We start from the raw sequence: 988,080 nt of genomic DNA on the forward strand, positions 1-988,080 counted from the left end.
TAATGCAGCACTGCACTGCGACCTTTTCCTTCGACGCGATGCGTTACAAAACAATTTTGTAGGCGTTTTACTGTTTTTCATGCTGTTTACTGTTAGAATCGGGATTTAGCGTCGCTTTACTCCCCGCATTAGGACAATTCAGTAATAGCTTGTTAGGGCAATAAAGGAAAAAAGAAGAGGGTAGTGTGGATCGATATTGTTAATTTTGTAAAGCAACAGGAGAAAGTCACTGTTTACAATGCAAGTCTGCATGCCAGTGTATTAATGCAGCACTGCACTGCGACCTTTTCCTTCGACGCGATGCGTTACAAAACAATTTTGTAGGCGTTTTACTGTTTTTCATGCTGTTTACTGTTAGAATCGGGATTTAGCGTCGCTTTACTCCCCGCATTAGGACAATTCAGTAATAGCTTGTTAGGGCAATAAAGGAAAAAAGAAGAGGGTAGTGTGGATCGATATTGTTAATTTTGTAAAGCAACAGGAGAAAGTCACTGTTTACAATGCAAGTCTGCATGCCAGTGTATTAATGCAGCACTGCACTGCGACCTTTTCCTTCGACGCGATGCGTTACAAAACAATTTTGTAGGCGTTTTACTGTTTTTCATGCTGTTTACTGTTAGAATCGGGATTTAGCGTCGCTTTACTCCCCGCATTAGGACAATTCAGTAATAGCTTGTTAGGGCAATAAAGGAAAAAAGAAGAGGGTAGTGTGGATCGATATTGTTAATTTTGTAAAGCAGCAGGAGAAAGTCACTGTTTACAATGCAAGTCTGCATGCCAGTGTATTAATGCAGCACTGCACTGCGACACTTTTCCTTCGACGCGATGCGTTACAAAACAATTTTGTAGGCGTTTTACTGTTTTTCATGCTGTTTACTGTTAGAATCGGGATTTAGCGTCGCTTTACTCCCCGCATTAGGACAATTCAGTAATAGCTTGTTAGGGCAATAAAGGAAAAAAGAAGAGGGTAGTGTGGATCGATATTGTTAATTTTGTAAAGCAACAGGAGAAAGTCACTGTTTACAATGCAAGTCTGCATGCCAGTGTATTAATGCAGCACTGCACTGCGACCTTTTCCTTCGACGCGATGCGTTACAAAACAATTTTGTAGGCGTTTTACTGTTTTTCATGCTGTTTACTGTTAGAATCGGGATTTAGCGTCGCTTTACTTCCCGCATCAAGCCAATTCAGTAATAGCTTGTTAGGACAATAAAGGAAAAAAGAAGAGGGTAGTGTGGATCGATATTGTTAATTTTGTAAAGCAACAGGAGAAAGTCACTGTTTACAATGCAAGTCTGCATGCCAGTGTATTAATGCAGCACTGCACTGCGACCTTTTCCTTCGAGGCGATGCGTTACAAAACAATTTTGTAGGCGTTTTACTGTTTTTCATGCTGTTTACTGTTAGAATCGGGATTTAGCGTCGCTTTACTCCCCGAATAGGGCAATTCAGTAATAGCTTGTTAGGGCAATAAAGTAAAAAAGAAGAGGGTAGTGTGGATCCATATTGTTAATTTTGTAAAGCACCAGGAGAAAGTCACTGTTTACAATGCAAGTCTGCATGCCAGTGTATTAATGCAGCACTGCACTGCGACCTTTTCCTTCGACGCGATGCGTTACAAAACAATTTTGTAGGCGTTTTACTGTTTTTCATGCTGTTTACTGTTAGAATCGGGATTTAGCGTCGCTTTACTCCCCGCATTAGGACAATTCAGTAATAGCTTGTTAGGGCAATAAAGGAAAAAAGAAGAGGGTAGTGTGGATCGATATTGTTAATTTTGTAAAGCAACAGGAGAAAGTCACTGTTTACAATGCAAGTCTGCATGCCAGTGTATTAATGCAGCACTCCACTGCGACCTTTTCCTTCGACGCGATGCGTTACAAAACAATTTTGTAGGCGTTTTACTGCTTTTCATGCTGTTTACTGTTAGAATCGGGATTTAGCGTCGCTTTACTCCCCGCATTAGGACAATTCAGTAATAGCTTGTTAGGGCAATAAAGGAAAAAAGAAGAGGGTAGTGTGGATCGATATTGTTAATTTTGTAAAGCAACAGGAGAAAGTCACTGTTTACAATGCAAGTCTGCATGCCAGTGTATTAATGCAGCACTGCACTGCGACCTTTTCCTTCGACGCGATGCGTTACAAAACAATTTTGTAGGCGTTTTACTGTTTTTCGTGCTGTTTACTGTTAGAATCGGGATTTAGCGTCGCTCTACTTCCCGCATCAAGCCAATTCAGTAATAGCTTGTTAGGACAATAAAGGAAAAAAGAAGAGGGTAGTGTGGATCGATATTGTTAATTTTGTAAAGCAACAGGAGAAAGTCACTGTTTACAATGCAAGTCTGCATGCCAGTGTGTTAATGCAGCACTGCACTGCGACCTTTTCCTTCGACGCGATGCGTTACAAAACAATTTTGTAGGCGTTTTACTGTTTTTCGTGCTGTTTACTGTTAGAATCGGGATTTAGTGTCGCTTTACTTCCCGCATCAAGCCAATTCAGTAATAGCTTGTTAGGACAATAAAGGAAAAAAGAAGAGGGTAGTGTGGATCGATATTGTTAATTTTGTAAAGCAACAGGAGAAAGTCACTGTTTACAATGCAAGTCTGCATGCCAGTGTATTAATGCAGCACTGCACTGCGACCTTTTCCTTCGACGCGATGCGTTACAAAACAATTTTGTAGGCGTTTTACTGTTTTTCATGCTGTTTACTGTTAGAATCGGGATTTAGCGTCGCTTTACTCCCCGCATTAGGACAATTCAGTAATAGCTTGTTAGGGCAATAAAGGAAAAAAGAAGAGGGTAGTGTGGATCGATATTGTTAATTTTGTAAAGCAACAATAGAAAGTCACTGTTTACAATGCAAGTCTGCATGCCAGTGTATTAATGCAGCACTGCACTGCGACCTTTTCCTTCGACGCGATGCGTTACAAAACAATTTTGTAGGCGTTTTACTGTTTTTCATGCTGTTTACTGTTAGAATCGGGATTTAGCGTCGCTTTACTCCCCGCATTAGGACAATTCAGTAATAGCTTGTTAGGGCAATAAAGGAAAAAAGAAGAGTGTAGTGTGGATCGATATTGTTAATTTTGTAAAGCAACAGGAGAAAGTCACTGTTTACAATGCAAGTCTGCATGCCAGTGTATTAATGCAGCACTGCACTGCGACCTTTTCCTTCGACGCGATGCGTTACAAAACAATTTTGTAGGCGTTTTACTGTTTTTCATGCTGTTTACTGTTAGAATCGGGATTTAGCGTCGCTTTACTCCCAGCATTAGGACAATTCAGTAATAGCTTGTTAGGGCAATAAAGGAAAAAAGAAGAGGGTAGTGTGGATCGATATTGTTAATTTTGTAAAGCAACAATAGAAAGTCACTGTTTACAATGCAAGTCTGCATGCCAGTGTATTAATGCAGCACTGCACTGCGACCTTTTCCTTCGACGCGATGCGTTACAAAACAATTTTGTAGGCGTTTTACTGTTTTTCATGCTGTTTACTGTTAGAATCGGGATTTAGCGTCGCTTTACTCCCCGCATTAGGACAATTCAGTAATAGCTTGTTAGGGCAATAAAGGAAAAAAGAAGAGTGTAGTGTGGATCGATATTGTTAATTTTATAAAGCAACAGGAGAAAGTCACTGTTTACAATGCAAGTCTGCATGCCAGTGTATTAATGCAGCACTGCACTGCGACCTTTTCCTTCGACGCGATGCGTTACAAAACAATTTTGTAGGCGTTTTACTGTGTTTCATGCTGTTTACTGTTAGAATCTGGATTTAGCGTCGCTTTACTCCTCGCATTAGGACAATTCAGTAATAGCTTGTTAGGGCAATAAAGGAAAAAAGACGAGGGTAGTGTGGATCGATATTGTTAATTTTGTAAAGCAACAGGAGAAAGTCACTGTTTACAATGCAAGTCTGCATGCCAGTGTATTAATGCAGCACTGCACTGCGACCTTTTCCTTCGACGCGATGCGTTACAAAACAATTTTGTAGGCGTTTTACTGTTTTTCATGCTCTTTACTGTTACAATCGGGATTTAGCGTCGCTTTACTCCCCGCATTAGGACAATTCAGTTATAGCTTGTTAGGGCAATAAAGGAAAAAAAGAAGAGGGTAGTGTGGATCGATATTGTTAATTTTTTAAAGCAACAGGAGAAAGTCACTGTTTACAATGCAAGTCTGCATGCCAGTGTATTAATGCAGCACTGCACTGCGACCTTTTCCTTCGACGCGATGCGTTACAAAACAATTTTGTAGGCGTTTTACTGTTTTTCATGCTTTTTACTGTTAGAATCGGGATTTAGCGTCGCTTTACTCCCCGCATTAGGACAATTCAGTAATAGCTTGTTAAGGCAATAAAGGAAAAAAGAAGAGGGTAGTGTGGATCGATATTGTTAATTTTGTAAAGCAACAGGAGAAAGTCACTGTTTACAATGCAAGTCTGCATGCCAGTGTATTAATGCAGCACTGCACTGCGACCTTTTCCTTCGACGCGATGCGTTACAAAACAATTTTGTAGGCGTTTTACTGTTTTTCATGCTGTTTACTGTTAGAATCGGGATTTAGCGTCGCTTTACTCCCCGCATTAGGACAATTCAGTAATAGCTTGTTAGGGCAATAAAGGAAAAAAGAAGAGGGTAGTGTGGATCGATATTGTTAATTTTGTAAAGCAACAATAGAAAGTCACTGTTTACAATGCAAGTCTGCATGCCAGTGTATTAATGCAGCACTGCACTGCGACCTTTTCCTTCGACGCGATGCGTTACAAAACAATTTTGTAGGCGTTTTACTGTTTTTCATGCTGTTTACTGTTAGAATCGGGATTTAGCGTCGCTTTACTCCCCGCATTAGGACAATTCAGTAATAGCTTGTTAGGGCAATAAAGGAAAAAAGAAGAGGGTAGTGTGGATCGATATTGTTAATTTTGTAAAGCAACAGGAGAAAGTCACTGTTTACAATGCAAGTCTGCATGCCAGTGTATTAATGCAGCACTGCACTGCGACCTTTTCCTTCGACGCGATGCGTTACAAAAAATTTTGTAGGCGTTTTACTGTTTTTCATGCTGTTTACTGTTAGAATCGGGATTTAGCGTAGCTTTACTCCCCGCATTAGGACAATTCAGTAATAGCTTGTTAGGGCAATAAAGGAAAAACGAAGAGGGTAGTGTGGATCGATATTGTTAATTTTGTAAAGCAACAGGAGAAAGTCACTGTTTACAATGCAAGTCTGCATGCCAGTGTATTAATGCAGCACTGCACTGCGACCTTTTCCTTCGACGCGATGCGTTACAAAACAATTTTGTAGGCGTTTTACTGTTTTTCATGCTGTTTACTGTTAGAATCGGGATTTAGCGTCGCTTTACTCCCCGCATTAGGACAATTCAGTAATAGCTTGTTAGGGCAATAAAGGAAAAAAGAAGAGGGTAGTGTGGATCGATATTGTTAATTTTGTAAAGCAACAATAGAAAGTCACTGTTTACAATGCAAGTCTGCATGCCAGTGTATTAATGCAGCACTGCACTGCGACCTTTTCCTTCGACGCGATGCGTTACAAAACAATTTTGTAGGCGTTTTACTGTTTTTCATGCTGTTTACTGTTAGAATCGGGATTTAGCGTCGCTTTACTCCCCGCATTAGGACAATTCAGTAATAGCTTGTTAGGGCAATAAAGGAAAAAAGAAGAGGGTAGTGTGGATCGATATTGTTAATTTTGTAAAGCAACAGGAGAAAGTCACTGTTTACAATGCAAGTCTGCATGCCAGTGTATTAATGCAGCACTGCACTGCGACCTTTTCCTTCGACGCGATGCGTTACAAAACAATTTTGTAGGCGTTTTACTGTTTTTCATGCTGTTTACTGTTAGAATCGGGATTTAGCGTCGCTTTACTCCCCGCATTAGGACAATTCAGTAATAGCTTGTTAGGGCAATAAAGGAAAAAAGAAGAGGGTAGTGTGGATCGATATTGTTAATTTTGTAAAGCAACAGGAGAAAGTCACTGTTTACAATGCAAGTCTGCATGCCAGTGTATTAATGCAGCACTGCACTGCGACCTTTTCCTTCGACGCGATGCGTTACAAAACAATTTTGTAGGCGTTTTACTGTTTTTCATGCTGTTTACTGTTAGAATCGGGATTTAGCGTCGCTTTACTCCCCGCATTAGGACAATTCAGTAATAGCTTGTTAGGGCAATAAAGGAAAAAAGAAGAGGGTAGTGTGGATCGATATTGTTAATTTTGTAAAGCAGCAGGAGAAAGTCACTGTTTACAATGCAAGTCTGCATGCCAGTGTATTAATGCAGCACTGCACTGCGACACTTTTCCTTCGACGCGATGCGTTACAAAACAATTTTGTAGGCGTTTTACTGTTTTTCATGCTGTTTACTGTTAGAATCGGGATTTAGCGTCGCTTTACTCCCCGCATTAGGACAATTCAGTAATAGCTTGTTAGGGCAATAAAGGAAAAAAGAAGAGGGTAGTGTGGATCGATATTGTTAATTTTGTAAAGCAACAGGAGAAAGTCACTGTTTACAATGCAAGTCTGCATGCCAGTGTATTAATGCAGCACTGCACTGCGACCTTTTCCTTCGACGCGATGCGTTACAAAACAATTTTGTAGGCGTTTTACTGTTTTTCATGCTGTTTACTGTTAGAATCGGGATTTAGCGTCGCTTTACTTCCCGCATCAAGCCAATTCAGTAATAGCTTGTTAGGACAATAAAGGAAAAAAGAAGAGGGTAGTGTGGATCGATATTGTTAATTTTGTAAAGCAACAGGAGAAAGTCACTGTTTACAATGCAAGTCTGCATGCCAGTGTATTAATGCAGCACTGCACTGCGACCTTTTCCTTCGAGGCGATGCGTTACAAAACAATTTTGTAGGCGTTTTACTGTTTTTCATGCTGTTTACTGTTAGAATCGGGATTTAGCGTCGCTTTACTCCCCGAATAGGGCAATTCAGTAATAGCTTGTTAGGGCAATAAAGTAAAAAAGAAGAGGGTAGTGTGGATCCATATTGTTAATTTTGTAAAGCACCAGGAGAAAGTCACTGTTTACAATGCAAGTCTGCATGCCAGTGTATTAATGCAGCACTGCACTGCGACCTTTTCCTTCGACGCGATGCGTTACAAAACAATTTTGTAGGCGTTTTACTGTTTTTCATGCTGTTTACTGTTAGAATCGGGATTTAGCGTCGCTTTACTCCCCGCATTAGGACAATTCAGTAATAGCTTGTTAGGGCAATAAAGGAAAAAAGAAGAGGGTAGTGTGGATCGATATTGTTAATTTTGTTAAGCAACAGGAGAAAGTCACTGTTTACAATGCAAGTCTGCATGCCAGTGTATTAATGCAGCACTCCACTGCGACCTTTTCCTTCGACGCGATGCGTTACAAAACAATTTTGTAGGCGTTTTACTGCTTTTCATGCTGTTTACTGTTAGAATCGGGATTTAGCGTCGCTTTACTCCCCGCATTAGGACAATTCAGTAATAGCTTGTTAGGGCAATAAAGGAAAAAAGAAGAGGGTAGTGTGGATCGATATTGTTAATTTTGTAAAGCAACAGGAGAAAGTCACTGTTTACAATGCAAGTCTGCATGCCAGTGTATTAATGCAGCACTGCACTGCGACCTTTTCCTTCGACGCGATGCGTTACAAAACAATTTTGTAGGCGTTTTACTGTTTTTCGTGCTGTTTACTGTTAGAATCGGGATTTAGCGTCGCTCTACTTCCCGCATCAAGCCAATTCAGTAATAGCTTGTTAGGACAATAATGGAAAAAAGAAGAGGGTAGTGTGGATCGATATTGTTAATTTTGTAAAGCAACAGGAGAAAGTCACTGTTTACAATGCAAGTCTGCATGCCAGTGTGTTAATGCAGCACTGCACTGCGACCTTTTCCTTCGACGCGATGCGTTACAAAACAATTTTGTAGGCGTTTTACTGTTTTTCGTGCTGTTTACTGTTAGAATCGGGATTTAGTGTCGCTTTACTTCCCGCATCAAGCCAATTCAGTAATAGCTTGTTAGGACAATAAAGGAAAAAAGAAGAGGGTAGTGTGGATCGATATTGTTAATTTTGTAAAGCAACAGGAGAAATTCACTGTTTACAATGCAAGTCTGCATGCCAGTGTATTAATGCAGCACTGCACTGCGACCTTTTCCTTCGACGCGATGCGTTACAAAACAATTTTGTAGGCGTTTTACTCTTTTTCATGCTGTTTACTGTTAGAATCGGGATTTAGCGTCGCTTTACTTCCCGCATCAAGCCAATTCAGTAATAGCTTGTTAGGACAATAAAGGAAAAAAGAAGAGGGTAGTGTGGATCGATATTGTTAATTTTGTAAAGCAACAGGAGAAAGTCACTGTTTACAATGCAAGTCTGCATGCCAGTGTATTAATGCAGCACTGCACTGCGACCTTTTCCTTCGACGCGATGCGTTACAAAACAATTTTGTAGGCGTTTTACTGTTTTTCATGCTGTTTACTGTTAGAATCGGGATTTAGCGTCGCTTTACTCCCCGCATTAGGACAATTCAGTAATAGCTTGTTAGGGCAATAAAGGAAAAAAGAAGAGGGTAGTGTGGATCGATATTGTTAATTTTGTAAAGCAACAGGAGAAAGTCACTGTTTACAATGCAAGTCTGCATGCCAGTGTATTAATGCAGCACTGCACTGCGACCTTTTCCTTCGACGCGATGCGTTACAAAACAATTTTGTAGGCGTTTTACTGTTTTTCATGCTGTTTACTGTTAGAATCGGGATTTAGCGTCGCTTTACTCCCCGCATTAGGACAATTCAGTAATAGCTTGTTAGGGCAATAAAGGAAAAAAGAAGAGGGTAGTGTGGATCGATATTGTTAATTTTGTAAAGCAACAGGAGAAAGTCACTGTTTACAATGCAAGTCTGCATGCCAGTGTATTAATGCAGCACTGCACTGCGACCTTTTCCTTCGACGCGATGCGTTACAAAACAATTTTGTAGGCGTTTTACTGTTTTTCATGCTGTTTACTGTTAGAATCGGGATTTAGCGTCGCTTTACTCCCCGAATACGGCAATTCAGTAATAGCTTGTTAGGGCAATAAAGGAAACTATTATGCAACGCCAAACAGTCCGGCCGAGTAGCGAGTGCAAAGTTACGGGGCACTGAAATCGAATCCTTTGTTCCTGTGCATAGCGGCGCGTTACAGAAGATTCTCCCAGGTGCAAAATCACCTAGCTGTGGTCTTCTTAACATTCAGAGACAGTGACAAGTTCGCGTGTTCAAGCAGCTTGGGGACACTATTGTGCAACGCCAAACAGTCCGGCCGAGTAGCGAGTGCAAAGCTACGGGGCACTGAAATCGAATCCTTTGTTCCTGTGCAAAGCGGCGCGTTACAGAAGATTCTCCCAGGTGCAAAATCACCTAGCTGTGGTCTTCTTAACATTCAGAGACAGTGACAAGTTCGCGCGTTCAAGCAGCTTGGGGAAACTATTATGCAACGCCAAACAGTCCGGCCGAGTAGCGAGTGCAAAGTTACGGGGCACTGAAATCGAATCCTTTGTTCCTGTGCAAAGCGGCGCGTTACAGAAGATTCTCCCAGGTGCAAAATCACCTAGCTGTGGTCTTCTTAACATTCAGAGACAGTGACAAGTTCGCGCGTTCAAGCAGCTTGGGGAAACTATTATGCAACGCCAAATAGTCCGGCCGAGTAGCGAGTGCAAAGTTACGGGGCACTGAAATCGAATCCTTTGTTCCTGTGCAAAGCAGCGCGTTGCAGAAGATTCTCCCAGGTGCAAAATCACCTAGCTGTGGTCTTCTTAACGTTCAGAGACAGTGACAAGTTCGCGCGTTCGCGCAGCTTGGGGAAACTATTATGACACGCCAAACAGTCCGGCCGAGTAGCGAGTGCAAAGTTACGGGGCACTGAAATCGAATCCTTTGTTCCTGTGCGCGTTACAGAAGATTCTCCCAGGTGCAAAATCACCTAGCTGTGGTCTTCTTAACATTCAGAGACAGTGACAAGTTCGCGCGTTCAAGCAGCTTGGGGAAACTATTATTCAACGCCAAACAGTCCGGCCGAGTAGCGAGTGCAAAGTTACGGGGCACTGAAATCGAATCCTTTGTTCCTGTGCAAAGCGGCGCGTTACAGAAGATTCTCCCGGGTGCAAAATCACCTAGCTGTGGTCTTCTTAACATTCAGAGACAGTGACAAGTTCGCGCGTTCAAGCAGCTTGGGGAAACTATTATGCAACGCCAACAGTCCTGCCGAGCAGCGAGTGCAAAGTTACGGGGCACTGAACTCGAATCTTTCGTTCCTGTGCAAAGCGACGCGTTATAGAAGATTCTCCAAGGTGCAAAATCACCTAGCTGTGGTGTTCTTAACATTCAGAGACAGTGACAAGTTCGCGCGTTTGCGCAGCTTGGGGAAACTATTATGCAACGCCAAACAGTCCGGCCGAGTAGCGAGTGCAAAGTTACGGGGCACTGAACTCGAATCCTTCGTTCCTGTGCAAACAGACGCGTTATAGAAGACTCTCCCAGGTGCAAAATCACCTAGCTGTGGTCTTCTTAACATTCAGAGACAGTGACAAGTTCGCGCGTTCAAACAGCTTGGGGAAACTATTATGCAACGCCAAACAGTCCGGACGAGTAGCGAGTGCAATGTTTCGGGGCACTGAAATCGAATCCTTTGTTCTTGTGCAAAGCGGCGCGTTGCAGAAGATTCTCCCAGGTGCAAAATCACCTAGCTGTGGTCTTCTTAACATTCAGAGACAGTGACAAGTTCGCGCGTTCAAGCAGCTTGGGGAAACTATTGTGCAACGCCAAACAGTCCGGACGAATAGCGAGTGCAAAGTTACGGGGCACTGAAATCGAATCCTTTGTTCCTGTGCAAAGCGGCGCGTTACAGAAGATTCTCCCAGGTGCAAAATCACCTAGCTGTGGTCTTCTTAACATTCAGAGACAGTGACAAGTTCGCGCGTTCAAGCAGCTTGGGGAAACTATTGTGCAACGCCAAACAGTCCGGCCGAATAGCGAGTGCAAAGTTACGGGGCACTGAAATCGAATCCTTTGTTCCTGTGCAAAGCGGCGCGTTACAGAAGATTCTCCCAGGTGCAAAATCACCTAGCTGTGGTTTTCTTAACACTCAAAGACAGTGACAAGTTCGCGCGTTCAAGCAGCTTGGGGAAACTATTATGTAACGCCAAACAGTCCGGCCGAGTAGCGAGTGCAAAGTTACGGGGCACTGAAATCGAATCCTTTGTTCCTGTGCATAGCGGCGCGTTACAGAAGATTCTCCCAGGTGCAAAATCACCTAGCTGTGGTCTTCTTAACATTCAGAGACAGTTACAAGTTAGCGTGTTCAAGCAGCTTGGGGACACTATTGTGCAACGCCAAACAGTCCGGCCGAGTAGCGAGTGCAAAGCTACGGGGCACTGAAATCGAATCCTTTGTTCCTGTGCAAAGCGGCGCGTTACAGAAGATTCTCCCAGGTGCAAAATCACCTAGCTGTGGTCTTCTTAACATTCAGAGACAGTGACAAGTTCGCGCGTTCAAGCAGCTTGGGGAAACTATTATGCAATGCCAAACAGTCCGGCCGAGTAGCGAGTGCAAAGTTACGGGGCACTGAAATCGAATCCTTTGTTCCTGTGCAAAGCGGCGCGTTACAGAAGATTCTCCCAGGTGCAAAATCACCTAGCTGTGGTCTTCTTAACATTCAGAGACAGTGACAAGTTCGCGCGTTCAAGCAGCTTGGGGAAACTATTGTGCAACGCCAAACAGTCCGGCCGAGTAGCGAGTGCAAAGTTTCGGGGCACTGAAATCGAATCCTTTGTTCCTGTGCAAAGCGGCGCGTTACAGAAGATTCTCCCAGGTGCAAAATCACCTAGCTGTGGTCTTCTTAACATTCAGAGACAGTGACAAGTTCGCGCGTTCAAGCAGCTTGGGGAAACTATTATGCAACGCCAAACTGTCCGGCCGAGTAGCGAGTGCAAAGTTACGGGGCACTGAAATCGAATCCATTGTTCCTGTGCAAAGCGGCGCGTTACAGAAGATTCTCCCAGGTGCAAAATCACCTAGCTGTGGTCTTCTTAACATTCAGAGACAGTGACAAGTTCGCGCGTTCAAACAGCTTGGGGAAACTATTGTGCAACGCCAAACAGTCCGGCCGAATAGCGAGTGCAAAGTTACGGGGCACTGAAATCGAATCCTTTGTTCCTGTGCAAAGCGGCGCATTACAGAAGATTCTCCCAGGTGCAAAATCACCTAGCTGTGGTCTTCTTAACATTCAGAGACAGTGACAAGTTCGCGCGTTCAAGCAGCTTGGGGAAACTATTATGCAACGCCAAACATTCCGGCCGAGTAGCGAGTGCAAAGTTACAGGGCACTGAACTCGAATCCTTTGTTCCTGTGCAAAGCGGCGCGTTACAGAAGATTCTCCCAGGTGCAAAATCACCTAGCTGTGGTCTTCTTAACATTCAGAGACAGTGACAAGTTCGCGCGTTCAAGCAGCTTGGGGAAACTATTGTGCAACGCCAAATAGTCCGGCCGAGTAGCGAGTGCAAAGTTACGGGGCACTGAAATCGAATGCTTTGTTCCTGTGCAAATCGGCGCGTTACAGAAGATTCTCCCAGGTGCAAAATCCCCTAGCTGTGGTCTTCTTAACATTCAGAGAGAGTGACAAGTTCGCCCGTTCAAGCAGCTTGGGGAAACTATTATGCAACGCCAAATAGTCCGGCCGAGTAGCGAGTGCAAAGTTACGGGGCACTGAAATCGAATCCTTTGTTCCTGTGCAAAGCGGCGCGTTACAGAAGATTCTCCCAGGTGCAAAATCACCTAGCTGTGGTTTTCTTAACACTCAGAGACAGTGACAAGTTCGCGCGTTCAAGCAGCTTGGGGAAACTATTGTGCAACGCCAAACAGTCCGGACGAATAGCGAGTGCAAAGTTACGGGGCACTGAAATCGAATCCTTTGTTCCTGTGCAAAGCGGCGCGTTACAGAAGATTCTCCCAGGTGCAAAATCACCTAGCTGTGGTCTTCTTAACATTCAGAGACAGTGACAAGTTCGCGCGTTCAAGCAGCTTGGGGAAACTATTGTGCAACGCCAAACAGTCCGGCCGAATAGCGAGTGCAAAGTTACGGGGCACTGAAATCGAATCCTTTGTTCCTGTGCAAAGCGGCGCGTTACAGAAGATTCTCCCAGGTGCAAAATCACCTAGCTGTGGTTTTCTTAACACTCAAAGACAGTGACAAGTTCGCGCGTTCAAGCAGCTTGGGGAAACTATTATGTAACGCCAAACAGTCCGGCCGAGTAGCGAGTGCAAAGTTACGGGGCACTGAAATCGAATCCTTTGTTCCTGTGCATAGCGGCGCGTTACAGAAGATTCTCCCAGGTGCAAAATCACCTAGCTGTGGTCTTCTTAACATTCAGAGACAGTTACAAGTTAGCGTGTTCAAGCAGCTTGGGGACACTATTGTGCAACGCCAAACAGTCCGGCCGAGTAGCGAGTGCAAAGCTACGGGGCACTGAAATCGAATCCTTTGTTCCTGTGCAAAGCGGCGCGTTACAGAAGATTCTCCCAGGTGCAAAATCACCTAGCTGTGGTCTTCTTAACATTCAGAGACAGTGACAAGTTCGCGCGTTCAAGCAGCTTGGGGAAACTATTATGCAATGCCAAACAGTCCGGCCGAGTAGCGAGTGCAAAGTTACGGGGCACTGAAATCGAATCCTTTGTTCCTGTGCAAAGCGGCGCGTTACAGAAGATTCTCCCAGGTGCAAAATCACCTAGCTGTGGTCTTCTTAACATTCAGAGACAGTGACAAGTTCGCGCGTTCAAGCAGCTTGGGGAAACTATTGTGCAACGCCAAACAGTCCGGCCGAGTAGCGAGTGCAAAGTTTCGGGGCACTGAAATCGAATCCTTTGTTCCTGTGCAAAGCGGCGCGTTACAGAAGATTCTCCCAGGTGCAAAATCACCTAGCTGTGGTCTTCTTAACATTCAGAGACAGTGACAAGTTCGCGCGTTCAAGCAGCTTGGGGAAACTATTATGCAACGCCAAACTGTCCGGCCGAGTAGCGAGTGCAAAGTTACGGGGCACTGAAATCGAATCCATTGTTCCTGTGCAAAGCGGCGCGTTACAGAAGATTCTCCCAGGTGCAAAATCACCTAGCTGTGGTCTTCTTAACATTCAGAGACAGTGACAAGTTCGCGCGTTCAAACAGCTTGGGGAAACTATTGTGCAACGCCAAACAGTCCGGCCGAATAGCGAGTGCAAAGTTACGGGGCACTGAAATCGAATCCTTTGTTCCTGTGCAAAGCGGCGCGTTACAGAAGATTCTCCCAGGTGCAAAATCACCTAGCTGTGGTCTTCTTAACATTCAGAGACAGTGACAAGTTCGCGCGTTCAAGCAGCTTGGGGAAACTATTATGCAACGCCAAACATTCCGGCCGAGTAGCGAGTGCAAAGTTACAGGGCACTGAACTCGAATCCTTTGTTCCTGTGCAAAGCGGCGCGTTACAGAAGATTCTCCCAGGTGCAAAATCACCTAGCTGTGGTCTTCTTAACATTCAGAGACAGTGACAAGTTCGCGCGTTCAAGCAGCTTGGGGAAACTATTGTGCAACGCCAAATAGTCCGGCCGAGTAGCGAGTGCAAAGTTACGGGGCACTGAAATCGAATGCTTTGTTCCTGTGCAAATCGGCGCGTTACAGAAGATTCTCCCAGGTGCAAAATCCCCTAGCTGTGGTCTTCTTAACATTCAGAGAGAGTGACAAGTTCGCCCGTTCAAGCAGCTTGGGGAAACTATTATGCAACGCCAAATAGTCCGGCCGAGTAGCGAGTGCAAAGTTACGGGGCACTGAAATCGAATCCTTTGTTCCTGTGCAAAGCGGCGCGTTACAGAAGATTCTCCCAGGTGCAAAATCACCTAGCTGTGGTTTTCTTAACACTCAGAGACAGTGACAAGTTCGCGCGTTCAAGCAGCTTGGGGAAACTATTATGTAACGCCAAACAGTCCGGCCGAGTAGCGAGTGCAAAGTTACGGGGCACTGAAATTGAATCCTTTGTTCCTGTGCACAGCGGCGCGTTACAGAAGATTCTCCCAGGTGCAAAATCACCTAGCTGTGGTCTTCTTAACATTCAGAGACAGTGACAAGTTCGCGTGTTCAAGCAGCTTGGGGACACTATTGTGTAACGCCAAACAGTCCGGCCGAGTAGCGAGTGCAAAACTACGAGGCACTGAAATCGAATCCTTTGTTCCTGTGCAAAGCGGCGCGTTACAGAAGATTCTCCCAGGTGCAAAATCACCTAGCTGTGGTCTTCTTAACATTCAGAGACAGTGACAAGTTCGCGCGTTCAAGCAGCTTGGGGAAACTATTATGCAACGCCAAACATTCCGGCCGAGTAGCGAGTGCAAAGTTACGGGGCACTGAAATCGAATCCTTTGTTCCTGTGCAAAGCGGCGCGTTACAGAAGATTCTCCCAGGTGCAAAATCACCTAGCTGTGGTCTACTTAACATTCAGAGACAGTGACAAGTTCGCGCGTTCGAGCAGCTTGGGGAAACTATTGTGCAACGCCAAATAGTCCGGCCGAGCAGCGAGTGCAAAGTTACGGGGTACTGAAATCGAATGCTTTGTTCCTGTGCAAATCGGCGCGTTACAGAAGATTCTCCCAGGTGCAAAATCCCCTAGCTGTGGTCTTCTTAACATTCAGAGAGAGTGACAAGTTCGCGCGTTCAAGCAGCTTGGGGAAACTATTATGCAACGCCAAATAGTCCGGCCGAGTAGCGAGTGCTAAGTTACGGGGCACTGAAATCGAATCCTTTGTTCCTGTGCAAAGCGGCGCATTACAGAAGATTCTCCCAGGTGCAAAATCACCTAGCTGTGGTCTTCTTAACATTCAGAGACAGTGACAAGTTCGCGCGTTCAAGCAGCTTGGGGAAACTATTGTGCAACGCCAAACAGTCCGGCCGAATAGCGAGTGCAAAGTTACGGGGCACTGAAATCGAATCCTTTGTTCCTGTGCAAAGCGGCGCGTTACAGAAGATTCTCCCAGGTGCAAAATCACCTAGCTGTGGTCTTCTTAACATTGAGAGACAGTGACAAGTTCGCGTGTTCAAGCAGCTTGGGGAAACTATTATGTAACGCCAAACAGTCTGGCCGAGTAGCGAGTGCAAAGTTACGGGGCACTGAAATCGAATCCTTTGTTCCTGTGCATAGCGGCGCGTTACAGAAGATTCTCCCAGGTGCAAAATCACCTAGCTGTGGTCTTCTTAACATTCAGAGACAGTGACAAGTTCGCGTGTTCAAGCAGCTTGGGGACACTATTGTGCAACGCCAAACAGTCCGGCCGAGTAGCGAGTGCAAAGCTACGGGGCACTGAAATCGAATCCTTTGTTCCTGTGCAAAGCGGCGCGTTACAGAAGATTCTCCCAGGTGCAAAATCACCTAGCTGTGGTCTTCTTAACATTCAGAGACAGTGACAAGTTCGCGCGTTCAAGCAGCTTGGGGAAACTATTATGCAACGCCAAACAGTCCGGCCGAGTAGCGAGTGCAAAGTTACGTGGCACTGAAATCGAATCCTTTGTTCCTGTGCATAGCGGCGCGTTACAGAAGATTCTCCCAGGTGCAAAATCACCTAGCTGTGGTCTTCTTAACATTCAGAGACAGTGACAAGTTCGCGTGTTCAAGCAGCTTGGGGACACTATTGTGCAACGCCAAACAGTCCGGCCGAGTAGCGAGTGCAAAGCTACGGGGCACTGAAATCGAATCCTTTGTTCCTGTGCAAAGCGGCGCGTTACAGAAGATTCTCCCAGGTGCAAAATCACCTAGCTGTGGTCTTCTTAACATTCAGAGACAGTGACAAGTTCGCGCGTTCAAGCAGCTTGGGGAAACTATTATGCAACGCCAAACAGTCCGGCCGAGTAGCGAGTGCAAAGTTACGGGGCACTGAAATCGAATCCTTTGTTCCTGTGCAAAGCGGCGCGTTACAGAAGATTCTCCCAGGTGCAAAATCACCTAGCTGTGGTCTTCTTGACATTCAGAGACAGTGACAAGTTCGCGCGTTCAAGCAGCTTGGGGAAACTATTGTGCAACGCCAAATAGTCCGGCCGAGTAGCGAGTGCAAAGTTACGGGGCACTGAAATCGAATCCTTTGTTCCTGTGCAAAGCAGCGCGTTGCAGAAGATTCTCCCAGGTGCAAAATCACCTAGCTGTGGTCTTCTTAACGTTCAGAGACAGTGACAAGTTCGCGCGTTCGCGCAGCTTGGGGAAACTATTATGCAACGCCAAACAGTCCGGCCGAGTAGCGAGTGCAAAGTTACGGGGCACTGAAATCGAATCCTTTGTTCCTGTGCGCGTTACAGAAGATTCTCCCAGGTGCAAAATCACCTAGCTGTGGTCTTCTTAACATTCAGAGACAGTGACAAGTTCGTGCGTTCAAGCAGCTTGGGGAAACTAGTGTGCAACGCCAAACAGACCGCCCGAGTACAGAGTGCAAAGTTACGGGGTACTGAAATCGAATCCTTTGTTCCTGTGCAAAGCGGCGCGTTACAGAAGATTCTCCCAGGTGCAAAATCACCTAGCTGTGGTCTTCTTAACATTCAGAGACAGTGACAAGTTCGCGCGTTCAAGCAGCTTGGGGAAACTATTATTCAACGCCAAACAGTCCGGCCGAGTAGCGAGTGCAAAGTTACGGGGCACTGAAATCGAATCCTTTGTTCCTGTGCAAAGCGGCGCGTTACAGAAGATTCTCCCGGGTGCAAAATCACCTAGCTGTGGTCTTCTTAACATTCAGAGACAGTGACAAGTTCGCGCGTTCAAGCAGCTTGGGGAAACTATTATGCAACGCCAACAGTCCTGCCGAGCAGCGAGTGCAAAGTTACGGGGCACTGAACTCGAATCTTTCGTTCCTGTGCAAAGCGACGCGTTATAGAAGATTCTCCAAGGTGCAAAATCACCTAGCTGTGGTGTTCTTAACATTCAGAGACAGTGACAAGTTCGCGCGTTTGCGCAGCTTGGGGAAACTATTATGCAACGCCAAACAGTCCGGCCGAGTAGCGAGTGCAAAGTTACGGGGCACTGAACTCGAATCCTTCGTTCCTGTGCAAACAGACGCGTTATAGAAGACTCTCCCAGGTGCAAAATCACCTAGCTGTGGTCTTCTTAACATTCAGAGACAGTGACAAGTTCGCGCGTTCAAACAGCTTGGGGAAACTATTATGCAACGCCAAACAGTCCGGACGAGTAGCGAGTGCAATGTTTCGGGGCACTGAAATCGAATCCTTTGTTCCTGTGCAAAGCGGCGCGTTGCAGAAGATTCTCCCAGGTGCAAAATCACCTAGCTGTGGTCTTCTTAACATTCAGAGACAGTGACAAGTTCGCGCGTTCAAGCAGCTTGGGGAAACTATTGTGCAACGCCAAACAGTCCGGACGAATAGCGAGTGCAAAGTTACGGGGCACTGAAATCGAATCCTTTGTTCCTGTGCAAAGCGGCGCGTTACAGAAGATTCTCCCAGGTGCAAAATCACCTAGCTGTGGTCTTCTTAACATTCAGAGACAGTGACAAGTTCGCGCGTTCAAGCAGCTTGGGGAAACTATTGTGCAACGCCAAACAGTCCGGCCGAATAGCGAGTGCAAAGTTACGGGGCACTGAAATCGAATCCTTTGTTCCTGTGCAAAGCGGCGCGTTACAGAAGATTCTCCCAGGTGCAAAATCACCTAGCTGTGGTTTTCTTAACACTCAAAGACAGTGACAAGTTCGCGCGTTCAAGCAGCTTGGGGAAACTATTATGTAACGCCAAACAGTCCGGCCGAGTAGCGAGTGCAAAGTTACGGGGCACTGAAATCGAATCCTTTGTTCCTGTGCATAGCGGCGCGTTACAGAAGATTCTCCCAGGTGCAAAATCACCTAGCTGTGGTCTTCTTAACATTCAGAGACAGTTACAAGTTAGCGTGTTCAAGCAGCTTGGGGACACTATTGTGCAACGCCAAACAGTCCGGCCGAGTAGCGAGTGCAAAGCTACGGGGCACTGAAATCGAATCCTTTGTTCCTGTGCAAAGCGGCGCGTTACAGAAGATTCTCCCAGGTGCAAAATCACCTAGCTGTGGTCTTCTTAACATTCAGAGACAGTGACAAGTTCGCGCGTTCAAGCAGCTTGGGGAAACTATTATGCAATGCCAAACAGTCCGGCCGAGTAGCGAGTGCAAAGTTACGGGGCACTGAAATCGAATCCTTTGTTCCTGTGCAAAGCGGCGCGTTACAGAAGATTCTCCCAGGTGCAAAATCACCTAGCTGTGGTCTTCTTAACATTCAGAGACAGTGACAAGTTCGCGCGTTCAAGCAGCTTGGGGAAACTATTGTGCAACGCCAAACAGTCCCGCCGAGTAGCGAGTGCAAAGTTACGGGGCACTGAAATCGAATCCTTTGTTCCTGTGCAAAGCAGCGCGTTACAGAACATTCTCCCAGGTGCAAAATCACCTAGCTGTGGTCTTCTTAACATTCAGAGACAGTGACAAGTTCGCGCGTTCGCGCAGCTTGGGGAAACTATTATGCAACGCCAAACAGTCCGGCCGAGTAGCGAGTGCAAAGTTACGGGGCACTGAAATCGAATCCTTTGTTCCTGTGCAAAGCGACGCGTTATAGAAGATTCTCCAAGGTGCAAAATCACCTAGCTGTGGTGTTCTTAACATTCAGAGACAGTGACAAGTTCGCGCGTTCGCGCAGCTTGGGGAAACTATTATGCAACGCCAAACAGTCCGGCCGAGTAGCGAGTGCAAAGTTACGGGGCACTGAAATCGAATCCTTTGTTCCTGTGCGGGTTACAGAAGATTCTCCCAGGTGCAAAATCACCTAGCTGTGGTCTTCTTAACATTCAGAGACAGTGACAAGTTCGTGCGTTCAAGCAGCTTGGGGAAACTAGTGTGCAACGCCAAACAGACCGCCCGAGTACAGAGTGCAAAGTTACGGGGTACTGAAATCGAATCCTTTGTTCCTGTGCAAAGCGGCGCGTTACAGAAGATTCTCCCAGGTGCAAAATCACCTAGCTGTGGTCTTCTTAACATTCAGAGACAGTGACAAGTTCGCGCGTTCAAGCAGCTTGGGGAAACTATTATTCAACGCCAAACAGTCCGGCCGAGTAGCGAGTGCAAAGTTACGGGGCACTGAAATCGAATCCTTTGTTCCTGTGCAAAGCGGCGCGTTACAGAAGATTCTCCCGGGTGCAAAATCACCTAGCTGTGGTCTTCTTAACATTCAGAGACAGTGACAAGTTCGCGCGTTCAAGCAGCTTGGGGAAACTATTATGCAACGCCAACAGTCCTGCCGAGCAGCGAGTGCAAAGTTACGGGGCACGGAACTCGAATCTTTCGTTCCTGTGCAAAGCGACGCGTTATAGAAGATTCTCCAAGGTGCAAAATCACCTAGCTGTGGTGTTCTTAACATTCAGAGACAGTGACAAGTTCGCGCGTTTGCGCAGCTTGGGGAAACTATTATGCAACGCCAAACAGTCCGGCCGAGTAGCGAGTGCAAAGTTACGGGGCACTGAACTCGAATCCTTCGTTCCTGTGCAAACAGACGCGTTATAGAAGACTCTCCCAGGTGCAAAATCACCTAGCTGTGGTCTTCTTAACATTCAGAGACAGTGACAAGTTCGCGCGTTCAAACAGCTTGGGGAAACTATTATGCAACGCCAAACAGTCCGGACGAGTAGCGAGTGCAATGTTTCGGGGCACTGAAATCGAATCCTTTGTTCCTGTGCAAAGCGGCGCGTTGCAGAAGATTCTCCCAGGTGCAAAATCACCTAGCTGTGGTCTTCTTAACATTCAGAGACAGTGACAAGTTCGCGCGTTCAAGCAGCTTGGGGAAACTATTGTGCAACGCCAAACAGTCCGGACGAATAGCGAGTGCAAAGTTACGGGGCACTGAAATCGAATCCTTTGTTCCTGTGCAAAGCGGCGCGTTACAGAAGATTCTCCCAGGTGCAAAATCACCTAGCTGTGGTCTTCTTAACATTCAGAGACAGTGACAAGTTCGCGCGTTCAAGCAGCTTGGGGAAACTATTGTGCAACGCCAAACAGTCCGGCCGAATAGCGAGTGCAAAGTTACGGGGCACTGAAATCGAATCCTTTGTTCCTGTGCAAAGCGGCGCGTTACAGAAGATTCTCCCAGGTGCAAAATCACCTAGCTGTGGTTTTCTTAACACTCAAAGACAGTGACAAGTTCGCGCGTTCAAGCAGCTTGGGGAAACTATTATGTAACGCCAAACAGTCCGGCCGAGTAGCGAGTGCAAAGTTACGGGGCACTGAAATCGAATCCTTTGTTCCTGTGCATAGCGGCGCGTTACAGAAGATTCTCCCAGGTGCAAAATCACCTAGCTGTGGTCTTCTTAACATTCAGAGACAGTTACAAGTTAGCGTGTTCAAGCAGCTTGGGGACACTATTGTGCAACGCCAAACAGTCCGGCCGAGTAGCGAGTGCAAAGCTACGGGGCACTGAAATCGAATCCTTTGTTCCTGTGCAAAGCGGCGCGTTACAGAAGATTCTCCCAGGTGCAAAATCACCTAGCTGTGGTCTTCTTAACATTCAGAGACAGTGACAAGTTCGCGCGTTCAAGCAGCTTGGGGAAACTATTATGCAATGCCAAACAGTCCGGCCGAGTAGCGAGTGCAAAGTTACGGGGCACTGAAATCGAATCCTTTGTTCCTGTGCAAAGCGGCGCGTTACAGAAGATTCTCCCAGGTGCAAAATCACCTAGCTGTGGTCTTCTTAACATTCAGAGAAAGTGACAAGTTCGCGCGTTCAAGCAGCTTGGGGAAACTATTGTGCAACGCCAAACAGTCCGGCCGAGTAGCGAGTGCAAAGTTACGGGGCACTGAAATCGAATCCTTTGTTCCTGTGCAAAGCAGCGCGTTACAGAACATTCTCCCAGGTGCAAAATCACCTAGCTGTGGTCTTCTTAACATTCAGAGACAGTGACAAGTTCGCGCGTTCGCGCAGCTTGGGGAAACTATTATGCAACGCCAAACAGTCCGGGCGAGTAGCGAGTGCAAAGTTACGGGGCACTGAAATCGAATCCTTTGTTCCTGTGCAAAGTGGCGCGTTACAGAAGATTCTCCCAGGTGCAAAATCACCTAGCTGTGGTCTTCTTAACATTCAGAGACAGTGACAAGTTCGTGCGTTCAAGCAGCTTGGGGAAACTAGTGTGCAACGCCAAACAGACCGCCCGAGTACAGAGTGCAAAGTTACGGGGTACTGAAATCGAATCCTTTGTTCCTGTGCAAAGCGGCGCGTTACAGAAGATTCTCCCAGGTGCAAAATCACCTAGCTGTGGTCTTCCTAACATTCAGAGACAGTGACAAGTTCGCGCGTTCAAACAGCTTGGGGAAACTATTATGCAACGCCAAACAGTCCGGACGAGTAGCGAGTGCAATGGTTCGGGGCACTGAAATCGAATACTTTGTTCCTGTGCAAAGCGGCGCGTTACAGAAGATTCTCCCAGGTGCAAAATCACCTAGCTGTGGTCTTCTTAACATTCAGAGACAGTGACAAGTTCGCGCGTTCAAGCAGCTTGGGGAAACTATTATTCAACGCCAAACAGTCCGGCCGAGTAGCGAGTGCAAAGTTACGGGGCACTGAAATCGAATATTTTGTTCCTGTGCAAAGCGGCGCGTTACAGAAGATTCTCCCAGGTGCAAAATCACCTAGCTGTGGTCTTCTTAACATTCAGAGACAGTGACAAGTTCGCGCGTTCAAGCAGCTTGGGGAAACTATTATTCAATGCCAAACAGTCCGGCCGAGTAGCGAGTGCAAAGTTACGGGGCACTGAAATCGAATCCTTTGTTCCTGTGCAAAGCGGCACGTTACAGAAGATTCTCCCAGGTGCAAAATCACCTAGCTGTGGTCTTCTAAACATTCAGAGACAGTGACAAGTTCGCGCGTTCAAGCAGCTTGGGGAAACTATTATGAAACGCCAAACAGTCCGGCCGAGTAGCGAGTGCAAAGTTACGGGGCACTGAAATCGAATCCTTTGTTCCTGTGCAAAGCGGCGCGTTACAGAAGATTCTCCCAGGTGCAAAATCACCTAGCTGTGGTCTTCTTAACATTCAGAGACAGTGACAAGTTCGCGCGTTCAAGCAGCTTGGGGAAACTATTATGCAACGCCAACAGTCCTGCCGAGCAGCGAGTGCAAAGTTACGGGGCACTGAACTCGAATCCTTCGTTCCTGTGCAAAGCGACGCGTTATAGAAGATTCTCCAAGGTTCAAAATCACATCACTGTGGTCTTCCTAGCATTCAGCGACAGTGACAAGTTCGCGCGTTCAAGCAGCTTGGGGAAACTATTATGCAACGCCAACAGTCCTGCCGAGCAGCGAGTGCAAATTTACGGTGCACTGAACTCGAATCCTTCGTTCCTGTGCAAAGCGACGCGTTATAGAAGATTCTCCCAGGTGCAAAATCACCTAGCTGTGGTGTTCTTAACATTCAGAGACAGTGACAAGTTCGCGCGTTTGCGCAGCTTGGGGAAACTATTATGCAACGCCAAACAGTCCGGCCGAGTAGCGAGTGCAAAGTTACGGGGCACTGAACTCGAATCCTTCGTTCCTGTGCAAAGCGACGCGTTATAGAAGATTCTCCCAGGTGCAAAATCACCTAGCTGTGGTCTTCTTAACATTCAGAGACAGTGACAAGTTCGAGCGTTTGCGCAGCTTGGGGAAACTATTATGCAACGCCAACAGTCCTGCCCAGTAGCGAGTGCAAAGTTACGGGTCACTGAAATCAAATCCTTCGTTCCTGTGCAAAGCGACGCGTTATAGAAGATTATCCCAGGTGCAAAATCACGTAGCTGTGGTCTTCTTAACATTCAGCGACAGTGACAAGTTCGCGCGTTCAAGCAGCTTGGGGAAACTATTATGCAACGCCAACAGTCCTGCCGAGCAGCGAGTGCAAAGTTACGGTGCACTGAACTCGAATCCTTCGTTCCTGTGCAAAGCGACACGCTATAGAAGATTCTCCCATGTGCAAAATCACCTAGCTGTGGTCTTAACATTCAGAAACAGTGACAAGTTCGCGCGTTCGCGCAGCTTGGGGAAACTATTATGTAACGCCATCCAGTCCGGTCGAGCAGCGAGTGCAATGTTACGGGGCACTGAACTCGAACCCTTCGTTCCTGTGCAAAGCGACGCGTTATAGAAGATTCTCCCAGGTGCAAAATCACGTAGCTGTGGTCTTCTAAACATTCCGCGACAGTGACAAGTTCGCGCGTTCAAACAGTTGGGGAAACTATTATATGCAACGCCAAACAGTCCGGCTGAGCAGCGAGTGCAAAGTTACGGTGCACTGAACTCGAATCCTTCGTTCCTGTGCAAAGCGACGCTTTATAGAAGATTCTCCCAGGTGCAAAATCACCTAGCTGTGGTCTTCTTAACATTCAGAGACAGTGATAAGTTCGCGTGTTTGGGCAGCTTGGGGAAACTATTATGCAACGCCAAACAGTCCGGCCGAGTAGCGAGTGCAAAGTTACGGGGCACTGAACTCGAATCCTTCGTTCCTGTGCAAAGCGACGCGTTATAGAAGATTCTCCCAGGTGCAAAATCACCTAGCTGTGGTCTTAACATTCAGAGACAGTGACAAGTTCGCGCGTTCAAGCAGCTTGGGGAAACTATTATGCAACGCCAAACAGTCCGGCCGAGCAGCGAGTGCAAAGTTACGGGGCACTGAACTCGAATCCTTCGTTCCTGGGCAAAGCGACGAGTTATAGAAGATTCTCCTAGGTGCAAAATCACCTAGCTGTGGTCTTCTTAACATTCAGAGACAGTGATAAGTTCGCGCGTTTGGGCAGCTTGGGGAAACTATTATGCAACGCCAACCAGTCCGGCCGAGTAGCGAGTGCAAAGTTACGGGGCACTGAAATCGAATCCTTTGTTCCTGTCCAAAGTGGCGCGTTACAGAAGATTCTCCCAGGTGCAAAATCACCTAGCTGTGGTCTTCTTAACATTCAGAGACAGTGACAAGTTCGTGCGTTCAAGCAGCTTGGGGAAACTAGTGTGCGACGCCAAACAGACCGCCCGAGTACAGAGTGCAAAGTTACGGGGTACTGAAATCGAATCCTTTGTTCCTGTGCAAAGCGGCGCGTTACAGAAGATTCTCCCAGGTGCAAAATCACCTAGCTGTGGTCTTCTTAACATTCAGAGACAGTGACAAGTTCGCGCGTTCAAACAGCTTGGGGAAACTATTATGCAACGCCAAACAGTCCGGACGAGTAGCGAGTGCAATGTTTCGGGGCACTGAAATCGAATACTTTGTTCCTGTGCAAAGCGGCGCGTTACAGAAGATTCTCCCAGGTGCAAAATCACCTAGCTGTGATCTTCTTAACATTCAGAGACAGTGACAAGTTCGCGCGTTCAAGCAGCTTGGGGAAACTATTATTCAACGCCAAACAGTCCGGCCGAGTAGCGAGTGCAAAGTTACGGGGCACTGAAATCGAATCTTTTGTTCCTGTGCAAAGCGGCGCGTTACAGAAGATTCTCCCAGGTGCAAAATCACCTAGCTGTGGTCTTCTTAACATTCAGAGACAGTGACAAGTTCGCGCGTTCAAACAGCTTGGGGAAACTATTATTCAATGCCAAACAGTCCGGCCGAGTAGCGAGTGCAAAGTTACGGGGCACTGAAATCGAATCCTTTGTTCCTGTGCAAAGCGGCACGTTACAGAAGATATTTCCAGGTGCAAAATCACCTAGCTGTGGTCTTCTTAACATTCAGAGACAGTGACAAGTTCGTGCGTTCAAGCAGCTTGAGGAAACTAGTGTGCAACGCCAAACAGACCGCCCGAGTACAGAGTGCAAAGTTACGGGGTACTGAAATCGAATCCTTTGTTCCTGTGCAAAGCGGCGCGTTACAGAAGATTCTCCCAGGTGCAAAATCACCTAGCTGTGGTCTTCTTAACATTCAGAGACAGTGACAAGTTCGCGCGTTCAAGCAGCTTGGGGAAACTATTATTCAACGCCAAACAGTCCGGCCGAGTAGCGAGTGCAAAGTTACGGGGCACTGAAATCGAATCCTTTGTTCCTGTGCAAAGCGGCGCGTTACAGAAGATTCTCCCAGGTGCAAAATCACCTAGCTGTGGTCTTCTTAACATTCAGAGACAGTGACAAGTTCGCGCGTTCAAGCAGCTTGGGGAAACTATTATGCAACGCCAACAGTCCTGCCGAGCAGCGAGTGCAAAGTTACGGGGCACTGAACTCGAATCTTTCGTTCCTGTGCAAAGCGACGCGTTATAGAAGATTCTCCAAGGTGCAAAATCACCTAGCTGTGGTGTTCTTAACATTCAGAGACAGTGACAAGTTCGCGCGTTTGCGCAGCTTGGGGAAACTATTATGCAACGCCAAACAGTCCGGCCGAGTAGCGAGTGCAAAGTTACGGGGCACTGAACTCGAATCCTTCGTTCCTGTGCAAACAGACGCGTTATAGAAGATTCTCCCAGGTGCAAAATCACCTAGCTGTGGTCTTCTTAACATTCAGAGACAGTGACAAGTTCGCGCGTTCAAACAGCTTGGGGAAACTATTATGCAACGCCAAACAGTCCGGACGAGTAGCGAGTGCAATGTTACGGGGCACTGAAATCGAATCCTTTGTTCCTGTGCAAAGCGGCGCGTTACAGAAGATTCTCCCAGGTGCAAAATCACCTAGCTGTGGTCTTCTTAACATTCAGAGACAGTGACAAGTTCGCGCGTTCAAGCAGCTTGGGGAAACTATTGTGCAACGCCAAACAGTCCGGCCGAATAGCGAGTGCAAAGTTACGGGGCACTGAAATCGAATCCTTTGTTCCTGTGCAAAGCGGCGCGTTACAGAAGATTCTCCCAGGTGCAAAATCACCTAGCTGTGGTCTTCTTAACATTCAGAGACAGTGACAAGTTCGCGCGTTCAAGCAGCTTGGGGAAACTATTGTGCAACGCCAAACAGTCCGGCCGAGTAGCGAGTGCAAAGTTACGGGGCACTGAAATCGAATCCTTTGTTCCTGTGCAAAGCGGCGCGTTACAGAAGATTCTCCCAGGTGCAAAATCACCTAGCTGTGGTCTTCTTAACATTCAGAGACAGTGACAAGTTCGCGCGTTCAAGCAGCTTGGGGAAACTATTATGCAATGCCAAACAGTCCGGCCGAGTAGCGAGTGCAAAGTTACGGGGCACTGAAATCGAATCCTTTGTTCCTGTGCAAAGCGGCGCGTTACAGAAGATTCTCCCAGGTGCAAAATCACCTAGCTGTGGTCTTCTTAACATTCAGAGACAGTGACAAGTTCGCGCGTTCAAGCAGCTTGGGGAAACTATTGTGCAACGCCAAACAGTCCGGCCGAGTAGCGAGTGCAAAGTTACGGGGCACTGAAATCGAATCCTTTGTTCCTGTGCAAAGCGGCGCGTTACAGAAGATTCTCCCAGGTGCAAAATCACCTAGCTGTGGTCTTCTTAACATTCAGAGACAGTGACAAGTTCGCGCGTTCAAGCAGCTTGGGGAAACTATTGTGCAACGCCAAACAGTCCGGCCGAATAGCGAGTGCAAAGTTACGGGGCACTGAAATCGAATCCTTTGTTCCTGTGCAAAGCGGCGCGTTACAGAAGATTCTCCCAGGTGCAAAATCACCTAGCTGTGGTCTTCTTAACATTCAGAGACAGTGACAAGTTCGCGCGTTCAAGCAGCTTGGGGAAACTATTGTGCAACGCCAAACAGTCCGGACGAGTAGCGAGTGCAATGTTACGGGGCACTGAAATCGAATCCTTTGTTCCTGTGCAAAGCGGCGCGTTACAGAAGATTCTCCCAGGTGCAAAATCACCTAGCTGTGGTCTTCTTAACATTCAGAGACAGTGACAAGTTCGCGCGTTCAAGCAGCTTGGGGAAACTATTATGCAATGCCAAACAGTCCGGCCGAGTAGCGAGTGCAAAGTTACGGGGCACTGAAATCGAATCCTTTGTTCCTGTGCAAAGCGGCGCGTTACAGAAGATTCTCCCAGGTGCAAAATCACCTAGCTGTGGTCTTCTTAACATTCAGAGACAGTGACAAGTTCGCGCGTTCAAGCAGCTTGGGGAAACTATTGTGCAACGCCAAACAGTCCGGCCGAGTAGCGAGTGCAAAGTTACGGGGCACTGAAATCGAATCCTTTGTTCCTGTGCAAAGCAGCGCGTTACAGAACATTCTCCCAGGTGCAAAATCACCTAGCTGTGGTCTTCTTAACATTCAGAGACAGTGACAAGTTCGCGCGTTCGCGCAGCTTGGGGAAACTATTATGCAACGCCAAACAGTCCGGCCGAGTAGCGAGTGCAAAGTTACGGGGCACTGAAATCGAATCCTTTGTTCCTGTGCAAAGCGACGCGTTATAGAAGATTCTCCAAGGTGCAAAATCACCTAGCTGTGGTGTTCTTAACATTCAGAGACAGTGACAAGTTCGCGCGTTCGCGCAGCTTGGGGAAACTATTATGCAACGCCAAACAGTCCGGCCGAGTAGCGAGTGCAAAGTTACGGGGCACTGAAATCGTATCCTTTGTTCCTGTGCGCGTTACAGAAGATTCTCCAAGGTGCAAAATCACCTAGCTGTGGTCTTCTTAACATTCAGAGACAGTGACAAGTTCGTGCGTTCAAGCAGCTTGGGGAAACTAGTGTGCAACGCCAAACAGACCGCCCGAGTACAGAGTGCAAAGTTACGGGGTACTGAAATCGAATCCTTTGTTCCTGTGCAAAGCGGCGCGTTACAGAAGATTCTCCCAGGTGCAAAATCATCTAGCTGTGGTCTTCTTAACATTCAGAGACAGTGACAAGTTCGCGCGTTCAAGCAGCTTGGGGAAACTATTATTCAACGCCAAACAGTCCGGCCGAGTAGCGAGTGCAAAGTTACGGGGCACTGAAATCGAATCCTTTGTTCCTGTGCAAAGCGGCGCGTTACAGAAGATTCTCCCGGGTGCAAAATCACCTAGCTGTGGTCTTCTTAACATTCAGAGACAGTGACAAGTTCGCGCGTTCAAGCAGCTTGGGGAAACTATTATGCAACGCCAACAGTCCTGCCGAGCAGCGAGTGCAAAGTTACGGGGCACTGAACTCGAATCTTTCGTTCCTGTGCAAAGCGACGCGTTATAGAAGATTCTCCAAGGTGCAAAATCACCTAGCTGTGGTGTTCTTAACATTCAGAGACAGTGACAAGTTCGCGCGTTTGCGCAGCTTGGGGAAACTATTATGCAACGCCAAACAGTCCGGCCGAGTAGCGAGTGCAAAGTTACGGGGCACTGAACTCGAATCCTTCGTTCCTGTGCAAACAGACGCGTTATAGAAGACTCTCCCAGGTGCAAAATCACCTAGCTGTGGTCTTCTTAACATTCAGAGACAGTGACAAGTTCGCGCGTTCAAACAGCTTGGGGAAACTATTATGCAACGCCAAACAGTCCGGACGAGTAGCGAGTGCAATGTTTCGGGGCACTGAAATCGAATCCTTTGTTCCTGTGCAAAGCGGCGCGTTGCAGAAGATTCTCCCAGGTGCAAAATCACCTAGCTGTGGTCTTCTTAACATTCAGAGACAGTGACAAGTTCGCGCGTTCAAGCAGCTTGGGGAAACTATTGTGCAACGCCAAACAGTCCGGACGAATAGCGAGTGCAAAGTTACGGGGCACTGAAATCGAATCCTTTGTTCCTGTGCAAAGCGGCGCGTTACAGAAGATTCTCCCAGGTGCAAAATCACCTAGCTGTGGTCTTCTTAACATTCAGAGACAGTGACAAGTTCGCGCGTTCAAGCAGCTTGGGGAAACTATTGTGCAACGCCAAACAGTCCGGCCGAATAGCGAGTGCAAAGTTACGGGGCACTGAAATCGAATCCTTTGTTCCTGTGCAAAGCGGCGCGTTACAGAAGATTCTCCCAGGTGCAAAATCACCTAGCTGTGGTTTTCTTAACACTCAAAGACAGTGACAAGTTCGCGCGTTCAAGCAGCTTGGGGAAACTATTATGTAACGCCAAACAGTCCGGCCGAGTAGCGAGTGCAAAGTTACGGGGCACTGAAATCGAATCCTTTGTTCCTGTGCATAGCGGCGCGTTACAGAAGATTCTCCCAGGTGCAAAATCACCTAGCTGTGGTCTTCTTAACATTCAGAGACAGTTACAAGTTAGCGTGTTCAAGCAGCTTGGGGACACTATTGTGCAACGCCAAACAGTCCGGCCGAGTAGCGAGTGCAAAGCTACGGGGCACTGAAATCGAATCCTTTGTTCCTGTGCAAAGCGGCGCGTTACAGAAGATTCTCCCAGGTGCAAAATCACCTAGCTGTGGTCTTCTTAACATTCAGAGACAGTGACAAGTTCGCGCGTTCAAGCAGCTTGGGGAAACTATTATGCAATGCCAAACAGTCCGGCCGAGTAGCGAGTGCAAAGTTACGGGGCACTGAAATCGAATCCTTTGTTCCTGTGCAAAGCGGCGCGTTACAGAAGATTCTCCCAGGTGCAAAATCACCTAGCTGTGGTCTTCTTAACATTCAGAGAAAGTGACAAGTTCGCTCGTTCAAGCAGCTTGGGGAAACTATTGTGCAACGCCAAACAGTCCGGCCGAGTAGCGAGTGCAAAGTTACGGGGCACTGAAATCGAATCCTTTGTTCCTGTGCAAAGCAGCGCGTTACAGAACATTCTCCCAGGTGCAAAATCACCTAGCTGTGGTCTTCTTAACATTCAGAGACAGTGACAAGTTCGCGCGTTCGCGCAGCTTGGGGAAACTATTATGCAACGCCAAACAGTCCGGCCGAGTAGCGAGTGCAAAGTTACGGGGCACTGAAATCGAATCCTTTGTTCCTGTGCAAAGTGGCGCGTTACAGAAGATTCTCCCAGGTGCAAAATCACCTAGCTGTGGTCTTCTTAACATTCAGAGACAGTGACAAGTTCGTGCGTTCAAGCAGCTTGGGGAAACTAGTGTGCAACGCCAAACAGACCGCCCGAGTACAGAGTGCAAAGTTACGGGGTACTGAAATCGAATCCTTTGTTCCTGTGCAAAGCGGCGCGTTACAGAAGATTCTCCCAGGTGCAAAATCACCTAGCTGTGGTCTTCCTAACATTCAGAGACAGTGACAAGTTCGCGCGTTCAAACAGCTTGGGGAAACTATTATGCAACGCCAAACAGTCCGGACGAGTAGCGAGTGCAATGGTTCGGGGCACTGAAATCGAATACTTTGTTCCTGTGCAAAGCGGCGCGTTACAGAAGATTCTCCCAGGTGCAAAATCACCTAGCTGTGGTCTTCTTAACATTCAGAGACAGTGACAAGTTCGCGCGTTCAAGCAGCTTGGGGAAACTATTATTCAACGCCAAACAGTCCGGCCGAGTAGCGAGTGCAAAGTTACGGGGCACTGAAATCGAATATTTTGTTCCTGTGCAAAGCGGCGCGTTACAGAAGATTCTCCCAGGTGCAAAATCACCTAGCTGTGGTCTTCTTAACATTCAGAGACAGTGACAAGTTCGCGCGTTCAAGCAGCTTGGGGAAACTATTATTCAATGCCAAACAGTCCGGCCGAGTAGCGAGTGCAAAGTTACGGGGCACTGAAATCGAATCCTTTGTTCCTGTGCAAAGCGGCACGTTACAGAAGATTCTCCCAGGTGCAAAATCACCTAGCTGTGGTCTTCTAAACATTCAGAGACAGTGACAAGTTCGCGCGTTCAAGCAGCTTGGGGAAACTATTATGAAACGCCAAACAGTCCGGCCGAGTAGCGAGTGCAAAGTTACGGGGCACTGAAATCGAATCCTTTGTTCCTGTGCAAAGCGGCGCGTTACAGAAGATTCTCCCAGGTGCAAAATCACCTAGCTGTGGTCTTCTTAACATTCAGAGACAGTGACAAGTTCGCGCGTTCAAGCAGCTTGGGGAAACTATTATGCAACGCCAACAGTCCTGCCGAGCAGCGAGTGCAAAGTTACGGGGCACTGAACTCGAATCCTTCGTTCCTGTGCAAAGCGACGCGTTATAGAAGATTCTCCAAGGTTCAAAATCACATCACTGTGGTCTTCCTAGCATTCAGCGACAGTGACAAGTTCGCGCGTTCAAGCAGCTTGGGGAAACTATTATGCAACGCCAACAGTCCTGCCGAGCAGCGAGTGCAAATTTACGGTGCACTGAACTCGAATCCTTCGTTCCTGTGCAAAGCGACGCGTTATAGAAGATTCTCCCAGGTGCAAAATCACCTAGCTGTGGTGTTCTTAACATTCAGAGACAGTGACAAGTTCGCGCGTTTGCGCAGCTTGGGGAAACTATTATGCAACGCCAAACAGTCCGGCCGAGTAGCGAGTGCAAAGTTACGGGGCACTGAACTCGAATCCTTCGTTCCTGTGCAAAGCGACGCGTTATAGAAGATTCTCCCAGGTGCAAAATCACCTAGCTGTGGTCTTCTTAACATTCAGAGACAGTGACAAGTTCGAGCGTTTGCGCAGCTTGGGGAAACTATTATGCAACGCCAACAGTCCTGCCCAGTAGCGAGTGCAAAGTTACGGGTCACTGAAATCAAATCCTTCGTTCCTGTGCAAAGCGACGCGTTATAGAAGATTATCCCAGGTGCAAAATCACGTAGCTGTGGTCTTCTTAACATTCAGCGACAGTGACAAGTTCGCGCGTTCAAGCAGCTTGGGGAAACTATTATGCAACGCCAACAGTCCTGCCGAGCAGCGAGTGCAAAGTTACGGTGCACTGAACTCGAATCCTTCGTTCCTGTGCAAAGCGACACGCTATAGAAGATTCTCCCATGTGCAAAATCACCTAGCTGTGGTCTTAACATTCAGAAACAGTGACAAGTTCGCGCGTTCGCGCAGCTTGGGGAAACTATTATGTAACGCCATCCAGTCCGGTCGAGCAGCGAGTGCAATGTTACGGGGCACTGAACTCGAACCCTTCGTTCCTGTGCAAAGCGACGCGTTATAGAAGATTCTCCCAGGTGCAAAATCACGTAGCTGTGGTCTTCTAAACATTCCGCGACAGTGACAAGTTCGCGCGTTCAAACAGTTGGGGAAACTATTATATGCAACGCCAAACAGTCCGGCTGAGCAGCGAGTGCAAAGTTACGGTGCACTGAACTCGAATCCTTCGTTCCTGTGCAAAGCGACGCGTTATAGAAGATTCTCCCAGGTGCAAAATCACCTAGCTGTGGTCTTCTTAACATTCAGAGACAGTGATAAGTTCGCGTGTTTGGGCAGCTTGGGGAAACTATTATGCAACGCCAAACAGTCCGGCCGAGTAGCGAGTGCAAAGTTACGGGGCACTGAACTCGAATCCTTCGTTCCTGTGCAAAGCGACGCGTTATAGAAGATTCTCCCAGGTGCAAAATCACCTAGCTGTGGTCTTAACATTCAGAGACAGTGACAAGTTCGCGCGTTCAAGCAGCTTGGGGAAACTATTATGCAACGCCAAACAGTCCGGCCGAGCAGCGAGTGCAAAGTTACGGGGCACTGAACTCGAATCCTTCGTTCCTGGGCAAAGCGACGCGTTATAGAAGATTCTCCTAGGTGCAAAATCACCTAGCTGTGGTCTTCTTAACATTCAGAGACAGTGATAAGTTCGCGCGTTTGGGCAGCTTGGGGAAACTATTATGCAACGCCAACCAGTCCGGCCGAGTAGCGAGTGCAAAGTTACGGGGCACTGAAATCGAATCCTTTGTTCCTGTGCAAAGTGGCGCGTTACAGAAGATTCTCCCAGGTGCAAAATCACCTAGCTGTGGTCTTCTTAACATTCAGAGACAGTGACAAGTTCGTGCGTTCAAGCAGCTTGGGGAAACTAGTGTGCAACGCCAAACAGACCGCCCGAGTACAGAGTGCAAAGTTACGGGGTACTGAAATCGAATCCTTTGTTCCTGTGCAAAGCGGCGCGTTACAGAAGATTCTCCCAGGTGCAAAATCACCTAGCTGTGGTCTTCTTAACATTCAGAGACAGTGACAAGTTCGCGCGTTCAAACAGCTTGGGGAAACTATTATGCAACGCCAAACAGTCCGGACGAGTAGCGAGTGCAATGTTTCGGGGCACTGAAATCGAATACTTTGTTCCTGTGCAAAGCGGCGCGTTACAGAAGATTCTCCCAGGTGCAAAATCACCTAGCTGTGATCTTCTTAACATTCAGAGACAGTGACAAGTTCGCGCGTTCAAGCAGCTTGGGAAAACTATTATTCAACGCCAAACAGTCCGGCCGAGTAGCGAGTGCAAAGTTACAGGGCACTGAAATCGAATCTTTTGTTCCTGTGCAAAGCGGCGCGTTACAGAAGATTCTCCCAGGTGCAAAATCACCTAGCTGTGGTCTTCTTAACATTCAGAGACAGTGACAAGTTCGCGCGTTCAAACAGCTTGGGGAAACTATTATTCAATGCCAAACAGTCCGGCCGAGTAGCGAGTGCAAAGTTACGGGGCACTGAAATCGAATCCTTTGTTCCTGTGCAAAGCGGCACGTTACAGAAGATATTTCCAGGTGCAAAATCACCTAGCTGTGGTCTTCTTAACATTCAGAGACAGTGACAAGTTCGTGCGTTCAAGCAGCTTGAGGAAACTAGTGTGCAACGCCAAACAGACCGCCCGAGTACAGAGTGCAAAGTTACGGGGTACTGAAATCGAATCCTTTGTTCCTGTGCAAAGCGGCGCGTTACAGAAGATTCTCCCAGGTGCAAAATCACCTAGCTGTGGTCTTCTTAACATTCAGAGACAGTGACAAGTTCGCGCGTTCAAGCAGCTTGGGGAAACTATTATTCAACGCCAAACAGTCCGGCCGAGTAGCGAGTGCAAAGTTACGGGGCACTGAAATCGAATCCTTTGTTCCTGTGCAAAGCGGCGCGTTACAGAAGATTCTCCCAGGTGCAAAATCACCTAGCTGTGGTCTTAACATTCAGAGACAGTGACAAGTTCGCGCGTTCAAGCAGCTTGGGGAAACTATTATGCAACGCCAACAGTCCTGCCGAGCAGCGAGTGCAAAGTTACGGGGCACTGAACTCGAATCTTTCGTTCCTGTGCAAAGCGACGCGTTATAGAAGATTCTCCAAGGTGCAAAATCACCTAGCTGTGGTGTTCTTAACATTCAGAGACAGTGACAAGTTCGCGCGTTTGCGCAGCTTGGGGAAACTATTATGCAACGCCAAACAGTCCGGCCGAGTAGCGAGTGCAAAGTTACAGGGCACTGAACTCGAATCCTTCGTTCCTGTGCAAACAGACGCGTTATAGAAGATTCTCCCAGGTGCAAAATCACCTAGCTGTGGTCTTCTTAACATTCAGAGACAGTGACAAGTTCGCGCGTTCAAACAGCTTGGGGAAACTATTATGCAACGCCAAACAGTCCGGACGAGTAGCGAGTGCAATGTTACGGGGCACTGAAATCGAATCCTTTGTTCCTGTGCAAAGCGGCGCGTTACAGAAGACTCTCCCAGGTGCAAAATCACCTAGCTGTGGTCTTCTTAACATTCAGAGACAGTGACAAGTTCGCGCGTTCAAGCAGCTTGGGGAAACTATTGTGCAACGCCAAACAGTCCGGCCGAATAGCGAGTGCAAAGTTACGGGGCACTGAAATCGAATCCTTTGTTCCTGTGCAAAGCGGCGCGTTACAGAAGATTCTCCCAGGTGCAAAATCACCTAGCTGTGGTTTTCTTAACACTCAGAGACAGTGACAAGTTCGCGCGTTCAAGCAGCTTGGGGAAACTATTATGTAACGCCAAACAGTCCGGCCGAGTAGCGAGTGCAAAGTTACGGGGCACTGAAATCGAATCCTTTGTTCCTGTGCAAAGCGGCACGTTACAGAAGATATTTCCAGGTGCAAAATCACCTAGCTGTGGTCTTCTTAACATTCAGAGACAGTGACAAGTTCGTGCGTTCAAGCTACTTGAGGAAACTAGTGTGCAACGCCAAACAGACCGCCCGAGTACAGAGTGCAAAGTTACGGGGTACTGAAATCGAATCCTTTGTTCCTGTGCAAAGCGGCGCGTTACAGAAGATTCTCCCAGGTGCAAAATCACCTAGCTGTGGTCTTCTTAACATTCAGAGACAGTGACAAGTTCGCGCGTTCAAGCAGCTTGGGGAAACTATTATTCAACGCCAAACAGTCCGGCCGAGTAGCGAGTGCAAAGTTACGGGGCACTGAAATCGAATCCTTTGTTCCTGTGCAAAGCGGCGCGTTACAGAAGATTCTCCCAGGTGCAAAATCACCTAGCTGTGGTCTTCTTAACATTCAGAGACAGTGACAAGTTCGCGCGTTCAAGCAGCTTGGGGAAACTATTATGCGACGCCAACAGTCCTGCCGAGCAGCGAGTGCAAAGTTACGGGGCACTGAACTCGAATCTTTCGTTCCTGTGCAAAGCGACGCGTTATAGAAGATTCTCCAAGGTGCAAAATCACCTAGCTGTGGTGTTCTTAACATTCAGAGACAGTGACAAGTTCGCGCGTTTGCGCAGCTTGGGGAAACTATTATGCAACGCCAAACAGTCCGGCCGAGTAGCGAGTGCAAAGTTACGGGGCACTGAACTCGAATCCTTCGTTCCTGTGCAAACAGACGCGTTATAGAAGATTCTCCCAGGTGCAAAATCACCTAGCTGTGGTCTTCTTAACATTCAGAGACAGTGACAAGTTCGCGCGTTCAAACAGCTTGGGGAAACTATTATGCAACGCCAAACAGTCCGGACGAGTAGCGAGTGCAGTGTTACGGGGCACTGAAATCGAATCCTTTGTTCCTGTGCAAAGCGGCGCGTTACAGAAGATTCTCCCAGGTGCAAAATCACCTAGCTGTGGTCTTCTTAACATTCAGAGACAGTGACAAGTTCGCGCGTTCAAGCAGCTTGGGGAAACTATTGTGCAACGCCAAACAGTCCGGCCGAATAGCGAGTGCAAAGTTAAGGGGCACTGAAATCGAATCCTTTGTTCCTGTGCAAAGCGGCGCGTTACAGAAGATTCTCCCAGGTGCAAAATCACCTAGCTGTGGTTTTCTTAACACTCAGAGACAGTGACAAGTTCGCGCGTTCAAGCAGCTTGGGGAAACTATTATGTAACGCCAAACAGTCCGGCCGAGTAGCGAGTGCAAAGTTACGGGGCACTGAAATCGAATCCTTTGTTCCTGTGCATAGCGGCGCGTTACAGAAGATTCTCCCAGGTGCAAAATCACCTAGCTGTGGTCTTAACATTCAGAGACAGTTACAAGTTAGCGTGTTCAAGCAGCTTGGGGACACTATTGTGCAACGCCAAACAGTCCGGCCGAGTAGCGAGTGCAAAGCTACGGGGCACTGAAATCGAATCCTTTGTTCCTGTGCAAAGCGGCGCGTTACAGAAGATTCTCCCAGGTGCAAAATCACCTAGCTGTGGTCTTCTTAACATTCAGAGACAGTGACAAGTTCGCGCGTTCAAGCAGCTTGGGGAAACTATTGTGCAACGCCAAACAGTCCGGCCGAGTAGCGAGTGCAAAGTTACGGGGCACTGAAATCGAATCCTTTGTTCCTGTGCAAAGCAGCGCGTTACAGAACATTCTCCCAGGTGCAAAATCACCTAGCTGTGGTCTTCTTAACATTCAGAGACAGTGACAAGTTCGCGCGTTCGCGCAGCTTGGGGAAACTATTATGCAACGCCAAACAGTCCGGCCGAGTAGCGAGTGCAAAGTTACGGGGCACTGAAATCGAATCCTTTGTTCCTGTGCAAAGTGGCGCGTTACAGAAGATTCTCCCAGGTGCAAAATCACCTAGCTGTGGTCTTCTTAACATTCAGAGACAGTGACAAGTTCGTGCGTTCAAGCAGCTTGGGGAAACTAGTGTGCAACGCCAAACAGACCGCCCGAGTACAGAGTGCAAAGTTACGGGGTACTGAAATCGAATCCTTTGTTCCTGTGCAAAGCGGCGCGTTACAGAAGATTCTCCCAGGTGCAAAATCACCTAGCTGTGGTCTTCTTAACATTCAGAGACAGTGACAAGTTCGCGCGTTCAAACAGCTTGGGGAAACTATTATGCAACGCCAAACAGTCCGGACGAGTAGCGAGTGCAATGTTTCGGGGCACTGAAATCGAATACTTTGTTCCTGTGCAAAGCGGCGCGTTACAGAAGATTCTCCCAGGTGCAAAATCACCTAGCTGTGGTCTTCTTAACATTCAGAGACAGTGACAAGTTCGCGCGTTCAAGCAGCTTGGGGAAACTATTATTCAACGCCAAACAGTCCGGCCGAGTAGCGAGTGCAAAGTTACGGGGCACTGAAATCGAATCTTTTGTTCCTGTGCAAAGCGGCGCGTTACAGAAGATTCTCCCAGGTGCAAAATCACCTAGCTGTGGTCTTCTTAACATTCAGAGACAGTGACAAGTTCGCGCGTTCAAGCAGCTTGGGGAAACTATTATTCAATGCCAAACAGTCCGGCCGAGTAGCGAGTGCAAAGTTACGGGGCACTGAAATCGAATCCTTTGTTCCTGTGCAAAGCGGCACGTTACAGAAGATTCTCCCAGGTGCAAAATCACCTAGCTGTGGTCTTCTAAACATTCAGAGACAGTGACAAGTTCGCGCGTTCAAGCAGCTTGGGGAAACTATTATGAAACGCCAAACAGTCCGGCCGAGTAGCGAGTGCAAAGTTACGGGGCACTGAAATCGAATCCTTTGTTCCTGTGCAAAGCGGCGCGTTACAGAAGATTCTCCCAGGTGCAAAATCACCTAGCTGTGGTCTTCTTAACATTCAGAGACAGTGACAAGTTCGCGCGTTCAAGCAGCTTGGGGAAACTATTATGCAACGCCAACAGTCCTGCCGAGCAGCGAGTGCAAAGTTACGGGGCACTGAACTCGAATCCTTCGTTCCTGTGCAAAGCGACGCGTTATAGAAGATTCTCCAAGGTGCAAAATCACGTAGCTGTGGTCTTCTTAACATTCAGCGACAGTGACAAGTTCGCGCGTTCAAGCAGCTTGGGGAAACTATTATGCAACGCCAACAGTCCTGCCGAGCAGCGAGTGCAAAGTTACGGGGCACTGAAATCGAATCCTTTGTTCCTGTGCATAGCGGCGCGTTACAGAAGATTCTCCCAGGTGCAAAATCACCTAGCTGTGGTCTTAACATTCAGAGACAGTTACAAGTTAGCGTGTTCAAGCAGCTTGGGGACACTATTGTGCAACGCCAAACAGTCCGGCCGAGTAGCGAGTGCAAAGCTACGGGGCACTGAAATCGAATCCTTTGTTCCTGTGCAAAGCGGCGCGTTACAGAAGATTCTCCCAGGTGCAAAATCACCTAGCTGTGGTCTTCTTAACATTCAGAGACAGTGACAAGTTCGCGCGTTCAAACAGCTTGGGGAAACTATTATGCAACGCCAAACAGTCCGGACGAGTAGCGAGTGCAATGTTTCGGGGCACTGAAATCGAATACTTTGTTCCTGTGCAAAGCGGCGCGTTACAGAAGATTCTCCCAGGTGCAAAATCACCTAGCTGTGATCTTCTTAACATTCAGAGACAGTGACAAGTTCGCGCGTTCAAGCAGCTTGGGGAAACTATTATTCAACGCCAAACAGTCCGGCCGAGTAGCGAGTGCAAAGTTACGGGGCACTGAAATCGAATCTTTTGTTCCTGTGCAAAGCGGCGCGTTACAGAAGATTCTCCCAGGTGCAAAATCACCTAGCTGTGGTCTTCTTAACATTCAGAGACAGTGACAAGTTCGTGCGTTCAAGCAGCTTGAGGAAACTAGTGTGCAACGCCAAACAGACCGCCCGAGTACAGAGTGCAAAGTTACGGGGTACTGAAATCGAATCCTTTGTTCCTGTGCAAAGCGGCGCGTTACAGAAGATTCTCCCAGGTGCAAAATCACCTAGCTGTGGTCTTCTTAACATTCAGAGACAGTGACAAGTTCGCGCGTTCAAGCAGCTTGGGGAAACTATTATTCAACGCCAAACAGTCCGGCCGAGTAGCGAGTGCAAAGTTACGGGGCACTGAAATCGAATCCTTTGTTCCTGTGCAAAGCGGCGCGTTACAGAAGATTCTCCCAGGTGCAAAATCACCTAGCTGTGGTCTTCTTAACATTCAGAGACAGTGACAAGTTCGCGCGTTCAAGCAGCTTGGGGAAACTATTATGCAACGCCAACAGTCCTGCCGAGCAGCGACTGCAAAGTTACGGGGCACTGAACTCGAATCTTTCGTTCCTGTGCAAAGCGACGCGTTATAGAAGATTCTCCAAGGTGCAAAATCACCTAGCTGTGGTGTTCTTAACATTCAGAGACAGTGACAAGTTCGCGCGTTTGCGCAGCTTGGGGAAACTATTATGCAACGCCAAACAGTCCGGCCGAGTAGCGAGTGCAAAGTTACGGGGCACTGAACTCGAATCCTTCGTTCCTGTGCAAACAGACGCGTTATAGAAGATTCTCCCAGGTGCAAAATCACCTAGCTGTGGTCTTCTTAACATTCAGAGACAGTGACAAGTTCGCGCGTTCAAACAGCTTGGGGAAACTATTATGCAACGCCAAACAGTCCGGACGAGTAGCGAGTGCAATGTTACGGGGCACTGAAATCGAATCCTTTGTTCCTGTGCAAAGCGGCGCGTTACAGAAGATTCTCCCAGGTGCAAAATCACCTAGCTGTGGTCTTCTTAACATTCAGAGACAGTGACAAGTTCGCGCGTTCAAGCAGCTTGGGGAAACTATTGTGCAACGCCAAACAGTCCGGCCGAATAGCGAGTGCAAAGTTACGGGGCACTGAAATCGAATCCTTTGTTCCTGTGCAAAGCGGCGCGTTACAGAAGATTCTCCCAGGTGCAAAATCACCTAGCTGTGGTTTTCTTAACACTCAGAGACAGTGACAAGTTCGCGCGTTCAAGCAGCTTGGGGAAACTATTATGTAACGCCAAACAGTCCGGCCGAGTAGCGAGTGCAAAGTTACGGGGCACTGAAATCGAATCCTTTGTTCCTGTGCATAGCGGCGCGTTACAGAAGATTCTCCCAGGTGCAAAATCACCTAGCTGTGGTCTTAACATTCAGAGACAGTTACAAGTTAGCGTGTTCAAGCAGCTTGGGGACACTATTGTGCAACGCCAAACAGTCCGGCCGAGTAGCGAGTGCAAAGCTACGGGGCACTGAAATCGAATCCTTTGTTCCTGTGCAAAGCGGCGCGTTACAGAAGATTCTCCCAGGTGCAAAATCACCTAGCTGTGGTCTTCTTAACATTCAGAGACAGTGACAAGTTCGCGCGTTCAAGCAGCTTGGGGAAACTATTATGAAATGCCAAACAGTCCAGCCGAGTAGCGAGTGCAAAGTTACGGGGCACTGAAATCGAATCCTTTGTTCCTGTGCAAAGCGGCGCGTTACAGAAGATTCTCCCAGGTGCAAAATCACCTAGCTGTGGTCTTCTTAACATTCAGAGACAGTGACAAGTTCGCGCGTTCAAGCAGCTTGGGGAAACTATTGTGCAACGCCAAACAGTCCGGCCGAGTAGCGAGTGCAAAGTTACATAGCACTGAAATCGAATCCTTTGTTCCTGTGCAAAGCAGCGCGTTACAGAACATTCTCCCAGGTGCAAAATCACCTAGCTGTGGTCTTCTTAACATTCAGAGACAGTGACAAGTTCGCGCGTTCGCGCAGCTTGGGGAAACTATTATGCAACGCCAAACAGTCCGGCCGAGTAGCGAGTGCAAAGTTACGGGGCACTGAAATCGAATCCTTTGTTCCTGTGCAAAGTGGCGCGTTACAGAAGATTCTCCCAGGTGCAAAATCACCTAGCTGTGGTCTTCTTAACATTCAGAGACAGTGACAAGTTCGTGCGTTCAAGCAGCTTGGGGAAACTAGTGTGCAACGCCAAACAGACCGCCCGAGTACAGAGTGCAAAGTTACGGGGTACTGAAATCGAATCCTTTGTTCCTGTGCAAAGCGGCGCGTTACAGAAGATTCTCCCAGGTGCAAAATCACCTAGCTGTGGTCTTCTTAACATTCAGAGACAGTGACAAGTTCGCGCGTTCAAACAGCTTGGGGAAACTATTATGCAACGCCAAACAGTCCGGACGATTAGCGAGTGCAATGTTTCGGGGCACTGAAATCGAATACTTTGTTCCTGTGCAAAGCGTCGCGTTACAGAAGATTCTCCCAGGTGCAAAATCACCTAGCTGTGGTCTTCTTAACATTCAGAGACAGTGACAAGTTCGCGCGTTCAAGCAGCTTGGGGAAACTATTATTCAACGCCAAACAGTCCGGCCGAGTAGCGAGTGCAAAGTTACGGGGCACTGAAATCGAATCTTTTGTTCCTGTGCAAAGCGGCGCGTTACAGAAGATTCTCCCAGGTGCAAAATCACCTAGCTGTGGTCTTCTTAACATTCAGAGACAGTGACAAGTTCGCGCGTTCAAGCAGCTTGGGGAAACTATTATTCAATGCCAAACAGTCCGGCCGAGTAGCGAGTGCAAAGTTACGGGGCACTGAAATCGAATCCTTTGTTCCTGTGCAAAGCGGCACGTTACAGAAGATTCTCCCAGGTGCAAAATCACCTAGCTGTGGTCTTCTAAACATTCAGAGACAGTGACAAGTTCGCGCGTTCAAGCAGCTTGGGGAAACTATTATGAAACGCCAAACAGTCCGGCCGAGTAGCGAGTGCAAAGTTACGGGGCACTGAAATCGAATCCTTTGTTCCTGTGCAAAGCGGCGCGTTACAGAAGATTCTCCCAGGTGCAAAATCACCTAGCTGTGGTCTTCTTAACATTCAGAGACAGTAACAAGTTCGCGCGTTCAAGCAGCTTGGGGAAACTATTATGCAACGCCAACAGTCCTGCCGAGCAGCGAGTGCAAAGTTACGGGGCACTGAACTCGAATCCTTCGTTCCTGTGCAAAGCGACGCGTTATAGAAGATTCTCCAAGGTGCAAAATCACGTAGCTGTGGTCTTCTTAACATTCAGCGACAGTGACAAGTTCGCGCGTTCAAGCAGCTTGGGGAAACTATTATGCAACGCCAACAGTCCTGCCGAGCAGCGAGTGCAAAGTTACGGGGCACTGAAATCGAATCCTTTGTTCCTGTGCATAGCGGCGCGTTACACAAGATTCTCCCAGGTGCAAAATCACCTAGCTGTGGTCCTAACATTCAGAGACAGTTACAAGTTAGCGTGTTCAAGCAGCTTGGGGACACTATTGTGCAACGCCAAACAGTCCGGCCGAGTAGCGAGTGCAAAGCTACGGGGCACTGAAATCGAATCCTTTGTTCCTGTGCAAAGCGGCGCGTTACAGAAGATTCTCCCAGGTGCAAAATCACCTAGCTGTGGTCTTCTTAACATTCAGAGACAGTGACAAGTTCGCGCGTTCAAGCAGCTTGGGGAAACTATTATGCAATGCCAAACAGTCCGGCCGAGTAGCGAGTGCAAAGTTACGGGGCACTGAAATCGAGTCCTTTGTTCCTGTGCAAAGCGGCGCGTTACAGACGATTCTCCCAGGTGCAAAATCACCTAGCTGTGGTCTTCTTAACATTCAGAGACAGTGACAAGTTCGCGCGTTCAAGCAGCTTGGGGAAACTATTGTGCAACGCCAAACAGTCCGGCCGAGTAGCGAGTGCAAAGTTACGGGGCACTGAAATCGAATCCTTTGTTCCTGTGCAAAGCAGCGCGTTACAGAACATTCTCCCAGGTGCAAAATCACCTAGCTGTGGTCTTCTTAACATTCAGAGACAGTGACAAGTTCGCGCGTTCGCGCAGCTTGGGGAAACTATTATGCAACGCCAAACAGTCCGGCCGAGTAGCGAGTGCAAAGTTACGGGGCACTGAAATCGAATCCTTTGTTCCTGTGCAAAGTGGCGCGTTACAGAAGATTCTCCCAGGTGCAAAATCACCTAGCTGTGGTCTTCTTAACATTCAGAGACAGTGACAAGTTCGTGCGTTCAAGCAGCTTGGGGAAACTAGTGTGCAACGCCAAACAGACCGCCCGAGTACAGAGTGCAAAGTTACGGGGTACTGAAATCGAATCCTTTGTTCCTGTGCAAAGCGGCGCGTTACAGAAGATTCTCCCAGGTGCAAAATCACCTAGCTGTGGTCTTCTTAACATTCAGAGACAGTGACAAGTTCGCGCGTTCAAACAGCTTGGGGAAACTATTATGCAACGCCAAACAGTCCGGTCGAGTAGCGAGTGCAATGTTTCGGGGCACTGAAATCGAATACTTTGTTCCTGTGCAAAGCGGCGCGTTACAGAAGATTCTCCCAGGTGCAAAATCACCTAGCTGTGGTCTTCTTAACATTCAGAGACAGTGACAAGTTCGCGCGTTCAAGCAGCTTGGGGAAACTATTATTCAACGCCAAACAGTCCGGCCGAGTAGCGAGTGCAAAGTTACGGGGCACTGAAATCGAATCTTTTGTTCCTGTGCAAAGCGGCGCGTTACAGAAGATTCTCCCAGGTGCAAAATCACCTAGCTGTGGTCTTCTTAACATTCAGAGACAGTGACAAGTTCGCGCGTTCAAGCAGCTTGGGGAAACTATTATTCAATGCCAAACAGTCCGGCCGAGTAGCGAGTGCAAAGTTACGGGGCACTGAAATCGAATCCTTTGTTCCTGTGCAAAGCGGCACGTTACAGAAGATTCTCCCAGGTGCAAAATCACCTAGCTGTGGTCTTCTAAACATTCAGAGACAGTGACAAGTTCGCGCGTTCAAGCAGCTTGGGGAAACTATTATGAAACGCCAAACAGTCCGGCCGAGTAGCGAGTGCAAAGTTACGGGGCACTGAAATCGAATCCTTTGTTCCTGTGCAAAGCGGCGCGTTACAGAAGATTCTCCCAGGTGCAAAATCACCTAGCTGTGGTCTTCTTAACATTCAGAGACAGTGACAAGTTCGCGCGTTCAAGCAGCTTGGGGAAACTATTATGCAACGCCAACAGTCCTGCCGAGCAGCGAGTGCAAAGTTACGGGGCACTGAACTCGAATCCTTCGTTCCTGTGCAAAGCGACGCGTTATAGAAGATTCTCCAAGGTGCAAAATCACGTAGCTGTGGTCTTCTTAACATTCAGCGACAGTGACAAGTTCGCGCGTTCAAGCAGCTTGGGGAAACTATTATGCAACGCCAACAGTCCTGCCGAGCAGCGAGTGCAAAGTTACGGGGCACTGAACTCGAATCCTTCGTTCCTGTGCAAAGCGACGCGTTATAGAAGATTCTCCCAGGTGCAAAATCACGTAGCTGTGGTCTTCTTAACATTCAGAGACAGTGACAAGTTCGCGCGTTTGCGCAGCTCGGGGAAACTATTATGCAACGCCAAACAGTCCGGCCGAGTAGCGAGTGCAAAGTTACGGGGCGCTGAACTCTAATCCTTCGTTCCTGTGTAAAGCGACGAGCTAGAGAAATTTCTCCGAGGTTCAAAATCACATCACTGTGGTCTTCCTAGCATTCAGCGACAGTGACAAGTTCGCGCGTTCAAGCAGCTTGGGGAAACTATTATGCAACGCCAACAGTCCTGCCGAGCAGCGAGTGCAAATTTACGGTGCACTGAACTCGAATCCTTCGTTCCTGTGCAAAGCGACGCGTTATAGAAGATTCTCCCAGGTGCAAAATCACCTAGCTGTGGTGTTCTTAACATTCAGAGACAGTGACAAGTTCGCGCGTTTGCGCAGCTTGGGGAAACTATTATGCAACGCCAAACAGTCCGGACGAGTAGCGAGTGCAAAGTTACGGGGCACTGAACTCGAATCCTTCGTTCCTGTGCAAAGCGACGCGTTATAGAAGATTCTCCCAGGTGCAAAATCACCTAGCTGTGGTCTTCTTAACATTCAGAGACAGTGACAAGTTCGAGCGTTTGCGCAGCTTGGGGAAACTATTATGCAACGCCAACAGTCCTGCCCAGTAGCGAGTGCAACGTTACGGGTCACTGAAATCAAATCCTTCGTTCCTGTGCATAGCGACGCGTTATAGAAGATTCTCCCAGGTGCAAAATCACGTAGCTGTGGTCTTCTTAACATTCAGCGACAGTGACAAGTTCGCGCGTTCAAGCAGCTTGGGGAAACTATTATGCAACGCCAACAGTCCTGCCGAGCAGCGAGTGCAAAGTTACGGTGCACTGAACTCGAATCCTTCGTTCCTGTGCAAAGCGACACGCTATAGAAGATTCTCCCACGTGCAAAATCACCTAGCTGTGGTCTTAACATTCAGAAACAGTGACAAGTTCGCGCGTTCGCGCAGCTTGGGGAAACTATTATGTAACGCCATCCAGTCCGGTCGAGCAGCGAGTGCAAAGTTACGGGGCACTGAACTCGAACCCTTCGTTCCTGTGCAAAGCGACGCGTTATAGAAGATTCTCCCAGGTGCAAAATCACGTAGCTGTGGTCTTCTAAACATTCCGCGACAGTGACAAGTTCGCGCGTTCAAACAGTTGGGGAAACTATTATATGCAACGCCAAACAGTCCGGCCGAGCAGCGAGTGCAAAGTTACGGTGCACTGAACTCGAATCCTTCGTTCCTGTGCAAAGCGACGCGTTATAGAAGATTCTCCCAGGTGCAAAATCACCTAGCTGTGGTCTTCTTAACATTCAGAGACAGTGATAAGTTCGCGTGTTTGGGCAGCTTGGGGAAACTATTATGCAACGCCAAACAGTCCGGCCGAGTAGCGAGTGCAAAGTTACGGGGCACTGAACTCGAATCCTTCGTTCCTGTGCAAAGCGACGCGTTATAGAAGATTCTCCCAGGTGCAAAATCACCTAGCTGTGGTCTTAACATTCAGAGACAGTGACAAGTTCGCGCGTTCAAGCAGCTTGGGGAAACTATTATGCAACGCCAAACAGTCCGGCCGAGCAGCGAGTGCAAAGTTACGGGGCACTGAACTCGAATCCTTCGTTCCTGGGCAAAGCGACGCGTTATAGAAGATTCTCCTAGGTGCAAAATCACCTAGCTGTGGTCTTCTTAACATTCAGAGACAGTGATAAGTTCGCGCGTTTGGGCAGCTTGGGGAAACTATTATGCAACGCCAAACAGTCCGGCCGAGTAGCGAGTGCAAAGTTACGGGGCACTGAAATCGAATCCTTTGTTCCTGTGCAAAGCAGCGCGTTACAGAACATTCTCCCAGGTGCAAAATCACCTAGCTGTGGTCTTCTTAACATTCAGAGACAGTGACAAGTTCGCGCGTTCGCGCAGCTTGGGGAAACTATTATGCGACGCCAAACAGTCCGGCCGAGTAGCGAGTGCAAAGTTACGGGGCACTGAGATCGAATCCTTTGTTCCTGTGCAAAGTGGCGCGTTACAGAAGATTCTCCCAGGTGCAAAATCACCTAGCTGTGGTCTTCTTAACATTCAGAGACAGTGACAAGTTCGTGCGTTCAAGCAGCTTGGGGAAACTAGTGTGCAACGCCAAACAGACCGCCCAAGTACAGAGTGCAAAGTTACGGGGTACTGAAATCGAATCCTTTGTTCCTGTGCAAAGCGGCGCGTTACAGAAGATTCTCCCAGGTGCAAAATCACCTAGCTGTGGTCTTCTTAACATTCAGAGACAGTGACAAGTTCGCGCGTTCAAACAGCTTGGGGAAACTATTATGCAACGCCAAACAGTCCGGACGAGTAGCGAGTGCAATGTTTCGGGGCACTGAAATCGAATACTTTGTTCCTGTGCAAAGCGGCGCGTTACAGAAGATTCTCCCAGGTGCAAAATCACCTAGCTGTGATCTTCTTAACATTCAGAGACAGTGACAAGTTCGCGCGTTCAAGCAGCTTGGGGAAACTATTATTCAATGCCAAACAGTCCGGCCGAGTAGCGAGTGCAAAGTTACGGGGCACTGAAATCGAATCCTTTGTTCCTGTGCAAAGCGGCACGTTACAGAAGATTCTCCCAGGTGCAAAATCACCTAGCTGTGGTCTTCTAAACATTCAGAGACAGTGACAAGTTCGCGCGTTCAAGCAGCTTGGGGAAACTATTATGAAACGCCAAACAGTCCGGCCGAGTAGCGAGTGCAAAGTTACGGGGCACTGAAATCGAATCCTTTGTTCCTGTGCAAAGCGGCGCGTTACAGAAGATTCTCCCAGGTGCAAAATCACCTAGCTGTGGAATTCTTAACATTCAGAGACAGTGACAAGTTCGCGCATTCAAGCAGCTTGGGGAAACTATTATTCAATGCCAAACAGTCCGGCCGAGTAGCGAGTGCAAAGTTACGGGGCACTGAAATCGAATCCTTTGTTCCTGTGCAAAGCGGCACGTTACAGAAGATTCTCCCAGGTGCAAAATCGCCTAGCTGTGGTCTTCTAAACATTCAGAGACAGTGACAAGTTCGCGCGTTCAAGCAGCTTGGGGAAACTATTATGAAACGCCAAACAGTCCGGCCGAGTAGCGAGTGCAAAGTTACGGGGCACTGAACTCGAATCCTTCGTTCCTGTGCAAAGCGACGCGTTATAGAAGATTCTCCCAGGTGCAAAATCACCTAGCTGTCGTCTTCTTAACATTCAGAGACAGTGACAAGTTCGCGCGTTCGCGCAGCTTGGGGAAACTATTATGCGACGCCAAACAGTCCGGCCGAGTAGCGAGTGCAAAGTTACGGGGCACTGAAATCGAATCCTTTGTTCCTGTGCAAAGTGGCGCGTTACAGAAGATTCTCCCAGGTGCAAAATCACCTAGCTGTGGTCTTCTTAACATTCAGAGACAGTGACAAGTTCGTGCGTTCAAGCAGCTTGGGGAAACTAGTGTGCAACGCCAAACAGACCGCCCAAGTACAGAGTGCAAAGTTACGGGGTACTGAAATCGAATCCTTTGTTCCTGTGCAAAGCGGCGCGTTACAGAAGATTCTCCCAGGTGCAAAATCACCTAGCTGTGGTCTTCTTAACATTCAGAGACAGTGACAAGTTCGCGCGTTCAAACAGCTTGGGGAAACTATTATGCAACGCCAAACAGTCCGGACGAGTAGCGAGTGCAATGTTTCGGGGCACTGAAATCGAATACTTTGTTCCTGTGCAAAGCGGCGCGTTACAGAAGATTCTCCCAGGTGCAAAATCACCTAGCTGTGATCTTCTTAACATTCAGAGACAGTGACAAGTTCGCGCGTTCAAGCAGCTTGGGGAAACTATTATTCAATGCCAAACAGTCCGGCCGAGTAGCGAGTGCAAAGTTACGGGGCACTGAAATCGAATCCTTTGTTCCTGTGCAAAGCGGCACGTTACAGAAGATTCTCCCAGGTGCAAAATCACCTAGCTGTGGTCTTCTAAACATTCAGAGACAGTGACAAGTTCGCGCGTTCAAGCAGCTTGGGGAAACTATTATGAAACGCCAAACAGTCCGGCCGAGTAGCGAGTGCAAAGTTACGGGGCACTGAAATCGAATCCTTTGTTCCTGTGCAAAGCGGCGCGTTACAGAAGATTCTCCCAGGTGCAAAATCACCTAGCTGTGGAATTCTTAACATTCAGAGACAGTGACAAGTTCGCGCATTCAAGCAGCTTGGGGAAACTATTATTCAATGCCAAACAGTCCGGCCGAGTAGCGAGTGCAAAGTTACGGGGCACTGAAATCGAATCCTTTGTTCCTGTGCAAAGCGGCACGTTACAGAAGATTCTCCCAGGTGCAAAATCACCTAGCTGTGGTCTTCTAAACATTCAGAGACAGTGACAAGTTCGCGCGTTCAAGCAGCTTGGGGAAACTATTATGAAACGCCAAACAGTCCGGCCGAGTAGCGAGTGCAAAGTTACGGGGCACTGAACTCGAATCCTTCGTTCCTGTGCAAAGCGACGCGTTATAGAAGATTCTCCCAGGTGCAAAATCACCTAGCTGTGGTCTTCTTAACATTCAGAGACAGTGACAAGTTCGAGCATTTGCGCAGCTTGGGGAAACTATTATGCAACGCCAGCAGTCCTGCCCAGTAGCGAGTGCAAAGTTACGGGGCACTGAAATCAAATCCTTCGTTCCTGTGCAATGCGACGCGCTATAGAAGATTCTCCCATGTGCAAAATCACCTAGCTGTGGTCTTAACATTCAGAGACAGTGACAAGTTCGCGCGTTTGCGCAGCTTGGGGAAGCTATTATGCAACGCCAAACAGTTCGGCCGAGTAGCGAGTGCAAAGTTACGGGGCACTGAACTCTAATCCTTCGTTCCTGTGTAAAGCGACGAGCTAGAGAAAATTCTCCGAGGTTCAAAATCACATCACTGTGGTCTTTCTAGCATTCAGAGGCAGTGACAAGTTCGCGCGTTCGCGCAGCTTGGGGAAACTATTATGTAACGCCATCCAGTCCGGTCGAGCAGCGAGTGCAAAGTTACGGGGCACTGAACTCGAATCCTTCGTTCCTGTGCAAAGCGACGCGTTATAGAAGATTCTCCCAGGTGCAAAATCACGTAGCTGTGGACTTGTAAACATTCAGCGACAGTGACAAGTTCGCGCGATCGCGCAGCTTGGGGAAACTATTTTGCAACGCCAAACAGTCCGGCCGAGCAGCGAGTGCAAAGTTACGGGGCACTGAACTCTAATCCTTCGTTCCTGTGTAAAGCGACGCGCTAGAGAAAATTCTCAGAGGTTCAAAATCACATCACTGTGGTCTTCCTAGCATTCAGAGGCAGTGACAAGTTCGCGCGTTCGCGCAGCTTGGGGAAGCTATTATGTAACGCCATCCAGTCCGGTCGAGCAGCGAGTGCAAAGTTACGGGGCACTGAACTCGAATCCTTCGTTCCTGTGCAAAGCGACGCGTTATAGAAGATTCTCCCAGGTGCAAAATCACCTAGCTATGGTCTTCTCAACATTCAGAGACAGTGACAAGTTCGCGCGTTCAAGCAGCTTGGGGAAACTATTATGCAACGCCAAACAGTCCGGCCGAGCAGCGAGTGCAAAGTTACGGGGCACTGAACTCGAATCCTTCGTTCCTGGGCAAAGCGACGCGTTATAGAAGATTCTCCTAGGTGCAAAATCACCTAGCTGTGGTCTTCTTAACATTCAGAGACAGTGATAAGTTCGCGCGTTTGGGCAGCTTGGGGAAACTATTATGCAACGCCAAACAGTCCGGCCGAGTAGCCAGTGCAAGGTTACGGGGCACTGAAATCGAATCATTCGTTCCTGTGCAAAGCGACGCGTTATAGAAGATTCTCCGAGGTTCAAAATCACCTCGCAAATGTTTTTACCTTAAGGAGCAGGATCACGTTCAAGCACCCGAGCAGTCTTGCGGAAACTATATTATGCAACGCCTACAGAGGCCGGCTGAGGACCGGCTACAATGTTATGGGGCGCTAAACTCTAATTCTTTGTTCCTGTGTAAAGCGACATATTAAAGAAGACTCTCCGGGGTGAAAAGATGTCTTTACCTTAAGGAGCAGCATCACGTTCGAGCACCCGCGCACTTTGGCGGAAACTATTATGCAACGCCTCCCAGGCCGGCCGACCATCGAGTGCAATTTTACGGGGCACAGAACTTGAATCCGTTCCTGTGTAAAGCGATAAGTTTTAGATTCTCCGAGGTGCATAATCACCTAGCTGTGGTCTTCTTAACATTTAGAAGCAGTGACAATTTCGCGCGTTCGCGCAGCTGGGGGAAACTATTATTCAACGCCAACCAGTTCGGCCGAGCAGCGAGTGCAAAGTTACGGAGCTCTGAACTCAAATCCTTCGTTCCTGTGTAAAGCGACGCGTTATAGAAGACTCTCCGAGGTGCAAAATCACCTCGCAGCTAGATGTCTTTGCCTTATGGAGCAGCATCACGTTCGAGCACCCGCTCAGTTTGGAGGAACTTATGCAACGCCTACCAGGCCACCGGCCAACTAGCGAGTGCAATGTTGCGGGCAATGAACTCGTATCCTTCGTTCCTGTGTAAAGCGACGCGTTATAGAAGATTCTCCGAGGTGCAAAATCGCCTCGCTGTGGTCTTCTTAACATTCAGAGGCAGTGACGCAAGTTAGCGCCGCTTGGGGAAACTATGCAATGCCAACCAGTCCGGCCGAGCAGCGAGTGCAATCTTACAGGGCACTGAACTCGAATCGTTCGTTCATGTGTAAAGCGACGCGTTATAGAACTCTCCGAGGTGCAAAATCACCTCGCAGATGACTTTACCTTAAGCAGTAGCATCACGTTCGAGCACCCGCACAGTTTGGAGGAACTTATAATGCAAGGCCTACCAGGCCACCGGCCAACTAGCGAGTGCAATGTTGCGGGCACTGAACTCGCGTATCCTTCGTTCCTGTGTAAAGCAACGCGTTATAGCAGACTCTCCGAGGTACAAAACCGCCTCTCAATTGTCTTTGCCTTAAGGAGCAGGATCACATTCGATCACCCGCGCAGTTTGGCGGAAATTATTATGCAATGCCTACCAGGCCGCGGCCGACCTGCGAGTGCAATGTTATGGGGCACTGAACTCAAATCCGTTCTTGTGTAAAGCAATGCGTTATAGAAGACTCTCCGAGGTGCAAAATCACCTCTTAGATGTCTTTGCCTTAAGGAGCAGCATCATGTTCGAGCACCAGAGCAGTTTGGCGGAAACTATTATGCAAAGCCTACTAGACATGGCCGACCAGCAAGTGAAATGCCAGTCTTATACGAGGTATTCACTGAGGTCGTACTACCAGATGGCGCGAGCATCGTCCCGCCTCTGCCGCCATGTCGGAGGTCGCGGCGCGCGTCGGCTCGCGCAGTTTCAGGTTCGCTGTCAGGTGACCGCCGTATATTGGAAGGGATCCGTAAAGTTTTATCAAGCTGGTATATACGCCCACATCCACTTTTCTTTGTTGAACCCTTTATGCGCATGGAGTCTGCAGCGATATTTTGATGCTCCGGGACATAACACTACCTGTTCAGTGTTGCAACTAGGCATCGCCCGTGCAACAGCTCGACAGCAGAAGTGGCTGGTTACCCATTTCGCGAAAAACGACTTGCAGCTCTTTAAAACCGTTGTTAGCTGCCACTGAGGCAGAAGGTTTCTTTAAAAGACAGTGAGCGCATTAAATTCCCAAATTCCAAAGTTCGCATGGCCGCGAAACGTACACTTCTATTAGTGGTACGTAGTCGGCAAACTGCCGAAGCTTCCACAGGCGCTGTTACAGCAGTAAAGCGAATCAATGCAGTTGCTTAATTTGGGTGACAGAAAGTCGAGAAGAAGAGTACTGTCACGCACTCGCAGGATAAACGGCACACCCAGAGAGCATGTTTTACAAATTTAGTATCGGCAACGTAGCCCTGCTTGAAGTGCACATAACCCATGGAACCTAGGTTCGCAATAACGCGATGTGCAGCGATAACGCTTGATACAGTTGTAACATGTCACTTGCAAGTCTGAGGAGGTGACAGCGTTAGCTAAGCGAACAGACACGACGCAATGTGCTCGCCGCTAAAACGGCACGCCGGTCATCGACACCCTCACGCACGTGTGGCTCTTGGCCTTGCTTTCTTGCCAAAAATTAAAACACATTCATGGCTTAGTACGTTTTAATTTCTTCCCTTGTCGCAAAACTTAAGACCGCACTTCACATGGCAGGCACCGATGTCGGGGAATTCAACGCGAAGCAGTGGTCTTGTAGTACACGACACACCTCGACGAAGTTACTGCCGTCGTACGAGCCGGTGTTTTCACAAAGTCAAACATTTTGTCGAGACAGTCGTTTTTCTTGTTCCACGAAGTCCACGGGTGTATCCACTCGCTCGCATGGTTTTTGGCTGGCGCACGCAGAAATTCTGTAAAGACGCGAAAAGCGTACCCCACAGATCACAACGAGTTGAATACTGCGGCTGGGTGCGGTGCCCACACACACGACCACGCGTATGGCGAATTCTGCGCTGGCCGCTAGCGCCCCTAGCGGATGACGTCACGTGCATACCTCCTATAGATACTACTCCGGCATGAAAAATCACCTTGTAGAGGTCTTTCCACTCAGAAGCACTGCCAAGTTCGAGCATGCGCGCAGTTTGGCGGAGTCTATTATGCAATGCCTACCAAGCCTACCAACGAGCGAGCGGAACGTGGCGGCATGCTGAACACTAATACTTACAGAACTCTCCCAGATGCAAAATCAACTCATAGATGTCTTTACCTTCAGAAGCAGTATCAAGTTTGTACACCCACGCAGTTTAGCAGAAACTATTGTGCAGCACATACCAGGCCGGCCACCCAATAGGTGAAATGCCGTGGCGGGCTGAACACGAAGTCTTATAGAAAGCTCTCCGAGGTGCAAAATCCCCTCGCAGAGGTCTTTTTTTCATTCAGCAGTACTATCAAGTTTGTGCGTGCACACAGTGGCAGAAACTATTATGCAACACCAGGCCGGCCGACCAGCGAGTGCAATGTGGTAGTGCACTGAAATCGAAGAGTTAAACTCTCAAAGATGCTAAATCCGTTCGCAGAGGTCCTCTTTACATTCAAAAGCACTATCAAGTTCGTGTGTGCACTGAGTGGCACAAACCTATGCAACACTAACCAGGCCGGCCAACCAGCAAGGGGATAGTCACGGCGCACTGTACACAAAGCCTTCGTTCCTGAGTAAGCGACATGCTATAGAAGACTGCGACTATCCTAATATTTGCCATCAGATGTTCACTGGCTTAAATATTCTCATGCCCCCTAATTCATTGGTACCACAATATTTTTAAGCCAGGCCAACCTCAGTTCAGTTCAGTCGTTCAGTCGCGTCCGACTTTTCGTAACCCTATGGACCATGTCACGCCACGCTTTTCAGTTTTTCGCTATCTTCCTAACATCACATAACTTCATCTGCAGCACCTCGAGGATGCCATCTAACCATCGCGTTCGCTGCCTACCCCTTCTCCGGCGAACCTCAACCTTTCTCAACATCAAATCTTTCTCCAGCGACTCCTCTCTTCTCATCAGATGACCAAAGTAGCTGAGCTTTAGCTTTAGAATTTCACCCTCCAATTAGCAGTCAGGGTTTATGGTCAACAATATCGACTGATTTGATCTTCTGGCAGTCCAAGGAACTCTCAAGAGTCTCCGCCAGCACCACAATTCAAAACGCGTCAATTCTTCGGCGGTCAGCCTTCTTCACAGTCCAACTCTCGCATCCATACAGCACAACTGGAAAGACCATAGCACGACTTATACGGACATTGGTTGGCAGACTAATGTCTCTGCTCTTTACTAGGCGGTCAAGGCTAACCATGGCTCTCTTTCCCAGAAGCAGGCGTATTCTAATTTCATGGCTGCAGTCTCCTTCCGGAGTAATCTTGGAGCCCAAGAAGAGAAAATCTGTCACAGCTTCCACTTCTTGTCCCTTGATGCTCCAGGACTTGATAGGGCAAGACGCCATGATCTTTGTTTTTTTAATGTTCAGTTTAAGCCCAAACTTCTCACTCTCTTTTTATACGCGCATCGGAAGTCTCTTGAGTTCCACTTCACTTTCTGCCATTAAAGTGGTATCATCCGCATATCTAAGGTTGTTGATACATTTTCCAGCAATCTTCACTCCAGCTGAAGACTCGTCCAGACCAGCCTTCCCCATGATGCACTATGCATATAGGTTAAATAGGCAGGGCGACAGTATGCAGCCTTGTCTCACTCCTTTCTCAATCGGAAACCAATCAGTAAGACCATGCCCAGTTCTGACTGTGGCCTCTTGCCCTTCATACAGGTTCCTGAGGAGAATGATGAGGTGAATTGGAACTCCCATCTCTTGGAGAGCTTGCCACAATCTGCTGTGATCTACGCAGTCAAATGCTTTTGCATAATCAATAAAGCAGAAGTAGATGGGTTTCTGGAACTCTTGCTTTTTCCATGATCCAGCGGAGGTTGGCAATCTGGTCTCTAGTTCCTCTGACCTTGCGAAACCCAGCTTGCACGTCCGGAAGCTCTCGATCCACATACTGCTGCAGCCTACCTTGGAGGATTTTCAACATCACCTTGCTAGCATGCGAAATAAGCACGATCGTGCGGTAGTTGGAACAATCTTTGGCACTGCCTTTTTTTAGAATGGGGATGTAAACTGACCTCCTCCAATCCTGTGGCCACTGCAGGGTTGTCCAGATCTTCTGACATAATGTATGCAGAATGTTAACAGTGTCATGGTTGAGGTTTTGAAGCAACTCAGCTGGAATGTCATCAATTCCACTAGCTTTGTTCTTAGCAAGGCTGGCTAAGGCCCATTCAACTTCACTCTTCAGGATGCCCGGCTCGAGATCAGTAATCACAACCGTCTTATGTGGGGTTTGCACATCCGGGTCCTTTTTGTACAGTTCTGTGTATTCCTGCCACCTCTTCTTTATCTCTGAGGCTTCAGTGAGGTCCTTGCCTTGTTTGTCCTTTATCACACCCAGCTTAGCACAGAAGCTTCCTTTGATATCTTTGCCTTATACAGAGCTCTTGTGTTGCTTAATTGGCTCAACTGCTTGGCACTGTATGTTCAGGAAGCCATTCTTATCTCCTTGCTATTTTCTGAAAATCTGCATTGAGAACCTTGTATCTTTCTCTTTCCCCCAACTTTTGCCATCCTCCTTTCCTCAGCTATTTGCAAAGCCTTTTCAGATAACCAGTTTGCTTTCTTGCATTTCTTTTGCTTTGGAACTACCTCAGTAGCAACTTCTTGTATTATATCACGAACATCAGTCCATATCTCTTCAGGCTCTGTCTTCTAGATCTAATTCTTGAAAGCAATTCCTCACTTCCACAGCATATTCTGATGGAATTTGATCCAGATCATACCTGAAAGGCCTTCTAGTTTTCTGAGTTTTCCTCAATCGAAGCTTAAATTTGGCAACAAGAAGCTGATGATCGGTGCCACAATCGGCCCCAGGCCTTGTTCATACTGCTTGTATAGCGCTTCTCCATCTCTGCCGGCAAAGAATATAATCGATCTGATTATACCAGACCATCCGGTGAAGTCCACGTATACAGGCGTCTCTTGTGCTGTTGAAAACGAGTATTCGCTATGGTCAGGTTGTTTTCTTGACAAAACTCTACTAGCCTCTGCCCAGCTTCATTTAGCTCACCAAGACTGAACTTGCCTGTAATTCCGGATATTTCTTCACTCCCCACCTTAGCATTCCAGTCTCCTATGAGAAAAAGGACGTCTGACAATGGAGTGCGGTCTAAAAGGCATTGCAGGTCCGCATAGATCTCTCAACGTCAGCTTCTTCAGCAGTAGGGGTTGGTGCATAGACTTGGATAACTGTTATGTTGAAAGGGTAACCTTGGATCCAAATTGAAATCATTCGGTCATTTTTGGGGTTGTACCCTAGCACTGCTTTGCCCATTCTTCTGTTTACTATGAGAGCGACCCCATTCCTTCTCTTGGATTCGTGCAAACAATAAAAGACATAATGGTCGCCGGAGTTAAATTCTCCCATTCCGGTCCACTTGAGCTCACTGATACCCAAGATATCAATGCTCAATCTGTCAATTTATCGCTTGACGACATCCAGTTTACCTTGCGTCACAGATCTTACATTCGATGTTGCTATGTGATATATCTCCTTGCAACATTGGATTTATGGGTCGCTTCCCGACACATCCACAACTGAGCGTCCTTTTGGCTTTAGCCCAGCCGCTTTATTCGTCCTGGAGCTACTAGGAATCGCCCTTTTTTCATCCCCAGTAACACATGGGACGCCTTCCAACCTGGGGGGCTCATCTTCCGGCGCCATACCATTAATGCTATTGTGACTGGTTTTCTTGGCAGGAAATACTGGAGTGGGTTGCCATTACCTTCTCCAGTGAATCACATGTTGTCAGAACTCTCTGCCGTGACCTGTCTATCTTGGGTGGCCCTACACAGCAGAGCTCACGACTTCATAGAGTTTCGCAAGCCCCTCCGCCACGACAAGGCAGTGATCCATGAAAGCCAACCTACTGGCATGCATATTGTTAGAATCAAGGTTTATATATTGGTTCCATGTTTCCTAGTCAATTCATTGCTTGGAGACATTTTCATGCAGAGCTGTTTGTGCAATTCATTGCAGAAACACACTGAAAAAAAGCAAACAAGATTGTAAACAAGATTTTTTTTATTCAGTAACATCAGGTGCAGAAGTTGTGACCGGATGCCAGACTCACTAGACGACCTGGTGGCGATGTAGGGGAAGCAGCATTTCTATTTTGGTCGCTGAAGACTGTGGGGTTTCCGAAAGACAGCGCTGGTATTGTTGCAAATCAGGGCAAGGTGCTAAACATTAGACAGGTGCAGATGCCGCCCAAGAAAGCAACAGAGCCTGATGTCTCAGCCTTTCCTGCAGTCATCACTCATGGCCGCCATCTCATGATGAACCCCTGTATTTCAGCTATGTCAATATCGTCCTTGTAATAGATATGGCATCTACGAAAACAGAAAATCAAAACAAGTATACTTTTTGTGGGGCTCCCCACACAGTTATTGTGTGTCAGAGCTCCGTAAGAGAGATCTCAACCGCAGTCTAGCTGTCACATCCTTGCAGGATGGGCAATATATGCTGATTAATTTAATTTCACATTGAGCTTTCGAAATTTATAGTAATACTAACAGGATTTTTGAATTTTGGCATAAGCCAGCACTGCATGGAAGTAACAATGATCTAGCTATAGGAAGCTCGTAGGTGGGTAATAATCAGGGAAAGTCCTCTTTAGCTCTTTAGCAAAAAAAATCGCCTCTTGTGCTGCATAAAAGTCATGCGCACACAACTTTAGTAAACACATCGCAGGTTACATTCCTGCTCTACTTCTGCTAATGCAACAAACTGAGCTTTTTCCAGCTCCAGATCGAGCCATATCGAATCTTGAGCAATTCCAGGCAATTAGTGGGAGCAAAAACAAGACACGTTGAGGTAACTTGTTTTCAGGCGCATGGCAAAGTTGGTGTACAACGACAGACTTTCTCTTAAAAGCAGCGCATAACCTTTAGATGCATGTTATTGTTTAAGAAAAGGAACTCACTTATGCTGCAGCCACCGGCTACACAGCAGCTTCCCCTAGCTGGTCGAAAAGGAAACACTGTGATTTATGGTCATAACAGACGTAAACAGGTCTTAGGAGGAATAACTGCGTCACAGTTTCATGAAAAAGAGGTACACTGAGACAGCTTGACTGCTAAAAGGCACTGTACAAATGTTATGCCTTAAAGAAAAGAAGAAGCTATAAAGAAAGGTACTAAAGGCTAGCTAATAAAACAAGCAGCACTGAAGCAAACTCAAGTACCACTAGCAGTACACAGGTACACAACATAGTAACATATATAAAGCATCACCTGTTGCTGCCCCGCATAGCTTCCAAGTGGCTAAAGGCTCCTTTTCTTTCTTTCCATGCTTCACGATAGCAATGCTGATGATACTCAAGATATTGCACTTCATTCGCAGGTGTGCTGGACGGTTTATAGCAAATGGTACTGGCTCTGAAAGCAAAATTTAAGATAAGTGTTGAATGGCCCCCATTGCAAGCAAAATTAAATGAAACTTTCGTGCAGAAACGTGTCAGTCTAAATAAAATTTCTGTTCTCAAAAAAATTAAGTTAGAGCTACACTATTCAATACAGATATCAAATAGTGATTGATCAAGAGTGCGAAGCAGTAACACATCCCTGCATATGTGTACGCTCAGAGTCTGATTGGAATAATAAGAGAAATTTTCTTTTGCAAACTAGACCTCAAAGGAAAGGTTGCATAGAACAGCTTTGAGGCTGCGAAATTCTCACCACACTTAGCGTGTCATTCCTGAAAATGATCATATTCACTTTTTAAGATCTGTGCATTCTCGGAGCTAACTAAATATAACAAGAACACAAATCTTTCCAACAAACAATACTTCCTGAGCAGAAAATGGAACACTCATTTTGGCATCACAAGTCAAACACTCAAAAATGGCAGCTGAGGTTAAGCAAAAATAAACATGCCACCCACCATTATGGTAAGGAAGAAAAAAAAAAGCACATACTACATGCAGCAGTTGCAGCGGTGGCGTAGCGGTAGAACATCCGCCTCGCATGCAAGAGGAGCGGGGGTTCAAATTCCGGTGCCGCGCAATTCTCCACCGGATTTAAAAAAAAATCCGCATGTCGATGGAATTGCATAAACAGGTTTGGGGTGCGACCTGATGCCGGTGACACCTCCGGCAACGCACTCCCTCACCAGAACAGGAGTTGGCCACCCTGGTGCAGTAGTTGGCCGCAACCTCTCATGATAAGCTCCATGAAACCCCAACCCCTAGTCACCAGCGGCTGCGGAACAACTGATCACGGCGGCGGTCAGACCTGTAACGCAGCGGGGGGTGCTAAGAATTTCTGGCTCCGCTGGACAGGCCGCCATTGGAAACTGACCCTGGCAATGTTTAACGTTAGAACCCTAGCTAGTGAAGCTAGTTTAGCAGTGCTGTTAGAGGAACTAGAGGGTATGAAATGGGATGTCATAGGGCTTAGTGAGGTTAGGAGGCCGAATGAGGCATATACTGTACTGAAGGATGGGAATGTACTGTGTTATCGAGGCTTACCAGAGAGGAAACAACTAGGAGTAGGTTTCCTTGTCAATAAGTATATAGCGGGTAATATAGATGAATTCTATAGTATTAATGAGAGGGTGGCAGTCGTCGTAATTAGGCTTAATAAGCGGTATAAACTGAAGGTTGTACAGGCCTATGCACCCACATATAGTTATGATGACCAGGCAATTGAAAGCTTCTACGAAGATGTAGAATCGGCAATGTGAAAAGTAAAGACGCAGTATACTGTACTAATGGGTGACTTCAATGCCAAGGTAGGGAAAAAGCAGGCAGGAGACCAGGCGGTAGGTGACTATGGCATTGGTTCTAGGAATAGCAGGGGGGGGTTACTAGTTGAGTTTGCAGAGCGCAATAACTTAAGAATCATGCATACCTTCTTCAGCAAACGGAAGAACCGGAAATGGACATGGAAAAGCCCTAACAGGGAGACTAAAAATGAAATTGACTTCATAATGCGTTCAACCCCCGCCATTGTGCAAGAAGTAGAGGTAATCGAGAAAGTGCGATGCAGTGACCACAGGATGGTGAGGTCCCGAATTAGCCTAAATCTGAAGAAGGAACGCAACAGATTAGTAAGAAAGAAACCCATCAACGAATTAGCCATGAGGGGGAGGGCAGAAGAATTCGGGATCTTGCTACAGAATAGATATTCAGCTCTAACCGAGGATGGCGACATTACCCTAGAAGCAATGAACAATAATTTCAGAGATATCATTACTCGGTGTGCGGTAGAAGTAGGCGGTAGGATAGTTAAAGAGGACACCGGTAAGCTGTCTAAGGAGACGAAAGATTTGATTAAGAAACACCAGAGTATGAAAGCTTCCAATCCAACAGACCAGATTGAATTGGCCGAGATATCAAAGCTAATCAATAAGCGCACGGTGGTCGATATAGGAAAGTATAACATGGAGAAAATTGAGCATGCTGTAAAGAACGGGGGAAGCCTTAAAGCAGTAAAGAAGAAATTGGGCATAGGCAAAAACCAGATGTATGCGATAAGGGACAAGGCGGGCAACGTCATCATGAATATGGACAAAATAGTCAAAGTAGCCGACGAGTTCTATACAGATCTCTACAGTAGCCAAAGTAGTCAGGACCGTAACGAGATTAGCAGCAGGGAAAAACAGTCAAGACGTTCCACCAGTGATGAAGGACGAGGTCAAGAAAGCATTACAAAACTATGAAAAGGGGGAAATCGGCTTGAGAGGATCAGATAACTACAGATTTGCTAAAGGACGGGGGGGATATCGTGCTAGAAAAACTGGCTACAATGTATACACAGTGCCTGGTGTCATCAACAGTACCGGAACCATGGAAGAATGCAAACATTATCCTCATTCATAAGAAAGGGGACTCTAAAGACCTTAAAAGTTACAGACCAATCAGCCTACTGTCTGTTACATATAAGGTATTTACTAAGGTAATCACTAATAGAATCAGGACAACCTTAGACTGCAATCAAGCAAAGGATCAAGCAGGTTTTCGGAAACGGTACTCGACTATCGATCATATCCATACCATCAATCAGGTGATAGAAAAATGCTTGGAATATAACCAGCCCTTATACATAGCATGCATTGATTACGAAAAAACATTTGACTCAGTTGAAACATCGGCGGTAATGCAGGCATTGCGTAATCAGGGGGTAGAAGAGCCGTACGTGAAAGTGCTGGAAGATATATATAGTGGCTGCACAGCAACAATAGTTCTTCATAAAGAAAGTAACAAAATTCCCATAAAGAAAGGTGTCAGGTAAGGAGATGCAATCTCCCCAGGACTATTCACAGCTTGCTTAGAGGAAGTATTCAGAGACTCGGAATGGGAGCAGTTAGGGATAAGGGTAGATGGAGAATACCGCAGTAATCTGCGATTTGCTGATGACATTGCCTTGCTTAGCAACTCGGGGGATGAACTGCAAATAATGAATGATGACCTAGACAGGAAAAGTAGAAAGGTAGGCTTGAAAATCAACATCCACAAGACTAAGATAATGTTCAACAGCCTCGGGAAGGAACAGCAGTTTACATTAGGAAGCGAAGTACTGGAAGTAGTAGGCGAATATGTCTACTTAGGACAGGTAGTAACCGCAGATCCGGACCATGAAAAGGAAATAACAAGAAGAATAAGATTTGGATGGAGCGCATTTGGCAAGCACTCGCAGATTATGACTAGCAGCTTACCGGTATCGCTCAAGAGGAATGTATACAACAGTTGCATCTTACCGGTACTCACCAATGGGGCTGAAACGTGGAGGCTAACCAAGAGAGTTCCACTTAAGTTGAGGACAACCCAGAGGGCTATGGAACGAAAAATGGTAGGGGTAACATTAAGAGATAGGAAGCGTGAAGAGTGGGTCAGAAAAATAACTCAAGTTACCGACATTCTAGCAGAAATATTGAAGAAGAAATGGGCATGGGCAGGACATGTAGGGCGAAGAGAGGATAACCGATGGTCACTTAGGGTAACAAACTGGATTCCAAGAGAAGGACAGCGTAGCAGGGGGCAGCAGGAAGTTAGGTGGGTGGATGAGGTTAAGAAGTTCGCAGGGGTCAAGTGGATGCAGCTAGCACAGAACCGGGTAAAGTGGAGAAATATGGGAGAGGCCTTCGCCCTGCAGTGGGTATAGTATGGCTGATGATAATGACCTGCAGCATGTCGACTTAAGATTGCTTGCTTTTGTATCCTCTAAGCCATGGTGTACTAGAGTTTCGAACAAGAAAATTTAGAAGCAAATATATATAAGTGGTCTTCCCGGGAAAGATTTCGGCGAGGTCAGCTTAAGACCATATCTATGCATATACGCAAAATATTTGGTATATGCTTAGAATCTACTCATTCTTACAGTTACAGGAAATGCAAAACTAATAAGAAAAGAGTTTCATCTGAGTGTATAGCAGTGGTGCACAATCGGAAAGCAAGCCGCTTATCCTTTCTGCTATTTGCAGTGTCAAACACCTATACTTCGCTAAGTGCTGGAGTTGCCTTGGACTGCGACACCTAACCCTTTCTGCCCGGCTACAGCAGACTACTGCAGTTCCGGTGCATGATCTGCGTCTGATCGCCATGTGACAACTGTCATCTGCTTCATTATTAATATAAACAACGCGAACACGAAGACAAAGGACAAGAAAAACACAGTACAAGCGCTGTTATATAATAATGAATCAGTACCAACTCGCCCAACAAAGTATCTTGGTATGTCATCTGCTGCCTTAAAAACAGACAGCATTCCTGTGTCTGCAGTAGTATGGTAGCAGTGCATAATCTGAAAGCAAGTCGCTTATCCCTTCTGCTTTTTGCAGTTTCAAACACCTATACTTTGCAAAGTCTGAAGTTGCCTTGGACTGCGACACCTAACCCTTTCTGCCCGGCTACAGCAGACTACTGCAGTTCCAGTGCATGATCTGTGTCTGATCACCATGTGACAACTGTCATCTGCTGCCTTAAATACAGACAGCATTCCTGTGTCTGCAGTAGTATGGTAGCAGTGCATAATCTGAAAACAAGTCACTTATCCCTTCTGCTTTTTGCAGTGTCAAACACCTATACTTTGCAAAGTCTGGAGTTGCCTTGGACTGCGACACCTAACCCTTTCTGCCCGGCTACAGCAGACTTCTGCGGTTCAGGTGCATGATCTGCGTCTGATCGCCATGTGACAACTGTCATCTGCTGCCTTAAAAACAGACAGCATTCCTGTGTCTGCAGTAGTATGGTAGCAGTGCATAATCTGAAAGCAAGTCGCTTATCCCTTCTGCTTTTTGCAGTGTCAAACACCTATACTTTGCAAAGTCTGGAGTTGCCTTGCACTGCGACACCTACCCCTTTCTGCCCAGCTACAGCAAATTTCTGCGGTTCCGGTGCATGATCTGCGTCTGATCGCCATGTGACAACTGTCATCTGCTGCCTTAAATACAGACAGCATTCCTGTGTCTGCAGTAGTATGGTAGCAGTGCATAATCTGAAAGCAAGTCGCTTATCCCTTCTGCTTTTTGCAGTGTCAAACACCTATACTTTGCAAAGTCTGGAGTTGCCTTGCACTGCGACACCTACCCCTTTCTGCCCGGCTACAGCAAATTTCTGCGGTTCCGGTGCATGATCTGCGTCTGATCGCCATGTGACAACTGTCATCTGCTGCCTTAAATAGAGACAGCATTCCTGTGTCTGCAGTAGTACGGTAGCAGTGCATAATCGGAAAGCAAGTCTCTTATCCCTTCTGCTTTTTAACACCTATACTTTGCAACATGTACTGGAGTTGCCTTGGACTGCGACACCTAACCCTTTCTGCCCCGCTACAGCAGACTTCTGCGGTTCCGGTGCATGATCTGCATCTGATCGCCATGTGACAACTGTCATCTGCTGCCTTAACCCATTCGCATCAAATGACGGCGATTCGCCGTCCGGTGGTGAAAGGGCCGAAGTGGCAAAAGACGGCGAATCGCTGTTTGACGGAAAACCGCTAGTTATCGCGATAAATAAGAGATGGCGCCTCAGGAAAGTTTTCCTGGTTTTTGCTTACTAGTTTTTACACCAGATGGAGATAGTTGTCTGCAAGATTCTCAAATATTTACAAGGAGAAAAGTGTTTTTCAAGCCCGCGCTTTTTAGTCGATCATGGCGACGCGACGAGGCAAGCCTCTCACGGAGGCAGAGATTGAATCGCTTCTATTTGCGAGTGATGATGACGACAGTGACAACACTGTAGTTAGAGATGACCTGCAAAGTAGTGATTGCGAAAGTGACTCGTCCGAAGAGGATTTAGGCTCTGACGCCGAGTCAAACTCGTCAGATGTCGACTGCGCGCCGCCTGCAAAAGCATCGAAGTTAGAAGACTGGAAGTGGAATCCGAATGACAGCGACGAAAAAGTGGAAAAACGTTTGTTCAGTGGGAATCCAGGAATGAAAAGAACTCTTCATTTAGCCCTCTCTGCGAACCCGACAGCTTTGACGTCGTTCAACGGCTTGATCGGCGAAGACTTCTGGCAGATGATCGCCGATGAAACGAAAGCATTTGCTGTTCTGAAACAGGCTTCAGCTCCTGATCCTTCTTGGTTTCCCACAGCACCAGGTGAGATGAAGGTTTTCTTCGCAGTCTGTGTACTTATGAGCCAAGTCAGAAAAAACACAATTCAGTCATATTGGGCACACAGATCAGTAATTAGCATACCGTTTTTCCCATCACTGATGCCAAGGCAGCGTTATCAAGCCCTTTGTAAATACCTGCATTTCTCAGACATTAGTGGCCAAGCCAACGGGGATAAGCTGTGGAAGCTCCACTCAGTGTCAGTGTTTCTCCAGTTCCTATTATCCAGAAGAGCAGTTGGCAGTGGATGAGAGTCTCATGAAGTTTCGAGGCCGACTCTCCTTTGTGCAGTTCAACCCGTCGAAGAGAGCTCGCTTTGGCATAAAATTTTACAAGATCTGCGAATCGACCAGTGGATACTGCCTAAAATTTGCGATATATACTGGAAAAAGTGACAAGTCGCCTGCGACAGCTGGGATGCTGTGCAGCGAGGCCGTTGTTATTGACCTTGCGAGTGAGTACCTACCAAATGGACATACCATTTTTGTGGACAATTGGTATAGTTCTCCAACCCTGTTTCTACGTTTAAAAGATTCAGGATCCAATGCTGTTGGTACAGTGAGATTGCACCGCAAACAAATGCCGAAAGATTTCAAGAAATTGAACTTGCAGCGGGGCGAGTGCTCCACTGTTTTTTCCCATGGCATTATGGCTACAAAATGGCAGGACAGGAAACCAGTGACAATGCTTTCCACTGTCCACGCTGCTGCAGACTTCAGTGACTTGGGGAAAAAAACAAAAGATGGTCAACCGATCCGAAAACCTCGTGTCGTGCTTGACTATAATAAAGGCATGGGAGGCGTTGACCGCCATGACCAACAGCTGGCTTCCTTCCCCATAATGCGCCGATATGCCAAAGGATACAGGAACATTTTTTTTTAGGTTATGGATTTAGCTGTTTATAACAGCTATATCTTGTTTCAAAAAGCGACTGGAAAAAGAATGTGCTACGCAGATTGGAAGGTGGACCTCGTCGAACAGATCGTCGAAGAAACTGTTTTGCCAGGATATCAGCGCAGAGGAAAACCAGCTGTTGCTCCATCACCGTTGCGGCTAGAAGCTTCTGAGTGGGCGCATTTTCCTCGCCAGATACTTCCCAATGCTGTGAAAGAAAATCCATCTCGAAGATGTGTGGTCTGCAAAGCACAAGGGAAGAGAAGTGAAAGCCGTTAGGAATGTGAAAAATGCAACGTCGCACTTCACATGCCAGAGTGTTTTAAGATTTACCATACTCGAAAGAATTTCTGATTCCAAACATACGTGCGTGTCTTGAGAGCAAAATAAAACAATTTTTTTTTATGCTGTCACTTTTCTAGCGCAAGTTATTGCGATTTTTTTGCAGCGACCTCGGTCGCGCCGCACGCCCCAAAACATGTCGCGGATGGCAGCGCGCGGAACGTGGATGAAGCAGCGGAAGCGAATGGGTTAGAAACAGACAGCATTCCTGTGTCTGCAGTAGTATGGTAGCAGTGCATAATCGGAAAGCAAGTCGCTTATCCCTTCTGCTTTTTGCAGTGTCAAACACCTATACTTTGCAACATGTGCTGGAGTTGCCTTGGACTGTGACGCCTAACCCTTTCTGCCCGGGACTTCTGCGATTCCGGTGCATGATCTGCGTCTGATCGCCATTTGACAACTGTCTTCTGCTGCCTTAAAAACAGGCAGCATTCCTGTGTCTGCAGCAGTATGGTAACGGTGCACAATCAGAAAGAAAGTCGCTTATCCCTTCTGCTTTTTGCAGTGTCAAACACCTATACTTTGCAAAGTGCTGGAGTTACCTCGAACTGCGACACCTAACCCTTTCTGCCCGGCTACAGCAGACTTCTGCGGTTCCGGTACATGATCTGCATCTGATCGCCATGTGATGGCGACAACTGTCTTCTGCTGCCTTAAAAACAGACAGCATTCCTGTGTCTGCAGTAGTATGATAGCGGTGCACAATCGGAAAGCAAGCCGCTTATCCCTTCTGCTTTTTGCAGTGTCAAACACCTATACTTTGCAAAGCGCTGGAGTTGCCTCGGACTGCGACACCTAACCCTTTGTGCCCGGCTACAGCAGACTTCTGCGATTCCGGTGCATGATCTGCGTCTGATCGCCATTTGACAACTGTCTTCTGCTGCCTTAAAAACAGACAGCATTCCTGTGTCTGCAGCAGTATGGTAACGGTGCACAATCAGAAAGAAAGTCGCTTATCCCTTCTGCTTTTTGCAGTGTCAAACACCTATACTTTGCAAAGTGCTGGAGTTACCTCGAACTGCGACACCTAACCCTTTCTGCCCGGCTACAGCAGACTTCTGCGGTTCCGGTACATGATCTGCATCTGATCGCCATGTGATGGCGACAACTGTCTTCTGCTGCCTTAAAAACAGACAGCATTCCTGTGTCTGCAGTAGTATGATAGCGGTGCACAATCGGAAAGCAAGCCGCTTATCCCTTCTGCTTTTTGCAGTGTCAAACACCTATACTTTGCAAAGCGCTGGAGTTGCCTCGGACTGCGACACCTAACCCTTTGTGCCCGGCTACAGCAGACTTCTGCGATTCCGGTGCATGATCTGCGTCTGATCGCCATTTGACAACTGTCTTCTGCTGCCTTAAAAACAGACAGCATTCCTGTGTCTGCAGCAGTATGGTAACGGTGCACAATCAGAAAGAAAGTCGCTTATCCCTTCTGCTTTTTGCAGTGTCAAACACCTATACTTTGCAAAGTGCTGGAGTTACCTCGAACTGCGACACCTAACCCTTTCTGCCCGGCTACAGCAGACTTCTGCGGTTCCGGTACATGATCTGCATCTGATCGCCATGTGATGGCGACAACTGTCTTCTGCTGCCTTAAAAACAGACAGCATTCCTGTGTCTGCAGTAGTATGATAGCGGTGCACAATCGGAAAGCAAGCCGCTTATCCCTTCTGCTTTTTGCAGTGTCAAACACCTATACTTTGCAAAGCGCTGGAGTTGCCTCGGACTGCGACACCTAACCCTTTGTGCCCGGCTACAGCAGACTTCTGCGATTCCGGTGCATGATCTGCGTCTGATCGCCATTTGACAACTGTCTTCTGCTGCCTTAAAAACAGACAGCATTCCTGTGTCTGCAGCAGTATGGTAACGGTGCACAATCAGAAAGAAAGTCGCTTATCCCTTCTGCTTTTTGCAGTGTCAAACACCTATACTTTGCAAAGTGCTGGAGTTACCTCGAACTGCGACACCTAACCCTTTCTGCCCGGCTACAGCAGACTTCTGCGGTTCCGGTACATGATCTGCATCTGATCGCCATGTGATGGCGACAACTGTCTTCTGCTGCCTTAAAAACAGACAGCATTCCTGTGTCTGCAGTAGTATGATAGCGGTGCACAATCGGAAAGCAAGCCGCTTATCCCTTCTGCTTTTTGCAGTGTCAAACACCTATACTTTGCAAAGCGCTGGAGTTGCCTCGGACTGCGACACCTAACCCTTTCTGCCCGGCTACAGCAGACTTCTGCGATTCCGGTGCATGATCTGCGTCTGATCGCCATTTGACAACTGTCTTCTGCTGCCTTAAAAACAGGCAGCATTCCTGTGTCTGCAGCAGTAGGGTAGCGGTGCACAATCAGAAAGAAAGTCGCTTATCCCTTCTGCTTTTTGCAGTGTCAAACACCTATACTTTGCAACATGTGCTGGAGTTGCCTTGGACTGTGACGCCTAACCCTTTCTGCCCGGCTACAGCAGACTTCGCGGTTCCGGTGCATGATCTGTGTCTGATCGCCATGTGACAACTGTCTTCTGCTGCCTTAAAAACAGACAGCATTCCTGTGTCTGCAGCAGTATGGTAGCAGTGCATAATCGGAAAGCAAGTCGCTTATCCCTTCTGCTTTTTGCAGTGTCAAACACCTATACTTTGCAAAGCGCTGGAGTTGCCTCGGACTGCGACACCTAACCCTTTCTGCCCGGCTACAGCAGACTTCTGCGATTCCGGTGCATGATCTGCGTCTGATCGCCATTTGACAACTGTCTTCTGCTGCCTTAAAAACAGACAGCATTCCTGTGTCTGCAGCAGTATGGTAGCGGTGCACAATCAGAAAGCAAGTCACTTATCCCTTGTGCTTTTTGCAGGTGAGCGATAGAACCTTTTGTTGCTTAGCCCATAATTCGTTGCGCACTGCTACTAAACTCGATTCTTTGTGTAGCGGCTTTTCTGTCATTTTGTGCCATGTTGAAAGATAAAGAAATCGAAAAGGCATTGGCGATTTCAAATGTGAGATGACAACTGAACTGCATTCTATCAAAGATAGCGTAAAGTTTTGCAGCAACACTTGTGACAATATGGAAGTCATTACCACTGAAATAAAGGAGCTAAGGTTTGGTTTGGTTTGGTTTGAGGGGTTTAACGTCCCAAAGCAACTAAGGCTATGAGAGACGCCGTAGTGGAGGACTCCGGAAATTTCGACCACCTGGGGTTCTTTAACGTGCACTGACATCGCACAGCACACGGGCGCCTTGCTTTTCACCTCCATTGAAAAGTTGCCGCCGAGGCCGGGATTCGATCCCGCAACCTTGGGAACAGTAGTCGAGCGCCGTAACCACTGTGCCACCCCGGCGGGGTTAAAGGAGCTAAGGATAGAGCTTAGTGACCTGGTAAGCCGCAATGAAAATCCGAGAGTTAAAACAAACGCTTGGCTCAAAAGATTAAAGAACTTGAGCAATATGGCCGCTTAAACTACCAGAACTTAAGGGTGTAATGTCAGATGTTGAAATCAGCGAAGTGGTCGAGAAAATCGGCGAGGTCATCAATGAACAAGTTTCTGTCACTAACATTGACGCGTGTCACAGAATATATAGCCAGAAGAATTAAACCAACATCGTCTGCTTTGTGCGCTGAGATAAGCGCCATGCATTTCTTTCTAAGGCGAGAAAGCAGCAGCTATCTAATAAGGAACGTGGTTTCACAGACACAGACAGCGGGCGTATCTATGTCAATGAACACTTGATCTATGCTAACAAACAACTGCTGGGAGCGACTATTTCTTGTAAAAATTTTTATGGACGAATGGGTGCAAAATTTTCACACAAAGGGATGAATCATCTGACACAATCAAATCTTTGCATGATCTGATCTGGGTAAAATGACTGAATGAATGGTGACGTTTTGACAGCTCGTTTGACACGGACTGCCCACTCCACTGCATTCACTGTGATACACTATGCTTTAACAAGTTTGTCACTTCCATAGAAAGATTCCCTGGAATACATATTAACGCCCGTACTAGTATGAAGAACAAGCGTGACTCTTGAGTTTCTTGTGTCATTAAAACCTGCAGTTTTATGTGTTTTTTTTTACTGAAACCTGGTCAAAATCTCAAGATGATCGTTTGCAGTTCAAGAATTCAGGCATCATGGGCTCATTCGCCCGATCGAGAGAGATTGCGGTACTATATACCTTTCAGTGACAGATCAATTTAGAGCATTTAGCCGTATCATTGTCCAACGTCATTTTGGTTGTGATATACCGACCTCCTGCAGAAAAAAAATGCATTTTTTAAGTTTCTTGAAAGTTTATCTTGAATCTTGCCAATTTTCGGTTACTTTTTATAATAATGGGCAATGTTAACATTAACCTAATGCATGATGATTGCAGCACACGTGAATTCAATAATATTATCGCGACCTATGGTTGCACAAATGCTATATCTCTACCAACTAGAGTTACAGCTTCTCTTTTGGATGGTTGTGTCACATGTCTCCTCAAGCAAAGGTTGGCCTGTTATCTTCTGTGACCACATCCCGATTTTTGTTTTCTTCGTGTGAACCGCATTAAGTCAGTATCCAAAAGCACTGCGAAAGTAAATAGGGCTACTTGCAAAACAAATCTTGTCAGATCTTCAATTCTTATTGAAAACACCAGCTGGAAGAATGTATATGACATATCTGATGTCAACTTGGCACATACATTTCTTGCAAAGTTTACAGAATGTTTATAGCACTGAATTTCTTGTAATTGAAGTCAAACAGTACTTCCGGGTCAAAAACCTGTTGTATAAACGAATGCAGATTAAATATAAGATGCCGTATGCCCTCGTGATGCAATCCTTTTTACTGAGTTGAAGAAATTCAGAAATAAATTGAAGACCTCAAAGCAGCAAAAACAGCTTACTATACAGAACGCTTCAACAGGGTATATAATGATCGCAAGGAAGTTTGGTATGAGCTAAACAAATTATTAAGCAAACACAAGTGCAAAGATAATGCAGAAATTCCTATATCTCATTCCCAGACCAGTGGAACTGATTTAATAAACACTATAAACCACTTTTTCATTGAAGTTGGTAAACCCAGTTTGGAACAATCTATATAAAATCCCTCCGTACATAACATCATTAAACTTTTACCTAATTCTATTGCATTGCTGCCTGTGGTTCCTAAAGAAGCAGCTCTTTATATTGGTATTATATAAAAATGTTTCTGGCGCTTATGACGGTATTAAAGCTATACAGTTGAAGTGCATCCATTTGCGACATTCTAGCTTATACAGTAAAACTTCGTTACAGGAGACACTCAAGGGACCCGAAAAAGTTCTCTTGTAACCAAAAATTCTAAAAACACTGTGTTAATCAGTTTACTGCATATGAACATATAAATGTATTCACACACATTAACAGGGAATTGTTCAGGAAAGCTTAAAGAAGTTATTCATACTAGTATGTATTTTTGTGAGTGCAGAGCATATTCCTTCTCAAATTCTGGAGGTAAAGCACTTCACTTTGCAAGCCTTCCTGTTGCTCAAATACCTTTTAAGCACTCTTACATGCTCATCACCCTCAGATGCTGACACTTTTCCTCTGAAATGTCCTCGTTGTCATCCTCTGTGGCACATGTGTCATTTACTTGCGCGAGAATTGCAGTCTGTAAGCTCTTTGGGAGCACACAAGATCCACATCTGCAGATATGAATTCCTCAAAAGATTCTGGTACCTCAACAGTCTCTTGGATGCTCGCCCAAGCTTCATTTTCAAGGAAGCTTTCTACAGTATCCGTATATGAACCCTCTTACACCATGTCACCACATTTAAAGCCTGCTTGTCTGAAACAGTTTTTCGCTGCTTGACTTCTCGGGCCATTCCAGACACCTGAAATCACCTGAAAAGCAAACTTTGCATCAATTACTATTGTACGGTCTTGCTACCTGTCAAGAAACAGGCATTCTACCAACCTTGTTTTGTACCGCAAATCGACAGAGTGCATAATGGCTTTGTATATTAGTTGAAGGTAGCATGTGGAGTTTGGAGGGAAAAAATAACTGGTTGCTTTGAGCACGAGAACTTTGGTGCTGCTACAAGCATTGTCTGCAAAGAGAAAGACATCAGGATTCTGAGCTTTCATCCTGTGATCAAATTTTAACAAATAGGAGTTAAAAATGCTGGATGTCATTCATGCATTTTGATTTGCTGTGTAGGTGACGGCAATGTGATGCCAGTGGTTGAAACAAACAGGGTCGTTTTGACTTTCCAATCAATGGGAAGCACTCCTTCTTAGTTCCTGACATATTGTAACAAAAAGGATGCTGATATGAAACAGAATTTAGCTAAAGGAATCTGAAGTGCATCATGTACGAGTTGGTACGTTCCAGATGCATTGCATGAGCACACCTGGGTTGTGTCTCTTCTAAATAGTGAAGAATTTACTCTAGGGAGCTGAAAAAGTTGTCCTTAGTAACCGAGTGTCTCTTGTAACCATGTCTCTTGGTTGGTTTGTGGGTTTAACATCCCAAAGCAACTCAGGCTATGAGAGACGCCGTAGTGGAGGACTCCGGAAATTTCGACCACCGGGGGTTCTTTAACGTGCACTGACATCGCACAGCCCACGGGCGCCTTGCTTTTCGCCTCCATCGAAAAGCGGCCGCCGAGGCCGGGATTCGATCCCGCGTCCTTGGGAACAGTAGTCGAGCGCCGTAACCACTGCGCCACCCCGGCGGGGTGTAACCATGTCTCTTGTATGCAATGTTGTTAACATGGCAGACATAGGAAAACCAACCAAAACCATTTTCAGATGTCTCTTATAACCGAGTGTCTCTTGTAACAGTGTCTCTTGTAATGAGATTTAACTGTATTATAATCTGCCTCTCACTAGCAGTGTGCTTCCGGATGAACTGAAAATAGCTCGAGTATGCCCGGCATATAAAAAAAAAAATAGAAATGAAGCTACGAATTATCGACCTATCTCCGTATTATCTGTGTTCTCTAATGTATTCGAAAGAGTCATTAACCCTTTCTTGCCGAGTGTTGCCCACAGGCAACACACCAGAAAATATTTTTTTTCTGGAGCAGTTTCGGTTTCGGACGCCTTTTCTTACCTCCAAGCTCCGCCCATATTACTACTACATGGACATGTTGCGCCATCTGGTGAGTAATAACGAAATTGATGAAGAGAAAAAAGAAGTTTGGCGCGCATATCTCTGCCGAGCAGTCGACTACGCGGCTTCAACCTCTGTGCACCGGTTTCCTGGTAAGCGGTCATATTTCCTCTGTGTCTTTCCTCAGTTGCTTAGAAGAAGGCCTTGGTTTGCTCCTTGTCGAATTACCGTAACTGGCACTGCTAATTTGTGCTCGTAGGGGCGCGTCTAGTGTTTGTTGCCTACAGGCAACACCCGGCACTGTGCAGTATTTTTCATTCCGCTGAGTTTTCGGTGCGCTGCCTTTCTTCAATAGTGTGATACGCTGCCCACACCGCTAACATATCTTCTGCACGGCATCATGCAGGACGCACGGACCTGTCTACAGGTACAAAGAATGGATCCTAACATATTTTATGGAAAAATAGCCGCAAAGGCGCCGCCTGAATACAGCGATGACTCGGACCTCGACTCGTCAAGCGACGAAGAACCAGAGAATGGTACTTCGGCCCGGGCATGTAAGGATTCCTTTTGTTCCACCACTTCTAATAACATAAACATTCGAGCCACAAACGAAGTAGCATTTGTTGCAGAGTGAAGAGGTTCGATCATCTTGAGCACATTTGGCTCTGCACTTTCGCGTGTAGCCACTGACGCCAGCAATGAGAGACATTATCGTGTCTACGCGTTTTCCTCAGCTATATATATATATATATATATATTGAATGCCTGGTAAGCTGCGCTGTAGGGGTTGCTTTGTGCGCTTCAAACACCATCTCTTTTTAGCCAATATAGCAAAGCAATAATTCTTCGCTTGTGTAATTAGGACTGCACTGTTCACTTGGTAGATCATATAGTAATTTGTAAATTCACTTGCCCTTCCTTTTCTCCATGTTTTGTTGCGCCTGCTTTCTGCTCCATATTTACAGATTCATCAGCTGACTGTAAAGATGGAGACATCTCCAGAACTCCAAGCACAGAAAATATTGAGAGTACATTGGAAGAAATTGCCAGGCCTTCGAAGATTGGTCCCGCATGGAGTGTTGTCCAAGACTCCTCTGGTAATACCATGCCAAAGTGGAAGGAAGTACCACCCCCCCCGGCGGAGTCTCCCATCAGTTATTTCAGAAAATTTTTTGACGTGGACTTCCTGTCTCTAATCTGTGAGCAGTCTTCCCTGTATAGCGCTCAGAGGAACCCAAACAAAGTTACTTCAATCACAGTCAATGATTTGGAGCAGTTTATCAGTACGGTGCTCAGTATGTCAATTATCAAGCTCCCACAAACACGCATGTACTGGTCGGAGAGGTTCCGCATCAGTCAGGTTGCCAACATCATGACAAGAGATAGATGGGAAAAAATCAAACAGTCACTGCATTTTAGTGACAACCAGGAGGCACCAGACCCGAATGACCCTGAACGTGACAGGTTGTACAAAGTTTGGCCCCTATTGGACCATGTGGTTTCTAAATGCCGGGAGATACCAAAATCTCAAAAGCTATGCGTTGATGAGCAGCTAGTGCCATTCAAAGGCCGCAGCTCATTGAAACAATACTTGCCAAACAAGCCCAAAAAATGGGGTTATAAACTATTCCTTCTCTGCGACGAGTGCGGCATAATGTACAACTTTGAAGTCTATACAGGCAAAATTTTTCCGCAGCCAGGTTTTCCAGATATCGGCGCCAGCGGCAACATAGTGCTGAGAATGGCGAGTGTCGTGCCTCGCGCTTTGGAATACATCCTGTATTTTGACAACTGGTTTTGCAGTGTGGACTTGCAGGTAGTCCTGAAGAAAGCTGGGATCAGTTCTGTAGGCACCGTACGTGAAGCTCGCCTGAAAGGGTGCAAACTTCCATCCGACAAAGAGCTAAAAAATAAAGGGCGCGGCTCCTACGTCGAGATGGAGACAACATTTGAAGGGGTCAGTTTGAGGGCTGTGAAGTGGTTTGACAACCGTCCTGTGACGCTGCTGTCCACATTTGCATCGGCATCACCGGACACTCCTGTCAAGCGCTTTGACAAGAAAACCCGAACGACGGTGAGCATACCTCGTCCTTCTATTGTAGGTGTCTACAATGAATCTATGGGTGGTGTGGATCTAATGGACATGCTTGTGGCGCTGTACCGTATCCATTTGAGATCCAAAAAGTGGTACAGGCGGCTCTTCTTCCATTTATCGGATGTAGTAATCGTCAACTGCTGGCTCCTCTACCGCCGAGATGCCAGCGCGGCTATTGTGCCACGCAACCAGCAATTGACCCTACTGTCTTTCAAAGAAGAGATAGCGTCCGTCTTGAAACAGCAAGGAAAGGTTGCAACACCTTCTAGAAGGCGACCATTGGGCCCCTCAAGAATTGAAAATGAACTACAAGCGAAGAAGCGGCGTGGGCCAGCAGCTCTTGTACCCTGCAAGGAGGTCAGGCTGGACACTATTGACCACCTCCCAATGTTCTCAGCAAAAAAAGGCCGATGCAAATACCCCAACTGCACAGGCATCACACGTGTAATGTGCAGAAAGTGCAAAGTGCATCTTTGCTTCACGCCAGGAAAAGAGTGTATGTACAAATTCCACACTATGCCATAAGACCCATGCAGTGAAGCCTTCTCAAGGACTCATGCCTACTGTTGCCCACAGGCAACAAAGCTATAATTCAGCTGATATATGTACCAATTTTTTGTGTTTGTAAAGTATGCTTTGTCATGATGTAATAAGTGCAGACATATAAAAAATAAATGATTTTTTGAGTTATTTTATAGCCTCGTCAATAAAGGGTTAATAATAGACTGGAAAAGTTTTTCAGCGTCCATAATGCTATTAACCCATCCCATTATGGCTTTTAAAAAAGCTTTACTCGCTGTCCAAGAAATGTTATTGATAATACTGAGTCCCGAGCATACATACTTGTTCCGTTATCAAACCACCGAAAAGCTTTTGATTTCGTGCAGCACGAAATTCTCTTGAGCAAACTTGAGCAAATAAAATACCTGCCATTCGCCTGCTGAGAAGTTACCTGAGCAACAGATCTCAATATATAAAACGCAGTAAATTTGTTTCCAATAAGGTGTGTGGCAGGGATCTATTTTAGGCTCACTTTTGTTTTTAGTGTACATAAATGATATTGGTAACATACCGGATTCACCTGATTTGGTCATGTATGCTGACGATACAAATATTTTTTTCACACCCCAAACTCTGCCAGATTTAGAAACTACTGTAAATGATTATCTGGTAAAACTGGATGTTTGGATGTAGGTGAATAAATTTAGCTTAACCTTGTCCAAAACCAGTTATATCAAATCTATTGCACATAAGATATAAGGTATGCTAATAAACAAATACAGCAGGTAACCACACATGTTTCTTGGTGTCTGGTTCAATGAATACTTATCCTGGAAGTTCTAAACTTGCCACAAATCTTAGCAGAACTGTTGGCTGTCTCTACAGAATCAGCGATCTTTTACTGGTTTCGCCAAAAATATTGTTACAGACGAAGGAGGAAGAAGAGAACAGCCTGCCCGCGCGCTAGGCCCGCACACAAATTCATTAAACGTCATCTCACGACCATCGAGCATCTTCTCTCTGTCCTCTGTTCTCCTGTTTTCATCGGCTTGCCGCTTCGTAACAGTATCTATGTATTATACTCCATTTTTTCTAAGTTGTCTCATTGTGCACTGGTGTGGGGCGCCACAACATCTAGTAATCATCAGAAGTTATTGATTCTACAAAAAAGGCACTGCAAACTATTGAGGGTTATCACGGCAGACCGGAAAGCTTATCAACCTCATCTCTATGCCGAAAGCATAATCTAGTCAAAGCTAACCAGTCTACATATACCGCTTCTTACAGCATATTCATAGCAATAGACTGTTCTCTATCTCTCCTAACCACCTTCCTAGTAAATACCCTCTCAGGCAACACGGAAACTTGGTCCCTAAAATGAAGACCAATTACAGAAAACAAAAGCTTAATCACTTGATTCCAGCTGTTCTCAATAACCCATCCTGAAGTTCCATGTTTCATTTATCTAAAAGCAAATTTAAAAGTGACATGAAAAGCAATTTATACTAGCTGTCCTAAAATAATTCTTTTTTTTTTTTTTTGTCTTTAGCAAATGCAAATTTTTACCATGTCATGTCAATTGTACAATTTTTTTCAGTTTTGTCGTTTCTTTTTGAGTGTATAGTGTATGTAATGTTCTGCGTGTAATTTCTCTGTATGTTGTAATTATGACATTTGCTGTTCTGCTCTATTAGCATTTGCTTTCTGCATTGCACACTGTCTAGGGTATTGTGACCTCGTCAGGCCTAACCGCCTTTTGTCACAGTTCCTTCTTATATTCTTGAAAGGGAAATAAAAGAAGAATAAAAAGTGAACTCTTGTGTGGCATTGGAGACTAACCAGGGATAAGTTTATTTTCTGCACTCCGCAGCCCACTTCTGGCCATGAATGTGCATGTAACAATTAAAATATAACCAAGAAATATACACTCATTTGGCAGCTAGTGCTGATAAGCTTATTGACGAATTGCTGAAATTTGGTTGGAATCAAAAGGGCACATCCCTGTTCCCCTATTCATTTGTTCAGTCGGCCGCGGTGTATACTAGACCTAGATTGCTTTGCATTGAAGCCACAGTGGACAGCCCTTTGTAATTGATCAGCGACCCATTCTAGTAAATGGGCTACTTGATCATAAAACTTCCTTGCTCTCAATTCCACTGTTTCTTAAACAAATATATAACAGCGCAAAGAGACAAGGACGGCGCTGTTATATATTTGTACCAACACGCCCAATTTAACACTGTTTCATAGTAGAAGAAAGATGACTGCTTTCGGCAACACTTCAACAGTGTACAGCAACTGCTATGCGGCTGTGAGCAGAAACTCCCACCGTATCGATCAGCATTCATTTTTAAAATTCCCAGGGAGAAAAACAAATTTTATCATGCTTTTCTGACACTGGCACAAGGGGGATCCGCTCTATCGTTGACACGGCGGTGGGAGCAGTGCTGCCATCAGGCAGTCACGCCTAAGGTGTATATGGCCGCATGGAAGAAGGAATGAGCAAACTAGATCGCGCTTCATTACAGTCTGTTGTATTAAAAAATATTCTGAGTACCGTAATTAGAAGTCATGTTGGTCTATAAGAAAATGCAAACGCAGTACAGTCTATCGGCAGCTTATCTGAGCCAGCACAGCAGCAGACGCAGCGGCATGCGGTGTCAGTTTTGCGACGTCACCAAGCATTTCAACATGGTGATTGCTGTCAGTGAGAGGAGCTTCACAGTCTCAACTTGAGTCACTTATTTTGAATCTAGAGAGCTCAAACTCCAGAAATAATATAATGAGGTTCAGTCATCATCATCATCGTCAGCTGGATTATACCCACTGCAGGGCGATGGCCTCTCCCATATTCCTCCAATTAACCCGGTCCTGTGCTAGCTGCATCTACTTGGCCCCTGCGAACTTCTTAAGGAGACTGTGTAGGCCCTATTCCTCACATGCATATTATGTTTGTGACCCTTTTTCTCACAATCTGCTGAGGTTAGAGCGTTCATCTTGGTATCGTTTTATTCAGCAATCTGAGGTAGTGATACCAAACCAGGATTATTATTTTATGAATGTTGGATTTTTCGTTTGCTTTTTTTTTTTTACTAGGACTAACAAATTTTAAAGCCAAAATCTGTAGTAAATTACTTTTAAATCGAAACTCTCTCCATCAATGTTGATAATTCGGGTTCAGATGACTCTCTGTAGTGCTTAATTAACAGCTCTAAATTATCTCCCTAGCTCCAGCAGGTTATAAGAAAAAGGGTCAAATGCCGCAAAATTACACGTTTTCAGATAATTACCTTCGAAGTTGATGAAAAAGCTTTATTACAATATAGAACTCTCGAAATGCATGCTGATACTTTTTTTCAATAGTGACTATACTGTTAGTCCCCTCCACTATCGATGCATCTTTTCTGTGCTAGCTGCTTTGCTCTTCGGATCCCCTTAGTGACCTGTCGTGTACCCTTCTGCATGAAATATAGCCGCCGTCAGTCAGCTTCACATAACCAGTCGACTGTAATCGCCCTGCAGAAATTCCGAATGACCTCAAATGTCAGCTCGATATTTTCCATTTGGATGTCTCGAACCGGTGCGCTGAGAGCCACTTTACACATTGTTGGGAGAACTTGCAAGCAACTCCTTGTAGTGCAGCACCAAGCAATGCGCCAAGCGACCTCAGATGTAACGAACACGTAGGATACGTTGGAAAAAAGGCAATGAAAGGGCTCGGTTATTTGAGAACACTGACAAAATCAACACACGACATAAAACTCTTGGCTTACAAAACGTACATCAGACCAATATACTGGAATAGGCTGCCGCTATTTGGGACCCCTACACACAAACTAACATCATTAAACTGGAAAAAGTACAACATAAATCAGTAAGATTCATTTACAACGCATATAACTGGCGCACCATCTCCAACCGAACTCTTACTAGATTCCAACTTAGAAAGCCTGGCCTTAAGACGCTACAGGGAAAGAATGAAGCTTTTTTGCTCGCTTTATAATGACCAAATGGAAATTGATAGAACGCTTTACACTGAAACTGCTAACCCACGCACAACACGTTCCTATCACGCTAAAAAGGTTAAAGAATACTCCTGTAGTACCAACATTTTTAAAGAATCATTCTCGCCAGTGGACCTGCTGATGTTGTCCAACGCACAAGTGTATCTTCATTCTGCTGCATTGTACTGAAACCGTGGCGTCGGGTTGGATAGCATTTGAGCTTTTTTGTTTTGCTTTACATTCTTTTTTCTATTTTTCAATTTGCCTAAAGCCTGACACTCAGGCTGGCAGTATGTTTCTAAATAAATAAATAAAAAAATGGAAATCCTCATTGCATGCTGCACACAAACAGCTTTTGGCGACAACACACCAGATGAGGTTAATGCCAATCAGGCCATAGCTGCGGTCACAAACATTTCCCATCCTGGTCTTCCTGTGTCCCACCAAGCATGAAAGCTTCTATGCAAACGCGCGCAGTGACCATGGCGTTCGCCGCTGGATTGTAGTGCAGAAATTTGGTGTCATTGCTGATCCATTTATGGCAGTTCCATTGGAAGCTTTGTTTTCTAAACCACTTTCTTGTCTTCGTCATTGGATCAGCGTTAAATATCCAACTTCAAAATAAAGAAATGTCGGTTGCCCGCGAAAACACGCTGAAGCACGAGCAAAATATTGTGAGTCATGAGTAATCTGGCTGCGTCTCAATATTTATTTGGTAAACAGACTACTAGCTAGCTTTTCACTGTTGTCGGATGAGTGACAACTATCCCGCTAAATATGAACAAAATAGGCGGTGAAAAAAAATTTTTTAGATGAGGAGAGGCACAGATCTCAAGCAGGTGTCAAAGGGGGACGTGGCTGGTTCCCACCTAGGCTTGAAAAAATGTTGATTGTGGAGTAAATATTAAGCGTGCGCATAAATCAAAGATTGGATTATGTAAAGGATAGAATAAGAGTTTTGAATTACAGAAAAATAAAAATTACATTTTTTCTGAAATTTTTGCCGACCCAGTTTCCTTAAAGGGCCACTGTCCTGGGAAGGACCTTTTAAGCGAAGGAGCCCAGTGTTTCGATCAGGTACCGGAGATAGTCTGTGCAAAATGCTACAGTGACACGCACGTCACAAAGCAACGAAAATACAAATCAAAGCTATCTCATGCTCTCCTTAAGGAAGCCAGCTTTCCCGTTCCCTGCGCTGGCCCGTCGAGCCACAGCTACGACGTATTTGTGGAGAAAGACGTCCATTGGTCCGTCTTGCTGTCCGAGAGTGAAGGATGGGTGTCTACCGCTCGCTGTGTGCTTTTCCCTCACCATGGCCAGACTGAATCCAGCGACACGCGCTCCCTCGTCCGTTTTTTTTTTTTTCGCGCACACGGAGTGCCACGCCCCCCCTCCCGCCAAACGCGGAGGAGGAAGGGGAATTTGTCTTGCGGAGGCTAGACAACCGGGCAGGAGAGTGGAAAAACCTTTGCGAGGGAACGGAAGGAGAGAAGCACAACAGAATTGGGTGATTGCGGAGATTGCGATGGCTGTAACTACGTTATTAGTTACTCTTCTCAAAATTATTTTGCGGCCTTGCCTTCTGGGGGCGAAGTCTCACAGTCATCGGGGAAGAAAATATTTTCGACCGGAGGGTGGACAGTGGGCCTTTAACCTCATCCGCCCAACTAACTTTCTGCCGCCCCTGCTGTGCTTTCCTTCCCTCAGAATCCAATTTCTTACCCTAAGCGACCATCTGTTATCCTCTCTTCGCACTACATGTCCTGCCCATGTCCATTTCTTCTTCTTAATTTCCACTAGACTGTCGGTAACTTGAGTTATTTCTCTGACCCACTCTGCACGCTTTCTATCTCTTAATGTTACCCCTACCATTTTCCGTTCCATAGCCCTCTGCATTGTCCTCAACTTAAGTAGAACTCTCTTGGTTAGCCTCCACGTTTCAGCCCCATAGGTGAGTACAGGTAAGATGCAACTGTTGTATACTTTCCTCTTGAGCGATACCGGTAAGCAGCTAGTCATAATCTGCGAGTGCTTGTCAAATGCAGCCCATCCTAATCTTATTCTCCTAGTTATTCCCCTTTCATAGTCTGGATCTGCGGTTAGTACCTGTCCTAAATAGACACATTCGTCTACCACTTCGAGTGCTTCGCTACCTATTGTGAACTGCTGTTCCTTCCCAAAGCTGTTCAACCTTACCTTAGTCTTCTGCATATTGATTTTCAAGCCTACCTTTACACTTTTCCTGTCTAGGTCATCAATCATTCTTTCCAGTTCATCCCCTGAGTTACTTAGCAAGGCAATGTCATAAGCAAATAGCAGATTACTGAGGTATTCTCCATCTACCCTTATCCCTAACTGCTCCCATTCCAAGTCTCTGAATACTTCCTCTAAGCAAGCTGTGAATAGTACTGGAGAGATTGTGTCTCTTTGCCTAACACCTTTCCTTATGGGAATTTTGTTACTTTCTTTATGCAGAACTATGGTTGCTGTGCAGCCATTATACAGTAAAACCTCGTTAAAACATACCCGCTTAAACAGTAGTGTCGTTTTAAAAGTAGTCAAGTCAAGTCCCCGACTCGGTGCCAATTCAACATAATGCATTTCGCATCTGCAAAAACCATACCAGCTTATCGCTGACGTATCGGTTAGCACGTACCATTTTCACGTTTCGTCGTATAATTCACGGCGGTAGTACCGCCTCACAGAAGACTGACCAGCGCTGTGACAAACCTCCGTAAATGCGACCGGTGCGATAGCAAGCTACATAGCCAATGACAAATCGGAGCCAAGTTTACCAAATGCAGCTGTGATGATGATGATAATACAACTAGCGCCATCTTCGGGGTTTTCTCAGCAGCAATATCTACCCTCAGCTATGGTGGCTAGCTACCATACCTGACACCACGGCCGCCTGGATCGGCACGTGCGGCGGGAGTGCCCCAATCCAAGCCGTAACTAACTGTGGCCTCTGAGCGCCGTGCTGCCGGAGCCAATCACGGAGTCATCCACATACTCCCTCCTCCCCCTAGCGGGCCCTATTTTGGATCAGTCCAAGCGACCACTCCTTGCCCACCTAGGCCCCTAGACCTTGGTTCACTTTCTTTCGCATGTGTGACGAGGCGACTTTGAGCGGTGTGCGTCGCGAGTTCTCTCCATCCATCTGCATCATGCTGAAGAAACACCGGGTGCTTAGTATAAATGACAAGGTGGAGACTGTCCGTGCCATCAAGAGAGGAGCAAAGAAATCTGTGCTGGCACGTGAGAGAAACTTGCCGCTAAGTACTGTGTCTGGAAAAGCTACTCGGCAGTGCTGCTGCGATTGCGAAGAGATGTCAAGTATGAGGTTCAACATTTCCGGATGTGGAGGAGGCACTGGTGCGATGGCAGAAAACAGCTCGGTCGAAAAACCTACCAGTTAGCAGACCTCTCTTCTTTGATAAAGTCCTGGTTTTTGTCTCGCAGCTCAACTTCGTGTGCAGCAATGGCTAGCTAGCCAGATTCAAAGCAAGGCAGGAAAAAGCCCGAAGACCGCAGCTGGAGAAGGTGCCGCGGCTGACACTGAAGGCGCAAAAGATTGAAGGAATGGCCAACTTGGACAAATTTTGGAAGACTATGTGCCTGATGACATATTTAACCTTGATGAGTCTGCGCTTTTCTTCAAGCTGCTGCCGAACAGAACGTTTGCATTCAAGGGAGAACCGTGCACCGGTGGCAAGCATGCCAAGGACCGCATTTCAGTTGCATTCGCATGCAATATGTCTGGAAGCGAAAAATTGCCACTTCTCGTCATTGGCAAGTCAGCCAAGCCAACGTGCTTTAAAGGTGCCCCACTGCCATCCGGAGTTCTTTATAGGAATAACACCAAGGCATGGATGACTAGGAAGCTATTTTAAGAGTATGTGCGCCTCACTGACCGTCGTTTTGAGGCGAAAGGAAGAAATGCTGTAGTTACCCTTGACAACGCATCAGCACACATTGCAGTGTATGGTCTCAAGGTGCTGAAGCTGGTGTTTTTGCCATCAGACACCCCAGCGATTGCCCAGCCCTTGGACCAGAGCATCATTAGAGCTGTCAAGCAGCTCTACAGAAAGAACCTACTGTGCAGGATGCTGCTTGCACTGGAATGCAGCAAGGTGTACGCCATTGACTAGCTGGGTGCAATTCACCTACTGGAAAACTCATGGCGGCAGGTCAAGTCTGCTACCGTGAAGAACTGTTTCAAGCACGCAGGTTTCCGCGAAGTGTGCACGGGTGACGCAGATGACGCAAGCAATATCACCGGCGTCCTGGACCAAACTTGTGAGAGCCTGCTAACCGAAGTCCTTGAGAGGGAAGATTCTTCAGAAGGCATTACCTTCTCTGAATTCAGGGACGTCGACAATGAAGTGGAAACTTCGCCAGACAAGTCGGATGAAGCCATCGTTGCCTCAGTGGTGGCCGAAGTGTGTCCAACTGACAGTGATGACGACGACACAGAAAGTGTGGAAGACCTGGGCCCAACAGTGGCAGAAGCTGTGCGCGCTGTGAGCGTCATGCGGCTGTTCGCCGAAAAAAGGGGACTGGCCGAGAAGCTGGCTTGCGGCCTGAATGAGTTTGAGGCCGCTGTTGTCGCTGCTAGAACATCGCGGCGTCAGACTAAGATTACCGACTTTTGCAGTGCAAAATAAAGGCTACATCGTTTTTTTTTTTTTTTTTTCAACCTACTGCCCATTTCCGCTTGGTTTTTAGCAGGTAAGTGGGTAAGGAGTTACTAGGCATTTATATTGAATGAGTTTTTTTTATTTGGTTTAAAAGACCGGGAATTCCGTGGTTTTTGTTTGAAAACCACTGACGTGCCACATCACTGCTCACTGTTGGGGAATCTTCAATGTGGCAGATGCTGCCCTTTTCAGAAATTCCTTTGAGTACTGCCGAGAGTAACAGTGTTCGCCCCTGTGACATTTAGCCAAAAGAATGTGACTGAGGGTTGTGTCGGACATGGATGATCTGAACTGGGTGAGATTTTTTTTTACAATACTGAACTGCCTCTCACATTCAGCATTGCTGTGTGGTATACAGAGGATTCCAAGCATTACTGCTGAGATACGCCTAAATTTATTTTGCCCATCTGCGCCTTTCAGCTGGGAGATGGCGCTCCACTGCCTGTCAGCACATTCCTCTTGCAGCCCATCTTGGGGAATGTCAAACGTCTGAAGTTTGACAAATTCCATTTCCAGAGAATTCAAAGCTTGGTCTTTCGACTCTTGCTGCTTTAGTGGCAGTAAGACTGGAAACCGCTCCATAAAGAAACGCACATTCTGAAAGGACATAGTGTCGATGAATTTCAGATCTGCGACTCTAGAATTAATTACTGCATTGTCAGCCAAAGGGAATTTGAGGCGAATATAATCGCAGGCAGCGATCATGTACTTCCGAACAGCTTCATAAAATTGTTCTTGCTCACTTGGCTTGAGTTTCTGAACAATGCGTTTGGCTTCCAATCCCACCACAATGTCTTCATCATCCTTCTGTCCATCTTTGTCATGGAAATCAACTGTAAGTAGGTCCTTGTGTTCCTTTAGAAGGTGTGGCTGCACAAACCTTGAAAGGAGGTCTTCAAGAAGCCCAAAAAGTAAAGATTGCAATGCGTGTATTTGAGGAGCTTGAGACTGCAGCCCACAGTTCAATGCCTCAAAGACAGGAATGGTGTTATTAAAAAAAAAAAGACAGCACGCTTTGTTGAGGTACGAGCTCAAAAACTGAAACAGCCTCTCTTCAAGTGTTATGCATGGTGGCCTACTCTGGTCCACCATATCAGTGGCCTTAGCCTTTTTCACTGCCACTGGTGCAGCACCTGCTGCCTTCTTTCTCTTCAATTTGCACGGCATGTGTTCCAGTTCTGTACTTTGCGCCGACACCACTAGAGCCTTTGGAATTTGGCAGTATAACAGAAATTGTGCACTTGCGGCTTCTTTTTTCACCTCATGAAGGAAAAAACTCAACAGAGGTCCCCATTGATTCATTAACCTTTCCAGGCATTTCCAAAGTGACAGCCATCGGGTTGGAGCGTGCTTCAGAATTTTTCGGTACTCAACGTTATGCATTTCTTGGAAATGCTTAAGGGCAGCTTTTCTTTTCGCACTTTTTTTTTTCAAATAAAAAAAAATATATCTATGAGGACTTTGTCCACCTTCGCTGGGAGACAACACGCCGCTTTTTCTGCTGCAATGTTGATTAAATGGCACGGACAGCGAATTATATTAACGTTTTCATGGGCTTCAGTCAGCGCTGCCGCTACGCCATTTTTCTTTCCCAGCATGACGTTGGCGTTGTCAGAGCCAAAAGCTATGCAGTGTGCAACAAAGTCCAGGGGAAAAGTCTCCTGACCGGTAACTGCTGAGAAGTCTTCCCTCCTTGCAGGAGAACCATAAAAAAGCGCGCTCAGACTGGAGAGCAGACAGTCAACTCCCCACGTACTTGCTGTAACAGCTGCCCTGTAGGCATTGTGCATGGTGTGGAGGCCACAGGTCCCAATGTCCAGACATTGAACATGGTACGCTTGATGCAGGTGCTCTTGGGAAATTCTTGAGTAACTTAAGGTTAACATTGGGACCACCCATTGATATCTCAACAATTTTCTCAAGAGGGAAAAGCTCGAGCGCACTCAGCAGCTTTCCTTGGACGTCCTCGGATGTCGAGTGCCCCATAAACACCGAGGTATAGTACCTCGTTGCCACCTTGTGAGACGAATTCCAAAACCGGATGTGAACATCCATTTGTTTCCGCTGGATATAGTCGTTCGTGGACTCGCCGAAGATTACCACGTAGTAATCACAATCTTTTATCTCCCGCTGCAAAGCAGATAAAAAGAAGGGCCTCAGACCATGGCATGTCACGTTGGCACATTTTTTCTGTCCGCAAGAAAACGCTTTGGCCACTTCACTGTCCGGGAACATACGCTGGAATAGCTGGCCTGCTTCCGATGATGACCGATAGGAGAAATGCGATGTGACAACCTTCAAAGTGCACAGAATCTCTGCGTTCGTCACCAGCTCTTGCTGCAAGGCTTGCATCTTGCGCGGTGCTCACTCGTCGTATCTGGTGCAATCCAGTCTTTGTAAGCGTCGTTGTGAAGCCACGCACCTTGAAATTTGCATTTCCCGGGCATTTGCTTTGCAGTCGGATGCTTCAGCCGCATCGTCGGGTGCCGAACCGAAGTAAAAAGAAATTTGCCGTCAACAACCATAATAAAGCGCCAAAATCAGATTGATTTGAATCAGCTCAAGTTGGCTTCAGAGAGAGTGGCTCCAATGTCGCTAACCATTGTGCAACATTGGCTATATTAGCAAACTGATTTTTTACGCCTGAAATGCAGACACTGAAACACGACATTGAAAATACAAATATATTAACCGCATTTTGGTTTCTGATTAATAGCTATTTGCATGCAGTACGCTAGGAATTCAAGGATTTTCAAGGAGCAGCAAAACGTCCAGGATTTTCAAGGGCCTTGAAAACGAAATTTTCAAATTCAAGGGTTTTCAAGGTTTTCAAGGACCTGTGCACACCCTGTGACATTAGCTGCTAATGTCATTCAATTCAAATAACATTAAACTTTGCACAGTAGAACCTCGGTGATACGAATTTCACGGGGTCGTGAAAAAGTTGGTATCATCCGAAAATTCGTATCACAAAAACGAACGAAATTAAGTATGCAGAAGCATAGGAAAGGCAGTCGCGCAGATCTGCTTACGTCCGAGGAGGTTTATTACGGTCCCGCGATCATAGCTCGCCACTCATGTCGCACAAAGCGCGACAGGCAATTGAGACGTCGGCGACGCGCAGGGCGCGTGCCTCCGCGACCTTCCCGTGGCGCATACAGCACGACAAGAGATGGCGACGTGCTAGCCGCGCGGCACCACAGACTGCTCGCGATGCATATAGCGCGACTAGCGGTCGCGAAGTCTACGATGTGCGGCCCGTGCGTGCCCGCAGCCGCGTGTGCCGCCAACTACTACTCACGGCCGCGCGCCGCTGCAAACTTTTTGCGGCGTGGAAAACGATCGCGATGCCGGCGATGTGCAATCTGCCTGGAATGCACACAATGCACTCCGGCTGGGGAATTTCGCGAATTCGTATCAACCGGATTCGTATCACCGAAATTTTGCTGTAGTATGACGGGGGTATAAGATCGTATGAATGATATTTCGCTATACACTGATCCCCCATGATATCCACTTAAGACTAAATAATTTATACTTTAATTTTTCTTTATGCTGTTTGAGTTTCGGTTTTATTAACCAAACAATGGCTGTCATGACAAATTTGGGATTAGGTCATGTGAGATATGAGAAAAATAGCAATATAACCTCTGATATAGTACTTGTCCTTCCAACTCTTGAAGCAGCCTGCGTTACATTTTGCAGTGAATTAACATCACAGATCACCGATTACATTGAGTTTTTGTGTGCCTCATGTGAAATAAACATCTACTATATGTCACAGTCATCGTTAGATGATGTAACCAAAAAAGCGTCAAGGAAGCTATTCAATACAACCATGAATTAGGCAAATACCATGTGGTGATCCTTGACACATCAGATGAATACAAAATGTTAACTAATTTAGTGTCTCTAGTTCCTTAAAGGAAAGTAAACAACGCATCAGCACTGCGTTAAGTGCTTCTGCATGGACTAGAGAAAGCATGCAGTTAAACCTTGACATAATTTAGTTTTTTAACTTTGGCCCCACTGAACACCATTTATTTTTAGCTTCAAAATCATGGTTTCAAACAAATAAAATTAGCCACCGTTCCTAGATATAGAGTGCGCAGGTGACGAACTTCACTTTATTACCTTAAAGACCCCACATTGGGGGTATTACATAAGGTGTGGGAGTACAAAAGATTGAATATGATTGCCTACATGATATTTATGAAGTGCATATTTAAACTGTTTACAAAACTTGATGGGCAGGTGATGGCATCAACATCGTGGGGAAGGCCATTCCAGTCTTTTGCAGTGCGAAGAAAGAATGATGAAGAAAAAGTTACGGTGCGGGCGCACTGGCATGAAACTACTACCGTATTTACTCACATAATGATCGCACTCGCGTAATGATCGCACCCCTGAATTTTGAGGTCAAAATTCCATTTTTTAAATTCCCCGCGTAATGATCGCACCCCGAACATGGAGCCGCCTGGTGGTTGATCTGCAGTCATCCCGCAGCGAATGCATTCCGACGAGTTCCCAACCTAGTCTAGTAACGTTGGAGTTCCCATGATTCCATGCTTTGCGGCGTTCGCCATTTTGCAATTCGGCAGCGTCGTAGCGTGCTTTGTGTTTTTGTGCGAGTTTACGCCATTTCACCATGGGGCGGTATGCCAGTTACACCGCCGCATTCAAGCTCAAGGCTGTCGACTATGCACTGGAGCATGGCAACCGCGCTGCTGGTAGGCATTTCGGCGTGGACGAAATGAGGATACGCTATTGGAAGAAGCAGCGCGAGAAGCTGATGGCTACGAACAAGACACGGCGGGCTTTCCGTGGACCCAAAACGGGCAAGTTCCCTCGTGTTGAGGAGGCGGTCCTAGAATATGTGAGGGACCTGCGCAAGGATGGTTGTGCAGTGTCATTAGAAATGATACAGACGCAGGCGCGCACAACTGCCAGGAAGCTGGGAATCGCTGCAAAGGATTTCCGCGCTAGCTCCGGTTGGACGACTCGCTTTATGCGACGGAATGGACTTTCCCTGAGGCGGCGGACGTCGTTGTGCCAGCGGCTCCCAGCCGCGTATGAAAGCAAAGTGATAGACTTCCATCACTTCGTCACTAGGCTTCGCGAAAAATGTGGTTACCTCATGTCGCAAATTGGAAACGCCGATCAAACTCCACTGATGTTCGGCATGCCCCGGAATACAACTGTGAACGAGAAGGGTGCTCGGAGCGTCCTCGTGAAGACGTCTGGCGCTAAGAGTGGCTAAGAGTTTTAAGAAGACAGGCATATCTAACGCTTTGGATGGAACGGAAGATGACTTCCTGTGGGATTGTGAAGATGCTCCCAGCGACGACACTGCCGTTTCCGATGAGTCGTGCAGCAGTGAAAGCGAGGATGGCGAGGATTCAGACTTTGATTAGAGTACTGACGAAAAAAAATGTTCTAAGACGTCTGACCTGCAACTTGTTTGCGTTTTCGGTGCTCAAAAATTTTTGTAGAAAATTTACCCCGCGTAATGATCGCACCTCGAAATTTGCGTCAGTATTTAAAAAAAAAAAAGTGCGATCATTATGCAAGTAAATACGGTAGTGGATGGCCGGTGCGATGTGATATGCGAGCTGGCGGTGTGATGTAGGGTGGTTGGCCGAGGGAGCTGTAAAAAAACTCATGGAACAGATTAAGAGAAGCAATGCGACGACGATGGGCAAGAGTTGATAAACCTGATTGCCGTTTAAGTGACGATACACTGATGTCATACGAATAGGAAGAATGAATGAACCTCGTGGCGCGATTTTGGGCAGATTCTAGTGAACTGATGAGATATGCTTGTTGCGGGCTCCAGATAGCAGACGCGTATTCTAGTTTGGGTCGGATGAGCGATTGGTAGGCGAGAAGTTTAATACTTTGAGGGGCGTGCCGTAAATGGCGTTTCAAAAAACCCAATGATCGGTTAGTTGATGCGACGATGTTCGTTACATGTGAGCGCCAGGAGAGATCCTAGCACAAGGTGACGCCTAAGTACTTGTATGAGCATACAGATTCTAGTGGAGTGTTAGCAACCGAATAAGTGAAAATGTGGGGGTTACGCCGGCGGTGAAAAGATACGAGTTTACATTTATTAGGATTAAGCGACATTAGCCAGTCATCGCACCAGGCATGTATTGCGTTAATGTCGTTTTGGAGCTGTGATTGGTCAGAGGTGTTGGAAATTGTGCGGTAAATAACGCAGTCATCTGCAAACAGACGAACATTGCAAACCAGGTTTGAGGGCAAGTCGTTTATATAGATTAAGAATAGGAGGGGAGCTAATACAGAACCTTGGGGTACGCCTGATGTTACTGGAAGAGGGTTGGAACTGGAAGAGGGTTAGAACATGCCACCCCTCGTGCTATCTAGGTAAGTACAGGAGCGGTCGGCAAGAGTATCAATGAATCACACCACCCACATAATGCTTCACAAAAACATGAGATAAAATATCATACGCACGATGCATCATATGACAAAGAGCAATCAATTCCTACTCAACGCTACGAAGTAAACTCTATATAAACAACTAGCAGTAGTGCCATCAGGCAGCTTAAACAGGCCTCCCCAGCCATGCTCTGTAGTACAGTCGACGACTGATTTTTCGGACTCTCAATGGACCGCGAAAATGTCCAAAAATTCAGGCAGCCCGAAAAAACAAATGTGCACCAAAAAAGCTCAATTTATTGCCTATTACTGACTTTGAGGACGGAAAAAGTCATGAATGCTTGTCTGCGTGGTGCGTGCTAACAGGTCCGCCTGAATTTCGGTGAGAGTTGTGGTGTCGCCGTAAGCCGACGAAAAGGTTGCGGTCGCTTGCATCAGCTCAGCTTGCGTCAGCTGCGCTGCTACAGGTGAGTCATCGTCGTCATCGCTCTGAGACTCCGCAAGCACTTGGTGAATAATTTCAGCATCTGTGAGGACGGTGCACAGTTCCAACTCGTGGTCCACATCCGTGAACTCTGAAAACGAGACGGTTGATGGAATTTCAACACCTGTAGTGCAAAGGTCATCAATGAGCTGCTCACTGGCTGACAGCTGCTCGACGACGCTCTTCTCGTCCAAGGCAGCCGACTCGTCATTCAGCACAAATCCCGCGTGGCGGAAGCAATTGCGCAACGTTGTGGGTGCCACCAACTTCCACGCATCGGCGAGTATACTAAGTGCTCCAAGCAAATCGAAGGTTTTCCCACTGTCGCGGCACACCACGACCATCAACCACTGGATCACAACACCGACTCTGTTGAGTGCCTTCTCGCTGCCGCATTGCACGGAAAAAAAAAAAGCTCCTCATAAAATCCGGAAACAGCTTCTTGAAGAACTGAAGCAGATTCAATTAAATGCGAGTCACAGTAGTGACAGAACGTAGTCCTCGTATCAGCACGACCACGGCTAGGCCTACTCGCTATGCTCGGCAACGCAAGTGAAACGTACGGCAAACACACAGAGGAACAGGCAGTTGGAGCGATCAAGCTAAAAGAATAAGAAAAAAGCACTCCGGCAGCGAGCAGCAACGTTGTTGTGGAAGCGGAAGCCGCTAGGCAAATAATATAGCCTCGATCCAGCGTCAGTTTAGCTGAAGAGCGGCAAGCAAGGCCGGCCCCGGTTTCGAGGTTATCGAAGGAAAAAGTAAACAAACAAGATGGCGGCGACATCGCTCAAAATGTGTGGCAGTTGGCCCGGCTGACGCTTGGAATGTCCGAAAAATCGAATAGCCCTCCCTAGAGTGTCCGAAATTTTGCGCCACGTAATACGTTGACTTTATAAGGTATGTCCTGGGGCCGGGAAAAAGTCCAAATAACCAAGCATGTCCGAAAAATTGGGTGTCCGAAAAATCAGTCGTCGACTGTATATATGGGCCAAGAAGATTCCATACAAAAATATATCTGACAAAGTTACCAAGTAACAAAGACCATTAAAGCTCTATAAATGCTTTAAGCGAGCCACGTTTCTGTTTTACAATCCCCAAATTTCTCTCTGTGGGTTTTTACTTTGGCTGCTTTCCATTACGAATCTTCCACACCCATTCTATGATCAAGCGCAATGCAAACATGCGGTTGGTTTGCAGATGGCCACCTCTTTTCAAATGGCAAAATACAATGCCCAGGATATGCACTGCTGTGACTGTATACAGAGCAACCACAGAAAGAGAGAGAACATCACTGTTACACCCCTTTTCACTGCTCAAAAATTTGATCAGGAAGTACAGGTGAGAGAGCACGTAGCAGGACACCACATAGATGCTGCTATCTACTCCTACTGCAATACTACTATTTTAAGTTTTATATAATAATAATACTTGGAAAACTTTAGCACAAGAATATCAAAAAATAATTTTTTAAGTCACTTTCCACACTTTTTGCAGTTCTGAGTTTTCCTAGAATAATGCCTTACCCCTAAAAGATAGGTCTGTGAATTTCTATCACTTATTAGATGAGTGTAGCAAAAAGTCTAATGGTTACAGGTGATTTCATTACCTCCAAAATTATCACAAGTCTAATCGTATGCCAAACCAAATATAAAATATAGGGATTTCAAAAACCAAAAACAATAACTGGGCCTGCCTCTCGACATGCGCAGGGGTGGAAGCAGGCTCGAGTATTTTCAAGCAGGAGTAGTAATGAAGCCATTTTAGAGCAGCATTTTGGAGCATTTTATTTATGTTTTGAAGCATGTTTCTAATGCATTCAATAATTTCAATTCTCTATTCCTGACATACAAAAAGCATCACTTAATTCCTTTCTATTCAACAATCAATGCTTTGCTGGACATCTCTCACAAGACAAACAGCCAAAACATACCATCATCATCATCAGCCAGACTATACCCCCACTGCAGGGTGAAGGCCTCTTCCATATTATTCCAATTAACCCAGTCCTGTGCTTGCTGTAACCACTTGACCCCTGTGAACTGAACCTCATCCGCCCATCTAACTTTCTGCTGCCCCTGCTACGCTTTCCTTCCCTTAGAATCCAGTTTGTTACCCTAAGCGACCATCGGTTATCCTCTCTTCGCACTACATGTCCTGCCCATGCCCATTTCTTCATGATGTGGACTAAAATGTCAACTCAAGTTACTGTTCTGACCCACTCTGCACTCTTCCTATCTCTTAATGTTGCCCCTACCATTTTTCGTTCCATAGCCCTCTGAGTTGTCCTCAACTTAAGTAGAACCCTCTTGGTTAGCCTCCACGTTTCAGCCCCATAGGTGAGTACAGGTAAGATGCAACTGTTGTATACTTTCCTCTTGAGCAATACCGGTAAGCTGCTAGTCATAATCTGCGAGTGCTTGCCAAATGCACTCCATCCCAATTATTCTCCTAGTTAAGCTTATTAGTTAATCTTATTCTCAAAACATGTGCATATGTTTAAAGAAGCACAGGTACCTCGAGCAACAATTTGGAACAGAATAGCACCAAACAAAACACTTGATTCTACAATTGATAACTTGAAGCCTGACTTAAAAGCCTTTGCCTATTTTGACTTGATAGATTAAAATATGGAGACTACCATTTCGATGGTCCCAAGAGCTTGGAGAGCACACTTTCGTTCTTGTTATATCGTTTTTGATCATAGGGCACTGAAGGCTTCTTTGCTTCACTCCCTTCCACCTCCTGATGTTTGTGCCTGAGCAATGCTGGAGCTCCCTCAATTTCAATATGCTGGCGATAGGCCCTGTACCCAGCACCCTTGAGAAGGTTTCTAGTGATCGGCACCTTCAGCACATCAATGCTTGAGGTATGCTTTTCACTGACGTAGGTTTGACACGCCTGTTATTGACAGAAATTCCTTACGGTGAAAAACCAGCCTGTTTTCATAGCAGAAGCAATAGAACAACTCATGCAGTTCTTTGTAGCCGGACAAGTTTCCTAACCTTCCCTGCTCTCACTTTCTCTCTCCACCAGTGATTTAAAAGACTAGCATGCACACAGAACATTTCTGCACAATTCCCTCCAATCCCTTGTGGCTTGGTTTAAGTTCGCTTGCAAGCATTTATTATGGCTACACTTCTCTAGTTTCTGAAAATTTTTTATGTATTAAGCTAAGTGCAAGTTGCTTTATAACTCTGCCACCTGTGTGCTGCCATCATTTCGACTGCAGCGGCCCAGTCGATTTTAGTTTTGATGCCTGGGCGCAGCCATCTTAGTTTGATGGTGGCGCACCCGTATGAGTCAAACTGGGAAAGTCCGCTCCTGCTCCTTTTGACGCCATCTTGGGCTGCGCTGTGTGTGTTGATGCTGCGATGCGGCAGTATAAAAGTGCTTTTTCGAAGTGCTTGTGAAAGCTATCAGACACCATGGTGCTATTTTGTTTCAGCGCACCAACAAACCGTATACCATCCGCTTGCCATGGCGGCAGCTGTTGGAAACAGCAGTAGGCCGAGCTCGTCAGCGTTAACTGTGAGGATGTATCTGTTGTATTTTTCACAATACATGTATTTTCAATTATATTTTATACCCCCTCCCCCAATGGTAACTGTACACGCAAAAAAACAGCTATCGAGCGCGGCAGCTACCGAGCACGGAATACAGATACTACAAAAAATGCTTTCCAAACATCGCCACATTGATTTAACGTGAAGTGTGACCGATTTCATGTCATGTATTTCCTCTCGACAGTGCATATTTTTATTCGATGTTGCGCTGCTTTCATTTCGCATTAAAGGCATCCCTGCCATCGCGTACCGAGCTTGGTGAATGCGTGCGTGTCTGTGGTGCGCCGGTGACCGAGTGCGAAAAGCTACGATCAAGCGGTCCTGCTTCAACAATGTATACTTCAAGTTAAACCACGGTTCAAGAACAGCACATAAAAAAAGTAGTGTCTAAAGTACCATCCGTCGACATTTTTATGCAGCCGTGGTGTACAACCGGCGGCGCAGCAGCATCATATCCCCGTCCCATCGTAGCAGCATCTTTTACACGATGTTGACCAAAACGTCAACAAACGTGCACTCTCAGCTGCACCATGAGCGAAGACGACAAATTCGCAGCAAATACCACAGCGCTTATGAAAGCGACGCCAAAATGCTGATGCGGCAGACGACGGCACTCATGCCAAGTGCTACTCGTGGCTAGGCCTAAATTGTTTCGCATTGAAAACATATCCGACGGCGCTTTGTAATTGCTCAGCGCTAGAGTAAATGGTCTCTCGTGGAACTGGCTTACTGCCGATCCCATGTATCAGTAAAAGAAAGATGTAAATTTTGGTGATGCCTTAGCAGCGGAGCCAGCGTGCAAACGATGAGCCGCGCGCCGCACCAGCGGCAGCTGGCTGTGTTAAGAAACTTGTTTGTATTGCAATTAGTCGAACCCGGTTATATCGAACCCAGATATATCGAATTTTGGTTATATCGAACTCATGAAATATCCCCTTGAAAATCCCATTCAAAAGTATAGGAAAGCCGCGTCATATATCGAACTTAATTTCACCGGTCGTTCGATATATCGAACTCCGCACCACGCACTGGAAAGCGTGCCTTCCCCAAAGACGATCGCATCACCCTTGGCAGTTTGCCGCGTACCGTTTTCAAGCCACGTGCGGAAGGAATGAGAGGGGACAATTCGGCGACGGCTGGTCTCGGCAGCGCTGCGCCCATTCCCCAAAGGCGCGCGCATCTGCAGTTATCGTTTTCCGCACGCCAACACATGACGTTTGCAAGCCATGTGCGTGGGTGTGCCCATTCTTTTGCCGAGCTATCTCTCTCCTTCAGCACGCGCTACGCATGCGCCAAGCCAGCTCAGCCCGTTTTCAGACAGACGTCGGACGCTTTCTCCAGCGTGTTGCGAACCCTCTGCACGCGGCGGCTGACGTAGCTATGGCCTGCGGAAGCAGCGGCAGCTTTTTTCTTTTTTTTTTTTGTGAGTCATCCTTTCTTATCGTTGTGCTGTTCGGACGTTAAAGGGGTCATGCAATGCCTAAAACGGGGCAAAGCAAATCGGTCGAGAGATAGGTACTCCCTCACAGGTCAATTCACCGCAAGAATTTTTTAGCTAGCTTCATTAACACCAGAGATATCGGCAATTAAAAATGGCGCTCCTCCTCGCTCCCCTCAACTCAACACTCCGAGACACCAGAAAAAAAACGAAGAAAACAGCTCGGGAACTCCGCCCCGCTAGCCCCGCCCACGAAGCGTCATCGGGTGACGCTCGGTTCTCAGACTTCCGGTCGTCGCGCCTGTTTTCCCAAGAGCGTCGCCCATGCATTCACGGTCTCTGCCTTTCCCGTCCTGTCTGCGTTTGCATAGTTTTCAACCTTGTCTGCTGTCTTCCTCGGCCGCCGGTGTCTTCAGTTTCTTGACCTCTCGGAATTGTGTGCGACAGCAGCCCGAACGACTCGGGTCGTTCGCGAGCGCATACCTGCAGGTGGGAGTCCACACATACCGGTGGCCGCCGCGGAGGGAGCACTTTCCTTCATATCCCTGTCCCATTCAGCGCAAATTAGCGTGCACTCCTGCCGAGCACGGCTTTCTACAAGACCGCTTTCTTCTCTCGCGCTGATGGGTCACTCTCTTTGGTACCGTCTTCTGCGGTTTGACCAACGGCGGCCGGTGACCCCTCGCGGAGTTGACGCGATAGCATCGACTCTGCATGGATGCTGGCAGACGATCGAGCGTGCGAGTTGCCCGCGTACAAACATATGTCGTCGTCAATTTTAGTCCGGAGCTGCTTTCATTATGGTCGGCGAGAGGCATCTCTTGTGCATAACGAATGGAATGTATACGCGTACGTATCACCGACGAGAGCACGGACTGATGATCGCTACAGAGTTTGGATATCGGATGACAGGTGAGTACGAATTATTCGTCCGCGAATCTTAATATTGAGATTAACAAAAAGGATAGTGTAGTGTTTTTTTTTGTTTTTTTTTTTTTGACGTCCTTTCGCACATCGTTTAGGAAGTGCCAATGCGCAACGTGCACGCGTGTTTATCGTCCGAGCCAGAATCGACGGCGCAAAACATCAGCAAAGCAGCTCGGCACATTCAGTTCGGCAGCGCAGGTTGTCACTGATTTTCGCACCGACACGCAAGAATCGCGCACATGAGCATGCAAACGGCTACGCTAGAGACGCAGCGAAGCGGGTGATTCCAAAACGCCGTCCGCCGTGGCTTCGACGCAAATAAGGCCTAGCGACGACCAGGGAGCAGCGCACGATCGGAGTGCCGTCGGTCGCAGCGCCCGCGGACGGCATCTCTGCGGTAACCTGGCGACATCCGGTGCTGCACATAAGCGGTGCGAATGTGTGTACTTTCGCGATGAAGCTGAGGACAGACCTTTTTTGACGCACGTTTCATTTACACGAAGGTTGATGCTGCCTTTTTAATCAGTACGGTGTTGAATCGGACCTGCGTGCTCTTTTCGCACTGCTGCACCGACGCGCACTTTCAGTCGGACGCACATAGTTTAGGAAGTGCCAGTGCGTAACGTGCACGCGTGTTTTATCTCATGTGTACGCATCGACCGATCCAGAAACAACAGTGCAAAACATGAGCAAAGCAGCTCGCCACATGCAGTTCGGCAGCGCAGGTTGTCACTGTTCTCCGAAGCTACACGGAGGAATCGTGCACAGGAGCACGCGAGCGACTACACTAGAGACGCAGCGAAGCGGACGATTCTAAAATGCCGTCCGCCGTGGCTGCGATGCAAAAGAAACAAGGCCTATCGACGAGCAGGGAGCAGCGCACGACCGGAGTGCCGTCGGCTGCAGCACCCGCGCCTGGCGGCATCGGGTGCTGCACTTAAGCGGTGCGAATTTGTGTATTTTAGCGATGAAGCTGAGGGTACACTTTTTTTTGACGCACGTTCCATTTAATTATTAACACGCCGCACAAATGGTCGATGCGGCAAAGACGAGACGGGACTACAGTACGTTGCTGCGCCGTCGGTCGGTACATAAAGGTTGATGCTGCCTATTTAATCGGTACGGTGTTAAATCGGAAAGTGCACCGACGCGCACTTTCAGTCGGATGCCACCACCTTTTCGGTTAACATCGCGAACTGAAGCGCCAAGCTCGGGTTCACGCATGCATTGCAGCACTCGAGCAGACGACTTTCGCAGCTACCGGAAGTGTGTCAGTGACGTAGAGGGCGTCGCGGCTGCAGCCAATGGCAGCCTGTCGTGGCCTGTCACTCTGGGACTAGTGACGTAGGAAATCACGGCAGAATAGTCCCAAATTTCGCCGCCACGCAAAAATGGCGCAGCCCGCGAATTTCAAAAAACGCTGTTTTTTAAAATTAATAACAAATCGCTGGATTTTTTCCAATGAGTTTTACTTTGAACGAATGCTCGGAAGCATTTGTTCTGCGCATTGAAAACGTTTGTCAGTGACCTTTCTAGCCGTTTCATGCCCCCTTCAAGAAACGGCAGGTTCTCTTTTTTTTTTTTTGCCGGGAGTCGTTTATCCTTGCATGTATGAATCAACGAAAGCACGCGGTCAGCTGCTGCGATCATGACGCCCGCCCCAAGTGTGGCGTGATAAATCGAACCAGGCTTGTACGTGCAATCAAGCCATCATGGGCACTCTGCCAAGTTCGCTCCCCGCCACCGCAGGAGCTATCAAAAGATAAACGCGCCCCGACGTTATCGCTGCGCAGCATCTTGGCACGCTGCCAAGAAATGAGCTGTGGATGAGACGACCGAAACGGAGTGAAGCGCCCCATCGACATGCAAGCGAAAACGCTCACGATTTCTGACGCGGCAACACAGAAACCTTGTTTAGAGCTGCCATTCCAACAAGTTTGAAATTTTTCGCTCTGTCGCTGCCGCTCGTCGCTGAGATATCTCAATCGCTTGCACGTGAGCAAGCTGGCCTTACCGCTTTTTTTCTTTTTCAAATTCTCCGTGCAAAAGTGTAGGGTGGGTTCATTATGCGAGTGGGTTGGTTACGCGACAAATACGGTATCGTTTTATGGCATCGTAAATCCAGTCACAAGCCAATTTTTGTATATCGAATTATCGATATATTGAACTATTTCGCGATCCCCTTCAAGTTCGATATATCTGGGTTCGACTGTATCAACAACACGGTATGAATCAGAGATTCGCAAGAAAGATTTTTTTTTCTGTCAGCTGGATGGACTGGAAGGATGGACTGGAAGGCGGTGAAGCAGAAACATATCACAGCCGCACTCGGACTGTCGTTGCATGCTTCCCGCATATGTTCTCGGCCACCATCTTGCAATTTCTTTCATTGTTTGTGCAGTCAACGAAAACATTGCTTTCCCGATGACATTACCACTAAAAGGGACGCTAATAAAGGTTATTAAGGCTCTCAAACGACAATATACCGATGTGCAAGGCCGCTCTGCTATGCATGAAGCGTGAGAATGCACAGCCCACTCGGTACTGACAACAATGGGCCGGCGCAATGAATCTGGTTAGAGAGTATTTTCCTCCTTTCCTGCATATTTTTTGTAGGCGATGTCATTACCTGCCACTGTGCTGCAAATCAAAGCAGCTGGTTTGGAGCAGTTTTGGAGCAGGGAAAACACATTGGAGAAAATGTAGCAGCAATTTCACCCTTGCATTCATATCATGGAAGTAATGTAAAATTTGAGCACAGTTGTTGGTAGAGATGGGTAACTCAGGAGCGAGCCGGATCTTTTGAGCGGCTCTTTCAAAAGAGCGGGTGAGCCGCGGCTCACAAAACATGAGCAGCAGTTCTTTTGGTGAGCCGGCTCTCTCGTTTAGTGATCCAATTTGTGCTGAACGGTTCCTTGGGAGCCGAATCTTCTCCTCGGTAAAGCTTCGACGCCATCCATTAGCAATGCGAGAAAGCAACTGCCCTCCCGCATGGCCTCCGAAATCACCCTCTCGCCCGCGTGAGAGAAAAGCGAGGGCGGGTGATCTCGCAGGCCACGCCTCCTGCCCTTCCTCACAAGAGTCGCAAACATCCCCTCGCAGCCCCTTGCCTTCGGCTGTCTTTTGAACCGCTCTTTCAAAAGAGCGAGAATGAGTGGCAGCTCTTTTGGAGAGTCGTCATTCAGTGAGCAGTCAGGAAGCGTGAGCGGCAGTTCTTTTGGAGAGCCGCCCGTTCCCTGAGTCGTCAGGAACCGTGAGCGGCAGTTCTTTTGGAGAGCCGCCCATTCACCGAGTCGCCAGGAACCGTGAGCGGCGAATCTTTTGGAGAGCCGCCCGTTTATTCAGTAGTCAGGAACCGTGAGCGCCAGTTCTTTTGGAAAGCCACTTGTTCAGAGAGCCTTTAGGAACCGTTCCACCAGAGTCAGGTCTCCTGCTTGGTGCGACTTCAATGCCATCTACTAGCAGAGCGAGCAAGCAACTCCAGTGGACAGATAGGGGTGGATCGAGCCAGCATACAAAGAAAAGAAAAAAAGTCTGCCATCTGGTGATCCTCCGCACACCGTCGCCTGCCGTCTGTTGGAGCGCGGTCGGCTGCTTCGCCAACATGTCGAGGCTCCACGCCAGCGACCTCGCAGCTGCAATGCTGCGTGTATGCATCGGGTGGTAGCCACCGGTTTTATGAGTCTTTTGTTTTGCTTTCATTGCTTGCTATGCGTAGTTTTCTCAAGCTGCATTACAACAAGGCGAATGTCGAATGCATAGCCCCTTCCGCAGCCAGCCCAGCAGAAAAAAAATCCAGTTCAGTCACGTACAAACAGCACCGATTGCAGCGCGTCATGTGCTCTAAACAAGAAACAGAAGCCTTGAAAAATTAAAACCACACCTCACAGCATGAATGGCGGCTTAAAGTAGACACAGGAATGAATGAATGAATGAATGAATGAATGAATGAATGAATGAATGAATGAATGAATGAAATGCGGTCGGCGTGTGTGTGTGGCGGCAAAAACAGGAAAGTTGAAGACGTCTGAGTTAAGGAACCGGGGAAGAAACCTGTTGCCAGGTAGGAAGGAAATAAAGGAATAAATTGGGGGGCTGAGAGCCATGGGCCTTGAGAAAAACTGCTGCAAAGTCGAGCAAAGTGTTAAAGAATACAGTCGTGCCTCGTTAATATGGACACTTTGGTTTCCGACCAAAACTGTCCATAAAGCGAGTCATCCATAATAACGAGTCATGAATAAAAACGAAAAAGATTTTATTGAGAAAAAACAATTGTAATTAATGGCTGCTTTTGTAGATAACGGTGTGCACTGGACTAAAATTTGACAGAACACCGGCAATTTTGAATGCATTACCCTTATCATTGTTGTCTTCGAAAAATTGTAGTGCAGTCTGAAGCGACTCGCGTACCATGACACGCGTGATGATGGCCTTTGTGTTGGTGGAACTTTCGAGCACGAACTCCTCACTGGCCGATGAATCAGCGTCCGATTCTCTACTCACCGCCACTTCCAAAATAGCGTCGTCACTGAGCAAATTAGCCGCTAAGTAGCTGCTTGAGATTCTTCTGAGGCGAGGAAACAGCCGAGCTGTCGATAGTAGTCCCTCACTGCTTGGATTGACTGAGACGGTTTTTGCCGCTTGTATTCGCATATTGCTTGCTTCACGCCTACGTTCAGCTCTGTTCTTTTGCGTTTAACTCCCGCCGTGCCAAAAGCCAGATTCAAGTTGAGGGTTACAGGCTCCTGAAGCTGTGCACTTTTTTTTGCCTAGTTAACCTTTCTGCCTTTTCGTTCTTCTGATTATTACTTTTTTTGCCTTGTACTGTTTCTGTAAGGAAGCAATGGAGTCAAGTTGGCAAGCTGCTATGCAGAGGGCCATCGAACATCCCATCTTCTTGGCGCCGTTTCTATGTTCCTATAAAACACTGCAAGCTGAAGTACAGTTTAGAACGACGGCTAGCCGACAACGAAGAGCACAGATCTTGTCAAGGCTGCATCGTTGACTCAAAGCAAAGCCGACATGGGGGCCTGAGGTGTAAAATGTGGCAGTTCGGCAGCGCAACAGGGACGAAAACCAGGAGCATGAGAGGGAAGCGCGTCCAGGACGGGACGCCCGGTCTCGGTTGCGTGCTCGTACATCGCCTTTCTTTTGTCACCCTACTTTGTGAGTGTGTCTTGACTCTCACTGAAAAGCGTTAACGGCTTCATGGAACACATACTGCGCTTTGGGAAAGAAAGCGTCAGTTCCCGCCGCCACTGTAGCCGTTTGTCTTTCTTCCTGTCATTTCTTTCCTACGCTTTTACCGGCCTCTCTGTTCACGTTCAGCAGAATTTATTGCAACCACATGTGGCTGTTTTCCCGACTGCGGCGGCACTGCCGCTGCACCCAGAAATCTCCTGGTTCCCCCCTTTCGGGGTCTTTCTTACGCCGACCCTCGGTTTGCTGTGTACGTTCCTCTTCGCTCTTGCGCTCCCCCCCTCTAAAATGGCGACACGCCAGCTTTGGTTCTTTCCAACCCCGCAGGACTCGTTCAGGCATCCGGCCGTATCGGCTGTCGCGTAGGTTCACGGGCGGCGTGCCCTTCTTTAACTTGCGTTCGGACTCCTCTTCTTTTTTTTCAAGCACTGTCCATATTACCGAGACAAAAATACATGGGCCCAAGTGGGCCGTGTGCATTCTTCCCCTGTCCATTGTCCAGACAGCGAGTTTCTATATTAATGAGGCATAAACGCAATGAAAAAGTTTCGTCCCCAGAAAAACTGTCCATAGTTCGGGTTGTCCATATTAACGGGGGTCATATTAACGAGGCACGACCGTATACGAAAAACGAATCAAAGAAAGCGAAAAAGGAAGGGGGGGAACAGGGCCAAAAAGCGCAATTTAGAAAAGAGAAAATGGACAAACACGGACTCGAGCTACAATGCGCACAGTGCATTAAAAAAATTATGCATTTACATTATAATTCAGGCTCCTCCTGAATTCACTGTCACCGAGAATATAGGAGGGAGCTCAAATCACTTATTCTTTCTCTATATTGATAATTCACTATACATATCTGTGTATATCATCACTATCTATTCTGTCCGCGTATCCGTATTTCTTAGGGATAATTCTGCATGATGGTCAATGTTATTCGGATAATTTTGAAACGACAGGGTAAGAAATGAACGCAATCCTTTCTTGGGGAATGCGTGCACCTCCAATAAATGTAGTACAATTAAAGAGAAAGAATTTCATCTAAATAACGGATATTGCTGTTTACTAGTATTTCATAGTCACCATGAAGGAAGATAGAATGGAGACAATTATTTCCACATTTTAAACATGATTCGGGTGGTCGACCGAGTGCAGATCAGTGAAAGAGAGAGACACAGCCGGCTTACTTTCTCTCCAATAGCACCACTGCTCTCTCCTGAGCGACCCAGATTTATATGAGCCGTTCAAATGAGCCGGCTCACTTCAGTGAGTTCAGCCGTTCTGAGCCGCTCACTAATGTGAGCCACTTTGCCCATCTCTAGTTGTTGGGGTATTTGAACATGGCCTTCACATCAGAGGACGCAACACCACTGAGCAAACAAGGACAGCAAAATCGCTTAAGCACAATCAAGCCTATGACTGTAGGGAAGTAGCAGAATCACACCACTCACATGGAATGCAAAGGACAAAATGAGTGCAGCTATGGTAGCATGTCAAGATATAGTTGGTAAATGGATGATTAGAGCAATCGTCTCCCCTGGAGCAACCAACGATGCAACGTGCTAACGAAACAAGTCTGAACAAGCGTGATCAGCAAATGGAGGAGGCCAGCAACAAAGCAGAAGAAAGAGATCCCACCTGATGGACACGATGCTGTATCTCAGCTGATGGAAGAGCAAACTTTCCCAAGGTGTCACATAACCTGTTCTGTCCACCAAGCTTCATTGGAATTGAACAACAGCAGAAAAAGGTATCCATCATTCTTAGCACCTCCCACATGTCCCTGGAAGAAGAGCCATAAAATCCATCCATATTTAAATAGGCTTTTTTTACAGCCACCCAACACAAAAGTTAAACTGGATGACAATAGCTTTTCAGCTGCTCATAATCACACAACAAGCTACAGATACCTTTAAAATTGGCCATTTAGTTTGGACAGCAATGTAAACCCTCACATGCTGCTGTGCAGCATCAACAGCGCGGCTGCCGCAACTCAGTGCTTTCAACTGTGTCTGTGGCCACTAAATCGCCTTCTAAAGTGCCTTTGTACCACACGACAGTGAAATATAGGATGCTACAGCCCCTATCTGTTGTTATGTGCGACACGTTGTCCAACTCAGCTCCAACCACACCATGAAAGTTGATGATAGGTTCATAATGCTTACAGCACCGGATGCCATGAGCTTATTGCAACAGTGCAAGCATGACGGAGATGGCGTTCTGGCCGTGTGCTACTTTGATATTGATAAATAGTCTACTCATGAAACTGTCAAGCTATCAGTGGGAGCAGCTTCAACTTCCAATAACTTATTTCGAACAAAGGAAGTGTCTGACCAAAGCTGACTTTGGAAACAAAAAAATAAGGTCAGGTATTAAAGCATCGCCATAATACAAAGCTGCAACAAATTGGACGACCACATTACAACCTATTTAAGACACATCTACAAGGTCTCACTGAATTATAACTACCATATACTGTTATTCCGTTGACCATATTCATCATCTCTTTAGAAAAAGCAGTTATAATACAAGCTTTTATGTGCAATACTCAGAAGTGTTTGTGTTTCAACTAGGTGTGTGCAAATATTCGAAATTTCAAATATGTTTGTTTATTATTCAAAAGATTTAAAGTTACCGAATACAATGAAAATTTTTGTATTCACCACAGTTTCACAGTGTTTCGCCACAATGCCTGCTGCATTATCTGTGCAGGAAGCATCCTCGAAACGCAATGGGACAGTTTTGTGAAGAAGGACACTGCACAAAATGAAGCACCTGACGAAACAGGGGTAAAAGAAAACAACGTTCTCATTTCGGCTTCAATTTAAAAGCAGACAACCACAGTGTTCATCAGATAAAATTACTCTGATTATTCAGGACCCCTTGAAGACCAACAGTTTACTGCATTCAGCAGGGATACAACAGCTCCACCCAGTTTCATGCTAGTCATTCATGTAAAAAATCTGGCAAATAGAATCCTGTATCAAAATTTATACTGAATTTTTCTTTAGAGTATAAAATTCTGTGCAGTTCTAGGTAATTTTATTAGCTAACACCATGCAAATTCTGATATAAACAAGACAATCATTGTTTGCTATTTTTTAATTTTTCTTTCCTTTTTTTTTTACTGATCTGATATTTGAAGGCATTTTTTCCCCATATTCGTATTTGATGATTTCATTATTTGCACACTCCTAGCTTCAAGTGAATTACTTCTGGGCCTACTCAACTATATTTACGATTTCCTTTGTATGCCCACTTGGGCAATTTGTACACAGTGAAATAAAAGAAATTGAAGCCCAAATAGCATGCATTACAGCTGCTCCCAAAAAGAGCCAAGCAACTCCACAGAATCCAAAAGGCAAGCTAGGACACAATGGCACTAAACACTCACGCCTTACTTTGCAACAACAGCAGACAATTGTTTTGCACATTTTGGCTCCTCTTGCGGCATGCCTACATGGGCCAGTCGTCTTGAGCGTCTGTCTGAGCTTCTCTGTCCACACACACTGTCCTCCGCAGACCGCCAGAATCGACCCTGAATCGGCAAGTGCTGCGAACACTGTCCCGGGAGCAAGGCTCATCTCTAAAAGTGAACTGCACATTCTTATCTGCCAATGAAATCAGCACGTCCACAACAGGAACCGCACTGCTTGTGCTTGGGACATCTTGAAGCCAGTCGATTATCACCTGTGCTGAATCTTCCTCTGGGTTCCAGGACACACTGGTGCGATGGCTTGCCTGCCCTTTGACACCTGCAGCAAGTGGAAAAAGCAGAGCCTTGTTTGTTTGTTTGTTATTTATACGGGGTTTTCTGGGCGCATAAGCAACTAAGGCTATGATGTGCCAAACACAAGGTTAGATGATTTGTTATACCAAGCACCTAGAGTTACAATACCCATATTGATTTAAAACATTGGCTTTTTTAAGACACGTAAAAGCAAGAAAAAAACTGACGAGTGCTTGTTCACCTAAAAGCAATGCTGGATGAAATGGAATGTGTTCCTTGTAAAATACAGTAAAATACTTTTTCCTGAGCCCTTCAAAATATGAACATGAGATTAAAATGTGATCAACTGTGAGCTGATCACCACACAATTCACACACAGGTGCGTCTTTCTTTGTTAGCAGGAAATTATAGGTGATGTATGTATGTCCCATTTGTAGACGACATAATGGAGAATGGAATGTCTCCTGAAAATGGTTTTACAGAATCAAGTTTATTGTTTGCTTCTTTTTTCCAAGCTGTCTGCCATTTGCTTATCAGTTTCGAGTGCTGTGTGGCATGTAAACGTGCTTTATTTCCATACTTCTGGATCGTGCAGCATCTGCCCTCTGATTACCGTTGATGCCAATGTGACTGGGGAACCAGCACAATTTTATGCAACGTCGTTGTGTAGTCACCTTTTCTATATTGTGCATGATGCTTTCCAATAAGGGGTTGGTAACATTTCTAGAATTTAACGCAGAGAGTACACTCAAGGAGTCTGTGTAAATGATGCTGTCTCTGATATTCTCATTTGCTATTTTTTTGACAGCGGATAGATGGCATAACACTCAGTGGTGAAAGCTGTTGCATGCTGAAGAAGACATATTGCCTTTTCAGTTTTGTCTTCTATTACTGCGCATTCGACATGGTCTTCAGTTTTTGACCCATCAGTATAAAGTGTCATGTAATGAGAGATATTCTTGTAGTATATGCTCATGTGGTCCACAGGTTTTCCTAAATTGTGTGAGGTCACAGACTGTGGGGAAAGCGTACCACGGTGGTAGAGGTTCATGGCTTGAGGCTATAGGCAACCTGCAATGGAGTTTGCTGAGACATGTGGCGCCACCTGGCGGCCGACGGGAGCTAATACTGAGGCGGCGCAGAAGCTGACGGCGTATATGTTGCGGCCGCTGTGTTCCTTCTGCGTTCGCGTTTTGTTATCCCAGTGAGTGTGATTTACTCATTTGGTGACTTCAGTGGTCTCGTGCGACGCTTCGACTACTATGGATGTGAACAAGAATAAAAATAAGAGCAAGGGCGGCGAGAAAGACCGCCACAATCACGAAGGAAACCTAAGCATACCGCTTGCTGGGAGAACCTGGGGAGAATGATGAGAGAAGGAGATATTGGTTGCGAGAGAGTAATGTAACTGAAATTCGTTTTGTTATGGGACCATTGGCGTACAGATGCCAAGAAGCTAAAATAAGACGATTGCCCGTGAGCGGAGGAAACGGTATAAACTTCTGACTCGGGGAGTCGCACGCTGGTGGGGGCACACTACTCAGTACGCGCTGTAAAATTTGGCGTGTACTGGTATATGCTGTGCAAGATTGAGTGGCATACGTCCAGAAAAGCAACAAAGCCGCGCAGCCGCAGCATCGGAATCCAGCCGCATTTCAACGGAGGCGAAATTAAAAAAAAATGCTCGTGGATCTGTGAACCGGATTTCTAATGCGGTGTCTATTCGGAATCACAAAGCCAAAATATCTTCAAAACTTCCAATTACAGATTTCAATAAGCACATTTATCTGTAAATTAGTTTGCTGAAAAAGTCGAAGTGGCGGAGTGTAGAGGCCCGTGATACTGTGTACGCTAAGAATGAAACTTTGTTCTATCGTTCCGCGCCAAATATTTCTTTCACCGACTGCTCAAGCTACTCAAGAGTCTCTTGTCCCAGACGATAGACTATTTCATCATTAGTAGCAACAGAAAAAATTCTAACTCTTAACGACTTCCTTTACGAAAGCTTTGCCGTTGAGTGCCAGCATTACCCGCCCGCTTTCCCCAAGATTGAGGTACGGAGGTACAAAATGCCTGCCAGTTGTTGTTGTTAAGAGCTTTATTTTTCCAACGGTGTAGGAGGCCCCCTACTCCCCGCCCCCGGCACGCACAGTTTTCGTTGATGACGCACGCTACAACCGCACAGTGCTTGCAATCGCCACGACATCCGTAGCGGGTACCGCGCCATGCCTCCTGTAACCTCCGCGGCACTGTCGAAAGGTGCACCACGAACAAAAGTGTTCGTCACGGTATTAAACTGTCAAGCAAAACCGCGAGGAAATTATTATGCTGCTGTAATCAAACAAATAGAACAAAAAAAAAAAAAGAAGAAACGGCGATCAATCTCTTCTCAGGTTCTCTCTGCACTTTCAATGTTTGGGTATGAGGTGTGAACGCAATAGGTAAATGAAAAGCTACGTTTACAACATTTTCCATTCATTTAATTATTTCTTAATTCATCATCACATATCCGACTATTGCCATGAGAGAATAAATTTCGTTAAAAAAATTTCGTCTACTCACGCGAAATTCAAAGCTGTGCGCGCGGGTGTTCCGTCATCCGTCGCGAGCGGCGCGCACTTCGCGGTGACGTCGACACCGTTCACGTTTTAAACATGAGCATTCTCGAACAGGCGGTGTCCTTCCGTCAGTATTGGTTTTTGGAAGTAGCTCTGAAGACATTCGATTGCCTTAAAACCGCAGAAAATGAGAGCCGAGATGCTTCCAGCCGTACAACGCGAACGCAACCCGACCGCGCCGGCCTACTCAGATTACTCGGCGCCGCCGTTGGCGGCGCTGAACGTTGCGCTCCACTAGAGCCGCCTGGCCACTGCAGGTTGCCTATACTTTTAACTTCATTCATTATACCTAAATCTTGGAATTTTTCTTCAAACCGTATGAGCAGTGGTGGGGCCTGCTGTTGAAGAGTACTCGTGATGGACACTTCGTGAATATAGAATAACAGTGATGTTCAGGCTGCGAATGGAACAAGTTAGAGCAGTTCTTCGATCTTCTAAGGCAGGTTCATTAGTTTCCACACAAAGGCTGGCTATTGGAGATGTTCTATAGACTCCGGATGATAACCATTAACCAAAATTATGGACTGGATCTAATCGCTTTAGGTAGGATGGTTTTGATGATCAGTATACTATGCAAACATAGTCTAACTTAGAGCATACCAGAGAACAATAGATATGCAACACGCATGCCTTGTCAGACCTCCAGCATTTTCTTGAGAGTAGCTTCAGTACATTGAGAGCTTCGGATGCTTTCTTCTTTAAGTTGTTTAGGTGTGGGAGAAAAGTCTGTTTTTTATCAAAAGCGACACCTAAAAATTTATGTTTTTGTTTAACAGGTAACGGAGTCTGGTTGAGGTGATGTGTAGGATCATTTTGCAAGCCTTGTCTGTGCGAGAACAAAACAGCTACTGTTTTTTGTGGAGAGAACGTAAACCCGTTTTTATCTGCCCAAGCGGGCATTTTGTTTATAGTCATCTGTCCCAGTGGGCTTGGCAGCACTTCAGCTATGGCATATCTTCACTGCGGCCCCGTCTTTTTCGTGCAGATCCTGCTACTGGCCCCTGTACTGCCTCCATGCGCTGCCAGCAAATTGAATGCCGTGGAAGCCAGCTTGCCACCCCAGAGTGACAGTTTCCCGGACAAGTTCTGCCAGGTGGCTAGCGGATCAAGCTTCGTCAAGGAACAGCACATGCTGCAACATCAGTGCCCCGTGCCCTCAGAGCTCTCGCTGCCCCCCAGTGTGCACATGTCCCCAGAACGGCTTCTCGTCATTTCGTCACCAATGACGCTCCATGCGCCGCATAAAAACTGCTCTCCGCCGGTCATCCCTTATAGTGGGCTTGGCAGCACTTCAGCTATGGCATGTCTTCACTGGGACCCGTCTTTTTCGTGCAGATCCTGCTTCAGGCCCCTGTACTGCCTTCATGCGCTGCCAGCGAACTGAATGCCGTGGAAGCCAGCTTGCCACCCCAGAGTGACAGTTTCCCGGACAAGTTCTGCCAGGTGGCTAGCGGATCAAGCTTCATCAAGGAACAGCACATGCTGCAACATCAGTGCCCCGTGCCCTCAGAGCTCTCGCTGCCCCCCAGTGTGCGCATGTCCCCAGAACGGCTTTTCGTCATCTTGTCACCAATGACGCTCCATGCGCCGCATAAAAACTGCTCTCCGCCGGTCATCCCTTATAGTGGGCTTGGCAGCACTTCAGCTATGGCATGTCTTCACTGGGACCCCGTCTTTTTCGTGCAGGTAAAAAAACACTGTACCCTATTTGCGCGGCCGACCAGCCACCATGCCTTGCTAGTGCTGCCGAGCCCACATTGTTGTTTTGCGATTGCTTTGGACTGCGGTCGCATTCTTTTTAATGTACTATTGCAATCTGGTTATTGAAGAAAACCCCGGTCCCAATACCCGCTCTAGTGCTACTAGCGAGGCATCTCCTACACAATCATCTGTTTCTGGAGGTTGCCGCGAACTAATTGTAGCCCTCGATGAGATAAAATCTGGTCAGTCAACTTTGTTAAATGAAATAAGATCCATAAAAGTACAACTTGCAGAGAACGATAAAAAGTTCACAGATATACAAGAAAGGTTAACAAAAATTGAAAAGGAATGTAAAGCATTCCATCAAATCAAAGAAAGTGTCAACGTTGTCCAACAGCTCTCTGCGAGCAACTCAGAGCAGATTGCCGCTTTGACAAGCCGCCTTGACGACGCCGAGGATAGGGCGCGCCGACAAAATCTGGTGTTTTTCGGGCTGACGGACACCGTAGGCGAAACATGGGCGCAGTCCGAGAAAAAGGTCACCGAATTTTGCTCCATGCAGTTGAAAATCACTATCCAGCCACGCGATATCGAACGTGCGCACAGGCTGGGTCAGTATCAAGACGGCAGCAAAAGACCTGTAATCGTCAGGTTTTCCCACTTCAAAGATAAGGAGTCAGTTCTTGGGGTTGCCAAAAACTGCAAGGGATCTGGCGTTAGCATCTCCGAAGATTTCTGCCCTCGAACTCGCTCCGCCCAAAACGCCTTCTACAATTTGCAAAATCCCAAAATGCTACCTACAAACTCCGGCACGATGTCCTAAAAATTAGAGACAAAGCTTATAAGTTTGATTATAAAAGCCAGAAAGTATTAGAACGTTTACCATAGCAAACCGCATTAGCTCAACCTCAGAACTGTGGCCACATCTCTTTTCTTTTTACTAACGTCCGAAGCCTCCTGCCGAAGAGTGATGCATTAAACAGCCTTATCAGCACATCCTACACAAACTTAATAGTACTAACAGAAACCTGGTTGAACTCATCTAATAACGACTCCGAAGTTGAATCCTGCTTTCCAGATTTCGACATATTTAGATGCGACCGCTTCGACCGGAGAGGCGGCGGTGTCCTTATAGGTGCTCATCCCACACTGCTGTGCACTCGTGTCCGAATAAATTCTCCGCTGGAAATTCTTTTCATTAAATGCAATGCCGCGCATCCACATTTAATCATCGGTGTTTGCTACCGCCCCCCAGACACAACTAATACTTTTGTTTCCGAGTTTCACGACGCCCTGCATGCTGTAACATCCCAATTTCCAAACGCGCCCATCCTCATGTTTGGCGACTTCAATTTTCCGACAATTATCTGGTCCGATCTCGCAGCTACAACCTCGAAGCAAACCATTGAAAGTCATTTCGTTCACACGTGTTTAACATTTGGATTATCACAAATGGTCAATTCACCAACTAGAAGCACCGCGCGCGTTTCTAACATACTTGATCTCATATTAACATCGCATCCCGATAATCTCTCTTCCCTCAGTTATCTTGACGCCGTTAGCGACCACATACAGGGTTCGTACAGGTGGCAAAGAAAAAAATTCAAGGATATTCAAGGAATTTCTAGCCCCCATAGGAGGATTTTCAAGGCCCCCTTCGAGGGCTTAATTTTTTTTTCCATGTCAAAGATCTTCAAACAGTGCTCTCAAAACGTCTGAAATATGTATTCCACAAAGAAAAAAAACATCACTACGCAGATTTGCTTCTATTGCACAGAAAAAAATTAAATATAGCTTCATAAAATATCACAGTGAAAGTTTGGTCATATCCCGCAGAAAAGTAAAAAATTAGTTTTATAAAATTGTTGGTTATTTCCTATACCCTCACAAAATATTGTCCACTGCTTCAACTGCACAAAACAAAAAAATCCTTAGGAAGCAGCTCCTCAGGGCTTGCAGCTTTTCATGTGACTTTTTAAAGCGGATTCACCCATGGCAGTCACATCCACAGTTTTACCGCAAAGCTTGCACTTAGCCCGATGCGGACTCGTTGTATCAGGCGCAATCCACTGCTTGTATTCGTCATGGTGGAGCCACGTATCCTGAAACTTGCTCTTTCCGGGCATTGTGTCACATATGAAAATATCACGTGCGCTGACAGGCAGAAGCCCCGCTCATTCCAAAAATGCAAGCACTAGGGCAACGCCAGCGTAGACACGGCTCGGTAAACCTATCTAAAAACGTTGTGAGTGATGGCGATGCGATAGCGATGGGACGACGCAGCCGCGCGCCCACTGCAGTGTTGCCAGCCGCCTAACGAGAATGCGCTAAATAGGCTAAAAATTGATATGTTTCCTACCCCGCAGTTCATTCAGAACTCAGTCAAGAATAAAAGTTTAGTAACAAAAATGTTTTCATGACGAAAAACACCAGTTTAAATTTAGTATTTAAGGAATTCAAGAATCTTCAAGGACCAGTCATAAATTCAAGGTTTTTAAGGGCCTTGCACAGACTTCCGTAATTCAATGGTATTCAAGGTTTTCAAGCACCTGTGCGCACCCTGACATAGTAATCCATGGAACATTTAACTGCATGTGCAAACGTCCGAACGCTAAAACTAAAAATATATCATTATACGACAAAGGTGATTACATATCTATCGACACTGAGCTCGAAGAATTCTGCGAAATATTCCTTTCTGAGTTTAAAGAACGTTCAGTTCATGTAAACTGGTCAATGTTTAAAACTAAAATGCAGTACCTAATCAAAAAGTACATACCTGTGAAGATTATTCACGACCGTCCTTTATCACCATGGTTTACATCATCTCTTAAACGATTAAAAAACAAAACAAAACGACACTTCAGAGCGGCAAAATCTACTAACACCCCACGTGCATGGCAGAAGTATCATTCTACATTAAAACTTTTTCGCTCGCTCCTAGTAAAGTCAAAACGATTATTCTTTTCATCGACACTACCTTTATTAATCCGCAACAACCCTAAACAGCTCTGGAGGATTATTAACCAAAAATGTTCAAATACACGCGTCTTCTTAACCAACGAGTCAGGCATTCCTTTATCTGATGGCGACATTGCTGAGGCCCTCAATCGTACATTCAGTGCGGTTTTCACTCGAGAGACTAACGCAAACCTCCCTCCCTTTCCCATTTTAACTCATCCGAACATGACGGACATCACATTTACACCTCATGGCATAGCAAAAATTATCGACTCTTTGAAGCTCACATCATCGGCAGGAGTTGACGGCATCAACACAAAGGTTTTGAAGAACACCAAGCATATAACTAGCATAATCCTAACACACATTTGTCAGCAGTCTTTATCATCTGGCACAGTCCCTCAAGACTGGAAAGCGGGCAAGATCGTTCCAGTTCCTAAGAAGGGCTCAGGTAACACTTTTCGCCCCATTTCTCTCTCAAGCGTATGTTCTAAAATCATGGAACACGTTATTTACTCACATGTCATCAACTTCCTAACATCCATCAAATTTTTCCATCCCAATCAGCACGGTTTTCAGAAAGGCCTTTCTTGTGACACGCAACTTGCATTGTTTTTAAACGACATTAGTTCCAACTTAGACCTTAATATTCCTACTGATGCACTCTTCTTAGATTTCGAAAAGGCATTTGATAAGGTTCCCCACAAGCGACTATTACTAAAACTATCAAGAATTAACTTAAATGCATCTGTATTTAATTGGATCGAAGATTTCCTTACTAACCGCTCCCAGTTTGTTCTCGCTAACGATTACGCTTCCAGCCTCACCCCTGTTCTCTCCGGTGTACCCCAAGGTACCGTACTTGGTCCTCTTCTTTTCCTTATTTATATTAATGACCTACCCAACTCCATCTCTTCTAATATCCGCCTTTTTGCCGATGACTGTGTCATTTACCGTCCCATACATAACCCTACTGATAATTAGGCTCTTCAAGCCGATCTGGCAAAAGTCGAGGAATGGTGTCGAAATTGGTTAATGACCCTAAATGTTAACAAAACAAATGTTAACAAAATTACCTTCCACAGACGCCAACACTATTCTTCGTACAACTACTTACTAAACGGAACTACTATCTCCTCGGTATCTTTTTTGAAATATTTAGGTGTCACAATTTCCAGTGACCTTACATGGCATTCTCACGTTACATCCGTTACTAACGATGCTAACCGCACACTTGGCTTTCTTCGGCGTAACCTAGCTCAGGCATCTTCTTCTGTTAAAATCTAGCTTATGTAACCCTTGTAAGGCCCAAATTGGAGTATGCATGCGCATTGTGGGACCCGCATCTTCAAAGCTTGATATCTACCATTGAATTAACACAAAACCGTGCAGCTAGATTTATCTTCTCTGACTATTCTCGTAATACTAGCGCCACGAATCTAAAGGCTAATGCCGGTCTCCCAAGCTTGCAAGCATGCTGTAAAATATCTAGACTCTGTTTATTTCATAAATTTTATCATGCCTTATCATCTAGCACAGCAGTCATCATGCCGATTCATCGAACATCCAGTCGCATCAGCCACACCTTGGCTGTTTATCCGACACATGCCCGAACGACAACGCACCTCAACTCATTTTTTGTAAGGACAGCCATCGACTGGAACGATCTTCCCGCTGACATCGTCGCTCACTCTAACCCAAGCCATTTCAGAACCTCCATTGAAAACTTTTTTGTTAATCTCTACAATACTGTCAAGCCTACCCCTCATGTAAAACCCCGTACTCCTGGGGTCTTTGAGGTATTGGAAATAAATAAATAAATAAATTTGTCGTTCACAGGTTGCCAAGTTGGAAGAAGTGTATGCTATTTGGACATCATCTACATAAAGTGAATACATTATGGATCTTGGGATCACTTTTGCTACGGAATTTATCTTAACTATGAAGAGTGTGGTGCATAAGACATAGCCCTGGGGAGCGCCATTGTCCTGCACGAAGTTCATTGAAAAAGTTCAGCCTAAGCGGACTTTGAATGTACGGTCGGTTAAGAAGTCACTCAAGCCGCTCAACATCCTGCCGTGGATACCTAGATAGGCTAGGTCACGCAGGATGCCGACCTCCATGTTGTATCGCAGGCCTTCTCCAGGTCGAAGAAGACCCTGATACAATGTTTCTTGTGCATGAATGCTTCCTGGACAGTGTTTTCAAGGCAGATGAGATGGTCGGTGGTTGAACATGCTTTTTTAAATCCGCATTGATCCAAGTCTAAAAGTTGTGATTCTAGTAAAAAGGTCAGTCCGATATTTAAAATGCTTTGAAATGACTTAGCCAGCTCGCAAGTGCTACAGGTCGAACTGGCAAGACTTGTTGGTGACTTGCAGAGTTTAAGGAGGGGTATTATAAATGCCTGTTTCCACACTTTATGCGACCTTAAATTTATCCGTACCTTATGAAAAAATTTCAGCATTGCCTCAACGGCCGCTCCAGAGAGGTGCGCTAGCATACAGTAATAAATGTTGTCTGGACCTGGTGCTGTCTTTATTCCTAATGATAATTCTCTATTTTAGTTTGCATAGTGTAATAACTTGATTATAGTCCTCCTTCATGCCTGTTCTAAGGGGAAGCTTTTGTTTTTCACCTGATGCTTTATATTTCTGGAATGTTTGTGAGTAATTAGATGAGCTAGATACCTTGGCAAAGTGCTCGCCTAGTATGTTAGCCTGTTCTTCAAGTGTTGTTTGTGTACCAGGTGGTGTCAACATTGGAAGAGCAAAAGTGGCATTATCTTTAGTGAATTTATGGACCTCTTCCCACATCTTCTTCAATGTCAATGAATTATTTATGGATGAAACATAATTTTGCCATGATGTTTTTTCGGCACTTCTTTGAACGTACTGTGCCCTAGCCCTAACCTTTTTAAAGGCGAGCAAACTCTCTGCAGTGGGGTATCTACGAAGGGTACTCCGTGTTTTATTTTGCAGTTGCATTTTTTTTGCTAATCTCATTCGTTTGTCCACCATACTTTTCCTTTGTGCTAGTCCTAATGATTGCGGAATTGATAGTGCAACTGCTAATGGAATGCATTGAGTAAATTTGATTTATTTCATCTACGTCAAGTTCTTTGCATTCCTTTTCTAATGTGGCATTTATTTTAAAAGTAACCACTCAGTGATGTGTAGTTTCCATTGCTGTGGTCTTGTCGGCATGATTGGCGTAGAGGATAAGAGCTTTAAAACGGTGGGAAAATGATCACTTCCTCGAGGGGTCATCTGAGACCTTCAATTAAAATCGTTAAAAAGTGAGGGCGATGTAAAAGCTAAATCTATGCAGCTCATTTTTCATGTGCTAGGGCAACAGTATGTGGGCTTTCCAGTATTCATGAGGCCTATATGATTGGACAGTATAAAATTTTCTATAATTTGCCCTCTGGCATCTGTGCGTTCACTCCCCCAAAAGAAGAAATGAGCATTAAAATCCCCAACTATCACATATGGCTCTTCTAACTGTTGTGTAAGATCTTCAAATCGTTGATGGTAACTGCGAGGTGTGGAGGTACGTATACAGAGCAAACTGTTATTGTTTTGTGGCTTACCATGTTTATGCTACAGCTTCAAAGTTTGTTTTTAACTGTAGCTCTGTGGCAGGGACATCACTGCGTATTATTATTGCGACACCTCCTGACAGTCTGCTAGCTTGGACCCTATCTTTTCAAAAAGTGTTGTATTTTTTAACCCCTTTGCTGTCGGGCGTTGCTGGCCGTGACGCACCCCCAGTGTCAGCTTGGTTTCAGGGAACGAGTGTATCAGGGAACGAGCATAGTGATTTACTTTTTTTATTATGATTGCTATACAAATAGCATAGTCATCGGAATATGTGCATTTCAGTGTTCTGCAGGTGTTGTTAATTACCATTATCATCAGCCTGATTAAAAATTATATAAATCAGGATAACATACGAAAAAACTTCCCGATACTTCTTGAGAGTCAAATTCCGAACTCAGCTCGTATTTATAATGAAAACAGCCATCGCTCCAGTCCGCAGTCGAAGGTCTAGTGCGGACAGCCATCCAAAAGTAACCGCGCGCACGAAGGGCGCACATCCGGTGGCCCGCACAATGGAGAGACATAGCACGTTGTGAAATCAAGATGACAGAGGGAGGTGGAAAGAGGCTAAAACTTCCTCCTTTACTGCTGCTAGCAGCAAGCAAGGGCACGGCTAGAGAGAGCGAAAGCAGAGATCGAGTCATGTGTCGACCTATTGGAGAGGCAACGGCGCGAGCCCCTGAGCGTGATGCGTCGTAGCAGACACATCAACAGAATAAAAATAAAAACCTGCAAACCTGCGGCAGATGGCAGAACAACCCTTGAACCCGTAACTGCACACACGCACCGCAAAAGGCGCGCGCTGCAAGATCGCTTAGCACGATAGAGTAGCGCATGCGGAGCGACGGCGCCCCCCAGCAAAGATGGCAGGGGTGCGCGTGGTCGCTCCATACTCTTTAGTATATATGCACAATGCACTAACGCAGGCTATGGAACGAAAAATGGTAGGGGTAACATTAAGAGATAGGAAGCGTGCAGAGTGGGTTAGAGAAATAACTCAAGTTACTGATATTCTAGTGGAAATTAAGAAGAAGAAATGGGCATGGGAAGGACATATATATATATATATATATAAATTATTTATTTCAAAAAATTACATACAAATACGAGCCTGCCCAAGCCAACAATGGGCTTGTGGGGCAGCGCTCGGCATGTAGTGCGAAGAGAGGATAACCGATGGTAGCTTATGGTAACAAACTGGATTAAGTAAGGAGAAAGTAAGGTGGGCGGATGAGGTTAAGAGGTTTGCAGAGGTCAAGTGGATGCAGCTAGCACAGAACCGGGTTAATTGGAGAAATGTGGGAGAGGCCTTAGCCCTGCAGTGAGTATAGTCAGGCTGGTGATGATGATGAACTGCGTGGGGCGAAAATACGAACTTGTAGAAAGATATTACAAATGGCGCAGCCTGACCAAGTGTGCCAGCTTCGCGCTCAGGCGCGAAGTTTTGAACGCATGATAGAGAACGTACCGGTACATCGGTGACACTGTGGAGGGAAAGCGCGAAAACTTATCTGTATGTTTGTAACAGCGAAAGGGTTAAAGATGTATGCGTGTTGTGACCCAAGGTTCGTTTCTTGAAGGCACAGAGCACTGGGTGCCATTGTTTTTAGTAGATCTGTAATGTCATTGTAAACCTCTGCAGTTCCATTGTATTAGATAAGCCACTGTGATTAGCTAGGGAATGAGAGAAGCTATCTATTCTCGGGTGGAGTTATTCGTGGCTTTACTATCTTTTCGAGGGAGTTTCGCCGCCGCTGTGGGAGTGGTGAACTAGGAGATGAGTCCATTGCAACTCTGGTGACGCTGGACTTTTGTGGAGATTCTGTGGAGATTTCGCAGGTGTGCGAGTTTTGGATGGAATCTCGCTGATATCCATTTCCTCCACGGTAGCCGCGAAGGATGTTTCTCGATTGCGATGACCGGAGGCCTTCGCGTGCCTTTTTTGATGGCAAAGGTGTACCAGGCTCCAGCGGAACAGCCTCTTTGGACAGGAGTTGCTTTCTTAGGAGGTTGGGGATACAGGTCCAGTTCAGCAGTGCTGTTCTGGAGAGGCTACCACCGAAGGCAGCGACTGAGAGCCACCAGCCCAGATCGCGTGAGCTTCTCACGATTATTTTAGACCTGCAGTCTATGCCTGTGGCTTATGTGAAGGGGGTGGGGACCTGGATATCGACAACAGTCCATTGGATCGACCTGAAACTGAAGGCAGTCCCCTCATCACCACATAGGGTATGTGCCCTATTGTTTTACGGAGACATGTTTTTCTTGCCTCAGTGTATGAAAAGTTCCCTGTGATTTTCAGGCTGATCATTTCTTTCTCCGTTTTCCACACTGGGCATGACCTGGAATATGCGCTACTGCAGTTCACACATTTCGGTGTGCGTTCACATTTGTCTTCGGCGAGTGTGCTTTCTCCGCACGTAGCACAAGTGGGTTTGCCTCGGCAAACCAAGGAGCTGTGTCCAAAGCGCTGGCACTTAAAACATCGCCTGGGGTTCGGATGTATGGGAGGACTTAGAGTTTAGATAGGCTGCATGGATCGATTCTGGCAGAGTTGTAGTACTGAATGTCAGGACAATGTGTTTTGTTTTTATCTTCATGTTGTTTCTTCGGATGGTAATTCGGCGGGAAGCAATTATTCTTTGGTCAGCAAGTTCCTCTTTTGGTTCTCCATCAGAGCTTCTTAGCAACTCTTTTGCTCAGAAATAAGGCCCTTTGCGCTATTGAGGGTGCAGTGTGGAGTCACCTGCATAGTCAAGTCACTCAGATTTTTCAAGGCCAGCAATTCGTCCCTTTGGTAATTTTGTGAAAACTTCAACTACGAGATCTCCTGCTCTCTCTTTTTTAGCTTTACAGTTCTGCCCAAAGCAGTTTTGGATGGTTTTGGCAATTGCGAAAGCTGACACGTTGGCTACTGGTTCATCAGTCATGGAGGTCATAATGAAGAACTTGGGAAATGCTTCGGTTTTCTGTGGCAACAGCTGTTTCACATCAGTGCAACCCCTTTTTAGGGGCTGATCATGTGTTTTAGATTTTTTCCCTATGGCATGTATTGTCTAAGGGTTCCTAAATTATGTCGCCTCTGTTTTCACCCTTATATGCAGGGGAAGGTCCCGGACCATCTTTACCTATCCTCCACGGTACGGATAACAGCTTCAGTGTGGGGGCTCAAGGTTCTGTGGTGGCGCCCAGCATCAACACCTCGTTACACAAGGTGCCCCTGCAGGGCAGTCTTGTTCGTTAAAAGCGGAGTCAACTGTACATCGCATAATAAGGACAAGTCAAGCAATGTGTTGGAGCTACTATAGTTGGGTGCAACTTGAAAATGCATCCCACACAAAGTGGCCTGCCAACCCCATCACTACAAATTGATGTTCCAAAATGGCCATTAATGCCCCCCTAGTGCGCCCTGACAGTCAGCGTTGCCAATCGGCTACGCTCGTTTGTGTCCCACACAGTATGCTGCCTTCTGGAACCATAAAAAAAAGGCAGCAAGCATCACGTTGTGTCAGCCGAGTTCGGCAACATGACGGCTAAGCTATTGTTATGAAAGCTTGTGTGTCATAAAAAACAAAAGGCATGGGCCTTGCCTGTTTGGCTTGGTCTATACGCCCTGAGCATCGTCGGCGCCATAAAATGCAGACGCGCTATCCAGGAGCTTGCTTTACTGCGCACTTGAACGTTGTGGCATATAAAAATTGCAATCATTCAGACATTTTGCGTCCCGAAAGAGCTGGGTCGCGTCAAAATATAACGGTGTAGTGAGGTCTTCGACCAGGTCTAAAAGCTGCACCAGAACACATTTCTACAAGTTTCTTGGGGCCCTTACGAAGGGGAATGAAACCAACTCTTGTTTTATTGTGCTGTTTTGTGGAATATTATTAGCCACATGATGTGTGGCCAGTTTAACATCATCGGTGCATTTTGAATGCTGTTTTCATCATCATCAGCCTGACTATACCTACTGCAGGGAGCAGGCCTCTCCCATATTCCTCCAATTAGCCCGGTCCTGTGCTAGCTGCATCCACTTGACCCCTGGGAACTTCTTAACCTCATCTGCCCACCTAACTTTCTGCTGCCCCCTACTATGCTTTCCTTCCCTTGATATCCAGTTTGTTACCTTAAGCGAACATGGGTTATCCTTTCTTCAAGCTACATGTACTGCACATGCCCATTTCTTCATCTTGATTTCCACTAGAATGTCAGTAACTTGAGTAATTTCTCTGATGAACTCGGCATGTTTCCTATCTATTAATGTTATTCCTACCATTTTTCTTTCCATAGCCCTCAGCGTTGTCCTCAACTGAAGTAGAACATAATTTCTTAGCCTCCACGTTTCAGCCCCATAGGTGAGTACAGGCAAGATGCAACAGTTGTATACTTTCCTCTTGAGCGATACCAGTAAGCTACTAGTAATAATCTGGGAGTGCTTGCCAAATGCGCTCCGTCCCAATCTTATTCTCCTTGTTATTTCCCTTTCATGATCTGGATCTGCGGTTACCACCTGTCCCAAGTAGACATATTCACCTACTACTTCCAGTGCTTCGATACCTAATGTAAACTGCTGTTCCTTCCCTAGGCTGTTGAACATTACCTTAGTCTTCTGCAAATTGATTTTCAAGCCTACCTTTCTACTTTTCCTGTCTAGGTCATCAATCATTCTTTGCAGTTCATCCTCTGAGTTACTTAGCAAGGCAATGTCATCAGCAAATCGCAGATTACTGAGGTATTCTCCATCTACCCTTATCTCTAACTGCTCCCATTCCAAGTCTCTGAATACTTCCTCTAAGCAAGCTGTGAATAGTACTGGAGAGATTGTGTCTCCTTCCTAACACCTTTCTTTATGGGAATTTTGTTACTTTCTTTATGCAGAACTATGGTTGCTGTGCAGCCACTATATATATCTTCCAGCACTTTTCGTACGGCTCGTCTACATCGATTTTGCAATGCCTGCATGACCACCAAGGTTTCAACTGAGTCAAATGCTTTTTCGTAATCAATGAATGCTATGTATAAGGGCTGGTTATATTCCGAGCATTTTTCTATCACCTGGTTGAAGGTATGGATATGATCGATAGTAGAGTACCGTTTCCGAAACCCTGCTTGATCCTTTGCTTGATTGCAGTCTAAGGTTGTCCTGATTCTATTAGCGATTACCTTAGTAAATACCTTATACGTAACAGACAGTGAGCTGATTGGTCTGTAATTTTTCAAGTCCTTAGCGTCCCCTTTCTTATGAACTAAGATAATGTTTGCATTCTTCCATAGTTCCGGTATCGTCGATGACACCAGGCACTGCGTATACAGGGTGGCCAGTTCTTCTAGCACGATATCCCCACCATCCTTCAACAAATCTATAGTTATCTGATCCTCTCCAGCTGCTTTCCCCTTTTTCATAGTTTCTATCGCTTTCTTAACCTGGTCCTTCGTCACTGGTGGAACGTCTGACTGTTTTTTCCTACCGCCAATCTCAATACGGTCCTGACTACTTTGGCTAATATATGGATCAATATAGAACTCCTCGGCTACTTTGACTATCTTGTCCATATTCGTGATGACGTTGCCCTCCTTGTCCCTTATCGCATACATCTGGTTTTTGCCTATGCCCAATTTCTTCTTCATCGCTTTAAGGCTTCCCCCGTTCTTTACAGCATACTTAATTTTCTCCATGTTATACTTCTTTATATCGGCTACTTTGCACTTATTGATTAGCTTTGCTATCTTTGCCAATTCTATCTGCTCTGCTCGATTGGAAGCTTTCACATTCAGGCGTTTCTTAATCAAATCTTTTGTCTTCTTAGACAGCTTACCGGTATCCTCTCTAGCTATCCTACCGCCTACTTCTACAGCGCACTCAGTAATGATATCTCTGAAATTATTGTTCATTGCTCCTAGGCTAATGTTGTCATCCTCGGTTAGAGCTAAATATCTATTCTGTAGCGAGATCCTGAACTCTTCTGCCCTCCCCTTCACCGCTAATTCGTTGATGAACTTTTCTTACTAATCTGTTTCGTTCCCTTTTCAGATTTAGACTAATTCGGGACCTTACCATCCTGTGGTCACTGCATCGCACCTTTCCGATTACATCTACAGCCTGCACAATGCCAGGGTTCGAACACATTATGAAGTCAATTTCATTTTTAGTCCCCCCGTTAGGGCTTTTCCATGTCCACTTCCGGTTCTTCCGTTTGCTGAAGAAGGTGTTTATGATACTTATGGTATTTCACTCTGCAAACTCAACTAGTAACTCCCCCCTGCTATTCCTAGAACCAATGCCATAGTCACCTACTGCCTGGTCTCCTGCCTGCTTTTTCCTACCTTGGCATTGAAGTCGCCCATTAGTAAAGTATACTGTCTTTCCTTTCTGCATGGCCAATTCTACATCACCGTGCAGTACGGGATGCCTGAAAGCTTGAACAAATCTCTCAGTCAATCGAGGAGCACGGTTGGCAAGATGCAATCATTAAAAAATGTGCTCTGCGGTCTCTCGCACTCCATAGAATGGGCAGGTGTCGATTTGGCCCGATAGTCTTGACAGGAATGCTCGTCGGTGGATTGGAGGTATGCCTCTCGCGAATCGCCACATGAACATAGAAGTTTTCAACTGCCTGATCATCATGACTACATGTAGGTGCATAGGCCTGTACAACTTTCAGTTTATACCGCTTATTAGGCTTAATTACGAGGCCTGCCACCCTTTCATTAATGGTATAGAATTCGTCTATCATCATCATCAGCCTGACTATACCCACTGCAGGGCGAAGGCCTCTCCCATATTTCTCCACTTAACCTGGTTTTGTGCTAGCTGCATCCACTTGACCCCGCGAATTTCTTAACCTCATCCGCCCACCTAACTTTCTGCCGCCCCCTGCCGCCCGTCTATACTACCAGCTATATACTTATTGACAAGGAAACCTACCCCTAGTTCTCGCTTCTCCGGTAAACCTCGATAGCACGGTACATGTCCGTTCTTCAGTACAGTATATGCCTCATTCGGCCTCCTAACCTCACCAAGCCCTATGACATCCCATTTCAAACAACCTAGTTCCTCTAACAGCACTGCTAAACCAGCTTCACTAGCTAGAGTTCTAGTGTTAAACTTTGCCAGAGTAAGTTTCCAATGGCGGCCTGTCCAGCGGAACCAGTGATTCTTAGCATCCCCCGCTGCGTCACAGGTCTGACTGCCGCTGTGGTCAGCTGCTCCGCAGCCGCTGGTGACAGAGGACCGGGGTTTTGTAGGACTAATCATGGGAGGTTGTGGCGAATTACTGCACCAGGATGGCCAATTCCTGTTCTGGTGAGGGAGTGCGTTGTTGGAGGTGCTCACCGGCATCAGGTCGCACCCTAAACCTGTTCATGCAATTCCATCAACATGCGGATTTTTTTTTTATTGCAAAAGCAATACTAATTTAGGTTTCGAGCCTTCAGCGTGGCGCGGCTGCACCCAAGTGATGCTGTGACGTCACACTGCACGTGACACTAGGGTGAGAGCTGGGCTACCAACTCATGCGGTCAGCGTAACGCGGCCGCACCCACGTGACGCTGTGATGTCACACCTCACGTGACAATAGACTGAGAGCTGGGCTACCAAATCAAGAGGTCGGCGCATGAGCACGCATGCAGGTGGCCGGTTGGCACAGCCGCTTGCGCTCCACATTCGGTTCAGCAGCATTGAACCCCTCTAATAAAGGTCGCTGTCTTCAGTTTCCCCTGAGGTGGGCAAGGGACCTTCCTCACATGCTGCCATCATTGCTGTGGCCTGGCAACTCAAAGCGGACGGTGTTCGGAGATGGGAACCTGAACCGACGGCTTGACGGCATACACTCTGCGCTACGCGATAGCTGTTGATTTCTTGTGGTCGTTCAGTGGGGCGGGGTCATGTTGCGTCGACTGCAAAACCATGGAGGCTGATTCGTCTGTATGGGAAGTGACGAAGGATATGGCTGGCCTGCTAGAAGTCCTCCAAGCATTGCATTTCCTGGGGCTTTGCTTGCATTTCCTGGGGCTAACTGAAGAGGACGATCATAGTGGCACATCCAGGTGTCCGTCGTATTCTTAATGATGGGTGCTTCACTATCAAATTTGACAGAGGTTCTTGGCGGGTTTCTCACGAGGCCAGTAAAAAGAGGCACTTTCATGCCTCGCATCAAGAAATTTGCTTCCTTATCTCCTGTAATGTAGGGGTCAGCGCATTCCTTATACTTGGGATGTGAAGGTTCGTACTTCGTGATGGTCTCCGAAGTTTCTAGGTTCACTAACGAAGTGTGGAATAAGAAGCAGCTCGTTCACCGAAGTCAGAAGAGAAAGACAATTTATTTACATGAAGTCAGAATCAAGATTGAGGATCAAGATGATCCTAGAATTCCATGAGGTGGCGTTTTGAAGCCTTCCGAATTCCGAGGGGAAACTTAGCTGTTTTTCTAATTGACCAATTACATTTGTTGATGAAACCCGCTCATAATAAGGCGGCGTCTTCACACTCTCGCCGGTCCTCCCACCATGGAACTGGTGGATTGATGTATCATCACTCCTTGGAATGGGAATTCTTCGGAGCCGATGAAGGTGATCTATGCTCTTCCGCTGTCAGCCTTGCGTGAATTTGAGCGTCCAAACAGTCGCGTCACCGACCTCTGCCTCCCCGGTTCTGTCACCCCACTTGTTTTGACGCAGCCGCCGTTTTCCAAGGCAGAGGTCCACGAGCAGTGTTTCCTAACCAACAGGCGGTTGCGCGGCCACAAACTGGCGCAAGCCGCTTCTCGACCGCAAGGGAGTGCGCAGTGTCTGGACCGCAAAGGAAGGCGCAACGAGCCAGAACACATATGCGCGAGCAAGCAGGCAACTAAACACTGGCACCAACACGCACATCTTACTCAGTCCGGCAGCAACCAGCCGCTATTCCCATAATTCCGTCGGTATGGCACCAACTGTCCAAGTTTCAGACAACTCAAGCCCAACACTTATCTTCTGTCATCTTGGGGTCAGCTTGGCGAAAGAAGCACTAATTTCTTTGACACAATTGAGAAATTTTGGATCTTGGACTGGAGGAGCAATTTCACTTTCTTTTCGGATGACACTTGTGAAGGCCGTCAGGAGCTCCACTTTGAACGGGGCCCAATCTTTCAGAAAAGTCTCATGATTTTCCAACCACACTCGGGCGGATCCGTGCAGTGCAAAATAGACTTACCTCCACTTTGTAGCGTCGCTCTATGCGTTTAAGCTTGCCTCACGGTCGAAGAGGTCAAGCTATTCTTCCGCATCTTCATCTGGCCAGCTGTGGAAGGTGGGGGGCACAAGAGGCTGCACAAAGACGAGCGGCTATGCCTCTTCGGCTGGCCGGATCTTCAGGGTCATGGTCATCTTGATTGGGTTCAGTACCTCCACCAGATGTCACAAAAGTAGTGATAAGGCCATAGACACAATTGAAGAGACTTAATTTGACTGGAATAATCATTTTATTGGCCTGACTTGAGCCCGCTAAAAAATTACGCAATTCGGCGGCGCTCAATTTAAAAAGACAAACAATCGTCTAAATAACCAGCCAGATATCGCGTCCGGAAGCGATATTCGGAGGTCATGGGTTCGATTCCCACCAACAGCGTGCTGTTTTTCCTTCTGCTTTGTGTTTATTTATCTTTCCCCTAAACACATTACATTACTAATTCATGTGATTAGCAAGTAAAAATTAAAAAAAAAAGCCAAAGTACAACCCCAATGCTTTCCTTGGCCTCGCCGACTGTTGGCTTCTTTCCTTCATGTATTATAACGAGCACCCTCATTTCCCCTTCATTTATCTGCTTGTAGCTTAAGGGGGTCTCGGTTCTGGCAGTCTTGAAGCCATAGGTAGCGTAAAAGGGTTCTAGCACAGCTTTCGCCCTCGCTGTTGATCACGTTCTACGTTACGCTGGCGGTAACACAGGACGTTCCACGTCCATCGCTATAGTTGAGGGTGGCGCTGGTGAACACTCTCAAGGTTCGTATACAGACAACATTAATACCCAAGAAAGTAGCAGGGGGGACAGCGGCCGATGTAGCTCAGTTGGAAGAGCACCGGACGCAATATTCGGAGGTCGTGGGTTCGGTTCCCACCATCGGCACAATGTTTTTCCTTCTACTTTGTGTTTATTTATCTTTCCCCTAAACACATTACATTACTAATTTATGTGATTGTCAAGTAAAAATTTTTAAAAAAAGACGAAGTACAACCCCAATGCTTTCCTTGGCCTCGCCGACTGTTGGCTTCTTTCCTTCATATATATATATCTTCCAGCACTTTCACGTACGGCTCGTCTACACAGACTTCGGAATGCCTGCATGACCGCCGAGGTTTCTACTGAATCAATTGCTTTTCCGTAATCAATGAATGCTATGTACAAAGGCCGAAAGAGCACTGAACAAGGGGGGAAGCCTCAATTCGCAGGTCGAGCCAACATTTTGAAAAGAGGACTTTCTCTTCGTCCATTTGTCGAAAGGTTGGCTCGACCTGCGAACTGAGACTTCACCCCTCCACTCTTGTTCAGTGCTCTTTCATACCGTGCAGCCGCCTTCATCCTCTCAGTAGAGTACCCTTTCCGAAAACCTGCTTGATCTTTTGGTTGATTGCAGTCTAAGAGGTTATCCTAATTCTATTAGCGATTACCTTAGTAAATACTTTATACGTAACAGATAGTAAGCTGATTGGTCCAATTTTTCAAGTCCTTGGCGTCTCCTTTCTAATGAATTAAGATAATATTTGTGTACTTCCATGGTTCCGGTACCATCGATGACACCACCCGGCATTGCGTATACATGGTGGCCAGTTTTTCTAGCCCATATCCCCCCGTCCTTCAACAAATCTGTATTTACCTGATTCTCCCCAGCTGCTTTCCCCCTTTTCATAGTTTCTAAGGCCTTTTTCACATCGTCCTTCGTCACCTATTTTAGGTGACCAAAATAGGTGCAGCACCTATTTTCAAAAAAAAAATCAAACTTTTGGACCCTCAAAAGTCCGACATTTTGATCGTGAATATGTACACACTCCTGTTGGGTTGATGATTCCTGAACAAAGTCTGAAATATCAGACAAGTCCATAATACTGGATTTGGAAAAATCAGTCAGCTATTTAATATGAGGTCTTCAGATTTGAGCATATCAGATTTCCGCCTAGTATTATATGTAGATTCACAATTTTCAGCCTAAATTCACAGTTATTATTCAGTGCTATTTGCCAGAGAGGAGTGGTGTCAGCTGACTGGACATCATTTCACCATGCTGACCTCACACAAGTAGGATGAGCGCATCACGCACTATGCCGGAACTGCGACAGGGTTCGTACAGATTCAAAACGGGCAAATTCAAGAATATTCAAGGAATTTCAAGGCCCAGTTGGAGTATTTTCAAAGACAACACAATGCTACATACAGCAGTTATCAATATCAGGTACGAATTTTACTGAACAAAATCGAAAAAGATACATTCCAAGGAACACCTTGTATTGCACTAAGACAACATAATTAAGCCAAGCAGTATTGCACTAAGCCAATATATAATTAAAAAATGTTCCGTCTTGAGAAACACCCTGCAATTCATTGCACCAGTGTCGAAGAGCAATCCATTCTGCAAAACTGCTAATGGCAACTTCAGGGGAGCTCCTGTCGCTTTTCCTGAATCTTCTCGTTAAGGCTACACAGTTCCTCTGTCTTGCTTCGTGCAGCCTTCCTCAGACTATTGGATCTGACTATGTACTTCAGATCATTAGCTGCCTCTGCCTTTTCAGCATACGTATCTGCTGAAGTCTGGAAGTCAGCTATTGTTGCCTCAAGTTTCTTTCTTTTTTTTTCATTGCGTCGATCTCTTCGTCGATGCAGCGCCTCTTTGATTCCCTGACACCATCACATTGCTTCTTTTTTACTGCCTCCAGGTGTGCAGCATACTGCTGCCGGGCAGCTGATACAGCAGTTTTTAGGTCTTTCGTAATAGGGACGTAAAGAACACCCCCTGCCTTGTCCACAGCGTTGCGAAATATATGAGAGGTCCTTCAAGTTTTCTACGGCAACCTGGTGGTTAACACTAAAACCTCGCTCCACAGTGGCCTGCCCGTGGCTGAGCACAAGCAAAAGTTTGACAACTTTCCGGAGTTCCCCATATGATGAATTAAACTTCATCAGCTCAGACAAGAACTCGTCCAACCTGTTCACATTCTTCTGAAATATTCGCAGGTTATGCATCTCTTCCTGCAGGAACTCAGTGTACTCCCCCAGTATGGTTTCTTTGGTGCTCAGACATTCTGCCTACTGTAATGAGGGCATCCAACACTCTTCTGAAGCTGGCCAGGCACTCATCTGGTTTAGTACACATTTGTCGTGGGTTCAGAGAGGACAAACTCCTAACGATTGAGAATATCAGTGGGCTTCTCTCAAGCAGCTTCTTTGTCACACTGATCAAGAAGTGTTTGCATTCCAGTCAGTCCAGCGGCATAGCCTACATCCACCTTTTCAAGCGAAGTGTGGTTCTCGGTGCTTTCAATGTCCACCGTCAGGAGACCAGTGACGCTTTTTGCTGAAGACAAGACCGAGCACTTCAGAAACTTCGTCAGTAGCTTCCTGACTACTGTTTCCAAGTACCTTGCAAGAAAGTACACCATGGGCTGATTCGTTTGGTACTCAGTGAGGAATGGCTTGAGGGTCATGGCCACACCTAGTGCAAATTGAAGCTTTGCTAGCAGCAATACATCACTGGCAAACTCACACAAGTTGTGAAATGATCCACATTTAGGGGGGCTTATTTCATTCTGCTTTGCAGTTGCGATAAACTTCTTAATATCACACCACAATAGCAAGGCTCTATCACAGGGACATTCTACAACCACCGGTGTGCAATGAAGTCCAGGGGAAAAGTCTCCTGACCGGTAACTGCTGAGAAGTCATCCCTCCTTGCAGGAGAACCATGAAAAAGCGCGCTCAGACTGGAGAGCAGACAGTCAACTCCCCACGTACTTGCTGTAACAGCTGCCCTGTAGGCATTGTGCATGGTGTGGAGGCCACAGGTCCCAATGTCCAAACATTGAACTTGGTATGCTTGATGCAGGTGCTCTTGGAAATTCTTGAGTAACTGAAGGTTAACAATGGGACCACCCATTGAAATCTGAAGAATTTTCTCAAGAGGGAAAGGCTCGAGCGCGCTCAGCAGCTCGGATGTCGAGTGCCCCATAAACACCGAGGTATAGTACCTTGTTGCTACCTTGCGAGACGAATTTCAAAACCGGATGGGAACATCTATTTTTTTCCATTGGACATAATCGTTTGTGGACTTGTCGAAGAGTACCACGTAGTAATCGCAATCTTTTATCTCCCACTGCAAAGCAGATAAAAAGAAGGGCCTCAGACCATGGCATGTCACGTAGGCACATTTTTTCTGTCCACAACAAAACGCTTTGGCCACGTCACTGTCCGGGAACATACACTGGAATAGCTGGCCTGCTTCCGATGATGACCGATAGGAGAAATGCGATGTGACAACCTTCAAAGTCCCCAGAATCTCTGCGTTCATCACCAGCTCATGTGCCTTGCAAGGTGGTGGTGGTGAAAACGTTTAATAAAATATAGAGTTACGTGAAGGTTGCTCTGGGGTCAGGCTTAGTGCCCTTCCCCTCACAAACACTAGGTGGAGTCCCTAGTATGGGACCCCAGTGGCTTCCTCTGCCGCCATTGCTCTTTTGACCATGGCCTTTTGGGCTTTCAGGTCGGAGCAGGTGAGTAGGGTCGCCTCCCAGTCCTCCCGGCTGGTGTTTTGATTAGGTGCAAAGGCAGGGTTGGAGGGGCACGCCCACACCATGTGGAAAAGGTCCGAGGACATTTCCCCGCAGTGCGGGCACTCCCCGGAGAAGGCACTGTCAAAGTGTTTAAGTGACGCCGGGCACATCATGGTATTCGTAAGGAGGCGAAGAAACACGCGTTCCTCCGCTCTTGTTAACCCTTTACACGGGTGGGGGTAAATATTGTGTCTGTTTTGGTACAGCTGAGTAATTTCTCTGAAAGTGTAGGCTGGTGTGAATTCTTCTGAGGAGGAAGGAGACGAGGTTGCCCGGTTAGAAAGCGCACGGGCGGCGGCACCTGCTACCTCGTTTCCTCCTAGCCCAGACTATGAAGCGGCGGGATGGACTTTCCACGTACGAGCTGTTTTGCAGTAGTCGGTATGCCAGGTCCGAGCTGTTTTTTAGTAGCCGGTAGGCCAGGTACGAGACCCAGCCCTGTTGAAAGTTCCTACACGCCCCTCGCGAGTCCGTTATGATTGTTTTAGAATCAGAGTGTGTTGCTGCTAACACGATGGCGACCTCCTCTGCCTGTGTTACACTTCGGGCTTTAAATGTGAGCCCGTTTACCGTTTTGGGCTCGTAGATCACTGCCGACGTGTACCACCCACCTTGGTGCGGGCCGGAAGCGTCCACATAGTACACTCCGGGTTTTCCTTCGTAGTGATGAGCTAAGGCCTCTGCCCTGGCCATGCGCCTACCCTCGTGGTCGTCCTTGGACATATTAGTGGGGAGTGGTTTTACGTGCAGGGCGTATCGCCACTCCTGGGGAAGCCTTACTATCTCCTCGGTTACAGTCGTGTGTTGTATGTGTAGACGGGTTAACAGGCGACGCCCCGACGGTGTTTGTGATAGTCGCGTGTATTGACTCGTGAGGTGGGCTTCTCTCAGCTCCTCGAACGAGTTCGTCATACCCAGACCTTGGAGTCTCAGGTTCGACGTGGTTATAGGGAGGTCAAGGGCCTTCTTCGCTATTTTGCGCATGATCACCTCGAGGATGTTCTCGTCGTGTTTCTTGAGGTGGAGATAGGGGGTCGAGTACAGGATTCTGCTTGTTACAAAGGCATTGGCCAGCCGTAGAGCATCTTTTCTTCTAAGTCCCCCTTTCTTGTTTGAGACTCTGCGGACCATTCGGCCCACCTGGTCTCCCACCTTTTTTAGCTTGTCGAGCATGGTCGTCGCTAGCTTACGCTGGTGAATGAAAAGGCCCAGTACTCTAATTTCCTCTCTCTCGGGTATTGGTTCTGATCCAAGTCGCAATTCTATCTTGTCTGTGCATTTTTTGGAGGGACGAATGTGGACGAATTCGGATTTTTTTGGTGAGCACTGAAGGCCGCATTTTTTTGCGTACTCATTTACAGCGGTGGCTGCCTCCTGCAAGCTGGCCTCCATTTCTCCGAGAGAGCCCCGCGTGGCCCATATGGAGATGTCGTCCGCGTACAGCGCGTACTGCACACGCGAGACTTTCTCCAGGTGGACCAGGAGATTTTTCATTGCCATGTTGAAAAGAAGTGGGGATAGCACCGCTCCCTGTGGTGTACCTCTCGTGCCTAATAAAAAGGGACCGTGGTCTGCGTTCTGGATCCTCACGTAGGCCTGTCTGTCTGAGAGGAAGCGTTTTATATACTCGAACGCATTCTTTCCACACCCCGTCTCCGAAAGGTGTGTCAGGATGGCCTCGTGCGTCACATTATCGAAGGCTCCCTTCAGATCTAGGGCCAGCACTATCTTATCCCCGTTCGCATGTTCTATTGGATTTAATATTTCTCTGCTAAGCTGTAGCAGGACGTCCAGAGCCGATTTATTTGGCCTGAAGCCATACATCGAGTCGGCGAAGACTCGCTTATTTTCAAGATACTCTGAAAGTCTGTCTCTGAACATTGTTTCCATCAATTTGCCTACGCACGACGTGAGAGAAATGGGCCTGAGGTTGTCCGTATCTATGGCTTTGCCTGCCTTTGGGATGAAAGTTATGAGTGCCGTCTTCCGTTCGGTGGGAAGAGGAACTTCGCCCGTCCAGATCGAATTGAAGTGTTCTAGCAGGGATTGGTACGCGTGCTCTGGTAGGTTTGCTTGTCTTACCGTGATCCCATCCTTTCCTGGTGCGGTCCCGCATTTCATTCTCGCTAGGGCTGCCTTGAGCTCGTACAGTTTGAAAAGTTCATCTAGCTCAACATTTTCGTCTCCACTGTACCTGTAAGCTTCTCCCCTTGGGTCTTGGGTCGTGCTCAAGTACTGGTCTCGAAGCCTCAGCACTAACTGGGCCGTATTTCCTTGAAACACGTGTATTGCTCTCTGCAGGTGTTTCTGCGACTCGGTGCGCGTCTGGTTTGGATCTATGAGAGCTCGGAAGAAACGCCATGTGTTTTTTGCCAGACATCTGCCTAGCTGCCGCGTTGCGCCTCTCTACCCAGTTAGCGTCCGCGAGTTGTGCCGCGTATTCTGCCGCCTCTTTTGTTATCGCCGCGATCCGGGTTTTTAGCTTGCGGTTATGTTTCTGCCTTGCAAGCATTGTCTAGCTTTGCCGACTGCGAAGGAGGCGGGACGGCTGACTGTTGGGTCATACTTGGAACTAAATAATTTCGCACCGAGCTGTTGGCTGATATCTTCATGACATCAGCATGTTTGGCACTCTTCATATGACTCTTTAACGCCGACTCTCCCATGGTGGTGATATCGAAGGTCTTGCTGCAAGGCTTGCATCATGCACGGTGCTCACTCGTCGTATCTGGTGCAATGCAGTCTTTGGAAGAGTCGTTGTGAAGCCACGCGCCTTGAAATTTGCATTTCCCAGGCATTTTCTTTGCTGTCGAATGCTTCAGCCGCAACATCGGGTGCAGAACCGATGTAAAAATGCAATGCCGTCAATCACTATAACAAAGCGCCAAAATCGGATTGGATTGCATCGGCTCAAGTTGGCATCAGAGAGAGTGGCTCCAATGTGGCTAACCGTTGCACAGCGTTGGCAATAGGGCCATATTTTTAACCTACACCACCTACACTAGTGTAGCAAAAAGCCATTGGAAGTATAGGAGATTTTCTACACTAGTGTAGCTGGTGTAAGTTAAAAAAATGGCCCTATTATTAGCACAAACTGATTTTTTACACCTGAGACGCAGATACTGAAACACGGTAATGAAAATAGAAATATTTTAACCGCGTTTTTTTTCCCATTAATAGCCATTTGCATGCAGTACGCTAGGAATTCAAGGATTTTCAAGGAGCAGCAAAAATTCCAGGATTTTCAAGGGAATTGAAAACGAAATTTTCAAACTCAAGGGTTTTCAAGGTTTTCAAGGACCTGTCCGCACCCTGTACGAAAGCAGCACTCGGCATTTTTAAAAGGAATGCAAACATGGCTGCTGAAAGTGCTTGCATGAGGCAGCATAAGCCAACAACCCTTATAATGATCAAATTCTTGGGATTTATCAGTTTTCCCATTGCCGCTATGTAAAAATAAACCATATATAATGACCGATTATCACCAGCATATCGGATACACCAATATTTGCTGCCCGATATTTCTGACCTCTCTGAGGATGTTTACCACAAAAATTTGTCTGAATCAGGGTGTCTAGCAAACCATTATTTTCAAAATACCTGACTTTTCCAGGTTTTCCCTGATTATTTCAGGTCGAATTTCCTGATGAGTGAAGAGGTTCAAAAATTTAGCTGCTCATAATAATGACCATACACGAATAGTTCACAACAAAAAGCTATTTATTAATCATATTCTGCAATTTCCAATAGTGAAAAGGCTGTCATTAGTGTTAATGGCTGTTAAGAACTGAGCAAATACAATACAATAAGGCTACGCACGCACGCGTTTGGCAGCACAGTTTGCTGACGCACCGGCGATGCCCAGTGCAGTGCGTGTACTGGTGGCACATGCTGCGCCGCATGTCCGAAAATAGTTCTCCGCGCGCAACATCAGTAAAGGCTTTCTTCGATTTCCGCTACGAACGAGATGCCGTTCACCACGCTAAGCCTCCCAGCTGTGAACGAGCTGCTCGAACGTGAGCTACAGATGCTGGAAACTTTGAGCGCGGGAAAAGAAAATAAGAGAAAGAGATTGATTGTGATTATGTGGCTGGAGGCTTCTAGTATAAGATCCATTGAAATTGAAGCTTCAATTTAGAATAAACTCTGAGCTTGTTTTGAAATTTATTTCCTTGTTTTCTCAAAACAGGATTTTTAACTACTGTATGCACTGTTGCGCATTATATCTCCAGATGTAGCACTCATATATGAACAGTTATGGTTACATTTTAAAGCTGACGAATTTGACCATAAACTGATTATTGCATTTCACTGCACACATGTTAAATTATAATTCCAGAAAATTTGAGCTCATTCGGTGCAGTAGACATTTTTAAAATGAATTGTTTTTATTAATTCGAAAGCAGCTTCCTGGTCTGGCAACCATTGGCCGCTGACGTCACAACAGCATATCATTGATACCATACCCATGTCGTCTGTTAATCACAGTGTCAGCTGCACTCTTAAATGCACACCGTGGATGGTGGTCACTGAGAGCACTGCAAGTTTTCTTTTTTTCAGCAAGAAAATTTTATTTGCATATTCTCTTTTTTTTTTTTTTTTTTGAGAAATCAATGGGCTCATGCTGTATTATTTAAGCATACAATCAGAAGCATATTGTATGTTAGGAGAGTTCCCTTGTTTTAGCAACAAGCGCTCCCTCACATAAAAAGCTACATGTCCAACGTTTCCTTCCACCGTGTACGCGGCTATTAGCCTTGTGTTGCTAATTGCTCTTTCGGTCCGAAAAATGAGAGGAAAACCCAAACAAGAGCACACCTTGCCACATCAAAGGAGCAGACAAGGCAGTACTTATTCGTCAAATTAATTCAGCCATTTTTGCAAAACTAGTCACCGCAAAACTCAACGCGATTTGAATAAGAGCCACTTACGGACATCCTTGCATGGAGCGATGCAGCCTTCGTTCATGTGCAACCCCATCTACTTCAGCGTTAAATTTGCCAATCCTGTCTTTCAAGATGGTCGGCAATGCCACGCTGTTTGCAGAGGTTGATTCGCTTTTTTTCCCTTTCTTCTAATATGTTCACTTTATCTTGCAGTGAAAACTGCTTTCTTCATGGAGCTGCATTTATCATTGGATCTTCACAGTCACCCACAAGACCTGACCACATAAGCAAATGGCACAGAGCGCTGAGACAATAGACCTGCTAGTTTACTGCATATTAAACCACAGCACTAGGAGTTAGCACTACATATGGCAATGATGACAGCTAATGCCCCCGGAGCCTACGCACAGGAACGGTAGTCTCTGTTTCATGCGAAAGTTGCGGCACTGTTAATTTTAGCTCAATTCATAATACTCCGTGATTATAGGCAAAAATAATGTATATTACTCTGAAATATGCGGTACACTAAAATTTGTGGTTCTGAAATAATTTTACATTGTAAATACAGGAAATTGGTAGGGACTTGTAAAATATTGGTAATTTTGAAAAACTGGTTAATATAGTGTTCGTAGCAACAATATCAGGCTGTACAGCCAGGGAATGAATAAAACGGGCCTCTCCGGCCATGCTGGCAGACCCTACAGTCAAACTGTGGGTACTTGGGAGCTTCTGCCTTGAAGAAACTCGTCTCCTTTCCCCCTGGTCTGTGTGGAGAAACTTCATTAGACATTTTGCAGCCTCAAATGCAAAGATTGCCTTCATCACTCTCCAACAGCAAGCAGCGAGTCCTCAATGATCAGGTTTTATGACTTTTTATCATGCTTTCTACGCAAACGAGAATGCAACTGCTCAAACCTACCAGGTGCCGACATCTCAGGTGGGGTGGCCTGCAGCTCCCATGATTTCTGTGCCCATTCGTCAGGTGGTGGAGGAGATGGAATTGGCGAAAGCATATTAGGCAACTTCATTTTGGCAATCATTGTCTGCAGCTCTTTCCAGGTTACATTGTCTTCATCTGCAAAAAATCAAAGCAGTCAAATGGCTTCTGTAAAACTAACCAAAGCAAAAAAAAACAAGTTAGCACACTATCAGGGGTGCAACAGCTGAAATAGGTTTTGTAGCAATTTTTGGAGCAGCAAAATCCGTATTTGGAGTAGCTCGCAGGAAAAAAAGAACAGCACAGTACAAATTCAAATTTTGGAGCCAGGAAAGAAACCTTACTTCTGGCACAAAACAAATGAAGAGATGTAAATACCAGACCATATGAATGTGATCCAAAGGAAATCTAGCAAGGGCTACCTATCACCGGCAGTAGGCGTGTACCTACTTTTGTAAATAAGCACTTTGTACTGCAAGGCCATGCTACCACACTAAAATGAAACAAGAGTGTGAGCCATAAAACTAAGGAGCTTAATTTTTCAAAGAGAAATGGAAAAAGCTAAAGAATATGCATTTTTATTTTTTTTTTTCCTTCTAGCACGGTTTGGCAAATCTTAATCACGGGATCTTATCTTGCTCACAAGACTCATAAAACAATGTTTTACTGCCTGCAAAATCCGCAGCTTGTCCTGCGAGGGTAGCTCCAGAAGAGCCACCAGACACTAACATTACTAGATTACATGGTCAATTTGCAAACTCCACTGGGCTTCCCCGGTGAAAAGCAGCCCCTTTCCAGTCCTGCTCGCGAGGTGGCGCTTCCTCAACTGTTAGCCTGGTCGCATGATTGTTGCAAAGCCTGCGCTCCATGTTTAACGGCAATTTACGCAGATAATTGCACTTCAGGGGAATATTTCCTAGAGTCTGCTGAAGCACTGAAGCAATTTAGCAGTAGTAGTAAGACACATTATTGCAAAAAGAGCAGAATTAGAGTGCGAACAAGGTGGCACTGAAGCTGTGGAACAATCACATGAGCTGGAGATGTTAAGATAATTGGTACACGGAAGTCTTACATTCGCAGCTTTAAAATGAATCGAGTCCATGTTCTTTGGTAGGGCATCGGGCATTGTTTTTAATTCAGTTTTGCCCATAATTACTATCAGCGGCGAGCCACATAACACGAGTAATCGAATGTCACGAAAAACATTCCCCAAAACCTAAAGCCGAGAACCACTGGCTAGGATAACTGTTTGGTTTTTTAAAGAAAGATGCAGGTTTACTTTTGTGAAAGCTTGCCGTCTATGATGGAGAACTCAAGAAATGGCGGGAATAGGAAACGTATGTCATACTGAATCCATGGGAAAACATCATTATATTGGCAGTTGACATTTTCAAGAGCTAGAATCACAAGAGGGACGTTTTTTGTTCATTACAGCCACCTTTTATTTGCTCCTTAGCATCTGTGAGTGGCGACATATTCTCAGTACAGCCAAATGAAATCATTCTGGCATCCTTCTTTGTTCTATCCCATATAAAGGATTCTAGCTCATGTAAGCAGAATCATCAGATTCTTCTGTCGCTCTATATAGGACAATTCTAGGCACTGTTTTAATAAGCGTGCTCTGGAACAGAAGCCATCTATGAGCAGTCTCATGCTGCATTGCAAGAGAGGCGAGAGAAAAAGCTGTTTACCGGTCCGAAAAAAAAAAAATGTCCTATCGAAAACAAAAGCAAAAACTCAAGTCATTAAGGCAACCTATATATCGCCGAAGCGGTGACAACTGCGTTAGCTCTCCATCTTTATCATTATCAAGAAAAGTGATTGAATTCTTAAGGACACACCAGAACCCTTGAACAGTCGTAATATACATGCATCCTGTTGCCTTGCGCACAACTCCCTTCGTGCTTCTTCCTAATTTTATTATATTCAGATGATCTTTATAAGTCCCTGCCTTCCCGAAACAAATTCAGTTTGCAGTTTTGAATTTTATGCAACCAATTAGCCTAATTTCATGCGTGCATTGTAGAAAACAATCATTACACTGTAGCATAGGTGATTTATGCAAATATATTGCATCAGAGCCTCTGAAGTGCCATTGACATTGCATAATCGCTAGGCCTTGAATTTCGGGTGGATAACTCACGTGGGCAGTGCCTCACGAAGACGCACAGGTTGGGTGCGCAGACGCCGCTGCATAGTGTTGCAGCGGAAGCATACACCGCATGATCATCAACACGAGCTGTGTCACGTTTAGATAAATCTTGCGAGAACTCGCAGGGTCAGTGATCAACATGCAACACAGCAAAGAAATCTCTGGCACATACGTTGGCTGTCAGGCACCAGTCAAACATCGACAAGAGCACTCCCGCTCGGTGGGACAAGGAAGGATGACACCCGTGGCAAATTGAAAGAGTAATCTAGTAGCATTGACCGGACACTGCATGGGTGTCCACCTGAGCATGGCCACCAATTCATTGCCATTGATCAATTTGAAGCCGTGACTGTGCCTAAAAGCGAACGCAGTACAGAAACAAACTAATTGTTGATTCAAAAGCAAACACACAACAAAAAAAAAGACAAAAAGAAAAACAGCGACCAAAAGACAAAAGGAAACCAGATAAGAAAGCTAATTTATGCAGAGGCTTGCGATGACTCGGTGGTTATGACTTGATTAAGGGGGACTCTGGATATTCTGTGCACAGAGCAGACTTTGCATCCATAAAGTCTTGGGCCAATTCAAAAGGCTGCTACGCATTTTCTGACCAGCTGACTCCCAAAATAAATTCTCAAGTTAAATTAGCACAAACACAAAAGCCATAACTGACGAAAGTGAATCTATCGACGAGACAACAAAATGATGAATGGCCTAACAAAATACCAAAAAATTCCAAGAGACACATCCATTAAAAGCATGCAGCGCTTAAAACCCACTATTGCTCTAAAATCATTCATTTATTTATTTCATTCATTTTTCATTGTTTCATCTTTTCTTATGTATGCATGTACATAAAATGCATGTTTTTGCCCATTTGCTAGGCTCTTGGCAGTATTGTTAAATAATAAATAAATCACATGTACCACCACGCCCCTTTTCGCAGTGCGAAGCAGTGGTGCCTCGTCACAAGCGGCCCGTTATGGGGATGCTTCACCCGTGCGGTGAAGCATCCTCAACTGTACTATTCCAAGAGTGAAGGAAGCAGGTGGATGGAAGAGAGAAAAATATGAGTAGGTGTTAGATGACATCTCAAAATAAAACTAAAAGGCCAGTGAACTGGCCATATCACAGCAGCAGAAAGTTGTCCCCGAGTATGGAAAACGTTTGCAGCTAGTTGGGGCATTCTGGCGCAGCGTGGCACGAATTTATCGAATTTCACGCTTATGATGCAACTTGGCGCAGAAATATGCAGCTGTATCAAAATGGCACATTTGGTGCAGCTTTTACACCTCTGACAAGTTTGAGAATTATGCGTATATATTTTGAAGTAATGGTTACACTTCACAATGCATCAAAAAGGAAAAGTGTGCAGTGCAGCAATGAATTCCTTGTATAGTCAATTACGATGCTACAGTAAAGCGCTGTTCACATGCAAGTGATTGAGCGAACTGAGCGAACAGCGGCGCGGCGCTGCGAAGCTTTTCGTGAGGCTTCGTTTCACACGCGTCGCATCAGCGCGATTTTCGTCGCTGCGAAAACCAACGTTGCTAGTAAACAATGCACGCTCGCAGTCGGTTTCGATGGCTTGCAAGAACGAACAAGCTCAGTTTTCAATATGATTTCGTCACTTCTTCTAAACATTTGTATAAATAAATGCAAATCTTGCGTTTTAAGAATTAAATCATGACTACTTTTTATTGTTTATATACATTTTTTCCAGCAGGAAATAAACCAAGTTTCGCACTGGTCACGTGGCAACGCTCATTGGTTGACAAGCGGTGCTGCCGCTCGTTCGCGGCGATGGGATTCCAACTTTCCCGAACCTCGCCGCTCGCGCCGCAGAAGCTGCCCCCACCGCTTCAAGCAGGTTTTTGCGCCGCCGCGGCAGAAATCGCTAGCGTTTTCGCTTGCATGTGAAACAGGCTTAAGGGTGGCTTTCATGCCTTTGTATCCATGAGGAGATCTGCATTAAGGCCAACTTTCAAACAGCCAGCTCGAAAATTCACAGCAAGAAGATTGTATGTGTTCGCGCTGAGACACAGAAAACAAAAACACAGCCTACCACCTGTCAATAATTGCAAATTTCACAGAAGGCTATCCAACAGCGTATAAACACCAATAACTGTTGGCAAAGTTTAAAAATGGGCTTTCCAATGTAGACAAGTGCTACAAGTCTTAGGCAATGTGTGCATCAGTACAAAGCCAAAATGTAATAACTAGGAGGCTGTTTTCCAAGCACCGAAAAACTTGTAGACTATTACTGTTACTATGCTCAATTATTAAAAGGATTATACCCACAATGTAATATCTGTATGGGTTTTCATTAACCCATTTGGGCGTCGTTCGTGTCCATGTCTAGGGACGCAAGCTTTGTCCACCATGCTGTGCAAAAAGGCAATAAAACACATCGTTCTAAATGCTTTAAAACCCCTGAGCCCCTTTATTGATCAAGTGGTGCCATCTCCCACAAAGTGAACTTATATCCTACCTGAAAAGTGACAAGTGATTGTTGTTTTTTGTCATTTTTCACTGTTAAGAAGACCAAAAAATTAGCATTTATTTATTGGAACAAGGGCCCATTACTGTGAAATAATGGATATCCTCCTTGTTACGACCGTCCTTGCATGCACTTCCGAATGTTAGCGCCTCAAACCCGCCTCTGCCTTTTGTGAGCTTGTGGAGTCTCAGTTCGAGCAGCCTATTGTGCAAAAAGGCAATAAAAAAAGCCATTTTGAATGTTTCAAAAGACACCAAACTTAACAAGTCGACAAACCCGTCATCCTTATGACCCTGTATCCTCATAGGGCAAGAACCAGAAAGTGGCCGCTGAGGGTAATTTCTCACTTTCTATCTTTTCCACTGTGCAACACCTGGATAGAACACCTGCGAGACACGAGTGCTGAGAAGCTTGCACAGAAAAGTATTTTGAACATAATGGCCTCGCAAAATGACATTGCAAAATGCTTAATCGAATAGCACGGTCGGCCAAGCAGCGAGTACCCAGAGCCTGTTGCGAAGAAGGCTTTGCTACCAACAGCCACCGTTAGGTGGCTACAGACACTGGCTGGAGCATGCGTTTATCTTTTGATAGCTCCTGCAGTGGCGGGGAGCGAACTTGGCAGAGTGCCCGTGATGGCTTGATTGCACAAGCCTGGTTCGATTTATCACGCTGCACTTGGGGCGGGCGTCATGATCGCAGCAGCTGACAGCGTGCTTTCGTTGATTCATGCATGCAAGGATAAACGACTCCCACCAAAAAAAAAAAAAAGAGAACCTGCCGCTTCTTAACGTCCGAACAGCACAACGATAAGGAAGGATGACTCCCAAAAAAAAAGAAAAAGAGCTGCCGCTTCTTCCGCAGGCGCTATAGCCACGTCAACCGCCGCGCGCAGAGGGTTCGCAACACACGCTGGAGAAAGCGTCAGACGTCTGTCTGAAAACGGGCTGAGCTGGCCTGGCGCATGCGTAGCACGTGCTGAAGGAGAGAGATAGCTCGGCAAAAGAATGGGCACACCCACGCACATGGCTTGCAAACGTCATGTGTTGGCGCGCAAGAAACGATAACTGCAGATGTGCGCGCCTTTGGGGAATGGGCGCGGCGCTGTCCAGACCAGCCGTCCCCGAACTGTCCCCTCATTCCTTCCGCGCGTGGCTTGAAAACGTCACGCGGCAAACGGCCAAGGGTGATGCGATATCATCTTTGAGGAAGGCACAATTTCCAGTGCGTGGTGCGGAGTTCGATATATCGAATGACCGGTGAAATTAAGTTCGATGACGCGGCTTTCCTATACTTTTACATGGGATTTTCAAGGGGATATTCCGCGAGTTCGATATGACCAAAATTCAATATATCCGGGTTCAATATAACCGGGTTCGACTGTATTTGTACCTTTCATATTGCAGTCCCTCAATTAGTTTCACCTAGCTCTACACATTTGCAAAGGCCCAATGAGGAGTTGGCATTCATTGCTTAAGCGAAGATGTAATTAAAAAAACAATATATGCAATTAAAAAACTTTCTTAATAACGACCACTTAACAACCACGCATAATGTCTGTATTTTTCAACATACCATAAGCAAACATCAATAGCAGCATCACAAGAAAATATTTCGTTAAAGTAAGGAATCACTTTTAAGAATGACTGTGGAAGAAAAGGATATGCTCCATGAATAAGCCACTAACAATGCTATGTGAACATGTCAAAGTACAAAACCAGCCTGGATGGAAAAAAGTGCAAATGAGTGACAACATAATGCAGCTTTTCCAAGTGGCTTGATGGGATTCAGACTTGGTAACATATTTTCTCGCAGCTATGTACTAAGTGGGCATCACTTGGCACAAAGGAGACACTGCAGTACCCTAGTGAGATTGCATCTAGCATGTTGTGCCCAAAAGTGACACTTAAATATAATCTGGAAATGTAAAAAATGATTCAAAAATGAGGCCTTCGGAAGAATGTTATGTAAAAATAAGGAATTAATAGAAGAATACGCAATCTTGTTAGTAAACCAATAACTGAACCTATTTGACACAGGGAACCTTTAGGTATACTAGGCTATACAAAAAACAATGCCCCTGCAACTGATAATATAAAGTTCCCTGCTTGACACGAGTTTTTTGCAGCAGGTATTTGGTAAGATATTGCCGAGGCACGAAGGGGGGCTTCTTCCGCTTCAAGCACAGTTTTTACAGCTCCTTCATGAAGGAGATATTTTGCCTTTCACTCAGGCTGAAAAGGACCTTTCTGTCCGAGCACACTGTTCCAGTGCATGCCTCAAGGTGTGTCATTGCATATCCTTCAAAATGTTAAAAACGGTGTAACAACCGGAGTCCTAAGGTGATTCTCCTCATCAATGTTTTGTGAGCTGCAACCATTGCCTTCCAGCTCATCTTGTAAACCTGTTGCTGAACATGGGCTCTCTTCCCTCTTCGTCCTGCAGCAGACGCTTCCAGTTTGCAAGTCTTGCTGAGGTACTTCGGGGGATTTGGCAGTATCACAGGCACTGCATCATTCGCGAGCACTTACCGCACACAACGTGCACATACTCGCAGAGAACATTCTCAAAATTAGTTCACACGTAGCACATTTTCTGCCGTCGAACAGCTTGCCGGCGCGATGCCCGCTCTTTTCAAACAGCTTCCTACGGGCTTAGTTAGTTTCTCAGTGCCTTCCACACCAGCATAACGACAGCCAAGCGCATCTCGGCTGATGCTTCCCAATCCACCTCATCTACTTTCTGCGCACCGAGAGCATGGGCATCAACTTTTTTTACTACATTCTAGTAGCATTTACTGTGTAGTAAAGAGGGCCTTCATCTCAAATGCAGATGCCATCATGCATCAGATAAAATTGCTGTGATGCAAATGCCATTTGGCAGTTTTTCTGGTTCATTCGATAATTCAAGCTTTCAATTAATTTGGACACTTTTTCAACTCTTTTAAGGCCGAATTAATGATAGCTTGCAGTATGACAGCTCCACTCAGTTTCATGCAGGTCCTTCCTGTACAGAAAATGGGTATACAGAACCCTGTATCCTGGATTTTTCAGTAGGGTATACACTTCAGAACAATTCTAGATTAATTTTATTCGCAAATACCATGTGAATTCTGAAATAAAGAAGAGGAACAATGTTTGCTGTATCTTAATTTTCAATTTTTTTTCATTCAAGGCATTTTTTTGCCATAACCGTATTCAAAAATCAATGCAATAAAAGCTTGTTAATTCAAACTTCACAGGACCGGGAAACAATTTTGAATTACCTGATGTTCGAATTATCGAATGGCCTAAAAAAACTGACAAGAAACATTTGGATTATGGTAAATTTAACATATTGCCGCAATGTTACCGTACTGGCGCCGCCATGTGGCGAGCTCAGGAGACTGGCACGCGCTCGTCTTCTTCGCTCTCGGTGCTCGCCCGCCAGTCGGTTCCGTGCCTGATCTTGCCGGTGCTTTTACTTAGTCCTAAGTAAACCTGCTGAACCTTCACTGGCTTCTGTGACATTTTTGGTGGAGGTGCGGGGTAGATCCCATGTATGAAGAGCCTCTGGCTGCCCCCTACGCCCTACACACCGTGGACACGACACCTGTGCACAAGGCGAGCCGTCGCTTGAGAGGCTTAGCACCCGAGTGTGGTCCTCGTTTCCCCACCACGAACCACGATGACTACAGCGGCAATTCAGACCACCACTCAGCTTCCCGTGAGTGCCCAGCAGCTGATCTGCCATACTCCACGTATGCCCACACCGTTTCATGGCGACAAGTTCGAAGACGTTGAGGACTGGCTGACCAGCTACGATCGGGTCGCTGTGTTTAATGCGTGGGACGAGGAGCGAAAATTGCAGAATGTTTATTTCGCACTAGAAGACGCCGCCAAGATGTGGTTCGAAAACCATGAGGCTACCATTTCCACCTGGCAGGATTTCCGGCGGCAGCTGCTCGCAACATTCGGCAACGATACAAGAAAAGAGATGGCCGAACTCGCTCTACAGTCCCGAGCACAGCGGCCTAATGAGAGTCGCCATGTTTGTGGAAGAAATGACTCGCCTTTTCAACCGGGCGGATCCGTCCATGTCGGGACGATGCCTTTCCCACCGGGAGGGGCAATGCCGCAATGTTACCGTACTGGCGCCGCCATGTGGCGAGCTCGGGAGACTGGCACGCGCTCGTCTTCTTCGCTCTCGGTGCTCGCCCGCCAGTCGGTTCCATGCCTGATCTTGCCGGTGCTTTTACTTAGTCCTAAGTAAACCTGCTGAACCAGTTTCACTGGCTTCTGTGACAATATTTACTCACGTAACGACTCCCTCGTATAACGAACCCACTCCCCACTTTTGTCACTGAGCATTTGAAAACAAAAAGCTTTAGAGAAAGCTTCCCTCCGTTGCTCGCTCTCGCATTCCAAGATGCTGTGTAGGGATAACATTACAGTGTGTTTGCCAGTTAGTGGGAAGGGAGAGTGGGAGGTGGGTGGCAACTTGCCAGAGTACCAGCACTTCTCGGGTTGTGCAAGCCTCAGTACGTCCGCTTTGTCATGCTGCGTTTGAGGTGGCTGCCATCCACTAAAGCACAATCAGTGCAGCGTGTGATAGTGCAAATACCTTTTGAAGCAAACGATGCTGAAATGCTAAATGCCCACGTCATGATTGCGGCTGACCAAGTGCTTTGATGGGTGAAAGAATGGACTATCGCAAAAAAAAAAAAATGTTTTCCCCGCGTAACAATTTGATTTCTTATAGGGGAGACAACCTTGGCCCAGGGGACACCACACCGCTCTGTGCGCCAGCGGCCTCTGTGGGGACTCCAGCAAAACCTCCACACTGCATTTGAGCGCGCGTTTACGTGCACACGGGCGGTTGTTGCTCTCTTCTTTTTGCAGAGTTCTGGCCGCCGTCACATTGCAAGGAAAAAGAAACTCCAATGATTCAATAATGGCACACTTTTTTTGTATAACTTGCGTGGTAAATGGTAGACTTTGATGGGCAGTTATGGCCCTTTTTGTTAGTGGTTTATGACCACTCTCGCCACCACAATAAAGACTTAGTTTAGTGCTACCGCTCACTGCTACTTTCTGCCGCTACCGCAAGCCATCAGCCACATACACCATGATTGACCCCTGCGTTGACAGGAACATGGCGCCATCTATTGTCATTAGGGTGATAAGCACAGTAGGTAGACAGTGCCGGTCAGCGGTAGAACTAAACTAAACATCTCTATTACCTCATACCGCTGTTTGTCCCTGACGGCGCCGCAGCTGTCATCGTGGAACAGTGTCAGCCTCTAAAAAAATATGTGTCAATTGCATTCTCATATCTGATCCTGCTTCCAGAGCTCAAACACTGCACACTTGCTCGAGCAAATAACTCAACTAGGGATTGCGGACAGAAGCTGTAGATCAAAGGCAAAGGTTTCTGTGGAGAACTGTGCCTGCCTACATCGAAAGTCATCAGGCATTCCCTCGCTGTTCCGTTTCATGGCGAGAAAACTGCTGCAAGAATGGCATGCCTCGGCTTTTGGTCAATGACCCAGGTCGTTAGAAACAGCTAAAGGTAGATAGGTCACTGATTTCAGACAGCAGTGCCGCAGCAGCAAACTAACTTCCCCTGGCCGCTGTCGGCATGGACCAAAAGAATAAGGCAGCATATTTTGTGCCATTGTAGGGAGCACGCCCAAACGTGCCGAAGACAGGCACTGTGGCGCCAGTAGCATCCTGTGTAGTCGTCACCCTGCTGAAGCCGCTGGTTCATTGTGTGGGTGGCAACGCTTAATTTCGTTTGGGCCCCTTTCAAGTGAGCCATCAAAAAGAGAAGGGAAGCTCCCCAACCGGTGCCCGGAGCACTCATCATTGTGTGCACACGTATCATTGATTCTTCACGAGAAGACTGGACCCTTCCTGTCTCTGAACAGCAGGGAAAGAAACACTGGGGCTCCCACGTTATTCTTTATTCTCCGGTGCATTAACAACACAAGAAGGTGTCGCATCAGGTCCCTCAAACTATCTGTCACTTACCTCTCGCCTTCAAGTAGCAATTCCGCATTCTTTTTTTCTTTGTCTCAAAGCCTGTCACAACAAGCGCCCTTTGAAAACAATGTCAGCGGCTCATTTTTCAAGCCCTGAAGCAGTGACAGCCTATCAGTTAATCGTAATTTTTCGCTTTCGAAAGCACCGGTTTTGAAAGAGGCTCTCTGACAGCCGAGGAACCGAAAAATGCAAAAATGGGCAAGTCCCACTGGTGAAAAGCACGGGTAACTTTTTCTCCTCCTTCTCCTGCTCAGTGCCTAGAAGGGGCGGTGTGAAGACCGCGCTGCCTGCAGAGACGAGTGGCCCCCTCCGTGTGACTAGGGGAAAATAGAGTACTGCAGTCAGCGTTTCATGGGAGAGAGCGGTGAAAAGCCAGTCAGCGCGTGGTTTGTTACCGTGTGCTTTATGTAGTTTGCTGCTTGTTTACACTGCAAAGATACCATCAACGTGAAAGGAAAAAAATGTGAAAGATGGTACTTCGTTCCTGGGTCGCACTCTGGATATAAGTCGTGTTTGGATAATGTGTCCCTTTTCCATGTGCGGACTTGCCGAGACCACTTTGACGGAAGGCAGACAACGCGTCTTTTTGCTTTTAAAATAACTAGTGTAACAACACATTAAGGTGTAACGCATATATTGGTGGCTGCGCATCTGTCACCTTTGCATTTGCATTTTGATGGTAGCAAACTAGTGCAGTTCAAATTATTCGAGTTATCGAGCTTTCACTGTACTTGCACACCCCTAGTTATATTTTCAAAATAGTAATTATGGTCAGATGCAGAGCCACTGGATACATTCACAAATTCAGCCTTCAACAGCGCTGCACTGTTTGGCATGTTGAGCCCACTTGATACGAGATGAGGCGCAGATGTGCAAAAAGGCGCAGGCTGCAACAGGAAGAGAGACATGGATGGCCTGAGTGGCAACGACGAAAAAAAGAGACAAGAAGAACATTCTTAAGACAAGTGACCCGTCAGTATCAACTTTCACATAGCTGCGATGTCGCAGGAAAAAAAATTTCGAAGAAGCCTTACTGTTCACACCCTTCGAAATTAAAGGAGCAGTGAAACGCCAATATTATAATCGCAACAGTAAAGTGTTTCATGGCAGTTTGCTACATCAGGACGTTTCCTTTTCCTATGTTTAGATGATCAAAAGAGCTGCAACTCGGTGCACACCTGACAGTGCAAGAGTGACTCACTCCTCACATTGAGGCCTGTGTTCACAGCAGTGCCACATGCAATGTTGAAAGGACCCAGAAATCCTATAGGTGTGCCAGTTCCAGCATTTGACTTTCGTGTCACAGAACAATGCGCAGTGCAGTCACATGACTATGACCGGAAATTTCAGCCTCGGTTACATGTCTCTGGGATGTGAGAATCGTGCCTGAAATTTCTGTGTCTGAAAAATTTATCAGCAACTTTTACATTTAAAATAAGCAGCACATGAAGAACCCCATGGTAAGGCTTGAGACTATGATGCTTCATGTACCGTGGCTTTCTCCTGATGGAACATTGCCACAGGCAAACTTGAAAGCATTAGTTTATTTTTTCAGCTGCCTTGGTGAATTCCAGGAACTGGGTCTTGAGGTGTACACTACTTTTTTCTACTACATTTTGAGTGCTAACTACAGAAGAACCTCACTGTTGCGTTCCAGGGTGCTGTGTTTGCCTGGCTGCTACATTCTTGTGGTAGAGTCGCGGCACGACTCCCATAGAGCTCCATGCATTAACGCTGTTATATTGTGGGCGCATGATATATAGTCTCCGCAAGCGGGCCTAGGTGACAAGTGGCCATGTTTGCCTTAATTGGGCACATCTAGCAGCCCGTGCGTCAGACAGAAGGTGTTCGGGCAGGCTGCACCATCTTTTTTTTTTGTGTCTTTATCCTTCCTTGTGAGACAAAGCGCAGCTGTCGTCATCAGTGAACATGTCAAGTATTGTCGCTTTTCCTGCTTTGCCACACAATACGCAAGGATTCGTCATGTGCCATGGTCGCGTTCACACGCATTCAGCCCGCTCAATCTCCCACCTGGCGCCAACCATTCCATCCATAACGTGAATTGCTGTGGGTTGGCGGCTGCCTCGTACCACCAGCTGCCTTCTCCAGCGTACGCGGTGCACATGCACGAGAACTTGTTTATTGTAGCGTCGTGTTGTGGTGTAATGGCATCAAGAAAGCGCAAAGCACTTTCGTTGGAGAAGAAGGTGAACATTCTCCGTACTGTAGATGCAAACCTGACGTGTAAGAGGGTGTGCATCGCAAAAGAACTGGGACTCACACCATCCACCCTGAACTCCACTGTTTCGAAAAGAAGCGACATCGAAGCAAACGCCCGATCCTTGGACATGAAAAGCAAGCGGGACACGTGCAGCTTGACAGGCTGTTTAAAAATGATTTAAACAAGCCAGAGCTGCAGGTGTGAGCTTTGACGGCACCATTTTGCGCGAAAAAGCTTGGAATACAAACTTGAGATTCACGATTTCACTGTGTCCAACGGATGGTCCAAGAGAAGAAACGGGGAGGCCGCAAGCGTGGCTACCGGTGGCGGCCACTATCAACAGCTATGAGACATTTTCAGTGCTCTTTTTTCAGCCATCGAAGCCTTCAAGGTGGCGGGAAATGCTGCCTGCTGTGCTACAACTCGAGACGATGATTAGTGAGTAATTTCGCTGTTGCCTGTAAAATATCTGGTAACTGCCCTGCCCCTAAAAAAAGGCGTGGATGACGTGCACAGTTTTTGAACAATTTCTGTTGTAGATAGACTCAAAATCTGCTGTCGTTGCTGCAGAACGTCGAGTTGGAGTACCTTTCAGGCAACACGACAAGTCATCTTTTAACCCTTAGATGCTGCCATCATCAAAAACGTCAAGCCCTTTTAGGGAAAGTACATCGCGGTCTCTGGCCTGTGTGGACCATGCACTATTTGGCCATGACATGTCACCAGATGGTCCATATCTACAGCGCAAACAACAGGACAGAGATGGAGGGACACCACACAGCGCTGTGTGGTGTCCCTCCTTCATCTCTGTCCTGTCATTTGCGCTGTAGTTATGGATCATCAAAAACACCAACTCGCCCAACAAATGCTTTTGTCACCAGAAAGTGCAGTTTTTAGTCGTTATGCCTCTGCTATTTGCTCATGGTTCTGCAATAATGGTAAGCTTTTCATTGCCACTCAGGTGGCCTACACAGAACAGGCTAAAACCGAACAGGTGCCACCCATTGAACAAGCGTGGGTTCTACCTCTAGGCACCATTTTGCTTTGCACAGCGACATAGCATGACAGAAGCCAAGAATTACAGTGTAGCACAATCTAGCTCTAATGACATCCCTAACTAAGCACGCAAGTGCAGAATATATTTCAAACATATCAGAATAAATTTTAACTAATTACTGGTATTTATCAAAGAAATGACTTCCTCAGCATGGGCAGTGAACTTTTTGGAATGTGAGCATGTTGCTTTTCTTTAACGAGAAATTACCATATTGGCTCGTAAGTTAAATATATTTAAAATCAGCATTCTATTCTGCACTTGCATGCTGTTCTCAAGACCCCGTCCCACCTTATGTTGATGGGTTTTTGGACTGTTGAATTATTTTATTCATTGTCCTGCCAAGTCCATAAAAACAATTGGCAACTGTACTCCATCATGCATCAAACTTAGCCAAAGGGCTGTTAGAACTTGCGACCCCAAGCGCATACATGAAAAGAGCAGCCGTTGTTCTTTACCCTTTCCGGCTTCCCGAGATCATCTTCTGTAGTGCTTCCCAAAGCGCGCACGTCAATTTCCCTCTAAGTACCTTCACCTAATGAGGCCCAGTTATGTACCTGAACTGGATACTACAGGGAGGAAACAAGTGGCGTGCTCTTGATGGTGCTGCTCATCACTCTCACTTAGGCAGGCTGCAAAACAATCAGGGTGCCGAAGAGGACGTTTCCAAGGAGCCCCTTTCCGTGAAAGCTTTTTAGCAGTCTTGAGCCAAACCTGCAAAAACACAACAGCCATTTCAACTCTTGTGCCGCCTGTTTAACCAACAGGGCTGCTCTCTGTGGATACACAATATATAAAATATAGCCATCAGAACAAACAATGCTTTACATCAAAGCACAGTGGCCCATCAAAAAAGCAGACCTGCCAATCCCACAGGGCTCAATCTACTATAGAGGGTGCCAAAAAATACTAAGATTCGGTGAAAAATAGTAAAATGCTTCTATTACTCAAAATCTCTTTTGAATGATGGAAACAGAGCAGTCAAAACTAGAGTTTTGAAAAGTCGCGCAAACAAAACTTCAGAAAGACGTATTTGAAGTGAAAGGTTGGGACAGTACTGAGGAGGTTCCTTCCACAGAAGTCCTTGTCGAACACCTGATTGTGACAAACTCCAGACTCCTTGCATTTGACAATTAACAGTTGTTCTAGGCCTTTTTTTGACATGGAGGAGCAAAACCTGGTGCACGTCTTCTTGACTTTGCTAAACACTCTTTCAACCTCTGTGTTACTGCATGGGAGAGTCAGAATGCCTAATATAATTTTTGAGGGCTTATCATACTTGAAAGTATGATCAATGTCCTGAAGACTGGCAACAGAGTGCCCTGCTCGTCTATGCACTCCTGAATGGTTACTTCTACTCAATCAGAGAAGCCGTCAAGAGACACTCGGCATGAATAGTGGCTTGGTCCCCTTCACAATTAAAATACCCACTAATATTCTTGTTGGTGTCAACGATGCTCGCTGAATCCTTATTCTTCTTTGTACCGAGATGGAGCAGAATTTCCCGATGACTGGCATGCGCAATATTCACATCAAGCGGCAGTAGGTGCAGAAAGCGTACCTTTCGCCTTTGCTATGGTATTTTTGTATGCACAAAAAATCCGTTGAATATTTGGCCTGAACACTTGAAAGTACTTCATGTAGACATCTCACAATCGCACCTGCAGCCAATACGCTGCCAACAAAGTAAGCCTAACTAACAGCCTCGGCTAGTCCAAAAGTCAACGATTGCGATGACAATGTAGTCGCACTTTATTGAACGGGCAAGATGTGCTGCGGAGTACATAGCCCGCCATGAGACGGCGCACGCGGCACAAAACCAGCTGGGTTCGAGTTTTTGCACGTCTATTGGGTCTAACCCTGCTACCTTTTTTTTAGCCAACCCAAAATGAGAGTGGGCACTACGATACTCATAAGAAAGCACTGAAAATCAGGAACCTTACAAAAACTTGGCAGGTATGCAAAAGGTCCTATAAACAGAAGTTAGGCCGCTGGACTGAACTGAATCTTGGCCTGAGCTGCTTTGGGAATTCAGCTGCCGGCCATCCCAACAATTTGCATCACAATTTCCACAAAGGGAGAGCGCTTCACCGCATGGCAAGCACCCACAGCAGCGCAGCCGGCCGGACAAAATATGACTGTGTCCCCAACAACTTTTTCATGAGATTTTCATCCTTCCATAAAAACAGTACAAGAGAGCATGGACACAACACTTCGCTGCACAGGTAACGAGTGCAATTAGTCATAGCCTCCTTTATACTCTGTGCCTGTCAACACGCCGCGCGAACAATACAGCGGCGCCGTCAAGTAAAGTTGCGCGCTACTGACATAGGGGCCGAGGCGCACTGGTGGCACTGGTACGAACGTCGGTGCGAGGGCGGGAGCGCTGTTATTCGCTCGTGGGATAACTGTCCCTAAGCATGAATCGTGCATATTCAGCATATTTACTAGTAAGGCTGACATCCTTTAAGCATAACAAGTGACCATGATACTTGTTAGGCAATGACACCAACGCTATGACATTTTATGTGAGGCAGTTTCAAGAAATTGCGCATGGTTCGAAAAACTGCATGAGTGCTCCGCTATCGCCAATGGTAATAGAAAAATTAAAATGTTCTACGCTGCGGTAAAACAAAATTTAAGAAGGAAGGCATCAGCATTTATTTACACATTTCACAACAGCAGTTGTGCTACAAGAGTGCCAGAAGTGGTGTGATGAATAGTTGCCACAAGTAGGAAAAAATGTTCACGGTGACTGCTGTCACAGATAGGGCACTTCAGAAACCAGCTTCATTTACAGATGATTGGAACAACTGCATCGCAGTATGCCATTGAGATCTGTAAGGAGGACAATTTCGGTATCAGTTGCTACTTTAAATAATTCAGCGCGTCATACAAACGTTTTTTTAACTTGGAAAACAAGAAAGACAAATATACGCGTTGCATTTTTCTGTTTCGCTCACTCCAAAGTAATCGTCACAATAGGCAAAGCTTGTGTTTTTATTTCATCACAGAATTGCGCAGTTAGCGAAACAAAAAATACTGCGCTGGAGCACTGGTAACATAACACACAGACGAGCTAACCAGGGAGGAAGTTAGCACCGCAGTCTAGAAAATACATGTGCACATTTAATACTATTATTATATTACTGATGCGCAATAAACACATTTTTTTCACGGGCCTCAATTCGGTTGAGTACGAGTTTTGCTGTTTCCGGTCCTAGAGAGGGACACAGTGATTTAGTTGACAAGGAAAACTAATGCAGGCTTTGCACGATTCGGTTTACCGTAAAAACCCGCGTATAATACGAACCCGAATATAATACGAGGTGAAATTCTGGAGACGCGAAATGGAAAAAAAAAGTTTTTACCGCATATAATACGAGAGAGAAAAAACAAGACATTTATTGAAATCGGACCTCACACTTCAATCACTTTCATCTTCAGCAGCGCTTTCCTCGGAAATTTCTTTGTCGGACAAATCATCCCACAGGTACTCATCTTCTGTGCCATCGAGGGCGTTTGAGATGCCGCACTTCTTAAACGAACGGCGCACAAGCTCCTCTGGGATGCTTGCCCACGCGTCCACAATCCATTTGCACAGCGTGGCTGGCGATGCTCGCTTCAGCCGCCCGGCCGGCGTCACTGCAGGCTCACCTGACCGCATCCATTCCGCGTAGCATCGCTTGACTGCGTCCTTGAAGGGTTTGTTGACACAAACGTCGAGAGGCTGAAGTTGTGAGGTCATCCCACCCGGAATCACAACAAGTTCTGTGCGGCAGTCGCTTAGCAGCCTTTTCACCGAGTCGGCCAAATGGCAACGAAACGCGTCCAGCACGAGGATGGATGGAAAGGACAACAGTGCACCGGGCCGTTTGCACCACACTGACTTCACCCAGTCGAGGACAAGATCCTCGTTCATCCAACCTTTTTCGTGGCATCTCACGATGACATTCTTCGGCAGCTCCTCACCTTTCGGCATTGTCTTGCGCTTGAAGATGACATAGGGCGGGAGCTTGCGGCCGTCTGCCGTGCACGATAGCATGACTGTAACCCGCGTCTTCTCGTTTCCAGTAGACCGGATACAAACTTGTTTAGAGCCTTTCTCATGGACGGTGAGGGGCGATGGCATGTCCAGGTAAACCGGCGTCTGGTCAGCATTGCCTATTTGCCCCAGCTGAAAGTTTTTGGTCTTTCGCAAACAAATCACGTGGCGCTGAAAAGCCACCAGCAGCTCTTCGAAGGATTCGGGCAGCTTTTGTGAAATCGAGGTTCGCCGGCGTAGCGAGAATCCAGCACGGCACATATAGCGATGTATCCAGTGCTTGCTTGCTTTGAAGGCGGAGCTCGGAATTCCCTTTTCCCTTGCAAGCTCCCTAGCTTTTGCTTGCATAAGCTCTACGCTCACAGCTAGATGCGATGCTCGCTGTTCTCGTACGAACTCCGTCAGAGCGAGTTCAATTTCCGGGAATGCGCCATTCTTTGGCCCGCGAAAGCTTCTTCGCATTCCCTTGCACGCGAAAAGGGCTTCTTTCTGTCGTCGCCATCCGCGAATGCTTCCCTCGGTGACGCCAAACTGCCTCCCGGCCGCACTGTTGCCGATGTTTTCAGCAACTAAAATCACCTTTCTCTTAAAAGCAGCCGAGTACTGTTTCCGAGACCCTGGCATCCTGCTCGTTCACTTAAAGAAAACAGCGTGCACTTTTTCGCGAACCGTGGTTTGCACGAGAGCACATGCGCTTATGCTGTGCGCACTCGACGACTCAACAACAAAGAGACGACACCTCGACGTCGTGGCCACTGCGGGGTGCGGCCACGTTAGGGCAACGAAGCCAAGCCGTAGCCGCACATCGATAACAAAGCCAAGCCGTAGCCACGCGGCAACAACGAAACCAAAACTTCTCGCAAAACTTTGACATTTTGGTTGGGATCCGCAAATAATACGAGGCGGAAATTTGGAACGCTGAAAGTTGGAAAAAAAACTCGTATTATACGCGGGTTTTTACGGTAACTCACTTTAAAGTAGTCATCTTCACAATAAGTAAAGCTTGTGTTTATATTTTATCACAAAATTTCGTAATTAACGTATACTGCAAAAAAAAAAAAAAAAAAACTGCGCAGGAGCACATCCGACACACTAGGCAGACGAGCTAAGCAGGGAAGCAATTAGCATTTCAGTCCCGAAAGCACACGTGCATAGCTAACATTACTATTGCAGTATTGACGCTTAATAAACAAAGTTTCTTGTGCAGTCACTATTTTTCACAAGCCCCAAAGCAGCTGAACACTACGCAGCGATCGACGGAAGGAAAAAGCAAAGCTGGCACTTATCATTGGTGCAGTGCTGTATTCCTGCAGCACCTGAAAGCAGCGAAAAGTAGTAGCATGACCTTGCACACTGCAAGACTGTCCACGAAACAGCGAGAGAGCGACAGGGCGACAGCGCGTGGCTATTCAGACCGCTTTGCAACACGGCGCACCAGGCACTCGCCTGGCGAGGGTGACCCTACATCGCTGTCGCCATTTCTCGGCAGCCAGCGGCGTAACTTCTCAACGGAGGAGGAGCCAGGCACAGAGAGTATAAAGGAGGCTATGAATTAGTACACTCCACAGCATACTTACTATACTGCAGCAGTTCTACTTTGACAAGAGTGGATACGTCGCAAAAAATCACCACTGCCACGCCACTCAAAAGCGCAAGGCCTATTTTTGCTTTAAACTTTATTTTGTACCCATTTGATCAGTCGACCTTTGAATTTGAGCATCTTCTCTAGTCCCTGATTAATGTGACTTGACTCTTTTGAAAACCAATACATTACTGATAACATTTTTTCACCCACACAACCAGTTGGACACTGCTAGCTGAATATGAATATCAGTACCCTTCACCTATGTTTTATCTCATACTAATACTTTTCGCTAAGTTAGCAAGAGAAATAGTTGCAAAATACTATTCATATGTACTGATATCTATGAAGAAAATTACATTTAGCACTGCATCATATTAAGGTGTACTTGTAATTGCAACTTTAGATACTTGAAACAAAAATCTCAGGCCCCTTAAAGGGACACTGTGACGTTCGTCAGGCCGCTAATTCCAGGCAACTTCTAGGTTCTTTGCACCGTGTCGATGTCAGTTCAAAAAGAATTACAAAAATCAGCGCTCGGAAACAAGAATTATTCGGTTTATAAAATTCTAAATACAAGAAAAAAAAGAACAACGAGTCTGAGCCGCTGTGAGAGGGAGCCCCTCTCCCATTTCGCTCGCCCAGCGCCCGACTTGGGCGGAACCTATGAGGAACGCAGGTTTCGGAAGCTGTCCACCATGGTTGCCTGTCCAACGCAACCTGTAGCCGCACTTTTTGGCAGCGTCGTTACCATGGTAACAGTAACAACATGTGTTGCATGACTGCTGAGGTGTCGGGTTTTTCATTCCAGCCCTTGTTTATGCTGACGATTTCACCACTATGGCGGAACTTGCCGAAACGCTGTTTTGGCGTTCCGCTGACGTTTATCGCTGGTGCTGCTGTGCATCACTCGAGCGCTATGCTTGTGCGAAAGTTCGAAAACCCGTGCGAAGAAGGAGATGGAGATGGAGGAGTGGCGTACAGAAGCTAAGACGAAGCCTACCATGTACACGTACAGAGCCAGCAAGGAGGTCATCTTCTGGGGATGACTATATGACAACTGCCAGGGCAGTGGGCTGCTGGCGAAAGCCCGCTGTGGAGTGCTGTGGACTCGGCTGTGGCGAGCGCGCTTCACGAGCGATCTCGACACAACTTGGGCCCTCTGTGGAGTGTCGGCAGAAACAATCAGCCACGTGATTTTGGGCTGTCCAGCCATTTTGCCAACCTCCGAGATCTGAACGTTGTCAGCTGCCTTGGGATTTAGAACACACGCGGAACTAAAACACCCTTTATTTGTTTTCTGCACAGTAACTTGAAGAACACTTGATTGTAAAATCTAATGTGCCTGCTCAACCAATCAGCGAAGCAGCGCCCAAGCGAAAAGGGGACGTCATATCCGTTAACAAACTTTGCCGTCGTGTGTCGCTCACATCAGTGCCAAAACACTGATTATTGAAACGGATTAAAATATTAGGCGCTACGTTTTCACCATTATGATTGGGCTTTGGGGCATCGGGAAGGTGTAAGGAACCTAGAGGCCGGATGAAATTAGTGGTTTGGCGAACGTCACGGCACCCCTTTAAAGCTTAAATTATGTGAGCCTACTGATGGAGCAAGACCTCTTAGTGTACATACGATTCTCCTTTTACATGTGTCCCCAAGAGAGGAAAGGCATGTGGGCTACCAAAGACACAACTAAACTTTGGGTTCTTGACTGAACACACAAGCTATTTTCCACCAAAGCCAGGGTTGGCCCCATGGTGGCTGCCCACATAAAATAATACTAAAAGCAAAGAAAGATAATGGCAACCAAACATTGATACTAGACGGGTGTGGAGGCCCATCTGTTTCACCTCGCCAGGTAGTGCGCGTCGTGACCAAACGCTCCGTGCGTGCTATCGCGGACGATAACGGCCGGACACCCAACTCCGGCCGTCAATTGCAATGCACCATGCGCGTGTGTTTCACCTCTTCTTAGTGACAGAGACACAGCACGCATGCGGCTGGCGTGTTTATTTTTACTTATTTACGTAATGCACACTGTGGAGGCTCGCCAGCAGTGCCGAGTGTTCCAACGTGCTAAGTCAATCGTGGGCGGGCCTCAACAATCTCATACTGTGTGGAATGTACAATGTACAATATTGTATTATGCTCATTGTACAATATTGTATTATACTCATTTACCTCTTAACCTAAACTGTCCTTTCTCCCTGTCGCTCACCTCTTTGATTTCTCCTACCTGTCTCCTTACTATCCCTTTATTTCCGCCGCCCCAGTTCAGGCGCTTCAGCTTATTTCGATAGCAGAAACCGGGGCAGCAAAAATCTTTTCCTTCCTTTATTATTTTTAATTTATTCTATTATAATAAAGAACCACTTACTACTACTTGATGCTCCTCAATATTGTTTGAAACTATGCTATGCAGCATCATCAACGCACTCTTGACAGTGCTACACAGGTGATTCACCTGAAATTCTGAAAACTCCATAATGCACTTTGAGATGAATTGATTCTCACATTCCTTTTGTTTAACCCTTTAACCACCGATTTAACTCCAGAAAAACGTACCAAAATCGCCAATTTTTTTTAGCATTCATAATTTTTTCTATGCAATTCTGATTCTGAAAATACACAACATCACTGTTTTCTGGTTAGAGCTTGCGCAAAAATTTAAAAAGCAAAAAGCTGCATGGAGGGCGGCTTTCCCTCAATGCATGGCGTGGCAATGGGTCACAACATAGTGAAATTCAAAGTATTTTTCCAATGTAATATACGGTAACGCATTGGAAAATGCAGGGACATTGGTCCGTCCAAAAAGGAACAAGATTTCAGGATTTTCACAGTTAAGCTGCGTGTGGTAGATCTCAAAGCATGGTGTTACGCAAAGCCCAACATGGCAATCCTCGCACCATTTTCGCATTCCCTTGCGTGTCTTCTTTGCCGCGTCCTTGGAATGGGCAAGTGTGCATGCAGCATACCTCTGTATTGGCTCCTGCTTTTTTGGTGTTGGCGGAACTTTTCTCGGAAAGTGTCGGCCTTGGAGCAGTGTCAGAGAGCGGTCCGATCTGCGACCGGCTCCCGCTCTGGCCGGAGTGTGGAGGCACTTGTCAAGTACTAACTCCACGAGTCGCAGAAATCCAAATGGCTCAGTCTTCCGCCTGACTTCTTATATACAAGCAAAAAGCATTGAAGATAGCCATATCAAGAAAATGACAAAACAGTTTCTTGTAGTAAACCTTCTGCCCTTTGCGCAGCGATGAATAGTATGACAGATTTTGGTCTGGTCCACGCCACCCATTGTGTTGTTGTAGTCGAGAGCAATGGTGGGCTTTTTCATTCCTGCAGTTTACAACATCTTGCATTGTTGGTGATTGAATCGTGCTTAGGAGTGTTACATTTCCTTCGTTGAAAGGCAGCAATCCCGCCTCTTTTCAAATTGACCTTTCTGAATGGAGGCATATCCTGTCTTCCGGGACGAGCTATTCCGTAGACATTGGTTTTCTGCTTGAGAAGAATATCAAAACGCTCCGTCAGGTCCATCACCACCTTGGTACCCATCGCTTCCTTGCCGGCCGTGTCTACTGCCCCCTTTCCAGTGTAGACTATGAAATTGCAGATGTAACCGCTTCAAGATTCACACAATAGAAAGAACTTCAGGCTGAATCTCGCACGTTTTAGCAGGAGATATTGCTTCCATGCCAATCTTCCCTTGATAAACGGAAAAAATAGATTGTTTCGTAGATATTGTCAGTTTCCCGACGTAAAGTTGCGCTCACAAATGAAAGAGCTGAGCAGGGTCATTGCAAAAGAGATGCGCAGAGCACATATTACGTACCATTCCAGTCTAGGCGATAAACTTAAATCCAACCCAAAGGAATTGTGGAAATACGTCAAAAACAATAAAAATACCAGGCAGGCTATTCCAGACGTTATTGATGGTACAAACTACAGTGCCGATAAAAAAGCAAAGGCTGAAAGTTTTAATTCATTTTTTTTTTTATCTGCTTTCACACAACCTGCAACCACAGTCATCGTTTCGCAAAGCGTTTCCAGCCTAACAAAAATGAATGAGGTATCATTTTCCGAATGTGGCATCATGTCTTTACTGCCGAAGATTAATATACATTCTGCCTCTGGTCCAGATGGCATATCAAATTTTGTCCTAAAGAACTGCGCGTTAGCTATTGCTCCGTTTTTACTTGAGCAAGAAGTTTTACCCCCCGACTGGAAAAATGCAAACATAATTCCGATTCATAAGAGCGGTGGCAAGAACGTAACATGCAACTACAGACCTATTTCATTAACAAGCGTAGTATGTAAAACACTACAACATGTAATTTACACTAGCCTAGCATAATTCATCTGCACAGTAATAACTTCTCTTCAGCAATGCCGCATGGTTTTAGGGCTTGGTTTTCTTGTGATACGCAATTAATTGAATTTACTCACGATATTGCAGCCTCAATTAACTTAGGTAAGCGGGTAGACTGTATATTTTTAGATTTTCGAAAGGCATTTGATTCTGTTTGTCATGCACTTCTGTTACACAAAATATCCCTTCTTAATATACCGGCCACTCTCTTAGCATGGATTCAAGCATACCTCTCTGAGAGAAAACAATGCGTGGTTCTGAACTGTGAGTGCTCATCCAGTGTGTCTGTGTTGTCTGGTGTCCCACAGAGGTCAGTTTTGGGCCCTCTACTTTTCTTGATTTATATCAACGACCTTACTGACCGTACCAACAGCAGTGTTCAATTGTACGCGGATTATTGCTGTATCTATCGCGAAGTCACTAGTGCGGCGGACTGTCAACATTTACAGAACGACATGGACCCTATTTTATTGTGGTGCCAATCCTGGATGATGTCTCTTAATTTATCCAAATGCAAAGTCGCTAGGTTTACAACTAAACAACAGCCAATGCTTACCAGTTATGTCATGCATGGAACCTGCCTGTCGGTCGCAAGAGAATACAAATATTTGGGGGTTGTGTTCTCAGCCAATTTATCATGGAATGCTCATATACATAACATAACTCTCAAGGCTAGTCAAATGTTAAATTTCCTTAGACAAAACTTTAATCAGGCACCATCTAAGCTAAAAGAAACATTATTTCTGTCAAATGTACGTCCCATTCTTGAGTACGCTTGCAGTACTTGGGATCCGTCCACCCAGTGCAACATTGCAAAACTTGAACACGTACAGGCACGTGCTGCTCGCTTTGTGTCAGGTAATTATGACTTTTCGAAAAGATCTCGCGATATTTCCAAAAACCTGGGGTGGCCGCTGCTTGAAACGAGAAGAAAATACCTGCGCTTGTCGCTTTTTTATAATATCATTTACTCTAGAACAGGCATCGATAAAGATATGTATCTAAAGGAACCAACACATGTATCTGCACGAACGAAACATTCCCGAAAAGTGCGTGAATATGCTTGCCGGATAAGCTTATTTAAGAACAGCTTCTTCCCTAAGACAGTACATGAGTGGAATGGTTTACCTGAAGAAATTGTTTACGGGACCCCTTCCTCTTTTATCCAGGACCTGAAGAATATTCTTTTTTAATTGGTTTTAGCACTGCTTTCAACTTTACATGTCTGTATTTCCGGTGTCCTCTAGTGTGATAAAGTGATGCAAATATCCAGACAACTGCTTGTATACGTACCATTTTATTTTTCACTGCTCGTTTCATGCCTTTCAATTTACAGCTGAATTTGTATTATGTCATTTGTGCACTCATATTGGCTTTTTTTCTTTCCCCCCTACACTAATGCCTGCAAGGGCGCTGTAGGTATGTAAATAAATAAATAAAAAGGCTTTCATCAACGGAGACATCCTGTTCTGGAACATAGGCAGCAAGGAAAGCCTCATTTAGCCTTGTGATAATGAGCCACAGCTTCCATAGCCTGGGATGCGGATGGGTAGCTTCATCCGCGGTGTTCAAGTTGGTGAAATGAAGCCAGCGCATCAACGTGCTGAAGCGGTTCCTGCTTCCTGAACACTGGTGTCTCCAAAACTTCCTTTGTTGACCAGTACATCGCAACTTGAGGCTTGCCAATAACATCCTGCAGTATTATTAATGCAAGGAAGACCATCATCTCATCTCGGTCTACCGGTTTCCATGTAGAACCCCGAGCAGCAGAGTACCCTACCGCATAATGGTTCGTCTCTGTAACCAGCCCAGAATGTCATTCTCGTCAGAAGGTTGCCGCAAGATTCCGGGCAGTGAAGAAAAGGGAAACCGAGGAGGTGCAGGTGGCGAGTTCTGGAGGTTCAGACGATGCCAAACACTTGCACTACTCAACGTGCCATTGCCACTGTCGTTGTCGTCACTCTCGTCATCTGAAGCAATGTCCATCTCGAAAACAAAGTGACAGTCACTTTCCGACCCCAATTCTCTATCATCAGCAACGCTGCTGCTGTCAATGCTCCAAGAAGTATCTCTTTTTCTCGAAACATCGCCGCCACCGGCCTGCCATTTTGAAATTACAGTTGCCAGGCTTCAAACACGGGCGAAAGGTACGATATGAAATTTTTCATAGACAACTACTGCCCTCTAGGTTTGAAAATTGCAACCAATGCGATTGGACGACTTGACTTTAGCTCGTTGTTGGCGATACTGGGGGCTCGTCGTTGGCAATATTGGTACAACCTCCCATGGCGAGTACAGCTCGGGGTTGGTGGTTAAAGGGTTAATTACGCAACAAACATGGAGTGTAATGCACAGAACTTGAAAGCTTCAAACACTCGTAACAAAGCAGGAACTAAGTCTGGATCAAAAGTAAGGTAATGCGAAGCAAGCCACGAATGTGCCGCTTTTTTTTTTAGAGCAAAATGTTAATGGAACCCCATACAAGGAAAGTTAATACATCGGAAAGTATGCCGTATTTTGCCCAAGCGCGCCAAAAGCGTTACATCAACGAACAATGTCGCATATATAACACAAACTTTACAGCTGTGCTCGTCGCTATTAGCACAAAATGTAAAAGTCCACAGCCAATGGCAATTTTAGGCCCGATCTCAAGGCCTGCTAAATTACCACTCTTCTTAGCCTGGCCCACAAAGCTACAAGTGAATCCCAGGACTGCTCACTGAGAGCAATGCACAAATTAAAAACTACTGGCCGACAAACTCAAGGAAGTGACCTTGTAGATTTGCACAGGCAATAAAAGTTCCAAGAGTGAAATCTTTCCTATGATCGATGCCACTACACCGCAACTCACTTGCTGCACCAGTTTCTGCTTCTCATTTGTTGTTCTTCCTGGAGCTCGTTCACACGACGCAAATATGTCATGACTGATATTTTTCTCCTCCATAGTGCTTCAACAAAATATGGGGTCCTTCTGCCCTAGACTGAAGCTCCCTAGCAGCCCGAATGGCTGCTATGAAACGTCAGTCGCTGACATAGTTGACACTCTTCCTTAGCTTTAGAAAATTTGCATTCAACCTAGTGCAAGATGCATTATACCTCTGTCACCGGTGCGCTGTCATCGATTCCGCTAAATTTGATATTAAGACACCACGGCAGTTCATTTGGAGCAGTTCTGGAGCAGGGAAAACAGAATGGAGCAATTGGAGCAGCACTTCCCTTCCCCCCCCCCCTCCACCCCGAGGGTTGTATAGATGCGTAATAAAGAATTTTGTGTTATTCCTCAAGATTTGTTATCAGTCATACTTCACGGCCCCCAATATCTAAATATTAAAGAGACACTAAAGACACCTGAAGATGCTATGAAAATCTAATAAACTACATTTGGTGACACTGTGGTCGCATATCCAGCAGCAAAAAATCGAATTGCTGAGATATTGCGATAAGAAGTTGAGGTTTTTGCTTGCTCCCGCCGGTCGAATTCAAACTGTTTCCTCCGACTACGTAGTCGGGTAGAGTGACGCACACTATGACGTAAGTGGAGACTCCATGATTGCTAGCGAGCGGGCGCGGCCCACGACATTGAGCATCTCTCAGGGGCCAACATGGCAACAGCGTACTCGCAATCGACCATCGGCTCACAATAAGTGACGGCCACAGCCGAAATGAATAAAATGATGAAGAGAGTAATTTACCGAGCAATGGGCCCATAAAGGAATAAAAAAAGCATAGAGCACTTGTAATGCATAATACTTTACGTGTTTCTCAAGCTTTAGCGCTCCTTCTTGCACTGCGTATAAACAAACCGAGCCCTCGGTCATCGCAACGCTTCCCGAAACGTTTACATACAAATAAGATTTAGTTGCCAGCAAAATAGTGTCCTCACTGCTGCGCTTGCCAGTTTTGAAGCTTCAGCGCACTTTTTTCCTTCAAGGTTTGTACTACAGCTCCGTGTTTAGCGAAAATTACATCCACAGTAGCAGAGCATGACTGAAGAGCCGGCGCCCCTAAATTTGCCAGCGCTGTGAAATTCCACATGTTAAAATGGTTCCAGTGCACAATATAGTGCGCATAGACTTCCAGGACATTACTTGCAAGTCGTGAGAGCAGGCAGCATGCTCCGATGGTCAAGTAGTTGTAATTTTTAGACCGGCAGCAATGGCCTGTACACCTCGAAACACGTTCTATTATAAATGTGGCCGTGACATAATATGCAGAAATATTTCCCGGCTTCCTATGACTCGGTGTAGCCGAGTGGTTAGCGCTGAACATTGCAGAGCAAGCAGTGGTGAGTCCGAATCCAGCTGGTGGTGGCGCTTTTTTTTTTTTACAAATTGTTCTTTTTTTTTTGCCTCTTTTAGTGTATTTGTGGTGCTTCGTTATTTTTAGTTTTTACTTTTTATCCGAGGCCCTTTCGACCAGCGCAATAGGGAAGGATGCAATAGGGGAATAATGACATTTGGAATAAGATCACCGCTCTCCTTGGTATGTGCGGCAAGTATGCCTCTTTTCTTTACGATGCCTGCAAATAGCACGTTGAAGCTCTTGTTGCCACAGTATGTGGGTCAGATGTGCCATGATTTAGTGAACAATTGAATGATAATGCGTTTTTCCTTCGGCACTTAGCATATGTATGCTTTTCGTGGCATTCGTAGCTAGTCGAGCGGTCAGGTCAGGGTTAACGGGAGCAAGTGTGAATGAAGAAGGTGTCGGCGGCAGCAGATTTCGCTCGTTTGCGCCTCCGAATGCTCAAATGTGAACGAGCCAGGCGCATCTGCTGCTCCAAGCTCGTAATTCAGGCGCTGCAGGTCCAAACTTGAAACTATCCGAGCACGCACGAAGTGCCTGAGCCGGAACATAACCGAAACTGAAGTGGACGCCTGTGGCGCCTCCAAGTATATTTTTGTACTTGCCTTGCAACGTTTACGTTGTCATTTCACTGTCGCTTACGTATGACAAAAGCGTGTTATCATATTCGAGATAAAACCTACGACCACATTCAAACGGGCAACGTAATTCGCATTTGTCAGCCTTCGAGATCCCTAGCGCGTCACGTGATTTGTAGTTGCGAGCTTCCGCTGTGGCGGCGATACCTGTATTTCTGTTCTTCCTCTTTACTACCTCATAACAGCTCTGTTTTCAGTAAGAAAGAATTTTTTGTAATCAGGAATTGGTATTCTATCAATGCAAGCCCACTTCAGTTTTCTCTTTAGTGTGCCTTTAAAGTGTGCTTTCAGCAAGTGGAAATACATGTTTTTTGATGAACACGCTTTTACAGGATGAATTTGTGGACAAACTAGTCATCTTTCAGTAGAGACAGAAAGGGCCAAGGTAGTGGAAGGCTCATTTTGACCACCACATGCACTGACACTAGAGTCAAAGCTCGTCAAACTGAATCTCAAATAATCCAAACGGTCTAGAGCTAGATTCACAGCTTGACAACAGGCAGCAATGAACCAGCATTAGTGCAGGTGCCAAGCGCAGCTATGTGCAAAAAGTGATCGTCAGAGAGCTATTAGCAACATATAAAATTTCCACTAAATGTCAGTTGGATAAAAGAAAATGCTAAACATTTACACAGGATTTTCAAGGGGATATTCTGAGTAGGAGATAAGCAATGATTTGCTATATCTGGGACTGACTGTATTTGTCTGCACCAGTTAGTGCGTGGCTGTACTGAATGTTGATGTTTTTCCTGAACAATACTACTTTGTTGAGGCTCTGGACTCGAGCATTGCCTTGATGAATCCAAGCACCTTTCTCAGCAGAGGTTTTCTGCTTCTTTTAGCACCTCTTCAATCTCTCATTTTCCTCCCTGCTGTTGACTATCGAGATAAGCTGTGGGAGTTCTTCACTGCCTAGAGCAAATCTATTAGTACTTGGCATGAATTGCTGTTGAAACGCCTCCCTGATGTAAACAATGTGATACCAATTATATGCCTTGTGTTTCAGAACCCCCCGGTAGGGAGCCCATCTTACCCATTCCAAGAGTTGTATGACTGTCCACAATGCATTACTGAAGCCATTTCTGACACTGCTTTTCACATGGAGCACCTTTCAATGAGAAAAGCTACCTCATCATTGGTGATACAGCCACATGCTTCACTGAGCAAATCACCTCAGTGAGAGCACAGACAGCAATTTATCAAACACAAGTTGCATCAGAAAGAGCTTTGCAATAGCAGGATAGAACACCTGCACACCAACCTAGAATGCATTTTTTTTTTCTTTACCACTCAAACTCTGCATGGCAAAATGCATCCAGTGAAATTCGTGGAGAGGAAAGCTGTCCCTCCTTGAAGCCAAAAGGCTACCTGCGCAGGCAGCAGCCCTCCTTTTAAAAGACTAACTTTGAAGGTCATGGAGGATGCCGTTCGAGCTCTAAACCAGAGTGGCCTGACATCATATCGCATGACTCGCCACAGCCACAGTCACGTCGCTGATCCATCACAAACAACGTGACGCACCGCCACAAGTGCGGCAGTCTTCATGCTGTACAGCTTTGGAGGTAGGGCCTCAATGCGCAACAGCATTAAACCAATTTTAGTAGTGAAATGACACAACTTTCATGAATTGCTCTGTAGGCCCCACATTCATTTTGAAGCAGTTTACCTGCCCTTCAAAAGCGCCAATATGATAGAGGACAATTTTATGCAAGGATAGCAAAAGAAGGAGACAAGGTTAGAAATCGGCAACCAATATAGAAGGGTCAACATACCGATGTTCTGTTTCGAGTCCTGTGTTGATCCTCCAGTTGTCGCAAGCCAAACTTGAGGTACTCCTCCAACTGAGGCACTATGGTGAAAACATTGTTTTATGAGCATGGAAAAATGCCAATAATGAAACAGATTAAACCCGCTGTAAACCACTCACAATGCAGTATAAAACCTAGTCAAGGTTAGGATGACCCTTTTATCATTGATCTCATTTAGTCAACTCACTATAACAAACGGATATTATGAATTACTGGCTATATTGAATACATGCAATGTACACAAGTGACTGGTGCACTTATGTCAAATCTTTGCCATATAGCATGGTGGCATAGATGATTGTTAGCCTTCTGAACCCGTCTACAGCACAATGGAAGCATAGAGTTTTGTAGCAATTATGCATTAATGTCACCGGTCATAGTGAAAAAGCTTTTGCTCCAACACAGTTTTCCACAGGGCTGTGATACAGAAAAGCCATCATTGTGAACTAGGAGTATTGTGCAGAGAAGCCAACTTCTTATTGTGACCTCCGGATTTCAAAATGACTTCCCTGCCGCTTTTGCGAGCGTCTGAATTATTTTCTTACTTGTTCACTATAATCAGGTTTGACAGTAAAAGCAAGCTGCATAGATGGCCAATGGTGTGTTTCCGGAGTCAACGCAAAGAAAGCTGTATATTATACCACTTATTTGGGTCTGACTGTTGTGCATTCTTGCACAAAATGCAAGCTGCTTTCTATGAGCACACTATGTAATGTACGTTTCACCACAGTGCAACGCACAAACTTGACAAATACCCTTGCCATAACACCTCCTTTAAAAACAGTTTACCCCACATGCCAGCTTAGAAGAAAAACTGTTTAGTAGCACAACTGCAGAACACAAAAACTGTTCAAAAAGAAAGCCCACCATGGCCAAGTAAAAAAGCCCTAAACTGAAATGGGAAACGCATAAAAATCATACAGTTGATCAAGAAATATTTCTATATATATTGTGAGCATGCGTCTGGCAAGTAACATGGCACCAATTGGCTTGTGGGACATTACAAGGACACATGGCATAACCGAGATAGCACGAGCTACTGTGCGGTGAGAAGGAAACCCATTTGGACCTTTGATTACGATTTAAACATCCATAGGCCATGCCGGCATGTTCATATCACTTGGTTTAAGTGGGACTTGTTGTCTGGTGGTTTTTAACATAACGTGGCAGCTTACAACTTGCTAAGTCGCAAAACTAAGCCGGGGTGGCAAGGGCTGGCGATAACAATGCCGATATAAATTGCGGAAGCTCGCAGCAGAAAGAAAGTATGATAATAATGGCCCGCAACTTCGGGTGCCATCCATGGACAGCATCGCGAGGCTTCTGTGCACTACATTTTGAAGGCTAGTCCCGCGTGCGTCATGGAGTTTGGGTGCGGCCCTTAAACGGATTTTATTTTTTTAATGTTTGCTTCGGGAAATAGGGGGTGTGGCCCATACATGGGTGCAGCCCTTACACGCGTTTATATATGGTATGTACTTCCAAAGCATATATACCAAAATTGCGCAAGAACACGAAGGATCCACAAGCGAAGCTGCAGACAAGAAGTACTTACAGAGATCCTCGCATGCTATTTGCCTACCACCGTTAGATAATAGTAAGGTTGAAAGTTGGGCGAGTTGAATCTGGTTCATTTTGAAGGTAGCGCGAAAAAACGAGGAACAAGAGTAGAAGAGTAGAGTGTCCTTCTACTCTTGGTCCTCGTTTTTTCGTGCTACCTTCAAAATGAACCTTTAGATAACTTCAACTCAAATTTCTTTTGTTGCCTATTTTAATTTCAACAACCGCGCTGTGGCTATGAAAAGGGGGAAGTCGGCCTCTAGGGTGGAGAAATTCACAAAAAAAAAAACAACTAATTTTTCAGGTATAGGATTTTTGCAACCCAGACTTTTCAAAGACCACTACAAATCAGTGAATTTTCTAAACCCAGAAGATGAAATTTTCACTGTAATACACGTAGAAAACGCAGATCAGTGCTTTATCTGGACCAGTTTTGAAGAAAAAAAAAACTGTCCCATTGCCATTACGCACAGCTGTGATTCTCTGGAAGAGATGACACGAAAGAGCAACTTTTAATTTTCAATTTCACACCGGCGCCTCGTGTTTACGCCTACTCGTTGCGAAACAATAACTGGCATAAAGAAGTCACGTGTGCTGCTATTAGCTAGTTGGCACAAGTTACACATGCAGGAGCCATCTGGGTGTTGCGCCTCGCAATGATGTCGGCATTGAAGTTCCGCATCGCACAGAGATTTGAAAAGAAGAGTTCCTCATTGCCAACATGAAGTGTGCCGCAAATGTACCGCCACCTGCATTGCATTGGGAAGTTCTGACCGGGCTAGGCATGACGACATCGGTCACACAAACTTCCTACAAGGGTCACATTCTTCACGACACCTCAAGATGGATGCAATGTGGAGGAAGACAAACTCCAACTGGGGCCGAATTACGCTCCAATCACATCACAAAAACTGTGACAAACCTGTCGATTAGCGCTGACCCTCAGTAGACAGGTCCACTAGTAAAAATCAGTGTCGAACTGGAACGAACGGAAAACCGGAACTGAACCAGAGTTTTCGCCCGGAACCGAACGCTAACTTTTTCCGCCATCTTGAAACTGAACCCAAACTGGAACTAATCAGAGGAACCATTTTTAACCGGTTCGCAAAACAGTTCTGACCCACTTTTGCTGGCAACTTCATTATGTTTTCTCGCTGTTCTCGCTTGGTTCCAAGAAAATCAAAATTATACTGAAAAATCGTGCGAAAAGATGACAAGAACTAAGGAAAATATATTGCTACATGCATAGCACCAATCTCTGATGTCGGGCTATCGTTTCATCCTGAACACGTGTGGCCATTGCACTATGCAACGGCGCTGCTCATGCAGAGAAACAATAGCATATAATTCGTAGGTTGAGTTATATATTTACATACATAAATATATAACCAAGTACAATAAAAAACAAAATGTAGAAATCTGTCAAAAAATGTCAGCAATCATTTTATTTTCCTATTGTTCTATGACATCGCAATGAGTCACATGGCACGTGCATAGCAGCCGTGTGCGATGCGATGCCAGCAGATGCAATTTGGTTGACCAAGACTTCAGAATGACAAACTGACGCAGATGGCGGGAAGGCCGCCTTGGGCAGCAATTTGCCGGTCTGTTCATGAGTTGTACCTGAACTTCGCACAAAAATTATTCCACAAGTCAATTTCCCCTTTTATCTTCTCTTCTTTTTGTCTCTAGCGATGTCTGCTTGTTTTATTTTACTTGGCAAGTTGAACCATGCCAGGAGTGAAGCTCCAATGTTCAAATGTGGTGAGGACCAGAGTGGAATTACTGGTAAGAGTATTAATTCACAAACTTTATTTGGTGTGCTATCGTTTTGGCCCGTAAAACTACGGTTCCAAAAAAGGATGCATTTCATTGCTTTAGCCACCATCACCGATGTGAAAACGGTAGAATTTCGATGACACAAATTGCATGGAAGCCCTGAAAATATTCGTATCATCCTGATTTGATATGATCCGATACAAAGTTTTACATGAAAATGAAACACAAAGTTTACTTGGCTTAATTATGTTCGGCTGAAAAAGTCAGTAATGCTGGCTTGCACTTTCCTGGGTTCGATGTCAACGATCAGCCCAGCCTGAAAAGAATAAAAACGTGCCGCAGTTTCATCACTCACACTGCCGGCACTGACGGTATGGCGCAGAATGTCAAGGGCATTGACAGGGTGTCTAGCAAATTACTATTTTCAAAATCCCTGACTTTTCCAGGCTTTCCCCGATTATTTCAGTTCAAATTCCCTGACGAGTGAAGGGCTCAAAAATGTAGTTGCTGATGATAATGAGCATAGACAAATTATTCTCAACAAAAAGCTATTTATTATTCATATTCTGTAATTTACAACAGCAAAAAGGCTGTCTTTAGTGTTAATGGCAATTAAGAAAGTCAGAAGTTTATTGAAAAATGACAACCGCACGATGCACAATTCTTTTTTCCGGAGGGTCACTGACTAATTCGCGTTTTCCCGGACATCTTCTAGCATTATTTTTCTAGGCAGTGCGAATAAGCATTAGAATAGAGTATAACTGCAGTCAAATGTCAAGGTACTTGTGACCAATATAGCACGGATCCCAGCCTAAGAGCACACGAGCCGCCCAGCCTGCAAAAAGCTGAGCCAATCCAATCCAATATGGCTGTGCGCGCTTCACAGCATAATTTGCTGATCGCTTTCGCGCTAGCCGCTGCCGGCGCAGTTATTCCTGCATTTTCTTGCGTACTACTCTCCCGCAGTGCTTCCGCATATTTTATTGAATATCCACCTCACGTGCGTATTGGTTCCTGTATTGTGGCAGCTCAGCCATGTGTTGGTGTCGAAGTAATTATTGCACCTTGCCTTACGGCGGCCGCGCGCTGGCGAAACAGCACAAAAAAAAAATTATCTCCATGAATAACATACTTGCTGTGTGCCAGCTTAAAGTGAAAATGCACTACAGAATATACCGTGCCGTTTTCCCTGACTTGGCAAAAGTTTTGATGGTTTCCCTGACATTTCACTGATATTTCCCAGTGCATCCTTCTTCGCTGTCTGATGACGACCGTTCATTCTTTTTATTGACTAAGTCTTCAATGGTTCGTAACCCGCAAGTTGCAACGTTGTCATGTTTCCCAACCTTTAATAGCCAAAACGTCGGACTCTTCGGCAATCTGCAGTGCTATCATGAACCCACATTTGCGAAAGCAGTTTGCGATCGTATGCGGAGTCATCTTGCCCCAGGAAATGGCCAGAAAATTAATTGCGTCCAGACGACTAATCCGCAAACTGTCATCTTTACGATCAATCTTTGAGAGTAACCGCCTCACTAAAAGGACCTTGAAATTATGTTTTACAATCCGGATTATTCCAGTCCAGCGTCTAACGGCTGCAGGTGGCTCGCCACGTTCGCAGGAAAGAACATGACATTGTTTAATGTCAGTTGCCTGGTGTGGGTGGCGCACTGGTCGACAAAGAGCAAGATTTTTCTATTCGTCGATGCTATTTTCTGATCTAAGCCGATCAGGAACTCTCGAAAAAAATCTGCAGTCATCCAGGCTTTCTTATTAGCTTTGTACACACAAGGCAAGTGTCCAGCCATTCAAAACCATCTCGGTTGCTTTGCCTTGCAGATAACAGTGAGCATGGTGTTGTAACAGAAAAGTACTGACACTATTTCTTTGCTCTTCTAGCCGCCGAGACAGGCTTGGCCCTTTACACACAAGCTCTTGCCCGGTTGCAGGTTGAAGAACACGCCTGCCTCATTGGCACTGAAAATGTCAAGCAGCGCGTACCCAAGGTCAGCGCCGGCAGCGAGTCAGTCCAATCGCCAACAGCTTTCTCATCCACTTTTTTGCGTTCTCCACAAACAGTTTTGTAAATAAGCCCATGCCTTTCTTTAAAGCGATGCAGTCACCCTCCGGACACTTGAAAATTTTCGACGGCAAAAGAAACAGCAATGTCTTTCTCTCATAGCACTTTGCCGTCCACGTTGATGCCAGCTGCAGTCACCTTGCGAAACCACGTTAGCAGAACTTCCAGCTTCACATGTGGCACTCTCTGCTTGACTTTAAACTGCTGAGCATTCTTCAAAATGACGCCCCGCTGCCCAACAATAGTGCAGAGCGTCGATGGGGCTAGTTCGCGAGTCGAGACGTTTTTTTCTTCAGGTCTTCATCAACTGCCTTCAAAATTGCGAGCTTCTCTAAGAGAAAGCACTTTCCGCTTCCAAGACATGTTGAATTTGAACGATCCGAATCTTGGCGCGCACTTCGCTAGAGTCCTTGTCCGCTCATGTTTAGACTTGAAGTTAAGGCACCTCTTTGTGCAGAAGCGATCACATTGATGATGATGCAGCTATCTGGGAGAAATCAATGCGTACACGTGTCAGGTGCCTCCAGCTGCAATGTTCAGCTCCGCTTTCTTGTGGGTATGCTGCAACAGCTGATCAATTAATTCCACAATTACTTGGGGGCACGGCACTGTTCGCTGCACAATGTTTACGATTACCCTCATGTTTCAGATGCTGTCGTGCTGGCTACCGCCCAGTGCGTACCCTTTCTCGGACTGCCAACCAACTGCCACATTCATCCTGCCTACAGCTAAACTCTGGAATCTGCTGTGGCTGAAAACTCCTTCAGTTGCCACAAATCCAAATCTGAAGCAATTGCAGCTGCCGATCTGGCAACATACAGCGTCACCGACATCACCAATCCCAAAACCAGAGCACATACTACTTCCAAGCGGTGCAACGCTGCAGCATAGAGGTAGAACATCCGTCTCGCATGCAAGAGGATCGTGGTTCGAATCCCGGTGCCGCGCAATTCTCCACCGGATCAACAAAAAGGAAGTCTGCCTGTCGATGGGATCGCATAAACAGGTTAGGGGTGCGACCTGATGCCGGTGAACACCTCCGGTAATGCACTCCCTCACCATAACAGGAGTTGGCAGCAACCTCCCATAATTAGTCCTACAGAACCCCGGCCCTCAGTCACCAGCAACTGTGAAATAACTGCCCACTGCGGCGGTCAGACCTGTGACACAGCGGGGGGGTGCTAACAATTTCTGGCTCCGCTGGACAGGCCGCCATTGGAAACTGACCCTGGCAACATTTAATGCTAGAACCCTAGCTAGTGAAGCTAGTTCAGCAGAGCTGTTAGAAGAACTAGAGGGTATGAAATCTGATGTCATATGGCTTAATGAAGTGAGAAGGCCGAATGAGGCATATAATGCACTGAAGGACAAGCACGTACTGTGTTACCGAGGTTTACCGAAGAAGCGAGAACTAAGAGTAGGTTTCCTTGTCAATGAGTTTATAGCGGGTAATATAGACGAATTCTATAGTATTAATGAGAGGGTGGCAAACATCGTAAGTAATCTTAATAAGCGGTATAAACTGAAGGTTGTACAAGCATACGCACCTACATGTAGTCATGATGGCCCGGCAGTTGAAAGCTTCTACGAAGATGTAGAATCGGCAATGCGAAAAGTAAAGACGCAGTATACTGTACTAATGGGTGACTTCAACGCCAAGGTAGGGAAAAAACAGGCATGAGACCAGGCAGTAGGTGACTATGGCATTGATTCTAGGAATAGCAAGGGGGAGTTACTAGTTGAGTTTGCTGAGCGCAGTAACTTCAGAATCATGAATACCTTCTTCAGCAAACGGAAGAACCGGAAGTGGACATGGAAAAGTCCCAACGGGGAGACTAAAAATTAAATTTACTTCATACTGTGCTCTAACCCCGCAATTATGCAGGATGTAGAGGTAATCGGGGAAAATGCGATGCAGTGACCACAGGATGGTAAGGTCTAATATTTGTCTAAATCTGAAGAGGGAACGAAACAGAATATAGTCAGATACAGGTTAAGAAAAAAGCGGCATCCAACTATCAAAGGACCCCCCAACCAATAGCTGCAGAGCTATAGCATAAGGTCACGGCTGACCGCCTTGCACCTACGAGTAGCGCTTGAAATGTGTTTTTTTCAAGTGAGTCCGTGCTGGCAAATAGTTCCTAAATGCTTCGTGAATTCCAGCAAAAATGCATGCATTTACTCCATTCGATCAACAGTCGTTTGCTCATCAGAGTACAACAGGTAAGACGCCGAATTCTGAAGGTGAATTTCAGCACAGTCGAGTTTTCACGAAACCGCTTTGTTGTTCTGCGCTTCCCTGCATGTCTTTTCCACCATGGAGCCCTACGGGGTGACATCGGAATGCATTTCATCCTTCTCGAGTGAGGATTGTGGAGAGTTAAAGTCCACACCTCGCATGTGGTACGAGAAGAATAAGAGCGGCCATATCATCTGCAGTTGCGGACAAGAGATGATCCGAAATGCATATGTTCGCTTGAGGTATCAGCACCCTGAACGTAGCGTGGAAAAAATGTGCGCGGCAGTGAGTGACCTTCTTGGAGTCAGCGTAGCGTTGGTGATGGATATCAAAAAGGAGGTGAAGGAAACTGATGAAAAAGTTGCAACGCCCTACCAGGAAAGAGACGACGCACGGAGGTGTATAACGACTTCACGAAGTGCGATCTTGTGTACATAGCTTTTTTTCGCCATAATGAGATCCCAAATGTGAAGAAGATTGCCGCCAATTTCAATTCTAGCGGCGACGTTACTCCCCTAAAGCCATGGACTGTGCGCCAACTGCTCCGTAATATAGGATTCAGAAGTGAGAAGAGAGGCCGGTACTCGCGGCTGATTGAGCGGGATGACATCGTTGATTGGCAGCAAAGATACCTACATGACATCGTGATGTACAGGAAGGAAAGCCGGAAAATATTTCTTCTGGACGAAACGTGAGTGAATGCAGGACACACTCTCTCGACTGTGTGGATAGATATGACTGTTGCTTCCCACCGCGACGCATTCGTGCGCGGTCTGACGACGGGTCTGAAGCAGTCGTCAGCAAAGGAGCAGCACCTGATTGTGGGGCATATTGGCAACGAGGACGGCTTCGACGGTTGCTTGGATGTCTTTCGCGGTAAAAAGACCGGCGACTATCACGAGGAAATGAATGGCACACACTTCAAGAGGTGGTTTCATGCTGTTTTGGAGAAATTGCCACAAGGTAGTGTTATTTTAAGGGACAATGCTTCGTATCACTCACAGTTGGAAGTACCAGCGCCTATGACTGCTTCTCGCAAGGAAATAGTGCAGGATTGGCTGACATCGAAAGGGATTACTTGGCAACAGAAAATGCTGATAAAGGAGCTCCTGAACCTTGTGGCCTCTGTAAAGCACCAATACATGAAATATCGTGTTGACAGCGCAGCCGAAAGGGTAGGGTGCGTTGTGCTGGGGCTTCCACTCTACCACTGAGAGTTCAACCCAATCGAGCTCATATGGGCTCAGATGAAGTGCAGTGTCTCAGCCAGGAATGCCACATATTTAGGATGGCAGATGTAGAGGTTCTCCTCAGAAAAGAAGACTCCAAGGTGACAGCAGAACGCTGGGCAAATGCTGTCGAGCATGTCATCGATATTCTAAAAAAGTTTACGGAAGACACAAGTGGCAGTGCACATGTCCAGCAGATCATCATCCATCTCGATGAAGATGACATGGATTCTGAAAGTTATGTGTCTGGAGTAAAGCCCCTTGAAGACTTGTAGAACTAGCACCTATTCACCAGTGTCCTTCCTACAAGTATTGGAACTCCATCGTCCCACTGCTGACTTTGCTACTGTTGAAAAAACAATGACCATGGCAAAAGCTGGTTCAGTAATGCAAGAGCGCAACAAAAACATGACAAAGAGGAGAAGTGGACAACGACGGCGCAGTGTTCAGTGTTTTTTTTTATCTGCTGTGATCAAACAAGTGGTGTGTGTGTCGTATGCCTGGCTTAGTGTTGCCATTCAGGTATAGCAGTGGGTATGAGGAAACCGGTTTGAGTGTTTCATTCCTGATCTTATTTGCTGTGATTAATTCAACAGTGCATACCATGTAGCTCACTCAGCCAAGATCGCCTTCTGATGTAGCAGTGACCACGGGAAAAGCTGCTTCAGTGTTTCATTCACGATCTCATTTGCTGTGATCATTATGGGGTTAAGTGGGCAAACATAATGTCATTTCCAGTGGGTTTAGTTTTCTTCAAGAAGTGCCATATTGAATGTATGGTGCTATATAGGGAAGAAGAGTGTCATTTGAGTCATTTTCTGGAAATACACAGTACATGAAAGCACGAACTGATGGGCGAGTTGGTTTTACAATGTGGTCATGAAACAGTGTAAAGGCTGCTACACCCGTCCATCTATGACACATTTCTGTTGGCAATGTGTCTCTCGGCCAACATATGTAAAAGTCATCTGAACCCGCAAGATGCACACATAGTCCCTGTGTTCTTCACATTAACAGTATGTTGGTGAATACTGGCGCCACAAATGAAAACTGCATGTAGTGCAACGTGCAAACCATCAGCATGTCCACTACTGGCATGTACCGATGCTATGCTGTGCCCGAAAATGAAGTAGCCCCCTCTCTTAGCAGCGCTGATTACACCTGATTGGTTGCCACAAGGGCCGTCATAGCGACTGAGTCTCTTTGAGCCCCCTGAATAAACGCATACCTACAGTAGCACAAATTGTGATTAATCATTGTTCACCATGGTCTATGACATACACAGATGCTGCCTGCATCATCATCAGCCCTGTATCACACCAAAAAAACTAGCTTTTGGTCTAATATCCCTACAGTACTGCTAGAACTTATCATCATCAGCCTGACTACACCAATTGCACGGCAAAGGCCTCTTCCATTTTCCTTCAATTGCCCTGGTTCTGTGCTAGCTGCATCCACTTGACCCCTTTTAACCTCATTTTTTAACCTCATCCGCCCACCTAACTTACTGCCACCTTCTGCTAAGCTTTCCTTTCGATGGAATCCAGTTTGTTACCCTAAGCGACCATCAGTTATCCTTTCTTCACGCTACATGTCCTGCCCATGCCCATTTCTTCTTGATTTCCACTAGAATGTCAGTAACTTGAGTTATTTCTCTGGCCCACACTCTGCACGTTTCCTATCTCTTAATGTTACCCCTACCACTTTTGTTTCCATAGCCCTCTGCGTTGTCTTCATCTTAAGTAGAACCCTCTTTGTTAGCCTCCACGTTTCAGCCCCATAGGTGAGTACAGGTAAGATGCAACTGTTGTATACTTTCCTCTTGAGTGATACCGGTAAGCTGCTAGTCATAACCTGCGAGTGCTTGCCAAATAGCGCTCCATCCCAATCTTATTCTTCTTGTGATTTCCTTTTCATGGTCCGGATCTGCGGCTACTTCCTGTCCTAAGTAGACATATTCGCTTACTACTTCCAGTGCTTCGCTACCTAACGTAAACTGCTGTTCCTTCCCTAGGCTATTGAACATTACCTTCAGTTCAATTCAGTCGGTCAGTCGTGTCCGACTCTTCGTGACCCTATGGACCATATCACACCACGCTTTCCGGTTTCTCACTATCTTCCTAACATCACATAACTTCATCTGCAGCGCCTCAAGGATGCCATCTAACCATCGCGTTCGCTGCCTACCCCTTCTCCGGTGACCCTGAACCTTTCCCAAAATCAAATCTTTCTCCAGCGACTCCTCTCTTCTCATCAGATCGCCAAAGTAGCTGAGCTTTAACTTTAGAATTTCACCCTCCAATGAGCAGTCAGGGTTTATGGTCAACAATATCGACTGATTTGATCTTCTGGCAGTCCAAGGAACTCTCAAGAGTCTCCGCCAGCACCACAATTCAAACGCATCAATTCTTCGGCGGTCAGCCTTCTTCACAGTCCAACTCTCGCATCCATACAGCACAACTGGAAAGACCATAGCACACGTTATACAGACCTTGGTTGGAAGACTAATGTCTCTCTTTCCCAGAAGCAGGCGTCTCCTAATTTCATGGCTGCAGTCTGCTTCCAGGGTAATCTTGGAGCCCAAGAAGAGAAAATCTGTCACAGCTTTCACTTCTTGTCCCTTGATGCTCCAGGACTTGATAGGGCAAGACGCCATGATCTTTGTCTTTTTAATGTTCAGTTTAAGCCCAAAATTCTCTCTCTCTTTTTGTACGCGCATCAGAAGTCTCTTGAGTTCCACTTCACTTTCTGCCATTAAAGTGGTATCATCCGCATATCTAAGGTAGTTGATACGTTTTCCAGCAATCTTCACTCCAGCTGAAGCTGAAGACTCGTCCAGACCGGCCTTCCTCATGATGCACTCTGCATATAAGTTAAATAGGCAGGGCGACAGTATGCAGCCTTGCCTCACTCCTTTCTCAATCGGAAACCAATCAGTAAGACCATGCCCAGTTCTGACTGTGGCCTCTTGCCCTTCATACAGGTTCCTGAGGAGACAGATGAGGTGAATTAGAACTCCCATCTCTTGGAGAGCTTGCCACAATCTACTGTGATCTACGCAGTCAAATGCTTTCGCATAATCAATAAAGCAGAAGTAGATGGGTTTCTGGAACTCTCTTGCCTTTTCCATGATCCAGCGAAGGTTGGCAATCTGGACTCTAGTTCCTCTGCCCTTGCAAAACCCAGCTTGCACGTCCGGAAGCTCCCGATCCCCATACTGCTGCAGCCTACCTAGGATGATTTTCAACATCACCTTACTAGCATGCGAATTACCTTAGTCTTCTGCATATTGATTTTCAAGCCTCCCTTTCTACTTTTCCTGTCTAGGTCATCAATTATTCTTTGCAAGTCATCCCCCGACTTACTTAGCCAGGCAACGTCATCAGCAAATCGCAGATTACCGAGATATTCTCTATCTACCCTTATCCCTGACTGCTCCCATTCCAAGTGTCTGAATATTTCTAAGCAAGCTGTGATTAGTACTGGGGAGATTGAGTATCGGCAGCCTCTAATACCAGGTTTCAGCAACACGTGCAAATTAGCTTGACAGAAGAGAAAACTGACAAAGGACCGTATTCTTAATACAGCACTGAAAATTAGAGAAATGCTAAAGGGTGCACTTCCTTATCTAGAATGCTCTAATTAGTTTCATAGCTTGTGTTCATGCAGGCGGCCATGCCAGGAAAGCTTATTTAAAATTCCGAGAGCTACTCAGATGACAGAAACACAGGGCAAGTAGCGCCTCTAAAATCACTGCTAAAGAAAATTTTCTAGGCACTGCTAGAAAAATTAGTGTGGTGCTTAATGTGCATGATCATGTGCAGTAGACTTTCAGTGCTGAATTTTATTGCTTGACATGCATTTTGGCAGCTGTCTGTACCAATGAAATGAAAAATTAGTGAAATGATAACGCATAGTGCCACTGAAGCACACTTGTGATTCACAACTGAAATGATGGAAGTGAATTTATAGCATTTAAAGATCATATGAAAATCTTTTATCTGAAGACAACTATACACTGTGTAGTGTCACACCAACGCTCGGTGACTGTCGACGGTGACAAAGATGACAAGCGTATGTCGAAAAGGCGCGTGCTACGAAGAGGACGGCTGACGAAGAAGACGCAAGAGACTGACGCGCTAGTTACACGTTCGACCAGAACACCGACCTCAGACTGAACATACTCTTACATTTGGTGGAGACTGCTCTTCGTTCCCTCCTCTCACGCTGGAGCTTAGCAGTCGCACACTCGCTCCGCCATTCGCTATGACTGAGGCAGCAAGCCAGACCGCTACACCATGCTTGACTGCTCCCACCGCTCCACCTACCATCCTGTGCTCTGGTGGGCTTTGCCAACGGGATCCCAGCTTTTTCAGTGGCGCAGATGACTAGGATGTGGATGACTGGCTATCCTCATATGAACGCGTAAGCGCATACAAGTGGGACGATACCACAATGTTAGCTAACGTCCTCTTCTACCTGACAGATGTGGCCAATTTATGGTTTCGCAACCACGAACCAGACCTGCCCACCTGGTCGGCCTCTAAAACGAGCTTTTCCGAGGTGTTCGGGCACCCCGCCGTGAGCAAACTCCGCGCCGAACAACGCCTCGAAGCCCGCGCTCAGCTTGATGACGAAATATTCACCAGCTACATAGAGGACGTTGTGGATCTTAGTAAACGTGTTAATCCATCTATGTCCGAAGCTGACAAAATCACCAAAATCCTGAAGGGAATCTCCGACGATGCGTTTCATATGTTGACGGCCAGAAACCCGCAAACAGTCGTTGAAGTGGTTCAGCTTTGTCAAAGTTACGACGTCCTCAGGAGGCAACGGGCTTCTACTCGACGTTCTGTCATGAACGATCGCTTATCCTCGCCTCCGACAGCATGCGGCCTCGCATCTGAACCACCTTCCCGAGATCAAGGCTTTTATACGGGAGGAAGTGGCTCGCCAACTGCCGCTCCTCCCTGTTTCTGCTGCAACCACCCCATCGCTAGATCCTGCACTTCGACGCACCATCCAGGAGCAAGTTGCAGAAGTTTTACCGCCAAGCTCTCAACTTACGCCTGTGACAGCCCCGCTAGTGTACGCCGCTGTCACCGCCAGACCACCACCGTGCCCTGTCGCGTATGCTGCGCGACACCTTGAGTGACATGCTGGCCATGTATATCGCGTCCGACCACTCAAACTGGGACCGGATTCTCCCTTTCGTCACGTACGCTTATAATACTGCCATACAAAGCACGACCGGCTTCTCCCCCTTTTTCCTTCTATACGGCCGTGAACCCACCTCAACTATGGACACGGTACTCCCTTATTACCCTGACACCTCCAAATCAACCACCGTCTCTCAAGCGGCAGCATATGCAGAAGAATGTCGCCAGTTGGCCCGATCATTTACAACCCAGAACCAAGGTCACCAGCAGTTCCTTCGCGCACCATCTTATCCAGCTCCTTCATACACCACAGACTCCCTCGAGTGGCTTTGGGTTCCTGCCCACCCTCCGGCCTCTCTACCAAACTTGCTTCCAAATATCACGGCCCATATCGGGTTATTTGCCAGACCTCTCCGGTGAACTACGTTATAGAACCACTTGCACCCACACTGGATATGCGTCGCCGCGGGCGTGAAACAGTGCACGTTGACTGCCTCAAACCCTGTTACGATCCGCCTGTTGTGTCGATGTCATGAGTCGGCAGGATGCCTCCTTTTTCTCCCAGGGATAACTGTAGTGTCACACCAACGCTCGGTGACTGTCGACGGTGACAAAGACGACAAGTATATGTCGAAAAGGCGCGTGCTACGAAGAAGACGGCTGACAAAGAAGAAGATGCAAGAGACTGACGCGCTAGTTAAACGTTCGACCAGAACACCGACCTCAGACTGACGTACTCTTACAACTGAAACAAATCCAAAGTCTATTTCATTCATAAAGTACTCCTTTTCAGAAGTAACAAATCAGCAGTTGCCTATAACAAAGTAAACAGAAGTGAGGAAAGAAGCCTACCAATTAAGTTGACACATTATATATATAACAGTGTTATCTTAGCCCATAACAGAGTCGCACAACAGAAAAAAAATGTCTCAAAACTAACTAGGCAGCATGTATGCATTCACGATCAATAAGTGCAAAGGTTTTGTTTCGTATTATTGGCGCTTTATGATTACGTACAGATTTAAGAAACAAAGCAAATAAAAATTAGCAAAACTGAATCACAATGCACCTGGCACAGCTTTCAGATAAACAAGTCGGTATATGCTCCAAACGGGAATGTAGTGCTTGACGCTTCATTTACATTTCTCTGCGTTCATCTCATAACTCTTTCTGGCTTTACCATCGTGCACTACTCACCTATCGAATATCAAACACTTACGGGCGCATTCACCGATAAAGAAAAACCAGCAGTTGCCATCACTTGTCAAGCTCGCTGGTACGATAAGAACATGGGCAGCAACGTATTTTCACTGATATCGAAGGGATGAAATGGTGAGCCTGATCGACATGCACGCTCACACTTAGAAGTTCACGCACAACAAAGCACATCCTCGGAGGGTGATTACAACCGCTGTATGGCACACGATGAGCAACGTAAATGTCACAGTAAACAGCGGCAGTCTTCTGGTGGCTATGAACTGCTACAGCCATCGTTGTCACCCCGCATATAAATACCTCCTACACAACCCACAAATAACGCTTTTCGCCGAATCCCACCTTGGGATATCAGTACACAGCACTAACCTTGGACTACGTGGCACATCTATCTGGCGACACCGGCAGACAGACGCGACAACCGAGCTCCGTGCACAACCGATCGGCTCCGCTGCTCGCCTGTTCTCCCCTGCTCGTGCCTCGCGCTCCTCGAGCCAACCTTCACGTTTTTCTCTTCTTCTTTCTCCAAACGTGGTTTTCCTTCGTCTTTTATCAAATTCTCCCCACTCACACACATGTTCTTCACACTGATGTAACGCCGGGAGTCCCTCAAAGTGCCCGCCTATCTCCATTACTTTTCTTGTGTTATTTATACTCCAATCCAGCCGATGACCTTGCCTTGCAATAGGACATGGTGAAAAATGGCAAATGCCATTAAACCTAGCTAAGTGTCAATCATGTCAACCTAACATAGTGTCAATTGTAAGCGCACCTTGGCTCATTATACTTTTAGCATTTCGTCCATTCCTATCAATGTAACACTGTTGTACAAATACTACCACTTTCGTGGGTCACCCACATTCAAACTCTTTGCTCCGACACTTCACGCTCACTTTGTTATCTATGTCGAAATCTTAAAATATTCATCTCCTGACACTAAACAGCTAGCCTATACAACATTTGTCCAAAATTAGAATACGCGACCTCCATCTGGCACCCATGGCAATCATACATATCCTTAGAATTGGAATCACTCCAAAATCGCCAGATTTATCACCTACTCTAGAGACACCAGTGTCGTCACCCTAAAACAGTCCTTCTATCTACCAACTCTTGAATCACGGCCTTTGCCTATTTCATACGTTTTACCTCAATACCAAATCCCTTTTTTGCTAACCGCCGCGCAAAGATTGTCCTCCTGCCTCAGCCATGACAATTCCCGCATAAGCGGCCACACATCCACTTGCAATAGAACACTGGAATTCTTTGCCTAATGACATCGCTTCATGCATTGATCGTACAGCATTCCATGAGAAAAAAACCCATCGTTTGTAGCATTCACCCCTTCCGTGTGTACCTATAGCCAAGTTTCCTTCTATTAATATTGAGTCACCCTGAGTGGAACACTGATATTTTACTTGTTGTGGCATGTATATTGTTTGCAGTAGTTGTTTTTTAATATTTTTTGCTTGGTGCTGAGCTTTGTTTTCAACAAAGCTTGCTGCATAGAGACCAATACACCCCCTCCTTATGTAATTTGGGCCCATAAGGAAACAATAGGTGAAAAAATGAAAAGAAGAATAATCACTGCTTTCATTTATCCCACTTTTGTTTTGCAAATTCATTTCATATATGCTCATAGTGACGCGCCTCAAGATATCAGACATTCTGCGCCACCAGCCGCTACATCGTGCCAGCACCGCTCTTTATAGGTATATCATCAGCCGAATTCACAAGACCTTTAACACGATGTCCAGCGCCCCGATAGAGCATTAAAATTCAGATTGAAATATTCACAGTGATGTTAAACTCCTCAATCAATTAAAGGGAAGTAATTAAACAGAAATAAAAACTGAGTCAACTTTGAGTGGGGCTGAAAGTCAAACCCAGTCACGAACACTTCTTGGTTCAAGATGAATAAAGGTAAACCTACTGATTGTGCGATGCTAATGGGGCCCGACACCTCCCCCGCTCCTTATGTTTAAAACATTCCCCACGGGATTAGCCGTGACGATGGACTGGATTGTGTACAGTCATAGAGTCATAGCATGTACCGTCTGTTGCAGAAGTTTGCAGCCCAACGCGCCGGGCGGAGGAGCAGTATCGCTCCCGAGAGGCGGCGCTGCGCCCGCCGGCGCTGCCTGGTGACGCAGCTATAAAGAGTGAGGAGGCTTGTTCTCTTTCCCTCATCCCGCGGTTGATATCGCACATATTTGCTCTAAACATTAGAAAGCATCACGGATTACTTAATACGTAATACGGCTTAAGACGTACAACACATACAATTTCTTTAAGCGTGCGTCGCCGTTTGGATGCTGTCGCACCGTCTGAATGACTTCAGAGTCCAGTTGTCTGACGCGGCGAAGGCTTTTGTATGGCCCAAAGTGTCAACGCAAGTACTTTTCACTATGTCCACGACGGCGAATCGGCGTCTAAACCCAGACTTGGTCTCCGGGCTTGTACTATATACGCAAGTTTTAGCATTGGATGTTGATGTGTTGCTGGTATTTAATGCCCACCCTCGAGTAAACTCTTTCAACAAGTAAGGATGGACCACCTTGGCCCTTTCCCAACTTCATCAACAGCCAACGATCATCGTGGCCACTAATTACATGACTTGCTACGCCGAAGCAAAAGCCCTGTCTAATGGTTCTGCAGCAGAAATCGGCAAATTCTTCTGTGACATGGTGCCCCTGAAGTGCTCAACGCGGACAAGGGAACAGCATCCTACAGGCATACAACAGCCTACCATCCGCAGAGCCATCACAGACATGATTGCCATGTAAGTCAATGGTGCCCTACATCCAGGAGACTACCAGGTAGATATGGTAGGCAGACCGCGAGCAATGCGATGTGACAACCTTCAAAGTCCACAGAACCTCTGCGTTCGTCACAAGCTCATGTGCCTTGCAAGCATCCTCTAGCTTTCCCGATTGCGAAGGAGGCGGCTGACTGTTGGCTCGTACTTGGAACTAAATACTTTCGCACCGAGCTGTTGGCTGCAATCTTCATGACGCCAGCATGCTTAGCACTCTTCATATGGCTCTTTAACGCCGACTCGCCCATGGTGGTTATATCGAAGGTCTTGCTGCAGGCCTGCATATTGCGCGGTGCTCACTCGTCGTATCTGGTGCACTCCAGTCTTTGTAAGCGTCACTGTGAAGCCACATGCCTTGAAATTTGCATTTCCCAGGCATTAGCTTTGCAGTCGGTTACTTCAGCTGCAACAAGTCGGGTGCAGAACTGACGTAAAAATACAATGCCATCAACCACCATAACAAAGCGCCAAAATTAGATTGGATTGAATCGGCTCAAGTTGGCTTCAGAGCGAGTGGCTCCAATGTGGCTAACCGTCGCGCAACGTTGGCTATATTAGCACAAACTGATTTTTTATACTGAAATGCAGATACTGAAACACATAATTGAAAATACAAATATTTTAAGTATTTTTCTCTGATTAATAACCATTTGCATGCAGTACGCTGGAGTTCAAGGATTTTCAAGAAGCAGAAAAAATTCCAGGATTTTCAAGGATTTTGAAAATGAAATTTTCAAATTCAAGGGTTTTCAAGGTTTTCAAGGACCTGTGCGCACCCTGCAATTCTTTCTCCTCCTTTCTTTTAATAAATCAGGTGCAAGTTCAGTGTTGTCCCTTCTCTTTGTCCTGTTGTGTTACGCTCTTATATTACTGTTCGTCATGGTTCACCAACTCATCCAATGAGCCGTACTTGCCTGTGTGAACTTTGGTCAGGTGGTTGTCTCTGATCAGATGTCTTTCACCCAATCAGCCGTACTTGCCAGTATGAACTTTGGTCAGGTGATTGTCTCTGGTCAGACGTCTTCATGTGGAGTGGCAGTCAGGGTGTCTACCAAACTGATGTTTCTAAATTCCCTGAGTTTTCCAGGTTTTCCCCGAGTGCACTTGTAAAATTCCTTGAGTGACACTTTACTTTGTTTTATGCTAAAACAGGCAGGCACAATGCTACCTGATGCTATCCCTTTCCAGTAAGCTTGTTAAAAGGGGACTGGCTCTTAAAGCTATTTTTCTTAAATTTTCATCAAACTTGAAGAAACTTGGTATCCTGATTCAGTTTCTTGCACTGATTTCAAATATGTCACCAAAGTGGCCAATTAATTCAAAAGATAAATGAAATTATTTGTTCATAATTTGCAAAAACAATGAAAAAATAACCACACTACAAAAAATTCACATGAACACTTAGAAAGCATAAGGAATATAGTGTTAGGAGCACTTTTTTTTATATAACGAATATTAGCGATTTTATAGCAGTTCAAAGTCCACTGTTCCAAATGTGGCTGCCCTACTACCTGATCTAGAGCAAAACTGAAAAACTTTTGAAATGTAAATTGCAAAATCTGTTCCTAACATTGTGTGCATTGCACTTTTAACTACATGCAACAACAAAAATTATGGTTCTACCTCCATTAAAGGCAAAGATATTGTTTCTGCAAATGAGCATGAAGTCAAGAATGTGTGTTTTGAGAAAACGAGATTACTCTCTTTTAGAACTATTTTTTAAATTTATGGTTTTATTTTATGATCTTGAATCACAAATGACTGCAATAAAGCATAAATGTACCTTCTAGACGACTTGGAAGAAAGTTATGGCTTGTCAAACGTGGCAAAAAAAAAGCTCATTTTGGCGACTGGGACAAAATATGTTTTGATAATTTTGGAAAAAAAGCAGTGTTGCTGCAGAACTTATATGAGTATCTTTCTGGCAAAAAAAAATTATAGTAATAGATGCTATAGAAGCCGAAATATCGCTCCTCCAAAATGGTGACTGTGTCGAAAATTTGAGAAATTTTGAGAAATCGGCGAAAAATGTTGTGCATATTTTTTAGTTACCAAGGCTAACAGCAAGTCGATAAAATGAATTATGACTGGTTTTTGCTGTGATGCACCGTTTCCCGCTCCTGCAACTCGGAAAGAAATTTATTTCGGAAAGGTTTGCGATTCCGCATGCCCTGCGTGACGCAGTTTTGCGACCGCCGCTGTCGCCGCTATTCTGAGCGTTCGACCTATCGCGTCCACGAAACCTGCTTAGGTATCACTTTTTCTTCTGCATCGTCATGATTACGATGCTCGTACGCAAAAGCAATCGCCTCGAGGAAATCGTTCACTCTCCTGTCTGTCGTGCCAAGCACCACCGGCAACGGCCCATCGCGGAGCGTCGGCGCTTCATCACTGATTGCGCGTTGTTGCGTTGTCGCGTCTCTGTCACGCCTATCTTCTTCACCTTTCTTCGCCTTTTAGACCAGTGTAAAGCTCGAAACTAAATTTTCCGCGTTCTACGCCGTCACGAAGTCACAGTTCGGCCAAAGTCCGCCTCTGCTCTCACACTGACAAGGAGAAACAAACGAAGAAAGCCTCGGCGGCTGCCGGAGCACGAAGCTGCGCCGCTTGAATCGCTGCAACACGGGTGCTATTGGTGCTACCGGAGCGTGCACCCCCTGGAGTAAAGGAGGAGGAGGAGGAAACAACTTTATTTAACGCATTACATTAAGCGTTAAGAATGTCCTGGGCCAGGGTCACCAAGGCCAACTGATCTTGCAGCTGGTCAGAGGCTAACCAAGCCCGCCACGTTGGGGGAGGAGGGTGTGGCAAGTGAGGAGATTGGAGGGCGACAGGGCATGAAAAGATGCAATGCTCCAAGTTTGCATAGTGTTCTGGGCAATTTGGGTATGCAGGGGAATGTATGACTCTGTATAGAAAAGATCGGGCAGGAGTAAGCAGTGTATTTAGTTGTATGCGTCTAAGAATGCGGATTTGCGTGGTAGTGAGAGATTTATCAGGAAGAGGAAGTGTACGGAGAGTTTCTCTAATGTTGTCGTAGTGAACGTTGATTTCTTTTTTGTAGTGAAGAGTAGTGTCCCACGTTGGTGGATAAGGCCAGGGAATCCCAGGCGCCCGGTGTTGAAGTTCGCGGGCGAGGCGATGCACTACCTCATTGCCTGGGATTCCAGCGTGACCAGGAATCCACCTCAGTGTTACAGTGTGGGGACGTAGTTTGGTAAGAGCTCTGTGTAGATCATCGTGTAGTCCTTCAGGAATGCGACCCGTGTGAATGGCGCGTATAGCTTGTATTGAATCAGTGTATATGGTATATCCTGAAGGGTTAGGGGGTGCTTGTGCGAGGTCTTGAATACTGGTAACTATTGGTAGGGTCTCGAGAGTCGCTGTAGGAGGAGGATCTATGTAAGGACCGAGGGTATGCGTCACTACATCGCTACAGCTCTGAATTGAGTAAGCAGCCGCTCCGACGTTAGTTCGTGATGCATCTGTGTAGATGATCGTGGAATCTGTTGGGTGAACATGGTTGGAAAAGCGAGCGGAACGTCTGCCTGTGTTAGTGTCGGGTGCAACGTTTTTTGGAATGGGGATTATTCTGAGGTTATCCGGGAGCGAAGAAGGGTAATTATAGGAAGGTCTATAGGTTTGAGTGCAACTTGCTGTAGTATCCAATGTCCTTGTTTGGTGCTAGAAAGACGTGCCATTTGCCGGTCGCGATGTTGTATGAGGTCTCCCAGGGGAAGAACAGCCCCGTAGAGTATAGGCGCTCCGTGGACGTATGTACAGGGACGTTAAGGGCGGCCTTGTACAATATGTGAAGCGCAACCTCAATCTGATGTCTTTGGCGACAAGTTAGTGTAAGGTAAGGAATCGTATATAAAATTTTGCTAAGTGCTGATGCGTGGACAAGCTGCCTGACTTGACCCTCGCGTAGCCCGGCGTGCTTATACTATGCGGCGAACTAGATGCGTAAGCTGATTGCAAACTTTAACGGTTGACTCATGGATATGAAGTCCGAGGATCCGGCAGGATGATACACGAGGGATGGGGTGACCTGCCATTGTGAGATTGATCAGCTGGTTATGTTAGCGTTGATAGCAAGTTTTTGCAATCAGCAGCAATTCGGATTTTTCAGGTGCGGGAGATAGCCCTATTTTATCAAGGTAACTAACGACTGCATCGATACCTTGCTGTAGGGTCTCCTCTACTGCTCCAGGAGACCCAGAAGTGCACCAAAGAGTAAGGTCGTCTGCATAGAATGTGTGTTTTAGGTTTGGGATAGACGCTAAAGTACGAGATAGGGGAGCCATTGCAAGGTTAAAAAGGGTGGGTGACAGAATAGCGCCCTGAGGAGTACCACGTGTGAGGGGGAAAGGATCAGATATCGAATCGGGGAGACGGAACTTGGCCGTACGGTCGCGGAGAAATGCTGTGAGGTAGCCTAAACATCTTTGGACCACAGCCAGTAGAGGCAAGGATGTTTAATAGAGGATCGCGGGCAAGGTTATCAAAAGCTTTTCGCACATCAAGGGCCACTATGGCTTGGATCTGGGAAGTGGGCGGAGGGTCAAATTCGTGCATGAGGAGAAAAAATAGGTCCTGAGTAGACACACCTTTTCGGAAGCCAATTTGTTGAGGGGGAAAGAAATCTATGAATTCAAGATGTCTCGAACCGATTGAGCACCATCCGCTCTATGGTTTTTCCCAGGCATGATGTTAAAGAAACTGGGCGGAGGTTTTGAAGCGCAGGTTTTTTGCCTGGCTTTGGAAGTAGGGTTATAAGTGATTGTTTCCAAGATGCTGGGAGTGTGCTTTCTTCCCAATGTAAGTTTATAATGCTCAGAAAATGTTCTTTGTCCTTGTCAGAGAGATTTCGAATGAGTGAACATGTAATCTGGTCTTCACCTGGGACTGACTTCCGCTTTAGCTGTTCTAGCGCCCAGTCGAGATCCCAGAGGGTAAACGGCTGATCGAGTTCTACATTCTACATTGGAAGCACCAGTGTACGGAGTATAAAGGCTGGGTAGGGGAGGAGGAATGTAGAGATCGCGGAGTTGGGCTGTTAAGGCATCCGCGCCTAGTTGAGAATAGTGCTTCTCGAGAGTGGGAACAGGTGCCGGTTGAGGCCCGAGTAGTTCTCTGAGTAAATGCTAGGTTCTTTTTTGATTTAGTGTGCCGTTAATGGTGTTACAAATTTTGTTCCATTGATTGGTGTCAAGTGTAACGCAGTGTTCTTTAACCTGTCGCGTCAATTCGGTGACTAGGTCGGAGAGGCGAGCATTATTGGGCTGAGTGCGAAGAGTGCGCAAGAGTCGTTTCCGCCTCTTCCAGATGCGTACAAGGTAAGGGTCCGGATTATCTGACGGGGCTGAAGTGGAACTCTCCTGCATAGCTTGTTTCTGAGCATGTTTGAGCGCTTTTGTCCAGCTCTGAAGACTGCCAGTAGTATGAGAGGTGTCACGTATAGTGCGAAAGGTATTCCAGTTTGTGTGGGAAATTTTACGTTTACGCGGACGGGTACGGCTAGGGACAGTGATGTTAATAATGTAATGGTCGCTGAGCAATTTTTCATCTGTAACTTGCCAGGTGACCTCTCGCAGTCCGCGGCCCACTGTGAGGTCTGGCATGGTGGATTGTTGGTTCCTGTAACCTTCCCGGGTAATGGAGTTTGGGGTGTTATAAACAGTTAATTGAGCTCCGTTTAATGCGTCGTTGAGTATACGGCCAGGTCGGAAGGTGTGTGGGTAACCCCAGATAACGTGCGGGGCATTAAAATCCCCACCTATCAAGAAGTCGGAGTCTCGAAACAATCTTGAAGTAAAGTGCATTAGTGGTTTGAAAAGCGTGTACTCTGTAGGAGGGTTATAAAAATTTAGAATGGATAAAGGGTGAGATAAGTGATCAGAATACAGTGTAAATGCAATAAGGTGACGTTCAAGACGACTGGGGACTTCAATGGCCTCAAATCGGATGTCCCGACGAATATAAGTGCTCACTAATGGGGCACAGTCGCTGTCATGCACTGCATGCAGGGCACGGTAGCCCGGAATATATTTAAGAGCACGCGATTCTTGAATGAGAATGACGTGGGGCTGCGAGGGTAAAGTCAAGAGCCATTGGATAAAGAGTGTTCGATTTGTACGCAGATTTCTGCTATTCCACTGTACAATGTGTATGTGATCGTTCCCTGCCATTCTTAAGCTATGTTAGCGCGCTTCTCGGGAGGGACAGAAGAGGATGCAGCAGTTGCTTCAGGGGATGTAGATGGACGGGGCTGTTTAAGAGAATGATTTAGGAAATCCATGCGTTCGTCATCCTGCAGGAGATTGCTAAAGAGGGTATGCATGAGTTCGAATGCTTGGCGAATTGCGAATTGCGGAAATTTCTTCTGCAAGGTACCAGATAATAGGGTCATTTCGATCTTTTATGTGGCGCATATAATCCTCAGATGTGATAACTGGTGTGGAATCGGAAGATGTATAAGAGAAAGTTTTGGGAGGGGAAATGGGAAGTGGCGGGCTCGGCTTACCCGGTGGTGGGAGCGTAGCTGGCTTGAGAAGCGGACGTGGGTCAGCTGGCAGTTCTTGAACTTCTTGATGCCAGACATTGGTCCGAGGGGGGTGGTGCCGTCTCTTGATTTGCATGTGACAGAGGGGGGAAGTCCTCGCGAGTCGGAGGATGATGGGGTGGCGTATTCTTCTTGCCAGGGTGACCAGACATTTTTGTCGCGTAGTCAATAGTCGCTTTGTAGTGGGACGCTGGAAATTAGATGGCTTTTTCTGTTCTTGGACAGAAGGTTCCAGCTGTTCCCTGAGACTCTTCCTTCGGTCATATGCAGCCTTGTGGCTCTTTTGGTCTTGTTTCTGTACAGGGCAGGTGAGGTCAAAAGTTGGGTGGGTTCCACCACAGTGGAAGCAATAGGCGGAGCAACGATGTGGTTCATCTTGTTGGCTGAGCTGGGCTGAGCAGGTGGGGCAGCGTTGATATGTCGGAGGGTGAGGGCAGTTCAGCAGCCGGTGGCCATATTCACGGCACCTGCAGCACTTCAAAGCATTTGGTCTTTCAGGCTTGCATCTGTACAAGACGCGGCGGAACAGAATTTGTCGAGGTACATGGGTGCCTTCAAAAGTTATTAATACAGACTCGGTCTGTCCCATCATACGAGCGGACAGGATCGTCGCGTGCCACGATTCAAGGCTTTCTAAAAGTTCGGCTTCTGAAAGACCTTTCTCGATTCCATGAATTACGCCCCGGCACGATGCCACCGGGGCCGTTATGTAAGATTGGATGTTATGAGTTTTGGCTCGGATGGATAACGAGGAAAGTGCTGCTACCTTTCGGGCGGTCAATTCGTTGGTGGTCTTCAGAAGGATGACATTCTGGTGTGGTATTTGATTTGTAGAGTCAGAGCCTGTCGCTCATGTGGCGCCAAGTCTGCTGCTGAGGAAATTTCTTGAATTTCGTAGGGTTTAACCTGGGAGATATTGAGCGTACTTGGTACCCTGATTACGACAGTTTTCAGCGTTGAGAAATGTGTCGCGGGAATCTTTTGTTTGCCTTTCCTCTTTGGGGTAATCCAGTCAGACGCATCGAAATCTTCAGAGGTATGAGCGCGTTCTTCTCTGGCGTCTGAGGTATTGGCTGGAGTAAAAATGGACGCTTCCTTCAAGGCGGTGAGAAGGGAGAAAGGAGCTGTCTATCGAAAAACACAACAAAACAGGGGGGGTAGGTGGCCCGTTGAACAGCGCACGTGCGAAACGTAGGAAGTGTTGCTCTGCCGTCGGCCAGAACGCCGGAGTCCGCTTTCGGCGCACTTCGAAACTCGAAACGCCGCAACGCTTTATCGTAGTGTACAATCTTGCAACACCAGCTCGCTTTGTTTACACGAGCCAGCATTATCCCGACTTCAGTACCCTTTAGGTAGAACTGCCGCTAATTTTCGGCACGAATTCCCTGAGTTTTTCCACATTATACTGAGAATTCCCGGTTAGTAGAAACCCTGGGCAGTGTAGTGGCTGCCGCGTTGTCACTCGTCGTTGGCAGCGGAGGATCTTCTTTTCACCGTTGAGGAACCTCACTTCCAAAGGTTGCTGTCTTCAGTTTCCCCTGAGGAATCTTCCTCGCACACTGCCATTGTAGCTCCAGCCCGGCAACGCAAAGTGGGTATTGCATGGCGATGGAGACCTGGACTGACAGTTTGATGGTACACACTCCATTACAAAAGGTCTCTTCGATTTGCCTGCACCAACTGCACTAGTCCAAGTAGTGCAGCACCGCCGTCCTCGTTTTGCCAGTGCAGCGCGCGCCGTCTGCACTTCTCTCCTCGTTTTGTCAAGGTGCAGGGCTAGTTCTGCACGAGTTCTCGCTCACTCTGCACTCGCTCCAGAAGAGGACCGGAAAAAGTGCAGCATGACGTACGCTCCGCTTGGCCAAGAGCAGACAACGCTGAGCATCGTTCTGCATAGCTTTTGTAAAGTCCGTCTCCTTCAGATCCCGGACGGTTCCCTGCTAACGGATCCGCAAATGGTTGCGTATACAAGGTAGCTGGGCTGCATGCTGGTGATTGGCATTTTGTTGATGGAGGAGCGGTATTATATGTAGTTGTGGCCACATATGTAGTGGTACGTGGCCGCGATACGGCACCTTCGCGCGTACTGTCCTATGTAGTATTTTTTTTTTTTATCGCGTTGTGACCTCGGAAGACGGGTGGATGCGAACAGAAATCAGTTGCGATCGATCGAGTTTCTGTCGTGCCAAATGTGTGTGCCACAAGACAGCTTGCGCAGCGACTATGCGACATCAAACTTGTCACCCACGGAGCACATAGAATGTCTGAGAGCGCAATGAGGTAGGTACAAACATACGTGCGTCAGCTAGTGCTTTTGGACAGAAGTTCGTGGAAACCAATCAAGCGTCTTGTTAGGCAGTCTTAATTATTTAAACTAGTACTCGTGGAAAGTGCTTACAACGTTAATCCTCTCGTACCCAGGCGCATGAATGGCACCTTCGCAGACCATCCGATATAACGATCGTGCACAGTCGCACGTATTTGGTCAATTGGTGCCAGTTAGTCCGATCGAGCGCTGTAGGCCTACGGCAGCTGGCTTCGAAACTGGACGTGATCATGTTACAGCACGCGATGCATGATGCGCGCACGCATCTGCTAGGTTGCAGAGTCCTACACTTGCGTACTCGTTTTGGCAGCTGCCACCGCACGCCAGTGTCGGAACTGGCACTGCACGCTCACGTGACCACCTGGCACCGCTGCAGCACTTTCAGAACTAGTGCAGCCAGTGCAAGCCAAATCGAAGAGACCTAAAGATAGCTGTCGATTTCATGCAGCCGCTCACCTGAGCAGAGTCGTGGAACATCCATTGCAAAACTGCGGAGGCCAATTCGTCCGTATAGGCAGTGACAAAGTATATGGCTGGCCTCAACGCAGTGAAAGCATAGTCGGGCGAATGTTGGTTTCGGGCATCACATTTCCTGGGACTTTGGCATTGCTTATTGCTTGGCGGGCATGGGCCAAGGGGCGGTGTTCGGGAACAGGATGGAAGGGGGCTTGGCATCACACGTTGTGGAGGCAAGCTACGTAGCGCACCAGCGTAGCTCACGGACGGTAGTTGTTGGGGTGCGACCATTAGTGTCAGAGTTGCACTAAGAGCCTGCTGAACTTTTACCAGGTGACATCAGTGAGCATCGCTACTTGAGCCTGTTGTGACAATGGTAGCGCACAGTGCAGTTCTTCTCGGACTTGGCATATGAGGTCTCGAAGGCTGTCTCCTCTCTCAAATGCGTTGCTGTAGTGGCTTGCGCAGGCCAGTTGGAGTGGTCGATCCTAGTGCTGCATCCAGGTGTCCATCATATCGATGGTGGACGCTTTCGAATTCGGCCATAGGTTTTTTTTATTCTTTATTCAATGATTACCCCGCTTAGCCCGAGGGCGCTACAGCAGGGGGGTTACAGAGTGGAAAAAAACACATCTTCATTTATGGAGCACACTTGATGACTTGAAAGTCTATTCCATTCACTGATGGATCGAACAAAAAAGGAACTGGCATACATGTTAGTTCTGGCACTGTATTCCAAAATTTTAAAACAATGATCTGTGCGAGCAGAAACAATGTGGCCTATGTAAGTATATTTCCTTTCGAATACCTGTTTTGTTGTGGTAAATTTGGTACAACAGTTTAAGCCGTAATTTCCTTCTTCGACAGGAGAGGGTTTCCCATCCTAATTCATTTTTCATGACGGTGCAGCTATCAGTTCTCGAGTACCAACACAAGACAACTGCGAATTTGCGAATTTGACAACTCTGGCAAAAAAACGACTCAAAACGCATCAAAAATTTCACTTTCTCCCCTTTGACCATGTTAAGGGGTGACGTGGGTCTTAGAAACCGAAAAATTGCCAAAGAACTGATTTTTCGAAAACATTATTTTCGAAGTCTGCAGCCCATTCTGCACCTGTCTGCAAAACCTCACAGTATTTCACCCGAAAGAACAATTTATATAGTCACTTTTAACTGAATTTCAACCGAAATCGATGCTGGCAACTTTCAAGCGGCGCGCAGCTCCGGCACGCTATTGAGGCCATCTTCAAATTCCCACCATCGTCATTCTCGCCAGTATATTGGCCAGAGAAAAAAGCGCGTCAAAAAAACATCTCAATGCACAATCCTATTCGTTACTCGGGGCACGTCACGTGAGGCGCTGCCCGATTGGCTGATTAGGCCTGCATCGTCTGCATGACGCGCTCAGTCGCAGCCCAGCGCAAGAGGCATCTTGTGTTGTGATCGAAGCAGTACGAGATGCATCGACCAGCAGTGAAATTTCCCCCAAGAAACAAGTTTGGTAAGAAAGCGAACTGTTCGCGGATCGGAAAACTTGACGACGAAGACATCACGGGACGCACAAGATGACCAACTTGCGTACGGTGACTGTGACGTCGAACCCACCGCGCTAGGCCTAACGTTCCCGGCGACCGAAAGTATCTCCGGGGACAGCTGTGCACGCCACGACACGGCATTTCTGCAGCCCGGAGAAACTAAAGAGCGGCAAAATACAGCGGCGGGCAAGTTATAACAGCAGCTTCAAATGCGGCAACGGACAGGAAGAATGAATTTCCTGCCGACAGTGCCGGCGTCGCGACCCGACCACCCAGAGGAACTTCCATTCTCTGTTGTGAATTCCAATTTTGTCAACTATTTACTTGCGTTACTCGTGGGCTGCAAACTGTGCTGTGGTGCTCTGAAATTTACCCTTTGAGAGTTTTAGCTATACATGTACGGCGACGATTTTCCGTCCCACAAGGTTTTTGCCGTACCGGTAGTTTCAATCTGCAGTTTGAAATTTCGCGCCCTAATGACGATTTGTGGATGGATATGGATGGATGGATGGATGGATGGAATATAGGAGCGTCCCCTTTGAAACGGGATGGTAGCAGTAGCTATCATGCTTATTTTTCTCCCTATATCTTAATTATTGATTTAGAACGGTTAACTATACCATCATTCTATTTATTGAATTTTTGTTTCTATATTAATAACATTATGTCACTTCTCTCCTTTTAAGCCACCAATCTTCCAGTCATTTTTTGCTAGCTTCCACCGCCGGTTTATTCACCCGGCCACTGGTATCTCTAAACCCCAGAGCTTCAGGAAGAGTGACTGCGCCTGCATCGACTTCCGGATGAATACCATTACATTCAAGTATAATATTGTCAATTGTTTCACTTGAGTTACCACATACAGCACATGCATCATCTTCCCTGTTAAATTTCTTTTTGCAGCTGCGTGTTCTAAGGCACCCTGATCTAGCTTCAAAAAGTAGGGCACTGCCTCTTGAGTTATCAAAGAAAGCTTCCTTCCTGATCTGCCTTTTCCACTTTTGGTATAGTTCCACAGTTTCTTTTCCGTCGAATTTATCCAATTTTTACCTTCTGTGTTTTTCACCTGTTGCTTAACGCTCTTTATTTCTTCGCCCTTGTGACCAGCATACTTACTGGTTATAGTTTCCTAGTCATTTTCCTCCATTTTGAGTCAACTGGCAGGTGCTGCCACCTCCTGGAACTTACAAAAAGGGTTGCGCTGGCTGAAGAAAAACAGAACTTATTCCCAGCTGTGTCGCGGCAATGCCCTTTCTTCCGTGGTTTCTGTTTGGCCACGGAGGCGTGAAACTTGATTTCTATCTGGGGGAAAACAGAACTGATTCCTAGCTGCAGCTGTCTGCGGCAAAGGCCCTGTGTGGATAAAAATGTAAACTTCGCGAACGGGACAATAGAGGAAGGAACACAAACACGACAACACGGGCGCAGACTTCCAACTGTTTATTGGTGAACGAAAGCACGCTTGCCCGCAAAAATATTCTACTGCCTTGTGTGGCTACCCCCCCCTGATCGCCACGGAGGCGCCCCAAACTTGATTTTTATCTTTATGGCCTGGAAGCTGATTTCCATCTCTATTGGGGCTTGCATATCAGGAAGTATTCCCATTCTCCTTGTTTACTGCGTCTCCTGAGGTTGACTCCAAAATACGGTTCCTAATATTTGTTTACAACTTTACCCATTTTGTACTTTCAAAATCCGCAATGAAGTAATTTGACCACCTGGGTTCGACCCTCAAAGGGAGATAAGCGGGAATACCGGTGCGTCGAGGGCACTCATGAACAACCCTTTCGCGATGCAGGCTACTGCCAATCGTCCAACGGCTTTGAATGATATGTATTTTCCGAAGTTAATGTTAGCCACCGCGAACGTCTGCTGCCAGTTGCGCAACCGAAAAACACAAGTGCGCACACGTTGACAAGCCGTAGTACGCCGAACTGAATGAGCAATCTTGCCTAAGGCTTATTAGGCTTTTGCAATGTAACTGTGCAAATATTTCTCGCTTGCAATCATTAAAATTACTTTGGTGCGTTTTTGGCCTTTTCTCGAAACTGTGTTTTGAAACTACAATTTTGCCCAAAGGATATCTCAGCAACTAGAGTAGCTGGAGCTATAATTCTTTTTGTATTGTGAAGGTGAAAGTACAATGCATGCAATGTTGGAAGCACATTTTTATTTTCATTTTAAAATATTTTTATTTTATCTTTAAATTCTTATGCAGTAGCCATGGCTGTGGGTGCAAAGTTCAACGAGCTGCTAAATCTCTAATATTAGCTCAATTTGAAAACTGCTTACAAAATTGCATTCCTTACACTTTGTAGTATCCATCAGTATATTATAAATTAATTTCTGATGAGCATTTTTTCCCCTATAGTCTGGGCAGACAACATTAGTTTTCAAATACATTTCTAATAGCTCCCAAGCTAATTGTCCGAGAAAGAAAATGTTTGCATAATTGAAATGAGCAAAAAAAAACTGAGCATTTCTGTGAAGTTTCATCAAATTTGGTTGGTAAATAACAAAATTAAGTTTAAGACCCATGTCCCCTCTTAAGGTCAGCGCGGAGAGAGGCACTTCATTTCCTCAACATTGGGAAGTTGAATCCTTCCATAGAGGAGAGACTGCACCTTTTTGTTCCTGAAGGCACTGGTATGGTACGATGCCCACTAGAGTTTAAGTGATGTCAAAAAACGATCTCCACAGTGTTGCTCACGCCAAATTTGGTAAAAAAAAAAAAAAAAATCGAACTTTTGGACACCATAGGGTCAAAAATATTGATCGTGAAAATATACATGTTCCTATAGGCTGTGTGACGGTTCCTGAATAAAGTCCGAAGCATTGGAATCTCAAATACAATCTCCACTGCATCTTTTGTAGGTTTTGAACATTTACCCTAGGAAAAACTATTTCTGAAGGTGCCCCGCAGTTTGCGTCACAGTGCATTGGCAGCAGATACTGTTTATGCAACGATGCAACGCTGTGTGAAAACGAATTACGACGCAACGACTGCATAGCAACGCATGGCTAGCAGACGACGCGGCCGACTCCATTCCCGTCTGTACTTATGACTCCACCACCAGCGGCGTGGCTGTCGTTTTGTGCGCTGCGGATAGACCAGTGTTTCTCAAATGGGAGCCCACGAAGCAATTTTCGGGGTCCATGATACCCACACGCAAGAAAAAAGAATAATGAAATGCTGCGCAATAGCTCTGGCCTGGATACAGTTTTGCAGGGTTAAAAGGCTGAGGTTCAAAGCCAACTTTAGTTTCTCAAAGCGAAAGAAACATGAGAGGAGTGCAGAACAGGGAGAACGTCTACTATGTTTGCTGCTGCCAGCATCGGTGAAACTTGACCTCTGGCTGCCCTGCTGGACAGGACTGCAATGCTGCCTCAGGTGTCCAAAGAATAAGCAAGACGGTGGGAGAAGCCTAATCTTTTCTAGCAGCATGCACAGACGCCTCTTCCCCATGGCCTTCGCAGGCGTTCGCTAATCAATTGAGGCCAGTTTAGCCTCGACTCAATCCTAATTCCGCGACCCAGCAGGTCCGTGCCCCCTTCACCCCACTCCCACTGGTCCATGGCTGAGAACCACTCCCAATAGGCAACTGCACAAAGCATCCACTTACCTTCCAAGTCTTTGCACCTGAAATACAGAAACAACATCAAAATAAGAACTCTCAGAATAACAGTCGATGTTAGGAAGACTACGCTTAAATTAGCCATTAAGTACAATTAAACCTGAATATTAAAAAGCATATCATGCTTAACCCCTCAGCAATATGCATATTCGTATTTTTTCATGTAATGAAAGTGTTTGAGCAGTTGACCTTGATCAATGAGCTTCATATACTGATGCCAGATACACCGACTATCTATTTGCTAATGCCAAGTCCCCTGAAATATGGCTGATTATACGTTTAAAAGCTTCATGACAATAAAACAAAATGCCATCATAAGGAGAATGTTGATGACCACAATAAGTAAATGCAGCTGACACAATGCAGGGTGAAACATAGTAGTCGCTGCACCTTCCATTGTAGCCACAAAGAATGCACAAGCAATACACACGCTGCTGCTCTTGCGTGTGCCAAAAGTGAGAACAGGGGTGGGGACTTTGGAGAGAAGGCACCTCGGACTAAGCAATGAATGGCGATGGTTGTATCTGCTGCAATCGTATTATCAACACGATCACAAGATGTTTCCTCACATTTAAGACTTGAAAAAAGGAGGCAATTTCAGGCAGTGTCCAGTGAGTCTTAATCTAAATATCCTAAACACACCCGCAAGCAGCAACAGCAAGAATGAAATGCGACTATAAGTGTGTGCTCAGTGAACGCTCAGTGAGCCGCCACTGAGCGTTCTTGCTACGCAGTCAGAACAAACTGGTCGGCACTGTTACCAGCATGCTGTTTTAACTTTTTCACGCATTACTAGCCTCTTTAACCCAATTCCGTTTTGATTGTGGACCACCTGGGACAGAAAGCCTCCATTTTATGCACCACGTCGTCTCCTACGAGACCACCTGGTCTTTGCCTTTGGCCAATCTGATGGATCGCGCCAGTAACAGAGGATTTTTCTGCAGAATGGCAGCGGGCAGCATTGTTGCGACGCTCCTGGACCAAGTCGTCCATCCTGGCCCTGTCGCGGAGGTGCACCGATGGAGCCTGTTGCGGTACTGGCGTGAGTACCCCGCAGCCCGTCTTTGTCCGCTCTTTGCTTCTTTTCTCAGCAATTGGATACACTGAGGGCTACAATACCTGTGGTGTAGCACCTCCTAGTGGTTTTTGTTGTGTGTTCTATCCTCAATGCTCGTGATGTTTTACTTGTCGGGCGAGACCATGGCTCACGAACCCAATTCAAGAAAGTGTTGCTCAAGTTTTGTTCCAATCTCATCCGTTACCTTGGCTTAGCAAACCGTATTTAGTAATAAACAGGAAATAATTCAGCAAAGCTCATAACATAAATGCATCATTAACTGGATGCATTATGATGATTGCATTATATTCTAGCGCAACCCAGAACATCCGACCCCATTCATGCGACAGCCCATATTTTGCGACAAAATAGAAAGGGTCTGGCAAATGTGTCAGAGGGATAATGTCTCAATTATACAACGTGCCTCACTTCACATGACAACCAGCAAGATTCTACCAGAATGATGCAAACATCACGTCACTTAAAGGAAACTGTCTCCTTTTTTTAATATTGAGGTTAGGTGAATTCTTTTTAGACTTGATAGCTCTAAGTGAGTGCTAAACATAATAGAGCAGTCATGCCATTCTCCTGGCATGCAACATTGCGAGACATATCAGATGCTTTGTTGTTGTTGTTGTGTTGGGTTTTTTGGCGCATAAGCAACTAAGGCTATCTGCGCCACGAGCAAGGTGAAAATTTCGTTTTGCGAAAAATGGGAAAATGAGTATGTTAAAAACTAATTTGTTTAAAAAGTCTCCTTTTAAAAACTTGGTTGTGTTAGATTCAATGGCGCTTAAGCTGCCAACACCATGATGTGCCAAGCACAAGGTTTCAGTTTCTCTTAGTGAAGCATGTTTCATTTTTTTCTACAGTTTGTGTAAAACATTTGCTTCCCTTATGAAACTGAAAACACAATATAAATCAACAAGTCCATCATCTAAAATCAGTTTAGGGTGAAAAGGAATGTATTATTTGTAAAATTTGGCAAAACAGTTTTCCTTATCCTTTCAAGACCTATGCATGTGAATAAAATGTGGTTAATAATTAGTTCCTCTCCGCATTTTTCACATCGTGGTTTCTCTTCTTTTTTCAACAAAACATTGTGTGTCAGGTGCATGTGTCCAATGCAGAGACGACGTAAGATTACTTCTATAAAACGCTCCTGATGCCGGCACGACATCCATTCTCCCAAAATGGGCTTTACTAAGTGTAGTTTATTTCCCACTTCACTGTCCCAGGCAGACTGCCATTTTTCTTTTAATTTGCGATATACAAGTTTCGTACAGTCTTTGTAAAGTATTGCTTATACTCTTTATTTGCTTGTTGCGGGCTTTAGCAGCACATGTGTCTGCTCTCTCATTGCCTTTAATGCCCACGTGACTCGGGACCCAGCAGAATTTTATGTTGTATCCTCGAGCTATGGCTGTTGCTATATTGTGTATTATGTTGCCGAGTAAAGGAGCGGCTGCATTTCTGGAATTTAGAGCTGTGAGAACACTTAAGGAGTCTGTAAATATAATGCTGTTTATGACATTCGCGCGAGCAATGCGCGAAAATCTTCTGTTTTGCAGCGTCCATAACTTCGAAACTAGTTGCCGGATCACGGCCATCTTGGGCTCATTCGAAAGAGGCTCCTTTTGACTTGCTTTGCCGCCAAGTCAAGCCAGTCCAAGCCGCCCAGCAAGCAAAATACAAGTCAAAAGCTGAACGGAGTATAGGGCTATGTTATTGGTTCTCACGCATCACGTGATAAATTCTCTGCATGTGATTCGAGCGCAGCCACCAAGACGGCGCCATCTTGTCAAAACCAAGACCGACTGAAATACAGACCTGCACAGATAGCACTGCTCCAGCGCGCACCTTCTAGTTCATAGCCTTCGCCGCTAGGGAACGAACACTACGGGTAACCTGGCGCTACTGTAAACCTGTTAATAAGAAGGGTCTATTAGTTATGTCATTTTTCTTCGTCGTTATAGTTTAATTATCTGTCCACGCTGTAATGCACAAGCACCTGTTCTGCGCATGTGCAGCGAGTAACTGCAGTGCCGTCGCACAAAGCGGAATCGCGGTATGTCTTCTGGCGAGAGAAAAACTTTTTAAAATAAACACTCTCCGCTAAAATACAAAAAGGCAAAATTTTCAAAGTATAACTCGGGCAAAGATCTATTTTTTTTTTAATTTGGGTACAGTTTGTTTATATTAATTTGTGATTTGATGATGATGAAAATGACAGACGAACAGGTCAACCGAGCGCCCTCAACGACGAGAAAGGTAACGAAAGTTGGCGCACGAGGTCCCATAAGACCCTGTTTTTTGTGCAGGTCTGTATTTCAGTCGGTCTTGGTCAAAACATCGATCACTGCTATGCCTCGCAAATTTCATACTGTGCACAAGTTTGGCAAAAAGCGAAAGAAATGCGCCCAAAAGCGTCGCAAACTGCCGGTGTCATCAGTGGTAACCTCTGCGGACCCGCCTGGAACGCCGGAGTGCTCGACGTCAGCCGAACGCGACACGGTAGGCGAGACTGCCGCTGTCATGACAGTTGCCGATCCGCCGGTTTCCGTAGGTGAAAACTTTCAATCAGAGCGCAACAAATGTGCCGAAAACTGGCGCAAACTGCCGCCGTCACCTGCGGTAATCACTGTGGACACGCCTGGAACGGCGGAATGCTCGACGCCAGCCGAACGCGACTCTGGAAGTGAGACGGCCGCTGCCGTGAGAGTTGCCGATGCGACGGTTTCTGTCAGTGAAAATCTTCAACCGGAGCGCAGTAAAGGGTGTTGCACAATTAGACGCGCGCTGTAGAATGCTTCTCCCAGCTAAACCGCGGAATCCTTGCAGTTCAGATTTCGCACAGAAGTCACATTTTGTCGCTAGTATTTTTTAATACTAAATTTGTTTGGGGTACTTGCCTGATTCGATCAGAAGAAGTAAAATATTCCCATCGCCTGCGGCGGTGGCGACGCCAGACAAACCGCTGCCCCAGAGATGGGACTGGTGGCGCCACCTCATGCTGCTTACAACAACTTTGTAGCAGGAAAAGAGGGGCAAACGTTTCTGGCAGAAGGTTTGAGTTGTTGTAAGCAGCATGAGGTGGCGCCACCAGTCCCATCGCTGGGGCAGCGGTTTGTCTGGCGTCGCCGCCGCCGCAGGCGATGGGAATATTTTACTTCTTCTGATTGAATCAGGCAAGTACCCCAAACAAATTTAGTATTAAAAAATACTAGCGACAAAATGTGATTTCTGTGCGAAATCTGAACTGCAAGGATTCCGCGGTTTAGCTGGGAGAAGCATTCTACAGCGCGCGTCTAATTGTGCAACACCTTGACACGCACTTTTTAACAAGTGAAGAATGTGACATTTTGATGACGCGAGCCGCGGAAGCAACTACAGAGCTGGCATCTGTTTCGGCGACGCAATGAGGCATTGCATTGCAAAACTGCAATGAGGCATTGCACCCTCATCTGGAGCCTTGCACCAAAAGAGAAGAACTTGTCTCTGTTTGCGGTTGAAAATGCAGTTGTAGAAGCTATCATGCGGTTCAACCTTGGCACGCAGCATGCCAGCTCTAGCATACTTAGGGAGCTGCAGTTAGAGCAAAGCAGCAAGGGCAGTTATAGAGCAGCTGAGAAGGATCACAACCGTGCCGTGAAGTCTGAGAAGAAACGTGCCGCCTCGGCAGCTTTCCAGACGTCCGTGAAAAAGAGGCAACGAGGAAAACCTCATGAAGACTATTCTCCAGGGGCCTTCTAAACTTTCACTTGAAGTGATTGAGCTGCTTTTTTTATGAATAAATTGATTCATGTCATCAAACTTCATTTTTCCCATTTTTCTCAAAAACAAATTTTTTTTTTTTATTCTCAGGTTTTATGAGGGGCGCAGCTTCACTTCTGCTGAATGAATATTCACCATTCTTGTTTTATCTGATTTCTGCATGTGTAAAGTTTACAATAAGACCATAATGCAATGCATATCTGGTTCAGAACATTTTAAAAATTTGCAAAAATTAAGAGAGGGCAACTTGAATTATCAACTTGAAATTTTGAACTTTCATAACTTTTCACAGAATGGGCACAGAATGATGAAACAAATGTTGTTGCAAACCTTTGGTATCTAGGAATATGTATATATGTATGATAACTGCTTATGGCATTTAGTTTTTTTTCTAGCCTTGTCATAGGTTTCACACATAAAAGTTTGGCTAAAATGTAAGCTACATAATATAGAGAAAATCTGAGTGCATATTTGAAATCAGCATGCAAAATTACACTAAACTGGAAAGTTTCATATTGATAGCCCTAATAGTAAAAAATTTTTTCTCAAACCCAACTCCCCCCTTAACCCGGTTCTGTGCTAGCTGCATCCACTTGACCCCTGCGAACTTCTTAACCTCATCCGCCCACCTAACTTTCTGCCGTCCCCTGCTACACTTTCCTTCCCTTGCAATCCAGTTTGTTACCCTAAGCGACCATCGGTTATCCTCTCTTCGCTTGAAAGGCACTATAAACTGCCTCATATGCCGCTATTCATTGCCAACAAGAAGTTATAAACTAATATAATTCAAAAGAAACGGAGCATGCCAGGGACTGGAAAAAAATGCAAACAACTGCAGGATGTTGATACGACTGTCGCTATTCGTTCGTGAGCAGGCAGGCCATATGCTGCCAGACTGTGCCTCACATTCTGCTAAAAACTGCAGATGAGGGACGACTTTAGCTTGCTATATTAAAAAAAAAAAAAAAAACTACCTCAACCTATATACAGGTTTATACCATAGTTTCAGTACCACATGTCATAAATTCACACCAGCTGCCATTGAGTGCACAGTCCCATCATTTCAGACGCAGCAGCACGCGTCACTGGCCTTTTAGTTTTGTCACCCTAAGGTCGCGTTACGTGTAATTCTGCCTCCACAACGGTAGGGTCCCACAACTTCTTTCTACTTACTGGTTGCCTGTCAGAGGGTTAAACGGCGATTGTTACCGAGAGGCTTCTCTGAACGGGATTCAAGTATGTTTTATTCGCTCAGTGGTGAGTACAGCAGGCTTTAAATGCGCTCTTATATTTCCGCTATCTGTCGCTGCTCAAAGGACCCTACCGTTTAGAGAATCACGCGCCCATAACCTTCTACCGTTTCGGTTTGAGCTTCACTGCACACGTCCGTGCAACGAGGCACTACTGGGAAGAGGGCCACAACAAGCGCAAAACAAAGCATTGTTTAACTTGCACCTCAACCAGGTGTTCATTAAATAGAACCACTGTTTTCAGCAGGTTTCAAGGAGATTCAATATTTCCAACTATGTATATTTCTAACATTTTGCTTGGTCCCTTATAGGCTGAATTAACGACATTCACAATGTAACCACTGCTTTCTTCTTGAAGAGAAAGATTCACTATGCTAGGTAGAGCCGGTCTTCGCACAGGCCTCAATATTACCTTAATTTGACCTTCAAGAAGCAGTCTTCTTCCACTTTGCATGTGTGGTGTCCTGAGTCGGCGGCCCTCGCTTTTTTTTTGTACTGGGTATACTACGGCAAAAAAAAATTAAAACTTGACCTTGACTTGATTAAGTGTAGGTGTACATGATTCTATGGTCAGGAGTGGAAGCAGGCTCAAGCATTTTGGACCACCTCAGGGAGCAGCAATAAAGCCAATTCAGAGCAACTTTGGAGCAATGAAACAAGAGATTGGAGCATCCGAATTATGTTTTGGAGCATGTTTCTAGGGTCAAATGTTTTTAATAATTGCTAGTTTTTGTTTCCGACATACAAAAATTCCCAATTTAATTCCTTTCTATTCAACGTTTAATGCTTTGCCGACTACACCTGCATCTCTGACAAGACAAACAGCCAAGACATGTACAAATATTTAAAATAACACAACTGACCCGGGGAACATTTTGGAAAAGACTAGTAGCAAACTAAAGGCTTGCTTCTACACATCATAACTGAACTAAGTCTTACTATTTTGATGTGATAAAATTGAAATGTAGAGTCTACCACTTTGATGTTCTCAAGCACCACCACTAGTTTGAAGTTAACATCGATGATCCTATGCCTATGCTGAAAAATTCCAAGGTACTGGTCAGTAGTACCTTCAGGAAAAATTTACTGCACTCAAGGGTAGACTTTTCCTCCTCCAGATTCTTTTGCCTTCTGTGAATGGCTCCAGATGTTTTCACCTTAGCGACACTGGCACTTCCTTAATTTAAACACGCTGGCAATAGGCCCTGTACGGCTTTCCAAAACTCTTGAGAATATGTCTAGTGAATGGTTCCATTGTGGTGTCACCCCCTATGCTATTGTCTGACTCAGGCTTGACAAAGAGGCGTGATGGTGAAGTACCTGCTTGGTGAAGCTGAACCCTTAGAACCACTAAAGTTGTTCTGTGCTGCCGGACAACTTTCCTAACGGCTCGAGGTACTCGCCGTGACTGCTTCGCTCATAACTGCCACCGCTGTGCCCCTGGGCTAGTACATGAAGCTCACACCATGCCACTGCCCCGGTATGCTTCTCACTCTCAATCAAATTGCATCAAATCACATTTTTGAAGGATATATCATTAATAGCCCCCTGTGCAGCAAAAATCCGTGTTCTGCTTGGAGCAGGAAAGACCATATGGAGCAGAATGGAGCAAATGGAGCAGCGTTTCCACCCAGAAGTATGCTATGCCTTCCTTTCCCCAAAGCCTACCTTAAAAGGAGAGACAGACATGTGAATCTTCGCCATCAGAGCACGACTGCAGGGCTTCAAGCACGAGGCCACTGTCTGGCAATGTTAAGCTCATACACCGATCGCAATTTGCAAACAAAATTATTCACAGATCAGGGAACCTCAAACAACACCAATCGCAACCAATCACACTCTACTATGGCCACAGAAGACAAAAATTATTAAAAGCCTTGAAGCCATCAGCTGTTCCTACACCAGCATGCTGGTTTTGCCTACCGAGAAACCGGACTGGATCCGAAATCCGCTATTGTCAGCTGCAATGAGGCTACGACCGTTTAAAAACAATTTTTTCCGCATATTGTGAGTTCTTTATATTTTTCTACATAAGTCAACATCTATTACAGTTAAACCACAATATAATGAAGTCGGTAAAATCTGCTGTTTACTTCATTAAACTGAAATTTCGCAACATTGAAGTTTGTCACCTTGCATGCAGAGAATCCTCCAGAACATTTCACAGACATTTCAGGGAGAAAGCGTTGCATTATAGTGGAATTGGGTGCTATTATTATTATTATTATTATTATTATTATTATTATTATTATTATTATTTGCATGATGGGAACGAAGCAGACATATTTTTGGTTTCCCCCTCATCGCCGCCCAGCTGAACTTCAAGTTCCCGACCACGTCGCCAAGTGGATTCCGCGTTCGGACGCCGCCGCTAGGGAAACGAAGGCCAGCAGCTGTAGTGGCTTTTTCACCTCACTTTCTCCACGTCAGTGACAGTGAAAACGGTGCCCAGTGCTTAAAGTCTGGCTGCATAGGTCTCTACTAATACAAGCACAGATGGAAAGAGAAATAAAGAGGGATAGAGAGAAATTGGCTGGTAGCCTGGTTCGCGCATCATTTTGTACAACAGGGAGAAATTATTTTTCTCCATCTTGGGTTTTAGAAAGTATGTCAATTCTTATTAAAACTCACTGCAAAATAGCGGAAGCAATAGAGAAGATACGTTCTCAAAACAACTGACAAAAATAAAAAATGGCAGCCTGCTTGCTACTCATGCAGCCCTTATACATTTAAGTGCGGGGGGTCTCAGACCCCTGGTGGTAAATACTGGTGGGAGGTCTCAACCCATCCCCTTGAGACCCCACTGACTTCAAGCTCTGCCTCCATCACACCTGATGAACTGAAACTCATTTGAGGATGACAGTCGCTTTGCACCGCAAGCATGAGAGTCTTTGTTCCAGTACGCACACAGCGTTAAAAGTGAGGTTGTCAGGTATGTCAACCCTTTCTTTCACCAAGCTTTATGAGCAAAAGCGATAATCGCAGCGCAGTCCCTTTGAGTAGAGGCGCCCAATTCAGGCAGGATTACGATCAATTGCAACATTCTGCCAGAGCTGCGTCCAATCTGGCTGGCTGTGCGTCGTGTAAAACCCCTCAAGCGCTGCGCAGATGCTGGTGCTGCCTAGTGGTTTCGCCCAATATTATGTTCGCTAACCACACCTGTACTGCCCCAGATGGTGCAGCAGGCGGCGTACCTTCACACATGCACTCCGTTTCAATACGCATTCAACTTTCGTGCTCACGGAACAATTTTTCCACTGGTTCGCTGCAAAACAGCGACGAAATTTCACTACACTGAAAGTGAAACAACATTAACTTCATTAACCTCTTCTGAAGTGGTGTGGTACACATCAACGTTGGCGCCATTCCACGCACCCACCCTCATTTCAAATGGGCTGAAAAGCAATGTGAGCACTCAGAAATGCCTTCTTAACAGATAACTAACGCCATCTATTCAATGTGCCACTAAGAAGCGCAAATCAATAGTCAAGATGGATGTCTCGACCTGCTACAAACTTGGACGCGAGTGTATTGTCGTGATCATCATCATCAGCCTGACTGTACTCACTGCAGGGCGAAGGACTCTCCCATATTCCTCTAATTCACCCGGTCCTGTGCTAGCTGCACCCACTTGACATGTCGTGATAGAAAACGCTAAAGGTTAAGGCTTTTCACAAGTGAGGAGGTCTTTGTTAAATATGGCTCTCTGTCCTGCAGTGAACAAATTGTACACATGGCACCTCAAGGATGCTTTCTCACATAGTGTTTCATTTATTGCATTTCGAAATGACAACGCACAACTTTACATGTATTTTATGCCTTATAGGCGTTATAGAGCACTCAGTAAGCCAACAGAATGCGTCAACTACATCGGCTCAAGCTCTTTTGGCCAGAATAGCAATGGGAACATCTCAGATGGGGATTTCTCAAGCAATGAATTTGAATAATCTGTCAAATTTGTGGTCAGTAAGGCTATCACAAAAAGAAAATTTAATTTTTTCCTGTTATTTACCTATTTAATACTTAATTGCGTTCTAGGCCACTTCAGCAGCAGTGAAGAAAATGTGCAGCAGCCGCCAACCAAAGGAAACACGGCCCAGGTGAAGTGGGTTAGAAAGAAAGTCTTGCAGGCTGAACTCTGCGTGCACCCTCAACCGACGATCATGATTACTTTATAAAGTAGCCCTCAGAGAAGACTTTTTATAACCTAGCACATTGGAAAGAGATGGAATCGAGCTGAATGCCACACTGAAAGAAATCAAAGTTTTCAATGGCATTATAATATCGAGGATTGTATTGACAAGACCCAAGAATATTGTGTATTGCAGATACAATGACGATTTTTTGAGCATCGAGCAGCCCTACATGCACCTGCGTCGATGCAGGATTAACTCAACAAGTTTTTAAAAGTGGCCTCTGACGGTGTCAGATGATGTCTCAAAATTGAACCCACTATTGATGAATGGCCCTTTGCAGGAAGGCTCCCCGCTAAGCAATTTATAAAAAGAAGCAAAAGCCCAGAAGCAAGTAAATATTGCCGTCTGCAGTAGGTTCGATGGCAAATAACCATTGTCCCACTTAAAAGCCCATAAAGGTGCAATGGTTGTGTTTCCAAGTCTTCAGTTTGCTGTCGCAAATGCGTAGTTTTCCTAGGTGCAGCAAAGGTCTGCTACCAACGTGAGCAGCCATCAAGGTGACTAGCAATGAAATGCATGACTAATGTTTCTGTAAGTTCAGACCAAGTGAAACTAGTTGTTCCTTATGTAGGTGATCAGCAATAATCTTTGTAGCATTGAGACGCCACATGTACAAATGTACAATACCGCACGCTCTTTTCTACAACGCCAAACTGTCGCGAGTGAGCAGCCATGTTGTCGTTCGCTTCGGCGAACATCAACTTTTTTTGTGTGAAAAGCTGCTGTAAGCTGCCCTCAAATGCTGCTATTCATTGTTAAAAAGAAATATTTATACAGTCGAACCTGGATATATTGAACTCGAAGAGGATCGCGAAATAGTTCAATATATTGTTACATATATGCCCTACGTCGCTGGACATTGAAGAAGACGACGATCAACAGTAGTGACACGGAAGGAAGACGAAGCTGTAGCAATGGTAGCTGGTGCTACGAGAAGGTTGGCGCCTACCCGAACATTCACTCAAGTCATCAGCCGTTACGTTCTCAAACTAACCTTCTTGCCACGTATCAATATCGATAATTCGATATACAGAAATCTGCTCGAGACGCCACATACAATCGTGAAAAATGATACCGCATTTGTTGCGTAATCAACCCACTCGCATAATGAACCCACCCTCCACTTTTGCTACCAAGAATATTTAGAAAAAACAAAAAACGCGTCAATCGATGGCGCGTCCCTCCGTTTCGGCTGTCGCATCCACAGCTCATTTATTGGCAGTGCGCCAAGATGTTCCTCAGCGATAATGTCACAGCATGTTTATTCTTTGACTATAATTATACTTTTTATGCTAGCTCCTGCAGTGGTGGGGAGCCAACTTGGCAGAGTGCCCGTGATGGCTTTATTGCACAAGCCTGGTTCGATTTATCATGCCGCACTTGGGGCAGGCGGAGTCCACAGCCATAGACTCATTGGAGAGAGCGATAGCTGCAAATGCCATTTGAAGCGAACAATGCTAAAAGCCGGTCATGATCGCAGCTGACCGCATGCTTTCGTTGATTCATAGATGCAAGGATAGATAACTCTTGCAAAAAAGAAAAATCTGCCATTCTTAACGTTCGTAGCTGCCATAGCTTACGCAATGCCACATGTTCAGCACGACGACAACGATGGCTGACTCCCGTAAAAAAAAAATTATCTGCCGCTTCTTAACGTCCGCAGCCGCCATAGCTTACGCTACGCCACACATTTAGCACAACGACACAAGATGCGCATTGCACGTCACCCATCGCGCACAGAGGGTTCACAACACACACTGGAGAAGGCGTCTGACATTCCGTCTGCCACGGACTGAGTTGGACTGAGCTGGCTTATCAGGGCATGCGTAGTGCACGCTGCTGTGAACGAAAACCGGGCAAGAGAGAGGAAGGGGAGAGAGAAAGCTTGACAGAAGAATGGGCACACCCTTGCGCTTCACTGTATCATGTTTTCCCTCTCCTGAACACAACTTTGTATTGGCCGTTGCCAAACCGGTTCCCTCTCGTTCCTTCACGCCCATGGCTTGCAAACATCATGTGCTGGCGCACGACAAACGATCACCGCAGATGCGCGCCCCTTTGGGGAAAAGGCGCGGCGCTGCTCTAGACCAACAGTCACCGAACTGTTCTCTCTCGTTCCTTCCGCACATGGCTTGAAAACGTCACATGGCAAACGGCTGAGGATGATGCTATCGTCTTGGGAAGACGCTCCTTCTAGTTCGTGGTGCAGAGTTCAATATATCAAACGACCGGTGAAATCGGAGTTCGAAATACGACGCAGCTTTCCTATACTTTTACATGGGATTTTCAAAGGGATATTCCGTGAGTTCGATATAACCAAAATTCAAATTATCTGGGTTCGATATATCCGGGTTCGACTGTATAATATAGGTCGAACTAAAGAGCGCATGTGAAGACCAATACGCCAGGGCATGGTGGTTACCACAGCCGGGGACTGGTAAAAAAAAAAATGCAACTGCAGGATGGCAATATGGCTTCGGCCGTCGGTACATGAGTAGGCACGCCACATGTTGCCAAACTGTGCCTCAAAATGAGATCGGCAGCATACCAGCTATAGCATGTCTTTACTGGGACCCCGTCTTTTTCACGCAGATCCTATTTCTGGCCCCCGTACTGCTTATGAACATCCGGACATCCTGCACCGCCAGCAAAATGAGTGCCGTGGAAGCCAGCTTGCCATGGCAGAGTGAAAGTTCCCAAACAAGTTCTGCCAGGTGACCAGCGGATCAATCTTCATCAAGAAATCGCACATGCTGCAACCTCAGTGCCCTGTGCCTTCGGAGCATCCGCTGCCCTACAATGTGCGCATGTCTTCAGAACGGCTTTTTGTCGTCACCAATGGCGCTCGCTGCATGAAAACTGCTCTCCATTGGCCATCCCTTCCAGTGGGCTCGACAGCGCACCAGCTATGCCATGTCTTCACTGGGACCCAGTCTTTTTCGTGCAGGTAAAAAACATTGCACCCTATTTGCACAGCCGACCAGCCACTGTGCCTTGCTAGTGCTGCCGAGCCCACTGGCCGCAATATTTTTGCGAGACTGCTTTGGACTGCAGTCGCATTCAATTTACTCATGCTATCTGGCAATACTGAAGAAAACCAGATCTAATGCTGCTAAACGAGGCAACTCCTGCACAATCACCTGCTTCTGAAGGGTGCCACGAACTAATTATAGCCCGTGATGAGCTAAAGTAGAGTCAGTCGACTTTGTTCAATGAAACAACATCCATAAAAGTAGAACTTACCAATAACGATAAAAAGTTTACAGGTATACAAGAAGGTTAACAAAAATTTAAAAAAAATGTAATGCATTCAATCAAATCAAGAAACAACGCTGTCCAGCAGCTGTCTACGAGCGACTCGGAACAGATTGCCACTGTGACAAGCCGCCTTGACGACACCCAAGATAGGGCGGGCGCGGCAACAAAATCTGGCGTTTTTTTGGGCTGACCGACGCCAAACACGAGACATGGGGGCAGTCCGAAAAAATCTCATTGAGTTTTGCTCCACGCAGCTGAAAATCGCCATCCAGCCCAGCGATATCAAACGTGCACACAGGCTAGGACAGTATCAAGACAATTGCAAAAGGCCTGTAATCAGACTTTAATGATAAAGAGTCAGTTATTCGGGTTGCCAAAAACTGCAAGGGATCTGGCTTCACCATATCTGAAGGTTTCTACCCTCGAACTCGCTCCACCCGAAAACACTCTCTAGAATTTGCAGTCAGAAAAATGCTACCTACAAACTTCAGCATGACGCCCTAAAAATTGGGGAAAAAGCCTATAAGTTTGATCACAAAAGCCAGGAAGTGTTACAACATAAGCCATAGCAACCCACATCTCAACCCTTTTTATTAACATTAGAAGCCTCGTGCCGAAGAGCGAGGCACTAAACAGCCTTATCAGCACATCCGACGCAAAGTTAGCTGTACTAACAGAAACCTGGTTGAAGGCATCTATTAACGGCTCCGAAGTTGAATCCTGCTTTTCTGATTGACATTTTCTGACGAACCGCTTTGACCGGAGAGGTGGTGGAGTCCTCACAGGGCCTCATCCCACTCTGCTGTGCAGGGTGCCGAACTGGACTGTTTTCGGGTTCGGTTCTAGGTTCACGCCTTTCGTGTTCGGTTTCGGCTCGGGACACACATTCGTCCCGGTCTGAAATGGTTCGACCCTGCCTGAACTGGTTCAAATGAGTTCAGAAAAAAAAACTTCGGGTGCGTTTTTTGCACCACTTTTTTAATACCAAGTTTTCTTTTCTGTTCCAGTGTATAATAAAAGCTTAAAATTCATATAGTAGTCTGTCTATTGTTTTGTCGTCTGATATGAAGGGTACACTGGTTGTGTAAACCTCGGCAATATGTCTATAATGAGTTACAGACGATTATAGCAGGACAGGAAAAAATAATGAATATTTTAATTGGCACATAACCAACTAGAGCTGAAGCAATATGCCAAAAGAAAGTTAAAAGAAAACGTTTCCTGCTCTGCTTTTCAGTGCACAAAATTTCACATGAATTTTATTTTAGAGTGAAACCTCCACTACTGCATGTACAACAATCTTGTGCGCGATGGCGCCCGATGCGGACGCATGTGCGCGCTGCTCCCAGCCCATTCGTGGTAGGCAGCAATTTTTGCCGTGCGCGTCTTGCAAGCAGCGTTTTCACTGCAAATGCATCAACATACAGGCCGAGGAATACAACATCCTAATGGAATCCGGGGCCAGCAAGTACAAATGTGTTCATTGCGTGAAGCGGCGTGATCCTTCGGCAGAGGAGCTTATCTGCGGAACTAGCAACACGGAAACGCCCCCCGAAGCGCAACGCTCTTCCCTGGATTTTGAAGATTAAGATTCCGTCAGTGCTTCCTCGAGTGTTATTTTAATGCTACGGGAAATGGCTAGTCGAATGGATGCGTTGACGGATGAGGTGCGACGGCTTCGTGCTGAAAATGCGCTCCTGCGTGAATCTTTGAGTGGCCTGAGTGCATCTGTTCGTACCGCCAGCCAGTGTGAGTGTTCGAATTCTGACTGCTCGGAATCTCGCAACTACGCTTCAGCTGTGGCGGTAAATCTTCCCGCTGGAATGTCGGCCCCTCCTGCGAAGCCTCCTGCTCAGGACCGGAGTACTCATCTGCCACGCCCGTTGAAAGCGGTGAGCCAACCCTCTCGGCCTCGAGCAACATTTGGCACATCTAAGCAATCCATGCTTAAAGTAGCGCCCAAACTACCGGCGTAGAAAAGCTTATTTGGTTCTCGCCTGGACCCGACAACAACGGCGTCGGACATACAGGAACTTTTGGCCAGTACAATAGGTGACAAAGTTGTTACTTGCACGAAACTCAAAGCGAAGTACGATACATATTGCTCATTTCACGTTTCTCTGGATGAGAATTTATTTGAGCTTGTGAACAATCCGGAAGTGTGGCCTGATGGTTGTGTATTTCGCCCTTTCTATGGAAAGCTGTGGTTCTCACGGCGCTTCGATGACCCTAACGGTGCTCTAACTACATCCGAAAATGGCACAGGAAATTAAGCTGTATTACCAAAACACGAGAGGGCTGCGAACTAAAACGGAAGCTCTCTTCGCGAATGCATACGAATGTGAGTATGACATTATATGCCTGACAGAAACGTGGCTAAACTCATCATGTTCAAGTGCGTCTTATTTCACAGATGAGTATGCTGTCTTCAGGGCCGACAGGGTCTATTCTGACAAGATTAAATACGGGGGTGGAGTTCTGATAGCCTGCCGTTCTTTGCTAAATGCATTTAGGAGACCAGACCTGGAGACATACGAAGAATGTGTGTGGTTGGAAATTCCAACGTGTGACAAATCGCACTATCTAGTTGGCTGTTACTACTTTCCACCAAATTCTGTTCCTAACGTTTTTACCGATCATTTCTTAGATATTGGGGAAAAAATCGATTTTTCAAAATACAAGGTTCACATTTATGGAGACTTTAATCTTCCTAAGGTCGATTGGTCCACTGGTTTGGTCACTAGTGACTGCACAGCAACTCGAGAAAAGGCCGAATGTTTAATTGATTTTAGTAATTTCCATGGTTTACATCAATGCAATGCAATGAAGAACTGTGCTGGAAACATTTTAGACCTAATTCTATCTAATGTGCCTCTTTTCGGCATGCAAGCGGTGCGCGATCCTCTTGTTCTGATAGACAAATATCATTGCCCGTTTACCTTGTCGTTCTTTTTGTATTTTCGTCCAGTGCGTGAGATGGTGCCAGAAAAATTTAGATACGCGTATGGCAATTACCTGAAGCTGTACAATGATCTTCAGGCCTACGACTGGTCTGAATTGCTTGAGATTGATGATGTGAACACAGGCGTCGAGCTACTTACATCAGTTGTACAGGGTATAATGAAAACATGTATACCACGCCGTAAATCGAAGAAGTGTAGATTTCCTTGCTGGTTCTCGCGCGATTTGAGACATTACTTGAAGAAAAAACAGAAGTATCATAAACTCTACGTGAAATCAGAAAGTGAGTATTGGTACCAAAGATATTCATTGTGCAGAAAAATTGTGAAAAAACTGATTGCACGTGATGAAGCCGAGTACCACAAACTTCTTGAACAGAACTTCAAAAAGGAACCAAACAGTTTTTGGGATTTTGTGCGCAAGCAACGAAATGATAAGGTTAGTGCTGCTGTGATAAAGACGCACGATGGTATCTGTTTTAAACCTCAAGATGTGTGCCAAGCTTTTGCTGATCACTTCAGTTCTTGTTTTGTGCGCCATGATAACGCACCAGCTCTTATCACTTCTGAAGACAGCGCTGACTGTTTGGCTTATGATAATGTTACCGAACATGAGGTTCTTTTGGCGATTCAGAAACTTAAGCCAAAACTTTCAACAGGAGTTGATGAAATTCCCAGCTTCGTAATCAAAGGATGCGCTGACATTTTTGGCCCTGTTTTAGCTCATTTGTTCAACTTATCATTGCGAACTGGTGTTTTTTCGTGTCATTGGAAATTGTCAGTAGTTGTTCCTGTATTCAAGTCTGGCGATGCTTGTGATGTGAACAACTTTTGGCCTGTGTCACTGATTTGTTCTTTTGCGAAAGTTTTCGAAATGGTTATGTACGAACGCATGGGCTCATACTTCAAGCAGAAGATCTCAATTCTGCAGCACGGGTTTTTAAAAGGTCGATCTGTGGAAACGAATTTATGCAGCTTTCTTGATTATACTGGCCCACATGTATTTAATCACGGTCAGGTAGACGCAGTCTACTTTGACATGACTAAAGCTTTCGATACGGTTTCCCATGAGGTACTTCTGATGAAGATGGAAAGATACGGACTTTGCCCCATGTACTGTAGGTGGCTCAAAAGCTACCTTGGCAGCCGCCGTAACATGGTCCGATTTTCCGGCTGCGTGTCCAACGAATTTCTATCATCTTCGGGAGTGCCTCAAGGCTCCAACTTAGGACCTTTGTTGTTTTTAGTGTTTGTTAATGATTTGCCGTTACATGTCAAGGACTCGAGAATTTTGCTCTTCGCAGATGATTTCAAATTATTCCGTAATATTGAAGATATTGAGGACTGCCGCCAATTGCAAGCTGACATTAACAACGTCGAGAAATGGTGTTTGTTGAATCGCTTAAAGTTGAATATTAAGAAGACTTCCGTCTTGTCTCTAACTAGGAAACGCGACGCAGTTGTGTTTGATTATACACTTTTGGCGGATCATATTTCTCGTGTGGCCCATGTACGAGACCTTGGTGTTGTTGTTGATTCAAGGCTTGATTTTAGATTGCATGTAAATTCAATTGTGTTACGTGCATTGCGACATATCGGTCTTATCTCTAGACTAACAAAAAAATTTCAACGGCACGAATGTCTACGCACTCTATACTGTGCCCTTGTGAGACCGCATCTTGAGTTCGCGTCAGAGGCCTGGAATAACTTATCTGCCACCTATTGCGCAAAAATTGAAAATGTCCAGCGTAAGTTCATACGCATCTTTTATGACAGATATATTGGACGCCGCCGTTTCTACGACTACGATTCTCTCTTGGCAGACCTCAAAATGTGTACTCTTGGCGACAGGCGACTCATACGTGACATGCAGTTTTTGCAAAAAATTGTGCGTGGTTTCATTAACTGTGAGACCTTACTGATGTCACTGAATTTTCGTGTGCCGCATGCAAAGGCTGCAAAATGTTCTGACACATTTTATCCAGATTTGCACGCCAACTGTCCAATGACTCGTATACAAAGCCTGTATAACAAAACGTTTATTGACACGGACATATTTGCCGAATTGTTGTTTTCATGCCTGGTTTTAAATGTTATTAAGTGTTCTGATGTGTCTGACCTAGTGTGCACTCCTTTAGGCCACTTGGCTGTTGAGGCACACTCAAATAAACATTATCTATCTATCTATCTATCTATAATATTTCATCCGGCTCCCACTAGATGACTTTGAAATCAGATCAGTCAGCGCTTCGTTGCGGTATGAACTGTAGGTTATTATACGTATGGCCTGATTTTGAAGATGTTGCAGTTGATATAAATGTGATGGGTAAGTGTTTCCCCATGAAGTGATGCAATAATTAAAATGACTATGAATGAATGCGTAGTAGAGAGCTATTAAAGTGTCACGATTGAAAAAGGGACGCGCTTTTAGTAGTGCTCTGATGCCAAAACCACATTTTTGTTTCAGGTTAGAAATGTGCTTATTGTATTTAAGGTTAGCATCCAGAGTAACGCCAAGAAATGTGCAATGTTCTGAAAGTTCACTGCAATGGGAATTAAAAGTAAGTGGTGGGATGTGTACAGGAGCCTTGCGATTGGAGCTGAATACCATGAATGTTGTCTTAGAAGGGTTGATCTGCAAGCAGTTACGATGACACCAGTTTAAAATATTATTGCAGAAGAAATTATATAGCGCGCCTATGAAGGCAACTATAGCGTGAAACAAGACGGTGGTCGTATTAATCCGGTTCTTTGACAAATATGATAACTCCAACCCCAATACGTGTCCAAGGAGACTTTTGTCAGCACCTTTCGGGCCACAACGCACTGGTGCCTTTGCGTTTCACCTCCATAGAAGCGCGAAATGGAAAGGTGTCCGCGTGTTGTGCGATATAAATATAGTCACACATATGCCATATTCTTCACTAGTCGTGGGGGTGTGTACTTCGTTCGCCCTGGATCTGATTCCACAGTTGTTATGTGGGAGCCGGACAAAATATTGTTGTACATGTACTAGACAAGGTTTTTCTTGAAACTAAAAATCATATGAAAGTTTTGCACCTGAAAAGCGCAGCAGGAAGCATTTTTTTTTTTTTAACTTCAGGCGCACAATAGCTTTAGTTGGTTATGAGCCAATGAAAATAATTATTTCCCCCAATCCTACTCTAATCGTCGGTCACTCTTTATAAACAGTTTGCTGAGGTCTGTACAGCCAACTGTAGCCAATCACATCTTACGAGAAAGACAATATAAGGACTACTCCTTGAATATTCTTGCTTTAATTATATAATAGAACCGGAAAGAAAATTCAGTATTAAAAATGTGGATTGAAAGAACAAAAAACACTTCAAGTTTTTCTTATTTCTGAACCCGTTCGAACCCTTTTGAACCGGTTCGACTCTGCCCGAACCAGAATGGAACGGGTCTCCGGAGCCGAAAGCGAACCCGTACCCGAACTGCACCCGAAAAAATTCCGGTTCGACACCCTGCTTTTCGCGCAATGAGGTGCGCAAAATATGCGGTTAAAAGTTCTTTTTTTATAATCAGGGTAATAAGTTACGGGTACGCAAATTACACGAGGGCACAAATTATGCGAGTAAATACGGTAACTCTTGTAAGGCCCAAATTGGAGTACGCCTGCGCTTTGAAAAGACCCGCATCTTCAAAAATCTAATATCTACCATTGAATCAATCCAAAACCGTGCAGCTAGATTTACCTTCTCTGACCACTCTCGAGATACTAACATCACTAATCTAAAGGCTAAGGCCGGTCTCCCAAGCTTATAAAATATTTACTCTTTTTATTTCATAAATTTTAGCATGCCTTATTACCTAGCACTGCAGTCATCACGTTGATTCACTGGACACCCAGTCGCATCAGCCACACCTTGGCCATTTATCCGCCACATGCCCCGCACCTCAATTCATTCTTTGTAAAGACAGCCATCTTCCCGCTGACGTTGTTTATTAGAGCCACTTCAAAACCGCCGGTGAACATTTTTTTCTGTTAATCACGACAAAGCCTACCCCTCATGTAAAACCCAGCACTCCTGGGGTCTTTGAGGTATTGGAAATAAATATTCTGCTAAAAACCGCTATATAAGACGAGGGACGACTTCAACTTGTATTTTTGAAAAAAAAACCTCTTGCCTTATATTCCGGTTTATACGGTAGAATCTCTCGATAAAAGCACGAGAAGGAATAATGATAGACCGAAGACCTAACGAAAATGATGCGGTGCATGAAGGTAAAACATTTCTTACCAAGAAAAATCCCTCTGACAGTGCATAGAGCTCCTGATGTACACATGATCGACTAATATGTTTTAGTTTGGTTTGGTGGGTGTGAGATGCTGCAGTGGAGGGCTTGCTTTTACAGAAAACTGGTGGATTCTTTTACGCACATATTTCAGCTCCTAGTAAGTAAAGGTCTTGCTTACATATGTGATATTAGCAGATAAAGCACTAACACTACACTAAGCCAATGGTGTAGATGTTTGATTTCTGTTTTATAGAAAATCAGTGGGTATGCATCATATAGATTCAATCTCTAAACAAGGAGATTACGTGCACAGTGTTAAAGCAAGCCGTTTATTTTGTCAATTACATCTTTTACATGCTGGAAGTTAAACAGTGATATTATCCCATTTACCTCAACCCCAAAAGATGCATGCCATCATATGTGCAGCATGTGAAACAGCGTTTATAATATGCACACTTCACTGCTTTCAAAACACTCGATCGTTAGCCAAAGGCTTCTATAGGCACTCTGTAACTCACAAGATAGGTTGCCTCCGGATGTAACAGAAGTGTTTTCATTTTTATTAAGGTTCCTCTGACTGGCAAAGGAACTATAATTATAATCTGACTGGCGAACACATGACTAGAGAACAGAGTGCCGAAAGGCAATGCTGGCCGTTGCCGCTACCGCCTGGCATTACGGCAATGAGACCCCGTTCACAGCGTGCGTCAGTCTATGAAACTGGCGAATAGCCATGTTGCAAGCTTTTAAGCAATTCCTCAATCAGTTCCAGCTTTATACTTATATGTGACAGAGCAAAGGTAAATGTTGCTCAAATAACCAAAACATAAAACTGCTGCTTTTCGAGATGCTTCTCCAGAGACTGTTTGCTATAATGGCCTTGCACTGGCCCAAGACTCCATGTGAGCGGTCCATTGGTGGAAGGAATCTCTCGCTTCACAGCAGACAAGGCACATTAAAAGTACCGACTCCACTGGTGCTGGTAGAGAACACATTGCGTTGTCCAAAGCAACAATGCTGAAACAAATCCTGGCATGGCATTATCAGCACTAATTCTTGCAGAATAAAGTGCAGGTGTGGTGAAAAGCAGCATTCACTATTCAAATATCCATTGTTTCACACTATACGATGCCTAGTCCTGCATAATCAAGATTCTACTGATGTATAAAAGGTAGGAAAAAAAACCTCCTCACCTGCTCCTATGCCGGCCCATTGCCCTGCATGCCTTCCCTTCCAGAGAGTCCTCATGTTGTTTCAAGGTTGCCTGCATGCATGCAGCAAGTAGTTTCAACAGTGTGAATCTACTATAATAGTAAATCAAGATCCATCCACAGAAAAGAATGCTGCATTAGATTAGTTCAATGTACCACAACTACTCGAACAATGAGCTCGCTTTTTTAAAAAAAAATTCACATCAGTTTGGGCAGAGGATTCATTGTGCAAAAAAAAAAAAAAGTTTCAGCCCGCCTCAACTACTTCCAGTAATCAACAAAACATGCAGTCAGAAGACATTGCACAGTGAGTTTTTCATATTGTTCACTTCAAAAGGAGTTATCACGGTGTGATCTGATTTTGTCATAGCGGAAGCAGCGGCCAATCGCAGTGAGATAAAGTGCTAAGCACAGGCCCCGAAACTAAGCTTGCTTTCTACGTGAGGTTAAGAAAAGGGCCATGAGTGTATATGCAGCTTGTGAACGTTTGCTTGGGGGTCTGGAGGCTCTACTTTCTCAGCAACATTCCAGTTTAAAGGACGTTTTATATCATTTAAGCTACGCTCATCTCTAACGGCCAACTTTCTAAGCGTACACTGGTGAAGCAGGAAGCGAAACTGCATGCCAAGCAAGTCACTACCACCATCATTCTTACCAATGAAGCACAGCATCTTGACAATCTGCAAAGATTGCCAAGCATGCCACTACCGCAGGCACTCTCATCAAAAGATAAACACGCTGTAATTAGCACGCAGCACCTTGGCACATTGCAAACAGCAACGATAGCGTGTAATTGAGGAATGCGCTAAAAAAAACGAGCACTTAAAAAAAAAAAACGAAGTAAATCCTCAATGATAAAAGTGGATTCATTAACCAAGTGACTCCCAAGAAGGAATACATTCACTCAAGGCCACCATACATCAGAATCTTAACACAGGAAGAGTTGTGATGGAAGATGGACCCAGTATATCTATGCTCGGAGGCAAAAGAATCAAGTGCTGTTGCTGTGGGCGCAAGAAAAAGGGTCGATGTCTGCAGATATAATGATCAAGACTGTGTGGGGACCACAAGCACTTCTTTTTCCATCACTCCTTGTTGTGAACAGCTTTCATGCTCACCTCCAGGGGCCAAGCTGAAAGAACTCGCATGGACCTTGCTGTTATTCCAGGTAGCCTCACGTCAATGCTACAGCCTCCTGACGTATATTTAAACAAACAGATCAAAGATAATGTTTGGAGGCTGTACACAGAATGAATGGCCGAAGGCAAACATGCCACTACACCAGGTGGAAAAATCAGAAGGCCGTCTGTGGAGCTGCTGTGCAGTTGGATATCGAAGGCACGGGGCATGATTGCCGCAGTCGTGGTCATTAGAAGCTAGAAAAAAAAACAGGAATTTCCAACACCCTGGATGCGACTGAAAACCACCTGGTGTGGGACGACGGTGAGGCATCAGAAGCTAAAACAGAATGTGGAGCAGAGACCAGCGATTGCAGTGTCGACATTGATTCAGATAAAGACTCTGATCATGAATGAAACTGTAGAGTCTGATGTGAACGCTATATCAATAAACGCGGGAAGTGATGATGAGGCTGCGTGCGGCAAATAAAGTGCTGCTTTTGGCGACCCTTTACTTTTATAACAAAGGTAGGATTGCTTGAAAGTAATTTTTTGGTTATACTTGCAATAGCTGGCCTAAGAATCCCAATTCACACCAATTTAAATTTGCTTAGTACTGCAAAACATTTGCTCGAAAATTTTCCCCGCGCAATTATCGCAACCCCTAACTTCGCATCAATTTCTCGCAAAAAAAGTGTGAGTATTACGAAAGTAAATAAGGTGCTTGACAATGACACAATATTCTTGCAGCAGGAGGCTCCACCGTAAAACTCACATGTCAAGCCAATTGCATGTACTGAAGTGGTTGATGGTCACATTGAATTACAAATAGTTTTCCGTAGAGGTAGATGTAAATGGTAGAATAATGTGCCTCTCGCGGTAGCAAGTTGCGGCTCGAGTACACAATGAGCTGCTTTGAGTCGAGGTTTTTGGCGCTATCATGCGCCACGAACAGGGTGGTTTGCTTTTACTTTCTGGAAAGGAGTAATCTATTTTTGAAGTTTTTATAGCTTGTTGAGGAGCATTACTTCTTTTAAGAATTCAAAAATGTGAGAAATTTCAATGAGCGCATCTTCTCCTAAAAGCAGGTTAGGATGGCACCTGCTGATGATAAAATGTTGCAAAATACTTATTTATTTCTCTAGTTTAGTGCATGAGAGTAAAATGTGATTTATTGTTCACCTCCACACCTTTCACAGAGAAGTTTATTTTCTTTCTTTAGAACGAAGCCATGTGTTAGGAGCGTCCGATGGCTACACGATGTCCATTCCTCGATGACTTTATTGTTTGTTTCATGGTTCCATGAAGCCTGCCATTTTCCTCTCTGTTTTTCCTTGCTGAGTTTCATAACATCTCTATGTGGGTATGTTAACGAGTTTTATTTCAGCGTTACGGGATGCTGCAGCACATGTGTCAGCTCTCTCGATGCCGCGGATTCCAACATGGCTCACCACCCAGCAAAACTTTGTTGACTGCCCCTTTGTTTCTGCACCTATTACATAGTGTATTATGTCTCCAATTAAAGGTTCCGTAGCATTTCTGTGATGCAGTGCTATGATTACGCTCAGAGAATCTGTATAAATTATGTTTTTTCCAATAATTTTCTCTAATGTTTCTTATACACCCACAGAAATGGCATGACAATGAAAACCGATGAACAGTTCGGCAACCGTACTATTTTCTCCCATCTCTCTTGTATTACAGCACATCCAGAGTAATGTGCTGTCTTCTGTATAATCTCTGTATTTTTCAATCAGTGCCAACAACTCTTGTACAGTTGAATCCTGGTACAAAGACCGCCGCTTCAACGAAATTTTTGCCACAACGAAGTATTTTGCATTAGCCGTGAAACCCCCATAGGACTTAATGCATTAAAATTTCCTGAAAAACGAAGTACTTTGGGAGCACACGTTCGCTTCTACGAATTTTTTTTGCGAATTTTCGCTTGTAAGTGGCCCCTCCGTCTTGTCTTTCTTCAGAAGATGGGTACTGGAGACAGACTTTCTCGTTCCCACCATTTATGTTTTTTTTGCCTCACAGACCGCTGGGGGAGGGGGGCCGCACCCATACCGCACATCCTCCTTGCGTGCACTGCTCGTTTGATTTTTTTTTTTTTTTCTTTAGATGCCCACGTGATTTCTGAAGTGACGTCACACCTCGCTCATTGGCTAACTCCGTTCTCCGTGTAAAAAAATGAGTCCGCCCTCACCTATGCTGAGCTCCTTCGATTGATGCAGCTCACGGTCATGGTACTCGCGGTTTCCTGCCAAGCAGGAAAGCACGCCATGATCACGTGCAAAATTGTTGGCTGGCAAGCGTTCGCGGCCTCCAATCGAAGAGGGGCTGCTCGAAAGCACGTGTAATATGTGCCAGCATGTAAATATGACGTCATCTGCTAGGAGCCGAGCGCGTTTCAGGCAGGCCGAGGACTGATGAGCAGAGCTTTGTGCCCTATTGGAGAAAATAAAGAAAAACGCGGGCTGAAGAGTGCTGCAGGAAGAAGCACACTCCATGTCACCATTTTTCTTCTTTGAGTGCATCGTTCAGCGTGGTCTCGTCTCACCTCTGCTGGTTGCTGCTAACTTCCTAGGATGTCACCGCCAGCGAAGAAGCGGAAGTTTCTTTCGCTAGAAGAAAAAGCGCATAAAGGCTGCCTACGCCTGGTTCATCGAAACGCAAGCCAAGAACATCCCACTTAGCGGAAGCATTATTCAGCAGAAGGCCCTCAATTATGCCTGTTCGCTAGGCCTAGATGACTTAGGCACGCACAGGTTGGCTCAATCCTTGCAAAGAGAGGCACAACACGTGGGAAAAGTTTTGTGTGGTGAAGGAAGTTCCGCGGACACTGGCGGCGTATCGGAATGAGTGGCTGATATTATAAGTGGCTACGTGCCGTCCGATATTTACAACGTGGACGAGACAGGCCTCTTTCATGAGATGCTGCCAGCGAGGACGCTACATTTTAAAGGGCAGCGTTGCCAGGGTGGCAAGCACAGCAAGAAAAGGGTGACTGTGCTGCTGTGCACAAACATGGATGGATCGGACAAGCGTCCCCGTTAGTTATTGGCAAAAGTGCCAAACCGCGCTGCTTCAAGGGAAACAGAAGCCTTCCTGTCGAGTATGTCGCTAACGGGCGGTTGTAGATGACCCATGCCATATTTGCGGACTGGCTTACGGCATTTGAATGCGACATGAGCAGGCAGAACCGAAAAGTTTATTTGTTCTTGGACGATTGTTCTGCCCACCGCATTGACTACGTCAAACTGTCAAGCGTCAAAGTGCAATTTTTTCCACCGAACTGCATTTCGATCATTCAGCCGCTGGATCAAGGCATCATCCGAAGCGTCAAGTGTGCTTATCGGGAGAGGCTGATTCAGCGGATTCTCTTGAACCTCGAAACTGGCAGGGAAACAAACGTGGACCTATTCGTGGCTCTTCAGATGATGGCTGCTGCGTGGAATGTGACCCGGTCCACCTTGCTCTACAACTGCTTCCAGCACACCCAGGTTTGTTCACCAGGAGGCAACCAGCACAGCTAGAGCCGCGGAAGATGACGCTCCATCATCGTCAACTCCGGGGATCAGTACAGCCTGGAAATCCCTTCAGGATGCAGGAAACGTCCCTGGCGATATCGAGCTGGACGATTTCCTCAACGCTGATGCGGATGTGCTCATCTACAAAGAGCTAAGTGATGAGGACATCATTAAAAATGTTGGCGAGCCAGAAGAGCCACCGTCCAATGCTGAAGACGACTCGGCCCAGGATTTACCCGCCTTGGCAACCTCGTCGCAGGTGATGGATGCCTTCGATGCTATTAGGAAGTTCCTGGGCTCTCACGATGAGGACGTTGCGATGGCTCTCTTAACAGAGTGTGAGAGTCACGTGACGCCATTGCTGGCAGTGAAACACAAGCAGACAAAGCTTACGGACTTCTGGAAATAAATTTTTTCTTTTTGCTCAAGTCTGTAAATTGTCGACAACAAAATTTTCCGTATGCCCCGCTGATTTCGTTGTAGCGGGATTCAAGTGTACTATCAGTCCACATGCAGTGTTCTTTACAAAAGTGGGTTAATGTCAAGTCACACACACAGGGGAATTCGTACCAGGGTGGCTCGGTCTCCGGGCAATATTTGAAGGCGGATCAGGTATGTTTAATTGTTGGCATGCCTGTTCAAAACAAAGGATTAGTGGCTTGATTGCTTGGGGTTTGTCATTAAAGAGTGTTCTAGATGGGCAGCCTGTGGCTATTAACATAAATGTTTCGGTAGGGACCTTATTTTCAGTACATATGCGCATTGTTGTTCTCCTGTTGTTCTCCTCAGCGTTGTTCTCCTGTCTGCGAGAGGTGGCTCATTTGTTTCAATATAGAGGCTATTTATTGGAGATGTTCTATAGGCGCCAATAGAGAAGCACAATCCCATGTTGTGTACTGGATCTAAACGCTTCAGATATGAGAGTCTCGCTAACCGTAGGCTATGCTTCCGTAATCTAAGGTAGAGTGTATTACGGATCGATAGATATGTAAAAGGCATGCCCTGTCGGATTCCCCGTGTTTCCTTGATAGTACTTTCAGTATGTTTGAAGACTGAGATGCTTTCTTTTTGAGGGTGTTTATGTGGAGTAAAAATGCCAACTTTTTATCAAAGATAATGACCAGAAATTTATGTTCATTTTTTACAGGAAGTACACTTTTTCTTAAGTGTAGGTTGGGGGCGGTACACAAGCCTCGTTTGAGCGAGAACAGAACAGGCACAGATTTTTGTGGAGAGAACTGGAAACCATTTTTATCTGCCCATGTAGCTAGTCTACTTATGGTTAACTGTATTTGCCGCTCACATGTTAGTGGACGTGCATACAATCTGGAGATCATCACAACATAGAGTGAGTACCTTATGGATTCGGGGATTTCTCTGGCTATTGAATTAATTTTCACAAAGAACAGAGTAGTACTTACAATACACCTTTGGGGAACTCCGTTCTCTTCAATAAAGCTCCTGGACAGGGCTGAGCCCAAGCGTACCCTAAATGAGCAGTTTGATAGGAAGTCTTTCAGGCAGTTTAACATCCTGCCACGGATACCTATTTCTACTAGGTTACGCAGAATGCCGAACCTTCAGGCCGTGTCATAGGCTTTCTCCATGTTGAAGAAGATGGCAAGACAACGTTGCTTATGGATCAATGCCTCTCGGACAACATTTTCAAGTCTAAGAAGATGGTCTGCCGTTGAGCATGCTTTCTGAAAACCGCACAATGAATGTCTACAAGTTTGCGTGATTCTAAGATAAAGGCTTAAAACGCTTTAAAAAGATTTAGCAAGGCAACCCTTAAGGGCTATGGGCTACTAGGGGAACTTGGGTTTAAGAAATGGAAATATAAAAGCTGTTTTCCCAACCTTCCGGTACCTTTCCTGACATGAATACTTTGTTAAAAAAATTCAAAAGTGCATGTACAGCAGAATCAGAAAGATGGGAGAGCATTTCATAATGTATTCTGTCAGGCCCTGGGGCAGTTTCGGGTATACAGTAATCAATTGATTTCATGGACAGTAATTTGGCTATTATAAGGTTCGTTTGTGCAATCAGTTGTTGGAAGTCTGTGTTTTAGAAATGACTGTGTGTAGTGGGAAGAACTTGAAACTGCTGCAAAAGGTTCGTCTAATATCGTCACGTGGTGCTGACCAGGGTCGATGACACAAATGAAGACACGGGCTTGATGGTACGGAAATTAACTCTTTATTGGGCTGACTGGCGCCCGCAAAAGAACTAAGCAACTCAGCGGCGGCGATAGCAGCAAACGTGTTGGTCGATCGTCGAACAAAGAATGCCCGTCACACTCGTCAACGCTCAATTTAAAGGCTGCACAGAACAATCTAGATAACGTCGCAAACATCTACCAGCACGGGCTGGAACATTGTGGAAAGACACATCCGAGGAGGCTGCGCGCATGCGCAGTAGCGCTACTTACAAAAGATCCATTGCCAGTGTACACTTGCTTGCTTTGTGATGTATTTATCCATTCAGTGTGTAATACTGTTTGTGTGCCGAGTCCGTCTTAGAACGGCGGCTACAGCGAACACTGTACCCCGGCAAACGAAACATGCTCCCGGTACAGTACAAGTAGTGGCTTTCATTACTCGTTTTTAGTTTTTATAGTAGCACACAGGATGTATGCTTGTGTTTGGCGAAAGTAGGCATTTCGCTGCTCATGGGGCCGCCTAGCACGAGAAGCGAATAACCGCTAGCACACTCAACACGGGGAAACAGATGAACAGAAAGGCCCCTTTCCTTACACAGAAACCACTAAGCGGAATCAGCCATTCAAAGAACAGCGCTGTCATAATTTCAACCTACCAGCTAGAGATGCATCCAGACAATGCGAAATCTCTCTGCATTCTTATTATCGAGTCAGCCTTACACTGAAGGTGAGGCGTTGAATTCCTGCGCGTTAGAGGGATGGTATCATGCAATCTCTCGAAGGAAAAATAAAACTTGATGCTATGGAAATTATCGAATGAGGAGAAAAGGTTGTTACATGCCGCATAAATTTGTTGCATAATATGAAGATTTTACGAGTTCACAGCAAAAATAAAAGTGGTAAAAGAAATACTAAAATTCTGCTTAGCTCTGCAAACTCATTAGAAAATGCATCGGATGCTAAACTGTGGTTTATTTACTGGTATCAGCCCAAGTACATTGCTGTTTGTTTATTTTCCACATCTAAGGCAGGACAGAAAAAAAATGTTACAAAAATGTGAATAAATTTGACTTTGCCGCCGTAGTTCCGTTCAGTCATCGTCAACTATTCGTGCTTTTAGTCCAGCCGAGGGAGGAACAAAAAAAAATGGTTGGCAGAGTCGTAGCAGCTAAATGGCCCGACCTCGGTCTTCTGTGCTCCCCTTTCTTTTGGAAGGATTTGTTTATTTTATTTGCGCGATTTTTTCGCTAAACTTGCTCTTTCCATTGTTTCCCTGAGTGACAAAGAGACGTTAGCGGTCGGAAACAGAGGCCCTGTGTATATCACTGTGCCCGTGAGGCTGGAAACAGCGACATCGGTCTCGGTGACTCTTTGCAGTTACCTGTTGGGTCTGCAATCATCAAAAGGGTCGTTTTTAGGCTTTTCATCTTCACGAGCGCAGAGATGATTTCGTAGCTTCCGTTACTGCTACTTTGTCGTTTCTACAGTTTTTTTATTATTTTTCCTTCGAAGCCTAGCTGTAGAGCTTGTGCCCTGTTCCACTGCTTCTGTTTTCTCTACAACAGTACCAGTGGAGGAGGGAATGTGCTGGCTACTCGTGTCTCATGTTCGCCGGCTACATTTTGTTACTACAGAAACTATGCATCTATCTCATGGAGCATTTGTCCTTGCCCTCAAACTCTATCTTTCCCAGCCTCCCTCTCACCTCACCGCCTCTGCCTTTCTTCATCCTCGCCCTCACTAATTTTTCAGCGCTGATTCTCCCTCACCTCACCAAGTCAAATCCTCATAAGGTGAAGGTGCGAACCCCCTCATGAGGATGCCCATGTATGTTACAGTCAAGCGAATGTGATTTGATTTTGAACCTCTAAACGATCGTGACTAAGGGGCGCCGCAGTCCAAGGTTCGTGACTGAGCTAGGAGCGCTCGAAATTCACATTTGACCTCTTTGACAGCGTTGTGGAAAACTCTCGTGGAGAAGGCATGACTATTATGATCAGGGTGGATGTTCGGGCGAGTTGGTTCATCGTCAAATAAATACAGCGCTTTTGAGACAAGGAAAAAAAAAAGAGAGGGGCAGCACGTGCGCTAACTTTCAACTCAATTTTATTCAATGCATTATAGGATTTTATACACTGTAGGAGCGTAGACAAAACATGATACCAGCCTGTTATCGCGACGTACGTTACCACATATTCGCACAAATTATTTTCCCAAGTACTCCACCCCCTCGCCGAGAGTGATATCAAAGGATCGCCTAACACATTCTTCTTTCAGCTCTTATTTTTCTGGCTTCTACAATCTCGAGTATCAGTTTCTCTTTATTTCTGCTTATTAGTAGCTTGCAGTCTGAAGATGGGATGGTATCCAGATTGTGATCGGCAATATTCCCTCTCTCGTTCTCAACGTTTTTGTTGTGTTCACAAAATCTCATTTAGGCACCTCCCGATCTGCCCTATACGTACACCTTACCACAAGACAACGATAAGGAATACACAACGCCCTCCGCACACTGAATAGGTTTTTTTATTAGGCTTTTTTGTGCATCCTTGTTTCTTGAGAGCCAACGGATCGGTCATCTCACATAGTTTCGCTAGTTTATCAGGTGCTGAAAACATAACGTGTACATCTGCTCGCTGACCGATTTTTTTTTTTCACATTGCGTGATATCCTGGGAAGATAGGGTAGTACGGCTACTTTTTTCGTGCTTTTCTGCTTGGCTTTGAACTGGCAACTGTTTTGTAAGGAGTAGTGTTTCTGCCGCTTCAGACTGCAAACTCATAAGCAGAAATAAAGAACAACTGACACGCGAGATTGTAGAAGACAAAAAAATAAGAGAACTCAAAGAAGAATGCGTAAGCGATCCTTCGATATCACTCTCGACAAAGGAGATGGAGTTCTTGGGAAAATAGAAACATGTTAATTTGTGCTACGAACTAAAAATAAGCAAGGACGACTGTTGACTGAAGTTCAGGTAATTATAGCTATAATATCATATTTTTAATACCGTTTGATAAAGGAAATTCCTGTTGTTTGCAAGAGCTGGCAGTTTACACTCCAGTCAAGGAGTGTTCTGGTCCCTACTATATCTATGGCATCAACAATAGGGAGCTTTAGAATATGGGGACCTTACCGCTCAAGGGCATAGGGTGCTGTGATGAACAACAAAGCGCAACAAAGGGGGCTGTGTGCTGTGATGAACAGGCGAGGGGTGCGGTAATTACACTGGGCCTCCACTATTACTCTATCCCCCTTACAGATAGGGTCCCCATATTCTAAAGCCCCCTAATGATCACTTGATTGCACAGCGCTAAAGAGGAGTATCAAAAGAACACAAGACAGGTGGTGCGGACTTCAACTAAGGTTCATTGAGGAAGCCTGCAGAAATATATGCCATTCACTTTTCCTTTTCACTGGTACTAAAACTGCACTGTGCAATCATGCTGACACCCTGTTTTATTTTTATTTGGTCAATTGTGCTCCTAAGTGCCTCTCACCCCTATAGAATCACTATAGAAGCACTACAATAGAGAATTGTGCTCCTACCGTCCCCCTGCTAATTTGGGGGCAGAAGGAGCAGGAGAACAATTGCCTATTGTAGAGCAGGTGATCCTGATTGTACTGGGGTGCCTCTGCCTTTTGCAGTGCTGCAAACATCTTGTGAGAAGTATAGGCAGTAGAGGGAAGGCTCTTGTCCTGTTGTTGGGGCAAGTATTGTTCGAAGTAGTTTTGTCCCCCCTTTTCTGCCTGGGGAGCCACAAAAATCTTTGAAAGCCTGGGCATCAACAAAAGAAAAGCCTTCAGGCAGTGCAGGCAAGGTCAAGAGGGCTGGGTACTCAATTCCTTAGTCATGGATTAGCGGTGTAGCCTGGTGGCAGAATCTGAACTACTCTCAAAATGGCGACCGTGGAACCGCCACCTTAAGAGACCCGTCATCTAGCGCCATTATCGCATTCCCCCAAAAAGTGTGCTGGAGAACTTCGTAAGCAGCTTGATAGAAACATGTCCACATGCAATTCTTCAAAGCTATAAAACCCACTTTTGTTGAAATATTTGGTCCATTTACTATCAACTTCGGATATAACATACCTGCCAACCTGAAGATTTCAAAATTCGTAAAACCTCCACGACCGGGGATCTTTAGCGACACCCTTGCTCACTCACCCACAAGCGAAATCCGTGTCCCGTAGAGTAATGAGCGAAAACTCCATTGTGTCACGATTTATTTTTGCAACGCTTTTGCAGTTGCCAACTTCGCCTGCTTCAAAAACTTCTCTGTGTAGGCTTGCTCAAAGCAGGTGCCACTCTGGTGTCCTTTCATCATCAGCAGACTTTCTAGAGTTTTCTCGGAAACAGATGAGCGAAACTCTGAGTTTTGTTGACAGAGCTGAATATTCTCTCACATTCAGCGTTACTGTGGGGGATGGAGAGTATGCCCAGCATAACCATTGAGATTCTGCGGAATCTGGGCGATCCACTGCATGTCGCACCTTGGCTCATTCAGTATGTCTGCTGGAATCTGGTAAGCTTGTATGTTGGCAAACTCCACTTCGAGTGCATCAATTGTTTCTTCTCTTGTTTCACGAACAATTGCCGTCGTCTTAGTCCGTCCACAGGCGTAGCGTTTGGCTTCCTCGCACTTGGGGAACATTTTCCCGGAAAAGTGGTCCAGCGTGATCACTGACACTGAGCGGTATGTTGTGTTCAACTAATAACGCCCGTGAAATGGCATTCTGCACGAATCACACCGAGGTCACTGTCACTGTGAACAAAACTTGTCAGGCTCGGCTGGCTGTCCGCGGCTCGCACGTATCCTTGGTGCTTTTTCGAAGCGATCTGGAACTTTATGTCGGACTTGCCACCATGTGAAATGTTAACATCACAGGCACACGTGGTGCAAAATCCGAACTTCTCTCCTTTCTTAGACGGCACGAAGCACGGAAATTCTGCCGCGTACGACTTCAAAAATACTTGGAAGTACTGTCACGGCTTTGAGTCCGCCATTGCACTGCGAAGCCGCTACTACTAAAACTTCAGAGTCACACTGAGTCGGACGCAGCCGCAGATCACGCAAAAACAGAGGCCAACACCAAAGTTGTCCAAACACGTGAACAAAGGAACAGCCACTAGCCTGGCGGAGGCGGTATCGAGTTTTGGATATGGATTCGTGTTCCCCCGAGTAGACGATAGAAGTCACTACAACGTTTGCAGCTGCTGATGATATCACAAATATGTGTTGCCCTCTCGTGGCCGCCAAAAAGTACCATAATAGTGTTAACATGGCCTCCGAGATTACCCTTCCGCGCGTGTGGTGTTATCTCGGAGGCCATGATGTTAATAGATGTTCGCACTTTTTTTTTTTTTTTTCGAAAATAAAGCATTTCATTTTCCGTAAAATTTCCCGCAAGATTCATAAAATCATAAGACTGGTCAAAATTCGTACATTTTAGGGAAATTCGGAAGAGTTGGCAGGTATGGATATAACCAAGCAGGCTCGACTGTACAAGCAGTCTTATCATTTTTAGGCTGACAGCAATACAGCTGCAGTGCTCTCTGCACACAATATATACGCTTAAACTTCAGAATTATCAGCTACACCTATATATGGTCTAAAGTGGAAGATTGTGGCATAATCTGGGACTGCGCGATGGATCCGCCTCTGGCAGATCTAGTACCATCTCTCTCGCTGGAACACTGGGAAGCTGTTCTCGGGACCCAGACGGCGGGCCTCGGCAAGAGCGCAAGAGGTCGCTGACAGACTTAAACTGCCAGCCACCTGAAGGAGCTGAATGCAACCCAAGGCAAAAACAAATCGCTGACAAATAAAGGTTTTCTCTCTCTCTACCACTTATATGATGTATCTAAATAATGATAATGTTGGCTCACCTGCAAGCTGCACAGTGCTGTCTCTGTCTTCTTCCTCTCTTTTTGACATTGGTCCCATTCCACACGCAAATCTTCCAACTCCTGTAAAAAAGAAAAAAGCACAATCCACATCAGCTACCACTAAAGAGAAAGTGAAAACATCCGTTTGTGTGCACTCTGGCACAAATTAATCATCAAATACACTGACAAACAAAAATATAAATGAGTGTTTTCCCAATGAAAACACCAATGGTTCATTTTTCACAAGCACGAACCGTGGACTAGTTGAAAACTCTGATACTAACCCATCAGGTTCTGTCAAATAAGCATTACAGGTTTTGTGTAATCATTTTGTGTTCTGAAAATGCACATGATGCAAGCAAGCCAGAAATGTGAGGTACAGGTGCAAAATTCAGTCCACAACAAAATGGCAGTGCTACCTATTTTGCAAAATATCTTTTGCTGAATGCTGAATGTGCTAGTAGGTATAAAAAAAAATGTGTTAATAACAACATAAAGAAAGCTAAGTTTGCCTATAAAGGATAAAAGAGTTCTAAATTTTTTTTAAATTCCCAACAGATGTTTTCAATGTAAAAATATTTCAAAATAACGTACATATTTAATTTTTTCCAGTATAATCTAGGAACATCAGTATTACGATTTGGGCTAAAATAAAGAGCACCGCAGCTCCCAACTCTCGTGTGAGAACCCACAGTTTCTGTGTGTATGGTCGATGTGCTGCAGCTATCATCATCAGCACATCTAGCACCACCACAAAGCTTTGGTTTAATATGCAGTAGCCAGCAGGCCTAGTCGCCTGGCTTTTATCCATGGAAAGCTGCCCGTTGAGACAATGCATTCGAGCAGTGACCACGTGATTGCCGCCATCATCAGATGGTTGCCAGGTGATTTGCAGCTGCTAAATCTGGCAACGTATATCGTGAGATGACAGTCAACTGACGGCTGCTGTTGTGATGGTATGTTGTGTCGCTGTAACCCCTTACAGGTGTCAAGCTTCTTCTGTGCTGTTATCTTAGGGCCAGCTGTGCATTTCGTTCGTTGCCTTTGCCTGGCTGCCCCGTGTTCTTTCATAAATGATGGTTGAGAATGCAGAGCAGCCTAACTGAACAAGGCATGTCTCAGGGATGTTTCTTTTTAAAGCTTTTGCCTTGTGCATGAGGAACAAGCAGCTCTTTGGTACTTTGATCTTACAACAACTGCAAAATGAAGCAACACTGGAATTTTTTGAAACTCAATTAGCGTCTGCTCACGAACATGGTTCACAATCGTCCTACATCAACTCCTGATGCCCCAAACAGTGTCTGAAAAGTGTTTGAAACTTGAAAAAAAAAAAATAAAGAAGGCATAAAATTTTGTAAAGCACATTATTGACCACACTTTTTAAAACTCCAGTCCAAACCCTACTCATTTCTGGCTTAGCGAGAAAAAAATATGCGGGCCACAGTGATGAGCTTGACGATGGCGGCAAACTTCTTTTTGCTCCCTGCTTTTTTCTTTCTGTGTCGTTCGTGCCATTTGTACGTGCAGAAAGATTGTTTTTTTGGTGCGGATTATCATATTGCAAAGTTTGTGTGAGATATGACAATAACTGCAGCCTGCAAAGGTGCCAAGGTAATAGGAAAGCAGCTTTCGCTGCAAAGGGAAAAAGCAAGTCAGCCTCTGCAGACAGCTACCTTTGCCCCATAAACCGCCGCAATCATTTTGAAAGACCGAGACCAGATTTTCAAACTTCAGGAAACACTAAAGATGAGGTCATATCGAACTCTGGCAAGTTTTTGTTTTTTGGGCACGAACAAAGTCTGTACTTTCATCGCTTGGTGCAATCACATACCCGATGAGGTGTTGCGCAAAGTGGAAGGTGTACGTGCTATAGTGATATAACTTAGTGTGTGGTCATGTGTGCTGCACACGGCAGAAGAAAACAACAGATTTCTTCAAATAAACCAGCTTTGAATTTAGTGCAACATTTTCATTTGATATTTTGCTTGTCTACACACATGCCTACTGCCAAGGTACGTCATTTTCATACCTAGGTTTGACCACAGGCTTATAACCGCAAATTTTTTATTACGTCTCAAAATAAATGATTCATTATATCAAGATTTGACCTCCAGTGGTTTATCAAGGACGGGAGAGAGACCAGCACATTACAGCGACAGGGCAGCACCTATTGCGGAGGCCCGCCCGATCTGCTGAGTGTTCAGTGACCTCGGGATTCAAACAACCTACTGTATCTCAAAAAAGCACAGTGCGCAAACCAGACAACACGGAGGGAAGAAAGATGAACACATGCCCAACTTGCAACCGTTTATTCACTTACGGTCGAGTGAATATATGGACCAAAAAGGGCAAGGGCAAAGAGAAAGATCCCACATGCGCATGATCGAAAAATTATAAAACAAAAAGGAGAAAGTGGCATCATAAAGTCGTGTCTAGAAAAATATAAAAACAGAACATAGCTCAGAACTTGTCCATAAAAACACTTTCATTTTTGTATATCACAACTGAGGGAGTATTTTTACAATCATTTCCAGATCTTTTTATGTGATAAGCCTCGACAAGTTAACGGCCTGTGGTGTCTTTGCCCCTGCTCAGGATTTTTGTTTCCCCCAGCTTCGCTTCACGTTTTCTTTTCTTTTCTTTTTCCCCGCATGCTATACAATGATGTGGTATGAGAGTACCCGGGTCAACGCGATTATGGTCTGCAAATGAGTGAATAAACAGTTGCAAGTTGCGCATGTGTTTGTCTTTCTACCCTCCATGTCGTCTGGTTTCCACACTGTGTTTTTTTAAATCATGCACCAACTAGCCCCCCCCCCCCAGAGCGTATTATTATACCTGCTGTATATTGTGCCATAGTGTATATATTTCTTTTTATTTTTACCTGCCCTGTCCATTCTCCCTGTCGCTCACCTCTTTGATTTCCTCTACTGCTCCATCACTATCCCTTTATTTACGCCCCCCCCCCCCCCCCCCCCCAGTTCAGGTGCTTCAGATAGCAGATACCGGGGCTGGCAAACATCTTTTCCTTCCTTTTTGAATATTCTGATAATGAATCGCCACGTACTACTACAGTGAAATTTCGGTGATACGAATCTGGTTGATACGAATTCTGGGATGATAAATTTCGCGAAATTCCCCAGCAAAGAGTGCATTGTGTATAAAATTTCGTATGGTCCATGTGCAAAATTTCATATGGTCCGAACACTCTCCCGTGCCACTATGGATAACACGAATGTGTGAACTGCGACCACAACCTTGAGCACTACACAGTGCCCGCACATCGTTGACTCCGCGATCACCAGCCACGCTGTATGTACGCATCACGAGCAGTTTGCGGTGACACGTGGTCCGCACCTCGCCGATGTTGTGATTTTCTGTCAGGCTCATGCCGCGATACGCTTTCAGAGGCGCGTGGCCAACAAACCGCAGATGTCGCAACCGCCGTGGCTGGCGGTAGCTGCGACGCAGCAGGTGCACACAAATCGGACATCGCTGGCTCTGTAATCGCAATCCGCGAGCAGTTTGTGGCGCCGCGCGGCCCGCATATCGCCATCTCCAGTCATGCTGTAAGCGCCACGAAAAGTATGCGGAGGCGGGCAGACCGCACATTGCCGGCACCGCGATCATTTTCCATGCCGCGAATGATTTGCAGCAGCGCGCGGCCACGAGTAGCAGTTGGCGGCGGGCACGCACGGGCCGCACATCGTAGACTTCGCGACCACTATACTCCGTTCCATACATCAAGTGCAACACTACCAACTACAGCTCTTGTTTGCGCTCTCCGCATCCGCGATAAAAAATAATGCCTGCTCTTGACGAGAAAAAATAATAGTTGCTTTGTCTGCAAACTTAATACATTTTACATTTGCCATCAACTTCATAAAAAGCACCTTTTTTAGGGAGAAAAGGTCGGCTTTGGCTAATTTGTATGTTTTTTTATGTCATTTTTGTTTGTGCCGCGTCTTGCTGCCCCGCAACCTTGCCAGCTGTGCCACCAGATGGCGCTGGCTGTGCCCTCCGCGCTGCGCATCTCTTTTTGAGAAAATGGTTCTTTGGTGCGCATTTTTTCTATAAGATCCGCTCTGTGAAGATGTCTAAGCATGCAAATCATGTTATTGCAAACGTGTATGCTCGGAATAGAGCCCGTTTCGGCAGGAACCACTCGCCTACAGAACGAGCGCGTAGTGATACGCCTCCTGTTTTTTTTCTTGCGGACTACTTGCGTAGCTTTCGCTGCGTTGCACCTGATGTATGAAACGGAGTATAGTCACGCTGTACGCATCGCGAGCAGTCTGTGGCGCCACGTGGCTGGCACATCACCATCTCTCGTGCTGTACGCACCGCAAGAAGCCTGCGGAGGCACGCAGCCCACGCGTCGCCGATGTCACGATCGCCTGTCGAGCTGTGTGCACTGCGAGTAGAGAGCTGTGACCACACAACCGTAATAAATCTTCTCGGACGTAAGTATGCTTCTGCATACTTAATAAATACATAAATACTTAATAAATACTTAATAAATAAAGTAAGTATGCTTCTGCATACTTATTTTCTTTTGTTTTGATGATACTGTAACGAGTAGAAGGCAGCAAACGCTGAACGGATCAGTTCCATGCACTACCCTCAGCTGCGTCCTCTTTTTCCTCGGTTCAGAGAGGCATGCGGCATTACCCCCTCCCCCCCCCCCCCCCCCCCCCCCCTCTACGAAAGCGGCGACTCGACGCTGGGAGTGTCCCCAAACTAGATGCACACAAAGCTCCACATGCCTGAAAGATCACTGCTTCTCATAATACGGTTTCATCCGCACTGCGTGAGCAGTTTCAGCACTTGAGCGCCGCCATGTTGAAGGCCGTTGACCCCGAGGAACAACTTCGTAGGTTACGTTACTAAGACGCCGAAGGACCTCGTATGGGCCAAAGTAACGGCGAAATAGCTTCTGTGAGTCCTCGACGGCGCACTGGTGTCCAGACCCATACAAGATCGCCAAGCTTATAGTGAACGTCTCGGTGTCAGAGGTTGTACCGACAGGCATCGCGGTGTTGTTGAGGTTGAATACGGCACCGTGAGAGCTAGCGCACTTCTTCGCCCCCTGCAGAAATATGTCGACGTCCACATAGGCGTTGGTGACATAGTCGCTGTGACCTATGGGTAGCATAGCGTCCAACTGTGTGGTGACGAAACAACCATAGACTAGCTGGAAAGGCGCAAAACGCGTTGTCTCCTGTTCAGCAGTACTGTATGCAAAAGTGCATACGGAAGAACTTCATCCCACGTCGACATACATGGAAACGTCGACATACATGGAAATCAAGTCTGCAAGTGTTCTATTGAGGCGTTGAGTCAGTCTGTTCGTTTGAGGATGGTAAGCAGTAGTCATACGATGACTAGTGCGGGTAAGACTGAAGAGAGCCTGCATTAGTTCGGCCATAAAGGCTGTACCACGGTCAGTAATAATAACCAATCTGGCACCGTGGCGCAGTATGATGGTCTTGAGAAAAAACTGGGCTACTTTAGCAGCAGTTTCACGGGAAAGTGGCCGTGTCTCGGCATATCACGTGGGGGGACACAGCTCTTTGCGGCCGAAAATCGGTCTAAAAATCAATTCTTTTATTTGTTCATTTTCTCAGTGCCGAGACATTTCCACAACTATCTGCAAATTTAGGCTAAAAATACCGCCTATTTCGCACGTTACAGCGTTCCAAAGTTGCGAATCTGAACGTCTGCCCCTTTAAATTGAGGTAAAATCGCGCTGAGTTTTGATCGGCCACAGATTGAGAAATATGTGCTCCAACGGTATCATTTTGGTCTCGTTCGAAAGATCGCGATTCAGGCTGTTCCCATGCCACGATCAGCATCCATGAGCGAACACCCGAAGCGGAAAACAAAGGGACAAATTTGCACGAAACACGTGCTACTATTGGGCTCCGAAAGCATGTGACCCAAACGACCACTTTTGGTTGGCTGCCGGCGTCGACTGCTTGCAGCTTGGCACCATTTTGAAAAGGTCGCGTAGTTAGGCCTAGCTGGTTTAGCAACGTTCCGTCGTCACGATCGCGGCGTAAAATGGAGAAAATTTAGGTTCGAGCGTCATACTAGCCTAAAAACCGAAGAAAGGCAGAAAAAAGAGGTGTGTCGGTGACGCGGCAACTCTGAATCCTGTTATCAGCAATCAGCGACGAAGCACTCACGCTCCAGGATGGGCCGATAAGGGCATAGCCGATGGTGCTCCGCACGACAGACAGGAGAGCGAACGATTTCCTCGAGGCGATTCCTGCCGCATGCGAACATCGTAATCATGACGATGCAGATTAAAAAGTGATACCTAAGCAGCTTTCATGAGCGTGAAAGATTGAACACTCAGAAAAGTTAGTGGCGCAGCAGCAGCGGCAATCGCGAAACGGCGTCACGCGAGCCATGCGGAATGGCAAACTGTCAAAATAAATTTGCTTCAGAGTTGCAAGGGCAATATCTAGATGGAAAACTGTGCATTCATACCAAAAACCAGTCATAACTCATTTTCTCGAGTAGCTGTTAGCCTTGGTAATTCAAAACTATGCCCAAAACATTTTTCACCAATTTCTCAATTGAATTTTGGATACAGTCACCAGATCAACATTTCTGGTCCTGCTCTTACTAGAGATTTGTTTTGCTAGAAAGCTAACCTTGTGTATAAACTTTTGACACCAAAGTAAATGTAATAACCATACGGGAAAATTTACTGAAAAGATTGTCTTTGCATCAAAATGGACCTTTACTTTGAGTTTTTATTTTATAGTGTAACTTTGGCTAAAATTGATATAGAACCTTAATTTTTGCTTTAATTTACTTTTCAACCATTCCTGATCATACTGATATTTCAGACCTTGCCATAATTTGAACCTACATGTTCTGAAATGTTTTCCCTTGTTTTCTCAAAACAGCATTTTTCAGGGTGCTGCAATTTTGAAGGAGACCATCATCTATGATCCTGTTCTTGCTATTGCTATAATTTTTTTTTTTTTTTAGAAAGGGAATCCTGCCAGCCTCATGAAACCAAGGTAAATGCAGTGACCACAAAGGAAAATTCACTGAGAAGGGTATCTTGTAAAATGGACCTTTCCTTTCAAATGTTTCCTATTGCATAACTTTGGCTCAAACTGGCATAGGCCATTAATTTTTGCTTTAGATCACTTTGCACCTGTTTCTGATCTTGTTGACATATCCATCATTGACATAATTGACACCTGCATACTGTGACTGTAAAAACTGGCCACCCTGTATACGCAGTGCCTGGTGTCATCGACGGTACCGGAACCACGGAAGAATGCAAACATTATCCTCATTTATAAGAAAAGAAAGGGGACTCTAAGGACCTTAAAATTTACAGACCAATCAGCTTACTGTCTGTTACGTATAAGGTATTTACTAAGGTAATCACTAATAGAATCAGGACAACCTTAGACTGCAATCAAGCAAAGGATCAAGCAGGTTTTCGGAAACGGTACTCTACTATCGATCATATCCATACCATCAATCAGGTGATCGAAAAATGCTCGGAATATAACCAGCCCTTATACATAGCATTCATTGATTACGAAAAAGCATTAGACTCAGTTGAAAGCTCGGCGGTGATGCAGGCATTGCGAAATCAGGGGGTAGACGAGCCGTACATGACTTGGAAGATATAAATAGCGGCTGCACAACAATTATAGTTCTGCATAAATAAAGTAACAAAATTCCCATAAGGAAAGGTTTTAAGCAAGAAGACACAATCTCCCCAGTGCTATTCACAGCTTGCTTAGAGGAAGTATTCAGAGACTTGGAATGGGAGAAGTTAGGGATAAGGGTAGATGGCGAATACCTCAGCAATCTGCGATTTGCTGATGACATTGCTTTGCTAAGCAACTCGGGGGATGAACTGCAAATAATGATTGATGACCTAGACAGGAAAAGTAGAAAGGTAGGCTTGAAAATCAATATGCCGAAGACTAAGGTAATGCTCAACAGCCTCGGGAAGGAACAGCAGTTTACATTAGGTAGCGAAATACTGGAAGTAGTAGGCGAATATGTCTACTTAGGACAGGTAGTAACCGCAGATCCGGACCATGAAAAGGAAATAGCAAGAATAAGTTTGGGATGGAGCGCATTTGGCAAGCACTCGCAGATTATGACTAGCAGCTTAGCGGTATCGCTCAAGAGGAAAGTATACAACAGTTGCATCTTACCTGTACTCACCTATGGGGCTGAAACGTGGAGGCTAACCAAGAGGGTTCTACTTAAGTTGAGGACAACCCAGAGGGCTATGGAACGAAAAATGGTAGGGGTAACATTAAGAGATAGAAAGCGTGCAGAGTGAGTCAGAGAAATAACTCAAGTTACCAACATTCTAGTGGAAATTAAGAAGAAATGGGCATGGGCAGGACTGTAGTGTGAAGAGAGGATAACCGATGGTTGCTTAGGGTAACAAACTGGATTCCAAGGGAAGGAAAGCGTAGCAGGTGGCGGCAGAAAGTTAGGTGGGCGGATGAGGTTAAGAAGTTCGCAGGGGTCAAGTGGATGCAGCTAGCACAGAACCGGGTTAATTGAAGAAATATGGGAGAGGGCTTCGCCCTGCAGTGGGTATAGTCAGGCTGATGATGATGATGGTGATGACTGTGAAATGATTTTCCTCGTTTTTTTCAAAACTGAAATTTTGAGGGTGCTGCAATTTTGGAGGAGAGATCTCTCTTAAACTATTAGTGCTACAGCTATCATTCTTATCTTGTTAGAAAGGAAAACTCTTGGACAGTGCAATATGACTAAAATATGTACAGTTATTGTGGGGCAACATTTACAGAATTAATTATCAATTATAGGTGCCAACTTGGACTTTTAGTCATAAAAGTTCGACTTAGTGCAACTTTGGTTCAAATTCTTCTAGCACATTAATTCATGGCCAGCGGCACTCTATGGTCCTTCTAGATCACTCTGACAGGTCTATTTTCGTCATGCTATAAAGTGTTTAGTGATTACCTCACCTCCAAATGAAGAACATGGATTAGGTAATATTTTGAAAACTATTTCATCTACGAGACAACTAATCAGATATTTAAAATCAACATGCAAAAATATATTATTGGTGCAAGTTTCAATCAGAGCCATCTATAAATAAGGAAAAAAGTTTTAAGAGGGGTGTCCGCCCTTAAGTAGTCTGTCGCCACTACTATCTATCTGTTCCCTGATGCGGATGTGGGGAAAGGGCCCAGAAGATTCATGCCCACTTGCTGGAAAGGGGCTGTCGGCGGAGGTATCGGTTGAAGAAGCCTTGCAGGTTTCAAAGGAGGTGTCTTTCGCCGCTGGCAATCTTAGCAGGTTCTCACGTAGTGCTGGACTGAAGGCAGGAACTTAGGCCAATAAAACTTTTGTCGAATGCGTGCTAATGTTCACGTGACTCCTAAATGACCAGTCGAAGGCTCATCGTGGCATGCATGCAAGATTTCTTGCCAGAGGTCGGACGGCACAACAAGAAGAAATGTTTCCTTGTTGTGCTGGAAGTTTCTCTTGTATAGGACCCGATTGCTGTAGGAGGATAAACCCCATGCGAAAGCACGTGGAACAGCTACATCAAGGCCTTCAAGATGCTCAATAAGCGCACGTAAACCGGGATCAGCCCGTTGGCGATGAACCATGTCAGTGGTCGTGACTACAGCAAGAAACGGAAAGTCTTCATCTTCGGAGTCGGGAGGGGCAGCAACAACTGGTGCACGCAACAAGCAATCGGCGTTGTTGTGCTTACGGCCGCACTTATATACAACCGTTACGTTGCATTCTTGGAGACGGAGGCTCCACCTTGAAAGACGTCTAGAGGGGTCTTTGAGGTTGGCTAGCCAGCATAACAAATGGTGGTCACTCACAGCTCTGAAAGGGCGACCGTAAAGATAGAGTCGGAACTTTGTTATCGCCCAAACTACCGCGAGACATTCCTTTTCCGTGGTTGAGTAGTTTCCCTCTGGTTTTGAAAGAGAGTGACTCGTGTAAGCGATAACTTTCTCAGTGCCATCTTGCCACTGAATCAGAATAGCAATGAGTCCAAAATTACTGGCACCGGTATGAGTATCCGTAGCAGCGTTTTCATCAAAATGGGCAAGTATCGAGGTGGCCTGCAGTCGCCGGCGTAGCTCGTTGAATGCATCCTCTTGATCATCTTGTTACGCAAAAGGAACATTGTCTCTAGTAAGAAGCGTAAGAGGCTCAGAAATCGCTGAAAAATTCGACAAAATGCCTGTAATAGGCACGAAGCCCCAACATCCTTCTAACGGACTTTTTGTTGGTTGAGCGCGGGAAGTTTTCCACAGCAGCAGTTTTGTCAGGATCTGGTTTCGCGCCCTAAGCACTAATAACATGGCCAAGAAAGTGGAGCTTCTGGAATCTAAAATGGCATTTGTGTGGTTTTATCGTCAGTTGGGCTGAACGCAGCGCCTGTAGTACCTTTCACGGCCGGTCGAGGTGCTCCTCAAAACTAGCTGCAAAAATGACGACATTGTCGAGATACACTAATTATGCACGCAAGCCACTTCAGTGCAGAGAGAACGGTGTCCATCATTCGTTAGAAGGTTGCAGGCGCAGAACAGAGACCGAAGGTAAGCACTTTAAATTAATAAAGGCCGTCAGGAGTGACAAACGCTGTTTTCTCTCTGTCCCTTTCGTCCACTTCTATCTGCCGTAGCCATTATTGAGGTCAAGCAACGAGAAATATTTGGCACTGCTTAACCGATCCAATGCGCCATCGATACACGGTAGCGGGTATAAGTCCCATTTCGTTACCTGATTTAACTTACGATAATCGACGCAGAAACACAAGGTATTGTCTTTTTTCACCAACACTACAGGCGAAGCCCAGGGGCTGGTAGACGGCTGCACCACATCGACAGTAAGCATTTCTTGCACTTGGCTTCGAATAGCCTCTCGTTCCGTTGACGACACGCGGTATGGGTGTTGGGAAATCGGCCAGGTCTCCGCGTCAACCATAATGCGGTGTTTGGCTACTAGGGTGCGCCCAATTTTCGAAGACGTTGCAAAGCATGCAGCAAAATCCTGAAGGAGCTCTAGGAGTCTGCGCCGCTCAACCACCGACAAATAGGGATTAATGTCTACAGTTGACAGAATGTCGGGTACGTTGCATACGGCTGGCGACGAAAGAGGTCCCACGATGGTAGCATCGTTTCATGGTTCACGAACCATGTCCGCGCCGAATCTTCGAGAGCAAAGTACACATAAAGTGCTCATCCCAGCCGTTGTAGTTGCCAACCCGTTCGAATTAGTCCAGCCAGTTCTCAATGTCCTAATAAAGCTCGCCATGGAAGGACGGTGGCGTTCGAGACTGGAGGACGACGAAATGGGGTGAACTCTCTGCGTTAGCCACAATGTTCGTGTTCGCTCTATGCATGGTGGTCACAGGCGTTCAGGACAAAGGCCCGAACTCTGGCGACTGACCTTGGAGGCAGCGGCTGGAACCAGTGTCAAATCCGTGGTGACTCTCGGCTGCCTTTGAGGGGTGGAACTCAGCAAAAGGGGAATCGTACCCGGCTGCTCCACCAGAAAATGTAACGAGTAGAAGGCAGTAAACACTGAATGGATCAGTTCCACACACTACACTCAGCTTCGTCCTCTTTTTCCTCGGTTCAGAGGCGCACGCGGCAATACGAATGTTCGGATGATACAAATTTTTCCGCGATCCTGTGAGATTCGTATCACCAAGGTTCTACTGTACTACTACTCCAGTGGTTACCTTGCATTTCAATAGACCCACCTTGCGATGAGCCTCCAGCCGTTCAAAAGCAGCACATCGGTCCTGCTGAAGCTTCATGCTTGCTGCTTGCAAGTCTTTAAAAGTCTGCTCCAATTCAAGCACTTCCTTCTCAAGTTGTTCATTTTCTGCAGGAAAAACAAGCTCAAAAGTGATTCACACTTGTGTATGATCACGGTCAACAGCAGCTAGAGAACTGCAACAACTCCCACAACTGTATAAGGAAATTTTTTTCATTTCCAGTTATCATCAACCAATCACTAATAGATGCAGGGTTCATAGCAGTACTGAAGAAAGAAGTTCGATGGAGCCCTTTAAGAGTAATTTCAAGAACTTCAAATGAGGCTGCATTTATACACTTCTCCGGTAAATAATGCCTTCAACAACAAGATCACTCATTTTTACTGTAAAAGAAAAAGGAAGACAAGCCTTGCCCTGAAAAAACACTTCTAGTTCATACGTTGACTACTTAAGTTTCCTTGCATTTTTTGCAGCTATTCAGTATCACAGTGTGTGACTATGCTTGTCAATGAAAGCCCAAGCCCCGCAAGCCCGCCTTGCGGGGTGGCAAGCCGATGATGAAAGGAGACAGAACATGACTAATGGCGATGGTAGATGACGTTTAAATAATGATGGCGGACCTAGCACGAGCGCGCCTACCCACGCCATTGTCCGCTTCTTCTTCTTCGCCCGTAACAATATAAAAGCGCTCACTGTACGAGAAATAGAGTTTAAAAGAACTTGTCATCGAGCTAGTTAGTTACTATGCATTAATAATATTTAAACACAGGTCAAACACTGTTAAGACAAAGGGACCATCAGGGGTGCTCCACCCTGACTGTGCTTGTTCCTAGCACTAAACTACAGACTCAACTTCATGCTGCTAAAAAGCTTTTCATATTTTTCTGCTATTGCAGGGTCAACAGCTTTAAGCTCACGCAATCTTTTTTGCAGTCTTCCTAAAACTGTTTGATTTTATAATATATGTAATATCAATTCCAGCCTTTTCCCGCATAGTTGTCAGCAGATGCTATCAAGTAAGCAACCATTCTTTGAAGTACGCTCGGCTTCTTTTGTGTTGAAGTCAATTTCAGTTCCTCTAACTCTCATAATGTCATCCGGTATACTTACTAATCGTGTCATGCAGTTCCAACTGATGTCCACACCCCAATTTTTTTGTGACATAGGGGAAATTGGTTTGCCTTCAATTAACAGTTGGCAAGAGCCTGAGAAGTAATCCTCAGAGGTTTGAACATGAAATTGCCATTATTATGACTAAGGAAAGAAAATAAGAGTAACCACGTCACCTGCTCATGACTACTATCAAAGAACATGCCAGCTACGCCCCCAACACGTAACAGGCACTGGCCCGCAGAATAAGAAACGTAGGGCAGGGCATACAGCTCAGACAATATGGCCAAATATTCAGCCGAATCTGCTAAGCCTAGCTGAACATTCAAGGACCTTCCAGTACTTCCATAATATGGCATTTAGAAATGTAGGACTTCCCTGCTAAAGATGCATGATCAAACAAATCCTACCTTACAAACATCTCTCAGTGTCAAGGTGGCAATGCAACAGAGGTATCAGTGATAACTAGATTGGTTTTCATCTGAGGTACATACCTGATGGGACAAGTAAAAGCATCACAGTGATTTCTAGTGATTTCCGATTCAATTAGCATGAAGGATTCCCTGGAACCTTATCACCTAGACTATCATTGTCTCACTTTTACAAGCCTCCTGTATTAATACATGCAAAGAAACACTTACCTCTTTGCAAGGCCTCCACGCTTTTGATTAGATTACTGCGAAAAAGGTGCAAATTGTCAGAAATTTGTCTCGTTCAAATTTCCCATTCAGATTTACTTACTGTCTTTTGATAACACTTTTCTTGAAGGCGATGTATTGCTGTTGAAAAAAAAAAAAAGTACAACCATGTGAGTGCCCTTTTTTGTAACAATATGGCCAGTCATCTAATTTTAACCCATTGCCTGAATCAAAGCGGCTGCAGTCATTTAAACCTACACAGTAGTTTACCTACCAATTGGGAGACTATATTCACACATGCACAAAGCTGATTTCTGCTGTTCTTCCAAGGCCTGTGCTAGCTTGCAAGAATTTATTTGAACGACTATTGCGCAGCAATACTCATCCTATGATTGTAACAGACTGTCGCCCAACTGACTTTGCCAAGGAGGTCCTTTTATTCTTCAAAAGAAACAGCAGGGAGCTTCACCAACAATGGTGTAATATCAGCGCAGGGTCAAAACATGACAGCTAAACCTCCATGTAAAGCTTCTACTGAATGTCACTGGTACTGCACCCCATAAAACATTCTGCGGCACTGATAGTTACAATTGCCGTCTACTGGAAATACTCTATTGTGCCGCCACTTATACTCCTCCCGATAACTACAAGTCTTTAGTCACGACTGTCATTTCTTTCCAAGAGCCACTTACATTGCTATCTATCAGCATGTCTTCCAAATAGCTTGTGCATTCAGCAGGTTGATTGTTATGTTTGCAGCAAGGGCTTTGACCACTGCACCCTTCTTGAAAAACTGACAAGTACGGTCTTTGTACGCAGCTGGTTTGGCCTACATGTTAGACAAGGTCCCGTCATCAATGACTTTTACAATGCCCCATAATCCATTCCTTTCATGACAGCAGCTTAATCCAACTCTTTTCAGAAAGACTGTCGTTCATGCACAAAACCCATCCCACCTCAACAATTGAGTCATACTGGAGCTGGTCATTTTTGCTCTGATCTGGTTGGTGCTGACATCCGGCTGGTACCAATCAGAGCTCGGAATACTCGTGTATACCATGTTGCACTGTACTGGAGCAATACGAAAATGTACAGCCACACATTATTGCACAGGGAACATTGCAAATGACAGGGAACATCTCGGAAAACTGGAGACGCTTCAAGCAGAAGTTTGACTTCTTCCTGTAGGCAACCACGACCAAGGAACAACCACGCAGTGAAGCTGCAAATGCTGAGCTCCTGCTGAGCATAGCCAGTGATGAAGCGCTGGACGTGTTCAACACTTTCAAGTTCAAGGCTACAGAATGCAAGGACCACGAAACGCTGGTTGGGAGTTTGAGTCCTACTGCACCGAGGTGAGCAATGAAGTTCACAACACTACGCGTTTCGAATGCAAAAGCAGGCAGAGGGAGAGCCGTTCAAAAAGTTAGTTCGGGACTTAAAGAAACAGGCCGCACAGTGCAATTTCGGAGACCAGCGTGATTCTTTGATCAGAGATCAGATCGTGTTTGACACAAATAACTCAAACCTGCGCGAGAAAATCCTACAAGAAAATCTTTAATGCTGCCAAAGCTGAAGAGCTCAGCAAGGTCGCAGAATCTTTAGCACAGCGCAAGGTCGTCTCAAGCGCGGATCACGGATGCGGAACACGGATGCGTCGATGCTGTTTCAAGGCACGGGCCTCAAGGAAGAAGCAAAAGTGGCAAAGAGGGCAGGAAGCAGCACCGTTGCAAGAAGTGCAATCGATGGCATATTTCTAGGCAGTGTCCAGCCTACGGAAAAAACTTGCTGGAAAAAATATTTTCTTCAATGTAGACACCAGGTCTCAGGCCAGCCTACTTCCATTCTCGGTTTACCGCAAGATGCTGCAGGCACACGAGTTGACACCTACTTGTGAGGTACTCCGAACATACAACAGAGGTGTCAAAGCTCATTTCGGAACGGCGACACAGGAGGTAAATGCTGATAACGCTTCCACTACCATCACGTTTTTTTGTTGTGAAAAATGGCCGCCAAGCCATACTAGGACTGGATGCAAGCAAGCCCTGGGACTTCTCCAGCGAACTGTGGCCAGTGTAAACTCATCGCAGTATGAGGCAATTAAGAATTTCAGGAATGTCTTCCAGGGATTAGGCTGCCTGAGGCAACCCTACAGCATGGTCATGCAACCAGATGCGAGGCCCGTCGTCCAACCAGCACGATGGGTCCCCCTGCGAGAGCCTCTGCGGGAGGAGATGTGAAGAATGGAGCATGCGGGCATCATCGTAGAGGAGGACGGTCCCACAGAATGGGTAAGCCAAGCCCCTTGGTTTTGGTTAAGAAGAAAAATGGCAAACTTGGGGTTTTGCATGGATCCAAGGAAGATAAACGAGCACATAAAAAGAGAGCTTCCAAAGTGCAAGGACATGGAAGGTGAACTGGCTGCCTACGTCAGCTGTTTAGATGCTAATTCGGATTTTCACCAGATACCCCTAGACGGGAAGACATCCAAAATTTGTGCCTTTGCTACTCTGTTCAGAAGGTACCGCTATCTCCGCATGCCATTCAGCATCTAATCAGCGCCCCAAGTTTTTTAGAAACAAATGAGTGAAGCCTTAGAGGGCCTACCCGGTATACATTGATGATATTTTTGGTGTGGGGAGCAAGCAGAAAAGAACATGATGAAAGACTAGTGGCAGTGATGAAAACGGCTGGGAAAGCAGGTATAACATTCAACGCAGAAAAGTGCAAGTTTAGTGTTGTGCAGTTCCTAGGTGACATCATTACAAGCAAAGGCGTTTCACCTACCCCAAAGCACGTCAAAAGTTTGCTTGAAATGCCTGTGCAGAACACCAAACATGGAGTCCAGCGCATGCTCAGTGTGCTGAACTATTTTGGAAAATATGTGCCGCGTCTGTCTGAAAGAATGGCATCACTGAGAGTGCTTATCAAATCTCGCTCAGAATTCGAATGGACTGAAAACCACATGCGAGAGTAGAAAAGTGTATCACAGATTCTAAACACGACACCAGTTCTAGCAATTTTTGATCTCCAGAAGCAATTTAAGATAACCTGCGATTCATCAAAAAACTGCGTGGGTGCAGCACTTTTGCAGTGCCACAACGGCCTGTGGTGACCGGTGGCATATGCATCTCATGTGCTGACTCAAGCTGAACAACGGTAGGCGCTGAATGCGCAGATTGAAAAGGAGGCACTCAGCACTGTGATAAATTTCAGCAGTTCGTTTATGGATCGAGACGGACCATAAACCTCTGCTGTCTATAGCTACAAAAGGAACATGACGCCTCGACTCAAGTACTAAACTGCTCAAGTACGACTTCACATTGCAGAACGTTCCCGGCAAGCATCTCATCTTGGCAGACATGCTATCACGATCATCACCACGTCGTCAAGGTGACAGTTTTGGTGCCCCGGATGACGTGGAGGTACACGCAGTAGCGGTCTTGGGTTACATGGTCATGGATGCAACACTCAAAATGCTGACAGATGAAACTGCACATGACAATACCTCCAGGAAGTCATCAACAGGTTATCAACCGGTGAAAGGCTGCAGGGGGAACTAAAGCCATTTTCATCTGAGCACGGAAAGCTTTCCGTGGTGAATTGTGTACTGCTAAAAGGTACAGAAGTGGTCATACCAAAAAGCATGCACCGTGAAGTTCTAGCAAGAATTCATGTGGGGCATCTGGGGCTGCGGAAATGCAAAGACACGCCACATAGTTTTTTGGCCTGGTCTGAGCAGTGACATCCCTGTACTGATCTAAAATTGCCCCATCTGTAGAACATTTTTTTACAAGCGCCCTGTCCCTGAGTGTGCATGGTATCGAGTTGGTGTGGATATTTTTATTGCGAAAGCAACATTACACTAGGTTTCACCTCGTCGAATAGCCGGTGGGCACGAATGGCCTTGAAAAGCCGTTGCCTAGCTACCGTTTCAGCCGAGCTCCGCCAGATGGCACCGCAGTCGGCACCACACCACTGCCACTCGCTCCCGCTAGATATTTTGCCTTGTTTGGTTGCGAAAGCAACACTCCGACAGCCAAAGCGAAGCCTCGGGTGGCCGCAGCTAAGCCGTGCACGTGAAGAGGCTTAGCTACGGTCTCCTCATAAAAAATTTAGCTGGGGTATAGCTTTAGTTAAACCTGGTAGGTTGCGTAAGCAAAGCCAATGTAGCTGCTCTTTCTGTTCTTTCTTCTGCGGCACGGCGTGGCTACCAACCGGGTTTACCCGACGGCTTGAAGAGGAACCCCATCTGTGGTCGCTCTAAAGGTTAAACGTGGCTACCGGCCGGGTTTACGCGACGGGCTGAAACCTGACATAGTATTGCTTATGCAATAAAAAACATTTGTCTCCACCGGAAATCGAACCTCCATCCCTTGGATCCTCGGATCCCCAGCCAAGCGGTTTAAACAACTGAGCCACGCCTGCGACTGTGAATAACGCATCTTAATTCTCCTTCTCTAGCCTGAGGATGATAGTACTGATGACGATAGGCTAGTCAGCGGCGCATTTCGGCCGAGCGTGTACTCAGCAAGAGCGCTCACTCATGCCTCTCCTTTCATGTCAGAGGGTAACATTAGAATCAGCCTGCCATGACATTTGAATTCACGTTACCCCTATGCCACGTAATCAACCTGCCAGAACCGTTTGTATTCTCGTTACTCCTACGACACCCAGGCACGTCCATACAGCTTGGTTGAAGCATGACTTTATATGTGGGGAGGTAGCTTACGCTCTCGCGTCATACCTTTAAAGAATGAGCTTAAGTGTCCCCAATAATGTAGCACCTTACACCGATAGGGCGTCAAAAGAAGCTTCCGCCGTTGCTTTTGCAATTCACCTAGGGTTAACCAGAGCTAAACCAAAGGCAACTTTTTATTTTGGTGAAACTTAATACATTGTGGCACATGATGCACTTTCAGACTTCCCAGAAGTAGAAAAACTTTGGGTCACCACAGCAAGAAGTGCAATTGAGACACTCAAGCACAATGTTCGCATGGTACAGCGTACCGCTTGAGGTGTGCACACACAACGGGCCACAGTTTGCAAGCCACGAGTCCACTGTATTTGTCAGAAAATATGACCATGTGACATCAAGTCCCAAATCCAACGGATTGGCAGAGGAGGCATACAGTTTGTGAAGCGAATCATGAGAAAAAGTGAATACGCAGAGGATGACTTCTGGCTAGGGCTCTTGGCCTACCGCTGTACACCCTTGGGCGGATGGCCGATCGCCAGAAGAACTTCTTCCGGGCTCAAAGCTAACCTTCCAGATTTTAGTATGGCATCGAAAACCCAAGTAAGAAACACCATAAGTAAAGTGGCGGTAAGGCCCTGCCTTCTTTGAAAAAAGTATCAATTGCGAGCTTAAAAAGGGGAATTGCGCTAAAAAAGACACGGATGAGAAGAGGACATGGACGGGCGCAAACTCGCGATTGATTTTATTCAGAAAGAACACAAATATATATACCTTGAAGCTTATCCAATCAATGCCTAAGCGCACATGTCAGGAAAGTTTTCTCTTTCTTATACAACTTGATACTAGAATCGCTTACGCATTCATCACCTGACTTATCAATGAAAAAAGCCTCTGCGAGTTCACATGCTACCTGGTTACGACTGCGCCTTAAGATTTTGGTTCTAGCCAGCAAAGGCTGACATGCTTTATCAGGCGTAGCCAAAGGGCATGCGCCGCAATGTAAGGGCAAATTTGACCCTTTTCCGTTATTCATAGAGAGCTGATGTTCCCTTAGTCGTTCATTTATACAACGGCCCGTCTGGCCGATGTAAACTTTTCCGCAAGTCAGGGGGATCTCATATACAGCCCCAACAGAACACCTGACAAACTGGGTGGCGTGACGCTTCGTGCAGTCTCGCATGCATTCCTCACCGGAGACAATCCGGGGGCACAAAGAGGCTTACTTGCGCGGGGCAGAAAATACCACCGGCACACCGTAGCGATTGGCTACATTCTTCAGGTTGTGGGACACCCTATGGATATAGGGGACAACCGCCGGTCTGGTCTTTGGTTGACCGCCACCTTCTTGAGGTGTTTTAGCATTAAAACTTTGCAGAAGCTTCTCTGCCACAGCAGCCATGACTGAAACAGGGAAACCAGCTTTCTGTAACCTGCCAACCTGATTGGTGAGGCTGTCGATTACCAGGTGAACACATGATTTCTGCAAGGCTTCTTTCAGGCACAGCATAACAATGGCGCGTTTTACCGTCTTAGAATGAGCAGATTCAAACGGCAACAGGTCTTTCCGGGCTCGTGGTGAATACATCTAACACGTGTGATCTGGTGTTAAAGTGATGTTAATATCTAAAAACTGTAATCTATCTTCTTCAGGTAATTCGTAGGTGAAGGTTAGACCCCTCCCGTGTCGTTTAAAGACAGATAACGTCTCTTGCACGGTGAACGTGTGTGTCAAACCGGGTTGCTTTTTAAGAATCACCAAATAATCGTCCATGTATCTAAAAACTTTAAGAACTATCTTGTCGTCCAAATAGCACACCAGATCACGATCAATGCTGGCCAAGAAAATGTTAGCCAATACAGGTGCCACACAAGACCCTATGCAAATGCCCCGACGTTGAACATGAAAATGATTGTCAAAAGTTACAAAAGTGGACTCAAGATAAAACTCTAGTAGCTTCATGAAATTGTCCAGGGTTAGGCCGCTGGTATTCTGAAAATCTATGACACCATTATCGTCGTTGTAAGACCTAACTGCACAAAATAGGGCATCATGCAGTATAGCAAAGAACAGGTTTTCTATGTCAAAAGAGACAGCGTAACCTAAAGATGAGGAACCCTGTAGGAAAGAGACCACATCACCTGAATTCTTTACAACAAAAGGGTCTTGTATAACTAAATTCTTTAAACACTTCTGGAGGAAAGAGCTAATCTCCCGTTGCCACGTATCCCTTTCACTCACAATGCACCGGAACGGCTTGTCATATTTGTGCGTCTTCACGGTAAAAATCAGTTCTAGGCTATTGCGCTTACAGCTGTTAACGGCTCTTGACAGTCTATCTAAAGCCAAGTCCTTGCATAGTTCTATGGCTAGAGCCTTTACCTTGGCTGTCTTCACGTTTTTGGTAATAAAGTTCCTTCTGACGGCGTCAATGGCCTTGTCGTGAAACACCCCCGCTGGTAGCACGGCAAATCCTCCCTCCTTGTCTGCCTGCAGAAGCATCAGCTGATGATCCCTGAAGAAGGATACGACTTGTTCGGCGTCCTTTTCCACAGTTGACTGTCTTAAGGCGCAGTCGTAACCAGGTAGCACGTGAACTCGCAGAGGCTTTTTTCATTGATAAGTCAGGTAATGAATGCGTAAGCGATTCTAGTATCAAGTTGTATAAGAAAGAGAAAACATTCCTGGCATGTGCGCTTAGGCATTGATTGGATAAGCTTCAAGGTATATATATTTGTGTTCTTTCTGAATAAAATCAGTCGCGAGTTTGCGCCCGTCCATGTCCTCTTCTCGTCCGTGTCTTTTTTAGCGCAATTCCCTTTTTTAGGTATGTATGACCGACTAGCCCAACAACGTGCTCTCTTAAATCAATTGCGAGACTCGGGGACAAGACATGATCAAACAAATCAACTGTCATCGCCACTGCGGCTCCTAGGTCCTACGTGGTACAAATGGAAGATCATCGGGTGTTTAGATGCAACAGAAGGCATCTTCTTCAAACTCGCGAGGAATATGCACCAGACACCAGGGACGAAGACTGTGCTTCGCTCGATCGCGAGCTAGTGGACCCCAGTGTGTTTGCTTCAAACAGCTCTGCTGCTCAATCAGAGCTACGATCTACTTGCTCATCTAGTGTGTCTAGCAAACCACTATTTTCAAAATCCCCGACTTTTTCAGGTTTTCCCTGGTTAATTCAGGTCAAATTCCCTGACTAGTGAAGAGGCTAAAAAATGTAGCTGATGATAATAAGCACAGACAAATAATTCCCAACAAAAAGATATTTATAATCATATTCTGCAGTTTACCATAGTGAAAGGCTGTTATTATAGTATTAATGGCAGGTAAAAACATCGCAAGTTTAGTGAAAATTAAAAGCGCACTGATGCCAGCCTCAGCAAAGCTCATTGATACTACCAGTTGCAAAATTTCCTATAGGTCCCATGTATCAAAAAACGGCAGTTTTGATTGGTCAAAATTCGGGTGTATATAGGGTGCCTTGATGCGAGGCACCCTAGGTCACGGCCTGTCTCGAGGAAGAGCGCGCTTCTCTTAGCGCGCTTTTAGCGAAAATTCTTAAGGATAACAGCCATAGAGTTAATTAAGGAGAGACGCGAGTCTTAAAACGGCCAAAAATGGTCAAAAAATCGATTTTGAGAAAAACTCACTTTCGGAACGTTTATCCTTTCGAGCACCTGCACTGAAAATTACTAATGCTGAAGTCAGTCAGGAAATTCGATAAAATCGGCTTTCAAAACGTCACGGCAGCCACGAAAGGCCCCCAAAAAGAGGAATTGTGCTGAAAATTCCCGCGCGCACCGTGGGCGTTGCAGCCCGCCGATTGCCACCATCTTGGCTTGGTTTAAAACTGCTTTCTTTGTGTGAAATTTGCGCTCTCTCAAAATGGCTTCGCTCAAGCGAACTGGCTGCACGCGCCGGTTTTCCGAAAGCTGTTTACGGTCTCTGATTAGCTCTCATGTGTTCCGCGTCTGCCATTCGCTGGCGTGATAGGCGCGTCATTTTTTTTCTTGCTATTTTGCGTTCGCTGCCGTGGCCGCCGCTTCATGCACGTCTCCATTTGCGCTTGTGCACCGCTTTGTGCAGTTTTTCCTGGCGGTCGAGATGGCAACCAGAAAGCAGTAGACTGTAACCGTGCACACAACGAGCGTTTGGAAGCCGTATAAAACAAGCTTTGTTTTACCTGTTTAACAGAGGAACAAAAACCAGAAGATGTCAGCCACAATGTGCTGTCTGGACAGTTGAGTTACAGCCCGTGCCAGACTTGTTAGATGTGCAGGGAACATCAACCACGCTGCCAGATGACGACACCGCGGGTTCAAATTACAGCGCGAATTGCAGCCCGGATCACGGTAAACGGCGCCACCACGTACTACGACAGAGCCGGCGCACTGAGTGGTCAAAGCAAAGTACGTTCTGTCAGGAAAGTCCATGGCCCAACACGAGTTTCACCTCGGCGTTAGCGCGGAATGCAATGCCGGTATAGAGTTCGTGATTGTAGGCATGAAAGTGTTAAGCAATTTTATCGCGCAGACGAAGCGCGGAACCTGCGGCGAGATCGCGAAGATGTGAGCGGTCAACCGCTGGAGTGTGACGATGGACCTCAGCTGTAACTCAGCTCGCTGATAGCTTTCCTGCTTTTTGATTATTCCTGCTTTTTGTTGCGTACTACTCCCACGCAGCGCTTCCACCAACGTTTTTAGATCCCTTTCAGTTTGAAAGCTACGGCGCGGGGAGTGTCGCCTTTCCGTTTCCTGCCGCGCGGTGGCGCTCGCCTCGCTGTTTGCCCCAAAACGTTGGTTTGCCCGACTGGCGCGGCCCTTTATACCTGCGCTCGAGTGGTTTTGCACGTGTGCGTGTTTGTGGTGTGTGGTGCCGTGATTATTGCCGCTTGCTTATGTCTACGAAGTGAGTAGCGAACATGCCACGTTGCTTCGTGCCCGGCTGCAAAAGCGGTTATGACTCCCAGACACCTGCTACCGGGAAAAGATTTTTTTTCGGCCGCCCAGTGACCCTGTACGTCTCCTAGAATGGCAGCACAGACAGCTTTCGAGCTCTTGCGTTGTATGTGATGTACACTTCCACGACGAGGATGTACTAAAACATTTTGTGCACCAGATTAATGGTGACACTGTCGTCATTCCGCGCGACAAGTGGGCATTAAAAGCCCGTTTTATATTTTTCAGCGCCACTTTGGACTTGTACGCTCATTTGGAGGAGATGAGTCTCATCCTTCAGTTGTCAACTTTACCCAAATATTTCGACTGCTTAGTCTGTACACTCCTATAAAGACAGGTCTGCGTAGAAGTGTGGAGGGTGCACCGAGTGCTGTGCTTGTGGGTGTTCAAGACACACTGAAGAAATGCAGAGAAGCACACCGATGCAAGCAAGCTCACCTGCGTGAACTGATTGAATCGAGGATACTCGACCTAACTTCTGAAGTTGACACGCCCGATCACAGTGACAGTGACCACATTTACTCGAAAGCAGAAATCGATGAAAGCATACTGTACTATTTTTCACGCTATGTGGTCCACAAATTCTCCAAAACCTCAACTTGCACTTCCTGCATGGAAGATATCAGCTCTCATGTGCCAGTTGTTGGCAAAGACGCATGCCTTACAGTGTATAAAAGCTTCAAGCAAGGATGCCTAAAGCATCCCACACAAAAAAGATGCTAGAGTTTACTAATATTATGAAGAAAGCAGTTTCGATTTCCTTGAAAGGAGGTCCAGTTTTTGGGGACATTTTTTGGGATGAGCTGGAATTCCAAAACCTTGCCCGGCTTGGTTGTGCAGAACATAAAGCCACTTTTACATGCCAGGTTCTGCATTTCGTCATAGTTACACGCATGCACTTCTATGCGAGAGACCTGGAAAACAGAGAAAAGGTTGCCATTGCAAATAAAAAAGCTCGCCTTCTGTAGCCATTCTCTCTGTGCTTCCAACTCAGTGTGCCTGCATTTAATGCTTGCCTATGCTCACTGAAATTAACATTCTAAAAATTAAAGTGCAAAACGTTGCTCCCGGCTGTGCGATCATTGCAAATAAAAAGCTCGTCTTCTGCAGCTGTTCCCTCCGTGCATCCGGCTAAGTGTGTCTGCGTTTAATACTTGTGTCCAGTGAAATTGGCATTGTAAAAAACGTGAAAAACGCTGCTCGTATGTGCGGTGGTAACAGCGCGGAATTTCGTGAATGCGATCTAGAAACGGAACATCGTTGGTCCTCATTCCTTAATGTGTCGTGCATTCTCCCAAATAGCTATTGATAGCTTTACTCCAACAAATACTAAAATGTCCCGGATAAACGTCGCAAATGCGATGCGATAAAGCGCGAGGCAAATAAACGATCTTTTTTTTTTTTTTCGAACAGGCATCAGCCTGCTCTTTACCTCACCCAGCCTCAGGCGAAACAGTTTTTTTAACCATGAGACTGAAGTTTTAACGTGACAGCTCCAAAAGCCCAGCAAATTTGAGCTCTACGTGTCCGTTCCCAGTTTTATCGCGGATGAGAACCGGCGAAGGCTGCCACCCCACCAACAGCTGAGTGCGAGCGGTTTCGGGCCGACAGCGACAGCAGCGCCGCGTGACAAGTGGAAACGGACGGGAACCGCTTTCTCGGGAGTGACTCGGGGGAGCTTGCAAACTGAAAGGAATCTAAAAACGTTGGCTTCCACATACTTTGTTGAGTACCCAACTCAGGTGCTTATTGGTTCTATTATGGCAGCTCAGCCATGCGCTGCCACAATGTAATATTTTGAAAGGGCACTCAAGGCATCTTAGATTTCAACGTTTTGTGTCAAAGGAGGTTTCACTCCAGGTGTGTAAATCCCCCTGTGAGCCTTAGTTGTTCCTTGTGAGCAAAGCAAGATGGTTGGAGACAACCCAAGACAAAGACTGTTGCAAGAGACTTTCTGGACCAATTTTAAACAATGCAACAATAAACCAGTGTTTTTCAAATGGGGGTCCATGAAACCCACACAAGAAACAAAAAAAATGTTGCACGACAGCACTGGCCTGGCTAGACACAGTTTTGCAGGGAGTTTTAAAGCCAGCTTTAGTTTCTCAAAGCGAAAGGAATGCAAGAGGAGTGCACACGCGAGAAAGATGGTGGCATTTGTTTCATCAATGAAACCAGACATATTTATGGCTGAAAAGCATTGCGCTACACAATCAAATCTCTATCATATAGCGCAAATGAGGTAAAAAGATGGTGTTTTTCAAAAAATGATGTTCTTTTCTTAACCTATCAAGTGCGGTTCTCGGGGACCTAAAAAAAGGAAAAAAAAAAAAAGTCAGGAAGCTTTGCTTTCCAGCTCATGAATATTATTGACATTACAAAGCTTTACTCAAGTGACCTTTCATGAAAACAAGTAAAACAATTGCAGCCGATTGAACTCAATCAGCCAGACGCGAAAATGCATGTTAGCGTGTAGAGTTTTGCATCGTTTATGAGGCTCGGGTTTCAACGTCAGGCAAAGATTACCCAAATCGGTGAATAGGAACTTTAGCAACTATACAATTTGGGACCACTTAACGGAGTACAGACACCACTGTGTATTGTCTATAGAATGATGCGGACTGTGCAAAAAAGCAGTTTTAAATAGCTTACAAAAATTCCCAAGCTGTTTTGGTTTTAGTTGCAATCAATCGAAACTGCTATCGAAAGTGCTAAGTGAATTGTGGGTGATTTCTACTCCCCTGAGAGGGCCATAAAACATGTTTGGATGCACGACACTACATAGTGGCAAGGACTCTCGTGGTCAGTGAAATGAATCCCCTGCAGGATCTAAGACGTTCTAGAGACATTCTGCTGGCATAGAACTGACTCTGAAGCCACCAACAACAGCGCATCTTTGTCACTTGGAAAGCAACAACACCCTGGCAAGGAACCTGCTGAAGGATGATAGCTCACAGGCACCCATTCAGATAACAGCAAAAAGGAATGGAACAATGCTGAAAACACTGAAATAAATGCAAGTAGACAACTTCACATCAACATACATCAAATTAGGATTAAAAGGCAAGAGATATCCTTACAATGCATACAGGCTGTGAACACAATTTAACCATTGCATACATATCAAACCAAGACAAAAAGAGAGGTATCTTTTGGAAATGCTTACCATGAATACTGGCTTTGAACACACCACATAAGTGCTTTGAATAAAAAATTAAGAATGCGTAGAAACGTGCCTGCTGAAGGCTCTGCAGGTGAATTCCTGAACGCACGTCTTTGGCGTCTTCATTTTTGCAAACATTTCAGTTCAAAAGCGGTGATTTTTGTCCACCACTAGAAAGACCTCTCCCGTGAAAGTGAAAACTTGCGCATTTTTTATTTCTTTTTACACCCCACTTGTGTATTTTTTTCACTTGAAGCTGTCCTCTCCAAACTACACAGTATGTGTAAAACACAACTATCAAAACTGGACAGTAAGTGCACACAATGTCACAAATGGCTTTCTGCATAGACGGTAAATAAGGGTCCCACACCTGCGTCGATTAGCCTAAGATGCCACTTGGAACACACTTGGTGACGAAAGGAATAACAGTGATACACAAAGAGAGGCCATTTAGATAGATGACCCTGCATGCACAAACACCGCCAAACAAGAGGTTGGTGGTGGAGTGAAGCAGTATCGAAATCAATGGCTCCAGTTGTAGCCCCGTCGCGTGTCAAATTTTAAATGCAGCCTGTTCAATGTTAACCACCAGATTGATGAAAATTGTGCCTAAGAATAAGGGAGGAAATGTAAGCAAAATTTTGATAGCTTATTTTTTCAGAAGACATCAAGGAAGAGCGGCATGTTTAAAGGTATGATTTTCCACTATATTTTGCTTTAAAAAAAATTAATGCTTTAATTAAAAATCTCGCACAATTTCCTCCCTTCACTGAAAATCTGGGCACACTAGAGCTTCGTGTATTCTCTATGGAGGCTCAAACTGGTAATCAGGACTCCTACTAATATCAACTTCCACAGGCACAGACATCATGCCAGCTGGGAAAAAGAAAAACTTCTCTTCTACTTTTGATGCAACTGAGGCTTGGTTCAAGACCTGACTAGGCTTGTCAAAACAAACAACCTCGTGAATGTGCTTTCTGACCGGTTTGAGCCCCAATGGCCTTAGGGCAGCCCAGTCAGAATTAGACATCAAACACGGGGCAGCCTGAAGCAGTTTAGTTTTAGTCATGCAGACATGAAATGTCAACAATCGCGTGATGCTTTGACACTAAACAATTATAAAGATATGAAATTACATGCAAGCAAAAAGCAATTTTTCCCTGCATTTTTTACCCAAGTCAATCTTTAAATTACCACCCTCTCCAAGCCAAAGCAAACCAATTAATTGCTGACATGCCTATGGCAGCACGGAATTACTTTTGAACATACTGCCCAAGTGCATGATAAATATGCATCAACGTATCAAATCTTCATGTACCTGATGAGAAGGCTCTCTACTTAGAGATTTTGGCAGATTCCATGCCTGTTGATACGGGCAATCTACTCCCATCAACGTTTCGAAAAACTACTTTGTCTTCTAGCACTCGTGTGCACATAATTTGGAGATTCTGAAGAAGCCGCAGTCTTGTGTTTTTTAACCTCCGCTGCCTTCGTCTGGCTCAGGTCATTACAATGCCAATGCAGCATACTATGTTGCCTATGCACAGCAAACTATGCGACATACATCGCCTACCTGCCGGGAGCCAGGCAGGACACCATTATGGCATGGCAACAACAAAGTAAAGCCCTGCCTATGCTTATGAATGCTATAAACCAACACTGATCTGTGACATAAGCAAAAAGCTAGGCTGGGCTGACTGGGGGTGAGAAGAAGGCTTAAAGGGGCCCTGCAACATAATTTGAGCGCAGTGCTTTGATTATTTGTTGCAAGTGTTGAGTTATGGCATTGGCATTATCACCGCATATTTCAATATTTAATATTTTCATTTGCTTGAGAACCAAAATCATGGTACTGATAGTGTCAGCAAAAAAGTGGTGGTTCTTTGCAGTGGATATGACGACAACTGGCGAGCATTCGCCGACTGAATATAAGTAGCAAATGCACTGCAAATTGTGTCAATTATAAAAAAATATATTACATCGCATTGTATTTTATATTAAGTCAATGAATCAAACATGTCTGCTTTACACAAAGACACTGCAAAGCGACACAAAAAGCACCAAAGAGACGCTGGTACTACTTGCATCTACGACTTTCACAACCTACGCACGTGGAACTGTGGCTTTGCGGCTATGTAGCCAAAGTTAGGCAGGGAAGAATCGTCAGTAGCCTGGGGATACAGAGAAAGGGGCGGTCAAGAAGCAAGCTCACGAGAAAGGCACAACAGTTGCGGTTGCATGGTGACAAAGGAATGCCTGCTCTCTTTGCTCCTCATTCTACTCCTGCGCCACGGAAGAGAGCTCGTCAAATTTATCAAAAACGTGTTACAGCGACCGGGAAACCATCAGGAGCCATTGTAGTGATGTGCTCATGTAGGGTACCGCACAAATCGAAGTGGAATAAGAAAGCGAAAGACCAGGAAAATTGAGGGCAATATTTGGTTTGCTTGTATTTTAACATTCATTCCTTAATCATGAACGTTCTACTGCACAAATTTCTGTAATTCTTTTTGATTCGGCGTAACATAAAGAATTCATCGAAAGTGTAGAGACAACCATCGCAAGGCCCCTTTAAAGCCCACAGGAATGCATGGAACTAAAAATTTTCGAAGCAGTTTTTTTATTTCACAATGCAACTATGACGTCATCACTTGGCGCAGAGTAACCATGACCATCATAGAACAGATTGCAAAAATTTTGTTACAGACACAGAATATCTTTAAAACACCGGAGAACATATGGGGGTATCAGTCGGCAGCACAACCCATGAAAACATATGTTATGAAAACTTACCAAAATAATTTTCTGGCTTCGGAGAGCAACCGCCCAGGCCAAGCCACTTCCCAAGAGCTAAGTCCCATAAATGACGGACACCCAAATAAACCCAATAAAAATGACATATGCTTAAAAATTAACGGATGTTTTGAAGAAAAAGTGTGACAAAGTATACCACGTCATTCTGAAAACCATCAACCATTTGAAGTGCCTCTATAAATGTGCATTGTAGAGACCAACATACCCCTGAAAAAGTAGCTATACACTGGGATCATGACAGCTTATAGTGTTGTCTGACATGTGCAAGCTACATTGCTCATTAAATGCTGCCGCTAAAGTGATACAAACCTTTAAGCAGAAGGCAGTCCTCACACAGCCCGATAAACGAACTGCGGCTGACGACTAAAATTCCCTATCTGCTCACACTTGAATAGCGCATCGTCTGTCTTCTTTCATTCCCTTGTCATGACGTTTGAGAAGTGCTTTTTGAATGTAGTTTTCCCTAGGGTGCAGACCGTTATTAGTAAGCAAATTCAGTGCATATGGCCGCATATGCTACAAGAGATTCGAAGAAACACCCAGCGAATAACGAGCCTGTCGACGGTATGTACGGCTTCAAAACACATATTTTTAGCAGCATTTTAAAAACAGATTGCCTCCTGAATGACGTAGCACTTTATTACGCATTCCATTAAAACTCTCGCCAATGTTTAATGACCAGCAGCCTCATCTGGTGCTCTGCAAAACTAGAAATATGCTGCGGTAAGCTGTGCTTAGATGTTTTTCTATGGGTCGCCCTCCAAACTCGCGCCCCCATGGATTTCGCGGTGTTTTAAAGATACCCCGGCTCTGAAATTACATTAAATGACGTTTTATGCTTTCACAACCTCTTCTAAGATGTTCGTGGTTGCCCTGTACCAAACCAAAACGACACATAGGTGTCCAGTGAAATTTGAAAACTATTTTGACAGCTTTCACTTCCATGTATTCCTATTTGCCTACTTTTCACCTCAGTCTGCTGTGGCGTCGCGAGCGCCCCCTTGTTTGTAAACACGGTGTTGGTCCATATCTTCTAGCCAGCATACGGCTAGGCAGTGAACCTTTTTTAGGAGTTGGAACAGGCAATGTACAATACATTACGTACAAAGCAAACCTCAGAATGCTACCCCTGTTTGTGATAATGACGATAAATATTTAATGCAGTAAAGTGAGGTTCAAACTTAGGCTACCACAAAACCCTACACGCGTGATTTTTTTTATCTGCGAAATAACCCACCAGGGCACCGATTACATTCAGCCCATCTAAGGGGCTTTGCATATTTGGGGGCCATATTTTTAAAAATTCCTATGCGAAATCTACTGCCTTATTCGAGCTGGAATAATGTTCAGTTCAGTTCAGTCGTTCAGTCGTGTCCGACTCTTCGTGACCCTATGGACCATGTCACGCCACGCTTCACAGTCTCTCACTATCTTCCTAACATCACATAACTTCATCTGTAGCACCTCGAGGATGCCATCTAACCATCGCGTTCGCTGCCTACCCCTTCTCCGGCGCCCTCAACCTTTCCCAACATCAAATCTTTCTCCAGCGACTCCTCTCTTCTCATCAGATGACCAAAGTAGCTGAGCTTTAACTTTAGAATTTGACCCTCCAATGAGCAGTCAGGGTTTATGGTCGACAATATTGACTGATTTGATCTTCTGGCAGTCCAAGGAACTCTCAAGAGTCTCCGCCAGCACCACAATTCAAACACGTCAATTCTTCAGCGTGAGCCTTCTTCACAGTCCAACTCTCACATCCATACATCACAACTGGAAAGACCATAGCACGAGTTATACGGATCTTGGTTGGCAGACTAATGTCTCTGCTCTTTACTAGGCGGTCAAGGCTAACGATGGCTCTCTTTCCCAGAAGCAGGCATCTCCTAATTTCATGACTGCAGTCTCCTTCCGGGGTAATCTTGGAGCCCAAGAACAGAAAATCTGTCACAGCTTCCACTTCTTGTCCCTTGATGCTCCAGGACTTGATAGGGCAAGACGCCATGATCTTTGTCTTTTTAATGTTCAGTTTAAGCCCAAAATTAACACTCTCTTCTCGTACGCGCATCAGAAGTCTCTTGAGTTCCACTTCACTTTCTGCCATTAAAGTGGTATCATCCGCATATCTAAGGTTGTTGATATGTTTCCCAGCAATCTTCACTTCAGCTGAAGGCTCGTCCAGACCGACCTTCCTCATGATGCACTCAGGATATAGGTTAAATAGGCAGGGCGACAGTATGCAGCCTTGTCTCCTTTCTCAATCGGAAACCAATCAGTAAGACCATGCCCAGTTCTGACTATGGCCTCTTGCCCTTCATACAGGTTCCTGAGGAGACAGATGAGGTGAATTGGAACTCCCATCTCTTGGAGAGCTTGCCACAATCTTCTGTGATCTACGCAGTCAAACGCTTTCGCATAATCAATAAAGCAGAAGTAGATGGGTTTCTGGAACTCTCTTGCTTTTTCCATGATCCAGCGAAGGTTGGCAATTTGGTCTCCTCTGCCCTTGCGAAACCCAGCTTGCATGTCCGGAAGCTCCCGATCCACATACTGCTGCAGCCTACCTTGAAGGATTTTCAACATCACCTTGCTAGCATGCGAAATAAGCGCGATCGTGCGGTAGTTGGAACAATCTTTGGCACTGCCTTTCTTTGGAATGGGGATGTAAACTGACATCCTCCAATCCTCTGGCCACTGCAGGGTTGTCCAAATCTTCTGACATAATGTATGCAAAATGTTAACAGCGTCATGGTTGAGGTTTTGAAGAAACTCAGCTGGAATGCCATCAATTCCGCTAGCTTTGTTCTTAGCAAGGCTGGCTAAGGCCCATTCAACTTCAATCTTCAGGATGCCCAGCTCGAGATCAGTAATCACAACCGTCTTATGTTGGGTTTGCACATCCGGGTCGTTCTTGTACAGTTCTTCTGTGTATTCCTGCCACCTCTTCCTTATCTCTGAGGCTTCAGTGAGGTCCTTGCCTCGTTTGTCCTTTATCACGCCCAGCTTAGCACAGATGATTCCTTTGATATCTTTGATTGTCTTATACAGAGCTCTTGTGTTGCTTAATTGGCTGTTGTCCTCAACTGCTTGGCACTGTATGTTGAGGAAGGCATTCTTATCTCTCCTTGCTATTTTCTGAAAATCCGCATTGAGACCCTTGTATCTTTCTCTTTCCCCATAACTTTTGCCATCCTCCTTTCCTCAGCTATTTGCAAAGCCTCTTCAGATAACCAGTTTGCTTTCTTGCATTTCTTTTGCTTTGAAACTACTTTAGTAGCAACTTCTTGTATTATATCACGAACATCAGTCCACATCTCTTCAGGCTCTCTGTCTTCTAGATCTAATTCTTGAAATCGATTCCTCACTTCCACAGCATTTTCTGATGCAATTTGATCCAGATCATACCTGAAAGGCCTTCTAGTTGATTGGTGCCACAATCGGCCCCAGGCCTTCTTTTTACTGCTTGTATAGCGCTTCTCCATCTCTGCCGGCAAAGAATATAATTGATCTGATTCCTGTACAGACCGTCCGGTGAAGTCCATGTGTACAGGCACCTCTTGTGCTGTTGAAAATGAGTATTCGCTATGGTCAGGTTGTTTTCTTGACAAAACTCTACTAGCCTCTGCCCAGCTTCATTTGGCTCACCAAGACCGAACTTGCCTGTAATTCCGAATACTTCTTCACTCCCGACCTTAGCATTCCAGTCTCCTATGAGAAAAACGACGTCTGATGATCGAGTACAGTCTAAAAGGCATTGCAGGTCCGCATAAAATCTCTCAACATCAGCTTCTTCAGCAGTAGTGGTTGGTGCATAGACTTGGATAACTGTTATGTTGAAAGGGTGACCTTGGATCCGAAGTGAAATCATTCGGTCGTTTTTGGGGTTGTACCCTAACTTTGCCCATTTTACTGTTTACTATGAGAGCGACACCATTCCTTCTCTTGGATTCGTGCCCACAATAAAAGACATAATGGTCGCCGGAGTTAAATTCTCCCATTCCGGTCCACTTGAGCTCGCTGATACCCAAAATATCAATGTTCAATCTGTCCATTTCTCGCTTGACGACATCCAGTTTACCTTGCGTCATAGATCTTACATTCCATGTTGCTATGTGATATATCTCCTTGCAACATCGGACTTTCCGGTCGCTTCCCGACACATCCACAACTGAGCGTCCTTTCGGCTTTAGCCCAGCCGCTTCATTCGTCCTGGAGCTACTAGGAATCGCCCTTTGTTCATCCCCAGTAACATGTGGGACGCCTTCCAACCTGGGGGGCTCATCTTCCGGCGCCATATCATTAATGGTATTGTGACTGGCCATAGGGTTTTCTTGGCAGGAAATACTGGAGTGGGTTGCCATTACCTTCTCCAGTGAATCACATTTTGACAGAACTCTCTGCCGTGACCTGTCTATCTTGGGTGGCCCTACACAGCAGAGCTCACGACTTCATCGAGTTTCGCAAGCCCCTCCGCCACGACAAGGCAGTGATCCATGAAGGGGGGAATAATGTTCACAAAGTAGCAAAATATGGTCTACGTTATTTGATAAGTGATTTAACATTGGTGCTTGCATAGATTTTCAGAAAAACGAAAAACTGCTCTCGGTGGCATGCACAATTTTCACAGAAGCGAGTCGAGAAGCTGCTTTGACATGTTGCGCCATCTTTCGAGCGGCGAGGCAACCGCCATCCCAGCAAGGCCGTTGGCACGCTTGCTTCGAAGGTGCACATCATCTGCTTGTTGAAAATAATGCCACAAGGAAGAGTCACCGCTTCTCTTACTAAAAACCACAGTGGAAATGCTACATCAGCAGCATTAGAAACAATAATGCAAACGCGCCAACGGCCTTGCCGGGACGGTGGTTACCTTGCCGCTCAACAGATGGTGCAACATGTCAAAGCAGCGAAGAAACACGAGAGTGTCTAACAGATATATATATATTGGAATTATAGATGGGGACCCCATCCCGGACGAGTGGCTGTGTGGGCGTGTGACCCTCATTCCCAAGCGAGGAGGCTACTCGGGACTCCTGAGAGACTATCGACCACTCACAGTTATGGGCGTGCTCTACAGATTGTTTGCACAGGTTGTGAAAGAGCGGCTATGCGCCTGGGCAGAGTCACTTGGAGCTCTAACAGAACTACAGAATGAATTCCGCCGCAACCGCCGGCTCGAGGACAACTTATTCACCCTCAGCCAGACAATAGAGGTGCATGCTTTTTGGACGTGGCCAAAGCATACGATAGCGTACCGCATGCCAGGATGATACATCGCATGATGGAACTAAACATGCCCACAGTCTGGATATCCGTCCTTTGCAGACTATACGCCAATAGCTCAGTGCTTACCTGCTTTAGCGGAGCACGAACTGAGCCCATGAGGATGCAAAGGGGTCTTAAAAAAGGATACCCACTATCCCCATTACTGCACATGATGTACGTCTCAGGCGTGGAATGCGCGCTTCTTGACCGTGGTGTCGGTTTCCGCTTCACGTATGGAATGGACGGCATACCGAACACATGGCTGCTGCCAGGCCTCCAGTTCGCCGATGACCTGGTGTTACTCGCTGAGAATGTGGACAACCTTCAGCAACTACCGACGGTGGCTGCTAACAACCTATCACAACTCTGCCTCGACTTCAACGCCAAGAAATCAGCGATACAGCGTTTCGCAGGGGTGCACGAGACCACAACAATAACGCTTCCCAATGGAGAAGCGATACTGTGGGCCAGTGAATATAGGTATTTGGGAGTACGCTTCAGTACGTCCGACGACATCATGGCCCCTCATCAAGACCATGTTCGCCAGGCCTCACGAAGAGCCAGCAGTCTGCTTCGACGGTGCAGCATATGGGGCTGTAACCGTCAGATGATGGTACGCGAGATGTGGAAGGCAGTACACGTTCCAGGCCTCACTTTCGCCAATGCCGTCATCTGCCTGTCCACAAAGACACGAGGATGGCTGGAGCGTGGGCAGCACGAAGTCGGTCGAGTTGCCCTGGGATGTCGTGGACACCTGGCTATAGAAACCATCCAAGCAGACATAGGATGGTCTTTCTTTGAGGCAAGAGAAGCCAGCAGCAAGCTGGCGTTCGAAGGGCGCTTGCGCATGACGGACGACACAAGGTGGGCTCGCCAGGTGTTTCGTTACATCCATCTCGCAAATATCAGGACACGATAGTGCTCACGCATTCAAACTCTTCGACACAAATTTGGCTTTTTCGACCACACAATCCAAGAGGACAGTGAGCTCAAGTGGGCCAAGGCAGTGAGGTCACGGGTCAAGAACGAGTAAACTGCCCAGTGGCAGAAGGCTATGCAGGGCAAGTCCACATTGCAGCTGTATCGGTCACATAAGACATCCATCATGGTGATCAGGCTGTACAACCGCGGCGGCAATGGGCTCCTCTTCGAGGTGCGCGCGGGTGCACTACGCACCCTAGTGCACTGACAATGCTTCGACACAAGCCCGGAGGTGCAAGCTGGCCTTTGCCGGGCATGCGGGGTGAAAGAAGAGGTCACTGAGCACCTGATTTTGCACTGCGCGTGGCTCCAACCAATCCATCCAGAGGGCACCACTCTCACGGATGCACTTAATCTTGACTGCGACAGAGGTCAGGACAATACCCTCGCAAGGGTGCGGACAACCAAAGACAGGCTGCTCCAGTGGTGGCCAGTGACAAAACGTCGACTGTGATTGGTGTAGTGATCAGCACCGATGGGCTGATGCGAATGTCGCGGACAATACCCTCGCAAAGTTGCGGACAACCAAAGGCAGGCGGCTTCAGTGGTGGCGACTAACAAAGCGCTGAGGGTGATGGTGTCAGCAGTGATGGGCAGATAATATTGTCGCGTAACTCCGGACAGTGCCTATTTTATATTTTCTTTTCTTTGAGACTGTCCTTTTTCTTTTCCTTTGTTGTCATGTTTTTTTTTTCTTTTTTTTTTTTAATCTAACCAGCTAGGATATGTATGCTGTATCTACCTGTTACAAAGGGAATAGCCTCAACTCATCATCATCAGCAGCAGCTTCTCGACTCGCTTTTGCGAAAATTGTGCACACCGCTGAAAGCAGTTTTTCGTCGATTTCGGAAAATCTAGGCAAGTACCGATGCTGAATCACTTATCAAATAACGTAGACCATATTTTGCTACTTTGTGAACGTTGGCTGGTCAGAAATATACAAAGAATGAGGTTATCTGGTACCATAAGAAAGCCGTGGATATCGTGTGAATTGTACTCGCGTATGAAAGAAAAGCACAAATTATATCTGCTATTTATTGACACCAAAGATGTTCTTGTTTTTCAACGCTTTAAGAAGTGTAGAAATAAACTGAATCCGACATATGACAGGCGAAGGACAGATATTATAAAACTTACTTTCAAACTGGATCGAATCACCCTGAGAAACTCTGGCACAAGCTTCGGTTACTCAACTCTGGCGTCTCGCAGGTTAAAAGCCCAAGTAAGATTACTAACAATGGCATAGAATATTCAGGTAATCGTCTCGCAGAAGAATTTAACAAGTTTTTTACACACTCATTGAATTCCTTAACCCATTCACCTAACCTATCCATAGACAGATTCTCTTCATCTTTATTTTTAGAACCCGTCTCTATGCATTAAATTTTATCAATGGTTAGAGACCTGAAGAACAGTACCTTGAGTGATGTGGATAATATCCGAATACGTCCAGTTAAGCACGTCATCAACATTATTGCTGTCGCATTACAGCACATATATAACTTAAAGGCCCACTGTCCACCCTCCGGTCGAAAATATTTTCTTCCCAGGTGACTGTGAGACTTCGCCCCTGGAACGCAAGGCCGCAAAATGTTTTTGAAAAGAGTAACTAATAACGCAGTTACAGCCACCGCAATCACCCGATTCTATCCTGCCTCTCTCCTTCCGTTCCCTCGCAAAGGTTTTTCACCCTCCTGCCCGAGGTCGTCTAGCCTCCGCAATACAAATTCCCCTTCCTCCTCCGCGTTTGGCGGGAGGTGGGGCGTGGCTCTCCGCGAGCGCGAAAAAAAAAAAAACGGTCGAGGGAGCGCGCGCCGCTGGATTCAGTCTGGCCGTGGCGAGGGAAAAGCGCGCTGCGAGCGGTAGACACCCATCCTTCTCCCGTCAGTCAGCGAGACGGACCAATGGACGTCGTTCCCGGTACGTACGTCATTATCGGGGCCCGTCGGGCCAGCGCAGGAAGCGGTGAAGCTGGCTCCTCAAAGGAGAGCATGAGAGAGCTTTGAATTGTATTTTCGATGCTTTGCGGCGCGCGTGTCGCTGTAGAATTTTGCACAGACTATCTCCGGTACCTGATCGAAACACTGGGCTCCTTTTCTTAAAAGGGCCTTCCCTGGACAGTGGTCCTTTAAGTATCGAAACTGCCACTTTCCCCTCGAGAATGCAGGTTGCTAGAGTGACAGTCATATACAAAAAAGGAGATAAAAATAACTTTAGGAACTATCGACCAATTAGTAGTTTGCCAGTCTTCTCAAAAGTGTTGGAGAAACTGATCCTTAAACGAGAAGAAAGCTTTTTAAATAAACACAGTGTAATCACCGACTGCCAATATGGCTTCAGGTAAAACCGTTCCAACAGAACTAGCCCTTCCGCACCAGAAGGAATATATATTAAAAACTTTGAAAATAGGAAACTTGTCTTGGGAATATTTTTAGATTATAGCAAAGCATTTGACTGCATAAATCACAGCATCCTGTTTCAAAAGCTTGAATGTTACGGAATAAGAGCAAAAGCATTACTTTTATTAAATCTTATTTAGAATTCAGAAAACAGTATGTCCAAATAAATGAATATAAGTCAACTCCAACAGTGTCCTGCGGGGTACCCCAAGGGAGTATCCTGGGACCATTGGTATTTAACCTATACATTAATGATATAATAAGTGCGGATACCAGTGCTCGGTTCATAATTTACGCTGATGACACCAGTTCGTTTTTATCTGGCGATACTAGTAACAGTTTAATAAGCAATGCGAACATAGTCTTTTAAAGAATACAAATATGGTCCAGTAAAATTCTCAGTAAATACTGTAAAATCTAAGGCAATACTTTTCCACCCAAAAAACAAAAATTGCGGCGAGCTCGAGCCACTATTCTATAACAATGAACAGATCGAAACAGTAAGGTCATTTAGGTCGCTTGGTGTAATATTCACTCAAAATATGTTGTGGGACGACCACATAATCCATGTAGCCTTAAAAGCATCTAGAATCATAGGATTTATGTCGAGTTTCAGAAGTTGTCTTCCACAAAAGGTAAAACTGTTGCTTTTCTATGCATTGTTTTGCTCACGTTTAAACTACTGCCCATTAGTGTGGGGCACCGCTACACATACTAGCTCTTCTTGAAAAGCGGGCCCTCAGAATTGTTTACAACCTGCCAAATAGATACTCCACTAAAGAATTATTTTCCAGGAATACGTTTATTGAAGTCTTCAATATTCATCCTTACAGACTCCTGCGAACATACCTATATGATAGGTTTGGTTTGGTTTGTGGGGTTTAACATCCCAAAGAGACTCAGGCTATGAGAGACGCCGTAGTGGAGGACTCCGGAATTTCGACTACCTGGGGTTCTTTAACATGCGCTGACATTGCACAGCACACACGCGCCTTGCTTTTCGCCTCCATCCAAAAGCGGCCGCCAAGGCTGGGATTCGATCCCGCATCCTTCGGAACAGTAGTAGAGCGCCATAACCACTGCGCCACCCCGGCGGGGGCATATATGATAGAAAAGCGAAAATACATAACCAACATACCAGACATAGCCAACATTAAGTTATTTCAAAGTACTTATCCATGCCGCTACAGTCCACATTGGGTATTGCCGCTCACGAGAACAAACTATGGACGCCAAATGATTACATTCCAACTCCCATTACTTCTTAATAAGCTAATTGATGCGAATATAGAAATAGAATGCATTAACTGCATACGCTGACCTTCTCGACGTCTTTCACTGCGAAACTTTCCTTTCTTTCCTTTCTTAGTGTCCATTCATTATGCATGCGTAAACGTTCATTTGTATAATTAGTGTTTTACAAACGTGGTTTTAGTTACAATAATTGCTGTTGTTTTGATGTATTTTCTATCTTTAAGCAAACTGCTTTTTCATGCCTAAATTGGACTGAACTTTGTCAGTTTTTATTTTGCACTCACTCTGCTATTGTTCCATAAGTGCCATCGCATGCTGCTGCTCACTTGCTGTAAGGGGGGTGGGAACTTAGTCAAGCATTAATCGCTTTTATTCCCACCTCCTCCATCAACTTAGTGATGAAAATAAACATTATTATTATTATTATTGTTATTATTATTATTATTATTATTATTATTATTATTATTATTATTATTATTATTATTATTATTATTATTATTATTATTATTATTATTTCAGCTCAAATAGGGCGGCAGATTTCGCATAGGAATTTTTTAAAACCCGGCCCCCAAATATGCAATACCCGCTGTCACAGGAACGTAATGCCAGAGCGAAGCACGATTGCTTGAAATAGTCTATGCGGTTGCGAAATAACCCGTCAGAGCACCGATTATGTTAAGCCCAACATTACTAGAACATCAACAAGAGTTGTTGTCGGGCCATTTGGCTTGAATCATGTAATGCCATTAAGGCTATGCGCAAAAAAGACAACACAAAAAACATAGGCAACGACAGGATTGCGCTCGTCCTGTCGTTGCCTCTGTTTTTTGTGTTGTCTTTTTTGCGCATAGCCTTAATGGCATTACATGATTACTAGAACAAACTCAGCTTCACACCTCCCCATACCGATGGATGGATAAATGGAATATAGGAGCGTCCCCTTTGAAACGTAGTGGTAGCAGTTGCTACCATGCTCATTTTTCCCCTTATATCTTAATTATTGTTTGACTGGTTATCTATGCCATTATTCTATTTACTGAATTTGTTTCTACATTACTAACATTATGTAACTTTTCTGCTTTTAAGCCACTAATCTTCCAATAGTTTTTTGCTAGCTTCCACCGCCGGTTCATTCAGCCGCCCACTGGTATCTCTAAACCCCAGAGCTTCAGGAAGAGTGACTGCGCCTGCATCGACTTCCGGATTGGTGCCATTACATTCAAGTATAATATGGTAAATTGTTTCTGTGGATTTACCACCTACTGCACATGCGTCATCTTCATTGTTAAATTTCTTTTTGTAGCTGCGTGTTCTAAAACGCCCTGATCTAGCTTCAAACTGCCTCTTGAGTTATCAAAGAAAGCTTCCTTCCTGATCTGCCTTTTACACTTTCAGTATAGTTCCCCACTCTGTTTCTTTTCCACCGAATATCCAATTTTTACCTTCTGTGTTTTTCACCTGTTGCGTAACGCTCTTTATTTCTTCGTCCTTGTGACCAGCATACTTACTGGTTAATTTCCTAGTTCTTTTCCTCCATTGTGAGTCAACGCTTTTTAGGTATAGGTATTTAAATACTTTAGCTGCCCATCTGTTAGTGTCCAATTTCCTCAGGCGTTCCTCATATAATATTTTACTCTGAGCTTCCCGTACTTCGAAAGATGCCCAGCCCATATCTCCCTGTACCGCCTAATTTGTGGTTTTGCCGTGGGCACCCAGTGCTAATCGTTCGACTGCTCTCTGATTTATTTCTAATGTCGACTGTACCTCTGATTTTAGGCACAAAACCGCATTTCCAAAAGTAAGCCCAGGCACCATAATTCCTTTCCAAATACCCCTCAAAACCTCATACCTGTTGTATCCCCACAATGCCCTATGCTTCATTATCCCGGCATTTCTTCGCCCTTTTGCCTTAAGTGATTGCTCATGCTTTTCAATGTATGCCAATCCTTTGTTTACCCATAGCCCGAGATATATATATTCTGCTACTCTGGGTATTTCATGGCCTTGTATTTTAAGACCCTGATCAGCTGAGCCGTTGAAAATCATCAGACCCGACTTAACTGTGCTAAAACTGAAGCCTAGAGCGTCCCCTTCGTCTCCGCAATACTTAACTAGAGTTTGCAATTCTTCCAGACTCTCAGCTAGCAGCACAATATCGTCTGCATACATCAAACCGGGGAGGCGCTGCTCTACCGCCTTTCCACCTAATCTGTATGACAGGTTAAAACCTAGGTTACTGTCTTGTATCCTCCGTTCCAGGTTTATCATATAAAGCATGAACAGCACCGGTGATAGAGGACAGCCTTGTCTTAATCCTTTGCATACTTTGACATCCTCCGTACTTCTTATCCCTTCCCACGTAATTTCTACTTTGTTATCCCGGTATATTTCCTGTAGGAACTCTATTATCTCATAACCGATACCTTCTCCTTTTAATATGTTCCACAGGAGTTCCCTGCTTACGTTGTCGTACGCCCCGTTTATGTCCAGGAAGGCCAAATACAAAGGTCTATTTTCCACTCTAGATATTTCGATGCATTGGGTAAGCACGAACAGGCAATCATCTAAGCGCCTACCATTTCTAAAGCCGTTCTGAAGTTCTCCGAGTATCTTGTTACTTTCTACCCATGCTTGCACCTTTAATTTCACCGCCTGCATGGCTAACCTGTACATAACAGATGTTATGGTAATGGCCTGTACGATTTTATGTGCATCCTTTCTCCTTTCCCTTTATAAATCAAATTCATTTTACTCTGCTGCCAGCTCTCTGGAATTCACTTCTTCGTTATGACTGTTTCCAAAGCTTTTAACAATGTTTCCTTACTTCTTGGACCAAGTTCATTAATCAACTTGATCGGAATTCCATCTATTCCTGTAGATGTGTTTCTAGGAATATTTCTTTCTGCCTTTTTCCAGTTTAGACTGGTCAGTTCTAAGCTGCTTTGTATTCTGCTATCTTGTGTTGTTTTCTGATTTGCAGAGATTACCCTATCGTCGCTCTTAAATGACTCTGCTATAACTGATGTAATGTAGTTTACTGCGTTGTCTCCCTTTAAACAATTTCCCTCGTTATAGTGAATCCAGTCCTGCTTTCTTTGATTCTTTTTACCTAGCCAGCTTATATGGTTCCAGAATTTTTTTGACCCGCCTCTAGAGGCATCGTGTATGGCAGCCGTCTAGCGATCGGTGGACTGCTTTATTTTACTTTAGACGAGGGCCTGTACATCGTTTCTTTTGTCGATATGATTCCAATTTTTGGTCTTTTTCCTCCTGAGATACCTGTGCTTTCTTTGCCTCTCAGTGTTCCCCTGAAGCTGCCCATCATTGTTCAATGGCTTCCCTGATTTCCTTATTCCACCAGCTCAGTGGCTTCCTCTTTCCATTCCAGCGGTTTGCTACTTTAACCTCCTGAATTTTCCTCCTTATGAGTAGTTCTACCTGTTCATAATCCCAGTCTTCCATGGGGCTTTTCTCTATTGCTTCCTCTATGTCTGCTGCTATCTGCGCTATTTGATCGTCGTTTAATTTTGCGTTTACCTTTTGTCTACGTTCCATTTCTCTTTTCATCAAGGGCCCCATCTGCAGACTAATACATTTATGATCCCTTCCCAGACTACACTCCCCTTCTTCGTCCATTTGCATATTTGTGACCTGGCTATAAATTCCCTGCAACATTAGACAGTAGTCAATGGTCGTCTGCCTGTTGCGGAATTCCCACTGATTTGTCCCTCGCATTTTGTTTCTCTATTTACAATAACTAGGTTGTGTCGCTCACAGGAATCTAGCATTAGCTTCCCGTTACAATCCGTGTATCCACCTAGATCGTCGATGTGGCCTTTCATGTCCCCCAGTAGAATAATATCGGCCCCGTCTCCAAACTGGCTTATATCGTCACTGAGACATTCTACGAGATCCTTGTTTTAAACTACACCAACCATGTCCTTATGGAGGAGTGTGTCTCAAATGGCCATCGCAAGAACTAGCGGCACTGTAGTCAGCTCTTGCTCTTTGCCCGGCGCTTCGTCTGCTACACGCGGCGAGAAAGCATGGAGCGGCCAGCACACACGCAGCTTTTGCGTGCTGCCGTTGTACTGTATGTGGCTGCAGTATAACTATAACTACATTACGACAGCTTTGGCTTCGATGCAATGCATTCTTGGAGAATGCGTTTGTATTATGCGAAATTCCCTTCTTAATGCTGTGAAACAAGTGTGACAGCACCGTCGACTTGCTCACAAGCACTGTTTCTTGCTTTGCTCCCTGGCCTGTGTTTTGTAGTATGTTCTTTCAGGGCATAGATCCTGTCATGCAAACAAATTAGTCTAATTTTCAGTGCATAGAAGCACTCTAACCTTAGAAAGTAACGCAGTGGGTGTCACGTTTACTACTGCGCTGTGCAGATTGCCTCCATTACACGCAGAAATCTGCTAGCTTGGGCAGCCTGTTCATGTAGTGCATGAAGTCTGGCTACTCGCGTCAAACGATAGAGTGAACACAGATTACGTACAAGCGGCCTCCGTCGTTGCCTAATCAAAAGCGCTTTTCTTAATGCCTCACATTCGAGGTATGGCGTGGAGCTTAGCTCTGGATCGGCACTCTCGCACTGCCGTATTTAGCAATGTAAAACAAAATTATTCTTTATTCTTTTGTCGTCTAAAACACCATCAGTGTGAAGAGTTATTTAATGAGTTTCCTAAAAGAGGAATCAGCGAGAATGGGCGTGAAGGAATTATTCTGTGGCGAGGAATGCTTGAAAACACCACATGCCTTAGTTTATGCTAGAGACTCCATGCCATTTTAACGTTGGACCGGGCCTGTGCACGCGCGTGTACCATGCTATAAGCACCAGCCTTAGCTCAATACCCATCGTGGGAGCGTGTTAGCCGACCCCCGTCGGCGGCCGCGCAGCTGGATCGTCTTTTTTGTGTATGTGCAGTTCACTCTCCTTTCTCAAGCGAGGACCACCGGCAGATCTCTCCAGCAGTCTTTTGCCTTTTGTCTTGTTCATTTATCTCATATGTCTTTCTCGCTCCTCGGCCCAGTAACACATCCACCCCAAAACGCCGAAAGGCACGGAATGCCTGCTGCTCACTACGTGCTGACTATAAAAAAAAATGAGGAGGGCACCTTTAGCAAGGCCAGGTGCTTTAGAAGGGGAATTAAAATTTTGCTCAGTAGTGCATTATGCGATTCTTTCCTTTTTCTTCCTCTGAAAATGGTACAGTCATGATTAAAATGAGAAACACAACTGAAAGCATTAAAAAAAAATGAGCCTTGAGACGCCCACCTTCTGCCAGCTACAAAAAGTAGCTTCGCGCTTATTTTATTTAATCATACTGCAGGCCAATATGTTGGCCCAAGCAGGAGGGGCAATACAACAAAAATATTGGAATATAAAGCAATACAGAGCAAAAAGGACAAAAAACTGAGGACAAAAGTTCAACTCTAGTCATTGTAATGAAATGGGCAAAATACAAGAACACAGTTCAACTCAAGGAGCCTTTGTTCCGAAAAGACATTCCAGTTCTTTTGGGAAGTTGTTTGATGCATAAACATTTGGTGGCAGTCCATTCCAATCGTTCACAGTTTTAGGGAAAAAACTGTTCTTATAAGAGTTTGTTTTAGCAAAAATTGGAGCTAGCTTGTGCAGTGTAGTATGTCTTGTTCTTCTAGTAGTAGCTTTCTGAGCACATTTCGGAAGGTTTATGAGAATTTTTTCTGACAGACATTTATGAAGAAATAGAAGTCGAGTTATTTTCCTGCGTATGTCTAACCTGGGAATCTGATGCTCTTGCATAAGGAAAGATGGAGAATCTAGTCTTTAGTATTTGCAATAAATAAATCTTACGGCCTTTCTCTGTATACGTTCCAGTTTATCTATGTCTTTTTTGGTGTAGGGATTCCATAGTACTGACGCATATTCCAATTTAGACCTTATACATGCATTATAAGCTAAAAGCTTTGTACTCGCAGGAGCATTTTTTAGCTTCCTTTTCAGAAAGCATAACTTTTGAAAAGCAGAAGCACAACTGAAATTTTTTCTGTTGGTATGGCATCAATGTGCATTGGTAACTTTGCAGTCTGGATGCGGAAGTCAACTTGCGCCTTTTGGAGGAGAGGAGAAAAGTTAAATGCAAAGAATGCAAAGTAAAAGGCTTTCACCTATGCATGTGAAAGGCTCTGCTTGGGACCTAACTACAATGCGTGCTTTCATACTGGGCAATCACCAGTCTTAAGCTGCTTGCTCAGTGAATTTCCTCGCAACTAGTGTTTCTGCCTTTTTCGGAAATATGTGCTTTTGATACGTGATGTTTTCAGAACTATCAGTCGCAGGGCACAATCGCTGCATCTAAGTATTAAAATGAAAAAAAAAACAAAGCCGCTACACTCTCATTGCGTGGTTGGGTGCAGAGTGAAATTCAAAGCAAACTATGAGGACAGGGGAGGTAGAAAGGAAGCTGCGATCCGGTGCTTAAAATGCAGGAATGATAGGGCGGGGGGGCAGTGTCACGTCGAGCCTCTGCACCGGGTGCGGGTGATCCTAGCGATAAAACTGTTAGCGCAACAAGAAAAAATGAGCTAAAATGCAATATTGTCAACAACACTACAATGTCGAATGCTAATGAAATGCAGCAAACAACCAGAACTTGACTTCATCAACATAGACAAACATTGCAAACAAGCAATTAAGAGAACATCATACTTTTTTTAGAAAATATTTGAGTGGGCACCATAATCCTTTTTTTGTGTCTAGTGGGAAATGAGCGTCAGCGTTCCTAACTTCCCTTGACCACATTGGTTTTTTTTGCATGTGATTTTGTATTTCTTCAACAGCAAAAACCATATTTGCAGCGAATTCACTTAAATGCATGCATTAAGGAGCTCATATGCTTGGCTGGTAGCATATCCTGAGCTCATTCAGGAGCTCTCCGGGGGCGGTATTACAGAGGGTGCGTTCCAATACCCCCTAGTAGACCTCTACTTAGACGGCTACGCGGGGAGCCGCCATCTTGGGATGCGTTCCAATTCTCACGAAGACTGCTTCGCCGAAGTCAACATCGATGCAGACTACTTTGCTGTCTAAACATGGCGGACAGTGCGCGGTTCGCGCTGAGCGAGTCATGCGTGCGGTGTTTGCAGTAGTTGTACGGTGGTCGTGCTCTTTGCGAACGCCGGAGTATGCATATGAACGATCTTTCAAACGTGAGTTGTTACGTCAATATGTGCGCTAGCTAAAGGCTAATTTAGCTGTCTTTATGGTCTTGAGATTCATAGCACTGCAGATTCTTGAATCGCTCTCTAAGAAGAAAGCGTGCGCTAGATGCTGTTGGTCTTCTTTTTTAACTTGACGACAAGTTTCTGCAGTCTTGATGTTATCGAGGAACTCGTCGTTTTCTGGGCACCTCTCCGGGAGTCAGGACGGCTGCTGTACGGCGCGCGTATGTGTTTCTATCTTATTGTAGTAGCCAGGGCAAACTCTTCCGCGGATTTTCAGTTAATCTCGGAAGAACGCATTTGCCTGACGATGGCGGCTTGTTGCATTGATTTTTTTTGTGCCTGTATATTATTAAAACGAGTTGCTGTCTTTTGGTTTCCTCGTCTAGTGACTACAGACGACAGGTGTAACGGCACGAAGGTTTTCGTTTGCTGTAGCCGGTTATCATCTTTCGTCCGTAATCCTATCAAGTTTACAGTATTTTGCATGTTTTCATTCTTACAGCTGTGTGAATGAGACATCTGAGAAGCTAGTACACTTCAGCGTCAGTAATAAAAAAGTAAAAATGGACTAACATTTTCTTCAGTCAATTCGTGAGCAGTCGGTCTGCTACAAGTTAACCGATTAATAGTCTATCTGTGTTGTGGCGATTACACATGCAATATTGTTGCTGCAAAAAATCAGCGATCCGTTAAAAACGTGATTTTCACCTGTTTTGTCGTAAAGCTTTAAAGAAAACAGCGTTATAATAGTTATTCAAACGTTTTAGTTCAACCTTTATGTCGCGAGGTGACGCCAGGCGTAGACAGGTAGACGCGTTCCAATACACGAACCTGTAGACGTCTACGAAGCAGTCTTGCTAGACGTCTAAGAATTGGAGCGCACCCAGAACTGCGTTCAGTTCGCGTTCAGTTCGGAACGCTCTGTGATTGGTTGGAAGCACTTCTGCTCAAAGCCTCTCAGAAAGTGCCGTGACATAAAAGCGTTCAGTTCAGCGGAAGTGCTTCCAACCAATCCCAAAGCGTTCCGAAACTGAACGCCAACTGAACGCAGTTCTGCATACCATCCCGGGCAGAGCTGTGAAACCGAGTTTGTTTTAGTAACGTTGCTTAAGTCTGTATACACAAAGCATACTTCAAAACGCTGCTCTCAGTGAACAGAAGCCAAGTGCCAGAAATGTAAATCGGTGAAGGGTGACACAGAGAAATGGAACAAAACGAAGCCAAAGTGAATGCGATTTCTTGAAATTTTCATGCCTAGCTTTCCGTGGGCGAAATAACCCATCAGGGAAAGAGACTGTCACGCCCATCTAGCACACAAGAACGCAGCACCGTAGTCGGCGAAATCAGTGAACAGAAGCCAAGTGCCAGAAATGTAAATCGGTGAAGGGTGACTCAGAGAAATGGAACAAAACGAAGCCAAAGTGAATGCAATTTCTTGAAATTTTCATGCCTAGCTTTCCGTGGGCGAAATAACCCATCAGGGAAAGAGACTGTCACGCCCATCTAGCACACAAGAACGCAGCACCGTAGTCGGCGAAATCAGTGAACAGAAGCCAAGTGCCAGAAATGTAAATCGGTGAAGGGTGACTCAGAGAAATGGAACAAAACGAAGCCAAAGGGAATGCGATTTCTTGAAATTTTCATGCCTAGCTTTCCGTGGGCGAAATAACCCATCAGGGAAAGAGACTGTCACGCCCATCTAGCACACAAGAACGCAGCACCGTAGTCGGCGAAATCAGTGAACAGAAGCCAAGTGCCAGAAATGTAAATCGGTGAAGGGTGACTCAGAGAAATGGAACAAAACGAAGCCAAAGTGAATGCGATTTCTTGAAATTTTCATGCCTAGCTTTCCGTGGGCGAAATAACCCATCAGGGAAAGAGACTGTCACGCCCATCTAGCACACAAGAACGCAGCACCGTAGTCGGCGAAATCAGTGAACAGAAGCCAAGTGCCAGAAATGTAAATCGGTGAAGGGTGACTCAGAGAAATGGAACAAAACGAAGCCAAAGTGAATGCAATTTCTTGAAATTTTCATGCCTAGCTTTCCGTGGGCGAAATAACCCATCAGGGAAAGAGACTGTCACGCCCATCTAGCACACAAGAACGCAGCACCGTAGTCGGCGAAATCAGTGAACAGAAGCCAAGTGCCAGAAATGTAAATCGGTGAAGGGTGACTCAGAGAAATGGAACAAAACGAAGCCAGAGTGAATGCAATTTCTTGAAATTTTCATGCCTAGCTTTCCGTGGGCGAAATAACCCATCAGGGAAAGAGACTGTCACGCCCATCTAGCACACAAGAACGCAGCACCGTAGTCGGCGAAATCAGTGAACAGAAGCCAAGTGCCAGAAATGTAAATTGGTGAAGGGTGACTCAGAGAAATGGAATAAAACGAAGCCAGAGTGAATGCAATTTCTTGAAATTTTCATGCCTAGCTTTCCGTGGGCGAAATAACCCATCAGGGAAAGAGACTGTCACGCCCATCTAGCACACAAGAACGCAGCACCGTAGTCGGCGAAATCAGTGAACAGAAGCCAAGTGCCAGAAATGTAAATCGGTGAAGGGTGACTCAGAGAAATGGAACAAAACGAAGCCAAAGTGAATGCAATTCCTTGAAATTTTCATGCCTAGCTTTCCGTGGGCGAAATAACCCATCAGGGAAAGAGACTGTCACGCCCATCTAGCACACAAGAACGCAGCACCGTAGTCGGCGAAATCAGTGAACAGAAGCCAAGTGCCAGAAATGTAAATCGGTGAAGGGTGACTCAGAGAAATGGAACAAAACGAAGCCAAAGTGAATGCAATTTCTTGAAATTTTCATGCCTAGCTTTCCGTGGGCGAAATAACTCATCAGGGAAAGAGACTGTCACGCCCATCTAGCACACAAGAACGCAGCACCGTAGTCGGCGAAATCAGTGAACAGAAGCCAAGTGCCAGAAATGTAAATCGGTGAAGGGTGACTCAGAGAAATGGAACAAAACGAAGCCAAAGTGAATGCAATTCCTTGAAATTTTCATGCCTAGCTTTCCGTGGGCGAAATAACCCATCAGGGAAAGAGACTGTCACGCCCATCTAGCACACAAGAACGCAGCACCGTAGTCGGCGAAATCAGTGAACAGAAGCCAAGTGCCAGAAATGTAAATCGGTGAAGGGTGACTCAGAGAAATGGAACAAAACGAAGCCAAAGTGAATGCAATTTCTTGAAATTTTCATGCCTAGCTTTCCGTGGGCGAAATAACCCATCAGGGAAAGAGACTGTCACGCCCATCTAGCACACAAGAACGCAGCACCGTAGTCGGCGAAATCAGTGAACAGAAGCCAAGTGCCAGAAATGTAAATCGGTGAAGGGTGACTCAGAGAAATGGAACAAAACGAAGCCAAAGTGAATGCAATTTCTTGAAATTTTCATGCCTAGCTTTCCGTGGGCGAAATAACTCATCAGGGAAAGAGACTGTCACGCCCATCTAGCACACAAGAACGCAGCACCGTAGTCGGCGAAATCAGTGAACAGAAGCCAAGTGCCAGAAATGTAAATCGGTGAAGGGTGACTCAGAGAAATGGAACAAAACGAAGCCAAAGTGAATGCAATTTCTTGAAATTTTCATGCCTAGCTTTCCGTGGGCGAAATAACTCATCAGGGAAAGAGACTGTCACGCCCATCTAGCACACAAGAACGCAGCACCGTAGTCGGCGAAATCAGTGAACAGAAGCCAAGTGCCAGAAATGTAAATCGGTGAAGGGTGACTCAGAGAAATGGAACAAAACGAAGCCAAAGTGAATGCAATTTCTTGAAATTTTCATGCCTAGCTTTCCGTGGGCGAAATAACTCATCAGGGAAAGAGACTGTCACGCCCATCTAGCACACAAGAACGCAGCACCGTAGTCGGCGAAATCAGTGAACAGAAGCCAAGTGCCAGAAATGTAAATCGGTGAAGGGTGACTCAGAGAAATGGAACAAAACGAAGCCAAAGTGAATGCAATTTCTTGAAATTTTCATGCCTAGCTTTCCGTGGGCGAAATAACTCATCAGGGAAAGAGACTGTCACGCCCATCTAGCACACAAGAACGCAGCACCGTAGTCGGCGAAATCAGTGAACAGAAGCCAAGTGCCAGAAATGTAAATCGGTGAAGGGTGACTCAGAGAAATGGAACAAAACGAAGCCAAAGTGAATGCAATTCCTTGAAATTTTCATGCCTAGCTTTCCGTGGGCGAAATAACCCATCAGGGAAAGAGACTGTCACGCCCATCTAGCACACAAGAACGCAGCACCGTAGTCGGCGAAATCAGTGAACAGAAGCCAAGTGCCAGAAATGTAAATCGGTGAAGGGTGACTCAGAGAAATGGAACAAAACGAAGCCAAAGTGAATGCAATTTCTTGAAATTTTCATGCCTAGCTTTCCGTGGGCGAAATAACCCATCAGGGAAAGAGACTGTCACGCCCATCTAGCACACAAGAACGCAGCACCGTAGTCGGCGAAATCAGTGAACAGAAGCCAACTGCCAGAAATGTAAATCGGTGAAGGGTGACTCAGAGAAATGGAACAAAACGAAGCCAAAGTGAATGCAATTTCTTGAAATTTTCATGCCTAGCTTTCCGTGGGCGAAATAACCCATCAGGGAAAGAGACTGTCACGCCCGTCTAGCACACAAGAACGCAGCACCGTAGTCGGCGAAATCAGTGAACAGAAGCCAAGTGCCAGAAATGTAACAAAACAAAGCCACCAGAGTGGAGCACTGTCATCCTGCTACAAATTATGAAAGGCATGTGGTAGTGCTGACCACATCAGTTACAACAACGATTGAGCTTACATGCGATTCTTTGTCATGCATCGCAGAGCAACGCGACGCCGGTCGTAAACTTAGTGCCTTAACTCAAATAGTCGTGCAGTATGGTAAAGAATTTCAAGCTACAAACGGCGTTCAATTCAATAAAAGCGCGCACATTCCAAGCACGTGGCACAATACTGCAAATACGGATTTCATAGTCAGCTCCACGGATTACTCACCGCCATAAAAATAGCGCATTTGCCGTCGCCTTTAGGTCCCTCGCTGCGATTACAGTCTTCACGATCTTGATTCTCCATCGTACAAGAGCTCCACAAGTAAAAACTAATCAGCGGGACACAATGAAAACCACGGTGACCGACCGACCGCAACAGCAGCAGCCTGTACCAAGACCGACTGAAATACAGACCTGCACAGATAGCACTGCTCCAGCACGCACCTTCTAGTTCATAGCCTTTGCCGCTAGGGAACGAACGCTACGGGTAACCTGGCGCTCCTGTAAACCTGTTAATAAGAAGGGTCTATTAGTTCTGTCATTTTTCTTCGTCGTTATACTTTATTTATCTGTCCACGCTGTAATGCACAAGCACCTGTTCTGCGCATGTGCAGCGAGTAACTGCAGTGCCGCCGCACAAAGCGGAATCGCGGTATGTCTTCTAGCGAGAGAAAAACAATATAAAGAGAAACACTCTCCACTAAAATACAAAAAGGCAAAATTTTAGAAGTATAACTTGGGCAAAGATCTTTTTTTTTTTTAATTTGGGTACAGTTTGTTTATATTCAATTGTGATTTGATGATGATGAAAATGATAGACGAACAGGTCAACCGAGCGCCCTCAACGACGAGAAAGGTAACGAAAGTTGGCGCACGAGGTCCCATAGGACCCTGTTTTTTGTGCAGGTCTGTATTTCAGTCGGTCTTGGCCTGTACACATGCCACATGCTTCTGCGCATGCGCCAGCAACAGGGAGAAAAAACTCGCCGGACGAGTGAAAAAAGACAGTGGCAACCACGGTTACAGTGTCCTAGAAGGCGTTGTAGTGGCAAAAGCGGCGCACTCCGGCTGAGGCTTTTTAGGTGGTTGCCGCGACGTGGCGCTAGCGTCGATTCCTGGATCAGATGCCGGCCCGCCGCCGGTGCGCGCGGCGCTCGGCTACTAGGGCCGATCAGATAATCGCGGCATTCGTTGTGGCGTTGTCTCATAAACATCCACCTTTTTACGCAATAAAGTAAAGGGCCCCGTAACACAGAAAATCCGGCGTCAGCGTTGCCGTGGTTTTCACGCGGAAATCGACGGGAAGCGAAGAATAAAAGCAAAATAGCCTTGCAGACCCATGTAATCGAACTCGCGGTTACATAGATGTGGTAGTTTAACGTATAAGAACTTTGCCGAATTCTTTCTTTTTTTTTTTTTTTGCACAGTATTCAGGGTGGTGTCAATGTCATTTTGCTTCCAACTTAGTATCCATTTGCTAGACAAGTTGAAGGCTAGTTTGCGATATGGATAATAATTCAATAAGTACTTTCTTCTGGGCGAGTTGGTTCATATTAGCAAAAGGTAAAAGACTTGCGCAAAAAGTAGATGAAGAAAGAGACGTGACAACAAGACAGAGCGCTCTGTCTTGTTGTCACGTCTAAATTTCTTCATCTACTTTTTGCGCAAGTCTTTTACCTTTTGCGGATAATAATTATGACGACGTACCTCCGACTGCATGCTGGTAAATTTAAGTGTAGGTGTCCACCGAGAACTGAGACAGATACTGCATCTTCCTTTCCCCAAAACCAAACATTCGCAAAAAAAAAAAAAAAAAAATTTGCGGATTGAAGGCGGTGTTAAAGGCACTACCATGCGAAAAAAAAAAAAAAAACACGCTTCAGCACGCGTCTTCTAAGCTTTCTTTCTTGCTTTTTTCCCGCCTGGTTGGCAATGGAGATGCATAAAACCGAATGGGTCCTTGCAATTTCTACTCTTTTTAGGTAAATCAGTTGGCTGCAGTAGGTATTATAGTTTAATTTTATTTAATTTCTTTCAAGATTGGTGGTATACGTACAATATATACGACTTCAGGGACACTCGTTAAAATAAACAATACAGTACGTCACAATTATTACTGCCTGTAATTAATTGGTATAATTTTGTTGCGTGCAACAAGCGTACCGAAACTCTGACTGTGGCGTAATATAAGCGGAACAATAGGAATATATAATATATGGTATACATATGGCACAACTACACAAACAATTATCGCTGCTTGGAGACACGACAATGAAGTACGTAAAACTGCAGAAGTTCGAGAAAAAGAAATAAACTTCGTTTCTTCAAACAGAAAGACCAGTTTTGTCCAGATCGAAGCTCTGGGCGTGTTTGGCCAGCTTAGGTGCAATCCTCAAACACGTTCTGTGTCACGATCGACGATGTTTCTGATCTATTCAGTGGTTGAAGGGCTGATTTCCGTGCAATAGAAAGAAGTGTAAACGCACAGCTACGAGTCACTTCTGACGTAATATGGCACTTTGCTCCATTTTCTGAGCATACACGGGAAATATGAAAACAAAAACCTGTTGAAAATATATTTTCGCGGACATTTACTGCAGCAATAATGAGTTATATATAATCAAAATCTTGTTCCTTATACGCCATAAAAATACACACATGTAAAATAGAATGCCACATGTAAATTATATGTTTATCTTGACAGCGCGAGAGGGAGGCGCGATCCGCGATGAAATTTCCCGGCGCCGCAAGGGGCGCTGCAGCGCTCTGGTGTGCATGGGGAACCAGCCGCTGCCGCGCGATTGAGCGCAGCAGCGCGGGTGCGGCCGAGGTCTGGGACGCGTGGAGTGCGCTTTTTTTGCGCGTGGACCGCGAACGATTCGAAGCTGGTAGTCGCACATGCACCACAGTGATCCTTTTGAGATGCGAAGTGGGTGATTTTGTGCTGATCCTGTGTTATGCAGTAGATAACGCTGTGCGCACTCGTGGCGCAAAAGCGCGAACATGTTTTGTACCTGGGCGCAGAAGCGGGTACAAAGCGCGCAAAGCCGAAACCCCCTTTTCAGACCACCTAAATATGTAGCTTAACGCGAACTGGGATTGCGGAATATCAAACGTGCTGACAAGGAGCTGACGACTAATTGTGTCTCGTTTGCGAACGCATGGCATACAGGACAACTTTTTCGGTGTAGAATACCCGAGACAAATCTTCACCAAGGACCTGCGAAGTTGCTCGTAACTATCATCTGCCCCAGTTTCTATAACCTTGCCCGTCTACAGAAACAGAAGAATATTCAAGCCAAATTTAATTGTTACGATGCCTTGCTGATCAACAGCTGAAAATATTTTAATACGCTGAACATGTTTATATTTCAGGACATATGCTGGGAGCATTAATGTGATATGCTGGCTCTCTTATTCAGCTGTGCCTCAGTTCAGGCCACAATAATGTGGGTGAAACAAGGGATAGCCAGCTTATCTTTTACATGGCAGGATATGTGTGACACAGAAGTTTAGCAGCACAATTTCTTGCCATAATTGTGATTCTGGCCTCAAAGTCACCCGAGCAGCAGCTGAATGCAATTAGGATCGCTGTGCACGCAACAATTTGGTAGGTGAGGCTTATTTTACAGCCATGGGGAACAAAAGTTTGAGGGATGCTGGCTCGTGGAATTCTTTGTGTGTGTGTGCGTGTGTGTGTGTGGTCGGGCAATTATAAAGAAATAAATTTGTGGAGTCACGAGGGGACATGCACACTCCATTCAGAGAAAAAAAAATATCAGAATACAAACTTGCGAGGCAACGAAAAAATTAATTTTTCCCACAAATCCGGCCGCCCCCAAACGTTTGTTCCTGGCTGTAGCATATAGAACTATGCTGGCCGGCGTTAGTAGGGGACGCATTCACATTTTTTGTTCAAAAAAAAAAGAAAACAATTTATGCTTTCAGTGTGCATAATTTCGCGCAGTTTCTCAACAGTCTAACAAACTCCACCAAGTGGGATGCGCGATGTTCATCATAAAGAGGTTACTGCAAAATGTTTCCAGTTTGTGGTGCTAACTATGGATTCATTTTTTTTTTACTCGTTGAATAAAGGACGGCTCTTCAAAATGACCGCCAGAAACATTCGATTGTTATAAACAAAGTGAATTCAAAGCAGAGCCATTCGTTGTTCGGTCGCTCTGACGTCTGCATTTGTATATTGTATTAATAAAATAAACGTCATTTATGCTCTTAATTGTGGACATTTTGTGCAAATGATTTCTTTACCTTAATTGTAATGAAGTGTTTCCTTTGGTCTTGTGGATTTGTCCAGCAAAAGCAGTGATGGAAAATATTTAGTGCATGATATGAGATGCGCCAGATCACAAGTGCACCTATTATTTATGAGCTACAACTTCCAAGTAACGTGATTCCATAAACGGCATGTTGCTGGCGCATGCAGCCCGACGAACAGACAGCGCTCTGTTCGTCTTCCTGTCTGTTTTACGTTTGTCTACTTCTTAGCGTGTCGTAGCGCGCTGAGAACTGATTTGCTAGTACGTCCCCCTTTTTTTTTGTGTGGCCACTCATTATATTTGCCGCGGCTGCATCCGAACTCCAAAGCTCCCAGTCAGAGTTCCGAATTGTCCGTGTTCGTTGTCCATGTTCACTTGTGCTATCAAGCTTTTAGTGAAAACTAAAAGCGTACAGAGTTAATATTCTGATATGCGTTCTATTAAAGCTTGCTTTTCCTAAATTACGTCGCTAAACTCCATTTGCGCGCACTGATGGAGAAAACAATGCATCTTTTCATCTCCGATCTGCAAACATTTCGTCATGTTGGCATCGCACCAAAATAAAAATTCAAACGCGACGCAAAATTCACGCGACACGCCTGCCTGGTGCCCTGTGCCGCCCCCTCCAACCGCCACGACGGCTGCACACCTGCTGCAAGTAGCGCCATCTATAGCTTTCATCGCTCCGCTGTGCGCTTCGCCGGCTCCCGCCCGTCACACTGCCCCCTTCTAGACACCATACCATTACTAGAATCCCTAGAAGTATTTACTATAGTGCCGTCTTCGGCGCGCGGCAATGGGAGCGACGTGGTCGCCGGAGCGATGAAAAGCGTAGGTGGCGCTGTCAGCCGTAGGAGCGCATCACAAGCGCGCGCGCCGCAGAGGAAACGCTTGGGGCGTCTGCTTCTGCGGCTCGTTTCCTGCGTGAATTTTGTTGCATCGCGTTGCTTCTCTGGCTGTTGTACTATGGAGCGTTGTTGAGCGAAGAGCGATGATTGGTCAAGCAGGAAAATACACGTTTGCAGAGAGCACAGTTCCGTCCGTCTCGTAAAACTTTCGCCCCCCCCCCCCCCTCTTTTACTGAATGCTATTTTCCTTCCTTTCGTTCTTTCTTCTTGCTCATTGCGCGCTCTTTCTGCTGCTTTCCCTATTCGAACCCTTCCCTTCTCGAAACCCAGACGGCCACTGACGTCCGACGGACAACCGAACTCGGCCGCAACTCGGCGGCCGATTTCGGACGTCCGCCGGAATTCCGGCGTACGTACGAAAGCGGATGGTCGAATCCGTTCGCCCAGCGGACAGCCGCCGTACGTCCGCCACTGGATTCGCTTTTACACAGCTATGATATAGTTTGTAGTCGTCGTGCTCGTCTGAACTGCGTATAAATCAGTAATGCCGTCAAGTCTGCATTATATGATGCCAGAGCGAATCGATGCGATACAAAGCGTTTCCATTAAACAGTTTTTTTTATTTTCCGCATGTTTCATCGTTGAATTCTTCCATCCAAAATTTTTGATTAAAAGTTAAATGACCATTAAACATGTTTCTATCATGATGCTTCGGTGAAATTTTAATCAGTGGCTGAATAGACGCAGCAAGCAGCAAGCTCAAAAAGAACGAAACCGAACCTATCCTCAAAAAAATCTGAAATGAGCCAATCCAATCCACCTAACAAGTTGAAGTGCCTAGAATAGTTACAGTATATTCCATGTATATTCTACGCACTATACTTTACCCCTTACAATGGATGAGGCGGAGGCAGGTGGCGTCAACGTTATGGACGGTTTTGACGCTGTCACAGCTGGCAGAACTCGTACTGCATCTAATGCTGTTGAAAACGCTGCCCTTGCCTTTAATATAGAAGAAGTAAGGCTATCATTTGTCTGCAGATTAGTGCGCGTCTTGCCCAGGCTTTTGGTCACAAGCGCGAAAAGCGGAGCTTCTTAATTCTGCCTGTGCCCTCGTAGTGCAGCGAATTCTTCGAAATATGCATTACCGATTTTACCGAACTGAGTCAAGTTGAAAGGCTGTCGGGAGAAGCCCGACATCGTTTCGGGCGGGTGATTTCTTGTTTCCAGTAGGTGTGAATACGTCTATTGAAACAGGAAAAGTAAACTGCGCACCGATTAGTGGAAGTGGTCTGTCATCAGCTGACGTTCGTTTCTTCTTTGTGCAGTTGGACGACAAAGAATTTCAGCTTCCCCCTGTCGAAACCCCACCAACGCTGGAGAGCATCTTGAATGAAGTAAGTGCGTCTAATAAAAGCACAAGCAGAAAGTACGAACTCGCTGGCTGTTTTGCTGCCAGAGGCGAAAAATATTTAGCCGTGTGTCGCACACAAAGCATATCTTAGTGCACTATAGCCGCACAATATGCTAGCAGTTATATGCGCCATTCAGTCTGGTGACTCTATGGCTGGGCATGGACGTTTCATGTTGCTCTAATATGAGATGATCATGTTAGGTTCGTGCAGTGTGGTAAAGGTTATGTTGTCTGGATAGGACAAGCAGTGCTGTGTGTGATGCGGCGCAATGTTCTATACATTCAAATGCTTTTGCACTGATTACCAGCTAATCCTCGAATAACAAAGTTTGAGCTTAGTTATCCGCTGTAATCGCTTAACTTGCATTGTGTGGATTTGTGTAGGAGAACTGTTATAAACGGTAAAGGTCCTTTGGAGCCCTTTGCACTTCATTGCATTTAAACATTTACTGTCGTCTGGCACCGAGCACAAGTTGGTATGGTGATGGGCTGAGGCACTATTTTTGTTTTTGTTTTGAAGGTCACACTATGCTGATTGTTGTTATGTATAGGGGTTATTTATTGCTGTGATTGCACATGTTTGAAAAGGCACTGGTGTGGCTGCTGATGACGTCAGGTGTCAGTGAGTGGCCAAATTCTTTACTTATGAGAGAAATGTCGCTTTGAGGCACACAAGAATCTGCCATAAGTTTGAAAAGGCCGAAATGTGACCCCAGTGTATATGCATAGGCAGCAATATTGCTGTTGTAGCACCAGCTGAAGTTGCATTGTTTGATTTTATCTTTTGCAAATGCAATTTACTGCTGATGTATCTGTACTTTTCAGCATACAGTGTTAATTTATGTATTAGCTGCATGGTTGCTCATGGACTTGTCACATTAGTTCTTTATGAACATTGTAAACTTGCTGTTTTAGGACAGTTTGTATCACAGTATGCCCTCTTAGCATTGCCAGACTATTTCTTACTAACCAGCCAGTCTTTCACGTTCACCAGCTAACCCCGCCGTGGTGTTTACGTGGTTAGTGCGCTGTGCCTAAAGGATTGAATCCCGGCCGTGGCGGCCACCTCCCGTTCAGAGGAAAGCCCAGCTTTGTAGTAGTAGTCAGTGATCGAGGCTCTAGCAGGTGGTAATTGGCAGGTGATGCATATGGGTTGTGTGATGTCACTAGACTACATGACATTGGCAAGAGATAAGAATCGAACTTTGGCGCTACCCCTAGGCCACGCGGGACTTTTTATTTTTGTCTTTCACATGATGTGCTAGCTTAATGGGTATGTGTGCGATCATAATGCACAAATTAAAAGGTTAGGGATTAAGCGAGTAGCAGAGTGCATGTATGTGAATGAGGATCTGCAACAGGAGCTGTTAATGCTGTTACTTCCACCCCTAAACACGGAGTTGAAAATTAGACCAGCTGATCTTGGCAGACCATCTGTGAATGCAGTTTGTTTGCTGTATTTGCCTTATCGCACCTTATTATATAAACATCTACAACTCGTCTCAAGTTTGCCACCCCCCCAGGGGGCATCTGTTAAAGCAGATGTTTGTGTGTACTGTGCGACACCACGGACCCTGAGCACCCACTCTTAGCCATGTCTGGGAAAAAGGGGTCATGATGGTGGATCTGGTGCTGAGTGTTTGTACCTTTAATGCTCCTCAGCAAAGGCAACACATTACTCTGGCCAACGCTTCGCATAGACGGCACCTTCAGCCTGACCCGACCGAGGGAAAAACCGGCAGTTGCTTTTTCCTATCCTCTCTTATGTCTTTCACTTTCCTTTCTTCTATCTTACAAGTGTCTTTTCTCCTCCTTTTCTGCTTTTTCCATTTTTTCCTGACTGCTAGGGTTAACCTTGTGTGGCTAACCACCCTGCATTACGCCATATTTGGTTATAGTGAGAGTATACATCTGGTGTGAGCAGGACTGCCTTGCAAGTTCCTCTCCTGTCCCCTCATTAGGCTCCGTGGTGGGTGGCCGCCACCCTGCCCGAACAACTTACCCTTATGACTTCTCCTGAACAACATGATTGCCAAGGAATAAAAAAGGGGGACTAAAGGAACAGCAGGATGTTTGCACAAAGCAAAGAAAATCTTTGCAAGGTATCATCTTATACATTCTAATGTTGACCATTTATATGGGGGAGGAAAGAGAGCTTTCTGTCAAAAGTTAAACCGAGGAATTTGTGTTCGTGTTTTACTGGTAGTGCAATTCAATTAAGGCAGATGGTGGGGTCAGTGTGCAGTCTTTCTCTCTTAGACGAGGGCTGCACACTGACCCCACCATCTGCCTTAATGATTACACTACCAGTAAAACATGAACATAAATTCCTCAGTTTAATTTTTGGCAGAAAGCTCTCCTTCTTCCCGCATATATGTGCCCTAAAAAAGAAAGCATCTAAAGCTCTCAATATATTAAAGGTCCTCTCACGTAAACATTGGGGGTCTGACCAGATGTGCCTCTTGCATATCTACCGCTCTGTAGTGCGCTCTTGCCTCGATTATGGTAGCATAGTGTATGGCTCAGCAAGACCCTCATATCTGAAACGATTGGACCCTGTACATAATTCAGGTTTGCGTCTCTCAACCAGAGCCTACAGGGCATCACCTATAAACAGTCTTTATGTGGAAACCAATGAGCCATCTCTTGAGGACAGAAGAACCATGGGGGGTGGTAGTTCCTGGCCCTACGGGGCTGGGACATTAGGTCAACGCCGCTTGCGGCGGGGGCTAGCCAGCAACCGAATTTTTAACTGTTGTAGGCCGTCATTGCACCCGCCACCGCTTCGGTGGTGGTGGACGACAACTGTTGTTGCGGTGCACGTCTTTCTCTCCCTCTTCTTTTTCTTTCCTCTCTATTTTTTCTTCTGTCCGCACGAGGCAGCGGAGGTGGCTCAGCTACAGAGCCAGTAGCAGGCCCGTGTATTTTCTTTTCCTTCTTCCTACAGCCACAACAACAACAAGAATCATGCTAACATGTTCATATGTTCTTAAGATCCGTTCGCTACCAAAACATCTTTGGTACCCCATAGTTACAAAGTGGTCATCCAGAACCCTGTTTAACAACAGACCTCAAGCAATCGGACCATTAATTCATTTTGAACAGATATGCCAAGAATTAGACATACTTGATTCTCATCCAAATATTGCCCGAAAACCCAGTTCACTGCCCCCCTGGTACCATTTCCCCGCTGTACATGACTTTACATTGACACATTTCCATAAGAAACGAACACCACATGAACACATAGTACAAGAGTTCTTGGCACTAAATAACAAATACAGAGATTACACAGCGTTCTATACAGATGGGTCTAAAACAGCATCTAAGGTTGGAAGTGCTGTGGTACAAGAAAAATGGGAAAAAATGGTACTATTATCGGAGTTTTCATCAATTTTCACATCTGAATGTCATGCTATTTCTTTGGCAGCAGAAAAAATATTAAAGACAGGTTTTGAAAATAGCATCAATTATATCGATTCTCTCAGCGTTATCAATCACAGCATTAAACCGTAGAAATGCTACAGAACCAATAATCGGAGACATCATAATATAATAGCCGCAGAAACACAGGGGCATACAATTAAATTCTGTTGGGTGCCAAGCTACGTTGGAATCGGCGGCAATGATAGAGCTGATGCATGTGCTGCAGGAGCCCGTCATATTAGAATACAGCCAGTTAACATACCACATAAAGATGTTATAAGACTTGTAAAAAGAAAACAGAGTGAAATGGCAGACCTCATGAGGTTTCGACCTCATGAGGTCGACCTCAACCTCACGGAGTGAGATGAGGTTGAGGTGAGGTCGGCGACAGCTCGAAATTTTTTGAGTGAGGTCACGAAATTGGACCTCAACCTCACGCGTGAGTTTGAGGTTGAGTGAGGTCGTCATTGTGTGAGGTCGAAATTGTGAGGTTCAGGCTTTTTGCTGTTGCCGCGGCTTACTTCGAAGAGCGCCCCTTTTGACGCGGAGTTCGAGCGTACTGCCGCGGTGTGCCCGCCGACTCATGGTGTTCGGTTACCCCCCGTTTGGACGACAGGATGCCGCAGCCCCTTCCCAGCTTTCGGTATTCCACTGTAATGTCCGCAGCCCGAGGACGCTTCCCTCTGGTCTTCTTGGAAGGAGATATTTTATTTTTTTTTACTTCACGAACTCCTAGTGCCCCCCGCCCGCCACCCCCGTTTCTTCTGACTTGTTTGTGCCGATGCCTGCCGCCGGCTCATACACCCAGGAGCGCGCAAAGCACATAACTCACGGTGACCCGTGGTGCTTTTGTCGGATGCCGCAAACAAACAAGCAAATTGTCTTTGCGCAGGCAGTGCAGAGCAGAACTGTTTGTCGTGTGCATGCCCCTTTCCAGTAGCTGTCACGGCTCGTGCCTTACATTCGATAAAGGACCCCGTTGTACATCACACGGAAACTTAACAGAAAATGGTGCAGCGAAATTGTTAGAGAACGTGATACTGACAGATAAAAAAAAAAAAAGGAAAACATGAACAAGCCAGGAAAACCGGCACAATACCGTCTGAGCATTTTATCCAGGTCCTCCCTTTTGAATTGTACGCCATCATTCTATATTCTGGTCCTGTAAATTTATATTCTTATATTCTCCAGAATGACCTCTCTTTGGCCTTGTGCTGCTTGTTCCTTCTAACAGATTCACAGGTGGCCCCGAACAACTGCAATGGGATGAAGGTGCTCGCGTTCCTTATATAACCAATATAGCAGTAAAACATGCAAGAGGACGAAACGGACGGCACAGCTTATAAGACGCAGCTGGTATACAGGAAACAAGCCTGCGCATGTTAACCATTTGCCTAGCTAGAAGAGACAAAAAAAATTATGTGGGGCTTGTATACAGTAAAGCCCATTAAAAAAATTTTTGCACCGCTAAGGCCCTTTGCTTCTCTCTCAAATTCTAGTGAAATTAAGCAATACAGAAGGAAGGAGGAGAGTAAGGGATTCTCAACTTCATAATATCATGTCTCTCTTGAAATCTCTTATTTAGGTACAGAAAAAAAAAAAAAGTGAAAGGCGTTCTCCTAGATGTTTTTATGAGCTAGAAAGTATTGAGATGGTTTCCGGCTCAACATTTTGGTGTCTAGACGGACGAATTTGTGTGGCGAACTGAGCGTGTCTCTTTTGTGCTGCTGTCTGCTCGAGACGGACAAATCAATCAGGTGAAAATTTTTGTGGTCAGATGTCGGAATAATATTTTCAGACATACGTTTTTTCTTAAAAGTCAATTTAGATATATGTGAATGAAGCCAATTACATGCTAGCACTGAGAAATGCAGTACTAAGTCCATGTCTCAAACCTTCTATACGCTCTGGGAAGCGCGGTTCTCTTCTGTTTTTAGTGTGCGACATTTGTTATTGCTTTTGTCAACATGGTATGTTTTTATATATATTTTCTTGTAGTATGTCATTTAAGTTCGTACACTGCTGAACAGAGAACAGGCTTCTCCCCCACATTTGGCTCTCTCTTTGGCATCTTTTCAGAGGCCCATAGCACAAGCCTCCTTTCCACTTAGCGGCGCAGTAATTTAGTTTTTTTTTTTGCAAGTATTGGAAAGCGCGATGTAGTCTCTGAAAGCGGAGCTGACACACATACGCCACTGCCTTTGGTGTGTGTTGGTGACAGTTCGGCATTCCCCGCATGAGCAAAACTAGATGCCTGGAGACGGACAGCGAAGGGAAGAGCGCGTGCACAGGAGCCAGCGCGGTCCTTCCGGGCTGCTTGCTCGCCTTCTTTCTATTATTCTTGTCTTTATTTTACGTTTATGTGCTGTAAGTATGTGACACTAACGGGGAAATGGTTTCTCTGGATGCACGTACGGTGCATGTGGCGAAGCAGCTTCGGAGACAACACCATGCAATTTATTAGTTCAGTCTTTAAAGGAAAACAAGTGAATACCACAAAGAAGCTCGTCTCAGACTTGTCGGCGAAATGGTAACTAGTATTCTGTTCGGACGTACAAGTATTTATAATGTTTTTTTGAGGCGGCTGGGAGTCGGACATTTTGTTCCGGCGAAATTTGACGGGCGAGCCGATGTTCGTGACAGCAAAGTGGTTCACGTTTAACCCTCTTTCCTAGTTGTTCCGACCCCTGTAATCTTTTAATGTAAGCGTAATGTTCGAAGAAGCAATTTCGTAAATTCTTGCAATACGCCACGGGATCACAGAATTGTAGACTGAACACCTAGGAGGGGCCGTTTGGGACCTCATAACATAAACAGCATTCCTCTTCGAAATTTTTTGAAGGTACATTTGTTTACTCGGCGTTGGCCGAGTTTTATGATTATTTGTTGTGTTGCTGTCTTTTCCTCTTTTGTTTGTTTTGTTGGGGATTTAGTCTTTAGGACAAGTCGTTTTATGAGTGGCTGTTATGGAAAATTCGTGCCCCGTTAATTTGACATCCGTTAATATGGACGACCAGAATTATGGACATCTTTTCTGGGGACGAAACTTTTTCAATGTATTTATGCCTCGTCTCGCTGTCTGAACAATGAACAGGAGAAGAATGCACACAGCCCACTCGGTCCATTTATTTTTGTCTCGTTAATATGGACATCGTTTGAAAAAAGCATGGGAGTCCGAACGCAAGTTAAAGAAGGGTGCGCAGGCCGGGAACCTATGTGACAGCCGATACGGCCGGATGCCTGAACGAGTCCTGTGGAGTTGGAAAGAACCAAAGCGGGCGTGTCGTCGTTTTAGGAGGGGAAGGGGGGGGGGGGGGGGGAGGGGGTGCAAGAGCGGAAAAGAAGGGAGGAGGAGGAGAAAAGGAGGGTGGAAGGCAGGGATCGTACGCAGCAAACCGGTCAGCTAACTAAGAAAGACCCCGAAAGAAGGGAACCGGGAGATTTCTGGGTGCAGCGGGAGGCCGCAGTCGGGTATACAGCAACATGTGGATGCAATAAATTATGCTGAACGTGAACAGAGAAGCCGGTAAAAACGTAAGAAAGAAATAGTAGGAAGAAAGACAAGCGCTAAAAGTGGGGGTGGGAACTGAAGTTTTTCTATCCCAGAACACAGTGTGTTCCATGAAGCCGTTAACGCTTTTCGGTCAGGGTTAAGACACACTCACGAAGTAGAGAGAATAGAAAGGCGGCGAGCACGCAACCAGGACCGGGCGTCACGTCCTGAACGCCCTTCCTTCTCATGCTCCTAGTTTTCGTCACTGTTGCGCTACCGAACTGTCACATCTTGAACCCCAGGTGGTCCGTCCGCATGTCGGCTTCGCCTTGAGTCAACGATGCGGCCTTGAGAAGGTCTGAGCTCTTCGTAGTCGGCTAGCCGTCGTTCTAAACTGTACTTCAGCTTGCAGTGTTTGTTTTATAGAAACACATACAAACGGCACAGGAAAGCCTGTTCGATAGCCCTCTGTATACAGTCGAACCCGGTTATATCGAACCCGGATATATCGAATTTTGGTTATATCGAACTCACGGAATATCCCCTTGAAAATCCCATGTAAAAGTATAGGAAAGCGGCGTCATATATCGATCTCAATTTCACCTGTCACTCCGCACCACGCACTGGAAAGTGTGCCTTCCCCAAAGACGATCGCATCACCCTTGGCCGTTTGCCGCGTGACGTTTTCAAGCCACGCACGGAAGGAATGAGGGGACAGTTCGGCGACAGCTGGTCTGGGCAGCGCTAGCGCCGCGCCTATTCCCCGAAGGCGTGCGCGCATCTGCAGTTATCTTCTCCCGCGCGTCAGTACATGACGTTTGCAAGATATGTGCGTGGGTGTGCCCCCCATTCTTTTGCCGAGCTATCTCTTTCCTTCAGCACGCGCTTACGCATGCGTCAAGCCAGCTCAGCCCGTTTTCAGACAGACATCGAACACTTTCTCTAGCATGTGTTGCGAACACTGCGCGCAGCGGCTGACGTGGCTATGGCGCCTGTGGACGTTAAGAAGCGGCAGATCTCTCCCTCTCTCTTTGCGTATTTTTTTTTTTGCGAGAGTCATTTATTCTTATATCGCTGTGCTGTATGCGGGGCGTAGCGTAAGATATGGCCGGGTGCGGACGTTAAAAGGGGGGGGGGGGGAGTCGTTTGTTCTTGCACGTATGAATCAACGAAAGCGCGCAGCCAGCTGCGATCATGATGCCCGCCCCAAGCGTGGCGTGATAAATGGAACCAGGCTTGTGCCATCACGGGCACTCTGCCAAGTTCGCTCCTCGCCACCGCAGGAGCTATCAAAAGATAAACGCGCCGTCCGCGTCGTGACGTTATCTCTGCGCAGCATCTTGACATGCTGCCAAGAAATGAGCTGTGGATGAGACGACCGAAACGGAGTGGTGCGCGCCATCGACATGCAGCGAAAACGCTCGCGATTTCTGCCGTGGCGACACAGAAACCTTGTTCAGAGCTGCCGCGGTGGCTCGAGCGAGAGGGACTTCCAACAAGTTGGAAATTTTTCTCTCTGTCGCTGCCGCTCGTGGCTGAGATCGCTCAATCGCTTGCATGTGAGCCAGCTGGCCTTAACACTTTTTTTTTTTTCTTTTTCCAAATTCTCTGGTGCAAAAGTGAAGGGTGGGTTCATTATGCGAGTGGGTTGATTACGTGACAAATACGGTATCGTTTTTTCGCATCGTAAGTGCCGTCACAAGCCGATTTCTGTATATCGAATTATCGATATATCAAACTATTTTGCGATCCCCTTCGAGTTCGATATATCCGGGTTCGACTGTAGTAGCCTGCCAACTTGACTCCCTCGCTTCCTTACAGAAACAGTACAAGGCAAAAAAGAGAGAATCAGAAGAACGGAAAGTCGGGGAGGTTAACTAGGCAAAAGGGTGCAAAGAATCAGGAGCCTGTAACCCTCATCTTTAGTCTGACTTTTGGCTTGGCGGGAGTTAACACAAAAGAACGGAGCTGAACTTAGGCGCGAAGCAGGAAATTTGTGAATACCAGCGGCAAAATCCATCTCAGTCAATCCAAGCCGTGAGTGACTGGACCCAAGTTCAACTGTAGGCCTCAGCCTCGCCAGGTCGATGGTAGCATCGATACTACAGAACTCTGATAAATGGCTCAACGTTGGCATCACAGCGTAAGCCACAGTCCGACAGCGCCTAGCACAGACCGAAGAAATGGAGTCAGCCTTGCTAATGTGATTCGGGAATGCGCGCGAATGGTGCTGTCGTAAGCGATGAAATGCTTCAAGAGAAGGCTCGCTGCCTCAGCAACATTATGGGTGCGTACCATTCTTTTCCTCCGTCTTGATACGTTTTACCTGTGATGACTTACGGAATTTTTTATTCAGTAAAACAAGGTGATGTTTACTGAGAAATATTATTCTATGCTTCCGTCTAGGCATTACTAGCTTCAGCTACTCGAGAGGATGGCTGACAAGGTTTAAGAACAGACAGGACGTTTTGGGTCGACAGATTCATGGAGAAGGGGGTAGCATCAACAGTTTGGCTGTTTTTAATTACAAATTAAATTAATACAGCAGCTATTAAATATATGTTTTCTCAATTATATACTTTTCGTTTTTATTCATGACTCGTTATTATGGATGACTCGCTTTATGGACAGTATTGGTCGGAAACCAAAGCGTCCATACTAACGAGGCACGACTGTATTCCTATTTTTTTACTTATTTAATGCATTCGGTCACAAGACAATGTATAGTGTATTAAAAAAAAAGGCTTGGCAATCATCAAATTTTTTTTTTCGAATTAAGAAAAAGAGCATATTGTCATTGTTGTCATTGTCACTAGAGTCAACAGCATTTATCTTTTCAGTATATAGCAAGAACTGGCTTGTTTTATTTCTAATACTAATCTTATTCACGTGGGTCAGATGGGATAAACTATTTGTATCACATTATGGGCCTATGCGTAGTAACGTGGTACCCATGTAGGCTTTAGAATGAAACCGACTACAAAAGGGTAGGCGAGGAGGGCGAGAGGATTGTCACTTTACTGCAGAGTTGGACATGTAGTCCCCGGAGATTTTCTGCTTTTATAAGGGATATAATTGTTGTATAAAATTAAGAGTAAAATACAGCCTTCATATGACAAAATTCTGGCTTGCCTATATATCTCAGGATTACCAAGGAATGTATATTTGCTTTAAGTTACGATTTCATTTAATGATTCTTTTTTTTTTTTGAGGTCAAGCGCCCGACCTCAACCCATTTTGAGTGTGAGGTGAGGTTGAGTGAGGTCGCCAATGGTCACCTGAAAAGTGAGGTGAGGTTGCCGGAGGGACCTCAACCTCAATTTATGAGGTGAGGTTGAGTGAGGTCGCCAAATATTTTGAGTTTGAGGCGAGGTCGAGGTTTTTGAAGTCAAATGCCCACCTCTGATCATGGTACACCCTCCCCGAATGGAATAAAGTTTCAGAAAATGCACACACCACATGAGCTCATATTACAGGAACATTTCATTCTAAAGGAAAAATATGAAAATTGTACCAAATTTTATACAGATGGCTCATAAACTATGTCAGAAGTGCAATAGTACAGGACAAATTGGAGAAATCAGTATGACTGCATCAGCTTTTACTGCACAATGATGAAAACATCAAAACTGGCATTAATTACACAGAACATGGCAATGACACAAAAAGTTCTACAAAATTGGTCCCCAGTCGCACTGGAATTGGGGAGAGAGTAGACGCATGTGCTGCACATGCCAGAACCGTGGAAATAAAACAGGGATGGCATTAAATTAGTGTGTAGCCAAAAGGGTTCGGGATCTTGCAAGCCGAAACCTGTTTTTGTCAAGAATTAGCTGCTGATGATTTTCAAATCACGCATTATTTAGAGAATTCCCTTTTTTCGTTTCATGATGATGACATTGAAGCATTATGGACTAAGTTTAAATCCTGTTGTATCTATTGTATCGACAAATTTGTTCCTGAGAGATTGAAAAAGGTTAGTCGAAGGAGCCCTTGGGTAACCAGAGAGCTGCTCTAGATAAAACGCAGGCTAAAACGGCGTAGAAAATTGAAGCGAATTAATGACGATGTAGTTTCAGAGCTAAAAAAAGCCCTAGAATATAAATTGCGAGAATCTCGAGAACGCTATTTCACTGAAACTCTTGGCAGGTTCTCTTCAGAAAGCCCCCGAAAATTCTGGCAGTTCCTTGGCAACAAGGCTCAATCAGCGGATTGAGCATGTAGCAGTAGGTGGTAATATGGTTACAGACAGCAGGCAGATAGCACAAATATTCAACTATCATTTTCAAAATGTATTTTCAAAGTCAGGCAAGTGTTGCGAAGGTGTTCCCGCACCTAGGGAATCACGCACTTTGTTCATGTCCTTAGAGGGTGTAATTGAACTGCTACTAAGACTAGACGCGAAAAAATCAACAGGTCCGGACAAAATTCCCGCCACATTTCTTAAAAGATACGCGGAGCTTATGGGCAGATTTCTCGTCATAACTTTCAATAAATCCTTAGAATCTGGTAAAGTATCGACCGATTGGCTTCCAGTTTTTAAGAAAGGTAGCCTTCTAGAAATCAGTAATTATCGACCTATTTCACTTACGTGTATTTCTTGCAAGGTGCTAGAGCATATTCTGGTGAAACATCTAAATATTTCTTGGATAAGCACAGTATCATAAATAAAGCACAACACGGCTTCCGGAGGGGCTTCTCTACTAATACGCAGTTAATTGTAACCATTAATGAATTTGCTAATGTTAGATAAAAACGGTCAGGTAGATATAATATTTCTGGACTTTTCAAAGGCTTTTGACAGGGTGTCACAATAAATTAATCATAAAGATGAAAGCATTGTGCATACCTCCTGAAATAATCAACTGGGTAATATCTTACTTGACCAACCGAAAGCAGTATGTAGAGGTAGACTGAGCGTGCTCTGAACATTTAGACGTTTACTCGGGTGTGCCACAGGGATCTGTACTAGGACTGGTCTTATTTAATATTTACATAAATGACCTCGTTGATTCACTGAATCCAACGGTATCAATTAAGCTGTTCGCTGATGACTGTGTCATTTTTAAAACCATAAATTCTCTTTCTGATCACCTTGAGCTAAACGATAATCTAAAATTGCTAGCAGAATGGTGTGACAAATGGGACATGATAATTAATTTTGACGAAACTGTTCACATGTGCCTTACCAATAAAAGAAACAGGCTGGAATTTCTTTACAGCATGGATGGCAAGATAATTAAACAAGTTGAGGAATATAAGTATTTAGCGGTTACAATTACATCCAGGCTTAAATGGACAGCGCACATTGATAATGTGTGCTCTTCAGCTCGTAAAAAACTAGGTTTATTAAAACATAAATTAGGCAGATCAACAGCTGCACTGAGAAACAAGGTGTACAAAGCCATGGTGAGACCCTCTTAGGAGTACGCGAGCATTGTGTAGGACCCTCACACAATGGTAGAAATAGAAAAACTAGAAAAACTTCAAAGGTTGGCCGTTCGTTTTATTTATAACCGCTATGTTAAATGACGCAAACCTGGAGTACTTGAATGAACGCAGAAAAAATTTGCGAATTAAACTTCTTAATCGCTTATATTTTTCGAAACTAGGTATTGATCCACAAGAATAATTAACTAAACACTCCTCAAGGAAGTCTCGTCATAAGCAGAAGCACTACATAGAAACTATTTTTGCTCGCACAGATGTCTATAAATTCTCCTTTTTTCCTCACACGATCTCCGATTGGAATGCACTGTCACATGGTTCCCCACTGCTTGTTTCCGACGAGTGACTGCATCATGATTTGACACTGTCTGTAATGTGGTGTATTGTTGACTTTGTGCAGTGTTTCTTTCAGTTAGAGTAGTCTTTTGATGCGTGATTTCACCCCATTTAGTTTTGTATTAGTATTCATTGTTCGTTTTTTTTTTTTTTTTTTTTGTGCGTGTTCTGACAGTACCAATGCTGACCAGGGTCAGTTTTTTGTACTTTGTTTTGTGCCGTGCCTCTCCTGCTTGGACCATGTTTGGTCTGCAGTATGTGATAAATAAAAAATAAAATAAAAACCAAGTGTCAGGCTGCTTGGGAAAATGAGACAAGCTGCATTCGATAAAGCCCATATTAGGAGAATGGAAATCTTATTGGTACCAGGAATGCTTCATCGAAGTAGTCATATCTATGTATAGGAGACACACAATTCCTTACTAACAAAGAAAGACAAACCTGTATGTAAATTGTGTGGTGATCAGCTCACAGTAAATCTCATCTTTATCACATGTACAAATCTCTAAGACCTGAGGAAAAAATACTTTATTTTACAGTGAGCACATCTCAGTTTCATGCAGCACTGCTTTCACGTGCTGGATTTTTCACGTTTTTATGTTTCTTAAGAAACCAAATTTTTTAATGGCACCTATAGATACCTAGACATCTAGCCTTGTGTTTGGCGCATGATAGCCATAGTTGCTTATGTGCCATATAACTATCAAGTTTGCCACCTACCATTGTGGCTTGACTGTGAACAATTGTAAATATGGGCCCAATGAATCCACATTTTCTAGCCACTGGGTTGTGGTGTACAATGTGGACACTCGCGAAACATCAAGGAGGTCGGATCAATAGGGTGCACTTTCATCTCACTGCTTTAAATCCCTGGTCGGAAGTGATAGAAAATTGCACAATATCAGACCAGGAAGTTGTATTGGCTGTTCATGCAGCCGGTGTTGGGACAAACCTTCTAAAAGAGCAAAGCATTGTGTGTCATGCAGGGCGCCCAATAGATACCAACCTAAGCATTATTAAACACGTTTGGGGCCGTATCAAAGCCATCCTTTCCAAACGCTCCTAGGACTTCGCGACAACAGTGCAACTTTGGGAAGCAACACAGGCATTTTCGATTTCAGAGAGAGACTGCTTTCATTGAGACTATTAAAGATTCCCTGTCTTCAAGGATGGAGTAACTTAGGCCGCCGTTGGTAGGACACACTATTAGGACATCCAGTAAGAAAGTGCTAGCGAACACTGACAAGTCAGTGCTTTTTTTATACTGCTTTAGTATAATTTTTTATCATTAGTGGACATGAACAAAAAAAATTGCTGTGGCTCAACTCAGCTGAAACAGGTTATACGGAGCAAAAGCTTGTTTAAAAATGCTACACACAGTTAGGCGTGTGTTCATCTCTGTTTTTGCGGTCTAGCAAACGTGGCTTTGTGCCGCTCCCTGTCATAGGGATCGCCAGAAGCAGCCTCCAATGCTGTGTTCATCTTGGCGGCTGGTTCTGGCTTCATATCTCTTGTTGCACGGGCCCTCTAACTGGCTTTATTTTGACCCACCTCTGTTTGTGGATAGAGGAGTTAGGGGAACGAGGAGAAAGAGGAGATGTGCCTCGCAACAGCTATCATCTAGCTGGTGAAGTGGCAAGGGTGTTGACAACATGCACAGCAGATACACCCGGACACAGTATGACCCACAAGTGACATGAGCCCTGTAGGGCCAGGACTCCACTGTCGGTCTTGTGTTATCTAGGTGGCCAGCACTGCCCTTTTATCTAGCGAGTCACTGGGTGAGCCGCGAGACACAACTGTTTAGAGCGAGTGGTTCGAGCAGTTGCGGGTGCAACTGCGCAGCGAGAGGCAGCGGGCGAGGCGATGGTCAAACAGCGACAGACGTGACTGTGGCAGCAGCGCCTCCCGTTAGAGGTCATTGCCAAGCGTCATTTGACCTTCAGCTCGCCATGCGAGAAGCCGAGCTTTCCAAAATTGTTTGCAGCTCACTGTTTCATGAAGCCCCTTTTCGTTTCAAAAGTGGACTAAGAGAAATTTCCTTCCAAGCGCAGCCAGTATAGAGTGATTCTTAGACGCGAAAATGCTTCACATGTGAAGCACACGCGGAACTTGCACAGTGATGAGCATTTATAGTGTCCGCTTCTTGCACTTCTGATGGGGCAACTTTCGCGGCACATCCACGTGCATGCGTTTCCTTCTTCACTGCCTTCAGGGGTTTACCAGCAGCAGACACGGGAAAAAGTGGGGTTTGAGGCTCCCGTGTTCCTGCTCACATTGATTGTGTAATAAGAATTGTGCCTTCCCTTAGAAACAATTTCTTTATGCAGGCTGACGGAGGCTCGTTGAGTGACGAAGAAGTGCCCAACCAGGCTGGTGCATTCTTCCATGAAGCCTGTGATTCAGTATCTGTCAGTAGTGCCGACTTGAGGAATGTGGCAGCAGAGAAGATGTGAGTCCTGCATAGTGTGTGGCCAGTAGCCATGCCAAGTGTAAGGTTGGCTTGTCCATGTTATTGCTCAGCCCTTACTGCATGCCCGATTTGTGCAGAAATTTTGATTACTGAATGAGTAATGTTGGCAAAAAAATTTGTGGCTTTGTAGCTATGTTATGTATATTAGCCAGGAATTGGAGGATTTACCTCTTGCAGATTTAAGTGCAAGGATTGCTTTCTAAGGTGTCTTTAAGGCGGGGTTACCATGGCGGCCATCTTAAAAGTAGATTAAATTCTGCCATCAGGCTACACCAACAAAGAAATTGCCTGCTGGTCTTGCCCCCCCCCCCCCCCCCCCCCTCTTCCCTCAAGTGATCCAACCTTGGCTTTGTTTCTTTTGTTACTGTGTGGGCTTTCAAAAAGGATGCCCTTACGCATTGATATACAAATTCTCCTCTTTTCCTTGCACGAGGGGAAGCATTCCTATGGCTTGGTGGTTCTCTGTCTGCCCCTTGCTTGTTCTCCAAAACTAAGTGCTAGCTTGCCTAGCCATGGCCAGGTCATGGGTAGCACTCTTTTTGATAGAGTGGAATCCTGGGCGAGTTGGTGATACATCGTCTACATACGGTGAAAATTTGGTATAGGGACCGGGTGCCCGTTGTATGGCACCACCGTCGCCTCGGCGAAACAGCGCCGCCCGTGGCGGAGTGCCGAAGCAGCGGAGTGCCGAGGCAGCTGAGTGGCGCAGTCGTTTCCGTTCTGCGAGGCGTTTTTGAGCATGTCCTTACCCATCGTTTTGCGGTGTGGCTTTGAGCTGCCTTGAGTAATCGCAAGGAGTATTTTTCGGCCGGGAAATCTTGAAAAAGAAAAATGCCGTCCTCGACAGGGCGTGCGTGTTTCTTTTTTGTTTTTTTTGAAACCGCCCGGTGCATGGTATTCTGTTATATACTCGAAAATGCCGCTCGCGTGATTTCACCATGCGCTAGGAACACCTTCGTTAGGCGCTTGTAAAGACTACTTCGAAGACTGGAAGTACGCCTGCACTGCGCGTTCATCTTATATTAGGTCTAGTCGAAACCCGCCTGATGATCAAATACCGCCGAGCCGTGTAGGCGTGGCGCCGTAGTAGTGGTAGTTGTAATGGTCAGCGTTCATGTAAAATGAAAAAGATGCTGCATCGGTCTTTTTTGGTAATAGCCAGGCTTAAACGATTCAGAGTAGAATAATAGCAAATGACATTCCAGTTTCAACCTTGCAACGAGAGCTGTAAAAGGAGAAAAATAGGGAAGCAAGGCAAAAGTAGGATCCTATTTATGGTTGGAAAAGCAAATACACATATACTTCCAGGACTTACTGTACAATTAGGCTACAATAGCTCACTGAACCCAGCCTCGAGACTATCAAACTTAATCATACAGTCGAACCTCGTTATAACGAACACGGATACAGCGAATTATCGGATATAACGAAGTAAAAGCAAAGTTTGGTTGGCTGTGCTTTATTTCTATGGGAGTTCTATCAGTATAACGAAATGAAAAACTGAAAATTTGACACTAAATCTGTTATAACGAAGCATATTTTGTATTCACACGACTCAAAATCCGCAAAGAAGCAAAAAAAAAAAAATTTTTCAAAACGCTAAATTTCGGTTTTATCAATCGCCTCCACCTAAAATGTGTTTGAATCACCCGCGCTTTCGCACGCCACGCCATCTAGGGACCGCGAATGAATCTAGCATCAACGGCTGCTTGGCATGTGACCTGCACGTGATCGAACCACCGCCCGCGTGCCCCTGCCCCTACTTTTTGCCGACCCGCGCGCGTGCTCACTTTCCTCGAGGTCGTGCCGTCGTCTTGAAGCATGACGGCGCCGAAACGCAAAGCAGTTTCTCTTGAAACAAAGATAAAAATATTCAGGGCGGTCGACAGCGGGTGCAAGAAGAGATTGTCGCAGACTTCGGCGTTGCGCCTAGCACTCTGTCAACCATACTGAGCGCAAGGCAGAAGATAGAAAACGTGCACTCTGCAGGCGCCGTGAAGAACGACAGGAAGCGCGTCAGGTATTGTCACCACCAGGATGTTGAAGATGCCTTGTTTGCGTGGTTCAAGGACGTTAGAGCGCGCAACCTGCCTGTGTCTGGTGCCGTGCTTCAAATGAAGGCAAGAAGTCTCGCTTGCGTCTTAGGCCACGATGACTTCTATGCAAGCAGTGGCTGGCTGCAGCGATTTAAAGACCGCCACCAGATTGTTTGCCATACCTTGTCGGGCGAAGAAGCAGCCGTCGATGTAGAGAACTGCGAGAAGTGGGCAGAAAGCTTCCGCATGCAACTGGATGGCTACGAGATGTGCGATGTCTACAACGTGGACGAGACTGCGCTTTTTTTTAAGCTGCTCCCGGAAAGGTCACTCGTTGCGAAGAACGAACTGTGCCGAGGAGGCAAGAAAAGCAAAGACCGCATCACCGTTGTTGTTTGTGTCAACATGGATTGGTCAGATAAAAGGCGGCTAACTGTTATTGGGAAATCTGCTCGCCCCAGGTGCCTGCGCAACACCCGGAATGTCCAAGCGGACTATCGCTCGAACAAAAAGGTGTGGATGACGTCGTCACTCTTTGAAGCATGGCTGAAGGCCTTCGACAAAGACATGGCAGAGCAGCGCAGGAAAGTGCTCCTTATATTGGACAACTGCTCTGCCCATAAGGTGTCTGTACCACTTGAAGCGGTCCGCCTAGTTTTTTTTGCCGCCAAACTCGACCTCAGTGCTGCAGCCATTAGACAGGGGCATCATTCGCTCACTAAAATGCTGCTACCGAAAGCGATTGGTTACGCAGCTCGTATTTGACATAGACAGGGGCATATCAAGGGCCATAAACCTCAAAACTACGCTGGACATGCTGTACGGTGCATGGAACGAAGTGGCACAGTCGACAATAAGAAATTGCTTTGTTGATGCTGGCCTAGCCCCATCCACCAGCGAGATTGAGCCCAACGACGCCCACGATTCTGAAGGTGAAGCGGACAATTTCGACGAGACGACATGGCGTCAACTGGCGGTTCCGAATGTTTCGTTCAAGGACTTTATTGCTGCCGATGACAACTTGGCTGTGGTGCCCGAATTGACCGACCAAGAAATTGTCGATCAGCTGCTTCCTACAGATGATGCTACGAGTAGCGATGAGAGCGAAGAAGGCGAAGAGCGAGCTCTCAGAAGCACCGAGGCCGCCGATATGGCGAGGAAATTGAGAAAGTACCTTGAGAACCTACCTGTGGCCAAATCAGCTGACATTGGGAAAGCGCTGCACAGTGTCGATTTCGTTGAGAAATTTATTCTATCGAATAGTGTGAAGTGCCGCCAAATGAAGATTACGTCGTTTTTTAAATAAATCAGTTCTGCGGGGCCTAAATCCCGATTTGTGTGCTCATTTTTGCTTGGCAGTGCAAAATGAAAGGTAAGGTTTCGCGTGCTTATACCACGCTTTAAAGAAAAAAAAATGCTTTTTTTTCAGCTTTGTGCTTTCCATTTTAGGGTAGCCTTTACTTGGGTTTATGAACAGAATTTTTTTTTGTAGGAATTTGTGTGTACTTTTACAACGAATATCGGATATAACGAACGAATTTCCGCGCAAAATGAGACTTCGTTATAACGAGGTTTGACTGTAATATAAGCCAAATGAGTAATACCCCCTCAGCATCGTTTTTACGTATACGACAATGCTCTTGTTGAACACGTCGGAGCTGCTATATATAGTTCGACTTAGAAAATATTGTACTATACATACCTTTCTCTCGACATGCTGCGGAGGTTGTGAAAAGAAAAAAATTTAATTTTCTGCTATCAGCGGCCCTATATTTTCGGACGCCTGCTATGATAGAGAGATCTTGGTAGTATTTGGCTCTTGCTTATTTAGGCGTTCTCTCAGCGCAGGAAGTTCAATGCGATTGACCGCAGCTGCCTTGAACATTTGAAGGCAATTGTCCAATACTGTCAAACTGTTAAATACAATCGAAAAAAAAACACACACACAGTGTGATGTGTTGTAAGATAAGCCACCGACAACTAAGCGTTCTATTGTTAAATGGATCCCTCTGATGGCTCGTTCGCTAAGTTGTTCTAATTTCTCAGCGTACCATGAACTTGCGGGGCCGATACCTGACCCGCTCGATACCTGATGAGTGCGAGGGGACACGACCATGTAGGTAGTTTTCTAGTTGCACATAAAGGAATCCGGATAACTGAAAGGCATTCCTTTTACAACTTTGTCACTGCAGCTTACCGGAATGCCGCTAAATCTGTTTACATTGGCCATAGAAGCAATTTCTGAGAGGTAAAATGGTCTTGTCTTACTGCGCCGCAATCAGGAAATCTCACGTTCACTAAAACGCCAATGAGAAACATGTATTTAGGCGGGCCAATGGGCGCTGCGGAGAAAATACGTAAACCCGTGTCAGGTGCAACGTGAATGTGAAAAAAGAATTGCTACACGGCCTTTGAAATTAAAAAAAAATGCTACGGTTATGCTCGTTTCCACAGATTAAATTGTATTTCTTTCTTGTTCGACTTTTATATGAAGCCGATAGCAGATTTTGTGACCATGCGGTATTGATTGAGCTGTGAAATGAGTGATTTTATTAGGCGAAATGGACATGCCACAAACAAATAATAAAAAATTTTAAGAGTATCAACGCAGAGCTCTCAGCACATTTTCATTGGTTGACTAACGAAGAGAGGAAAAAGGACAAGATCATAGTAATAGGAATTGTTCATGTCTCCTATCTGCTCTTTCTGTTAAGAGAAAAAAGTAAATTGCCTATGACTATGTCAGCGAAAGTAGCTGCACAAATATTGTCTCTGCCCATCACTGAAGATTGTAACGCAGCCCAAACGACGATGGTGGAGCTGCCTTTTATTTTTCCGTGCTGGGGTTTTCTTGTACACAGGCGGGGAAATGCTAGTGTTATAACTTATGCTGTTGGGTTCCTTCGATTTCCAATTCTCAATAAAGTGACTACAGATGAAGGAGTGCGGCTTCGACTCCGAGACTCTCATACCGTCACTCCTGGGGAACAGAAGGGCACAAAGCATCCGGTAGCAACCGGAATTTTAAACATTGGGCATTTTCCATTACCACACAGTAGCCAAATACGTAGATTCGTGCCTCTGCCTTTCAAAGAACCATGCTTAGGTCACCCGCCACTCATGCTGGTGTGAAAACCCGTAGAAATGAATAGGCTTGAAAGCGTCCGACGAGTTTGCGTAGCTGCCAGTGCAGCCAACAACGCACCACGTTTCGCCAGCCTTGTTTGGCCAGACTTCGTTTCAATGGACATATTCACACAACTAGTCCAACTTTCAGCTCTCTTGAGGATATATTCACGCACAACATCATCTAAATCTTAGGATTTCCAATTTCCACATAAACCAACAACAAACAGCACGCTCCAAGGTTCTGGCGATGCGCCGGCTGGGCCGGCGCATGCCACCGATTGAGCGATGCGCCGAGAGGCGCCGCCACCCGTTCAGTTGTCCGGTTCCTATAAAGCTAAAGCAGGTGCCAAGAATGGAAAGGTGCAATATCAAGCAAAATATTTTTGTGCCCCATGTATACTATAGTAAAAAGTCGTTAATCCGATCTTCACGGGACCGGGGAAAAAGTTCAAATTATCGAATGGCCTCGAAAAAAACTGACAAGAACTATTTGCATTACGGTAATTTACCGTATTTACTCGCATAACGAACCTACTGGCACAATAAACACTCCCACGCCCCGATTTTTGCCTCAGATTTAAAAAAACGAGGCGTTGGCCGTTAGCGCATCCCTCCGTTTCATGCCGTGCAAAACGTATTTCTTGGCAGTGCGCCAAGATTCTGCGCAGCGATAACATTACGGTGTGTTTACCTTATGATGTTAGCTCTAGCAAGGGGGGGGGGAAGCAAACTTGGCTGAGTGCCAGTGCTTGTCCAGTTGTGCAAGCCTTGTTTTCAGTATGCTCGCTTTATCATGTCATGGGCGATTGGGGCAGGCCCCATCTACTGCCACTCAATGATTATAACGCGCGATAGCAGCAAATGCCTTTTGAAGCAAACGGTGCTAAAAGCTGGCGTCATGATCTCAGCACTTTCGTTGACGACTGATGGGTGGAAAGATGGACGACTCTCGCGAAAAAATACTTTCTCGCGTAGCCCACCCCCTCGAAGCCCAGAGTCGTAGCCTGTCAAGGACGTTGGCTGGGGCCATGCTGACAGTCATCATCATATCATCATCATCAGCCTGACTATACCCACTGCAGGGCGAAGGCCTCTCCCATATTTCTCCACTTGACCCGGTTCTGTGCTAGCTGCATCCACTTGACCCCTGCGAACTTCTTAACCTCATCTGCCCACCTAACTTTCTGCCGCCCCCTGCTACGCTTTCCTTCCCTTGGAATCCAGTTTGTTACCCTACGCGACCATTGGTTATCCTCTCTTCGCACTAAATGTCTAGCCCATGCCCATTTCTTCTTAATTTCCACTAGAATGTCGGTAACTTGAGTTATTTCTCTCACCCACTCTGCACGCTTCCTATCTCTTAATGTTACCCCTACCATTTTTCGTTCCATAGCCCTCTGGGTTGTCCTCAACTTAAGTAGAACTCTCTTGGTTAGCCTCCACGTTTCAGCGCCATAGGTGAGTACAGGTAAGATGCAACTGTTATATACTTTCCTCTTTAGCGATACCGGTAAGCTGCTAGTCATAATCTGTGAGTGCTTTCCAAATGCGCTCCATCCCAATCTTATTCTTCTTGTGATTTCCTTTTCATGGTCCGGATCTGCGGTTACTACCTGTCCTAAGTAGACATATTCGCCTACTACTTCCAGTACTTCGCTACCCAATGTAAACTGCTGTTCCTTTCCGAGGCTGTTGAACATTACCTTAGTCTTCTGCATATTGATTTTCAAGCCTACATTTCTACTTTTCCTGTCTAGGTCACCAATCATTATTTGCAGTTCATCCGCCTAGTTGCTTAGCAAGGCAATGTCATCAGCAAATCGCAGATTACTGAGGTATTCTCCATCTACCCTTATCCCTAACTGCTCCCATTCCAAGTCTCTGAATACTTCTTCTAAGCAAGCTGTGAATAGTACTGGGGAGATTGTGTCTCCATGCCTAACACCTTTCTTTATGGGAATTTTGTTACTTTCTTTATGCAGAACTATGGTTGCTGTGCAGCCACTATATATATCTTCCAGCACTTTCACGTACGGCTCGTCTACCCCCTGATTTCGCAATGCCTGCATCACCGCTGAGGTTTATACTGAGTTAAATGCTTTTTCGTAATCAATGAATGCTATGTATAAGGGCTGGTTATATTCCGAGCATTTTTCTATCATCTGATTGATGGTATGGATATGATCGATAGTAGAGTACCGTTTCCGAAAACCTGCTTGATCCTTTGCTTGATTGAAGTCTAAGGTTGTCCTGATTCTATTAGCGATTACCTTAGTAAATACCTTATACGTAACAGACAGTAAGCTGATTGGTCTGTAATTTTTAAGGTCCTTAGAGTCCCCTTTCTGATGAATGAGGATTATGTTTGCATTCTTCCATGGTTCCGGTACCGTCGATGACATCAGGCACTGCGTATACAGGGTGGCTAGCTTTTCTAACACGATATCCCCCCCGTCCTTCAGCAAATCTGTAGTTATCTGATCCTCTCCAGCTGATTTCCCCCTTTTCATAGTTTCTAATGCTTTCTTGACCTTGTCCTTCGTAACTGGTGGAACGTCTGACTGTTTTTCCCTACCGCCAATCTCATTACGGTCCTGACTACTTTGGCTACTGTAGAGATCTGTATAGAACTCCTCGGCTACTTTGACTATATCTTGTCCATATTCGTGATGACATTGCCCTCCTTGTCCTTTATTGCATACATCTGGTTTTTCCCTATGCCCAATTTCTTCTTTACCGCTTTAAGGCTTCCCCCGTTCTTTACAGCATGCTCAATTTTCTCCATGTTATACTTCCTTATATTGGCCACCTTGCGCTTATTGATTAGCTTTGATATCTCGGCCAATTCGATCTGGTCTGTTGGATTGGAAGCTTTCATACTCTGGTGTTTCTTAATCAAATCTTTCGTCTCCTTAGACAGCTTACCGGTGTCCTCTTTAACTATCCTACCGCCTACTTCTACCGCACACCGAGTAATGATATCTCTGAAATTATTGTTCATTGCTTCTAGGGTAATGTCGCCATCCTCGGTTAGAGCTGAATATCTATTCTGTAGCAAGATCCCGAATTCTTCTGCCCTCCCCCTCATGGCTAATTCGTTGATGGGTTTCTTTCTTACTAATTTGCTGCGTTCCTTCTTCAGATTTAGGCTAATTCGGGACCTCGCCATCCTGTGGTCACTGCATCGCACTTTCCCGATTACCTCTACATCTTGCATAATGGTGGGGGTTGAACACATTATGAAGTGAATTTCATTTTTAGTCTCCCCGTTAGGACTTTTCCATGTCCATTTTCGGTTCTTCCGTTTGCTGAAGAAGGTATTCATGATTCTTAAGTTATTGTGCTCTGCAAACTCAACTAGTAACTCCCCCCTGCTATTTCTAGAACCAATGCCATAGTCGCCTACTGCCTGGTCTCCTGCCTTGTCTCCTGCCTGCATGCTGACAGTACTTATCCGTATTTTGGAATTAACAGGGTTCAAATTAACGAGTATTTAGTTGCGAGTTTTGGAGGTTGCGCAGAAGAAAGAGCAGGCGGCCGCCACTGCGGCCGCCAACCCCTACTCTCTGGCGCCGCTGGCCGCCGAGGCGGTCATGGTGCCATTGAGGCTTTACTCACTCTTCCATGGTTTTACCTAAAGCTTTGCCTGGTTTTATCTTCTGTCCCGGTTTTGGGCTTGCAACCTCTAACTATGCCATTCTTTTGCGTTTTTTTTTTGTCCACATGTGTGCACCAAGCCGCCCAGACGCGGCGGCGCATAGTTCGAATTATCCGTAGCGGAACCGACTTACGTTCGAATTGGGTTTTTGTACACAGATCTCTGTGGAGCTTGGCCGGACCATGTAGTGTAGTTCAAATTATCTGAAAATTTGAATTATGGAGGTTCGAATTAACGAGCTTTCACTGTATATCTCTCGGTTTCATCATGAACCTTGGCTGAAATTGACATCTACATTGTGTCTTTTCTTTCATACTCTTTTGGGCTGTGCAACCAGGTCATCACTGTCGATGTCATAGCAGTTCCAGTAAGAGTCCAAACACTCTTACACTCTAGTGTAAGCTGCCAGCTCTCTGGCGCTCGACAAAAATTACTTGTATCAAATGTTATTACATATTGCTGCGAAACGTTCAAAACTGTATTTGTTGTTTTTTAACAGCCGACGTACGGCCCTATCACTCTGATTCTGGATCGCGTATCAGTTCTGTATTCTTTGTTTGTTAATGCTCGATGTCGCGAGTCGCACCTTTATCAGTTTCGTTATAGCGTAAGATGCACCGAGATCTGTCTCGAAGATTCCGGCCTTTCGTGTGTCTTTCTACAATGTTCCAGCTTGCGCTGGTCGCTGTTTACGACGTTATCTAGATTGTTCTGAGCAGCCTTTAAATTGAGCGTTGACGAGTGTGACGGGCATTCTTTGTTCGACGATCGACGAGGACGTTTGTTGCTATCGCTGCCGCCGAGTTGCTTAGTTCTTTTGCGGGCGCAAGTCAGCCCAAGAAAGAGTTTCTTCAGTGTAATCATTGACTCTTCATTTGTGTTATCGACCTTGTCAGCACCATGTGACAATATACAATACAATTGTAACAGCGCACCGACAGCCGACGATACAACTTACGCCGACGCCACGCAGAATACAATCCAGGAGACCAAGTGTGGGTTTGGACACCAATTCGCCGTCGCGGACTAAGTGAAAAGTTATTGCGTCGATACTTTGGACCGTGCAGAATCATTCGCCGCGTCGGACCACTGGACTATGAAGTCATCCCCCACAGGACGTCAGCATCACAACGGCGACGCGCACGCCCAGAATTTGTACATGTTGTACGACTGAAGCCATATTACATGCGTTAAAGAAGCTGTGGTGTTTAAACTTTTTAGTGTTTATATTTAAATTGCTTTGTTTTGGAACATCGAGGCGATGTTTTTTTAAGGGGGAGTAATGCCGTGAAACATTCAAAACTGTATTTGTTGTTTTTTAACAGCCGCCGGCGTATGGCCTTATCACTGTGATTCTGGATTGCGTATCAGTTCTGTATTCTTTGTTTGTTAATGCTCAATTTCGTGAGTCGCACCTTTATAAATTTCGTTGTAGCATAAGATGCACCGAGATCTGTCTCGAAGATTCCGGCCACTCGTGTGTCTTTCTACAATGTTCCAGCTTGCTCTGGTAGCTGTTTACGATATTATCTAGATTGTTCTGAGCAGCCTTTAGATTGAGCGTCGACGAGTGTGACGCGCATTCTTTGTTCGACGATCGACGAGCACGTTTGTTGCTATCGCCGTCGCCGAGTTGCTTAGTTCTTTTGCGGGCGCAAGTCAGCCCAATAAGGAGTTTCTTCAGTGCAATCATCGACTCTTCATTTGTGTCATTGACCTTGTCAGCACCATGTGACAATATGCAATACAATTGTAAAAATGCAGTTTCAATCACCAATGATCCTTATCTTTTTTAGTTGGTGCTTTTCCAACCATATAAAACTGGAGTTACAAAGCAGACAAGTGGGTGATTGTGAACTTCATTTTACCTTTGAGAAGAGTCGACATTGTGAAAGAGACATCAAATCCCTACCAAGAGGGTAAGGGAGGAATCACCCCATCTAAAGCACTTCAACCTGTACTGTGTTGAATATTCCGGGTGCCGCCTCCGCTACATGGCACGACATCTGGGCCATCCCGCTGACTCCAGGGGAGGGACTATACGGACTGGAATCGCCCATTCTTCCCTGGGGGGTACGGCAGTGTGTGCGTGTTGTGTGTTGTGGTCGGCGGGTGGCGCGCGGAAGGAGCGCTCCCTTCAAGGAGAAGACAGACACTCAGCATTTCCGGAGCAGTGCGGTTGTTCATTGAGACGCTCTCCGACCAGTGTCACAGTGAGTGTAGTTTGCACTATTAAAAGTTATGTTGTTGTTGTTCTAAAGTTCTCCCTAACGCCACTGAATAACGAACATATATTTTTTGGTGCCGAAACCCGGGAGTAAGCGAAGAACAACGGCAACTTGAAACCAGCTTTCCAACTGCAACAGACAACAGCGATCGAGTGTCTCCAAACAAAGAGAGAAGTTACGCGCGATGAACTGAACCGACTCAACGAGGAGATTGAGCGACTAATTACGGCGGATGACTTCGGCCCCAAGCAATGAGACCTCCTCGCGGAAATATCAGATGAGTTGGACATTGTTTCGAGAGATTTGAAACAGATGCCTTAATTGAGCCGCATGTGCGTGACGAAGGCCTCGCGGAAGAATAAAAAGGTTTTCGTCAGTGCCAAGCTCTCATGACACGAATGCGGACAAAGCTTCAGCGTTTCAGTGAAGTAAATTTTAACTTTATCTCTTGCTGGGCTAGTTGGTCTGACATTGTGTTTAACCAAAGGAAAAACCAAAGCGGCGGCCTTGTGGTAGAGCATCCGCCTTGCATTCGGGAGGTACGGGGTTCGATCCCCAGTGCCGCCGGGTACCCACCGGTTTCCAATGGGTACAAGATTTCCCCCGGCCTGGTGCTTGGCTCTTCTGGGGTGAAATGCTTGGGAAAAGGGGCCATGAACCAAAATGTTGGTTCAAGAAAAAAAAAAGGGCCACATAATGGGCTTCTGCCGCCAGAGGCAGACTTATTGTTGTCCGATGGCGGAACGAATCACTGCCACATCGGAGCAACTATTCGGGACCTATGACCCCTTTCCCAAACATTTCACCCCAAAGAGCCGAGCACCAGGCCGGGGGAAAGCTTGTACCCATTGAAAAATCGGTGGGTACCTGGCGGCACCAGGGATCGAACCTGTTACCTCCCGAACACGAGGTGGATGCTCTACCACAATGCCACGCTTCGGTGCATCTGTGTGTTCTGTGTAATATTTAGCGCTGTTTTTTCCTTTGGTTAAATTCTAACTCTGTAACAAGCACATTGAATGCAGAAGAAACCGCGTCCGGATCATCTGCTGCCCGTTCGGGACAACTGAGATTGCCTAAGCTGGAGCTTCAGAAATTCAGCGGCAAAAAGCTCGACTGGCAACCGTTCTGGCAACAATTCCGGCAAGCAGTCCACGAGAATAGCTGCTTGACCAGCATAGAAAAGTTCTTGTACCTGCGGACCGCGTTGACAGGAAAAGTGGTGGCAGCTTTGACCGGCATCCAAGCGACGGAGAAGAATTACGACTACGCTGTAAAGACATTCCAAGAGTGTTTCGGGCGTCAGGACGTGCTCGTGCAAGAACACCTTACGCAGCTGTTAAACCTTCCCCAGGTTAGAGCTCTCAGTGACGTGAACGCGCTGCGACGCCTCCACGATTATGTTCAGCGAAACATCGCAGGACTTGAAACTTTAGGTGTCAAATAGGACAGCTGTGGTGCGATGCTGTGCGTGGCTTTGCTTTGGGTATTGCCGGCCGAATGGGCTGTTGAGTACCATAAGGCCCACAGTGCAGACAAGGAGGTGCTCGACAGCTCGAGTCTCGATGCCATTCTGCAATCAGTTTGCCTGGAAGTAGAGAGCAGGGAAAAGGTATACGGAGGAAGCACAAAAGCTCCTCAGTAAACGCGACCTGACCGCGCCAGTGAACGGCATCCCAGCAGCGTCTACGGCAAGGGCTCAGCTGCCAGCCTCCAGGTGGGTGTCAAATTGAGCAAGGAAAGATGCCCTTTCTGCGCTTCAGAGAGGCATGAGGTGGCAGATTGCAATGCTCCGATATCAGTTGATGAGAAGAAAAGAAAACTGCGAAAGGAAGGGAGGTGCTACCGATGCGCGAAGAAGGGGCACATGACGAAAGGGTGTAAGAATTGGACACTACGTTGCGCGAAGTGTGGCCGACGACACATCACCTCGCTTTGTGATCCACTGGCACCGAACGCCGAGGGCGAGACAGCTACTGGGTTGCACTCAACAGCGTCTCTTAGCAACAGCAATAAAAACGCCGTGCTGCTGCAGACGGCGCAGGTGTGGGTCGACGGACCGAAAAGAAAACGCCTCGCTCGCTGCCTGTTTGACGGAGGCAGTCAACGATCGTTTATAACAGAGAAGCTCTGGCGAATACTGGATCTTGAGAGGTGACCGGTGAAGAGGAAGTGGCCATTTGCCCTTTCGGCGGCTCGACCAACATTATGAAGAAAAATGACGCCGAGTGAAGCTCCGGCTACGAAGCCAGTAAGACCGCAAGGAGCACAGCATCGAAGCCCTCGAAATTGAAGAATTCTGCTCTGACCAACTGCTGCTTCCAAAAAACGCCGTTGAGATTAGTCAGGTGACTGATTTGAAATTAGCGGATGTCACCAGCTCACCAACTCGCCTATTCACACAAGGCATCGAAATTCTAATAGGCTCCGATTATTATTGGACTGTTGTGCACGCAAAAGTAAAGAAATTGCAAGGGGCCTCGGTTGCGCTCAAGACTGACTTCGGTTGGACCTTGCAAGGGCCGATACCACTGTCTGCTTCAGGTGTGCCGTGTTCCACCATTGCCGTTCTGCGCACCAGCGTCTGACATGGACGCCAACCTGTCAGACGAACTTCGAGCATTCTGGGTGCTGGAGAGCCTCGGTATCTCCTCAAGTAGCTGCCAACTTGGAAGCGAGGAGCAGCAGGTGAGAGAAGACTTCACTCGTTCTCTGACTTTGACCGATGGGCGATACGAGGCGAGCCTCCCGTGGAAGGCACTTGACCAAGGGCAGCCAGCAACAAAGTTGTAGCAAGAGAACGCCTGGCCAGGTTGATGCGGCATCTGAGACCCAACAAGAACAGGCTAATGGTCTATGATGCAGCCATCCGTGACTACCTAGATAAAGGTTTTGCTGAAAGGGTTCCAGCCGACGAAATTGAGAGCACTTCGTCTAAAGTGTATTATATGCCTCATCGTGCTGTTTTTTGTTCAGAGAGCTCTACCACCAAAGTTCGCATAGTGTTCGATGCATCTTCGAAAGCACAAGGCTGCTTGTCACTTAACGATGCTCTCAGCACCGGCCCGAACCTAAACACCGACCTGCTGCGGCTTATTCTGAATTTTTGATGCCACAAAATTGCCTTGACCGCCGACATCGAGAAGGCCTTTCTTCAGATTGGCATCAAAAGTGAGGACCGCGACGCATTGCGATTCCTGTGGTATTCATCTGCGTCATGTGAGGGCTCATCAGAGGGTGATATAGAGGTCTGGCGCATGACAAGAGTGCCTTTTAGTGCCAGAAGTAGTCCTTTCATGTTGGCTACCACAATACAACATCTGGCTAATGTCTCTGAGGACCTCTCTCACTCCGCACAAATCTAAGGCAGCTGCCTGTACGTTGATGATTTGATAACCGGAGTCAGCTACACGGAAGAGGCGACAAAATTTAATGAGGAGGCACAGCAAATAATGAACTCAGCAGGGATGAAACTACGAAAATGGAGTTCCAACAACGAACTCCTACAACAACGGTTCGATGCTGACGGCGTTGGAAATGCCTGCTCTGACACTGCGACAATGACTTCAGCCATGGCAAAAGTGTTGGGGCTTGAGTGGGACAGAGGAAACGACGAGCTGAAGTATTCCCTGAAAACAGCGCTGGAGCTTCTTACTGTCAACAGGAACACTAAACGCTTTGTGCTCCAGGCCTCAGCGAGAATCTTCGATCCCCTCGGTCCGCTGAGCCCAGTAACAATCACAGCACAAGCACCTCTTCTGGTGATAGAAATTAAGTGCTTCAGCAAACTGAATCGCCTACAGCGAGTCACAGCCTGGATGCGACGCTTTGTTCGCAACTGTGATCGAAAAAAGGATCGACTTGAGAGCCTGCTCTGCGCATTCGAAATCCAACAGGCGCATAAATGGTCGCATCGCGGAGGAGTTTCCTGGGCGAGATGGAACAACGCGATCCTGCATGATCTGTTTACCAGGTGGCACTTTCTGTACCCGTTGGAAGCCAGAAATTAATGAGCTAGCACTCATTCGGTGGGGAGGATGTTGAATATTCTGGGGGCCGCCTCCGCTACTGCGGTCTTGACGGCACGACATCTGGGCCATCCCACTGACTCCGGGGGAGGGACTATACGGACTGGAATCGCCCATTCTTCCCCGGGGGGTACGGCAGTGTGCGCGTGTGTTGTGTTTTGTGGTCGGCGGGTGGTGCGCGGGAGGAGCGCTCCTTTCAAGGAGAAGACAGACTCGGCGTTTCCGGAGCAGTGCGATTGTTCATTGAGACCCTCTCTGACCAGGGTCATAGTGAGTGTAGTTTGGACTATTAAAAGCTATGTTGTTGTTCTAAAGTTCTCCCTAACGTCATTGAATAACGAACATATTGTCAAGCCTATAGTACTTGCAAACACTGCCCCCACTCATTTGTGGGGGCGGGCTATGTTGTTCATACTTTACGAACAAAACGGCGTGAAGAAACTAGGCATTACTGTCAAATTCCGAGCAAGCGCGTCCACCCGTGCAAGTGCCCCCTCTAATTTCACTTTTCCACACCGTCCTGAGAAAGCCCCCCCCCCCCCCCCCCTTCCCCCCACCCCGCCCTCCTAACGCGCGGCACTTCCCCGCGCTCTAACCTTAGCACACACCTTACTCAGGCAACACTGACAACCCTCCAATCCAATATGAGCTCTCAAAACATCATGTCACCAAACAAAAATGTCACCATCACGCGCTGACTCTCCCAGATTTGCACATGCCCAAAGGTTGACGGCTGGCGTCGGAAGGTGACCGTGAGAGAGATATCAGATTTGAACGATCAAAGGAGCTGTTACCGAAAGAAATATACAACCAGGAACATATTTAAATAGCGCGCCGAGTTCGCACTGGCTATAGTGCCTAGAATACATCGGCGGTGACGTAGCGGGAAGACTCAGCGGCAGCACACCGATCTCCCGGTGCATACTCGTAAGCCCGTTCGGCCCGATTAGAGAAAAATAAGCTTGAAATTGATATGCACTGTGCTCAATTTTTTTTTTTTCTGGCGGGAAAAAAATTGTCACCATTTTTGAATTTCGTTGCCGTTCCCCCTCCACTTTTCCTGTAATTTAGGCTCTAGAGAGGGGGGGCGCTTGCTCGGAATTTTACGGTGTCGAAATACAGCCGCCAATCCTGACACTCCCTCTGTAACTAAGGCCTTGTAGCTGCCATAAATAAGTAGTTTCCCCGAACATGACGTAATTCTGGATGTGGCACTGTCTTGATTAAGATAGCGACATGCCAAGGTTTGTACTTCCTTCAGTTGCGACATTGAGAAAGCAATAAGGATAAGCATTAGAGGAATGGGTTCCTTTTCAGGTTAGACAAAATATTTCAGTTTTGGTCAATCTAGTCAGAAATTGATAGCTTTTGTAGGCTTACAAAAAGTGGTTGTGAACTTTGACTTTTCCTTGCTCTCTCTCTCTGGCGTAAATCTGCTGTCTTCCTTGCGCCCCTGTTTTGTTGTTGTGCTATGCTATGCAGGGTTTCAGCAGGATTAGAGTTCAACAGCTGGTTTACTGCCGTTTACTTAACCTGACCATCACCCTCCTGCTTTTCTACCAACACGAGACTTCCTTGGAATGAGTTTCCAGTCAGTTGTTTCAAGCATGCTCGTGAATGTTCAAGGTGCAGTTTAGTAGACTCTCGAATAACTATCAGAACCAAGAAAGCGGCAGACGCTGCGAATATTTATGCAATTTCTCTTGTGGCAATGCTGTTTGAGATCACATTTTTTCCTTGAAGTTTTGTTTCGTCCCATTTATTTCCGATTTTGTCATTGTAAAGGGATGGAAATTTTTTATTCTGTTGCTAAAAAAAAACAAAAGTGCTAAATGATAAGTCTGTAGGTATAAGAGCTTGAAAAGTGGATGACAGATCTATGAAAGCAGTCGTATTTATGGCTTGCTAGGCGTGGTCACCTTGTCTGGTATCTGTGCAAAGCAAAAATGGGTGCGCCCCGCCGGGTTGGTGCAGTGGTAGGGCGCTCGACTACTGTGCCCAAGGATGCGGAATCGAATGTCAGTGCACGTTCCCCAGGTGGCCGAAATTTCCAGTGACCACTAGACCACTACGGCGTCTCTCATAGCCTTAGTCGCTTTGGGACGTTAAACCCCACAAACCAAACCAAATCCAACCAAAAATGGGTTCTGTTCTCTGCACGTGGGAATGAAGATTTCGCGATAATCCGACGCGGTCAGCGGTGGGTTGCTGTGCGAGTTCTCGGCGTGCACCAGTATATAGCGAGTTGATGTGATATTGTTCTCGAGAGTCCTTTTGACACTGATTGAACAGATCCAGCCCAGTGCCGGAATGTGTGTTCTTGGAAGACTGACGCGCCTATCTCCTATGACCTGAGGGCAGCAACAACTGTTGCCTTGCTGGAGCTTGCAGTGTGTCTTCCACATATTTGCCTTGAATTACTCTCTCACTGTTAGCGAAACTGCTTCACATATATTTCTAAATCTTATTGAAAAGGAAGCTAAGTTGTAAGGATTATCCCTGGCGTTAGCCTGTTTCTCTTTTTACTGCGTTTCTAGGACATTCGTAGAAAGAAAAGTGCCACAGGTGAGCCTACCAAAACCCCAGTCACGCCGCTGTGCATCAGCACTAATCGACCTATGAAATTAAATTTTGTGACAAATATTGTATTTATGTGATTGAGCTATCAATATATACGGGGCATTTTGGTAAAATCCTGCGATTTAATTAGTGCCTTTAAGTGGTTAGTCACAGTGGGGATTTTGTAGCCATGAACAAGACAGTGCCATATCACTTTTTGAAAATTCATTGCGAGGAAATCTGACGCTTTTTTCGGTCTTGAAATAATGTGGCTTTTCTGCCATTGTGCTCCTCAGTCGGTTCTTCTTGGTGTTTGTTACAGGCCCCCGCACAACAACCCGAACTTCTCTGAGAAGCTTAATAACTTGCTGTGTGAACTCACTGCTAAATATAGAAAGTCACATATACTTCTCTTTGGCGATTTTAATTTTCCGGACATTGACTGGACTACTAACACTGTTACAGCATCAGGCGCATTGGAAGCAAAGAGTTTCATAGAAGTCTGTCTGAACTTTGGCCTTACACAAGTTGTTTCGACCCCAACCAGAATAACACAAACGAGCGCAAACATCTTAGACCTGTTACTTGTCAGCCACCCCGAAAGTGTTGAATCAGTTGCGATCCTTCCCGGAATAAGTGATCACGAAGTACTTCATGCCGATATAGCCCTAACTTCGCTTCAAACCCAAAGCTTAAAAAAAAAATCCATCCGTTTGTACGACAAGGGCAACTATACAGAGATTAATCGTGAAATGGACGCTTTCTTTCCACCTTTCCAAACTAATTTTCATAGGTGGTCTATTGAAGAAAATTGGACAATGTTTAAGAATAAAATTACTGAACTAACTAATCAGTTTATTCCTAAGTTCACCTTTCGAGAGAATTCGCAGAAACCATGGTTCACTAAAACACTAAAACGTTTGGAAAATCGAAAGAAACGTCTTTTTCGCGCCGCCAAAGCACAAACTAACCAGAAAGCCTGGGATAAATACTACGCTGCCGAAAAGGCATATAAGTCAACCGCTCGGAAGGCTAAACATTCTTTTTTTAACAAGGACTTGCCCAAAATACTTAATACCAATCCTCGAAAATTCTGGAAAATCAACCCTAAACACAAAAACGATGTCACTATCACAAATGAAGCGGGATAAGTGCTCAGTCATGCAGATTGTGCTCACATGTTTAATCTTGCATTTCAATCAGTGTTCACTAACGAATCTGATGTGCCATTTCCCGTGCTAGACAACATTTTTGATAATATTATGTCACCTGTTGAATTTAACACCTCTGGGATTCTATCGCTGATTGATAAAATGAAACTTTCATCCTCAGCCGGCTTTGATAATATCAACGCTAAATTCCTTAAGAGTACTAAACCCATCAGTGCCACATATTTATGCTTGCTATTCCAGCAATCACTTACTGCAGGCCAACTTCCACTTGACTGGAAAGTTGGGAAGGTCATTCCAGTCTTCAAATCCGGTAACACCAATTCTCCATTAAATTATCGGCCCATTTCTTTAACAAGTGTGCCTTGTAAGATCATGGAACACGTCATATTCTCACATATTATTGCCTTCCTGGATTCAAACAATTTTTTTCATTCTGCGCAGCACGGGTTCCGGAAAGGCTTTTCTTGTGACACTCAACTAGCACTTTTTATACATGACCTGCATGCCAACCTAGATCTTGGCCTACAAACTGACGCTATCTTTCTTGATTTTAAAAAAGCTTTCGATAAAGTTCCTCACAAAAGCCTGTTACACAAGTTATCTCACATTAACCTCAATCCAAATGTGGTTATATGGATTACCGAATTTCTAACTAACCGCACTCAATCCGTCTTCGTAAATGAATATAATTCCAGCTCCCTTCCTGTAACATCTGGCGTCCCTCAAGGTTCCGTACTAGGTCCCCTTCTGTTTTTAATATACATAAATGATTTACCCTTTCAAGTGTCCTGTAAAATCCGCATGTTTGCTGATGATTGTGTTCTTTATCAAACAGTTAATAACACCTCTGATCAATTATACCTCCAAAACGACCTTAACAAGATTCAGGAGTGGTGTGAAATTTGGCGAATGGAACTAAACCCTCACAAATGCAGTGTACTGTCTTTTCATCGCCGCCGCAACCCACTCATATCCCTTTATCAAATTGCCTCCGTTCCCGTGCTACCAGTGCTATCATACAAATATTTAGGCGTAACTCTATGCGCTGATTTGTCCTGGAAAACTCATATAACTAACATCATTTCTTCAGCTAACAAATCCCTTGGTTTTCTAAGACGTCATCTTCGCGATGCTCCCGTGAACGTCAAGTTACTAGCTTACGAATCACTTGTGAAATCAAAACTAGAATATGTATCACCCATTTGGCACCCACATCAAGCTTACCTCACCAATGCACTAGAACTTTTGCAGAACCGCGCTGCCAGATTTATTCATTCGTCATACCATTACAGCACCAGTGTATCATATCTGAAATCCCTTTCAGGTTTACAGCCACTCGAGATACGCCGCCGCATAGCCAGTCTTTCACTGTTTCACAAGTTTATTTACAGCCATCTACAAACTGCACCCTATATGGTCCCACCGGCACGCATATCTCACCGCACTCTCCACCATCTCCAGATCAGCCCTCCACGTGCACGAACCGTCACCTTCGCAAACTCATTTTTTTCACGCGCCGCTGCGGACTGGAATGGCCTTCCCGAAGAGATTGCAACAACAACCTGTCCAATAATCTTCGCACAAAAAGCCTACAACTATTTATCATCATAGCACATGACTTTGTACCATCTCATCCAAAATTTGTATCCACCCCTTATGTAATGCCCCTCAAAAGGGGTCTTTAAGGAAATAAAAATGAAATGAAAAATGAAAACCGTAATGGAACGCAACAGAAAGCTTGGAATTTTGCTGTAATGATGCACAGCTGCATGAACGCTTGAGGCACAGTAAAAAACAATGCAGCAGTAAAGTCTTATAGGCTCTCGTAAAGGGAGGCTGCTATTGTGCCACTAAGAGGGATTTTTTTATTGCAGCAGTCTAAGATGGATATCCATATCGCATGTAATAAAAGCCTGCAATAGCGTAGCATAAAAATAATAAGATCCCGGTTTTTAAACATTAACGTAAGGATAGGACTATTTTGAGCAAAGCGGAAAGCAGCGAGTGGACGGGAAAACTGTGTCATCTAGTGACAGGGACATTGAAGTGGGGTCTCTATCCTGGATGACGTTGCAGTGCAGTTTTCTTTAGCTCCGCCATCAGCTAAGGGTTATATACCACTTTTTCTCACGACTGTACGTAGGAGTAGCGAGGGACACACGTGCAGTAGCCCTACCTAGCCTCATCACTACCACTGCGTGTGCACCGATAGAATCCAGTAATTCTGTTTACATCTAGGTAAGCACTTCTCTGCTGCTTTAAATCTTTCTTTTGTTGTACTGAAATGCAAAGCGTTGCTTTGCTCATGTTATGCTGTCTACATTTGAAATTTATTTCTTTCGGCGTATGGTCAATGGTCCCACTTCTGCAAAGTTGACCATGCAAGCTCAGTGTCCGAGAAAAACATATTATGGTAGTTCTGATTATCTGTTCAGGACAGACTTTATAACGTTTATAAGCATGCAACAGCGTTGCACTAACAAAAAAGTGATTGACCAAGTGATGTTACACTGTACCGTAGCTCCTGCAGTTGATCTGTATCTCGAATTATGCAGGTAGTTAAAAAAAATGAGAGGGTCTCAAGATGTCCCTAAACAGGAGAGCGGCGAAAGCCTACTCTTCCTTTCCTATCATTTACCTCTCATTGTTTGCTCCTTTCTAGCCAGTTGCGGTCATTGACATATTGGTCGTTTCGTAGTCATGATGAGTCATGCCTATACTCCGCGTCAACTTTTCTTGGCACCGCTGGGAAGGCTACGGGGCCGCATTATCTCCCTGCGCAGATGAATATAGTCCGTAGGTTAAAATTAATGTTTAGCCTTGAAGAAAATGGAAATCATAAAGCTTGTGATTTTGAGCACATTTTTAACATAACTACGATTCGTTAGCGTTGGAAAGTAACTGCGAAGCATTTTTTTTTTTTTTTCTTTTCCGGATTTTTTGGGTTTGCTTGAGTTCCGTCGCAGGTTTTCAAAACACCCAGCGCGCTGAAAGAGGATGGCGTCTGCTCTTTGCACCGCGTCTGGTTCTTCCGAAACTGTTCGCCAAAGATGCAAGTGAGACTGAATAACCGATGGTTGTCCAAGGAGGCAAAAGAGATGGTGTGCAACGTATACGCTGGCGTAAGGAGCAGTCAGCCTCAGCTTTCTATATCATCCGTGCACTGCAAAGTCAGCGAGCTCACTAGTGTGAGTGAGCGTGCCATCTCCTGTATTAAAGCAGAGGCCCTCTCTGGCGCTCTTAAATCTCCAAAGCGAAGAAGGCTGAAGTCGTCACCTGGGCTTGTTTAAAAAATAAAAAAACCAGGAAGACTCGTCTTGAAAGGTACTACACCTTCACTTTCGCTGCTTTGAGGCGCAAAGTGCATCAGTATTACATGCACAACGAAGTGCCGACTGCTGCAAAGCTATGGTAGAACGTAGGAAATGCTCCCGGTATGAATATGCCGAATATAAGTGTTCGTACGTTGTAGAGGATACTAAACTATATCGGGTTTGCGTTCCGGAAGCAAGTGGAACTCTTCCCTTCTGGAAAGAGGCGACATCGTCGTGTGGCGACGAAAGTACCTCCGGACGATCCGGGAAATGAGAAAAAAGCAGAGGCAGGTACGCTTTTTGTTAAGATATTTTTGTGGGCATGTAACTGCATGCATTATGTGAGAAGGCAAGGATGAAACATGCATTGTTGTGTCATTGCAGAGCTGTAAGACAGTTACAATGGAAAAGCGTAGTGCAGTGTCGGAAGCGGTTCGGATGAACCTGGAGAGGCAGGCGTGTAATAGACGAAGTGATGCGGTCATACGTAAGTTGAGTGTGTTGCGCTGCCGGCTTCGTCGTGTCATGGGATCGCGATGAAAACCAAACCGTCCAGGTACATCGTCTCATGTACCCTGCGATCACTTATAGCGACGGGGCCGCTTCGGGGCTGCATGTCTGAGTCTATATGCTTTTTTTTTTTTAACCTCTGTCCGTCCTAAATCGAAGATCTATTATTATTATTATTATTATTATTATTATTATTATTATTATTATTATTATTTAGCCCCCGCAGTGGGCATCTGTTAAAGAAGATACTGTGCGACACCACGGACCCCGAGCACCCACGCTTAGCCGTGCGTGGCATCACCGTGTCTGGGGAAAAGGGGATCCTGGTGGTTGAGCCGATGCCGGGTGTTTGGACCTTTAAGGCCTCTCGGCGGAGGCAACACACCACTTTGGACCACGCTTCCCACAGACGGCACTTCCGGGCTGACCCACCCGGGGGAAATCGGCAGTCGCCTTTTCCTGTCCTCCCCTCCATCTTTAACCTTCCTATCCCCTTTCTTACAACTGTCCTGTCTTTTCTTACCTTCTTCGTTTCTTCCTACTTCCAGGCGGCGATGGTTAACCTTGTGTGGCTAACCACTCTGAGTTACGCCATATTGGGTTATAGTTACGGTGTACAGCTGGCGTGGGCAGGACTTGATTGCCAATTCCTGTCCCGTCCCCTCGTTGGGCTCCATGGTGGGTGGCTAGCACCGCAGCCGAACAATATACATTTTTTATGGCTTCCTCTTCTTCTTCAGCTGACCGCCCTCCTTCGAAACGAGGGCGCACCGACCAAACTGCCCAGTTCTTTTTGAAAACAAAGAGCACCTTCCCACACTTTCATGTAGTTCATAGTGAGCACTCAGAAAAGACAGCAAGACAAGTCTCACCATTCATTGTTACAAAGACACTGACTGAAGCTATAGGCAAGGGTTACAAGATCAAGAAGCTTGCAAATGGAGACCTGCTTTTGGAACTTTTATATCATCATCAGTATGAGAAACTCTGAGTGCTTTTGGTGACATTCCTGTTGTGATTAGCCCACATCGTTCTTTGAGTACTGTTTGCGGTGTTATTTCTGACCATGACTTAAAGTACATGACAGAGGAGGAACTGCTGGAAAGGCTGAAAGAGCAACACATGACAAATGTATATCGATTAAAAATAAGACGCGACAACAAAGAAATCGAGACTAAACACTTTGTCCTTACCTTTGCACTGAGCGTACTCAACCTGGGACCCTACATTCCGAACCCACGACGTTGCTTTAACTGCCAGAAGTACGGTCACGGTGCACAGAGCTGCCGAGGCCGACTCACTTGTGCAACGTGTGCTGCACATGAGCACCAAACCGATGACTGCCAAACTCAACCCCATCTCTGTGCAAACTGTCAGGGCAACCATCCTGCTTATTCGCGTAGCTGTCCGGTGTGGAAGACCGAAAAGGACATAATCACTCTAAAGGTAAAAGAAAACATCACGTTCACCGAAGCACGCAAACGATTTTCAATCCAACACCCTTCCTATTCCTCTGTGGCGCAGCAGGGCGCGGCACCACAGGAGTCTTCAGCACCTACCCAGGCCACAAAAAATGAGTCTGGGGTGGTGCCATCCGCGCCCCTGGTGGAAGTAGCTGGTGCTGCTCCACTACCCCCAAAACAGGCTGGTCAGCGGGCCCGAAGGCCTTGTCCCAAGGGGCAAGGTCTAAAACAAGTGCACTCGTGCCTTCTGCACAAACGTCCAACACATCTGAGGATGTGATGGACACATCTCCCTCCTCACTGCTGCAGCGAAAAAGAAGGGACAAAGTCCCAATAACGACAGTTCCAAAGGACCCAACTATCTAGGTTTTTAAACTATCCTCAACTAATATTTTACCATGGCATTTTTAGTTCACTGGAACTGTCGTGGACTTTTAAACAATTACACTGACATAACAGATATATTAGGTTTTTTTTCCCCAGTCGCATTGTGTCTCCAGGAGACAAACCTTGGACCGAAGAATAAAAACATCCTTAAAAAGCATCAAGTATTTCGTTGTGATCGACAGAACCCAAGCAGACTCTCTGGTGGCACTGCTATTGTGGTCCAAGGTGGTATTCCAACCCAAAAAATCGACCTGAAAACCACATACGAAGCAGTTGCAGTCAGTGCTCCATTTTAAAACCATAACAATATGTTCCATATACATTGAACCTCATCTAACTGTCATGACTTAGAAACTCTTTTAATACAACTACCAGTGCCATATCTTTTAGTTGGGGATTTTAATGCTCACCCCTCTTTTTGGGGAAGCAGACAAACTGACGCCAGAGGTCAGGTTTTAGAAGATTTTATTCTGTGCAACAATGTCTGTTTGTTAAATACGGGGAAACACACGTACTGCTCTCCAAGCAGTGGCAAATTAGCTGCCTAGATTTGTCTTTTAGTGCCTAGCACTACTAGCCGCAATCACTGATTTCGCCGGGGTCTATCCGAAGCCGCTCACTCTCTCTCCGTGAACTTGAAGCGGAGAAAGAGAAGGTGGCTATGCGCGCTCTCAGCATTGAGGAGGTGGAGCAGCCGAGGAGCTGTAGTAGAAGCTTCTCTCTTTCTCTGTCCATCCATCTCTCCGTGAACTTGAGAGGAGGAAGGAAAAGTGGCGACGCCTACATCCCGCGATCTAACACTGAGGGGGCGGAGCGACAGCATGATGCACTAGTTAGAGAGTAAGACAGTGAGAGAGGGGCGTGTCAGTTGCAGACGTGGCGCGTCCCAGGGCAGCGTTGCACAAGCGTGTGTGCGTTTGCTTCGCGTCGCAATGGACGAAGCCGGTCCATCTGGCATTGCGGCGCAGGTTTTGCCGGGCTCTACGTGCTGAAGCACAACGATTACAAAGGCAGCGGGAATGTGAGTCTACTGAATTTGGTGTTGCAGCTAAACAGTGCAAGAATTTAGAAGCACAAAGAACGAAGAAACGTGCCGAGCGTGCTCACGAAATGGGTCAAGACACTGAGCGTTCGCGGTAGAAACTCCAGGGCAACGGGATGCTCGACTGCAAGCGAAGGCTGCTGCCAGAAAGGTACCCGCTGCTGAGAGGCTCGCGAAAAATCAAGCTGCGACAAGGATATTTGAACGCGATTTTCTTGGCAACCGCGCAACCGCCGGCGCTGTTTGTCTTTGTGACTGCTGGCCACCTCTTGCGTGGGCTGAGGGAAGATTTTAGAAAGAGTGTAAATCGCTGAAGTGTATGCATGAAAGGTATAGCGGGGATAAGCGGTGCTACGCACCTACTTCGTATTTGATTAACTATTCAAATCGGCCATATTTTTTTTGTTCACCAAGTGTTTTTACCAATTTTAAATGGGACGTTCTTGGCAACCCCTATGGGAGCAATCATCTTCCAGTCATTATCATCACCATCAATCACTCTACAAAACCACGGCGCTGGAAGCTAAATTTGGCCGACTAGGCGCTCTTTCGTGAAGAAGCTGCCCTAGAAGAAATCTATTCGGACAGTTCTGACGTGGAAAAATTAAATGAAACTTTCACAGCATGTATTATTGCCGCCGCTCACCTAGCCATTCCACGGACTTCCGGTGTGGTGAGACAAAATCGTAAAGCATGGTATACGCAAAAATGTAGAAAGGCAAAAAAGGAACAAAACAAAGCATGGGGAATTTTATGCCGCTACCCAACACATGAAAACCTGATAAATTTCAAGAAGGCAAAATCTAAAGCTCGGTATATCCGCCGCACAGCTGAAAAGCAATCATGGCAGAGGTATGTATCTTCTATCACCAGCTCAATTACATTCAAAGACATGTGGGAAAAAGCTCATAAACTGGATGGAAAATACTCCCCCTTCATAGTTTCATTTTTCACAACCTCTTGCACACAAACCAGTATAAGGGAACAAGCAGACATATTGGGAGAATATTTTGCTGCAGTTTCAAGTTCTACACACTATACACAATCTTTTTTAAAGTACAGATTAACAGCTGAAAAACAAAAAGTCCCAATGACTGGTAGCGTAAATGAACCTTTTAATGCTTTAATTACACTAGAAGAAATACATAGAGTACTGTCAGCTGGCAAACACACTGCACCAGGACCCGATGTTCACTACGAAATGTTAGCCCATTTATCAGAAACCTCTGTAGAAGCATTGTTAAAACTGTTTAACAAAATCTGGATATCCGGGAAAATTCCTGAGTCCTGGAAGAAGGCCATTATAGCGCCACTTTTGAAGGGTGGAAAGTCGCCTAATTCTCCAGGTAGTTATGGGCCATTTGCCCTGACGAGCTGTCTTGCGAAGTGCTTTGAAAGTATTCTAAATATAAAGTTGATGTCTGTTCTCGAATCCCAAACACTGCTTGACATTCACCAGTGCGGCTTCAGGAAAACATGTTCCACTAGTGACCACCTTGTCCGCCTCGAAAATACAGTTCGAGAAGCGTTTCTACATAAGCAACACTGCCTTGCCGTCTTTTTTAACCTTGAAAAAGCCTACGACACCGCATGGAGGTTTGGGATCCTGCGGGATTTGGGAGAGCTTGGAATTCACGGCAGGATGCTAAAATGTCTAGCTGATTTTCTACATAATCGATCCTTTCAAGTACGTCTCGGTTCCATACTTTATAAAAACTTCACGCAAGAAACTGGTGTGCCCCAAGGGTGCATTTTAAGTACCACGCTTTTCATAGTAAAAATGAACTCTATAGCTAAAATAATACCGAAGTCCATTATGTACTCAGTTTACGTAGACGACTTGCAAATTGCGTGCACATCATCAAACGTAGCAACATGTGAGAGGCAGATTCAGCTAACTGTAAATAAGCTGGCATCATGGGCAGATAAAAATGGTTTCAAGTTTTCCACGCAAAAGTCTGTGGCTGTTCTCTTTTCTCTTAGACGAGGACTGCACACTGACCCCACCATCTACCTAAATGAAATCACACTACCAGTAAAACACGAACACAAATTTCTAGGTTTAACTTTTGATAGGAAGCTCTTTCCTTCCTCACATAAACGTCCTGAAAAAGAAAGCTTCCAAATCTCTGAATATACTCAAAGTCCTCCCACGCAAACACTGGGAGTCTGACCGGACGTGCCTTTTGCACACCTACCGCTCAGTCATTCGCTCTTGCCTAGGCTATGGCTGCATTGTATACGAGTCAGCAAGACCTTCATATTTGAAGCGCTTGGACCCTGTACATAATTCAGGTTTGCGTCTTTCTACTGGCGCTTATAGGACATCACCTATCGGAAGTCTTTATGTAGACACAAACGAACCATCCCTAGAACTTGGGACTATGCTCACATTTTCATATATCCTGAAAATACGCTCCCTACCAAAACATATATGCTACCTCATTGTCACTAAATGTGCCTCCAGATATTGTCCAAAAATAGGTCTCAGTCAATCAAACCCGTGTTACTTCGATTTGAGGATAAATGCAAAGAATTAGGAATACTAAACGCCCTCCCCAATATTGCATCAAGACAAAATTCACTGCCACCATGGTACAGCCTTCCTGTTGTGTGCGATTTCACACTAACTCAGTTTTCTAAACCTAAAACACCACCTGAACACATCCTGCAAGAATTTCTAGCTCTTAAAGAAAAGTATGACAATTGCACACAATTTCACACAGATGGATCCAAGACAACAAAACACGTTGGAAGTGCAATAGTGCATGGAAAATGGGAAGAAACTGAGATTACCTCAGTGTGCAAGTATTTTTACAGCTGAATGTTATGCTCTGGCAGTGGCTGTAAGCAAAATAGTCAATGAGAACATTACAAACAGTATTATATACACAGACTCCTTAACTCTTTCGGGACCGCCCGAAAAGAAGGCAATTGTGATACAACTTGGAAAATATTTTTTTATTCAATGACATTTTCTGCTAGCTTGTTGTAACATATATTGTTATGCAGCTAAATGAACGCACTTTCACGAGAAAAAAATTGAGATACCTTAAAAATATACGTGATATCACAAAAAAATCTCAAAATATAACTTTTCTTCTTAAAACATAAAAAAGAAGGAAATTCTTGAATACGGAAATAAAAAAGAGTAATAAAAATATTTCAGAATATACAAAATGTGATACAATGCCTCTTTTCTAACTTCAAGACAAAAAAAAGTGGGAGGCTTATGTACAACATTTTTTTTGTGTGTGCTTTCTTGCGGCCTGACGCGAGGTTGACGCCATGGTTCTCAATCTGCGCCGCCGCCGCGCCAAAGATTAAAATCTCTCCCGCGTCGCCGCCTGCCGTGAAAAAGGCAAACTACACCAAAACCGAAAGTTTAGATACTAGACTACTCACTAGATGGCGACACGTGTTCCAATGAGCGGATATTTGAGCTTGAGAGCGCGCGCGATTTGATCGTGCATTTTTACACGATGGCCTATGGCGCGGTCCCGAAAGAGTTAAGTGTTCTCACAGCCCTTCACCACAAAAATGCAGTTGCATCACTACTCGGGGAAATCATACACAACATATCAACAGTCTCTGCTCGAGGACATAAAATAATGTTTTGTTAGGTCCCGAGTCATGTCGGCATTGGAGGCAATGAGAGAGCAGACTTTTGCGCTGCCCAGGCCCATGGAAAACGAATAAAGAACATAGATATGCCATACAGAGACTGCATGATGCTGGTGCACAACAAACTAAAGGACGAATGGCAGTCATCATGGAGTAGGGAGGTAAATAATAAACTGCAGTTGGTGAAGCCCACTTTAGGGGAATGGAAATCATGTCGCCATCAAGAACGTTTTATAGAAGTGGTTTTATGCCGTCTCCGCATTGGTCACACACACGACACACAATTTTTTGTTGAGAAAAGAAAACAAACCTCTGTGTGAAGAATGCGGACAGGAACTCGCCATAAACCACATTTTACTTTCATGTACAAGATTTGAGATACTAAGGAAAAAGTATTTTACTCGATTTTACGACGAACACATTTCTTTCCATCCAGCTTTGATTTTAGGTGAAAGCGGACTTGTCGATCTATCATGTGTTTTTAGCTTTTTAAAGGAAGCAAATGTTTTACGGAAACTGTAAAATAAATAGTGTACGCCACTTACAACCTTGTGCTTGGCGCACGATAGCCTGAGCTGCTAATGCGCCATTAAACCCAACACAACAACAACAACAACAACAATATTATTATTTAGCTTTCAACTAGCAATAGGAGCAGAAAATCGCGTGCCACGTAAATTCACTTGCTTTTGCAGGACCATTTACTACCTTGATGAGACCTGGGTTAACGCAGGCCACGTTAAAGAGGAAGTTTGGACAGACACCACAGTGATGTCAAGGGAAGATGCTTTTTGCTAAGGCCTAACCACTGGACTTCGTGAACCAAGCGGCAAAGGCGGCAGATTGATCGTGGTACACGGCAGCAGTGAAAATGGATTCGTCGAAAACGCGTGCCTGATCTTTCGCGCTACAAAAGGAACTGCCGAAACCACACCGAAATGGACGGTGCTCGATTTGAAAAGTGGTTTATGGAATAATTAGTGCCGAACATTGATCAAAACAGTGTAATAGTGATGGATAACGCTCCTTACCATAGTGCGCAACTGGAAAAAGTGATATTGAATCTTGGTTGACAGAAAAAAAACATTCCGTTTTCGGGAGACCAGCTGAAGGCGGAACTGCTGCAGGTTGTAAACCAACGCAAACAATGTTCTGGGTACCGCATTGATGCTCTGGCAAAGAGTGCTGGCCACGACGTAGTCCGGCTGCCTGCTTATCATTGTGAATTTAACCCGATTGAGCTGGTGTGGAATCGAGTGAAAGGCAACGTCGCTGCCAACAACACTACGTTCACTCTGTTTGCAGTAGAAAAACTCATAAACGAAGGGGTCTCCCACGTTAAAAGAGAGAATTGGTCGCGGGACTGTGCCCATGTTGTACGCCTTGAAGAAGAAGCATGGGAACGTGTTGGAGTAATCGACACGCAACTGGATGCCATTATAATTTCTCTGGACATCTCGCTCATCCAGCGAAAGCAGCGACGTGGAAGAATTGGAAGGGGGACAGCAAGATTGCTGTTTAAGGTGAATTTCTTATTATTTCCACTGGTAACTATTGTCACATTGTGTGGTGACAGTGTTGTGGAGCATCCATATATTTTTGTGAATTTATTCGACTACAGTGCTGTGTTTACGTAGAAGAACTACCTGCTGTAGCTTTCTGTGCTATATAAAAATATGTGGTGTGATCTACTGGTGCAAGCATTTATTGAATGCTTACTTGGACACACATACAACAGATATATAGTTTCTACGAGCATTAGCAAAGATAATTTCAGGCGCTATCTCTTCTTCGCAATTTACTTTTTATTTTTCACGGAAACCTAACAGTATATCGCGCATTACCGCACGTTAGTGATGGCTTCTAGTGCTAAAAAATAGGTAAGCTACCTACAAAGTCGGCACTTTGTTGGTGAAAAATGTGCGAGCCAAGAGCTATAATGCCTTACTGAAAGTTGCTACGCACGGTTGATTGCACATATAAAAGAAAACAGCAATGTCTGTAAGTTCTCGTCTGGCTCCTCGTCATTAATGATGGCTACAAAGCCCGCGTGAACCTATTAAAAAAAAAGATATCTGACTCCGACAATTTAGCTGCGGAAAGCAATTCTCTCTGGCCGCGGAAACAAAACTGAAACTGCAGTGAAAGACTTTGTGGAGGCTGACCCTCCGAACTACATGGCGGAGGGACACATTTACAGATGCTCCTCTCCCGTAGCTTCACTAGCGGTGCCAAGAAATGTCGCGGAGTATAGTCATCGTCATTACCACTCATCACTAAGCATTTTTACTGATTTCTAATCACTTGTGGTCATTACAATTCGTAGTTTGGCATATTGGTCATTACAAGTCATTTTTAGTCATTATTAATAATCATTAGTCATTAATTCTGTGGATGTCTAACTTTTATTCATTACTTGTCACCATCAGTCTCCTTCCTCACACGTCTGCCATTTGCGAGTAATACATCAGGGCACAGATTTCGCTCCATGAGCTTAGAAATGGTAGAAATTTCACCATGATGATGCATAGCTGCAAGAGGCACTTTACACTTTTCTGTTGCGGCAGTCTAACAACAGTGTGTGTGCCATGATGGATATCCTGCACGACTGCCTGATACAGAGATGCACTTCAATAATCTTGTTGAACTAGCTCCTATTGTCACCCATGCTACCCATGTCAGTCGTGAAGAGGAAGAACAAGATTATGCGGTGTGCATGTGGTTTTTGGGCCGCTGCTGCTTTGCTTGGTCGAGCTCCTGTTCTTGGGCCCCTGCGCCTCAACGCCCCAACCCGTTCTTTGACAGTGTCCTTCAAACTTGTCAGCTGCTCGCTTTCCGGTCTATTCCCTCGACACTGCGAACCTGCGTGAGATCATCCGCGAAGTTGTCGGAGATGAGATGGGGCAGCTGCTTCCGCCTGCTGATGGTACGGCATCCTGTGCCCTCATGGAGGCTATCCGCGAAGAAGTACAACAATGCCCTTTACCCACAGTGCTCCGCTGGTTCTTACCTACTCAGCTCGTCGAGACATACGCGTCCGTTGCTCATCGCTTGCCGCCGCAGCAGCCACCACCGCCGCCTGTTCGCCGTCAATATCTGCCTGCAAACCCCCTTACCCCTGCGTATGATCTTTATCCGCAGCAGCACTGGATGAGCAAGGCCGGCGTGTGGAGGACAACCGACTAACGGCCGCTATTCTTCCCCTGCGGAGAAGCAGGCCACATCTTCCGTCGCCGCCCTTACCGGGAGCTTGGTCCAGTGGAATGCTCCCCGCCCGGAGTTCGGCGAGCAGCCCCGTGACATCGCGGAATATCTGCGCCGTTCACCACCACCTGACCGGCCTTCCCGTCTTGACCTTCGCTCGCCACCGCCTCGTGGGTAGGATTCTCCCTTTCACAGCAGTCGGTGGGAAAGCCTTTCCCCTCGTAGGAAAAGCTAAGCCCGGCGAAGTCTGAAGGTGGTATTGCCGAACCCGTTCCTGTTAAAGAACCTCCACATGCATCACCCAGCTCCCTCATGCGAACCGACGACCTTCCCGACAATCTTTCCGAAGAACTTCGCGCCGAACTTCCTGGCCAACTTACCGATGAGCTTCTGACGACCCTCCCGGCACGGTGTACAATAATCTTGATGTTGTAATTGACGGTTACAACACGACGGCAATCGTTGACACCGGTGCAGATTATTTTGTTATGAGTGGAGAGCTGTGCCGCCGACTTCGCAAGGTGATGTAGTGGGATGGCCTCGATATCAGAACTGCTGGAGGCCACCTCGTAAAACCAATCGGCAGATGCACTGCTCGTATTGCGATTAACGGCTTTACATGCCCGGTCACCTTTGTTGTATTACCGAATTGTTCCAGACATTATTCTCGGCATGGAATTTTTGAGCGATCGTAGCGCTGTAATCGACTTTGCCGACCGCCGCCTCACTCTTCATCGACCTCAATATACCTCGGCGCAAACAAAGCCCAAAGTTCGCACGGCACGCTTCTTGGCAGAGCACATGACTTTACCGCCTCAGCCTAGCTTGTTTCTTCCTGTCACGTCCGACCAGGCTGTTTCTGGAGAAGTTCTACTGGAAGCAAGTGCTCACCTGCTTTTTGCTCAGCTGGTCATAAGCAAAAAAGTGCCGATCGCTTGTGACGAGCTGAGCTCGTCATAAGCCCTTAAAGGTCCACAGAAATGGGTCACCAAGAAGGGTAAACAACGCCATTACACTGATAGATATACGCGATGCGCAAAACGCCGACAACGCCGCCTGTCGCCAAATCCGCAAAGCGTAGGCGGGCTCGGTCGGGCGCTGTTCATGTGAGCGTGTATGCGCGCGCGTCGTGTTTTCGTCTGTGGTCGCGGTTTAACGGATATAACGCCGCTGTCAACATTTTGTAATGTCCGGGAAGAATTGCTGCGCAGTTGGGTTTTCGAACTCACATGAAACCTTGCCAGGAACACGTTTGTATCAGTTTCCAGTTATGCTTCACGAGAACGACCGCGGCCGTGAATCGCGGCTGTTCGACGCAGAAAGCAAGCAATCCCACTTAATGATATTTGTTCAGATTAATGTCGTTTTTTCGACGCGCTGCTACACGACCAAAGCTAATGCCATTTCCAAATTATGGTAACTGCTATTGATATGCAAATGTTGGTACGCCTATATATGTTGCTAAGATGACTGCGCTGTAAATGAAAACCCCTTTCAATTGACATATCGATCATGTCGTGCTTCCCTTGTAAACAACCTGTTGATTAGGACTACCAATTACGAAGTTAGCGGCAGTGTCTGCGGCGTTTGTTTACAAAAGGGCACGGAAGGTGCGCACGTCTGCGCTTGACTGCGAAACGTGCGCGAGTTTCAACAACCTACACTTTGAGCACTGAAGCAAGTGTCACAAGCAATACGTAAAATAGGCAGTATCTAGAGTACTGTCCGATGGCGCTTCTATAGAACCTTCGACTATCGCCCTACGCCGAGGCATACTACAGCCCCGTTGACTCCCATACGTCTTCGCCTGATCGTTCGCTCGGCGTATTAAAGCCCGTCGAAAAATGCCCGAGCTTGGCCTCATCAAGAAAGCATACGGCAAATTCGTAACGCTTGCCACATCAGATATCGCGAGCTTACCGCAACGACGCGGCCCGCGAAAGCGGCCGACAACGGTGCTCTGGCCGTGTGCTGGGTCCTAGTCGTCGCCAGGCCTAAACGCCTAAACGGTTTCATATCAATGCCGTAGCTGGAAGTGCTTTGGAAATAGTAAATTTCATATTCATAAAACTGCCTTAGTATCAACTCAATTGTCTTATAATAAACGGAAGGTGTAACTTCGGCGACGTCTTAGCAACGGAGCTAGAGAACGAAATCGGATGAGCTGCATCACACCTGCGGCAGCTGCTAATGTGAGCAGAAATTTGCTTTCCAAAATCTCGTTACATAACAGCGACTCTCAGTAAAGATAATTTTTTTAGATTCCTTCATCAAATTAAGTGCGTATTATTAAAGATCAACAGAGCGTGCTTTTCTGAAGGTGGCGAAAGAAATGCGCCGTGTCGGCGACTCGGCGCCGACGGACCGCGGCAGCAGGAGCGAACTGGCAGCTATGGGTGCCAGTTCTTTTTTACGATGCTATGTGGCATATTTCACATAGATGACTAGCTGCAAAATTTTGGGAGCACATTAGTATTTAATGCAGGTGGCACTTTTGTAATTTATTTTGGGTGTATCTTCTCACCGAGTCTCGTTTGTAGAGATAACATATTTCAAGAAGGACTTTTTGTTGGGCTAGCTGGTGCAGCATTTCTTTTTTTTTTATGACACGGAGACACGGAGACAGAAAGAAGACACGGAGCGCTTGTCCGTGTCTTCTTTCTTGTGAATGTGTCGTTAGCGCTCTGTCCTTTTGTTAAAAAATAACATATTTCCTCGTTGATCGCATTCGGATGAGCAAACTCATTCGGTACCTAATGTCATTTTTATCAGATGTCATTATATTTTCTCGTGTAGCAGAAAACAAATATCATTTTGAACGAATTTCATTCGATGGAAATGGCGTTAAATTTTCCGTGTGGCAAGGCTGAGTGATAACTATGTTTTCAGTGTTTTCTGCTTGTCATTGCACCTTTCGTGTGTTGTCTGGCAAGATTACGAAAACATAACATGTCGCTGAACTTGCTATCCAGACTAAGGGCTCTAGAACTGGTTATAAAGCGCACTGTAATTCTGCAGTTTGGCGCTAGGGTAATGTGAATGAAATGAAGATGATACTAGAATAATAAATAGGATATAAAATTTAACTCTATACTCGGAGACACTTTTTCTTGGCAATGGAGCCAAAGCTACAGAGCCAAAACGCACCATCTTCCTACGTAGCTGAATATAGTCCCTAGTTACATGAGTAGTTTCTGCAAAAACAAATTGAAATCATAACGCTAGTTATTTACGGTATATTTTTTATAACAGAACTGATTTTCCGAAATGAAGCTGTCATGCCTGAAACATTTGTCTTGGTTCCACCAAGTTTTCTTCTGTGATGTCTGTCGCGGGTTTTAGACGCCCGGACTTTGCAGACAAGATGGCGACTGCCGCCTGTTCGGGTCGTTCCGTTTATGGTTCGTTCCGTTTATGGTTCGTTCACTCCGCAACGACTTGAAGCAATTTCACCAGACAAGATTCGAGTCAAGTTCAAGAGATGCTGGCTGTCGAAGCAAACGAAAAAAATGATATGCAACGTCTATCCAGTCCAAAAGTCGCGCGGTCGGACTACATGGCGGAGCGGCACGTTTAAAGGCCCCGCCTCCCTACCTTTGCGCCCATTGCCAAGAAAAAGTGTCTCCGAGTATAATATGCCCTTGACTAACCTGTGATGCAGCTTTTCAGATAATTCCTCTGCTGATATCTCAATCCCCCTTGAAAGTATCTACCCGCTCTGCCATTTTGACGACGGACGGGAAATCCATGCTGTACAGGCCATGATAGAGCACAAGCATGAAAAATCTGAACTCTTGGTACAGGAGCCCAAAATGCGCTATTTTTCTGATGCTCAAAATGCTGGTTTGCAGGCTCGCTGGCTTTTTCTGCGGTCGCACAGGTACGAAACCGCTCGCAGTTTCGACGATGCTGCCTAGTTTTCTGTAGCGATATATTGCATGTAAATGAAGAAAACGTGTATCATTAAACAAAGAAAGAACATTGTTTTATAGGTCAAGAAATGAACGAATTGGCGTGGCGATGTAATGAAAGCGGGGAACTCAAAATGAGCTCACTTCGTACGCAACCTTGCTGACGCTCGTCTTCAGCAGACACTTGATGCATATGGAGGCGATGTAGTCCCAGACGGCCGTGATATCGAACACATGTCCACTATTATACAGTGCGATCCCCTTGCGCACGCTGTCACTGCAGAAGAGCCCACGAGACGCGCACAAACGGCTGATCGCACGCGCGCACCACGGCCACGCTTGCCGCATGGGGCCCGCCTCGGGTTCCGACGGCCGCCGCTACGCGGCTTTCAGTGGCGCCCCTATAGGCGCTGCGCATGGCGTATTGAACCACCCATCATTCTCCTGCAAAAATTTTCGATCTAGCTTCTGCAACACCAGAGATATCGGCGATTAACAATGACCCAAGTTTTCCTCTCAACTCGTACGCCGAAGGGAGTCATGAAAAAATAAAGAATACAAGCAAGTTCAAAGCTCCGCCCAGAAATACGTCACTTCGACGAACTTCCGGTTGCCGCGCTCTCGCTCGCTGGCGTACTCGGGTCAACCCGTCCTTGCTCGCACACTGAGGAGTTTGCCAGTTCGCGCAGCGTAACCGCGGTTACGCGAAACCGTGGTTATCGCAAAACGAGCTTGGCGATCTCGGTTTGCGTCGTTAGCCGAGGTTATGGCGGCGCCTGTTGACGGAGGCTACTCGTCGGCACCCGAATGTGCGAAACGTACGAGCGGGTCTGCTTCACAAAGTTATTCATTTGCCCACTGTATCACGTTCAAAGGTCAATGTATAGAATATGCGGTGTCTACTGTGTCGCCCGACGTCTGCGATTACGGCCGACAGCGCAGCGACTGCGTACTAAAGCCTTGTCCTGCCTGTATCGTTTGAACGGCTTGTTGTTGAGCAGAATTTCAACAAATGCGCGGCCTTAGCTGTAATAAAAGTACACGAGTTTACAACGCTTGCAGCACGGGATGCCGTGAGCAGGCTGAGGTATGTTACACTTTACCGCGGGGGTGGGGCGCTCGAGCGCGGAGAACGACGGTGCCGTGCGTGACCGTCCCTAGTCGTCGCTAGGCCTAAATTGTTTCGCTTCAAAGTCGCAGCGGTTGGCGCTTTGGAACTGATCAATGCTGTCGTAAATCGTCTACTTATGAAACTGCCTTATTGTGAATCCTATCCTGCCATAGTAAAATAATCATACAATGAACTCTGACGACGCATTGATCACAGAGCTAATACGAGCAGATCGGATGAGCCGAAATGTACCAGCGGCAGCTGGTTTGAGCAAAAACTTGCTTGTATCACGGCTATCACTCTTACCAGCAATTTGGTGCTGGTCAGCAATCCTTACGAGGGCTTCATACTTGATATTCGGCTCAGTATTCCAGACGCCAACAAATTTTAGCACGCTTTATTTCGGACATCGGCGCTAACGATCCGCCGTGTCGTTAGCGTACGGTATGCGGGAGGAGGGGCCACAGCGGTGGTGTTTACGGCGGTCGAGGAGGTGCTGCCATCGTGCGGTGCTTGACCGCCTGAGGAGGCGCCTGACGAGCTCGCGCAGCACACGAGCAGACGACTTTCGCAGCTACCGGAAGTGTGTCCGTGACGTCATGGCTGCAGTGGCCGCAGCGAATGGCAGCTTCTAGCAAGCCTTGCCAGTCAACTCACCCGTGACATCACAGTTTAAGAAAATAGTTCCATGCGACACCGCCAAGCGACATTCTCTCTGCCCGCGAATTTCGAAAAACGCTGTTTTTAAAAATTAACAATAAATCGCTGGCTTTGTTCCAAGGCCTTATAATTTGTGTTAATGCTCAAAAGGATTTGTTCTACACACTGAACACGTTTATCAGTGGCTTCTTGGTGACCGTTTCTGTGGACCTTTAAGGGGTTAACATATGAAGAGAACAAAATAGGGCTTAGGACAGAACCTTGGGGAATGCCTGTTTCAACTGGTTGAAGGGGGGAGGAAAAACCTTCAAGATAAACGTATTGTTTCCTGTTTGAAAGATAACTAGCAAAAATGTCAAGTGTAGACCTGAGGAAGCTTTAGTGTTCAAGGTTTTTCAACAGAATAGAGAGAATCGAGAAACAATACTATTTGAATTTCATTATTGTGTAGAGATGTATATATAGACTGCTGTGGATGTAGATCTGTTAGATCGGAAGCCATGCTGACATTGAGAAACAATATTATTTTTTAAATAATGCCGTACTTCTAACGCTATAGCTTTTTCAAAAATAGTATTTATTACACTAAGCACCGATATCTGGCGATAGTTGCCTGGATCATTGTTATTGTTTTATATTGACTTTTGCTATTTTCAGTATGTCAGGGTAAATACTTTTTTCTATTGCGTGATTAAATATATGGAGCACAATGGGTGCAATAATCTCAACATATTCTTTCACTACTTTCACAGGTATCCCAATTATATCAGTAATTGTATCAAGTGTAAGTGCGGTTAGTGTAAAGCTACTATTGCCATGTACTGAATGCATCCTCCATGGAGTAAGTGGTATATGTTGTGCCAGCTGCGGGCCTATGCTGGTAAAATAGGTATTAAATCTCGATACGGTGTTTATTCACAACATTGGGATAGACATGCTTTGTAGGAGGCTTGCTGATTACATCATTTAGCACATTCCATATTCGTTTCTTGCTCCTCTTAGCTTGTTTGAGCGCACTAGCAAACCGCATACCATCCGCTTGGCATGGCGGCAGCTGTTAGAAACAGTAGTGGCAGCTGGGGCGACTGCAAAGGACTGCGCTTCCGCAGGCCCAGCTCGTCAGAGTTAACTGTGAGGATGTATCTGTTGTGTCTTTCATGATACATGTATCTTCAATTGTTTTATAATCGCAATGGTAACTGTGCACACAAACACACAGCGAATGACAGCTACCGAACGCGGAATATTGATACTATGAAAGATGGATTTACGGTGAAGTGCGATCTATTTCATGTCGTATTTTCTCTCGACAGTGCATATTTATATTCGATATTGTGTTACGCTGCTTTCATTTCACATTAAAGGCATGGTCAGCGTTCACCGCGGTTACACCGCTAACCGTTGGCGAATGCATGCTTGTCTGCTTGGCGTGGAGCTTGGCGAATGCATGCGTGTCTGTGGTGTGCCTGCGGCCGAGTGCGAAAAGCATACAATTGAGCTGCCCTGCTTCAGAAATGTACTTTCAAATTGAACCACGGTTCAAAAACAACACATAAAAGAAGCAGTTTCTAAAGTACCATCTGGCGACGTTTTTATGCAGCCTTGGTGTACGTCTGACGGTGCAACAACAGCGTATCCCCGTCCTGTTGTAGCAGCATCATTTGTATGGCGTGTTGTTTAGCAAAACGTCGAAAAACGTGCACCCTCAGCTGCACGATAAACGTAACGACAAATTCGCAGCACTTACAGCAGTGCTTACGAAAGCGACGCCGCCCGCTGCCACGATGGATGACGGCACTCTCTGAGCGCTACTCCCTAGTCGTCGCTAGGCCTAAATTGTTTCGCACCGAAGGCACATCTGACGGTGCTTTATAATTGCTCATTGCTAGAGCAAATGGTCTCTCATGGAACTGCCTTATTGCCAATCCCAATCTATGTATAAGAGAAAGATGTAAATTTCGGTGACTCCTTGGCAGCGGAGCCAGCGTGCAGACGAGCTGCGCGCCGCACCAGTGGCAGCTGGCTGTGTTGAGAAACTTATTTGTATTGCAATTATCAACAGCACGGTATGGGTTAACGATCCGCAAGAAAGTTTTTTGCACGGTACGGGTTAGCGATCCGCAAGAAAGGTTTTTTTCATTTTGCTGTCGGCTTATTGTTTAAGTAAAGAACAAATTTTAGGACGCTCTTCTGGCACTGGCGGAAGAGACTCACCATATCGTTGGCGCGGAGGGCTTGCGGGAGACATGGCCGGCACGGTGTGCGTGTTTACTACGGCGGAGAAAGTATAATGGGCATCATATTCGTGAGTCCATCATTGGTACTAAGACTCTCTGGCTTACACAAAACTTTCATAGGCGAATTAAATCGGGATGGACTGGAAAGCTGTGAAGCAGAAACATATCACAGCCGCACTCGGACTTTCGTTCCTGACACGCTTTCGGCAATCATCTTGCGATTTCTTTTATTGTTTGTGCATACTATGATCACGCATTGCTGTCCCGATGACATTGCTACTAATAGGGGCGGTATTAAAGGTGTTTAAGACTCCCAAACGACAATATATCGAGGTGCAAGACCGCTCTGCTATGCCTTAAGCGTGCGAATGCACAGCCCACTCGGTACTGTCAACAATGGGCTGGCGCAATGAATCTGGTTAGAGAGTATTTTTCTCCTCTCCTGCTTGCTTTCGGTAAAACGGTCTATAAGAAGCGCAGGCTTCACCCTGAAACCAACAAAGTGTCAGTTTGGTTACGATGAACTAAACTTTCTTGGCCACGTCAGTAGCGCAGGTGTTCCCGATAAAACAGAGATCCCGATAAAACAGCCACTGTCGGTTCGTTCCCCTCATCATCGGACAAGAACGCCGTGCGGAGTTTTCTGGGTCTTTGCGCTTACTATAGGCGCTTTGTTTCTAATTTTTCTCAAATGACTGCGACATTGCAACTGGCGTGGAAAAAGACAAGGGACAGCAACAATAAGGTACCGACGGGACCTGATTGTTGCGGTCCCTTGTCTTTTTCCACGCTAGTTGCAATGCCGCAGTCATTTACAAAAATGCACCAACTATTCTAACTGTCTTCCTTAATTTTTCTCATGTCGCTGCACCACTTACTCATCTCGCAAAGGGGGATGTCGCCTTCCAGTGGTCGGATGAACAGCAGCGTGCATTCGACCGCCTCAAACAGAGCTTACAGGCCTCCCCTGTACTCGGGCACTTTGACCAAAACGCCGGACTGAAGTTCATACACACGCTAGCAACAGGGGCCTTGGAGCCGTGCTCATTCAGAAACTGAACGGCACTGAGCATGTAATTGCTTATGCAAGTCGGACATTATCGAAGGCAGAGGCTAACTACTCGACCACTGAAGAAGAATGCCTCGCGGTAGTTTGGGCTATTACTAAATTCTGACCTGACTTGTACGAACGCCCATTTCAGGTGGTTACTGATCATCACTCTCTGTGTTGGCTCAGCACTCTGAGAGACCCTTCAGGGCTACTTGCACGGTAGGCCCTTCGATTGCAGCGATTTGATGCTACAATAGTCCGGTTCCAGTTACACAGATGCTGACTGCCTGTCCAGAGCCCCGATGGAATCAGTGGTCAAGACGCCTTTTTAGGAGTGACACGATACTGAACTCTGTGAAGTAATCGCCCATCTGGAAGGTTAGGAAGGCACCATTCCACGCATTTTCTTGTGCTTTACGCCTTCGCAACAATGTGTTAACTTTGCAGCGAGTGCGAGGTCTTAGCTACTGGCTGACCTAGGTAATGAAATTATGGAGGCTTGTCGCGATGACCCAACATCCGGACATTTAGGATACAGCCAAACACTCGCACGAATTCGTTCTAAGTACTACTGGCGTCAACTCACTAAGACTGTTCGTCACTATACCAGGACCTGCTGCGAATGTCCAAGACGTAAGACTCCGCCCCATCCCGCTGCCTATGACTCTGTTCCAGCAGGTAGGCATGGACCTGCTTGGACCTTTTCCTGCGTCCAACTCGGGACACCGCTGGATTGCTGTTGCCACGGATTACTTCACATGATATGCCGAATGGAGAGCTTTTCCTTCTGCAACAGCGGCTGACGTCTAGTCCATCATCCTCTGTGACAGTGCTCCTGAGGTCTTGATCACTGATCGCGGCTTCCATGTCCCAGCTAATGGTAGAGATTTTGCGTTTAAGCAACACATATCACCGCAGAACTACTGAGCGCCTTAATAAGACTATGACTGACATGATCTCTATGTATCTGGGCATCGAGCACCGTACATGGGACAACATTCTTCCCTATGTAACTTTCGCTTATAACACCGCAACTCAGGAGAACAAGATTGTGCAGAGTGCGTGTGGTTTTTGGGCTGCCGCTGCTTTGCCTGGTCGAGCTCCTGTTCTCTGGCTCCTGCGCCTAAACGCCCTGACCCCATTCTTTGACAGTGTCCTTCTGGACTGCCGTCCGGGTAGATGAAAGAACCTGGGACACTATCATGTATAATAGAAGCTTGTCAAGGCATTTATGATGTAATGCAAGTCATGAAAAAGATACTTGGCCTTGCAACATCAATCCGCGACGTAAGAATGGAAGCACTTACTATTTTGAGCTCAGTATGTTGGCATGAACATAGGCCTACCTTGCCCCCTCCTGCCACTGCATGTGTCATTGGGTTTACATCTGGGCAAGAGCTTACAGTCAATCTTAGCAGTGAAATGCTCCCAGCTGTCTCTCAGCGTCGCTATGCTCATCGTGTGTTTTGCATTTGAAACTCTTGTTTCCGTGTTTTGCTGATAAAAAATAGTAGCAGGTTGGTAGAAATCCCCTACTTTGTTCTCAAAATATGTGTTTCTGATGCTAACATCCAAGTTTCACCAAATGAGGATCAGATGGAGACATAATCTAGAATGAGCACTTGGCACAGCGAATGCATTTACGCAGGTCCACAGCTGGACGATGCAAAAGTTTTTTAATTACTCCCAGCAGACGGGTCACTGGAGCATTGGCACCATGTGTGGTGGCTGGGCAACTATGCACTCCATTTGAGCGCTGCCTGCTGTAATACATGTAAGGTGATTGAACAAAACATAACAGCGCAAGTCGATTACTCTGCAGAGCGAGAACCTCTTTCATGGCCTATTTTATTGGGGCGCAGAGCGTTTGAGGGTTAACCAATAAGCACAATATCAGGCGCATATTTTTTGTTCACATTTGCGTGATGTGTTGCAGTCCCAGTAGAAGGACTTCTGCCTGCTGAATGGGGTGATTAGTCACAGACCCATCTTCCCAACAATGCTGACTTCAGTGCAGCTGGGTTTGGGGGAGGTCTAGAGCGACGAGCTGCCTCCTCACTGGGCTGCTGAAAAACTGGTTCAGCTGATGCTTCCATGGCACTAGGGCCAAGTGCACAAAGCAGTCCCGGAAACAGTAAGGCGATGGACACATTTTGGAAATGTGTAAATTGAGGGAGTATAGTCGCTCGCATGTCGGTTGGCAGGTGGCACTAGGAGTAAAAACGCCTAAAGAGTGATTGCATGTGACAATACTAATCATCACCATGGTTTGTGTGTATTGTTTCACCTTAAAAGCTTACCATGTTACAATATTAAAAGGAAGTACACTTAAACAAGGCTCCCGTTCAGTACGGCAGGCGTCTCGAATGAATATTGTGTGGAAAAATAGAATAAAATTGAAGCCTCAGTATAATAGTGCTAATTGCATAAAGCAGAATTTAACACTTGTCACAAGAAATACTATTCTACTTTTGCCTTGTATAATTCCTAGGCTGTACAACGAGCAGTTTTTGCAGGGAAGTGTGTGACCATAACACAGTATTACGAACATCTTCAAATTAGAAAGGCAGTTAAAAAACTAGTGGTTATATTTAGATGAAACTTCGTACACTGCATTAGTATAATGTACGCGCAAAGTGGGAAAAATATTGTTGCTGTGCGCCATCATGCAGAGCAGATATTTTTGCTAAAGTAGCCAAATTTTACTCTTTTAAAAGGCCGCTAATCAAATACAGATTAAAGAAAGACTATTATGTAGCAACAGGCAAAAGGTAAACACCCATTCTATATGTAGGCCAAACGAAGGTATTCTATGTGCAGTAGTTCTTTCAGAAAAGTTAACCAAAATAGGCAATAAAGCGTGAACGCAGCTTAAAATGTGCACTGCTGGAGGGGGATCCTCATCTTAAGCGGTATACAAAGGAGTGCTGGAATCCTCCTCTCTAAGTGCGACTGTGCTGACGTCATGCCTGTGAGAGGCAGTTTTTGGATTTTCGCCGCCGTCTCTGGGCAGTAGGGACATCAACGCTCCCCAAGAGGGGGGAAAAATGCGCGGGGGGGGGGGGGGGGGTTCGAGCTGATAAGATCTACTCCCCCCCCCCCCCTCCCCCCACCTTTTGCATTTGACCCTTCTTCTGTCTTAATTTGTACGCTTTTTTTTGGCAAAGAAAACGTGGCTCAGAAATGGCGTCTTGTGTACTTCTGTGTTCCTGTCCTGCTGCATGCAGCTTGAAACAGTCAACGTCGCTCTTGGCGACCATCCATCACCCGTGTGAATGTGTGAGTTCGAAAGCAGGGGCGAGTGCCTCCTTTGTTGTGCGCCTCCTTTCCACATCCATCCTCTCTGGGATCCCCCGTGTGAATACATCTTTTCTACATATGAATGCTATGATTTAAACAGGTATGTACAGTAGTGAATTGAGTATGCGCGACAGTTGGAGCAGCTTTCATGTTTTCAAGGTGCTAATGATGCATTCATATGCAACTGTGTCCACGACCTTGAGCAGCCACTCTAGACATTGCAGTGCATATTGTGGTTTTAAAGAAGCTGATAATGACTCTGCCAACACCAGGATTTCAGTTTCAATGTTCGTGTGTGGATTGGCTTGTCTTGATATAGCCTATTGTGTTCTTTCGTCTGTGTGTCATGTCTTCACTAACAAAAAGGCTTTATTCTTTGTTCCATGTCACGCATAATGGTGAATGAATTCTGTTGGTAATTATGTGGGGCTTTGTATGCAAAGGGATCTCGGTGTACGTGGAGTAGGCAGCTTGACATGATGCACTAAGCCAGGGGTTCTCAAACTGGGTTCTGCGAACTGCTTCCCTCCCACTGGACTCCCTCTATATTACCCAGGCCCTACTTTTTGGTTCGTTTAAACCCATTTTAGGGCATTAGACTCTCGCCAGCACAGACTCTGGCATCGCGCTAAGCTGCTGCACTTGCTTAGTTGCGTGCCAAGTTCCTCCGTCGTGATGCGTATATCTATAATAAAGGGGGCACGGCTCATGTGGTGGCTGAAGGACCTCGTAACCAAGTTAGCCAAGACATTGGCCGTTTTACTGGCTCTTGGGATGGCATCGGCACAACAGGCCCATGTTTTGCTCTCAGTGAGCCTATTTGCACCAAAAATCAGCCTAGATCGAAAAAAATGCCTACGCCATGCTGCCACCAAATCAGAAGCAGAGAAAGCTGTCGCATGATTACGTGCTCAGCCTAGCCAATCGAATCTTGGCTGAGCGTCTGAATTGGTCTTGTAAATGAAGTTTTCTGCATTCTTGATTTAGAGGCCTGCACATGATTGTGAAGTGGGCATTTAACAGAAAAAAACTGATTTCCAAACTTATGAAAACAAAACAACTAAAAGAGAAAAATCCAGGGCGGGGGGTCCATGAACAAGCAACGTCGCCTGATTGCGATGGTGGAGATTGCCACATGCTGATGGCTGTCAGGGTTCCTGGTAGAAAAGAGTTGAGAACCCCTGCACTAAGCAATGTTGTTTCACTTAATATGCAAATAAGCCAATACACAGCACATTGAAATTAGGTGATGTATGAAATGGCATTGCAGTATTGGCTTAATCATGTGAAAGGTGCTTTACACATCAACTCTTTCACCAGTGATCGCCGCGGCAGTGCTCGGGGACATGCAGATGGTATTCTGCGGCATGTTATCCTGCGGGGTGTGTCATCCCAGCTGTGGTCAGCTGCTGAGCGTGTGGACTCCGGAAAGCCCACCGCCATGGTGAGTCACATGTGGGCACCAACTGTACTTCTGTGCAGCGGTTCTGTGCATGCCATCATTTGGGGGAGTGTGACCAGAGAATAAAAGGGACACCAAGAAACCACATTTGGATAAAAAGTACTGTGATGATAGACATCCACTTTGACAATGACTTTTTTTAGGTAGCATCTTTCTGTTGATCGGCTAGGCTGGTCTTTTTAGAGCACAGCTCTTTGGAGCCCATTCCTGCATTTCGCATCGGCGTCGCCATTGTCTCTCATAACCAGCTCCGCAGCCGGGGCAGCGCGTGCTCCTGCCGCCATCGTTCGCCGCTGCGTGTACCATCCCCCCCCCCTCTCTTCCTCCGTGGCGGCGACCGCGCATGTTCTCCGATTGTTGCCGCGCTCCTGCCGCCACTGTTTGACGTTGCCTCCTCCCTCTTCCTCCCTCTTCCTCCGTTGGAGTGACCGTGCGCGTTCTCTGATAGCTGCGCGCGCGCACTCTTGCCGCCACTGTTCGCCGCTGCGTGTACCCCCCCTCCTCTTCCGCGGCGATTGCGCGTGTTCGCAGATTGCTGCGTGCGCTCCTGCCGCCACCGTTCGCCGCTGCGTGTACCCTCCCCCCTCCCTCTTCCTTCTTGGCGGCGACCGTGCGTGTTCTCCGATTGCTGCGCGCCCTTGCCGCCCCCGTTCGCCGCTGCGTTTACCCCCCCCCCCCCCCCTTTTTTCTGCGTGGCGGCGACGGTGTTCTCCAGTTGCCGAAGCGCTGGCTCAGCATCAGCGGATCACGGTGCGTGCATCCCAAGTCGAAACGTAGCGCCCCCACGTTGACCTGACTCGCTAGCGGCGTCAGCGGCATCAGTCAGTTGCTGCTATCTCTTCGCCACGCAACGTTCCTATGGGCCCACATGCTGCCTCCCGCAACCTCCCGATAACTTAATTGCTCTCTTCGCTCCTCCTCCAATGCCAACCCTGTGCGGCGGCAATCAGAGCGCCGTATCAGTGGTGGCGGACCTCGATATGTGCACCACCTGAGCCGAAATGCATACCTCAATCTATCGAAAAGCTGAAGCAGCTGATGAGCTGCGCTCAAATTTCGCATTAGGAAGTAACGTAATCGTCAGAAATTTTTTTCCCAGTCTTTAATCTTGCCTCGTATTTCGTCTCTTCTTGAGCCTTATATCAAGTATTGATCTTGGTTACCCAAACACAGCAGCTGGTTAAGCTATGACATGGGTGCTTGGCAAAGCATAGTTCTACTGTCAAACCTCAATACAGAGCCAACACGGATGTTAGGAATTATTGTCTGTATCGAATTGTACCTAAGTATTTTTCAGTACCCAAGTATTTTATATAATAAATGCTGTTGGTGATAAAACATGTGCCGAATCCTTCATTGCTAAGCGGTGCTTTTTCAGTGCAGTTGGCAGGCTTTATCACATTGCAAAAGTTACTGCTGGTGGTACATCAAGGTTCTCCTTTTTATTTAGCATGCGATAACAGTGCAAAGAAGCTACAATAGTGGGAATGGTTGGATAGGCTGACAGTCAGCATGCATTTGTGCCTCTCGCACCTGTAAACAGCACCCTGGTTAGCTATAGCCTTCTCTCCGATGTAACATTTTTCACATGATGCAGCTGTAACCCTGAGGAGCAAACCTAAATGGTGCTCATTTTAGTGGCCTTTAGAATTTCCACAAGTACTTTCATATTACACCAAAAGCTTAAAAGAGAAACTTTGGAAGTTAAGGGACAAAATTGAGGAGCGAAGCTGTGCTTCCAGTTTACTAAAGCTGTGTGCTTAGCAAGAGTGGCATATTTGTTATCTCTGCGTACAAATCTATCAAGCAAACTTGACCAAGGGTTTGCCATGAGTGTGTCTTTAGCTTAGCTGTAAGCAAGCAATGTATGCAGAGATGGAACAAACTATGTATTACTGTAACTTTCCATTTTGTTGCAGGCTGTGTCTTCGGTGATAGCTGTGGGCACCTTTCATGGTCTGGTGCTGGTATTTGGTGAGTTTAAAGATTGAACTTTTGATTCATGCACTTGTGCTTCTTGCTGTATTGCCATTACTGCAGACTCCCTATTAGATGAAATTAACGAAATGAGGAAAACTTGATCTACTGCAAAGCACCTCCAAAAAAAGATGAGTGTGCATGTTGTATGTATAGATTCTTTACAGCAAAACAGTGAGTGAAGAGATAATTGCAAGTGCATGGAGTGAGCTGAAGAGTAAAGGCATGGAAGAGCTTGAAGGTGGCATTGGTCTAGCTTCTCACCAACTTTTTTTCTCTTGCTTTTCTGCTGCGACCAGAATTTGTTGTTTCCCTATGGCAGCACTGCTGAGGTAATTGGCTAAGTAGCTGTGCATATTGCTTATCTCATTCCATAGCGTGGCTGTTAGCAACTGCAGTCTGCATGCGGTATCTGCCCATCTCTGCATTGTGATAACATGTTGTGATTCCATGTATTTGAACAAACTTCTGCACTTTTGCCTGTGCAAGCTTACCGGAGGCAGTGAGCTTCAGGAGACACTTCTGAAGTGCCGTTCCCATACTGTGCACAGGTAGAAGGTGCCTTACTGCAAAACCCCTCAAGAAAGCCCTGTGCAGTGCCATACTTGCAGTCATTGCAAAAGCTGGTCTTAGCTGAAGGGTGCACAAAACAGTTTGTCTTAAGCAGGTGTTTTTATACTTTAGCCATAGTTTATACTATCAAAGAATTTCTAAGAATGGGAGTTTATTGCAGTCGAGCATACTTATAACGACCCCACTTAAGACGAACGCTCGCTTATAATGAACAAGTCCGGTGCGACCTTCAAAATATACATTAGGGCTATTTCGCTCTGTCTCGGCTACAACGAACATCTGTGTGACTAGCCGATCGGCTACAGTGAACGCCTTGGTGCTGCGGACCACTTTCCACATGCTGAGATCCGTCGATCCTGTGCTCTGTCATAGCCTCCTTTATACTCTGTGCCTGTCAACGCACCGCGCGAACAATACAGCGGCGCCGTCGGGTAAAGTTGTGTGGCGCTGCCGCTCCCGTCGCTGAGGGCGCCGTTGACGTAGGTGTCGAGGCGTACGGGTATGATCGTCGGCGCGAGGGCAGGAGCGCTGTTATTCGCTCGCGGGATAACTGTCCCTAAGCATGAGCCGTGCATATTCAGCATATTTACTTGTAAGGCCGACATTCTCTAAGCATAACAAGTGATCATGATACTTGTTAGGCAATGACACCAACACTATGTCATTTTATGTGAGGCAGTTTCAAGAAATTGCGCATAGCTCGAAAAACTGCATGACTGCTCCGCTAGCGCCAATGGTAATAGAAAAATTACAATGCTAGTCTACGCTGCGCTAAAACAAAACTTCGGAAGAAAGGCACCAGCATTTATTTACACATTTCACAACAGCAGTTGTGCTACAAGAGTACCTGAAGTGGTGTGGTGAATAGTGTCCATAAGGAGGGAAAAATGTTGACGGTGACTGCTGTCACTGATAGGGCACTTCAGAAGCCAGCTTGATTTACAGATAATTGGGACAACTGCATCGCAGTATGCCATTGAGATCTCTAAGGAGAACAATTTTGGTCACTTGTTGCTTGAGTTTGTACTCCGACTTTTTTTTTTGCATGTAAATTGTGGTTCACTGTGCGGTTATTATCCTGTGACTTTGTACTTCTCCTCCCCTTCCCCCCCACCTTTGCTGAATCCCCCTTAGTATATTCCTTATCAGGGCCCTTTGCAAAGCCTGTTTCTTTGTAGGGTGTATCTGCACTAAACTCTTAAGTGGTGACTAATCATCTACCCAATATTGTAGTTTTTCCTGGTACTGCCGCTTTTACTTCTTTTGCAGGCCACAGGATTTCTGGTTCCAGGGGGATAAATTCATACTAAAGAAACTTTTTTTTTCGCTTCATGGGACCTACTTTCTTCTCACCCATGCTCTTCTCCACACTCCTTCACCTACTTTCTTCTTACCCACTTTCCCCTTCCCAGCTTTTCTTCTTTGGAAGCAAAAGCGTATTTAAAAAGCGTATTTCAGTGCTCCTTCATACCGTGTAAACCATCTTCCCCTCGTTCTACGTGCACATCTAACATTAATTTTGCAGTATTGATGCCTAATAAACACAGTTTTTGATGCTGTTACTATTTTTCACAAGCCTCAAAGCAGCTGAGCACTATGCAGCGATCGACGGAAGGATAAAGCAAAGCTGGCACTTACCAGTTGGGGCAATGCTGTATTATTGCAGCACCCGAAGGCAGAGGAAGTTAGTAGCATGACCTTGCACACTGCAAAACTGTCCACGAAACTGCGAGAGAGCCACTGGGCGACAACGCCTGTCTATCCGGACCGCTTTGCAACACGGCGCACCCGGCACATACCCGGCACTCACCTGGCGAGGGTGACCCTACGTCGCTGTCGCCATCTCTCGGCAGCCAGCGGCGTAACTTCTCAACGGAGGAGGAGCGGGGACGACGGCCGTGGAGCGCGGAGTTGCCAGGCACAGAGAGTATAAAAGAGACTATGGCTCTGCAAGCCACGACAATCTGCATTCCCGATTCCCCCGCGGCATCTCGCCGGAGGAACGAGGAGCGGTCCAAACGCGGCAAGCGACTTCCCAGATTACACGGCAAATAAAGCGCCGAAACGGGCCGAAACGAAAAAAAAAAAACCTAGCTAAGCCTGCACTGAATGCGTGGTCGCTCTCGATGCCTCGAGATGCGACATGCGTTCAGTGCAGGCTTGGCAAGGTTCTTTTTTTTGTTTTGTTTTCGTTTCGGCGCTTTATTTGCCGTGTAACCCGGGAAGTCGCTTGCCGCATTTGGGCCGCTCCTCGTTCCTCCGGCGAGGTGCCGCGAGAGATAAACCGGGAAGCAGCTTGCTGCGTGTGCTCCACCCCTCATGCCTCGGGCGAAATGCCACGGGGGAATCGGGAATGCCGATTGTCGCGGTTTACAGAGCACAGGATCAACGGATTTCAGCATGTGGAAAGTGGTCCGTGGCACCAAGGCGTTCACTGTAGCTGATCGGCTACAGCGTTCTGTTCCTCTGAACGGTTTTGAGCAACGTGTTAAACGTTGCTCGAAACCGTTCAGAGGAACAGAACGCACGATTCACGAAGTACAAAGACAGCCAACAGTGACAGCAAAGAGCCGGAGCAGACGATGCGGGGAGGTAGCCGGCAGAGACCGACGCGTCAGCGGGTGCAGCAGCCAATAGCAGTCGCTCGATCCCCCGCGTTCTCGCGGAGTGCGCGCTTTGCCCAATCGCAGCCTTGAATTCGAGCGCGGGAAACTCGAAAGTCGCCGCGAGGCTTCCTCGATCGCGCTGCCGAGGGTGGCAGAAGAAAGCGCAGGAATTCACAAATAAAACAAAACCAAGATGGCAGTGCTCAGTTTGGCGGGAGAAGAATGGCGCGTGCGCTAAGTTAGGGAATTTTCGGCGCCTGCTTGCTGCTCTGCGGCTGCCGCCGCGTGTTATATAATTAATTTTGAGTATTTCTACGGCGAGTTGGACATTGATAATTACAGAAAGGGTAGTTTATAGACCATTTTACAACCCTTGGAGAAACTAGTTTGACTGGGCTGTTAAGGGGGGAGGTCATCAAAACTTTCCTGTGCTACGATAGCAGCCCAGCTCCCCAATATGGCAGCACCCTTCACCCCTTTGTAAACTGTGTATAAGACATACTACCGGAATATATAATCTTCCAAAAATCGACTGTTTCGTGGTTTTTCAGTTTTCAAAGGTCGCATCCCCCCTTAAAAGGCAAGGACCACAGACATTTTTTCTTAATAAATTTTTTTTTCATTCATGTTGAGTTTTTTGGTGACTGGCCCACATATCGCGAACTTCTGGATACAACGAACGAATTCCGCATGACGCTCAGGTTCGTTATAAGCGGGCTCGACTGTATTTTTATTTCAGACATAGACTGCTTGTAGAACTCTTGAGTTCAGAGTGACCTACTGAGTCTCTTCAGGCCTTGCCACTCTTTGCTGAGGCAAATCTGCATACGTGCCGACCCTTCATACTTTTGACCGAACGATCATTGTGCTTAATCTTCCGATAAGTGGCCTCTACCCGAGTAAGAATTCTGTGCCGGGGTTCGACCAGTGGCTGTCGTTTCTTAACTGTAGGCAGCGGCTGGCGGCAGTGCAGTGGCGTTATATGTAGAAGCTTCAATCTCGACTAAGGTCGGCCTTTCAGCAGTCTTGACGTTGAAGGGTTGTTGCTGCGGCCCAAACGTCACGCCAGCTGACCCAACCGTACATCACACACGGCCGCCTCATGTTACCCAGCTGTGCTAGGGGCAACGACAGCGGGATAGGTAATCTTTCAGGACCATCGCAGCCAACAACGGTGATTGCTGATTGTGCTGATGAACAGACTTTTTTCAGTTGGGAATGGCAGTGGACTAGTTTGTACTGTCGCCTCTCCCATAGCAGCAGCATCTCGCAACCTCATGCATGTCTGCAGCGTATGCGGAAGCCATCGATTTCTTCAGTGCAGAAACACCTTGCAGCTGTGTCTTATATTTTCATATTCACTAACTGTGGATATTGCATGAAAAGCTTTGCGCTTTCAGTAGTTGTGCATACTTCCAGCAGTCTGTATTGTACTTGTTTTTCTCTAGACCCAGAACAAGCCTTGAAGTGGTGTCTGGGGAGCACGCAACTTGGCGAGCAGTATGGATCTGTGTCTGCTCTTGGCTTCAACAATGACTGCAGTAGGCTGCTCTGTGGATACGCTAAGGGCCAGGTCTGTGACTGAGCCTGGCTTCAAAATACTATCTGCCGAAAATATTGTTAAAAGCCTTGCATTGTGGTTGTGTGCAGCTGACAATGTGGGACTTGACCAATGGGAGACTGCTGCGCACCATCACGGACATCCATCCCCCACAGATGGCCATTCTTCATGCCAAGGTTTTAATAAACATTTTTCCACATAAATATTCAAAGTATAATTGATTGTTGTTTTGCATTCAAGTTAACATGTCCGCAATGTAGGAGGTATATCTGAAGAGGGAAAAAAATCTATGCTCACGAGAAGGGGTGGATCTGATTGCAGGATGTGGTTGTATATTGCCCTAGTTTGACTAATTGCTTCTATCCTTTGACAGTTCACGGATGACCCGACGCTTGCCATTTGCAGCGACAGTGGTGGCTCTGTCTATGAACTCAATTTCAGGCAAGTGTGCTGCCATCCTCTCTCTGCCCTTGCTACTCTGTCTTCACTTTTCAGGAAGGTTCTCAACACTCGTACATGCGAGTCAGTCTGCATATTTTCTGGAAGGTATGTGCTGGCCAATTTCTATAGTGCAGAAAAGAACAAGCCATGTATTGTGCTGCAGCCGTGGTGAGGTGTGCACTTTGGAGCCACTACGAGTGAGCCCCGAGGTGGCGCGCCATCCGTCCCAGGAAGTGTCCCTCCTGGCTCTGGCCACGGTTACCAAGGTGTGGCCCACTTCATTATTGCTTTGTATTCCTTTCTTTGCCTGGCAGTGGTTGCAGTGTTTACAGCAGCCATCATTAAGACCCATTATGTGGGAAAAAAAATAATGCTTGCATTAAGGGGGGATGTGGGTCTTGAAATAATTTTCTTTATTATTTGTCCAATCTGAATGAACCTTTCCAGTCTTGATCAGTTTTTCATGCTGATTTCAAATCTGTACTTGGATATTTGATAGCTACATTGGTTCAAGGACGGAAGTAGATTTAAAAAATAATCAAAGAGTACTTCTTACGGGGCATTTTGGCAATTTTGCCTTGCCAAACACAAAAAATAGTTGCATAGACTCAATGCCAAAGACATGCTCTAGGGGGTGATGCTATTTTTATTACTTTGAAAGCAACTTATAGGCAAGGAAATGGACCAACTTCTACTACATACACTTTTCTCTAATTAGCTCTCATTACCATGCTAATCTGCAATTAGCACAATTGCATCAGTGCAATATGAATAGCATCACCCCCTAGATCTTTTTATTATGATTACAATGATACCTAATTTGTCAGTGTCACTTAAAACCAACCTAGAAAAAAGCCCCGTAAGGCTGATTGCAGTGGCCAAAAACACCGAAATAAGAAAAACGCATTTGAAGTTTCAGACAACTGTTAGTTTTTTTAGAATACAGCTACAGCAATGCTACAGCAACAGCTACAGCAACAGCAATAAAGAAAGTAACAAAATTTCCATAAGGAAAGGTGTTAGGCAAGGAGACACAATCTCCCCAGTGCTATTCACAGCTTGCTTAGAGGAAGTATTCAGAGACTTGGAATGGGAGCAGTTACGGATAAGGGTAGATGGAGAATACCTCAGTAATCTGCGATTTGCTGATGACATTGCCTTGCTAAGCAACTCGGGGGATGAACTGCAAATAATGATTGATGACCTAGACAGGAAAAGTAGAAAGGTAGGCTTGAAAATCAATATGCAGAAGACTAAGGTAATGTTCAACAGCCTCGGGAAGCAACAGCAGCTTACATTAGGTAGCGAAGTACTGGAAGTAGTAGGCGAATATGTCTACTTAGGACAGGTAGTAACCGCAGATCCGGACCATGAAAAGGAAATAACAAGGAGAATAAGATTGGGATGGAGCGCATTTGGCAAGCACTCGCAGATTATGACTAGCAGCTTACCGGTATCGCTAAAGAGGAAAGTATATAACAGTTGCATCTTACCTGTACTCACCTATGGCTCTGAAACGTGGAGGCTAACCAAGAGAGTTCTACTTAAGTTGAGGACAACCCAGAGGGCTATGGAACGAAAAATGGTTGGGGTAACATTAAGAGATAGAAAGCGTGCAGAGTGGGTCAGAGAAACAACTCCAGTTACAGACATTCTAGTGGAAATTAAGAAGAAGAAATGGACATGGGCAGGACATGTAGTGTGAAGAGAGGATAACCGATGGTCGCTGAGGGTAACAAACTGGATTCCAAGGGAAGGAAAGCGTAGCAGGGGGTGGCAGAAAGTTAGGTGGGCGGATGAGATTAAGAAGTACGCAGGGGTCAAGTGGATGCAGCTAGCACAGAACCGGGTTAAGTGGAGAAATGTGGGAGAGGCTTTCGCCCTGCAGTGGGTATAGTCAGGCTGATGATGATGATGACAGCAATGTGAATGCCATCAGTGTGTAGCTCTGCTCTTCAAGAAAAAGTCTATACTAAATGTGTGATAGTACCATACCCTCAAAATTGCAAAAGCTTGTCATAAAGCTCTGTACTACCCCTAGAATCAGTATGAGAAACTACATTTATCCTTTCACATGCCTGTTCCAGTGCCCTACAAGGTAAACAAATACTTAAATTTATGCAATAACATGGTATCACCACATTAATAACCTTCACAGGGTTTAAGGCCAAAACACAGTGGCATATATTTCTCAAATTGAGCTAATAAATTGGTCACTGTTCCATAATGAAACTTCGTTGTATAGCAAACGCAGAGTCGCACGCATAGTCCTTTGCTGGAGCAATAACTTCTATTCGCACTCCATTACATACTGCTGCGCGAAATTTCTTGTTCACCGCACTTATCACGCACCCTGCGAAAAAAAAGAAAAGATTGTCCACGGAAGTCGCGGCTGAAGAACGCGGACAACGGCGCGCTGTCAGGATCGCTTGTCAGAAGTGATGCTATGAAAAAGCTGCAAACGGCGGCGTCGATGAAGTCGATCAGTATCAACTGAACAGTTCAGTACATCATATTCATGCGGTCTTGAAGGTGTCTGGAAGCGCTCGGTGACGATTCTATGCCGCCGTACAAGCCGAATTCGGATGCAACATGCGACCCTGCCAGCGCGCTGTCGTCATTCTTTAGCGGTACGTTCCCCGAATGCTCTCGTTTTTTTTTTTTTTTTTTTTTTTTATACCCTCTGACTCGGGTAAGTCTGAAAAATCAGTGCCGACTCTGAGAGGGATTGAAACGATCGCAAGAGCACGAAAGGAACATGCTCAGCGGCCGCCGCGGTGGCGAACTAAACAAAAAAATGAAAATGGCACCAGTCATGGTGACCACTGGGAAGCGCGAGACGCGGGGCTCGCCTCGATCAATCAGCGGCTAAGAACGCCTTTGGTGACCCCATTTTGGTGATGCAAAATGCGCTCAAAGAAACAAGCTTCAAAACAAGCCCAAGATGGCGGGGATCGGCTGGCTGCTTCGCCCGCGGGGGAATTTTGAACGAATTTTGCTCCTTCTGAGCCATTTTGCTGCTCCCGTAGCGCTTTAAAAGTCAGTTTTATTGTATTTCTTGATCGAATTCAGCGTTGGTATTTTTAGGACAGGTGCTTGAAGGTACAAACATTACGAAAATGCATTTTTCTCAATCGATTTTTTGACCATTATTTACTATTCTAAGACCCGCGTCCCCCCTTAAGGTATAAATATTGTAAAGTAACGTGAAGGTTGGGCTTGGCGGATCAGGTTTTATTGGGATACCTGAAGCCCTGGTCGCACACTGTAGCGAACCACACTCTGCGATGACGATGGGTATCTACAAGAGAGAGCAGGATGAAGATGAAAAAGCACGTTCACCCGTGTGAAAGATGACACACAGTGCTCACACTATTTCGCCCACGCAGTTAAAGCGGCCAGCAGCCTGGCCACAATTAGTCTGCAGCATTGCACCGAATAAAAGGCTTCATGCATGAAATGTGGACAACTTCTGTGCCACGGTAACGATGTCCTGTCTGGAGGAGGGTAAACAGGGGAGACACGATAGTTGACCGGGAAGGTTTTTCAAGGACTGAGTAAGGACCAATGTAACGACACCGGAACTTGTCAGAAAGGCCAGGAGTGCGTAATGGTGTCCAAAGTAACACCTCATCGCCGGGACGGAACGAAACTTGGCGGTGGGTTGCATCATAGCAGCACTTGGGGTCTTCCTGGCTAGCTTCATTGTTGATGCGAGCAAGCCGGCGAGATCTGGCCACTCGGTAAATGAACTGGTCAGGAAGAGAGGATGAGGAACTGGCTTGTGTAGAAAGGAGGGAGGCATTCAGAAGGGTAGTGGGAGAGCGGCCGTAAACGAAGAAAAACGGGGTGTAACCTGTGGTCCGCTGTACAGCCGTATTGTAGGCAAACGTAACAAAAGGAAGTATTACGTCCCAGTTTCGGTGGTTCTGGTCGACGTACATAGACAGCATGTCAGAAAGTGTGCGGTGGAACTGCTCAGTCAACCCATTGGTCTGCGGGTGATAGCTGGAGGTCGATTTGTGATGTGTGGTTGAGGCCTCAAGAACTTCGGCTGCAATCGTCGACAGAAATGTCAGACCACGGTCACTGAGAAGCACTTGAGGGGCCCTATGGCGCAGTATGAGGGATTCCAAAAACAAGGTCGCGACCTCAGGTGCTGAGCCATTAGGTAGGGCAGCGGTCTCAGCATAGCGTGTTAGGTGGTCGACGGCAGTGACGATCCAGCGATTACCTCGTGCGGACAATGGAAGTGGCCCATATAAGTCTATGCCAACAATGGCGAAAGGAGTAGCAGGGCATGGTAGCGGCTGTAGTAGGCCAGCAGGAGAGAAATCGGCCGTTTGCGGCGCTGGCATGGCAGATAAGAGGCGACGTATTTTGCCACGCTTGAGGCGAGGCCTGGCCAGAAGAAACGGGTTTTCACGTGGTGGTAAGTTTTGTGAAAGCCTAAGTGACCGGCTGTAGCATCATCGTGGAGAGCCACCAGGATATGGGTACGAAGCGCTCTCGGGATAACGGGAACCCAACGGGTGCCTTCAGAGCAATAAATATAACGGGAGAGCACGCTGTTGTCAAGTTTAAACTTTTGGAGCTGCCTGCGCATCGGGTGAGAAGCGCACCGGTAAGAAGGTCGATTAGGGAATGGCAGTAGGAATCTGCTCGCTGGTGTGAAATAATGGCGTAGCGATCTGGAGCAGCGGCAGGAGGAGCACTGGTGATGTTTGGAGCTCTGGACGACATTGGGACGTCGAGGTTGCACGCAGGAAGGCGTGAATCACTAGGAGTGATTCTGGAAGCGGGCAACAGGAAAGAGCATCAGCATCTCGATGTTTGCGACCCGATTTGTATGTGACATTGAAGGTGTATTTCTGCAAACGCAGAATCCAACGGCTCAGGTGTCCAGTTGAGGGTTGATAACCAATACAGAGTGTGGTGATCGGCAACGATCGTGAAATGGCGGCCGTAGAGGTAGGGGCGGAATTTCTGAACTGCCCAAACGACGACGAGGCACTCTTGCTCAGTGATGGTGTAGTTGCGTTCTGCTGGTGTCGACTGGCAAACTCAGTTACCTTTTCCCTAAAAACTGTATCACGTTGCAGAAGTATGGCCCCGATACTGAGGCTGCTGGCATCGGTGTGGAGAATGGAGGCAGCAGTGTCATCGAAGTGAGCGAGAACAGGGTCCGAAGTGAGGGCAGTCTTTAGGGTTTGAAAAGTTTTTTCGCATTCTTCGGACCAATTGAAAGTAGTACGGTCAGTAAGAAGGTGGTGTAGTGGTGCAGCAATGGTAGCGAAATATCGAATGAAACGGCGAAAGTTTGAAGATAGGCCAAGGAAACTGCGTAGACCCTTATTCCGCTGAGGGCGTGCAAAGTTCAAAACTGCAGCAAGCTTGTCAGGGTCATTGCGGCTAACGAGGTGGCCCAGGATCTTGATTTTTCTTGGCGAAATTACACTTTTTTGTGTTCAGCTGGAGACCGGCGGATTCCAGGCACGTTAATACTTGATCAAGGCGGCATAAATGATCAGAAACAGTCGCAGAGAAGATAACTATGTCGTCCAGGTAGCACAAGCATGTTTTCCACTTAAGTAGTCTAAGAACAGTGTCAATCATGCGCTCAAACGTAGCGAGGGCATTACAAAGTCCAAAAGGCATGACATTGAATTCGTAAAGTCCATCGGGAGTACTGAATGCGTTTTTTTTTTGTCGGCTTCATGCATCGGAATCTGCCAGTAACCGGAACGCAAATCCAAAATGGAGAAATATTCGGCGCCCTGAAGACAGTTGAGGGAGCCGTCAATTCGTGGCATAGGGTAAACATATTTTCGAGTGACTTTGTTAAGTGCGCGGTAATCAACGCAAAAACGCACGGACCCATCCTTTTTTTTTTGATCAAGACGACCGGAGATGACCAGAGGCTAGCTGAGGGCTGAAAATGTCTCGTCGGAGCATATCATTCACATTATCTTCTATGATTTTACGTTCTGATAAGGAAACACGGTAAGGGCGGCGGCTAACAATAGAAGTACCTTCTGTAATGATGCGGTGCTGTGCAGCAGAAGTTTGGCCCAAGGTCGGAGAAGCGACGTCGAAGGAGGCTTGGTGTTTTCGAAGTAATTCCTGCAATGCTTGGCGGTGAGCTGCAGGAAGGTCAGGATTGATGGTGCCAAAGAGAACACAGAGAGAGGCATCGGAAGAAGCTGCTGGTGAGGAAGAGGGGGCGGTAAGGGCGGTGAGGGACACCGGGTGAATGTCCAGGGCACAAGGAAAACATGTCCCTTTAGTCAGCACAATGGGCTCTGGGGAAGTGTTCAAAGCAGCGACAAGCGCTGTGCTGTGCTCAAACCGAACAAGACTTGGTGCTAACGCGATTCCACGGGTTAGATGGCGATCAGAAGGCACGAGGCACGATTAGCACATCCCCATTATCAATGTCAGTAGAAGTAAGCGCGACAAACTGTTTGCATCCAGGGGGCAACACTTAGTCAGTAGCGGCAAGCAGGCGATGATGGGGCTCGGGAGGTTCAGAAGACTGATCGCTCTCGTTCATGTAAATGACTCTGTCACGACACGAAATGCTGGCTGATGCAGCAAACAAAAAATCCCAGCCTAAAATAATTGGGTGAGCGCACGGTGACATCACGGCAAATTGTACATGATGGCGGACACCGTCAACAAAAACTTGCACAGTACACGTAGCAGAAGGCCGAATGATTGCACCATTAGCACCACGGAGTTCAGCTCCATCATGAGGCGTTTTCACATTTCGCAAGTGGGAGCACAAATCGGTGTGTATTACAGAAACAGTGGCGCCTGTGTCAACCAAAGCCTCAACAGGCAAACCTTCAACCCAAACCAAAAACTAAAATCATATTGGAGGGACATTCCGGAGGATTTTTGGGATGGCCGAAGAGTGCAGTTTTTCCTCCTAAAACTGTAGTGGTCAGTTTTCCGATAGGAGGGGAGTCGCAGAGAAGCTTGGCATAGTGGCGAGGTTGAATGGCGAAAAGGCGAAGGAGAACGGCGTCTTGAAGGCCTGTAACCACCAGGCGGAGCAGAATTTTCTGGCGGGGGTGAGGAACGTCGGGGATAATCAGGGAATGAACGGTGGTTAGGGCCAGAGAAGCGAGGAGGGTAGTTTGCTTGAAATGAGTCGTAGCCGCGGCGTTCATTTTGGAGCCTGCGACGACAGAAACGGGAAATATGGCCTCGGGACCCGCAGTAATAACAAACAGGGCGGGCTGGGCGCCTGGTTGGGTAGTATGTCGGCGCCGCGGCAGGTGGTGCCAATGCGGCAACATGAGCAGTGATAGGCGTCGGTGGTGTAGGCGCTCCAACTGCAGGCGGCAAGGACGTGACCTGGGCGTATGTTGGCACATGACAGGTGGTAGGAGCGACTGGTGTTGGGGGGGAAGATGTCATTGAGGCCAGCTCTTCTTTGACAATGCTACGTAGGCTGGCACTTGAAGGATGTGGCTCAGATTCAGGGCGGCACAAATTACCTTGAGCCGAGAGCTCTTCACGAATTAATCCGCGAATAAGCGCACGGAGGTCAGAGTCGGCAGCGGAACCAAAGGAAGTGGGATCAGGCTGCAGGCGTACTGACTGTAGTTTGTCAAGGCGTTGACTAGTCGATATGATGGCGTCGATGGTGGTAGGGTTCTGCACGGCCAGGGCATTAAAAGAGTGTGGCCGTGCCGTGCTCAGCCTCTGGCATGGTGTCATTTATGCGCCGGCAAAGTGCAAGAACGTCTTCTATATAAGAAGTATAGGTCTTATTAGACTGCTGAAGTCGGGCTTCTAGCTTTTTGGCGGATTCCGTGCGAACAGTAGGAGTGCAGAAAATCTGGCCTAACTTTTGTTTAAAGGTAGCCAAGTCCGGAATCGTCGATTTATGGTTTAGGAACCACGTTTTAACCACATCCGTCAAATAAAAGAATGCATTAATTAGTTTAAGAGAATTGTCCCGTCGGTTGAAAGCACCGACCCGGTCGTAGCTGTCGAGCCAGTCATCAGCGTCGTCGCCGCGGAGACCGGCGAACATCTGCGGGTCGCACTGACGGCTGCTCGCAGTCCAAGTGGCAAGGGGAGCTTGGGTAGAGTTGGAAGAACCCAGAACAGCAGAGTGGTCCTCTTGGGTCATTATGATGGTGGTTGGGGTCAAGCGGCGGCCAGAACGGAGCTCCAGGTAGATGCAGGTGACGAAACAGCGGGGAAATGAAGGCGCACCTCCTCCACATGTAAGGTAATGCGAAGGTCGGGCTTGGCAGATCAGGTTTTATTGGAGACCTGTAGCCCTGGTCGCACACTGCAGCGAAACACACTCCGCGATGACGATGGGTATCTACAAGAGAGAGCAGGATGAAGATGAAGCATGTGAAAGATGAAGCACCACGTGAAAGATGAAGCACCACGTGAAAGATGAAGCGCCACGCAGTGCTCACAATATAGAGTTTTTTCTCAAGCTTTTTCATGTAGCAAATGTGACTTCTGCCAGGATGCCAGCTTGATTTATATTTTTGCTGAATCGTGCACTGTACTTTCTACATCATTAAGTAACTTGAATGCAAGCAATTCTGCAGGTGCTTCCATGGACTGAGCCAACGGTCTGAAATGACTGCTTCTGCAAACATTTCCTATGCTTTTCCACTTGCAGCCTTGATAAACTTGTTCAATACAAGTTTAAAAGCATTTAACTGCACCTGTTCACATCAAGACTAGACATAAGTATGAAAAAATGCTGTAAACAAACAGCAGCAGTAACAGTGCTATCAACAGGCATGCTGTCGCTACCTCCGAATGTGTTGCCTTAGGTTTCTTGTGGTTCGTATGGACTCTAGGAAGTATGCGAACATGTTTGGTGATATTCTTTTAATGTTTACTGATATTTATTTTATAGACTGCAAGAGGTACATACTTCAGTGTAGTTTGTGCCGGTGAATTGTACAGCAAGGTGGAAATTATTTACATGATAGAGCTCAATAATTAGATTCGTTTCCAGTTTATTTCGAAAATACACAAATTACTATAGATACATTTGATGTTACAGAAAGAGGTCCCATAGTATGGATACTAAAGGGGACCTTTAAGACAAAAAAAAAAAATTTGTTAGCAACAACAGTAACAAGCTAGGCAGCACCTAGGCTAAAGGAAGATACAATTTGGCCAAAATCGCAACATAATAAGAATATTAAAGACAGTGAAAGAAAATTTCACACTAGGGTCAGATAATACAAACAGTCAAGAATATGTTTGCTTTTAAAAGACGACAAAGTGATGCGCGTTCATATATTGTTCGGTAAAGATGAAAGAAATGTGACTGTTTACTTGCCGTATTTAGTATGAACCATTAAAAGGTTTACATGAAGTGAGAAGCGGGTAACATTAGGGTTAATAATTTTGTTTGTGTGAATGAATTGCAAGAGGATGTGGTAGCCAAATACGCCATTGTTGAAAGTTACTGGGTCATGTACACAAAATATTTTGAGGTCATAGTATTGTGCAGATGTGGGATGGTACCGGTTTTTGCACATCATTCTTATGGCTTGATTCTGAACATGTTCAAGACATGAGGACTATACGTCAAGCCCATGATGTTAGTTTAAATGACTGTGAATAAATGCCTAACAGAGTGAAATTAATGTGCGCATGGTAATAAAATGGTGAGCCTTAATAATACCATATGATATTTTCCTTCGTTAAATAGCTAGATTACTACTTAACTAAAGTAGCTAACTTACTCCTTATCTTAGGTGCAAGATTATGTTGTGAAATTGAGGGTCGACAACATAGAAGGGGATCCAAGCTTATAAGTTTTCTTAACCAGCAATGTGGTTCGAACTATAGAACAGCAAAAATACACATCTGAAAGCTCATTTAATTGGCTTTCTTGCACTGCATATTTATAAAATGTTAAGTGAGCTTATTTTACATCATCAAATATACACCTCTATTTGATGCATAAGAAATGTGACACCATTTTATAAGTTTGCTATGCGGGTAAGCAATATTTTGAACCACATTAAGAAACTTTCATAACTGGCTCACCTTCAGTGTTGATGGCATTCAGTTTTACCTTGACCTTTAAAGGGGTAGGGACACCAAAGTTTTGTGCTGTACTTTTGCGTTTTAAATAGATTCTGTAAGCATGAAGGCCAAAATTGCATTAAATAAACCATATTATCATAATGTTCGTAGTTGCCAGATTTTTACTTGACGTCAAGGAGCAGGTGCGTCGTCTGCTCTGTTTGCAGCACGGTGGGACTCATGGCGCATTCACATTGCGGACAACTGTATCTACTTCACTTGCATCCGTGTCGTCCTGTCACGAAACATGCCGCTCTCTTATCGGCCGCTCGTTTCGCTACAGTATTGCCCAAATTCCTATACTGTGCGAGCGGCTGGGAAAAATTAAAAAGCGGGGGAGGCTTTGGCTATGAAGCAGCGTGCGTAAATGCTCGCGAGTATTTGAATCGCACTGATTGAGGCACTCCTTACATGCGTCGTTTTGAGCGCCGCTTCATGTGTGCGAATCTGCTGATCGGTTAGAGAAAATACACAAATTTTAGCGAATGAAAACAGTCATCAAGTATAGTTTTGGCAACATTGAACTGAAATTGACAATTGCTTACATCGCAAGACGCTCATACAATCACCACAAAGCGCCGGTGTGACCCGGTGCACTGAGCAGTGCTGCAAGTGGCCCGGAACAGTCGTCGCCACTACTTGTGAAGAGAAAATTAGGCCGATTGAGGATAGTTGCCATACACACGTTTTATTTAGCTTATTTTATTATGAGATAGGCTTCCTATAATAAAGCAGTGACAGAAGACTAACTTTTATTACAGCATTGAGTCGCTGACCCGTTCCGAGTGCCGTCCAGCGATACCGACTTGGCCTAGCGACGAGTAGGGCAGGCAGAGAGCAGCACAGTTCGTCACCTGGCATGCCCGCGGGAGGCGCCGTTGCCGAAGGCTCCGCACTTGTGCAGGCATGCTACTGTTGCACGAGTATAGCAGGCAGTCTTGATAACATTTGTCTTTTCTGGTACAAAGCCAAGGAGTGCTACACTGCCTCACTGCTGCATCGCCGGCCACTCCAGTCTCGGCTACGGCGACGACCAACAACAAAACCGTCTGCCGACCATTGCCGCACCGTCGGCTGCAGTCTTCGAAAATTTTAGTGAATGAATATTGCCATTAGGCATAATTTTGGCTACAGTGAGCTGTCATGCTATCCGTGTGTTAGAACTGTTAGAACGGTACGGGTGCAAACGAACAGCCGAAACGAGCCGATTAGCAGCATCGTCTCTTACGTCAGAAAACTGTGCAATGACATCACAAATACTTGATTATGGTTTTTTCAGTGAACCTACGTCACAGTCAATGCGCTAGTGATAGGTCCGGAATGAAAGAGCGAGCATTTCCACAAACATTGAAAAGGAATTAAAATATTTTCTACACTTCCCTTGAGTCTAACACTGACTGTTATGGTCTTCCAATGCAAAGGAAGTGCGTGATAAGCTTTGCTCAACATTGTAATATGGTGTCTCTACCCCTTTAAAATCAATACATAGGAAAGCTGATTAATTCTAGCTTATTACTCGCCTAAATCTGCCTTGCTGTGCATCCCACCTGCACAATCTGTAAATGTTGAGAAAAAAATCAATGGGGTTTCCATGAACGTATTTGTAATAAGGAAATATTTTCAGAAATCCTATGCAGCGGCTGTAATGAACATTTTTTAGGCTGCAACAACTACTCCTTTGTCACATGGGAGTATATTTGCTTAATGTTTACTCTTTCTGCTCTAAGAGAACTACTATTACAAGGCTACCTTCAATTTGCCATTGTGTCTGAAATAACATCTCAGTCAGTAAAGTCTTTCATTGTGTTTTTGAAGCAAGGACTGCAATATTTCATAGAAACTGTTGCATGCAGGTGATAGTTGTGACTGTGCGTCCGGTCCTCCGTGTCCGTTTCACCCACTCTCTCAAGGTATGTGCTTTACCGTATTTATGTGTTAAGAGGAACAAATATGGTCGTCTCTCTGTCTGAAGCTGACTTTGCAAACTAGTTCTCATGAGAAAGAGCATTGCAGAATAGTATTGTTCTGGAGAAGAAGTCCTTTGATGCTGCTGTTCTCAGAGGGAGGTGTTAACTGATTTAAGGTTGGAACATCATTTTACTGCATCGCTATATTAGGTGCAATTGCTTAGCAGGTAGTATTGCATTTTCTGGCGTATAAATCATGTTTTTTTTTTTTCTGAAAATTTTGTCAGTGCGTCTTGTCCACTGGTGCGAAATCCGGGTTTCGGCGGCCATGCACGAAAAGGTGTCTGTGCGTTGCACTATGTCAGCGCATGCTACGAGACTCTGGTCATGTAAATTAATCCGGAGCCAATAACTACCAAGTCGCTCATAGCCCATATGTTACTTTGGGACGTTAAATCCAACAATTTACAATTTTTACATATCAAAATACTGTGTGGGTGACACAGGCGTGTGCCCGAGCTTGAAAATTGTGTTCCACAACTGCACGCCATCTTCTGCCACACACACTAAAACTGCATTTTGAAAGAACTCGAAAGTTATATCAAACTGTCTTGCAAAAACGAAATGCAGGTCATGTGTTCTTATACAGTCGAACCCGGATATATCGAACTTGAAGGGGATTGCGAAATAGTTCGATATACAGAAATCGACTTGCGACGCCACTTGCGATTGTGAAAATGATACTGCATCTGTCTCGTAGTCAACCCTCTCGCATAATGAACCCACTCCCCACTTTTGCCCCCGAGAATTTGAAAAAAAAAAAAAAAGAAGAAAGAAATAAAGAAAAAGGTTTGGTGGCGCATCTCTCTGTTTCGATCGTCGTATCCACAGCTCATTTATTGGCAGTGCGCCAAGATGCAGCGCAGAGATAACGACAGGGCGTGCTTATCTTTTGACTATACTTTTCATAGATACTGGCAGAGTGCCCGCGTGATGGCTTGATTGCAAAGCCTGATTCGATTTATCGCGCCACGCTTGGGGCGGGCGTAGTCCACTGCTACAAAATCATTGGGAAGCGTGATAGCTGCAAATGCCGTTTGAAGAGAACAATGCTAAAAGCCGGTGTCATGATCACAGCTTACCGTGTGCTTTCGGTGATTCATAGTTACAAGCATCAGCAACTCGGAAAAAAAAAAAAAAAATTGCCGCTTCTTAATGTCCGCAGCTTCCATAGGTTATGCTGTGCCGCACGTTCCGCATGACAAGTAATAGCTCACAAGTAAGGACAACTCTCGCAACAAGAAAAAAAAATTGCTGCTTCTAAACGTTCGCAGCCGCCACAGCATATGCTACGTTGCACGCTCAGCACGGACAGCAAAGATGAACGACTCTTGCAAAAACAAAAATGAAAAAAACTGCCGCTTCTTAGCGTCTGCAGCCGCTGTAGCTTACGCGCGTTCAAAAGCACGACAACATGAGCTGCGCAGAGCGTTCACAACACACGCTGAAGAAGCGTCTGCCACGGTTTGAGCTGGCTTGTCCACGCATGCGTAGTGCGTGCTGTTGTGAACGAAGACCGGGAAAGAGAGAGGAAGGAAAGAGAAAAAGCTCAGCAGGAGAGTGGGCGCACCTTTGCGCTTCGCTCTATCGCGTTTTGCCCCTCTCCCGAACACCACGGCTGCATTGGTTCCCTCTCGTTCCTTCAAGCACATGGCTTGCAAACGTCACGTGCTGGCGCGCCGCAAAAATGGCGGTAAACGATCACCGCAGACACCGCAGATGCGCACGCCTTTAGGGAAAGGGCACGGCACTGCCCTAGACCAGCCGTCGCCGAACTGTACCCCCACATTCCTTCCGCGCGTGGCTTGAAAACGTCAAGCAGCAAGCGGCCGAGGGTGATGCGATCGTCTTTGGAGAAGGCACACGTCCAATGTGTGATACGGAGTTCGATATATCGAAATACCAGTGAAATTGAATTCGATATACGATGCAGCTTTCCTATGGGATTTTCAAGGGGATATTCTGTGATTTCGATATAACCAAAATTTGAATCTTCCGGGTTAGATATATCCAAGTTCGACTGTATGACAGTTTAATTCTGAGGGAGGAAAATGTGTTGTTCATTTAAAAATGGTAGCTGGCCAGTAACAAGTCTTAAGCCGCTCCTGTTATTGTCATTTCCCTCTGATACGCCAGCTTCATTGCATTGATTGCACGCCACAATCGGCAGGCTTTTGCAATGCTGCTGTGAAAATTCAAAATTTTCACCGCTACCACCACGCTTGCTTCACATCTGTTGCGTCTTATTTCTTGCTTACCATGGCGTCGCTCATGAGGTGAAAAAGTTAGTGAAAAAAATTATCCGGCAGTGTGTTCCGGGTAATGAAGTCTGCCTTGAAGGCCAGGCAATTGCCTACTTGGCACATTTCTCCTCGCTGCTCCTTTCCTTCTCTTTTTCTCTAATAGTTTTGCATAAATGCCATGTGTATATACCATCTGTATGTATCGAAAGAAAACATTTACGAGAAGTTCTGTTCAGACTTTGGAATGCAGCTGTGTCAGCACTTCGTATCAGAGGGGCATACCTGGCAGCCGCCACAAGCATGTATTTTCGTCACACTTTCTCACAACGTGATCCTCAACGAGTTTTCTACCAAGTGAACAGGCGCGACTTCTGTGTTATTCCGCTACGGGACTACTTGCCGCCGGCAGCGCAGAGTCCTGTTTTCTCCTACGAGACAGCCAGGGGTCGACTTCGGCAATGCGCACCGCAGCAACGCACGGCGCTACTCCAAAGCCATCGATTTCTTTCTGCTATTCTTCACCACGGAGATCATCTAGGAGATATGCGTGGGTGCATATTTTGGAAAATTCTTCCTACGGTAAAAAAGACTGATCTTCGCAACATGTCACTCCAGAAGAGATGAAAAAAAAAAAAATTGGCTGAGCAACTGCTTGGATTTGGTGAGCCACAACCTCGAGACCCCGATGTTCACCCTCTGTTTCCGCCTCATTATCAACCTCAGGGGCTGCAGCACAAGCCCTCCAGAAATGGAGATTTACAAGAACTGCAAATTGTGCTATGAAGAAAGAAAGGTGGAACAAAAAACAAATGTTTTCTGTGAGACCTGTGAGACGGCAACAAGGAACTGTTTCGCGCTGTGGCACGATAGTCATATGGTCTAATGTTTTCTTTCCTAAGTTGTGTAATACTGTACTTAGAAAGCTAGAATTTGCAGCATTGTTACCTCGGTCCCTGTTCTAAAAATCTTATACCGCAAAATTTTTTGTTTTATTTGTGCGAAGAAATTTTGCAGTTTTTATGAATTTTTTAAAATTTTAACTGCAATATTTTTGCGATTTTTTTTTCATCACCTATGCAATAAAGATGTTATTTGTGACTAATACCATTGTGAAGAGAATTTTCTCCTCTACACTTTGCCAAGCAAGTTGTTGTATAAAAGAAAAAAAAAATTTTTGACACTACTGAAAAACTTGTACTTTCCCCACGGACAGGAAAGTGTTAGTCTTCTACTTGTAGTTAAATTTGCAGAATAGTGTTGGGACTGAAAACTTGGCAGATGTGCAAAACTGCAAAAAGGCGAGAGGTGATGGGCATTGCTGTGTTTAGTTCTTTCGCTGTAGTGTGTATGTGTGGAGGGAACAATTGTGCATGCTTATGCAATTTTTTGAGGATGCCAAGTTGCTGTCATTATGAATTTATGGCTAGTGGGAAACGCATGGCTCACATTGTCAAAGCAGTAAAGGGGGATACATATACATAAGCAGTGTATGCTAGGCTCGAACATTAAAGGTCCACAGAAATGGGTCACCAAGTAGGGTAAACAACTCCATAACAATGATAGATATTGAACCACTCATCATTTTCCTGCAAAAATTTTCGATCTAGCTTCTGCAACACCATGAAAAATGACCCTTCCAATTTTCCCTCTCAACTCGTACGCCGAAGGGAGACATAAAAAAATAAAGAATACAAGCAAGTTCAAAGCTCCGCCCAGAAATACGTCACTTCGACGAACTTCCGGTTGCCGCGCGCTCGCTCTCTGGCGTACTCGGGTCAACCCGTCCTCGCTTGCACACGCCTGAGCAGTTTGCCAGTTCGCGCAGTGTAACCGCGGTTACGCGAAAACGTAGTTAGCCTATGTTACACGGCGGACCAAACCATGGTTACACCACTAACCGCGGTTATCGCAAACCGAGCTTGGCGACCTCGGTTTGCATCGTTAGCCGAGGTTATGGAGGTGTCTGTTGACGGAGGCTACTCGTCGGCGCCCGAGTGCGCAAAACATACGAGCAGGTCTGCTTCACAAAGTTATACATTTGCCCACTGTATCACATTTAAAGACCGATGTATAGAATATGCAGTGTCTACTGTGCCGCCCAACATCTTCGATTACGGCCGACAGCGCAGCGACTGCGTACTGAAGCCTTGTCCTGCCTGCAGTATCGTTTGAACGGCTTGTTGCTGAGCAGAACGTCAAAAAATATGTGACCTAAATTGTAATGAAAGTACATGAGTTTGCAACGCTTGCATCACAAGATGCCGCGAGCAGGCTGAGGTACGTTACACTTTACCGCGGGGGTGGGGCGCGCGATCGCGGCGAACGACGATGCCGTGCGTGACCGTCCCTAGTCGTCACTAGGCCTAAATTGTTTCGCTTCGAAGCTGCGGCGGTCGGCGCTTTGGAACTGATCTGCGCTGTCGTAAATCGCCTACTTATGAAACTGCTTTATTGTGAATCCTATTCTGCCATAGTAAAAGAATCATAGGATTAACTCTGGCGACGCATTAATCGCAGAGCTAGTACGAGCAGATCGGATGAGCCGAAATGCACCAGCGGCAGCTGGTTTGAGCAGAAACTTGCTTGTATCACGGCTATCACTCTTACCAGCAATTTGGTGCTGGTCAGCAGTCCTTACGAGGGCTTCATACTTGATATTTGGCTCAGCATTCCAGATGCCAACAAATTTTTAGCACGCTTTATTTTGGACATTGGCGCTAACGATCCGCCGTGTCGTTCGCGTACGGTATGCGGGAGGAGGGGCCACAGCGGCGGTAGCGGCAGTGTTTACGGCGGTCGAGGAGGTGCTGCCATCTTGCGGTGCTTGACCGCCTGAGGAGCTTGCGCAGCGCACGAGTAGACAACTTTCGCAGCTACCAGAAGTGCGTGTGTGACGTCATGGCTGCAGTGGCAGTAGCGAATGGCAGCTTCTAGCAAGCCTTGCCAGTCAACTCACCCGTGTCATCATGGTTTAAGAAAATAGTTCCATGCGACACCGCTTGGCGGTGTCGCATGGTTCCCCTCTCTGCCCTCGAATTTCAAAAAATGCTGTTATTAAAAATTAATAATAAATCGCTGGCTTTGTTCCAAGGCATTATACTTTGGGTTAATGCACAAAAGGATTCGTTCTACACACTGAACACGTTTATCATTGGCTTCTTGGTGACCGTTTCAGTGGACCTTTAAGGCTTGTTTTCTCAAATGTTTATTTTGAGTGTGTCACCTTGCTTGTGGAAAGCGTCACACTGCAATGGATGCATCGAATTGAATGCCGTTTGTTTTGTTGTAATTGCTGACATATGCTTTGCATCTAGACAGCCTCATATTTATTGTCTATGCTCACTTTTTTTTTATTGATTTGTACATAATTAGGCCGTAATGCATTCTAAACATTAGCAGAAGGTGCATATTGCATCCTTTAAAATATAGTAGTGAAATTTAGAAAGAAATTAAGAATGTCTGAATATAGACTGCACTTGATATAAAATAGGTATTAAAACGACTTACAGGAACATGTGAACTATGATATAACGAAGATATTTGACTGTTTGATGCCATTTCAAGTCAGTGTACTCCCCTCTTCCCCCCTTACAAGGGTAGGGAAATGAACTTGTGGTAGTTGTGAAGAATGCAGTATGGCATTTCACGTTTACCGTTATGTTTGGGAATGGCACTGGTGAACCCACTCAAGGTTAGACAACTGTAGTCCTATGAAGGATTCAGATCCCATGATAAGTTGTTTCATTTTAGCATAATGATTGTGCTGCTATAAGAGGGAAGCATTTCTTTATGCTTTCCTTAGTATGGTCCACTCTGATCCATTGTTAGCATTTTTTTCATAGCATTTCTGTGAGGGAAGGATGATCAGCACAAGGTGCATGATATGCATAGCTCTTTGCCTGGTGCCTGCGTAAACAGATCCGTCCATTTCTTGTACTTCCACAGCTGAATGATATGATACATGCTGCAGGCAGATCCAGACACACTGCCTCTGCTTAGCTGGCAGTTTGTGGTCATCCAGGTTTCAGCCTCGGCCCGCATCATTGACCCTGTCCTGGCTTTTGGCCGCCAGAACACCGTCTTCTTTTTCCAAGTGAGCATTATTTATTTCTTAGTACATAACAACAGGAAGGAATAACAGGAACATGATGCAATAGTCAAATAACCTCAGTTCCACATTTCTATTGGAGTATTTAAATGTGTCATGTAATTCTCCTTTCCTGACGTGAGTGCATGGAATATGTGAATCGGGTATGCTTGATGTGGGTGCCAGATTATGTTAAAGGATAGGTCTCACTGATGATTTGTAGGCAGTTAATTTGTTGATGGGGTAGCAAATGTTTTTGGTATATTTTGTACAAGGTGCTGGGCTGAGAACTTTTTACCTACTTTACAGGTCAACATTTCCAGCTTGGACAAGATCCTTTTTGTGCCACTACAGAAGGTTCAAGTGCAGTATACAGTTCAGAATTTCACGGTGAGTTGCATTAGTAGAGGGCAAGGCTAATTTTTAAAGGGTGTGCAGATGTTTGAGATCTTCCAGTATCGAATGTTCTTGTATCAATTTGGGATATGAGTAAAAAAGTGCGCATTCAAAAATGTTTGAAACGAATAAGATCTCAAGTGTTGAAATATTTTCGAATCACAAACATGAAATTCGATTTGGGCATGCCATAGTTTTTTTCGGTGGCCTGGTGTGGCTCGCCATTGACGATGTATTTGGGTTGAAGAAGGCCCTGCAAGTACGTGGTGTTGGAGGCCATGACTTCTTGTCCATCTGACCAGCTGGTATGTGGCACTTGTTTGCTTGCAGTCATCGTCAATAGCAAAGGTTAATTTTGCGAGGCACATGAAATGATTTGTTCTGGGCGCCTCATAGTGCCGATCAGTGTTGTGCATTTTAGCTCCACGATTTACAGTCCTTCGCTGCTTTGTATACTGTGGGATTCTCTACGGGGCTGCGGCTCCGCTTCAGAGCAATCAATGCTCCGCTAGCTCGGACCACAGTGGTGGCCCCAAGAACAACACGAATACCGAGGACCAAAAGGTAAACCGGTTTAATGGTTTTTCTCAGCCGCGCATGCACGATCAACCAATTCTATTCACCTGATGAAAGTCCCTTTTTTCTGGACGCGTCCGCTCAACTGGCCCGTCCGGTCCGCTCTGTCGAGCACTGTCGAGCTCGTGGCACACCACCACACACGCACTCACTCTCCCCGAAACCACACCCAGCCAACACAGTGCGCGCTTCCCTTGCCACAGCAGTCGAGGAAGAGAGGGGGAAGGAGGCTGCCACGTGATGTAGAGAGGAGAGGCCACAGCTCACCCTCGCCGCCGCGTCGTAGCCAGGAAGGGAAGGAGCGGTGATATGTGCCTTCCCACAATACAAATAATAATCATACCAATATTCTATGTGCACTATGAGCTCTCGATAATTTGCCTTGCAAAGGAGAAAGTTAAACGGTAAAATAAAACCCTGCTTGGATATAGTAAAGTGAAACTGCAGTTTCATTTTCTTCCGTAGATGACTGTATATTTGTTTTTTGTTTAAATAAGACAATAAAAACCGGTTATAGTAAAGTGTGTCTTGCTGCAGCAACATGCTTCACATGACATGATATCGTGGCACGTGTGAAACTTGGCATCATGAGGCAAATTTTAATTTTTTTCGGAGAAGAACAAAGACAAGATGGCGCTTTTTGAGATGGCTTAACTACTAGGCTCAGAAGGTATAAGAAAAAGCCATCTTTGCCCATGAGGCAAAGCATGTGGCGTGCAGGGTAAGGCTGTCGACGAATGTGCTGAGTAAATGGGAGAAAAGGCGGACGGTTCGCAGAACAGGGCTGCACGGCAACGGCTCGTCACTGTTGCTGTGCACTTTTGTCGCGCTTGACTGTGTCGTGCGCCCCACTGTTGCGATGCCATGTTTATGCAAAGCTTTGGCTTTCACATGAAATCAAACTCGTTGTATTTGTAGCCATGTTGTACTCATACTGAAGCACTACTTCCACAAGGTGTAAACAAAATCGAAAACGTGAGAACAAAATATAGTTGCAAAAAAAAAAAGCGTAAAGAGACGATAAGAGAAGAATTGAATGTGTTTTTGAGTGTTTCTTTTATAAACCAGCAAAATATGCTTAGTCAGTGGCCTATGAATTACGAAACATCGTCTTCAGGGCCATGTCATTCACCAACAACTAATATAGGAGGACCCTGATACAGTAAAATTTCAATGATATGAATCCTGTTGATACGAATTTTGGGATGATACGAATTCGGCAAATTCCCCAGCCAGATTGGATTCTGCACATTGTGTAAAATTTCGGACGTTCCGAACACTCTTCTGCGCCACTACAGGGGATACGAACGCGCAAACTGCTACCGCAAGGTTGAGCACTACGCACTGCCCACACATCTGCGATCTCTAGCCGCACTGTACATACGCATCACGGGCAGTTTTCGGGGACCCGTGGTCCACACCTCACCGCCATTGCGATTGCCTGTTGCGACTCACACCGTGAAAAGCTTTCAGCGGTGCGTGGCCCACAAACTGCGGACATTGCAACCGCAACAGTTCGCGGCAGCGTACGCGGCGGGCACACACGGACTGCACATTGCTGGCTCCGCGATCTGCAAGCTGTTTGCGGCTCTGCACGGCCCTCATGTTGCCTTCTCCTTTCGTACTGTATGGGCTGCGAGAATTATGCGGAGGTGGGCGGACCGCACATCACTGGCGTCTCGATTATTTTCCGCGCCACGAAAAGTTTGCAGCGGCATGCGGCCGCGAGGCGAGTATTAGTTGGCGGCAGGTGCCAACACATCGTAGACTTTGCAACTGCTAGTCATGCTGTACGCATCACGAGCAGTCTGTGGCGCCACACGGCTGGCACGTCGCCATTTCTTGCGCTATACTTGCCACGAGAAGTCCGCGGAGGCATACGGCCTGCACGGTGCCAATGTCGCGATCGCCTGTTGCACTGTGTGCTGCAAGTGGCGAGCTGTGTTGCGCGACCGTAATAAACCTTCTTGGACGTAAACAGATCTGTATGACTCCCTTTCCCATGCTTCTGCATACATATTTTCTTTCGTTTCAATGATACGAGTGTTCTGATGATACGAATTTTTTTGTGACCCTGTGAGATTCGTATCACCGAGGTTCTACTGTACAGTAAAACATTTTGCCAGTCGGAGTCACTTTATCACAGAGGAGTTTACCTGAGGATGATTGTCTGCAATTTAGACTTTTTCCTCAAGGAATGTGAAGGGCTCCACAAAGACCTTTGTTACTGTCTTCGCAGCCTCTTTACTGCACAGTAAACTCAGCGTTTCAATGTACCGGAAGCAGCACGGGAGGAGGGGCTGTAGAACAGTGTGACCCCATTCTAAAATACTGTGGGACAGCACTTGCACAAAACGTCTGTTCTATTCCAGAACCAGCTGGCACACAGCGCGCGACGCTCCGAGCAGCAGTCAGCGATGATGATAATGATGATGGATCTATACAGATGAAAGAGGTGAAAGTTCACGCGTTGCGCTCACACAAATCCCCCCGACAAAAGAGCGGCCACCCTGGTCGCTGATTACAGGGATGAGGGACAACGGGCATAGGGCTTCATGCGCGAGACGTGGACGATCTCTTCGGAGCGACGACGTCGATCTGTGACGGTGTGCGAGGGAATAACGCGATAGTTCACCGGAGACGTTTGTTGGAGTACTGTATAAGGTCCAATGTAACGATGGAGAAACTTCTCACATAGGCCAGGTATGCGGATTGGTGTCCACAGGAGAACTTCATCACCGGGGTAAAAGGAGGGAGTTCGATGGCATTGATCATACAGGGCTTTGCGTTCTTGTTGAGCATCTTCAGTGTTCAAAAGGGCAAGTTGGCGACACCGGGCCATACGAGTGGCAAACTCTTCGCCCAGAGATTCTGACGTAGAGGGAGCAGAGAAGAAAGTAGTGTCCAGTACTGTCGATGGTTGACGGCCATAAACTAAAAAGAAAGGGCTATAACCAGTAGTGTGCTGAACAGCGGAATTGTAGGCGTAGGTGACGAAAGGTAAAACGTTGTCCCAGTTCCGGTGATCAGGAGCGATATACATGGATATCATGTCGGACAAAGTGCGATGAAACCGCTCGGTGAGTCCGTTGGTCTGAGGGTGGTAGCTAGAAGAAGTCTTATGAACGGTGTTGGCTGCGCACAGTACTTCCTCAAGGACTTGAGAAAGAAATGTCTTTCCACGGTCGCTAATGAGAATACGAGGAGCACCATGACTCAAAACTATCGCACGCAGGAAAAAATCGGCGACTTCAGAGGCGGCACCGGAGCGAAGAGGTGCGGTCTCAGCGTACCGCGTTAGATGGTCGATGGCAGTGACAACAAAACGGTTGCCGTCTGACGTCAAAGGGAGAGGACCAAACAAGTCAATGGTGACCGTGTCAAAAGGCACAGATGGGCAAGGTAGAGGTTGCAGTAGGCCAGCAGGAGGGGATGTTGAACGCTTGCGATGCTGGCAAGACGGACATGATGAAATGTATTTGGCGACGCTGGCAGAAAGCCCAGGCCAGAAGTACCGGCTCTTGATATGGTCGTAAGTTTTAAAGTGGCCTAAATGTCCAGCAGTGGGGTCGTCGTTGTAAGCCTCATAATTTTAAAACGAAGGGAGCGAGGGGCAACGGGTATCCAGTGTTGACCCGTAGGGTGATAAACGTCGCGGTAAAGTGTTCCATGGTGAAATCGGAACCGACGAAGCTGACGGCGCAAGCGACTGTTTGGGACAACTGATTCTCCACAGAGGCGAGCGATGACTGTGCGGCAGTAAGGGTCAGTCAGCTGCAGGGACGAGAAATCAGCATTGTTCTCGAGTGGAGCTATAGCGATGGGTGCAACATTCAGGTGGCCAGCAGAAGGCTGACTCGGATGGCAGCAGGGAGAGGAGACCGTATGTGGGGCCGCGTCAGTAGGTAGCAATGGGCAGCGGGAGAGGGCGTCAGCGTCGAGGTGTTTTCGCCCAGATTTATAAGTGATGGTGAAGGTGTATTCTTGAAGACGTAGTACCCAGCGACCCAGTCGACCCGATAAGTTCTTCAGCGATGACAGCCAACAGAGTGCGTGACGGTCTGTGTCAATGGTGAAGTGGCGGCCATACAAATAAGGTCGAAATTTTTGAACCGACCAAACAACGGCGAGGCACTCTTGCTCGGTAATAGTATAGTTACGCTCAGCTGCAGTAAGCGTACGACTGGCGTATGCGACGACTTGCTCTTCAGACACTGCGTTGCGTTGCAAGAGAACCGCGCCAATACCGTGGCCACTGGCGTCTGTGTGAAGTATGGTGGGCGCGTCAGCGTCAAAATGGCGAAGCACAGGAGTAGAAGTGAGTGCCTGCTTGAGAGCTTTGAAGGTGTCTTCACATTCAGTGGACCAGGTGTAAAACACTTGGGAAGACACGAGCTTGTGTAACGGGGCAGCAATTGTTGCAAAGTTCCGAATAAAACGGCGGAAGTGGGAGGCTAAGCCAAGGAAGCTGCGAAGCTCTTTCTGACGTTGGGGTCGAGGAAAATTAACGACAGCCGTAATTTTTTCGGGATCAGGCTGGATTCCTGCCTTACTGACGACATGGCCGAGTACTTTGATGGTCTTACTGGCAAAGTGGCACTTCTTGGTATTCAGCTGAAGCCCCGCCTGGGCAAGGGACGTGAGGACATCAGTGAGACGCTGTAAGTGCTGAGCGAAGTTTGACGAGAAGACAATGATGTCGTCGAGATAACAGAGGCATGTTTTACATTTCATGCCGTGAAGCACGGTATCAATCATGCGCTCAAAGGTGGCCGGCGCATTGCAGAGTCCGAAAGGCATCACGTTAAATTCGTAGAGACCGTCGGGGGTTGAAAAGGCAGTCTTGTCCTTGTCTGCATCGTGCATAGGAATTTGCCAGTATCCCGAACGGAGGTCGAGACTGGAGAAATACTCAGCGCCTTGGAGACAGTCTAATGCGTCATCAATACGAGGCAAAGGGTAAACATCCTTGCGCGTGATCTTGTTAAGTGCCCGGTAATCCACGCAGAAGCGGACTGAACCATCGTTTTTGCGAACGAGGACCACAGGTGAGGACCAAGAGCTCGTGGATGGTCGGATGACATTTCGAGCAAGCATGTCAGCAACTTGCTCCTCAATGACTTTGCGTTCTGCTGCTGAAACGCGATACGGCCTTCGTCGAACAATAGCAGAGCCGTCCGTCTCTATGCGATGAGAGGTGACGGAGGTCTTCCTCAACGCTGAGGCGCACACATCAAAAGACTCTCGGTGCCGCAGGAGGACGTCTAGCAGAGCTGTGGACTGCTCGGATGTAAGGTCAGGGCTGATGGCAGCTGCGAGCGCAGAGGATGTCGGAAATGGAGGCTTGGCAGGAGGCGGTGGTGCGCTGGAAAGTGTGTTGAGGGGAACGGGATCGCAGTCAAAAATAAACCCAACTGTGGCTCCTCTGGGCAGTAAGAACGGCTGGAGAGTTGTATTAAGGGCCGCAACGACCGCGCAACCGCGGGTGAAGGAGGTGAGGCACGAGGCAAGAGCTAGGCCGTCGGAGGTCCACCGAGGAGCGGGCATAACGAAGGCTTCGCCATCGAGAGGGTAGTCCAATGCCACGATGATCAGCTGCTCGCGTCCTGGGGGCAAAACGAAATCAACTGCTGCAAACACGTGTGGTGGTGAACAATCAGAAGTCGGTAATATATCGGGGTCCGCAAGATGAATAAGGCGCTCACGGCAAGAGATGAGGGCGGACGCCGACGATAAGAAATCCCACCCCAAGATCATGAGATGAACGCACATGGGGAGCACAATAAATTCGATATGATGCCGCTGGTTATCGATGAGGACACGTGCTGTGCATTGGCCGGTGGGTTTCATAAGAGTTCCATTAGCTCCACGAAGTGGCGGACCGATGTATGGCGTTATAATTTTGCGTAGATGAGAACACAGAGAGAAATGCATGACGGAATAAGCGGCGCCGGTGTCGATGAGGGCCTGAACGTACAATCCTTCAACAATCACTACTAACATATTCGACGGTCGACCAGGAGGAATTGTAAATTTCGAACTCGAAGCAGCTTTCCCTCCAAAAAATGCTTCGGTTAGTTTTCCGTTATAGGTTGGAAGGGTTGCGAGGCAGGACGAAGCAGTGACGTGCGGCGAAAAGGCGAAGGGGATCAGCGTCGGGAAGGACGCGAGGGCCGTGAAACATTGGTGGAATTCGGAGGAGAGGAAGAACGCCGGTAAAAGTCTGAGTAGGGCAGTGCAGAATCATCAGGCTGGCGCACGCGGGCACGTTCAAAGGGAGCATAACCCCGTTGCTCGTCTTGTTGGCGGCGGCGACAGACACGGGCAATGTGGCCACGTATCCCACAATAGTAGCACACAGGGCGGGAGGGGCGCCAGGCTGTAACAGGACGGTGCACTGTAGGATATGGTGCCATGGCAGCGACGTGACCGCACACGGGTGCCGAACAAGTCGGGGAAAACGGAGTGGGTTGACGTGAAGTAATCTCGGCATAGGTTGGCAAGGAATGTTGGGAGGCGTTGGGAGGTGGGGCAGGTGCCACAGTGCAGTTGAAATTCGTCAGTTCATCTTTGATGATGCTGCGCAAATTCACCGTTGCTGGCAGAAGAGTTGGAGATACTGCGGAGGGGTTGGTGAGGCCGTAGAGCTCCTCTCGGATCATGGTGCGGATTAGGGACCGCAAATTTTCATCTATGAGGGAGCCACCATCACTGGGGTCTTGCACGAGGCGGCAGGACTGTAGCTGGTCCAGACGTTGACATGTGGATGTGATGTCAGATACGGACGACGGGTTTTTAAACACGAAGGCATTGATAGCAGCAGTGTTGATGCCCTTAATTAAGTGGCGAACACGCTCAGATTCAGGCATAGCAGCGTCGACACGGCGACAAAGGGCCAGAACGTCCTCGATATACGACGTATAGGACTCGCCGGGCTGCTGGAGACGAGCTTCAAGTTTTTTCTTTGCCTGCTCTGAGTGACCAGCCGGAGTGCCGAAAATTTTCTTTAGCTGGTCCGTGAATGTAGGCCAGTCAGCAATGTCATCCTCGTGATTGAGGAACCAAGTTTTGGCGACGTCAGCCAAGTAGAAGACGACGTTGAGCAGTTTATGAGCGTCGTCCCAGCGGTTAAATGCACTGACCCTGTTGTAGTTGTCGAGCCAGTCGTCGACATCTTCACCGCGAAGGCCAGCAAAGATTTGTGGATCGCGCTGGCGGCTGGTGACAGTCCAGGCAGGGGCAGCCGCAGTAGGAGGAGGAGACGCCGGGAGTGAGCGAGCACCGTTGCCCTCATCCATAGCACAGGGCCGTTGACGCAAGCGAAGGCCTGAACGGAGCTCCAGGGAGAACGGTAGGTAGGTCTAAAGCGAGAGGTGGGGAATACGAATCGCACCGCCACCACTTGTGGGACAGCACTTGCACAAAACGTCTGTTCTATTCCAGAACCAGCTGGCACACAGCGCGCGACGCTCCGAGCAGCAGTCAGCCATGATGATGATAATGATGATGGATCTATACAGATGAAAGAGGTGAAAGTTCACGCGTTGCGCTCACAATACAAATTAAAGATCACTGCCGATGCTAACTGCAGCCGCAGGATGGTGTGAAGGTAAAACCGAAACTTTGCAGCTGAGCCTTATTCGATCATTGTCATGTCTGCCCATAAAGTGCATGGGCAATTCAGGTTTATGAGGAGGTTTGTTGTGGTGATCGCTGTCTGCATGCATTGTACCTAAATGCGACCACCCACCTGAATTAACCAGAGCAAGGCCGTATTAGAATTAACGAGCGTCCGATGCGATAGAGCTACAGGGGTGTCAGCGGGGCCTTGCTTCTAGTTTGAGTTATCCAATTTATTAAATAATGGGGATCAAATAAGATATTATTGTATTTGATTTGCTATAATAGCTAAAATATTCCTATTTAATTTGGTACCAAAGCAAGGCTGTTTGTATTCAGTTTGGTTTTAAAGAATTGCTGTTCACATACTGCTACTAATTTCACACTCTAGCATAAACTTGACAGGCATGTTACTTCAATCTTTTTACTAAGTACAGTGGACATCCAGTAAACAAAACACTGTTCATGGGATATGGTAGGGTAAATAGGTCATCCTCGTTTCTGGTTTATATCTCAGAGTGCAGCATACTTTAATGTGAAATTTTGTATGTTTGCTATGTTTGTCTTTGGTCTTAATTAGCTTGTAATGTTTGCACTGCAGCCTGTCTTACCTTCTGAGTGGTAAGGAAAAAAATTCGGTGTGCCTTTTCTAAGAAACAAAAAGCAATACAGTCGAACCTCAATATAATGAAGTCCTACGTGCAGCCGAAAGTTTCGTTAAATCGCGAATTTTGTTACTTCGAGGTTGCTATGTTTTAGCTGCCCAAATGAAGTAACAGGTTCATGGAACACTGCTGGGAACATGTGAATTACGAATTCAGGAAATAAGCAAAAAATTCTAACAAGAATAGCGTGAACAAGGGTACCAGAAATTATTTTGTATATCAGGAGCACATAATGAGTGATAACAAATGGACGCAAGCGCGTAATTATTCTCCGTGTGCGAAAAAACGAGCGTAGTGCCTAGTACTCAAAGTCGCCACCAGATGTCGCCATTGGTATCATCACTATCCAACGTTTGCAAACAGAGACAAGAGGGACAAGAGAGAGTTAATACGAGTCTCTAGATCATCTGATTTAGGGAATTTAAAGGGGGTGCTGTCGTATTATAGTGAACTAGATTTTGTCGTATATGTGCATCGCCCACACAGGCTCTGCTACCTTGGGTGCGGCAATCTTTGTTCAGGCTTCACGTGCGCGTATCATATTAGCTTGCATAAGAGTCCACTTCCCACTTTTGCCACCGAAACCTAGAAAAAAAAAAGCAAAAAAAAAAACAACAAAAAAAAAAAACAAACACACATTGGCGTGTCCCTCCGTAATCGTGCTGCCGCTGTCCAGTATTTCTTGGCAGTGCGCCAAGGTGCTGTGCAGTGAAAACAGCGCACCGTGTGTCTCTTGTCGTTACCTTTAGTGGGGGGGTAAATTGGGGGTGGGGGAGCTAATCTGGCACTGGCAGAATGCCAGAGACCTTGAGAGGAGTGCCTGCAGTTGCACATCTGTTTTATCTGCTTTATCATGCAGTGAGCGATGGGGTGGTGCCACAAAATTATTGGAATGTGTGATAGCAGCAAGCACCTTTTGACTGAGACGATGCAAAGAGCCAGCGTCATGATTGCAGCTGACCCCATGCTTTCTTTGATGTTGATGGCTGGGATGGAGTACTCGTAAAAAAAAAAAGAATCTCAGCTTTTCCCGCCTATTGAGCCCACTCTTTAAATTTGCAAAAAAAGAAAAAAAATTTGCTTCATCACGCGAGTAAATATGATATTTCTGCTTACCGGGTTTTCGTTCTGACCGGTCAGTTACGCCATGGCATGAAGCGTCCTAAAACTTTGGCATCGCGAGTTTTGTATGCACACGACAGATTTTGTATCGCTCTCAAATTCCAGACTTGTGGCAAAATTTGCGCGTAAAAGGGCAGATGTAAAATGGGCTGAAGTTTTAGTTCTCATCCATCGTGAAGGTACATGCATGCTATGTGCGAGGACTTCGTTAAATCGAGAGTGCAGTATAAAATTGCTTCGTTTAATCACATTGTTTTCAATGGGGCAGAGATCTAGAAATAAGAAAAATTCGTTACATCGCGAATTTCGTCGCATTGAGGTTCGTTGCATCAAGGTTGGACTGAATCACATTTAAAATTTACGCAATAATTCTGCATGTTTTTAGCTTCAACCTGACCCTAAAAACATGTTTTTTATTAATCTTAGAAAAAGAAATTGCCATTCGTTGTCGTTCACCTGAGAGACGTCACATTTCTGTTTTCAGACATATAATTCTTAAAATTATCAAATATTCTGGGTTCAGACTGTTTGCAAAAAATGGAATCATAGTCTGAGAATATTTCAGTGTAATCAGTCTGACAGTTATTGAGAAAAGGTACATCAAAGTTTAAAAATTTTCAAAAAGTGGTTTTTGAGAAAAATGCAACTTTATGTTCGCGCTTATACTACAGTAGTTCAGAAACCATTAGCAGGAGGCATGGACTTGTGGTCTTTCTTGGATTCGTGAAAATTTATTTTCTTTCTTCTGTGTTCCTTGCTTTCTGAGGAGCATTGGAACTGAACCCTTTCAACACAGTCCTTGTCAAGCCGGTTAAGACTAACCTCACAGAATACAACTGGCTAGATTCCAAGTTTCTTTAAAATAGCAGTTTGTGCTTTATTGCCGTTAGTATATTAATCTCTGGTGATATGAATAATTTCGGGATGATACAAATTTGTAGTATTCCAAAACTTGGAGATAGGCTAGATGGTGCATTGCAACTTGACTAAAGATAAAGTGCACAGGAAGACACACTCAAGAGAGGAAGACACAGGACACGCGCTCTCATCTGATTTATTTGCAGCAATAGCAGCAAATATGTGCTGAAAAGAAATCAGTTTTCTTGATCGTGTTTTGTAATATTCCTTGTTTTGTCTTTATGTTGATATGTATTGCGCACGTCTCCTTTTCAGCATATATTTGCTGCTATTGCTACAAATAAATCAGATGAGAGCGCGTGTCCTGTGTCTTTTTCTCTTGAGTGTGTCTTTCTGTGCGCTTTATCTTTAGATTCCCCCGCCTTTGTGTACAATGTGCAGAATTTTAGCTGTTTCGAACAAGCGCTACAGATGAATGCGTGAATGCGCAAAACATGACCGCTGCCTTGCGCACTATGCACTGCACCACAAGCACTTTGCACGCTGTGTAAAGTTAGGCATGGCCAGCAAATCGACATGATCACCAGTTGCGCTATGCATCGCATGCGCTGTCTGGTTGTATGTGCCATGCGGCTGTAAATACGTTTCCTGGAATGAACCCACTGGCGTAATGTACCCACTGCCCAGTTTGCCTTTGTCAGATGGGAAGGTGAGACACCCGAAAGTGCCATGCCCTGGAGTCGCATGTAACTCATCATCTAGTGCATCTTTCTGTTTTGTGTCATCGTTATGGCAGCCCATAGCACATTTCTTGATAACGAGCCAAAAGGCTGTATCTTTTGACGTTAGCTCCCGAGAGGGGTGAGCAAGATGGTGGTTTGACTCGTCCAGTTGAGCAAGCCTGGTATCCAGTGCTTTATCACACTGAGACTGTACTGGGCACCCTCCACTGTCACAAAATCATAGGAAAGCGTGATAGCAGCAAACACTTAACTATCCTAAAAGCAGGCATCATGGTCTGCATGGCTGATGATTGATAGGTAGAAGAATGAACGAAGGATGAAGCCTCCCTGCAAATTGACGTCAATTCTTCTTGAAAAAAAGTGGGCTCATTACGCAAGTAAATACTGTAAATATCTTGGGCCATAAACAGCTCTGCATGAATGCCTTTGTCACGCTTCTGCATAGTGATTTTTGTTGATTTTCATGATAGGAATTTTTTAACGATCCCGTGAGATTCATACCACTGAGACATTACTGTACTGTGAAATGTCTTGTGCCATCATCATGGTGGCTCAGTGGTTAAGTGCTTGACAGGGACATGGGATAAAAGCTTGACTGCGGCAGCCGCTTTTTGATGCTATGCGATGTCATTTAAAAAACCCCAGATGGTCGAAATTTCTCTCCACTACGGCATCGCTCATAGCTTAAGTCACTTTTGGATGTTACAAACCAAACCACTTTTCAATGTGTTAGTTCCAACATATACTTTAGGAGATTAGATATTCAATTATACAGCCATGGAAGCTTGGAAGGGGACCTTGGGTACTTTTGACATGTTGCATGGGTGGGTGCACCCATTTGGCTTGGAGGGTGCTTTTTTGCCACTGCTAATGCAGTAAGAAGTATATGTGTATGAATGCTAGCTTTACAGGCATATTTAGTGTTGCCAGCTTGTGAACAGCATTGCTAAGAGGGAAGGGCAAAATTTACGTTTGCCGATGTTGGGAATCTGCGAGGCGTTGAACCAAGTTGACAAATTATACTGTTTGAGGCACACCATCTGATAGATTCAGCTGATACTTTAAACATGCTTATTCACTGAGGTTTTCAAGTTATTTAGGTTACTGTCGTTCTACTGTGTCAATACAGAGGAGTGTTTTGCACATTGTAAAGGAGGATACTTGCTGGAATACCTGCCAGCACTCTTTGTTTGTCATAAGAGGGTGCACTTTTTTTCCTTGTTGCTAGTTTTTAGAGCATAACAGTGGTGCTTGTTAGGTGTGCTATCAGTGTTGCAAAATCTCAGTAGCTTACTGCAGCTCAGTATATGCGCCTCACCACAGTAGTGCAGTGGTTAGGGCGCTCGACTTCTGTGCCCAAGGATGCGGGATCGAATCCCGGCCGCACTGGTCGCTTCTTGATGGAGGCGGAAAGGAAGGCTGTCATTTAAAAAACCCCAGGTGGGCAGAGCCCTCCACTATGGCGTCTTTCACAGCCTGGGACGTTAAGCCCCATAAATCAAACAAAATCAGTTCGATACGTCCTGAGAAAAGCTTTTGCCCTTCAAGAAATAAATGTCCTTGCACCAATGGTGTTGACCAGTTATGATCCCTTGTGGCTGGCTAGCGGGACAACGCTGGGTAAGGCAGATGACAACTGCAGCATCATGAAAATCGTTTAATTGCTAGCCTTCTTTTGCAGTGGCTGAACTCACGGACGTTGGCCACATTGGACACATCAGAGAACTTGCACATCCTTGATGTAAGGTCACAGGAAGAACTTGAGGTAGGTTGTGTAGCAGCTTCATTTTTAACATTCAATAAAGAGTTTTGTGTGTTTAGAAACATCAGGCCCAAAAGGAGTGTGGTTACACTAGTGAAAAAATACGAAGCTAATCTACATTTTAAAGTTCAATAAAGGACAGCTTATGAGGGGATGTAGCAGATAAAAATATATTTATATGTGAAAATAGCCAAATTTGTCACAGTCGGGTAACCTTTTTAGCTGATTTTAGGACATTTTGTTTAATGCTAGCTGTTTCACTTATTGAGTATTTAAAGTTAATAATGGGGGGGACACAGGTCTTAGAAACTGAAAAATGGATTTTTTGAAAAGATTATTTTCGAAGTCTGCAGCCAATCGTGCAATCGAAAAATACAAGTTCGCGTAGTCGGTTCACAAGCTGTACGCCGAACTGAATGAGCAATTCGGGAAATATTGCAGTTTACTATGAGAGAGAGACCTTGCCTTATTATTAGGCTTTTGCAATGTAACTGTGCAAATATTTCTCGCTTTCAATCATTATGATTACATTGGTGCGTTTTTTGGCTTTTTCTCGAAACTGTGTTTTGAGTTGAACTACAAGTTAGCCGAAAAAATATCTCAGCAACTAGAGAAGCTGGAGCTATAATTATTTTTGTATTGTGAAGGTGAAAGTATGATGCATGCAATGTTGGAAGCACATTTTTTATTTTCACTTCAAAATGTTTTTATTTTCTCTTGAAATTCTTATGTAGTAGCCATGGCTGGGAATGCAGAGTTCAGTGAGCTGCTAAATCTCTAATATTAGCTCAATTTGAAAACTGCTTCCAACATTGCATTCCTTCCACTTTGTAGTATCCACCTGTGTATTATGAATTAATTTCTGATGAGCATTTTTTCCCCTATAGTTCTAGCAAACAACAGTAGTTTTCTAATACATTTCTAATAGCTCTCGAACTAATTGTCCCAGAAGGAAAATGTTTGCATATTTGAAATCGGCAGAAAAAAACTAAGCATTTCTGTGAGGTTTCATCAAATTTGGTTGGCAAAATTAATTTTAAAACCCATGTCCCCCTTAACTTCTTCGTAAAGTCATTTGTGAGGAATTAAGAAAATGCATGTTCTGGATGTCAACATGTTTATGAAGGTCTGTTTTGTGCAGTAAAGCAAGTAGTAATCCTAAAAAGTAAGAGTTTAAAATTATTACGCATATTTACATGACAAATGTGTTTAAAGTCAATTTCAAAAATTATGTAGCGGCATATGTAGAGAAATTGGGAACTTTATTACGTTCCTCAATGTCCTTAGAGGTTAAATGCAACAAAAAGAACCATTCGACTATCATTGGCTGCAAAATACTGCAGGGGTGTGTAACAGCAACCATACAGAAAGTGAGAAAATAAACCTTAAAATTTATATGTGTGGTTAACTGTTTATTGCTTCATAATTTTACGGACGAGGAAGAAGTGGGCAGTGGCGCAGGCAGGAGCGCTCGTGCGAGGCGATTCCTTATATCACCTCACAGTCATTTGCCATCTTCTCTCTGGTCTCCTGTATTCATCAGTTTGCCGCCCCATAACAATATGTTTAGCTTTCGGAGAGAGTACAATTCCCTCAGACTTAGAATTTTCAGTGACTGTAGGTAAAAATCTTCATATTTAAAGTTGTACAGTATACAGTTGAATCTCACTGCAACAAAATCGACGGTGTGCAAGAAAAATTTGTTGAAGCGCAATTTTGTCAAGGTAAAATAAGCCTCAAAACATTGTCAAGTTGTAATAAATATCAAGAAGTCGGTTAGCGGATGTCTCCGAAGAAAGGGCATTGGATCTCAGGATCATGAGCCTGTGCAACATCTCCTTTTGTCCTGCCTTGCTGATTACTTGTAGAAATTCTTTGATGCAGTTGCCATGGTAGCATCGAATACTGTGTAAAAAAAAAGACTACGGGCTTTTGACGCTATCACATGTTCTGAAGAAAATGAATGAACACCAAGTAATGTGGAGCATATATTGATTCCATTGAAAACAAAGCAGCGTGGACCTACAGAAGTGCACCGATGAGTTGCGATATGCCTATTTTAGTGTCACATTTTTAAACCAAGCTGCACTTAGCAACCATTTTATTCAAGTGGAAGCACAGTCCAAAAATGGTTCGTTATGGTGAGAAATTTATTCCTTTACTTTCTATGGAGAATAGACGGGAAATTGGAAATATTTCGTTGAAGGGAATAAAGTGGCATTTTTTGTAGTAGGGTTCGGCTATACTTCAAGCGAAAGAATAGTTTTAATACAGATGAAGGCTTGACGAATGAAAGCTGGTCGTAAGCGCCTCAGAGCCCTGATCCGTCTGCGCGCATCCTCAGAAAGACTCCACATGGTGTAGCAATTTTCCCGGATGCAGATGATTCTCGTCCTTGAGAAAATTAGGCAGATCGACGACGGCAGCGTTTCAGGCAAGCCACATGAACGACGTGTCTTGCGGGAACGCCGATTATTCACCGTTACTTTGGCAGTGACATAATTCACGTCATTCAGTCGGTCGACGAAGGGGCCATCGTACTTGTACAGAAACTCCTCATATAATTCTCGCTTGCGGGTAGGTATCCAAAGTCAGACGAAGTCACTGCATGATGACGCAGGTCGTAGTATTCTTTCGCACGGCTTTGAGAGGCCAGTGTGCATAAGTGGACTGTATGACGGGCTTCGGCACGGCATAGTATCTGGGCAATGGACGCGTTGTTGTTTGGGGAAAACAGAAAGATGGTATCGAGAAAAACGCGGGGAGTTCTGGCATATAGCAAATAGAAGGGGAAATACCTCGTAACATTATGCTTCTCAAAGTTATTCATTTGCCCACTGTATCACGTTTAAAGATCGATGTATAGAATATGGTGCCGCCCGACGTCTTCGATTACGGTCAACAGCGCAGCGACTGCGTACTGAAGCCTTGTCTTGCCTGCAGTATCGTTTGAACGGCTTGTTGCTGAGCAGAATGTCACAAAATGCGTGGCCTTAGCTATGAAAGTACACGAGTTTGCAACGCTTGCAGCACGGGATGCCGCGAGCAGGCTGAGGTACGTCACACAATTACCGCGGGGGTGGGGCGCGCGAGCGCGATGAACGACGGTGCCGTGCGTGACCGTCCCTAGTCGTCGCTAGGCCTAAATTGTTTCGCTTCGAAGCCGCGGCGGTCGACGCTTTGGAACATGATCAACGCTGTCGTAAATCGTCTACTTATGAAACTGCCTTATAGTGAATCATTTCCTGCCATAGTAAAATAATTATAGGATTAACTCTGCCGACGCATTAATCGCAGAGCTATATAGTACGATCAGATCGGATCAGCCGAAATGCACCAGCAGCAGCTGGCTTGAGCAGAAACTAGCTTGTATCATGGCTATCGCTCTTACCAGCAATTTGCTGCTGGTCAGCGATCCTCACGAGGGCTTCATACTTGATATTCGGCTCAGTATTCCATACGCCAACAAATTTTAGCACGCTTTATTTCGGACATCGGTGCTAACGATCTGCTGGTCGTTCGCGAACGGTATGCGGGAGGAGGGGCCACAGCGGCGGTGTTTACGGCGGTCGAGGAGGTGCTGCCATCGTGCAGTGCTTGACCGTGCTGTTGACGCCTCGTCGGACGACACTCCGGTACTCCTGAAACTACGTTATATAAATAAGATATTTGTAAATGCAGCTTCATTCTGCCGATCCCTGCGTCGCATGGGTGGTTGTATTTAATGGGCAATGGCCACCTAACCGATAAGGGCGGCGAGCTGTGTAACAGCCCGCACAGAGTTCGAGCAGCGCACGAGCAGACGACTTTCGCAGCTACCGGAAGTGTGTCCGTGACGTCATGGTTGCAGTGGCCGCAGCGAATGGCAGCTTCTAGCAAGCCTTGCCAGTCAACTTACCCGTGACGTCACGGGTCAAGGAAATAGTTCCATGCGACACCACCAAGCAACATTCTCTCTGCCCACGAATTTCAAAAAAACGCTGTTTTTAAAAATTAATAATAAATTGCTGGCTTTGTTCCAAGGAGTTATACTTTGCGTTAATGCTCAAAAGGATGTATTCTACACACTCAACACGTTTGTCAGTGCCTTCTTGGGGGCCGTTTCCGTGGACCTTTAATGTTTTGAAGAACCTGGATTTTCCTTTTTGATTGGCTTAAAGGTGCAACCTGACCACCTCAGCTGCCTGCCAACTTGACTACGAGCTGTGCCGCGGCTGCATTCTGGAAACAATAACGTCGCTACGCGTAGGTTTTGAGTGGTTGTGGCAGGAGATGTGTCCTCTGCACCCACAGCCATAATGTATCGGTGGCTGGTGGCTCTGGTAGCTGACCGTAGGATCCCTTGGAGGTCGAGACGAGGCGATGGACGCGCGACGAGGCGCACCATGAGGCATTTCATCCAGATGGGATGGAAGCTGCTGGAAATAAGGTTGCGACGTCAATTGCTGGGCCCGCTTAATACCATAGTTGTAAAACAGTTGGTCGTTATTTTGTGCAGTTCATGGCGTACGCTGCTCGCATGGTGGCATGAACTTTGCTGTCTAGTGGTAAGGTAAATCATAATTTGTACGTTGCTACTGAGTATCCAACTCGCATACAATCCTCCTGACCATAGGAGCAATGTCTTCAGCCTCCAGGATGTCGATGCTGGCAACGGCTGTCACATTGGAAAGGCAGCCGAATTTGGGCGCTATCCGGCGTGCTTTGAGCGCCTCAAATGAAGGGCAGTGTTTGGTGACATCTGCAACCGTTGCAAGGGTGTCTCGCAAAATAGGGAAGTTGTACACGTCCTCAGCAATATCCTTGAGAAGGTGTCCTACCTTGTGTTCTAACATCTGCTGCTTGACAATGCAACAAAGTTTCAATATTTCCTCGATGTATCGTGTGCATGTCTCACCAGGCAGAGGGGTTCTCTGGAAAAGCTGATGCTCTGCACGTTCCTTCTTCGCATGAGTATCTCCGAAGGACTTAGTGATCTTTTCAACAAACTGGTTCCAGGTCGTGAGGATTTCCTCGTGGTTGTCAAACCAAGTTAAAGCCGTGCCAGCAAGGAGGCGGGCAGTAGAGTTGTACTTGCTGTGCCTTTCGTAATGTCTGAGCCATTCTTCAGCGTCGATTTTGGGCTCTCACTGAAGGAGGAAGGTTGTATCTTCTCCAGCTCGCTATTCCTGTGTCTGCATCGCTTGGGTGGCAGCCATTGGAAGGAACTCTTGAGGCGATAATGGGGTACTGGCAAATCCAGGACGTTTTTACCCACACCTCTACCAAATGTAGCGGATGAAATTGTTTTAATATGGGTGAGGGTTTGACGAATGAAAGCTGGTTGCAAGTGCCTCAGAGCCCAGATCCGTCTGCATGCGTCTCTTCTTTCAACTCCAACCCCTCATGTGGACATACATTATCATCACTATACAGTTGGAGGACCCAAGGGTTACGAAAAATAGATTTTGGCCAAAGTGGCCATTTTATCAAATCGAATCAAATTTATTCCACAAACAAAAGTTCACAATGAGGGCAGGAAAAAAAGCTGTCAAAACAGCTTAAGGAGCCCCGACTCCCTACCACACAGGCCAGCAGAGGAGCGTGCGGCTAAGAGAAAACAGTACAGTAGGACGAGAACATACATGATTCATGGAACATCGTTTGAAAAAGTAACATTATACACTCTAACCCGGATATATCAAACCCGGATAATTTGAATTTTGGTTATATTGAACTCGCGGAATATCCCCTTGAAAATTTCATGTAAGGGTATAGAAAAGCTGCGTCGTATATCGAACTCCAATTTCACCGGTCGTTCGATATATCGAACTCCGCACCACGCACTGGAAGGTGTGCCTTCGCCAAAGACTATCGCATTACTCTCGGCCTTTTACCGTGTCACGTTTTCAAACCACGCGCGGAATGAGAGAGAACCGTTTGGTGACGGCTGGCCTAGAGCAGCGCCGCATCCTTTGCCCAAAGGCACGCGCATCTGCGGTGATCATTTGCCACCCGCCAGCACGTGACGTTTGCAAGCCATGTGCTTGAAGGAACGAGAGGGCTTCGTGCTGGCAACATACCTTTGTACCGGCAACGTCAGACGCAGCCAATGCAGCCGTGGTGTTCGGGAGAGAGGCAACAACGCTATGTAGCGAAGCGCAAGGTTGTGCCTCTGCCCTTCCTCTTTTTCCCGGTCTTCGTTCGCAGCAGCACACACGACGCATGTGTCGACCAGCCAGCTCAGCACGCTTTCTCCAGGGTGTGTTGTGAAGCCTCTTGTGTCATCATGCTGAATGTGCGGCATAGCCTAAGCTATGGCGGCTACGGACGTCAGATTTGGTTTTCTTTTTTTTTAGTCCATCCTTGTCATCATGATGAACACGCAGCATAGCGTAAGCTATGGCAGCTGCGGACATTTAGAAGTGACAATTTTTTTTGTGTGGGGCGTTCATTCTTGCATCTATGAATCAGCGAAAGCATGCGATCAGCTGTGATCATGACACCGGCTTTTAGTATTGTTTGCTTCAAACGGCATTTGCAGCTATCATGCTTTCCAATGATTTTGTGGCAGTGGACTCCATCCGCCCCCAGCGCGGCGTGATAAATCGAACTAGGCTTGTGCAATCAAGCCATCACGGGCACTCTGCCAAGTTCGCTTCATGCGACCGCAGGAGCTAACATCAAAAGTATATTCAAAAGATAAACACGCCGTGGTGTTATCGCTGCGCAACATCTTGGCGCGCTGCCAATAAATGAGCTGTGGATGCGGCGGCCGAAACGGAGGGGTGCGGCACCGAGTAACGCTTTTTTTTTTTTTTTTTTTTCAAATTCTCGGTGGCAAAAGTGGAGGGTGGGTTCATTATGTGAGTGGGTTGATTACGCGACAAATATGGTATCATTTTTCACGATCGCAAGCGCTGTCTCGAGCTGTTTTCTGGATATCGAATTATCGATATATCAAACTATTTTGTGATCCCCTTCGAGTTCGATATATCCGGGTTTGACTGTATGACAAGGAAGGAAGGGCATTATAAGGAAGGAAGCCTTCATTTTATTATTGTTTAATCTTGGGCAGTTCCTTTGAGCCCATGCATTAATTTTGGACAGCACGCTATTCACTTGACTACCCAAATCTGCACATGATCTACCTGAAGAAAAAAAAAACTCGTGTCATCAGCATAAATTTTATAATGTGTGGTTTCATCAATGCAGACTATCTCATTGATGTAGGGGATGAATAGAAATGGTCCCAAAGGACCCGCTGTGGTGGAGCAGTGGTTCGGGCACTAGACTTTTTTGCCCAAGGACGCGGGATCGAATCCCGGCCGCTTTTCAAGGGAGGTGAAAAGCAAGGTGCCCGTGTGCTCTGCGATTTCAGTGTACGTTAAAGAACCCCAGGTGGTCGAAATTTCCGGAGCCCTCCATTACGACGTCTCTCATAGCCTGAGTTACTTTGGGACGTTAAACCCCACAAACCAAACAAGACCAAGGAATGGTCCCAAAATGCTTTCCTGAGGGACACCTGTTTTAATGTGTTTTATCAAAGAATCTTCTCCTCCAATGGTGATAAATTGAGAACAATCGTCAAAGAACGATGATTCAATTAGGGCTTAATTAGTTTATGTGCAATACTTCTTACGCCATAGTGATCAAGTTTTTCAAGCAAAATTTTGTGATTAATTAAGTTAAAGGCTTCTGAAAAATCAAGAAAAAGCCCAAGTACCATATTTTTGTGTTAAAAATTTTACTAAGTGGTTTCTTTTTGGACAAGTAATGCGAGTCTGTAGGTTTGTTTTCTCATAACCATACTGTGAAGAATTTATCAGATTGAAGCGGTCAATGAAAGAAGTCGGGCGCTTCAAAATTATTTTCTCCAAATCTTTGGAAAACACAGGTAAGATCAATATGGGACGGTTGTTGGACATGTCATTTTTATAGAAATTACCCTTTTTTCATTACGCTGTTTGCACATTTGTTACATTTTTGTTGTATTTTTTATTTAATTTCTATTACCCTTTTTGCATTACCCTATTTGCATACTTCAGGGAAAAAGTCCTATCGACAAACAAATATTGAAAATATGGGTAAAACAAGGTGCTAGTAGATCAATTACAGTCAAACCCAACTTATAACAATATTGAAGTGCCATGGAAATGCATCTTTATAACTGATGATTGTTATAACCGCGTTAGGCCGAAAACACAAAGGAAACATTATCAACTACACATTTAATAAGGATGAGGTAGCTTATACTTTTTACTTCGTAGTGGGAAGAAACCCATAAGCATTATCTGTTTCACGGCAATCTGGCCGACATCTTTCTGCAGGGCATCCAACTGCTGAAAATCGGGCAATGGTAGTCTCTTAGCAAAAACAAAGTCCCGCAGGAAATCGGTCATTGCCAAAGCCTTCTGGTGAGGTGCAACCTGCACAGGTTCCGGCTCATCATTGTCGTTGCTACTGTCGCCGTCCTCCGCTCCAGTGACTGCTGCGACGATAGCCTCATCTGTCAGCTCTTCATCTGTCACCACTGTATTGTTGGCATGTAAAAATTCCTCAAGTCCTGACGCGTCACTACTGCTCACTGTGGACCAAAGTTCGGTCATCGCTGTGTCAGCAGGAGCTTTGAGACCTTCTGCGCTGCTGGCATCCCCAGCGAAGCCCGCCTTCCTGAAGCAGTTCATAATGGGGCAAGAGTTGCCCATGCTCCAAAAATGAACTGCACTGCCATCATTCTCGGACAGAAATGTCGAGGTTCAGCATGAGCCTGCTCAAAACACGTCGACGATACAGTGCCTTCAAGCAAGCAATCACGTCTGCATCCATAGGCTGCAAGCCTGCAGTGTTGTTAGCGGGGCACTAGTTTGCACGCCATAAATGCTTTCCCGTTATGACGGTAGCGAACTGGGATCCTCGCGGCACCACGAAAAAAGGCGGGATTCTTGGATTTCTCTATGTTGAAGGCGGGGCACTTGTCGCTGCTGTCCATGTTGGCACACAAAATGTCATGCTCAATTTGCTTTGCTTGCCGCCTTTACTTGGATCGCCTTTGACAGTATTCGATGGTAGCATGTGGAAAAACAGCCCAGTTTCATCCTCATTGTTCAAGTCCCGGTGCGCTTATGCTTCTCGGATGCAGGCCAGTGTTTCCTTAAGCCACTTCTGCCTATTGTCGACATCGAGCGATCCTGCCTCGCCCACAACTGCCTTGTAGATGATTCCATGTCTCTCCTTGAATTGTGAATCCAACCACGACCAGGCTGCGAATCAGTCTTATGCAGAAGGTATTCCAAGTGCTTCGCCTTCTCCGCTAAAATCTTGCCACTAATCGGCAGGTATGCCTCATGGGCATTCAAGAGCGCCATTTTCTACATATTGTAGGCCCCTTGTCAAACCCTTCTCCGGCCATCGTCCATTGCACCGCTTTCATTTTCAATCTTGAGCGTGTTGCAGACGATTGTCAATACTGTCGGTTGCATCAGGCGCACCAAGTTGCACACCTTTACACCGTCGTTGTGCTCACGCACAATGTTCTGCTTAACTTGTAGTGGTATTGCCGCTTCCTCTTCTGCACCGGTTGTGTTGCGCTTCCTGAATGAGGATCCTCCATTGCTGTTCATGGAAAATCCAGGGCCAGCAAGATCGTGGCACCGATGATGGCACACTAGGAGAACTACGGTAGATAGACACGTGCACGTACGGTGCTGTACGCCCATCACAAAACGTGCAACCCTGGACAAATAAGGGAGGATAGTGCAGCACACTCTCAGAATGGACTGCTTCACCGTGCAGACAGGACGCGAGTTCCCTAGGCCACAGGCGGTCTCGAAGGAGAGCGCTGAAGCTCTCCCTCAGAATGGCCGTTCCTAGCAGCACCTTACACCTTCCCTCCTTTCCTGCGTCTCCGCAGCATGCAAGCTTCCCCGGCGCACCCGACCAACGCATTGGCTCGACGCGCTCTGTCCTGATTTTTTTCAATTGTTGCTGCATTGGCATTGCCACCATCTCCGCTTAAGCGCACACTATTGTGATCGCCGCCGCGTTTTTGTTGACTTTCAGTGACCATATTTGATTGTTATAACCGATAATATAATATGACACCATTGTATTAAGCGATTTATTTTGCCATAGAACACATGGCAAACCTGACGGGGAAGCAGTGGCCTATTGTTATATTCGATATATTGTTAAAACCGGTATTGTTATTTGTGGGCTTTACTGTCCGCACTTTACAGGCTTCATTTGAATATTGTCCACATCTGCGGCTTTACTATTGCTCAGGGCTAAAAATGCCGCCACATCCTCACTATTTGAGACTGGTTCTAAAAATATGGTATAGTTACTTTTATATATTTTAGGCCAGGACTGTAAGCGGTATCGTTATTCGATGCGTTTGCTAACACAGCGCCTTGAATTTATACACCATCTTTATTTATCGATTCTGATGCACTATTAAATATATTAAGTTCCTACCAAACATTGTCTGTGTGTCTCTGTGTAGAGTTAAAGAATAATATTGCTTTTTTGTATCACGAAGGTGCTATTTATCGCATTCTCCTTTAACATTGCATTCTCCTTAAACAAGCGCAGTCTGCCAGGCTTAGAATCTATAGGGGAGAAAACCTGGGCCAGGGGGCGCCGCACCTCTCTGTGCGCCAGCGCCGTCCATGGAGACCCCGTCAAAACCTCCACGCAGCGCGCCCGCGTCGTCTGCTTCCCGCCGCATCGAAAAGCATGCTGTCGTCTGCTCCGCGCTGCTTTCCTGCACGTGTTTGTGCGCGCGCGCGCTCTGTTGTTTCTCTCCTCCTCCGGCCGCGTTCTGGCCGCCGTCGCGCTCCAACAAAGCGGGCAAAAAACAAAACAAAAAAATCTGGAATGAAAAAGTGACGGCGCGCTTTTTTGCAAAACTCGTGTTGAAACGATGGTTGTCTGCTTTTTTTTTTTTTTTTTTTTTTTTAGGTATCTCGTACCGCTCTTATCTCACACCTCTGTTTGTAACTGGTGCTGCCGCAGCAGCCATCACGGAACCAACTTGGTCTCAAGAAACAGATATTCGGCATTAATGCCATCACTTGGCGCTTATAAAGGAAAAACACATAGGTCAATCGTTCTATCCTCATACGCGGTCCTGCTTCGGGAGCTCAAAACTGCGTATTCGCTAGAGGAGATAACTGAACTAAGAATTGCACAGCGTAGCTGTGGAATTAAGAAGGCAAAGGTTTCCGTGGAGAGATGTCCCCGCCTGCATGAAAAGTCGTCAGGCTTTTCCTCGCGCTTCGTTTCTTGGAGAGAGGAAACTGCCGAATAAATGGTATGCCTCGGCTTCTCGTCAGTGACCCAGGTCGTTATAGGTAGATAGGTCATTGATGGAATGGAATGGGAGCAGTTAGGGACAAGGGTAGATGGAGAATACCTCAGTAATCTGCGATTTGCTGATGACATTGCCTTGCTAAGCAACTCGGGGGATGAACTGCAAATAATGATTGATGACCGAGACAGGAAAAGTAGAAAGGTAGGCTTGAAAATCAATATGCAGAAGACTAAGGTAATGTTCAACAGCCTCGGGAAGGAACAGCAGTTCACGTTAAGTAGCGAAATATTGGAAGTAGTAGGCGATTATGTCTACTTAGGACAGGTAGTAACCGCAGATCCGGACCATGAAAGGGAAATAACAAGGAGAATAAGATTGGGATGGAGCGCATTTGGCAAGTACTCGCAGATTATGACTGGGAGCTTACCGGTATCGCTCAAGAGGAAAGTATACAATAGTTGCATCTTACCTGTATTCACCTATGGGGCTGAAACGTGGGGGCTAACCAAGAGGGTTCTACTTAAGTTGAGGACAACTCGGAGGGCTATGGAACGAAAAATGGTAGGGGTAACATTAAGAGATAGGAAGCGTGCAGAGTGGATCAGAGAAATAACTCAAGCTACCGACATTCTAGTGGAAATTAAGAATAAATGGGCATGGGTAGGACATGTGGAGCGAAAAGAGAGGATAACCGATGGTCACTTAGGGTAACAAACTGGATTCCAAGGGAAGGAAAATGTAGCAGGGGGCGGCAGAAAGTTGGATGGGCAGATGAGGTTAAGAAGTTTGCAGGGGTCATGTGGATGCAGCTAGCACAGAAAAGAGTTAATTGAAGAAATATGGGAGAGGCCTTCGCCCTGCAGTGGGTATAGTCAGGCTGATGATAATGATGAGGTCATTGATTTCGGATGGCAGTGCCACAATAGCGAACTCCTCCTGACCGCTGTCAGCAGGAACCAAAGGGTAAGGCGGCATGCTTTGTGCCTTTGTAGGGAACACGTCCTAAACGCGCCGAAAATAGGCTCCCCGGTGCCGGCAGCATCACCTAAAACGTGTCTCCAAAGAGCTGAATAGGCCCCTTCCAAGTGAGCAGTCACAAATGGGAAGGAAGCTCCCTAACCAGTGCTGGAGCACACGTCGCTGTGTACACTCAATTCTTAACGAGAAGGCTGGACCCTTCATTCTCTGAACAATATGGACAGAGTCATCAAGAGGTGCCGCCTCAAGTCCTTCAAAATACCTGTCGCTTGCCTCTGCCTTCGAGTAGCGAATTTGTGTTCATGTTTTTTTTAAATGTCTGAGCCTGCCAACAAGCGCTCTTTGAAAATAGTGTCCGCGGCAATCAATTAGTCACAAATTCTCACTTTCGAAAGCACCGATAAAAAACGTGCCTCTAGCTGTCAGCCGGGGCACAGAAAAAAGCAAAATAAGAAACTCCACTGGCAAAGAGCGTTGGCTTTGCGCGTGCAGAGGCACGACCATCCCCCCTCGCGTGCATGCGCGGCTGCCTGTGGCACGCGCTCCCGAGCGAGCGGGCTGCGCAAACTCCGCTGACAGCCGTGCGCAGCGCGGGCGCGGATGCGCGTAGGTTTTGTGTTCCTCTCCGCTCCGCTAAAAACCGAGCGCTGGCGTCGCGGAGCAACCTCCAGCTTTGGTTCCCTATCGATAGAGAAAGCTGTTATTGCCGTGTCAGGTTTCAGTCAGAATTTTAGCCCCGCCGGGGTGGTGCAGTGGTAAGACACCCGACTACTGTCCGGAATACCCGGGTTCAAACCCGACCTCGGCGGCTGCGTTTCGATGGAGGCGAAACGAAGAGGCGTCCGTGTGCTGTGCGATGTCAACGCACGTTAAAGATCCCCAGGTGGTCGAAATTTCCGGAGTCCTCCACTACGGCGTCTCTCATAGCCTCAGTCGCTTTGGGACGTTAAACCCCACAAACCAAACCAATAAAATTTTTAATGTACACTTGTGATCTCATTGCTTTTCCTGCCAGTAGTGCCTAATGGTGCAGCACTTGATTGGTATTGATATGAATAGTTAGGCTTGTTTTACGTTGTAGTTGTAGGGTGATATGTGCATTGCCACCTAGACATACTCTGCATGATGGTTTTGTTGCTTGTTCTTAAGGAGGAGCTAGTTTATTTCACAATTGTAGAAGTGTGTTGTGACATGTAGACTGTTCATTTTTGCGAGCATGAAAAGACGCTGTAAGCGTTAGTTGTTGCCTGTAGTTGAGGATGAGATATGGTCATCAATAGAGCTCAGAAAACTGCTTTGTATTGTGGCTAAATCTGCAGGTCATATTAATCCTGTTCCAGTATTACAGACTGTTTGCATAACTGGGACATAGCTGCGGTTTGGGCATATGTTACTGCAACAAAATTTCCACCACATAGTCCAGTTCCTGTCTGTAACTGGTTCTTGTAGGGAATGAGGACACAGCATTGTGACATCTCTTTTTTCCCCATTTAAAGAATACAAGTTCTGCAAAGACCTAATTTCCTTCAAGGCGAAAGCCTTTCTAAGCTCATTGAACTAAATCCCATACATGAGAGTTGTTCACAGGATCTGGTGCGATGTCACTTGCTAATAACGGATGTTTGAGGAAAGAAATTAGCTGTCAATCATCCTGATGACTTCATCAGAAAAATAAATCTGCTGTCTCCACCAAGAATCGAACCTCCATTCCTTGGATCCCCAGTTGAGCGCTTAGTCAACTGCGCCACTCCTGGGATCACGAAACGCACATCATACCGTAAAAACCCGCATATAATACGAGGCTTTTTTCCCCGATTTTATCATGTCAGATTTCTGCCTCATATTATATGCGGATCCGGCCTCCTTGTTAATCAGCATCAGTCTTCCAGCGAGTGGAGGCGCTATCTAGCGATGGCGTCAGCCGGTTGTTTCGATGGTTTCGTTTTCACCATGCTGACGCCGCGATTATCGCGACCATGGTGCCTGCAACGCGCACACGGCCGGAAGCAGGCCGAGCACACCTCGCATTATCTCTCACACTTCGCACGGGTGTCTCACGGGCCTCTCCAGCCATGCTGCCGGTGCCTTATAGCCAAATCGCAGACGCTTGACCAGAACTCCCAAGGAGCGCGTCTGTCCCGCTTTTGGGAATTGTGGGATATTGTGAAAAGGATTTTATACAGAAAGCTGTCTCTAGCAAGGGACTCTCGGCAGACGATACGCGTACCGGATGACTGATCGCAAAAACTCCGAATCTGAAAACACTTCCGGGGCACACATGCCGCGCGCCTGGGCGTGGTGCTAGACGCGACAGGCTCGAGCGCGGCGGCTCATGCGCTGCCATCCCGCGTCCGAGCTGGAAGCGACCTACTTGTTTTAGAACTGCTGGATGACCGATTAGTGGGGCGAATGTGAGGTGCTCTTCTCAGCACGGTGCGTGAAATTTTCCTATTACGGCGCAAGAAGGGAAGTGATACAGCAGCGTCACATGAAGGTCCCTTTGTGGTACTGTTGTCACCTGGTGCGGGATAGCGTTGGATGCGAAGGTGCGGAAGCGCGTACAATTCGTGTGACAACCGTGAAATGTAGCGCAAATAAATACCATATTTACTCGCGTAATGAGCCCACTCTCATAACGAACCCACCTCCCACTTTTGCCGTTGAGAACTTGAAACAAACAAAAAAAGAACACCTGTTAGTGCGTCTTTCCTTGTCGCGCCGTCCAATGTATTTCTTGGCAGCGTGCCAGACCTCCTGCAGCGACATCACGATATGTCTCTTAGCGTTAGCTCTAGTGATGAGGGAGGAGCTTGGCAGAGTGCCAACGGGTATTATGCGCGGATGCAAACTTTTTTTTCCGTATTTGCTATTCCGAAATTACACCTCGCATTATATGTGGGTCCATATTATATGCAGGTTTTTACGGTAATTTTTCTTGTCTTCCATGAGGGTGATAGTAGTGATGACAGCGATGCTGCAATTATACTCCGTTTGATACATCAAGTGCAACACTGCCAAAGCTACAGCTCTTGTTTGCGCTCTCCGAATCCGCGGTGCAAAATAGTGCCTGCTCTTGATGAGAGGAAATAATAGCTATTTTGTCTGCAAGCTTAATACATCTTACATTTGCCATCATGTTCATAAAGAGCACCGTTTTTTGCGGAGAAAGGATCGGATTCGGTGAATTTGTAAGTTTATTATGTCGTTTTCGTTCGTGTCGCGTTTTCGCTCCCCGCAACGTTGTCAACTGTGCCACTAGATGGCGCTGGCTGTACCCTTTGCGCTGCGCATCTCTTTTTGAAAAAATGGTTCTTCGGTGCGAATTTTTTTTTATAAGATCCGCACTGTGAAGATGTCTAGACATGCGAAGCAAGTTATTGCAAACGTGTATGCTCGGAATAAAGCCCGTTTTCGCAGGAACCACTCGGCCACAAAACGAGTGCGTAGTGATACGCCTCCTCTTCTTACTACTTGTGTAGCTTTCGCTGCATTGCACCTGATGTATGAAACGGAGTGTAGTGATAATGACAGTGATGGCATTAGCAATGATAATGACGGTGCACCATATGCAGCAGCAACGCTCAGGCTTCCGCATTTCTGTAGTGTATATTGCACAGTGCGCTCGGAATTTTTGTTTTTTTTTAATTGCGTAGACCTTGCCTAAGGTTGGTCCCATTATCAATTTGGACAGGAGAAGCGCTTAGGTCCCAATGAAATTTAATGCTAGCAAAATATCTTGATATCGCAGCTTTACGCTAAGTCGGAATTTACAGAAAACTAGTGTGTATGCATTAGGTTCTGGCTTCGTCTCCTGTACTCAGCTTCAGCTGCTAGCCAACCCATTTTTGAATTTGCTTTCGGAAAGCACCTTGAGCTAACTTGGTGGATTCTTGATGAGCATCGTAGTGTAGGGGCTCTTTGCATCATCTTAAGTTTTCTATATTCCAGGTGCTTGATGTGTCAGACGTTCAGATGGTCTACGGCACCAGCCACTTCAAGGGTCATGCTACTGGTGGCAACGTGAGCAAAGCAATGGTACGTCCTGCCTAGCCTTCCTGGTTGATACCGTATAAACTTGTGTAAGGGCCGCAATCGTGTATGGGCCGCAGCCCCTATTTCTTGAAGCAAATATTAAAAAAAAAAATCCGTGTAAGGGCTGCACCCAAACTTCCCACGACCCACACGGGGATTGCCTTCAAAATGCACGCGCACGGGGGCTTCCAGATGCCACCCACGGGTGGCGCTAGGAAGTCACAGGTCATCACTATTATCATATTTTCCTTCTGCCGCGAGCTCTCTTGAGGGTGTGACAATCTGTTGAAGTAAACAATATTTACCTGATGAATGTTGTTTGTTCAAATTTTCGTTAGACGAACATTTACTGATACTTCCGTGGTCTCATCCAGGTCATCATCAGAAAAGTTGCCATCAGCAATTTTTAGCAAAAACTACTCCGCTGATCAAGTGCTGGCCTTTACTCTTGACTGTGCATGATTTTGTAGACCTATAACGTGAAAAACGCCCACATAAAAGCGCTACAATAGACATAAGCCGCGTATGCGACCTGTGCGTGTTTATCGAGATTGTGGGAATTCAGGCACGCTGTGCACATTTGTATGCGCATATCTTGTCTCGTCGTTACACCTGTCTCGCGACACCAGCACAGAAATAAGTGTCATCATCGAAAACCATGCACGTAAATTAACAACAGAACACAAACTTGATCAAGAATGACTGCAAAATGAATAAATATTTCGAAGGTACTCACGTGCTGACCCGCAGAGCACGGAGACGTCCATCTTGACCGATTGTGGTAGAGCTTCGCAGTATTAAAACGAGATGGCGGTAGTAGCCCACTTGCGATGAGTCTACAAATGAGCACACAGGGCCTGAATGCCCGAAACGTCATTTTTCTCGCGGCTACGGCTGATACAAGTTTTCATGTACAAACGTGGACACCGCCGCTGAAAAGGATATCGGTAGTTACACGGCAGCAGAAAATGTGGTGTGCATGAGAAGTGCTTTCACAGAAGGATGCACTGAAGAACGCCAAGCCGCGTAAGTATCCCGAGCTAAAAGGAGAACTTGTTCTGCTATACACCAGAGCACAGAGTCGGAAGACTCCGCGAGTGTCTATTGAATGGTTAAAAAAGCACTACACATTCACTGATTGGTCTGTTTTTGCTTGTTCTCGTATGTTGCATGTATGGGCCGCTCCCCGAAAATTGGCACTTGAATCTGGAAAAAAAAGTACGGCCCTTACACGCGTTTATACGGTACTCTTCTTGTGCACTGATTTTTTTTTTGCAGAGAAGTATAGATTGTGCCCTTTTCTTGTCACGCACTTCTGATGTCATACTATCCGTTTTGTGGGCGGTGGTGTAACAAGCATGCATTACATCACAGTGCTGAAAGCAGGTTAATAACTATTCATGGCCATCTTGTGTACTTCTAAGGACCAGTATGGATACAGTGAAATCTCGTTACTACGAACACCACATTAACGAATTTTTGAAATTAATGAGTTCTTTAATAATCCCCGGCAGATTTGCTATGTTTTCAATGTAAAAATATTTCAGAATTACGAGTTTCAAAATAGCGTATATTTCAGAATAACGAACATAATATATTTCTTCTTCTATAATTTTGGAACATCAGTATTTCAAATTTAGCTAAAATTAACAGCGCCGCAGCTTGCAACTCTCGCGTGAAACAGAAACCGCCGTTTCTGTGTGTATGATCCGTGGGCTGTAGCTATCATCATCAGCACATCTAGTACCAGCTCCTAGCGCCACCACGAAGCTATGGTTTATTACACAGTAGCCAGCAGGCTTAGCCGCCTGCGTTTTTTTCTTGTGTGTCGTACGCGGTTCGGTAGTTTGTACGTTCGAGCGGGCTGGAAGATTTTTTTTTTATGCCGCGGATTAACTTATTGCGATGTTTGTGCGAGAGTGATGATATTAGCCAGCGAAGTGCCAAGAAGATATGAGCGCAGCCGCTTTCACTGCAAGAAATCGACGCAGGGAAAAAGCGATTCCGCCTCTACAGACAGGTAGCATTGCCCCATCGCCTGCTGCAATCATTTTGAAAGACCGAGACAAGATTTTCAAACTTCAGGGAGCATTGAAGATGAGGTCATATCGAACTCTTGTTTTTATTGCTTATTTTTTGCACATGGACAAAGTCCGTACTTTTATCGCTCGGTGCAATTACGCATGCGACGAGGTGTTCTGCAAAGTGGAAGGTGTATGTGCTGTAGTGGTGTAATGTAGTGCACGGTCTGTTTGCTGCATGCGGCAGAAGAAAATAATTTATTTCTTCAAATAAATCCGCTTTGGAGTTAGTGCAACATTTTCATTTGAGGTTTTGCTTGTCTACACACGTGCCCACTGCCAAGGTATGTCATTTGCATACGTAGGTTTGAACACTGGCTTATAATCGCAGATTTTTCATTACAACGATATTTCAAAATAATTAATGATTTTTTGCGGTCCTACGGGATTCGTTATATCGAGATTTGACTGTAGTGATTGCTGGATATTTCAGTGTCATTTATGGGGTGTTTTCCTTTGGCATGGGGTAATAGGCATATTTTTCTTTCAGGACATTCCCTTTTTCTTGTGGATGTCCTATAAAATCTCAAGATAAGGAATCACGCTGGCAGACCAGTGTTATTTTGAAATATCCTTGTAATGCATAACTTGCAATTAGGAGCCAGTGGTCAAATCTAGGTATGAAAATGACATGCCTTGGCAGTAGTTGCGTGTGTAGACAAGCAAAATATCACAAAATTAAAATGTTGGACTCGAAGAAATTAGTTTTCTTCTGGCATGTGCAGCACACAGGCCTGATTAAAAATACCCATATGCCTTCCAGTTTGCATAGCACCTCATCAGGTATGTCCTTGCAATGAGCAGTAAAAGTGCGAACTTTTTTCACGAACGTTGAAACATCAAAGTTCGATATGACCTTCAGAGTTCAGTCAAGTTTGCCTTTCAAATAGCTATGCCAAGCTGTTTACTTTTTTCCTGTGTCGGTTTCTTGCAATGTGTCCACTTCTTCCTGCAGCATACTTCCTGGCACCATTGCTGGCTGCTTTCATACCTGCCCACACACGTGAATGGCATGAATGACACACAACAAAAAGAGGCAGGTCGATAGGCCTCTAGGCCTGCTGCTGGCTACTGCATGCTAAACCACGGCTTTGTGGTGGTGCTAGGAGTTAGCACCAGGTATGGTGATGATGATAGCTGGTTCCCATGGGTGATACAGACAAGAGTGGTTTATGTTTGACACAAGAGTTGCAGCGCTGTTAATGTTAGCCGAATTTGTAATACTGATGTTCCTTGATTATTGAAGACAAAATAAATTGTGTACACAATTCTGAAACATGCGCTATATTACAATTCATAGTTGTGAACTATTTTTACGTTGAAAATGTTTGTCATTTGTTGAAGCTATTTAAAATATTTGTAAATTTGAGAAAGTCGTTAATGTGGTGTTTGTATTGATAGTTTCATGTGTTGTTTTCATTGCCTCAATAAGTAGACATTCAAGAGCTGACGCCATTGGAAAGGAGACCTCTCCCAGCTTCTTACGAGAATATCCTCTTCTTGTGCATGCTTGTGGTGGCGCCACTTGTTCTGGTGCAGTGGCACCTCCATACCAGCGCACAATGCCCATAGTCCATCGCTACTTTCAGGATCAAGGCAGCTTTAACTGTTCTTGTTTCATGCATTCTTTCATGGTATAACCTGTGGTTGTGTTGCATTGTCTGGTATCATGGATGCAGACAAGCATGAATGTGGTTTGTATTGTCACTTGCAAATACAGTTACACCTCTATAAAGCAAAATTCATAATCACTTCCCAATGCTGCCCCTATTGAATGCATCTATTTGAAGGCTCTTAGTAAGGTTGCGGTGGCTGACCTTGATGTAACGAACTCGCAATGCCTGACCAGCTCTAAGCTAACTAGTGCTGAATTACTGAAAAATTTACGGAACCTCACTGTGCCATGCTTCAACGCCGACGGCGTATCTACATGCCAAACGCAGCAGTCCCCGCTGCTTTTGCTTATGGAACGGGACCCCCAATTTCATTCTCAAAAGCAGCAAAAAACGACAGGACAAAAAAAAGTACACAGGGCGAGCGGTGTGTGCCAATCACGGCAGTGTGATTTGCTCGGTGCCAATAGCTATTGTGCATTGGCACAGCGGAGAGTGCTGGCAGCACAAGGTTTCCTGAGGGCGGAAAGTGTATGCAGGCACCCCTTGCTCATTGCACTCTCTCCTAGCCTGGCCTCTGCCACCTCTCTCGTAAACACGTAGAGAAGTTGCGGCCATATTAAGGAAAAGCACCTGGTGCAGGTGGCAGCTGCCGAGCGAGCCTGCTACCACTCGGTGGCAGGATTTGGGCCCCAGGTGCTGCTGCTGGGCCTGGCTTCAGTACACGTGCTGAGCCTGCGCACGTGGACAGAGCGGCTACAACGGCTGTGGCAGCGGCAGCTCTATGCCGAAGCTCTAGCACTGGCACGCAGCTTCTACCGAGATGAAGCCAAGGCTGTGTGCGGCCTAGTGGGCAGGAAGGCACGCCGCCAAGAGCAGGTGGCCGCCCACACCCGTCAGCTGCTCGAGGGTGGATTGGCCCCCGAGCGAGTGCCTGTGCCCATGTGTGCCAGCATCGCCCTTGAGCTCAGGTTTGGACCTTTTATGTATTACATTACTGTAATAGCGGCACCAGTGGCGAAAAAATGCTAGCATTGTCGAGGCCTTCTTCATTCTTTATAAGTGCCACCCATCACTCACCCAACTTATAAAAATACCGCCAACTCCCACAAGGTCTCCACCAACCAGAAATGTAACAGAAAAGTCAAATTTAAGACTTGGAGAAAGCCATTTGTCTTCTGGAACCAGGGACCACCTCCTTGCCCCACCACCCTAGCTATGGGGTCCACCATTATCCTCTGGGAAAGCCAACTGCACGTGTGAAGCCTAGTGTAAGCTTAGGTTAAATGCGGTCATTAGAGCATAAGAATAGGAGTAATCATTCAGGGTGAATCTACTCGCTCCCATCTTGCCCCATGGCTCTGCACACACGTCATACCCCCGCGCTATCTTGTTCTCCTCTCGGCAACTGCAGCCAGCTGCCCACCCAGCCTCCGAGATCCGCTCACCTTTACAAGCAAACGCACTTCGTCCCCCTCTGTCCCATCATCGTTCACTTACGCCGGCATTCTTCCCTCACTATCTTTTTTGCTATATACTGTAAAACCTTGTTTATACTTTTTTTTTAAATGCCGGGAAAAGACGTATGGTTCGAACTATCTAATATTAACAAATTTAAGTGCTGAATGAGGTACAAAGGCATTTAGAATTGAGACTTTCACTGCATAGAAGTGTTGATTAGCATTTATAGACATGAAGTATGCACAGCTTCTTTTTTTAGCTTTCACAGAATTCAGTTTGTATTTGCGTTGTCCTAAGCACGGAAGAGATTTAGCTATAGAGATTGCTTCCCTCAGGCCTGGCCCGCTCGAATGTAAGTGAATACAGTAAAAGCTTGTTTCGAACTTCACAGGACTGAGGAAAAGTTCGAAATATTGAATGGTCTGAAAAAGCTGACAAGAACCATTTGCATTACGGTAAAATATTTACTCACGTAACGACCTCCACATAATGAACCCACCCCCCACTTTTGCCACTGAGAATTTGAAAACAGAAAAAGCGTTCATTAGTGTGTCTCTTCGTTTCGCGCCTTCACCTTTCTTGGCAGTGCGCCAAGATGTGGTGCAGCGATAATGTTACGGTGTGTTTACCTTTCACGTTAGCTCTAGCGGGAAACAGGGAGGGCAACTTGGCAGGGTGCCAGCGCTCGTCCGGTTGTGCAGGCCTTGTTTTCACTTCGTGTCGCATTTGGGGCGGGTGTCGTCCACTGCCACACATTATCATTTAAACGCGTGATAGTGCAAATGTCTTTTGAAGTGAATGGTGCTAAAAGTCAGCATCATGGTCGCAATTGACCGCAGGCTTTCGTTGATGACCGATGGGTGGAAGGATGGACGACTGTCTCCCCTCCTCCCCCCCCCCCAAAAAAAAAGAATTTGCCCATGTAAACGATTTGATTTTTATTTGGAAGCCTGTAGCGCCCATCTGACGACATAGCCTTTCATGGGTGTTGGCTAGGACCGTGCTGACAGAAATATTTATCCGTATTTCCAAATTAACGGGAGTCGAATTAATGGGTATTTAGTTGCAAGCGAGGTTACGCAGAAGAGAAGAGCAGGCAGCCGCTGCCGCCAACCCATATGCACCGGCACCGCCGACCGCCGCGCTAGTCATGGCATCATTTAGGCTTTATCTACTCTTCTATTGTCTTACCTGGTTTCATCTTCTGTCTCCATTTTGGGCATGCGCAGCCTCTTAACTATGCCTTTCCATCCTGGAGGCGTTTCTTTGGCCATGTGCTGGACGCCAGGCCGCATATTGCCAAACCATATCCCGTAGGTGCACTGGAGCAGACGACACTCTCAACGAGTTAAACGGTGATTGTTGCTGAAAGGTCTCTCTAAACGCAACCTAAAGGTAACATACACTCACTGTAAATGGTGAATGTGGCTAAATGATGTCAGTGCACGCAACCTAAAGGTAACATACACTCACTGAACTGAAGGCAGGAAATGATTACTGTAAAGTAATTGCTTAGTGTAACCGTTGTCATACCGACTGTTACTGAAAGGTGTCTGTGAACGCTACCTGAAGGTAACATACACTCACTGAAGGCAGGAAATAATTAATGTGAAGGAAATTGGAAAAAAAATATTCAGAAAAAAGCTTACAACACAGGAGTTAAACAGATGTTTCAGTGTAATTAGTGCAGAGATGAATGGTGTTAATCCATTGCGCCACAAAAACGATGGGAACAGTGGCTTTTAAATGCGTTATTATTCGTTTAGACAATATATTCACTATTTGTCGCCAGATGACGCTGCTCAGAGGAATCGCGTCGTCTGCTCGAGTGCTGTTACGGGATATGGTTTGGCAATATGCCGCCAGGCCACCCAGACGTGGCGGCGCATAGTTCAAATCATCTGTAGTGGAACTGACTCGCGTTCGAATAAAGGTCTTTTTTATACACAGGCCTCTATGGAGGCTTGCCGGATAAAGTAGTGTAGTTCTAATTACCTGAAAATTTGAATTATCAAGCTTTTACTGAAGCTGTAGTCTGTAAATGGTTCGTCCCTATACCCCTAAGGCACCTCAAAAGAAGCCATCATGTTTCTTTTCGTGAAACCATGTTTCCGATCTATGTTGGCTCGTTGGTTTTTTTTGATGCTTCGCCCCGTTGCACGTATGTACTGCAGGAAAGCAACTGTGGCGGATGATCGCCGCTGATCAGATTTTCACGCGAGTGCTCATTTGCATATATCTGGTTGATCGCAAAACGTATTATATGACCACAGCCTGTTAAAATTTTGGAACGTAGCAACCAGGAAGTCGTGTTATCCAGGAACATATTAACCGAGAGAAAAGACTAGCTCTATGGGAGATGTTTCATTGCCCTCGATTTAGAACGTATGAAATGAGAAATAGTATCAATATGAGATATGGCGATATGAGATATGGTTTGACGAGGTCCTGGCCCAGTGGGGCCAGGACCTCGTCAGGAGACTAATTACCTCCTTTTGTCCTGCCCCACGGGCAGTACCATGTATTGCCCACACAATCACTGAATAAATAAATAAATAAACTGGGAACATACCAACGAGGTTCTATTGTAACACTTGATGGTCTTGTTTTATTAATGTAGCTTGGAGATTGCAATGCAAACTCCTGGTTTGTATGGTTTGTAGCTCCAGTTTTCATATTTAATTAGCTAGATCAAAAGCCCCAAACTGGTACAGTCTTTTTATTTTGTGGCAAAAACCTTGGTACTGTGGGGCACCATTGTGCATGCGCCTTGAGCGAGTTGCACACCTGCCGTATCAGCACCAGTGAACGTCCACTGGCAGCCGCTATGTGCACGGGCGTGGAAGCAGATTACAGTTGCAGTGTGCTATAGCTGGCTTTATCATCATTTGAATGGGGTTCCGTTTGTGTAAATTTAGCAACCACAGGCTGCAGTTCAGTGCTCTAGGCTAATTTTATATCTTCATTTTCTCACACATTGCTGAGTGAATTGGTGAGAAAGTTGGGTGTTCTGCCTCTCAAAATTTGCTAGATCTGGGTACAAAGGTTAATGGTGAGAAGTGAGTTTGCGAGGAATGCTTAAAAAAAACCTACTAAAAATTTGTGACGCTATCAGTCTTGTTTTGTGTCAGATTTTACAGCAGCCATACCAAACGAAATGAGTGATGTTACTAAGCTTACTTTGAGTCATTTGGCAATCCACATTCACTTTGAATGTATTCAAGTATCAGAGAAGTGTAAAAGAAAATTTTGGAGATAGGTTTTGACTTTGCTCTCACAGAAAGAACTGCACTTTGTAGGCAGTGCTCTTTGTGGTGATACAGTCGTGCAACCTAGGGTATGAACGATGACCAGTCGCTCTTTGACTTTTTTTGTTAATTTTGCTGTTATTATGGTTGTTCACAGTATGCGCGAAATAATGCATAGTTGTTAGTGGTGCTGTCTGATATGCTGCTGATGTCATTTGCAGAGAGCACTGCCCAGACCTGTTGGACAACGTCTACGGACTGCTCTCATCAGACTCTGGGCTGAAGGCATTGTTCTTGGAAAGCCTCCCTGTGCATGTGCTTGACAGGGAGCTGAACAGCCTGAGTCCCGCCCTAGCCAAGGACCTCGTCGAGCACCTGGCCAGCACTGGCCAGATGGAGCTGCTGGAACGCTGCCTTGTTCACCTGGATGTCACCTGCCTTGACCTGCATCAGGTTAGTCATCATGCGCCTGGCCTTCACTTGTTGATGTCACTTTGTAACAAGTGTGATGTGACGGGCTAGTTCGTATTGCATATCAGTATCAGGGCAGCACAGTTTTACGAGACACACATGTCTCCTTTCTCATGTGTCTCATAAAACTGTGCTGCCCTTATACTGAGTCACTTTGTAAATAGAATCCACACAAACTGCAGCCATTGTGAGTCATTACAGTCAAACCTCGATATAACGAACACGCATATAACGAATTATTGAATATATCGAACTCTTCCGAAATATTTTTGCAAACACATGTATTTTTAACTTCCCATAGCGAACGCGGTTCGGCATAAAACTGATATTACGAACTTCACGACGCAGGAGGCAGGCTTCGTTGCACTACATGTGTGTTGTGCGGCGCAGCAACGTTCAGGACTACCTCGCAGGCGCTGACAGCGCCACAGATGCCACGGCGGCATTGAGAGTTGACAGCCAAAGAAATCTATGGCCTCCGAGATCACCTCCGCGCACCTGTTCGTGCGTGCGGAGGTGACCTCGGAGGCCACGAGAAATCGTTCGCATCTCACAATTGCTGACAGCGCCGCTTCAGCAGCGGCGCTATTGAATGTTGCTTTTGTCTTTTTGGCTCTTGCGTCTTTCGCATTTTTTGGTTTTAGTGTTAGCAGTGGGGTCGTGGCGTGGCCGTCGTAGCATTCGGCGGAGGCTGCGTCGGTCGTCGTGTTGAGTGTGGTGCGCGGGTGTACGTAGTGCTGTGATGGCAGGGAACGTGAAAAAAAGAGCAGCACTGACGTTAAAGACCAAGCTCAAGATAAAATCGGGGCTTTCAAGGCAGTTTACGAGAGGAGACTGATTGACACTCTTCTCGTGAAGCAGGACTTGAAGATAGACTTGCTGGGAGCATTAAAGCGGCATGGGACAGCATGAAAGGCAAAACGATTGCCAACTGCTTTCGGCACGCAGGTTTTGTTCCAGCAGAGGCCCGTGCATCAAATGACGACGGGGACGATCCCGACGAAGCAGAAGCAGAGCTCCGCGAGCTCGATGAGCCTGGAACGATTTTTCGCGTTCTGTTGGTGACATGCCCGCAACAATGACTGTAGAGGACTTTGTAGGTGGCGACGACATCGCGGCGACCACGGCTGTACTGACAGACGCCGAAATCGCTGTGGAAGTTTCTGAACATCCCGCAGACGAAGCTCAGGCTGACCCTGCAGACGATGAGAACATGCAGACTTCACAAGAAGCGCTTGCTGCATTGGATTTACTGCGCTGCCACTGCAGTGCTATTGAGAGCAATGGGTTTGCCCTTGTTGAGTGTTTGCAAACTGTGGAACAGGGCGTGATACGGAACGCGATAAACAGAAAAAAACAGGCTGCGTTAACGCAGTTCTTTGCGCATAAATAAATGGACGTGACCCAAGTAGGCACCCTCCGAGTTGCTGTGCCTTGTCTGATTGAATTTTGGTGCTCTTGCATGTATTTTGTATGAAATTTTATATTACGAATTATGGATAGAGCGAACTACAGTAAAACCTCGTTAATCCGGATCGCAAGGGACCGGCAAAAATGTTAGAGTTAACCGAATTCCGGATTATCGAATTTACCATGAAAACAACAGAAAAATGCACTGGGCATACACATACCTCTATTTCACATGAAAAACTGCGTTTTTTTGGTTTGCTTCGTCACCGAAATCTGTACTAAAACTATTTTCTTTAACCCCATCAGGTGATGGAGCGCACGCTCACTGTCACGAGCTGTGACACAGAATTCCTCGAGTACAGCGAGGGCATCAGCGGCCTCCTGCTGTACGACACCGCGACGGCTGGTCGTGACAGTCATCACCAGAACAGTCATTTTCATCGCCGTCAAGCACTTCGGATATGATATCATCGTCAGTTAGCATGCCAGAAACAGCAACGTAGTCAGCAAGCTGGACATCGGGAGGAAGGAGAAACTCCAACCAGCTCTCATCCGTCGTCCATTCTTTCAGTGCCTTCTGGAGTGGCCTTGGGAAGTAAATCGTCAAGGTGGACGAACCCACTGTGTCGGAAGGAGTTCACTATTACCTCCGCCGACATGCTGCTCCATACATGCACTAAAATATGGATCGTGCTGAGGAGGTTTAAGTCGTATTCTCGACCTGCCTCTTTGCAGAGCAGCAGCTGTTCCATGACATGTCGTCGGTACTTAGTTTTGACATGCTGAATGATGCCCTGATCCAGTGGCTGCAGAGCAGCCGTCGTATTTGGAGGCAGAAATACGAGTTCGATGCACTGCAGCCCAGTCACACTAGTGTGTGCGCTGCAGTTATCCACCACGAACAAAACCTTGCGGTTTTTGGCAGAGAAGCGCCGGTCGAGCTGCCGCATCTAAGCTTGAAAAATATCAGAGTTCATCCAGGCCTTTCTGTTAGATTTATAGTCCACAGGCAGACGGCGAATGTTTTTGAAGCACCTCGGTTGCTTTGCCTTCCCAATTACTAGAAGTGGTAGGCGCTCTGTGCCCAACATGTTTGTGGCTAGAAGCACAGTGACCCTTTCTTTGCTTCTCTTACCTCCAATGCATGGGTCACCCTTGAATGTGATTGTCTTTTCCGGCAAGGCCTTGAAGAAAAGGGCTGTCTCGTCGGCATTGAAGATATCTGCTGGTTCGTTGCGAGCCAAGTATTGAGGAAGCTCGGTCGTCTTCCAATCGATGATGCAACGCTCATCCACCGCTGCCTTCTCTCCTCACACGTTTCGAAAGGTCAACCCATGCCTTTCTTTAAAACGCGCGAACCACCCTTCAGACGCACTGAAAGAGTCGATGTTCATTTTGAATGCATATCTTTCAGCCTGCTGACAGATCAGCAGTCCGCTCAATGGAAGCTGTCCATTACGCATATCTGCGATTCATCGCAGCAGAGCTGTCTCCAGTTCCGGGTGTGCTGCTGTCCTCAGCCTTTTTCTTGCTCCAGTGAATTTGCCACTGTCAAATGCATTCCAAAATTTTTGCTTTGTTTTTTATGTAGTCACTTAACGTGCTCCTTTTCACTCCATACTTTTTCATTATCTCTTGCCGAGAAACACCTTCGTCGATCTCCTTCAGTATCTTCACCTTCGTTTCCAAATCATTCGCCGGCTGCTGCTGTCTCTTCGCTGAGGTGGTGGCTGCCATAACCGCGGAGCGTGACTGCAGTGATAATGCACCAGCACAGATGACAAACGCAACAGGCACTTGTTCACACGCAATGTGGGCTGACACTGGCTGACACAAAACAAAGAAAGCAGAAAAGAAAATCCGTCCCGTTGTCCTTCGTAGTGTTCAGTGGATTACTGAATGCTTCCCAGTGTGACGATGATGATGATAGTGTTTACTTTTTGTCAGCAAGTGGTGACTAGTGCCACCTATCCACCAATCGTTTATTCATTATCATCATCACATTTTCCGCGCCGTTGCTCGCCTTGTTCCTGTTTGTCGGACTCGCCGCAGCTTCTCCGTCGCTCGCCAAAGGGTTGTCGAACCTTCGGGTCGCCGAGCTCTTTCGGGGTTGTCCGAGTTAACCAGATTGCAACGAAATGCTTCCGAGTTAGCAAGCTTTTAACACCATAGAACTACACACATTTTTGACGGGACCGCGCAGCAAGTCCGAGTTAACCGAATTTCCGAGTTATCGAGATTCGGATAAACGAGGTTTTACTGTATTTTCCGATTTTTTAACTGTTCGTTATAAAGAGGTTCCACTGTATTTCTGGTTTCAAGGGGAGGGTATTTTCTTAATTTGATTTCAGTTATCCTTATTCTTCTCACCGTTAATCACCTCCTCTCCTGAATATCTGTGATGTGTTGCCCTTTTATCTGCAATTCAGAATCGTGACCCTTTGTGTCATGTGCCATGTTTTGGGCCCGATGGTTGAAAAGGCACGTAGGCATGGGATGTGTTTTGAAAAAAACTTCCCCAGATGGTCAAATTACTTTATTGCGGGTTTTGAAAGTTCAATATGAGGAAAGTCAAGAAAAAGTTGTAGAAAAATATTAGGAACTGTATTTTGGAGTCAACGTTGCTCCAGAGTGCTCAGGAATCTCGGGAAACCACAAGGAGAGCAGGAATAAGCTTCGATGATAAACAAGCTAACAGCAGCCCCAATAAAGATGGAAATCGGTTTCTGTGGCCCCTGCACCGGGAGTGGCCTTAAAGATGCATATCAAGCTTTGCGTGCCTCCATTGCGATCACAGTGGGGGGTAACCGAAACCATGCAAGGGCCTTGCCGCAGACCGCGTCACAAGCTGCAGCTAGGAATCAGTTCCGTTTATCCTTTGCACGGAAGCGCCCATAAAGATAGAAATCAAGTTTCGCGCCTCCATTGCGATCACGTCGCGTCGCGAAACTGAAACCGCGATAGGGCGGCGGCGGTGCCGCAGACCAGGCTGCAGCTAGGAATCACTTCTGTTTATCTTTACAAGAAGGTAGCGCCATAAATTTCAAGCGCTTCTTGTAAGCCCTAGGAGGTGGTAGCACCTCTCAGTGCGCACGCATCGTCATTAGAGCGCGAAATTTCAAACGGAGGATTCAAACTGTACCGGTACGGCAAAAACCTTGCAGGACTGAAAACTGCCGCGGTACATTTACGGCAAAAACCCTCAAAGGGTTAAAGGGGCCATGACAGCTAACAACTGAGCGTAAACTGATTATTGTGTTTCACTCCTCACACATTAAATTATAAATCCTTGAAATTTGAGCTCATTCCGTGTAGTAGATAGTTTTAAAATTAATTTTTATTAATAATATCGGATTCAGCTTTCTGGTCTGGCAACCATTGACCGCTGAGGTTACGAGATATTATCCCCATGTCTTCTGCTATTCGCGGTGTTGGCTACACTCTTGCATGCAGGTCGTGGATGGTGGTCACTTAGTTTGTTTTTTTTCTTCAGCAAAAATATTTTCTTCACATAGTCTTTTCTTTGAGAAGCCTTCACTATAATATGTGACCTTAGTGAACCTCGGACTTGTTTTGGGCTTCGTCTGGAAATTGCAGAGGATTCTGAAATCAATGGGTTCATGCTGTATAATTTAGGCATACAATCAGAAGCATATTATTCTTACGTTATGACAGTTAGCTTGTTTTAGCAACAAGCACTCTCGCATATAAAAAGGCACTTGTCCAACATTTCCTTCGGTCGTGTATATGCGCTGTGAAAGTAGGGAGGGGTTAGCTTTGTATATTCCTGATTGTTGAGCTATTACCGTCGCTCTTTCAGTACTAAGAGTAAATCTCAAAAGAGCATACGTTGTGACATTAGAGGAGCAGACAAAACTTTTGAACGAAGCGGTACCTCTTGACTTGCTGTTATGCGTGTGTTAGTCAGGCTTAATTATTTTTGGCTTGTAAAGCATTTTTGCAAAACTATGTTTGGTCTGGCCACGGCCAGTGCACAAAAGCATGTGCTGCCGCCGCTTTAGTCTCGTCACTGCATGCACGCACTGAACAAGAGCCTCCCATCCGTCGCCGTCTCCGTAATCGTCGAAACTCTAGACCCGAAACCCGCGTACTCGCGCTAGGCCTACTTGTCGCTGAACGAGCCGGCAGTTCGGCTCAGACTAACATTTTTGGCCAAGGTCATTGCTGATGGCAAGGGGGGATATGTAAAGTGTAGCTTCTTGTTTTCCTTTTTCTAACACGGTTCAGCTACTGACAAGTGCAGCTGTTCAGACTGTTCACTCATCGAGTGTCAAGTTCTCGCTTGGCCTCCGATCCGACCAAAACAGATGACCATCCGCTGATCAGTTCCGTCGGCATCGCGGGGCCGAAAACCTCACACTGCGGTGATAGGTGACCATTGGCCATGCTGGCGTCGTCGCCGGTGTAATGCGAAAGGTCAGTGTGGCGATAAGCTAAGGAACCTATAACCGGGCCTTATGCTGAAGAAAACGTGCATTACTCTATATTGTTTTAACATCTTCATCAAGCGCTGCGTCAATCATCCAAAAAAAAAAGACGTGTCCTTTGTTATTGCAGCCTGCATTGCAGACGATGCTCCGCCGCGTATCCTCTGTGATTTCACACGAGCATTTCAAAATAGCGATTGCTCTCGGTGGGAGGAGGTTCCCGACTCCGATTTCTATTGCGTTTTTTTGTAATATGCACCATGCGCTAGGCACTAAAACTTTGTGAGTAGAATCGCATACCTATAAATTATTCATAGAAGTATAAAACGGCAATACATCAAACGACTCTGTCATCGCCCCTTTAAAGCGGTATTCACACTGGGGATATCAGGATGGATGTGGGAAGGAGGTGCATGTCACAGGCTGGGCAAACTCGCCCCCACTCCCGAACTTGAACATTCACACGAATGAAGAGTCGCCGAAGAGAGACGTCGACTGTTTCAAGCCGCACGCAGCAGGACAGGAACGGAGAAGTACATAAGACAGCTGTTTCTGACCTACTAACGTTTCTTTGCCAGTCAAAGAAACAAGTTCACTGAAAAAAAGCATGAAAAAGAAAATAAACAAACTCGTCCCCCACCGAAGAAGGGTCGAATACAGAAGGGACGCGCTTCTTTTTCCTTCTTGGGAGTCTCTCGGGGAGCGGCTGGCTGAGATGTCCCCCAGCCCGGAGACTGGTGCCGGCGGCGAAAAACCGGAAGCTGCGACGGCCAGCAGCCCCTCGAAGGCGTGACGTCAGCACTGTCGCCCTCGTTCAGAGAGGGATTCCAGCGCTCGTATGAATGCCGGGGTTGGCACATAAGAATAAAATTGCCAATTTGGTCAAAACTTTCGATTGCCGAGTTCATTTTTTTGTAGCCTTTATCAGTATTGTGACAAAACATTGCGACGATTACTCTGTACAAGTTTAAAAACAATGTTTTCTATCTGTGGATTAGATTATGCTTCTTCTGTAAGTCCTAGGAAGTAGCAGCACTTCCCAGTGAGAGTGTATCATCAGTGTGACGCAAAATTTTAAACGCATAGTCTGCACCATTCTTGTACAACAAAAATTCTGTGGAACAAATTTGTTGCAGTACCCCACAACAAAAATTGTATTTCCCGACAAAACAGACTCTGCGCCAACCACTCAACACAATGCGTCGGCTCCGCCGTAGAGTAGTACGCAGCGGCGGCATCAGTATATCGTGATCCAGGATGCAGTTCGCACTGTAATTTGGACCCGCGTCTACTGGCTTTTGTTCCACGCCTGTTACTTACGGCTTCCAAAGGCTCATGCACGGTTACAATCTATCATTTTCCGGCATCTCGATCGCAAGGGGAAAAAAGGAAAAACGATGCGTCGAGAAACGCGAGTGCAAACGCAGACGCACGCGAAGAGGCAGCCACGGCGGCGAATGCAAAACAAAGAAAAAAAAAAAATGACGTGCTGGTCACGCCAGCCAATAGGAGACGCGGAATGGCGCGCCATGACAGCCAATCAGAGACCATAGACGGCCTTCAGAAAACCGACACTCGCAGCCATACCGCTTGAGCGATGCCATTTTGAGAGCGCAAATTGTGCACAAAGAAAACAGCTTCAAACCAAGCCCAAGATGGCGGCGATCAGCCGGCTGGAACGCCCGCAGCGCACGCGGGAGTTTGAACAAAGTTTCTCTTCTCGGGGGGGCATTTCGCGGCTGCCATGATGTTTTGAAAACCGATTTTATCTCGTTTCCTGACCGACTTCAGTGGTAATAATTTGAGTGCTGGTGCTCGAATGGTTAAACCTTCAAAAAATGGGTGTTTCTCAAAATCGATTTTTTGACCGTTTTCGACCGTTCGAAGACCCGTGTCTCCCCTTAAGAGAGACACAACCCAGGTGTGCTCATGCAATGCAGCTGAAGCGTACCAACTCATACATGATGCACTTCAGATTGCTTTAGCTAAATTCTGTTCCATATCAGCATCCTTTGTGTTGCAATATCTCAGGAACTGAGAAAGAGCACTTCACCATGATCGGAAAGTCAAAACGACCCCGTTGTTTCATGCATCACTGGCATCACATTACTGTCACCTACGAAGCAAATCAAAATGCATGAATGACATCCAGCATTTTTGACTCCTTGCTGTTAAAATTTGATCACAAGATGAAAGCTCAGAATTATGATGTCTTTCTCTTTGTGGACAATGCTTCTTGCAGCACCAAAGTTCTCATGCTAAACGCCACCACAGTTATTTTTTCCCTCCAAACTCCACACCCTACATAACCTTAAACCAATAGACAAAGTCATTATGCACTCTGTCAAGTTGCTGTACAAAACAAGGTTGGTAGAATGCCTGTTGCTCGACAGGCAACAAGGCTGTACAATAGTAATTGATGCGACGTTTGCTGTTCAGGTGATTTCAGGTGTCTGGAATGGCCCGAGAAGTGAAGCTGTGAAAAACTGCTTCAGACAAGCAGGCTTTAAATGTAGTGACATGATGTAAGAGTTCCCATATACGGATACTGTGGAAAGCTTCCTTGAAGATAAAGCTTGGGTGAGCATCTAAGAGACTGCTGAGGTACCAGAATCTTTTGAGGAGCTCGTATCTGCAGATGTGGATCTTGTGTGCTCCCGAAGAGCTTACAGAGTGTGTAATTCTCGCGCAAGTAAATGGCACATGTGCCATAGAGGAAGACTGCGAGGACATTTCAGAGGAAAAGGGTTAGCATCTGAGGGTGACGGGCATGTAAGAGTGCTTCAAAGGTATTTGAGCAACAGGAAGGCTTGCAAAGGGAAGTGCTTTACCTTGAGATTTTGAGAAGGAATATACTCTGCACTCACAAAAATACATACAGTAGAATCTCGGTGATACGAAATTCAAAGGGAGACGAAAATTTTTGTATCACCTGAAATTTCGTATCACCAAAAAACGAGCAAAATCCGTTTTCAAGCCTTCCAACAGGTACGAAATATTTATTTTCGTTGAAAGAAATCACGTATATACTTCTGCACCTTTTTTTCCGCGAGATCTGATAACAGAGTTTTGAAAACTGAAAAATTGGGCCGCTGTCTTCTCCCGCACAGACTCGGAGGTCACGGCGCGCCGCAGAACATCGATGGCGTGCATCGTTTCTGCTGCCGTCGGCGGTGGGTCATCAACGCTTTGGTCGTCGTCATCTTCGTCACTGCATAAAATGCCAGGCTGTGATGACGCTTCCTCCGCAATATCTTCAACCGTGCGGAGACCACAGGTGGCGAGGTCGTCGTCCGCGGTGACGAAATCGTCGACGCAACAGTCGACGTCAAGTTGAGTCCAGACATCGATGGGAATCGGGTCTGGCACTTGCGAGGCAGTAGCCACAGCGGATTTGAAAACCCCACACTTCGCGAAACAATTGGCGATGGTCGTAGGAACGACGCGATCCCAGGCAATTGCAAGAAAATGCACAGCGTCCAGAAGAGTGATCTGGAGATTCGCGTCCTTCCTTTCAATCTTCGCGAGGAGGCGGCGCACCAACAAAGCTTTAAAATGGTGCTTAACATTCCTTATAATCCCAGCATCCAGTGGTTGCAAATGACTTGTTGCGTTCGGGGGCAGGAACACCACCTTAACACTCTGTAGTGTCATTTGTTTTGGATGGGCGGTGCACTGGTCCAGCAGCAAAACAATTTTTCTGTTGTGGCAAGACATCTTGCGGTCGAGGTACGTGACGAATTCCATAAACAAAGAAGACATCATCCATGCCTTTTTTGTTCGCCTTGTAGACGCAAGGCAATCGACTGGCTGCCTTAAAGCATCGGGGCTTTTGATATTTGCCAATGACTGTCAGTGGCATCTTTTCCGATCCATCGGCGTTGCAACAAAACAAAACTGTAATGCGCTGTTTGCTCTTTTGTCCGCCCCGGCAGGCATCGCCTTTAAAGCACAAACTTTTTTCGGGCTGGAGATTGTAAAACAGCCCTGCTTCATCTACATTAAAAACATCACGTGCCTCATATCCCTCTATGTAAGACGGCAGTGTGGTTGTCATCCAGTCTTCCACGGCGGAGGCGTCGACCTTTTTTTCTTCGTCACAAACGGTCTTGTATGAAAGATTATGATGCACCTTGAACCGGTGAATCCATCCACCGGAGGACTGAAGGTCACCAATTCCAAGTGTGAGTGCGATGTCCGCTGCCTTCTCACGAAGCACTTTTCCGTCGATGTTGACGCAGGCCGCCGTGACCTCTCTGAACCACGTTAGAAGAACCTCTTCCAACTTCACATGGTGGGCAGTTTTGGCTTCTTTAGAATTCATCGCGAAGTGCTGCACATTCTGCATAATTTGGTCGCGCTGACCAACGATTGTTGACAACGTTGACAGCGGCAGGCCTAGCTCCTTGGCCATGTCAGTGCGCGTTTTCTTGGGCTCTTTGTCCACCTTATTTAAAATTTCCAATTTGTCTTTAAAGGTCAGCGCCTTTCTCTTCCGTGACATTGCAGTATGATGTACCTTTTCGCGTTGTCGAGATGATCACAAAACGACGCGCTATCAACGCGGTGTCAGCCTCAACAAACGAGAAAACGAAGCAACGTGTTGCAGCTGCAGCAGAGACTCCGGAAAGCGGAAGAGCGTGGCCTGCGGGGCGGCGGAGAAATGTGGAGAGGGCCGCAAGGCCGTGCGCACAACTAAAAAAAAAAAACAAAATGCAGGGGAGGGGAGAGAAAGAGAGAGAGCGGGAGGGGAGGGCAAGATATCGCCGCCTTCCTTTGCCAACTTCGCTGCTGCCGCGGGTTGCCAAGCCGGTTTTTTCCCGCTGTAATTTTTTTTTTCTTCTTTCGCGCGCGTGTGCATGATCCGTGCTATCAGTGCTGCGCCGCTGCGCACGCTTTTCTCGCTGTGCGTGTGTGCGTGGGCCTCGACCGGTCGTGATACCGAAGTTCGTATCACCCGTAGCGAAAAGAAAAAGTGTTCGGAACATCCGATTTTTTGCCCACTGAAGCAATGCAATTCGGCCGGGGAATTTTATGAATTCGTATCACACCGAATTTCGTATCAGCCGAGTTCGTATCACCGAGATTCTACTGTACTAGTATGAATAACTTCTTTAAGCTTTCCTGAATTATTCCCTGTTAATGTGTGTGAATACATTTATATGTTCATATGCAGTAAACTGATCAACACAGTGTTTTTAGAATTTTTGGTTACAAGAGACAACTTTTTCGGGTCCCTTGAGTGTCTCCTGTAACGAGGTTTTACTGTATTTACAAACGAAATTGAACTAGAATTGCACAGAAGCGTATTGAGAAATCCAGTATATATATTATTAAGGATTATCCATAGGATGCTTTTGCTGCTAAAAACAGTAAACTGTCATTAATATGGCCTTCAAGGGACCAGAAAAAATGTCCAAATTAACTGAAAGCTCGAATGGGCCTGAAGAAATTGTTGAAAACAGTTTACATCAGAGTAATTTTATCTTATGAACACTTGCATGATGGGCATTTGACATGAAACCGCTTGCGCGCACTGTCGGGAAGGCCTTCTTCACAAAACTGCATCGCATTTTGCGGATGCTTCACTGCACATGGTAAAGCATTGTGGAGAAGCATGCAGTGCGGTGAACTCGAAAATTTTGATTATCAGTCTTTCGTGATATCAGTAATATATTTCATAGGACTAATGAGGACATGGTTGCAAAATGTTGAGTTTCCAAATTAACCAAATGTCCATATAATTTCTTTCATTAGCAGAGTCAAGAAAAAGATGGACACCTAGTGATACATGTGTGGCGCAATAAATTGTTCAGCTAAGTATAGCCTTTTTCATGTTTTTTTTGTGTGTGTGGAAAGTGGAAGTTCTGCTACAGCCTAAACCTTCTAATGTGTTTTATTCTTCTATCCTGTTTGTATGGATTATTTTCAGTGTATTTATACAGTAGAACCTCAGTGATACAAATCTTATGGAGTCATGGAAAAATGCGCGTCATCCGAAATTAATATCATCAAAACAAATTAAAATCGGTATACAGAAACATGGGAAAGGCGATGCAAATCTTTTTACGGTTGTGGAGAGTTGATTACGGCCACATGGCCACAGCTCGGCACTCGCGGTGGCGCATATAGCGCAAGAGACGGTGTTGGCAAACTTTTCACAATGCAGGGGATATCCGCACACTGCCGCAAATGAGCCCTGTGCACAGCACGACTAGCGATCGTGGAGTCAATGGTGTACGGACCGTGCCTGCCTTCCGCACAAATGCTGATTGGGACGTGCGGCGCCACAGACATTGTAAACCACGACAGGCGATTGCGACGGTGACAACATGCAGGCCATGCGCGGCCTGCAGTGGCGATTGCAGGGTTAACTATGTGTGGGCAGTTCATGGCATTTTGCACATTCTTATCATCTGTAGTGGTTCAGGACAGTGTTCGGAACATGGAAGTATGCAATGCACTCCAGGCAGGGAAATTTTACAAATTCTTATCACCGAGATTCTACTGGGCTGTGAAACGAACAGTGCTGACTTTAACCAGGCTTGGTGGGTGCTGTTGCTGATGTTGCTGCATTGCAGGTGATGACGCTATGCTGGAAACACTTCCTGTATGATGGCATCATCTATGTTCACAACAGGGCAATGGAGGATTACATAACGCCCATTCAGGTCAGTTTGTGTCCTCTTTCATGAGGATTATTTGTAGTAGCTTAGTGCTGATGAAAAAACAATAAATCTAGCATTTTAATCATATCATGCATCAACAATCATTTCAAGTTTTGAAGTGTTTTGGAGATTAGGGAAAATATGGTTCTTTCAAGAAGTGAAATCTTAGTTACAGGCAGAAAAAAAAAAACAAAAAAAAAAACAGGAGAAACTATAATATATGCTCCTAAACATTTCTGTGATAAATTGCATATTTACTCAAAAATTTATGGAATATTGGGGCTGTGTTGATTACTCAGGATAAATTATTGGGCAGAACTTTAAAGCACTAAAAATGGTACAAAAAGCATGCTATTGTAATAAATACTTCACCCAGTACAACCTACTTTCTGAATAAAAACTACACTTTTTAGTACGTTTTCTGTGTGAAGAGTATACCGTATATACTTGTGTAAGGGCCGTGCCCCTAACTTCGGGGGCCGAAATTTAAAAAAAAAAAATAAAGACAAAAATTTCCGCGCCCAGATGCGGAAGTTCATGCACTAGCACAGGTTAGCCTTCATGTGTTCTCATTAGATGGTGCTAACTGCTTTTTAGCCCCTATCATCATCAGTACTGTGAGATCATGTGGCGATGCGGTCTTTGCCGCACACCGCATTTTGGCATCTGTTTTTGCTCCAGCATCATTTCTTCTTTGTGCGGGGCTGTGGTGGTAGTGTGGTTTTTGCGTGCAGCGCTATTCAGTGGATTGTGGCCTGTATTCACTGCTCAGTGACTATGGGCAAGGATTTGCCTTCAAGCTGAAAGTCGTAGCTTACGTCGAAGAATACGGCAAGCGGGCGGCTGGTAGCAAGTTCGAAGTCGACGAGAAATGTGTGCGTCGGTGGTGCGAGCAAAAAAGAACAACTCCCTGGTACAAACCGCAACCGCAAAGCATTCCGCGGGAAGCAGTGCAAGCTTCCTGAACTTGAAAAGGAACTCGTTGAGTACATCACGACGACGAGAAAGATTGGCTATACAGTATCAACGGAGATGGTCACAGCCATTGCCATCGCTTGCCAAATGGACATTCCGCTTGCAAGATTTAAAGCAAGTAGGGGATGGCTTCAGTGGTTCATGAACCGGAATGCTCTCTCCATTTGATGCAGAACAACTGTGCCAAAAGCTACCCAATGAATATGAGAACGAACTGGAGGGAGCACGACTATGACCAGACGGCTGTCTTTTTTGATAGGCCAGATAATAGTACGGTTGACTTTAAAGGTGTGAAAAGTATCGCTGTGCGCACAACTGGTGCCGAACGTCAAAGGTGCACGGTGATGAAGCTGCCAGCATACGTGGTCTTTAAAAGAAACACGCTGCCCAAAGAGAAGGTTAAATGTTTTGGACTCCTCTGGGAAGGTGCCGATGATGCAGGCTTGCCAAAGCAACGAGGAAGTTCCTTGAATAAAGTGTGGTCACTCAGCAGTGCTTACATTATTATTTAGGACAGCAACGGTAAGACTTTCATGCAGATAGGCCTCGTATAAGAGCCGCACCCCGTCATAATCGCGGCCCTTACACAAGTATATACGATAGTTTTAACATATTCTCCTAGGAGCTGATAATTCAAGTGCAGGTTTTTCATTCATTTTCAGATGTGGATTATTTAGCACTTTCTGGCAATAGAATAGCTGCGTTATTACTGTGTTTACATTAAACCAGTGGGGATATTAAATCTGGATAAAACTTCAAACCGCTTCCTGAAAAGATACGGTCTTTGACAAACTGGAAGGATAATGTTTGGCTGCTCTGTTGATCTTGTTTCGGTTAATTTCTTTTCTTTTTAATATCGCATTCACTTTGGTCCTAATTATTTAGTTTCTGTTCGCTGCACCAGTTACACACATGCGGAACGAGAAAGGTGCCATTCTTTCCATTTTTTTTTTTTTTCTGCTCCCGAGCATAATCGACCCTGCGAATCAGGGTATAAGGGGAGCAACTTTTGATTACTGTTTATATTTGATAATTTTTTGTCTGAATTTCACTGGATTGGTACCTGTATAGGTGGTTCCAGCATTTATGAGGAATTAAGCCAGAAATGGATGTTTAAATTGGTTTTAATTTATTTGAAGGCCTTAAGCCAATTACGAAATTTTGTCGGTTCATATTATTTTGGTCCCTGCTGGTGTGCAAGGGAAGGTTTTTGGCATGTAAGCTGCAGAAAAAGAAAAAACTGCTCGTGCATGTCTGATCGTAGGAGCTGATGACAATCCTGCGGCAAGCCCTGGAGTCTGGCAGGCAGCTCAGCGACAGCAATGTGTTGCTGGGCAACAAGCTGCTGGTCTACATCAGGTACATCCAGAGTCTTTCTTGGGGGCAGGAATTAAATATACGTGCTAACTACAAACTTGAAAGGATTCAAAGAACAGGAAACCAGTATAGAACTGGGCTAGTGGATCTGGTGAGGAAATTCATGGGTAGCCGCAGCCTACACTGGACAGTGACAATCGGAAAGCCCTGAATTTTGTGCATTTCTTTTCTCGAACATCCACAAATTACCATTAAAAAAATGTGTGCCATTTGTTAGCCCATATGACCATGGAGGTTATTCAAGAATACAGATTCTGGCACGTAATAAGGACTCATGTGATCCAGTTGTACATGTAACCCACTTATAACGATACCATATATAACAATATATCGCTTATAACAGTTAAATTTGGGGGATTTGTCAATTGCCCCTATACAGTAGCTTTCTAGCCACCCAGAATATATTTATCACAATAATTTGAATTTTTTATAAAATGTTAATAGCATGACAGAAAATGGCATAGGTATCCCAAAAGGACCGGCATGGCTAAATGCGCAAGGGGGCATTGCGTGCAGTTTGGAAATTTGGGGGGATCAGGGGGGGGCATTGCGTGAGTTGACAGCCGTCATGGAGCGCTCTTCGGATTGCACGTGGCGACTGGAAACGGACGGACAGATTACTTCGGGAGCTACATGAATGCATGAAATAGATTAGTTCTTGAAAGGGACACTAAAGAGAAAAATGAAGTGGGTTTGCATCGATAGAATGCCAGTTCCTGGTTACAAAAAAGCCGCTCTTACTGAAAACAGAGCTGTTATAAGATAGTAAAGAGGAAGAAGAGGAATACAGGTATCGCCGCCACAGCCGAAACGGCCAAGGCTTGCAGCTACAAATCACGAGACGCGCAAGGGATCCCGGAGGCTGACAAATGCGAATTACGTTGACCGTTTGAATGCGGCAGTTGGTTTTGTCTCGAATATGATAACATGCTTTTATCGCACGTAAACGACAGTGAAAAGACGAAAAGACAGCGTAAATGTTGTGAGACAAATATAAAAATATACTCATTTCGTCCACTTGTCGGTAGATGCCACTAGTCTCTCAGCTAACACTACAGGCGTCCACTTCAGTTTCTGGTATTTTCCGGCTCAGGCACTTCGTGCATGCTCGGATAGTTTGGTTTGGGCCTGCGGCACCTGAAATATGAGCTCGGAGCAGCAGATGGGCCTACCCTAAGTGCGTATCGAATGAAGATTATGACTCTGCACGCACCTGAGAAGTATTCTCCGCTCCCTGCGCGCCAGCAATCAAGGAGTCACCTCTTGCGTGCATCATCCTATACCCTACGATGTAATAAAACAGTTTGAATTCGACTGGCGGGAACAAAACAATCTCAACTTATCACAATATCTGCTGAGAATTTTGTGGCAGATATATTCGAATGAAAACGGGCCTAAGATGTGCAACCCAAAGAAAGTAAAGTGTAAGGAGTGTGAAGGGATGGTTAATATGGAAAGAAATGTGGTTTTAAAGAGTAGAGGAGGCAGAAGGCGCAGGCTTATTATGCCGGTGTTGTGTATTTAGTGCGCTCCTTGACAGATTTGAGCAAGGAAACGCTGGCCTAGTGCTGTGTTTAGCAGGTTTGGAGAATGAGCTCGGGGTAGTAAAAGCAGGGAACTGCAAGGACACTTTCCGGAAATCGAAGGAAAAACAGCTCATACTGTCATTGGAAGCAACAATTGCGGACTTTCCAGTGCAGGCCACGTGGCTAGGGCAAGCACTCTAAAGGGCACTGAAGACAAAGTAGGTCAATTAAAAAAAGAGTTTCTTAAAGAAGAGGGGGCACCACTTGGAAGTAAGCTAGAGTTACATAAACAAGCAAGGGGGTAGAAAGGAAGTGAAATTATCGTGCTTAGAATATACTGGCTAGTGTGTCGAGGACGCGTGGTTGCGACGGTGATGCCTTCCCGCTCCCACCGCGTGGCGGTGCTGCCAATAGCTAATGTACCATTGCTCCGCGTTCGTGGTCTTGGCAGCATAGGCGGCATAGGTCTGGGTAGTCGGGCACTGCACTGCGAAACCTGTCTTGACACTTTCAGCGCACTTTTTGTCTAAAAACGCTCTTGGTGGAAGGCGGTCGTAGCATCCCAGTTGTGTGAGGAGAAAATCCTACACTGAAATAGTACTCGAGGAAGTGTTTAACGCCCATATTCACACATGCCTTGACTCAATGCTCCACTGCCACTCTGTGGAGTAGAGAACACAGCCACTCCTCCTCTCCAGGGCCAATTCGGATTTATGAACGCCCCTCGGCGTTTCCTCCGACAAGGTTTCCTCGAGAATACCTCCTTCACTCGAAGCAGCACAAATGGTTTTTGGGGACGAGATTAGGGCGAACTTCTGGGCTAAAAACTGCATGCTGAAGTGTGTAACATGCTCATTTTTTCATGTCAAGTCTTCTAAACAACCTTTGCAAGCATCATCGACGTTAATAGCGTAGTGGAACTTGTTTTGTGGGCTGGATCAAAAAGGCGGCTGTGAAAAATGGCCGGAAATGCTTTTACATCTGGCAACAGTCGCTGCTGATGATGTAGAGGTCAACATTATTAGAACAAACTAAATTTCACAGCTCCCCATACCGCCGTGTGGAGGAGTGTATCCCAGGTGGCCGTCGCGAGAACTAGCGGCGCTGCAGTCAACTCTTGCTCCTTGCCGGGCGCGTCGTCTGCTACACGCGGCGCGGAAGCATGGAGCGGCCAGTGAACACGTAGCTTTTGCGTGCTGCCGTTGCACTGTACGTGGCTGCAGTATAACTATAACTACATTACGACAGATTTGGCTTCGAAGCGACGCATTACCTTGGAGAATGCGATGTGATGTGATGGGTTTAATGGCGCATAAGTAACTAAGGCTATCATGCACCAAACACAAGATGTATTATGTTTATGTTAGGAATATGAACTACAGATATCAAGGACATTACAACTTGTTGAGGAGCATTGCCTCTTCTAAGAATTTAAAAACACAATGTTTCGACAATTGCATCCTCTCCGAGGAGCAAGGCATTGTAGAATGCGTTTGTGTTATGCGAAATTCACGTGTTAATGTTGGGAAACAAGTGTGACAGCGCCGCCGACTTGCTCACAAGCACTGTTTCTTGCTTTACTCCCTGGCTTGTGTTTTGTAGTGGGTCACGCAGTGGGCATCACGTTTACTACTGCGCTGCGCAGATTGCCTCTATTACACGTAGAAACCAGCTAGCCTGGGCAGTCTTTTCATGCAGTGCATGAAGTCTGGCTACTCGCGATATAGTGAACATAGATTACGAATAAGCGGCCTCCGTCGTCGCCTAATCAAAAGCGTTTTTTTTAATGCCGCACTTTCGAGGTATGGTGTGGAGCATAGCTCTGGATTGGCACTCTCGCACTCCCGTATTTAGCAATGTAAAAGGAAAATTATTCTTTTGTCGTCTAAAACACCATCAGTTTGAAGAGTTATTTAATGAGTTTACTAAAAGAGGAATCAGAATGGGCGTGTGCACTGCAAAAAGAAATGACTGAACAAGTGCATGAGTCTATTCGAAAAACTTATATTGCGAGTAATGAGAGATTCCCCTCCCGCTTTACATACACACAGAAAAGAAAAACGACATAATTTTACTGCTTGTAAAGGGAAGTTCATGTAATTTCAAACTAGCACTGGAGTGCATTTTTAAAACACGATATTCAAGGTATACAGTGCTGGAAAGGGTGTTAGAATTGCTTGCATGATCGTATGGTATTTACTCTAGGTAGAAAAAAAAAGCAAAAATGCAATACAGTCGAACCTGGATATATTGAACCCGGATAATTCAAATTTTGGTTATATCAAACTCATGTGGCGGTGTCTGCTAGGAACTGAGCGCATTTCAGGCAGGCTGAGGACTGGTGGGCGGAGCTTCGTGTCCTGTTGGAGAAAAAGAAAAACGTGAGGCAGGCTGAAAAGCGCTGCAGGAAGAAGCCCACTCCGCATCACCATTTTTCTTCTTTGTGTGTACTTGACGTTCGTGAGTGCATCGTTCAGCGTGGTCTCGTCTTGTCTCTGCTAGTCGCTGCTAACTTCTAAGATGTCACCGCCAGCGCAGAAACGGAAGTTTCTTTTGCTAGAAGAAAATGCGCATATTATCACCAAAGGGGAAGGGGAAGGGGAATATTGCCTCAGATTTTGGCATCGCGCAGAGTTCGTTGTCAAGGATACTGAAGAGTAAAGAAAGCATCGGCAAGGCACTTGCGTCGGGCACTTCAGCTCAACACAAGAAGGTGACGCAGCCAGCATACGAGGAGCTTGATAGGCTGTCTACGCCTGGTTCGTTGAAACGTGAGCCAAGAACATTCCGCTTAGCGGAAGCATTGTTCAGCAGAAGGCCCTCAATTATGCCTGTTTGCTAGGCCTGGATGACTTTAAGGACAGTACAGGCTTGCTCTATCGTTTCAAAGTGAGGCACAACATCGTGGGAAATGTTTTCTGCAGCGAAGCAAGTTCCGCGTACACTGGCAGCACATCGGAATGGCTGGTAGACAACATGGCTGATATTATGAGCAGCTACGGGCTGTCCGATATTTACAATGTGGACGAGACGGGCCTCTTTCATGAGATGCTGCCAGCGAGGACGCTAGATTTTAAAGGGCAGCATTGCCAGGGGGCAGGCACAGCAAGAAAAGGGTGACTGTGCTGCTCATGGATGGATCGGACAAGTGTCCCCCGTTAGTTATTGGCAAAAGTGCCAAACTGCGCTGCTTCAAGGGAAACAGAAGCCTTTCCGTGAACGACGTCGCTTACAGGCGTCATGGACAGAGGGGGGCAAATGCTCTCATTCTGGCCTTTCCTTTCTCGCCCTCACTTTCCAATCAGCCGTCCTTCCTCACCCTTACTTTAAAAAATTTCCTGGCCCTCTTTCGCCCTCACCCTCATTTTGTCTGCCCTCCCTCACCCTCATGTTCAGCAGTTTTAATATGCTAGTTATTTTTCATTATTTTCTATCTATGGCAACGTTATACTGAGTCGAAGTAGGCGCGAACTATTCTTCGCTGCGTCTGCTTTCGGCGATGTCAAGCCGCGTTGATCATTTACAATCCGAATTTCGTGAAGCTAACAGTGGACTTAAATAATTGATGGGGCTGCGTTCATGCTGTAGCGAATCACTGGCAAGATCCATCTGGTACTTGTTTTGACAGCTGCTGAGAATGAGAAATGCACTGCACGGGGAAACCAGGGACTGCAAAAAGTGCAAAGAACAATTCTGACTGTGCATGACGGTCAAAGGCAAAACTTCGAGGAAGAAGGAAAATAACCAACGCCTTAGTTTACTGGGCAAACCTGCCCACCGGTTCACACTCCATATGTTTCAAGGAGATAGAGTAAGAAATACTCTAAAACGCATTAGGAAGGACTAGATCCGAACTTTTGTCCAGTCGCAGACGGAAAACATGAGGCGTATACAGCATATTGGCAACAGAACAATGTAATTCAAGTAGCAGCTAAATGCTATCACACAGAAGCATAAATTTCGAGGGGGGGGTCTTGACCTGCGTTCGCTCCGCCGAGGGATGTGGGATGGGGGGACATAGCATGCAAGCCTGGGGCCGTGCGCGACAGTTTCAGACACGTATGTGTAGTATCATTTGGAGATGCCGCGTAAAAATGCTGTTGTTTGGACACGGCCACCGCAGGTATCACCGATGATGTGCCCCGATTGCATTCCGACTTTCTCCAGGAACAAACAGAAAAAGCAAAGTGAAATACGTAACTTTGTTACGCTTCTGATTTTCGCGAATGCTGCTTCAGTAGTGCCTAAAATCTTTTTTTTTTTTTTTTTAATTTTTATTAGTTATACGAGAACAGAACGAGACAGCACTTAACTAGAGCAGTATGGCGTGCAAATTGAACAGGCCAGCATTTCGTGCATAAGGTTTGAATATGCTTCCTGGATAGTGTGCTTAAATCTAGGTTCGCTTATGAAAAAAAAAAGCAGCACATAGAACAGGGACAGAAAAGCAACACATATGCGCCAACTTGCCGGAATCTGCACTCTGCATCAGTTCGCTTAAGTCCACATCTCCTAGCTGATCTTAATTTCGGACAATACGTACCTGCCTATGCAAAAGCCGAAAACTGGATTGCCTGCACCGAGAAGGCAAGAGCTGCAAAAGAATGAAACTCACCTCGAACCTGTATGAACACACCTTTCACTTTGACCGGGCATTTGCCAAAAATATCCGAGGGCACTGTCGCAATGGAAGCTTATTCGCGCACATTGTACACAGACATCGTTGAGCATATGTAAATTGTGTTGTTTTCAATAGAAGCATCAATAACTTGAGTTGTCTGATCGAAAGCACACAGCAACACAAACTAAAGGGCTTCCCCAGCCATCCCTGCCATTCACTGTTTTTTTTTTTTGAGACTTGACTGAAGGAAGACTGTTTAGACAGAGAGAGCGGGAAAGGAACAAACGGTCGTGGACGCGTTTGTACCCTTTTGAGGGCGCTGCTGCCACATGCACCCATGTCTCCACCCGGCGCCTCAGGCATGAGGATCAGATTAAGATCTTGCAAATCATTGGCATATAGGGAGAACAACAGTGGTTCCAAGACACTTTCCTGTGGTACACCTCTTTTAATGCATTTCAGTTCCGAGGAATGCTCACCCAGTGATACATACTGCTTGCGATTGCTTAAATATGATGTGAAGAGGTTATACGTAACACCATGCACGCCGTAAGAGAAGAGTTTATGCAATAACTTTTTGTGGCAGAGGATGTCAAATGCTTTCAACAGATCTATGTAAACCCCTAATGTTAGGAGATTATTCGAAACATTGTACAAAATTATTTCTTTTTGTTTTAATAACGCTGTTTCAGTTGAACAATTTCTTTGGAATCCATGTTGAAAGCTATTTAACAATGCATATTTAGACAGAAGGTTTGTCAGTCTACTGTGTATAAGTTTTTCAAACGGCTTAGAGGAAACTGGTAGGATTGAAATGGGTCTGTAGTTTTTATTGGAACCTTTATATATTAAAATCACTTTAGCAACTTTCATTCTTTCAGGAAATATTCCTGTTGATAAAACCAAGTTAAATATATATGTGAAAGGTAATGCTATAAGGTCGGCTACAAACTTTACTGGTTTTACTTGTAGGTCTTCCGCGTCACAAGCACCACTGTTGTTCAAATTCAGAACAGTAGACTCAACTTCGCGTTCGTCAGCCGAGGATAAAAATAAATAGCTTGCTGTCGTCTGTGCACACGAATTGCTCAAATTATCTCTTTCCGGTGAGTTTGAGAATTGATTTATATAAAAGTCATTGAAAAGGTTTCACCAGCGTAAAAAGCTGACTGGACATCGCTTTTTTCCTGGCCGTGGCAGAGCACAGAGTTCAGGTTTTTCCATAGCAAATGTGATCTCTTTGCATTTCGTGAAAATAAGGCTCTTACCTTTCTCAGTACAGTAGTAAGTTTATTCCTTAGGCACTTGAATTCTGTGAAAACGTATTCGTCCTTAGTTTCAATGAATTTGAATATAGGCGATGTTTTAGGGTAATCTTTTGTAATATTTCCGTGCTTACCCACGGCTTACGACTCCTTCGTGCCTTTTTCGTAGCTTTTACAGGAAAAGATGAGTTATATTTGGGCAAAATTACACTTACGAACTCTTCATATGCCTCATCGGGGCTATTTGCATTATACACTCAATCCCACGAAACGTATTTAATAATTTATCTAAATCGAGATAAATTGCTCTGCGATATATCTCTAAAATCAAGTAGTTTTTCCTTTTTACTTTTATTCATTCCGCTTACAAACATATAGACCGGCAAGTGGTCTCTGATATCAGTGGCTATGGCGCCTGTCCTAACAAGTGTTATATAGAAGTCTAGTTGTGTAGCAGTTGTTTCAGTCACTCTTGTTGCGCTAGTAGATATATGAAACCCATTTACGGTAACAACTGAAGATAGGTGAGCTTCTTTAGCATCGCGTCCGAGCAAATTGACATTGAAGTCACCTCCTATAACAAGTTTTACATCGTTTTCAGTCGCAAAAATAAATGTATGTTCAAGGAATGTACAGATGCATTCAAACAACCGCTGGGTGGCCTATACAACTCCACAAACAACTGCATAACATAACGGATCGCTAGTGCTTCATAATCATCTGTAACAGCAGTAAATGTATTTTCAACATAACACTCGTAAGTCCGACGCACAAGAACGGACACGCCACCGCCGCGCTTGTTTTCTCGTGTAACAAAAAAATGAAAGTTTTTGTTAGTATAATGACAGAAAAATCATAGTTTAAAGAATGTAAGAACAGATCCAACTCATCTACTTTTGACCTGGCAGACCGGTAGTTTAAATTTAAAAAGGAGAAACATGCTTTTTGCGCTTCACAAATCTTTGTGAAATCTTCGGGTATCACAAGCATTTTGCATTCCTACAGTTTTTTCTTTTTTTTTGCACAGCATCCGCTTATCGTTCAAGATCGACTAGCTGTCGATATGATTTTACGACGATAGCAGTGTCTCCAGCCACATGTCCCTATCTGCCTGGCGGTGATAGCGAACAATTATTCCCGGTATCTTATCTAATTTGGCTGGAAGACGGTGTATAGCAGACATCTGAGTCAGAACCGGTACATATTCTAAGACTGGGGCAAGTTCGTTGACTTTTTGCAGAAGGTCTTCATTAGGCGTCACAGGTATGCCGTGAAATTCTAGATTGAGGCGTCTGCTGCGCCATTCAAGATCATTTACAGCTTCCTGTAACTCCTGCTGCGCTTCAATAACCGGCTCTGTCATATTTATCGAGATGCTTTTTGAGTGATCTTATGTCCTTTTCTTGTTCGTCCAGTCGCTTCATGACATCGTCGAACTTTTCGGACGTGTGTTTCACTGCCTGTTCCATGTCATCCACTTTATGTTTTAGCGGCAAGAGTTGATCTAGCTTTTCGTTTAGCATAGCAAGGCTTACAGCTATCGTGGCCGCATCTATGCCCTGATTGCCGCTTTCATCTTTTGCGCTGTCTTCACGGCAGTTGATGCATTTTCATGTTTTTAGAGTGCTGTCTTTTTTAGATGTCAGTGCTCTTTCGTTAGCATCGCAACAGGTCCCTGCGTGAAAATTCTTTGTGCATGAGCTGCAACTAATGTCTCGTTCATCGCAGGGTTTCTTGCACTCAGAACAAACACGAGGCATCACTGGTCATAGATGACAAGTGCTGGGCAGCAGTGGCAGTGAGGGGAAAGTATTAGGAAACAATATGAACCAAGCAGCAAAAAGTAGTTCACAGTGAGTCCTCGATGCTCTGCCAGTGGCCGAGTAGATGGCTGGTTCGGCTTAAATAGGAGGCGATGGATCCAGGTGTCGTTCTGTGGTGTTACGTCTCGGTTATTGCTGCTTCCCAAGTTCGTAGCTCTGAGCGGGAATCGGCGGTGCTGTTGAGGTAGATCCGGTCTTGGTTATCTGCGAAAAGTAGTTCAGTACTGAACTGAACTGTCACAGTGATTCCTCGATGTTCTGCACGCTGCCAAAGGATCAAGCAGGTTTTCGGAAACGGTACACTACTATTGATCATATCCATACCATCAACCAGGTGATTGAAAAATGCTCGGAATATAACCAGCCCTTATACATAGCATCCATTGATTACGAAAATGCATTTGACTCAGTTGAAACCTCGGCGGTGATGCAGGCATTGCGAAGTCAGGGGGTAGACGAGCCATACGTGAAAGTGCTGGAAGATATATATAGTGGCGGCACAGCAACCATAGTTCTGCATAAAGTAACAAAATTCCCATCAAGAAAGGTGTTAGGCAAGGAGACACGATCTCCGCTGTACTATTCACAGCTTGCTTAGAGGAAGTATTCAGAGACTTGGAATGGGAGCAGTTAAGGATAAGGGTAGATGGAGAATACCTCAGTAATCTGCAATTTGCTCATGACATTGCCTTGCTAAGTAACTCGGCGCATGAACTGCAAATAATGATTGATGGCCTAGACAGGAAAAGTAGAAAGGTCGGCTTAAAAATCAATATGCAGAAGACAGGTAATGTTCAACGGCCTTGGGAAGGAACAGCAGTTTACAGTAGGTAGCGTAGCACTGGAAGTAATAGGCGAATATGTCTACTTAGGACAGGTAGTAACCGCACATCCGGACCATGAAAGGGAAATAACAAGGCGAATAAGATTGGGATGGAGCGCATTTGGCAAATACTCGCAGATTATGGCTAGCAGCTTATCAATATCACTCAAGAGGAAAGCATACAACAGTTGCATCTTACCTGTACTTACCTATGGGACTGAAACGTGGAAGCTAACAAAGAGGGTTCTACTAAAGTTGAGGACAACGCAAAGGGCTATGGAAAGAAAAATGGTAGGGATAACGTTAAGAGATAGGAAGCGTGCAGAGTGGGTCAGAGAAATAACTCAGGTTACCGACATTCTAGTAGAAATCAAGAAGAAGAAATGGGCATGGGCAAGACATGTAGTGCGAAAAGAGGATAACCGATGGTCGCTGAGGGTAACAAACTGGATTCCAAGGGAAGGAAAGCGTAGCAGGGGGCGGCAGAAAGTTAGGCAGGCGGATGAGGTTTAGAAGTTTGCAGGGGTCAAGTGGATGCAGCTAGTAGAAAACCGGGTTAATTGGAGAAATATGGGAGAGGCCTTCGCTCTGCTGTGGGTATAGCCAGGCTGATGATGATGATGAGTGCAGGCAAGCAGTGACGAATAAAGCAGTACAACAAGCCGCTCTAGTCATGTCATTTGCATGTTCTTCGTGCCCATTCTTTTCATGATGTCTATACCCGACTGCCAACACGAATATTTGCAGCTCCACTAAGTCTTGAACATACAATATTGAGAAAAATTATGTATGCAGGTTCATGTAGTCTTTGGCCGCACAGTTTGAGGAAAGACAGAAAACTTAAACTTAATTTTCTGTTTTACCTCTTGCAAAGCGGAGGCTAACCGTGTGTTTATATGCCGCGTCATGAATTCGTTTTTTTGCACAGCTTGCATTGTTCGCTGTCAATGCACTGTGACAAAAACTGCGGGGATTTTCGGCAATAGTTTGTATTTACTCGTCCCAGACCTAGAGCGTACTGTGCAAGTTCACTTCGCGCTAGCAAATCGCTTGTCATTCCTGCTTCGTATTTCGATATAAAAACATTTCAAATTATATCGGCGTATCATAGTGAATTTTCTGAAGATGGCTCGTATTCGCATTCAGGTGCAGTAAAAATAATAAATGTTGGGTACTGAGCAAACCTTTAATAGTTCATTTACTTTGTGCAGTGCTGCGTATTTTATGGCATTTAATTTTTGAAGCCATTATTAGGTCCTGAGTGCAAAAACAGATATGATGAACACTGTGTATGAAATTTAATCGATTAAAGACTGTGATCCAAGTGCATGGTACATGCATTTAATGGCCTATATGCGGTGCTTGTTAAGAGCAGCATCTCTAAACAGTTCGTCCTTTTACCTAAGCATATAAGCTTTACGAAGCAAAGATCGTAAGCGTGTTTCACCCATTTACGTCTGTATACGCTATAAAACGAGTCCTATCAAATGTTACATCTAAGCCCCTTTTACTCATTTCGAGCAACTAAAAAAATAAAAAAGGAGGGGGAGCAGCAAAAGCTTTACTAGGCTTGAAGCCAATTAAAAATAATTAAAAATGAATAAAAGGAAGTAAAAGCTCACATTTAAAAAAACTTTTTCAAACAGTGAAATAAAAATAACAATAAAAAAGAAAACGAGGCGAGAGTCGCAAGGTGGTTTACGCTGGCTTAAAGAAGAAAGAAAAAAAAAAAAGAAAAAGCCTCCAGAAGGTAGCATGCAGACCTGAAAACAAGACCGGAAAGGCAAAGAACAGCAGCAAAACAATGGATATACAAATTGCTGGCAGAACCCGCAAGGCTAATCCCACCTGTAGTCAGCAATATACAAAAATTGACAAAAAGCGGTGAGAGACGTACAGACCACAAAAACAAAGGAAAAAGAAAGACTGGAGTAAATAGTAAGCAGGATAGTCCACAAGAAATATAAATGAAATAAAATGAGGTGGAAAATATAGCTTGGATTGTAACAGTAGGTTCATAAAAATCCACAAAGAGAAAAAATACTATAATAAGAAGCAGAAGAATGAAACAGAAGAAAAATAAAGAAAGTGCTGGTAAACTAAGCATAAGGAAGAGAGGAACAGAAAGAAAGGTACAGCCTATACAAAACAAAAGAAAAATGATAGAGAACCTAGACTGATGCAAAGATGTCTGTCACTAGACCAGGTTATATTAATCCAGACAAGACTCTGTAAGAGAAATGCTGGAAGAAGATGCCTAAAACAAAACTACCACACCACTATACCGGCCCGACAACAGCAACATAAGACGCAAAAAGTACCACATCACAGAGGAGTAAAAAAAACCTCTATTCCTGGCTCCAGTGAGAAATGCTTTAAGCATCACCTATTAGTATCAGAACGTGATTGGACCCCAATTACATCGCGAATTCAGTAAATCTACCTTTATTCAGCTTGAACCAGCGAGCCTTCGCTATCTAAGAACGTGTGTCTGTCTCGCAACACGAAAGTCCCCCCCACTCAAAGCCGACTAAGTTTCCGCTCAATTACCTTCCTTTAGTCACAGAACTTCCCTGAGAAATGCAGTGTTAATCTGATTATTTCAAACTGTTCCTGAATTTTACATCAAAGATTTTCTATTCACGGTGAACGCCAACGAGGCCGAATTTTCTGTGATACGGGGCGACATTGCATTAAAGTCTTGTGTGATGATGCGATAACGGTGTATCGAATGTCTCACATATTAGATCGAGGCGTATCACCATGGGCACATATTAACAGGGTGAATGAAAAACAGCTAATTTATCATTCGATGCAACATACCCACAGAAATGCAGGGCTCTAAAATACACATTTAGCGCTTGTTTGTAGGAGGCACATTAGTTTCTCCCAGATGGCTGTAGCATCATCAATGTTTTTGCCTCTACACAAAGGCCAACATTAACTTTATGCCTGAGGTAACCACAGAAAAAATCTGCAGGAGCTGGAAAAAATAAAGTTGCTCCCGCGAACGACTAACATTACTAGATTATTTTCTCAGTTTGCAAACTCCGGCGCCGCAGGTGTCACCCTTCCTTGTCCCGGCGAACAGGGGTGCGCTTGTCGCTGTTTGACTGGTCTGGCAGGCGGCCTCTGGCCTCTGTATCAATGCTGCCCACGCCGCTGTCAACGTATGCCCGGTCTTGTGTCCAACATTTCTTTGTTGCTTTCAGCTGTGTTGCATGTTGATCGCTGCCAGTCATGACAGTTCTAGGAAAACACTCTGCTTATGTCGTCGGTGGAGGCGCGGAAGTTGGAATTATTAAATGGCCCTAAAAACTTCCCAAAATATCAGAGTAATTTTATACAGCTAACCCGTTGAGTAGGGTTATTAAAATGAGAACTAAGCGACAGGTTTTGTTTTTTTCTATGCGCACACTGTTGAAGGATTGCTCCAAAATCGCAATGGGCCTTTTTCGCAGTAGAAGTAGCGGAGGCAGCACCTGGATACAAATATGCGTAGGCCAACTGCTGACGCAAAGTCTACTGCAGTGTCTCAAACGGAGTACTTGACACCTGAGATGCACAGTGGTTAGGCCGCTCAACTACTCTGCCCTAGGATGCGGGATCAAATCCCAGCAGCTTTTTGATGGGGGCTGAAATTTCCGGAGCCCTCCTCTACAGCACTTTGGGACATTAAACCCCACAAACCAAACCTGTCCCACATGCAGTTTGCTGGCGTCGAGGGTCGTATCTCGATGTGACTTTCATTGGAATTAACCAGTGTGAGCCTGCCCAATTCGGAATTAATGAGCGTTCGATGCTTTAGACTTGCGTGGCTGTCGGCTGAAACCGTGCTCCTAGTTCAAATTATCTTAATTTTGTTAATGGAGGTCAAATTAATGAAGTTTTATCGTGTCTGACAGTTTGTTTTTTCACTTGAGGTTTTTTTGTTTTATGCTCAACACTGAACAAATATCCAAGAATATTGGCCGAAATCAAGCAGAGTCTCCACCTAGTGGCATGGTGGCGAAACCTACCCAGTGTGGGTGCATGTTCGCATCGCGTGCCAGCCTGCAGTGATTTACGTGCGCGCGTGTGGTGTGTAAAGAGTGCTTTTTGTTTGTTTTGCGGTTCCTGTGCACTTTTGCTTACCTATCTGCCTCTTGCAAAAGAAATATGAACAGGCTAATACCCCACACTCCATTAAAAAATATATATTGTTACGTAGAAGATCTACAGTCCGAAAGCTGTCCGCACAGCTAACGTTGATGAGGGCACTGATTTCACAACACTCAGCGTCGCCGTCTTTCGGAGTCTGTTGCACTTCTTCATCCTCATCACGAACAGCGAATACAGCTAAGTAACACTACCACCCCACTGGAAAAGCACAGTCCCGGTGTAGTCTATGTTAGCGAAATAGAACGTTGATAATAGGGCTTTAGACGGGACACATGCACTATTTCGGAGGTTGGAGCTGTGGACGGGGACTTCGGAACCACAGATTCAATTTCGTAGGTGACGTCGGTCATGGGGCGCAAACACGGTAAGGGCCAGTGTAACGGGGCAAAAGTTTTTCACACAAGCCCATTTGATGGCACGGGAGCCACAGCAAAACGAGAGATCCAGGAGTGTAGTGGACATCACGGTGGCGGCTGTCGTACCGGATCTTTTGGGAGTCTTGGGATGCAGAGAGCCTGGCATGAGCTATCCGGCGGGCATCATGAGCGCGGGTGACGGCATCACTGGTATAAGTACTGGTGGCGTCTGCCGCGGGTAGGGAGGTGTCGAAGGGTAGTAACGGGTGTCGGCCAAATAATAAATAAAATGGGGAGTATCCAGTGGTAGAATGGACAGATGAATTGTAGGCGAATGTGACAAAGGGGAGATGAACGTCCCAATCTCTATGGTCATCAGACACATACATGGCCAGCATGTCTGTGAGGGTACAGTTTAGACGTTCCGTGAGGCCGTTGGTCTGGGGGTTATATGCGGTGGTGAATTTGTGGCGGACGGAGCACGAACGGAGAATTTCGTCAACCACTCGCGACAGGAAACAGAGGCCACGGTCAGTTAGTAGTTCACGAGGAGCACCATGATGAAGAATTATGTTTTTTAGAAGGAAGTCAGCGACGTCTGTGGCGCAGCTGGTCGGGTTGGCTCGGGTAATAGCGTACCGAGTAGCGTAATCGGTGGCGACGGCAATCCATTTGTTCCCCGAGGTGGAAACTGGAAAGGGGCCAAGGAGGTCAACGCCTATACGGGAAAACGGGTCAGTTGGTATGGGTATCGGCTGCATATGACCTGAAGGCAAAATTGTGGGCTTCTTCCGACGCTGACACAGTTCACATGCGGCAATGTACTGCTGGACAGAGTGGTATAGCCCCGGCCAGTAGAAACGTCGGCGCAGGCTGTCGTATGTGCGAGAGACACCCAAGTGGCCAGCCGTGGGAGCATCATGGAACTGTTCAAGAATGGTGGAATGCAGGTGTTGGGGAACGACGAGCAAAAGGTCTGTGCCATCTGGTCGCATATTACGTCAGTATAGGGTGTTCTCGTGGAGCACAAATAAGGCAAGAGATGGGTCAGGGCAGTCGGAGGTAAGACGGAGGATAATGGAATGCAGAGAAGGGTCTAAGTGCTGTTCTTTGGCAATGTTAGCAAAGGCGGAGACAGACAAGACACATGCATCATCGTCAGTCTGTAGGACTAGGGGAGTCGAAGGGATGATGTGACAAACAGTCTGCATCTTGGTGAAGCCGGCCGGACGTGTAGACGACGGAAAAGGTGTATTCTTGTAATCGTAGCGCCTAGCGCCCCAAATGGCCAGTAGGATCTTTGAGAGAGGAAAGCCAGCACAAGGCATGATGGTCTGTTATCACAGTAAAATGGCGGCCAAACAAATAAGGGCGGAATTTCGTAATAGCCCAGACAAGCGCCAGGCACTCTCGCTCTGTAATAGAATAATTTTGTTCGGGTGTTGAGAGGAGGCGGCTGGCATACGCAATCACCCTTGTACGGCGTGTTGTCTCTGAGCGAGTATAGCTCCTATTCCATGGCCACTTGCGTCGGTACGGAGTTCAGTATTGGCGGAAGGGTTGAAGTGGGCCAAGACTGGTGGAGTAGTTAGAGCAGCAATAAGCTCTGAGAGAGCTGCAACTTGTTCAGGCCCCCAATAGAATGAAACGTCTTTCTTGAGGAGTTGGGTGAGCGGACGAGCAAGAACTGCGAAGTTCGGGACGAATCGTCGGAAATAGGAACATAGGCCAATAAAGCTTCGGACATCGCTCGATGAACGCGGAGTGGGAAAATCTCTGACGGCACGTATCTTGTCAGGGTCAGGCTGAACACCGGAAGCATTAACCAAGTGACCAAGCACTTTGATTTCCCAATGGCCAAAACTGCATTTCTTTTGAGTTGAGTTGAAGGCCGGCGCGGCGGAATAGCTCGAGAGTGGTAGAAAGGTGAGAGAGGTGGCTGTCAAAAGTGGACGAGAAAACAATGACGTCGTCTAAGTAACAATATATACTTGTCCATATCGAGTATGCTGCGCTGGAAAGGACATCATTAGTCGTAGTCTTCGGCGCTTGAAATTCTTTGACAAGCGGTGTCTCAAACGAAACGCTGCTGTCGTTAGGCGCCGTGTCAGAGCAAAACAGGTTGCTGCCATCAATACAACTTAATGCAAACGCTCAAGAATAGTATATTCTCGTTTCTGTTTGGAATTCCGCAACTACTTAATTCGACTGCAGACTGCTGCATAGCAAAATCCAGTCTGAACAAGCCACTCTGTGCCTTTTGTATCCACGATAGGGTTATCTGAGTACTTTTTTTGCTGTTAAACCTTTGTCATTGTGTCTCAGTGGTAGGGCGCTCGACTGCTGACTTCAAGAACTGGGGGTTCGATCCCGGCCGTTTCGAAAGGTGCTCCTCGGCTGTGGGATTTTCATTGCATGTTAAACCATTCCACGTGGTCAACGACACCAAGGCCCGCCCCTACATCATCCGTCATATAGCCGATGTCGCGTGGTGCGTTAAACCCATTGCATTTCATTTCTTCGTTGTTGTTTTTTTTGGTTGAAGGATTCTGTGCATCCGCAACAGTGGTAATGAGCACATTTCACTTTAGAGAAATGCTCGAACGTTTGAGAAACAAATCTTTGCAGTACCTGTTACACTAAATATTACATAATACACATAGATCAATGTACACTGGCAGGTCATTAGAATCATTAAAACCCCTTTTGTCTGCGCTGTCTTTCAAGCAAACTGGTTGTTTCTGACAAGGGGAGTAAAATAGCTTCATACGGGCTTAACCATCTGTGTTTAGTTCGGGAATAATTACATATTTATAGTCACATGATACGATGAACTCCATTTCTTTCAGGATAGTTTTATATCCGGCACCTGTTTTGGAAGCAAATGACAGAATTGCCCCAAGTCACAGCTCAAGAATAATTACAATGATAATTAAATCTTCAGCCTTCAAAATTCCTTGTCAGAAAATGACAGCGACCAAGCACAGTTTTTACGATGTCTTCGTAGCTTGCACTTTAACATTACTGAAAATTAATTGCTGATCTCCGTGGGCTTGACACTAAATTTGCCTGTCTCACTCGAATAAGACATGCACATGCTGTTCAAAAGGCGATAAGATGTGTCATTTTCAGGCCCCAGTATCAGGCCTGTGAGCACCGTACAACGCAAAAAGCGTGCGAAGCATTGCCAGTAATTCTAAAATCCGCGCCTTTTTTTTTTTCTTTCTTTTTTTTTTTTTTTTTTTTTTGCTGCGTTGGCGAAATCCACGGATTTTTTTCTGCAATATTGGAACAATCTAAACAGTAAATCACTAATGCATTGCATAGGGTACGTTTTCATCGCCAAAAAGCCTGCCGTAAACTCGGAAGCAGGCATAAGCCGCGTGCATTTCTCTGAGCGCCGCCGGCTGCCGACCCCCTATCGAAGCGACGGTGGCGCCACCTCTAGGTCGATCTTGCAGCGAATCGAGAAAACACCACAATTGCATTCTTAAGACATGGTCACTCTAGTACAGACACCTAATTCAGGTTAGTTTTGAATGGATGGCTTTATTTTTTACATTTACTGAGCTGCCGCTGGGCCTCTGGCAGCTCGTTCCCGACTGATGTGACGTCACATTTACCCTCAGCAACGTCGTGGCCCCGCCGCCCCCGCACCTGAGAGAGGGTCTGCGCACGAGATGCAGGAAGCTGGGGAGAGGGGGGCATGATGCTCGCTGGGTGAGGGAGCGGGTTCTTTGCACGCGGGTGAGAGGGCCTGCGCGGGAGATGCACGAGGCTTTCTGTGAGCTTTGCGTGCGCGGAGTGTGGAATGCTGCTGACGAGAGAGGTCGCGCGCCGGGAGGGGAGGATGAGCTGTGTGCAGCGTTGTTTAGAACTGCGTGCGGGAGATGCACGAGGCTTTCCTAGTCTGCAAGCTTTGCGCGCGCGAAGCGTGTAATGCTGCAGACAAGGGGGCCGAGGGGGACACGTACGAAGGGCGCATATTGCAGGCAATTGTTTACGCGCTGAAAAGGAAGGATGAGTAGTGTGCAGCGTGGTTGGAAGCTGAGCGCTGAGTCATCTGTCCCGTAGGAACACGAGCAGGAGTTTCAACTTTACTTTAAAAAGAAAACAAAAAACGCCCATCCGTGCTCCTTGAGTTCCACAGAGGAAGGGGAAAATGAGCGGGTGCCTTTGGCGTATCGCTCGTAAAAGTGACGTGATATCCGGTTTTGTCATAACTTTCACAGGAGACCGCTAGATGCGGCGATTTGAGAAATATTCATTAAAATACTTTCCGCTCATTTCTGTACATAAAGTGTGTTGTTTTGGTCACCCTCAATGCGATAGCTACCATGTGCGCTAGAAATCTCGGTGGCAATTTTTTTATTCAGTATACCTTTAAGCTACCGAAGCAGTAATTATGAATATTAACGCAAATGAAAAAACCACTTAATTAGCCTCAACCATTTTGCAGTGGCTGTGAGAATTAGTGAAGTTACATTATATTGACTTATAGTATTTATTTAATCTTACAATTTACTCGTGCCAGCTTTGGCCCAAACAGGAGTGTTCTTTGGGCATCGAAAATACAGTGTACCATAAATTGAGCAAAACAGTCGTTTGAAAAGCTACACCTAACCAAGGAAATGTTCCTCTAATACCTTGCTGAAGCTAGAAGCTTTGAAAAGCAAGTTAGGAAGCGTATTCAGATTGAGGGAAAAAACTGTACTTGAATGAGTTTGTTTGCTCAAAAATTGGCTGCAGCTTATGTTGTAGTATTGGAGAATGAAATTAGATTTCAGGATACTCACTTCTTACATAACTTGATGGAACAGACTGCAATTTATTTTATGGTGTATTGAAAGAAGCAGAATCATATTAATCTATTAATAAGTTCTGTGTTACAGCCTTGCGGTAAAACATTGGTTCCTCCAATGAGTGCAAGCTTACTGGTATGAAAGTTTTCGCATCAGACTATGAGGCATTAATTCTGACCACCTCACCCCACCTAAAAGTATATACAACAAAAAATGCCACCTCTGCGAAATTTGAGCCCAAACATTTAGGGAAAGGTAATTTTTGTCCTCAAGCTGCAAAAGAAACAAAAATAGCGGTGTGTATTGATTGCAGCTGCTGCCTGGCGGGCCGAGGCTACCCGCATGGGGAACTCAGCGCAGAATTGGCACCAGTGGTCAAGAAGGACGTGTTTCAGTGCATCACATCCCTTCGGGGTGCAAACGGTAAGACATTGCAGGGAGGCTGCTGCCAATTTCATGCTGCTCTTGTTTCCTGCAGATGATGCCACATTCCCTTATTTGAGAGCGTTGCTTCACTTCAGCACCCGGGAATTCCTCAACGTGCTGGCCTTGGTACGTAAACAGTTGAAAAGTAAAAACACAACAGCAAGAGGCCAGTGCTAATGGCTTTTCTGGTGTGTGCAGGCCTTTGAGGAGCCCGAGTTTGCTACAGAAGCAGGGTAAGAAGGCTGCTTTGCTTTACTGCTCTACATGCAACTCCCTCATGCAGGCTGGCACAGAAACAACGACTGGTGGACATCCTACTCCAGATTATGGTTCAGAGTGAGGGATTCTCGGTGAGCTAGAAAGGTTGTTTGTGTTTACATCTAAAAATGGCCTAGCATATATTGCAATTTGAGTGACCTGCCACATTGGCAAAAAAAAGACAATTGGTTTGTGGGGTTTAACGTCCCATAGTGGAGGCCTCCGGAGTAATTTCGACCACCTGTGAAATGTGCACTGACAGTCCATTTAAATGCAACTGGCGGCGGTCGGGGTCCAACTCTGGCACAGAAGACTTAACTGGACTATAGTAGCATGGCTGGTGTCGTCTATTGATGAATGCTTTGTTTCAGTTGGGCATAAAGACTTGAGATTTATTTAACTCCAATTTACTCCCACCCCACGGACGAGCATTAGCTATATTTTGTTCGGCTTTTGAGTTGTTTAGCCTTTGATTTTGGATCCTATTCGTCGAGGTCGTTTCAGTGATACATTGTAGAATAATGCTGAATTTTAATCCTCATTACTAATCATCGGAATTAGGACCTTAGTGTAGTGCAATGGCATTAGTTTATTACAACCATACTCGATATAAGCTACGCTACGATGTATGACTTGAAAGTATAGCATACATTTTGGTTTTTAATCCCAGTTAACTAATTAGTGGTAAATAATTATGATGTGCAGTTAGTTCAGTGCAATTATACTCTGAATAAAATATCCAACGATATACGACTTGTAGCTATAGTGTGAATTTGATTTTTATTCACAATTAGGTAATTAGCAGTAATTAATTAGGGCCTAGAAATAATGCAGTACAATTATACTCGACATCAGCTATCTAACGATATGACTCGATGATGTTGCATAATGTCCAGAGTTTAATAGCAGTTAATTGACTATATCTAATTAAGACACAAATTATTCAGCACTGTTATACTTGACATAAGCTACGCAACTATGTAATACTTGTGTTGCTATGGCTTGACTCAAAGGTTTGACATTGAGGTAGAGCTGTGACTTTTGCCTGAGTAGAGCTAAAAACGCGCAGTACTCGGATATCATCGAGATCTTTAAAAATCCAGGTGGTTCAAATCGATCAGGAGATGTCCAGTATGGTTCATCTGATAGCCCACAGCATTGCATCAAAACTTCATCATATCATCATCAGCCTGACTATACCCACTGCAGGGCAAAGGCCTCTCCCACATTTCTCCACTTAACCCGGTTCTGTGCTAGCTGCATCCACTTGACCCCTGCGAACTTCTTAATCTCATCCGCCCACCTAACTTTCTGCCGCCCCCTACTACGCTTTCCTTCCCTTGGAATCCAGTTTGTTACCCTAAGCGACCATCGGTTATCCTCTCTTCGCACTACATGTCCTGCCCATGCCCATTTCTTCTTCTTTATTTTTACTAGAATGTCAGTAACTTGAATTATTTCTCTGACCCACTCTGCACGCTTCCTATCTCTTAATGTTACCCCTACCATTTTTCGTTCCATAGCCCTCTGAGTTGTCCTCAACTTAAGTAGAACCCTCTTGGTTAGCCTCCACATTTCAGCCCCATAGGTGAGTACAGATAAGATGCAACTGTTGTATACTTTCCTCTTGAGCGATACCGGTAAGCTGCTAGGCATAATCTGTGAGTGCTTGCCAAATGCGCTCCATCCCAATCTTATTCTTCTTATTTCCTTTTCATGGTCCGGATCTGCGGTTAGTACCTATCCTAAGTAGACATATTTGCCTACTACTTCCAGTGCTTCGCTACCTAACATAAACTGCTGTTCCTTCCCGAGGCTGTTGAACATTACCTTAGTCTTCTGCATATTGATTTTCAAGCCTACCTTTCTACTTTTCCTGTCTAGGTCATCAATCATTCTTTGCAATTCATCCCCTGAGTTACTTAGCAAGGCAATGTCATCAGCGAATCGTAGATTACTGAGGTATGCTCCATCTACCCTTAGCCCTAACTGCTCCCATTCCAAGTCTGAATACTTCCTCTAAGCAAGCTGTGAATATTACTGGGGAGATCGTGTCTCCTTTCCTATCACATTTCTTCATGGGAATTTTGTTTCTTTATGCAGAACTATGGTTGTTGTGCAGCCACTATATGTATCTTCCAGCACTTTCACGTACGGCTCGTCTACCCCCTCAAAACTTAGTCCTTTAAACACTTGTAACGCACTTGCAACGCTGGTGAACAGCGCTCCCCAGCGTTTAGCAGGCCGCTTCTTGCCCCCCTCAAGATGGCCGCTGCAGGCTTCACTCCAGCCCATTGGCTAGCATAGGGGCCTTCCACTTCAGCAGTTTTTTATAACCTCCTTGGTATAGCTTGAGGACTGAAATAAATCTAGAGCCAGTTAACTTTGTCTCAAAATTTTGGACCTTTTAAAACAAAACAGCCAGTATATGCTTTTTCCTAGGGTTGTCCGAATATCCGAAATTTTGTCTTGAAGCAATAGTAGGCTAAGAGAAACACGCATAACTGGATACCATTTTCGGAAGTGAGAGTGCTTGCCCAGCTTACTAGAATTCAGCAGCTGAGAGGCGTACCGGTTTGTCTCCACAACAGTAACTTCAAGGAGCTCATCATCGAAGTATGCTTCAAAGAGCTCCAGTGGTTGGGGAGGAGAACCTACTGTGAGCTTTAGTTTTGAAGAACTTTTGCAGGCAAATCGCGGAGGTCGAGCTGGGATATTGTCCCGGTCTATCCGGCACCATTCACGGCAGCTCGCCATCGTGTTATCGCTGCTGTGTTCCGCTTGAGACTCGCTGTCGGTAAAAACGTCATCACTGTCTTCTCCATTTGAGGAATAAAAAACGGCATCAGTCCCACTTGCACTAACATCCGATGCAGAATGATCTCCCGCACCAGATCCATGCAAGGATGATGCCATGTTTGTTAGAAAACGCGGGAAACAGGATGCATGCATTCCGCCATCTAGTGTTCAAAATCGCATTCAAAGAAAACGCAAATGATGGGACCCATGCTGCCATCTGTTTTATGCAGTAAAGTACCATTTGACGAGCTGGGCTCGCCAAAAGCCCCTTGAAACATTGCGGAAAAGCCATGACGATCTCTGCTCGTCATGAGCCCTCGGGTTAATAACAGCAGTGGTATTAGGACCTTTTACCATACCCATGTTATGTGACCCCATTTTTTACATTCTGCAGTTGTACTGTAGTTGTCTGCCAGCTAGCAAAACTTGTTGTAATGTTTGTACATGTCATTAGAGCTCATTCGGGACACGCTTTTATATTCACATGTTCACTTTAAACTATGGTGGGTGAAGCCTACGCAGGTGGGCGCTCTCTTCACCTTCCTGGCAAGACAGTTGGCACGACCGGATAACAGGCTGGTTGTGAACCGGCTTCTCTTCCAACAGGTGGGTCGGAGACAAACACCATCTTCGCATTCTCTGTTGTTCTATGCTGCAGAATGCAAGTACTAGCAGAAATCAATGCAGTAAAGTGCAGTAAGCTCTCATTAATTTGGCCTCCAAGGGAAGTTAGTGCTGTCTTCAGATGCTTGCACATATTACATGAGCATTGTGAATGGACGGACTACACTTTTCGCACTCTTTGAATGCTACATCATCTGCAGAAGACATTTGCTTCATGGGGTCCTTGAATATAAAGTTATTTGAAGTGTAGTTTAAAACGCAATTTATGAGTGGACATTTTTTTTTTTATTGTGTAGCTTCGTAACCTTTTAGTACTTGTTTGATCTTTCTTCTGCCTCTGCCTGAATATAGCTGAAGATACTGGGGCAACTTGTGTAGGCTTGTGATCATAGCTCTTCTGTTATGTCATTACCTTGTGAAAAGTGATCATCTATTAATTTTTCAACCTAGAGAGGGTGCCTAAGTAATCCAGTATGGCGGCTTTATAAAGGACTCCTCTTGTACGCAGCCTTGGCAGAATTGCACTCTAAATTTAACTTTATTGTGTTCATGGCAGCAACTTCAGGAGAGCCAGGCTTTTGTTTTTCGAGGGTGTAAAGTAGTAAAATCACTGTGTCATGTTTGAAAACGGTTAGCGGGAAAGGTAATTGAGAATCATTGACATCAACAATGACAACCTTTGCAAAACAAATATATGAATAAGAAAACTTGGAAGTACAATTTCTCATGTTTAGCACTACAGCAAGCCGTTAATTTGTCATACTGTATAAGTTTACAAGGAAAGGAGGATGGCAAAAGTTATGGGGGAAAGAGAAAGATACAAGGTTTTCAATGCGGATTTTCAGAAAATAGCAAGAAGAGATAAGAATGCCTTCCTGAACATACAGTGCCAAACAGTTGAGGACAACAGCCAATTGAGGAACACAGGAGCTCTGTATAAGACAATCAAAGATATCAAAGGAAGCTTCTGTGCTAAGCTGGGCGTGATAAAGGACAAACGAGGCAAGGACCTCACTGAAGCCTCAGAGATAAAGAAGAGGTGGCAGGAATACACAGAATTATACAAGAAGGACCCGGATGTGCAAACCCAACATAAGACGGTTGTGATTACTGATCTCGAGCCGGGCATTCTGAAGAGTGAAGTTGAATGGGCCTTAGCCAGCCTTGCTAAGAACAAAGCTAGCAGAATTGATGGCATTCCAGCTGAGTTGCTTCAAAACCTCAACCATTACGCTGTTAACGTTCTGTATATATTATGTCCGTAAATTTGGACAACCCTGCAGTGGCCACAGGATTGGAGGAGGTCAGTTTACATCCCCATTCCAAAGAAAGGCAGTGCCAAAGATTGTTCCAACTACCGCACGATCGCGCTTATTTCGCACGCTAGCAAGGTGATGTTGAAAATCCTCCAAGGTAGGCTGCAGCAGTATGTGGATCGGGAGCTTCCGGACGTGCAAGCTGGGTATCGCAAGGGCAGAGGAACTAGAGACCAGATTGTCAACCTTCGCTAGATCATGGAAAAAGTAAGAGAGTTCCAGAAACCCATCTACTTCTGCTTTATTGATTATGCGAAAGCGCTTGACTGCGTAGATCACAGCAGATTATGGCAAGCTCTCCAAGAGATGGGAGTTCCAATTCACCTCATCTGTCTCCTCAGGAACCTGTATGAAGGACAAGAGGCCACAGTCAGAACTGGGCAAGGTCTTACTGATTGGTTTTCGATTGAGAAAGGAGTGAGACAAGGCTGCATACTGTTGCCCTGCCTATTTAACCTATATGCAGAGTGCATCATGAGGAAGGCCGGTCTGGACGAGTCTTCAGCTGGAGGGAAGATTGCTGGAAAGCGTATCAACAACCTTAGATATGCGGATGATACCACTTTAATGGCAGAAAGTGAAGTGGAACTCAAGAGACTTCTGATGCGCATACGAGAAGAGAGTGAGAAGTTTGGGCTTAAACTGAACATTAAAGAGACAAAGATCATGGCGTCTTGCCCTATCAAGTCCTGGAGCATCAAGGGACAAGAAGTGGAAGCTGTGACAGATTTTCTCTTCTTGGGCTCCAAGATTACCCCGGAAGGAGACTGCAGCCATGAAATTAGGAGACGCCTGCTTCTGGGTAAGAGAGCCATGGTTAGCCTTGACCGCCTAGTAAAGAGCAGAGACATTAGTCTGCCAACCAAGATCCATATAACTCGTGCTATGGCCTTTCCAGTTGTGATGTATGGATACGGGAGTTGGACTGTGAAGAAGGCTGACAGCCAAAGAATTGACGAGTTTGAATTGTGGTGCTGGTAGAGACTCTTGAGAGTTCCTTGGACTGCCAGAAGATCAATCAGTCGATATTGTCGACCATAAACCCTGACTGCTCATTGGAGGGTCAAATTCTAAAGTTAAAGCTCAGCTACTTTGGTCATCTGATGAGAAGAGAGGAGTCGCTGGAGAAAGATTTGATGTTGGGAAAGGTTGAGGGTCACTGGAGAAGGGGTAGGCAGCGAACGCGATGGTTAGATGTCATCCTCGAGGCGCTGCAGATGAAGTTATGTGACGCTAGGAAGATAGTGAGAGACCGGAAAGCGTGGCGTGACATGGTTCATAGGGTCACGAAGAGTCGGACACGACTGAACTGACAGAGCTGATAAGTTTACAACTAGCTAGCTTCAGCTATAACTAGAGTTGACAAAATTTCGGTTATAATAATGTTTGTTTTTCTAATTCGAAAAGATGATATTTTTTTTCGCAGGCTACTGAATATAATTGTACTGCTCAGGCTTTAGAAAAGCACTGGCAATTTCGTGTGTGTGTTATCGTGATAGTCGTGGACTTGAAAAAATTGCAATGTAGTCGGAAGTGACTTGCGCCTGTAGGCTATGCATTGGTTGAACCCGTGATGATGAGCTGTTCGCTAGTTCGTAATCTCTCTGTACATGGCATCCTAAATAGCCTTGTTGTGTGGGGCTTCTTTGTTCAGCGGCCTTTCCGAATCAGCAGCCTCGCTAGGAGAAAGTCATCTTTTAAACAACTATCTTTGTCCGAGTACAGGAGTTTGCGATGGTTACCACATACCAAGCTCAAGGTCCCTCAATTACTATGGAGGGCAACTAGTTGCATATCAAGGCAGCTTGGTGGTGTGCTTCTGCGGCTCTGGTTATGAGAGCACTACTCTTTCAGCAAGAGGAGGTATGGGTTCCAATGAACGCATCGAGGGCATTGGGTGCAAAATGTGGCGAAAAGCAGACCCTCAGAGATGGAAGAGGGAAGCACATCCAGACTTGTAATGGCTTCACAGAATGCACATGATATCGATGAAAAACAACTGCCATTGAATTCAGTAGAATTGATTGCTCTTAGTGGCACGGAGTCTTCAGGGTGTTTCACTTATCCCACCGTCAGCTGTGGTGTGGTGAAGACGAGGCTTTTTTTTTTGTTCAGCTTTCCAGCTGTGGCGCACAATGTTCACTATGTGCTGTTCGGCATGCTCTGCCTTTTAACAGAGTATACTGAGGGGCCAGTTGGTCAGACATAGTTCAGCAAAAAAGGTAGCGTTAAGACAGGACTAGAGAGAAGAGGACAGGACAGAGCTACAACTTACAACTGAATGGAATTGTACGATGAAAAAACGTCCCATCAGTAAGCAACAATACGCCTGCGCATACCTAGAAAAATTGATGTCTTCATTGGTAATCTAAAACACGAAATAAAGACGAAAAAACCAACAGTTATCGCTCATGATATGAGGTGCAACCTCAAGTATGTATTAAAAACTTTTTTCTTTTTCCAGAAGATAAACAGGTGTACTAATGCACGTGTCACTACTGCATTTCGCAATCTCATGCGCTTCGAAGATTTCCCTCGCCAATTTACCTGTACCGCTTGCAATGATCTTGGTATGGTTCAGGAGGGGAAAGCAGTTTTTGCAGCTCTTGCAGTGCTTAGGCAAATGCTCATCAGTTGACAAAGTGAAGAAGCATGTTCACTCAGTTTCACATTTAGGCATCTGCCCAATGTACACACTCCCACAGCGGAAAGGGATCCGATAAACAACCCCAGTGGCGCATCAGACGTGCGGATTCTTGTGATTAACGCTACATACTGATTTTTTATCCCTTTCATGGTCTACTAAAGCACATAGCCTTGCAAGCTTGAGTGGAGCTGAGAAGACGCTATCCACTCCAAATTTTTTTGTCGTACGATTCTATTCAGTTGTAAGTTGTAGCTCTGTCTAGAGATGGGCAAGACTGCTCACTTTAGTGAGCGGATCGGAGCGGCCCCCGCTCATTAAAGTGAGCCGGCTTACTTGAACGGCTCACTGGCTCACTTACATCTGTAGAGGTGAGTGGGTCGCTCAGGAGGGGCCGGATCTTATATATATATACATTAATAGTAATAAAAACTAAAATCAATTTTTGCCCTCACGTGATACAGCAAGCAGAAGGAGAAGAAGGTTCAGATAGGCCAATGCTCATCAACACAACACTTCGTCTTCTTCCCACGACACGATGACCGATGATGATTACGCTCAGACGAAGATGAAGTTCACTCACAGTGCTTACAACATTCCCCCTCCCGAATGAAAGCGACCATCTTAGTTGCAAATTAAATCTCAAGGTCGGCGATTAAAGTGTTTCAAACACGACACGTGCACAATCTCGGTGCCGCGACACCGACGATCGCAAACAGGCGATGCAGGTGTGAAGTTTGTTCTTGAACCGTGTACAGTCCAATAAAATGGCTCAGAAACTTTTCACACAGGCCGGGGATGCGAGTAGGTTTCCAGAGTAGCACTTCGTCTTCAGGGCAGTAAGACACTGAGCGATGGGTCGTATCATACGTGCTTTTCCTGGAAGTTTGAAGGCGGGCACGATCACGGCAGTGGGTGATACGAGACATGAACTGTTCGTGGGAAGGCGCGGCAGAAGATTGGAAGCTGAGAAGAAAGATGCTCCGAGGGATAAGGTAGGATGGCAGCCATAAAAAGAAAAAAAACGGAGAGTAGGTGGTGGTTCGTTGAACAGCAATGTTGTAGGCGAAGGTTACAAAGGTGATGACATTGCCTTGCTAAGTAACTTGGGGGATGAACTGCAAATAATGATTGATGACCTAGACAGGAAAAGTAGAAAGGTCGGCTTAAAAATCAATATGCAGAAGACTAAGGTAATGTTCAACGGCCTCGGGAAGGAACAGCAGTTTACGGTAGGTAGCGTAGCACTGGAAGTAATAGGCGAATATGTCTACTTAGGACAGGTAGTAACCGCACATCCGGACCATGAAAGGGAAATAAGAAGAATAAGATTGGGATGGAGCGCATTTGGCAAATACTCGCAGATTATGACTAGCAGCTTATCGGTATCGCTCAAGAGGAAAGCATACAACAGTTGCATCTTACCTGTACTTACCTATGGGACTGAAACGTGGAAGCTAACAAAGAGGGTTCTACTAAAGTTGAGGACAACGCAAAGGGCTATGGAAAGAAAAGTGGTAGAGACAACGTTAAGAGATAGGAAGCGTGCAGAGTGGGTGAGAGAAATAACTCAAGTCACTGACATTCTAATGGAAATCAAGAAGAAGAAATGGGCATGGGCAAGACATGTAGTGCGAAAAGAGGATAACCGATGGTCGCTTAGGGTAACAAAACTGGATTCCAAGGGAAGGAAAGCGTAGCAGGGGGCGGCAGAAAGTTAGGCAGGCGGATGAGGTTTAGAAGTTTGCAGGAGTCAAGTGGATGCAGCTAGTAGAGAACCGGGTTAATTGGAGAAATATGGTAGAGGCCTTAGCCTTGCAGTGGGTATAGCCAGGCTGATGATGATGATTATGACAAAGGTGAGTAAAGAGTCCCAGTTGTGCTGAGGGTGAATGTAGGTGGATAGTATATCAGAAAGGGTACGATGAAAGCGTTCTGTGAGGCCATTGGTCTGAGGGTGGTAAGGAGGTGTAGTTTTGTGCACCGTGCCTGAAGCATGAAGCACTGCGGCGAGGACGGTGGAGAGGAACGACTTGCCACAATCGCTAAGGAGGAGGCGAGGGGCACCGTGGCGACGAAGTATGGTGTGGAGGAAGAAGTTGGCGATTTCGGAAGCGGAGCCGGAAGGAAGTGCTGCGGTTTCAGCGTATCGGGTGAGGTGGTCAATGGCAGTAACGACCCAGCGGTTGCCAGCTGGGGTCAAGGGCAGGAGTCCATACAAGTCGATTCCGACGACTTCGAAAGGCGTGAAAGGAGAAGTTAGAGGTTGCAAGAGACCGGCAGAAGGGGACGTAGGACGTGGGAAGAAGAGTGTTGTGTTGATGAGCAGCAGCTAACGACTAGCTGATGCTCATCAACACAACACTTCGTCTTCTTCCCACGACACGATGACCGATGATGGTTACGCTCAGATGAAGATGTAGTTCACTCACAGTGCTTACAATATATATATATCTATATATATAAACACCGCGTACCAAGCACGCTTGGAGTACGACAACATTGGACTCGATCCCCTGACGCCCGGCCTTTCCCTGCAGCTAACCATGGGTTCATACATATTCATATATATTTCTAACTGCGTCCGTGCTTGGGCAGGAAAAGAAAATGCAGACATAGCCAGCTTACTGATAACTACAACAAGCAGTGGAAAACAGTTGTTATTCAGTACATACTGACGTCACATAACCTAAAAAAGATAGCACAACGTTTTGAGATGCGAGTATCCTTCTTCGCTTTTTGCTCGCTGTCAATATTTAGCCCCGTCAGTAACCCCGTGACGGAGCCAACTCATGGATGCAACACGCTGCATAAAAACCGATTTGTTGAATGCACTAAGGGACTAGTAAATGATATTCTTTTTTTGTCAAGAAAAGTGTAAATGGGATAAACAGGACGGTGCCTGAATGATAAAGAGGCCATAGCAACGATCTAGCTGTACCTTACGCCTTTAATGCCGTGATGGACACGTGGGCCCCATTTTTTTTTTATGCGTTCTTTTAGTATTAATATTTCTCCAGAATTAATGAATAACAGTCTGTTACATTCGTCCCGACAAAAATCCCTAGAGGACAAACGCTGGCTCGCATTTTCTCTCTCTCTCTATTTTTTTTTTTTTTCACTGTGCTTCGGCACGCTGGCTTCTCGGCGCCTCGCCTTGTTCGCGCATCGTCAGTAAGGAGGCATTGGATGGCAGAACGGAAACTGTCTTGTTTCTGCCGGTGCGATGCTGCTTTGTGTTTGGCGCAAACGGCAGTTGTGCGACGAGCGCGACGGGCATATGGTTATTATTTCCGTCTTCTTACCTCCCACTGACTTTTTTCACTTCTCTTCCGATCAGATGTATAATAGTTGTAGTCAGTGCTCTCTGTGTCCCCTTCTATCTTCTTCCTCGTCCTACGCGCTATTTCATCAAAAGAGTAAACTGCACATTCGAATGTCTTTTGAAACACGAAGGACTTCGTCTTCAAATGGTGGTGTTGCACCAGCAAACAATGCACGACCGATGAGTGTCGTGAGACATCGTTCGAACAGCAGCATGGCAATGAACGGCTCCATTCTTTGCCAATTAAGGCTTCTTTACTCCCCCCTTCAATGGCATCGGGTGTCACATTATATTACGCATATAGAGCTAAAGGGATTGCTGCGGACCGCTTTACACAGCAGACGAGTACGAGTACCGGTTCCCACTCGTCGGCATGGAACGAAACCACAATGCTGCAAAAAAAAAAAAAAAAAAAAAAAAAAAAAAAAAAAGGTGCGGGCATTAGCAGCAGTGCGCCTGTGGTACCTGTGGGAAGATCCGAAGGCAGTGGGTTGGTTGTGACACTAACAAGGCTTTTTTGCTTTGCATTTTGAAAAATCTCACCCGGCTCCGACAGACAAGGCTCACTGAACGAGAGAGAACCGGCTTTTAAAAGAACCACCGTTCAGCCATCTAGTAGATCTCCATCCATAGACAAAAGCAAAAGAAGCACTTCACTCGCTCTCCAAAAGAACGGCGCACTCCGCTAAAAAGACAGCTGAGGGGCGAGGATTGTGAATCTTGCGAAAAAGGGAGTCGCACCCGCCTGTGACGGAAAGGTTCACTGAACGAGAGAACCAGCAACCAGCTCTCCGAAAGATCTGATGGCTCCGGCGGATCTGGCTCCGACTTTGTGGAGCAAATGGCTCACCCGCTCTTTGAAAGGAGTGGCTCCGAAGATCCGGCTTGCTCCGGAGCGACCCATCCCTAGCTCTGTCCTGTCCTCGTCTCTCTAGTCCTGTCATAACGCTACATTGCAGTGTGATCTTTCCACAACCCGCTGTACATATAAACGTGATACAAATACACCATACCATACACCATACACAATACCATCCTCAGACTAACGGTCTGACTGAACGATTTCATCACACTTTATCGGATATGATCTCCATGTACATCACACCGGATCATTGAAATATGAATACTGTTTTACCATTCGTCACATTCGCCTATAATACAGCAGTACTGTGGACTACCGGTTACTCTCCATTTTTCCTCGTTTATGGCCGCCCTCCCACCACTTTTCTCGACAGTTCATTCTTCTCTACGTCCGACTGTTCCTTCACTTCAGTACCTGCCCAGTTTGTATCCCTTGTGTCCAGATGCCGTCACCTTGCTCGCCTCAACACAGAAGCCTGCCAAGAAGATCGCAAGAGTCGCTATGATTCTACTCATCGTGCGGTGTCTTACCATCCTGGTGACGAAGTACTACTTTACGCACCTCTCCGCACCCCTGGCCTTAGTGATAAATTTCACCACCGCTACCTTGGTCCATGCACGGTCATCGCCCAACTTCTCCAGTGAACTTCAAAGTGACACCTATTTATCCCCCAGCCGATCGACGTTACCGTGGCACTGAGATAGTTCATGTGTCTCGTTTGAAACCATTTGTGCGCCGCGATGCAGCAGTTCCTTAGGAGCGGCCAGGCTGGCCGCTTCCGACCTCTTGGGAAAATTGTGTGAGCTTTCCAAGGATCTTCTTTCACGTGTACATACTATCGTCATCATCCGCAGCGCCACCAGTGGCTTGCGCCTTGGTTGTCCATCAGAATAAACGCCAGACGCTGCATCCCTTGCCTTGCCGTCTCGACCTGGCCTTCTTCCACAATATCTATAGTGGCTGCACAGCAACCTTATTTCTCTATGAAGAAAGTAATTAAATTCTCGTACACGATATCTCCAGTACTATTCACTGCTTCTTAGAGGAAGTATTCAGAGGCTTAGAGCAGTTGGGGATAAGGGATGATCTGCAATTCGCTGATGACATTGCCTTGCTAAGTACTCGGGGCACAAATTGCAAAGAATGATTAATGTCGCAGACAGGAAAAGCAGAAAGGCAATATAAAGGCAGTTGAAATCAAGAAGAAATGGACATAGGCAGGACATGTAGTTTGGAGAGAGGATAACCAATGTTCGTTAAGGGTAACCAATTGTATTTCAAGAGAAGGAAAGCGTAGCAGGGGGTGGCAGAAAGTTAACTGGGTGGATGAGGTTAAGAAGTTTGTAGAGATCAAGCGGATGCAGCTAGCATAGGACCGGATTAATTTTATGGAGTAATAGGGGAGAAGCCTTCGCCCTGCAATGGATGGAGTCTGGGCAATGATGATGATGAATATATACAGTTAAACCTCTATGTAACGAACCTCCATGTAGTGAATTCCTCGATATTACGAAGTTTTTCAATTCCCCAACACTGCCTCCATTGGAGTGCATGTATTTGAAAACTCCATGTAACGAACATGTCGCGGCGGTCGACCTTGATGTAACGAATTCGCAGCGCCGACCGTCTCTTCGCTACTGCCGAGTGACTGGAAATTTAGCACAACCCTGCAAGCTTCAGGACGATAAAACACGAACTGAAGTGAAAGGAACACCTACTATATAGCAACGAGTGACCACAGTTGATGCAGCGTGTCGCGTTTCAGCGCCGACGCCGCATCTCCGCAGCTTTTGCTGTCAGATCATGGCACTACAATAGTTCATGCTTAAAAGCGGCAAAAAATAACAAAAAAGACGCAGGACGAGCAACGCGTGTCCATCGCTGCCGCGTGGGCTCCCGCGCATCGGCAGCAGCCGGAAACAGCGGAGCGCGCTGACGATGCGCAAAGACAGCTTCCTTAGGCAACGGTGGTGGGCGAGCTTGCGCGCGGCGGCAGTGGCGGCGCCAATGCGCGCGCTCTCCCTCAGACTGATTCCTTCTCCACCTCCTTTCTTCGCTCCATCGTAGACGCGCGAATCGCAGAGGAGGTGAAGGCTGCCGCTGCAGTCGCGCCGCGCTATCATCGCGAAACATTTCACCGCTTCCATGACTCGAATAATTTCGATTTAACTTTCAAGATGGTGTCCCTTACATCAATTCTTAATCTGGTTTTCGTTCTACATCACCCTTTTGGGTCTTCACGCGAAAAATACATGTAACAAAAACCTGGATGTAACAAAAAACCATGGACATTTTACAATTTCGTTATAACCATGACGGTAGCTGAGCACCACGTGTCATTTATTCTAACCAAGACTAAATATGATTCATAACTGATAGCATTTGATAGCTATTTGTTTTGCAGCATGATATGCGGAGTAGTGGATCAATTGCTTGGAATGGCATCATTTTGTTCTTTTGGTCTGTAGGTGTTGGAGCACCTGACACAGCCCGGAGATGACTCTCGGCATGAGGAACGCCAGCAGGCCCTGCTTGACTTGCTGCAGGCAGGTGGTTTGGCATCCATCAACCAGGCACACCTCCTCAGTCTTGCTGAGCAAGCCCACTTGTGAGCATTGTTGTCTTAGAAAACTCTGGGTGCTCGACCCAACATCAAATGTTCGCTGAGGCACAATCTGTGTACTTCCAGAGCATCCCTTAACGCAAAACAAACCACTTAACCCTTTTGCTGTTGGATGTTTCTCACCATAATGCAACTCCAGCATTGGCTTCAAGAATATCGGGGAACGAACATGGTGATTTATTTTTATTTTTAAGGTGATACAAAAAACATATTTAACAGAAAATGCACACTAGTGTCTTTATAATCAATATTTGACAAGGGCGTAGCCATAGCCATGGGAGGGGTATCTCAGTGTCTGAACACCCTCCCTCACAGTTTTCAGCCATTCTTTCAGCCATTTTTTTTTTTCGACCAGCGGCGAGCAAATATTTGTAACTGTGCCGCTGGAATCCGAGCTTGGCACATATTCGTAATTGAAAGCGCCAGTGCTACAGAAGGTCCTGCGCAGTCAGCCATGCGAATGCACAGAGATAGCAATGCATACAAGTTGTGAAAAGATGACAGAGATGGGAATGCCTCATGTGCTGCTCATAGCGAGTCATGTTTCAAGAGGCACGCGCCCCTGAGCTTGATGCGACATAGCAGACAAGGCAACAGAATTTAAAAAAAAAAACTGCAAGAGAGTAGCACACGCCTCCCTGAAAACAATTGTGGGCACTGTTCACCATGTATTCAAAATAGCGTTAAAATACAAGCTTCTAAAATGAATTGACAGATGGCAGCTCCAAACATGCTAGCTTTGCGCTCTGGCATGAGTAGAGAATGTACGGGTTACGGAACACGAAAATGTACCGGTACATCACTGACAGAAACTCGCATAGAGAGGCATACATACAGAGATGTTTAATAAAACTTGCCATGCTATGTGCACCAACTTAGTGGGATATTTGTCTTTAGTAAAGACACCTCTCAATGGATTCAAAGTGGGCGTCGTCAAATTGAAACTTGTGGTGCCGCTTGGTCCTGGTAGACTGCCGACTAGTCAAGGTGAAAACAATTACCTTGGTGCAGTATCCCACATTCCCCAAGCGCTGACCTAAATCCCAGCTGACCTAAATAACCTAGAACCCTTGTTGTTGTCATAATATGAAGGTGTCGGCATTGTGAGCAATCACGGGCATGGCTCACCTTAAGGCCATTCTCATCACAGCTTTAGAGGAACATTTTATTACCTGTTCCAAAAATGTCTGATCCCAAAGGCTATAAGGGGGGCTTTTATGCTTTGGTGTTTCTTAATCGAATCTTTAGTCTGCTTAGATAACTTACCGGTATCCTGTCTATCCTACTGCCTATTTCTACCACGCAGGGGAAAGGATGGAAATAACTTCTTGCAGGGCTTAATTTGCTATTGCTTACACTATTGCTTTTTGCAGCTACCGTGTGTGTGAGCACTTGTATGGGAAGCAGCGACTGTACAGCAAGGTTTTTCTGTGCTACCTGGAGGACCCCACACGCAAGGTAGGCATAGCAGACTGGTTGCATACATGGTTTGCATCAAGAAAATTTCTTCTTTCTTCAAGATATTTCCTTAACACATATTCATCCACTGGGATTATTTTTCCAAAACTTTTGAGGATGAATCTACGACAGCTTTTGGCATCTTTCCCTTTTGGCACTAAATGACCTGCGTGAAGATAAAACATTGCTTGTCTTTTCAAGATGGGCATGGTACAAATCAGTATGTGAGACATTTAGATGTGGCACTACAATCAAGCCCACATATATTGAATTTGGATATTTCGAATTATTGGTTGTACTGAACATACATATCATCCTCTTGAAAATTCCTGATATACCCAACTCGAATTTCGCCAGTCAACTGATATATCAAAATGACCCTGAAAGCAGCACTTCTCCTAACCCTTTGAGTGTTAAACATTCATTTTGAAAAAAAAGTTACCCCCAGTGTTTTAAACAAACAAAATTGTTAAAGTTCGGACAAATAGGCAAAAAATATACAGGGAGAGTATTACAGCCATAGCATTAATGAAACTAACTAAACGGAAGAGCAGTGACACCCAGTGAGTGTCGAAAGCTGAGAGAACGAAGATAAAAACCGGCCTTCTAGCATCTTAACAAAGTAGAGATCAACTGCCATGTTTCCGTTGCAATCGGGCAGAGAAAAATTTTTTTTGTTAATCTCGACAATACTGTCAAGCCTACCCTCATGTAAAACCCTGTACTCCTGTAGTCTTTGAGGTATTGGAAATAAATAAATAAATAAAAAATGAAACTACGCATAGGATCACAATCAGTTTGTCTCTCTGCAAGATGGTAGTGTTTTAAGTCCTAGGTCTTCACTGGCCTCTGCTTGCGCCACCGCAAACAGCAAGATGGTAGGATAGACAATTTTTATCTAGAAGAATGGTTTGCTCAGGGCAGCCAATGAAGTGAACTCTCACCTCACACAGTGCAGAGGTAGGCTAAATTTGTAATTATTATAACGTATTTGCTCACATAATGGACCCACTTGCATATGACACCGAGCGTTTTCCGTCTCCTTGGTAGTTGAGCACCGTTATCACGAGAAGACCCATCCTGGAGGAAGCTCCTACATTATATAACCTGGTACAGTGCCAGACGAAGTTGCCACTCTAGTACCAGCCACAGGATCCACCACACATGTTCAAACTGACATTATTTGTTTGCACCACGCTGGTTTCATTCCTTAATCACCAACACTACATGCATCATATACTGCACAAGGACTGACTTTGGACTCATCCTGGATGCCCACTAGGGTGCCATCTGTATCAGTTCCTCCTTCAAACCCCAATGAACGCATAAAAAGACCCATTATAGCAGATAGGGTGGAATGTGGCTCACTTTATCATGGCATCCACTGCCTTTTCAAGCAAACTATGCCTGCCATGACGATTGATAGATGTCCCCCTTTTGTGTAATGATGTCAATTTTTCTTGAAGAAAGTGGGTGTTATATATTGCCTTTTCCGGAATTTGTTTTGGGTGCGACTCAGATGTCATTTACAGGTATTCATTTCTCACGCAGCGTTCACGGTGCCGCTGCGAAGGACACTACGCTCGTTTTCCCTCCTCGTTTGTCTTGGAATGCAGAGGAGGCGCAGGCGAGCGAGAAGGCGTAGTCACATGAAACTAGAGAAGAATGGAAAGTGCGCAGCCGCTGCCAGGGAGTCATTGAACTTGAATTGACGTCACGGTCTGCGGTCGGTGCCGATTGGCTACTCGGTTCTGCGGGACGGGAAAAATAGCTCCTAACTCTATCGCTCCGCGAAATGTCAAACAAGTCAGCCTGCACGAAAAAAGAAAAAAACAGTTTATTGGGGAAGCGGCGCGCAGAAAACGTCCAGCGTAGTGCGTTTTCCCGCTAGTGTGAGCATGCCTTAAGGCAGTTACTTTCTGACCTCAGATAAGGTGGCATCTGCATTACATCAGATTGTCTTCGACACTGACCTATCCACAGGCAAAGCTCGATGTTGTCAGTTTTTTTCACCCTAATTGGATAAAATGGTAGGTGATAAAAAGAGGCAGTACTAAATTCCACCTTGCAAGCAGCTGAGTATACTTTTTTAGCTTCTTGCTACTGGTACATATGTTCATAGGCCCAGCACTTCTCTCATCCATTTCTCACATTAGCTGGAGACGCAGGATAAGCTTGTGCACATTACATTGCAATTAATTGATTAATTGCAATAAATAGCATTTTCTTTAAAATTTCGTGACAATTTCATCACTCTGATTACATTTCAGAGCTGCAATGTCCATGTAATCACTCTCAATTACTTAATTCTGAAAACAAGCTGTTTTTTGTAACTCTGAGCACTTTAAGGTTCTGGCATACAGTTCATGCTGCTTTTTTGGAATACTTTGAAAGATTTAGGGACTAGGAAGTTTTGCACCAATGATTTTTAATGAGATCTGATTAGGGTTCCTGTCAGACCAAAAACCCTACCACCATCACAGACTTCCCTGATCATAGATGTCATATGACATGAAGGATCAATCGCAGAGCACCGACCACAGGAGTCGGATTCAGAGGTCTGGCCTACCCAAATAATTGCTGGCGAATGCAGCAACGAACTGCTACTGAATGCTCGCTCTGCCTAAAACTAATTGTAACAGAATGTCTTTTTCTGTAATCATTTAAGATATGATCTAGGGACTGTCCTCAATGGGTAAATGTCTGCCGCATGCATTTGTGGTGCATGTTGGCTTCTGCTGTAAATTCATGTCGTCGGCCACAAGTACCCGAGGTCCAAATGCATATTTTGTGTTCAGTTACTTTGTTATGGATGTGGCTTGCCCAGGATGCTTCGTTGAGGGACTGCTCTTTCCACATCAAAAACAATGCATGAAAAATATATACAGTAAAAGCTCGTTAATTCGAACTTCACGGGACCGGGAAAAAAGTTTGAATTATCCGATGTTCGAATTATCGAATGGCCTCGAAAAACTAACCAAAACCATTTCTATTACGGTAAATCTACAGTATTTAGTCGCGAAACGAACTCGCTCGCATAATGAACCCACCCAGCCCCGATTTGTGGCTACGAATCTGAAAAAAAAAATAAAAAAATAAAAAAATAAAGGTGTCAGTGGTTAGCGTGTTCCTCCGTTTCGCGTCAGGGTCCACAACACATTTCTTGGCGGTGCGCCAAGATGCTTGGCAGCGATAACGGGGTGTTTATCTTTTGACTTTAGCTCCCGCAGGGGGGAGGAAAGCGAACTTGGCAAAGTGCCAGCGTTTGTCTGGTTGTGTAAGCCTCCTTTTCAGTATGTTCGTTTTATCATGCTATGAGCGACTAGGGCGGAAGGAATGGTGCTAAAAGCCTGCGTCATGATCGCGGCTGACTCGCGTGCTGACTCGCGGATGGATGGCTATCGCAAAAAAAAGAAAAAAGTTTAACCCATAGTGCCCATGCGAGATCATAACCTTTTATGGGCGTTGGCTGGGACCGCGCCGACAGTACTTATCCCTATTTCCAAATTAACACGGTTGGAATTAACAAGTATTTAGTTGCGAACTACGGAGGTTGCACATAAGAGAGAGCAGGCAGCCGCCGCCGGCCGCCACGTCGGTCATGGCGCCATTTAAGTTTTACCCACTCTTCCATGGTTTTACCTGCTTCCATCTTCTATCCCCGTTTTGGACGTGCGCAGCCTCTAATTATGCCTACCGATCGCGGAGGTGTTTCTTATTTTTTTTTTTTGCCGCGTGATGTGCGCCAAGCCGCCCAGACGCGGCGGCACGTAGTTCGAATTATCCATAGCGGAACCTACTTGCGTTCGAAATAACGGGCTTTTTTATACAGATCTCTATGGAGCTTGGCCGGACCAAGTAGTGTAGTTCGAATTATCGAGGTTCGAATTAACGAGCTTTCACTGTAGTGCCCCACTCATGCGTGCATACTGTGCTCACTTGCATAACCAACTTAATTTTTCAGAAAAAAATACAATAACGTTTTACTCGTGAGAGGCATTTATTTATTACATGGGCAAATGTATGTGTGTGAAATGTTAATAAATCTTGCCAGGAAAATGTCATTAAATACCGTCATTCAGCTTCTTGTAACTGTCTAATTGTTTTCTGCAACGTGCAGAATCCGAATATTGACAGTGGTGACTAGGCTTTCAGTTGAGCAAAAAATATGCAAGGTGTGTTTCATTGATGCAGCTGCAGAGCTTCCAGTATGCCACATCCATCTTTGTCAGCCCTGATGTGGACAGGCAGGAAAAGGCAGCACTTGAGGACCAACTGCTGGACAGCCTTGGGGTGAGATGTTATCAAAGTTTATCCAGAAACGCCAAAGCGACTCGGGCTATGAGGGACGCCGTAGTGGAGGGCTCTGCTTCCATCATAGCCCGAGTCGCTTTGGGACCCCGACAAACCAAAGCAAACCAGACCAGCTATCACTTGCAGCCGCTGTGATGCTCTATTTGCAATTTTTTAAGGCGTGTATACAGTCAAACCCGAATATAATCAACTAAGAGCAATATAGCAAACGCTCTTCTGTCATTACATGTAAAATGTATTTTTTATAACAAACTAAACATTGGGTATATCAAACTCTGAGCGCGTGCGATTGGTCAACAAATACCTGTCAATGCCTTCTGCCAACCTCACTCTGCTCATTAAAGGAGTCCTGTGTCTGCTTTCTTTTTTTTTATGCCACCGAATCAAAATATGTTCTACAATGGGAATTATTAAGGAATGAATTGGTCTTCCGCTTACTACTTCACAGCCTACATGGCTTCTCATGGTTTCCTGGTCGCTGTAACACATTCGCTAAAGTTGACAACCTCTTTTTCGTGACCACGTGGGTGCCTCGCAGAAATATAATGAACAAAGAGACCGGCAGGGGAAGGAGACGTTTTTTTGTCTCCATGCATCCCAAATTATTATATTTTTCCATAGCCTCCTTTATACTTTCTATGCCTGGCAACTCCGCGCTCCGCGGCCGTCGTTGCCTCTCCTCCTCCGTTGGGAAGTTACGCCGCTGGCTGCCAAGAGATGGCGACAGTGACGTAGGGTCACCCTCGCCAGGCGAGTGCCGGGTGCGCCGTGTCGCAAAGCAGTCCGGGCAGCCACGTGCTGTCGATCTCTCGTTGTTCCGTGGGCTATTTCGCATTGTGCAAGGTCTTGCTTTTTTCTCTGTCTTCGGATGCTACAGGAATGCAGCATTGTACCAACTGGTAAGTGCCAGCTTTGTTTTATCCTTCCAGCGATCGCTGCTTAGTATTCAGCTGCATTGAGGCTTGTGAAAAATAGTGACAGCACAAAGAACTGTGTTTATTACGCGTCAGTACTGCAGTAGCAATATTATATGTGCACGTGTGTTTTGTGGACTGCAATGCTAATTGCTTCCCTGCCTAGCTCGTCTAGTATGTTGGGCGTGCTCCTGCGCAGTTTTTTTTTTGCAGTATACGTAATTGTGATACTTGGTGACAAAAATTGAAACTCAAGTTTTACATGCTTTACCCATTGTGACGATGGCTACTTTAACTTGAGTTAAACCGAATGTTGCAAAGTCTATATTAGTCTCCCTTGTCAACTCGATCACTGTGTCCCTCTCTAGCATTGGAAACCGCAAAAATCATATTCAACCACATTGAGGCCTGTGAAAAATAATGACAGCACCAGAAACTGTGATTATCACGCGTCAGTAAAGCAATGATAATATTAAATGTGCACGTGTATTTTCTGGACTGCGATGCTAATTTCCTTCCTTGTCAGCTCGTCTGTGTGGTATGTTACATATGCTTCAGTGCAGTACTTTTTTTTGCAGTGTATAGGCTAATTGCATAATTCTGTGATAAAATAAAAAGCTTTACCTCTTGTGACGATTACTTTGGAGTGAGCGAGACAGTGTTCTCCTTGTTCATTAAGTTAGAAAAAAGATCGTTTTGCGCGACGTGCTGAATCATTGAAAGTAACAGCTGATACCAAAGTTATTCTCCTTGCAGATCCCAATGACATACTGCTGTGTGCCACTGTGCCAGTCGGACAGTAAAAAGAAGGAGCCTGGTGTTCCTTTTCATGAGATCCCCGTCGAAGCTGTGCTGCGTGAGCAATGGCTGACAGCAACACGAAGAGACGATTGGGTACCGAATTGCACTTCCAACAATTCAAGGGTATGCAGAAAACATTTCAAAAACTCTGACTTCGCAGAAGAAAAAAGGCGCCGTCTGAAAAAGGGAGTTGTACCATCAGTGTTCACTGACTGCCCGTCATACTTGCAACTTTGAATATTGAAGGAGAGGAACAGTGCAAGCGTAAAAAAAAGAGCAGCTTTTGAGACCCACCATAGCCAAGATGAGCCAGCGAAAAAACTCATGAAGCATGACGAAAGCACGAACGTTGTAACGCCAACTTTTGATACTGACAATGAGGTCTCTGAAGCCTCTCCAACTACAAGTGTCAACTATATTGAAGTGCAACAACATTAACCGAGAGCTATTTGTAGAAACAAAGAAAAAGAACTCGTCCGCGCCGACAAAACAACGCAAGCTGACATCAGATCTTCCAACCTGCTGGCAGTGGAAAGAATTAAGTGGAAGAGGAAGGAGAGAGACCTAAAAAAGCAAATAGACTTCGCACCACAGTAGATAAATATAAAATGGAGCTGAAAAGGCTTAAAGAAGACAGTAATTTTGAAAATATGGCATATATCCGGAGACAAGCGGAAGAAAAAAACATTGCTGCCGTTTTCCTGCTGAATCAAGTTGTCAATTTCAAGTGAAAAATGCCAATATGGTCGGAAGATGTAGTGCGACACTGCATTTTACTTAGACTTCTTTCTACAAAAGCCTATGAGTATGCCCGAAAGGAAAGATTGTTGAAGCTTCCGAGCAGAAACACGCTGTAAAACTTCATTGGAAGTACTTCTGGAGAAACAGGCTTCAGTGGCTTGGTACAAGCTCGGCTGAAATCAGAGCTTGACAAGCTGGAATCGCCATATTCCAGAGTATGTTCTCTCATCGTTGATGAGATGCGAATCAAGCCAAAGCTACAGTATAACAAGCAGCAAGATAGTTTCGTGAGTCATGTGAACATGGGTGTGGCCACCGATCTTGAGAGTATGCCGGTACTGGCAAATTCCTTGCTTTGTTTTGTAATTAACGGTCTGTCTACTTCATACAGAATACCAGCATCATACTTTTTCACTAAAGGACTGACTGGCGCACAGCTGTCCAAATTGATGCGATATGTCCAAGGTCGAAGAGGCTGGCTTCAAGGTGGTGCGCCTTGTAAGTGACAACCATAAAGTAAACGTGAGTGCCATGAAGGACCTCTGCGGCAGATGCCTCACGTACAGGATACCGCATCCGTGTAATCATGATCGGCTGCTGTCCTTAAGCTTCGATTATTGCCACGTTTTGAAAAACATCCGCTCTCAGTTCCTTGCACGCGACCTTGGAAAGAAAGAAGTTACATCATCTCACTTGAAGAAACTCTACAAGATGCAGAAAGATTGGATTGTAAAACCTGTGAGGAGTCTAACCAGAAAATATGTTTTTCCGAACAATATTGAAAAAATGAATGTCAAAAGAGCTGTCGAAGTTTTTTTTTCAGATGTTACATCTGCTCTGGAGTTTTTGAAAGAGCATGCAGGACAAAGCTGCCATATGTCATTTGCCTATGCGGGACCAACAATACTGTTTATGAAGAACATTCATCGGTGGTTCCTACTGCACGACATCAGCAACAAACAACAAAATATTGAGAAAAGGTTCCCTTACGTCAGGCACTTTGACGACAAAAATGATTCTAGGCTGGAATGACTAGAAGTTACCTTTCCGCTATATATCGACCAACTAAAGAAAGATGCAGCTTATCCTCGTGGCTTTTTCACAGCCGAAACATACGAGGCCCTTCTACTCACAACTTACTGAACTGCTTGCTGCATCCGCTATCTGCTAGCTGAGGAGAAGTTCTGTTTTGTACTAACGCTCAAATTCAGCAGTGACCCAATTGAAGCTCTGTTTGGAACCCTGAGGCGGTCACTGGGATGCAACGACCAGCTTGACGAGTGGTCAGTACTCTCAGGACTAGAAAGGGTCTTGAAGACAGGAATTGCCACAACATCTGAACACAGCAACGTGCTCTGTCATGAGAGTCACCACAGCACTGGACTTAGGACTGCAGGGCTGTGTGCACTTGGGAGCAGCGATGAGCAACTTTGGTCCACAGTGAGCAGTAGTGACGCGTCAGGACTTGAGGAATTTTTACATGCCAACAATACAGTGGTGACAGATGAAGAGCTGACAGATGAGGCTATCGTCGCAGCAGTCACTGGAGCGGAGGACGGCGACAGTAGCAACGACAATGATGAACCGGAACCTGTGCAGGTTGCACCTCACCAGAAGGCTTTGGCAATGACCGATTTCCTGCGGGACTTTGTTTTTGCTAAGAGACTACCATTGCCCGATTTTCAGCAGTTGGATGCCCTGCAGAAAGATGTCGGCCAGACTGCCGGGAAACAGACAACGCTTATGGATTACGGGTTTCTTCTTGCTACAAAATAAAAAGTGTAAGCTACCTTGTCTTCATTAAATGTGTAATTTATAAGTTTTTTTGTTTTTTCAGCCTATTGTGGGTATAACAATTATCGATGATAACAATGATATTCCCATGGTACTTGAATATTGTGGGTTTGACTGTATATATGAGTGAGATGGAAAAAAGCCTTGAGCAGAGTAAGGTAGGAGTTGACTTGGACTATTCGCCGCGAGATCGACCTAGAGGTGGCACCACCGTCGCTCCGGTAGTGTGGATCGGTAGCCAGCGGCGCTCGCAGAAATGCACGCGGCATAGGCCTGCTTCTGAGTTTATGGCGGGTTTGTTGGCAATGAAAACGTGACTTCTGCAGTATTTCTGCAATATTGCAGAAAAAAAATCCAAGGATTTCGCCAATGTAGCAGAAGAAACACGGATTTTAGGAAAACAAGGCACGCAACCACCACTCTTCTAGATTTACTTTGCACGTTTCTTACGCTGTACCACGCTCACGAGCCTAATACTTGGACCTGCCTAATGACAGCTTTTGTTTTCCTTATCGAATTTTAAACAGTGTGCGCGTGTCTCATGCGAGTGAGACAGGCGAATTTAGTGTCAAGCCCACGGAGATACAAGGTTCATGCTCTGACCTGCAGTACTTTAGAATGAATCGAGAAAGCCTGGTTCATTATATCGCGCTTGAGTCGAGGATTAAGCAGGTTAAGTGTAGCACAGAGAGTGTATTGCATGGCGAGTTGCTTTAGACTCAGTGCACATCAACTCTGGCTAGACAAGCACGCACAAGTATTCCCCAAAAATGAGAGCTCACAAAGATGTGGATGCTTTTTGCGGCCACTGTCATAGAATGTGATAGTGTATTACTGCATGCGCCACTAACTGTAAATGATTTCCTGAAACTGAGGAAAATATAAGGGATTTGTGATGTGCGTGATATATAAAGGTAAATTAGTAGTAGTGTAATTATTTTGTTTTGCAATGCCAATAAATTTTACCGTGTGAGAGAACTTTTACTCACTTTACAAGATTTGCGATAATCAGCGATTAATTTTCAGAAACGTTAAAGTGCAAGCTACGAATCACTCGCTGCGAAGACATCGTCATAAACTGCGCATGGTCACTTTTAAAGGTTGAAGATTTCTTTATCACTAATTATTGAGCAATGACTAAATCTTATGCGAAGTAAAATATTAGGCTTAATTCCAAAACAGGTGCCGAATATAAAACTATTCCGAAAGAAATGGAGGTCATCTTATCATGCGACTATAAAGATGTATTTATTCCCGAACTAAATACTGATATTTAAGCCCGAATGAAGCTGTTTTACTTCCCTTGTCAGAAACGATGACTTTGCTCGGAAGACAGCACTTAGACGAAAAGGGATTATATTGATTATAATAGGCTACCAGTAAATGACATTGATCTAGGTGTATTATCTAATATCTAGTGTAACAATTAGGTGCAGGGAAGATGTTTCCTAAAGGATTTCCCTAAAGCAAAATGTGCTCACTACCACTGTTACGGATGCGCAGAAGCCTTCAACAGCAAAAAAAGAAAAGAAAAAAAAAAGCACATTGGCACGGGGTTTAACGCAAATCGACATCGGCTATGACAGATGATTGCAGAGGCTGGTTTCGGTGTTGTTCTTTTTTTCTTTTCATTATTAACACCACTTCGACCACATGGGGTTGTTTAATGCGCAGTCAAATCCCATAGCAGAGGAGCGCTCTTCAAAACGGTCGTGATTGAATCCTCCGTTCTCGAAATCAGCCGTAGAGCGCCCTTACCACTGAAATGCCGCGACAGAGGTTTAAAGGCAAAAAAAAAAAAAAAAGTACTCACACAACTTTATCATGCATACAGAAGGCATAGCAGGCATAGAGTGGCCTGTTCAAACTGCATTCTGCTGTATGAAGCAGTCTGCAGTGGCATATGTTTTACTATCTGAGGTATTCCAAACAGAAAGGGGAATATGCGATTTCTGAGCGCTTGCATTAACTTTTATTGACAGCAGCGACCTATTTTGCTTTGACACAGCGCTAACGACAGTACCACTTTGTTTGAGACACTGCGTGTCAAAGGATCTCAAGCACCGAAGACCACGACGGATGATGTCCTTATCCAGCATGACTTACTCGATACCGACAAGTATTTTTTTTTTTAATGGAGCGTGGGGTAATAGCCTGTTGATATTTCTTTTTGAAGAAGCATATAAGATATAAGTAAGCAAAAGCGCACAGGGAACGCGAAACAAACAAAAACGCTCCTGTACACGCCGCATGCGCGCGCGTAAATCACTGCGGGCTGGCACGCGACGCGAAAACGCATCCACTTTGAGTAAGTTTCACCGCTGAGCCGCAAGTTGGCGATTCTGCTCGGTCTTGAGGCCAATACTGAGAAAGGACAGAACGTAAGCCTGATGTATGCAGATGACATTGTCCTGCTGCAAGACAAACCGGATGGGTTGTAGGAGTTAATAGGGAACGGAGGGTGGGAAGTAGAGAAGAATCGGGGATAATGGTATATAATGATGAGAGGGGCGACCCAATAAAGGTTTAAAAAACTAAGATTGACCATAAGGAGAAAAATAAATATCTGGGTGCATGGCTAAATGAAGGTAAATACTGTCTGGAAGAGCATGAAATACAGAAGATATAGGAATTGAGATATTATGAAACACAGGGCACCGTAATAGGTATCAAATAGTCAGAGGTGTATGACTGTGCGACCAATCAAGCCTGGAAGGGCAGGTCAGATCTGTGGGCCTAATAAGGGCTTCGGACATGGAGAAGCAAACTGAAATGCCATCAGAGACTGTCCGGTGAAATAAGATGGGGGAGAAAAGTACAGCGTAAATACAAAGTGCAGGAACCCGAAAGCTAAGGTTTAAATACATGCACTTCTGCAAAATACTTGCATGGAAAGGGAGGTAAAAGAGACAAAGAAAAGAAAATAAGCGCTGGGTAAATTATCAGCCACTAAGCGCTGTTCACTAATGCAGATGTTTTCGTCTATTCTAATTTCCTTGAAAAGAGTTTTTAGAGCAGTAGCATGACACTCTTAATTAATGGTAATTGTTTCTGTGTCAACACGCTTCCTTGGATTTCATGGATACGAATATCAAATAAGATGGTACGCTTTCCTTCCCTTGGAATCCAGTTTGTTACCCTAAACGACCATCGGTTATTCTCTCTTCGCACTACATGTCCTGCCCATGCCCATTTCTTCTTCTTAATTTCCACTAGAATGTCGGTAACTTAAGTTATTTCTCTGACCCACTCTGCACGCTTCCTATCTCTTAATGTTACCCCTACCATTTTCCGTTCCATAGCCCTCTGGGTTGTCCTCAACTTAAGTAGAACTCTCTTGGTTAGCCTCCACGTTTCAGCCCCATAGGTGAGTACAGGTAAGATGCAACTGTTGTATACTTTCCTCTTGAGCAATACCGGTAAGCTGCTAGTCATAATCTGCGAGTGCTTGCCAAATGCGCTTCATTCCAATCTTATTCTTCTTGTTATTTCCTTTTCACGGTCCGGATCTGCGGTTACTACCTGTCCTAAGTAGACATATTCGCCTACTACTTCCAGTACTTTGCTACCTAATGTAAACTGCTGTTCCTTCCCGAGGCTGTTGAACATTACCTTAGTTGTCTTCAGTCCTGTCTAAAATTTTTGAAATCCCGGTCACCTTGAAACTACGAGATACAATGTCCGGCAGACAAGGAGTTCCACGCGGAGAACATCCAGCCCAGCACAGTCGCGAGCGGTGCCCTCTTGAGACGCCGGTTGACGTCTGGTCATGATTGCCGTTTGCCATCCATTCTGAGTACTGCCTTCGGAATTCAGCCTTAAAACGGCCTATTGATGCTGACATCCAGGGATTGCAGCATGCCGGTGAGGTCAAACGGAAAACGTCCATGTCAGTGCGGATTCTATGCAGGTGTTCTTTAACGCTATCCGTCAGGTGACTGTGGAAGGGGGTGCGGCCCATACACGGTGGGGCACTTACACGCGTTTGTACGGTACTCACACTGTGAAGAAATGAGCTGCAAAAGAATGAAACTCACCTCCGACCTAGCGTACACAACACTTTTAACTTGGACTGCGAATTTCCCAAAGATATCCGAGGGAGTTGCTGCACTGAACTTATTCGCACCCACTGCACACGGTCTTGGCGTACAATTTGAGACCGCGCAACAAACTTGTCATTTTCAAAATAAAATCGAACCCGGATATATTGAACTTGAAGGGGATCGCGAAATAGTTCGATATATCGATAATTCGATATACAGAAATCGACTTGTGACGGCACTTACGATGGAAAAAAACGATACTGCATTTGTCGCGTAATCAACCCACTCGCATAATGAACCCACCCTCCACTTTTGCACCCGAGAATTTGGAAAAGAAAAAAAAGTGTTAAGGCCAGCTTGCTCACATGGAACGAGCGGCAGCGACAGAGCGAAAAATTTCAAACTTGTTGGAACTGCGTCCCTCTCGCCGCTAGAGCCACCCCGGCAGCTCAAAAAAGGTTTCTGTGTCGCCGCGGTAGAAATTGCGAGCGTTTTCGCTTGCATGTCGATGGCGCGCATCACTCTGTTTCTATGGTCTCATCCACAGCTCATTTCTTGGCAGCGTGCCAAGATGCTGCGCAGCGTTACAGCGTTAACGTCGGGGCGCGTTTATCTTTTGATAGCTCCTGCGATGGCGGGGAGCAAACTTTGCAGAGTGCCCGTGATGGCTTTATTGCACAAGCCTGGTTCGATTTATCACGCCGCGCTTGGGGCAGGCGTCATGATCGCAGCAGCTGACCGCGGGCTTTCGTTGATTCATACATGCAAGAATTAACGGCTCTCGCAAAAACAAAAAAAAAAAAAAACCTGCCACTTCCTAACGTCCGCAGCCGCCATATCTTACACTACGCCGCGCGTACAGCACAACAATAAGAATGGGTGACTCTTGCAAAAAAAAAAAAAAAATACAAAGAGAGAGAGATAGAGATCTGCCGCTTCTTAACGTCCGCAGAAGCCATAGCCACGTCAGCCGCCGCGCGCAGAGGGTTCGCAACACACGCTGGAGAAAGCGTCCGACGTCTGTCTGAAAACGGGCTGAGCTGGCTTGGCGCATGCGTAGCGCGTGCTGAAGGAGAGAGATAGCTCGGCAAAAGAATGGGCATACCCACGCACATGGCTTGCAAACGTAATGTGCTGGCACGCGGGAAACGATAACTGCAGATGCGCGCGCCTGTGAGGATTGGGCGCGGCGCTGCCCGGACCAGCCGTCGCCAAACTGTTCCCTCTCATTCCTTCCGCGTGTGGCTTGAAAACGTCACGAGGCAAACGGCCAAGGGTGATGAGAGCGTTTTTGGGGATGGCACACTTTCCAGTGCGTGTTGCGGAGTTCGATATATCGAACGACCAATGAAATTGAGTTCGATATATGACGCGGCTTTCCTATACTTTTACTTGGGATTTTCAAGGGGATATTCCGTGAGTTCAATATAACCAAAATTCGATATATCCGGGTTCGATATAACCGGGTTCGACTGTACGTGTCAACATTTCTAATGGTCGCAAAGCCACCTTACATCACGCACTGAAGAGTTCATCCAGCCATATCTGGCAACCCCTCAGTCGGACTGAGGGAGCAGAAAAGAAAGACGGGGGTGACAGACCCTTCTGCTAAATTCTGACGGAACTCTTAGGGCAATGCTATAGCAGTGCTGCCACTTGCACCCGTATATCTGGTGCTCAACGCCCCAGGGCAGATCTCTTGATATGAGCAGTATTACTAGGAGTGTGTGGCTTTCTTCAAAATGGATGGCGAACGCATGTGCTTTCGAACAATGCAGCTACTGCAGAGAGTGCACGCAGAAGGTATCATGGCAGAAAGGGGAAAGGGAAGAATGCGAAAACAGGACATAAAGAGGGAAAATTGATTTTATAAGTCACAGAGCAGCTCTCTGCTATTTGAATCTAGGCCAGAGGTTCTACGGACGAAAACATGCAGGGCAAAATTTACGAAGTAGATATATTATGCACGGCCTGTAGAGTTGAAATAGAGACCACAGAACATATTGCCATTAAACTTTATTTGTTGTTTTCAAGAGCTGCCAGCATGCGGCCTTATCGCTGTGATTGTAACGCATGGAACGACCTTGTTAATGCTCATCACAAGGCGTGGCTTTATCACTTTCCTTGTAGCGCCAGATGCGCCAATTTTTTTTCTCAAGTGATCGCAGTGATGTACAACCGTTTTTGTGTTGTTTGAGACATTTTCAGGTTCCTTTGGCCAGTTATCTAGATTGTTCTTCGCTCACTTTAAAATGAGCGCTGACGAATATAACGGGCATTCTCAGTTCGACAACCAGCGAGTACGTTTGCTGCTATCGCCGCCGCCGAGTTGCTTAGTTTTTTGCAGGTGCAAGTTAGCTCAATAAAGAGTGATTTCAGTGCTACTGTCGAACCCGGATATATCGCACTCGAAGGGGATCGCAAAGTAGTTCGATATATTGATAATTCCATATACAGAAATCGACTTGAGACTCCGCTTGCAATCGCGAAAAATGATACCGTATTTGTCACATAATGAACCCACCCTCCACTTTTGCCCCCGAAAATTAAAAAAAAAGAGTTAAAGCCGGTTCACATGCAAGTGATTGAGCGAACTCAGCGACGAGTGACAGCGACTGAGTGAGAAACTACGTCGCTCTTGCCACATTGACAGCTGAAAACCAGTTTTTGCGGTTGGGGCAGAAATCGCGAGCGTTTTCGCTTGCATGTCGGTAGCGCATCCCTCCATTGCATCCACAGCTCATTTATTGGCAGCACGCCAAGATGCTGTGCAGCGATATCGACCCCACGTGTTTATCTTTTGGTAGCTCCTGCAGTGAAGGGGAATGAACTTGGCAGAGTGCCCATGATGGCTTGATTGCACAAGCTTGGTTCAATTTATCACGCCGCGCTTGGGGCGGGCGGAGTCCACTGCCACAAAATCATTGGAAAGTGACGTGATAGCTATAAATGCCGTTTAAAGTGAGCAGATCTAAAAGCCGGTGTCATTTTCGCAGCAGACCGCGTGCTTTCGTTGATTCATGGATGCAAGGATGGACGACTCTTGCAAATAAAAAAAGTGTTCCACTTCTTAACGTCCGCAGCCACCATAGCTTACGCACGTCAGCCGCCGTGCGCAAAGGGTTCACAACATACGCTGGAGAATGCGTCCGACGTCCTGTCTGCCACAGGCTGAGCTGGCTTGGTGCATGCGTAGCGCGTGCTGCAGCGAACGAATACCGGGAAAGAGAGAGGAAGGAGAGAGATAGCTCAGCAGAAGAATGGGCACACTCTAGCGCTTTGCTCTATCGTGTTTTTCCCCTCTCCCGAACACCATCGCAGATGCGCGCGCCTTTGGGGAAAGGGTGCGGTGCTGCCTTAGACCAGCTGTCGCCAAGCTGTTCACTCTCATTCCTTCGACGTGTGGCTTCAAAACATCACGCTGCAAACGGCCGAGGGTGGTGCGATTGTCTTTGAGGAAGGCGCACCTTCCAGTGTGTAGTGCGAAGTTTAATATATCGAACGACCGGTGAAATTTAGTTCGATATACGACGCAGCTTTCCTATACTTATACATGGAATTTTAAAGGGGATATTCCGCGTGTTCGATAACCAAAATTCGAATTATCCGGGTTCAGCTGTATTATGCATCTTCTCTTTTGTGCCTACGGCCTTGTCACTGCCATGTGACACTATAGTGTTTAGGGTTCCGAACCTCTCCAGCCAGCCATCCCAGACGGAAAACAAAAGATCTAGAGGAGCGCTGGGATTTGCCAGGGAACATGGACGAATAGATGAGAAACAAGTTATCACAAAAAGGGACAGCTGGTAGATTGGTGAAGTAAGGCAAGGAAAAGGAAATTATGATACGGCTACTGGTTAGACTTGCTCAAGGGAAGGGAGAAAGGGGTTCATAGCTAGGTGGCGCAAGCTGCCGCCCAAATCAAAGGGTAAAGCCAGTGGAATCCATCCAGTAGGTGTGAGCAAGCAACTCTGGACCAATCACGCCTCAGGTTACGGCAGCCTGCAAAATTCGTCTGCGTCCCTGTGTTTTGTTTTTTTCTTTGCATTTGCATGCTGTGCGGCTTTCACGACTCCGGTTATAGCTATGTTGCCGACGTTTCTGTGCTCTTACATTGCCGCACATCCTGCAAGGTGACGAATCAGTGGCAAGCTCTGCCGCATTTCGACAAGCTTGAGGTAATTCGCTGCGTCGAGCGTTGGAAAAAAACTTGACGTTGCAGCTAATTTCAGAATTCTGAAGAGCACCCTGAGCACCATCTTGAAAAACAAGTCTGCCATCGGAGACGGCACACAGGACCGCCCGAAGCCTGTGGCCCCATGCAAAATATTTCGCCTGCATCCTGACGTCTAGGGGATTTCGCTGCTCTTTTTGCTACCGATGTGCTGCGGTGATACTGCACTGAAATACAGGGAAGGGGGTGGAGTTTGTTGACATGATGGCGCGTTTTGGGAATCCGATTCTCTTTGATGGTGCCAAATCCAGTGTTGAGGTGAAAACTACTGCCTACTGCAAATAGGTGTACATTTCTCTGCAGTAAATTTCTTTTGGGTAGGTTATTCATAGTGAGTGCCGTGATTTTTCATTTCATGATGCAGTTTTGCGCAACCGTTGACATCTTTTATGAGTTCAATGTTCAAGTTGATTATAAACGGGTTCGGTTAGAACAAACTGCTTTGTATATCAAGCAAATGTTAAATCATGCTGTTGATTATAATCTGGTTTGACTGTATTTGCGCACATCTTGCTTGCCCTCATGTCCATTTAGGGCATTTCTGTTAAGACCATCAAATTTTCTAATCCCGTCAAGTTTGTCTTAAAATTAGTCTATTGTATTTTCTGATCATTTCAGATACGGATGTAGGTTCTGTACATTAAAAAAAATTTTTTCACAAGCCATACTTCTATGGAAAGGAATATTGTGCACACATTTTATTTTACTCATTGCCAGCATAACCTGTTTTACTGATAATGCTTATGATTGCATTAAATAAGGTTTTTGTAGCTGCATTAGGCTATGGTGGAAGTACTTGAAGGACTCTGAATTCAAGTGTTGTTTCCCGTGAAGCGAATCAGCAATCAGTAGCATCAGCACCAGCAAGTGCCCATGTCAGCTGTTGCTTAATGTGTGGTACACGCAACATAAAAGTGATAACCAACTGTTGAGATGCTTCTGGCAATTAACCTAAAGAAAAGCTCAATACATTTTGTCATTCGAACCATGAATCTTTGCCTTGTGTGAATGATGTTGCTTTTTGTCCAGGCTCTTGTGGAAGTGGACAACAAGGCTGCATCACAGCTGATGTTGCAGCACCTTGCTCACCGTGTGGATGACATCATGCATCACTTGGAGGCAGGTTGTTCAGGATGGGAAACTTGGGCCAGTAGTTTAGCTTGGGCCATGCAGGTCGGTGTTGATTGGCTCAAAATATGCAGCTTTGGTCAAACGTGTAGGCAGTGGCACCACTATGACAAATGGCACTCAGTGCGGTTGCCCCTTCCCCAAATTAATTTCACCTGAAGGTCTATTTACAAAAGCGGAAATAGATAAGTTTGAAGACCAAGTCTGGTGCGTGCACATAAAATTGGCAGTACGTTCAGCTTCTTACGCAGTTCATGCTTTTACTCATAGTGGGTGCCTGTACATAATGATTTGGTGGAGGGTCATATTAAATATTACATCTGCTGTAATTTTTTGTGCCACAGACATCCTCTCCTAACCCACCTAGCATCTTCTGCCTCTTTCAGGAAGTGTGTGTCAGCCCTTGTTCTGTTCTGGCATATACATAACTCCTTCACAACATTCTAACTCTGGACCAGTGAAAGCAGTTTCTATGAGGCATGTATGGGTTGGGGCAGAGATGTCACAGCCAGACTTGAGATCCCGGGTTTTTCATGAGTCTGGGCTATGTTGGAAGAGTGACTTGATCCTGTGTCTTGTAGAAAAGGCCTACTCTCGAAATTTATGTACACACACACTATTGCACACCACCTGTAACCTTTTCTCAACTATCCACACTGTTCAACTCTCCCCGTTTATTATCTCTCCATTTAATTTACATCATCTTATATGTCATTTGGCATATTGTATGAAATTGTAGCACCCCTCGCTCCACTTTCTGGTTGCAAACTACTATAGCATGACGTCAGTCAAAGAAGAAGTTAGTTCCTTAACTCCGACAGATTTGGCAACCTGGCATCGAACATGCAACCCCACCCTACTACATGGATTGCACTGGCTCCTCTGCTCCTCCTACGCTCAGCCTAGAGGCGTTTCGTTGACTACGTTCCAACCAGCCAACCTGATGCCATTTTGGCCCAATAACCATTGTGCCTGGCTCCTCCAGGTTGAGGTGCATTTCCGGCTGCACTGTATCATCAGCCAGGAGACCAAGTTCCTCCATCTCATGTCCTCCCTGCCTTTCTACGTCGCCGAGCAACTAGCTGACATCACCACCTCGCTGGACATGACATGACCTTTGGACACATTAAGGCGACTCTCGTCGAATACAAGTCACCCTCCGAGCACAGCAGACTTTAGGAGGTCCTCACTGCTACAGAGCTTGGTGATAGTCGTTCTTCTCTGCTCCTCCATCTCATGCACCAGCTGCTTGGAGATTCTGGCATCCAGCAGGACACACTACTACGCGAGTTGTTTCTACAGCGCTTTTCCTAGAACATTATCTTTGTGGCTGTGGGTGATGTCCCACTAGACAAGCTCACTTCTCACGGCACCCCAGTATCAGCTCCGTGACCACACCTCCAGCTACTACCACAGCCTTCAAGCTTGTGAGCATAGAAGTTCGGATACTCTTGCCAGGTGGCTCGATGTCCACGCACCCTTGCCACGCCTTTCTCTGAGGTTATAGTCAGGCTGCCACTCTCTGGCACCTTCGTGCTCTCCGCAGCTTCAGCCACGGCAAAACTCCTTGGCTGCTACCACTGTATTTTCGGCAGCGCATGCACACACCCCTGCTCCTGGTCGGAAAATGCTGCGACCGACCACTGACGGCGCCACTGATGGTTGCAAGGCGGATGGATATGCCACCTTTTTTTATTTTTCCGACAAGATAATTGGCGCTCGTTTGCATGTTGACAGAGGAACACAGGTCAGCGTCATACAAGCTTCTTGGTTAGATCGCAACGAAACGACCTCCCTGCTTCAAGCGGTAAACAACTCCCCCATCCGCACATTCGGTTTAACGTTCTCTTACGCTTAACCTAGGATTTCGCCGTACATTTCACTGGATTTTCATCATTGTCTCAAAGCTGTTCTTGGTGCTGATTTTCTCAATTTCTTCAACCTCGCAGTCGACATGCATGCCCATCACCTCCGTCAATGGCATACTCTCCACTGCTGCGGCAATGGGTCTGAGCTCTCTTCATCGCTTCGCTGTATGGGAAACTTCTCGCCGATTTTCCCAACATTACAAAGCCGCACACCAGAGAGTCACTGATAACACACTCAATTACCCACCAGGTCTCGACATCAGCACTCCCAGTGTTTGCTTGCCCTCATTGCCTGCCTGTGGAATGCATTGTTATCACTTACTGCGAGTTTCAACACATGCTTGAACTTGGCATCATGCGTTCTTCCTCCAGCAAGTGGGCATCTGCCACTCCGCATGTTGCCAAAGAAAGATCTTGGGTAACTGGAGACCATGTGGAGATTACCACTCCCTCAACGCTCACGTGAACCTCGGCAGACCACTATTCACTTCCTTACATACAGGACTTCACATCAAATCTGGCTGCATGTATTGTCTTCTCTAAGATTGATGTTGTGAAGGCTCACCATCTAAGTTCCCATAGAGCCCGCTGATATTCCAAAGACTGCCCTGCCATTGCCACACCACTCGGCCTCCATGAGTATTTGAGGATGCCTGTTTAGTTTCAAAATGTTACACAGACTTTTCAGCAAGCAAACTATCAATGAGGTTATGCGAGGCCTCACTTCATATTTGTCTACATCGATACTCTCAACGCAAGCTGCTCCGAGTTTCGGCATGCAGCTCACCTGCACGCTCTTTTCCACTGCCTTGATGAATATGACCTTGTTATCAACCCGAACAAATGCATCTCTGGCGTCACTACAATGTTCCTAAGCCATCTTGTCATTCCACAGGTATCCGGCCTCCTGTCAGCAAAGTCATGGCAATTCAAGATTTTCCACCCCGCACGTCACTTAAGAAGCTTGGGCCTTCTAAACTTTCCATTTTCTCCCTAAGTGTGCCAATTTGCTGAAACCTCTGACTGACCTTTGGCTACTAAAAAAGATTTGGCTGAGCCACTTGAGTGGACCGACGATTCTGTAGCTGCATTCGCTACTGCCATGAAGGTACTCGCAGACGCCACCCTACTCGTACATCCCGTTCCTGATGCTCCGCTGTGTCTTGTCACCAATGCATTCAGTATTGCAGTTGGCGCAGTTCTCGAGCAGCACGTCTCTAGGTGACTGCCTCACGGTTTTTTCTCACAAATGCTGGAGCTACCTGAGGTGTAAATACAGCACCTTCAGCTGGAAACTCCTTGGTGGTGGTGTATTTTGCCATCAAGCATTTTTGCAACTTCCTGAAGGGGCAGGACTTCCGTGTCATCACAGACCACAAGCCCTTGACCAAGTATGTCTTCAAACAAGATCACAGCACCAACACTAACACAATATTCGGCAACTGTGCTTTATCTCCATCACATCCATGGGGCAGAAAATGCTGCAGCTGATGCACTTTCTTGCGTCGGTGCCATGGCGTTAGCAACCGCACAGCGCAACGGCCCAGAGCTGCATCGCCTTTGCTCGTCGACCATGCCCCTGCCCTTTTCTGAATATCTGCTGCTGTTTTCCTCCACGTTGATTACATGTGAGACATCATCTGGTGTTTCACTCTCCTAGATGCCTTTGGCTTTCCGTCGTGCCATTTTTCACAAGCTGCACAACAATAAGTAACCCTGGCATTCATGCGACGCATAATCTTATCACATCTGGCTTCCTTTGGCTAAGAATCAATGCCGATTTTCGCCGCTAGGCACAAACGTGCCTTCACTGTCGGCATGTCAAAGTTCACTGGCATACTGTCACGCCTGCATGTCCTTTTCAGTCTCCCAACGCAAGGTTTTTCCACGTTCACATAGACATTGTTGGGCCCCTGTCGTCATCCCGTGGGGCCTCTTACCTGCTCTCATGTGTGGATCGTTTTATCTGTTAGCCTGAGACGTTACCCATTGCTGACTGCATGGCAGAGGCTGTTGCTGTGGCTGGGCGTCTTGTTTTGGCTGCCCGTCTGTCATCACCACCAACTGTGACTGCCAGTTTCATACCCCTGTTACACGGGCGTTTTCAACGGCAGTTCAGTTGAACGCTGTAACGGCCGTGGGAACGGAACGGTGGTGTCTACACTCGCACGGCACCTTCCATGTTCGGTCAGTTCACTTCTGTTTTGACGATTTATCACGTGGCTGGGAACTTTTTACCTCGCAGACTCGAAATAAATTTTGTTTCTCTAATTATTTTCTGCGCTACATGCTGCACAGTGTGTTTTTTTAACTGTTCGAAAGAGTTGCTTGCTATTTCACGACGAAACGGACGGAAACGGCAGCGGAACGGAGACCGGCAAGCTCCGTTGGTGTCAGTCGCCGTTGGATTTCCAATGGCGCTCGTGCTGTTGTGCCTAACGGCTGTTAAAGTGCCTACATACTGGGCGTCTGCCACATCTATATGACTGCCTACCACTTCCGGCAAATGGCATGGCGGAACGTCTGCATCGCCAACTGAAGGCTGCTCATACTAATCAGCCAAGGGAATGCTGGCTGGACCACCATCTTCTCGTCCTTCTGCCCATCCTCGGTCAGCCTGAAAAGGCTGCTCTTCTGCTGAGTTCGTCTATGGCGTTCCCCTGTGCCTGCCTGGGGAATTCTCTCCTTCGTCCCCTCCATTTACCATAGATGTTTCCCCCTACCTCCACGACCTGCGCAACACATTTCGAAATGTTACTATAGCTGCTGACCGTCACCCTTAGCTAGCATTTTGTCAGCCAGAATCTGGATTCCTGCAGCCATGTCTTTGTACGTCGTGACCACGTTCGTCCTCTAACACTGGCCTACGATGGACCGTTCCGCATCCTTCATAGTGCGACGAAGACCTTTACGTTAGACATCTACGGTCCTGAATATGATGTGTCTGCTAACAGACTAAAACCCGCCTATATTGCAGTCCTCCACCCATGGCCCCTTTGGTCACTCTCGCTTCGGCTCTAACACCTTTGTGCAGTGGTTAGGGCGCTCGACTGCTGCGCCCGAGGATGCGGGATAGAACCCCGTCCGCAGCCATCTTTCGATGGATACGAAAAGCAAGGAACCTGTGGGTTATCTGATGACAATGCATGTTGAAGAACCCCAAGTGGTTGAAATTTCCGTAGCCCTCCACTACGGTGTTCGTCATAGCCTGAGTCGCTTTGGGATGTTGAACCCCGTAAACCAAACCAACCATCTACCACCTTCGTGCGGTCTCATCTAAATGTATGCGCTGGAAAGATTGTGTGGCTTCCGCTTTATGAGTTGGGGAGCCTTGTAACGCCCCTCGCGCCGCTGTCCGATTGCAAACCACAACACGGCGCCGGCCAAAGAAAAAGTTAGCACTATGGGCTGCAGCGCGAAGAGCACAATAAAAACAGGTTAGTTCGAACATCAGCACTGTCGGAGCTTGTTCTTCCTCGGCTTAGCTCCAACAGAATAAAAAGGAGTAGAAAGCACACACACAGCCGCAGTTCAAAAAACAAACGCACCAGGCTAGAGAATTGAAATTTTTTGCTGCACATACAGTCACACCCGGATTAATGAACCCGGATATTTTGAATTTAGGTTAGATAGAACACGCAAATTATCCCCTTGAAAATCGCTTGTAAAAGTATAGGAAAGTTGCGTTGTATATCGAACTTCAATTTTATCGTTAGTTCGATATATCAAACTCCGCTCCCTAAGACAATTGCATCACCCTTGGTCGTTTGCCGCGTGATGGTCGCAAGCCACGTACGGAAGGAACGAGAGAGAACTGGTTCAACAATGGCCAGTCTAGAGCAGCACCGCCCCTGGAAAGTGAGTTTTTCCCAGAGATGCGTGCATATGCCATAGTCTTTTGGAGTGCGGCACCACATGACGTTTGCATGCCACGTGTATGAAGGAACTTAGCAGGGGTGGGTTTGACAACGGCTGGTACGGAGTAGACACAGCCATTACAGCTATGGTGTTAGGGAGCAACATGCAGCAGCAAAGTGCAAAGGCATTTGCATTCTTTTCTTCCTCCATTGGGGAACGAAAAATTGTGCCAAGCTTTCTCTCTCCCTGTCCTCCCTTTTTTTCCTGTCTTTGTTTGCAGCAGCACGCACTGCGCATGTGCTGATAAAGCCAGCTCAGCATGTGGCAGGCAGAAGTTTGTGTTCTTCAGTGTGTGTTCTGAACACTCTGTGCCTGGTGGGTAACGTCGTAAGAGCCAGGTCAGCACATGGCAGACAAAACCTCATGCGCTTTCACGACGTGATAAAGCGAATGTACTGAAAACCAGGCGACTGGAGAAGCTGAGTAAGCCACCACACGCACTCAGCGCAATGATGTTACAGCATCTTGGTGCACTGCGAGGATGACGACATGAAACATGCAATAATGACTTTTTTAAATTCTCAGTGGCGAAAAAGGAGCATGGGTTCATTACCGCTAGAGATGTCGATTTTTGTATATCCAACTATTTTGTGGTCCCCTTTGAGTTCAATGTATCCGGGTTCGACTGTATTGCATAGACAAAAATCGTGCCGACGAAATTATTTAAACAAAGTGACTGAAGCAAGGCTGACAGTTGCTTATATCCTAATTTGACTGGGGAATATGGAAGTCTGAGATGCATTCATACCCCAAAGTCTTCAACCAGATGTGCTGATTGTACCTCAAGGGATATTTCCCAAAATTGCGCTGAAGCCCTTTGTGGTCTGCACTAAGATTAGGGGAAAAGACTACAGCCTTGCCGTAATCTGACGGAAAAGCAGCTGACTTGGGGCCCGAAAAAGGAAGTGCAGTGCCAGCTCGAAAATTCCTGAATCATGAACTATGTTGAGTGACATCACTTTGAATGGCTAAACCATAAGGTGTGACGAATGCGGCCTTTTCACGATCGATGTCATCCACAGAGGTGTACTAAAAAGCGAGGCACCGATCAATAGATGAAATCGGACTTGCCATGTTTGTTCCTGGAGGGAAAAAGGCAGAAAAGCAGTAATCCCCAGACTTGCATTTCAAAAAGGGCGTTAGTGAAGAAATAGACAATACATGTGTGTCTGAGTTGAGAGTGTGGAAAAAGATCAGGGATGGAAGTGCTGTTTTATTTGCTCCATTCTACTCCTAACTTCTTTCCCTGCTCCTTCCTGCTTCAAAATGATATATTACTCCAAAACTGCTCCAAACCAGCTGCTTTGATGTTCTGCCATCAAATTTAGCAGAGCACTGGTATTTGCCACATAGTAGCCGTTAATGGCATCGCCCACAAAAAAAAAATGTGATCCAATGCAGTTTGATGCAGGGCAGTAGCATGCTATGAGACTTGCTATAGGCTGCTGCAGTCGAAACAGTGGCAGCACACAGGTGGCAGAATTATAATGCAACTTGCGCTGAGCTTAATACATAACAAATTTTCAGAAACTAGAGAATCATAGCCATAATAAATGTTTGCAAGCAAATTTAAACCAAGCCACAAGTGATTGGAGGGAATTGTGCAAAATGTTCTGGGCGCATGCCAGCCTTTTAAATCAAGTGAGAGCAGGGAAGGTTAAGAAACTTGTTCGGCTACAAAGAACTACATGAGTTGTTCAATTGCTTGTGCTATGAAAACAGGCTGGTTCTTCACCGTCAAGAATCTCTGTCAATAACAAGCGTGTCAAACCTGCATCAGGGAAAAGCATACCTTAAGCATGGATACGCTGAAAGTGCTGCTCGCTAGAAACTTTCTCAAGGGTGCTGGAAAGTCGTACAGGGCCTATCACCAGCATATTGAAATTGAGGGAGCCCCAGCATTGCTCAAGTGCAAACATGAGGAGGCAGAAGGGAGCTTCATGAAGGTCTGATCAAAAACGATATGAAGGGGGTGCTTGCATTCAGGTATGGAAGAGTGGGTAAAGATTAAATGGCACACAGGACAGAGGATAAGACCAAGTAAAACCATGGAAAAGTGGGTAAAGTTTAAATGACACTATCACCGGCACAGGACAGAGGATAAGACCAAGTAAAACCATGGAAGAGTGGGTAAAGTTTAAATGGCACTATGACCGGCACAGGACAGAGGATAAGACCAAGTAAAACCATGGAAGAGTGGGTAAAGTTTAAATGGCACTATGACCGGCACAGGACAGAGGATAAGACCAAGTAAAACCATGGAAGAGTGGGTAAAGTTTAAATGGCACTATGACCGGCACAGGACAGAGGATAAGACCAAGTAAAACCATGGAAGAGTGGGTAAAGTTTAAATGGCACTATGACCGGCACAGGACAGAGGATAAGACCAAGTAAAACCATGGAAGAGTGGGTAAAGTTTAAATGGCACTATGACCGGCACAGGACAGAGGATAAGACCAAGTAAAACCATGGAAGAGTGGGTAAAGTTTAAATGGCACTATGACCGGCACAGGACAGAGGATAAGACCAAGTAAAACCATGGAAGAGTGGGTAAAGTTTAAATGGCACTATGACCGGCACAGGACAGAGGATAAGACCAAGTAAAACCATGGAAGAGTGGGTAAAGTTTAAATGGCACTATGACCGGCACAGGACAGAGGATAAGACCAAGTAAAACCATGGAAGAGTGGGTAAAGTTTAAATGGCACTATGACCGGCACAGGACAGAGGATAAGACCAAGTAAAACCATGGAAGAGTGGGTAAAGTTTAAATGGCACTATGACCGGCACAGGACAGAGGATAAGACCAAGTAAAACCATGGAAGAGTGGGTAAAGTTTAAATGGCACTATGACCGGCACAGGACAGAGGATAAGACCAAGTAAAACCATGGAAGAGTGGGTAAAGTTTAAATGGCACTATGACCGGCACAGGACAGAGGATAAGACCAAGTAAAACCATGGAAGAGTGGGTAAAGTTTAAATGGCACTATGACCGGCACAGGACAGAGGATAAGACCAAGTAAAACCATGGAAGAGTGGGTAAAGTTTAAATGGCACTATGACCGGCACAGGACAGAGGATAAGACCAAGTAAAACCATGGAAGAGTGGGTAAAGTTTAAATGGCACTATGACTGGCACAGGACAGAGGATAAGACCAAGTAAAACCATGGAAGAGTGGGTAAAGTTTAAATGGCACTATGACCGGCACAGGACAGAGGATAAGACCAAGTAAAACCATGGAAGAGTGGGTAAAGTTTAAATGGCACTATGACCGGCACAGGACAGAGGATAAGACCAAGTAAAACCATGGAAGAGTGGGTAAAGTTTAAATGGCACTATGACCGGCACAGGACAGAGGATAAGACCAAGTAAAACCATGGAAGAGTGGGTAAAGTTTAAATGGCACTATGACCGGCACAGGACAGAGGATAAGACCAAGTAAAACCATGGAAGAGTGGGTAAAGTTTAAATGGCACTATGACCGGCACAGGACAGAGGATAAGACCAAGTAAAACCATGGAAGAGTGGGTAAAGTTTAAATGGCACTATGACCGGCACAGGACAGAGGATAAGACCAAGTAAAACCATGGAAGAGTGGGTAAAGTTTAAATGGCACTATGACCGGCACAGGACAGAGGATAAGACCAAGTAAAACCATGGAAGAGTGGGTAAAGTTTAAATGGCACTATGACCGGCACAGGACAGAGGATAAGACCAAGTAAAACCATGGAAGAGTGGGTAAAGTTTAAATGGCACTATGACCGGCACAGGACAGAGGATAAGACCAAGTAAAACCATGGAAGAGTGGGTAAAGTTTAAATGGCACTATGACCGGCACAGGACAGAGGATAAGACCAAGTAAAACCATGGAAGAGTGGGTGAAGTTTAAATGACACCATGACCGGCACGGGACAGAGGATAAGACCTAGTAAAACCATGGAAGAGTGAGTAAAGCTTGAATAGCAGGCGCCATGACCAGCACGGCAGCCGCGGGCTGCCGTGCTGTCTGTTCCGCGTGACCTCCGAGACTTACAACTAAATTCTCTTTAATTTGACCCCCGTTGATTTGGAAATACAGGTAAGTGTTTCTGGCGGCGCATTCTCAGCTGACATCCATGTAAGGCTGTATAACATCTGACGGGTGCTATTTGTCTCACACCAATTAGACCGCGTCCGGGTAAGATTGCATGACACTATAAGCGATTTGCTCGCGTAGTGAACCCATGTCTTTTTTTTTTTTTTTCTTTTCCCCTAAGAAAAATTGAAGTGGGTTTGAGGGCAAGGTTCATTACATGGGATTTTTTTTTTTTGCAATATCTTTGCATCCTTCCATGCATTCATTCATCAACGAAAGGAAAACGCTGTCAGCCGCGATCATGGTGCATGCTTTTAACATTGTTTGCTTGAAAAGGCATTTGCTTGCTGCTATCACACGTTCGATGATTTTGGGGCAGCAGATTGCGTCCGCCCCTATCGCGGCGTGATAGCGAACACGCTGGGTACATTCGATTTTCCAGTCCCGGACTACTTGCTGACAGGTCTCAACTTCTGCTCTGACAGGAAGCATCATGAGGGTCACATGACCTTGCAAGCCCCCTCCATCGTTTGCTCTTAGCCACTCATTAGCAGTCGATGCCAACCATCAATCACCATGACTCGGTTCTTTTGCAGTGACGCTGCACGCACGTTTATCTTTTGGTGTACGTGTAATACTTAAAGATGAATAACAGAGACACGAATCAGTTGGTGGTTCTCGCGAGCGGAGGATGGCATGCCTGAATGTGAAGCGTTTTACAGACCGCAGTTCGGCAAGTTTTTCTTGCCATTGCTGCTCACAAAGCAGACGAAAGTGTTTCAAAAGCATTTGCAACAAGCGTTATCTGCTCCAGCACCAAGAGGTTCGCTTTCAGACCTGCGCGCTGAAAATATAGCGAGACAGGTGAACTTCTGGCCAGCACGAACAAACTATCCGTGCTCGGGGCTCTGGACGCTTCCATGTGTAGCGAAATTCAAGACAAGAAAGCCAAGACACAAAATTCAAATGTCTTACAGCTGCTTAGAGAGATTGGGTCATTGTTTAGCGTACAATATTGTCTATAGAAGCCAAGGAGGTTATATAGAACTTCTGGAGTGGAGGTTGTGCGTTAAAAGTGAAGCTGGCATCCGCCATCTTGTAATGGGCAAGAAAGACATATCTCTGACGGGTTCTTCCTTATATAACGTCCCTTTTCTGGCTCTACGTTACTTTTTACTTGTCTGGATATCTTCACGCTCTTATATCGCACGGGATCAAATTTCAATGAAAAAGTTCTGAAAAAAAAAAGGTAATATGCAGCATTATTTACTCATGCCGTGGCATCTACAGAATGTATATAAATGTGCTGTGTAGATTATGTCGAGTATAATTGCACTAGACTTATTGTGTGTCTCTGTAATAAATTCAACTTTATGCTATAATGTAGTCATATATTGTTGAGTAGTTTATATTTAGTACGATATATTGCACTATAATATTTGCAGGTAATAGTTGATGAGTGTTAATTGGGTAATTTCATAACAATCGAACTTTAGGCTACAGCATCAAATCATATATCACTTAAAAGGTCTCTAGAGCAGAATTTAAAATCAAATGCTAAACTACGTAAAACAATGTAAAACTGAGCTAATGCTGGTTAAAATAAACGCTCCACAGAAGAAAACTGTAGCACTCAATGTTTACACATTCACAGCACGTAAAGAGTGTTAAGTGCTCCTGGTATTTTTTTGGACTGCTTGAAAGAAACCAACATCAGGCGCTTGGTGTGTCTCCTCGGCTAGCTATTGGCAAGTATAACGTAAAGAAGATACAAAGCGATCATTCATTTTTTTTTCCTGCACTTCTGTAGCACCATCAAATTTTTGCAGCTTCAAACATTTTTAATTAAAAGGCTGTCATTTTTTCTCACTCACTGTGCTACCCATAAGAGTTCAAAAGATGTTGTACGAGTTCTAGAAGTCGCAGTGCTAATATCCCCTTCAGGCGCCAATTAAATTTTCTGAAAGGAAACACTTTTTTTTTTGCACCATGCATGATCATTAGGCCAAGCGAAATTTAAGTATAAAAGATTATGCAAAAATATTTATTTGCTTCCACATATCCACGTGGACATGGCGCCTCACATGAGTGAAAACATTGCAACATTTTCTGCATTTTCTAACTAATTATTAAGCATGAATAAATGTTTTCAACTGAGAATAGCTTGACGCCTTCAATATTAGGACACCTTCACGCAATCAGCGGATTACATACTGCTCTTGCACGAAATAACGAAGCGCCGCGGACACTTTAACAATTTCGGCATTAAGACGCCGTGTCCGCTTTTGTGGACGCGAAACTCTGAAAGTCTGGTGAAGCACTTTTTCTATGTCTAAGATAATGAAATCTCGCATGCAACATCTACATTCTCTTATTGACACATTCATTACAATAAATAGTATTATTAGGTATCGGTTTAGAAAGAGGCATGCAAAAATAAGAGCTACTGATTCCTCCCGCCGTAGAACGCTGTGACATCCATCTTTTACAAGCGCATTTTTCTGTAGCAACAAGAGATGGCGCCACATACTCGACAGAGCGGGTCCAAATGTTACGGGTGGCAAATTCAAAGGCGGAAATTTGCACTCCGTGCAAAAATATAATGAAATATGGCAGTGCCTGAAGGGGATATATTATTGAAATGCTATTAATGCCATTAATGTAACAGACTTATGTCGCAGCAGCATTGATAATGCAGGCAATGAACATCGCTCATTTGGAGAAAAAATTTTCCTGCTCTTAGCGAAGCATATGTATCGCAGTGCATATCTAAGTGCATATTCTCATCCCGAAATAGTGTTCATCAAAATGCGTGCACTAATTTTGAAACATCGTTTATGGATGTTTTCTGTGTACTGCACGGCTCTGTTTGATAGTGCAGGAAGTTGTTTTCTGGTCCAATAAGTAGTGATAAAACCTGAGAACACTATAGCTCGCCGCCGGTTGCATCCACCCTTATCACAATGTAATGAGCATGAAACATGAAATCGGCAGTCTAAATAAAAAATTTTAATGACAAGATGACTTCATTAAGGTTTTCTTGGATGTGCACCCGTGTAAGTGCTGGCTCGATGCACTTGTGCCAGCTGGCGCTGTGTGCTTTTTGCTACTTGCAACATGGCCGCCGCTGAGTAAGCCTGTTTCACCCGCCTGCATTGGCGTCCATTGGGGACTGCTACTCCAAAAGTTCTATATATAACTTCTTTGGTAGGAACACAAAAAGTACTCGGAATGTGCTTGGAGTTTAACTCAAAATGGCCGGCGGCCCGGGGGCTTTACTGGTGGGGCTTCTGGGCTGCCCGAAGAAAATCGCCGGACAACTGTCAGCAAGTAGTCCCGGGCACTCTGGGACTGATAATGTAATGTGCCCTTTGAAAAACAGGCTTGCGGCGGGGTTAGCCGAGCAAGTTACCGCTGGCACTCCTGTTAAGGTGCCAAGTTTACCTCCCCTTCCCACTGTGCCAAAACGTCGATAGGTAAACCTTATTGCTGTGCAGCATCTTGGTGTGTTGCCAAGAAATGTGCGTCGACTGCGACGGCATGAGAGAGAGGGATGCACTAGCGACTAACATTTTTCCTTTCTGATTCTCTACAGCAAAAGTGGAGATGGGTTCATTACGTGAGTAAATTCGGTAAATTTGCCATAATGCAAATAGTTCTTGTCAGTTCTTTCAAGGCCTTTCGATAATTTGAGATACAGGACTGTGCAGTGCAAAGTAACGAGGCCAGGAGTAGTGGCTATGCAAAGGGTTTCCCGTGGAACGTAATATTTTACACTGTAGAAAATTAAGGGGCTTATTTTCGGTACCGTCATGTAGTTATCATGAGTGGTATGGTCACAATACATGAAAGATTTTAAGAGCAGCTAGCAACATTATAATGATTATTTGGTAGTTATGAGGGAAGTTCCTTTTGTCCGTTGGGAACACAATAGGCTTCAGGTAACAGTGAAATGGGTCATATTGATAGCAAATTTTGTTAATGGTCTTTGGAGGGTGAGAAACATGAATCGCACCACGAGCATTATTTCACTTATCCCTGATGTACCTTGCTGATATATGTACCATATTTTTTGGTTTATAAGACACAGTTTTCTTTTACAAAAAATTTCCTAGTGCGTCTTATATGCTTTTGTTTTTTTACCTTCGTGCAACGTTCCTAGGTGAACATGATTGCAAAACAGCAGTCGCAGTAACTATGAAACCTATGGGCATCTCACAGCTGTGCCTTAAGCATTAGTAAATGAAAAGCCAAGAGGTAGTTTCCAGTTGCAACATTGTTTGGTGGCAGCGTTTTCCACTGATTGCGTATACTGTATTGCATGTGCCCGATGCCTGAGTACAGCGATACGAGTACGAAGAGGGCGTCTCAGCAGCGCAAAAACTGGCAAACTTTTTTACTGTGCGTCTGTGGATGAAGCCTTTGCTAGCTTTGAGTGAAGAAAAAGTGTTGCTGGTCCGCCTGTGCAGTACTGTTTTTAGACCCGAGTGTTGACTCTTCTTTTTTTTTATCATTTCATGCAATGAGTGTTCTCAGGGCATGGAGCGTTTCGCAATGGTCTCGCAAGCATGTAGAATCTACTCCCATTGCCGTAGCTGGGAAAATTCAGGTGCCTTTTATATACCAACTTTTTCATTGAAAGCCTCTAAATATAAGGGCTGCGTCTTGTACACTGCAGTACAGGGAGTCTGGCAGGAGTGAGAGGCAGGTGGGTAGACGATATTTGTTTAGCCCTCACGAGTAGAGTAGGTGAGGAGAAAGCAAGTTTTTTCACTTTGTAAATATCTTTGGGAAACAGTGGGAAAGTCATTCCCTACATAGCACACTTCCTATTTAATATGCCCTTGTTTCTTTTGTTTAGTTCCCACATAATATTCATCTGAATATCATACTCTGTCTTCCAGCCAGTGAAGTGATAACTATTTTTGTTGAGTAAAATTTAGCTCACTGGGAAAGTTTCCATTGTGCCATGCTTATACTGTTAGCAGCACAAAACAGTGCTGCTCACCAGGGTGGGAAGGAGGTGTTAGACTACATTCTTATAGGGAATTTTTGTCTCTAGGGGCAGCCAAAGGTGCTTTACCACTTCTTGCAAGGTGTCTGGAACAACAGGTGAGACTGATCTGTTTGCATGTCTTATTTGCTCCTTTCTCATTGCATACTGCTCCATTGTTTCAGGGGAGCCTTTAACCTAAAAGAAGTTCACCCAAAGAGTAGTTGCATGTTGGTGGCAAAATTTAACAAGTGCTTAAAAGTAAGGGTTAGAACAATGATCCATCAAGTGCTTCTGGACAATACTGACAAATGGTTGCTAATTTATCTTCTCATAGGCAGTAATCTAAAGGAACAAATGCTTCACTCTTTTCATTATTGAGCAGCTAAAATATGGTCATAAAGGCTTGTTGCAACTGATCAGCCTCATTGATAATTGGAGGTTTTTATAAGGAGCATACCAGGATTGCACAGAAGAAATTTGTCTTCTCCAGTATAAACCATATTTGCTTGATTCCAACGAGCTCTGGTTGTAATGCACATGAGTATAAAAACAAGTGCAATTGCTTCAGTTGTGATGCTTCGGTAAATAAATTGATCTCGCAGAGAAGCAAACCATGCAACTGCCTCAGTCGCCTTTCACTAAGTTCATAATCAAGCTCTGTCCAGCTGCGAGTTGTGCACATGTATGCCAAACTAGGGTCTTTCACTGAGTGCTGCCAACATCAACAGCTGCATAGCTCATTGCACAGCAAGGAGGACCACTTTTTAGCCATAGCTCTCGGTGAATAAGATTATGCATTGGAAGATGCAACAAGACTAGATGAAATGTGGCAAGCAGCTGAAAAAGCTTTGGTTTTGCAATCCTGCCACTTCTTTATTAAGCACTGCCATTACCATATTTTCATGATTCTAAACTTCAGAAAAAGAATTTCAGGAAAAAGTTTGCATTCGAATTAAGGAGACAAGGAGGACTCTCTGTTGTAGAGCAGGAGATGGTGTGGGGGGGGCACAATCTCCAGCTTCTTCTGTTGCTGTACAACACCTGGCGGCAATCAACGCCAAAAGCCTGCCGAAAACAACAGCGATAAAATATAAGCATGTTTTCATGTGGACCTGGAATGGGCAGTCATTGAGCAGAGCTTAGCAGGCATCAGCGAGTCCGCGTTGCTCTTTTTGGTGTGAGCTGATTGACAGCCGTAACGAAAGTCAAAATGAGTTTTAACAGAGCTGCCACAGCTTCAAGCGGGATCACATTTGTCCAAGATTTTTGCCAAGTTTTTTTGCCAAATAAAATGTTATTTCTTGCGCCCGTCTCGTCAAGATATCAACAGCGAAAATGGGAAAGGAGTATTTTAGATTTATTGAATCTAATAACCCTTCCAGTTTTCGTCATCACGTTCAGAAAAAAACTGGGGTGCTTAGAATCGAGTAAATACAATATTTTGACCTCGGCGTTATTTTAACAGGCACTGATGGTAACGACGCATAAGGTCAGAGGCATCATGAAAGAGGATTGCTGAGCTATGGCATCAAACGTTATTTGCAAAAGCAGTCGCAGGTTTCTGAAACAATTATGTTAAGGTGGCATGCTGAATGAACTATACACACTATATTCAAGACAAACCACGACGCGAAGGTTATACAAGACAGCGAATTTCCAACTATGCTTGGCCGATTCGGCCATGACTTTGGATGCATGTGATGCCGATACTTTTGGCATGAGAATGCTTTGTTGCACTGAAGAACCTCGGACTTCCTTGCACAAAATTACATCACTCCTGGAACACTTTTTGTAGATTTTGTTTATGGGGTTTAAGCAGCTCGAACTATGAGAGACTTCAATGCTTTTTCTAATGCTGCTCGGAGAACTTTTCTACCTCCATGAATGCATGTGAGATACCATACCGTCATTTAATTTTGTGACACTGATGACTATAGGGTATCGCTGCCGTAGTTTCATTTTCATAGGCAATTCTGGCACGCATATTGTCTTTAGGAAATTTTTCTGGAGAAAAAGGTTATGCGTTATAATTCAAGTAAATATGGTAATTATACTAATTTCAAGGTATCAGTACTTTTGACTCAGTTGAGAAAAGGAGCGGGGCTTTGCAATGTTTATGAGTGTATCTCATGGAAGCGGGACCTTCAGCGAGCAGCATACTAAAGCCAGCCGAAGGCATCAGCAGCAGATTGTGCTTTGGAGGGGAAAACAAGTGCTATAAAAGTGGATGTAAAATGTGTTGTGCCACGCAAAGAGGAATGAAGATCTAATGTTGGACGTCTCCGTAACATTTTATATCAATACTTCTGATTTAAAGCATCAGTCGTCGTGAGATGCAACCTTCGTCCTCGTACACATTTTTTTTTGCGATAAGTGAGGTAGATGCTATCCAGCTGATGCCTCACACATTTGACTGACTGGTTAGAAAAGCCACTGCATCGTCCATAGTTTGCGGTGTATATGTTTGTTCCTCTGGTAGTATGCCTGATATTCTTGAGCAATGGTCTGTGTGTGCTGCAGGGAAGCCTCTAGCCTGGCTCAGGGTGCCGCTGACTGCTTGGCTGCTGCAGTGCAAGAACGCTACATTGAGCTCATGTGCCAGTTTGAGCCAAGTGCTGTGTGCGCCTTTCTCAAAACATCTGAGGGCTATCGCATTGAGGAGACCTTGGCGGTAAGACGTGCAAGACCTTTCAAACACTGTTTGGACCTTTAAGGCCCCTTAGTGGAGGCAGCACACCATTTTGGCCCCAGCTTCCTGTAGAAATGGCACCTTTGAGCTGACCCATAGGTGCCAGTGGCATTTTGCTATCCTCCCCTCCATCTTTCATTTTTCTGTCTTCTATCTTGAAACTGTCCCGTCTCCTCTTTTTATGGATTTTTCCTTCTTTCAGGTGGTGAGGGTTAACCTTGTGCGGCTGATCACCCTGAGTTAAGCCATATTAGGTGGTTAAGGTGTACAGCTGGCGCTGGCAGGGTGCTCTTTTAAGCCCCTGTCCCATCCCCTTGTTGGACTCCATGGAGGGTGGTTGTTACCATACCCAAGCAATATGTCAAATTCATGGCCTCTTCCTTTTCTGCAACCGATCGCCCGCCTGCCAAGAAAGGTCGCACCGATGTGACAAACAAGTTTTTCACCAACAATTTCAACAGCTTTCCATGCTTTAGTGTTATCCAGTCCGAACACCCAGAAAAAACTGCCTGACAAGTCTTGCCGTTCTTGGTGATGACTCACAGACGCCATAGATCAGGGTTACAAAATCAAAATGCTACCAAATGGTGACCTCCTCTAACCACCAATGCGAAAAGCTAGCAGGGATTACATCATTTGGAGACGCCCCTATCACAGTCAGTCCACAGTGGTCATTGAATACAGTTTGTGGGGTCATTTCAGAGAGTGACCTAAATTATCTGATTGAGGAGGAATTGCTTGAAGGATGCATGGATCAAAATGTTATTAAAGTTTATCAAATCAAAATCAAGAGAGACTACAAAGAGATTCAAACTGAACACATTGCCTTGACGTGTGCATTGATGTAGGGTGCACAAAACTCCAACAAACTGTTCAGTAAAAGCTCAATATTGCAAAACTATATGTTCAGTCTGGCCACGGCCAGCGCACGAAAGCCTGAGCCACCGCTGCATCAGTCCCGTCATTGCAAAACCCAACGCGGTAGAATGCAATGGTGACGTCGCAAAATGAGGGACGAGCTAACAACTAACGCTTTTTTTTTTTTTTTTAATTCTGTGCCAAAAGTGGGGGTGGGTCGGTTCATTATGTAAGTGGCCTCATTACGTGAGTAAATGGTCATTACGCGTAATGCAAATGGTTCTTGTCAGTTTTTTCGATGCCATTCGAAAATTCCAACTTCGGATAATTCAAACTTTTTCCTCGGTCTGCGGTAACATCACAGTGTGTTTATTGTTTGATGCTATCTCTAAAGGTTGGGAGGAAGAAGGAATTCGCAAAGTGTCAGTGGCCTTGACAGGAGTGCTGGCGGTGGCTAGCTCGGCTCACCTGGTTGCGCCTGGATTTCAGTATGTTCGCTTTTTCATTCCTCGATTGGGATGGGCACTGCAACAAAATCATTAGAATGATGCTAAAAGCCGGTGTCATGATCGTGGCTGACCGCGGACTTTCGTTGATGATTAATGGGTAGAATGATAAGATGGCCGTCACAAAAGAAATTTCAGGTTTTTCTTGCATAATGGCCCCCCAAACTGACGTCAATTTTTCTTGAAAACAGTGGGTTCTTTACTCAAGTAAATACACTATTTGGTGGAAATGGATGCCTGCTTTTTAGACGAGCCAATCACATTGCAATCAAGCAGAAGTACCAGAATCTTTCATGGTGTCCCTTAACAAGCAGCCTGCATCAGGTCCTCACTGAATGCTATTTGGCGCACATTTTGGAGGACACTGCACAACTGCGATCGGCACCTTCCAGTCGCCGCCGTCTCTGTCCCGCCTCCCCCGAGTCGGGACCGACTTCCAAACCGCGCCTTCCGTTTTTTTAGTGCTTCTCCAGCAAATGACTCGTGAGTGCTTCTACGTAAGCATACACTATTTAATATTTAGTGAACAATATAAACTCCCACATGAATGCATCTATTCACGGATTACGACTGTTTGTTTACATAGCTTTTGTAACGACTGGATGTATGCTGCTTGTTCGCACGGCATAAAATGCAAGCTGAGCTAGCAATACCAAAACCATCCATTTCTTATCGCATCAGTTGCACATTTATTTGTTTACAAACTACAACTGCGCTGCAAGAACTGTCGTGGATGCTACATCCCCTGCCTGCGCCGGGTATACACACAAGTGGCGCCAACATCTGCCTACTGCGCTCGCTAGACAGGGTCACATATCGACGCTTCATGCTCAATGTGCACTCACTTTGTGATGTAAGCAGTCGTCAATTTGGGCTCGCTACTGCCAGCTGTTCAGGCCATTCATTCATCGAAGTCCTCGCTCGGCCTCCAATCCGACCAAAACAGATCGTACGACTGTCCGCTGATTAGTTCCGTCGGTGTCGCGGGGCTGAAAAACTCGCACTACGGTGATAGGCGACCGCTGGTTGTGCTGGCGTCGTCACTGGTGTAATGCGAAAGATCAGTGCTTCGAAAAGCTAAAGGAAATTATAACCTGACCGTGCCTTATGCTGAAGACAACATTCCTTACTCTATATCGCTTTAACATCTTCATCAAGCACTTCTGCATGAGGGTCGACTACTGTGTCAATCGTCGTCGTCGTCGTCCCCCCCCCCTTCCCCTGCAGAAAAGAGAGACATGTCCTTTGATATTACAGCCTGCATTGCAGACGACGCTCCGCCGCATATCCTCTTTCACACAAGCATTTCAAAATGGTGTGGGAGGAGTTCCCCGATTTCAATTGCGTTTTTTTGTAATATGCGCTGCTAGGCACTAAAACTTTGCGAGTAGGATCATAGAACTGTATATTATTCAAAGAAGTATAAAATGGCGATACATCGAATGACCCTGTCATGCCCCTTTAAAAAAGCCGACAATTGATCATTTCGTACGCCTGGAAAATACGGTTCGAGAAACATTTATACATAATCAACACTGCCTTGCTGTCTTTTTTGACCTCAGAAAAGCCTATGACACCACATGGAGGTTTGGGATCTTGCGCGACTTGGGATTCGTGGCTGTTGGCTTTTTATCTAACCGGTCATTTCAAGTACGGTTCCACATTGTTTAAGAACTCAAGAAAATGGTGCGCCTCAGGGGTGCATCTTAAGTACTACTCTTTTCCTAGTAAAATTTAATCGCAGCATCCATCATGTGTTCTGACTACGTCGATGACCTGCAAATAGCATGTATGTCGTCTAGTGTATCAACATGCGGGAGGCAAATCCAGTTAATAGTAAATCAACATGGGCTGATAGAAATGGTTTCAGATTCTCCACACAGAAGTCAGTAGCTGTTTTGTTCTCACTCAGAAGAGGTTTGCATACGGATCCCACAGTTTATCTCAATGACGTTGCTCTGCCAATAAAACACAGATTTCTAGGCATTACATTCAACAGAAAGCTCCGCCCACACGTAAACGCACCCAAAAAGAAAGCATCCCGATCTTTGAACCTACTTGAAGTGCTGTCACATAAACGCTGGGGATCAGACAGGACGTGCCTTTTACAGATTTATTCGTATGCTCATGCTTCTGCTTCATCGGTCTGGAAGACCCTCATACCTGAAATGGCCCAGTCCATAACTTTGGTTTTCATCTGTCAATTGGTGCCTACAGGACTTCACCCGTAAAAAGCCTTTAGGCGGAAACAAACGAGTCGCTTTCAGACAGAAGAACCATGCTCACACTTTCTTACATACTGCAAATTCGTTCACTATCCAAACACCTTTGCTACGCAATATAGTTACAAAATGCCGATCCAGGACACTGTTCAATAACAAGCCCCGAGCAGTCAGGCTGCTCCTGCTTCGTTTTAAAGAAAAGAGCCAAGAATGACTCGATACGCTACCCAATGTTCCGCGTTGTGCATACCCACTGCCGCCTTGGTACAGTTTCCCCAACGTGTGCAACTTGACACTTAAAAATTCCACAAAAACTGGGCACCACATGAACACTTATTACAGGAAATTTGACCCTCAATGGAAAGTACAGAAATTATAGAACATTTTATACTGATGGATGAGCATTTTATGTAGGCAGTGCCATAGTAGACTACAAACGAGAAAAAACAGTAAAGATGCCTTAGTGTGCTTCCAGTGTTGTGCAGTCTCCATGGCAGTCGAAACTGCAATAAGTAAGGATTCAAAGAACAATATCATTTACCTAAGCGTAGTCGAACCTCGCTGTAATAAAAGTGACGGGATGCGCGATAAATGTCATTAAAGCTGAAGTTTCATTATGGGCCCAAGAACTCTTTGGGATTTGACTGCATGTCATAATTCAGCTTTATTTGCCTTTGTCCTGTGGACATCAGCTGCATCAGTCGATGTCACATCCAGTGCAGTACCAGTGCGTCTTTATGGCGACAGTGTGAGATACCAAATTCCGCTGCAGTCTCCTTTTTTTGAGCCATTGTCGCCTTGAACTCCAAAGAAAGGAACGGCTGTTGACTGCACAAATGAAGGTGAATTGCACCTGTGCATCATCACCACCCAACAATAGCGTCCCTCTATGAGTTTGTTTAGGGGTACTGCAGTGGGCACATTATTCATAATCGTAAAATAAATTTCCAAGCGTAGCTCACTCAGGTAAAATTTCATTAAAGCAGAGCAAGCCCAAAAAATGGATCGTTGTGGCGAGAACTTAGTTGCATTGGCCTCTATGGCTAGCTGACGGGGAATTAAAAATATTTTGTTGAAGCAGGATTCAACTGTACTCACAGCCGTTTGCCCGGCATGTTAGAATTAATTTAAATGAGACACTAGATGTGTGCGTTGTACAAGCACAACGCAAAGAAATTAAAAAATATGCATTCTCTATAAGCACAGCTTCATCAAGAACGCTTCATTGAAGTAATTTTATGTCGCCTGCGCATTGGACACACACCTTACACACAGCTTTACTCTTTGTAAACTGGCATGTGGGCTGTGTGGAGAAGAGGTGACAATAATCCATATTATACGGCAAAAAAATTGACGAATTGAGAAAAAAATTAGGGGTGTGTGAATACTCAAATACGAATTTAATAGGAAATTTTCCAATTTTTCAATTCTCGAATCGAATACCTAGTATTCGCAGGACCGGATATTCGGTATTCGGTTGAACGCGTCGATGCGAGATCTGCTATTCTTCCGTCTTCTTCCGATTTTTCAAGGCAGTCGCTGATCTTTTTATCGTGCGGCACACATTTTTAATATACAGCCACCAGGCAGCAGGCAGAAATAAATATACAATAAATAAATAAATATTTAATATACAGCACAGCAGGCAGAAATAAATTCTGAATAGTACAAACATGATGGCACTTGAACTAATCTGACTGCTTGGTCCTTTAAATTGAGGTTGTGGAGATGTCTACAAATATATTTGACAGGACCCGCCGGGCGGGAACGGGACAGCGAACCGCCGGCATTCAGTCCTGCTGCCACGAAGAACAAACTGCGCATGCTTGGCAGGTGTGCTGAGACTGTCATCCCCCCCCCCTACAGATGAAGCCATGAGTGAAGGGGAATGGCAAAAAGCGGACGCTGTGGGTGCGAATCGTACGTGGCAAGAACTGGCACGATCGAGAGGGGTTGCAGTGGCACAGTTGCCGATGATGTCTGATTCAAGGTGGGCAGGTTTGAGACGATCAACGGATATCGTGTCCTCTCGGCCGTTGATGCACAGTATAAAGTGCTTAGGAGCACGCTGGAGCACTTGGAACGGACCATCATATGGTGGCCGTAAGGGTGGACATACGGCATTGTAGCACACAAACACGTGAGTGCACCGCTGAAGGTCAAGGGGGACGTGGATGCGACGAGAATACTGGCACTGGCGTGATGGCACGATAATGCTCATAGCACTACGTAGATGGCAGGTGTAATCTGTGGCATCAGCAGGCATGGGTGGCGAAGGCTCTAAGAACTCGCCAGGAACACGACGAGTAATGCCAAACGTCAGCTCTGCTGCACAGGTAGAACAGTCGCTGCGAAGTGTGGTGTGGAGACCAAGCAGGATGAAGGGTAGGCACTCAGTTCATGATGCAGGGAAAGCGGACACCATAATTGAAGCTTAAACCTGGTTCACATGCAAGCGAAAAAACCTGTTCTGAGCTGTCGCGGCAGCTCGAACGGCGAGAGCAACGTAGTTTCAACTCGTTGGAAAGTTTTCGCTCTTGTATCAGCCACTCGCTGCTCAGTTCGCTCAATCGCTTGAAAACGTTCAATGACACCATTGGAAATTGGGTGGTTAGAGGTCGTCTTAATGTGGTTGATGCCGAGGAGCCGAGATAGGTTGGAAAATAATGTTGAGTCAAGTTGATGACCACGATCAGTCATAATGGTGGAAGGGACACCGTAGCGGCTTATCCAGAGTGTGATGAGTGCTCTTGCGATCGACTCTGCTGCTGTTAAGGTTAACAGATAGTGCTGGTTCCCGCAGGGAAGAAGGGGACCGACAATATCAACGTGCAGGTGGCTGAAGCAGTCGTCTGGAGACAGGAAGGATCCAAGAGGAGTCACAGTGTGTTGGTGCACTTTACTTTGCTGACAGCTGAAGCACATGCGCGACCAGCGGTGAACGTCGACGTTGATGCGAGGTCAGACAACGAGCCGTGACGAGGTGCTGAGTTTGCGCGGATGCCAGGATGAGCCAAAGAATGGAGGGCATCAAAGACTGTTTAGCGGCATGATGAAGGCACGTAGGGGCGAGGGCGGCCAGTCAATGTATCACCAACGAGAGGAACGGCGCAGTCAGGGAGCAAGACGTCCTTCAACACCAGAGGGGTGTCGCGCGTGCGAAGCCATTGCAGCTCAGCATTGGCTCGTTGAGCAGCAGCCATAGTCATGAAGTCGATGATTGGCCGTCCATTGCCGTCGCATTGACTTCAGCGCGAGAAAGAGCTTCTGCAACTATGTTCGACTCACTGCTGACGTGACGAATCTCGCATATAAACTCGTAAATGTAGGTGTCGCTGCCTGATTTCGTGAGAAGCATAGGAGGAACTGCTGGATGCCAGTGCAGACGTCAGAGGTTTGTGGTCAGTTGGGATATAAAAAGTGCCTCCTTTGAGAAAATGGCGGAAGTGCTTCACGGCTGCATATATTGATTACAAAAACTGTTAGTGGTGTTTGAATACCAAATAGTAAGTCGTAAGTAAAGTATCAAATCAAATATTAAACTTTGTTCAGCAGAGTTTTTTATTTTTTTTTAAATGTGCAGCTCTTTCACGGGACCCTTATTCAGCCTTCAAGGGACTAGGAAAAATGTTCAAATTATCGAATGTCCCTAAAAAGCTGGAGCCATTTGCTTTGCAGTAATTTTTGAACGCTTGGAATGTAGATGTGTATACATTTGAGATGCAAGCTAAGAGAGGATATTTTGTGGTTTCGTTACTGCCTCCGCAGCCCCTTTCGCAGTAGCACCAGGGTGTATAGGGACCGGGCGCCTGTTGTATGGCGCCACCGTCGCCTCGGCGGAACAGCGCCGCCCGCGGCGGAGTGCCGAAACAGCGGAGTGCCGAGGCAGCTGAGCGGCGCAGTCATTTCCGTTCTACGAGGCGTTTTTGAGCATGTTCCTACCCGTCGTTTTGCGGTGTGGCTTTGAGAGCTTTGAGCTGCTTTGAGTAATCGCAAGGAGTATTTTTTGACCGGGAAATCTTGAAAAAGAAAAGGGCCGTCCTCGGCAGGGCATGCGTTTTTTTAAACCGCCCGGCGCATGGTATTTCTGTTATATACTCGAAAATGCCGCGCGCGTGATTTCACCATGCGCTAGGAACACCTTCGTTAAGCACTTGTTAAGACGACTTCGAAGACTGGAATTGCGCCTGCACTGCGCGTCCATCTTATATTAGGTCTAGTCGAAACCTGCCTGAAGATCAAATACCGCCGAGCCGTGTAGCCGTGTAGTAGTGGTAGTTGTAATGGTCAGCGTTCATGTAAAATGAAAAAGATGCTGCACCTGTCTTTTTTGGTAATCATCATCATCATCAGCCTGATTATACCCACTGCAGGGCGAAGGCCTCTCCCATATTTCTCCACTTAACCCGGTTCTGTGCAAGCTGCATCCACATGACCCCTGCGAACTTCTTAATCTCATCCGCCCACCTAACTTTCTGCCGCCCCCTGCTACGCTTTCCTTCCCTTGGAATCCAGTTTGTTACCCTCAGCGACCATCGGTTATCCTCTCTTCGCACTACATGTCCTGCCCATGTCCATTTCTTCTTCTTAATTTCTACTAGAATGTCGGTAACTTGAGTTATTTCTCTGACCCACTCTGCACGCTTTCTATCTCTTAATGTTACCCCTACCATTTTTCGTTCCATAGCCCTCTGGGTTGTTCTCAACTTAAGTAGAACTCTCTTGGTTAGCCTCCACGTTTCAGCCCCATAGGTGAGTACAGGCAAGATGCAACTGTTGTATACTTTCCTCTTGAGCAATACCGGTAAGCTGCTAGTCATAATCTGCGAGTGCTTGCCAAATGCGCTCCATCCCAATCTTATTCTTCTTGTTATTTCCTTTTCATGGTCCGGATCTGCGGTTACTACCTGTCCTAAGTAGACATATTCGTCCACTACTTCCAGTATTTCGCTACCTAATGCAAACTGCTGTTCCTTCCCGAGGCTGTTAAACATTACCTTAGTCTTCTGCATATTGATTTTCAAGCCTACCTTTCTACTTTTCCTGTCTAGGTCATCAATCATTATTTGCAGTTCATCCCCCGAGTTGCTTAGCAAGGCAATGTCATCAGCAAATCGCAGATTACTGAGGTATTCTCCATCTACCCTTATCCCTAACTGCTCCCATTCCAAGTCTCTGAATACTTCCTCTAAACAAGCCGTGAATAGTACTGGAGAGATTGTGTCTCCTTGCCTAACACCTTTCTTTATAGGAATTTTGTTACTTTCTTTATGCAGAACTATGGTTGCTGTGCAGCCACTATATATATCTTCCAGCACTTTCACGTACGGCTCGTCTACCCCCTGATTTCGCAATGCCTGCATCACCGCCGAGGTTTCAACTGAGTCAAATGCTTTTTCGTAATCAATGAATGCTATGTATAAGGGCTGGTTATATTCCGAGCATTTTTCTATCACCTGATTGATGGTATGGATATGATCGATACTAGAGTACCGTTTCCGAAACCCTGCTTGATCCTTTGCTTGATTGCAGTCTAAGGTTGTCCTGATTCTATTAGCGATTACATTAGTAAATACCTTATACGTAACAGACAGTAGGCTGATTGGTCTGTAATTTTTAAGGTCCTTAGAGTCCCCTTTCTTGTGAATGAGGATAATGTTTGCATTCTTCCATGGTTCCGGTACCGTCGATGACACCAGGCACTGTGTATACAGGGTGGCCAGTTTTTCTAGCACGATATCCCCCCCGTCCCTCAGCAAATCTGTAGTTATCTGATCCTCTCCAGCTGATTTCCCCCTTTTCATAGTTTCTAGTGCTTTCTTGACCTCGTCCTTCGTCACTGGTGGAACGTCTGACTGTTTTTCCCTACCGCCAATCTCACTACGGTCCTGACTACTTTGGCTACTGTAGAGATCTGTATAGAACTCGACTGGTAGCGGAGTTGCACGGAGAATGGGCAAGTCGGTTGGTTTGCATGTAGCTGCGAGCGAGAGCCAGTGGCACACAGCGCTGCGGCAACTGTGAACGGAGTCGTGCTGACATGAGCCCACTAGCGAACTGACAACAGATGCTGGTTTTACTTCATTTTGTGGTACACTGGGTGTCCCAATTAAATACGACCACCAAGAGAGCTTTGCGTTCCAACTCTCATTCCAACTGCAACTCCAGACAGTTGATTGAGCTTGCAAGACAGCATCACTTTTTGTTTTTTGAAACCATCAGACACAGCAGACGACTTTGACCGTTCCCGTGGAGACAGCCATTATGGGAAAGAAAAAGTGGTGATGTAGAGTCGCGTGGTAATAGTGGGGCTCTGCCCGAACTTGTGTGCCGGTGTCCAGCACCTCATTATTTGAATTTCTCACCGCTCTGACCGTTGCGCAGTTTTCGCGCAGAAACAGATTGGCCAGTTCTTCAAGCCTGAATCCCTCTGAATCCCTCTGAATGAATCCCTCTGATGGCTCGTTCGCTGAGGTGTTCTACTTTCTCAGCGTACCACGAACTTGCGGGGCCGATACCCAGCTGAACTCGATACCTGATGAGTGTGAGGGGACACGACCATGTAGGTAGTTTTCTATTTGCACGTAAAGGAATCCGGATAACTGAAAGCCATTCCTTTTACAACTTTGTCACAGCAGCTTGCCGGACTGCTGCTAAATCTGTTTACAATTGCCATAGAAGCAATTTCTGAGAGAGGTAAAACGGTCTTATCTTACTACACCACAATCAGGAAATCTCACGTTCACTAAAACGCCGATGAGAAGCATATGTATTTAGGCTTGCCAGGAAATGGGCGCTGCTTAGAAAATACGTAAAGCCGTGTCGGGTGCAATGTGAATGCGAAAAAAAAAATTTCCTACACGGTCTTCGAAATTAAAAAAAAAAAATGCTACGTTTATGCTAGTTTCCACAAATTAAATTTTATTTTTTTTTCTTGTTCGACTTTTATATGAAGCCGATAGCAGATTTTGTGACCATGCAGTATTGATTGAGCTGTGAAGTGAGTGATTTTATTAGGCAAAATGGACATGTCACAAACAAATGTTAACGAATTCTAAGAGTATCAACGCAGAGCTCTCAGCGAATTTTCATTGGTTGGCAAACGAAAAGAGGAAAAATGACAAGATCATGGTAATAGGAATTGTTCATGTCTCCTATCTGCTCTTTCTGTTAATAGAAAAAAGGAAATTATCTTTGACTATGTCAGCGAAAGTAGCTGCATAAATATTGTCTCTGCCCATCACTGAAGATCGTAATGCAGCATGAACAACGATGGTGGAGCTGCCTTTTCTTTTTCCATGCTGCGGTTTTCTTGTACACAGGCGGGGAAATGCTAGCGTTGTAACTTACGCTGTTGGATTGCTTCGATTTCCAATTGTCAATAAAGTGACTACAGATGAAGGAGTGCGACTTCGACTCCGAGACTCTCGTGCCGTCACTCCTGGGGAACAGAAGGCACAGAGCATCCGGTAGCAAGCGGAATTTTAAAAATTCGGCACTTTCCATTACCACACAGTAACCAAATACGTAGATTCGTGCCTTTATCTTTCAAAGAACCATGCTTGGGTCACCTGCCACTCGTGCTTCTGTGGAAACCCGTAGAAATGAATCGACTTAAAAGCGTCCGACAAGTTTGTGTAGCTGCCAGTGGAGCCAACAACGCACCACATTTCGCCAGCCTTGTTTGGCCAGACTTCATTTCACTGGACATATTCACACAACTAGGCCAACTTTCTGTTCTCTTGAGGATATATTCACACACAACGTCATCTAAACCTTAGGATTTCCCATTTCCACACAACCAACGACAAACAGAACGTTCCAATGCGCCGAGAGGCAGCTCCACCTATTCAGCTGTCCGGTCCCTATAGCAACCAGGAATTGTCAGGGAAACTTTATGCACTGGGAAAAATCAGGGAAATGTAAGGGAAACCAACAAAAATTCTGCCGTCAGGGAAAATGGCACGGTATATTCTACAGTGCATTTTTCATTTTAAGGTGGCGCACAGCAAGTATGGTATTGATGCAGATTTCTTTTTTTTTTTTCTGAGCGCGCGGCCGGGCCGAAAGGCGAGATATATTACTTTGACGGCGAGGTGAAACTCGCTTTGCGCCATGACTTCCCTGACAGAATGGATTTTGCGCTGACCACTCAACACAGTACGCCGGCTGTGCCGTAGACTAGCATTCGGCGGTGGAGTCAACTTGAAGTGTACCGTGATCCTGGATGCAATTCGCGCTGTATTTTGAACTCGTGGTGTCGTCATTGGGTAGCGTGATTGAGTTCCCTGCACATCTAACAAGTCTGGCATCAGCTGTAGCGCAGGTCCCGACGGCGCGCTTGTCGCCGGCATCATCTGGTTTTTGTTTCATGCCCGTTTCTTACGGCTTCCAAAAGGCTCATTGCGTGCACGGTTACAATCTGCTGTTTTCCGTCATCTCTGTCGCAAGGGAAAACTCTCCACAAAGTGATGCATTGAAACACGAGCGCAAACGCAGTCATGCACGAAGCAGCAATGACAGCGGCGAACGCAAAAAGAAGAAAAAGAAAGAAATGACGCTTCGGTCATGCCAGCCAATGGGAGACATGGAACGGCGCCGCCGTGTGAGAGTTAGGCCCATATTCCGAGTTTGCATCGTTGGGGCCATTGTTTCACCTACACCAGCTACACCAGTGCAGCAAAAATTTATTGTAGGTATAGGAGGTGTAGCTGGTGTAGGTTAAACAAGTGCCCCTGTTATCGAAGTGTCGCTATTTCACGTGACCTCGAGTCATCTGATTGGTGCAAATGCCAGAATCGGGTGCTGCCACTAGGGAACCATAAAAGGAGGCAACCTCATGTCCCGCCGTTTCCACCAATCAGATGACTCGAGGTCACATGAGATAGTGGCACTTCGATAACGCCACAAACTCTGAATACAGGCCCTAACCAGAGACCATAAACGGCCTTTGGAAAAACGGCACGTGCAGCCAGTCCGCTTGAGCAAAGCCATTTTGAGATAGCACAAATTCCGATCAAAGAAAACATGGTGGCGATCAGCCGGCTGCAACGCTCGCGGCGCGCGTGGGAATTTCGAACAAATTTCCTCTTTTCGGGTGGCATTTCGTGGCTGCCATGACATTTTGAAAGCCGATTTTGTCGCATTTCGTGACCGAATTCAGCGTTAATAATTTGAGTGCAGATGCTCGAAAGGATAAACATTCCGAAAATGAGTTTTTCTCAATCGATTTTTAACCATTTTCGACTGTTTTAAGACTCGCGTCCCGGTGAAAAAAACTTACTTCCTGCTGGATTATGGAACCATGTACCCAAATTATCCAGCTGGAAAGCTGTGCTTTCCAGCTGGGAAAAAGCAGTTCCAGCTGCAATGACATCTATTTCCAGCTGAAAAACTTACGCCTCCAGTCAAGCTCCAGCTGGAAAATTTCGACCTGGAATAACTCCAGCTAGAAAATCCTTTCTTTCCAGCTGGAAAATGGCAATCCAGCTAGAAATTCAGCTGGAAATGTGCTGTTCCAGCTGAAATAGGTACCAGGCGTCTATTTCCATGGGGGTACGTACCTCTAGGGCTGTTATTTTAAGAATTTTCGCAACTGCAAGCCTTGAACTAGTTTTATTTTCCAGGTTATTGTGCATTTATCAAGAATCTGAAAGTTTGCAACTTTCACGCAGTTTCCTTTGATGGCCGCGGGTGCCGCCATTATTATGCACCTAGGGTGCCTCGCATCGAGGCGCCATATATACATCCAAATTTTGACCAATCAAAATTGCCGTTTTTTGATATGTGGGGCCTATATGAAGTTTTGCAACTCGTAGTATCAGAGAGCTCTGCTGAGGCTGGCATCAGTGCGTGTTTAATTTTCATTAAACTTTTGACGTTCTTACCGACCATTAACACTAATAAAATAACAGCCTTTCATTATTGTAAATTGCAGAATATGATTAATAAATAGTTTTTTGTAGGAATTATTCGTCAGTGTTAATTCTTATTAGCAGCTACATTTTTCAGCCTCGTCAGGGAATTTTACCTGAAAGTCGGGGAAAATAGTGGTTTGCTAGACTCCCTGAGCATCCTTGAAACGTGGCAGGTTGAATTGTGCCGAGCAGCAAACAAATTTAGGGAAGCACGTGCGACACCATCCCAAAATAGAACCAGTGAGGAGCATTTGAAATGGCAGGATAGTGTGAATTTAAGAGAACTACGCTGCTGGGCTATATTTCGGCAATGGGGGATTTTCAATCATCTTTGAACCTGCTACAGCGCACGCCTGTGGTGCCACCACTGTTCCAGGTAATTCATGTTCAGGGAGGTTTTCCAGGTGTCATCTTGGTATGACCCCTCGTCAGAGTATGATGCCACAGATTTACATGGATGATGGCCGGGACTGCGCTGCTTGTTTTAATCATCTGAATTAAAGGAGTCAAACGAATGAGATTTTACTGTATTTCATCTTCCCTGCACTGGGACTGAGCCTGTTGCATAATATATTAAATATTTCGAGATCCAAATACTAGGTATTCAGTTGAAACTTGTTATTCAATTTGTATTCTGGTGTATGAGTATTCACTCACCGCTAGAAACTGTGGATTGCCAAATCAGTCACAATGTTGGTGGTCGTGTGTTTTCTCAATTTTCAGGGAAATGACTTCATTCTTCCAGGTAAAGATTCAGTGCCATGATAGGTTTGTTTTCTTTCAACTCTTAGTTGCCTCAATGCACCTATAGTGCTCGCAAAATTGTTCTGGGCACTTTTATCCCTACTGGTACACTCAACACCTCCTTTTTTAAACTCTGCATGTGGGTCTTGCCCCATAAGGCTTTTCTTGAGCTTTGTTACCATGCTGTGCCTAAGAAGTGATGTTAACAGATCTGTCGCAGGCACACTGTGCTGGATGCCACGGCTTACCTTCTCGAGAAGGCTGGCGATGTGCAGGGTGCACTGGCAATATTGCTTGAGGTAAGCTGCATCCTCTTTGTGGAACATTCCTGTAGTAATAGCAGCAAGTGTCCACAGTGCCTGAGCCAGCAACTGCAGCAGCAGCCAGCAGCAGCTGAGAGCCTAGCAGCACAGCGTGAGCAGCAGCTGCAGGCTGTGGTGCAGCTGTGCCAGCGCAGCAGCGGTCCACACCTCAGTGCAGCTGAGCGTGAGGCCCTCTGGTTTCCCGTGCTGGAAGTAGTGATGGCGCCCCAGCGTCTTCCACGCTCGACAACAGGTGCTGACAGAGGTATACAGCCAGTTACATTGTAAAACCACTTCTAGTGAGCAATTTCATTAATACTAGCTGTCGTCAGGCACTTACTGTGCTTTAGAAGCTACTCAACATTATATGTAAGAAAGCAAGTATAAAACTAAACAAGATTGTCATTTCCCTCTAGCAAGCTAAAAGTGTTGCACACTGCTCTGCAGACTTCCTCTCCCTGACCCACCATCTTCTGGGAAGCATGATGGGCTTTGTAGCCCTGCCACAAATCCTACACAAGCTCATGCAGGTGAGTCTGAAGTGAGGGTATTCCTCCAGAGTATTCATGGCTCTTTGACAGGACCCAGGTTACAGCTCGGGGAAGTTTGGCGAGGTGCGGCATTTCGTCATGAAAATGCTGGATACCCACAACTATGAAAAGGTGAGCTGCTTGCATGCTCACTGGCCATTTTGAAGGTTAATTTTGATCTGCACAGCCTGAATGCCAGTCAAAAAATAAACTGAGCATTTTATTTAGGAGCTGCTGTAGTTTGCAACTCAAAGTGCAGCTGCAGCAATATGGTCATATTGTGCACGAAAGCAAGTGATATTTTGTGTGGGGTTTTTCCTAACAACAGGGAGAAATAATGCTAACACAGTTGTTTTGATTTGGCCCGGGATGATATATGTCATGGCATAGGAAACAGTTGCTTGTCTGAGTGAACTGTGAGATTTGAGCTGCATTATGCCAAACCTGTTTTCCCAGTCCTGAACCAGAAAATAGTCATAACGTTCATTTTTAAATATTCAAGGGTGATGGACAAAAGGAGAATGGAATGAGGCGCCACTTCCAACTAGTTTATTGAAACGTACAAAATATAGCTTTTATCATAACATGTGCAAGTCATTTAGATCAACATAAGCATAACACGTTCCACGAATTCCTTTTCTGCCATATATAGTGAAGTTGAGGTGTCACTTATGCACAAGGTTGCTTTCTTTATTATTTCTTCAGCTCCCTGGCTTTGGTGTCTTTGCTTGTTGGCGCTTCATCCTTGTGTTTTTTGTGCCTAAAAATGCACCGGAACCAACAACCCAACAGCAAGGAATATTATGTCAAAAGCACCCACCATAGAAAGCGTAAGTAGCTGACAGTTTGCAGAAAATAATTGAAATGACCTCCCGAACGTCGTGGCCACAAAAGAAAAAGGAAGGGGAGACAAAGATGCTTTTGTTCACGCATCGAATTTTCGTGACCAGAAAGTCTTAAAGACGGTCGTGCAGGAAAAAAAGAAACGATCGAAATAATGAGGGTAAGCATTCCTGTTCTCACAAGTGCAAGGAAGTCTGCTCCTGATATAGAACGAGTTTCAGATGGCAGGAAGATGGGCGATAACTCAGAATGTTATGGTATATGACATTCATTAGCTAAGGTTAAGGGGGGGGTACTATGCTAGTAGCAGTCAGCGACAGTTTTTCAGTATGTTTGTGTAATTGCTATGGCTCTTCTGCTTGAGCTAGAAAAATGACATTTAGTTCATTGTAAAGACAATTTATCTTCTTTACGGGAATGGGCATTGGTGAAAAGTGTTCACGCTTTTATGAGAGCAGTGAGCAAAAGAACGAAGGGCATAAAACTATTTTTTTGTTCGACTTGCTTGCTTTCAACAAGTTTTCTTATGAAAACTACTGCTTTAAAAAAGAAAATCACTTCTGCAGCTTTTAGCTGAAGTATCAGTCTAGGTACTCATTGTGGAGTTTTTTAGCTGTAATGAGTAGATAATTAGAACTGGTACCCTGAAGAAGTGGGAAAATGGCCCATTAATAACTGCTAGCCAAACTCAAACAAATTTAGCTAGATTGTGCATAGTTGGTAAATCATATTCTTTTATATTTCACTGCTCAAAGTTGGTCGTAACCTATAGGAACAATGTTTTCTTTGTGTGTGTGTGTGTGTGTGTGTGTGTGTGTGTGTGTGTGTGTGTGTGTGTGTGTGTGTGTGTGTGTGTGTGTGTGTGTGTGTGTGTGTGTGTGTGTGTGTGTGTGTGTGTGTGTGTGTGTGTGTGTGTGTGTGTGTGTGTGTGTGTGTGTGTGTGTGAAGCAGGTAAACGCGATATAGACAACAAATTCTGCACATGAACTGTGTAGAAAATGTTCTAGATTCTCATCATGCAGAATTTTGCTGTGATAAACAGAACAGTAATATGGTGCAATCCAGATGCGCCGTTTATTGTGTACCCCAATCTCTGCAAAATACACCCAGCATGAAAAACCACTGTTATACACTAGAACCCGGATATATCGAACTCGAAGGGGATCGCGAAATAGTTCGATATATCGATAATTCGATATACAGAAATCGGCTTGGGACGGCACTTACGATGCGAAAAAACGATACCGTATTTGTCCCGTAATCAACTCACTCGCATAATGAACCTACCCTTCACTTTTGCACTCAAGAATTCGGGGGAAAAAAAAAGCGTTAAGGCCAGCTCGCTCACATGCGATTAAGCGATCTCATCGACGAGCGGCAGCGTAAAAATTTCCAACTTGTTCGAACTGCGTCCCTCTGCCGTACGAGTCATTGTGGCAGCTCAAAACAAATTTCTGTGTCGCCGCGGCAGAAATCGCCAGCGTTATCGCTTGCATGTCGCACTCCGTTTCGGTCGTCTCATCTACAGCTCATTTCTTGGCAGCGTGCCAAGATGCTGCGCAGCGATAACGTCGGGGCGTGTTTATCTTTTGATAGCTCCTGCGGCGGCAGGGAGCGAACTTGGCAGAGTGCCCGTGATGGCTTGATTGCACAAGCCTGGTTGTTCGATTTATCACGCCGCACTTGGGGCGGGCGTAGTCCACTGCCACAAAATCATTGTAAAGCGTGATACAGTAGCTGCAAATGCTGTTTGAAGCGTAAAATTCTAAAAGCCGGTGTCATGATCGCAGCTGACCGCGTGCTTTCATTGATTCATACATGCAAGGATAAACGTCTCCCTAAAAAAAAAAATGCCGCATCGTAACGGTACAGCAGAACGATAAAAATAGACGACTCGCAAAAAAAAAAAAAATAGATCTGCCGCTTGACTTCCGCAGGCGCTATAGCCACGTCAGCCGCCGCGCAGAGGGTTCGCAACACGTGCTGGAGAAAGCGCCCGACGTTCTGTCCGAAAAAGGGCTGAGCTGGCTTGGCGCATGCGTAGCACGTGCTACTGCGATCGAAGGCCGGGAAAGAGGAAGGAGAGAGGTCTATAGCCCGGCAAAAGAATGAGCACACTCTTACGCTTCGCTCTGTCGCGTTTTTTCCCTCTCGTTCCCACCGGTTCTCTCTGGTTCATTCACGCACATGGCTTGCAAACGTCACGTGCTGGAAACGATAACCGCAAATGCGCGCGCCTTTAGGGAATGGGCGCGGCGCTGCCCTAGTCGAACTGTCCCCTCTCATTACTTACGCACGTGGCTTGAAAACATCACGCGGCAAACGGCCGAGGGTGATGCGATCGTCTTTGGGGAAGGCACACTTTCCAGCGCGTGGTGCGGAGTTCGATATATCGAACGACCGGTGAAATTGAGTTCGATATATGACGCGGCTTTCCTATACTTTTACATGGGATTTTCAAGGGGATATTCCGTGAGTTCGATATAACCAAAATTCGATATATCCGGGTTCGACTGTATATTATTTTGTAATCCTTGGTTCAAGTTAGCTGGGACACCCGGTATATCATCATCATCATCATCAGCCTGACTGTACCCACTGCAGGGCGAAGGCCTCTCCCATATTTCTCCAATTAACTCGGTTCTGTGCTAGCTTCATCCACTTGACCCCTGCGAACTTCTTTACCTCATCTGCCCACCTAACTTTCTGCCGCCCCCTGCTACGCTTTCCTTCCCTTGGAATCCAGTTTGTTACCCTAAGCGACCATCGGTTATCCTCTCTTCGCACTACATGTCCTGCCCATGCCCATTTCTTCTTGATTTCCACTAGAATGTCAGTAACTTGAGTTATTTTTCTGACCCATTCTGCACGCTTCCTATCTTTGAAGCCTGGAAAGCCTCCTCTCGTACTTACCTCATACCGGCCAGTTGCCCTAGCAAGCTGTGTTGGAAAAGTTATGGAGCGCATGGTGCTGGCAAGACTTGAGTGGTATCTAGAGAGTAATGATCTTTATCCGAATATGATGACTGGATTTCGCCGCGGACGCTTTTCCATTGACAGCGTCATCGACCTTGTGGCGACAGTAGAACAAGAAAAGCGTCACCGTCGACTAGTAGCTGCTGCATTTTTAGATATAAAGGGAGCTTACGACAACGTCCTCCATGAAGCTATTCTTGATGAACTTGACGACGTGGGAGTTGGTGGCCGGCTGTACTTGTGGATTGTAAGCTATCTCAGCGGCCGCTCTGTTTACATGACTACGCCTGAAGGAGATACTACCCACTTTCAGGTTGGTCGTGGAGTTCCACAGGGAGGAGTCCTCAGCCCAACTTTATTTAACGTTGGGCTAATTGGCCTGGTGAGTGAACTGCCAACTAACATCCACATAAGTGCATATGCTGACGACATCTGCATCTGGGCCTCTGGTTCGACGCGCCCACAACTACGTGCGAGACTGCAACAAGCTGTGTCATCAACATCGACGTACTTACGGCGTCAAGGTTTATTTTTAGCGGCAGAAAAGTGTGCAGTGATCGCGTTTACGGGGAAATGTGTCAGCCGCTACCCGATTACCCTTCATGGAGTCGTAATACCATACGTCTCCAGGCGCAGATTCTTGGGAGTAATTATTGACCATCGACTATCTTGGTCGAAACATATTGCTATGGTGAAGAAGAGGCTAATTAATTTTTGCCATGTACTCCGTTACATAGCTGGCATCAAATGGGGTCCAACTGAGCGCTCCTTAATACGGCTTTACGAGGCTCTGTTTGTTGGCTACATCCGGTACAGTCTCCCAGTACTCTCTAGTATGAGCATTTCCTGCTTGCGGACTTTAGAGAGCGTGCAAGCGCAGGCACTGAAAATATGCCTTGGACTGCCCAGATGCACCTCTAACAAAGGCACAATTGAAGAGGCACACGCTCGCCCAATGTCCATATACTTGTCACACGAACCACTTCGTGTATATTTACGAGCACTTTCAAGACACCGTTTTCACCCACTCAGCAAGATTCTGGATGAGAGGCCGGACTGCAGTTTTACAAGTGCACTCCGCTGCCATCAGTCGCAAGTACCGACAGGATATGCCCTCCCATATCGTCCCACCCAACCACCATGGACGATGGGTAAACCTTTGGTGCACCTTCGTGTTCCCGGAATACTAAAGAAATCAATGGTACCAATTAGTGGACTCAAACAACTTACTCTGGCACACATCTGGTCAGAATATCCCAATTATATTCACGTATACACCGATGGATCTGTGTCAGCACAGGCATCCGCTGCAGCTGTGGTCATACCAGCTCAGAAAACGACTCTGCATTTCCTTTTGGGACATACCTCTACATCAACCGCTGCCGAACTTGTAGCCATTCGGGAATCTATTCGCTATATATGTGGGGAACCACCTCAAAAATGGTGTATATTCACGGACTCGAAGACTGCATTACAAATTTTGGAAAACTTCTTACGCCACACTGCCTATCAGTCCCTGGCACTAAACATTATGGAGCTCATCACATCTGCCCAGCTGCAAGGCCACATGATAATGTTTCAATGGATCCCTGCCCACTGCGGCCTCCATGGGAATGAGCAGGCCGATGTTGAAGTGAAAAGCGCACTCATCAATGGCTTCCAAACAGCTGTGCCTTTTTCAAGAGCGGATACGACGTGTCTTCTAAAGAGTTATATGAATATTGCTACAGCAGCTTACTGGGCTCAACCAGATGCCCGACACATCCGTCTAAGAAGGCTCGATCAAACATTTAAATTTAATGTTCCGCGTGATATTCCGCGTCATCAGACATGCTTGATACATAGACTTCGTTTAAACGTGGCTTTCACGCGCAAGTACTTACATTTAATTGGACAGATGGACTCACCGGAATGTTCAACTTGTGGCATCCCAGAGACTGTGGACCATGTATTATTGGTGTGCCCAGAGTATGCGAACGAAAGAAATGTGCTAGCTGCTTCCTTGAAGCGTTTAGACAAGAGGCCTCTGTCGGAGGAACTGCTGCTGGGCGCTTGGCAGGACAAGGGGAAGGGCGTCCAGGCAGTGCGCGCTCTTTGCCGTTATTTGAGCGCCAGCGGACTTGATTCACGCTTGTAAAGCAAGCTGCTGTGTCTATATATATATTTCATATGCCTTCTCCCACATCGTCACCCATCATGACCTTCTTTCTTCTCTCCTTCCCCTTCCCCAGTGCAGAGTAGCAGGCCAGATTTGAATTATTCGGGCCAACCTCTCTGCCTTTTCCTTTCAATAAATCCATCTATCTATCAACTTAAGTAGAACTCTCTTGGTTAGCCTCCACGTTTCAGCCCCATAGGTGAGTACAGGTAAGATGCAACTGTTGTATACTTTCCTCTTGAGCAATACCGGTAAGCTGCTAGTCATAATCTGCGAGTGCTTGCCAAATGCGCTTCATTCCAATCTTATTCTTCTTGTTATTTCCTTTTCACGGTCCGGATCTGCGGTTACTACCTGTCCTAAGTACCGTCTGTTGCAGAAGTTTGCAGCCAAACGCGCCGGACGGAGGAGCAGTATCGCTCCCGAGAGGCGGCGCTGCACCCGCCCACGCTGCCTGGTGACGCAGCTATAAAGAGTGAGGAGGCTTGTTCTCTTCCCCTCCCGCGGCTGAGAGCACAGATGTGCGATATCAACCGCGGGATGAGGGAAGAGAACAAGCCTCCTCACTCTTCATAGCTGCGTCACCAGGCAGCGCGGGCGGGTGCAGCGCCGCCTCTCGGGAGCGATACTGCTCCTCCGCCCGGCGCGTTGGGCTGCAAACTTCTGCAACAGACGGTACATATATTTGCCTACTACTTCCAGTCCTTCGCTATCTAACGTAAACTGCTGTTCCTTCCCGAGGCTGTTGAACATTACCTTAGTTTTCTGTATATTGATTTTCAAGCCTACCTTTCTACTTTTCTTGTCTAGGTCATCAATCATTATTTGCAGTTCATCCCCAGAGTTACTTAGCAAGGCAATGTCATCAGCAAATCGCAGATTACATAGGTATTCTCCATCTACCCTTACCAGGTATATATATATATATATGTGTATATATACATTGGTGTGTTCGGATAATGATAATCGAGGTCCCATGACCATTTTTTGTTTTCAATGAAATTTTTTTATGTGCTGGCGAAATCTCAATATAAAGGAATAAACCTTAATTCTGCAAGATATACACTAGTTTTCTCTGAAAAATGTATATCACCAGAGATGGAAAACGCTGCTTTTGGCATTTGAAAAAGTTGCAAGTTTGGAAACATGGTGCTTGCTCATTAAAATTTTGGAAAGTATTACTTTTAAACAAAAATATACATCATCTTCGATATTTATTAAAATCTCTATGAAGAACCCTCAGTACATCAGAATTATTAGGGACTAAAAAGGTGTTGTGAATAAGTTCTTTTCTTATTTTTTCAGAGCGAATAAGTTTATGCAACTTTTACTAATAAAAACACTAAAAAGAGAGCGTTTTGATGCAATATGTGTTTTATTAAAAATCTTGAACTTTGATTCAGGAGCAGCGCACTGCATAAAAGTCAATTTTCAGCCCTTTATTCTGGCTTGATGCTCCTAAAATTTCCGCTGAAACTTTTTGCCTGCAATATGGAGGTTATATTCTCTATTTCAAACAAAAAGTGCAGTTGTAAAATTTTTTTCCATGGCGCTTCAAAATTTGCTGGGGTTCAAAAACGTCAAAAAACGAGCAAATTTAATTGGAATTAAAAAAAAAAACATCATCATTGACTTTTTTTTTTTTAATTTGCTAAGAAAATAATTCAGAGAAATGTTTAATGTGTATGCATCCGGGCTCCAAACATGCAACTTTTGAAATGACAAAAAATTTCCGGAGTCCTTCACTACGGCGTCTCTCATAGCCTAAGTTGCTTTGGGACGGTAAACCCCACAAACCAACCACAAACCAACCAAAAACTGCGTTTTCCACCTCTAGTGATATACGATTTCTTTCCGAGAAATTAACTGCATATCTTGCAAAACTAAGGTTCATTCCTTTGTGTCGAGACATTTGCCCACCACATATAAAAATTTCATTGAAAACAAAAAATGGTCATGGGACCTCAATTTTCGTTCTTTTCGTTCTGATGCCATTAGTACAGCTAACGTGCCGCAGTAGCTGTCGAGGATGTTTTCTATGAACAGGCAAGTGGGAAGCAGCAGTATGAAAAGCTCCCCCACAGCATGGTGAGGATGAATCGGCTTTTGCAGCCACCCCAGTATCCAGGTTTTTTTTTTTTTTTTTTTTTTCATGATACACTAATTGGCAAAATGTTTGGCCATCACCTGCTTTAATGTGAACCAGTTGTAGGTTGCATCTAAAAAAATGTTATTATGTTGTGGGAACGATACCCTAGGCCACAACTGAAGAGACCGGTAGGTGTAGTGCTGGAATGAGCTCTTTATTTGTCTGATGCGCCCTGAAAAGAACTGAGCAACTCGGCGGTGGCAATAGCAATAAATGTGTTCGCTCATTGTCGAACAGGGGGTGTTTCCTTCACAATAATTCGATTTTTGCAACCGCTTAGTACATCAGTATGGTATATGGGGGGGGGGGGGGGGGGGTCAGTACCTTTTTTTTTTTTAATTATACGCTAATTTGGCAAACACGATTACAGTTCGCTTGAAATTCAAACTGTGGCAGCCCTTATGGCTGCCCAGCAGCTGGCACCAAACAAAAATCAACCCTGATATGTCTGCAAAACCTGTAGGCCTCCACCGAATATATTGTTACGACGGGGGTGTGACTTCGGAACGCTGCACAGGTCGAGGAGGCAGAGAATTCAGCTGGTCAATGGCTACGAGTCCGACACGGACACGAGAGTCTCCTCGTCTTTCTCAACGTCCTTTTGCCTGTCTTCTTCTATGTGTTTCCTCTTCAGGATTGCTACATTTCCCCCTGGGACAGCCAAAGCCCCCCTGGGCGAGGGAGTTAGTCGTTCCCACGGGATTGGCACGGCTTCATCCGGGCGACATGAGCAAGTTCCGTCGTAGCTGAGTGACGACCAGTTGCGGTCATGCGTGCGATTTTGTAATTCAGGTCACTGACACGGTCGAGGACAACGTAAGGGCCAGCGTAATGCGGCAACATTTTCTGGGCTAAACCACATTTCCGGAGAGGTCGCCAAAAGCCACACGAAGTCTCCAGGTGCATAAGACACATGGCGATGCTATCTGTCGTACCGAGCTTTGGAACGCTTTTGCGAAACCAGAATCCACAAACGGGCAAGACGGCGAGCTTCTTCGGCCCGACAAAGAGTTTCGGCGGTGGAAGGTTCATCATGGCGGAATAGGGAAGAATGGTGTCGAGGGAATACAGAGGACCACGGGCAGAGAGGAGGAAAAATGGGCTGTAGCCGGTCGTCTCATGTATTGCAGTGCTGAAGGCAAACGTTATAAATGGCAGTATTGTATGGTAAAAGAAAAGAGAAAGAAAAAGAGACCAACACCTGGATGTTGCGTGCCACAGTACAGCGGTCACTCTAAGCAGGTTGTTCTCTGCTAGCCTGAATCAAAAAGAGACTTTTGTGAGCTTCTCATGTTGCTCTTTAAGTACCACATATTGCCACAGTCACCGACCAATTTTGTGGACCTGCCCGATTATTTTGACTCTGCCGTGGTACTGTCACGCACTCCATACAGTCTAGGCAGAGCAGCGCAAGCTATACAAGGACGACAAAGGAAAGATGAGACACGTATAGCGCTGACTTACAACTCAAGGTTTATTTTTCAGACAATTCAGTAAATATACCGCAATATCAATAACAGAGAGCCCGATAACCAATCAAAAATCATCAGCACCAAAAAGGATAAGCAAGTTCTTCCCGCTCTTGATAAGAACTGCAATTCTTTTTCTATAAGGGCTATGGAAGGGGTGCTGACACAACGCTCTTCAAGATCTGCAATGTTTACGGCTTCATGGTTTCTCGTGTGGTTTTATCATTGCACCTATGCAGCACGCTTATGTTGCTTAACTGCATTTACAATCATGGCAGTGAATGCCAAATGACCTGAGATTCGCTGCATTACATTGTACAGTGCAATCCACTTATAACGATATTGAGAAAACGGGAAAATCCGATCGTTATAACCGATTATCGTTATATCTGGACCGGCAAAAAAAAAGTAAAGAAAAAAAAAAGCGAGAGAGCGCACATACATTTGCCCGTGCATGCAGACTTACCTACTTGCCAGCGACGATTCAATCGGATAAAACAAAGCTAGTCACTAAAGAACACTCAACACTTTATTGCTGTACTATATATAAAGGGAATAAATAACTTAATCTCGCTTAAAGAAGTCGGAAATCCGCGCTTGCTTGAGTGGCAGCTGACGCTTGATAATTTCAGTCTGCATAGTCTCCAGTTGTTGCGCGTACATGTGCGGCAGTCCTGTAGCATGGATGAAGCCTATCAGCGACTGGATGGACTGTACGGCACTTCGTGACGACAATGGAGCTGGCGTGGTGGTGTCACTGCCATCGTTGTCCATGGTGCCGTCATCGTCGTCACTATTTTCACCATCGCTCGATGCCGCTTTTTGTCGCTGCTCCTCGGCAATGGCCTCATCGGTAAATTCCTCACACGAAGCAGCAGTGCTGTCAGCGTTTAAAAAGTCGTCCAAGAGCGCTCCGCCGGCATTGTCGGAAGATGCAACATGATCCCATAGTGCACACACATCGGCAGTTTCGGGGAGCAAGTCATCTGTATCTGTCCCTTCTGAGACCGCACAGTCGTGGCGCACGAAGCCTGCTTTTCTAAAGCAGTTCTGGATTGTGGACTGCTTCACTTCGTACCACGCACCATACACAAACCGCACCGCTTCGATCAAGCTCACCTTCAGGTGAGCAGGCCCGGAAGCATCCTCTGGCGATCCCAAACGGTCTATTTTTAAGATCAGCCATTCGAGCATACGACGTCTATAGAGGGCCTTGAAATTGGCAATTACGCCTGCGTCCATGGGCTGCAGACCTGCCGTGGTGTTCGGGGGCAGGAAGAGCAACTCGACAGACGTCAGCTTCACGCTGACGCTGTGTGCTGTGCAATTGTCGAGGACTAGAACCACTTTCCTCTTCTTTTGCTCCATTAGGCCGTCAAATTCAAGCAGCCATTCCTGAAACAGGTCGCGAGTCATCCACGCTTTCTTGTTATTCCGATAGCGGACCGGAATGTGTTGGTTCCTGAAGCAGTGGGGCCTCTTCGATTTCCCAATCACAAAAGGCTTCAGACGCTCGCTACCGTCCATGCTGGCGCACAAAAACACAGTCACTCGGACCTTGCTGTGCTTCCCACCGCTGCACGGATCTCCTTTGAGAGCGTGCGTCCTTGAAGGCAGCATTTCGTAGAAAAGCGCTGTCTCGTCCCCATTGAAAATGTCCTTCTGTTCATAGCGCTCCAACAGCTCGGGCAGTTTCGTCGCCAGCCACTCGTCTTTCGCCGACACGTCCAGCGAGGCAGCCTCCCCGACCACGTTTCTATAAACAATGCCGTGGCGATCTTTGAATCTTTGGATCCATCCTCCGCCGGGCTCGAAGTTTTCTCGTCCCAGAAGAAAAGCGAATTTCTTCGCCTTTGCACAAAGAATCGGTCCTGTGATGGGAACATTCTGGTTGCGAGCGTTCAGAAACCACTGGTAGAGACTCTCTTCCACATTACTGTACAAAGGGTCTCTAACCCTCTTTCGCTGGTCGTCGTGGCCGCTGGAGCCGGCTTTCTCGAGGACATCTGCAGCCTTGATTATGGTTGAAACCGTCGACTGCGAAAGCCCATACTTTTTAGTGAGGCTTCCCACCTTGAAGCCCTGCCGAAAATCCTGGTGAATTTGGTGCTTCACCTCGAGAGAGATCGCCTTCCGCTTAGTCGGCGCCATCTTCCACGTACAACGGCCAAGGACGCGCTCCCCTTCTCCCCCACCTTCTCTCTTCAGCGATTGCGATGATGATGGCGCTCGCTTCCAAAGGCCGTACGCATCGCCTCCTTGCGGATTTCTCCACAACGGTCTATTTGCGGCACTTTTCGCGTCATTCTAATCAAATAACTTTATTTTTCGCAAATATTTATACGAAATTTGCTAGTAAATATTTTCCAGGCGGTCAAAATTCTATCGTTGTATCCGATATATCGCCGATAATCGCATCGTTCATCATCATCATCATCAGCCTGATTATACCCACTGCAGGGCGAAGGCCTCTCCCATATTTCTCCACTTAACCCGGTTCTGTGCAAGCTGCATCCACTTGACCCCTGCGAACTTCTTAATCTCATCCGCCCACCTAACTTTCTGCCGCCCTCTGCTACGCTTTCCTTCCCTTGGAATCCAGTCTGTTACCCTCAGCGACCATCGGTTATCCTCTCTTCGCACTACATGTCCTGCCCATGTCCATTTCTTCTTCTTAATTTCTACTAGAATGTCGGTAACTTGAGTTATTTCTCTGACCCACTCTGCACGCTTTCTATCTCTTAATGTTACCCCTACCATTTTTCGTTCCATAGCCCTCTGGGTTGTTCTCAACTTAAGTAGAAGTCTCTTGGTTAGCCTCCACGTTTCAGCCCCATAGGTGAGTACAGGCAAGATGCAACTGTTGTATACTTTTCTCTTGAGCGATACCGGTAAGCTGCTAGTCATAATCTGCGAGTGCTTGCCAAATGCGCTCCATCCCAATCTTATTCTTCTTGTTATTTCCTTTTCATGGTCCGGATCTGCGGTTACTACCTGTCCTAAGTAGACATATTCGTCCACTACTTCCAGTATTTCGCTACCTAATGCAAACTGCTGTTCCTTCCCGAGGCTGTTGAACATTACCTTAGTCTTCTGCATATTGATTTTCAAGCCTACCTTTCTACTTTTCCTGTCTAGGTCATCAATCATTATTTGCAGTTCATCCCCCGAGTTGCTTAGCAAGGCAATGTCATCAGCAAATCGCAGATTACTGAGGTATTCTCCATCTACCCTTATCCCTAACTGCTCCCATTCCAAGTCTCTGAATACTTCCTCTAAACAAGCCGTGAATAGTACTGGAGAGATTCTGTCTCCTTGCCTAACACCTTTCTTTATAGGAATTTTGTTACTTTCTTTATGCAGAACTATGGTTGCTGTGCAGCCACTATATATATCTTCCAGCACTTTCACGTACGGCTCGTCTACCCCCTGATTTCGCAATGCCTGCATCACCGCCGAGGTTTCAACTGAGTCAAATGCTTTTTCGTAGTCAATGAATGCTATGTATAAGGGCTGGTTATATTCCGAGCATTTTTCTATCACCTGATTGATGGTATGGATATGATCGATAGTAGAGTACCGTTTCCGAAACCCTGCTTGATCCTTTGCTTGATTGCAGTCTAAGGTTGTCCTGATTCTATTAGCGATTACCTTAGTAAATACCTTATACGTAACAGACAGTAGGCTGATTGTTCTGTAATTTTTAAGGTCCTTAGAGTCCCCTTTCTTGTGAATGAGGATAATGTTTGCATTCTTCCATGGTTCCGGTACCGTCGATGACACCAGGCACTGTGTATACAGGGTGGCCAGTTTTTCTAGCACGATATCCCCCCCGTCCTTCAGCAAATCTGTAGTTATCTGATCCTCTCCAGCTGATTTCCCCCTTTTCATAGTTTCTAGTGCTTTCTTGACCTCGTCCTTCGTCACTGGTGGAACGTCTGACTGTTTTTCCCTACCGCCAATCTCACTACGGTCCTGACTACTTTGGCTACTGTAGAGATCTGTATAGAACTCGACTGGTAGCGGAGTTGCACGGAGAATGGGCAAGTCGGTTGGTTTGCATGTAGCTGCGAGCGAGAGCCAGTGGCACACAGCGCTGCGGCAACTGTGAACGGAGTCGTGCTGACATGAGCCCACTAGCGAACTGACAACAGATGCTGGTTTTACTTCATTTTGTGGTACACTGGGTGTCCCAATTAAATACGACCGCCAAGAGAGCTTTGCGTTCCAACTCTCATTCCAACTGCAACTCCAGACAGTTGATTGAGCTTGCAAGACAGCATCACTTTTTGTTTTTTGAAACCATCAGACACAGCAGACGACTTTGACCGTTCCCGTGGAGACAGCCATTATGGGAAAGAAAAAGTGGTGATGTAGAGTCGCGTGGTAATAGTGGGGCTCTGCCCGAACTTGTGTGCCGGTGTCCAGCACCTCATTATTTGAATTTCTCACCGCTCTGACCGTTGCGCAGTTTTCGCGCAGAAACAGATTGGCCAGTTCTTCAAGCCTCTTAGTAACTAAAGTTATGTTTTTAGTTTAAATTTGTTTTTCAGACTGCGTGGTTTTAAATGTAATTGGTTGACAGGAAAGGAAAGGTGCAGTGTCTGTCACACTTGTTCTGTGGACACCTGAACTGCACCGTAAAGGAAAGGAGGAAGGTAGGAGTGAAAGCGGGAAGAGAGAAAGGGGTGCCAGTAGTGGAGGGTTCTGGAGTAATTTTGACCACCTGGGGACCTTTAACGTGCACTGGCATCGCACAGCACATGGAAGCCACTTCGTTATGCTTCCATCGAAACACCGCTGGCGGCGGTCAGGATCGAACCTGGGTACTCTGGCACAGTAGTTGGGCATCTTAACCACTACACCACCGCTCCAGGGTGGCTGAGTGGTTTTCTTTACACTTTTTCAGCCCCTTGAGGATTCAAAAAATTGGTCGATGACTATACTCTATTTTGACATGTGATACTGATCGTGAGTCTACCACAAATAGCACTGAAACACTGCAACAGTGTTACTTGTTTCTTTCGATTCTAATCATTTTCGATCCTTTCTGAAATACTTGAAGTAAATATTGAATAACCTTTGTTCTCACTGCGATTACTCATTGGAAATGCAGCTTTCAGTAAAGTAGTAAAATAAGCCTGGAAGACCTTCAAGCAACGCCACTAGAAGCGGATCAGCGATACGCAATGGATGAGCAATGAACAATTCTCATTTGGGGCTATGATTGCACTCTGTGACAGGCATTTTGAGACATTTAACTACTAAGGTTAGGTATTTGGGAAACATAATTATTCTACAAACTGTGGAAAGACGTGGGACAGAGTGCTGGATATATATCTTTTTTTTTTTTTCTTTTTACTGTCATTATTTGATCAGCAGCATTTCTAACTTATAATATTATTTCTAGTTACAATTTGAGCATCGTAATAATGTCTACCAATAGCCTTAACAAAATGTTTAGTGTGAACTTTGAATTAATGTATATGATAGTATCACATGCTTTTTTTTTTTTTTTTCAAGTTTTAACATCATAGCATTAAAGGCCCCATTCACCGAAAATCTAGCATCTGTGTTGGCATTATGAGCTAAAAATCACAAGCATGATGGTGGCAGGCATTAATAGGGTTGCCTGATAAGTTTGGCAGTCCTCTCCTTTCGTATGGGTGGGTGAGCCTGCCAGGACATTCATTTTGACCCTGTGCCACAAAGGCACATTGATACGGGTTGGTCAGAGCAGGTAGCCTACGCTTCATACCCTTAAAGGCAGAACTCAAGTGTCCCCCATAATTTTAACATAGGATAATGTTTCGGTGTTACTTTGCTGCAACTTGTTAACAATTCTGTAACATTCAATTGTTTGGTGCTGCCTGTGGATAGCAACATAGGTTTATTTTTTTCTTTCAGCTCGTAGTAGATAACTGTTACTAATGACGCATAGTGTTTGCACGCTTTTGGGTTTAATGTACTCACAAGATCTACACCTTACGATGGCACAATGTGGTATTTAATGTTACAGAGCAGGTTAATTGAAGGATGAGCTTTTCACTCTGAGGCACGATTGGTTATTACAAAAACGAATTGCACTGTGCAGATTGGTGCACTGTAAGCATGCATCATTTCCACCATGTTTATAAAAGGCGCATATTGCTTCGGATGCGACTCAACGAGGCGCTTCAGCCAATGGCACCGACTATGGTCATGACGTCATGGATTCACCTGCCATTCAGCTGTGATTTCACGCTATACACCCCACCTCTAGGGGCACTATTGAAAGCCACCTACCGGTGGTGGCACGGAGCACGGGCGGGGCACATTCTCCAGCTGCTCAATACTGCAGCAAGCATGACAGAAGCTTGCGCATGTGATTTGCCCTTAGTGTGGATGCATGCCGATTATTCCTGTGGTAACAGCAGCTGCGTGGGACTGCCCAATCTGCATTCGTGCGAAAGGCAGACAAGTGTCACCAGGCCTGGATGTGCCATGGAACTTATCATGAGTGCATTTCCTATTCTTGTGCTTTGAAGGCAGTTCCTACGCAATGTGTTTGGGGAAAAACCTGACCAGTTTGTTTTCCGAGAGTGCAGCTGGTGCCTATTTTGTGCACCTGGTCAAGCGGCTATCAAGAGAGCCGTGCGTAATGGGCGCTTTGTTGGCACAAACAGACGAACGTGCTGTACTCGGCAATAATTTGCAGACTTTAATTGAATTGGACAAGGTCGGAAAGCATCGTTGAAGTAACGAGAGACCACCATTCACAGCTGAAAGCAAGGCCGTTTGAAGTATTAGTATGAGGGACGCTGTAGTGGACAGCCCGCATATTGCATCTGTCGTGTAGTGGTATGGTATGATACCACCTTGGTTACGTGGTACGTTGTTGCTATGCGATGGCCACGCTTTGCCATTTTGAAACTGGCTCACATGGCCTTTTACAAGACACTTGGCTTAGTTTATAACTCTGCCTTGAGGGTTATAACTGGACTAGCTGTACACTGTATGTGATAAAGGACAAGGCGGGCAACATTATCACTAATATGGAAAAGATAGTCAAAGTAGCCGAGGAGTTCTATACAGATCTCTACAGTACCCAAAGTAGTCAGGACCGTAGTGAGATTGGCGGTAGGGAAAAACAGTCAGACGTTCCACCAGTGACGAAGGACGAGGTCAAGAAAGCACTAGAAACTATGAAAAGGGGGAAATCAGCTGGAGAGGATCAGATAACCACAGATTTGCTGAAGGACGGGGGGGATATCGTGCTAGAAAAACTGGCCACCCTGTATACACAGTGCCTGGTGTCATCGACGGTACCGGAACCATGGAAGAATGCAAACATTATCCTCATTCACAAGAAAGGGGACTCTAAGGACCTTAAAAATTACAGACCAATCAGCTTACTGTCTGTTACGTATAAGGTATATACTAAGGTAATCGCTAATAGAATCAGGACAACCTTAGACTGCAATCAAGCAAAGGATCAAGCAGGGTTTCGGAAACGGTACTCTACTATCGATCATATCCATACCATCAATCAGGTGATAGAAAAATGCTCGGAATATAACCAGCCCTTATACATAGCATTCATTGATTACGAAAAGGCATTTGACTCAGTTGAAACCTCGGCGGTGATGCAGGCATTGCGAAATCAGGGGGTAGACGAGCCGTACGTGAAAGTGCTGGAAGATATATATAGTGGCTGCACAGCAACCATAGTTCTGCATAAAGAAAGTAACAAAATTCCTATAAAGAAAGGTGTTAGGCAAGGAGACACAATCTCTCCAGTACTATTCACGGCTTGTTTAGAGGAAGTATTCAGAGACTTGGAATGGGAGCAGTTAGGGATAAGGGTAGATGGAGAATACCTCAGTAATCTGCGATTTGCTGATGACATTGCCTTGCTAAGCAACTCGGGGGATGAACTGCAAATAATGATTGATGACTTAGACAGGAAAAGTAGAAAGGTAGGCTTGAAAATCAATATGCAGAAGACTAAGGTAATGTTCAACAGCCTCGGGAAGGAACAGAAGTTTGCATTAGGTAGCGAAATACTGGAAGTAGTGGACGAATATGTCTACTTAGGACAGGTAGTAACCGCAGATCCGGACCATGAAAAGGAAATAACAAGAAGAATAAGATTGGGATGGAGCGCATTTGGCAAGCACTCGCAGATAATGACTAGCAGCTTACCAGTATCGCTCAAGAGGAAAGTATACAACAGTTGCATCTTGCCTGTACTCACCTATGGGGCTGAAACGTGGAGGCTAACCAAGAGAGTTCTACTTAAGTTGAGAACAACCCAGAGGGCTATGGAACGAAAAATGGTAGGGGTAACATTAAGAGATAGAAAGCGTGCAGAGTGGGTCAGAGAAATAACTCAAGTTACCGACATTCTAGTAGAAATTAATAAGAAGAAATGGACATGGGCAGGACATGTAGTGCGAAGAGAGGATAACCGATGGTCGCTGAGGGTAACAAACTGGATTCCAAGGGAAGGAAAGCGTAGCAGGGGGCGGCAGAAAGTTAGGTGGGCGGATGAGATTAAGAAGTTCGCAGGGGTCAAGTGGATGCAGCTTGCACAGAACCGGGTTAAGTGGAGAAATATGGGAGAGGCCTTCGCCCTGCAGTGGGTATAATCAGGCTGATGATGATGATGATGACCTGTACACACGCGCATCACGGAGCTTCACAGATTTGCTCAACTCCCACCAGTGGATGCACTTATTGTTATGCATCGAGCCAACCATGAAACTCGCCTGCGACACACATTCAACGGGCATCGCCTCCTCACTCGAATCTGATGAAGCAAACCTTCACTCGCCCATATTGGACCACCTTACAGCACCATGGACAGAAACATCACACGTAACAGGTAACGGATGACTCAAATAGTGCTCGCGGCACAATATGCTGTAAGAAGTTTTCTTGAGCAGCATGGGGAAAAGGGCGATTACTAGTCATGCTGAGAGTAAGAAACATCAAGCTGCTATGAAATCTCAGCAAAGCGCTTCCCAGACCTGGGTCGTCTCATTTTTTGAGACTGCAACAAATAGCGGCTCTCCTTCCTTCCGCAGCGGCAATGAGTGCTTCATTCATCGGAAATATCGGTCTGGAGATGTGTCCAGCCATCACTACGGAAGCACTTGGCCCCTATGTGAATACATCAGTGAATAGCTTTCTATTGAAGAATGAAGTTACGAAGGCCGAAATTATGTGGTGCTTGAACACTGTAATGACCCATGGATCTTTTCGATCAGCGGCGGCCTCTTCCTCGCTGTTTTCATTGATGTTCCCTACATGTGAGGTCTCCGCCAAAATGCAGCTTGGAAAGGAGGATACACAATTTGTCATGGTATTGGACCATACTTTCAAGACAAGTTGGTGAAAAACCTTTCTAGCATTCCTTATTTGGTGGTTGCATTTGATGAGTCGCTCAACAGAGTAACTCAGAAAGAACAGATGGATGTACTGATCAGGTAATGGGACCAAACTGATGCCACTGTGAAAATGCACTACCTAACTTGGTGTTTCTTGGGGCACATCAGCGCAGAAGATTTGGTTGTTGATTTTAGGAAAGTAAACAAAGATACTACAAGTGTCAATGGATGGGCCAAATATCAGCTTGAAGTTTCTGAGGATCAGTAACTTAGAGAAACCGACACCCACCAAATTCTTGACATTGGAAGCTGTGGATTCCATGTTGCAAATGGCGCATTCAAAACGGAACACTCTACAACGCATTGAGATCTGGTAGTGTTTCTTTGTGGGAGCTATAATCTGTTCAAGTATGTGCCAGCACGTTGTGGTGACCACATCCATTTCACAAAAAGTGCTCTGTTTCCATTGAAGTTCTGCCCAGTAAGGTGGCTTGAGAATAGCAAAGTGATTTCAAGAGCGGTTGTTATTATTCCAAACTTGGTGAAGTTTGCGGAAAGCTGTTAAAGCAAGCGAAAAAGGTGCCAGCATGTGCTAGCTACAGCATTGTTGAAAATTCAGTAGGGGACAAAATGCTGCCTGTTAAATAAGCTTTTATACTATCAATTGCTGAAGACCTGGAACCATTTTTGGCCGAATTTCAGACAAACAAGGGTGCCCTTTCTAGCCCCTGCATTGAATAATCTATTGGCCAAAGTTGAGGTTACAAACACAGTGATGCAAATGGTCCGCAGTGCCAATGCCCAATGGAAGGAAGACCTGCAAAGAAACAAGCAAGAGAGATTGGATGCAAGAGTAGCTGCTTTTAGTGGCAGGCAGCTTGTCTTGAGGAGAAATTAATTCTCTGAAACAAGGTCCCTAAAACAGCTGACCAATGTTTTTTTTTCTCTCAGACAGCAGACTAATTGTCTTGTACACCTGAATAAAATATTTTTCATTGTGCATAATGTCTATCTTGCAATATATTGCATTTTGATGTCTGGACTTCGGTCAGGGAATTTAATTGAAATAGTCAGGGAAAACCTGGAAAAGTCAGGGAATTAAAAAAAAAACACTTTGGTAGGCACCATGTATAAAAAGGTATTACTCTTATAAAAGAAGGCTTGCTGCTGTTATTGATGACTCTTTTAAGTCCTGGTAGGTACCTCACACCACCGTTGCCTTGCTGTTAGCACCACTGTTCACTGCGTCATGATAGCTTGAGCTGGAAGACATCTGATGTGCCTCATAGCTGTGGGATATTAGCTCATAAATGACATCTAAGGTTTCAACATTTTGTAATCATGCAATTGGAGTTATGTCGCGCAAATTTATGTTGATGTCCCGTCAAAAGTATGAAGTTTTCGCTCTTTCTACTTCGTTAGCCCAGCTATCCCTTTACAGGCACTGTAATTTGAGCAGCAGCAGTAATCACGATGGCACATATTTTTGCTTTTGCCATCTTGAGTGCTTGCTTTCACAGATCAGATTGCCTGGTAAGTACCACAAGTTATTGGTTTACAGTGGGAGTTTACAGTGGATTTACAGTTTACAGTTTACAGTCCGAATTTGCCCAAAATTGGTGTCTAACCTTATTTGAGTATGTCTACCTCAATGGTGACTTCCAAATTTCGATAGGCTAGCTCTAAAATTTAACATTGTCCCAATTTCACCAATAAAAGCGGCAACTAAACGATGGTATTGAGCAATGAAACGCAAAACTCTAAATGCTTTCACACTTAAGCAGACTTAACTGCCCTTTTCATGCTTGCAATTTACTTGCCACAACATTGTGGGTGGTTCATTCTTTATATTGCTTCATCAACTGCAGCTCTACCTAAGGTGCCCTTGTACTGTGGCAAATGGATGAAACACAGTCAAGCTAAGAAATGAATGACATGTACATAGCATAGCATAATGGAGTATATCCTGCACTATGAATGGGGATAAAAAATAAACACGCGAGGCGGCACTTAGGATAAAAAACAACTCTAATTTAACAATGAAGAAAAAAAAACATACAAGCAAGAAAAGGCAAAGAAACGCGCAATAGTTTGCACAAGAAAAGCAAAGGTGCACTCTTGTCCGAAGTAGTGGTGCGTCTGACGAAGTGATGCGGCTGGGCATCGGTGGAGGCGATGGCTCTGGGTGCGTCCCAGATCGACAAGTCTGGTCCACGGCCGCTCTACAGCAGGCCTCTGCGCTGTAGCCTGGATCCAACTGTTACGCATCACATACGCATACTTCATATGGCCGGTGCAGCATCTGGTGGATACGCGTTTGGCCACCTGGCTGGTGGCCACGTCACCACAGCTGCTGGGAAGGTCCAAGTCCAGCTGTGCCCGAGTCCTGTAGCTCAGGCTGATGCTTCTGGAGTCAGGATCGGGTCTATCCGAGCCTGCAACCCCGAACGTCTGTGGCCGAAGCCCAAGCTTGGTCTCTCAGGTCGCCAGCAGAATCTTCAAGTGTTGAGGGCAATATCCGGGTCTGCAATCCCGAGACCTCTGTCCTCCGTGTCCTCATCCCAAATCCCTGCTCCACCTGCCGCTTGCTCCACGTGGCACTTGCACAATGCGCCAAGCATCTGTTGCCTTTTCACCACGTGGCACTTTCTCAATTCACCACGTGTTTCTTGCTTTCTCCTCTTCGTCGTCCTGTGACGCTTGCTCCTCACACCATCTGCCCCATCTTTACTTTGCACCTCTGAAAATAATTTTCAAAATTAAGAAACTATGCAGCACTGTGCTACAAAAGTTGACCATGAACCATGATTGAAATACTTTTGCTTAAAAATATAAGATACGAATAAGAGGTCCTAAATATTGCTGGAACTATGAGACATGGCCATCCCCACAGGCCTTGCTGCATACCACCAGCCGGCTTCTAAGCAGCGATGTGCACCTGCACCTGTGCCAGCTGAAGGCAGTTGCCAACCGGGCATACGTGTCGCACACAGCTACCTGTGCAGCCTGCAACAAGGGATTCTCTGGTGATGTCGTCATGTTTCGGTGAGTATTTTAATTACGCTAATTGGTATACGTTGAATTAAATGTTTTTGACCTCTGAAAGGCATGCAAAGGGAGTTGTTTCACATTTGGGCCTCTCCTCCTCTGAGCAGCATCACAGCTGAGCTATGAACTCAGCATTGCTGTGTGTTTTCCACAAGTAATTCTCCGTTTGGATTTGATTATTTTGTGTATTCATGCGTGGGTCCCAGCCATGGGGGAAAAAAATCTCAGGGGTGTGTCTGGCAATAATCTTGAAGCCTAGTAAAAAAAAAAGTCCGTCCTCCACGTGATCAAAACGCATGACATCTGTCATCACTGTGCAAGCACAGACTGGCAAAACGATAAGAAAAACTGCCCACTGCAGGCTGGTGTGGGCCGCACAGATGCACCCACTAACACATACCAAAATATTACACATCCCGAGTTTTTTTCTCGCAGCTAGGGTCCAGATGTTATTTTTAAGCATGAAATGTTCCATATAGGGCGATCTTGAAGGAACATAGAAATAAAACTGAGCACCCGGGTACGAGATTTTTCAGGACAAGTTTGCTTTCCCCAAGGATGGTGCCCCTGTCTATGTGTTCATGGTCTCTTTAGCGCATGAATTCGCTGCTTCTCCAGTGTCTCTTCCCCTGACGAAGGGAGAGGTAGGAAGCGTCTTGCAGAAAGTGACCCTGCTGACACCACCATGATTATGCAGGTCGTAACTGCCTACTGCAGAATTTCAGGCGATCACTTGGACGCGACGAGAAAAACCTACAACTGAGCACGTTGTGCACAAAAAAAAGCTTGTGGTGTTGTCCATTTCCAGATTGTGTCATCTGCAAGCAATATGCTATGTCCGTATCATTACATCTACTCTCGATTATGGGAGAAGCAGTAATTTTTTATAAACAGTATTGCCCATGTGTTGAAAATAAATTGGGCTTTCTTTCTGCAGTGACCTAATGAAGTAGGTTTGTTCACTCACCAATGCAGTTGTTCCACATCAAACCTGTACAACTTGAATGAGAAGGATAAATTGAACAAGTGGGGCGTCAACTCTTTGTTTTCTTCTTAACCTTGATGCCTGAATTTCACTGAGCCTGATCATTTGCTTCTAGCATCCACAGGTCTGTTCCCTAAACCTATTGCTTTGCTGGAACTGCAGCTAATTTCACTGGTGGAACGTTCTGCACTGGTAGCATTGTGTCTGAAAGTATCACAGCTGAGCTCCTTTGCACAGTCATAATTTATTTCAAGAAAACGCTCTTGCTACTTGGCCCAACCTTGCATTGTTAGCTGAAGAGATTGCATAATAGCTCTACATCTGTGTTTTCATTGTGTTCAGTTGCAGACACTGCTATCATGGAGCTTGCCTGGAGGGTCCTGGTGAGCAGGCTTGCTGCCAGCTCTGCAGCACATCAAGGCCACCAGCCTGTGGCGCACAGGTGCTTCACTCATGGCATGCTCCTAGATGAATTTTTTTTTTTCTTTCTTTGTTGAAAAGCGCCACTGCTGTGGAGCTGAGAAACATGGCAGAACTATTTAAAAAGTAATTTTTTCCATATGGTAGTCTCATTTTCTCACTGACGTCGTGGCAACTGCCACGTCACTCAAGTCGCTTGCAAAATTTGTCATTAACTGAATTGCACAGATTTTGTTACAACTATAATTGGCTACAAAGCTAGCTTGAAATAGGTACCATTTTTGCCTATAGCAGCTGATGGCAGCACTGTTAAAAGCATGGCAGCATCTTTGATTGTGCAGTTTTCGGTTTTGAGTGCGTTTTAAAAGTGAATCAAGCAAGATTAAGTAAAAGTAGCTGTAATTTATTGAGTTGATATGAGCACAAATACCTGTTCGTATGACATTGTGGCATAGTCACAAAATTTAGTATATTCACTTAAGACACTCCAAGCTGGTATCAGTTATTAGCAACGAAAGCACGCAGTATGGCACCACCATCCGCTAAAACCTGACTTTCTTGATCAATTTAAAATATAAATCTCTTTAAACCATGAGTTCTTCCCTTGATACTGCCACTAAGTGGTAAGATCTACTAGAATATGCCAATATTTTTATACTCGTCTTCGGCAGTAGACTGTCCCTTTAAGTTATCTGTTTTAGCACGATTGCGCTAAAGGCCCCGTCCGGCGGTAGCGTCATTAAAGGTCCACGGAAACGGCCCCCAAGAAGACACTGATAAACGCGTTCAATGTGTAGAACGAATTCTTTTGAGCATTAAACCAAAGTATAACTCCTTAGAACAAAGCCAGTGATTTATTATTAATTTTTAAAAACAGCGTTTTTTGAAATTCGCGGGCACAGAGGATGTCGTTTGGCGGTGTCGCATGGAACTATTTCCCAGGACCGTGACGTCACGGGCATGTTGACTGGCAAGCAAGCCAGAAGCTGCCATTCGCTGCGGCCACTGCAGCCATGACGTCACGGACACACTTCCGGTAGCTGCGAAAGTCGTCTGCTCGTGCGCTGCTCGAACTCTGTGCGGGCTGTTACAGCTCGCTGCCCTTATCGGTTAGGTGGCCATTGCCCATTAAGTGCAACCGAAGCGACGCAGGGATCGGCAGAACGAAGCTTCATTTACAAATATCTTATTTATATAACGTGGTTTCAGGAGTATCGGAGTGTCGTCCGACGAGGCGTCAACAGCACGGTCAAGCACCGCACGATGGCAGCACCTCCTTGACAGCCGTAAACGTCCCCGCTGTGGCCCCTCCTCCCGCATACCGTTCGCGACCGACACGGCGGATCGTTAGCACCGATGTCCGAAATAAAGCGTGCTAAAATTTGTTGGCGTCTGGAATATTGAGCCGAATATCAAGTATGAAGCCCTCGTGAGGATCGCTGACCAGCAGCAAATAGACCTCTCCCTCGAGTAAACAACGTGACGTCACGGAACGCACGTGCGGCGACTGCAGCGCTCTTCGATGCAGCGGCGATGGGCAAAATCCGTCGTTTTTCTCGGCCACGGCCGTACTGAATGCAGCGGCGCGCGCTTGTGTCTCGATTATTTCTTACGCCGTGGTCTCGACCAAGGCCCATTCCTTGTCTCGACTAGCCTCCAATGCGTTCCTGTGTATTCCAAACCGATGGAGCTGTCCGAGTACGCGATGTTATTGCCTGAAATCGCTCGCCAGCGGTATATATTGAAAAGTTAGTAGTTGACGGGGACCAATATTGAAGGACTGGAAAAATGACCCCAAATTGTGGCCGAATGTTCGTTTTGGTGACATATGCGTATATCTTGTTCAGACGCCCGGCCCTAGCTACGCCACGGATAGCTTGAAGTCCTATCGCTCGTTGAAGGCTTACGTTCTTGCAGCGGAAGGGCATGTGCGCCAAGTTTTCATTGCCGACGGTGGCTTAAAGTGCCGCTTTTTAAAAGCTAAAGTGGCGGCGTCGCAGAGGACCACTGGCAAGCTATATGAAGCCTGGACGCTTTTGCACAAGGACGGAATCGTACAGGCAGCTTACTGCACATGCATGGCCGGGTAAGCTGTGTTCGGTGTGACGTCGAGCAATAGCGTTTTAACAGGTTACTTTGATATGAATGCATGCGGCAGATTGGAAGTGCAGTACACGCAAATCGTCCCGCCAGAATACATCCTTCACGCGTGAAATCAGCCTGAGATACGCAGAGCATAGGATCTCGTATTTTTTGATCGTGTTATAAGGTTTTCGACGTCGCTGGTTCGATCCCGGCCGCGGTTGCAGCGGCGGCAACTTATCGATGGGGCCAAAGTTGAAAGCGTGCTCTTGTGTCGTGCAGTGTCAGGTCTTAGGTGGCCAAAATGCTCCGGATCCGTGTTATGCAACGTGCCTCACAACCCATGTGCCGCCTGAGCACTTCAGACCCTGCCTATTTAGCCTTTACGCTTGCAAGTCTAGCCTTTACACTTGTAAGTCGTACTATGCTACTAGTTTGCTACAATTAAAATTTTATTACCTTCTACCATCCCTGTGCACGCTGAACTTTTTCTAGAGGTTCTGGCACTTTAGTTGCTGTAATAGCTCGAATGGTAATCTACAAGTTTCAAAGTGTGCGCGCTCTAGTAATGCTTGACATTTAACAGTAATCAACATTTATCTTTTAGTTTAGCCACGCATGTAGCTTATTTACTCTTCAAAGTGGAAATGCTCGTTTCATCTGGACTCATTCGGTCCACTAGTTCACAGCTTTGTGAGTGGAACAACAAGTTCCGTGAAAGTGTACGTAACAGTTTTTTTATTCCCTCTAACTACTTGATCTTTATTACCTTAGTTTTAGCTTAAACGCTCTGACAACATACCTTACTAGTTGCTACTTACCATTGAGATGAGCTGCATATATATGAGCCCAACAGAGGTTGAGTTGAGCACCCTTTTTGAGGAAACATGAAAAAATGTTAACGAAGAAGATAAATAATGAGGTACGACTTGCCTTCTCAAAGCCCCTACTTCTATGGGTACAAAACAACCTGCAGTCAAACAGTTTTATGTAAATCACCAGATAGTGTAATAAGTCCAGTGAATGATAAACTAGCTGAACTCTAGAACAAATCAGAATGGACAAGTTCCGCAGATCCGGTCAGTGGGCTTCCATTTATCTCGGCGCAGTGCGTGCACACACAATTTCAGATTTTCGTCCCATGGAAAACGAAAAAAGCGTATACCAGAGCCTTTCTTGGCGCGGTTGGTGCATTCCACTGCACAGCAGCTCGTAGGCATTGCGATTCAGGGTCGAGGCAAAGGTCCTAATGCCCGCAATGAAGATTATTGTTGCTCGCGCAGCGAACCTCTATGCGAGCGCATGCATTCAGGCGACTGTTTTGCCCATCGGCGTCTGCGGCACAAACCGGAAACGTCACCACCGTGACGTCACTTGCATCGCGTGACGTACCCGAGGAGAGGTCTATTGCTGGTAAGAACGATAGCCGTGATAGTTTCTGCTCAAGCCAGCTGCCGCTGGTGCATTTCGGCTGATCCGATCTGCTCGTACTAGCTCTGCAATTAATGCGTCGGCAGAGTTAATCCTATAATTATTTTACTATGGCAGGATAGGAATCACTATAAGGCAGTTTCATAAGTAGACGATTTACGACAGCGTTGATCATGTTCCAAAGCGTCGACCGCCGCGGCTTCGAAGTGAAACAATAGGCCTAGCGACGACTAGGGACGGTCACGCACGGCGCCGGCGTTCGCCGCGCTCGCACGTTCCACCCCCGCGGTAATTGTGTAACGTACCTCAGCCTGCTCGTGGCATCCCGTGCTGCAAGCGTTGCAAACTCGTGTACTTTCATAGCTAAGGCCGCGTATTTTTTGGCGTTCTGCTCAGCAACAAGCCGTTCAAACGATACTGTAGGCACGACAAGGCTTCAGTACGCAGTCGCTGCGCTGTCGGCCGTAATCGAAGACGTCGGGCGGCACCATATTCTATACATCGATCTTTAAACATGATACAGTGGGCAAATGAATAACTTTGTGAAGCAGACCCGCTCGTACATTTCGGGCGCCGACGAGTAGCTTCCGTCAACAGACGCCGTCATAACCTCGGTTAACGACGCAAACCGAGGTCGTCAAGCTCGGTTTGCGGTAACCGCGGTTAGTGGTGCAACCATGGTTTGGTCCGCCATGTAACATAGGATAACCACGGGTTCGCGGTTACACTAACCGTCGCTGCGCGAACTGGCGAACTCCTCAGGCGTGTGCAAGCGAGGACGGGTTGGCGCGAGTACGCCACCAGCGAGCGAGCGCGCGGCAACCGGAAGTTCGTCGTAGTGACGTATGTCTGGGCGGAGCTTTGAACTTGCTTGTATTCTTTGTTTTTTTATGGCTCCCTTCGGCGTACGAGTTGAGAGGGAAAATTGGAAGGGTCATTTTTAATCGCCGATATCTCTGGTGTTGCAGAAGCTAGATCGAAAATTTTTGCGGGAGAATGATGGGTGGTTCAATAACTATCAGTGTTATGGCGTTGTTTACCCTTCTTTGTGACCCCTTTCAGTGGACCTTTAATGTCGTTGAGCATGGCGCTGGCAGCTCACATGGCCGCGCACCGGCTGCACGTAGGCCTCTCCATTCACCTGGGAGGGTGATATCAAATGTTAATTTTATTTACACCCAGGTTATGTCCACTAGAGTGCCACGAAACCTGCCAGCTGCATCGCACAAGCCACAAGCAGTGCAGCTCAAGGACAACCTCCAGCTGCGCTTGGCACCAGCACGCCTTCTAGACATCACTATAGATGCCTGAGGGGAAACCCTGGTCACCTGTACAGAGAAATTATAAAATATTACATTTAGTGCTGTTGTTTTCATCACCTAACAGTGAACTGTGTATCGCTGTTAAAGCAGATGTTTGCGTGCACTGTGCGACACCACGGACCCCGAGCACTGACGCTTAGCCGTTCGCGTGGCATGTCTGGGGAAAAGGGGATCCTGGTGGCTGAGCTGATGCCGAGTGTTTGGACCTTTAAGGCCCCTCGACGACACACCACTTTGGCTCACACTCCCCATAGACGGCACCCCCGGGCTGACCCACCCGGGGGAAATCGGCAGTCGCCTTTTCCTGTCCTCCCCTTCATCTTTCCTATCTCTTTTCTCGGCACTGTCCTGTCTCCGCCTCTTTTCTTGGTTTTCATTTTTTCCAGGCAGCAAGGCTTAACCCTTGTGTGGAGTAGCTACCCTGAGTTGCCCATATTCGATTATATAGTAGAGGTGTACAGCTGGCGTGGGCAGGACTTCTTGCAAGTTGCTGTCTCGTCTTCTTGTTGGGCTCCATGTTGGGTGACTGGCACAACTACCGAAAAAAAAAAAAAAAAAAAACCTTCATGGCTTCTCAGTCTTCAAGTGATTGCCCTCCCAGCAAAAGAGAGCAGACTGATGTAACAGGCCAATTTTTTCAGAAACCAAAAGAAATCTTTCCGAAATACCACAATGTTCATAGTGAGCAACCAGAAAAACTGGCTAGAAAAATCTCGTCATTCACAGTATCAATGCGTCTCACAGGAAACCTAGGCCCAGGATACAAGTCAACCAAACTAGCAAACTGTGACCTCTTGCTTGAAGTTCAAAAAAAGCAGCAGTTCCTCAACCTGAAAAACATTCTCTCGGGGATGTCCCCATTTCCATCACTCCCCACCGGTCTCTGAACACCGTAAAAGGTGTAATATCGGAAATTGACTTCATAGCCCTTAACCTAAGAAGGAATGGCAGAAAGTCTCGTGGACCAAAATGTCATAGGTGTCTACAGGAACAAAATCCAAAAGGATGACAAAGAGATCCCAACCAAACGTAGTTTTAACCTTCAACACCAGCACACTCCTGGAATCAATCGAAGTGGGATATGTTAACATAAATGTCCGACCATACATCCCAAATCCGAGAAGATGTTTTAAGTGCCAGAGATATGGTCACGAATAAAAAAGAGCTGCCGCAGCCGCATAACCTGTGCCAAATATACACCAAATGAACATCAGTCTGACAACTGCACCGCAACGCCACACTGCGCCAACTGTGAAGGTGCTCACCCCACGCATACTCTAGATCCTATCAAGTATGAAAAGACGAGAAAGAAATCATTTCGCTGAAAACAAAAGATAACATACAAAGCGTAGACCAGATACAATCAGAAAAAGAGCGCATTCCAGTTCACAGCTAAACCAAATCTCGACGATGTGGTGAAGGGCGGGGCACCACACCAGCCTTCGGTACCTGCCCAGGACACAGAAAGTGAGCCTGAGCTGTTACCATACCTATCCTCGGTGGAAGTGGCCCACTATCCCACCACTCCCAAAACAGGCTAAGCGTCCCTTAGGGTCGGCAAGCCTCAAGGCCTCTGCCCACGAGGCGAGGTCTAAGAAACTGAACACGTGCCTCCAGCACGCTTGTCCAGCACCTCCGAAGAGGGGATGTACACAAGCTGAGGCAGCTGTCTGCCGTCATCGTCTCAGAGATGGCGGAGCTCCTTGGACTGGGCCAGAAAAGACAAGGCCCAAGTCACACCACCTGAAAAATCCAGTTTCTTCTTTCAAACATAAAATAAGATTGCCTTCATAATTCATTGGAACTGCAGGGGACTTTTAAACAACTTAGGCGACATGAAAGACATCTTGACGCATTCCTTCCCTGTAGCTTTCTGCTTACAGGAAACGAATTTAGGCGCTAGACATACAAATGTTTAAAGAAGTATAACGACTTCTGCTGCGACCGAGAGCAAGCAAATAGGCTCTCAGGAGGAGTAGCAGTCGTAGTAAAAAGTGGTATAGCAGCACGCGAGCTAAAATTTAAAAATTTGAAGCCGTAGCTATCACACTTCTAACATGCAAAACTATGTGCTCGGTATACCTGCAACTACATCTAAAGCTAACCTTGCATGAGTTGGAAGACTTTTTAAATCAATTGCCAGAACCGTACCTAATAGTGGGAGATTTTAATAATAATAATAATTGGTTCACAGGAAAGGAAAGACGCAGTATCTGTCACAATTGTTCTGTGGACACCTGAACTGCACTGTAAGGGAAGGGAGGAAAGTGGAGTGAAAGTGGAAAGAGAAAAAGGGGTGCCGTAGTGAAGGGCTCCAGAATAATTTTGACCACCTGGGAAACTTTAACATGCACTGGCTTAAGATGTGCAACCAAAAGAAGGTAAAGTGTACTCAGTGTGAAGCGCAGGTTAATCTCAAGGAAACGTGTTTCGACTCTGTAGAGGAAGCGGAAGGCAGTGACTTTTATGTGTCAGTGTTGCATACTGAGTGCGTGCCTAGACAGGTTTGAACTAGAAAAGGTCAGTCTAGTGTCGCATGTGGAATACTTAGAAAGTGAATTAGGTTTTTTAAGGGAAGAAAATCAAACTGCTGGGACAGCTTTCTCAAATGAAAAAAAAAAAAAAAAAAAAAAATTGCCGACATTGTCCTTGGAAGCAACGAGGACGGACACTCCAGTGTGGGCCACGTGGCTGGGGCCAGCACTGGCATGAACGGCAAAGTAGGTCAGGCGGTGCCGAACCGACGGAGTTATTTAGAAGTAGCTAATAAAAGTAAGGAAGGATTAAAATCCAATTGAGAGGACACAGATAACCCAAAGAAGGAGCCAACAGTTTGGAGGGAGAGAGAATGCCCAGGTGCTTATCGCCGGGGATATTCCATCATGAGCAGGTGCAGTCGAGATATCATGGAACGTGTAGAGGGTGATAAACGAGTATTAGTTGGAACCTTCCCAGGGATGACAATGAGCGCAGTGCTGAAAGAAACAAAAAATAGGCTGTCAAAAAATTCTGCAGAATGCGATTATGGTGATAGTACCGCGGGGCTGAACGATGTCCTAAATGGTGCCTCTACAGGAGTGGTGGAAAGTTTAGCTCAGGGAGTTGACGATATCAGGGCAATAGTAGGGTCCCTAGAAATATTGCTAGTCTGTCGTCCGCCGGCCGCGGCGGGGGCTGCCGCTGAATGATCGCCGTGGTGGCGCTGCGCCACTGCTGACGGAGCAGACGACGCGCGCGCCCGTGCGCTTCGAAATGCATTCGCTGCATGCTCATTGTCAGGTGCCTTGTACATGCGATGCCGCTCTTTAGTCTTTGATTTCAGTTTAGTCGTAATATTAAATTCGCAGCCGAGTTGTTGGCATAACCACGGATGCGACTTTTTTTTTTTTTCGTGAGCGAAGTTTTGCGCGCATGCCCCTGAGCCAATGTAGAAACGAAGCTGCTTTTTATACCCTATTATCCTGCTGAAGCTACCGCCGTGCCTGTATTGTAATGAAGACTTCTGAGGATTTTACAATTGCGCTTGCATGGAGATCTATACTAGACGCACATTCTAGGCTCCAAGGACCATGTGTGCGAGCAAAGCGCTGTCGCCGGCGTTTTCATTCACGCTATAGTTTCATCTTAACTTCTTCGGACGTTTAGCTAAGTTATAACACGTATGTAGAACTAGAAACTTTCGGATGCATGCACAATTAAAGCACGCAAGATGGGAACCCGAGCCCTTCAAATCGCACCGCGCTTCAGGCAAACTGCTGATAGGCATATACTTGGGAAGCCTAGTAGCCACTCATCAGAATATGCCATCACTTTTGTTGACTTCCGTTTTGCAACCTCTAAAACATATTTTAACAGCCAGCAGTTAGTTGAGAGGAAGGGCACTAACACTTCTTTCAAACTCTGTCCTTGAAGGTGTTCATTTTCATTTTTCATTTCACCGAGAGCTTTTACCAGCTTTGCCACCTTGTCCTTCGTACGACAAACTGCTCGAGACATAGAAGTCTGTTTCTTAATTTTTTCTTCTTCTTGACAGGGTGTTCTGAGTTAACTTTCGCAAGTATTTGCAGGATATGCATGTTGCATCAGAAATAATGGTACAGTTCGTTGCAAATTATAAGCAACGCCCATTAGGTGGGAAAGGTCTTGGTAATAGGCTTCAATCCACTGCCAGGACATAAGCTGAGTTTCGCAATGTCCTGAATAAGATTAATTACCTCTTCTGTCGACTTCTATCTCCTTGACTTTGTTTCCTCGAATGCACACAGCAGCATTCATGGCAGCTTCACCTGTATCACTGCGATGGAACAGAACTCGCCGATTTGCGTAGATTGCCTCCGGAGATTCGTCCTCGCTTGAGTGGCACTATGCGAATGTTCATTGTTCAACATCAGAAAGATCGACATTTGTCCCCAGTGGCGGTGGCATGCAGCTTTCTGCATTCCTGGAGCAGGCTCACGTCACACGATCCACCACCGCTGTATTCTTCAACTGGCTCCACTGATGCTTCAGGATCAGTGCACTTTTTTTCTTTCTCTGCAGGTCTCCCTGCTGACTGTTTTTGCTCGTACAAGTTGCGCTCCTTTCTCTTGAGAGGCAGGGGTTTCAACCATAGAGTTCCTTACACTAAAGAGTAAGAGTAATAGTAAGAAACTCTATGGTTTCAACAAGTATTTTGGAGTGTCAGGAAACAGCGTTGAGATGGCATCCTTCGTGAGTTGCGTAACATCCCGTGGAATATCTCAATTACCTTTACCTGTCTTTAAAACTTCGCTCAATAAAGCAGGGTTTGAAGTGTCGCTCACAAACGTCGACAGTAGCTTATTCGTGTTACAGTAATGTGAGGGCAACCCCGATCCGGATCATCCGATATTTATATATACCGATATTTATATCAACGTCCAGGATTTCCTGTCTGCAACTCACAAAATAATGAGGAAGATATTCACCACTTGTGGGTTTGCCCGCCACTGAAGCCGACAATATCGGCACATGACGGCAGTGGGCCTTTCGCCGAGCAACCGCGGCCATCTTCGTACCAACGCTAATAGATCAGTTGCCAAACTCTCCGGGTTCTCCATGCTGCTGAAGCGGCGCGTCAATTTTAACGCGAGGTGGCGCTGCCGTCGAAACAGGCTCTATCTAGCCGCTGCTTGGCCGCTGTCGAAGCACAATCAAACGCTGCGGGCCCGGCCGTTCGGCTATAGTTCGGCGTAGCATGTAGCATTCGGGAATGTTAAATTACTTGGTGTCCTAAATGCCGTACTTATCGTTAATTACTCAAAGTCACCAATCAAGTCTGAACCGTGTGGGGCGAGCATGCTGCAAAACTTTACTGCAGCAATTCGAGCGATACAGGTGAGCGCTGCTCAGGCAACGCTACCGTTGTTTTGTTTTTTTTTTAGGAAAGTTGTTTTGCTAGTTTCTTCCCCGGAGTGGCATATGAGAAACGTGCAATAATGTTAGAGATATGATCATTGCAAGGTTCATCGTCAGTTCGAAGTATGTTTCTGCAGTTTCTGCTCAACCGCATGCATGTGCATGTTTAACAAAAAAAATTACCAGCGCTTTTTCAGCAAAGAGCCGCATTGTCTGTGGTGCAGTTTAACGGAATAAGCGAATTTTGCGCATTGCATTCATTTCGTCAATAAGCATGCATGTGACTTTTAGCTGAGCGCCGCGCGCAATCTGTGCCGCGAAAAGAGCGAACTTCTGCTTCTTGAGTTGTCGGTTTCTTTCTTCCAGCAAGAGAAGAGAGCTTACAGAGGAAATTAGACGCCAACAACTCGAGACAATAAAATTTAGTCTTTTTGGGATTCCCAACTGTGGGTTTATCGTTACTGGCCTGCGCCCGCGTCGCAAGTACTTTTTTTTGCGACGTTTCACGCAGTGGGCTACAGATAGACACACAAGTAAATGTAATTTTACATTTTATTCACAGCACGTTTTCACATTTTACTGAATGCACAAATTACCGCAGGCGAGACTTCTTCCTTTCATTTTTAACCTGACTACTCACATTGCTCTTCTCGGATAGGAATCGTGTGTAAAAATGCATATGTAAAAAATAAAACTTCACCACTTGCACAGTGAACTGTGCAGGCTACAACCTATTCGGGGTAGCTTCCTGCTCAAAAGCAGGTCAACAATCAACCAGAACAGATTTCCAAAAACTTTTTCTGTCTTTGTCGCTGGACCACTGACTTGATGCCAGTCACCAGTTCAGTCAGGGAGCTTGAAGGGTGCTTGAGCACTCCAGGGACAAATGAGCGCTTTTCAGTTAGGAAAAACCTTCGGTACACATCCTTCAGCGAGGTTCCCTATCGATTTTTACTTCCTTGCCATTAATGATATGACTGTACGTCTTCAGTATGTCTTCATCGTATAAATGAAGATCGCACACACGAGATTTGTCAGAAAGTTTCCTGTCAACACGCGGAATCGCGCGGTCCCATGCCGCACGGAGATCCGCGTCACGCGGAGCCGAGAAAAAACACCTCGCTGTGTTGTCAGTGTTGTCGCTCTTGTAACCACTCGCACAGCCCGGCACGCAGCACGTCGGCATGGTTACTTTAGCCCCTTCAACTTTGCATGCTAGCACAGGTAGCACAAAAAACGATCACTGCAGCAGCCGAGTCGGGAACGCACAGCACTCATGCTGCCCGCACTGCACGTGTTCAACCCACGTTCGGGCCGACGAGAGCCTGGTAGAACTGCAGCGCCACTCATAGCAGCCAGCGGTGGCGGCGCCGCGAAACAGCTCTCAGTTTGGCAACTGATCTTAGTTCTATTAACGTTGCTTCGTACATTGCTTGCACGCAAAGGCCTTATCATCGTTCTCTCTTGAATTTTATTAGAACACAGCCAGTCTATTTTCTTTCATTTATTACGCCTTTTAATTTTCCTTTTGCATATTCCTTTATGCCCTAGCTGAGACAATTAATAAACAATGTTATTGCCTTTGCCGCCGCGCTTGATGTTGCGCTCCCACTCTTGCCTCTTCCCTGCGTCTTTCGGTGTCCTGAAGAGAGAGCATTTCACCTTGCACGAGCGCTACCCGGTCTTGCACCCGGGCAAGAAACACGTGCTATCACGCTTACCCCGTTTTCTGGACATGACGCGATCACATATCCATAAAAAAGGCACACTTGCACACATGCTAGCTAATTTGCGCGCATTCCGGCTCGCGAGCGAAAAAAAGTGCACGTGGTGCACGAGCCTTAATTGTCACGGCACCAACGGATCAGCGCGGCGCAGATTCGCAGTACGGCACAACCGCCACAGCACCACGTACACAACGCGACCACGCTCCGAATGCATACAGCGCCCCCTGCGCTTTCATCCGGGAAGCGGCCAACCGGTTCCATAGGGAACCCCGCTCGGACGGCAGACTAGCAAATACTGCTAGGGACTCTAGCAATAGCACAGCAAGCAATATACCTTGGCAAGCATGCAGCAAGCACAGATCGTTGTGTGCACAGTACCGGAGACGCTAGAAGTGAACGGAAAGCTCGAAAAGGACGTGCGTGACAGTTAATCATGACGAGAAAATTAAGCCATGGAGAAGCGTTTCGAAGTGGTTGAGGTAAATAGGGAGGTGCATAGAGCAGATTTTGGCAGTGCTTTTCAGCGAGATGGCAACCATTTTAACAGAAGGGTGGGAGCAGAGATCGGCTGGCGCCTGGCAGACAGGGCTGTAGCTTTTTTGGAGGGTCCGCGAGGGCTTCGGGTATAGATACTTCGGGTGCAGGAGTAGTTGGAAGTGAAGCAGAAGAAAGCGTAATAATGGCGGGTGAGCCCAACAAAATGGCAAGGAGGAGGTCGAGAAAGAAAAGTACAAAAAAGAGATTTAACAAAGATCAGCTACATAAACATGCAAGGAGGTAAAAGAGAGCGAAATGGTTAGATATATAACAGCAGCTTAAAGATGACGAAATAGGTGTGCACACAATATGCGAGACTCATCACAGAGATCTAGAAGATCCGCCGTTTATAGAAGGCTATGTCTGGGAAAGGTGCAACAGAACGAGAGCGGAGAAAAAGGGGGTAGGGCTAGATTTTGATACACCAAAGAACAAATTGGCAGAGAATAAAATCATCTTGAAAAGAACATCTGGGTATCAGGAACAATTGCCGGCATAAGGACATGGCTAGGGATTTAGGAACAGCTATAGGACACCAGTGCAGGCAGGAAAACAAGGATCTCATTGAATGTCTCAGTGACGATATAAGCCAGTTTGGAGACTGGGCCGATATTATTCTACTGGGGGACATGAACGGCCGGATTGTAACGGGAAGCTAATGCTAGATTTCTGTGAGCGACACAACCTAGTTATTGTAAACGAAGTGTCTAAAGGTACGTCCGACGTATCCATTCGAATCTCGTGAGGATACGGCGGACGTCGATATACATGGCTCATGGCTATATGCACGTCGAACGCCACATTCCGCTTGCTACGCGTGAATGAATCTTATCATTTCAGCTAGCCGCGCGACTCTCCATGAGGTGCTACAAAGAGTTCATCCGTTCTAACATAGATCACGGTCTTCACTCAGTTGTGTACGGCAAGCATCGCTTTCACGCACATAGCTGCAGGCAATGCGACGTACTCCGCTCACAAGTTTGTGAGCGTGACGTCAAAATTACGGAGCTGTGACGCAGCCTTGAGACGTCAACCTTGACGATTATGCGAAATCGTCTAATCACCAGTGACTTTTAGCGTGGCTGCAGTGCTCTAGAATATTGGGCAGTGTCTCGTGCGAGGGCGGAGCATGGGCTCTTTTTGCGATGACTGCTGCGCCGTCGGCCAGGGGGCGCTTCGTGTAACAGGTGTGCGCAGCGAGCCGTCCGCTGGCTGCGCTGCCGTGAGCGTCGGCTCATCGTATCTGCGCTGCGTGGTGCGCTTAATCGCCTATTCGCTTAAGAATTTTAACATTTCAACCATAATGCATTGTTCCAAGGTCTGCGCGGCTATATGGCGCTGTAATGCCAGCGACGATATTGGTACAGTGAACTAGAATATTTCACTGTAATATTGGTGCGGTGCGCGCTATTTGCCACGAGCTAAATACAGCTTAGGTTGCACTTCGCGTGTGTTATGAGTGCATCTCGTGTTTCCGAACCTATGTGAGTCTATTGCACACACTTGGATAAATATGTGGCACAGAAAGAAATTCATTCGAAGCCTGCGGTGTTTCGAAACTCGCGAATCTTAGAATCCTGTCTGAATAGCAAAGTGTTTTAGAGAGCTCTTGCGTTGTGAAAAAAAAAAAAAAAAAAAGAACGTCATTCTGCAGACAGTCATTTCTTCAGGTTCCAAACATGGCACAACATGCAAATCAGAGCCTTGGTAGGCCGTACCGTCCTTGACCACAAGCGCGTACACTTCTGAGAAAAGAAATTTCCGCTGAACGACGAGCCCTCACCAGCAACTGGTTGTATGCCTGCACCAGCTAGGGCACTACTGTAGCCCACTAACATGTTCAATTACAGTGCCTCCGCCTCTACTGGATTTGAAATGTCTTGCGAAAAACTTTTCTCTTATAGAAATTTCCGCCACATGAGCTTCCTCACCCGATTTTGTAGCCGACATATCAATTTCGACAGCTTTTTCAGGGCCAATTTGCTACTGTCTCCGGCAGCATCCAACTCACATGCACCGTAGTGGAAAGCTTTTTCTCAGCGTGGCAAGGCGATCCTTGACTACATTTCGGGTGTTTTATTAACCAGGCTGCAGGATCTGCTTTTCAGCCATGGAGTAGTTGATTCATACTAAACTTCTGAAGCTCTAAATCTCAAATGTAAAGGCGAGCACCTGTCCTCACTTCTTAACTAGTTGTGATAAAGTGGAAATCCTCATTGGCTTTTAATACAAGTGAGAAGCAAAAAATGCAGCCTGGTTACTTTTGGCAAAGACGGCACATTCGTTTTTCTTGGCAAAATCCCCCATGTTGGGCTCCTCGGGACTGTCGCCGTCAGATGTCGGCTGCTCTTCGTGAGCTAGCTTTTAAACACCGTCTCCGCTTCGCTGCATGAATTGTCTGTTCACAGATGTTCCCGATTTTCATTTTCTTTGGCAGCGACTTTGAAACATATTTTGGTGCGTCCAGAAAGATGATCGGAACGGCGTCATCAGTAAGTATGTGACCGGCTTCTACTCTAGTTCACCGTTGATTGTTTTATACGTGCGCCGAATGAAAACTTGTTCAAAATAGCGCTCGCACACAACGCTGGCTTTGTTCAGCACTCTGTCTGCTTTTTTGATGTTCTGTGACCAAATCTCACAGCGATCGGCGTCGATGGATACACAGAAGAGAGAGGAACTCCCTTGCACAAGCTGTAACCGCTGTTGCAGCCTGGCACTGTCCCTTGTGTCGCGTCGTCTTTCCGTCGTCGTGCACGCATTGCTTAGATGTTCCGTGGAGAGCACAGATGAGGTTTCAACAGCACACCAAGAAAGTGCAACAAACGGCGAAGAACATGCAGAATAACGAAACACGAATTCCTCAAATCAACGCGCGAAGACGGTCTGCGCTCGTCTTCGCATGCAAGCGAATGGAGCTCGGCTCGGCGCACCGCACCCCTTGGCACACCTGTTACTGGCAGCGCCCCCTGGGTGTCACGCGCGCTTTCATCGCGGCGGCGACCTCGCGCCTCTATTGTTCCCCGGCGCGGACGACGTGTGACGACCGGCGCCGGAGAGCGGGCCGCTTTTGCGATGACAAGAACCGACTCCCGCGAGAGGGCGCGACGTTCAACAGGGGTGCCAAGTTCGCCGCTCAGCGCGTAACGGCCGTGGGATAGCGGGGGTACAGAGGAGGGGTGCGGTTCTCTTTGAAGCGATTTTCAGACGCTACGCAATTAGTGTGATAATTAATAAAGAGGCGACTTATTCCAGGGGCTTAAACTGATCCCTGCTGTTTTTTCTGGAGACATTGGGCACGCTTGGATAGTCCTTCGGAGCAGCGCGCTATGTTTGAATCGCCATCTGAAACTCTCAATATTTCTTCCTGCGGACACTTACAAATCGTCCAGATGAGCAATTTGTACTTAATGTTTGCAACGAAGCGTGGTGTTTTGCATTCGTGTTTCCCGTAAGGGAATAAAGGCTACTGCCCAGGAGCGCTATTAACACGCGGAGAAAAACAGTGTACATGCGAATCGGGGCTTCGTAATGCCTCCTTAGGAACACTTATTTTTTACAAACCTTATTTACGAACACCTGCTTACATTTTGCAGCTTGCGCTTATTAATACATAACAACGTTTATCTTAAATCGTCACTAATCTGTGATATATCTCTTTAATCGGTGTTCTTTATGTGCCCTAATCACCGCTTATATAAATTACAAATACAGTGTGCGAGCAAAACACATTTATTCACTACCGTACTAATTTAAAGCACTGTGGTATTTACCGGCAAAAAAAAAAAAATAAACAAGGTATACGTGACTCAAGGATTTATTCTATGTTCGTTAACATATACGTATATCACGAATATTTGTTTGCGTGCCACTAACCAAAGGGTGAACCAGCCGTTTAGATGAAAAAAAAACAAACAAAAAGTCAAGTACAGCTACGGCATTACTTCAAATAAAATGTCAAAAATTAAACCTGTCACATACGTAATACGTTCATAGTGGGCACTTGAGTGCGGACGCTTTACTGGCATCAAATGGTACAGAGCAAACAAACAAAAATAAAAGCACTGATAATTACGCGTCGAATTGGCAGGTATGATGCAGTTCTTGGCGCGCACCGAGAGAAAGCGGAAAAATGAGAAAAAGATGACGAACACCTAATGCGCAAGCAATTAAAATAATGCCGAAATCAAATGCGGACATAATACGTGTTTATTCTTTGAGTGAGTGGTATGAAATATGAGTAATCGACTGGATATACTTGCAACTACTGCTTACCGGACTATATATAATCGGGCTACTTGCCGCGGGTGCTCTTTGCAGTACTAACCAGACTATAATTGTTAACAAGGTTGATATTACACGTGAAATACTTCCAAGGGAATTTAATTATTTTCCTTTTGGGAACTCTTGTCGTGATTCGCTTACTTCGCAAAGAGCGAAGCCGCAAAAACACATCAAATTTCATTGCTTCAAGTGGGAGCTTTTCTGGTGCTCCAAGTAGGTAAACTTTTTGAACCTTCACATTTTACAGGAAGTTTTCAAAATCTGAAGTGCAAAGCAGCCGAAAGTAAATTGCGACCTAGCTTCGAACCTATGGCGCTATTTTTGTTCGTGGTGAGAAACCGTGCCGGCCTCACAACCTCTCTTTCGCAGAAGGATGATCTAGCGGAAGCGAATAAGCGTATACCCTATAGTCTCTGCGTCCTCTATTTTCCGTCGTTATTTCTTTTTCAAAGCTATTCATTTTTTTTTATATTTTGTATGTACATAAAACAGGACTAGAGCGATTTTCTGGAGGCAATGACTTGCATATTACCGGTGGCTTGCGTACCTTAGAATGGAAACATTTTCTTGAACAATTAGGTCATCTCTACCTCCATGCCACATTTATTTCATTCCAACTGAATGCCGACTTCTCTTGTGGCTTCAGTGACGTACTGTAGTCGGCATAGTTGGCGTGGGAAACAACGGAATATACCATTTTGGACTGTTTTGAAAATGGGGTTACTGTGACCATGTTTTAGTCAGCGCTCGAACGCACATGTTGTATGTTTCACTTCTTCATACATCCTGCCTCCAAACTGCCCTCTTTTCAAAACGGCTACATTTCTGGACGTGAATTAGGTGCTTCAGGAATGCTAAAGCAAGCTGTACGGCGAGTGAAGCGTGCTGTACCGAGTCGTACGCCGGCCCTCTCCAAGCTGTTTTCTTCGGAGCCAACTTCAGTCATGTTATTTCCCCGAGGTGTTGCCGACGGCCAAAAGGGAAAATAAATTAGGTGATTGCTAACAGTACTGAGCACCGTTAACCGGCATATTTGTAAAATCTTGTCGCGAACAGCTCGAGACGACGTACAAGCAAACAAGAACGTACAGTCCGCGCGGTATCCGCCCCGCCGCACAGCGCGCATACGCGGGCGCTCGGACGGTTGACACACCAGTTGCTGGTGGCGCCCTCTGCGCTGCGGCGCCTCCGTCATCGCAAAAGCGGCCCCTCGCTCCCATGCATTTCGCGGCGCGGTCGACACACTGCCCAATCTTCTAGAGCACTATAGCGTGGCTCCGCCCCGGTAGGTCTGGATGGGTGGATGGATGATGGATGATAGTGGCTCTGCCCTTTGAATCGGGCGGCAGCTTGCGCCGCCTAGCCAAAAAATTAAAAGAAATCCTCGGCAAACGCTGTTGCCACCAAAGAGTAAGCATAGAGTAAGAAACTCTATGGTTGCCACAGTGTGGCACAAAACTGAGCAGGGACCGTCTCCTAACTTTTTGTAACACGACGCAATTAATACGCAATAAATAAAACAGACAAAGGTTTATTTTGGCAAGGTACTATTGTTAATATTGAATAACGATAAGCTGAAGTAGAAGCGTTCTTAGTTTTGTAATTATACTTGCTATTAGGTAACTTTCGTTGCCGCGAGGGTGCGCCGGCGGCGTCATGGCGTGCACATGGCGGCCTGCAAGCAAACAGCTGATTGCCCGAGAAGGTGCTGCTTTTTTAAGTGGCGTCTGAAATCGAAGTACCGCACGCGGGTGCCGTGAGCATGCTGAAAATCTAATAGAATGCAGTCGAAGTTCAGAGCCTGCAGCGATAATTTTCATAGAGCGTTTGACACAGAAATGGACAAAGAAAACTTGCGGAAGTGTTTTCGGTCGGCGCCTACTAGTATCGATGAGAAAAGTGCTGAAAGTTTAACGTGCAAGCTGTGTGGTTCTATTTGTTTCTCTTTAGGAAATGCAAGACGACTGTGAAGCATGTAGTGTAGGCCAAAATGAAGCTCCGTGGTTGCATGATCATCTGTTTGTATGTAGCTGGATAGTTTAGAAAAGAACATGATCATGGGAATGCTCCCACACCTGCCGGGACTGAACCTGACGCCTTCATTCACTGCAGTGCCATCGTGACAGGGCTTTCGATGTAGTGTTCATTGTAGTGTGCTCTGTATTTTTTTTTTCTTTGTTCTCCATTACTGGGTTGCTTTGCTTTTGAGCGATACCGTCTGCACACACCATTTGCTTTGTTTGTATACCTATGGGATTTTCTACTTATGAGCACTAAAACTCGCAATATTATCCATTCAATTTGTCAGATTTACACTGTTTATCATTAAGCAAATGCATTCTATGCATCCTAACAGTATATGCAGGCCTGTAGTCCTGAAAGGCTCACTAATAGAGACTGCCCTATGCAAACAGTGTACATAGCACTACTTGTGTCATGTTTCTGCACTGCTAAGTGCCATACTTTGCTTCCTGCTTCTGAAATGTGCCAAACCTATGACAACTACTATGCAAGCCTGTAATCATTAAGCAACTAATCTTTTGTGTTTTGCCTCTGTGTCGCAGTTTTATGCACAATACTTTCATTTCTTGCTTCTGAAGTATATCAGACCTGCGACGAGTACTGTGCCAGCTTACAGGCTCTAAAAATTATTCTTGTGTGTCCTCTCTGTGTAGCACAATTGTGCAGCACGTCAAATAACTGCCGATGCTATTGCAGGAAGTTGGTTTCGCTGCTGCATATTCAAGCGTGTGAAATGCTGCAGGAAAATAAAGGTGCACAGTGGATACACGTGCTACTAAAAAAACTTCTGTGAGGCCTTCCCATTCCGATAGGCATCACAATTGCTGCCTCGTTGTGAAACAATTTAATTATGTACTCAAAGACATGCACACACACACAAACGCCAACATACACGGTTGTAAGCAACAGTGAAGGGGGGTGTACGAAGACAAATTTGACTTGACAGATGAGGTGTTTTAACGCATGGTTCAAGAAGATGCATCTTTATCACAACAGGTTTCTGGCACAGACATGAAACGAGAAGACGCTGCACTTGGCTGCCTGTGATGAGTTGGTCAGCTACCAGTGGTATATCACGGCAGATTGCTGTGCTGTGATTGACGCCAAAGCAGTTGCCGCATCATGGGCAGCTGTGCCAGCCTCTGGTGGTAGGTTCTGTGGAACAGGCTCACAACATGATTCTGTATGGCTTTTCACTAGAGGTATGCATGGCAATAGTGATCCCACTTCCAAGTAGCCAGTGCACAGATGTGGCCCTTTCTTGTCCAAGCCAGCAGCACCCTCCTCGTCTGCAGGCAGGCAGGAAGACATCCAACGAAGTTATGCAACAAGGCACATGCTACACGCTCTGGCTGGTAGAGGAACGTCTAGTATTTTTGCAAGCACTGGAAGCGGGTCTTCAGCACGTCGATGCAGTTATCCACCATTAACCTTGTGGAGGTGTATGCCTTGTTCTATAACCGCTATGGAGAGTCCGGACCGGGATTCCATGGCACTGGCAGCCATGTCTCCAACAGGTGCCCCTTTCACCAGCATAACCGAAAATGGCACGCTGTTAAGCACATTCTTCGTCACGTCGTTGTCGACCTCAACAGCCTCATAAACGAACAGCCTTACTGACACAATGGAAGAGTCGCATCAAGTAGCTCATTGCCAGGTTTTGCTGACGATGACACTCATGGGCGTGCAGACAATGAATGATTGAACGTTTCAGCAACACTGCTGTAAGAACAGCCTTGCACTTCATATCGGTATAAATGATGCCCCATTCCTACTCAATACAGGCATCAAACACACACATCCCCATCTTCGTTTCTTATGTAGGCATTTCAGCAATGTACTAGTGTCTTATGTTCCAGCTTTTATAAAAGCCCAATAACGGTAATACATGTGAGGCATGTGGAGCCTACCGTTAACTTATCTTGCAAACAGCAGCGCGGCTCAGTGTCGTGAATTCGACGACTCGCAGCAGGCCGGCCTCGACCTGTGTCATGCCTGTGTGCAGCCGAGAGTGTCGCCAGAAGAAAGCATCATGCCAAGATCCCACGTAGGGAGGTTCATGGCCAAAATCATGTTGGCATCTCATATCTGAAACAGGGACATCACAAGGCTACTCGTAGACGACCGATGTGCCGTCGACAAACCCGACGAGGCCGGGTATGCTGCCGTGACGAAGGAAGCCTTTCTTCTCCGCCGCCCTAGCTGCACGCCGCCGCAAACGCTTTCGAACTGTCGGCTGCGCGAAGCCGATGTTTGCCTCGTTGCCAGTAGCGGCTTGGCAGCCACTAGCAGTTCGGAAAAAGCGCAGTGCACACATTATCTGCCGCCGCACACACAGCGTACTCGGCCGCACACACCTATCTCAGCTCATCGCGTCGCACAGTCACTGTACTATATCCTTCTCGAGTAGCAACAAGCGTCGGAACATTTCACCGAGCACGTCAAACAGTCTTCGTACACCGTCCTTCGCCGATGATCGCGTCGGGGCGCCGCCGCTACCGCCTCACGAGAACGCCGGCTCCCGCATAGATCGCCGCCATTTTCCCTTTGTGAGCGCTCACAAACAAGTTGTGAGCGGCTCGCGTCGCTCACAACCCCCGCTCACAATTGGCCCGTAGTCAACGTCATCACTTCAAGTGTGTTCATGACGTAAACAGCAGACGTCGATGATGTAAAGGACGGCCACTCCCGCCGTGTTGCCGCTGGCCAATAGGAAGATTGTGAGTGTGAGTGTGATTGTGAGTGTGAGCCGTCTGTAATACGGATCGAGATATGCACATTCACGAGCAGCTTTCGCTTCGCACTAAACTATCACCTCGATCTTCCCGTAATGCAAGCGAGCTATTCCTATCATTTACGCTGTCTTGGGTCCTGCATCGACCTCCGAAGATCTGGCGCCGGCACAACTCACACACCATCGCTGTGCAGAACATTCGGCAGTCCAAAGTATGTATGTGAAATGGCATTATGCTCGTTCCTCGCATGCAGACAGAGGAAACAGGATGTTTCTAGTTAAATTCTTCGTTTAAATTCTACCCCAGAGCCGTGGCAGAAGACATGCCGAATCTACTAGAGGCCTAGCTGCGCTGCTACTGCGGCGAGCTGCACATCGACTGGTCGAGGTGAAGACCTACTGCACCGCAATACATGAGTGCACAACCAAAAAGCCGGAAGCGCGCACGATCCGAATTCCCTACGAACAGCAATGTTCTTTGGTATTTAGGGGAAGACTAGACTAAAATGCTCAGCCTGCATCTTTTTATCGTCGTTGAATTTTGCGTACATGTAGTTTAAACCCCCGCATGCTCGAGGTTAGCGTGACCCGACTGAACGGCCGCAGCTTTGAAACGAGCGGGAGATTGCATTCGTCGCCGGACTTAGGTACGCGGTAGAAAATGTGCGCTGCACATTTAGTTGCAGAAGCTGACTCTTGGAATTTTGCAGAGTGTGCCATGCAAGTGATCGGCTACAACCACGCATCCATGTGCCCACGACTGGCCTACCCCGAGGCGCATAAATGATCAACCATGGACGTATCAATGATCGAAGAGAGAACGGATTTTCATAATATTGGGCGCGAAATTGATAGCTGCCAGTGCTTGGTGTTAGATAAATTCTGCCTTGATCATGCGCAATTCAGTGTTTCAGGTGTGGTCAGTAGCTATAGGTTTGAACAGTTCGCCTTTCAAGTCAACTACGCCAGCGATGGACCGGCGGAGCAATTTTCCACGCTACACCGCTGTCTTGCTAGAAAGCCTACCTAGGCGGCGTTTGATATTCAGCTGCTTTTTGTGGGCCCCGTAATTGAATGCAACGCCTTCAGAAACGCGTTAAATGTTCAAAAATGTGTTTTCTTCAACAGTTTCACTCCAGGCTGTCAAAGCAGGCGGACGTTGATAAAGCAGTTAAGCATTCCAGTCGAAACCAAACATCCGCACGTCTTTAGAGATCTGTAAAATCGCCTTCAGTTTTTAAAACGAAGTGTCTAAAGGTACGTCCGACGTATCCATTCGATTCTCGTAAAGATACGGCGGACGTCGATATACAGGCTCATGGCTATATGCACGTCGAACACGGCCACATTCCGCTTGCTACGCGTGAATGAATCTTATCCTCTATGATATATAAGCTAGCCGCAACTCTCGATGAGGTGCTACGAAGAGTGCATCCGCGTTCTAACATAGATCACGGTCTTCACGTAGAGTTGTATACGGCAAGCATCGCTGTCACGCACATAGCTGCAGGCGATGCTACGTACTGCACCAGCTCCACCAGCTGGCATCGAGATGCGCACATTCACGAGCAGCTCGCACTAAACTGTCACCTCGATCTGCCCGTGATGCGATCGAGCTATTCCTAGCATTTACGCTGTCTTAGGTCCTGCATCGACCTCCGAAGATCTAGCGCCGGCACAACACACAAACACCTCGCCGTGCAGAACATTCGGCAGTCCGAAGTATGTATGTGAAATGGCATTATGCTCGTTCCTCACATGCAGACCGAGGAAACAGGATGTTTCTAGCTAAATTCTTCGTTTAAATTCTAAATCAGAGCCATGGCACAAGACATGTCGAATCTACTAGAGGCCTGCGCTGCTACTGCGGCGAGCTGCACATCGACTCGTCGAGGCGAAGACCTACTGCACCACACCGCAAGAGTGCACAACCGGAAAGCCGGAAGCGCGAATGATCCGAATTCTCTGTGAACAGCAATGTTATTTGGTATTTAGGGGAAGACTAGACTAAAGTGCTTAGGCTGCATCTTTTTCTTGTCGTTGAAGTTTGCGTGCATGTAGTTTAAACCCCCGCATGCTCGAGGTTAGCGTGACCCGACTGAACGGCCGCAGCTTTGAAACGAGCGGGAGATTGCATGCGTCGCCGGACTTAGGTACGCGGTAGAAAATGTGCGCTGCACATTTAGTTGCAGAAGCTGACTCTTGGAATTTTGCAGAGTGTGCCATGCAAGTGATCGTTGCTACAACCACGCATCCATGTGCCCACGACTGGCCTACCCCGAGGCGCATAAATGATCAACCATGGACGTATCAATGATCGAAGAGAGGACGGATTTTCATAATATTGGGCGCGAAATTGATAGCTGCCAGTGCTTGGTGTTAGATAAATTCTGCCTTGATCATGCGCAATTCAGTGTTTCAGGTGTGGTCAGTAGCTATAAGTTTGAACAGTTCGCCTTTCAAGTCAACGACGCCAGCGATGGACCGGCGGAGCAATTTTCCACGCTACACCGCTGTCTTGCTAGAAAGCCTACCTAGGCGGCGATTGATATTCAGCTGCTTTTTGTGGGCCCCGTAATTGAATGCAACGCCTTCAGAAACGCGTTAAATGTTCAAAAATGTGTTCTCTTCAACAGTTTCACTCCAGGCTGTCAAAGCAGGCGGACGTTGATAAAGCAGTTGAGCATTCCAGTCGAAACCAAACATCCGCACGTCTTTAGAGATCTGTAAAATCGCCTTCAGTTTTTAAAACGAAGTGTCTAAAGGTACGTCCGACGTATCCATTCGATTCTCGTAAAGATACGGCGGACGTCGATATACAGGCTCATGGCTATATGCACGTCGAACACGGCCACATTCCGCTTGCTACGCGTGAATGAATCTTATCCTCTATGATATATCAGCTAGCCGCAACTCTCGATGAGGTGCTACGAAGAGTGCATCCGCGTTCTAACATAGATCACGGTCTTCACGTAGGGTTGTGTACGGCAAGCATCGCTGTCACGCACATAGCTGCAGGCGATGCTACGTACTGCACCAGCTCCACCAGCTGGCATCGAGATACGCACATTCACGAGCAGCTCGCACTAAACTGTCACCTCGATCTGCCCGTGATGCGATCGAGCTATTCCTAGCATTTACGCTGTCTTAGGTCCTGCATCGACCTCCGAAGATCTAGCGCCGGCACAACACACACACACCTCGCCGTGCAGAACATTCGGCAGTTAAGTATGTATGTGAAATGGCATTATGCTCGTTCCTCACATGCAGACCGAGGAAACAGGATGTTTCTAGCTGAATTCTTCGTTTAAATTCTACCTGAGAGCCGTGGCAGAAGACATGCCGAATCTACTAGAGGCCTGCGCTGCTACTGCGGCGAGCTGCACATCGACTCGCTGAGGGGAAAACCTACTGCACCGCACCGCAAGAGTGCACAACCGGAAAGCCGGAAGCGCGAATGATTCGAATTCCCTGTGAGCAGCAATGTTCTTTGGTATTTAGGGGAAGACTAGACTAAAGTGCTTAGCCTGCATCTTTTTCTTGTCGTTGAATTTTGCGTACATGTAGTTTAAACCCCCGCATGCTCGAGGTTAGCGTGACCCGACTGAACGGCCGCGCAGCTTTGAAATGATCGGGATCGATATGCATGCATCGCCGGACTTAGGTACGCGGTAGAAAATGTGCGCTGCACATTTCGTTGCAGAAGCTGACTCTTGGAATTTTTCAGAGTGTGCCATGCAAGTGATCGTTGCTACAACCACGCATCCATGTTCCAACGGCTGGCCTACCCCGAGGCACATAAATGTTCAACCGTGGACGTATCAATCATCGAAGAGAGGACAGATTTTCACAATATTGGGCGCGAAATCGATAGCTACCAGTGCTCAGTGTTAGAGAAATTCTGCCTTGATCATGCGCAATTTAGTGTTTCAGGTGTGGTCAGTTTGAACAGTTCGCCTGTCAAGTTAGCGGCGTCAGCGATGGACCGGCGGAGCGATTTTCCACGCTACACCGCTGTCCTGCTAGAAAGCCTACCTAGGCGGCGTTTGACATTCAGCTGCTTTTTGTGGGCCCCGTAATTGAAAGCATCGCCTTCAGAAACACGTTAAATGTACAAAAATGTATTCTCTTCAACAGTTTCACTCCAGGCTGTCAAAGCAGGCGGACGTTGATAAAACATTTGAGCACTCCAGTCTTTAGAAATCTGTAGAATCGCTTTCAGTTTGTAAAATTATTGGAATAGGTCACTTTCTGATCGCTGGGACATAGACCCTCATGACAGCGCTGTCACGTGAATAAGGACCACACCAGACCGAAAGCTTGTCTCATATAACATAGCTAACCTTACAGCATTGTGTTGATTTTTATGGTGCATAAGTGACTAATGCTGCCATGCACCAAGAACAAGGTTTAATGTATTTATTTTGTATGTAATGACTAAAATTTTCTTTAGAATGTAGCTTGTTTAGGAACATTTTAGGAAACCAAAAATGCAGGAAATTTGCACGTCTCTCCTAGAATCATGCTGGGATGGAAAGGGATCTGTTGCAAAATTGTACAAAATGTTTCCTCTTTTCTCGACTCTGGCGCACGTGTAAGATATGGTTTATTGTTAGTTCATCCCCACACTCCTTGCATATTGGTTTGTCCTCTTTCATAAGTATGAAGCTGTGTGTGAGGTGTGGGTATGTGTTTTGTGAAGATGACCTAAAATGGCCTCCACGTTGTGTTTTTGATTACTGCATGATTTCCATTCCTTAATGACAGGTTTGACAAGTATAGTTTGTAGTTTATTTCAATGTTTCAAAAATCCTGCCATTTCACTCTCACTTTTCTTTGTACAAGCTTCTTGTTATCTACATGCAGCATATTCACCCTCTGTAATTTAGCATTGCGTCAAGGTAACCTGGTTATTTCTTTCGAAGTGTCTAAAGGTACGTCCGACGTATCCATTCGATTCTCGTAAAGATACGGCGGACGTCGATATACAGGCTCATGGCTATATGCACGTCGAACACGGCCACATTCCGCTTGCTACGCGTGAATGAATCTTATCCTCTATGATATATAAGCTAGCCGCAACTCTCGATGAGGTGCTACGAAGAGTGCATCCGCGTTCTAACATAGATCACGGTCTTCACGTAGGGTTGTGTACGGCAAGCATCGCTGTCACGCACATAGCTGCAGGCGATGCTACGTACTGCACCAGCTCCACCAGCTGGCATCGAGATGCGCACATTCACGAGCAGCTCGCACTAAACTGTCACCTCGATCTGCCCGTGATGCGATCGAGCTATTCCTAGCATTTACGCTGTCTTAGGTCCTGCATCGACCTCCGAAGATCTAGCGCCGGCACAACACACAAACACCTCGCCGTGCAGAACATTCGGCAGTCCGAAGTATGTATGTGAAATGGCATTATATGCTCGTTCCTCACATGCAGACCGAGGAAACAGGATGTTTCTAGCTAAATTCTTCGTTTAAATTCTACATCAGAGCCATGGCACAAGACATGTCGAATCTACTAGAGGCCTGCGCTGCTACTGCGGCGAGCTGCACATCGACTCGTCGAGGCGAAGACCTACTGCACCGCACCGCAAGAGTGCACAACCGGAAAGCCGGAAGCGCGAATGATCCGAATTCTCTGTGAACAGCAATGTTATTTGGTATTTAGGGGAAGACTAGACTAAAGTGCTTAGGCTGCATCTTTTTCTTGTCGTTGAAGTTTGCGTGCATGTAGTTTAAACCCCCGCATGCTCGAGGTTAGCGTGACCCGACTGAACGGCCGCGCAGCTTTGAAACGATCGGGATCGATATGCATGCATCGCCGGACTTAGGTACGCGGTAGAAAATGTGCGCTGCACATTTCGTTGAAGAAGCTGACTCTTGGAATTTTGCAGAGTGTGCCATGCAAGTGATTGTTGCTACAACCACGCGTCCATGTTCCCACGGCTGGCCTACCCCGAGGCGCATAAATGTTCAACCGTGGACGTATCAATGATCGAAGAGAGGACAGATTTTCACAATATTGGGCGCGAAATCGATAGCTACCAGTGCTCAGTGTTAGAGAAATTCTGCCTTGATCATGCGCAATTCAGTGCTTCAGGTGTGGTCAGTAGCTATATAAGTTTGAACAGTTCGCCTTTCAAGTCAGCGGCGCCAGCGATGGATCGGCGGAGTGATTTTCCACGCTACACCGCTGTCTTGCTAGAAAGCCTACCTAGGCGGCGTTTGACATTCACCTGCTTTTTGTTGGCCCCGTAATTGAAAGCAACGCCTTTAGAAACGCGTTAAATGTTCAAAAATGTATTCTCTTCAACAGTTTCACTCTAGGCTGTCAAAGCAGGCGGACGTTGATAAAACAGTTGAGCACTCCAGTCTTTAGAAATCTGTACAATCACCTTCAGTTTGTAAAATTATTGGAATAGGTCACTTTCCGATCGCTGGGACATAGACCCTCATGACAGCGCTGTCACGTGAATAAGGACCACACAAGGTCGAAAGCTTGTCTCATATTGTAGCATGCGTTGACGGAAAAGAAGCGCAGAAGTGTGAGAGGAAGAAGAAGTGTGCTAACCTCGAGCCTGAACTCTGACGCTGTTCGTAGAACCTTTGCCACGCCTTGGGCCTGGGACGCAACTGTAAGGGTCGCTGTTTACGCGACATCTGGTGGAGCTGCCGGGTACGATTTTCATGAGCCGGACGCCCCCTACAAGCCCAGGACGCACCCCTAAGGTGGAGACCCCAGTACACCAGAGCAGCCGCCGACTGCAAGGTCTGCCTCCCGAGTGTGGTCCTCTCCCTGACCACAGACCAACAAGGAGCGTTTCTGTCAGCGCGATGAATCCCCCGGTATCGACAGCTCCTGTCCTGCTCAACCACCAGCGGGATCCACCACATTTCCACGGACTGCCCCATGAGGACGCTGAAGACTGGCTGGAGCAGTTCGACCGGGTGGCTGCCTTCAACGCCTGGAACGCTGACTCGAAGCTTCGCCATGTCTACTTCGCACTGGAGGATTCTGCGAGGACATGGTTCGAAAATCAAGAAGCCGGACTCCGAACGTGGGACACATTCAAAGCAGAATTCTTGCGTATGTTTACCAACACGCTTCGCAAGGAAAAAGCGCAACTGCTTTTAAATAGCCGTATACAACATCCGAATGAAACTGTTACGGCCTACGCCGAAGAGATGAAGCGACTCTTTCGACGCGCGGACCCAACCATGTCGGAAGAGAAAAAAGTGCGCTTTTTGATGCAAGGTGTTAAAGAACAGCTATTTGCAGGCCTGGTGCGAAGTCCACCAACAACTGTCGCCGAATTCATAAGTGAGGCGTCTACCATCGAGAAGGCACTTGACATGCGCGCCCGGCAATACCAGCGCACTACAGTGTCTATGAACGCCGCGAGTGCAGGTGACGCCATACAGATTTCGTCGGAATCGTTGCGGGATATGATCCGGGCGATAGTCCGGGAAGAGGTGGCCAAATACCTGCGGATTCCTCCACAGCCACAGGTTGCCACAGTTTCCGATATCATCCGTGAGGAAGTACAACAGGCGCTGGGTGTTCCCGCACCGGTCACCGTGCCCGCACCCGTCATCGGGCCCGCACCCGTCGCCGCGCCTGAACCCGTCGTAGCTACACCGCTGCCCCGGACCCTGAGCTACGCCGCGGTCACCAGCCGCTACCTGCCGCCTTCGACAGCATCCTACGAGCCTCGCGCACCGGTCGCCCATGTGTCTTCACGGCCGAGCGTACGCCGCCGAAGGACCGATATCTGGCGAACGCCCGATCACCAACCGTTGTGCTACCATTGCGGCGAAGCTGGACACCTGTGTCGCCGCTGCCCCTACAGGGAACTCGGCCTCCGTGGGTTTTCTTTTGATGCCCGTCGTCCGTTGCCTGGTCAGCAGCCACGCGAAATCGCAGAATACATTTCGCGTTCCAACACAGGCCCAAGCCGCCTCCGATCACCGTCGCCTCGCCGTTACAGCTCTCCTGGACGCCAGGAGCAACTCCAAAGTCCCCATAGGGGAAACTAGATGCAGCAGCCTCTGGAGGTGCGGCTGCTACAGTGCGAAAATTTCAAGATCCTCCACAGACCCACAACAGTTCTTCACTGCAAACTACAGTTCGTTACTCACGGCCACCAGCAGAATCGACGCCGCTACGAAATTCCGCTGATCCTCAACGTAACCACGACGCCGACATTCGCCCCACCACTCCTTCAGAGCATCGAAGTCGAGACCGAACCCCACGAAGCTGTCGCCGCCCGACACAACAAACTGCCGACCTGCAGATCTCCGTTGATGGCGTAGACGTCACTGCTCTAGTCGACACTGGCGCTGATTATTCAATTCTAAGTGCACACTTCGCCAAAGCTCTCAGAAAGGTCACAACATCATGGGGTGGCCCGCAAATACGCACAGCTGGCGGACATTTAATTATGCCCACGGGAGTGGGCACGTCGAGGATCACTGTACAAGGGCAAACTTTTCTGGCGACGTTCATCGTATTGGCTCAGTGTTCCCGTGACGTCATCCTCGGTATGGACTTTTTAACCGAAAATGGCGCCATTATCGATCTGCAGAATAAGTCAGTAAGATTTTCAGTTGAGAATGCTATCGAATCCAACAGCATGCTCCCCGCTGCACTCCACATTATTGACGACCATGTTAGTGTGCCCCCACGTTCAAGCATCATGGTCTCCGTGGGTTCCCTCCCAATGCAAGATACAGAAGGTGTCGTCGAGACAAAACAGAAACTGCTTATTGAAAGAGGCATCGCCGTTGCCAGGGCAGTTGTTTTTGTTGAAAATGGCAAAGTTGATGTTCTTCTCACGAACTTCAGCAATGAACATCAACATCTGAACAGAGGGACAACTGTCGCATATCTCGACGCCATAACTGACACTAGTTATGAATGCAATTTCACCAGCGCTTCAGCAGCAGAACCCTCCGACAACACTGAGCCTCTGTACGATATAAACCCGGCCTTACCTCGAACGTATCAAGAGAAACTACGGCACCTGCTCCGTCGCTACTCGAATGCATTTGCCAGATCATCACGCGTCGGTCGAACCCACCTTGCAAAGCACCGCGTCATTACAGACGAAGCTGTTCGACCACTCCGCCAGTCGCCTTATCGAGTTTCCCCTAAAGAACGTACTGCCATCCGAGACCAAGTGAAGGAAATGCTCGATAACGATGTCATTCGCCCTTCCCGCAGCCCCTGGGCTGCACCTGTGGTACTTGTGAAGAAAAAAGATGGCACACTTCGTTTCTGCGTAGACTATCGCCGACTGAACAACGTTACGAAAAAAGATGTTTACCCTTTGCCCAGAATAGATGACGCCTTAGATCGTCTGTGCAACACAAGATACTTCTCCTCCATGGATCTCAAGTCTGGATACTGGCAGATAGAGGTCGATGAGAGGGACCGCGAAAAGACTGCTTTCATTACACCTGACGGGCTATACGAATTCCAGGTAATGCCCTTCGGCCTTTGCTCCGCGCCCGCAACCTTTCAGAGACTCATGGACAGCGTTCTTGGAGATCTGAAGTGGACGACATGTCTTGTATACTTGGACGACGTAATTGTATTTGCCCCGAATTTCGAGGAGCACCTCCGTCGCCTAGACGCAGCCCCGAATTTCGAGGAGCACCTCCGTCGCCTAGACGCAGTACTAGACGCCATCCAAACGTCGGGCCTCACTCTGAAAGCCGAAAAATGCCATTTTGCTTATGAAGAGCTGAAGTTTTTGGGCCATGTCGTGAATCAAGCGGGAGTTCTGCCGGATCCTGAAAAAACAGTTGCCATCGCCAATTTTCCGACGCCGCGGGACCAGAAAGAGGTGCGACGCTTTCTTGGGCTATGTGCATATTATCGACGTTTCGTGAAAAACTTTTCTAAAATAGCCGCCCCCCTTACACTTCTTACTAAGGCTGATATGCCGTTCACATGGGGCGACCAGCAAATGGACGCATTTCAGGAGCTTCAACGTCGCCTGCAGTCACCTCCAGTTCTAGCACATTTCGATGAAACCGCAGACACCGAACTCCACACGGATGCAAGCAATGTCGGTTTGGGCGCTGTCCTAGTACAGATACGGAACAGTGAACAACGTGTGATCGCCTACGCTAGTCGGGCTTTGTCTAGGGCTGAGACAAACTACTCTGCCACTGAAAAGGAATGCCTGGCCATCGTGTGGTCTATTTCGAAGTTTCGACCATACCTGTACGGCAGACCCTTCAAAGTGGTGACCGACCATCACGCGCTTTGTTGGCTGACAAGCCTTAAAGACCCTTCTGCGCGTCTCGCCAGGTGGAGCCTACGGCTTCAAGAATACGACATCACTGTAACCTACAAGTCAGGTCGTAAGCATTTAGACGCTGACTGCTTGTCTCGTGCTCCTGTACAACCAGCTTCGGACGTCTCAGGTGACGACGACGCATTTCTGAGTGCAATTAGTTCAGACAATTTTGCCGATGACCAACGGAATGATCCCGAACTTCGCCAGGTAATCGACTTTCTTCAAGGTGCCGGCAGCATGGTCCCTAGCCCTTTCCGTCGTACTTTGTCTTCTCTGTGTCTCCGTGATGGCGTTCTCGTCAAGAAGAATTTTACAGCCAACAGTCGCCAATACCTCCTCGTTGTACCAGCAAGCCTAAGGGATGAGATTTTTCAAGCCTGCCACGACGAACCCACATCGGCCACCTGGGAGTCAATCGGACGATATCCAGAATTAAAGAACGGTATTACTGGCCTCGTTTGTCAAGCGATGTAACGCATTATGTTCGAACTTGCCGTGACTGCCAACGTCGAAAGGTTCCGCCTCTGAGGCCAGCCGGTCTTTTAAAGCCCATTACGCCACCGTCCAGACCATTCCAGCTAATAGGGATGGACTTGCTCGGACCGTTCCCTACTTCCACCTGTGGGAACAGGTGTATTATAGTAGCTACTGACTACCTGACCCGCTACGCAGAAACCGCTGCTCTTCCTTGTGCTACCGCTTTTGAAGTTGCGAAATTTTTCGTTCTTCAAATTGTCCTCAGACATGGCGCACCAGAAGTACTCATTACTGACAGAGGAGCTGCATTTTCTGCAGAGCTCATCCAGCATATCCTTGTTCTTAGTCGCACCAATCATCGTCGCACGACTGCATACCACCCGCAAACAAACGGCCTCACAGAACGTTTGAACAAGACCATTGCCGATATGTTGTCAATGTATGTGGACGTCCATCACAAGACATGGGACGAAGTATTGCCGTATATAACATTTGCATACAATACCGCCGTTCAGGAAACTACCAACATGACTCCATTCAGCCTAGTTTACGGCCGACAAGTGACGACCACGCTCGACGCCATGCTGCCCCACATAGACGAAAGTCCAAATGATGATGTCGCCTCTTTTCTACAGCGTGCCGAAGAGGCCCGTCAACTTGCACGGGTGCGAATACAGCAGCAGCAAGGCCGAGATGCACAACGCTACAACCTGCGGCGGCGGACTGCAGACTATCTGCCAGGTGACCTTGTCTGGGTTTGGTACCCCGTTCGACGACGCGGACTCAGCGAAAAACTCTTGCGCCGTTATTTCGGCCCCTACCGCGTTCTTCGACGCGTTAGTGAACTGGATTATGAAGTCGTTCCGCACGAGGAACCAGAGCCCCGGCGTCCCAAGCGTTCTGAAGTGGTCCACGTGGTCCGCTTGAAGCCTTTTCATGCCAGATAGCAGCCCCTTTTACTCTGTCCCTCTTTCAATCTAGCATCGGGACGATGCTTTTCGCACGGGGGGGGCTAATGTAGCATGCGTTGACGGAAAAGAAGCGCAGAAGTGTGAGAGGAAGAAGAAGTGTGCTAACCTCGAGCCTGAACTCTGACGCTGTTCGTAGAACCTTTGCCACGCCTTGGGCCTGGGACGCAACTGTAAGGGTCGCTGTTTACGCGACAATATAACATAGCTAACCAAGGTATACCTTACAGCATTGTGTTGATTTTTATGGTGCATAAGCGACTAATGCTGCCATGCACCAAGAACAAGGTTTAATGTATTTATTTTGTGTGTAATGACTAAAATGTTCTTTAGGATGTAGCTTGTTTAGGAACATTTTAGAAAACCAAAAATGCAGGAAATTTGCACGTCTCTCCTAGGATAATGCTGGGATGGAAAGGGATCTGTTGCAAATTGTACAAAATGTTTCCTCTTACTTTCTCGACTCTGGCGCACGTGTAAGATATGGTTTATTGTTAGTTCATCTCCACACTCCTTGCATATTGGTTTGTCCTCTTTCATAAGTATGAAGCTGTGTGTGAGGTTTGGGTATGTGTTTTGTGAGGATGACCTAAAATGTCCTCCATTTTGTGTTTTTGATTACTGCATGATTTCCATTCCTTAATGACAGGTTTGACAAGTATAGTTTGTAGTTTATTTCAATGTTTCAAAAATCCTGCCATTTCACTCTCACTTTTCTTTGTACAAGCTTCTTGGTATCTTCATGCAGCATATTCACCCTCTGTAATTTAGCATTGCGTCAAGGTAACCTGGTTATTTCTTTTCATCACCTTTCAAGACTACTGTCCCGATTTCATAAAGTTTCTGACGACAGGAACTCCTTGGAAGTCATAGAAATAAATGAGATCCACAATCATGAGCTATCTAGGGTATGCATATACATGTCCATCGCTCAGTGGAATGGCGTCAGTACGCTGTTAGAACAGGTCTTGTGGTAACAACAACCATTGTCTGATGTGGTCCTTTAATGGGCATTGAAATGCTATGTAACTACAGGTACTGATAGAACTCTTGATCATGTTATGTGATGATGCGATCCTTGCATGAATATAGGTATACATTTCAGAATCTGCTGTGCACCACTTGACCATTTGCCACCATTTCGTGTGAAAATGTATTTTTCATGCATGTTAACCAGTATTTAACAGATGACCCCTGTGCACAAGCCAAAAGTGCCACGAGCCAAATGTCACGAGGCCACACGACATGGCAGGAGCTGTTAAGTCAAGCTTACAAAGTTATATTTGAAATATGTTCTGGGACGTTTCAGCTCCAATTAAGAAAGGTTGAGGCTTACAGAGGTCTATGCCAGGTTGTCTATCACCTAACAGGGCAGCCTACGACCGTATGCTAATGAGTATATCTGAGATAACTGAGACATGAATTAAGGAATTAGTAATTATGTTTATAGCAAAGGGCACGTAAATTAACGGGAATCCACAGTGGGATCTGCAGACAAGAACCATTAACGCTGGCACACCATACCCTTACAGGTGGAGATTAGGAGTCTCCCTAATTTTTTTTTCTGCTCAAAGCTTGTTATTTCCTTTGTTCTTCCAGATGAGGAAGATGTGAAAATGATAGCATCGAAAATTCCCGAGACCATCGTTAACAAGGATGCTGATCCCAACAGCGTAAAAAGGAACTTCAGAAAAGATGGGCGACTAGTAATGCTGGCAACAGTTGAAGCTAAGTGGAAAGGCATGAAATTGAAATGCAACATATGCAGAGATATGTTGCGAGACGACCAGTCTGTGGTGTGCGACATCTGGCACCGTTAGTTTCATCAAGTGATTGGCCAAAGCAGATGGGGTTTGTGGTTTTGTGATAAGTGCAGTGTAGCAGCATAGATGCAACCTTGCCCATTAATAATTGGAGTGGAGTAAGTGCATTGTTTTGTTTTTGTAAGATGTTCATGGTTTCCATGCAAACATTATGAGAAATTTTTTCCTAGAGAATGTTTGCTGAAATGTGAATATAATGAGCAATAAAACTAGTGTTTTCTTGCTATTTACTTTTCCTTGTATACATTAGTTCTGTGAAGAAAACCACCGGCTAGAAGGAAATGTAATGGCATGCATTTTGATACTTCGCCGCGTAGTGCTGGCTCAGTAGTTAGAGTGCTTGGCTGCTGAACCGAAAGATGCAGATTTGGTTCCAGCCACAGCAGGGGCATTTCAATAGAGGCGAAACAATAGGCCGTCATGCACCGTGCGGTGTCAGTGCATGTAAAAGAACCCCAGGTGGTCGAAATTATACCGGCGCCCTCAACTATTGTGTTCCTCATAGCCATAGTTATTTTGGGATGCTAAACCAGATATATATCACATCATACTCTGAGTAAGATGCTATTCATGGTCAGTTAATCATACACTAAATGATCAATTTTTTTCTGCATGGTACAGCAGCTGTTGTACAATTTTACTTTAGTCTTCATGAAGAATATCACACTGACCCCACATGACCTTCTGTTGACCCTTGATATGCGTCACAATCACACACCCGAGTATGTATTTGTCTAAGGGCACCTATGCATGCAAGGAGGGGAGTGTTACTTTCCATTTGTCAGAACTGAAATGCACGATCCACATCATTTCTGTAATTTAACTGCCTGCTATTTGAACTGTCCAGCATTGATGCAAGTTTCAAAGAACTGCAATTAGCAGATTAATTCAAGCAGGAAACCATGCCAAGAACTGCTTCGGTTTCATCCTTAACAACTGTTTGAGAACTAAAATTAGCCAAATGTTGCAAAACATAGATGAGAGGTTACAAAATCTAAAAAACAATGCAGCCTACCTGTGGCATGTAGGGTTTCACATCCTAAAGTGACATATGTAGCTATGAAAAATACTGTAGTGGAGAGCTCCAGACTAATTTGACTGCCCGGGCTTTGTACTTTGCGTTGACATCTTGCAGGAAACAGAAGCATTTGCATTTCACCTGCACCAAAGTGCGACTGCCATCACTGGCATTAAACATCACCACCTTGGGGCAAGTAGCCAAACGTGCCACTAAGATATAGTGCCTAGAATATATTCTAGGCACTATAACTAAGATGTCGCAGCGTCTATACGTACATGCTATACACATCAACCTTTCTAGCATTAAAGCTGTCACATGCATGGCAGATATTCATGTTCAGCTTTGGACTGACAAGTTTAAAAGTGTACTATTTGTGTTTGTCTAGCATGAAACACAAAGGAAACGAAAGAAATACGAAAAAAAAGAACATATGTTGAAAAAGCACTAGTCATTAACACATAAAGCATATTCGTTCCTTTATTAATGATAAAGTGGCCTTCAACAATAGTACAAAGCCTGAACATTTAGGAAGGTGCTGTGCCAGGCAGCTATTTTACAGACACCTGAACCATTTCACCTGTAGTAATGCGCATCCCGGCGGTGTGGGCTGGGCACTTATTTTTCGGTCCACTCCAACATGCGAAAACTGCATCATGTGCATTCCCATCTTCCGAGTTTTGAGCTCTGCAGTGCAGGCTAACAAATTGTCGATGACTTATTTTCGTCTGATTGTTGCACAGCGCGTGTAAATAAATTACCACTGCACCTAATAAACACTGACATGCACGTTCAACATCGCCGATCATAAACGGACACACTGATGTCCGTCCGGACATCGGCGCACTTATCACAGCACTCTTCGTAGTCTCACACAGCACTCTAGTAGGACGTAATCCGTACATCACAGCATCTCACGATAAGCACAAACCACACCTCCAACAAACACGAATGACGCGATGCTTGGGCTAGAGACACGCCGGCGGCACCCAGCTTTTTCAGCGCCGCTTGTATATGTACTACGTAGAACTTGCAGCACCAAACCTCAATGCGAGCAGTAAGCGATGCGTTACGTGACGCATCTCATCACAGATGGAAGTGACGAAACTTTGAAGAATCAAAACTACATAACTACATAACGACCGTCGTAGACCACATGATAACGAGGACCAGATGAGCGGGCGTGCGGGCCGCGGGCTGGCCGTCAACACCGCGATTGCATGCGCTTGCGCTCTGGTCGTGCTTGCAACCCTGCCGCGGTCCAACTCACGTAAACCGCGGTCCAACTCACGTAAACCTATCATCATGCCATCACGTAGTATATCACCCATTCTAGGCACCATTCTTGCCACTGCACTATTCTTTGTAATTTCACATTTGACGCATGCAGTATGTAGTACATACTTCTTGCACCTCGCACGTACACCTCATACCAACTTCGATTTGGCTACATATGGCTACCATGTTGTTGCTACCAACGTTACTGGTTGCTACAACCACATCTGGGGATCTCGGATCCGTCCGGCTTTCCCGACGGATCCCAAGGCCCATATCGGAGAAAAATGCGCTGGGTCCGTCGGAAGAACCCTACCGATCGGGTCCGTCCGCCGTACCTCTGAAAAATATTTCCCGGATCCGTCCGTCGTATCCCGAAGAAAAACGCACCGAGTCCGTCGGACGTACCTTTAATACCATCGATCGGGTCCGTCCGACGTACCTTTAGCCACAGCCTTTTTAAAATTATTAGAATAGGTCTCTTTCCGATTGCTGGGACATAGACCCTCATGATAACGCTGTCACGTGAATAAGGACCACATCAGACCGAAAGCTTGTATCATATAACATAGCTAACCAAGGTATACCTTACAGCGTTATTACAAGCGGCGCTGAAAAAGCTGGGTACCGCCGGCGTGTCTCTCCCAAGCATCGCGTCATTCGTGTTTGTTGTACAACTGGAGGTGTGGTTTGTGCTTACCGTGAGATGCTGTGATGTACGGATTACGTCCTACGAGAGTGCTGTGTGAGATTACGAAGAGTGCTGTGATGAAGAGTGCTGTGACAGACATCAGTGTGTCTGTTTATGATCGGCGATGTTGCACGTGCATGTCAGTGTTTATTAGGTGCAGTGGTAATTTATTTACACGCGCTGTGCAACAATCAGACGAAAATAAGTCATCAACAATTTGTTAGACTGCACTACAGAGCTCAAAACTCGGAAAATGGGAATGGACATGTTTTCGCATATGTTGGAGTGGACCGAAAAATAAGTGCCCAGCCCACACCGCCGAGATGCGCATTACTACAGGTGAAATGGTTCAGGTTTCTGTAAAATAGCTACCTGGCACAGCACCTTCCTAAATGTTTAGGCTTTGTACTATTATTGAAGGCCACTTTATCATTAATAAAGGAACGAATATGCTTTATGTGTTAATGACTAGTGCTTTTTCAACATATTATGTTCATTTTTTCTTTTCGTTTTTCATTAGTTTCCTATGTTTTTCATGCTAGACAAACACAAATGGTACAATTTTAAACTTGTCAGTCCAAAGCTGAACATGAATATCTGCCATGCATGTGACAGCTTTAATGCTAGAAAGGTTGACGTGTATAGCATGTATGTACACGCTGCGACATCTTAACGGCACGTTCGGCTACTTGCCCCAAGGTCATGATGTTTAATGCCAGTGATGGCAGTCACACTTTGGTGCAGGTGAAATGCAAATGCTTCTGTTTCCTGTAAGATGTCAACGCAAAGTACAAAGCCCGGGCAGTCAAATTAGTCTGGAGCTCTCCACTACAGTATTCTTCATAGCTACATATGTCACTTTAGGATGTGAAACCCTACATGCCACAGGTAGGATGCGTTGTTTTTTTAGATTTTGTAACCTCTCATCTATGCTTTGCAACATTTGGCTAATTTAAGTTCTCAAACAGTTGTTAAAGATGAAACCGAAGCAGTTCTTGGCAAGGTTTCCTGCTTGGATTAATTTGCTAATTGCAGTTCTTTGAAATTTGCATCAATGCTAGACAGTTCAAATAGCAGGCAGTTGAATTACAGAAATGATGTGGATCATGATTTCAGTTCTGACAAATGGAAAGTAACAGTCCCCTCCTTGCATGCATAGGTGCTCTTAGACAAATACATACTCGGGTGTGTGATTGTGACGCATATCAAGGGTCAGCAGAAGGCCATGTGGAGCCAGTGTGATATTCATTATGAAGGCTAAAGTAAAATTGTACAACAGCTGCTGTACCATGCAGAAAAAAATTGGTCATTTAGTGTATGATTAACTGACCATGAATAGCATCTTACTCAGAGTATGATGTGATATATAATATCTGGTTTAGCATCCCAAAGTAACTACGGCTATGAGGAACATTATAGCTGAGGGCTCCGGTATAATTTCGACCACCTGGGGTTCTTTTACATGCACTGACATTGCACGGTGCATGACAGCCTATTGTTTCGTCTCTATTGAAATGCCCCTGCTGTGACTGAAACCAAATCTGCATCTATGGGTTCAGCAGCCAAGCACAACTACTGAGCCAGCACAATGGGGCCAAGTATCAAAATGCATGCCATTACATTTCCTTCTAGCCTGTGGTTTCCTTCACAGAACTAATGTATACAATGAAAAGTAAATAGCAAGAAAACACTAGTTTTATTGCACATTATATTCACATTTCAGCAAACATTCTCTAGGAAGAAATTTCTCATAATGTTTGCATGGAAACCATGAACATCTTACAAAAACAAAATGATGCACTTACTCCACTCCAATTTTTAATGGGCAAGGTTACATCTATGCTACTACACTGCACTTATCACAAAGCCACAAGCCCCCATCTGCTTTGGCCAATCACTTGATGAAACTAACGGAGACAGATGTCGCACACCACAGACTGGTCGTCTCGCAACATATCTCTGCATATGTTGCATTTCAATTTTATGCCTTTCCACTAAGCTTCAACTGTTGCCAGCATTACTAGTCACCCATCTTTTCTGAAATTCCATTTTACGCTGTTGGGATCAGCATCCTTGTTAACAATGGTCTCTGGCATTTTCGATGCTATCATTTTCACATCTTCCTCATCTGGAAGAACGAAGGAAATGACAAGCCTGTAATCTCCACCTGTAAGGGTAGGGTGCTCCAGCGTTAATGGTTCTTGTCTGCAGATCCCACTGTGGATTCCTGTTTATTTACATGCCCTTTGCTACAAACTTAATTACTAATTCCTTAATTCATATCTCTGTTATCTCAGATATACTCATTAGCATACGGTCGTTGGCTGCCCTGTTATGTGATAGACAACCTGGCATAGACCTCTGTAAGCCTCACGTTAACCAAACTGTACGATCATGCCTCCATGGCCTAGGAGTAACCTTTCTTAATCGGAGGTGAAACGTCCCAGAACATATTTCAAATATAACTTTGTAAGCTTAACTTAACAGCTCCTGCCATGTCCTATGGCCTCGTGACATTTGGCTCGTGGCACTTTTGGCATGTGCACAGGGGTCATCTGTTAAATACTGGTTAACATGCATGAAAAATACATTTTCACACAAACTGGTGGCAAATGGACAAGTGGTGCACTGCAGATTCTGAAATGTATACCTATATGCATGGAAGGATCGCATCATCACATAACATGATCAATAGTTCTGTCAGTACCTGTAGTTACATAGCGTTTCAATGCCCAATAAAGGACCACCTCAGACAATGGTTGTTGTCACCACAAGACCTGTTCTAACAGCGTACTGACACCATTCCACTGCGCGATGGACATGTATATGCATACCCTAGATAGCTCATGATTGTGGATCTCATTTATTTCTATGATTTCCAAGGAGTTCCTGTCGTCAGAAACCCTACACTTTATGAAATCGGGACAGCTGTCTTGAAAGGTGATGAAAAGAAATTAACCAGGTTACCTTGACGCAATGCTAAATTACAGAGGGTGAATATGCTGCATGAAGATACCAAGAAGCTTGTACAAAGAAAAGTGAGAGTGTAATGGCAGGATTTTCGAAACATAATAAACTACAAACTATACTTGTCAAACCTGTCATTGACGAATGGAAATCATGCAGTAATCAAAAACACAACATGGAGGACATTTTAGGTCATCTTCACAAAACACATACCCACACCTCACACACAGCTTCATACTTATGAAAGAGGACAAACCAATATGCAAGGAGTGTGGAGATGAACTAACAATAAACCATATCTTACTTACACATACGCCAGAGTCGAGAAAATAAGAGGAAACATTTTGTACAATTTTGCAACAGATCCCTTTCCATCCCAGCATGATCCTAGGAGAGACGTGCAAATTTCCTGCATTTTTGGTTTCCTAAAATGTTCCTAAACAAGCTACATCCTAACGAACATTTTAGTCATTACACACCAAATAAATACATTATACCTTGTTCTTGGTGCTTGGCAGCATTAGTCGCTTATGCACCATAAAAATCAACACAATGCTGTAAGGTATACCTTGGTTAGCTATGTTATATGAGACAAGCTTTCGGTCTGGTGTGGTCCTTATTAACGTGGCAGCGCTGTCATGAGGGTCTATGTCCCAGCGATCGGAAAGTGACCTATTTCAATATTTTTAAAAACTAAAGGCGATTCTACAGATCTCTAAAGACTCGAGTGCTCAACTGTTTTATCAACGTCCGCCTGCTTTGACAGCCTGGAATGAGACTGTTGAAGAGAATACATTTTTGAACATTTAACGCGTTTCTGAAGGCGTTGTTTTCAATTACGGGGCCCACAAAAAACAACTGAATGTCAAACGCCGCCTAGGTAGGCTTTCTAGCAAGACAGCGGTGTAGCGTGGAAAATCGCTCCGCCGGTCCATCGCTGGCGCCGCTGACTTGATAGGCGAACTGTTCGAACTTATAGCTACTGACCACACCTGAAACACTGAATTGTACGTGGTCAAGGCAGAATTTCTCTAACACTGAGCACTGGTAGCTATCGAGTTCGTGCCCAATATTGTGAAAATCCGTCCTCTCTTCGATCATTGATACGTCCACGGTTGAACATTTATGCGCCTCGGGGTAAGCCAGCCATGGGCACATGGATGCGTGGTTGTAGCAACGATCACTTGCATGGCACACTCTGCAAAATTCCAAAAGTCAGCTTCTGCAACGAAATGTGCAGCGCACATTTTCTACCGCGTACCTAAGTCCGGCGACGCATGCATATTGATCCCGCTCGTTTCAATGCTGCGCGGCCGTTAACGCTAACCTCGAGCATGCGGGGGTTTAAACTACATGTACGCAAAATTCAACGATGAGAAAAAGATGCAGGCTGAGCACTTTAGTCTAGTCTTCCACTAAATACCAAAGAACATTGCTGTTCATAGGGAATTCGGATCATTCGCGCTTCCGGCTTTCCGGTTGTGCACTCTTGCGGTGCGGTGCAGTAGGTCTTCGCCTCGACGAGTCGATACGCAGCTCGCCGCATTAGCAGCGCAGGCCTCTAGTAGATTCGGCATGTCTTCTGCCACGGCTCTGAGGTAGAATTTAAACGAAGAATTCAGCTAGAAACATCCTGTTTCCTCTGTCTGCATGTGAGGAACGAGCGTAACGCCATTTCACATACATACTTTGGACTGCCGAATGTTCTGCACGGCGAGGTGTTTGTGTGTTGTGCCGGCGCTAGATCTTCGGAGGTCGATGCTGGACCTAAGACAGCGTAAATGCTAGGAATAGCTCGCTCGCATTACGGGCAGATCGAGGTGAAAGTTTAGTGCGAAGCGAAAGCTGCTCGATCGTGAATGTGCGTATCTCGATGCCAGCTGGTAGAGCTGGTGCAGTACGTAGCATCGCCTGCAGCTATGTGCGTGACAGCGATGCTTGCCGTACACAATCCTGAGTGAAGACCGTGATCTATGTTAGAACGGATGCACTCTTCGTAGCACCTCATCGAGAGTCGCGGCTAGCTGATATCGTAGAGGATAAGATTCATTCACGCGTAGCAAGCGGAATGGGGCGAGACTATAGTGAACTATAGGCGAGACTAAAACCCGCCATGAATAGGGTTTTTTCGGCAAAAATATTGTCCCTAGATTTCCCCAAACGCATTGAACGCCATGTTTTTACAAAGTACCTAAATGCTGACTATTATGTGCCTAGTTGAGTCTGAATTTGTCCCCAGATTCGTGGCGGACTGGCGGGCTTTCCGGCTCTTTCCTCGTTGTCGCCGACGGCGTCCAGAGCTTTTGGATTGACGAGCTCTGGACGACGCCGTCGTCGGCGCATTCGGGCAGTGTTTGTAAAGTCTCTCAGTTTATTGGCGTGGTTTTGCTGCAGCGGAGGTAGTGCAACGCACCCTTAACATTAAACCATTCAACTGCAAAAGTCGGACGTTCGATTCATGGGTACCGAGCAAATTTGCGATGTCTGCGTCAACGATCCGACATCGGCCGTCACTTCTCACGTAAGCCATTGTCATTGCTGTTGTTTTTTGACATAGTGCGCTGAGTGCAGCGGTAGGTGGGTGTCGTGTCCATTTTTGTCCGCGAAATCAATGCGAGAGGTGTCATTCGCAGTGAATTAAGCTAAACAGCAACCTGGTACTTAATTGTTTTTGAGCTTGCAGATATGACAGATCGAAATTAGTGTGCAATTTGTTCATTACTTGACACCTTGACACCGCTTGACACCTTGTTTTGTTGGGGCACGATGTCGCATTGTGCCATCTTTTCTTTCCTCGGCTTAAAGCCAACTACACAGAAATAGTGGTACATTCCGAACCAGAAACAAAACAGCACCAGTTGCTGTCCCGAGATTTCAAAACGGACAACCGGACAACACGTGCTTCTGCGAGCAGACGGATCTCCCTCGTCCGGAAGTGTTCTGTTTCCATCCAGATGCGCGCAGAATTATTACCTTTTTTATTATACAATATAACCAACAAATATAATATTACTCCCAGAAACAATAGTGCTCATTTTAAGATCTATAATTACAAAAAAAATGCACGTGACGTCATACGGCCATGGCCAATGATAACGCTTGCCCCAATGACGTCGCATAGGCTGGGCGGCTGAAAACGCACGGTGGTGAGTCGGCTGCGAGCGGCAATTTTCAAAAAGTATTTGTAAATATAGCTAACACGCAGAGCTTTCCGAATATCATCTCAATGCTCACTATGACCACCTCTAAACACTTGTAGCATCAAAATACGACCGTAAATGCCGGGGCCCTTAAATGAAGCCATGAAACAAAAGCATCCCAATGCCGGGGAAGCTAGCTCTGACTTTTACTGTCATATCAGTTTTGAGGGTGGTTCGATCGGCCGAAAAACTTTCCAGAAGCTGGCTAGAATGGCCCTTTTATGAACATGCGCCGTAGAGGATAGACGGGATTCACATCTAGGGCACTACTACGGCCGCCTTATTAAACGCTCATTAGAGTGCCTGTCGGGCACAAAGTAGGTCACGCTGCTCTTCCGACGCTGTCGGTGGGGATATATGAGCTTGGCTGGTCATTCCCTCAGGTCTCCTTGCCTTTGTCGTGCCGTTTTGTTCCTTAATGCGCAAATGAAAGTTACCTTCAGTTTTCATGCCCATTGAGCTTTCAAAAGATTTTTTTTCTTTTTAGGGCGAAGGTCTAAAGTCTTGAGCGCTATGGCCCCATTACGCGATAAAACTACCATCTGTGCGGGAACTCAAACACATAGTGAGAGCACTACAACAGTATGGTGTAGCAATAGACGTCATTCCTGCCTCACGTCAATGTAGAGTCAGTTTTGAGAGTTTTCGTAACATAGTTGTTCCGGAACCACTATTTGTGCAGCATTCCGGGTGGCCCCATGAAATGTCTCGTTAAATGTAGCATACAACGGTTACTCACGTTAGATGGTAGTTCCCGATAGAGCTGACGAGATGAGTACAGCTTTTAAATATAGGTACTTCTAGTGCACTTGACGCAAATTAATCTGATATTTATATAAAGAAATTTTTAATACACTTGCAACGTGTTAAAAATGCATATATTTCTCGGAATTATGTTCAAAGAATACTTTTAGGTCAAGCATTTTCGATGAATTTGAAAAATATTTAAAGTATCGACCAAGAGTTGAAATGCAAAGATAGATTTTAATTTTAAAGGCAAGCAGAAATGAAATGAACGGCACACAAGCAAGAAAGAGAAGTTTATTTGATCATGCTCGCCCCTCAGGCTGTTTTTTACCTAGCATTTTTGATAAATAAAAAAATATTTCGAATATCGAGCAAGACTTGAAAATTTAGAAAAGCACCTTTTTAATTCATTGCCAAAATGTTAAAAACGCATTTCTTGACGTATTCGAAATATTGTTACATGGTGGTGACAATGCCGTTAACGACAGTTATATTTACTGGAATGAAGGACTAAACAATCGGCGGAGGCGACAGCGTGCTGGTGGGCGGTCGTCGATCTACAAATGCCCGTCAACGCCAAATTTACAGGCGGCGAAGAAAAAGCAGAAAACGGTAACTAGCACAACCTGGAACATACGTGAGTGGCCGGAATCTTCGAGACCCATCTAGGTGCATCTTGGTGACAAAGAAAGTGATAAAGCTCCCGGAAGGAGCATGAAAAAGAATACAGAATTGATCCGCGTCCCAGAATCAGAGTAATAAGGCGCATGCCCGCGGCTGTAGAAAAAAGAAGAAAGTTTTGAATGGTTTGCGGCATTACTCCCCCCTTAAAAAGGCATTGACCCAATTCTTACAAAATAACACAGAACGGTAAACAAAATACTAAATATTAAAATAACTAGCACAACATGAACGACTTCTGGGCGGAGTCCCTCGTAGTCATTCGAAGCACTCTGTATGGAGTACCACCAATGTCTCCCGGCTTGTGTCGCGTCGCCTCAATTGGTATACGCAGCCATCGGACTTTCTGTGTACGCTCCAGGTAGGAAGCTTGAATGTGGTCGCTCTGGTTGCATTCCAGACGCTTTGTTATACGCGAAGATCACTTGAGGCAAGATGGCGTCCTAGATCTTGTGTTCCGCGTCGACGTACATGGCGATCATCCAATGGTCTTGTGATGGTACGCTGTTGAACGTCGGTGGCTTGTGTGACTGTAGGTCAAGATGGCTTGCATCAGCTCTGCCGTAAATGCCCCTGTCCGTGATGAGCACTCCTGTGGCGCCGTGTCGCAAGAGAATGTGTTCAACAAAAATCTTGGCGACTTTTGCCGCGGGGTCATTAGGCAGGGCTTTCGCTTCGGTGTAGCGGGCAAGGTAGTGGCCACGATGATCCACTTGTTGCCCATAGATCAAGTCGGAAATGGGCAGAACAGATACATCCGAAATTGTTTAAAGTGTTTGGTCGAGGGCGGTATGGGGTTCAGTTGGTTCAGTAGCCCAGCTAGTCTGATCGGGGGCGTCCTGCGTCGCTGGCACTCACGGCACGTATTTACGTAATGGGCAACGTCGGCCGGTAAACAGGGCTGGAATATATCCCTTGGATCCGACGCAACGTGCGCGCCTTTCTGAGGTGCCCTGTTGTTGGCTCAGCGTTGAAAGCCTGCAAAATTTCCGAGTTCCTTAAGTACGACAAGGAGCCCTGTTCTTCACGAGGACGCAGCGCGAAGGACGACAACTGAACACAGCAGGACGGGATGCCATCTTTCCTTCTAGTAGTGGTTTTTCAACTGAGGGTCCGAGCGCTGCTGTTGAGCGAAACGCGTTTACCAGCCCCAAGAAGGCGTCGTCTTTTGGGGCGCGTCCACAGGGGACAAGCGGCGTCGGAATGCTTGCGACCGGACTTGTAGGCCACTGTGATGTCAAATTCTTGGGAGCGTAAGCTCCATCGAACAAGGCGGTTGGAGGGGTCTTTAAAATTGGTGAGCCAGTAGAGCGCATGATGATCGCTTACTGCTTTGGACATTTATAAGTACGGATGGGACTTTGACGTAGCCCAGATGATCGTGGGGCATTTCTTCTCTGACATCGAGTAATTGGTTTTGGCTTTTGAGAGGGACCTGCTAGCGTAAGCGATAACTTTGTCTACTCCGGCATTCCTCTGAACGAAGACGGCTCCTAGACTCACGCTACTTGCATCGGTATGAATTTCAGTGTCAGCGTTTTCATTAAAATGCCCAGAAACAGGGGCCGAGCTCTCCTTGATGTTTGACTGCTGTGATTGATATCCTTGATTTTGATGAAAAAAGAACTTCCTCGAAGGCTTCTGGTTGCGGTGCTTCCCACTCAAATTCCACGTCTGCTTTTGTAAACAGCGTTAAAGGTTCGGCGAGGCGCGTTCCTCGCGAATCGTCGGTAATACGCGGATATCGGCGAACACCCCCGCCGGGGTGGCGCAGTTGTTATGGCGCTCCACTACTGTTCCCAAGGATCGAATCCCGGCCTCGGCGGCAGCTTTTCGATGGAGGCGAAAAGCAAGGCGCCCGAGTGCTGTGCGATGTCAGTGCACATTAAAGAACCCCAGGTGGTCGAAATTTCCGGAGTCCTCCAGTATGGCGTCTCATAGCCTGAGTTACTTTGGGACGTTAAACCCCACAAAACCAAAACCAAATCGGCGAACAGCTTTCTTATCCCCTGGCTGGGGAAACTGCGCTATCTGAGCTGTTTTGTTTGGGTCTAAACGAATTGCTCGTCTTTCAGGGGATTGACTGTGTCTCGTAAAACGACTGATCGAATTTATGGCCTGACTTGCGGGAGGCATAACTCGCGAATGGTCGTTATAGCCTCAAAGACATTAATGAAACGTTACAACTGAGCACGAACGAGCTTTGAACAAGCCATGAAAGCAACATATATGCTTAGTGACATACACGCCTTCTTCCCCAGAGCTCTACCCAAAGCATAACATTGCAGGGGCATTTTCTAGCCCAGTTCTGCTGCAATGTCGCTCAGTGGTCTTTCATGTTAATGTTTGGTCTTTCCGGCTCTGAGTTTAGGTGCTGAGGCATACCTGAGCACTTTTCGTTTTCTCGGGACACTCGTATGAAGAATTGCGTTCTCAGAGCAGTTCACCCTCTATTTAGACGACCTACCAATAATGATATGCTTCAAAGTTATTCGAACATAACAGTCAAGTTCCGTTGGTGGTTCTTTTTACCTTGTGCACCAGGGGTGCGCCGTCAGAGACGGTATATACGAGTTGCAGTGGAAGTTCCTTGCGCCAGAGACGCCCCGTCGGAGACGGCATGAGCGAAGACTTGAGGGCAGGAGTTCACGAGAAGAAAACTCAATTTTATACACGCAGCAAATATTTACAATATTTACAGCAGAGATACAGGTTGGAACCGGCTAAAAGGGAAATATTCCCACCTCCGCATAGCCGACGATGCCGAGCATCAAAACCTAGTCCGGAACGCCGGACCGTGCCCTCGGGCTTGGTTTTAAACCCCTTAGGTCTAGCCCTAAATTCCGTCACAACCAATCACCACAAAACATCGACCGTATTGGTTGGTTCTCATGTCCAGCGCCCCCTTTAAGATGACTAAACCCTCTCTCTCATAAACAAAAAAGGAAAAACTCCTCGGGTCGCGTCCTTCCATTGGGCGCTTCATGAATGAGCGTCTCACCTGCCCCCGCGGGGTCGAGACGGCGCGTTCAACCCGGTGTATTAAAAAAAAAAGGAAAGAAAAGAACAGAGCGTTCTTGTCACGACTCGCCTGTCATCACGAGTGCGTTCGCCACAGCGTTCCATCGGGGCCCGCGCTAATCTGGTGCCCGTCGGTCCCTTACAATAACGATCATCAAAATGAAACACACTTGTCTTATCCAGCACAAATTTGTCTTCTAGTTTTATGATCCCTGCCCATTGCTCTCGACAATGAGCGTCTGCGGGAACAGCGAAACCTTTTCAGCACATGACTTTGCACATGGGCGCAATACCTTTTTTTCCTTTCTTTGTAGGCATGTTATAACTGACGTACGATTCACATTCATGGCACTATTCAATCGCTGTGCACAAACATGACAGGCTAACAGGATTGAAGTGAGCGAAGCGGAGCCCCACGAGAAATGCACAGTTTCACTCGACGACTTATGGCGCATTCGGTTGGGGAGACGAGAGCAGAGGCGTCGAATAGTACAGAGCAGTACAGGAGCACGCCGAGCGAGGGTGTAACTGTCCACGGCCGCTCAATGGAGTGCGCCTCCATTGAGCGGCCGTGAACTGTCCTCCCACGGGAACGCTCTCTGCGTGTCGAGAGCAGCGCGCCACGACTATGTACTTCCCTCCCCAGCATTCTCCGCCTGCCCGCAGTAGCGGCAGTTGCAACACGAGGAGAGGCCAACGCTCCGTGTAGGGCCGCTTGTTTTGTGTGCCTTTGTTCTCACAGCGCGGCGATCTGACTACTTTGGCCCTTTCGACGCCAGCAGCGACTTACAGCACCTGAGCAATGCTTTCCGCTCGCCGAGCGCCGGCGCTTTGCAACTGCCATTTTGAGCGTCGCCGACTCAAGAGACCAAAAAAAAAAAGTGGCGCGAATATGACGCTTTATGCCATGCGACTTCCTCTACACTCGCATTAGACAAGGGAGCAGCCGAGTGTGCACGCGGGTGCTTTCAACGGAGGAAAAGCCCTCCTCCTCTACCATTCTGCTCTCCCACTGGAGGGCGCCCGCTTGTATGAGAGCACTTTCGAAGTGCTCTCGAGTGCACCTGCTCTCCCACAACAGTCTAGCAAGAGAAGCGGCGGCATCGGTCGTCTGTTACTCCCCGTTCACCTGCTGGGAACAGCGCCATGGGCAGGCACCCACACTGTCATCGAAAGATGCGGCTGCTGGCAAGGGCTCACGGCAATAGTCAAATTCCGAACCTCTATACCTCAACAAACGGGGAGTGAAAATTAAGCTTAGCTCTCATAGGAACATAAGAAAGAGAACATTTTGAAAGCAGTTTTCTGATTTCACAGAGCTCCTATGAGATCATCCTTTGGCGCAGAGCAACTATTGCATCATAGAACAGATTAAGAAAGTATGAGAGTCATTTTAAAGGCACAGTTTTTTAAAAACACCCTGGAACGAATTAGGGTACGAGTCGAAACCGCTATTTACAGAATTATATATTTAAGCAAAGCTTATCGAACTATTTCACTCGTATCATTGGAGGGTTTTAAAAGTGGGTGAGTGTTTCGAGGAAATATGTGACAAACTATGCTACGTCATTCAATCGCTGACAGGCTCGAACTGCCGCGAAGGCTCCTCGTGCAGTGATATGCTGCCCCATGCGCTTACCAATGCCGGCCGTTCAAAGTATGCAGCAACTGCATTCAAATAGCACTTCTCAAGCTTCATGACAAACGAACGAAAGAACGTAGCAGACGGTGGCACAGGCGCCGCTCTATTCAACACCATGACTGCAGACGAGGGATTTTGGTCGTCTGCTGCGGCTCGTTTATCGGGCTGAGTGAGGACTGCTTTAAGCTGGACAGGTGGCATCAATTCAGCGGCAGAATTTAAGAGGAAATATAGTCGCGCAGCAGCTTGTCCGACATCATGAGAACCTGTCCAGATTGCGAGAAGCACCCAGCTGATAACAAGCTTTTCAAGGGTATCTCGATTTTCACAATACGCAAACAGGGTGTTCTGTATCGATATGCCTGAATTATAAAAATGTCTCTTCCGCAAATTACTGGATTTAAACACCGACCACAATGTATCTTATGATGGTCTACGTTTTTCGATAACGCAATTTAACGCCTGAACCCGCCTGCAATTTCCAGCTTTGGCGAAAAACTGCAGTCGTCTGCAGCGAAACTTTTTCGTCGGGGCGAGCAGATCAGCCGATTCGATAGGCTGTGCCATCTGGCGATGACCTACGCACCCTGTGCAAGATATTGGTTACCTTGCAGTTTACCAGATGGCTCAACCTGTCGAATTGACTGATCTGCTCGCCATGACGAAAACGTTCCGCCGGAGGCGACTGAAACTTTTCGTCGATTCCGGAAAATTCCGGCAACTTCGGACGTTAAATAATTATCGAAAAACGTAGGGAATCGCAAGCTACCTTGCGGTCGGCGTTAGAGGCCGAAGAGTCCAGTAATTTGCGCAAGAAAATGTTTTACAACATGGAGAGCTAAATACGGAACGCCCTGTATATTGGAGCACTTCTTAAAATAGATTGTCTAAAAAATGACCTAGCATGCATTGTCACACGTTTTCCTCAAAACACGCGCCAATTGTTAACCACCGGCTGCATATATTTGAGCTCTCTGAAAACGGAAAATATTTTTGGTAAGTTCTCCGTGTGTTTTTAAGGGTCGTGCTCCCGGCTTGCCCCCAACTATACGTTTCGATGTGTTTTAAAACTACTCTTTTCAGTAATAATACATCATACTTTCACAATCTGTTCTGCAATGTTCAAGGTTACTGTTCAACGAATGACGACATGACTGGCGCGCTGTGAAATCAGAAAACTGTTTCGAAACTTTTTTGTTCCATCTATTCCTATGACCACTAAGCCTTCTTTTCACCACAGTCGATCCAGCCCAGAGCTCTTCAATATTATTTGTTGCGAAACTTCCCCTAGGGCCCACGTATCAAGAAAAGGGATTTTGATTGGTCACTGTTAGGAGGTTTATTTACAGTACCGTCGAAAGCGGTCATTAAAGAAAACTTTCAAGGTTTCAGATTGTTGATAAATGCACTAGCACCTGGCAAATAAAATAAGAGAGGCAGTAGCAAAAATTATTTGAACGAAGCAGCCGGAGAGATGATTAAGAGTGCTTTTTGGGACTTTGTAAGAAGAGAGTAATTGCTCATGCACAGCCACACAAGCGCAAACTGCTACAAAGGAAAATGCTTTCTGAGAAACTTCGTAGTTAAAGAAAGATTCGTCCTCATTCGGGGATTGAACCCAGGACCACCACCTTTCCGGGGAAGTCGCTCTACCAAGTGAGCTAACCAGAACAGTCAGCAGAGCAGATGGTAGGGCGAGAGCGAATCTCCGGATCAGGACGAAATTTTCAAGTTTCTGAGAAAGCTGTATAGCTTTCCTTTGTAGCTGTTTGATTGCGCTTGGGTGGATGTCAATGAGTAATTACTCCCTTATTACAAATCTACTCCGCCTTGGGGGTTTCCCCTAAATATTCGATCAATTTTCGTGACTTTGTTATCGCTTGTCCGGCAGAAAAATCCGCATCCAGACTTGAGATATATAGATTGGAAGTTGGCAGGACTTTTTGTTTAGTCTCTATGATTCTGCTTTCCCTATCTACGTAAATGGGTAAAATGATGAAAAAACATTATGTAAATGTGAAGTCAGTGATTGGAGGCGCACGAGCGGTGTGCTGTAGCAGTAGTCAAGGGTACCACTCGTCGGAGCCGCAGCATCGTTCGCGCCAGGCATACATTCCTTTTCCAAGCACGACAAGAAAGAGCTCCCGGAGAACGCCGCACTTCAGCGGCCGCGCCCCCACAGTGCCTGCGATGCTTTTTAAAGCTGGGGCGGATCGATTAGCAGGATATGAAGGATTTCGGATCGTCGTTAAGGAGAGAGTGTCTACAGCAAGTTGTGGACATCACCGAACCCTTTCACAACCGACGAATGAAGAATACTACATGCGAGTGGTTTCGATTAGTAGTAAGGGGAGGATCATGTGCTCTGGCAGAAAATAACAAAGGAGAATTCAATGCCAGTTTTGCAAAGTTTCTTCCGTTTTCTTCATTGTATTTCTTCACGTCACTTAACTGCTCTTCGTTGAACGCTTCTTTGGGAGGTTACGCCGTAAGTGGCGCGCTTCATAAGCGGCGACTGGAGCGAAAAGTTTCGGTGCAGTCGGTGACGCCGCACTGCGATTTTCTCACTGTTCTTTCATACGCAGCGAACCCGCGTACGAATGCGGCGAGATATACCCTCGGGGTCGTTTGGTGTGTTGTAGAAAACCTGTGTACAGAGCGTGTTTGATATATATATATATATATATATATATATATATATATATATATATATATATATATATATATATATATATATATATATATATATATATATATATATATATATATATATATTGTCGCGTAAACAGCGACCTTTACAGTTGCGTCCGAGGTCCAAGGCGTGGCAAAGGTTCTACGAAAAGCATCAGACTTCAGGCTCGAGGTTAGCACACTTCTTCCTCTCCCACTTCTGCGCTTCTTTGTCGTCAACGCATGCTACATTAGCCCCCCCGTGCGAAAAGCATCGTCCCGATGCTATATTGAAAGAGGGACAGAGTAAAAGGGGCCGCTATCTGGCATGAAAAGGCTTCAAGCGGACCACGTGGACCACTTCAGAACGCTTGGGACGCCGGGGCTCTGGTTTCTCGTGCGGAACGACTTCATAGTCCAGTTCACTGACGCGTCGAAGAACGCGGTAGGGGCCGAAATAACGGCGCAAGAGTTTTTCGCTGAGTCCGCGTCGTCGAATGGGATACCAAACCCAGACAAGGTCACCTGGCAGATAGTCTGCAGTCCGCCGCCGCAGGTTGTAGCGTTGTGCATCTCGGCCTTGCTGCTGCTGTATTCGCACCCGTGCAAGTTGACGGGCCTCTTCGGCACGCTGTAGAAAAGAGGCGACATCATCATTTGGACTTTCGTCTATGTGGGGCAGCATGGCGTCGAGCGTGGTCGTCACTTGTCGGCCGTAAACTAGGCTGAATGGAGTCATGTTGGTAGTTTCCTGAACGGCGGTATTGTATGCAAATGTTATATACGGCAATACTTCGTCCCATGTCTTGTGATGGACGTCCACATACATTGACAACATATCGGCAATGGTCTTGTTCAAACGTTCTGTGAGGCCGTTTGTTTGCGGGTGGTATGCAGTCGTGCGACGATGATTGGTGCGACTAAGAACAAGGATATGCTGGATGAGCTCTGCAGAAAATGCAGCTCCTCTGTCAGTAATGAGTACTTCTGGTGCGCCATGTCTGAGGACAATTTGAAGAACGAAAAATTTCGCAACTTCAAAAGCGGTAGCACAAGGAAGAGCAGCGGTTTCTGCGTAGCGGGTCAGGTAGTCAGTAGCTACTATAATACACCTGTTCCCACAGGTGGAAGTAGGGAACGGTCCGAGCAAGTCCATCCCTATTAGCTGGAATGGTCTGGACGGTGGCGTAATGGGCTTTAAAAGACCGGCTGGCCTCAGAGGCGGAACCTTTCGACGTTGGCAGTCACGGCAAGTTCGAACATAATGCGTTACATCGCTTGACAAACGAGGCCAGTAATACCGTTCTTTAATTCTGGATATCGTCCGATTGACTCCCAGGTGGCCGATGTGGGTTCGTCGTGGCAGGCTTGAAAAATCTCATCCCTTAGGCTTGCTGGTACAACGAGGAGGTATTGGCGACTGTTGGCTGTAAAATTCTTCTTGACGAGAACGCCATCACGGAGACACAGAGAAGACAAAGTACGACGGAAAGGGCTAGGGACCATGCTGCCGGCACCTTGAAGAAAGTCGATTACCTGGCGAAGTTCGGGATCATTCCGTTGGTCATCGGCAAAATTGTCTGAACTAATTGCACTCAGAAATGCGTCGTCGTCACCTGAGACGTCCGAAGCTGGTTGTACAGGAGCACGAGACAAGCAGTCAGCGTCTAAATGCTTACGACCTGACTTGTAGGTTACAGTGATGTCGTATTCTTGAAGCCGTAGGCTCCACCTGGCGAGACGCGCAGAAGGGTCTTTAAGGCTTGTCAGCCAACAAAGCGCGTGATGGTCGGTCACCACTTTGAAGGGTCTGCCGTACAGGTATGGTCGAAACTTCGAAATAGACCACACGATGGCCAGGCATTCCTTTTCAGTGGCAGAGTAGTTTGCCTCAGCCCTAGACAAAGCCCGACTAGCGTAGGCGATCACACGTTGTCCACTGTTCCGTATCTGTACTAGGACAGCGCCCAAACCGACATTGCTTGCATCCGTGTGGAGTTCGGTGTCTGCGGTTTCATCGAAATGTGCTAGAACTGGAGGTGACTGCAGGCGACGTTGAAGCTCCTGAAATGCGTCCATTTGCTGGTCGCCCCATGTGAACGGCATATCAGCCTTAGTAAGAAGTGTAAGGGGGGCGGCTATTTTAGAAAAGTTTTTCACGAAACGTCGATAATATGCACATAGCCCAAGAAAGCGTCGCACCTCTTTCTGGTCCCGCGGCGTCGGAAAATTGGCGATGGCAACTGTTTTTTCAGGATCCGGCAGAACTCCCGCTTGGTTCATGACATGGCCCAAAAACTTCAGCTCTTCATAAGCAAAATGGCATTTTTCGGCTTTCAGAGTGAGGCCCGACGTTTGGATGGCGTCTAGTACTGCGTCTAGGCGACGGAGGTGCTCCTCGAAATTCGGGGCAAACACAATTACGTCGTCCAAGTATACAAGACATGTCGTCCACTTCAGATCTCAAAGAACGCTGTCCATGAGTCTCTGAAAGGTTGCGGGCGCGGAGCAAAGGCCGAAGGGCATGACTTGGAATTCGTATAGCCCGTCAGGTGTAATGAAAACAGTCTTTTCGCGGTCCCTTTCATCGACCTCTATCTGCCAGCATCCAGACTTGAGATCCATGGAGGAGAAGTATCTTGTGTTGCACAGACGATCTAAGGCGTCATCTATTCTGGGCAAAGGGTAAACATCTTTTTTCGTAACGTTGTTCAGTCGGCGATAGTCTACGCAGAAACGAAGTGTGCCATCTTTTTTCTTCACAAGTACCACAGGTGCAGCCCAGGGGCTGCGGGAAGGGCGAATGACATCGTTATCGAGCATTTCCTTCACTTGGTCTCGGATGGCAGTACGTTCTTTAGGGGAAACTCGATAAGGCGACTGGCGGAGTGGTCGAACAGTTTCGTCTGTAATGACGCGGTGCTTTGCAAGGTGGGTTCGACCGACGCGTGATGATCTGGCGAATGCATTAGAGTAGCGACGGAGGAGGTGCCGTAGTTTCTCTCGATACTTTCGAGGTAAGGCCGGGTTTATATCGTACAGAGGTTCAGTGTTGTCGGAGGGTTCTGTTGCTGAAGCGCTGGTGAAATTGCATTCATAACTAGTGTCAGTTATGGCGTCGAGATATGCGACAGTTGTCCCTCTGTTCAGATGTTGATGTTCATTGCTGAAGTTCGTGAGAAGAACATCAACTTTGCCATTTTCAACAAAAACAACTGCCCTGGCAACGGCGATGCCTCTTTCAATAAGCAGTTTCTGTTTTGTCTCGACGACACCTTCTGTATCTTGGATTGGGAGGGAACCCACGGAGACCATAATGCTTGAACGTGGGGGCACACTAACATGGTCATCAATAATGTGGAGTGCAGCGGGGAGCAGGCTGTTGGATTCGATAGCATTCTCAACTGAAAATCTCACGGACTTATTCTGCAGATCGATAATGGCGCCATTTTCGGTTAAAAAGTCCATACCGAGGATGACGTCACGGGAACACTGAGCCAATACGATGAACGTCGCCAGAAAAGTTTGCCCTTGTACAGTGATCCTCGACGTGCCCACTCCCGTGGGCATAATTAAATGTCCGCCAGCTGTGCGTATTTGCGGGCCACCCCATGATGTTGTGACCTTTCTGAGAGCTTTGGCGAAGTGTGCACTTAGAATTGAATAATCAGCGCCAGTGTCGACTAGAGCAGTGACGTCTACGCCATCAACGGAGATCTGCAGGTCGGCAGTTTGTTGTGTCGGGCGGCGACAGCTTCGTGGGGTTCGGTCTCGACTTCGATGCTCTGAAGGAGTGGTGGGGCGAATGTCGGCGTCGTGGTTACGTTGAGGATCAGCGGAATTTCGTAGCGGCGTCGATTCTGCTGGTGGCCGTATGTAACGAACTGTAGTTTGCAGTGAAGAACTGTCGTGGGTCTGTGGAGGATCTTGAAATTTTCGCACTGTAGCAGCCGCACCTCCAGAGGCTGCTGCATCTAGTTTCCCCTATGGGGACTTTGGAGTTGCTCCTGGCGTCCAGGAGAGCTGTAACGGCGAGGCGACGGCGATCGGAGGTGGCTTGGGCCTGCGTTGGAACGCGAAATGTATTCTGCGATTTCGCGTGGCTGCTGACCAGGCAACGGACGACGGGCATCAAAAGAAAACCCACGGAGGCCGAGTTCCCTGTAGGGGCAGCGGCGACACAGGTGTCCAGCTTCGCCGCAATGGTAGCACAACGGTTGGTGATGGGGCGTTCACCAGATATCGGTCCTTCGGCGGCGTACGCTCGGCCGTGAAGACACATGGGCGACCGGTGCGCGAGGCTCGTAGGATGCTGTCGAAGGCGGCAGGTAGCGGCTGGTGACCGCGGCGTAGCTCAGGGTCTGGGGCAGCGGTGTAGCTACGACGGGTTCAGGCGCGGCGACGGGTGCGGGCCCGGTGACGGGTGCGTGCACGGTGACGGGTGCGGGAACACCCAGCGCCTGTTGTACTTCCTCACGGATGATATCGGAAACTGTGGCAACCTGGGGCTGTGGAGGAATCCGCAGGTATTTGGCCACCTCTTCCCGGACTATCGCCCGGATCGTATCACGCAGCGATTCTGATGAAAACTGTACGGCTTCACCTGCACTCGCGGCGTTCATAGACACTGTAGTGCGCTGGTATTGCCGGGCGCGCATGTCAAGTGCCTTCTCGATGGTAGACGCCTCACTTATGAATTCGGCGACAGTTGTTGGTGGACTTCGCACCAGGCCTGCAAATAACTGCTCTTTAACACCTTGCATCAAAAAGCGCACTTTTTTCTCTTCCGACATGGTTGGGTCCGCGCGTCGAAAGAGTCGCTTCATCTCTTCGGCGTAGGCCGTAACAGTTTCATTCGGATGCTGTATACGGCTATTTAAAAGCAATTGCGCTTTTTCCTTGCGAAGCGTGTTGGTAAACATACGCAAGAATTCTGCTTTGAATGTGTCCCACGTTCGGAGTCCGGCTTCTTGATTTTCGAACCATGTCCTCGCAGAATCCTCCAGTGCGAAGTAGACATGGCGAAGCTTCGAGTCAGCGTTCCAGGCGTTGAAGGCAGCCACCCGGTCGAACTGCTCCAGCCAGTCTTCAGCATCCTCATGTGGCAGGCCGTGGAAATGTGGTGGATCCCGCTGGTGGTTGAGCAGGACAGGAGTTGTCGATACCGGGGTATTCATCGCGCTGAGAGAAACGATCCTTGTTGGTCTGTGGTCAGGGAGAGGACCACACTCGGGAGGCAGACCTTGCAGTCGGCGGCTGCTCTGGTGTACTGGGGTCTCCACCTTAGGGGTGCGTCCTGGGCTTGTAGGGGGCGTCCGGCTCATGAAAATCGTACCCCGCACCTCCACCAGATGTCGCGTAAACAGCGACCTTTACAGTTGCGTCCGAGGTCCAAGGCGTGGCAAAGGTTCTACGAAAAGCATCAGAGTTCAGGCTCGAGGTTAGCACACTTCTTCCTCTCCCACTTCTGCGCTTCTTTGTCGTCAACGCATGCTACAATATATATATATATATATATATATATATATATATATATATATATATATTTAGGGCGCCAAAAAAGTTTATAAGCCTCTGTAACGCAGTAAATGAGCATGACAAGCGTGGCAAGAGGAAGGAATGTGAAATTGCACATCAGAAAAGGTTCATACCTTGTCAGGATGAAATCAGTTACCAATCCCGATTTCGTGCGGAAAACAATACATCGGACAAACGGGAAGATGTGTTAATAAGAGGCTCCTGGAACAACATATTGACTGTGGGAAAATCAGCCACCCTGGAAATTTGCGCAACATTGCTTGCGATGCGAAACTGGCTGAAAACCATTATTCCACAGGACTGAAATTGTAGGCAAACAAAAGGAAAGAATTGAAAGAGAAATCGTAGAAGCCTTCTTAATTAAGTCAGCAGAAAAAGATACGTGTGTTAGTACATCATTTGTGGCTCTCACAAAAGAGGAGCTAGATATGATAGCTGTGCAGATGCGGAGTTGTGGTCTAAGTGATAACGTGCGTGATCACACGCATGAATGATGTGTTTGTGATTTGACGAGAATGCTATATGTATATATGTACGTGTTTTGTCGATAAAAATAAACAGTTGTAAGTTTGCGCTTCATTCGTGTGTCGTCTTTCACTTGTCTCTGTCTATCAAGTAGCGCAGTTCTCCCCAGTATGATCAACCAACTGGCCCCCGTGTTTGCATTGTTGACCCTCGGGGGTAGGGCCGCCGTCTATGAACACTACGACCAACATTCTCCGCTCACCGATTCAATCACACAGACCGACCTCCGACGCTTCGCTCCGAACAACAGTCCGACCACTTTTCGACGATCGCCGAAGTTTTCCTCCGACGCCCCCAATCGACGCATCGAACGACCAACGATTCCGACGACCTCCCGACGATCACAGAAGCTTACCTTCGACGCCGCAATTCGGCGTAACGAACGACCCTTCAGCCCGACGATCCCTGACACGCCGTATTTGCTGACGGTGAGCTACCTTCCGTCGAGATACCGATCGTCGTTGATAACCACCACACGACTGCCCTTGCAGATACTAGCGCTGATTTTTGCGTTATGAGTCATGGCCTTGCTACCATCCTGCTAAAAGTCCTGACACCTTGGCATGGAGCCCCGATAAGGACAGCAGGAGGGCATGTGGTAACGCCGCTCGGAGTGTGCGCCGCTCGCGTTGAGATTCGCCACGTAACTTTCTCGGGTTGCTTTGTTGTGCTTGCAGAGTGCTCCAAGGACCTGATTCTCGGCCTTGGTTTTCTTTGAGAAAACGACGCAATCATGGTGACTTTTCATGGTGACTTTTTCCACTCACCGCGCAATTTCCGAAGACTACACACAGCACAGCGACGACTACACAGGCAGGCCAGTTTTCCGAGTCTGCGACGACCATGTCACTCTACCTCCACGCACCAGCTTGTTTGTTACAATGCAGAGCGGCAATCCTCCCGCCCTTCAAGGCCTCGCGGAAACCAACGTGAATTTATTGTTGAGCCTACAAGTCTGCGTCACTCGGGGGGGTCTTTGCCTTGAGTAATAAACGAAGTGAACTGATTTTAACGAACTTTAGTGCCAAATACCGCTATTTACCGCAAGGTACAGCCATCGCTTATTTTGACGAAGTCAGTGCGCCCTCTGCCCACAGCGCCCTTTAGCTGGCCAACGAGAACCCTCCCGAGAGCACTGGACATACTGTTCAAACTGATGTGAATCCTGCTTTGTCTCTTACCCAGAAACGCTGCCTTTCCTGGACACTTACCGTGACTGCTTTGCCGCCACTTCCAAAGTAAAACAAACGTCAGTAGCCAAACATCGAATTACAGTTAATCCCACCGAGCGCCCCATCCGCCAACACCCCTACCGAGTATCGGCGAAAGAACGAGAGGCTATTCGGACGCAGGTTGATGAAATGCTCCGCGATGATGTGATCCAGCCGTCCACAAGCCCATGGGCCTCATCAGTTTTGCTAGTCGCTGCGTCGACTACAGAAGGCTCAACAAAATTACGATAAAGGACGTCTACCCATTGCCTCGAATCGACGACTCGTTCGACCGACTCCGCCACGCCCGATACTTTTCATCGCTCGATCTACGCAGTGGGTACTGGCAGATTGAAGTCGATGAACGTGATTGAGAAAAGACCGCGTTCATTACTCCTGACGGACGAATTTAAGGTGCTTCCCTTCGGTTTGTGTTCCGCTCCAGACCTTTCAAAGAATGATGGACACTGTCCTAGCCGGCCTGAAATGGCAGACGTGCCTCGTCTACCTTGACGACGTTGTCATCTTCTCTGCGACCTACGAGGGGCACCTCAAACGATTGACGGCCGTGCTGAATGCCATCCGCGTGGCCGGGCTCTCGTTAAAACCAGAAAAATGCCACTTTGCATTCCAACAGCTTAAGTTTCTGGGTCACGTACTGAGCGCTGAGGGAATTATCCCTGATCCAGAGAAGATGGCTGCCGTAGCTGCTTTTCCGATCCCCACTGATAAAGATCCGTGCGTCGGTTGTTGGGCCTCTTTGCATAATACAGAAGATTTGTGCACTTCTCTTGGATAGCGGAACCATTGACTCGTCTAACAAAGGACGACCAGTCTTTAAAATGGGCCGACGAGCAGCAAGGGCCTTCAAGGAGCGTCGCAAGCGCCTCCAAACAACGCCCGTACTTGGCCACTTTGAAGGCCGACACAGAATTGCATACCGACGCCAGTAACGTTGGCCTCGGTGCAGTTCTCGTTCCGTGGCAAGATGGCGTTGAGCGGGTGATTGCTTACGCCAGCCGCACCCTGTCTCGTTCCGAAGCGAATTATTCTACTAGCGAAAAGGAGTGCCTTGCAGTTGTGTGGGCGGTAACAAAATTTCGGCCGTATTTGTATGGTCGGCCGTTTAGAGTGGTCAGCGACCACCACTCACTCTGTTGGTTAGCGAACCTTAAAGATCCTTCAGGCAGGTTAGCCCGCTCTAGTCTCCGCTTACAGGAGTTCGACGTCACTATTGTGTACAAGTCCGGAAAGAAACACACTGAGGCTGACTGTCTACGAGACCCTATCCGTGTTCTTCAAATGAAAAAGATGACTCCGTTTTTCTCGGCGCTCTCACGACGCCAGATCTCGCTCAACAGAAGCGAGACGATACCGAACTGCGGCCCCTCATCGATTACCTCGAGGGAACCGCCTCATCGCCTCATCGCCGCCTCGCCTTTTTACGCGTGACCTGTCGTCGTTCTGCTTGCGTGGCGGCGTCCTCTGCAAGAAAAACTACGCTTCCACAGACATTCAGTAACTTCCGGTGGTCCCAACGCCGCTCCGTACCGACATTTTGCAGGCATGCCACGACGAGCTTTCTGCCGGACATCTCAGGTTTTCTAACACCTTGGCACGAGTACGACAAAGGTACTGCTGGCCCAAGCTTGCCGCTATTGTTCAGCGCTATGTTAGGACGTACCGTGATTTCTAACGTCGGAAGATACCACCTCTCAAGCCGGCCCGCCTGCTGCAGCCTATTATTCCTCCGCCAGCACCTTTTCACCAAGTCGGTATGGACTTTCTCGGGCCATTTCCTACGTCATCATTGGGCAACCGTTACGTTATAGTCGCCATTGATTATCTTACCCGCTATTGTGAGACGAAAGCTCTTTCCAGCGGCACGTCTACTGATATTGCGAACTTTTTCCTCTTTAATTTAGTCCTTCGTCACGCTGCTCCTGCGATAGTTTTAACTGACAGAGGCACGGCATTTCATCGTCATCATCAGCCTGACTATACCCACTGCAGGGCGAAGGCCTCTCCCAAATTTCTCCACTTAACCCGGTTCTGTGCTAGCTGCATCCTCTTGACCCCTGCGAACTTCTTAACCTCATCTCCCACCTAACTTTATGCCGCTCCCTGCTACGCTTTCCTTTCCTTGGAATCCAGTTTGTTACCCTAAGCGACCATCGGTTATCCTCTCTTCGCACTGCATGTCCTGTCCATGCCCATGTCTTCTTAATTTCCACTAGAATGTCGGTAACTTGAGCTATTTTTCTGACCCACTCTGCACGCTTCCTATCTCTTAATGTTACCCCTACCATTTTTCGTTCCATAGCCCTCTGGGTTGTCCTCAACTTAAGTAGAAGTCTCTTGGTTAGCCTCCACGTTTCAGCCCCATAGGTGAGTACAGGCAAGATGCAACTGTTGTATACTTTTCTCTTGAGCGATACCGGTAAGCTGCTAGTCATAATCTGCGAGTGCTTGCCAAATGCGCTCCATCCCAATCTTATTCTTCTTGTTATTTCCTTTTCATGGTCCGGATCTGCGGTTACTACCTGTCCTAAGTAGACATATTCGTCCACTACTTCCAGTATTTCGCTACCTAATGTAAACTGCTGTTCCTTCCCGAGGCTGTTGAAAATTACCTTAGTCTTCTGCATATTGATTTTCAAGCCTACATTTTTCTTTTCCTGTCTAGGTCATCAATCATTATTTGCACTTCGTTCCCCGAGTTGCTTAGTAAGGCAATGTCATCAGAAAATTGCAGATTACTGAGGTATTCTCCATGTACCCTTATCCCTAAGTGCTCCCATTCCAAGTCTCTGAATACTTCCTCTAAGCAAGCTGTGAATAGTACTGGGGAGATTGTGTCTCCTTGCCTAGCACCTTTCTTTATGGCAATTTTGCTACTTTCTTTATGCAGAACTATAATTGATGTGCAGCCACTATATATATCTTCCAGCATTTTCACGTACGGCTCGTCTACCCCCTGATTTCGCAATGCCTGCACCACCGCCGAGGTTTAAACTGAGTCAAATGCTTTTTCGTAATCAATGAATGCTATGTATAAGGGCTGGTTATATTCCGAGCATTTTTCTATCACCTGATTTATGGTATGGATATGATTGATAGTAGAGTACCGTTTCCGAAAACCTGCTTGATCCTTTGCTTGATTGCAGTCTAAGGTTGTCCTGATTCTATTAGTGATTACCTTAGTAAATACCTTATACGTAACAGACAGTAAGCTGATTGGTCTGTAATTTCTATGGCCCTTAGAGTCCCCTTTCTTATGAATGAGGATAATGTTTGCATTCTTCCATGGTTGCGGTACCGTCGATGACACCAGGCACTGCGTATACAGGGTGGCCAGTTTTTCTAGCACGATATCCCCTTCGTCCTTCAGCAAATCTGTAGTTATCTGATTCTCTCCAGCCGATTTCCCCCTAGTTTCTAATGCTTTCTTGACCTCGTCCTTCGTCACTGGTGGAACGTCTGACTGTTCTTCCCTACCGCCAATCTGATTACGGTCCCGACTACTTTGGCTGCTGTAGAGATCTGTATAGAACTCATCGACTACTTTGACTATCTTGTCCATATTCGTGTTGACGTTGCTCGCCTTGTCCCTTATCGCATACATCTGGTTTTTGCCTATGCCCAATTTCTTCTTTACCGCTTTAAGGCTTCCCTCGTTGTTTACAGCATGCTCAATGTTCTCCATGTTATAGTTCCTTACTGGAAATGGAAGAACCGGAAGTGGACACAGAAAAGTCCTAACGGGGAGACTAAAAATGAAATTGACTTCATAATGTGTTCAACCCCCGCCATTATGCAAGATGTAGAGGTAATCGGGAAAGTTATTAGCCTAAATCTGAAGAAGGAACGCAACAGATTAGTAAGAAAGAAACCCAACAACGAATTAGCGGTGTGGAGGGGGGGGGTGGGGCAGAAGAGTTCGGGATCTCGCTACCGAATAGATATTCAGCTCTAACCGAGGATGGCGACATTACCCTAGAAGCAATGAACAATAATTCCAGAGATATTATTACTGAGTGCGCGGTAGAAGTAGGCGGTAGGATAGTTAGAGAGGATATTGGTAAGGTGTCTATGGAGACGAAATCTTTGATTAAGAAACGCCAGAGTATGAAAGCTTCCAATCCAACAGACCAGATAATCATCATCATCATCATCATCCTGACTATACCCACTGCAGGGCGAAGGCCTCTCCCATATTTCTCCACTTAACCCGGTTCTGTGCTAGCCGCATCTACTTGACCCATGCGAACTTCTTAACCTCATCCGCCCACCTAACTTTCTGCCACCCCCTGCTACGCTTTCCTTCTCTTGGAATCCAGTTTGTTACCCTAAGCGACCATCGGTTATCATCTCTTCGCACTACATGACCTGCCCATGCCCATTTCTTCTTCTTAATGTCCACTAGACCAGACAGAATTGGCAGAAATATCAAAGGTAATCAATAAGCGCAAGGTGGCCGATATAAGGAAGTATAACATGGAGAAAATTGAGCACGGCATTTACTTCAGCTCTAACCCAGGAAGTGCTGCGGCTCAGTGGCACATGTGATCACAGAACAACAGCTTACCATCCTCAGACAAATGGCCTTACTGAGCGACTCAATAAAACCATCTCCGATATGCTTTATATGTACGTCGACGAAGACCATAAGAACTGGGACCAGATATTACCGTATGCAACATTTGCGTATAACACCACAGTCCAGGAAACGACCCGCTTCACACCGTGTCGTTTGGTGTACGGTCGCGAAGCTGTCACCATGCTGGACGCAGTGCTACTGCCAGATGTTGCCCACCCATCGATTGCCCGTACTGACTAATTCGTGCAGCATGCCGAGGCCGTTCGCCAGCTGGCTAGACTGTGATTCCGGACACAGCAAGCTAAAGATGCTCGACGTTAAAACCTTCGTCACAGGGTAATTTACAACCCTGGCGATCAGGTTTGGGTGTGGACACCTGTTCGCCAGTGGGGTCGTTCCGAGAAGCTTCTGCACCGCTACTTCGGCCCGTACGAAGTACAAAGCAAACTCAGCGACGTCACCTACGAAGTGATCCGCAAGAAACTGTTCGCTAATACCGACGGCAAGCACAATTAGAAGTTGTACATGTCGCCAGGATGAAGCCCTGCCACTCCCGCTTGGTCAAGCTACATGTGTCTTTGTTTTTTGCTTCCTTTAACTTCTTTATGTGAACTCGGCATCCTCGCCGACTACGGTTATCCGACACTCGGCACTGGGACGATACCGTTTCCTCCGGGAGGGGCAATGCCGCAATGTTATCTTACTGGCGCCGCTATGTGGCGAGCTCGGGAGACTGGCACGCGCTCGTCTTCTTCGCTCTCGGTGCTCGCCCGCCAGTCGGTTCCGTGCCTTCTTTTGCCGGTTTCTTTGCGTAGGTAAAAGTAAACCAGCCTACCCAGGTTTACTGGCTTCTGTGACAATATGAGCAAAGCTTTGGCACTGGTAAGGGCATTGACAAAGAGTTTTTGTCTATTGTCTTTCAGACATACAAGCCTGGTATGAATCTTGTTCCTTATAGCTTAGTCATTTACATGTACAGAGGTGTCTATCTAAAACTTCTCTTTACTTCCCTTAATCTTCACATTTTGTACGTGCAGCTGTGCTAGTGGCTTTACCTTGTGTGGGAAACTATGAACAGCAGGCCATTTATTATATTTCATAGAGGCAGTGCATAAGCTGTTTTAACACAACAACATTAAGGGTCCTATTCTACAGCAAACATTTCTAGCATTGCTTTTGCCAGTATTCTGAGCTGAAAAATCATGGGCATGACTATGCGAGTTGACAGGTGAATCTGTGGGGCACTGATTGGGTTATGTGACATCACAAGACCACATGTTGGAAGGAGATGGGAATCTAGCCCACCGCCCTTGGATTCCCAGTCAGACGTGCTTTTGAATTAGTGCTTTATATTTTTGTCCCTTGGTCACCCGTACAGTATGGTAACTTACAACTATATGCTAATGAGTGTATGTGATATTATAGAGGCATACATTACAGAAATAGTGATTGAGAGAGTAACAAAATCTGTGCATCCGCAAGAGGAGCTGCAGACAAGAGTCATTAATGCTGTCGCATCATACTCTTACAGAAGTAGCCTAAGTGCCCTTCAAATGTTTCTTTTTGTTGACAGCTGAGTACACATATCAGTTTTCTCATTGCTAAAATATAGTATTGCTTACCCCATAGAAGCTGCTGACTAGAACGCCTTTGTCGCCAAGGAGATTCCTGAGAAGCTTTATGCCATGGCAGGCATCAAATAGCATGAAGATTTTTTGATGCTGATTTTCTGGGTGGGGAAAGAAAGCCTTCAGGTCTTTGTATGAGTGCTCGTGAACCTGGCATCCAAGCAGCTTTGCCATCGACACACTCGCGCTGAGACAGTCACATACGACAGCCACTACTGTCAGTCCACACTCTGTGATGCAGTGGATGGCATCAAGGAGCAAGTTCCTGAGCACTTCTCCGGAGAGGCCAGCACTGAGGAAATAACCAAAAGACATCTTACGGTGCTGCTATGCCAACCACCATGAACACTAGCGCCTCTGTTGCTAGTGGTGCTTCATTGACATTTTCATTTTCTGGTGAGCGCTCCAGGTCCACATAACCGAGGATGCGGCCACTGGAAGCATCAAGCTTACATGCCTTTCTTTCGCTCATCCCATGAAGTAGTATGAAACACAGGCGCTCCCGTGGTGAATCTTGCCCATGTATGACCTTTAGATCATTGAGTACTTCACCAGTTAAGCCTGGCCAGCCACGTACAACTTGTAGCCATTTCCTGATAGCCTGTGTACTAGGCATAGGAAATAGCCTGCCTAAGTATTCTTAAGCCCGTGGCGAATAGTCGTAAAGTGTGGAAGAAAATGTTTTCTTCTCGTCACTATTCCTCCTGCGACAGGAATGCTCTGAAGCTGCGTTTTCTCCCCACTGTTTTAAATCTCTTAGTGCAGGTTCTGAACGTTTACAAGCTTTTTTTTTCAGTTTCTTGGGAAATCAAAGTTTTCACCTTCATCTCTTCAATGACATTCTGAAATATTGCACTTTTTTCTAGTATGTTTTGTTTTTTTCGTGCAGCACTTTCAAATTCTGTCGGGCAGACGTAAGACTCTTCCAGCAGCTTCACCCTGTCCTCGGTCATTTCGTGGCTGCACGTGTGGTCATGTTTTACTGCCAATTTTTGGCGACTGGTTGGTGGTGGCTGTTCAACTACTGGCGGGGAGATTGCAGCACATGGTATGTCTCCTGAGCCCCGTGATGGTGTTGATTGTCGCTGTGAGGCTGTGATAGCACATCCACTGGGCTGCGGTACTTCCTGGGAGTGAAACACATCCATGTTACACTTTCTTGTGTGCCATTGCCATACATCTTTAAAATCTGTGGTGTAAGATGATTGCCACTTGTAATACATCAAGCCTAGAGGTGGTCTCAAGTTGCAGTGTCGCGTTACAACTCTATACATCTGTAGGGTACTTGCTGAATGTGCTCGATGTTTTTTTACATATTAATGGTAATATTTTTTGTACCCTCCTCCATAGCAAATACAGTAAGTTACATCTCACTTCCTGATTAGTGCTTTGGCAGAAACGATAAATTTAATTTTTTCTGTTCAGAGCCAAGAAACTGTGTACCTGGGCCTCTGCTAGCTATTCGTTATGGTGTGGCTTGTTAATTGATGAAACCCCCAGAAATACATGCGTATGTGCATACCTATCTGTGTGCCTCCGGTGTTGTGTTGAAACTGCGTTGACGCCCTGCTCTAAAATCGCTTGCCAGGAAATGACCCGAGCAAAGATTTTGGAATCTGTTGCGATCTGGTTGCCCCATCGCTTGCAGCCATTTAGAAAGTAAGTTGAAGTTGTCCAGTGGGAACCTGTGCATTGAACACATTTTCTACAGGTCAGAAATTGAAAAAGAAAATATTTTTGTGTATTTAAAAGTTAACCTGCTAGCTGCAGTGAACAGGTGAGAAAATGAAAGAACACTTTTTTGATGTGAATTTTAAAGTTCGAAACCTGCTACTGTCAAAATTGTGCACATTTCTCGTACCAACACTTGCCTTTTAGAAGCGCCAATTACATCGACAAGCTGCAGTTATTTTACCCGCAGTTGAAATTTTACCTCGCCATTTCGAAGCTGGGCATTGTAGATGCAACTTCATGAATTTACGGAGGTACCAACGTGATGAGCAGTTGTAAACATATACGCCAGGAATTTACTTGGGATAGCACAGGATTCCGCTTCGTACTTTATAGTTCTCTTAGAAGAGTCCGTACGCACAGCGCCAAGACATGGTGAGAGCCGTCAAATAGAGCGCGCCGCGCGCTCATAGGTAGCGAGCAGACGACAAACGTAGTGTGCAAAAGCCACAGTAGCGCCAATGCAACAGAAGACTGCGCCAATAAACAGTTTAGGTTTTCTAAAATGCCATCAAAAACATCTTGAAGTAATTAAGCAACCATATATATTTTCGAAACATTTTTTCTTTTTATGGTATGCTCAATAGGTGCGAAACGTTGGTTTCCGCGCTGCTTAATACTTAACCAAAAGGAGAAAGAGCGAATGCTTATTTTGGGCACATTTTACACTGACGCGCTGTTTCGCTCTCTTCTTTTTTGCAATTTATAGTCACAATATTGAATGTTAGGACATTTGCTGTTGAAGAACAACGTTTATCTTTGCATTATTTTTGGCGAAAAGTTATAGTTCTGCACTCAGTAGTTTTCCGGCCCATGATGCTTTGACTGCCCATGGTGGCTGAACTGGTCGTCATGAAACTTCATATAAACTCCCATATATGGCGGCACAACGTTCCCTCTAGGTAAGAGTAAGAAACTCAATGACTTTGCCTCGAGGAGTGTCTGCACACCATAGTAAAGAGGCCGACGACATGAAGAAGCAGTTCATGGTACTTTTACACATGAACCATTGTGCTGCGATGTGCAGATGCGCACCATAGCAAATATACCGACCACGTCACACAGCAGCTCCTGGTCCCTCTACGCATAAGCCACTTTGCCTCGCTACACACCTGCGTACCGAAGCGAAGAGGTAGACATTAAGCTGCAGCGCCTGGGCCCTCCATTCACAAGCCACTTAGCCTCAATGCACGGATGTGCTCCGTAGTAAAGAGGCAAAATACGTTATAAGCAGCAGCTCCTCGTCCCTCTACGCATAAGCCATCTGCACACTGTAATAAACAGCCAGATGCGACAGAGAAGCTCCTGGTTTCTCTATACATAAACCACTTTGCCGCGATGCGCGTCTGCACACCAGAGTAAAGAGGCAGATGGTGTGAAGCTGCAGTTGCTGGTCCGTCTACGCGAAAGCCCCTTAGCCTTGATGCACAGATGTGACGGCTACAGTGGCATTTCGTGAAGTGCATGACACACTTTGAGCGGACGACCATGTAAACCTAAAATTTACTTCAAGGGACAATGCCAAAGTAACATGGTGGACAATGTGAAAAGAATTTGCTGTATAAGAATTGTATAAGCCAGTGCTACATCCTACATGTGAACAAGCTGAAAATATTCCTATCCAAGGAAAGTCTTGTGTGTTTAAAATCTTATGGTGCTCAAACAACTTCGACACTGACAATCATGATTCAATAATAATAATATTGATAGTGATGCAATACTTACTTTTAGGCATGACAAAAAGAAAAAGAGAATGCAAAGGGATGTTGCTGAATTTTTCCCATGTACAAATGCAGAGTCTGCCGAACGGAGACGGCCGGCTTCGCACACATGCTGTGGAATTGTACCAAGTACCAGGAAGAAGCTAAGTCTGGGAGGATCTCGCCGCGACTGGAAGCAGCCGCAGGGAGCGACAATCAAGAGGAGCAACTCTGGGCCGTCCAGCAGGTCATCAAGGCGCTGGCCCGGCAGGGAACCAGCGAGCCGGCCACGGCAAGCGGGGACCCAGGCCGCGCGGCCGGTGCCCAGAGGACGACGTAGGCCCCGTCCGGAGCGCGCGCGCGCGAGCGCGCGTTCTACTGCAGGCCCCGAATAAACGTTTTACCAATCCAATCTAATCCCATGTATGACAGTTTAGCTAAAGGAACTTTTGCCCACATGCTCAAAGTTGCGCTTCATGTTGGCCTACGAAATCGGCTACAGCAAATGGCATCTGAAACAATTTAATGAAGCCACATGTCATTTATTGAACTGTTTTTGAAAGATATGTCTGATGTAGTCCTTTTTACGCGTTAAAAAGAAGAACTTGCTCAATAAGAATTAAAAACACGTCATGCGACTCTTTTCTGCTGCTGTAAATCATGCGACAGACGAGCAAGATAAGCTGCAATGCGATATGGCCGTGGGAAAGCGGCAGAGGGTCTGGGCCTCCTGGCGGTTGTGTCTCATGACGCACGAAGAATCATGGAGAAAAATACCACGTGAGACATGTGTAGGAAAAAACTAGTTTTCAGAAGGGTGACAAATCGTCTGTGGCCGTTTTTTGTGACGTAGTCAGAAGGAAAGTAGCGAATATATTAACAAACAAAGCGACATGTGAAATAACGCGTATGCAGATGGAAGGACGCAAACTGGGGCTACCTTCAAGGAATGTAATTTACTTGAGCACAACTATGGAAGCATAGAATTGTTTTCTTTAGGAGGTCAAGCTTTCTGTGAGTCATAACCTTTGTGACTGAGCCAGGTGTCCGCACTTTATGCAAGTGTTGCCCGATAGAAAAGAATTACTGAGAACACGGGACAATACCTACCCCAATTTCTACAGCCCTCCGCGTTCATGCTTTGTTTTGATGCCCTTTTAGAACAGAATGATTTGCCGGCGAATTACAGCCTGTCGAACACTACAGCCGTAATGCATAAAAACGGAATGCGATGCATAAACTAAACCACAACAGGCGCCTTGCGTTTTTTGTCCTGCTCTTGTTTGCATAGTGTGTTCTGGTGCACGCTTTCCCCGGATCACATCACCCCAGCTAGCAAGCAAATAAAGTAATTCAGCCCCCTTTCGCTCCTGGTGGTTGCTATGCATTATGGAGCTGTGACATCATATCCGCCGACAGTCGCCCGTGGGACGCCCCCTTTATGATCGGGGTGTAATGGAGGTTGCCCTGTAGCGCTCCGTATTGATCGCGATCGCGCATAGGCGCAGTTCATTGCGTTCAATAAACAGCAGTGCACTCCGGGATACCGAAACTAATCTGGGCGCTTCATTTGGTGCGTACGCATATTATGGGTTGCATATAAGAACGACGGATCGCGCAGCCGAATTCAATAAGGCCTCTTCTCCCGGCTAGGCAAGGCAGCAAATTACGAAATACCGTTCATAACACTGGTGCACTGCAACATTGATCCGGCTGGTTTACAAAATGACGGCTATTCCTGGAGGAACTTTAGTTGTGCTACAATGGCGCTATAACACGACGTTTTACATCCTGCTTCTATTTTGGCTTTTTGTTTAAATATGGGGTTAAAACGCAGCTGCAAAGGATCGTCGGACATACCGGCCCAGTCACAACTTGTGCGTGCGTCTATGCCTGGTGCCGCTGCATTGCAGTAGAAAGTGAAGGAGCGGTTAGTACGACGGTTTGTGAACGAAACACACGCACATCTAAATACATGCACTATATATATATATATATATATATATATATATATATATATATATATATATATATATATATATATATATATATATATATATATATATATATATATATATATATATATATATATATATATATATATATGTATGTATGTATGTATATTGCATGTATGTATGTATATATATGTATGTATGTATGTATATTGTATGTATATATATATATATATATATATATATATATATATATATATATATATATATATATATATATACCCCGCCGGGGTGGCGCAGTGGCTACGGCGCTTGACTACTGTTCCCAAGGACGCGGGATCGAATCCCGGCCTCGGCGGCCACTTTTCGATGGAGGCGAAAAGCAAAGTGCCCGTGTGCTGTGCGATGTCAGTGCACGTTAAAGAACCCCAGGTGGTCGAAATTTCCGGAGTCTTCCACTACGGCGTCTCTCATAGCCTGAGTCGCTTTGGGACGTTAAACCCCACAAACCAAACCAACCATATATATATATATATATATATATATATATATATATATATATATATATATATATATATTATATATATATTATATATATATATACCGGGTGTCCCAGCTAACTTGAACCAAGGGTTACAAAATTATATATTTTAGGTAGGTTAGTGAAACTAGTTGCATACAATTGCCAGCCTCCTTCCGCACTACAGGCAATTTTTTGTTTTGCAATTACTTAATAAGCTAATTATGGTATTTATCTAATTTATTAAATATTCATCTTAGACCAAAAATGTGAATTGGAAAGTTGTAGAGCACTTTCAGAAACCCCCATTTCATTATTTGCGATAAAGAAAGTCTCCCGTGTATCATTTTTTCCAGGCTTAAAACAAAGCCTGCGAAATACAAATAATACCACGTGACTAGCGCATTTGAGCGCCACGATTGTGGTTCTCTCAGTCGTGGTTTGAGCGAACGAAATCAGCTGCGGCCGTGACCCGATGGTCCCGTCGCAGCGGCAGGCTGAAATGTTGGCTATGGTTGAAACGAGCTCGAGTTCACCCATCGCCACCGCGATCTTGGCAAGGCCTGCGCACCCCAGCAGCCTACGTCACAAGAGGCGGAGGACGATATAGTACCGGCAAATGAAGGTGCGAGCGCGAATTTGAGTCGAGTTACATAATCTTATCTCGCCTCTTTACCCAAGCTTGTACGCGAAGATTCAGTGGCTGATACCTTATCGCTCGTCCGATTGTCGTGACTTTCACTGATTGGAGAGAAGGTGATGCAAAGGCCTTGTTAGAATCTCGGTGGTGTCGGCTCACCGCGCTCGCTGCTACTTGCACCGTCACGTGGGCCGGCTGTCTGACGCGGGCGAAGAAGCCATCGCAGGCATATCGGCCTGCCGCTTTAAGGGACCGAGGAAACACGGCCGCAGCTAATTTCGTTCGCTCAAACCGAGACAGAGCACCACAATCGCGGCGCACAAATGCGCTAGTCACGTGGTATTATTTGTATTCCGCGGGCTTTTTTTTTGAGCCCAGAAAAAAAGATACACGTGAGACTTTCTTTATTGCAATTAATGGAATGGGGGTTTTGAATGTGCTCTACAACTTTCCAGTTCACATTTTTAGTCTAAGATGAATATTTACAAATTAGAAAAAAATAACATAACTAGCTAATTAAGTAATTGCAAAACAAAACATTGCCTGTAGTGCGCAAGGAGGCTGGCCGTTGTATGCAACTGGTTTCACTGGCCAACCTCAAAAATATTATTTTGTAATCCTTGGTTCAAGTTAGCTGGAACACCCGATATATATATATATATATATATATATATATATATATATATATATATATATATATTGAAAGGGGGTGTTTACTGTCCTTTAACAGGGATAATAGCCCTCTCCAAGTTGCACAAAGAACCACACAAGAGCACAGCCAGCCTAGGCCTTCCACACGCGAGCTCGAGCAGCACAGCGGCACTTTGTCGTCCTTATCCTCGTCTTCGTGGTATTCTCGCCTACTTCATCCTTGTCTTCGTATATCCTCGTGTAGTTCACTACAATTTCCCCCGGGGCGAGGTGGAGCCATCCTGGCGACCTATGGTGAGGGCAAGAGGAGCGGATCGTAGTACGTTTTGAGGCGGCTCACGTGCACAGTTTCGCGGCCGCGATGACGCATGTCCGAAGAGGTAGTGAGTGGCTCCACGATATAATTCACATGGGAGGTTTGACGGATAATGCGGTAGGGGCCGTGATACTCGGTTCGAAATTTTGATGACAATCCCGGTGGGGTGCCGGGAACCCAAAGCCAAACAAGGGATCCTGCAGGAAAAACGTGTGGCATCTCATCTTTGTCGTGGTGATGCTTTTGGCGGCCTTGAGATTCCGATGTAAAACACCGGGCCAACTGGCGACATTCCTCCGCATGTTTGGCAACGTCTGAAAGGAGAGTCCACTCGGAGGAGTCAGGGCGATATGGTAAAATAGTGTCCATCGTGGACGACGCCTCACGCCCATAAAGGAGGAAAACCCCGCACCTCCACCAAGTGAAAGGGGTTGTTTACTGTCCTTTAACAGGGATAATAGCCCTCTCCAAGTTGCACAAAGAACCACACAAGAGCACAGCCAGCCTAGGCCTTCCACACGCGAGCTCGAGCAGCACAGCGGCACTTTGTCGTCCTTATCCTCGTCTTCGTGGTATTCTCGCCTACTTCATCCTTGTCTTCGTATATCCTCGTGTAGTTCACTACAATATATATATATATATATATATATATATATATATATATATATATATATATATATATATATATATATATATATATATATATATATATATATATATAGGGGGAAATTAGGGTGCTCGGTATAATACATGAAGGAAAGAAGCCAACAGTCGGCGAGGCCAAGGAAAGCGTTGGGGATGGTACTTTATAAAGTACGATCCCCAACGCTTTCCTTGACCTCGGCGACTGTGGGCTTCTTTCCTTCCTATATATATATATATAGTTTCGCTGCGAGCCTTCGTGGAAAATGGCGCGTCGGGAACGCAGTGTCAATAGTCAGTCGTCTCCACCTCAGCGCGCTACTTCCTCCTCTTTCTTCCTTAGCGCATCTTTATCTTCTTTGCAGCCGGTTACATTTCCCCCTGCGCAGCCGAAGCCCGCCGGGTCAGTTACGAGGTCTCACGAGTGCGCCAGGGCTTCAAGCGCGCAACGTGTGATAGTTCAGTCTTTTTCGAACGACTGCCTGTTGCAGTGAAGCGTGCAAGCTCGTAGGTCACATTAACTCACACAGCAACTGTTCACAGTAACTGGCCACAGTAACTGTTCCTGACGCTCTGGGGTTTAGAGATACCAGTGGCCGGGTGAATAAACCGGCGGTGGAAACTAGCAAAAAACGACTGGATGATTGGTGGCTTAAAAGCAGAGAAGTGACATAATGTTAGTGTAGGTGCAAAATTTAATAAATAGAATGATGGTTTAGTTAACCATTCCAAATCAATAATTAAGATATAGGGAGAAAAATGAGCATGATAGCTACTGCTACCACCCCGTTTCAAAGGGGACGCTCCTATATTCCATCCATTCCATCCATCCATCGGCGCTCGGTGCGAGATGGTCGCGTGTGACGACAGCTTTCTCCCTCCCTCTCGCGCTGTCAAATAACACGCCTTCTGAACTTATGTGCGCATTCATCCGTTTCGCCGCTGCCGGTCGCTACGAAAGAGGGCGTCTGGACTCTGGATGTTCGCCTCGCCGGTCTTGGCGCGCGCCGTGTGGGCGCTTGGCGGGCGTTTGAAAATATTTGCGCCCTGCTACCTTCCTCCAACAAACGTTCATCGCCGTGCGTGCATCGAGATGCGAAAAACGAGTGTCATGGCTCTTTCGCCGCGCTGTTATGTGGACCTATGTTGACGGAGCGTTGAGATGCCGCGCTCAGCATGAATGGACTTTGCTTCTCAGTCCGCTTCTCTTGCGGAGTTGTGGCGAAACTCAATATGACTTTTATATTCTCCTCAATGCAAAACCTCCCAAGAAATACCAAGTATAATGGGAACAAATGTTCTACCATTCGCCATTTTGTCTAGTATACTTGCATTGGACAAATCGGAGATCTTAAACATCTGTGAGTTATCACAGTGTGAATAAATTTCAACATTACGCTACATTTATGGTATATGACTGGATAGCTTATGTGAAGTACAATTACACTGTACTAATTGTGGGTATTAATGAGTTGTCACTCATTTGTAGATTGCAATTAAATATTTCGCTGCACCTTCAAGTCATAAATTGTTGGGTAGCTAGGCGGAGTATAATTCGCTGGACTAGCTAATTGTAGTTTTCAAATAATTATCGCGCTGTTGTTAATTGTAACTAAATATGAAATATCATGCTACACCTTGAAGTTATGCATGGTTGGAAAACTTATATCATGCATTATAGCAGATAAATAATGGTAGGCGTTAATAAATGATCGCTAATTTGTTAATTGCGATTAAATATATATGTTACACTACAACCTTAATTGACGTATTTTGGGTAGCCTATGCCGAGTATTATTGCACAGAGTTAATTATTGTCATTAATTAATTAGTGTTAATTTGAAATTGCGATTTAATATATATGTTAGACTACACCCTAAGTGCCATATTTTTGGGTAGCCTATGCTGAGTATTATTGCACAGAACTAATAGTAGGTGTTAATTATGTATCGCTAATTTGTTAATTGCGGTTAAACTACGCTACATGTTCGTCATATATCAATGAATAGCTTGTGTCATGTGTAATTGTACCACACTAATACTGGGTGTGAGTTATTTCTAGCTAATTTGTTAATTGTGAATGAATAATAAATATGGCAGGCAGGCAGGCAGGCAGATAGATAGATAGATAGATAGATAGATAGATAGATAGATAGATAGATAGATAGATAGATAGATAGATAGATAGATAGATAGATAGATAGATAGATAGATAGATGGATAGATAGATAGATAGATAGATAGATAGATAGATAGATAGATAGATAGATAGATAGATAGATAGATAGATAGATAGATAGATAGATAGATAGATAGATAGATAGATAGATAGATAGATAGATAGATAGATAGATAGATAGATAGATAGATAGATAGATAGATAGATAGATAGATAGATAGATAGATAGATAGATAGATAGATAGATAGATAGATAGATAGATAGATAGATAGATAGATAGATAGATAGATAGATAGATAGATAGATAGATAGATAGATAGATAGATAGATAGATAGATAGATAGATAGATAGATAGATAGATAGATAGATAGATAGATAGATAGATAGATAGATAGATAGATAGATAGATAGATAGATAGATAGATAGATAGATAGATAGATAGATAGATAGATAGATAGATAGATAGATAGATAGATAGATAGATAGATAGATAGATGTGTTCATTTAATTCAAAGGCAACCAGGTTGGCCGGAAAGTTGATCATCTGGCCGGGTTCTCTGGAAACGAAGTATCAATTATGTGTCGTCTTGTAAGCGTGCATATAACTAAAGAACTAAAACTAAAGAAACTAAAGAACGTCCGCGGTAGTGGATTAACGCATCAGGGCTTGTTTATGGATCAAATCCCAAGTTAATGAACTTTTTGAGTAAGTGAACCATTGACTGCATTTTCCTTGCACTCATCGTGGCGTTCTACAGCGCACGACAAGATGAAAACTAAAACTAGTGAGATCGAAAGTAGTATTTGATTGACATTCTCAGCTCGATAAACATTCCATCTGCCTTCGTCGAACAGCGAAGCATCGAAAAGTGGTGAAGGCGCGCTCCACAGTGCGATTAGAGGGACATTCTAAAAAGCTACTGATTCGCTACTGACTTTGTTCGGTCGAAAAAAGACCTCTTATTGTTGATTCCACATGAAAACCAAACATTCAGCCTGCGCGATCATTGGCGATGAGCGAGTGACGTATCTACAGCAACACACTGCGGTCGAAACCCGCACGAAGCAGCGTCACGGTCCCCTCGTCCTTCAGCATCCGTCGCCAGGTTCACATAGCAGCGTGTGCGTGCGAACCCTTTCTCTCCGACGTGCGCGCGCAGCATGCCACGCCTCCTCGAGGCTCGCCCGGGACTCGGCGGGGGTTCAAATCGTATGGGAAGCTCCGTCGTTGGGCCAGTGTCCAGTGGCGCCGTCAGCGCACGCAGACGTCGTCTCCCGCTCGAGCAGCACTCCACGGTGAGCACGCACCTTGTCAGGAAACTCCAGGCGCTGCTCCTGTGCGCGCTAGCTGGCTGCAAGAATACTTGGAGCGCCAAATTAAGTCGACTGTTCGAAATTGTGTGATCCCAGCGCTTGTTGTTTCAAGGTGCAGCCAGCAGTGCGCATCCCCTTCTCATCAGCAGTGGCGCCTGTGCAGCGCAGTGTTCATTTTGTGTCCACTTCTCTTTTGAGCCACCAAGTGGGGTGATCTCTTTCTGCGGAATGGATGCCTTAGACAATGCAGCTTTAAATGTCTAGCGTACGCGTTGCATGTACTTATGCGATCTTTTCGCGGTGGGCATGAAATCTCGTCATATAATTGGGTTTTTGTTGAGTGCTCTTTGTTCGTATAGAGAATGTCGCTTCTACTACATAACCTGTCGGAACATTAAAGCAGCCACTGTTCTATATGCACGCCTGCAGTCTTTAGTTGGCATGTGTGTGCGATTTCTGAAAGGTGCAATCGAAATTACGTTTGCTGAAATGGCGCATTCAGTGGTATTTCAAAGTTGGTCTTCGTTTGCACAGACGGCAGTAGAAAGCAGCAGAACAACTAGAAGAAAATTATGTCTACAGTGTTGTAAATTTTTATGCCTGCGTGGGTCTTGAGCTGCCTTACTCACAACCAAGTGCGGACAAGAAACGGAGGGTAATGCTTTCTTTGATTAGCTTATATTTTACTGCCTTTATTCGCTTCTGCCGAGGAAAATACAGGGCAACTTTTTGCTAACAACTAAGGTGCCCTTATTTCCGTCACAAGGCGAGAGTGAATATTGGCACGCACCGTGGGCCGACTGGAGCCACAGTATACCTTGACAGGGTTTACAGTATACGCATTCATTTCCCGGCAATCCTCCGCTGGAAGTGACAACGAAGCATGCCTGTGGCCAATAAGAAATACGCACATTATAAAACTACACTGACAGAAGATGCGTTGTTCGGAAGTACACGAATCATGGCATCGCATTATTGTTGGTTAACAGCGCATTTGGGAATTTGCGGAACCCTTTACACACAGCGCAAGGGAAGCAAATGCTGCCGGGATGAACCCCCTTGCACTAGAGAGGCTAAAGCTGCCGATATTTGCCCCAGACGACGGCAGCGGTGGCGTAGCGGTAGAACATCCGCCTCGCATGCAAGAGGACCGGGGTTCAAATCCCGGTGCCGCGCAATTCTCCACCGGATGAAAAAAAAAAAAAAAAATCCGCGTGTCGATGGAATTGCATATACAGGTTTGGGGTGCGACCTGATGCCGGTGAACACCTCCGGCAACGCACTCCCTCACCAGAACAGGAGTTGGCCACCCTGGTGCAGTAATTGGCCACAACCTCCTATGACTTGGAATGGGAGCAGTTAGGGATAAGGCTAGATGGAGAATACCTCAGTAATCTGCGATTTGCTGATGACATTGCCTTGCTAAGCAACTCAGGAGATGAACTGCAAATAATGATTGATGACCTAGACAGGAAAAGTAGAAAGGTAGGCTTGAAAATCAATATGCAGAAGACTAAGGTAATGTTCAACAGCCTCGGGAAGGAACAGGAGTTTACAATAGGTAGCGAAATACTGGAAGTAGTAGGCGAATATATCTACTTAGGACAGGTAGTAACCGCAGATCCGGACCATGAAAAGGAAATAACAAGAAGAATAAGATTGGGATGGAGCGCATTTGGCAAGCACTCGCAGATTATGACTAGCAGCTTACCGGTATCGCTCAAGAGGAAAGTATACAACAGTTGCATCTTGCCTGTACTCACCTATGGGGCTGAAACGTGGAGGCTAACCAAGAGAGTTCTACTTAAGTTGAGGACAACCCAGAGGGCTATGGAACGAAAAATGGTAGGGGTAACATTAAGAGATAGAAAGCGTGCAGAGTGGGTCAGAGAAATAACTCAAGTTAACGACATTCTAGTGGAAATTAAGAAGAAGAAATGGACATGGGCAGGACATGTAGTGCGAAGAGAGGATAACCGATGGTCGCTGAGGGTAACAAACTGGATTCCAAGGGAAGGAAAGCGTAGCAGGGGGCGGCAGAAAGTTAGGTGGGCAGATGAGATTAAGAAGTTCGCAGGGGTCAAGTGGATGCAGCTAGCACAGAACCGGGTTAAGTGGAGAGATATGGGAGAGGCCTTCGCCCTGCAGTGGGTATAATCAGGCTGATGATGATGATGATGATGACTGCAGAGAACTGTGCCATGGATGAAGATGCATTTTGAAAGCAGGAACACATTTAATGGCTCCAGCACCTTCTCTCCGTGCACACAATTGAGGAATCAAAAATATTCCCATGAACGTCAGATTATCATGAAGGTTTCTGTAACCGATCAAGAATACCTCATCTTAAAAGTGGGTTAATTTGGGTGCTGTAGGAATTGAACCGTATTGATAGAGTGTCTCGCTACTCATGAGTAGTTTTATATTGCAAGGCCACTGGACCTCACTTTACATACCTGTATACATACGCATGCTTTATTTTTCCACAATGGGGTGAAAGGGAGGAGAAGCCGTGTGCCCGTGACAGCCCTCGCCCCCCTTGGGCAGAGCAGCAGATTAGGGCATTTAAAAAAACGTTTTACAATGTGCAAACCTTATATTGTGGGCATCAGGCGATACAAACAGGATAAATAAACTTGTATAAAACGAATCCGTGAGCCATGGTCTCGCCCGACGAGTAGGAAATCCAGTCTCTCTTAAGAACACCGGTTTATTCCGTATAAACGGAAAAGATTTAAAAGACAGAAACAACATTGGGCGTCACAGTGCTGCAAACATGGGGTCGAGACAATGGACGAATAAAGGAAAACGAGGGGCGAGCGATGGTACAAGAAACATTGTTCCTCGCGTAGCAGCTACTCACGCAAATACGCCTAAGCCATTCCTGCAGACACTGCGTCCTTCTTCGTCCGTGCATATGCGAGCTGCCGGATGAGCGAGCTGCCATGCACGATTGGCGCACTCGCGGTGCCCGGGCAAACACCCAAAACAAATAGGAAAAAGCGCGTGCGGTTTGAAACACTAAATGAGGCCCCACAACTGAAAAAAAAAAAAAAAAGAAAGTCTCTAGAACACAATGCATTCATACATCGCGATGCTATTACTATTCAACTAGAAACTAAAGTGTGCGGCATTTTGCAACTTTCCACTGGTCCGCAATTCGGGTGCTGTAGATTGGATTATTGATTGTCATTTCCTATGATATAAAGACGGACATAAGTATACCGATACGAACGGGAAGGGCGTGCCAGTTTAATCGCGTCTCGGCGATCAGAAGACACTATACGAGTCGTCAATTTTTTTTCTTTCTCGAATGCACTATATCCCGCGAGATCACCAAAGTGAAACTTGTATTTTATGTAGAACGCGCAGAGTATAATTGATGCGTTGTGTGGAGCATTCGCAGTTCTCGACCACACATGCTTTCCGCGTTTTCTTGGTGTGTGGTTACGTGCCTGGCTGGCTGGTCACGTGCATCGACCATATCCGGAAGAAGGATGTTTGCTTGCAAGTACATGTCCCGAATAGCAAATTTCAACAACACGCAAATGCACTCCTGCAATGGGTTAATCGCGGTGCACCGCGGAGTAGACCTTCCATCTAAAGTGGCGCAATTACCGGCACTTAGCAACAACTTGAACTTGATAACGACAACCTAACCCACACCTCGTATTTTAAGACGAGAATGCCAACTCCTCTATGTATTAACCGCTTGCCTGAAAAAGTATGTTCGAAGCAAAAATGAAGCAAGTATATTCGTTGAGATTCAACAGCGCGGGAGAGGCATTAGGATAAATAAATCAAGTTCCAAATTTTTTTCGCAAAGTTTCGGAGACAATGAAAGCACTTGTTCGAGACATTTCGGTGCACTGAACCCGATTGCTGGGCAACCAAATGAGTGATCGAAATTACATTTAGACTGCATATGATTGATAGTTCACCGCTTTTAAGTATTTCAGCGTTAAAATGTGAGACTTGGTAGTGTCCGATTATTTGGAGTTTTCAAGAAGGACTTTTTGTTGGGCTAGTTGGTGCAGCATTTTTTTACAAAAGGACAAAGCGCTAACGACACATTCACAAGAAAGAAGACACGGAAAAGCGCTCACTGACAACTAATCTTTTATTGAAGGGAAACACACAATATATAGGCACACCATGGCGGCCCTAATCAGAGGCAGCAAACGTAAAAAGGTGAAAGGACCATAAAAGCGATAAAAGACAACAGGCATAAAAGTGATAAAAAACAGTTATGATGGATGGTTCGGAAACAACAAACTGATCTATGACACGTGGTGTATAGGGCCCGATGTAACATGAAGACATTTATAAAAATTGATCAAAAAACTGACAATCACAATTTTTTTTTTCAGACATACGACTAAAAGGAAAATACTTCAAGCGCTCTAGCATAATAAAGATGTTAGTTTATTCAAGTCATCAGGCATGCGCATCCGTGTCTGCTTTCTTGTGAATGTGTCGTTAGCGCTTTGTCCTTTTGTTAAAAAATTTGGAGTTTTGTTAAAGAAAAATGTAGCAAAACCCTTGTGTCAGTTTTGCAAAACGTTTGCGTTTTGCCATTCCCTATTACAATCTGAAGTGAAATGCAAACACCGAAGGAGAGTTTTTCGGGCTCCTTCTCGGCTCAAGCAAAGTTGATATTTCGACTGCATACTAGACTTTCAGTGCTGTGGACTTGTTTCGCCAGCGCTTGGAAGCTATGCTGACTGTCCCATAATAATTAGATTCTATTTTGGAACAATCGTATGCCATGACTGCGCGTCATGCACTGTAACTACTGAACACATTACAGTAGTTAAGACCAGTGCTCATGTGCTACTCGAAGCACATAATACATATGCTTGAGCCTGTCTTTAATCAACCGAAAGAATATTGAATTGTAGGGCCAACATCACGAGCGCTACAATAGTAAGCAGTGGGAGCATGCTCATGTCATCCCGACTAGTTGCTCGTTCAAGCAGACAGCTTTTGAAATACCGGCCTGTCGTAACCCGAGTCACTTTTATTATTCCGTGGGGCCTCCGGATTGCCGGCTGCACTTCGTTCTCTTTGTGAAGCGGTCGTGACGCCAGACTTGCGAGGTTATGGGTCCAGTGAACGGCCTTGGTAGTGCTACAAGTTCGGCAGCACGGATGATTTAGTTACATACGCAGAGCGAACAAGGTTGATCAGATGAACGGAATATTATGACTGTGTTTGGCTTTCGTGCGCATACTCACGGATGTAACACACAGTTCAGTGCAGTCGTTCAGTCGTGTTCGACTCTTCGTGAACCTATGGACCATATCACGCCATGCTTTCCGGTCTCTCACTATCTTCCTAACATCACATAACTTCATATAAAGCGCCTCGAGGATGCCATCTAACCATTGCGTTCGCTGCCTACCCCTTCTCCAGTGACCCTCAACCTTTCCCAACATCAAATCTTTCTCCAGCGACTCCTCTCTTCTCATCAGAGCTTTAACTTTAGAATTTGACCCTCCAATGAGAAGTCGGGGTTTATGGTCGACAATATCGACTGATTTGATCTTCTGGCAGTCCAAGGAACTCTCAACAGTCTCCGCCAGCACCACAATTCAAATGCGTCAATTCTTCGGCGGTCAGCCTTCTTCACAGTGCAACTCTCGCATCCATACATCACAACTGGAAAGACCATAGCACGAGTTATACGGATCTTGGTTGGCAGACTAATGTCTCTGCTCTTTATTTGGCGGTCAAGGCAAGTCATGGCTCTCTTTCCCAGAAGTAGGCGTCTCCTAATTTCATGGCTGCAGTCTCTTTCCGGGTAATCTTGGAGCTCAAGAAGAGAAAATCTGTCACAGCTTCCACTTCTTGACCATTGATGCTCCAGGACTTGAAAGGGAAGACGCCATGATCTTTGTCTTTTTAATATTCAGTTTAAGCCTTCTTGTACGCGCATCACAAGTCTCTTGAGTTCCGTTTCACTTTCTGCCATTAAAGTGGTATCATCCGCATATCTAAGATTGTTGATACGTTTTCCAGCAATCTTCACTCCAGCTGAAGACTCATCCAGGCCGGCCTTCCTCATTATGCACTCAGCATATAGGTTAAATAGGCAGGGCGACAGTATGTAGCCTTGTCTCACTCCTTTCTCAATCGTACACCAATCAGTAAGACAATGCCCCGTTATGACTGTGGCCTATTGCCCTTCATACAGGTTCCTGAGGAGACAGATGAGGTGAATTGGAACTCCCATTTCTTGGAGAGCTTGCCACAATCTACTGCGATCTACGCAGTCAAACGCTTTCGCATAATCAATAAAGCAGAAGTAGATTGGTCTGTGGAACTCTCTTGCCTTTTCCATGATTCAGCGACGGTTGGCAATCTGGTCTCTAGTTCCTCTGCCTTTGCGAGACCCAGCTTGCACGTCCGGAAGCTTCCGATCTACATACTCCGCAGCCTACTTAGGAAGATTTTTAACATCACCTTGCTAGCATGCGAAATACCGCGATCGTGCGGTAGTTGGAACAATCTTTGGCACTGCCTTTCTTTGGAATGGGGATGTAAACTGACCTCCTCCAATCCTGTGGCCACTACAGGGTTGTCCAAATTTGCTGACCTAATGCATACAGAACGTTAACAGCGTCATGGCTGAGGTTTTGAAGCAACTCAGCTGGAATGCCATCAATTCCGCTAGCTTTGTTCTTAGCAAGGCTGGATAAGGCCCATTCAACTTCACTCTTCAGGATGCCCGGCTCGAGATCAGTAATCATTACCGTCTTATGTTGGGTTTGCACATCTGGGTCCTTCTTGTACAGTTCTGTGTATTCATGCCACCTCTTCTTTATCTCTGAGGCTTCAGTGAGGTCCCTGCCTCGTTTGTCCTTTATCACGCCCAGCTTAGCACAGAAATCTTTGTCTTATACAGAGCTCTTGTGTTCCCTAATTGGCTGTTGTCCTCAACTGCTTGGCACTGTATGTTCAGGAAGGCATTATTATCTCTCCTCGCTATTTTCTGAAAATCCGCATTGAGAACCTTGTATCTTTCTCTTTCCCCCATAACGTTTTCCATCCTCCTTTCCTCAGCTATTTGCAAAGCCTCTTCAGGTAACCAATTTGCTTTCTTGCATTTCTTTTGCTTTGGAACTACCTTAGTAGCAACTTCTTGTATTATATCACGAACATCAGTCCACATCTCTTCAGGCTCTCTGTCTTCTAGATATAATTCTTGAAATCGATTCCTCACTTCCACAGCATATTCTTATGGAATTTGATCCAGATCATACCTGAATAGCCATCTAGTTCTCTGCGTTTTCCTCAATAGAAGCTTAAATTTTGCAACAAGAAGTTGATTATCGGTGCCACAATCGGCCCCAGGCCTTGTTTTTACTGCTTGTATAGCGCTTCTCCATCTCTGCCGGCAAAGAATGTAATCAATCTGATTCCTGTACAGACCGTCCGGTGAAGTCCATGTGTACAGGCGCCTCTTGTGCTGTTGAAAAAGGGTATTCGCTATGGGCAGGTTGTTTTCTTGACAAAGCTCTACTAGCCTCTGCCCAGCTTCATTTGACTAACCAAGACCGAACTTGCCTGTAATTCCGCATATTTCTTCACTCCCCACCTTAGCATTCCAGTCTTCTATTAGAAAAAGGACGTCTGATGATGGAGTGTGGTCTAAAAGGCATTGCAGGTCAGCATAATTTATCTCAACATCAGCTTCTTCTGCAGTAGTGGTTGGTGCATGGGCTTGGATAACTGTTATGTTGAAAGGGTGACTTTGGATCCGAAGTGAAATCATTCGGTCGTTTTTAGGGTTGTACCCTAGCACTGCTTTGCCCATTCTTCTGTTTACTATGAGAGCGACCCCATTCCTTCTCCTGGATTCGTGCCCCCACTAAAAGACACTGGTCGCCAGAATTAAATTCTCCCATTCCGGTCCACTTGAGCTCTCTGATACCTAAGATATCAATGTTTAATCTGTCCATTTCTCGCTTGACGACATCCAGTTTACCTTGCGTCATAGATCTTACATTCCATGTTGCTATGTGATATATTTCCTTGCAACATCGAACTTTCCGGTCGCTTCCCGACACATTCACAACTGAGCGTCCTTTTGGCTTTAGCCCAGCCGCTTCATTCGTCCTGGAGTTACTAGGAATCGCCCTTTGTTCATCCTCAGTAACATGTGGGACGCCTTCCAACCTGAGGGGCTCATCTTCCGGCGCCATATCATTAATGCTATTGTGACTGGCCATAGGGTTTTCTTGGCAGGAAATACTGGAGTGGGTTGCAATTACCTTCTCCAGTGAATCACATTTTGTCAGAACTCTCTGCCGTGACTTGTCTATCTTGGGTGGCCCTACACAGCAGAGCTCACGACTTCGTCGAGTTTCGCAAGGCCCTCCGCCACGACAAGGCAGTGATCTATGAAGGGGATGTAACATACATGAAGCCCCAAATTGAAGGGAAGAAAAAACGTTGTACGTAATTTTGGCCAGATATATAACGGGAATTTGTTTTTTAATGTTCTAGACATCATCATCATCATCAGCCTGATTATACCCACTGCAGGGCGAAGGCCTCTCCCATATTTCTCCACTTAACCCGGTTCTGTGCTAGCTGCATCCACTTGGCCCCTGCGAACTTCTTAATCTCATCCGCCCACCTAACTTTCTGCCGCCCCCTGCTACGCTTTCCTTCCCTTGGAATCCAGTTTGTTACCCTCAGCGACCATCGGTTATCCTCTCTTCGCACTACATGTCCTGCCCATGTTCATTTCTTCTTCTTAATTTCCACTAGAATGTCGGTACCTCGAGTTATTTCTCTGACCCACTCTGCACGCTTTCTATCTCTTAATGTTACCCCTACCATTTTTCGTTCCATAGCCCTCTGGGTTGTCCTCAACTTAAGTAGAACTCTCTTGGTTAGCCTTCACGTTTCAGCCCCATAGGTGAGTACAGGCAAGATGCAACTGTTGTATACTTTCCTCTTGAGCGATACCGGTAAGCTGCTAGTCATAATCTTGGAGTGCTTGCCAAATGCGCTCCATCCCAATCTTATTCTTCTTGTTATTTCCTTTTCATGGTCCGGATCTGCGGTTACTACCTGTCCTAAGTAGACATATTCGCCTACTACTTCCAGTATTTCCCTACCTAATGTAAACTGCTGTTCCTTCCCGAGGCTGTTGAACATTACCTTAGTCTTCTGCATATTGATTTTCAAGCCTACCTTTCTACTTTTTCTGTCTAGGTCATCAATCATTATTTGCAGTTCATCCCCCGAGTTGCTTAGCAAGGCACTGTCATCAGCAAATCGCAGATTACTGAGGTATTCTCCATCTATCCTTATCCGTAACTGCTCCCATTCCAAGTCTCCGAATACTTCCTCTAAACAAGCTGTGAATAGTACTGGGGAGATTGTGTCTCCTTGCCTAACACCTTTCTTTAAACAGAACTATGGTTGCTGTGCAGCCACTATATATATCTTCCAGCACTTTCACGTACGGCTCGTCTAGCCCCTGATTTCGCAATGCCTGCATCACCGCCGAGGTTTCAACTGAGTCAAATGCTTTTTCGTAGTCAATGAATGCTATGTATATGGGCTGGTTATATTCAGAGCATTTTTCTATCACCTGATTGATGGTATGGATATGATCGATAGTAGAGTACCGTTTCCGAAACCCTGCTTGATCCTTTGCTTGATTGCAGTCTAAGGTTGTCCTGATTCTATTAGCGATTACCTTAGTAAATACCTTATACGTAACAGACAGTAAGCTGATTGGTCTGTAATTTTTAAGGTCCTTAGGGTCCCCTTTCTTATGAATGAGGATAATGTTTGCATTCTTCCATGGTTCCGGTACCGTCGATGACACCATGCACTGCGTATACAGGGTGGCCAGTCTTTCTAGCACGATATCCCCCCCCCCCCCTCCGTCCTATAGCAAATCTGTAGTTATCTGATCCTCTCCAGCTGATTTTCCCCTTTTCATAGTTTCTAATGCTTTCTTGACCTCGTCCTTCGTAACTGGTGGAACGTCTGACTGTTTTTCCCTACCGCTAATCTCATTACGGTCCTGACCACTTTGGCTAATGTAGAGATCTGTATAGAACTCCTCAGCTACTTTGACTATCTTATCAATATTCGTGATGACGTTGCCCGCCTTGTCCCATAGCGCATACATCTGATTTTTGCCTATGCCCAATTTTTTCTTTACCGCTTTAAGGCTTCCCCCGTTCTTTACAGCATGCTCAATTTTCTCCATGTTATACTTCCTTATATCGGCCACCTTGCGCTTATTGATTAGCTTTGATATCTCGGCCAATTCGATTTGGTCTGTTGGATTGGAAGCTTTCATACTCTGGCGTTTCTTAATCAAATCTTTCGTCTCCTTAGACAGCTTACCGGTATCCTAAGTATCCTACCGCCTACTTCTACCGCGCACTCAGTAATGATATCTCTTAAATTATTGTTCCTTGCCTCTAGGGTAATGTCGCCATCCTCAATTAGAGCTGAATACCTATTCTGTAGCGAGATCCTGAACTCTTCTGCCCTCCCCCTCACCGCTAATTCGTTGATGGGTTTCTTTCTTACTAATCTGTTGCCTTCTTTCTTCAGATCTAGGCTAATTCGGGACCTCACCATCCTGTGGTCACTGCATTGCACTTTCCCGATTACCTCTACATCCTGCACAATGGCGGGGGTTGAACACATTATGAAGTCGATTTCATTTTTAGTCTCTCCGTTAGGACTTTTCCATGTCCATTTCCGGTTCTTCCGTTTGCTGAAGAAGGTATTCATAATTCGTAAGTTATTGCGCTCTGCAAACTCAACTAGTAACTCCCCCCTGCTATTCCTAGAACCAATGCCATAGTCACCTACTGCCTTGTCTCCTGCCTGTTTTTTCCCTACCTTGGCAATGAAGTCGCCCATTAGTACAGTATACTGCGTCTTTACTTTTCGCATTGCCGATTCTAAATCTTCATAGAAGCTTTCAACTGCCTGGTCGTCATAACTACATGTAGGTGCATAGGCCTGTACAACCTTCAGTTTATACCGCTTATTAAGCCTAATTACGATGCCAGCAACCCTCTCATTAATACTATAGAATTCATCTATATTACCCGCTATATACTTATTGACAAGGAAACCTACTCCTAGTTGTCGTCTCTCTGGTAAACCTCGATAACACAGTACATGCCCATCCTTCAGTACAGTATATGCCTCATTCGGCCTCCTAACCTCACTAAGCCCTATGACATCCCATTTCATGCCCTCTAGTTCCTCTAACAGCACTGCTAAGCTAGCTTCACTAGCTAGGGTTCTAGCATTAAACGTTGCCAGGGTCAGTTTCCAATGGCGGCCTGTCCAGCGGAGCGAGGCTTTCTTAGCACCCCCTGCTGCGTCACAGGTCTGACTGCCGCCGTGGTCAGTTGTTCCGCAGCCGCTGGTGACTAGACAAATACCCGGCAACGACGAGAAAGGCACAACGGCTCTCGCGCAACTCATCATATTGTTACGTGGTGGCATGACAAGCGATGGAACACGGCGACGCAACAGAAACAGAACGCCGTGATGACATGATGATGAAATATGCTTTAATGGCCAGCGGGCCTGACGCGAGCGCTCCGCCCCGCGCCACTGCCCGCTTCGTCATCTTCGTAGCAATATAATCGCACCGTAACTTATCAGTCGATATAACTTGGCAAGAGTTCTTACCTTCTAGTTAGATAAGCCTAAATGTGGCGGAATTGGATTGTGTTATAATTCTAAGCCGACTTGCCCAAGCATCACCGCACGTCGGCCATGGTTGGTATTGGCTTTCACCGTGCGTCGTGTGGTTTATTTATGCGTCTGTAAATAAATAGGCTCATAAGGTGAATGCTATGAACGTTATTCAGATGGCTTCAGTGATAGCACAGAAAACACAAATGATTTATAGTAATTAATCATCGTAGATGGGTGAGGTCATTAAAAGTCTTCAACGCCAGGAAGATCACTATTTCTATGCGATCCTGGGTGTACTGAAATGACGCCTGCAAAAGAGATGCGGTCAGATTATGAAAGCATCGTGACATTCGCGAAACATGAGCGTGAGAAGAAACGCGATAGCGAAGACGCAGAAATAAGCTCCTGAATATGAATTTCAAAAAGGGGCTTGTTATTACTTTGAAATCGATGTTAATATGCCTGCTAAGTGAAAACCATTTTCGTTATATTTGAGTTTTCAACTCATGAAGCAATCCGCCGCTGTTCACCTGAAGGCGACAGAAGGGAATCTGAACGAAGAATTACGACGTCCAAAAGTCGAAAACCTAAATGGTGCAATTTATATATAGTGTAGGATGGGGGTTTATTAGAGGTACTAGGAAAGCGCGTCGGCGTCTTGATGCTTGCGGTCAGAGCGGTAGACTATGTTTACATCAAATTCCTGTAGACGAAGAGCCCACCTAGCAAGACGGCCGGATGGGTCTTTCAAGGAGGAAAGCCAGCACAGCGCATGGTGGTCGGTCACAACTTCAGAGGGGCGGCCATAAAGGTAAGGGCGGAATTTGTCAGAGCCCAAACTATTGCCAAACACTTTTTTTACAGTGACCGAGTAATTTCGTGTCCGTTCGACTTGCATAAGCGACGACGTATTCAGAAATCCGGATTTCCGCTGAGCGAGTACAGCGCCGAGACCGACACCACTGGCGTCGGTGTGTACCTCAGTAGGGGCCGTCGGGTCGAAGTGACGCTGGACGGGTGGTGTCATCAGGATGCAGCGCAACCTATTGAAACCATCATCGGATGACGGTGACCAGAGCGAAAAGTTGGAACTGCCCGACAGAAGCTGCGTCAAAGGAGCAGCAATAGAGGCGAAGTTTCGAATGAACCGACGAAAGTAGGAGCACAAGCCTAGGAAGCTGCGAAGGACATTGATGGATCTCGGCTTGGGAAAGGCAGCGAAAACACGAAGTTTGGCCTGGTCTGGGGAAACCTTTTCCTTGGAGGCAACGTGCCCTAAAATGGTCAGTTTGTGGGCGCAAAACGACACTTGCACTGCAATCCGGCATCAGAAAGGCAGGTCAAAACGTGCTTCAGGTGGTAGAGATGAATGTTTAAGTCAGAAGAAAAGACGACGATGTCGTCGAGATAGCAGAGGCAGGTCTTCCATTTCAATCCACGCAAAACAGTCTCCATCATTTTCTCAAATGCCACAGGAGCATTGCAAAACCGAAAGGCATAACAGTAAATTCGTACAGGCTGTTTGGAGTAATGAAAGCGGTTTTAAAGCGGTTGGCCGCTTCCATCGAGACCTGCCAGTATCTGGAACGTAAATCTAGGCAGGAAAAAAATTCAGCCCTTTGCAAGCAGTCCAGTGCGTCGTCTATGCACGAAAGAGGATAGACATCTGCAATCTTATCAAGTCGGTGGTAAGGGGTAGGCAGCGAACACGATGGTTAGATGGCATCCTCGAGGCGCTGCAGATGAAGTTATGTGATGTTAGGAAGATAGTGAGAGACCGGAAAGCGTGGCGTGACATGGTCCATAGGGTCACGAAGAGTCGGACACGACTGAACTGAACTGAATTACACAGAAGCGGATGGAACTATCGTTCTTTTTAACGAGCACAACAGGCGAGGCCGAAGGGCTGTTTGAGAGCTGAATGACGACGTTCTGGAGCATCTGGTCTACTTGTTCTTTAATAACCTGGCGATCTGTTGCAGAGACACGGTAGGGCCGCTGTCGCAGTGGTGCGTGGTCTCCAGTGTCGATTCGATGAGTAACAGTTGAACTTTGGCCCAGGGAATTTCGATGGGAGTCGAAGGAGGAGCTGAACTGTTGAAGGAGGGCAAGAAGTTGCGCTCACTGAAGCTCAGGAAGACTGACGTCGATAGAGTGGCGGAACAGGTCTGTGGAAAAGGGAGGTGATACAGAAAGTCGAGGGCTGAGTGCAGCCATGACGAGGCGCGGCGCGTCGTCAGTCTTTTCATGGAGAATAGATGCGATGAGTTGTAGGCTCCCGAGACATTCACCGTAGTGCAAAGCACTGGGGTAGTTAAACGGGTTAAAGAGCCAGAGCGCAGAGGAGCCCGAGGAAATAGTGAGCAAAGCATAAGACAACGGAAGGCAATTTCGGCGCAGAAATGTATGTGCTGGCGTGAAGAGGACAGTTTCATCGCACACAGAGTGACAAGTGTTATTTACAAGCAGGGACGAAGAAGGAGGAATGCTGATGTTTTCGGCGACGAGGGCTTTAGCGAATAGACAAGAAGCGTTGTCTGACACGGGCTCGGGCAGCGCAGAAACTCCGACTTAGCGCAAGCACAATCGATTATAGCGGCATGACGGGACAGGAAATCTCAGGCTAAAATTACAGCGTGTGAGCAACTTGGCAGGACGACGAACTCAATATAAAGGCGATTCTCGATCACTACTCGGTGCGCGCTGCTAAAGGCTTGATTTGCTGAGCGCTGGCCATTCGCAACGAAAGTCCTGAAATTGGCGTCTTCACTTTCTTTAAAGAGCTACGTAGTTTTGCGTCCATTACCGAAACCGCAGCACTTGTGTAAATTAGGGCCATGAGTGAAACACCTCCGACGAAAACTTAAGTGAGATTGGCTGGCGATAGATGAGGACTTAGAAAGTTCGACGAGATCACAGTTCTCGCCTCAGGAACTGCGGCCTGTAGTTTTCCTCACGTGAAGCATTCGGTCGACGTCGCATCGGAGAGATAGAGTGGCGTCGCGGTGACGGTGAACGACGGTCGGAGTTGGCTGAGCGATCTGGTGAGAAATGACGGCTTGCTGGAGGCTCAGCAGGCGAGGAATACTGAGGCGTCGAAGATCAGTACCCAGAACCTTGGACAGGTGGTGGTGATACCGGGAGACGGGTTCGGCAATAGCGGGAAATATGCCGAGCCAGCCCGCAAATGGCATAAGTCAGAGGAGCAGCAGCGACAACTGTTGGCGGATGTACAGGTGGAAGCGCCTTAGCAACCTGCTCCTGGATAGCCTGCTGTGACGCCGGGGCCAAATGGTGGGGATGCTCTTGAGGGCTAGGAAGCAGGGAAAGTTGACGCGCCACCTCTTCACGAATAAATGCTTTAATTTGCTGCAGCAACGATGGGTTGTCGGCTGCAGGCGTCAGTCCTGCAAGCGATTCAACCTGTGAGTGGGGCTGACGAGTCAACACCCTCTGCTTGCGCAGCTGCTCGAAGCTCTGGCAGAGCGTGAAGACTTTATTGACGGTACGTAAGTCGCACGCTGATAACATCTGGAATTTGTCATCGTCAATACCCTTCGTCAATACTGGATTCCAAGGGAGGGAAAGCGTAGCAGGGGGCGGCAGAAAGTTAGGTGGGCGGATGAGATTAAGAAGTTCGCAGGGGTCAAGTGGATGCAGCTAGCACAGAACCGGGTTAAGTGGAGAAATATGGGAGAGGCCTTCGCCCTGCAGTGGGTATAATCAGGCTGATGATGATGATGAATACCCTTCGTGTTTGATTTTCCCAGCCTGTGACATAATTTGCTCAGGTTGACGATTTCTTCGATGTAGCTTTCGCTGACCTGCTGCTTCCCCTAACTTAAGCGCTCCTCGGCGCGCAATTTCCTGACAGCCAACAACTTCGGCGAGCGTTGTTTTAAATGAAGCCCACGTACGGATGTCGCTTTCATGGTTACAGTACCGCAAGTTTGCCACGCCGGTGAGATAAAATATGACTTTTGTTCAAATCAGTTGCGTTGTCCCATTCATTGTAGAGGCTTCGACATCATACTCATCGGTCCCGCTGAATATAGCCGGGTGGGCGAAGGGAGGCGGCGCCGATGACAGTTGGACCCGCCTGCAAGCATTGATGTTGGATGTCGTCTGGCATGGCAGGTGCAGGAACAGTGCGGCTACGGAGCTCTAGGACCCAAGTTTTCACCCGGCACCTCCACCAAATATAGAATAAGGGTTTATTAGAGGTACTGGGCGATCTAGAAGCCCGTCAGGAACAGTACGAGTAGGTCCAGAGCACACACCAATAGTCATGTTACTGGCGAAAGCGCACAGAAGGTTCTTCATCTTCGAATTTACATCTTCCTCTTTACAATAGATCGATTCGAAACTGAGCTCGCCGTCGATGACCACAATTGTATGACAGGCCGACCGCTAAATATAATTCTATCTGTGTTGTGTCAATAGGGCCTTTAAAAGTCTATTAAATACTACACATTTTTGAGCGTTTGATATATCTACAAGTGCAGTAATAACTGAACCGAAAGGTACAACAAAAGGAGCCTTCGTATTGAGAGCAGTAACCTTCAGAATTAAGTGCAACGCATCCACAAAATGCGTCACTAGAGCATTCTCGGACCGTCCATCATCATGCTTTACCAACAATGCGGAGACCTAGAGGACCAGACGAAACGGACCAACAGCCACCAAGATTTTTCTTTGTGTGTCAATAAATGTAGCTGGAAGTCCTTATGCATTATCAGATGATCTAGCGAACACAGTTCCGCTTCAACCAATTAGGCAAATCTGAGTTGGCAGAGCAACCCTTGGCTGTGCCGCTAGGACCAACGGTCTTTTGCGTCCTGTGCGCTATGGTGATTTGTCGGTATACATATCGTGCGTGCAACCAATCCTCAGCATTATTGCATTCAAATTTAAAACCCGGATATTATATAGAACATCTCCGTTTGACAAGAGTTCTAAGCAGTGTTTTAGGGCGTGTGCAAAGCGTCCGCCAAATTGGCCGTTGCTTCAACGAACATTTGAACATTTAGGCGTCGAAATGTGATTCAAAGAAAAGCGGGCTGCGTTGGGAGATATTCTCGCTAAGGGTCTGCATGGTTGTCGACAGAATCGAGAGCTCAAAACATATGTTGTCTCCAGCGGGAATCGAACCTCCGTCCCCGGATTATGAAATACTCTTCATAATTCCCCTTGTCTACCGTGAGAATGGTATTCCACGAATGACTGATACTGCGCCTTAATTTCCTGTAAACGAATTATAGAACGCCAGTGAACTTTGATGCTTTCAATGAAATGCTGGTTGGGTGCACGATGTCACGACAGGTCGGGACGTCACCAGGCGATTCATGCCTATGCGAAGCTGACCCCACCGGGCGTCCGATCCAGTCGTTCGTGCGGCGCCTTTCACTTGCAGCTTCCTTACAGAAGCAGACCCAGATGTCTACGAGGCGTTAGTGCAGCAAGCATCAGCGGCGGTTGAAATTAATTTACGTGATAGAGATCACAGTATCACACCGTAAAGGAAGGGATGAGGGTTAGATAGAGGTGCCATAATGGAGCGCTACGATGCACCACGCTCTAATGGCTTTCGCCTCATCGCACTTTAGTGGTCTAAACTGCCCTCTACAATTTTTTTATAAGCGGTGAGTTTCTTGAGTTTTTATAGATACGTTTCCATTTTCTCCCGGTTTCTTTCACGTGCCTTCTTCGAGACTACGTAGATGTGTATCGTCGCCGATTTTATCGCTCCCATTGTTCTTACCTCAATTCATCGCCTCATATAAGTTGTGTGTCTTCAACCAATAAACATCCTTTGAAAGTCAGCTCTTGTATCTCGTCGTAAACCTTGTCTCGTTCTTTGGCTGCGTCTGTTGTCGCTGTTAAATTTCATAGACTCTGTATCATTGAGGGTGTTCGCATCCCTCCCTTGCGGAGGACGTGGAATGCCTGTCCATATCACGGTGATCTGACAAGGAGGATGGGAGGACCCCAGTGTCTTGATGTCAAGGCTGCCAGATTCAAGGCATAATAGGGATTCGTTATTAGACACACGACTGGCGTCGATCAGTGTGAAATAGTAATGTAATCATCCAGGTGTTTGGTAGAGAAAAAAAGAACATAGCCGGTCGAATCCGAACTACATCCCGCCAACAGCATGTGGTTGTGTTTACGTCTACTCTCTACTCAGTTACATATATGACTACATTATTATTTCTCGTTCATCGACGCACAGAAAATCCCTATGCATTCCTTAGTGTCAGTAGCGGTTACCTCCATTCATGTCTGTACAGGCAGGCTTGTTTCATCTATGCTAAGAAAGTTGCAATTGATAAAGAAAAGCCATTCAAGTCAACTTGAAATATTTTTGCCACAAGCATGTGGGACGCATAAATGTTTATGCAAAATTAACTGAATTGTATTACTTTATGCGTGTCATGCTAATAATGTAAAACTCTTATATATAAAGTATTTTCTTCTCTAAGTAGTTCGCGGAGCAGAATTCAATCACCTGAACAAAATTGGCGCCGCTGGTATTGCCGTCTTGCGTGATCTTAGGGCGAGTTTGGTGGCAGCAGTACTCTCAATTTAGGCAGTCCCCAATGCTGGTACTAAGCCTGACCCGCATGGACCACATTTTTGCACGCGAGAACAGGGTGCCGCGTGTGTAATGCACATGGCTGCCGCACTATCCTATCGTCTATGATAGTGCAAGTTCGGCGATGCAGCACATGGCTTCAGAGGTAGGCCAAGTGCTTAAACGAGCCTTCGTCCAGGCTCTCCAGCCATGCAGCTAACAGGAGTGCGTTATCAGTAAGCCATCTGAAAGGTGTAAAACTCACCGCGTTTTCTTTGGCCGTTCGGCTGTTGCTGATATCAAGGCCAAGCGTCCGTATTTTGTAGGAAGCGAAAGGGAGGTGCCTCCGTGTACTGTGCGACGTTAGGCAACTTTAAAGATCTCCAGGTGGTCGAAATTGATCTGGAGTCACGCACTATGGCATCCGCATAGCCTCTTCAGGGCGATAAAACTCAATAATTCTACAACGCAATTAAAAAAGCTAGACATTAGGGCTTATGTCGCATCAGTGTGCAAAACAAATCAGCCGCATAACAACATCTCGTAGCGATGTTCACTTCGCATAAAAAATTATTATTAAATTTTTTTCTTGGGTGAGGGGGAAGAATGACCTCACAACCGAGGCCAGGCTGACGCACCCTGCTCGCTATTTTACGTAACGCAGTGCAGAATCTATCCAACGTCCAAAGACTTACATTGCTGTGACCTAACACGAGTTCCTTGTTATAAAACGGGTCGCTGGTGACGTGTTAAACAAAGTGGATTGCCGTTTGCTTGTTTTGCTTTTCTTTTCTCGTTCTGTGTGTGCGTGAGAGCGTGCATGCTCGTATGTGTGTGTGTGCTTGTACGTGTGTGTGCGTCTGTGTACGTGTGCGTGCTTGAATGAATGAATGAACGAATCCTGAGTAGAACAAGGGAAAGAAGATGGCTACACAGTATGAAGGAGCCACTCAGCAAGGGTAGAGGGGAGCCTCAGTTCGCAAACCGAGCCAACGCTTTGACAAGGGCACTTGTCTTCGTCTGGTCAGTGTGATCATCACTGGCGGCGGTTTAAATACTCTTTTGCTTGAGAAGAAAAACCAGGGGGGGGGGGGGGGGGGGGGGGGTTAGAGAAGAGGGTGGGGGGATGGGGCGAAAGAAGCAGGGCAAAGAGAAACAATGTTTCCTCGGGCATGAATTTCTGAGCCAGAAATTGGGCATCCCCTGGCTTGAAAAATAAAATAAAAATTCGAGGACACGTTGGCGTCTAAAGGGATGAAAGGCGAAAGCCTGAGTGCTGCATTCTGCTACGCGATTGTTGCGCATGTAGCGATGAATGCTGCTACTAGTAAAGCGAGCGACTACTCTTTCACATTCTGCGAATGCATTTATTCAGTGAATTCTGCTTGGCAGTGACGAGATCACGCTCCTTGTATCTTCGCTGTTCGACATTTACTGTTGTGTGGCTGATTTTACCGGGTGCGCCACGGTAATTATTCATTTTTATTCAATTACGCGACTGTCACTAATTAGTAATCATTATTTAATAATAAATAATGAGGAAATAGTAATTAGTTCAACATGTAGTAAGTAGTAATTAGTAAATAACTCTCATTAACAAAATGTAATTTAATAAATAATTAGTCATTAATTAGTAATTGATCATCGGTTGGCATATAGCCATATAAGACACGCATTCGAGCATACTGTGGTGGTGCTCTGTGATTGGTCGAGACCTCAATCACGTCATCCCATCTCAACCAGTCAGAGCCGCCGCAAAAGCGTGACACTTTTGCTGACGACAACGATGAGAGGCAATAAAGGTTTTCGCCTTAAAGCGGTAACCGCAGGAAAAATTCTAATGTGCGGCAGATTATGAGTCAGCCCCTAAACGTGTTTCTTGAAAGGGGACAGGCATTCCAAAGGGTCCTGATAAAAACTACAGCTGCAGGGGAATAGTTATCTTTCCCCACGGAGGTGAGAAGGACAAGAAACGATAATAACAGAGCAGACCATACTTGCCAAGTCTGACAATATTTGAATCTGAAAAAACTCAATTGTGGGGTGTATCATGACAGTTTCGATGCTGACACGCATTTCTTGACAGGCATTTAGAAGGGTCAGCAGTGCAGCTGCAGGGGAATAGTTATCAAGAGCTTTCTGCATTGGTTTTGCTGGCTCGGTTGTGGAAGTCAGTATTTGGTGTGCTGTCTTGGATATCTTACCCCGCTGAAAAATTTCTGCATGCGGATTGAGAATCCAACAGTATCGTCAGACTCTCTCCCGTTTCTCTTCCCTGTCTAATGGCCAGTGCAATAGCCACTTCTGCCTCGGAGACCCTACAGTTTTGGATCAAGGTGCCTCACAGTCCATAACCGTGGCTACCGCCCTCTTTGCGTTGGTTTCGTATAAAGCTGCGTTGGTGGACCTTGGCGTGACTTATTGGCCGAATGTTTTTTCATAATACTCTGCCCTCGCCTGCCTCCTTCCCGGGTATAGGCGGGGTTCGATGTTTCTTGGTATGGGCTGAACTCAGTACCAATTTCTGACTTGCCGCGGTACCTCTGTTATCCTGTTATAAGCCTGTAGGTCTGTGATGTACCCCAACCTTTCCAGCACCCGTCTTCCCTTCCTCGTTTGCAGAAGTCTGTTCAGCTGCGACTTGATCTGGGCTTCTGCCAATTCTTGTATTGTATTGTGTATATCCAGAGCTGACAGCTTGAGGTTTGGCGTGTTTTTGGGGAGCGTGAGTGCGGTCTTGATCGCCTTTTTGATAATGGAGTCCCCACTCGGTCTTCCTCTCTTTTGGTCATATTGAAGTAGGGTAGAGCGTACTCCGCTCTGCTAATCACGAGCCCCCGGACCAGTTTTATAGTGTCCGGTTCCTTCATCCCCATAATTTTGCTGGTCGCCCGTGCTATAATTCGGGCGACCTGCTGCATCGATGTTTTATGCAAATTAAGTGTGTGTTGGTACCTTTGATTCAATTGGAGCCACATCCCTAGGATCCTCACGGTAGTCTTTTCGGGCACTGTCTCTCCTTGTAACCGGATCTCGAGCTTGTGGCCTTGGTCTGTCGGAACAGAGCGGTTTCCCTTCCCTCGCCAGAATCTGATCAGTTCTGATTTCCCTGATGAGCGAGCACTCCAAGCCTCTCTGTATTATTCTTTTTATGACAGATGGTGCTTCTTTGAATTTTGATTCCTTCTCCCCGAGTAATCCTGTGGTTGTCCAGATGGGAACGTCATCCGCGTACATAGCGTGCTGTATGCCCTCCACCTTCTCGAGGCACCTCGCCAGGCCAATCATTGCCACGTTGAAGAGCGTGGGTGAAATTACTGCCCCTTGAGGCGTCCCTTTGTTTAGCGCGGATGTCTCTGTTTCTATGTTACCAATATTTATTTCGGCCGTCCGGTTACTCAGAAAGCTCCGAACGTACTCGTAGACTCTGGTTCCACAATTCGTGTCTGCCAGACTATTCAAGATCCCCTTGTGACTAACATTATCAAATGCACCTTTAATGTCCACTGCCAAAACCACGTGTTCTGCCGAGCGCGGGAGTACCCGTCAGGACCTTTTATTTGATCTGCAGGAGAACGTCCTAGGCTGATAGCTTTTCCCTGAAGCCAAACATGATGTCCGGCATCTGAGCGCTCTCCTCCAAGTAATTTGGCAGACTATTGTTGACAACCCATTCGACACTCTTCCCCAGGCACGAAGTTAAAGAAATGGGCCTCACATTCTCTAATTACACAATTTCTTCCCTGGTTTCGGGATCATGATGACCACCGAGTGTTTCCATTGCACTGGCACTATTCCTGCTTCCCAATGCTTGTTCATGAATTCTGCCAGTGCCTCGATATTGCTGTTGCTCATGTTTCGAATTAGGGCATTAGGGATCTTGTCGTCGCCAGCCACCGTGCTTCGAGTGGCGCTGGCTATTGCCGTCCGGACTTCTTCCTCCGTGATCGGCTCGTTCGTTTTCAGACGTAGGTCTGCTTTGTACTCTTCTCCGTATGGAGATGGATCCTCTAGCTCTACTCCATAGAATTTGTCGGGGACGGCCTTGATCACATCTTCCTTCGTGCCTGGGAATGGGTGTAGCAACCACTCCAGCGATTTCCGCCCCTCTCGATTGGTGTTGCTGGGCTCCATGATGACCTTTAGGATTCGCCATGTCTTGGAAGTGCTGCGTGTCTTCTGCAGAGAGTCGCAGAATTTGCCCCAGTTGGCTCTCGCCAGTTGTTCGGCGTACTTCGCCGCCTTCTGTGTGATCTCCACGGTCTTCAGCCTAAGCTTTCGATTGTGCCTCGGTTTCTTCCATCATCTTAACAGTCCCCTTCTCACTTCCCACAGGTGGAGTAGATGAGTGTCTATTTCTGGGGCCTCGTTTGTGCGTGTCAATTCTTTCGTAAATCTCTTCTTGTTTTTCCGGAGCGCCCCGCACCAGTTATCAAGATCCTCGATCTCTCCTTGGTCCTCCTCCTGCGCTTCCCTGAACGTGTGCCAGTTTGTAATCCTGTCTGCGCCAATTTGACGCGATCGATCTTGTACGTGCAGATGGTCGTGCTCACTATATAGTAACCGCTACCCATATTGTTATGCGCGTTTATCCAATAAACTTCGCCGCAGTTTTTGACCATCGTAAGGTTCGGGGTAGTGCCCTTGATCACACTGTTGCCCGTTCTCGCGGGCACTCCCGAGTTCGTTACCAGTGCTAATCCATGCCTGTCTATTGGCTCACTTATAAGGCGTCCTTTCTTGTTCTGTCGCACGTATCCCCAGCTCGAGTCTTTTAAAATAAAGTCGCCTAATATAATTAGCTGATTCCCTCTTGCCAAGTGAAATGTTTCTTCGAGCAGCCTGTCGAAGTCCTTCTTCCGCTGCGAAGGGGGCTGTATACATTTAGAATAAATGTAACGTGTTTTTTGTCACTCTTTCGGACCACCTCCACCCGCAGATGGGGTGTTTCAATCCTTCTGAATGGATCATGCCGAATTGTTGTAATGGTCTTCTCCACCATTGTCGCCACCTTCCAGCTCTCGCCAGAAAAGACCTCGTACCCGCACATTGAACTTCCTGCCTCCGATCACAGCCGGTGGTTTTGCTTGTGAGGACAGCAACTGTGACAGCATCAACTTCATGCGTCTGATTCTCCTACAATTCCACTGCCAAATCTCTAGGCGGTCTTGATTTGCCTTCTAGTGTCTAGTCATGATCGTTTGGTCATCTCGATTTGCATAGCCTGGAACTTTTGCTTTATATAGGTTGTAACTTGCTCCATGGCTTTCTTTGTGATTTGCTCAATTATGTTTGGGAGCAGCTCCTTTACTATCCTTCCTACGTCTTCAACAGTCACAGGGGGTGTCTGATTTACCGAGAGTGTGGATTTTTTGAACTTGTTTTGTGTAATGTTAACTTCGTTCTGCATCTGATCTAATCATTCCTTAATCAAAGTGTTCTCCTTTCTTATCCCTAAAGAAATGCTCCCATGTACTGTGTGATTTCAGTGCAGGGTAAAAACGCCCAAGTGATCTACATTTTCGTCTCTCACAGCTTATGGACGTTAAACACTGCAAACTAGTTATGCTTAACTAAAACAATCTATTTTATCTTAAAAATATACTTGATGTTTCAAAACAGCTACCAGTTGTTTGGGGATGCGATCGCTCGTATACATGTGTGGCTTCGCTTGAATTCAAGCTCTGTGTCTGATTCCGAGAACCTGCTAGAAATTCATTTGCTTCGAGCGTTGTACCTGAACAACTATTTCATGCCAACCCACAAATTCTTGCGAATCATTGAAATGTGTGGCACAGTATAAATACTTTACATAAACTAAACCAGCAGATACGTGCATAAAGCTCAGAGAAACAACACATTTATCCCGCTGCATAGAAATAAGTTTGTGTCACTGTGATGCAATCATGGCGAGCAGCTCCAGACAGGTTGGATGAATTTGACCCCGTTTGATTTCGTTAAACAAAAATGCGGCGCGTCAGCGCAGTCAGTCTGCTTAACTTTGTGTCCATTCGTCCATCTTGGTAACTCTGCTGCCGGAGTGAAAATGAGGATTTAGGGCGATCTATTCTAGTGATGCGGAGGATACGCAAAACCTATCGAGCACATTACAAACTTTCATTATATCTGAGCCTTTGTCTGAGTCGAAAAGAGAGACTTCCCTCTCGCTATTTCTTTGCCTGCCAATGGTGCCAGGTGTCTGCACCGTTAATTGACCCCATCGGGACAACACTATGCATGCTAACAACAATCTGGTAATGTTTTCGACGTGCACGTGCGTATAGTTACGAATAAGCTTTTTTTTTTATTTATATCTGCATGCAGAAGAGAACAGTGCACAGCTTTATGGTGACTAATTGCTTTCAAGGCATGAACGTGCGTGTCCGGAATGGTTTGTTGAAATGAGATCAAGAAAATTATTACCGCAACTTTGTCCGTGAGCGATTTGGGTTAGCTGGTGGTACTGAAACGATAAAGGAAATGAATGTTCTCCGGTCGTTTACTTTCGGAATCAACAACTAGCGTCGGCCAGTTTATAGAAGAGAGGTTAAAAGTCACCGGTTAACAATACAAGGGAGTTCGGAGATCAAGGATCCGCTCAATGGCGTCATTTAACTGTCGAATATGTTCCGGTTGCCGATGTGATGCTCTATAACAGGCGCCGATAATGCAATACTTGTAAACAAGCCGAGCACAATCCCACACCATTTCTGAGGAAGAGTCGATAGGAATGAGCGATGCGCTCAAATTTTTCTTATAGTGATTAATACTCCTCCTCCTTGTCGAGAGCCAGCCCTGTCTTTTCTCAATAAAACAGACGACAATGGAAACGCAATTTCATGTTTTGAAATGTCTTTGGTTAGTCAAGGTTCCGTGCCTGTGATAATGTTAGTTGAGTAGGCATCCGTGTAGGTTTTAGAGCGTCTGCTTTATTGGAGCTTCACATGTATCAGCCAAAGTTAACCTGTCTGGCCACTTGATTAAAAAAAAATAGTGCGACCTTGACCTGAATAATTGTAGGTTTCCAACATGCGGTGGTGTCCTCCCAAAAGTATACTGCACCTTCCTTTTTCCGAAACCTAACCAAAATAAAAATTGTCGCTAAAAGAGAGGCGTCGGTGCGACACCTGTCTCACCTTTCCCTAACGGCGCAGGTCAGGTGTCCACTTAGAAGTGTGGCAGATACTGTGCCTTTCCAAAAAAACCAAAAGAAGGAAAAAATTCAGTTCGCACTTAGGACCCAATAAGGGCTTTCGGGCTGTTTGACAAAACCCTGCCGATGACTGGGTCGCAGGTAAGGAAAATTGAGATGTGTTTTTCAGTGCCCTGTGTGGTGTTCCCGATTCCAATGAGTTAATCTGTTCGCCTAGGGTGTCTGTTGTTTGCCCTATATCTTGAACGCCTTTGTCTCAGCATTATAGTAGCAACCCATGGCTGGATGGAACTTTCAGTGCTTATCGCCAAAATCAACAAAATATTCTTGATTGCAAATCTTGCTTACGTCCTGCAAGTAGGCCTACATTGTGCAAGAAAGAAGGGGCAGTAAAACCACAGAATATTCGCAACTACAGTACAGTGCTCTAAGTGCGAACCTTAGCGTCGTTATAGCCTGCTCCTCCCCATAGTGTTTGGTGGATTAGGTCTTGTTCACTTGCTCGTTCACCAACTAGCTTCGCGTTTTTTTTTCGTTTGTTATTTCTCACCTTATCTATTCCCACCTAATGTAAGGCGCATGAAGTGACTCCGCCGAGATCCAGGAGATTTTGGCCGGCATCTGAAGCGGATTCTCACCTGCCCCGCCTCTCCTCTAGAGGGGAGGACCTGGGGTAAAAAAGAGCCTTTTCTGTCGAACAATAAAGTTGACTCACTCACTCACTCACTCACTCACTCACTCACTCACTCACTCACTCACTCACTCACTCACTCACTCAAGATACTCTATGGGGATTCCGTAAGGAGGTTGCGGACACCTACGTTTTTGTCACTGCGCGCTTTTGTTTAAAGGACCTGTACAGCCTATCAGAAGGCAGATGACCTTGGTATCGGGAAGCTTATCAGGGCTTCCTTCACACTAGCGTTTTAAAGCGTGTTAAGCGCATGTGCATTAGGTCTACTTCAATAATAATATAATAATAATCAATCTTTATTTAATGTGCGCAGGAACAACCATGTGGTCTTCGTGCTGCAGCAGAAATAAAAAAAAGGGGAAAAAATGAAAATGCACACACAAGTTTTACGCGCACAGATAGAACACAAAAGAAGAAATAAATAACACATGAAATGAAACTGAGACGAAAAGTGTCACGGAAAGAAAGAAATCAATGAGTAGCATGTCTTATATACACAGTCAGAGAATTATAGAGCACATCACGAAAAATAAACGATAGAGAAAAAAACAACAAATAACTGACATTGATAATAGTAATAAAAATATACATAAAATGAACAGCCATTCTAGGCGCAACAAGTGCGTGGTACTTAAAACACAGGCTAGAAATACAGAATAATACAATAAAGAAATATAATTGAACGCGGGACAGTAAGATTCGAATATAAAGTTTAAAGTTAAAATATAAGTAAGAAACGAATAAAAAGCAGTTCAATATACAGACAGTATTGAACAGGAGAAAAAGCAAAAAGTGAAATAAATACAATATATTAGGCTAGAAAGTGGGAGTTATATATGATAAAGTACTGTTTAGAATACTACGCTACGAACATCCAATATAAATGAACAGAGCGAGTTTTGGAAGATGTCAAGGTGAGGACAAAAAGAGTTAAATAACCACTGCATTCTATCCAGAGGGGAATGGGAATGAAGAGACGGAGAAACTTGAAATGGTCTGAACTCCCTCAGGCTCTTTCGAGGAACGCGCAGTAGGATGTACTCTAAGAGCTGAGGGCACATAATGTGGCCATGAAGGAGTTTGTACAGAAATATGATAGCAAGTCTGATACGACGGCAGTGAAGAGAAGGAAGATTCAGTTGGGCGCTCCTGGTGGAGCGAGAGGAGGAAGTTGCGCAAGCTGTCCAAGTTCGATTTGCAAGTGGCAATCCAAACAACCGACGCGTACTCCAAGAGCGGCAAGCATATGGACAGGTACAGTTTTAAGAACGGAAGTGGAGAACTCTCTCGAAAGTCTGCAAACGAGTGTGCGCATAGCCCGCTGAGAAATGGAGAGGAAAAGCTGAGGGTGCGGTCAAGAAGTACACCAATGTAATTAATTTCATCACCCAACAGCACAGAATAATGGTAGAGAAAGCTGTGTGATTTACAAGTAAATGAGACAGGAAGGGAAATGCGCAGTATCTGTCACACTTGTTTCTGTGGACACTTGCACCGCGCCGTAAGAGAAGAGAGGAAGGTGGAAGTGAAAGTAGAAAGAGAGCTAGAGGAGCCGCAGTGGAGGGCTACGGAGTAATTCGACCACCTGAGTATCTTTAACATGCGCAAATATCGCTAAGTCGGCTGCAAAAATGTTCTTTTTTAAACTGCACACATCAATGCTCCATTTTAAGGCATGACTTTACGCCAAACAGATGTTCGTGCTATCGCTTGTGAACTACCGTCTGCGTAACACGCCAGAGACCACAAACCCACTGCTTTATTTTTCTGGGACATATTGCAGCGGACGATAAAGAAGGACGTTTAAGTCGCTTTTTGCCTCTGATTTACCTTATCAATTGTTTATGTTCATAAGTTTAATTCGTTCATGGAAAAGCCCAATCACAGACCTTCATGCTGAATTTCCGCGATGGTCCAAGTCTTTATTCAAAGAGCAGTTGGTAACCGTATCTCGATTTTTGTGCCTCCCGGAATTTTGACAATTGTGGTGGCGAATTACTGGGGCTTCCATTTGAATCCCAGGGATGTTTTAATTTCTCTTCATCCAAAATTTCCTCATGCAAAAAAGAAGAAAATGCGCCCTGTAAGGCGTAATTTTTTAGGGCCCGGTGATCTGGGCTAGGAGATCGATTCCATGTGGAGGTTCAAGGTAAATAGATTTAATCGATTGTGGACTGTTTGGTATCCTTATGTGACTTATGTTGGATTGGCTTTGGATTACTCTAAGCTGACGGACAACTCCTGCGGACGTCACTCATAAGCCAAGAAAAACTTTCGACTAGAAAAGGCGGTGTTGCAGGGTCCAGCGATGCTACTCTCAAGGTGAAACCTGAGTGTCCCCCTAAATCAAGCCATGCATAGCCATACTTACACAACTGGTATCTATAGGTTCAAGCTATGATTAAAGCACCACGTATTTTTAAATACGCTGGCAGGAAACTCGTTTTTTTTTTTGTGTGTTTTGTTTTTTTTTGTTTTTTTTGCTATCGGCTGTCAAGTTGGGTGAACTTCTCATGGCTCACCCAATCTCACCCAACAGCGCTCTTTTTCGACAATATTTCCTTGAAGAAGTCGGGTAGCTTTTTCCGTGCATGAAAAACTCTTAGGGAGGAGAGTCTTCGTCTGGTCAAACACACGGCGGCTCCAGGTCATTCAGTTTACGCGCATTTTCCAAATCTTCGACGATTGGTTTATAGCCTACATGTTTCACTGTAATCGGTCTAGCTTGAACAGGACGAGCCTGTTCAAGGCGGCGAGGCCATTCAATGTCACCGCACTGTACCTTAACGAGTTGACTGAAAAAATAATTCATATTTCTATTTATGCGTATAGCTATCTTGCTCGCTTTCGGCAAGGACTTTGATAATCAAGTTGCTCCTATTCATTCTGTTGTTCATGTCCTCGGCAACACCTGTAAATTTTTTATTTGTTTTAACGTTTCACTTTGCTTTGCGGAACTGGGCACAGTACCGAAGATTTTCTGCATATCAAGCATACTTGATATACCTTTCTCGATTACAGCTACACAGTCCTGAATGCTCTTTCTTTCTTGTTTCATTTCTCCTAGATATTGCGAAGTTTCAGCAGAAGATTACTTAGCAATGTGAGCAAGTCATCGATCTTCAGTCAGAGAGTCCCCCGTCCAACCAGAAATAAAGTTAGAAAAGTAGCGAGCAGTTATGAAGAGGGTTTCGGGCAAATTTCAAGCATTACGCCCGCTCCTGCTCTAAAACGATACCGATAGACATGCTGGCGCAGTAAAACTCTACAAGAAAGAAACGAGCCGATGTGAGCCCGATATGGACACAAGTATGCGCCAATTGAAACATTAGTTGGGATCAGCAGCCACAGGGCTATACTGTTAAAAATATTGCCAATTCTGCAGAAAAACGAGAAACGCGGAGCACATGTCACTCATATGATCCCATGGCCTGAAATCCCAAAAGTACGAGGACGGTGGTTGCTTTTATAGGCATCGTTGGCTCTGTCTGCTCGTGGTGGCGCTGTCTTCTATTATGTCACACGGCAAGTCAGGTTCCTCGGAGGCACGTAAGGATGGCACCATAAAAGAGAACAGCCATGCAGACGATCACATCGTAAGACCTTGCGATGTGTTTAGTCTTCACCAGCTCGGGACAGGGTAAATTCATCTCGAAAAGCAAAGAGCACAAGTAAATCATACGTTCTCGTGGACGCTAATGCCATATGTTCGAGGCCGGTGGTCGTTTTCATAGGCGTCCTTGGTGCATGCTTCTGTTCGTGGTGGTGCTATCCTCTTTCGTAATGCGTCTCGGCGCGTCACGTTCCTAAGCGTCACGCAAAAGGCGAGTGCACATGATTAGATGGTAAAGAGTGCAATGCCTTCAGTCTGGCTTAGATCTAGAAAAGCATAGAGCATGTGTCACTCATATGCTCTCGTAGCAGCTAATCCTATAAGTGCGAGGCCGGGGGTTGCTTTTAAGGCACCCTTGGTGCTGTATCTGTTCGTGGTGGTACTGTCCTATACTGTGATGTCTCTTGGCACGTCACGTTCCTCGGAGGCACGCAAAGACCTGTGCAGATGATCAGATGCTGAAGAGCTTGTGATGCCTTCAATCTTGGTTAGCTCGCGGCAGGGTACAGTGCCCAAGGAAAGCACAAAACTTATGTCACTTATATAGTGTTAAGGTTTATTTACAAAGTGGTTCTGCCCCTTAGCCTAATGTGCTAACCAAGATATAGTGAGCTTCCTCTTCTTTCACTTCTATTCCGGAGAGCCTCTTTTTGCACTTCCTTGTTCTCTTCTGTTCGCATGCCTGACATTTCCCCCTTCGCAGACGAAGCCCCTGGGCTGTCAGTCAGAGTCCCGAGCGAGAGTGGCAGCGCTTCATTCTTGCGACATGAACTACCTGTGTTTTCCAAGAGGGGCGACCTTGGGAACATTGGCGAGACACGACGTAGTTCAACTCATTGATGCGTTTGAGCACAATAAATGGGTCTGTGTAGTGCGACAACAGCTTCTGGGACAAACCACGCTTGCGGAGAGGTGTCCAGAGTCACACTAAGTCGCCGGGAGGGTAGGAGACATCCTGATGCCGACGATCGTAGCGCTGCTTAGAGCGGTCCTGCGAGGCCAGAGTGCGTAATCGGGCGACCCGACGAGCCTCTTCAGCGCTGCAGAGGGTGCTCGAAACAGACGGCTCGGTGTCGAGAGAGAACGGCAAAATGGTGTCAAGAGAACGTCGAGGCGGACGGGCGTAGAGGAGGAAAAATGGACTATAGGAAGTTGCCTCATGCTTCGAGGTGTTATAGGCGTAAGTAATAAAAGGAAGCACGTCATCCCAGTTCTTGTGCCGCGAGTCAACATACATCGCAAGCATGCTCGTCAGTGTCCGGTTTGTACGTTCGACGAGGCCATTTGTCTGGGGATGGTACGGCGTAGAGTGACGCAACTGGCAAGTACAATAGCTCAGAATCTGCTCCACAACATCTGCCGTAAACTGGCGGCCTCGGTCACTGATAATTACACGAGGAGGCCCATGACGGAGGACGACAGCGTGAAGAAGAAAGAACGAGACGTCAGCGGCGGTGGCGGAAGGGATGGCGGCAGTTTCACAGTAACGCGTGAGATGATCAACGCACACGATGACCCAGCGATTGCCTTTGGACGAGCGGGGAAACGGGCCTATGAGGTCAACACCCACTTGCTCATATGGTGTGGTTGGTGGTGTCACCAGATGTAAGTGGCCCGGCGGAGAAGTCGTGGGGAGCTTGACCCGCTGGCACTGCACGCAGGAGTTCACGTAACGCTGAGTCGTTCGACGCATATTTGGCCAGTAGAAACGTTCCTTAATGCGCGTAAGAGTCCTGGCAAACCCCAAGTGCCCAGCTGTAACGTCATCGTGCATAGAGTGTAGAACAGAGGAGTAGAGGCTAGCCGGAACGACTAGCAGAAAGCGTGCACCGCCAGACGAGTAATTTTTTCGATACAGCAAACCATCGCGAATGCAGAAAGGGTTCGCAGATGCCGGATCACGAGTTTTTTCAAAAAGTGATACCAAGTCTTGATCTTTTCGTTGTTCTCGCTGGAAAGTGGCAAGATCCGGAAATTGTACGGAAACGGCGGCAAGATAGTCGTCAAAGTTGTCATCGTAGAGGGTAGCTGCGAGAGGCAGCCGCGAGAGGCAGCCGCGAGAGGCAGTCAGCGTCAGCGTGTTGGCGGCCACTTTTGTACGACACTGTAAAGTTGAACTCCTGAAGGCGTAATGCCCAGCGGGCCAACCGACCGTAGGGGTCGCGTAGATTCACCAGCCAGCAAAGCGAATGATGATCGGTGATGACTGTAAAGGAACGTCCATAAAGGTACGAGCGAAACCGCTGTACGCCAAAAACGATGGCAAGGCACTCTTGCTCCGTCACGGTATAGTTGCGTTCAGACTTGCTAAGGGTGCGACTTGCTTAAGCGACAACGTGTTGGTTTCCGTCATGCCGTTGTATGAGCACAGCACCCACGCCGATGCCACTTGCGTCAGTGTGGAGTTCAGTGGGAGCTGTCGGGCTGAAATGACGGAGTATGGGCCGCGAGGTAAGAAGAAATTTGAGCTGGCGAAACGCATAATCACATTCAGGAGTCCATTTGAAAGGAATATCTTTCTGCAAGAGGCATGTGAGGGGGTAGGCTACGTCAGCAAACTTAGGGATGAAGCGTCGAGAGTAAGAGCAAAGTCCCAGGAAGCTCCTGAGTTCTTTCACAGACTTGGGCTCTTTGACGCAGCTGACAGCTTCAATCTTCTGTGGGTCAGGCCTAACACCGTCTTTGTCAACCAAATGCCCAAGCACAACGATCTGGCGTTCACCGAAGCGGCACTTTTTAGAGTTCAGCACGAGACCCGCTTTCTCCATGCAGTTAAGGACCACAGCTAAACGGCTGTTATGCTCGGCGAAGGTCCTCCCGAAAATCACTACGTCATCTAAGTAACACATGCAAATTTTCCACTTCAGTTCACGCAAAAGAGTGTCCCTAAATCTTTCAAAGGTAGCCGGAGCGTTGCATAGGCCGAAAGGCATCACGTTAAATTCATATAACCCATCGGGAGTCACGAATGCCGTCTTCTCCTTGTCTTTCGGATGCATCGGTATCTGCCAGTATCCGGACCGTAAATCAACAGATGAAAAGTAGGAAGCATAATGGAGGCAGTCAATGGCATCATCAACACGCGGGAGCGGGTAAACATCCTTCTTGGTGACAGTATTGAGGCGGCGATAGTCGACACAAAATCGCCAGGTGCCATCTTTCTTTTTCACGAGAATCACAGGGGCGGCGCATGGGCTAGATGATTCCTGAATGATTCCTCTTTGCATCATATCACGGACCTGTTCGTCAATTATCTTACGTTCTGAAGGTGAAACACGGTATGGTGTCTGTCTAATCGGGTGTGCAGATCCAGTGTCGATCATGTGATGGGTGCGGGAAGGCGGAATCGGTGGTGGCTGATCTCGAGCAAAGTCGAACACGTCCGCATGTTTCATAAGAACCTCCATCAATATTCGGCGGTCGTTGGTGGGTAGCGATTCATTTATCATAGACTGAAACTGGGAATCAGCATGATCGGGACGTCTAGTTGAACGAGCAACGCCGTCACTGAACGCGGCGATGTGCATAGAAAGGCGTTCTTCAAAGTCGGCGAGTTTCAAACCACGCGGCAATACGGCAGGTTCATTGGTATGGTTGACAGTCCAAAGCGTGGCACGGCCCTCGTTCACTCGAACAAACACGCTCTTTTTGGCACCGGAAAGGGAAGCAGGTTCCACCAGAGCGTCGAAGGCACTGGGAACCGCGCCCGAAGACACAACTGGGACGAAGATGGCGGACATCGCCGGAACGACGGTATCCTCGAAGACAGAAAACACTTGGACCACCCGCGGCGATTCTTCTATGAGGGCCGATTGAAGGCTGGGGCTTATTGATATCTCGCCACTGTTGAAGTCGAGAGTTGCGCCACACTGCTGTAAAAAGTCAACTCCTAGAATAATGTCGTGCGTAGAGCGAGGGAGCACCGTAAATTCAGTTCTAAACTCGTGTCCAGCCATCGCTACATTTACATAACAAATACCAAGCGGAAGCAACGATTCTCCGCCTACACCTCGAAATATGACAGTTCTATCCCAGCCAAACATAATTTTGCGGCCGAGACGGTTCTTAAAATCTAAGCTCATCACGGAAACTGTAGCACCCGTATCCACTAAGGCCATAACACAAACACCATCCACTAACACTTCCAAGCGGTTTTTCAGCATAACGACCGGTAGAGGAATTGGCAATATCGATGACCTGGCGACCGCACCTCCATCGGCCGCACACGCTAGTTTCCCGGTGGCGGAGAAGAACGGCGGGGAGAAGGCGATTGTCGGGAGCGGCGGGCAGGAGGAATCAGGATGCGATCAGAAATTGGTGAGTCGTTGCGTGGTGGTACGTAGCTGTAGGAGCCCGAAGGAGGGGGATAGGTCGGGTCACGGACTTCTGGACTCACGGTAGAACGGCGATTCCACCATTGGCGCTGGTGGCGTGGTGCCGGGTTCCGGCGGCGGCAGAATCTGGATATGTGGCCAAGCATACCGCAGCGGTAACAGACGGGTGGTTCACGAGCACGGTCCATATAATAGCCCTCGGTAACAGGATCGAAGCGATCAGCAAAGTCTAGCCGCTGGGGTTGTTGCGGAGGAGGTGGCGCCCTGTAGTGGGTACGAGCTGGGGGAGCAGGGCCATATGAGTCGTTTCGGTGGTCACGGACGGGAGGAGGAGCGGTAGAACGCCAAGAAGAGCGCTGGATGGGAGCTGCCTGCAGGGAGCAGATATCACAGGGGATTGCACTGCGGTTCACATCTTGATGGCGGGAGAGCTCATCACGGACAATTTGGCGAATCATGTCGGCCAAATGCGGAGGCTCATGTGAATGCTCGTGAGAATCCACGCTTGCAACAGTGGTCACGTTAGGCAGACGGCCGAATTTCGGGGTTATGCGACGCAGCTTTAAAGTTTAGAACGTACGACAGTGCTTGATCACGGTCGTGGGAAAATCTAAGTTTTCTTTTGTAATTAAAAAGTTATATACGTCCACCGCGATGCCCTTTAAGAGGTGGCCAACTCTGTCTTCATCAGACATGCTCGGATTCACCGCTTTGCAGAGTTTTAGGACCTCTTCTATGTACATGGTGCATGTTTCACCAGGCCCTTGGGCTCGCTGGAATAAAGTCTGCTCAGCGCATTTCCGTTTTGCAGTGGTATCCCCGAAACAATTTCGAATCTCCTCTTCAAAACGATCCCAGCTCGTTAAGGACGCTTCATGGTTCTCAAACCATGTCAGGGCTGTGGAGTCCAAGAAAAAAACATTTGCCAGCATTACAGTGGCATCCCAGCGATTGTACTTGCTCACCCGCTGGTAATTGGTGAGCCAGTCGTCCACGTCTTCGCCGGCCTTGTCAGAAAAGGTCCGCGGCTCACGGTAATGCTGCCATGCGGGTGCCGCTGGACCTGGCTGCCGTGCATCGCCGTCTTGGATCATTGTGGGTGTCAAAGGGGGGAGCCCAGCGAGTCATCGGCTCGAACGAGGTAGAGAGGAATCCGTGGTGATCTTTGCAGCACCTTCCACCACACTGTTAAGGTTTATTTACAAAGTGGTTCTGCCCCTTAGCCTAATGTGCTAACCAAGATATAGTGAGCTTCCTCTTCTTCCACTTCTATTCCGGAGAGCCTCTTTTTGCACTTCCTTGTTCTCTTCTGTTCGCATGCCTGACAATATTCTTGTGGCTGCTAATCCAAGCAGTGCGTAGCCCTTGGTCGGCTTTATAGGCGTCCTTGGCGCTGCATCTGCTCGTTATGGTGCTGTCGTCTTTTGTGACGTCACCCGACGAATACCGTTCCTGAATTGCGCGCAAAGATGGCACCAGATAATTCGTGAGCTGTGCAAATTATCAGATGGTAAAGAGGTTGCAATGTGTTAAATCTTTGATTTCTCGCGACAGGGTACAGTGATCCAGGAAAGCGCCCAGCAGTATAGTCCCTAATATACTCTCGTAGCCGCAAATCGATGCCTGTGGTTGATTTTGTAGGCTTCCTAGAAGCTGTATCTGCACGTGGAGGTGTGGACCTATTCTGTGACGTCAAGCGGCGCGTCACGTTCCTAGCAGGTACGCAAGGATCCATGCAGGTGATGAGATGGTGAAGAGTTTGGAATTCCTTTAGTTTTGGTTAGCTCGCGGCGGAGTACAGTGATTCAGGAAAACACATAGCATAGGTTACTGATATTATATAGCAGCCACTAATCCCAGAAGTAAGAAGTCAGTCGCTGGCTTTTAGGCCTCCTTGGCGCTGCATCAACGCGTAGTGGTGTTGCCTTCTCCTGTGACGTGAAACGGCGCGTCAAGTTCCTCGGAGGCATTCGAGGACTCGTGCAGATGATCAAATGGTGAAAATCTTGCGATGCGTTAGTCTTGGTTAGCTCGCGACAGGTTACAGTGATCCAGGAATACAAATAGCAAAATTCACCCATATAACCTAGTAACCCCTCAATCGAAAAGATGCCGGCGGCTGGTTTTATATGCGTCATTGGCGCTGCATCTACTCCTCTTGGCGCTGTCCTCTTCTGCGGTGTCACACGGCGAGTCAAGTTCCTCGTAGGCAAGCAAGAATGTCGCCTGGTAAGACACCAGCCTTGAAGGTGATCAGATGGTGAAAAGCTTGCAATGCGTTCAATCTTGAGTAGCTCGCGGCATGTTACAGTGATCCAGGAAAGCACAGAGCACAGGTCACACATACACTCTCGTAGCTGGTCAAATATTTAAGGGAATCCAACAAGGTGGAGTGGATTTATAATAAGGGAGTAATTACTCATTGGCATCCACCCAAGTGCAGCCATACGGCTATAAAGGAAAGCTATACAGCTTTCTCATAAACTTCATAGTTAAAGAAAAATTCGTCGACCCCCGGATCAGGACGAATTTTTATTTAACTACGAAGTTTTTGAGAAAGCTGTATAGCTTTCCTTTGTAGCCGTATGGCTGCGCTTGGGAGGATGCCAATGAGTAAATACTCCCTTATTACTCTCGTAGCTGCTAGTCCCAGAAGAGGTTGGCGGCTGAATTTATAGGTTCCATTGGCGCTGTATCTTCTCGTGGATGTGTGGTCCTCTTCTTTGATGTCACAGGAGGAGCCACGTTCCTTGGAGGCATGCTTGAAAGGCATGAGATAAGACACCCGCCATGCAGATGATCAGATGGTGAAGAGTTTGAACTGCGTTAAGTCTTGTGTAGATCGCGGCATGGTACTGTGATCCTGCAAAGCATAGAGCACAAGTCACTGATATATTGTGGTCGCTAATCCTAGTGCAAAGCCGGGGCTGTTTTTATATTTGTCTTTGGCGCTACATCTACTTGTTGGGGCGCGGTCCTCTATGACATCAACATACGAGTGACGTTTCTGAGATGCACGCAAAGAGGCACTAGATAATACGCCAACCGTAGAGATGATCAGATGATGAACAGGCTGCGATGCGGTAAGTCTTGGATAGCTCGCGGCAGTGTGCATTGATCCAGAATAGCACAAAGCATAAGTCCCTCCAATAAACTTGTAGTCAAAAATCCCAGAAGTTCTATGCCGGTGGTTGGTCTTATAGGAGTCCTAAGAGCCGCATCGGCACGTGGTGGCGTTGTCCTCTTCTTCGACTTCACACAGCGCATCACTATCCTCGGTGGCTCGCAAGGCCCCGTGCAGATGATCAGGTTATGAAGAGCTTGCGACGCCTGTAGTCTTGGTTAGCTTGCGGCAGGATACACTGATGCAGGAACGCAGAGCGCATAAGTCACTCATATATTCTCGTTGTCACTAATCCCAGAAGTACGTGGCCGAGGGTTGGTTTCACATGCGTCCTAGTGGTCGCATACGTGCATGGTTGGGTTGTGCATAGTGTTGAACTCCACACGGTGCTTCATGTTCTTCGGAGGAACCCTTGCAGATGATCAGATGGTAAATAGCTTGCGATGAGTTCAGTCATGGTTGGCGCACGGCAGGTTACAGTGATCCAAGAAACCAAAGAGCACACGTCTCTCATATTATCTCGTAGCCGTTCATCCCGGAAGTAAGAGGCCTGCGCTTTGATTCATAGGCGTTCATTGTGCTTCATCAGCTCATGGCGGCGTTGCCTTCTATCATGTCACCCGACGAGTCATGTTTTTGAGAGGCACGCAAAGATAGTACCAGATAATACGTAAGCCGAGCAGATGATCAGATGATGAAGAACTTGCGATGTGTTCTGTCTTCGATAGCTCGTGGCAGGGTACAGTGATCTATAAAATCAAACAGCATAAGTAGCTCATTTTCTCGTTGCCTGTAATCCCAGAAGTACGAAGTCGGCAGTTCGTTTCGCAGGTGTCCTTGGCGCTGCATTCACTCGTGGTGGCGCTATCCTCTTCTGTGATGGAACATGGCACACCATGTTCCTCGGAGGCACGCAACGACCCGTGCAGGTGATCAGATGGTGAAGAGGTTGCGATGCGTGCGATGCGTGCACTGTTGGTTACCTCGCGGCAAGGTGTAGTGATCCATCAAAGCGCAGACAACAAGTAGCTCATAAACTATCGTAGCCACTAATCCCAGAAGTACGAGGCCGGTGGTTTGTCTTAAAGCTGTCCTCTGAGCTGCATCAGCACGTGGTTGCGTTGTCCTCTTTTGCGACGTCACACGGCACGTCACAATCCTCAGAGGAACGCTCGAATGAACAGCTGGTGAAGAGCTTCCGATGCCTTCTGTCTTGATTAGCTCGCGGCAGGGTACAGTGATCCAGGAAAGCACAAGGCGCAAGTAACTCCGATATATTCTCGTATTTGCTAATCCCAGAAGTACGAGGCCGGTCGTTGGTTTCATATGCGTCGTATGAGTTGCACAAGCACATGGTGGCGTTGTCCGCTTCTCTGACGCCACACGGCGGTTCACGTTCCTCGGAGGGGGGAAGGCTCCTTGCAGATGATCAGAGGGTGAATAGCTTGCGATGAGTCCAGTCCTGGCGTGCTAGCGGCAGGTTATAATGATCCAGGAAAGCAAAGAGCACAAGTCATTCATATACTCTCATAGCCGCTAATTCATGAAGAACGATGCGGGCGGTTGGTTTTCAGGCCTCCTAGAAGCTGCATCTGAACTTGAAGATGCTGCCTTTTCTCTGATGTCACACAGGGAGTCGCGTACCTCAGAGTCGAGCAAGAATGTCACCAGATAAGACACCAACCATACAGATGATCTTATGGTCAGAGCTTGCAAAGCGGTCAGTCTTGGGTAGCTCGCGGCAGGGTACAGTGATCTAAGACAGCACAGTACACACGTCACTCATACTCTCGTAGCCGCTAATCCCAGAAAAGGGCGGTGGCTGGTTTATAGGCGTCCTTGGCCTTTCGTCTGCTCATTGGGGTGCTGTTCTATTCTGTGATGTCAAGCGGTGAGTCACGTTCCTCGGAGGCGTGCAAGGACCTGTGCAGATGATTAGATGTTCAAGAGCTTGCGATGCGTTGAGTGGTTAGCTGGCGGCAAGGTAAGTTTATCCAGGAAATCACAGAGCCCATCATTCGATCATATATGGTAGTGACCACAAATCCCAGAAGTACGATGCCGTTGGTTGTTTTTATAGGAGTTGTAGGAGCTGTATCTACGCGTGGTGGTGTGGACATCTGACCGCACATGGTGAGTCACGTTCATCGCAGGCCCACTAGGACCCGTGCAGATGATCAGATGGTGAAGAGATTGCAATGCGTTCAGTCTTGAATAGCTCGCGGCAGGTTAGTGATCCCGCAAAGCACAAAGCACAAGGCATTATTGCAGCCTCCTCGTTACAAATCTCAGAAATATGAGGCTGGCGGTTGGTTTTATGGGAGTCTTCGCGCTGCATCTGCTCGTGCTGTCTTCATCTGTGACATCACATGGCACGTGACGTTTCTCGGACGCACACAAGGACCTGTGCAGATGATTATATGGCGAAGAGCTTGCGATGCCTTCAGTTTTAGTTAGTTTGCGGCAAGGTACAGTGACACAGAAAACACAGAGCATGCGTCACTCATAAACCCTCGTAGCTGCTAATCCTAGACGTGCCAGGCCGGTGGTCGGTTTCATAGGCGTGCTTGGCACTGCATTTGCTCTTAATGGTGTTGTCTCCATCTGTGACATCACATGGTACATCAGGTTGCTCGGAGACACGCAAGGACCGGTGAAGATGATCAGATTGTGAAGAGCTTGATAAGCCTTCAGCCTTGGTTAGCTAGCGGCAGTGTACAGTAATCCAGGAAAGGACAGAGCATGCGTTTCTCATATACTCATCGTACCAGCTAATTCCAGAAGTACGAGGTCGGTGGTTCGTTTTATAGACATCATTGTTGGTGTATCTCACCAAGGTGGTGCTGTCTTCCTCTGAGACGTCACTCGGTGCGTCACGTTGCTGTCCCCAAGAATGTCCATAGATAAGACACTATCCTTGCAGATGATCAGATGGTGAAGAACTTGCGAAGTACCTCGCGGCAGGATACTGTGATTGAGCAGAGAACAGATCACGCCACTCATACTGTCACGTAGTGGTGACAAGGCCGTAAACACCAAACGAAGACACAGGCCTGATGGTAGTGAAATTAACTCTTTATTGGGCTGACTTGCGCCCGCAATTAAGAAGCAACTCGGCGGTGGCGATAGCAACAAACATGCTCGTCGATCGTCGAACTAAGAATGCCCGTAGCGCCCGTCAACGCTGAATTTAAAGGCTGCTCCGAACCATCTAGATAACGTCGCAAACAGTTACTAGCACAACCTGGAATATTGTAGAAACATACGCGACTGGTTGGAATCTTCGAGACAGATCTCGGCGCATCTTTCGATACAATGAAACTGATAGAGGTGAGTCTCGCAACATCGAGCATTAACAAATAAGGAATACATAATTGATACGCGTGCCAGAACCACAGAGATAAAGCCGCAAGCTAGAGGCTGTCCAACAAGAACAAATTTAAACTTCGCGGCATTACTCCCCCCTTAAAAAAACATCGCCTCAATGTTTCAAAATAAACAGACATAAGTTAACATAAACATTGCGAAGCAAATATGAATAGCTTTTAGCGCGCATAATATGGCTTAAGACGTACAACGTGCACAATTTCTGGATGCACTCGGCGCCGCTGTGATGCTGCCGCGCCGTCGGGAACGACATCGTAGTTCAATTGGCCTGTTCGGCGGAGCACCTTGTACAAGCTGATCAGCTTAAAAGCTTTTCGCTCAGTTCACGGTGGCGTATCGGCGTCCAAATCCATACTTGGTCTCCCGGCTTGTACTCAGCATCGCGTCGTCGTAAGTTGTAACGTCGGGTGTCGGTTCTTTGCTGGTCTTTGGGTGAGTCTTCGGGCTTCGTCTGCACGTTTAAGGTAGGCGGCGACGTCCAGGTTCTCCTCATCGGTTACGTGGGGCAGCATTGCGTGAAGCATCGTCGTGGGCTCCCTGCCGTACACAAGGCTGAACGGGGTCTACATGGTTGTCTCCTGGACGGCGGTATTAAAACCGAAGATGACGTAGGGTAGCATGGCGTCCCATGTCTTGTGTTTGGCGTCAACGTACATTACAATCATATCCGCAATAGTTTTGTTTCCGTACGTTCATTTGTCTGGGGATGGTACGCAGTAGTTCGTCGATGGCTTGTATGACTGTATTCCAGGATGGATTGCGTCAGCTCTGCCGTAAATGCTGTTCCCCTGTCCGTGATGAGCACTGCGAGGGCGCCGTGTCGCAAAAGAATTTGTTCGACAAAAAACTCACTGACTTCTGCCGCAGTACCATTGGGCAGTGCTTTTGCTTCGGCGTTTCCTGTTGCCTTGTACATGTGCACATCAGCAGTGAAAGCTATGCATCGACTGCTTGCCCCCTAAATAAACAGTTGTAGTAAATACATGTGGTGTCATCTTTCTTGTCTGTGTGTTATGCTAAATACCTTTTTTATTTCTGAAAACCAACTATCTCAGCAGTTAACTTCCTTCTTTTTATACCAGCAGAATGTGAAGAGCAGCACCGTGTGCAACACTGAATTTTATTCTCGTTTTTTTTTTTGCTGTGCCTTCTGTACTCCTCGCAAGCTGTTTGCTGCACTACAAAAGGTAAGGGCAGTTTGTGCCATCATGGCTGGTTCATGCTGCCCTTATCTTTTGTAGTGCTGCAAACAGCTTTTGAGATGGAATATAGTGGTTGGTATGTACAATAACAGGGATGCAAACCTTTTGCTCCTTCCTTTTTTTTTCCTTATGGTGCCTTCTAGTGCTTCTTATAGAGTGATGTACGACCCTTACCTGCTACCTTTTCCTTAGTGCTTTTTAGTTATGATAGTATAATGTAACTATGACAGGCATGCAGCCATTGCATTTTTTTTCGGTGCATTCTAGTCATGCTAACAGGAACAGCAGCAGTGAAGCAGTCTTGGGCTTCTTTTTTTGCAGTGTAGATTTTTTAATGGATTTGATGTTGTGCCTAATGCTCAACTGTTTATACAGTTTCTACAAGATGTATGTATGACCAGCATTCAGTTGGTGACATGCATGCACATATAGTATTATGAAATGCAACACTGGTGATGATGGTCCTTTGTGAAAGCACCTTTTTCTGTATACTGAAGCTTTTTCATTCGAATTTGTTGCTTTGTTTTATTTTGTACCAACATTATGCAGATAGTTTGTTTAACCACTCAACCAGTTTTGTACACTTTTGCATACCTATCTCTGTTTATTTCTAGTCATTTCCTGTTCTTGTTTGGAGTATGGATGTTTTCATTGTTTTTGTAAAGAGATCATTTTAAGCTTGGAGAGAACTGCATTATTATTTTGTCATTTTCATACCACTTGTAGTGTCTAGTTTTTGTGCTTTTAACTTCGTAGTGCATTGTTGAAAAAAATCAAATATATGATTTACACATTTTGTTTCTCAGCACCTTTTGCAGTTGTTGCCGAATCTCCCAAAGAGCACCCAACGATGGCTGTCCACCGTGCAGTGTGGCATGTTTTGTAACAAAGAATGTGTACAGATCTTACTTACTGTTTGCAGTTTTAATGCCTGTGAGAATGAATGACAATGTGCATCATTCTTTTCATGTCATGTGTTCATGAGTTGGCTCTTTCTGGTGTTTTCTTCCTTGGTACAATATTAGGGTTCAGAGAACCACATTTTGTCATTTGCATACTGTTGCTTGTGGCTTTCCTTGCTTTTAACATGCGTGAGATTGTTTAAGTTGCCTATTTGCAATATATAATGCTGAGGAAATTAAAGAGTTCTGTAGTTTACTCATGTCATTTTCTAGCATTGGGTGCAGTTACTACCAAACTTTCCAAAGAGCGCCTGATGGCCATTAACAGTGAAATGTGGCATGCTTTGTAATAAAAAGCATACAATTCTCATTACTAGACAACAGTTGTAGTGCGTGAGATATAATTATTTACAATTGTACATCAGTTTAGCTTGCATCATAACTGAATGTGTGAAAGAGCACTGTGGGTGTGTGACGGCAATGCAGCTTTAGTTGTAGTAGCATCTGATGAGACTATATTTTATGTCTGGCAGTGGTGTTGAAAACGTCTGCAAATACATAAGCATTTCAGACAGTTTTGCGAGAAATAGCAGGGAATAAATAATTTAGAGCATTGCAGGAGATTCTAGAGCTCATTTTAGACATTCAGAATCTATTTTAATGACTTCTAGATGATGCCTTGCAAGACGTCTTGTAGCTTAAAAAAGTGGGTGCATTAGCTGAGCTAGAAGGCAGCTACAAGATGTACCAAGACTTATAAAAAACGTCTCAGATCTTGTAAATGCATCTTTTAAATGTCTATCAGCTGTCTTGGGTGCCACTTCAGATGTCTATAAGGTGACTTGTTTATCTTGGGCAAGATGCCTTATAGCTATCTGCTAGACTGACTTACGTTTAGTATGTTATTTGTCTTCCAGACTTCTAGGAGATACCTTGCAAGACGTCTTGTAGCCTAAAAAAGTGGGTGCATTAGCTGAGCTACAAGATCACTACAAGAAATATCAAGACATCTGGCAATGTCTTGCATATCTTGTCGAGACATATTATATACGTTTAATAGCCATCTCAGAAGTCTACTGAGACATCTATCAGGCATCTTGCTTGTCTTGGCAAGACAGTTTATAGCCGTCTCATAGATGGGTTGGCGTTTACTGGGAACGCGGCGGCTGGCGCTGAGGAGACCGTCCGTAGACAGCGCGCCGAGGCCCGCGAGCAGGCAGCCCACGGGAAGCTGTGTCGCTGGAGAATCCGGGCGGCAGCAGGGAGGACCGCTGATATACCTCTGCCGTGGCAGAGGTGCGGCGGGTGACACTGGAGAAGCCGCTGGCAAGGCGGCGCGTCGAGGGCCGTGAGCACAAGGCCCACGGCACTGCTGGCGAAGCAGCGGGGGGACCGCAGGAGCGGCAGGGGACGCAGGAGCGACAGCGGACGCGGGTGCGTCAGGACCCGGGAGTCTGGCAGTGGCCAGTAGGGCTGCGCCCACGGAGGAGCTGCAGTGGGCCGCCGCAATTGCCATGAGCCCGGTCCAACGCAGGGGCGCGCTGCAAACGTGGAGGCGACGAGGGGGGTGCCGCGGGAAAATCCAGGTTACCGGCACCGCACTGGGTCGACGCCTCGAGGGCGGAAGGGGCGCACTGTGAGGGTCCGGTGATCCTGAAGTCGGTTGCAGCACTGGATCGCACCTCGCACGCAGCAGCTACGAGGTGCGCGAAGGAAGTCACCCCAGGCAGCACATTTCATCGGCCCAATAATGGGGATTGATTGGGAATTACTGGCCCACAAGTGGCCCAATGGTGCCATTGAGCTACCAATAATGTGCAGCCACGCTATGCCATAATCATTATTGGCCCAGTGAACTTCACCCATATCCGTTATTGGCATTCAACCGGCTAAGAGCGGTCAATAATGCCCATTCATATTGAACAGTTTGCCATTATTGTATACACAATGATGCAGCCTGGTCATTATTGGCCAACCAGCTGCAATTGTTTGCCAATATCTTCCATACCATGGTATAACCTGGTAAATATTGTCCGGTCAATAACAACGGCTTCTCAATATTGAATATATCTAGGCATACAGTGGTCAATAATGTCCAACCAACTTTGGCGGCTTCCTAACATTGTAATATCTTGGTTTCTAGTGGTCGATATTGTCTAATGAGCCTTGATGGCTGACCAGCATTGCACATATCATGGCATCGCTTGGCTAATATTGTCCGGCCATTATGGTTGCCTCGTCAACATTGAATATATCTTGGCATACATTGGTCAATATTGCCCCACCAGCTTTGGTGGCATCCTAACATTGTATATATCATGGATTATAGCGGTCAATATTGCCTAATGAGGTCTGATGGCTGGCCAGCATTGCACATATAATGGCATAAATAGGTTAATATTGTCCGCCCATTATGGTTGTCTTGTCAGCAATAAATAAATCATGGCATATATTGGTCAATAGTGACCCGCCTGTCATGGCGGCCTGCCAACAATGTATACATATGCATTATATTGTTCAATATTGTTCGATGGACTGTGATGGCTAGCCAGCATTACACCCTAATGGCATAGGTTGGGCAATAATGTTCTGCCAATATGGATGGCTTGTCAACATTGCATATATCTTGACATAGATTGGTCAATATTGTCCCATCGGCTTTGATGGCATCCCAACATTGTATATGTCATGTTTTCTAGTGGTCGATATTGTCTAACGATCTTTGATGGCTGGCCACCTTTGCACATTTCAGGCTGCGGCGGCGCTAAAAAAACAGTAGAAGCAGGTCTGACCGACAGAGACATTTCTAATGCTTGCATCTCAATATGACAGTGTGTTGGGGCTAATTTCGTCGCAACTAAATTTTTCGCTGGCCCGGACGTGAGTTTACGTTCAACTGTAGAAGATATTCATACGCCATACGTAATTTGGGCCACCATATATATAATGTTTATTGGGATTAATGTATAGATTGTCCTAAAATTGTTTGACTGAGCTGACCAGACAAAATGAACAGAAGTGCCCATCACGGAAAATGTAGAATATATTTTTCTGAATACATTTTTCGTGATTCGCTAATTGTTGTGGATGACCTGCGATTATACTTGACAATTTTGGTAGAGAACTCTTTTATTTACGACTTTAGGCACGATCAATTGTTATTTAAAATTCTGCATATAATATCTTCGAGACAATTCCTGCATACTAGAGGCCCGGATGTCGATCACGCGTGGACGTAGCTAACACAGATAGTGTTCCAAACTTTAGCCAAGTGTTGAAAAAATTCTGACAGCACGTGGAATCTACACTGCAGAAATTAGCGAAGGCGAGATTAATGCTACTGCATACGGTGCATTACGTATCATTATCGTTATCAACTAAACGCAGCGTCATTACCATTGATTCTGTCATCATTGTCATTATCACTAATTGCAGCGTCATTCTCGTCGCTATCCTCACGGTAGACAATGAGAATTACATATGGTGCTAGTTTCGCGATCCAGGGTTTAGCGCAGTTGGTTAAAGCGTTAACTAGGCTAGGAATTCGATTCCCGGTGGATACGATTTGTTTTTCTGATCTCGTCAAATCAGGATGATTGAAAGTGATTGACACATTAATGCACAGATCCGATGCACAGATCTCGAACACATCTCGCGCACAACTCTCGCGCACGGGATTTCGTTCCATGGGCCTATTTATACGCATACGAGTACAAGCATACGCGCACGCTCGAGCACACATCTGATCTGACAAGCAAATGTTTAATAGATGCGTGTCCGCGAAAAAAATCCTGCGCAGTCAAGAAACGCAAGGTACTCAAATGCAAGCAACGCAACAGAACGTGTGTGTCGCTTGAACAAACACCAGGGGTTACGTTTGGATAGTAAACGCAGAAACGATCGAATATATCCGGTGAATCCAAATCCTGTAAACGTTTGTCCATGATTGGAAACACGCACGCATAGCATCATTATTTCCGCCTTTTTTTTACGTGATGGAAAGAAACCCAACATGTTCAAGCTAAGCAGAGGTGGGAGAGATCGATCGCGCTAGCCAATCAAACACGCACTGCATGATTCGCCATTACCCTAGCTGTTTCCGGCATTCAGCATAAGCACCGACTATACCACGCCTCAGTACTAGCTGTTCTTATAGACAGATATGTTGGCTGTTTTCAGGGCCTTCGAGTTTTAATATCTACTAAACAAAAATTTGTACTGTACTCTTTTGCGCTCTGCTGTGGGCTTCAGCAACAGACAAAGACTGAACGACTTTGGCCATCGGTGCAGCAGCGCATAAAATATTTCAGCTCAAAGAAAAAATACAAGCAACATATATTCTACGCTATGTCTAGCTAATTCACTTGACAAGAAAACAAATCTCAACTGTCCTGGAATGGTTCGTATTCTAATGCGACGTAAATCGCACACTGCCAAAAAGTTGTGTACATGCAAAAGATAATAAAAAAATCAACAGCACTGCATGGGCAAGGCAAACGAAAAAATAAAATAAAAATTTAAAAGAATTACCTACAGTGTAATGAATGCGCGCACATGTGTCGCCAGCATATATGGTAACAAAATTGAAATGGCATAATAACGATGTTCTTTACGGAAGTTATTTTTGTTCGAAAGCTGTAATATATAGCTCATAATGATGCATTTGACCACAGCGTTTGACAGCGCTCTCCTAAGAATTGTTCAGAAACTATTCTTCAAACATTCATTGCCTTATTATCCAACCATATAATCACCGCACCGAAGGCGTTTCCCTTCAAAGAACTAAATAATTCTATCCCATCATGTCAACCAGGCAGCTAATTGCAATTCATCTATATTAAAAGTAATGCGAGTGCGTTACTTTAGCAGTTTTGAGGCATTTTTAGAGAACACCACTCTCGAAGAATTTAACACATGATTGAGAATTAGGGTTCCTTTGTGAAATATTCTGCCGCTTTCACAAGCGCTGCTTCCGCGGGCTGAAAGATGATTATACCGCGCTTGTTTCTGAGGACAGCCTTGTCCCAAGTTCGTAGATATAGTTTCAATGTTGACCCTTGCTTTCTTTCAATTTTTTATTTACTGCAAATTTAGTTCTTCAGATCTTAGCTCGTCGAGTATTTTGTATTTCTTGATATGCCCACGCTTAGTTCTACGCGGATTTTTTCTTGCTCTAAATGTCCACCTGATTTGAAAAAAAATAAAAATGAATAACATGGGAATTTTTAACGTTGAAGTACTCGTAGTTATGGTCGTTTTCGTTTTTCTTTTCCTTAATAGGAATACAGCAAGTATACTGGCTGTTGCATCGCTCAGTTGCGCGTGATGACGTTTCAAGAGCACTCCGTCATGAACAGCGACCTGTGTGCCATCGTTAATAAAAAGAAATATGTCCATTTGTTCGAACCGAGGAGGATTCCGTGAAAACTGAAGATTGTTTTACGTATGTGATGATTATTTGAAACTATGAGGCAAAACGTATTTTGCATTAACAAAAAAAAAATATAGCGAAATTATCATTCCACTGAAAATGTTACCGAGCCAACAGTCGAGGCGACCAAAGAGCTCCGAACGCACTCCTCGTTGTTTTAGCGAAGCCAAGGGCAAAACTCTGCGCATTCCTCCTCACACGCTTGGCGCAAAGAACATATGGTTTCCATTCTCTCGTCCTTTTGTCGCCTCTCAGCCCGAGGGCCTTGACTAAAGCAATTCTCCAAACCGCTTTCAACTTCCCGTCTTGTAGCCTTTTCTCCCCGTAAAGCAGTCATCGCGGAAGGGCAGCGACCTTCACTGCCCTCTCTTTCCTCTCGGCTAGGCAGGCGTTGCTCACAATGCCCCCCACTCTACTCCCCCTCACTCTTCCCTTCCTTCCCGCCAACTTTCCTGGCCGGCAGCCTTCTGGGCTCACGTGGTCCTGCGGGACCTCTTTCATTTCTCTCACCCCCTTTCGAGATTTATGCCTACTCTTTCGACAGATCTCAAGCAAAAAAAAAAAAAAGAGGGAAAGAAAACACAACCATCCTTCTGCCCCCTTCCAACCGTGCCTCAAAACTCGACACAAGCCGCTGATTCAGAGGCGTCTGGTCAGCCACACAATCCCCACCCGCTCGAGCTCCCGCAGCTTTGGACAGCAGAACCGAAAAACCAAGCCTTGTGAAAGTTCCGATTCGTTTTAATGGCCATGCCTGAAAGAGGATATTTGTGAGTACCACCAGCATTTTAAGTTGTTTGTTCATAACTGAGCTCTCTGAGATTATTTCTTGCTTTGTCTCCTTGTAAGATCGCTACTTTTTCTTACCAGGTGTATAAAGCATCAGATCCCTGGGATGTACTTTGCGTGGCAGCATTCATTTTGGATTGTTGCAACTGAGGTCTGCAAATCTGCGCTAGCCGTATGGTAAGATACTTTTTTTTTTTGCATTATTTGGTGCGGTATGTTGTCAGCCTTGATCATCATGTCAATAACCGATATGCTTGCGAGAACGGAAAGTCATTTATTTCGACCGCACCACGCCAGTCAGTTCTGAACTGTATTTTCAGCGCACTATTTTGTATGCATAAACTCTGGTCATACTGACAAAATTTACGGCGCAGAGGTGGCCAATTTGTATTGCAAAAGAAAAACGTGGTCCTGTGAAACATGACGCGTGTTTTGTGTGATTTTCAGGTTACAACTTCATCGCGCGTGTGTTGTGTGTCTGAAGCGGTGTTTCTTTTACAAACTATATTCAAAACTCAGAGTTAAGCCTAGCTTTCTGGGACATGATTTTTAGTTGCGAGCGAATATTTAATATTGTAATTTGCCGTTATGAATGCGCTATTGGAATGGTCTAAACGACGCGTAGCTTATTCACGTGTTTGATCTTTCTCTTGCGCTAATTCCGAGTAGTAGAAGTGTCATAAAATAGCCGCTTAAAATAGGTTATTTACAGTTGCTACCATAGTTCTTATACTTTACCACACGTACAAACTTGTTCCCACAACAAACGTGATGCTAAGTTACGGATTTCTTTATTTCTTCAGTTCGAGTGTATCATACAAACCCCAAAGCATCTGTGTCGTACGTTGTTTTGGCTGCAGCTTTGACAACTTTTAAAACGTTCTGTTTGCAGTAATGATGCGGTGCACACTAAATTTAGCAGCCGCGGTCGGAGTGCGACTGCCATTTTTTGTGTCTGTTTTTTCCTTTGTAGTTTCTTTTTAGTTCTTGCGGCAATCTATTCAAAGGAAAGCTATTGATTTGAAGCTTCCAGTTATGACGACGTCTTTCTTCTACAGGTGTTCGATCACAAAGGCACTACAAGTATAAGGGGGCAAGCACTGACTACTGTTTGACGAATAGATAACGGCAAATATCATTTTGTTTTATGTTTCCAGCGTCAACACATCCACATGGGAAGCCGTGCACTGCCAGATGTCGCAACCAATGTAACCAAGTTAAAGGGGCCCAAAACAGCCATAGCAATACAGTTTCCCTATGCCTAGTATGTGAAAGAATGTCGATGTAAGATAACCTTCCCGCAAAAATTTTTTAAATGAGGCATTTGGAAGCAGAGTTATTTGCAATCAAATTTTGAATATCTGCGCCTTCGCGGCTTTCCTCCTCTTTTCAACTTTTTAGCGTGCGCAAAGGCTGGCCCTCCTCCAAGACCTCGCCCACTGACACGTCACACTTAGCGCCGCACGCCGCAACTTCCGTTTTGTCGCGCTTGCTGCCGACGCGCCGCCGGGGGCCTCTTGTCGTCTGCTTCATCGTCATCGGCCTTCGGCACGAACTCGCAGGTTTTGTTGCCACGCTATACATCCCTGGCGTTGACCTCACCTTTGATTTTGTGTTACGTCGTGTGCGCGACGGGTGCAGGACAGTTTTGGGCTGGACTGGTCGCTCTCTTGAATTCGCGAAGGCAGTTGTCGAAGCGCTGAATTGTTGTTGACGGGACATGAGCGGGAGGTTGCTACAGTGTGCAGTCCCTGGCTGCGAAGGTATTGCTAGTGACGGCAGGAAAAACATCATGCATCAAGGGCTTCAAAACGCCAACCTCCGGAAACAGTGGTTACAGCTCATCGGATAGCCAGCATCGGTGAACAAAGCGTTTATCTACGTTTGCTTTACCAGGATATGTGGTTCGCGATTGGGGGATCCCAACAAGACTGAGTGCGTGAAGGAGCGGTACCAACGCTGTTTCTTCCAACCCTGCCGGTAAGTGTAAAATGAAAAGATTGTGATAATATTAGCTTTAGACGCGTTATCACAGTAGTGTGGATTTTTTTTTTCTTTTTTTTAACTCAGGCGATCTTGCTCGGCGTTGTGGCATGCATATAGCAAGATTTGTCATGATCACTGTGAACTACACTGCTCAAAATAAACCAGTGGCGAGCTTACGATGGGATTTTATTTTTTAATGTTACGCTAGTCGACCCCACGCACCAATGCACCCATATAAGCCGTATACTATCATCGTCGGGGTTCAGCAGCGTATTCTTCAACGGCGTGTACTTATGGGGGTCGAGTCCCTTCTCGGTACTCATTCGCCGAAGTCGCTTTTCGAGCTCGGGGTCCATAATATCCGTACCGCAGCAAGGGCATGAGATGTTAGCGAAAGACTAGAAATTCAGAATCGAGATCGCAGAGAGCGGTCTTCCGGGCGTTGCGGAGGGAAACTCTCGTGCACCTTGCCCGAACCGCCCGAACCTTGAAACCTTCGTGTTTAGGCTTCTCTTGCGTTTGACTATACGATGCCCCATCGTGAAAGATAACGATCGATTGTAAAGAAAAAAAAAAAAGGAAGGGGATGAGGAGAAGGGGATTGCGTAGTTGTGCGCTGTGGTGTAGTTTGTCAGCCGTGTTTCGGCGTCAGCTGACTGCAACGGAGAACGCGCGCGCCGACAGGAACTCTGTTCGGTGCCCGATTATTATCGCAGCATGACTCCCGCCCTGTAGCTTTTTTTTTTCTTTTTTTTTACGCCATGTGGTGTTTGTACAGAGCGCACTCTGAAATGTCGCGCGAATGGAGCCGCGTCCAAGTTCACCAACCGAGGCAGCCAGGAAAGAAACACGTGAAACCGAGATGGGCGTTGATAAGAAGAAAGAGAAGAAAGAGAAGAAAGGAGGGACACTGTCAGGAATGAAGAGATGGAAACAGAAAAAAAAAAAAGTGCCAAGAGGCTTTACCCTTCAGCAAAAAGGGGGGAGGGGGGATCGCAAAATAAACGTTATCACTCGCGTGAACTGGTTTAGTCGCTCAAAGTTGTGCCTCTTTATCCCTAAGCGATCAGCTGCCGATCGGAAATGTAAGAGTTGGTTTTGACAGGAGCATAGACAGGAGTTATACACAACTAGATTTTTCCTGCAGAAAGGGCGGGGGGGCGGGGGGGGGGATAAACCGCAACAAGGGAAGAGGACTTCTCCAAATGGCTCACCGACAGCAATAAGAGCAGGAGCCTTCTCCGGTTCCTAACGGAAAATAATTTGCACGGGTTCTTATAATATGCCTTATGGCAAGCTTGCGTAATAAAAAAAAAGAAAAAACAGCGCGCGCATGCAGTAGTGCAACGATCGAGTGACACAGTTCGGCACAATGTTACAAGTGGCTCACAAATGCACATTTATTTTTGTCCCAGATTTTCCAGGAACAGCGGGTACAGATCATCAGCCAGCTGGATGGAATGGAAGTGGACCTCGAAGGAAGTGGGCGTTGCGACTCCCCGGGCTACAGCGCCAAGTACTGCACGTACAACGTTGGTATCATTCATACTGACCATATTCTACAATGGGAACAGGTAAGAATAGGAGAGGTAAGGCAATGCTGCGATACGAAAATTGGCAAGCTGCAATTCATATTAACTGTGTGAAGTCAGCTGTAGTGCCCAATAGTGCGAGCATGGGGCCTGGCCTCAACTAACGAGTCTCAGTGCAGTCTTTAACAAAAGGCGCCAATTTCTGCATATTATTAGAAGAAATTTATTTCAGCCTCACCAAGAGTGCTCTTGGCAAGTACTGCTTGCATGTCTATATATAAAAAGAATCAAATTAATCATTATATAATACAAACAATTGAATTACAAAATGTTTCATCGTTGCAAACCATTGGGGAAGAGGTACATTTGCTGACATATATTATTATGTAATGAGGTTTTAATTTCATCTACCTACAAACTGCCGCCCAGCTATCTGGACATATTGCAAGAGCAGCAAATTGCCCATACAGCACTACTTTGATGCTTGGCGCATTACTAAAGATGCATGCAGTTGCTTGCTTTAATAATTAGGGCGAATACATGGTAATAACATTATTCTATACTGCATTTACTAAGTTAAAAGCTGTGAGCAGGTCAAAGGGCTGTGAAGCAATAGAACCATGGATCCAGACAATCTCAAGTCTATGTTGCTACCCTGGGCCAGGGTAATGATGACCTGATCATCAGCATGTAGTGCAGCCTGTTGAACCACATATGCGATAAGCGTGATGGCCATGATAGACCATACAGCAAATGCATGCATTAGCTCCTTGCAAACAGGCAATGGATGAGCAGAGGTAATCTGTTTTGCATAGTTTTTTTTTTTGTAAAGTTTTCACTTTGATGCTGTTTGGAAGGTGCACGGCTCACACTTGTGGCATTTGTCAACCAATGATAAATTTAAGAGATAGGTAATGCAAATAGAACTTCACGGAAAAAACTTTTTACACATCCGCACATTACAGCAAGACATAGCCAAGAAAGAATCCCATAATGAAGTGAAGAAACAACATAATGTAAATGTGAGTGCTGAGACTGCGAGATTAATTTAATACTGAGGCAGCTTGGTTATAACACCAGTAAGAAACACAAAAACAATGGGATGTTCTATACTTTCTTATACTGACAATTGTTTGGTCAACAACACCTCTTAGATTTCTTGTCACAGTAAAATAGCAGTACAAGACCAGGTGTCTTTTAACGAATATGTTGCTAAAACTGTTTTCAACTGCAATGCAGCAGCTGTAAGCAGGTTCAGCATCTATGATTGACTAGAATACACACCAACACTACCAACTCATCAGTCAAATATATATATATACCGTCGGCGCGTTGTTTTTCCTTCCGCTTTGCATTTCATGCTCTTTATTCCAATAATCATCATAAGAGGAATTCCTGTAAATGTCAACAGCATAAACAAAAAAAAAATGTTTGCCTTGCACTCGCAGACTGTTCGCTCCTTTAAATGCTATATATATATATATATATATATATATATATATATATATATATATATATATATATATATATATATATATATGTATATATATATATATATATATGTATATATGTACATTTTTTACATATTCATGTGCTTTCAGGAAGCTAAACTGCATTTTCATGAACTCCCTGAACTCTCCCCTAAAGCCCAAACATCCTCCCTTGAATCATTTCATAATTTGGTCATCAGATTTGCTCCCAAATCAATTGCATACTCGGACGATGGGATGCAAGCAAGGTAAGTTGAATGAAAGAGAAGGATACGACATTATTTTTTTACTCCAGTGCCAATACGCATTCCAACTTTTCTGCATTGCATATGCAAACAATCAATCCTTGCATGAAGCATTTAATGTATGTTCATAATATTGTCATTGTAAAAGGAACAGAGGCCTAGAACTCAGTAAAAAAAAAAAAATCAGAAGTTCATCCATGAAAGCCTGTGCTTCATTCGCACCATATCCTTTTCCTCCTTTCGATTCTTCAACTTGCTAAGTAGCCCAACTAAGCAGATCGCGTTTAGTTAATGCTACAATAGCCACTACGACCAGCACTCCCCTTAGTACAGTGCTTGATCTGGAGCTGTCATGTTATCAGGCCAGGTAATATGAGACCTTACAATTACGACTCACAGGAGTCAATTCTGACATCTGCCAAAGGGCACCCACTATGTCAACTGAATCTCAACTCCTGCTCAAAGTATGCACCCAATGAGAAATTTTCCACAATCCTTCCATCCTGACATTAAATACTCTGCTGTAAAATTAGCTGAACCTATCTTGTGTCTTTCTCTTCGAATCTCAATACTGCTGCCATGTCAAAGGTAGTTTTCATACATTTTGAGGAGACTGCGGTGCACACTTCTGACATTCTAAGAATGCTTCATATAATATCGTAAAAACATATTTGCTAGCATGGTAGCACTAGCCATTCTATAATCCCCTTCCATAGAAAAAGTGAGACAGGAGGCTGCAGACTGCACAGGCCATCTAAGGGTCCTCATTGGAAGTCACTGCTCTTATGTTAGAATAGGCAGATGGGATGACATAAAGAACGAAGTTGAGGACAAGCATGAAGCGCAGGCTGAAAAAACACCTCGTCTCTCTTTTGTGCTCCTCATCTTAGTGCAGTCCCAAGACAAAGGCAGTTTTTAAAGAACTGGAAGTTATCAGCGCAAGTTTCCGACCCCTCTAGAACCATCTCGAATGTCCCGAGGCTACTGTATTGAAGCTGCAAGAATGCTCAAGGTTCACGTGACCGCTCGAACTAATGATGATCGCTAGAATACAACAGCAGGGAGCACACAGGTGATTCACGATATGATGTTGTATAGCCCATGTCATACATTCATTTTGCTGCTTGGAGATCATTGCATCACATTCTTAATTCTAAAGGCGCTGAACATAGTAGCTAAATCAGAAGCAATTTCTGCTGCAGTGTTGTGAATATAATGCATAATGGTTCCTTATGGTAGCCTCTTCTGTATAATTTTGCTGGTAGGCAACAAGAAACACATTTTTTTGCCAAAGTATGAAAAATTAATTCATATTTACCTTCTTTATAGGTCACATCTGGCTGTAATTCACTTTAATGAAAATTCCTCAAGGCTCCAGGCACAGACAAAATCAGGAGATGACCGCTGGAAAGTAAAGATGGCAAAAGCAAGGAAAGGACATTTCAGTGTCGCTCCAGTGAAAACGCAGCCTACGTTTTGTAAGTTCAAAATTTGTTCTACTTATAATATTACACGAAAAACTAAGTGCACTGTTGTAATCTCGATGACTATTTCATGCAGCGTACGTCCACAAGCTCCTCCAAGATGTGGAGAAACAGTCTGAGGGCTCTTCGCACAGAGAGACAGCTGCAAGCACAGCTTCAGAGCGTCACTTTATGACGGATGCCTATGAAAGACCGTCAAAAGAAGAACTGATTGCTGCTCACAGACACAGATTTGCTCTTCACAATGACTAGTCAATTACACAGTACAACTGTCAGTGTGCTTAATCTAAATGCTAAACAGACTATCAACTGCATGATTTATTGAAAGAACACTAATATATACAAAAATGCTCTGACAATCAAGTGCGCATGTTCACAGATAAAACTTGAAATGTTGTTTTATCTGCGAACATGCGCACTTGGTTGTCAGAGCATTTTTGTATATATTAGTGTTCTTTCAATAAATCATGCAGTTGATAGTCAGCGCTTTTCCCGTCTACTCGCTTGTCCTATGTTTGTTGCGCTATGTATTTTTAAAAAATGATGCACCAACTAGCTCAACTCACAGTTCTTTTGAGACTGGCATCAGCGCCGCAAAGCATTGGCCACTGCAGCCAAGAAAATTGTTTCAATATGTTTGCTGTGGCTGACAATAGCTGGAGCGCAGTTTCATATGACTTTTGTTGTCTGAGTGAGTGCAATCTTGTACCCATATCTCTGCGTTTTCCTTGTGGCTGCGGCTAAGCAAAAGTGCACACAAAACATGTTGCTGTTTGCTTATCGCGGCAACTACACATGGTGTGCGACCATTCGCAGGCCTTTCAAGTATTATATCAAAGCTGCCGCTTGAAACAAAAGTAAAAAAGGCAGAGCAACTGTGGGTTCAAGGTGTGTAAGGCTAGATTGCGAATAATTATGCCAGTCAGAGTTTTTCAGCTTCTTGAGGCCAAACTAGAAGTAAATGGAAATTTCAAGTGAGCCGGCTTCACAAGTGACCATGTAACATCTCTCTTTTCATGGGCTTGCTGTTCCCCATCCGTTAAGCTACACAGTTTACAAGACAACAGTGTAATTATGCTGATTATTATTATGTGCGCGAAATAATACAGTGTTCTTAGCGGCAATTTACACTGCTGAGCGACTCAATCAACTTCATTCAGATTTTTTTCCTCCTGTCGACAGAAAAACAAATGCTAAGGTAGGAACAAAAGGCTACTAATACAGTAGCTTGACGAGGTTTTTACCCCTGTTTGACATGGACGACAGACAGTCATATTTTTACAGTGATCTGCTAGCGAAAAAAAAAAGATCAGCAAGTAAAAGAAATGTGCAATATGGTCAGGTGCTGTGTCGGAAACAAAGTGTGAGAAATGTACATGTATTTACATTCACTTGCCACTGACTCTTGTACACACTTTGAGTATCTTTAACGCGCAGAACATAAAAGAAAGACATGGTGACAAAAAAAATATTAATGTGTCACATACATACACCGGCTCAAGCATAAGAAACAACAAGGTGGTCAGTTATAAAACTAAGAAAGCACAGTTTTTCGCCGAGGAGAGCAATTCTCTAGGAATAATCTCGAAATAAAGTCGTTTTCTTTGTTTCTTCGGTGCGTCCTCATCACTGCACGTCATGTGAAACCTTGCAAGGGCCAGATACAGCATGCGTATCCTAATACTACATGTTTACCGCGGCGGCTTGTACCTCTCCGACCGCTCAGTCGTTTGTGGTGAAACTGCACACGGAGCTTTGATATTACGGTAAACTTTATTTGCTCGTGGGAAGTTAGGTAAGGGTGCTTAATTCGTTGCTGCTGCGTACAATTCAAACCCGCAGTCTGTACCGGGATCGGGGCCGAAAGCCGCCAACGCCGGCGCACGATTCCGCGGGTTCGCGCACGGCCGAGCCAGGTAGGCGCAGTTGTCTTAGGTAATTTACTATAAGGCAAAAGTTTATAACCTACAAACTTACTACGACACAAAATGCAACCTCCGTGAGTAGTTTCACGCAATCAAGTCAACGGTTAAGACGGTAGGATTTTAATAGCCGCCACAGTAATGATGCATCACAACAATGACTAACTCATTGCACCTGTGAAACCGTCGCTTTTCTGTGCGCTATGTTCAAGCTAGTAAACACATTACTTACCAGCGTATGTTGTCGCCTTGACTTGATCCGAGGTGCGTATTTTGGTTTGGTGGACACAGAAACGGAGCAGCGGTTGCCTCCGAAATTTTGCTGCACTACGTAAGGCGCAGTGGAGTGGGGCCCGACATTTAAAGCACCGACTTAATGCTGTAAACCTGTAAGTCGACTTCGAAGTTCATTTCGCATGGGCGACACAAGAAACGAGAACATTCACAGGCGGAAAGTGCCCCGCAAGTACACTGCAAGGAACTGAAACGAGATCGCCGCTTGCGACCGCGCCGCGATTGCCGTGGTGCCTGCGCTGCCTGCGCCGCCGTCTGCGCGAAGGGCAAAGACGCGCGTGCGCGCGCGAGACCGGAAGTGCAGGAAAAAAAAGCTTTGAAAAAATGTTTCTGTCTACAGAACATCCTAATTTTCTTTCCTGATAATTAAAAGTTAAGCGTATTTCAATTTTCTGGCATAAGCGATAGTTTAATGGCTGTGTGACGTCGCAAAGAAGCAGACCAATAGTCATTCGAAAACGCATTCACGTAGCAGCGTTGCACCGAGGAGAAGGAGGACTGGCAAAAGTCGAAGGAAAGAACGCGCCAACTTTCGAATGGGATTGTGGGACCTGCACTGCGCGTAGACGTGTATTATTGCGTTCAAATGTGTATCGCAGCATAATCTAGCGACTGAGATAGTTTGTGAGGAGTGCTCGGGAGGTGTTTGTGGGCCCCTTTAATATGGCCGGCCTCACTGAGCATGCAGCTTATTTCAACCTGAGTAAATCAGACAAGAAAGTTGTGTGAGGGCCAGCAGGTAGTGCTTTATTTTACATTTTTACTCCACGGTCTAGCTGCACTTCCGCTTTCCAAAAGTTTTCTGTCTTAATGGGATTTATGAATGTTGCTTTTATTTCCAGGTGCCATCTGCGAAAGGAAATACATTGTTATGCACGCTGCTCAAGTCCATATCTTTAAAGGCTGCATGGAGCTGCTGCCCCTACAACCGACCACAAAAGGAGCTGCGATGAACGCAGCGCCTTCCTCCAACCTGGGACCTGAGAGCACCTTGCCAAGGGACGCAAATACAGGAGGAGCACTGAAGTCTAAGAGTTCTGCCTAAATGTTTCCATGCCCTGTAACACGTGCACACCTAATAAATCACCATGCAGTGAACCTTTCAGCTGTATTATTTTCTGTGCATGGATATCCTCAGCATGCTTTATTTAAATAAAAAGCTGCATGAAAAATATCTGCACTGCATAAGTAGGGGATGGCTTTGCAGGTGCCTATTAGTCATAGCACGAAAAAGCAACTAGCCGGATTTCCAATTGCTCTGGCTGGATGCCAATAATGCAAAACCACTGGGCAAGATTGGATTGGAAATATTGGGTAGCCGATAAATCTGGCTGGATGCCAGTTGTGAATATCCAGTGAATAAGCATGGATACAAGATATTGGATGGCCAGTGAGCTTGGCGGGATGACCATGATATAACAACCAGTGAGTGAGCTTGGGTGGAAGATATTGAGTAGCCATTGAGTGCCGTTCAATGCCAGTAAACAAGGTAGTATGCCAATACTGGTTTTGATAGGAGAGCCGATCAAATTGGTTGGCATATATCTTGGCTCCTTGTGCGCCCCAATCAGACGCCATTCATCATCATCATCAGCCTGATTATACCCACTGCAGGGCGAAGGCCTCTCCCATATTTCTCCACTTAACCCGGTTCTGTGCTAGCTGCATCCACTTGACCCCTGCGAACTTCTTAATCTCATCCGCCCACCTTACTTTCTGCCTCCCCCTGCTACGCTTTCCTTCCCTTGGAATCCAGTTTGTTACCCTCAGCGACCATCGGTTATCCTCTCTTCGCACTACATGTCCTGCCCATGTCCATTTCTTCTTCTTAATTTCCACTAGAATGTCATTAACTTGAGTTATTTCTCTGACCCACTCTGCACGCTTTCTATCTCTTAATGTTACCCCTACCATTTTTCGTTCCATAGCCCTCTGGGTTGTCCTCAACTTAAGTAGAACTCTCTTGGTTAGCCTCCACGTTTCAGCCCCATAGGTGAGTACAGGCAAGATGCAACTGTTGTACACTTTCCTCTTGAGCGATACCGGTAAGCTGCTAGTCATAATCTGCGAGTGCTTGCCAAATGCGCTCCATCCCAATCTTATTCTTCTTGATATTTCCTTTTCATGGTCTGGATCTGCGGTTACTACCTGTCCTAAGTAGACATATTCGCCTACTTTTTCCAGTATTTCGCTACCTAATGTAAACTGCTGTTCCTTCCCGAGGCTGTTGAACATTACCTTAGTCTTCTGCATATTGATTTTCAAGCCTACCATTCTACTTTTTCTGTCTAGGTCATCAATCATTATTTGCAGTTCATCCCCCGAGTTGCTTAGCAAGGCAATGTCATCAGCAAATCGCAGATTACTGAGGTATTCTCCATCTACCCTTATCCCTAACTGCTCCCATTCCAAGTCTCTGAATACTTCCTCTAAACAAGCTGTGAATAGTACTGGGGAGATTGTGTCTCCTTGCCTAACACCTTTCTTTATGGGAATTTTATTGCTTTCTTTATGTAGAACTATGGTTGCTGTGCAGCCACTATATATATCTTCCAGCACTTTCACGTACGGCTCGTCTACCCCCTGATTTCGCAATGCCTGCATCACCGCCGAGGTTTCAACTGAGTCAAATGCTTTTTCGTAATCAATGAATGCTATGTATAAGGGCTGGTTATATTCCGAGCATTTTTCTATCACCTGATTGATGGTATGGATATGATCGATAGTAGAGTACCGTTTCCGAAACCCTGCTTGATCCTTTGCTTGATTGCAGTCTAAGGTTGTCCTGATCCTATTGGCGATTACCTTAGTAAATACCTTATACGTAACAGACAGTAAGCTGATTGGTCTGTAATTTTTAAGGTCCTTAGAGTCCCCTTTCTTGTGAATGAGGATAATGTTTGCATTCTTCCATGCTTCCGGTACCGTCGATGACACCAGGCACTGCGTATACAGGGTGGCCAGTTTTTCTAGCACGATATCCCCCCCGTCCTTCAGCAAATCTGTAGTTATCTGATCCTCTCCAGACGCCATTATTGACCAATATTGGGAGCAATATATCCCAATATTGGACCATTGGCGGTCCATTGACGGCGTGCTGCTTGGGACGGGTCCAGGGCACCACAGCAGCAAGAGGGCTGGCAGAAGCCAGCGAGATGGGGGCGATGGCCCAGGGAATATGCACCAGCAGGCTGGAGCAGGGAGGACTGAACCCCCGAAGGGGGCGAGCAGGACGCACGAATACGTGAGGCACGGTCAGGCTGACGAGAGCGCAGCGAGAGCGGGAACGCACGAGCTCGCCGGAGCGAGCGCCGCACGCACCCGCTCTCGCCGAGCTCTGAGAGGCGACTTGTACAGAGGGGCATAAACGGAGACGAAAGAAATAACGAAGTGTCTAAAGGTACGTCCGACGTATCCATTCGATTCTCGTAAAGATACGGCGGACGTCGATATACAGGCTCATGGCTATATGCACGTCGAACGCGGCCACATTCCGCTTGCTACGCGTGAATGAATCTTATCCTCTATGATATCAGCTAGCCGCGACTCTCGATGAGGTGCTACGAAGAGTGCATCCGTTCTAACATAGATCACGGTCTTCACTTAGGGTTGTGTACGGCAAGCATCGCTGTCACGCACATAGCTGCAGGCGATGCTACGTACTGCACGCTCCACCAGCTGGCATCGAGGTACGCACATTCACGAGCAACTTTCGCTTCGCACTAAACTATCACCTCGATCTGCCCGTAATGCGAGCGAGCTATTCCTAGCATTTACGCTGTCTTAGGTCCTGCATCGACCTCCGAAGATCTAGCGCCGGCACAACACACAAACACCTCGCCGTGCAGAACATTCGGCAGTCCAAAGTATGTATGTGAAATGGCATTATGCTCGTTCCTCACATGCAGACCGAGGAAACAGGATGTTTCTAGCTAAATTCTTCGTTTAAATTCTACCTCAGAGCCGTGGCAAAAGACATGCCGAATCTACTAGAGGCCTGCGCTGCTACTGCGGCGAGCTGCACATCGACTCGTCGAGGCGAATACCTACTGCACCGCACCGCAAAAGTGCACATCCGGAAAGCCGGAAGCGCGAATGATCCGAATTCCCTGTGAACAGCAATGTTATTTGGTATTTCGGGGAAGACTAGACTAAAGTGCTTAGCCTGCATCTTTTTCTTGTCGTTGAATTTTGCGTACATGTAGTTTAAACCCCCGCATGCTCGAGGTTAGCGTGACCCGACTGAACGGCCGCGCAGCTTTGAAACGATCGGGATCGATATGCATGCATCGCCGGACTTAGGTACGCGGTAGAAAATGTGCGCTGCACATTTCTTTGCAGAAGCTGACTCTTGGAATTTTGCAGAGTGCGCCATGCAAGTGATCGTTGCTACAACCAAGCATCCATGTTCCAACGGCTGGCCCACCCCGCGGCGCATAAATGTTCAACCGTGGACGTATCAATGATCGAAGAGAGGACAGATTTTCACAATATTGGGCGCGAAATCGATAGCTACCAGTGCTCAGTGTTAGAGAAATTCTGCCTTGATCATGCGCAATTCAGTGTTTCAGGTGTGGTCAGTAGCTGTAAGTTTGAACAGTTCGCCTGTCAAGTCAGCGGCGCCAGCGATGGACCGGCGGAGCGATTTTCCACGCTACACCGCTGTCTTGCTAGAAAGCCTACCTAGGCGGCTTTTGACATTCAGCTGGTTTTTGTGGGCCCTGTAATTGAAAGCAACGCCTTCAGAAATGCGTTAAATGTTCAAAAATGTATTCTCTTCAACAGTTTCACTCTAGGCTGTCAAATCAGGCGGACGTTGATAAAACAGTTGAGCACTCCAGTCTTTAGAAATCTGTAGAATCGCCTTTAGTTTGTAAAATTATTGGAATAGGTCACTTTCCGATCGCTTGTCTCATATAACATAGCTAACCAAAGTATACCTTACAGCATTGTGTTGATTTTTATGGTGCATAAGCGACTAATGCTGCCATGCACCAAGAACAAGGTTTAATGTATTTATTTTGTGTGTAATGACTAAAATGTTCTTTAGGATGTAGCTTGTTTAGGAACATTTTAGGAAACCAAAAATGCAGGAAATTTGCACGTCTCTCCTAGGATCATGCTGGGATGGAAAGGGATCTGTTGCAAAATTGTACAAAATGTTTCCTCTTATTTTCTCGAATCTGGCGCACGTGTAAGATATGGTTTATTGTTAGTTCATCTCCACACTCCTTGCATATTGGTTTGTCCTCTTTCAAAAGTATGAAGCTGTGTGTGAGGTGTGGGTATGTGTTTTGTGAAGATGACCTAAAATGGCCTCCATGTTGTGTTTTTGATTACTGCATGATTTCTATTCCTTAATGACAGGTTTAATTGACAAGTATAGTTTGTAGTTTATTTCAATGTTTCAAAAATCCTGCCATTTCACTCTAACTTTTCTTTGTACAAGCTTCTTGGTATCTTCATGCAGCATATTCACCCTCTGTAATATAGCATTGCGTCAAGGTAACCTGGTTATTTCTTTTCATCACCTTTCAAGACAACTGTCCCGATTTCATAAAGTGTAGGGTTTCTGACAACAGGAACTCCTTGGAAGTCATAGAAATAAATGAGATCCACAATCATGAGCTATCTAGGGTATGCATATACATGTCGATCGCTCAGTGGAATGGTGTCAGTACGCTGTTAGAACAGGCCTTGTGGTAACAACAACCATTGTCTGAGGTGGTCCTTTAATGGGCATTGAAATGCTATGTAACTACAGGTACTGATAAAAATCTTGATCATGTTATGTGATGATGCGATCCTTGCATGCATATAGGTATACATTTCAGAATCTGCAGTGCACCACTTGACCATTTGCCACCAGTTTGTGTGAAAATGTATTTTTCGTGCATGTTAACCAGTATTTAACAGATGACCCCTGTGCACAAGCCAAAAGTGCCACGAGCCAAATGTCACGAGGCCACACGACATGGCAGGAGCTGTTAAGTCAAGCTTACAAAGTTATATTTGAAATATGTTCTGGGACGTTTCAGCTCCAATTAAGAAAGGTTGAGGCTTACAGAGGTCTATGCCAGGCTGTCTATCACCTAACAGGGCAGCCTACGACCGTATGCTAATGAGTAGATCTGAGATAACAAAGACATGAATTAGGCAATTAGTAATTATGTTTGTAGCAAAGGGCATGTAAATTAACGGGAATCCACAGTGCGATCTGCAGACAAGAACTATTAACGCTGGCACACCATATCCTTACAGGTGGAGCTTAGGAGTCTCCCTAATTTTTTTTTCTGCTCAAAGCTTGTCATTTCCTTCGTTCTTCCAGATGAGGAAGATGTGAAAATGATAGCATCGAAAATTCCAGAGACCATCGTTAACAAGGATGCTGATCCCAACAGCGTAAAAAGGAATTTCAGAAAAGATGGGTGACTAATGCTGGCAACAGTTGAAGCTAAGTGGAAAGGCATGAAATTGAAATGCAACATATGCAGAGTTATGTTGCGAGACGACCAGTCTGTGGTGTGCGACATCTGTCTCTGTTAGTTTCATCAAGTGATTGGCCAAAGCAGATGGGGCTTGTGGTTTTGTGATAAGTGCAGTGTAGTAGCATAGATGCAACCTTGCCCATTAATAATTGGAGTGGAGTAAGTGCAATGTTTTGTTTTTGTAAGATGTTCATGGTTTCCATGCAAACATTATGATAAATTTCTTCCTAGAGAATGTTTGCTGAAATGTGAACATAATGTGCAATAAAACTAGTGTTTTCTTGCTATTTACTTTTCCTTGCATACATTAGTTCTGTGAAGAAAACCACAGGCTAGAAGGAAATGTAATGGCATGCATTTTGATACTTGGCCCCATTGTGCTGGCTCAGTAGTTAGAGTGCTTGGCTGCTGAACCCAAAGATGCAGATTTGGTTCCAGCCAGAGCAGGAGCATTTCGGTAGAGGCGAAACAATAAGCCGTCATGCAGCGTGCGGTGTCAGTGCATGTAAAAGAACCCCAGGTGGTCGAAATTATACCGGAGCCCTCAACTATCGTGTTCCTCATAGCCGTAGTTATTTTGGGATGCTAAACCAGATATATATCACATCATACTCTGAGTAAGATGCTGTTCATGGTCAGTTAATCATAAACTAAATGATCAATTTTTTTTCTGCATGGTACAGCAGCTGTTGTGCAATTTTACTTTAGCCTTCATGAAGAATATCACACTGGCTCTACATGGCCTTCTGTTGACCCTTGATATGCGTCACAATCACACACCCGAGTATGTATTTGTCTAAGGGCACCTATGCATGCAAGGAGGGGACCGTTACTTTCCATTTCTCAGAACTGAAATGCGCGATCCACATCATTTCTGTAATTCAACTGCCTGCTATTTGAACTGTCCAGCATTGATGCAAGTTTCAAAGAACTTCAATTAGCAAATTAATCCAAGCAGGAAACCATGCCAAGAACTTCTTCGGTTTCATTTTTAACAACTGTTTGAGAACTAAAATTAGCCAAATGTTGCAAAACATAGATGAGAGGTTACAAAATCTAAAAAACAATGCAGCCTACCTGTGGCATGTAGGGCTTCACATCCTAAGGTGACATATGTAGCTATGAAAAATACCGTAGTGGAGAGCTCCAGACTAATTTGACTGCCCGGGCTTTGTACTTTGCGTTGACATCTTGCAGGAAACAGAAGCATTTGCATTTCACCTGCACAAAAGTGCGACTGCCATCACTGGCATTAAACATCACGTCCTCGGGGCAAGTAGCCAAACGTGCCACTAAGATGTCGCAGCGTCTACGTACATGCTATACACGTCAACCTTTCTAGCATTAAAGCTGTCACAAGCATGGCAGATATTCATGTTCAGCTTTGGACTGACAAGTTTAAAAGTGTACTATTTGTGTTTGTCTAGCATGAAAAACAAAGGAATCTATGGAAAAAAAGAAAAAAAATGAACATATGTTGAAAAAGCACTAGTCATTAACACATAAAGCATATTCGTTCCTTTATTAATGATAAAGTGGCCTTCAATAATAGTACAAAGCCTGAACATTTAGGAAGGTGCTGTGCCAGGCAGCTATTTTACTGAAACCTGAACCATTTCCCCTGTAGTAATGCGCATCCCGGCGGTGTGGGCTGGGCACTTATTTTTCAGTCCACTCCAACATGCGAAAACTGCATCATGTGCATTCCCATTTTCCGAGTTTTGAGCTCTGTAGTGCAGGCTAACAAATTGTCGATCACTTATTTTCGTCTGATTGTTGCACAGCGCGTGTAGATAAATTACCACTGCACCTAATAAACACTGACATGCACGTGCAACATCGCCGATCATAAACGGACACACTGATGTCCGTCCGGACATCGGCGCACTCATCACAGCACTCTTCGTAGTCTCACACAGCACTCTAGTAGGACGTAATCCGTACATCACAGCATCTCACGATAAGCACAAACCACACCTCCAACAAACACGAATGACTCGATGCTTGGGCTAGAGACACGCCGGCGGCACCCAGCTTTTTCAGCGCCGCTTGTATATGTACTACGTAAAACTTGCAGCACCAAACCTCAATGCGAGCAGAAAGCGATGCGTTACGTGACGCATCTCATCACAGATGGAAGTGACGAAACTTTGAAGAATCAAAACTACATAACTACATAACGACCGTCCTAGACGTTAATCCACATGATAACGAGGACTAAATGAGCGGGCGTGCGGGCCACGGGCTGGCCGTCAACACCACGATTACATACGCTTGCGCTCTGGTCGTGCTTGCCACCCTGCCGTGGTCCAACTCACGTAAACCTATCATCATGCCATCACGTAGTATATCACAACACTCTAGGCACTATTCTTGCCACTGTACTATTCTTTGTAATTTCACATTTCTCGCATGCAGTATCATACTTCTTGCACCTCGCACGTACACCTCATACCAACTTCGATTTGGCTACATATGGCTACCATGTTGTTGCTGCAACCACATCTGGGGATCTCGGATTCGTCTGGCTTTCCCGACGGATCCCAAGGCCCATATCGGCGAAAAATGCGTTGGGTCCGTCGGAAGAACCCTACTGATCGGGTCCGTCCGCCGTACCTCTGAAAAATATTTCCCGGATCCGTCCGTCGTATCCCGAAGAAAAACGCACAGGGTCCGTCGGACGTACCTTTAAGACCATTGATCGGGTCCGTCCGACGTACCTTTAGCCACAGCCAAGAAATAAAGCAAGAGATAGCTGAAAAGAGAGACAAAGAAACAAAAGAACGGAATAGGCTTGCCCAGTAGTGTACCGTGCTCGTACAGAGGGGGATAAACGGAGAAGAAATAAAGCGAGAGATGGCTGAGAAAGAGAGAAAAAGGAACAGTACGGAATAGGCAGGAAGGGTAACTAGGCGATGCCCAGTAGTGTACCGTACTCGTACAGAGGGGAAAAAAACGGAGAATATAAAAAGAAACAGAGAGATGGCTGAGAAAGAGAGGCAAAGAAACAAAAGAACGGAACAGGCAGGAAGGTTAACTAGGCGATGCCCAGTAGTGTACCGTACTCGTACAGAGCTTGATAAACGGACAAGAAAGAAATAAAGCGATAGATGACTGAGAAAGGGAGACAAAGCAACAGAACGGAATAGGCAAGAAGGTTAACTAGGCGATGCCCAGTAGTGTACCATACTCGTACAGAGGGGAATATACGGAGAATATAGAAAGAAAGCGAGAGATGACTGGGAAAGAGACACAAATAAACACAAGAACGGAATAGGCAGGAAGGTTAACTAGGCGATGCCCAGTAGTGTACCATACTCGTACAGAGGGGAATAAACGGAGATTATAGAAAGAAAGCGAGAGATGACTGGGAAAGAGAGATAAATAAACAGAAGAACGGAGGTAATACTTTCGGCCGATAGTATTTCTCCCGAATTCTTGCAAGCGTACGACTAACTCCCAAGTGGCCGGCGGACGATTCGTCGTGACAAGCGCTCAAGATGCCAGGTCGTAGGTGCGTAGGTACTACGTGTAGAAATGTCTCTTTTGATCTTTCAAAATTGCGCTTGTAGAGAACTCCACTTCGTAAAGCGTATGACTGCAAGCCACGACGAAAAACAAGCGGTACTCTACCACCGCGTCCACCCAGATAATCGATGAACGCCGCAAGCACCAGGTCCTTGCGTTGAAGGTCAGCCATATGGGATAGGCTAATGGCCCCGATAAAGTAAAAATCGTCGGCGTTTTCCACTGCAGTGAAGTCCAATGGCGCGCGTGACAAGCAATCCGCATCTTGGTGCTTATGTCCCGACTCATAAACAATTAGTAACGTCATACTCTTGTAGACGGAGGCTCCAACGAGCCAAGCGTCCAGACGGGTCTTTAAGTCTTACCAGCCAGCACAAGGAATAATGGTCGCTGACAATACGGAAGGGTCCTCCAAACAAATATGGTAGAAACTTGCTGATGGCCCACATTACCGACTGAGAAGCGGAACACGCAGCCTGGTTACTTTTGGCAAAGACGGTATGTGCCTCGGCGCCCCTTAGACCGGACTTGGAGTACTGCTTGTGTTGAGCAACGGATATTGCTCCCACTTTCTAAAGAAGGCTTGTGCTGTCTGCATAGTAGACGATGCATCGCAGGGTGTCAGGCTCGGAAGCGAAACATATATGTACGAGGACATCCAGCTTGCTTGAGTCCAGGGACGTTGGCGTAACAGCTCACACTTTCTCAGCGGCCACTAGGGAAGGTAAGTCCACCGTTATGGTGTGAAAATTACGATGAACGAGAAATCCGCCAGTTCGAAGAGCCCAGAACGTGATCAGTTGTGGCTTGAACATGTTCAAACATCATTGCGCTTTTGAAAAACAGACGTAGAAAACGATACGAGACACTGCAGCGTGAACTGTCAACTAAATTTTATTGCAGAGAGCACACCTGAGCACACACAGCAATATACGTCAGCACGAGCTCAAAGATAATTCGACTCATACTGGTTTTGTCTTCTGTTAGACACTTTGGTGATGTCACAGCAACGCATGCATTACACTAGTGACAATGGTGGTTCCTTATGCTCCCATCGTCTGTCAGACATGCATGTACTGCATGCTGACTTTTTTCGGCCAACAACCGCCGTCGCAACCCAGTATTGAGAAAAGACTATTGGAAAATTAAGAAACCGCTCCTGAATTCGCCTACTTTGACGCAACAATCGTTTGTGCTGCCTTCAAGGTTGTGGATATCATTCATCTCCCCATTTAGCCAATATCTGCTAGTCAAATTGGAGGCTCGTTTGCGATAGGTATTCAAGCAGACGACATAGGCACCTCCAATCGTATACCGTTAATTCTAGTGTAGCTGTCCACCGACAATTGAGACAGATACTGAACCTTCGTTTCCCGAGGAACCAAATCATCTAAAAACGTTTAACACTTAGCAAAAGCCTGTGTCGGTATCCACAATTTCGCGGAATCAAGACCCGGTGGTAAAAGTCCTATCGCGTCTACTCTTAAAGCGAAACTTACGCGTACCCCTTGTTTAAAAACTAACCATAAAATATATCAGTTTTGGATTCCCTGCATTTCTTTGCTTGTCGTTGAACTGGCAAGAGGGGGGGGGGGCTGTTTTTCCCGTGCATAGTGTTCTTCTGAATGAAATTAGAATCTTTGTGGCTATTTGTCTTAGTTCGCAGCCGGAAGGAATGTACTTAGACTGTGTTTAGTTATTCACAATATTCCTTCAATAAATACAGCTCAGAGTGCGCTTGGAACAGCCTGCATAGGGAACCCTTCGCCATAACCCAACGTGTGGGTTGACTCGCAGGCAGTCGTGCGGAAGTGCACTGGACAGTGCAGGTGTCACTGTTGTACGATTTCAGGTTCAGTTGTCTGATGGCAAAAGTAGCAGGGACCCAGTGAAATCTACAGGCATCATGACCACCGCGTAATTAGAGCGCGCACTCACATGTTTGTAAGGAGCGGATGTTTCACAAATTCGTTTGTTCTGGAGACAGTTGGAATAGGCTTCAAACAGTGCCATGTGTACTATGATAAGTGGTCGGGCGATGCTTTCTTTGCACGCAGGGCTGTCATGAACCTCAGCGCGGCCGAGCTCAACTTGACGCTCTACTCGGGATCGTTCAACTTCAGCGTAGGCCGGGCGCTAGACATCCTTCAGCAGCACTACCGCAGGGACCGCGTCTTCACGGGCTCCACCGAGGCCGCCATCGTGGCCGCTTACGCATTCCTCATCACCTCGGGCGTCTTCTGCAACCTGCTCGTCTCTGGAGTGATACTGTCGCACGCCAAGGTGCGTACCAACCGCAACCTGTTCGTGGTCAACCTGAGCATCTCGGACACGGCGCTGTGCCTCTTCTGTATGCCGTTCACGGTGTACTCGCTGACGCGCAAGACATGGCCTCTGGGTGCGCTACTCTGCAAGCTGGTGCCCTGCTTCCAGAGTGCCACCGTCTTCGTGTCGGCGGCCACCGTGTCTGCCATCGCGTTAGACCGCCACCAGACCGTGGTGGCTGTGAACGTACAGCGACCAGAAGACAGCCGCCGTCGAGTCGCCTGGTACATGGCCACTATCTGGATCTTCTCTGTGGCGCTGTCGCTGCCCATATGCCTCTCGCAGAGCCTCCAGAAGGTGGGCCTGTCGCGCTGGTACATGTACGAGAAGTGCGTCGAGCAGTGGCCCTCGCCGGGCAGCAAGCAGCTCTACACGCTGGTCACCTTGCTCATTCAGTTCGTAATCCCCACCACAGCTCTGGTGGTAACGCACTTCCGCATCAAGTCACACCTGAGCTGCTCGGCCGCAACGGCCAGGGTTGCTCCGGCGTCCGAAAAGCGCGGCTACTCGGAGCGCCTCCAGCGCGAGCTGCGGCGCAACAGGCGGGCTACCATGTTGCTGCTCAACGTGTCCGTTGTGTTCGCCGTCTCGTGGCTTCCCTGGAACGCCATGAACCTGCTGACCGATTTCCACCTGGAGGGCATCTCTCCACAGCGCTTATATCTGATATTCGCCATGTGCCACATGGCGGCCATGAGCAGCGCAACCACCAACCCCATCATGTACGGCTGGCTGAACACCAACATCCGCCAAGAGCTAGTGGGTGTGCGTAACCGCGTATTCAGCACTCTGCGCGCCTCCAACAGCGAGAACAACCTGCACACCTCCATTGACGACAACAGCCGCACGGCCGTCTCCATGGACAAGAGCCGCTTATGACGTGCCCCGCTCGGCTATCGGCGGCGCTCGTCGGCCGCGTCACCTGTCTAGGCCTACTCTCATGCTTCAGGCTCTGTCGAAACACTTCAGTGAGCTATAACTGTGGACCTCTAATTGCGGCCAAATGCGATCCATGGCGCTTGCTGTGTTCTCGCGTTTCATGATGCACAACACCTGCTGTCTGTGTACATAGTACATGCCCACGGATAATGTACGCTCGACACTCGGTTGTAGCCCTAAGAGAGGGCCCGTCAAGCGAGTGCAAAGCTTGCCCATGCTGTTGGCAGCACGTCGCGCGTTTCAACATTCTTCACGATAGAGATAGCACCACTCGCGTTTGTTGTAGCATATGAGTGACATGCGCACAAAGGACGCGAAATTTTTTTACTTCGCTTATATGTCTGTTTCTCGTTAAAAGCGCGCTTGAGAAAAACAAGCGCTGATAGTAGCTTCTTACAGAAGGTCAACGGATCGCGCCTCGTGCTTAGGAGGGACGCCACAGAACATCAATCACATCCCTTGCACGTTACGCCCGTTCTTCGTTCCATGGAGGTTTCAGCGGCGCTCGGGGATCCTTAATGCAGGAATACGAATCCTACGTTCCTTGTTGACAAAGGCCGGACCCCGGCCGAAACATCGGATTAAAGTTTACCGTTTTTCTACCATGTCATCTCCTTTACGTTTATATATATATATATATATATATATATATATATATATATATATAGGATGCGAGGACATTTAACGTACTGATGAAGGCCAGCTTCCGGTCGAAACGTCGAGTCCAATAAATATGTTTCTTTAAATGAAGCGTACACTTCGCTCTCTCTCTCTCTCTCTCTCTCTCTCTCTCCTCTCTCTCTCTCTCTCTCTCTCTCTCTCTCTATATATATATATATATAGCATAAGTAAATAGACGTACTTGGTTGCTAAAGGTTATACACAAGTGAAAAATTGCTTCATACTGTTTCCAAGTTTATTTGGAATCGACGCTTCGGCAGGAGCCCTGCCTTTCTCAAGACTGAGGGTACATGGTTCTTGTTTGTCTTCTTATAGTGTTGGCAAGAGGTGATACAGACAGAATATGGGCACGTACAGGTGAACCAGCTGCGCACGCACAACACACATACACACACACGCGCGGAGAGCAGGGTAGGCACAAAGGGTCATTCACCCAAGGCGCCGGCCAGAAGTCAGCTGTATACAATACAGGCAGCGGCGGAACATCATCATCATCATCAGCCTGATTATACCCACTGCAAGGCGAAGGCCTCTCCCATATTTCTCCACTTAACCCGGTTCTGTGCTAGCTGCATCCACTTGACCCCTGCGAACTTCTTAATCTCATCCGCCCACCTAACTTTCTGCCGCCCCCTGCTAAGCTTTCCTTCCCTTGGAATCCAGTTTGTTACCCTCAGCGACCATCAGTTATCCTCTCCGCACTACATGTCCTGCCCATGTCATTTTCTTCTTCTTAATTTCTACTAGAATGTCGGTAACTTGAGTTATTTCTCTGACGCACTCTGCACGCTTTCTATCTCTTAATGTTACCCCTACCATTTTTCGTTCCATAGCCCTCGGCGGAACAACCTCGGGAGAAAAAAAAAGAAGAGGTGGAGGACGGTGTTTGATGCAGATGGTGAATAAAATTTTGCGGTTCTCACTAAAAGATGGGAGCGCCATATATATATATATATATATATATACAAGTGCAAAATTGCTTCATAGTGTTTCCAAGTTTATTTGTAGTCGACGTTTCGGCAGGGCCCCTGCCGAAACGTCGACTACAAATAAACTTGGAAACAGTATGAAGCAATTTTTCACTTGTATGTAACCTCTAGCAACCAAGTACGTCTATTTACTTATGCTATATATATATATATATATATATATATATATATATATATATATATATATATATATATATACAGAGAGAGAGAGAGAGAGGAAGAAGTGCACAAGGAACATGCCAGTCAGTGGCATCGTGATCGCTGCGCGTGCTGGATCTGACTGTGTTCGCCGCTGATCTGCTCAGTCCTGCTGATCAAGTCCTGTTGATCTGCTGAATAAACCCCCCATTCTTACATTTGGTGGAGCTGCCGGTCAAGATCTATCCTCTCGCCCTGGAACTCCGCAGCCGTACATTACCACATCCTGCGATGCCTGAGGACGTCAACCACCAAGCCGTACAAGTTGGCTCTGCCATCATCTGTCCCGGCTCCCTCCGCCAGCGAGACCCCACCATCTTCAGCGGCACTGACGACCACGATGTCGAGGACTGGCTCACATCCTATGAACGAGTGAGAGTTTACAACAAATGGGACGCGGAAACAAAGTTAAGCAACGTCATTTTCTATCTCACCGGCGTAGCAAACCTATGGTTTCGAAACCATGAAGCGGACATTCCATCATGGTCCGCGTTTAAAGCCAGCTTCTCTGAAGTTTTCGGCCGACCAGCTGTGAGGAAACTCTGCGCTGAACAGCGCTTGCGTACGCGGTCTCAGCAAGTTGGCGAAAATTTCACGAGCTATATCGAGGACGTCGTCGACTTGTGCAAGCGCGTTAACCCACACATGTCAGAGGCTGAGAAGATCAAGCACATTCTGCAAGGCATCGATGACGATGCCTTTCAGATGCTGTCGGCTCGAGATATCCGCACCGTCGCGGAAGTGGTCACACTGTGTCAAAGTTATGATGAACTGCGGAAACAAAGGGCCATAACTCGCGCGAACACCATGCACTCTGAGTCCCTTGCTGGCCTGACAGATGCAGGCGAACATTCTGCGCTCCTGCCACAAATTAAGAGCTTCATTCGGGAAGAAGTTGCTCGACAGCTCTCCCTTATATCCTGCCATCAAGAACCTTCCTCACACCTAGCTCCCAGTTTGCGCCACATTATTCAAGAACAGGTAGCTGAATCTCTTCCTCCAGCCCCTCAATCCATGCCTGTTACAGCGCCGTTAACATATGCGGCTGTTGCGGCCCGACCGCCACCTACATATGCTCCACCGCCACCTGCCTACGTTCAGCCGCCTCCTGCGCCTGCGCGAGAACCTGCGCAGTTTATGCGACCGGCTCCAAGACCACGTAATCCCTGGCGCACGACGGATAACCGGCCAATTTGTTACACTTGCGGGCTTGCTGGACACATTTCTCGTTATTGCCGCAACCGTCTCCCGGTGTCGGCACCACCTACTCATGGTTCTGCATACTCGTCTCCGACGCCTCAGTATTCCGCGCCTACTGAGCCTCCAGCCCACCCTCATTTCTCCCCAGACCGCTCAGCCATGTCCGACCGCCGTTCACCATCGCCGCGACGCCGCTCTATCTCTCCCATGCGACGTCGACAGAACGCTTCACATGAGGAAAACTAGAGGCCGCAGTTCCTGAGGCGAGAACTGCGACCCAGTCGAACTTCCCAAGTCCTCATCTGTCGCCGACAAACCTAATTGAAGTTTTCGTCGAGGGTGTTGCTGTCATGGCTCTAATTGACGCTGGTGCTGCGATTTCGGTGATGGACGCAAAACTATGTCGCACTTTAAAGAAAGTGAAGACGCCAATTGCGGGACTTTCGTTGCGAACGGCCAGCGCTCAGCATATCAAGCCTTTAGCAGCGTGCACCGCTCGAGTACTTATCCAGAATTCCCTTTATACGATTGAGTTCGTCGTGTTGCCAAGTTGCTCGCACGCTGTAATTTTAGGCTGGGATTTCCTGTCGCGTCATGCTGCTATTATCGATTGTGCTCGAGCTGAAGTGGGGTTCTCGACTGTGCCCGATGCCTTACCAGACAGTGATCAATCAAATTCCGGTGCTAAAGCCCTCGTCGCCGAAGATATCGACCTTCCTCCCTGCTCTTCAGTGCTTGTTCGTGTCGCTTGTGCATCTATTAGCGATGACACCGTTCTCTTCACACCATCCCATACTTTCCTGCGCCGCAAGTGCCTTCCATTGCCCTACGCAGTGCTCGCTATTTCCGCAGGCCTTTCCATGTTATGGGTCTCTAACCCATTTAACTCCCCTACTGCATTGCGCCATGGCGAATGCCTCGGAAGTATCCAGCCAATCGCATCTCTTCTGATCTCTGAGGAACCTGACGACGCGCCGCACTGTGCCGTGACTGCGCTCAGCCCCCCTTCACCTGCGCCCGCTCCCCCCTCTACAGACTTGTTCCTCCGTTCCATCGATGCCGATCTTCCTCCAGAGCAGCGCACTCAGCTTTTGAACCTACTACATCACTTTCACTCCTCCTTCGACTCTCATCAAAGTTCTTTGGGTCAAACTTCTAGTCACTCATCGCATCGACACAGGCACCCACGCACCACTACGACAGCGCCCCTATCGTGTGTCTGCAACCGAACGCCAGGCTAATGAAGAGCAAGTCGACCTAATGATCGAGAATGGCGTGATTCAGCCCTCAAGCAGCCCTTGGGCCTAACCTGTCGTCCTTGTAAAAAAGAAAGATGGTTCTATCCGCTTCTGTGTCGATTATCACCGCCTTAACAAGATTATGCGAAAGGACGTCTATCCTCTCCCACGCATCGACGACGCTCTCGATTGTTTGCAAGGCGCCGAACTCTTTTCTTCCCTAGATTTACGTTCCGGGTACTGGCAAGTCCCCTTGGAAGCGGCTGATCGCCCCAAAACTGCCTTTGTAACTCCCGACGGCTTGTACGAATTCACAGTTATGCCGTTTGGCCTTTGTAATGCTTCGGCAACATTTGAGCGGATGATGGACACCATTTTGCGTGGCCTAAAGTGGAAGACATGCCTCTGCTACCTCGATGACATTGTCGTCTTTTCTCGTGACTTTGACACACACCTCTACCGTCTGAAGCCCGTTTTGACCTGCCTATCTGATGCCGGACTGCAGCTGAATTTGAAAAAATGTCGTTTTGCCGCCCGCGAGCTCACCATTCTCGGCCACGTTGTTTCCAAAGAAGGTGTATCTCCAGACCCTGCCAAACTTCGTGCCGTAACAGCCTTTCCCAAACCGACTTCCATCAAAGATCTACGTAGCTTCCTCGGGCTGTGCTCTTACTTTCGCCGCTTTATTAGGAATTTTGCTTCCATTGCTGCTCCCTTGACAGAACTTCTGTCCGGCAGTTCCGACCTTTCGTCGTGGTCACCAGTGTGCGACGATGCCTTCAATGCTTTACGACACATCCTCACGGCACCGCCTGTCCTACGTCACTTCGACCCCACAGTGCCTACTGAGGTCCACACAGACGCCAGTGGTATTGGTCTCGGCGCTGTGCTCGCTCAGCGCAAAGCAGGTTATACTGAATACGTGATCGCCTATGCTAGCCGTACACTCACGAAGGCTGAATCCAATTACTCTGTCACTGAAAAAGAATGCTTAGCGATTATTTGGGCTCTTACTAAATTCCGCCCTTACCTCTATGGTCGCCCTTTTGACGTATTGACGGACCACCATGCGCTTTGCTGGCTTTCCTCACTGAAAGACCCGTCCGGCAGACTGGCAAGATGGGCTCTTCGCCTTCAGGAATATGATGTCCGCGTTGTTTACCGCTCTGGCCGCAAACATCACGACGCCGATGCACTTTCCCGCTGCCCCCTTACAGCTGAGGTCGCGAGCCTTTCCCCTTCCGACGATTCCCCGCCATCGCTTCACATCAATGACATGCCGTCAGCGCAGCGGCGAGATCCTTGGATAAACTCTATCCTCAATTTTATCTCCAATCCTACAGCTGGCTGCTCCTCCATCGCGTGCTCTCCGCCGCCATGCTTCCCACTTCGCCATTCGTGATAACCTCCTCTACCGCCGCAACTACTGCGCAGATGGCCGCAAGTGGTTGCTAGTTATTTCCCGGCAGTTACGTTCGCAAATCTGTGACTATTTCCACGCTGACCCACAATCCGGTCACGCGGGCGTCTTCAAGACATACACTCGTCTCCGGCTGCGTTACTACTGGCGGGGTATGTACACCTTTGTACTCAAGTACGTTCGCTCATGCCTCACCTGTCAACGTCGCAAGCCATCTCCTCAACGTTCTGCTGGAGAGTTGCTGCCGTTACCCAGCCCACCACGTCCTTTCGACCGCGTCGGCATTGATTTGTACGGGCCGCTTCCCTACACTGCGGCCGGTAACCGCTGGGCTGTCGTAGCCGTTGATCATCTGACGAGGTATGCAGAAACCGCCGCACTTCCATCTGCCACAGCGTCAGAAGTAGCTTCCTTCATTTTGCAGCGATTTGTTCTTCGCCATGGCGCACCTCGAGAGCTGCTCAGCGACAGAGGACGCGTTTTCTTGAGTGACGTTGTGAAAGCCTTGCTCACCAAGTGCAACATTATTCATAGAACCACCTCCGCCTATCATCCCCAGACTAATGGCCTCACTGAGCATTTCAATCGTACCCTTGGCGACATGCTCTCTATGTACGTCTCCTCCAACCACTCAAACTGGGACCTCGTCCTTCCGTATGTCACGTACGCATACAATACCGCAACGCAGTCTACTATTGGCTTCTCTCCTTTTTTTCTCCTCTACGGCCGTCACCCCTCTGCTACAATCGACACCGTACTCCCGTATCAGCCAGACATATCAGAGTGTACACCTGCGTCTCAAGCAGCCCAGCATGCGGAAGACTGTCGACAAATCGCCCGCGCATTCACGGCTAACACCCAGTACCGCCATAAATCCAACCATGACAGCCAACACTCGACACCGCACTTCTCGTCTGGCGCTCTTCTCTGGCTATGGATACCTTCCAATGCGCCTGGACTGTCTTCAAAATTTCTTGCTAAATACCATGGCCCATACCGTGTTCTGGAGCGCACCTCTCCGGTTAATTATGTGGTGGAACCTGTTACGCCGTCCCATGATCTACGCCGGTGCGGACGCGAGATTGTTCACGTCCAGCGCCTCAAACCCTATTACGACCCTGCCGTCTTGCTCACGCCGTAAGTCGCCAGGATGTCTCCTCTTCGTCCCGCGGGTAATTGTGAAGAGGAAGAAGTGCACAAGGAACATGCCAGTCAGTGGCATCGTGATCGCTGCGCGTGCTGGATCTGACTGTGTTCGCTGCCGCTGTGTTCGCCGCTGATCTGCTCAGTCCTGCTGATCAAGTCCTGTTGATCTGCTGAATAAACCCCCCATTCTTACAATATATATATTGTGAGCCCTCCACGGATCTTCTTTCATTTGTACATACCATGATCTTCTTCTTCCTCTTGTACATACCATCATCATCGTCCCGCGGCGCTGGCTCGGGCACGCGCTTGGGTTCTGTCCATCGGAATAAAACGCCAGACACGGCATCCGTTGCCTTGCCGTCTCGACCTTGCCGTCTCAACGTGGCCTTCTTCCACAAGTGGTGGAGGTAAGACTTGATCCCCTTGCCGTTTTGTGCCCTGCCTCTCGCTGGAGCTGCGTTCCGGTCGCTGTTTACCGCCTGCCACCATCGTTATGTCTACCGAGAGTACCCACGAATCGGCAGGACCCTCTACCTCGGCTGCACCACCCCTTCCGACTGTGCCCACACGACAACGCGACCCGCCGCTGTTCGCTGGTCGTCGCGATGAAGACGTCGATGACTGGCTGGACACCTATGAACGATGCAGTAACTACAACCGGTGGGACGATGCTCTAAAATTTCTGAATGTTTCTTTCTACCTCATTGAGGTCGCCAGAACCATGGTTTATTAATCGCGAACCCCACACCACTAACTGGACCACATTCAAGCAGCAGTTCCGCCAATATTTCGCGGACCCAGCAGTTCGGACTGAGGTCGCGAAGAACAAGCTCGCCTCTCGCCTCCAAGGTCCCGATGAGTCGTACGCGTCTTACATAGAGGCCATACTTGCACTTTGCCGGCGTATTAGTCCCACCATGCCGGAACCTGAACGCGTACACCACATCTTGAAAGGAATTAATTCTGTGGCTTATAATACCCTGATTGCCCAGAATCCTTCTACTGTTGACGCCATTATTGCGACCTGCCAACGCATCGACCAGCTGCAGTCCTCCCAATTGCAGCCCGGCATTCCTGCTGGCCCGACCTCTGCTGACCTGGATCTGCGGGCACTGATTCGAGCCATCATCAGGGAGGAGCTCCAAGCCCTAAAGCCTGTCTGTCGACATGGGTGCGATCATTCTTCCGTACCTTCTAATGACGCCGGTCTCCGCAACATCATTGAAGATGAGCTTGCAACCATCACCCGACCTATGGCGTCCGACCCTCCTGCACCCTGCCCAGCATCGACTTACTCGCACGTCACAGCATCACCCCCTCCTTTTGTTCCGCCGCCCCAACTGGCATCGCCCTACAACCACATCAACGCCGGGACGACTGCTCAGCCTACGCCACCCTACTACGCACCTTGGCGCCCCTCTCGCCCAGTGTGCTACTACTGTGGAATACGAGGACATATATCCCGCTTCTGTCGTCGACGCATTCAGAACGAGCGGCGTGGTTACGACGCCTTCGAAAGTGACGTACCCTCATATTATCAGCGACGACCTAATCCCGGCCCACCTCGTCGATCCTCTCCACCGCCGGTATCCTCGTCTGAACCAAGTGGTGCCCATGTATCCCGACGCCGGTCCCTTTCCCCATACCGCCGCTCTGTTTCTCCACTTCGACCAGCAACAACTGTTCCTATCCGTCATTCGGAAAACTAAGCGATGCAGTTTCCGGAGGTGAAACTGCACTCTGCGAACTAACCAAAAGTCCTCCTCATCGCCCGTACAATATGATTTCCATTTCAGCTGAAGGATTACCGGTCGAAGCTTTGATTGACACAGGGGCTGCAATTTCTGTTATTCGCGCTGATTTGTGCCACCGTTTGCGGAAGGTAACGACACCATACGATGGACTTCAACTTCGTGGAGCAAATGACGTCCCTCTACATCCATCAGCAAAGTGTACAGTTCGAATTGTTATAGACGGCGTCCGCCACCATGTGCAGTTTGCTGTGCTTTCACCGTGTGCGCATCAGATGATTTTTGGATGGGATTTTTTGTCGACCGCTTCAGCGTTAATTTCTTGTGGCGACCGTGTCATTCATATGACAGACAGTGATTTTTCATCTGACATTTCTGAAGGACGTCATTCCCTCATTGCCGCAGTTGATACTGTATTGCCTCCCCAGTGCGAAAAGCTTGTTACCGTTGTGTCAGAACACATCACTGACGGGGATGTACTCATCGCACCATCTCATCGTCATCTTGCACGTGGAATTGCCTTCCCATCAAGTCTTGTACGATTCCGCAGCGGCTCAGCGATAGTAGCTGCCACGAACACATCCCGTGAATCCCTCGTGCTGACTAAAGGAACTTCCCTGCCATGCATAGTGGATGCTCACCCTATGTCCATGATGGTGCTCACCGCCCCGCTACCTCAGCAACGTGATTCATCGCACGTCTCTCTTCTCATGCTGTCGAAGACAATCAGTCCGGACCTCATGCCGCACCAACGCAAAGAATTGCTGGACTTGCTTCAAGCCCATCAAGCCATTTTTGACGCCACTTCCCCACCACTGGGACGGACTAGTGTTGCACACCACTGCATCATTACTGAAGGTAACTCGATCGTACGCCGACGACCTTATCGGGTTTCTCTCTCGGAACGAAAAGTAATCGAAGAAAATGTGAATGACATGCTCCATCGCGATATTATTCGTCCATCAACAAGCCCATGGTCCTCCCCAGTAGTATTAGTTAAAAAAGAAGGACGGATCGGTACGATTTTGTGTTGATTATCTCGCACTCAACAAAATTACCCGTAAAGATGTCTACCCTATGCCGCGAATAGATGACGGCCTTGACTCTCTACAAGGCGCCGAATATTTCTCGACCTTGGATCTCCGCTCAGGTTATTGGCAAATACCTATGCATGAGAGCGACAAAGAAAAAACCGCTTTCGCAACTCCCGATGGACTTTACGAGTTTAATGTTATGCCCTTCGGCCTGTGTAACGCACCAGCGACATTTGAAAGAATGATTGATACGGTACTTCGTGGCCTAAAATGGAGGACCTGTTTATGTTACTTGGACGACATTGTTATCTTTTCGGCAACTTTTAACGACCATCTCACGCGCCTGAATGAAGTCCTGACGTGTCTCTCTTCAGCGGGCCTTCAGCTCAACACCAAGAAGTGCCACTTTGCACAGAAGGAAATTAAAATATTGGGACATATGGTTAGCCATGATGGCATTCGTCCAGACCCTGGTAAAATCAGCGCGGTCTTGAACTTTCCTCGCCCACAACGGACTACAGATTTACGCAGTTTCCTCGGCCTGGCGTCATATTTCCGGCGTTTCATAAGGCATTTCGCAACTATTGCGGCGCCACTTCATGAACTACTTAAAGCGCGAAGCTCTTTCGTGTGGACTGAACAGTGCAACACTGCTTTTACCGACCTAAAGCACGCCCTCACATCAGATCCCGTTCTTGGCCACTTCAGCGACAGCGCTCCTACCATCCTGCACACTGATGCCAGTGGTCACGGTCTTGGCGCTGTCCTTCTGCAGCGCGATGCAACTTCGCGTGAGAAAGTTATTGCCTTCGCCAGTCGGACCTTGACTCCAGCTGAGAAAAACTACACCATTACCGAGCAGGAATGTCTTGCCGTCGTCTGGGCTGTTCAAAAGTTTCGCCCCTACCTCTATGGTCGGTACTTTACAGTTGTGACCGATCACCATGCTCTTTGCTGGTGTCTTCACTGAAAAATTTGACAGGCCGACTTGGCCGCTGGATTCTACGCCTGCAAGAATACAGTTTCGACGTCGTTTATAAATCGGGTCGCCAACACCAAGACGCCGACGCTCTTTCTCGCTGCCCACTTACGGAATCAGCCTGCTGTTTTTCTTCGCAACGCATTTCTACCTCTGACCACAGCCGACCATCTCTTCCCCCGACGCATATCACAGCAGTTTCTTTTGACGATTCTGAGCACAAACAAACACTCCGCTCGCAGCAATTAGCTGATGCCTACTGCCGGCCCATCATCGACCGGCTTATCGGCGCTTCGAACCCGCCCAATGCTAGGCTTCGCCGACAGCTTCGCAATTTCAAGCTCGAAGATGGCATACTACGCCGCTACGTATATTGCCCTGATGGAACTCGTTGGCTCCCAGTCGTGCCGCGTGCGCTTCGCCCACGTATACTGGCGGCTTTCCACGATGACGCCACTGCCGGTCACCTTGGTTTTAACAAAACATATGACCGCGTGAAAAGACGATTCTTTTGGCCTGGCCTATCTTCTACCATAGCTAAATACGTCGCTTCCTGCCATCTGTGCCAACGTCGCAAGCGGCCGACTTCTTCGCCCGCTGGCCTCCTGCAGCCTCTTCCATGTCCCGCCACGCCATTCGACGTAGTCGGCATCGACTTATATGGTCCCCTACCTCTCTCCGACGGGGGTAACCATTGGATTATAACAGCTGTCGACCACCTTACACGCTATGCTGAGACGGCCCCTGTACCGACTGGTTCCGCTGAAGAAGTAGCTAATTTCTTTTTGCGGTCAATTGTGTTGCGTCATGGCGCTCCTCGGGTGCTTCTAAGTGACCGAGGGACGGCCTTCTTATCGACAGTCGTATCCGAAGTTCTTCGGGCCTCATCCACCCTCCATAAGACTACCTCAAGCTACCATCCCCAGACTAACGGACTGACTGAGCGATTTCATCGCACCCTATCGGACATGATATCCATGTACATCACACCGGATCATCGAAATTGGGATACTGTTCTACCATTCGTCACATTCGCCTATAATACTGCAGTACAGCGGACTACCGGTTACTCCCCATTTTTTATCGTTTTCGGCCGTCCTCCCACTACAATCCTCGACACTTCTTTCTTCTCTACGCCCGATTACTCCTCATAATTACCAGCCCAGTTCTTATCCCGTGTGACCCGATCCCGTCATCTTGCCCGCCTCAACACAAAAGCGTGCCAGCAAGACCGCAAGAGTCGCTACGATTCGAAGCATCGCGTGGTCTCTTTTCGTCCTGGTGACGAAGTACTGCTCTATACACCACTGCGCACCCCTGGCCTTAGTGATAAATTTCAGCGCCGCTATGTTGGTCCCTAGAAGGTCATCAACCAAACGTCCCCAGTAAACTACCAAGTCACACCTGTTGATCCCCCCGCCGACCGACGCCACCGTGGAGCTGAAATTGTTCATGTATCTCGCTTGAAGCCGTTTGTGCGCCGAGGTACATCGGTTGATTAGGAGCGGCCAGGCTGGCCGCTTCAGACCCCCCGGGCAGATTGTGTGAGCCCTCCACGGATCTTCTTTCATTTGTACATACCATGATCTTTTTCTTCCTCTTGTACATACCATCATCATCGTCCCGCGGCGCTGGCTCGGGCACGCGCTTGGGTTCCGTCCATCGGAATAAAACGCCAGACACGGCATCCGTTGCCTTGCCGTCGCGACCTTGCCGTCTCGACGTGGCCTTCTTCCACAATATATATATATTGTAACGAGCGAGGTGTCGATTGACGCAGGACGAACGTCGAACAAGCCACTGCTTCGTAGACCTCTTCTTCTCTTATCTCCATTTCTGGGCGTCACACTTCCCCCGACGCAGCTGAAGCCCGCTGGGCGACTTAAACAGCGTCGCGTGATCGACAAGGCTTTAAACGGAAAACGTTCGCAACTTCACTTTTCGCAGAGCGACGGCCGCTTTTGGTGAGACGAGCGACGCGATAATTGAGCTCGCTAAGTTGGGCAAGGACTACAAATGGTCCATCGTAGTGGGACAGCAGCTTTTGTGACAGACCCCGCTTCCTGATAAGCCGCCACAGCAACACCAAATCTCCAGGCTGGTAAATTATGTGGCTGTGGTGGGCACCGTACAGTTCTTTTGAGCGATCCTGTGACGCTAAGATGCGAAGACGAGCTAGCCGGCGGGCTTCTTCGGCAAAACATATGGTCTAGGCTACCGAGGGATCTTCATTACTGGTGGTATAAAACGGGAGGATGGTGTCTAAGGTATATCGTGGGTGGCGAGCGTAAAGCAGGAAGAATGGACTAAAGCCAGTGGTCTCATGACGGGCGCTGTTGAAAGCGTACGTAATGAACGGTAGGACACTGTCCCAGTTCTTATGATTTGCGTCGACGTACATGGACAGCATGTTGGTGATCGTACGGTTGGTGCGTTCAGTTAGACCGTTGGTTTGCGGATGATAAGGCGATGAATGGCGAAGATAACAGGCACACAAACGGAGCATCTCCTCCACGACATCGGGGGTAAATTGGCGACCATGGTCACTGAGGATCACTTGTGGTGGTCCGTGGCGAAAAACTATCGCCTGCAGCATAAAGCAGATACGCGTTGACCGCGGGTATGGTTGCCGTCTCACTGTATCGAGTGAGGTAGTCTACGCAAACAATGATCCAGCGATTTCCATTGTGGGATAACGGAAAGGGGCCAAGGAGATCAACGCCCACTTGCTCAAAGGGTGCACGGGGAGGTGTGATGGGATGAAGTTGCCCCGCTGCCACGCTTGTGGGACGTTTGCAGCGCTGACACTGGGTACAGCTGGCGACGTACCGCTCAGTAGTTCGCATTTTATGGCCAATACAAGCGCTCCTGGGTGCGGTGGAGCATTCTCGCAGTTCCTAGATGCCCGGAACTAGGGTCGTCGTGCATGGCCTGTATTATAGAATTGTATAGGCTCCTCGGAACAACCAGGAGGAGGCGAGGGCTCGGAGAGGAATACTTTTTCTCCAGATCAGGTGATCACGCACGCAAAATTGGTGTCCACCTGACCGATATTGAGCCGCCGCGAAGAGAGGTTCCAAGGTGGAATCCCTCCGCTGTTCTTCTATAAACGGGGGGTGTCAGCAAAAGCCATTGATACCGACGCGACACAGTTCTCGAAATCATCGGCTTCAGACTCCGTTGTAGGAAGAGGAAGGCGCGAAAGACAGTCTGCGTCAGCGTGCTTACGGCCAGTTTTGTAGGTGACTGTAAAGTCATACTCTTGTAACCGTAGGGCCCATCGTACAAGGCGGCCACACGGGTCCCTGAGATGAACTAACCAGCAGAGGGCATGGTGATCTGTGACAACGGTAAACGGGCGTCCATAGAGATATGAGCGAAAGCGTTGAGTGGCAAAAACGACAGCGAGGCATTTCTGTTTCGTGACAGTATAATTGCGCTTCGGCTTACTAAGGGAGCGACTAGCGTGCGCCACGACGTGCTCCTTGCTGTCGCAGCGCTGGACAAGAACCACGCCAATTCCAACAACATTTGCGTCGGTATGCACTTCTGTGGGCGCTGAAGGATCGAAGTGGCGGAGCACAGGTTGTCAAGTGAGCAGAAATTTCAGGTGGCGGAAGGCGGAGTCGTACTCAGATGTCCACTCGAAAACTACATCTTTATGAAGTAGGCTTGTCAGGAGATGTGCGATATCTGCAAAGTGGTGAATAAAACGGCGAAAGTATTAACACAAACTCAGGAAACTCCGTAGTTATTTGGCAGACTGGGGTGGCTTGAAAGAGGCGACCACTTCTGTCTGTACGCGGTCAGGTCTGATGCCATCTTTATCGACGAGATGTCCGAACATTAGCGCTTGGCGTGCTCCAAAACGACACTTCTTTGAATTCAGCCCGAGGCCAGCTTTACGCATACAGTCCAGCACAAGAGCTAAACGGTAATTGTGCTCGCTGAACGTCTTCCTGAAAATCACTACATCGTCCAAGTAACACATACACACCTCGCATTTTAAACCGCGGAGTATCGTGTCCATGAATCGTTCGAAGGTGACGGGTGCATCACAGAGGCCGAATGGCATCACACTGAATTTCGTAATGGTCATCGGGTGTATACTAAATAAAGTTTTCTTTTTGTCCACCGCATGTACAGGTATTTGCCAATAGCCCGATCTAAGGTCAATGGTGGAAAAGTAGGAGGCGGAAAAAAGCCAGTCAATGGCGTCGTCTATACGGAGAAGAAGGTACACGTCTTTTCTAATGAGCGCATTTAGACGGCGGTAGTGAACGGAAAAACACCATGTATAATCCTTCTTCCTGACAAGAATCACGAGGGCAGCTCAGAGACTCGACAACTCTTGGATAACACCCTTCGTTAACATCTCCTTCACTTGTTCATTTGTCGCCTTTCGTTCAGACGGTGACACTCGGTAGGGCTTTTGTCGAATCGGGCGCGAGGGGCCAGTGTCGATCCTGTGTAGAATACGTGAATCAGGAATTAAAGATGAGCCACCTGGTTGGGAAAAGTAAAATAAGGAGGAGTGTCGCCCTAGAATGGCCAGCAATGCACGGCGCTCCCTTGTTGAGAGCAAGGGGTCAATCATACGAAGCGATCGCGATTCATCTTGGATATCAGTCACTGCTTTGTCTATGGCGTCGGTAATCAAGTCAACAGATATTGGCGGGTCATTACTGCAGGATGCAAGTTTCAAACCTGTGGGAAGAACGACAGGTTTCGTAGAGCAATTCACTGCCCAGAGTCCAGGGCGGCCTTTGGCAACAGACCATGGCATGAGGAATCAAGACATTTTCTTGATGCAGGTGAGGTGCACCGGTTTTAAAGTCGCTTCAGACGTGTCCAGGGTGGTGTCGAGGCAGGAAACCTGTACACAAACTACCGACGATGGAGGCACAACGGTATCTTCAAAAACACAAAACACAGATTACTACACGAGCCTTCCATCAGACCAGGGGTAACACAATTGCCGACGCTAAGCTCATCAGTTTGGCAGTCGACATTGGCGCCACACATCTTAAAACGTTGAGCCCAAGGATGACGTCGTGCGTTGATCGGGTGAGCACTGCCATTTTCACATGGAACACGCCTCCACCCAAAGAAACACACTGCACACTCCAACAGCAAGCAATGGTTCGCCACTCACACCACAAAACTGAACACATTTATCACACTTAAATAACACTTTTCTTCCGCGATGACGCTTAAATTCAGCACTCATTACAGATATGGTGGCCCCGGTATCAACTAAAGCCATCACAGGTACATCATCAACTAAAACGTGGGCTTTGTTCCGTAACATCAGTCGGCGCGACCCCCGTCGGTCGCGCCGACTAGTTTTCCGGCGGCGGTGAGTGGCGCTGGGGCGATGGACAACGGCGCGCACGGCAAGCTGGAGGTCGTGTCATGCTTCTGTTCAATGCAAATTAAATATCCCGCAAAGGTGCTTGTCATGGGTCACCGGAAACAGGGGGGTGGCGCGAATGACGAGAAGAGCCAGGATTGTAACCCTGCTGCTATGGGTAGTTCATGGAGTCTTCGCCGTAACGTGATGCTTGACGGCGAGAACATGATCTTGTGAGGTGGCCAGGTTGGCCGCAGCGATAACACACAGGTCTAGGAAAAGGGGGCGTGGGCAAGTAGTCGCCACTGAGAGCGTCGAAGACGAGGCTGGGACTGGTCAGCACTAGGGTCGTGAACACAATGGGGCAGGGCTAGGCATAGAAGTCCGGAGGAACAGTCAATGAGAGCGGAATGGGCTGTTAAAAAGTCTAGGCCTAAAATGACGTCTTGAGGACAAGTAGTAAGGACGGCGAAGAGCACAGGGACGTGGTGACCGGCGATGCTAACGCGCGCAGTGCACATTCCGATGATGGTAGCAGTGTTGCCATCAGAAACACGAACTGCAGAGGTTTTAGCGGGCGTAAGAACTTCTTTGAGGTGCTGGCGAAACGACGAACTAAGGACTGAAATATGGGCTCCAGTGTCAATAAGGGCAGAAACTGAGGCTCCGTCTACAAGAATGTCAATGAGGTTACGTCTGGGTGTGGGGGTCAGTTCCGAGTTGACAGTCCGGGTCGGTAATGCAGCGTCACTCCCGGGTGCTGGACTCGCTAGTTTTCCGAGTAGGTGCCGGCGTATGGTGGGGAGGATCTGCGACGAGGAACGGGTGAACGGGATCGACGAGCTAGTGGGCATAGAGATCGGCTGAAGCGACGGGCAGTGGGGACGGCTTCTTTGCGAGGCTGATCTGTTGAGGAAGATAATGTCCAGGTCCATCATAGGCGGGGCGGGGCTCCTCTGGTTGGGCAGGGAAGCGTCGAGGTCCATTGCAGTATCGACCGACTGTCGGCGTTGTAATAAGAGCGAAGGGCGAAGAAGGTATACGGCTACGGCAATAACGCGATGTGTGGCCGGCGAGACAGCAAATGAAACAAATTGGCCTGTCGTCTAAAGTGCGCCACTCTGCAGGATTGCGGCTAAGGTAGTGACGTGGGGAAGCCTTGCGGGTGGTGGCAGCAGCCACTACAGGAACAGGGTGCGTTGGTGACGGTGGTGGCACGGCGCTGGAGAGAGGCCAACGTTGGCAAGTTCCTGGCGAACAACGGCCTGTATCATGGCCATGGTGTCGGGCAGCGGAGGCGTGAGTGGTGCAGGAGCCAAGGCCTCGAGTTCTCTCCAGATGATCCGAGTCATGTTCGCTGGATGAGAAGGCTCCTGCAAAGGTGCCAGGTCAGCGCAGGATGATGTAGCCGCCGTGTTCGGAAGGCGCTCAAAGCGATGTACGAGACGTCGTTGTTTAGCCTGCTCGACAGACTTGAAGTACCGAGTCGACGGTAGAGCAATCCGTGCAGAAGAGGATGTTGAACGCATCATCCGCTATACCCTTGAGGATATGCCCTATCTTGTCACTTTCTTGCATGGAGCTGTTCACATTGCGGCACAACGAAAGCACGTTTTGAATATAGGCAAGGTAGGACTCCGTGGGGGATTGGGTACGGGTATAAAGTTCTATTTTTGCTGCCAGAGCCCGCCCAATCGGCGTCCCGAACAAGTCCTGAAGCTTTTGTTTACAGATTTGACCCAACCCGCATCGGCTCCAGCGTCCAACGCAACACTAATCCGGACCTTTCCATCTGCAAAACCGTCTTAGACGCAGCGTGGACGAACACCTGGGTCTTTCCCGGCAGCGACCACTATATCCTGTCCATCTCTTTCTCTCTTCCTACCCTATCCTCCCGCCAGCGCCTGAACAAGGTAGTCGACTGGGATCGGTTCCGCAACTCACGGCAACATGCCCCCCCCCTCCATCTCAGACCTTTCTCAATGGGCTGCCACCTTGCTCAAAGATGTTTCATCCGCCACCTCTACCGTCCCTACCCCTCCTCACTCCTCCACGGCTGACAGCCGCCTCCTTCACCTATGGGAGGCGCATCATTCCCTGCACCGCCGCTGGCTTTCACAAAAACACAACCGCTCACTACGCCTCCGTCTTGCCCGCCTGGGTATGGAAATTGAGGAGCACTGCTCATACCTCACCAGGCAGCAGTGGGGCCAGACCTGCGACCGCATGGACGGTAACCTCGGGCTGAGGGATACGTGGGCGCTCCTACGTGTCCTCCTTGACCCGTCCCATGCCAAGGCCACGCAACGCAGGGATGTGACGCGCCTCCTACAATCTTCACCACTATCCGATTTCCTTCTTGCACTCCGAGATCGCTATCTCTGCACTTCCCCTCCGTCCTCCCTCCCTTCCTACATCGGCACCATTAATTCTGCGCTTGATGCATATATCATTTTGGGGGAGGTTTGTGCGGCGCTACATAAGCTCCGCACCACTTCCGCACCAGGAGCAGACCAAATTTCTAACAAGGCCCTCCGTAACCTGGACACATCATCCCTAGAGGCCATTACGGACCTCTTTAACAAACATTGGCACGAAGGCACTGTGCCTTCTGAGTGGACCCACGCTAAGGTAACCTTCATCTGCAAGCCTGGCACACCCATAGACATTCAAAATCTCCGTCCTATTTCCCTCACCTCTTGTCTCGGTAAGCTCTTTGAGCACGTCGTTCTAGACCGCTTGCAGAGCTTCCTCGAGGACAACCATCTTTTCCCCGATTCGATGTTCGGCTTTCGCCCATCCCTCTTTACACAGGATGTCATGCTCCAGCTCTCCGAAGAGGTCCTTCACCCTCTTCACGCCAAGCGCACTCGCGCTGTCATGGCACTGGACTTGACGAAAGCATTTGACAATGTCTTCCATACAGCCATCCTACACGCCCTTTCTACCCTTAACGTGGGTTCCCGGATCCATGGTTACATCAAGGCTTTCCTTGCCCATCGCACGGCTGAGATCTCATTCGGCACCCTCTCCTCTCCCGCTTTCCCTCTTGGAAATCGAGGTACCCCCCAGGGTTCTGTTCTCTCTTCCCTTCTCTTCAACATCACCCTTTTTCCTATGGCACGTGCTCTAGCTACCATTCCTAACCTTTCCCATGTTTTCTACGCTGATGATATCACCCTCTGGGTGACTACCGGCAATCTTGGAGAGATGGAAGCCGCTCTCCAGGCGGGCGCTAAAACGGTCACCGATTATGTTCACACGGTCGGGCTAACTTGGTCCCCGTCCAAATCGGAGCTCCTGCTCCTCCTGGCTCGAGGAATAGTTCCAACCTCATCTCCTAACCTTAACGTCGCTATCAACGGACATCCCATCCCTTCTGTCTCTTGCATCCGTATTCTCGGTCTCTTTCTCCAATCCAATGGCAAACACACTACTGTCCTTTCCCGCCTTACTACCACCGTCCAGCAGACGGTACGGCTGATCCGACGGGTCGCTAACCGGCACTACGGCATGCGCGAGCACGACCTCCGTCATCTTGTTCAGGCCTTTGTGCTAAGCCGCCTTGTCTACTCCCTCCCCTACCTCTTTCTGTCTCGTGCCGAGGAAGACAAGGTCAACTGTCTCATCCGCCAAACCTATAAGTCGGCTCTCGGGCTTCCCACTTCCACCCCCACTTCTCGTCTACTGGCGATGGGCGTCCACAATACTCTTTCAGAACTTGTGGAGGCCCATCGCGTGGCACAACTCGATCGTTTATCTCGCACCACCCCTGGCAGAGCCCTTCTTACTTCCCTTCGCTTGACCCCTGTCTCCCCAATCTGTGTCACCCATCCCTTGCCCAGCTCCCTCTTCTCCATGCTCACTGTCAAACCCCTTCCCAAGAACATGCACCCTGAGCATCATGCCACTCGCCGATCTGCCCGCGCCTCCACCCTCTGGTGCCAGTACGGTACACGGTCTGACGCCGTTTATGTTGATGCGGCACCCTACCTCTCGCATTCCGCCTATGCCGTGGCCACTGTTTCTAATACACGAACCCCCCTCACCGTCGCCACTATCCATGCTCTCTTCCACTGCCGCAGAGGAAGCAGCCATCGCCCTCGCCATTGCCAGCACACCAGCCCTTTTCATATTTAGCGACTCTAAAGCGTGACCCGCATGGAGCGTTTTTCCGGGCGATTCGCCGGCGTCGACGGCAGCGGAGCGGGTTTTCGCCGCCGGAGAGGACGATTTTGCCAAATCGTCGGGATCTGGCTGAACAGATAAAAACGCAGACGACGCGCCGACGCCGGAAGTCGGCAGCGGCAGAGGGCCAATGAGAGCCGGAGCAGCCGTCACGTGATTCCGGCTGGAGCCACGCCCACGCCGGCCGAGAGAGAGAAGCTCGCGAGAGCGGAAAGAACGACGGGGGTTTGGCGCTCCGACGGCGCCGAGGGTTTCGGGTTTCTCGGCCGAAACGACAGCAAGGTCCGGGCATCGTGCACCGTGCATTTCCTTTTTTTTTTTAGGTTTTTAGGTTAGAGTTCGGTGAAGGTGGGCCGTCCGCTGGGGTCACGAGTGTTTACGCTGAGCTCGGAGGTTGTTTATGAGCTGCTAGCCTTGCCAGCGGACCTCCGATACCTCCCTTGTGCTATGGCTTCTGCATTTAGATCCATAGCTGTTGGAAGTGATGCCTGTGCCTGTTTTCTTGACACACCTGAGCCAGAAGATAGAGAGGAAACCACAACTTGAAGCTCGCGGCGACAGGGAAAACAAGATGTGCGCTACCTCGACGCACGGCCGGATGGGGGCGCGTGCGTCGCGCAACTGGGCGGCAAAAAAAACGCCGCTCGGCTGCTGACCATGCGGGAGTGAAATCGTCGACGCCGGCGCGGGCGTCGGGCGTGCGACGCGTTTTCGCGTGCAAAAAACGCTCTATGCGGGCCACGCTTAAGACTGCAGTCCGCAACTTTGCAAAGGGTAGAATCTCTTCCTCTGCGCTCAATATCCTTAAGCACTCCTCCCCCCCTTCCCGATCTATCCACCTCTTTTGGGTTCCGGCTCACGCGGGGCACCCTGGAAATGAGGCGGCAAATTCTATCGCTCGCGAGATGACCGACCGAGCTGGCCCCCTCCACCCCGGGATGGACACGCGTGACTCCCTCCTCACCTTCCATGACATCACCATCCACTACCGCAACTCCCGATTATCCCTCCCTCCTCCTCACAAGTCCCTATCTAAAATCGAACAGAATACGTGGCGCCATTTACAGGCCCACACTTTCCTCTCCCCTGCATGCCTTTCCCTTATTCACCCCGGTGCCTTTTCGCCCCAATGCACGCATTGCAGCTCTCCCCGAGCAGACTATGCTGACATTCTTTACTCTTGTCCGGCGCACTTTCCCCCCGTCTCCTGGCAAATAAACAGCCCGCAGCTGTGGGAGGCTGCTTTGGCCATCTCGGAGCCGCATATTCAACAGCGGCTTACGACCTGGGCAGCGGAAGTCGTCGCCAGGCGTGACCTGGAGGCCATGACCAGCAGCCGGAAGGCCACCCACGGAACGGCGGCAACATAATTTTATTCATTTTTTTGGCCTTCATTGAATCAAGTTTGTACTACCACCACCACCCCAGGTCACTAGCTCTTGCTCGTGATTTTGGAACCACGTCCAAGCTGTTCCCGCCAAACAGAAGATTATGTTCACCAGCATTATGGTCGCGTCCCAGTGGTTGTTTCTGCTGCAGCGCTCGTACTCATCTAGCCAGTCGTCAACGTCCGGCTTGTCTTCGCCATTAAAGATGGCTGGGTGCCGGATCTTCGTGAGTACCACTGGCTGAGCCAATGTTGCTGCGATAGTAGGGGCTGCCTCCGAGGTCATAATGGTCGTTGCTGACGTCGTTGTGAGCCCAGGTATATCTATAGGTGGCGGCCACTGCATAAATCCAGCTTTTTCTGTGCTATTTTGCTCTTCTATTCTGTGCGCACGGGGATCTTTAGTCACCTCCACCAAGATGATACGTGACAAGGTAAGGTCAAGAGATTAGTCCAAGATGACGCTGCACACAGCACACAAACACAGCAGCGTCAACCAGGCACCAGCCGACACTGCTCGAATATCGTCTTCTCCAAAACTCACAGGATTCTTCTTACTTCCTTATGCGCATATCAGTGCATGCACCGCCTAATGTAACAATATCATCCAAATAGCAAAGACAAATGTTCCACTTCAGACCGCGTAAGGTGTTGTCCATCATTAGCTCAAACGTAGCTGGAGCGTTGCAAAGACCAAACGGCATCACAGTGAACTCATATAGTCCATCAGGGGTAACAAAGGCTGTCTTGGGTCGGTCAGACTCAGTCATAGGGACTTGCCAATAACCAGAGCGCAGGTCCAGGGACGAAAAGAACTCGGCTCCTTGTAAACAATCGATGGCGTCGTCAATGCGGGGTAGTGGGTATACGTCTTTACGGGTAATTTTGTCAAAACGGTGGTAATCAACACAAAATCTTATGGAGCCATCCTTCTTTCTCAGAAGTACCACGGGAGACGACGACGGACTAGACGAAGGCTGAATTACACCACGTTGTAGCATGTCGACCTGCTCAGCAACAACACGGCGCTCCGTAGGCGAAACACGTTAAGGGCGCTGGCGAGGAGGGGGATGACTGCCGGTGTCGATGTGGTGAACAACCCCGGTCACACGGCCCAAGGAAGTCGCGCGAACATCAAACGAAGAACGGAACTGGTCGATGAGAGCAAACAGTTGCTCGCGGTGAGTCTGGTCGAGGTCACTGGCCACAGATGATCGAAAAAGGGCCCAACTCGGTACATCGGAAGAAGCAGTAATCGGCGTTAGGGAGGCTACGTGGGCCCTCTGTGGTAGATACCCATCAACATCAAACGGCAAGATGAGGTCAGCAACGTCAGCATGGACAAGGCATTCGACACGAAGTATAGCGGGACCACAGCGGTTGAGGCATTCGCAACAACAATGTCAGCGGCACACCGGTTAATATCGATGATAACAAAGGGAAGAAAGAGGTGACGGCGATGAAGCTAACATGGGAGAAGGCGCAAAAAGAACAGTCACGTCTAAAGAAAACGGTATACACACGGTAATAATCACAGCACAGTTGGGCGGAATGTCGGTGTCGTCGGCGACAACAAGTTTCACGCAAGAAAAAGACGGCGCATCGTCAAGAACCGCATCACAGAGCGCGGAGAAGGCGACGTGGGCGCGGGCGCAGTCAGTAACAGCATTGTGGCGTGACAGGAAATCCTAGCCAAGAATTAGGTCATGCGAGCATGACGCAAGCACTAAAAACTCGACGATGTATAAGACGTCCGCGATAACGACACGCGCTGTGCAAGCAGCATACGGACGAACGTAATCGGCGCTGACGATGCGAAGAGAGATTCCAGAAAGCGCGGTGGCGACTTAATTTATGCAGCGAGCGGCAAAAACTTTCGCTAATGACGGAGAGAGTAGCCCCTGTATCGACGAGTGCAAGTGCACGAACACCGTCAACAAAAACTTCGAAAACGTTCGGCGGAGACAGACGAGGAGTTGTGGTAGGCGAAATGTGCAGTTATAGTGCCCCAGGAACTGCGGCTGCTAGTTATCCGAGTCTTGTGTCACGCTGCCACGCCGCATTGGCGACAAGGACCGACGGCGAGGGGATGGCAAGCGGTGCAATGGAATGTGTTGGCGGCCCGACGAGATGTACGGCTGCCCTGGAGATGTCGCCGAAGGTGGGCGCAAGGAGTCGTACTGATAATTGTAGTCAGCCATAGTGCGTGCAGGGGCAGAACGCAAAGTACGACGGCACAGGCGGGCGACGTGGCCTGAAATACCGCAGGCATAGCAGATAGGCCGGTTGTCATTCGTGCGCCAAGGATTGTAGGGAGGCGTCGTTGATCGGAACCGTGGAGCGACAGCCGGTGGTGCCATAGTCGGCACGTACGCAAAGGACTATGGCGGCGGAGGGCGGGCGGTAACTTCTGCACACGTGGGAGGCATCTGTACTGGCACAGGTAGAGGCGGCACGACACCAGGGAGGCTGTCACTCAATAGTGCAGCAATAGGTGTAGGCAGCAGTGGAACAGGGTCGACATGAGGTGTCACAGGCGCTGGCTGGTCAAAACTGGGAAGTGCATCGGCAACCTACTGCGTGATGGTGTGTCGGATTGTAGGGGTAAGCAGCTGGGCTGTAGACGACGGGCGTAGGCCAGACAAAAGCCCGAGCTGGCGGGAGACCTCGTCTCGAACGAAATGTTTGATGTGAGCCAAAAGGTCGCTGCTCACAGCCAGGCCAGAGATGGACGCAGCAGGTGCGGGAGGGCGACGAGTGCAGAGGCGTTGCTTGAGCAACTCGTCGAAACTTTGGCAAAGGTTGTATACTGAGGCTACCGCATAGAGAAACATACTTTCGCTACCGTTGTGGGGCTTTTTTCCCGCAGCATGTGAACTGCATCGGCATCAATGCCCTTCATTATGTGCTTTATCTTTTTAGCCTCATCCATAGACGGGTCGACACGCTTGCATAACTGGACAACGTCTTCAATGTAGCTTGTGAAGGTTTCACTTTCATGCTGAACTCGTACACGCAAGGCTTCTTCAGCGCGTAGTTTCCGCACTGTGGGCCGACTGAAAACGTCCGTGAACTTTGCCTTGAATTTAGCCCAAGTTGACATGCCGGCCTCATGATTTCGATACCATAGGTTAGCAACGTCACTCAGGTAGATGACGTTGTTGATCTTCATGCGGTCATCCCAGTTCTTATGACGACTCACCCGCTCGTACGAGGCCAACCAATTTTCAACGTCCTGGTCGCCCTGCCCGCTGAAAACTGTGTGGTCTCGCTGCCGAATGGCACCGGAGCATGAGATGGACTGCGAAGGAGCTGCCACTGCCTGTTGGCCTACCTCGTTTGTCGCCATAGGTATCCCACAGCTGCGGTGCTCCACAGTGATCAAGTAAGAGTCTTACCCCGGCACGTCTCACCAAATTAAGAGGAATTTATTGGGGGTTGTTCGGAGAACTGGAGACGGCGACCAATGACGCAAGACGATCGTGGAGCAAAGCACAATCTCGTCGAACAAGACAGTCCGAACTTTCAGTGCGTGCGCCAGCTGATCGGCCAGGAACCCAGCAGTCTTCATTGTCGTTTGTGTCGTCGCTATATCATTTTCTTCCTTACAATATATATATTGTTACGAGGTTTACTTAAACAGATGTTAGGATGCGCTGGAGATTAGCACACCAGAGCGGACAGACCCAGCTTCCTCGTCCTCTTCTGCTTATCCCGCCAAACCTCATCTTCCTCCAATACAGGACCGCGGGAAGTGCGTGACACTGCCCCCTTCGCAGACTATGCCCGCCTGGCGAGTCAAGGTTCGTCACGTTGATGGAAGTACTTCATGCGGGCCACGTGGACTACTTGAGTCTTCCGAGAACGACGCCCTTGGATGGTCAGGCGAAGGACTACAAAGTTTACTGCGCTGAGGCGTTCCAGTACAACGAAAGGGCCAGTATAGTGGTGCAACAGTTTCTTGGCCAAGCCGCGTTTACGCAACGGCGTCCAAAGCCACACCAAGTCACTAGGGAAATAATTAACATCTTGAAGACGCTTGTCGTAGCTTTGCTTGTAGCGTTCCTGGGATGCAAGTGTGCGACGTCTAGAGAGTCGACGAGCTTCTTCAGCCAAAGAGAGAGTATGCGCGAGTGAACTTTCAGCAGGGAGTGAGAAAGGTAAAAACGTGTCCAGAGTAGTTCGTGGAGGTCGTGCGTAAAGAAGAAAAAACGGACTGTAGCCTGTCGTTTCGTGCCTAGCAGTGTTAAAGACGTACATTATAAACGGAAGGACTTCATCCCAGTTTTTGTGGCGGGAGTCGGCATACATTGCGAGCATGTTGCTAAGCGTACGATTGGTTCGTTCGGTAAGACCGTTTGTTTATAGGTGGTAAGGAGTTGAATGGCGAAAATGGGATGAGCAGAGGCGAAGAAGTTCTTCTAAAACTTCTGCCGTAAACTGTCGGCCACGGTCACTTATTAACACACGAGGAGGCCCATGTCGAAGAATGATAGACCGTAGGAGGAAAGCCGAGACATCAGAAGCAGTGGCTGACGGTATGGCAGCAGTTTCACAGTACCGCGTAAGGTAGTCTACGCACACGATGACCCAGCGGTTTCCGTTGGAGGAACGGGGAAACGGTCCTAGAAGGTCAATTCCCGCCTGTTAGAATGGGGTTCGTGGTGGCGTTATAGGCTGAAGATGATCCGGCGGAGAGCAGGTTGGGTGCTTGAAACGCTGGCACTGGAGGCAGCTGGCGACATAGCGTTGAGTAGTTCGACGCATTTTCGGCCAATAAAAACGTTCCTTAGTCCTGTGCAATGTCCTGGCGAAACCCAAGTGTCCAGCTGTGGCATCGTCGTGCATTACCCGAAAAACCTGACACCTAAGACTTGTCGGAACTACCAGAAGAAACCGCGCACCTACTGACGAGTAGTTCCTGTATAGTAGACGGTTCCTCATTTTAGAAGGAAAGGGTTGCGATCCTCAGCTGATGCTGTAAAAGTAGAGTTTCCGTTGCCTTCAGTGATGTCCGCAAAGTACATTTCTGATATGGCACTACTTACTTTTCAGTGTCAGGGAAACATGCCCTGGATTCCAAGCGACAGGAGCACGGTGTGTAGCCTGCATTTTAAGCAGGAGGACAAACAATTTTGCGAATGGAAAAGTGGCATATTTATACGTGCAGCTCAAGCATGACACTTATCGCCAAATAACCGCTGAGAACCCAACACGAGGAAGCCAGGCGGCAACTTCAGGATACCAGACAAGATATTTTAACCCAAGCAGATAAACTAATAGAAACGGAAAAAAAAATCGAAACGGAAGGCAGGCCAACTCTTAGCAAAATCAATGTGGACCATTCGTAGCAACAGCAAAGCAAGACATGAGAAGCAAACCAGTCCAGACCCTAAAAAACGAAAAAAAAAACATACCCGAGAAAACATGTAGCAAAAGTAGAGTAAAAAAGGTGAAGCAAAAGCAGTCAGAAACCTACAAAAACCTAAGCCAACAACAAAAGACGAACGTAGCAAAAGCAAAGTCAAACAAAAGAAGCAAAAGCAGTCAAATCTAAACCAACAACAAAACATGATCTTAGCAAAAGCAGAATCAAGCAAAAGACGCAAAATCGGTCAAACCTAAAACAACAATAGCAAAAGACGCTCGTAGCAAAGGCAGAGTCAAACGACACCTAACCAAACAACAGAAGCTAGGTCGCTAAAAAATTCAGGGCTCAAAAGTCGGTCAGTGTATAACGAATGTTATGTGGTTAGGTGTGCTGTTAATTTATTTCTTCGTTCGTTTGACCCTGCATGTCTTTGCTACGAGCGTCTTGTTATTGTTTAGGTTTGATTGATTTTGCTTCTTTTGTTTGACTCTGGTTTTGCTACGATCGTTTTTGATGTTGTGTTTAGGTTTCTGACTGCTTTTGCTTCCCTTTTTGACTATATTGCTTTTGCTACGATTGTTTTGTTTTTTTGTTTTAGGTTTTTGACTGCTTTGCTTCATTTGTTTGACTCTGCTTGAGCTACGAGTGTTCTTGTTGGTTTAGGTTTCTGACTGCTTTTGCTTTTTTTGTTTGACTTGCTACGATCGATTGTCTTTTTTTTTTTTTCGTTGTTGTTGGTATAAGTTGTCTGCATGCTTTTGCTTCTTTTTTGTTTGACTCTGCTTTTGCGACGATCGTCTTTTAATTGTTGGTGGTGGTTTAGGTTTCTGACTGCTTTTGCCTCTTTGTTTGACTCTGATTTTGTACGTTCGTCTTTTGTTGTCGGTTTGGGGTTTTTTAGGCTTCTGACTGCTTTTGCTTCACCTTTTTGACTCTGCTTTTGCTACGATTGTTTTCTCGTTGTTTCTTTTTTCTTTCGTTTTCTTGTCTAGTGTGTTGCGCCGCCGTTCATTTTCACTACAGTTTGTGTTCACAAGCTTAGTATGCGCATGACGAGAAACGGAAGGGGGAAACGCCGTGCACGCATATTCGGCAAATATTTAATTGCACTGGACACAGCCTGCCTGCGCAGATATCAAATACGGAGGAACGAACGTGCACGGGTGGGAGACTGGCAGTCTGCTCCAACTGGGCACATCAATTAACGCACATCAACGCATACGCACATCAACTGAAGAAACGCAACCGCGTCCGTCGAAAGCACGACGACGGCTGCTTCGAAGATGTTTCCGGGGCTCTCTCTCATTTCACTGGCCCACGTCTTCATCTTGCCGCAGCTATCGCTCATGAGAAATAATGGTTCCACAAATCCTCCCGCGGAACTCTGCGCCGCTCGCTCGCAGGCAGAGCCGGAGCGCGTGAAACCACGACCTACCGCCGCCTCCCCAGCGCCGGAGGTTTGCTTTTGCTTGTGCTGCTTTTGTTAGTTCTCTAAAACGTCACTGTCGAGAGTGGCGCTGTAACTCACCCCCACGACGAGACCCGTCGACCGGCTACGGAGCGCGAAGATTGAACACGTGTGGGCCGTCGATATACGGGCTCGAGCGGCCGCAAAGCTGGGTGCCATCGAGTTCATTTTAAGTAGGCACTAAATAACTTAACCAGAGGCAGTTTTGACGTGCCCTGTGTCTGTGGGTGGCGGCGGATGCCTACGCGTTTGCGGCATCATTACGCACTATGGTCTACTGTTGCGTGCCGCTCTGAAATTCGAGCGGGCGAACATCGTCAGGGACCTAACAGAGGTACGAAATCAGTGGCTCAAGAACATCTCGCGGCAAGCCAAACTTAAGCTATGAAGCAGCACCAGCTTTTAAACATGCCTATAATATCGCCTTGCTCGAGCATTCCGGGCGACGGCGTCCGTTGTAATAGCGAGATCATTTTAGAAGGAAAGGGTTGCGATCATCAGCTAATGCTGTAAAAGTAGTTTCCGTTGCCTTCAGTGATGTCCGGAAAGTACGTTTCTGTTATGGCACTACTTGCTTTTCAGTGTCAGGGAAACAGCCCTGGATTCCAGCGACAGGAGCACAGTGTGTAGCCTGCATTTTAAGCAGGAGGACCAACAATTTTGCGAATGGAAAAGTTGCATATTTATACGTGCAGCTCAAGCATGACACTTATCGCCAAATAACCGCTGCGAACCCAACACGTGGAAGCCAGGCGGCAACTTCAGGATACCAGACAAGATATTTTAACCCAAGCAGATAAACTAATAGAAACGGAAAAAAAAAAATCGAAACGGAAGGCAGGCCAACTCTTAGCAAAAGCAGTGTGAACAATTCGTAGTAACAGCAGAGCAAGACATGAGAAGCAAACCAGTCCAGACCCTAAAAAAACGAAAAAAAGAAAACAGAGAAAACAATTGTAGCGAAAGCACAGTAAAAACGGTGAAGCAAAAGCAGTCAGAAACCTACAAAAGCCTAAACCAACAACAAAAGACGAACGTAGCAAAAGCAGAGTCAAACAAAAGAAGCAAAAGCAGTCAGAAACCTAAACCAACAACAAAAGATGATCTTAGCAAAAGCAGAGTCAAACAAAAGACGCAAAATCGGTCAAACCTAAAACAACAACAGCAAAATTAAGATCGTAGCAAAGGCAGAGTCAAACGACACCTAACCAAACAACAGAAGGCCGCTAAAATATTCAGGGCTTAAAAGTCGCACAGTACATAATGTGACGTTATGTGGTTAGACGTGTGCTAGTTAATTCATTTCTTCGTTCGTTTGACTCTGCCTTTTGCTACGAGCGTCTTTTGTTGTTATTGTTTAGGTTTGACTGATTTTGCCTCTTTTGTTTGACTCTGGTTTTGCTACGATCGTTTTTGTTGTTGTGTTTAGGTTTCTGACTGCTTTTGCTTCCCTTTTTGACTATATTGCTTTTGCTACGACTTTTTTTTTTAGGTTTTCTGACTGCTTTGCTTCATTTGTTTGACTGCTTGAGCTACGAGTGTTCTTGTTGGTTTAGGTTTCTGACTGCTTTTGCTTCTTTTTTGTTTGACTCTGCTTTTGCTACGATCGTCTTTTGTTGGTGGTGGTTTAGGTTTCTGACTGCTTTTGCCTCTTTTGTTTGACTCTGCTTTTGCTATGTTCGTCTTTTGTTGTCGGTTTAGGGTTTTTTAGGCTTCTGACTGCTTTTGCTTCACCTTTTTTACTCTGCTTTTGCTAGGATTGTTTTCTCGCTTTTTTTTCCGTTTTTTTAGGGTCCGGACTGCTTTGCTTCTCATATGTCTTACTGCTGTTGCTACGAGTGGTCCACACTGCTTTTGCTCAGAGTTGGCCTGCCTTCCGTTTCAATTTTTTTCTGTTTCTGTTAGTTTATTTGCTGGGGTGCAGATATCTTGTTTGGTATCCTGACGTTGCCGCCTTGTTAGGTTCGCAGCTATTATTAGGCGATGAGTCTCATGCTTGAGCTGTACGTATATGCCACATTTCCGTTCAATAAATTGTTGGTAGTGTGCGGATGTGGTGTCCCTTTTTGTCTGTGTGTTGCGCCGCCGTTTCATTACAGTTTGTGTTCACAAGCTTATTGCGCGCATTGAAACGGGAGGGGGAAACGCCGAGCACGCATATTCGGCAAATATTTAATTGCACTGGACACAGCCTGCCTGCGCAGATATCAAATACGGAGGAACGAACGTGCACGGGCAGTCTGCTCCAACTGGGCTACTATACGACACCAACTGAAGAAACGCAACCGCGTTCGTCGAAAGGACGCTCCTTCGAAGATGTTTCCGGGGCTCTTACTCCCAATATTGCCCCTCTCATTTCACTGGCCCACGCCTTTATCTTGCCGCAGCTATCGCTCACGAGAAATAATGGTTCCACAAATTCTCCTGCGGAACTCTGCGCTGCTCGCTCGCAGGCACAGCCAGAACGCGTGAAACGCTGCTCTGGGGGTGAGCTTTGGCGGCATCTACCGGCTGTTTCGGTCCCTACTCAGCGGTCACGTGGTATTTTTTCGGCCGCGCGCTCCCGTAGAGAGTGGCGGGATGCGCAGGTCGAGGTCGTGGTCGAAACACATGGGAGCGGCAACGGTCGCCACCGCGCGATCTTAGTAAGCTGCGCATGCGCGAGAAGAAAGAAGGTAGGCGAGGAGGAATCGTTTGTAATCTGGCGAATGTGACGTAATAAATTGTTCATTTTTGTGTTTTGCTTGCGCTTACTCTCGGACCCAGGAGCTTTTGTCTGTCTCCTTCAGAACCCGGACGGTTCGCTGCTAACGGATCCGTAAATGGTTGCGTATACAAGGTAGTTGGGCTGCATGCTGGTGATTGGCATTTTGTCAATGGAGGTGCGGTATTATATGTAGTTGTGGCCACATATGTAGTGGTACGTGGCCGCGATACGGCACCTTCGCGCGCGTTGTCCTATGTAGTATTTTTTTTATCGCGTTGTGACCTCGGAAGACAGATGGATGCGAACAGAAATCAGCTGCGATCGATCGAGTTTCTGTCGTGCCAAGTGTGTGTGCCACAAGACAGCTTGCGCAGCGACTATGCGACATCAAACTTGTCGCCCACGGAGCACATAGAATGTCTGAGAGCGCAATGAGGTACAAACATACGTGCGTCAGCTAGTGCTTTTGGACAGAAGTAAGTTCGTGGAAACCAATCAAGCGTCTTGTTAGGCAGTCTTAATTATTTAAACTAGTACTCGTGGCAACCGCTTACAACGTTAATTCTCTCGTACCCAGGCGCATGAATGGCACCTTCGCAGACCGTCCGATATAACGATCGTGCGCAGTCGCACGTATTTGGTCAATTGGTGTCACTGTTAGTCGTCGTCACTTTCCGATCGAGCGCTGTAGGCCTACGGCAGCTGGCTTCGAAACTGGGCGTGATCATGTTACAGCACGCGATGCATGATGCGCGCACGCGTCTGCTAGGTTGCAGAGTCCTACACTTGCGTACTCGTTCTGGCAGCTGCCGCCGCACGCCAGTGTCGGAACTGGCACCAAGGTATATGTACAGCCATGCTGGCACTGCACGCTCACGTGACCACCTGGCACCGCTGCAGCACTTTTCAGAACTACCCACACGGCATTTGATGTCCGACGGACGACCGTCGGTACGCCCGCTTCGGACGTTCGGACCTCCGTCGGGCGTCCGGTTTTTGTCCCGAAGTCACCTCTCGGACGTCCTACGGACCATCCGATGCAAGACCGCAGAACTTGTACAGTTAATCCAGCGGACGTCCGAGCGCGGACGAACGGACTATTCTTGGACGCTTAACAGTAGCATGCATACCTAGCAAATCCGCGTGGTTTTTTTCATGCATTTGTTTATAAAACTGTGGCAGGCCACTATTTTTAATAAAAGAACTAGTCGTAAGTGAAATGAAGGTTTTATTTCACGATATGTACATGCATCAAGAAGAACGTGCTTAGTCAGATGTGCTCTTGCGGGTTAAGCTGACCGTTCCGATGAATGCCTCGGCCACGATTTCGCGACAGCCTAAGAGGTGCCCCATGAGTCCGAGTGTAGGCTCCTCACTGCAGCTAGAAAAAATGCAGTTCAAAATACCACAATGAGAACTCGAAATTGGTCGCGCAAAACATTTGCACAGCGAATGACAATTATGGGATGAGATTACTACTATCTATCTAAAAAGATAAAAGCAGTATCTCTGGGAGCAAACAGTAGGAACGTATGCGATTTTAACCAGAGCTGCGTTTTAACTGCTGCAACTTGTAACGCTAAACGCTAATCGTGACATCTTTCTATCGGTTAATCCGCTCGCTTATTCGGCTGTTATATGCCAGATATGTACATAACTGTATCGTTTTTAATATCAGTTTCGGCAATTTACTTGCCTGATACGATTAGAATCAAGCTGAAACCTGTGTCTGCAGCATCGGCGGTCGGGGACCCAGATAACGAGGCTTTGCTGCTTATGGGTCGCCGCAGCAACGATGCTGCAGAAGGATTTCGAATGATTTGTGGTCGAATCAGGCTAGTACATAATCTAAACTGGTATTAAAAAAGACAGACGGTTGTATGCTATACGTGTGCCGAATTCCAGCGTGAATAAGCGAGCGGTTTAACCGACAGAAGCATTTTGCGGTCCGTGTTGACCGTTGGAACACTCGTACCAAATGAACCACTCCCAAAACCAAAATTTGCGCTGTTAATTACTAGACAGATTGAAGAGCACTTAAAAAACACTGATGGGTGCATTAAAAGATGTTTACTTACCACGACACAGCTAGATGCACCGGATTGTGAATCGCACGCCGACGAGCAAAGTTACGGTGAAATCACGGCCACTCGTGTTCAGCGGCTAGTGGCTATGGCTGGCGTAGGCTTAAAGGTCCCCAGAAAGGGGTCACCAAGAAGGGTAAACAACGCCATAACACTGATAGTTATTGAACCACCCATCATTCTCCCGCAAAAATTTTCGATCTAGCTTCTGCAACACCAGAGATATCGGCGATTAAAAATGACCCTTCCAATTTTCCCTCTCAACTCGTACGCCGAAGGGAGCCATAAAAAAGCAAAGAATACAAGCAAGTTCAAAGCTCCGCCCAGACATACGTCACTTCGACGAACTTCCGGTTGCCGCGCGCTCGCTCGCTGGCGTACTCCGCCAACCCGTCCTCGCTTGCACACGCTTGAGGAGTTCGCCAGTTCGCGCAGCGACGGTTAGTGTAACCGCGAACCCGTGGTTATCCTATGTTACACGGCGGACCAAACCATGGTTGCACCACTAACCGCGGTTACCGCAAACCGAGCTTGACGACCTCGGTTTGCGTCGTTAACCGAGGTTATGACGGCGTCTGTTGACGGAAGCTACTCGTCGGCGCCCGAGTGCGCGAAGCGTACGAGCGGGTCTGCTTCACAAAGTTATTCATTTGCCCACTGTATCACGTTTAAAGATCGATGTATAGATTATGGTGCCGCCCGACGTCTTCGATTACGGCCGACAGCGCAGCGACTGCGTACTGAAGCCTTGTCGTGCCTACAGTATCGTTTGAACGGCTTGTTGCTGAGCAGAACGCCAAAAAATACGCGGTCTTAGCTATAAAAGTACACGAGCTTGCAACGCTTGCAGCACGGGATGCCGCGAGCAGGCTGAGGTACGTTACACAATTACCGCGGGGGTGGAACGTGCGAGCGCGGCGAACGCCGGCGCCGTGCGTGACCGTCCCTAGTCGTCGCTAGGCCTATTGTTTCGCTTCGAAGCCGCGGCGGTCGACGCTTTGGAACATGATCAACGCTGTCGTAAATCGCCTACTTATGAAACTGCCTTATAGTGATTCCTATCCTGCCATAGTAAAATAATTATAGGATTAACTCTGCCGTCGCATTAATCGCAGAGCTAGTACGAGCAGATCGGATCAGCCGAAATGCACCAGCGGCAGCTGGCTTGAGCAGAAACTAGCTTGTATCACGGCTATCGCTCTTACCAGCAATTTGCTGCTGGTCAGCGATCCTGACGAGGGCTTCATACTTGATATTCGGCTCAGTATTCCAGACGCCAACAAAGATTAGCACGCTTTATTTCGGACATCGGTGCTAACGATCCGCCGTGTCGTTCGCGAACGGCATGCGGGAGGAGGGGCCACAGCGGCGGTGTTTACGGCGGTCGAGGAGGTGCTGCCATCGTGCGGTGCTTGACCGTGCTATTGACGCCTCGATAAGATATTTGTAAATGCAGCTTCGTTCTGCCGATCCCTGCGTCGCTTCGGTTGTTGCACTTAATGGGCAATGGCCACCTAACCGATAAGGGCGGCGAGCTGTAACAGCCCGCACAGAGTTCGAGCAGCGTACGAGCAGACGACTTTCGCAGCTACCGGAAGTGTGTTCGTGACGTCATGGTTGCAGTGCCCGCAGCGAATGGCAGCTTCTAGCAAGCCTTGCCAGTCAACCGACCCGTGACGTCACGGGATTAGGAAATAGTTCCATGCGACACCGCCAAGCGACATTTCCTCTGCCCGCGAATTTCAAAAAACGCTGTTTTTAAAAATTAATAATAAATCGCTGGCTTTGTTCCAAGGAGTTATACTTAGCGTTAATGCTCAAAAGGATGTGTTCTACACACTGAACACGTTTATCAGTGGTTTCTTGGGGGCCGTTTCCGTGGACCTTTAAGCTGGCTTAGCCGAGACTTTGCCTGAACCGCCAGTAACGCATATGTGGCATGTTACCCCATTATGCCAAAATAAAATTTCCAGTTAAAATTTTAATGTGTCACAATAAATAATATGCAGTATTTTGTATTAAAACAATTTATTAACAGCAGTTTATTAGTATTATTTGTACACTTTGAGTCAAGACAAGTCGAAGCCATCTATGATATGTAAACAAACATGGCGGATAAAACGTCGATAATATATTCAATATACCATAGTTATAGTGCGTTCGAAGCGCTGGCTCAATGCATGTGCGATTGAAGTTTATAAACTGAGGACGTTTCTTTGCGGTTAGTGACATCATAAATGTAGTAATTAGGATCAGAGCGCTGTGAGCGCGTCCAACGATCGAGTGGTGCGAAAAGGCCAGTGCACTGCTGAACAACGCAGAACTGCCCTGACAGCTTCTTAAATGGATAGCTTTTCGCGAGAAAACACGGCTATTGATAACTTGATATAAATTGCAATGACTGGTAAGGATTATTGCTTTTTCACTGATACATTGATGTTATGAGTGCGCTCAGGTCGGAATTCCCTTGGTAGCCCGTTCCACTAATGAGTGCCCACCAGTGTCCACACATGAACTGATGAGCACGGGTTCGGTTGAGGTCTGTATCGAGAGACTATTTTTCTGAAATAATTGAATGTTGATCCGAGAAAGATGATCCCTCGTAAATCCTACGGACACCCCAATACGGATGTCCGTTTTCGGCTGTGTTTCGTTCCTACCGGTTTATGTCCCAATTTGGATGATCCGTTTTCGGATGTGTTTCGTTCTTCCGGCGGTCGTCCCGCTCCGGCTCCGGACGTGTGGACTCTAACCGGACGTCCGACGGACATTATTGGCCGTGTGGGTAGTGCAGCCAGTGCAAGCCAAATCGAAGAGACCTTTTGTTTGTTTCAACTCTGGCGCGCAGCAGCGATGGCGGGAGGTTCGTTTGCATCGCAATGTTTCAGATCGGCCGGACTGAAATGGATTCTGCAAAATAGGTTGGGCGACACGCATCCCTGCAGCTTTCTCCAAACTTTCGCGAGTACTGCGAAATACAGCTCAAAACGCGTGTGGCATTCTGCCTCGCCATCTTTATAGACGAGCTCATTGCACCGCTGCCCCCTCGTTGCAGCTGGTTTGCAATTTTTTTCTGCATCGACGCGCTATTGTTCAGCGATCTCAATGATTTTTTCGTCATCTTGCTGCGAATCTATTGGTCAGTGACTTCAACCGAAGTGTAGAGGAACTAGGGAGCCCTTTTTCGTGCGTTTAAAAGCAGTCCCGGTGGCTCGCACGAAAGGGTTTTCCTTTTGTAGTTCATTTTCGAATACGCCTCCGTATGACCCCCGCTAGCACTGTCCCAGCAAGAGTAACCATTTCTGTTTCCTTTCAGTGTGTACCGAAATAATCTTGATTCACGGTGATTGTGAGATCTTGGCTTCGTCGCAGCTTCTGCGCATGGCCTCTCCCGATGGTATGCCTTGTGCCTCATGAAAAGGTGAGGAGCACTTAAGTGCACCCGCTTGTAAAAATATGTGCTGGCAAAAGCTGGTTGCTCCACAAGGGAGCTGATATATGGAATCAAACTGACTTTATTTATGAAGGTAGTCCACAGCATGACCTTGATGTGGCCAGGGCATGAATTTCGGTCAGCACCGCCACAGCCAAAGCAATAAAAAGCGGGGGAGTTTCGAAATTAATGGTGGATCAACAGCGCAAAACATACACAGACCAAGAAAGAAACTGGACGAGACACACGAACAGCGCTGAACTTAGAGCTGATTTTTTTTTATTGGGATGAATCACGTCATATATACGCACACGAAGAAACAGCGCACATGCGCAATGTCAACGACCACAAGTTTTGGTAAAAACGTCTTTAAAGCACGAGTGCATCGGCAGAACTGCTGCCCACTATGCAGCATATTCATTTCGCGAGGAGATAATGTGACAGAAGGCGTACTCACGCACCCTTTACTTTTCTTATGTCAAAAGCTTTGGCTACTTCTCTAGTGCACTGGTAAGAATGAACGAACAAAACATCACTGTCATCAAAAAATGGCGTAATGATTCGCTAGCAAATTAGCGTGCTCCATGAGCCGCATTTTAATGCATCGCACAGTCTGGCCTATGTAGGTAAGGCCAAAGGACAGAAGGATTTGATATACTATGCCAGTCTTACAGGGAACATATCTATTTTCACGATTTATGTTGCACATATTTCTTCTGCGCCCCTCGTGCATTCTTAAAACCACATGGCTCCCACTCTTTCTAGTTTGTTAGCAGCAGAAAACAGAACTTCTACCCCATGCTTGCTCCCTACTCTTTTAATTCGGTGCAACAGGGTGTGTACATATGGCATGACTACTACCTTCCTTCCTCCGAACCCCTTTCCCGCCCTGAAGTGCTTGACGATTTTAGCATGCGAAGGACTTTGTCTTAACTCGAGACGAGAACTGAGTTCAGGAAAGCAGCTTCCCTACATCTATCCGCCTGAGTTAAGAGACTGGACATCATTTTATGATGACAAGATTTCTTCACTGCCATGCCTAAGCATCCCGTAACAATACCACTTTTTACGAGCTTTTAATGAAAGGTCCTGTAATTCAGAAGGGGCTTTTCACTCCTAGGCGAATACTGCCAATAGACATGGTGGGGTTGGAAAGACAACTCTAAATCAAGAAATTGCAAGGCTGTTTCTTAGGGGACTTCATGCGTGAGCCTTAGTCCCGACCCATTACGTGCAAAGAACATTTGACACAAGTTCAGGATTCACAGACCTAGCTAGCAACAGAAAATCTTCCACGTAACGGAAAATGCGCATGCAACAACTGGCTAAATCATTCTGAACTTTCATATCAACCCTGCTTAGATAAATGTCGCTGAGGCACCTATGCACACACCAGATTTTTGCGTATAAAGTCGACCATCCCACTAAACAAACGTGTTACTCAGGTAGTAAGATAACATTTCCAAAACGGATCCGGTTGATATTCATTTCAGATTGAGATTCACTCATTTTGGAACCAGCATTCATCATTGTCTTCCGCAATAGATCTTATGCAAAATTGCTGCCATCTATCGGCCGCCGCGCGCGTTTCCGCCACGTTCAAGAGTAGCTGCATTGAGGAGCGGCAAGCGACATAGGGGGTTGCGCAGCCGGCTGCGTTAATGCTCGTGGTTGCCGATAATATCGACATACTGTTGTCCCCCTTGTTATACGCAAAATTAAAATAAGGGTGTAGAAGAAAAGAAGCAGCAAGTTACATCCCTTGAGCTTTTTATTTTTTTTCTTTAGGCTTATGTTAATCTGCTCTCGCGTGGTTGTCGCGCTAGGTGCACTTTCGATCAACGGCGCGCCTGAATTGTACAATATCTTATTCAGCGTGCATTGGAAGATTGCAAATCAGTACCCGGTTCTAAGGCAGACTGCATACGGACTGCGCATCGCCTTTTCGCATAAAAGATGTGCAAGAGTGTTGTTTCGGATTTCCTTGTCGCGCCAATTCATCTCAGCTTTTAAGCTTTCATGCATACAAGCTGTCAACAGATTTCGCTCGTGTGCATACGTCCAGGTATCCAGATAGAACAAATTTCGGCACTTAAAGACGCCAGACTGCTCTCTTAAATTCCAGCGCGATATTCTAACGTCTTTACGCATTCGATTCATCGATGAATTGAATATAGTCGACTACGTCCAGGCTTCAATTGCTGAGATGCGTCTCCAGAACACGACTTGCAAAAGAAATGACTCGGGGCATATACGTGGCAGAACTGCCCCTACCGTTTAGCTGCTCTCGTCTACCACGAGTTCGCATGATGGCGACCACCGCGCTGTTTGCTTTTTTTTTTTTATCTTCAAACATCATGAAGATTCAAGTGAGGAGGAGGAGGACGTCGTCGCCGTTTTGATGTGCGCTGTGGCCGCGCGAGCAGTTGCAGTGCGCTCGGCGCAGAAACAACGACGACGGCCCCGGAAAAACTCCTTTTGAGCGCTATCAGCGCCACCTGCCTCAGGTTCACCTGTTTCAGTACGTCAGGCCACGGCCGCTCTCGGGGGAGAGCGCGCGCTCTTTCTTACGGCCTTCTCAATCGCCGCGGGAACAATGGGAACTTTTCTCCTTGAGTTGCGCTCTCCGCCACCGCAAGGGGCGCGACCTGCTCACTGTCAGCTCCGCGTCTGCTTCAGCGGCGGCGGGTGGCTTTTGCCTGGTTTCGCGCTGTCGCTCGCGAGTTTCGTGGTGAGTGCAGCCGCGAAATTAAAGAACACAGAAGGTAGATGCTGCTGCGGCATGTCGTCTACGTACTACACACGTGAACGGATATAAAAAACACTGTCGTTCAGCAAACGTTCGACAAGCATGCCATACATTGCGGCATGGTAGCTACTTTTGTCCATTTTAATCCGAATTTTTCCAAACCCTGTACAAGAATAGGAACAAAAAAAAACTGAATGAGAAGTGATCACATCGAAGCTTCTTCAAGGCTAACATGACAGCAACTCGTCTCTTACAGCAAAACCGTCTTTAGCGCTAGATGCGAAACCATTCATGTAACACCGAAGATGAAAATAATTTCATAAAAATGTAATGTTAATTGCAAAATGCTTGCATGATATAAAGTATTAGTATAACAGTCAAAGTAAACGTTGTAGGGTTGAGTTAAATGTTATTACAATTCATATTTAGTCAATGTGTGGTATTATAAACATTATTTTAATTTTGCATATAAAAGTTTGTTAATGAAATTTTTACATGATATTAAGCTTATTATGAAAACAATCAAAAATGGTTTGATATTCATGGCACCACTCGTGCTGGAAGTGGTAAAAAGAGGCCAATAAATGATGAAGGTGATACTCGATGCAATGACTTACAAATGAGTTCACCTGCTATATCGAAAGTATGCAAGAAACTTCTAAAGCGGTAAAGAAGGACACTCTCACTGAAGACTCATTTCAAGCCCTATATAGCGACCCATTGTGGCTCTCTTCGGGAAAGTAAGGTTAATGTGCGGAAGGGAATGCTAGATGCGAGGGCCGTAACAGCTAGCGGCACATGACTAGATTGCCAAGACGGACGTTTCATCTGAGAGCAAAATCAAGGCACTGAAGGAAGTGATGGTAGTGATGGCATCTCTTACTATCCCATTTCCCACTGTCACATATTCCGGTTTACCTTACGCCGCTGGATATATCGTTTAGTTATTCAACTTCGGGTGTGACGCTTGCGCTATTCTTCTTGAAACTAGCGAAAGAAGCAGACCCATGTAGTACGCTCTTCTACGAGGACAATATTCTAGTGGACTGCATTATCCGAAACCAGAGCTTGTTGCCCTATTAGACAAGCTTCTTTTTTTTGTTCCGAAAAAGCTGCCGTGCACCTACTATACACACAAATGTTCTCGAAGTATAAAGGGGTCGTGAAACGTTTTCCGGAAATTTTGCACGGCTTGCCTAAATGGAATCCTTATCCTGCATCATATAATATACCTCGATTCGTTTCATCGCCCGCGTTGATTTAATAGCGACAAAAACAGAATTTCGGTTTCCGGGCGCGCGTCCTCCTCAACTCAACAGATACGTGATAGCGCTAAGCCAATGCGAAGCTCCCGTTGCCGGAGCCTGCTGAGCCAAAGTTGACCGAGCTCGGTGTATTTTAGAGGTTCTAATTGTGCCTTACTCTACGCTCACACAGGGTTTTTTAATATAGCCGACGTCCATGCCGACGTCCCAGGTATAGTGCTCTAGAGCACTATATCCCAGGCATAGGCTATGTCCCAGGTTCCAGCGTCGCTGCTATGGCTATATAGTCGCTACTGTTAAAACATGGTTACATCGTGGGCTTTGAGCCTTACGTCGACGCAACTTTTCTGGTGTCAGGTCGGCGAAGATGGAGCCTGCGACCGGTACAGTAACACTTGTGTCGAGAGGCCGCAGTAACCGCGGCACAACTCTGGTTTGCAGAAGCCCCGACCGCCAGCCTCCCGATGCCAGCCGTTTCAGAACTACGCATTGGTCTAGAGCACTATAGCATTGGTATGTATGTCCGAGTCTTGCAGCCTAGCCTACGTTCGACCGTTGCGAGAGTGCGCAATCGCTAACCGAAGCTTTCGAACAGGTGCAGCTGCGGGCGGTGCGTGCCGATGCCGACTGCTCTTGAGAGCATCTGGCGAGATCCCGGCGGCGACTACGTAGTTGAAGCAGCCGTCTGTGTGTTTCCTGTTTCCAGCTTTCCGTGTAGTGCCATAGTTCAGGTCATCGAGCCGAAATAAAGGAAGCGAAGCTCGACACGCTATTCTCAACGATGCAGCGCGGAGGCGAGCAATATGCCTATACGAGTACGCTCCGCGGCGCCCGCTCCTGAAACACTCCACCCACCACTCAGATTGAATACACTTGTCGATTTCTTCGACCTGAAACCGTATTTACATCGTATCTTTAATGACGCCAAGAATAAAGAAAAAAAAATACAGCAGCGGCCGCACAACCAAGTTGTACCGGTGGTATGTGACTGCTCAAGACGTTGTTGTGCTCCATCATGAATGTTCACAAAAAAAAAAAAAGAAAACAACAACAAATAAGATTGGAACCATGGTCATTTGGAGTACCCGGCGGATCGAGGTTAGTCGTCGTTACCGAAAAATTTGGAGGACGCTTAAGCTTCGCCTTCAAGAGTGGAACGCGATAGCGTCAGGGGCGAGTGGCGCGCCACGTGTCGGGGCAGCGCCGCACATTGCGAGGAGGGGTTCTTCTGTGTTTGCGGCCAGATGGCTCTGCATGTGCGCAGAGCGCAGAAGAAATGTAGCGGAAACGTACTTCGCTACTCGTCTAACTGCGACTTCTGTAAGTAACATGCTCATAATTACTGATATACACCGCAGTATAACGTTCTACGGCACGTTTCTAAGGCAACACCGCATTCACTAGAAGCGCTTTTGTACCGCTTTCAAGCATCGAACTCGTGGCTGAGTCATTCTACTTCCGGCCACCGCAGTGTACGGACGCGGAATCATGAGCTCCGTCGGAGCGGCGATAGCGGCCGTTGCTGGCCGCGGAAACAGGTTTAGCGCCGAAGAAGATAAGGACTACGAGATCGTTTTGCCTACCCTGCCCACCGGACGTGTTGTGTTAAACACGATGTTTTTGCACGGCGACGTGCGTATGAGGCCCTACAGGGTCGAGGACTTCAGGGATGCCCTCGCTAACGTCGGTGCGCTCCCCGACGTCGTGGCGTTGGGGGCGTACCAAATCAACCATGTGTGGGCGGTAACCATGAACAGCACGGAAGCCGCGAAGAAGCTGGCCGCCTTAAAGGAGCTGGAAGTCAAGGGACGCCGCTGCCTCATATTCGACCCTGAAGACCAGCAGGTGAAGCTACGCCTGCACTGGATGCTACACGGTGTCCAAGACGAGGACATCCGGACTGCTTTCGCGGCGTTCGGAAACGTGACCGAGGTGACGCGGGAGCGTTGGCGCGTCGTTGGAATGAAGGAAAAGGGATCCACCACGAGAACAGTGCTGCTCAAGTTGAAGCCAGGTATGAAGGTGGACGACCTGCCCCACCAGCTTCGCGTCGCCGGCGAGTTGGCTCTCGTGGTGGTTCCCGGGCGGCCGATGCAGTGCCTGCGGTGTCACGGCGCAGGCCACGTTCGCCGTGACTGCAAGGTGCCCAGGTGCTCCAAGTGCAGGCGCTATGGACACGCGGACGCGGACTGCGTCCGCACCTACGCGTCAGCGACCGGGCTCGGTGCGAAGGACGACAACAGGGAGCTGATGGACGTCGCAGAGGCTGAGGAAGCAGCAAAGGGTGCCGACGTGCTGGACAAGGTTCCCGTGTCGCAGGGCACCTCGGTGACTCCGAGTGGCGACGCCCCCCTTGCCGATAAGCCAGAGCTCGCGCCAGCTACGGTGAATTTGCCACAGCCAAGCGAGGAGACCTCAGCGGACGCGGAGAGCCTGCCGGCTCCCAAGGACGCAGAGGCAAAGGAAGTGAGCGAGGTTCACCGGCACAACTGCGGTGGTCGGACGACCACGGCCGCTACCCCCGGGAAACGCTCACATGCCGACACCAGCACCGGCGACGACAAGGAGGCAACGCCCACTTCCGAGGAACCACCAGCAAAGGCGCCTCAAACAAGGAGGCCCACGTTGAAGCTTCGCCCAAACCTTGCGAGCGAGTGGTGGGCCGGCGACACGGCGCCTCTCGAGCACGGCCAGAAGCTCGAGGAGGACGGCGCCAGCAGCGACGGAGGCGTCTAGCCTTGTGCTAGGCGCGAGAGGTCGTGCTTTCGGTCTCTTCTTCTTATTTAAAAAATGGCTCCTGCATCACCGTTGAAGGTCGCCACGCTAAATGTTAGAGGTCTGGCAGGAAAGAGAAAACAAGGCCAGGTGTACCGACTTTTAACGGAGCATGATATTGATGTATTAGCTGTGCAGGAGACGAAAGTTGACGGTGAGGAAGAGACCGAGAGCATGGTGCAACGTTTCACGCCTAGGTTTTTTGCTGTGGTTAGCCACGCTGTAGGCACATCGGCTGGCTGTGTTCTCTTTGTGAAGAAGTTGCCGGGGCTTGAAGTGCTTGGTCATTTTTCTTGTGAGTCGGGCCGGTGTGCACTTCTAGATTTTTCGCTGAATAGCACGGATTGGCGAATTGTCTGTCTCTACGCGCCTAATGTAGCAGATGAAAGGGCGCAGTTTTTCCAAGGCATCCAGCAGCGGCTCTGCACTGATAGACAACTGATCGTCCTAGGTGATTTTAATTGCGTCCTTAGTGCGCGAGACAAGACAAGCCGGCGGCCATACCGAGACGCAAGCACTGAAGTGCTATCGCGAATTGTTGAGGAGTGTAACCTCGAGGATGTGGCAGAGTGTCTCGAGGGAGCCCGCACCGTAAAGCTCACGCACTTCCAGGGTTCGAGCCATGCAAGGCTGGACCGCATTTATGCATCCCTCGACATCTTACCTGAATGCAATAGTTATGAAGTAGAGCCGGTATCGTTTTCAGACCATTGTTTAGTTAAATGTTCTTTTGGATGGGTAAAGAGAGGGAATTCTTTTTCGTGGGAAATGTGGAAATTCAATAATAAACTCTTGCAGGATGAACATTTTACCCGCATAGTAAAAGAAGAAATTGAAAAAATAAACCCAAGTAAAAATATGCACCTTTGGCAACAGTGGGAGCTGTGTAAAGAAACTATAAAAATTAAAGCAATAGAGAGGGCAACCTGTATACGGTTTGAGGAAAAACAGAAAGAGACGGAGTTAAGGACACTGCTCCGTACGTTGCTTAAACAGGAAGCTCGAGCGCCGGGGAAATGGATTGAAGATATACGGAAAACAAAGCAAAAACTAGAATTGATAGACGAAGATCGTTATCGAGGTGCGTTAGTGAGGGCAAGGGCAGAAGACACAGCTGCAGGGGAGGCGCCATCAAAACGAGCGCTGGGGTTCGAAAAAGCAAACGCTCAACGGAACCACATCGACCAAATAGATTGGGGCGGTATCTTGGCGGCGGACAACGACCACATCAAAGCAGCGTTCAACGCCCATTACCAAACCCTCTTCGCATCCCACACGGTAGACGCTATCACTTTTAAGAATAAGTTTCTGGCGACGATACCGCGTCTGGACGATGAAGTGAAAGAGAGATTAGAACTAAAGATAACTGAAACAGAAGTGGAGCACGCTATTGACAGTTTAAATGCCGGTAAATCGCCGGGACCGGATGGGTTCACCGCGGGTTTTTACAAACAATTGAAGTACGAAATCACACCTATTTTGAACGCAATTTATAACGATGCTTACACAGTAAATGCCCTGCCTCCGTCATATGGGTCATCCCACACCGTACTCATTCCTAAAACTGATGAAATAGACAAATTACGTCTGGTAACATCTTACAGACCCATAGCACTTACAAACGTTGAATATAAAATTTTTATGAAGGTTTTGGCCCGAAGGTTGCAAACGGTTATTAAGGATATAGTAGGACCACACCAAACGTGTGGGATAAAAGGGAGGTCAATAGTGACCAACATTCAAAAGGCGCGAAGTGTCCTTGAGTGTTGTGATGACTGGGATGGTCGGGTCGCCATGCTTCAGATCGACCTCGAAAAAGCATTCGACTGCGTCGATCACGAAATTTTGTTTTCCCTTTTAGAACATGTGAATGTTGGTTCAGTTATATGTAAGGGTGTGGCCCTGGCGTACCGTAACTGCACGACGAGAGTGATTATTAATAAGAATCTGGGAGCCCCCATTCGACTGCAGCGTTCGGTGCGACAGGGCTGTCCCCTCAGTCCTCTTTTGTTTTGCATTTATATTGAAACATTGTGCATGAAACTTATGAATAATGTCAACATTAGTGCGTTTAGGTTACAAGCAGCCGAAGTGAAGCTGCTCGCGTATGCAGACGACATCGTTATTTTTACGGTTGACCAGGAGAGTATCACCGAGGCTGTCAAATGTATCCGTGAGTTCTCTCAAGTTACCGGTAGCGGGGTGAACTGGGCCAAGTGCCTTGGGCTCTGGCATGGACAGTGGCCGTCGAAACCAGATCGCTTTGCCAATGTTACGTGGACAGACACACCGACCAAGTACTTGGGCGTCGAGCTGGGTGCCTACCGCGAAAGCGAGCATTATTGGAAAGGGCAAATGACCGAACTACGGGAGAGAGCCGAGAAGTGGAAAGGCGCAAACATGTCGATTTTTGCCAGAGCTACTGTATGCAATCTTTTTTTTATCAGCAAACTTTGGTACGCAATGCAAGTTTTGAGTTGTTCGCGCGTAAACGTACAGAAGTTACACAGGATTTTCGCCGTTTTTGTTTGGGCAGGTAAATGGGAACGCTGCAGCAGGACGAATTTGTTCCGTCGGGTAAAAGACGGCGGTTTGGGACTAGGCCATCTGTTTTTACGGCAGGTGGTCAACCGGTTTTGGTTTTTCGGGATGCTTCGGACCCTTTCTTACGCACCGTCTGCCAAGTTAGGCTACGGCGCCTACTGCCGGAGTTTGTTGTCTCCACCGAAGAAGCTACGGGCGGGATTTTTGGTTATTACAGGGAGGTCGTCGCTAGTGTAAGACTTCTTTCAGTGCGTTTTTCTAATGAATATTTGTCCACTGTAAAACGAAAAAAGCTGTATCGCGATTTATGTGACATTGTTTTGCCACAACCCTTGTACAGAACCTTATACAGTGGAGGTCCGGGCAGAGATGTCTTGAAGAGAGTAAAGAAAATGCAGGTGTCGCCAGGAGCTAAGACATTTTTCTTTAAATTACACACCGGAACATTATCAGTAAAGAAGTTTTTGGAGGAAAGGGATTTTTTTTTACCGTGGGGGGCGCACTGTTTAATCTGCAAGAAGCCGGAAACAATAGACCATGTTTTTTTGCATTGTTGGGAAGGGGTTTATTTCTGGGATGTTTTGCAACGTACGATAAAGAAAGAATTTCCACTAGACTCCCACGGCATCCGGTATTTAAGCATTGATAATGAAGATGGCGTTCCGTATGATTTAATCATGCTCATGGGCCTCCACTCTATATGGCGCTCCAGAATGGCGGGCTATCACTGCGACAGGGATGCTCGACCCGCTAGAATATACTTTCGAGAAAGTGTGAATTGGTTTATTGCCATACAGAAAGTGGCTGCTGAACCTCCCGAATGGCTCTCAAGGGTAGAGCCTTTGCTGTCGTTGCGGGAGTTTTAATGTACTGAGACGAAGCCAGCCTGACATTGGCTGATGATGACCTTCCAATATGTACTTTGATTTGTGTTATTCGTGTTGTGTTCTTGTGAAATGGTATGAACCAAAGCCAGGAAATAAAGAAAAAAAAAACTCGTGGCTGAGTGGTAGCGTCTCCGTCTCATACTCCGGAGACCCTGGTTCGATCCCACCCAGCCCATCTTGGAAGTTGCTTTTTATTTATGAAGTGCATGCCGGGATTTATCGCTCACGGCCAACGACGCCGACGACACCGGCTTTTCTGCGACACGAGCTCCTTAACGCTACCGCGTTAAAATGAACTCGAGTGTCACCTCCCGCTCTGTTCCAGCGCGCAGCGAGAAGCAGACACCACCCATGACCACCCGTTACTCTAGGCACTGTACCGTTACGATGTACACCCGTCTTCCTCCGCCGCCGCCGACCGCGCGTCACGTGACAGCAACGAGAGACTGCCCGGGTACAGATTGTTAAAGAAATGCGTTTGCGTGAGCGAATAATTGATATACTAATTTTTTATTTGCTAACATTACCAGAAACCTATTATCTTAAGGGAAATAATGATTAATATCTGCGTTTCCAAACGGCTAAACATGACGTAGGCGAGTACTTCTAATTCCGGCCTACAGGGTCGCATGGTCGCTTCAGGAACGCAAAAATGCTGTGATTTCAGAATGGTTTTATTAAAGGCGGAGACTGGTGACACGCACCGTGGCACCAGTAAAACGCTGCTGCCACGCACAAAATACGTCACCCTACGTCATCATAAACTAAGCAAAAGAAAAAATGTGCGCAACAGCAAGTGAAACATTTATAATACTAATTTATAACTTAAAATTGTGGCTTAAAAGAAGTTATTGTTCATTTTCTTAATAATTTTAACTTATGTAGGTATCGGCGGCGTTGGCGCGTTGGTCATGGCGTTGGTCGCGCACTTGAACTCATGGCTTATTTCCATGCCTATTTCAGTCGAAGCATTTCGCGTACTCATATATCAAATCCTCCTCGCTAACCTCCTTGCTAATCTCCTTGCTAATCTCTGGATTAGCAAGGAGGATTTGAGAAATCCGCGCTTGGTTGCTACAATCAAGCACGGAGTTTGGACGCGCTTGATTGTGACGTACAGTTGCAGACGAAGTTTTTCTCGTGTAGTGCAATTTCTAGCTTCGCTCTGGGCTTCGGGTTCGGCTGTGCATTGTGCGCTTCATTCGACGCAAGGGAATTAGGCTCCCCGTGGGCTGCTTATCTCGTTGTTCTGCCGAAGGTATTCCGCCTTCAAATACGCAGTTGGTGCAGTGTTCTGTTCCATAGCTCTAAGGCTGTACGTTATGGCACTGCATTTATTTACCTCCGAATTCCTTTTTGCGGTCAGCTAGGCTACGCGTTCGCAATTAATAATTCAGTGTTTAATGTATCTGATAGAGACAGGAAATACAGGCTGTATGGCCGGTTAATATCGCTTGTCAGAAAGAAACTGCAGGCAGCAACAGCTGGTGAATATTCGAGGTTGCTTTGGTTGCCTTTGGTACTTATATGAAACTATATATGTATGACCGCGAACTGGGTTTGCATTATGGCTCAGCAGTGTGGCTGATCAATCTGTAAGTCAGAAAAAACGGTACATAATGCAAACTCCTGTTTTTGGAAGGTGCACTGAGTGTGCCCTGTATCTGAATTAACTCAGCAGTTTTCGTGGAGCCTCCGCGCCCATAGTTCTATAGTTTCCATCTTTCAGAGATTTGTTCAAGGCAGTGCAGTGGCATCGTCTTTTGACTTGTTATTATGTGAAAGTTGCGATATGGGCAGTATGGTATGTTTTTCATCGAGACACTGGCCCAGTCAAGAAAAAAAATGATTTTCAATTGAGGTTTGCAGTTGCAAAATTTCTAAATATGCTTTTGGCACAGACTCGAAGCACCAGTTTGAATAAATTGAACATTCCAATTAGGCAGTTCAGCTAAGGCTTCCAGTTTTATTGCTTATTTTGCTGGCACTGACCTGAAATGGCAGCTCCAAGCGGGCGACAGGCAAGCATGCATTCATATGACACATAGACCATAGGAACACTATATATACCCGAAGAGTTGACACGATCTTTTCTTTGTTGGGGCTTAGCCTCGCACATTGGACCCTCCTCTTGCATTCAGTGGCAGATCTTCAGGAGTCAGAGTTACTTCGTTTAATCACAACTTATGTGGTTATAGAAATTATGCAAACTACACAGCAGTTTAAGTTGTAACATTTTTTTATTGAATGTTCAACAGGGCCTTCCAATTGAATGTTCCGAAGTAAGTGCCAATCAGAAGTAGAGAAACCATTTGAGCTACCTGATTACATTCACAAGTCCATCTGGCATGTCTTAATCTATTTCATTCCTAATAGACACTTGGTGTCTTTTATCCTGGGGTAAATTGGCAGCAAACTTGGCAAAGTTACTGTTCAAAAGCAATTAAATTACATTACCAATTACTTGCTAAGCCTTAAAAATATAATGAAATTGCTAAATACTGCTCCCAAAAAGTAATGACATTACCATTACTTCCGCAGAGCAAATTCCTTCTCATTAATTACTGTCTGGATTTCATCTGTATATAAACTAAGTAAAGCTTGTGAACAAAACCTCTCCAAACACTAGAGCACATTCTTTCATCTTCCTGCCAAATTCTATCCAGTAAGACTATTCCCTCCCCTTTTCCTACAGAACAGGCTATTAAAAATATAAGACAATGGCAACAAAAACAATCGTGGTCAAACACGCCATGAACATTTCCGCCTGTCTCTTCCCCCAAACCCCTTGTTTGCCCGTGATGGCAACTGTAACCAGGCGCCACTGTGCCTATAGCCAGTATGCAACAGTGAGTGCTACTGCACACTTTCAACTAGTTTTGACCTTCTACCATTTTGCACCATCTGTCACTTCGATGGACCCTCAACGCCTTACATGTATACCTTCTGCTTAGAGAATGGTTGTGATCCGGAGACACAGGGCAGGTCTGAGGCCTTGAACATGTAGTTCTACTCAATTCTGTCTTTTTTTGCTTATCCATCACTGTGGGACAGGCTTGCTGCATGTCATTACTGTTTTCTTGGCATCGTACCGGGAGTACATAGTATGAAGTATAGAAACAGCAGTGAGTCACTTTAGCAAAAGTAATTTTGAAATGAATGAATTACTTTCAGTGCTTAAAGTCTGGCTCTATCAGAAAGACTCTGGAAATTTGAGCGCAATTGTTGAGGAGGAACTAAGAGGGTGAGAGAAAGGGCTGGCGGCCTTTGCACATGTTTCTATTTAAATGGGAGAAATTATATATATATATATATATTAGGGAGGTTTTTGTGATCATTTTATGGCATGCACCTGAAAAAGTGATCCCTGCATTCTGCCAGCATGATCGATGATCTGTGATGTAAAGCAGCTTATAGTGAAACAACAAAGTGTCAGCACTTGTAACATATGCAATATTTCTTTAAAGCACTTTATATAGAAAGTGCAATCTTAATTGCACGTTAAATGTAAAATCAACTAAGTAAAAAATATATATGCTATAATTTTTACACTTCAAGTGAACGCAATGAAAATTAGCAAAAAATATTGTAAGAGCTACCAGCTTGGTTTGTCTGGTGACAAGTGCATCATCTGAATAATATTGCGTGAGCATATTGACAATTTGCTCAGCTAGTACAAAAACACAGTGCGAACCGGCAAAACCGAAGAGATGGCATGTGAAAATACCTTAATTAGTTCCAGCCTCTGTGTAAAGGGACTAACTTTTGTTTTCTTCATCACAGGTTTTAGAAAATTCTAATTCTTACTAAAATTAAGTAATAATTCTTACAAAAACTTGCTGCAAAATTTTCTAACAATCATGAGCATTCTCTGATTGCCACTGAAAAGAATAAAATTCGAGGACACTTTGGCGACTAAAGGAATGCCTGAGTGCTGCATTCTGGTACGCGACTGTTGCGCATGTAGCGATGAGTGCTGCTACAAGTAAAGTGAGTGACTACTCTTTCACATTCTGCGAGTGCATTTATTCAGTGCATTCTGCTTGGCAGCGCAATGACAAGATCGCGCTCCTTGTATCTTTGCAGTTGTTCTACATTTACTGTTGTGTGGTTGATTTTACCAGGTGTGTGGCATTAATTAGTAATTATGAATGAATTAGGCATTAATGTGTAATTAGTAATGAAATAAATAATAAGTCATTTATTTGCAGTTAGCCATTAATTGATTAGTAAACAGTCATTGATTGCCATATGGCCATATAAGCCACGCATTCGCGCATACTGTGGTGGTGCTCTGTGATTGGTCGAGACCTCCATGACGTCATCCTGTCTCGACCGATCAGAGCTGCCGCAAAAGTGTGATACTTTGGCAAAATGGAACTGCAGTTTCACTTCACTAGCTGTACCATGCATGTTCTGCAGCATACAGTTTTACTGATTTTGACAGAATGTATATGATAATATCGATAGTATTAATTGGTAACTCATGGATGCATTTAGAAACACTGAGCTTTGTTCACCACTTGATGCAGCATATAACTACAGTAGAACCCCGTTGTAATAAACTCGGATATAGTAAAGTGAAACTGAAGTCCCAGTTTATCTTCCATAGACAGCTGTACTTTTTCCCCCCTTTATGTAAAGATAATTTTGGTAAAAATCGGTTATAGTAAAGTGGGCCTGGCCGTGGCGACGACTCCCAAGATATGACATCGCCGCCCGCGTACTACCTAAAATCACGAGGAAAAGATATATATATATATATATATATATATACTTTGTGTTTAATTATCTTTCCCCTAACAGATTACATTACTAATTTCTGTGATTATCCAAGTTAACATTTAAAAAAATAAAAAGACATAAAGTACCATCCCCAACGCTTTCCTTGGCCTCGCCGACTGTTGGCTTCTTTCCTTCATGTATTATAACGAGCACCCTCATTTCCCCTTAATTGATCTGTATATATATATATATATATATATATATATATATATATATATATATATATATATATATATATATATATATATATATTTGTATTTCAAGACAAAAATAACACCGAGTGTCCTTTTAAGTGGCTTTACCACCAGACTTAGCAGTATTCAGAAGAAGCCTACTTTACAAAGGCCTTGGAGCCGTGAGGGAAAGCACGCAGCGCGTAGGATAAAAAAGGAAAAAGCTGTCTACAAACATGGAAAGGAAGCGGCGCGGTCCGTTCAGAGAGTAAAGGAGAGTAAAAGTGTACCAAGAAATAGTTAAGGGGAAGAAACGGGCGAACATTTCCAGCACTGTGCAGCAGAAAGCATGAGGCAGCGGTGGCAAGAAGTGAAGGTGCAGCGTGTGTAGTTTTGCAGCACTTGACTGCCACTCGCATTTATCATTTATTGCGTTTTAAAAGACAGAAATAGCAAAATGTGACGCCATGTTCATGCAAGGCTTTGATTTTCACTTGAAATCAAACTTGGTTGTATTCGTAACCACATCCTCATTCTTTAGAGGTACTTCCACTAGATGTAAAATGTAACTGAAAAAAATTGCATGAAGACATGATAAGGGAGGAATGGAAGCTATTTCAGAGTGTTTTTTTTTTTTTCATTAAGCAACAAGACATGTTCATTAAGTGCCCATTCAGCTACTAGACAGCATCTTCAGGACCATGTCATCACCAACAACTGATATAGCAAAGACCCTGATGCTATAGTGGCTCACACAGCAGTCAGCTCAACCGCCAGAATGTGTTAATGTTAAGATATGAAGCAATTTGAGAACAAATTTTGTGTTCCATATGACAAGAAATGAAGCTCATTAATGTAGTATATTGAACATGTTTGTGTTGCATGAAGGGATGACAGCACACAAAAATGGATAGGGGCACATATAGCAACAAACGACAAGATGAGCACTAGTTTGTCTGGTCATTCTTTTAAGAAAAGGAATCACGAATTGTGTCTTCATCATTTCTGAGCTGTTCATTCCTGTCTGCCAAGGTTTCAATAATCTTTAAATGAGGAGATAAGAAAGAAATATCTAACTATGGACCAATATCCATTCTATCCGATTCTTCAAAAGCTCTAGTGATAGTTAAAAAAACTGAGAACTCTTCAAAAAACACTTTTACTATTAATGACAGTCAGTTCGGCTTTTGCAAACGACGGTCCACTGAATCTGCTCTGCTGCTGCAAAAAGAAATTATTTTTCAAGGTACTGAATGTAAGAATACAACACTAAGTATGTTTTTAGACTTTAGTAAAGCGCTTGATCTCCTCAATCATAAAATATTGCTTAATAAACTTGAAAGGTACAGCATCCGCGGCTCCCTTCTTATTCTGTTTCGATCGTATCTGAGTCAATGTAAACAGGCTGTCTGTATTGATGGTATTCTGCCTAGCTAAGAGCTATACAATGTGGAGCTTCCCAGGGTAGCCTTCTGGGTCTGTTTCTTTTTAATGCTTAATGATATAGTTATATAAACTTGCTTTCGACGTTATATATGTTTTGCATGCTGATGATAACAGCTTTTTCTTACTGATTCGTCCATATATAAGTAACCTATTAAAAAGAGGAAACATTGTTCTTCAGTCACGGTTAAGATCAAATGGACTTGTTAAAATTGTCAATAGTAAGACATCTCTTTTGACTTTTAAACTTTAAAGTAACTTCATCAATGCCCATTTTATTTACCTTAAAAATTAATAACAGAATAGAAATTATCTACAGCTTTAAATCGTTGGGCATCATTTTTGATGCACATACGGAAGGAACAGAACAGATTACATACATTGCAAAGAGAGTGCCACAGTCTGTTGGCGTCCTTTGCAGATGTCTCAGAATTTTCTCCAAATCTAAAGTTGATAATCTACAACACAATATTCGAATCTTATCTTAACTATTGCCATTTGGTCTGGGCCACCACATCAAGCACTAACATTAATAAGTTACTAATGCTTCAAAAGAAAGTAATTAGATTAATTGTCGGGGACAGTTATACAGCTCATAACAGCAGATTTGTTTTCTTAAATATAAGATTATTTGCATTAATGTCCTCTCTAAATACCAGCTAGTATATTATCTGAGGTTCTCTTCTCCCACAGCAGCTGCTTTTCTTGTGTCCTTCTCTAAATTAAAATCAAAAGAGAAATATATCTTCACCCGATGCACTGATAAATTGGTTCTGCCACCCTTAAGAATAAATTATGCAAGACACTGCAGGTGCAAAGTAGTTCTCACTGCCTCATTTAATTGGTAAATAAATATACTTCCAGGGTAAATGATTTCTTTTCCCCATCTCTGAGGGCACTAAAGTTGCATTTTGTCGTGAGTATGGTTGATGTACACCAACATTATTATTCCATTATATATATATATATATATATATATATATACATATTGCCGTGTAATTCGTTAGCTTTGTTTGCAAGCTCCCTTGTATGCCATTTTGTTGTTTATGTTGCTTTTGCACTGGGTCACTCACTTTCAAGCTACAGAGTGGTAGCTATTTCGTCTGCGGTCGCTGAGTCACAACCATATATTCTCCATGCAGAATTTAAGGTATGTGAGGCGTCGAGGGTCCGTCGAAGGGACAGATGGTGCAAGGTGGTTGAAATTCAAAACTAGTTGAAAGTGCTCAGCAGCACTCGCTGTTGTGTCAGCTATTAGGCACAGTGGTGCCTACACTTGCCGTCATGGGTGAAAAGGGGTGGAGGGGGAGGAGAGACAGGTGCAAATGTTTATGGCGTGAACATTACCAACTGCAAGGTGTTGTGGTCAAGTGTAAAATATATAATGTTCATTCATTCATTCATTCATTCATTCATTCATTCATTCATTCATTCATTCATTCATTCATTCATTTTATGGATAAGGAGACATGAAGCAGTAATATCTACTGCTTTTGAGTACTGCAATTACTTTATTTATATTTGCAGTCTTCTGAAAGTGAAGCTTCCAGTACAGCACTTGGAAAATATTAATTAAAATATAAGACTGTTGGTACAGTGGTTGCTTCAAGTACCAATGAAGAGAAACAAGCCATATATATCTCCTGCTTGCTAACTTCACCTTGAAAATAAACTGACATCTGATGTACAGACCAATTATGGCTAGCCAATTGAACTGAATTGAGCATAGAACTTGCTGCAGAAAACAGCTCACGGTTACATTTAAGGAAAACTCAAGTCCCAGTTCGTCTTCCGCAGACGACTGTAATTTTTTCACTTTTATAGTAAATACATTTTTGACAAAAATTTGAAGTGCGTTTGGCCGCGCCGACGTACTTCCCATGAATTAAAATATACCTATATAATCGCAAAAGCAAAGTGTTTTAAACTCTTTACCACTAGGATCAGCAGCTCTGATAAGCAGATATAGTAAATAAATTTGCTGGTCCGAGTGACTTTACTATAAAGGGGTTCTAGTACTAGTACTTATTCAACCTGAATCAATGCTTTCAGGGCCTGCATTATACGAGCTCAGTCAAAAAAGACCAATTGGATATTTTCAACTGTAGCCATTTAATTTTCCAACTGGAACCAATGGTGTTTTTTGACACTTAACCCATTGCAGTCAATGGGTGAGACCAATTGCACTCAGTGGGTCCAATGGGATGTATATACAATGGGTCACACTCATTGCATACAATGGGTCCAACGGAACATACCGAATGGTACAAAAGGTAGACTGACTTACAATTTGCATGGAAACATGCTTGATGGATATCAAGGAGTACAGGCAAGCATACGTCTCGCATAAGAAATGCAATACTGTACAGTTTCACAGATGCATATAACACAAGATTCCATACACCCAGCAAACATACTTCTTCCTACTCTCATGCTGGGGCCAGTCTTGCCATCCGAGTGTAGTTATTTCATTTCATTTTGTAGGCGCAGCGATAGTAAGAGGAAGAATTGTGTTTTACAGGTTAAGCTACTGATAGTCATATATCCAAACCAACTCGTCCAGTTTTCTGTCTTCCAGAAGTTTACTGCTGTTGTTATTTTGAATATTGTGTTTGTTTTCTTTGCGAAATATGGAAATGTTCCCATGGATACACCCAGTGCAGTTGGCCATACCAATTGTACTCAGATGGTAATTGTCTCACTGTATGTAATGGGTTTGATAAAGTGGGCTAACCAGTTGGTAGAGATTCATCTAACCGAGTAATCATTTGGAACATATATGCACTGATTAATACTATAGTTATGCACAGATGGCACTCTATAGACTACTTTGCACAAGTAGTTGCAGGATCCAATTGACCTATCAAATTGGAACCAACTGGAATGAGATTTTCAAATGGAATCAAGTGTTCCAAATAGACTTTCCAGTGGGTTCCTATGAATTCCAACTGGAACCCATTGAGCCCAATTGGGCTGCCCACTTGAAAGGAAAATTCCAATTGGAAAAAAATTGAGTGCGTCAGTACCGATTGACATTCCAGGGGGTTCCAATGTGTTTTTTTTTACTGGGACCACTTTAACTCCCTCTTTGCCATCGCACAGATGAATCGTAAGTGTATCATACTTTCTTGTGGTACACTAGCTTCGACGTTGACATTTGTTAGCACTACATGTTTACAGAATTTACCAGACAGAATTTTCAACCTCTAGTTGCTTATTTCATCTGGAAGTTTTCTAAATGACATGAAATGAGGAAAAGTTTTGGTCATATATAAAAGACGAAAGAATATTTTCCAAGGGCCTTGAAAAGGTTATTCTAAGCCACCTCGACATAGTCAAGCACAATATTTTATCAAAATCTTGGCATGGCTTTTGAAAGGGCAGGTCGATCCGCCCTTCCATGGTTACAACATTAAGGCTGACATATTCACTTTTGGCATTTTTGTTTTATTTATTATGCCATGTAACTCTTAATAAATTAGATTGTTATAGTGCCCATGCTCTTTTGCAATCATATCTGACCGGCTGAACTCGGTACATTCACATCAATGGATATATTATTCTAATTTGCTATGCCAGGTGAAAACCTTAACTGGTCTAACTGGTTTAAGGAACAAATTTCCAGTTAATCGCAGTTGAATTACAGTTGGGGATCCATTGTTATCCACCTGGGATGAACTGGAAATTTGTTCCTTAAGCCAGTTAGATAGATTTGCACCTATGTTCCACAAGGCAGCATTCTTAAGCTGTTCTTAAATCTAATTTATACATAAATGATCTCATGCATCAACTTAAGTTTGTTTTTTAGCTCAACTAATAAACTTTATATGTTTGAAATGGCTAACAGTGTGCACTGTAAAAACTACTTGAACTACCAAATAAACAGCCTAAAAATTGATGAAACTAAAATCAAAGAAATTTTATTTGCACCTAAAAACAAACATGTTTCCCCAAGCCTCAATTTAAAATTAAGAAGTCATGAAATAAACGTTGTGATACAGCATAAAATCCTAGGTGTATATTCTCAAGTCAGCTGACATCGGATAGTCATATTGAGCAGGTATCCAAAAAACTGTCCTGTGTTGTAGGTATGCCCTCTTTCAGACTCAGTATCAAGTTTACCATGTCATATTCTGTTCCCACCTTAACTATTCCACGCTGGTATGGAAGGCAACTACTAAAAAAAAAAGACATCAGTGCACTTCTGCCTCTAGAAAAAAAAAAGCCGTTTGTTTCATAAACAATGTACTGTCAAGCTTCAACAGAGCTAATCATTCAGCATCAAATTGTCTATCTATATTATTTCTTTATAATTTATTATTGCCATCTTTTTATCACTTGCACTTTGATGACAAAAAATGTCAGCAATTTATTAACCCAATCAGGGGCAACATTGTTTTAATATTTTGTACCTGTGAAAAAGGGATGATTTGACATTGCCAAACTAATTACCTCCTTTAGTCTTTTAACTTGTACAGTGCTGGTTCTACTAAATAAACTGTATTTTTCCAATATCAACCATGTGAGTGACAAAGTTTTGTGTTCAATATTTCTAGAGGGACCTGTGTTTTCTATTTTACTGTGCAATGCATGGTACCTTGTTCACTGAACCTATAAATGGGAATTTCGTGTGCATTTTGCTATGTTATTTTAGGAATAGTAATGTTGCATATTGGCGGTACTTTGGTTCATCTTTCATTTATATGCATGCACTCAGAAAAGGCTGAATTTCTTCGTTAGAAACTTCTTGTTTGAACTTTTGATAATTCTGTCACTGCAGCCTCCCTTACCTCGTCCAAAACTGTCTCTGCAGCTTTTTGTCCGAGAGTTCATAAATGAAATGTTCAGCATAAATTAGATGAATTGAATTAAAATAATTTGAGTTACAGCTGGGCTTTTGAACGGGAAATCACTTCTTTTCAGCTGGAAACCATATTCCTGCCAGAATGACATAGTTTTCAAGCTCGATTATTGAACTACCTATCCATCTGGAACGTATCTTTGTTTCCAGGTGGAAAATTTACATCTCCAGTCAAACAGCTAAACACTTTTTAGCTAGAGTGACTCCAACAAGTCATATAGTGACATATATATGATCCTGCACAATACTAAACAACATATACAACTCGGTGCACTCGCGTCTATACCATGCATATAATAACCAGGCCATAATTAAGAGGTGCTGTATAGTACTTGTTTTTATATGCTAGTGTACTGATTGTGTTTGTGCGATATTATGTAGATATGTTAACGTAATTGCTTAATGTCAGACCAGGTGATTCATATGAGTGGGTGAAAATGAGTAGCCGGAGCCTTCTGTTTTATTGTTTATGTAAATACAAAAAAAAGGGTGCCCCATGGGGTAGTGATGAATGGGTAGTAAGCAAACCTTTCTAACAAAATACTATATCTGTGCATGCGCTTTGTTGCAGGCAGAATTTAAGAGATTTAGTTGCAAAGTACGTACTGTTAGTTTAAAATGTATTCGCGGTAAGAGACAGGGGGAAAATTCTGCAACCCACTGCTTCAAGTATATTTTTATTATATTGTTTTATAGTCATTATTGAAAAAGTGCATAACAATGTAGAGAAGACTATATCAAAGGGATTTTGCTTTGTAATGTTAAATAATGTTTATAATACAACATAATGATATTCTTTGATAATTTATAACAACATAATAATTGTAACATTGAAAAGATCAGATAATTACTTATGTAACACAAACAATAATACAACTTACACAATAGTTTTATTATTCTAATGTTGCTACCAGCTGAAGAATTATTTGGCAATTGCTGATTTGCTTCTTGTTCATTGTTTATTGGCATAGATGAAGCATGTATCTATGAGCGGAAACAGGTCTTGTCATCACCTTTGCATGCGGTTCACTCTGCAGGCAAGCAATTTACATTAACATGACCAATATATGTGCAGCAATCCCGTCCTTTGAGCTAAATTGTAGAATATATTTGTAGCAAAAGTTATAAATTTTCAACATGGATCTTTTTTATCACATTAACCAATTCCTATCACTGCTTTGCCGGCTTCCGCCCACGATGCAGCATCACAGCCAGTGAAGAGGATATCGGGTACTTTTTTGTAAAAAAATATCATAATGGGTGGGCTTTAAAGCAACATAAGTTTACTTGCAGAGAAGCCCCCTGTTTGTATACTGAAAACGTCCTTGCATTCCATATCATTCTAAAGTGTTCCTTTTTTTTTTTTCTCTCTTTCAAAAACAGCGTACCTGGAAAATCATTGAGATGGGGCAGTAAGTAAATATTTTCCAGCGCTGAAAAATTCGGCAGATATAATATGTGCCGCGTGAATATAGTTCAACCCGCATGCATAAATAAATATTTTAGTTTTTTATTACTATTTTGCATGATCACCACAGCTCGTTTCGTAATATATTCAACCAGCTGTTACGCCCAAATGCGAGCACCCTGTTCTTTTTGTGGTACATATGTCTCACTTGTAATATGTGGCACATATGATAACAGGCCGCGCGCACTACCGCGACCCTAGTGTGATTCGCATTTCATATAACCTAGAATTGCTTACACGGAAGCTCTACGGATAATATATAGCTACGCTTCGGCGTCGTTTGGTCGGATGTCCTGTTCACTGCAATTCTCTGAGACACTCGAAATTGTATACTATCTCGTGTATGGTGTTCTCGTGTCTCCCAGGCCGCGTCGTCTGCCATCTCAGCTGCAGCCATGGGTGGTATAACAGAATTGACAGGCGAAAACTAAAACACACCATCTATGCGGACCTTTATAGAGCCTGAAATTTAATTTTTAAGTGCAATATTTTCATTTGCGGTTGCTTTCTTTTTTTGTCAACAAATGGTACAGTGCGGCACTGCTGCAAGCTACTTTCACACCATATACCTTGCTTTCACTGCGGGACGTATTACAAATGGCGGCGAAGAGATGTGTCGTTGTAGTAGTGTTGGATGGATAAAACTTTATTTGAGCAAAGGAGTTTGGGACTCGCAAATCCCTGGGCCCCCGCATGGCCCCACTGTACTCAAGCGTTCATGCCCCGAAGGTCCATTACGCTGGTAGCCCGGCTTGTGACAGTTTCCTGGTCAGCCGGGTCCGTAGAGCGCAGCAGGGCCTCCCAGTCCTCCCAGGTGATAAGGTGCTCCAGGCCCCGCGGGGGAGGATCCGCCGGGCAGAGTGTTAAGATGTGAAGGGCGTTAGCGTGTGATTCGGGACAGAGGGTGCATGCGGGTGTAGGATAGAGGGGATGATAGTAAGAAAGAGATTGAGGGGATGGGAAGGTGTGCTGGGAAGGTGTGCGTTTGGAGACGTTTCCAAATAGTGGCACGTCTATTGTCTAGGGATGAGTGAGGCGGAGGGTATAGCTGCCGAGTGGCTCTGTAGGCCTCGGGCAGCTCGCTGAAAGTGTGCATGCGCTCCCTCGTGAATCCCAGGTCGGAGGCTTCCTGTGCCCGGTGTATGGTTATTCTAGTTCACTATAGTATGGTACCTGGGAGAATGTTTTTGCAGATCGACGATGCGCAATCACGTGACACATGGGTGACGTAGCCTACACGTCACGTACGCGTATCTCGCGGAGTCTTTCTTTTCTTTTTTTTTCCTTGTAAGAGGAAGTGGAGGAAGCGCTCGCGGCGGTTTTGTTGAGGTATAGTGTACTAGAATAAATATTCTAGTACACTGTAGTTGAGGGGCTTTAGTTTTGTCCACGCCATGGCTCCTCCTCCAACACAGTCTTCTCCCCTCCCCCATGGCTCCAAGCAGTAAACAGAATTTTCCTCCCCCGGGGGAATGAGTGAGCGCAGATTTTGTGCGTTCGCAGTCTTTTGCTTTCGTTCTCTTTCTTCCGGTGGTCTGGCGGGGTTAGAGCTGGTATTCGAAGCGACGCAGGGACTTCCGAGTCGCGAGTCTGCTTCTTCGCAGCGCGCTGCAGGGATTGTGATTGCTTCCTCACTACAAAGAAAACCTGCAAGAGTACTGACCTTATGCGGGGCCTCAAATATATTGAGTACCTGCGCATCAGTTATTTGCACACACGCGCGCCCACACACACGCAGCTTTTTAGTGGCAAAAAGCAAATACCTTTGCAGCATCTTGCGGCGCGTAAACGTTGATGTTTGGAATTAAGCTGTGAAATTATACAAGATGTTACTTAGCTTACGGATACGTCACTACATTATATATATATATATATATATATATATATATATATATATATATATATAAAAGGGGGGAAATCAGCTGGAGAGGATCAGATAACTACAGATTTGCTGAAGGACAGGGGGGATATCGTGCTAGAAAAACTGGCCACCCTGTATACGCAGTGCCTGGTGTCATCGACGGTACCGGAACCATGGAAGAATGCAAACATTATCCTCATTCACAAGAAAGGGGACTCTAAGGACCTTAAAAATTACAGACCAATCAGCTTACTGTCTGTTACGTATAAGGTATTTACTAAGGTAATCACTAATAGAATCAGGACAACCTTAGACTGCAATCAAGCAAAGGATCAAGCAGGGTTTCGGAAACGGTACTCTACTATCGATCATATCCATACCATCAATCAGGTGATAGAAAAATGCTCGGAATATAACCAGCCCTTATACATAGCATTCATTGATTACGAAAAAGCATTTGACTCAGTTGAAACCTCGGCGGTGATGCAGGCATTACGAAATCAGGGGGTAGATGAGCCGTACGTGAAAGTGCTGGAAGATATATATAGTGGCTGCACAGCAACCATAGTTGTGAAAAAAGAAAGTAACAAAATTCCCATAAAGAAAGGTGTTAGGCAAGGAGACACAATCTCCCCAGTACTATTCACAGCTTGTTTAGAGAAGTATTCAGAGACTTGGAATGGGAGCAGTTAGGGATAAGGGTAGATGGAGAATACCTCAGTAATCTGCGATTTGCTGATGACATTGCCTTGCTAAGCAACTCGGGGGATGAACTGCAAATAATGATTGATGACCTAGACAGAAAAAGTAGAAAGGTAGGCTTGAAAATCAATATGCAGAAGACTAAGGTAATGTTCAACAGCCTCGGGAAGGAACAGCAGTTTACATTAGGTAGCGAAATACTGGAAGTAGTAGGCGAATATGTCTACTTCCCTAGCAAAAAAGACCAATAGGGTGCGTTATTGGTTTTATAAGAATCGGTATTGGTTCTGTAGGTATGCTATGTGTTGTATCTGCATTTCTATGAGACTTATTCAGAAACTCATAAATCTTATAGACTGGTACATATTTGTCCTATAGGCAATAGTATTGGTTTCATAGGTTTATCGGTGGGTTGTATAAGAAAAGTATCAGACCAGTGCAGAAGCCCATACATCTTATAGGCTGATACATGCTTGTCTTGTAGACTACTACATATTGGTTCATGTGTCTGATACATCAGTATGTCTTTGTTTATGGGTCTTGCATGCAGGATCAGTACGTTGGAGATTTTAGGTCTTTGTCATTGTTTCCTTTTCCATCTCGGACACATCCCCAAAACTCACGCATTCATCCCGTTTATTGAGTGTTGCCGTAACGTACAATATTAGCCGCAATAACAATTGAGAACGCTGCGCGCGGTCTCAACAAACTACGTACGGTTGGAGCCGCAAGACGCGCGACGCTGTTGCTACTGGATCACTGAATGGAGATGGGAAAGCACGCGGATATAGCACGGTTCTGTCGGGGCCCAGCTCAGGCACAATCACCTACATGTGCAGAGCAGGACGGTGAAATGGATTGAGAGGCGCGCGTCCAAGCAACTGCAACGCTGCAACCGCCGCCGAAGCGAGAGGAGTCGACATCGAGCACGCGACGAGTACGGCTCGAGCTGCCGACGCGGTAGCGCGATGCCGGCGGCGTTTCGCAGCGGAGAGGTAGGTTTCCTTTCTCTCACTCCCACTCCCGCGCAAGCGTTCCCGTGCTGGCCTCTCCCATCCTCCTTTCCACCTCTCCTCTGGGCGCGCATGCGCAGCTCCGTAGAGGCATTGGCGCTGGCGCGATCGCTGATCGGGCGGCAGTTCGGTCGGTGCCCTGTGTTTACAAGTTTTCGCCGATTTTCGGGGTGCTTCTCGAGGATATCAACGTTCCAGCGCACGTTCAGCTTTTGATCAGGTGCGTGTGCATCACTTGCGACTTCGGGCTGACGTTTATACTTTGTCAGTGTATGATGTGGCTTTGCGTTGCAGAATGCCGTTGCCTGCACGCCAACAAAGGAATTTGAATCGCGCGGTGTGATATAACGCAGCGTCGAGTTTTAAAGTTGTCGGCACGATTTCTTGAAAGTATTGATGAAACTTTTTAGCGTTAAACTGTTTTCGAATATCGTGCGCACTGTGTTTAAGTGGCAGAACCTGTGGTGAGGCGCAAGGCGGAATGTTGGTTCAGCAGCTACCTCGGCGTTCAGTAATGGCGGCGCCTCTCCTAACTGACGCGCGCAATCGCGGTTGCCGGTATATGTGTGGACCGATTTTTTGAAGTCATGGTGGTGTCGCGTTCTTGAAATCGCTTTTTTTTCAAGCTGTAACGCAATTTTTTATTTCTTTCAGGTGCCTTAGCATTCGAGAGAATACATCATCGGGCCGAAATCCGCAATCTTGGAATCGAGGGCTACCTGGATGCAGTCAATGTTTGGATTATGTGCCAGTATGCGTTGCCGCTGACATTGTGGATTAAAATGTGTATGCATGCACCTGCTGCGTAACTCATCCCTAGAAAATGGAACATAGCTGCCCTCTCCTTTCAGGTGTCCGGAGAGGTAAAACACCCGCAGCTACTCGATGAGACCAATATTCCATAGGGCCTACAAAACCGATAGGAAGCCTACTGGTTTTGTAGGTCTATCAGATTATTGACAGCTATGGGTGTACTAGCATTACAGACCTATCAGTTTATCAGATGCCATAGGACCGATAAAACCATAGCCTATACGACCAGTAAACAATTGACCTATAAAACCAATACTCCAGTAGACCTGTAAAACCAATCGGCTAGGATACCCATAAGACCAATACTCTGGCAGACCTATAAAACCAATATCAATAATCTGATAGGCTATTAGTTTTCTATCGGATTTTTTTGCTAGGGTTAGGACAGGTAGTAACGGCAGATCCGGACCATGAAAAGGAAATAACAAGAAGAATAAGATTGGGATGGAGCGCATTTGGCAGGCACTCGCAGATTATGACTAGCAGCTTACCGGTATCGCTCAAGAGGAAAGTATACAACAGTTGCATCTTGCCTGTACTCACCTATGGGGCTGAAACGTGGAGGCTAACCAAGAGAGTTCTACTTAAGTTGAGGACAACCCAGAGGGCTATGGAGCGAAAAATGGTAGGGGTAACATTAAGAGATAGAAAGCGTGCAGAGTGGGTCAGAGAAATAACTCAAGTTACCGACATTCTAGTGGAAATTAAGAAGAAGAAATGGACATGGGCAGGACATGTAGTGCGTAGAGAGGATAACCGATGGTCGCTGAGGGTAACAAACTGGATTCCAAGGGAAGGAAAGCGTAGCAGGGGGCGGCAGAAAGTTAGGTGGGCGGATGAGATTAAGAAGTTCGCAGGGGTCAAGTGGATGCAGCTAGCACAGAACCGGGTTAAGTGGAGAAATATGGGAGAGGCCTTCGCCCTGCAGTGGGTATAATCAGGCTGATGATGATGATGATGATATATATATATATATATATATATATATATATAGTTGTATGTACATAATTGAGGCGTAACTTTTAAGGTGCAAAAGCGGCTGATTGAGCCAGGTAAACGACAGCAAATCTTCAGCACTCCCTCCGCTGCCTCTGAAGCCAAACCAGCCCATACCTCACAGCTAGCGAAAAAGAAAAAAGGAAGCAAGCGTGCATACTGCTTTACCGAGGGCAGCTCCAAGCCGTCACTCGTTTGAAACCACGCTGTCTACGTTTTCTAGCCTGCCCGCCCCTAAAGCCTCTTTATTGAGGGTAAAGCCCCTTTATTGAGGGGCTTTACCCGCCCCTCCTTTCAACCTCTCCCTACTAATAGGAAAAAAAAATACAGAAGAAAGCGTGCGGACGGCTAGATGCTCTCCCTCCGCCAGCTCGAAGCCGCGCTCCGACGGCCAAGCGCTTTTCTCGCTGCCCCAGTAGAATAAAAAAACAACAACATAAAAAAAAAAACAAAAAAAAAAAACGTCGACAGGAGACGCAGAAGTGACGTATAGCTCTACGTCACTTTTGTGTCACGTGATTGCGCGTTCACGACCGGCAAAAATACCCTCCCATGGTACCTCGGGCTAAAAAGTTGGCAGCCTCGTTGCCAGGGTTCCCGGAGTGCGCCGGCACCCAAATCAGCTCCACAGGCGGGACGGGTTTTGCGCAGCAGACGAGCTTAGAATGTCAAAGGCTGGACCATGGACTCTGCCTCGCGCAAAGTTTTGAATGGCAGTTTTGGAGTCACTGACAATGTAATTTGCTTTCGTATGCGTTATGGCGGCAGCTATTGCAGCTTCCTCGGCTTCTTCAGAGGTGAGGTTTGGTAGAAGTGGCAGCTTAAAAAGTGGGGAGAGAGAGGAGTTTACTGCTGCAGCCGCGGCGCTTATGCCTGTGCATGCTGCATCCACCCATGCGGTTTCGGAGTCGGAGCCGTACTGTCGGTGGAGTGCCTTAGCACGGGCTATATGGCGCTGTTCGTGGAGATGGGGATGCATATTTCGGGGAAGGGGCTTAATAATAAGCTCCTTGTGGATATGGGTATAGGGAAGAGGTCTGGGTCATTTGCGGGTATTCTGACTCCGAGATGAGAGAGTATGTGGCGACCCGTTGATGTGCGTGTGAGTCGTATGTATTGGGCATGTTTGTGGCATAGAGTTAATACAAAGACTTATTAACTCTATGGTTTGTGGGCTTCAATGAGCTCCTCAATGCTATTGTGTATGCCTAGGGCTGCAAGGCGTTCGTTAGGCGTGTTGCAGAGTAGTTTGAGTGCGGTCTTGTAGGCTTTGCGAATGAGTATATTTAAAGCGTTGATGTCGTGTTTTGCAAGTGAGAGGTAGGGAGTTGTGTAGAGCACCCGACTAAGGACAAAGGCTTGAATGAGGCGACATAAATCGCGTTCTTTCATTCCCCTGTGCCTTACTGTTACTCTCCTAATGAGGTGCGATATGGTACCAGTAATCTGCTGGAGTTTCTTGAGTGTGATGGTGTTTTTCCCATTGGATTGGATGTGGAGTCCTATATCCTGAGGTTGGGAACCTCAGGGACGGGCCGGTCTTCAATGGCGACTGAAATCGGGGCACACGGAGAGTTTCGTGGACGGATGATGAGGAGCTCTGACTTCTCCGCAGAGCATGATAGCCCTATGCTGCTTGCGTGAGTTTGGGTGGTGGTAGCTGCTGTGTGTAGGGCTTCCTCTATTTCTCCGTCGTTGCCATGTGTGGTCCATATGGTTATGTCGTCAGCATATAGTGTGTGGCGTAGGTGTGGGATGGTGTTCAATTTGCTAGCAAGGGGTATGAGGGTGATATTGAAGAGGAGAGGCGATAGTACAGACCCCTGTGGGGTGCCTACACTTTTGAGGGTGAATTTCTCTGAGGTTAGGGGGCCAAAATGGATTTCAGCTGTTCGATCTGATAAGAAAGCCTTGATGTATGAGTACGTGCGTTCGCCAACATTGAGGGAGGAGAGTGCACTAACGATCGCTAAGTGGTGGATGCGATCGAAGGCTTTGGAGAGATCTAAAGCGAGAACTGCTTTGGTGTGTCCTGGTGTGAGGGGGTTGTAAATGTCGTTCGTTAACTGCAGCATAGCGTCCTGAGCCGACAGGTGCGGACGAAAGCCGACCATGCTGTGCGGATACAAGTCGTTGTCAGCCATATGGCGGGCAAGTCTGTTTTGAATAACATGCTCGAAGAGCTTTCCGAGGCATGATGTCAGGGAAATGGGGCGAAGGTTCTGTAGCGTGAGTGGTTTGTTTGCCTTGGGAATGAAGATGATTTTGGCATGCCGCCATGATTGGGGCAGAGTGCCTTCATTCCAGCATTTGTTGAAGTAATCCGTAATCTGCACGATAGAATTATCGTCCAAGTTACGGAGAAGGGAATTTGTGATTTGATCTGCGCCTGGAGAAGAATTTGTTCGTAGCGCAAGAAGTGCCGCTCGGACTTCTGCCACCGTGATTTCTTCGTCTAATGTTGGGTTCGGGCATCCGTTGTAACATGGGAGAGCGGTAGAAGTGCCCGGAGACGTGTATGTGATTTTGAGGGTGTCGATTAGGGTATCTGTGTCATCTATGTTTTTATGAATGAGGCGAGTAACATGGTGTTGCGTGGCAGATTTTGTTCGTGTTGAATCTATGAGGTGGCGAAGGAGTTGCCAGGCTTTTTTGGAGGATAGTTTGCCAGACATGCTGTCACAGATCTGGTTCCAATATGGAGCGGCAGAGGTCTTCCGAGTGCTGTTGGATTTGTGCTTGAAGTGCTGAGAGACGCTTCTTTAGCGTTCTGTTCAGTTTTTGGCTTTTCCATCGCTCTAAGAGGCTATGGTGAGCTTCCCAGAGGTGAGCGAGGCGGCTGTCAAGGGTAGGAATCTCCCCTTTTGTCTCAACATGTATCGGATGTGGGTCTGGAGATCCTGTGTGAGCGAGTTCATCCAGGCCTCTATGTCAGTGATGGGCTCTGATTCACGTGATTGCCGGGTAGCCCTGAAGTGGTCCCAGTTGATGAGTTTGTGTGTTGTAGGCTTTGCGCTTTTGTTGAAAGGGGATGGAGGCGAGAATGATGTAGTGGTCGCTGCCTAATGTATGTTGAGTTCTGTCCCATGTCACCTTTGTTAAACAGCGGCTGAATACGAGGTCGGGGCTGGTGTCGACACATACACTATTGCCAATTCTCGTGGGTGTGTTGAAGTTGTTGTGGACGGAAAAATTAAGGTTTTGAAGAAGGGTCCATAATCTGCGGCCTCTGTGTGTGGTTTTGATATAGCCCCAGTCTGTGTGGGGACTGTTAAAGTCCCTCCCAATGAGTAGAGGGTGCTTACCCGCCAATTTATATATACTCTTTAGGAGAGATTCTAGCGAGGCAATGGGTAATGAGTGTGAATGGTATATGTTGGCGACGTAGATGGATGGAAGAGAGTGGGTGGAGTGTATGATTTCTGTAACTACGCATGGGGCATCTGCAGCTACCTGGTGTGTGATATAGGTGAGACTACGGTGTATAAATGTGGCAGCGCGCGGTGAGTCTGTGGAGTCGGAATATATGGGAGTGTAGCCGGGGATGTGGGATTTCGTCCCGGCTTCTTGTAAGAGGAGAATTTGAGGGGTGGGGAGGAAGGTAGGAAGAAGAAGCTGAAATGGTGCTCGCTTGCCGCGAAAGCCACGGCAGTTCCATGTCAGAATGTTCAGGGAATCAAGTCGGACCCGCCCCGCCACGTTGAAGCGTTGGGGGTTTTAAAACGGGAACAGCAGAGGCGTCTGCTGGCCGTGCAGCCTCTCCTATCTGAGGTGGGGGTAGGGGAGCTGCATGAAGTGCGGTGGTCTGCATGACTACCAGTTTCTGAAACATAGCCTCCATATGGGCTCCCATGCGCCGTTCTAAGGCAGCGGCATATTCGGCAAACTTTGCTGACAAAGTTTGATACTGGCTCTCAAATTGAGAGTTAAGGGTTTGAAGCTTTTTGTCGAATTGTTCGACTAGTTTCTGAATATGTTTATCGAGTTGTTCGGCAGGGGCGGAATCGGTTTGCGTTTTTGGGTTGGGGGCCATGCGTTGCTTTTTTGCTGGGGGGCTGGAGCTGGGGGGCTGGAGCTGGTTTCTTTAGGTTTATCTTCTACTGGGCTTTGATTCGTCTCCATTGCGGCATGCGGCGGGGGTGGGGGTGATACTGGGGCAGGGGTTAGATGTTGTGGAGCGGGAATGGTGGGGCTGTTATGGAGTAGAGCTGTTAGTCGACTTACCTCCGCCCTCAGGGCCCGGAGCTCCTCTTGTCCAGATTCGCGGGCCTCTGGATGGATTGTGGCTGGCTTTTCTTTGGTTCGGTCTGCCCACGTTAGTCCTTTCTGTACTTTAGGCTTTTTTCACTGGATGGTGAACGGGAATTCGTCTCGGAGTGGCTGTTTTCCCGTGTTGACTGGCGGGAATGGTTTTCAGACCTGGGCTGGTGGCCTTGCATTGACTGGGTCGGGGGTCTTGGTGGTCGTAGGTATCGGTGCTGGCATAAGATATTGCCAGTGTAATGGTTTCCACCGCACACAATACACTTGGGCGCGCAAGTAGGGGGGTCGGATGGTGTGTTGTTCGCCACAATTGTGGCATCGCCCACTATCTGCTAGGGGGCACACGTCGCCTCGGTGGCCGGCTTCTCGGCAGTTGTAACAGGCCTCTACTTTGGGTTTGTGTTGGTAGCACACATGTACAAGTCTGGAATTGGTCCTTTGGCGAAGGTGATTAGGACTGATCCCTTTCGTCCGAAGGGGCGTGCATCAACAATTGGTGCACGAGGGTTGAAGGGGATCAGTCCTTCTAGGAGTTCTGAGCGTGGTTCCCCATCGTAGGCCATGTGTATGACACCTCTTACCGCTTCGTCAGGCGGTGCAAGGTGCGCTGTCACTGTGACTTCTTGGCCCCCTATGCTGATGGCCGAGAGCTTGGCGTAGGCTCGTGCTTCTGCTGGCGTGCTGATGGTGAATGTGTTGTTGATCGGGTGCAGCCGCACTTTGTCTTGATGTTCTAACCACTGTAGTTATAGAGACTAGTCAAATGTGCTAGCCTCTATAGTGTCGTGTCTCTTTCCAGGGACCATATTACCACATTGAGAACACTTCCCGCATTGACTGTTTTGGTAAGGCTCTCTTAACATTACTGAGAGTTATATAAAAGGCTGTGGCTAAAGGTACGTCGGACGGACCCGATCAATGGTCTTAAAGGTACGTCCGACGGACCCGGTGCGTTTTTCTTCGGGATCCGTCCGACGGATCCGGGAAATATTTTTCAGAGGTACGGCGGACGGACCCGATCGGTAGGGTTCTTCCGACGGACCCAACGCATTTTTCTCCGATATGGGCCTTGGGATCCGTCGGGAAAGCCGGACGGATCCGAGATCCCCAGATGTGGTTGTAGTAGCAACAACATAGTAGCCATATGTAGCCAAATCGAAGTTGGTATGAGGTGTACGTGCGAGGTGCAAGAAGTATGTACTACATACTGCATGCGTGAAATGTGAAATTACAAAGAATAGTACAGTGGCAAGAATAGTGCCTAGAATGGGTGATATACTACGTGATGGCATGATGATAGGTTTGCGTGAGTTGGACCGCGGCAGGGTGGCAAGCGCAAGCGCATGTAATCGCGGTGTTGACCAGCCCGCGGCCCGCACGCCCGCTCATTTGGTCCTCGTTATTATGTGGATTAACGTCTACGACGGTCGTTATGTAATTATGTAGTTTTGATTCTTCAAAGTTTCCTCACTTCCATCTGTGATGAGATGCGTCACGTAACGCATCGCTTTCTGCACGCATTGAGGTTTGGTGCTGCAAGTTCTACGTAGTACAAGCGGCGCTGAAAAAGCTGGGCACCACCGGCGTGTCTCTAGCCCAAGCATCGCGTCATTCGTGTTTGTTGTACAACTGGAGGTGTGGTTTGTGCTTACCGTGAGATGCTGTGATTACGGATTACGTCCTACTAGAGTGCTGTGTGAGACTACGAAGAGTGCTGTGATGAGTGCGCCGATGTCCGGACGGACATCAGTGTGTCCGTTTATGATCGGCGATGTTGCACGTGCATGTCAGTGTTTATTAGGTGCAGTGGTAATTTATTTACACGCGCTGTGCAACAATCAGACGAAAATAAGTCATCGACAATTTGTTAGCCTGTACTACAGAGCTCAAAACTCGGAAAATGGGAATGCACATGATGCAGTTTTCGCATGTTGGAGTGGACCGAAAAATAAGTGCCCAGCCCACACCGCCGGGATGCGCATTACTACAGGTGAAATGGTTCAGGTTTCTGTAAAATAGCTGCCTGGCAGAGCACCTTTCTAAATGTTCAGGCTTTGTACTATTGTTGAAGGCCACTTTATCATTAATAAAGGAACGAATATGCGTTATGTGTTAATGACTAGTGCTTTTTCAACATATTATGTTTTTTTTTTTTCGTTTTTCCTTAGTTTCCTTTGTTTTTCATGCTAGACAAACACAAATAGTACACTTTTAAACTTGTCAGTCCAAAGCTGAACATGAATATCTGCCATGCACGTGACAGCTTTAATGCTAGAAAGGTTGACATGTATAGCATGTACGTACATGCTGCGACATCTTAGTGGCACGTTAGGCTACTTGCCCCAAGGTCGTGATGTTTAATACCAGTGATGGCAGTCGCACTTTGGTGCAGGTGAAATGCAAATGCTTCTGTTTTCTGCAAGATGTCAATGCAAAGTACAAAGCCCGGGCAGTCAAATTAGTCTGGAGCTCTCCACTACGGTATTCTTCATAGCTACATATGTCACTTTAGGATGTGAAACCCTACATGCCACAGGTAGGCTGCATTGTTTCTTAGATTTTGTAACCTCTCATCTATGTTTTGCAACATTTGGCTAATTTTAGTTCCCAAACAGTTGCTAAAGATGAAACCGAAGCAGTTCTTGGCATGGTTTGCTGCTTAGATTAATTTGCTAATTGCAGTTCTTTGAAACTTGCATCAATGCTGGACAGTTGAAATAGCAAGCAGTTGAATTACAGAAATGATGTGGATCATGCATTTCAGTTCTGACAAGTGGAAAGTAACGGTCCCCTCCTTGCATGCATAGATGCCTTTAGACAAATACATACTCGGGTGTGTGATTGTGACGCATATCAAGGGTCAACAGAAGGCCATGCGGAGCCAGTGTGATATTCTTCATGAAGGCTAAAGTAAAATTGTACAACAGCTGCTGTACCATGCAGAAAAAAATTGATCATTTAGTGTATGATTAACTGACCATGAATAGCATCTTACTCAGAGTATGATGTGATATATATCTGGTTTAGCATCCCAAAATAACTACGGCTATGAGGAACACAATAGTTGAGGGCTCCGGTATAATTTCGACCATCTGGGGTTCTTTTACATGCACTGACACCGCACGGTGCATGACGGCCTATTGTTTCGCCTCTATTGAATGCCCCTGCTGTGGCTGGAACCAAATCTGCATCTTTGGGTTCAGCAGCCAAGCACTCTAACTACTGAGCCAGCACAACGGGGCCAAGTATCAAAATGCATGCCATTACATTTCTTTCTAGCCTGTGGTTTTCTTCACAGAACTAATGTATACAAGGAAAAGTAAACAGCAAGAAAACACTAGTTTTATTGCACCTTATATTCACATTTCAGCAAACATTCTCTAGGAAAAAATTTCTCATAATGTTTTCATGGAAACCATGAACAAAACAAAACAATGCACTTACTCCACTCGAATTATTAATGGGCAAGGTTGCATCTATGCTACTACACTGCACTTATCACAAAACCACAAGCCCCATCTGCTTTGGCCAATCACTTGATGAAACTAACGGAGACAGATGTCGCACACCACAGACTGGTCGTCTCGCAACATATCTCTGCATATGTTGCATTTCAATTTCATGCCTTTCCACTTAGTTTCAACTGTTGCCAGCATTACTAGTCACCCATCTTTTCTGAAATTCCTTTTTATGCTGTTGGGATCAGCATCCTTGTTAACGATGGTCTCTGGCATTTTGGATGCTATCATTTTCACATCTTCCTCATCTGGAAGAACGAAGGAAATGACAAGCTTTGAGCAGACAAAAAATTAGGAGACTCCTAATCTCCACCTGTAAGGGTATGGTGTGCCAGCGTTAATGGTTCTTGTCTGCAGATCCCACTGTGGATTCTTGTTAATTTACATGCCCTTTGCTACAAACATTATTACTAATTTCTTAATTCATGTTTCTGTTATCTCAGATATACTCATTAGCATACGGTCGTAGGCTGCCCTGTTAGGTGATAGACAACCTGGCATAGACCTCTGTAAGCCTCAACCTTTCTTAATTGGAGCTGAAACGTTGAAGCTGAAATATTTCAAATATAACTTTGTAAGCTTGGCTTAACAGCTCCTGCCATGTCGTGTGGCCTCGTGACATTTGGCTCGTGGCACTTTTGGCTTGTGCACAGGGGTCATCTGTTAAATACTGGTTAACATGCATGAAAAATACATTTTCACACAAACTGGTGGCAAATGGTCAAGTGGTGCACTGCAGATTCTGAAATGTATACCTATATTCATGCAAGGATCGCATCATCACATAACATGATCAAGAGTTCTATCAGTACCTGTAGTTACATAGCATTTCAATGCCCATTAAAGGACCACCTCAGACAATGGTTGTTATCTCAAGACCTGTTCTAACAGCGTACTGACGCCATTCCACTGAGCGATGGACATGTATATGCATACCCTAGATAGCTCATGATTGTGGATCTCATTTATTTCTATGACTTCCAAGGAGTTCCTGTCGTCAGAAACTTTATGAAATCGGGACAGTAGTCTTGAAAGGTGATGAAAAGAAATAACCAGGCTACCTTGACGCAATGCTAAATTACAGAGGGTGAATGTGCTGCATGAAGATACCAAGAAGCTTGTACAAAGAAAAGTGAGAGTGACATGGCAGGATTTTTGAAACATTGAAATAAACTACAAACTATACTTGTCAAACCTGTCATTAAGGAATGGAAATCATGCAGTAATCAAAAACACAACATGGAGGACATTTTAGGCCATCTTCACAAAACACATACCCAAACCTCACACACAGCTTCATACTTATGAAAGAGGACAAACAAATATGCAAGGAGTGTGGAGATGAACTAACAATAAACCATATCTTACACGTGCGCCAAAGTCGAGAAAAGAGGAAACATTTTGTACAATATGCAACAGATCCCTTTCCATCCCAGCATGATCCTAGGAGAGACGTGCAAATTTCCTGCATTTTTGGTTTCCTAAAATCTTCCTAAACAAGCTACATCCTAAAGAACATTTTAGTCATTACACACAAAATAAATACATTAAACCTTGTTCTTGGTGCATGGCAGCATTAGTCGCTTAGGCACCATAAAAATCAACACAATGCTGTAAGGTATACCTTGGTTAGCTATGTTATATGAGACAAGCTTTCGGCCTGGTGTGGTCCTTATTCACGTGACAGCGCTGTCATGAGGGTCTATGTCCCAGCGATCGGAAAGTAACCTATTCCAATAATTTTACAAACTGAAGGTGATTGTACGGATTTTTAAAGACTGGAGTGCTCAACTGTTTTATCAACGTCCGCCTGCTTTGACAGCCTGGAGTGAAACTGTTGAAGAGAATACATTTTGAACATTTAACGCGTTTCTGAAGGCGTTGCTTTCAATTACGGGGCCAACAAAAAGCAGCTGAATGTCAAACGCCTCCTAGATAGGCTTTCTAGCAAGACAGCGGTGTAGCGTGGAAAATCGCTCCGCCGATCCATCGCTGGCGCCGCTGACTTGAAAGGCGAACTGTTCAAACTTATATAGCTACTGACCACACCTGAAACACTGAATTGCGCATGATCAAGGCAGAATTTCTCTAACACTGAGCACTGGTAGCTATCGATTTCGCGCCCAGTATTGTGAAAATCTGTCCTCTCTTCGATCATTGATACGTCCACGGTTGAACATTTATGCGCATCGGGGTAGCTAGGCCAGCCGTGGGAACATGGATGCGTGGTTGTAGCAACGATCACTTGCATGGCACACTCTGCAAAATTCCAAGAGTCAGCTTCTTCAACGAAATGTGCAGCGCACATTTTCTACCGCGTACCTAAGTCCGGCGATGCATGCATATCGATCCCGATCGTTTCAAAGCTGCGCGGCCGTTCAGTCGGGTCACGCTAACCTCGAGCATGCGGGGGTTTAAACTACATGTACACAAACTTCAACGACAAGAAAAAGATGCAGCCTAAGCACTTTAGTCTAGTCTTCCCCTATATACCAAAGAACATTGCTGTTCACAGGGAATTCGGATCATTCACGCTTCCGGCTTTCCGGTTGTGCACTCTTGCGGTGCGGTGCAGTAGGTCTTCGCCTCGACGAGTCGATGTGCAGGCCTCTAGTAGATTCGGCATGTCTTCTGCCACGGCTCTGAGGTAGAATTTACACGAAGAATTTAGCTAAAAACATCCTGTTTCCTCGGTCTGCATGTGAGGAACGAGCATAACCCAGCCGAAAAAGTTCATTGGTTCCTATTGGAATTTTTCTAATTGGTACCAGTTAGGTTTTCGGACACCCATTGGTAAATTCCAGCTGGTTCTAATTGGGCGATTCCAGCTGGTTCCCATTGGACGATTCCAGCTGGTTATAATTGGGCGATTCCAGCTGGTTCTAACTGGACAACTCCAATAGGTTTTAACTGGGCGATTCCAACTAGTACCCATTATAACATAATGGAATCAATGCTGCCCCATTATAGCTGGGAAGTTCCTACTCCAATGAATATTAACTAGGGAACTAATACTAGACCCATACTCTCATCATCTGGTGCATGTTGATGCTTGCAGGACTAATTTCTGTGTTTGGAGTGGGCCAGAACAAGATCTGCATGAATTACTTGAAATGAAGACAACAAAGCTCTATTCAATAACACACTTTCACATTTATTACTTGAATGTACTTGCAATGCAAAGTGCTTCTCTACTTGAAACAAATAAGATCCTTTTAAACTAGCTACCCATAAAACAGCGCAGCTGAATGGTGAAAGATCCAAATTCAAAAAATTTCTTGAATGTGCCTTTGTGCATTCTTCAGCAATCGCCATCTGCCGTAGCTGCTTGTGTGGTTTCTCCCTGCAGTGCTCCATTGGCAGCTTGTTCCCTAAAGTAATAAAGGCAAGCATAAGTAATCACAGAGCTGACAAGCTTAGATGCTTTTTGAATGTCACACACAAAATGGTATAAAATTATTCAATTACCTCTTCGCTTGCCTTCTGAGATATGCAATCTTTTCGTTGATGAGGCCCGTCACGTCTTTCATGGCAGTCTCCCGAGCCATTTGCAGTGGCATGCCCATGTCCTGCAGCCGCTTCCTGTAGCCGTGTAGAGAAAAAAAAAAGTGCATTTAGCAAAGCTTAGTTTAGTTAGAAAGTACAAGTCATCGAGTACAAGTTTTTGCTCTGGAACGAGTAAAATGCAAAACCACATACAAATGCAAAAACACATGTGGCGAGAATCCTCCAAGGGACAAGTGAAGTGTTGTACAAGCATGTGGTCTCTAAATATTTTCCTTGAATGGTGCTTCCAAATGAAACAAGTGAAAGGTGAGTAAGGTACATGCTCACTCACAATCGCAGCATGGATAAACCTAGTCGCAATAGGTATAGACTGAATCATTCAGCCACCGGTCTTTGCCTGTTCACACATTTTTGGCCTAGGTTTCTAGTTTTAAACCTAACTACCAGCGCTTCATGTCATCACAGTGAAGCCACCAGGATATGCAGTGACGGTTCTGAGGCGGCAACAATCGGATAATGAAGTTGGTTTTCTGCTGGCCGCAGGTAAATCCAAACGTAGTTCGACAGGCTAATACAATAAATCTACGGAAATCAATCACGGAGAACAAAAGTTATCACCTCACTTGGACAGTTCGCTCGAATGAGATCAGCAGCGGTCATCGTAGCTATCGGGCCCGTTTCAGTCAATGTTGGTCTTTGTCAGTGCCTTAATTACGCTCTAAAAATTTAGCTGAACACCAATGCAACCTTAGAACACTTACACAGGGTGGGATTACCACAAGAAAAGAAATTTTTACTTACCGAAGAGTAGCATGTCGTAGGCCTTGTAGAAGTCGCTTCACATTTTTTAGTCTTGCCAGAAGTTGTGATACCACTTAGTGCGTCAGATGAAATGCCGAAAAATCATTCATAATGACGGCTACGTTTAAATTATGGTAACATATAATTAGCGCAGGATTCTAGCCGCACAGAGCATTTGCAAACACGCGTTTGCACGAACATGCCGTCATGCTATAGTCATGCTTGCCATTGTCACCGCCATGTTGTCCCTCGCTAGTCGTCTAGTCTAGACTTCGGAATGGCTATTTTTGGCTTCTGAAGGCTAAAGCCGAAGGCACGACAGCGATGATGTCGCTCACTGTGCGGAAAACATGCATTAGTCAAAATTATATAGCAAGTGATAAGTGACATATTTAAAATTACTGCTATTAAAATCAATTTTAGGTTTTTGCAAATAATTGTTTTCGCTGCACTTTGCTTTGATTGATGTAGGCGATCATCGGAACTCGCATCGTCTGCTACGCTAGCAGACAGCAGCTGAAAGAATGTCGTACATATATAATATATATGCCCGTGGGATATATCGTATATATATGCCTGTAGATATGCACCTGTATATGTGCACATGTTCTGGTCTCATCCAAAGCATTGAGTTTGCTTATTTTTCACCAGTACTTTTAAAATAAAGTGTGTTAGGTTTTTTACTCGATTATTAGCAGGGTTTCAATTCTGTACTCAATTAAGAAACATCAGTTCACAATAGTTGCAAGAATTGTGTTCTATGGAAATCTTGAAAATATTTTCTTTCCTTTTAAACTAGAACTTAAAATTTGTTTAAAATATTTCATGCATTCAAAGGATTATTTAAAGAAGCAGATGTCTATAACTATATATAACATCAGTAATTTTGACTTTCTTGGCAATGCCATTCTTTTATGAGTCAAACAGATTAAACTATGCCAAAAATAGCATTTACTTTATGTACACTGTAACATGGTCATGCACATAAATTTTCATTAACTGCTTAAATCCATGCTGGATGACCAAAGGAAAGAAAGTGTGACATTTTGAACTTATTTCCTTGTTTTCAATAAGAAACCACCTCATTTTCATTTGGAACCAGTGGAATATTGAAGGGGAACTGGTAAATTAGAACAGTTGGATGCCCATTGGAATCAGCCTAGTTTCCTACTGGAACCCATTGGACCTCTAATTGGAACCAGTTAAGTTTCTAACTAGTGATAAGCATGCCAACTACGTCCATTGCCATATTCTGTTACCATTAAGAATTCCAATAGGAGAACATTTTGCCAGCTAGCAAAACCAATTGGGCAAGCTGTTGCCAATTGGAACCCACAAATTCCATTTGGCTCCAGTTAAAACCAGCTGGAATTCTTACTGGAACCAATGAACTTTTTCAGCTGGGAATGCCATTTCACATAAATACTTTGGACTGCCGAATGTTCAGCTGCACGGCGAGGTGTGTGTGTTGTGCCGGCGCTAGATCTTCGGAGGTCGATGCAGCACCTAAGACAGCGTAAATGCTAGGAATAGCTCGCTCGCATTACGGGCAGATCGAGGTGATAGTTTAGTGCGAAGCGAAAGCTGCTCGTGAATGTGCGTATCTCGATGCCAGCTGGTGGAGCTGGTGCAGTACGTAACATATCGCCTGCAGCTATGTGCTTGACAGCGATGTTTGCCGTACACAACCCTAAGTGAAGACCGTGATCTATGTTAGAACGGATGCACTCCATGGTAGAAGAACAAATGGTAGCGTAACTCCCATAGAAGCCTGCGTGTCGACTCTGAGCGAGGCTTTAGTTTCCCAGCGCCCCCTGCGAACTGTGAGGCACAACAAACACGTGACGTTGCTTGTGACGTCACAGGGACGTGATTTTGGCGGGGAATTTGATCGTCTTTTTACTTATAAACGAAAAACAAGGCCAACGACGACGGAGGCAGAACGATGCTCGGATAAGGCAGACAAACGGACACCGTAACTGTTCAGCCAACTTTAGTTGACATGGATTTCTACTGTCAAGTTTTACGTTAACTGAAATGTTACGGAATCTTTAACCACCTTATCATAGCATCGTTCTGCCTCCGTCGTCGTTAGCCTAGTCTTTCGTCGCGCGTCATGTAAACGCATTCTGGGGCTTATTTCTTCGGGCACGTTTGTGAACAAGGGCCTTCAAGTGAATTCGGCAAGCACATGGATAGAACCACATGGCTTGAGGCATTTCACTAAGGGCATAAATGAGTGAAGCTGCGCTGCACAGAAAGCCAGGCTTTATTAATTCACGATTACTTACATAGACGCTCCACGACAACGAAATCTAAGTGTAGGAGAGCGACCACAGCTCATTCGTTACGGTCTTCATGAACTCCTCGTGATAACAAAATGACCTGAGCGTAGGTCTCCAAACGAGACGCGGTGAGATTATAAAAGGGTAAAAGATCTTGCTAACAAACAAAGTATACATATCAGCGTCAAAGAACAACAAAAACAAACGAATGGAATAACTAACGCTAGCGCTAGAACGCCAACCTGTAAGAGCTTAGGTAAGCAATTCAAATTGGGATTGCTAGTATTTAGAAGTTAATGCGTCTGAGAAGTGAAAATATCTACGATATAGCTTCGCTCCAATAAATCTTGCCCTGTTCATGATTCCCATATTTTACTTGCGCTTCATTTGCCACTGAAAGGAGTCAATGTGAGGTTACAAATTTACAACTTAAGCATTTAACATGTTCATGAGAAATATCCCATTGACAATAGGAACATCACTGTAATAACAGCTAAAGCACGTTCAGCGAACGTTGGTGTGGTAATACGAAGCAGTAAGCAAAACACGCAGCAAGGGGAGCGGAACGGAAGGCTTTGAGCAATGCGACACGCTTCTTGGGGGCAATAAAATCTCACCTTCACCGCTCAATTAAAACATGCAGCGATACGCCGCTCATGCAGACGTGTAGCCGTAAAACAAGCCACCACTTTTGCGACGTGCCTGGGAGGCCGAGCCGAGCCGCCGAGCTGTGACGCAGCATTGTCCCATCGTCCGGAAATGCGCACATGCAGCGGCAATCAGTTTCTCATCGAGCACAGACAGTCTTCGCCTTGCAGTAAAGCTCTACCAAAACCAGCAGAATGAAATACTGACTTTTTGTTACAGATAACCCACTCTGTACGCAGCACGCAACGATGAACGTTGAACCGGGGCCGACGACGCACCCATTCCGCGGATGAAAAAAGCATTGGTCTGAACAGTCTCAACCATATCTGAGCTTTGGGCAACTACGCAGCGGATAATAAGTGGCCGAGAGAGGCCGTTAGAAACAAGTTAAAATATTATTAAAAATGTGACACGTTTTTTCTTACGCAAGAAACAAAAACTGCATTCATTCCTGAGCGCGAATATTATGTTTACTTTCTAGTTCTTTGGAGTTCTGGCAGATCTTATTTTCTGTGCGTTAGTAATTTGCCTCACAGTTCGCAGGAGCCCTCATCATCGAGTTGATGCCGCTGGCAGTAGGCAGCTGCACGCGTTTTCTTCCGAGTTGCGTGACCAGTTGTACATTGACCTTGTGCACTCTTCGTAGCACCTCATCGAGAGTCGCGGCTAGCTGATATCATAGAGGATGACATCCATTCACGCGTAGCAAGCGAATGTGGCCGCGTTCGACGTGCATATAGCCATGAGCCTGTATATCGACGTCCGCCGTATCTTTACGAGAATCGAATGGATACGTCGGACGTACCTTTAGACACTTCGTTCTTCGTATATAAAAAGAATTCACAGTGGATTTATTGCATCAGTCATTTATCGTAAAATTTGCGAGTAGATACTTCAATCATTTGTGCTCCCGGTTTCTTCACGTCGTTGGGATACAAGCGGGACAGTGTGTGTACTTGCGAGGTTTGTGTACAGTGCGAGTTGCTTACAGCCCCTTCGGTCACGTCTTCTCCAAGTGTGCAGTGCTGTACTTAAAGTAGTATGTAGTACATGTTAATTTGGTGCGATAGCTACCCGTATAGCTACTCGCTGTTGCAGTATCTTTTTTTTTTATGTTGCTTTCCCGAGAACTGGCCCTCATATGTAAGTGCATCGTTGTTGCTTTCAGCTGTTTTAGGCACAGCCTGCCTGTATGCTAGCACACCGTTGTGTATGCTTCGCCCCTCTGTACCTGTGCACTGCAGAGAAGCACCAGGGCAGATGATCATCACTGTATTTTAGTTCATGTCATGGGCTGCCGGGACTCCATGTTCTGCCTTGTTGTACATGCTTACATTTTAGTTAACTGTTAATTCGTAAAATATAAACAAATGTTAACTTTTCTCATATAGCTGTAAATATTTCGTCATACTGTCCAGGATGCCAAATGAGTTGTTGAAATGTCAGGATGACACTAGAAATATATTGATCCTTGTTTACCCTTTTATGCGGTGCTACTACCACAAATTCTGAACAGAACCAGTCAGTTCATTTTCTATTGCTGTCCAAAAGAACTTGAGTATACTTTCTTCACCAGTTTAAAAGTACTTCTTCTTGTGTTGCCTCATATATGTTCTGTTTTCACCCAGAACCTCTCCACCTTCCCCAGTATTTCAAGTAATAAAAGTAGTCACTGAGCCGAGCTTAATTGTCCTTTGCTACTTTCACTAGAAACACATATGACCCTGCTCGTCCATGTCATGGGCACAGTTAATGCTGACTTTGCAGAGTATGCTTTTCTTGTCTGCAATATTTGGGCATTTTCAAAACATATTCATCATTGCTCGTAGCAGGCATGCCCATGTGGACGAAAATACTGACTCTTCTAGAAATGAGCCCCACCTTGGCTTATGTGTCATGACATCAACTGTAGCTGATGTTGGGACTTGAGTCACAGGTGCTGACTCTAACTACAAAAGGCCTCAATTCAACCGGGAAGGGCATTCTTACACATCTCTTGACTGTGGACCAGTGCACTTGTGCTATTTTGAAAACATGCAAAAATACAGATCAAAACAGGATTGCTGTGCTGGGTGTTTAAATGTTTGGTTACTGGACAGTAGGTGCAGCAATTTCGCAAGAGTCCATGTGCCTGGTACGTTGTCACAAGAATGCACACTAAGAGACATATATATTACTTTGGTTGTTTTTATTCTAAAAGTCTTGTGAGCTTGAAAAATTCCTTTATGCTGACAAAAGTATGTTCTCTGTGCGAGTTCAAAGTGTTGTGGTGGTGCCTGCTGGCCACAAGGTCAAAAGACATGCACAGAGAGAGAGAGACCCTTTAATGAAGAACAGAGATTTTAGCCGTTTAAATTTCTCTGACATGCTACTCTGTGTAGGAAGGGGAATTCGAGAGGTAAAGATGGAAAAAGAATCCTGAGGAGATTAAAAGAAATGAAGAGGGAGATAAAATGCAGCCATTAAGTGTGTTCTAAGGTGCATCGTGTAGTAATGGTATAAAATAAAATGATGAAATGCATAGTTCGATAAATGTGCTTATATAGTTCACAGCGTGATAAATGCCACAGTGTGACATTCAAGGTGAACTTAGTTTGTCTAAAAGTCCAATGTCTTTCAAATACGTAAATAAAAAGTTCGTTGCGAGTCTCTGTTGCCTAGGGCAGGCTAAGAGACCTAAAACAACGCCCATTGTTAAAGGCACTTGGGAGAGCTTTACTGTGCTATGTTCGTAGTATGCACGCTCGTCAGCGTACGCAGGACACTCAAAAGAAATGCACATGTTTATTCAAAGCTTTAGGCACTAAAAAAAAATTACTGCTTAGAAGTGTGCTTCTTGTCATAACGGTATGCATACACATGCATGTCCTTTTAAGAACCAGCTGGCAGTAAATTTACTACCAGTAGATTATTATACCTACAGCTGTATGCGCTCACATTTTCTGTGATTCATTTAACTTTCTTTTCAGCCGTATAATGTGCTACTCCTGTGTGCGTAAAGAAAGATCACTTGGGGTTTACTTTAGTTAATGGGTTTAATGTCTCAAAGCATAGTAGAATAGTCCAGAAATTTCAACATCCTGGGTTTTATAACGTGCACTGACATTGCACAACCCAAGGGCACCTTGGTTTATCTATCAAAAAAGGGGTCGCCGCGGCATGGAACTTAGGGTCTACCTCAGTCTTTTTGTGAGCCCAAGTATTCAATGTAAGTGTAGTTAATGCAAAAATGGTCATACTTAGATCTGTACTGTAACGAAGAAATGCTGCTCTTTTGCTGTTATATAGACCTGAAAAAAATGTTTAATGTGGGAAATTTAATAATAAAGCAAGCAAGAACACTAGTTTGGCGTAGTTTATTTTGATATACGTGATATAAGGTGTATGTAGATGACTTTGTATCTTCTTGCCTGCTGTTCCTTGTATCGCTTAGCGCAAGTTTCTCGGCATTTGACAACTGCCACAAAGAACCAGGGCTGCTATTTTAAAGCAGATTGAAGATCAGGACAGTTTACATGGTTAAACCACATGTCGCTGCTGATGTCGCACGCACATTTAATGCAAGCAAACACAAAGGCAGGTAAATTTAAGACAGATGACGTCACAGAAACAGCCGAAAAGTGGCAAGGCATGCCACCTGCCAGAGGCATGCTGTGAGGTAGGCCGTAATGTGTGCTGCTCAAGCTGCCAGGAGTGACATAGATATAAAGCCCAACTTTAACCAAGCCGTATGAATGTGCTTGCGTGACCTAGGGTAGCATGTCTAGCCTGGGACCCAAGAGTCCTAGAAGGCGATTCTGATCTCACCCTCCCATCTCAATGGCGAAGCTAAAGTTAGCAGCACTTCCCGATTCAACCGTGACATGCAGTCTTGTGACGTCACAGGAGTCACCTGTTCATGTTGCCTGCCAACTGCAAGAGGCATCCTCAAATAGTTGAAGACAAAGGCCACGGCATCAGACATACCTCACATCTTTATTTACCCCATGCTTTTGCAGTAAATCTGAATTCGACATAATTTTTTTGCTTTTTCTTGGTTATTGAAAAGTCCCATCTTTGTTAAGAAACGAAGGTGCCATTTAAAAGCGCTTTATGAAGCAGAATGTATATAATAGGTCACAATCTTTTGACTCTTCTATGAGGCACAAATAGCCCAAAGCTGAAGATGTATGTAAGGTGAGGATGGGTCTTGTCTGCTTCCCTGAGAAACTTTGGCAGCTTCACAAGTTCCCCATTGTGCAGCTTAACTGCACACCCCAAGGCATGGGGTCCTTTGACCAACCATGCAGGTAACCTGCATGCAACAAGAAAGCTTTAGTAAAAGTTCAGGAGGAATCTGTGCTTGGCTTATTGACTACTGCTGTCAAGCCTTATGGGCCACAATGTCATGCAAAAGGTGCTGTCACAGATACCAAAGCCAAGGGAGTAAGTAGACTGGGCATTGCGACAAAAGCAAGCATTTTTGAAGAGTAACAAAATCATAGGAAGTGCCAGGCAACTCTACTCTTTGCTCTTGCAGAGAATCAGGGTCTGCGGTGGGGTGGCACAAAGAAAACATGGGGGAGAGTACTGCTCTTTATAAACATAATTCAAAAGAAAAAAAAAAAAGCAATTGTAACAATGAGAGCTTCACATGCTTACCAGGAAGGAGGCATTATATGAAAGTGTTCTTTCTGTCAGGGCCCGAAAGGAGCTTTGTAGATGGTGCCCGCCTGCCACCGTCTCTCGCCTTCCTTCGCCATAGTCATTGCATACAGTGCATTAGGAGTGCACAGTAACTGTTCAAGCTTTGCAACCTGTCACCAAAGTTGCAAGATCACTTGACTAGGTGGCAGCAGTGCCCTGAGCACTGCATGGGCTAAGATGGCCTTGGAGCTTGGGTTTAAAGTTGCGGCTCCATATGCAGAATTTCAATGTCTATCTATATGGGGTTTTATGGCGCATAAGCAACTGTGGCTATCATGCACCAAACACAAATGTCTTGGCTTTTGATTCATTATTGTCAAGTGAAGTAAACTTAGGGTGTTACAGCAGAGACATGGATGAAATAAACTATAGTGTGTGCCAAGAAAAAAGTCAAGGTTTATATACCTATTTTTTTACTTTTACCCCGCCACAGTGACTCGGTGGTTAAGATGCTCAACCACTGAACCAGGGTACAGTGGTTTGAGCCGTGGCAGCCGTGTTTGAATTGATGCAGAACGCATAGCACCCGTGTACTGTGCACAGTCAGTACCTCTTAAAGAAGTTAAAGGTGATCGAAATGATCCAGAGCCCTCCCCTACAGTGTCGCTCATAGCCCAAGTTGGTCTGGAATGTATACAGCTGTTGTGCTTTTCGTCCGGTTCGATCATGAATTCAACCCGTAAAGCTATTGATTAAAAAATGTAATCCCACTGACTGCGAGGATGTTTTAATATTTAGACATAGTAGGTAAAAAAATATGACTGAATAAACATGTTTAGTAAATGCTAAGTAATTTAACTGCATGTGTATGCAACATTCCCCATTTAGGCTCTTGGAACGTCCAATCACTGTTAAAAAGGGAGCTGATCAGTGTCGCGCCTTAACAAAGGAGCACTATTTAATTATTTTCATGGAAACCTGAAGTAAAAGCAGATAACCTTGGTGGAAAGTCGTCCTAATAAATAGCGTCGCAGGTCAGTTCCAGCCCAAAATGGGGAGACTCGACTATTCCTCCAGCAGGTGCGCTGAATAGAGCGCCTCTGCAACTCCGGCCAAGGAACAGGCCTACTAGTAGTCTACCAGATATGGTTCCCTCACCATCTTGGATACACAATGCAGTGCCTGCCTATAACAATCGTTTGTGTGTAGAAGTTGAGTGGTCTGGCTTACATTAGCTGTGTACTTGTTCTGGTCTCACAGGAGAATGGCGAAGAAAGCAATTTACGCCAAAGGCTTGCTCTCGACAATGCCGTAACCTAACCGGTCGAGTTGGTAAATGAGAACATAGATGTCATTTGCCCCGTGCAAACATCTTTAGCTATTTCTGTCTGCTTCTACAAAATCGTGACTGCGACATGAAAAATATTGGTCAACTTAATTCACTGTCCTAGTCACCATGCAGCCACCACACGACACACTATTTGAAGGTGAGCAAAAGTAAGGAACATCCCTTTATCTTGTGCGCGACGATATGCACAAAAGGCCAGAAGGGCTATGTAATATATATGCAAAAGACTGGCTCATTCCTGCCAAATGCCTATACCTGAATTGAGCAATACTTTACATAACCAACTAATGTTCTGGAGCACCCGGGTTCGAACCAAAGAAACATAATGCAACTTGTAGCGTAGACAAGACAGCAACGCAGCAATTCACTACTCTCCAGCCGTTCTGTATTTCACTTCGTTTTCTTGCATACACATGTGCAACAACACCGTCTTTATCATATTTCCACCGCACTTAAAAAAACAAACAAACAAAAAAAACCTTGCTGGCAAATAGCTAAATATCCTCTAATACATCACAGTCTTTTAAACCTTGCGGGAAGCTTCTTTTCACATTTACTTCTGCGGAGAGAAGGAAGAGGAGTAGTAGTTGCTACTGTTGGGGCACACTTTGGTTAAGGGGGGTCTGTCGGTTCTGTGTCGGGCAAAGCCAGGAATGAGGAAGTTCCCGGGCTAACATCTGCATTATTGGGGTTATGCGAGGTTGGACTCTGGTCTGCGTTTCTGGTACGTGGACTGGTCGACACTCAGGTGCAGTCAGTGGGCAACAAAATGTTAGCGGGGAGAGCCATCAGAGCCGAAGGCAGAGGTTGGCGCTGAACAACTGCTTTTCTAACAGCTCATAATTTGGACGAGTGCCACACTCGCCCATCATCCAGCAGGTGTGAGACTGGTTCAATTCGCTCCACAACTCTTCGAGGCTCTGAAACCGAGCAGCCAGCTTGCCTCGCACAATCGGCTTGCAAACTCGCACATAGTCGCCAATCTGAAAGTCATAGTGCTTGGTTCCACTCCGCTGGTCTGCATAAAGCTTATATTTGGCTTGCTTCTGCTCTAGCCACTGGCAATAGAGCTTCAGCACTCTTGTACGATCAGTCGAGAAGCACTGATCCGGGCAGGCACACAACGTTAAGTCTTATGCAAGGCATCTGGCCATGAACTAGGATGGCTAGTGCGATTCCTGTCGTGGAATGTGGCGCACAGTGGTAGACACAGAGTTATAATAGCGGACGTAGGTCACGTTGCTCGCAAAGAGCCATTTGAACATATGCCCTGAAAACCCTATTAAACTGTCCTACAAGTCCATTGGGTTAAGGGTCATAAACTGAGGAGTAGCAGTTACGTATACCTCGAGGATGAGAATTGTGGTCCGTGATCCGACACTATTTCCTCAGGGTAAGCCTTGTGAACAAATGTACCTAGAACCAATTCTTAAACTGTGGCAGTTGTGAAAGAAGCCTCTGGCCATTTACTGTAATAGTCAATGAGTGTTATTGCAAAGCGACAGTTACTAGGAGCTTGGTCGAAACGCCCCACGATGTCAATAGCAGGCTTATCCCAAAGCTTGCCTGGCAAAGCAACAGGTTGCAGAGGAACAGTAGAGACCTGAACAATAGCAGCACTGCTGGAAGAATCATCTTTGACTTTCTGCACTTCACTGGAACGAACAGACGACTTGCAGACAGATTCCAAATAGCCCACTTCGCCGCACCGACGACACTTTCGTTTGCGAGCTTGCCATATGGAGTCGTTCGCCAAGTGGGCAGGAGAACCGCAGCGATAGCACGAACACTCCGGAAGTGCAGATGAAGATTAACATAGGTGGCAACTGCATTTGATGCAAGGGACCTGAAGGACCCGTTCTGATGTGCACTCGAATCCCACGCGCTCTACTGGTGCGACCTCTTCTGATAGCTCCTTTGCTTCACAGGAAGCTTGCTGGCACTGTCTAGCGCGACAGAGTCAAGGAGATGGCGTTCACTGAAATAGTGACTAATGGTCTTCACCAGCTGGTCCCTGATGATGTCCGCGAAGCTCCCAAAACCGCAGTCGCCGACAAGCCTGCGAAGGGCAGCGATGTACTCATATGCTATCTCTCCGGCAGTTTGTACTCGGCAGTGAAAACGGTGGCGTGCGGCGATCACATTTACGGACGATTTGTAATGCCTCGCCAGTATAAAGATAGCATCGTCACCGGAGTGTGAGGCAGCAGCGGTAGGCGCTGAAGGGGACGACGGCGACAATGTATAGAAAATTCGCTGGCAGGATAGCCCTCTCCGGTTAGCAGAAGTGTGGAGGTATCTAGTGGAGGCACCAGACGCCAGCATGTAGTTGTGGAACGCCAGCCTCCATTACTCCCACGGAAGGGCGGAGGCGGCTGAAGACCTGAAAAGCTCATGATGGACGGTCAGCAGTTTGGATTAAGCTAACATCCTCGTCGCCAAAATGTGTAGTATCTTACACGAGACAGGAACGCAGCAATTGACTTTTTCTCGCTGCGCGTGTGCGCAACACTTCGCCTTTACCGCACAACTCACAACACAAAATAGCTCATGCGTACCAATAGCAATAATTAACACCGATGCAACAAAATTAACGCCTTTAAAGCTATGACAACGAGCAAAGTACCACGGTGGTACACAACACTTGCAGAGCGCCATTTTAAACGGAAGCGCGCACCCAGTGACGTCATCATGCACGGGTCACGTAAGTGTGACGTATTTCCGTGCGTGGCAGCAGGTAAAACGTGTCTGGGGTTGGCTGCTGCCACGGGCGTGACTCCAGCCTCGGCCTTTATTAAATGCAGAAGGAATATTTCGACGAGATATTTTGGAATCGGCATGCCTAATGTTTACCGAAGCAAGGAAAATTGCAACTGGGCAGCTACATTTTCGTTTCACGACCCCTTTAAGATCCTGATTCAGTCAGCATTTCAGAATTCAACACTGAGTTGCCCGAAAGGAATTGAGAACAGCTATGTTATTAGGTCCGCTTCTTTGATATTTGAAACATTTCTCAGAATTCTTCTTCTCAATTAATTATACCAGGAAAGTGACAGAGAAGACCGAAAGGCCAAGTCCTTATGTGCACAAGCCGTGCAGGAAGATTTTGAGACTGAACTTTCTAGACGCAGGTCGCATTTTGATGAATTGATGAACATATAGTGCAATGTGTAACATTGAAGGACAATTTTTTTATTGTTTGCCGCTCTTTTCGATTCTGCTTAACTGTTTATGCCCATTTCCTAGATTAAAAGTAGTCGCGAGTATCCCGAGACTACATATACATCTTCGGTCTTTCATCGACTGATATGTTTTGAACGAAGCTAGAACAGCCCACTCCACTAGAGAAGTGAAATTTTTACTATGAATAAATTTTTGTTCTTTGCTCTGAATCTGAGACGCGCCATGAATTTTTGCCGGTACCTCTTCTGATCTAAATGAAAACGGTAGCGGTTGACAGAATCTCCACCCAACAGTTCACCATGCACTCACGTCAGGTCGCGCTACACCTGCTTAAAACATTCAAAGGCACATTGCATAGCCTGACAAATTTATTTTTGTACAAAACTTAGGGGTACAAATTTTGAAGTGTACCTGAAGCTTCATTCGACCGTGCACGGCCGCACTGACGAAGGAGCGCGCGCGTGAGCGGATTGTTGACTGTATTTTATTCCTCGTACACCATAAATGTTCGATGCTGATTACGGCCTTTGTATAAACCATAAGGGGCGAAATGTCAGGACCTGCCGGTTGCAACTGACGCGGGCGAAGCTAAAAGCGAGCGCGCGCGTTTCCCTTGCGCGTGAACGGCTGTAGCGGAGGAGCAGCAGTTGGGCGGTGGCGACCCCACCGAGGCGCGGCGGGCGGTGGAAACAGACCCCATTGGACACGGCCGGTCTCGAGGGAGAGAGCGCGCGCTTTTTCTTACGGCCTTCTCTTCCTCCATGGGCCTTCTCAATCGCCGCGTGAACAATGGGAACTTTTCTCCTTGAGTTACGCTCTCCGCCGCCGCAAGGGGCGCGACCTGCTCACTGTTCGCTCCGCATCTGCTTCAGTGGCGGCGGGTGGCTTTTGCCTGGTTTCGCGCTGTCGCCCGCGGGTTTCGTGGTGAGTGCAGCCCCTAAATGAAAGATTACAGAAGGTAGATGCTGCAGCGGCATCCTGTCAGCGTGCTACACACGTGAATGGAGTCTTTATATTAAAAAAAAACACTGTCGCTTAGCAAACGTTCGACAACATATGACATGTATTGCGGCATGATATCTACTTTTGCTCATTTTAATCTGAATTTTTTCCCAAGCCTGTACAAGAAGATGAATAAAAAAAAATGAATGAGCAGTGATCACATCGAAGCTTCTTCAAGGCAAACATAACAACAACAATGGCAAAACCGTCTTTCAGCGCTAGATGAGAAACCATCGAGGTAACACCGAAGATGAAATAATTTTATAAAAATGTAATGTTAGTTCCAAAATGCTTACATGACATAAAGTATTCGTATGAAGTCAGAGTAAACGCTTTTAAGTTTTGTTATCAAGTTTGCTATAATTTATAGACCAGCAAATGTTTTATGTTGTATTATAAACATTATTTTAATTTTGCAAATAAACGTTGGTTTAATGAAATGTTTACATGATATGATTATTTCATGAAAAAAACAGGAAATCTATTTCAAGCACTAATTCCTAGCAGTATTTTCTTTCTTTTTCTAGTATGTTTTTGAACTAATAGTTCCTCATAACTATCTGTGCAGTAATGCCTGCCTTAGAGAACAATCGCTGCCCCATTATTTTGGTACAATGCTTTGCTTATTACACATTCGCCACTGTTACTCAAGGGACCCTCCTCAATAATGGATATAAAAGCTTTTCTCGGTGCTATTTGTTCAGAGGTGACTATAGGAGTTGTATGTCGCGCTGTATTGCGTAGTTGTGTACCGTCACCAATGGTAGGCTACATGCTCGTGCAGGGTTGTTTTATCATTTTCAAGAACGCTAGAACAATGGTGCATATATATTAGATATATGTTGTTAAAATGCTTATAGAAAGGTTATGCTAACGTTTATTTATAGCTCTATTAAACGTTAAAAAAAAGAACGTTAGGAACACCGAAATAACATCTGACCAAAACTGAAATTGAACAACTGTAATATTTTGAGCGATAGCTGAGCCGAAATGGAGGAGAACAAAAAAAAAATTAATTACAGTCGTGCCTCATTAATATGGACAGTTTTGTTCCCGAGCAAATTTGTCCTTAAAACGAGTTGTCCGTAATAACGAATCGCGAATAAAAATTTTCCAAATATTATGCCATGATAGGATCTGCTTCTGCGCATAGTGGGGTTCATTGAAGTTGGAATTAGGCAATATTTTTGCCGCTCCAATCTCATTATCTTCGTTGTAATTATGCCTGAAATAACATAGTTCCGCTTCACTCGCCTGGATATTTATACGCTTGATGGCATATCTTATGTCTAGATGACTACCACGGCTTTTCACATCACACGACTCGACGACCCGGTCGACTACCTAATTATGTTTTGTGCGAAGCCAAATTAAACTAAAGAGAAATAGTGTCTTCAGAGGCATTCATGCAATGCCTGTAAATGATAAGAGCTGCGGTCCAGGCAATTTAACTTGTGCTATGAAATATTAAACCACCAAATGAAAGGGCCCATCATGCACTTTTTCACTGCATACTACAGGCATCCTGCATGCAAAATGCAGGAAATAAAATGTCTGGTTAGGAAAGTAGAGATTTTGTTCTCGGCAGTGTCCAATTAACGCGACCAATATGTGTGATCTTCGAGGGGCTCTTTGCAATTCCACGCTGTCCACTGTCCGGACAGTGAGTTTCCATATTAACGAGCGCAAATACATTGGAAAGGTTTGGTCCCCAGCAAAATACTGTCCTTAATTCGAGTCGTCCATACTAAAGGGATCGATTAACAAGGCACATGCGATTGAATAGCTTGGTCCCCAGAAAAACTGCCCAAAATTCGAGTTGTCCATATCAACGCGGCTTGTGTTAACGATCGAGGAACTTAGCTGGTGTGCGTCAGTCGCGAGACAACGTATACATCTGCTGTCTTTCAACCTACTGATTTGTTTTAAACGAAGCTCTCCACTAGACAACTGAAATGTTAACTGTATGCGTAAATTTTTGTTCCTTACTCTGAATCTGAGACGTGCTATGAATTTTCGTCAGTGCCTCTTTTGCTCTAAACGAAAACGGCAGCGGTTGACAGGATATCCCCCGAACAGTTTGCCATGCACTAGCGTCAGATCGCGCTATACCTACTTACAGCTTTCAAAGGCACACTGCATAAAATGGTACATATAGTTTTGTGAAAAATTTAGGGGCAAAAAGTGTTGATGTAAGTGCACCCGAAACTTCATTCGACCGTGCGCGACAGCACTGACGAAGGCGCGCGCGCTCTCGCGCGCACGCGCATTATTGACTATTTTATTGCTCATACACGATAAATCAGACGCTGATTACGGCTTCTTCCTATAAGCCATAAGGAGTGAAATATCAGGACCTGCCGGTTGCAACCGATGCGGGCGGAGCGAAGAGCGAGCGAGCGCTTCCCTTGCGCGTGAACGGCTGTAGCGGAGGAGCAGCAGTTAAAACCCCTCAATAAACTAAAAGTAGCGCCAACATGTGAAGTTTGCCGCCCGCCTCCTCTCCTGCGCTCTCCTTCGTCGTTCGACCCTCTCATTGGCCGAGCGCCGTCACGTGCGCGCGCGCGCTTTTTTTTTTCTGGGCGTGCAGCTTCCTCCTTTCCAGCGGGGCGGGCGGCGCGCGCGCGGCACATATCGCCCTGTGTTTTGCTGCCACGCGGACTGCTACTAAATCGTTCCCGCTGGCTATTTAATTTTTTTTTTTCAAGCATGTTGCGCTCTTTGGCCGGCGGCTGATAGAAGCACGGTGGTGAAGGCGAGTTCAACCAACGCAGACATCGCGTACAAATGGTGTCACGCACTGACAGTTGAAAACGGAACCGTTTCAGCGCAAAATATAAAAACGAAAACTGCTACCACGCTTCTCAAGTTTCGCGGTAGCTTACAATTCAGTCCAACCTGCAAAGAAACCACACAGACTGCAGCTTCCGCAGCCTAGTTAATTTTTTTTCAAGCATGTTGCGCACTTTTGTCAACGGCTAACGGACTCAAGGAGGTGAAGGCGAGTTAAATCGACGCCAAAATCGTGTACGTATGGTGACACACCATGGCAGCTGAACACGGCACCGTCTCAACGCCAAATATTAAAAAAATAACTGCTACCTCCCTCCCCAAGTTTACCGGTAGCTCACAAGTCAATCAAAGCTGCAAAGACTCCACACAGACTGCAGCTTCCGCCGCCTATAGTTAATTTGATCTGCAGCTGACGTTTAAAAAATACATGGAAGACAGCTGCTGCCACACTTCTCAAGTTTACCGGCAGCTCGCAATCCAGTCAACGCTGCGAAGAAACCATACACAGACTGTTCCAAAATTGTTCCTGTCCGCCGCCTAGTTACAAATTTTATAAAGCATGCCGCTGAGTGGCCAAATGTGACGAACTACGGACACACGGAGATGACGGCGAGTTGAACCAACGCCGAAATCGCGTACATGTGGTGTAACACGCTCACAGCTGAAACTATTCTGGCGGGAAATCCCTGTCAACATTCGGTAATTATGTTTCAGCACGGAGTAATATTTTAACCTGAACACATTGCGACAAAATGCAAGGCTCTGGTGAGACCCGGCGCACGGCCGCCTCGATCGGCGCGCGCGCGGCGCTGATCGAGAAGGCTGTGAAGGGCGCCTGCTCCGGAGAGCGCGCGCTAGTCGCGCACCCCGTAGGTGGAGCCACGGTCGAAATGCGAGAGGAGGAGCGGCGCCGCCGGAGGAGGAGAGAGGAGATGGCGCTACTTTTAGTTTATTGAGGGGTTTTAGCAGCAGTGGGGCGGTGGCGACCCCACCGAGGCGCGGCGGGCGGTGGAAACAGACCCCATTGGAGAGGCCGTAAGAGAAGAGAGAAACGCGCTCTCCCTCGAGACCGGCCGTGCATTGGAGAGGCCGTAAGAGAAGAGAAGCGCTCTCTCCCTCGAGACCGGCCGTGGTCAGGCACAGTTGGGAGTCGGAGAGTTGCTGGGCGACGACAGCGAACGTCGCCGCCTGCCAGACACTTCAGCTTTTTCAGGCGAGCCCGTGCGCATGCCGCGCTCTCGTGTTTCCAGGAGAACGCCGACGACGAATAGACGGTGTCAATATAAAATGTTGCGCCTGCGTGAAAAACCCATTTCTCAAAAGTTCATGGCACTTACCGGAAAGTCCGAATATATTTCCAATCTCCTCCCAGGCCATCCTTCTCCCTGCCTTTGAATTCCGGGTGCCGTTTGTTGAAAAGGTAGGGGTATACTTCGATTGCATTGAGAAGGTGCTCGATCGAGTACTCCGGGATCTCCATGATTGGTGAAATGGTTTGTAACAAGTAGTCGCGCGACTGGAAATTCGAGCAGTGCCCGATCGGCCCGCGGCAGTAGCTTTTCGACCGATGCGACCATTTGCGACTGTCGCTTTTCGACCAAAACGGTCGCGCAACCGCTGCTAGTCGCAAGTGTGAAGGCCTCTGCCACGGCCGCTCGATGGAAGAGCACTAGGTGCGGCCTGCTGCGTCGCCCGAAACCGGCGGGAGGCGCCTACTTCCCGTCGCCACCGCCGCGGCGCTACTGCTCGGGGACAGTCGCGCGCTGCCGCGCGCGGAGAGCTACGCCTGGCTGCACTTTGAGTGAGGCGTCGGCGTGGTAGGAGCCTGTTATTTTAAGGATATAAGAGTTCCGCTTCATACAATTTGGCAACACGAATTCGTATATACTGTCATGTCTTAGTGTCAGCATTTCAGCACTTAGCGCTTGCTCGGCAAGGATGTATACTGGAGTGTACCCCGAAAAACTTAATGTGATAGTGGTTCAAGGCCACTCGATTGGAGTGCTCGCATTACCGTGATGTTGCATTCGGATCAAGTTGTTTGTCAAATGAAAATGTCACCCAGCTGGGAACAATTCGAAGCTGTTCAGCTGCCATGGTAGCCTAATGCATAATCACTTAAATCACTAGGTCACGAATTCCGTATGTCATTTTTATACTGTTTACTCATTCCTGCATACAGCTTTTATACACAAATTGATGTCAACCTGTTCGAAACTGCTAGCGCTATCCATTAAAAAAATTTGCTACTGTGAGCAACCTCTGTGACAATGCGACAGGTAACCAACCTATTGATCTCGTTCTGACAAATGTTACGGTGGAAATATGAAGGTGTTTATTAGGTAAAATCTAGATGATAACTTGGTATCTTCGACTTAGTTGGAGACCTTAAACTTTGTACGCCAGAACGCTATCCGCCATGGCTTCCCACATTTTGTATGACCGGTCAAAGTAAGCGCGCTTCATAGTGCCGGTCTGCATCAAGGTGCTACGTATACGCGCCGAACGTTTTTATTACTATTTTTATTGGCTGCTAGCAAACTCGTATAATTTTGCTGGCTTCTAATTTTCTATGGAAGAACACGCATCGAGTGTTCCTGTTGTGAAACTAATTCTTACCTGCGATCGCACGAATGTTCACGCCTCAGAGCGCAACTGCAGCCGAGATTCAGCGAGCAGCTGAATACATGGCCACACAAAACTAAAAGGAAGAAAATTACCAATCGCAAACGGAAAACATTTCTTGAGAGAGGTTTATGCCATAGCCATAAACGTCGCTCCACTGTTGAGTTGACATTTCCAGCCCAGCTCGCTATCAGTGGGTGCAGCAGCTTAACAATACCTTGCGTAACTCCTCAGCATGGGCACAATCATCGTTTTCATAGATTAGCTGCAGGCACTGTGCACACAGTGAGAAAACAATGCTGAAATCAAGTTTACTTAGCTTGCTACTTCGCCGGACCTCTTCAGACTTCATTATCCTGTTAATGAAGGTGCTCGTAAGCTGACAAAGCTTGATTTCTTCCTTTGCGGAGTACTTCAAGCCTCCATTGTCTTTGGTTTTCATTAACTTGTAACTGGTCCGGTTGACTCGTATTTACTGCAACCGTCTCTTGCACGACTGACATGCCGCCTCAAAACCATAACCAAATATCGCATAAATTAAGCAACAACTTGGTAGTAATAAACAAAAATTGGGGTTCTTAAGTCTCTGGGCAGAGCCTCGTTAGCGTACCTACACTTTGCTACCTGCTTATTCACCGTATCCCTTAATTACTTCCTCTGTCGCATATCAATATAACATAGCCTTAATCCACCGCATTATATGAACTAGCACCCTACACATAAGTATATAAAGCCCCTCTTTACCGAAGCCGTACAAGTGTGCCCTATAGGAGTATAGTGTGCCTGACTTGGGTGCCACTTTCAATTCCCATTTCACCCTTACATCTTATTGACTCTCTCTGGTTTGGCAGCTCCTGCCACATTGAACATGTCATGTGTTCTAATTGCGCCAAAAGTGTCTGGCCATATCACCAACAAAAGTGCCTCTTTCCAGAAAAGTATTTTTCCAACTTTCCGCCGACAGAGCTGGTGCCGGATTTTCTGCGGAACGGGGCTTTTCAGTTTATCGCATCGGCTCAAACAGTCTCAAGAGTATAAACAAATGTTGTATGCACAGGCTACTTTGCTTGAAAGGCCACTCAGACTAGCGGCAAATTTTAGAACAAATTGTATGCTTATATAAAAAAAACAACATTGTACCTTTTTTTGATATGTCCTCGCAACATAACCTGCGAGAAAAGCTTCTGGTGCTACCTCATCGTCTTCATCTACTTCGCACATCATTAAAAATCCTAGTTCACTGGCCAGCTCCCTGGTAACTAAATAGGTTAAACAACATGATGGGAACACCGGAAAAAGAGGACGACACAACTAGCGCGGTTGTGCAGTCTTCTTCTCCTGTGTTCCCGTCACATTGTTTGTGCTGTCAACCTATAATTAATCACCAAGTCCAATCTGCTGCCCCTACAGAAAATTCAACGGCAGCTGATAGGCAATTATGCTTCAGCATCTGGACTTTTTAACCTCAGCGCCGCTTTCATTCCAGAGGAAGCGAATGCATTTCCACTCCTCGCTGCTGCCTTTGCCTGAAGCAAGCGCAACAGATAAAATTAGAGGGTCTCTTAGATGTCTCTTAAGTGGAGGACGGCGAAAGCCTACCCTTCTCCTATCGTTTGCCTCTCATCGTTTGCCACAGTTGCAGTCATTTCAAGTCGTCGTTTGATATATTGGTAGTTTCCCAGTCATGATGAGTCTGCCTGCGTAGTCATTGTAGTCCTTACCACTCATAACTAAGCAGGTTACTCATTTAGAATCAGTAGTAGTCATTGCAAGTTGTCGTTTGACATATTGGTCATTTCGTAGTCATTAGCAGTAATGATGAGTCATGCCTAGTTATTATAGTCATTAATACACACCGCTAAGCATTTTTACTCATTTCTAATCAATTGCGGTCATTACATGTCGTAGTTTGACATACTGGTCATTACAAACCATTTTAGTCATTATTAATCATTATTAGTCATAGCACGGCCGCTCGATGAAAGCGTACTAGGTGCGGCCTGCTGCGTCACCCGAAACCGGCGGGAGGCGCCTACTTCCCGTCGCCACCGCCGCGGCGCCACTGCTCGGGGACAGTCGCGCGCTGCCCCGCGTGGAGAGCTGCGCCTGGCTGCGCTTTGAGTGAGGCGTCGGCGTGGTAGGAGCCTGTTATTTTAAGGATATAAGAATTGCGCTTCATACAATTTGACAATACGAATTCGTATATACTGTCATGTCTTAGCGTCAGCATGTCAGCACTTAGCGCTTGCTCGGCAAGGATGTATACTGGAGTGTACCCCGAAAAACATAATGTGATAGTGGTTCAAAGCCACTCGATTGGAGTGCCCGCATTACCATGATGTTGCATTCGGATCAAGTTGTTTGTCAAATGAAAATGTCACCCGGCTGGGTACAATTCGAAGCTGTTCAGCTGCCATGGTAGTCGAATGCATATCACTATGTCGCGAATTCCGTATGTCATTTTCATACCGTTTACTCATTCCTGAATACAGCTTTGATACACAAATTGATGTCAACCTGTTCGGAACTGTTAGCGCTATCCAATAAAGAAATTTACTACTGCGAGCAACCTCTGTGAAAATACGACAGGTAACCAACCTATCGATCTCGTTCTGACAAATGTTACGGTGGAAATATGAAGGTGTTTATTAGGTAACATCTCGATGATAACTTGGTATCTTCAATTTAGTTGGAGACGTTAAACTTTGTATGCCAGAACGCTATCCGCCATGGCTTCCCGCATTTTGCATGACCGGCCAAAGTAAGCGCGCTTCATAGTGCTGGTCTGCCTCAAGGTGCTACGTATATGCACCGAACGTTTCTATTACTATTTTTACTCATATAACTTTGCTGGTTTCTAATTTTCAATGGAAGAACGCGCATCGAGTGTTCCTGTTGTGAAACTAATTCTTACCTGCGATCGCAAGAATGTTCATGCTTCAGAGCGCTACTGCAGCCGAGATTCATCGAGCAGCCGAGCACGCATATTAAATGGGCACACACAAAAAAAAAGAAAAAAAATTACCATTTGCAGACGGAAAACCTTTCTTGAGAGAGGTTTATGCTATAGCCATAAACGTCGCTCCACTGTTGAGTTGACATTTCCAGCCCAGCTCGCTATCATAAGGTGCAGCAACTTAACAACATCTTGCGTAGATCCTCAGCATGGGCACGATCATTGTTTTCATAGATTAGCTGCAGGCACTGTGTACACTGAGAAAACAATGCTGAAATCAAAAGTTTACACAGCTTGCTACTTCGCCGGATTTCTTCAGACTTCATTATCCTGTTAATGAAGGTGCTCGTAAGCTGACAAAGCTTGATTTCTTCCTTTGCGGGGTACTTCAAGCCTACATTGTCCTTGGTTTTCATTACGCTGTAACTGGTCCAGCTGACACATATTTACTGCAACAGTTTCTTGCACGACTGACATGCCAAACCAGTCGTGCAAGAAACTCAAAACCATTACCAAATATCGCATAAATTAAGCAACAATTTGGTAGCGATAAACGAAAATTGGAGTTCTTAAGTCTCCTTGTGGAGGCTCGTTAGCGTACCCGCACTTTGCTACCTGCTTATTCACCATATCCCTTAATTACTGCCTCTGTCGCATGTCATTATAATACAACCTAGAGCCACCGCATTATATGAAATAGCACCCTACACATAGGTATATAAAGCCCCTCTTTACCGAAGCCGTACGAGCGTGCCCTATAGGAGTATAGTGGGCCTGACTTGGGATATAGAGGTCCCGCTTTCAATTCCCATTTCACCCTTACGTCTTATTGACTCTCTCTGGTTTGGCAGCTCTTGCCACATTTAACATGTCATGAGTTCTAATAGCGCCAAAAGTATCTGGCCATATTATCAACAAAAGTGCCTCTTGCCAGAGAAGTATTTTTCCGACTTTCCGCCGACAGAGCGGCCGTCAGATTTTGTGTGGAACGGGGCGTTTTAGTTTATCGCATCGGCTCAAACAGTCTCAACGACACAGTATAAACAAATGTTGTATGCACAGGCTACTTTGCTTACAAGGCCACTCACACTAGCGGCAAAATTTAGAACAAATTGTATGCGTATATAAAAAAAAAGAACTATCGTACCATTTTTTCATATGTCTTCGCATCATAACCTGCGAGAAAAGCTTCTGGTGCTACCTCATCGTGTTCATCTACTTCACACGTCGTTAAAAATCCTAGTTCACTGGCCAGCTCCCTGGTAACTAAATAGGTTAAACAACATGACGGGAACACGGGAAAAGAGGACGACACAACTAGCGCGGTTGTGCAGTCTTCTTCTCCTGTGTTCATGTCACATTTGCGCTGTCAACCTATAATTAATCACCAACAAGTCCAATCTGCTGCCCCTCGCAGCAAATTCAACGGCAGCTGGTAGGGCATTATGCTTCAGCATCTGAACTTTTTAACCTCAGCGCCGCTTTCATTCCAGAGGAAGCGAGTGCATTTCCACTCCTCGCTGCTGCCTTTGCCTGAAGCGAGCGCAACAGATAAATTTAGAGGGTGTCTTAGACGTCTCTTAAGTGGAGGACGGCGAGCCTACCCTTCTCCTATCATTTGCCTCTCATCGTTTGCCACAGTTGCAGTCATTTGAAGTCATCGTTTGATATATTGGTCGTTTCCCAGTCATGATGAGTCTGCCTGAGTAGTCACTGAAGTCCTTACCACTCATAACTAAGCAGGTTACTCATTTAGAATCAGTAGTGGTCATTACAAGTTGTCGTTTGACATATTGGCCATTTCGTAGTCATTAGCAGTAATGATGAGTCACGCCCAGCTATTATAATCATTAACGCACACCGCTACGCATTTTTACTCATTTCTAATCAATTGCGGTTATTACATGTCGTAGTTTGACATACTGGTCATTACAAATCATTTAGTCATTATTAATCAATATTAGTCATAGCATTAGTCATTACCTCCATCAATGTCTATTTAAAACTTTTATTGATTACCTAATACCATTTGTGGATGTGTCGGGAAACGACCGGAAAGTCCGATGTTGCAAGGAGATATATCACATAGCAACATAGAATGTAAGATCTATGACGCAAGGTAAACTGGATGTCGTCAAGCGAGAAATGGAAAGATTGAACATTGATATCTTGGGTATCAGCGAGCTAAAGTGGACCGGAATGGGAGAATTTAACTCCGGCGACCATTATGTCTTTTATTGTGGGCACGAATCCAAGAGAAGGAATGGGGTCGCTCTCATAGTAAACAGAAGAATGGGCAAAGCAGTGCTAGGGTACAACCCCAAAAACGACCGAATGATTTCACTTCGAATCCAAGGTCACCCTTTCAACATAACAGTTATCCAAGTCTATGCACCGACCACTACTGCTGAAGAAGCTGACGTTGAGAGATTTTATGCGGACCTACAATGCCTTTTAGACCGCACCCCATCATCAGACGTCGTTTTTCTCATAGGAGACTGGAATGCTAAGGTCGGGAGTGAAGAAATATCCGGAATTATAGGCAAGTTCGGTCTTGGCGAGCCAAATGAAGCTGGGCAGAGGCTAGTAGAGCTTTGTCAAGAAAACAACCTGACCATAGCGAATACCCATTTTCAACAGCACAAGAGGCGCCTGTACACATGGACTTCACCGGACGGTCTGTACAGGCATCAGATCGATTATATTCTTTGCCGGCAGAGATGGAGAAGTGCTATACAAGCAGTAAAAACAAGGCCTGGGGCCGATTGTGGCACCGATCATCAGCTTCTTGTTGCCAAAATTAAGCTTCGATTGAGGGAAACGCAGAAAACTAGAAGGCCTTTCAGGTATGATCTGGATCAAATTTCATCAGAATATGCCGTGGAAGTGAGGAATCGATTTCAAGAATTAGATCTAGAAGACAGAGAGCCTGAAGAGATGTGGACTGATGTTCGTGATATAATACAAGTTGCTACTAAGGTAGTTCCAAAGCAAAAGAAATGCAAGAAAGCAAACTGGTTATCTGAAGAGGCTTTGCAAATAGCTGAGGAAAGGAGGATGGCAAAAGTTATGGGGGAAAGAGAAAGATACAAGGTTCTCAATGCGGATTTTCAGAAAATAGCAAGGAGAGATAAGAATGCCTTCCTGAACATACAGTGCCAAGCAGTTGAGGACAACAGCCAATTAAGGAACACAAGAGCTCTGTATAAGACAATCGAAGATATCAAAGGAAGCTTCTGTGCTAAGCTGGGCGTGATAAAGGACAGACGAGGCAAGGACCTCACTGAAGCCTCAGAGATAAAGAAGAGGTGGCAGGAATACACAGAAGAACTGTACAAGAAGGACCCGAATGTGCAAACCCAACATAAGACGGTTGTGATTACTGATCTCGAGCCGGGCATCCTGAAGAGTGAAGTTGAATGGACCTTAGCCAGCCTTGCCAAGAACAAAGCTAGCGGAATCGATGGCATTCCAGCTGAGTTGCTTCAAAACCTCAACCATGACGCTGTTAACATTCTGCATACAATATGTTAGAAGATTTGGACAACCCTGCAGTGGCCACAAGATTGGAGGAGGTCAGTTTACATCCCCATTCCAAAGAAAGGCAGTGCCAAAGATTGTTCCAACTACCGCACGATCGCGCTTATTTCGCATGCTAGCAAGGTGATGTTGAAAATCCTCCAAGGTAGGCTGCAGCAGTATGTGAATCGGGAGCTTCCGGACGTGCAAACTGGGTTTCGCAAGGGCAGAGGAACTAGAGACCAAATTGCCAACCTTCGTTGGATCATGGAAAAAGCAAGAGAGTTCCAGAAACCCATCTACTTCTGCTTTATTGATTATGCGAAAGCGTTTGACTGCGTAGATCACAGCAGATTGTGGCAAGCTCTCCAAGAGATGGGAGTTTCAATTCACCTCATCTGTCTCCTCAGGAACCTGTATGAAGGACAAGAGGCCACAGTCAGAACTGGGCATGGTCTTACTGATTGGTTTCCGATTGAGAAAGGAGTGAGGCAAGGCTGCATACTGTCAGCCTGCCTATTTAACCTATATGCAGAGTGCATCATGAGGAAGGCCGGTCTGGATGAGTCTTCAGCTGGAGTGAAGATTGCTGGAAAACATATCAACAACCTTAGATATGCAGATGATACCACTTTAATGGCAGAAAGTGAAGTGGAACTCAAGAGACTTCTGATGCGCGTACAAGAAGAGAGTGTAAGTTTGGGCTTAAACTGAACATTAAAAAGACAAAGATCATGGCGTCTTGCCCTATCAAGTCCTGGAGCATCAATGGACAAGAAGTGGAAGCTGTGACAAATTTTCTCTTCTTGGGCTACAAGATTAACTCGGAAGGAGACTGCAGCCATGAAATTAGGAGACGCCTGCTTCTGGGAAAGAGAGCAATGGTTAGCCTTGACCGCCTAGTAAAGAGCAGAGACATTAATCTGCCAACCAAGATCCGTATAACTCGTGCTATGGTCTTTCCAGTTGTGATGTATGGATGCGAGAGTTGGACTGTGAAAAAGGCTGACCGCCGAAGAATTGACGCGTTTGAATTGTGGTGCTGGCAAAGACTTTTGAGAGTTCCTTGGACTGCCAGAAGATCAAATCAGTCGATATTGTCGATCATAAACCCTGACTGCTCATTGGAGGGTCAAATTCTAAAGTTAAAGCTCAGCTACTTTGGTCATCTGATGAGAAGAGAGGAGTCGCTGGAGAAAGATTTGATGTTGGGAAAGGTTGAGGGTCGCCGGAGAAGGGGTAGGCAGCGAACGCGATGGTTAGATGGCATCCTCGAGGCACTGCAGATGAAGTTATGTGACGTTAAGAAGATAGTGAGAGACGGGAAACCGTGGCGTGACATGGTCCATAGGGTCACGAAGAGTCGGACACGACTGAACGACTGACTGAACGAAAGGAAGCAAACCACGCGCTCAGAGCCGGCGACCCCGGCGGCGACGTGTCCTCGAACAGTGGCGCCCTCAGCAGAAATAGCAGGCGCAACTGTAAACTCCCCCAAGGACGCGCTTGCCTATTGACGGCGGCGCGACGCAGCAGGCCGCACTCAGTGCGCTCCTATCGAGCGGCCGTGCCTCTGCCAAGCTGGTAGAGATTTTTGTGAAAGTAATATCGAGTGAAGTTGTGATAGCCTACTACAGGCGGCGAAGCATCGAACCAAACTGCAATGCACAGCAGTCAGTGGAAACGGAGCTTCAACGGTCGCTAGAGCACCTACGTATCGAGGTGGAAGCTCGAGAACTAACTGGATCCATTGGACGATCGAGCAGTCAAGAGGTAAGTCACGGCTCGCCGGTCGTGACCGCACGTATTGGTAGCGATAAAGCATGCGGCTGGCCTCAGAGCCCCTCGCCTTCTGTTCTACACAGGATCACGTCTAGTCAAGGCAGTGAGTGCTTGTTCTGCCGTTCGACAATGCACTCAACACAATGTTGCACTTGCGACACGGGTCTGCCAGAGTGGAGAAGCCTCTTAGCCAGATCCTATCGTTGCTTTCGATGCACGACTCCGGGGCATAGATCAAAACATTGGCGTCGTAACATTCGCTGTTTGCAGTGCAAAGGGAAGCATGCAACATCAATCTGCAATTATACTGATTTTCCCCGGCAAACAGCTACCACAGCGAACGGCGTCAACTTGCATGCCGGGGCTGATGATGCAACAAGTTACGTGCAGACAGAAGTACTGTTGCAAACATTTAGAGCATGGTTGATCACAGAGAGCCACTTCATGTACATAAGAGGCATTTTTGATCATGGTAGTCAACGGACTTTTATTAGAACCGACGTCTCACGGAAATTAGGACTACGGACCATGAGGACTATCGATTTGGCCATAAAAGTATTCTGGAGACAGCTACAGAATCACGGCCATGCAAGCTCAATTTGGTGCGCCTAGATGTGCAAAGCCAATATGACATCAAACACGAAATCAAGGCCGTAGAAGTTACGTTTATTTGCGAAACACTGGCGGAAGTTCCTAGTATACACGGGTTTGTTAAAAGTTGATTGGTGCGAAGAAATATCTTGCTGACGCAATGGGTTTTCCCAGCCTGAATGACAGCAAAGGGATCGATTTGCTTATCGGCTTTAAAACAAACTTTCCAAGTTTGTTTTAAATGAAGTTTGTTCTCATGACCATGCAAACAGCCTCACAGCCTTTAATACAAGGCTTGGTTGGACATTGCAAGGCCATTTCATATCATGGAGGAATTTTATCTCAAGTAGGGACAGCCTGCATGTTACGAATGAGCTATCAACTCAGAAGTTTCGAATACATTCGGTTTCTGGGAGCTGGACAGCATTGGCATATGTGACCCTTCAACGAGTGCTTGCCAAGATGTAGTTTTAGAGAATTTTCCCGAGAACATCCAGTTGCGAAGCGTGCGGTATGAAGTCGCACTTCCGCAGAAGACCTTCGACGTTAGCCTCGGTGACAATCATTCGGTGGCGCCCACTCTACAGTACAGCTTGGTTCAATGCCTTGGCGTTGGTGCAGACTTGCTTCAGCAGTACGACGCAGCAGTCAGGCAATATGAAGTGGACGGGTATACAGGAAAAGTACCGTGCAAGCAATATCTCGCAGAGATGATTTATTACATGCCTCACAAAGCTGCAATTCCAGAATCACCTACAACAAAGCGACTGCGTGTCGTCTTGAATGCAGCGTCGCACCTGAATGGTTTCTCATCAGTGAACGACCGCTCGACGAAAGCCACTTACCTCAGAGACGGTATGGTGACGATGCGTTATTTTCCTACTGAATTCGATAGGCCTCACTGCTGATGTACAAGAGTGTTTTCTGCAGTTTGCTTTTCAACGGCATGACCAAGACACTGCGTTTCTTATGACTTCAGCACTCGCCCCTGCCCGAGAGTCATTTGCTGGCCATTCAGGAGCACAAAATGACGCATGTGCCCTTCGGGACGACTGCAAGACAGTTTATTTTGAGCGCAGCATTACTTCCCCATTTTTAACACGTTAAAGCCTCTTTACAACGTATAGCTGCTTTCCTCTCCACTTTCTTCTACGTTGATGACCTCGTCACTGGTGTTCCGAGTTCCAACAAAGCCTTTGAGGTATATATGAAGAGGCGTACAGTATCCTCAGCGGTGCTTGCATGATGCTAGAAAAGTGAGCTACGAATGATCCCGCACAAGATCACATCGATAAAGATACATCACCAGATTCACCTTGAGTGCTCCTGAAGGTGCTTGGCCTCTTCTGAAACTCCGCTTCTTACTGGCTTCATCTAATTGCCGACGCAGTGCTACAACTGCTACCTTGCAAAGAACTCGAAACGTTCCGTTTTACAGACTTCAGCACGCCTTTCCAATCCGTTGGGATGGGTATCCCTATTCTGCTTCAAGATAAAGCGTGACGTGATGACTCTGGTGAGCACGACCAGAGAGCTACTTTTTCGACTATACCGGTTCAGCATTTTGAGCAAAATTATTTGAGTGACAACACGGATATTAAGCTACATCACTAACTGTAGTTCACCGGTCATTCGTCGTACCAGTCCTCTTGATGCACAACAACTGCAAGAGGCCAAGACTGTCTTCTGGTGCAGAAAGATGTTTTTGCTATGAAGCTCTTTCTTCAGCACACGAAGGGAAAATGTTTTGACACACCCTCGAAGATGCGAGATCTTCACACTTTCATCGACGCCTTTGTGCCCAGGGTCAGCATTCTGAATGCTCCATTGACATCCATTGAAGTAGCGCCTGTGTTGCTCGCTGTGGAAGACCCATCAACATGCTTTGTGGTGTTGCATACATATCGAAATGTTCTCCATGGGGGTAAGGGCACTAATCGAGATTCCAGGAAGGATCTGGATGACACGAGCTCGTCAATGTGTTAAATGTGTCCAGGCAAAATAAGTGGTGTGTGTGCGTTTTTGGCTGAAAGAAGCTGCTGCTCCGACAACATCTCTTCCATGCGAAAGGCTGCAGAATGCTCGACCTTTCGAAATCAGAGCTGTTTATTTTCCTGATCGGTCAAAAGACCATCTAGGTTTCTATTAGACAGTAGCATGTGAAAGACTACACCGTGCTAGTGATAGTAGAACGTTGCCGAGAGCTGCTTGGTGGGGAGGGGGAAAGATTGATCAGAATCGTAAAGATGTGCCTGCAGAAAACGTTTGGAAGAGCAGATTTTGATACGCCACAGCTGGGAACATTGCTAACTGAAGCTGTTGTTAATTCAAGAACAATCGCCTTCATTTACCCCAGTCCTAATGAGCCAGGTGTCTGTCACATTTAATGAAAGTAATGATGAACCGCAACAAACAGATGTTCCTAAATCTGTCACTCTGAACAATGCGTGAAAGCTGTTTGGCCAGCTGCTGTTATCGTGGAATGTATAATGGGTAAGGATGGGATAGTCTGCTCGTACCGAATTCATTTACGGCAAGGATGGGAGGTAGTTAGGCCTATTTGACATCCCTATCCATTAGTGGTTGTCGCCTTGGGGCCAGGAGTGCATTGAAGATTTGAGCCTGACGGTTAAGAAGGACGAAAAGGAAGAAGGAGCGTGGTGCTCGAGGAGCAGTGTGAGCGCCATGTTGGGACATCAGTAAACATCGGATAGCAACGGCTGGTGTGCCTTCCTTCTTCTACACCCAGGATGATCTAAAATTCATTGGGGGGCGCGTAAGAAGTTAGCAATTTGCGCCAGTGAAACCAAAACAAGAAGCATATGCTAGTTGCTTTCACACACCCCGGGTAAGCTGAAATCTATTGGGTGGCACATAAGAAGTTAGAAATTTGCGCCAGTGAAACCGAAACAGGAAGTGTGGGGCAGTTGCTCTCACCCACCACTAGGTGTGCTAGAATCGATGGGCTGCTGGTCGCTGCTATCATCCTCACGCTAGACGTGGAGTAGTAATTTGTACTGGGGATTGGAGGGATAGTGGACACAGATTTTTTCTTAGTTCGTGCACACATTTCTGCAGTCCATGAGCCAAGAAAGGCGCCTTAAAACATTTCAAGCAGCTGTGATACATGGCTAATAATGGGAGTGAAGCACACGAACAAGGTTTCCGTGGCAGGCTATGACCACTTGATGATTGGCCATAGTGCGAGTGCCCTGGCAAAACACAGACAAACAAGTCACAAGTATTTGATCACTTTACTGCTTAACGAATGTAAACCAATGCGGGAAGGTCAGGCCAAGGCAGAGCACCGGCGGTTGGCGTAGGCCGGCGTTCCTCGTATGCGCGGTCCACGCAGCTGGACAGCGGCAGGCAGCAATGCTGGCATGCGGCAGTGCAGGCCCCGGCCTGAGGGGCTCCACGCACGCACTGACACCTGCTCGCCAAGGCCAAATGTGAGGCTCAGCCAGCCTGCAGATGTTCCCAAGAGAATGCACTTTTTTTAATGATACAATTTTTTACTGTTCTGACTATATATAATGTTGGCCGTAGAAACTGCCTTAAACCTACCTAAGCTCTACTCAGTAAAAATAAAACACGAAGGGTTAGGCAGGCGAAACAAAGGTAGAGACATGCTATTTACAACAAACAAGACTTGAATAATACACACCTTCACACAAGAAAAGCACTATAGTAGGGATCACGTGCACACATGTGTCCTACCACTGCTCTGTATTCCAAGGAAATCTTCACTGTATGCACACTAGTTGAAAGCAGCTGAAAGCTTCTACGAAAATGTAGAATCGTCAATGTGGAAAGGAAAGATGCAGTATGCTGTGCTAATGGGCGACTTCAATGCCAAGGTAGAAAAAAAAGCAGGCAGGAGACCAGGAAGTGGGTGACTATGGCATTGGTTCTAGGAATAGCAGGGGAGAGTTACTAGTTGAGTTTGCAGAGTGCAATAACTTAAGAATCATGAATACCTTCAACATATGAAAGAACCAGAAGTGGACATGGAAAAGTCCTAACGGGGAGGACTAAAAATGAAATTGACTTCATACTGTGTTCTAACCCCACCATTATGCAAGATGTAGAGATAATCAGGAAAGTGTGATGCAGTGACGACAGGATGGTAAGGTCATGAATTAGTTTAAATCTCAAGAGGGACCGAAGCAGATTAGTAAGAAAGAAGTACATCAACAAATTAGCGGTGAATGGGAGGGCAGAATAGTTAAGGATCTAGCTACAGAATAGATATTCAGCTCTAACCGAGGATGATGACTTTAGCCTAGAAGCAATGAGCAATGATTTCAGAGAAATCATTACTGAGTGCACTGTAAAAGTAGGCAGCAGGATAGACAGGATATCGGTAAGCTGTTTAAGGAGACGAAAGATATGATGAAACGCCAAAGTATAAAAGCTTCCCACCCAACAGACCAGATAGAACTGGCAGAGATATCAAAGCTAATCAATATGTGCAAAAGTACCCGATATAGGGAAGTATAACATGGAGAAAATTGAGCATGCTGTAAAGAACGGGGGAAGCCTTAAAGCAGTGATGAAGAAATTGGGCATAGGCAAAAATCAGATTTATGCGACAAGGTACAAGGCGGGCAATGTCCTCACGAATATGTACAAGATAGTCAAATTAGCCGAGAAGTTCTATACTGATCTGTACAGTAGCCAAAGTAGCCTGGACAATAATGCGATTGGCAGTAGGGAAAAACAGTCTGACGTTCTGCCAGTGACAAAGGAAGAGGTTAAGAAACCTTTACAAACTATGAAAAGGGGTAAAGCAACTGAAGAGGATTGGGTAACTGCAGATTTGTTGAAGGATGGGGGATATCGTGTTAGGAAAACTGGCCACCCTGTATAGGCACCGTGCAGAAACCCAGGAGGCAGCACTCGTGGCGAACAGGCAGCGCTACGAGTGAGCGCCGGAACAGTTTGATAGGGAGACTCGCGGCCGCCTGGACAGGACGCGAGCTTGAAAAAGGCGGCCTGCGCAGCGAAATGGTAGCAGTTTCAGCCAGCTCGAGCGACGTAGCGAAGCAGAAACAATGCGAGAGCCACAAGACGCAAAGACAGGGGTGAGCCCTGGCCGCCCGCTGGGCGTTTATTTCTAGGCTGGAAACACGCGAAACGGAAGACGACAGGAAAAGCGCGCGCAGTTGGAAAAGGCGAGCAAAAAACGAAGGGGGTGGGAGGGTGGAGGACATAAAAACACGGTAAAAATGTAGAAAAACACAAAAAACATTTGTGGCGAATGCCCCTCCTCCCAAGTGTGGTACAGCTTCACAAAGGCCAGTTCGAACGCCCCAAGCTGGGGTGGGTGAGAAAAAAAAAAAGAAAGAAAGCTGCGGGGAATCGAGCGGCCGAGAAGGACGGAACAAGTATGGGAGAAGAAAAGGAATGAATGAAGCTGTAGTCGAAGAAGAGAAAAAAAGCCTAAAAAAAAAAGCGACAAGCCTGAAAACTCGAGAATGCGATTACCCGGGTCTGAAAATGCCGCAGGCACTTATATTATGCAGACAGATTTTGAAGAGCTTTAGCTATGTTCTGGTGAGGCGGTTGCCACTTTTCTCGGCGATAAAGGAAAGGATGGCAGATGGCACGTGGTCGCTGATACAGCGACACAGCTATGAGAATGGAAACTCCCTTACAGCACTGCACAAATGATCTACAGTTTCTAATACACATGCATGTCTTCCTCTGTCGCATGTCAGAATTGTAGCATGCTTAATTTTCTTTTTCGTCGAAAGAACGTCCTGCCTCATCCCGACTAGTATGCTGTTTTCTTTCATTTTTTTTCAAAGATCCTTAATGCCTCTTTGATGGTACTATCAAGTCCTCTGCTACAAAATTAAGTTTTGACAGGTGAAGGTAACAGGTGGCAGCCAGCCACTCGACAACTTGTTTGGAGCAGGATGGCATGTAATGAATGCAAGGTCTGTTCACAGTGTCCACAAATAAGTAAAAAAAAAATACATTTATTTTGTTTGCTTATTTTTTACTACAGTCTCTATTGAGCAGTATCGCATGAGAAATAGCTTATCACTCGAGGTTCAACAGCTCCGTAGACATCGAAATATCATTAACACAACTAAATGAATAAAGCGTATGGAATGGCATCTCCTGAATCACATCTACAGAGGAGGGCGAAGCGGACAGCGAAGGAAAAGAAAAAAAGGAAGGAGCTGAGAGGGAGGAAAAAAATAATGAAAGCAAGCAAGCAAAAAAAAAAAAAGTTGCCAAGGTAAATTCGCGAAACTAATGAGCAAGACATAGTAAATGCGCCATTAAAACGCTCCCTTCCTGTTGATTACTCTCTGCATTGTACTGGTGCTTATGCAAGCTACCGTGGACAGAGAAATATAGACCGCAGGACAGCATAAATAAAAATTATGCAATGAACAACTGCATCCATGAGCGCGGCCCACTGGGCGCGCACGGCGGTCCCAGTAGCGCTGATGCCTATGAGTTGCCCAATTTCTTTAAATATATATATATATTTTTTTGCGGGTTGAGAAAGGATGCTAATCCAGATGAAGGTATAGTGTGCCCTCACCTGGGCATGATTGCCAGCTCACTGCTCGCTATTCGCACTTATCATCGCTTCGCTTAGTAAAGCTTATTCGGTGACGCGAAAAATATTTTATCAGGCCAGTGGAAATGTGTGCAACAACAGCAATCCAATGACTGCAACCTAGCAATTCATTTGTAACCATAGAATGCCACGAATTGAAAGAACGAACGGCGAATGCGCCCCACGCACAGCAGATCCGCCGCGTCTCCTCTGCACGGCTGGGCGCACGACTCCCTACCAAACTGTTCTTCCCGCCGCATGGGGCGCGCGAGGGGCGCGCGCGTCGCACCGCGAGTTACTCCTGCACGGTGCCTATACACAATGCCTGGCGTCATCGACGATACCGGAACCATGCAAGAACGCAAACATTATTTTAATTCATCAGAAAGGGGATGCTAAGGACTTGAAAAATTACAGACCAATCAGCTTACTATCTGTTACGTATAAGGTATTTACTAAGGTAATCGCTAATAGAATCAGGAAAACCTTAGACTTCAATCAAGCAAAATATCAAGTAAGTTTTCGGAAAGGGCACTCTTCTATCGATCATATCCATACGATCAGCCGGGTAATAGAAAAATACTCTGAATATAACCAGTCCTTATACATAGCATTCATTGATTACGAAAAAGCATTTGACTCAGTTGAAACCTAGGCGGTCATGCAGGCACTGAGAAATCAGGGTGTAGACGAGCCGTATGTGAAAGTGCTGGAAGATATATATAGTGGCTGCATAGCAACAATAGTTCTGCAGAAAGAAAGTAACAAAATTCCCATAAAGAAAGGTGTTAGGCAAGGAGACACAATCTCCCCAGTACTATTCACAGCTTGCTTAGAGGAAGTATTCAAAGATTTGGAATGGAAGCAGTTAAGAAAAACGGTAGTTGGAGAATACCTTAATAATCTACGATTCGCTGAAGACACTGCCTTGCTAAGTAACTGTGGGGATGAACTGCAAAGAATGATTGATGACCTAGACAGGAAAAGTATAAAAGTAGGCATGAAAATCAATATGCAGAAGACTAAGATAATGTTCAACAGCCTCGAGAAGGAACAGCAGTTTATGTTAGGCAGCAAAGCACTGGAAGTAGTAGGCAAATCTGTCTACTTAGGACAGGTAGTAACCGCAGATCCGGACCATGAAAGGGAAATAACAAGGAGAATAAGATTGGGATGGAGCGCATTTGGCAAGCACTCACAGATTATGACTAGCAGCTTACCGGTATCGCTCAAGAGGAAAGTATACAACAGTTGCATCTTACCTGTACTCACCTATGGGGCTGAAACGTGGAGGCTAACCAAAAGAGTTCTACTTAAGTTGAGGACAATGCAGAGGGCTATGTAACGAAAAGTGGTAGGGGTAACGTTAAGAGATAGGAAACGTGCAGTGTGGGTCAGAGAAATAACTCAAGTTACTGAAATTCTTGTGGAAATCAATAACAACAAGTGGGCATGGGCAGGACATGTAGTGTGAAGAAAGGGTAACAGATAGACGCTTAAGGTAATAAACTGGATTATAAGGGAAGAAAAGCGCCGAAAAGGACGGCAGAAAGTTGGTAGGCGGAGGAGGTTAAGAGGTTCGCAGGGGTCAAGTTGATGCTGCTAGCACAGGACTGGATTAATTGGAGGAATATGGGAGAGGCCTTTGCCCTGCAGTGGGTATAGTCCGGTTGATGATGATGTAAAAATATGTGCATGTGTGCAGGCACACACACAATGCATACACTATGTATGCATATTTTGTTCTGTCACAGTTTACCACACGCGCAGCTCAATGTTAGACTCTGGGCTTTTTGATGACTACAGCAGGAGAGACGAAGACAAAAGTATGATGGAAGAAAAAAAAATTATGTTCTCTTTAGTAAACTAAATGTTACTGCGAAGATATTTATGGCAAGAAGTAACACCGGAAATGGAACACAGTAAAAAGGACAGCACTACTCAATTTCGTGATTATTTTGTTGTCATACACAGCAACCAACTGGCCCATATTTGCACGTTAATTCAGAAGAATTTATCTTCACTGCTGGCAAGCAGTACATGGCAAGCAGTACATGTGTGCCATGGGCACACATGCATACTGCAGCTATATCATTCACTACTTCAGTGTCCTCACAAGCAGCCTTTACTTAGTATGTGACTGTGAACCTGAACTGGCATTCTTGGAGTACTCTTCTATGGCTCTTTTTAGCGCAACGTGCACAAGATTAGCCCGAAGTCATTTTCTCTGCTTGTTACTAACAACACTTACCTTCGAGGCCAATCTTTCTTTTTGTCACAATGCAATGCCGACACAGAAATAAACATCATTGAGCCCTGTTTATTTTGCAGAAAAACTCAGCTCATTTCTATGCTAAGCAACTCTCACCAATCACAACATCCCATTCATTTGCACAGACTTTTCACGTGTGCATCGTACTTTTGACCGAGAGCGTGCTTGTTCGCCTACAAGCTATGCTGCATAATGTGTTCATAGTAAAACATCTTTCCTAAGTTCTAGTTGTGACATGACATTAAAAGGTGATTACATGTAAGCTCATCACCGGACACAAGTTTGTCTTTTTTTGTTAGCAAGAAACTATGCATAGAGCAAAGTCATGCACAGTGGTAGTAGCTAGCAGTGAAAAGAGCAGGTAGGAGACTTTTGGAGGAAACTCCAAGACAAGTTCAACTAACATAAAATCTCAACATCCCATTTATTTGCACTGACTTCTCACATGTGCATGCCTTGCCAGAAACCCACTACGCCCCTAGCCTGTGCACGTGTCCGCCCCATGCGTCGTACCTTTGACCAAGAGTGTGCTTGTTCACCTACAAGCTATGCTGCGTAAATGTGTTCATAGTAAAAACTTTTTCGTAAGTAGTAGTAGTGGGGCATGACATTAAAAGGTGATTGCATGTAAGCTCATCACAGGACACAAGTTTGTCTTCTTTTGTTAGCAAGAAACTATGCATAGAGCAAAGTCATGCACAGTGGTAGTAGCTAGCAGTGAAAAGAGCAGGTAGGAGACTTTTGGAGGAAACTCCAAGACAAGTTCAACTAACATAAAATCTCAACATCCCATTTATTTGCACTGACTTCTCACATGTGCATGCCTTGCCAGAAACCCACTACGCCCCTAGCCTGTGCACGTGTCCGCCCCATGCGTCGTACCTTTGACCAAGAGTGTGCTTGTTCACCTACAAGCTATGCTGCGTAAATGTGTTCATAGTAAAAACTTTTTCGTAAGTAGTAGTAGTGGGGCATGACATTAAAAGGTGATTGCATGTAAGCTCATCACGGGACACAAGTTTGTCTTCTTTTGTTAGCAAGAAACTATGCATAGAGCAAAGTCATGCACAGTGGTAGTAGCTAGCAGTGAAAAGAGCAGGTAGGAGACTTTTGGAGGAAACTCCAAGACAAGTTCAACTAACATAAAATCTCAACATCCCATTTATTTGCACTGACTTCTCACATGTGCATGCCTTGCCAGAAACCCACTACGCCCCTAGCCTGTGCACGTGTCCGCCCCATGCGTCGTACCTTTGACCAAGAGTGTGCTTGTTCACCTACAAGCTATGCTGCGTAAATGTGTTCATAGTAAAAACTTTTTCGTAAGTAGTAGTAGTGGGGCATGACATTAAAAGGTGATTGCATGTAAGCTCATCACGGGACACAAGTTTGTCTTCTTTTGTTAGCAAGAAACTATGCATAGAGCAAAGTCATGCACAGTGGTAGTAGCTAGCAGTGAAAAGAGCAGGTAGGAGACTTTTGGAGGAAACTCCAAGACAAGTTCAACTAACATAAAATCTCAACATCCCATTTATTTGCACTGACTTCTCACATGTGCATGCCTTGCCAGAAACCCACTACGCCCCTAGCCTGTGCACGTGTCCGCCCCATGCGTCGTACCTTTGACCAAGAGTGTGCTTGTTCACCTACAAGCTATGCTGCGTAAATGTGTTCATAGTAAAAACTTTTTCGTAAGTAGTAGTAGTGGGGCATGACATTAAAAGGTGATTGCATGTAAGCTCATCACAGGACACAAGTTTGTCTTCTTTTGTTAGCAAGAAACTATGCATAGAGCAAAGTCATGCACAGTGGTAGTAGCTAGCAGTGAAAAGAGCAGGTAGGAGACTTTTGGAGGAAACTCCAAGACAAGTTCAACTAACATAAAATCTCAACATCCCATTTATTTGCACTGACTTCTCACATGTGCATGCCTTGCCAGAAACCCACTACGCCCCTAGCCTGTGCACGTGTCCGCCCCATGCGTCGTACCTTTGACCAAGAGTGTGCTTGTTCACCTACAAGCTATGCTGCGTAAATGTGTTCATAGTAAAAACTTTTTCGTAAGTAGTAGTAGTGGGGCATGACATTAAAAGGTGATTGCATGTAAGCTCATCACAGGACACAAGTTTGTCTTCTTTTGTTAGCAAGAAACTATGCATAGAGCAAAGTCATGCACAGTGGTAGTAGCTAGCAGTGAAAAGAGCAGGTAGGAGACTTTTGGAGGAAACTCCAAGACAAGTTCAACTAACATAAAATCTCAACATCCCATTTATTTGCACTGACTTCTCACATGTGCATGCCTTGCCAGAAACCCACTACGCCCCTAGCCTGTGCACGTGTCCGCCCCATGCGTCGTACCTTTGACCAAGAGTGTGCTTGTTCACCTACAAGCTATGCTGCGTAAATGTGTTCATAGTAAAAACTTTTTCGTAAGTAGTAGTAGTGGGGCATGACATTAAAAGGTGATTGCATGTAAGCTCATCACGGGACACAAGTTTGTCTTCTTTTGTTAGCAAGAAACTATGCATAGAGCAAAGTCGTGCACAGTGGTAGTGGTTGGCAGTGAAAAAAGCAGGCAGGAGACTCTTTTGAAGGAAAATCCAAGACCTTATACAACTACTGAAACAGAGTATTCACAACTTCGAGATGGTCAGAAAAACCGCGGTCAGACTAGCCGACCACCTAGAGTACAGCCAGCTCTGCATTCCAACGCAACAGCCCTTGCGCCAGCAAGGCTCAACAACTAGCCTTTCACTAGACCGCCTTTGGCCTAGTTAGGCTCTCAACTACTCCCACTTTTTCTTGGAAATGAAAAGGTTGGGGTGGTCAACCCATGAGACCCGCCACAAGCTTCAAAGAAGCCAATCATACTTCTCATACTGCCCCTGAGTGAGGTTGGGCAGAGCCTTGAGCCCAGGGCAGAAAACAAAGAAAAATTAAAAAAAAAAATGAATTCTTACTCCATACATAGGTTCCCTTCCTCTCCGCAGTGGTTCTTTTCTCTCCCCCCCCCCCCCCCCCCTCCCTGCAAATGTGACCCCGGATCTGGCGTGTCGCCGCACCAACCATGCACTGCCAACTTGAAGGCGACGATGCATGCATGGTAATTGCCTCGAGCTGAGATGCCTGCCTCCAGATAATCACAAAAGACGCTGAGGTGCCAATAGCTCTGAACAGGTGACGACGTGCATGGGAGGGCACAAACACATCAGTGTGATAATGAGTCACTCAAACCAAGAGGAAAATTGTTCACCTTTTTGGGAACACCTCGAATTGTGTACAGCATGCGATAATTGAAACCCATGAGGGAAGGGGGAGGGGAGGACACGGAAAAAAACAGAATGGCACAGGTTGACGAATATCCTTCGACACATCCCAGCGTTTCCTGGTCTGAGTGCTAACGGCATTCACCCCCAACTAACAATGTAAGATATGATGCAGTTCTTGGCGCGCACCGCAAGAAAACGAAAAATGCGAAAATGGGGACGGGCGCCAAATGCACATGCAATTAATATAAGGCCGAATTCAGATGCGGACACTAATGCGTGTTTATTCTTTGAGTATGTGGTATGAAATGTGAGTAATCGACTGGATACACACGCCAACTACTGCTTGCCGGACTATAATCGGGCTATTTGCCGCGGGTACTATTTGCAGAACTAATCAGGCTATAATTGTTAACAAGGTTGATATTACACGTGGAATACTTCCAAGGGAATTCAATTATTTTCCCTTTGAGAACTCTTGTCGTGGTTCGCTTACTTCGCAAAGAGCGAAGCCGCAAAAACACATGAAATTTCATTACTTCAAGTGTGAGCTTTCTGGTGCTCTAAGTAGGTAAAATTTTTGAACCTCCACATTTTAGATGCAGGTTGCAAAATCTGAAATGCAAAGGAGTCCAAAAGGATCGTACACCCGAGGCAAATTTTTGGGTAAATTGCGACTATAGCTTGGAGTCTATGGCGCAGTTTTTGTTCGTGACGAAAGACCGTGCCGGCCTCACAACCTCTCTTTCGCTAGCCTCTGCGTCCTCTATTTTCCATCGTTCTTTTTTTTTCAAAGCTATTCTTTTTTTTTTTTTTTACTTTATATGTGCACCAAAACAGGACTAGACCGATCTTCTGGGGTCAATGACTTACATATTACCGGTTGCTTGAAGCACGCAGAATAAAAACTACCTAGAATGAAAACATTTTCTGGTACAATTAGGTCATTGTCAAACTATAATGCTTGAGATTAAATGTCTTATTTAGTTATTTAGTAGCCGTTTACCTGGTGTAGTGTCGCTCGTTTTTCATGTCTCTACTTCTATGCGGGGTAGTCCATATTTAATTCATTCGAACTGAATGCCGACTTTTCTTGTGGCTTCAGGTAACTTACTGTAGTCGGCATAGTCTGTGCGTGAAACCACGGAATATACCATTTTTGACTGTTTTGATAATGGGGTTACTGTGGCCAGCTTTAGTCAGCGCTCGAATGCACATGTTGCATGTTTGACTTCTTCATACATCCTGTCTCCACACTGCCCTCTTTTCAAAACGAGTGCATTTCTGGACGTCAATTAGGTGCTTCAGGAATGCTAAAGCAAGCTGTACGGCGAGTGAAACGTGGTGTGCAAGTCTGAATTTGTACGCCCTCTCCAAGCTGTTTTCTTCGGAGCCCAGCTCCTGTCATGTTGTTTCCGCGATGTGTTGCCGACGGACAAAAGGGAAAATTAATTAGGTGATTGCTAACAGTACTGAGCCCCATTAACCGGCATATTTATAAAATCTTGTCGCGAACAGCTCGACACGACGCACAAGCAAACAAGAACGTACAGTGCGCGCGGTATCCACCCTGCTGCACAGCGCGCATACGCGGGCGCCCGGACGGCTGACACACCAGTTGCTGGTGGCGCCCTCTGTGCTGCGGCGCCTCCGTCATCGCAAAAGCGGCCCCCTGCTCCCATGCATTTCGCGGCGCGGTCGACACACTGCCCAATCTTCTAGAGCACTATACCCGCGCTGGCAGCCATATTTTGATCACTCCATCCGTTCGCTTTGGTTTGCTTCATATCCGTACGTCAGCGCCCACCGTTCTGTCCACGCTTTTCACGTTGTAACCTAGTGTGCTGTGCTTGGACCTCTCTTCTGTCCCTGGCAGTGTCTGTTAGCGATGCCAAGAAGTGTATTTTGACAGCCGAGGCGTAGCGGGGCCCACCGGCAGCGCTGCCGAGCGCAGTTACAAACTGCTCTACGAGTCGTGCATGGGCCCCTCGTCGATCTGCGCAGCGTCATCCCTATCCAGGTACAGTATCCAGAGTTTTGTAATGTGCAGAGTTTTTTTTTTTGTCTGTGTGCCTTTGCTATTTACTTGAACGACTATGAGAGACGATTGCCAGTTTGTTTGCTTGGTTTGCGCATCACCGTCGCTCATCCCACTGATACTTGTTGGTGAAATGAGCGAGGATGCAATTTATTTTGAGATGAAAGAATCGTGCGTAATTTGACGTAAGATGGAATGGCGCTTTGCACTTTCCTGCCTATGCCGTCGACGCAGTAGTGCCGGGTCTCAGAAATAATCGGGCTGCATAAAAAAAAAATGTCATGCTAATTTCTGCTTCCAGTGAGTGAAGATTGATTGGTGTGTGATAGGCGATGATGAGTTAATAAAATATTTGTAATTGATCAACTGATGAAATAAAGCAACGAAAAAAAGAAAAAATTAGAAATTGAGGGTTTAAAGGTGTTAAAATGCTCAGAATAAAAAACCAGTGCTTGGTGATGCTATTGAAGAAAATTTAGAATGTGTAATTGATTAATTGAAATAATTGAAGAATGCGTCCAAAGGTGTCAAATTTCTCAGAATAAAAAGGAGATTGTTGCTGACCCTGATATTGGTGTATAAAAATATAAAACATTAAATAAAGTAACGAAACAAATGATAGAAATATAAAATAAATAAAAGCTAAAAATTTAAAACGTGAAGAAAGAAAACATTGAGTGTGTGTGTGTGTGTGAGAGAGAGGCGCTATCGCGTCATACCCTTAATGACGGAGCTTAAGTGTCCTCCTAACCTTTTTTATAAAAGTATTATATAATATAAATCTGACTTTATGAGCACAGCCAGTTGCACCAAGCACAGACACTTCGCAGTAATGTGAGTTGACTCTTGAAATTTCTTTTCGTTTCAGCCGAGTTCCTCTTCCTCCGAGACAGCGCTTTCATATGAGGTTAAGGCTTCGAATTTCTACTACCTGACAGAGGGAATAAACAAGAAATCGGCATATTTACAAAATCAACTGAACTGCAGGTGGGTGTCAATTAGCGAACCATCGGGTGACTCGACAAAACACACAAAAGTGAAGCGCACGCTTCATTATTTTATCGGCCGCGCTGGCAGGTATAAAGGCACAGAATGCAAACCTGAGCTGCGCGCTCTGGACGCGAACTGGACTTCGCATGCATTATCACGTGATAACATCTTTCGAAACGAGCTGGACGTGAGCATTCATCTTTTCCTGCTTTACTAGACGCCGCGGGTTTGGCAGCCGCTTTTGCAGCGTGAAACACGCACCTCGGGAAACTAGACAGCCGTATTGCTCTCTGCACCAAGCACTGCCATATCCTACAACTGTGAAAAGTAGTTTCGGTAATCATGTCCTTGTCTTAAATCAAATACATAATGGCAAATGCAACCTATGTACAAAAGTTTTCAACGAACGTATTTGAACTATAGCGTTCGTTATACATGCATTGCTCCTTCTCCCGTGTCCTCCATCGAAGCAAAAGCTTATCCTTCAAGTTAACAAGGCTCCATAGCACACAAAACAACATTGCTGTTTTAGGTGATAGCACGTTCTGTGAGCTAGCTCCCAGTCAGAGGGATATGCAGTAATGCTTTACATGATGCTAGTGACACTTGTAAAGCAGATTAGAGTTGCAAACGAGCGGTCGCATACACGCGTATACCTTGTTTCCATGCGCATCTACGACGGTGCGCTTGCTGCAGAAGGGTACGCAGCAACATGCTGGCATCATTCCGAATAGAGCTTGGTGCTAGCAGCAACATGCTGTGATGTTAAAAAATGTAACAATCGCTTGTGATCATTCCAGTGCACTTTGCGATGCAAGCACGGGTTCCATGAAGGCGCACATTGACAGCGTACTCGATGGGAGGCACGGACGGACTGAACAAACCATGGCCACCGCACACAGTTTCTGTCTCTTTCACTAGATGGTGCTAACTTTTGTAAAGCCTCTATTGTCCTGTTAAGCCGCTCAGTCCATTAGTTCGAGGATGGTAGGCTGTTGTCTTGCGGTGGGTGCTGCCACTGAGTCGAAGGACCTCGCTCGTGAGTGCCGACGTAAACGAGGTTCCCCTGTCAGTTAAGACGACTGTTGAGGCACCGTGACAAAGCACAATGTTATGAATGAAAAATGGACAACTTCGGCTGCGGTACCACAGGGAATGGCCTTGGTCTCACAGTAGCGGCCGAGGTAGTCAGTAGTAACCGCTATATACCTGTTACCCATGGAGGATTCCGGAAATGGGCCAAGTAAGTCCATGCCGACCTGTTGAAATGGGAATTTTGGGGGATTGATAGGCTGCAGGAGCCCAGCTGGTTTAATGGGCGGTGTATTCCGCTGCTGGCCCTCACGGCAGGTACGGACGTAGCGGTGCACAACAGCAGCTAGCCTTGGCCAGTAATACTTTCAGCGTATCCGTGCTAATGTGCGAGAAAAACAAAGGTGGCCGGAAGAAAGGTCGTCATGGCACGCACGAAGAACTTCTTCATGAAGCGTTGTGGGTACTACGAGCAGATAAGCAGTTTCTGTTGGACCATAGTTCTTGAAGAGCACACCATCGCGCAAGCAAAATGACGATAGTCCGTGCCTGAAGAGCTGAGGAGGAGATGACACGGTTCCTTCAAGGTATTCGATGATGGGCAGAAGTTCAGAGTCGACCCGCTGCTTTCGGGCTAAGGTGGACGGCGTGATAACACCGAGGAAAGCAGAATCGTCGTCGAAACCATCCGTGTGGCAAGGAATAGGAGCGCGGGAGAGACAATCAGCATCACTGTGTTTCTGGCCGGATTTCTGCACGGTAGTAACGTCAAATTCTTGCAACTGAAGGCTCCATCGAGCAAGCCGACCCGATGGATCTTCCAGGTTTGCCAGCCAACACAGCGAGTGATGGCCTCTCACGACGCGAAACGGGCGGCCGTACAAGTACGGACGAAATTTCATGGCTGCCCACACAATGAGGCACTCTTTTTCCATAGTCGAATAATTAACATCGGAACGGGACAAAGTGCGACTGGCATAAGCAATGACACGTTCCGCACCATTCTGCCACTGAACAAGGACCGCACCGAGGCCAACGTTACTGGCAACGGTGTGCAGTTCTGTGTTGGCCTCTTCGTTGAAATGGCCAATTATAGGCGTACAATGGAGATGGGACTTGAGTTCTGTGAAGGCTTTTTCCTGGTCGGGGCCCCAAAAGAACGGTTCAGCGTCATTTGTCAGGCGGGTCAGAGGCTCAACTATCTTGGAGAAATTGTGAACAAAGCGACGATAGTATGCGCAGAGGCCAGGAAATCGACGCAAGCTTCATTTATCCATTGGTTTGGAGAATGAAGCTACGGTGACCGTCTTTTCTGGGTCTGGGCTAACACCTCGAGCGCTGATAATGTGGCCGAGAAATTTCAGCTCATTAAAAGCAAGGTCGCCAGAAAGACCAGCAGATCAGATGGCCTCGAAAACAGCGTGCAAACGTTTCAGGTGCTCGTCGAATGTGTCCGAGAAAATCACAACATGTCGAGATATATGAAGCATGACTGCCGCTTCAGGCCAGAGAGTATGGTGTCCATCATTCGTTGAAATGAGGCAGGGGCCGAGCACAGGCCAAACGGGAGCACTTTAAACTCGCAAACCATCTGGCGTAATAAAAGCGGTTTTCTCACGGTCTGCTCGCTCATCAACTTCTATTTGCCAATAGCCACTGCGGAGGTAAAGTGACAAAAAGTGAGTGGCATGGCGAAGGCGATTGAGGGAGTCGTCAATGCACGGCAGGGGCTGCACATCTTTTTTCGTGACGTTGAGGCAACTCTAATCCAAGCAGAATCTCAAGGTTCCCTCCTTCTTCGTAACGAGGACAACAGGCGAAGCCCAGGGGCTAGTCGACGGTTGGATAACGTTGTCCTGGAGCATTTCTGTTACTTGGCGGCAGATGGCGTCGCATTCTTTTGAAGACACCCGGTAAGGACACTGATATAGTGGACGTTAGTCGTTGGCAACTATAATTCAGTACTTCCTTAGTGGTGTCTGTTGGACCTTGAAGGTTGATGCAAAACAATTGCAGAACAAATTAAGATTCTCTATGCAGAGTTTCTAATTGGCCAAGAGGTGCGGGTTCACATCGGTCTGAATGGCTGTAGACGTCGCATTGTCGAGGTCTGGAGTGTTGGATAAAGCACACTAACCTGTACATTCCCCAAGTTATTCAAAATAAGCGACTGTCGTGTTCGCCGTCAAATGTTGGGGTTCACACATGAAGTTTGTCACTAGCACTTCGGCTTGCTTACAGACAAATTCGACAAGGCCCCGAGCTACACAAACTTGTCGAGTGAGAAACAGTGAGGTGTCCACTTCAGCAATGCCACGCGTGCCCGTGCTGTGACCACATTCAACTGCGACGAACTTGCTCGCACGCGGAGGGATCATTACGTGGTCGTCACAGACATGCAATGTTGTTTTCCGGAAGTTCGTGTTGCTATGAACGGCTCATAAATAAAAAGACTAGCGCAAGTAACACAGACACAGACATAGGAGTAGACAGGACGAGCGCTATGTCTGTGTCTATGTTATTTGCGCTAGTCTTTTTATTTATGATGACACACCAACTAGCCCAGCTTTCTGCTTTGATCAACGGCTCGCTTGGTTGAAAATGATACCATGAGCTGCTTCCGAAGGTCTATAACAGCGCTATACTCTTGAAGACAATCCATGACGACAATCTTTGCAGCACTCTTGTAATACGCCAAAGGTGCCAGTGAAATTAAAACCTCAGATCTCTCTGCGGCAAGTGCACATGCCAATCGGCGTCATCACATGGCCACTGGCGGTGCGTATCATTGGCCCAGACCAAGGCGTCAGAACCTTACGGAGTGCCGTGGCTAGCTGGCTGCTCATGACGGAAAAATCGGCGCCGGTATACGCAAGTGCGGTCACATCACAACTGTCGGCGCTTACAAAAATTTCCCCGGAAACAATGCGTTTGCAGCACGTTGGTAAGTTCGTCGGATCGGGTCATCGCCACTCGGGCATTCGCGTTAAATCGTCAGGTGGAGGCTGTTTAATCTGAGCTGTAGCGGCAGCCTCACCCCCAGAGGTCGTCGTGTCTAGTTCTCCCGGCGAGGGGACATGCCTTTGAATTGCCCAGAGGAGTATCAACTGGGTGAAGCAAAATGCCTCGGGGATAACGATCGCAACTGCCGTTGCGGTGACGTCGGGTGCATCTCGTGAGCAGCCAGGTATTCCTCAATCTCCTGTGGTAGTTCGCCATAGCGGAGTCGAGTCGCGTTTGGTGGAAATCCTCTTAAATCTATTCTCCGGTATGGGCAATTGCGAAGAATATGGCCAGGCACACCGTAGTGATTAGGTTGGTGCCGCCGTAGGTTGGTGCTGCATAGCGGTTCCGGCTACTCCTGTCCAGCAAATTTATAAGAAACACCTAGTTTTCTGACACACCTGACCCGCGCTTTTAGGGAAGGGAGGAGTGTGGGAATGAAACCGGAAAGAGAGAAAAAGGTGCCGCAGTGGACGGCTAAGGAGTAATTTCGACCACCCTGGTATCTTTAACGTGCACTGACATCGCACAGCACACGGATGCCTCTTCTTTTCGCCTCCATCGAAATGCAGCCGCCGGCGGTCGGGATCGAAACAGGGTGCTCCGGCACAGTAGTCAGGCATCTTAACCACTGCACCACCGCGGCAGGGCGAAATCGGCCCAGGAAATGAAATTTTGCCTATTTTGCAGGCCTTTGTCTCAAAAAATGTTTGTGGTAGAGCAGCAATACTTCCACACTGTTCTCAGCACATTTATCTATCAAACAGTGAAAGCTTATATTTATATAACGTTTTAATATACAGACGTACGATTGCGCTAATTTCAAGAAAACAGCGAACAATGAAAATTTCTGAAGAAAAATAATTTTTCTTATATTTCTTAAACTTTTTCCACCTATTCTCCTTTGATTAAAACATATTGCATAATTTCGTTGCGCTAGTAATTACGGCCACTCCAATAGCACCCTTGCGCAAGTCGCAGCGCACGATGCAGGATTCAAGATTCTATGACATTTGTGAATCGCACACTGTTTTTCAACTGTGGCATAATATTGCATTTGTCATTTATGTCCTGGTGTTGCAAATTAGCTGGCAGACACCGTAATGAAAGATTCGGAAATTTGTATGCATGGTGTTCCTGATGCGCTTGTGGCATCGGGCAGCACAGAGATGTTTTTTGAGCCTTACCTTCACCAAAACACGGATTGCGCAAAAATACGATAAACCTCAATGAGCAAGCAACGTATTCCAAATATTATTAGTGAAATGAAGAAGGTCATTGAGCAGTGCCTCATTAAAACAGGATGTTTCTTGGCTGAAATCACTTATTTTAATCATTCGACGACGTACATTACATTCATTCCTGTGCACAGTTTCTCTGTTTCTTTCATGCAGTCCATGCCTGCATGAAGCATGAACCACAGATCGACCGCGCGGCAAAAGCCCCAATCTGACCATGTGGATGCCATCGTCTGAGACAGACACGCGCATCCGGCTACAGATAGCTTTGCTTTTTTTGTGTTTCTATACTTCACTTTGCCACTGGAGCGCCACGTTCATTCTGATACCATCTGGTGCAGTGCAGTTTCTCATGTGGCAACGGTTGTCGCGCCCGCGAGGGTGAAGCGGGCGCTCAAACCTCCCCGACAGCGCTTTGATCTTGCTTCCTTCACCGCCATGTAATTCGGCGTCTGGTTGCGATGCGAACAAGGGGCGGATAAACAGCGAACCTTCATTTCACATGCGTTGAACAGCTACCCAAGAGGTATTACACCGGCGGCATCATGTCATGGAGCTTCTCTTTAATTAGCCAGACGTGCCAACAATCTGCTAGAAGCGCTCCCGGTGCGTGCTCCGGAGTGGTGAGCGCAGCGTGTCGTCTGCTCGAGCAGACGACACGTCTCTGTTTGCTCGGAAATGGAGTTATTTGTTTAGTCAGCGTTACCAAAGTTTCTATGTGCTCAGAAGTTGGGGTGTAAATATCGCAAAATAAATATCTAAGGGTTGGGGCCTTTTAATGCTGATTTATCTGCGAAATTATCAGCGCGCGCGCGCGCCGGTGCTTCATAGGCACACTAGCAGAACCAGCGGAGAGGATGGCCCCCAGAACACGTGCTGCCCCTAGAGGCTGCTCTCTCTTCCAGTCACACTAAGCAGCCGCACGCTCGCTACAGCGCGACCGCGCCGTCGGAGCACCTTTTTTTCTTCCACCATGCACCCGAGCAACGCGCGTCAGCCGCCATTTTGGCTTTTGACGAGTCTTGGCCAGGCTTGGCTATGGCACTGGTGGCAAGAAGCCGCACACGAGTTGGAGAGGCAGGCACTAGATGGCCATACCATCAACTCGTTATGCAACCATAGCCTCGAACTCACTTTTTTCTCCTCCATCGCCGAACCAGTCAAACCGTCAAAGTAACGTCTTTGTCGTGCTTCCATGGCGTTGCGCAAGTGGAAGGTGCTTCCCCTTGAGGAAAAGCTAGCCATCCTGAACGCAGTCGACAGGCAGCCAGCGCGGAATAGAGTGGGTGTTGCAAAACACTTTGGCCTGCCACCCTCTACGCTCAACAGCATCATCTCGAGCGTGCCGAAATAGAAAGGAATGCCGCACTTTTCGGCCCGAAATGGTAAGCAGGCTTGTGGCGCCTAGTCTGCAAACCTCGACAAGGTTCTTCCCACCTAGTTTAAGCAAGCTCACGTTGCCAGTGTCAACTTCGATGGGAGCATTCTGAGTGAGAAGGCGGTTGCGAACATTATTCAAGCCATTCGTGTGTATGATAGGCTGTGGATTTGCAATGAGTAGTGCTAGTCAGCTGTATGAATTATTCCAACAGCGTGGCAGTGAAAGCGACGCCTTGATCTGTTATAAGTGCTGGAGCGCCCTTTCTCAAGACGATGCGCTCGACGAAACATTTCGCTGCTTGGGTTTTGTGCGACATAGCAGACAGACTGGGCATCACAGACTTTGCGGTGTCGAACAGCTGGATCGACTGTTTTCAAAAGAGGCACGGCATCACTTATAAGACGATAAGCGGAGAAGCAGCAAGTGTCCACTTAGAAACAGTCGACCATTGGAACGTTAACTATCGGCTACAATTGAGAGGTACGAGCCTCGTGACATTTATATCGCTGACGAAACGGGCTTTTTCTTCCGGGTGCAGCCATCAGTCATAAAGACTGAAAGGCAAAGCATGCCATGGAGGCAAATGCAGCAAGACCAATTGACGGTGCTTCTTTGTTGTAACATCGACGGCTCAGACAAGCTAAAGCCATGATTAATTAGAAAATATCAGAACCCATGGTGCTTGAAGAACACTCGCCTGCTGCCATGTCACGACAAAAGAGACAGTTGTTTCTTTGTTCGAGGAATTTCTTCGGTACTTTGATAACAAGATGGGTTCCCAGTGCAGAAATGTTCTTTTCCTGGACAACTGTGCTTCCCACCTGAAAGATCCGCCGTTTCTTCGGAATGTGAAGCTTGTGTTCTTCCCACCTAATACTACAAGCCATTTACAGCCATTGAATGTTGGCATCATAAAGAACCTAAAGCATGCCTGTAGGAAATGCATTATGAAACGCTGTCTCGCGCATATTGATCGCGGACAGCAACCTAAGGGCTATTTCAGTACTTGACGCTATGCACTACGTTGCTTCAGCGTGGACTGCAGTGAGCGCGTCAAACTGCACAGCACTGCTTCACTCTGTGTGGCTTCCGCATAGATGGGGAAATGAAAACTGCTACGGAGGCTGAAGAGTCGGCTTGTAATCAAGAGCTAGCTGAGGATATGAATGATGATCACCAACTAGCCCAAACTTCCGTTCTTCTACAGGATTTTTTGTCGTACTTTCTGAAGATCAGTTTGCTGGTAAAGCACGTGAAGCGGTCATAAAGAATTTTAAAAGTGTTAGAAGAAACCCAATGATATGCAAGCAGAGGGCTGTAGGTTTACTGCAAAAGCTAAACCTCGAAGGACTGGCTAAGAAAGTTAAAGATGCTGAGGCCTCTGTTCTGGAAATTTTCTTTTCAGCTAAAACACATAAGCCCAATATTCCGTTCAGAGCTATTGTTTCGGAGCACTACACTTGGCAGTTCGTTGTGTCTTCATACCTTTCAAAACATTTGTCTTCATTACAAGTAGCCGACCCCTTCCAGGTACCTAACTCGGAAGCAGTGACAAGATTTCTAATGGACAACAAATCTGTTCCTCACACCGGGTTTAGTGTGGACGTAGTTGATTTGTATTATTCACTTCCACATAGCCAACTGATGCGGTATGTGCGACAATGCATTACACAACACAGTGACGAATGCTTGTTTCAAAATAACTGTGGAATTTCAACGGAATCATTCTTGGAATTGCTGTCTTTTTATCTCGATAATACCTATGTTATGTGGGAAGGTAAGATTTTTATGCAGAAATCGGGGGTGTGCATAGGCGCAAAAGTAGCCCCTATCCTAAGCAACATTTTCCTAAGCCAGGCTGACAAGAAAATAGAGACTGATCTAGATGGAACTGTATCCCGCATTTTCCGCTATGTGGACGATTTCCTTGTGGTTGGAAGGTCCCTGGAACCTGAGGATGTGACACGAGTTCTCGAAGTGTTCACAAGAAATGGGTCGGGACTGAAATTCACGCACGAAATTCCTCAGGGAGGTGTTCTTCAGTTTCTTGATTTAAAATTGACGTTTCAGCCGAACCATATCTGTTGGCAGTATTCTCCCAGAAGTGAGAAGCCCTTGCTGAATTATAAATCCTTTCACTCTAAGCTTGTGAAAACCGCTATAGTCAATAGTTGTTTAAGGATGGCAGTTCAAAAGTCTTGCCCTCATCAAATGAGCACTAGTGTCGCCACTCAGATTAAGAGGTGTAAGGATGCGGGGTACCCTGACACCGTTCTAGTATCTTGTGCAGACAAAGTTATCCGAATGTTAAAATATTCAGAACACGGTTCGGAGCTGCAAAAGGTTCCTAGAGAACGCAAGAAGGTGGCGGTTATGCCATATGTGCATGCCTTATGACACAGGTTAAAGAAAGTGGAAGCTAAGCACGGAGTGTATGTGTTATTTTCAGCCCCTAACAAACTAGAAAAATTGGGGGCTGCCGTTCAAAGGAAGAGTGAAGGACGCAAAGGACATAAGTGTAATATTAATCATTTGAGTAGGTACGTTCCGTGTCAAATGGGTGTTGTGTACCAAATACCGCTCTCATGTGGCCGAACGTACATCGGCCAAACTGGCCGATGTATCAACGTTAGGCTCACGGAGCATTGTAATGCATTCGACAAACAAGCCACAAAGCTAGCCAAACATTGCTTTTCATGTAAATGTGTTCCATTTTTTGTAGATACAGAAGCGTTGTTTGCGCATAATGACCGGCGCACAAGAGAGCTGGCTGAGGCTTTCCATATCAGAAAAACAGACGGGTGTGTCAGCACACCATCCGTGTCTTAATCAGCCAGAGAAATGAGCCTACTTCACAAAGGTTAAAGGCTCATTGCACACGCATGTCGATTTGAAAGTGATTTTATCCTGATAAGTACGTCTGATAAGTATTTCTAACTCCTCTGTCGACCTCGTCCAGTCGTACAAATACTTAGGTATCACCATTTCTAACGATTTATCCTGGCGTCTGCATGTGACTAACCTGATATCATCAGCTAATAAAACACTTGGCTTCTTGAAACGTCACCTGCGGGATGCCCCTCAACATGTAAGACTACAAGCATACATTTCACTTATCAGAACTAAACTGGAATTCGCATCGGCCATCTGGAACCCTCACCAAGCATATCTAACAAACGCCCTCGAAGCTATGCAGAACAGGGCCACCAGATTCATTCATTCCTCGTATTCATACGACGTTAGCATATCATCTCTAAAATTGCAATCAGGTCTATCTAATCTTTCTGCTCGCCGTCGCACTGCCAGTCTCGTCTTATTTTACAAGTTTTTTTATTCGCCACTCAGACAAGAACCCTACATCTGCGCACCCCCGCCGCGCAGATCCCATCGCATCAGTCACCCTCTTCAAGTTTTGCACCCACGTGCCCGTACCACTGTTTTCTCTAATTCATTTTTTTGCCGAGTAGCAGCTGACTGGAACGGCCTTCCCCACGATATCGCTGCCATCACCTGCCCTGGAATATTCATGACTGCTTTGAACACCTGTACTTCATAAAAACCCACCCCTTATGTAACACCCCGCAAGGGGTCTTTAAGGAAAATAAAGTGATGTGATGTGATGTGATGTGATGTGATGTCTGGGTTTGACGCATGTTTTTTGACTTTGCGCATGTGCGCTGATTGAGTAAGAGTATATATTGATCTGTGTTTTTTTCCTAATAAAGACAGTTGTAAGTTCAGCGCCGTCGTTGTGTACCTCCTTCCACTCGTCTCTGTCCTTTTGCGCTGCTGCTAAAACATGGAGAGCTATGAATGAGCTGGTGCCACTGGAGTCGCATGTGATGACTATGTCACCTTGGATACTGCCATCGTGACATCAGAATGCCAGAGCATTGCAGAGATTGTTGTGAATTCGGTCACAAGTGAAGGCACTGACTACAAGAACGAGGAGCACGAGCTGTACGATTCCAAGGAGTTGACAGAACTGAGCTTTGGAGAAGTCACCACGGCTCTGGACCTCCTCCACAGGAACGTTGCACCTCAAAGCGACACCAACACCCATGTGGTCTTCCAGGCTATTGAGAAAAGCGTGGTGCTTTCCAGCGAGCGAAAGAAACGGCAATCCACCATTCTTGATTTTTTTAAATTTTAAGCTCAATAAATAGTTTTAAGGGGGGACGCGGGTCTTAAAATCGCGAAAAATGGTCAAAAATGGCAATTTTCAAAAATTGCTGTTTTGAAGTCTTCAATGTCCCGACTATGCCTCTACAAAATATTATAGCTCAATTCCTACTGCATTTTTTCTCATCGTTCCTGTAAATATTTTGACTATTAACTCGCTCCTCTTAGCTTCGAAGTTATTGTTTTCGTGTGTATTTGCCTGCCTAGTGTCTGCTCCGCGCGTCTCGGTGGCGCGGGACGCGCGCTTGAAAGCAAGCACGCGAAAAGCAGTCGGCAAAAGGAGACGCGCGTGGAATAAGAAGAGTGCCACATCGAGAACTACAGCTTCGGTGTTGCCGCAAGCTGCAGGGCCGTCGGCGGATGCGGCTGGATTGAACTCGTCGACCACAGTTTTGCCGATGGACGCGGCTGGACCGACATCGTCGATGTCAGCTTCGTTGGTGGACGCCGCGGCTGGACCGTGCCGATCGGCGTCAACTTCGGTGTTACCGCAAGTGTCTGCGGTTCCAGTGGATGCGCCTGGACTTAGCCCGTCAAAAATATCGACTTTTGATGCTCTGCGAGTCGCTTCAAATTCTGTGTCGTCGGAAGCTGCCCAGCCGGCTGAGCTAAGCCTAACGACGACTTCGGCGTTTCCGCACGTCGCTTCAGCGCCGACGGATGCGGCTAAACCGAGCTCGCGTGTTCAACGTTTGGACACAGTGTTTTTTACGGAGGCGGAGTGCGCGGGACGCGAAAAATGTGCAGATAACGCCAAGACGTCATTGGCGAAGAAGTCCGCGACTTCCCGCAAGTTCGAGCTGATGAAGTAAGTGTAGACGACGATCGCGGCACTGAGTATATAATTGTTGATATGAGCATACTGAAGAAGCTGTTTGCATCCACAAGCTGCAGCAAGTGTGGGATGGCCAGTGTTCAACTCGCGAAATGCAGCGGAAGAGAGTATGGCTTAGCTGTGAAGTTAGTGCTCACATGTTAGAATTGCGATTTCGCCGAGCGGCACTTTTCGTCGCCACGAGTGCCCGGGAAATCTAGCATCACACCCTTTGAAGTAAATCTGCGGGCGATGAAAGGCATACAAAATATAGGGAAGGGAGTGACTGCTCTAGCGGATTTTTGCAACAATGAACCTCTCCCACCGAGGACTTCACCACAAAGCTTTCAGGGGGCACATGAACACCATGGTGAAAGCTTGCCAGGCAGTTGCTACTGCTACAGAAGCAGCAAATGTCAAAGTGGTGAAGGACTTATACAAAGACTTCCTGAACCCAACAGGAAATGTAGACGTGATATTTGATGGCACATGGAAAACGCGTGGCCACAATTCAAATATTGCAGTTGGTTGCATTATAGAACTGTACACTGGCCTTGTACTGGACCATGTTGTGCTTTCGAGGTACTGTCGTGGGTGCCAAGGGGCACCTGATCGCAGTGATTATGGTTACGGTGACTGGGCTGTGAACCACAAGTGTATGAAGAACATTGACTGCAATGCCGGACGAATGGAGACCGAAGCAGCTATGATTTTATTCAATAGGTCCTTGGAAAAAAATGGGTTGTGGTACACAACCATACTTTCGGATGGTGATAGCCGCACATTTCATGCATTGACCCAGGAAGGTGTGTATGGATATATATCCATCGAAAAGAAGGACTGCCTCAACCATGTCCACAAGCGGATGGGGACGGCTCTTCGCAACTTGGTTGAGAAAAAGAAGGCACAAGGGCAATCTCTTGGTGGAAAGGGCAACCTTACCCAAGAAAAGATAAAAAAGATCACCAATTACTATGGGTATGCCTAGCGGAGCCATAGCCACGACGTCGCAGGCATGAAAAAGGCAGTGCAAGCTACGCTGTTGCACCTGACCTCAACAGATGAAGCCCCAGATCACAGTTGCTGTCCTCAAGGAGTTGATTCATGGTGTGCCTTCAATCGTGCTTTGGCAAACCAGGTGGAGCCTCCACCACACAAAAACCCTCTGTTAGGCCATGTTCGCACTGCGCTTGAGCCAGTTTTTGCCAGGCTGGGCGACGAGGCCCTTTTGAAGCGCTGCAAAGATGGCATGACACAGAATGCTATCGAGTGCCTGCACTCTGTTATCTGGAGCCAATGCTCTAAAAACACGCATGACTCTTTGCTGGCTGTTCAAAGGGCTGTTGCAGAAGCAGTTTCTCGTTTCAATCAAGGGATGGCAGCAACCAGCAGAGCTGTTGCAGAGCAGCTTGGTTATAGCCCTGGCAGGTGCCTCATTCGTAGGAGCCTTGAAAAAGATAAACAGAGGCTGCGCAGGTCTGATAAGGGTCACACCGATAGTGAAAAGGTGAAGAAGAAGATGGCCAAGAGGCACAGGCCTGACAAAACCCAAGACTACTGCCCAGGACTTATGTGAATGATTTAAGATTCAGAGACTGCAGCAAGTGACTTTCTGAGCACCTTTTTTTTGTCAAGTGCCAATGCCATACATAGATTTTCACAGCCATTACATGAACAGAGTTATGTAAATTTGGTGTCATTTTGTTCACCAATAACTGGGCTGCATGCTAAAGCATTAAATCTTTCCATGTGATTGAAAAACAAAAGTGGCACAGTGAGTAAAACTTTGAATGCAGTTTTCTCAGCTTTGTTTATTTGGTAAAAAGCCTTGCCTTACGGAACTTTTCATAATGTTTGCATGCACGGATTTTATTGAACTTGGTATCATTTTTTTCAGTAAAATCTCAGCTACATCCTAAAGCTTTCAGTTTTCGATAAAGTCTGATAGACTAGCAATTAGATCAGATGTAAACTAATTACTCCCACATTGTTTTTTTTCTCCCAACTTTGTTATTCATTCATTACCTATATAATGACTTCTTAAAAATTTTCTTAGCTTTAGGATGTGCAGTAGGCTCTTGGAAATGACAGCATATTTTTAAAACCAGTTTTTTTAATTAAGAAATTGCCGTAATGGCCCGTAAGGAAAGACACTATGTGCGGTACATTATCTTGCCATATTTTCATGTCTAGATGAGGTATTTCAAATCTAAATACATATTTGGAATCACCATTCAAAGATATATCACCATGGCAATTTTCAGCAAGATAGGTTAAGAAATAAAAAAAAAGTTTTTAAGACCCTCATCCCCCCTTAAGTCAAAGCTGCACTGTTTTCATTCATGCTCGGAACTTTCTTCACTTGCGTTTTCCCGGCTGTTATGGTTTTTTTTCCCAGTCTCGTAAAAAACTAGTGAATGGAGTTCCACTGCAATAGGTTTCCAGTCCAAACTGTGATTACAGTCATCTAACTAGTGCAGCGTTCCCTCTAGGTGAGTTCGAAAGGATTCATCTCGATACATGAGAACAAGGTTGGCCAGCACCTCTGAAATGCTTTGTTCAACTGAGAAATTTGCACTTGCCGTTTTTGTTGTTGCCAAGCATGAATCATTTGCTGATGGATTGTATATTGTTTTCATTGGCTCTATGTTTTTTCTTCATACTGTGCTTGATTAGAGCTTTGTCAGTCAAGTTCAGGTGGTCCTTATTTTTATCAAACCCTTTCTCACTCTGGCTGGTTCTATGGCCCATTGCAATGCTAAACATGATGACAAGGGTGAAGAACACAAAAAAATTGTTTCTTTTCTATGCGCCGCCGGTTAGAAGGCTGTTGCTGCTCGATTTTTCCAGCAAAAATTGTACCAACTTTTCCAGTATTTTTTTCTGGTTGTTCTTGCTTCTGAGCTCTCCTGCACAAACAACTGCAAAAACAACCGGAGATTTTTGTTCTTCTCAGTATCACCGAGGTTGATCTTAAATCACAAAAAGCCCTACCACACACATTGAAGCCATTCCTTTTGGTGTATAGTGGCATACCATTCCCATTTACATGGCAATAATGATGGTACATCTTGTCACCAGCCTTCCATGGCACAGTTTTATCCACACCTACAAGAAAATTTGAGCTGCATGCCTATAATTATGTGTCACCCAATATAACAAAGATGCGGCACTCACCGACCGAGGAGAGGACCAGATCAGCGCAGCTCTGCTCCCAGCCCTGGCCCTCCAGTGTGAAGTCTCGGCCCTCAAGAGGGGGCAGCTGTGCCAGCCGTTCAGCTGTGCCACAAGGCACACCCAACATTTCACTGCCCAGGTGAGCGGCCAGGAAACGGTTTACGTCACATGTGTCCAAAACATGAATGGGCAGGCGCTCCGATGCAAACACTGTCACGTGCACGAACTGAGGCCGCTGCATACACAAGATGTTTGGTAAAAACCATGAATAATCTGCTGATCAAATACTCTCATCAAAAATTTGGTAATAATACACTGTTTTCTGCAGCATGCTACACAAGAATGTGTATGTAAATACATGCCAGGGCGGCACCGAATCAAAACCACCAAGCAACATCACTATGGTGCCACATATATCATTTTGGCCCTTTTTTCTCATCCTTTGTTTCCCCTCTACCTATTAATCCTCATTCCCTCTTCAGCTGGAGAACCAATGCTGGACAATTTTCTCCAAAGTACCACCTGCAACTCGGACATGTTGAATAACCCCTGCAGCTATGAGCCTTGAAACAACATGGTAGTGCTCAACTGGTCAAGAGGGGACGTGATGTTCTTAGAAGACACGTTACCCCTACCAGAGCATTCCGAGCCACAAGCCTGGCCCAGACCCAAGACTTGACTTTCAAAGCACAGCCACCTTCCCAAATTGGTCGTGTACCGCTCCCTCACGCACATATCATATTGGTTTAAAAATACACCGCCCGTGAAATGACACACTTTAACCCTGTTCTAGGATGCGCTCGGTTATTACTTGCCAAAACACATCATGGGTGCACTGTGAAATCCAAAAACTGCTTTGAGTTGATATGTATTCATATAAAAACTAACCCTACTTGATGCCTCAGTCGATCTTGCTTATGTCACAGAGCGGTGTTGGTCTGTATCTTCTACAATGGTGCCAAGAAGATAAAAACCATGGTGCCTGCTATCGAGCCCACTTATAACAGCCGACCATTAATGCTTTTCATACACAATTGTGGCTGCAACATACAGTTGAGGCAAATGAGGAGGCGGTGTAAACAATGATAAAAACCATAAAAGCCCCACTGACATCATGATAGAAATAACTAAGCAGCCCAACACAACCACGACCAGCCAAGAGGGCCATGGGCAGTGTTGAAAACAAAACTAATGCACACGATCAGTGATCAACAAGCTGTTTTAGAAGCTTCAATACCAGTCACATGACCTTCTACCATGTGCAGTCAGCATGCCAGTGCAGTTTATTCTGTATGCCCTAGCTTGATCATTGCCTGGGCCCTGCAATGAGACTGTCAAAAACCTGCTGCAAGCATAGACTAAGTTAGTGCCATCATATATAGTGATGCTCATGCTGCTGGGACAAAAATTTGGTACAGCCTGCTTACATGTGGGAAAGCAAAAGTATTACTTTTTGAATGAGTAAAACTGCGCGAAAAAGACGGGACGTAAGAAACACACAGGCACAAACAAGTTTTACTCGTTCAATTAATATTGTCACGCACTTCCCGCGGTCCTGTATTGGAGGAAGAGGAGGCTTGGCGGGACAAGCAGGAGAAGAGGAGAAAGCTGGTTCTACCCGCTCTGGTGTGCTAATCTCCAGCGCATCCTAAGATCTGTGTAAATAAACCTCATAACAAGTGTGGTGGAGTTTGCGGGCTAAAGATCACCACGGAACCTCTCCTACACCGCCGAAGCAGAAGAATTGCTGGGCTACCCCCGCTACCGACGGAGATGGCGCAAGCAGATGTTTCAACACCGCCCATGCCAGCAGCACCACAGACCACCCCACAGCCTTATCGGGAACCCCGACACTTTTATGGCAAGCCTGGGGAAGACGTGGATGACTGGCTCACCCACTACAATCGGGTGAGCAAATACAACCGCTGGGATGCTAATACCAAGCTGGCGAATGCGGTATTCTTTCTTGAAGAAACTGCACTAACATGGTTTGACAATCATGAAGCATCCCTTACCACCTGGGATCGCTTCATGGAAGAAATGAGAGCGGGATTCGGCGATGCCGATTCTCGAAAAAAGAGCGCCGAACTGACTCTGGCTCAGCGAGCGCATGTACCGGGGGAGACCTGCACAACTTATATAGAAGAAGTCCTCAAGCTATGCAGAATAGTTGATGCTCGGATAACAGAGGAAGACAAAGTGAGCCACCTCCTCAAAGGAATAGCGCAAGATGTGTACAACTTTCTCATCTGCAAGGAGGATTTGAATACTACAGCTGATGTAACACGACACTGTCGCACGTTTGAAGGTTTGAAGCGACGCCGTATCATTCCGAAGTTTGGTCGGTTGCTTAATGTCACAACTGTCGCCAGTGTGGATGTGTCTGAAGCGACGAGCATGGCAGATACAATCCGACAGATCGTCCGCGAGGAGCTTCGGAGGCATCAAGATATTGGGGGCCACGTCAGACCCGTCTACAGTGGCACCTCTTCGGCAGACAATAGCCCATCTTCTACCAGTTATGCTCCCCCTGTTACAACTCCTTCGAACATCCGATGCTCTGCAGCTCATCGCCCGAACATGCAACCTCTCACCATCAACGCCTACAACAGCGAGCACTCTCGTCCTCCACGATGCGTTTAATCCAAGCGACGATGAGCCTTATTCATCGAATGAACGTGAGCCGCCAGTGTGCTATGCCTGTGGAATGATCGGCCACATTTCGCGTTTTTGCCGCAATCGCCGTCCGTACCAGCAGTATCACCGACAGTGGGTGAGCTCCCGTGCAAGGTTTCCTGCAGACAATGATGATTCATACAGAAGAACACCTGGCCGGAATGAGTACAGAGCAACAGCTAGCCGACAAGCACGCAGAATGGCCCTGAACCAAAACGAATCCCCGGCCTCTGACCGTAGCCTGACACCACCATCTCGGCGCCTACAACGCTCCCCTTCTCCCCGACGACGGTCGCCACCTCCGGGAAACTAGTGAGTGCGGCCGATGGAGGTCAGGTCGCAAATGATTCTAACTTACCTATGCCTCTGCCCATTTCGATGTTAAAGAACCGAATTGAAGTGTTTGTGGACGGTGTAAGTACTATGGCGTTGTTGGACACAGGTGCAACTATTTCTAGTATAAGCCTCGCTTTTAAAAACTGCCTTGGTCATAAAATTATGTTTGGTTGGGATAGTGCGGCGACATTGTGTGGTGTTGGTGGCGAACCGCTTAACCCACTTGGAGTCTGTTTCGTGAATCTTGTTATCGCTGGCCACACATTCCGAACTGAATTCGCAGTAGTCGCTCGATCAACGCATGACGTAATTCTTGGACTCGATTTTCTGGAACAATGTGGGGCCACTCTCGACTTTCGCAATGGAGACATTTCTGTGAGCACTCGAATTGAATCTGCTTTGTGCAAAAATTCGTGGACCAATCCCAGCACGCTTTCGGTTTCGGACGAGTTATTCCTGCAATTTCAGCAGAGTTTATACAAGTTGTTAGTTCAAGCTGTGCCAGTGATGAGTTCGAGGCTGTGGTTGAACCACTCACCCTCAACTGCGCGAAGAAAAGTATTCTTATTCCCCGCTGCGTCATCTCAGTCATGAATGGCCATTCTTCTTGTGGACGACTAACTGCTCTAACGAACCTGCTGTATTGCCACGTGGTCTAAAACTTGCGAACTTTGACGAAGATGCTTTTAAATCAGTGGCAGTGCTCAGCACAGGCAATTCCCAGCCTATCGCATGCTCAGAAGTAGATAAGACAAAATTTCTTGCCATGATTAACAAGTCCCTGCCAACAAGTGACCGTTACAGTTTAGTAGAAGTTCTGTCGAAACATACTGCGGCTTTCGATTTCTCTCGGGACTCACCACCACGGATTCCTATTTCCCGTACTCAGCACCGAATCAATACTGGGACTGCTGATCCAATCCGTCAGAAGCCTTATCGTGTATCCCCATCAGAGCGCCAAACAATCGAAGAACAAGTTCGTGATATGCTGCATAAGGGCATCATTCAGGAATCGTCTAGTCCGTGGGCTGCCCCTGTCGTACTAGTCAAAAAGAAAGACGGCACATGGCGATTTTGTGTTGATTATCGACGGCTATATACTGTTACCAAGAAAGACGTGTATCCCCTGCCACGTATTGATGACGCCATTGATTGTTTACATTCTGCCTCCTATTTTTCCTCAGTTGACCTGCGATCAGGCAATTGGCAGATCCCCATGCACCTGGAAGATAAAGAAAAGACGGCATTCATCACCCCAGATGGGCTGTATGAATTTAATGTGATGCCGTTTGGATTATGTAACGCTCCAGCCACGTTCGAAAGGTTCATGGATACAGTTTTGCGTGGACTGAAGTGGCACATTTGTATGTGTTATTTGGACGATGTAGTGATATTCGGGATTACTTTTCATGAACACAACAGTCGATAAGAGATTGTCTTGGAGTGTATTGAGAAAGCTGGTTTGGCACACAATTCCAAAAAATGTCGTTTTGGAGAACGCCAGACTGTGGTACTTGGACATCTCGTAGACAAGGATGGAATCAGGCCTGATCCGAAAAAGATTGAAGCTGTCACTTGTTTCAAACTGCCGAAATCGTTAAAACAGCTCAGGAGTTTTTTGGGGCTTTGCTCCTATTTCCGGCGTTTTGTTCCTAAGTTTGCTGACCTAGCATATCCCCTTGCTTGTCTTCTGCAAAAAGATGTACCTTTCAAGTGGACTGCAGATTGTGACTCCGCCTTTCGTCAGCTAAAATTTATTTTGACATCTGGGCCTGTACTACGCCACTTCTGCCCATCAGCTCCAACAGAACTTCACACTTACGCCAGCGCAGTTGGAGTTGGTGCTGTGCTCGTACAGCGCCACAATGGCAATGAACATGTCGTTACATATGCAAGCCGTTCTTTGAGCAAGGCTGAGCGTAATTACACAGTAACTGAACAGGAATGCTTAGCTGTTGTTTTCGGTGTGCAACGGTTTAGGTCATATCTTTATGGATGTGCATTTAAAATTGTGACGGACCATCATTCCTTATGTTGGCTTGTAAACCTTCGTGACCCCTGTGGACGCCTTGCGCGGTGGGCTTTGCGCCTGCAAGAATTCAATTTTACTGTGTCTTTTAAGAATGGTCGTAAGCACGGCGATGCTGACTGCCTGTCACGTTTGCCGCTTGAAACTACTGATTGCGACAATGAGATCTTGGACGAATATATAGCTGCCATCTCTCCAAGCTTCCCCCGATGTTGGTGAATTCAAGATCGCGCAGCGGAAAGACAAGGAGTTGGCACCACTTTTTGATGCAGCAAGTTCCCGGAACCCTCCGCCCTCATTCTGCATTCGTGACGGTCTACTATACAAAAAGAACTACTCATCAGTAGGTGCGCGGTTTCTTTTGGTAGTTCCTACAAGTCTTAGGTGTCAGGTTCTTCGGGTAATGCACGACGATGCCACAGCTGGATACTTGGGTTTCGCCAGGACATTGCACAGGACTAAGGAACGTTTTTATTGGCCGAAAATGCGTCAAACTACTCAACGTTATGTCGCCAGCTGCCTCCAGTGCCAGCGTTTCAAGCACCCAACCTGCTCTCCGCCAGGCCATCTTCCGTCTATAACGCCACCACAAACCCCATTCGAACAGGCGGGAATTGACCTTCTAGGACCATTTCCCCAATCCTCCAACGAAAACCGCTGGGTCATCGTGTGCGTAGATTACCTCACGCGGTACTGTGAAACTGCTGCCATACCGTCAGCCACTGATGTTTTGGCTTTCCTCCTACGGTCTATCATTCTTTGACATGGGCCTCCTCGTGTGTTAATAAGTGACCGTGGCCGACAGTTTACGGCAGAAGTTTTAGAAGAACTTCTTCGCCTCTGCTCATCCCATTTTCGCCATTCAACTCCTTACCACCCACAAACAAACGGTCTTACCGAACGAACCAATCGTACGCTTAGCAACATGCTCGCAATGTATGCCGACTCCCGCCACAAAAACTGGGATGAAGTCCTTCCGTTTATAATGTACGCCTTTAACACTGCTAGGCACGAAACGACAGGCTACAGTCCGTTTTTTCTTCTTTACGCACGACCTCCACGAACTACTCTGGACTTGTTATGGCAATTAAACATATAATATGGCAATTAAACATAAGTAGTATTCCAGAAGAGTTGGTTGAGATACAGTAATCCCTCGTTATAACGAAATCAGCGGGACAGCGAAAAAATTCGTTATAAGCGGTATTTCGATATACGCGACCACTTGACAAAGTCTTGACCAGTCGGGCTTTAATTGCACCAAAACTGCAAGCAAGTCAAAATAAATATTTTCAGTGAATCAAAACTTTATTCATGTGCAAAAAAAGCAGTGAGCTTTGGTTGCTTGAAGTTCTTACCGGGCGCAAGCAACCCTTGCTCTAATTTGAACAAGCTCTGCACGAGGCCGTGGTCGCCGCCCATACTTTCAACCTTATTTCGTAGCAGGCGTAGGTACTCCCGTGTCTGCACCATAGTTGGCACTTCACGTGGCTCTTCGTCCTCGTCGGGGCCACCAACAGCGTCAATTATTTCCGCGTCCGTCGCTGGAGCGACCACGGGAGCAGCCGCGTCAGCCAACGCGAATGTGTCGAAGTCACCGTCTACCTCTTCGCCAGCAATTTTATGTACAGCCTCGTACAAATCGCTGCAAGTTTGGTCATCGTCAGGGTCGGTGACGGCGGCACGGGAAAAGCCGGCGTGCGCAAAGCAGTTGGCGATCTTCGAAGGTGCAAGTTCTTTCCATGAAAAGTTTAGCAAATGGATCGCACCAAGCAAATCAATGCTGTAACTCTTGCTGGCATCATACGCTGTGAGCATGCGCTGCAAAAGAGCCTTGCGGTACAGCTTCCGGGTGGTCTCAATGATGCCCTGATCCATCGGTTGCAATACCGCGGTAGTGTTGGCAGGTAGAAATTCCAAAGTGATCGCCTTGAGGTGGTCGATCTTCCCATGGCTCGGACAATTGTCAATGATGAAGAGCACTTGCCGATTCTTTGCGCCGAACCGTCTATCCATTAGGCGCACGTAGTCTTCAAAAATTGCAGCAGTCATCCAAGCTCGCTTATTGCTTCTGTAGACGCATTCATTTGGAACAGTTGCATTTCGGAAGCACCGCGGTTTCTCCGCCTTTCCCAGTATCAACAAGGGAAGCTTGTCCTCGCCTGTTGCATTAGCACCAAAAAGCACTGTGACACGCTCCTTGCTCTGTTTTCCTCCGGATGAGGATGCGCCAGGGGTCGTGAACGTGCGATTCGGTAGCATTTTGTAGAAAAATGCTGCCTCATCAAGGTTGTAGATGTCTTTGTCTTCATATTTTTCAAGTAGAGCTTGGAGCCGATGTTGGCGCCATACGTCTACAGTGTCACGGCTCACGGCTGCGCTTTCGCCAACGATCGTCTTCGAGGTCACGCCGTGTCGTTTTTTGAAGCGCTCAAGCCAGCCATTGCTGCATTTGAAATCCTTATGCCCCATTTGGAGGGCGAGAGCTTCGGCTTTTGCAGTAAGTGCAGGTCCATTTACAGGGAGATTTGCGCTCCTGGCGTTCTTCAGCCACTGTAGAAGTGCACCCTCCACTTCCGGATATTTTGAATCACGATTCCTCTTTCTCTTTGACGAGAAGCTCTTTTCAAAGCCATCCAGCACAGCGTCCTTATTTTTCAACACAGTTGATAAAGTTGACGGCGGTATGCCAAATTCCTTCGCGATGTCAGTTTTCTGCCGGCGGCCTTTTTCCACTTCTTTTATCAGCAGAACTTTCTGCTCCAAAGTCAGACATTTTCGCCTGGAGACTGACGGAGCCATTTGTCACTGTAGACCACAAGAACACACGCGAGGCAAGACTAACGTAGCATTCCGAATAACACGCAACCACGTGGCCTGCAGCACGGATCCAAATGCATGCGCCGTCGGCGCGAAAACGGCGGGCGAAGACGGCAGAAGCTTCAAAATGTGGTCATGCCTTCAGGTCATCTCGCTGTCCTCGTCGGAGCACGCTGGGGATGACGGTTGCAATGGCGGGCTTCGCGTGTGCAGACGGAAGAAAGGCGACCGGAGTTCCGAGAAGTATGAAGCACGGAAGGCCTCGCGAGGTCAGGAGGAGGCAGGAACCGCGACAGCACTCAGAACTGGCAGCAGGCAGTTCAAACGGATCGCACAGTCGACGTGCATGCGCACTTCGCAGATGCCTATCTCGGTGAGGGAAGGCGAAGCCACTTCGGGAGGTGGGGGGGGAGGTGCGCGGGAGAGGGTGCCTTGATGCGCGCGGTCTCCCGCCTCCCCATGCGCGCGCGCTTGGCGCGCATCGAGGCACCCTAGCGCGGGACGCTGGGTAGCGCATGGGTAGCGCGGTAGCGCCGCTTATTCCGCTGACGCTGCCTCGCCTCCGATGTTTTCGGAAAGCTGTTCGTCAATTTAGGCGAGTCCACTTCGGGAGCTGGGGGGAGGTGCGCATGACGCTGGGTAGCGCGGTAGCGCCGCAAATGCCGCTGCCTCGCTGGCCTCGCGGCCTGCAACGCTCGAATTCGTGTGTTTTCGCAAAGCTATCCGTCGGTTTCCAACGTCAAAAGAGCAACAAAGCTAACGACGGACTTTTTTCTTTCTTTTGTGCTAGCGCCAGAAGAGCTTTTTCCAGCGGTAAAAATTTGCTCACCGAACGCACCCCATGCCAACGCGGTCTTTTGGCCACTTCAGCATCCAAGAGACCGCGCTTTTCTGGCATCGCAAATCATGAGAAAAACATCAATTTTGTGCAGATTCTATTACGGGGGATACCAACGATACGATTCCGACCGGAGTTGACAGGCCGCGCGACGGCTGAGGACTGCCAAAGCATTGCTGCATGGTTGCTGTCGCTCCGTTTTTGGGTTTTTAGATACCCGCTCCGTGCTGAGCGGTATGCGCTAGCGGCAACGACAGGCGTTGGCGTCGCATGACACATCGCCAGTGGCTGTTACCGCTGTATGCGCAAAAGCGACGCTGCCGCTCGGCGACGCCTCCGCTCGCCACTTCGCTGTAAGCGGGTCAAGCTCTTCGTGCACTTCGAGTAATGCGGCTTAAAATGCATGCACTTGGGTCGGGACCGGAAGATATTTCGAATAAAACGATATTTCGAATAAAGCGATTTCGTTATAACGAGGGATTACTGTATGTCAATGTATCCTGTATGCCTCGTCAGTCATGGCAAGAGCACGAGTATGTGCGCGTTCTTGTCACAGGTTAGTTTCCGTGCAGTTAGACAAACCCCTCGCAGTGCGCGAGTGGGGGCATCCACTGCTTGTTTTGTATATGAGTATATTTTTCACACCTGCGAAGTAACCCCTTGCAGGACCAAAGTTGTTGGCATACGTGCCTCCTCTTTTGGTTGTGACCTACTTTTATTCATACGCAACACGGCAGCCATGCAGTGTAGAAGGTGCGGGGCCTACGTGTCCCTTCCTGTGTGTATCAGCTACTTGGTGCACTTGTGCGTATTTGTTTTTACAGACCCTAACTCTGGGAGTGAATTATTGGGTGGGAGGGACTTGTGTGTTGACAACCGACGACTAGAAAAGAAACCGACTTGGACTCAACGGCAGTGAGCCTCTCGCCTCCAAGCACTTCGGGCTCCCCGAACCGCCACCGCATCGCACCGCCACGCTCGCCGGAAAATATGCCCACTTCCTAATTCTCTTTGAACTTTCTGAGTTGAAGAGTTGAACTGAGGAAATGGATAGATGATGAGCAAGTTCGGCAGAGGGAGGAAAGGTCCCTCGCTCGGCAAACCTCAGAACAGAACCGCGCAGCAGCAAAAGATGCTGGTGAGCTCAAAGCTCTTCAGCTAGGATTGGAAATTCGACAGGCAGAAGATGAGTAAGGGCTGATGGTCGCAACATAGTAGCGGAACCCATTTTCCGACTTAACCCCAGCAGAATGCTTGTTTCCTTTGACGAGAGGAAGGACGACCTAGATGACTACATCAGGCGGTTTGAGGGCATAGCCCGTAACCAGAAGCGGCCTGAAGACCTATGGGCAACGGCATTAAGCACATCCCTAAGCGGTGAGGTGTTGAACGTTTTCAGGCGATTTACGCCAGAAGACGCCTCCGAATACAAGATCAAGGCGGCGCTCTTGAAGCGATTCAGGTTTACTGTTGAGGGGTTCCGAAAGAAATTCCGGTGTGGCAAACCAGCTGACGGCGAGACGGCCGCACAATACGCAGCGCGTCTAAGCCATTACTTAGACCGCTGGGTGCAGCTGTCCGAAATCCCCCTATGGTACAAGTCGCTGCATGAGCTATTCATTAAAGAGTAATTTCTGAGCAGTTGTCACGCTAGCATGTCATTGTACTTAAAGGAACAGAAGGCAGAAACATTGCAAGACATGATAAACTTCGCTGATCAATTCCTGGATGCACAAGGCGGTATCACCTTAGCGAGGGGAAGGAAAGAAAGCTGGGGGAAGCAAACAAAGCAGGAGGTGACGAAAGAAAATCAAGCGAGAGGGGAACGACGAGATGTTATCTCTGTGGCCGGGTGGGGCACAATGCTGCGCACTGTCGGAGCAGCGACTCTGCCACCCACATCCCCACTGCTTAAAATGTGGTCGAAGAGGGCACAAAGCGAATGTGTGTCGGCAAGGGGTGCCTGACAAAACCCAGGCAGTCTGCGTGTACTCCCCCTAAGGGAAGTAGAAGAGAACATTTGCAATGGCTACGTTGAGTTGAAGAATAGTAGCCGTATTCCCGTTGTCAGTGCAGTGCGAACGGCGCGACAGAAGTTTTTGGTGGAAGGATTGCCCGTAGTTATGGGAGGTTTGGATGGGAAAACAATCACTGTGTTTCGTGACACCAGTTCTACACTGTGATTATCCGGAGGGATTTGGTAGCAGATGACCAGCTAACGGGGGCGAGTAATCCCGTATACCTGATCAATGGAGCAGTGAAGGTGCTCCCAGAAGCACGGGCGCAGGTCCAGACCCCGTATTACAGCAGAAATATTGTAGCACTGTGCATGCAGGATCCAATATATGACCTAATACTGAGTAATATAGAGGGTGCCAGGGCTCCTGATGATCCCATTGAAACAGTCGACGGGGTCCTTTGGAAACTGATCTAGTCGCCGAAACCACCGCCGCCGTAGTAACCCGTGCTCAGGCAGCAAAGGTGCCTCAGAAATTTTAGAAACTTAGCACTCCAGACGCTGAAGGACAATTAGGGGATGGAGAAAGCTATGCAGCCTATCATGAAAAGGATCGATCATTGCAATCGTGCAACACAAAACTCGGCAAGAATTTAAAGTGTCAGGATGGTGAGAGAAGCATTCTATTCAAGAAGGAAGGCGGTCGGTTATACCGATGCTACACGGCAAGTGCAACAGCTAGCCGTTCCTGAATGGCACCGAGAAACGGTGCTCAAGATGGCACACGACAGCATAATAGCAGGACATCTGAGGGCCCAGAAAACAAAAGAGCGGATTTTAGAAGAGTTTTATTGGCCTGGCATCATGGCGGATGTGAAAAGATTTGTGGCATCATGTGACATTTGTCAACATACCCCGCCGAAGGGGAGAGTGCCATGTGTGCCCCTGGGGAAGGTGCAAGTCATTGACAACTCTTTCAAACGGGTGGCCATTGACACAGTCGGGCCAATCTACCCCCCGTCCAAACAGGGCCACAGGTACATCTTAACGCTGATCGACTATGCCACACGTTACCTAGATGCAGTGGCATTGCCAAGCATAAAATCCGAGTGTGTTGCCGAAGCTCTGGTGGCAATGTTTTCGCGATCGGTTTCCCCACGAGGTACTCAGCAATCGTGGCACAAACTTCACCTCAGAATTAATGAAGGAAGTGGCACGACTGCTCTCCATCCATCAGCTGCACACCACTCCATACCATCCCATGGCTAACAGGTTGGTGGAGAGATTCAAAGGCACATTGAGGCTAATGCTGAAGCAAATGTGCACTGACATGCCAGAAGACTGGGATCAGTACCTAGCCCCTCTTCTTTTTGCCTACCGGGAGGTTCTCCAATCCAGCCTAGGTTTCTCGCCATTTGAGTTCCTCTACGGGAGACACGTGCATGGGCCACTGACCATCCTAAAGGAGGTGTGGACGAATGAGAGCCTCAATGAGGAGGCAAAGACAATGTACGAAAACGTACTCGACCTTCGAAACAGACTGGAATAGACATGTCATTTGGCACATGAGGAACTTGAAAAGGTGGGAACTCGTTATAGGAAGTTTTACAACCGTAAGGCTTTGAAGGATCGAAACTTCGAACCTGGCCACAAGGTGTTAGTGCTGCTCCCGACAGATAGCAACAAGCTGTTGCTGCAGTGAAAAGGGCCATTCGAGGTCATCGCCAGGGAAGGGGACGCCGATTACGTCATCGAAACAGCCAGCGAGTCAAAGATTTTTCACGCAAACCTGCTAAAAAAATATGAAAAGAGGGGAAACGCACCCACCAACAGACAATGCCTGGTGACCAGCAGCATGATTGAAACTGAGGAGGACAGTAAGCTGCCGGTTCCAGAGTTCGAAAAAATGGAGGGAGAAGCAGATGTGAAATTATTACCGCACCTTGATGCCGCGAATAAAGAGCTCCTATTATCCACGATGAAGAGGCACGCAGCTATTTTTTCCAATGTTCCTGACAAAACAGAATGGATGGAGTGCAATCTCCCGCCCACGACAACCACACCCATTCACGTTAAGCCGTATCCTCTACTGTTCACAACACGACAAGGTATCGAGAGCGAAGTGCAAGAAATGAAGAGGCTGGGGAATTGTTGAAAAGTCAGTCTCCCGATATAACTCCCCCGTACTCCTGGTGAAAAAGCTGGATGGAAGTAATAGCCTTTGCATCGACTGTCGAAGGCTGAATGATGTTCTGGTCAGAGACTCGGAGCCCATGCCCAGAGCCGATACCATTTTTGCCACTGCGGGAGACAAGAGATATTTTTCCAAAGTGGACTTTGTCAAGGGATACTGGAAGATCCTGCTGTAGCACGATGCCAAGGCTAAGACGGCGTTTTCCACTACTTCCGGACTCTACCAGTTCCGCTTCATGCCGTTCGGCATCAAGACGGCGCCCACAGTTTTTGCCAAACTGAAGCGCAAGGTGGTCGGCGGCATTCGCGAAATAGAACACTACCGGTCTCGCCGCTATATCAGCCTGTTCAAGCTACCACCAGTGCGCCTGCATGTCGAACTATGTCTGTCGTGCTCGCAAACGTTCGTAGTTTCATACCGAAGAAGGAAACTGTGGAAACTATCCTAAAAGACAATCAAAGCAATATTGCGGTATTCACCGAAACATGGTTGACTCCGGACATCAGTAATGATGAACTGCTTGACGACATGTCATCTTTCACCGTTCATAGGCTCGACAGGGCCGGTCGTAGGGGCGGTGGCGTTCTTGTACTGATAAAATCGGTTATACATTCCTTCACTATTGATGTTACATGTCACCATGAAATTCTCTGTGTAAACTTTTCGCCTCCCGGAAGCACAAATATACTGATTGCCTGTTATCGCCCACCGGATTGTGATACCTCTTTTACTAACGATCTACACTTGGTCCTTCTTGATTTGAATTTTCGCTTTCCTAACGCCAATTATATTCTTTGTGGCGATGTTAACTTTCCAGATATTGATTGGATGAGCTTATCTGCATCCTCCCGCTTTTCCAAAGATTTTATTGACCTCGCTCTTATGTTTAATCTTGCCCAAACTGTAAGCATGCCAACTCGCAATAATAACACACTGGATCTAGTTCTTTCCACCAATCCCGATTTGATACAGTCAATGCAATGTGTCAATGGTGTGAGCGATCACAAAATGCTGCTATTTGACTTATCCTTCCCAGCCCCTGTTCGACAGAAATCCATAAAACACATACGTGACTACAGGCGGGCAGACGTGTCTGGTATTAACGAAGAGTTAGAAATATTTTACCATTCCTTCCGTGAAACTGCCTCTCTAAAATCTGTGAACGAAAACTGGCTGTTATTTAAGCACAAACTTTTATCACTCATTCATAAGTACGTTCCTCTCGTTTCTATTCGCGGTAATACAGAAAACTTGTGGTATTCGAACGCTTTGAGAAAGCTATCCCGAAAGAAAAAACGCCTTTTTCGTGCAGTGAAGACATCACATTCTGAACTGAAATGGGAAAAATATTTTACTTGCCTGAAGGGAAACATACAGCTTTTGAGACAATCAAAGAAAAAGTTTCATCACCAGGACCTACTCTGCATTCTTCGTACCAACCCCCAAAAATTCTGGAATATTCTTGCACCTACGCGTAGTAAAAGCCATCACATTTCCTTACTTAATCGCGACAACTCCCCAGTGCCGATTGATCAGCGTTCCGATGTCATGAATTCATACTTCTCTTCTATTTTCACTCGAGAACCTACCCTGAACACACCCAACCTACCTCCTTTAAACTTTGCTCAGATGCCCCCCATTCACATCGATTCTCTGAAGGAATTGAAAAATTGATCGACAGCTTAACTCTTTCGGGACCGTGCCATAGGCCATCGTGTAAAAATGCACGATCAAATCGCGCGCTCAAATATCCGCTCATTGGAACACGTGTCGCCATCTAGTGAGTAGTCTAGTATCTAAACTTTCGGTTTTGGTGTAGTTTGCCTTTTTCACGGCAGGCGGCAACGCGGGAGAGATTTTAATCTTTGGCGCGGCGGCGGCGCAGATTGAGAACCATGGCGTCAACCTCGCGTCAGGCCGCAAGAAAGCACACACAAAAAAAATGTTGTACATAAGCCTCCCACTTTTTTTTGTCTTGAAGTTAGAAAAGAGGCATTGTATCACATTTTGTATATTCTGAAATATTTTTATTACTCTTTTTTATTTCCGTATTCAAGAATTTCCTTCTTTTTTATGTTTTTTTACGAAGAAAAGTTATATTTTGAGATTTTTTTGTGATATCATGTATATTTTTAAGGCATCTCAATTTTTTTCTCGTGAAAGTGCATTCATTTAGCTGCATAACAATATATGTTACAACAAGCTAGCAGAAAATGTCATTGAATAAAAAAATATTTTCCAAGTTGTATCACAATTGCCTTCTTTTCGGGCGGTCCCGAAAGAGTTAAAGCTGTCAAGTAGCCCTGGCCCTGACAATATACCTGCGAAGGTGCTTAAGTCCACCAAAGTTATTTCCAGCCTTATCTTTCAGATCATATTCACCCAGTCCTTAGTTAGCAGTTCGATTCCGGATGACTGGAAACTAAGTAGAGTATCCCCAGTGTTCAAATCAGGAAACCACTCCGATCCATCCAATTATCGCCCTATTTCGTTAACTTGCATAGCCTGTAAAAAAATGGAACACATCATCTACTCCCAAGTTGCAAGCCACCTCGATAATAACTCATTTTTCTTTAAGAACCAACATGGCTTCTGCCCCGGTCTTTCTTGCGAGACTCAGCTCTTTGAATTCACTACTGACCTTCACTTTAACCTTGACTCATCTTTCCAAACCGATGTCATATTCCTGGACTTTTCCAAAGCATTCGATCGCGTCCCTCACAAAAGACTGATGTTTAAACTTTCACGCCTTTGTATTGATCCATTAACTTTATCCTGGATTAACTGCTTCCTCACGAACCGCTTTCAATACACCGTCATTGGAGGGCATCATTCCGCCACACACGAAGTAATCTCGGGCGTGCCGCAAGGATCCGTGCTTGGGCCATTGCTGTTCCTCATCTTTATAAATGACCTCCCCTCTGGCATAGCATCATCCATTCGCCTGTTCGCCGACGACTGCGTCTTATACTGTCGCATTTCTTCTCACGATGACCAAGTAACCCTTCAAAACGACTTACGTAAAATTGATACCTGGTGCTCAGACTGGATGATGGAACTGAACGTAACCAAATGCAAATTCATGCAAGTGTCACGTAAACGTTCTAATATTTCCTATACATATTCACTAAAGGCAACAATCATATCACAGGTTGAAACTTACAGGTATCTCGGCGTCCTAATCAGCAGTAAACTAACATGGAATGAGCACATCACCAAACTAGCTGCTGACACTTCGAGAACTCTGGGCTTTATTAGAAGGTCACTTTCACTATCACCTCCATCCATTCGCAAACTTACGTAAGAAACTTTCATTCGCCCGAAGCTCGAATACGCATCTGCAATTTGGTCCCCTCATCAAATGTACTTAATTAACGAAATTGAATCCATCCAGAATCGCGCTGCCCATTTTATATCTTCAAATTATGACTTTCGTTTCAGCATCAGCAGTATTAAGACATCTCTCGGTATCAGCCCTTTAGCCCTAAGACGCAACATTTCTCGCCTATGCCTGTTTCATAACCTGTACCACAACTTCCACCATCTCCGTGATTCTCTGTTAGTCCCACCATGGCGCACATCATCTCGTCTGTTCAACTTCATGAGCATCCAGCGCTTACATGGATCTACTAATGCCTTTAATAAGTCTTTTCTACCAGCTGCAATTCAAGAATGGAACCAGCTTCCCGAACACATTGTAACCGAACGTGACCCTACTAGATTTAAAGAACGCTTGACATGTCATTTCGCTTCATAACCGATTGTTTCCTCTTCCTTTTTATTTGCAGTGCCTCCTTCATTTGAATTGTTGTATTTGAGCATTTTGACTTTTTGTACCTATGTTTAGACCATGAACGATTATTATATTTGTGTTACCTCCCCCCCCCCCCTTATGTAATACCCCACCCGGGGCCTTTAAGGGTATAATATATGATGATGATGATGACAGCATACTTGTCGCTAGTGCAACCTGGGAAGAACACGTTGCGGCACTGCAACAGCTTTTTGAAAGAATCGAAGCGGCCAGGCTTACGGTGCGACCCAGCAAGTGTGAACTTGGAATGACAGAAATTGATTTACTCAGTCACTGCATCGGAGCAGGCAAGCTGGCACCCCTAGGAAAAACCCTAGACAAAATACAGGCGGCCACCAAGAACAAAATGCCAAGTGCGAGCATTCCTGGAATTGACCGGCTATTACAGAAGTTTATCCCAAACTATGTGGAAATAAGCGCGCCTCTCACCCAGCTGACACGGAAGTAACGCAGTGAAGTGGGAACCAGTGCATGAGGAAGCTTTCTGCAAGCTGTATATCCAATCCCCCTACTTTGCGGCTGCCGAACTTAGAGTCCGTCCTTCGTTCTGCGCATGACGCTTCCGACACTAGCTTAGGCGCTGTGCTCCTGCAGCAATACGAGGGAATGCTGCACCCTATCGTGTATGCGAGCCGAAAGTTGCTCGCTAGGGAGGCTGCTTACAACACTATCAAACGAGAGTGCCCAGCTTTGGTCTGGGGAGTCCAAAACTTCTCGACGTGTCTGTATGGCGTCGAATTTCTTGTTCAAACAGATCATCAGCCGCTGGAATATATACAGAAAAGTAGGCAACTAAACAGACGAGTTCTTCGCTAGAGTTTACTCCTCCAGGAGTATAATTTCCGCGTGCAACACATCACACAAGAAGCGGCAGATCTCTCCCTCTCTCTGTGTTTTTTTTTTTTTTTTGCGAGAGTCATCCATTCTTATCGCTGTGCTGTACGCGGGGCGTAGCGTAAGATATCGGACGTTAAAAAGCGGCAGGATTTTTTTTGGGGGGGGAGTCGTTTATCCTTGCACCTATGAATCAACGAAAGCATGCGGTCAGCTGCGATCATGACACCCGCCCCAAGCGCGGCGTGATAAATGGAACCAGGCTCGTGCAATCAAGCCATCACGGGCAGTCTGCCAAGTTCGCTCCCAGTCGCCGCAGGAGCTATCAAAAGATAAACACACCGCGACATTATCGCTGTGCAGCATCTTGGCACGCTGCCAAGAAATGAGCTGTGGATGAGACGACCGAAACGGAGTGACGCGTGCCATCGACATGCAAGCGAAAACGCTCACGATTTCTGCCGCGGCGACACAGAAACCTTGTTCCGAACTGCCACGGTGACTCGAGCGGCGAGAGGGACGCAGTTCCAACAAGTTGGAAATGTTTCGCTCTGTCGCTGCCGCTCATGGCTGAGATCGCTCAATCGCTTGCATGTGAGCGAGCTGGCCTTAACGCTTTTTTTTTTTTCCAAATTCTCGGGCGCAAAAGTGAAGGGTGGGTTCATTATGCGAGTGGGTTGATTACGCGACAAATACGGTATCGTTTTTTCGCATCGTAAGTGCCGTCACAAGCCAATTTCTGTATATCGAATTATCTATATATTTCGCGATCCCCTTCGAGTTCGATATATCCGGGTTCTACTGTATTGGATTATACTCCTATATGGTGTCTGAACTTCAGTTTTGTTATGTGCTACTTATTGTATATTGCATGTCCACGAGTTGTATCGGCCTGCGTGCCATGTTTTGTTTGTTTAGAATATTATTCCATAATGTTGTGAAAGTGGGGGGCCGTGTCACAAAAGTGGCAGCATTTATATTTTCAAAATATGGCCATTAAACTTATGTAGCATTCAATAATAGTTTGCTGAGATATGTCAATGTATCCTGTATGCCTCTGCCTTGTCGGTCATAGCAAGAGCACGAGTACATGTGCATTCTCGTCGCAGGTTAGTTTCCGTGCAGTTAGACAAACCCTCCGCAGTGCACGATAGGGGTGTCCATCCTGCTTGTTTTGTATATGGATAAATTTTTCTCACCTGCAAAGCGACCCCTTGCAGGACCGAAGTTGTTGGCGTACGTGCCTCCTCTTTTGGTTGTGACCTACTTTTTTTCATCCACAACATGGTGGCCATGCAGTGTAGAAGGTGCAGGGCCTACGTGTCCCTTCCTGTGTGTATCAGCTACTTGGTGCACGTGTACATATTTGTTTTTATGGACCCTGACTCTGGCATTGAATTGTTAGGTGGGAGGGTCTTGTGCGTTAACCGACGGCTAGAAAAGAAACAGACTCAGACCCAACAGCAGTGTGCCCCTCGCCTCCAAGCACTCCAGGCTCCCCGAACCGCCGCCGCATCGCACCCCAAAGACTGCACCCCAGAACTCCGGAAAGACCATCACCTTCGAAAACTTCCCTTCTGCATCGCCTTTATGAGTAGAGTGCCGCCGCGCTCGCCAGACAATATGCCCGTTTCCTAATTCACTCTGACCTTTCTCTAGACTCCCCTTTTGTAATTTTAAATGTCTGTATTCAATCTGCATGTAACTCAATAGTGAGAATCTGACTGATGCCCAGTAGAATCTCGATAAACAGAAATCAGTTAAACGAAACTGCAGCTTCAATGGAATAAACTTTCCGGAATAGGTTGGTTTTGTATTAAACCAATGTAAAGAAAATCTCGTTATTGAGAACTCAAATTTTTCGACCAGCGTGTAAACAGAACTGAAAATGGACTCGAAACCGTAACTAATTGATGATGAGCAGTGCCATCTCGGTACACATCACTACACCCCACCCTCATCCCTCCTTTCTTTTTACTCCCAGTTTCTGTCTCCAGTGATTTCCGGTTGTCTCGCACATTGCACACTGTGCTACGGCCCATCACTTCCTCTGCTTCCTCACTGTCATCGCTGGTGGTCGCAGTCAGATTAGGCTTAAGCTTAAAGCTTTTGTTATGTGTCGCCGCACAGTCAGCGTCTGATGGCTGCGCAGAAACGCCTGCATGATGCGCTTCCACTGGAAAGGAAGATTGAGATAATCAACGACTTGGAGAGTGGTCGCTTCACTGAAACGGCCCTTGCGACGAAGTATGCCATTCTTAAGAGCAGCCTGACGAGGATATTGAAGGATAAGGACAAAGCGTAAAGTTTTGGCCCCGAGAGAAAAAGACTGCGAACAGCTGATCACGAAGATTTGGAGAAATGCCTCGTGCTTTAGCTACAGAGAGTGAAAACATTCCAATAAGCGGGCCACTCATTCGTGCGAAAGAATTCATTCTTCAGCTCAGCATCAAAGGCTTCACCTGCAGTGAAGGATGGCTCACTAGATTTAAGGTACGGAATAGACTAGCGTTTCGTGCCGTTTCAGGGGAAGCTGCCGCTGCCCACGCGACGGCGTGTGGAGAGCGGCGAGCCAAACGGCTCCCCGAAATTATGCAGCAATACGATCCAGAGGACATCTAAGATGAGGCAGCACTGTTTTTCTAGTTGCTTCCTTCTAAATCCCTCGCTTTCAAAGGAAAGAAGTGCACCGGAGGGGGTGGGGGGCTTAGTAAGGACAGGCTGACCATTCTCATTGGTGCTAACATGACGGAAAGTGACAAATTAATACCGCTAGTGATCAGCAAATCTAAATATCTAATGTCGCGACTTTGCCCGTTTCTCATCAAGCCAACAGCAAGGCGTGGATGACGCAGGCCATTTTTAGTGAATGGATTCATCTTGAGGATGCCAGCCTCATAGGCAGGAGAAAGTTTTGTTCCTCGTTTACAACTGCCCTGGACATGGAACTGTGCCAGGCCTCAAGTCCATACAGCTGGAGAAGTATTTGCTTCCTTTTGAGAATAAACTTTGTGCTCATTGTGTACCATTCTCTTTACTGCCTAAATATTGCTTCTGCAGAGACCGCCGACTGCGCGCACTCTTGCCGGGTCAAGACCAAGCTGCGCGTATGCACTGACGGCGAGCGGGCGCGGTCCGCCTATTCAAAATCTATTCTCTCTCTAAACGAAACTCCTGATAAATGGAACATATTTTCCAGGTCCTTTAAGGTTCCGTTTAACGAGAGGCTACTGTATTTGTAATTGCTAGTTGTTGTTTTTTCATGTAGGTTACCTTCACTGTGTTGTCTTAAATTCACGTAAATGCTTGCGTCGTATTCTCCAGTGTATAATACTGAGAATATATCTGTCGTTTTCCATAACTGACTTCGTGGCTCTGTTCTCATTCACTATGCTGAACATAACTGGCTAATGCTGGGCGTCAAAGTTCCAACCCCTTGCCTCAGTTCGGGAAGGTGTCTCGTACTCCTCTGGGAGTTGTGAAAGGGACCATCTCTCAGGAATCTTAAGATGGTAACGGGGAGGCCTAATTCCCATTATAAATGCCTCAAACACAATTATGAAAGAGCACTGAAAAAGGTAGAGAGGGGGGAAGCCTCAGTTCGCAGGTCGAGCCAATGTTTCGACAAGTGAACTAGTCTTCGTCTGGGCAGAGCGATCATCACTGGCAGGGTTTAAATACACTTTTGCTTTCGAAGAAGAAAAGCTGGAGGGGGAGGGTGGGTGAGAAGAAAGTAGGTCGAGTGAAAAAAAAATTATAAAAATGACGTTTCTTCAGTATGTATTTCTCAGCCTGGAACCCATGATTCTGTGGAATGAAAAGGAAATAAAAGCGGCAGTACGAGGAATAACTACAATGCCGGGTGGATGATTAGTCAGCACCTAAAGCAGGTTCAGTGCAGACACACCTTTCTTGAAAAGGGACAGGCATTCTAAACGGTCCTGATAAGGGATATATCTGCAGCTTTCCGCAAAAGGTGGAGAAGGACAAAGAAATGGAATAATAACAGGTCAGTGAACCCCACCTGCCATGGCAAAAAAAAAAAAAAAAGTTCAAGGGCCAACTAAAGTAGGACAAGAAGGGAACGTGCAGCTTATACTATTGCGGAGGGAGGACAGAGTGTGCAATTAACGCTATATAGGATTGGGATTCCAACGTTCCTTTAGAGATACGTTCTAAATTTATGGATTAGATATGCCTCTCGATCCCTTGCAGATTTAAAGCCTGACTGGAGAATACATAACTTAATTCCCTCGAAATTATGGTCTTTCTTATTGAAATGCTGGGAAACTGCTTTCGGGAGGTTTTCGCTTGTGTCTGCACGATGGGTTTCCCTGTCTCTCCGATGTACTGTTTATGACAGAAGGAGCATTCTAGAAGGTAGGCAACATTTGAAGATGTGCAATTAAAGCCAGATTTTATTTGAAAAGTGAAACTGCTTGCAGTACTTTTAACCATGGTGTCTTTTTGTATATGACTGCATGTCTTACATCTGGGTCGAGAGCAAGGATGTGGTTGTGTTGGATGCTTGTTGTCGAGTTTAGAATGTATACTAGAATATCTCTGAGATTTATATTACTTTAGTATGCTACCCTTTGTGCCTCCGGGAATGTTTTCTTCAATCAATTATTACACGCTAGCATGGCATGGTATTTCCACAGAATATTGTTTATGTTTGGAAGGGCATTGGAGTATTTAGTTAAAAAAGAAGGCTGGCATTCAGTGTTGGCCTTTAGTCATTTTGTCAGCACATCGTTGCAGTTTAAAGTGCTTGCTTTTTCGAGGGCCATATTAAGGGAGTTACTGGGATAGTTCCTCTGAATTAGTGTTGCTTTCAATGAATGTAGTTCGTTTAGGTAGTCATTGTCCTACAGGGAATATTTGTAGGACAGGCGACACGGCTTAGAAGAATATGTAGCGATGATAATGACTACCTAAACGTTAATCGTTTTCCTCCAGCAAGGAAGATGACGACAAGTGATCAGTCGGCCTCGTAAAGAACACAGCCAGCTTTCATTTGAATAAATGTCTTTTTTGTTCAGGGTGGTCTCTTTCTGTCGGCTTGCATTCGTTTTTGTCTGTTTTTTTCAGGTTTGCGAGTTTTGGGGGGTCAGCTTGCAATCGCAGCCGGCTTAGATTCGAGCAAATACAGTATCACCATTTTTTGCAGCACCTTGAGTTGTATTTCCTTGGTGCATCACACATTCGCAGCTGAGAGCTTTGTCACGTAGGGCTTGCTTTAAAGACGCAAATGTGCATTAATGATTGTTGATTGTCTTAAAAAATGTCGCTTCTGATGAAGCAACACTCAGACTGCTATGCCAAAATACACTCGGGTAAGCCCTTGTGCTGCATCTTGCAAACACTCCTAGCAACTCTCAAGTTTACTCGGGTCCAAAAAAATGTTAGGCTGATTTCACTACCTACAGAGCACCTTTTGAAACTCTGTTTACACATATTTTCATGAAGAGCTGCAGAGTATCGTGGCACTAGGGTTTTGAATTTCCTTTTTGACAAGGCTGATTGAACCACCGCCTGAATTAAACTGAAATTCAGGAATTATTTGTGAACGTGGATGGAAGACATGGAAACTGAAGAATTGGGCTGCTGCAGTGGTTTTGCTAGTGACGAAAGTGAGGGTGATCCCCTGGCAGCCGAAAAGCCCGCAACCATAAGAAAGACACGAAGCCACCACTCTGCATTGGAGCCTGTGCCAAAAATTTCTTGTACATTGTCCACCATTTTCAATATCCCTCCTAGCATAAAATGCACATTTCAAACCAAAAGACGCAAGGGGCAGGCACTCAATAGGAGATGTCCACTTATGATAAACTTGAGATGGTATTTCCTCAGGGTCATTATAAGTGGGCTCGACCGTATCTGTTTTATCACCAACTGTGCTGAGTATATGAAGTAAACACGGCAGGCTTCTGTTCGATATAAGCCAATAACTTGATTCCACAGCTGCACATCACAACACAAACATTATTCACTCACTGGTACATCCAACAGGTCAAGCCGTGCCAAGCCTGTGAGGAGGAGGCTTTGGTTGCACCGCAACAAGATGGTTCGTGGAGTGATCATCCCACGAGGCAACAGCCGGAGCAACTCCTCCAAAGTCAGCAGGTCCAAGATCTGCATGGATCACTAAGGCTTGAGTCTTTTTCACTTTAGCATTATGAATGAGTGGCTCAATGAGTGTTAAGAAATCCCCAACACAAAACCTGGTGCTAGTCCATGGCAGATATCCCCTGCCATCTCAAGGAGAACAGCTTTTAGGTACCACAATGAAACCTTCTCAAGCGTGCCTCCAGCCCATGGCAGGTCATATCTGAGATGGGAACCTCTTGGATCGAAATGCTACTCCTAGGTAATGCATGCACGTTCGTATGGCTTGATTAAAATGGAGTCCAACATCCTGGTGACATGGCATAACTCAGCCCTTGACAAAGTAATATATTGCTTCAACGTTCTCACATGCAAGCAAAAAAATGCCAATTTTTTTTTCTTTTTTTTTTCTTTTTTTTTTTTTCTTCCGACCAGGGTCCCTAATTCAAGGTTGCGTCACTTTCCCTCTGACCTCGACATCCAATTTGTTGAAACACAATAACCTGATACGAATTCCGCATTTCCACCAAACAGGTGAGGGCGGAAACTAAGAAAATGACACTTGAGCAAACGATGGAAACTCGAAATAATACGAACCAAGGGGCTTGCTATTCAATTTTATTCATAAAAATCACATTTGAACCTCCTAAATATTGAGAAATTATTAGCGGCGTGCAAATACTCAAAACTTCCAATACCAATCGAATAGGTTCGTTATTCGATTCATATTCATTTTTCAAGAAACCGACATTCAGAATTTTTCAAATGTTACCAAAATACACAAACTTTTGGAATTTACCACAGTTTACACCACATCCTCAAAAGGGACCATTTTGTGATTGGTGAAGCACTTGACGAAACGTCCTTCTCATCTCAAATGCAGGTGTTCATCAGATAAAATTACTTTGATGCAAGTTTTGCCCGTTCAATAATTAAATGTTTTTCTGATCCCTTAAAGGCCACAAAAGCGGCTGCTAGAGGCACCCCCGTCAATCAAAGGGCCGCGAGCGAAGGACCGCCCGGACGCGTATGGTGCACCTGAAACTCTTGCTTTCATGCCCGTGCTATTACTCGATTTTTACTACTTTAAGCTGAAGATGCGCAGTTTGCTTGGTGCTTAAACGAAGGAGGCACTGCCGCAATTGGTTCGTTACCTGTGATCATCGGGCTGGTACGTGCACCTTTGTCATGCTTTTAATGGGATACTGAAACATTGCCACAAATTGTAGTGCACTCTTTAGCCTTAACATATACAAAAGACTGCAGAGCAGTGTAAAGGCAAAGGCCGCATTAGCAAGCGACACTTACTGGATACGTATTGCGCTCGGATTGCTTGCAAGGCCTGAGCACTAGTTTGACCGTACCTTGCCTTACACTGAGTGCTAGGCAGTGTGAAATTTGATTGCAGGGTTTAATACATGGCTAGACTATTGCGCTGGTTGGTGCATTGAAAACACAGCACATTCAATTTCGCTGACGATAATAGCCCCAATAAGAGGCTGGCACATTCTTCAACATGAGGCTATCTATCACACTTGCCATCAGACATGGGCGCCCTCATAAGGGTGAACCCTCATCTTCGTAAAGATTTGACTGGGTGAGGGGAGGGTGAGGGAGGATCAGCACTGAAAAATTCATGAGGGTCAGGGAGGGCAGAGGAGGTGAGGTGAGGGTGAGGGAGGGAAAGGTGGAGTTTGAGGGGCGAGGGCAAATGTTCCAGAAAAAGTGCAGTTTCTGTATAAGAAAATGTACGCAGCAACACTAAAGGCACGGATGACCACACACTTTCTCCTCCACTGGGCCCGAGTTGCATAGAAAACACATATAACGGAACAAGGCACTACAGCTAGGCTTCGAAGGGAAAGGAAAAACACCAAAAAGGGCGAAGAAGCAGGAACGAAAGCCACAAAATTGCCTCGAAACTCATGGTGAACAAAAGTCTAAAAACAACCCCAGCTGCTGGGAGTCACTGAGAGCGATGTCGCTGTTTCCACCCTCACGAAACACGATGGAACCAGCGAAGTACTCAAGACCGCCGTTTCTAACTGCTAACGTTTCTTTGCCATTCAGGGAAACGCAGGTCCAGAAAAAAAAAAGCGCATCCAAAAGAGAGGGGACGCGCAGAAGAAACGTTAAACACAAAAGACAGAGGTGGGGTGATCTTATATGCTGCGACCCTGCCATGCATTTTTCTTTTCGTCCGGAACAGCTTGCATGAGGTCGATGCATCAGAAGGTGTTTCTTGACTGTCTGGGCAGCAAGGTTTTGCATAGAGCTTTCATAAGCCGAGTAAATCCCAATTAAGCAACAAAACCAACACAAAATAAACTACAGTGAAAGCTCGTTAAAGTGAACCTCGATAATTCGAATTTCCGGATAATTCGAACTAGACTACTTGGTCCGGCCAAGCTCCATAGAGATCTGTGTATAAAAAAGCCCATTAATTCGAACGCGAGTCGGTTCCGCTACGGATAATTCGAACTACGCACCGCCGCGTCTGGGTGGCTTGGTGCACATCACGCGGCAAAAAAAAAAAATAAATAAATAAATAAATAAATAAATAAATAAATAAATAAATAAAAATAAAAATAAAAAAAATTAAGAAACACTTCTGCGATCGGAAGGCATAGTTAAAGGCTGCGGACGTCCAAAACGGGGACAGAAGATGGAACCAGGTAAAACCAAGGAAAAGGGGGTAAAACTTAAATGGCGCCATGACCGGCGCGGCGGGCGGCGGCGTTGGAGGGAGGGGACGGCGGCCGCGGCAAGGTCAGTCACGGCCGGTCTCGAGGGAGAGAGCGCTTCTCTTCTCTTACGGCCTCTCCAATAGGGTCTGTTTCCACCGCCCGCCACGCCTCGGTGGGGTCGCCACCGCCCCACTGCTGCTCCTCCGCTACAGCCGTTCACGCGCAAGGGAAACGCACGCTCGCTTTTAGTTTCGCCCGCGTCAGTTGCAACCGGCAGGTCCTGACATTTCGCCCCTTATGGTTTATACAAAGTCCGTCATCAACATCAAACATTTATCGTGTACGAGGAATAATATACAGTCAACAATCCGCTCACGCACGCGCTCCTTCGTCAGTGCGGCCGTGCACGGTCGAATGAAGCTTCGGGTATACTTCAACATTTTTTGCCTCTAAGTTTTGTACAAAAATAAAATTATCAGGCTATGCAATCTGCCTTTGAATGTTTTAAGCAGGTGTAGCGCGACCTGACATGAGTGCATGCATGGTGAACTGTTGGGTGGAGATTCTGTCAACCGCTACCGTTTTCGTTTAGATCAGAAGAGGCATCGGCAAAAATTCATGGCACGTCTCAGATTCAGAGTAAATAACAGAAATTTACTCATATATAAAAATTTCACTTGTCTAGTGGAGTGGGCTGTTCTAGCTTCGTTCAAAACATATCAGTCGGCTGAAAGACCGAAGATGTATATGTAGTCTCGCGACTACTTTTAATCAAGGAAATGGGCATAAACAGTTAAGCAGAATCGAAAAGAGCGGCAAACAATAAAAAAATTGTCCTTCAAAGTTACACATTGCACTATACATTCATCAATTCATCAAAATGCGACCTGCGTCTAGAAAATTCAGGCTCAAAATCTTCCTGCACGGCTTGTGCACATAAGGAGTTGGCCTCTTGGTCTTCTCTGTCACTTTCCTGGTATAATTAATTGAGAAGAAGAATTCTGAGAAATTTTTCAAATATCAAAGAAGCTCGGGCAACAGAGTGTTAAGTTTTGAAACGCTGACTGAATCAGGATTTTAAGTACTTCGAGAACATTTGTGTGTAGTAGGTGCACGGCACCTTTTTCGAAAAAAAAAAATTGTCCAATAGGGCAACAAGCTCTGGTTTCGGATAATGCAGTCCACATAACATTGTCCTCGTAGAAGAGCGTACTACATGGGGCTGCTTCTTTCGCTAGTTTCAAGAAGAATAGCGCAAGCGTCACACCCGAAGTTCATTAACTAAACGATATATCCAGCGACGTAAGATGAACCGGAATATGTGACAGTGGGAAATGGGATGGTAGGAGATCCCATCACTTCCTTCAGTGCCTTGACTTTGCTCTCAGATGAAACGTCCGTCTTGACAATGTAGTCATGTAGTCATGTGCCGCTAGCTGTTACGGCCCTCGCGTCTGGCATAATTAGCCTTACTTTCCCGAAGAGAGCCTCAATGGGTCGCTATATAAGGGTTGAAATGAGTCTTCAGTGAGAGTGTCCTTTTTTAAGGCTTTAGAAGTTTCTTGCATACTTTCGATATAGCAGGTGAACTCATTTGTAAGTCACTGCATCGAGTATCACTTTCATCATTTATTGGCCTTTTTTTACCACTTCGAGCACAAGTGGTGTCATTGATATCAACCACTTTTTGTTTTCATAATAAGCCTAAAATCATGTAAAAATTTCATTAAAACAATGTTTATTTGCAAAATTAAAATAATGTTTATAATCACACATTGCCTAGTATATGGATTGTAATAACATTTAAAACTCAACCCTACAGCGTTATTTTGACTGTTATACTAATACTTTATATCATGTAAGCATATTGCAATTTACATTACATTCTTATGAAATTATTTCCATCTTCGGTGCTACATGAATGGTTTCGCATCTAGCGCTGAAAGGCGGTTTTGCTGTTGCAGACGAGTTGCTGTCACGTTGGCCTTGAAGAAGGTTCGATGTGATCACTGCTCATTCAGTTTTCTTTTTGTTCCTATTCTTGTACAGGCTTGGGAAAAATTCGGATTAAAATGGACAAAAGTAGCTACCGTGCCGCAATGTATGCCATGCTTGTTGAACGTTTGCTGAACGAGTGTTTTTTATATCCGTTCACGTGTGGTACGTTGACGACATGCCGCTGCAGCATCTACCTTCTGTGCTCTTTAATTTCGGGGCTGCACTCACCACGAAATTCGCGAGCGACAACGCGAAACCAGGCAAAAACCACCCGCCGCCGTTGAAGCAGACGCGGAGCGAACAGTGAGCAGGTCGCGCCCCTTGCGGTGGCGGAGGGCGTAACTCAGAGAAAAGTTCCCATTGTTCCCGCAGCGATTGAGAAGGTTGTAAGAAAGAGCGCGCGCCCTCTCCCTCGAGACCGGCCGTGGGTCAGTGCATGGCCGCGACGGCGGTGGCTGCCTGCTTTCTCTTCTGCGCAACGTAGCTCGGAACTAAATACTCGTTAATTCCAACCCTGTTAATTTGGAAATAGGGATAAGTACTCTCGGCGCGGTCCCAGCCAACGCCCATGAAAGGCTATGATCTCGGACGAGCACTACGGGTTAAACTTTTTTTTTTTTTTTGCAATAGCCATCTGTCCTTCCAACCATCAGTCGTCAACGGAAGCACGAAAGTCAGCCGCGATCATAACGCTGCTTCAAAAGCCGCTTGCTGCTATCGCGCGTTCCGATTATTGCCCCCAGTCGCTCATAGCATGATAAAGCGAACATACTGCCGGACAAGCGCTGGCCAAGTTCGCTTTCCCCCACCCTGCTAAAGTCAAAAGATAAACACGCCGTTATCGCTGCGCAGCATCTTGGCCCACTGCCAAGAAATGTGTTGTGGACCGTGACGGCGCAAAACGGAAGGACGCGCCGTTTCGCGCGCTGGGTGGGTTCATTATGCGAGCGGGTTCGTTACGCGACTATATACGGTACATTTACAGTAATACAAGTGGTTCTTGTCAGTTTTTTCGAGGCCATGCGATAATTCGAACATCGGATAATTCCAACTTTTTTCCGGGTCCCGTGAAGTTCGAATTAACGAGCTTTTACTGTAATAGCTAGTGAATTTGTGCTGAACTGCTGATAAAAGCCCCAATAAAATAAACCACAGTTCAACATCTGATGTAATCTTTGTCGTGTGTTTGCAAAACAAGCAGAATTTTCTTATTTTACCATTTTTCGCTTTGTTTTGAATTAGCAAGAAAAAAAAATGTCATATCAAGATTAAATATGCAAAGGCAAGTAATTACAACACATTCTCTTTTTTCATGATGATTTCTATACCATTAAGTTTTACTTTTTTGGTCTCCTTAAGGCAGTTTTCTTCAGAGGCATTTTAATATCGCTGGGGAAGTAGTAGCGTGTAAGCATTAAGCACAATGTCGCAAAAGAGCTGTTTCATTTCCAGTATTCAAAGTCCAGGAGTAAGGTTGTTTAATATTCTTTATTCGATTTATATCATCAGTTCTGTAGTCAGAATAAGTTTCATGCATCGTAATTCCCGACGATGGTAATGCCGTATGTTATTACAGACTCATGCATGCCATGCATGTATGACAGTGCTCAATCAGGTTCTATAAATATCTGCCAAATGCACTTTCGGGTTTGGCTTCACCTACGAGATGCCACCGCAAAGATGCTTGCAGTTCTTATATATTAAATTGCTGTCCACAAAATCCAAGCCTGCTGGAGGTACCAGCCTCGCTGAAAAGGAAGATATTTTAAACCACCAGTCAGCTCATTCCAAGCTTCTTAAGAAGGGTATTGCTAAAAACTACCAACGTGCTGCTCTTGACAAATCCTGTCTACATGAGATCACACATAGCGTACGGTGTCTGGCTGCAAATACTGATCAATGCAAGATTTCCCTGTGAGGTGGTCACCTCTGTTTAAGAGGCCCTTGCCAGTGATGCTAGGGGTGTAGAAAAGCATCGCCGCAGTGAAGAAGCGCAAGGTACAAGACCCATTACTATTACATATTACCATCGTCTTCCACCGCTTAAAAAAACGTGGCTCAGAAAGATGAAGTCTTAGTAGTCTTTACAGCACCCCCCCCCCCCCCCCCCCTTAAAAAAAAAAAACTGGCTGGCATGTGCAATATGGTGCAGGGAAAGCACAAGCAGAAATGCAGCATCAAGCAGGTAGGCGGTTCGTCCCGGGGAGAGTACCATCGTTTACCAGATACCGCTGTCCTGTGCCAAAAACTACATATGACAAATTAGATACTATTGCAGAAACTTAAGGAGCACCACGCAGGAGTAGGCACACTGGCGAGGGGTGGGCAACCGGCCGTCTATTGTCACCCCTGCCGTGGTTCGGTTTCACAACACCAAGGCGTGCGCCTCGGTTACGTAAAACAACAATCTAGAAAAGGTTTGCGTCCAAACTGAGCAGAAAAGTACACGAAGCATATTTCTTTAAGATGGAGTTCGCTTCTTGTGTTAGCAATTCAAACCACGGTTGCAATATATCCGATAACTTAAAGAGTCTAACTATCTTGATAGAAAGCTTTCCCAGATATGCCGTCTTGCCAGTGCTCTTACTTTGCCAAAATCAGCTTCACTTGTAGAGGTGGACCACGTATATGTAAGCCTTCAATGGCTCCTTATCGAAGACATGGTTCCTGTGCTTTGTACGTCACCATATAAAACGAACAAATGATGGTGGTTCGGTTTGGTTTCGTTTCGTTTGTGGGGTTTAACGTCCCAAAGTGACTCAGGTTATGAGAGACGCCGTAGTGGAGGACTCCAGAAATTTCGACCACCTGGGGTTCTTGACATCACTGACATCGCACAGCACACGGGCACCTTGCTTTTCGCCTCCACCGAAAGGTGGCCGCCGAGGCCGGGATTCGATCCCGCGTCCTTGGGAACAGTAGTCGAGCGCCGTAACCACTGCGCCACCCCGGCGGATTCATTGCTGCAGAAATTGCGCAACCATTGAACTGGAATTTTTAACACAAAGCAGGGTTTAGATTCAAGGAAAGCTACAAAAAATCACTTAACACTCGGTGATAAAGGTCTGCATGGGCCGGGCCCACCCGCTATAGAATGTTTTTTACCTACTGAGATGGGAGCACGACCTCGAAATTCAGCCCTCCAGGGCGCTTGGACCTCGAGTAAGACTCGCTGCCACAAATCCATTCAGACACTTTCGTTGAGTTCGGTTAAAATGGCCTGTAATATCGTAGCTTACAATTTATGAGACTGTTTTAAGTGTCCCTACATTTTCTTAACATGAGGTACTTTTATGCGTGCCGCCAAGGCCAAAGTCGCACCAGAGAGCACCTGTCTCGCATACTGTTAAAGCGTCTGCCAGGTCCAAACAAGAGGAAGACTTTGGGAAAGAAAACATCGAAAGTTTGCGTGATACCTATACTCTCGAACGCACAACACTACCCTTTAGCGCCTCACAGTCACTCTAAGACTGACTCAATAATAATAAAGCAGACAATTGAGGTTAAACTAAATCCAATTCCGCATAGTCATGGTATGTCCTTGGATCTCTAGCTGGCCGGTTGAAATTATAATAGGACTGCATTTTAATTTTGCTTACCCATTTCTGTGGAAAGAAAGAGGCCTCCTCTCTTCCGCAGATTCCCCATGTTGTTGTGAAGGCAGTTTTCGCTTCTCGCGTGAGCGAGATGCCTGCTTTTAGATAGCATCCTGTCCCTTTTTCTGCCTTGTGCCAAACACACGCATACACCATGTTTGTGTTGCTAAACAAACTAAAAACGAAGCAATGAAAGCCACTGTTAAAACAGCGCTAGAATACGGACAGATAGAACGAGACAAACACACATTCATTCATCTGTCTGTGTTCTAATGCTGTTTTAACATACTGCTCAAACAACCTACAAGCCAGTCTGAAAGCCACTACTTGTACTAGGGGGTGTAGCATGCTTCCCCTGACGGCGGTTTCCATGTGTTGGATGCAATGTGCCATCTCCCAGCAGTGCCGAAATCCCGTGAAGCAACGCATGTTTCCCCGTGTACGGCTCCCTCTGCTCACGATATCCTCTCGCCCCACATTTCTTGTCAGCAGTGGCAAGAGTGAGGGAGCAGGTGTTAGCACTTTACCCCCTCCCCAAAGCCACAGCAGTTAAGGTTTTAGCAGTCTACTCAGCGACAAGATTGTACTCGTTTTTTTGTTTTTGTTTTTTTTTTTTTTTGTTACTAGAATTGGGGGGCATTTAGGGCAAGGAGTTCGGGCGCTGGACTGAGTCACTGGGTTCAGCGAAAACGGGGAAAATATCCTTTCTTCGACATTCTTTCTGCGAGCGTTAGTGTGAAAACGCAGTAAATGATTGTGTAGGAATCTTTATCGAACCCATTATATTACGCAGCATGTTCACAAATTGGCAGCTAAAATCGCGAGTGCCCGTTTATCGATACTCGATGGTGTAAGCCGCGATCTGCGCAGGCTTGTGAACAGGTGAGTTTCAGTGCAAGATTACGTTGGAACGGCACATGGCGGCGTTTTAACAGCAGACAGAACTGGCCTGCCTGCTAGTGTTTGGGAGCACAATAAATGCATGCGTCGAAGGTGACAGGGATTTGTAAGTACCGAAAGCATCCCTCAATGAATGTGAAATAAGTCTTATTTGAACAGCGATGAGAAATAACACTGTTCGGGATGAAATTGTGTTTTTTTTTCTTCCATATACATGCCGCAATAAGATGAGAAATGGGTAATGAATGCCAGCCCCACATATTACCCAGAGAGCAGCTGGTCATGCTATTAAATTTACTCTATATTTTAGGTGCTGTTATCAGAATAAAGTGATGTAAATAACTCCCTCCGCATTTACCATCATGCGTAGTAGCAATATACACCTATTTTTTTTTGTGTGTGTGTGTGCAAAACTATAGGCTCAATTTTAACTCTACACCTCTAAATTTTTGTCTGTTTCAAAATTTTATTTTCAGTTTCTTGATGTCAGTAACCCTTCTTCAGTGAATCTACTTCTACCAGCGTAATTTTTTTCTCTCAGTACCGCTCCCGAAGCATCTCACGGCTGTTTCCTCCCCTCCCCATCTTTCCATACCCATCCTTTCCCAATTTAGAATAGAATAGAATAATGTTTATTTAACATCTTGAGGATGTTGGGTGCACCGGCAAAAAGCCAGTAGAAAGGCTTGACGAGGCCGATGCACCCTACAGAGGCATTGCAGTGGTACATAGCATAATATCACTTTTAGAAACAAGAACAAACATAAAACAATCGATTTTTCATCATCTATACATTCGTTCAGACTGCTTATTTAATTGATGCGGGAGAGTGTAGCTCAGCATTTGGTAACCATAATTTGTTTGGATCTTAGGTACAAGCCATTTGGGTGTCGTTCGTGTAGTGTATATTCAATCTTTGCGTTGCAATCCTGAGAGCTTTATTACCAGGCAGTTGTTATTGTGAACACCGATTTCATGCCGCCGCAAGAGTAAAGTTTCGTATAATTGTGGCAAGCGGATAATTCGAAGTTCATTGAAAATTGGTTCAGTGTGTCCAAGTCGGGGAGCATTCATAACATTTCGAACGACTTTCTTGAAAATTGGTTCAGTGTGTCCAAGTCGGGGAGCATTCATAACATTTCGAACGGCTTTCTTTTGAAGGAGGTATAAGCGGTTAATATTAGTAAACGTCGTGGTACCCCACACCAAAAAGCAATACTTAACAACAGAAAAAAACAAATCATTATACAATATTTCCTTAATACGCTTTGGCATAAGATATTTCAATCGACACAAGATACCGACAACTTTTGACAGCTTGTTCACCACCATATCAACATGATCATTCCAACTCAAATTCTCGTTGAAAATAACGCCCAAGCTTTTTACCGCCGAGACCGTTTGGATGCATGACGCACCGATCTTTAAACAGAGTGGTGGCATATTTGTCAACTTGTTTCGAGGCCTGAACAGCACAGCTTTGGTTTTTTCAGTGTTTACGTTTAAAAGATTATTTCGAGACCATTCTAGAAGCGACTGTAGGCATTTTGAGGCTTGTTTCTCAAGATCTACCAATTGGGCAGCTTTGAAAAATAAACTAGTGTCGTCAGCATAAATCACAAAAGTTGGTAGATTACTGATACGGACAACGTTATTGATGTAAAGAAGAAACAGCAACGGTCCCAAGATACTACTTTGCGGAACACCAGAAACCACGTGCTTGACATCTGATAAGTCACTGTTTATTTTTACTTGTGATCGAGAACTTAAATAGGACTGTAATATATGAAGAAACTGTCCGCAGAAACCGTAGTGTTCGAGTTTAGCCAACATTATTTTGTGATTGATGCGATCGAATGCTTTTGAAAAATCAACGAATATGCCAAGAGTTAGAAGTCTGTGCTCAAAAGACTCTAAAATTAGCTCTTTTTGTGTTAGCTTCGTTTCGAAATACACGAAATGCTGGCATGTTCATCTTGCTCTAGTTAGGCGTTGTCTTGTTCTGCTCTCGTGTAACTTTTATAGGAATTGAAAATAAATTTTTTTTTAATTCTATCTTGCACCATAGGCAGTGTTCGTGAAAATCACAAGCACAACCGAGTTACATGTTTCACTTTGCGTTTTCTGTATGTTCCTGAAGGAAGTCGGATGTGATCAGAGCACATCGTTGGTGACACCTGCGGTGCCGTGTCCAAACAACCACTTTTTTACGCGGCGTCTCCCAAATGACACCATGCATGAACAATGTACATGCAATCCTGAAACTGTAGCGCATGGCATCAGGCTCTCATGCTATGTCGCCTCCCCCACCACCTCTAAGCGAAGCGATCGAGGGTCAGGACCCCCTGACCATATAGAAATTTACGTTATTGTGTGATAGCGTTTTGCTATTATTTGAATTAGATTACATTGCTCAGTTGTCTAGTATGCCGTATACGCCTCGTGCCTTCCATTAGTGGTTGGTTAGCAGTTCGAATCTTTTCCTTCCTCATGCATTGTGAAGTATTTCGTCACTCTTATCTCCTTCAAACATACGGAGTGTGAACCAGTGAGCAGGTTTACTTGGTTAACTATTGCAGTGGCCATTTTTCTTCCTCCTCGCAGTTTCGCCTTTGATTTTGCTGCTTAGGGCACTATCAGAATTAATTGTTCTTTGCCCTTTTCACAGCCCTTAGTTTTCCTGCACAGTGCATATCTCACTGTCAGCAGCTGCCAGAACAATTACCAGATGGCTCTTGCCAGTGATTCCCCAAAGCATGAACGCAGCCCCCTTCATTTTTTAAGCACATTGTTACTTTGAGAAATTCGAATTGCTAAGCATAAATGATCAACACGGCTTGACACTGCTGAATGCGAAGGCAGAGATGAATAGTTTGCACCTACTTCGACTCAATAACATTGCCATAGATCGAAAACAATGAAAAATAACGGGAATATTAAAGGGGCCCTCCAACACCTCCTGAGTATTGCTCACAAACTATCTCCGTCGCTAGATTATGCTGTGATACACATTTGAATGCAATAACACACGTCTACGCACAGTACAGGTCCCGCAATCGTATTCAAAAGTTGGCACGCTCTTTCCTTCGACTTTTGCGATCCTCCTCCTCCTCTGTGCAACGCTACTACGTATTAGCGTTTTTGAATGACTATTGGTCTGCTTCTTTGCGACGTCACGCACCTATTAAACTACCGCTTATGCCAAAATAATTAAAATACGCTTAACTTTACTTATCAGGAAAGAAAATTGGGATGTTTTGCAGACAGAAACATTTTTTGAAAGTTTTATTTCCTTGCACTTCGTCTCACGCATGCATCTTTGCCCTTCACGCAGGCACCACGACAACCACGGTGCAGTCGTGCGCGACGACCTCGTTTCAGTTCCCTGCCGGGCACTTTCCGCCTGTGTATGTTCGCGTTTCTTGTGTCTCCCATGCGAAATGGACTTTGAAGTCGGCTTACCGGTCTCGAACATTAGGTCGGTGCCTTAAGGGGTCATGACAGCTAACAACTGAGCATAATCTGATTATTGCATTTAACTCCTCACACATTAAATTATAAATCCTCGAAATTTGAGCTCATTCCGTGCAGTAGATAGTTTTAAAATTAATGTTTATTATTAATATCGGAATCAACTTTCTGGTCTGGCAACCATTGGCCGCTGACGTCTCCGTGTCGTCTCTTATTCGCGCTGCCGGCTGCACTCTTGCATGGACGTCGTAGATGGTGGTCACTGAGTGTTTTTTTTTTTTTTTTTTTTCAGCAAAAATATTTTATTCACATATTCTCCTTTCTTTGAGAAGCCTTCACTATAATATGCGACCTCAGAAATCCTCGGACTTATTTTAGGCTTCGTCTAGAGATTGCTGAGGAGGCCAAAATTAAAGGGCTCATGCTATATAATTTAGGCATCCAATCAAAAGCGTATTATTCTTACATTATGAGAGTTAGCTTGTTTTAGCAACAAGCACTCCCGCATATAAAACGGCACTTGTCCAATGTTTCCTTCGGCCGTGTACATGTGCCGCAAAAGTGGGGAGGAGATAGCGTTATGTGCCTGATTGTTGAGCTATTGCCGTCGCTCTTTGGGTCCAAAAACTAAGACTAAATCTCAAACAAGCATACACTGACACGCGAGCATACCTTGCGACATTAAAGGAGCAGCCAAAACTTTTTAACGAATCGCTACCTCGTGACTTGCTGTTATGCGCTTGTTAGTCAGACCTAATTATTTTCAGCTGGTAAAGCATTTTTGCAAAACTATATGTGTTCAGTCTCAAAGCCACGGCCAGCGCACGAAAGAATGTACCACCGCCGCCGTTTCAGTCATCGCAAAACACAATGCGATTCGAATGCTCTTCACTGCATGCCCACACAGAACAAGAGCCTCCCAGTCGCCGCCATCTCCGTCTCGCCTCTACCGCAGCCGTGCGCATGACTGCGACAGACTCATGAGCCTCAGCTTCCGTTTTCTAGTACTTCTCCAGCAAATGACTTGTGAGTGCTTCAACGTAAGCATACACCATTTAGTTTTTCCCCCCCGTTCGCGGATTACGACTGCGCCCCAAAGCGTGTTTGTTCACACAGCTTTTGCAATGACTTGATGTATGTTGCTCGTTCGCACAGCATAAAATGAGCTAGCAATACCAAAACTGTCCACTTCTTTTCGCATCAGTTGCACCTTTATTTGTTCACAAACTACAACTGCGCTGCAAGAAGTGCCGCGGATGCTACGTCCCCTGCCTACGCCGCGTATACACACGTGGCGCCGACAGCTGCCGCTGCGCTCGCTAGACAGGATCACATATATCGACGCTTCCCGCTCAATGTGCACTCGCTTTGTGATGTAAGCAGTCGTCGATTTTGGGTCGCTACTGCCAGTACTACACTCGATAACCACATGCGACCGCTAAAGCTTGTGAGAATAAGCGCTCTGTAATAGCCAAAACTCTAGACCCGAATGCACATACTCTAGCTAGGCCTACTCGTCGCTGAACGAGCTGGCAGTTCGGCGCCGACTAAAATTTTTGGCCAAAAATCATTGCCGATGACAAGGGGGAACACATAAAGTGTACCTTCTTGATTTCCTTTTTCTAACTCGGTTAGGCTACAGACAAGCGCAGCTGTTCAGGCCTTTCACTCGAGTACCAGGTGCCAATTTTTCGCTCGGCCTCCGATCCGACCAAAACAGATCAGACGACTATCCGCTGATCAGTTCCGTCGGCGTCGCGGGGCCAAAAACCTCGTACTGTGGTGATAGGCGACCGTTGGCCGTGCTGGCGTCGCCGGTGTAATGCGACAGACCAATGCATCAATAAGCTAAGGAACCTAACCATGCAGCCTGTGAGCGTGAGCGTGCCTGTGCTGTGAGCGTGCCTAATGCTGAAGAAAACATGCCTTACTCTATATCACTGTCTTCGAGCCCCATGACGCCAAGAATTCTGCCATGCCAGAGGTAATCTTCCTGCAAAGATTTTTTGCTAATCCGGTGTCATTGGGAAGTGGATCCCCTTCTGTTCACCAGAACGGACTGCTAACGCAATGCGTCAAATGTTCACCAGCACGCACAATTGCTAACGCAACACGCCAAGTGTAGGCACTCACGGAAGGTTGCGTTCGTCATATAAGAAAAACCAGGGGGCGCTGCGCCGCTTTGTGCACTAGCACCCTCTGTGGAGACGTCTTCTCCGCGCTGCATTGAAACGCATGTTGTCGTCTGCTTTGCACTACATTCGAGCGAGTGTTTACGTGCGCACGAGCAGTTGTTGATCTCCTTCTCCTGCCACATTCTGGCTGCCATCGCGTTCCAAGAAAAGGAAAAAATAACTACAATGAACAATGAATAAATTACGGCGCGCCTTTTCGTACAAGTTGTGTGGTAAACGGGAACAGGGTGGTTGTCGGCCAATTCTGTGTAAGTATCTCGTACATATCTCACACCACTATTTGTTCTTGGCAGTGCAGCCGTCGCCATCGCGGAACCGAGTCGGCCTCAAACAACAGATATGTTAATCGTTCTACCCTCATACGTGATCCTGCTTCGGGAGCTCAAAACTGCGCACTCGCTCGAGAAGATAACTGGACTAAGGATTGCACAGGATAGCTATAGAACTTAGAAGGCAAAGGTTTCCGTGAAGAGATGTCCCCGTCTGCATCGAAAGTCTCAGGCATTTCCTCTCTGTTCGTCTCATGGTGAACTGCCACAAGAATGCCACAAGCTTCTGGTCAATGACCCAGGTTGTATCAGGCGTGTATCATGCTAATCGTCATCCCTTCTGCTACCGGCATGCACCGGTGTGCTGGTGCGACAAAGAAGTAAGCCGAGCGCTCCGCTGCAGGTCCTCCTGTCCAAGGCAATCCATCTGAGCTGCATTAATAAACGCAGTATTACAATTAATGCAGGTGCCGAATACGATCCCAGCCACACTGGAACTCCCGGAAGCCGTACACTGCCCTCTGCGTCCGTCATGCAAGACGAGACCACTTCAACATTACCAGCCACTCCACCCACGATCCTTTTTCTGGTGTCATACGGCAGAGCGACCCTTGCCTCTGCAGTAGTACGGCTGATCAAGATGTCGACGACTGGCTGTCATCATACGAAAGAGTAAGCAGCTACAAAAAGTGGGATGACTCTTACAAGCTCAGTAACGCCATATCCTATCTGACAGACGTGGCAAACTTCTGGTTTCGCAACCATGAGGCTGCTTTTTTACCACCCCTTGCTTGATGCAGAAAGAAAGAGTCCGGCACTGGCAGGTGGTCACAGCGATTAAATTCACACATGTGACAATGGGGCTCTGCCTGGCTTGGTGGGAAAGGAAAGAGCCCAGTGTAGAAGAAATACTGTGCAATAACACCGATGTTTGGGCCAGTTGGTAATGATCCATATTAAAACCCATTCGCAGCACGAATAATTCGGGATGGCGGACGGGAATTGCCTGCCTCCAGCGGTCACGAAACGAAAAGCGCTGGACATGGCAACGAAGCGAGCAATTGTGACGGAACTGTCTCAAGGTGCTAAAAATTGCGAGCTGGGGAAGAAGTACAACGTGTCGAAATCAACCATCTCGACAATTCTGAAGAATAAGGAAAAGATCGCCAGCTCCGACGCCAACACAGCGGACAGAAAGCGCCTGCGGAAGGCCACCTATGCGGACGTAGAGGATGCGCTGCTGAAGTGGTTCGTCGACGCACGGGCTCGCAACATTCCGATAAGTGGACCAATGATGCTGGGCAAAGCCAAAGACTTCGCATTCCTACTAGATTTTCCCGACTTCTGCCCAGGCAATGGCTGGCTACATCGGTTCAAAGTGTGGCATGGGATTGTTTTTAAATCGATTGTCGGTGAGGCGCGTTCGGTAAGTGACCAGGACGTTGCCCATTGGCTTGCAACAAACCGAGCCATTATTGCAAGCTACGCAGAGCAGGATGTGTATAACGCAGATGAAACTGCATTATTTTATCAGATGCTTCTAGACAAGACGCACTCCATGAAAGGGGAGTCATGCGCTGGCGGTAAACACAGTAAAGTGCGCGTTACAGTTCTTCTGTGCACTAATATGAATGGCAGCGACCAGCGCATGCCGTTTGTAATCGGAAAATCCAAGAAGCCACGTTGCTTTCGGAACCATGTACCCGTGCGCTACAGGCACAATACTAAGTCCTGGATGACACGGGATTTATTCGCAGAGTGGCTGGGCGAGTTTGACCGCGACATGCAGAGGCAAAGCAGGCGCGTGCTGCTGTTGCTCGACAATTGCTCAGCGCACCACGTGCAAACGTCTCTGACGGCAGTGACTGTACTTTTCCTGCCGCCCAATACCACTTCTAAAGTGCAGCCTCTTGATTTGGGCATAATACGCTCCTTTAAGGCATCGTATAGGAGCCGCATTGTGCAGCGCTTGCTCATCGCCGTTGACCGTCCGGCCGCTAACTTGCTGCTCCGAGTTTCATTGTATTCAGCCCTTGAGATGGTGAAGGCGGCCTGGGCGGAGGTGACGACCGCTTGCGTGCGAAACTGTTTCCGCAAGGCCGGCTTCGTCGACGCAGTACCGGACTTCGGGCCCGATGCCTCCGATGATGATGATTCCGGCGGCGATTTGTGGCAGCGCGTCGTCGACTCAGACATGGGAGGCCCTGGCATTGGTTGGCAGGATTTTATTTCTGCGGATGAAGACGCGGATATTGCGGAACCGTGCACGGACGAAGGCATCGTTTCTGAAGTGCGGGCCGAGAGCGACGCGGAAGAATCAGATGAAGATGAAACGTCTGAGCCAGCACCCGTAAGCACATCTGTAGCAATGGGCTATATAGAGGGCCTCAGACAACTTGTCTATGCCAAGGGACTCTGCGAAGAGCACGCTAGTGCTTTAAATAAACTGGAGACCGCCCTCATCGCATCTGCCCTGCAGAAACAGACGAGCATCACAGACATTTTTGCTAAGAAATAAATTTTGTGTTTTGACCGCCAACTTTTCTTTTCTCTTTTTTAGTTTGTGGTCCAGGTACTACGAACTTCGGGATATAACAAACGGACGCCGCGTGACGCTCAGGTTCGTTATAAACGGGCTCGACTGTATGTAAGCAGTTTGCCGACTGGCTAAGTGTGAAACATACGGCTGCGATATTTGCATTGAAAAAGGTGAACGTGAATAAGAAATCGCCGTCAAACTTATTCTCCAGTGCATAAACTGCGGGGACACGTCTTCATAGAGCTCGCTGCGCGTTTGCACCAATCAGATCGCGTTCATAATCCTTAGTGAATACGTTTGCTTCCCGTGCAGTGCAGAGCATTGAGAAATAGCAAACAGTTCCAAATGACTTTTTTTTTTTCCGCAAAAGGCAAAACGACATGGAAAGAAAAAAAAAGTTGCTGCCTGCACGTGACTCGCGCAGCAGAAGTGACAACTGAACGTGCTGCAACTGCAAATGAAAACAAAAGGCGACACTTGGACACTGGAAAGCAAGGAGACTACGTCCCAGGAGGTTCCTAGCCATTTTAAATTGTAAATGTGTGCGTTGCAGCAGCAAATGTCCGTTAAATAATCCCGTTTCTTTTCTGCTCTTTTTCTCAAAACATGCATTGTCAACCACTTGCAGTTTTGCGGCCTCAATATCTCGGCACCCAAAGCACATAGAGCTGAAATATTTTTGCAATGGGAAGCTGAATGTATGCTGTGTGAAATGTTGGAAGCAGATTTTTTTTTGTTTCTGAAACTTAAAATTATTTTAATGAGTTCAGTCCCACCAGGTATGTACATACACTTTGTATACTGAACTTAATAAGGCTGTAAAATGAGTGCTAATTAAGATATCAGGAACTGCTTCCAACATTTCATTCTTTACTCTTCTGGCTATCTAACCCTGTTTTTAACAACCGATTATTTCACAGTTTAGGACTTAAACAATGGAAGTTGATTATTAATTATCTTGCAAACTAATTGGCCTACAGGAAAACAGATTTCATATTTGAAATCAGCATAAAAAATTCAATAAGGCTTTAAATACTTATTACAACTGGCCAAAAAGAAGCCCCCCTTTAATGCCGCACCATTCAAGGTGCTGGTTCAGTTTTATGCCGTTTTACTGTCTTTCCCCACTCTCCTTGCTGTGGAGGTATTGAAAATCCCTTGACTTGGAAACCCTAGTAGCCCTATCGCGGGGGCCTTTCTCTGGCCATGATACGGTGGTGCGTAGTTCGATTTCTCCGTGGAAGACCTGACTTGAGTTAGAAATTACCGGGTAGTTTTATACACACTTCTATGAAACTCAAACGAACCAAGTCATACAGTTAGAATTATCCAGAAATTCAGAATGTTCAAATTAATACGCTTTCATTGTGCATATGAAGCAAATCCCAAATAATCTGATGTCACATCAGGCGCACTCACTTGTGATAAATTACAAAAAAATTTGCACTTTTTATAGTCACTTACAATGCACTGGATTGGATTTGTAGGCAATACAATGGCCCACTGTACAGAAAAACCAGTGTTCCACTAAACTTGGTGGCAGAACATTGAGGTGGCCGGTTTGGGGCAGCTTTGGAACAATATTGCATTTTAGAGAAGTACCCCTGCATTAATGAACAAGCAAACACACAGTGGGAAAGTGACAGCATTGAGTGAAAGCACTAATTAACTGCTCAAAGAGGATTGACAAGCCCTTGTACCCCCAAAAGTTCAGCAGATAGCATTGACAGCACACTTTTGGAACTTCTTTCAGTCACACACCCCATTATGTGCTTGTGTCCAGAGCAATAGTATGCAATATTTCAAATAATAGTCGCAGACCTAAACTTCCCATATCATTGATGGCAACATTGAGCCAAGAAATGATGGTTTTAAGTTATGTGAAGCAAAAGCATCAGTAGGCCTGCCAGAAAGTACAAGGAAGAAGGTTGCATGGACTGAGCCTAAAACATTGTCAGTTTTCCACTGCATACATACCTGGTCCTTGTAGACAGCTCCTGGAGTGTCATAGCAAAAATGTGCCTGTTTCAGTTTGGATTCATCCAGCGTAAAAGGGCTGTCTCGAATTCTGAGGTCAGACTCTGGGCGTTCCTTTTTCAATGTCATACCAATATGCCCTGCAATCCAAAGAGAAAAAAATAATAAACACAAGTAAGCAAACAAATCATTTTCTATTCTAGACAAACACAATACAAGTGTGATTTGGTTTGGTTTATGGGGTTTAATGTCCCAAGGCAACTCAGGCTATGAGAGGCTTCGTAGTGGAGGTCTTTGGAATAATTTCGATTTTTAAAAAAATGCGCATTTTGTCTCCACCTGCCGCAACCAGGATTCGATCCCATAACCTTGGGAGCAGCAGCACTTGCCAACTGTGACACCAAACGAACAGCTGCTGACTAGCAAATGGTACTTTTTGGAGAGAACAGTCTGTCGTCTGCTGAGAGCGGGCGGCTCTAATTGCTGGCAAGGATGAGCAAAAAAAAAGGAGTGGGAAGACCCAAATACAGCCACTTCAATAATGCCTTTGCGCAAGGCACAGTGCACCACGCAGGTCTGAAGATTCTACGATTTTTAAATTTTGGCATGATATTGTAACGGGCAGAAATATGTTTACAAAACAGGATTAAAGATATTGTGGAAGAAGGCCAGGTCGAGACGGCAAGGCAAGGGATGCCGTGTCTGGCGTCTATTCCGATGAACAACCAAGGCGTGTGCCACCGGTGGCGCCACGGGATGATGACGATGGTATGTACACGTGAAACAAGAAGATCCTTGGAAGGCTCACACAATTTTCCCGGGGGGTCAGAAGCGCCCAGCCTGGCCGCTCCTAAGAAACTGCTGCATCGCGGCGCACAAATGGTTTCAAACGAGAGACATGAACTATGTCAGTGCCACGGTGACATCGATCAGTTGGGGGATGAATAGGTGTCACTTTGTAGTTCACTGGGAAAGTTTGGGCGATGACCGTGTGTGGACCAAGGTAGCGGTGGTGAAATTTATCACTAAGGCCAGGAGTGTGGAGAGGTGCGTAAAGTAGTACTACGTCACCAGGACGGAAGGAGACCTCACGATGAGTAGAATCGTAGTGATTCTTGCGATCTTTCTGGCAGGTTTCTATGTTGAGGCGAGCAAGGTGACGGCATCTGGCCACACAAGATACGAACTGGGCAGGTACTGATGTGGAGGAACAGCCAGACGTAGAAAAGAATTAACTGTCGAGAATTGTGGTGGGAGGACGGCCATAAACGAGGAAAAATGGAGAGTAACCGGTAGTCTGCTGTACTGCTGTATTATAGGCGAATGTGACGAATGGTAAAATAGTGTCCCAATTTCGATGATCTGGTGTGATGTACCGTCTGTTGCAGAAGTTTGCAGCCCAACGCGCCGGGCGGAGGAGCAGTATCACTCCCGAGAGGCGGCGTTGCGCCCGCCAGCGCTGCCTGGTGACGCAGCTATAAAGAGTGAGGAGGCTTGTTATCCTTCCCCTCATCCCGCGGCTGAGAGCAAAGATGTGCGATATCAACCGCGGAATGAGGGGAAGAGAACAAGCCTCCTCACTCTTTATAGCTGCGTCACCAGGCAGCGCCGGCGGGCGCAACGCCGCCTCTCGGGAGCGATACTGCTCCTCCGCCCGGCGCGTTGGGCTGCAAACTTCTGCAACAGACGGTACATGGAGATCATATCCGATAAAGTGCGATGAAATCGTTCAGTCAGACTGTTATTCTGAGGATGGTAGTTTGAAGTGGTCTTGTGAAGGGTGGATGATGCGTGCAGAACTTCGGCAACGGCTGTGGATAAGAAGGTCGTTCTGCGGTCACTTAGGAGCACCCGTGGAGCGCCATGCCGCAATACAATATATCGCAAAAAGAAATTTGCAACCTCTTGAGCCGAGCCAGTGGGTACAGGTGCTGTCTCCGCATAGCGCGTAAGGTGGTCCACAGCCGTGATGATCCAATGGTTGCCCTGATCAGAGAGAGGCAGGGGACCATATAAGTCGATGCTGACTACTTCTAATGGTGTGGCGGGACAGGGAAGGGGTTGTAGGAGGCCAGCAGGTGGAGAAGTCGGCCGTTTGCGACGTTGGCACAGGGAGCAGGAAGCGACGTATTTAGCTACACTGGAGGATAGGCCAGGCCAGAAGAACCGTCTCTTCGCGCGGTCGTAGGTTTTGTGAAACCCTAGGTGACCTGCCGTAGCGTCATCGTGTAGAGCCGCTAGGATACTTGGGCGAAGCAAACGCGGGACGACTAGTATCCAGCGGGTTCCCTCAGGGCAATACACATAGCGGAGTAGGATGCCATCTTCGAGCTTGAAGTTGCGTAACTGTCGGCAAAACCTAGCATTGGGTGGTTTCAAAGCACCATTAAGGTGGTCGATGATGGGACGGCAGTAGGCGTCAGCTAGTTGCTGCGAGCGAAGTGCGTGTTTGTTGTCAGAGGTGTCAAACGAAACTGCTGTGATATGCGTCGGAGAGAATCGGCTCTGGTCAGAGGACGAAATACATTGCGTAGAAAAACTGCAGGTCGATGGTGAAAGTGGGCAGCGAGAAAGCGCGTCGGCATCTTGGTGGTGGCAACCCGATTTATCAATGACGTCGAACTGGTACTCTTGTAGGCGTAGAATCCAACGACCAAGTCGGCCTGTCAAACTTTTTCAGCTAAGACAACCAGCAAAGAGCATGGTAATCGGTCACAACTGTGAAGTGGCGACCATATAGATAAGGATGAAATTTCTGAACCGCCCAGACGACGGCAAGACATTCCTGCTCGGTAATGGTATAATTTTGCTCAGCTGGAGTCATGGTCCAACTGGCAAAGTCAATCACTTTCTCACGAGAAGTTGCGTCGCGCTGTAGAAGTACAGCGCCGAGACCGCGACCACTGGCATCAGTATGCAGGATGATTGGAGCGGTGTCGCTAAAGTGGGCAAGAACAGGATCCGATATCAGGGCGTGCTTGAGGTTCTTGAATGCAGTTTCGCACTGTGCAGTCCACACGAAAGCACTGCACGCTTTAAGTAGTTCATGAAGAGGAGCAGCAATAGTTGCAAAATGTCTAATAAAACGGCGGAAATAGGACGCCAGGCCGAGAAAACTGCGTAAATCTGCAGTTCGTTGAGGACGAGCAAAATTCAGGACCGTAATGATTTTTTCAGGGTCTGGACGAATTCCGTCATGACTAACTAGATGTCCCAATATTTTAATTTCATTCTGTGCAAAGTGGCACTTCTTGGTGTTGAGTTGAAGGCCTGCTGAAGCGAGACATGTGAGAACTTCATTCAGGCACGTAAGATGGTCATTCAAAGTTGACGAAAAGATAACAATGTCGTCCAAGTAACATAAACAGGTTCTCCAATTCAGTCCACGAAGTACTGTATCAATCATTCTTTCAAATGTCGCTGGTGCGTTACAAAGGCCGAAGGGCATAACATAAATTTGTAAAGTCCATCGGGAGTTGTGAAAGCAGTTTTTTTCTTTGTCATCTTCGTGCATAGGTATTCGCCAATAACTAGAACGGAGGTCCAAGATCGAGAAATATTCAACGCCTTGGAGAGAGCCAAGGGCGTCATCCATTCGCGGCATCGGGTATACATCTTTGCGGGTAATTTTGTTGAGTGCGCGGTAGTCAACACAAAAGCGTACCGGCCCGTCCTTTTTATTAATTAATACTACTGGAGAGGACCATGGGCTCGTTGAGGGACGAATAATATTACAACAGAGCATGTCATTTACATTTTCTTCAATAACTTTTCTTTCAGAGAGAGAAACCTGATAAGGCCGTCGGCGAACGATAGAGTTACCTTCAGTAAAGATGCGGTGGTGTGCAACACTAGTCCATCCCAGTGGTGGGGTAGTGGCATCAAAAATGGCTTGGTGGTGTCGAAGCAATGTCAGCAGTTCTTGGTGTTGATTAGGCGTGAGGTTCGGATTAATAGTCTTTGAGAGAAAAGGAAGAGAGGTGTCTGTGGAAACTCGCATGCAAGGCAGAGAAGTTCCTTTTGGGAGCACGAGGGATTCACGTGAAGTGTTAGTGGCCTCTACTGTCGCTGAGCCGTTGCGGAACCGGATAAGACTTGACAGGAAGGCAATGCCGCGTGCGAGATGACGATGAGATGGTGCGATGAGTACGTCTCCGTCAGTGATGTGGTTAGAAACAACAGTAAGTAGTTTTTCGTACTGAGGAGGCAAAACAGTATCAGCTGCGGCAATGAGGGGATAATGTCGTTCAGAAAAGTCACATGCAAAATCACTGTCTGTCATATAGATGACACGGTCGTCACAGGAAATTAACGCTGAAGCAGTTGACAAAAAATTCCAGCCAAGAATCATCAGATGCACACAAGGTGAGAGCACAGCAAACTGCACATGGTGGCGGACGCCATCGATAATAACTCGCACAGTACACTTTGTTGAAGGGCACAGAGGAACGTCATTGGCCCGACGCAGTTCAGGTCCACGATATGGTGTTGTCCCCTTTCGTAAGCGGTAGCACAAATCAGCGTGAATAACAAAAATTGCAGCCCCTGTATCAATCAAAGCTTCAACCAATAATCCTTCAGCGAAAACAGAAATCATATTGTAAGAGAGATCAGGAGGACTTTTAGTAATTTCGCAGAGTGCAGTTTGACCTCCAGCAACTGCATCACTTAGTTTTCAGAATGACGGACAGGGAGAGTTGTTGCGGGACGGAGAGGAGAGACTGAGCGGCGGTATGGGGATGGGGAGCGGCGTCGAGATACATGGGCTCCACTAGGCTCAGACAAGGACACTGGAGGCGGAGAGGAGCGACGAGGTGGGCTGGGAATAGACCGGCGTTGATAATATGAACTTGAAGGCAGATCAGTTTCAAAGGCGTCGTAACCATGGCGCTCGCTCTGAAGGCGGCGGCGACAGAAGCGGGATATATGTCCTCTAATGCCACAGTAGTAGCAGACTGGTTGGGAGGGGCGTCTATATACACAGATATGTAGACAGCCAAGGAGCCAGGCAATGAGAGCCCAGCGTTAGACGCACTTCTTTCTCTTCACCTTCCACGCACGAGCGCGCCACTTCGTCCTCCACCTGTAGCAATAGGGTATCAAGTCATTTTTTGTCTCGACGTTGCAAATTAGCTGCGAGAGATACCGCAATGAGTGATTCAGAATCTGTTTTGCATGCGCGGAGTTCCTGATGCGCTGTAGCTTCAGGCAGCATGCACACGTTTTTCGCAATTCACCTTCATCATAATGCAGATTACACAAAAAAAATGATAAAGTTCAATGAGCAAGCAAGGTATTCCAAACAATTTTAGTGATAATGAGAAATTTTGAAGGGCATGCAGAACTGCCCCATTTAACCACAGTGTTTCTGGGCTGCAATCGTTTATTCGAATGATTTGACAGTGCACACTGTCTTTATTCCTGTACACACAGTTTCTTCCATGCAGTCCTTGCTATGCGTGCTGGCATGAAGTGTGAACCGCAGATCGAACGCGTCGCAAAAGACCCAGTTCAAGCTGTCTGGCTGTTGTCATCTGAGATAGATGCGAGCATCCGGTTACCAATAGTTTTGCTTTGTGGGGAACCATCTCCCACCGTTCCCTTTACCCTTTCGCTGTCGGGCGTTTCTGGCCGTGATGTACCCCAGTGTCGGCTTGGTTTCAGGGAACGAGCATAGCGATTTATTTTTGATTATGATTGTTATACAAATAACATAGTCAGCGGAATATGCGCATTTCAGTGTTCTACAGGTGTTGTTAATTAACATCATCATCATTATCAGCCTGATTATAAATTAGACAAATGAGGATAATATAAGAAAAAACTGCTCGATACTTCTTGAGAGACCTAATCCAAGCTTGACTCAAATTTATAACGAAATGAGCCATCGCTCCAGTCTGCAGTCGAAGGTCCCGCGCGGTCAGCCATCCGAAAGTAACCGCGCGCACGGAGGGCGCACTTTCGGTGGCCCGCACAACGGAGATAAATGGCACATTGTGAAATCAAGATGACAGAGGGAGATGAAAAGAGGCTAAAACAACCTCCTTTGCTGCTGCTAGCTGCAAGCATGGGCGCGGCAAGAGCGAGCGAAAGCAGCGATCGAGTCGTGTGTCGACCTATTGGAGAGGCAACAGGCGCGAGCCCCTGAACGTGACGCGTTGCAGCAGACACAACAACAGAATAAAAATAGAAACCTGCAAACCTGCGGCAGATAGCAGAACAACCCTTGAACCTGCAACTGCACGCACGCACCATGAAACGCGCACCGCATGATCGTTTAGCGAAGATAGAGTAGCCCGCACAGAGCGACCGCGCCCCCCAGCAAAGGTGGTGGGGGTGGGCGCGGCCGCTCCATACTCTTTAGTATATACGTACCAACACAACGCAGGGCGAAAATACAAACTTGTAGAAAGATTATGACAGATGGCGCAGCTTGTCCAAGTGCCAGCTTCACGCTCAGGCGCAAAGTTTTGAATGCACGATAGAGAACGTACCGGTACGTCGGTGACACTGTGGGGGGAAGCGCGAAAACGTACCGGTACGTTCGTGACAGCGAAAGGGTTAAAATCAGTTTTCCCCATTGATAGCTACCCTAGCTATCACAAGACAGTGCCAGCGTGGATAGTTAACGTTAATGTTAGCTACCAAGGCGCCAGCGTTGCGGCAGCAAGAGCGCCAAGGAAGGCCTCGTTCCTGCGCACACGGGGAAAGCCAAGAGTATTCGGCATTGGGAACTGGATGCAAGCGGACGCATCCTCGCGGCACTGCACAGTCACCGGTGAGGTGAAGCCTTGTGGGACTTTTCCCACCTGCCCGTCCTGTCCGGCCTCGGAGTTTATCCCCTGCCCTAGCGTGGGTGAACATTCGCCCATAACCTTGCTGGTGAGTCGGATGACCTAGATTCATTAGCGTGTTTCAGTGCTAGCTGGCGTTGTTGCTATTGCAGCAATAAATGCCTGTGTGTTCTCAGCACGTGTTATTCCTTTGTTCCCAAGAGCACGGCCCGCAGTGGTCAGCATGCGCTCGGTAGCGCACACGATCACTGGATGGGGTCCACAGTTTGGACTGTCAGCCGCGACTAAGCGGGGAAAACGCATTTGTTCCCCTATTACAACACCACAGCTTTTGTTTCCTTTTTGGCATTCGATACCTTGCTTTGCCACTGGAGCACCATGATCATGCTTTCCACATCTGGTACAGCAGTTTCTCATGCGGCAGCGGCTGTCGCCAGCGCGGGTGAAGCGGGCGCTCAAAGCTCCTCGACAGTGCTCTGATCTGGCTTCATCCACCCCCGTGTTATCGGTGACTGGTTGCGATGAGAACAAAGGGCGGATAGAAGAGCGAAGCTCAAGTGCACATGGGTTGAACAGCGGAACAAAACATCTCAAAATTAATGTCCTCAGTTCAGTCAACATCTTTTCTGTACTGCTGGGCATTCTTTGAGAACCTGAAATTCAATCCTGCTTGCATTTTATACGTTTAGCGGGCAATAAGTCGGATCTACAACTGCCAATTCGTGCGTAAGGGTCTTATTGGACTGACCGTATTTACTAGTGCAATAAAATTATGCAATATGTTTCTAATGATTTTGAAAGCTGAAATAGAGGACAATAAGTGGACAAAGTTTAAAAAATATCAAAAATGGATTCTTTTTTTTTTTAACTGTCCTCACAAATTTCCATTGTTGGCTTTTTTTCTTTAAATATATAAATATGAGATTTAGCAGTCTTATAGACAAGTATGCTGAGAACATAGTGTGAAATTATTGCTGTTCTTACCATGATAAAGGCCTGCAAAGTAGGTAGAATTTCATTTCCTGGGTCGATTTTGAGAAATTTTATAGAAACATCTACATTACCCAGAAAAGTGAAAATTGACTGAATACAAATAAAAACATGCATATGTTTAGTCAAATTTCAGCTACATAACATTATCTTTTGTGTAATTTATAAGCCAAAAGAGCAAAGAAGATAAGTGCAGCACTCCACCTCTTCGTCACTATTAATTCCCTGTGCCTCGAAAAAATTTTTTCCAGCAGAGCCAATTGCAGATCTCTTCTTTCCAGTCATCAGACAATAATATATAAAATTGTGAAATAATTATAAAAGGTCGACCGGCCATGCTTTGCTTGATCTTACGTGGAAACACCCGACTGCTTTTCCTTCTTTCCTATAACTACAGCAGAGTGCAATACCTTACTGTACGAAGTTGCCGATATGCCATCCATTGGATCTTCTGTAATGGCCATGACACCCTATCTATGATCCAGCATTTCTTTGTAATGATACTTTCTTTGGTTCACTGTCTAGATGCCTTTAGAACTTTAGATTTTTTTTTTCTTTGCTTACTGCGCATTCTCCCATGGCTGACTGTCAGACACATATTTTGTTTCCCTGCCGTTGTCAAAATGCAACTCGGCAACATTTCAAGAACATTGTATCCACTCCTGCTCCGACTGCCAAGAGGCATATGGCAGTATTTAATAAACAATAAATACAAATCTTACCGATAAGGGTGGCATACTCAGGCCGTAGTGTTGAGCGGTACAACTGCTTTCGACGAAGCACCTCCTCTTTAAGAGCCCAGCTGTCACGTGCCAGACGCCGCGAACGCAGATGCAACTCCCAACCACGGGGCCGCAGAACAGGAAACTTGAGCAGATTCAGCGTTGTGCCAGGCCAGACGCTTGTTGTGGCTCGATGGACAAGATCGGTAGCTTGCTCCTGGCACAGGTCAGATTGCAGCAGTGCATTGAAAAGGGTTGACTTCCCGACATTGGTGCAGCCCACCAGGTAGATGTCACCTGCCCAATAAATACAATGCCCAAACTATGCTAAGTTGGACGGCAAACACCACTCAAAGGAAGTCCTTGACCAATTGCCTGCAGTTAATCAGATTTTAGAGGCGCAACTGCCATTCACATATGCTTTCATGCTAGGGATTAACCACAAGTGACAACATTATTTATCCCACGAGAATCGATCGAAACCGCTGGCTGGAGGCCCTCCTCCGAGGGACATTCGCAGCTGCATCTACATTATTTACAACGATGGCAGCATTAAACCTCAACTACTTAAAGGGCAACTCCAGAGGTTTTTCGACATTCGAATATTCTGGTAAAAATTTTACTGTAGGTTTTCTGCCCTGACGCATTCTGCCAAATTTGGGTGCCGTACAACAATTCATTCGCACGCAACCCAATTTTAAATGTGCAGATTTCGTGGCTTCAGCTGAGGTGATTTCTGCAGGCAACACTGCATTTGTGATGACACAAACATTATTATTGCCTGCATTATTGCCCAATCCCCGTGTGATCATGAAATTTTGAGGCCTGTATTAGGTTATCTAAGACATTTCATGTACTGTGTGATAATTTCCATACTTTATTTCCCCCATCCAAAGCACATGAGAGTCTTTTTTCAATACTGTATGTGACGTCACCGTTTCGTGAACTGGAACGTCATTTCTTGCCATGAAAGCAGTTTCACTTTCGATTTGCTCTTTTTTGTTTTTAAAAATTGTTCTACTTGGAATTTTGAAGAGCGTTTTTTTGTGTTGGCGTCAGGACATACTGAAGAATTTAATGCACTCAAAAACTCAAAATGTGGAAAAAGCCACCGGAGTTGCCCTTTAAACACTACAGCACTCTGGGCAAGATGCCACCATACAAATGACATTTACGGTGCCATTAGGGCCATGGTTATGTGATGAAAAAACTCCAATTTCATTCTGCAGATAAAGCAACAGCAGGGACTGTCTGTTGTAGGCAGTAGCCACATGCAGTGGCTCGGCCGGTCAGCTTGGCTGCGCTGCTGCGTGCTCGCACAACGCTCGCTGCGGCTGGCACGTGTCTCGTGCCTGTGTTTGCCTGGAATAAATCTGTCCTGTAGGCATCTCAACATGGTGTCAGCAGTCAGATCAATGCAATTCCCACAATAAACTCTGCCGGGGCTGCTTCCTCTTCGGTGGCATACGTCACAGCAGCGTCTATGGCTTGGACTATGCGGTCAAAACATGGCGTCTTTCATCATACAACTGCCCGAGGCCTTCTGCTCCACGAATGGCCGAAGGAAGTGTTTTGAGCGTTTCTACACGGCTTCCAGTCTCTGCGACAAGCCAGGGTCGCACCAAGTTGACACGCTGCTTTACTTGATGGGCGACCAGCCTGCAGACGTTTTCAGAACCTTCCAACTCACCAGTGAGAATACCCAGAACTTAGAACGCGTCCTGAAGAAGTTCAACAGCTACTTCATATCACGGCATCTGTGAATGGACACGCTTCAACACGAGGGTCCAACACGACGGTGAGTCAGTGAATGACATTGCGACTGCACTTCCCACTCTTTCCAACCAATGTGAATATGGCACCCTCCGAGAGGAACTGGTTTGCGGCAGACTGGGTGTCAGCATTCAAGATCAGAAATTGTGAGCAAGACTACAACTTGACGCTGACCTTACTCTCCAGAAGGCACTTGAGTCCATCAGGCAGGTCGAAAGCGTATATCAGAAACAAGCAGAGCTTCACCTCGAAACGCTGACCGTCAATAAAGTTGCTTCAGGCAGACAGCACGCCAGGCATCCCACAAGCGCTACTCATGAATCAAGACCACATCTGCGTACAGCTGACAAAGTTTCGATTTTGTGTCGTTGGTGCAGAAAAGGCCCAGCGCGCTCACAGGTATGCAAGGGCTGCCACAAGAAGGGCCACTACACGTCTGCATGTTAGGCTGGGTGGACACCATTGAAGCAGCGGGACCCGACAGCGAAGGTGCATTTTTCGGAACCATCTTGTCCTTTGATATGTCGACGTGGGAGACAACGATCTTCGTGCAAGGCTTCAAGATCGACACAGGCACCGACGAATCTGTCCTTCCAACTACGACTTTCAGCATGCTCCGACATCAACCTCCATTGTCGTGTACTCGTCGGCAGCTCTACGGTCCTGATGGGAGACATCTCGCAGCTAAAGGCGTAACGCATCTTCAACTCGCCTATCGTGGACGTGAACCGCTCCCAGACGTCTACGTGCTGAAAGATATCCACACTCCCCGACTCGGCAAGCACGTCATCAAAGACTTGCAGAAGCCAGCATTCATCAGCGCCATAGTAAAGATGTCTTCGAAACAGCTTTCCTGCAAGGAATGCTACATGCAATTCACTGGCCCCGTGCCCTGCATGGACCACCTTCAAAGTACCAGGCACCGCAAGAAGCCGATGTGAAAAAGTACTCCACAATAAATAGACAGGAATTAAAATGGTGCATTCGTTACATTATCTTGTCCCTAACCTGACAGACACATAAGCAGGGGTGCAACAGCTCAAATAGGATTTGTAGCAATTTTTGGAGCAGCAGAATTGTAGCTTTGGAGCAGTAAAATCCATATTTGGAGCAGCTCAGAGGAAAAAAAATACTGGACTTTGCAGCACGAATTCAACTTTGGAGCCATTAAACATGGAAGAAACCTTACTTTCGGCACAAAAAATGAAAAGATGTGAATATCTGATGGTATGAATGTGATCCAAAGGAAATCTAGCAAGGGCCAATCACCGGCACTGTGTGTACCTATTTTTGTAAATAAGCAGCTCGTACTACAAAACATACTATCACACTGAAAAAAAAAAAAAAAAAAAAAGAGAGAATGTGAGCCTTAAAACCGAGGAGGTTAATTTTTCAAATTTCGGGGACCGGAAAAAAAAGTGGAAAAAGCTAGAGAATATGCAATTCTTTTTTTTTTTTTGCATGTAGCGCGGTTTGACAATCTCAATCACAGGATATTATCTTGCTCGCAAGACTTATAAAACACTGTTTTACTCTCTGCAAAATCCACAGCTTATGTCGTGCGTGGGCAGCTCCAGAAGAGCTCAATTCGAAGCTGCGACTACGATTAGTCTGTGCCCAAAAGCGAGCCCAGTACAAAAACAAAACAAAAACAATGTTCATTCAAAAGCAGACACAAAGAAAAAAAGAAACAGCAACCAAAAGGCGAAAGGGCAGGTGCCGAAAACAGATGAGAGAGCAAGTAGTAAACAAAGAAAGCTGATGAGCGAGCACGTCCGCGTCTTCGGCCCGTGATTTGGGCTTTCTATGGACTGGCGATGACTCTGGATGTTAGATCATATATTTCGTGCACAGAGCAGACTTCATAGTATTTCGACCTTCCAGCGCCCATAAATGTTAACTTTGGCAGTCTTGGCCTCCAATGCGGCTAGAGATGGGCAAGACGACTGACGATCCGGTCACTAAAGTGAGCTGGCTCACCTGAACGGCTCACTAGCTCAATTACATCTGCAGAGGTAAGTGGGTCACTCAGGAGGGGCCGGATCTATATATATATATATAGGGTAGAAGAATTTCCTAGGGCTAGGTTGGTTATGCTTGAAAGAAACTAGACGAGGTGAAGAACATTATACTTTTCTTGGCGTTTCGGCCGGGGACCGCCTTTCGTCTGAAGGTCGGTATATATATATATATATATATATATATATATATATATATATATATATATACCGCGGCCGTAGAGGAGAAAAAGTGACATACAATATATATATATTGTAAAATGGGGGTTTATTGAGCAGGTCAGCAGGACTCAATCAGCAGGACTGGGCAGATCAGCGGCGAGCACAGCGACAGCGAACACAGTCAGATCCAACACGCGCAGCGATCACGATGCCACAGCCTGGAATGTTCCTCGTGTACTTCTTCCTCTTCACAATTACCCGCGGGACAAAGAGGAGATATCCTGGTGACTTACGGCGTGAGCAAGACGGCAGGGTCGTAATAGGGTTTAAGGCGCTGGACGTGAACAATCTCGCGTCCGCACTGGCGTAGATCATGAGACGGCGTAAGAGGTTCCACCACATAATTAACCGGAGAGGTGCGCTCCAGAACTCGGTATGGGCCATGGTATTTAGCAAGAAATTTTGAAGACAGTCCAGGATCATTGGAAGGTATCCACAGCCACACAAGAGCGCCAGACGAGAAGTCCGGTGTCGAGTGTTGGTTGTCACGGTTGGATTTATGGCGGTACTGGGTGTTAGCCGTGAATGCACGGGTGGGTAATTTGTCGACAGTCTTCAGCATGCTGGGCTGCTTGAGATGCAGGAGCATACTCTGATAAGTCTGGCTGATACGGGAGTATGATGTCTATTGTAGCAGAGGGGTGACGGCCGTAGAGGAGGAAAAATGGAGAGAAGCCAGTAGTAGACTGCGTTGCGGTATTGTAAGCTTAAGTGACATACGGAAGAACGAGGTCCCAATTTGAGTGGTCGGAGAGAGCATTTCGCCAAGGGTACGATTGAAATGCTCAGTGAGGCCATTATTAGTCTGGGGATGATAGGCGGAGGTGGTTCTATGAATAATGTTGCACTTTGTGAGCAAGGCTTTCACAACCTGACTCAAGAAAACGCGTCCTCTGTCGCTGAGCAGCTCTTGAGGTGCGCCGTGGCAAAGAACAAATCGCTGCAAAATGAAGGAAGCTACTTCTGACGCTGTGGCAGATGGAAGTGCGGCGGTTTCTGCATACCTCGTCAGATGATCAATGGCTACGATAGCCCAGCGGTTGCCGGCTGCAGTGTAGGAAAGCGGCCCGTACAAATCAATGCCGACGCGGTCAAAAGGGCGTAGTGGGCTGGGTAACGGCAGCAGCTCTCCAGCGGAACGTTGAGGAGATGGCTGGCGACGTTGACAGGTGAGGCATGAGCGAACGTACTTGAGTACGAAGGTGTACATGCCCCGCCAGTAGTAACGCAGCCGGAGACGAGTGTATGTCTTGAAGACGCCCGCGTGACCGGATTGTGGGTCAGCGTGGAAATAGTCAAAGATTTGCGAACGTAACTGCCGGGAAATAACTAGCAACCACTTGCGGCCATCTGCGCAGTAGTTGCGGCGGTAGAGGAGGTTATCACAAATGGCGAAGTGGGAAGCATGGCGGCGGAGAGCACGCGATAGAGAAGCAGCTGTACGATTGGAGATAAAATCGAGGAGAGAATTTATCCAAGGATCTTGCCGCTGCGCTGACGGCATGTCATTGATGTGAAGCGATGGCGGGGAATTGTCGGAAGAGGAAAGGCTCACGACCTAAGCTGTAAGGGGGCAGCGGGAGCGGTAAACAACGCGGTCATCATATTCCCGAAGGCGAAGAGCCCATCTTGCCAGTCTGCCGGACGGGTCTTTCAGTGAAGAAAGCCAGCAAAGAGAATGGTGGTCCGTCACTACGTCAAAAGGGCGGCCATAGAGGTAAGGGCAGAATTTAGTAAGAGCCCAAATAATCACTAAGCACTCTTTTTCAGTGACAGAGTAATTGGATTCAGCCTTCGTGAGTGTACGGCTAGCATAGCCGACCACATATTCAGTATAACCTGATTTGTGCTGAGCGAGCACAGCGCCGAGACCAATACCCCTGGCGTCCGTGTGGACCTCAGTAGGCGCTGTGAGGTCGAAGTGACGTAGGAGAGGCGGTGCCGTGAGGATGCGACGTAAAGTATTGAAGGCATCGTCGCACGTTGGCGACCATGACGAAAGGTCGGAACTGCCGGACAGAAGGTCTGTCAAGGGAGCAGCAATTGAAGCAAAATTTCTAATAAAGCGGCGAAAGTAAGAGCACAGCCCGAGGAAGCTACGTAGATCTTTGATGGAAGTCGATTTGGGAAAGGCTGCTACGGCTCGAAGTTTGGCAGGATCTGGAGATACACCTTCTTTGGAGACAACATGGCCATGAATGGTGAGCTGGCGGGCGGCAAAACGACATTTTTTCAAATTCAGCTGCAGTCCGGCATCAGATAGGCAGGTCAAAACGTGCTTCAGACGGTAAAGGTGTGTGTCAAAGTCAGGAGAAAAGACGACAATGTCGTCGAGGTAGCAGAGGTACGTCTTCCACATTAGGCCACGCAAAATTGTATTCATCATCCGCTCAAATGTTGCCGGAGCATTACAAAGGCCAAACGGCATAACTGTAAATTCGTACAAGCCGTCGGGAGTTACAAAGGCAGTTTTGGGGCGACCAGCCGCTTCCAGGGGAACTTGCCAGTACCCGGAATGTAAATCTAGGGAAGAAAAGAGCTCGGCGCTTTGCAAACAACCGAGAGCGTCGTCGATGCGTGGGAGAGGATAGACGTCCTTTCGCGTAATCTTATTCAGGCGGCGATAATCAACACAGAAGTGGATAGAACCATCTTTCTTTTTTACGAGGACAACAGATGACGCCCAAGGGCTGCTTGAGGGCTCAATCACACCATTCAGAATCATTAGGTCGACTTGCTCTTCGATAGCCTGGGGTTCGGTTGCAGACACACGATAGGGGCGCCGTCATAGTGGTGCGTGGGTGTCGGTGTCGATGCGATGAGTGACTAGAAGTTTGACCCAAAGAACTTTGATGAGAGTTGAAGGAGGAGCGAAATTGATGTAGTAGGTTCAAAAGCTAAGTGCGCTGCGCTGGAGGAAGATCAGCGTCGATGGAACGGAGGAACAAGTCTGTAGACGGGGGAGCAGGCGTAGGTGAAGGGGGGCTGAGCGCTGTCACGGCAGAGTGCGAAGCTTCGTCAGGTTCCTCAGAGATCAGAAGAGATGCGATTGGCTGGATACTGCCGAGGCATTCACCATGGCGCAACGCAGTAGCGGAGTTAAATGGATTAGAGACCCATAACATGGAAAGGCCAGCGGAAATAGCGAGCACAGCGTAGGGCAAAGGAAGGCACTTGCGGCGCAGGAAAGTATGGGCTGGTGTGAAGAGAACAGTCTCATCACTAACAGAGGCACAAGCGACACGAACAAGCACAGAAGAGCAGGGAGGAAGGTTGATATCTTCGGCGACGAGGGCTTTAGCACAGGAATTTTGTGGATCAACGTTTGGTAAGGCATCGGGCAAAGTCGAGAACCCCACTTCAGCTCGTGCACAATCGATAATAGCAGCATGACGCAACAGGAAATCCCAGCCTAAAATTACAGCGTGTGAGCAACTTGGCAGCACGACGAACTCAATCGTATAAAGGCAGTTCTGGATAAGTACTCGAATGGTGCACGCTGCTAAAGGCTTGATATGCTGAGCGCTGGCCATTCGCAACAAAAGTCCCGCAATTGGCGTCTTCACTTTCTTTAAAGAGCTACATAGTTTTGCGTCCATAACCGAAATCACAGCACCAGTGTCAATTAGAGCCATGACAGCAACGCCCTCGACGAAAACTTCAATAAGGTTGGCCGGCGACAGATGAGTTCTCGCCTCAGGAACTGCAGCCTCTAGTTTTCCTCACGTGAAGCGTTCTGTCGACGTCGCATCGGAGAGATAGAGCGGCGTCACGGTGACGGTGAACGGCGGTCGGACATGGCTGAGCGGTCTGGGGAGAAATGATGGCTGGCTGGAGGCTCAGTAGGCGCGGAATACTGAGGCGTTGAAGACCAGTACCCAAAACCATGAGTAGGTGGCGCCGACACTGGGAGACGGTTTCGACAATAACGAGAAATATGTCCAGCCAGCCCGCAAGTGTAACAAATTGGCCGGTTATCTGTCGTGCGCCAGGGATTGCGCGGTCTTGGAGCCAACTGAATAAACTGCGCAGGTTCTCGAGCAGATTGGAAAAATACAGCGCAGAGAAACTGTTGAAAGCCAGTGCATGTGTGTCCTATGTGTCTTCATTTTGTCCTCGTCCTTCTCTGCGCTGTATTTTTCCATCATGAATAACCAACACGCCCAGACTGCTACGGTCCCAAGCAGGACCAGGAGGCGGCTGAACGTAGGCAGGTTGCGGCGGAGCATATGTAGGTGGTGGTTGGGCCGCAACAGCCGCATATTTCAACGGGGCTGCGACAGGCATAGATTGAGGGGCTGGAGGAAGAGATTCAGCTACTTGTTCCTGAATAATCTGGCGCAAACTGCGAGTTAAGTGTGAGGAAGGCTCTTCATGGCAGGACATAAGGCAGAGCTGTCGAGCAACTTCTTCCCGAATGAAGCTCTTGATTTGTGGCAGCAGCGCAGAATGTTCAGCTGCATCTGTCAGGCCAGCAAGCGACTCAGAGTGCATGGTCTTCGCGCGAGTTATGGCCCTTTGTTTGCGCAGTTCATACTGCGCAGTGTATACGAACCTTCTTCTACTTTTCCTTTAATTATCTTTCCCCTGAACAGATTACATTACTAGATTATGTGATTATTGAAGTAAAATTAAAAAAAAAAAGACATAAATTACAATCCCCAATGCTTTCCCTGGCCTCGCCGACTGTTGGCTTCTTTCCTTCATGTATTATAACGAGCACCCTCATTTCCCCTTCATTTATCTGCTTGTAGCTTGTGGGGGTCTCGGTTCTGGCAGTCTTGAAGCCACAGGTAGCGTAAGAGGTTTCTAGCACAGCTTTCGCCCTCGCTCTTGATCACGTTCTACGTGACGCTGGCGGTAACACAGGACGTTCCACGTCCGCCGCTATGGTTGAGGGTGGCGCTGGGGAACACTCAAGGTTCGTATACAGACAACATTAATACCCAAGAAAGTAGCAGAGGGGACAGCGGCCGATGTAGCTCAGTTGGAAGAGCACCGGACACGATATTCAGAGGTTGTGGGTTCGGTTCCCACCACCGGCACGTTGTTTTTTCTTCTACTTTGCCTTTAATTATCTTTCCCCTGAACAAATTACATTACTAGATTATGTGATTATCGAAGTAAAATTTAAAAAAAAATTCGTCGGCATGGAACGAAACCACAAAACTGCAAGACAAAAAAAAAAGTGTGAGCACCAGCAGCAGTGCGCGAAGCCAATGGGTTGATTGTGACAGTGACAAGGAAGGGTGGTATAGTTGCTTTTTCGCTTTGGATTTTGAAAAATATCACCCAGCTCCGACAGACAAGGCTCACTGAACAAGAGAGAACCGGCTTTTCAAAAGAACCACCTCACTCGCTCTCCAAAAGAATGACGCACTCCGCTCAAAAAACAGCTGAGGGCGAGGAAATTATTGCGAATCTTGCGAGAAAGGGCAGGATCGAGGTTGCTTTCTCGCATCGTTAATAGATGGCGCGGAAGTCGCACCCACCTGTGACGGAAAGGTTCACTGAACGAAAGAACCAGCAACCAGCTCTGCGAAAGATCCGACGGCTGCGACTTTGCGGAGCGAAATGGCTCACCCGCTTTTTGAAAGGAGCGACTCGGAAGATCCGGCTCGCTCCGGAGCAACCCATCCCTAATTGCGGCGTTATGAAATTCAACACCACTGCAATTTCCCGACCTGCTAAATAAATTTCACATGTACCATCTTATAACTGACAAAAACGGGTGAATCTATCGATGAGACAGCATAAGAGCAACCTTGCTGTACACCCAGCAAAATACCATGAGCCGCATAAAAACTACAGCTACACCCACTAAAAGCATGCAACGCCTAAAACACATTGTTGAAGTATTGATCTAAAATCACAAGTACCACAACAGCCCTTTTTGCAGTGCGACGCCGTAGCAGTGGTGCCGATCATTATAAACGACCCTTTTGCGGCATGGAGACGCTTCACCTACCACATGAGCTGTGACCCGTGCGGTGAAGCATCCTTCAACCGCTACGGTTCAGCGTACTCAAAGAGTGGAGGAAGCTTGTGGAGACATGAGAGAAAACTATGAATAGCCATCACAAAATAAAACTAATTTTAAATGCCAGTGATGCATGCTGCAGTATCTGGAACGCCGCGACTGGCCATATCACGGCCACAGAAAATTGTCCCTGAGTATGGCAAATTTTTGCGTCTTCTCGGGGCATTCTGACGCAGCGTGATGCAAATTTAATAAATTTCATGCTTATGGCACAGAAATATGCAGCTGTATCAAAATGGCGCAATTGGCGTAGCTGTTGCACCCTTGCATAAGGCAACTCCATTCATGTTTTCCAGTGGCATGTTAAACAAAAGATGCTCCGCTCTAGTAAAAAAAGAAAAAAAAGTCTGGCACCTTTCATGCGCCAGGTGTCGTGGAGGCTTGTGATGAGGTCTTCAATTCCATAGCCTGTCTTAGCACTGATGAGGCACACACCCCGCAGGTTATGGCTAAGGCCAGCACTTTTAAGTGTCTGTGTCACGCACTCCTTGACATGTGACAAATAGCCTGGCGCATCACAAGGAAGAAGGTCCACCTTGTTGGCAGCTACCAATACAGGCTGCTGGGGTCCCAGCAGCTCAGGAAGATCCGGCCATATACTGCACGGCATGTCGGTTAGGTCGAGCAGCAGCAGCAGAAGTGCCTTGCGGCGGCTAACCTCCGCCAAGACACTCCTGTATGCGTCCTGGTCAACCTTCACATTCAGAGCTGTGTTGTAGTGCTGCAGGAAGATGCAACGCTGGCACAGATGCTGCCGCAGCTTATTTTCCTTCAGTTCCGTGAAAACCTCGGCTGGCAGGAAGCCTGGGATAGCAGTGTCACTGCAGTGCAGAAAGGCACCACAACCGCTGCACGGAACCTGACTGGGAGGTACTGTAGCATCCGCACTGCCATAACTTGCGCGCCACACTTCAGAACGGATCTCCGCCAGGTCTTCACTGATGTCCAAATTCTGCCTAGCTGACTGTAAGGCAGCTATGTACTTCGACACGGCTTCAAATCTTTCACGCGATGGCTGGTTAACTGTCAGTTCAAGTGTCGCTGGGGGTTGAAGGGAGCTAGTATGTGCCGTGAACTGCTGAAAAGGAAACTGGTACTTTTTTTCAGGTTCCTTGCCTGTTTCTGGAGCAGTGTCAGTTTCTTCTTTTTTGACAAAATTTACAAGCTGGGGGTACAGTTTTTGTAACTGTTCAGCATCTGACTGCACAAGCTGTGCGAAGTAAGCAGGCAAAGTACTACCACGCTCTTCCTTTTCTAACTTTCTTCGCAACATTTGTCTAGCTAGACGCACCTTGTTGAAGCCCAGACCCATGTAGGAAATCGGTACATCTTCCGCATCTGAGCTACATAACCGTTTACAAGGCGATGAAAGTGAACGCTGGCGTTTGCTTAACGCACTGCTTGCCGCAAGTATGTAGCGAGAGATGCAACAGTTCGTCAACAGCCACATCTTCAACGGCCTCTGATGGATCTTCTTCGTCAACACAACTACGTCGGCATCTCGCAGGACTCAACACTGAAATGTTGAACAGGCGCGAAGTCCAAAAACATGTCAACCGCAAAGCACGCACACGTGGATCCCACCCTACGACTATCTACGACCATGCCTACGACCCGTTCCACATGTTGCGACGCGCACGGCAAAATTCGGTCGCACTGTTGCTATAGTGTGCCTTGAATATAGTGGCTAGTGTGACGAGAGCCCGCGCTTCCCTATGGGTGAGGATGGCGCTGTTTGCAATGAAAGCCAATCGTTAGCGGCAGAGGGCGCTGCTTGTCGGGAGGGTACCACCTGAGCAGACGATGCAGTTTTCTCGCTTCAGAATACGGCAATCTGTTGGTGTTGTGCGTGCGTGTTAAACCTGCTTCTGCGCGTCTTTTGCTTTCACGAAGGTGCAGCAGTTTATTTACGGTGTAGGTGTTTGCTCATGTGAGTCGTTCCGCACTTCTACCTGCTCGGCGACGATTGCATCGGTTTTTTTTTTTTTTTCGCGTTTTGTGCGCGCGTTCTGTGCTCGCCTGTATGCCTTCTTTTTTACTGTGTCGCCAGTGGTGAAGCGCGGTTCCTGATTGTTGTTCCCAGTGCCTCTCACTAAACTGCAGAGAAAAATGCCAAAGAGAAAGCGGTGGTGCACAGAGAAGACTTGCTTTTTTGGCAAACGGGGCTACCGCTAGAACAAGGAGCGTACGTATTACTGCGCTATCTGATGCTACGTAAGTACGCATTCTGTACAATGGGAACGAAGCATCGATAGAAATGACGGAAGGTAAACGGCAACTGCTTTTGTTGGCGAGAAACATTTTTAGAGCATGCAGTTATATTCACAAGGATGGAAACTTGGGCGAGTCGGTAACGGTGCTCCATGACAGTGTGTAGCACAAAGAGTGTGCACAATCAGGCGCTACAGACAGCACCTGTGTTGTGTACCTTTTCTGTGTCCCTCGATTGTCCTTTTGCGCTGCACATATGTCATATGGATGCAGTTATATATTAGGCGCATATGTTTCACCGTAAGCAAGGCATTACCAACGAGCTTCCTCGCGATGAACCGGCCGCGTCTGGTGCATATTGTGTATCTGAGAAAAAAAAAAAAACTTCGTCAGCTTCTTCATTCAAAAGATGGTGACTACGGCAAAACTATGTGTGCAATCATAGGCCGCGATGTACCTTAGCCGCTGTAAGTAAAGGTTCCTCGTTTGTGCTCTGCTGTTCATGCAATTCTGCCATATGTGCATGTGTTTGTTATTACATATACATAAGAGGAGTGTTGCGTGACTTTGTTTCCTGTGTTGTTCGCATATACAATATATAAATAAAACTGCGCGTACGTGTTTACTTGTCAGCAAGTGTACAGTGCGCAGAAAGAACCATATATGCATGTCAATAAAAATGAAGTATTTCACTTTGTTCCAGAGATTACAATTATATTTTGCATCAATAAATGTCTATGCTTTAATTGTTGTTAGAATGGAAATTCTGGGTTTCCCTTTGTGAGCACGGGATGTCCGGGAGTAAGATGCTCAAACTTCGCAGAAGCCTTCGCAAGCAAGAAGCGTTAAATACGTGCGCCGCTTCCAGTCCAAGACAAAACACCCACCCTGCAACTTGTAGTCAGCGGCTTCAGTTATACCTGAGGTCTGTTGCGACTTAATGAGAGCTGAAATGCAGTGCAAGCAACCCTCTTGCCGAAGATGTGAGAGCGCGGTAGGCAGCAGACAGCGCGGCTGGTACCCACCCAGTTTGCAGCGCTCCTGGCGGCGGCCGCCGGCATTCATCGCTCATGGTGCCACCCGGGAGGCCTCGGTCGGCACACTAGCCAATATTTTTCGCAATTCGCAAGCTATTTTAACATGCTGCGTCATCTGTCGAGCAGTGAGACAAGCTCCATCCCGGTCGTTGGTGCGCTTGCCTCGCTGATGATGATGATGATGATATAACGGTCGTGCCCTTTGCAACGGGTGGACGTCGGGCTAACCGAGTCCGACCAAAATGAAAAATTAAAGTACAACACCAAAAAAAAATAAAAAATAAAAAAAAAAGTATGTGCTGTGCTAGCGGTGCTCCTGGCACCATCAGTCAACACCACGCACCACGGCCCACCACTCAGCCAGGCGGCGCTTGCAGGCTGCTACTGCTAAAGCCCCTGTTTAACCTGTCCAAACCCGAGAGGATGGATGGAATATAGGAGCGTCCCCTTTGAATCGGGGTGGTAGCAGTAGCTATCATGCTCATTTGCTCAGTAGCTATCATGCGAGAGCTTCTGACAGCGTAGCGCTCTCTAGGGGCGGTGTCTCGAGTCCGCGACAATGGAGGACGAGGTGCTCCACTGTTTCTCCCGCCACTCTCCACACACCCGACACTGCGTACACAACACTGCTGTCTCGAAGCGGCTGCGGTACTGCAGCGTACGGAGAGCCCCAGCCCGGGCCTCGAACAGGAGGCTGCTAGCACCGCTGTTCTCATATAGCGGCACAGGCGCGATGTCTGTCTTGTGCAGGTGGTAGAAGAAGAGAGTAGACTTCTTCTCCATATTTGCAGCCCACACCTCCCGCTCAATGTGCTGCACACGATCACACACTTCAGCCGTCCACTTCGTCACGGTGTCGGCCACAATTCGATCTCGAAAAATGCCGCAGTCCTTTTCTATCGCGTAGAGGCGACGTGTCCATGCCGTGCGGACGCATGTTGCTGCCAGGTATTCAAACACACGGCGGGCCCACCGGTCTCGGGGCAGGAACCGCAGGCGGCCAAGGTAGACCAACTTGCTCTTGGCCTCCCGGGCTTTGAAGGTCGACCACCCTAGGTCGCCTTGAATGGCCTCGTTCGCCACCCGGCCATGGCATCCGAGCGCGGTGCGGCCCACATCTCGCTGTCGCCGCTCCAACCAGTCCCGCGTCGCCGCCGAGAGGCATACCACCGCGTTGGCGAATGTAAGGCCCGGCACATGCACCAGCTTCCACAGATCTCGGACCATGATGTAGCGGTTGTATCCCCAGAGGCAGCGGCGGCGAAGTATGGACTGCGCCTTAAGAGCGGCCTGTCGTAGGTGCGCCTCGTGGAGGTCGTATAAGCCCGCTCCTGCGCTTAGCCATACTCCAAGGTATTTAAATGCCCTGCACACCGGGATACTCTCTCCGCCCAGTGTGAGATCCGCAGCTTCCGCATCTCCTCCCGCCAGCCAAACGACGGCAGACTTCCGGCTGCTGAACCTCAGGCCGAGGTGCTTGATTTCGGCGGAGCAGACGTCCAACAGAGCTTGCATGTCCGCCTGCGATTCCGCCGTTAGCACCAGGTCATCTGCGAATGCCAGGCCCGGCAACCGGTGGTCCTCGTCACAGCCGCTGGTCGAGTACGGCAAGCGGAAGCCAATGTGTGCCTGCAGCAGGGCCCGCTCAATGCTCGTGGCATACAAAATGTATAGGAGTGGGGAGAGGGGACATCCTTGGCGTAGGCCCTTTGCTACGGTGATGGGAGCCGATACTGCGTCGCCGAAGTGCACGACGATTTCATTTTTGTCGTAGAGGCGACGAATGGTGCGCAGCAACTCTTCGGGCATCCCCAGCTCCGACAGGCGTTTGAACAGGGCAGCATGCGGAACATTATCGTATGCCTGCTCCACGTCAAGGAAGCAGCACAGCAAAGAGCGCCCCTCCCTTCTAGCGATGTCGGCACACTGAGTGAGGACGAGAAGGTTATCGTCCAACCGGCGGCCCGGGCGGAAGCCGTTCTGAAGTTCGGTGAGGATACCGGCTGCCTCGGCCCACCCACTTAGCCACTCCTTCATGACACGCACGAACAGCCGATACATGACACTCGTGACAGTGATTGGGCGGTACGATCGAAGACTGGCCGCGTCCCCTCCTCGCTTGTGTATGAGGGTGACTCTTCCGTGACGCCAGTCTTCAGGCACCGGAGCCCCCTGAATTATGCCCGTAAAGATGCCAGCCAGTTGTCCTCTGGCCTCCGGTCCAAGGCCTTTTATCAGGCTAGCGGGGAGCCCGTCAGGACCTGAGGAGGAACGGGCACTCAGGCGAGAGATGGCTCGGTCGATCGTGCGTTCTGAGACGACCCATCGTGGTGGTGTGCTGTCCGGTTCTGTCTCTTCATGAGAAACTTCAAGGTCCTGGTCTGTGGAGATAGGCGGATCCTCATCACCTGGTCTCCCATACAAGTGAGTGAAATGCAGGGTGAGGTGCTCTCTGACCTTGGTGACCGGCAAACCAGTTTCCGAGTCTCTTAGTGTGGGTGGCCTTGGAGCACTTCTGTCCAGGGAGTTGACATATCGCCAGAACCTCTGGGCCGCAGACTGCCCTTCCGCCCTGATAGACTCCATGAGTCTGCGGTTGTGCTCTGCAATTCTGGCTTGTACGAGCCGTTGCATGTCATGTTTACGGTTGAGGTAGTGTTGCCATGCAACCATACATGCCCAGGTGAAAAATTCCAGTTGGGAATCAGCTGGTTTCAATTGGTCCCAACAGCGACCTTGCTGGTTTCAGCTGGGCCAGCTGGTCCCAACAGCAACACCAGCAGCTTTCCAACTGGGGTTAGTTGGGAATCTGCTGGTTTCAGCTGGGCCAGTTGGTCCCAACAGGAACTCTAGTGGTTTTCAGTTGGTCCCAACAGCGACCTTGCTGGTTTCAACTGGGCCAGCTGGTCCCAGCAGAAATTGGTCCCAACAGCATCTGTTGGTTTCTGTGAAGGTAGTTAGTTTAGCAAGTGTTGTTTTTGTTCCGGGTTTGATGGTAACAGTAGCATCGTTGGTTTTAGTTTTAGTAACAGTTTACACAGGTACAAGTTGAAGGAATAATTTTGTTAGCATTCAATAGTCTCCGCTGGCATCTGGCCAGTGAGCAATTTGGCATTCAGTGTGGTGGTCAGTTGCGTATTTTATTATTTGCAACAAAAGCTCTAATATTAGCAACTATCTAGTAGGTAAAATTATGTTATATTTTTTCCGCTGCCGTAAGCAACATAATGTTATATAAAATTAAGATTGCATGAGTTAGTTTCGTACGCAGTAAACAGCATTGACAGCAGCATGGCGGCGGCCAGGAGCGGCCGTACACACGTGCACGGCGTGGCTTGTCGATTTGATATTTGTGGTGCGCGAGCGTAATTTTTTGTTTGAAGAAACTCGTGTTAGCGCCTATTCTTCACAAACTTGCTCTGAAGTCGAAATAGTTCATCAGTTGTTCTCTAGGCGAGAGGAAGACAACACTTTGGATGTCATCGCATGGCGAAGACTGATACCGATCAGCAGAGCTGCCCGAAGAGTTTATATATTGAGGTACTTATTTGTGTTCTTATATCTGCACGTTAAGTAACCGAAGAGGTTGTTTTATTTATTCGTTAAATGTGTTCTGCAGTTAAACGGGAGCACGCGACCATATCAGCTACAAAATACGCAGTCAAGATTTCTCTGAAAAGATGGCAATCGCGCAGCTGTTTTCATGACGTTCGAGGTTTTTGTCGCTGCTTTCCGGAGCTCATCTCGAGTGTCGTCCCCGTGAGCGCGGCCAAGAGCGGTTCGATAATTCTGGTACAGCGCGGACATTAAATTTTCGCGCTGTTGTATCTCCACGATATGCGGTAAACAGCGTGAACAAGCAAAATAATTTTTTGCCGCGCTAGTCCTCGATCAAAAACTGCATTAAATAAAGATGAAGTCAGGGATCAAATTGTCCACAGGCTGTGCGTTGAACTTATAGCTTATGGTTAGGCTGATCTAAACGTCGGCTTTTTGTGCATGTGATATGCTGGAAACCTGCATTTTCTAATTTAGCTTTCCGCTTCACGAAATTATTTAGCTAAACTTCTGGTGTGAGTAACATATTTTTTTCCGGTTTTCTATTTCAGCCGCGCACCACCGAAGGGCTGTTTGAAAGATGTGGACGGAGTGGCGATGCTGTTTATGATACCAAAGCTTCGCAGAAAATACAAGACAGAAGCCACTGGTCTTGAAAGCTGCACATGTACCCCGTCGGCACTGAAATAAATGTTTTTGGGTTCTTTTATATTGCGGCTTCTATATTGCTGCACCTGAGAAGCAGCACTGTGAGGTGTGTTTCTTGCTAGTGCAACACAGCTTGTTCCGCTGCCTGCTGCTGAGCCCAGCAGCAGCTGGGACCAACACCAGCTGGTCCCAGTTGTAGTTGGTCCCAACTGCAGCTGGTCCCAACACCAGCTGGTCCGAACACCAGCTGGTCCCAACTGCAGTTGGGAATTGTCCAAAAAGCCAGTTGAGTTGGGACCAGCTGATTCCCAACTGGAAATTTTCACCTGGGTGACCTAGCATCCCCGTACTTACGGGCCCTGCGATGATCACGGTTGGCCTCGCGGCGTGCCCGCCATGCATTCTCAACCTCAGCGTCCCACCATGGATTCTTGGGTTTCCGCGACGGCCTTGCATTCCGTACCATGTGGCTGTCCATGATGGTTCGCAAGGCTGATAAGAAGTCCTGATACGATGCGGCTGCTCGTCGAAATGGGCTGTTCTCAAATTCTTCCGCAACCGTCTCGATGGCTTTGCTTGGCAGGAACACACCGACTTTCCTTCCAGGAGGAAGGCGAATGCCACTTGACCAGGAGTGGCTAAACACGAGTCTCAACCTATTGTGATCACTCCCAAGGCTATGCATTCCATCCTCGTCGATGTCCATTGTCCGGAGAATGGCACTGAGACGACCAGACACCAACGCATAGTCGATAGAAGTAGCACTACCACGTGCACACCATGTGCTCTGCCCTATACAACGAGAGTCCAGGTTCACAATTACCAGGTGGAGAGCCTTAGAAAGCTGCAGCAACAGTTGCCCATTCTTGTCTGTGTGCCCATCCAGTTCCTCGAGGTGTCCGTTAAAGTCGCCAATCACGACAACCTCTCTTTCCTTAGCCCACCTAGCTGAGTCCTGGCACACACACTGCACCAACTGGGCATTTGCACAATATCTGGGTTTGTAAACAGAGAGGTACAGTACACACAGTGCTACTGGCATCCCCAACGCATCACCCAGCACCCACAGGTGGTCGCTGCACTCTTGCTCCGGTGATGGCACGTCTGCCACTGCAACTCTCGGCGCCACAGTAATCCGACACCCCCACCTCTGCGTCCTTGCCCCCGTCTATTGCCGCCAGCCCAGCACCACTCTGGGTGGATGGGGGGCTCTTCCAGCTCCCGAAGGTGTGTTTCTGCGACTGCATACACAGAGAATTTTTCAGCGTCCAGTGCACAGTACAACTCCGCCCACTTCTGCGCGCGGCGAGCTCCATGTAGGTTTAGGAACCCCACTATAAAATGCTCCTGCCGTTTACGCCTTCTGGTGCGACGGGAACAGCACTGGCTAATTGGCGCTGCTGATGTGGCCATTGGTGGCTCATGAACTGGCGGACAAGGTCGCCGACCATCCGGACCAGGTCGGTGCCTGGGCTGGGTGGTGTCGTATGGGCCATCATTGCCTGTGGTGCAGCTTGCGGATGATGCAAAATCTGCATCGGTGGCGACGGGGCATGTTGTGGCACCTGGTGGGTCATTATTGGACCTGGTGTCCCGACTCCGAAGGACTGCGGCTCCCAGCGTATCCCCTGGGTCCCTGGTGGCAGCTGCGGGATGGGGAGTGGTCTCACTGTCGGTGCAATGCCTGTGGGGGCCATACCCTGTGTCGCTAACGACCCGCCCGCTGGGCACATGGGACCACCGTGTATGGGACTGGCTTGTATCGGGTCTTGAATATTTGGGGGCTGGGATTTAAACAATTCCTATGCAAAATCTACTACCCCATTCGAGCTGAAATAACGTTCACAAAGTAGCAAAAGATAGTCTACGTTATCTGATAAGTGATTCAACATCGGTACTTGCCTAGATTTCTCGAAATCGAGAAAAAACTGCTCTCGGTGGCGTGCACAATTTTCGCAGAAGACAGTCGAAAAGCTATTTTAACATGATGCGCCATCTGTCGAGCAGTGAGACAAGCTCCATCCCGGCCGTTGGCGCTCTCGCTGCCCGACAGATGACGCACCATGTTAAAATAGCTTTTCGACTCTCTTCTGCGAAAATTGTGCACGCCGCCGAGAGCAGTTTTTTCTCGATTTCGGAAACGAAGTGTCTAAAGGTACGTCCGACGGATCCATTCGATTCTCGTAAAGATACGGCGGACGTCGATATACAGGCTCATGGCTATATGCACGTCGAACGCGGCCCCATTCCGCTTGCTACGCGTGAATGGATCTCATCCTCTATGATATCAGCTATCCGCGACTCTCGATGAGGTGCTACGAAGAGTGCATCCGTTCTAACATAGATCACGGTCTTCACTTAGGGTTGTGTACGGCAAACATCGCTGTCAAGCACATAGCTGCAGGCGATATGCTACGTACTGCACCAGCTCCACCAGCTGGCATCATACGCACATTCACGAGCAGCTTTCGCTTCGCACTAAACTATCACCCCAATCTGCCCGTAATTCGAGCTAGCTATTCCTAGCATTTACGCTGTCTTAGGTCCTGCATCGACCTCTGAAGATCTAGCGCCGGCACAACACACACACACCTCGTCGTGCAGCTGAACATTCGGCAGTCCAAAGTATGTATGTGAAATGGCATTGTGCTCGTTCCTCACATGCAGACCGAGGAAACAGGATGTTTTTAGCTAAATTCTTCGTTTAAATTCTACCTCAGAGCCGTGGCAGAAGACATGCCGAATCTACTAGAGGCCTGCACATCGACTCGTCGAGGCGAAGACCTACTGCACCGCACCGCAAGAGTGCACAACCGGAAAGCCGGAAGCGTGAATGATCCGAATTCCCTGTGAACAGCAATGTTCTTTGGTATATAGGGGATTACTAGACTAAAGTGCTTAGGCTGCATCTTTTTCTTGTCGTTGAAGTTTGCGTACATGTAGTTTAAACCCCCGCATGCTCGAGGTTAGCGTGACCCGACTGAACGGCCGCGCAGCTTTGAAACGATCGGGATCGATATGCATGCATCGCCGGGCTTAGGTACGCGGTAGAAAATGTGCGCTGCACATTTCGTTGAAGAAGCTGACTCTTGGAATTTTGCAGAGTGTGCCATGCAAGCGATCGTTGCTACAACCACGCATCCATGTTCCCACGGCTGGCCTACCCCGAGGCGCATAAATGTTCAACCGTGGACGTATCAATGATCGAAGAGAGGACAGATTTTCACAATATTGGGCGCGAAATCGATAGCTACCAGTGCTCAGTGTTAGAGAAATTCTGCCTTGATCATGCGCAATTCAGTGTTTCAGGTGTGGTCAGTAGCTATATAAGTTTGAACAGTTCGCCTTTCAAGTCAGCGGCGCCAGCGATGGATCGGCGGAGCGATTTTCCACGCTACACCGCTGTCTTGCTAGAAAGCCTATCTAGGCGGCGTTTGACATTCACCTGCTTTTTGTTGGCCCCGTAATTGAAAGCAACGTTTTCAGAAACGCGTTAAATGTTCAAAAATGTATTCTCTTCAACAGTTTCACTCCAGGCTGTCAGAGCAGGCGGACGTTGATAAAACAGTTGAGCACTCCAGTCTTTAGAAATCTGTACAATCACCTTCAGTTTGTAAAATTATTGGAATAGGTCACTTTCCGATCGCTGGGACATAGACCCTCATGACAGCGCTGTCACGTGAATAAGGACCACACCAGGCCGAAAGCTTGTCTCATATAACATAGCTAACCAAGGTATACCTTACTACAGCATTGTGTTGATTTTTATGGTGCCTAAGCGACTAATGCTGCCATGCACCAAGAACAAAATTTAATGTATTTATTTTGTGTGTAATGACTAAAATGTTCTTTAGGATGTAGCTTGTTTAGGAACATTTTAGGAAACCAAAAATGCAGGAAATTTGCACGTCTCTCCTAGGATCATGCTGGGATGGAAATGGATCTGTTGGAAATTGTACAAAATGTTTCCTCTTTTCTCGACTCTGGCGCATGTGTAAGATATGGTTTATTGTTAGTTCATCTCCACACTCCTTGCATATTGGTTTGTCCTCTTTCATAAGTATGAAGCTGTGTGTGAGGTTTGGGTATGTGTTTTGTGAAGATGACCTAAAATGTCCTCCATGTTGTGTTTTTGATTACTGCATGATTTCCATTCCTTAATGACAGGTTTGACAAGTATAGTTTGTAGTTTATTTCAATGTTTCAAAAATCCTGCTATTTCACTCTCACTTTTCTTTGTACAAGCTTCTTGGTATCTTCATGCAGCATATTCACCCTCTGTAATTTAGCATTGCGTCAAGGTAACCTGGTTATTTCTTTTCACCTTTCAAGACTACTGTCCCGATTTCATAAAGTTTCTGACGACAGGAACTCCTTGGAAGTCATAGAAATAAATGAGATCCACAATCATGAGCTATCTAGGGTATGTCCATCGCTCAGTGGAATGGCGTCAGCACGCTGTTAGAACAGGTCTTGAGATAACAACCATTGTCTGAGGTGGTCCTTTAATGGGCATTGAAATGCTATGTAACTACAGGTACTGATAGAACTCTTGATCATGTTATGTGATGATGCGATCCTTGCATGAATATAGGTATACATTTCAGAATCTGCAGTGCACCACTTGACCATTTGCCACCAGTTTGTGTGAAAATGTATTTTTCATGCATGTTAACCAGTGTTTAACAGATGACCCCTGTGCACAAGCCAAAAGTGCCACGAGCCAAATGTCACGAGGCCACACGACATGGCAGGAGCTGTTAAGCCAAGCTTACAAAGTTATATTTGAAATATTTCATCTTCAACGTTTCAGCTCCAATTAAGAAAGGTTGAGGCTTACAGAGGTCTATGCCAGGTTGTCTATCACCTAACAGGGCAGCCTACGACCGTATGCTAATGAGTATATCTGAGATAACAGACATGAATTAAGGAATTAGTAGTAATGTTTGTAGCAAAGGGCATGTAAATTAACGAGAATCCACAGTGGGATCTGCAGACAAGAACCATTAACGCTGGCACACCATACCCTTACAGGTGGAGATTAGGAGTCTCCCTAATTTTTTGTTTGCTCAAAGCTTGTCATTTCCTTCGTTCTTCCAGATGAGGAAGATGTGAAAATAATAGCATCTAAAATGCCAGAGACCATCGTTAACAAGGATGCTGATCCCAACAGCGTAACAAGGAATTTCATAAAAGATGGGTGACTAGTAATGCTGGCAACAGTTGAAACTAAGTGGAAAGGCATGAAATTGAAATGCAACACATGCAGAGATATGTTGCGAGACGACCAATCTGTGGAGTGCGACATCTGTCTCCGTTAGTTCCATCAAGTGATTGGCCAAAGCAGATGGGGCTTGTGGTTTTGTGATAAGTGCAGTGTAGTAGCATAGATGCAACCTTGCCCATTAATAATTCGAGTGGAGTAAGTGCATTGTTTTGTTTTGTTCATGGTTTCCATGAAAACATTATGAGAAATTTTTTCCTAGAGAATGTTTGCTGAAATGTGAATATAATGTGCAATAAAACTAGTGTTTTCTTGCTGTTTACTTTTCCTTGTATACATTAGTTCTGTGAAGAAAACCACAGGCTAGAAAGAAATGTAATGGCATGCATTTTGATACTTGGCCCCGTTGTGCTGGCTCAGTAGTTAGAGTGCTTGGCTGCTGAACCCAAAGATGCAGATTTGGTTCCAGCCACAGCAGGGACATTTTAATAGAGGCGAAACAATAGGCCGTCATGCACCGTGCGGTGTCAGTGCATGTAAAAGAACCCCAGATGGTCGAAATTATACCGGAGCCCTCAACTATTGTGTTCCTCATAGCCGTAGTTATTTTGGGATGCTAAACCAGATATATATCACATCATACTCTGAGTAAGATGCTATTCATGGTCAGTTAATCATACACTAAATGATCAATTTTTTTTCTGCATGGTACAGCAGCTGTTGTACAATTTTACTTTAGCCTTCATGAAGAATATCACACTGGCTCCACATGGCCTTCTGTTGACCTTTGATATGCGTCACAATCACACACCCGAGTATGTATTTGTCTAAAGGCACCTATGCATGCAAGGAGGGGACCGTTACTTTCCACTTGTCAGAACTGAAATGCATGATCCACATCATTTCTGTAATTCAACTGCTTGCTATTTGAACTGTCCAGCATTGATGCAAGTTTCAAAGAACTGCAATTAGCAAATTAATCTAAGCAGCAAACCATGCCAAGAACTGCTTCGGTTTCATCTTTAGCAACTGTTTGGGAACTAAAATTAGCCAAATGTTGCAAAACATAGATGAGAGGTTACAAAATCTAAAAAACAATGCAGCCTACCTGTGGCATGTAGGGTTTCACATCCTAAAGTGACATATGTAGCTATGAAGAATACCGTAGTGGAGAGCTCCAGACTAATTTGACTGCCTGGGCTTTGTACTTTGAATTGACATCTTGCAGAAAACAGAAGCATTTGCATTTCACCTGCACCAAAGTGCGACTGCCATCACTGGTATTAAACATCACGACCTTGGGGCAAGTAGCCTAACGTGCCACTAAGATGTCGCAGCGTGTACGTACATGCTATACATGTCAACCTTTCTAGCATTAAAGCTGTCACATGCATGGCAGATATTCATGTTCAGCTTTGGACTGACAAGTTTAAAAGTGTACTATTTGTGTTTGTCTAGCATGAAAAACAAAGGAAACTAAGGAAAAACGAAAAAAAAAAAATGAACATAATATGTTGAAAAAGCATTAGTCATTAACACATAAAGCATATTCGTTCCTTTATTAATGATAAAGTGGCCTTCAACAATAGTACAAAGCCTGAACATTTAGAAAGGTGCTGTGCCAGGCAGCTATTTTACAGAAACCTGAACCATTTCACCTGTAGTAATACGTATCCCGGCGGTGTGGGCTGGGCACTTATTTTTCGGTCCACTCCAACATGCGAAAACTGCATCGTGCATTCCCATTTTCCGAGTTTTGAGCTCTGTAGTACAGGCTAACAAATTGTCGATGACTTATTTTCGTCTGATTGTTGCACAGCGCGTGTAAATAAATTACCACTGCACCTAATAAACACTGACATGCACGTGCAACATCGCCGATCATAAACGGACACACTGATGTCCGTCCGGACATCGGCGCACTCATCACAGCACCCTTCGTAGTCTCACACAGCACTCTAGTAGGACGTAATCCGTAATCACAGCATCTCACGGTAAGCACAAACCACACCTCCAGTTGTACAACAAACACGAATGACGCGATGCTTGGGCTAGAGACACGCCGGCGGTGCCCAGCTTTTTCAGCGCCGCTTGTACTACGTAGAACTTGCAGCACCAAACCTCAATGCGAGCAGAAAGCGATGCGTTACGTGACGCATCTCATCACAGATGGAAGTGAGGAAACTTTGAAGAATCAAAACTACATAATTACATAACGACCGTCGTAGACGTTAATCCACATAATAACGAGGACCAAATGAGCGGGCGTGCGGGCCGCGGGCTGGCCGTCAACACCGCGATTACATGCGCTTGCGCTCTGGTCGTGCTTGCCACCCTGCCGCGGTCCAACTCACGTAAACCTATCATCATGCCATCACGTAGTATATCACCCATTCTAGGCACTATTCTTGCCACTGTACTATTCTTTGTAATTTCACATTTCACGCATGCAGTATGTAGTACATACTTCTTACACCTCGCAAGCAGTACACCTCATACCAACTTCGATTTGGCTACATATGGCTACCATGTTGTTGCTACAACCACATCTGAGTCCGGCTTTCCCGACGGATCCCAAGGCCCATATCGGAGAAAAATGCGTTGGGTCCGTCGGAAGAACCCTACCGATCGGGTCCGTCCGCCGTACCTCTGAAAAATATTTCCCGGATCCGTCGGACGGATCCCGAAGAAAAACGCACCGGGTCCGTCGGACGTACCTTTAAGACCATTGATCGGGTCCGTCCGACGTACCTTTAGCCACAGCCTTTCGGAAAACCTAGGCAAGTACCGATGTTGAATCACTTATCAGATAACGTAGACGATATTTTGCTGCTTTGTGAACGTTATTTCAGCTCGAATGGTGTAGTAGATTTTGCATAGGAATGTTTTAAATCCCAGCCCCCAAATATTCAAAACCCTGTACAAACCGGCCTGGAGACTTGGCTTGCTTCTCCAGCGCCCGCAGTCTGCTCCTCGGGCTTGATTTCCGCCGAAGCTGGCGAGCGGCCTTGCTTTCCTTGTTCTGAGGCTTCTGAGGCTTCTGTACCTCTAAAAAAGGGCGTGTCGCCTGGGCCAGCTGGGTCGCAATGTCCCGGGTTCGCGGACCGCAATGTCGCAGCGGGTCGCAATGTCCCGCTGCCCGACCACGCCACCGCCAACCGCCATCTGTCGATGGAGCTGAAAAGTGTGCCATTTCTTATGCACGGCTCGAATGAAAACCCAGCTATGGTGGCTATGGTGCTGCACCGACGCTAGCGCAGCTTGTAATCTATTGCGATGTTTGCGGGCACTCGCATTTTCATTGTACCTACAAGCATTGGTGGGCCGAGGGTGAAACTTCTCCATAGCAAACTGGAAGAGCACGGGGCCGCAGTGGTGTGTAACGAAAAAGTGGCCACGCACCTGGTCGTAGCTGAGTCGCTGGACGCGGGTCGTGTGTGTAAAATAGTGGACGCCGAAAGCTTACAGCCAGGAGTAAAAATTGTTAAATCTACTTGGATAAGTGACTGTTTACGAAGTGGGTCACTTCTCGAAACTGCAACATATGAATTACGTTCTGAACCCCTGACAACTGCTGGCTCGTCGTGTAGCCGACCGCGCTCCGACCGCGCTCCTACGAAGAAGGCAAGACGTTCTAGTGAGAGTCCAGATGCTGCGTCTTCATCTCGTGCGTCTCGGGGCCCTGAACCTTTCGCCACACAACGAAAAGCGGGAGTTTCGGTATGCGTACGTCGTTTCTGTGAGTACGTGCTCTACTCCTGTGCCGTGAAGTAACGCTGTTACTTCGTGCAGGACAAGTGGGCCTGCGCCTCCGCAAACGTGCCTGTGAACAAGAACTCTCACATCACTGATCAACTGGAGGTGACGGCCTCAATCTGGCGTTTGGGTCACTTGATCACAAGCTCCTTATCTCATTCTAGGTCATGGTTGAAACGTTCCGAAGTACAAAGGACTACTGGAGAGCGCTTGGATATGAAAAGGCCATCATACAGCTGAAGCGGCACCCTACTGAAGTCGCAACCTGGGAGGTAACCGAGCTTTTTAAAGTGTACCCCGCTAAGTGAAAAAGGAGCTGTTTTAATCACGACTGCATTTTCATAGCAACACTGGTTGTCATGTTTTTGGTGTGAAAAACGATACGGTGTAGGCAAAAATAGTGCTGTTTGGATTCAATCACAAATGACTCAGGTAATTTAAAGCGGGCAGTTGGGCTAGTTGGTGATCTTTAGATTCAATGCACATGGTAACTAGCGCTAAAGACAGGGACATAGGAGACACCACGAACGCTAGACTTTGTTTTATTCCAGACAACCCATTCAATATATAGCAAACAATGTAAAAACATCAAACCCTAAAGCGCATGTTCTAGTTCAGGAATTGTATTTCTTTGGATGATAGAGATAACGATGGCTTGCTTAGGCACGACTTTAGTTTATTTTTATTTATTTTTATTTCAGAAATACTGCCAGCCTTCACAGAAGGCCTTAGGCAGTAGTGGGATTACATGCATTGTTAAAATACACAGCAGAAAAGAAAAACCAGCTTAACAAGAGGAAAAACCTAAGAAATAAAAAATCATCCCGGTGTCGACCTGCCACCAAAAAATGGATTAAAATACTAACACATCAACACGCTGTTCGTACAGTGAAATTGACCACAAAAAAAAAAAAAAAAAAGATACATTAAAAGCAGACATTGAAACCACATGCGCAAGAAAATGGTAGGAGCAATACAGGAGCAAAATACCCGAACAGATAACCAACGGCAAACCACATGTACTAGAAACGCCAACAGTAATAAAGAAGCACTACACGTGAATATATCAAGAACAATTTTTCAATTTTGATAACATAGACTCGACGGTCGGGCATTCTGCAATATCAGCAGGAAGTGCGTTCCACTCGCTGACTGTTCTAGGGAAGAAAGAATTTTTAAACACGTTGGTTTTGCAGGTGTACTCTTTCATTTTTTTAGAGTGATGTGCACGCGTATTGCGCCGAATAACAGGTTCGATATATAGCTTCTGGTTTATTCCTAGCTTAGAACAGTAGAGAAGATGCATGTACTTCAGTCGTTCATGAAAGCGACGTAACTGCAGAGGATCTAAATTAGCTTTTTGCACTAGAGCGGTTGCTGAAGTGTGCCAACTGTACGAACTATAAACAAACCTTGCTGATTTTTTTTGGATGTTTTCGAGTTTGTTAATATTCATCTTAGTATAAGGATCCCATACTACTGAAGCGTATTCTAGAAGTGGCCTGATAAATGTTTTGTTAGCTAGAAGTTTTATTTCTTGAGTAGACTGGCGTAGGGTTCTTCGCAAGTAACCAAGTTTTTGCATCGCCTTTTTTTCAATGTAACACACATGTTCATTCCATCTGAGATCAGAGGTTAGAATTACACCTAAATATTTATAACTTTCAACGGATGCTAGGAGGTGACTATTAATGGAGTAGGGAAAGGTTAGGGGCTTTTTTTTACGAGTGATTGTCATTGCTACTGTTTTCTTCTTATTTATTTTCATTTGCCATGTTGTGCACCAGTTTTCTATTTTAGCTAGCGATAAATTTAACTCAGACTGGTCATTCGGATGTTTAATTTCATTGTAAATAATGCAATCATCTGCGAAAAGTTTTATTTTCACGGACACATTGCTGATGATATCGTTAATAAATACTAAGAAGAAAAGAGGCCCCAGAGCAGACCCCTGCGGAATGCCCGACCGGACCGGCCCATAACTGGAACACGCTCCTTCAATCGACACGCACTGGTGCCGCGACGAAAGATACGCCGCTATCCAGGAAAGCAATGTGTCATTTCTAAGTATTGGTTCCAGTTTTAATAACAGCTTTTGGTGGGAAACACAGTCAAACGCTTTCTCAAAATCTAAAAAGATAATATCTGTTTGGCTCTGTCTATCTATAGCTGCTGCAAAATCATGTACTGCCTCAAGTAGTTGTGTGACCGTTGACACCCCCCTGCGGAAACCGTGCTGCCGAGGATCTATGTAATTGTGTTTTTCAAGATAAGTGGATATGTGTTTAAAGATTATATGTTCCATAATTTTTCCGCATGTGCACAAAAGTGAAATTGGTCTGTAAGACGAAAGAAGCGATTTGTTTTCTGATTTGGGTATCGGTGTGATTTTAGCATACTTCCAATCGTTAGGAAGTGCTGCTTTTGACAGAGATTTCCTAAATATGAGCGATAGATACTTAGCGCACTATTCTGCATACCTGAAAAGAAAGGCATTGGGTATCCCATCAATTCCCTGTGACTTCTTAATATCGATATCAAGTAAGAGCGATAGAACGCCTTCTTCAGATATACATATATTGTTTATCGGAGGGTTCGTGTCACTGACTGCGAACTGCGGTATCTTGCCATCGTCATCTGTATATATGGAGCAGAAAAACTGATTAAAAGAATTCGCTATTTGATATTTGTCAGTGACAGTTACATCTGCAATGGACATAGCTGGGAATGGGATTTTCTAGATGAAAAATGTCGCCAAAACTTAGCAGGAGATGAAAGAAGAAAGTTTTTTATTGTTATATTGTGGTAGTTATATTTTGCTGTTTTTATTGAACTCTTGAGCTGTTGGCGCATGCCGGCAAGTTTCAGAACATTGGCCGTAGAGGGGCACTGCCGGATTTTTTTTCTCATCTTTTTCGTTTTCTTTAGTGATCCAGGGATTAGTGTTGTGTACAAATTTGCAACTACATTGCACATACTCATTCACACATTTCAATGCAAGATTTTTAAACATTAACCATAAACTGTTGACACAGCATGAATCAGACTCATAACAAGACGTGAAATATGAAAAGGAGTTATCTAGTGTGTCCAAAACACCAACGTCATCAGCACGTGTGAAGTTCGGAAACACTCGCTTTTCTTTCTTGCAATTCGTAATGGCGTTGAGATGCAAGTTTAGGCATACCATCTTATGATCTGATATGCCGTCCATAACCTGCAGCTTTGGTTCACGACGAAGCAATTCACCCGATACAAAAAATAAATCTAAAATAGAGGCGGTGCCATTTTGAATACGTGTAGGCTGCCTGACTAGCTGGACTAAGTCATGGAAAAGAATGATATCGACAAACGGCTCTGCAAATGTTGACAACGCTTCAGGAAAATCTTTAGTCCAATCGATTGATGGAATATTAAAATCACCCCCTAAAAGTAAGTTATTGGAATATTTTGAGCACTTGCATAAAAAGCAATTCATTTCATCAAAGAAAGTAGTGTCAGTGCTAGGAGGCCTATAAAATGCCCCTATAATTAGGTTAAGCTCCTTCAAGCAGATTTTAATAACGACGGACTCAATACCAGATATGTCAGGCAGCCTAATTGCGTGCAATGTATCTCTTAACATTATGGCAACTCCGCCGCCTCTAGAACTTCTATCCTTTCGGTAGATTCGGTAGCCGGGCGGTGTCACTTCGAAGTCGCTGATTTCAGCGTGTAACCACGTTTCGGTTATGATCAATGCATCAGGTTTGTGCGCTAACAAAATACTCTCAATATCCTCCGATTTATTAAGTATACTCCGTGCATTGAGGTTCAGACATTGAAAAGGTTCCTGAGCACTTGTATCGATTCATTGCTGCCCTTCCGACGCATGTTTCCTTGGCTCAGGGCGTTTCGCAGCGGGTATCCTCTTATTTGTAGCGTCGTCCCATGCAAAGAACTCATTATCAACCTTAAGTTCCTTCCCGATTTCCTAATTTCGGACGTGCTCTCCCACAGTTTCTTCCTTTTTTGCCTGGTTGCCACTGAAAAGTCTTCAGAAATTGAAGTACCTGTATCTTTCAGTTTATAACAGTTCTGCAGTATGCTTATTTTTTCGCGATAATCGATAAGCTTTAGAATTATAGGACGCGGTCGTTCTTGCTGTTGGCGGCCAATACGGTGTATTCTCTCTGTGGACGACACGGCTATGCCTAATTTGTCTTTGAACACACCTTCAACTACTTTTGAGGCAAGTTCCTGGGGCGTTTCATCGGGTTCTTCAGTAATGCCATAAACGAGAATATTATTCCGTCGGGAGCGATCTTCCAAGTCAGTGAGCTTGCTTTGAAAGTTGCGAACGCTTCTTTCAATATCAGAGACCCTAGCACTGACTTCTGTTATCGCTTTTGAGGTAGCTTCAAACTTTTCTATTTTTGTCTCAATTTCGGCCAGTCTTTTCTGTATGTTCTTTTGTCCTTCTAGTATTTCAGTTAGCTGTTCCTGGATGGTGGGACCTGGGTTGGATTCTATGTCCCCACAAAGCATCAGCAAGGATATGAGCAAATTTCGCGCGGCACAACAAATCGCAACAACATTTGGTGGGCATGTCAGCTGGATAAAACAACGGTTGCTGGTTTTAACAGTAGAGGTTTCGTTACTAACCTGCGTGAAAAGAAGAAGCGGGTTTGACATGACCCTGCCAGATGTCCAGCCAACGTGCCCACTGAAGAAGTTCTGCGGAAGCGGGCTTCTTATATATGCGATTGTTGATGTAGATGGCGCTGGACGCAATGGTGTCCAACGGTCGTCGTAGTTCGGCTGCTGTTGTGCGCAGGCTCCATTGGCGGTGGTGTTCGTCGCTGCAATGATGTAGTCTTTCCCATCTTGTGACGCGCTGGACTTGGCTGTTGTGGCGAGCAGAAAAAACTGCGTGAAAAGAAGAAACGGGTTTGACATGACGCTGCCAGATGTCCAGCCAACGTGCCCACTGAAGAAGTTCTGCGGAAGTGGGCTTCTTATATATGCGATTGTTGATGTTCAATATCAATGAGAAATACTTCGAGTATTTTACGTTCCATCTGGTCTGAACTTGAAAGAATGACCTGTGTCTGATTGTATATCGGAGCACAGTTATCCTCACAGCGTTTACAATGGGCCGCCAAGTGTCCCGAGCCTGATATTGCCTCGACTGCCTGCCTGTGCTCCATTAGCCGAACATTGATACAACGGCCAGCTTGGCCGATGTAGCAATTCCCACATGACAAGGGAATTCTGCAGACCACATTGGTCTTGCACGCCACATACGGCATTTGATGTTTTCTTCTCTGAGGCAACATTAACAGCCTTGCACAGTTTTTCGAGTTTATCTGGTGCAGTGAGCACAACTCGGACATTGCCTTTCTCCGCCACCTTCTTTAGGCGGTGTGTCAGCTGGTGAATGTATGGCAGTGCCACGCATTTATCCTGCCCATGAGATTGCAGCTCAGTTGTCGTTGCCTGTTTCCCAGATAATAGTAAAGAGAGGAATCGCCAAGACATGCCTTTGTGCTGCCCTAGACAAGTCCTGCTCACACAAGGTGATTGAAAGCCTGCACCTGCAGGCAGATCGCATGATGAAGGCAGATTTCTCTAGGGAGGTCGTGATATCCGTTGCTGAAGGCCTGTTAAAATTGATAAAATCTGGGAAACTGTCATTTGATTTTGATTTTTATCTTTATGGCCACTCCTGGTGCAGGGGCCACAGAAACTGATTTCCATCTTTATAGGGGCTGCTGTTCCCTTGTTTATCATCGACGTTGACAAGGTATTCCTGCTCTCCTTGGGGTTTCCTGAGGTTCTTGAGTTTGCAGTGTGGAGCAACGTTGATTCCAAAATACGGTTCCAAATATTTATCTACAACTTTTCCTTGACTTTACTCATATTGAACTTTCAAAATTCACAATAAAGTAATTTGACCATCTGGGAAAGTTTAAAAAAAAAAAAAATCGACCCTCAAAGGGTTAAGGTGCCCTGCTGGCCTAGGTAATCATGGTCAGCTTTTCCTTTTGAGTTCTGACACTTGTCTACAATCTTCCTAATTGATGTGTCCTTCCTCTGTTCACTTTGCAAATGAGCCTCCTCAACAGACGGGAAGAACTCGGTTACGCGGGTTACTGCAGAGGGGCTGAGCGCGTCGGCGTTCTGGTTTGTTTTCCCGGGCGATGAATAATTTGAAAGCTATATTCTTGGAGGAGTAGGCTCCAGCATTCTAGTCTGGAGTTCGGGTCCCTGACATTCATTAGCCCGCTTTAGCGGTTGACAGTCAGTAACAATTTTGAAAGGGCGGCTGAAGAGGTAGCAACGAAAGTGGTGCACTCCTCAAACGACTGACAGGCACTCCTGTTCAGTTGCCCCGTAGTTCTGTTTGGCCACGTTAAGCTGCCTACTTGCGTAAGCTACTGGATACTCCTTGCCTTCGTGCATCTGTGACAGGACTGCGCCTAGGGCGGCTTAGATGCATCAGTCGTTAGCATGAATGGTTGGCTGAAATCGGGGAAGCGAAAAATAGGTGCTTCCATGAGCCAGTTCTTTAATTCCTGAAAAGCACTCTCAGCTTGAGAAGACCAGGAGAAAGGCTTTTTACCTGTTAGCGTGGTCAGTGGCTTGGCCACAGCAGCGAAGTTCGGAATGTGACGCCTGTATAGGTGGCAAGGCGAGGAACTGACGGACTTCAGTTTTGTTGGTCGGCCTCGGAAAATTCCTCACGCACTCTAACTTCTCTGGGTCAGGGCGGACACCCGTGGCCGAAACAACATTCCTTAGGTACTTGTGGTTTCAGTAATTGGCATTTTGCCGGTTTCAGCTTAAGGCCTGCCTCTCTAACACGGCTGAATACCCGCTTCACATCGCGCAAGTGGCACTCAAAGGAAAATGATGATGCCATCAAGGTATACATGACAAAGCTTGCCCAGCAGTCCTGCGAGTATGACATCAGCCATCCTCTGCCACACTGCCGCGCTGTTTACAAGCCCCATCGGCATACTGTTCCACTCTTAAAGGCCACTGTCCAGGGAAGGCCCTTTTAAGCAAAGGAGCCCAGTGTTTCGATCAGGTACCGGAGATAGTCTGTGCAAAATGGTACAGTGACACGCGCGCCGCAAAGCATCGAAAATACTATTCAAAGCTCTCTCATGCTCTCCTTTGGGAAGCCAGCTTCCCCGTTTCTTGAGCTGGCCCGACGGGCCACAGTAATGACGTACGTACCGCGAACGACGTCCATTGGTCCGTCTCACTGACTGACGGGAGAAGGATGGGTGTCTACCGCTCGCTGCGCGCTTTTCCCTCGCCACGGCCAGACTGAATCCAGCGGCGCGCGCTCCCTCGGCCGTTTTCTTTTCTTTTTTTTTTTTTTTTTTCGAGTTCGCGGAGTGCCCCGCCCCACCTCCCGCCAAACGCGGAGGAGGAAGGGGAATTTGTGTTGCGGAGGCTAGACGACCTCGGGCAGGAGAGTGAAAAACCTTTGCGAGAGAACGGAAGGAGAGAAGCATGACAGAATCGGGCGATTGCGGTGGCTGTAACTGCGTTATTAGTTACTCTTTTCAAAAACATTTTGCGGCCTTGCGTTCTAGGGGCGAAGTCTCACAGTCAACGGGAAAGAAAATATTTTCGACAGGTGGGTGGACAGTGGGCCTTTAATGCCCGAAAGGAGTGTTGAAGGCCGTCTTTTCTTTGCCCCGGGGATCCATCTCTGTCGGCCAGTATCTGCTAGCCATGTCCACAACAGTGAAATATTTCGCCTTCCCAAGCTGCGACAGGGTCTCGTGAATGTTTGGCAAAGGGTAGGGGTTCACTCTAGTGACCTTATTAAGATCCCAATAGTCTACATCGAAACGGTGGCTTCCATTGGGCTTCTCTACCAGTAAGGCTGGTGCTCCCCACGGCGACGTAGAGTGTTCAATGACGCCTGCCTTCAGCAACTCTCCAATTTGAGCTTCCATCTCCTCCCTTTTGGCGAAGGGGATTCTATAGGCTCGACGGTAGACTGGATAGGCATCCCCAGTAGGTATCCGCTGTTTAATGGCCTGGCGATGCCCAAGGTCTCTTCTGCTGGTTGAGAAGATTGAGCTATTTTCCAAAATGAGACTTTCAATTCGATCCTCTGTGATTCCTCAATGTGCGACAGCTCAGACATCTCTAGCAAATTCTCCCGCATATTTGCTGCTCCTTTAGAGTCCACCTTTAGTATAGGTTCTGCAACATCCACATCCATCAATTCGCCCAGAATTTTGTTTTTCCCAAGGCGTCTGCCCTGAAGGGTTAGGTTGGCTACTCTGACGGGGATAGCCTCATTCTCGCGAACTGTAGCGAGTGCGGGCGCTCCTACAAGTCTGTTCACCTCTAGTCTGGATACCTCTATCACTTTCGTTTGTCTGCTTGATACGGACGACACAGGTCTACAGGCCAGCAGGCACTTGCTCATCGCTGGGAGCACCGTAGTTTCGATTAGCGCGACGGGTACGCTCCCTTTGGGCCTACCGCTCCCGTAATCTTGTATCACTAACCTGTCGCATGCCCAGTTATCGATCGGGACCCGAGATTCGCCCACTCGAAGAGTGCCCTGACTGCATGTCAACCCGTTGGTCTTATAAAATATCTTGTCCGATGATGCCGGCCACAGGGAGCGTGACACTGCATCGCACACACAAAAAACTGAACTGACAGTGAACGTATGGCTGCCTAGTGCCACAGGTATGCGGTAGACGCTAAACATGCCAATGCGGTCTCCGGTGATGCCGATAAGGTTACGTGGCTTTCGCACTTCTCAAACACATTATCCCAGTTTGATGCCTGTCAAGGCGCTTTAACAGACTGACCTTGGAACCTGTGTCCACAAGACATTTTATTGCTTTCCTGGCCACCTTGCACTCTACGATCGGGCTCATCTCCCGGCACAGACTGCTTCCCATGGCCCCCGTTTGCCTCGGCTGACGACGGAGGCCGTACTCAGTTTTCTTGCACCTTGTCTGATCCTCGTTGTGACGGTTATTAAATTGGGTTGCCGAACCCTGCCTGTACCCGCATGGAGTCTGACGTGTCCGACAGGAGTGAGCGAAATGTCCAGGCCTGCCGCAAGAAAAGCAAACACGCAAATTACTGCACTGGCGGAGCTCCCCAATTGGTTCATGCTGGCTAGGCATCTGGAGACTCTTCTAGGAGCCTCTCTAGATGTTTCAAACTCGTGCTAAGTTCGCCCTTCTCCTCTACCTTCTCGAGTTGCCTAACAGCTGCAGCGCATGTATACTTAGTTTTCTCGATCTCTTCCTCCATGGCTGCCACTTCAACTGCGTCGGCAAAAGCCTTGGGGTCTCACTGGGTCACGTAGACCATTAAGAAATTGGGAGAGAAGTTGCCGTTAAGGATTTCTTGTCTGAAATCTTTCTTCGACGTATCCTCATCATCAACTACACCCAAAGTCTCCCCACCGAGTCTATTCAAACAGCTTGCAAAAGAGCGTGCGTCCTCACTGACGCTTGGGCACGCGTTCAGGAATTTTTTGAATTTTGCGCTCGCTGGCTCATTTTCGAAGCGTTTCAAGGCGAGCGCTTTGAAGGATTTGTACGTTGTAGCGCTGGCCACTTTTTCATCTCTCCACGTAAAGTCCTGCGCTGCTGTGACCATTTTACACCCCGCACCATCCCAATAATTTGTTTTTCTTGCCATCCACTTATATTTGCCACCTGTTCTAAAATTTGGAAAAAATCTCTGATTTTGGGACCCGTATCGTCCCCTGAGAATGTCAGAATCATGCCACCCAACATAGTGCACTGGCTCCAAACGTTTCGTTGTAAGAACTCTGTGATTGCGGTAGCGGCATGTTGGCTCTTTTCTCCTCACGTACGAGGGTGTCTCGCACCACAACTTTAGCAAGATGGAAAACTATACAATTTTCTCCGGCGTTCCTGCCAGGAGCTTTGGACAAGCGGGGTCTCCGACGACAACGAAATCCTGCCTCTCTAGGAGAGCAAAACGTTTGCCGTGGTCGAGCCCTTACACTTAACATTAACAGAAAGGAAGAACGCTTCACATGTCAAGAATCCCACCACTGCCACCACTTGTGACGTTCCCTTTAGAACAATCACAACGCAACATCTGGGTTGCACTTTTGGGTTCTGCTGAAGCGAGGAGAAACGAGTCAGCACACAAAGTTCTGCGAAATCTTATTTATTCTTGCTCTCCTCGATGGCGAAGACTGAAGGTGTGCTCACTCACTGGCTTGTTGGGAGAGTCGGTCAGGTCCCCATGCTCACTCTCGTCCGGCGGGGTTGTGTTCAACTCGTCGATGCTGGTTGCGGGCTCGGAGCTCGACGCGATCGCTTCTTTTTCCTCGGGGCGTCTCGGTGGGAGTTGATGCAATGGGTTGGGGCTTCGGACTTCTTGGACGTGTCTGCTAGCAGTCAATTTACAATGGCTCCTTGGAGTCTTGGCATCTCTGACTTGACCAGCGCGATCTTGCGTCTTTCTTCTTTGCCCATCTCTGCTCGACTACCCTTGTGTCATCTCCCGCGCTTGGGAGGTGGCGGCATCGTTCCCCTCACCAGCATCCGTCGCCATCTTCTGCTGTGAAGCGATGGTATCGTGTTGCCGGAGCTCGCCTCTGGTCAGCTCATAGTGCGCACCGCAGTCCTCTTCAACGGCTTGTGTTGAATGGAAACGGCACAACGACTGCTCCGTGCTCCCATCGGCCGGCCGGCGGGCGCCTTATCGTCTCTCAAAGCGTTCACCGGCACCGTCGAAGATGCAAACATGGCCATAATTCACGAAACCCTGGTCAACACATGTCAGCAGTTCTTGGAAACCCAATAGCACAACCATGTACTGGACAAGGAAAAGCGCATTCAGGCCATGGAGATGGAAAGCCCTAGCGCCACTTAGTAGAAAAGACAATAAGGGGGATAGGGTAATTGCGGGGCAGTAATGAGCACGCGCTACCTGCTATTCCCTTATCCCCCTATTCTAAATAATTAATACGGGTGCCGAAGCACGGTGGCTTTCGCGCAACCTGCTAGCCGGCACCAGCTGTGCACTTGGAAAAGAAGCTTCGCCTTTGATAACGATGGCAAGTATCATCCAAAAACCACTTTAAACACTGGTCTAGCAGAGGGCATACTTGGCGCCCTCCTCTAGAGACTGGGCGGGCACCCACACCTATTGGTATATTTGTAGAGTTTGGTGAGTACATATAAAATTTATAGAACGTGTAATTTAGCTTAAATGAGTTATGGAGTAATTGAGAACAACTTTAAACGCATCAGTTTTGTTCAGCTAGTCAGAGTATAAAGGCCTGCATATTATAAAAGTTCAGTGGGTGAGTCAGATGTTTGTAACAATTGTGGAGTGTTTGTAACAATTGTGGAGAGAACCAACGGCTTTCCTCCAGACCATTTCGAGTGTGTCAATGTTACTTTTTGTGTGGCGAAACCAGATTATGTCTGCATATTCATGAATCGGCCGTACAAGTGTGACGTAAGCTAGGTGTTTAATTGCAAAGGTTGAGCGTTGCAAGGTTCTTTTGAGGAAAAACAATCTCTGCATTGGTTTTCTGATAACTACTTGTGCATGCGCTGTCCAGGTCAAGTCGGAAGAAATGATGACTGTAAGGTAACGATGCTTGGTCACACTTGGAATAGTCACATTGTTCAAGGAATAAGAATAATCTATTTTTATTCGTGACAGGCATTCAAACTGCTTTTTCTAAATTTATTGACGTCTGCCAGTCATTACACCACTGCCCAACCTCGTTCAATGCAGTGTTGAGTTTGATTTGACCGTAAGTATTCTTGACTTCAAGATAAAGTATGTAGTCATCTATAAATAGATGGTTTTTAGCTTCATTATAGCAATATCATTTATACAGAGTAAGAAAAGAAGTGGAGTGGAACAATGCCTTGAGGCACACCAGAAACAACTGGAACAATCAGAGGGATGGTCAAGTAAGCATCAGAGAATAAAAATGTGGTCTTAATGGGTGGCATTAATATTATTCTTTTAGTTTGGAATGATTTTGCCAGTGTCAGCTGCTCTGTTTCCTCTGTTTTGGATATGAACACCTAATTACACTACCAAATAGATGTGTTCATGATAGGTCGGGTACGCTTATTGGCCACATTTTTAAAACATTTGGCTGGTTGACATTGAAGTCTAGTAACAAATGCAACATTGGCTTTCAAAACATTTTCATGTGCCTGATGCGTGTGTTTCAGAAAAAGACTTTCTGCATTGGCTTTCAAAATATTTTATTTTTACCTTATTCTAGTGCTTGCTTGAACAGGGCACTGAACACGGGCACCGTCCTCGTTGAGGAGTCGAATAACTAGGGTTGCTTCACTGTTTATCGCAATTCACGCAAGCCAGCATTGCGCAATCTGTAGTCTGCTTTCATGCGGCGGCTGCAGCTGCACCATTTCGGCATAGTTTTGTTGAACTTTTCGTGAACTCGACCTGCACGACGTCTGCACTTTTTGAAATGAATGGTGTGGGGCAGAGGGTGCCATGTTGCATTGCTAAAATGAATGGTTAAGTGCAGCACCACGGGAACCAATTTACCTAGTCCAGGTGAAACGAACGTTTGCATTTCTTGTGCATTAAAAACACTGTCTGTGTATTTGATGATGTTGAATATTTGGTTTTGTCAAAAGGAATGTGCAATGTGTGAAAGCCGAGTCGCCAAGCTTTCCCATACCTAATCTTGGCATTTGATATTTCAAGCCACATTGCCGGTTAAAGGCCGACTGCAACAAAATTTTTCCATGCTTAAAAGGAGCACATCAGAGGAGAGCACTGAAAATGAAATATAGCATTCATAATTGAAGTGAGTGTTTCAGGAATCGCACACAAGAAACATTTTTCAAACTGAAACTGGAAAAAGGGGGGCCATTACTAAGAGCAAGAAATGACATAGAAAGGGGTGCTCATCTGACCCTCGGGCACTGTAGTTGTCGCATACTGGCAGCTTGTTTTTTCTTGCAGAAACCTTAGTGAGTGAGCACAGGTTTTATTCGGCTGTTGTGAGAGACGTGAACGTTGATAGCATGAATTCGCAGCACTTCAAACGAAAGCCGGTCAACCACCAACATGGACTACAGTTTGCTTCACCTTTTGTTTCCCGCATTTCTGAAATGCATGGGCGTTTGGGCCCCTGACACACTGTTTGGGTCGAAATGATCTAACAAACCTGAGACCAACAAGCCACGCTTCAGCCTGAAGCCGTCCGTATACCGCAATGGGCCATGCTGGGGACGCTTCTCATTTCTATGCCATATTTGGTAAACTCCCACTTCAATGACACGCTGCCATTTGCACGCGTCGTCTGCCACACAGCTTTGAAATGCTTGTAACTTAATGATTACCCCGCTAAGCCCGAGGACACAAGGGGGTTGCAAAGTGGAAAAAAACGTCTTCATTTACACAGCACACCTGTTGGCGTGAAAGCCATTTCTATTCACTGATGGAATGAAAAAAAAGGTAGTTTTGGCATGGTATTCCAAAATCTCTAAACAATCATTTGTGGCCTGCATAAATACATTTCCTTTCAAATAGCTGCTTTGTTGTGGTATATCTGATACAGGAGAATTTTCTCTTTCTCAGCCTAATTCATTTTTCATGTCGATGCAGCTGTCAGTTTTCTTGTATCGACAAAGCTGCTCTGTTCTGAATTTTTAAAATTTTATTACCCAAAGTTGATTGCCAATTATCCCATACGGTACAGGCATATTCGAGCAGTGGCTGAACATATGTTGAGCCTAAGTAGGCTGTTGATTTCAAGCAAGGAGGTGCATCCTTCAGATTTCGCTGTATAAAGGCGTGTAATCCATGAACAGTTGGCTCCATAGGAAAGGGGCCATTTTTGTTTATGGCATTGAATCCTACAGTATAATATTTGCTCATTTAAAATAAAAGTTTATTAGCTAATTTAGTTAATTTATTAAGGTCTAATTCCACCTTGCCATACAATCAGCATATTTTGAAAGCAGAATTTGACATTATGGCATGTTATGCCCTCCATTAGTAAAATGTCGTTCCTTCCTAGGAAGTCAGATCCTTGCCTCATGTTGGCGAAAGACTGGCAGATAAGATCTGGGAGATTGTACAGCAGGGCAAGCTTCAGAAGCTTGAGGGATTCCAGAGCCAGGAGACACTGGTCTTGCAGAGCCTGTTCACAAAAGTTTGGGGTGCCGGCCCATCCACTGCACAAAGGTGGGTTCAACAGGTGAGTCCTGCTTTGCCTGTGCTCATATAAGATAGTCACAATGTGTGTTTGTGACCAGGGCTTTCGCTCACTGGAAGATGTTGCGGCCAGAGGGAATCTGACTAGTCAGCAGAAGATTGGGCTCAAGCATTTCGACGAATTCCTTGAAAAGATGCCACGTGCCGAGGCAGGCCTGATTGCAGACATGGTGCGTGTTATGGGGAAATAATGAGGGAAGTCTTGATGATAGTACTGTGCGCAGGTGGCCGAAGCTGCACTGTCCGTCCAGCCTCAACTCCAGGTTGTTCCCTGTGGCTCCTATCGCAGAGGCAGAGCCCTGTGTGGCGATGTTGATGTCCTAATCACACACCCAGATGGCAGGTCTCACGAGGGTGTGCTTTGCAAGATACTGCAAATTCTTCATGACAGTGGTGACCTATGCTTACTTTATTAATGTTATTGGGAGGAGGTTAGGGCTCAACCAAGTAGCCAAGTGCTTCTTTAGTATGCCATGAAAGCAGTGGAGCACAAATGCGGAAAAAGCAAAATTCCCTCCCAGTCATCGTCTTCAGGCGACCATTTGGTCCTTTTTTTTTTTTTTTTTTTAGTAAGAATATTGTGCTTAGTGCAGCAGGGAATCCACTAGTGTGGATAATTTCACATTAGTCTGCACTTGTGTAGATCATAATCAGCCAGACTGCAGGGCCTCTCCCATATCACTTCAATTAACCTAGTTTTATGCTATCCACCTAACTTCTCTGCTATGCGTCTTGCAATCCTGTCCATTCCTACTAGGATCTCAATACATTTATTCACTTCCTGTCTCCTACCATCCTCTGTGTTGTCCTCAACTTAAGTAGAACCACGTTTGCACCCTGTAGGTGGTTGTGCCAATGTGCTGCATACCAATCATTTTTTGTAGCTTTGGGTTGTTCAGTTTAGGGAGCCAGAGAGATGGTGCAGGGCTCCTTTCCTTGGCTGCAGAGCCACAGAAAGAAGTATAGTTATTTCACTTCTGTGATCGGGATCTGCGATCGCTACCTGTCGTAAGTAGACATATTCCCTTACCAATTCCAGCATCTTGCTGCTTATCGTAAAGGGTCGTTCCCTTCTGAGGCTTAATTACTTGGATGCTAATGAGTAATTTTCTTTGGCTTGTTTTATACTCTAACCAAATGGCTCTTTTGTTTCACAAGTGGTCGCATAATAGCAAGTGGCATAGAGTGCAACAGTACTGCCACTCTCACAACAAGAGGGACACTAAGGGTATGAACCAAGCCGTATAAATTCCTGCCAGGCTGATTCTGATATGTGAAAGGCAACCTCGCCTGCTGGAGTGAGTTTTCGCTGGATTTTCGGTGAAAGCATTAAAACAGTGCAAGGGTGCATACGTGAGGTGATTGATCACACATTGATGTTTGGCTGGTACCTGAAGTGCATTGTCCTCCTTGTTGGTTGTGTGGCATTAGGACGAGGTCTTATTTGTAGTTATGATGCAAAAGAGGCATTTTTAACAGCAGCCTGGCAATGTTTTCAAACCAGATGATTGGGGCTTTGCTTTTTAGGCGTCATGAATAGTGTGATAGTAGGTAAAAAAACTTTGACAGAAAAGTTTGTTTCACACATACTAATAATCCCGGCCGCTTTTCGATGAAGGTGATGTCAAAGGTGATGGAAATTACCTCCACTACGGCGTCTCTCATAGTCTGAGTCGCATTGGGACTTTAAACCCCACAAACCAAATCTAAACTACACATATTAATACAAGGTATGCATTAATGTTAATAGTTATAGATGTGCAGCTTAATTCAATCCCTCAGGTTGAAAGACTTGCATGTTGGTATTTTTTCTTACTTCCACAACTTCTTTTTTTTTTCCTTTGACTTTGCAGCTTTTTGAGTCTGCTTTGCACCCCTGGCACAGTCAGGAAGTAAAAGGACCCTGAATTTTATTGCAACAGATCTGTATTCAAGTAAAAGCTACCCGCACCTGACCATTTTCATCACTCTCTGACACAAAGAGGGGAATCAGGGTTCCCTTTTGGTGTGGGGTGTGCTCTTTCCTTTTTTTCTGGCACGAGCGTGTATGAGTGAAATTGGTGATGTCTTTGCTGTTAATGAAGTGAGCATGATGCATGATAGAATCACTCATGTTTTTTGTTGGTTACCCACAAGATCACGGATACTTTTATTTATATTTATGGCTGGGTAGGATTTCTCACTGACGATCTTGCTGTACCACATGGGGAAGGCAGTCTCCAAAAGTACATGGGTGTCTGCAGGCTTCAAGGAAATAAGGTGAGGTAGTGCTTTTTTCATAATTGTCCTTGTTTGTTTTGCTGATGGTGAAAAAATTTGTTTGTAGCAGAATGAAGGTGCTGTAAACTTCTGTATGAAGCTATACATGTTAAAAGCTCAAAGGCTGACTAGCAGTTTTTTTCATTATAGCACAGTATAGCATAAGATTTCAATGCCATTCTGTGCACTGGGTGCAGATAATGAATTCACAGGCTGCGGAAAACATAGTAAAAAAATATATATATTACTTTGGTATGATGGCAGAGCTGATATGTATTCTGCCAGTTTACCTGTCTCAAACCAGTAGATCTGAAACAGGGGAGTTTTACAACTTGCAGAATGTTATGACAACATGGTTGATGCTCTGCATTTAGTATATCCACGTTATTAATTGTAGAATACTTATTTTGCCCCCCCCCCCACACAGACTGCTCTTCCTTTCTCTCACTTGTTTCTGTGACATGTGATCTAGTTTATTAAAACTCATCTTGGGAGTTGCTTGTTTGAGAGCACTGTGAGCATGCCAAGTTGTTCCCTCTATGGTGTTAACGGGTTCACAAGGCGACATACAGGCAATTTGATGGTGTTTGTTTGCATGACAGAGCCAGTATCTGCCAAAAAGCACAGGGAGAGTGAAAGCTATCACATCTTGTGACTGATATATATACACATATGTACTAATGTGTTTATTAATGTTTTCATCTGATTGCGCTTTGTTAGAAGAATAAAATGTTTTGAGACATTTCCTTTTCAGCATCGCCGGTTAGACATCTTTGTGGTGCCCCAGGAGGAGTTTGCCTGTTCGCTGCTAGCCTTTACTGGCTCTGCCCATTTCAATCGGTCAATGCGTCTTCTTGCACGTCTCAAAGGCATGTCCCTAAATGACCACTGCCTGTGTGCAGATGTCTGCAGAATGGTGAGTACTTTCACAAAAGGATGATGCTGGCTGCACTAACATGTGTGTGTAATATTAAACAACAGGGCTCATTTTTCATAAGGCACGTAAATTTAGCCATATTTGCTCATAAAGACTGCACAGAGTATTAGCCCAGTGTGTGTCCCTTTATGGAATATGCAGCATGGAAGGGGCTCCATTTGCAGCACCTAGTAAATGTACCCTCAGGATGAGGAAGCATGTTGTTCGGCAAGTCGGTGAAAACGTGGTACGTGCTGAGCACAAGGGCGAGAAGGGAACACAGCAAGCACATCCTTGTATCATCATCAAGTGCACATGACATCTTATGTGGGAATAATTTACATGCTATGAGCAGAGCTTTATTTGCAAACTGAGAAGTAAATACCAACCCTGGCCAGGGGGCACTGTGTTGCTCTGTGTGTCCTCTGTAAGGACTCGGGCAAAACCTCCGTGCAGCACGGTGCATTATCTGCTCTGCATTGCATTCGGGCGTGGGTTTACGAGCGCGCACAGTTGTTGCTCTCGTTCTCTTGCCGAGTTCTGGCCGCTGTCGCTTTCCAAGAAAAGGAAAAAAAAGAAAACTACAATGATTAAATTACGGTGCACTTTTCATACAACTTGTGTGGATGTGCGGTTGTCAGCCCTTTTTGTTAAAAGTGGTTCTTATACGCGATCCTGCTCCTGGAGCTCAATCACTGCCTACTCGCTCGAGTAGACAACTGAATTAGGGATTGCACAGACTAGCTGCAAAACTAAGAAGACAAAAATTTGCGTGGAGAACTGTGCCTGCCTGCATCGAAAGTCATCAGGCGTTTCCTCGCTGTTCGTCTCGTGGGGAGAGAAAACTGCTGCAAGAATGGCATGCCTCGGCTTCTGGTCAATGACCTAGGTCGTTAGAAACCACTCATTGTTAAACATAGATAGGGACAGCAGCGCCGCAGCGGCGAGCTACTAACTTCCTCTGGTCGCTGTCAGGAAAAACCAAGGGGTAAGGTGGTTTGTTGTGTGCCATTGTAGAGAAGACGTCCAAAACACGCCAAAGACAGGCACCACGGCGCCACTAGCATCTTGTGTTGTTGTTGCCCTGCTAGAGTAAATGGTTCATTGTGAGTGGCAACGTTCCATTTCGTTGACCTGGTTGAGGGGTTGCCTAAAACATCTGTGGTCAGAGAGTTGAGTGGGCCCCTTCCAATTGTAACAAAGGGAAGGGAAGCTCCCCAACTGGCGCTCAGAGGACTCGTCGCTGTGTACGTACATATCAATGATTCTGCACCGTTCCTGTCTCTGAACATCAGGGACAGAGACATCGAGGCTTCCGCATTGTTCTTTGCTCTTCTACACCTTAACAACACAAGAGGTGCTGCCTCAGCTCCCTCAAACTATCTATCTCTTGCCTCTCGCTTTCAAGTAGTGATTCATAATTCCGCATTCATGATTTTTTTTTTATATCTCGGAGCCTGCCAACAAGCGCTTTCTGAAAACAATGTTCGCGGCTCATTTTTCAAGACATTAAGCGGCACGCAGTGACGACAGCCTATCAGTTAATCATGATAAGAGTTTCTGACCAGCCTCTTTGTCAGCTGATGCACTGAAGAGAAGCCACACTGGTGAAAAATGCACATCTCTACGCGACTGTTCCTGCTCTGCATGCATGTGCAGCAGTGCCGCTGCTGTGCGTAGGTGCTTCCATCAGAAACAGAGCACTGGTGTCGCAGAGTAAACGCCAGCTTGGGGTCAGTGCAGCAATTTTTTCTTACAATTAGCGCAGTTCTGTTTTCAATAAAGTCCAGGTTCACCTAATTCTTGGATCTCGAGCAGATTTCTTCAAGATCAGGTTCAATTCAAATTCTACCTGACAGTACTTATATAAGAAATTTTGGTATCCATCATCTACTTTGTGTTGAACATATGGGATGTCCCGTGCATATTATAGTGCAGTTTTTCCAGTTGATTGTTTGATAGATTCTTTGATATTCAAACTTATTTAGCGCTTGTTACCAATGGCTTGGCTGAAAGGGACACTGAGAGACAGATAGAAGTGGACCTGTATAGGTAAGGCACTGCTTTTGAATCGCAGAGGAATCAAATTCGCCAAAAAAAAACTGCGCTTAAAAAAAACGTGTTAGATGTAGCGAGATGCATCCATTGACACCAATTTTTTGGCACAGATTCCAGAGGCTACCAGGGTCCAGTACTTATCTGGTCACGCCACTCCGCCGCAACCCAGTAGGGGAGCTTTGCGCGCTGCCAGTGGCTGCATGCATTTTGAGGGCAGTGAGTGCGGCTGTCATTGTATCGTGCCGAGTCGATGTGCAGTTTTTTAATGTATTAATTGGCTCGTGGTGCAAATAAATGTCCACAGAAGGTGTCTGCAGAAAGGGTGTACAGAAATTCGAGGAGTGTATGATGAGGGGCTAGTTGGTAATGCATGAACTTAGAACGAAAACCGCTCAAAGGATAAAACACAAGGAAGAAGTGTCCCGCCTGCCCGTTCTGTACACTTCTTCCTTGTGTTCAGTGCTTTGCGCGGTTTTCATTCTAAGTTCATGCGTACAGAAAGCGTCTATCTGCACCCTCAGAATTGGCCTCTCCATACCCGGTGAAATTTGATTTGACCGAATTTGGTGTCTAGCCTAACTCAAATGCTGCCAATGCAGTGCTTTCCTGCAAGTTTGACCTTGTCAGAATTCGACTAAAATTCATGTTGAACCAAAAGTGGTGGCTTCCCAAAATCTGGCCTGCTTGCGCATTATTCGTGTACGGGAGGCTGCGTGCACCCTTAGAATTTTTTCTGCCCTGTGCAGTCTGGAAGATATGTTGTGTACCTGGAGCGCTTCCCGCATACAGGAGAAATGAAGAAAGTGCCATTGTGCCTAAATATTAAGAACAAATGGCGGGAGATGTTGAGAAAATGCTGTACCAATGGTTCTATTTTTCATTTCACTCCCTGCCAGTGTGTTTCTGCAAAAACCGCTTCAACACAAGTGACGCTGTTTGCTTGGACCAATAGCTAGTTGAAGGTAGGGTAGCAACATAATAATGTGGTGTAAAAAAAATTATATGACTGCACTTAAGTCTGCTTTAGAGCAGAATTGGGGAAAGTCACTTTACAGGATTGTTTTTCACTGACTGCATAGTCATTGTCATCGCTACTATCATAACCATCATCATCAACTAAATGCACCGTCAATGTCACTGCTTCTAAAGTGAGCTAGAACTGGGTAATGGGCTCACTCCTCTGCCAGCGCCATACATTGGGATGATGCCGCCTGTGTCAACAGATTTTAGTTCTGCGCGGCTCCGCAGGGGTCTTCAATGCAGCAGCGCATGTTGGAGAGGCTGCACTGCGTTGCACTTTGCCTATGGCTGCCCCTTCGCTGTGTGATGTTAATTTCCTGCGCGCTGTATTCTCGCCATTGCGAAGGCTTTGTTTTGCAGTGGGCAATGTGACCCAACGAATTATGACTTTTGCTACGAAGATGCTAAAACCATTGCGCCAGGCTGCTGGACATGCTGTGCGTACGTGAAAGGCAGCACGATCCTAAAGATGCGGCTCTCGGAAAATAATGCGAGGACCCCCTAAAAACTTTCGTATTATCCGACAGTCATCAGGTAGCAATTACCACCTATAGCCCCAGGGGCAGTTTTTTGTATGCTGCTGCCTCATCTGGATCTACGAGGAGGATGCCGTTGCAAGGGGCACATATCCTAGCTGCTCCCCGTCGAGTCATTGGTGGGCTTATGCATGTATCGTTTTTCTTCCAACATCGGCTATGTCACTCACAAAAAGTACTTCTTGATGTTAAAAGGGGCAAACCTTTCCCAGCATTGACAAGAATATACCACGCTAACCAACTCTCATGCCCTGTAAGCACTAACTTTCTTGTGTATGCTTTGTGACGTCATTGCAGCTTTACTGGCAACCATAGCACGCACAACGCAATATCGGAGAGGGAGAAACAAATAAAGAGTGCCCATGGTGAATCATGACACGGCGTCGGTTTAATCTATTCCGGTTGGACGGCATGACACTAGGTGGGAGATCGAGTGGGCTGGATGCGTGCGAACATGACTACAGCACACAACGAATTCAGTCCTTGTGTATCGCACGGTGCTACACAGCGAGAACAGCGACACGATACGTCACACGTGCACTGACCGCGACAGCCGTGCTAGCACTTGTCTCTTTTCTTTTTTTGGAGGAATTTCGTCATTCTTCCCATCGTTCTTTTTTGCAGAGGTACTCTGGCATTCTTATCATAATCCCAGGCATATGTGCAGCCATTGATAAACAACTTTTCAAAGGCTAAGGACACTTTTTCCTTTTTATTGTGTTGTTCTTTCGTGCTTGCCCAAAGGTTCTTTCTGATTTCGCAAATCCTGGGGGAAAAATATTCACCAATGCAAAATCCTGTGCTTTTTAGCTTGTGGCCATTCTTCAGCTGTTTTTTGTCTCCAGTCTATAAGTTTGAAGATGACTGGTCGGTTCTTGTTATTCTTGGGTCTACCTAATCTATGGATTCGGTCAGTGGTGACTTGGTTGAGCCCAAGAATATTGTTACGTGGAAACTCGATGCATTTATAAGTGGCATAGCAGCAAGCAGTAACACGGAACCAGTTCCACTTCTTCGTCGTCACCTTGTCCCTTCCGCGAGGCAAGATAAGGAAACACTGCGTCTTCCTCAGCTTGTAACATGACCCCCCGGCAGTGTAAGCGTCGTCCCGGCGCTAATCTGGCAAAGAAGGCATGAGTTCTTATGGCTTCAGGCGCAAAACATGGACAGTGTCAGTAGTGGGGCGAGAGGAGGAGGACGCGGGCACAAGAGAGGCAAGTTCATACGTCACATCAGTGACTTGGCGCACCACCCGATAAGGGCCACTATTGGGGGGACAAAAGTTTCTCGGAGAGACCAATGCGGCGTGCAGGAGACCATAAAAGGACCTAGGACCCAGGGTCATGGGTTACGTGGCGATGTTGCCTATAGTAGGCAGACTTCTGAGAAGTCTGAGAGGCGAGGAGCCGACTACGGGCTACTTGGCGCGCTTCAGTGGCTTGCGCAATGGCGTCATTTGCATAGGTAGTTATGGGGCGGCCAGCAGGAGAAACCAGCGTGTCCAAAGGTAAAGCGGGGTGCCTGCCAAAGAACAGGAAGAAGGGTGAATAACCAGTCGTGTCGTGCTTGGAAGAATTGTGAGCAAAGGTCACATGTGGAAGAGCGAGGTCCCAGTCTTGGTGATCAGGTGATGCATACATGGATAACATGTCCGTAAGTGTGCTGTTGAAGCGCTCAGTAAGGCTGTTGGTTTGGGGATGGTACGTGGTCGCGAGCTTATGCTTCGTAGAACATGAGCGCAGGATGTCTTCAACAATTCGTGACAAAAAGTAGCGGCCGCGGTCGGTCATTAATTGACGAGCGCCGTGATGGAGAATGACGTTGTGTAGAAGAAAGTCAGCGCCATCCGTAGCGCAGCTCGTGGGTAAAGCTTGTGTGATGGCATAATGTGTTGCATAATCGGTTGCCACTGCGATCCATTTGTGATTCGACCGCGATGTCGGGAATGGGCCAAGAAGGTCAAGCCCAACACGATAAAATGGTTCCAGGGGCACCTCAATAGGTTGGAGAAGGCCAGCTGGTGGCCTCAATGGTTTCTTCCTACGCTGACACGTGTCGCAGGCTGCGATGTAGTGTCGGATGCTGCGGTATAGTCCCGGCCAAAAACAACGCCGTACCCGGTCGTAAGTGCGAGACACACCGAGATGGCAGGTCATGGAGTTCTTCAATAACAGAGCAGCGGAGCTTTTTGGGAATCACCAAGAGGAGGGGAGGACCGTCATTATGAAAGTTACGGCAGTAGAGCACTTCATCCTGTACAACAAAAAGTTACAGAGAAGAATCTGTTCTTCCAGATGTCAGGCCTTCAATGATGGATCTTAAAGATGGATTGTTGCGCTGCTCGCCTGCTATGTTGGCGAGATTGGAGAAGGCGAAGACACGGAATTGCCTCTGTGTCACTGAGATCAGGGGGCTCTACAGGATAGCGAGACAATCAGCATCTTGATGAAGGCGCCCCCGACTTGTAGACGACGTTGTAGGAGTATTCTTGAAGGCGCAAAGCCCAGAGACCAAGACGGCCGGAGGGATCTCTCAGAGATGACAACCAACAAAGCGCATGATGGTCGGTTACAACTGAGAATGGATGGCCGAATAAGTAAGGTCGGAATTTAGCGACAGTGCATACAAGGGCGAGACACTCGCGCTCAGTAATCGAATAATTGTGTTCGGCGGTGCGATGACGTGGTCGTAGCATATGCGATGACGCAGTCATTGCCATGTTGGCGTTGAGCCAGCACTGCACCGATCCCATATCCGCAGGTGTCTGTTCGAACTTCAGTGGAAGCTGAGGGATCGAAATGAGCCAAGACAGGGGGAGACGTCAGTAAGCTTATAAGCGTTGAAAACGCACCTTGCTGGTCAGGGCCCCACGTGTAAGCGGTGTCTTTCTTAAGTAGGTCAGTGAGAGGACGAGCGATACGGGCAAAATCTTTGATAAAGCGGCGAAAGTAAGAGCAGAGGCCGACAAAGCTGCGCACATCCTTCGAAGACTGGGGACGCGGAAAGTCTTTGACGGCGTGAATTTTTGCCGGATCAGGTAGTACTCCGGAGGCGTCAACCATGTGTCCAAGAATGATGAGTTGGCTGCGACCAAACTGGCATTTCGATGAATTCAACTGGAGGCCGACTGTACGGAATACTTTGAGAATACTGGTGAGGCGTTCAAGGTGTGAAGAAAAGCACGGCGAGAAAACGACGACGTCGTCGTCGAGGTAGCACAGGCAGGTTGTCCATTTAAATCCGCGTAGAAGGGAGTCCATCATTTGTTCAAAGGTCGCCGGTGCATTGCAGAGACCAAACTGCATGACTTTAAAGTGGTACAAGCCGTCTGGTGTGACAAAGGCGGTTTTTTCGCGGTCCTTCTCGTCAACAGCGATCTGCCAATACCCGGACCATAAATCGATGGAAGAAAAGTGTTTAGCTCCATGGAGGCAATCTAAGGCATCATCGATTCTGGGGAGAGGGTAGACGTCTCTTTTAGTGATACTGTTGAAATGGGGATAATCGACGCAAAAGCGCCAGCTGCCGTCTTTCTTTTTAACCAGAACGACTGGGGATGCCCACGGGCTCGTCGAAGGTTCGATGATGTCTTGAGCGAGCATCTTGTCAACCTCTTTTTGGATTACCTGGTATTCTGCACTGGATACACGATAAGGGCGGCGATGAACAGGAGCAGTAACGCCGGTGTTTATGTGATGTTGCACTAGAGCAGTTCAAGACAATGGGCGTTGATCGAAATCAAAAATGTCTCTGAAAGATGCCAGCAGACGACAGAGTGCATGAGCTTGTGGAGGGGAAAGGTCCGGATTGATCATCTTGGCGTAGTCTTGGAGACTGGAAACTTCAGATAAAGAGCAGTCAGAGGAGGGCATTAAACCGGTGGCCACAACGGAGATATCACATTCACAGGACACAGAGTGGCGAGCGAGATGCCTTGTGGGAGGGGCTGGATTTGCGACGCAAAGTTCAAAACAGGGAGGCATGTTTGGTTCACAATCATTGTGACGACGGTATGAGCAAGGGCAACGCTTCGGGTTAGGGGAGCATCAAGGGTTGGGGTAACGATGTAGTGTCCATCGGGAATAGAGGGAACAGAGCAGAATGTGGCATAAGTTGCGGCTTCAGGTGGGAGGCGGACAAAGCCGACACTACAAAGGCGGTGCAGAACAGGAGAGGGTGGGTCGAAAGGAGAGGGGAGGTCAAGTTCAATGACGCTTGTAGCACAGTCTATGACGGCTGCATAGTCAGAAAGAAAGTCGAGGCCAAGAATGATGTCGTGAGGACAATGCTGCAGAACTGTGAAGAGGACAGTAGTATGGCGGCCAGAAATCGTTACGCAAGCTGAGCACAAGCCAATGACCTTTGACGTTGCTCCATCTGCAACACTCACAACCTGTATAGGGGCAGGGGTCAGCACTTTTTGCAAGGGAGAACGGAGTTCTCGGCTTACGACAGAAACTTGCGCACCGGTGTCAATGAGGGCTTGAACGGCTGTGCCATCCACGAGCACGGTGAGTAAATTACGGTGCGTACGAAGAGCTAGACGAGGATTTGAGATCATGGTCCCGACTGCAGCGCCTAGTTTTCTATCGGGGAGCGGCCATATGAACTGGGAGATGAAAAGCGACGACGTTGGGGCGAACGGGACTAACGGCGGTGGGGGGAGGGTGATCGGTTGAGGCGTGAAGACTGGGTATCAGCGGCTGTGCTTGAAGGGTCGTGACGAGGTGAGAAGGGACGAGAGCGGTCATCGTAGTTAGATGAGGGCGGAAGGCAGGACCCTTGTGGCTGGCACTGATTTCGGCAATCACGGGCGATATGGCCTGCGCAGGAGCAAGCAAAACAAATAGGTCGGTTATCTGATGTGCGCCATTCGTCTGGATTACGTCGACGCGGGGCAGCATAGGCAGGTCGGCCAGAATAAAGGTTGCGAACGTCGGGGTTATAAGCAAGCCAGCCAGGATAAGCTGTGCGAACGTCGGTGTCATAAGGAGGTCGACCAGGATAAACTGCGCGAACGTTGGCAACGGGGCGGGCTGACAGCAGCAACGGAGTTGAGTCCCAAGGTGGCGAGCTCTTGGTGGACAACGGCCTGAATTAGGGAATGTCCGGGTGGTGACCGTCGGTCAAATGTGGCGGCAAGGTAGCGGGAGCTATTGCCTCGAGTTCGCGGTGGACGATACGGGTTACATTTTCGGTCGACGTTGGCTGGTGTTGGGACGGCAAATCTTGACACGAAGAAGTTGGAGCAGTATTTGGAAGGCAGGCAAATGAATGGGCTATGCGACGACTTTTGGCGTCTTCAAAACGGCGGCATTCTTTGATGATGGCATGAACTGTGTTGCAGGTTTTGTACACAAGCAGATTGAAGGCATCGTCAGCGATGCCCTTCACGACATGACCAACTTTGGCGGACTTTGACATGTTGGGATCTACTTTGTGGCAAAGGGCGAGGACGTCCTGGATGTAGGCCATGTATGATTCGGTAGCTGTCTGGAGGCAGGTCTCAAGGGTTTGCTGTGCGGTAAGCTCTCGACCAAGGGGTTTTGCAAAGAGTTCGCGGAGCTTATCTTTGCAAGTATCCCAACTGGTCAGCTGGTCTTCATGAATCTCGTACCAGGCTAGCGCAGTGCCCTCAATGTAAAAAACAACATTCGCTAGCATGAGGGTCGGGTCCCAGCGAATATAGGTGCTCACACGTTCGTACTTGTGTATCCATTCGTCCACGTCCATAGGGCCGGTGCCAGTGAAACTGCCAGGATCACGCGGGTGGGTGAGGATGACTGATGGCAAGGCCCCCGTTGGTGTGGGGACATTGTCTTGAGGCATTGTTGGGCAGGAAAGCAGGCGGCTGCTGCGGAGTTCCGTCATGCGGAGGCTGACGCCGGGTTCAACGGCCGCACCTCCTCCAAGATGTTACGTGGAAACTCGATGTATTTACAGTGTATTTACAACAGCCTCAACTGGCATAGCAGCAAGTAGCAACACAGAAGCAGTCCCACTTCTTAGTCATCACCTTGTCCCTTCCGCGAGGCAAGAGATGGAAACACTTGGTCTTCCTCATCGCATAACAATATCTTCAATAATTGACAGCCCGCTCAAAGGCTTCATTGGTCTCTGTCCACTTGGTCTAAGTCATACACTATTTGATCTTCTGCTGTTAATGTCTAAATCGACAATCCATTTTTCTAAGGTATTCTTGTGGCTGTCTTCAATACCTATATCTGTAAGCCATTTTCCTTTATGTAGTATTGCATGCCCGTGTGAGGGTTCCACATCCCAAAAGTAACAACTTTCTAAGAAATCACACACTGAACTGTGAAGCTGCGGGTGCGGCAGCACTAAAAGAAAGCGGTCGTCTGAAAGGAAACATTTTCCACATTGGTTCCTTACCTGCACAATGAAGGCAAAGGTATTATTCCACCATATATGCCTTTAATGCTGCCGTGCCCAGTCTCGGCGTGATGATTGACGAGATCATATAAACTGTGGATTTGCGGTGGCGCTGGTGTCCTTTCGAAAGGGCAGTTGTCTGCGCATCGGTGACAGTCCTTTAAAGCAGGGATCTTCCAGAAGTGGTGCCATCGTGTCTCGCAAGTTTGTCCTTTGCTGGATGTTAGGTCGAAGGCATCTCCTTTGGGCAGGCTGCTGATGACAGCGCGGCAAGAGGATTTTTCCACTGCATGCCGGTAGTGCTGCCGTGCCATGCCCGTGTAACCACGGCGGCAAGGTGCAATGAGGGGGAGCCGCTTCGGACTGCTCTCCGCCAGTGTTATATCGGTTACTTTGTTCACCTATGCATTGCGCATAGCAGTGTGTTGCTGCAATACGCGCAGATGATGGAAATAGTCTCCTTATCGTGGGCGACCAAACATGTAGCTGCTCGCGCTTTGGGATGACGCAAGCGCGTGGACATTTGGCACCATATCTGAGGAATTTTGCTCGCGTTCATTCAACGACATCCTGTGCTCTGGGATTGTTGCTTCTGTCGACTACGTGCAGTATGATCGCAGAACAGTGACTCAGCTGTGACCCCTTGCAGAGGTTATCTGTTAAAGCAGATATTTGGTCTACTGTGCGATACCCCCGAGCATCCACGTTTTGACGTGCGTGGCAGTGCCATGTCCGGGAAAAGGGGATCTTGTGTGGTTGATCCGATGCCCAGGTGTAGTATGCCTGCTGCGTGCCGTGATGCATGCATAACGCCATTAAGAATACATTAGCTGGTTAAACATCTTTCTCGTGGAAGCATTTGTACAGTTAATAAAACTTCAGCTCTATACCGCTGATTTGAATTCGTTACACAATGGGGCTGGCAGTATCTGTGTCCTATGCCTTCTTTACGAATTACGTCTTGAGTACCCGGGAGATTCTTTCCGGAGGTTCAGTCATGCGCATCATGTGACCCCCGTTACCGAAATCGTGTTTTGTTTGTTTTTATTTTCTTTTGCACGTGCAGCACCATCTACCATGATAGCAGTGTGCTGTGGCCAAAAAATGTGCTTGCCGTGAACTTTTTGTTTGTTTTTGTTTTCTGTCAATCTTGAGCATGAATCAGTGATTGCTTGTGCCTAAAGCTGGACTGGGCGCAGGATAAACCATGTTCATGGTAATTAGAGGGATTAGGGCACAGGAGTGGCCATAGGCATTTGGAACGGTTGTACGATCTTGATCATCTCTTCATCGCCACTTTCGCTGCTTTCGTTCATACCGCTTGCATCTGATGAAACGGTGAGTGTGTGAATAATGGTATTGCATTTCCTTTTGATACCAACCTTGAGTTCTTTGTTTTGCAGCAGCTTGCCCACATATGCCGTTACAACCAAAATCAAAGCGTGGCATTCATAGATCGTTGCAGTGCTTTTGCTGCTTATTTTTTCGCCATGGTCAAGGTGCTAGTGGTCGTAACCAAAACGGCTCATTCGGCTTTGTACTACATTGCACGCTCTGAATCTACAGTGAGTGCTAGGTGACGAGAATGTTCACTTCTCGCCCACGTTGCATGGAAAACATGTCTCTGAAATATTGGAGTAGTACTTTATTGTTTACAGTGCAGATATTAGCTGTCAAAAGTGCATAATCACTTCGAAAACAAGGCAGAGTGGATCTGATGGGCTAACATAATTTACATTGCATCTCGGTTTTGTGCTATGTACACTTGTCAAGATGTATGAGCATCTGTCTGTGTGCATCGTTCCTTTTCTCTGTCTTGTAATGCTGTTGAACCACTACTATGAATAAATTCCAACGATCCTGATCTGCCGTTTTTCTTCAGTAAGCAGAAGATTGCTTATACAGTGCAGTGACCACAGCAATGCAGTGTGAACGTCACTGACACAGTCTTCTTTTATGTCAAATTTTCGGTGGCGGTTCAGTAGCCCTTGCACATTGCTGTGGCAGAGCTATTCATCTGCACATTTTTGATTTCACATTCTTCTGGACCAGAGGAGAAATAGAAATTACATAGTGTGAGCTGTAAGCAAGCTCAAAAGGAATTACACATTTTGCTGATATAAGGCTATAAAAATTATCGTGGCATGGTAATTTTTATGCTTAACATCCATTGCAAAATTTTTAGGTATCATTAAGGGTCTGTTTAGGGAATAAACTGTATAGGAACTGAATAGCTGGACTGGTGCCACAGCCTCTCTGCGCTTCTGTCGTTGCGGGAATGCACAGGCTGGGGTCACCCCATTGGAGTGCGCAGTCTGTTGTTAGTTTGTATGGAGATCGCTTCAGTACTCAACGCTTGTGTAATGCTGTGCGTGAATATGTCGCTGGGCAAACGTGTCACATTTTTGGCTGCACTGGCAGCTATGAGAACTCATCTGACACTTTGGACACTTCTTAGTCTATTAATTTCTACAGGTTTCCACAAAAGCATGAGCGGACATGGTTGTTTCAAAGACAGAGACATGTATCTTCACATTTCATTCTGTGTGGTTGTGGAAAGTGCGCGAGTTTTTAAAATCTTATTGCCACCGGAAGCTTTGTGCCTTCTCTTTTCTAGCAGTGATGGCACGGGAGTCTCGGGGCTGAAGCCATACTATGGCATCCGTAGTCATTACTTTGTCGACGAAATTCAAGGAACCCAACAGCCTAATTCAGGCCTAAGTTACAAAGCCAGAATTTTCCTGCCTGTGTATAAGAAAAGGCCTTCACGGAGAGGGAAAAGGCAGGCATCATTGTCGTTAGAGTCGCGTTATTCTCTTCATAAGTGTTGGGCAAAAATAATGTTTGCACAGCTACTTTTGATGGCATAGTAATTGTATTTTTTTTTCATATCTCTTTAACCCTTTTGCTACCGCGCTTATTCAAATCGATAAGTCTGATTCGATGGTTCAAATCCTCGCGCGCGCTAGCGATTTGCGGGCAGCTAGCGTCATCTAGGTTAAAAAGTGGGAAACAACGTGATCTGACATGTTTTGTTGGTGTTTTGCTTTTCGGAGCTTCTCCCGGCGCCGTTTCAAATTGTCGAGCGGACGCATCGAGCATGGCGTCGTCATCGCGCGCATACGCTTCTAGAAGAGATCGCGTTTCTCATCAATCGAGCGCTTCAGGAGCTGATTTTGCGGATGCAGACAGCAGTGGCGAGCCAGAAGAAGATGTGGACACATCAGATTTAAGCATCTATGAGGGGGATACGTCGAAATCGAGCCGGAACATCCACCGGGTGGGCCGCTCTATGTGCGGCGCATATTTCGATTACTAATAAATAGTTATGAGCAGTGGAGCATGGGTGCTGACAGCTATATTATTTGTTTTCAAGGTCACAACGTCATACGGACATTATTCCTTGCCAACAGCTGTGAAGCGCATGCAGTTTTTTTCTAAATGAAACCAGGGAGTCGAAGTTGGTGGCACTAACCTTTTATTTTGCTGAAAGAACAGTTTTTGGCAATACCCTATGAAAATTGTGCCATCTTTTTATGATAAAATTAGCTACAGAATGAATATCTTCAAATTTTTTCACACTTATTATTTTTAAAGTTTTGCTCTTTTTTAAATAAGAATGATGTCCTCACTGTACAAATTTCTAAATTATAAACATTTTTTTTTACTAATTTGTCTAATAAATATATATGTAACATTTATGTTATTGAATAGAACATTCGTTTAGCTACAGTTTGATACCAAACAATGTAAATAAGGCATTAGTGTCTAGCCGCCAAAAAGTATTTCCTTCTACCTAGTAAAAACTGCCCTTTTTCCCATGGTAGCGAAAGAGTTGACAGAAAGAGCAGATGGGAGACATGAACAATTGCTATTCCCATGAACTTGTCCTGCTCCCTCTTTATGTTCATCAACCAATGCCAACGTGCACAGAGCTCTGTATTGAGACTCTTCGAATTTGTTCAGCTTTGTTTGTGGCATGCCCTTCTCACCTAATAAAAGCACTCAGTGCTGAGCTCATCCAATACAAGGTTTCAAAAGCTGCTACCAGCACCATATAAAATGGAAGAAAAAATACACAGTTTATCTCAGTTAATCACGGAATATTGTGCAGCAGCAGGACGTTTTGACACGATTGTTGTTTTTTATGTCTCAAGCATTCAACATAATTTTGCTGTGTTGATCAGACGGCCATGCTTCCAGACCATACATTGCGTGTGATTCACAGAGACGATCTTCTTAAAGTTATATTTTTATTGGCGATGGTGTTGGATATGGATCAAACTTTGTAATATAGTTTGGCAGACACAATTTCATGGTCAGTGAGGCTGTTTGATGTGGTCTTAAAGTCCTCCACAAGGACATCATTTTGAAGTACGAGATCTCTACAACTATTTTATTGCTCTTCTTAATCGGTTTCTTGCTGACCTCTTTTTTTTTTTTTTGTACATACTGCCTCTGTGCATCTGCATGTTTCTGTCTCTTAGCACTGACATCGACCTCCTTTGATTCCTACTGCTGCTACCATCTTGCCCGCTGTTATTCCTGCCATTGCATATGACAATACTCTTCATCAGACGACCAGAACGGTCCCGCACTACCCTCCATACTAACCCAAGAAGCAGAACTACAACAGAAAGTAATCAAGTGTGCCTAGCTGTGAATGCAAAGCGAGCTCCCTTGTGCGCCCAGCACCTTTTCACTTCGCTTCTGAACCAGTTTCGCACCACCTTTCCTCTCCCTTGGTATGCGTTGCAGCCTTTCCTCTCCTTCCTGCACCATGCAGTATGTTTTGCTCACCAGACCGCAAACACGTGCAGGCTCTCTGTGACGAAGCTGAGTTTCTCCTCCTATTACTCGTCCGCACTTGGAAAGGTCAAATTGGCTTCAGAGATTGGGTTTTTGGGAGAGTGTGGGTAGTAGTGCTACAGCAACAAAATAACATTAACGTGGAGTGCAGGCGCAGGTCGTGCCGCCGATGCCGTCTTTATAAGCGCCTAACAAAGGAGTTCCTAGCGCATGATGAAATCGAGCGCGTGGCATTTCTGAGTATATGACAAAAACCATATGCCGGCGGTTTCAAAAAACACATACTCCCTGCCAAGTCTTCATTTTTTCAAGGTTTCCTGATTGAAAAACTCCATGTAAATACTGAAGTGCTGAAAAACACACCGCAGAACGAAGGGTAGAGACATGCTCGAGCATGCCTCGTTGAACAGAACCGTCTGTGCCACTCAGCGACCTTGGTACTCCTCTGGCAAGCTTTTTGCCACATGCAACACTGTTCTGCTGAGGCGACGATGGCGCCATACGGCGGATGCCCAATCCCTGTAATGTTTATAAAATATGCATATAAAAAGCGCAGTTGCAGTTAATTAAGTGAAATTTTGCTGTAAAAGATGATAAGTTGTAAGTTTTGTTGCATCATAAAAATTTAGGTGCTTTAAATTTGGTTAGGCCCAGCATTGCCACAAGAACACTAGGTTCCCCCTCACCGGGGTGGGGCAGTGGTTACGGCACTTGACTACTGTGCCCAAGGATGAGAGATTGAATCCTGGCCTCGGCGGCTGCTTTTCAATGGAGGTGAAAAGCAAGGCGCCCATGCGCTGTGCGATGACAGCACACGTTACAGAACCACAGATGGTAGAAATTTCCGGAGCCCTCCACTATGGCGTCTCTCATAGCCAGAGTCACCTTAGGACGTTAAACCCCACAAGCCAAACCAACACTAGGTTCCCAAAGTGCCGCATAATCTCAATCCGTTACTGCAGACTAGGCACAGATTTATCACAAATTTAGCTATTATGCAGTTTATCACAAACCCTAGCTTAATCTGCTCACATGGACACAAATTGTCATGCTGATGCGTGCATGCCACAACATTTTCTTTGTTATACTATTTCCTAGGACTGCAGCCAACTGTAATGACAGTCTCCATCGCAACATAGCCGTCGTCTTTCATTCTACATTCTGTTATAGTGCTGCTGCTAATCCTAAGCTCTGCTTTTCACTTTGTTACCCGTTACGTAATACTACCAGTGGGAATTCTTTAAGGTACAAAAAGAAATGAAATATAGCACATTTTCAAAGCAAAAGAGAATGGGACGTCTTGTGCTGCTTTGAGTTTCCCATTTGCGCTTGTGTCTACATGTATGTGTTGTAGCAGTGCATCCTCCTTTTTCCCACCCTTTCATGTGTCTCCCAGTGCTCTTTTTGCCCAGATCTGATGCACTTTAACTTGTATAAGTGGGGCCAGGTGTTTTTTTTTTTTTACCTGGCCTGAACACACTTTTTTGGGGGATCCCCTGACTAGCATGCTGCTAGTGGAATCTCTTTCCCCAGTGGCAATGCATCAAGCGCTCCTGAGATGTGGTCGTAAGCAGTATCAAACATGTCCTTGTCATGGCATTACGCAGCCATGTTCGTCAGCCTGGTGGCTGCATTTTGTAGCCTTGCTTTTGATTTTTTAAAAGAATATCAAGTAGTATTGTTCTGCTTGATGCTTGTGATGGGAGAGAACTGTGGCATCTTATCCAACTCTTCTGGGTTCGTCTCAGGGCTGAGGTGAACACTGCTAACATGTTCAGGGAGCCTCTCAAAGCCCCATACTTCAGAAAATTGAAAGACTGGACATGTGCAGCTTGGTACATTGAGGTTTATAGTGTGATATTTACCAATTATGCTTGAGCTGGCTTTAAACACGTTATTTTCACACAAATAGTTTATATCAGTCTCCGTGTGCTGCTGGCCAGTGTCCAGTCTGCATAATGTGTTCTATCACTTGTGGTGGTCCCTTGTGCAAGTAATTGGATGCAATGTCATGGTGCTCTCGATACATTCAGGACGTCATTTGCTCGTAGTTGAATTGCGTCTGGTGCTCTGGGAAAAATGGTTGGTTAGTATACATATTAGGTGTGTTCTAGGATTTGCAATGAACTGTATAATAGGTAAATTTGCGATAAAACTGTCCAGACTGCAGTTGCAGAATGAATGGTTATGTGACACTTTGGGAACCTAGTCATGCATTTGCCACATGCACATGCTGGGCAGCACCATTGAAAGTACAGCGGCCCAAATCTTTAACTGGCGTGCGTGACGGCCTTATTTTCTGTGCTCCTGTGCCTTTGGGCAGGCAAAACTTACCGGAAGGTCAAGTTTAAGCAAGGGCTTAGTGAGCATTTGCTTATACTTCGACGTTTAGCAGGTTTACTCTTCTGTAGCACTCAGAATCGCAGAAAATACGGCCGTCACGAACTTCAGTTAAAAATTTGGGTGGCTGTATCTGAAAATTGGTATGATGAAACAAAACTTAGAACTTTCCAGCATCCATCACGGTACATATTTGCTAAAGTTAGTGCACTTGTCTTGTTCGCATAATTTTACGAACATTACACAATTGACTACTTAAATATATACTTGATGCCTAAAAATTTAGCGGTGCACTTTAAGCATAACAATTATCATGTCATGCTTGTTTTATAGCCTTACACATGCAAAATTTGTTGATGCTTACTGCTTGCTTATAACTGATTTTCTTTGATTTCCATTCCTGCACTGGTTCAAAAACATGTGGAATGAAAAATGCACTATGAATAGTTCTGCCACAGCAATGTGCAAGGGCTACTGAACTACCACCAAAATTTTAACATGAAAGAAGATTATGCCTGTGACGTTCACACTGTACTCTGTTCTTGCATTGTAAAGGGTATTGCAACACTATATGAGAACCGTAAAATGCTTGTGCCGAAGTAACAGCTTGCTTATTCACGCTGAAATTTGACACATACATAACATTCAATCCTCTACCGCTTTCAATACAAGTTTGGATAATGTACTTGCCTGATTAGATCAGAATTAACTTGAAATTCGTGTTGGCAGCAGCATCGCCGACCCAAAAGAAGCCGCTTTCACGTAAGCGATACAGGGGGTGCCATCTCATGAATAGCTCAGACTTCCTATCTCAGACTTAGTAAAACGCTTCACCAGCTCCTTGCAAATGTCGGTGTTATTTACCCCATTCGGCACGCGGCCGGAAAAGATGAACTGACGCAACCTAGGCTGCGGCAGTGCCATTGCTACGACTTGCGAGCCGTCACGCTAGAACTAAGCCTAAACACTAATCACGTGTGCGCTGTGCCGTCGCGCGAGCCATGGCGGTGGCAGACGGGCTTCAGACGGGCTTCAGACGGGCTTCAGACGGGCTTCAGACGGGCTTCAGATGGGCTTCAGACGAGAGCGATGGAAGTGTTCTGCCGCATCAGGTGTGCCTCGGCGCTTGTCTGTGGTGACAATGGGCACGAGCGCAAGCTCGTCAGATTGTTACGCATAGGCCTTCAGGTCTGCGATGTAGGCACGGCTGGCTTTCCCCATAGGGGGATTCTCCAGCTATGAACCCCTGGTTACTGGGGAAACGCCCCATCAAATTGCAGGTGGCCATCTGCCACGGATGCACACTGTCATTTGGTTTCGTCATGCCCGGTGGCTTGCCACCCCTCGACTTCCCCATTTGACAGACGTGGCAGGAACGGCAATAGCGGAAAATGTCGCGCTTCATGCCAGGCTTGTCACCGAATGACTCAGTTTCTTAAAACTTTGGAGCCACTGAGATGACCAGGCAATGGTTTGTCGTGAGAGAAACGCAACAGAGCGCCGCTCCGACATTGGGGATAGCCACTTCAAATGGTTCATGGACTCATCATTTGTGGCTATGTATTTCAGTGCGAGCCCATCATGGTCCAGTGAATAAGAATCCCTGGGGCACGCCACGACACATGCTGGCTTGTGCCCCCCCCCCCTGCGCCCGCTCAATACAAATAGCGTCATGGCCCTGCGCCCGCTGCAATACAAGCAACGTAACGGCGCTTCGTCTCCAAGAGACCGCCGCTCACATCGCGACAAAACGGATCATTTTGCTGGGCCGTCGTAGCTCTTCATGGCTGAGAACGAACCCAGTCATCCCAAAGGAAAGCCTGGTTTCGTCCCCCCCGCAGGTTTGCAGTAAAACTTCTGCTCAGAGGTGCTCACAAAGAGCTTTCATCCTCGCCTACTTTGTGAAGCGCTGCTTACCTGGATAGCGAAATGGGGGAGCCCATTTGCGGGCATCTCCTCCGTGCCGATCTGTGGCTCGTCCGCTGTTTCATCCCCTTTGCTTGCCGGCGTAAAGACACCGCGGGCGAGTGGGGCACAGGATAGCGCGTCAGCTACCACGTTCGTACTCCCCTTTCGATTCTTCACCAAAAAGTTGAAATGCTGTATCAGGAGAGAATGGCGTGCTAGCCGGCTGTTCACGAAGCCGCATCAGCCAATTGAGCACGCTGTCGGCACGGTTTCCAGAGGGATCCCGGCCGACGCCTCACCTTTCCCGATACAGAAATGGCTGCTAGTGGGGTATGGGTGCTGTCGTGCGGAGCTGCCGGTAGCGGCGGCGTCGCGCACGTGGCTTTTGCAATGGAGTAACGCTGATACAGCGGAGGCATATGGTCAACGGTCGCACCGCAGGGTGGTCTGAAGAACCATGTAGCGTGTTTCAGTGCCTTTGCCGAGTGCCGCGCAGGGGGCGGCAGGCATGGTGCTTGAGCTTGATCGTCAAGGCGACCGGCTCGGCCGATGTGCTATCCAACAACTCATGGAGCCACGGACATTTCATGTTGGGCGTCAGTTGTGGTTTTTACGTGGGCATAGACCATGAACCACCGCGGATTCGAGCGTCGCGCAAGCCGAAGCCCCGATCAGCCGTCATCACGTGCACACTGAAACACTGCAGCGTGCACTCAACCTCCACAGGGAGGAAAGTGCTTCACTGCAAAGACGCAAGCCTCCAAGCTCACAAAAGGAGACGTTTATTGAAACGCCATCCTCCAGTGGTGCACGCACGCACGCGCAGACACACACATACTCAGTCGCCGTGTCTCGTGAGCGCGCGAGGAGCAAGGCTCCCCTGCGCGCATGAAGTGACAAGGATTGTGCGCTACAAGCACGCAAGGGCATGCTGTGATCTTTCTTGCGGTGGCCAAAGGGCTTTTTTGAGAGAGAGTGGGCAACCACTGCAAGGTACGCCTGCCGCGGATCATTGGATCACAAACGACAGGCTCGAGCTGCACTCTCAGGTACGACCTGGAGCAGGCGAACTCGAGTACACACCGGTCTGCGCGAATAAAAGCCGGCAGACAAGGACAGTAGCGTACTCACCTTGTGATGTCTCGGAGGGGCCTCCTCCAAGGCCCCGCTCGGACGGTCGCGCGAGCGCGACCGGTGAAGCGGTGCCGTGTTCCCATCAAAAGGCACCAATGAGAACAGCCACTGGGACGCCAAGGCGGAGCTGTGGCCGAACTACAGTGACAAGTCGTCTGGACATTTCTCCGTTGCCTAAGGCGGGAGAAAGGGAAAGAGAACAGGGAAGCGGGTGACGGCCGCGCAAAAGACAGCCACGGAAAGCCTGAATCCCACAACTTGCACCCGCAAAGGAACTAAGCAATTCGGCGGTGGTGACAGCAAGAAACTTGCTTGGAAATCGAACTACACAATGCCAGCATGCTTTCAACAGGGTAAATTTAAAGGCGATAAGGAAACGTAAGATAGACCTGCCAAAAGTACCTAGAACGATTTGAAAATTCAAGATAACTCGACGCAGTTTGCAGTAAAAAGAAAGTGATAAAGTCGTGCTCGCAGCATGAAGCATGAGCAAAAGAAGAAAATAAATAAACTTTCAAACTGACAACACTGGCTGTGTGCTACTGAAACCTCACTGTTTTTGACAGTGGCTGAAGGAAACAAAGCAGACCCAGAGCCGAGCAGCATAGAAAGCGGCTCCAGGGGCCGAGGCGGTTTCAGTGCCGGTCTGTGTCCCTATGGAGATGTACACAATGCAACGGATGCCAGGCAATACTGAGCTCGAAGGAAGAGTGGAGCGAGCCTGATCAGCAGCCAGCAGAAAAACTTGCAGCAGATCTTTGTGAACCTCCTAGGGATCGGGAAGGGGATGGGGCAGTGAATAAGGTGGAAGCCAAGACTGTAGTGGGGTGTGATGGTATACCCATGAGCCTGTTCAAGGCACTGGGGCCCAAAGCACAGTTGAGGATGAGAGAGTTGCAAATGTGCTAGTTAATGCACAAATCCTAAAAGAATGAAGGAAAATGAATCAAGCCTTTATATAAGCGGACTGGGGACAAAAAGTGCTTGGATAACTACAGATCAATAGCAGTGATCCCGGTACTGTACAGAGTAACTGCACAGGTGGCAAAGGCAAGACTGCAAGCGTGGGCTCAGAGGACTGTTGCTCTTGGGGAGGTCCAAAATGGTTTTCGTGCAGAGTAGCGCATAGAGGACAATCTGTTTGTCCTTGTTCAGTGCACAGAAATAGCGTAGTATATGGGGAATCCACTCTTCGTGGTGTTCCTGGACATCTTCATTGCTTACGGCAATGTAGACCGGGCTATTCTGTGGAGCCTCCCGCGGGTTGCTGGCCTGGAGCATCAAGCTACTTCAGGAGCTCTACTCTGATTCAGGAGCATGATTGAGTGGGATGATCAGAAGACCAGTTTTTTGAGGATACCTATGGGGCTATGACAGGGGTGTCCACTGTCATTACTATTCATGTTGTATGTCGCAGGGGTTACGAGACAGCTGGAGGCATCTGGGTATGGTTGTCGTCCTGAACATCTGGAGGCCGAAAGGAAAGTCGAGCGACGTATACCAACTCTGGTGTATGCTGATGATTCTGCTGTTCTCGCAGGGACTCCAGAGGAGCTGCAGAAACTGCTGAAATCTGCGCTACAGGAAGGAGTTTGCGTCATCTGAAGTTTAGCTCCTCGAAGTGTGTGGTGATGGCAAGGTGCGAAGGGGGTGCACAGAGCAGGCATAAGTGGGGAACTAAGGGGCATCTGATAGAGTGGACACCACAAAAGACCTTGGTATTCAGCTGTTGGCCAGGGTAAACTACCTTGGACATCCTGAAAGGGAAATGCGAGGAAAAATGGCTCGCTACAAGGACGTCTTGGAGCATCAGGTGCTTTGGGCGTACAACCGCTACGAAGTGACCAGAGCCTTGTGGAAGGTGGTGGCAGTGCAGGCTCTGACATACACTAATGCGGTTTTGTGCATCTCCGCTGGTACACGATGTATCGTTAAGTAAGTCTCACAACGAGCATGGAAGGTGAAAACGTTTATTTTCTGCTCACCGTATACATCTTTGTGGTGGTGCTCGTGTTCCGCCCTGGTTGCCAGATCAACCACTACAAAGTAAGCCAACTACCGATACACCATCCTTCCTTTCACTTCACTTCACTTTATTACCTTAAAGACCCCCTATTTGGGATATTACATAAGGGGTGGGAGTACAAACATTGATTGAATATGATTGCCTACATGATATTTATGAAGTGCATATTTAATCTGTTAACAAAACTTGATGGGCAGGTGATGGCATCAACATCGTAGGGAAGGGCATTCCAGTCTTTTGCAGTGCGAAGAAAGAATGATGAAGAAAAAGTGACGGTGCGGGCGCGCTGGCATGAAACTACTAGTGGATGGCCGGTGCGATGAGATATGCAAGCTGGCGGTGTGATGTAGGGTGTAGGGTGGTTGGCCGAGGGAGCTGTAAAAAAGCTTATGGAAAAGATTAAGAGAAGCAATGCGACGACGATGGACAAGAGTTGATAAACCTGATTGCCGTTTAAGTGACGATACATTGATGTCATACGAATAGGCAGAATGAATGAACCTCGTGGCGCGATTTTGGGCAGATTCTAGTGAACTGATGAGATATGCTTGTTGCGGGCTCCAGATAGCAGATGCGTATTCTAGTTTGGGTCGGATGAGCGATTGGTAGGCGAGAAGTTTAATACTTTGAGGGGCGTGCCGTAAATGGCGTTTCAAAAAACCCAATGATCGGTTAGCTGATGCGACGATGTTCGTTACATGTGAGCGCCAGGAGAGATCCTGGCACAAGGTGACGCCTAAGTACTTGTATGAGCATACAGATTCTAGTGGAGTGTTAGTAACCGAGTAAGTGAAAATGTGGGTGTACGCTGGCGGTGAAAAGATACGAGTTTACATTTATTAGGATTAAGCGACATTAGCCAGTCATTGCACCAGGCATGTATTGCCTTAATGTCGTTTTGGAGCTGTGATTGGTCAGAGGTGTTTGAAATTGTGCGGTAAATAACGCAGTCATCTGCAAACAGACGAACATTGCAAACCAGGTTTGAGGGTAAGTCGTTTTTATAGATTAAGAATAGGAGGGGAGCTAATACAGAACCTTGGGGTACGCCTGATGTTACTGGAAGAGGATTAGAACTGTGTCCATTAACGAGAACAAACTGGGAGCGGTTAGAAAGGAATTCTTCGATCCATAATAAGACGTTAGGATGCAGATTTAGCATGGTTAGTTTCAGCAGTAAACGCCTGTGGGGAAATTTGTCAAATGCTTTAGCGAAGTCTAGAAAGATAGCAACAGTTTGTAAGTTTAGGTCGAGGTTGGAGTGAACGTCATGAAGAAAGATGGCCATTTGAGTTTCACATGACAGACCCTTGCGAAACCTGTGCTGTGAGGGATGAAAGAAGTTGTTACTGTCAAGAAAGTTCATGATTTGAGAATAGATGACGTGTTCTATGATTTTTCAAGGTATGCTGGTTAATGATATCGGACGGTAATTTAAAGGAGTATCTTGCCTGATTTATAGACGGGAATGACCTTCCCCACTTTCCAGTCATCCGGAATGCATCCTGTAGAAAGCGACTGTGAAAACAATAACTAAGTACATTGCAGAAATGCTGTTAGTATTGCAAAGTATTTTGGAGTTAATTTCGTCGACGCTGGCCGATAATGAAGTTTTAAGGTGTTCGATTAGCGAGGAAATGCCAGCTTCAGAAAACACGACAGCAGGTATGTTGGACTGTATATTGGCGGCGGAAGGCGCAGTTGGTGGGTGAATTTCATTAGTGAATACCGATGAAAAGGCATTATTAAAAATGTCAGCTCATTCGTTGTCATCTGCTTCTTCGCCAGACTGTTTAGCAAGAGTGATGGTATGTGCCGGGTGCTCACTTATTACCTGCCAGAACTTTCTGGGATTGGAAGTCAACAATTTTGGGAGGTCGTTGTGAAGGAAAGAGTATTTCGCGTTGCGGATTGCGGAGAGGTACGTGTGTTTGGCTGCATAGGATTTTTCCCACGCGAAAGCGTCGTATTGCTTTAATTTTGCCGCTCAATGCACTCAATGCAAAGAACACAAAAAGAACTACTCGGTTAGCTGTTGAAAAGGTTCATTATAAGTCAGGCACGCCCTAGGTCGAACAGTTCTCGTGGACTTCCTGGTTACACATTCACTAGTACTTTGCTGTCTCCATGGAGTTGTCGCCAGAGAAGATCGCGTATCAGGCGAGGTGGGCTGATGTTCAACAGGATGAGGAACTTCGGCATCCACCACAGGTTCTGGTTCAGATGCACCAAGTCCAGACTCGGCGGTGTCCTCATCTCTTTCCGCAAAAGTACCTCTTATTGGGAGGAGGTGCACCCTGTTGCGTCATAACTTGTGCCCGTCTTCTTTTATGACCAGTGGTGATCGCGGAACCACTTCTCCCTGCACCTGGCACCTCTTGTCCTATCGTCCATGCTCCTTCAGCCGCACCATGTCACCAGTTTGCAGTGGCCGCAGATACCTTCCTCTGCTGCAGTTCTGCTTGTGTTTGGCCAGCTGGGCAGGAATATACGGTGCAAAGTCGGAGTCTGGACCTAAGGCGCCATTCCATGAGCAGCTCACTTGGACATCGGCCATCTTTCAAGGGTGCAGACATGTAACTCGACAAGCCAAGCCAAAAATCTTCATTAGAGTCTGATGTCTTCTTGAGGTGTAACAATTTGCACTCCTTTTTCTGCTAGGCCATTAGAGCAGGAAAAGTAGGTGCTTGAGGTTACATGTTGGAAGTCACTTCTTGGCAAATTGTCCAAATTTATTTCATGTGAATTGTGGGCCATTGTCACTGCTGACTTTCAGGGCTATGCGGTGCCTGGCAAACATGCTACCCAAAGCTGCTACGACAGTTTGTGTAGTGGTATCTCGAAGTTGCTCCACTTCAGGAAAATTAGATAATGTTCTCGTTTCAGCCACTTATTTATTGCCCTGGGGTTTAGGCAAATCCTAATTTGACCGTTCTTCAAAGAAGTGACCAAGGGACTCACCCAGTCCATTGGCTTCTGCACCTTGATTATGTTGGCCTTGGACAAGCGCTTCAACTCTTGCTCTTGCGGTTGTAGCAGTGCCTGTGGCACCCGACCAGCTGCTTGTACTGTAGGGGTGGCGCCATCCATTAGGACCATATGGTATGTTTATTTGACGCATCCCAGGCTGCATAATACCTCCGGATACTCCGACACTACATCGTCGCAGGTCACTGCAGAAACGCGGTTGACAAATCCAAAGAGCTCACAGGCATGAAGACCCAGGATGGGGGTACAGGATTTCTTCACGATGAACTCAACAACCTGCTTCATTCCATTGCAGGCTGCTGACAACTGTGTTTTACCAACATGCGCAATTGCCCCTCCATTGTAGCTGCGCAAAATTGTCAAGCTCTTCTGAAGCGGTGCTTTGTGCCCCCACTCGTTTCCAATACAACAATAGCAAAAGGTTCGCCTGTGCCCCGGTATCAATCTTTAACTCAACGTTGGTACCTCCCATCTTTGCTGGTGAGAGCCACTCAGACTTTGCTTCTGCGCTGTGGCTGCCTACCTCCACAAGGTCAAATTTGTCCTCAGTTTGTGTGCAGCATGCTGCAAAATGACCCTTTTTATTTGTGGCACTGTTTACCTGCTATCGGGTAAGCTGGTCCCTTGTGAACATAGGCACACTTGCCGCAGCGTTGTCTGGCTGCATCCCGTTTCCTGGACCCTTGGTTCACGTAGTGAATCTATTGCTTCTGGTTCCACAGCTTACTCTGCTTGATCAATAACTCGTCTGTCTTACACATGTCGACCACTTTCTCAGGGGTAAAGTCCTGTTCACTCAGCAGTCTTCGTCAGAGTTTTATTTGTGGTCCCATATACGTTTTGGTCTCGAATCATGGAATCAGCCAGACTGCCAAATTCGCATGTTTGAGCTTTCAGCAGCAGATCCTGGTAAAGCTGCGCGAACTACTCGCCCTCAGACTGTTCTCGCATGCGAAAGACGCAACGCTTGTAGGTCTCATTTTTCTTTTGCGATCAGTAGTCATGGAACTTGCTCAGTGCTGTTTCGTAAGTAGACTGGCCTTCCAGTCCAGATGTGTTGTGTACATCGACGGCTTGTTCACCAGCCATGTGCAACAGCAATGCCGTCTTCTGTGCGCCGCTTCTGGCCACTGTCAGTTCTGGCGCCGTCATGAAGATTTCTAGGTGTTGCTTGGTCTCCAGTTCTCGGCAACGTTTCCGGAGAACTGGAGCGGTTCCGGGGCTTTCAGTCCCTTCATGTCAGTGGCGTCTTGGTCACTTCTGACACCATATGTCAAGTAAGCCACACACAATGAGTGTGGAGGGTGAAAAGCGCGGTTTATTTGGCGCTCATGTTGCACCCTGGTTGCCAGATAAGCTACTACAAAGTAAGCCAACTACCGATACACGCGAGAGTTTCTTGAGCGACAGCAGAGGGCAGTTGGCCGGGTGGCTTTAGGAGTGCCGAAACAGACTGCAATGGAGGGAATAAAGAGGGAAGCTGGATCGTCATTCATAGCACAGGAGGCGATAGCTAATGCAACATATGAGGACCAGTGAACAGCCTGGGACATCAGACTTAGTATACGCTGGGATTTCGACTAAGTGGACTAGATGGACAGCACAGTTGCAGAGAAGGTAGTACCTGCCAGTGGCATGCCTCTCAGAGTTACTTGCAGTAAGCCAGAAAAAAAACAGTAAAAAAAGTGGTGATGCAGTGGTTAAGATGCCAGTCTACTGTGCCGGAGTTCCTGGGTTCGATCCCTACTGCCGCCGGCTGCATGCCGATAGAGGCGAAATGGAGAGGCGCTGTGTGCTGTGAGATTTCAGTGCACGTTGAAGATCCCCAGGTGGTTGAAATTACTCTGCAGCCCTCCACTAAGGCTCTTCTTTCTTTCCACTTTCTCTCCCACCTTTCTCCCTTCCCTTATGATGTGGCTCGGGTGTCCGCAGAGACAAGTGTGACAGATACTGCGCCTTACCCTTCCTGTGAACCAATTATTATATAAGGAGCGGAGATGGCTGAGTGAGCGCTCAAGGCCAAGGCGAAGCCATCGCTGGCATTGTACAGCGCACAACGAACAGATCGGCCCATAGCCATGGTATGACAACTTCGGGGGGAGTGCGTTACTGGCGGACGCTCGATGTGGAGCTCTGAGGACACTGTAGTGGAGAGCGAAGTTCACGAGCGAGTGCTTAGGGTGCCTCGATGTGCACGCTTCCCGAGCGCCTACTGGATTGCGCCCACTGCAGACTGAAGGAGTGCACATGATTTTGTGATGTGCAATTATCCCCACCGCTCACACAGTGTCACTATCTTTTGTGCTTGGCTTCTCAGACACCATCAGTTCGGCTGCGACAGAAAGTGAGCTAGAGTCATCTGGAAGTGTGAACATAGTGGAATCTTTGGGGGCCTTTGTGAAGTGCACAAAAAGGTGGCTGGAGTTCTGGTGGATGCGAGGAGCGACGAGCCCGGTGAAAAGTGGGTAGTCATCAGTAAGTGCGGGAGGTCGGGCTGGACAGAAGTGAATGTGAGGTGAAGTACATTTCAACAGCTCAATTGCTGCACCAGAAAAACTTCTTCGAGACCCTTTTTTTTCGGTTTTGTTTATTGTGGAGTGCTTTCTTTTTTGTTTCTTTTTTGGTCAGATGTATTTGTGTTCACCCGTTCAAAAGGGCATGCGGTACAGCCTTATCGCCACCACAGATGACAGACCTTGATGGAGGCCTTGGGTGAAGTGCTCAGACAAGTGACTTCTCGAGGAGGGAAGAACCGTAGCCAGCGCCAATAGGGTTGCACCTGTCATTTGGCCAAAGTTCAGCAGCGCTGACAAGTAATACGAGCTAGCAGAAGACGGCAAAAGAAAGCGTCACTAAGCAAGTAAGCCACAGAACCAGGTCATACTCGCTCCCCTTAATATACAGGAAGGGAGGAAAGAAATGAAGTGGCTGGAGTTGAGAAAAAACATGCACAATGATTGGGTAAACATCATGGCACTGACACCCACCTAAGAGAGGAAAAAGCCCCGCCAAAACAGCCAGGCCTGTCATGGGAGGCTTGCAGCCGACTGAAAACGGAGAACAAAGTAGGTGGTATTGGTGTGGTCGAGGACCACTCACAACAATGGACCAAAAAAGACCAGAATGCCAAGAACACATGGTTAACGGCATGGATTGTGGGTCTCTCCGTGGCTCTGGCGGTGGTGTACTTACGACTGGGTTCTAATAGACCACAGAACTGCTTAACACGTACCTGCTTGGGTGATGATGCTGCTGCCTTGTCCAGAACCATGAGCTATTGATTGTGGGGGTTCTTAATGCTGACATTGAGGAGCTGGATGGTAGGTCAGACACTAATGGACGCAGGCTGTTAGAGCTCATAGACGGGCAAGACTTGGTAGTACAGTCAAATCTTGATATAACGAATCCCGCGGGACCGCAAAAAGTCGTGTGTTATTTTGAAATGTTGTAATGAAAAACCACGGTTATAAGCGAGTGGTCAAACCTATTTATGAAAATGACGTACCTTGGAAATAGACACTTGCAGACAAGCAAAATCTCAAATGAAAATGTTCCACTAACTTCAAAGCTGCTTTATTTGAAGAAATCAGTTATTTTCTTCTGGCGCGTGCTGTGCACACGACCACACTACATTACACCCGTACAACACATGCACCTTCCACTTTGCACACCTAATCAGGTACGCAATTGCACCGAGTGACAAAAGTATGGCCTTTGTTTGTGTGCAAAGAAGCATTAAAGTTCGATAGATGTCATCTTCAGTGTTCCCTAAAATTTGAAAAGCTTGTTTAGGTCTTTCAAAATGATAGCGGTGGTTGATGGGGCAATGTTTGCAGTCTGCAGAGGCCGATTTTCTTTTTCGTTGCGTCGATTTCTTGCAGCGAAAGCTGCTGCTTTCCTATCTTCTTGGTACCTTCACTAGCAGCAGTCATCGTTAGATCTCGCACAAACTTCGCAATAAGATAATCTGCAGCAAAAAAAAAAACAAAAATCTTCCTGCACACGTGAATGGTACAAACGATCGACCAGCGAACAAGATACCACACAGAAAGAGAAAAGGCAAGTCGCTAGGCTTGCTGGCTACTTCATATTAAACCACAGCTTTTTGGTGGCGCTAGATATGCCAGTGATGATAGCTACAGCCCACGGACCATACACACAAATGATGGTTGAGTTGCGGCGCTGTTAATTTTAGCCGAATTCGTAATACTGTTGCTCCTAGATTATGGAAGAAAAAATATGTTCGTTATTCTGAAATATATGTTATATTGAAATTCACAATTCTGAAAGTTTGTTAATTTGAAAAATTCATTAATGAGGTGTTTGTAATAATGAGATTTGACTAGCAAATTGCTCCCCTAAATGCCAGGTTGTCATCACATGGGTAGTTACAGAGCACGAGTCGCGTATTGACTGCTCTAATGACTGATTGCCTGTTTGAAAGTCTATCAACCATGCTTGGTAACCTCGGAAGTGGTCATGACCGTATACTTATTATATATAGGAAAGGATATCGGAAGACCAGGGTACAGCAACACATGAAAACTCGAAGGCCAAATTAGCAAGAAGGGCTGGTTATGGCACAGACCGTGGAAGAATGAACCTGCAGAATAGACTAATAAAAGTAGCTAGTACAGGAGCTGAAGATTGTTCTGCATGCCAATACAGCCTCTGGATGACACTGGAACACACCGAAAGCCTGGTAGACAAAGGAGGTTGCCAATGCAATCGGAGCGTAAGAAGGCCAGTCCTAGGCATTACTGCATAAATGAATCGGGCAACACTGACACTGCTGTTGAAGCCTGGAAAACATACTAGGCATGTAAGAGAAAGGCTGCAGAGCTGGTTCAGCTGAATATTCGCTCCCGGGACCTGAAAAATTCAGACCAGAATGCCCCAAAACAGTTTTGGAGGCAGATTAAAAATTGCACGTTTAGACCACTTCTGGCTGAACTTGGGAGATGATAAACCAGAAGAGGGACCAGCGTGTGGGCCATTTCTGGAGGGATGGCTTATAGGCTTCGCAAGGGAGTGGAAGACTTTTAGCCTATTCACGAAGACCTCGGGCAGATCTTTGACAGAGGGCTGGAAAGTGTAAAGGCGGAACTGCGATGCTGGCCAAGTTGGAACTAGCAACCTCTCGGGATGCCTACTGAGACAGCACCAGGAGGTGAGGGCATCCCCATGGGCTTAATCAAGAACTTATGTCCTCTTGCACACGCGAAGGTAGGGGAGTGCATCAGCAAGGTGATAGCAGAGGCCACAAACCCGCAAGAGTGGAAGCTAAGCAGGGTGACACCACTATACAAGGGAATGGGAGACCAGAGGGATTTATGCAGTTACCGCCCGATCTCGATATCTTCAGTGCTCTACCGGATGGCTGCCCAAGTGATGAGAGACCTGCTGAAGCGGTGGGCTGAGAGGGTATCCTGGCTTCAGACAAGATATCATCATCATCATCAGCCTGATTATACCCACTGCAGGGCGAAGGCCTCTCCCATATTTCTCCACTTAACCCGGTTCTGTGCTAGCTGCATCCACTTGACTCCTGCGAACTTCTTAATCTCATCCGTCCACCTAATTTTCTGCCGCCCCCTGCCACGCTTTCCTTCCCTTGGAATCCAGTTTGTTACCCTCAGCGACCATCGGGTTTCCTCTCTTCGCACTACATGTCCTGCCCATGTCCATTTCTTCTTAATTTCCACTAGAATGTCGGTAACTTGAGTTATTTCTCTGACCCACTCTGCACGCTTTCTATCTCTTAATGTTACCCCTACCATTTTTCGTTCCATAGCCCTCTGGGTTGTCCTCAACTTAAGTAGAACTCTCTTGGTTAGCCTCCACGTTTCAGCCCCATAAGTGAGTACAGGCACGATGCAACTGTTGTATACTTTCCTCTTGAGCGATACCGGTAAGCTGCTAGTCATAATCTGCGAGTGCTTGCCAAATGCGCTCCATCCCAACCTTATTCTTGTTATTTCCTTTTCATGGTCCGGATCTGCGGTTACTACCTGTCCTAAGTAGACATATTCGCCTACTACTTCCAGTATTTCGCTACCTAATGTAAACTGCTGTTGCTTCCCGAGGCTGTTGAACATTACCTTAGTCTTCTGCATATTGATTTTCAAGCATACCTTTCTACTTTTTCTGTCTAGGTCATCAATCATTATTTGCAGTTCATCCCCCGAGTTGCTTAGCAAGGCAATGTCATCAGCAAATCGCAGATTACTGAGGTATTCTCCATCTACCCTTATCCCTAACTGCTCCCATTCCAAGTCTCTGAACACTTCCTCTAAACAAGCTGTGAATAGTACTGGGGAGATTGTGTCTCCTTGCCTAACACCTTTCTTTATGGGAATTTTGTTACTTTCTTTATGCAGAACTATGGTTGCTGTGCAGCCACTATATATATCTTCCAGCACTTTCACGTACGGCTCTTCTACCCCCTGATTTTGCAATGCCTGCATCACCGCCGAGGTTTCAACTGAGTCAAATGCTTTTTCGTAATCAATTAATGCTATGTATAAGGGCTGGTTATATTCCGAGCATTTTTCTATCACCTGATTGATGGTATGGATATGATCGATAGTAGAGTACCGTTTCCGAAACCCTGCTTGATCCTTTGCTTGATTGCAGTCTAAAGTTGTTCTGATTCTATTAGCGATTACCTTAGTAAATACCTTATACGTAACAAACAGTAAGCTGATTGGTCTGTAATTTTTAAGGTCCTTAGAGTCCCCTTTCTTGTGAATGAGGATAATGTTTGCATTCTTCCATGGTTCCGGTACCGTCGATGACACCAGGCACTGCGTATACAGGGTGGCCAGTTTTTCTAGCACGATATCCCCCCAGTCCTTCAGCAAATTTCTAGTTATCTGATCCTCTCCAGCTGATTACCCCCTTTTCATAGTTTGTAATGATTTCTTGACCTCGTCCTTCGTCACTGGTGGAACGTCTGACTGTTTTTCCCTACCGCCAATCTCATTACGATCCTGACTACTTTGGCTACTGTAGAGATCTGTATAGAACTCCTCGGCTACTTTGACTATCTTGTCCATATTAGTGATGACGTTGCCCGCCTTGTCCCTTATCGCATACATCTGGTTTTTGCCTATGCTCAATGTCTTCTTTACCGCTTTAAGGCTTCCCCCGTTCTTTACAGCATGCTCAATTTTCTCCATGTTATACTTCCTTATATCGGCCACCTTGCGCTTATTGATTAGCTTTGATATCTCGGCCAATTCGATCCAGTCTGTTGGATTGGAAGCTTTCATACTCTGGCGTTTCTTAATCAAATCTTTCGTCTCCTTGGACAGCTTTCCGGTATCCTCTCTAACTATCCTACCGCCTACTTCTACCGCGCACTCAGTAATGATATCTCTGAAATTATTATTCCTTGCCTCTAGGGTGATGTCGCCATCCTCAGTTAGAGCTGAATACCTATTCTGTAGCGAGAGCCTGAACTCTTCTGCCCTCCCCCTCACCGCTAATTCGTTGATGGGTTTCTTTCTTACTAGTCTGTTGCGTTCCTTCTTCAGATTTAGGCTAATTCGGGACCTCACCATCCTGTGGTCACTGCATCGCACTTTCCCGATTACCTCTACATCCTGCACAATGGCGGGGGTTGAACACATTATGAAGTCGATTTCATTTTTAGTCTCTCCGTTAGGACTTTTCCATGTCCATTTCCGGTTCTTCTGTTTGCTGAAGAAGGTATTCATGATTCGTAAGTTATTGCGCTCTGCAAACTCAACTAGTAACTCCCCCCTGCTATTCCTAGAACCAATGCCGTAGTCGCCTACTGCCTTGTCTCCTGCCTGTTTTTTCCCTACCTTGGCGTTGAAGTCGCCCATTAGTACAGTATACTGCATCTTTACTTTTTGGATTGCCGATTCTACATCTTCATAGAAGCTTTCAACTGCCTGGTCATCATAACTACATGTAGGTGCATAGGCCTGTACAACCTTCAGTTTATACCGCTTATTAAGCCTAATTACGATGCCTGCAACCCTCTCATTAATACTATAGAATTCATCTATATTACCCGCTATATACTTATTGACAAGGAAACCTACTCCTAGTTGTCGCCTCTCTGGTAAACCTCGATAACACAGTACATGCCCATCCTTCAGTACAGTATATGCCTCATTCGGCCTCCTAACCTCACTAAGCCCTATGACATCCAATTTCATGCCCTCTAGTTCCTCTAACAGCACTGCTAAACTAGCTTCACTAGCTAGGGTTCTGGCATTAAACGTTGCCAGGGTCAGTTTCCAATGGCGGCCTGTCCAGCGGAGCCAGGCTTTCTTAGTACCCCCTGCTGCGTCACAGGTCTGACCGCCGCCGTGGTCAGTTGTTCCGCAGCTGCTGGTGACTGAGGGCCGGGGTGTTATGGAGCTTATCATAGGAGGTTGTGGCCAATTACTGCACCAGGGTGGCCAACTCCTGTTCTGGTGAGGGAGTGTGTTGCCGGAGGTTTTCACCGGCATCAGGTCGCACCCCAAACCTGTTTATGCAATTCCATCGACACGCGTATTTTTTTTTTTTTTCATCCGGTGGAGAATTGCACGGCACCGGGATTTGAGCCCCGGTCCTCTTGCATGCGAGGCAGATGTTCTACGGCTACGCCACCGCTGCACTTTTCATGTGGGACGGCAAATCGAAGACAACCTGTTCATGCTGATGCAGGCATAGAGATCGCCAAACAGGCTAGGAGACCTGTCTACGCAGCCTTCCTCAACATCTCAAAAGACTGTTGACAGGCAGTTATGGAAAATGCTCGCAGACCTAGGCTTAGAGGAGGATGAAGTGTGAAGTGGATCTGGTCAAGGTGTTGTACTTTGACATTGCAGCAGTGATGGTTGGGGGGGGGGGGGGGGGGGGGTGCGACAGGGTTGTCCACTGTCGCCTTTGCTATACATGCTGTATGTAGTAGGGGTGACAGAGGCTGACTGCATAAGGCTGTGGGTTTACTCTACAGCACTCTGAGGAAAGACAACTTGGGATGTGATGGATCCCAGCCATGCTGTATGCTGATAACTTACTGCTTGGGGATACAGCAGAAGTGCAAATGCTCAAGGACATATGTGACATGGCTATGAGCTTGCTGTGGCTATGCTTTAATGAGCACAAGTCAGTGGTCCTGAGGTGGGAAACTGAGGGGTCATCAGTTGGTTTGTGGACACTACTGGAGGCGCACATACGGCTAGTGGACCAAGCGAAGTACTCGAGGGTATACATCAGCAGTGGATACATTTATCAGAGCATGAAAAGCATCTCAAAGCGAAGGTGATGTGATATAAGGGCGTACTGTGCCATCACGAGTTGTGGTCATTCAAGCGCTACTAGGTGGTGCGGGTTGTGAGGAAGTTGGTAGCGGTCCTGGACCTGACTTAGGGGAACACGGTGCTGTGCATTTCATCATCGAGAGAATTTCTGGAATGGCACCAGTGCATTGCAGGCCGTCTCATGCTGGGGATTCCCAAGCACTTAGCGATGGAAAGAGTACAAAGGCAATATGGGTTGGCCCTCCTTTGTGGCGAGGGAGGCTGTGATGAAGTACCTTTTTCAGTTGCGACTCTCGAGTCTCCCCGCCAGCCATATCGCTTTCCAGGTATAGATTCATGGCATTTTCATGGGTGGTACCACACAGTGGACTAAGCGACCAGAGCCCTTTGTGACTGGTATGGCCTCCCGACAGTTTGCGTAGCAGGGCCGGGGCCTGCACACACGAAAGAGTCATGCACGAAAGTTTGCGAGCAGGTGCAGCAAGCGGAGATAGTCGAATGGGTGGAAGCGGCAAGGAAAAAGTCCACCCTTGCAGTTTACATCCAGTGGAAGCAGTCCATCACGAAGATGGACTGCTATGACAAGAGGAAGTGGGCTGCTGGCGGAGGCACGCTGTGGTGCTCCATGGACGAGAATGTGGTGAGCATGCTTCACGGCGAATGTACCGATATACTGCCCATTTGTGGTGCAGAAGAAACACTTCAATACATGGTGATAAGCTGCAAGGCAATTCGACCTCAGGCTAGCACGGGTTCACTGTCGGCTGCGCTTGGCTTTCAAGAGTCTCGGGACGGACACGCAACGTTCGAAGCAACAAAGCATTGATGGAGTGGGGCTGCATTGCAGAGGTCTGCTCTCGTTGGACCTCAAGCATGCCTGTGAGGATCTGAACTTTGTGGACATTTCTTTTTCTTAAGAGAGGGGGGCTTGATCATGCAGAAAGTGAGCGGTGGTCAACACTTAAGAGAGAGTTTTGAACTAGGAATTAAAAGTGTACCTTAAAATTGTTGGCAATGTTAGCAATTTTTCCTGTCCTGATTTGCATTTTTCTTGTGGTCGTCGGCTAGGCTACCACACAAGAATGGCGCAGCTTCAGTGTACACAGAGAAACACGGCCATGTTGGCTACGATGGCAGCAGGCAGTGCGAGTACTGTGTCGCTATAGTGATTCCCTAGCTGCTCTAGGGAGAGGCCCGTATTGGCATGGTGATGCCATGATGGATGAAGAGCTGAGTGCAATGCAAAAAATGTCATGGAGAAACACGTCCCTTTGACCAATCAATGTTTCCTGCTTACTTACCCCGAGATGGTTCCGAATCCATAGTTTGATTTCCGAGTTTGCGTCGTTGTAAATACAGTCCAGCACGGTTATAGCGAAGCCACTTATTGCGAAATAGCGGTTATAACGAAGGAAGTTCAATTTTCCATTCACATTTTTGCATTTTCAATACAATTTGGGGTCCAGTTTTAACGAAGTAAATAAGTGCTCGTCAGCAGATATAGCGAAGTGATTTTGTGATTTTGTACCAAATGAAAAATAATGTATCAGTTGGGGTATTACGCCTTCAGGCAAATTTTTGTATGAAAATGACAAAATTTGGCTGATGGGGCAGCGTCGTCTGCACTCCCGCGAAGCAAAAGGTTGCTTGATTGCATCGCTTGGCTTGTCTTCATGATGTGCGTCCCGTCGAACCAGTTGTGCGGGAGGTAAAGTAAGAAAATAAAAAGTAACTTTTGATGACTTCACGGAGCAGCGGTCGCCTTGGCGAATCGCGGTTCTTTAATTTCTCTTCACTCGGTTTTGGGCCCAGGAGAGAGAGTCAGGGAGAAATCATCGCGGGAGAAAGGGCGAAAGAAGCGAGTGTGTTTCATCCGCTTTCGTGGACCTTTGTATGCACTTCTCTCGCTGACGATATTAAGTCTTGCCTTGCTCTGCTTCTTACCTTCGATATCTCGTGACCGCTGACTTCGCCTGGACAATTTTTAGACAATGGACCTACTCGGTTATCCCCTTTCTCGGACCCGACCATTCGATTCCTGGCAATGTTGAGTCTCGCGAGCCCCAGCACCTCCATTGGGCAAGAGAAAAGTGTTGCCATTGAAGACAAAGCGCGCCATTCTGGACGAAGTGCGCCAAAACGTGAAGAGTGATTTTGCACGTAAGTATGAAATCGCACAGTCCACACTTTCATCAATAATCAAGAACGACAGCAAGATCGACGGCGTTCTCGCCGACGACGTTGGCAGCGAGGACCGAAAGAGGATCCGGTGCGCCACGTACGCCGACATAGAAGCTACACTTTACAGGTGGTTCTTGGATGCCCTATGCCAAGTTGCCGAGCTGCAACCTATGGACCAGGGGGTTATCCCTATGTCAAGTCAGAAACGTCCACTACTGGGGCTGAGTGATCGAGCTCCTTCTGATCGATGCTCGCTCTGCCGACAACGTGGCCGAGATGAAGGTTCCTTTTTTAAAGGCCATCTATTTTGCAAGCAGAGCCTGGAGGGACATGAAGCACCTGACTATTGCTCACTGCTTTAAGAAAGCTGGCTTCTCCCGAAGCAGCAGCGCGGACATGGCGCCTCCCAAGGACGAAACTGCTGCGGTTGACATCGCTGCAACAGCTGATGGTGCCGCCATGGCAGCCTGCTTGGAGCAGCTATGGGAGTCCGCCAACGAGTTGGACCTTGTGCTTCCAGGTCTGTTGCTGACAACGAACTTGTTGCCACGGAGGACTTCACGATTGACGAAGTTGCCGGAAATGTCATGGAAGGGAAGGATAGCACCTCCGAGAGTGACTGCGACGACGCTGATTGCACCCCTAAGCCAGTGACCTCCACAGCGGTCATCGCAGCTGTTGACACACTATGAATGTAACCTAGGGAGTTCTGAGCAGAACTTCGGTTCTCAGTTGGACGGTATGAAGGCTGTGATCCTGAAGACTGCACTTGCAAAACGTGTTCAGGGAACGGTACTTCGTCCAGCGATTCCCAATTCTCAAGTGATTCCCAAGTGATTCCCAATTCTCGCCGACTTCATTATAACTGAGCTAGACTGTACATTGCTATCTCACTGATCTCGAGTTATCCGATTGACGGAAACGTTGAAACCAGAAGTAGAAACAAACTGACATTCGGTTCTGGTGATTCCACCAATCAGATGACTCGAGGTCAGGGAGATAGTTCCACATTTGATAACAACGCAAACTGACTACGGATCAAGTTGTTGGAGGGTTATCACACAGCTCCCACCCTCCCCGTTAAGTCATGTTCTATGTGATATTCATGGTAATACAGGATGTACTGTGTCCATCGCTATGGGTGAGGGTGGTGTTGGTGAACACACAAGGATATATAGGCCACACACAACATAAATGCCTACAAAAGTAGACGAACAGCTGCTGGTGTGGCTCATTCTGTAAAGCATCGGATGAGAAGTTTGGAGGTTGAGGGTTCGGACCACACTGGTGGCATGCAGTTTCTTCTGCTTCATAATCAACTTATTTATTTTTATTTATTTATTTATCACATACTGCGGATCAAACATGGTCCAAGCAGGAGAGGCATGGTACAAAACAAAGTACAAAAACTGACCTTGGACAGCATTGGCATTGACAGAACACGCAAAAAAAAAGTGAACAATGAATACTTATACAAAACTAAATGGGGTGAAATTACTCATCAAAAGACACTAGTTGAAAGAAACACTGCACAAAGTCAACAACACACCGCATTATAGACAGTGTCAATTAATGATGCAGTCACTCGTCTGAAACAAGCAGTGGGGAATCATGCAGCAGTGCACGATTCCTTCCTTATGTGCTTTCCTTGGTTTCAGAGGCTGTTGGCTCCCTTATACATCTCATAACACCCCCCTCATTTCCCTATATTTGCTTGCTGTTCCTAGCGTAGTTTGCCTAGTAATTTGTTTCATACTTGTGACTCTATGTGTTTGCACCTGATGTTAGATGTCGCACTCTCCATAAGTAATGCAGATTATGTTTTTATGACTTGACATGTTTTATTCAAGTTGTGTTCCATACCTATGTGGCTTACCTCTACTAAGGCACTTGTAGAAAATAAAAAAAGAAAGCCCTGCCAGCTTCAGTTGCAGCTAATCTTATTCTTGTGGTTATGGGAGCATGTTAGGTGGATATGTGATTTGTGAGTCAACACTTTGTGATATGAAGCCATGGAGTGCTGGTACTTATGTGCACTGTAGTAGGATCTTTTATTCTATTCAATGTGTATGTCAAGAGAAGGAATTAATCAGTGACTTACACATCATTCATTACAAAGAGCAGTTTGTAAGACTGGTTAGTTAACAAATATCTCACAATGGGCAAACTGCATGTATGGGCCTCAACAGCTTTTGCTGCAAACTTGTGCTCTTTTCAGGGCGAAGAAAAAATAGGCTGTGGAAATAGGATTCCCACTACAACAGAAGAATCCATTTTTGAACACCTTGGGCTTGAATACCGACCGCCTGAAGAAAGAGACCACTAGCTCGAAGTGGATGTAATTCATATTTTTTTAGATTATAATTGTCTTATTTAGCCTGTTTATAGACCTTTTCATTTTGTGCTCCCTGGGCACTGCCATATTGTTCACTGAACAGTCATATGCACTCTGCGCAAGCACTGTGGAAGCTAGAGTGAAGCAGGTTTCTGACTTTCTAGAGGAGGAATTTCGACAACTCCCTTGTCCAATGCAAAGGTCTATCTTTACTGGGCCACATGGCGTGACTGGTGATAGATGCAGGGAAAGCATGTGATCACCTCAGAAGGTTCCACGAGCAAAAATGTGTGTGGGGAAGCATGGACACTTGGAATTATTCCTCTGAGCTAGTTTCTCGTTCTGTGTTCTCTCTTGGCACAGTGGAAAGGAAGCTGTTGGCAGTGCCGCGGGTCTTCTAAGCTCACATACATTGGGCTTTTTGTTTTCAGGTAAAATCGAGTTTCACCTAATTCTCTAAAATATAGGTTAAGCTCATTTTTACCAAGTGTGCCTTTGGCAAAAATGAGGTCCACAGTATAGGACAAAGCCACATGACAATTAGTAGGTGTCTGGCGCATAATTTTAGAAAGGTGTTCCGAGTACTTCAGAGCGAAAGTGCAAAAAGACAAGGGATCAAGAACAAGTAGACACACAGCACTAACTTCCAACAACTTTATTGGCAACTTTATTGGAAAAAAATGCACATTTTATACAAGCATCATTGCTGTGTCATCCAAAAGCATGCTATAATGAGCGGGAACATATAGGCAGTCTTTTTTTGGGAGTCTTACGGAAGGAGTGAGAAGGACAAACACTTCCTAATCTGGCTATCTTTTCCACTTTAATAATTTCATGAGTGCGCTGGTCCTTACTTTGCCAACTAGTAAACACTTGTCGAGTAATGGCCTGCAGTTTGTATGTACAGGTGTGGACATAAGTAAACGGAGTGTGCTTTTCCTTTCAACTTAAAGTCCTGCCTCCTGCACTGGAGATAAGAAAACAATATTTGTCCAGGTTAGAGGGCACTGGCATCTACTACCATCTCGCACATACCATGACTGCCAGCTACAATTATGCAACGCTCGAAAATTTTTAAAAGGAAATTGCGTGCTCAGTTTACTTTTGTCCGCACCGGTACATGTGTTGCAATTTTTGCCAAGTTCACCGCCTTGTTCATTTTTATTACTGACATTGTGTTGTGCTCATGGAGGCAGTCATTAAGGCAGCGACCTGTTTGTCCGACATGCTGACGTCTACATGAGAGTGGAATCTTGTACACCACACCTGCATTGCATTCAACAAATGGAGCTTGATGTTTTTTAGTACATTGATTGGAGACATTATGGTGAGACTACCCAAAAATAATAAAATAATATGCCTCTGCCCGTGCCACTAGGTATAACGGGTTAAATTTGGAGATTGATTGGAGGCAGGACGAACACCTTTCTTTATCTTGCATAGGCTGTTTAACTTTTCAGGAGTGAAAAAAACATCTGACACATCTATTCGTTTTACAACGCACTTTAGACTGTGACAAATGGTATGCAAATATGCAATTACTGAGATTTTTTTTTTGTTTCAAGGACGAATGCAGCTCAGTGTTCAGCTTTTTGAGCAAACTTTCCGCTACTAAAATGGAAGGTGACCAGGATAGCCACCATGCGATAGCCTTCCCCACTGTTGTTCCAGACTTAAAAATATCAAGTGTGGACAGGATTTTTGAAGGGAATTTTGAAGGCAAAGGTTTGCTGTCACTCTTTTGACCAGTTTAGAGTGGGCAGAAATGAAGGGCAGGAGAGACTTGTTATTGCGAGGTTCATATGCCCAGCAGGTATGACCTGGGTTAAAGGTGATGCTAATGTCAAGAAATCTCAGCTTGTCATTAGAAGGCAGTTCAGAAGTTAGAACAAATGGTTAAAAATTTCAGCATAGTGTGTTAAATGCCTGGGATTCAAAGGAATTGTGGTCACTGTCAATAAAAATCAAGAAATTGTCAACATGTCTAAAAACTGGCCACCTGCATGTTGTCTAATCTGTCCATTACAGACTTGTCAAGTTTGGCTAAAACGAGGTCACTTAAGATGGGGGCAATGCAGGAGCTGATGCAAATCCCTTCTTTTTGAAGATGAGGCTTATCATTCCACAAGATAAAGGTGGAGTTCAGATAAAAAGATAAAAGTTTTAAAAAGCTGCTAGCCTCCTTGAGACTAAAAAAAGGATTACCTACCTACATTCCCATTGATCATCGCATGCTTTTGGATGATGCAAGTCTTTGCTGTTGCATACTCCTCATCATCACCGGCCTGACTATACACACTGCAGGGCAAAGGTCTCTGCCATATTTCTCCAATTAACCCGGTTCTGTGCTGGCTGCATCCACATTACCCCTGCGAACTTCTTAACCTCATCCGCCCACCTAAATTTCTGCCGCCCCCTGCTACGCTTTTCTTCCCTTGGAATCCAGTTTGTTGTCCTAAGTGACCATCGGTTATCCTCTCTTCGCACTACATGTCCTGCCATATGCCCATTTCTTCTTGATTTCCATTAGAATGTCAGTAACTTGAGTTATTTCTCTGACCCACTCTGCACGCTTCCTATCTCTTAAAGCTACTGCTACTATTTTTCGTTCCATAGCCCTCTGCGTTGTCCTCAGCTTAAGTAGAACCTTGGTTAGCCTCCACGTTTCAGCCCCATAGGTGAGTACAGGTAAGACGCAACTGTTGTATACTTTTCTCTTGAGAGATAACGGTAAGCTGCTAGTCATAATCTGCGAGTGCTTGCCAAATGCGCTCCATCCCAATCTTATTGTTATTTCCCTTTTGTGGTCTGGACCATTCACACACACATGCAGTCCCTTGCCTTGCATAGTATTTCTAGATTAAACTTTTATTCCTGGCTAACTCTCATTCTTGGGGTCGTAACAGAGCTTGGGGCTAGAATCAGTCACTCACAATCCCTTATTACGCATACACAGTTTCAATGGGTTATTATACTGTTACGAAGCGGTGAGCCGATGATGACAGGAGACAGAATATGACCGATGGCGATGGTAGATGACGTTTAATGAATTTTGCGGGCCAAGCGCGAGCGCTCCTGCCCGCGCTACTGCCCACGTCTTCTTCCTTGTCGTCCGTAACATGACCCGGGGCCACCGAGCGATCGTCCCGATCGTGGAAGAGGAAGTTTAGCCATGTTAATGATTTGATGGCATGATGATGGGCGTGTCTGGATGCTTGAAGAAGAGGAAGAAGGAAGAATGGAACGGCTTGCCGGTACGATGTCTGATGCGTGGCTGATCCGCCTCCCTTGGAGCTGTCAACCATCCGTTACCAGAGTTCATGGGACCGATGGCTCGAGGTCACGTCGGGCAGCTTGGGCGGGGGTTGCGTGTTCGTGTCCATCGGTTCTTTCGGGTCATTTGGGTCTTTCAGGTCCTTCGTCTTAGTTCTGATTGGTCATTCTGTTCTCCTTGTCTCCAGGTCCGGGCTGGGGGCTGGGTGGTGGTAGTTGTTCAGGTCTGGGCTTGAAGGGCTGGGGCGAAGCTGCTCGGCGATGTCCATGGGCCCTCGGTGATGGTTCCGGCTTGAAGATGGCGTCGATGCTCCAAGGCGAGGATGGGGATGTCGTACCCAGCACCTCCACCAAATGTTACGAAGCGGTGAGCCGATGATAACAGGAGACAGAACATGACCGATGGTGATGGTAGATGACGTTTAATGAATTTAGTGGGCCTAGCGCGAGCGCCCCTGCCCGCGCCACTGCCCACGTCTTCTTCCTTGTCGTCCGTAACAATACTAATAAGCACATGCCAGAAATAGGCCATTCACACATACATGCAGTCCTTGCTATTGAAAAGTATTTCTGGATTAACCTTTTCTTCCTGGCTCTCTGTGTTTTCTGTCTGGCTGACTTACCACTACTAGCATTCTCTATGTGTCATAACAGAGCTTGGGGCTAGAAACAGTCGATCACAATCCCTTATGCACACACAGTGTCAATGGGTTATACTAATAAGCACATGCCAGAAATAGGCCATTCACACATACATGCAGTCTGCTTTGCGTAGTATTTCTAGATTAACCTTTTCTTCCTCGCTAACTCTCGGTGTCTTCTGTCTGGCTAACTTACCACTGCTAGCATTCTTTTTCTTGCTGTCGTAACAGAGCTTGGGGCTAGAAACAGTCGCTCACAATTCCTTATTATGCATACACAATTTCAATGGGTTTCACACACACATGCAATGACTGCATGTGTGTGTGAAAGGCTTATTTTTGGCATGTGCTTATTAGTATATCCCATTTACACTGTGTATGCGTAATGAGGGATTGTGATCGACTGTTTCTAGCCCTAAGCTCTGTTACGACACCAAGAAAAAGAATGCTAGTAGTGGTAAGTTAGCGAGACAGAAAACACCGAGTTAGCCAGGAAGAAAATTTATTTCCAGAAATAATTAACAGCAATGACTGCATGTGTGTGAAAGACCTATTTTTGGCATGTGCTTATTAGTGTATCCCATTTACACTGTGTATGCGTAATAAAGGATTGTGAGCGATGTTCTTGCCCCAAGCCTTGTTACGACACCAAGAATGAGAATTCTAGTAGTGGTAAGTTAGCCAGACAGAAAACACCAAGAAACTTAGCCAGGTAGAAAAGGTTAATCCAGAAATACTACGCAAAGCAAAGACTGCATGTGTGTGTGAACGGCCTATTTCTGGCATATGTCCTTATTAGTATAGCCCATTGACACTGTGTATACGTAATAAGGGATTGTGAGCGACTGTTTCTAGCCCCAAGCTCTGTTACGACATTAAGAAAGAGAATGATAGTAGTGGTAAGTTAGCCACAGAAAACACCAAGAGTTAGCGAGGAAGAAAAGGTCAATCCAGAAATACCTGTCAACAGCAAAGACTGCATGTGTGTGTGAATGGCCGATTTCGGGCATGTGCTTAGTAAAACCCATTGACACTGTGTATACGTAATAAGGGATTGTGAGCAACTGTTTCCAGCCCCAAGCTCCCTTATTAGGTATACACAGTGTCAATGGGTTATAATAATAAGCACATGCCAGAAATCGGCCATTCACACACATGCAGTCTTTGCTGTTGAAATGTATTTCTGGATTAAACTTTTCTTCCTGGCTAACTCAGTCTTTTCTGTCTGGCTGACTAACCACTACTATAGCATTCTCTCGCTTGGTGTCGTAACAGAGCTTGTTGCTAGAAACAGTCGCTCACAATCCCTTATTACTTATACACAGTGTAAATGGGTTATAATAATAAGCACGTGCAGGCAGTATTTCTGGTATAAACTTTTCTTCCTGGCTAACTCGGTGTTTTCTGTCTGGCTAACGAACCACTGGTAGCATTCTCTCTTTTGGTGTCGTAACAGAGCTTGGGGCTAGAAACAGTTGGACACAATCCCTTATTACGTATACACAGTGTCAATGGGTTATACAAATAACCACATGCCAGAAATTGGCTATTAACACACATGCAGTCTTTGCTGTTGAAAAGTAATTCTGGATTAAACTTTTCCTCCTGGCTAACTCGGGGTTTTCTCTATGGTTAACTTACCACTACTAGAATTCTCTCTCTTGGTGTCGTAACAGAGCTTGGGGCTAGAAGCAGTCGCTCACCATCCCTTATTATGTATTAAAAGTGTAAATGGGTTGTAATAATAAACACATGCCAGAAATCGGCCATTCACACACACACGCAGTCTTTGCTGCTGAAATGTATTTCTGGATTAAACTTTTCTTCCTGGCTAACTTGGTCTTTTCTGTCTGGCTAACTAACCACTACTATAGCATTCTCTCTCTTGGTGTCGTAACAGAGCTTGTTGCTAGAAACAGTCCCTCACAATCCCTTATTACATATACACAGTGTAAATGGGTTATAATAATAAACACATGCCAGAAATCGGCCATTCACACACACATGCAGTCTTTGCTGTTGAAAAGTATTTCTGGATTAAACTTTTCTTCCTGCCTAACTCGGTGTTTTCTGTCTGGCTAACTTGCCACTACTAGCATTCTCTGTGTGTCAATGGCTGATTTCTGGCATGAGCTTATTAGTATAATCCTTTGACACTGTGTATATGTAATGAGGGATTGTGATCGACTGTTTCTAGCCCTAAGCTCTGTTACGTCACCAAGAAAAAGAATGCTAGTAGTGGTAAGTTAGCCAGACAGAAAACACCGAGTTAGCCAGGAAGAAAATTTAATCCAGAAATAATTAATAGCAATGATTGCATGTGTGTGAAAGACCTATTTCTGGCATGTGCTTATTAGTATAACCCATTGAAACTGTGTATGCGTAATAAAGGATTGTGAGCGACGTTCTTGCCCCAAGCCTTTATTACGACACCAAGAATGAGAATGCTAGTAGTGGTAAGTTAGCCAGACAGAAAACACCAAGAAACTTAGCCAGGTAGAAAAGGCTAATCCAGAAATACTACGCAAAGCAAAGACTGCATGTGTGTGTGAACGGCCTATTTCTGGCATATGTCCTTATTAGTATAGCCCATTGACACTGTGTATACGTAATAAGTGATTGTGAGTGACTGTTTCTAGCCCCAAGCTCTGTTACGACATTAAGAAAGAATGATAGTAGTGGTAAGTTAGCCACAGAAAACACCGAGAGTTAGCGAGGAAGAAAAGGTCAATCCAGAAATACCTGTCAACAGCAAAGACATCATGTGTGTGTGAAAGGCCTATCTCTGGCATGTGCTTATTAGTATATCCCATTTAGACTGCGTATGTGTAATAAGGGATTGTGAGCGACTGTTTCTAGCCCCAAGCTCTGTTGCGACACCAAGAGAAAGAATGCTAGTAGTGGTAAGTTAGCCAGAGAGAAAACACCGAATTAACAAGAAATAAAAGTTTAATCTAGAAATACTTTTCAACAGCAAACACTGCATGTGTGTTAATGGCCGATTTCTGGCATGTGGTTATTAGTATAACCCATTGACACTGTGTATACGTAATAAGGGATTGTGATCGACTGTTTCTATCCCCAAGCTCTGTTACGACACATAGAGAATGCTAGTAGTGGTAAGTAAGCCAGACAGAATACACCAAGTTAGCCAGGAAGAAACGCTTAATCCAGAAATACTTTTCAACAGTAAAGACTGCATGTGTGTGTGTGAATGGCAGATTTCTGGCATGTGCTTATTAGTATAACCCATTGACACTGTATACATAATAAGGGATTGTGAGCAACTGTTTCCAGCCCCAAGCTCCCTTATTACGTATCTACAGTGTCAATGGGTTATAATAATAAGCACATGCCAGAAATCGGCTATTCACACACACATGCAGTCTTTGCTGCTGAAATGCATTTCTGGATTAAACTTTTCTTCCTGGCTAACTTGGTCTTTTCTGTCTGGCTAACTAACCACTACTATAGCATTCTCTCTCTTGGTGTCGTAACAGAGCTTGTTGCTAGAAACAGTCCCTCACAATCCCTTATTACATATACACAGTCTAAATGGGTTATAATAATAAATACATGCCAGAAATCGGCCATTCACACACACATGCAGTCTTTGCTGTTGAAAAGTATTTCTGGATTAAACTTTTCTTCCTGGCTAACTAGGTGTTTTCTGTCTGGCTAATTTACCACTACTAGCATTCTCTCTCTTGGTGTCGTAACAGAGCTTGTTGCTAGAAACAGTCCCTCACAATCCCTTATTACATATACACAGTGTAAATGGGATATACTAATAAGCACATGCCAGAAATCGCCCATTCACACACACATGCAATCTTTGCTGTTGAAAAGTATTTCTGGTATAAACTTTTCTTCCTGGCTAACTGGGTGTTTTCTGTCTGGCTAACTTGCTACTACTAGCATTCTCTTTGTGTCAATGGCCGATTTCTGGCATGAGCTTATTAGTATAATCCTTTGACACTGTGTATATGTAATAAGGGATTGTGAACGACTGTTTCTAACCCCAAGCTCTGTTACGACAGCAAGAAAAAGAATGCTAGCAGTGGTAAGTTAGCCAGACAGAAGACACCGAGAGTTAGCGAGGAAGAAAAGGTTAATTCAGAAATACTTTTCAACAGCAATGACTGCATGTGTGTGTGAAAGGCCTATTTTTGGCATGTGCTTATTAGTATATCCCATTTACACTTTGTATGTGTAATGAGGGATTGTGATCGACTGTTTCTAGCCCTAAGCTCTGTTACGACACCAAGAAAAAGAATGCTAGTAGTGGTAAGTTAGCCAGACAGAAAACACCGAGTTAGCCAGGAAGAAAATTTAATCCAGAAATAATTAACAGCAATGACTGCATGTGTGTGAGAGACCTATTTCTATTAGTACAACCCATTGAAACTGTGTATGCGTAATAAGGCATTGTGAGCAACGTTCTTGCCCCAAGCCTTGTTACGACACCAAGAATGAGAATGCTAGTAGTGGTAAGTTAGCCAGACAGAAAACACCAAGAAACTTAGCCAGGAAGAAAAGGTTAATCCAGAAATACTACGCAAAGCAAAGACTGCATGTGTGTGTGAACGGCCTATTTCTGGCATATGTCCTTATTAGTATAGCCCATTGACACTGTGTATACGTAATAAGGGATTGTGAGCGACTGTTTCTAGCCCCAAGCTCTGTTACGACATTAAGAAAGAATGATAGTAGTGGTAAGTTAGCCACAGAAAACACCAAGAGTTAGCGAGGAAGAAAAGGTCAATCCAGAAATACCTGTCAAAAGCAAAGACTGCATGTGTGTGTGAAAGGCCTATTTCTGGCATGTGCTTATTAGTATATCCCATTTAGACTGCGTATGTGTAATAAGGGATTGTGAGCGACTGTTTCTAGCCCCAAGCTCTGTTGCGACACCAAGAGAGAGAATGCTAGTAGTGGTAAGTTAGCCAGAGAGAAAACACCGAGTTAGCAAGAAAGAAAAGTTTAATCTAGAAATACTTTTCAACAGCAAAGACTGCATGTGTGTTAATGGCCGATTTCTGGCATGTGGTTATTAGTATAACCCATTGACACTGTGTATACATAATAAGGGATTGTGATCGACTGTTTCTATCCCCAAGCTCTGTTACGACACATAGAGAAGGCTAGTAGTGGTAGGTAAGCTAGAGAGAAAACACCAAGTTAGCCAGGAAGAAACGCTTAATCCAGAAATACTTTTCAACAGTAAAGACTGCATGTGTGTGTGTGAATGGCAGATTTCTGGCATGTGCTTATTAGTATAACCCATTGACACTGTATACATAATAAGGGATTGTGAGCAACTGTTTCCAGCCCCAAGCTCCCTTATTACGTATACACAGTGTCAATTTGTTATACTAATAACCACATGCCAGAAATCGGCTATTAACACACATGCAGTCTTTGCTGTTGAAAAGTAATTCTGGATTAAACTTTTCCTCCTGGCTAACTCGGTGCTTTCTCTCTGGTTAACTTACAACTATTAGCATTCTCTCTTTTGTTGTCGTAAAAGAGCTTGGGGCTAGAAACAGTAGCTCACAATCCTTTATTACGTATACACAGTGTCAATGGGTTATACTAATAAGCACATGCCAGAAATCGTCCATTCACAAACACATGCAGTCTTTGCTTCTGAAAAGTATTTCTGGATTAAATTTTCTTCCTGGCTATCTCGGTGTTTTCTGTCTGGCTAATTTACCACTACTAGCATTCTCTCTCTTGGTGTCGTAACAGAGCTTGTTGCTAGAAACAGTCCCTCACAATCCCTTATTACATATACACAGTGTAAATGGGTTATAATAATAAACACGTGCCAGAAATCGGCCATTCACACACACATGCAGTCTTTGCTGTTGAAAAGTATTTCTGGATTAAACTTTTCTTCCTGGCTAACTCAGTGTTTTCTGTCTGGCTAACTTGCCACTACTAGCATTCTCTGTGTGTCAATGGCTGATTTCTGGCAGGAGCTTATTAGTATAATCCTTTGACACTGTGTATATGTAATGAGGGATTGTGATCGACTGTTTCTAGCCCTAAGCTCTGTTACGACACCAAGAAAAAGAATGCTAGTAGTGGTAAGTTAGCCAGACAGAAAACGCCGAGTTAGCCAGGAAGAAAATTTAATCCAGAAATAATTAACAGCAATGATTGCATGTGTGTGAAAGACCTATTTCTGGCATGTGCTTATTAGTATAACCCATTGAAACTGTGTATGCGTAATAAAGGATTGTGAGCGACGTTCTTGCCCCAAGCCTTTATTACGACACCAAGAATGGGAATGCTAGTAGTGGTAAGTTAGCCAGACAGAAAACACCAAGAAACTTAGCCAGGTAGAAAAGGCTAATCCAGAAATACTACGCAAAGCAAAGACTGCATGTGTGTGTGAACGGCCTATTTCTGGCATATGTCCTTATTAGTATAGCCCATTGACACTGTGTATACGTAATAAGGGATTGTGAGTGACTGTTTCTAGCCCCAAGCTCTGTTACGACATTAAGAAAGAATGATAGTAGTGGTAAGTTAGCCACAGAAAACACCGAGAGTTAGCGAGGAAGAAAAGGTCAATCCAGAAATACCTGTCAACAGCAAAGACATCATGTGTGTGTGAAAGGCCTATCTCTGGCATGTGCTTATTAGTATATCCCATTTAGACTGCGTATGTGTAATAAGGGATTGTGAGCGACTGTTTCTAGCCCCAAGCTCTGTTGCGACACCAAGAGAAAGAATGCTAGTAGTGGTAAGTTAGCCAGAGAGAAAACACCGAATTAACAAGAAATAAAAGTTTAATCTAGAAATACTTTTCAACAGCAAAGACTGCATGTGTGTTAATGGCCGATTTCTGGAATGTGGTTATTAGTATAACCCATTGACACTGTGTATACATAATAAGGGATTGTGATCGACTGTTTCTATCCCCAAGCTCTGTTACGACACATAGAGAATGCTAGTAGTGGTAAGTAAGCCAGACAGAAAACACCGAGTTAGCCAGGAAGCAAAGTTTAATCCAGAAATACTTTTCAACAGCAAAGACTGCATGTGTGTGTGAATGGCTGATTTCGGGCATGTGCCTATTAGTAAAACCCATTGACACTGTGTATACGTAATAAGGGATGCTGAGCGACTGTTTCTAGCCCCAAGCTCTGTTACGACACCAAGAGAATGCTAGTAGTGGTAAGTTAGCCAGACAGAATACACCAAGTTAGCCAGGAAGAAACGCTTAATCCAGAAATACTTTTCAACAGCAGACTGCATGTGTGTGTGTGAATGGCAGATTTCTGGCATGTGCTTATTAGTATAACCCATTGACACTGTATACATAATAAGGGATTGTGAGCAACTGTTTCCAGCCCCAAGCTCCCTTATTACGTATCCACAGTGTCAATGGGTTATAATAAGCACATGCCAGAAATCGGCTATTCACACACACATGCAGTCTTTGCTGCTGAAATGCATTTCTGGATGGCAAATCGAGGTGGATCAGAGACCGAGAGAAGACTGCATTTGTGGCACCCAACGGCCTATACGAGTTTAAGGTGCTTCCGTTTGGTCTTTGCTCTGCACTGGCCACGTTACAACGTATGATGGACACGGTTTTATCAGGTCTGAAGTGGCAGTCGTGCTTGGTGCACTTAGATGATGTTATTTTCTCGCCTACTTTCGAGCAACACTTGGACCGGTTGCGCATCGTGCATCAAGCACTCAAAGGCGCGCAACTAACGATCAAGCCTGGGAAATGCCACTTTGCTTTCAAGGAACTACGCTTTCTCGGCCGTTTTGTCAGTGCACAGGGCGTTCTCCCTGATCCCGAGAAGACTACCGCAGTGTCAAATTTTCCACGCCCCACCGACAAAAAGGCACTTCAATTTCTAGGTCTTTGTTCATACTACCGACACTTCGTCCAAGATTTTTCTAAGATAGCTGAACCACTGACAGCACTAACCAGAGAAGACATACCCTTCCTGTGGGGAGATAATCAAGAACAAGCCTTCCAGGAGCTTAGAAGCCGCCTACACAGACCCCCAATACTCGCCCATTTCGATGAAGACGCCTTAACCGACGTACATACTGATGCCAGCAACGTTGGCCTCGGCGCGGTACTCATTCAGTGGCAAGGCGGAGTAGAACGGATTATCGCCTACGCGAGCCGAACGCTCTCACGATCGGAGGCGAACTATTCGACAACGGAGAAGGAGTGCCTTGCGGTAATCTTGGCCATCAGCAAGTTTCGACCATATTTGTATGAACGACCCTTCCGTATTGTCAGCGACCATCATTCCTTGTGCTGGCTGACAAGCCCTAAAGACCCGTCTGGACGCTTAGCTCGTTGGAGCCTCCGTCTTCAAGAGTATGACGTTACTGTTGTCTATAAGTCGGGAAATAAACACCAAGATACGGATTGCTTGTCACGCGTGCCATTGGACTCCACTGCAGTGGAAAACGCCGACGAGTTTGCTTTTATTGGGGCCATACCCAATCCCATATGGCTGACCTTCAACGCAAGGACCCGGAGCTGGCGCCGCTCATCTATTATCTGGAAGGACGCGGTGGTAGAGTACCGCTTGTTTTTCGTCGTGGCTTGCAGTCATACGCTTTACGAAGTGGAGTTCTCGACAAGCGCAATTTTGAAAGATCAAAAGAGACATTTCTACTCGTAGTACCTACGCACCTACGGCCTGACATCTTGAGCGCTTGTAACGACGAACCGTCCGCCAGCCACCTGGAAGTTAGTCGTACGCTTGCAAGAATTCAGGAGAAATACTATTGGCCGAAATTATTACCTTCAGTACGATCTTACGTTAAAACCTGCCGTGACTGTCAACGCCGAAAGACTCCACCCGTGAAACCAGCTGGATTTCTTCAGCCGATCGCTCAACCGAAAACTCCTTTCGAACAAGTGGGGATGGATCTTCTTGGTCCTTTCCCGAAGTCAACTAATGGAAAGCGTTGGATTGTTGTCGCGACCGACTACTTGACCCAATGGACCATTTGCGGAAAAGCTCCTGCGCATGCGCGACAAAGGCGCAACTAGCGCCCTCTGTGGGCGATTTGGTTTTGGTTGGAAAACATGACGCGCCAGCGCTGCCTAGCTGTGCATTCTCGCGCTGTATAGCGGTGGATGATTTGAGTTGCTTGTCTCGCTTTCGCCGTATGTGTGTGCCCGCGGCTCGGGAAAACTTATCACGCATTTAAAAAAAAGTCGGACACGTGAAAAAAGGCTGTCTGGATATTTCATGACTGGTCCCTGAGCGCGCGTCGTCTGCTAACGAAGCAGTGTGCTCGGTGTCCTCTTCCGCTGCTTCCTTGCGGAGCCGCTTTTGTTCTCCCCCGTTTTTTTTTTTTTATGTCGGTGCCATAATCTATTGTTATGAGTTTTGTTTCCTGCTACAGCCACATCATTTACGGAAAAGGGGCCATCTCTGCCTTGAGACAAGGTAGTGTAGAGCTTTGCTGGAGTGAGTTGCATGTGCCATGCAACAGCGACACTGGTACGTATATATAACGAGGACTACGACGACATACAAGGCGCGAAAGACGAAGCCGTGGGGTCGGTTGGGCACAACCGACCCGTTCAGTAGTAGCTGGGCGTTCTTACTGTATTTGGTGCTTGCTGCCAAATGAACACATATTGGTTTTATAAGAGTTCTTGCATCGACAGATTCGGTGGGAAATGAATTTTATATACTTGTATAAACATCCACCGTAAATCCAAAAATACGATAGCAAGGTGCGCTATATCTGAACAGCGGGATCACGGCAGAGTGCAGCCTACGCATGAAGCGGTCCGTCAGTAAGCGAAGCTCTCGCGTATGAGCGCGAGCGTAGTTGAGAAAATATGGTTGGTTGGTTTGTGGGGTTTAACGTCCCAAAGCGACTCAGGCTATGAGAGACGCCGTAGTGGAGGGCTCCGGTAATTTCGACCACCTGGGGTTCTTTAACGTGCACTGACATCGCACAGCACACGGGCGCCTTGCTTTTCGCCTCCATCGAAAAGCTGCCGCCGAGGCCGGGATTCGATCCCGCGTCCTTGGGAACAGTAGTCGAGCGCCGTAACCACTGCGCCACCCCGGCGGGGTGAGAAAATATGAGTCGTTTACTAATCAGTAAAGCCTGGCCTACATCGGAAGCTGCAGGGACGAAGTCAGCAGGAACTCTTGCCCTACATGAGAAAACCCAGACAAACATTTGCGCGTGTTACAAAATAGTGCATCCCAAGTCACTGTAACACTCGTCGGCCCATTAGCGCCCATGCAATACACGTTAATTTTGTGTATCAGCATTCTGCACAAGAGAGATACACATCTTTCTAAGCAAAATATCTCACCCCACAACGCAATCGCAGTGAGTTCAAACGATGTGGCCCGAATCAACAGTGAACCATGGCATTGTCGCATAAACACTGCGGTCTTCATGGATTGTGCTCACTCTCATCAAAACTGATTAATGGTATGAAGATTCAAGTTCCTGACATGGCCTTCCTCCTTTAAGCATCGGCCACAATGCGCCTGGCGAACAGTTTAGGACGCAAACTGCACGTATTGCTCATACGTGGTCATTATTCTGGCTAAAACCCAGAACGTCGGCGCTCTACATCGTTCTCCTTCTATGTCATCCTCTTTATTCAGCATATGCACGTTTTCAGCAAAAGAGCAACACTAAAACAACGATTTAAGCGCACGCGAAACGCCGAACGCTGCCTTGCGCATGCCAGTTCGAGAAGCTCTTTCCAACCAAAAGTGCCGGCGAAGCTTCCCATTTTGGACGAAAGGTGGCGCTCGCTTTTCCGCAAATGGTCGATATGCTGAGACCGCGGCGCTCACAAATGGAACTGCCACCGAAGTAGCAGAGTTTTTTGTCCACGACATCGTATTGCGTCATGGCGCTCCGGCTGTTATCATTACCGATCGCGGGGCAGCTTTTACGGCCCGCCTGACTAAGGCTGTACTGAACCTTACACACACTAGCCATAGACGGGCCACCGCATACCACCCGCAAACTAATGGCTTGGTGGAACGGCTAAACAGAACTCTGGCCGACATGCTGTCTATGTACGTGGATATAGAGCATAAGACCGGGGATCAAATCCTCCCATATGCCACGTTCGTATATAACCCGTCATCTACAGCCCAGCTGCTTAATCCTTCTATCCGACACACCATCACGCAGGAGGTTGCTGATGCCATTCCCAGTTTTGGTGAGCCAGCGCCTGTCGCACCTCATGCCGACCCTGTTCCACTGCAGCCAACACCTCTTTCTGCACCATTAAGTTACAGCCCCCCTGTTGTCGTGCCACCTCTACCTGCGCAAGTACAGATGCCTCCCACGTATGCACAAGTTACCACCCGCCCACCGCCGCCACAGTCCTTTGCGTACGTGCCGACTATGGCGCCACCATCTGTCGCCCCACGGTTCCGATCTACGACGCCTCCCTACAATCCTTTGCGCACGAATGACAACCGGCCTATTTGCTATGCCTGCGGTATTCCCGGCCACGTCGCCCGCCTGTGCCGTCGCACTCTGCGCTCTGCCCCTGCACGAACTACAGGGTGTTGCACAATTAGACCCGCGCTGTAGAATGCTTCTCCCAGCTAAACCGCGGAATCCTTGCAGTTCAGATTTCGCACAGAAATCGCATTTTGTCGCTAGTATTTTTTAATACTAAATTTGTTTGTGGTACTTGCCTGATTCGATCAGAAGAAGTAAAATATTCCCATCGCCTGCGGCGGCGGCGACGCCAGACGAACCGCTGCCCCAGCGATGGGACTGGTGGCGCCACCTCATGCTGATAACAACAACTCTGTAGCAGGAAAAGAGGGGGCGAGCGTTTCTGGCAGAAGGTTTGAGTTGTTGTTAGCAGCATGAGGTGGCGCCACCAGTCCCATCGCTGGGGCAGCGGTTCGTCTGGCGTCGCCGCCGCCGCAGGCGATGGGAATATTTTACTTCTTCTGATCGAATCAGGCAAGTACCACAAACAAATTTAGTATTAAAAAATACTAGCGACAAAATGCGATTTCTTTGCGAAATCTGAACTGCAAGGATTCCGCGGTTTAGCTGGGAGAAGCATTCTACATCGCGGGTCTAATTGTGCAACACCCTGTATGGATAACTGCAATTATCAATACGACACCTTGCGCCCACCTTCGGTTACATCTCCAGGGCAGCCGCACAACTCGTCGGGCAGCCAGCACATTCCACTGCACCGCTCGCCGTCCCCTCGCCGTCGGTCCGTGTCTCCAATGCGGCGTCGCAGCGTGACACAAGACTCGGAAAACTAGCCGCCGCAGTTCCTGGGGCACGAACTGCGCACATATCGCCTACCACAATTCCTCGTCTGTCTCCGCCGAACGTTCTCGAAGTTTTTGTTGATGGTGTTTGTACCTTGCACTCGTCGATACAGGGGCCACTCTCTCCGTCATTAGCGAAAGTTTTTGTCGCTCGCTTCATAAAGTCACCACCCCGCCTTCTGGACTCTTTCTTCGCACCGCCAGCGCCGATTCCGTTCGTCCGTATGCTGCTTGCACAGCGCGTGTCGTTATCGCGGACGTCTTATACATCGTCGAGTTTTTAGTGCTTGCGTCATGCTCGCATGACCTAATTCTTTGCTGGGATTTCCTGTCCCGCCACAATGCGGTTATTGACTGCGCCCGCGCCCACGTCGCCTTCTCTGCGCTCTGTGATGCGGTTCTTGACGATGCGCCGTCTTATTCTTGCGTGAAACTTGCTGTCGCCGACGACACCGACATTCCGCCCAACTGTGCTGTGATTGTTCCCGTGTGTGTACCCTTTTCCTTAAACGCGACTATTCTTTTTGCGCCTTCTCCCAAGTTCGCTTCTCGCCATAAACTCCTTCTTCCCTTTTGCTATCATCGATATTAACCGCGGCGCCGCTGACGTTGTTGCGAATGCCGCAACCGCTGTGGTCCCGCTACTTCGTGACGAATGCCTTGGCCATATTGATGTTGCTGGCCTCATCTCGCCGTTTGATGTTGACGGGTATTTACCACACAGTTTCCACGTAGCCTCCCTAACGACGATTACTGCGTCTTCCGATATACCGAGTTGGGACATTTTTCAGTCATCTGTGGCCAGTGACCTCGACCCGACTCACCGTGAGCAACTGTTTGTTCTCCTCAACCAGTTCCGTTCTTCGTTTGACGTGCAGACGACTTCCTTGGGCCGTGCGACCGAGGTTGTTCACCACATCGACACCGGCAGTCATGCCCCTCTTCGCCAGCGCCCTTACCGTGTTTCGCCTACGGATCGCCGTGTTATTGCTGAGCAGGTCGACGACATGCTACAACGTGGCGTAATTCAGCCTTCATCTAGCCCGTGGACGTCTCCAGTGGTACTTGCGAAAACGAAGGATGGCTCCATAAGATTTTGCGTTGACTACCGCCGTCTTAACAAAATTACACGTAAAGACGTATACCCACTACCCCGCATTGACGACGACATCGATTGTTTACAAGGAGCCGAGTTCTTTTCGTCCCTGGACCTGCACTCTGGTTATTGGCAAGTCCCTATGGCTGAGTCTGACCGCCCCAAGACAGCCTTTGTTACCCCTGATGGACTATATGAGTTCACTGTGATGCCGTTTGGTCTTTGCAACGCTCCTGCTACGTTTGAGCGAATGATGGACAACATCTTACGCGGCCTCAAGTGGAACATTTGCCTTTGTTATTTGGATGATATCGTCGTTTTCTCTCCCGATTTTCCGACGCACCTCGTGCGCTTGCACCAAATCCTGAGCTGTCTCACTGGCGCCGGTCTTCAACTTAACCTGAAGAATTGTCGTTTTGGCGCCCGCAAGCTGACAATATGGCTGGGTCATGGTGTGTCCAAAAATGGTGTCCTGCCCGATCAGGACAGACTACGTGCGGTCACTGAATTCCCGAAACCGACTTCTGTTAAAGAGCTGCGCTGCTTCATCGGCCTATGCTCATATTTTCGCCGTTCTGTCCGCAATTTCGCTACCATCTTATAAAATAAACTTATAAATAAATTTAGCTTATAAAATTGCTGAATGGTCCCGCCGACCTGTCTACATGGACCCCACTCTGCGATGATGCTTTCACTACGCTCCGACGTCTACTAACTTCGCCGCCCATTCTCCGCCATTACGACCCATCCGCTCCTACAGAGGTGCACACTGACGCCAGCGACACTAATGGCTTGGTGGAACGGCTAAACAGAACTCTGGCCGACATGCTGTCTATGTACGTGGATATAGAGCATAAGACCTGGGATCAAATCCTCCCATATGCCACGTTCGCATATAATACGGCACTTCAGGAGACGACGTGGCTCACACCCTTCGAGCGTGCCTTCGACCGTCGAATGACCACTCCACTGGATACAATGCTGCCCGTATACACCGACGACGAACATGAGCTTGACCTGGACATCACTGTAGTTTTACTCAGCGTGCGGAAGAAGCGCAGCAGCTGGCAAGGCAGTGCATATATCTACAACAGCAACTAGACGCTGACCGTTACAACAAGGGACGGCGCTTCGCTGCCTACGAGCCTGGAAACTATGTCTGGATTTGGACGCCCGTTCGTCATCGTGGGCTCTCTGAAAAATTGCTGCTCCGGTACTTCGGCCCATACCGTGTCCTCCGCCGCCTCAGCGATGTTACTTACGAAGTTGAATCCGCGACCCAAGATCCCTCAAGCCGCAGACGACGCAAGTTCACTGATGTTGTACACGTCGTCCGGATGAAACCCTACCACGATCGCCCCGCTGACTATTCTTGAGACTGATGGCGCCCCGTTTTGTGTTGTGGTATCCCATACCAACCTAGCATACTATCTGTCAGCTCATCGCATCAAGCAGCATTTGCAGCATCGAGGCGATGCTGCCAAGAAGGGGGGCAATGACACATGTCATTCATAGACGACGAAGGCTTGAACGGACGATTCGGAGAAGACGACGAAGCGAAACGGTGCTCCGCTTTCGTGCTGATCCGACTGGTTGTTGGTGTTCTTCGGTGCCAGAGTGCCAGAGCGCCTTCTATGTAACCTTACGTTACAATATTGATTCAAATAGTTTCATATTGAAATATGCGACCGGAATAACATGCAGTGCGCTCTCATTCGTGTTGAACGCCCAGTTGGTATGAGTAAACACAATATCCAGCGCGTTTTGTTAAGTACAACCTATTGCTTATCAAGAAGATGTGAAGTTTGTGCCGGATGCTGTTTATGCAAGAATGAAAATTAACGTCGTGAGGAAATGAATTCATGATGCGACGACTGCGTGGGAACAGCAGACGACGCGATCATTACCGGATGTTTTCGCGAACCAAAAACATATTTAGTACAAGTTTAAACCTCGCTCCGTTGTCGAACCGGGGAGTGCATATCTCCGGCTTCATGCGTTGCTGTGTTCGAACACTACATGCGGCACAAAAAGTAGAAAACCCCGATAACTCTAGCAGCGTGCTGTCACGCGGGCTTTGTGTGTGTCGGTAACGCTTGACAGGGTTCACAGACATCGCAGGTTGCTTGGTTTGATGTCTGAAAGCTTGAAGTTGGAACGGGTCTGTAGAGGGCTGACAACATCTTGAGGTTTAAGCGAACTGTAATACTTCCTTTAGCGATCGCGAAAAAAAGAAGGGGCTGCTTAGAATAGAATATATCAACCAGCATAGTGTAGAGAGTATGCTCTCCTCAAGAAACTCGGCAGCGGTGGAACTAAAAAGGGGCACCTAATCTTAAATCTGCCTTTTTGAAACCGACAAATGAGGAAGAAATTTGCTCTATGTTTATTTCAATAAAAATTGGTAAAGCCCGGAACATTCATGACCTTGAAATTAAATACATTATATACGTCTTAGGCCTGTTGACTCCAGTTCTTTGTCACATTTTCAATACTTATTTACATCATCATAATCATCAACCTGATGATTACTTATTTACATACTGGTACGTTTCCAGATGTTATGCAGTGTGCAAGAGTAGGAGTTATACATAAATCAGGTAATAACAAGAATGTTTTTTAAAATTATCGACTGTTCTCTGTTTTACATATTTTTACAAAGGAAGGGAAAAGGTAATATGCAATCGGATCACATGTTTCTGTGATAAGTACAAGCTTTTATCTCAACAGCAATTTGGGTTCCATCGAGGCATGTACACTGAGTTAGCTTTGTTGACACAGAAGAAATTAATACATAGAGGGATCAAGGATAACAAATTGACCCTAGGCATTCTGTTTAATTTCTCGAAAGTATTCGGCAGAATTGACCATAAAATTTTGTCTATGAAATGATGGGGTTCGTGCAGTTTCTGATAACCTTCTTAAGTCATATTTAAACTATCGTAAGCAATTCGTAGTCATTAACGAACGGCACTGTTCCAAATTAGATTTCACTTCTGGTGTGCTGCAGGGCACCATATTCTGAACGGTTTTATTTCTTATTTACATAAACGATAATAGTAAACACCAGCGCACTTGCATCCTACATAAATGTTTTGTTCCAGTGGAGTAGTGCTACAAGCTCACTGATTTTGCAAATATCACACTTGCAAAACTATTTCAATCGACTCAAATATATGAGTTACAAATTAACGTTGCCAACAAAAAAGCTAAAATATTTACTCCTGTTAATCGGGACATTGATATTGTCACGGACAACAGGGCTAGACGTGGAAGACGACGGGACGAAGCTGTACCAGCAGGCAAAGTTCGGCGCACAGCACGCGAGTCAACTTCAGTGTCCTCTTCTTCCAGGCGCAGCAAGAACATGGGGACACCAGGTGGCATTACTCCCCCTCTTAAAAAAAGAGAAATAAGGGACGGAGCGCGAGGTAAGGTGTCCTACGCGACAACGAAACAAGCGCATAGCGCACTACCGCGTGAAATAGGGCTTCATGCGGACGACGTGCACGACCTCGGAGCGTGGTTGCCGACGCGAAGGCTGCACAGTACCCACTGGAAGAACTTCGTATGTTACTTCCGTGATTCGGCGCAGAACTTCGTAAGGTCCGAAGTAACGAGAAATCAGTTTATCACACAAGCCGGGCCGACGCACCGGGGTCCACACCCAAACTTTCTCTCCGGGATGGTAGGCGACGTGTCGATGACGGAGGTTGTAGCGGCGTGCATCCGTGCCCTGCTGTTGCTGAATGTGAATGCGGGCAAGTTGACGTGCTTCCTCAGCGCGCTGAGCAAACTGCTCGGCGTCTGGCGTGAGTGGATGATCCTCTGTGCAGCTCGGAAGCATAGCATCTAACATCGTCTGAACGTCACGTCCGTAGACTAGGCGAAATGGTGTAAAACGCGTCGTCTCTTGGGTGGCCGTGTTGTAGGCATATGTGATGTAGGGGAGAATTTCATCCCAGTTTTTGTGCTGTGAGTCTATGTACATTGCGATCATGTCGGCGATGGTTTTGTTGAGTCTCTCCGTGAGGCCATTCGTCTGCGGGTGATATGCAGTAGTTTTTCGGTGGCTGGTATGACTAAGCTCGAGCACGTCGTGCATGAGCTGTGCCGTAAACGCGGTGCCTCGATCGGTTACGAGTAGGGACGGTGCGCCATGACGCAACACAATTTGCTGCATAAAGAATTGAGCGATCTCAATTGATGTGCCCCGCTGCACCGCCTTGGTTTCCGCATAACGTGTAAGAGAGTCGGTCGCGACTATAATCCATTTGTTACCCATCGATGACAGCGGAAATGGGCCCAGTAGGTCGATGCCGACTTGGTGAAACGGCGTCCGAGGTGGAATAATAGGTTGGAGCAAACCCGCGGGTTTGAGAGGAGGTACCTTTCGACGCTGACACTCGCGGCAGCCTCTGACGTAGCGATGGATGGCGTCAGAAAGTTTAGGCCAATAATAGGCTTGACGAACTCGAGCGAGTGTGCGTGCAAAGCCCAAGTGGCCGGAGGTGGGCTCATCGTGGCAAGCAAAAAAGATATCGGCGCGAAGGTCGGCCGGCACGACAAGGAGGTACGCTCGATCAACAGTGCTGGCGTTTTTCTTGAATAAAACGCCATTCCGAAGACAGAATGCAGACAGGCGCCTTCCAAACCGGCGGGGGACGTCAGCAGCGCGACCCTCCAGATGGTCAATGACAAGTCGAAGGTCTGGGTCAGCTCGCTGTCGGGTCATTATGTCTGAGGCATTCAGTAGTCCAAGAAAACCTCTGTCATCCGTGGCGTTATCGACAAATCCGACGGGTGCCCGCGAGAGCGCGTCAGCATCTTCGTGCTTCTGACCAGATTTGTACACAATGGTGTAATCAAATTCTTGAAGGCGAAGGCTCCATCGTGCTAGGCGCCCCGATGGGTCGCGGAGATTGGCCAGCCAGCACAAAGAATGGTGGTCAGTAACGACTTTAAACGCGCGGCCATAGAGGTAAGGCCTAAATTTCATAGTTGCCCACACAACTGCGAGGCATTCCTTTTCCGTAGTGGAATAATTTGTTTCAGCGCGGGAGAGCGTGCGGCTGGCATACGCAATGACCCTTTCCACGCCAGCTTGGTGTTGAACGAGTACAGCGCCAAGGCCGATGTTGCTGGCGTCAGTGTGGATTTCGGTGGCAGCGTCTTCATCAAAGTGCGCAAGAACAGGGGTAGTTTGCAGTCGTCTGCGTAGCTCCGCAAAAGCCTCCTGTTGCTCGGCGGCCCACACGAACTGTGTATCATCCCGCGTGAGGCGGGTGAGGGGTGCGGCTATCTTGGAAAAATCGGCGATGAAGCGACGGTAGTACGCACACAAACCCAGGAAACGTTTTAAACTCCTCTTCGTGGTAGGAACGGGAAATTTTGCGACAGCGGCAGTTTTGTCGGGGTCTGGCCTAACGCCTGCGGCACTCACAAGATGACCAAGAACCTTCAACTCTTTGTAGCCAAAGTGGCACTTTTCGGGCTTGAGCGTCAAGTCAGCTGACCGGAGGGCATCTAATACTGCTCGAAGGCGTTCGAGGTGTTCTCCAAAGGTTTCAGAGAACACGACAACGTCGTCGAGATAAACTAAACAGATTTGCCATTTGAGGCCGGCGAGAACGGTGTCCATCATGCGCTGAAAAGTAGCCGGCGCTGAACATAGGCCGAATGGCAGCACTTTAAACTCATACAGTCCATCTGGGGTAACAAAAGCTGTTTTTTCGCGGTCCCGCTCGTCAACCTCAATCTGCCAGTACTCGCTCTTCAAGTCAATGGAGGAGAAGTACTGGGCGCGACGAAGCTTGTCGAGCGAATCGTCGATACGGGGCAGCGGGTAGACGTCTTTTTTTGTGATGTCGTTCAACTTTCGATAGTCAACACAGAAGCGAAGGGTGCCATCCCTTTTTTTCACAAGCACGACAGGGGACGACCACGGACTGTTGGAGGGTTGGATGACACCATCACGAAGCATCTCCTGAACCTGTGTGTGAATCGCTTCACGGTCCGTCGTTGAGATGCGGTACGGCTGCTGACGTATAGGGCGGGCATCGTCGGGAGTAATTATACGGTGCTTCACAAGAGGCGTCTGCCGAATTTTCGATGATGTCGCGAAACAAGCACTGTATTTTAGAAGGAGAGAACGTAGGTCGTGCTGCTGTGTTTTCGAGAGATCTGTACTAATATCCAGACGATAGATGGGTGCACATTTTCAACTTCTCCGAACGTAAAACATTCAGAAACGTCCGCTAAGGCGTCGGCGAATGCAATTGCGGTAGCGCGGAAAAGATGGCGGGGCTCGTTCGTGAAGTTAGTCACCAGGAGCTCAGATCGGCCGTTACGGAGATGGATGAGACTCCGCGCCGAGGTGATGCCGTGGGTGAGCAAAAGGGACTGGTTGCCCTCAGCGACCGCCGTTCCGTCGCGCAGTTCATCGCAATTAACGGTCACAAAAACACTGGTACGTGGCGGAATAGAAACGCTCTCGGCGGAAATTCGAAGAGGGGCGTGGCTTTGGCGGTCTGCGGTGTCAGTATCATCCGCTTTCTCGGTCGAAAAGGTCACGGTACGCTTCCGGAGATCGATAATGGCCCCATACTCCCGAAGAAAATCGACACCAAGGATACAGTCGCGGGAGCAGTCAGGTATTACAAGGCAGCTTACAACAAACGTGGAGTTGCGAATTTGGACTCTCGCCGTGCACTGACCGCTCGGAGTTACCACATGCCCGCCAGCGGTTCGAATCTGCGTGCCAGACCATGGCGTCATCACTTTTTTTAGAAGCGCCGCTAGCTTCCCGCTTAAAATCGAAAAATCAGCACCAGTGTCTACCAATGCGCTAACCTTATAGCCGTCGAGGACCACGGGTATATCCAGCGAGAGTCTATCTTCACGTGTACGAACTGTCGTCGGGGCCGTCAAGTCGCGGTCGCTCACAGGTGGCGTTGTCGGGGGGTCTTCGTCGCGTCGATTTGAAGCGGCCTCGCCCCCTGAGGTCGCTGTCTTTAGTTTTCCCGGCTTGGATTAGACGGCCGTCGCTGCGCCATCCAGGAGGAGCTGGGCTGCGAGGATAGTCGGTGTGGAGACGGAGATCGTGAGTGTCGTCTAGAAGTTGGCGCCATGCGCTGCTGGGCTACGTAGTCCTCGATATCCCGGGGTCGTTGGCCTAAAGGAGGGCTACGCACGTCGATGGGGAAACCCTTCAGTCCCAGTTGTCGATATGGGCACTGTCGATACAGGTGGCCAGGTTCTCCGCAGTGGAAGCACAGGCGCTGCCGATTTGGGGCACGCCACAGGTCTGCCTTTCGGTGGGGTGGTCGGCGGTTGCCGATGTACGGCTCGGGGTGGGCTGAATACAGCGAGCCTTGGTCGGGTGGCGGTAATTGTGTGGAATCAGTTGGGGGACGTCGCAAGATGTCCGCATAGGTTGGCCGACAGGACTCGGTGGAAAAGGATGGCGGGTTAGCAGATGGTACCGAAGGCCGAAACGCCTGTTGGAGCTCTTCTCGGACAATACTAGCGATAGAGCCGACCGTCGGCTGGGGTGCACCGAAGAGCGTCTGGAGCTCTTCACGCAAAATGGAGCGGATGATGTCGCGAAGAAGGTCCGGACTAGCCCCGAAGACCGAATGCAGCTCCGTGAGCGAAGCGGCGAGTACCGGCCTGTCGTAGGTCGTAGACCGCTGCTGGAGCATCCTTTCCATGGTGACTGCCTCCGAAAGAAACTCGGCAACAGTGCTCGGCGGATTGCACACGAGCCCAGCGAACAGTTGTTCCTTAACGCCGTGCATGAGATGGCGTACCTTTTTCTCTTCGGGCATGGCCGGGTCAGATCGTCGGAACAGCCTAGTCATGTCCTCCACGTACATGGTTATGGTCTCGTTCGGCATCTGTATGCGAGAGCGTAAAGCCCTTTCCGCTCGTTCTCGGCGATCCGGGCTGGTGTAGGTGTCCAGGATGCAGCGGCAGAATTCGCACCACGATGTTAGGGCGCCTTCGCGATTCTCGTACCAAATACGAGCGCCATCTTCCAGGCTAAAGAAGACGTTCCTGAGCTTTGCGGCGTCGTCCCACTGATTAAATGCGGCGACGCGTTCAAACTGGGTGAGCCAGTCTTCAACGTCTTCCGTCTGACAGCCGTGGAAAGCCTTAGGCAATCGTGGGTTCTGGAAAGTGTAATACGTTGGAGTTTGCATGACAGGTCGAGGGGCGGCTGCGGTGGCGAATTCCAACGGCCCGTGCTCAGGTGGTAGGCCTAGGTTCCTCCGGCTAGCGCGGTGAACAGGCCTGTCAATTGGCACAGGACCTGAATCCTGGGTATGCGGAGGAGTGCGGGACATATACTGGGATCGATACCCTGCGCCGACACCAAAATATGTCACGGACAACAGGGCTAGACGTGGAAGACGACGGGACGAAGCTGTACCAGCAGGCAAAGTTCGGCGCACAGCACGCGAGTCAACTTCAGTGTCCTCTTCTTCCAGGCGCAGCAAGAACATGGGGACACCAGGTGGCAATATGAAACTCGGTTCCCAACAAATAAATATTTTTAAAGAAGCGAAAACATTGGAAGTGACCTTCAGTCAACATCTACATTGGACTGCCCATGTGGAACACGTGGCGGCAAACCTGAAAAGGGCTTGCGGCGTGTAATGTAAGTTTAGAATGATGCTTCCGACTAAAATTAATTTTTTAAATGGCAATTTTCTGTCCCCATAATAATTTCTGCAATCTTGTATGGGCAGACAGAACTCAGTCGAACCTTACGAAACTGCTGTTACTGCAGAAAAAGAAAGCAATTAGCCACGTAGCTAATGCCATACAAGAGAACTTTTGCTTCATTTAATTTTCTCACCGTACACCACTTACACAAACTTAACTTTGTTAGGAAGTAACAACACAGTCTCAAATGTAATTTACTTATTCAGGAATAGAGAATACTGGCCTTGCACTGCCTGCTCATTTGAATTGGAAAAATATAGAAATGACAAAAAGAATAGAAGGCACATGGGTTTATCATGTTCATTTCGTCCACTACAATTGCTTTTGTGCTGCTGATGTATTCTTTTTGTAATCGTCTACTTTCCGGCTTCTAATACGCGAACTTGTGTACACTCGATTGTATCTGGCTCTTTGGATCAGCTGGCGAGATTCTATTTTACTGACAAATAGGTTTTGTTTGTTTTCTGTGAGTTGAATGCATTCGTAATAGTTAAAATGGATACCCAAGCATTTCCTACATCAATATTATTTCAGACATATCACCTGTCTTTACATTATTTTGCAAAATGTTTTCGCTTGTTTCTATATGCAAATATATGTCACAATCTTGTCAAACAGAGGTAGGAGGCTCGTGAGTAAACCTTGCTTTTAGTTT

General features: G+C 46.3%; 6 protein-coding genes, 2 long non-coding RNA genes, 1 other non-coding gene and 3 pseudogenes across 23 annotated transcripts; 9 read left to right on the top strand and 3 right to left on the bottom strand.

Annotated features, from left to right (window-relative positions):
• Positions 1 to 57,746: 57,746 nt before the first annotated feature.
• LOC146206983 (uncharacterized) lies at positions 57,747 to 287,205 on the bottom strand. Of its 11 annotated transcripts, none has more exons than XR_014704333.1 (18): positions 287,098 to 287,205; positions 286,394 to 286,553; positions 248,730 to 248,767; positions 248,630 to 248,664; positions 246,861 to 246,985; positions 235,094 to 235,174; positions 222,378 to 222,448; positions 200,418 to 200,434; positions 167,796 to 167,872; positions 151,639 to 151,795; positions 137,114 to 137,269; positions 106,312 to 106,665; positions 104,549 to 104,693; positions 72,452 to 72,584; positions 72,214 to 72,378; positions 62,426 to 62,490; positions 58,950 to 59,093; positions 57,747 to 58,046 (listed from the first exon to the last, which is right to left on the bottom strand). XR_014704333.1 is itself a non-coding variant. In XM_084590907.1 (12 exons), exons 1-12 carry the CDS (start codon positions 287,124 to 287,126, stop codon positions 106,367 to 106,369), a joined length of 1,245 nt encoding a protein of 414 aa, XP_084447033.1. In that variant the 5' UTR covers positions 287,127 to 287,205; the 3' UTR covers positions 105,887 to 106,366. The 11 variants fall into 11 exon arrangements, 2 of the variants coding, with proteins under 2 accessions (XP_084447033.1, XP_084447106.1); XR_014704321.1 differs by lacking the exon at positions 62,426 to 62,490 and adding an exon at positions 70,683 to 70,759; XR_014704311.1 differs by lacking the exon at positions 62,426 to 62,490.
• TRNAL-CAA (transfer RNA leucine (anticodon CAA)) lies at positions 127,544 to 127,616 on the top strand. The gene has a single exon. It is a non-coding gene; the product is annotated as a tRNA-Leu (tRNA).
• On the top strand, positions 250,870 to 259,264 carry LOC146206985 (uncharacterized; annotated as a pseudogene).
• Positions 287,206 to 292,151: 4,946 nt separating the features above from the next.
• On the top strand, positions 292,152 to 547,909 carry Vps8 (vacuolar protein sorting 8). Of its 2 annotated transcripts, XM_084591219.1 has the most exons (36): positions 292,152 to 292,310; positions 292,621 to 292,689; positions 307,740 to 307,861; positions 353,827 to 353,950; positions 355,888 to 355,942; positions 360,573 to 360,697; positions 360,775 to 360,861; positions 361,059 to 361,231; positions 361,290 to 361,392; positions 373,069 to 373,125; positions 379,396 to 379,518; positions 379,822 to 379,902; positions 393,174 to 393,257; positions 409,474 to 409,560; positions 413,894 to 414,222; positions 418,182 to 418,413; positions 430,871 to 430,960; positions 433,197 to 433,291; positions 453,000 to 453,109; positions 453,165 to 453,238; positions 453,311 to 453,345; positions 453,396 to 453,462; positions 456,683 to 456,775; positions 467,409 to 467,548; positions 468,937 to 469,021; positions 473,216 to 473,314; positions 486,892 to 486,981; positions 501,916 to 501,965; positions 504,370 to 504,520; positions 518,995 to 519,084; positions 519,142 to 519,352; positions 519,535 to 519,617; positions 519,669 to 519,749; positions 541,477 to 541,628; positions 542,959 to 543,058; positions 547,732 to 547,909. In XM_084591219.1, exons 1-36 carry the CDS (start codon positions 292,188 to 292,190, stop codon positions 547,858 to 547,860), a joined length of 3,999 nt encoding a protein of 1,332 aa, XP_084447345.1. In that variant the 5' UTR covers positions 292,152 to 292,187; the 3' UTR covers positions 547,861 to 547,909. The 2 variants fall into 2 exon arrangements, with proteins under 2 accessions (XP_084447345.1, XP_084447421.1); XM_084591295.1 differs by lacking the exons at positions 519,535 to 519,617; positions 519,669 to 519,749; positions 541,477 to 541,628; positions 542,959 to 543,058; positions 547,732 to 547,909 and having other exon boundaries at positions 519,006 to 519,084; positions 519,142 to 519,280.
• On the top strand, positions 475,975 to 479,337 carry LOC146206987 (uncharacterized; annotated as a pseudogene).
• Positions 547,910 to 691,133: 143,224 nt separating the features above from the next.
• On the top strand, positions 691,134 to 692,273 carry LOC146206988 (neuropeptide F receptor-like). The gene has a single exon (XM_084587079.1). The coding sequence runs from the start codon at positions 691,134 to 691,136 to the stop codon at positions 692,271 to 692,273; it is 1,140 nt and encodes a 379-aa protein (XP_084443205.1).
• A 42,060-nt stretch (positions 692,274 to 734,333) lies between these two features.
• Positions 734,334 to 736,056, top strand: LOC146206989 (uncharacterized). The gene has a single exon (XM_084591531.1). It carries the CDS (start codon positions 734,466 to 734,468, stop codon positions 735,711 to 735,713), a length of 1,248 nt encoding a protein of 415 aa, XP_084447657.1. The 5' UTR covers positions 734,334 to 734,465; the 3' UTR covers positions 735,714 to 736,056.
• A 32,150-nt stretch (positions 736,057 to 768,206) lies between these two features.
• Positions 768,207 to 769,645, bottom strand: LOC146206990 (uncharacterized). The gene is made up of 3 exons (XR_014704533.1): positions 769,388 to 769,645; positions 768,548 to 768,661; positions 768,207 to 768,450 (listed from the first exon to the last, which is right to left on the bottom strand). It is a non-coding gene; the product is annotated as an uncharacterized LOC146206990 (long non-coding RNA).
• Positions 769,646 to 799,980: 30,335 nt separating this feature from the next.
• Positions 799,981 to 890,200, bottom strand: LOC146206991 (nitric oxide-associated protein 1). Its single transcript, XM_084591656.1, has 6 exons — positions 888,873 to 890,200; positions 878,466 to 878,762; positions 869,960 to 870,099; positions 850,217 to 850,354; positions 826,722 to 826,956; positions 799,981 to 800,213 (listed from the first exon to the last, which is right to left on the bottom strand). Exons 1-6 carry the CDS (start codon positions 889,966 to 889,968, stop codon positions 800,035 to 800,037), a joined length of 2,085 nt encoding a protein of 694 aa, XP_084447782.1. The 5' UTR covers positions 889,969 to 890,200; the 3' UTR covers positions 799,981 to 800,034.
• Positions 824,364 to 825,120, top strand: LOC146206992 (uncharacterized; annotated as a pseudogene).
• Positions 890,201 to 898,106: 7,906 nt separating the features above from the next.
• LOC146206993 (uncharacterized) lies at positions 898,107 to 901,518 on the top strand. Its single transcript, XR_014704649.1, has 2 exons — positions 898,107 to 898,597; positions 898,693 to 901,518. It is a non-coding gene; the product is annotated as an uncharacterized LOC146206993 (long non-coding RNA).
• A 2,829-nt stretch (positions 901,519 to 904,347) lies between these two features.
• LOC146206994 (DNA polymerase lambda-like) lies at positions 904,348 to 961,450 on the top strand. Of its 4 annotated transcripts, none has more exons than XM_084591711.1 (9): positions 904,348 to 904,922; positions 904,989 to 905,057; positions 905,117 to 905,224; positions 919,000 to 919,179; positions 919,238 to 919,366; positions 919,421 to 919,550; positions 921,370 to 921,455; positions 922,210 to 922,371; positions 961,270 to 961,450. In XM_084591711.1, the coding sequence occupies exons 1-9, from the start codon at positions 904,473 to 904,475 to the stop codon at positions 961,375 to 961,377; spliced, it is 1,422 nt and encodes a 473-aa protein (XP_084447837.1). In that variant the 5' UTR covers positions 904,348 to 904,472; the 3' UTR covers positions 961,378 to 961,450. The 4 variants fall into 4 exon arrangements, with proteins under 4 accessions (XP_084447837.1, XP_084447824.1, XP_084447829.1 ...); XM_084591698.1 differs by having other exon boundaries at positions 904,353 to 904,922; positions 919,421 to 919,589; XM_084591703.1 differs by having other exon boundaries at positions 904,361 to 904,916; positions 919,421 to 919,589.
• Positions 961,451 to 988,080: the final 26,630 nt, after the last annotated feature.

Source organism: Amblyomma maculatum, chromosome 1, assembly GCF_055883805.1.
Source record: "Amblyomma maculatum isolate TAMU_Amacu chromosome 1, ASM5588380v1, whole genome shotgun sequence".
NCBI lineage: Eukaryota > Metazoa > Arthropoda > Arachnida > Ixodida > Ixodidae > Amblyomma > Amblyomma maculatum.

Coding starts and splice junctions, on each gene's coding strand:
- LOC146206983 (XM_084590907.1), bottom strand. CDS start 287,126: ATGCGCAGAAGCATGTGGCATGTGTACAG. Junction 248,768..286,393: donor AATGCGCTATTTTTATGGCG/GTGAGTAATCCG, acceptor TTTTTTCAACAG/CAATACATCGCCTTCAAGAA. Junction 222,449..235,093: donor CAGCACTGTGCAGCTTGCAG/GTGAGCCAACAT, acceptor GCATGCATGCAG/GCAACCTTGAAACAACATGA.
- Vps8 (XM_084591219.1), top strand. CDS start 292,188: ATGGATGAGGCGGAGGCAGGTGGCGTCAACGTTATGGACGGTTTTGAC. Junction 373,126..379,395: donor GTTTCACCCACTCTCTCAAG/GTATGTGCTTTA, acceptor TACATGCTGCAG/GCAGATCCAGACACACTGCC. Junction 543,059..547,731: donor CACCAGCCTGTGGCGCACAG/GTGCTTCACTCA, acceptor ATTTACACCCAG/GTTATGTCCACTAGAGTGCC.
- LOC146206988 (XM_084587079.1), top strand. CDS start 691,134: ATGAACCTCAGCGCGGCCGAGCTCAACTTGACGCTCTACTCGGGATCG.
- LOC146206989 (XM_084591531.1), top strand. CDS start 734,466: ATGAGCTCCGTCGGAGCGGCGATAGCGGCCGTTGCTGGCCGCGGAAAC.
- LOC146206991 (XM_084591656.1), bottom strand. CDS start 889,968: ATGTGGCTGTTGACGAACTGTTGCATCTCTCGCTACATACTTGCGGCA. Junction 850,355..869,959: donor GAGCTGTCTACAAGGACCAG/GTATGTATGCAG, acceptor TGATCCATGCAG/ATCTTGGACCTGCTGACTTT. Junction 826,957..850,216: donor TTGACCTGTTGGATGTACCA/GTGAGTGAATAA, acceptor TTGTGTATGCAG/CGGCCTCAGTTCGTGCACGT.
- LOC146206994 (XM_084591698.1), top strand. CDS start 904,473: ATGTTTGCGGGCACTCGCATTTTCATTGTACCTACAAGCATTGGTGGG. Junction 904,923..904,988: donor AAGCGGGAGTTTCGGTATGC/GTACGTCGTTTC, acceptor TACTTCGTGCAG/GACAAGTGGGCCTGCGCCTC. Junction 919,590..921,369: donor GCAAATTCTTCATGACAGTG/GTGACCTATGCT, acceptor ATGGCTGGGTAG/GATTTCTCACTGACGATCTT.